At 47.1% G+C, this 1153433-nt stretch overlaps 3 protein-coding genes across 8 annotated transcripts in view; 1 reads left to right on the forward strand and 2 right to left on the reverse strand.

Moving 5' to 3' along the window:
• Positions 1-32837: 32837 nt before the first annotated feature.
• Positions 32838-547378, reverse strand: LOC119952139 (gamma-aminobutyric acid receptor subunit alpha-3-like). 3 transcript variants are annotated; one of them, XM_038775725.1, is made up of 11 exons: positions 547253-547378; positions 546963-547142; positions 500058-500190; positions 453957-454078; positions 376365-376432; positions 288883-289103; positions 95821-95903; positions 95295-95438; positions 73003-73155; positions 44776-44987; positions 32838-33221 (listed from the first exon to the last, which is right to left on the reverse strand). In XM_038775725.1, exons 3-11 carry the CDS (start codon positions 500141-500143, stop codon positions 32895-32897), a joined length of 1416 nt encoding a protein of 471 aa, XP_038631653.1. In that variant the 5' UTR covers positions 500144-500190; positions 546963-547142; positions 547253-547378; the 3' UTR covers positions 32838-32894. The 3 variants fall into 3 exon arrangements, with proteins under 3 accessions (XP_038631653.1, XP_038631651.1, XP_038631654.1); XM_038775723.1 differs by having other exon boundaries at positions 546485-547142; positions 547253-547377; XM_038775726.1 differs by lacking the exon at positions 546963-547142 and having other exon boundaries at positions 547253-547304.
• Positions 547379-809949: 262571 nt separating this feature from the next.
• On the forward strand, positions 809950-1082317 carry LOC119952305 (gamma-aminobutyric acid receptor subunit beta-4-like). 3 transcript variants are annotated; one of them, XM_038775952.1, is made up of 10 exons: positions 810814-810861; positions 811841-811932; positions 813433-813500; positions 938565-938745; positions 1019694-1019914; positions 1030774-1030856; positions 1033938-1034075; positions 1054727-1054879; positions 1072623-1072867; positions 1081581-1082317. In XM_038775952.1, exons 5-10 carry the CDS (start codon positions 1019709-1019711, stop codon positions 1081932-1081934), a joined length of 1179 nt encoding a protein of 392 aa, XP_038631880.1. In that variant the 5' UTR covers positions 810814-810861; positions 811841-811932; positions 813433-813500; positions 938565-938745; positions 1019694-1019708; the 3' UTR covers positions 1081935-1082317. The 3 variants fall into 3 exon arrangements, with proteins under 3 accessions (XP_038631878.1, XP_038631880.1, XP_038631879.1); XM_038775950.1 differs by lacking the exons at positions 810814-810861; positions 938565-938745 and adding an exon at positions 809950-810481; XM_038775951.1 differs by lacking the exon at positions 938565-938745.
• A 12153-nt stretch (positions 1082318-1094470) lies between these two features.
• The window catches only part of nup62l (nucleoporin 62 like), a 93849-nt gene continuing 34886 nt past the window's right edge, over positions 1094471-1153433 (reverse strand). The window contains exons 4-13 of one of the 2 annotated variants that reach the window (XM_038774583.1): positions 1151208-1151297; positions 1148869-1148964; positions 1147338-1147451; positions 1123360-1123555; positions 1108675-1108819; positions 1107505-1107554; positions 1104283-1104417; positions 1103020-1103131; positions 1096789-1096855; positions 1094471-1094656 (exon numbers count right to left, since the gene is read on the reverse strand). In XM_038774583.1, coding sequence (XP_038630511.1) covers positions 1094565-1094656; positions 1096789-1096855; positions 1103020-1103131; positions 1104283-1104417; positions 1107505-1107554; positions 1108675-1108819; positions 1123360-1123555; positions 1147338-1147451; positions 1148869-1148964; positions 1151208-1151297 — 1097 coding nt within the window. In that variant the 3' untranslated portion in view covers positions 1094471-1094564. The remainder of the gene's footprint in view (positions 1094657-1096788; positions 1096856-1103019; positions 1103132-1104282; positions 1104418-1107504; positions 1107555-1108674; positions 1108820-1123359; positions 1123556-1147337; positions 1147452-1148868; positions 1148965-1151207; positions 1151298-1153433) is intronic. The other variant, XM_038774584.1, reaches the window with a different exon arrangement.

The raw sequence follows: 1153433 nt of genomic DNA on the forward strand, positions 1-1153433 counted from the left end.
GCGGCATGTCCACACTGACTCTCACCAACATTAATGGGTGCACAATAGAAAGCATCCTATCTGGCTGCATCACAGCCTGCTATGGCAACGGCTCGGCCCAAGACCGCAAGAAACTTCAGAGAGTCTTGAACACCGCCCAGTCCATCACACAAACCTGCCTCCCATTCATTGACTCTATCGACACCTCCCGCTGCCTGGGGAAAGAAGCAGCATAATCAAAGACCCCTCCCACCCAGCTTACTCACTCTTTCAACTTCTTCCATCAGGCAGGAGATACAGAAGTCTGAGAACACGCACAAACGGATTCAAAACAGCTTCTTCCCCGCTGTTACCAGGGGCTGGATTCTCCGATTTTGATGCTATGTCCCCCCCCGCCGGTTTTGGGAACGGTGGCGTTTTACGACAGGTAATTTGACATAAAATGGCCACCGATCCTCCATTTGGCTGGGAGCTAGCATCAAGGCAGCGTAGAGCACCCGGCTCTAGCTGCTGATATGGCCCGGAGAACTAACAGGCTGCGTATGTGCACGGCGGCAGCCTGCAGAGGGTGTGCCATGTAACGGCTGCTCGTGGACCTGGCCTGCGATATAGTGCCCCCCTTTGGCCAGCTTGCGTGCCCCGAACCACCACCCAACAGTGACCCCAGCCCCTGATAAAGTCCTCCCTGCCTGCAGATCGGCCCTACCCCGACTGTGGCGGCTCTGGACTGAGTTGCAGTCGCCACGCCGAGTTCCCGACGAATGAGACGACGCAACCGACAGCATCAGGAACTCGGCCGGTCGGGGGCTGAGCATTGGGAGTGGGCCTCAGGCAATGTCCTGAGGCTGTCGGTACAGTGGGGGGGGGTGGGGGGGGGGGGGGGGGAGAGGGGGGATGGGGGGGGAGCAGAGCACTGTGAAAGTGGCACATCCCCAATTTTGTCGTGAATGGGGATTCTCCGGCTGACCGCCAAACGCGATTTTGGCGTCGCCGACTGGAGAATACCGCCCTAGATTCCGAAACAACCCTCTTATGGACTGATCTGATTAATACTACACTCCTGTCTGCTTCACCAGATACCTGTGTCTATGTATTCACCTTGTGTTGCCCTGTTACGTATTTTCTTTTCATGTAAGGAGAGGGACAAGACGGATGTTGAGGCTAGGGATGGATGTTTAAATACTCTAGGTCAAGTTGTCATACGGAAGGGGGAAGTTTTGGGTATTCTAAAAGACATTAAGGTGGACAAGTCCCCAGGACCGGATGGGATCTATCCCAGGTTACTGAGGGATGCGAGGGTTGAAATAGCTGGGGCCTTAACAGACATCTTTGCAGCATCCTTGAGCATGGGTGAGGTCCCAGAGGACTGGAGAATTGCTAATGTTGTCCCTTTGTTTAAGAAGGGTAGCAGGGAAAATCCAGGGAATTATAGACCTGTGAGCTTGACGTCAGTGGTAGGCAAACTGTTGGAGAAGATACTGAGGGATAGGACCTATTCACATCTGGAAGAAAATAGACTTATCAGTGATAGGCAGCACGGTTTTGTGCAGGGAAGGTCATGTCTTACAAACCTAATAGAATTCTTTGAGGAAGTGACAAAGTTAATTGATGAGGGAAGGGCTGCAGATGGCATATACATGGACTTTAGTAAGGCGTTTGATAAGGTTTCCCATGGCAGGTTGATGGAAAAAGTGAAGTCGTATGGGGTTCAGGGTGCACTAGCTAGATGGATAAAGAACTGGCTGGGCAACAGGAGACAGAGAGTAGTGGTGGAAGGGAGTGTCTCAAAATGGAGAATGGTGACTAGTGGTGTTCCACAGGGATCGTGCTCGGACCACTGCTGTTTGTGATCTACATAAATGACCTGGAGGAACGTATAGGTGGTCTGATTAGCAAGTTCGCAGATGATACTAAGATTGGTGGAGTTGCAGATAGTGAGGAGGACTGTCAGAGAATACAACAAAATATAGATAGATTGGAGAGTTGGGCAGAGATATGGCAGATGGAGTTCAATCCAGGCAAATGCGAGGTGATGCGTTTTTTAAGATCAAATTCAAGAGCCGACTATATGGTCAATGGAAGGGTCTTCGGGAAAATTGATGTACAGAGAGATCTGGGAGTTCAGGTCCATTGTACCATGAAGGTTGCAACACAGGTTGATAGAGTGGTCAAGAAGGCATACAGCATGCTTGCCTTCATCGGAAGGGGTATTGAGTACAAGAGTTGGCAGGTCATGTTACAGTTGTATAGGACTTTAGTTCGGCCACATTTGGAATACTGCGTGCAGTTCTGGTCGCCACATTACCAGAAGGATGTGGATGCTTTGGAGAGGGTGCAGAGGAGGTTCACCAGGATGTTGCCTGGTATGGAGGGTGCTAGCTATGAAGAAAGGTTGAGTAGATTAGGATTGTTTTCGTTGGAAAGATGGAGGTTGAGGGGGGACCTGATTGAGGTCTACAAAATTATGAGTGTTATGGACAGGGTGGATAGCAACAAGCTTTTCCCAAGAGTGGGCGTGTCAGTTACAAGGGGTCACGATTTCAAGGTGAGAGGGGGAAAGTTTAATGGAGATGTGCGTGGAAAGTTTTTTACGCAGAGGGTGGTGGGTGCCTGGAACGCTTTACCAATGGAGGTAGTAGAGGCGGGCACGATAGCATCATTTAAGAGGCATCTAGACAGGTATATGAAAGGGCGGGAATATAGGGAAGAGAACATTGGAAAATAGGAGACAGGTTTAGATAAAGGATCTGGATCGGCGCAGGCTTGGAGGGCCGAAGGGCCTGTTCCTGTGCTTTAATTTTCTTTGTTCTTTGTTCTTTGTAAACGATCTGTTTGAGCTGCACGCAGAAAAATACTTTACAATGTACATCGGTACACGTGACATAGAACATAGAACATAGAACATTACAGCGCAGTACGGGCTCTTCGGCCCTCGATGTTGCGCCGACCTGTGAAACCATCTGAAGCCTATCTGACCTACACTATTCCATTTTCATCCATATGTCTATCTAGTGACCACTTAAATGTCCGTAAAGTTGGCGAGTCTACTACTGTTGCAGGCAGGGCGTTCCACACCCCTACTACTCTCTGATTAAAGAAACTGCCTCTGACATCTGTCCTATATCTACCACCCCTCAATTTAAAGCCATGTCCCCTCGTGTTGGTCATCACCATCCGAGGAAAGAGACTCTCACTGTCCACCCTATCTAACCCTCTGACTGTCTAATATGTCTCTATTAAGTCACCTCTCAGCCTTCTCCTCTCTAACGAAAACAACCTCAAGTCCCTGAGCCTTTCCTCGTAAGACCTTCCCTCCATACCAGGCAACATCCTAGTAAATCTCCTCTGAACCCTTTCCAAAGCTTCCACATCCTTCCTATAATGTGGTGACCAGAACTGCACGCAGTACTCCAGGTGCGGCCGCACCAGAGTTATGTACAGCTGCAGCATGGCCTTGTGGCTCCGAAACTCAATCCCCCTACTGATAAAGGCTAGCACACCATATGCCTTCTTAACAGCCCTATTAACCTGGGTGGCAACTTTCAGGGATTTATGTACCTGGATGCCGAGATCTCTCTGTTCATCTACACTACCAAGAATCTTGCCATTAGCCCAGTACTCTGAATTCCTGTTACTCCTTCCAAAGTGAACCATCTCACACTTTTCCGCATTAAACTCCATCTGCCACCTCTCAGCCCAGCTCTGCAGCTTATCTACGTCCCTCTGTAACCGATAACATCCTTCAGCACTATCCACAACTCCACTGACCTTCGTGTCATCTGCAAATTTACTAACCCATCCTTCTACACCCTCTTCCAGGTCATTTATAAAATTGACAAACAGCAGTGGCCCCAAAACAGATCCTTGCGGTACACCACTAGTAACTGAACTAGTAACCACTCGTGACAATAAACAAATCCAAATTCATCCAAGTAGATGGTGCTACCAAGTCACTCTTTGTGATGAACTTTGAAGTCCTCCTCCCAGAGTACATCCTGTGTCTTTGGTAACCTCAGTGTTTCTTGCAAGAGCTGTTCAACATGGCGGAGCACTGATTCATCAGCCGAGAGGAGGCATTGGGAGGTAACCAAAAGAATGTTTCCTTGATCATGTTTGATCTGGTGTCATGAGGATCCATGGACTCAAAAGGAATGTTGAGGACTCCCATGTCCTTCTAACTGTATACCACTGTGTCAACAGCAATGGTGGATCTGTCCTGCTGGTTGGCCAGGACATACCTGGATGGTGATGATGGTGTCTGGAACATTGTCTGTAAGCTATAATTCCATGAGTATGACTAAGTTCCTTGCATAGCGTAAGGGACAACTCTCCTAGTTGATCCACACATTCCCAAATGTTAGTAAGAAGGACTTTTCGGGGTTGACATTTCTAGGTGTGGCATTGCTGTTTCTGGTGCCTAGTCAATGCCAGCCAGTCTGTCTTTTTTAAATTCTTGTTTGAAGTTTCTGAATTGCTTTGGTATAACTGAATGGATTGCTGGGCAATTTCAGAGGGCGGTTCAGAGTCAATCACATTGATGTGGGCACGGAGTCATATGTAGGTTGGACCAGGTAAATTTGCAAGTTTTCCTTCTCCATGAGACATCAATCAACCAGATGTGTTTTGTTTGGGCAAACTGGTAGTTTTCAAGGTCATCGTTTCATCAGTACTCGCTATTTATACCAGATTTATTTAATTAACTGCATTTAAATTCTGCAGTTGTCACAGTGGGATTTGAACTCATGCCTCTGAATGTAGTCTTTAGATTATTAATCCAGCAACATGACCGCTATGCAACTGTTCACAATAACATTAAGGTCAGCAGTCCCCTCTCGTGGTTTGAAGCATTTGGTCTCCTCATCTGGCGGCAGTAAAGAGCCAGCAACTATTTCACTAGACTAACTAATGGCTTTTTTAGAAACTGTGGTGATGGGGGCAAGGCACACAGGACAAGAGACCACCTTTGTTTATTTTGAAACTGTTACAATTATGGGCACGGGGGCACAGTGGTTAGCACTGCTGCCGCACAGCACCAGGGATCCGGGTTCGATTCCAGCCTCGGGTGACTGTCTTTGTGGAGTCTGTACGTTCTCCCCGTGTCTGTCTGGGTTTCCTCCAGGTGTTCCAGTTTCCTCTCACAGTCCAAAGATGTGCAGGTGAGGTGGATTGGCCATGATAAGTAGCCCCGAATGTCCAAAGGTTAGGTGGGGTTACGGGGAAATGGCAGGGGATTGGGTTCAGGTACGGTGGTCTTTCGCAGGGTTGGTGCGGACCCGATGGGCCGAATCGCCTCCTTTTGCACTGTCGGGGTTCTATGGTTCTATGAATTGAGATGTCATGGCTGGAATCAGGATTTAAGAGCAATGATTTCAGTATGAAGCCTGAAGTAATTTGCCGACTCTCTACATCTTTTTTAATGAGAGGATTGAATATTATACATCTCAAAACAAAGACTCATAGGATCAAACCGCATTGGAGAAGCCCATTCTGCCCATCCTGCCTGTGATGGCTGTCTGAGCGAACGATCCAATCAGTTCCATTCTCCTGCTGACCTGAAACATTGGGCGGGATTTACCGGCTGTTCAGGCCGGTGTGAAATTCCGGTCCCACGCCGGAGTGCGGGTTTGCTGGTGATGAGACTTGTAGTCAATGGGAAACCCCGTTGACAATGACGGGACTGATATGTCCCTGTGCAAGCTGCTGTAAACCACACGGTTGGGTGGTCGGAGAGTCCCATCCTCTAACTTTTTCTTTCCACAGATGCTGCCTTGCATGTTTTTCCAGCATTTTCTGTGTTTATCTCAAATGTCAAACTTGGGCAGAGTTTGCTGTTGTATCAGGCCCACCACCCTGTGTTTTATTTGCATAACTCTAACGTTTTCCTCTGTGCTACTCTATTCACTGTGACCCCTTATCCGGGTCTTGGCTGAGATCCAGGCAAGGGACTTCAAAGCTACTATAAATGTAATGTCATTCCTACTAGGATGATTGTAAGGAAACATATTTTCAATGTAAAGTGTTCAGTCCCTTATGTGTTTCATACCCTTGGCTTTCAACAATCTCCTTCCTTTGAAGAATTCCACTTAACGAGCGAAAACTACCCTAGAGCCCAGATGACAGCCATTCATTCAAAGAAGAAATGAATGATAAGTAATGACTGATATCAGATAACAAGGTCATGTCTCACTGTAGCACTCAACTATGTCTGTTTCACACACTAATCAGAAGTTTACTCTCATACTGACTTTCTCTGACACTGAAGGATGAGGTTAAATTATCAGTGACGCAGGCGAGAGGTCAAAGGAATGAACTGGAGAATGCCAAGGCATGGGAGCACAGAGCAGCAAGTTAGCTTACTCTGGTTGTGTGGCACTTTCATCTCATCAGCTGAGTGGGATTCTAGGCGAGTGAGGCTCCATATCCTTTGACACAAGCCCTGAGGTACTTTTCAGAAATTGTTAAAAAAAATAAAAAATTTTAACTGCCCAATTTTTTTTTTTACATTTAAGGGGCAATTTAGCATGGCCAATCCACATACCCTGCACATGTTTGTGATGTGGGGGTGAAACCTGTTTTGTTTGCTCTTGATGTAGCATAAGCTGCTTCCTTGATCTGCACTCTGACAAAGGAAGGTTCAGACTTGGAGATAGCTTTAACACATTTATTAAACTGTTAACAGTTCTCCTACTTGGATTCGACTCTCCTGTTAATCCTGCTATAGCTACTCAGACTGACGAACCAGTCTGCTACAATCCATGTGGTGGGTGTGATGTGTTTCAAATCAAACCTGTGTACTCACTGAGAGTCTACACTGGAAAGAGGAAGATCATGTGTGCTGTGTCCTTTTTATATGGGTTGGTGTAATGCCCCCCTGTGGTAGTGTCACGTCTGTGTGTATCGTGAATGCCCATTGGTCGTGTCCTATCTTACTGACCTATTGGTTGAATGTCTGTGTGTCATGTCTCTGGTGCTCCCTCAAGTGTCTATCTAGTCTACGTGTATTTACATTAACCCCTTGTGCATTTACAGTGATGCATATCACCACAAAACCCAGGCAGACACGAGGAGAATGTGCAAACTCTCCTCATGTGACCGGGGACCAGGATCGAACCTGGGTCCTCAGCGTGGGGGGTAGATCCCTGCCTGATGGCTCCGTCGTGCTAACCACTGCGCCATTGTGCCGTCCCAGAAATGTACTGTTGTGGAGCAGATAATTATACAAAATAATCTCAGGAATTCCAGGTATAGAACCATTGTTTATTTGCAAATACATTGGGAGAGCACTATCTCAGAGAATGTCTCTGAAGCAGGACCCTACCTAACTGAGTAGGCCCATTGGGCATTTATACATTGAGAAGCATATAGGCAGTAGTGCTTAAGTTCCAACATTGCCTGATTTAGGTTTACATTAAACAAATACTTCTGTTTGCAGATTTTCATAAGGCAGGGTGTCTGCTACTCCAAGCTGTGGTAGTCACCACTGATATATATACTGTATATATGGGTTTTATGGTAAGGCCCCTGTACTACAGGTACGGGGGTAGATCCCTGCATGACGGCTCCGTCTTGCTACCAGGCTTGGCCTTGTACTGCGAAGTCAGGTCTTTGAGGAGTACAGCCATCACCAGGCATCCGAGCTACGGATATGGGCCCTGAAGACATCTGAGGATTACAAATACTCGCTGGCTGTTGAACCATGTAAGTATCCAGCTGGAGGTGCCTGTATGTCTTTCCCACATCAGCATGTGAGCTGGGTGGTTGGTGTCTGAAACCTGGAGTGTGGAATTTTACTTAACCTATCCTAATACAATTATATCGTTTTAAATCCTACCATAAGTCCCTTTAGTAAATTACATAGATCCCCTAGTCTTTTTTCATGTAATCATTTAACCCCTATAAAAATGACTGCATGAACCATACTCGCTATCTTCCCTAATAAATTGTTGTAATAATTATTTCCCTCTTAGAGGAATTCACTGAGCCCTGGCTGCTAACTTTGGTGCAGGGTTGGACATTAGATGCTGCCTCCTGCGAGGTATTCCTTTTAAAAAATAAATTTAGAGTACCCAATTATTTGTTTTCTAATTAAGGGGCAATTTAGCGTGGCCGATCCACCTAACCTGCACATCTATGTGTTGTGGGGGTGAAACCCACGCAGACATGGGGAGAATGTGTAAACTCCACATGGACAATGACTCAGGGCCGGGATTCGAACCCGAGTCCTCAGCGCTACAGTCCCAGTGCTAACCACTGCGTCACCTGCCGCCTTTCTGCGAGGTATTCCTGATGGTTGCTGAGTTCTGTTGGCCAGGTCTCCATCAGCAGGTGGTGACGAGAGAGAGACCCTTCCTCCGGGTGCAGGGCCAGTAGCCTCAAGTGCGGTCCTCGAAGAGGAGGCCATGAAACACTGAGTGTGGGTTGAAGGGCGTTGAGGACATGGAGCCAAAAGCCATGAGGAGAGAGAGAGAATAGCAGCAGACGAAAGAAGCTGGATGCTGGCAGAGTGAATGACAACATCCTCTTCCGGAGACCACTTGCATCACAGATGCCATTCTTCAGCCAATACAATTCACTCCACATGATATCAAGGAATGGCTGAAGGCACTGGATACTGCAAAGGCTATTGGTCCCAAAAATATTCCAGAAATAGTACAGATGACTTGTGCTCCAGAACTTGCCGCACCCCTAGCCAAGTTGTTCCAGTACAGCTACAACACTGGCATCGACCCAGCAATGTGAAGAATTGCCCAGGTGTGTCTGGACACAAAAACAGGATAAATCCAACTCAGTGAGTCACTGCCCTATTAGTCAACTCGCCATCATCAGCAAAGTGATGGAAGGAGTCATCAGCAGTGCTTCAAGCGTCACTTATTCAGCAATAACCTGCTCATGAGTGCTCAGTTTGGGTTCCACCAGGATCACAGCCTCATTACAGTCCTGGTTCAAACATGGACAAAAGAGCTGAATGCGGTGTGGTGAGAGTGACTGCCCTTGACATCAAGGCAACATTTGACTGAGTATGGCAACAAGGATGCCTATTTAAACTGGAGTCAATGGGAATCAGGAGGAAATTCTCCGCTGGTTGGAGTCATACCTGGCACAAAGGAAGATGGTTGTGGTGGTTGGAGGTCAATCATCTCAGCTCCAGGACAGCACTGCAGGAGTTCCTCAGGGTAGTGACCTAGGCCCTATCCTCTTCAGCTGCTTCCATCATAAGGTCTGAAGTAGGGATGTTTGAAGATGACTGCACAATTTTCAGCACCATTCGCAATTCCTTAGATAATGAAGCAGTTCATGTCCAAAAGCAGCAAGACCTGGACAATATCCAGGCTTGGGCTGACAAGTGGCAAGTTACATTCACACCACACAAGTGCCAGACGTGGGCAGCACGGTAGCATTGTGGATAGCACAATCGCTTCACAGCTCCAGGGTCCCAGGTTCGATTCCGGCTTGGGTCACTGTCTGTGCGGAGTCTGCACATCCTCCTTGTGTGTGCGTGGGTTTCCTCCGGGTGCTCCGGTTTCCTCCCACAGTCCAAAGATGTGCAGGTTAGGTGGATTGGCCATGATAAATTGCCCTTAGTGTCCCTTAGTGTTGGGTGGGGTTACTGGGTTATGGGGATAGGGTGGAGGTGTTAACCTTGGGTAGGGTGCAGACTCGATGGGCCAAATGGCCTCCTTCTGCACTGTAAATTCTATGATCTATGAATAACCATCTCCTACAAGAGAGGATCTAACCATACACTTTGACATTCAATAGCATTATCATCGCTGAATTCCCCACCATCAACATCCTGGGGTTATCATTGATCAGAAACTGAACTGTACTAGCCATATTAATACTGTGGCTATCAGGGCAGGTCAAAGGCCAGGAATCCTGTGGTGAGTAACTCACCTCGTAACCCCCCAAAATCCTATCCACCACCTGCAAGGTACAATTTAGGAGTGTAATGGAATACTCTTGGGGCAGCACAGTAGCACAGTGGTCAGCAAAGTTGCTTCACAGCTCCAGTGTCCCAGGTTTGATTCCTGGCTTGGGTCGCTGTTTGTACAAGGTCTGCACGTTCTCCCCGTGTCTGCATGGGTTTCCTCCGGGTGCTCTGGTTTCCTCCCACAGTCCAAAGATGTGCAGGTTAGGTGGATTGGCCATGATAAATTGCCCATAGAGTTCAAAAAGGTTAGGTGGGGCTACTAGGTTTTGGGGATAGGGTGGAGGTGTGGGCTTTCCGGTATTGACTCAATGGGCCAAATGGCCTCCTTCTGCACTGTACGTTCTATGTCTATGTCTCTCCACTTGCCTGAATGAGTGCAGTTCCAACAACACACAAGAAGCTCAACACCTTCCAGGACAAAATAGCCCATTTGATTGCTTCCCCTTCCACAAATATTCAAACTATCCACCACTGATGAACAGTGGCAGCCGTGTGTACCATCTATGAAATGAAATGAAAATCACTTATTGTCACGAGTAAGCTTCAATTAAGTTACTGTGAAAAGCCCCTAGTCACCACATTCCGGCACCTGTTCGGGGAGGCTGTTACGGGAATTGAACCGTGCTGCTGGCCTGCTTGGTCTGCTTTCAAAGCCAGCGATTTAGCCCTGTGCTAAACATCCCTTACAGGACGCACTGCAGGAACTCACCAAGGTTCCTTAGACAGCACCTTCCAAACACACGACAACAACCTTCTAGAAGGCCAAGAGCAGCAGATACCTGGGAACCCCACCACCTGGAGGTTCCTCTTCAAGTCACTCACCACCCTGACTTGGACGCGTATCGCTGTTATTTCACTGTCGCTGGAGCAAAATTCTGGAGCTCCCTCCCTAACAGCACAGTAGGTGTACCTACACCTCAGAGACTGCAACGGTTCAAGAAGGCAGCACACCACCACCTTCTGAAGGGCAATGAGGGATGGACAATAACTGCTGGTCTCAACAGTGACGCCTACATCCCATTGTGGTGGTATGGATATGAACACTGCCATTGGTGCAGAGCACTGGCTTCCCATTGGCTCTGGCTGGTCATGTGCCTCTCGTCCGATTGGTTGGGACTAGTCATGTGACTGCTCTCCAATTGGTCGAGAGGTAAGTAGGCCCCGCCTCCGAGGTGGGGTATAAGTACCCAGAGTTCCCGGCCGTCGGTCATTCTCTGTAGTCGACCACCGGGCTAACAACTAGCTGATTAAAACCACAGTTCGGATCCTAAATGTGTCTTGAGTCGAATTGATGGTACATCACCCATAAATTATTTTTTTTAAAGGAGAAGCGAGAGCCACAGTCGAGCAGCCCACAACCTCTGTCAGGTACTGCAGGACTGCTGAGGGGAATTGAGGCAGGTATATATTTGCTGCGACCATGGAAAACCATCTTGACAGCTCAGAATTCCTTCTGAGTCTCAGAGGACCCTACCTATGGAATCCCCTTTGTGGCAACGCTGGGAAGGTAATCCGGTTTACACAATTGAGGGGAATTAGAAATAGGAATGCCAGCAGTGAGGTGGCTTCAAACCTTGCAACCACTAACCAATTCTCTGTTGAACACAAGGCATCCCTGCTCTCACTACTCTACAACCCAATCTGCTACCTGGCTGATTCAAGGCCAGTGATTTTCTTGTGTGTCTGCAATGGTGATTCAATTTAGACTTTTTCATAAATGCATTCATAGGTTTGCTAAAAAATTAAGAACATGAGAAACAGGAGCAGGAGTACGATCATGGCTAATCTTGGGCTTCAACTCCATTTTCCTCAATCCTCCTCACACCCTTAATTCCCTGAGACATCAAAAATCCATTAAACCGAGCCTTAAATATATTCAACGATGGAAGATCTACAACGCTCTGGGTTAGAGAATTCCAAAGACTCACAACCATTTGAGTGAAGAAATTTCTCTTCATCTCAGTCCAAAAGACCAGTCCCTAATCCTGAGGCAGAATCACAGGATCTTTACTGTGCAGAAAGAGGCTGGAGCAATGAATCTCCAGTTCCATTGAATCTGCACAGTCTCTCTGAAAGAACATTCTATCTCGTCCCGATTCCCTGTCTTACCCGGTAACTTTTCACATTCTCTCTTTTCAGATAACAATACAAATTCCCTTTTGAAAACCTTGATTAACCTGCCTCCACCACCCTCTCAGGAAGTTCTCCTTTTGCCCATTATTTTGAATCTGTGTTCTCTCGTTCTTGATATAGTCTTGCGAGGGAACAGTTCCTCACTATTTGACCCTCAAGATCTTAATTATCTCAATCAGGTCTCCCCTCAGCCTTCTTTTATCCAAGGTCAACAGACCCAACCTCCCCAATTTATCCTCATAGTTGCAGTTGTTTATCCCTGGAATCATTTTTTTCATTTTTTTCAAATTTAGAGGACCCAATTCTTTTTTTCTAATTAATGGGCAATTTAGCGTGGCTAATTCACCTATCTTGCACATCTATTTGGATTGTGGGGGTGAGACCCAGGCAGACACGGGGAGAACGTGCAAACTCCACACTGGCAGTGACCAGGGGCTGGGATCGAACCCTGGTCCTGTGAAGCAGCAGTGCTAACCACTGCGCCACTGTGCCGGACCTTATCCCTGTAATCATTCTTGTGAATCTCCTCTGTACTCTCTGCAATGACTTCACATCCTTCCTGCATGATGGATAAAGTCTCCAGGCCTATCTAGCATCTTATCCTAAGAATATGCCCTCATGTTTTAATTCCCCAACCAATGGAAACAATCTATCACAATCTTTCCTCTCAAAGCCTCATCAGATTTTGACCATCTCTGCGGTAGCTCTGCCCTTTGGTGATCCCCACTTCTGACCTTATGATGGAAGGGAAGTTATTGATGAAGCAGCTGAAGATTGTTGGGCCATCTTCAGAGGAATAGGAACTGATCCTGCATGCGAGCTGGTCATCCCAACACATGCCCCATCGAATCCCTGGGGTGTAGGTGGTGGGGACGGTCGGGTGGGGGGGGAGGGGGGGGAGTCCAGGCCACCCGCAATGTCCTCCCACTCCTCCCCAACGTCCACCCATTCCACCTCCCCTCTGGTCAGCCCAGAGCAACCCACCCCACGCACCCATCCAACAGAGCATGGAGGCAGGTTGTAATAGTGGTACCAGGAGTTTAATGTGAACAAATATATACAGATTTGTGCCCTGGACCCTATAACTAAACTGTGCCCCGCACCCATGCCAACTTAACTGGTGTCTAACTTCCTGGCCTTACTGGCCCTAATGCTATGCCTAGTTGGCTTACCAGACAATACAGCAGCAGTGGAGGCTGTGATTCCTGCCCTGTCACATAGGTCCTCGTTGGCAACTGTCTTCTGGGTAACCGGGCCTGGATGGGCCCGCCTGCTGCTCGGGGGTCCCAGGTGGTGTGGTGCCACCCTGTTCTGCCCGCTGCCTGCCAGATGCTCCAAGGACAGGAATGGGAGATTCTGAGGTGCTGCGGTGTTTTGACACCTCTCTTGCAGACGTCACTGACACAGTCCCATCACTTCCTTCTCCCTTGGGGTGCCGGATGGCCCCCGGGCAATTCCATGGGATGAGAGTGTGAGCGGAGCTATCCCCTGAGGTTCCCCCGCCACCTGCCGCTGCCAATCCTGGAGGCCCAGAGTCTGCATGCTTATGGCCATGGAGCAAAGGGAGTGGACCCGTCTGGGACTGCGTCGCATCACTTATTGTGTCGCCACCTTCTTGGTTTGTGTCACATCAGCCAGTGACTGCGTCATCTCCCTCTTGGCGGGGAGCACGAAGCTGTTGGCTTCGCTACCTTAGACTTTGAGAGATTGAAGAGCCTTGACCTGTTTTAATGGCTGCCGCTCCTTTACATCTCACAGGCACTGAGGAAAGTCACAGTATATGGTGTTGTTGGAGTTAGAAATAAGTAAGAATTGCAGAGCCCAATTTCTGAGTGAAAGTTAGTGCTGCTGGACAATCCGACACTGGGGAGCCACTCCACTCCTGATGTACCATCTGGGGATCCATGTACATGCAGTGTTCAGGTCTGTAAGGCCAGGAAATTAGATACTAGTTACGTTGGCATGAGTTCAGGGCACAGCTTATCGATAGGGGCTAGGGCACGTATCTATGGGGGAGGAGCAGGTGGGGGATGCACCTTGCCAGTGCCCCCCCCAGTCAGTGAACTTGGAGGTGATCAGAGTGTGCCATGCCTGTTGGCGCTGACGCACACATCATGCAGCCTCCCAACCCTGCCTGGGCCCCATGTCCTGCTCATCCTCACCCTGCATCCTCCTTTTCGGCGGAGGACAGGCATTCATTCTCCTCCTTTAGCACGTCGCCTCTCTGATGTGTGATGTTGTGGAGGACGCAGCAGGGCAACCCGCCCGGTGCCAAACTGTAGGGCCCTCCAGAGCGATCCAGGCACGTCAACCGCATCTCCAGGATGTCAAAGGCACCGCTCATTCACACCCTGGTCATTGCAAGGGTGTTGTTGTAGCGGGTTTCCACATCGGTCTGATAGGAGTTATCAGCCATGACCGCAGTGGGCACCCCCTGTCGTCCAAGAGCCTGGAGGTGTGGTTGGAAGAGGCCGGGAATCGGCAAGTGTGCCAGAATGAAGGCATCATGTACACTGTCTGGGTATTGGGCGCAGACGTGCATGATGTGCAGCTGATGGTCACATATCAGCTCTACGTTGATCGAGTGGAACCCCTTTCATTTTGTGTAGAGCGGCCTGTCATCAGCCGGTGCTCATAAGGCAACATGCATCCCATCAATCACACCCTGGACCCGTGCATCTCAGCAATAGTGGCGAACCCAGCCGCCCGGGCATCCTGGTGCTCTCAGTCCACACTGAAATGGATGTATTGTGTCGACTGGGCATATAGGGCCTCCGTGACAACGTGGATGAACCTGTGCACCGATGTCTCTGAGACCCTGATATGACCCACTCGGCACCTGGATGGACCCCATGGCTTAAATGTTCAGGGCGACCGTCACCTTGATGGCAACTGAGAGCAGGTGTCCTTCCCATTCTCCCGCAGTGCAGGAGCACCATCATCTGGCAGGTATGTCGCTCTGTCCCCCTGCTCAGCTGGTGTCTTTAACGGCATGCCGTTCCGGCAGGTCCTTGATTGACAAGAGCTACCGGTACACACGAGGGCTCATGCCGCGCCTCCTTGGCACCTCCTCCTATTCCTCCACTCCTCCTCCTCGACTTGTTGGGTGGTCAGCTCTCTACCCTCCCCAACTGCCTCCTGTTCCTCTGGGGCAGGCTCCGCTGCTGCACACTTCGCTGTTGCAGCTTCTTTCTCCTCAAGCAACTCCAGCTCAAACAGCCGCAGTGCATCCCCCGGGCTGTGGCGACCAGGAGGAAGGCCACCATTGCTGGTTGAATTCCAATATCCATTGTCTGTAAGGGGTGAAAAGCTGACTAGTTAGCATGGTGCATATCCCCATGCCCAACCAGGCCCACCGAGCTACATAGTGGCTCTGGTTGGCACTGCAGATCCGGACCCCACATATCGCCCTCCCCCCTTCTCTCTGCAACCCTGGCCCCATCGGTGCCCAGCACAGGTGCCTCTGGCCCTGGACCCCGTCCCTGCTGCCAGGGATACTGTCGACTGGTTAGGCCCGTGCCAGCGGTACGGTCTGCAACCCTCATCTGGTGCCCACCCTGTAAGTGCTACTGTGGACGTTGCCCTGGGTGGGGCATGTGATTCCCTGCTGATGGGTGGCAGCCGTCTGGGGTAGGGGGTGATATGGTGGAGGGTGGGGTGCGGAGATGGTGGGGTGGGAGAGGTGGGTCTGGGATGCGGGGTTGGGAGTACCTTTATGACAGGTGTCACTCTGCCAGGTGATCAGTGAGATGTAGGTCTGTGTGTGGACACCACACCAGACCCATGCCAGTCACTCCCTCCCCCATCTCTGGTAGGGCCCCATCTCTCTCTCTCTCTTCCACCCCCCCAGTCGCGAATTCACCCCGGTGGAGGCAGAGAATCACGGAGGCCCTGGAGAATACTGGGTCAGGCCCGCCAATGATAGGCAAATGGCATTTACTGTAGGTGAGGAGTGGAACATATTGACGTCGCTGTCAAGGCGACGGGGAATTGCGATATGGTGTGAAAAGTCACGATTTCGGCGTCAAATCTTATTCTCCGCCCAATTGCATTTCCCGATTCCAGTGTCACCCGACAGAGAATCTCACCCCTCATCTATGTCATTCATAGGTGATAAGAATGGATCCGTTGGAAGTCATCTCACAAGCAGCTGAAAGTGAGTTCCAGAGCATATTAATCTCATGGGTGAGAAGGGCTCAGCTAAAATGTGCCTGAACCATATGTTCTCTAATGTTGACAACATCAGGATTGGATCGTTGAGTCACTCACTGCAACTGGCCGCCTCTCCTGTGCTCCCAAGCCCACAAGCCCCAGTGTTGTGTAACAGGTGCAGCCTCTATCTCTTGGGCCTGAGCCCCCAGACCCCAGAGATTTGTCACAGGTGCAGCCCCCTCTCCTGGGCCTGACCCACCAGGCCCCAGTGTTCTGTAACAGGTGCAGCCCCCTCTCCTGGGCTCCCAAGCCCACAGGCCCCAGTGTTGTGTAACAGGTGCAGCCCCCTCTCTCAGGCCCGAGCCCCCAGACCCCAGTATTTTGTCACAGGTGCATCCCCCTCTCCTGGCCCCCGAGTAACACCTGCCAGCTCTGGGGACCCTTGTGTGAAGAATCTCTATAAATCAAGCCATAGCTCTATGAATCTCTGTGTTCTTCATCAATATAACATCAGTCCACCAGGGAAATCCAATTCCAGTAAACAATGCAGGACTTGGTTGTCAACTGAGGACTTGGAGGTTGAGTCTCTAAAACACCGAAAATAAATTACTCCATTGTCACCCAGACCCCAAACATCAGGAGCAGCTGAGATGTTGTACACAATGTGAGGTCCACCTGAATAATATTTTTCAATAATATCCAACAACCCAGGTAGAGTGAAGAGAATTACAGAGCTATAATCACGCAGGAATAATCAGATCAACAAGTGGTGATACTGAAGTAACGCTTGCATAATTCTGGAAGGAAAATGCTGCAAAGCGACTGGTGTTTTTCTGCTAGAGGGAACACTCATTGCCTCCTGGAGAGCAAGAGCGAGTGAGCCGTCCTTTTGAGAGAGAGAGGGTGACACCTGTCACTGTCATTGTCCACTACAGTGTTGTGCTTAAGAATTGGAATGAAATATCTGATCCCCTTTGCTGATTTTCTCATTACTCAGTTTGACAACATCTGATTCTGATTTGGCAGTAACATCAACGTGGAGTCGATTTAATTAGGAATGATTAATAATTCATACCCAGCAATCCCCAGTGCTCTGTGAATCCTGGTTAATTCACAATATTATTAACGTAAATTGTGGCCTCGGATGACTCAAGCTGACATTTAATTGTGGTCTAAGTACTGAACATTTTCATTGTCACTTCGGCAATCTCTGCATCCCCCGCTGTGTCACCATAGTAACAAAATCACTCACTGAAACACATCCATCCATCTGCCATTTGATTTCTGGTATAACACAGTCAGGCAAACCAGGATTCCTCTTGCACTGGGAGGGCCAGGATGGTTCTGTGTCGATATTGATTAACTTTAACCCACCTTTGTTAAATGTATTATATGAATGTAAATTATCATAATTAATGTTGTCATTTCAATTCAAGGGAGGGCAGAAGTTGCCACATATTCTTCAAACAAGCTGGGACAAACTTGGGAAGCTGGGAAACTTCCTTCTGTGCTTTACTTTTCCACAATTCCAAGCTTTAATGGACAAAGATCAGCCAGGTGATCATTGTCCACTTGGTGGGAAGGCCAACTATGAGGGCGAGGAAAGGATTGGGTGATGCTCCTTTGGTCAAGTGTCCAGGTAATACTGGTTGTCTGAGCCTGCACAAGAAGAATATACATTATGGGTAGGTGTGTGGTGCCTTTGGAACTGTTTGCCAGAATGCGTCAACAGCTTTAGAAAGGGAAGGAAGGTCATTAAAAATAAACGTAATTTGTAAAATGAATTGTCAATCCTGTATTCCAAGTTTCTTTTATTGATCAAGAGGTGCTTAAGAAAGATCCTTCCACATTGGCTCTAAAGATAACTATGAGATATTCTGATGAGTTTATCCTATTAAAGATTATCAAGATATTTCGGTATCCTTCAGAGAATGGAACATTAAACATTGACCCAAGGTCCTGAGTGGAGATCAATGATTGAGCCTCCTGGATCTGTGTCCATTCAAAGAGTGAAGAACAGTCACCCTGCTTGATCATCTCTGCTTCAGGCCTGTTTTCAGAATTACAAATCCTTCAACTAAAGTCATGACTAGGCACCATGCAACCCACGCATGCAACGTCACATCACTTTGACTGTTCTCACCCCTGATTCCTGATCCTTTCCTACATTCAGCAACAGCAACTTTCTGTGGAGGAGTCGCTGAATTATAAACCAGCGATTACAGCCAAGTCTGGGATCCTTTCCTGATGCAATGCTGATCCATTTACCTGTGTTGTAATTGTCACTGGATGAATTGAGAGAACAGGCTCCTACTGTAATAAACTGCTGCAACTCAGTGGAAGACTGAAAGTTGCTTTTTTTATCCCCTTGTTCACTATCTAGCCTTCCTCCTTTCTTTGAATATTGTACTCTCGGTTGAAATGGTGAGCTTTCAGCACCTCACCCCATGACTATTCTTCATGCTTTATCCTGGGCAATGAACATAAAAAGGCAACTTGACCACAAAGGCGATTACAGCCAAGTCTGGGATCCTTTCCTGGTGCAATGCTGATCCACTTACCTGTGTTGTAATTGTCACAGGATGAGCTGAGAGAACAGGTTCCTGCTGTAATAAACCGTTAAGGAAAAACTGCACATCTTCTTTGTATGCAACTGGTATGTAGCCTTACTGTCAGAGTGATTTTCCTGATTGAAATTGTCCAGCAGCAAACTTTTGTTGTGGGATTTGAAATAAATATTTCTTACCTCGCACTGCTCGAGAAGCTAAAAACCCAATGAGTGGTATTGTGATCCCAGATCAGACCCCAACAGTGGCTGGGATAGTGGATAGGAACCCCAATATTTTATTTTAATTTTGGAAGACTGTGAGGAAAGGATACTCCGCTCGGGAATACCTGCTGTACAGACATGTCTGACTACTCTACTTTGAGAAAGAGAGATCTTTTTTGTTGGTCGTTCTGGGTGAGTGTGCTTAACACTCACTTGGCTCTGTTTCTCGTTCTAAGCTCTGGAGTCGCCAGGTGCCGTAAAGACACCGCTACAGGTTTCAAGGTCAAGTTCAAAGCAATAAAACTGTACACCAATTAGTAAGTCCAAAACAATTAGAGTTTATTATAACACAATTATAATAACACTCATGCACACGCTAAAGATTAAACTTACTTCTACCACTAAATAACTAATACTTAGCTAAGAAGGAACGGCGAGGTCAGTTCTGTTCTGGTCTGCAGGCTTCGGATCACTATCAGTTGGCAAGGGTGTCAGTAATGCCGGTTTCAGGTAGCGGTCGTTGTTTAGGCACTTACGTTTTGGTGGCTGCTGCTCAACGGCTGATGTAGAAGACAGGGGTCTGGAGGCTGGAGCCGGAGGCCGGAGACAGGAGACTGAACCATGTGTGGGACCTTTCTTTTATAGGTCCCAGGGGGTCCGCGCCCCTTTGGGCGGGTTCCCTCACCTGCTGGGGATCGATTGGGCCTCTTCCCAATTGATATGGTTTGAACCCCCCAATCCTAGGGCCGTTCCTTGATCGCTGGGGCGGTTCTTAGGACTTATTGTCCTGGGTTTCTCTGGCTCCACCGTGTCTGGTCTACTATTGAAAGTATCGATTGATACTTAATTTGTATCCATTGTACCTGGGACTGTCCCGGTATCACCTCATTAATATGCTAACGGCTTTCCATTTACAACGCTGCCTGATCTCTGCAGCTGTCGGGAAACCGGTTTCTGCAATTGTCTCAATGCTTAATGGCTCTGCAAGCTGTTTGCTCTTTAACATGTCCGTTTTCCCTGCACTCTTTGCAGTCTTCCATTTTGTGTTTGTTAGTGGCCATCTTAGATGGCTACACTTTATACTGCTTTAAAGAAAGAGACCTGATCATGTCAGAACAATGCAGTATCTCTATCTGAAGTCTTCAGCAAGCGCCTTCAAAATTAAAACTAAACTGATTCTCTGCAAAATGCCTGGTACTCTAGCTCCTCCCATTAATTACATCATCTTACCAAGTTGAAATCTAATTAACTCCACAGGAAACCCACTTAATCTAAACAAAACTCCATCAGCCCAAGCTTCTAGGATTCCTTCATTTCTCCTCTGGCTCCCAAAACCTTTCAAACCAGGACTCTTTAAAAACATGACTTGTAGCCACCTGGGGTGGCCACTGCCCAACACAAAATGGAAGATTGCAAGGAATTCAGGGAAAATGGACATGTTGTAAAGCAAGCAGCTTGCAAAGCGCTTGTATATTGGGATGGCTGCAGAAACCAGTTTTGACTGCTGCAGAAACCAGACAGCACTGTGAAAAGAAACCAGTTAACATACTAATGAGGCGATACCGGGCGATCCCCATATACAATGGAAACAAGTTAAACACAGATCGATACATTGAATGGAAGGCCAGACCTTTCGGCGTCAGAGAAGCCCAAAACAATAAGTCCCAAGAACCGCCCCAGTGACCGAGGAACTGCCCCATGATTAGGGGGTTCAAACATATCGATTGGGAAGAGATCCAATCGATTCTAAGCAGGTAAGGGAGTTCGCCCAAAGGGGCGCGGATCCCCTGGGACCTATAAAAGACAGGTCCCACACATGGTTCAGTCTTCTCGTCCAGCCCTTCTCTCTCTTTGACCAACACTCCTCCGTGGACCAGCACCTCGACCAGCTTTTGCCAAGAAGATCTTGAACGAGAGAGAGGAGAGGGTTCGGACAGCAGCCGCCAACAAGTAAGTGCCTCACAACGATCGCTGCCAGAGATAGGCACTCCTGACCCCTTTTAACTTATACCAACCTGAAGTCTGCAGAACAGAGCAGAGCAAGAGGCTTTGTTCCCTGACCCAGCAGTTCCTTCGAGATAAGTATTAGTTATTTTAGCGGTAGGAATAAATTTAATACTTTTAGCGTGTGCATGGGTCGTTATTATAATTGTATTATAATAAACTCAGTTGTTTGGACTTACTAATTGGTGTATGGTTTTATTGCTTTAAACTTCACCTTGAAGCTTGTGGCGGTGTCTTAACGACACCTGGCGACTCCAGAGCTAAGTAAAGAAACAGTGCCAAATTGAGTGTTAAGCACACTCACCCAGAACAACCAACAGACTGCAGCAGTCATACGTACACTAATCCAAGCTTTTAGCCCTTACTACACCAAATACCTACAATACAATATATCAGAAATTCTTACATTCATCACACCTCCCCCCCTTAAAAGAAATGAATAAGCAATATAAAAAGATGATTTCATTTTCCCAATGCCTTTTTAGCGCTAAACATTTCTCATTATTAAACACAACTAATCCTTTTAAGATACATGTCATATGACATGTAAGCGTACCAAGTATAGTCCATTTCAGTCTTTCTTTTCACCTTCAAACGTTGCAGTTGCCTCACATTTTAAAGTAATTATGAAGCATCTGCAATCACGTTTTCTCTTCCTGTTACATGTAAATATTTAATTTGAGTGCTCGTTGCAATGAACTTTGTCCAAACAGTTTTGCGTTTGGAGCCCTAAACTTTTCAAATAACTGGATTATGGTCTGTATATACAATTCTCTATGATGAATTGTTCACAACATAAATTTTGTAATGCCAATACCAAATTCAATGTCTCCTTCTTGAAGGTTGAATATTTATTTTGATGAATATTTAGGGCGGGATTCTCTGGCGGCATTCACCCAGTGAGGTCAATTGATTTTTCGATTCTACGCGGCTTATTCATGGAGAGAGTTAGATAGGCTTGAGATGCAACAGAATGTGTTGTATTGTGGTGAGATATATTGGTCTGAATAGGATTGGATTGAATTGGATTAGTCTGAGTTGGGTTGGATTGGGTTGTATTTGACTGAGTTGGATTGGATTGAGTTGGATTGAATTGAATGGGATTTCACTGATTTGGATTGGACTAAATTGGATTGGATTGGATTGGATTGTGTTGGATTGGACTGAGTTGGATTGGACTGAGCTGGATTGGAATAAGTAGAATTGGATTGGATTGGATTGAGCTGAATTTAGCAGGATTGGACTTAGATGATTGTGTTGAATTCAAATCAGTTGCCTTAGTTTGAGTTGAATTGGATTGAGTTGTATTCAGCTGAGTTAGATTGCGGTGAGTTGAAATGGTTTGGAATAAATTGGATTGGCAAGAATTAGATTGGACTGAATTGTATTAATATAAATTGGATTGTATTGAGTTGGATTATATTCAGTTGGGTTGGATTTGACCGAGCAGGATCACATTGAGTTGGATTGGATTTACATGAGCTGCATTGAGTTGGTTTAGATATGAGTTGGTTTGGTATGAATTTGATTGGGATGAGGTAGATTGGATTGTGTTGGGTTGAACTAAATTGGATTGTGTTGGGCTGTTTTGAAATGGAGTGAGTTGGATTGCGGTGAGATGGCTTGGGTTGGGTTGAATTGCATTGAGATAAATTTGGATTCAACTGGATTGAATTAGATAGGCTTGAGTTGGATTGTATTGAGATGGATTGTTTTGGAAATTATTGAGTTGGATTTTATAGAGTTGGATAGGTTTGATATCCATTAGAATGTGTTGGATTGCTGTAAGTTGGATTTATCTAAATAGGATGGGATTGACTTGGATTGGAATGTCTTGGGTTGGGGTGTGTTGGATTAGACTATGATTGATCGGATTGTGTTTGATTGGGCTCAAGTTGGATGGACTGTTTTGGATTGAGCTGGATTGCGTTGGATTGAATTGGACTGACTTGGTTGGATTGAGTTAGATTGGGCTGTGTTGGATTGAGTTGGTTGGATTGAGTTCGATTGGGCCTAGTTGGATCGGATTGATTTGGTCTGGAATAAATTGGATTTGATTCAGGTAAATTGCATTTAGTTGGTTTTGTTTGGTTTGGTTTGGAATGCGTTTGATTGGAATGAGTTGGATTGGATTGTGTTTGATTGTAATGGGCTGCTTTGGAGAGAGATGCATTAGACTGATTTGGATTGGATTGACGTGAATTACATTACATTGGTTTAGATTGTGTTGGTTTGCATTGATTTAAATTTGATTGTGTTGAATTGGATTGAGTTGAATACCATTGAGTCGGGTTGGATTGTATTGAGTTCATTTGGGCTGCATTGGTTTGGGTTGAGTTGGACTGGAGTGAGTTGGACTGGAGTGAGTTGGACTGGATTGATTTGGATTGATTGAGTTGGAATGCATTGGGCTGTTTTGGACTGGATTGAGTTGGATAATTCTTAATAATCTTTATTGTCACAAATAGGCTTACATTAACACTGCAATGAAATTACTGTGAAAAGCCCCCAATCGCCACAATCCGGCACCTGTTCGGGTACACAGAAGGAGAATTCAGAATGTCCAATTCACCTAACAAGCTCGTCTTTCAGGACTTGTGAGAGGAAACCGAAGGACCCGGAGGAAACCCTCACAGACTTGGGGAGAATGTGCAGACTCCACACAGTGACCCAAGCCAGGAATCGAACGTGGGACCCTGGAGCTCTGAAGCAAGAGTGCTGCCCACTGCTACCGTGCTGCCCAAAGATTGGGTTAGAGCGCATAGGGCTGCTTTGGATGGATTGAATTGGACTGGATTAAGATGTATTGAAGAGTCGGATTGTGATGAGTTGGAATGGGCTGATTTAAATTGGATTGAGTTGTATTGGGCTGAGTTGGATTGCATTGAATTGGATTAGATTCAGTTGGATGGCATTGACTTAGATGGGCTGAGTTGCATTGGACTGAGTTGGATTGGGCTGAGTTAGGGAAGGCAATCCACCGTCCTTAACTGGTCCAGCCTACATGTGACCAGACCCACATCAATGTGGTTGACCCCTAAGTCAGGGATAGGCAATTAATGCTGGCTCAGCCAGTGATGCCCACATCTCATGAAGGGTAAAAAATTTGGATTGGGCTGAGATCTATTGGACTGAGTTGGTTTGGAATGAGTTGAATTGTATTGAGCTGAGTTGAATTGGATTCAGTGCAGTCAAACTCAATCCAATCCAAAGTAGCTCAACACAACTCAGCCCAATCCAATCAGTGTGTTGGATTGGTTTGATCTGAACTGGATTGAGATGGTAGTGAAATAGTTCCAGCATGAATTAATGTCTCTCCATTTAACTAGTGATGTGTCATCCCCATAATACAAAATACAAAATTTATGGTAAAACGATGTTTGAACTAATTCATCTTGATGCCACTGTCACTTGTGCACTGTATGAGCTTGAAATAAAATACAAGATAAGTCGTGTATTAAGCCATGTCTTGCATTCCAGCATTTTAATCATTAAGTACATTGCATAACATTAGCATAGGTTAAGTTACAGCATTTCTGAGATTATATAAGTTCATATGGTCAAACTGCTGTTGGGCATCTCACAGTTTTTATTTACAGATGGAGATCTGAACACAGTGAGAGCTGCATTTACCTGATGCGTTAGAGTTATTTAAAGTACTTTTGATTATTTGAGACAAAGACAATTGAGAATAAGTTCAATGCACAAACACGCAATAGATAATGTAGCATTAATACCAAGGCAATAACTAGTAGAGAATGGAGAAAGCTCAGAACAATGGACAGGTTAACTGATGATGTTGGGGAATCTTTAACATAATTCAGCTGGGCTTGGGCACCAAGATGTAATATTGCAAAGTGGAAACAAGTGTACACAAGGTCATGGGGCAACAATTTACAGATGCAAATAATACAGTTGCAGCCATAGAAAATATGATGAGTTGTAAATTAGTTTGGGAATTTCTCTGTGCCTAAATACAGTTGTTAATGAGGTTGGTAACTTACAGGCACAAATAGGAATATTATGTATTGATGGTATCTGAGACTTGCTTCAAAAAAGCAGATGTTTAATATTTCTAGGTACAAAGGAAAGATAGGAAAGAAGGGAGAAGGGGCAGCAGTTTTGATTAAGGAAAATAATTTACCGCCAGTGCCCTTTGAAGGGTGAAAGACAGAAACTACTTGGTTGGACGTAAGATATAAGAGTGGCGTTATTTGGTGTATTTTGTAGACACCAAATTTGGGATGGAGATAGAGGAGCAGATTTGCTGGAAAATTCCTGAGAGGTGCAAGAACAATCAAGTAGTGATAATGGAATATTTTTAACTACCCCAATATTGAATGGGACAGTTATTGTGTGAAGAGAAGAGAGCTGGATGAATTTCTCAAATGTATTCAGGGGAATTTCCTTTGTCAGTCTGCTTCCTGCCCAACTAGAAAAGAGGCATCCCTGGATCTAGCCTGGGAATGAAGTGGGTTAACTGGAATATATCACAGTGGGGAAACATCTTGGGAATAGTGATCATAGTATCATGGAATTTAAATTAATCATGAAAGAGCAGACTAAAGCAAAATTACTTAATGGAGTGCTAATTTCAATGAATTAGGAAGGATTAGCCCAGTTAAAGAATGACAGGCAGAAATGAAACAGAGCAATGGAAGCACTTAGATGGTTTAGTTAGAGTCTGGGTACAACCCCACAAAGAGTAACAGACAGGCAACCAAATCCAGAGCTCATGGTTGCTAAAGGAGTTGAAGAATAGGATGACACAGAAAAATAGAGTGCATAAGGAACATTAGCTTGATAATATAAGGGAAGAGGCTGAAAATTAAAAAAAATACCAAGGAGAAATGAAAAAACATGAAAAAGGAGGCAGCATAACAACAGATTGACGGTTAACATTAAAAGGGAACTCAAAGGTCTCCATTGGCATATTAACTGCAAAAGGGTTGTCAGAGGCAGGCGGAGGCGGATTAGGGACAACAATAGAACTGACCCGGGCAGGAAGCATGGCAGAGGTGTACCATGGAAGAGAACTTTATCAAAATGAGAGGTTGTTGATATCACTGGTTGAAGAGGTGGTACTAGAAAGGCTGGTAGTAAGTAAAGTGAACAAGTCACTTGGTCTGGATGGGAGGCATCCAAGATTCCTGAGTGAATTAAGGGTAGAAACTGTGGATGTGCTGGTCACACTCATGATACAGCGGTGATGCCGGAGCACTGAATAATTGCAAATATTACACCCTGGTTCAAAAAAGAGAAGAAATCTGCAGGCCAGTCACTTTAATAATGGAGGAAGGGAAGCTGTAAAAAAAAACAATGAGTTTGAAGGAAATTTATAGCCACTTGGACAAGCTTCCACCACCTCCTTTGGCAGCAAATTCCAGGCACCCACTACCCTCTGTAAAAAAAACAAAAAAACTTCCCTCGCACATCTCCTTTAAACTTTGCCTCTCGCACCTTAAACCCATGTCCCCATGTAATTGACTCTTCCACTCTGGGAAAAAGCTTCTGAATATTCACTCTGTCCGTGCCCCTGCTGGATAGGATGCCAGATTCAATTGGGAATGAGGAAAATTGCAGGATATGAGGAAAGAGTGAGGGAAATGGGGCTCAATTGGCCTCTTTCTGTCATATATTGTTATATTACTCTATATTGTTGCCTTATCCTATATTGTATTATCTTGTACCTTTGCATGATTCTGTACTGTTCTATTATCACATGATTATATATTGGAAATAAAGAGCTAATTTGTTATGGATTACCCAAAGACTCAGAGTGGAATAAACTTTCCTGTCCTTGAAATCTGTATTCTGTTGTTTGTCTACTGTTACCCATCTGATAACTGAATCATACATTTCTAACCGGCATTAATATACTTCAGACTCTACAGTCACCACAGTATCCACTGGGAAGTAGAATAGCTACTGAGGAGTAGTCAGAATTTCAGAAATATCTGAACAAATACAGCAGAGTTTGGTGATAGGAAACCATCTCTAAGTACAGAAGAGTTAGCAGATACATGATATATCATCACACTCATGAACAGGAAGATGTGCCTTTTTGACCTGCTGTTATCTTCAATTGGAGGGTTTCTGCTGAACCTGAAGCCGGTTCTTCAGGTCCAGGCGGTTGGAGTTTGTCAGGTACAATTCCTGATGAACTATATTAGCACGGAAGCACAGTGGTTAGCACTGTTGTTTCACAGCGTCAGGGTCCCAGGTTCGATTCCCGGCTTTGGTCACTGTCTGTGCGGAATCTGCACGTTCTCCCCGTGTCTGCGTGGGTTTCCTGCGGGTGCTCCAGTTTCCTCCCACAAGTCCCGAAAGACGTGCTTGTCAGGTGAATTGAACATTCCTAATTCTCCCTCTGCATATCCAAACAGGCGCCGGAATGTGGCGACCAGGGGCTTTTCACAGTAACTTCATTGCTGTGTTAATGTAAGCCTACTTGTGAAGCTAATAAAGATTATTATTATTATTACATTCACGGAGAAGACCACATTCTAAATCACTTTTTGTTGAGAAAGTTTGCCTTGGGAGGGTACGTGAGAGTAAGAGGGCCACAAGAGGCCCATACCAGCCTCCCCGAACAGGCACCGGAATGTGGTGACTAGGGGCTTTTCACAGTAACTTCATTGAAGCCTACTCGTGACAGTAAGCGATTTTCATTTTTCATTCAAAAGGAATAAATCTTTATTTCTATCAACAATTTGAAGATTTTTCTTTCTAATTTAGCCCTTTTCCCATCTACTGTTTCCCTTTCAGTCATGAAGTGGGTAGGCCAGGTAAATATTCTGAGTCCCAGAGCTTCAATACTGCTGTTACAAATCAGTCTCAAAGAACTTTCTGAAGAAGTCTCCAATGATTTTGTCTCTCACTCCTCGATCAGGAATGGCTGACCTTCACTCTTCCTTGCAACGCCACTTAGATTAGAGATGGCTGACTGCGGAGATAGAATTTGAATGTCACTCACTACGGGACATTTTGTGCTCTACTCCCCCTTTTCCTACCTTCCTTTCACACAGTTGCTGAGCATGGCCATGCAGTGGCTGGCAGGAACTCGCCATTGCTTTATAAGAGCAGCGAGGTTATGATGGAGTTCGATTAAATGTTTGCTGGGCTACAGCGAGAGTACTGTGTGCAGTTCTGGTCACTACACTATAAGAATGATGTGATTGCACTAGAAAGGGTGCAGAGGAGATTCATCAGGATGTAGCCTGGGATGCTAGCATTTCAGCTATGAAGAGAGGCTGGTTAGGCTGGGGCTGTTTACCTTAGAGCAGCAAAGTCTGAGAGGGAACTGATCGAGGTGTACAAAATCATGAGGGACATCGATAGGGTAGATAGGTAGGAACATTTCTCTTTGGTAGGGGGTCAATAACGAGGAGCATGGGTTTAAGGTAAGAGGCAGGCGGTTTAGAGGGGATTTGAGGAAAAACATGTTCATCCAGAGGATGGTTGGAATCTGGAACTCACTGCCTGAAAGGGTGGTGGAGGAGGGAACCCTCACAACATTTAGGAAGCATTCAGATGACCAATTGAAATACCATAGCTTGCAAGGCTACGGAGCAAGTGCTGGAAAATTAGATTAGAACAGATATGTGCTTCATGGCCGATCCAACATGAGTACCAGAGAGGCACGTTTGCAGCACTGTGAAGCTCAGTATCTGTACGCTGGAAGCATTGCGATGCACAGTGTCTGCACACTTGTGGCATTGCGGTGCACAGCGTCTGCAGACTTGCAGCATTGCGGTGCATAGCATCTGCACGCTTGCGGCATTGAGGTGCACAGCTTCTGCATACTTGCAGCATTTCGGTGCACACGTCTGCATACTTGCAGCATTGCGGTGCACAACGTCTGCACACTTGCAGCATCACGGTGCACAGCGTCTGCACACTTGCAGCATCACGGTGCACAGCGTCTGCATACTTGCAGCATTGCGGTGCACAGCGTCTGCACACTTGCAGCATCACGGTGCACAGCGTCTGCATACTTGCAGCATCACGGTGCACAGCGTCTGCACACTTGCAGCATCACGGTGCACAGCGTCTGCATACTTGCAGCATTGCGGTGCACAGTGTCTGCACACTTGCAGCATCGGGGTGCACAGCGCCTGCACGCTTGCAGCATCGGGGTGCACAGTGTCTGCACACTTGCAGCATCGTGGTGCACAGCGTCTGCACACTTGCAGCATCACGGTGCACAGCGTCTGCACACTTACAGCATCGCGGTGCACCGCGTCTGCACACTTGCAGCATTGTCGTGCACCGCGTCTACACACCTGCAGTATTGCGGTGCATGGCACCTGCACGTTTACAGGAATACAATGCACATGATTTGCACACTTGCAGCATTGCAATGCAGACCACCCGCACATTTGCAGCATTGCGATGCAGACCACCCGCACATTTGCAGCATTGCGATGCAGACCACACACACATTTGCAGCATTGAGATGCACAGTACTTGCATTGTTGTGCCACTTTCCCCTCCTTCTTGACCCGGTCTCTTTATAATATTGGAAAAGGGAGTGGCACTTCTGTCCTGAGCTACCATAACTTAACAGTATTTTTCATGTAAACTGCAAATAATGATTAATAACATAATAAATCTGCTCTGGTGTTGACAATGAACATCTACAGCTTTATATGAAGTGGTGAGGCGTGTCAGGCAGACTGGTTACCTTATCAGGATACAACTCAACATTGATAATCATCAAACAGCAATTGCTGCTCAAATTGATTCTCTACCCATTGACATGGTGTCGGCATTGTTCATGGGAGAGTGCTGATGACAATTCAAATCACATTTAATAATCACAATTTTTAATCTCAGCTTCCTAAAAATGAATAAATTCCAATTTGTGTAGCTTGGCCAGTCAGTACTGCACCCAGTATGATACAGAGCAGGGCGGAGGAGTGAGCTCACAGACTCACTTCTCACTGGGTATCGAGTTAACTAACCCCAACAGGGGCTGTCAGTGGAATTGGCCTCTGTACCTCTAGGTTTAGAGGGGGAGAGTTTAGAATTAGCTACAATGTAGCAATCCTTGCGGAAGGTTATTGCGTATTGGAGGGCACGTGTTGTGGGGGAGGGTGCATGTGTGAGTGTGCGCGTGAATGTTTGTGTGCGAGTGAATGTTTGTGTGTGTGTGTGTGTGTGTGAATGTGTGTGCGCATGAATGTGTATGCGTGAGCGTGTGCATGTGTGTGTGTGTATGCGTGAATGTGTGTGTGTGTGTGAATGTGTGTGCGCGAATATGGTCTTGTGATGTTTCATCCTGTGAAAGAATTAATTCAGGAACAGGAATACATGCACTTGAGAGTGCGGGTGGCAGAAGACTGAACTGGAGGGTATGGGCAGACTGGTGAAGGCATGGGTGGATGGAGGTGTGTTTGCATGGAATACGGAGCCTGAAGCTTAAATGGAATAATTTTTATTCAGTCCTTAAAAAATATTAATTCCTCAACTAGATCAATCATAGAATCCCTACAATGCAGAAAGAGGCCATTCAGCCCATCGCGTCTGCACCAATGCCTAGAAAGAGCACCCTACCTAAGCCCATGCCTCCACCCTATCCGCGTAACTCAGTAACCACAACTGACGCTTTGGAGACTAAGGGGCAATTTAGCATGGGCAATCCACCTACGCTGCACATCTTTTGACTGTGGGAGGAAACCGGAGCACCGGGAGGAACACACACAGACACGGGGAGAAAGTGCAAACTCCGCACAGACAGTCACCCGAGGTTGCAATTGTAACAGAGTCCTTGGCGTTGTGAGGCAGCAGTGCTAACCACTGTGCCAACATGCCCCCCTGTAGCACAAACTACATCAGGCAGTGAGGGAGATGGTGACATCGATGATAAGCAGTATCAGTGAGTGTGAGAGAGGTGGTGTCAGTGAGGGAAATGGTGTCCGAATGCTCCCGCCATTGCAATTCATTTTTCCCGCTAGCGCAACCCCGCCCACGGGTTTTCTTGCGGCGTGGGGTGGCTTCAGTGGGAAATCCCATTGACAAGTGGCGGGAAGATTGAACACTGCCCCAAGCGAACAGCATGCCGCTGAGAAACATGCAGCTGTGCACCTGGGGAATCCAGCCCAGTGTCAAATAGGGTGCGGGAGACAGCCAGTGAGGGAGGTGTTCGTGAGGGAGAGGGAGGCGGTGTCAGTGAGGGAGGCGTTAGTGAGGGTGAGGGAGGCGGTGTCAGTGAGGGCGGCGTTAGTGAGGGTGAGGGAGGCGGTGTCAGTGAGGGAGGTGTTAGTGAGGGTGAGGGAGGTGGTCAATGAGGGAGGTGTTAGTGAGGGTGAGGGAGGTGGTGTCAGTGAGGGAGGTGTTAGTGAGGGTGCGGGAGGTGGTCAGTGAGGGAGGTGTTAGTGAGGGTGCGGGAAGGGGTCAGTGAGGGAGGTGTTAGTGAGGGTGAGGGAGGTGGTCAGTGAGGGAGGTGTTAGTGAGGGTGAGGGAGGCGGTGTCAGTGAGGGAGGTGTTAGTGAGGGTCCGGGAGGTGGTGTCAGTGAGGGAGGTGTTAGTGAGGGTGAGAGAGACGGTCAGTGAGGGAGGTGTTAGTGAGGGTGAGGGAGACGGTCAGTGAGGGATGTGTTAGTGAGGGTGAGGGAGACGGTCAGTGAGGGAGTTGTTAGTGAGGGTGCGGGAGACGGTCAGTGAGGGCGAAGTGGCAGTGTCAGGGAGGCGAGGGTGCAGGAGACGGTCAGTGAGGGAGGTGATAGTGAGAGTGAGAGAGACATTGTCAGGGAGGCGAGGGTGCAGGAGACGGTCAGTGAGGGAGGTGATAGTGAGGGTAAGAGAGACGGTCAGTGAGGGTGAAGCAGGCAGCGTCAGGGAGGCGAGGGTGCAGGAGGTGGTGTCAGGGAGGGGATGCTGTCAATAATGGTATGGGAAACGGTGTTAGTGAGGGAGGCGGCATCACCAAGGATGAAGCAGGCTGTGTCTGGGAGGGGTGTGCCAGTGAGGGTGCCAATTGACGGTGCCAATGAGGGAGAGAGTGTAGTGAGGGTGAGGGTGGCGGTGTCAATGAGGGTGAAGCAAGTGGTATCAGGGAGGGGCAGTGCCATCAAGGGTGCAGAAGTTGGTGTCGATGAGGGAGAGAGTGTAGTGAGGGTGAGGGAGGCGGTGTCAATGAGGGAGAGAGTGTAGTGAGGGTGAGGGAGACGGTGTCAATGAGGGAGAGAGTGTAGTGAGGGTGAGGGAGGCGGTGTCAATGAGGGAGAGAGTGTTAGTGATGGAGGCGGTGTCAATGAGGGAGAGAGTGTAGTGAGGGTGAGGGAAGCAGTGTCAATGAGGGAGAGTGTAGTGAGGGTGAGGGAGGCGATGTCAATGAGGGAGAGAGTGTAGTGAGGGTGAGGGAGGCGGTGTCAATGAGGGAGAGAGTGTAGTGAGGGTGAGGGAGGCGGTGTCAATGAGGGAGAGAGTGTAGTGAGGGTGAGGGAGGCAGTGTCAATGAGGGAGAGAGTGTTAGTGATGGAGGCGGTGTCAATGAGGGAGAGAGTGTAGTGAGGGTGAGGGAGGCAGTGTCAATGAGGGAGAGAGTGTAGTGAGGGTGAGGGAGGCAGTGTCAATGAGGGAGAGAGTGTAGTGAGGGTGAGGGAGGCTGTGTCGATGAGTGAGTGTTAGTGAGGGAGGCGGTGTCAGTGAGGGTGAAGCCGGCAGTGTCAGGGAGGAGATGCTATCAGCGAGTGTGGCGGGGGCACGCTGTCATCCAGCAAAGAATCACACAGATTGCAAAAAACATCCTCCAGGTCAGCAGTGAAAGATAGCCAGTTTTGTGAGAAGATGCCAACGATTATATGGCATGCAAACAATGAAATACAATTTCAGTCAGACTTATACAATGAACAGCTACGTTCCTTCAAACACATCAAACAGCTTTATTTAGAAAACACTGGAAAAGGAAACCACCTGGAATCAAGCTGGGAGTGGAGTCTTTTTCTGGGGAATCATGCCTTGAATTACTGGCTCTCTGCTGACATAGGTTGCCCAATAAACCAGGTTAAAAATGACAAAGAGAACAGGAAAGACAATTCGGGACATTTTGTCAACCTTGCTGACACTGTTGAAAGTTTTCTTGCTCTTGAGAAGTTTCTCCTCGACTTTGCTCAGCTTGGTGTGTGCCCCTGCACTCTTCGATATGGTAGCCAGGCTGGGATCCTTCGTGATGTTCAACGTGTATGTTGTCCCAACAATATTATACGTATTGTTGGTCTTCTTGGCCAAAGTGACTGGTTCCCTCTTCTAGAATGGAGAATGCAGATAAAGTATCAAATACAAACAGGCCAACATTGAATAAAGGGGTAAATAGAGTGTGATTTACAGTTCCAGGGGAAATGTGGAGCTGCAATTGGACAAATAGACAAGATATTGTCAGCATTAAAAACAGAAATGCTGGAAATTCTCAGCAAGTCTGGCAGCATCTGTGGAAAGAGAAACAGAGTTAACATTTCAGGTCGAAACACAGTAAAAAGGGCTGAGTGGCCTACTGCTCCTTCTATTTGTTATGGTCTTATGGCCTTTCATGAGAACTGAAATGAATGAGAAATGAAAATCGCTTATTGTCACGAGTAGGCTTCAATGAAGTTACTGTGAAAAGCCCCTAGTCGCCACATTCCGCCGCCTGTTCGGGGAGGCTGGTACGGGAATTGAACCGTGCTGCTGCCCTGCCTTGGTCTGCTTTCAAAGCCAGCGATGTAGCCCAGTGTGCTAAACCAGTCCCTGGACTAGAACTGGAATACTTTAGCGATGTGCATATATGATCTCTTCTGCAATATTGTGTACAATTCTGGTCGCCACACTACCAGAAGAATGTGGATGCTTTGAAGAGGGTGCAGAAGCGGTTTACTAGGATGTTGCCTAGTATGGAGAGCATTAGCTATGAGGAGAGGTTAAATAAACTCGGTTTGTTCTCACTGGAATGATGGAGGTAGAGAGGCGACCTGAAAGAGGTCTACAAGATTGAGTGGCATGGATAGAGTGGATAGTCAGATGCTCTTTCCTAGGGTAGGAGAGTCAAGTACTAGCTGGCATAGGTTTAAAGTGCGTGGGGAAAAGTTTAGATCAGATTTGCGAGGCAAGTTTTTTTTACACAGAGGGTGGTAAATATATGGAACGCGCTGCCTGGGGAGGTGGTGGGAGCAGGTACAATAGCGGCATTTAAGGGGCATCTAGACAAATACATGAATAGGGTGGAAATGGAAGGATATAGACTTCGTAAGTGCATACAGTTTTAGTTTAGACAGGTACCATTGGTTGACAAATTAAGTTCTTTACCCATCAGTCTGGTCTCAATAAAACTCAAGAGGGATCTGTAGGTATGGTATTATTTATTTTTAAACAACTTGCAAAGCTGACCCGTTCTATAGAGAATCAGAACACATGCAGTCTCCTGAAACTCCCAAAGCCGAGTGAGACAGAGGACAAAGAGATCTTCTATACATATCATTCAACTAGCGTCAAGTTTCACATACAAGATTCCCATAGGTCATCCTATACACCTCCTGACCTGGCCATATATCCTGATTGGCTCACTTCGCATTCCTCAACCCTGGGCCTCTTGTTACCCAGCATTCTTTTCACCATCCTCTGCACGAGGCTCCCCTCCCCCCTTCCTGGCCATGCTTTGCTGAATTCCTTTGTTCATTACCATGCTAACTCACTACCATCAGACCGGCTCTATCCTCTACATAATTCTAACTAATTATCCCATTTTATATCATATTCGTTTGTTCAATTCCTCATTCCCACCTTTTATCATTTCATGATAACCTATCGGTCCAGGATTCCCCTCTCGCAGAATTCTGCTGAGAGCACCAACACACAGAGGGGCAGGGGACTGCGGTAGGGACTAGAGTCCTGATAGCGATTTGGCGGGGAAATGGAGGTAACAAAACATTGGTCGCTGTGCCATTAAAAAGGAAGAAGTATCCTTGATCTGTATACAGGCTAGCATCACAATCAGTATATCGGTTGAGCAAGGATCCCTCAGTAGCCCAGTTTATCCAGCTTTGGAATGCCCATTCGGCCTTCCGAGCAATGCGGAAAGCCCTAGTCCCAATAGTGATATGAGAGGCATTCGCCCAGCCACAAAGGAGCTGAAGGCCTGCCATTAATGGTACGCAGGTAATATTGTAACAGACGCATTGACCTGATGTCAGGGTTACGTGACACTTCCGATCAGTACTAGTGGAGAACAGACATGTTATATTCATTTCCATCTCTACCAGCAAACAGCCGTACCCCTCCCTGCTGAAACAGTTCTCATACGACCGGGAGTCTCTATTGGGAGTGAAGTGGCTAGGTATCCCGTCTGGCAACTGGAGGAAATAGTGAAAGCAAAACTAGCAATATAAAGAATGACACAGGGTTAATCAGCACACAATTCCTCATGGTCGGCGCAGGCTTGGAGGGCCGAAGGGCCTGTTCCTGTGCTGTATTGGTCTTTGTTCTTTGTATTGCTACCCTCTTTCTCTTTAACTTCTCAAGTCTCTCCTCGTGTGAACGTTTGCCCACTACTTAATTTAAAGTCCCTTCTACTTCCCTAGTTAAGCGATTCACCAGTACACTGGTTCCAGCACAATTCAAGTGAAGGGTGGCCCAAAAATTAAGCTCCCTCTTTCCCCAGCACTGGTGGCATTGCTCCATGAATTGAAACTCATATCTCCCACACTAATCTCTGAGCCATGCATCTAAGTCGGTAATCATATTTACTCTCTATTAATTTGCTCGTGACTTGAATTCTAATCCAGGGATTATTCATTTTGTGATTCTGCTTTTTAATTTAGTCTCTGGCTGCATATTCCACTTTAAAAGAACCCCTTTCCTAGTTTTACTTATATTGTTGGCACCCACATGAACAATGACAACTGAATTGTCATGGGAACTTTTCATGTGATTGTTCATGCAAACCCGCCTCCCATCTATTGATTCCGTCTGCACCTCCCGTTGCCTTGGGAATGCGGGCAACATAATCAAAAACCCCTCCCACCTGGGTTATTCTCTCTTCCAATCTCTTCCATCGGGCAGGAGATATAAAAGTCTGAAAACACGCACTAACAGATTCAAAGACGTCTTCTTCCTCGGTTTTATCAGACTCCTGAAAGACGGTCTTAAGGACTGAACTGACCCCTCCACTCATCTTCTCTACTGAGTAGTACTACACTCTGTATGCTTCCCCACTCTGTATGTATTTACATTGTGTATTTATCATATGTCCTATGTTTTTTCATGTATGGAACGATCTGTCTGGACTATATACAGAAAAAAGCTTTTCACTATACCTCGGTACACATGACAATCTAAAATCTAGATCCTTCCTGATAAGTTCAAAGAACAATACAGCCTCCAAGCCTGTACCGGATCCTCTCCAGTCCCACAGAAGATCCTGGCACTGGGCTGACAATACAACTTTTTGGCGATACGGTAGCACAGTGGTTAGCACTGTTGCTTCGCAGCACCAGGGTCCCAGGTTCGATTCCCATTTGGGTCATTGTCTGTGCGAGTCTGCACGTTCTCCCCGTGTCTGCCTGGGTTTCCTCTGGGTGCTCCAGTTTCCTATCACAAGTCCTGAAAGACGTGCTTGTGAGGTGAATTGGGCATTCTGAATTCTCCCTCAGTGTACCCGAACAGACGCTGGAGTTTCACAGCAACATAATTGCAGTGTTAACGTAAGCCGACTGAGCGACACTAATAAAGATTCGTATTCTTAAATTCAGGCTCTCAGCTGCAGAGAACTGTGTCTGTGCATGAGACCCTCCTGCAACATTCCTTTTAACTCCCCCAGCCTCCAAACTGGATTGGCACTCCACACCCTGGTGCTATGGTCAGTTTGCACATTCTTCTTGTAGTCCCTGCTCTCGTCCACACAAGTTGCAGGAGCCTTGAACCTATTGGACAAGTGCTGTGTCTCCTCCGTTGCTGCCTTCTCGATCCCCATACCGTCTTCTCTTGCAGTAACACTCCTGTCCTGATCATAGATCAAATCGAAAGTGCCTATCCGAAGGGGTGTGATTGCCTCCTGGAACAAAGTTTCCAGGTAACTTTCCCTCGCCTAGGTGCATCATGGTGTCTGAAACCCAGACTTCAGCTCGTCAACTCTGAGCCATAGTTCCTCGAATGGCAAACACGTACTGTGGAAGTGGCTGCCGTGGATCAACTGCCGTGGGGCAGCACGGTAGCATGGTGGTTAGCATAAATGCTTCACAGCTCCAGGGTCCCAGGTTCGATTCCCGGCTTGGTCGCTGTCTGTGCGGAGTCTGCACGTCCTCCCCGTGTGTGCGTGGGTTTCCTCCGGGTGCTCCGGTTTCCTCCCACAGTCCAAAGATGTGCGGGTTAGGTGGATTGGCCATGCTAAATTGCCCGTAGTGTCCTAAAATTTAAGGTTAAGGGTGGGGTTGTTGGGTTACGGGTATAGGGTGGATACGTGGGTTTGAGTAGGGTGATCATTGCTCGGCACAACATCGAGGGCCGAAGGGCCTGTTCTGTGCTGTACTGTTCTATGTTCTAACTGGTGTCCACCAGCTCCCACATGCTAGAGCTGCAACCCATCACTTCCTCTGCCATCTTTGTTTAACTAATTAGGGTTCAAGTTTAGAAGTATCAATCAGCTGTTGTTCGTGTTATAGCTTAACTGGTTAATCTATAAATTTAGTCTGATACTTATATCTCCCCAGTATAGGTTTGAACTGCTACCTGCATTTAGAGGCATAAAAACTTAAAACTTACCAAACATTCACTTACCTGCTCACCTAGTTAAACCTTGAGCACTTACCAGCTTCTGGAGGTTGGAAAAATGACATAAAAACCAACACCTCCTTCCCCGCCTGCACTGAATTCCCAAGTTAACAGTCATACATTGTACTCAAGGCTCATCATACTCTGTCCTCTCACACCTCACAATAGGCCACTGAACCTATTACAATAAGTTTCTAGTTGACCGCTATTTTAACTTCATTTCACCAACTTGGTTCCACATACCTTAGTACCCTTACTCAAAAAAGATTGTTTCAATTACAGTTGAAAAAAATTCAATTGATCTTCAGCCTCAATAGCTTTTGGGGAGAAGTTTCTAGGTTTCCAACAATCTTTGCATGAGAAAGTGTTTCCTGATCTTTGAGTGACCGAGCTATAATCTTGAAGGTTATGTCCTCTTGTTCTGGACTCTCCCTGCCAGAGAAATAGACTCTATCAATCCTGTCAATTCCTTATATCATCTCAATTTATAGGCCTTTTACTTGCAAGAGAATACAAACCTAATCTATGAAGTATATCTTCTCTATTTATCACTTTTAATATCTTCTATACATAAATCAGTGTCTGAGCATCTGTTTCAGGTCCCCACACAGAGCTTTACTAGCGTTGCTGAACAGCATAAGTAGCGCCACCAATAGAAGCAAAGTTCATAATAACACCTCCTGTAGAGGAAAGACAGGTAGGCTAGCAGGAGTCAACAGCTATTTTAATCACATGCCCATCCTCTTTCCGGCTTCAAGTCACCACCCTCAATCCATTAAAAGTTTCTTGGGCCTGTTGCTGGTGGGGCAAGTGGCACAACATTTGTGTGGACAAGCTGCTTGTCGAGGTGCATCAGGTTTGGGCACAAAATGTTAATATAAGAACATAAGAACTAGGAGCAGGAGTAGGCCATCTGGCCCCACAAGCCTGCTCCACAATTCAATGAGATCATGCCCGATCTTTTGTGGTCTCAGCTCCACTTTCCGGCCCGAACGTCATAACCCTTAATCCCTTTATTCTTCAAAAAACTAGCTTTCTTTACCTTAAAAATATTTAATGAAGGAGCCTGAACTGCTTCACTGGGCAAGGAATTCCATAGATTCACAACCCTTTGGGTGAAGAAGTTCCTGCTAAACTCAGTCCTAAATCTACTTCCCCTTATTTTGAGGCTATGCCCCCTAGTTCTGCTTTCACCCGCCAGTGGAAACAACCTGCCCGCATCTATCCTATCTATTCCCTTCATAATTTTATATGTTTCTATAAGATCCCCCCTCATCCTCCTAAATTCCAACAAGTACGGTCCCAGTCTACTCAATCGCTCCTCGTAATCCAACCCCTTCAGCTCTGGGATTAACCTAGTGAATCTCCTCTGCACACCCTCCAGCACCAGTACCTCCTTTCTCAGGTAAGGAGACCAAAACTGAACACAATACTCCAGGTGTGGCCTCACTAATACCTTATACAATTGCAGCATAACCTCCCTAATCTTAAACTCCATCCCTCTAGCAATGAAGGACAAAATTCCATTTGCCTTCTTAATCACCTGAGTCTCAAGACTCAATATTGGGCTGGACTTGTGGCCTCTTGGCTAGGGAACATGGCCAACTTGTGCACATTGATTCTGGGTTTGAGGAATGCAACCAATGCCCACACAGCACATTCCTGCTAGGCCAGCCAGCTGGTGCTCTCTAACCAGCAGGCCACTGTTTAAGCATTCGCAAAGAAGAAACAAGTTGAAACTAATTCAGCAGGGGCAAAACTAATTCAGCAGGGGCATGGGAACCTGGATTGTAGTTTTGGGGTAAGGGAGATTGAGAGTATAGAGGTCAGGAGCACAGATTTGACTTTGCAGGAGGGTGCCAGTGTTCAGGTAGGTGGTTTGAAGTGTGTCTACTTCAATGCCAGGAGTATACGAAATAAGGTAGGGGAACTGGCAGCATGGGTTGGTACCTGGGACTTCGATGTTGTGGCCATTTCAGAGACATGGATAGAGCAGGGACAGGAATGGTTGTTGCAGGTTCCGGGGTTTAGGTGTTTTAGTAAGCTCAGAGAAGGGGGCAAAAGAGGGGGAGGTGTGGCGCTGCTAGTCAAGGACAGTATTACGGTGGCGGAAAGGATGCTAGATGGGGACTCTTCTTCCGAGGTAGTATGGGCTGAGGTTAGAAACAGGAAAGGAGAGGTCACCCTGTTGGGAGTTTTCTATAGGCCACCTAATAGTTCTAGGGATGTAGAGGAAAGGATGGCGAAGATGATTCTGGAAAAGAGCGAAAGTAACAGGGTAGTTGTTATGGGGGACTTTAACTTTCCAAATATTGACTGGAAAAGATATAGTTCGAGTACATTAGATGGTTCGTTCTTTGTACAATGTGTGCAGGAGGGTTTCCTGACACAATATGTTGACAGGCCAACAAGAGGCAAGGCCACATTGGATTTGGTTTTGGGTAATGAACCAGGCCAGGTGTTAGATCTGGAGGTAGGTGAGCACTTTGGAAACAGTGACCACAATTCGGTGACCTTTACGTTAGTGATGGAAAGGGATAAGTATACCCCGCAGGGCAAGAGTTATAGCTGGGGGAAGGGCAATTATGATGCCATTAGACATGACTTAGGATGTGTAGGTTGGAGAAGTAGGCTACAAGGGTTGGGCACACTGGATATGTGGAGCTTGTTCAAGGAACAGCTATTGCGTGTTCTTGATAAGTACGTACCAGTCAGGCAGGGAGGAAGGGGTCGAGCGAGGGAACCGTGGTTTACCAAAGAAGTGGAATCTCTTGTTAAGAGGAAGAAGGAGGCCTATGTGAAGATGAGGCGTGAAGTTTCAGTTGGGGCGCTTGATAGTTACAAGGAAGCGAGGAAAGATCTAAAGAGAGAGCTGAGACGAGCCAGGAGGGGACATGAGAAGTCTTTGGCAGGTAGGATCAAGGAAAACCCAAAAGCTTTCTATAGGTATGTCAGGAATAAAAGAATGACTAGGGTAAGAGTAGGGCCAGTCAAGGACAGTGGTGGGAAGTTGTGTGTGGAGGCTGAGGAGATAAGCGAGATACTAAATGAATACTTTTCGTCAGTATTCACTCAAGAAAAAGATAATATTGTGGAGGAGAATGCTGAGACCCAGGCTATTAGAATAGATGGCATTGAGGTGCGTAGGGAAGAAGTGTTGGCAATTCTGGACAAGGTGAAAATAGATAAGTCCCCGGGGCCTGATGGGATTTATCCTAGGATTCTCTGAGAAGCCAGGGAAGAGATTGCTGAGCCTTTGGCTTTGATTTTTAGGTCATCATTGGCTACAGGAATAGTGCCAGAGGACTGGAGGATAGCAAATGTGGTCCCTTTGTTCAAGAAGGGGAGTAGAGATAACCCCGGTAACTATAGGCCGGTGAGCCTAACGTCTGTGGTGGGTAAAGTCTTGGAGAGGATTATAAAAAATACGATTTATAATCATCTAGGTAGGAATAATATGATTAGGGATAGTCAGCATGGTTTTGTGAAGGGTAGGTCATGCCTCACAAACCTTATCGAGTTCTTTGAGAAGGTGACTGAACAGGTAGACGAGGGTAGAGCAGTTGATGTGGTGTATATGGATTTCAGTAAAGCGTTTGATAAGGTTCCCCACGGTCGGCTATTGCAGAAAATACGGAGGCTGGGGATTGAGGGTGATTTAGAGATGTGGATCAGAAATTGGCTAGTTGAAAGAAGACAGAGAGTGGTAGTTGATGGGAAATGTTCAGAATGGAGTTCAGTTACGAGTGGCGTACCACAAGGATCTGTTCTGGGGCTGTTGCTGTTTGTCATTTTTATAAATGACCTAGAGGAGGGTGCAGAAGGATGGGTGAGTAAATTTGCAGACGACACTAAAGTCGGTGGAGTTGTAGACAGTGCGGAAGGATGTTGCAGGTTACAGAGGGACATAGATAAGCTGCAGAGCTGGGCTGAGAGGTGGCAAATGGAGTTTAATGTGGAGAAGTGTGAGGTGATTCACTTTGGAAAGAATAACAGGAATGCAGAATATTTGGCTAATGGTAAAATTCTTGGTAGTGTGGATGAGCAGAGGGATCTCGGTGTCCATGTACATAGATCCCTGAAAGTTGCCACCCAGGTTGATAGGGTTTTGAAGAAGGCCTATGGTGTGTTGGCCTTTATTGGTAGAGGGATTGAGTTCCGGAGCCATGAGGTCATGTTGCAGTTGTACAAAACTCTAGTACGGCCGCATTTGGAGTATTGCGTACAGTTCTGGTCGCCTCATTATAGGAAGGATGTGGAAGCTTTGGAACGGGTGCAGAGGAGATTTACCAGGATGTTGCCTGGTATGGAGGGAAAATCTTATGAGGAAAGGCTGATGGACTTGAGGTTGTTTTCGTTAGAGAGAAGAAGGTTAAGAGGTGACTTAATAGAGGCATACAAAATGATTAGAGGGTTAGATAGGGTGGACAGCGAGAGCCTTCTCCCGCGGATGGAGGTGGCTAGCACGAGGGGACATAGCCTTAAATTGAGGGGTAATAGATATAGGACAGAGGTCAGAGGTGGGTTTTTTACGCAAAGAGTGGTGAGGCCGTGGAATGCCCTACCTGCAACAGTAGTGAACTCGCCAACATTGAGGGCATTTAAAAGTTTATTGGATAAGCATATGGATGATAAGGGCATAGTGTAGGTTAGATGGCCTTTAGTTTTTTTTTCCATGTCGGTGCAACATCGAGGGCCGAAGGGCCTGTACTGCGCTGTATCGTTCTATGATCTATGAACAGAAATCTAAAAATACCAATCCAAGATGATTGGGCCAAGAATTACTTTGTGGCTATATTCACAGATGAAGACACGGAAAATTGCCCAGAAATACTAGACAATTGAGGAACTTGTGAAACTGAGGCAATGAAAGAAATTAGTTTTAGGAAAGAGGTAGTACTTGAAAAGTTAACTGGACTGATGGTTGACAGACGCCCTGGACAAGATGGGTTACCTTCCAGAGTGTTGAAAGAGGCTCCTGCAGACTGCAAAGTGTAGTAACTGTAACCCCCACTATTTATGAAGGGAGGACAGGGAGAGAATGGGGAACTACATACCTGTTAGTCTGACATCTGTAAAGTGAAAATCTTAGAATCCATTATAAAGGATGTGATAACTCGACATTTAGTAAAGAATGGTAAAATTGGGCAGGGTCAACATGGATTTATGAAAGGGAAATTATGTTTAACAAACCTGATGGAACCTTTTGAGTATGATACTTGTAGCATTGATAACAGAGAACCAGTGGATGTGATGTTTTTGGATTTTCAGAAGATTATCGATAAGATTCCACACTAGAGGTTAGTAAACAAAGTTAGAGCACATGTGTTTTTGAGTTAATATACTGCAATGGATTGAGAATTGGTTAACAGACCCAAAACAGAATAGGAATAAGCAGAACACTCTCAGCATGGCTGTTACGAGTGAGGGACAAGGAAATTTCACACGGAAGTAAATGGGTCAGATGGAATTTAATGTGAATTAGAGTCGAGTTATTCACTTTGGTAGAAAACACAGAAGACAGAGGGCTGGATTCTCTGCTGTTGGGATTCTCTGTTTCGCTGGCTGCACACCCATACCCAGGGATTTCCTGATGGCGTGGAGCTGCTCACAAGGGAACCCCATCGGGCGCCTGGCCTAACGGAGAATACCGCTGCCGGTGGGAGAATGCCTTACCAGACAACTGGTGCGACGGAGAATCCTGCCCAGAATGTTTCCTACATGGCGATAGGTTGGAAAGTTCTGATGTCCAATGGGGCTTGAGTATCCTTATCCATCAGTCATTAAAAGCCGTGAATGACGGTCTCTCTCTAGGCTGCACTGGGAGAATAGTCGTCTACCAGCGGAAGCCCATGGACATCAAAGTTAGATGATTCCAACTTCCCAAAGTAATTAGGAAGGCAAATGATATGTTAGCCACTGGGAGGCGGTGGCGTAGTGGTATTGTCATTGGAGTAGTAACCCAGACACCCAGAGTTTTCTCCTTTCACCCTTCCCTGGTCTGACCATCATGTGACTAGATTTACAGCGATGTGGTAAAATGCCACTCAGTTTGATTGCAATTGGGGATGGGTCAATTGCTGGCATTTCCTGCAACCCACATCCCATGATATGGGGTTTCAGGAAATAGGGGTTTCAGGAAAGATGCAATTGCAAACAGCCTGGATGAGACTGCACCTGGGGCATTGTGTACTGTTTTGTTCCCCTTATCTAAGGAATTATATACTTGCAATAGAGGGAATGCAGTGAAGGTTCGCTAAAATAATCCCTGGGATAGCAGGTTTGTCTTATGAGGGGCGATTGAGGAAACTGGGCCCTTATTCCATAGAGTTTCAAAGAATGAGAAACGATCTTATTGAAGCTTACAATTTTCTTACAGGGCGGCACGGTGCAGTGGCTAGAACTCCTGCCTCGCAGCACCCGGGACCTGGATTCAATTCCAGCCTTGAGTGACTGTCTGTGTGGAGTTTGCACATTCTCACCGTGTCTGCGTGGATTTCCTCCGGGTGTTCCGGTTTCCTTCCACAGTCCACAGTCCAAAGGTTAGGTGGGGTTACAGGGATAGGGTAGGGGCAGTGCAGACTTGATGGCCGAATGGCCTCCTTCTGCACAGTAGGGATTCTATGGTATGACAGGGTGGATGTAGATAGCAGGCTTTCCGTGGCTGGTGAGTCTAGAACTAGGGACACAGTCTCAAAATAAAGGGCAGGCCATTTAAGGACTGAGATGAGGAGTAACCTCTTCAATTAGAGGGTGGTGAATTTTTTGAATTCTTTACCCCAGTGGGTTGTGGAAACCCAAACATTGAGCATGCTCAAGACAGAAACCGGTAGTTTTCTGGATATTAATAACATCATGGGTTAAGGGGATAGTGTGAAAAAGTGGCATAGAGGCAAATGGTCAGTTCAAATTGAATGGTGAATCAGGTTTGATGGGCTGAATGGCCTGCTCCTATTCCTATGTTCCTATGAATCAAGCCCAGGGCCTTCTTCTTATGCATTAAGCAGCTGAGGTACAAGAGCAAACCTGACAATGAGGTTCAATGGTGTGTTGTGAAGCTCACCTTCATCTCCTGAGCCTCCATGGCTTTCCTGCCATCCCATGGCCAGCTGCGCTTGGTGAAGTAGTTCACGGTTGCAAACTCAATTAGTGCCGAGAACACAAATGCGTAACAGACGGCGATAAACCAGTCCATGGCTGTCGCATATGCCACCTTGGGCAAGGAGTTCCTGGCACTAATACTCAGTGTGGTCATTGTTAACACTGTGGTGACTCCTGCAAAATAAAATAATTCCATGAAGCTCGCAACCTGTTTGATTCACCTTATATTACAATGGTGGAATTCTTCATGATTACTGAGACAACATAGGGTCTGACGACAATATCTCTGCTTATGATTCATATGTTTTTTTTATTATAACCAGATTCATTACAATTCGATTTTCCATTCAGATTGAATGGAAATATTACAACCTAGTTCCCAAGCTCTGACTACCTTGAGAACGCTCTCTGACCCAAAATAACATCACACATCCCAGTGTGACCAATTCCCATCCTCCAGGATGCCTATGACTGCAAGGTTCTGCAACTGAAGAATAAGAGGGAGAAGCTGGTTCTATTCTAATACAACCATAGCCCATTCCTATGCAATATATATATTCACATGTATAATTTACACATTTAACTGAGGCTACATTTTTAACCCTTTACTAAGCTTCAGGTATTACCTGAGCATTTGCTTCTGTTCATAATACAATAATTGTCTGGACCCAACGACTCTTATTATTTGCACTTGCATTTCCAAATCGTTTGTAAAGATTTTGAGACACAATGACGGTTTCCTGTATCATGTGAATGTCCCTTCAGAAAGGTTTTTGTCATATCACATGGCTTCAGTGATGTCATTTTCTAGGTGGAGCTGGGCTGTGACTGTGAGCTGTTTGGGTTACAGTTTCATTTTGGACTGTTTTGAACTGCAGGGGAAGAAAGAAGTGTTTTTTCCCTGTCTTTCTCGATTTTCATTTTAAAAGCTGTTCCAGAAGTAAAAAGCCCATTGGTTGTGGCTAACTGCTTTGGTAACTTAAAACATATAGTTTTCTTGCCGGAAGGAGTTTAAATCTGCTGGTTGAGACTGGTTCAGAATTTCAGGAAAAAGACCAGTCCCATTCAAGTGAGACTGCAGTGTGCTGGGCCACCCCCTTGAAGAGGGGTTTGGTTTATTGGATTTTGTTATTGAATTGGAACAGTTAAGGGGGCATTCATTAAGTGTTACACATAGATTTCTGTAACTGTGTAGCTTGTAATTGATAAAAAGTCTTGCTGTGTTTATATATATATATGTTAACTATATTCTTCGACTAAGCCTTGTTTTGATTAAAGTGTCTCGGGAGTCTGATTAATCACACCTGAGACAAAGGTTTTTGTGCTCATCCTCGCCAAATTCAACATAAAGGTTGTTGGTTAGGTGAACTCCATAATACACTTTGGAGTTTCTAAGCCCTGGCCTATAACACCTGTGGTGCCTCGTCAGCTTGAAAACATTTGCTGAGGACTGAAAGAAAAGAATATTGGGTTGGATTGACTCTTTCAATAGTAAACAGTTTAACATATTTCATAAATTATTGTTAAATGTTAAGACAGCCTCACAGTTCCCCTGGAGCTGACCATTCCTCTCTAACTCTATCACCCTCCTTTAACACCATTCCTCTGGAACTATTTCACCCTCCTTTAACACCATTGCCAGTCCTCCTTGTCAGAGAATATATTTGACTCCTCCATCTCGCCACTGCAAATCTACAGACGGAGCTGCGACTTGCAGAATTGACGCGCTTCGGGGAGACGTCAAGGTTTGGGAGTGGTCAATCCAGTATGTCGGCCCAAAGTCTGGCGGCCCGCCCACTAAAATACTTGTGAGAAAGCCTGTCAAAAGCACCAAAGGGGTGAGACAACCTATTCAACCTGTTTTAAAATGTTCCAGATGCGACAGCCTAAAAGCCGCATCACAGCAGAGAATTCCCCACAGGGGGTGCCAAGTGCTTTTTCTGTGGTAACTCTGGACAGTTTAAACAATTCTGCAGATCTAAAGCTGAGTTCAAAGGAAGAAAGTTGGAACAAGCTTCCAACCATTTTGAAGTCCAGGAAATTGGAAATACACCATTTCAACCCAGCAATTTCCGATGAGAGATTAAGGATCCCAATAAGCAGTTCTGGTCTGTAGGGCTGGAAGTCAAAGGATACAGAACAGAGTTTAAACTGGACACTGGGGCTGGGGTAACATTCTTATCAGACAAATTGGACTGGCTTAACCATGTTGAGAGTCAGCCATCATAAATAAAGCTACACAGGCCAGGAGGCAGAGACACCAAAGTGAAGGATAAGATCACTGCAAACCTTCTACTGAGATCACTACAAACCTTAGACAAAAAGATTATTTTAAAATGCAACTCTTTATATCCTACAGAATCAACAACATTATTTGCTCAGCAGGGCAACGTGGTCATTACTTGATCTTCTACAAGGTACCGATAAGGTAACACAGGCTGACAGTGGGGCTGTATTTAGGAATTAATTTCCTAAATTGTTCCAGGGACTGAGAAAGTTCAAAAGTGAATATCATCCGTGTGAATCTCCGCTGGACACGCTCCAGTGCCAGTATGTTCTTCCTGAGATGTGGGGCCCAAAACTGGACACAATACTCCAAATGGGGCCTAACCAGAGCCTTATAAAGGCTCAGTAGCACATCGCTGCTTTTATATTCCAACCCTCTTGAGATAAATGACAACATTGCATTCGCTTTCTTAATCACAGATCCTGACAACTTTAAGCACCTGAGAGTTGCAGACCAAGAACGGGACGAAGGCCTTGCTCCCTGACCTTGCCTGTTCCTGTCTAGATAAGTATTTTAGTTGTTTAGTATTAGAAGTAAGTTAGTCTCTTTAGCGTATGCATGTGTATTTATTATATTTGTCATAATAAATATCAATCGTTTGGACTTACTAATCGGTGTACAGATTTATTACTTTGAACCTGACTTTGATATACTTGTGAGGTGTCTAAATACGGCACCTGGCGACTCCTGAGCATAATTACATACACAGAGCCATAGTAGTGTTAAGCACACGGCCTTTAAACGGAGGCGTGTTAATACATTCCAGTAAAACGAGCAACACATGGTCATTCAGGTGGAGAAATCTGACTGATATCAACAAACTTTATTAGATATGTACAGAGAAGGTCAGCGATGGTATTGGGGAGTCACGCAGAAGAATGCGTTTGACAGGATTAAAGACTTGCTCATTTGCACATGCTTGCAGATTATAATGGAGCTTGGAGCTGTTCAACAAATCTGGGAAAACAAGTTTATTATGCCTCTAGATCATTGACAGAAAGTGAAAAACATACAACGATTGAAAGGAAGTACTAGTGGAAACATTGGGCCTAAGAAAAATTTCCACATTACTTAATGGGTTTACAATTGAGGATTGAGATGATCCATAAATCTCTAATCACTCTTCTGAGCTCCAAAGAATGAGGCCAAGGATACTGCATGACTGAGATGCATGTGCAATGATTCTCCAACAGTGTACGTGTCCAGGAAAAGTCAGACAACTGCTAACATACTGTCGAGAACTACAGTCAGCCAGACTTCAGACCATCAGTTGACACACGTGAGGTATATTCTTGACCAATAAGAAGTACCCTACCAGCGTCTTCAAACACAATGAGATCCAATAGGTTTTTCCGTAAAAGAGTAGTCATCTGCATGAAGCATCAAATGTGACAATCCCACCTGTGAACCCAGTTCATCACTAATTGCTCAGATTCCCTGAATACCACCGTGAATGAGATTAATGAAAACTTATCCAAACTCCTTGGGCGGGATTCTCTGATCCTGAGGCTAAGTGTTGACGCCATCGGAAACCCCGTTGCGTTTCCCGACGGCCTCAACACGGCACCAGGATCAGCAATTCTGGCCCCTCCAGGGGGCCAGCAGGGTGCTGGAACGGTTCACGCCACTCCAGCTGCTGATCCTGCCGTGGAATGGGCCCTGGGGGATGCGCGCATGCGCAGTGGGTCTGGCGCGAACCCGCGCATGGGCAGTCCCAAAGGCGTGATTCCCATGCATGCTCGGTGTCTCCCTTGTCCGCGCCGGCCCCGACCCAACATGGCGCAGGAGGGCAGGCGCCGGCGCGGAAGAAAGGAGGCCGGGAGACTGAGAGGCCGGCCCGCCGATTGGTGGGTCCCGATTGCGGGCCAGGCCACATCGGAGGGTCCCCCCCCCCCCCCCCCGGGTTACACCCACTTTCCCTCGCCACGGCCGCCCACGGGCTCTTCGACGCCGGGTCGGAGAATCCTGCCCCATATCAAGGGCAGCACGGTAGCATGGTGGTTAGCATAAATGCTTAACAGCTCCAGGGTCCCAGGTTCGGTTCCCGGCTGGGTCACTGTCTGTGCGGAGTCTGCACGTCCTCCCCGTGTGTGCGTGGGTTTCCTCCGGGTGCTCCGGTTTCCTCCCACAGTCCAAAGAGGTGCGGGTTATGTGGATTGGCCAGGCTAAATTGCCCGTAGTGTCCTAATAAAAGTAAGGTTAAGGGGGGGGTTGTTGGGTTACGGGTATAGGGAGGATACGTGGGTTTGAGTAGAGTGCTCGGCACAACATCGAGGGCCGAAGGGCCTGTTCTGTGCTGTACTGTTCTATGTTCTATCATCTGCAAATAAAAATCAGTACAAGAGAGGAGGTGAGCGGCCGGTGGGGGGGGCCTCCATGCTCGGGAGGAGGGGGGCCTCCATGCTTGGAAGGGGGGGCTGGGCCTTTACGTTGGCGGGGCGGGTCGTCTATGTTGGGAGGGGGCGGGCATCTATGCTGAGGGGGGGGAGCCTCTATGTTGGCGGGGTAGGTCCTCCATGTTCGGCGGTGGGGGGGGGGCAGGGGGGTCGTGTGGACAACTGCCGCCAGAACGGTGGCCAGGCTAATGGGCACCGTCCCCAGGCGCTGCCCTCCCGCACGGCCCCTGGACTTGCCCATGGGTGCTGCCCCCCCACAGGGGCAGACCTCCTATCAGCCGGCAAACATCGGCGGCAATGGGTAGGTCAGCACCCCGGCATCCCCCAGTGAGGGCACAGCCATCCAACGATGGATGGGCAGTAGTGGGCGGAGGACGGAGGGTGTGGCCAGGGGTCTGAGTGCATGCGTGGCTGTGACACATTCAGCAAGCCGGGGCAGATGTACCCCAGAGCACCTGGCCATGGAGGGGACCACACACCATCCTTAAACATGTTGTATACCCCCATACCTCTGCAGATCACAATGTTTAGGCACAGCCAGCGATTGTGGCCACCGAGCGGGAGCCTCTGCCCTGCATGTGGCCCTGTTTGAGCGTCAGCACAGGTGGCTCAGAGTGGCTGCAGCAGAGGGACTGGCTGCAGCGGAGGGACGGGCTGCAGCAGAGCGACGGGCTGCAGCAGAGGGACGGGCTGCAGCAGAGGGAGGGGCTGCAGAGGGACAGGCTGCAGCAGAGGGATAGGCTGCAGCAGAGGGCTGGGCTGCAGCAGAGGGCTGGGCTGCAGCAGAGGGCCGGGCTGCAGAGGGACGGGCTGCAGCAGAGGGACGGGCTGCAGCAGAGGGACGGGCTGCGGCAGAGGGACAGGCTGCAGCAGAGGAATAGGTTGCAGCAGAGGGACGGGCTGCAGCAGAGGGACGGGCTGCAGCAGAGGGACGGGCTGCAGCAGAGGGATGGGCTGCAGCAGAACGACGGGCTGCAGCAGAGGGCTGGGCTGCAGCAGAGGGATGGGCTGCAGCTGAGCGACGGGCTGCAGCAGAGGGCTGGGCTGCAGCAGAGGGATGGGCTGCAGCAGAGGGACGGGCTGCAGCAGAGGGACAGGCAGAGGGACGGGCTGCAGCAGAGGGACTGGCTGCAGCAGAGGGAGGGGCTGCAGCAGAGGGACAGGCTGCAGCAGAGGGACGGGCTGCAGCAGAGGGACAGGCTGCAGGAGAGGGACGGGCTGCAGCAGAGGGACTGGCTGCAGCAGAGGGATGGACTGCAGCAGAGGGACGGGCTGCAGCAGAGGGACGGGCTGCAGCAGAGGGATGGACTGCAGCAGAGGGAGGGGCTGCAGCAGAGGGACAGGCTGCAGCAGAGGGACAGGCTGCAGCAGAGGGACGGGCTGCAGCAGAGGGACGGGCTGCAGCAGAGGGACGGGCTGCAGCAGAGGGACGGGCTGCAGCAGAGGGATGGGCTGCAGCAGAGGGTCAGGCTGCAGCAGAGGGACGGGCTGCAGCAGAGGGACGGGCTGCAGCAGAGGGACGGGCTGCAGCAGAGGGACGGGCTGCAGCAGAGGGATGGGCTGCAGCAGAGGGACGGGCAGTAGAGGGACGGGCTGCAGCAGAGGGACGGGCTGCAGCAGAGGTACGGGCTGGAGAGGGACGGGGTGCAGCAGAGGGACGGGCTGCAGCAGAGGGACGGGCTGCAGCAGAGGGACGGGGTGCAGCAGAGGGACGGGCTGCAGCAGAGGGACGGGCTGCAGCAGAGGGCTGGGCTGCAGCAGAGGGATGGGCTGCAGCAGAGGGACGGGCTGCAGCAGAGGGCTGGGCTGCAGCAGAGGGACTGGCTGCAGCAGAGGGAGGGGCTGCAGCAGAGGGACAGGCTGCAGCAGAGGGACGGGCTGCAGCAGGAGAACAGGCTGCAGCAGAGGGACGGGCTGCAGCAGAGGGACTGGCTGCAGCAGAGGGATGGACTGCAGCAGAGGGACGGGCTGCAGCAGAGGGACGGGCTGCAGCAGAGGGATGGACTGCAGCAGAGGGACGGGCTGCAGCAGAGGGATGGGCTGCAGCAGAGGGACGGGCTGCAGCAGAGGGACGGGCTGCAGCAGAGGGATGGGCTGCAGCAGAGGGACGGGCTGGGGCAGAGGGACGGGCTGCAGCAGAGGGACGGGCTGCTGAGGGACGGGGTGCAGCAGAGGGACTGGCTGCAGCAGAGGGACGGGCTGCAGCAGAGCGACAGGCTGTAGCAGAGGGACGGGCTGCAGCAGAGGGACGGGCTGCAGCAGAGGGACGGGCTGCAGCAGAGGGACTGGCTGCAGCAGAGGGACGGGCTGCAGCAGAGGGACGGGCTGCAGCAGAGCGACGGGCTGCAGCAGAGGGACAGGCTACAGCAGAGTGCTGGGCTGCAGCAGGGGGACTGGCTGCAGCAGAGTGCTGGGCTGCAGCAGAGGGATGGGCTGCAGCAGAGGGACGGGCTGGAGAGGGACGGGCTGCAGCAGAGGGACGGGCTGCAGCAGAGGGACGGGCTGCAGCAGAGGGACGGGCTGCAGCAGAGGGACGGGCTGCAGCAGAGGGACGGGCTGCAGCAGAGGGACGGGCTGCAGCAGAGCGACGGGCTGCAGCAGAGGGACAGGCTGCAGCAGAGTGCTGGGCTGCAGCAGGGGGACGGGCTGCAGCAGAGGGACGGGCTGGAGAGGGACGGGCTGCAGCAGAGGGACGGGCTGCAGCAGAGCGACGGGCTGCAGCAGGGGGACTGGCTGCAGCAGAGTGCTGGGCTGCAGCAGAGGGATGGGCTGCAGCAGAGGGACGGGCTGGAGAGGGACGGGCTGCAGCAGAGGGACGGGCTGCAGCAGAGCGACGGGCTGCAGCAGGGGGACTGGCTGCAGCAGAGTGCTGGGCTGCAGCAGAGGGATGGGCTGCAGCAGAGGGTCAGGCTGCAGCAGAGGGACGGGCTGCAGCAGAGTGCTGGGCTGCAGCAGAGGGATGGGCTGCAGCAGAGGGACGGGCTGGAGAGGGACGGGCTGCAGCAGAGGGACGGTCTGCAGCAGAGGGATGGGCTGCAGCAGAGGGATGGGCTGCAGCAGAGGGCTGGGCTGCAGCAGAGGGATGGGCTGCAGCAGAGGGTCAGGCTGCAGCAGAGGGACGGGCTGCAGCAGAGCGACGGGCTGCAGCAGAGGGACGGACTGCAGCAGAGGGCCGGGCTGCAGCAGAGCGACAGGCTGCAGCAGAGGGATGGGCTGCAGCAGAGGGTCAGGCTGCAGCAGAGGGACGGGCTGCAGCAGAGGGACGGGCTGCAGCAGAGGGACGGGCTGCAGCAGAGGGACGGGCTGCAGCAGAGGGACGGGCTGCAGCGAAGGGACGGGCTGCAGCAGAGGGACGGGCTGCAGCAGAGGGACGGGCTGCAGCAGAGGGACGGGCTGCAGCAGAGGGTTGGGCTGCAGCAGAGGGACAGGCTGCAGCAGAGCGACAGGCTGCAGCAGAGGGACAGACTGCAGCAGAGGGCTGGGCTGCAGCAGAGGGACGGGGTGCAGCAGAGGGACGGGCTGCAGCAGAGGGCTGGGCTGCAGCAGAGGGACGGGCTGCAGCAGAGGGACGGGCTGCAGCAGAGGGTTGGGCTGCAGCAGAGGGACGGGCTGCAGCAGAGGGACGGGCTGCAGCAGAGGGACAGGCTGCAGCAGAGCGATGAGCTGCAGCAGAGGGACGGGCTGCAGCAGAGTGACGGGCTGCAGCAGAGGGACGGGCTGCAGCAGAGGGACGGGCTGCAGCAGAGGGACTGGCTGCAGCAGAGGGACAGGCTGCAGCAGAGCGACGGGCTGCAGCAGAGGGACTGGCTGCAGCAGAGGGACGGGCTGCAGCAGAGGGATGGGCTGTAGCAGAGGGATGGGCTGCAGCAGAGGGACGGGCTGCAGCAAAGGGACGGGTTGCAGCAGAGCGACGGGCTGCACCTGAGGGATGGGCTGCAGCAGAGGGATGGGCTGCAGCTGAGGGATGGGCTGCAGCAGAGGGACGGGCTGCAGCAGAGGGACGGGCTGCAGAGGGGCTGCAGCAGAGCGACGGGCTGCAGCAGAGTGATGGGCTGCAGCAGAGGGACGGGCTGCAGAGGGGCTGCAGAAGAGCGACGGGCTGCAGCAGGGGGACAGGCTGCAGCAGAGGGATGGGCTGCAGCAGAGGGACGGGCTGCAGCAGAGGGAGGGGCTGCAGAGGGACAGGCTGCAGCAGAGGGATGGGCTGCCGCAGAGGGACAGGCTGCAGCAGAGGGCTGGGCTGTAGCAGAGGGATGGGCTGCAGCGGAGGGACGGGCTGCAGCAGAGGGACGGGCTGCAGCAGAGGGACGGGCTGCAGCAGAGGGACGGGCTGCAGCAGAGGGACGGGCTGCAGAGGGGCTGCAGCAGAGGGACGGGCTGCAGCAGAGGGACGGGCTGCAGCAGAGGGACGGGCTGCAGCAGAGGGACAGGCTACAGCAGAGGGATGGGCTGCAGAGGGACGGGCTGCAGCAGAGGGATGGGCTGCAGAGGGACGGGCTGCAGCAGAGCGATGGGCTGTGGCAGAGGGCGGGCTGCAGCCGGCCAGTTGGGAACTGCTCAGGCTGCAGGGCCGCCTGCCCGACCTACGCAGGTGGAGGCCGAGCCTGATGACGACCAGATCATCGAGGGGCATGCTCGGGATATCATAGATTTTGCAGTGCAGAAGGAGGCCATTCGGCCCATCGAGTCTGCACCGGCTCTTGGAAAGAGCACCCTACCCAAGGTCGTGTTGACCTTATCCCCATAACCCAGTAAACCCACCCAACACTAAGGGCAATTTTGGACACTAAGTGCAATTTAGCGTGGCCAATCCACCTAACCTGCACATCTTTGGACTGTGGGAGGAAACCCACGCACACACGGGGAGGATTTGCAGACTCCACACAGACAGTGACCCAAGCTGGAATCGAACCTGGGACCCTGGAGCTGTGAAGCAATTGTGCTATCCACAAGGCTACCGTGGATGAGGAGCAGGGGGAGCAGGTGGTGTGGGGCCAAGGCGTCGTAGACGCCCCATGAGGCCACGTGTCTACCGGCGCTGCATGTCCTTCGAGGACCTGCCAGACAGGGCATGCAGGAGGAGACTCAGGATGGGTCGGGTAACGTTCGCTCATATTTGCCAACTTATGGTACACCTGGCAACGTATGGGACTGGGGTAGGACATGCTCTCCCGGTGGTCATCAAGGTAACGGTGGCCCTTAACGTCTATGCGACAGGTGTCGCCGAGTGGGGACCTGTCCGGCATCTCCCAGCCATCGGTGCACAGGTGCATCCGTCCCGTGACTGACGGCCTGTACAACATTTCAGACCATTGCATACACTTCCCAGTGCACCTCGCCAACCAGAATGCCCATGGTGCAGGGGGCGATCAATGGGGTGCACATCGCCATGCGGCCTCCTGCGGAGAACAGGGACATCTTCATGAACATTCAGATGGTCTGTGACCACCGCATGAAGATAATGCACGTCTGCGCCCAGTACCCGGGCAGTATACATGATGCATTCATAATCACACAATCGTTCATCCCCGCCATGTTTGAGGAACCCCCCCGCCTCCCACCGGCTGAGGGTCTGGTTGCTTTGGGCTGCAGAAGATGCGTTTCAGGTGCCTGGACCGCTCTGGAGGGGCCCTCCAGTACCATTCGGAGAGGGTCCGTCACATCATCGTTGTCTGCTGCTTCCTCCAGAATATTGCCCAGCTGAGGGGCGATGTGCTGGAGGCGGAGGAGGAGAAGGAGGAGGAGCAGAAGGGTGCAGAGGGAGACGCCTCTCCAGATGAGGAGGATGGGAACGAGGGGGCAAAAGATGTGACATGGGGACAGGTTATGGACGGGTGGCTGCACGACGCCACCGACTTGGCCAGCAAGGTGCTAATCGCCGCAACTTTCACCAACAAGGAGGGGGTAGAGGCTCTCTGAGCAGGGGCACTGGCGCCACCGTCCTGACCCACCTCACCACCTAGCATCCCCACCTCCCATTCCACCACATGCACAGCACCCTCCAACTGCGGCACAACGGGCTGGTCTCACACGATTGCCTGTGGAAGCGGGTGTGTTCAATGCCATGAAGGATGATGACAACCCGCTCTGCGATGAGCTGTGAGCTCTAAATCATGAGATAATGTCTGACTCATGGCCACAGCTACACCCTCCACCTGGGTGGTCCCTGTACGCGTAACGGACACTCCCATGGACATGTTGAGCAGCTGGCGACAGGGAGCCGAGTATGGCGGGGGGAATCTTTAAACCCACCTGGGCTCACCTTTCCACCCACCTTCGAACACAGTGACAATCAGTTCCGTTCACGACCACGCGGCCACCGGACATAGGACAGAGGCATCTTGCTTTGGTGTAACAGTGAGTTTAATTGTAACGGTGACATACAAGTGCCCTCGCCACTATAACTATATTGTGCTCCGCACCCGTGCCAACTTACTAGGTGAGAAACATTTAGGCCTTGCGGGCCCTACCACTGCATCTCGGTGTTTCCCCAGACAGTACAGCAGGAGTGGAGGCGGACTGCTGAGACACCGGCCCTGCGACTTGGCTCCCCATTGACGTGTGTTTCTTGGGGTGGCCCAGCTTGGATGGGTCAGGCTGCTCCGTGGGCATGCTGGATGGCTTGGTGCCACCCTGTTCTGCCAACTGTCCCCCAGATGCGCTAGTGACGGAACGGGGGGAGTCCGAGGAACTGTGGTGTTCCGGGACCTCCCTTGCAGGAGTCACCGAGATGGGCCCCAGAACCTCCTCCTCCCTCGGTGTGCCCGCTGGCCCCCGGGCCTCTCTATGGGACGGGGGTGTGAGCGGAGACAGGCCCTGAGGCACCCCCGACACCTTGGGCTGTCATTCCTGGAGGCCCGCTGAGGTATCGATCAGGGTCTGAATGTTAGCAGTGATGGAGCTCAGGGAGTGGGCCATTCCTGTCTCGGTCTGCGCCACCTCCCTCCATGCTTCAGCGACGCCATCCAGCATCTGCGCGAGGCCGTTGATGCTCTCAGCGATGGCCTGCTGAGACTGAGCCATGGCCTGGGCAATGCCACCTGAGCTCTCAGCGATGGCCTGCTGGGACTGGGCCATGGCCTGGGCAATGCTGCCGATGCTCTCAGCGATGGCCTGCTGGGACTGGGCCATGGCCTGGGCAATGCCACCGATGCTCTCAGCAATGGCCTGCTGAGACTGGGACATCACCTGGGCAAAGCCGCTGATGCTCTCAGCAATGGCCTGCTGGGACTGAGCCATCACCTGGGCAATGCCGCCGATGCTCTCAGCAATGGCCTGCTGAGACTGGGACATCACCTGGGCAAAGCCGCTGATGCTCTCAGCGATGGTCTGCTGAGACTTAGCCGTCGCCTGGGCAATGCCGCCGATGCTCTCAGCGATAACCTGCTGGGACTGGGCCATGGCCTTGGCAATGCCGCCGATGCTCTCAGCGATGGCCTGCTAGGACTGGGCCATGGCCTGGGCAATGCCGCCGATGCTCTCAGCGATGGCCTGCAGAGACTGAGCCATCGCCTGGGCAATGCCGCCGATGCTCTCAGCGATGGCCTGCTGAGACTGAGCCATCGCCTGGGCAATGCCGCCGATGCTCTCAGCGATGGCCTGCTAGGACTGGGCCATGGCCTGGGCAATGCCGCCGATGCTCTCAGCGATGGCCTGCTGAGACTGAGCCATCGCCTGGGCAATGCCGCCGATGCTCTCAGCGATGGCCTGCAGAGACTGAGCCATCGCCTGGGCAATGCCGCCGATGCTCTCAGCGATGGTCTGCTGAGACTGAGCCATGGCCTGGGCAATGCCGCCGATGCTCTCAGCGATGGCCTGCAGAGACTGAGCCATCGCCTGGGCAATGCCGCCGATGCTCTCAGCGATGGTCTGCTGAGACTGAGCCATGGCCTGGGCAATGCCGCCGATGCTCTCAGCGATGGCCTGCTGAGACTGGGCCATGGCCTGGGCAATGCCACACGATGCTCTCAGCGATGGTCTGCTGAGACTCGGCCAGACTGCGGAGAGCGGCTGAGATGTCCAGTTAGCTCTGGCACATGGCTGCCTGTGAGAGGGCAGACCTGTCGTGGGCCATGGATGAAGCATGCACATGAAGCCCCATGCCTCACATAACCTGACCCATGGCCGAACACGTTGCACCCTGATGAACCATCAATTGAACGCGAGACGAGTTGCTGTACAAAAGTAGGGTTTAATAAGCTAGATGTTAGCCCTGCGGTCGACTACATTAAATGGTCGACCGCCGGGCGTGCTGGGTATTTATACCTCACCCTGGAGGCGGGGTTAACTCAGCCTCTCGACCAATTGGGGAGCCGTCACATGACTGGTCTCAACCAATCGGTCGAGAGGCACATGACCGACCAGGGCCAATGGTAAGCCGGTGTTCTGCACCAATGGCAGGCAGCTATGTTAATCATACCACCACACACCCATTGCAGACGCCACCCATGTGGTGTCGGCCTGGTGGCACCGCTCCCTGATCCTGGACGTGGATGGACTCCTCCACCTGCATCTGCAGCTGCTGAAAGCTGGCCGTCACCCCGTCGTCTGGTCCCTGGATTTCTAACTGCATCGGGTCTATGGGTGGGACTGGAAAGTCCAGGAACCCGGGAACCGTCTGGGCGGCAGCTGGTTGCTGGGGCTGGCCTGCCCTCCAGCCGTTCGGCCTCTCGGCTGCTCCTACCTCCACCTGCTGTACCGGTACGGCTGTATGGTGAGCACCAGTGTGTGTCCCAGAAGCCTTATCACTAAAGTGCCCAACCAAGCTTCGAGTTTGTGCGATGGTGGGGGGGTGTGGGTGAGTGCAGCGACGCCAAGTCAGGATCGTCATTGGTCCCACAGTCAGGAGGTTCCTGCGTCGATCCCTGGGCCGGTGTTTCGCCCCCATCTGTGTGTCACTGTCCTGGCTCGATATCCTCTGTGCGTCACTGTCCTGACTGTCGTGCGTGTCAGTGTCCATCGTCCCCATTTCGGGGCTGTCGCTGTCCTGGGTGTCCATCCTCTGTTCATCGCTGTCCTGGTCTCAGTCCTCTGTGCGTCCGACTGCTGTCTCATAGTGACGGAGGAAGGCCTTCCTTGCCGTCTGCCCTCCCCGCCGCAGCGTATCTGGACCTGGCACTTGTGGGGTCCGAGCAGCGCCAGAGAGTTCGGGACGATCTGCGGCAGGTCCTGCAACACACAATGCAGCATGTATTACGCACACAGACTGGGGTGAGGGTATGTGCTGGGAGATGGGGTGAGGGTATGTGCTGGGAGATGGGGTGAGGGTATGTGCTGGGAGATGGGGTGAGGGTATGTGCTGGGAGATGGGGTGAGGGTATGTGCTGGGAGATGGGGTGAGGGTGTGTGCTGGGGAGGAAATGGGGTGAGGGTGTGTGCTGAGGGTAGAGGCGGGGTGTAGGCAGGCAGGGGAATCTCACTTGCTGGTGCGCCTCCGATCTGGCAAGGGGCAACCTCCCAGTCCCTGGCTCCGCCAACGAGGTCCAGTGCCCTCGGAAGTGGTGAATGGTTACCGCCCTCCAGTTCTCGCACATTCCCTGTGGTTGTGAGCAGCATAGACCCCCCCCCAGCAGAGAGGCCCGGCCCCCCCTCCCACAACATAGAGGTCCAGTCCCCCCCCACAACATGGAGGACCCGCCCCGCCAACGTAGAGGCCCGCCCAATCCCCCTCCCAAACATGCAGCCCCCCCCCCCCACCCTCGTCCGCAGCCCCGTCCTTGTCCGTCTTCTCGATGGGGCAGCAAAGCATCAGAGTTAGTTGGTACACAGCATCCCGCGCAGGTGCCGCCCATATGATGGCATGGGAGCACTTGGCACCCGGCCACGGCGGCTCTCAGGGGTGTGTGCAGCCCATGAGGCTCAAGTGGGGGGTTTGGCAACACACCTGGCCGGGGGCGGGGTGGGGGGGTGGGGGGGGGGGGGGGGTTGGTCACATGTGTAGGTAGTAGGGATTGGGTGGTGCCAGCGGCACATCTTGGTGTACTCACCCTGGCTGCCCTCGTCAGGTTGTGGACTGCTTCTTGCAGCATTGCTCGGCCGTCCGAGGGATGTTCTCCACTGCGCTTACCGCAACACCAACCTCACGCCAATTCCTCCGCACTGTGATGGCAAGGTGCCAGTGGCCACGTCGACGGCACAGGATCCCTCTCCGACCTTCCACCGCGTCCAGCTGCGTCTCTAGGTCGTGGTCACGGACCCACGGGGTGGCACGGCAGGGGGCGTCCATCTCGCCGGCCTCGTGCGTTTGTGGCGCTCGTGCGCATTTTAAGAGATTCGGCGCCGCGTCATCGGAATACGCCGGTATGGCGCCACGCCCACGCGCTTTGCGATGCGCACGTGCTGGCCAGAATACATTGTCGGATCCGGCCCCTGATGCCGTCGGAAAATGCGACGATGTTTACGACGGCGTGGGGACTCTGCTGCGGGATGGGAGATTTAAAAAGAGCGGGAATTGAGCATCGGAATGGAGTTTTTAAAAAGAGCAGCACCTGAGGGTCAGAGCGGAGATCGAAAAAGAGCAGGAGTTGAGAGTCAGAATGCTGATTTAAAAAGAGTGGGAGCTGAGAGTCGGAGCGTAGATTTCAAAAGAGCGGACGTTGAGAGTCAGGATTGAGATTAAAAAAGAGCAGCACCTGAGACTCAGAGAGGAGAATTAAAAGAGCAGGAGTTGAGAGTCAGAATGGAAGTTTAAAAAGAGCGGGAATTGAGGGTCAGAATGGAGATTTAAAAAGAGAAGCAGCTGAGAGTCAGAGTGGAGATTTAAATGAGCGGAAATTGAGATTCAGAACGGAGATAAAAAGAGTGGGGGCTGAGATTCAGAGCGGAGATTTAAAAAGATTGGGAGATGAGAGTCTGAATGGAGGTTTAAGAGTCATGTAGTCAACATATTATGGTAACCATTCACCACTGTACGTACTACATTGTACCACACTGTTTCCCATGTGGGCTCCACCTATGGACCATTGTACTGTACTACACTGATTGTCTCATGTTGGTGCCCTTGTAGGCTCCGCCCCTGGCCCCGCCCCCTTGAAGGGAGATATAAAGAGCAGCTGCCCTGAAGGCGGCTCTCATTGCAGAGCAGTCACAGGGAGGCACTGTTCTAGTTCATTAAAGCCACTGTTCACTTCAACTCTCTGTCTCGTGTGAATTGATGGTCGCATCAAGTCAGATATAAAAGAGCGGGAGCTGAGGGTCAGAGTGGAGATCTAAAAAGAGCAGAATGGTGATTTAAAAAGAGTGAGAGCTGAGAGTCAGAGAGGAGATTTCAAAACAGTGGGAGCTCTGAGTCAGAGGGGAGATTTTAAAAGAGTGGGAGCTGAGAGTCAGAGAGGAGACTTTAAAAAGCTGGATCTGAGAGGCACAGCTCTGAGCAGTGGGCTGAGTTTGGAGTCATAGGAAAATAGAAAGTTAGTTGGCTGGTAAGTAACTGTTAAATTGCTTTCAGATTAGAGATAAAAAGAACAATATTTTACAGATTAGAAAGATGAAACACTATTTGGATATGTAAAAAAAATAAATCCAATTAAATAAAATAGAGATGCAGGTCCAGGTGTTATTCTGGGAGCCATGTGGCTTTGTCTCCGAGTGGTGTGAGCTTCTTGCAGGAAGATGGTGGTGGAGGTGGAATGAGGCAACTCAGTGGAGAGACACAACGGCGTCCAATGCCTTGCTGCAGATGAACTCTAACTCATCCCACCGTACAACCAAGCGGCTGTTCTCTAGGTAGTCCCTGCCTGAATCCAAGTCTCCAGCACATTGAATATGGAGGACGGCACGGACCCACCAACCAGGCCCAAGTCTGCTTCGATTTCATCCACAGGATCAACAACAGACGGGTTCCTCTCAGGCTCCTCTTGGGGTACTGGGCCAAAGGGAGGCGTTGGCTCAGACCCCTGCTCCACCCCAGACACCGGGTCAACAAAGATTTTCAGAAAAAACTTCAGGAGGGAAAGAGAGGTGCCCAGTGTCGAAGGTTGGGATGGAGAGGTGGGACCCTCCTCGCTACCACCACCCAATGACCCATGGCTCAGGGTGCTGCTGTAGAACCCCCCCCGCCCCCAAACGTTCTAAAAAGGAACACCTCCAGGATGCAAAATTGCACCCGGTGGAACGAGGCCTTAGGGGTCCCATCTGCACATGGGCCCGCAGAGTCCTGCTTGGGGGCTTTTTCAATGACGTTCATTCAATAATGTTCACAATTTACATAGATGATTTGGAGTTGGGGACCAAGTGCAATGTGTCCAAGTTTGCAGACGACACTAAGATGAGTGGTAAAGCAAAAAGTGCAGAGGATACTGGAAGTCTGCAGAGGGATTTGGATAGGTTAAGTGAATGGGCTCGGGTCTGGCAGATGGAATACAATGTTGACAAATGTGAGGTTATCCATTTTGGTAGGAATAACAGCAAAAGGGATTATTATTTAAATGATAAAATATTAAAATATGCTGCGTGCAGAGGGACCTGGTGATTAAGAAGGCAAATGGAGTTTTTTCATTCATTGCGAGAGGGATGGAGTTTTTTCATTCATTGCTAGAGGGATGGAGTTTAAGACTAGGGAGGTTATGCTGCAACTGAATATAGTGAGGCCACACCTGGAGTATTGTGTTCAGTTTTGGTCTCCTTACCTGAGAAAGGACATACTGGTGCTGGAGGGTGTGCAGAGAAGATTCACTAGATTAATCCCAGAGTTGAGGGAATTGGATTACGAGGAGAGGTTGAGTAGACTGGGACTGTACTCATTGGAATTTTGAAGGATGTGGGGGGATCTTATAGAAACGTATAAAATTATGAAGGGAATAGATAGGATAAATGCGGGCAGGTTGTTTCCACTGGCGGGTGACAGCGGAGCTAGGGGGCATAGCCTCAAAATAAGGGGGAGTAGATTTAGGACTGAGTTTAGGAGGAACTTCTTCACCCAAAGGGTTGTGAATCTATGGAATTCCTTGCTCAGTAAAGCAGTTGAGGCTCCTTTATTAAATGTTTTTAAGATAAAGATAGATAGTTTTTTGAAGAATAAGGGGATTAAGGGTTATGGTGTTTGGGGCCGCAAAGTGGAGCTGAGTCCAAAAAAGATCATCCATGATCTCATTGAATGGAGGAGCAGGCTCGAGGGGCCAGATGGCCTCCCTCCTGGTTCTTATGTTCTTATTTTGGTCGTCTTTTTCCGTGGGCAGGTTATAAAGCTGAGGGACAGGGGCTGGAACGTCACTCTCCCTTCACTGGGGGTGGTGCTCTTCTCTCCTCACCCTTACAGTGATTGGCGCCTCATGACCGAGGCACCGCAACGTTGCGTACTTAGCCCGTACTATACTCCCTATACACATATGCCTGCATGGCAAAATTTGGCTCCAACTACATCTACAATTTTGCTGACGACACGACCGTAGTGGGTCGGATCTCGAACAGTGATGAGTCAGAATACAGGAGGGAGAACTTTTTAAAAATCTTTATCGTTACAAGTAGGCTTACATTAACACTGCAATTAAATTACTGTGAAAAGCCCCTAGTCGCCACACTCCGGCGCCTGTTCGGGTACACAGAGGGCAAATTCAGAATGTCCAAATTACCTTGTAGCACACCTTCCGACTTGGAGGAGGAAACCAGAGCTCCCATACAGACACAGGGAGAATGCGCAGACTCCACACAGACGGTAACCCAATCTGGGAATCTAACCTGGGGGCCCTGGAGGTGTGAAGCAACAGTGCTATCCATTGTGCTACTGTGCCACCCAGATAGAGAACCTAGTGGAGTGGTGTAATGACAACAATCTCTCCCTCAATGCCAGCAAATCTAAAGAGCTGGTCATTAACTTCAGGAAGGAAAGGTCTGTACACACCCCTGTCTTCATCAAGGGAGCTGAGGTGGAGATGGTTGACAGCTTCAAATTCCTAGGGGTGCACATCACAAAAAATCTGTCCTAGTCCACTCACGTCAATGCTACGACAAGGAAAGCACAACAGCGTCCGTGTGAAGTTTGCACATTCTCCCCGTGTTTGCGGGGTTTCGCCCCGACAACTCAAAGATGTGCAGAGTAGGTGGGTTGGACACGCTGAATTGCTCCTTAATTGGAAAATATGAATTGGGTACTCTAAATTTATATAAAAAAAGAAAGCAAAACAGCGCCTATACTTCCTCAGGTAACTAAGGAAATTCGGCATGTCCACGTTGACTCTTCCCAACTTTTATTGGTGCACCAAAGCAAGCATCCTGTGTGGCAGTAACACAGCCTGGTATGGCAACTGCTCGTCCCAGACCGACAGATTCTTCCCCGCTGTCATCAGACTCCTAAACAACCCTCTTACGGTCTGATCTGATTAATACTAAACTCCTATATGCTTCACCTGATGCCGGTGTCTATGTATTTACATTGTGTACCTTGTGTTGGCCTGTTACGGATTTTCTTTTCATGCACTAAGTGATCTTTCTGAGCTGCACGCAGAAAAATACTTTTCACTATACCTCGGTACACATGACAATAAACAAATCAAATCCAATCCAAAGAGGGAATGAGCACCACTTCCCCTTCTACCGCACTGGTAGCAGGTCATCTTACATCTTCCCTTTCTTCGTTCCAGGCCATAGAAGCAAAAGAGGTGGCAGCGAACAAACACACAGCTTCCAGGCACCTGCAGCTGCATTCGGATCAGTCCGTCTCTCTCTCTCCTGCAGCTCTCAGCAGGTGTTTGTCAACAGTGGAAAATCACACCAATGCAGACCATGCCAGAAGAAAGAAAGAGAACCCCTTCAACTTCTCCAGCGCTGGTAGAAGGTTATTTTACATCTTCCCTTTCCTTGTTCCAGTCCATAGAAGCAAAAGAGGTGGCAGAAAGCATACATACAGCATCCAAGCAGCTGCATTTTGAACAGTCCGTCTGTCATTCGTCTCCTGCAGAATCCAGCAGCAGGATTTCAACTGTGAAAAGTCACCCCGAGGCAGAGCATGCCAGAAGAAAGAAATAGCGCACTTCTCCTTCTCCAGCACTGGTAGCAGTTTATCTGACATCCTTGCTTTCCTCACTCCAGGCTACGGAAGCAAAAGAGGCAGCAGCAAACAAACACACAGCCTCCAGGCATTAATCATGAAAAAGTCAACAACACAATAAAGTCACCAGAAATCTTCAAAAGCATTTCTTAAACACCTTCATCAAATTGCTCATTCGGAACAATCCGTCCATCTGTCCCCCTCCCACAGTTCCCAGCAGAAGACTCTCAACAGGGGAAGGTCACACCATAAAGACACACTGGCACAGAGGTTGCCAGAAGAGAGAGAGTGCACCCTACCCGTTCTCCAGCCAGTAGCAGGTTATCTTACATGCCCCGCTTCTTCACTCCAGCTCACAGAAGCAAAGGAGGTGGCAGCAAACAAATACACGGCCTCCAGGCATTAAACATGAAACAGCCAACAATACAGTAAAGTCACAAGCAGTCTGAAAAAGCATTTCTTCAACACCTTCATCAAGTTGCTTGTTCGGATAAATTTGGCTCCCTGTCCCCCTCCCTCATCTCCCAGAAGTAGACTCTCAATAGTGATAAATCACACTGGAAAGTCACACCAACACAGAGCACACCAGAAGAGGGAAAAAGCACCACTTCCCCTTTTACAGTGCTGATAGCAGGTCATCATACATCCTCACTCCAGGCCATAGAAGCAAAAGAGGCAGCAGGAAACAAACATATGGCCTCCAGGCATTAAACATGAAACAGTGAACAGCACAATGAAGTCACCAACAGACTGCAAAGGCATTTCTTCAACACCTTCATCAAGTTGCTTGTTTGAATCAATCCGCCTCTCTCTCCCTCTCCCACAGCTCCCAGAAATAGACTCTCAACAGTGGAAAACCACACCAGAAAGTCACACCAATGTAGAGCATGCCAGAAGAGAGAAAGAGCACCCCTTCCCCTTCTCCAGCACTGGTCACTGTACCTTCTCTCTATCCTCACTCCAGGCCAGAGAAGCAAAAGAGATGGCAGGAAACAAATACACAGCTTCCAGGCAGCTGTGCTGCGTTTGGATCAGTCCACCTCCCGCAGCTCCCAGCAGAAGTATCTCAACAGTGGAAGGTCAAACCGAACCAGAGCACACCGAAAGAGAGAAAGAGCCCCTCTTCTCCTTCTTCAATTCTTGCAGCAGGTAATCTTACATCCTCCCTTTCCTTTCTTCAGGCCACAGAAGCAGAAGAGGTGGCAGAAAACAAACACAACCTTTCAGGCGTTTGCTGCCCCCCCCCCCCATCCCACAGGAGTAATGAGCAGCACAAACTGCAGCACCACTTGAGAGCTGCGAAATGCTCTCAAAACTAACAAAGCCAATTCCTCATTTGCAATATCCTTCAGCAGTGCAGCTGGAGGCTGCTCACTGTCAAAGGAGTTAATGTACCCTTCAGTATAAAACCAAGGGCAGGGCTTTGTCCTGAAAGTGTTTGCTGGACAGACAGGCAGCAGCTGAAGTGGCTCCTGTTATGGGTATCCACAATACTTAAAGATGTCATTAAGGCCCCACAGATGAAAAGCCTCTCAATCCCCTTCCTCCCCTTCCCTGGCCCAGGGGTGCCACCCGACCTGGAACACTTCAGCCCCCAGACCATGCCAAACCCCCCCCCCCGATGCCCCCCCCCCCCATCACCCCTGAGCACTGGGGCAGCAGCTCCAGTGCCCTTGAGCTGCATGCTGGAAAATGGAAATTGCTATACGCCTCCTCAGATCACCTCAGCACAATTGTGCCAGCTTCACATTTCTAAATAGGAGTATTAAATGATGCCCGTGTGATTTCTCGCTGGGAAGCTGGTTAATTCCCAGGAGGCTGTCACATTTGACTTCAACCGTGCTAATAAGATGGAAATTAATGCAAATGAGAGTTTATGATATGCTCGCTATATTTCGGCATGATCAGGAACTTGCTGTAGGGAGCAGGCCAATTAGTTAGCAAATTGATTGACGCCCGGCACGAATCTCAATTTTGGCCTTTCTCGCTACTTAACCAGCACGGCTAAATCTGCGCAGGGTGCGACGCGGTCGTTAAATCACATCTATTGACTTTGAGCAAGTGAACGGGGATGGAGTGGAGGAAATACAAAGTAGGGCAGCACGGTAGCATTGTGGATAGCACAATCGCTTCACAGCTCCAGGGTCCCAGGTTCGATTCCGGCTTGGGTCACTGTCTGTGCGGAGTCTGCACATCCTCCCCGTGTGTGCGTGGGTTTCCTCCGGGTGCTCCGGTTTCCTCCCACAGTCCAAAGATGTGCAGGTTAGGTGGATTGGCCATGATAAATTGCCCCTAGTGTCCAAAATTGCCCTTAGTGTTGGGTGGGGTTACTGGGTCGTGGGGATAGGGTGGAGGTGTTAACCTTGGTTGGGGTGTTCTTTCCAGGAGCCGGTGCAGACTCGATGGGCCGAATGGCCTCCTTCTGCACTGTAAATTCTATGTAAAATCTATGTAAAATCCATTATAAAGTGGAGCACAGGAGAGATTAAATGACATCGGATTTCGTGGTTGAAAAGGCAGAAAGAATAGGGACGGGACATGGCACAGTGGTTAGCACTACCGCCTACTGCGCTGAGGACCCTGGTACGAATCGCGGCCCTGGGTCACTGTCTGTGTGGAGTTTGTACATTTTTCCCGCGTCTGCGTAGGTTTCACCCCCACAACCCAGACATGTGCAGGTTAGGTGGTTTGGTCACGCTAAATTGCCCCTTAATTGGAAAAAAAATAATTGGCTACTCTGAGTTTATAAATGAAAAAGAAAAAGCAGAAAGAAGTGGCAATGAATCCATAGAATCCCGACCGTGCAGAAGGAGGCCATTTGGCACAACGAGTCTGCACCTACCCTCTGATAAAGCACCCAACCTCAGCCCAATTCTCCAACCTATGTGCATATTCCCGCCCAACCTATACATCTTTGGACTGTGGCAGGAAACTGGAGCACCCGGTGGAAACCCACGTAGACAGCCTACAAGCTGCACACAGACACCCAAAACTGGAATTCAACCCAGGTCTCAGGCACTGTGAAGATGCAGAGCCAACCACTGTGCCACCGTGCCATTGTAGTAAAGAAACAAAAGATCAGGCCAGAGTGTGCGTGAATGGCAGGATCATAAACAGCTGTATCCTTATGTCTGTGTCTTGATTGGTTAGTGAGGTGTCCTGACCCGGAAAATGGATTGACAGATTCAGCCTCTTTGAGCTGGAATTTGCTGCTTAGCATAGCCTGAGCCCAGTTATCAGAGATTTGGAGTTTGGATGGTAAGATTGCTCTCCCTGCCGTCTCCAGTTTAAATAGCCCAGACAATTGAATTTGTAATTACTAGAAAGGAGAGTTAGAAACCAAGTCTGTCCTCCCTTCCGAAGTGGGGATGGTCGATAGCTTTAAGTTCCTAGGGGTCACCATCACCAACAGTCTGCCCTGGTCCATTCACGTTGATGCAACAGTCAAGAAAGCCCAACAACGTCTCTACTATCTATGGGAGCAAAAGAAATTCGGCATGTTTGCATAGACTCTCACAAATTTCTACAGATTTGCGATAGAGAGCATTCTATCCAGCTGCATCACAACCTGGTATGGCAACTGCTCGGTCCAAGATCGCAAGAAACTGCATCACACAAGCTTCCTTCCCTCCCATTGATTCTACATACACCTCCAATTGGCTAAGGAAGGCAGATAGCATTGTCAGAGACCCCTCGTACCCAGGCTTTGCTCTCTCCCAGACCCTTCAATCAGGCAGAAGATACAGAAGTCTGAAGATTCACACATCCAGACATAGGAACAGTTTCTTCCCCACAGCTACTAGACTCCTCAATGACTCTCCCTTGGACTGATCTGTTCCCTGTAAGACACTATTCATGATGCCCTATGCTGCTCTTGCTCATGTTGTATTTACTTTGTTTGCCCCTTGTTCCACGCTGTAACCAATTACTTATTTGTCAATTAACTTTGTTGATTATTCGTTTTGTCTATGTATACCTACTGCGTACGTTCCCTTGGTCGCAGAAGTACGTTCCCTTGGTTGTAGAAAATTACTTTTCATTGTACTTCGGTAGATGTGACAATAAATCAATTAATCAATCCTACCCATCCAGCTACAATTAATCATTTTTGAAATGGTTGGTTAGGACCTTTGCACATACAAAATACGTAGAGAAGCGTAACGTCTATTTCCATAACATATTGTAAGGATCCTTTTGTTATTTCCTGTTTGTCCCTTGTTTTTCCTCTTCAATTCCGTTATTCTTCAATTTCTTTACATGAACCATTTAATATGGCTCTGCCTTAAAGGTGCACTGCACCTTTACTTCGAGCGGCTGGTAAACGGAAGATTGAATTATGACCTCAGGTAAGGTAGGTTGCAAAGAGCTGTTTAAATTTTGGATCAGCGGATTCAAGGGAGATAAGTGCTGATAAATCGTGATGGACTTGGCTATCAGCCAATGGACTGTTTAAAAGTGTTGGACCATATCAATGCCCCTGGCCGATTGGTTGGTGTTTTCTCTGGAATGTTCCTTCTTCTGTGTGACTGTGTTTGCTTTTACTTTCATATTGGTCAGAATGGAGGGCCACAGTTCTGGGGCTGGATTGTCCGCCAGCGGGATTCTCCATTTTGCCAGAAGCCTGGGCATTTCTCGACGGCGTGGGGCTGCTCCACAATGGGAAACCCCATTGACTAGCTGGCGTAATCGAGCATCCCACCGGCAGGATGAAACAAAAATGTGGAGCGGTCGGGCAGAGAATCCAGTCCCTGATTTCCGTCTTATCTAATGGATTCTTTCCAAAGATCCAAAGTAAAGACCTTTCTCTCTGGACAGCCAGATTTAATTGTAAGTAAATCCAGTCCAGCCAGCAGCTGAAAGCATGGTCAATTTTTCAAAAAACATTTTTAAGATCTTGTGTGAGGAACTCTGTTCTGAACTCTGGGGAGGGTTTAAACTAACATGGCAGGGGGTTGGGAACCAATGCAGGAATTTGGAAGGTAGTAAAACAGGGACCGAAGCAAATGGAAGTAAGGGGAAAAGTGCAAGGCAGAGAAGACATAGTCAAAAATCAAAAAGGGCGACAATACAAGGTACAATGACTGAGGGCAGCTCAGTGAATAGGCCAAGTAATACTAAAAGGAATAAAACTGGAGGTGTTAAGATTCAAAACAGAGGTAAAAAAAAACCAACATAAGTGTACTTTACCTGAATGCTCGTAGTATTCGGAATAAAGTAAATGAGTTGATGGCACAAATCATCGTGAATGACTATGATTTAGTGGCCATTACTGAAACATGGTTAAAGGATGGTCACGACTGGGAGTTAAATATCCGAGGGTATCAAACTATTCGGAAGGACAGAGTGGATGGTAAGGGAGGTGGTGTTGCTCTGTTATTTAAGGATGACATCTGGGCAATAGTAAGGGATGACATCGGTGCTATGGAGGACAAGGTTGAATCCATTTGGAGTTGGGGACCAAGGGCAATGTGACCAAGTTTGCAGATGACACTAAGATGAGTGGTAAAGCGAAAAGTGCAGAGGATACTGGAGGTCTGCAGAGGGATTTGGATAGGTTAAGTGAATGGGCTAGGGTCTGGCAGATGGAATACAATGTTGACAAATGTGAGGTTATCCATTTTGGTAGGAACAACAGCAAACAGGATTATTATTTAAACGATAAAATATTAAAGCATGCCGCTGTGCAGAGAGACCTGGGTGTGCTAGTGCATGAGTCACAGAAAGTTGGTTTACAGGTGCAACAGGTGATTAAGAAGGCAAATGGAATTTTGTCCTTCATTGCTAGAGGGATGGAGTTTAAGACTAGGGAGGTTATGTCGCAATTGTATAAGGTGTTAGTGAGGCCACACCTGGAGTATTGTGTTCAGTTTTGGTCTCCTCACTTGAGAAAGGACATACTGGCACTGGAGGGTGTGCAGAGGAGATTCACTAGGTTAATTCCAGAGCTGAAGGGGTTGGATTATGAGGAGAAATGAAAAAATGAAATGAAAATCGCTTATTGCCACGAGTAGGCTTCAATGAAGTTACTTGGAAAAGCCCCTAGTCGCCACATTCCGGCGCCTGTCCGGGGAGGCTCATACGGGAATCGAACCGTGCTGCTAGCCTGCTTGGTCTGCTTTAAAAGCCAGCAATTTAGCCTGGTGAGCTAAACCAGCCCCTGGTTGAGTAGACGGGGACTGTACTCGTTGTAATTTAGAAGGCTGAGGGGGGATCTTATAGAAACATTTAAAATTATGAAGGGAATAGATAGGATAGATGCGGGCAGGTTGTTTTCACTGGCGGGTGAAAGCAGAACTAGGAGACATAGCCTCAAAATAAGGGGAAGTAGATTAAGACTGAGTTTAGGAGTCTATGGAATACCTTGCGCAGTGAAGCAGTTGAGACTCCTTCTTTAAATGTTTTTAAGGTAAAGATAGATAGTTTTTGAAGAATAAAGGGATTAAGGGTTATGGTGTTTGGGCCAGAAAGTGGAGCTGAGTCCACAAAAGAACAACCATGATCTCATTGAGTGGCGGAGCAGGTTCGAGGGGCCAGTTGGCCTACCCCTGCTCCTAGTTCTTATGTTCTTATGTTCTGAACTCAGTAAGGCTGTTGGTCATTCTGGTGGAGTTGGAAACAGATAAGAATTAAAGAAGCCTGAGACTGATCTGTTGAGTGAAGGTCCAGGTTAATAAAAGTTAAAGCAACTCCCCAGGGAGATTCCGGCAGCTTTGGGGTTCTGACTGAAACATGCCAGAAGGTTGTTATTAGCAATCTAGCCGGTGTCTTTGATCACTAAGCATCCTGGGAGGAAGGCCTGCTGCAAAGACCTCCACACCGGTTGCAAGTACACTCATCTTTCAATTCATATTTAAATTCCTATTACTTTTTTCCCCTTCCCCTCCCTGTGTGTGTGTCTGTCTTGTTTGTGTTTGGTTTGAGGATGGGACGGTGAAAGTGGGAGTAGTAGATTAGCTTGCTGTTATTCTGTTATAATTATTGCATATTTCAACTCTGTTCCTGTTATAAATAAACAGTTATTGTGTGCAACTTACAGATCTAGTGATTATAGTGTATTGAGCAGTCAAGGGGCCAAAGATTCTGCAAACTTTATACGAACTATCAATTAATTCACTTGTGCTGGGACTCCAGGATCTGTAGGGCTGGAGACGACCACGCACTAGCCAGGGCATCGTAACACCATATACGTGATAAAATATCCCAAGATGTTTCACAACAGTATTATAAAGCAAAATATAACACCAAGCCACATAAGGAGATATTGGGTGCGATTTAATGCGCATAAAACAGCGTCCCATTTTGGGCGCGTATAGTGGGGTTTTTCTCAGCGTTATCAAATAGAACGCTTTTTTTCTGGCCTCGGTTGGGAATGTCCCGTTCGCCCCATTTTAAAATGCCATCCAGATCTCTGGACTCCTCCTTTGGACACCGCACTACAGTTTCCGGAGCCCCCCCCCCCCAGCCCCCCCCCCCCCCCCCCCCCTCCCCCCTGCCGCTGCTACAATTTACTTCTCAGGGGGTCCTCGATCTTCCCTCCACATAGCTCCTAAGGGCAGGGCACCCCTGGTACGGGCAACCTAACACAATGGCACAATGGCAATGCCATCCTGGCAGCTCCAGTGTGCCAGGGTGGCACTATCATCGTGCCAGGTTGCAGTACCAAGGTGCCAGACTGGCAGTGTCAACATGCCTGGGTGGCAGAGGGAATGCCAGGGTACCACCCTGCCCTGTCCCCGACCACCCAGAGGTCTGATCTGAGATGACCCCCAGGTGCCATTATGCCTGGTCTATATTTGTGAGAACCAGTGCTAAATGGGGCCATGGCGAGGTTTCCCAAGTGCGGGCATTCGTTCCCGGGCCTTGGGACAATTGGGTGCCGACAGATTTAAATGAGCCCAGTGGATCACTTAAATATGTTAATCTGGACCTCACCCAGCGAGGGCGAGATCAAGATTGTGACGTTAGATCATGCAAGGCCTCTCATGAGATTTAACGGCCTCATTGCGTCACAAGTCGGGCGAGACGAGGCCTTTGATCACGCCCATTACATCAGATGACTAAAATCTTGGTCAGAGAGGCAGTTTGTAAGGAGTGACTGAAATGAGGGAGAGGCAGGGAGATGTAGGGAGGGATATCCAAAACTTGGGACCCATGGCCACTAAGGCTAAAATGACAAGAACCACGGATGTTCAAGAGGCTGGAAATAGAGGAGCGCCGAGATCTCAAAGGGTTGTGGGTCAGAAGGAGATTGCAGAGTTAAGGTGGCAGCAAAGCCATGGAAGGATTTGAAAACAAGGATGGGAACTTTAAAACAAAGACATTGTTTGACCAGGAGGCAGTGTCGCTCTGTGAGCACAGTGGGTGATAGGGTAATGGAATTTTGTAAGAATTCAGACACAGGGAATAGAGGTTTAGATAACATCAGGTACATGGAGCGTTGAAGGTGGGAAGCCAGCCAGGAGTGCATTGAAATAAAGATAATTGATCGTATGTTGCCTAAGATCGATATAGATGGAAACTCACCAAAGACAGTGCGTGCAGGGACGGATTCCCTGTTCAGCCAGAATGACACCTGGGAGAGAATCACAGTCATGATGCAAGGCAGGTACGTCTGGATCACAAAGTAACCAATCTTCCTCTTTAGATGGAAGTGGGTCGTCATGACAATGTATTCACCTGAAGAGACATGGAAGGCAAAGAGTTAAGCACTGGTAAGTTGCATCATCCATTGGCAGCGAGATTACTTATATCGAATGTGCATTAAGCCATCATCTCACAGGTTATTTACTAAACAATGACATTCAGAGACAGGTCCATTTACTGTAATAGATTTGCCCTGTAACACCAATGAATATTGTCATATTCATCAATATTCCCTCATATATATTCATGGGGACTGCCGATAAATATTTTCATGTGTTTACACAAAACCTAAAATGTCCCACTGAGTTTCACAGGAACATTATGACGAACAACTGGAGATTAGGGCCAAATGGAAAATTTCAAAGTTACTTAATCAGGAGCCAACGAAGCTCAGTGAACACAAGGATAATAGTGGATGCGACACAGACAATTAAGATCCTTAGACATAGAATCCCTACAGTGCCATTCAGCCCATCGGGTCTGCAAGGACCGTCTGAAAGGGTACCCTACCTAGACACACTTCCCACATTATCGCTCTAACCCCACATAACCTACACACATTTGGACACAAAGAGATAATTTAGCATGGCCAATTTACCTAACATGCACAGCTTTGCACTGTGGGAGAAAACTGGAGCACCTGGTGGAAACCCACCCAGACATGGGAAGAACCTGCAAACTCCATAGAGACAGTCACTCAAGGCCGGAGTTGAATCTGGGCCCCTGGTGCTGTGAGGCAGCAGTGCTAACCACTGTGCCACCATGCTGCCTGAGGCATCAGAGTTTTGAATGACCATCAGGACTTCCTGTAAATCTGCATCCATTTGACGCTTATCCGTCCTATTGGAAGTAGCATTTATACAGCACCTTACATGACCTCAAGATGCTCCAAAAAACTTCACAGTTAGATAAATACTTTTGAGTGTAGTCATTATTGTTCGAGTGGCAAATGTCAAAGTCAATTACTGTACATTCCCACAAACAACAAACGAATGGATGAACAGTTAAGAGAAGTCAGTACTGCTTTAGTTTTAGAAATTTCCAAAATGTCGAACCTAACTGTGACTATGCCAATCCAAAGGGTGAATGGTAACACCTTCCGCCCAAAGCCGACAAGACTGGGTTAACAGATTCCAGAATTAATCACTGTATACATACAAAGACATGACCTTGAGGAACAGTCTTGAGCGGAGGAATTAGAACAACATGTTGTGTTGATTGGATGATAAATACCTCAGCTAGACTGAACCAGCAAGCTGGACATCTCCACTACTGGTAAGTCTTGTGTCATAGACAGCACAGGAAGAGGCCTTTCGGCCGATCATATCTGTGCTGGCCATCAAGCACCATCTATTCTAATCCCCACTTTCCACCACTTGGTCCAGAGCCTTGTGCGCTATGGTGTTTCAAGTGCTCATGTAAATGCTTCATAATGTTAGAATCCCTTCAGTGCAGATGATGAAGGCCATTCAGCTCATCCAATCTGCACCGACCTTCTAAAAGAGCATGCCTACCGAGGCCTGTGGGAGGAAACCCACGTAAACATGGGGAGAATGTACCAACTCTAAAAATTCAGTCACCCAAGGTTGGAATCGAACCCGGGTCATGGTGCTGTGAGGCAGAAGTGCTGAACACTGTGCCGTTGTGAGGGCTTCCGCCTTTATCATCCTTTCAAGCAGTGAGACCCGAATTCACTGCTACAATTGGGTATCAGCCACAGCTAAGGGAGAGCAATTTCACCTCTGAAGTGGAAAGTCATGAATTCAATCTCTCGTCCAAAGAATTGAGCAAATAATTAAGGCTGAATTGTCATTACAATACTGTGGCATTGCTGCACTGTCAAAGGTATCTTTCGGAGGAGAAATTAAACCAAAGCTGGCTTGCCCTCTTGTGTGGATGTAAAAGACCCCATATTACTTCTCCTGACTTGTCAACTCCATCCTCTCATAAATCAAGAGACAAAATCTTAAAATTCAAGACATTGGGCATAAAAATTAGTTGATTTTTTTCTAACATTAACCATATTGATTTAAAGTTAGTTTATGAATCTCGTAAATGGTTTCATTGATTTCAAAAAGGTCAGAGCTCTTTACAGAAGGGAAATTTACTGCATCTGACTGCAAATGCTGGAAGTCTGAAATAAAAACAGAAAATGTGTGCCTGCATTTTGTTTTTATTATTGCATCTGAAAATATTTTGCAAAAACTTTTTTTTTTTTATAAACTTACCTGTTATCATTATCCTGTTTACTGGCACCTGCTATCTCTGTTTTTGTTCCTGTTTCAACGAACAGCACAGCATGTGGAATTAACTCAACAGCTTGCTTTCAGCAGGATTTAGATCAGTTGGCGAGTTGGGCAGAGAGATGGCCGATGGAGTTTAATCTGAACAAATGTGAGGCAATGCATTTTGGAAGGGGGAATATACAGGGCGGGATTCTCCGTTGCCCAACGCCGATATCGTAATTGGCGATCGGGCGGAGAATCCACTCAGATGCCCAATGCACGCCGTTGCAATAGCGTTGGCGCGTCATCGGCAGGCCCTCCCGCAATGTTACGCCCTGATGGGCCTAGTTCCTGATCACGCGGGTGATATGTGGTCTCAGCGGTCAGGAACCCGGCCTGGCGGCTGTGGACTTTGTCCAATACTGCCACACTCGGCCTTGGGATCGGTGTCGTTAGCCGGGGTGGCTTTCATGACGGCTGAGAGGACTGGTGAGGAATGGCCAGTGGCTGGGCTGTGGGGTCGCGGATGGCAGGTCGAGTCTATGCACGGCCAGTGTACCATTTTGTATGGCACAACCACTGCAGGTCGTCGCCGTGCACATGCGTGGCAAGGGACCCGGCCATTCTCCGGCTGTTTTCGGCATGGGAACCGAGAGTTTCACCAGGCGCCACTGATAATCCCTCACCGGTCCCAGAATCGGTGAGGGTTCGGCACCGATTTTGGCGTGGTAAAACACCTGCAAATTTTCCGTTTAAGCCACACTACCAGACAGATGTGGAAGCTTTGGAGAGGGTACCAAAGAGGTTTGCCAGGATGATGCCTGGTATGGAGGGAATTAGATATGAGGAGAGTGGGATAAACTTGGTTTGTTCTCATTGGAACAACGGGACTATCTGATAGAAGTCTACAAAATTATGAGGGGCATGGACAAAGTGGCTAGTCAGAAGCTTTTTCCCAGTCAATGCCTAGGGAACATAGGTGTGATAAATGTATTCACCTAAGTGTGAACTGTCTGTGTAGTGCTGTGACCTATGACCTGGAAATGATGATACGGTCTACTTCCAGGTACTGTACTGGAATCCCGGTCCGGATGATATATAGACTGGCCACCTGTGGGTGGCACTCATTTGTACAGCCGACACTGGCAGGCGAGTTCATGGATAATAAAGCCTAATGTTCACTTGTTCTCTCGGTCTCTCAGTGAATTGACTGTATAACAATAGGTTTAAGATGCGAGGGGCAAAGTTTAGAGAAGATATGCGAGGGAAGTGTTTTGCGCAGCGGGTAGTGGATGCCTGGAACTTACTGCAAAAGGAGGTGGTGGAAGCAGATACGATAGTGATGTTTAAGTGGGTCTTGACAAATTTATGAATGAGATGGGAATAGAGCGATATGGACCCCAGAGGTGTTGAATGTTTTAGGTCAGCGCAGGCTTGGAAGGTTGAAAGGCCTATTCCTGTGCTGTACTTTTCTTTGTTCTTTGGTCAAAGGGTTTTCAACTTGTACAAGTGGCATGGTGAACACAATCATGTTTTCTTTGTGATTTAGTGCAGAAAAAGCTGCGTAAGCGTGAGAGTTCCATCATAGTCCATCAGAAATACCAATCAACCACCTGAAAGCCGACTGAGCTGCCAAAGTAATAAACAGCAATACCTTGCAAGTGGAAGAATGACTCTCCCCCAATCTGTTCCAACTTCAAGTTCACTGTAAAAGAAAACTCCTGGAAATCCAACTAAAACACCAACGTTTTTATTTTTAACCGTGTTTTTCTGGGGAATAGCCTATTTTGATTGACAGTTCCTTTGCAAAAGCTTCCTAAAGCTGGACTAATTCAGTGACATTACCATTAGCCATCATCTTCCCATAAAACTGCTTGTAACTATTAATACAGTTGGTAAGTTGTTTGCCTGCAATTTGTTGTGTTGCACATAAGTCAACAGTGGATTATTGATTGCAGCTTTAACCACAGTAGTGATTTGTGACTTCTTCCTAATTGCACAGGCAAGTCAAGCAGCAAGCCAATTTGAGGCTCCAAGCACAGGCAATGTGCTTCAGCAGACTCCACATCCAGCTTCCTTTGCAGCCAGCTTCCCAGAATCTTGGCATACACGCAGGGATGACCAGATATGTGCACTTGTGCAGAAATTATGAACTATCAGAAATCAGACAGGATTCTCCACGCGTGTTTCTCAGTGGTGTACCAATCTCTCTTCCCGGCGCATGCCAACAGCATTTCCCCAGGCCAGCACGGTGGCGCAGTGGTTAGCACCGCTGCCTCACGGAGCTGAGGACCCGGGATCAATCCCTGCCCCCGGTCAATTCCTGTGTGGAGTTTGTCATTCTCCCAGTGACTGCATGGGTCTCAACCCCACAACACAAAAAAATGTGCAGGGTGGGTGAATTGGTCATGCTAAATTGCCCCTCAATTGGAAAAAAAAATTGGGTACTCTAAGTTTATTTTTTTTAAAAACAGGATTTCCCATTGAAGCCATCCCACACCACTGGGAAACCCAGATGGGAGGTGAGGGGGAGGATGATGCCAGCGGGAAAAGAGAATCCCACTAACCAGAGTTTTCCGGCCAACACGTTTGAAAGTTTTGGCACAGTTTGTTAAAATGACCATGGAAAATCACATGATCATTGGCATTCCGAACTGCTGACAGTCCTGAGTTTTGAGTATTTGGCTAATTGAGTCTGGGCATCTACAGTTTACCAGATTATCACATATCCCTCTGTTTAAGGATGGAGCATCAGCAACACAACTACAGCATTCCAGACAACTTATTTTTCTATTTTAACATGGACAAAAGCAACATCAAAACTCAATATGCAATGGATCCCACCAAGCTTCCATTGTCTTTTGATAATTTTGCTTCCAAATTGGACAGGATAAATTTCAAATTCTCAACCATCAGCACAGGATGTGGAATCAACTCACCTCCTTTCTGTGATGCCCCCTCCTCACCCCCTCTACCTGGCAAGGCTCCCCACAAACCCAATCCCCAGCAGTGCCAGCTTGGCAATGCCATTAGAATTCTAACAGTGACAACCAGGCACCTTGCCAGTGCCACAGTGGCACTGCCAAAGCCCAGGCTGGGAGTGCCACGCTGCCCAGGTGCAAGGAGAAGACCCAGAGTGCCACCTTACCCTGTACCTGACTACCCAGGGGTATCAAATGGCCATGAGGTGTCATTATGCCATGTCCACATTTGTGTGGGCCAGCACTAAACAGTGCCCTGACAAGATCACAGGCACGTCGATTGTGTCCTGACCGCTGGGTGAATCCAGCATCTAGGTATTTAAATGAGCCGTACGGGTGAGATCCAGATTGCAACGGGTGGAGCAAGTCGGGTGACTTGCGAGCGGCCAGTCGCCTGACACAGAGCTGGCCTCGCGCGTAATGGAACCGACGAGGGAACAAGCGGTCCTAGATCTTGTCCTGTGTAATGAGACAGGATTGATCCATGATCTCATAGTTAGGGATCCTCTCAGAAGGAGCGATCACAATATAGTGGAATTTAAAATACAGATGGAGGGTGAGAAGGTAAAATCAAATACTAGTGTTTTGTGTTTAAACAAAGGAGATTACAATGGGATGAGAGAAGAACTAGCTAAGGTAGACTGGGAGCAAAGACTTTATGGTGGAACAGTTGAGGAACAGTGGAGAACCTTCCAAGCGATTTTTCACAGTGCTCAGCAAAGGTTTATAGCAGCAAAAAGGAAGGACGGTAGAAAGAGGGAAAATCGACCGTGGATATCTAAGGAAATAAGGGAGCGTATCAAATTGAAGGAAAAAGCATATAAAGTGGCAAAGATTGGTGGGAGACTAGAGGACTGGTAAATCTTTAGGGGGCAACAGAAAGCTACTAAAAAAGCTATAAAGAAGAGTAAGATAGAGTATGAGAGTAAACTTGCTCAGAATATAAATTTACAAATACATAAAACAAAAAAGAGTGGCTAAGGTAAATATTGGTCCTTTAGAGGATGAGAAGGGAGTTTTAATAATGGGAGATGAGGAAATAGCTGAGGAACTGAACAGGTTTTTTGGGTCGGTCTTCACAGTGGAAGACACAAATAACATGCCAGCAGAGGGCAGCAGAGAAGAGCTTCTGATTGGCTGTTCCGGGGAGATTTGCATACGTGCAGTGCGGTCAGCGTACGTTGAAGGTGGTTTGTGAAGGGGCTGTTCTCGAGTGACAGCTTTACCCGAATCCCATCCCACCCATCCTCCTCCTCTAACCAAAAAAAAGTTCTGTCCGTCGGATTGCTAAACTAACAAGTTTTTTTTTAGTTTTCAGTAGTTGGGAAGTTAGTTCAGTGGGAATGGAGGCTAGGGCAGTTGAATGTTACTCCTGCAGAATGTGGGAGGAAAGGGTCACCTCTAGTGTCCCTGCTGACTACATCTGCGGGAAGTGCACCCAACTCCAGCTCCTCGAGAACCGCGTTAGGGACCTGGAGCTGGAGCTGGATGAACTTCGGATCATTCGGGAGGCGGAGGAGGTTATTGAGAGGAGTTATAGGGAGGTAGTCACACCTCAGGTAAAAGAAGAAGGTAGATGGGTTACCGTCAGGGGAGGTAGAGGGAACCGGCAGGAAGTGCAGGGATCCCCTGTAGTCGTTCCCCTCTATAACAAGTATACCGTTTTGGATACTGTTGCGGGGGATGACTTACCAGGGGTAAGCAATGGGGCACAGGTCTCTGGCACAGAGTCTGTCCCTGTTGCTCAGAAGGGAAGGGAGAAGAGGAACAGAACACTTGTCATTGGGGACTCCATAGTTAGAGGAACAGACAGGAGGTTCTGTGGGAACGAAAGAGACTCACGGTTGGTGTGTTGCCTCCCAGGTGCCAGGGTTCGTGATGTCTCTGATCGTGTTTTTGGGATCCTTAAGGGGGAGGGGGAGCAGCCCCAAGTCGTGATCCACATAGGTACCAACGACATAGGTAGGAAGAGAGATGGGGATTTGAGACAGAAATTCAGGGAGCTAGGGTGGAAGCTGAGAGCTAGAACAAACAGAGATGTTATCTCTGGGTTGTTACCCATGCCACGTGCTAGCGAAGTGAGAAATAAGGAGAGAGAGGAGTTGAACACGTGGCTACAAGGATGGTGCAGGACGGAGGGTTTTGGATTTTCTGGATAATTGGGGCTCATTCTGGGGTAGGTGGGACCTCTACAAACAGGATGGTCTTCACCTGAACCAGAGGGGTACCAATATCCTGGGGGGGAGATTTGCTAGTGCTCTTCGGGGGGGTTTAAACTAATTCAGCAGAGGGATGGGAACCTAAATTGTAGTCCCAGTGTACAGGATGTTGAGAGTAGTGAGGTCAGGGATAGGGTTAAAAGTTCGAAAGAGGGCACCGGCAAGCAAGACGCTGGTTTGAAGTGTGTCTACTTCAACGCCAGGAGCATCCGGAATAAGGTGGGTGAGCTTGCAGCATGGGTTAGAACCTGGGATCTCGATGTTGTGGCAATTTCGGAGACATGGGTAGAGCAGGGACAGGAATGGTTGTTGCAGGTTCCAGGATTTAGATGTTTCTGTAAGAACAGAGAAGATGATAAAAGAGGGGGGGTGTAGCATTGTTAATCAAGGAAAGTATTACGGCGATAGAAAGGACGTTTGAGGACTCGTCTACTGAGGTAGTATGGGCTGAGGTTAAGAACAGGAGAGGAGAGGTCACCCTGTTGGGAGATGTCTATAGACCTCCAAATAGTTCCAGAGATGTAGAGGAAAGGATTGCAAAGATGATTCTCGACAGGAGCGAGAGTAACAGGGTAGTTGTTATGGGGGACTTTAACTTTCCAAATATTGACTGAAAATACTACAGTTCGAGTACTATAGATGGGTCAGTTTTTGTGCAGTGTGTGCAGGAGGGTTTTCTAACACAGTATGTAGACAGGCCAACAAGGGGCGAGGCCACATTGGTTTTGGTACTGGGTAATGAACCCGGCCAGGTGTTAGATTTAGATGTAGGTGAGCACTTTGGTGATAGTGATCACAATTCGGTTATGTTTACTTTAGCAATGGGCAGGGATAGGTATATACCACAAGGCACGAATTATAGCTGGGGGAAAGACAATTATGATGCTATTCGGCAAGATTTAGGATGTATAGGATGGGGAAGGAAACTGCAGGGGATGGGTACAATCGAAATGTGGAGCTTTTTCAAGGAACAGCTACTGCGTGTCCTTGATAAGTATGTACCTGTCAGGCAGGGAGGAAGTTGTCGAGCAAGGTTAGGCTTACTAAGGAAGTTGAAGCACTTGTCAAGAGGAAGAAGAAGGCTTATGTTAGGATGAGACATGAAGGCTCAGTTAGGGCACTTGAGAGTTACAAGTTAGCCAGGAAGGACCTAAAGGGAGAGTTAAGAAGAGCGAGGAGAGGACACAAAAAGTCGTTGGCGGATAGGATCAAAGAAAACCCTAAGGCTTTCTATAGGTATATCAGGAACAAAAGAATGACTAGAGTAAAATTAGGGCCAATCAAGGATAGTAGTGGAAAGTTGTGTGTGGAATCAGAGGAGATAGGGAAAGCGTTAAATGGATATTTTTCATCAGTGTTTACACTGGAGAAAGACAATGTTGTCGAGGAGAATACTCAGGTTCAGTCAACCAGGCTAGATGGAATTGAGGTTCAAATGGAGGAGGTGTTAGCAATTTTGGAAAATGTCAAAATAGATAAGTCCCCTGGGCCAGATGGGATTTATCCTAGGATTCTCTGGGAAGCCAGGGAGGAGATTGCAGAGCCTTTGTCCTTGATCTTTATGTCGTCTTTGTCGACAGGAATAGTGCCGGAAGACTGGAGGATAGCAAATGTTGTCCCCTTGTTCAAGAAGGGGAGTAGAGACAATCCTGGTAATTATAGACCTGTGAGCCTTACTTCGGTTGTGGGTAAAATGTTGGAAAAGGTTATAAGAGATAGGGTTTATAATCATCTTGAAAAGAACAATTTGATTAGCGATAGTCAACACGGTTTTGTGAAGGGTAGGTCATGCCTCACAAACCTTATTGAGTTTTTTGAGAAGGTGACCAAACAAGTAGATGAGGGTAAAGTGGTTGATGTGGTGTACATGGATTTCAGTAAGGCGTTTGATAAGGTTCCCCACGGTAGGCTAGTGCAGAAAATATGGAAGTATGGGATTGAAGGTGATTTAGCGGTTTGGATCAGTAATTGGCTAGCTGAAAGAAGACAGAGGGTGGTGGTTGATGGAAAATGTTCATCCTGGAGTTCAGTTACTAGTGGTGTACCGCAAGGATCTGTTTTGGGGCCACTGCTGTTTGTCATTTTTATAAATGACCTGGACGAGGGTGTAGAAGGATGGGTTAGTAAATTTTCAGATGACACGAAGGTTGGTGGAGTTGTGGATAGTGCTGAAGGATGTTATAGGATACAGAGGGACATAGATAAGCTGCAGAGCTGGGCCGAGAGGTGGCAGATGGAGTTTAATGCGGAAAAGTGTGAGGTGGTTCACTTTGGAAGGAGTAACAGGAATGCAGAGTACTGGGCTAATGGCAAGATTCTTGGTAGTGTAGATGAACAGAGAGATCTCGGCATCCAGGTACATAAATCCCTGAAAGTTGGCACCCAGGTTAATAGGGCTGTTAAGAAGGCATATGGTGTGCTAGCCTTTATCAGTAGGGGGATTGAGTTTCGGAGGCACAAGGTCATGCTGCAGCTGTACATAACTCTGGTGCGGCCGCTCCTGGAGTACTGCGTGCAGTTCTGGTCACCACATTATAGGAAGGATGTGGAAGCTTTGGAAAGGGTTCAGAGGAGATTTACTAGGATGTTGCCTGGTATGGAGGGAAGGTCTTACGAGGAAAGGCTCAGGGACTTGAGGTTGTTTTCGTTGGAGAGGAGAAGGCTGAGAGGTGACTTAATAGAGACATATAAGATAGTCAGAGGGTTAGATTGGGTGGACAGTGAGAGTCTTTTTCCTCGGATGGTGATGACCAACACGAGGGGACATAGCTTTAAATTGAGGGGTGGTAGATATAGGACAGATGTCAGAGGCAGTTTCTTTACTCAGAGAGTAGTAGGGGTGTGGAACGCCCTGCCTGCAACAGTAGTAGACTCGCCAACTTTAAGTGCATTTAAGTGGTCACTGGATAGACATATGGATGAAAATGGAATAGTGTAGGTCAGATAGGCTTCAGATGGTTTCACAGGTCGGCGCAACATCGAGGGCCGAAGGGCCCGTACTGCGCTGTAATGTTCTAATGTTCTATGTTCTATGCCAGTGACTGATAGAAATGAGGCTATGACAGGTGAGGACCTTGAGAGGATTGTTATCACTAAGGAGGTAGTGATGGGCAAGCTAATGGGGCTAAAGGTAGACAAGTCTCCCCGGCCCTGATGGAATGCATCCCAGAGTGCTAAAAGAGATGGGAAATTGCAGATGCACTAGTGATGATTTTCCAAAATTCATTAGACTCTGGGGTGGTCCCGGTGGATTGGAAATTAGCAAACATGACACTGTTTAAAAAAGGAGGTAGGCAGAGAGCAGGAAATTATAGGCCAGTGAGCTTAACTTCGGTAGTAGGGAAGATGCTGGAATCTATCATCAAAGAAGAAATAACGAGGCATCTGGATAGAAATTGTCCCATTGGGCAGACGCAGCAAGGGTTCATAAAGGGCAGGTTGTGCTTAACTAATTTAGTGGAATTTTTTGAGGACATTACCAGTGCAGTAGATAACGGGGAGCCAATGGATGTGCTATATCTGGATTTCCAGAAAGCCTTTGACAAGGTGCCACACAAAAGGTTGCTGCATTAGATAAAGATGCATGGCATTAAGGGTAAAGTAGCATGGATAGAGGATTGGTTAATTAATAGAAAGCAAAGAGTGGGGATTAATGGGTGTTTCTCTGGTTGGCAATCAGTAGCTACTGGTGTCCCTCAGGGATCCGTGTTGGGCCCACAATTGTTCACAATTTACATAGATGATTTGGAGTTGGGGACCAAGGGCAATGTGTCCAAGTTTGCAGATGACACTAAGATGAGTGGTAAAGCGAAAAGTGCAGAGGATACTGGAAGTCTGCAGAGGGATTTGGATAGGTTAAGTGAATGGGCTAGGGTCTGGCAGATGGAATACAATGTTGACAAATGTGAGGTTATCCATTTTGGTAGGAATAACAGCAAACGGGATTATTATTTAAACGCTAAAATATTAAAGCATGCCGCTGTGCAGAGAGACCTGGGTGTGCTAGTGCATGAGTCACAGAAAGTTGGTTTACAGGTGCAACAGGTGATTAAGAAGGCAAATGGAATTTTGTCCTTCATTGCTAGAGGGATGGGGTTTAAGACTAGGGATGTCGTGTTGCAATTGTATAAGGTGTTAGTGAGGCCACACCTGGAATATTGTGTTCAGTTTTTGTCTCCTTACTTGAGAAAGGACATACTGGCACTGGATGGTGTGCAGAGGAGATTCACTAGGTTAATCCCTGAGCTGAAGGGGTTGGTTTATGAGGAGAGGTTGAGTAGACTGGGACTGTAGTCATTGGAATTTAGAAGGATGTGGGGGATCTTATAGAAACATTTAAAATTATGAAGGGAATAGATAGGATAGATGCGGGCAGGTTGTTTCCACTGACGGGTGAAAGCAGAACTAGGCTACATAGCCTCAAAATAAGGGGAAGTAGATTTAGGACTGAGTTTAGGAGGAACTTCTTCACCCAAAGGGTTGTGAATCTATGGAATTCCTTGCCCAGTGAAGCAGTTGAGGCTCCTTCATTAAATGTTTTTAAGGTAAAGATAGATAATGTTTTGAAGAATAAAGCGATTAAGGTTTATGGTTTTTGGGCCGGAAAGTGGAACTGTGTCCACAAAAGACCTCATGATCTCATTGAAGGGCGGAGCAGGCTGGAGGGGCAAGATGGCCTACTCCTGCTCCTTGTTCTTATATTCTTATGTCGCGCCCGGATCAGCGCCGGGCACAATGGGGCCGCTGAATCGTGCCCATAAACACTGACCATGACAAATGGGGTGCTGCAGCCTGGGATCAAATCCATTGCAAATGAGCCAAATCTGATTCCAAACAAATTGAACATCGAAGGGAAAATTAACAAAAGCCAAAATTGTTGAAACAAGGAACAAAGGAGGTTACAACAAGAGAAACGAAGGTGGCTATTTTCGATGTGATTGTATTTCAGCAAGAAGCGGCTTATCTTGGCGAAAACAAGCGTCTTTAAACATAGAACCTCTAAATGCCATAGCTAAACAAGTAGAACTTAATATATTAAATAAAGCACAGAGATCCAAGTTAATAAAAACCTGGCCGAGCATCTCAGCCTCACTCCCGATTCGGAGCAGGTAGAAAAAATAGGATCTGAAACATACCTGGTTATCTTAGCCACCTAGAATCATAGAATCCCTACAGTGCAGAAAGAGGCTATTTGGCCCATTGCATCTGCACTGACCCATCAAAAGATCACTTTATCCATGTCCACCCATCCTATCCCCACAACCTAACCTGCATACCCCTGAACACTAAAGGACAATTTATCATGGCCTATCCACCTAACCCGCAGATCTTTGGCCAGAGGAAGGAAACCGATGCACCCGGAGGAAATCCACGCAAACATGGGGAGAACATACAAACTCCACACAGACAATGACCCAAGGGCGGAATTGAACCAGGTGCCTGGCACTGTGAAGCAGCAGTGCTAACCTCTGTGCCTGGAGTAGAGTTACAAGCAAGGGAAGGGAAGTGATAGAAGCCCACAAGAAAAGAGGGCAAGGGGATTCCAAGAGGGACAGGTGCTTTACTGCTCAAAAAACACAAGAGAAACTTTCAGGCACAGGAAAATTGCGAATTGAGGCAGATTGCAGAAGATAGGAAGAACATGACTTGATCTTGTGGTAATTTAATTACCATTGAATCCCCATAGTGCAGCCCATTGAGTTTCACTTACACTCTGAAAGTGCAACCTACCTAAGCCTACTCCTATGCCGATCCCCATAACCGCTCTTACATCTCTGGACTGTGGGAAGAAACCAGAGCACCCGGAGGAAACCCAAGCAGACACGGGGAGAATGTGTAAACTCCAAACGGATAGTCATCCAAGGCTGAAATCAAACCCATGTCCCTAGCGCTGTGAGACAGCAGTGTCTCACAGTGCCATCAAGCCGCCCACGCTTTAGCCTTGAAGTATTCCTTAGTGTCCTCGGCCCAACCACCTTCAGCTGCTTCATCAATGACCTCTCTACCATCATAAGGTCAGAAGTGGGGATGTTTGTAGTGACTGCACAATGTTCAGCATCATTCACAGCTCCTCAGGTAATGGTGCAGGGTCTAAATGCAGCAAGGCCTGGACAATATCCAGTCTTGGGCTGACAAGTAGCAAGTTAAATTCCCGCCACACAAGTGCCAAGCAATTACCATCTCTTATAAGAGAGGATCTAACCATTGCCCCTTGACATTCGCTGAATATTCCACAATCAACATCTTGGTGTTACCATTGATCAGAAATTGAACTGGACTAGCCTTATTCATACTGTGGCTACCAGAACAGGTCAAAGGCTAGGAATTCTACGGCGTGTAACTGACCTCCTGACCCCCGAAATCCTGTCCACCATCGACAAGGCACAAGTCAGGGGTGTAATGGAATATTCTCAACTTGCCTGGATGAGTGCAGCTCCAACAACACTCAAGAAGCTCAACACTATCCGGGACAAAGCAGCCCACTTGATTGCTCCCCCTTCCACAAACATTCAAACCCTCCAGCGCTGACGAACAGTGGCAGCCATATGCACCATCGACAAGATGCACTGCAAGGCTCCTCAAACAGCACCTTCCAAACCCACGACCACTACCATCTACAAGGACAAGAGCAGCAGATACCTGGAAACCCCAGCACCTGGAGGTTCCCCTCCAAGTCACTCACCACCCTGACTTGGAAATATATTGCTGTTCCTTCACGATCGCTGGGGCAACATCCTGGAACTCCCTTTTTAACAGCGCAGTCGTGTACCTACACCTCAAGGACTGCAGCGGTTCAAGAAGGCAACTAGGGATGGGCAAGAGATGCTGGCCTAACCAGCGATACCCACAGCCCATAAATACATTTTTTATAAATCCCAATTTGTTCCCAAGTTTGAAGAGAAGGATACAACCTTGAAAAGCAGGCTGCTCAGTCACAAATTGCTTGCAATGCCTTGATAGAAATTCAGTGAGTAGGAACTGCTCATCAAGTTTATTTGGTGCTCCCTGTTGACAGCTCTACCAGTTATAATCAGATAAGGGATTTTATTCTCCATGCCTATGAATTCACAACAGAGGCAAACGTCCAACAATTCCAGAATTCCTATAAAAAAACAACACAGACCTTTCTGGCATTCAAAAGAGTTAAGCAGTTAGTTTGACATGTGGGTTAAAGGCCTAAAGATTGACTGGGGCTCTGAAGACTTGAGAGAAACATTATTGCTAGATAACTTTAAAAACGGTCTGCCATACAGTCCGAAAACACAGGTTAGAGGAACAAAGGTTCTCATGGCTGATGACTAGAACTTAACCCATAAATTTGGATCTAACAACTTCTTATCAACAAGGGAGAGATGAGAACGAGGGAAGTGAAACAGAAATAGACGCCACAATAAAGGAGAGTACAGAATACAGTGAAGATCAACGGCCAACTTTAAAAAGGAAGAATCTGGGAAGTAAAGCAGCAGGACCCTGTCCTGTTGGTTCAAGTGAGACAAGCCTGGGGAAATAAAAGAAAACTGTTGATTCGCCATGAATTTAACAGGGAGAGCTGAGGCTGGGATGTTGTCCATATTTGAACGTACTGAACTCCAACACAAATGGGACAGGAGTCTGACAAAATTGCTTGTACAAAGGGAAAATGATTCTCTTCAGATAATACATTCCCAGAAAAGAAATAACTATTTTTTATGTTTGCCTTCATCAAAGCCAACAGAGTTACTGTCCAAAAGCACAGTGCTAATAAAAGGGCTTACTGGCACAAGGCTAAAGATTCTCCTTATAAAAATTCACCAGTAGAGTAAGTGGGTGTAAAAATGGCCGTGGTTGTGCTGAGATTACCTATCGGGGCAGTTGATTTATTGTTAGGAAATGTGGAGTATCAGAGGTACTATGAGCAGAAAGTCAAATACTGTCCTGAACTGGGGAAACAGAAGAGAAGCAGAAAATCCAGTTCTGCTAGGGAGGGGTGGGGTGGGCAATAGAGCCATTAAGGATTATGGAAAAAGTAGGAAAGCCCTTCCTACTTTCCAAAGGCCAGGAGAATCGCAGAATTGTTGCAGTGCGGAAGGAGGCCATTTGGCCCATCGTGGCTGCACCAGCTCTCCAAACGAGCATCATGATTTAGTGCCACTCCCCTGTATTTTCTTCTATTCATTGCTTCTATTCAAATAATCATCTAATGTCCCTTGGAATGCTTCGATTGAACCTGCCTCCACCACACTTTTAGGTAGTGCATTCCAGACCCAAACCATTCATGTGTGAGGACGTTATTTTCACCTAAGGCTTTAAATATGACTGAGACAGAACCAATAAATATTAAAGAATCCAGAATTAGGCCAGTTTGCACTGAGTGCTGAATTTGGGTGCATGCATTTGAGTGCGAGATTGAGAGTTTGGTGACTGAGGGTTCATTTTTATCTAAAGTCTAGTATTTCTTTTATTTAGTTAATGAACTTAAAAGTTGCTGTTTGGTTGAGAAGAAGGTGAATTTTCAATCCCTTAACCGTTTTTTCTCAGAATTATATCTATCTTCTTCTTGAAATTATTTAATGGCTCAGATTCCATTGCACTATGGGGCAGCGAGTTCCACAAATTCACCACCCTCTGCGAGAAGTAGTTCCTCCTCATCTCTATATCTACTGCCTCTCAACCTATGTCTGTGACCTCTCATTCTGGATTGCCCCAAAAGGGGGAACATTTGGTTCCCGTTTACTTTATCAATTCTTTTTGCTACTTTATTTTCCTTGATCAGATCGCCTCTCATTCTTCTAAGCTGCAGCGAGTATAAGCCCAAACTGTTTCATCTTTCCTCATACCTCAGCCCTTTCATCCTTGGAATCAGAAAGAAATATCCCAAAGGAAAGGATTAGATTAGTGACTAATGAATCCCCAGAGTAACAGAAATTGAAAAGCCAATGGAGGGGTGAGGGGATTTTCCTCTTCTGTTTCGAGGGATCGGAAACAACGGAGTGGTCGGAGAATCGAGTGGGAATACAAAATGGTTTCCATCTCCTCCCACAGGATATCTCTTTAGTTCTCAGATTAAAGGGACGATCCTTTAAAACGGAGATGAGGAGGAATTTCTTCAGCCAGAGGGTGGTGAATCTGTGGAACGTTTTGCCGCAGAAGGCTGTGGAGGCCAAATCATTGAATGTCTTTAAGACAGAGATAGATAGGTTCATGATTAATAAGGGGATCAGGGGTTATGGGGACATAGCAGGAGAATGGGGATGAGAAAAATATCAGCCATGATTGAATGGCGGAGCAGACTCGATGGGCCGAGTGGCCTAATTCTGCTCCTATGTCCTATTGTCTTATGGTCAATGTAAATATAATTATCGGGACTTTACGTCTGATAGTTCCCCACGTTAAATTGTCCATTCACATTGGCATGAAGGAACACCATTGTGAATCACAGCAGGTCCCACACAACATGCACCTGGCAAGCAGAACCCACCAGAGGTGCATAGTTGAGTACAGCCCCCAGGGGAAGAGGATCATGACTGTGGGGGGTGGGTGTCATTTCTGTTGTGAGGGGTTGTGTTGCAGGTGGGGGGGGGGGGGGGGGTTGTATGGTGATATTTAAATTTTTATTTGCTTACATCGGGTCACTTTTTAAAAAGGGCACCACCGCCTGTCGTTCCATCTTCCTGTTCTTTCATTCTCTCTTTTGCCTTGCTGTGCTTGTTGTGGTCATTGCCGTGCTCTCCCGCCAGTTTGTGTTCCCTCCTCTCTCCTCTTATTCTTTACTTTTCTTTTGTTTTATAAATTTAGAGTACCCAATTCATTTTTTCCAATTAAGGGGCAATTTATTGTGGCCAATCCACCTAACCTGCACATCTTAGGGTTGTGGGGGTGAAACCCACGCAAACACGGTGAGAATGTGCAAAATCCACATGGACAGTGACCCAGAGCTGGGATCGAACCTGGGTCCTCAGCACCGTGAGGCAGCAGCTAACCACTGCACCACTCTACCGCCCACTCTTTCCTCTCCTCTGGCTCCCCTCTATTTTCCTCCTTCCCTTATCCTTCCTCCCTCCCTGTGTCCCCCCCCCCCCCCTCCGCCCTTTTCCCCCCTCCCCCCTCCTGCCTCCTCCTTCTCTGCTACTCCCCTTTCTTTTCAGCTGTGTTTGGCTACTTCCTCTTGCACTGCCCCCCCCCCCCCCCCCCCCCCCCCCCGCACCCCCCTCCGGACCGCCCTTCTGTTTTTTCTATCATGTCTTGGCTACTTTCCCATTGCACTTAGCTACTTGTTCATTTGTTGTTAATAGGTCCCTGAACAGTTGGGTGAATGGCTCCCATGTTTTGAGGAAGCCATCTTCTGACCCTCGAATGGCGAGCTTGATTTTCACCATTTGGAGAAATTCCGATTGGTCGGACAGCCAGTCGGCAGCTTTGGCTGGTGTTGCTGACCATCAGCTGAGCAGGATTCTGCAGCGAGCACTCAGGGAGGTAAAGGCAAGGGCGTCCGCCCTCCTCCCCATGAAGAGATCTGGCTGGTCAGATACCCCAAAGACCGCCACTTTCGGGCATGGCTCCGCCCTCATCCCCACCACTTTGGACATTGCCTCGAAGAAGGATGTCCAGTACCCAGCAAGTCTGGGGCAAGACCAGAACATGTGGGCGTGGTTGGCCAGGTCTCCTTGGCACCGTTCACATCTGTCTTCCACCTCCTGGAAGAACCTACTCATTTGCGTTCTTGTTAAGTTGCCTCTTTGTACAATTTTTTTTTGTTAGGTTGATGCTTGCGCACGTGGAGGTGGAGTTGACCCATGTAGTGCTTTGCTCCAGAGTCCCCACCCTATTTCGAGCCCCACGACTTCCTCCCATTTCCTCCTCGTTGCAGCCAGTACAGTATCGGCCCTCTCTATCAGTCGCTACAGTTTCCGAAGCTGAAGCAAATGGACAAAAACAAAAAAGAAAACAGACCGAGAGATGCAAATGACATCCACTCGGTTTTGTTTTGCTTGCTTTGTATATTTTTAGAAAGAGAAAAGAAGGATGGGGGGGGAGAAAGCATGCTCCCCTACTGGCATGCGTAATGAAATATTTTCTTTTTTGTATTTATACTTCCTCTGTTTTTATTTCCTCTCACTTTGTTTTTTTTAGTTCTAGTGTTTTTAATTTATTTTTGGTTTGTCTGTGTACACCTGTAAGTATACCATGCATAAAACCCAATAAAAACATTTATTAAAAAAAGCACACCACCAGCCCCCCCCCCCCCCCCCCCCCCCCACCCAACCTACCAGTGAGCACCCCTCTCATTTACTTTGGCAGGCGGTTACAAATACGGGCAAGGCAGCCCGGCAACACAGCCACCATGCAACCCTCTGCTTCCCGCCCAAGGTGACACTTTGCCAGACAAATGCCAAAATTCAGGCCAACATTTCTTCAGGAGAACCGCACTTGTGAAATGAACAAGGGAAGGACAAGTGCAGCTAACAGCGAGTTAATCACAACACCGTCACGGGATCAGATTCAAAAATCAAATCCACCTATTAATAAAGTGACAGTGGAGAACCCAGACACCTCACAGGCATCTCAAAGCAATTCAATCCAAACCATCACACTATAAATATGAATCATATTCATTTATTGTGGCCAATCCACCTAACCTGCATACCTGCATATGGGGGGGGGGGGGGGGGGGGGGGGGGGTGGTGAGGTGGTGCAAGGGGGTGGGTCACGGCAATGGAGATGAAAATTAGCAACTTTTTGAAATGGTCCAGCAGGCCACTCAGTTCAAGCACAATTAGGACTGGTTAACAAATGATGAATTTGCCGGTGACGAACGATTGCTAATGTCAAGTGGGAGGAGTTTGTTACTGTCCAGTGGGAGGGGTTTGTTACTGTCCAGTGGGAGGGGTTTGTTACTGTCCCGTGGGAGGGGTTTGTTACTGTCCAGTGGGAGGGATTTGTTATTGTCCAGTGGGAGGATATTGTTAATGTCCAGTGGGAGGGGGTTGTTACTGTCCAGTGGGAGGGGTTTGTTACTGTCCAGTGGGAGGGGTTTGTTACTGTCCCGTGGGAGGGGTTTGTTACTGTCCAGTGGGAGGGATTTGTTATTGTCCAGTGGGAGGATATTGTTAATGTCCAGTGGGAGGAGATTGTTACTGTCCAGTGGGAGGAAATTGTTGCTGTCCAGTGGGAGTAGATTGTTGCTGTCGGGGTGGGAGGAGTTTGTTACTGTCCAGTGGGAGGGGTTTGTTACTGTCCATTGGGAGAGGTTTGTTACTGTCCAGTGGGAAGGGTTTGTTACTGTCCAGTGGGAGGGGTTTGTTACTATCCAGTGGGAGGAGTTTGTTACTGTCCAGTGGGAGGGGTTTGTTACTGTCCCGTGGGAGGGGTTTGTTACTGTCCAGTGGGAGGAGATTGTTATTGTCCAGTGGGAGGATATTGTTAATGTCCAGTGGGAGGAGATTGTTACTGTCCAGTGGGAGGAAATTGTTGCTGTCCAGTGGGTGGAGATTGTTACTGTCCAGTGGGAGGGATTTGTTACTGTCCAGTGGGATGGATTTGTTACTGTCCAGTGGGAGGAGATTGTTACTGTCCAGGGGAGGAGATTGTTACTGTCCAGTGGGAGGAGATTGTTACTGTCCAGTGGGAGGAGTTTGTTAATGTCCAGTGGGAGGATACTGTTACTGTCCAGTGGCAGAGATTGTTGCTGTCCAGTGGGAAGAGATTGTTACTGTCCAGTGGCAGAGATTGTTACTGTCCAGTGGGAGGAGATTGTTACTGTCCAGTGGGAGGAGATTGTGATTGTCCAGTGGGAGGAGATTGTGCTTGTCCAGTGGGAGGAAATTGTTACTATCCAGTGGGTCGAGGTTGTTACTATCCAGTGGGAGGAAATTGTTACTGTCCAGTGGGAGGAAATTGTACTGTCAAGTGGGGGGTGTTTATTAATGTCCAGTGGGAGGAGATTGTGACTGTCCAGTGGGAGGAGATTGTGACTGTCCAGTGGGAGGAAATTGTTACTGTCCAGTGGGAGGAAATTGTTACTGTCCAGTGGAAGATTGTGACTGTCCAGTGGGAGGAAATTGTTCCTATCCAGTGGGAGGAAATTGTTACTATCCAGTGGGAGTAGATTGTTACTGTCCAGTGGGAGGAAATTGTTACTGTCCAGTGGAAGATTGTGACTGTCCAGTGGGAGGAAATTGTTCCTATCCAGTGGGAGGAAATTGTTACTATCCAGTGGGAGTAGATTGTTACTGTCCAGTGGGAGGAAATTGTTACTGTCCAGTTGGAGTAGATTGTTACTGTCCAGTGGGAGGAAATTGTTACTATCCAGTGGGAGTAGATTGTTACTGTCCAGTGGGAGGAAATTGTTACTGTCCAGTGGGAGGAAATTGTTACTGTTCAGTGGCAGATTGTGACTGTCCAGTGGGAGGAGATTGTTACTGTCCAGTTGGAGGAGATTGTGACTGTCCAGTGGGAGGAGATTGTTACTGTCCAGTGGGAGGAGATTGTGACTGTCCAGTGGCAGATTGTGACTGTCCAGTGGGAGAAGATTGATAATGTCCACTAGGAGGAGATTGTAATGTCCAGCAGAGAGAGAGTGTTACTGTCCAGTGGAAGGAGACAGTTTCTTTCCAGTGGGAGGTGATTGTTATTGTTCAGTAAGGGGAGATTCTTAACATTCAGTAGGAGGACAAGGAGATCGCCATCCAGTGGGAGAGATTGTTAATGTACATCAGTAGGAGATTGTTCATGTCCAGTGGGAGACATTGTTATTATCTATGGGAGGATATTGTTAATGTCCAGCAGTAGGAGACTGGTACTGTCCTGTGGGAGGAGGTTGTTAAAGTCCAGTGGGTGAAGATTGTTAATGTCCAATGGGAGGACATTGTTAAAGTCCAGGGGGAGGAGACTGTTAATGTCCAGGTGGTGGTGTTACAAAACTCTGGGCTGTGTGTGGTCAATTCCAACCCCACTTGCCCCGGAGTCACAACACAAATGAATTAACACATCATTCTTATAAAAATAGTCAAGATGTTGGGCTCTTGACTGTCCAATAATTACAGTCATTAGGTTTGCAGAGATAGTTATCAGATTCTGGTCTCAGCTTGCACCAGCTTTTTTCTGTTGAGAGTTATCAGATTCTGGATTCTGCCGGCATCAGCCTATTCTGAAAAAAGAGTTGTTCCCCACTGTGACCTTTTGGTGAGAATTAGCTGGCTATTTCTGGAGAAAACAGTGGGTAAAATAAAGGTTTTCTCCTTCAGCTGTTAAAGCAAAACTGAAAGCTCAGTGGGAACAAATCCAATCACCACCTGTAACCGGGCAGAGCACCACCTTTTATGACAATTCATTGGCCACCAGCCAAATCAATTAAATTGAGTCATCACAGAACTCCTGCTGCTGAAATGCTCTCCTTGAATTAAAGGCACAGGTCGCGGCTTCCTTCTGCATGAATGAAAATGGCAGGCTGGCTTAAAGACGCATGTCCATAAATCACCCATGGATCAAAAATGCAATGGCAAAAATAATACAGTGGTAAAATAAGGGAATAAGCAGAGGATAAACAGGAACAAACAGGAAGGACCCTTAGAGCGGTGATTCTCACTGTTCAGTCCAGTCCAGCCTTTAATTGTGCAGAAAAGTATTGAGGTTGTGTGGCCGCAGTTGGAATGTGTTAATGTAAAGAATTGCATTGTCATGTTGAACCTGTCCGATGATATGTTTATTTGCCTACTCTTCCTTAATCTTTCCTCGAGAATATATGTTATACACTAGCCTTAATTACCCACCTGTGTTTGATTGAATAACCTCTGTTCCAACAGTCTGTCCCAACAGATCATATTGATTCAATCGAGATCCATCCTCAGCAACAACCACCGATCTTGCTTTCCCATGAGTCCAGACATATAACACCTCGGACTTCGTATAGGCATCTGTTAAAATAATTCACCAATTTCATGAGTATGTGCATAACCTGACAGGTAACTGTGTTTCCCTGGACGATAGAGGTAAAATAGGGACTGCAGCTACCCCCTCCCAGTGCTGACAAAATTATATCTCATAATCCTGGCTTTTGCAGACTGCATGGCATGCGACATCCAACCCACTCTTCCAAGTTAGAAAAATAGGAACAAACAGTAGGACATTTATTCCAGGATTTCCCGCTCAACCAATATTGGGAATTTGGTGGAATCTTTGTATCAGGAGGGATTTGTGGTGACCCTGTTATGCTAACCAGTTTCCGGGCAGCAAATACGTTAAACCCCAGATTGAACTATAATTGAATTGATGGACCATTTGACAACCCGGACTTACAACTGCCGAATTTCAGTGGGCATGCGTGTGTATCCATGGGGAAGTCCTCCAGGTGCATTGGACACTCTGCATTTATTGTCAGCCTGCAGACATAGCAAAGGAAATAAACAGTTACCAATTTGAAAAGTCATGGCAAGTCATGGCCATATTCAAGTGCTTTTTAGGTAATTCTTATCCACTCCATCTGAGCGCACTCATAACTTATACATGTCAATTGAATATCCCCTCAACCTCCCTTCTTTTTTTGAATGAAAACAAATTTTATTGCCGATATAAAGAGACTCTGAGCAAGACTCGAAGGGACACAAAGCAAGCACCAACTTAAAAGTCTAGCTTATAAAGGTTTATGATAGAAATTCATATTCTATTTTTTAATTTTCCCCTCCCCACCCAAGAATTTCCTTAATTACACAATGTTGAAGGTTCATCCACTTTCTCTGAGACCAACTCAAAGCAGTGCCATAGTGCCTCCAGAATTTACTTTAACTCCCCTTAGTATTTCAGCCAAGACACTGAGGTCATTCAATTATTTTTTAGGTCATGGTACTCTTAACAACTGTGAATGCCATAGATTTTTGTTCGGGTTCCCATCAGATCGCGACCTGTCTTCCTTTTGTTTGATAAATTTAGAGTACCCAATTATTTTTTTCAATTAAGGGGAAATTTAGCGTAGCCAATCCACTACCCTGCACATCTTTTTGTGTTGTGGGGATGAGACCCACGCAGTCACGGGGAGAATATGCAAAGAGTGACCCGGATCCTCGGTGCCATGAGGCAGCAGTGCTAGCCACTGTGCCACCATGCCACCCTAAACCATTGGGTGCCGGGTTAACCAATCACAGCCCGGACTGTTGGTGGAATTGGCCTCAGTGCCCCTAGGTATAGAGGGGGGGAGTTTAGAATTAGCTACAGGCTTCTACTTCCTGAAGCTTCCCAAACTAACTCTGCTCACCACTTTCTGCCACAAGTCTCAATGAGGGCTGCTGTAGATTTCTTCTACAGTTGTAAATTAGAGCTGTTTTTCCTTCACTGAGTTTTCCAAACAGAGATGCAGCCCCATCTCCAGTCCACGTGTGAATGGTGAAGCTAGTATTTTCTCTGCTTGAAATGCAGATCCATGAGGCTACCACATTCTGTTGCCTCTCTCAACCTAGTGAGATGCATTCTCGCCAAAACAAAGCTACAACTACCGATATCTGTTTCCAAAATGAACTACCTGCTTCTGTCAGTAGAAACATACATGGATACAAGAAACGAAAGAACCACCTACCCAAGGCTCCATCCTGAATCACTATCCCTACAGCAAAGTGACACACACAACCTGTTCTAGGAAGAAATGCAGACTTAACTACCATTCAATTTCAAAGTTTTACATGATTTTGGAAGTCAACTCAGCCATGCTGAGTTGCGGGGATAGGGCAGGGGAGTGGGCTTAGGTACGGTGGTCTTCCGGAGGTTCGGTGCAGACTCAATGGATAGAATGTCCTCCTTCCGCACTGTAGGGATTCTATAATATTGAATTCCCTTTATTTGCCTCTTATTCATTTGTTCTCAAGCTTAGCAGAGCCATCAAAACTTTATGGTCATAGAGACTTCAGCTTCTGAAATGAGCCTTTCCTGTGGGCTTTATTTCATGGGCCGATCCTGTGGTTGCTGCTTGTATTTTTGTGTCCTTCAGGACCACTACTGCTGATCTTTCCCGATTGAAGCTGATCATTTATCACCTTTGGACATCACTATTAGTACCTGCGCACTGCATTCTTTCGCCCCCTTCCTCTTGTCCGTGAATTTCACATCTTTACTATTATCTTGAACATTCAACCAAGTAGGCAGATTGTGTTGAGAGTGGCAGATAGTGTTGAGGATTGTCAGAAGATACAGCAGGACATAGATAGATTGGAGACTTGGGCAGAGAAATGGCAAATGGAGTTCAATCCGGACAAATGTGTGGTAATGCATTTTGGTAGGTCTAACACAGAGGGGAAATATACCGTAAATGGCAAAACTCTTAGGAATATAGAAAGTCGGAGAGATTTGGGCCTGCAGGTCCAGATCTTTGAAGGTGGCAACACAAGTGAACAAGGTAGTCAAGAAAGAATATGGAATGCTTGCCTTCATTGGATAGGACATCGAGTATAAAGACTGGCAGGTCATGCGACAGTTGTATAGAACCTTGGTAAGGCCACACTTGGAATATTGCGCATAATTCTGGTCGCCGCACTACCAGAAGGCTGTTGTGGGAAGCATGGTAGCATAGTGGGCAGCACAGGAGCACAAGTGGCTAGCACTGTGGCCTCACAGCGCAGGGTCCCAGGTTTGATTCCCCACTCGGTCACTGTCTGAATGGAGTCTGCACATTCTCCCCGTGTCTGCGTGGGTTTCCTCCGGGTTCTCCGGTTTCTCCCACAATCCAAAGACGTGCAGGTTAGGTGGATTGGCCATGCTTATTTGCCCTTAGTATCCAAAAAAGGTTAGGAGAGGTTATTGGGTTTCGGGGATAGGGTGGCAGTGGCTTAAGTGGGTCGGTGCAGACTCAATGGGCCAAATGGCCTCCTTCTGTTTTATGATGTGGAGGCTTTGGAGAGGGTGCAGAGGAGGTTTATCAGGATGTTGCCTGGTCTGGAGGCTGTTAACTATGCAGAGAGGCTGAATAGACTCGGACTGTTTTCGCTAGAAAGACGGAGGCTGAGGGGAGACCTGATAGAGGTCTACAAGATTATGAGGGCATTGGATAGAGTGGATGGGCAGGCACTTTTCCCAGGGTGGAGGGGTCAGTCACCAGTGCGCTTAGGTTTAAGGTCTGAGGGGCAAGGTTGAGAGGAGATGTGTGAGCCAGGTTTTTTTACACAGAGGGTGGTGAGTGCCTGAAACGAGTTGTCGGGTGATTATGGAAGCAGATACATTAACGGCGTTCAAAAGACATTTCACCGACATAGGATCGGTATTGAGGGATATGGCACAAGGTAGTGTTAAGGGTTTTGGCAAAGGTTGGTATCATGACAGGTACAGGCTTGGAGGGCCGAAGGGCCTGTTCTTATGCTGTATTGTTCTTTGTCCTTTGTTCTAAGAGTCAGCCAAATCCAAAGTTGTGCAGGTTAGGTGGATGGGCCATGCTAAATTTTCCCTTAGTGTCCAAAGGTTAGGTTCGGTTATGGGGTGTGGGCCCAAGTAGGGTGCTCTTTCAGAGGACTGGTGCAGACTGGATGGACAGAATGGCCTTCTTCTGCATTGTAGGGATTTTAAGATTTAAACATTCCAGTAATTTTTCCTGCAGGTCCAGCAATTGCTGTATCCCTGCATCCCAGGGGCTGGTTTAGCTCACTGAGCTAAATCGCTGGCTTTTAAAGCAGACCAAGCAGGCCAGCAGCACGGTTCGATTCCCGTACCAGCCTCCCCGGACAGGCGCCGGAATGTGGCGACTAGGGGCTTTTCACAGTAACTTCACTGAAGCCTACTCGTGACAATAAGCAATTTTCATTTCATTTTTCATTTCATTCATTAGACACCTCTGGAACATATATATATATATATATATATCTCCCACAGGTACACCCTCTGGGTGTGATAGCTCTGTCATGAGCATCCACATCACTACTATCCTGCCCTTGATTTTCCATATTCTATTCCTGCAGCCCTCCATCCCCAAATAAACCAGTGTATGAGATACAAGGGGTGCAATTCTCCGCTCTCACGAAAATTCGGAGAATAGCGGGCGGCGTAAATTTTTACAGACACGCTGGTCCGACACCCTCCCGCTATTCTCCCCCCCCCCACGCCAGCCTCCCGACACGAATCGCTGCCCGCCGTTATTTTACGGCGAGCAGCGATTCTATCCTGGCCGATGGGCCGATTTCCAAGGCCTTTACGGCCGTTTTGCAAGCGTAAAACACACCTGCTCTGACCGTTCGTAAAAACGGCCGTAAAGTCCCGTTCTCGGGAACCATGGCACCGATTGGCACGGCCGTGCCAAGGGTGCCATGGGCCCGCGATCGGTGGGCACCGATCGTGGTCAGCGGGTACTTACCCCGCGCACTCTTTCTCCCTCCGCCGCCCCGATGGATCCATCCGCGGGGCTTCTGCGGGGCATAACGGCCCGCGCATGCGCGGGTTTCACGCACAAGCGCGATGACATCATCCACGCATACGCGGGTTGGAGTCGTCCAATCGGCGCATGCGCGGCTGACGTCATCTGACGCGTCAGCCATCGCTAACTCTGGCTAGCGGGCTTAACGAAATTCGTTAAGCCCGCGATGCCGGAGTTCACGGCCGCACGATGCTAGCCCCGACCGGGGAGCTGAATCGGTTCCCGGTCGGGGGAGCGGAGGCTGGCGTCAAACGCGCCCGTTTTTGACGCCAGCTTCCCGAGTTTTCGTAACTCGGGAGAATCGCGCCCAAGATCCATCGGGGAGGCGGAGGGAGAAAGAGTGCGCGGGGTAAGTACCAATCGGGGTAAGTACGGCCGTGCCAATCGGTGCCATGGTTCCCGAGAACGGGACTTTACGGCCGTTTTTACGAATGGTCAGAGCAGGTGTGTTTTACGCTTGTAAAAACGGCCGTAAAGGCCTTGGAAATCGGCCCATCGGCCAGGAGAGAATCGCTGCTCGCCGTAAAAAAACGGCGGGCAGCGATTCGTGTCGGGACGCGGGCGTGGGGGGGGGGGGGGGGGGGCGGGGGGGAGAATAGTGGGAGGGCGTCGGACCAGCGTGTCCGTAAAATTTACGCCGCCCGCTATTCTCTGAATTTTCGTGAGAGCGGAGAATTGCGCCCCTTGTTACTCCTCTCAATGGCTCAACATGTGTGATTTTATAAGTAATTGTGATTAATCATGAGAAGTGAAATTTGACTGTTTGATTAGTGTATTTGGTAGGAGCTGTCTTACCTATTACCTTAGCAGGCCTTTCCACTCTGTGATAGCCCCCACGAGGCCCACGGGGATGACCCGATTGATCTCCCCATGGGGCTCCTGGAGTACGAGCTGCTCCGCTGAGGAACAGAGACTCAACAGCGGGCTGGTTAATAAAAGCCGGCCCAGAAGGAGCCAACATCTCTGGATGGTCAAGGCTGAGATTTGGGGTGTTGCTTAGTTGCTGTGTTTCCTAGCTGTAAGGTCGGAAATAAACTACTTTTGACTCATCTTTTCGGGACTCCTCATTGACTGCAATACACTCCCTACGACCATCACCTTCTAGTATACCTCCTGTAATGAACATTTTTTTTCCAATTTCCAATTAATGGCAATTTAGCGTGGCCAATCGACCTACCCTTCACATCTTTGGGTTGTGGGGGTAAGACACACGCAGACACAGGGAGAATGTGCAAACACCCCGCAGACAGTGGCCCAGGGTCAGGATCAAACCCAGATCCTCGGCGCGGTGAGGCAGCAGTGCTAACCACTGCGCCACCCGCTATATTGAACATTTGAACATTTATGAAAACTGCCCAGTTTCAAAAGAATTATTTTTGAGGCCTATACAAACCTGTGCCAGAACTGTGGGACGCACTCAAGAAGGAACCATAGAATTCCTACAGTTTGGAAGGAGGCTGTTCAGCCCTTTGAGTCTGTACTAAACCTCTGAAAGGGCCCCCTATCTGGGCCCACTTGGCCACCCTAGCCCTGTAACCCCATAAACCCACTTAACCTGCACATCAAGGGACAATTTAGCATGGCCAATCCACCTAACCACCTACTTCTTTGGACTGTGGGAGGAAACCAGAGCACCCGGAGGAAATCCACGCAGACACGGGGAGAAAGTGCAAACTCCGCACAGGCAGTGACCCGAGGCTGGAATTGAACCCGGGTCCCAGGCGCTCTGGCGCAGCAGCGTTAAACCTGTGCCACCGTGCCAGAAAAAGGTAGAGTACGGAACCACATTTTCCAATCCAGAAAAAGGGTGGGACCTACAAACCCAATTAACCCTAGATATCGAGGGATATACAGCATTGAATCAGGTGGAAAAGGAGGGCTGATGGTAAGTATCGAAGGCTAAAAACAGCAGAATCCCTAGAGTGTGCAAAAAGGAAATTAGGAGAACAAAAAGGGGACGTGAAAGGAGACCGACAGGCAAATTAAAGAAAAATCCTAAATTGCGTTACAATTACATTCAGGGTGAAAGGATAACTAGGGAAAGAGTAGGGCCCATCAAGGACCACAGTGGTAAATCGTGTGTGGAGCTGGAGGACATTGGTAGAGTACTAAATTTGTGTCTGTGTACACTCATGAGAGGGGCAGTGTGGGTATCAAAATCAGGGAGAAGGACTGTAATAAAATTAAAAAGATTAACATACACAGAGAGGAGGTTCTGAATGATCTGGCAGGCTTAAAATAAACAAACCCCAGGGACCAGGTGAAATGTATGCCAGGCTATTCAGTGCGGGCAGGGAGGAAATAGCAGGGGTGCTGGAAATAATTTTTAATTCCTCTCTGGCCATAGGAGAGATGCCAGAGGACTGGAGGATGACCAATGTGGTACCATTATTAAAAAAGGGAGGAAGGGATAAACCAGTAGCTACAGACCAATCAGTCTAACTATTGGAAGCAAGAGAAACATAATTAATCTGTCTTTGGAGAAGCATGGAATAATCAAGAACAATCAGCATAATTTAGGAGAGGTCATCTCTGATCAACTTGATTGCATTTTGAAGAGGCATGTAGATGAGGGACGTGTATTTGACATAGTCTACTTAGACATCAGCATGATTTTTGATGAGGTTCCCCATGGGATGCAAGGAGATTTGGCAAATTGGATCCAAAATTGGCTGAGTGGCATCAAGCAGAAGGTGATGGTCGAGGGGTGTTTTTCTGACTGAAAGCCTCGTTCTAGTGGGGTCCCGCAGGGATCAGTTTTGGAGCCCTTTCTGTTTGTGGTTTATATAAATGATTTGCATATGAATGGAGCAGGATTAATCAGTATGTTCACGGATGATATGAAAATTGGTGGGGTGGTATGTAACAGCTCCAGGGATCCAGGTTTGATTGGCGGCTTGGGTCACTGTGCGGAGTCTGCACGTTCTCCCCGTGTCTGCGTAGATTTATACCGGGTGCTCTGGTTTCCTCCCATAGTCCAAAGATGTGCAAGTTAGGTGGATTGGCCATGATAAATTGTCCCATAATGTCCCAAAAGGTTAAGAGGGGTTACTGGGTTATGGAGATTGGGTGGAGGCATGGGCTTGAGTAGGGTTCTATTTCCAAGTGCCAGTGCAGACTCGATGGGTCGAATGGCCTCCTTCAGCACTGTAAATTCTATGATTTCATGATTCTTTGGCTGATTAGTGCAAATAGAATTCAGTCCGGATAATCGTGAGTTGATGCAGTTGGGAAGGACAAAGAAGGAAAGGGAATATCTTTTAAAAGGCAGGATCCTGGGAAGCACCCAAGGTTCTTGCTGGTGTTCAAAAGGCATCCTGACAAAGCCATTGATAGGGCGGGTATAGCGGGATACGGCATAAGGAAGTGTTGAGGGTTTTGGCCAAGGTTGGCATCATGACCGGTACAGGCGTGGAGGGCTGAAGGGCCTCTTCCTGTGCTGTAATTTTCTTCGTTCTTTGATCAGAGGGGCCTTGGCGTGCATGTACCCCGGTCCTTTAAGGTAGCAGAGCAGGTGGATACAGTGGTTAAGGAGGAATATGGTATACTTGCCTTTGTTAGCCGAGGGGTAGAGTTTAAGAGCGGGGGGGTTATGCTGGAACTGGATAAAAAGTTGGTTAGGCCACAGCTAGAGTATTGTGTGCAGTTCTGGAATCCACATTATAGGAGGGATGTGATAGCTCCGGAAAGGGTGCAGAGGAGAGTTACCAGGATGTTGCCTGGGCTGAAGTGTGTTAGTTATGATGGAGTTGGATTCTTTTCCTTGGAACAGAGGAGGCTGGAGAGGACATGATAGAGATATATAAAATTCTGAGGGGCACAGATAGAGTAGACAGGAATAAACTTTTCCTGTTGATGGAGGGATCAATGACTGGCAGAATAGATTTAAGGTCGGGGGCAGGAGGTTTAGAGAGAATGCGAGGAAAAACGTCTTTTACCCAGAGGATGGGAGTTCAAAATTCGCTGCCTGAAAGGGTGATGGAGGCAGAGACCCTAGTAACATTTAAGAAGTATTTAATATACTTTTTAATGATTTTCATTTTTATTTATAACAAAAAAGAAAAGGTAAGAACGCACAGGAAACATACATAAACATGAGGCATATTAACAGTGAATTGGCCAAAATAACAGGTGTATTATTAACTATATAGATGTTTCCCATGGTATTAAAACATACCAGGGGTGTGTTTGAGGTCTTGAGGTGCAACCTGTTAGTTGCCTTGGTAGCATCACTGGGTTATTTGCCTCCCTCAGTACCCTTTGACCGCTCTGTAATTGCTTTTCAATTCCCTCTGGGTGTTGGCTTCCCTTCTCCCTTCTCTCCCCCTATTTTCTGCTATTTTCTGGTCCTTCCTGAATATAATATCAGGTTTCCAGAGGGTTCGTTTTTAGCCACTAGCCTTGGTTCTGCATAGGATGTCCAGCCGTACTTGGATACATACATCGGCAGCAAGGTAGCATGGTGGTTAGCATAAATGCTTCACAGCTCCAGGGTCCCAGGTTCGGTTCCTGGCTGGGTCACTGTCTGTGCGGAGTCTGCACGTCCTCCCCGTGTGTGCGTGGGTTTCCTCCGGGTGCTCCGGTTTCCTCCCACAGTCCAAAGATGTGCGGGTTAGGTGGATTGGCCATGCTAAATTGCCCGTAGTGTCCTAAAAAGTAAGGTTAAGGGGAGGTTGTTGGGTTACGGGTTTAGGGTGGATACGTAGGTTTGAGTAGGGTGATCATTGCTCGGCACAACATCGAGGGCCTGTTCTGTGCTGTACTGTTCTATGTTCTCTCCCTCCCCCCTCCCCTCTACCTTCTTTTCCCCCTTCTTTCCCCCTGTCTAGCTCGGTCCCATCCCCAAGAGGCTGGTGGATTGCTTCCAAGTATCTGATCGTCTGATGGCAAATGTTATTTTCTCCAATTTTAGGAACTCCACCAAATCAGAGAGCCAGTCTGTGGCCATGTGTGGTGCTGCTGATCTCCAGCCGAGCAGGTGTCTCCAGCAGGTGATCAGGGAGGCAAAGGCTCGGACATCCCGAAGACTGCCACCATCGGGCATGGCTCCACCCTCACCCGCAACCCTGGACATGGCTTCAAAAAAGGAGGTCCAGTACCCGACAAGCTTGGGGCAGGCCCAGAGCATGTGGGTGTGGTTGGCCGGGCCTACCTTCCACCTTTGGGAAGAACCTGCTCATGTGTGTTCTGGTCAGGCATGACCTGTGGCATCATCCTTAGCTGCATTAGGCTCAAAGGAGGCATCTAATGTCACCGGAATTCATTTATGGTTGTTGCAGATGGGGGCCAATAGTGGTCATTGCACCAAAATTAAGGGGGTGCCTGACCTGGTTCCAGGTCCTTACTGTGGCCACTACCACTGGGTTTCTCGAGTACTTGGCTGGGGGAACTGGGAGTGGGGCCTTAACCTCCTCTATATAGACATCCATTTAAGAAGTATTTAGATGCGCACTTGTGATCCCAGGGCTTACACGGTCAAGTGCTGGAAAATGGGATTAGAATAGTTAGGTGGTTGTTTTTGACTGGTGCAGACATGATGAGCCTTGTGAGCTTGGTGTAGACGTCTCTGACCCAATAACTCTCTCCAGTCTCTTAAACAATGTCTCAGAGTTCTATGATTCCCTGATATTTCAGCCTTGAATAAAAAGTTGTTTTGCTACTTGCAAAGCATTTAAACGTTCATAAAATGTTGCATCAATTGTAGTATGCACTGGAACAGGAGGATTATCACAAAGAGCAGAAGGCAATTTGGGATTAGTCGGTAACGTTGATATCCTCCAGCCATCTGAAGAGAATTATTTCCCTGAACTGCCCATGCTCGGCTGATAATCAATTTAATTCTGATCCATCAGCCAAAATTTTACACATTGTTTCATCAATCACGGCATGATTCCTTTCACAAAGACCTTTGTTAAAATGACCCTCAGCTGTTGTATTCATTACGATATTCACATTCTGGCACGTCTCTGAATTCATCACTGTTAGCAAATTCACCTCCATTATCGACCAAAGGTTTTGCACTTTCCCCAAGTCAGTTCCCTATCCGTTCTCCTTAATTTTTACTTATGACCTTATTATATATTTGTGTAGAAATACTAAATCTTGTAGTCAGGTAAATAAAAAGTAAGATACCTTTTGCTCCATGGCAACTACCCCATTGAAGTTAAGATATAGATTAATCTTACTGGCTTGACAAGTTGCTGGAGGGAAAGAAAATCTTTAAAGGTAAATGGATGGGTGCAACTTACCAAATGTATGTGTTTTACAAAAATAATGGCATGTATGAAGCAATACTGGTAGGAGGCCAAGAGGAAAGGTAGCAGACAAAGTAAATTTTGAGGTGAACAGAATCAGCAGGGGAGGGGGAGAGAGAGAGAGAGAGTCAGCACCTTCAGGGGAGGGAGGGAGAGAGTCAGCACCTTCAGGGGAGGGGGGGAGAGAGTCAGCACCTTCAGGGGAGGGAGGGAGAGTCAGCACCTTCAGGGGAGGGAGGGAGAGTCAGCACCTTCAGGGGAGGGAGAGAGAGAGTCAGCACCGTCAGGGGAGGGAGAGAGAGTCAACACCAGGGGAGGGAGAGAGAGTCATCACCGTCAGGGGAGGGAGAGAGAGAGTCAGCACCTTCAGGGGAGGGAGAGAGAGAGACCCAGCACCTTCAGGGGAGGGGGGAGAGAGAGTCAGCAACTTCAAGGGAGGGAGGGAGAGAGTCAGCACCGTCAGGGGAGGGAGAGAGAGAGTCAGCATCTTCAGGGGAGGGAGGGAGAGAGTCAGCACCGTCGGGGGAGGGGGGGGGAGAGAGTCAGAACCTTCAGGGGAGGGGGGAGAGACAGTCAGCACCTTCAGGAGAGGGGGAGAGAGAGTCAGCACCTTCAGGAGAGGGGGAGAGAGTCAGCACCTTCAGGAGAGGGGGAGAGAGTCAGCACCTTCAGGGGAGGGGGGAGAGAGAGTCAGCACCTTCAGGGGAGGGAGGGAGAGAGCCAGCACCTTCAGGAGAGGGAGAGAGAGAGTCAGCACCTTCAGGGGAGAGAGAGAGAGTCAGCACCTTCAGGGGAGGGGGGAGATAGTCAGCACCTTCAGGGGAGGGGGGGAGAGAGAGTCAGCACCTTCAGGGGAGGGAGAGAGAATCAGCACCTTCAGGGGAGGGAGAGAGAGAGTCAGCACCTTCAGGGGAGGGAGAGAGTCAGCACCTTCAGGGGAGGGGGGGAGAGAGAGTCAGCACCTTCAGGGGAGGGGGAGAGAGTCAGCACCTTCAGGGGAGGGAGAGAGAGTCAGCACCTTCAGGGGAGGGAGAGAGAGTCAGCACCTTCAGGGGGCGGGGGGAGAGAGAGAGAGTCAGCACCGTCAGGGGAGGGAGAGAGAGAGTCAGCATCTTCAGGGGAGGGAGGGAGAGAGTCAGCACCGTCGGGGGAGGGGGGGGGGAGAGAGTCAGAACCTTCAGGGGAGGGGGGAGAGACAGTCAGCACCTTCAGGAGAGGGGGAGAGAGTCAGCAGCTTCAGGGGAGGGGGGAGAGAGAGTCAGCACCTTCAGGGGAGGGAGGGAGAGAGCCAGCACTTTCAGGAGAGGGAGAGAGAGAGTCAGCACCTTCAGGGGAGGGGGGAGAGAGAGCCAGCACCTTCAGGAGAGGGAGAGAGAGAGTCAGCACCTTCAGGGGAGAGAGAGACAGTCAGCACCTTCAGGGGAAGGGGAGAGAGAGTCAACACCTTCAGGGGAGGGGGAGAGAGAGTCAGCACCTTCAGGGGAGGGGGAGAGAGAATCAGCACCTTCAGGGGAGGGATAGAGAGAGTCAGCACCTTCAGGGGAGGGGGAGAGAGAGAGAGAGAGAGTCAGCACCTTCAGGGGAGAGAGAGAGAGAGTCAGCACCTTCAGGGGAGGGAGAGAGAATCAGCACCTTCAGGGGAGGGGGAGAGAGAGTCAGCACCTTCAGGGGAGGGGGGGAGAGAGAGTCAGCACCTTCAGGGGAGAGGGGAGAGAGTCAGTGATGTGGCATCAATTCGACTCAAGACACATTTAGGATCCGAACTGTGGCTTTAATCAGCTAGTTGTGAGCCCGGTGATCGACTACAGAGAATGGCTGACCGCCTGGAACTCTGGGTACTTATACCCCACCTCAGAGGCGGGGCCTACTTGCCTCTCGACCAATTGGAGAGCATTCACATGACTAGTCCCAACCAATCGGACGAGAGGCACATGACCAGCCAGAGCCAATGGGAAGCCAGTACTCTGCACCAATGGCAGTGCTCATATCCATACCACCACAGTCAGCACCTTCAGGGGAGGGGGGAGAGAGGCAGCACCTTCAGGGGAGGGGGAGAGAGAGGCAGCACCTTCAGGGGAGGGGGAGAGAGAGGCAGCACCTTCAGGGGAGGGAGAGAGAGTCAGCACCTTCAGTGGAGGGGGGAGAGAGCCTGAACTTAAACCAGCAGTTGAAAACAACTCGCACAGCACCCTGGAAAAAGCAGTCTGCACCACCCAAAGTGAAGAGAACAAAAAGAAATCAAAAACAAAAAAAGATGATTTGTTTTTCGAAGATTACTACTCAGACATGGCTGAGTTATTCGGGTACGCTGATCACAGCATCAGCGACACGGTCGCAAAGCTCAACACGAATCTACTCGTGGTAGATGAATCCAACCAAGATGATTTGGTTTTCGAACAATACTACTCAGACATGGCTGAGTTATTCGGATATGCAAGCAAGCACACCAGCTTTCAAGGCAGATAACATAATAAATCGATACCACAAGCACAGAAAAAAGTCCATGTCAGTCAACATCAGTGGTTCGACCATGCAAAAAACCATGGGATGATGTATTGGTTACTTAAAATAACAAGGAACACCAACAACAGTCACAACGGAGTTGCAATATCAATATCACCACGTCAAAAACAACAAAAGAAAAAACTCTGAACAAAATTCATCAAGTTTGGACTCATAAATGTTTTTATTAAGATTGGACTCATAAATTTAAATTGGCTTTGTAAAATATGCAATAGAACCATCACTTGTATAGATACACATATAATAAGTAACTGTTTTGTACAAATTTCTTTAACGATGTACAGAAAATATGTAAAGAAAAAAGGGGGGATGTAGTGATTGCAGATCTGAGTAGATGCAATACAACTGAGCAAGCAATAGAGGGAGCACGGGAGAGCTATATATACACAGGGACAGGAAGTGACGAGACACTTCACGGAAGGCAGAACTCGTAGCAGGACACAGACACAAGCAGGCAGCATTTGAGGTAGCCGTAAGTTAAGGTCTGAAGAGAGAACGAATTCACAATAATGCATCTTCTCCACATTTGAGACTACGAGCTTTATTAAGACCCGAGGAGCAACACAAGGGGAGGGAGAGAGAGAGTCAGCACCTTCAAGGGAGGGAGAGAGAGTCAGCACCTTCAAGGGAGGGAGAGAGAGTCAGCACCTCCAGGGGAGAAAGAGTCAGCACCTTCAGGGGAGGGGGGAGGGGGGAAGAGAGTCAGCACCTTCAGGGGAGGGGGAGAGAGAGTCAGCACTTTCAGGGGAAGGAGAGAGAGAATCAGCATCTTCAGGGGAGGGAGAGAGAGTCAGCACCTTCAAGGGAGGGAGAGAGAGTCAGCACCTTCAGGGGAGGGAGAGAGCGAGTCAGCACCTTCAGGGGAGGGAGAGAGTCAGCACCTTCCGGGGAGGGAGAGAGAGTCAGCACCTTCCGGGGAGGGAGAGAGAGTCAGCACCTTCAGGAGAGGGGGGGGGGGGGGGGAGAGTCAGCACATTCAGGGGAGGGAGAGAGAGAGTCAGCACCTTCAGGGGAGGGAGAGAGAGTCAGCACCTTCAGGGGAGGGAGAGAGCGAGTCAGCACCTTCAGGAGAGGGGGGGGGGGGGGGGGGGGGGAGTCAGCACATTCAGGGGAGGGAGAGAGAGAGTCAGCACCTTCAGGGGAGGGGGGAGAGAGTCAGCACCTTTGGGGGAGGGGGAGAGAGAGTCAGCACCTTCAGGGGAGGGAGAGAGAGAGTCAGCACCTTCAGGGGAGGGAGAGAGAGAGTCAGTACCTTCAGGGGAGGGGGGAGAGAGTCAGCATCTTTGGGGGAGGGAGAGAGAGAGTCAGCACCTTCAGGGGAGGGAGAGAGAGAGTCAGCACCTTCAGGGGAGGGGGGAGAGAGTCAGCACCTTCAGGGGAGGGGAGAGAGAGTCAGCACCTTCAGGGGAGGGCGAGAGAGAGAGTCAGCACCTTTACTTTGATAAGGAATGAGTTTAAAGTCCCTCTTGCTTTGTTACTTCGAGCAGATTTTAAAAATATAAATAACCAAGAAAACTGCTGATTAATGAAAGTCCTGAGGGTCTGCTTTTCCTCTGACTGTTTGCGATTTGTCCTCTTGTGAAATATCTGCTCGACTCTAACTTAATTTACAATCTGTAAAATGGGAACATTGCTGAAGCTGATGTGGGATTTGGTTGAAATGGAATCATAGAATCCCTGCAGTGTAAAAGTTGGCCATTCAGCCCATCAAGCCTGTACTGACCTCCGAAAGAGCACCCAAACCTAGGCCCACGAACAACATTATTTCCGTAACCACATCTAACCTTCGGACACGAATGGGCAATTTTAGCATGGCCAATCCACCTAACCTGCACATTTTTGGACTGTGGGAGGAAACCCATGCAGACCAGGGGAGAACATGCAAACTCCACACAATCAGTCACCCAAGACCAGAATCGAACCTGGGTCTCTGGTACTGTCAGGCAGCTGTGCTAACTACTGTGCTGCCCTTGAGTTTGCTGCTCAGTTCTGTCTGCTCAAGTATAAAGGAGGCAGGAGCTTTGGACAGTGAGCTTTCGACTCCTCCTCAACGCCTCCCTCCGAAACCCTCAAGCTGCGCCTCCTCCACACATGGGTGAGCCATCGAATCTCCGTAATGATAGAGAAAGCTGCCATGTACAAGGCGGCGGTCGCGACTCTGAAGTAGCATTTCGTGAAGCCCATAAATGAGGTGTTCGCGCGGCACCTCCTGACTACTCGCCGTCAATGCGCCGAGGAATCGCTGGACGAGTACCGAGAGAATCTGATCCTACTCGCAAGGAACTGCAACTATCGGGATGTGATGGCAGAGGGGCACATGAAGCTACTGATCCGGGACACCTGCGTGGCTGGGGTCCGGTATAACTACGTCAGGCAGCACCTGCTGGAAAACGGGGCTACAGACCTGCAGGACATGGTAAAACTAGCCACCTCGTTAGAGGTGGCCTACCAGAGCCTCAGTGAGTTCCCCGCAGACCCAGCGAACCCCTGGTGGGCACCACCGACGCGCCCTCCACCAGACCCGATTAAGTCACAGGCCTGTGCCGCGCGGCTGCCCGTCCAGACCGGGGAACTGCCGTGCTACTTCTGAGGCCACGGCCAACACCACCGGCAGCATTGCCCTGCCCGCACAGCGATGTGCAACGACTGTGGCAAAAAGGGACACTTCGCCAGAGTCTGTCTGGGCCGACCTAAAGCCCAGAGTTCGAAAGCTTACCAGGCCCGACCCATGGACTCACAGGCCCGCAGACCCCGCAATGTGGCTGCGTGCTTGCCGGGAACGCCCCCTTCAGACGCATCATCAGCCTCGTGCGACTCATGGCAGGTGGCCAATATCCATGAGGAAACTGCTGGACATTCAGATGATTTTGCTGAGGGGCAACATGCAGATGGGGCAGAGATACTGAGATAGTGGGTGCGAGTTCTGCACTAGTTCTGAGCTATGCTTCACATGCACATCGATCCTAACAGGTGATACATTTGCCACAGCAATAACCACAAATTACATTGTGTTTTTAAAAAAATATACATTTATTGAATTATCAAATATAAACCGTAACAACAATATTAACAAAGAAGTAAACACATATAAATACAGAATCAAAAAGGCGATTAATAAAGAGAATGGTTTAGGCAACTCTGATATTTAAACCAACCCCTTATAACTCAATCCCGCTAACTCTTGACTGTGTCCAGTTCTTTAAAGAGTGAAAGGAATGGCCGCCATTTCTGGTAGGACCTCCCGACTGAGTCTAATGGTGTACTTAATCTTTCTGAGATGTAGGAATTACATCATGGACGGTTTTCTCTGCCCCATCGGGTGTGACACGCCATCGGAATTCGGAATTCTCCGTTTCGCTAGCTAGTCAATGGAGTTTCCCATTGGGGACAGCCCCACTCCGTCAGGCTGTCGACAAAATGGAGAATCCCGACGGTGGAGAATTCAGTCCCATGTCTTCCATCCATGTAAATGCTTTAGGTGGCATGGGGGACCTCTAATTAAGCAGTGGCAGTGTGGCACAGTGGTTAGCACTTCTGCTTCACAGTGCCAGGGACCCAGGTTCGATTCCAACCTCGAACGACTGTGTGGAGTTTGTATATTCTTCCCGTGTCTACGTGGGTTTTCTCTGGGTGCTCCGGTTTCCTCCCACAGTCCAAAGATGGGTGGATAGGATATGCTAAATTTCCCCTTGGTGGGGTTACAGAAGGGGGATCAGATCTAGGTTAGGGTGCTCGATCAGAGGGTCGCTGCATGCTGGCTGGGCCGAAAGGCCTATTTCTGCACTGTAGGGATTCTGTGATGATTCTAAGATACTCTATTCAAAGCGTAGGATCTGAAGAAAGGATGAGGTTATATAGATTTGTGATAGACCCTCTGTTCTGTTAAACCAAGGACAGGATCTTCTCCAACAAGGAAGAAGTTAGGGTGTGGGGAAGGAAGGAAATAACTTACATGAGAAATCCCAAATTTGAAAGAAACAAAAAATGTTGGAGCCGATCAGACGATATCGGTTTGTGAGACTCTCAAGGCTGGCAAAATCTCCATCCGGAAATTAGTCACTGAAGTGCACAAGACCTCCTATTCTCCAAGACCTGAACAATGGGTCCAAGCTCGAAGGAACAAAGAGATGATAGTCGCAAATAAGGGCAAGCGAGAGAAGGTGGATGTGCTGCCGGAGCGGTTTCCAAATCCTGAGGATAGAGTTTACCACAGGAGAGAAGGACAGCGGTGTAGTAATTATGGCGTGTAGTGCAAGAACGAGTCTCCATTTTACTCCATTTTGATCCAGGGGCACGAAGCCAATCTAAGATGTTCTGTATGTTGGCAGTCCAAGAATAAAACTGAATATTCGGGAAGACTAAACCTCCAGATTCCCTGTCTGTCTGAAGCAGAGCGCTGCGGACTCTGGGACTCTTAGCTGCCCAAATGCAAGGTTAAATTAATTTGTTAATTGTAATAAAAAAATGATTTGGGCATAAAATAGGGATACATTGAAATAAAAATGGGAATCGTGGGAGCACAGCTATCTTGATGGTTTGGTTGCTGCCTGCCTAGGAGGCTAGTAAGGCGCCGGAGTGATTTCCGGAGCTCCAGTGCCGGAAAGCCAGCGCGCCACGGCTGGCACGAATTTGTTGTTTGTAGTGTATATAAATGATTTGGAGGAAAAAGGAAAAAGGGTTCCCGTCACAGCACAGCCCCCGGGCAATATGGTGGACAGGGGCCCGAAGAGGAGGAACATAAGCCCCACGGAACTAGCCCACCCGCTGATCGGTAGGCCCCGATCGCGGGCCGGGTTACCTGGGAGGTTCACACACCCCCCCCCCCCCCCCCCCACCACCACCACTAACGCCCCCCCTACCAGGACGGTCCCCATAGACAGAACTCCGAGGTCCCTGCGGGTGGGACCATACGTAACCCACGCTGGGGGGACTCGGCGGGCGCTCAGCCCGTCGAAGCCCAGAGAATCACCGGGGTGGGAGCTTTCAATGGCCCCCGATCGGCGCGGCGAGCCGGCATCGGGGCAGCGTGGTGTGATTCTCGCACCCTCCCGCCGATTCTCTGGGGGGGGGGGAGGTCGGAGAATCCCGGCCATTGTATCCTAATTGACTGGGTGAGGTCCCAGGGGACTGGAGAATAGCTAACGTTGTTCCTTTGTTTAAGAAGGGTAGCAAGGTTAATCGAGGAAATTACAGGCCGGTGAGCCATACGTCAGTGGTAAGGAAATAATTGGAAAAGATTCTTCAAGACGGGATTTACTCACATTTGAAAGCAAATGGAGAGGCAGCATGGCTTTGTGAAAGGGAGTTTGTGTCCCACTAATTTGATCACGTTTTTTGAGGAAGTGATGAAGATGATTGATGAGGGGAGGGCGGTGAATATTGTCTACATGGACTTCAGTAAAGCCTTTGACAAGGTCCCTCATAGCAGACGGTAGAAAAGGTGAAGTCACACGGGATCACAGGTAAGTTGGATACAGAATAAAATCAAATTACTGTGGATGCTGAAATCTGATACCAAAGTAAAAATGCTGGAAAATCTCAGCAGGTTTGGCAGCATCTGGAGGGAGAGAAAAGAGCGAACATTTCGAGTCTTTGTTAAAGCTGATGGATACAGAACTAGTTGGGTAATAGAAGAGAGAGGGCAGCAGTGGAAAGGTGCTTTTCTGAAAGGAGGGTTATGACTAGTGGTGTTCTGCAGGGATCAGTGCTGGGACCTTTGTTGTTTGTAGTGTATATAAATGATTTGGAGGAAAAAGGAAGCTGCTCTGATCAGTAAGTTTGCGGATGACACAAAGGTTGGTGGAGTTGCGGATAGTGAAGAGTATTAGACATAGACATAGAACAGTACAGCACAGAACAGGCCCTTCGGCCCTCGATGTTGTGCCGAGCAATGATCACCCTACTTAAACCCACGTAACCCGTATACCCGTAACCCAACAATCCCCCCATTAACCTTACACTACGGGCAATTTAGCATGGCCAATCCACCTAACCCGCACATCTTTGGACTGTGGGAGGAAACCGGAGCACCCGGAGGAAACCCACGCACACACGGGGAGGACGTGCAGACTCCACACAGACAGTGACCCAGCCGGGATTCGAACCTGGGACCCTGGAGCTGTGAAGCATTGATGCTAACCACCATGTCAGAGGATACGGCAGGATATAAACGTTGGAGACTTGGGCGGAGAAATAGCAGTTGGAATTTAATCCGGACAAATGTGAGGTAAATACAGTAAATGGCAGAATCCTTAAGGAGTTATTTTAAGGGGGATCTGGGTGTACAGGTCCACAGGTCACTGCAAGAGGCAACGCAGTTGGAGAAGGTAGTCAAGAAGGCATACTGCATGCTTGCTTTCATTGTTCGGGGCTTTGAGTTTAAAAATTGGCAAGTTATGTTGCAGCGGTACAGAACTTTAGTTAGGAAGCATTTGGAATATTGTGCACAATTCTGGTCGCCACACTACTAGAAGGATGTGGAGGCTTTGGAGCGGGTACAGAAAAGGTTAACCAGGATGCTGCCTGGTCTGGAGGGCATTAGCTACGAGGAGAGTTTGGATAAATCCGGATTATTTTCATGGGAATGATGGGGCGATCGGATAGATATTTCCAAAATTATGAAGGGCATGGACAGAGTGGATAGTCAGACATTTTATTCCCAGGGTGGAAAAGTCAATTACTCGGGGACATAGGTTTAAGTTGCGAGGGGCAAATTGTGGGGGACATGTGCGAGGGACGTTTTTTGCACAGAGGGTAGTGGGTGCCTGTAACTCGCTGCTAGGGAAAGTGATGGAAGTAGTTACGATAGCGATGTTTAAGAGGCACCTTGACAAATACATGAATAAGATGGGATACAGACCTCGGAAGTGCAGAGGATTTTAGTTTAGTTATGGCATCATGATCGGCGCAGGCTTGGAGGGCCAAAGGACCTGTTCCTGTGCTGTACTTTTCTTTATTCTTTGTTTTGTTTTCTTTGTTCTAATGATGGCCTTTTGGATTTCCCAGATTGTTAGAGGAGATCTGTTTTATTGAATTCAATAAAGTCTGCTATGACAAACACTCATAAAAGTTATCATCAGACAACAAAGTGGTGTCCAGTTTCCAGGGTGGGCCTTCAAGAGGGCCAAAATCAAAACAAAAATCAAGAAAATGAGGAGCGTGATTGGAGATAACATTTGCTGAGTATTCGGCTGCGATCACTGAGGGAAGGAGGAACTTGACAACAATACAAAAATTTTGCCTCATCTGCCAAGTTTTGGTGGTACTTTCTCAATTCAGCCGCCACAATGTGGCTGATGTCGCAGAATCTTGTCAAGCCTCGGAGTCCGATGGACATGTACAATCTATTTCCTTTCTATTCTTATTCTTACCAGGCTTATTTTTAGTCCAATGATTTGTTGGTTTTTAAAAGAAAATTGAGCTGCGGCCGTTGGGCGATATTCAAGGCCGCAGCAACTAACCTGGACGAGTACGCAACCACAGTCACAGACTTCATCAGTAAGTGTGTCGAGGACTGTGTACCAAAGAAGACGACATGGGTATTCCCCAATCGGAAACCCTGGCTCAACCAAAGGGTCCACTCCCTGCTGAAGTTTCGGACGGAGGCGCTCAAGTCTGACGACCCTGACCTATATAAGAGATCCAGGTGCGATGTACGGAAAGCCATCAGGGATTCAAAAAGACAATACTGCATCAAACTAGAGTCCCAGGCCAATGACACTAACCCATAATGACTATGGCAGGACCCACACAAGATCACAGGCTATAAAGCAAGGCCAGGCGGAATATCTGGGGCTGGAGCATCCCTACCCGATGATCTGAAAAAGCTCTATGCCCGCTTTGAGCAGTCAGCCAATGTATTAGTGCCACCCGCCCCAACAGCCCTGGACACACCCATACCCACTATTACAGCCTCAGAGGTAAGAGCTGCCTTCTAGAAAGTGAATCCGTGGAAAGCGACAGGCCCCGACGGAGTCCCTGGGCGAGCACTCAGAGCTTGCGCAGAGCAGCTGGCGAGTGTATTCGCAGATATCTTCACCATCTCATTCCTCTGAGATCCCTACTTCAAGAAGGACACCATAATACCAGTACCAAAGAAGAACAAGGTAGCCTGTCTCAACGACTACCGACCGGTGGCCCTTACGTCTGTTATCATGAAATGCATCGAGCGGCTAGTCATGAGACAGATCAACGCCAGCCTCCCAGACGGTCGATCCACTGCAGTTTGCCTATCACCGCAACCGGTCCACAGCAGACGCTATCTCACTGGCTCTGCAATCAACACTCAAACACCTCGACAACAAGGATATCTATGTAAGACTGCTGTTCATAGACTACAGCTCCGCCTTCAACACCATAACCCCAACAAGACTAATAACCAAACTCCGCAAACTTGGACTTGACCCCTCCCTGTGCAGCTGGATCCTTGAGTTCCTCACCAACAGACCACAATCTGTCAGGATAGGCACCTCCTCCACAATAGTCCTCAACACCGGAGCCCTGCAAGGATGTGGGCTCACTTGGCCCATCGAGTCTGCTTCGCCATTGAGTCATGGCTGATATTTTCTCATCCCCATTCTCCTGTCTTCTCCCCATAACCCCTGATCCCCTTACTAATCAAGGACCTATCTACCTCTGTCTTAAAGACACTCAGTGAATTGGCCTCCACAGCCTTCTGCGGCAAAGAGTTCCACAGATTCACCACCTTCTGGCTGAAGAAACTCCTCATCTCTGTTTTAAAGGATCGTCCCTTTAATCTGAGATTTTCCTAGTTTTAATCTAGTTTTTCCTACAAGCGGAAACATCCTCTCCACATTAATCTTAAGAGAATCATGAACAAGGATCCCAAGTCCCTTTGTGGTTCTGCTTTCCGAAGCATTTCCCTATTTAGAAAATAGTCTATGCCTGGATTCCTCCTTCCAAAGTGCATAACCTCACACTTTTCCGCATTGTATTTCATTTTCCACTTCCCTGCCCACTCTCCTAGCTTGTCCAAGTCCTTCTGCAGCCCCCTTGCTTCCTCAATACTACCTGTCCCTCTACAGATCTTTGTATCATCTGCAAACTTAGCAACAGTGCCTTCAGTACCTTCTTCCAGATCATTAATGTATATTGTGAAAAGTTGTGGTCCCAGCACAGACACCTGAGAGTGACACCACTAGTCACCGGCTGCCATCCTGAAAAATACTCCTTTATCCCCACTCTCTGCCTTCTGCCAGTCAGCCAATCCTCTATCCATGCCAGGATCATACCCTGAACACCATGAGCTCTCAACTTATTTAACAGTCTCCTGTGTGGCACCTTGTCAAAGGCCTTCTGGAACTCTAAATAAATCACGTCCACTTGTTCTCCTTTGTCTAACGTCCTTGTTACCTCCTCAAAGAACTCGAACAGATTTGTGAGACACGACATCCCCTTGACAAAGCCATTCTGACTCAGTCCTATTTTATCATGCACTTCCAAGTACTCTGCGATCTCATCTTTAATAACAGACTCTAAAATCTTACCAATGACCAAAGTCAGGCTAACCGGCATATAATTTCCCATCTTCTGCCTCTCTCCCTTCTTAAATAGTGGTGTTACATTCGCCACCTTCCAGTCCTCTGGGACCCTTCCTGCCTCCAGTGATTCCTGAAAGATTATCACAAATGCCTCCACAATTTCCTCAGCTATCTCTTTTAGCACCCTGGGCGTAGTGCATCCGGTCCAGTGACTTATCCACCTTCAGACCTCTCAGTTTCCCCACAACATTCTCCTTAGTAATGGTCACTGCACTCACCCCTGTCCCCTGGTTCTTCTGGAGCTCTGACATCCCACTGGTGACTTCCACCATGAAGACTGATGCAAAGTAACTATTCAGTTCGTCTGCCATTTTTTTGTTTCCTATTATTACTTCTCCAGCCATATTTTCTAGTGGTCCAATGTCTATTTTTGCCTCTCTCTTACCTTTTATATTTTGAAAAAAATCTTGTCCTATCTTCCTTTATATTACTAGCTAGCTTGCACTCGTGCTTCATCTTCTCCGGCTTATTGCTTTTTTTGTTGTCTTCTGCTCACTTTTAAAGGCTACCCAATCCTCTGGTTTCCCACTAATCCTTGCCACTTTGTATGCTTTTTCTTTAGCCTTTCTGCTGTCCTTGACATCCCTCGTCAGCCATGGATGCCTTGCCCTCCCCTTAGTATGTTTCCTCCTCCTTGGGATGAATTTCTGTTGTGCCTCCCTTATAACCCTCAAAATCTCCTGCCATTGCTGTCTTCCCTGCTCGGCTCCTTCTCCAATCAACTCTGGCCAGCTCCTCCCTCATGTCTTTGTCATTACCCTTATTTAATTGTAATACCATTACATCTGATTGTAGCTTCTCCCTCTCAAACTGCAGGGTAAATTCTATCATATTGTGGTCACTGCTCCCTAAGGGTTCCTTCACCTTAAGTTCCCTACTCAAGTCTGCTTCATTACACATCACCAAATCCAGAATTGCCTGTACCCTAGCAGGCTCTGTCACAAGCTGCTCCAAAAAAACATCTCTCAGACATTCCACAATTCCATTCCTTGGGATCGCTGCCTCTTCCCTAGTAGGCTCTGTCACAAGCTGCTTCAAAAAACCATCTCTTAGACATTCCACTACTACCAACCCAATTTTCCCAGTCCATCTGCATATTGGTGCCCCATGATTATTGTAATATTGCCTTTTTTACATGCATTTTCTATCTCCTGATTTATTTTCTGTCCCACACACTGACTACTGCTGGAGGGCCTGTACATAACTCCCATCAGGGTCCTTTTACCATTGCAATTCCTCAACTCTACCCACAGAGATTCTATGCCTTCTGATCCTATATGGCTTGCAAACAACAACCCCCCCCCTCCGAGGACATCGGTTCCAGTCCTGCCCATGTGCAGACCGTATGGTTTGTACTGGTACCACCTCCCCCAGAACCGGTTCCAATGCCCCAGGAATTTGAATCGCTCCCTCTTGCACCATCTCTTGAGCCACGCATTCATCCTATCTATCCTGACATTTCTACTCTGACTAGCTCGTGGCACTGGCAGCAACCCTAAGATTACTACCTTTGAGGTCCAACTTTTTAGTTTAACTCCCAACTCCCTCAATTCAGCTTGTAGGACCTCATTCCACTTTGTACCTATATTGTTGGTGCCTATGTGCACCACGACAGCTGGCTATTCATCATCCAACCCCCCCCCCCCCCCCCCCCCCAGCCATGTCCTACAGCCGCTCCGAGTCATCCTTGACCCTTGCACCAGGGAGACAACATACCATCCTGGAGTCCCCGATCACTATAGTCATGCCAATCTTCTTCCTGCCCTCCTGCGCAGCAGAGCCAGCCATGGTGCCATGGGCCTGGCTGCTGCTGCTTTCCCCTGGTGAGCCAACTCCCTCAACAGTATCCAAAGTGGTATATCCGTTTTGCAGGGAGATGACCGCAGGGGACACTTGCACTGCCTTCCTATTCTTGCTCTGTCTTTTGGTCACCCATTTTCTATCTCCCTCAGTAACTTTCACTTGCAGTGTGATCAACTCGCTAAACATGTTATCCACGACCTCCTCAGCACTGTAGATGCTCCAAAGTGAGTCCATCCGCAGCTCCAGAGCCGTCAAGCGGTCTAACAAGAGCTGCAGCTGGACACACTTCTTGCACGTGAAGGAGCCAGGGTCAGTGGATGTGTCCCTGAGCTCCCACATCGCACACGAGGAGCATGGCACGGGTCTGGGATCTCCTGCCATGTCTTAAACCTTAGGTTAACTTATGCAACTACAATTCAAAAAAAAAGAATAAATAAATAAAGACAAATGAAAAGAAAAACTCAATACCAGTCACTTAGCAAGGATAAAAAGCACCTCCTCCCAACCCAGCTTCAAATTCCCAAACTCACCCTTCGCTGTGCCTCACTCTGGCTGTGTCTTCTCTGGCTCACTGGGAGAACTCATTTGGTTGCATGGTGTACCGAAAACAACTTCTCTCTAAATTTTGGAAAGACCATGGAACTGATCATCGACTTCAGGAAGCACAGCACGACACACACTCCCATCTGCATCAATGGCTCCAAAGTGGAGATGGTCGATAGCTTTAAATTCCTGGGGGTCACCATCACCACCAGTCTGTCCTGGTCCACTCACGTTGATGCAATAGTCAAGAACGCCCAACAACGTTTCTACTTCCTGCGGAAGCTCCCGAAATTTGGCATGTCTGCATCAACTCTCACAAACTTCTACAGATGTGAGATAGAGAGCATCCTATCCGGCTGCATCACAGCCTGGTATGGCAACTGCTCGGTCCAAGATCGCAAGAAACTGCAGACTGTGGTGAACTCAGCCCAACGCATCGCACAAACATGCCACCCCCACATTGATTCTGTATACACCTCTCACTGCCTCAGGAAGGCAGACAGCATTATCAGAGACCCCTCCCACCCAGGCATTGCCTTCTTCCAGACCCTTCCATCAGGCAGAAGGTACAGAAGTCTGAAGACTCGCACATCCAGACATAGAACAGCGTCTTCCCCACAGCTACAAGACTCCTCAACGACTCCCCCTTGGACTGATCTGTTCCTTGTAAGAACACTATTAACGACGCCCTATGCTGCTCTTGCTCATGTATTTGCTTTGTTTGGCCCCTTGTTCCGCACTGTAACCAATCACTGTTTTGTCGCTGTGCCATTTGTCAATGTTCTCTGTTGATTATTCTTGTGTCGACTATGTACGTTCTGTGTGTAAGCCTCGGCCACAGAAAAATACTTTTCACTGTACTTCGGCACATGTGACAATAAATCAAATCAAATAAAGATTGGGATCTGCGCAGACAGCCTCCAGGTGGGTGTTTCCCCATTATATCCACCATTGGAAGGCTACATTGTGCTTTCAATCCTATTTTGCAAAAACATCTGCAAGTTCCTCAGAAATATAAAGAAAGATCAATTGGAAAAAATGGAGAAATTAAGACAGGGGAGTAGGTCAAGGGCTTGTGGTTGAGAGTTTTATAAAGAGGTGGAAATATGGAATTGGAAAGAATTTGCAGTTAGAATCTGGACAGCTTAAAGCATAGCTGCTGATGGTGGGATCAATGACGGATGTAGAACTGATGTGAGACAGCGTCTGGGGAGGTGTGGTTGGAAGTGGTGGCAGAGAGGGAGGAGATGACAGAGTAAGGGAGGCCATGAAGGGACTGAAAACTGATTTCAGCAGTTGAGTTCTGGCATCAGTTGAGATCTCAACCTGTGCCACCAAACACTGGGCTTTTTCCAGATCCAATCTGTTCCAGTCAGGGAATTCACAGGAAGCAATGGGATTTTCACCACGTACTGTGTGCATTCCTCGGCCGCAGAAAAATACTTTTCACTCGACTTCGGCACATGTGACAATAAATCAAATCAAATAAAGGTCGGGATCTGTGCAGACAGCCTCCAGGTGGGTGTTTCCCCATTATATCCACCATTGGAAGGCTACATTGTGCAACTCAAGACTGGGCATCCACTGGCACTGTGGGCCATTAGCAGCAGAATTGTATTCAACCACAATCTGCAACCTCATGGCCAGGTATACCCCCCACCCTACCATTACCACCAAGTCAGGGAATCAACCCTGGTTCAATGAAGAGTGCAGGAGAGCATGCCAGGGGCAACATCAGGCATACCGAAAAATGGGGTATCAAACTGGTGAAGCTACAAACAAGGACTACTTGTGTGCCAAACAGCATAACCAGCAAATGATGGACAGAACTAAGTGACAGAACTCAGCAATTACACAGAGAACGCATCAGATCTAAGCTCGGTAGTCTTGCCATATCCAGCTGTGAACGGTGGGGGACAATTAAACAACTCACTGGAGATGGAGGCTCCATAAATATCCCCATCCTCAATGATGGAGAATCCCAGAACATATGTGCAAATGACAGGCTGAGGCATTCGCAACTATTTTCAGCCAGAAGTGCCGAATGGATGATCCATTTTGCTCTACTCAAGCAATCCCCAGCATCACAGATGTCAGCCTTCAGCCAATACGATTCACTCCACGTGATATCAACAAATGGCTGAAGGCACTGGATACTGCAAAGGCTATGGGCCCTGACAATATCCCAGCAATAGTACTGAAGACTTGTGCTCCAGAACTTGCCGCGCCCCTAACCAAACTGTTCCAGTGCAGCTACAACATTGGCCTCTACCCGACAATGTGGAAAATTACCCAGGTGTATCCTGGACACAAGAAACAGAACAAATCCAACCCAGCCAATTATCACCCTATCAGTCCTCTCCCCATCATCAAAGTGATGGAAGGAGTCATCAACAGTGTTATCAAGCGGCACTTACTCGGCAATAACCTGCTCACGGACGCTCAGTTTGGGTTCTGCCAGGATCACTCAGCTCCTGACCTCATTATAGCCTTGAATCAAACATTGACAAAAGAGCTGAATGCCTGAGGTGAGGAGAGAGTGACTGCCCTTGACATGAATGTAGCATGTGACCGATTAGGGCATTAAGGAGCCCTAGCTAAATTGGAGTCAATGGTGGGGGGGGGGGGGGACTCACTATTGGTTGGAAGATGATTCTGATGGTTGGAGGTCAATCATCTCAGCTCCAGGACATCACTGCAGGAGTTCCTCAGGGTAGTAATCATCTCCAGCTGTCTCATCAATGATCTCCCTTCCATCATAAGGTCAGAAGTGGAGATGTTTGCAGATGACTGCATAAGGTTCAGCACCCTTCGCGACTCCTCAGATAACGAAGCAGTCCATGTCCAAATGCAGCAAAATCTGGACAATATCCAGGCTTGGGCTGACAAGTGGCAAGTTACATTCGCGCCACACAAGTGCTAGGCAATGACCATTTCCTACAAGAGGTTCTGACCACTGCCCCTTGACATTCAATGGCATTAGCATCGCTGAATCCCACACAAGCAACATTCTGGGAGTTACCATTGATCAGAAACTAAATTTGACTAGCCATATTAATACTGTGGCTACTAGGTCAGGTCAAAGGCTAGGAATCCTATGGCAAGTAATTCACCTCCTGACCCCCCCCCCCACCCAAAGCCTGTCCACCATCTACAAGGCACAAGTCAGGACTGGAATGGAATACTCTCCACTTGCCTGGATGTGTGCAGCTCCAACAACACTCAAGAAGCTCAACACCATCTAGGACAAAGCAGCCCACTTGATTGCTTCCCCTTCCACAAACATTCAAACCCTCCACCACCAATGAACAGTGGCAGCCGTGTGTACCATCTACAAGATGCACTGCGGTTATGCAAAGTTCATTAGACTGCACCTTCTAAACCACTACCAACTAGAAGGACAAATACCTGGGAACTCCACCACCTGGAGGTAACCCTCTAAGTCACTCGCCACCCTGACTTGGAAATATATCGCCGTTCCTTCACTGTCGCTGGGGCAACATCCTGGAACACCGTCCCTAACAACACCTCAAAGACTGCAGTAGTTCAAAGGCAACTCACCACCTTCTGATGGGAAACTAGGAATGGACAATAAACGCTGGCCTAACCAGCGACGCCCACATCCCTTAAATGAATTTAAAAATAGATAGCCACAGATATGCTCATGGGTAAACAGTTTGAAACATGCATGTACACATATGGTTAAAATAGCACACAAACACACTAGTTACGAACAAATTAAAAAGTAACAAACACATTGATGTACACAAGTGGTTGCGCTCTCAAACATGTAATCACATGGTTGCAAACAGAGGCATGTAATCACATGGTTACAAGCATACATATATACACATGGGTGCTGTATTAAAGCCATGCTTCAGATTAAAGATTACTTTATGTATTTGTTGCACTGCAAACCACTGGTTGAGTTTTTAAATGATGATGCAGCAGCATTCTTTTTAAAAGTGACTCAAAACAACAGCTGCTAAGATTTCCATGGCTGTTCCTGACCAAAACCATTAAAATGGATTCAATAAACCACAGTATAGACAATCAGCTTGGGAGATTGTGAATGGACCATCTCCTGGCCCGCTCACAAAACATCCAGGCAATCGTGTATTCAACTGGGTGCAGAAAAAGCATTCAGCGTAATCATTTTTGACAATGATCTCTGGCCACGAAAGTCATCTCGCATAATCTAATCATGCTGAAACCTTGGACCTGGAATCAACATACTATGACCATGTTTGAGTAACTGGTCAGCTGGTGAAAGGGGTAATGTGATGCCAGCAAACCTTACACACAAACATATGAATTAGGAGTAGGAGTAGGCATTTGACCCCTCGAGCCTGCCCTGTCATTTCTAATATCATGGCTCACCTGATAGTAAACTCAACCCTACATTCCCTCCAACTCCCGATAACCTTTCACCCCCGTTAATCAATGTTCTATCTATCTTAGCCTTAACAATATTCAAAGACTGATACCACTTCCATTTGAGGAATACAGTTCCAAAGAGCCTCAACCTACCACAAGTAAGAACTTCTCCTCATTTCTGCCTTAAATGAGAAACCACATATTCTTAAATGGTGGCCCCCTAGTTCTACATTCTCTGACAAGAGGAAACTCCTCTCCACATCCACCCTGTCAACACCCCTCAGGATCTTAAAAGTTTTGATCAAGTCGCCTCTTACTCTTCTAAACCCCAGTGGATACAAGTTTAATCTCTCCAAGCTTCCAACGCATTTACATCCTTCCTTAAATAAGGTGACCAATACCGTGTACAATACTCCTGTAACCAATAAGAAAATGCTGGAAAATCTCAGCAGGTCTGGCAGCATCTGTAGGGAGAGAAAAGAGCTAACGGTTTAAGTCCAGATGACCCTTTGTCAAAGCCCAATACTCCTGATGTGGTCTCACCAATGCCCTATACAACTGAAGCATAATGTCCCTACTTTTGCAATCAATTCCCCTAACAATAAATTATAACTTTTTATTAGCTTACTTAAAATTACTTGCCGCGCCGACACGCTAACCTTTTGAGTTTAAGGCCACAGTACATGGGAAGTAAAGACCACAAGAAGCAGGATCCTGAGTATTTCCCACCACTCCCTCTCTCGAACCATCCTGAAAGTTCAAGTGCAGCCTATTGTTTGATCACCCACCTGCCGCAGGCAGTGTTTTATGAATGAACCCAGCAGCTGATGTCTCCAGAAGAAAAGGTAAACTGCCCATCATAATCATTATATCACCTGGGCACCAAACCAAGAGACCACTGAGCCCAGTCTGAAGCCATCCAAGTCACCAAGTCCACATGCTTTGTGAACCATTGATATTCATTGGATTTTTAAAACCACCTTACCTGTCCTCCCACATGCATGTGTGTGTGTACCATTGGATATGTGTGTGTGTGTATGTACCCTTGGATGTGTGTGAGAGAGTCAGAGCGTTTTTATGATTTTACTTAGATTGGGTGTTAAATGCCATAAGAAATAGCCTTTTTTTTAAAAAACTTACAAAGCCACCTGTCTGGGTGTGTCTTTTCCAGTCACAACACTTAAACACTAACTGAATTGAGAAACATATTGTTCTTTTTTTAACTTGTTGCAGTCAAACGAGGATTGGGAAAACAGGGGAACTGTCTTCAGGTTGTAACAGGAACAAGCACACAGATGAACCACAAATATATCCATGTCTCAATACAGTAATACATGTACCCATTGATTGGAATTGCACATGCATACACAGGCACAGTTACAAATAAACACATGTCTGGATACAGTTATAAACACACATACACATGTACAAACATATTGTTGCAAACAAGACATCTAGAGGTACAAGTATAAAAACACGCATGTACAGGTGGTTACAACCACTTACACATAAACACTACTTTGCAAATAAACAAATGTACTGACATGGCCACAAACATAAGCATGACTATAATCAAACATGTATGATTACATTACATCACGTACAAATACACACCTGGTTAGGCACAGAGATGAAAACACGATTAAAAATAAATACATATAATCACACAGTTAAAAGGACAAACACATTGGCAAACACACAGGCAAACTCCCAGGGTGATGAGTATGCACATGTATAAATACAGTTACAACCAAGCACACGTACATATGTTGTCAAAAACTTGTACATCTATAAATATCATTGCAAACACATGTGCACACAGGGAAATGTTCAGCTGTCAGCGTGAATGGCAATGAAGGTCCAAAATCCCATGAGAGTTGGGAAACGAGATTCTCGCCGGCGAGATCTAGGGCGAAATTCTCCGCCCCCCACGACGGGTGGGAGAATAGCGGGGGTCCTTCCCGACATTTTTGCCACCCTCCCGCTATTCTCCCACCCCCCCGCCGAAGTCCCGACCCGAATCGCTGCCGCCGTTTTTTTACGGCCGGCAGCGATTCTCAGCTGTTAGATGGGCCGAAGTCCCAGCCCTTTCCGCCGTTTTTACGAACGGCAAACACACCTGGTCTTGCCGTTCGTAAAAACGGCGTCACAAACTCGCTTTTTATAACCATGGCACCGATTGGCACGGCAGTACCACGGCCGTGCCAAGGGTGCCATGGGCCCGCGATCGGTGGGCACCGATCGCGGGCAGCGGGCCCGATGCCCGCGCACTACTTGTCCTTCCGCCGCCCCGCAGTATCCATTCGCGGGGCGGCTGAGGGGCAACCCGGCCCGCGCATGCGCGGGTTTCGCGCAAAAACGCGATGATGTCACCCGCGCATGTGCGGGTTGGAGTCTTCCAAACTGAGCATGCGCGGCTGACGTCATATGACGCGTCAGCCGGCGCTAACTCCGGCAAGCGGGCTTAACGATTTTCGGACCAGAATCGGTCCCCGGTCGGGAAGGGGCGCGCTGCCGTAAAACCCGCCCGCCCGGGTTTTACGGCAGCTTTACGATTTCTCCCGTTTTGGGAGAATCTCGCCCCTAGTTTCTGATTTTCCGCACCTTTTGCCAGTGACGTTCAGAGTGCCAACCAGACAGTGCCAACCTGTGCCAAGGAGCATTGCTGGGTGAGCCCTCTGGGTTTCTCGATGGGGGGATTTGTGTGGGTGGGCTATCCAGCTGCTTGTGGGGGTTCTCCAAGCCATGCGGCGGGAATTTGTTTTGTAAAGTGCAAATCGGGGCACCCATTAAATACGGTACCCCATGGTCTGTGTGGAGCTGGCTTTGCCCTACCATGCCACTATGTCCACGTGGACCATGGCTCCAGAATTTCTGTGCACAGAGCGTTGGATTATCTGAAGAAAAAAAACATCTGTGCAGTTGGAGGGCTACATAGCAGCTTTGTTGCCTCAGTCAGGATTCTCTGCACAGAGTGCAAAAGTCCGTCCATTTACTTGCACACACATGGTTACACACAGCCATTTAAACAGGGCGAGAAACACACAAACAAATACACGGGAACAAACAGATGAAGGCACAGGGTCACATGTATATGTTTGGAAACACGATTACAAAGAGCCACATGCACACATATGATCACAATACACATACACGGATGTGGTTGCAAACACATACATGAATACACCAAGTTGCACACAAACATGTGAATACTGTTAAAACATAGACAGGTACGCTGTCGCCGGCCAGGTACTCCACCAGCCCGGTAGTGGAGGCGGCCCTGCGGATATGGGTCCAGTGGAGGAGGCATGTAGGGGAGGTGGGTGCATCTGTCTGGGCTCCAATATGTGATAATCATCGATTTGCCCCCGGGAACATGGATGGTGGGTTTCGAACATCGCGGCGGGCGGGGGTGAGGAGGGTGGGCGATATGTTCCTGAAGGGGAGCTTTGCGAGTTTGAGGGGCTTGGAGGAGAAATTTGGTGTGGTAAGGGGAAATGACTTCAGGTACTTACAGATGCGGGACTTTGTCCGCAGACAGGTCCCATCCTATCATGCACAATATGTGTATGGGCAGCACGGTAGCATGGTGGTTAGCATAAATGCTTCACAGCTCCAGGGTCCCAGGTTCGGTTCCCGGCTGGGTCACTGTCTGTGCGGAGTCTGCACGTCCTCCCCGTGTGTGCGTGGGTTTCCTCCGGGTGCTCCGGTTTCCTCCCACAGTCCAAAGATGTGCGGGTTAGGTGAATTGGCCATGCTAAATTGCCCGTAGTGTCCTAAAAGTAAGGTTAAGGGGGGGTTGCTGGGTTACGGGTATAGGGTGGATACATGGGTTTGAGTAGGGTGATCATTGCTCGGCACAACATCGAGGGCCGAAGGGCCTGTTCTGTGCTGTACTGTTCTATGTTCTATATTCCCACCCCTCCTGCCAATAGGGACTCAAGACAGAATAGTTTCTAGAGTGTAGAGTCTCAGATATTTATAAGGTGCTCATGAAGGGGGAAGAGTTCCAGATGGAGGAACTGAAACTCAAATGGGAGGAGGAGCTTGGCGGTGAGATGGAGGACGGGCTGTGCTACCCCTGAATAGGGTAAACTCAACCGTAACATTTGCCAGGCTCGGCCTGATTCAATTTAAGGTCGTTCACCGGGCCCACATGACGGTAGCTCAGATGAGCAAATTCTTTGGGGTAGAGGATAAGTGCCCTAGATGCAGGGGAGGACCAGCAAACCACGTTCACATGTTTTGGGCATGTCCTAAGCTTAGGAGGTTCTGGGAAGGATTTGCAGGGATCATGTCCCGGGTGCTAAAAACAAGGGTGGCGATGAGTCCAGGGATGGCAATTTTTGGGGTTTCGGAAGACCTGGGAGTCTAGGGCGAGAAAGAGGCCGATGTTCTGGTCTTTGCTTCCCTGATAGCCCGGTGACAAATACTGCTGGCATGGAGGGACTCAAAACCCCCGAAGACCGAGCTATGGCTTTCGGACATGTCAAGTTTTCAGGGTATGGAAAAAATTAAGTTCGCCTTGAGGGGATCTGTACTGGGGTTCACCCGAAGGTGGCAACCATTCATCGACTTCTTTGCGGGTGAGTGAACGTCAGCAGGGGTGGAGGGTGGGGGATTAGAGTAGAGTAAGAGCAATAAATAGGCAAGTAGTGTCGATGGGAGAGGAGCGGGCTTGTGCAGTATGGTTCGATTGAAGTATTGATTTTACGTTGATGTTTGCACATCTTTGCCTTTTTTGGTTTTTTTGTTGTTATCTGTAACTGTTTACAATGCCGAAAAATACCTCAGATTGTCCCACGCCCCCCTCCAGGACCCCGGAGCCCGCCCGCGCCGCCAATCCCGCCGGTAAGAGAGGTAGTTTAAACCACGCTGTCAGGAGAGGCCTGTCAGCGGCAGGACCATCGTGGGCCGGAGAATCGCCGCGGGGGTCCTGCTGACCGTCGCGGTGCAATCCCCGCCCCTGCCGAATCTCGGGGGGCGGAGAATTCGGGATACGACGGGGGTGGGATTGACGGCGGCCCCAGGAGATTCTCTGACCCCCGGGGTGTCGCAGAAGGTTACAAATATATGCATGTCTAAATAAGTAGACTTACATATGATTACAAACATGCACAGGTAGACAAATGGTTGCATGAGCACACATGGTTATACATATTTGTACATAGAGACGCTGTTACAAACATGTCCACACACCATTACAAAAATGCACACATTTAATAACACGGAGAAAGCACACATTTTTACAAACACTAGCTAGAATTTTCTAGCCCCGCATTAAGAAGAATAAAAACAGTTACAACCACACATTTACATGGATAAAAACAATTACAAACAAATATTAACATTGATGAGCAAACATATAAACAGGCACGATAACATGGCTAAAGTTATAAACACACACATTAACATGGATAAACACAGTTACAAATTCACAGATGAACATGAATAGGCATAGTACCAAACACACATTTTGATCGATAAACAGAGTTATGAACACATATTGACATGGATAAACACAGTTCCAAGCACACACATCAACATGGATAAACACAATTACATATTCACACATTCACATGGATAAACACAGTTACATATTCACACATCAACATGGATAAACACAATTACAAATTCACACATTGAAATGGATAAACACAATTACAAATACACACAGTTACAGTGGAAAAACACAGTTATAAATTCACATGGATAAACACAGTTACATATTCACACATTGATATGGATATACACAGTTACAAATTCACACATTTACAATGGATAAACACAATTACAAAAATCCCACATTCACATGAATAAACAAAGTTACAAACGCACATTTACATGCATATACACAGTTACAAATTCACAAATTCACATTGATAAATACAGTTACAAATTCACACATTGAAATGGATAAACACAATTACAAACATGCACATTTACAATGGATATACAGTTATAAATTCACACATTCACATGGATAAACACAGTTACAAATACACAGATGAACATGGATAAATCCAGTTGCAAACCTGCACACATTACCACTGATAAACACTGGGCACGATCTAACCAAAATAATACAAAGTCAGAGTGTCATAGAATCCTCACAGAGCAGAAGGAGGCCATTTGGCCCGTCAAGTCTGCAATGACCCTCCGAAAGAGCAGCTGACCCATGTTCACTCCCCCGTCCATCCCACCCTACCCCACACATCCCTCGACACTAAGGGGAATTTGATTATGGTCAACCACCTAACCTGCACATCTTTGGACTGTGGCAGGAAACCGGAGCACCCGGAGGAAACCCATGGCAGACACAGAGTGAACGTACAAACTGCACACAGGCAGTCACCCAAGGCCAAAATTGAACCCAGGTCACTGGCACTGTGCCACCATGCCGGTAATTTTGAATGGGATTAGCGGGGTCATTCCAGTTGCTTGAAGCACCAGGAGCAACCCCACTATCATGGCATTCTGTCTTGTTTTGTGCCCCGAGTGGTAATCCCCCAGAGGCCACTCTTTGCTGTCATGTCCTGCCCTGAGGAGATCCACTTGCCAGAGGTCCTCAGTGCAGGAAGAGATCAGGATGCCATTTTCAAATGGTGGCCCAATCGCTCAAACCCCCGATCCCCCCAACTCACCTGTTGGGAGTCTTGGGACCTGTGCACCCCACCTCATATGAGAAGGGCATCCAGGGCACAATCCCTGCTGTGGGTACAATGCCAGACTGGCACCTTGGAACTACCAGTTTGGCATCCTGGTAGTGCCCCTGCCAGCCTGGTAGTGCCATCTGGGCATCCTGGAATTTCTAGTGCAACACCCGGGTGGTGCTGCCAAGGTGCCCAAATGGCACTTCCAGGCTGCCAAACTGGAAATGCCAATGTGTCCAGGAAGCACCAGCAGTTCCGTGGTGCCACCCTTCCTAGAGGCCGACCACCCGGAGGCAATAATGGCCTCCGAGCCCTCTGGCATGGTCATCACATCTATCCAGTGAATTCAACAATGGCTGTGAGATGATTTTCATTGAGGAAGCCTTGCACTTCAATGCCTTAGTGGTGCCAGCTTCTATGGTGGGAAGGAACCTCCAGTGCAGACGTGCTGTTTAGGGATTAGAGATTGAAAAAGTTTCAGCAGACTTCATGCAGGACTGCATGCCTGCTCCTTGTAGGAAGGACTACAGAATGGGAAAAAAATACAGAACAAAAAAAAAGCACTGAGACAGAGCACCTGCTCTTTCCCACGGCATCTGGCCAGCAGCTGCTGCACCCTTGAGGTAGAGGAGAGGGATACTCACCTCCTTGCTCCCCTTTGGAGTCCATGGTGCTTGGTCCCCGCTTTTAGGGACTAATAGTGATTCGCGTGCGAATGCTTTCCAGCTAGGGGTCGGGGGCGCGGTGACTACCGGGAGACCGCTGCATTAGACTTTAATCTCACTAATGAGCCAGGATCTACAGCAGGGGTTGTCAGCAATTTTCCAGTGTCCGCAGGTACAGCTGGAGGAATCTTTCAGGTTCAGGAGATCGTGTCGACATTGCGTGGCACACAGGCCAAAACTGAACAGGTGGCATACGTCAAGACATCCAAGGCTTAGGACACAATGTGCAGTTGATGGCTGAGTCTAAGGACATGGCAGCCCAATCACCAGGCCCACATAGACATTGCTGCGACGCTCTAGAACTTAACTCAGTCACAAAGGCTGAGGGGGCATCGAGAGCATTAGTTGGGTGCTGACTTACCTTGGGCCAGTCACAGAGGGACATGATCCAGCCACAGTGAGTCATGCCCGAGGCACTGAGGGACATGGGGCAGTCTCTGTGCTCCATGGTGGACGGCGTCAGACCCTGGTTGAGACGAAGGCAAGGCCTCCAGGACTGGCCGTGCCAGATGATGGTGGAGCCTCCGGAGCACACTACGGCTTCACCTCCATCCCAAGGAGTAGCCCGGGGGCCATCGAGCACCCTAAGGGAGGAGGAAGTGATGGGGCCTGTGCCATTGCCTCCAACAGGGGAGGTTCTGGAATACCTCAATGCTTCTAAATCCGCCCCCCCTGACATTGCACATCTTCAGTCAGACCAGGCTGGTATTTTGCCACATGTGACACCCGAAGGTCGGCCGGACCATCTAGCTCCAGGCCCCCATCTCAAGTCAGAGGGCGAGATATGCAGCAGGTCACCTCCATGATGTACTGTTTGGGGTCACACCTAGAAGGAGCGGACGGCCACATAAAATAAGGAGGTTAAACACCAGTTAAATCGGCAGGGGTGCAGTGCATAGGTTAGAGGGAGGGGGTCAGAGCCCAATAATGAATATAGTCACTATTAAACTCCTTGGCTGGGATTCTCCCCTACCCTTCGGGGCGGGGGGTCCCGACGGGACGGAGTGGTGTGAACTTTAGGGGCTAGGCCCGCACTGCTGGCCAGTGCGAATGGCCTTTGGCGCCCTTCCAGCCGGGGCTGAAAGGCCTTCGCTGGCCGGCGGAAGTCCTCGCATGCGCCGGAGCATCAGCGTCTGCTGACGTCATACCAGTGCATGCGCAGGTGAGGGGGTCTCTTCCGTCCCCGCCATGGTGAAGGCCATGGCGGGGGCGGAAGAAAAAGAGTGCCCCCACGGCGCAGGCCCGCCGGCCGATCGGTGAGCCCCGATCGCGGGCCAGGCCACTGTGGGGGCACCCCCCGGGGTCAGATTGCCCCGCGCCCCCCCAGGATCCCCGGGCCGGCCTGCGCTGCCAATCCCGCCGGTCAGGTAGGTGGTTTAAACCACGCCGGCGGGAGAGGCCTGTCAGCGGTGGGACTTCGGCCCCTCGCGGGTTGGAGAATCGGCGCGGGGGGCCCGCCGACCGGCGGAATTCCAGCCCCCGCCGAATCTCGGGGGGGGGGTGCGGAGAATTCGCGACACGGTGGGGGCGGGATTGACGCCGGCCCCGGGCGATTCTCCGACCCCCCGGGGGAATTCCGACCTGTCTCAATCCCACTTCTGAAGGGTGTGAGGGATGAGCTGGGCTGGGTATGGAAGATGTGCCGGTGGGGGGTGCGGGGCTTTGGTGGTATGGGCTGTGGGTGCTGGAGAATGGTATGGAACAGGGCCCCCAGGATATATGAACTTTCAATTGACAATTGACTGGGGTTACCCTCAGAGATGGCAGGGAATGGGGCCAGAGGTGTGAGGCCGCCCTGAAGGACAGCTTACCCAATGAGTGATCCATCACCTCTCACCATCTCCATAACCACGAGGCCCCCACCACCCCAAAGGATATATTGGCCAGCACACATACAGGGACCACCTTCAGCCTGAGAGAGACTGATCAGGCAGAGCCCCAAACTCAAATCAAATTTCAATGAATGCAAATGCCGGTTTAGCGTACGTCGCCTCATTATCACAACCAGCGAAGGATAGGAACATGGCACCCAATTTGGTACTGAATGCAAACCTTGATATTGGCTGTTCGCCCGATTCACCAACTGATCACGATTAGTGTTTGCGAGGCAGGGAATTTAGCCCTCTAACAAACACACTCACATTAACATGGATAAACACAGTAAGAACACATATGTTAATAAGGAGAAACACAGTTAGAAACACAAGTATTAACACTGACAAATATAGTTACAACACACACATTAACATGGGAATCCACAGTCACAATAAACATCATGGATAAATAGTTACGAACACACATTAACATGAATCAACACAGTTACAAATACACACAGTAATATGGATAAATTCAGTTACAAACAAACACATTAACAAGAATAAACATTGTTACAAACATACACATTAAATCAGAATATCACAGCTAAAACACATACATTAATATGGATATGTACAGTTACAAACACACACTAACATGAATAAACAGTTACAAACACACACATTAACATGGATATACACAATTACAAACACACCTGAACATGGCTATACGCAGATACAAACACACATTGACATAAATAAGCAGTTAACAAACACAAACATTATCATTCACAAACACAGCTACAAACACACATATATTAACATGGATATAGTTACAAACACACACTTTAACATGGATCAACAGTATTACAAACACACATTAACATGGATATGCACAGTTAGAAACACACATTAACATGGATAAGCACAGTTACAAACACACACATTAACATGGATATGTACAGTCACAAACACACACATTAACATGGACATGCATAGTTACAAACACACACATTATCATGGATATACACAATTAAAAACACATACATTGACAAAGAGCAAAACACAAAGAACAAAGAAAAGTACAGCACAGGGACAGGCCCTTCGGCCCTCCAAGCCCGTGCCGACCATGCTGCCCGACTAAACTATAATCTTCTACACTTCCTTGGTCCGTATCCCTCTATTCCCATCCTATTCATGTATTTGTAAGATGCCCCTTAAATGTCACTATCGTCCCTACTTCCACCACCTCCTCCGGCAGCGAGTTCCAGGCACCCACTACCCTCTGTGGAAAAAACTTGCCTCGTACATCTACTCTAAACTTTGCCCCTCGCACCTTAAACCTATGCCCCCTAGTAATTGACTCCTCGACCCTGGGGAACATGGATATTTACAGTAACAAACACACTTTAACATGAATAAACAGTTACAACCACACACATTATCATGGATATACACAGTTATGAACACACATTAACATGGATATGCACAGTTACAAACATACATATGAACATGGCTGTACGCAGATACAAACACACATTAACATGGATAAGCACAGTTAAAAAACACAAACATTATCATGGATAAACACAGTTACAAATACACACATTGACATGGAAATATACAGTTACAAACACACACTTTAACATGGATAAACAGTGTTACGAACACACATTAACATGGATATGCACGGTTAAGAACACACACATTAACATGTAGAAGCGCAGCTACAAACACACACATTGACATGGATATACACAGTTACAAACACACATTGACATGAATATGCAGTCACAAACACAAACGTTAACAAATACACACATTAACATGGAAATGTACAGTTACAAACACACACATTAACATGGATATACACAGTTACAAATACACACATTAACATGGAAATGTACAGTTACAAACACACACATTAACATGGATATACACAGTTACAAATACACACATTAACATGGATATGTACAGTTACGAACATAGACATTGAACATGGCTACACACAGTTACAACACACAAATTAAAATGGATAAACACAGTTACAAACACAAACATTAACATGGATATGGGCAGTTACAAACACACATTAACATGGATAAACACTGTTACAAACATACACATTAAAATGGAATATCACAGCTATAACTCACACATTAACATGGATATACACAGTCACAAACACAAACATCAACATGGATATGTACAGTTACAAAGACACATACATTAACATGGATATGTACTGTGTCATGATATGCAAACATGCAGCTAATGAACACATAGAATAGGACACGACCAATGATCAGTCAGGACACTCGGGGTGGTATCTCACTATAAAAGGGATGAGGCACTCACACCCTGCCTCTTTCCACAGACTAACATCTACAGAGTGAGACAGGGTGTATCCTCCGCATCACACCCCAGCACGTGGCTTAGAGCAAGGCTGGTTCAGTTAGACTGAGTTACTACATTTAGATTAGCAGAGAGTCAAACACATTGAGAACTGTGTTAATAGTTCAATAAAACACATTGAACTCACTTCAAAGTCTGGAGCATATTTTACTCAAAACTGCATCAAGTGGCAGCTAGTGTTATTCCAAATTACATAACACAACATATAGTGACAAACCGACTTTAACATGAATAAACAGTTACAAACTCACACATTGACATGGATATACACAGTTCTGAACACACACATTTACATCGATATGCACCGCTACAAATACCAACATTAACATGGTTATGCACAGGTAGGAACTCACACATTAACATGGACATACACAGATACAAACACACACATGAACATGACTATACGCAGATACCAGCACACATTAGCATGGATATGTACAGTTAAAAAACACAAACATTATCATGGATATACACAGTTACAAACACACTTTATCATGGATAAACAGTGTTACAACCACACATTACCATGGATATGCACAGTTAGGAACACACACATATTAACATGGATATACACAGTTACAAACGCATACATTAACATGGTTATGCAGTTACGAATACACACACATTAACATGGATACGCAGAGTTATAAACACACACATTAACGCACACAAGAACATGGCTATACACAGATACAAACTCACGTTAACATGGATATGTACAGTTACAAACACACATTTTAACATGGATACACACTGTTACAAACACACACATTAACATGGAAATACACAGTTACAAACACAAACATTAACATGGATATGCACAGTTATGATATACACACATTAACATGGATAAATATTGTTACAAACATACACACTAAAATGGATATTCACAGTCACAAATACAAACATTAACATGGATATGCAGAGTTACAAACACACACAAAAACATGGATAAACACTGTTACAAACATACACATTAACATGGATATGCACAGTTAGGAACACACACATTAACATGGATCAATGCTGTTGCAAACATACACATTACGCTGTTGCAAACATACACGGAATATCACAGCTGAAACTCACACATTAACATGAATTATCATTTACAAACATACATTAACATGGATAAGCACAATTACAAACACAGATAAACATAGATACGCAAGGTTACAAACATACACATTAAAACGGAATGTCACAGCTAAAACACTGACATTGAACACAAACACACATATTAACATGGATACGCACAGTTACAAACACACACTTTAACATGAATAAACACAATTCCATACACACATTAATCATCCTCTCAGACAGGGCACTTGTTTTTTCGAGGAGGCACTTGAGAGGGCAGCACGGTAGCACAAGTAACTAGTACTGTGGCTTCACAGTGCCAGGGTCCCAGGTTCGATTCCCCACTGGGTCACTGTCTGTGCGGAGTCTGCACGGTCTCCCCGTGTCTGCGTGGGTTTCCTCCGGGTGTTCCGATTTCCTCCCACAGTCCAAAGACGTGCAGGTTAGGTGGATTGGCCATGATAAAAATTGCCCTTAGTGTCCAAAAAGGTTCGGAAGGGTTGTTGCGTTATGGGAATAGGGTGGAAGTGGGTCGGTGCAGACAGGATGGGCTGAATGGCCTCCATTTGCACAGTATGTTCTATGAGAGTTGAGGAGTATGAAGTGCTATCATAAATAACAAGGCTGATCCCTCATTCATGATAGCCTTCAGCTGTCAAGATAGAGGCTGGTTATACACAGTTACAAACACACATTAATTGGAAATTCCCCGCCCAATGTTAATCGACCTTTAAACAGTCCGCATCCTGCCCATGGCAATCTTGCGGCGGGTGGGGCGAAGGAATCCAGCCCACAGTAACAAAAACACACATTTACATGGATAAGCACAGTTACAAACACACACACTTAGAGGGTCTCTGTAATCGGAGGCCTGTGTAAGGCCTGGCTGGTGTGTCCGGTGACTACTGGAAGCTAATGGCCTCAAACAGGTGGCGCATCTTTAAATGACCCTAATGGTCCATTTCAACAATGGAAAATACGCACACATTTTCATGGGGAAACAGAGTTCCAAAAATGCAAATTGCATGGTAAAACACATTACCAAACGTACAAATTAACATGAATAAGCACAGTGACAAACACACACACACATGTTCATGGATAAAAACAGTTACAAACACAGATTTACATGAATAAAAATGATTACAAACACACAGTAACATGGATAAACACATTTACAAACTGTAAGGAACCTCTTTTAAATCCTTGACTGATCCTGGTTATATTTTTAATGCCTGTCCTGGTGGCTATTTTTAAAACTTCAGATTTTCGGTTTTGAACTGATCCCACCTCCTGCCCCCTTTAGCTACTATTTGAACTAATCCAGGCACACCCCTTGATGCAGTGTGCTCTGTTGCATAACTCATTATGTCATTTTGATTGACTTGGCTAGCAATCAAACCCCTCTTCTGTAATTCCGGGACATTTTCTGTTTCTGATTGGAATTGGTAGAGTCTTTTGGAAGATTCCAGAACAGTAGGCAGTCTTTTATCTCTGATCTCTTTTCTGTGAAAACCTAGGAAGCATCAGGAGCTGATTTAAGACTGGCAATTTAAAACACACTCTCTCTCTCTCTTCGGCCTGTGAAGGTTTAACTGCTGATTAAAATGCTGCAGGCATTCTACCCAGCCAGGCCTATGGAGTATAACCTCTGATCAAAAGGTTGCAGGAAGTCTCCAGCCAGTTCTGTGAAAGCCTAACCTCTGTTTGGAAGGCTGTGGAAAGCACAGTGCTGATAGCTCTCCCCTGAGATCTCTAGAAGAAAGGGCCTTTTACGTTCTCTTCACTACAGCTAATCTTGATCTGCAGAAGGAGCATACAAGTGTTCCAGAGGCAGATTGGATGGGAAACCCTCTTTTAAATTATCAGAGAATTCGAAAATAATCTCAATGGAACTGAAGTCAGTCAAGCGAACATGACTCCCCAGAGGAAATTCTACAGCCAGCGCGTTGTAATTGGAGACAAACCTTAAAAGATTCAAACCAACCTATGATTTCAAATTCACTGACTACGAAGACTACCACCACTGCAGCAAAGATTCATCCGAGTCCTTTTCATCACTGTTAATTTTTAACCTTTCCTTCCCGTCCAGCTTGATTAATAAGGGGATCAGAGGTTATGGAGAGAATGGGGATGAGAAAAATATCAGCCATGATTGAATGGCGTGGCAGACTCGATGGGCTGAGTGGCCTAATTCTGCTCCTAGGTCTTATGATCTTATTGAATCATAGAATCATAGAATTTACAGTGCAGAAGGAGGCCATTCGGCCCATCACGTCTGCACCGGCTCTTGGAAAGAGCACCCTACACAAGGAAAACACCTCCACCCTATCCCCATAACCCAGTAACCCCACCCACCACTAAGGGCAATTTTGGACACTAAGGGCAATTTATCATGGCCAATCCACCTAACCTGCACATCTTTGTGACTGTGGGAGGAAACCGGAGCACCCGGAGGAAACCCACGCACACACAGGGAGGATGTGCAGACTCCGCACAGACAGTAACCCAAGCCGGAACCGAACCTGGGACCCTGGAGCTGTGAAGCGATTGTGCTATCCACAATGCTACCATGCTGCCCATTGGTTAATTCACTTATGTTGGGACTTCGGGATATTTGGGGCTGGAATTCACCACCCACTCACCCAGGGTGTCAGAGCAAAGCACACACATTAACATGGATAAACACATTTACAAACACACATTTACCTGGAAAAAACAATTACAAACACTCATTTACATGGATAAAAGAGTTACAAACACACACAATGACGCAGATTAACCACTATACAACACACATTAACATGGATAAACACATTTACAAACACACATATACATGAATGAACACAGTTGCACACATGCAATTTACCTGATCAGCGCAGTTACAAACACACAATAACATGGATAAACACAGTAGTGAAAGTGAAAATCGCTTATTGTCACAAGTAAGCTTCAATGAAGTTACTGTGAAAAGCCCCTAGTCGCCACATTCCGGCGCCTGTTCAGGGAGGCTGTTACGGGATCCAGTACCTGGATAAACAGAGGGCTGGTTTTGTCTGCCCTGCGCGCTGCAACAACGGCAGGGACGAGACTGGTGACAATGGAAACACCCATTGACCTCAGGCAGGATTCTCCGGTTGCCGGGTGAACACGCTGGAGAATCCAACCCAAAGTTACAAGCACTCCAGACTAACATGGATATACACAGTTACAAACACACAGATTTACATGATTTTAAAATAAATAAAATTAGAGTACCCAATTCACTTTTTCCAAGTAAGAGGAAGTTTGTCTGGCCAATCCACCTACGGCCCATCGAGTCTGCACTGACCCACTTAGGCCCTCACTTTCACCCTATCCCCGTAACCCAACAACCACTCCTAACCTTTTTGGTCACTAAGGACAATTTATCATGGCCAATTTATCATAACCTGCACGTCTTTGGACTGTGGGAGGAAACCGGAGCACCCGGAGGAAACCCACGCAGACAGGGGGAGAACATGCAGATGCCACACAGACAGTGACCCAGCGGGGAATCGAACTGGGACCCTGGCGCTGTGAAGCCACAGTCCTATCCACTTGTGCAACCGTGCTGCCCAGCTTTGGGTTGTGGGGGCAAAACCCACGCAAACACGGGAAGAATGTGCAAACTCCACACGAACAGTGACCAGAGCCGGGATCGAACCTGGAACCTCAGCGCCGTGAGTCAGCATTGCTAACCACAGCGCCACCGTGCATTTACGTGGATTAATTACGAAAACACAGAATAATATGAATAAACAGTTACAAACATACACAATAACATGGATAAACGCAGTTACAAACACACACATTTACATGGATTAACATAGATACAAACACATATTTACACAGATAGACAGTTACAAACACACATACTTAACATGAATAAACACAGTTGCAAACACACATATTAATATGGATCAACACAGTTGCAAGCACTCATTTACATGGTTGAACACAGTTACAAACATTCATTAACATGGATAAACATAGGGGCGGCACGGTGGTGCAGTGGTTAGCACTTCTGCCTCACACCGCTGAGGTCCCAGGTTCGATCCCAGTTCTGGGTCACTGTCCGTGTGGAGTTTGCACATTCTCCCCGTTTTTGCGTGGGATCTGCCCCCACAACCCAAAGGTGTGCAGAGTAGGTGGATTAGCCACGCTAAATTACCCCTTAATTGGAAAAAATGAATTGCACACTCTAAACTTTTAAAATAAAAAAATACATGGATAAACACAGTTACCAACACTCATTTACATGGTGTAGAAGCCAGCTATTTTCTAACACACCTGATAGGTAAAATAGGTAAAAATGATAGGTAAAAGATAGCTATTTAGCATTAATAGCTAGTCTATTACATACTAGTCTATTAAAGACCCATTTTAAAACTCACTCATAACCTCAGGTCATTTCAAAACATATATTCAGCATAATTCATTTCAAAACATAGCTTCAACAGAACACAGAAACAGCATAATTCATTATAGATTAAAACAGAATTCTTATTCAGCTAACAAATATATTTGCAAGATAATATGACACTAAGCAGTCCAAGGTCAGGGCAGCTCCATGACAACAGCATAGCAATGGTAGACTAACCTATATGAGCCATTGTCCTCACAGTCAAGTCAGCAAGAATCCAGTTCAAGCCACTTGCTATAACGGAACCAAATTGCCTTCCATAATAAGAATTCACTAATGAAACATTTCAAGTTAATAGATAGAATAGAACAGTACAGCACAGAACAGGCCCTTCGGCCCTCAATGTTGTGCCGAGCAATGATCACCCTACTCAAGTCAACGTATCCACCCTATACCAGTAAACCCCCCCACCATTAACCTTATTTTTTAGGACACTAAGGGCAATTTAGCATAGCCAATCCACCTAACCCGCACATCTTTGGACTGTGGGAGGAAACCGGAGCACCCGGAGGAAACCCACGCACACACGGGGAGGACGTGCAGACTCCACACAGACAGTGACCCAGCCGGGAATCGAACCTGGGACCCTGGAGCTGTGAAGCATTTATGCTAACCACCATGCTACCGTGCTGCCCCATAATGATGCACATTAAAGACAGGCAGCTAACTGTCAAATCAAACTTATTTGATTCTAACCCAAACCAATTAGGATTACATAGGGGTATAGCTAGATGGCTAAAGGCAGATATGATTTAGTACAACCGTAATAGATCATTCGGCCATTTTTATTCCAAACATTCTATATTCTTTGATCTAAGCTATTCACTGTCTCTGTCTTTCATACTTTCACTTTCCAACACTGACTCTTTAAGTAAATGCAAGCTTTTTGCCGTAAGCAAGAAAACCATTTCTGTATTATTTGAAAGCTATATTGTCTACAAATTGCTTCTCTTTGAGTTATTTTGCTAGCTGGACTTATTAGAGAATAAGATTTAATTGATTCTCAATTGTAATCAACTAGACTCAATAAAACAATTCTTATTTACACCCGTAAAATGTTAACTCAAATTTCTACTGAGCTTTAGTGTTTGCAAGTGCCACTAGATACGCATGGTAGATCTCTACAACTGGCGTAGTTTGGCAAAAGGGGAGGAGCTCTGAGATGAGATCGGACAAAATCGGAGAGGTTCAGAAACCTTCGGAGAGAGTTGAAAACGATCAGGGAGAATCGGAGGACTTCGGAAGACGAACGATTGTACCACTAACGGAAGCCCAGAAGGATGGAAGACCCAAAGAAAAATGGCTAGACTGGGGTAAGAAACAGCTTTTTCACCCATTAAAAGTCTGAAAGCCACAACAAGCAGTGCTTTGACCCCTAGAAAGGACATTTTTATAGACTGTGTTAATTCAATCGGGTGCCGGTCGTTGAAACTAAAATAAAACGGGGTTGATAAAATAGTCACGGTGGTGTACACAGATTACACACAGTTGGCAACCAAGAAATTGGGTGTAAGGTTGAATTTATGGTGGAAACAAATCCTAAAATAGATTCGGAACCATTAACTGGCGGGGAACTACTTCCCACAACTTCCAAGGGAGGTAGTGCTGTACCGGATGTCTCTATTGACAATATATTGGGTGTTTTTGGATCTTTGATTCATAGAACATAGAACATAGAACAGTACAGCACAGAACAGGCCCTTCGGCCCTCAATGTTGTGCCGAGCCATGATAACCCTACTCAAACCCACGTATCCACCCTGGACCCGTAACCCAACAACCCCCCCCTTAACCTTACTTTTATTAGGACACTACGGGCAATTTAGCATGGCCAATCCACCTAACCCGCACATCTTTGGACTGTGGGAGGAAACCGGAGCACCCGGAGGAAACCCACGCACACAGGGGGAGGACGTGCAGACTCCACACAGACAGTGACCCAGCCGGGAATCGAACCTGGGACCCTGGAGCTATGAAGCATTTATGCTAACCACCATGCTACCCTGCTGCCCCCATTCATAGACAATTTGGACTATGTGAAATTTCAAGAAACATTGAATCAAAATATGATATCCCCAGAGGACAGTGTTCCCCAGATAATATCAAGAGGGCATGGGGAAAAACCACATGCTTTCACGGTGAAGAACGTGTAAAATGGCCTCTTGCAATAATGGCACAACTTTGCAGACAGCAAGAAGTAATTGTTAAAAATAAAAGCAACCATCACCTTAAGTCCACTAAAGATCAACTAGCCGCAGTTGTTGAGGAATTATGAGACGCAAAGTCTAAACTTGGGCATTGTGATGAGATTAGAACATTATTGGAAAACGAGTCCTTTAAAGTTCAGCAACTATCATTTCAAAATGGAGAGCTGCAATGTAAAGTTATTAAAACAGAGTCAAAATACCATCAGTTACAAACAAAAACTGAGCGAGTCGAAATTGAAAATTGCAAGTTAATCTAAGAAAGATGTACTTTGGAAGGTGAAATGAACGATTTTAAAGGACACTGCAAATTCTTGCAGCTTATAATTTAAACCGAAGCACAAACGTGAATGTTAGTTCTGATGCTGAAGTAAATATTCTAAGCAACACACTTCCAAATCCAGTTTCATCTCCAAATTCAATTTCACAAACAATTCCTGTTTCTCAAACAGTTGCACAAACAGCTCCAATTCAACAAGCAGCCCAATGTCCTAGGGGGTGCTTTTGCTAACACTGTTGGGGAGGTTTTAAACTAATGTGGCACGGGGATGGGAACAAGATTAGGAAGTTAGAGGTCTGTAAAGAGGAAGCAACTAAAGCCAGTAAGGTACTGGATAATAAACTAATTGTGACTAAGGGGACGAGCAGACAGGGAAGAGATGATGAACGCTAAGGGACAGGTGGTCTGTCGTGCATTTGTTTTAATGCGAGAAGTGTAGCAGGTAAGGCAGATGAATTTAGGGCTTGGATTAGTACCTGGGAATATGATGTTATTGGTATTACTGAGACTTGGTTGAGGGAGGGGCAAGATTGGCAACTAAATATCCCAGGAGGGATGCAGAGGGATGCTTCAGGAGGGATACAGAGGGAGGTAAAAGGGGTGGAGGAGTTGCATTACTGGTCAGAGATGATATCACAGCTGTGATTAAGGAGGGCACGATAGAGGATTCGAGCACTGAGGCAATATGGGTAGAGCTAAGAAATAGGAAGGGTGCAGTAACATTGTTGGGACTTTACTACAGGCCTCCCAAAAGTGAGCATGAAGTAAAGGTACAAATATGTAGACAGATTATAGAAAAATGTAGGAGCAATAGGGTGGTTGTGATGGGAGATTTTAACTTCCCCAATATTGAATGGGATTCATGTAGTGTTGGAGGTGTAGATGGAGCAGAATTTGTAAAGAGCACCCAGGAGAGTTTTTTAGAGCAGTATGTAAATAGTCCAACTCGGGAAGGGGCCATACCGGACCTGGTATTGGGGAATGATCCCGGCCAGGTGGTTGAAATTTCAGTCGGTGATTACTTTGGGAATAGCGATCACAATTCCTTAAGTTTTAGAATACTCATGGAAAAAGATGAGAGTGGTCCTAAAGGAAGAGTGCTAAATTGGGGAAAGGCCAAGTATAACAAAATTCGGCAAGAGCTAGGGAATGTGGATTGGGAGCAGCTGTTTAAGGGTAAATCTACATTTGAAATGTGGGAGTCTTTTAAGGAAAGGCTGATTAGAGTGCAGGACAGACATGTCCCTGTGAAAATGAGGGATTGAAATGGCAAGATTAGGGACCCATGGATGACGGGTGGAATTGTGAGACTAGCTAAGATGAAAAAGGAAGCATACATAAGATCTAGGTGACTTAAAACTGATGAAGCATTGGAGGAATGTCGGGAAAGTAGGAGAAATCTCAAACGCGCAATGTAGAGGGCTAAAAGGCGTCATGAAATATCTTTGGCTAACAGGGATAAGGAAAATCCCAAAGCCTTTTATTCATATATAAGGAGCAAGAGGGTAACTAGAGAAAGGATTGGCCCACCAAAGACAAAAGAGGGAATTTATGCATGGAGTCAGAGGAAATGGGTGAGATTCTTAATGAGTACTTTGCATCGGTATTCACCAAGGAAAGGGACATGACGGATGTGGAGGTTAGGGATGGTTGTTTAAATACTCTCGGTCAAGTCGGCATAAGGAAGGGGGAAGATTTGGGTATTCTAAAAGGCATTAAGGTGGACAAATCCCCAGGTCCGGATGGGATCTATCCCAGGCTACTGAGGGAAGTGAGGGACTAAATTAGCTGGGGCCTTAACTGATAACTTTGCAGCATCCTTGAGCACGGGTGAGGTCCCGGAGGACTGGAGAATTGTTAATGTTGTCCCTTTGTTTAAGAAGGGTAACAGGGATAATCCAGGGAATTATAGACCTGTGAGCTTGACGTCAGTGGTAGGCAAACTGTTGGAGAAGATACTGAGGGATAGGATCTATTCACATTTGGAAGAAAATAGACTTATCAGTGATAGGCAGCATGGTGTTGCGCAGGGAAGGTCATGTCTTACAAACTTAATAGAATTCTTTGAGGAAGTGACAAAGTTAATTGATGAGGGAAAGGCTGTAGATGTCATATACATGGACTTCAGTAAGGCGTTTGATAAAGTTTCCCACTGCAGGTTGATGGAAAAAATGAAGTCGCATGGGGTTCAGGGTGTACTAGCTATATGGATAAAGAACTGGCTGGGCAACAGGAGTCAGAGAGTAGTGGTGGAAGGGAGTTTCTCAAAATGGAGAAGGGTGACTAGTGGTGTTCCACAGGGATCCGTGCTCGGACCACTGTTGTTTGTGATATACATAAATGATCTGGACAAAGGTATAAGTGGTCTGATTAGCAGGTTTGCAGATGATACTAAGATTGGTGGAGTTGCAGATAGCGAGGGGGATTGTCGGAGAATAAAGCAAAATATAGATAGATAGATAAATTGGGCAGAGAAATGGCAGATGGAGTTCAATCCAGGCAAATGCGAGGTGATGCATTTTGGAAGATCCAATTGAAGAGCGGACTATATGGTCAATGGAAGAGTCCTGGAGAAAATTGATGTACAGCGAGATCTGGGAGTTTAGGTCCATTGTACCCTGAAGGTGTAGGTTGATAGAGTGGTCAAGAAGGCATACAGCATGTTTGCCTTCATCGGACAAGGTATTGAGTACAAGAGTCGGCAGGTCATGTTACAGTTGTATAGGACTTTGGTTCGGCCACATTTGGAATACTGCGTGCAGTTCTGGTCGCCACATTACCAGAAGGATGTGGATGCCTTGGAGAGGGTGCAGAGGAGGTTCACCAGGATGTTGCCTGGTATGGAGGGTGCTAGCTATGAAGAAAGGTTGAGTAGATTAGGATTGCTTTTGTTGGAAAGACGGAGGTTGAGGGGGGACCTGATTGAGGTCTACAAAATGATGAGAGGTATGGTCAGGGTGGATAGCAACAAGCTTTTTCCAAGAGTGGGGGTGTCAATTACAAGGGGGTCATGAGAGGGGGAAGGTTTAAGCGAGATAAAAAATTTCCACGCACAGGGTGCTGGGTGCCTGGAACACTTTGCCAGCGGAGGTGGTAGAGGTGGGCACAATAGCATCATTTAAGATGCATCTAGACAGATATATGAACGGGCGGGGAAGAGAGGGAAGTAGATCCTTGGAAAATAGGCGACAGGTTTAGATAAAGGATCTGGAACGGCGCAGGCTGGGAGGGTTCGAAGGGCCTGTTCCTCTGCTGTAATTTTCTTTGTTCTTGTTCCAGTTGCACAAACAGCTCCAATTCAACAAGCAGCCCCAGTTGCACAATCAGCTCCAATTCCACAGCCGAGATCAAGTGTCAGGATTAAATCAAAATCTAAATTTAATTTGCCAGTTGAATCAGATGAAGATTGTGATGAAGCAAGTTTTCCGAGAATGCACAATTCTAAATTGATTCGATTAGCCCCTTTAAAACGCAAACGGGTTAAAGTTGGAAGCAAAGAAGTAGATGATGAAGGTACGGTTATCACTAAAATCATATTTGACCACCGTTGTGTTCATGATGTAGCAGACCCTGAAAAAATTGACAGATGGTCTCAAGATCTTCAACACCCAAAAAGGGGTGGTATGACCACATGGGATCAATTTCACAGATTGCAATCCATTTACCATCTCCACCCATTTGATGGAGTATAAATTCTGACTATTATGGTAGGTACTCGTGCCAGTGCAACTCCTGGAAGAGGTAGAAGTTGCCCTTGGAGATGATTTGCAAAATTTAGAAGCTGGTTGGCCAGCAGTCAAGAATTGGGTACTAAAATTTCGCCCTCCGAGAACCGATTGGTCTAAAATCACATCTTGCATTTAAAAATATACTGAAGATATTCAGGATTTCAAAGAAAGATTTTTACATGTATGGATAGAATACTCAGGAATGACACTCAAAAATGAAACTGACACTTGGGACACAAGCATTTTAGGTCCAATTAAAATGGCTTTTATAGCCGGTATTAAACCTGAAGTTTCTAATGCCTTGAATTTGATTTTACCAACTTGGGCCACAGCTGGTACCTATCGCGACATAGTTGACAGATGCATTCAGAGAGATCGCGGTATGCATAACCAGGCAATCTATAACACTGCAGCTGCCCAAATTCAGCCTGTGGTACCTGCCCAAATGCAGCATGTTACCTGCTCAATTGCAGCCTATGTTACCTATTGCTCAAATTCAACCTGCTTTACCTGCTGCTCCAGCAGCATCTGTTGCAGCGCCTACAGGAATATCAGCAGTAACTACAATTTCACCGGAAGCATCAGGGAAAACATGTACCCTTGCTCCAATAAAATCACAGAAGAAAATGCCACAATGTCTTTTCTGCGGTAAAGTAGGACATTGGATGGCAATGTGCTATCATGAACAACGGATCGAGTCAAGAGATAACACGGTAGCATTGTGGATAGCACAATTGCTTCACAGCTCCAGTGTCCCAGGTCCGATTCCGGCTTGGGTCACTGTCTGTGCGGAGTCTGCACATCCTCCCCGTGTGTGTGTGGGTTTCGTCCGGATGCTCCGGTTTCCTCCCACAGTCCAAAGATGTGCAGGTTAGGTGGATTGGCCATGATAAATTACCCTTAGTGTCCAAAATTACCCTTAGTGTTGGGTGGGGTTACTGGGTTATGGGGTTATGTGGATAGGGTGGAGGTGTTGACCTTGGGTAGGGTGCTCTTTCCAAGAGTTGGTGCAGACCCGATGGGCCGAATGGCCTCCTTCTGCACTGTAAATTCTGTGATAAGTAGGCGGTGATCACTACAATACGTATCCACCTCGTGGACAATCACGTAAAGCGCACAGACAAGAAGCACCTTGGGTTACGTTCCAACAAGACACCCACCCAGTCTTTCTCACGTAGGGACGAGCTGTACCCACATAGGGACGAGCCGTACCCACATGGGGATGAGCCGTACCCACATGGGGACGAGCCGTACCCACGTGGGGAAGCACACGATGACGACAATGCTATGAACTAAATATGTTAAATGGCTGTACTGCAGCTCAAAGACATTCTATGTTTGATCATCCAAACAACTACTGAACCCCACGTTTGATGATTCGTTCCATATTTCTCTACATGCACTTTTGGAACTGAAAAATGATGGATTATATATTTCTCTAAGGGTGGGAGGTATTCATATCGATTTCTTATTTGACACTGGAGCTGAACTTACCTTTGTTACTGAACAGAATGCTGCTCTCTTCCCCTAACTGCAGGAAAAATTAAAGCTTTTGCCGCAGGAGGAGATTCTATTACTCTTCGAAAAAACTAAGCCACTGCTTTTGGAATTTGGACCACATCAACTGATGGCATCAATATGGGTAGGTCTGGTAACACAAGCACTCCTAGGTATGGACATCTTATCACAACTAAATTCTTCACTCAATTTCAATAATACAAAAATCACCTGGTCCATTAGGCATATCAAAAAAGATGAATAACAAAATCATCCAATTTGGGCAAAAGATAAAAATGATTGTGGCCTTTTGAAAATGGAACTAGTCACTTTTATGGGATCCACTCCACCTTGTACCAAACAATGCACTATTAATAAAACTTCAATTCAAGGCATTCAACCTGTAGTAAAACAACTTGAAGAAAGGGGTATTTTAGTGTGCATTCATAGCTCATCAAACATCCCTGTATGGCCTGTAAAAAAGGCTAATCGCACGTGGCGCCTTACTATTGACTGCAGAAGAGCAAATCAATTCATTGTCAGAAAATCTCCTTTAGTAGCAGATCCATCTACAATCTTTAACTCTTTAACTCCTGACCTTCAATAGTTTTCATCATTGACATGGCAAATGGTTTCTGGTCAGTACCACTAGCTAAGCAAGGACAACCATGGTTTGCTTTTACAGTTAATTAACAACAGTACACGTGGACTAGACTACCGCAAGGTTTTCACAATAGCCCAACTGTTTACCACATGGCTCTACAGAATCATCTCAGGCAACTGCCTGATCTGCCTTCCACCATTATCCAGTATGGAGATGTTGTTCTGATAGCCTGCATTAATAAAGATGATCATGAGAAAGATCTACGAGTGGACCTGAACCACCTCAGTACTAATGGTCACAAAGCTAGCTTTGCCAAAGCCCAGAATTCCCAAGAAGAAGTTGTCTACTTAGGTCAGAACATATCCAAAGGAAAAAGGGAACTTACTCAGGACAGAACATCAAAGCAGCTAAAGAACCCTCAACTATACAGGAAGTAAGATCCTTTTTGGGACTCTGTAATTTTAACAGAAATTGGATTGATTCTTACACTCCGTTATCCCAGCCATTGAATGATCTTTTAAAAGGAAACAGAAAATCAAAGGATCCAGTTAATCTCAATTCAGAACAGAAGCAATAATTTCTAAATTTGAAAAAGATCCTGTGTTCAGCGCCAGCCTTAGGTATTCCAAACAACGGAAAACCTTTTACCATGTTTGTTCATGAAAAAGATGGTTACATGACTGCAGTATCAGCTCAGGTACATGGTGATCTGTTAAGGCCGGTTGGATACTATTCCCTTAAACATGACAATGTGGCACTAGCATTTGACAGCTGTTTACGAGCCATGGATGCCACATGTCGAGCTGTAATGGCAACATCAGGGCTTGTCCCAGACTAAAAGTTAACCATTAAATGTCCACACTCAGTCCATTCTCTCCTATCCATGAACAGAGTATCACAAGTTACATCAGCTAGATGGACTAGATGGACAGCAGTTTTGGAAGCTCCCAACCTATATTTTCACAAAGCCAATCCTGTAAACCAATCTTCTTTGCTCCCACTTCCTGAGGAACAAAAGGGAGGAGAGGGAGAAGGACATGACTGTGTGAAAATAATAGAGGAAATGGAAGTAGTAGGCTTGGTAGAAGAGCCACTACAGAACCCAGATTTAGTCCTATTCAATGATGGTTCCTCTTTTATTGACAAGAGTATCAAAAAAAGCTCGGTCACAAGCCCAAACGAAGTATTAGCTGAAGGAAGTTTGCCCACAGGTACATCAGCTCAGCAGGCCGAATTTAAAGCACTAACAGAAGCATGTCATGTGGCAAGAGATAAAACTGCTAACATCTATACTGACTCCAGATATGGTTTTGGAGCAGCGCATGATTTTGGCCATCTGTGGAGAAAAAGAGGATTTTTCACAGCAGCAGGTACATCTATCCGAAATGGAAAGGAAGTACGCGATCTTATAGAAACTATGGCCTTACCAAAAGAAGTATCAGTTCTAAAATGCAAAGCCCATACTCATGAGGACACTATGGAAGCAAAAGGAAATGCTCTTGTGGACCAAGCAGCAAGGGAAGCTGCCTCCCTTTGTGCCTCCCAATGGCATCAGGAATTCAGTCACATTTACAAATTGGGAGTAACCACCTTATTACATGATTTACATGAAATGCAGCATTCTTTGTACAAAAGGAGAAAAATGGATATGGTTAGAATCAGGTATTCAGCCTTATGATGTCGAAATTTGGAGAGAAGGTCAAACTTATAAACCAGTTGAACCACAATCACTAATGTCCTTCTTAGCTCAACAAATTCATTCATGGGGACATATATCACCTCAACAAATGATGGATCGATTCCATAAAAGATGGTGTGGTAAAAGATTCAAAAAACATGCACAATTAGTATCAAATTGTTGTGTAACCCGTCATAGAATAACTTGGGTCCTATAACATCTGTGCCTCAATTAAGAGCTCCTGCTCCCGCAGGACCATTCCAAGATATACAGGTAGATTACATCACCCTTCCTAAATGTCAACAATACAATTACATCCTTGTAATAGTGGATACATTCTCCAGACGGGTGGAAGTTGCTCCAGCTAGAAGAGGGATAGCTGCCCATACAGCCAAAGTGCTATGCAAAGACTTTATCCCCAGATGGGGAGTTCCAGGTAGCATTGACTCAGACAATGGGTCCCACTTCACAGGTGCTGTTTGTAAGGAAGTCTGTAGACTACTAAACATTGACTGAAAGTTACACTGTCCTTATCATCCACAATCATCTACAAGTGGAACGTATGAATCGAACTTTGAAAGACAGACTGTGTAAATACAATCAGGAAGGCATGAATTGGGTCCAGGCTTTGCCAATAGTATTATGCAGTATTAGAGCTACACCAAACATAACAACAGGCCTTGTTGAGTCCATTTGAAATCATCACAGGCTGACCAATGTCGCTGCCAGGAACTATTGATTTGGGGAAAGCAGACTGTCATTTAATGAGTGATGCTTTGCTGACTTATTGTCAAAATCTAACAAATGCGGTTAATTCTGCTTCTCAACAGGTGTTAGCTGTGTGGGGAGACCCTCCAGATGGTGGGCACGACCTGGTGCCTGGTCAAATAGCTGCATAAAGAACCCTTAGGATCAAAGTGGGAAGGACCATTCGTAATCCTTCTCACCATGCAATCCGCTTTAAAGTTAAAAGGAAAGAAAAGTTGGATTCACGCATCACACGTGAAGCGCGCGTATAAATATTAAGATCTTGTAAAATGTTTACTTTGATATTCATTTTCAGTTATTTGATTGGCTTTGTAAATGTTGTACCAGAACTGACTAAGAACACATTTCTTTACACATCTAAGATATATGCCAAAAATTTCAACATTTCCAAATGTTGAGTATGCATTGCAACCCCTACTAACTCAGGGGAGAGTATTCCCTTCCTAACTATTTCCTTTAATGTTTCAGAAACAGCAGAATGGTACATCTATCAAAGTGCCACTCGCTCTGTAGTGGTCCATTCTGGAGTATATTCATGTGAAAAAGGAAGGTACAAGATTTATTTACAGAAATTTATTAAATTATGAAAACCTGCAAGCTATCCACTAAACACCTGTTCAGGATGCCACCAACTTAAACATAACCCTAACAATAATCCTCCATATATTAGCCACCCAACTAATATTAAACAACAAGGATCAATATGCCTCATTAGTAAGTAATCACTCTAAATGAGTGAAAATGGGCAATAGTATTTGTACTAATTATTTAGATGTTAACACAGCTTATAAATGTACACTAAATTTATTGCAAAGAATTAAATGGTCCTAAACAATAACCGGCATACGTAACATCATAAATAATAAAACATTCTCAGATCATTGGTACTTAGAAGATATTTACTTATGCACTGCTTATAATGGGACATATTTTATTTGTGATGATAAAACATATCCCTGGCTCCCAAAATACTGGTCAGGATCTTGCTATTTAGGATACTTAGTACCTGCTATCCATCATTTTCCTCATCTCCCTTATGTTTCAGAAACAGCCATTCGAAAAAATAAATGTTCCATTACGTTCAGAGATGCAAGTTATACTAGAATTATTCCTTTCTATTGGGAAATAAGGATGGGCAATGAATTGAGTAAACTAACGACCATCATACAAAACGTAGCAGTTTACACTGCCACTGCCCTCGGTAAAATCTCTGACAAAATGCGAGCAATTCGAAACGCGGCATTACAAAATCGAATGGCACTTGACGATGTGCCAGTCGAAAAAGGTGGCACCTGCGTCCTGATTGGTGCGAAGTGTTACACTTTCATTCCAGATAACTCAAAAGAAGTTAAAGACCTCGCATCACAAAATGAAATCAAGAAACTTGATCCACCCCCCCGGTTATCCCTCTCTGGGATAAACTTTGTGGGTGGTTGGGACACACTGGAATGTCCACAGTAAGAATAATCTTATTCTCCTGTGTAGCTGGATTCATCATTTACATAACATACCAATTGTGTTAAGCGCATCAAAGAACTATTTGCTAAACGCAGGGGACCAACTGTCAGAATAATTCAAACTACCCCAACTGCACCACCATTAGATGAAATAGAAATGCATTTTTATTGTTGAAATGTTACTTATCAATGAATTATTTGACTGTATTATTAACATATTGTATAAATTATTAATATTGAATCAGTAGAATCAAATTTTATTAATTTATTAATTGTTATTTTATAATAATGATTCTTTAAGAATTATAATAATTTTTGCTGAAATGAATGTAAAGCAATGCTTGTCCACTCTATTGTTTAAAGTTGCAATGACAATAGGAATTAGTTATTCTTTGCGTTTTACCTATCCTATCGCATTAATGGTGTATTTTATCTTATTGTGATAATACCTCACTTATTCTTTCGATTTATCAAAAGGGCCGACTGTAGAAGCCAGCTATTTTCTAATACACCTGGGCGGGATTCTCCCCCACCCACAGGGTGGGGGGTCCCTGCGTAGCGGAGTGGCGCCAACCACTCCGGCGTTGGGCCTCCCCAAAGGTGCGGAATTCTCCGTACCTTCAGGGGCTAGGCCCACGCCGGAGTGGTTTCTGCCACGCTGACTGGCACCAAAACCGGCGGCAATGGCCTTTGGCGCCTGTCGTCCGGCGTCTGGGCTGGCTGAAAGGCCTTCGCCGGTCCTCGCATGCGCCGGTGCGTCAGCGGCCGCTGACGTCACCACCGGTGCATGCGCGTTAGGGGGGGTCTCTTCCGCCTCTGCCATGATGGAGGCCATGGCGGCGGCGGAAGAAAAAGAATGCCCTGGCCCACCCGCTCATCGGTGGGCCCTGATCGCGGGCCAGGCCACCGTGGGGGCACCCGCAGGGTCCGATCGCCCTGCGCCCCCCCCCCAGGACCCCAGGGGCTTGCTCGCACCGCCAATCATGCTGGCACCAGATGTGCTCCAATTCTTGCCGGCAGGAGAGGTCAGTCAGTGGCGAGACTTCGACCCATCGCGGGCTGGAGAATCACAGCGGGGGGCACGCCGACCTGCGCAGCATGATTCCCGCTCCTGCCGATTCCCGGGTGGCGGAGAATTCCGGCCACGGCGGGGGCGTGATTTATGCCTGCCCCGGGAGATTCCCCGACCCTGCAGGGGTCGGAGAATTCCGCCTCTGATAGGTAAAATAGATAAAACTGATAGGTAAAAGATAGCTATTTAGCATTAAACCCCCAGTCTATTAAATACCCATTTTAAAACTCACTCATAACCTCAGGTAATTTCAAAACATATATTCAGCATAATTCATTTCAAAATAAGGTTAAGGGGGGGGGGTTGTTGGGTTACGGGTATAGGGTGGATACGTGGGTTTGAGTAGGATGATCATGGCTCGGCACAACATCGAGGGCCGAAGGGCCTGTTCTGTGCTGTACTGTTCTATGTAAAACATAGCTTCAACAGAACACAGAAACAGCATAATTCATTATAGATTAAAACAGAATTCTTATTCAGCTAACAAATACATTTGCAAGATAATATGACACTAAGCAGTCCAAGGACAGGGCAGCTCCATGACAACAGCATAGCAATGGTACAGTAACCTAAAGGAGCCAGTCAAGTCAGCAAGAATCCAGCTCAAGCCGCTTGCGATAACGGCACCAAATCGCATTCCATAACACATAAGAATTCATTTATGAAACATTTCAAGTTAATGTTGCACATTAAAGACAGACAGCTAACCGTCAAATCAAACTTATTTGATTCTAACCCAAACCAATTAGGATTAAATAGGGGTATAGCTAGATGGCTAAAGACAGATATGATTTAGTATAACCGTATTAGATTCTACGACCATTTTTATCAGGATCATTCTATATTCTTTGAATAAAGTTATTGGCTGTCTCTATCTTTCATAGTTTCACTTTCCAACTCTGACTCTTGAAGTAAATGCAAGCTGTTTTGCCGTAAGCAAGAAAATCATTTCTGTATTGTTTGAAAGTTATATTGTTGACAAATTTCTTCTCTTTGAGTTATTTTGCTGGCTGGACTTATTGGAGAATAAGATTTAAGTGATTCTCAATTGTAATCAACTAGAGTCTTATTTGCACCCGAGAAGTGTTAACTCAAATTTCTACTGAGGTTTAGTGTTCGCAAGTGCCACGAGATCCGCACGGTAGATCTCTACACATGGATAAACACCATTACAAACACGCACAATAACATACATACACTGACATTGAGTGTGATTTTACCACACTCGTTACACCGTCTGAATAGGAGAGGTCAAAAATGGGATTCGCACCGGATCCCAAACAGTTTGCCATTCTCCGGGCCCGCTCCTGATCAGGGTCTCACCAAGAAAGGGCAAGTACCTGATTTAACTCAATTTGCATTTATTTTAATCTCATTAGCAAGTTTAAAGCCAAATTCAATGGTTGCCCAGGAGTCACACCCCACCTCCCCTGCAAATAGTCACGTGGCCAACGTTTAGTCCTCTACAAAAACAGGGACCTGGTGCATACTGAAGGGGAGCGAGAAGGCGAGTCGGCCTCTCCATTTACCGGCATGCAGCTCAAGGGCATCAGAGTTGATGTCCCAGTGCGGTGGGAGGGGTTAGTGGGCCCTTCAAGGGGGCTGTGTTTGTTCGGATGGCTGGAGGGGCCCAGATCGGGGGTCATCCCTTGACGGGGGATGGGGGCATGGAGTTAACGTTTGTAAGGCATTCAAGCCATCTGTGAAGACTCATAACAGGACGGCATGGTGGCACAGTGTCACAGTAGTTAGCACTGCTGCTTCACAGATCCAGGGACCCAGGTTCAATTCCGGCCTTGGGTGACCTGCGTGGGGTTCCTCCAGGCGCTCTGGTTAGTCCCACAGTCCAAAGATGTGCAAGTTAGGTGGGTTATCCATTCTAAATTGCCCCCCAGTTTCCAAAAAGGTTAGCTGGGTTACTGGTTTACAGAGATAGGGTGGAGGCGTGGGCTGAAGTAGGGTGTTCTTTCCATGGGCCGGTGTAGATTCGATTGGCTGAATGGCCTCCTTCTGCACTTTAAATTCTCTGATTCTATGATTCTAGGAGCAACCACAACTGCAGTTTATCTGTTCTACCAAACTGTCACAGGGCAGAGCCCTGTTGACGTTTGTCTGATGAAATTGAATTTCACCCCCTTTGAAACTACAAGAGACTCTGTGGTTTCAATGTTGCAGTCTTCCTTTTTTTCTCCCTTTGTACTTGGGTGTTCACATTCCATTTCACACCCCTTTGACTGTGACCAGCTTTTAGATTGACAGCTGAAGGCTATCTCAAAGGAGGGCGCCTGCTTGTTAGTCATAATGGTACTTCATACTCCTGAACGCTCAAGTGTCTCCTCGAAGGAACAGGTGCCCTGCCTGAGGGGATGATTAGTGGACTGGATGTCCAGCAACCTTTGATGCCTGAACAGTGTGCCTGTACTGTAGGAGACTCAGCAGCTTAGAGGCATCGGCCAACAATCAAACAGTAAAGGACAGGGCTTCGCCACTGAGGACCCTCCGCGGCCAAAAGATAACTATCTGGATGAGCGGATGACATACGAACACGAGCTCCTTGATATTGCTGGGAGAGGCCTGGGTTGAGAGGCTCATAACTGGGCGGGAGTGAGGGTGCAGAGTGAAGTTTCCCAGCACAAGTGATCCGCTGGTTGGCACACTGAGAGATGGTGGGAAAGTCATTGTAAGGGTGGGGCAAGTTTGGAGGATTTTAGAGTGCTGGGATGGAAGACCAGTTGGTCTCTCTCCTTCTCTAAATATTTCCAGATACAAAGACCAATGTTGGTGTTGATTCCACAAAGGTTGTAATTGTTCTGCTGGTTGCAGCTGAGGTGCGCAGATATCACTGAAAGCATCAAGGCTAACGCAGGCTGGAGATGGCACCATATACCATGGGCTGGATACTCTCAAAATGAGACTATGTCCGCACATCGGTGTAGCAGCAGAAGGGTCCTTTTCTGAATGGAGGGCTGTGAGTCGGTCGGAGACTTGAGTGAAGAGATGGCAGATGGAGTTTAATCCTGAAAAATGTGAGGTAATGCATTTTGGAAGGTGGAAAATACATATTGTGTGGCAGAATCCTTAAGAGTGTTGACAGGCAGAGGGACCTGGGTGTGCAGATCCACAGGTCACTGAAAGTGGCAATGCAAGTGGAGAAGGTAATCAAGAAGGTATAGATTAAGAAGTCTTACAGCACCAGGTTAAAGTCCAACAGCTTTGTTTGGAGTCACTAGCTTTCGGAGCACAGCTCCTTCAGCAGGAGGGTGATGAAGGAGCTGAGCTCCGAAAGATGGTGACTCCAAACAAACCTGTTGGACTTTAACCTGGTGTTTTAAGACTTCTTACTGTGCCCACCCCCAGTCCAACGCCAGCATCTCCACATCAAGAAGGCATACGGCATGCTTACCTTCATCGGCTGGGGCATTGAGTGTAAAAACTGGCAAGTCATTCTGCAACTGTGTAGAACCTTAGTTAGGCCACACTTGGAATATAGTGTTCAATTCTGGTCACCAAATTACCAGAAGGATGTGGAGGCTTTGGAGAGGGTACAGAAGAGGTTTACCAGGATGTTGCCTGGTATGGAGGACATTAGCTACGAGGAGTGGTTGGAGAAACCCATCTTGTTCTCACTGGAATGACGGAGGTTGAGGAGCGACCTGATAGAGGTCTATAAATTATGAGGGGCATGGACAGAGCAGATAGTCAGGTGCTTTTTCCCAGGGTGGAAGAACAAGTACAAGGGGACATAGGTTTACGGTGTGAGGGTAAAGTTTAGAGGAGATGTGCGGGGGAAGTTATTTACACAGAAGATAGTGAGTGCCTTGTACCCACTGCCAGAGGAGGTGGTGGAAACAGGTACGATAGTGACGTTTAAGGGGCGTATTAACAAATACATGAATAGGATGGGAATAGAGGGATACGGACTGCGGAAGTGTAGAAGGTTTTAGGTTAGATGGGCAGCATGGTCAGCGCAGGCTTAGAGGGATGAAAGGCCTGTTCCTGTGCTGTTCTGTTATTTTCTTTATTCACCTGCTTACCCCTTCCCTCTTCCAAAGGTCTACGTTACATTACACCAGGGTGATGGTCCTGTGTTATTACTGTCAATGGGACCCTATATAAAAGAGACGGGTGAGCAAGAGGTGGGGGTGTGGGCAGGCCTGTTGTGAAGATTAAAATGACAGATGCTTCACATGTTTCAGGTGTGAGACTTTATACTGGTGAACACTTTGATGCCACAATTATATATTCTCCGTAGCTGTGAATACTGACCTCACCAGTGCCACTCAGTTCTCTTAAAGATTCTTGATCCTCCATGCGACATCAAGGTGTGTTCCTAGGATGCACATCAGAGGTGGAGGCTGCCTGTGGCTTTCCGCACCCTGTGGCCCTTGATGCTCTTGGCCATCATCCACTGTCGGGTCTGGAGCCAGGGGTTGCCCTGTCACAGGTGTCACTTTGCCACACTGTTCTGCTCACTAACCTTGTGAAACTCCGGTGTCTGGAGAGTGGGATTCAGATTTTTGGGACATTGAAACCGGTTCTGGGGGCAGTGGGACCATTACAAATCGGATGGTCTACACCTAGGCAGGACTGGAACCAATGTCCTCGGGGGTGCTTTTGCTAACACTGTTGGGGAGGTTTTAAACTAATGTGGCAGGGGGATGGGAACCAGATTAGAAAGTTAGAGGTCAGTAAACAGGCAGCAACTAAAGCCAGTAAGGTACTAGATAATAAACTCATTCTAACTAAGGGGAAGAGTAGACAGGGAAAAGATGATGAACGCAATGGGACAGGTGGTCTGAGGTGCATTTCTTTAAATGCGAGAAGGGCAGCATGGTAGCATTGTGGATAGCACAATTCCTTCACAGCTCAAGGGTCCCAGGTTCGATTCCGGCTTGGGTCACTGTCTGTGTGGAGCCTGCACATCCTCCCCGTGTCTGCATGGGTTTCCTCCAGGTTCTCCGGTTTCCACCCACTGTCCAAAGATGTGCAGGTTAGGTGGATTGGCCATGATAAATTGCCCTTAGTGTCCAAAATTGCCCATAGTGTTGGGTGGGGTTACTAGGTTATAGGGATAGGGTGGAGGTGTTAACCTTGGGTAGGGTGCTCTTTCCAAGAGCCGGTGCAGACTCGATAGGCCTCCTTCTGCACTGTAAATTCTATGATTCTCTGAAGTGTAGCAGGTAAGGCAGATGACCTTAGGGCTTGGATTAGTACCTGGGAATATGATGTTATTGGTATTACTGAGACTTAGTAGAGGGAAGGGCAAGATTGGCAACTAAAAACCCCAGGGATACAGAGGGAGGTAAAAGGGGTGGAGGAGTTGCATTACTGGTCAGAGATGATATCACAGCTGTGGTTAAGGAGGGCACTATGGAGGATTCGAGCACTGAGCCAATATGGGTGGAGCTAAGAAATAGGAAGGGTGCAGTAACATTATTGGGACTTTACTGCAGGCCTCCCAAAAGCGAGCGTGAAGTAGAGGCACAAATATGTCGACAGATTATAGAAAAATGTAGCAGCAGTAGGTTGGTCGTGATGGGAGATTTTTACTTCCCCAACATTGAATGGGACTCATGTAGTGTTGGAGGCGTAGATGGAACAGAATTTGTTAGGAGCATCCAGGAGAGTTTTTTAGAGCAGTATGTAAATATTCCAACTCGGGAAGGGGCCATACTGGACCTGGTATCGGGGAATGATTCCGGCCAGGTGGTTGATGTTTCAGTCAGTGATTACTTTGGGAATAGCGATCACAATTTCGTAAGTTTTAGAATACTCATGGACAAGGACAAGAGTGGTTCTTAAGGAAGAGTGCTAAATTGGGGAAAGGCCAAGTATAACAAAATTTGTCAGGAGCTAGGGAATGTGGATTGGGAGCAGCTGTTTAAGGGTAAATCCACATTTGAAATGTGGAAGTCTTTTAAGGAAAGATTGATTGAGTGCAGGACAGACATGTCCCTATAAAAATAAGGGATAGAAATGGCAAGATTAGGGAACCATGTCTGGCGGGTGGAATTGTGAGACTAGCTAAGATGGAAAAAGAGGCATACATAATACTTTGCATCAGTATTCACCAAGGAGAGGGACATGACGGCTGTTGAGGTCAGTGAAGGATGTTTAAATACTCTAGGTCAAGTCGGCATAAGGAAGGGGGACGTTTTGGGTATTCTAAAAGGCATTAAGGTGGACAAGTCCCCAGGTCCGGATGGGATCTATCCCAGGTTACTGAGGGAAGCAAGGGACGAAATAGCTGGGGCCTTAACTGATATCTGTGCAGCATCCTTGAGCACGGGTGAGGTCCCGGAGGACTGGAGAATTGTTAATGTTGTCCCTTTGTTTAAGAAGAGGAGCAGGGATAATACAGGGAATTATAGACCTGTGAGCTTGACGTCAGTGGTTGGCAAACTGTTGGAGAAGATACTGAGGGATAGGATCTATTCATATTTGGTAGAAAATAGACTTATCAGTGATCGGCAGCATGGTTTTGTGCAGGGAAGGTCATGCCTTACAAACCTAATAGAATTCTTTGAGGAAGTAACCAAGTTAATTGATGAGGGACGGGCTGTAGATGTCATATACATGGACTTCAGTAAGGGATTTGATAAAGTTGATGTCTTTGAGACTCCTATAGTCGGCTTTGTAGTCCCAAGAATGTGGCTGACATCCGCTTCTGAAGCTCACATCTGGTTTATCATCTCTAGCAACTAAGAGAGAATCTTGTCCAGAAGCTTAGCATCTGGCTGGGGCCAGCTGAGTCCTGGGAGTCAGCAGACCTTTGTCTGCTGTCTCCCTTGGATGTTCCTGCCTCCCCCTTATGTGCATTGGCAGCTGTGTGGTGCTCACCCAGATAGTGACCCAGCAGTCTGTCTGCCAATGTCACCCACCGAGGTGTGTGTATCTGCACTGGTGGAAAGTGCGGGTGACAGCTGTGAAGTATTGCAGATGTTCTCCTTGAAGCTCTCTTTGGAGGTTGTCTCTTGGGTGGCAGGGGACAGCGACTCTGGATGGCCCAACATCATCAGATGGTGATCCTGCAGGACAATGGACATATGGTCAGTGAGAGGGAAGGATCATTTTTTGCGACATCAACAACTCACTTGAGACAGTTCATCTGGATGATGGGAAAGTGAATCCTTACTACTCTGGCACAGACCAACCTCGCTGCCGGTGACTGCTCTCTCTGAGGACTCAAATCACTGGGTTTCCTTCTCCTGTCTTGGCCCTTTCCTGTTTATTATGGGTTATCTTCTCTTGCAAGGACAAAGAGGACATTATGAGCTATGCACTTGATTGATCTAGGGTCTACAACAGGTGACATGTGTGGGTGCCACATCTAGACATTAATGGGCTGTGATGCTAAGTGCCGGGGGTTGTGAAGAACAAGCTTGGAGATTTGTGTCGGGAGAGTGCAATATATCAGTTAATGCATTGGGGGGTGGGGGTTGGTAAATTGAGGGATTGCAGGCGGAAGTGATGCCATCAGAGTTGGTAACTTACCCTTGCAGCTCCCAGGAGGTTGTTCATCTTTCTACATTGTACTGCAGTCCTCCTCATCATGCTGCATGCACTAACTGCAGCAGCCACAGCCTCCCAGGTGGCATTGCTAACTCTGCTGCTGTTTCTCCTGCACCCTCGGGGGTACGGGCACGAGTCAGCTGAATCAGACTTCTGGGCAACCAGGCGTGGTGAGTTTCAGGTGAGCATCTTGTTTTGCAATTCTTGATTCCGCCATTACAGCCGCTGCAAATGAGACCTCGAATCCCACCCAAAATAAAAGGTAATAATTTTCCCAGTGATTCGCGCCTATTAACATGGTAAAACACATTTACAAACACACATTTACATGGATAAGCAGATTTACAAGCACACACATTTACATGGATAAACACTGTTATAAATAAATGTATTGACTTGCATATACACTGTTAAAAACACAAATTAACAAGGATTAACACCTTAAGAAATTCACACTTTTACATTGATAAATGTAATTACAAACAACACACTTAATATTGATAAGCGCAGTTACAAACAGCTTAACATGCTTAAACACGGTTACAATCTCACACATTAACCTATATAAACACAGTTACATGCAGACACAGTTACTTGTATAAATAGGGCAATAAACTCATGTTTGTAATTAGCTCAGTTATAAACACACACATTTACATTGAACTGTTTGTTCCCATTTATTCCCTTATTTCCCTTTTTTTTGCTGTTATGATCCATGGATGTTTAATGGACTTTTGACTTTAAGACAGGGCAGCCTGTGAGCAGCCTGTGCCTTTAACTCAAACAGAAGGATCCAGAATTCTGTGCTGTTTTACACTGGGGTCTGCAGATTGGCTGATATCTGTGCTGACTCGGTTTGATTGATTTGGACAGTGTCCAATGAATTGGCCCAAAAGACCGTGCACTGGCCGGTAATAGGTGATGATTGAATCTGTTCTCACCACATCTCAGAGCTTCAAGGATTGAGTTTTTGGTCTACCTTTTGATTCTGCTACTTGGATGGAGAGTTATAATTAGTTTTCTCCAAAAATATCTTGACTACTCCTCTCCATAGGTCCGCAGTGAGGGCTGATTGTCCTTTCAGTAAGTCTGGGTGTCATTACCTCGAGATTACAAAGGCTTGAAGTCAAACCATGAGCTTAAAGCAAGGTTTGAGGTGGAATAAAGTATCTATACAGAAAGATATAAGCCCGGAGGTGAACCTCGAGCTGAAGGCCCAGTTTGATAAGAAATACAGCATCTCTCCAGAAAGCCTGCTGCCAGTGAGGACTAAATTCTCTATCCTGAATGAATGAATCTACAAGGAAGACCATTACCAGTGGTAAACCAGAGGCTTTAATCAGCGAGCGTGCTATGTGAAAAGCCTGCTAAACAACCACCATTTCAAGCAAAGACTATCTTTAACCTTCAGCCTTATTAGTTTTATCCCTTTCCACACACCTCTATTGAAAATGAAATGAAAATCGCTTATTGTCATGAGTAGGCTTCAATGAAGTTATTGTGAAAAGCCCCTAGTCGCCATATTCCGGCGCCTGTCTGGGGAGGCTGGTACGGGAATCGAACCGTGCTGCTGGCCTGCTTGGTCTGCTTTCAAAGCCAGCGATTTAGCCTGGTGAGCTAAACCAGCCCCTATTTGTCTTATATGTGTGTGGTCAGAGTGTGGGACAGTTAAAAGGGATAGTAGGTGTTAGCTTGCTGTTATTCAGTTGTATTTACAGCATATTTCATGATAGTTTGTGTTGTAAATAAACATTAATTGTGTTTCTACTTACAAACATGGTGACTGTAATTATTGGGCAGCCAAGAACGAAAGATTTCAGGGATTTTTCGAAGAATTTAGGGCCTCACGGTAGCATGGTGGTTAGCATCAATGCTTCACAGCTCCAGGGTCCCAGGCTCGATTCCCGGCTGGGTCACTGTCTGTGTGGAGTCTGCACGTCCTCCCCGTGTGTGCGTGGGTTTCCCCCGGGTGCTCCGGTTTCCTCCCACAGTCCAAAGATGTGCGGGTTAGGTGGATTGGCCATGCTAAATTGCCCGTAGTGTAAGGTTAATGGGGGGATTGTTGGGATACGGGTTACGTGGGTTTAAGTAGGGTGATCATTGCTCGGCACAACATCGAGGGCCGAAGGGCCTGTTCTGTGCTGTACTGTTCTAATTCTAATTCTAATTAGTGGTTACTTCACTGGCAATGTAAATCTGGGGTGCGTGGAGTTGGAATTGTCTGAGGATGCCCAGGATGTCGTAACAATGTGGTTGAAAACAGTTACAAACGCACACAGAACATGGACAAACAAAGTGACAAACACACATATTAATGTGCATAAATGCACATTCGGGAGATGTGCGTGGAAAGTTTTTTTACGCAGAGGGTGGTGGGTGCCTGGAACACTTTACCAGCGGAAGTGGTAGAGGCGGGCACGATAGCATTATTTAAGAGGCATCTAAACAGGTATATATCAACGGGCAGGAACAGAGGGAAGTAGACCTTGGAAAATAGGAGACAGGTTTAGATAAAGGATCTGGATTGGCGCAGGCTGGGAGGGCCGAAAGGCCTGTTCCTGTGTTGGAATTTTCTTTGTTCTTTGTACAAGCACACACATTAACATTAAAAAGAACTTTAACACACGTTTACCTGGATAAACAGTTACAAACAGACATTTACATGGATAAACACAGTTTCAAACACACATTAATATGCTTGAACAATTACAAACATACACATTAACATGGATAAACACATACACAAGAAAATACACATTTACATAAGTACATGGATAAAAAGTAACAAAGGCATACATTAAAAACAAATATATTTAAATGGTTAAACACAGTTACAAACACATATATTAGTATGTATGAATACAGTTACAGACACACACATTTAAATAAATAAACACATTTAAAAACACATGGATGAACACAGATACATAGTCCCAAACCCGAACACAGTTACAAACATACAGATTAACATTGACTAACGCAGTTGCAAACACACATTAGCATGCTTCAACACAATTACAAGCACACCCATATATATGGATAACCACAGTTAGATACGCACACGTTTAAATGTCTAGCCTCAGTTACAAACATCTGTTTATGTGGATGAGCACATACATAAATGTGCACATATACATGGATTAACACGTTTGCATGGATAAACACAATTACAAGCATACATATTAACATGGATAAACACAGTTAAAATCACATACATAAACACAATACAAGAAAACAAAATTCATCGATGTTCAGCATGGTAAAACAAGTTTGCTTTCAGTGGGTATCTAGTTTTCATTATGGGGCTTATTCGATAGAATTTAAAGTTAGCCACACCACAGCTATAGAACATAGAACAGTACAAGTACAACACAGAACAGGCCTTTCGATCCTCGATGTTGTGCCGAGCTTTGTTCAAACCAAGTTCAAGCAATCCCACTCCCTGTCATTGTGGTGTGCTCCATGTGCCTAGCCAATAACCGCTTGAAAGTTCCTGAGTTGGGGCTGGTTTAGCACAGGACTAAATCGCTGGCTTTGAAAGCAGACCAAGGCAGGCCAGCAGCACGGTTCAATTCCCGTACCAACCTCCCCGAACAGGCGCCGGAATGTGGCGACTAGGGGCTTTTCACAGTAACTTCATTTGAAGTCTCCTTGTGACAATAAGCGATTTTCATTTCATTTGGGCATCCTGAGGTCATGAAACATCCTATGGTAATGCAAGTTTACCTTTCTTTTTTAGGGGCTGGTTTAGCTCACTGGGGCTAAACGCTGGCTTTTAAAGCAGACCAAGCAGGCCAGCAGCACGGTTCGATTCCCGTACCAGCCTCCCCGAACAGGCGCCGGAATGTGACGACTAGGGGCTTTTCACAGTAAATTCATTGAAGCCTACTCGTGACAATAAAGCAATTTTCATTTTTTTCATTTTCAAGTGTCCAACTCCACTATCACAGCAGGCAGTCCATTCCACATCCTAACCACTCTCTCAGTAAAGAACCTACCTCGGGCATCCCTCCTATATCTCCCACCCCAAACCTTATAGTTATGCCCCCTTGTAACAGCTACATCCACTCGAGGAAATATTCTCTGAATGTCCACTCTATCTGTCCCCCTTATCATCTTATAAACCTCTATTAAGTCGCCTCTCATCCTCCTTCGCTCCAATGAGAAAAGCCCTAGCTCCCTCAACCTTTCCTCATAAGACCTACCCTCCAATCCAGGCAGCATCCTGGTGAATCTCCTTTGCACCATTTCCAATGCTTCCACATCCTTCCTATAATGAGGTGACCAGAACTGCACACAATATTCCAAATGTGGTCTCACCAGGGTCCTGTACAGTTATAGCATAACCTCATGGCTCTTAAACTCAAGCCCCCTGTTAATAAACGCTAACATACTATAGGCCTTCTTCACGGCTCTATGCACTTGAGTGGCAACCTTCATAGATCTGTGGACATGAACCCCAAGATCTCTCTGTTCCTCTACATTCCTCAGAACCCTGCCTTTGACCTTGTAATCTGCATTGAATTTTGTCCTACCAAAATGAATCACCTCGCACTTATCAGGGGTAAACTCCATCTGCCATTTTTCGGCCCAGCTCTGCATCCTATCAATGTCTTTTTGCAGCCTACAACAGCCCTCCACCTCATCCACGACACCAATCTTGGTGTCATCAGCAAATTTACTGACCCACCTTTCAGCCCCCTCCTCCAAGTCATTGATAGAAATCACAAATAGCAGAGGACACAGCACTGATCCCTGTGGTACACCGCTGGCTAACTGGTCTCCAGTCTGAAAATTTTCCATTCACCACCATCCTCTGTCTTCTATGTGATAGCCAGTTACTTATCCAATTGGCCAAATTTCCCTCTATCCCACACCTCCTTACTTTCTTCATGAGCCGACCATGGAGAACATTATCAAACGCCTTACTGAAATCCATGTATACAACATCAACTGCTCTACCTTTATCTACACACTTAGTTACCTCCACAAAGAATTCAATCAAATTTGTGAGGCAAGACTTACCCTTCACAAATCCGTATTGACTATCCCGGATTAACCTGCATCTTTCCAAACGAACATTAATCCTATCCCTCAGGACATTTTCCATTAATTTACCGACCACCGAAGTAAGACTAACCGGCCTATAATTACCAGGGTCATTCTTATTCCCTTTCTTGAACAGAGGAACAACATCAGCCACTCTCCACCCTCTGGCACTATCCCTGTGCACAGTGAGGACCCAAAGATCAAAGCCAAAGGCTCTGCAATCTCATCACTTGCCTCCCAAAGAATCCTGGGATATATCCCATCTGGCCCAGGGGACTTGTCGACCCTCAGGTTTTTCAAAATTGCTAATACATCTTCTCTCAGAACATCTACCTCCTCCAGCCTATCCACCTGTATCACACTCTCATCCTCAAAAATATAGGGCAATTTAGCAAGGCCAATCCACCCAACCTTCACATCTTTGGACTATGGGAGGAAACCGGAGCACCCGGAGGAAACCCACGCACACACGGGGAGAACGTGGAGACTCCGCACAGACAGTGACCCAAGCCGGGAATCGAACCTGGGACCCTGGAGCTCTGAAGCAACAGTGCTATCGTGCTGCCCTGTATGTATGTTTTCTGAAAGTAATTACAGGAAAGACTGAGGAGGAGCACCTCAACAATCTGGATCAAGTTTTAAAAAGGTTTCCAGGGAAGAGACTGCATCGGAAGAGGATCAAGTGCATTTTCCGGGAATAAATTGAGAAGTATCTAGGCCACAGAATCGCTGCACAAGGCTGATCTCCTGCGGAGGGGAAAATTCGAGCCATTAAGGAAGCTCCGAAGCCCAGGAATGTGGCTGAGTTCAGGTCAATTTGGGGCTTGGTAAACTATTGTGGATATTTTTGCCAGACCTGTCCACAGTGTTGGCTCCACTGTACCTGTTTCTGCACAATGAAACCAAATGGAAGTGGGAGTTCACACAGAAGAAGGGGAGGCATGGGAAGCACAATGGGGAGACTGGGAATCACAATGGGGAGACTGGGAAGCACAAGGGGAGACTGGGAAGCACAATGGGGAGACTGGGAAGCACAATGGGGAGACTGGGAAGCACAATGGGGAGACTGGGAAGCACAATGGGGAGACTGGGAAGCACAATGGGGAGACTGGGAAGCACAATGGGGAGACTGGGAATTGGGGCAGCACGGTAGCACAAGTGGGTGGCGCTGTGGCTCCACAGCGCCGGGGTCCCAGGTTCGATTCCCTGCTGGGTTGCTGTCTGTGTGGAGTCTGCGCGCTCTCCCCGTGTCTGCGTGGGTTTCCTCTGAGTGCTCCGGTTTCCCCCCACATCCCAAAGACGTGCTGTTGGGTGGATTGGCCATGCTAAATTGCCCTGAGTGACCAAAAAGGTTGGGAGGGGTTATTAGGTTACGGGGATAGGGTGAGGATACAGGGATAAGCTGATTCCAGCTTGGGTCACTGTCTGTGCGGAGTCTGCACATCCTCCCCATGTGTGCGTGGGTTTCCTCCGGGTGCTCTGGTTTCTTCCCACGGTCCGGAGATGTGCAGGTTGGGTGGATTGGCCGTGCTAAATTGCCCTTAGTGTCCAAAATTGCCCTTAGTGTTGGGTGGGGTTACTGGGTTATGGGGATAGGGTGGAGGTGTTCACCTTGGGTAGGGTGCTCTTTCCAAGAGCCGGTGCAGACTCGATGGGCTGAATGGCCTCCTTCTGCACTGTAAATTCTATGAAGGCTTTCAATGATGTGAATTCACTGCTGAATCCACTTCATGCAGATCTCAGAGCAAAAATAGTCAGAGACAAGAAAAGCAGAAGGAGGGTCACAACTACCATGCCAAAGTTCAAACTGGGTGATAACGGTTACATGACCAACTTTGGTGGTAACCAAAGGCGGTTACTAGGAATAATTTTCAACCAAAATGGTCCGGTATTTGGGTGGTGAGATGACAACATGGAAGAGCTATTCACAAACACCAAGACCATTTACATTATGACTCGAGTCAGGAAATGTTTCAGAATCAGAACCAGATAACAGGGCAGAAGGTAATGCTGTTGGTGTTCACCAGCAAAGGGTTCCTGTGTTTCCAGGGTTGTCAGTTGACTCTGCTGAGGGAGTGGAAGAGGAACTTTTATGTTCAGATTCTCAATCTACCTCTTCACATTTGAGTCCAGATCAAACGTTACAAGGTTCACCAGTGATATTACATAGCTTACTATGCAATAACACAGCTCCTGACAGACTTTTGTTATCAATAAAACATTACTTCCGTTGTCCTGATGGGAGATTGAAATTTAAGGGGGGAGAAATGTTACAGAGTGTAATTTTGATTAGAATGTTCTTAAAATTTCTCCTGTCTCATTGTTTTACTGGCATCTGTTGAGGGTTCTGAGCATGTCCGGGCTTTTGCAATCTGCAACTGGGTGACCTGTAAGCAAGAACTGAGGGTGTTTTCTCGATTGCCCGACACCGTGATTGGGATTCCAGATTGAGTGGAGAAATTAAATGTCCCCCAAGAAACGCCAAACCCTGTTGTGGTGCTCCAATCCCCTGCTGGCAGCCTCAGCATGCCACCTGCTTTGTGCTGCCGGGAGGATGCAAATCACCAACTTCAATTTAATTAATGGGGTAGAAGCCCAAATCAACCGCCCCTATGCAGCAACCTCCCACAAGGGGATATCCTCCCGATGGGCTTTGATGCCAGTTTGTACCAGTGTGATCCTGATGCTGTGGACCGCGAGGTGGGTCAAGGAGGTCAGTGCATAACTGAGATGCCCCCCAAAGTCCATCAGAAGCCTCTCTCCCCCCCCCCCCCCTATAACACAAATCCTGCCCTGGCAGCCTTTTAAATGCAAAACGTCCATTCAATTTCACACAGCAATACATTGGAGCAATTCAGTGATTGACAATTTTATTACTCAAGGACAGGTGCTTTGTGGATCATGTATTTGTCTATCCCTTCACCCCTGAATGTGTCTCCACTACCCTGCTTTGATACTAACCACACGATATATAAACACACTTGCTATGATTGATACTTCCTCAACACATCAAAAGCAGCAAAGTGCTTTCTGCTGTGAATAATAGCAAGTGAAATCACTTAGACTGTCAGGGGATTGGAAGCATTTTCCACTGCACCTGACTTTTGAGGAAGCCTCTCTCACTTGTAACAGTTGCTGCTTTGAACACTTTTGTCTGAAGCAGCAGATGTTCCGGAAGGATAAATTAAAATGCAGTGATCTTTTTGCTGTACTGCCTGGACTACTCATCAGCTTTGATGCAGGGGAAGCGACAGGGGTCTCTGATGGGGGATCTGATTGTGGTGACTGATGAGGGTCTGATGGGGTGACTGATGTGTCAATGATAGGGCTCTGCGGGCATCTGGGAGTCAGGGGAGTTGGGCCATCCTCAAGAAAGTGTGCTGTGGGGACATGACCAGTTATTCCCACATCAGGAACCTCCATCAAACATCCCTATTAAACTCTCGAGGTTTCAGCAGTATTAGCATTGTGAGCGGGAAGGGAGCCTGCTGCCGGACCTCAGGATCGGGCTCACACTCAAAAAGGTGTGTGTGTGTGTATTGCATGGTGAAGGAAAGAGATTTGCACCGGGGCCCTGCACCGAGCAACAGTGGAGATGAGTCCTGATTTTCCACTGGCGGGAGCACTTAGACTCCAGAAGGGTGATTCCATGCCTTGTTTTACTAGATCTCATGTTCTCATAGTTATCACTGTGACTAATGTTCTGCAGTGTTACTGTTATTGTCAAAATTTGTTATTTATATATATATTTATATGTGTTTAAACAACACATTCAACAAACTTCTTTCTGGTCTCAAGTTACTGCAAGCTCGATAAGGTAACACACAAAAGGCAATTTAATAGGATAAGAGCCCATGGCGTTGGGGGTAGTACATGAGCAACGATAGAGGATTGGCTAACTGATAGAAAACAGAGAGTTGGGATAAGAGGGGCATATTCAACATGGCAACCTGTAACTCATGGAGTGCCACAGAGATCAGTGTTGGGGCCACAATTATTTACAACATATATTAATGGCTTGAATGAGGAATGTGAATGTATTATTGACAAGTTTGTGGATGACACAAATATAAGTGGGAAGGCAAGTAGTGAGGATGACATAAAGATTCTATAGGTGGATATAGACAGGCTAGGGAAGTGGACAAAATCTTGGCTGATGGAATATAATTGGAAAAATGTGAAGTTCTGAACTTTGGTATGAAGAATAAAGGAGCTGAATTTTATTTAAGTGGAGACATACTGCAGGAAACTGAAGCTCAGAGGTGTTTGGGGACCCTCGTCATGTGCACAAATGACAAAATGTTAGCATGCAAGCTCAGCCGATAATTGGGAAGGCTAATGGAATGCTGGCCCTTATTTCAAAGGGAATGGAGTATAAAAAGAAAGAAGTCTTGATGAAACAATGCAAGGTACTAGATAGACCACACCTGGAATACTGTGAACAGTTTTGGTGCCCTTACCTAATGAAAGATATACTGGCATTTGAGGCAATCCAGGGAAGGTTCACTAGGTTGATCCCGGGCATGAAGGGATTTCTTATGGGGAGAGGTTGGGTAGTTTAGGCCTGTACTCACTGGAGCTTTGAAGTATGGGAGGCGATCTTATTGAGATGTATAGGATCCTCAGGGAGCTTTATAGGGTCGATGCTGAGAGGTTGTTTCCTCTAATGGGAGAGTCGAGGAACAGAAGGCATCATCTCAGAGTAAGGGGTCACCCATTTAAGACAGAGAGGAGGAGGAATTTCTTCTCTCAAAGGGTGGTGAATTTGTGGAATTCTTTATAGCAAGGGCTGTAGAGGGTGGGTCATTAAGTATGTTCAAGGCTGAGATCAACAGATTTTTAAGGGAATCTATGGTTATGGGATTAAGGCGTGAAAGTAGAGCTGTAGATTGTATCAAATCATTCATGATCTCATCGAATGACGGTGCAGACTCAATGGCCCGAATGGCCTACTTCTGCTACTACATCCTATGGTCTTCTGCAATTGGAAAAGTCTGAAGATGAAAAAAACTACAGCTCTACAGGGGACAGACGAGTTACTTTGCTGCTGTGGAGAACTAGTATGGATCAAGGAGCAGAATGTCCTTTTTCTCAACCCACTCTATGAACTGAGGTAGGAGCAGTCTGGCTCAGTTGGCAGAGGGAATGAAATTCCTGGATGGAAGCAGAGGCCACTTCGTTCGTTCTATTAGTGAAATCAGCAATTTGTAGATCCTGTTCTTGAGGAATGTGAAGTGTGAAAATTGAAAAATGAAAATGAAAATTGCTTATTGTCACGAGAAGGCTTCAATTAAGTTACTGTGAATAGCCCCTAGTCGCCACATTACGGCGCCTGCCCGGGAGGCTGGTACGGGAATCGAACAGTGCTGCTGGCCTGCTTGGTCTGCTTTAAAAGCCAGCGATTAGCCCAGTGAGCTAAACCAGCCCCTAGCTAAACCCGAAGCAGTTTCTTGTTTAGTAATTTCTTCATTTTCCAGTCACATTCTCCTCTTGTGCCCTGTTTTAGACCAACGCAGGACGAGAAACTCCAATCTCTCAGTTATATCTTTGGCCTTGCTCAAATTCAGTCTCAAACTGTACAACGCACTAAACTAGATTCTGTCGTAACCAAGTGTTGCAACAACAGTGGCACAATACATTTGTTTGTTCATTGACTGGAATTAATGCCACTTACTTCAGTGCCTAATGACAGCACTTGGGGATTTTTCAGCTCTATATGATGAGTTCCCTTCACTACATTATCTTATATTATCTGTGTTTGTTGCCTCTAGTACAAACGCCACCGGCGATTATCAAAGAACTGAAATCATGGTTTCAAGTATTGATCTTCAAATTTTCTTTCAAAAGCGTCGGATAAGAAAACTATTTAAGGACATACAACAGATCTTTTATCCCATCCTAGTGAAAGTTAGTGTCCCTGGTAAGTACCTATGTTTTGTTATTTATTCGATAAAACATATTTCACTGTAATATTTATATAATTTACGTCTGTACGCTCAGTGTCCCTAATAAGTTCCTCTGTAGAGCTGTGGAGCCATAGTGTCATGCCAGCAAGAACAATCAAGTCCATGCCAACTCACCATGAAGCAATCAAAATCAGTCCCATCTCACTGCTCCATCCTTGTAACTCTGCAAGTTTGTCTTTTGAAATCATCGATTGTCTGTTTCCACCACCCTGATAGGCAATGATCCCAGGTCATGACCATTTCATTGTGTAAAATAATTTCCAGGTCTTTCTGCATCACTTGCCCAGGACCTTAATCAGTGCCCACTAGTCCTTGTACCATAATCAGTTTATCCCCATTTATCTTCTCTAAAGCTTGTTCACCTCGATCAAATCTCCCGTCAATCTCCTTCATTCCAAGGAGTTCGCCTCCAGCTTCTCCAACTCAACCCCTTCATTGGAATGTTTGTTGCAGATATTGTCGATATTTCAGTAAACTCAGGGAAGGTGGTAAGAGAGGGGGAGGGGTGGCATTGTTCGTCAAGGACAGTATTACGGTGGCAGAAAGGATGTTTGATGAGGACTCGTCTACTGAGGTAGTATGAGCTGAGGTTAGAAACAGGAAAGGAGAGGTCACCCTGTTAGGGTTTTCTACAGGCCTCCGAAAAGTTCCAGAGATGCAGAGGAAAGGATTGCAAAGATGATTCTGGATAGGAGTGAAAGTAACAGGGTAGTTGTAATGGGGGACTTTAATTTTCCTAATATTGATTGGAAACGCTATAGTTCGAGTACTTTAGATGGGTCCGTTTTTGTCCAGTGTGTGCAGGAGGATTTCCTGACGCAAGTATGTAGATAGGCCAATGAGAGGCGAGGCCGTATTGGATTTGGTACTGGTTAATGAAGCAGGACAGGTGTTAGATTTGGAGGTAGGTGAGCACTTTGGTGATAGTGACCACAATTTGATTATGTTTACTTTAGTGATGGGGGAAAGGCAATTATTATGTGATGAGGCAAGGCTTAAGATGCATCGGATGGAGAGGAAAACTGCAGGGGATGGGCACAATGGAAATGTGGAGCATGTTCAAGGAACAGCTACTGTGTGTCCTTGATAAGTATGTACCTGTTAGGCAGGGAGGAAGTGGTCGAGTGAGGGAAGCGTTGTTTACTAAAGCAGTTGAAACACTTGTCAAGAGGAAGAAGGAGGCTTATGTAAAGATGAGACGTGAAGGTTCAGTTAGGGTGCTAGAGAGTTACAAGTTCGCTTGGAAGGACCTAAAGAGAGACCTAAGAAGAGCCAAGAGGGGACATGAGAAGTCTTTGGCAGGTAGGATCAAGGATAACCCTAAAGCTTTCTATAGATATGTCAGGAATAAAAGAATGACTAGGGTAAGAGTAGGGCCAGTCAAGGACAGTACTGGGAGGTTGTGCGTGGAGTCCGAGGAGATAGGAAAGGTGCTAAATGAATATTTTTCATCAGTATTCACACAGGAAAAAGACAATGTTGTCGAGGAGAATACTGAGATACAGGCTACTAGACTAGAAGGGCTTGCGGTACATAAGGAGGAGGTGTTAGCGAATCTGGAAAGTGTTAAAATAGATTTGTCCCCTGGGCCCGATCGGATTTATCCTAGGATTCTCTGGAAAGCTAGGGAGGAGATTGCTGAGTCTTTGGCTTTGATCTTTAAGTCATCTTTGTTGACAGGAATAGTGCCAGAAGACTGGAGGATAGCAAATGTTGTCCCCTTATTCAAGAAGGGGAGTAGAGACAACCCCGGTAACTATAGACCAGTGAGCCTTACTTCTGTTGTGGGCAAAGTCTTGGAAAGTTTTATAAGAGATAGGATGCATACTCATCTGGAAAGGAATAATTTGATTAGAGATAGTCAACATGGTTTTGTGAAGGGTAGGTCGTGCGTCACAAACCTCATTGAGTTCTTCAAGAAGGTGACCAAACAGGTGGATGAGGGTAAAGCAGTTGATGTGGTGCACATGGATTTCAGTAAAGCGTTTAATAAGGTTCCTCACGGCAGGCTATTGCAGAAAATATGGAGGCATGGGATTCAGGATGATTTAGCAGTTTGGATCAGAAATTGGCTAGCTGGAAGAAGACAAAGGGTGGTAGTTGATGGAAAATGTTCAGACTGGAGTTCAGTTACTAACGGTGTAGCACAAGGATCTGTTTTGGGGCCACTGCTGTTTGTCACTTTTATAAATGACCTGGAGGAGGGATTAGAAGGATGGGTGTGTAAATTTGCAGATGACACTCAAGTCGGTGGAGTTGTGGACACTGCAGAAGGATGTTACATGTTGCAGAGGGAAATAGATAAGCTGCAGAGCTGGGCTGACAAGTGGCAAATTTAAGTTTAATGCAGAAAAGTGTGAGGTGATTAATTTTGGAAGAAATAACAGGAAGACAGAGTACTGGGCTAATGGTAAGATGGTAGTCTGGATGAGCAGAGAGATCTCGGTGGCCATGTACATAGATCCCTGAAAGGTGCCACCCAGGTTGAGAGGGTTGTTAAGAAGCCGTACGGTGTGTTAGCTTTTATTGGTAGAGGAATTGAGTTTCAGAGCCATGAGGTCATGTTGCAGTTGTACAAAACTCTGGTGTGGCCGCATTTGGAGTATTGCGTGCAGTTCTGGTTGCCGCATTATAGGAAGGATGTGGAAGCATTTGAAAGGGTGCAGAGGAGATTTACCAGGATTTTGCCTGGTATGGAGGGAAGATCTTATGAGGAAAGGCTGAGGGACTTAAGGCTGTTTTCGTTAGAGAGAAGAAGGTTAAGAGGTGACTTAATTGAGGCATACAAGATGATCAGAGGATTAGATAGAGTGGACAGTGAGAGCCTTTGACTTCGGATGGTGATGTCTTGCACGAGGGAACATAGCTTTAAATTGAGGGGAGATAGATATAGGACAGATGTCAGAGATAGGTTGTTTACTCAGAGAGTAGTAAGGACGTGGAATGCCCTGCCTGCAACAGTAGTGGACTCGCCAACACTAAGGGCATTCAAATGGTCATTGGATAGACATGTGGACAATAAGGGAATAGTGTAGATGGGCTATAGAGGGGTTTCACAGGTCGGCGCAACATCGAGGCCCGAAGGGCCTGTACTGCACTGTAAATGTTCCGTGTTCTATGTTCTATCTCTGGACCCACATTGGTAAATCTCCTCCACACGCTCTCAATGACCCTCACATCCTTCCTGTAGTGTGGTGACCAGAACTGGGTGCAATCCTGCAGTGGGACCTGACCAGAGTTTTATAAAGGTTCAGCATAACTTCCCCACATCCGTACTCAATGTCTCTATTTATGATGCTCAATATCCCATACACTTTGCTAACCACTATCTCAATATATGTTGCCATCGTCAAAGATCTCTTTCTATCCCTGCATATTCCTTAGAACTGTACCATTCAATCTATATTGCATCACCATAGTCCTTCTACCAAATGCAGCACCGCACACGATCTGTATTAAATTTAATTTACATCTGCCTCTTGGCTGCCCATTCTGCTATCTTTTCACCATTCTCACTGTGAAGTACTCCTCCAAGTTTACCATTATTCCCAAATTATTTTCCGGAAAATCTGTGGTGCCAGCACTAGCTGTTGGGTGAACCAATGTCTGCAATTTTCCCACCTGGCAAAGTACCATCGACCTTGACTTGTTAAATTCTGTCCTTGATTTTTTTTTTCAATTCATGGGAACATTGGCCCTCCTATTCCAGGAGCCACAGATGTGTTGACCAGCCTTTTATGCAGTACTTTGTCAAACCCTTTCTTCAAACCATGTTCCCTTCATCACCTTCATCACCCTTCACTGTTACTTCAGCGAGAAATTCATCAAACACAATCTGCCTTTTACAAACCATGCTGGCTCTCCTTAATTCACTCAAAAAAATGGATGAGTGTGACCCTGATTATTGTTTTAAAACCTTACCCGTCATTGACGTTAAACTAACTGGTCTGTAGTTGTCAGGATTGTCCTTGCACTCTTTCTTGATTATCGGTGTCACATTTCCACTCTCCAATCCTTTGGCACCACCCGTATTTAGGGAAGGTTGGAAGATAGGCAGGTTCTTCACTATCTTCACGGCACTTAAAACACCTGCATCCAAATGTGGCAAGACCTGGACAATATCCAGGCTTGGACTGGCAAGGAGCACGTAGCACCCATCGTTCAGGTCCTGGAGAGGGGGAGGTCTGGTAGACTTTGGGAATTTATTCCTTGAGGGAAGCTTTGCCAGCATTGAATACAATCTGTCTGTTCCCAGCCTTTCTTGTTTTATTCAAATTCGGGATTTCTCACGTCGGATTTTCCATCCTTCCCCCTGTGCCCCCCCTTCTTCCCTGCTGGAAAACATATTGGCCTTGGCACAGCAGGACAGAGGGTCAATTTCAAATCTGTACAGCCTCATTCTATCTTCAGATCCTGTCCCTTTTAATAGAGTATATGAGAAATGGATAGAGGAACACGGTTCTGTTTTTACTGAGAAAGTTTGGAGAGAAGCCCTCTCCAGGATGAACTCCTCTTCATCCTGTGCCAGACTAAATTTGGTTCAGTTCAAAATGCTACACAGAATGCACAGGACAAGGCAGGGATGAGATGATTCATCCAGGACGTGAGAACAAGTGTGACCGCTGTTCACTTACACCGGCAAACCACACGCATGCATTGTGGTCTTGTCCTAATCTTGCTGGATACTGGGCCTCCTTTTGTGACACAATATCCAAGATTTTGCAGACAACCTTAGAACTTGTCCGCTGGTTGCAATATTTGGGGTTTCTGACTCCCCATCTTTCTACTCGGGGTGAGGGCCAATATTTTTGCCTGTGCCTCCTTAATAGCCAGGAGGCGCATATTGCTCAACTGGAGACCTCCCTCACCACCCAAGGCATCAGCCTGGATGGAAGACTTGATCTGGAGAAAGTCAAGTAAACTATCAGAGGTTCGGTGAGGAGGTTCTACCAGAGATGGCTGCCATTTGTTTCTTTCTTTATAGACCTGGACACATTACAAGGCTGGGGGAGAGTGTGGGCGGTGGTGATGGTGGTTGCGGTGGGGGGTGGGTCGGTTAGTAACAGGTTATTTATGAAAGTTATATTGTGTGTATATTTTTGGCTCTATGTATATCACTGTTTACACTTCATAATTCAATAAAATGTGAAAAAAAATAATGACAGCAAAATAAAGGAAAGGGAAATCAGGGAATAAATAGGAAGGACCCTGACACACTCTTCTCATCAGAGATCCGGGGCGGGATTCTCCGTTTCTGACACTAAGGACTGGATTCTCCAATTGCCAATGTCAAAATCGCATTCGGCAATTGGCCGGAGAATCCGTTTCGACACCGAACCCTCCCCCCTCCCCCCGTCAGCATCGCTGAGGTATGCTGCACGCCTTTGGGATGGCCTCAGGATGTCACCCGAAGCCCTCCTCCTCAATGCTCCGCTCCCGATGGACCGCCTTCCCCGCGGTTTGGGAAACGTATGCTCACAGTTTTCGGGGACCTCACGTGGCGGCTGTGGACTGGGTCCAGCGCCATCACGGTCGGAGAGGGAGCCGTTCTGCTGGCTGGGAGGGCTTCGGCAGGTGCTGGGGGGACTGGTGGGAGTTGGTGCGCCGGTGACGAGGGGGGTTACAGGGGAGCACTATCTGGCAGGCTGGGTCCATGCGAAGCCGCTGCCATGTGTATGCGTGGCCACGGACCCGGCAATTCTCCATCCAGAACTGCAGGTAAAGCCATCTTTATGTGGCGGGCCTTTTAGCCCTCCACCGGGCAGAGCAGCGATGTGGGGTCAGCATCGACTATTTGGTCATAAGAAAGACACATGCTCCGGACATGGCCGAAAATCGGAGAATCGAGCCCTTTGTGTTGACACCAAAGCAGAATCTGTCGACATTTATGACAGAAAAACGGGCGCCGCTCTGGACCGATTCCAGTACCGTTAAGGGGCTACCACTGGTGCCACATGGAACACAATTGATTCTAATGGGAAATAGTGTCAGTTTCGCCAGTTTGGCGACGAACACCCAAAGGCTGACAAGCTGCAGCCACATATACCATCCCAGCCACAAGATGGTAGCGAGGAGAATAGCCCCGAGGTTCACAGACCCCGAGCTGGAAACCCTGTTGGATGTGGTAGAGGAGTAGTGGATAACCCTGTAACCCGGCCTCGGCGCAGATGGCAGTGGCTTTGAGCAGCTTGGGCAACAACATCCGGACTGGCCAATAGTGCTGTAAAAAACTGCATGACTTCCTCAGGGCGGCCAGAGTGAGGGGGCAGCAGTGTACCCCTGCTAATAGCACGCTGGGCTAAATCGCTGGCTTTTAAAGCAGACCAAGCAGGCCAGCAGCACGGTTCAATTCCGGCACCAGCCTCCCCGAACTGGCGCCGGAATGTGGCGACTAGGGGCTTTTCACAGTAACTTCATTGAAGCCTACTCGTGACAATTAGCGATTTTCATTTAATTGATTTTCATTTTTCATAACCCCGTCTCGCACACCTGTAACCCAGCTTTGTTGCAGTTCCCTGTGACGCGTATGTCAACCCCTACGACCCCCAACGCCACCACCATGCCAACACCACAGTCACCCTCACACCCCCTCCCCCATGGCCCCGGTCTAATCATGCGTTTTGTCTTGTATCGTGCAGGACCTTCTGGAGATGGGGCGGGTCCATCTGGTGCCCCCCCACCCCCAGCTGTTTCCACAAATGGAGACCCCCCCATGAGCCGAGCAGTGATGGGAGCAATTCAGACACCAGCCCTCCACTCAAGTCTCAGGACACCCCAGAGCTCGGATCGGAGGATGACACTGACTTTCCATCACAGCTGTCTCCAACACCCTCCACCATCCCAGAGACACTCACCTCAGTTGGCCATGATAGTGGCGCATCTGGTGGGCAGTGGGCATAACAGCCACCTGGGACATCCGAGCAGCAGGCGGACCTATCCAGGCCTGGTCTCCCCAGAAGATGCCCGCCAATGAGGACCTTGGTCGCAGGGTGGAAATCTCAGGAGGCTGCCTCCACTTCTGCTGTACCATCTGTGGATCCACCCAGATGTAGCGTGAGAGCCCATAAGGCCAGAAATGTAGACACCAGTTAATTTGGCATGGGTGCAGTGCACATAGTCTATTTATCGGGGCCAGGGGACCTGTTGCCACTGTTACAACCTGCCTTGGTGCTCTGTCTGATGAGTGTGAGGGGTGGGCTGGGCTTAGTTGGCCAGATTGCGGGGGGTGGGATAGGTGGACCATGTGCATGGCACATGCTCCTCCTCCTCCTCCCAACTCCCCCCCCCCCCCAACACCCCCCGTACCACCACCCCAGGGATCCGATGGGACCCTGTGATGGAATGGCCACCTCGCCTGCAGGATCACCCAGCTGGAAGTGCTTGCATGGTCGGGAGTCAGACATTGTCGGACAATGCGGAGCACCACATCGCAAAGCGGGTTGGCATCATCCTCCATCCTATGGATCAGACCCGCTGTTAGTGCAGATCCAGGGCCCCCACCCCATAATGCATTTACGTACACCATCTTCAGGAGGCCGAAGCACCGCTTGATCACTCCCCTGGTCGATGTATGGCCTCATTGTCGCTGGTCTCCTCATCTGTCTGTGGCCTCCAGATAGGTGTCATCAGCACCGACCACAGTGGATAACCACTTTCACCCAGGAGCCAACCCTTCAGCCGGGGTGGGGGTGTCTCGAACGTGTCAGGAATCATCGACGAAGGCATCGTGTGCACTGCCCGGGTCTCGGAGCAGAGGTGAATGATATGCACCATTCGGTTGGTGTCGAGCGGCCTGTCATGTGAAGGTGCTTGTCGGGGGACATGCATCACTTTGATCACCCCCGGGCATCCTGGCGGGCTCGGTTCACATTAAAATAGATGCCGTGCCTCTGTGACGGCATGATGCATCTGTGCACCGAGGTCTGAGAGATCCCAGACAGGTCCCCACTCAGCACCTGGAAGGACCGTGTCATGGAAACGTTCAGGGTGACCGTCACCGTGACGGCCACCGGGAGCGGGTGTCCTCCCCCATATCCCCACGGTGTCAGTTGTGCCATCAGCAGGCACATATTTCACGCTGGCTCTCTGCTGAGCCGGAGTCTTTGATGACATGCCTGGTCTGACAGGTCCTCGAATGACAGGTGTCACAGGGCAGAACCGTGGGACAATGTGGGTCGTCAGTGGGTGCTCAGCAAGATGGCCAATGTAATGGCGGTCCATGCCTGGACAACTCCACAGTTCCATTCAGGGGGCTAACACTGACCACAGGGCCTGTTCCCCACCGTCTGCCCTCTCCTCCCCAGGCCCTGGCCGGGCCTCCCGCACCCCAATGTCCGGGCCGACAGCCCACAGTCACTCCTCTCCGTGTCCTACCTCCTCTCTCTCTCTCCCTCAGCAACTATGGCACCAGTTTCACGATGTTTAAAAGCACAAGTGAACCACACCATTGGGAACTCGGCCCATTGGAGGCGGAAAATCCGGGAGACCCTGGAGAATACCGGTTCGGTCGAGCCAGATAATGACATGCAAACGGTGTCAACTGAACCTTCGTTCCGGAACGCATTGACACCGCTGTCGAGGTGACGACGAATTACAACTTGGCGTCGAATCAGCACCTGCTGCCATTTTGACGTTGGGAAACGACGGTGGGGATCAGGCCGAGCGGCCGGGGTGACCCTCCCCAGGGGACTGAGGCCGTGTCCAGGCACGGACCGCCATTATTTCCAATAATTAATTTCCTCCTGCTCATTCCCTCTCTCATCCTCACTGCTGTCTGCTATAGATTATGGACGTGATACCGTATTATCAAGATTTTGGTTTTTCTTCAGAAGCTCCGGTCACTTACATTTCTGTTACCTCTGTCAGGCTTCTAATGTAATCAAAATATCTTTAAATAATTTAATCTCTCCTTGATCAGACATCAAAAAAGAAGAACAACAAAGAAGAACAATACAGCACAGGCCCTCCAAGCTTCATGATACCACACTTTGCCAAAACCCTCAGCTCTTCCCTGTGGCGTATCCCTCCATACCCATCCTATCCATGTATTTCTCAAGATGCATTTTGAAAGCAGTTAATGTATCTGCTTCCACAACCTCCCCTGGCAGCGCATTCCAGGCACTCATCACCCTCTTGGTAAAAAAAACTGCCTCATGTATCTCCTGTAAATGTGGCTCCATGGACCTTAAACTTATGCCCCTGGTGACTGATCCCTCCACCCTGGGAAAGAGTGCCTGCCTCCACTCTATCCATATCGCTCATAATCTTGTAGACCACTATCGGCGGCCCATCAACCTCCGTTGTTCTAATGAAATCTGTCCTAATCTATTCAGGCTCTCCACAAAGCTAACACCCTCCAGACCAGGCAACATCCTGGTAAAACTCCTCTGCACCCTCTCCAAAGCCTCCACATCCTTCTGGTAGTGTGGCGATCAGAATTGTGCGCAACATTCCAGGGGAAGCCTTACCAAGGTTCTCTACACGTACAGAATGAATTGCCAGTTTTATACTCAATGTCCCATCCAATGAAGTCAAGCATTCCATATGCCCTCTTGATTACCTTGTCGACTTGTGTTGCCACTTTCAAAGATCTGTGGACCCGAATGCCCAGATCCCATGTACTTTCTATATTCCTCAGAGTTTTGCAATTTACGGTATATTTCCCCTCTATGTTAGACCTGTAAAAATGCATTACCTCACATTTGTCCGGATTAAACTCCATTTGCCATTTCTCTGCCCAAGTCTCCAACCTGTCTATGTCCTGCGTCTCCTCTGACAATCCTCAACACTATCTGCCACTCTACCAACCTTGGTGTCATCCGCGAACTTACTAATCAGACCAACTATATTTTCCTCCAAATCATTTATGGATGCTAAAAACAACAGAGGTCCAATACCACAAGACCGTAAGACATAGGAGAAGAATTAGGCCACTGGGCCCATCGAGTCTGCTCCGCCATTCAATCATGGCTGATAGTTTTTCATCTCCATTCTCCTGTCTTCTCCCCAAGCACAGATCCCTGTGGAACACCACTAGTCACAAACTGCCATACAAAAAAACACCCTTTCACTGCTGCCCTTTGCCTTCTGTGACCGAGCCAGTTCTGCATGCATCTCACCACCTCACCTCTGGTCCTGTGTGATTTCATCTTTTGTACCAGTCTGCCATGAAGGACTTTATCAAAGGCTTTACTGAAGTTCTTGTAAACAATATTTACTGCCCTTCCCTTATCAATCATCTTTTCCATCTCCTCACGTTAGTAACTGTAACTTTTATGTTGTATTTATTCCCAATCATGGATTGATTCCACATTTTACTCCCAATTGTTCATATATTTAAACCCTGCATCTCTGCACAGGTAAACAAAGAACAAAGAAAATTACAGCACAGGAACAGGGCCTTCGGCCCTCCCAGCCTGCGCCGATCCAGATCCTTAATCTAAACCTGTCATAATTGAATGTCTGAAACAAGTTGCATATGATCTCAAAGTATATGATGCTGCAGCTTTTGCTCCCAGTACGATGTCTAACTTATCTGTTCATTTTTCTTCCTCACAGTTAACATAGTGACAATTATTATCTTATCTCAAAGAAAGTGTGGTCTCTCCAAATGTGTTACCTGCTACCTGGTGGCCATGGCAGTGGCGGATTTACTGATTATTATCCTCGATTTGATATTGAGACATATTCCAATTGTTTATTGGGAACAGTTTCGTTTTGTGCGGTACATCCCAGCCTGTAATATTCATGCTGTCCTACTTTATGCAGTCACCGATTGCTCTGTCTGGTTCACTGTCAGTTTCACCTTTGACCGATTTGTGGCCATTTGTGACCAGAAGTTGAAAACTAAATATTGCACTGAGAAAATGGCAACTGTGGTTCTGGGAACAGTGACTGTCCTGAGCTGCTTAAAGAACATTTTCTGGTATTTTATGTATACGAGCAAGTATGGACTTGATAATATTCCATGGTTTTGCAATGTTTCAGTTGAGAATACACAATCACTGCTGTGGGCAATATTTGAACTGCTTCATTACATTCTTACTCCATGTATCCCATTTGCTCTGGTTCTGCTGCTCAATGCTTTAACTGTTAGATACATTTTAGTGAGCAGCAGAGCCCGTAGGAGACTCCGGGCTCACAACAGTGGGGAGAGACCCAGAGACCCAGAGATGGAGAGTCGAAGGAAATCTATCATTTTACTTTTTGTAATCTCTGGGAATTTTATATTATTATGGTCAAATTTTATGGTATATTTCATATGGAATCGGATATGGTATTTTCTCGGTGATGTTGGATCTATTAATGGGATTGTACAAGAAACTGGTTATATGTTCCAGCTTCTGAGTTGCTGCACAAATACTTGTATTTACGCAGTCACCCAGACTAAATTCAGAGAGCATTTCAAGAATGTAGTGAAATATCCCTTCACTGTAATTTGTAAAATCATTAAATAATAGAAGCTTTTAGTTCTTGAATAGAACTTGACTGTGTCTACTATTATGCCCACTAAGATCTTTGACAGAACCCACCTGCATGACCAATACCCTGTTCCCTGGATAAAGTGAGTTTCAATGTAAATGAGGATAGCAGAATAAGATACCAGTGCACAATCCAAGATGAATTCCTAGATTACAGCAGTGCCTACATTTCAAAGAACAAAACAGCACAGGAATAGTCCCTTCAACCCTTCAAGCCTGTCCTGGTCATGATCCCACCCTTGGCCAAAACCCTCAGCACTTCCTTGAGCCATATTCCTCGATACCCATCCTATCCACGTATTTATCGAGATGCCTTTTGAACGCCATTAATGGATCTGCATCCGCAAACTCCCCTGGCACTCACTGGCTATTCAGCCTCTCGCATATTAAACACACTCCAGTCCAGGCAACATCCTGGTAAACCTCCTCTGCACCCTCTCCAAAGCCTCCATATCCTTCTGGTAGTGTGGTGACCAGAATTGTGTGTAATATTCCAAGTGCAGCCTTACCAAAGTTCTATAAAAGTAGCATGACTTACCAGTTTTTATACTCGATGTCCCGTCCAATGAAGGCAAGCATTCCATATGCTTTCTTGACGACCTTGTCCACTTGTGTTGCCACTTTCAAAGATCTGTGGACCAGTACGCCCAGATCTCTTTGATTTCCTATATTCCTGAGAGTTTTGCCATTGTCAGTATATTTCTCTTCGATGTTTGACCTACTAAAATGCATTACCTCACATTTGCCCAAATTAAACTCCATTTATCATTTATCTGCCCATGTCTTAGCCTAGATGGTGTCATCTGCGAACTTACTAATCAGTCCAGCTACATTTTCTCCAAATAGTTTATGTACACTACAAACAACAGAGGCCCCAGCACTGATCCCTACGGAACACCACTAGCCACAAAATTGCATTCAGAAAAACCCTTCTACTGCTACCCTCTGCCTTCTGCCTTCTATGACCAAGCCAGTTCTCTATACAGGTTGCCAGCTCACCTCTGATCCCGTGTGACTACACCTTTTGTACCAGTCTGCCATGAGGCACCTTGTCAGAGGCTTTACTGAAGTCCATGTAAACGACATACACTGCCCTCCCCTCATCAATCATCTTTGTCACCTCCTCAAAAAACGCAAACAAGTTAGTGAGGCACAACCTTCCCTTCACAAAATCATGCCGTCTATCGCGAATGAGTCCATTTGTTTCCAAATGGGTATAAATCCGGCCACTGAGAATTTTTTTCCAATAATTTACCTACTACCAATGTGAGGCTCACCGATCTGTAGTTTCCCTGATTTTCCCAGTTGCCTTTCTTAAACAGCGGTACCACATTAGCTATTCTGCAGTCCTCTGGGACTTCAGCCAATGCGGATACGAACCTGTCAGTCAAGGCTCCAGCAATTTTCTTTCTTGCTTCCTTCAGTATTCTGGGGTAAATCCCATCAGGCCCAAGAGTCTTATATACATTAATGTCTTTTAAAGCATCCAATCCCTCCATCTTTTTGATGTCAACATGACTCACACTATTCACACACCCTACCCAAGAATCATCTTCCACAAAGTCCTTTTCGTTGGTGAACACTGATGCAAAGTACTCATTTAGTGCATCGCCCATTTCCTCTTGCTTCACACATAGATTCCCCTCACTGTCCTTTAGTGATCCAACCCTTTCCCTGGCCACCATTTTGCTTTTGACATATGAATAAAAAGTTTTGCGGTTCACCTTAATCCTACTTGCCATGGACTTTGCATGACCCCTTCTAGCCCTCCTAATTTCCCTCATAAGTTCTTCACTATTTTCGTTATCCTTCTCAAAGATTTTGACTGTGCCCACCCCTCTAGGACCCATACAAAAGCCTCCGTTTTCTTTTTGATGAGGTTCACAATATCCTTGTTGTCCAAGGCCCCATACTTATCCTTCATGACTTTCCTGAATCCTAATCAACTGTCGCTTGAAAGATTCCCACATGTCCGATGTTGATTTACCCTCCAACAGCCGCACCCAATCCAAATTCTTCAACTCCTGCCGAATGTTATTGTAATTTGCCTTTCCTCAGTTTAGCACCTTAACCAGAGGGTTACCCTCACCCCTATCCAAAAGTACCTTAAAACATACAGAATTGTGGTCACTACTCCCAAAATGTACCCCTACTGAAACCTCAACCACCTGTCCAGGCTCATTCCCCAATACCAGGTCCATTACCGTCCCTTCCCGAGTTGGACTATCTACATCTTGCATAAAGAAACTTTCCTGACTCCTTACAAACTCTGCCATCCAAGCCCCTTGTACTAAGTGAATCCCGGTCAATATAGTGGAAGTTCAAATACCCTACCACAACATGCATTATTTCCTGTAACGAACTTTGAGACATCTGTTAGTCATATAAAATGCTATATAGAATCACTAAAATGTTATGGTGCAGAAAGTGACCATTCAACCCATCATGTCTTCGCCGGCCAAAGAAGAGAAAACAGGAATGTAGCCGTTCATTTTCATCCCACTTTCCAGGTTCCGCTCCCGGTCTTTCCAGGTTCAGGTGCAAATCCAGGTACCTTTTAAATGAGTTAAGCCTTTCAGTCTCAACCACCAATTTAGGCCGTGAATTCCAGACACCCACCACCCTCTGGGTGAAAATGTTTTCCTCCCGTCCCCTCTAATCCTTCTACCAATCACCTTAAATCAATGCCCTCTGGCAACTAAACCCTTAGTAAGGGGAAATACCTCTTTCTAATCTACCCTTTCTCGGCCCCTCGTCATTTTGTAGACTTCAATTAGGTCTGTTCTGAGGACAACATCTCCAGCCTGTCCAATCTCTCCTCAAAGCCGCAATTTTCAAGCCCTGGAAACATTCCTGTAAATCTCCTCTGCACTCTCTCCAGAGAGTGTCCTTCCTGTAATGTGGTGACCAGAACTGTGCAAAACTCCAGCTGTGGCCTATATAATTCCATCATTCCAGCCAGATAAAAGCAAATTACTGCGGATGCTGGAATGTGAAACAAAGACAGAAAATGTTGGACAATCACAGCAGGTCTGGAGAGAGAACGGAGCTAACGTTTCAAGTCTGGATGACTCTTTGCCACATCCTCAACCTCTCTCAATATCTACCTATTTATTGAGTATCCCTTGCTTTGCATGTCCTCTCCAAATGCATTACTTTACACTTTTCAGAATTGAATTATATTTGTCACTTCTCTGCCCTCTCACCCAAACAATTAATACCATTCTGGAGTCAACAGCTTTCCTCTTCATTGTCAATTACACAGTCAATTGCAAAGTTCCCAATCCCATCACCCACATTTAACTCTATATCCTTAATAAATACAACAAACAGCAAGGTCCCAGCACTGAATCCAGCGGAACATCATTGCAAACGGTTTTCCATTCTCAAAACATCCATCGACCATTACCCATCATTTCCTGTCATTGCGTCAATATTGAATCAAACATGCCACCTTCCCCTGTATACCATGTGATCTCACATTTATCCAAATTTATGAATTAGGAGCAGGAGTAGGCCACTCAGCCACTTGAGCCAGCTCACCCTTCAATAGGATTGTGGCTGACATGATTTTAACTTCACCCACATTCCGTCAGACCGCAAACAACCTTTAACCCCCTTGTTAATCAAGAATCTATCTAGCTCTGCCTTAAGAATATTCAAAAATTCTGCTGGCACTGCATTTTGACTTGTACACCTCAATCAGGTCACCCCTCAGACTTCTCCACTCCAGAGAAAACAACCCAACCTATCCAACCTCTCTTCATAACTCCTGTGTTCCATCCCAGGCAGCATCCTGTTGAAACTTCTCTGCACCCCCTCCAATGCAATTACATCCTTCCTATAATGTGGCGACTAGAATTGCACACAGTACTCCAGCAGTGGCCTGATTGATAAAAACGAGTGTCCCAGAAGCCTTTTTCACCACCTTATTAATCTTGCCCTTCTGCCTTCAGAGATCTAATGACAAGCACGCCAAGGTCCCTCTAGTTAGGAGATCTCTGTGGTGGTCACCCTAGTTAGGGGATCTCTGTGGTGGTCACCCTAGTTTGGGGCTCTCTGGCGGGGAGGGGGGGGGGTAGAGTCACTGCAGTTAGGTGTCTCTGTGGGAGTTATGTTTAGAATACTAGTCTTGGACACACTCTTTTCTCCCTCAACCTGAATGTAAAATTCAATCATATCATCATTACTGCTACCCAAGGGTGTCTTCATTATAAGATTATCAAATAATCCCATTTCACTGCACAATACCAGGTCTAGTACAGCCTGCTCTCTGGTTAACTCCAGAACATGCTGTTCTAAGAAACTATCCTGAAAACATTCTGTGGACTCCTCATCCAGCCTACCTATTCCCATCTGATATTTCCAGTCTATAATATAATATAATAATCTTTATTGTCACAAGTAACTGCAATAAAGTTACTGTTAAAAGCCCCTCGTCGCCACATTACGGCGCCTATTCGGGTACACGGAAGGAGAATTCAGAATGTCCAAATTACTTAACAGCACTTCTTTCAGGACTTGTGGGAGGAAACCCACGCAGACACAGGGAGAACGCGCAGACTCTGCACAGACAGTGACCTATATTTAGATTAAAATTCCCCATGATTATTGCCACACCTTTCTGATAAGCCAGCGTGATATTTTCTTTCAGACTGTCCTACGCGTAACCTTGGTATTAACCTAGTGAGCCTCAGCTGCACTCCCTCTATGACAAGTATATCCTTCCTTAGGTAGAGAGACCAACACTGGATGTAACATACCAGGTGTGTTCTCACCAAGATCCTGAATAACTGCAGTAAAACATCTCTACTTTGGAACTCAAATCCTCTTGCAATGAAGGCCAACATACTATTTTCTTTCCTAACTGCTTGCTGCGTGCCTCAGCACTTCCATTGTGGTGTACAAGGACAACCAAGTCCCTTTGTACATCCTCACTTTCCAACATATCACTGAATAATACCCTTCCTTTCTCCTTTTCACAACAAAGTGTATAACCAAGGTGTATATACGCTAGTCTTAAATCACCTTGAGGCTTCCTTGCACCCTGCTCGTAATTCCACCAGTTTTGCGTCATCAGCAAACTCAGTCATAATCTGTTTATCATTTCCCATATTAGTACCTTTCTCTCATGCCTTGACTCTACTCTTTGGTTGACCACATCTAGCCACTGTACTGCCCTCATCAATTCTCCCTGTTACTTCCTCAAAAAATTCTATACAGTTAATAAACTGGGGCCTCACGGTAGCATGGTGGTTAGCATCAATGCTTCACAGCTCCAGGGTCCCAGGTTCGATTCCCGGCTGGGTCACTGTCTGTGTGGAGTCTGCACGTCCTCCCCGTGTGTGCATGGGTTTCCTCCGGGTGCTCCGGTTTCCTCCAACAGTCCAAAGATGTGCGGGTTAGGTGGATTGGCCATGCTAAATTGCCGGTAGTGTCAGGTTAATGGGGGGATTGTTGGGTTACGGGTATACGGGTTACGTGGGTTTAAGTAGGGTGATCATCGCTCGGCACAACATCGAGGGCCGAAGGGCCTGTTCTGTGCTGTACTGTTCTATGTTCTAAAACAGAATCTCCCCTCACAAAACTATGCTGGCAATCCCTGATTATTCTGTGCCTTTCTAAATGACAGTTTATCCTGTCTCTCAGAATTGTTTCCAATAATTTGCCCAACACGGAGGTCAGATTGACCGTCCTATAGTTTTCTGGCCGATCCTTCGCACCCTTTTTAAATAATGGCACAACGTTTGCAGACCTCCAATCCTCTAGTGCCTCACCTGTGTCTATTGAGGATTAGAAAATTATCGTAAGGCCATCCGTTATTTCCTCCCTGGCTTCCTTCAAATGCCTGAGATATAATCCATCCGGCCCTGGTGATTTATCCAGCTTTAAGGTTGTCAGTCCATCCAGTACCTCCTCTCTCGTGCAGCGGGATTCTCCGACCCCCCCGCCGGCAATACTCCGCGCACGGATGGGCTGAGCGGCTGTCCGTTTTTGGCCAGTCCCGACAGCGTGTGTTAGGCATGGTCCCACACGGCGGGAGCTGGCAGGTAAGTCGGCTTGGGCGGTCCTCAGGGGTGAAGGGGGAGGGGGGCATGGGGTGATCTGACCCGGGGAGGGGGCCTCACGGTGGCCTAGCCCGCGATCGGGGCCCACTGATCTGCGGGGGGCCTGTGCCGTGGGAGAACTTCCTTCCGCTCCGGCTCCTGTGGGGCTCCGCCATGGCTGACGCGAAGAAGGCAACCCCCTGTGCATGGATCAGAATTCGCCGGCCAGACTGCGCATGCTCGAAACCATGCTGGCGGTTCTGTGCGTGCGCGAGATCACGTCGGGCCATTGGCGCATGTGCGAACTCATGTAGTCCCTTCAGCACGAGCTGGTGCCAAACTTTTCGGAGGCTGTTGACGACGGAGTGGTTGGCACCAGTTCTCCTGCCGGCGTGGGGACTTTGTCACTGGAAAGGAGAATCCCAACCACTATCTTTATTGTAGAGAATGTGTCACACTTCTCCTCTATAACTAGAATATCTGAATCATCCCGCTCCTCAGTGAAGACAGACAAAGTATTCACTGAAAACCCTGCCCACATAGAACATAGAACAGTACAGCACAGAACAGGCCCTTCGGCCCTCGATGTTGTGCCGAGCCATGATCACCCTACTCAAGCCCACGTATCCACCCTATACCCATAACCCAACAAACCTCCCCCCCTTAATTTACTTTTTAGGACAGTACGGGCAATTTAGCACGGCCAATCCACTTAACCCGCACATATCTTTGGACTGTGGGAGGAAACCGGAGCACCCGGAGGAAACCCACGCACACACAGGGAGGACATGCAGACTCCGCACAGACAGTGATCCAGCCGGGAACCGAACCTGGGACCCTGGAGCTGAATGTGAAGCATTTATGCTAACCACCGTGCTACCGGGCTGCCCATCTTCTGAATCAACCCACAATTTACCATGTACCTCTCTGACAGACCCTAACTTTTCCTTAGTTATTCACCATTGACTTTTTCCAGCTGTATCCAGCCCACTCTCACCAGCTCACCTCACAGCTCTGTAAAATCTGTCTTTCCCCAATTTAGAACTTTGACTCCAGTTCTATCTTTGTACTTTGGGATCGCAAGTACCCAACGATAAGGACATAATGGTGCTAGATCTAATTATATAAAGTTCTCAATCTCCAAAACCTCAAGGGGAGGTAGTGGTGCATTGGCCTTGTCATGTTCTGGGGACCGAGATTCAAATCGCTCCGTGGTAGGGGGTGGAACTTAAATTCAATAAAAGAAATCTGGAATTAAAAGTCGAACAACCATTGTCGATTGTCGTAGAAACCCATCTGGTTCACTAATGCTTTTTAAGGATGGAATCTGCCATATTGACCAGGTCAGGACTAGGTGCAACTCCAGGCCCACAACAATGTGCTTGACTCTTAAATGACCTCTTTAACATCATTCAGTTCAAGGGCAATTAGGGATGGGCAATAAATGTTGGCCCAGTCAGCAATGGCTACATCCCATAAAGAATTTTTAAAACTTGGCTCCCCACTGCTACTTCATCCACATGCCCAGCCTCATTTCCTGGAGTAGCACTCCTCTACTGCTCTAGAATTCTACTGCTCTAGAATTTACGGTTCATATCCCAATTGATATCAGGGTAGTTGAAGCCATAGAGTTACAGTGTCAAACAGCACAGAAAAGGCCCTTAGACCTATTGAGTCTGCGTCGGTCAAATTTAATGAGGGGCGGCACGGTAGCAGTGTTGATTCACAGAGCCAGGGTCCCAGGTTCGAATCCCGCCTTTGGTCGCTGTTTATGCGGAGTCTGTATTTTTTCCCCGTGTCTCCGTGGGTTTCCTCCGGGTGCTCCGGTTTCCTCCCACAGACCTAAGATGTGCAGGTTAGGTGGATTGGCCATTCTAAATTGCCCTTAATGTCAAAAATGGTTACGTGGGATTACTGGGCTACGGGAATATGGAGGAGGTATGGGCTTAAGTAGGGCGTTCTGTCCAAGGGCCGGAGCAGACTCGATGGGCCGAATGGACTCCTTCTGCACTGTAAATTCGCTATTCTACGTTCTAATTATTCTAATCCCATTTCGCAGCAGTTGGCCCATAGCCTTGTATGCCTTGGGATCGCAAGATCCCAACGATAACTGCCCTATTGTTTTTTTCACTCAGAAATCTGACTAGATATTTGCTCTGCTAACTCCCTCCCACTATCTGGGGGTCTTCAGTATAGTCTTTGTAGTGTGGCTGCCCCTTTTTTATTGCTATGCACACCTAGCATATTATCAGTGGAAGAGGAACATTCAGGTACTCAATCTACGCCTTCAGCTGTGATTTCAGACCGTTATAAGATTCACCAGTGGTATTGCTTAAGTCACAATGCAATCCAAAGCTCCTGACTCTGGCATAGTTCAGACATTACTTTTGTTGTATTTCTGTCCTGTTTGAGGCCTAAAATTAAAAGTGTTACAGAGCATCATGTTGAGTCCAGAATGATCTTCTAAGCCTTTCTCCTCTATAAATGTTACTCTGGCATCTATTGAGTGTTGTGAGCATGTGTGGGCTTTTTCAGAGTAGTTTTATCGGAGCTCCAGTTTTCACAGTTGTTAACGGTTAGAACATAGAACAGTACAGCACAGAACAGGCCCTTCGGCCCTCGATGTTGTGCCCAGCAATGATCACCCTACTTAAACCCACGTAACCCGTATACCCGTAACCCAACAATCCCCCATTAACCTTACACTACGGGCAATTTAGCATGGCCAATCCACCTAACCCGCACATCATTGGACTGTGGGAGGAAACCGGAGCACCCGGAGGAAACCTACGCACACACAGGGAGGACGTGCAGACTCCACACAGTGACCCAGCCGGGAATCGAACCTGGGACCCTGGAGCTGTGAAGCATTGATGCTAACCACCATGCTACCGTGAGGCCCCTGTTCTACTGTTAGGTTACTACTGTTCTGCTGTGTTACCGTTATGGTTAAACTTTGTCATTTATTTATATATGGTTAAACTTTGACATTTATTTATATAAAGACAATGCATTCGTCCATCTACTTTGTGGTCTGAAATTACCACAATGGATGAACACAGTTATAAGCACACATTTACATTGGTAAACACAGTTATAAACACATGCTTTAACATATCATACATTAAAATGGACAAACAATGATTGAAACTCACATATTAATATGGATGAAAACAGTAACAAACACACAATAACATGGATAAGCACAATTGCAAATACACATTTACAAGGATAAGCACAATTACAGACTCACATTAACATGGATGAACACAGTTACAAATACACATTAACATTGAAAAACACAATTACAAATGCATACAATAATATGGATAAGGACAATTACAAATACACATTTAAATGGATGAAAAGAGTTACAAACACACGCATTAAGTTCTCCCAGTGAGCCAGAGAAGACACAGCCAGAGTGAGACACAGCTAAGAGTGTCATAGAATTTACATTGCAGAAGGAGGCCATTTCGCCCATCGAGTCTGTACCAGCCCTTACAAAGAGAACCCTACTGAAGCCCATGTACCTACCGTATCCCCGTAACCCAATAACCCCCACTTAACATTTTTTGGACACTAAGGGCAATTTATCATGGCCAATCCACCTAACCCGCACATCTTTGGACTGTGGGAGAAAACCGGAGCACCCGGAGGAAACCCACGCCGACACAGCGAGAACGTGCAGACTCCGCACAGACAGTGACCGAGCCGGGAATCAAACCTGGGACCCTGGAGCTGTGAAGCAATTGTGCTAACTACTATGCAACCGTGCTGCCCGTGAGTTTAGGAATTTGAAGAGAGGTGGAAATTCGAAGCTTGGGGGGCAGGAGGTGCTTTTTTTCTCTGGTAAGTGACTGGTAAGTACTTCTTCTTATTTCTTTTTATTGGTATATTTATTTATTTTTTCTTCGTGTTTTTTTTTAAAATTGTAGTTGTTGAAGTTAACCAAAGGTTTAAGACATGGCAAGAGATCCCAGACCCGTGCCATGCTCCTCGTGTGCGATGTGGCAGATCAGGGACACTTCCACTGTCCCTGGCTCCTTCTCATGCAAGAAGTGTGTCCAGTTGCAGCTCCTGTTAGACCCCTTGACGGCTCTGGAGCTGCGGATGGACTCACTTTGGAGCATCCGCGATGCTGAGGACGTCATGGATAGCACGTTTAGCGAGTTGGTCACACCGTAGGTGAAAGTTACTGAGGGAGACAGAAAATAGGTGAACAAAAGACAGAGCAAGAGTAGGAAGGCAGTGTAGGTGTCCCCTGCGGTCATCTCCCTGCAAAACAGATATACCGCTTTGGATACTGTTGGGGGAGATGGCTCACCAGGGGAAGGCAGCAGCAGCCAGGTTCATGGCACCGTTGCTGGATCTGCTGCACAGCAGGGCAAGAAGAAGAATGGCAGGGCTATAGTGATAGGGGACTCAATCGTAAGGGGAATAGACAGGCAGTTCTGCGGACGCAAGCGAGACTCCAGAATAGTATGTTGCCTCCCTGGTGCAAGTGTGAAGGATATCTCGGAGCGGCTGCAGGGCATTCAGGGGTGGGTGTGGGGGGGGGGGGGGGGGGGGGGGGGTGAACAGCCAGCTGTCATGGTGCACATAGGCACAACGATATAGGTAAAAAAAACTGGACAATGTCCTGCAAGCTGAATGCAGGGAGTTAGGAGTTAAACGAAAAAGTAGGACCTCAAAGGTAGTAATCTCAGGATTGCTACCTGTGCCACGAGCTAGTCAGAGTAGGAATGTCAGGATAGATAGGATGAATGCGTGACTCGAGACATGGTGCAAGAGGGAGGGATTCAAATTCCTGGGGCATTGGACCCGTTCTGGGGGAGGTGGGACCAGTACAAACGGGATGGTCTGCACATGGGCAGGGCTGGAACCAATGTCCTAGCAGGGGGTGTTTGCTAGAGCTGTTGGGGAGGGTTTAAACTAATGTAGTAGGGGGATGGGAACCAATAGAGGAAGTCGCAAGGTAGTAAAACAGGGACAGAAACAAAAGGCAGTAAGGGGGAAAGTGTAACGCGCAGGAGCCATGGTCAAAAATCTAAAAGGGCAACAGTAAAAGGTACAGTGACTGAGGGAAGCTCAGTGAATAGGCCCAGTAATAATAAAAGGAATAAAACAGGAAGTAAAAACATAAATGGTAAGCGACGTGGCAGGTTGTTACATGAAGATATGGGTTCACCGACAAGGAAAATTAGGAGAAAAGCTAAGTGGAAATATAATTTAGGAGAGGTTACTGTTCGAGGTGTTAAGATTCAAAACAGGGGCAGCACGGTGGCCTAGTGGTTAGCACAACCGCCTCACGGCGCTGAGGTCCCAGGTTCAATCCTGGCTCTGAGTCACTGTCCGTGTGGAGTTTGCACATTCTCCACGTGTCTGCGTGGGTTTCGCCCCCACAACCCAAAAATGTACAGAGTAGGTGGATTGGCCATGCGAAATTGTCCCTTAATTGGAAAAAATAATTGGGTAATCTAAATTTAAAAAAAAAAAGATTCAAAACAGAGGTATAAAAGCTAACATAAATGTACTTTACCTGAATGCTCATAGTATTCGGAATAAGGTAAATGAGTTGATGGCGCAAATCATCATGAATGATTATAATTTAGTGGCCATCGCTGAAACATGGTTAAAGGATGGTCATGACTGGGAGTTAAATATCCAAGGGTATCAAACTATTCGGAAGGACAGAGTGGATGGTAAGGGAGGTGGTGTTGCTCTGTTATTTAAGGATGACATCCGGGCAATAGTAAGGGATGACATCGGTGCCATGGAGGATAAGGTTGAATCCATTTGGGTGGAAATCAGGAATAGTAAGGCGGAAAAGTCACTGATAGGAGTAGTCTATCGGCCACCAAATAGTAACGATATGGTGGGGCAGGAAAATAAACAAAGAAATAACTGATGCATGTAGAAATGGTACAGCAGTTATCATGGGGGATTTTAATCTCCACGTCGATTGGTTTAACCAGGTCAGTCAAGGCAGCCTTGAGGAGGAGTTTATAGAATGTATCCACGATAGTTTCCTAGAACAGTATGTAATGGAACCTACAAAGGAACAAGCGGTCCTAGATCTAGTCCTGTGTAATGAGACAGGATTGATTCATGACCTCATAGTTAGGGATCCTCTCAGAAGGAGCGATCACCACAATTTGGTGGAATTTAAAATACAGATGGAGGGTGAGAAGGTAAAATCAAAGGCTAATGTTTTGTGCTTGAACAATGGAGATTACAATGGGATGAGAGAAGAGCTAGCTAAGGTAGACTGGGAGCAAAGACTTTATGGTGAAACAGTTGAGGAACAGTGGAGAACCTTCCAAGCGATTTTTCACAGTGCTCAGCAAAGGTTTATACCATTGAAAATGAAGGACGGTAGAAAGAGGGAAAATCGACTGTGGATATATAAGGAAATAAGGGAGAGTATCAAATTGAAGGAAAAAGCATACAAAGTGGCAAAGATTAGTGGGAGCCTAGAGGACTGGGACATCTTTAGGGGGCAACAGAAAGCTACTAAAAAAGCTATAAAGAAGAGTAAGATAGATTATGAGAGTAAACTTGCTCAGAATATAAAAACAGATAGTAAAAGTTTCTACAAATATGGGTCGGTCGTCACAGTGGAAGACACAAATAACATGCCACTAACTGATAGAAATGAGGCTATGACAGGTGAGGACCTTGACATGATTGTTATCACGAAGGAGATAGTGATGTGCAAGCTAATGGGGCTAAAGGTAGACAAGTCTCCTGGCCCTGACGGAATGCATCCCAGAGTGCTAAAAGAGATGGCGAGGGAAATTGCAAATGCACTAGTGCTAATTTACCAAAATTCACAAGATTCTGGGGTGGTCCCAGCGGATTGGAAATAAGCAAACGTGACACCACTGTATAAAAAAGGAGGTAGGCAGAAAGCGGGTAATTATAGGCCAGTGAGCTTAACTTCGGTAGTCGGGAAGATGCTGCAATCTATCATCAAAGAAGAAATAGTGAGGCATCTGGATGGAAATTGTCCCATTGGGCAGACGCAGCATGGGTTCATAAAGGGCAGGTCCTGCCTAACTAATTTAGTGGAATTTTTTGAGGACATTGCCAGTGCAGTAGATAACGGGGAGCCAATGGATGTGGTATATCTGGATTTCCAGAAAGCCTTTGACAAGGTGCCACACAAATGGTTTCTGCATAAGATAAAGATGCATGGCATTCAGGGTAAAGTAGTAGCATGGATAGAGGTTTGGTTAATTAATAGAAAGCAAAGAGTGGGGATTAATGGGTGTTTCTCTGGTTGGCAATCAGTAGTTAGTGGTGTCCCTCTGGGATCAGTGTTGGGCACACAATTGTTCACAATTTACGTAGATGATTTGGAGTTGGGGACCAAGGGCAATGTGTCCAACTTTGCAGACGACACTAAGATGAGTGGTAAATCAAAACGTGCAGAGGATACCGGAAGTCTGCAGAGGGATTTGGATAGGTTAAGTGAATGGGCTAGGGTCTGGCAGATGGAATACAATGTTGACAAATGTGAGGTTATCCATTTTGGTAGGAATAACAGCAAAAGGGATTATTATTTAAATGATAAATTATTAAAACATGCTGCTGTGCAGAGAGACCTGGGTGTGCTCGTGCATGAGTCGCAGAAAGTTAGTTCACAGGTGCAACAGGTGATTAAGAAGGCAAATGGAATTTTGTCCTTCATTGTTCGAGGGATGGAGTTTAAGACTAGGGAGGTTATGTTGCAATTGTATAAGGTGTTAGTGACGCCACACCTGGAGTATTGTGTTCAGTTTTGGTCTCCTTACCTGAGAAAGGACGTACTGGCGCTGGAGGGTGTGCTGAGGACATTCACTAGGTTCATCCCAGAGCTGAAGCGGTTGGATTACGAGGAGAGGTTGAGTAGACTGGGACTGTACTCGTTGGAATTTAGAAGGATGAGAGGGGGATCTAATAGAAACATATAAAATTATGAAGGGAATAGATAGGATAGATGCAGGCAGGTTGTTTCCACTGGCGGGTGAAAGAAGAACTAGGGGGCATAGCCTCAAAATAAGGGGAAGTAGATTTAGGACTGAGTTTAGGAGGAACTTCTTCACCCAAAGGGTTGTGAATCTATGGAATTCCTTGCCCAGTGAAGCAGTAGAGGCTCCTTCATTAAATGTTTTTAAGATAAAGATAGATAGATTTTTGAAGAATAAAGGGATTAAGGGTTATGGTGTTCAGGCTGGAATGTAGAGCTGAGTCCGCAAGAGATCAGCCATGATCTCTTTGAATGGCGGAGCAGGCTCGAGGGGCCATATGGCCTACTCCTGCTCCTAATTCTTACGTTATGTTCTTATTAACATGGAGAAGCAGTTACAAACACATATGTTAACATGGATATGCATAGTTCCAAACCATATGATCATAGACAATTGGCCACTCTGGCCATCAAGTCTGCTCCACTGATCAATAATGGCTGATATTTTTCTCATCCCCATTCTCCTGCCTTCTCCCCATAACCCCTGATCTCCTCATTAATCAAGAACCTATCTATCTCTGCCTTAAAGACACTCAGTGATTTGGCCTCCTCGGCCTTCTGTGGCAGAGTTCCACAGATTCACCACCCGCTGGCTGAAGAAAATCCTCCCCGTCTCTGTTTTAAAGGATCATCCCTTTAGTCTCAAATGATATCCTCTGGTTCTAGTTTTTCCTAAAAGTGGAAACATCCTCTCCACATCCAGTCCATCCAGGCCTCGCAGTATCCTTTAAGTTTCAATAAGATCCCCCCTCATCCTTCTAAACTCAAACGAGTACAGACCCAGAGTCCTCAAGGGTCACTCATACAACAAGCTGTTCATTCCAGGGATCATTCTTGCAAACCTCCTCTGGACCCTTTACAAGGCCAGCACATCCTTCCTTAGATACAGGGCCCAAAACTGCTCACTAATATGTATAAACACAAATTAATTCACACATTTACATGTCCAACGCAATTACAAATCTGCACACATATCTGGATATAAATACATATTTTCATGAATATACAGCTGCAAACATGGCCATTAATATGGATAAATACATTACAAAGACACATTTGTCGGGAAGTAGAGGCACTTTTAATGATTAATGTTTGTATCGTTGGATGTTAAAATGTTTCAGTCAATTAAGTTTAGTATTTTTATGTAAGAAAGTGTAAAACTCTAGTAAGATTCAGTTGAACAAAGGTGGTTACATGTACAAGCTCTTTTGGTTTCATTTTAAAATGCATCTTCAGTGTGCTTAAAGATTTCATGACTGAAAGGTAAATAAGAGTTTGTAAAATGAATGAGCTGCTGCTTAGTTATCAAGGGCCAGCTTTAGGGAAAAGACCTGGGCTGTGATTTAGCAGACAAATTTGGGTGGGGTTGAACAAAGAACAAAGAAAATTACAGCACATGAACAGGCCCTTCGGCCCTCCCAGCCTGCGCCGATCCAGATCCTTTATCTAAACCTGTCTCCTATTTTCCAAGGTCTACTTCCCTCTTTGCCGCCTGTTCATATACCCGTCCAGACGCCTCTTAAATGATGCTATCGTGCCTGTCACTACCACCTCTGCTGGTAAAGTGTTCCAGGCACCCACCACCCTCTGCGTAAAAAACTTTCCACGCACATCTCCCTTAAACTTTCCCCCTCTCACCTTGAAATCGTGACCCCTTGTAACTGACACCCCCACTCTTGGAAAAAGCTTGTTGCTATCCACCCTGTCCATACCTCTCATAATTTTGTAGACCTCAATCAGGTCCCCCCTCAACCCCCGTCTTTCCAATGAAAACAATCCTAATCTACTCAACCTTTCTTCATAGCTAGCACCCTCCATACCAGGCAACGTCCTGGTGAACCTCCTCTGCACCCTCTCCAAAGCATCTACATCCTTCTGGTAATGTGGCGACCAGAACTGCATGCAGTATTCCAAATGTGGCCTAACCAAAGTCCTACACAATTGTAATATGACCTGCCTACTCTTGTACTCAATACCCCGTCCGATAAAGGCAAGCATGCTGTATGCCTTCTTGACCACTCTATCAACCTGCGTTGCCACCTTCAGGGTATAATAGACCTGAACTCCCAGATCTCTCTGTACATCAATTTTCCCCACGACCCTTCCATTGACCATATAGTCTTCTCTTGAATTTGATCTTCCAAAATGCATCACCTCGCATTTGCTTGGATTGAACACCATCTGCCATTGGCTGCCCAACTCTCCAATCTATCTATATTTTGTTGTATTCTCTGACAGTCCTCCTCGCTATCTGCAACTCCACCAATCTTAGTATCATCTGCAAACTTGCTAATCAGACCACTTATACCTTCCTCCAGGTCATTTATGTAGATCACAAACAACAGTGGTCCGAGCACGGAGCCCTGTGGAACACCTTTCTCCATTTTGAGACACTCCCTTCCACCACTACTCTCTGTCTCCTGTTGCCCAGCCAGTTCTTTATCCATCTAGCTAGTACACCCTGAGCCGATCCGAATTCACTTTTGCCATCAACCTGGAAACTTTATCAAACGCCTTACTAAAGTCCATGTATATGACATCTACAGCCCTTCCCTCATCAATTAACTTTGTCACTTCCTCAAAGAATTTGGTGGGGTGTTTCTCAGCGGCTGCAGCGCCAAGAATCACCCCGCTATTCAATGCCACTTTGCTGTTTTTTTGAGCTCCGTGGAGTTTCTGGCTCAGTCATAGGAGACCGAGGGCAGCAGTGGAAGGGTGCTTTTTTGAATGGAGCGCTGAGACTAGTGTTCCGCAAGCATCAGTGCTGGGACCCGTGTTGTTCATAGTAAATATAAATGATTTGGAGGAAAATGTAAACTGGTCTCATTAGTAAGTTTGACGATGAAACAGAGGCTGATGGAATTGTGGATAGTGATGACTGTCAAAGGAAACAGCAAAATATAGATCAGTTGGAGACTTGGGCAGAGAGATGGCAGATAGAGTTTAACCCAGACTTTAACCCAGAGTTTAACAAATGTGAGGTAATGCATTTTGGAAGGTCAAATACAGGTGGGAAACATACAGTAAATGGCAGAACCCTGAAGAGCATTGACAAGCAAAGGGATCTGGGTGGACAGGTCCACAGGTCACTGAAAGATAGTCAAGAAGGCTTCCGGCATGTTTGCCTTCATCGGCCGGGGCATTGAGTTTAAAAATTGGCAAGTCGTGCTGCAGCTGTGCAGAACCTTCGTTGGGCCACACTTGGAATATTGTGTTCAATTCTGGTCGCCACACTATCAAAAGGAAGTGGAGGCTTTGAAGAGGCTACAAAAGAGATTTACCAGGATGTTGGAGGTAATTAGCTGTGAGGAGAGGTAATCACCTGCCTCTGGTTTAGATACCCCAATACTTATGATTAATTAATTAATTAGGCTCAATTAGTTGAACAATGTTTTCTTTTCAAATTGAGTGCAGATTTCCTACCAGCCAATCAGGTCACAGCTTTCCTGCGATGTCACCTTTTTGATTTTTAGTCAGCCGAGGTCAGTTCCTCTCTTTACTCACCAACTGGAACTCCGCCCTCCAACTCTGCACCCAGTCAGCTGCACCCTTTGTAAACTCCTGAACCCTCACACTCTTTGAGGAAATGAAAGGGGCACCTTGCTCTCTCTTCACCCAACTCCCTCAGTCTCTGAACACCCGCTTTAGCACTCGAATACAGCCCGAAGTTAGCACTGAAAGCTGGCTCACCTTTAGACTGTCTGACTCTAGCCTCTGAAAACTGACTTCATCCATTTATCTAATTAACTAGTTGCAGCTGCAAGCCTTATCATAGAACTTACAGTGCCGAAGGAGGCCATTCGGCCCATCGAGTCTGCACAGGCTCTTGGAACGTGCACCCTACCCAAGGTCCTCACCTCCACGCTAAGCCCATAACCCAGTAACCCAACCCAACACTAAGGGCAATTTTGGATACTAAGGGCAATTTAGCATGGCCAATCCACCTAACCTGCGCATCTTTGGACTGTATGAGGAAACCGGAGCACCCGGAGGAAACCCACGCACACACGGGGAGAACGTGTAGACTCCGCACAGACAGTGACCCAAGCCGGAACCGAACCTGGGACCCTGGAGCTGTGAAGCAATTGTGCTATCCACAATGCTACCGCGCTGCCCCACGCAGAGCGAACCCGGAATTTCCCCCAGTCACCATACTCCCACTGTAGCACTCTAATACATGATGTTTAAGTGCATTTATAACAAGAAAAACTGGCTGGAATGGAAGAGCTTACTGCACATTGTAAGGGCCCTTCCTGTTTATTCCCTTATTTCCCCTTTATTTTTTTTTGCCGTTACCATTTTTGATTAATGGATGATTAATGGATATATATCTTTAAGTCAAGCAGCAGAAATTCGGAAGTTACAGGAGAGAACACTCTGCTAGTTTGAACAGGAGACATAGAGCATAGAACAGTACAGCACAGTCCAGGCCCTTCGGCCTACGATGTTGTGCCGACCATTTATCCTAATCTAAGATCAACCTAACTTACACCCCTTCAATTTACTGCTGTCCGTGTGCCTGTCGCTTAAATGTCCCGAATGATTCTGACTCCACCACCTCCGCTGGCAGTGCATTCCACGCACCAACCACTGTCGACGTAAAGAACCTAACCCTGACATTTCCCCTGTACCTTCCTCCAATCACGTTAAAATTATGTCCCTTCATGACAGCCATCTCCGCCCTGGGGAAAAGTCTCTGGCTATCCACTCTATATATGCCTCTCATCACCTTGTACACCTTTATCATGTCACCTCCCTTCCTTCTTCGTTCCAGTGAGAAAAGCCCGAGATCCCTCAACCTTTCTTCATACGATGTGGAGATGCCGGCATTGGACTGGGGTGAGTACAGGAAGAAGTCTTACAACACCAGGTTAAAGTTGGACCTTCCAATTACAAGCCCAAAGCCAATTCTTGTATCCAGACAGCCAGATTTCCCTGCATCCCATGCCCCCTAACTTTCTGAATGAGCCAACCATGGGGAACTTTATCAAATGCCTTACTGAAATCACCATTCAGTGAGGTTTGTGAGGCATTACCTGCCCCTCGCAAAGCCATGCTGACTATCTTTAAGCGAACTATATTTTTCTAAATAATCATAAATCCTACCTCAGAATCCTTTCCAGTATTTTGGTTTGATTGATTGGCTAGTGGCCAATGAATTGGCCAAAAGGCCGTACTCTGACCAGTAACAGGTGGTGATTGCATCCTACCCCATTGGGCTGATTCTCTGAGACCTCAGCGAGCTCAGTTGAGACCTAGACACAAGAGAGACAAAGGTCTGCTCACTCTCTCTCCTCCATGTTTCTCCAGGAAGCTGTATAACTTCTATATTTCAGGAGCTGCAGAGATTGTGAATGAATGAAACTACAGTGAAACCATTACATGCTGTGAAGAGACAGGAGCCTGCTCTCTTTCTCCAGAAAGGTTGTGACTTCTGCATTTATGAAACTACAGAAACCAGAATAAATCTACAGTGCAAAACCTTGGACGGAAAGCAAAGCTTGAAGGCCGGTAAGGCACTAGAAAAATGCATCTGAATCAAAGATTCCTTTTTCCTTTTATTTATGATTTTGACCTCTCGCCTCCTCTCTGTGTTTGCTTGTCTTGTGTTTGTGTGTGTGTAGAGCGTGGGCTGTCGAAATGGGGAATTAGGAATTAGATACTAGTTAACCAGTTCTATTTGCTTTATATTTCATTATGTAAGTCATAGATGTCAAGGAATTTATAGTGCAGAAGGCCATTCAGCCCATCGGGTCTGCACCTGCCCTTGGAAAGAGCACCCGACCCAAGCCCACACTTCCACCCTATCCCTGTAACCCCAATTAACCTTTTTTTGGACACTGGGGGCAATTTACCATGGCCAATCCACCTAACCAGCACATCTTTGGACAGTGGAAGGAAACCGGAGCACCCGGTTTACGTCGACAGTGGTTGGTTGCACACACGGGGAGAATGTACAGACTCCGCACAGACAGTGACCCAAGCCGGGAATCGAACCTGGGACCCTGGAGCTGTGAAGTAACTGTGCTAACCACTATGCTACCATGCTGCCCAAAGTTCTTGTTATTCACAAAATGTAATTGTGTTTTCATTTAAAAACCTGGTGACTGTAATTATTGGGCAGCCAAGGGCCAAAGACTTTGGGTATTTAAAAAAAAATTATTGGTTAATTCACTTGCGTTGCGACTCTGGGTCAAGTGAGGCTGGGATTGATTGTGGCCTTCCTCAGGGTTGTGATGATAGGTAGACTATCATCTGTATATAATGTAAGTAGTTCAGCATCACTGTAAATTCTATGGTCTATGATCTGCTTATGTATTAGAAGTTACATGGAGTCCCAGGACCCGGGTTTTACTGTTGTAGTTCGACCATCCGACCAGCAGTTGGGGGGAGTATGGAGTCCCAAGACCCGGGTTGCACCATGTGTTTCTTCAGAAGTTGTTTGTAAGGATTTGATAACAGTCGCTATTGTAATTGTTTGGTACAATGACCCATATGGACAGATGGTTTCAAACAATATCCTGGACAAATACTGTTACAAACACACACACACACTGCAGAATTTAATGCCCCCATTCAGGAGCGTATTGTAAAGGTTGCGGGGAATGTGGGGGTGTTGGTGCTGTTTAATTTGATAGGGGGGCGGGGCCGGGGGCAGCGGGGGAGAGGGATGGGAATGGCTAGGAGTGAATGGTCAGGTTAAATATAATTACCTTGAGGATGGTAAATGTTTGGAGCGGACTGTCCACAGAGGCTCAGAAGCCACAGGCCTGTAGGTGGGCAATTAATGCCTGCCTATAGGCCTCATCTCACCATTGCTGGTGTTCAACCAACAAGGGACAAGGGACAAGCCCTTCGATGAGATGATGAAACAAAGCATGTTGGGGTGCTTACAGGATGCTAGTAGAGGATGTCTCTTGTTTCAAAGGCACAAAGTGCCTCATGAGGAGGTGGTGTGGGGGAGGGAGAGTGTATCTGGCTTTGTAAAGGGGGCTGCCTGCAGAGTGCCAACCCCTGCCCTTTCCTCTAACCGACCACACATCCCTCACTCCCAATCCTGCTCACATTTGCTTTTCTCTAGAAATCTAACACCGATCGCTGGTAAGGGTAGCAGTCACTGCTCCTAGCGATGCTGCCGACAATGGAGAGCTGCCAGCCTCTGACTGGCCTTTGGGACCCCTCTGGGTGGGGGGGGGGGGGGGGGGGGGGCGCGCAATTAACTATCCCCCGTGGAGCTGGGAGCCCCAGCGACAGCATTCCCATAGCCAATTAGGGACTTAATTCCATTGAAACCCCTGATGATCGGGTCAGTAGGGAGACCGCTAGTTTTGATGGTGAACATTGGCTTCCCCCACCTTCATTAAATTCTGCCCTGAATCACCAATGCACTTATGTACACAGTAATAAACACGTACATATGAATGTAATAACAAATGCACAGGTATTCAAAATCATAGTCATCAATGAACATTGATTGCTATGGACACAGATACAATAATCTTTATTAGTGTCACTAGTAGGCTTTCATTAAAAAAACTTCCCTTGCACATCTCCTCTAAACTTTGCCCTTTGCACCTTAAACCTACGTCCCCAAGTAATTTACTCTTCCACCCTGGAAAAAAGCTTCTGACTATCCACTCAGTCCCTGCCCCTCCTAATTTTGGACACTTCTATCAGGTTGATCCTCAACCTCCGTTGTTCCAGTGAGAACAAACCAAGTTTATCCAACTGCTCCTCATAGTTAATGTCCTCCATACCAGGTAATACCCTGGTAAACCTCTTCTGTACCCTTTCTAAAGCCTCCACATCCTTCTGGTCGAGTGATGACCAGAATTGAACATTATATTCCAAGTGTGGCCTAACAAAGGGTCTATACCAGTGTTCTTCAAACTTTTTTTCTGGAGATCCATTTTTACCAACCGGCCAACCTTCGGGACCCTACCTGGCCGAACATCGCGCCCCACACCGGCCGACCTGAGCGCCCCACGCCGGTTGACCTGAGCGACCCTCGCCGGCCGACCTGAGCGACCGACACCGGCCGACCTGAGCGACCCACCATTTTCTCTTGCCTTGTTTGCTGCTGTTAGAAATGGAGGAAATGGTTTTGGGTCCCTTTGGCCCTCGTACACACTCCTCCAATGGAACCGGTTGAATGAAGGTGAAGCCTTCTGCTGTCAGAACGTATGGAGTCTCCATCTGTCCAAAGTTCAGCATTTTCTTCCCTGTAAAATTTTATCAAATGAAACCCTCCCGTACGTGTAAAAAAAAATGAATAAAATAAATGAATAAAATGAATAAAAGTCCCCCGAACTTGTAAAACAAAAAGAAGCAACCGTTTAAAAAAAAATAGAGGCAGCACTGCGCATGTGCACCCGACCATCGGCACACATGCACATAGCTTTGCGCGTACGTGCCGATGATTGTGCACGCATGCGCATTGCGGCCAAATTTGTTTTACATGTTTGCGCCCATTTTCAAGACCGCTTGCAGCCGGCGTTATTAAAAGCTGGCTGCTGCGCAGGGATTTGCGCAATCGGGAGCGCCGCAAAGGACGGCTCCGTGACCCTCCCGACACGTCCCCGGGTTTGAAGAACACTGGTCTGTCCAGCTGCACCATGACTTTCCAATTTTTATACTCAGTGCCCCGGCTGATGAAGCCAAGCATGCCGTATGCCTTCTTGACTACCTTCTCCACCTATCTATATTAGGCCTTCCGAAATGCATTACCTCACACTTGTCCAGATTAAACTCCATCTGCCATCTCTCCACCCAAGTCTCCAACTGATCTAAATCCTGCTGTCCCCTCTGACAGTCCTCATCACTATCCGCAATTCCACCAACCTTTGTGTCATCCACAAACTTACTGATCAGACCAGTTACATTTTCCTCCAAATAATTTATATATACTACGAACAGCAAAGGTCCCAGCACCTTTGTGTATAGGTGTGATACTGATTGGAATATATCACAGAGTTTGTAGAGGTGTGATACTGATTGGAATATATCAGATAGTTAGTATAGGTATGATATTGATTGGAATATATCACAGAGTTAGTATAGGTATGATATTGATTGGAATATATCACAGAGTTAGTATAGGTGCGATACTGATTGGAATATATCAGAGAGTTAGTATAGGTGTGATACTGATTTGAATATATCAGAGAGTTAGTATAGGTGTGATACTGATTGGAATATATCAGAGAGTTAGTATACGTGTGATACTGATTGGAATATATCAGAGAGTAAGTATAGGTGTGATACTGATTGGAATATATCACAGAGTTGGTATAGGTGTGATACTGATTGGAATATATTGGAGAGTTAGTATAGGTGTGATACTGATTGGAATATATCGGAGAGTTAGTATAGGTGTGATACTGATTGGAATATATTGGAGAGTTAGTATAGGTATGATACTGATTGGAATATATCACAGAGTTAGTATACGTGTGATACTGATTGGAATATATCAGAGAGTAAGTATAGGTGTGATACTGATTGGAATATATCACATTGTTAGTCTAGGTGTGATACTGATTGGAATATATCGGAGAGTTAGTACAGGTGTGACCCTGATAAGGTAACACACAAAAGGCAATTTAATAGGATAAGAGCCCATGGTGTTGGGGGGTAGTACATGAGCAGTGGTAGAGGATTGGCTAACTGATAGAAAACAGAGAGTTGGGATAAGAGGGGCATATTCAACATGGCAACCTGTAACTCATGGAGTGCCACAGAGATCAGTGTTGGTGCCACAATTATTGACAGCATATATTAATGGCTTGAATGAGCAGTGAATGTATTATTGACAAGTTTGTGGATGACACAAATATAAGTGGGAAGGCAACTGGCGAGGATGACACAAAGATTCTATAGGTGGATATAGACAGGTTAGGGAAGTGGACACAATCTTGTCTGATGGAATATAATTGGAAAAATGTGAAGTTCTGAACTTTGGTATGAAGAATAAAGGAGCTGAATTTTATTTAACTGGAGACATACTGCAGGAAACTGAAGCTCAGAGGTGTTTGGGGACCCTCGTCATCTGCACAAATGACAAAATGTTAGCATGCAAGCTCAGCCGATAATTGGGAAGGCTAATGGAATACTGGCCCTTATTTCAAAGGGAATGGAGTATAAAAAGAAAGAAGTCTTGATGAAACAATGCAAGGTACTAGATAGACCACACCTGGAATACTGTGAACAGTTTTGGTGCCCTTACCTAATGAAAGATATACTGGCATTGGAGGCAATCCAGGGAACGTTCACTAGGTTGATCCCGGGCATGAAGGGATTTCTTATGGGGAGAGATTGGGTAGTTTAGGCCTGTAATCACTGGAGTTTTGAAGTATGAGAGGCGATCTTATCGAGATGTATAGGATCCTCAGGGAGCTTTATAGGGTTGATGCTGAGAGGTTGTTTCCTCTAATGGGAGAGTCGAGGAACAGAAGGCATAATCTCAGAGTAAAGGGTCACCCATTTAAGACAGAGATGAGGAGGAATTTCTTCTCTCAAAGGGTGGTGAATTTGTGGAATTCTTTATAGCAAGGGCTGTAGAGGCTGGGTCATTAAGTATGTTCAAGGCTGAGATCAACAGATTTTTAAGGGAATCTATGGTTATGGGATTAAGGCGTGAAAGTAGAGCTGTAGATTGTATCAAATCATTCATGATCTCATTGAATGACGGTGCAGACTCAATGGCCCGAATGGCCTACTTCTGCTACTACAACTTATGGTCTTCTGCAATTGGAAAAGTCTGAAGATGAAAAAAAACTACAGCTCCACAGGGGACAGATGAGTTACTTTGCTGCTGTGGAGAACTAGTATGGATCAAGGAGCAGAATGTCCTTTTTCTCAACCCACTCTATGAACTGAGGTAGGAGCAGTCTGGCTCAGTTGGCAGAGGGAATGAAATTCCTGGATGGAAGCAGAGGCCACTTCATTCGTTCTATTAGTGAAATCAGCAATTTGTAGATCCTGTTCTTGAGGAATGTGAAGTGTGAAAAATGAAAAATGAAAATGAAAATTGCTTATTGTCACGAGAAGGCTTCAATGAAGTTACTGTGAAAAGCCCCTAGTCGCCACATTACGGCGCCTGCCCGGGAGGCTGGTACGGGAATCGAACAGTGCTGCTGGCCTGCTTGGTCTGCTTTAAAAGCCAGCGATTAGCCCAGTGAGCTAAACCAGCCCCTAGCTAAACCCGAAGCAGTTTCTTGTTTAGTAATTTCTTCATTTTCCATTCACATTCTCCTCTTGTGCCCTGTTTTAGACCAACGCAGGACGAGAAACTCCAATCTCTCAGTTATATCTTTGGCCTTGCTCAAATTCAGTCTCAAACTGTACAACGCACTAAACTAGATTCTGTCGTAACCAAGTGTTGCAACAACAGTGGCACAATACATTTGTTTGTTCATTGACTGGAATTAATGCCACTTACTTCAGTGCCTAATGACAGCACTTGGGGATTTTTCAGCTCTATATGATAAGTTCCCTTCACTACATTATCTTATATTATCTGTGTTTGTTGCCTCTAGTACAAACGCCACCGGCGATTATCAAAGAACTGAAATCATGGTTTCAAGTATTGATCTTCAAATTTTCTTTCAAAAGCGTCGGATAAGAAAACTATTTAAGGACATACAACAGATCTTTTATCCCATCCTAGTGGCAGTTAGTGTCCCTGGTAAGTACCTATGTTTTGTTATTTATTCGATAAAACATATTTCACTGTAATATTTATATAATTTACGTCTGTACGCTCAGTGTCCCTAATAAGTTCCTCTGTAGAGCTGTGGAGCCATAGTGTCATGCCAGCAAGAACAATCAAGTCCATGCCAACTCACCATGAAGCAATCAAAATCAGTCCCATCTCACTGCTCCATCCTTGTAACTCTGCAAGTTTGTCTTTTGAAATCATCGATTGTCTGTTTCCACCACCCTGATAGGCAATGATCCCAGGTCATGACCATTTCATTGTGTAAAATAATTTCCAGGTCTTTCTGCATCACTTGCCCAGGACCTTAATCAGTGCCCACTAGTCCTTGTACCATAATCAGTTTATCCCCATTTATCTTCTCTAAAGCTTGTTCACCTCGATCAAATCTCCCGTCAATCTCCTTCATTCCAAGGAGTTCGCCTCCAGCTTCTCCAACTCAACCCCTTCATTGGAATGTCTGTTGCAGATATTGTCGATATTTCAGTAAACTCAGGGAAGGTGGTAAGAGAGGGGGAGGGGTGGCATTGTTAGTCAAGGACAGCATTACGGTGGCAGAAAGGATGTTTGATGAGGACTCGTCTACTGAGGTAGTATGAGCTGAGGTTAGAAACAGGAAAGGAGAGGTCACCCTGTTAGGGTTTTCTACAGGCCTCCGAAAAGTTACAGAGATGCAGAGGAAAGGATTGCAAAGATGATTCTGGATAGGAGTGAAAGTAACAGGGTAGTTGTTATGGGGGACTTTAATTTTCCTAATATTGATTGGAAACGCTATAGTTCGAGTATTTTAGATGGGTCCGTTTTTGTCCAATGTGTGCAGGAGGATTTCCTGACGCAAGTATGTAGATAGGCCAATGAGAGGCGAGGCCGTATTGGATTTGGTACTGGTTAATGAAGCAGGACAGGTGTTAGATTTGGAGGTAGGTGAGCACTTTGGTGATAGTGACCACAATTTGATTATGTTTACTTTAGTGATGGGGGAAAGTCAATTATTATGTGATGAGGCAAGACTTAAGATGCATCGGATGGAGAGGAAAACTGCAGGGGATGGGCACAATGGAAATGTGGAGCATGTTCAAGGAACAGCTACTGTGCGTCCTTGATAAGTATGTACCTGTTAGGCAGGGAGGAAGTGGTCGAGTGAGGGAAGCGTTGTTTACTAAAGCAGTTGAAACACTTGTCAAGAGGAAGAAGGAGGCTTATGTAAAGATGAGACGTGAAGGTTCAGTTAGGGTGCTAGAGAGTTACAAGTTAGCTAGGAAGGACCTAAAGAGAGACCTAAGAAGAGCCAAGAGGGGACATGAGAAGTCTTTGGCAGGTAGGATCAAGGATAACCCTAAAGCTTTCTATAGATATGTCAGGAATAAAAGAATGACTAGGGTAAGAGTAGGGCCAGTCAAGGACAGTACTGGGAGGTTGTGCGTGGAGTCCGAGGAGATAGGAGAGGGGATAAATGAATATTTTTCATCAGTATTCACACAGGAAAAAGACAATGTTGTCGAGGAGAATACTGAGATACAGGCTACTAGACTAGAAGGGCTTGCGGTACATAAGGAGGAGGTGTTAGCGAATCTGGAAAGTGTTAAAATAGATAAGTCCCCTGGGCCCGATCGGATTTATCCTAGGATTCTCTGGAAAGCTAGGGAGGAGATTGCTGAGTCTTTGGCTTTGATCTTTAAGTCATCTTTGTTGACAGGAATAGTGCCAGAAGACTGGAGGATAGCAAATGTTGTCCCCTTATTCAAGAAGGGGAGTAGAGACAACCCCGGTAACTATAGACCAGTGAGCCTTACTTCTGTTGTGGGCAAAGTCTTGGAAAGTTTTATAAGAGATAGGATGCATACTCATCTGGAAAGGAATAATTTGATTAGAGATAGTCAACATGGTTTTGTGAAGGGTAGGTCGTGCGTCACAAACCTCATTGAGTTCTTCAAGAAGGTGACCAAACAGGTGGATGAGGGTAAAGCAGTTGATGTGGTGTACATGGATTTCAGTAAAGCGTTTAATAAGGTTCCTCACGGCAGGCTATTGCAGAAAATATGGAGGCATGGGATTCAGGATGATTTAGCAGTTTGGATCAGAAATTGGCTAGCTGGAAGAAGACAAAGGGTGGTAGTTGATGGAAAATGTTCAGACTGGAGTTCAGTTACTAACGGTGTAGCACAAGGATCTGTTTTGGGGCCACTGCTGTTTGTCACTTTTAAAAATGATCTGGAGGAGGGATTAGAAGGATGGGTGTGTAAATTTGCAGATGACACTCAAGTCGGTGGAGTTGTGGACACTGCAGAAGGATGTTACATGTTGCAGAGGGAAATAGATAAGCTGCAGAGCTGGGCTGACAGGTGGCAAATTTAAGTTTAATGCAGAAAAGTGTGAGGTGATTAATTTTGGAAGAAATAACAGGAAGACAGAGTACTGGGCTAATGGTAAGATGGTAGTATGGATGAGCAGAGAGATCTCGGTGGCCATGTACATAGATCCCTGAAAGGTGCCACCCAGGTTGAGAGGGTTGTTAAGAAGCCGTACGGTGTGTTAGCTTTTATTGGTAGAGGAATTGAGTTTCAGAGCCATGAGGTCATGTTGCAGTTGTACAAAACTCTGGTGTGGCCGCATTTGGAGTATTGCGTGCAGTTCTGGTTGCCGCATTATAGGAAGGATGTGGAAGCATTTGAAACGGTGCAGAGGAGATTTACCAGGATTTTGCCTGGTATGGAAGGAAGATCTTATGAGGAAAGGCTGAGGGACTTAAGGCTGTTTTCGTTAGAGAGAAGAAGGTTAAGAGGTGACTTAATTGAGGCATACAAGATGATCAGAGGATTAGATAGAGTGGACAGTGAGAGCCTTTGACTTCGGATGGTGATGTCTAGCACGAGGGGACATAGCTTTAAATTGAGGGGAGATAGATATAGGACAGATGTCAGAGATAGGTTGTTTACTCAGAGAGTAGTAAGGACGTGGAATGCCCTGCCTGCAACAGTAGTGGACTCGCCAACACTAAGGGCATTCAAATGGTCATTGGATAGACATATGGACAATAAGGGAATAGTGTAGATGGGCTTTAGAGGGGTTTCACAGGTCGGCGCAACAGCGAGGCCCGAAGGGCCTGTACTGCACTGTAAATGTTCCGTGTTCTATGTTCTATCTCTGGACCCACATTGGTAAATCTCCTCCACACGCTCTCAATGACCCTCACATCCTTCCTGTAGTGTGGTGACCAGAACTGGGTGCAATCCTGCAGTGGGACCTTATAAGTGTTTTATAAAGGTTCAGCATAACTTCCCCACATCCGTACTCAATGTCTCTATTTATGATGCTCAATACCCCATACACTTTGCTAACCACTATCTCAATATATGTTGCCATCGTCAAAGATCTCTTTCTATCCCTGCACATTCCTTAGAACTGTACCATTCAATCTATATTGCATCACCATAGTCCTTCTACCAAATGCAGCACCTCACACTATCTGTTTTAAATTTAATTTACATCTGCCTCTTGGCTGCCCATTCTGCTATCTTTTCACCATTCTCACTGTGAAGTACTCCTCCAAGTTTACTATTATTCCCAAATTATTTTCCGGAAAATCTGTGGTGCCAGCACTAGCTGTTGGGTGAACAATTTTCGGAATTTTCCCACCTGGCAAAGTACCATCGACCTTGACTTGCTAAATTCTGTCCTTGATTTTTTTTTTCAATTCATGGGAACATTGGCCCTCCTATTCCAGAGCCACAGATGTGTTGACCAGCCTTTTATGCAGTACTTTGTCAAACCCTTTCTTCAAACCATGTTCCCTTCATCACCTTCATCACCCTTCACTGTTACTTCAGCAAGAAATTCATCAAACACAATCTGCCTTTTACAAACCATGCTGGCTCTCCTTAATTCACTCAAAAAACCAAATGAATGTGACCCTGATTATTGTTTTAAAACCTTACCCTTAAAACCTTAACATCATTGACGTTAAACTAACTGGTCTGTAGTTGTCTGGATTGTCCTTGCACTCTTTCTTGAATATCGGTGTCACATTTCCACTCTCCAATCCTTTGGCACCACCCGTATTTAGGGAAGGTTGGAAGATAGGCAGGTTCTTCACTATCTTCACGGCACTTAAAACACCTGCATCCAAATGTGGCAAGACCTGGACAATATCCAGGCTTGGGCTGGCAAGGAGCACGTAGCACCCATCGTTCAGGTCCTGGAGAGGGGGAGGTCTGGTAGACTTTGGGAATTTATTCCTTGAGGGAAGCTTTGCCAGCATTGAATACAATCTGTCTGTTCCCAGCCTTTCTTGTTTTATTCAAATTCGGGATTTCTCACATCGGATTTTCCATCCTTCCCCCTGTGCCCCCCCTTCTTCCCTGCTGGAAAACATATTGGCCTTGGCACAGCAGGACAGAGGGTCAATTTCAAATCTGTACAGCCTCATTCTATCTTCAGATCCTGCCCCTTTTAATAGAGTACATGAGAAATGGATGGAGGAACACGGTTCTGTTTTTACTGAGAAAGTTTGGAGAGAAGCCCTCTCCAGGATGAACTCCTCTTCATCCTGTGCCAGACTAAATTTGGTTCAGTTCAAAATGCTACACAGAAGGCGTTGGACAAGGCAGGGATGAGATGATTCATCCAGGACGTGAGAACAAGTGTGACCGCTGTTCACTTACACCAGCAAACTACACGCATGCATTGTGGTCTTGTCCTAATCTTGCTGGATACTGGGCCTCCTTTTGTGACACAATATCCAAGATTTTGCAGACTACCTTAGAACTTGTCCGCTGGTTGCAATATTTGGGGTTTCTGACTCCCCGTCTTTCTACTCGGGGTGAGGGCCAATGTTTTTGCCTGTGCCTCCTTAATAGCCAGGAGGAGCATATTGCTCAACTGGAGACCTCCCTCACCACCCAAGGCATCAGCCTGGATGGAAGACTTGCATCTGGAGAAAGTCAAGTAAACTATCAGAGGTTCGGTGGGGAAGTTCTACCAGAGATGGCTGCCATTTGTTTCTTTCTTTATAGACCTGGACACATTACAAGGCTGGGGGAGAGTGTGGATGGTGGTGATGGTGGTGGTTGGGAGGGGGGGGGGGGGGGGGGGGTTTAGTAACAGGTTATTTATGAAAGTTATATTGTGTGTATATTTTTGGCTCCATGTATATCACTGTTTACACTTCATAATTCAATAAAATGTGAAAAAAAATTAATGACAGCAAAATAAAGGAAAGGGAAATCAGGGGATAAATAGGAAGGACCCTGACACTCTCCTCTCATCAGTGACCCGGGGTGGGATTCTCCGTTTCTGACACTAAGGACTGGATTCTCCAATTGCCAATGTCAAAATCGCATTCGGCAATTGGCCGGAGAATCCGTTTCGACACCGAACCCCCCCCCCCCCCCACCCCTGTCAGCATCACTGAGGTATGCTGCACGCCTTTGGGATGGCCTCAGGATGTCACCCGAAGCCCTCCTCCTCAATGCTCCGCTCCCGATGGACCGCCTTCCCCACGGTTTGGGACACGTATGCTCACAGTTTTCGGGGACCTCACGTGGCGGCTGCGGACTGTGTCCAGCGCCACCACGGTCGGAGAGGGAGCCGTTCTGCTGGCTGGGAGGGCTTCGGCAGGTGCTGGGGAGACTGGTGGGAGTTGGTGCGCCGGTGACGAAGGGGGTTACAGGGGAGCACTATCTGGCAGGCTGGGTCCATGCGAAGCCGCTGCCATGTGTATGCGTGGCCACGGACCCGGCAATTCTCCATCCAGAACTGCAGGTAAAGCTATCTTTATGTAGCGGGGCTTTTAGCCCTCCACCGGGCAGAGCAGCGATGTGGGGTCAGCATCGACTATTTGGTCAGAAGATAGACACATGCTCCGGACATGGCCGAAAATCGGAGAATCGAGCCCTTTGTGTTGACACCAAAGCAGAATCCGTCGACTTTTATGACAGAAAAACAGGCGCCGCTCTGGACCGATTCCAGTACCGTTAAGGGGCTACCACTAGTGCCACATGGAACCCAATCGATTCTAATGGGAAATAGTGTTAGTTTCGCCAGTTTGGCGATGAACACCCAAAGGCTGACAAGCTGCAGCCACATATACCATCCCAGCCACAAGATGGTAGCGAGGAGAATAGCCCCGAGGTTCACAGACCCCGAGCTGGAAACCCTGTTGGATGTGGTAGAGGAGTAGTGGATAACCCTGTAACCCGGCCTCGGCGCAGATGGCAGTGGCTTTGAGCAGCTTGGGCAACAACATCCGGACTGGCCAATAGTGCTGTAAAAAACTGCATGACTTCCTCAGGGCGGCCAGAGTGAGGGGGCAGCAGTGTACCCCTGCTAATAGCACGCTGGGCTAAATCGCTGGCTTTTAAAGCAGACCAAGCAGGCCAGCAGCACGGTTCAATTCCGGCACCAGCCTCCCCGAACTGGCGCCGGAATGTGGCGACTAGGGGCTTTTCACAGTAACTTCATTGAAGCCTACACGTGACAATAAGCGATTTTCATTTCATTCATTTTTCATAACCCCGTCTCGCACACCTGTAACCCAGCTTTGTTGCAGTTCCCTGTGACGCGTGTGTCAACCCCTACGACCCCCAACGCCACCATCATGCCAACACCACAGTCACCCTCACCCTACATCACCCTCACACCACCTCCCCCATGCCCTCCCTCATGACCCCGGTCTAATCATGCGTTTGGTCTTGTATTGCGCAGGACCTTCTGGAGATGGGGCGGGTCTATCTGGTGCCCCCCCACCCCCAGCTGTTTCCACAACCAGAGACCCCCCCCATGAGTCGAGCAGTGATGGGAGCAATTCAGACACCAGCCCTCCACTCAAGTCTCAGGACACTCCAGAGCTCGGATCGGAGGATGACACTGACTTTCCATCACAGCTGTCTCCAACACCCTCCACCATCCCAGAGACACTCACCTCAGTTGGCCATGATAGTGGCGCATCTGGTGGGCAGTGGGCAGAACAGCCACTTGGGACATCCGAGCAGCAGGCGGACCTATCCAGGCCTGGTCGCCCCAGAAGGTGCCCGCCAACGAGGACCTTGGTCGCAGGGTGGAAATCTCAGGAGGCTGCCTCCACTTCTGCTGTACCATCTGGGGATCCACCCAGATGTAGCGTGAGAGCCCATTAGGCCAGAAATGTAGACACCAGTTAATTTGGCATGGGTTCAGTGCACACAGTCTATTTATCGGGGCTAGGGGACCTGTTGCCACTGTTACAACCTGCCTTGGTGCTCTGTCTGATGAGTGTGAGGGGTGGGCTGGACTTAGCTGGCCGGGTTGGGGGGGGGGGGGGGGATAGGTGGACCATGTGCATGGCACATTCTCCCACGCCTCCTCCCAACTCCCCCCCCCCCCGCCCCCACACTACCACCCCAGGGATCCGATGGGACTCTGTGATGGAATGGCCACCTCGCGTGCAGGGATCACCCAGGTGGAAGTGCTCCCATGGTCGGGAGTCAGACGTTGTCGGACAATGCGGAGCACCACATCGCAAAGCGGGTTGGCATCATCCTCCATCCTATGGACCAGACCCGCTGTTAGTGCAGATCCAGGGCCCCCACCCCATAATGCATTTACGTACACCATCTTCAGGAGGCCGAAGCACCGCTTGATCACTCCCCTGGTCGATGTATGGCCTCATTGTCACTGGTCTCCTCATCTGTCTGTGGCCTCCAGATAGGTGTCATCAGCACCGACCACAGTGGATAACCACTTTCACCCAGGAGCCAACCCTTCAGCCGGGGTGGGGGTGTCTCGAACGTGTCAGGAATCATCGATGAAGGCATCGTGTGCATTGCCCGGGTCTCGGAGCAGAGATGAATGATATGCACCATTCGGTTGGTGTCGAGCGGCCTGTCATGTGAAGGTGTTTGTAGGGGGACATGCATCACTTTGATCACCCCCGGGCATCCTGGCGGGCTCGGTTCACATTAAAATAGATGCCGTGCCTCTGTGACGGCATGATGCATCTGTGCACCGAGGTCTGAGAGGTCCCGGACAGGTCCCCACTCAGCGCCAGGCAGGACCGTGTCGTGGAAACGTTCAGGGTGACCGTCACCGTGACGGCCACCGGGAGCGGGTGTCCTCCCCCATATCCCCGCGGTGTAGTTGTGCCATCAGCAGGCACATATTTCACGCTGGCTCTCTGCTGAGCCGGAGTCTTCGATGACATGCCTGGTCTGACAGGTCCTCGAATGATAGGTGTCACAGGGCAGAACCGTGGGACAATGTGGATCGTCAGTGGGTGCTCAGCATGATGGCCAATGTAATGGCGGTCCAAGCCTGGACAACTCCACAGTCCCATTGGTTGGTGGGGGGGGTTACACTGACCATAGGGCCTGTTCCCCACCGTCTGCCCTCTCCTCCCCAGGCCCTGGCCGGGCCTCCCGCACCCCAATGTCCGGGCCCACAGCCCGCAGTCACTCCTCTCCGTGTCCTACCTCCTCTCTCTCCCTCAGCAGCTATGGCACCAGTTTCACGATCTTTAAAAGTACAAGTGAACCATGCCATTGGGAACTTGGCCCATTGGAGGCGGAAAGTCCGGGAGGCCCCGGAGAATACCGGTTCGGTCGAGCCAGCTAATGACATGCAAACGGTGTCAACTGAACCTTCGTTCCGGAACGCATTGACACCGCTGTCGAGGTGACGAAGAATCACAACTTGGCGTCGAATCAGCACCTGCTGCCATTTTGTCATCGGGAAACAACGGTGGGGATCAGGCCGAGCGGCCGGGGTGACCCTCCCCATGGGACTGAGGCGGTGTCCAGGCACGGACCGCCATTACAGAGGCCAATTTGGCTTCGGACCCGATTCTCCATTCAATCGCCTTTCCCAATTTCGGCGTCGGCCCCGAGCTTTGGTTCCCACTACACTGCTGCTTAGTCTGTATCCAGCCTGTAATTTGAAACATCTCCATTTTAAAAAGGTAAGAATTTTAATACCGCAAATATCGATTGGACAAATGTTCCTTTATCATCCTAATTACTAATTTACGCCTTATCTTACAATTACCCAAATACTTCCTCACAGACATATTGTTCACTTGGCCTCTCTTCTTCCCCAGCAACAGAACCAGCAGTTCCTCCTTTCTTGCTGGGCTGAGAACATACGGGAAAATAAATCATGTCCTAATGTATTAGAGAAATTCCTCCACTTCACCACTGACCCAAGGCCTGGGCCTATATTTCCAAGAATTAATTTGCTCCTTCCCATTCCCTGTCTCATCCTCACTGCTGTCTGCTATTGATTATGGACCTGATACCGTATTATCAAGATTTTGGTTTTTCTTCAGAACATAGAACATAGAACGATACAGCGCAGTACAGGCCCTTCGGCCCTCGATGTTGCACCGACATGGAAAAAATCTAAAGGCCATCTAACCTACACTATGCCCTTATCATCCATATGCTTATCCAATAAATTTTTAAATGCCCTCAATGTTGGCATGTTCACTACTGTTGCAGGTAGGGCATTCCACGGCCTCACCACTCTTTGCGTAAAAAACCCACCTCTGACCTCTGTCCTATATCTATTACCCCTCAATTTAAGGCTATGTCCCCTCGTGCTAGCCACCTCCATCCGCGGGAGAAGGCTCTCGCTGTCCACCCTATCTAACCCTCTGATCATTTTGTATGCCTCTATTAAGTCACCTCTTAACCTTCTTCTCTCTAACGAAAACAACCTCAAGTCCATCAGCCTTTCCTCATAAGATTTTCCCTCCATACCAGGCAACATCCTGGTAAATCTCCTCTGCACCCGTTCCAAAGCTTCCACGTCCTTCCTATAATGAGGCGACCAGAACTGTACGCAATACTCCAAATGCGGCCGTACTAGAGTTTTGTACAACTGCAACATGACCTCATGGCTCCGGAACTCAATCCCTCTACCAATAAAGGCCAACACACCATAGGCCTTCTTCACAACCCTATCAACCTGGGTGGCAACTTTCAGGGATCTATGTACATGGACACCGAGATCCCTCTGCTCATCCACACTACCAAGAATTTTACCATTAGCCAAATATTCCGCATTTCTGTTATTCTTTCCAAAGTGAATCACCTCACACTTCTCCACATTAAACTCCATTTGCCACCTCTCAGCCCAGCTCTGCAGCTTATCTATGTCCCTCTGTAACCTGCAACATCCTTCCGCACTGTCTACAACTCCACCGACTTTAGTGTCGTCTGCAAATTTACTCACCCATCCTTCTGCGCCCTCCTCTAGGTCATTTATAAAAGCTCCGGTCACTTACATTTCTGTTACCTCTGACAGGCTTCTAATGTGATCAAAATATAGTTAAATAATTTAATCTCTCCTTGATCAGACATCAAAAAAGAAGAACAACAAAGAAGACCAATACAGCACAGGTCCTCCAAGCTTCATGATACCACACTTTGCCAAAACCCTCAGCTCTTCCTTGTGGCGTATCCCTCCATACCTATCCTATCCATGTATTTCTCAAGATGCATTTTGAAAGCAGTTAATGTATCTGCTTCCACAACCTCCCCTGGCAGCGCATTCCAGGCACTCATCACCCTCTGTGTAAAAAAAACTGCCTCATGTATCTCCTGTAAATGTGGCTCCATGGACTTTAAACTTATGCCCCTGGTGACTGATCCCTCCACCCTGGGAAAGAGTGCCTGCCTCCACTCTATCCATATCGCTCATAATCTTGTAGACCACTATCGGCGGCCCATCAACCTCCGTTGTTCTAATGAAATCTGTCCTAATCTATTCAGGCTCTCCACAAAGCTAACACCCTCCAGACCAGGCAACATCCTGGTAAAACTCCTCTGCACCCTCTCCAAAGCCTCCACATCTTTCTGGTAGTGTGGCGATCAGAATTGTGCGCAACATTCCAAGGGCAGCCTTACCAAGGTTCTCTACACGTCCAGAATGAATTGCCAGTTTTATACTCAATGTCCCATCCAATGAAGTCAAGCATACCATATGCCCTCTTGATTACCTTGTCGACTTGTGTTGCCACATTCAAAGATCTGTGGACCCGAATGCCCAGATCCCGTTGACTTTCTATATTCCTCAGAGTTTTGCCATTTACGGTATATTTCCCCTCTATGTTAGACCTGCAAAAATGCATTATCTCACATTTGTCCAGATTAAACTCCATTTGCCATTTCTCTGCCCAAGTCTCCAACCTGTCTATGTCCTGTTTCTCCTCTGACAATCCTCAACACTATCTGCCACTCTACCAAACTTGGTGTCATCCGCGAACTTACTAATCAGACCAACTACATTTTCCTCCAAATCATTTATGGATGCTAAAAACAACAGAGGTCCAATACCACAAGACCGTAAGACATAGGAGCAGAATTAGGCCACTGGGCCCATCGGGTCTGCTCCACCATTCACTCATGGCTGGTAGTTTTTCATCTCCATTCTCCTGTCTTCTCCCCAAGCACAGATCCCTGTGGAACACCACTAGTCACAAACTTCCATTCAGAAAAACACCCTTCCACTGCTGCCCTTTGCCTTCTGTGACCGAGCCAGTTCTGCATCCATCTCACCACCTCACCTTTGGTCCTGTGTGACTTCATCTTTTGTACCAGTCTGCCATGAAGGACTTTGTCAAAGGCTTTACTGAAGTCCTTGTAAACAACATTTACTGCCCTTCCCTTATCAATCATCTTTTCCATATCCTCAAGTTAGTGACTGTAACTTTTATGTTGTATTTATTCCCATTCATGCACAGGTAAAGGATTTAAATTTCATAATTGAATGTCTGAAACAAGTTGCATATGATCTCAAAGTACACGATGCTGCAGCATTTGCTCCCAGTATGATGTCTAACTTACCTGTTCATTTCTCTTCCTCACAGTTAACATAGTGACAATTATTATCTTATCTCAAAGAAAGTGTGGTCTCTCCAAATGTGTTACCTGCTACCTGGTGGCCATGGCAGTGGCGGATTTACTGATTATTATCCTCGACTTGATATTGAGACATATTCCAATTGTTTATTGGGAACAGTTTCATTTTGTGTTGTACATCCCAGTCTGTAATATTCATGCTGTCCTACTTTATGCAGTCACCGATTGCTCTGTCTGGTTCACTGTCAGTTTCACCTTTGACCGATTTGTGGCCATTTGTTCCCAGAAGTTGAAAACTAAATATTGCACTGAGAAAATGGCAACTGTGGTTCTGGGAACAGTGACTGTCCTCAGCTGCTTAAAGAATATTTTCTGGTATTTTATGTATACGAGTAAGTATGAACTTGATAATAGTCCATGGTTTTGCAATGTTTCAGATGAAAATACACAATCACTGCTGTGGGCAATAGTTGAACTGCTTCATTACATTCTTACTCCATGTATCCCATTTGCTCTGGTTCTGCTGCTCAATGCTTTAACTGTTAGATACATTTTAGTGAGCAGCAGAGCCCGTAGGAGACTCCGGGCTCACAACAGTGGGGAGAAACCCAGAGACCCAGAAATGGAGAGTCGAAAGAAATCTATCATTTTACTTTTTGTTATCTCTGGGAATTTTATATTATTATGGTCAAATTTTATGGTATATTTCATATGGAATCGGATATGGTATTTTCTCGGTGATGTTGGATCTATTAATGGGATTGTACAAGAAACTGGCTATATGTTCCAGCTTCTGAGTTGCTGCACAAATACTTGTATTTACGCAGTCACCCAGACTAAATTCAGAGAGCAGTTCAAGAATGTAGTGAAATATCCCTTCACTGTAATTTGTAAAATCATTAAATAATAGAAGCTTTTAGTTCTTGAATAGAACTTGACTGTGTCTACTATTATGCCCACTAAGATCTTTGACAGAACCCACCTGCATGACCGATACCCTGTTCCCTGGATAAAGTGAGTTTCAATGTAAATGAGGATAGCAGAATAAGATATCAGTGCACAATCCAAGATGAATTCCTAGATTACAGCAGTGCCTACATTTCAAAGAACAAAACAGCACAGGAATAGTCCCTTCAACCCTTCAAGCCTGTCCTGGTCATGATCCCACCCTTGGCCAAAACCCTCAGCACTTCCTTGAGCCATATTCCTCGATACCCATCCTATCCACGTATTTATCGAGATGCCTTTTGAACGCCATTAATGGATCTGCATCCGCAAACTCCCCTGGCACTCACTGGCTATTCAGCCTCTCGCATATTAAACACACTCCAGTCCAGGCAACATCCTGGTAAACCTCCTCTGCACCCTCTCCAAAGCCTCCATATCCTTCTGGTAGTGTGGTGACCAGAATTGTGTGTAATATTCCAAGTGCAGCCTTACCAAAGTTCTATAAAAGTAGCATGACTTACCAGTTTTTATACTCGATGTCCCGTCCAATGAAGGCAAGCATTCCATATGCTTTCTTGACGACCTTGTCCACTTGTGTTGCCACTTTCAAAGATCTGTGGACCAGTACGCCCAGATCTCTTTGACTTCCTATATTCCTGAGAGTTTTGCCATTGTCAGTATATTTCTCTTTGATGTTAGACCTACCAAAATGCATTACCTCACATTTGCCCAAATTAAACTCCATTTATCATTTCTCTGCCCATGTCTTAGCCCAGATGGTGTCATCTGCAAACTTACTAATCAGTCCAGCTACATTTTCTCCAAACAGTTCATGTTCACTACAAACAACAGAGGCCCCAGCACTGATCCCTACGGAACACCACTAGCCACAAAATTCCATTCAGAAAAACACCCTTCTCCTGCTACCCTCTGCCTTCTGCCTTCTATGACTAAGCCAGTTCTGTATCCATCTTGCCAGCTCACCTCTGATCCCGTGTGACTTCACCTTTTGTACCAGTCTGCCATGAGGCACCTTGTCAGAGGCTTTACTGAAGTCCATGTAAACGACATACACTGCCCTCCCCTCATCAATCATCTTTGTCACCTCCTCAAAAAACGCAAACAAGTTAGTGAGGCACAACCTTCCCTTCACAAAATCATGCCGTCTATCGCGAATGAGTCCATTTGTTTCCAAATGGGTATAAATCCGGCCACTGAGAATTTTTTTCCAATAATTTACCTACTACCAATGTGAGGCTCACCGATCTGTAGTTTCCCTGATTTTCCCAGTTGCCTTTCTTAAACAGCGGTACCACATTAGCTATTCTGCAGTCCTCTGGGACTTCAGCCAATGCGGATACGAACCTGTCAGTCAAGGCTCCAGCAATTTTCTTTCTTGCTTCCTTCAGTATTCTGGGGTAAATCCCATCAGGCCCAAGAGTCTTATATACATTAATGTCTTTTAAAGTATCCAATCCCTCCATCTTTTTGATGTCAACATGACTCACACTATTCACACACCCTACCCAAGAATCATCTTCCACAAAGTCCTTTTCGTTGGTGAACACTGATGCAAAGTACTCATTTAGTGCATCGCCCATTTCCTCTTGCTTCACACATAGATTCCCCTCACTGTCCTTTAGTGATCCAACCCTTTCCCTGGCCACCATTTTGCTTTTGACATATGAATAAAAAGTTTTGCGGTTCACCTTAATCCTACTTGCCATGGACTTTGCATGACCCCTTCTAGCCCTCCTAATTTCCCTCATAAGTTCTTCACTATTTTCGTTATCCTTCTCAAAGATTTTGACTGTGCCCACCCTTCTAGGACCCATACAAAAGCCTCCGTTTTCTTTTTGATGAGGTTCACAATATCCTTGTTGTCCAAGGCCCCATACTTATCCTTCATGACTTTCCTGAATCCTAATCAACTGTCGCTTGAAAGATTCCCACATGTCCGATGTTGATTTACCCTCCAACAGCCGCACCCAATCCAAATTCTTCAACTCCTGCCGAATGTTATTGTAATTTGCCTTTCCTCAGTTTAGCACCTTAACCAGAGGGTTACCCTCACCCCTATCCAAAAGTACCTTAAAACATACAGAATTGTGGTCACTACTCCCAAAATGTACCCCTACTGAAACCTCAACCACCTGTCCAGGCTCATTCCCCAATACCAGGTCCATTACTGTCCCTTCCCGAGTTGGACTATCTACATCTTGCATAAAGAAACTTTCCTGACTCCTTACAAACTCTGCCATCCAAGCCCCTTGTACTAAGTGAATCCCGGTCAATATAGTGGAAGTTCAAATACCCTACCACAACATGCATTATTTCCTGTAACGAACTTTGAGACATCTGTTAGTCATATAAAATGCTATATAGAATCACTAAAATGTTATGGTGCAGAAAGTGACCATTCAACCCATCATGTCTTCGCCGGCCAAAGAAGAGAAAACAGGAATGTAGCCGTTCATTTTCATCCCACTTTCCAGGTTCCGCTCCCGGTCTTTCCAGGTTCAGGTGCAAATCCAGGTACCTTTTAAATGAGTTAAGCCTTTCAGTCTCAACCACCAATTTAGGCCGTGAATTCCAGACACCCACCACCCTCTGGGTGAAAATGTTTTCCTCCCGTCCCCTCTAATCCTTCTACCAATCACCTTAAATCAATGCCCTCTGGCAACTAAACCCTTAGTAAGGGGAAATACCTCTTTCTAATCTACCCTTTCTCGGCTCCTCATCATTTTGTAGACTTCAATTAGGTCTGTTCTGAGGACAACATCTCCAGCCTGTCCAATCTCTCCTCAAAGCCGCAATTTTCAAGCCCTGGAAACATTCCTGTAAATCTCCTCTGCACTCTCTCCAGAGAGTGTCCTTCCTGTAATGTGGTGACCAGAACTGTACAAAACTCCAGCTGTGGCCTATATAATTCCATCATTCCAGCCAGATAAAAGCAAATTACTGCGGATGCTGGAATGTGAAACAAAGACAGAAAATGTTGGACAATCACAGCAGGTCTGGAGAGAGAACGGAGCTAACGTTTCAAGTCTGGATGACTCTTTGCCACATCCTCAACCTCTCTCAATATCTACCTATTTATTGAGTATCCCTTGCTTTGCATGTCCTCTCCAAATGCATTACTTTACACTTTTCAGAATTGAATTATATTTGTCACTTCTCTGCCCTCTCACCCAAACAATTAATACCATTCTGGAGTCAACAGCTTTCCTCTTCATTGTCAATTACACAGTCAATTGCAAAGTTCCCAATCCCATCACCCACATTTAACTCTATATCCTTAATAAATACAACAAACAGCAAGGTCCCAGCACTGAATCCGGCGGAACATCATTGCAAACGGTTTTCCATTCTCAAAACATCCATCGACCATTACCCATCATTTCCTGTCATTGCGTCAATATTGAATCAAACATGCCACCTTCCCCTGTATACCATGTGATCTCACATTTATCCAAATTTATGAATTAGGAGCAGGAGTAGGCCACTCAGCCACTTGAGCCAGCTCACCCTTCAATAGGATTGTGGCTGACATGATTTTAACTTCACCCACATTCCGTCTGACCGCCAACAACCTTTCACCCCCTTGTTAATCAAGAATCTATCTAGCTCTGCCTTAAGAATATTCAAAAATTCTGCTGGCACTGCATTTTGACTTGTACACCTCAATCAGGTCACCCCTCAGACTTCTCCACTCCAGAGAAAACAACCCAACCTATCCAACCTCTCTTCATAACTCCTGTGTTCCATCCCAGGCAGCATCCTGTTGAAACTTCTCTGCACCCCCTCCAATGCAATTACATCCTTCCTATAATGTGGCGACTAGAATTGCACACAGTACTCCAGCAGTGGCCTGATTGATAAAAACGAGTGTCCCAGAAGCCTTTTTCACCACCTTATTAATCTTGCCCTTCTGCCTTCAGAGATCTAATGACAAGCACGCCAAGGTCCCTCTAGTTAGGAGATCTCTGTGGTGGTCACCCTAGTTAGGGGATCTCTGTGGTGGTCACCCTAGTTTGGGGCTCTCTGGCGGGGAGGGGGGGGGGGGTAGAGTCACTGCAGTTAGGTGTCTCTGTGGGAGTTATGTTTAGAATACTAGTCTTGGACACACTCTTTTCTCCCTCAACCTGAATGTAAAATTCAATCATATCATCATTACTGCTACCCAAGGGTGTCTTCATTATAAGATTATCAAATAATCCCATTTCACTGCACAATACCAGGTCTAGTACAGCCTGCTCTCTGGTTAACTCCAGAACATGCTGTTCTAAGAAACTATCCTGAAAACATTCTGTGGACTCCTCATCCAGCCTACCTATTCCCATCTGATATTTCCAGTCTATAATATAATATAATAATCTTTATTGTCACAAGTAACTGCAATAAAGTTACTGTTAAAAGCCCCTCGTCGCCACATTACGGCGCCTATTCGGGTACACGGAAGGAGAATTCAGAATGTCCAAATTACTTAACAGCACTTCTTTCAGGACTTGTGGGAGGAAACCCACGCAGACACAGGGAGAACGCGCAGACTCTGCACAGACAGTGACCTATATTTAGATTAAAATTCCCCATGATTATTGCCACACCTTTCTGATAAGCCAGCGTGATATTTTCTTTCAGACTGTCCTACGCGTAACCTTGGTATTAACCTAGTGAGCCTCAGCTGCACTCCCTCTATGACAAGTATATCCTTCCTTAGGTAGAGAGACCAACACTGGATGTAACATACCAGGTGTGTTCTCACCAAGATCCTGAATAACTGCAGTAAAACATCTCTACTTTGGAACTCAAATCCTCTTGCAATGAAGGCCAACATACTATTTTCTTTCCTAACTGCTTGCTGCGTGCCTCAGCACTTCCATTGTGGTGTACAAGGACAACCAAGTCCCTTTGTACATCCTCACTTTCCAACATATCACTGAATAATACCCTTCCTTTCTCCTTTTCACAACAAAGTGTATAACCAAGGTGTATATACGCTAGTCTTAAATCACCTTGAGGCTTCCTTGCACCCTGCTCGTAATTCCACCAGTTTTGCGTCATCAGCAAAATCAGTCATAATCTGTTTATCATTTCCCATATTAGTACCTTTCTCTCATGCCTTGACTCTACTCTTTGGTTGACCACATCTAGCCACTGTACTGCCCTCATCAATTCTCCCTGTTACTTCCTCAAAAAATTCTATACAGTTAATAAACTGGGGCCTCACGGTAGCATGGTGGTTAGCATCAATGCTTCACAGCTCCAGGGTCCCAGGTTCGATTCCCGGCTGGGTCACTGTCTGTGTGGAGTCTGCACGTCCTCCCCGTGTGTGCGTGGGTTTCCTCCGGGTGCTCCGGTTTCCTCCAACAGTCCAAAGATGTGCGGGTTAGGTGGATTGGCCATGCTAAATTGCCGGTAGTGTCAGGTTAATGGGGGGATTGTTGGGTTACGGGTATACGGGTTACGTGGGTTTAAGTAGGGTGATCATCGCTCGGCACAACATCGAGGGCCAAAGGGCCTGTTCTGTGCTGTACTGTTCTATGTTCTAAAACAGAATCTCCCCTCACAAAACTATGCTGGCAATCCCTGATTATTCTGTGCCTTTCTAAATGACAGTTTATCCTGTCTCTCAGAATTGTTTCCAATAATTTGCCCAACACGGAGGTCAGATTGACCGTCCTATAGTTTTCTGGCCGATCCTTCGCACCCTTTTTAAATAATGGCACAACGTTTGCAGACCTCCAATCCTCTAGTGCCTCACCTGTGTCTATTGAGGATTAGAAAATTATCGTAAGGCCATCCGTTATTTCCTCCCTGGCTTCCTTCAAATGCCTGAGATATAATCCATCCGGCCCTGGTGATTTATCCAGCTTTAAGGTTGTCAGTCCATCCAGTACCTCCTCTCTCGTGCAGCGGGATTCTCCGACCCCCCCGCCGGCAATACTCCGCGCACGGATGGGCTGAGCGGCTGTCCGTTTTTGGCCAGTCCCGACAGCGTGTGTTAGGCATGGTCCCACACGGCGGGAGCTGGCAGGTAAGTCGGCTTGGGCGGTCCTCAGGGGTGAAGGGGGAAGGGGGAGGGGGGCATGGGGTGATCTGACCCGGGGAGGGGGCCTCACGGTGGCCTAGCCCGCGATCGGGGCCCACTGATCTGCGGGGGGCCTGTGCCGTGGGAGAACTTCCTTCCGCTCCGGCTCCTGTGGGGCTCCGCCATGGCTGACGCGAAGAAGGCAACCCCCTGTGCATGGATCAGAATTCGCCGGCCAGACTGCGCATGCTCGAAACCATGCTGGCGGTTCTGTGCGTGCGCGAGATCACGTCGGGCCATTGGCGCATGTGCGAACTCATGTAGTCCCTTCAGCACGAGCTGGTGCCAAACTTTTCGGAGGCTGTTGACGACGGAGTGGTTGGCACCAGTTCTCCTGCCGGCGTGGGGACTTTGTCACTGGAAAGGAGAATCCCAACCACTATCTTTATTGTAGAGAATGTGTCACACTTCTCCTCTATAACTAGAATATCTGAATCATCCCGCTCCTCAGTGAAGACAGACAAAGTATTCACTGAAAACCCTGCCCACATAGAACATAGAACAGTACAGCACAGAACAGGCCCTTCGGCCCTCGATGTTGTGCCGAGCCATGATCACCCTACTCAAGCCCACGTATCCACCCTATACCCATAACCCAACAAACCCCCCCCCCCCCCCCCCCCCCTTAATTTACTTTTTAGGACAGTACGGGCAATTTAGCACGGCCAATCCACTTAACCCGCACATATCTTTGGACTGTGGGAGGAAACCGGAGCACCCGGAGGAAACCCACGCACACACAGGGAGGACATGCAGACTCCGCACAGACAGTGATCCAGCCGGGAACCGAACCTGGGACCCTGGAGCTGAATGTGAAGCATTTATGCTAACCACCGTGCTACCGGGCTGCCCATCTTCTGAATCAACCCACAATTTACCATGTACCTCTCTGACAGACCCTAACTTTTCCTTAGTTATTCACCATTGACTTTTTCCAGCTGTATCCAGCCCACTCTCACCAGCTCACCTCACAGCTCTGTAAAATCTGTCTTTCCCCAATTTAGAACTTTGACTCCAGTTCTATCTTTGTACTTTGGGATCGCAAGTACCCAACGATAAGGACATAATGGTGCTAGATCTAATTATATAAAGTTCTCAATCTCCAAAACCTCAAGGGGAGGTAGTGGTGCATTGGCCTTGTCATGTTCTGGGGACCGAGATTCAAATCGCTCCGTGGTAGGGGGTGGAACTTAAATTCAATAAAAGAAATCTGGAATTAAAAGTCGAACAACCATTGTCGATTGTCGTAGAAACCCATCTGGTTCACTAATGCTTTTTAAGGATGGAATCTGCCATATTGACCAGGTCAGGACTAGGTGCAACTCCAGGCCCACAACAATGTGCTTGACTCTTAAATGACCTCTTTAACATCATTCAGTTCAAGGGCAATTAGGGATGGGCAATAAATGTTGGCCCAGTCAGCAATGGCTACATCCCATAAAGAATTTTTAAAACTTGGCTCCCCACTGCTACTTCATCCACATGCCCAGCCTCATTTCCTGGAGTAGCACTCCTCTACTGCTCTAGAATTCTACTGCTCTAGAATTTACGGTTCATATCCCAATTGATATCAGGGTAGTTGAAGCCATAGAGTTACAGTGTCAAACAGCACAGAAAAGGCCCTTAGACCTATTGAGTCTGCGTCGGTCAAATTTAATGAGGGGCGGCACGGTAGCAGTGTTGATTCACAGAGCCAGGGTCCCAGGTTCGAATCCCGCCTTTGGTCGCTGTTTATGCGGAGTCTGTATTTTTTCCCCGTGTCTCCGTGGGTTTCCTCCGGGTGCTCCGGTTTCCTCCCACAGACCTAAGATGTGCAGGTTAGGTGGATTGGCCATTCTAAATTGCCCTTAATGTCAAAAATGGTTACGTGGGATTACTGGGCTACGGGAATATGGAGGAGGTATGGGCTTAAGTAGGGCGTTCTGTCCAAGGGCCGGAGCAGACTCGATGGGCCGAATGGACTCCTTCTGCACTGTAAATTCGCTATTCTACGTTCTAATTATTCTAATCCCATTTCGCAGCAGTTGGCCCATAGCCTTGTATGCCTTGGGATCGCAAGATCCCAACGATAACTGCCCTATTGTTTTTTTCACTCAGAAATCTGACTAGATATTTGCTCTGCTAACTCCCTCCCACTATCTGGGGGTCTTCAGCATAGTCTTTGTAGTGTGGCTGCCCCTTTTTTATTGCTATGCACACCTAGCATATTATCAGTGGAAGAGGAACATTCAGGTACTCAATCTACGCCTTCAGCTGTGATTTCAGACCGTTATAAGATTCACCAGTGGTATTGCTTAAGTCACAATGCAATCCAAAGCTCCTGACTCTGGCATAGTTCAGACATTACTTTTGTTGTATTTCTGTCCTGTTTGAGGCCTAAAATTAAAAGTGTTACAGAGCATCATGTTGAGTCCAGAATGATCTTCTAAGCCTTTCTCCTCTATAAATGTTACTCTGGCATCTATTGAGTGTTGTGAGCATGTGTGGGCTTTTTCAGAGTAGTTTTATCGGAGCTCCAGTTTTCACAGTTGTTAACGGTTAGAACATAGAACAGTACAGCACAGAACAGGCCCTTCGGCCCTCGATGTTGTGCCCAGCAATGATCACCCTACTTAAACCCACGTAACCCGTATACCCGTAACCCAACAATCCCCCATTAACCTTACACTACGGGCAATTTAGCATGGCCAATCCACCTAACCCGCACATCATTGGACTGTGGGAGGAAACCGGAGCACCCGGAGGAAACCTACGCACACACAGGGAGGACGTGCAGACTCCACACAGTGACCCAGCCGGGAATCGAACCTGGGACCCTGGAGCTGTGAAGCATTGATGCTAACCACCATGCTACCGTGAGGCCCCTGTTCTACTGTTAGGTTACTACTGTTCTGCTGTGTTACCGTTATGGTTAAACTTTGTCATTTATTTATATATGGTTAAACTTTGACATTTATTTATATAAAGACAATGCATTCGTCCATCTACTTTGTGGTCTGAAATTACCACAATGGATGAACACAGTTATAAGCACACATTTACATTGGTAAACACAGTTATAAACACATGCTTTAACATATCATACATTAAAATGGACAAACAATGATTGAAACTCACATATTAATATGGATGAAAACAGTAACAAACACACAATAACATGGATAAGCACAATTGCAAATACACATTTACAAGGATAAGCACAATTACAGACTCACATTAACATGGATGAACACAGTTACAAATACACATTAACATTGAAAAACACAATTACAAATGCATACAATAATATGGATAAGGACAATTACAAATACACATTTAAATGGATGAAAAGAGTTACAAACACACGCATTAAGTTCTCCCAGTGAGCCAGAGAAGACACAGCCAGAGTGAGACACAGCTAAGAGTGTCATAGAATTTACATTGCAGAAGGAGGCCATTTCGCCCATCGAGTCTGTACCAGCCCTTACAAAGAGAACCCTACTGAAGCCCATGTACCTACCGTATCCCCGTAACCCAATAACCCCCACTTAACATTTTTTGGACACTAAGGGCAATTTATCATGGCCAATCCACCTAACCCGCACATCTTTGGACTGTGGGAGAAAACCGGAGCACCCGGAGGAAACCCACGCCGACACAGCGAGAACGTGCAGACTCCGCACAGACAGTGACCGAGCCGGGAATCAAACCTGGGACCCTGGAGCTGTGAAGCAATTGTGCTAACTACTATGCAACCGTGCTGCCCGTGAGTTTAGGAATTTGAAGAGAGGTGGAAATTCGAAGCTTGGGGGGCAGGAGGTGCTTTTTTTCTCTGGTAAGTGACTGGTAAGTACTTCTTCTTATTTCTTTTTATTGGTATATTTATTTATTTTTTCTTCGTGTTTTTTTTTTAAATTGTAGTTGTTGAAGTTAACCAAAGGTTTAAGACATGGCAAGAGATCCCAGACCCGTGCCATGCTCCTCGTGTGCGATGTGGCAGATCAGGGACACTTCCACTGTCCCTGGCTCCTTCTCATGCAAGAAGTGTGTCCAGTTGCAGCTCCTGTTAGACCCCTTGACGGCTCTGGAGCTGCGGATGGACTCACTTTGGAGCATCCGCGATGCTGAGGACGTCATGGATAGCACGTTTAGCGAGTTGGTCACACCGTAGGTGAAAGTTACTGAGGGAGACAGAAAATAGGTGAACAAAAGACAGAGCAAGAGTAGGAAGGCAGTGTAGGTGTCCCCTGCGGTCATCTCCCTGCAAAACAGATATACCGCTTTGGATACTGTTGGGGGAGATGGCTCACCAGGGGAAGGCAGCAGCAGCCAGGTTCATGGCACCGTTGCTGGATCTGCTGCACAGCAGGGCAAGAAGAAGAATGGCAGGGCTATAGTGATAGGGGACTCAATCGTAAGGGGAATAGACAGGCAGTTCTGCGGACGCAAGCGAGACTCCAGAATAGTATGTTGCCTCCCTGGTGCAAGTGTGAAGGATATCTCGGAGCGGCTGCAGGGCATTCAGGGGTGGGTGGGGGGGGGGGGGGGGGGGGTGAACAGCCAGCTGTCATGGTGCACATAGGCACAACGATATAGGTAAAAAAACTGGACAATGTCCTGCAAGCTGAATGCAGGGAGTTAGGAGTTAAACGAAAAAGTAGGACCTCAAAGGTAGTAATCTCAGGATTGCTACCTGTGCCACGAGCTAGTCAGAGTAGGAATGTCAGGATAGATAGGATGAATGCGTGACTCGAGACATGGTGCAAGAGGGAGGGATTCAAATTCCTGGGGCATTGGACCCGTTCTGGGGGAGGTGGGACCAGTACAAACGGGATGGTCTGCACATGGGCAGGGCTGGAACCAATGTCCTAGCAGGGGGTGTTTGCTAGAGCTGTTGGGGAGGGTTTAAACTAATGTGGTAGGGGGATGGGAACCAATAGAGGAAGTCGCAAGGTAGTAAAACAGGGACAGAAACAAAAGGCAGTAAGGGGGAAAGTGTAACGCGCAGGAGCCATGGTCAAAAATCTAAAAGGGCAACAGTAAAAGGTACAGTGACTGAGGGAAGCTCAGTGAATAGGCCCAGTAATAATAAAAGGAATAAAACAGGAAGTAAAAACATAAATGGTAAGCGACGTGGCAGGTTGTTACATGAAGATATGGGTTCACCGACAAGGAAAATTAGGAGAAAAGCTAAGTGGAAATATAATTTAGGAGAGGTTACTGTTCGAGGTGTTAAGATTCAAAACAGGGGCAGCACGGTGGCCTAGTGGTTAGCACAACCGCCTCACGGCGCTGAGGTCCCAGGTTCAATCCTGGCTCTGAGTCACTGTCCGTGTGGAGTTTGCACATTCTCCACGTGTCTGCGTGGGTTTCGCCCCCACAACCCAAAAATGTACAGAGTAGGTGGATTGGCCATGCGAGATTGTCCCTTAATTGGAAAAAATAATTGGGTAATCTAAATTTAAAAAAAAAAAGATTCAAAACAGAGGTATAAAAGCTAACATAAATGTACTTTACCTGAATGCTCATAGTATTCGGAATAAGGTAAATGAGTTGATGGCGCAAATCATCATGAATGATTATAATTTAGTGGCCATCGCTGAAACATGGTTAAAGGATGGTCATGACTGGGAGTTAAATATCCAAGGGTATCAAACTATTCGGAAGGACAGAGTGGATGGTAAGGGAGGTGGTGTTGCTCTGTTATTTAAGGATGACATCCGGGCAATAGTAAGGGATGACATCGGTGCCATGGAGGATAAGGTTGAATCCATTTGGGTGGAAATCAGGAATAGTAAGGCGGAAAAGTCACTGATAGGAGTAGTCTATCGGCCACCAAATAGTAACGATATGGTGGGGCAGGCAATAAACAAAGAAATAACTGATGCATGTAGAAATGGTACAGCAGTTATCATGGGGGATTTTAATCTCCACGTCGATTGGTTTAACCAGGTCGGTCAAGGCAGCCTTGAGGAGGAGTTTATAGAATGTATCCACGATAGTTTCCTAGAACAGTATGTAATGGAACCTACAAAGGAACAAGCGGTCCTAGATCTAGTCCTGTGTAATGAGACAGGATTGATTCATGACCTCATAGTTAGGGATCCTCTCAGAAGGAGCGATCACCACAATTTGGTGGAATTTAAAATACAGATGGAGGGTGAGAAGGTAAAATCAAAGGCTAATGTTTTGTGCTTGAACAATGGAGATTACAATGGGATGAGAGAAGAGCTAGCTAAGGTAGACTGGGAGCAAAGACTTTATGGTGAAACAGTTGAGGAACAGTGGAGAACCTTCCAAGCGATTTTTCACAGTGCTCAGCAAAGGTTTATACCATTGAAAATGAAGGACGGTAGAAAGAGGGAAAATCGACTGTGGATATATAAGGAAATAAGGGAGAGTATCAAATTGAAGGAAAAAGCATACAAAGTGGCAAAGATTAGTGGGAGCCTAGAGGACTGGGACATCTTTAGGGGGCAACAGAAAGCTACTAAAAAAGCTATAAAGAAGAGTAAGATAGATTATGAGAGTAAACTTGCTCAGAATATAAAAACAGATAGTAAAAGTTTCTACAAATATGGGTCGGTCGTCACAGTGGAAGACACAAATAACATGCCACTAACTGATAGAAATGAGGCTATGACAGGTGAGGACCTTGACATGATTGTTATCACGAAGGAGATAGTGATGTGCAAGCTAATGGGGCTAAAGGTAGACAAGTCTCCTGGCCCTGACGGAATGCATCCCAGAGTGCTAAAAGAGATGGCGAGGGAAATTGCAAATGCACTAGTGCTAATTTACCAAAATTCACAAGATTCTGGGGTGGTCCCAGCGGATTGGAAATAAGCAAACGTGACACCACTGTATAAAAAAGGAGGTAGGCAGAAAGCGGGTAATTATAGGCCAGTGAGCTTAACTTCGGTAGTCGGGAAGATGCTGCAATCTATCATCAAAGAAGAAATAGTGAGGCATCTGGATGGAAATTGTCCCATTGGGCAGACGCAGCATGGGTTCATAAAGGGCAGGTCCTGCCTAACTAATTTAGTGGAATTTTTTGAGGACATTGCCAGTGCAGTAGATAACGGGGAGCCAATGGATGTGGTATATCTGGATTTCCAGAAAGCCTTTGACAAGGTGCCACACAAATGGTTTCTGCATAAGATAAAGATGCATGGCATTCAGGGTAAAGTAGTAGCATGGATAGAGGTTTGGTTAATTAATAGAAAGCAAAGAGTGGGGATTAATGGGTGTTTCTCTGGGCAATCAGTAGTTAGTGGTGTCCCTCTGGGATCAGTGTTGGGCACACAATTGTTCACAATTTACGTAGATGATTTGGAGTTGGGGACCAAGGGCAATGTGTCCAACTTTGCAGACGACACTAAGATGAGTGGTAAATCAAAACGTGCAGAGGATACCGGAAGTCTGCAGAGGGATTTGGATAGGTTAAGTGAATGGGCTAGGGTCTGGCAGATGGAATACAATGTTGACAAATGTGAGGTTATCCATTTTGGTAGGAATAACAGCAAAAGGGATTATTATTTAAATGATAAATTATTAAAACATGCTGCTGTGCAGAGAGACCTGGGTGTGCTCGTGCATGAGTCGCAGAAAGTTAGTTCACAGGTGCAACAGGTGATTAAGAAGGCAAATGGAATTTTGTCCTTCATTGTTCGAGGGATGGAGTTTAAGACTAGGGAGGTTATGTTGCAATTGTATAAGGTGTTAGTGACGCCACACCTGGAGTATTGTGTTCAGTTTTGGTCTCCTTACCTGAGAAAGGACGTACTGGCGCTGGAGGGTGTGCTGAGGACATTCACTAGGTTCATCCCAGAGCTGAAGCGGTTGGATTACGAGGAGAGGTTGAGTAGACTGGGACTGTACTCGTTGGAATTTAGAAGGATGAGAGGGGGATCTAATAGAAACATATAAAATTATGAAGGGAATAGATAGGATAGATGCAGGCAGGTTGTTTCCACTGGCGGGTGAAAGAAGAACTAGGGGGCATAGCCTCAAAATAAGGGGAAGTAGATTTAGGACTGAGTTTAGGAGGAACTTCTTCACCCAAAGGGTTGTGAATCTATGGAATTCCTTGCCCAGTGAAGCAGTAGAGGCTCCTTCATTAAATGTTTTTAAGATAAAGATAGATAGATTTTTGAAGAATAAAGGGATTAAGGGTTATGGTGTTCAGGCTGGAATGTAGAGCTGAGTCCGCAAGAGATCAGCCATGATCTCTTTGAATGGCGGAGCAGGTTCGAGGGGCCATATGGCCTACTCCTGCTCCTAATTCTTACGTTATGTTCTTATTAACATGGAGAAGCAGTTACAAACACATATGTTAACATGGATATACATAGTTCCAAACCATATGATCATAGACAATTGGCCACTCTGGCCATCAAGTCTGCTCCACTGATCAATAATGGCTGATATTTTTCTCATCCCCATTCTCCTGCCTTCTCCCCATAACCCCTGATCCCCTCATTAATCAAGAACCTATCTATCTCTGCCTTAAAGACACTCAGTGATTTGGCCTCCTCGGCCTTCTGTGGCAGAGTTCCACAGATTCACCACCCGCTGGCTGAAGAAAATCCTCCCCGTCTCTGTTTTAAAGGATCATCCCTTTAGTCTCAAATGATATCCTCTGGTTCTAGTTTTTCCTAAAAGTGGAAACATCCTCTCCACATCCAGTCCATCCAGGCCTCGCAGTATCCTTTAAGTTTCAATAAGATCCCCCCTCATCCTTCTAAACTCAAACGAGTACAGACCCAGAGTCCTCAAGGGTCACTCATACAACAAGCTGTTCATTCCAGGGATCATTCTTGCAAACCTCCTCTGGACCCTTTACAAGGCCAGCACATCCTTCCTTAGATACAGGGCCCAAAACTGCTCACTAATATGTATAAACACAAATTAATTCACACATTTACATGTCCAACGCAATTACAAATCTGCACACATATCTGGATATAAATACATATTTTCATGAATATACAGCTGCAAACATGGCCATTAATATGGATAAATACATTACAAAGACACATTTGTCGGGAAGTAGAGGCACTTTTAATGATTAATGTTTGTATCGTTGGATGTTAAAATGTTTCAGTCAATTAAGTTTAGTATTTTTATGTAAGAAAGTGTAAAACTCTAGTAAGATTCAGTTGAACAAAGGTGGTTACATGTACAAGCTCTTTTGGTTTCATTTTAAAATGCATCTTCAGTGTGCTTAAAGATTTCATGACTGAAAGGTAAATAAGAGTTTGTAAAATGAATGAGCTGCTGCTTAGTTATCAAGGGCCAGCTTTAGGGAAAAGACCTGGGCTGTGATTTAGCAGACAAATTTGGGTGGGGTTGAACAAAGAACAAAGAAAATTACAGCACATGAACAGGCCCTTCGGCCCTCCCAGCCTGCGCCGATCCAGATCCTTTATCTAAACCTGTCTCCTATTTTCCAAGGTCTACTTCCCTCTTTGCCGCCTGTTCATATACCCGTCCAGACGCCTCTTAAATGATGCTATCGTGCCTGTCACTACCACCTCTGCTGGTAAAGTGTTCCAGGCACCCACCACCCTCTGCGTAAAAACTTTCCACGCACATCTCCCTTAAACTTTCCCCCTCTCACCTTGAAATCGTGACCCCTTGTAACTGACACCCCCACTCTTGGAAAAAGCTTGTTGCTATCCACCCTGTCCATACCTCTCATAATTTTGTAGACCTCAATCAGGTCCCCCCTCAACCCCCGTCTTTCCAATGAAAACAATCCTAATCTACTCAACCTTTCTTCATAGCTAGCACCCTCCATACCAGGCAACGTCCTGGTGAACCTCCTCTGCACCCTCTCCAAAGCATCTACATCCTTCTGGTAATGTGGCGACCAGAACTGCACGCAGTATTCCAAATGTGGCCTAACCAAAGTCCTACACAATTGTAATATGACCTGCCTACTCTTGTACTCAATACCCCGTCCGATAAAGGCAAGCATGCTGTATGCCTTCTTGACCACTCTATCAACCTGCGTTGCCACCTTCAGGGTATAATAGACCTGAACTCCCAGATCTCTCTGTACATCAATTTTCCCCACGACCCTTCCATTGACCATATAGTCTTCTCTTGAATTTGATCTTCCAAAATGCATCACCTCGCATTTGCTTGGATTGAACACCATCTGCCATTGGCTGCCCAACTCTCCAATCTATCTATATTTTGTTGTATTCTCTGACAGTCCTCCTCGCTATCTGCAACTCCACCAATCTTAGTATCATCTGCAAACTTGCTAATCAGACCACTTATACCTTCCTCCAGGTCATTTATGTAGATCACAAACAACAGTGGTCCGAGCACGGAGCCCTGTGGAACACCTTTCTCCATTTTGAGACACTCCCTTCCACCACTACTCTCTGTCTCCTGTTGCCCAGCCAGTTCTTTATCCATCTAGCTAGTACACCCTGAGCCGATCCGAATTCACTTTTGCCATCAACCTGGAAACTTTATCAAACGCCTTACTAAAGTCCATGTATATGACATCTACAGCCCTTCCCTCATCAATTAACTTTGTCACTTCCTCAAAGAATTTGGTGGGGTGTTTCTCAGCGGCTGCAGCGCCAAGAATCACCCCGCTATTCAATGCCACTTTGCTGTTTTTTTGAGCTCCGTGGAGTTTCTGGCTCAGTCATAGGAGACCGAGGGCAGCAGTGGAAGGGTGCTTTTTTGAATGGAGCGCTGAGACTAGTGTTCCGCAAGCATCAGTGCTGGGACCCGTGTTGTTCATAGTAAATATAAATGATTTGGAGGAAAATGTAAACTGGTCTCATTAGTAAGTTTGACGATGAAACAGAGGCTGATGGAATTGTGGATAGTGATGACTGTCAAAGGAAACAGCAAAATATAGATCAGTTGGAGACTTGGGCAGAGAGATGGCAGATAGAGTTTAACCCAGACTTTAACCCAGAGTTTAACAAATGTGAGGTAATGCATTTTGGAAGGTCAAATACAGGTGGGAAACATACAGTAAATGGCAGAACCCTGAAGAGCATTGACAAGCAAAGGGATCTGGGTGGACAGGTCCACAGGTCACTGAAAGATAGTCAAGAAGGCTTCCGGCATGTTTGCCTTCATCGGCCGGGGCATTGAGTTTAAAAATTGGCAAGTCGTGCTGCAGCTGTGCAGAACCTTCGTTGGGCCACACTTGGAATATTGTGTTCAATTCTGGTCGCCACACTATCAAAAGGAAGTGGAGGCTTTGAAGAGGCTACAAAAGAGATTTACCAGGATGTTGGAGGTAATTAGCTGTGAGGAGAGGTAATCACCTGCCTCTGGTTTAGATACCCCAATACTTATGATTAATTAATTAATTAGGCTCAATTAGTTGAACAATGTTTTCTTTTCAAATTGAGTGCAGATTTCCTACCAGCCAATCAGGTCACAGCTTTCCTGCGATGTCACCTTTTTGATTTTTAGTCAGCCGAGGTCAGTTCCTCTCTTTACTCACCAACTGGAACTCCGCCCTCCAACTCTGCACCCAGTCAGCTGCACCCTTTGTAAACTCCTGAACCCTCACACTCTTTGAGGAAATGAAAGGGGCACCTTGCTCTCTCTTCACCCAACTCCCTCAGTCTCTGAACACCCGCTTTAGCACTCGAATACAGCCCGAAGTTAGCACTGAAAGCTGGCTCACCTTTAGACTGTCTGACTCTAGCCTCTGAAAACTGACTTCATCCATTTATCTAATTAACTAGTTGCAGCTGCAAGCCTTATCATAGAACTTACAGTGCCGAAGGAGGCCATTCGGCCCATCGAGTCTGCACAGGCTCTTGGAACGTGCACCCTACCCAAGGTCCTCACCTCCACGCTAAGCCCATAACCCAGTAACCCAACCCAACACTAAGGGCAATTTTGGACACTAAGGGCAATTTAGCATGGCCAATCCACCTAACCTGCGCATCTTTGGACTGTATGAGGAAACCGGAGCACCCGGAGGAAACCCACGCACACACGGGGAGAACGTGTAGACTCCGCACAGACAGTGACCCAAGCCGGAACCGAACCTGGGACCCTGGAGCTGTGAAGCAATTGTGCTATCCACAATGCTACCGCGCTGCCCCACGCAGAGCGAACCCGGAATTTCCCCCAGTCACCATACTCCCACTGTAGCACTCTAATACATGATGTTTAAGTGCATTTATAACAAGAAAAACTGGCTGGAATGGAAGAGCTTACTGCACATTGTAAGGGCCCTTCCTGTTTATTCCCTTATTTCCCCTTTATTTTCTTTTGCCGTTACCATTTTTGATTAATGGATGATTAATGGATATATATCTTTAAGTCAAGCAGCAGAAATTCGGAAGTTACAGGAGAGAACACTCTGCTAGTTTGAACAGGAGACATAGAGCATAGAACAGTACAGCACAGTCCAGGCCCTTCGGCCTACGATGTTGTGCCGACCATTTATCCTAATCTAAGATCAACCTAACTTACACCCCTTCAATTTTTTTTTTTTTATAAATGTTTTTATTCAGTTTTCGTATTTTATATTGAACAAATTACAAATTGTTAGGAGAGAGAAAAAAAAAACAAACAAAAACAAACACGCAAAAATTAACACACATATTTACAGGTAAGCATCTTCGTAGTAGTAACTGCGCCCCCCCCCCCCCCCCTCCCCCCCTCAACATGTTTATTTAGCTTGGTTTTGGGCCTTAGCTAGCCATCGAACCCCCGTAACGAACCTGTAGCCCCCCCCCCCCCCCTCCCGCTACCTTCCCCCGACTATTCTTCCTCTTGTACATTGGCCACAAATAGGTCCCGGAACAGTCGCATGAATGGCTCCCACGTTCTGTGGAAGCCGTCGTCCGACCCTCGGATGGCAAATTTGATTTTCTCCATTTGGAGAGATTCCGAGAGGTCGGACAGCCAGTCCGCAGCTCTGGGCGGTGCTGCTGACCGCCAGCCAAACAGGATTCTACGGCGGGCGATCAGGGAGGCAAAGGCAAGGGCGTCCGCCCTCCTCCCCAGGAATAGATCTGGCTGTTCTGAAACCCCGAAGACCGCCACTATCGGGCATGGCTCCACCCTCACTCCCACCACTTTGGACATTACCTCGAAGAAGGCTGTCCAGTACTCCACGAGTCTGGGGCAGGACCAGAACATGTGGGCGTGGTTGGCCGGGCCTCTTTGGCACCGTTCACATCTGTCTTCCACCTCCGGGAAGAACCTACTCATACGGGTTCTTGTTAAGTGGGCTCTATGTACCACTTTTAGTTGCGTCAGGCTGAGCCTTGCGCACGTGGAGGTGGAGTTGACCCTATGCAGTGCTTCGCTCCAGAGTCCCCACCCGATCTCCATCCCCAGGTCGTCCTCCCATTTCCTCCTTGTTGCGTCCAGTACGGTGTCGTCCCTATCTACCAGTCGGTCATACATGTCACTACAGTTCCCTTTCTCTAGGATACTTGCGTCCAGTAGGTCTTCCAGTAGTGTCTGTCGTGGCGGTTGTGGGTACGTCCTTGTCTCCTTTCGTAGGAAGTTTTTGAGCTGCAGGTACCGTAGCTCGTTCCCCCCAGCTAGCTGAAATTTCTCTGTCAGTTCGTCCAGTGTTGCGATCCTGTCGTCCGTGTACAGGTCCCTGACTGACAGTGTCCCCCCGTCCTGCCTCCACCTTTTGAAGGTGGCGTCGGTCAGTGCTGGTTTGAACCTATGGTTGTTGCAGATGGGAGCCCTGTTCGACATTTTGGTCAGGCCAAGTTGCTGCCGCAGTTGGTTCCAGGATTGGAGGGTGGCTGTCACCACTGGGCTGCTGGAGTGTTTTTTGGGTGGGAATGGGAGTGCTGCCGTGGCGAGGGCCCGGAGGGAGGTTCCCATGCAGGAGGCCTCCTCCGCACGCACCCACTCAGCTTCTGGCTCCTGGATCCATCCCCTTACTCGCTCGGCTGTTGCTGCCCAGTGGTAGAATTGTAGATTCGGGAGGGCTAACCCTCCCCTGGTTTTTGTTTTTTGTAAGACCTTCTTTGGGATCCTAGCATTTTTACCCCCCCATACGAACGCCATGATGAGTTTGTCCAGCGCTTTGAAAAAGGCCTTGGGGATGTAGATCGGAATGGATCTAAACAGGAAGAGGAACCTGGGCAGTACGTTCATTTTGATCGTCTGAACTCTCCCCGCGAGGGAGAGCGGGAGTGTGTTCCATCTTTGCAGGTCCTTTTTAACTTCCTCCGTCAGGCTGGTGAGGTTCCATTTGTGGATCCCTTTCCAGTCATGGGCTATTTGGATCCCCAGGTAGCGGAATTTATGTCGGGCTTGTTTGAACGGCAGCCCCTTTAGTGCTGCCCCCCCCCCTTGCGGGTGTAATGGGAAGATCTCACTTTTGCTCATGTTGAGTTTGTAGCCCGAGAAGGCTCCAAACTCTTTCAGGAGCGCGATGATTCCGTCCATGCTGCTTTGTGGGTCCGAGATATAGAGGAGCAGATCATCCGCATAGAGTGAGACTCTGTGCTCTCTACCTCCCCTTCGGATCCCCCTCCAATTTTTTGCTGCCCTGAGCGCGATTGCTAGCGGTTCGATTGCTAGTGCGAACAGCAGCGGGGACAGTGGGCATCCTTGTCTGGTGCCCCTGTGCAGCTGGAAGTATTGGGAGTTGGTATTGTTGGTCTGTACACTCGCCATGGGAGCGTTGTACAGGAGCTTTACCCAAGCGGTGAACCCTGTTCCAAGCCCGAACCGCTCCAGTACCTCTATGAGGTATTTCCATTCGACTCTGTCGAAGGCCTTTTCTGCGTCCAGGGAGACGATCACCTCCTGTGTTCTCTCCCCGGAGGGGGTCATTATCACGTTCAGCAGGCGCCTGATGTTCGCGGTCAGCTGTCTACCTTTGACAAAGCCCGTCTGGTCCTCTGTGACCACCTCAGGTACACAGTCTTCTAGCCTTTTGGCTAGGATTTTGGCCAGTATTTTGGCGTCTGCGTTCAGCAGAGATATGGGTCTGTATGACCCACATTCCGTTGGGTCTTTGTCTTTCTTAGGTATCAGCGAGATTGAGGCCTGTGCTAACGTGGGTGGCAACGTGCCCCTAGCTAGCGAGTCTGTGAACATCTCCCGCATGTGCGGGGCCAGCGCTGTCGCAAATTTTTTGTAGAAGTCCGCCGGGAATCCGTCCGGTCCCGGCGCCTTCCCCGCCTGCATGGAGCTAATGCTCTCCATGATCTCTCCCAGTGCTAGTGGTGCTTCCAGATCCCGTTTTCTGCCCTCTCCCACAACTGGTATGTTCAGTCCGTCAAGAAACCGGTTCATCCCAGCCTTCCCCGTTGGGGGCTCTGAGGTGTACAGCTCTTGGTAGAAGGCCTTGAAGGTTTTGTTAATCTTCTCTGGTTCTGTTTCCAACGTGCCTCTGGTATCTCTGATTTGCGCGATTTCTCTGCTGGCTGCCTGCTTTCTCAGCTGGTGGGCCAACAGGCGGCTGGCTTTGTCTCCGTGTTCGTATAGGGCCCCGCGTGCCTGGCGGAGTTGGTGTACTGCTTTCCTGGTGGAGAGCAGGTCAAAGTTCCTTTGTAATTCTTTTCTCTCCGCCAGGAGTTCTACAGTCGGGGCCTCGGAGTATTTATGGTCTACCTCCAGTATGGAGTCGACCAGCTTCTGCCTAGCCACCCTTTCCTCCCTATCTCTTTGCGCTTTGTAGGCTATGATTTCCCCTCTTAGTACGGCCTTAAGCGCTTCCCAGAACGTGGAGGGTGAGACCTCCCCGTTTTGGTTGATCTCAGTGTACTCCGCTATGGCCTGCGCTATCCTTTCGCTGAAGGCCTTGTCAGCTAGTAAGGCACCGTCCAACCTCCATTTGGGGCGCTGGGCCCTTCCCGTCTCTAGCCGCACATCCATGTAGTGTGGAGCGTGGTCTGATATCACAATTGCGGAGTATTCCACCTTGTCTATCTCTGGAAGCACCGTTTTCCCCACCACAAAGAAGTCAATTCTGGTGTACACGTTGTGTACTGGGGAGAAGAAAGAGAATTCTTTCTCCCCCGGGTGGGCGAATCTCCAGGGGTCTACTGCTCCCATCTGCTCCATATAGTGGCTGAGTTCCCTTGCCATGTTTGAGGTTTTCCCCGTTCTGGGGTTTGATCTGTCCGTCGTTGGGTCCTGTACACAGTTGAAGTCCCCCCCCATGATTAGTCGGTGCGTCGCTATGTCCGGGATTTCTGCCATGGTCTTTTGGATGAAGCTCGTGTCGTCCCAGTTGGGCGCGTACACGTTAACTAGAACTACCGGCGCCCCATCCAGGGCCCCGCTGACCATGACATACCGTCCCCCTGGGTCCGTAACCGTCTTTGTCGCCCTAAACATTGTCCTCTTGCCAATCAGGATCGCCACCCCCCTGGCCCTTGCCCCATAACAGGAATGATAGGTTTGTCCCACCCAGCCCTTTCTTACCCGCAGTTGGTCCCGCTCCCTCAAGTGCGTCTCTTGGAGGAAGACTATGTCGGCCCTCATGTTTCTAAGGTGGGTGAGGACTCTAGATCTCTTCACTGGGCCGTTAAGTCCCCTTACGTTCCAGGTGACTATTCTGGTGGGGGGCTTCTGCCCCCTTGCTCCTGTGGGGTTAACCATATTTGTCCGGTGGACGCGCCCCTGCCCTCTGGGGTTTCCCTATGTTAGGGGGCCGTCCAGGATGTCCACTATCACTGCTCTCCCCATGCGGTCGGGTCCCTGCGCTCCGGGGTTCCCCCTTGTCCCGGGGACACCCGCCATGGCCGTCCACTTTGTGTCCGCCACGCGGGTAGTCCCCTGCACTCCGGGGGGCCCCTTCACCCACAGACCGTACTGGGTGGGTGCTTGCAGCAGTTCCCTGTTTCGAGCCCTTGTCTGTGGCACTTTGTGGCCCTATTCCCTTACTGGCCTCTTTTGTCCCTTCGTCCCTGCGTTTCCCCTCCCTGGTCTCTCGCCCCCCGGGTGCCCCCCCCCCCCGCTCTATCCCTTTCGGGGATACCCCTGTGTACCCCTCCATTGCCCCTCTCTCCCCCATTCCTGTCCCCATTTGCTCTCCCACCTTTGATGGGTGATCCTCCCCCTCCCCTGCCTGGCGCCTTCCCCCCTGTTGGGGGTGCGCTGCGGCCCTGCTCTGTTGCGCGCCCCCTTCGCTAGCTTTCCTGCTAGCACGGTGGCTCCCCTCCCGGAGGTTGCTGTCCCGCTTCCCCTCTCCCCTCTCCAGTACTCCCGTTCCCTCGTGCCGGGGCCTGGCCTCCCACCTGAAGCGGGCCCTAGGGCATTGGGTTGTTTTCCGTTCTGGGTGTTTCTGCCAGGGGGGAGGGGGCTGGCTTTGCCTCGCCCCTCCCCACCCCCCCGTCGGCATGACGTGTCTCCTTGCCATGGGCCCCTCGTCCCTACTTCCCATGGCGTTTTTCCAGCCCGTGCTCCTCGACGAATTTATTCGCCTCGGCAGGGGCTGTAAAGAAATATTCCTTGTGTTGGTATGTGACCCAGAGTTTTGCTGGGTACAGCATACCAAAACGTACTTTGTTCTTATAGAGAGCTGCTTTCGCTCTGTTGAACTCCGCCCGTCTCTTAGCTATGTCCGCTCCAAAATCCTCGTAGATTCGGATGGCGTGCCCGTCCCAATTGCAGGCTCTATTCTCCTTGGCCCAGCGCAGGATTGTCTCCCTATCCCGGTACCGGTGCAGTCTGGCTATAACTGCTCTCGGTTTTTCCCCTTCCTTGGGCTTCGGGCGCAGTGACCGATGAGCTCTGTCCATTTCCGGTGGGGTGGGAAAAGTTTCCCGCCCCACTAAGGAGCCCAGCATCGCAGCCACGAATGTTGTGGGACTTCTACCCTCTATCCCCTCTGGCAGGCCCACTATCTTGATATTTTGCCTTCTCGAGCTGATCTCCTGGTCGTCTACCCTGCCCTTCAGGCTCCCCTGTGTTGCACTCAGTTTCACCATTCCCCTCTCCAGGGATATGACCCGGTCGCTCGCGTCAGTCGCTGCCTTCTCCAGCTCTTTAATGGTTGCCCCCTGGGCTTCCAGTATCTTCCCTTGGGTTTCCAGTATCTTCCCTTGGGCATCCACTTTCTTCTCCAATCTGGTCAGAACCTGCTGCACCCCTGACATGGCCCTGGTCGCTGCTGCCTGTGCTGCGGCCTCTGCGTCTGCTTTTAACTCTGCCTTGAATGCCTGCAGCTGCTCCCTCACCACCTCGGCAAAGGCTTCCTTCCAATTCACGCCCCCCTCTAACCCCAGGGGAGAGGTTGCCCGCCCGTCCAGCTCTTCTGGATGCGGCGAAGCATCCTTCCCGCCGCTTCGCGTGTTGACTCGTTCGCCCGAGCTGGCTTTCCCTTTGCCCAGTCTACTTCCGGTGCCCCCTTTCTCTTGGCTCCTTTCTGGCACTTTTTTCTCCCCCTTCCCCTTCATCTTTTCTTCTCTCCTTGTTCTTCTTTTTCCCCCTTTTCCGCACCCTATTTTTATTTTATTTATTATTATATATCTATATATGTATATATATATATATTTTTTTTTTAATTTATTTCCCCTACCCCTTTTCTCTTTACCAGTTTTCTTTTGGGAAGAACAGAAATACAAGTCTCTTTTTTCTTTTTTTCCCCACTCAACCAGGAGAGAGAGTCCCTTTGTCTTTGCCACGTGGTGGTCACAGCAGTTGGGGGGGGGGGGGGGGGGGAGGGGCGAGTGGGCCGGTGGTCGCTGCTGGTTGGGGGGGGGGGTGGTCGCTGCTGGTTGGGGGGGGGGGTCCCCGCTGCTGGTTGGGGGGGGGGGGGTCCCCGCTGCTGGCTGGGGGGGGGGTTGTGTCCCCGCTGCTGGCTGGGGGGGGGGGGGGGGGGTTGTGTCCCCGCTGCTGGCTGGGGGGGGGGGGGTTGTGTCCCCGCTGCTGGCTGGGGGGGGGGGGGGTTGTGTCCCGCTGCTGGCTGGGGGGGGGGGGGGGGGGTTGTGTCCCCGCTGCTGGCTGGGGGGGGGGGGGGGTCCCCGCTGCTGGCTGGGGGGGGGGGGGGGGGAAAGAGAAGAGGGGCCGCCGCCGCCGCACCGCTCCTGGCCCGCGTGGGGGGGGGGGGGGGGGAGAAGAGGGGCCGCCGCCGCCGCACCGCTCCTGGCCCGCGTGGGGGGGGGGGGGGAAGGGAAGAGGGGCCGCCGCCGCACCGCTCCTGGCCCGCGTGGGGGGGGGGGGGGGGGGGGAGAGAAGAGGGGCCGCCGCCACCGCCGCACCGCTCCTGGGTCGCGTGGGGGTGGGGGAGAGAAGAGGGGCCGCCGCCGCACCGCTCCTGGCCCGCGTGGGGGGGGGGGAGAGAAGAGGGGCCGCCGCCGCACCGCTCCTGGCCCGCGTGGGGGGGGGGGGGGGGGGAGGGAGAGGGGATGGACCTGCTGCTGTTGGGCCCCCCTGTCGCCGCTCCGGCTCCTCCGCTCCGGCTCCTCCGCTCCCGCTCCGGCTCCTCGGCTCCGGCTCCTCGGCTTCGGCTCCTCGGCTCCTCGGCTCCTCGGCTCCCCGGCTCCTCGGCTCCCCGGCTCCTCGGCTCCCCGGCTCCTCGGCTCCTTGGCTCCCCGCCTCCTCGGCTCCCCGGCTCCTCGGCTCCCCGGCTCCTCGGCTCCCCGGCTCCTCGGCTCCCCGGCTCCTCGGCTCCCCGGCTCCTCGGCTCCCCGGCTCCTCGGCTCCCCGGCTCCTCGGCTCCGTCTCCTCGGCTCCCGCTCCGGCTCCTCCGCCGTCCGGCCTGTCGGGGGGGGGGGGCACACCCCTTCAATTTACTGCTGTCCGTGTGCCTGTCGCTTAAATGTCCCGAATGATTCTGACTCCACCACCTCCGCTGGCAGTGCATTCCACGCACCAACCACTGTCGACGTAAAGAACCTAACCCTGACATTTCCCCTGTACCTTCCTCCAATCACGTTAAAATTATGTCCCTTCATGACAGCCATCTCCGCCCTGGGGAAAAGTCTCTGGCTATCCACTCTATATATGCCTCTCATCACCTTGTACACCTTTATCATGTCACCTCCCTTCCTTCTTCGTTCCAGTGAGAAAAGCCCGAGATCCCTCAACCTTTCTTCATACGATGTGGAGATGCCGGCATTGGACTGGGGTGAGTACAGGAAGAAGTCTTACAACACCAGGTTAAAGTTGGACCTTCCAATTACAAGCCCAAAGCCAATTCTTGTATCCAGACAGCCAGATTTCCCTGCATCCCATGCCCCCTAACTTTCTGAATGAGCCAACCATGGGAAACTTTATCAAATGCCTTACTGAAATCACCATTCAGTGAGGTTTGTGAGGCATTACCTGCCCCTCGCAAAGCCATGCTGACTATCTTTAAGCAAACTATATTTTTCTAAATAATCATAAATCCTACCTCAGAATCCTTTCCAGTATTTTGGTTTGATTGACTGGCTAGTGGCCAATGAATTGGCCAAAAGGCCGTACTCTGACCAGTAACAGGTGGTGATTGCATCCTACCCCATTGGGCTGATTCTCTGAGACCTCAGCGAGCTCAGTTGAGACCTAGACACAAGAGAGACAAAGGTCTGCTCACTCTCTCTCCTCCATGTTTCTCCAGGAAGCTGTATAACTTCTATATTTCAGGAGCTGCAGAGATTGTGAATGAATGAAACTACAGTGAAACCATTACATGCTGTGAAGAGACAGGAGCCTGCTCTCTTTCTCCAGAAAGGTTGTGACTTCTGCATTTATGAAACTACAGAAACCAGAATAAATCTACAGTGCAAAACCTTGGACGGAAAGCAAAGCTTGAAGGCCGGTAAGGCACTAGAAAAATGCATCTGAATCAAAGATTCCTTTTTCCTTTTATTTATGATTTTGACCTCTCGCCTCCTCTCTGTGTTTGCTTGTCTTGTGTTTGTGTGTGTGTAGAGCGTGGGCTGTCGAAATGGGGAATTAGGAATTAGATACTAGTTAACCAGTTCTATTTGCTTTATATTTCATTATGTAAGTCATAGATGTCAAGGAATTTATAGTGCAGAAGGCCATTCAGCCCATCGGGTCTGCACCTGCCCTTGGAAAGAGCACCCGACCCAAGCCCACACTTCCACCCTATCCCTGTAACCCCAATTAACCTTTTTTTGGACACTGGGGGCAATTTACCATGGCCAATCCACCTAACCAGCACACCTTTGGACAGTGGAAGGAAACCGGAGCACCCGGTTTACGTCGACAGTGGTTGGTTGCACACACGGGGAGAATGTACAGACTCCGCACAGACAGTGACCCAAGCCGGGAATCGAACCTGGGACCCTGGAGCTGTGAAGTAACTGTGCTAACCACTATGCTACCATGCTGCCCAAAGTTCTTGTTATTCACAAAATGTAATTGTGTTTTCATTTAAAAACCTGGTGACTGTAATTATTGGGCAGCCAAGGGCCAAAGACTTTGGGTATTTAAAAAAAATTATTGGTTAATTCACTTGCGTTGCGACTCTGGGTCAAGTGAGGCTGGGATTGATTGTGGCCTTCCTCAGGGTTGTGATGATAGGTAGACTATCATCTGTATATAATGTAAGTAGTTCAGCATCACTGTAAATTCTATGGTCTATGATCTGCTTATGTATTAGAAGTTACATGGAGTCCCAGGACCCGGGTTTTACTGTTGTAGTTCGACCATCCGACCAGCAGTTGGGGGGAGTATGGAGTCCCAAGACCCGGGTTGCACCATGTGTTTCTTCAGAAGTTGTTTGTAAGGATTTGATAACAGTCGCTATTGTAATTGTTTGGTACAATGACCCATATGGACAGATGGTTTCAAACAATATCCTGGACAAATACTGTTACAAACACACACACACACTGCAGAATTTAATGCCCCCATTCAGGAGCGTATTGTAAAGGTTGCGGGGAATGTGGGGGTGTTGGTGCTGTTTAATTTGATAGGGGGGCGGGGCCGGGGGCAGCGGGGGAGAGGGATGGGAATGGCTAGGAGTGAATGGTCAGGTTAAATATAATTACCTTGAGGATGGTAAATGTTTGGAGCGGACTGTCCACAGAGGCTCAGAAGCCACAGGCCTGTAGGTGGGCAATTAATGCCTGCCTATAGGCCTCATCTCACCATTGCTGGTGTTCAACCAACAAGGGACAAGGGACAAGCCCTTCGACGAGATGATGAAACAAAGCATGTTGGGGTGCTTACAGGATGCTAGTAGAGGATGTCTCTTGTTTCAAAGGCACAAAGTGCCTCATGAGGAGGTGGTGTGGGGGAGGGAGAGTGTATCTGGCTTTGTAAAGGGGGCTGCCTGCAGAGTGCCAACCCCTGCCCTTTCCTCTAACCGACCACACATCCCTCACTCCCAATCCTGCTCACATTTGCTTTTCTCTAGAAATCTAACACCGATCGCTGGTAAGGTCACTGCTCCTAGCGATGCTGCCGACAATGGAGAGCTGCCAGCCTCTGACTGGCCTTTGGGACCCCTCTGGGTGGGGGGGGGGGGGGGGGGGGGCGCAATTAACTATCCCCCGTGGAGCTGGGAGCCCCAGCGACAGCATTCCCATAGCCAATTAGGGACTTAATTCCATTAAAACCCCTGATGATCGGGTCAGTAGGGAGACCGCTAGTTTTGATGGTGAACATTGGCTTCCCCCACCTTCATTAAATTCTGCCCTGAATCACCAATGCACTTATGTACACAGTAATAAACACGTACATATGAATGTAATAACAAATGCACAGGTATTCAAAATCATAGTCATCAATGAACATTGATTGCTATGGACACAGATACAATAATCTTTATTAGTGTCACTAGTAGGCTTTCATTAAAAAAACTTCCCTTGCACATCTCCTCTAAACTTTGCCCTTTGCACCTTAAACCTACGTCCCCAAGTAATTTACTCTTCCACCCTGGAAAAAAGCTTCTGACTATCCACTCAGTCCCTGCCCCTCCTAATTTTGGACACTTCTATCAGGTTGATCCTCAACCTCCGTTGTTCCAGTGAGAACAAACCAAGTTTATCCAACTGCTCCTCATAGTTAATGTCCTCCATACCAGGCAATACCCTGGTAAACCTCTTCTGTACCCTTTCTAAAGCCTCCACATCCTTCTGGTCGAGTGATGACCAGAATTGAACATTATATTCCAAGTGTGGCCTAACAAAGGGTCTATACCAGTGTTCTTCAAACTTTTTTTCTGGAGATCCATTTTTACCAACCGGCCAACCTTCGGGACCCTACCTGGCCGAACATCGCGCCCCACACCGGCCGACCTGAGCGCCCCACGCCGGTTGACCTGAGCGACCCTCGCCGGCCGACCTGAGCGACCGACACCGGCCGACCTGAGCGACCCACCATTTTCTCTTGCCTTGTTTGCTGCTGTTAGAAATGGAGGAAATGGTTTTGGGTCCCTTTGGCCCTCGTACACACTCCTCCAATGGAACCGGTTGGATGAAGGTGAAGCCTTCTGCTGTCAGAAAGTATGGAGTCTCCATCTGTCCAAAGTTCAGCATTTTCTTCCCTGTAAAATTTTATCAAATGAAACCCTCCCGTACGTGTAAAAAAAAATGAATAAAATAAATGAATAAAATGAATAAAAGTCCCCCGAACTTGTAAAACAAAAAGAAGCAACCGTTTAAAAAAAAATAGAGGCAGCACTGCGCATGTGCACCCGACCATCGGCACACATGCACATAGCTTTGCGCGTACGTGCCGATGATTGTGCACGCATGCGCATTGCGGCCAAATTTGTTTTACATGTTTGCGCCCATTTTCAAGACCGCTTGCAGCCGGCGTTATTAAAAGCTGGCTGCTGCGCAGGGATTTGCGCAATCGGGAGCGCCGCAAAGGACGGCTCCGTGACCCTCCCGACACGTCCCCGGGTTTGAAGAACACTGGTCTGTCCAGCTGCACCATGACTTTCCAATTTTTATACTCAGTGCCCCGGCTGATGAAGCCAAGCATGCCGTATGCCTTCTTGACTACCTTCTCCACCTATCTATATTAGGCCTTCCGAAATGCATTACCTCACACTTGTCCAGATTAAACTCCATCTGCCATCTCTCCACCCAAGTCTCCAACTGATCTAAATCCTGCTGTCCCCTCTGACAGTCCTCATCACTATCCGCAATTCCACCAACCTTTGTGTCATCCACAAACTTACTGATCAGACCAGTTACATTTTCCTCCAAATAATTTATATATACTACGAACAGCAAAGGTCCCAGCACCTTTGTGTATAGGTGTGATACTGATTGGAATATATCACAGAGTTTGTAGAGGTGTGATACTGATTGGAATATATCAGATAGTTAGTATAGGTATGATATTGATTGGAATATATCACAGAGTTAGTATAGGTATGATATTGATTGGAATATATCACAGAGTTAGTATAGGTGCGATACTGATTGGAATATATCAGAGAGTTAGTATAGGTGTGATACTGATTTGAATATATCAGAGAGTTAGTATAGGTGTGATACTGATTGGAATATATCAGAGAGTTAGTATACGTGTGATACTGATTGGAATATATCAGAGAGTAAGTATAGGTGTGATACTGATTGGAATATATCACAGAGTTAGTATACGTGTGATACTGATTGGAATATATCAGAGAGTTGGTATAGGTGTGATACTGATTGGAATATATTGGAGAGTTAGTATAGGTGTGATACTGATTGGAATATATCGGAGAGTTAGTATAGGTGTGATACTGATTGGAATATATTGGAGAGTTAGTATAGGTATGATACTGATTGGAATATATCACAGAGTTAGTATACGTGTGATACTGATTGGAATATATCAGAGAGTAAGTATAGGTGTGATACTGATTGGAATATATCACATTGTTAGTCTAGGTGTGATACTGATTGGAATATATCGGAGAGTTAGTACAGGTGTGACCCTGATAAGGTAACACACAAAAGGCAATTTAATAGGATAAGAGCCCATGGTGTTGGGGGGTAGTACATGAGCAGTGGTAGAGGATTGGCTAACTGATAGAAAACAGAGAGTTGGGATAAGAGGGGCATATTCAACATGGCAACCTGTAACTCATGGAGTGCCACAGAGATCAGTGTTGGTGCCACAATTATTGACAGCATATATTAATGGCTTGAATGAGCAGTGAATGTATTATTGACAAGTTTGTGGATGACACAAATATAAGTGGGAAGGCAACTGGCGAGGATGACACAAAGATTCTATAGGTGGATATAGACAGGTTAGGGAAGTGGACACAATCTTGTCTGATGGAATATAATTGGAAAAATGTGAAGTTCTGAACTTTGGTATGAAGAATAAAGGAGCTGAATTTTATTTAACTGGAGACATACTGCAGGAAACTGAAGCTCAGAGGTGTTTGGGGACCCTCGTCATCTGCACAAATGACAAAATGTTAGCATGCAAGCTCAGCCGATAATTGGGAAGGCTAATGGAATGCTGGCCCTTATTTCAAAGGGAATGGAGTATAAAAAGAAAGAAGTCTTGATGAAACAATGCAAGGTACTAGATAGACCACACCTGGAATACTGTGAACAGTTTTGGTGCCCTTACCTAATGAAAGATATACTGGCATTGGAGGCAATCCAGGGAACGTTCACTAGGTTGATCCCGGGCATGAAGGGATTTCTTATGGGGAGAGGTTGGGTAGTTTAGGCCTGTACTCACTGGAGCTTTGAAGTATGAGAGGCGATCTTATCGAGATGTATAGGATCCTCAGGGAGCTTTATAGGGTTGATGCTGAGAGGTTGTTTCCTCTAATGGGAGAGTCGAGGAACAGAAGGCATAATCTCAGAGTAAAGGGTCACCCATTTAAGACAGAGATGAGGAGGAATTTCTTCTCTCAAAGGGTGGTGAATTTGTGGAATTCTTTATAGCAAGGGCTGTAGAGGCTGGGTCATTAAGTATGTTCAAGGCTGAGATCAACAGATTTTTAAGGGAATCTATGGTTATGGGATTAAGGTGTGAAAGTAGAGCTGTAGATTGTATCAAATCATTCATGATCTCATTGAATGACGGTGCAGACTCAATGGCCCGAATGGCCTACTTCTGCTACTACAACTTATGGTCTTCTGCAATTGGAAAAGTCTGAAGATGAAAAAAAACTACAGCTCTACAGGGGACAGACGAGTTACTTTGCTGCTGTGGAGAACTAGTATGGATCAAGGAGCAGAATGTCCTTTTTCTCAACCCACTCTATGAACTGAGGTAGGAGCAGTCTGGCTCAGTTAGCAGAGGGAATGAAATTCCTGGATGGAAGCAGAGGCCACTTTACTTGTTCTATTAGTGAAATCAGCAATTTGTAGATCCTGTTCTTGAGGAATGTGAAATGTGAAAAATGAAAAATGAAAATGAAAATTGCTTATTGTCACGAGTAGGCTTCAATGAAGTTACTGTGAAAAGCCCCTAGTCGCTACATTACGGCGCCTGCCCGGGAGGCTGGTACGGGAATCGAACAGTGCTGCTGGCCTGCTTGGTCTGCTTTAAAAGCCAGAGATTAGCCCAGTGAGCTAAACCAGCCCCTAGCTAAACCCGAAGCAGTTTCTTGTTTAGTAATTTCTTCATTTTCCAGTCACATTCTCCTCGTGTGCCCTGTTTTAGACCAACGCAAGACGAGAAACTCCAATCTCTCAGTTATATCTTTGGCCTTGCTCAATTTCAGTCTCAAACTGTACAATGCACTAAACTAGATTCTGTCGTAACCAAGTGTTGTAACAACAGTGGCTCAATACATTTGTTTGTTCATTGACTGGAATTAATGCCACTTACTTCATTGCCTAATGACAGCACTTGGGGATTTTTCAGCTCTATATGATGAGTTCCCTTCACTGCATTACCTTATATTATCTGTGTTTGTTGCCTCTAGTACAAACGCCACCGGCGATTATCAAAGAACTAAAATCATGGTTTCAATTATTGATCTTCAAATTTTCTTTCAAAAGCGTCGGATAAGAAAACTATTTAAGGACATACAACAGATCTTTTATCCCATCCTAGTGGCAGTTAGTGTCCCTGGTAAGTACCTATGTTTTGTTATTTATTCGATAAAACATATTTCACTGTAATATGTATATAATTTACGTCTGTACGCTCAGTGTCCCTGATAAGTTCCTCTGTAGAGCTGTGGAGCCATAGTGTCATGCCAGCAAGTACAATTAAGTCCATGCCAGCTCACCATGAAGCAATCAAAATCAGTCCCATCTCACTGCTCCATCCTTGTAACTCTGCAAGTTTGTCTTTTGAAATCATCGATTGTCTGTTTCCACCACCCTGATAGGCAATGAGTTCCAGGTCATGACCATTTAATTGTGTAAAATAATTTCCAGGTCTTTTTGCATCATTTGCCCACTAGTCCTTGTACCATAATCAGTTTATCCCCATTTATCTTCTCTAAAGCTTGTTCACCTCGATCAAATCTCCCGTCAATCTCCATCACTCCAAGGAGGATACCTCCAGCTTCTCCAACTCAACCCCCTTCATTGGAATTGTTGTTGCAGATATTGTAGATATTTTAGTAAACTCAGGGAAGGTGGTAAGAGAGGGGGAGGGGTGGCATTGTTAGTCAAGGCCAGTATTACGGTGGCAGAAAGGATGTTTGATGAGGACTCGTCTACTGAGGTAGTATGGGCTGAGGTTAGAAACAGGAAAGGAGAGGTCACCCTGTTTGGGGTTTTCTATAGGCCTCCAAAAAGTTCCAGAGATGCAGAGGAAAGGATTGCAAAGATGATTCTGGATAGGAGCGAAAGTAACAGGGTAGTTGTTCTGGGGGACTTTAACTTTCCAAATATTGACTGGAAACGCTATAGTTCGAGTACTTTAGATGGGTCCATTTTTGTCCAATGTGTGTAGGAGGATTTCCTGACGCAGTATGTCGATAGGCCAATGAGAGGCGAGGCCGTATTGGATTTGGTACTGGTTAATGAACCAGGACAGGTGTTAGATTTGGAGGTAGGTGAGCACTTTGGTGATAGTGACCACAATTTGATTATGTTTACTTTAATGATGTAAAGGAATAGGGCAAGAGTTCTATATGGGGGCAGGCAATAATTATGTGATGAGGCAAGACTTAAGATGCATCAGATGGAGAGGAAAAATGCAGGGGATGGGCACAATGGAAATATGGAGCATGTTCAAGGAACAGCTACTGTGTGTCCTTGATAAGTATGTACCTGTCAGGCAGGGAGGAAAGCGTTGTTTACTAAAGCAGTTGAAACACTTGTCAAGAGGAAGGAGGCGGCTTATGTAAAGATGAGACGTGAAGGTTCAGTTAGGGTGCTGGAGAGTTACAAGTTAGCTAGGAAGGACCTAAAGAGAGACCTAAGAAGAGCCAGGAGGGGACATGAGAAGTCTTTGGTAGGTAGGATCAAGGATAACCCAAAAGCTTTCAATAGATATGTCAGGAATAAAAGAATGACTAGGGTAAGAGTAGGGCCAGTCAAGGACAGTAGTGGGAAGTTGTGCGTGGAGTCCGAGGAGATAGGAGAGGGGCTAAATGAATATTTTTCATCAGTATTCACACAGGAAAAAGACAATGTTGTCGAGGAGAATATTGAGATACAGGCTACTAGACTAGAATGGCTTGAGGTACATAAGGAGGAGGTGTTAGCGATTCTGGAAAGTGTTAAAATAGATAAGTCCCCTGGGCCCGATCGGATTTATCCTAGGATTCTCTGGAAAGCTAGGGAGGAGATTGCTGAGCCTTTGGCTTTGATCTTTAAGTCATCTTTGTTGACAGGAATAATGCCAGAAGACTGGAGGATAGCAAATGTTCTCCCCTTATTCAAGAAGGGGAGTAGAGACAACCCCGGTAACTGTGGACCAGTGAGCCTTACATCTGTTGTGGGCAAAGTCTTGGAACGTTTTATAAGAGATAGAATGCATAATCATCTGGAAAGGAATAATTTGATTAGAGATAGTCAACATGGTTTTGTGAAGGGTAGGTTGTGCCTCATAAACCTTATTGAGTACTTCGAGAAGGTGACCAAACAGGTGGGTGAGGTAAAGCAGTTGATGTGGTGTACATGGATTTCAGTAAAGCGTTTGATAAGGTTTCCCACGGCAGGCTATTGCAGAAAATATGGAGGCATGGGATTCAGGATGATTTAGCAGTTTGGATCAGAAATTGGCTAGCTGGAAAATGACAAAGGGTGGTAGTTGATGGGAAATGTTCAGACTGGAGTCCAGTTACTAGTGGTGTACCACAAGGATCTGTTTTGGGGCCACTGCTGTTTGTCACTTTTATAAATGACCTGGGGGAGGACGTAGAAGGACGGGTGAGTAAATTTGCAGATGACACTCAAGTCGGTGGAGTTGTGGACACTGCAGAATGATGTTACAAGTTGCAGAGGGACATAGATAAGCTGCAGAGCTGGGCTGACAGGTGGTAAATGGAGTTTAATGCAGAAAAGTGTGAGGTGATTCATTTTGGAAGAAATAACAGGAAGACAGTGTACTGGGCTAATGGTAAGATTCTTGGTCTGGATGAGCAGAGAGATCTTGGTGGCCATGGACATAGATCCCTGAAAGTTGCCACCCAGGTTGAGAGGGTTGTTAAGAAGGCGTACGGTGTGTTAGCTTTTATTGGTAGAGGAATTGAGTTTCAGAGCCATGAGGTCATGTTGCAGTTGTACAAAACTCTGGTGCGGCCACATTTGGAGTATTGCGTGCAGTTCTGGTCGCCGCATTATAGGAAGGATGTGGAAGCATTGGAAAGGGTGCAGAGGCGATTTACCAGGACGTTGCCTGGTATGGAGGGAAGATTTATGAGGGAAGTCTGTGGGACTTGAGGCTATTTTCGTTAGAGAGAAGAAGGTTAAGAGGTGACTTAATTGAGGCATACAAAATGATCAGAGGATTAGATAGGGTGGACAGTGAGAGCCTTTGTCCTCGGATGGTGATGTCTAGCACAAGGGGACATAGCTTTAAATTGAGGGGAGATAGATATAGGACAGATGTCAGAGATAGGTTGTTTACTCAGAGAGTAGTAAGGACGTGGAATGCCCTGCCTGCAACAGTAGTGGACTCGCCAACACTAAGGGCATTCAAATGGTCATTGGATAGACATATGGACGATAAGGGAATAGTGTAGATGGGCTTTAGAGGGGTTTCACAGGTCGGTGCAACATCGAGGCCCGAAGGGCCTGTACTGCACTGTAAATGTTCTGTGTTCTATGTTCTATCTCTGGACCCACATTGGTAAATCTCCTCCACACGCTCTCAATGACCCTCACATCCTTCCTGTAGTGTGGTGACCAGAACTGGGTGCAATCCTGCGGTGGGACCTGACCAGAGTTTTATAAAGGTTCAGCATAACTTCCCCACTCAATGTCTCTATTTATGATACTCAATATCCCATACACTTTGCTAACCACTATCTCAATATATGTTGCCATCGTCAAAGATCTCTTTCTATCCCTGCACATTCCTTAGAACTGTACCATTCAATCTATATTGCATCACCATAGTCCTTCTACCAAATGCAGCACCGCACACGATCTGTTTTAAATTTAATTTACATCTGCCTCTTGGCTGCCCATTCTGCTATCTTTTCACCATTCTCACTGTGAAGTACTCCTCCAAGTTTACTATTATTCCCAAATTATTTTCCGAAAAATCTGTGGTGCCAGCAACTGGCTGTTGGGTGAACCAATGTCTGCAATTTTCCCACCTGGCAAAGTACCATCGACCTTGACTTGCTAAATTCTGTCCTTGATTTTTTTTTTCAATTCATGGGAATTTAACCCTCCTATTCCAGAGCCACAGATGTGTTGACCAGCCTTTTATGCAGTACTTTGTCAAACCCTTTCTTCAAACCATGTTCTCTTCATCACCTTCATCACCCTTCACTGTTACTTCAGCGAGAAATTCATCAAACACAATCTGCCTTTTACATTTCACTCAAAAAACTGGATGAGTGTGACCCTGATTATTGTTTTAAAACCTTACCCGTCATTGACGTTAAACTAACTGGTCTGTAGTTGTCTGGATTGTCCTTGCACTCTTTCTTGATTATCGGTGTCACATTTCCACTCTCCAATCCTTTGGCACCACCCGTATTTCGGGAAAGTTGGAAGATAGGCAGGTTCTTCACTATCTTCACGGCACTTAAAACACCTGCATCCAAATGTGGCAAGACCTGGACAATATCCAGGCTTGGACTGGAAAGGAGCACGTAGCACCCATCGTTCAGGTCCTGGAGAGGGGGAGGTTTGGTAGACTTTGGGAATTTATTCCTTGAGGGAAGCTTTACCAGCATTGAATACAATCTGTCTGTTCCCAGCCTTTCCTGTTTTATTCAAATTCGGGATTTCTCACGTCGGATTTTCCATCCTTCCCCCTGTGCCCCCCCTTCTTCCCTGCCGGAAAACGTGTTGGCCTTGGGACAGCAGGACAGAGGGTCAATTTCAAATCTGTACAGCCTCATTCTATCTTCAGATCCTGCCCCTTTTAATAGAGTACATGAGAAATGGATAGAGGAACACGGTTCTGTTTTTACTGAGAAAGTTTGGAGAGAAGCCCTCTCCAGGATGAACTCCACTTCATCCTGTGCCAGACTAAATTTGGTTCAGTTCAAAATGCTACACAGATTGCACAGGACAAGGCAGGGATGAGAGGATTCTTCCAGGACTTGAGAACAAGTGTGACCGCTGTTCGCTCACACCGGCAAACCACACGCATGCATTGTGGTCTTGACCTAATCTTGCTGGGTACTGGGCCTCCTTTTGTGACACAATATCCAATATTTTGCAGACAATCTTAGAACTTGTCCGCTGGTTGCAATATTTGGGGTTTCTGACTCCCCATCTTTCAACTCGGGGGTGAGGGCAGTTGTTTTTGCCTGTGCCTCTTTAATAGCCAGGAGGCGCATATTGCTCAACTGGAGACCTCCCTCACCACCCAAGGCATCAGCCTGGATGGAAGACTTGATATTGGTCTTGCATCTGGAGAAAGTCAAGTAAACTCTCAGAGGCTCGGTGGGGAGGTTCTACCAGAGATGGCTGCCATTTGTTTCTTTCTTTATGGACTTGGACACATTACAAGGCTGGGGGAGAGTGTGGGCGGTGGTGATGGTGGTTGGGGTGGTGGGGGGGGGGGGGGGGGGGGGGTTAGTAACAGGTTATTTATGAAAGTTATATTGTGTGTATATTTTTGGCTCCATGTATATCACTGTTTACACTTCATAATTCAATAAAATGTGAAAAAAAAATAATGACAGCAAAATAAAAGAAAGGGAAATCAGGGGATAAATAGGAAGGACCCTGACACACTCTTCTCATCAGAGATCCGGGGCGGGATTCTCCGTTTCTGACACTAAGGACTGGATTCTACAATTGCCAATGTCAAAATCGCATTCGGCAATTGGCCGGAGAATCCGTTTCGACACCGAACCCCCCCCCCCCCCCCCCCCCACCCCCGTCAGCATCACTGAGGTATGCTGCACGCCTTTGGGATGGCCTCAGGATGTCACCCGAAGCCCTCCTCCTCAATGCTCCGCTCCCGATGGACCGCCTTCCCCGCGGTTTGGGAGACGTATGCTCATAGTTTTCGGGGACCTCGCGTGGCGGCTGCTGACTGTCCAGCGCCACCACGGTCGGAGAAGGAGCCGTTCTGCTGGCTGGGAGGGCTTCGGCAGGTGCTGGGGGGACTGGTGGGAGTTGGTGCGCCGGTGACGAGGGGGGTTACAGGGGAGCACTATCTGGCAGGCTGGGTCCATGCGAAGCCGCTGCCATGTGTATGCGTGGCCACGGACCCGGCAATTCTCCATCCAGAACTGCAGGTAAAGCCATCTTTATGTAGCGGGGCTTTTAGCCCTCCACCGGGCGGAGCATCGATGTGGGGTCAGCATCGACTATTTGGTCAGAAGATAGACACATGCTCCGGACATGGCCGAAAATCGGAGAATCGAGCCCTTTGTGTTGACACCAAAGCAGAATCTGTCGACATTTATGACAGAAAAACGGGCGCCGCACTGGACCGATTCCAGTACCGTTAAGGGGCTACCACTAGTGCCACATGGAACCCAATCGATTCTAATGGGAAATAGTGTCAGTTTCGCCAGTTTGGCGATGAACACCCAAAGGCTGACAAGCTGCAGCCACATATACCATCCCAGCCACAAGATGGTAGCGAGGAGAATAGCCCCGAGGTTCACAGACCCCGAGCTAGAAACCCTGTTGGATGTGGTAGAGAAGTAGTGGATAACCCTGTAACCCGGCCTCGGCGCAGATGGCAGTGGCTTTGAGCAGCTTGGGCAACAACATCCGGACCGGCCAATAGTGCTGTAAAAAACTGCATGACTTCCTCAGGGCGGCCAGAGTGAGTGGGCAGCAGTGTACCCCTGCCAATAGCACACTGGGCTAAATCGCTGGCTTTTAAAGCAGGCCAGCAGCACGGTTCAATTCCGGCACCAGCCTCCCCGAACTGGCGCCGGAATGTGGCGACTAGGGGCTTTTCACAGTAACTTCATTGAAGCCTACTCGTGACAATAAGCGATTTTCATTTCATTGATTTTCATTTTTCATAACCCCGTCTCGCACACCTGTTAGCCAGCTTTGTTTGCAGTTCCCTGTGACGCGTATGTCAACCCCTACGACCCCCAACGCCACCACCATGCCAACACCACAGTCACCCTCACACCCCCTCCCCCATGCCCTCCCCCACGGCCCCGGTCTAATCATGCGTTTTGTCTTGTATCGTGCAGGACCTTCTGGAGATGGGGCGGGTCCATCTGGTGCCCCCCCACCCCCAGCTGTTTCCACAACTGGAGACCCCCCCATGAGCCGAGCAGTGATGGGAGCAATTCAGACACCAGGCCTCCACTCAAGTCTCAGGACACCCCAGAGCTCGGATCGGAGGATGACACTGACTTTCCATCACAGCTGTCTCCAACACCCTCCACCATCCCAGAGACACTCACCTCAGTTGGCCATGATAGTGGTGCATCTGGTGGGCAGTGGGCATAACAGCCACCTGGGACATCCGAGCAGCAGGCAGACCTATCCAGGCCTGGTCGCCCCAGAAGGTGCCCGCCAACGAGGACCTTGGTCGCAGGGTGGAAATCTCAGGAGGCTGCCTCCACTTCTGCTGTACCATCTGGGGATCCACCCAGATGTAGCGTGAGAGCCCATAAGGCCAGAAATGTAGACACCAGTTAATTTGGCATGGGTGCAGTGCACACAGTCAATTTATCGGGGCTAGGGGACCTGTTGCCACTTACAACCTGCCTTGGTGCTCTCTCTGATGAGTGTGAGGGGTGGGCTGTGCTTAGTTGGCCAGATTGCGGGGGGTGGGATAGGTGGACCATGTGCATGGCACATGCTCCTCCTCCTCCTCCCAACTCCCCCCCCCCCCCCCCCCCCCACCGCCCCCCGTACCACCACCCCAGGGATCCAATGGGACCCTGTGATGGAATGGCCGCCTCGCCTGCAGGATCACCCAGGTGGAAGTGCTCCCATGGTCGGGAGTCAGACGTTGTCGGACAATGCGGAGCACCACATCGCAAATCGGGTTGGCATCATCCTCCATCCTATGGACCAGACCCGCTGTTAGTGCAAATCCAGGGCCCCCACCCCATAATGCATTTACGTACACCATCTTCAGGAGGGCGGAGCACCGCTTGATCACTCCCCTGGTCGCTGTATGGCCTCATTGTCGCTGGTCTCCTCATCTGTCCGTGGCCTCCAGATAGGTGTCATCAGCACCGACCACAGTGGATAACCACTTTCACCCAGGAGCCAACCCTTCAGCCGGGGTGGGGGTGTCTCGAACGTGTCAGGAATCATCGACGAAGGCATCGTGTGCACTGCCCGGGTCTCGGAGCAGAGGTGAATGATATGCACCATTCGGTTGGTGTCGAGCGGCCTGTCATGTGAAGGTGCTCGTCGGGGGACATGCATCACTTTGATCACCCCCGGGCATCCTGGCATGCTCGGTTCACATTAAAATAGATGCCGTGCCTCTGTGACGGCATGATGCATCTGTGCACCGAGGTCTGAGAGGTCCCGGACAGGTCCCCACTCAGCACCTGGAAGGACCGTGTCGTGGAAACGTTCAGGGTGACCGTCACCGTGACGGCCACCGGGAGCGGGTGTCCTCCCCCATATCCCCACGGTGTCAGTTGTGCCATCAGCAGGCACATATTTCACGCTGGCTCTCTGCTGAGCCGGAGTCTTTGATGACATGCCTGGTCTGACAGGTCCTCGAATGATAGGTGTCACAGGGCAGAACCGTGGGACAATGTGGATCGTCAGTGGGTGCTCAGCATGATGGCCAATGTAATGGCGGTCCAAGCCTGGACAACTCCACAGTTCCATTCAGGGGGCTAACACTGACCACAGGGCCTGTTCCCCACCGTCTGCCCTCTCCTCCCCAGGCCCTGGCCGGGCTTCCCGCACCCCAATGTCCGGGCCGACAGCCCGCAGTCACCCCTCTCCGTGTCCTACCTCCTCTCTCTCTCTCCCTCAGCAGCTATGGCACCAGTTTCACGTTCTTTAAAAGCACAAGTGAACCATGCCATTGGGAACTCGGCCCATTGGAGGCGGAAAGTCCGGGAGGCCCCGGAGAATACCGGTTCGGTCGAGCCAGCTAATGACATGCAAACGGTGTCAACTGAACCTTCGTTCCGGAACGCGTTGACACCACTGTCGAGGTGACGAAGAATCACAACTTGGCGTCGAATCAGCACCTGCTGCCATTTTGTCATCGGGAAACGGCGGTGGGGATCAGGCCGAGCGGCCGGGGTGACCCTCCCCATGGGACTGAGGCGGTGTCCAGGCACGGACCGCCATTACAGAGGCCAATTTGGCTTCGGACCCGATTCTCCATTCAATCGCATTTCCCAATTTCGGCGTCGGCCCCGAGCTTTGGTTCCCACTACACTGCTGCTTAGTCTGTATCCAGCCTGTAATTTGAAACATCTCCTTTTTAAAAAGATAAGAATTTTAATACCGCAAATATCGATTGGACAAACGTTTCTTGATCTTCCTCATTACTAATTTATGAATTATCTGACAATTACCGAAATACTTCCTCACAGACATATTGTTCATTTGACCTGTCTTCTTCCCCAGCAACAGAACCAGCAGTTCCTCCTTTCTAGCTGGGCTGAGAACATACGGGGAAATAAATCATGTCCTAATGTATTAGAGAAATTCCTCCACTTCACCACTGACCCAAGGCCTGGACCTATATTTCCAAGAATTAATTTGCTCCTTCCCATTCCCTGTCTCATCCTCACTGCTGTCTGCTATTGATTATGGACGTGTTACCGTATTATCAAGATTTTGGTTATTCTTCAGAAGCTCCGGTCACTTACATTTCTGTTACCTCTGTCAGGCTTCTAATGTGATCAAAATATATTTAAATAATTTAATCTCTCCTTGATCAGACATCAAAAAAGAAGAACAACAAAGACGAACAATAGAGCACAGGTCCTCCGAGCTTCATGATACCACACTTTGCCAAAACCCTCAGCTCTTCCTTGTGGCGTATCCCTCTATACCCATCCTATCCATGTATTTCTCAAGATGCATTTTGAAAGCGGTTAATGTATCTGCTTCCACAACCTCCCCTGGCAGTGCATTCCAGGCACTCATCACCCTCTGTGTAAAACAAACTGCCTCATGTATCTCCTGTAAATGTGGCCCCATGGATCTTAAACTTATGCCCCTGGTGACTGATCCCTCCACCCTGGGAAAGAGTGCCTGCCTCCACTCTATCCATATCGCTCATAATCTTGTAGACCACTATCGGCGGCCCCTCAACCTCCGTTGTTCTAATGAAATCTATCCTAATCTATTCAGGCTCTCCACAAAGCTAACACCCTCCAGACCAGGCAACATCCTGGTAAACCTCCTCATCACCCTCTCCAAAGCCTCCACATCTTTCTGGTAGTGTGGCGGCCAGAATTGTGCGCAACATTCCAAGGGCAGCCTTACCAAGGTTCTCTACACGTCCAGAATGAATTGCCAGTTTTATACTCAATGCCCCATCCAATGAAGTCAAGCATTCCATATGCCCTCTTGATTACCTTGTCGACTTGTGTTGCCACTTTCAAAGATCTGTGGACCCGAATGCCCAGATCCCGTTGACTTTCTATATTCCTCAGAGTTTTGCAATTTACGGTATATTTCCCCTCTCTGTTAGACCTGCAAAAATGCATTACCTCACATTTGTCCAGATTAAACTCCATTTGCCATTTCTCTGCCCAAGTCTCCAACCTGTCTATGTCCTGCGTCTCCTCTGACAATCCTCAACACTATCTGCCACTCTACCAAACTTGGTTTTATCCGCGAACTTACTAATCAGACCAACTACATTTTCCTCCAAATCATTTATGGATGCTAAAAACAACAGAGGTCCAATACCACAAGACCGTAAGACATAGGAGCAGAATTAGGCCACTGGGCCCATTGAGTCTGCTCCGCCATTCAATCATGGCTTATAGTTTTTCATCTCCATTCTCCTGTCTTCTCCCCAAGCACAGATCCCTGTGGAATACCACCAGTCACAAACTTCAATTCAGAAAAGTACCCTTCCACTGCTGCCCTTTGCCTTCTGTGACCGAGCCAGTTCTGCATGCATCTCACCACCTCACCTCTGGTCCTGTGTGACTTCATCTTTTGTACAAGTCTGCCATGAGGCACCTTGTCAAAGGCTTGTAAACAACATTTACCGCCCTTCCCTTATCAATCATCTTTTTTATCTCCTCAAATTAGTAACTGTAACTTTTATGTTGTATTTATTCCCAATCATGGATTGATTCCACATTTTACTCCCAATTGTTCATATATTTAAACCCTGCATCTCTGCACAGGTAACCAAGGAAAAAAGAAAATTACAGCACAGGAACAGGCTCTTGGGCCATCCAAGCCTGCGCCGATCCAGTCCTTAATCTAAACCTGTCATAATTGAATGTCTGAAACAAGTTGCATATGATCTCAAAGTACATGCTGCTGCAGCTTTTGCTCCCAGTACAATGTCTAACTTATCTGTTCATTTCTCTTCCTCACAGTTAACATAGTGACAATTATTATCTTATCTCAAAGAAAGTGTGGTCTCTCCAAATGTGTTACCTGCTACCTGGTGGCCATGGCAATGGCGGATTTACTCGTTATTATCCTCGATTTGCTATTGAGACATATTCCAATTGTTTATTGGGAACAGTTTCATTTTGTGTGGTACATCCCAGCCTGTAATATTCATGCTGTCCTACTTTATGCAGTCACCGATTGCTCTGTCTGGTTCACTGTCAGTTTCACCTTTGATCGATTTGTGGCCATTTGTTCCCAGAAGTTGAAAACGAAATATTGCACTGAGAAAATGGCAACTGTGGTTCTGGTAACAGTGACTGTCCTCAGCTGCTTCAAGAATATTTTCTGGTATTTTATGTACACGAGCAAGTATGAACTTGATAATAGTCCATGGTTTTGCAATGTAACAGATGAAAATACGGATTCACCACTGTGGGCAATATTTGAACTGCTTCATTACATTCTTACTCCATGTATCCCATTTGCTCTGGTTCTGCTGCTCAATGCTTTAACTGTTAGATACATTTTAGTGAGCAGCAGAGCCCGTACGAGACTCCGGGCTCACAACAGTGGGGAGAAACCCAGAGACCCAGAGATGGAGAGTCGAAGGAAATCTATCATTTTACTTTTTGTTATCTCTGGGAATTTCATATTATTATGGTCAAATTTTATGGTATATTCCATATGGAATCGGATATGGTATTTTCTTGGTACTGTTGGATCTATTAATGGGATTGTACAAGAAACTGGTTATATGTTCCAGCTTCTGAGTTGCTGCACAAATACTTGTATTTACGCAGTCACCCAGACTAAATTCAGAGAGCAGTTCAAGACTGTAGTGAAATATCCCTTCACTGTAATTTGTAAAATCATTAAATAATAGAAGCTTTTAGTTCTTGAATAGATCTTAACTGTGTCTACTATTATGCCCACTAAGATCTTTGACAGAACCCATCAGAATCCCATCAGGTCCAAGAGTCTTATATACATTAATGTCTTTTAAAGCATCCAATCCCTCCATCTTTTTGATGTCAACATGACTCACACTATCCACACACCCTACCCAAGAATCATCTTCCACAAAGTCCTTTTCTTTGGTGAACACTGATGCAAAGTACTCATTTCGTGCATCGCCCATTTCCTCTTGCTTCACACATAGATTCCCCTCACTGTCCTTTAGTGATCCAACCCTTTCCCTGGCCACCATTTTGCTTTTGACATATGAATAAAAGGTTTCGCGGTTCACCTTAATCCTACTTGCCATGGACTTTGCATGACCCCTTCTAGCCCTCCTAATTTCCCTCATAAGTTCTTTACTATTTTCGTTATCCTTCTTAAAGATTTTGACTGTGCCCACCCCTCTAGGACCCACACAAAAGCCTCCGTTTTCTTTTTGATGAGGTTCACAATATCCTTGTTGTCCAAGGCCCCATACTTATCCTTCATGACTTTCCTGAATCCTAATCAACTGTCGCTTGAAAGACTCCCACATGTCCGATGTTGATTTACCCTCCAACAGCCGCACCCAATCCAAATTCTTCAACTCCTGCCGAATGTTATTGTAATTTGCCTTTCCCCAGTTTAGCGCCTTAACCAGAGGGTTACCCTTACCCCTATCCAAAAGTACCTTAAAACATACAGAATTGTGGTCACTACTCCCAAAATGTACCCCTACTGAAACCTCAACCACCTGTCCAGGCTCAATCCCCAATACCAGGTCCAGTACTGTCCCTTCCCAAGTTGGACTATCTACATCTTGCATAAATAAACTTTCCTGACTCCTTACAAGTTCTGCCATCCAAGCCCCTTGTACTAAGTGAATCCCGGTCAATACAGGGGAAGTTCAAAACCCCTACCACAACATACATTATTTGCTGTAAAGAACTTTGAGACATCTGTTAGTCTTATAAAATGCTATATAGAATCACTAAAATGTTATGGTGCAGAAAGTGACCATTCAACCCATCGTGTCTTCGCCGGCCAAAGACGACAAAACAGGAAAGTAGCCGTTCATTTCCATCCCACTTTCCAGCACCCGCTCCCGGTCTTTCCAGGTTCAGGTGCAAATCCAGGTACCTTTTAAATGAGTTAAGCCTTTCAGTCTCAACCACCAATTTAGGCCGTGAATCCCAGACACCCACCACTTTCTGGGTGAAAAGGTTTTCCTCCCGTCCCCTCTAATCCTTCTACCAATCACCTTAAATCAATGCCCTCTGGCAACTAAACCCTTAGTAAGGGGAAATACCTCTTTCTAATCTACCCTTTCTCGGCCCCTCGTCATTTTGTAGACTTCAATTAGGTCTGTTCTGAGGACAACATCTCCAGCCTGTCCAATCTCTCCTCAAAGCCGCAATTTTCAAGCACTGGAAACATTCCTGTAAATCTCCTCTGCACTCTCTCCAGAGAGTGTCCTTCCTGTAATGTGGTGACCAGAACTGGACAAAACTCCAGCTGTGGCCTAACCAGCGTTTTATATAATTCCATCATTCCAGCCAGATAAAAGCAAATTACTGCGGATGCTGGAATCTGAAACAAAGACAGAAAATGTTGGACAATCACAGCAGGTCTGGAGAGAGAACGGGGCTAACGTTTCAAGTCTGGATGACTCTTTGCCACATCCTGAACCTCTCTCAATATCTACCTATTTATTGAGTATCCCTTGCTTTGTTTGTCCTCTCCAAATGCATTACTTTACACTTTTCAGAATTGAATTACATTTGCCACTTCTCTGCCCACTCACCCAAACTATTGATACCATTCTGGAGTCAACAGCTTTCCTCTTCATTGTCAATTACACAATCATTTGCAAAGTTCCCAATCCCATCACCCACATTTAACTCTATATCCTTAATAAATACAACAAACAGCAAGGTCCCAGCACTGAACCCGGCAGAAAACATGATTGGAAACGGTTTTCCATTCTCAAAAACATCCATCGACCATTACCCATCATTTCCTGTAATTGCGCCAATATTGAATCAAACATGCTACCTTCCTTTATGTACCATGTGATCTCACATTTATCCAAATTTATGAATTAGGAGCAGGAGTCGGCCACTCAGCCACTTGAGCCTGCTCACCCGTCAATAAGATTGTGGCTGACATGATTTTAACCTCACCCACATTCCGTCTGACTGCCAACAACCTTTCACCCCCTTGTTAATCAAGAATCTATCTAGCTCTGCCTTAAGAATATTCAAAAATTCTGCTTGCACTGCATTTTGACTTGTACACCTCAAACAGGTCACCCCTCAGACTTCACTACTCCAGAGAAAACAACCCAACCTATCCAACCTCTCTTCATAACTCCTGTGTTCCATCCCAGGCAGCATCCTGTTGAAACTTCTCTGCACCCCCTCCAATGCAATTACATCCTTCCTATAATGTGGCGACTAGAATTGCACACAGTACTCCAGCAGTGGCCCGATTAATAAAAACGAGTGTCCCAGATGCCTTTTTCACCACCTTATTAATCTTGCCCTTCTGCCTTCAGAGATCTAATAACAAGCATGCCAAGGTCCCTCTAGTTAGGGGACCTCTGTGGTAGTCACCCTAGTTAGGGGATCTCTGTGGTGGTCACCCTAGTTAGGGGATCTCTGTAGTGGTCACCCTAGTTTGGGGCTCTCTGGCGGGGAGGGGGGGGGGTAGAGTCACTGCAGTTAGGGGTCTCTGTGGGAGTTATGTTTAGAATACTAGTCTTGGACACACTCTTTTCTCCCTCAACCTGAATGTAAAATTCAATCATATTATCATTACTGCTACCCAAGGGTGTCTTCATTATAAGATTATCAATTAATCCCATTTCACTGCACAATACCAGGTCTAGTACAGCCTGCTCTCTGGTTAGCTCCAGAACATGCTGTTCTAAGAAACTATCCTGAAAACATTCTGTGGACTCCTCATCCAGGCTACCTATTCCCATCTGATATTTCCATATAATATAATAATCTTTATTGTCACAAGTAACTGCAATAAAGTTACTGTTAAAAGCCCCTCGTCACCACATTACGGCGCCTATTCGGGTACACGGAAGGAGAATTCAGAATGTCCAAATTACTTAACAGCACTTCTTTCAGGACTTGTGGGAGGAAACCCACGCAGACACAGGGAGAACGCGCAGACTCTGCACAGACAGTGACCTATATGTAGATTAAAATTCCCCATGATTATTGCAGCACCTTTCACCAAGATCCTGAATAACTGCAGTAAAACATCTCTACTTTGGAACTCAAATCCTCTTGCAATGAAGGCCAACATACTATTTTCTTTCCTAACAGCTTGCTGCGTGCATCAGCACTTTCATTGTGCTGTACAAGGACAACCAGGTCCCTTTGTACATCATCACTTTCCAATATATCACTGAATAATACCCTTCCTTTCTCCTTTTCACAACAAAGTGTATAACCAAGGTGTATATATGCTAGTCTTAAATCACCTTGAGGCTTCCTTGCACCCTGCTCATAATTCCACCAGTTTTGCGTCATCAGCAAACTCAGTCATAATCTGTTTATCATTTCCCATATTAGTACCTTTCTCTCATGCCTTGACTCTACTCATTGGTTGACCACATCTAGCCACTGTACTGCCCTCATCAATTCTCTTTGTTACTTCCTCAAAAAATTCTATACAGTTAATAAAACAGAATCTCCCCTCACAAAACCATGCTGGCAATCCCTGATTATTCTGTGCCTTTCTAAATGACAGTTTATCCTGTCTCTCAGAATTGTTTCCAATAATTTGCCCAACACGGAGGTCAGATTGACAGTCCTATAGTTTTCTGGCCGATCCTTCGCACCCTTTTTAAATAATGGCACAACGTTTGCAGACCTCCAATCCTCTAGTGCCTCACCTGTATCGATTGAGGATTAGAAAATTATCGTCAGACCATCCGTTATTTCCTCCCTGGCTTCCTTCAAATGCCTGAGATATAATCCATCCGGCCCTGGTGATTTAGCCAGCTTTAAGGTTGTCAGTCCATCCAGTACCTCCTCTCTCGTGCAGCGGGATTCTCCGACCCCCCCGCCGGCAATACTCCGCGCACGGATGGGCTGAGCGGCCGTCCGTTTTTGGCCAGTCCCGACAGCGTGTGTTAGGCATGGTCCCACACGGCGGGAGCTGGAAGGTAAGTCGGCTTGGGTGGTCCTCAGGGGTGGAGGGGGAAGGGGGAGGGGGGCACGGGGTGATCTGACCTGCGATCGGGGCCCACCGATCTGCGGGGGGCCTGTGCCGTGGGGGAACTCCTTCCTTCTGCGTCGGCTCATGTGGGGCTCCGCCATGGCTGACGCAAAGAAGGCAACCCCCTGCATGGATCAGAATTCGCCGGCCAGACTGCGCATGCGCGAAACCATGCTGGCGGTTCTGTGCGTGCGCGAGATCACGTCGGGCCATTGGCGCATGTGCGAACTCATGCAGTCCCTTCAGCACCAGCTGGTGCCGAACTTTTCGGAGGCTGTTGACGCCGGAGTGGTTGTCACCGGTTCTCCTGCCGGACTTTGTCACCAGAAAGGAGAATCCCACCCACTATGTTTATTGTAGAGAATGTGTCCCAGGACCCGGGTTGCACCATGTGTTTCTTCAGAAGTTGTTTGTAAGGATTTGATATCAGTCGCTATTGTAATTGTTTGGTGTAATGACCCATATGCACAGATAGTTTCAAACAATATCCTGTACAAATACTGTTACATACACACACACACACACACACACACACACTGCAGAATTTAATGCCCGCCTTCAGGAGCGTATTGTAAAGATTGCGGGGAGGGGAGTGTGGGGGTCTTGGTGCTGTTTAATTTGATAGGGAGGCGGGGTGGGTGGGGGGTGGGAAGGGATGGGAATGGCCAGGAGTGAATGGTCAGGTTAAATATAATTACCTTGAGGATGGTAAATGTTTGGAGCGGACTGTCCACAGAGGCTCAGAAGCCACAGGCCTGTAGGTGGGCAATTAATGCCTGCCTATAGACCTCATCTCACCATTGCTGGTGTTCAACCAACAAGGGACGAGGGAGAAGCCCTTCGACGAGATGATCAAACAAAGCATGTTGGGATGCTTACAGCATGCTAGAACATAGAATAGAACATAGAACGATACAGCGCAGTACAGGCCCTTCGGCCCGCGATGTTGCACCGACATGGAAAAAAAAACTGAAGGCCATCTAACCTACACTATGCTCTTATCATCCATATGCTTATCCAATAAACTTTTAAATGCCCTCAATGTTGGCGAGTTCACTAATGTTGCAGGTAGGGCATTCCACGGCCTCACCACTCTTTGCGTAAAAAAGCCACCTCTGACCTCTGTCCTATATCTATTACCCCTCCATTTAAGGCTATGTCCCCTCGTGCTAGCCAGCTCCATCCGCGGGAGAAGGCTCTCGCTGTCCACCCTATCTAACCCTCTGATCATTTTGTATGCCTCTATTAGGTCACCTCTTAACCTTCTTCTCTCTAACGAAAACAACCTCAAGTCCATCAGCCTTTCCTCATAAGATTTTCCCTCCATACCAGGCAACATCCTGGTAAATCTCTTCTGCACCCATTCCAAAGCTTCCACGTCCTTCCTATAATGAGGCGACCAGAACTGTACGCAATACTCCAAATGCGGCCGTACTAGAGTTTTGTACAACTGCAACATGACCTCATGGCTCCGGAACTCAATCCCTCTACCAATAAAGGCCATCACACCATAGGCCTTCTTCACAACCCTATCAACCTGGGTGGCAACTTTCAGGGATCTATGTACATGGACACTCTGCTCATCCACACTACCAAGAATTTTACCATTAGCCAAATATTCCTCATTCCTGTTATTCTTTTTCCAAAGTGAATCACCTCATACTTCTCCACATTAAACTCCATTTGCCACCTCTCAGCCCAGCTCTGCAGCTTATCTATGTCCCTCTGTAACCTGCAACATCCTTCCACACTGTCTACAACTCCACCGACTTTAGTGTCGTCTGCAAATTTACTCATCCATCCTTCTGCGCCCTCCTCTAGGTCATTTATAAAAATGACAAACAGCAACGGCCCCAGAACAGATCCTTGTGGTACGCCACTCGTAACTGAACTCCATTCTGAACATTTCCCATCAACCACCACTCTCTGTCTTCTTTTAACTAGCCAATTTCTGATCCACATCTCTAAATCACCCTCAATCCCCAGCCTCCGTATTTTCTGCAATAGCCGACCGTGGAGAACCTTATCAAACGCTTTACTGAAATCCATATACACCACATCAACTGCTCTACACTCGTCCACCTGTTCAGTCACCTTCTCAAAGAATTCGATAAGGTTTGTGAGGCATGACCTACCCTTCATAAAACCATGCTGACTATCCCTAATCATATTATTCCTATCTAGATGATTATAAATCGTATCTTTTATAATCCTCTCCAAGACTTTACCCACCACAGACGTTAGGCTCACCGGCCTATAGTTACCGGGGTTATCTCTACTCCCCTTCTTGAACAAAGGGACCACATTTGCTATCCTCCAGTCCTCTGGCACTATTCCTGTAGCCAATGATGACCTAAAAATCAAAGCCAAAGGCTCAGCAATCTCTTCCCTGGCTTCCCAGAGAATCCTAGGATAAATCCCATCCGGCCCCGGGGACTTATCTATTTTCACCTTGTCCAGAATTGCCAACACTTCTTCCCTACGCACCTCAATGCCATCTATTCTAATAGCCTGGATCTCAGCATTCTCCTCCACAATATTATCTTTTTCCTGAGTGAATACTGACGAAAAGTATTCATTTAGTATCTCGCTTATCTCCTCAGCCTCCACACAAAACTTCCCACCACTGTCCTTGACTGGCCCTACTCTTACCCTAGTCATTCTTTTATTCCTGACATACCTATAGAAAGCTTTTGGGTTTTCCTTGATCCTACCTGCCAATGACTTGTCATGTCCCCTCCGTGCTCGTCTTAGCTCTCTCTTTAGATCCTTCCTCGCTTCCCTGTAACTATCAAGCGCCCCAACTGAAACTTCACGCCTCATCTTCACATAGGCCTCCTTTTTCCTCTTAACAAGAGATTCCACTTCTTTGGTAAACCACGGTTCCCTCGCTCTACCCTTTCCTCCCTGTCTGACTGATACGTACTGATCAAGAACACGCAATAGCTGTTCCTTGAACAAGCTCCACATATCCAGTGTGCCCAACCCTTGCAGCCTACTTCTCCAACCTACACATCCTAAGTCACGTCTAATGGCATCATAATTGCCCTTCCCCCAGCTATAACTCTTGCCCTGCGGGGTATACTTATCCCTTTCCATCACTAATGTAAAGGTCACCGAATTGTGGTCACTGTCTCCAAAGTGTTCACCTACCTCCAGATCTAACACCTGGCCTGGTTCATTACCCAAAACCAAATCCAAAGGGGCCTCACCTCTTGTTGGCCTGTCAACATATTGTGTCAGAAAACCCTCCTGCACACATTGTACAAAGAACGACCCATCCAATATACTCGAACTATATCTTTTCCAGTCAATATTAGGAAAGTTAAAGTCTCCCATAACAACTACCCTGTTACTTTCGCTCTTTTCCAGAATCATCTTCGCCATCCTTTCCTCTACATCTCTAGAACTATTAGGTGGCCTATAGAAAACTCCCAGCAGTGTGACCTCTCCTTTCCTGTTTCTAACCTCAGCCCATACTACCTCGGAAGAAGAATCCCCATCTTGCATCCTTTCTGCCACCGTAATACTGTTCTTGACTAGCAGCGCCACACCTCCCCCTCTTTTGCCCCCTTCTCTGACCTTACTAAAACACCTAAACCCCGGAACCTGCAACAACCATTCCTGTCCCTTCTCTATCCATGTCTCTGAAATGGCCACAACATCGAAGTCCCAGGTACCAACCAGCGCCGGCCCTAGGGTTGCTGGCGCCCCGGGCAAGCTGAACTTCGGCGCCCTTCGGGGGGGGGGGGGGCGGGGGAGGGAGGCGGGGGCCGTTGGGGGGGGGGGCGGGGGGGGGGCCGGGGAAGGCCGGGGGGGGGGGTGAGGCCGGAGGGGGGGGGAGGGGCTGGAGGGGAGGAGGGGACCCGAGGGGGGGGGGGCGGAGTGACCACCGGCAAGCTTGGATCCATCCGCCATGTTTGTGCGGGGCGGCCTGAGGGAGGGCGGCCACCGCGCATGCGCTGGTTGGCACCGGCCCAACTGCGCATGCGCGGGATCCGCACTCCTTGATGGCGTCCCCTAGCACATGGCGCCCCGGGCGACTGCCCGAGTTGCCGGTACCTTGAGCCGTCCCTGGTACCAACCCATTCTGCCAGTTCCCCTACCTTATTTCATATACTCCTGGCATTGAAATAGACACACTTAAAACCATCGACCTGAACACTGGCGCCCTCCTGCGAAGTCAAATCTGTGCTCCTGACCTCTCTACTCTCAATCTCCCATACCCCAAAACTACAATCCAAGTTCCCATGCCCCTGCTGAATTAGTTTAAACCCCCCCAAAGAGTATAAACAAATCTCCCCCCCAGGATATTGGTGCCCCTTAGGTTCAGATGTAGACCATCCTGTCTATAGAGGTCCCACCTTCCCCTGAAAGAGCCCCAGTTATCCAGAAATCTGAATCCCTCCCGCCTGCACCATCCCTGTAGCCACGTGTTTAATTGCTCTCTCTCCCTATTCCTCGTCTCACTATCACGTGGCACGGGCAACAACCCAGAGATAACAACTCTGTCTGTTCTCACTCTGAGCTTCCATCCTAGCTCCCTAAAGGCCTGCCTGACATCCTTGTCCCCTTTCCTACTTATGTATGTCGTTAGTGCCAATGTGGACTACGACTTGGGGCTGCTCCCGAAAAACACGATCCGAGACATCACTTACCCTTGCACCTGGGAGGCAACATACCAAACGTGAGTCTCTCTCGCTCCCATAAAATCTCCTATCTGTGCCCCTGACTATTGAGTCCCCAATTACTAATGCTCTGCTCCTCTCCCCCCTTCCCTTCTGAGCAACAGGGACAGACTCTGTGCCAGAGGCCCGTACCCCATGGCTTACCCCTGGTAAGTCGTCCCCCCCACAAGTATCCAAAACGGTATACTTGTTACTCAGGGGAACGACCGCAGGGGGTCCCTGCACTGACTGCTTCTTCCCAGTCCCTCTTACAGTTATCCATCTATCTCCAGTCTTTGGTGTAACTACTTCCCTGAAGCTCCTGTCTATGACCACCTCTGCCTCCCAAATGATCCGAAGTTCATCCAACTCCAGCTCCAGTACCATAACTCGGTCTTGTAGGAGCTGGAGCTGGCTGCACTTCCTGCAGGTAAAATCAGCAGGGACACTAACGGCATCCCTCACCTCAAACATCCTGCAGGAGGAACATTGCACTACCTTCCCTGCCATCCCACTTAATTTCAACCAAGTTCTGGTAAACAAATATAAAACAGATAAAAAATAATAATATAATATAGCACTTACCTGCTCACACCAATGGGTCTTATTATTAGGTTAGAGGAGGAGGGCGGGTGGGAGACACTATACGTGTAGTGTCTCGGGTTTCCTCTCCACCAGAATTTATTGGCTAGGAGAAAATCCCTCCCAGAAGTCCGCGGGTCGTACTTCCGGTTCCCGCCTTATATTATCTTTGCTCCCACTGGCACCCCGCCGCTCTCAATGTGTCCCCTCGCGCTCTTTCACTGACTCACTGCCGCTCTCCCCGTGCTCTTTTATCCTGTGCCCCTCTGAACTCCCGCCGCTTTCTGGGCTCTCTGTCTCTGAACTCCCGCTGCTTTATGGGCTCTCTCTGTCTCTGAGCTCCCGCCGCTTTCTGGGCTCTCTCTCTCTCTCTCTGAACTCCCGCCGCTTTCTGGGCTCTCTCTCTGAACTCCCGCTGCTTTATGGGCTCTCTGTCTCTGAACTCCCGCTGCTTTATGGGCTCTCTGTCTCTGAACTCCCGCTGCTTTATGGGCTCTCCCTCTGTCTCTGAACTCCCGCCGCTTTCTGGGCTCTCTCTCTCTCTCTGAACTCCCGCCGCTTTCTGGCTTTCTGCTAGTAGAGGATGTCTCTTGTTTCAAAGGCACAAAGTGCCTCATGAGGAAGTGGTGTGGGGGAGGGAGAGTGTATCTGGCTTTGTAAATGGGCTGCCTGCAGAGTGCCAACCCCTGCGCTTTCCTCTAACTGACCACACATCCCTCACTCCCAATCCTGCTCACATTTGCTTTTCTCTAGAAATCTAATACCGATCGCTGGTAAGGGTAGCAGTCACTGCTCCTAGCGATGCTGCCGACAATGGAGAGCTACCAGCCTCTGACTGGCCTTTGGGACCCCTCTGGGTGGGGGGCAGCAATTAACTATCCCCCGTGGAGCAGGGAGCCCCAGAGACTGCATTCCCATAGCCAATTAGGGACTTAATTCCACTGAAACCCCTGATGATCGGGTCAGTAGGGAGACCGCTAGTTTTGATGGTGAACATTGGCTTCCCCCACCTTCATTAAATTCTGCCCTGAATTACCAATGCACTTATGTACACAGTAATAAACACGTACATATGAATTAAATAACAAATGCACAGGTATTCAAAATCATAGTCATCAATGAACATTGATGGCTATGGACACAAATACAATAATCTTTATTAATGTCACTAGTAGGCTTACGTTAACACTGCAATGAAGTTACTGTGAAAATCTCCTCATTGCCATACATAAAGAACAAAAAAAAGTACAGCACAGTAACGGGCCCTTTGGCCTTCCAAGCCTCTGCTGACCATGCTGCCCGTCTAAACTAAAACCTGCTACATTTCTCGGGTCCGTATCCCACTAGTCCCTTGTATTTGTCAAGATGCTCCTCAAACATTACTGTCGTTCCTGCTTCCACTACCTCCTCCAGCATCGAGTTCCAGGCACCCACTACCATCTGTGTAAAAAAACTTCCCTTGCACATCACCTCTAAATTTTGCCCTTTGCACCTTAAACCTACGTCCCCAAGTAATTTACTCTTCCTCCCTGGAAAAAAGCTTCTGACTATCCACTCTGTCCCTGCCCCTCCTAATTTTGGACACTTCTATCAGGTTGCTCCTCAGCCTCCGTCGTTCCAGTGAGAACAAACCAAGTTTATCCAACTGCCCCTCATAGCTAATGTCCTCCATACTAGGCAATACCCTGGTAAACCTCTTCTGTACCCTTTCTAAAGCCTCCACATCCTTCTGGTCGAGTGATGACCAGAATTGAACATTATATTCCAAGTGTGGCCTAACAAAGGGTCTATACCAGTGTTCTTCAAACTTTTTTTCCGGGAATCCATTTTTACCAACCGGCCAACCTTCGGGACCCTACCTGGCCGACCTTTGCGCCCCACACCGGCCGACCTGAGCGACCCACGCCGGCTGACCTGAGCGACCCTCGCCGGCCGACCTGAGCGACCGACGCCGGCCGACCTGAGCGACCCACCATTTTCTCTTGCCTTGTTTGCTGCTGATAGAAATGGAGGAAATGGTTTTGGGTCCCTTTGGCCCTCATACACACTCCTCCAATGGACCCGGTTGGATGAAGGTGAAGCCCTTCTGCTGTCAGAAAGTATGGAGTCTCCATCTGTCCAAAGTTCTGCATTTTGTTTCCTGTAAAATTTTATCAAATAAAACCCCCCCGTACTTGTAACAAAAATGAATAAAATAAATGAAAAAAATAAAAATTAAATGAATAAAATGAATAAACACACCCCACCCCCCGAACTTGTAAAACAAAAAGATGCAACCGTTTAAAAAAAATAGCGGCAGCACTGCGCATGTGCACCCAACCATCGGCACGCATGTGCATAGTTTTGCGCATCTGTGCCGATTGTGCATGCATGCGCAATGCGGCCAAATTTTTTTTACATGTTTGCAGCCATTTTCAAGACCTCTTGCAGCCGGCGTTATTAAAAGCCGGCTGCTGCGCAGGAATTTGCGCAATTGGGAGCGCCGCCACGCCCCCGGGTTTGAAGAACACTGGTCTGTCCAGCTGCACCATGACTTGCCAATTTTTATACTCAATGCCCCGGCTGATGAAGCCAAGCATGCCGTATGCCTTCTTGACTACCTTCTCCACCTATCTATATTAGGCCTTCCAAAATGCATTACTCACACTTGTCCAGATTAAACTCTATCAGCCATCTCTCCGCCCAAGTCTCCAACTGATCTAAATCCTGCTGTACCCTCTGACAGTCCTCATCGTTATCCGCAATTCCACCAACCTTTGTGTCATCCACAAACTTGCTAATCAGACCAGTTACATTTTCCTCCAAATCATTTATATATATTACGAACAGCAAAGGTCCCAGCACTGATCCATGAGGAATGCCACTAGTCACAGCCCTCCAATCAGAAAAGCACCCTTCCACCGCTGCCCTCTGTCTTCTATGACCGAGCAGGTTCTGTATCCACCTTGCCAGCTCACCTCTAACCAGTGTGACTTCACCTTCTGTACCAGTTTGTCATGAGGGACCTTGTCAAAGGCTTTACTGAAGTTCATGTAGACAACATCCACTGCCCTACCGTCATCAATCACCTTTGTCACTTCCTCAAAAATCTCGATCGTGAGACATGACCTCCCCTTCACAAAACAATGTTGCCTCTCGCTAATACGTCCATTTGCTTCCAAATGGGAGTAAATACTGTCTCAAAGAATCTCGCCAATAATTTTCCTCCCACTGACCTTCTTAAACAAAGGAACAATATTAGCTATTCTCCAATCCTCTGGGACCTCACCTGTAGCCAGTGAGGATACAAAGATTCCTGTCAAGGCCCTAGCCATTTCCTCCCTCAGTATTGTGGGGTTGATTCCATCAGGTCCTGGGGACTTATCTACCTTAAGCACCTTTTTATTTAATAATATTTTTATTCAAGCATTTAAAGTTTTAACAATTTTCTAGTAGAAAAAAAAACCAAAGTGAACACACAGCCAACCAACAACCAAACCCAGTCAATATTGCTTGCATACACAATTCCAAATCCCAATTTCCCTCTCACCATTTCCAACCTTATCCAACCCCCAATGCCACCCTCTTTTCTTTTACCCTTCCCCTCTCTCCCCCCCCCCCCCCCCACTACTGCTGACAGCTTAATTTTCCCCAAACCAACACCTTATTTTTGATCTCAATGCAACCCAATTATCTATTCACCCTTCCCAAGACTCATCATCGACTAGGTCCTTATTTTTGGTGAACACTGATGCAAAGTACTCATTCAGTACCTCGCCCATTTCTTTTGGTTCCATACATAGATTCCCTCCCTTGTCCTTTACTACCTGGCAACCTCTTGCTCTTTCTATAATCCTGTTTGCCAATTACATTTCATGACCCCTTTTAGGCGTCATACAGGGCAGCACGGTAGCACAGTGGTTTGCACAATTGCTTCACAGCTCCAGAGTCCCAGGTTCGATTCCTGGCTTGGGTCACTGTCTGTGTGGAGTCTGCACGTTCTCCCAGTGTGTGCGTGGGATTCCTCCCACAGTCCAAAGATGTGCACGTTAGGTGGATTGGTCATGCTAAACTGCCCTATCTTTTTGAGGATGCGAGTGTGATACAGGCGGGTAGGCTGGAGGAGGTAGATGTTTTGAGGAAGGATGTATTAGCAATTTTGAAAAACCTGAAGTTCGACTGTCCCCTGGGCCAGATGGGATATATCCAAGGATTCTTTGGGAGGCAAGTGATAAGATTGCAGAGCCTTTGGCTTTGATCTTTGAGTCCTCATTGTCCACGGGGATAGTGACAGAGGAATGGAGAGTGGCGAATGTTGTTCCTCTGTTCAAGAAAGGGAATAGGAATGACCCTGGTGATTATAGGCCGGTTAGTCTTACTTCAGGGTCTGTAAGTTAATGGAAAAGGTCCTGAGGGATAGGATTAATAACCATTTGGAAAGATGCAGCTTAATGCGGGATAGTCAACATGGATTCGTGAAGGGTAAGTCTTGCCTCACAAATTCATTGAATTCTTAGATGAGGTAACTAAGTGTGTAGATGAAGGTAGAGCAGTTGATGTTGTATACATGGATTTCGGTAAGGCGCTTAATAATGTTCCCCATGATCGGCTCATGAAGAAAGTAAGAAGGTGTGGGATAGAGGGAAATTTGGCCAATTTGATAAGTAACTGGCTATCACATAGAAGACAGAGAGTGGTGGTGGATGGAAAATTTTCAGACTGGAGACCAGTTACCAGCGGTGTACCACAGGAATCAGTTCTGGGTCCTCTGCTATTTGTGATTTTTATCAATGACTTGGAAGAGGGGGCTCAAGAGTGGGTCAGTAAATTTGCTGATGACACCAAGATTGGTGGAGTAGTGGATGAGGTGGAGGGCTGTTGTAGGCTGCAAAGAGACATTGATAGGATGCAGAGCTGGGCCGAAAAATGGCAGATGGAGTTTAACCCTGATAAGTGCGAGGTGATTCATTTTGGTCGGACAAATTTGAATGCGGATTACAGGGTCAAAGGCAAGGTTCTGAGGAATGTGGAGGAACAGAGAGAACTTGTGGTTCATGTCCACACATCTTTGAAGGTTCCCACTCGAGTGGATAGAGCCGTGAAGAAGGCCTTCAGCGTGTTGCCGTTTATTAATAGGGGGTTTGAGTTTAAGAGCCGTGAGGTTATGCTGCAACTGTACAGGACCCTGGTGAGACCACATTTGGAGTATTGTGCGCAGTTCTGGTCACCTCATTATAGGAAGGATGTGGAAGCATTGGAAAGGGTGCAAAGGAGATTTACCAGGATGCTGCCTGGATTGGAGGGTAGGTCTTATGAAGAAAGGTTGAGGGAGCTAGGGCTTTTCTCTTTGGAGCGGAGGAGGATGAGAGGCGACTTAATAGAGGTTTATAAGATGATGAGGGGGATAGATAGAGTGGACATTCAGAGAATATTTCCTCGGGTGGATGTAGCTGTTAAAAGGGGGCATAACTATAAGGTTCAGGGTGGGAGATAGAGGAGGGATGTCCGAGGTAGGTTCTTTACTGAGAGAGTGGGTAGGGTGTGGAATGGACTGCCTGCTGTGAGAGTGGAGTCGGACACTTTAGGAACTTTCAAGCGGTTATTGGATAGGCACATGGAGCACACCAGAATGACAGGGAGTGGCATAGCTTGATCTTTGTTTCGGACAAAGCTTGGCACAACTTCGAGGGCCGAAGGGCCTGTTCTGTGCTGTACTGTTCTATGTTCTACAGCCGTGGTGTGGCTAACTTTAAATTCTGTCGAATAAACCCCATAATGAATCCTTGCTTAAGTTCCTTCCTACTTTCCTTATATCCTTTGAGGGCTTTGTCTGTTCCCAGCCTTCAGGTCCTTACGAATGCTTCCTTTTTCTTTTAGACTAGGCTCACAATATCCCTCGTTATCCAAAGTTCCCAAATCTTGCCATACTTATCCTTCATCCTCAGAGGTACCTGCCAGTCCTGAATTTCCATCAAATGACATTTGAAAGCCTCCCACATGCCCGATGTTGATTTACTCTCAAACATCCACCCCCAATCAAGATTCTTCAGTTCCTGCCTAATAATGTTGTAAATAACTTTCCCCAATTTAGCATCTTCACCCGAGGACTACTCTTATCTTCATCTGACAGTACCTGAAAACTTACTGAAATATGGCCAATGTACACACTTTTTTAAAAAAAATTTAGATTACCCAATTATTTTTTCCAATTAAGGGCCAATCCACCTACTCTGCACATTTTTGGGTTGTGGGGGCGAAACCCACGCAGACACGGGGAGAATGTGCAAACTCCACACAGACAGTGACCCAGAGCCGGGATCGAACCTGGGACCTCAGCGCCGTGAGGCAGCTGTGCTAACCACTAGGCCACCGTGCTGCCCTTCCAATGTACACACTTGATCACAAATACTCAAACACGTGTTTAAAACATACATATGCCCATCACAGGGTAACAAATGCTTAGGTATAGAGATGGTTAAAAACAGATCTGTACACACATGTTACAATCCATGTGCACATATGGAGTTGGATTTATGTTCCCAACCAGCCATGTTTTCAGCAGGGGGACATTAAAATAGTTTGGATGAGTAGCTCACTGCCATTCTACCCACCCTAACACAGTCACCATAATACGATGGGGTAGATGATGCTCATTAGCCTGACGCCTTGGGCCTAATGAAGTCTTTAAGTTCCAAATGAATAGCTACTCAAGGACCTCAATCCGCCTCCACTGCCATAATATGCTGGGCAGTGGAAGAGGCAGATGGTTATTTTTTTCACCCAAAGTGAAAGTGTGGGGACATTCTTTAGGAGATGCCCTGTGCACGTCGGGCCACCTCTCCATCCATTCCGTACTAATATTATAACCACCGCCTTCTGCCTGTTTCCCTGGGCTCAAAAACAGCTCCAACACTTTCCTTGCCCCCTCCCAAGGGTGCCTGTCCCTCCAAGCCCAAGATATGCCTCACCTGCACCCACGGCACAATCCCAGCCGCACCCACTACTGAGTTCAGGCACTGCTGGGACCGTAAGAGCTGCCAGTCAACCAAATTGGCCATCTGCTTTCGACGATGGCGCTTCTTCCACTGTAGGGCAGTGTACATACATGTACACGCATAGATATAAATACATACATGTATATACATAGTAACAAACACATAGATGTACATGTACAATAACTAAAAAATACATTGGCGTGATTTTGTGCCAGCGTTTTCCATGGTGGTGAACAGTGATGAGATCGCATTTTCAGATTCTCCACTATCCCCGCCAGTGACACAAGAAGGACCCCACCCAGAAAAGTAAATGTTAATGTGATTAGCGGGATTCCCCGCCAAATTGTCACCCCATATTACAGAATTCCTCAACATTGGCAAGGTTTGCAACTGCTTTTCAAGAACGGGAACTAGCCGATGGGTATCCGCTGAGGATGCACAGGTAAGTATAGCGAGTGGGGGGGGGGGGGGGGGCAGGGGATGGACGTGGCCGGGCAGTACCTTAGCACTGCCCCCTGGCACTGCTCCCCGACACTGTCCCAGCATTGCTACATGGCACTGCCCCGGCATTGCTACATGGCACTGCCCCCGGCACTTTCTCTGGCAGTGCCACTTGACAGTGCCCATGTGTCGTGGAATCCCTCCGGGAAGTTTCATTGGGGGAAGGGTTCCCCTTTGTTGTGGTTGGGTCCCCGTGTCTGTCAAGGGCTCCCGTGTGTGTGCGGGGGGCGGGGAGGAGCATCCCTGTGTTTTGTATCAGAGATCGAGATACGTTTTTAAACAGCAGGGTTCCAGGCGTCCAGCTATTTCCAGCCTCTTCCCAGCAGCATCACGGCGTGAGCCGCACCTTCAGATTTCTCTGCACCGTTTGCTGGATTATCGGGAGAGTAAATCCATCCGTACAGCCTTTCCCGCCTTAGTCAACACGGTGCAGAGAAGGGAAAACTCCAGCCACAGTTAAAAACATGTGCACAAAGTTAAAAATACACATTCACACAAATAATCAGAAATACCCGTCTACATGCATGATTACAACTCACAAATATGCAAACACGCTTATAAAGACAGTTCCAGATACATGCACACATTAGATAACAGAATCTCAATTTCTATATAGTTTAAAACAGACACAGCAATACAACACACGATTTCAAACACCCATGAAAACACAAAGGACAGAATGTTACTGCTCCGGCACGAAGGTCCCATCAAATGCAACGAGCCATTCAAAAGTCCATTGACTTAGGCGGCAACACTGAAATTCCTCTCACAGAAACAAATGCAAAATGTTGCAAGCATACCTATCGAATGCAGGCTCACTGACATACACACAAAAACAGGGTCACGGATACACATGAATACCAATGTTGGGGGGAGGCCTTTCATTCAAAAACTCAATGTCTGATCTGGGGACCCGGCATCAGGATGGTGGGGCCCACAGAGAGGCATTCCCTGTCCTTACTGCCAACCCCCCTGGCACTTTGCGACCTACAGCCCCAACCTCCACCATTACTTTCATGTAGCCTGGTTCTCTCCGCAATTCTTGGTCTCAGGAGGGTACATTACCAGTAGCAGCCACCACCCTCCCAATGGTGCTGCCAGCAATGAGCAGCTGCTGGCCTCTGATTGGCCAGCATTCTTCAGGGGAGCAGGATTTCTGTCCACATGGTTCTTGATTCCAGGAAAGCCCACCACTGGCCTGGCAAGACCTGCTTGGTACTTTAGGTAGGAGCTTTATCGAAAAGAGGCGACCTCAGCCTGTCACTGGATCGTCATTCATTGGACGAGACCCCGATCACTTACATTCAATTCCGTACACAGTTTCAACTGTCCACTAACGGTTACAAACGTACACGTGTAAACGCATGGAAATAAACACGCATGAGCACTCAAGTTCACAATCATTGTTTTCAAACACACATATGCCCCGATATACACATGCTTAAATCACACAGATGAATACATGCTTACAAACACAATCGTGTACATGGACACAAAGTTACTAACTCGCACACATACAGATCAGCAGAAACTCAGACATATGCGCATGGATAGAAACACATACCCACACAGCTGCAAACATGCGCATGTATGTACTCAATAATTTAGACATGTTCACAAGCAGTCACACTCACATGTTCACACATGTACACTCATGGTCACAAGTACACATATACACTCATGGTTGCATTCATACGAGTGCACACAAGCTTAATCACATACATGTGTATTCACAGCGTCAAACATGCAAAAAATCATGTACATATATGTAGAAACTAACACGTATGCAGATACTTCAGATGCTCAACAACATCTTTCATTTGTATAGCCTTGGTGAACACTTGAAAATCACAAGGCGTTTCACTGGAGCATTACCATACAAATATGACACTGATTCTGGGAAGAAACCATGAGGGCAGATGAACAAACATTTGGTCAAAGTTGCATGTTTTAAGGCACAGTTTCAAGGAAGAGGTAGAGAACCAAAGAGGTAGAGAACCAGAGATGTTTAGGGAGAATTTACAGAGCTCTGGACCTAGGCAGCTAAAAAAACATGCTGAAGAGATTAAAATCTAAAATGCACAAGTGGCCAGTATGAGAGAGATTGTGAAGGACCGTATGTCTAAATTAAATTACAGAAATAGGGAGGGGGGTGGTTGTGGGGGGAACTTGAGAATAGAGACCAGAATTTTAAAATATACAGTGGTATAACACTGTATAGCGGATAGAGCGAGATTCCCCTGAGAATGTGCCCCCATGGGTAAATAACGCACAGGTGTCTGTTGGTGATACTGACATTTGCCAGACTTTTCTCAGTTATTTAAAACCTTTGTGACAACAGAAGACAAGACAAGTGTACAAGTACTAACATTACCAGGAGGCCGTGGCGATGCACGGTTCATGCCCACATCAGTGGGTCTGGATCCCAGCACGGGGCGTTGCCTTCAGTAAAGCAGAGCGAAGGAGTAAGGTGACAAATAGTAATAGGTTAGAATGCTGGTGGAGTGTTATCTTACTGGGTTAGCCATCCAGCAAATCCAGAATTGGAATTCAATTTTTATTAAATGTGCAAATAAAAGAGCTGGTCACAGTACAGGTGACCGTAAAACTGTGGGCTTTTTGGGAAAAACCCACCAGGCTCACTAATGTCCTTTAGGGAAGGAAATCAACCGTCCTTATCCGGTCTGGCCTACATGTGTCTCCAGATCCACAGCAATATGGTTGACTCTTAAACTGCCCCTGTCAAATGGCCCAGCCAGACACACAGTTGGATCAAAAAATGGTACCAATAGTTCCAAGGTGGCTTACCACCAGAACCTTCTCAATACTCATATCCTGAGAATAAAGAAAACTACCATGAACTGATGGAACCTGGATGGAGTTTTGGAATTCTTGGCAAGTGGAATTTGCAGCATGATGTAAACTACTGGAAATTAGGAATTAATAATTTGAAGAAAAAAAAGAGAGAGAGTGGTTTGAGTTTGAATGGCAGGAAGAATGAGCGATTCTTTACCTCATGGTGTAGAGCAGGGTCCCATTGTCCACCAGCCTCAGTAGTTTGTTTGGAGTGGTCATGTTGTGTGCCACTGACTTCTTTCCATTGTGAAAGAAAGTGTCAGGAGTCCAGATCTTGCTGGCCAGAAGGTTGTTTAGTGGCAATATGCGCATGGGCCCTTTAAATTTGAGTCGCTCGTCCTTCCAACTCTGTCGGAAAAACACGTCAACGGTGTACTCCTGCATTCAGGAAAAACAAGGAGGCAATCAGATGGTTAGGAGCATTTGTTGTTTCCTTAGCTTGTCCCTGTCGCTATCGCATCTTCCCAGTTGTATCAAACTCCTCCATATTGCCAATTAAACAAAGAATGAATTCTGTTCACCTGCCTGTCATCAATAAACAACTGTATCATCACCACTGTTTCAGGTTCAGTTTGCATCGTTTTACAAAGTGGAAGCATAGAATTATTGCAGCACAGATGGAGGCCATGCAGCCCAGTGTGCCTGTACCAGGTCTCTGCAAGGGCAGCTCAGCTAATTCTAATCATCTGCCTTGTCCCCCAGCCCATCCAATTCCTTCTTTATCAGATCAATTTCAAAATTCCTTTTGAAAGCTCTGCTGAAACATGTCTCCACCACACTCTCAGACAGTACATTCCAGATTCTAACCTCTCACTGTGTGAATCGGTCTCCACCACACTCGCAGACAGTACATTCCAAATCCTAACCCCTCGCTGTGTGAATCTGTCTCCACCACACTCTCAGACAGTACATACCAGATCCTAACCCCTCGCTATGTGAATCTGTCTCCACCACACTCTCAGATAGTACATTCCAGATCCTAACCACTCGCTGTGTGAATCTGTCTCCACCACACTCGCAGACAGTACATTCCAGATCCGAACCACTCGCTGTTTAAACCTGCCTCCACCACACTCGCAGACAGTACATTCCAAATCCTAACCCCTCGCTGTGTGAATCTGTCTCCACCACACTCTCAGACAGTACATTCCAGATCCTAACCCCTCGCTATGTGAATCTGTCTCCACCACACTCTCAGACAGTACATTCCAGATCCCAACCCCTCACTATGTGAATCTGTCTTCACCACAGTCTCAGATAGTACATTCCAGATCCTAACCACTCGCTATGTGAATCTGTCTCCACCACACTCTCAGACAGTACATTCTAGATCCCAATCACTGGCTGTGTGAATCTGTCTCCTCCACACTCTTACGCAGTACATTCCACAACCTCACTGCATAAGCAGGATTTTCCTCATATCATGACTGTCTCTTTTGTTATATCCCTCAAATCAGTATCTCTGGTTCTTAATCTCCACCAAGGAAAGAGTTTATTTCTATCTACTCTGTCCAGACCCCTCAAGATTTTCAACACTTCTGTCAAATCACCTCTCAATCTTCACTTCTCCGAGGAAAACAGCCCAAAGTTCTCCAGTTGATATAGACATACATAACTTAGTAGTAGGGAGGAGGCCATTCATCCCTTCGAGCCTGCTCCACCATTCATTATGATCATGGCTGATAATCCAATTCAATAGGCTGATCCCTCCTTCTGTCATATTCCCTTTCGCCCCATGTTCTATATCTAATTGCTTCTTGAAAACATAAAAGACACAATTTACCATCTGACTCCCTTTGAAATCGGAACGACACACAGCCAGTAGATCCCGGGAGAGGCCTCACCTTGGATTCCCGATGGTCGTTATGCTTCGTAAAATCTAACGAGATTTTGTGAAGCATTGTAATCTGTATCCCATCCACCATGGGCAGGACCCAGACTTGCAGAGTTAAGCTTGTTTCAACTCATTTAACTCTGCTGACGATGTCAGATTGAACCAGCACCCAGGATCTACCAGCCTGGTCCCCACAAATGCCAAAAGAATAGCATTGTTTTGGGTCTCCAAGGAGATCAGAGGCCCCTGGGCGGTTGGTTTTGGGCTGATGGCACCCTGGCATTGCTGATGCCACCCTGGCATTTTTACACAGGTGCCCAGCTGGCAATGCCAGGGGCACTACCAAGGTGCCAGGCTGGCAGTGCCAGGGTTCCTTTGTGGCTTTTTGCCCACACCGAGGATTGGGCCCAGGGGTGGCCTGCCCATGTGAGGTGGGTTGCAGGGGCTCAAGGACACCCCAACAGATGAGTTGAAGCATTGAGGGAGGGGGGGGGGGAGGTCGAGAGGTCAGGGGACCATTTTTCTCTTCTGCACAGAGGATCTCCCGTCATTGGAACTCCTCAGTGTGTGAAATGAAGTGCGGCTTCTGGGGGCATTCCCCACAGGCGCCCAAAAACACAACCGAGTTCCCGACACTCAACAACCTCCCTAATCCCACCCAGAACATACTCCGTTTTTGCTTTGGTTAGATTGCATCCACAGTGTACTTTGGCCTCAACTACTTTCTGTGGGAGCAAATTCACACACTGTCCACTCTGCATGAAGAAATCGCTCCTCATCTCAAGCCTAAACGATCCACTCCACATTGTCAGACACCCCCACCACCGGGGGCATCCTTCTTGCATCTACCCTATCTAGTACTGTTGGAATTTTATAGGTTTCTATGAGATCCCCTCATTCTTCTAAACTTAATCATGACCGACTCAGTCTCTCCTCATACATCAGTCTGGCCACCCCAGGAATCACTCTGATAAACTTTCTCTGTGTTCCTTCTTGAGCAAGAGCATCCTTCCTCAGATAAGGATACGGAAACTGCACACAATATATAAGAACATAAGAACTAGGAGCAGGAGTAGGCCACCTGTCCCCTCGAGCCTGCTCCACCATTCAATGAGATCGTGGCTGATCTTTTGTGGACTCAGCTCCACTTTCCGGCCCGAACACCATAACCCTTAATCCCTTTTTTCTTCAAAAAACTATCTATCTTTACCTTAAAAACATTTAATGAAGGAGCCTCAACTGCTTCACTGGGAAGGAATTCCATAGATTCACAACCCTTTGGGGGAAGAAGTTTCTCCTAAACTCAGTCCTAAATCTACTTCCCCTTATTTTGAGGCTATGCCCCCTAGTTCTGCTTTCACCCGCCAGTGGAAACAACCTGCCCGCATCTATCCTATCTATTCCCTTCATACTTTTATATGTTTCTATAAGATCCCCCCACATCCTTCTAAATTCCAACGAGTACAGTCCCAGTCTACTCAACCTCTCCTCGTAGTCCAACCCCTTCAGCTCTGGGATTAACCTAGAGAATCTCCTCTGCACACCCTCCAGTGCCAGTACGTCCTTTCTCAAGTAAGGAGACCAAAACTGAACACAATACTCCAGGTGTGGCCTCGCTAACACCTTATACAATTGCAACATAACCTCCCTAGTCTTAAACTCCATCCCTCTAGCAATGAAGGACAAAATTCCATTTGCCTTCTTAATCACCTGTTGCACCTGTAAACCAACTTTCTGTGACTCATGCACTAGCACACCCAGGTCTCTCTTCACAGCAGCATGCTTTAATATTTTATTGTTTAAATAATAATCCTGTTTGCTGTTATTCCTATCAAAATGGATAACCTCACATTTGTCAACATTGTATTCCATCTGCCAGACCCTAGCCTATTCACTTAACCTATCCAAATCCCTCTGCAGACTTCCAGTATCCTCTGTACTTTTCGCTTTACCACTCATCTTAGTGTCATTTGCAAACTTGGACACATTGCCCTGGTCCCCAACTCCAAATCATATATGTAAATTGTGAACAATTGTGGGCCCAACACGAATCCCAGATACGTATGTATGGGCTGCTTAAGACAGACAAACATATGTCCTTTATGCTCTTTTCTGTCTCTAACTTGTTTTTCACAACATGAATTGGTCAAATTGTTGGGTGAGTTGCTGCAACCAGTTTTGAACAAATTTTCCACACACACACAGTGAAGGATTCCTTCACCTTTGCGAAGACCATGCAGGACTTACATATCAATACTGATGCTGTGTGGATGTGCTCATTTGCCATTGCAAACCAATTCATCAATGTGTAATTCAAGGAAGCCTTAGGCATTTGCACAGCTGCGCTATAACATGGCGATCAAGACCTGCTGCCATTGTGTGAATCTGTATTCATTAAATTTATGAACTCAGCAATTCACACAGTCAAGTTCAGTTTTAACAACACAGTGAATGCTCAAATAACTGGTGTTACCATGGGGATCCACTCGAGGAACAGCTCTCGGAAACATAATTGTTGGGTTCCATGAGAAACGTGTCTTCAATGGAACAACACCTAACCTCCTCCCCCTTGCATATTTCCAATACATTGATGATACATTTGTTAGATTTGAATCCGCAGCTGCCTATAAGAATTTCCTTGCACGCCTTAATGAGTTTCATCTGTGGAACACACCTTAGAAATGGGACAGTCAAATGAGCTCTTTATCCTTGATGTGTTAGTTGAGAAATCTACCAGGAGGTTCTCTACTGTCGACTATCACATGCCGACCTTCACTGGTCAACGTACACGTTGAGATTCTGACAGTTCTATGTGCTATAAGATTAACCTTATCAGCAACTTCAGAAATAAGGCCTGAAGCATTTGCTTGATGCTTAAATAGGAGCACATTAAAGACACCCTGTGGGATAATATCTAGCCTGATGTTAGGGCTGTAGATGTCATATACATGGACTTTAGTAAGGCGTTTGATAAGGTTTCTCAGCCTCTCCACATAGCCAACACCCTCCAGACCAGGCAACATTCTGGTAAACCTCCTCTGCACCCTCACCAAAGCCTCCACATCTTTCTGGTAGTGTGGTGACCAGAATTGTGCATGATATTCCAAATGCTGCCTTACCAAGGCTCTACACAACTGTAGCATGACCTGCCAGTTTTTATACTCGAGGCCCCATCCAATGAAGGCAAGCATTGATTTCTTGATGACCTTGTCCACTTGTGTTGCCACTTTCAAAGGTCTGTGGACCTACATGCTCAGATCTCTCTGACATTCCTAAGTGTTCCTAACTGTTTACAGTATATATTCCCTCTATGTTAGGCTACCAAAATGCAATACCTGACATTTGTACAGATTAAACTCCATTTGACATTTTTCTGCCCAAGTTTCCAACCTATGTCCTGTTGTATCCTCTGACAATCCTCAACACTATCTGCCACTCCACCAACCTTGGTGTCATCTGCGAATTTACTCATCAGCCTGGTTTAAATTTGAACACAAGCTTGACAGTTAACTGTTCCCTGGTACATTCCTCATGATAACAGCTTCATCAGTTAGAGTCCACTTGCCAACCAATCAACATTCCTGCTGTGAGGCAGTATAAATTATTACTATTGGAAATGTTATGTAAGCTGTTTTGCTGGGTACAAGATGAAAAGCTTTCATAGCATGTCTCTTTCTTTTTTTCAGGAATACTCCAGCAAGTTAGTCAAACACAATTTTGCCTCAACACATTCCTGCTGGATTTCCTCAATTAGCCATCATTTTATCTGTATGCATTGCTGACTAGGCCAGTATTTATTGCCCATCCCTAATTGCCTTTGAGAAGGTGGTGATGAGCCTGCTGCAGTCCATGTGGTGTAGGTACACCCACAGTGCGGTTAGGGAGGGAGTTCCAGGATTTGGGCACAGTGACAGTGAGGGAAAGGCGAGATATTGACTTGGAGGGGAACTTCCAAGTGGTTGTGTTCTCGGGTATCTGCTGCCTTTGCCCTTCTCGAAGGTAGTGGCACGAGTTTGAAAGGTGCTGTCAAAGGAGACTTTGTGACTTTCTGCAGAGCATTTTGTAGATGGTGCACACGGCTGTCACTGTTCATCGGTAGTGGAGGAATTGAATGATTGTCGATGGGGTGTCAATGAGCCAGGCTGATTTTTCCTGGATGGTGTCAAGTATCTTGAGTGTTGTTAGAGCTGCACTCATCCAGGCAAGAAGAGAGTATTCCATCATGCTTCTGACTTGAGCCCATCCAGGATTCTCCATCCTTTCCCATCCCTCGGACGCCATTTCTAACTCCAGCCTTTACCGTGTATTCACCATACCCTCTGGTCTTTCCCTCTCCGAGGCTGAACGTGCTGTATTCAGCAAAGGACTCAGCTTCATACCCTTACGCCCAACCTCAATTTCAGGCTTGACATAATGCTGAACTTTTCTTCCACCATCTTCAGCTCTGCGCTTACTTCTTCAGGCGTGAGTCCTCCCCCCGTTCAACAGATCCTTTTTTCCGCCTCCAGTATTCTCCCTCCACCTGGACCCCTCCAACCATCCGCTTGCCTGCTCTTTTCATTCATAATTATTGGTGTGACATCGATCTTCTCAATTTCTCTGCTCCTCTGACCCACTCTAAGCTGTCTCCCGAACTTGTTGCAGTCCACTCTCTCAGATCCAACCCTGACTTTGTCATCCACGCTGTCCACAAGGATGGGGCCATTGTTGTCTGGCGTACTGATCTCTACAATGCAGAGGTTGAGCGCCAACTCTCAGATGCTTCTTCCTACCTCTCCCTGGACCATGACCCCACCATCTAGCAGCAAGCCATTGTTTCTAGGACTCTCACTGACCTCAACTCCTCTGGAGATCTTCCCTCCACAGCTCCCAACCTCCTAGTATCCTAGCCCAGGACAGGCCGGTTCTACCTCCCCCCCCCCACCAAAAATCCACAAACAGGACTGTCCTGGTAGGCCCATCATGTCAGCCTATTCCTGCCCAACTGAACTCATTTCTTCCCATCTTGACTCCATTCTCTCTCTTCTTGTCCAGGGGCTTCCCACCTACATCTGCAATTCGTCTGATGCCCTACAATATAATCAACTGCAGTTCCCCAGTCCTAACTGCCTCCTCTTTACCATGGATGTCCAAACCCTCTATACCTCCATTCCCCACCAGGATGGTCAGAGTGCTCTCCACTTCTTCCTCGAACAGATAACTGAACAGTCCCCATCCACCACCATTCCTCTGTTTGGCTGAACTTGTCCTCTCACTCAGCAATTTCTCCTTTAACTTGTCCCACTTCCTCCAAACCAAAGGTATAGCTATGGGTGATTGTATGAGTCCCAATTTTGCCTGTCACTTTATGGTGTATGTGGAACATTCCCCATTCCAGTTTTACTCCAACCCCATCCCACAACTGCTTTATCGGTACACCAATGACTGTTTTGGTGCCGTTTCATTTTCCCGTCTGGGCCTGGAACAATTTACTAATTTTGCTTCCAATTTTGTCCAATTTTGCATCTATCATCCTCACATTGTCCATCTCTGACACTTCCCTTCACTTCCTTTACCTCTCCATCTACGTTTCTGGGATAGACTGTCCACTTGTATCCATTAAAAACTCATTGACTCCCACAGCTACCTCGTCTACAGCTCTCCACACCCCACATCTGTTACGACTCCATCCGATTCTCTCAGTTCCTTCACCTCCGTCGCATCTGTTCTAATGAATCTACTCCCCAAAACAGTGATGCTGACAGAGTCATTCATAGAATTTACAGTGCAGAAGGAGGCCACTCGGCCCATTGAGTCTGCACCAACCCTTGGAAAGAGCACCCTACTTAAGCCCACACTTCCACCCGATCCCTGTAACCCAGTAGCCCCACCTAACCTTTTTAAGGGTAATTCAGCATAGCCAATCGACTTAACCTGCACATCTTTGGACTGTGGGAGGAAACTAGAGCACCCAGAGGAAACCCATGCAGACACGAGGAGAACGTGCAGACTCTGTGCAGTGACCCAAGCCGGGAATTGAACCTGGGACCCCGCGATTTGGAGGCAACAGTGCCAAACACTATGCTACCGTGCCACTCTATCTTCATTCTTCCTTAATCATGATTTTCCACTCACTGTGGTTGACAGGGCTCTCAATCTCTGCTCTCACCCCTTCCTTCAAAATAGGGTCCCCCTTATCCTCGCTTTTCACCTCACCAGCCTCCACATTCAAAGAATCATCCTCCGCTAGTACAGCCAATTCCAGCATGATACCACCTCCAAACACATCTTCCCCTCACTCCCCCCATCAACATTTCACTGGGCTCGCTCCATAGAATTTGCATAGAATTTACAGTGCAGAAGGAGGCCATTCGGCCCATCGAGTCTGCACCGGCTCCTGGAAAGAGCACCCTACCCAAGGTTAACACCTCCACCCTATCCCCATAACCCAGTAACCCCACCCTACACTAAGGGCAATTTTGGACACTAAGGGCAATTTTTATCATGGCCAATCCACCTAACCTGCACTGTGGGAGGAAACCGGAGCACCCGGAGGAAACCCACGCACACACGGGGAGGATGTGCAGACTCCGCACAGACAGTGACCCAAGCCAGAGTTGAACCTGGGACCCTGGAGCTGTGAAGCGATTGTGCTATCCAAAATGCTACCGTGCTGTTCCCTCTGGGATACCCTGGCCCATTCCTCCATCACCACAAATGCCGCACCCTCTTCTCACGGCATCTTCCCATGCATTTGAAGAAGGTATAACACAGCCCCATTACCTCCTCCCTGTGACATTAGCATAACTGTACAGAGCTGGAAGTGTTAATGTTATGTCCAAATCAACTACTAGAGGGAGCTAGATGTAGAACTATATGAGCATCAATGTCTTGTGGGTGCGAGGTTGAGGAGAAAGCTGGAAGACAGACTGGAGGAAGGATAGTGTGAGTGAGAGCAGATCATAGTTAATGTGTTAATATAGAGATTAGTAGATGAGTGTAGATTGTATGTTTATTATCAACTGTGTTTAATATAGGAGTAAGTGTCAAATACAATTATGTAGTGTAAATAAAGCTATAGCTTTGTTCAATATAAAAGCTATCCTAGAATTAGCAACGCAAAGAACACCACATGGTACCAGGAGTCTATTTCTACAAGTAATAAGTAGTTGGATTAGACAGGTTAGCTTTAAGAAGATTAAAGAAAACAATCATGCCGTTACACCGATCATAAAGTCTACACAGACGATGAATCAGAAGATGGAGAGTCTAAAGAAACCTGACTACTTCAGAACAAACTGTAAACTATGTAAAAACTGGGCATTCTTCAAAAAGCAGTGTGAAGTTTTCCTATCTGACTCCACACGAGAAAATGCTTCCGATCAGAGAAAAATAGCGCCTCTTCTCAATTTGGCAGGAACATAAGCATTCGAGCTTTGAAACTGCTGAGGATAAAATGAAGTATAACATTGAGCTACAGAAATTCGATGCTCACTGCAAAAAGCAAATGAACGCGATCCATAAGTGCTACATGTTCAAACAAAGGCTGCAGCTGAAAGGGGAGTCGGTAGAGTCTATCATTACTATTTTAAAGTGAAGAGCGCAGTCTTTCTCCTCCATTGCTGATTCAATGCTTCGCGATCAAGTTATATTTGGGATAAACATTTGCGAGAAAAATGCTGAGACAACCGATTTTGCCACTAGATGAAATGATTAAAATGTGCTGAGCCAGTGAACAAGCATCCTCTGAATATGCGGATTTCAGGGAAAACGCAAAAGGCTCAAAGTCGGGAAATGTGGCCGACGCCATTAATGCTGTGTCGCAGCACAGAAAACTGTGTACAATGGCTGGCAGCCATTTTGAGAGTCATGTCATGAGAGTGATGATGCGCACATGCTATGGCCACGCCCAGTAAAAAAATAATTGTAGAATAAAAGACAAACAATGTTCCAATTGTTGCAAATTCAATCACTTTGCAGCACAGTGCCGTTTCTCCACAGCTTCTCCTACCACGGCTATAGGAATATCCAGAGTTTACAGAGTGAAGGAAAAATACAAAATATTTTAAACTGACAATGATGATTGCTCCCTATATGCACTAAAGGACACTTTCATGGTTGATGCAATTTCTAGGATTAATGCACTGGACTGTGATAACAAACCAGTACAACTACTCTGAAAAATTATTAGAATGGCCTGTACTACTTGATATAAATGGGTCAGAAATTCCGTTTAAGATAGATACAGGAGCACACGCAAATTTAATAACTGAGAAGAGTTTAAGACAAGTAGACAGCACACCGCAAATACAGAAATCTACCTGTCAATCGACTGACTATAATGGAAATACCATAGCAACGAGAGGTTGCTGCTGTCTCCTTGCTTGATATGGCAACATCAAAATGCCAATCGACTTTGAAATAGCGGAATTTGGGGCCTCACGGTAGCATGGTGGTTAGCGTCAATGCTTCACAGCTCCAGGGTCCCAGGTTCGATTCCCGGCTGGGTCACTGTCTGTGTGGAGTCTGCACGTCCTCCCCGTGTGTGCGTGGGTTTCCTCCGGGTGCTCCGGTTTCCTCCCACAGTCCAAAGATGTGCAGGTTAGGTGGATTGGCCATGCTAAATTGCCCGTAGTGTAAGGTTAATGGGGGAATTGTTGGGTTACGGGTATACGGGTTACGTGGGTTTAAGTAGGGTGATCATTGCTCGGCACAACATCGAGGGCCGAAGGGCCTGTTCTGTGCTGTACTGTTCTATGGACAAAGAAGATAAGTCATCGCTACTTGGGGTGGATGCTTGAGATAAATTAAACCTAGTTGAAAGGATACACACAACTGAGACTTTTAAAGACAAGCTTCAAGAACCAGGAAAAGACTTAATTGTTGCTGCCTTATCAAGAGCTACAAATAGTATTGATACCACGATTTCAGATATAGTACACATTGTGGAAGCACAAGTTTCATTTGTTGCTGAAATGCTACCAGTGTCTGACAATAAGCTATGAATCATGAGCAGAAACAGAAAAAAGGAGCTGACACTCCAAAGTGTAATCAAATACCTGAAAGAAGGATGGCCCAATGGACGCTGCTCCAGTATCAAAGATGGCCTCACAATAATTAACAGATTCCTACTCAAAGGAGACAGAGTAGTTATTCCGTCCTGCCTCCGACAAGATATCTTACAATCTGTGTACTGGCCTGGAATCAACAAGGATCTGGACAATCATGTGCAGGAATGCAGCATTTGTCAGATGCATCAATGTGCGCAATGTAAAGAGAACTTGGAAGAAAATGAACTTATCAACAATTCATGGATGAAAGTCGGTATGGATCTATTCTACTTTAAAGGTCATGACTATCTTGTCATAATTGACTACTATTCCAACTATCCCGAGGTGATAACGCTTAATGATTCAACGATGCGATCTTAATACGAGCAGCAAAATCTGTTTTTGCTCGCCATGGAATTCCATTTCACATTGTCTCTGACAATGATCCTTGCTTCACTAGCTGGGAGTGCACGCAATTTGCAGAACGTTGTAATTTTAACCACATCACATCAAGCCCATTACACCCCTAATCTAATGGCAAAGCAGAGAAAGGTGTAGGAATAGTTTAAAAGCTATTCAGCAAAGCACTAGATGACAACAAAGATTTAACTTTGGCACTGTTGACATACAGAGCTACTCCCTTGACATCAGATTTGTCACCTGCCCAGATGTTGATGGGAAGAAACATTTGCACAACTTTACCAGAAATAACGATTCAGAATATAGATGACCAAGAAATACATAACCGCCTGAAGTTCCAAAAACAAAAGAATAAGCACACAAAACCTTTATTGACATTAAAAGAAGAAGACTACATTCAAATACAAAACCTGATGGTGGATGGCAACATGTTACTAAAGTGTTAGAACAAATTGCACCAAGATCGTATTTGGTTCAAATTGAAAAAGGTTCAATGTTTTGAAGAAATAGAAGAGAATTATTGCAAATAAAAACCTATGTTACATTTCAAACTCCGAACATTATTGCTCAGGATGCATCTTCAAAAACATTGACTTTCCAAATCCTTCATTATCAACAATGCATCAAGACAATTTGGAGGACAACTTGCATACTTCGACAAGACCACTGAGATCAACGAGAACGAGGAAACCACCAAACAGACTGAATTTGTAATGACTTTAATAACTATTCATCTGTAACCACCAATGTGATTTGACATTTATTTTGCAACTGAATGAAGGACAAGTTTATGATTCATGCTCGCTAATGTAATGTTCAAAGAAAAAAATGTAACAAACAGACCTCTTTTTTCCAAAGAAAGCAGGATGTGACATTATCATAAATGTTCAGAACTGGAAGGGTTAATGTCATGTCCAAATCAACCACTGGAGGGAGCTAGATGTACAACTATATAAAGGCATCAATGCCTTTGTTGGTAAGAGGTTGAGGAAAAATCTAGAAGACAGACTGAAGGAAAGATAGTGAGTGAGAGCAGATCATAGTTAATGTATTAGTGCAGAGATTAGTAGTAGGTCAGTGGAGATTGTATGTTTGTTATCAACTGTGTATTATATAGGAATAAGTGTCGAATCCAATTAAGTAGTGTAAATAAATCTATAGATTTGTTCAATAAAAAAGCTATTTGTTGTTTTTGTGAACACTGCGCAACCATAGAACATACAGTGCAGAAGGAGGCCTTTTCGGCCCATCGAGTCTGTACCGACCCACTTAAGCCCTCACTTCCACCCTATCCCCGTAACCCAATAACTCCTTCTAATCTTTTTGGTCACCAAGGGAAATTTAGCATGGTCAATCCACCTAACCTGCATGTCTTTGGACTGTGGGAGGAAACCGGAGCACCCAGAAGAAACCCACGCAGACACAGGGAGAACGTGCAGATTCCGCACAGACAGTGACCCAGCCAAAATCATCCAGAATTTAGCAACATAAAGAACACCACAGGCCCTGCTCACTATCTCAGGCCCTAAACACTTTTCTCAGGTGAAGCTGTACTTCTTGTGTACCTCCTTCAATCTTGTCTATTGCCTTTGCTGCTCCCAATGCGGGTCTACTTGACATTGGAGAGACTAAACGCAAACTGGGTGATCACTTTGCAGAACACCTTCCGTCCGTCTGAAAGCAGGACCCAGATTTTCCTGTTGGTTGCCATTTCAACTCACCGTCCTGCTGTCACGTCCACATGTCCGTCCTTGGCCTGCTGCAATGTTCCCGTTAAGCCCAGTGCAAACTGGAGGAACAGCACCTCATCTTCCGATTAGGCATGTCACAGCCTTCCGGACTTAACATGGAGTTAACAACTTCCGACTGTAAACTCTCTCCTCCACCTTCACCCCATGTTATTTCTAGCAATACATTTGCACTTCTTCCATCGATCCATTTTCCCTCACCATTGACCCCTCACCCCATCATACTTGGGCCATCTGTTCCCTGTTCCAGGTTGTCCTTTGACACACTGCTCGCCTTTGTTCTGGCATTAACACATTCTGATTTCTTCACGTGCCACTATTAGCATCTGTCTTACCCTCGATCACCGCCATTTACATTCCCTTTGTCTTTCTCCACAACATCTCGTCAGTCTCTACCTATCGCTGACCTCTATCCAGCCCCACTGCTCCACACACCCCGCATCCCCCCAACAGTATAAATCACAACCTCTTTCCAGTTCCCTCTAACTTTGGCAAAGAGTCATCCAGACTTGAAACCTTCCTTCTCTCTCCACAGATGCTGTCAGACCTGCTGAGATTGTTCAGTATTTTCCAGCATACACAGTCATTTATTTTATGTTAGTAACCACCAGGATGTTGATTTACCCACGTGACCACTAATTGTGTTCTGAATTTTAATTTTGAAAAGTTTCCCCCACCGCTAATGTTAAACTGCCTTGCCTACATATTCTGGCCTTGTCTTTGCAACCTTTATTGGACAAGTGTGTAACATCTTCAATTCTCCCATGCTCTGCCACCATCCCAGAGTCCAAGGAAGATTGGAAAAGTATGGTCAGTGCTCTGCCATTTCTATTCTCTCTGTCTCAGTTACATTGGATGCATCTCATCTGGTCCTAGTCCTGGTTAGGTGACCTGTGTAAACACTAACATGGAGCTGATGGATTGAATAGTCTGGTTCTGCCCTGCAAGTTCTGTGTAATTTTCTAATCCTATAAAGATAGACACTTTAGCTGCTCCCAATTAGGTCAGGAGGTGATGGCAATGCCCAGTGTGTACCAAGTTACCCTGTTCATAAGTGTCCAAGTTTGATGTACAACCTAGTTCTCTTCACTAGGAAGGTGACATGAGGCCAACATCTGGAATATTCACACACTTGCCTTCCATGCTTGAGCAACCTGCCAACAACCATTGATTAGGATGACCACATTATCAAGGTGGGCAGCTAGCTGCATGGGAAGGTCTATTAGTTGGAATTAGGGGCTTCGGGTAAGGAAGGGGCAGAACTGAAATCATGAAGGTTTTCAAAAGATGTACATGACGAGCTGTATCCCAGCTCTACTCAATAACCTGACAACTCACAGACAGAAGAAATGTCCTAACACATTTCACAGGACACAAGCCGACAAAATAATCCCTGTGACTATCAGACACAGGGAAATTATTCCATTGAGAGGCGAAGGTGAATGGTCCCAGCTGAGCACTTACCTCACAGTTTGAAGAGAATGGATTGATGAACATTGCACTTGAAGCCTTGTCTAGACCCTATCACAAGCAATGTCTTCTATACTGTCAGGTGGGACTGGCTCAGGGCCAGAACCCTGTAACCTTCTTCGTCCTTATCACGTATTATAATGTTTCCTGCCAGAATACTTCTGGCTATGGTCATTTTTGACAGCGCAGAGGACTCAGGGCGGATGGAAACTCAAATGTTGAAAGCTTGGTGATTTGGTTGAATGGTGCAGTCTCTAAATGCATCCGGTGTCCCACTGAGGGAGGTGGAGGAATAGATTCAAGCTCTGCACTGTTCAATACTGAGTGGCATGAACTGATTGAGAAAGTAGAGGTTTTCCTCCGCACTCCCAGTAATTACCAGTCATGCCACCGCTTAAGTGTCCACAACTGGAACCAAAGAAGTTTTAACTTTATATAACAACCTGCACAACCTCAGCACATGCCAAACTGCTTTACTGTCAGTGAAGTGTGGCAGAGTCTCTGGAGAGAGAAGCAGAGTAAGGGTTTGTAATCAAAGTATAACTCGTCTTCTGAAGAGAACGCAACGGACTGGAAGAATGTTCCCATAAAGTCACAGCAGTATAAGAGTGCATAAAAGGCCCTTTGGCCCATCACGTCTGCGCCGGTCAAAAACAATCACCAAATATTCTAATCCCACTTGTCCCATAGCCTTGTCTGCCTTGGCATCGCAAGTGCACATCTAAATACTTCCTAATGAAGGCAGCACGGTGGTGCAGTGGTTAGCACTGATGCCTCACGGCGCTGAGGACCCAAATTCGATCCCGGCTCTGGGTCACTGTCCGTGTGGCGGTTCACATTCTCCCTATGTATGCGTGGGTTTCGCCCTCACAACCCAAAGACGTGCAGGGTAGGTGGATTGACCATGCTGAATTGCCCTTTAATTGGAAAAAATATATTGGGTACTCTAAATTTATTTAAAATAAATAAATAAATATTTCCTAAATGTTATGAGGGTCTCTGCCTCCACCACCCTATCGTGCAGCGAATTCCAAACTCCTACCACCCACTGAGTAAAAAAAGTGTTTCCTCACATCCCCTCTAAACCTTCTGTCCCTTAGTTTAAATCTATGCCCCCAGTCATTGATCCCACAGCCAAAAGGAAGCGTTTCTTCCTGTCTCTTCTATCTCTGCCCCTCATAATTGTGGACATCTCAGCCCCTCACAATTTTGGACATCTCAATCATATCTCCCCTCAATCTCTTCTGCTCCAAAGAAAACAACCCCAGGCTATCCAGTCTCTCTTCATAGCTTAAGCTCTCCAGCCCAGGCAGCATCCTGGTAAGTCTCCTCTGCACCCTCTCCAGTGCTATCACATCCCTCCTATAACATGGGATTCCAAACTGCACAGTATTTTGGAGTTTAGCCCGCCGGCAGCAGAGATGGTGGATTTTCGTGCCAAATTTTTAGGGACTTTGAAAAATAAGTTCCCACGATTTTCATGCAACTTCTGTGGCAGGCAGCTTCTGATTTGCCTGACCCGTTCTGCCGCCAGTTGAGCACATAAGCAAACGGGGCACTCCATTTAAAGATTTCCCCACCAACCTGTACAAACAAGGTCTAATGCAGAGGATGACTCTGAAGAAATCGACCCCTTGATTCTCAGAAACGTACCTCACCAGACTGATGGATGTTATCAAGCAATGCTGATATGTCCTTCAATGGACAAAGGGAGGAGACCCACCAATCAGGTCACCAACCCCATGTGAGGCAGTGGCAGCACGGTAAGTGCCAGCTCCCTGCAGAGGAGGATGAGCACCAGTGCAGGAAGAGGATGAATGATGTCCCCGGTTCTGCCAGGGTAAGGGACTTTTTTCATCACTCTCGGTTTACACACTCATCAAGAAGGGGGTTCACTCACTCTCCCACACACTTCATCTCCTCGCTCTCCCACACACTTCGTCTCCTCCTCGCTCTCCCACCCACTTCATCTCGCGTCATCAATTCCCTGCCCCCACTCATTATCCGCACATGCCGGACATCCTTAACATTTGACCTGGCACACAGCCGGCTTATACCCTCAGAGCAGCTGGCAGAAAATTAAAGGGAGAGATCCCAGATGGGCCGAGGGAGTCCCAAGTTAATACTCCTCACGGAGTTAAAGAAGAGAGCCTTCCAACTGGCTGGAGAGGAACCCGACCACTCCTTGGTTGTGGAAGCAGATACATTAATACCATTTTTTTTTAGAACATACAGTGCAGAAGGAGGCCATTCAGCCCATCGAGTCTACATCGACCCACTTAAACCCTCACTTCAACCCTATCCCAGCAACCCAATAACCCCATCTAACCTTTTTTTGGTCACTAAGGGCAATTTTCATGGCCAACCCACCTTTGCACATCTTTGGACTGTGGGAGGAAACCGGAGCACCCGGAGGAAACCCACGCAGACACGGGGAGAACGTGCAGACTCCGCACAGACCCAGCAAGGAATCGAACCTGGGACCCTGGTGCTGTGAAGCCACAGTGCTAATCACTTGTGATGAAATGAAAATCGCTTATTGTCACGAGTAGGCTTCAATGAAGTTACTGTAAAAAGCCCCTAGTCGCCACATTCCGGCGCCTGTCCGGGGAGGCTGGTACAGGAGCTGCCCGTAAAAATGTGTTCAAAAGACATCTTGACAAACACATGGATAGGCTGAGTATAGAGGGATACAGCACAATGAAGTGCTGAGGGCTTTTGGCAAAGGTTGGTATCATGACTGGTACAGGCCTGGAGGGCCGAAAGGCCTGTTCCTGTGCTGTATTGTTCTTTGTTCTGCGTCAAGTGATCCAGCACAGCATCATCCACCATATCAACCATATGAGAGTCCTGCAGCCTCTTTCTTTATCTCCCTGCCATGCTCTAATTAAATCTCTATTCTCACAGGCACAGTGCCTCCATCACACATCTGCTGTGAGTGGTGAGTTCTCAGAGTTGGAGATCAAAGAGGCATCACGGTTTTCACCCACACCCTCCACCAGTGCAGAGATGCACACCTCAATTGGACTTAGTATGAGAGAGACCTTGGGGTCAAAAACTGAGCACCTCACTCCACAGCAGGAAGAGGCATGGCGTGCCATTGTTGTCGGCACTCGGGAGATTGCTGGAGACCAGGAATCTGTAGAGACCCAGACATATGATGAGCCTCTGAACTCAGTAATGCCTCAGTTGCTAGAGTTCCAAAGTCAAAAGGAATGTCAGCAACTGTACTCTGATCGAAAGACAGAATGGAGGAGTTTTTGTCCGAGGAGATTGTGTCAACACTACAACGCAACAAGGTAGCGGCCACAGTGGAGACCTTGATGCAAGAGTTCTGTCCTGCACAGCTGTAGGACATGGATGACATGTATTTCATATTGCAGGCCATGTACTCCATGGCACAGGCAATTGTGGTCATCCGCAAGTGCAAATGCCAGAGGGTGGAGGGGCTTCTTACTCCAGATGCCCCTCTATCGCAAGGAGGAAGCCAGGGTCCCTCGGGTAACCACAGGGAGAAGGAAAAGCTGGTGCATAGCCCAGGGAAATCTGCTGGACTGTCCAGCCCATCCAAATCCCATCCTCCTGTGACTGAAACATCCCCAGTCTCATAGGCACTGACCCTGAAAGTAGACCCGGGGCCTTCAGGACTCAGTCATCCAGAGGATGCCCGTCAAGGTCATCACACACAACAGGGGCATGGCAGATAGCAGGTTGCCTCCACCTCAACTGTGGGTCCTGGGGAAACATCAAGATGTAGCCGCAGAGTTAGAAATGTTAAGAAGGTCCAGTTTCACAGAATGGACATGGGTGTTAGACACTTATAGATAAGCGTCCACTAATATAAGTAACCACCCAACTCTGTAAATAATCTCTCACATTTTGTTACCTGTCTATGGCTCTCTGGTCTCAATAGATTTCTTCTTGCAGTGCAGCTGAGGAAACTGTTCTGCAGAGAGGCTGGATGCTCAGCCCAGAGCCTTCTCTATTCTTGATTAAAAAGGGGATGAAAAGCTATTGGGGGTCAGCAGGAATGTGGGGTTCAGGTTACAATCAGATAAGCCATGATCCTATTGGATGGGGAAGCAGGCTCGAGTGGCAGAGTGGACTACTCCTGCTCTTAATTCATATGTTACGTAACCTAGAGGCTAGACCCTTATGGAAAGTGTGCATCGGCCTCTGGTGACACAGAACCTCAAGGACACAGATCATGAAGGAGGAGCCTAGATCATGAGAGATTAAACTCTCCGTGTGACATCGCCCTGATCTGACAGTAAGCCCTGCCTTTAGTCAGGCAGGAATCAGGTTCTCAGTAGCTCTGTGAGGAACAATTCATTGTCCCAACTGAAAGTCATTATCATCCTCTTGCAACGTAGGGACTATGGAAAACCGTACACTCCCCATGACATGAGCCTCATCGGTGAGGGTGGGCGCTGCCAGCAGTCAGATGGAAGAGCCGTGCACATGGGAAGGGTCCTCAGGATGATGGTACATTCTCAAAGCCCCTAATCATCATCAACCATGAATCGGGTGGCTACGAGGGCATCCTGAGCTATTTTGCACTTCTGTCCAAGCCACTGCCTGATGGTTGACGTTATCTCCCTCTGGTACCCCATCCTCTTGTCCACCTTTATGTCCTCTTCATAGGATATGTGCAGGTCTTCCATCTCCCCTTAAGCAATCCTGCCTCCTCCACCCTATCGAAGTGCCAGGTTGTGAAGGGTGCAGCAAGCGGCCAGGATGTGTGACACCCTCTTTGTTGTGTACTGCAAGGCACAACCAATCGTGTTCAGGCACTAGGCCATCACCTTCAGCATCTGGTGGTCTGCTCGACCAAAGTACACTTAGCAGCATGACTCCAGTTACACCTAGTCTTTGCCTCTGCGCAGGCATCATCAGACACCTCCTCAGTGGGTAGCCATTATCCTGTAGGAAGATTGCAAACTAGGATAATAAATCTCACAATTTGATGAATTAACATCCAATATGCAGCAAATCTCCAAGTCATTATAATTCAAAACATCCTCTGCTGAGGTAGGCCAGCAGCCAGCAGCATTGCGTGCTCAACTAGGCCAGAACCAGTGGTAGCCATTACTGAAATAGCCCAGAGCCCAGCAGCAGCCATTACTGAAATAGACCAGCGACCAGCAGCAGGCATTACTGAAATAGACCAGTGACCAGCAGCAGCCATTACTGAAATAGACCAGAGCCCAGCAGCAGGCATTACTGAAATAGACCAGAGCCCAGCAGCAGGCATTACTGAAATAGACCAGCGACCAGCAGCAGCCATTACTGAAATAGACCAGTGACCAGCAGCAGCCATTACTGAAATAGACCAGAGCCCAGCAGCAGGCATTACTGAAATAGACCAGCGACCAGCAGCAGCCATTACTGAAATAGACCAGCAGCAGCCGTTACTGAAATAGACCAGCGACCAGCAGCAGCCATTACTGAAATAGCCCAGAGCCCAGCAGCAGCCATCACTGAAATAGACCAGCGACCAGCAGCAGCCATTACTGAAATAGACCAGCGACCAGCAGCAGCCATCACTGAAATAGACCAGCGACCAGCAGCAGCCATTACTGAAATAGACCAGAGACCAGCAGCAGCCATTACTGAAATAGACCAGCGACCAGCAGCAGCCATTACTGAAATAGCCCAGAGACCAGCAGCAGCCATTACTGAAATAGACCAGCGACCAGCAGCAGCCATTACTGAAATAGACCAGGGGCGGGATTCTCCGACCCCCCGCTGGGTCGGAGAATCGCCGGGGGCCGGCGTCAATCCCGCTCCCGCCATGTCCCGAATTCTCCGCCACCAGAGATTCGGCAGGGGCGGGAATCACGCCGCACTGGACGGCGGGCCGCCCCCCCCACCCCCCCACCCCCCACACCCCCCCCACCGATTCTCCGGCCCGCGATGGGTCGAAGTCTCACCGCTGTCAAGCCTCTCCCGCCGGCGGGAATCAAAATACCTACCTGACCGGCGGGACTGGCGGCACGGGCGGGCTCCTGGGTCCTGGGGGGGGGGGGCGTGGGGCGATCTGGCCCCGGGCGGTGCCCCAAGGTGGCCTGGCCCGTGATCGGGGCCCACTGATCGGCGGGCGCGCCTGTGCCGTGGGGGCACTCTTTTCCTTCCGCCTTCGCCATGGTCTTCATGGGATGCGTCAGCAGCTGCTGACGCTCCGGCACATGCGCGGACTTACGCCAGCCGGCGAAGTCCTTTCGGCCCCGGCTGGCGTGGTGCCAAAGGCCATCCATGCCAGCCGGCGGAGAGCCAACCACTCCGGCGGGGGCCTAGCCCCTCAATGTGAAGGCTTGGCCCCTAAAGGTGCAGAAACCTCCGCACCTTTTGGGCAGCCCGACGCCAGAGTGGTTCACGGCACTCTAACACGCCGGGACCCACCGCCCCGCCGGGTAGGGGAGAATCCCGGCCCAGAAAGCAGCGGCCTAAAGCAAGTTGGCAAAGACAGGTTTCCTAGAAGGAGAATAACAGTGAAAACTGGGAATAATCAACACTGGTCCAAACTGATTGTTCCTTCTGGGTTAAAATGAAGAAAGGGCTGCATGTGGAGGGCATGACTTCAGGGACATTGTTGTGTCTATGGGGGCCGGCATCTCTTCACACAACTTTGTACCAGCTGCATAAACCCATCTCCGCTGAGCCGCCGCTGGGAGTCTGACTCAGTACAGCTGATGGCCTCTTTGTGAGGTGGGTTTTGATTCAACAATGGCAAAATGCCAATGGCACCATTAAATAGCTCCTAAATGGGCCTCTAATCATTGAAATTGATTTCCTGTCTCCTGGAGCTATGGTGAAAAATGCAAGGGAGTGGTGCAAGGTGAGTTTCTCTTTCAGTGGCCCGGCACAGACATGTCAGGCTGATAGACCTCGTTCTGTGCTGTAACCATTCTGTGATTCTATTATCCCCTGCCTACTCCACAATGACATACAAGCCAAAATCCTCACCAACTGACCCACCTTATCTCAGTGAAGACTGAGGCCATTCCACCAACTCACTTTTCCATTTTCCTCACTGTAATACCGCACCTCACCTCCAGTGACCTTCCCACAGGCCTGGAGATAGTCTACAAAACATATGGACAATCTTAACCACCGTCAATCCAAAGCCTCAATCAACTCAACTTCAATCATCTCCGTCACATTAATGTGGCATCTTTTAATATAATTTCCTAATCTACCTTAGCTTACTCACCCTTCATTACCGACAACGTTTGAAAAGTGGAGGAATTATGCTGGAAAGTAGGTAAATAACATGAGATTACCTTGTAATGATCTCTGCACGCACGGATGGCGAGGTCTTTATAGTTGTAGTGCTCAGATGGCGTTGTAAATGAACACAACTGTTTATTAATTAACTAAATCACTAAAATGTTTATATGATGTAAGATTGCAGTTGGATATTACAGCTAAGTACAAATGAACTCCTATTAATCACTGTTCACTGGAGCTGCTCGATATGCGACTATACTCTGTGCTTGTTGTCCAGATTCTGTCTCCATGTGCCGTCCAGGAGATCATCTCGTGTCTCCCTGTGGCCTGTCTTCTAGTGACCTACACCTGTCACCACACCACCTGTTGTTGGATACTAGAATTTTAGTCTATGCATATGGCACCAATCCTAACTTACAATTCGGTTATTAAATTATAAACAAATGATATTCTACATATCATTACATACTTCAGTTACTATGGCAGTACTGTTTGGCGGACATTGCTGTGCACAGATTGGCTGCTGTGTTTCCTACATTACAACAGTGACTACATTTCAGTATGTAGATGTATGTGTATGCTCACTCAGAAACTGAGCTCAAAGTCATTGGTGACTTCTTCGCTGAAACACATAAGAAAGTGGGCCTCTCACTAAACACCTAAAAACTAAGGTCCTCCCCAAACCATCTCTCACAGCACAATGCCTCCCTCCATCGATTCAGATTCAACTGAGACAGTGAGATTCGGGAAAATGTGGACCAGCTTCCATATCTTGGCAGCTTCCTCACGGCAGAGGCAGGCATGGACGGCAAAATTCATCATCGACTCTAATGTGGTAGCTCAGCCTTCAGCTAACTGAGGAGAAGAGTATTTGAGAGCAGGGATCTCAAACCTTTTTAAAAAATAAATTTAGAGTACCCAATTATTTTTTCCAATTAAGGGGCAATTTAGCGTGGCCAATTCACCTACTCTGCACATCTTTGGGTTGTGGGGGCGAAACCCATGCAGACACGGGGAGAATGTGCAAACTCCACATGGACCGTGACCCAGGGCCGGGATTCGAACCCGGGTCCTCAGCGCCGTAGGCATCAATGCTAACCACTGTGCCACCGTGCTGCCTGGGGATCTCAAACCTGAGATTAAATTGTGGTTCACGTGATGGCAGTGATACGCGGATTACTGATTGCTTCAGAGACCTGGATAGTCTTCAGCTGGCAGCTCAAATCACTGGGTAAGTACCACCAGCAAAATGGTTGCAAGATCCTCCAAATCTGAGGGTAAGAAAGACAATTCAGCAACAGCGTTCCCTCTCAAGCAAACATGTACAGCATTGAGATGCAAATCACTCAAAACCAGCTCTTCTGAGTGAGTCATGTCGGTCACCAGAAGCCCAAAGTAACTACTCTACTTATTGGAACTTAATCGAGCACGAGTCTCCCAGTGGGACAGTGGGAACATTTTAGGGATGCCTTCAAACATCACTGAAGAGCTGACTCAGAGGGGTCACTGGCTTGTGACTGACCAAAAGGGAGAAGGTTCCTTCAAAACATCCGAGAGCACATTAAGAGACCACGCCGGGAACATGCTGGGGTGAAATTGAGGCATCGTAGAGAGTGCACAAACCTCCAACAATCCATTTACCCAATGTTCCAAGCATCACCTGCCCCATGCGAGTCTCTGGATTGCACATTGGTTCAATTGAGTTCTGAAATGATTGAGAAGTCCCAGAAGTCATCTTCGATCTCAAGGACTCCCTAAACTGAGAAGATCCATGAAAGGTGAAACCCTTCCATGGAGGAACAGTCTATTAGCACTCACTATCTGGGAATTGAGAGATGCAGGTTTCACTGATTAGTCCCAGCTAGGAGCAAAGGCCAGTGATAAACAGTATACTGAAATTTTCAAACCACCACACCAATATTGTGCATGATTCTCTGCAACGTCAGAAAGGTTTTCAAGAGACAGAAGCCCTTAATGAAATGAAAAGGAAAGGAATCTATTTTAAGATTGCGGATTCGGTGTCGAGGAGACATTATTTTAATACAACTACGAGAAAGATGGGTAGGTGTGGGATGTAGGAACAAATGTTTTTGTACAGCGGATCACTGAATCACGGAGTGGCTGAGAAATAGATTCCTGAAACATTTAACTGAAGAGAGCCAGGCAGTGGGATTAGTTTGGGATTGATAGAGGCCCATGAGGAGACAGTGGGGCAGTGGGATTAGTTTGGGATGAATTCATGATTATGAGGCGACAGTGGGGCAGTGGGATCAGTTTGGGATTGATACAGGACTATGAGTATAGCATGGGACAGTGGGATTAGTTTGGGACTGATACAGGACAACGAGGAGACAGTGGGGTAGTGGGATTAGTTTGGGATTGATATAGGACCTGAAGGAGACAATGCCAGTAGGATTAGTTTGGGATTAAAATAGGACCATGCTACTGGTCTGATTAGTAAATTTGAGGATGACACAAACATTGTTAGATGAGGACTGTCAAAGGATACAGCAGAATGTAGATCAGTTGGAGACTTGGGCGGAGAGATGACAGATGGAGTTTAATCCAGACAAATGTGAGGTATGCATTTTGGAAGGTCTAATACAGGTGGAAAATATCTAATAAATGGCAGACCCCTTCAGAGTATTGACAGTGTTAGGATATTGTCTGTCTATCCCTTTTAATGCCTGTCCTGCTGCCTATTCAGTCATACATTCTTCAAGGCAGCTGCTACAACATTACTGCACCCTATTGGGATTTGTTTAAATTGTAGTCGTTGGACACTGTTCTGATGGGCTGGTCCAAAAACATCCCCTTTAGGTCTGTGGCAGAACCGATGATATGGTTTGATAGCTGGAGTTGGAGTTGAGGGCCAAGTGTAATACGTCAAAGTACATAGATGATATTGAGATGAGTGGTAGAGTAAAGCGTGCAGAGGACATTGAAAGTATGCAGAGGGATTTGGATAGTTTAAGTGAATGGCAAGGGTCTGGCAGATGGACTATGTTGCTAAATGTGAGGTCATCCATTTTGTAGAAATAACAGCAAAATGGACTATTATTTAAATAGTGAAAAAATTACAGCATGCTGCTGTGCAGAGGGACCTGGGAGTCCTTGTGCATGAATCGCAAAACATTGGTTTGCAGGTGCAGTAGATAATTAAAAAGGCTAATGGAATTTTGTCCTTCATTGCTAGAAGGATGGAGTTTAAAAACAGGGAGGTTATGTTTCAGCTCTATAGGGAGCTGGTGAGGCCACACCATGAACTGTTTTGGTCTCCTTACTTGAGAAAGGATGTACTGGCACTGGAGGGGGTGCAGAGGAGATTCATTCAGTTGATTCAGGAGTTGAGAAGATTAGTTTATGAGGAGAGGCTAAGTAGACTGGGACTATATTCTCTGGAATTTAGAAGAATGAGGGGAGATATGATAGAAGCATTGAAAATTATGAAGGGAGTAGTTAAGATAGAAGCAGGTAGGATGCTTCCACTGGCGGGTGAAGCTAGAACTTGCGAGCACAGCCTCAAAATAAGAGAGAGCAGATTTAGGATTGAGTTGAGGAGGGACATCTTCACCCAAAGGGTTGTAAATCTGTGGAATTTCCTGTGCAGTGAAGCAGTTGAGGCTACCTCGCTGAATGTTTTAAAGCAAAGACAGAAAGATATTTAGGAATTAAGGGTTACGGTGAGCGGGGTGGGGGAGGGGGGGGGGGGGGTAAGTAGAGATGAGTCCACAAAAAAGGTCAACCATGGTTTTTTTTTTAATGGAAACCAGGCCCGAGGGGACAGGTGGCCTATTCTTGCTCCTACTTCTTAGTTCTCATGTTCTTATGACTTGGTAAGCAACCAATCAGTGTATATAGGACTTTCAGCCTTCTCCTATCTGGGCCTGTGGTTGGTGAAGTCAGTCAGTAACTTTCAGGTAAGAGCGGGTCTTCTGGAGAGTGCCAGTTCTGTTTGGAAAGCCAGCAAGTGAGGACCCTGAAGTCTCTCTCTCTCTCTCTCTCTCTCCTTCTCTTTCACTCTCTCTCTATGATTTTAAGAAGCATTCTAGCCAAATCTGTGAATATTTCAAATATTTTAAAGGGGCACAGACAGCCAACAGAACTGGGAAAGAGATCTTGAGTGTGAAAGTGCATGATTTCCCAAAGGTCAGTAACCTTCGAACTGTGTGCCAGTGGCTGGGAAGAGCTGAAGAATTGAAGTTGCAAGTGGGAGCATTTGTGAAAAAGCCGCCGGAGTCTTCTACAGGAATCAGGCCAGTAAAAACCGCTAAATTCCAGGATCAGAGTTGTATTGTTCTCAGAGGGAAATGGAATCTCCATCTGGTGGTAGAAAGGCAGAGGTGCATCGACCTGAGCATCCTGCGTACAACACCATCTGGTGGCAGGCAATGATAACGGCACTGATCTGAACAGCCCAGACCTACACGATCTGGTGACCGAAGGGCGGAATCACACCGACCTTGAATTCTGAGGTAAAACACAATCTGGTGGTCGAAGGACGGAATTGTGCCAACCTGAACTTCTCGAGGAAATCTATTTCCCAGAGGCTCTCAGTAGTGAAGAGTCGTCTCAAATTTATCCTTTATTCTCCATTTTCTTTTTATCCCGCCGACTCTTACCTTGTGTCTGTCTTGTGTGTGTCTGGATAGAGGGTGGGATGGGGCTTTGGGATTAGGTGGTCTGATAGACGAATATCCTGTTATTTACTTATATGTTCATCTTTTCTCCTTTTTATTTATAAATTGTTTATTAATATTTTACTAATAAATCTGCTGTCTGTAACTCATTGGAGCAGGCATGGGTTAAAGACCTTCAGAAAATGCAAAATATTGGTTAATTCACTTATGTTGGGACTCCGGGTTCTGTGGGTATAAAATTGACAAGGCACTCACCCAGGGTGTTGTAACAACAGGCAGAGGGATCTGGGAGCACAGGTTTACAGGTCACTGAAAGGGGCAACACAGGTGGAGAAAATAGTCAGGAAGGCATGCTTGCCTTCATTGGCTGGGGCATTGAGTATAAAAGTTGGCAAGTCATGTTGCAGCTCTATGGAACCTTAGTTAGGCCACACTTGGAGTATAGTGTTCAATTCTGGTCGCCACACTACCAGAAGGATGCGGGGGCTTTAGAGAGGGTACAGAAGAGATTTACCAGATGTTGCCTGGTATGGAGGGCATTAGCTATGAGGAGAAGTTGGATAAACTCGGTTTGTTCTCACTGGAACGACGGAGATTGAGGGGCGACCTGATCGATGTCTACAAAATTTTGAGGGGCATAGACAGAGGGGATAGTCAGAAGCTTTTTCCCAGGGTGGAAGAGTCAATTACTAGGGGGCATAGGTTTAAGGTGCGAGGGACAAAGTTTAGAGAAGATGTACGAGAGACATTTTTGCACAGAGGGTAGCGAGTGCCTGGAACTCGCTGCCAGAGCAGGTGGTGGAAGCAGTTACGAATAATAGTGATCTTTAAGGGGCATCTTTACAAAGACATAATTAGCATGGGAATAGAGGGATACAGACCAAGAAGTGTAAATGGTTTTGGGTTAGACGGGCAGCATGGTTGGCATAGGCTTAGAGGGCTGAAAGGCCTGTTCATGAGCAGTACTTTTCCTTGTTTTTGTTTATTGACTATGAGGAGGTAGTGGGGAAGTGGGAATAGTTTGGGATTGATACAGACCTATGAGGAGACAGTGGGTCAGTGGGATTAGTTTGGGATTGATATCGGGTTATGAGGAGACAGTAGGTTAAGTGGGATAATTTTGAGACAGATACAGGGCTATGAGGAGACCGTAGGGAAATGGGATTAGTTTGGGATTGATACAGGACTGTGAGGAGACATGGGGCAGTGGGATTAGTTTAGAATTGATACAGGGCTGTGTGCAAAGAATGGGACAGTGGTATTAATTTCAGATTGATACAGGACTACAGAGAGAGAGACAGTGGGGCAGTGGTATAGTTAGGGATTGACACAGAGATATCAGGAGAGCACAGGGCAGTGGGATTAGTTTGGGATTGATACAAGACTATGAGTAGACAGTGAGGCAGTGGGATTAGGTTAGATTGATACAGGACGATGAGGAGACAATGAACAAGTGGGATTAGTTTGAGATTGATACAGGGCTATAGAGAGACAGTGGGGCACTGGGATTAGTTAGGGATTGATACAAGACTATGAGGAGAGAACACAACAATGGAATTAGTTTGGGATTAATACAGGATTATGAGGAGACAGTGAGTAAATGGGATTAGTTTGGAATTGATACAGGACTATAAGGAGACAATAGGTCAGTGGGATTAGTTTAGGATTGATACAGGGCTATGTGCAAAGCATGGGACAGTGGGATTAATTTCGGATTGATACAGGACTATGAGGAGACAGCTGGGAAGTGGGATTAGTTTATGATTGATACAGGATTAATGGAGAACATGGGACAGTGGGATTAGTTTGGGATTGACACAAGGTGGGGAGAAAGTGAAACATTAGCAAATGTTGTGAGAGGTTTAGCGAAGAGGCAGCAGACTCACAAAGGGCTGGATATCCTCCTTCTCTATTCCTCAATGGATTCAAACATTTTATTGAAACAAATTCTAGCAAATAGACAAAACAGGAAACTGGTGTGATGTGGGGACATGACGCTGTCTTCAAATAGGATTCCTTGCCAACTTCTGGCCTGTTACACATTAACAGTGGTTTGTCAAAATGAAGATCCTTAGCAGTTATCTCGCTGTGTGTTAATGGGACTGTTACAATCACATGTTGCACGAGGTTATAGTTATGTTTACAGAGGAGATTTTCCAAGGAAGTTACCATGGAAACCCTATGAGACCCAATGTGAAAATTGAAAGTGATGTGAAGTGTTGCCATGACAGCAATGCAGTGATTACAAGCTGAGTGGGGGTAGGGAGGCCCAAGGCGTTTCAATGAGCAAAACATATCGAGCCAACGAGATCATTGTGAGAGGTGATGTATGTACTCTGATATGTTACCAGGGAGCCATGGCATTCAATCAGATTAAAACCACATTTCATATCTCCTCCACTTTAATTTCCATTAAACTTCACACACATCACACATCAGCAAGGTATATCACAGTCCAATATGTTTTCTCAGCACCACGTCCTACCACCCCGACCTTCCATGCCCGGTCCCAGCCCGTCATTAGTACTTGTAATCCTCTGGGACTTTTCCAGAATTTAAGGTTCTTGGAAGGTTAGATCACAAGACCATAAGTTATAGGAGTAGAATTAGGCCACTCGGCTCATCTAGTCTGCTCCGCCATTCAATAATGGCTGATATTTTTCTCATCCCTGTTCTCCTGCCTGCTCCCCATTACCCTGATCCCCTTATTAATCAAGAACGTATCTATCTCTGTCTTAAAGACACTCAGTGTTTGGGCCTCCACAGCCTTCTGCGGCAAAGAGTTCCACAGATTCACCACCCTCTGGCTGAAGAAATTCCTCCTCATCTCTGTTTTAAAGGATTGTCTCTTTAGTCTGAGATGGTGCCTCTGGTTCTAGTTTTTCCTACAAGTGGAAACATCCTCTCCACATCCACTCAATCCAGGCCTCGCAGTATCCTGTAAATTTCAATAAGATCCCCCCCTCATCCTTCTAAACTCCAACGAGTACAGATTCCTCAACCGTTTGTCATACGACAAGCTCTTCATTCCAGGATCATTCTTGTGAACCACCTCTGGACCCTTTCCAAGGCCAGCACATCCTTCCTTAGATACAGGGCCCAAAACTGCTCACAATACTCCAAATGGGGCCTGACCAGAGCCTTATACAGCCTCAGCAGTACATCTCTGCTCTTGTATTCCAGCCCTCTCAACATCAATGCTAACATTGCAGTTGCCTTCCTAACTGCTGACTGAACCGCATGTTAACCTTAAGAGAATTGTGCTGAAACTATACAATTCTCCCAGTGTCTGCTTGGGTTTCCTCCAGGTGCCCCAGTTTCCTCCCACAGTCCAAAGATGTGCAGGTTAGGTGGATTAGCTATGTTAAATTTCCCTTAGTGTCCAAAACAAATGGTTAGGTGGGGTTACAGGGACAGTGGGCTTGAGTAAGGTGCTAATTCCAAGGGCCGGTGCAGACTCGATGGGCCGAATGACCTCCTTCTGCACTGTAAATTCTATGATTCTATGACCGTACTCGGGAATACTGTGAACAGTTTTGGTCTAAGGAATGATATACTGGCATTAGAGGCAGTCCAGAGAAGGTTCACCAGGTTAAACCCGGATCTGAAGGGAATTTTCTCATGAAGAAAAGTTGAGTAGATGGGTCCTGTACTAATTGAAGTTTAGAAGAATGAGAGGTGACCTGAATGAGTCATATAGGAATCTCAGGGGGTTTGACAGAGTAGATGCTCAGACGATGTGATGAATGAAGTAGATCGTAGATAATTTGCGCCAACCAGCACCGAAGGGGATCCACCGGCCGGCGCAAATTGGCGCATGCACAGGACTGCCAGCATGTTCTGGTGCATGCGCTAAAACTGCTGCCGTGTTTCCTGCGCATGCCATCATGGAGACTTACAGTGGCCGGCGCGGAGGGAAAGAGTGCCATCACGGCATAGGCCCTCCCACAGATCGGTGGGCCCCGATCGAAGGCCAGGCCTCCATGGGCCCCCCCTCGGGGCCAGATTCCCCCCTCCCCCCGTCCCGTCCCCCCGGAGGACCCGCTAACCGTCCTCCAAGCCAAGTCCCGCCGGGATGGACCATGTCCATTTCACGCCGGCGGGACTGGCCGAAAACAGGTGGCCGCTCGGCCCATTGGGGACCGGAGAATTGCCGGATGGGCCGATACCATAGCCCGATCCCCGCCTCCGCGGCGTGATCCCCGCCTCTACCCGAAAAGCAGCGCCGGAGAATTCGGCAGCCAGCGTCGAAGCAGAGGGGTGGGATTCACTCCGGCCCCTGGCGATTCTCCGACCCGGCGGGGGGTCGGAGAAACCCGCCCATTGTGTCAGGACTTGGGTAAGAATTAAAGCTATGATGACGCGAGAAGGTAACTCCAAATGGCAATTTAATATTACGCAGCGGACAGCACAAAGGTCTGGGATGACGGATCCTACTGGCCCCAATCTGGGCCGACTTTTAAGAGGTGATTTCTATGGTTCCCGGCTGACAGGCCTCTGCCCATTAATGGGGCAACTCATATTCCATGAGCCCCAAGGGGAGATCTGTCAGGTCGTTCCTGTGGGTCTCATGAGGGTTATTACAGTAAGAACATAAGAACTAGGAGCAGGAGTAGGCCATCTGGCCCCTCGAGCCTGCTCCACCATTCAATGAGATCATGGCTGATCTTTTGTGGACTCAGATCCACTTTCCGGCCTGAACACCATGACCCTTAATCCCTTTATTCTTCAAAAAACTATCTGTCTTTATCTTAAAAACATTTAATGAAGGAGCCTCTACTGCTTCACTGGGCAAGGAATTCCATAGATTCACAACCCTTTGGGTGAAGAAGTTCCACCTAAACTCAGTCCTAAATCTACTTGCCCTTATTTTGAGGCTATGCCCCCTAGTTCTGCTTTCACCCGCCTCACGGTAGCATGGTGGTTAGCATCAATGCTTCACAGCTCCAGGGTCCCAGGTTCGATTCCCGGCTGGGTCACTGTCTGTGTGGAGTCTGCACGTCCTCCCCGTGTGTGCGTGGGTTTTCTCCGGGTGCTCCGGTTTCCTCCCACAGTCCAAAGATGTGCGGGTTAGGTGGATTGGCCATGCTAAATTGCCCGTAGTGTAAGGTTAATGGGGGGATTGTTGGGTTACGGGTATACGGGTTACGTGGGTGTAAGTGGGGTGATCATTGCTCGGCACAACATCGAGGGCCGAAGGGCCTGTTCTGTGCTGTACTGTTCTATTCTATAAGTGGAAACAACCTGCCCGCATCTATCCTATCTATTCCCTTCATAATTTTATATGTTTCTATAAGATCCCCCCCTCATCCTTCTAAATTCCAATGAGTACAGTCCCAGTCTACTCAACCTCTCCTCGTAATCCAACCCCTTCAGACCTGGGATTAACCTAGTGAATCTGCTCTGCACACCCTCCAGTGCCAGTACGTCCTTTCTCAAGTAAGGAGACCAAAACTGAACAAAATACTCCAGGTGTAGCCTCACTAACACCTTATACAATTGCAGCATAACCTCCCTAGGCTTAAACTGCATCTCTCTAGCAATGAAGGACAAAATTCCATTCGCCTTCTTAATCACCTGTTACACCTGTAAACCATTTTTTTGCGACGCATGCACTAGCACACCCAGGTCTTTCTGCACAGCAGCATGCTTTAATATTTTATCATTTAAATAATAATCCAGTTTGCTGTTATTCCTACCAAAATGGATAACCTCACATTTGTCAACATTGTATTCCATCTGCCAGACCCTAGCCCATTCACTTAACCTATCCAAATCCCGCTGCAGACTTCCAGTATCCTGTACACTTTTTTGCTTTACCACTCATCTTAGTGTCGTCTGCAAACTTGGACACATTGCACTTGGTCCCCAACTCCAAATCATCAATGTAAATTGTGAACAATTATGGGCCCAACACGGATCCCTGAGGGATCCATTAGCTACTGATTGCCAACCAGAGAAACACCCATTAATCCCCCCTCTTTGCTTTCTAAGCGGGACAGGGGATCTAAGTGGGATAAATATGATACAATTAAGTGGAGGAGCCAGGCCTGTAACAGGCAGTTTAGTTTTTGTTGTTTCCCACCACTGTGGTCGACAGGGCTCTCCACCGTGTCTGACCCATCTCCCGCACCTCTGCTCTCACCTCTTCCCCTCCTTCCCAGAACCAAGATAGGGTCCCCCTTGTCCTCACTTTACACGCCATCAGCCTCTGCATTCAAAGAATCATACTCCTCTAGCTCCGCCAACTTCAGCATGATGTCACCACAAAACACATCCCCCTTCACTCCCCCACTAGCATTTTGCAGGTACCCTACGGGATACTCTGGTTTACTCCTCCATCACCCCCAACACCTCACCCTCTTCCCAACGGCAACTTCCCATGCAATCACAGAAGTTGTAACATCTGCCCCTTTACCTCCTCCCTGCTCACCATCCAAGGGCCTAAACATGCTTTTCAAGTGAGGCAGTGCTTCACATGTGCGTCCTTCAATCTGGTCCATTACATTTGCTACTCCCAGTGTGGTCCAGCCTACATTGGAGAGACTAAATGCAGACTGGGTGACCACTTGGCTGAACATCTTTGGCCCATCCGCAAGCAGGACCCAGACCTTGCCGTCATTTGCCGTTTCAACTCTCTGCCCTGCTCTCCTGTCCACATGTCTGTCCTTGGCCTGCTGCAATGTTCCAGTGAAGCCCAGCACAAACTGGTGGAACAGCACCTGATCTTCCAATTAGGCACATTATAGCCTTCCGGGCTAAACATTTAAGTTCAACAACTTCAGACTGTGAACTCTCTCATCCACCTTCACCCCATTTTTACGTCTGTCATTTACTTTCATTTCTTCCGTCGGTCCAATTTACCCTCACCATTGTTCCTCCACCCGACCCCACTTGGGCCACCTGTTCTCTGTTACCAGCTGTGCTTTGACACACTGCTTGCCTTTGTTCTGGCATTAACATAGTAATCTCTGCCATTATCAACATTATCAATGGGGGATGGCAAGCTTGTGTGATGCGTTGGGCTGAGTTCACCACACTCTGCAGTTTTTTGCTATCTTTGACCCAGCAGTTGCCATACCAGGCTGTGATGCAGCCGGATAGAATGCTCTCTAACGCACATCTGTAGATGTTTGTGAGAGTTGATGCAGACATGCCAAATTTCATTAACGTCCGTCGGCAGTAGAGATGTTGTTGGGCTTTCCTGATTGTTGACTCAACGTGAGTGGACCAGGACAGACTGTTGGTGATGGTGACCCCAGGAACTTAAAGCTATCGTCCATCTCCACTTCGGAGCCATTGATGCAGAAGGGAGCGTGTGTCGTGCTACGCTTCCTGAAGTCGATGATCAGTTCCTTGGTCTTTCCGACATTTAGAGAAAGGTTGTTTTCGGTACACCATGCAACCAAGTGATCTATCTCCAGTCTGTAGTCTGATTCCTCGTTGTTTGAGATACAACCTACCACAGTCGTATCATCCGCAAATTTAAAGATTGAGTTGGAGTTAAATATTTGAACCATTGTTTAACTGTTATTTGAAAATGTATTTTCTGTGATGGTAATGTGTTTAATCCTGTGCTAAAATAAAGTTTATTTTTACATAAAAGATACCCATTGGTTAGTGGAATCACTCCTGGAGTGAAGCATCCTTTCCTCAGAGTTTTAAAACATTTTTTGAAGTGGTTGAGGTTCTTGACAGTGTCCTAACAAACATTGGGGTCTGGGCCAGGATATTAACAGGGATCATCCATTTAAGACAGAGATTTTCCTTTCTCAGAGGGTTAGTAAATTCCAGAAGGCTGCAGAAGCTGGATCGTTAAGTGTGTTCACGGTTGAGATATGCAGATTTTGAATCAATATGGGAATCGAGAGTTCTGGGGATAATGCAGGAACGTGGAGTTGAGGATTATCAGATCAACAATGATGTAATTGAATAACGGAGTAGATTCAATGGGCCGAGCGACCTAATTCTGCTCCTTTGGGGGCGATTCACCGAGCCTCGCGCTGGGCGGGAGAATCGCCACAACCGCGCCACGACGCTCCGACGCCGGCGCGTGATTCTCCGAGGTGCGGAGAATCGGCGCCATTTGCGCCGGCACGTTTAACACGGTGCGGCCCTGGGCCACTGGAATTGGCGGGGCCGCCGATTCTCCGGCCCGGATGGGCAGAGTCCTGCTGCCGCCGTTCACCCCTGGTCACTGCCGGCGGGAACTCTGCGGGAACGCTCGGGGGGTGGCCTCTGGGGGGAGGGGGGTAAGTGGGGGCTCCTTCACCAGGGAGGGGCCCTCTGATGGGGTCAGGCCTGCGATCGGGGCCCACCAAAAGGAGGTAGTGATGGGCAAGCTAATGGGGCTAAAGGTAGACAAGTCTCCTGGCCCTGATGGAATTCATCCCAGAGTGCTAAAAGAGATGGCTAGGAAAATTGCAGATGCACTAGTGATAATTTACCGAAATTCACTAGACTCTGGGGTGGTCCCGGTGGATTGGAAATTAGCAAACGTGACACCACTGTTTAAAAAAGGAGGTCGGCAGAAAGCAAGAAATTATAGGCCTGTGAGCTTAACTTCGGTAGTAGGGAAGATGCTGGAATCTATCATCAAGGAAGAAATAGCGAGGCATCTAGATAGAAATTGTCCCATTGGGCAGACGCAGCATGGGTTCATAAAGGGCAGGTCATGCCTAACTAATTGAGTGGAATTTTTTGAGGACATTACCAGTGCAGTAGATAATGGGGAGCCGATGGATGTGGTATATCTGGATTTCCAGAAAGCCTTTGACAATGTGCCACACAAAAGGTTGCTGCATAAGATAAAGATGCATGGCATTAAGGGTAAAGTAGTAGCATGGATAGAGGATTGGTTAATTAACAGAAAGCAAAGAGTGGGGATTAATGGGTGTTTCTCTGGTTGGCAATCAGTAGCTAGTGGTGTCCCTCAGGGATCCGTGTTGGGCCCACAATTGTTCACAATTTACATAGATGATTTGGAGTTGGGGACCAAGGGCAATGTGTCCAAGTTTGCAGATGACACTAAGGTGAGTGGTAAAGCGAAAAGTGCAGAGGATACTGGAAGTCTGCAGAGGGATTTGGATAGGTTAAGTGAATGGGCTAGGGTCTGGCAGATGGAATACAATGTTGACAAATGTGAGGTTATCCATTTTGGTAGGAATAACAGCAAACGGGATTATTATTTAAACGATAAAATATTAAAGCATGCCGCTGTGCAGAGAGACTTGGGTGTGCTAGTGCATGAGTCACAGAAGGTTGGTTTACAGGTGCAACAGGTGATTAAGAAGGCAAATGGAATTTTGTCCTTCATTGCTAGAGGGATGGAGTTTAAGACTAGGGAGGTTATGTTGCAATTGTATAAGGTGTTAGTGAGGCCACACCTGGAGTATTGTGTTCAGTTTTGGTCTCCTTACTTGAGAAAGGACGTACTGGCACTGGAGGGTGTGCAGAGGAGATTCACTAGGTTAATCCCAGAGCTGAAGGGGTTGGATTATGAGGAGAGGTTGAGTAGACTGGGACTGTACTCATTGGAATTTAGAAGGATGAGGGGGGATCTTATAGAAACATTTAAAATTTTGAAGGGAATAGATAGGATAGATGCGGGCAGGCTGTTTCAAATGGCGGGTGAAAGCAGAACTAGGGGGCATAGCCTCAAAATAAGGGGAAGTAGATTTAGGACTGAGTTTAGGAGGAACTTCTTCACCCAAAGGGTTGTGAATCTATGGAATTCCTTGCCCAGTGAAGCAGTTGAGGCTCCTTCATTACATGTTTTTAAGGTAAAGATAGATAGTTTTTTGAAGAATAAAGGGATTAAGGGTTATGGTGTTCGGGCCGGAAAGTGGAGCTGAGCCCACAATAGATCAGCCATGATCTCATTGAATGGTGGAGCAGGCTCGAGGGGCCAGATGGCCTACTCCTGCTCCTAGTTCTTATGTTCTTATATTCTTATAATTAATTGATTCTCAGAAGGTCAGAAATCATTGGAATTGGAACCGGTAAGGTTTTGGAGCAAAAACTCAAAGGAAGGGCTCGTACCAATTTTAAACCGGCAACTTGGGGAGTCAGGCTGCGGGGCTTGCCACGTGCAGTACAGTAGACACGGAGGTAGAGCAGGGCAAAGAACAAAAGATTATAATAACTTTCATGCTAGTTAAAGCTGTTGCAAGTTAAAACTGATTAAAGTCAAAGTTCTTACAAATTGATGATCCACCTTGAATTACCTGGAGTATTGTGTTCAGTTTCGGTCTCCTTACTTGAGAAAGGACATACTGGCACTGGAGGGTGTGCAGAGGAAATTCACTAGGTTAATCCCAGAGCTGAAGGGGTTGGATTACGAGGAGAGGTTGAGTAGACTGGGACTGTACTCTTTGGAATTTAGAAGGATGAGGGGGGATCTTATAGAAACATTTAAAATTATGAAGGGAATAGATAGGATAGGTGCGGGCAGGTTGTTTCCACTGGCGGGTGAAAGCAGAACTAGGGGGCATAGCCTCAAAATAAGGGGAAGTAGATTTAGGACTGAGTTTAGAAGGAACTTCTTCACCCAAAGGGTTGTGAATCTATGGAATTCTTTGCCCAGTGAAGCAGTTGAGGCTCCTTCATTAAATGTTTTTAAGGTAAAGGTAGATAGTTTTTTTGAAGAATAAAGGGATTAAGGGTTATGGTGTTCAGGCCGGAAAGTGGAGCTGAGTCCACAAAAGATCAGCCATGATCTCATTGAATGGCAGAGCAGGCTCGAGGACCCAGATGGCCTAATCCTGCTCCTAATTCTTATGTTCTTATAAACTAGACCACTGAAGGAGAACATTCTGACACCGCAAATAATGGCGGGAAAATGTAGTGCAATGGATTCTTTTGATGAAAACTCAGAGGAAATCATATTCAGAGAGGTTCCATTATTACATTTTAACCAACAAAATATTAGAAGAGATTAAGGTATTTCATTAAATACAATCAGGAGCAAAACTTTTGATTTGCAAAAATGCTTAGCTCAGCTTGAGAAACCTGGGGATAAGACAAATCAAGAACTGGTGAAAATATTAGAAGATCATTATTCACCAAAGCCCTTGATTATTGTGGAGAGTTTTCAATTTCATCGAAGGAATCAGTTAATAGGGGAACATATTGCACAGTTTGTTGCATACCTCAAGCGATTTGCAGAGTTTTGTGAATTTGGAGATGCATTAAATTACACAATTAAAGATTGTTTATTGTGTGGCTTGAAAACTTAGACCATTCAAAATGGTTATTAACGGAAGGTAATCCAAGTCTGAAAACTGTTTTAGATATTGCTGTTTAAATTGAATTGCGGCTAAGGAGGTTTCTCCGCTCGGAGTGAGCACAAGGATCTATAAACTGGCTGCCACCCAGAAGAGGTCTATCCAGCAACATGCATGTCATGGCTGTGCAAAAATTGGCTATTCACAGGCTGATTACAGGAGCAAGGACAGCCAATGTTGTTATGGGCCAGGGTTTAGGGAACCCCAAAATGTATCATGGAGTTCACCTGACCCACAACTTTTACTAGATTGTGGCATGGGGAGAACATGGCCCACTCTACAGGTGTGGTACAGCAGAAATGGAAAAGTATTTTTTAAAGCAAAACAATGTTTATTCTATGAACTCAAGTTAACCTTTTTAAAACGTACAGTGAACATCTTAGCAACCATCAATTCAAATACAACCCCCAAAGAATACAACACTAAATAATCCTTTAAGCTTTCCTTTTAACATCGATAAGACTTAAAACACCCTTTACCAGAAGCACATTAGGTTTACATTTATAAGAACATTTATAATTCTGAATTAACCAAATGATCAAGAGATTGTCTTTTTATGGCAGAGAGAACAGCAGTATACCTGCTTGGCCTGGCTTCAGCTCCAACACCGAAAACGAAACTAAAACACACCCTGCAGCAAACAGCCTATACTGAAAGTAAAAAACTGGCAGACAGCCCAGCTCCACCCATTCTCTGACATCACTGCAGTAGTAAACACCCATTTCTTAAAGGTACTCTAACTACAGGTATTTATATACTCAACCCATTTGTTAAAGGTACTCTCACATGACAATGTAAAAATTGTGGCAGAACTGGCCACACAGCAAGACTTGCTGGGGTAAAAGTACTTCTCCCGAGAAGAACGCTCAAAGGAAGACACAGAGCTCATTCAAAGGAAGAAACAAAACAAATTAAACTAAGACAATTCACAATGTGGAAAAAAAGAGAATAACAACTGCAATGAAACTGAAGCAATTCATTCTGATGAAGACTGAAGCTGAACATGCTCTCAGTCCAGGGTGTGTTACATTGTTTTTTGGGTTGGGCCAAAACTTTAGGGCAGCAGGGTAGCATGGTGGTTAGCATAAATGCTTCACAGCTCCAGGGTCCCAGGTTCGATTCCCGGCTGGGTCACTGTCTGTGTGGAGTCTGCACGTCCTCCCCCTGTGTGCGTGGGTTTCCTCCGGGTGCTCCGGTTTCCTCCCACAGTCCAAAGATGTGCGGGTTAGGTGGATTGGCCATGCTAAATTGCCCGTAGTGTAAGGTTAATGGGGGGATTGTTGGGTTACGAGTATACGGGTTACGTGGGTTTAAGTAGGGTGATCATTGCTCGGCACGGCATTGGGGGCTGAAGGGCCTGTTCTGTGCTGTACTGTTCTATGTTCTATGTTCTAATATTTCGAACACTTTTCCAGACATCTATACAATATCTTGGACATGTAATTGACAGTAAAGATCTACGTAAAACACCTATAAAAAAAAATGGAAACCATGATGGAGGCCAAAGCTATTCAACTTAGGTAATTCTTAGGGTTAATCAACTACTATGGAAAATTCATCCAGAATTTGGCAACCCTATTTGAACCCTCACATACATTGTTATGTGCAAAACAGGCACGGCAATAGACACACAAGAATGCAAAAATGCATATCAATCTGCAAAAGAAGCACTGGGAAAGTCAGGAATGTTGGGACATTTCAAGCCAAAGTGAATATTACAACTTGCCTGTAATGCTTCACTGTACGGTATTGGAGCGATCGTGGCACATATACTACTTTCAGGGGAAGAAAGACCAATAGTTTTTGCATCTCGTACATTAATAAGTGTAGAATTTAACTTGGCTCAGTTGGAGAAGGAGGCACTTGTGTTTGGTGACGGAAATTTCACCAATGGTCATCCCTTCACATTACTGATGGACTGCAGGCCCTTAACAGCTATTTTTGGGTCACACAAAGATATCGCTTCATTGGCTGCAAGTAGACTCCGACGATGGTCTTTAATAATATTTGCACATTCCTCTGAAATCAAATGCCGCAATCTGAAAATCATGCCAATGCGGAAGCATTATCATGCTTACCTTTACCAGCGAGTCAAATACTATCTATTCATGCTGATATGTTTTAAGGTTCACAGATTGAGAATGTTCTAGTGACTGGAGCTCAAGTCCAAAGACGTACCACAAATGAACCTGTGATGGGAAATGTACTAGAAATGGTATTTTTTAGGATGGAGGATTGCAAGAAAACATCTTGAATCAAAACCGTACATTTCTAGGAGACTCAAATTAATAGCACAGGGCAGATGTCTGTTATGGGGACTGAGAGTAATTATTCCTAAAATTTTGTGACAAATAGTATTGGAAAGACACCCAGGAATAGCTTGAATGAAGGAATTGGCACGACTTTTGGGGTCCAGGAACTGATGCCCAAGTGGAAGAAAAAGTTGGACTGTGCCAGTGATGTGCGCAGGTACAGAATTCACCACACTTGTCCCCATTGCATCCATGGAAGTGGCCTAAAATGCCATGGAAATGTCTGCACATTGACTTTGCTGGTCCAATTGAGAGGCACATGTTCATGGCCATTGTAGATGCACACTCAAGAGTGTCCTGAGGTCGTCATAATGAAGTCGAGCACTGCGGAACAAACCATCGAAAAGCTCAATGAGATCTTTGCAAGATTTGGAAAACCAGAGAAGATCAAAAGCGACAATGGACCACAGTTCATAACCCAAGAGTTTGAAGACTGCTTAACAATTTGTGGAGTTCAACATATTAAGTCAGCACCTTACTACCTGTTCACGAATGGTTTAGCTGAAAGGGTTGTCCAGTCCTGGAAACAGCACTGAAGGCTTCAAAAGGCCAAAGTTGACTTCAGCGCCGTGTGAACATGTTTCTAGCAACCTACCGAAATACGACATATACAACCACACAAAGTTCCCCAGCTTTGCTATCGATGAAAAGGAAGCGGAGAACTACCTTTTGTTTATGCTTGCCGAGGAGACATATGACAGAGTAGAGCAAAACCAACAGCAACATATCTTGAGACAAGAAATGAACTCAAGGGCACATTTGTTTTGACAAGAACAAGTGTTAAGCGCACAGCTACAATACCAATGAGAAATGGGTCCTGCGATGGTATTGGCTCAGACTGGTCCAATATCCTACATGGACCAAACGATAGACAAACTCACGGAGACATCATGTGGAACAATTATTGTCAACACATGTTAGTATGCCATAACTGCCTCAAAAGATAATGGTCTCCGTTCTATCTAACTGTGTAACTTATCTTTCATCGACAGAAGAAGAGATTGAATCAGAAGTACCGGCTATTACTCATCTTCCCTCGGAAAAAGAGACTGTAATCTCATCCAGGGTAGAGACATCTACTGGAGAATCTGACAGTACATCTAAATTTGAGAACGACAAAGTTCCGAAGTGTGCAGGCAATCAGTGAGAAATAAACGGCCACCTGATCTTTCCCACTAGTTAGGGGCCTCTGAGCAACACTGAGCAATATAATCACACCTTTTTGTTCCGTGGCTCCAGCCAAATCGATTGTGTTCTTGACCTGTCTGGAATTTCCTCTTTTTCCATGGGGGTGGGTCTATTGCGAAAACGTGTAATAGTGAAGGTTTATTCAATAAATCTTGGGTAATAAATAGGGTAGCACGGTAGCATGGTGGTTAGCATAAATGCTTCACAGCTCCCGGCTGGGACACTGTCTGTACGGAGTCTGCACGTCCTCCCCGTGTGTGCGTGGGTTTCCTCCGGGTGCTCCGGTTTCCTCCCACAGTCCAAAGATGTGGGTTAGGTGGATTGGCCATGCTAAATTGCCCGTAGTGTCCTAAAAAGAAGTAAGGTTAAGGGGGGGGTTATTGGGTTACGGGTATAGGGTGGATACGTGGGTTTGAGTAGGGTGATCATGGCTCGGCACAACATCGAGGGCCGAAGGGCCTGTTCTGTGCTGTACTGTTCTATGTTCTATGTTCTATCTTGCAAACACACATGCTACGGGCAATCTATTTATTTTGTACTGTTAGTCTAGAGATACAGAATAACCAACTGGTCTGTAGTTGCTGGGATCATCTTTACAGCCTTTTTTAAACAAGGGTGTAATGCTTGTAATTCTCCAGTCCTCTGGCTCCACTAGTTGAAGGAAGACTGAAGATTATGGTCAATGCCTCTGCAATTTCCACTCTCACATCCCTCAGTATCACCTGATCCGGTCTTGGTGCCATATCAACTTTAAGTACAGACAACCTCCTCCTTATCAATTTAAATTACCTCCTTTTTCACCATGGCCTGGTTAACATCCTGAAATCCTTGGTAAAGACGGTGCAAAGTATTTGCCCCATTGAGTCTGCACAGCCCTTGGAAAGGGCACCCTAATTAAGCCCACATCTCCGCCGTATCCCCATAATCCAGTAACTCCACCTAGCCTTTTTAGACACGAAGGGTAATTTATCATGGACAATCCACCTAACGTGCACATCTTTGGACAGTGGGAGGAAACCCACGGAGACACAGGGAGAATACGCAGATTCCGCACAGTGACCCAAGCCAAGTACACTGTGCTACTGTGCCGCCCATGTCTCCTGCCATGTCTCCCGCCTCCTTGTGTAAATTCTAGGTCTCTAATTTTCCCTACTCCCCGCTCCTCCTTTTACTCTTTATTTGGCTGCCAGTCTTTTCTCATAATCCCTCTTTGTTTCTCTCATGGACATTTTTATCTCCAATCTGAATCTTCTGTAATTCCCCTTGGTTCTCACACCTGTCATTGGCATTTTGTTTTCTTTTGCTATCCTGGGAGCTCTGGATTTGTTGTCCTACCTTTCCTTTCAAAGGGAATATACGTTTACTGTGCATGAACCATCTCTTCTTTGAAAGTAGCCATTGTTGAGCTATCTGCCAACCATTGACTCCAGTTTATTTGGTCAAGATCCATTATTACCCCATTGAAGTTGGTTTTCCCACAGTTAATGATTCAAACTCCAGTTTCTTTTTGTCGTTTTTCATAGCTATTCCAAACCTTATGATAAAATGGTCACTGTTCGCTAAATGTTCTCCTGCTGGCACTTGGCTCACCAGGGGCGGGATTCTCCGACCCCCCCCCGCCGGGTCAGAGAATCGCCGGTGGCCAGCGTCAATCCCACCCCCGCCATCTCCCGAAGTCTCCCGTCTCCCGTTAGTCAAGTATTACGGTAGCTGAGAGGACATTTGATGAGGACTCGAATACTGAGGTAGTATGGGCTGAGTTAAGAAACAGGAAAGGTGAGGTCACCCTGTTAGAGATTTTCTATAGGCCTCTGAAAAGTTCCAGAGATGTAGAGGAAAGGATTGCAAAGATGATTCTGGATAGGAGCGGAAGTAACAGGGTAGTTGTTATGGGGGACTTTAATTTTCCAAATATTGACTGGAAATACTGTAGTTCGAGTACTATAGATAGGTCCATTTTTGTCCAATGTGTGCAGGAGAGTTTCCTGACGCAGTATGTAGATAGGCCAACGAGAGGCGAGGCCGTATTGGATTTGGTACTGGGTAATGAACCAGGACAGGTGTTAGATTTGGAGGTAGGTGAGCATTTTGGTGATAGTGACCACAATTCGATTACGTTTACTTTAGCAATGGAAAGGGATAGGTACACACCGCAAGGCAAGAGTTATAGCTGGAGGAAAGGCAATTATGATGCAATGAGGCAAGACTTAGGATGCATCGCCTGGAGAGGAAAAGTGCAGGGGATGGGCACAATGGAAATGTGGAGCATGTTCAAGGAACAGCTACTGCATGTCCTTGATAAGTATGTACCTGTTAGGCAGGGAGGAAGTGGTCGAGGGAGGGAACCATGGGTTACTAAAGCAGTTGAAACACTTGTCAAGAGGAAGAAAAGGCTTATGTAAAGATGAGACATGATGGTTCAGTTAGGGCACTTGAGAGTTACAAGTTAGTTAGGAAGGCTCTAAAGAGAGAGCTAGGAAGAGCCAGGCGAGGACATGAGAAGTCTTTGGCAGGTAGGGTCAAGGATAACGCTAAAGCTTTCTATAGATATGTCAGGAATAAAAGAAGGACGAAGGTAAGAGTAGGGCCCGTCAAGGACAGTAGTGGGAAGTTGTGCGTGGAGTCCGAGGAGATAGGGGAGGTGCTAAATGAGTATTTTTCATCTGTATTCACACAGGAAAAAGACAGTTGTCGAGGAGAATACTGAGATACAGGCTACTTGACTACAAAAGGCTTGAGGTTCATAAGGAGGAGGTATTAGCGATTCTGGAAAGTATGAAAATAGATAAGTCCCCTGGGCCAGATGGAATTTATCCTTGGATTCTCTGGGAAGCTAGGGAGGAGATTGCTGAGCCTTTGGCTTTGATCTTTAAGTCATCTTTGTCTACAGGAATAGTGCCAGAAGACTGGAGGATAGCAAATGTTGCCCCCTTGTTCAAGAATGGGAGTAGAGATAACCCCGGTAACTATAGACCAGTGCGCCTTACGTCTGTTGTGGGAAAAGTCATGGAAAGGTTTATAAGAGATAGGATGTATAATCATCTGGAAAGGAATAATTTGATTAGAGATAGTCAACATGGTTTTGTGAAGGGTAGGTTGTGTCTCACAAACCTCATTGAGTTCTTCGAGAAGGTGACCAAACAGGTGTATGAGGGGTATGAGTTGATGTGGTGTATATGGATTTCAGTAAAGCGTTTGATAAGGTTCCCCACGGTAGGCTATTGCAGAAAATACAGAGGCATGGGATTCAGGGTGATTTAGCAGTTTGGATCAGAAATTGGCTAGCTGATAGAAGAAAAAGGGTGGTGGTTGATGGGAATTGTTCTGACTGGTGTCCAGTTACTAGTGATGTACCACAAGGATCTGTTTTGGGGCTGCTGCTGTTTGTCATTTTTATAAATGACCTGCAGGAGGGCGTAAAGGATGGGTGAGTAAATTTGCAGATGACACTAAATTTGGTGGAGTCGTGGACAGTGCAGAAGGATGTTACAAGTTACAGAGGGACGTAGATAAGCTGCAGAGCTGGGCTGACAGGTGGCAAATGGAGTTTAATGCAGAAAAGTGTGAGGTAATTCATTTTGGAATGAATAACAGGAAGACAGAGTACTGGGCTAATGGTAAGATTCTTGGTAGTGTGGACGAGCAGAGAGATCTCGGTGTCCATGTCCATACATCCCTGAAAGTTGCTACCCAGGTTGAGAGGGTTGTTAAGATGGCTTACGGTGTGTTAGCTTTTATTTGTAGAGGAATTGAGTTTCGGAGCCATGGGGTCATGTTGCAGTTGTACAAAACTCTGGTGCCACCGCATTTGGAGTATTGCGTGCAGTTCTGGTCGCCACATTATAGGAAGGATGTGGAAGCATTGGAAAGTGTACAGAGGAGATTTACATGGATGTTGCCTGGTATGGAGGGAAAATCTTATGAGGAAAGGCTGAAGGATGAGGCTGTTTTCGTGAGAGAGAAGAAGGTTAAGAGGTGACTTAATTGAGGCATACAAAATGTTCAGAGGATTAGATAGTGTGGACGTTGAGAACCTTTTTCCTCAGATGGTGATGTCCAGCACGAGGGGACATAGGTTTAAATTGAGGGGAGATAGATATAGGACAGATTTCAGAGGTAGGTTCTTTACTCAGAGAGTAGTAAGGGCATGGAATGGAATGCCCTGCCTGCAACAGTAGTGGACTTGCCAACACTAAACGCATTCAACTGGTCATTGGATAGGCATATGGACTATAAGGGAATAGTGTAGAGGGACTTTAGAGGGGTTTCACAGGATGGCGCAACATCGAGGGCCGAAGGGCCTGTACTGCGCTGTAATGTTCTATGTTCTAATGTCTCCGGCACCAGAGATTCGGCGGAGGTGGGAATGGCGGCGCGCTGGTCGGCGGGCCCTCCCGGCAATTCTCCGGCCCGCGATGGGCCGAAGTCCCGTCGCTGTCATGCCTCTCCCGCCGGCGTGGATCAAACCACCTACCTTACCGGTGGGACCAGGCAGGCGGGTCCTGGGGTCCTGGGGGGGGGGGGGGGAGGGGGGGGGGGGGCGCGGGGCTATCTGGCCCCGGGGGGTGCCCCCACGGTGCCCTGGCCCACGATCGGGGCCCACCGATCGGCGGGCGAGCCTGTGCCGTGGGGGCACACTTTTCTGTCCGCGTTGGCCATAGCCTTCACCATGGCGGAGGCGGAAGTGACCCCCTCCCCTGCGCATGCGCGGGGATGATGTCAGCAGCCGCTGACGCTCCAGCGCATGTGCGGACTTCCGCCGGCCGGCGGGGTGCCAACCACTCCGATGCGGGCCTAGCCCCTCAATGATAGGGCTTGGCCCCTAAAGGTGCGGAGACTTCCGCACCTTTGGGGCGGCCCGACGCCGGAGTGGTTCACGCCAGTCCATCCAGCCGTGACCCCCCGCCCCGCCGGGTATGGGAGAATCCCACCCCTCATTCCCAAACATCATGTCTAACAGTGCCTTCTTTCTCATTGAACTGGACACTGTAGAACTTTTTTTTAACATATTCTAGGAACTCTGTTCTCCTTCCAGCCTTTTTTCCTCCGCTATCTCAGTTCCTATTCAGAGTCCTCCATTATAACCTCTCTATGAGTCTTGCATCTCTCTGTAATTTCTTTGCAAATTTGTTCCTCGATATCTTTCCCACTAGTTGCCTCTGGGCAGCACGGTAGCGCAGTAGTTAGCACAGTTTCTTCACAGCTCCAGGGTCCCAGGTTCGATTCCCTGCTGGGTCACTGTCTTTGCAGAGTCTGCACGTTCTCCCCGTGTCTGCGTGGGTTTCCTCTGGGTGCTCCGGTTTCCTCCCACTGTCCAAAGATGTGCAGATTAGGTGAATTGGTCATGCTAAATTGCCTTAGTGTCCAAAAGTTGGGTGGGATTACTGGGTTACGGGAAGAGGGTGGAGGTGTGGGCTTCGGTAGGGATCTGTTTCCAAGGGCTGGTGCAGACTCGATGGCCGAATGGCCTCCTTCTGCACTGTAAATTCTATGAAATCTCTGAAATATAATGACATGTTTTCTGTTCCTTACCTCTAGCCAAATAGATTCTGCACGTGACCTCTCTGAAATATCCTCCTTCTTCAGCACTGCAAAGGTCCCCTTAATCAATAGTGCTCTGCCTCCTTTCTGAGTTTTCCTGAACATCCAGGAATATTTAAAAGCTAGTCCTGACCTTCTTTGAGCCAGTTCTCTGTTATAGCAACAACATCATATTTCCACAACGCAATCTGTGCTTGTAACTTTCCAATCTTATTTACAATGCTCCATGCATTCACACACATGCACAGTACCCGAGATTTAGATTTCATACTTTCTTCCTTACTCTGAACCTACCTATTAAATTACTACACCCTAATCTCGTGCTATCTCTCTCAGTATTCTGTGAATCTTGGCATTCCTCTTTGATATTATCTCCTGGTTGGCACATTCATGCCATGTTAGTTCAAAGCCTTCCCAATATTCCACCCATCTCTGGGGCAGCATGATGGCATAGTGGTTAGCACTGCATATCACTGTGCCAGGAACCTGGGCTCAATTCCTGTCTTGGATGACTGTCTGTGTGGAGTTTGCACTTTCTCCCATGTCCGCGTGGGTTTCCTCTGGCTGCTCCGGTTTCTGCCCACAGAATGGCATCTCCTGTTCATGTGCAACAGGCCAGAGGGGCTGAATGGGCTTCCTCCTGTTCCACTGTAACAGGTACAAGGGGCTGAATGGCCTTCTCCTATTCCTGTGTAACAAGCTCGAGGGCCTGAATGGACCTTCTCCTGTTCCTATGTAGCAGGCTCAGGGGCTGAATGGCCCCCTCCTGTTTCTGTGCAACAGGCTCGAAAGGCTGAATGGCCTCCCCCTATTCCTGTTTCAGAAGCTCGAGGGGTGAGTTTTGAGAACATCACAGCAATTTTTCAGAAAGGAGACGACAGCTGAATATCAAAGAGAAGAGAAATAATTTCCTCAGTCACGTTGCAGGGTGATAATATCATCTTTGCCAGCAATTTTGAAAAACCCGAGGGTCGACAAGTCCCCTGGGCCAGATGGGATATATCCAAGGATTCTTTGGGAGGCAAGGGATGAGATTGCAGAGCCTTTGGCTTTGATCTTTGGGTCCTTACTGTCCATGGGGATAGTGCCAGAGGACTGGAGAGTGGCAAATGTTGTTCCTTTGTTCAAGAAAGGGAATAGGAATGACCCTGGTAATTATAGGCCAGTTAGTCTTACTTTGGTGGTCGGTAAGTTAATGGTAAAGGTCCTAAAGGATAGGATTTATGACCATTTGGAAAGATGCAGCTTAATCCGTGATAGTCAACATGGAATCGTGAAGGGTAAGTCTTGCCTCACAAATTTGATTGAATTCTTTGAGGAGGTAACTGAGCGTGTAGATGAACGTAGAGCAGTTGATGACGTAAACATGGATTTTAGTAAGGCGTTTGATAAGGTTCCCCATGGTCAGCTCATGAAGAAAGTAAGGAAGTGTGGGATAGAGGGAAATTTGGCCAATTGGATAAGTAACTGGCTATCACATAGAAGACAGAGGGTGGTGGTGGATGGAAAATTTTCAGACTGGAGACCAGTTACCAGCAGTGTACCACAGGGATTAGTGCTGGGTCCTCTGCTATTTTATCAATTTTTATCAATGACTTGGAGGAGGGGGCTGAAGGGTGGGTCAGTAAATTTGCTGATGACACCAAGATTGGTGGAGTAGTGGATGAGGTGGAGGGCTGTTGTAGGCTGCAAAGAGACATTGATAGGATGCAGAGCTGGGCCGAAAAATGGCAGATGGAGTTTAACCCTGAGAAGTGCAAGGTAATTCATTTTGGTAGGACAAATTTGAATGCGGATTACAATGGCTGGGTTCTGAGGAATGTGGAGGAACAGAGATATCTTGAGGTTCATGTCCACAGATCTATGAAGGTTGCCACTCAAGTGGATAGAGCCGTAAAGAAGGCTTATAGTGTGTTAGCATTTATTAACAGGGGGCTTGAGTTTAAGAGCCACGGGGTTATACTGCAACTATATATGAAAAATGAAATGAAATGAAAATCGCTTATTGTCACGAGTAGGTTTCAATGAAGTTACTGTGAAAAGCCCCTAGTCACCACATTCCGGCGCCTGTTTGGGGAATTGAACCGTACTGCTGGCCTGCCTTGGTCTGCTTTCAAAGCCAGTGATTTAGCCCAGTGTGCTAAACAGCCCCATGACCCTGGTAAGACCACATTTGGAGTATTGTGTGCAGTTCTGGTCACCTCATTATAGGAAGGATGTGGAAGCATTGGAAAGGGTGCAAAGGAGATTTACCAGAATGCTGCCTGATTTGCAGGATGGTCTTATGAGGAAAGGTTGAGGGAGCTAGGGCTTTTCTCTTGGGAGTGGAGGAGGATGAGAGGCGACTTAATAGTGGTTTATAAGATGATGAGGGGATAGATAGAGTGGACAGTCAGAGACTATTTCCTCGGGTGGATGTAGCTGTTACAAGGGGGCATAACTAGAAGATTCAGGGTGGGAGATATAGGAGGGATGTCCGAGGTAGGTTCTTTACTCAGAGAGCGGTTAGGGTGTGGAATGGACTGCCTGCTGTGATAGTGGAGTAGGACACTTTAGGAACTTTCAAGCGGTTATTGGATAGGCACATGGAGCACACCAGAATGACAGGGAGTGGGATAGCTTGATCTTGGTTTCGGACAATGCTCGGCACAACATCAAGGGCCGAAGGGCCTGTTCTGTGCTGTACAGTTTTATGTTCTATGTTCTATGAACGCAGATCCCAGCGGCAAATAACAAAAAAAAAAGAAAATTTTATGAAAATATGTTCCAGGAACTGTTGAGAAATGGACATCAGTGGCAGGAAGAATGTTGGCATTAGGAGGATTTCAAACTATCAGAGGGAAGCCCCAGGCAACCCAGAAAATCTGTCAAGACCTGAAGAAATAATAACATGTATTCATATTCCAGATGAGAAAGCTTATCAAGAAAGTCTGCTGCAATCTCCAGCATCAGCTTCTCCAACCTATTCATGTGGGGGCACATTCAAATAATTCTCACACTCAACACGGTGGTGGGTGGGATTGCCGGGGTGGGGGGGGGGGGGGGGGGGGGTAAATGTTTGAGAAAGCATTAAAATTGACTTTCAAAACAAAAGCTGAGGTATGGAAGAAACATCTTGCTGAGAAAAAGAGGCACAACAATAAATTAATAATAAATTAATAATAAATAAAGATGACATGCAAGTGTGAAAAGATGGGAGTGTGTGTTCCCAGCCCTTTCCCAGTCTCAGGGTGCTTACTCATTCACCCTCAGCCACTGGGACACACAGTGCATGTTGGTGTGTGGGGTGAGGGTGAATGAGAACCATGAGAGTGGCGGCGAGCCAGACAAACACTCTCCCTTCTCTCCCCCTCACACACAACACACACACACAGACATACACACTCGCATACACAAACACACAGGCATATATACACACACAGACACACAGATACACACACAGGCATACACACATTCACACAGAGGCATGCACACATTCACACAGAGGCATACACACATTCACACACACACAGACACACACACACAGGCATACACACATTCACACACACACAGGCATACACACATTCACACAGAGGAATACACACATTCACACACACACAGACACACACACACAGGCATACACACATTCACACACACACAGGCATACACACATTCACACAGAGGAATACACACATTCACACACACACAGACACACACACACAGGCATACACACATTCACACACACACAGGCATACACACAGAGGCATACACACGTTCACACACACACAGACACACACACACAGGCATACACACATTCACACACACAGGCATACACACATTCACACACACAAACACTCACACGCAGACATACACACACACACACACAGACAGACACAGACATACACACACTCACAGACATACACACACAGACATACACACACACAGACATACACAGACCTTCATATTGACACAGACGTACACACAAACTCACATACAGACATACACATAAGCACACACTCACACACACATAAACATACACACACAATCACACACTCTCACACAGACATACACACACTCTCTCTCACACACACACAAAGACACACTCTCACACCTTCACACTCATACACACACAGACATACACACACAGACATTCACAAAAACACAAGATACGCACACATTACGCATGATCTGCCAGATGTTTACGCCGGCGGGATATTCCTGTCACACGCCGCGCACGGTTTTCCTGGCGATGAGGAATGCGGTCAACAGGAAATCCCGTTTACAATTGCGGAGTCGGTAAATCCGGAACTAAAAAACACGAGGCGGGTTGGTCGGTATATCCTGTCCATAAACAACACCGTCACACGCAAACGCACTTACTTATCCACCCATCCTCATCCTCACTCATCACCCTCATTCACTCTTACTCATCCATGCTCACTCACCAACCCTCAATCACTCACCCTCAATCACTCACTCACTCATCCTCACCATCACTCACCTACCGATCTGCACACTCACTCACTTACCAACCCAACATAACTCACTCACCTACCCTCACACACCCACCCATCCTCACTGTCACCCGCTCATCCACCCACACCTCTCTCACCCACCCACCCATCCTCACTGTCACCCACTCATCCACTCACACCTCTCTCACGCACCCACCCATCCTCACTGTCACCCGCTCATCCACCCACACCTCTCTCACCCACCCACCCATCCTCACTGTCACCCACTCATCCACTCACACCTCTCTCACGCACCCACCCATCCTCACTGTCACCCACTCATCCACTCACACCTCTCTCACCCACCCACCCATTCGCACTCATCCAACCCCACACTTCAATCACTAAACTTGCTGGTGGTAGGGGTAGGTACGTTGTGAGCGGAAGAGTGAGACCTGGACTGAAGACTGAATGGTGGTGCACAGGAAGAGGAAGCTCCACAAATATCCCCATCCTCAATGATGGAGGAGCCTAAGCAAATCTGTGCAAAAGACAAAGTTAAAGCACTTGCAACAAGCTTCAGCCACAAGTGCCAAATGGATGATCCATCTCGGTCTCCTTCAGAGGTCTACAGATCATGGGTGGCACAGTGATTAGCACTGCTGCCTCACACCGCCAGGGACCTGTGGTAGTCACCCCTGTTGTATATATCACATATGAGGTAATACGTTAAGGCTCCTGTACTACAGGTACGGGGGTAGATCCCTACCTGCTGGCTCCGCACAGTAGGTGGAGTATAAATGTGTGTGCTCTCCGAACAGCAGCCATTTCGGCAGCAGATGCGGGGATGCACAACTCTGCTTAATAAAGCCTCGATTACTCTCTACTCTCGTCTCATCGTAATTGATAGTGCATCAATTTATTACGCAGAGATTTTACAACAATGGACCTCTGCATCAAGCCAGATCGCCTGCAGCTGCTCCCTCAAGCAGACAACACCAAGTCGGCCTTCGCCCATTGGCTAGCTTGCTTTGAAGCCTACATCGGATCTGCGACAGAACCACCCTCAGAGGCACAGAAGCTCCAGATCCTGTATACGCGGCTGAGCTCCAATATCTTTCCCCTCATCCGGGACGTGCCCACCTACTCTGAGGCCATGGTGTTACTGAAAGAGAACTACACCCAGCAAACCAACAAACTCTACGCCAGGCACCTCCTGTCCACGCGGCATCAACTCTCCGGTGAGTCTGTGGAAGATTTCTGGCGTGCCCTGCATTCCCTGGCAAGGGACTGCGATTGCCAGGCCGTTTCGGCCATTGAAAATTCTGAACTCCTAATAAGGGATGCTTTTGTTACGGGCATAGGGTCGGCGTACATCCACCAGCGCCTCTGAGAAGGGGCTACCCTCGACCTCGTGGCGAACAAGAAACTCGCAATCTCACTAACGGTCGTCTCCCGTAATGTACAGGTGTACGCCCCAGACCGCACGGCGCCCCTCCTCCTGGACATTGTGGACCCCACCAGCGAACACCCCATCATGGACCCCACCAGCAACCGCCCCCAGCCAACCCCAAGCCTGCGCCGTGCAGCAGCCATCCAACCCCGAGGGACCCAAGTGCTATTTCTGCGGACAGACAAAGCACCCCCGGCGGCGCTGCCGGCGCGGAGCGGACTCTGCAAGGCCTGTGGGAAGAAAGGACATTTTGCTGCTGTGTGCCAGGCCCGCTCGATCACCGCTGTAACCAGGCCCATTGTTCCTGCACCACCCACGTGCGACCCGTGGGCGCCGCCATTTTCGCCCCTTCAACCCATCTTCCTCGTCTCAGACCACATGCCCGTGGGCGCCACCATCTTGCTTGCCTCAGGACACGTGTGGCCCATGGGCGCCGCCATCGTCCCCCCACCAGACCTCGTGCGGCCCATGGGTGCTGCCATCTTTAACGCCGCCCGCCACGTGCGCCCTGTGGGTGCCGCCATCTTCCCCGCCTCAGGAGCCCTGCTCTTCGGGCAACTCTTCAGGCCGCTAATTGCCTGCAACCGCCGCCGACCAGCAGGGTCCTTCCAACACCAGCTCCAGATTGCCTCCATCACGATCAACCAGTCCTGACCGCACAACCTCGCAACCGCGTCGACGAAGGTCAAGGTCGATGGGCACAAGACATCATGCCTTCTTGGCTCCAGGAGCACAGAGAGCTTCATCCACCCCGATACAGTAAGGCGCTGCTCCCCCATTAACCAGAGGATCTCCCTGGCCTCTGGATCTCACTCCGTGGAGATTCGGGGGTACTGCACCACCACCCTCACCATGCAGGACGTAGAGTTCAGCAACGTCCGGCTCTACATCCTCCCCAACCTTTGCGCTGCCTTGCTGCTCAGCCTGGACTTCCAGTGCAACCTCCAAAGTCTAACCCTGAAATTTGGCGAGCCTCTGCCACCCCTTACTGTTTGCGGTCTCACGACCCTTAAGGTCGACCCGCCTTCTCTGTTTTCAAACCTCACCCTGGATTGCAAACCCGTCATCACCAGGAGCAGACGGTACAGCGCCCAGGACAGGACCTTCATCAGGTCTGAGGTCCAGCTGCTGCTGCGGGAAGGTATTATCGAGGCCAGCAACAGCCCCTGGAGAGCCCAAATGGTAGTGGTGAAAACTGGGGAGAAAAACAGGATGGTCGTTGACTACAGTCAGATAATCAACCGGTGCACGCAGCTCGATGCGTACACCCCCCCCCCCCCCCCCCCCCCCCCCCTTTCCCCCAACGGATATCTGATATGGTCTATCAGATTGCACAGTACCGGGTCTTCTCAACAGTGGACCTGAAATCTGCCTACCACTAGCTCCCCATTCGCAAAGCGGACCACCCATACACGGCGTTTGAAGCGGAGGGCCGCCTTTACCACCTCCTTAGTGTTCCCTTCGGTGTCTTCCAACGGCAGATGGACCGAATGGTTGACCGGTACGGACTTCGGGCCACCTTCCCATACCTGGATAGCATCAACATCTGCGGCCACGAGCAGCAGACCACGACGCTAACCTTTCCAAATTCCTCCAACTGCCAAATTCCTCAACCTAACGTACAACAAGGAGAAGTGAGTGTTCAGCACCAAACGCTTAGCCATCCTTGGCTATGTGGTGCAAAACAAAGTTCTAGGGCTCGACCCCGATCGCATGCACCCCCTCATGAAATTCCCCCTCCCCACTGCCCCAAGGCCCTGAAACGATGCCTGGGGTTATTCTCTTACTACGCCCAGTGGGTCCCTAACTAAGCGGACAAGGCCCGCCCACTCATTCATTCCACTGTTTTCCCCCTGACGGCTGAGGCTCACCAGGCCTTCAACCGCATCAAGGCCGCGATGCACGCGGTCGACAAGACGCTCCCCTTCCAAGTCGAGAGCGATGCATCAGATGTTGCTCTGGCCGCCACCCTCAACCAGGCAGGCAGGCCCGTGGCATTCTTTTCACGCACCCTCCATGCCTCCGAAATCCGGCATTTCTCTGTCGAGCAGGAGGCCCAAGCCATCGTAGAAACTCTGCGACATTGGAGGCATTACCTGGCTGGCAGGAGATTCACTCTCCTCACTGCCTTCATGTTCAATAACACAGTGGGGCAAGATCAAAAATGATAAAATCTTGATTATACGGTAAGGCTACAGGTACGGGGGTAGATCCCTGCCTGGTGGCTCTGCCCAGCAGGTGGAGTATAAATATGTGTGCTCACCGAGCTTCAGCCATTTCGGCAGCAGCTGCAGGAGGCAACACATCTCTGCTTAATAAAGCCTCAATTACACTCTACTCTCGTCTCGTCGCAATTGATGGTGCATCAGGACCCGAATTCGATTCCAAACTCAGGTAACTGTCTTTCTCCACCTTCTCCACCGCACTGAATTCCACTCACTCCAAGTACCTGACCTGCACACTTAGATGAATAGAATCCATAAAATCCCTACAGTGCGGAAGGAGGCCATTCGGCCCAGCGAGTCTACACTGAAACAGCACCCTACCTAGGTTCATTCCCCTACCCCATACCCGTAATCCCACCTAATTTGCACATCTTTGACACTAAAAGGCAATTTTATCATAGCCAATCCACCTAACCTGCACATCTTTGGACTGTGGGGGAAACCGGAGCACCCGGAGGAAACCCATGCAGACATGGGGCGAACGTACGAACTCCACACAGTCACCCAAGGTTGGAATTAAACCTGAGTCCCTGGTGCTGTGAGGCAACAGTGCTAACAACCGTGCCTTGAAGCACTCTCTTCCCCAACATAACTTCAGGACTTCACAAATAATTCTGCCGTTAATGAAGTACTTTTGAAGTTTAATGTAGGTATAGAGGCATACAAAATGATCAGAGGGTTAGATAGGGTGGACAGCGAGAGCCTTCTCCCGCGGATGGAGGTGGCTAGCACGAGGGGACATAGCCTTAAATTGAGGGGTAATAGATATAGGACAGAGGTCAGAGGTGGGTTTTTTACGCAAAGAGTGGTGAGGCCGTGGAATGCCCTACCTGCAACAGTAGTGAACATGCCAACATTGAGGGCATTTAAAAATTTATTGGATAAGCATATGGATGATAAGGGCATAGTGTAGGTTAGATGGCCTTTAGATTTTTTCCATGTCGGTGCAACATCGAGGGCCGAAGGGCCTGTACTGCGCTGTATCGTTCTATGTTCTATGTTCTATGTAAATGCAGCAGGTAATTTGCACAATGCAAACTCAGAAAAGAGCATTTTTATAATGAACTGATAAATTAGATTTGGGTATTAATTGAAGAATAAATACTGACCAGACATCAGAGAGAGTCCCCTGTTTTTTTTTGCAATGGTGCCATCGAATCCTTGACACCAATTTGGAAGAGTAGTCAGAGCCTCAGTTTAAGGAGTCATTTGAGCCTCTGACAGCACAGCATTAACTCAATACTGCACTGAATGAAATACTCAACAGGTCTAATAGGGAGTGAGAGAAACAATTACTTTTTCAGGTCTGGATTCTGATGAAAGGTCACAGATCTAAAACATGATTACGTCCCTTCTATTTCTAGACAATGGCTTTTCTCAGCTGTGTCTGCTGAAGGTACTACCTTGTACTCGGGTGTTTCCATGGACGATGACAGCAGTCAGCTCCTCAGCCATTGCCTCACCGACTGCGCCACACCTTGGACACCTCCACTAATGCTGCTGACATTGTGCACCATGTGCACCAGGCTCTCCACTGCGGTCGCCACTCTAGCAGTGTTGGCCTTGGTTCCACGCATTGCCAGCGACATCTTCTGCACTCGTAGCCTCTGGGACTCGTCCAATTGGCTTGGAATGCTGGAGTGTCGCTGACATCTCTCTCTGAATGTCCTGGATGCACCCTAACTGGCTGTTTAGCACACTGGGCTACATCACTGCCTTTGAAAACAGACCAAGGCAGGCTAGCAGCACGGTTCAATTCCCGTAACAGCCACCCCAAACAGGCGCCGGAATGTGGCAACTAGGGGCTTTTCACAGTAACTTGTGACAATAAGCGATTTTCATTTCATTTCATTTCAACATCTCCAACAACTCTGGGTTAGCCTGTTCCAGAGGCTCGGCATCTGACGGGGATGCACCTGGATCCTGGGGTCCAGCAGACCTCTGTCTGCTGTCATGCCTGATGTGCATCTGCAACTGTATAGTGCTCACCAGATTATTCCCCAAAAGCCTGCCCACTAATGTTGCCCACTGAGGTGTATGTCTCTGCATTGGTGTAGGGTGGAGGTGACAGCTGTGACCCGTCAATGGCATCCTCGGAGCGCTACTCCGAGGTGGTCTCATGGGGGACAGGGTGGTTGACAGCCCCGGACGGATGTGCGCCATCAGCTGGAGAAATTGCGGGAGACTGGAAATGTGGTCAGTGGGAGGGATGGGTCAATCAGTATGACAGTCCATCTGAGTGGGGCCCAGTTTATCTTCACCTCTGCAGCATGCGCAGATGACCACTCTGTATTCGGCCACCCCCATAATCTTCAGGGCCCGTTCATTGAAACTCGTGAGAGTTCTGGTGTCCGGGATGAGGATTCTAATGCTTGGCACCCTGCTGCCAGCCTTGGCCCTCTCCCGACGATTGAGGGACAGGTTCTCATACGGAGAGACAGCAAGAACATTGTTAGCCGCATGGGTGGTTCAGCGCGGGGGTGGGGGTGGTGTGTTCTGTGGGGGGGTGGGAGAACGTTTCGAGGAGGGGTGGGGAGGAGGCAGCATGGGCGTGCCAGGGCATGGCACAGTGCTGGGCGGTGGGGCAGTGCCAGGTGCAGGTTGGTGGGTGAGGGGAGCGGGGAGGCGGTGGCATTGGTGTCAACTCATCCGTGCGGTCCAGTGCAGGTCATTGACCTTCTTGCAGCAATGTGTGCCGGTCCTCCTGGTCACGCTTTCTGAGCTGACAGTTGCTGCCACTTCATCCCAGGTGCCATTGGCTGCCCTGTGTATCACCCTCCGGGACCCTCGGGGGGAGAGGACACCCCTGCTGGCCTCGACCGCCTCCAAGAGCCTCCCCAGGTCTGCATCCCCAAACCATGGTTGTGTCGGTGCCATGGCTGCGAGCTGCCTGGGGTTGGCTGTGGAAGAGCTGTTTAAGTGGTGCTTGTTTGTGGGGGCATGGTGAGCACCTGAAAATCAGCTGGCGAACCTTCATTTGAGGCGCAAAGTCTCTTAAGTGGACCAATTAACATTTGACAGTGGTGACGGTCTCGCCAGGCACAACGTTGGAAAGTTCGAGGCAGTTCCCACTCACTACCACACTTAGAAACGTTTTGGAAGAATCGTGCCCCTTGTTTTGTTTCTTTATTGCCTTAATAACACTATTCACTCAGCAACACTTCAATCTGGTATAGCATGCCACATGGTGTCACATGGTTTATACCCCATTTAGCACACAGGCCCATAAAAGTTCGACCAGTATATTGTGACCTGTTGTCCAATATTGTTTTCAGGCCTACCAAAGAAACTGAATAATGCACTCATTGTGTCCACCATGGACAGGCTCGAGATATCATTCAGCTGTCTGATAATTGGACATTTGGAAGACATTTGGAAAAGTAATCATTGATGAGGAGCAAGTAATTTCCAGGGATTAGTGAATAAATCTGTTGTGATTTTGCCGTGGTGACTGTCTGTGTAGAGTTTGTACATTCTCCCCGTGACTTCGAGGGTTTCCTTGCTCTGGTTTCCTCCCACAGTCCATAGATGTGCAGGTTAGCTGGATTGCCCATGTTACATTGCCCCTCAGTGTCCAAAAGGATAGATGGGTTTATTGGATTATGGGGATAGAGTAGGGTGTGGGCCTCAGGACTGTGCTCTTTCAGATGGGCTGAATGACCTCCTTCAGCAATATAGGGATTCTATGATTCTTTGATCTGAGACCAAGGATACATTGGAACTTCATGAGGGTGTAAAAGTTCACAAGTGGTGTACTCGAACTATATCTTTTCCAGTCAATATTTGGAAAGTTAAAGTCTCCTTTATCACAGGACCTTCTGATGAACTGGACTGCAGCTGAACAGGATCCAACTGGTCCAACAGGACATCTGTGGTCTTCCAAAGATGTTTGAATGACTCTGCAGTTTTTCCTTATGATTTAAAACCAACTGCACGGCAAGACCCCAAACAGACTCATTGCTCACATTCACCATCCCACGGATCAGAGACTCACTATTTGGCAAAGCTTTGTGAAAAGATACATTTTAGAATGCACTGATTGGAGCCAATGACTTACAGACAACAGCCACAAGTATCAATTGATCAGTTAATCAGAAGGTCCTGTGATAAAGGCAAGGATTGTGATTTGCTGCGGGCTGAACTGTCTAAATGGCTAATGGAGCTGGTTATAGTTTCAATGCGGATCAAAGCCTTCCAGAAAGACCTGTCTGTCGAGTGCTTCAGTGCACATACTATCCATGTATTACACCAAATCTTGTCTGTGGCTCCTCTGGTGGTCTTCAACATCAAAACGCTGCCACCATGGTGCATTTCTGGCTTCTTCATACAAACTCTCCAATTATACAAACGATTGGCAAAATATAAGCAGATGTGATGTATTTGAAGACTACATGTTACAGGATAGCTCAACAACAGGTTTACTTTAAGAGTTCATGCAGCACAATGACTCAGAAAAACAGCAACAATGCTCCAATTTACTAATTGACTGCTGGCCACATGCTGCTTTACTTCTTGGCTCCTCAAGGACAAGTGTACATCATTTAAGCATTTTCTTAAAGTCATATGGAAACAACCACCAGCCCCTAGACTCTCATCTGTTCAATGGGCTTGATATCTTAAACTATTAACAGTAATGAATTTAATCAGAAATTGACCTCACCAATTTAGACCAATCGGTGGTAACTTTCCTTTGAGATTCAACATTCTAGTTAGCATAGAACATTATAGAAAGGGACAGCCTGCCTCACCTATGTTATTCACTTTGTAGATTAACCACATCTGCAAATTATTTATATATGCATGGCTAAGTGTAGGTTTGCACCCATTTTCTAGTGTATGTTGAACTTGGAGTAGGCTGCTGCCTGACTGCACTCAGAAATTGACCTGAGCATATGCAAGGCAAGCAGGTGTTGTAGCTGGCTTCCAGCCCTTAAAGGTAGTCTGTTCTTTTAACAGGGCCCTGAATGAAATGAGACTGCTACTGTGTGCCAGCGCTGCAATTGGAGAGAATGGAAACGGAGCACCGGGGCAAGGAGAGGTCTTCACGGGTCACAACTGGCAGCACGCAGGATTAGTCAAGGAGATTCATACGATTATAAGAAAGGATTAGGCCATTCGCTCCCTCAAGCCTGCTTCATCATTCAGTAAGATCATGGCTGCTACTTGTGGTCTCAACTCCACTTTCTAGCCTCTCCTCCATGACCCTCAACTCCCTTGGAGATCAAAAATCTGCCTAACTCAGCTTTGAATATATTCAATAACTCAACCTCCACTGCTCTCTGGAGAATAGAATTCCAAACACTACCAACCCTCTGAAACAAGAAAGTTCTCCTCATCTCATTCCTAAAGGGAAGTTCTCTTATTTCTAACCATGCCCCACTTCTAGATTCTGCATGAGGGCCAACATCCTCCCATCATCTATCCTTTCAAGTCACCGCAGAATTTTATATGTTTCAGTAAGATTACCTCCCAATCTTCGAAACTCCAAGTGGTACAGGCCTAACCTGTTCAACCTTTCCTCATAACATTGACAAGCGGGGTGATGCCATAATTAGGTGGGTTGTCAGGAAACCCTCAAGTAACAAACCTCCGTAGAGCGTGGGAGCAGATGACCAGGGAGGATAACTCCCTGAGACTGAGCATCTAGCAGCAGTGCAAGAAAATGTTTAATGACCTCACTTGGGTCATGTATGCATCTTCAAATGACGTCTCCAACCCACCAGACCGCCTGCCTATCAGCTGCTCAATATTCTTATTCACCCCGCAGCACTTGCTCATACGCCCGTTCACATTCAGATGCTGTACATAGCTCTCACATATTTACCAATGTTATCAGCGACACAACCATTGCTTGAAACCTCCAAATGTCCTCAAGCTATTCAGCTTTGACAGATACGTCACCAAACACTGCAACAAAATCACTGACATTTTCCACCTCTCTTGGAGGACAAGGTGCCACATAATAGAAAGGGTCAGCGTAGAATTGTTGCGAGACAGGCCTGCTCTCATCCCTAAGCCCCGCAGAGGTATTTCATGCCATGGAGCTGGTTAGGACAGAACCTGTAGCACCAGGTTTCATTGCGTACTTTCAGGGTAATAGGCGGGCTCTCTGGTCCTCCAGCTGCATGTTTCTCGACGGTGCACCGTTGCTGGTGGTGGGATTCTCTCTTCCTGCTGCTTGTCAATGGGATTTCCCATTGAAACCACTGGGAAACCCACCGGCGGGAATGCACTGCCAGCGGGAACAGAGAATCCTAACGGCCGGAGAATTCCGGCCAATATGTTACTGTCCTCTGTTCCTACACAACTCCCTCCACACTCTCAGCCTGCCATCTGCCTTAGTGTGTAAGCTGCAAATGGTGTGATTTTGGGCCTCTTACTAACCTCCTCACCCACATATTAACCCTGATTCTGATTTTATGTTTCCTTCTGCCCGAGAACTGCCACCTAGAACATAGAACATAGAACATAGAACAGTACAGCACAGAACAGGCCCTTCGGCCCTCAATGTTGTGCCGAGCCATGATCACCCTACTCAAACCCACGTATCCACCCTATACCCGTAACCCAACAACCCGCCCCTTAACCTTACTTCTATTAGGACACTACGGGCAATTTAGCATGGCCAATCCACCTAACCCGCACATCTTTGGACTGTGGGAGGAAACCGGAGCACCCGGAGGAAACCCACGCACACAGGGGGAGGACATGCAGACTCCACACAGACAGTGACCCAGCCGGGAATCGAACCTGGGACCCTGGAGCTGTGAAGCATTTATGCTAACTACCATGCTACCCTGCTGCCCCTACTACCCTAACCAGCTTCAGGGGGAAGGGAGGGAGCAACATCACAACATTCTTGAAGAGGCCCCAGCATTTGATCTGACACTCGCAGTCACCACCTCAGATACTGGCAATGCACAAACTTAGTATAGAATATAGACTTGCAAATAGAATATATCGAATATAGGCGAGACTAGAGTTGGAATCTGCATGTGGTGAGTTACTGGGAAAAATTAGGCTCCAAGCACCTCAGGGGATCTGTGTGTTTGTTCAGTCGAGGGTGAAGTCCAGACAAGTTCTGCTGCAGCAGACCCAGATAAAGACTTCAATCAGCCTACACAGGAATTCTAATGAGCATGCACACTATTATACTTTGTGCATTGGGAGGCTTTCATGACAGACTTGTGATGTCAAGGAGGTTGGAGGAGAGCTTGGAACCCATCTCTACCAATATAGAAATGGTGACCATGCCATCATGAAGGTTCCCTCATGGTGCTGTCTGCAAATTCAACTGAGAATGATTAATACAGATGTTCAGTGGTCAGGCAGAGACTCAGTTTGTGAAATGTGCATCCATTTAGTCAGAACAGCTGATAGTCACACACAAATCCTCACTCGATCAAAACATGCACGGCATTCCTGCACCAGCATTCTGCCCAGAATTTGGCATCAAACGGAATTATCCAAATGGTGAGAGATTGCACGTTCTGAGGTGCAGAAGGATCTGGCTGTCCTAGTGCATGAGTCGCAAAAGGCTAGTATGGAGGTCCAGCAAATAATTGGGAAATCGAACGGAATGTGATTGTTTATTACAAGGGGAATTGAAAACAAAAGTGAGGAGGTTTTGCTTCAGTTGCACAGGGTACTAGTGAGACCACATGTGGTGTATTGTGTACAGTATTGGTTACCTTATTTAGACAAAAGAACAGAAGAACAAAAGAAAATTACAGCACAGGAACAGGCCCTTCGCCCTCCCAGCATGTGCCGATATCTAAACCTGTCGCCTATTTTCCAAGGATCTACTTCCCTCTGTTCCCCGCCCGTTCATATATTTGTCTCGATGCATCTCAAATGATGCTATCGTGCCCACTTCTACCACCTCCGCTGGCAAAGCATTCCAGGCACCCACCACCCTCTGCGTAAAAAACTTTACACGCACATCTCTCTTAAACTTTCCCCTCTCACCTTGAAATCGTGACCCCTTGTAACTGACACCCCCACTCTTGGAAAAAAGCTTGTTGCTATCCACCCTGTCCATACCTCTCATAATATTGTAGACCTCAATCAGGTCCCCCCTCGACCTCCATCTTTCCAATGAAAACAATCCTAATGTACTCAACCTTTCTTCATAGCTAGCACCCTCCATACCAGGCAACATCCTGCTGAACCTCCTCTGCACCCTCTCCAAAGCATCCACATCCTTCTGGTAATGTGGCGACCAGAACTGCACGCAGTATTCCAAATGTGGCCTAACCAAAGTCCTATACAACTGTAACATGACCTGCTAACTCTTGTACTCAATACGCCGTCCAATGAAGGCAAGCATGCTGTTTGCCTTCTTGACCACTCTTTCAACCTGCGTTGCCACCTTCAGGGTACAATGGACCTGAACTCCCAGATCTCTCTGTACATCAATTTTCCCCAGGACTCTTCCATTGACCATATAGTCCGCTCTTGAATTTGATCTTCCAAAATGCATCACCTCGCATTTGCCTGGATTGAACTCCATCTGCCATTTCTCCGCTCAACTCTCCAATCTATCTATATTCTGCTGTATTCTCTGACAGTCCCCTTTGCTATCTGCTACTCCACCAATCTTAGTGCCATCTGCAAACTTGCTAATCAGACCACCTATACCTTCCTCCAGGTCATTTATGTATATCACAAACAACAGTGGTCCGAGCACGGATCCCTGTGGAACACCACTAGTCACCCTTCTCCATTTTGAGACACTCCCTTCCACCACTACTCTCTGTCTCCTGTTGCCCAGCCAGTTCTTTATCCATCTAGCTAGTACACCCTGAACCCCATACGACTTCACTTTTTCCATCAACCTGCCATGGGAAATTTTATCAAACGCCTTACTGAAGTCAATGTATATGACATCTACAGCCCTTCCCTTATCAATTAACTTTGTCACTTCCGCCAAGAATTCTATTAGGTTTGTAAGACATGACATTCCCTGCACAAAACCATGCTGCCTATCACTGATAAGTCTATTTTCTACCAAATGTGAATAGATCCTATCCCTCAGTATCTTCTCAAACAGTTTGCCTACCACTGACGTCAAGCTCACAGGTCTATAATTCCCTGGATTATCCCTGCTACCCTTCTTAAACAAAGGGACAACATTAGCAATTCTCCAGTCCTCCGGGACCTCACCCGTGCTCAAGGATGCTACAAAGATATTTGGTAAGGCCCCAGCTATTTCGTCCCTCGCTTCCTCAGTCACATGGGATAGATCCCATCCAGTCCTGGGGACTTGTCCACCTTAATGCCTTTTAGCATACCCAAAACTTCCCCCTTCCTTATGACGACTTGACTAGATTATTTAAACATCCATCCCTAGCCTCAACATCCGTCATGTCCCTCTCCTTGGTGAATAGCGATGCAAAGTACTCATTAAGAATCTCACCCATTTCCTCTGACTCCACGCATAACTTTCCTCCTATGTCCTTGAGTGGGCCAACCCTTTCTCTAGTTACTCTCTTGCTCCTTATATATAAATAAAAGGCTTTGGGATTTTCCTTAACCCTGTTAGCCAAAGATATTTCATGACCCCCTTTAGCCCTCTTTATTGCGCGTTTGAGATCCGTCCTACTTTCCTGATATTGCTCCAAAGCTTCATCAGTTTTGAGTCGCCTCGATCTTATGTATGCTTCCTTTTTCATTTTAGCTAGTCTCACAATTCCACCCGTCATCCATGGTTCCCTAATCTTGCCATTTCTATCCCTCATTTTTACAGGGACATGTCTGTCCTGCACTCTAATCAACCTTTCCTTAAAAGACTCCCACATTTCAAATGTGGATTTACCCTTAAACAGTTGCTCCCAATCCACATTCCCTAGCTCCTGCCGAATTTTGTTATACTCGGCCTTTTTTCCAATTTAGCACTCTTCCTTTAGGACCACTCTCATCTTTGTCCATGAGTATTCTAAAACTTACGGAATTGTGATCGCTATTCCCAAAGTAATCACCGACTGAAACTTCAACCACCTGGCCGGGATCATTCCCCAATACCAGGTCCAGTATGGCCCCTTCCCGAGTTGAACTATTTACATACTGCTCTAAAAAACTCTCCTGGATGCTCCTTACAAACTCTGCTCCATCTACGCCTCCAACACTACACGAGTCCCATTCAATGTTGGGGAAGTTAAAATCTCCCATCACAACCATCCTAATGCTCCGACATTGTTCTCATCTGTCTGCATATTTGTACCTCTTCTTCACGCTCACTTTTGGGAGGCCTGTAGTAAAGTCCCAACAATGTTACTGCACCCTTCCTATTTCTTAGCTCTACCCATATTGCCTCGGTGCTCAAATCCTCTATAGTGCCCTCCTTAATCACAGCTGTGATATTATCTCTGACCAGTCATGCAACTCCTCCACCCCTTCTGCCTCCCTCTCTATCCCTCCTGAAGCATCGATACCCTGGGATATTCAGTTGCCAGTCCTAAACCTTCCCTCAACCATGTCTCAGTAATACCAATAACATCATATTCCCAGGTACTGATCCAAGCCCTAAGTTCATCTGCCTTACCTGCTACACTTCTCGCATTAAAACAAATGCACCTCAGACCACCTGTCCCTTTGCATTCATCATCTCTTCCCTGTCTACTCTTCCCCTTCGTCACATTGAGTTTATTATCTAGTACCTTATTGGCATTAGTTGCTGCCTCTTTACTGACCTCCAACTTCCTAATCTGGTTCCCATCCCCCTGCCACATTAGTTTAAAACCTCCCCAACAGTTGCCTCCTCTTACTCCTAATTCGTACATTTGTATATTGCTGGAAGTGGCTGGCAGCTTGGTCTGCACCATTTTATAGCTTCAGGACATCCATAGCACCGGGGCAAACAGTGGTTCGGAGTGCAAAATTGCAGCCTCAGTTTTAATTGCCAGACATAATTGTGATTTTCCTAACAGGTGTTTGATGAGGTTAACATGTGAAGGCGGTGACAGACTGGTATTGTCACTGGACTAGTAATCCAGATGCTCATGATAATGACCTGGCGACCCTGGTTCGGAACCCACAACGGCAAGTGGCGGTATTTAACCTCAATAAAATATCTGGAATTAAGTCTAATGATGACCATGAAAGCATTGTCGATTGTCGTAAAAACCCATCTGGTTCACTAATGTCCTTTCGGGAAGGAAATCTGCAATCCTGATCTGGTCTGGTCTGCATGTGACTCCAGACCCACAGCAATGCGGTTGACTCTTAACTGCCCCTCAAGGGCAATTAGGGATGGGCAATTAATGCTGACACAGCCTGCGATGCCCATGTCCCATGAATGAATAATAAAAACGTCCACACTGACAAGGCAGCTCAACAAGTCAAACAGAAGTTTTGATGTAGATGAGACAGTAACACTCTCCTGATGTAGCTATTGATAATAATAGTTTTAGTTGTATGCTTAATTCCAATGCAAATCAATGAATGTCTTTGATCGTTGGAGGAATTATATATAATTCAGAACATCCACATTTGATTGGACAGAATATTGAGCATGATGACATGTAATTCTCTGGCTTTTAACAATGCTACCTTACAGTTAATGATCCTGTTGATAATCAAACTCCAAACTAGATGAATGTTTACGGAAATTTTACCTAGTTCTTTCAGAATCACAATTTGCACTGGACAGTCAGTTATTGACATACATTTAAATTGATCAAAACTCCTCTGATGAGGGGTACAAGAAAAAAATGAGACTTAAGGGCATGATTGGCAACTAAATATCGCAGGATATCGATGCTTCAGGCGGGATAGAGAGGGAGGTAAAAGGGGTGGAGGAGTTGCATTATTGGTCAGAGAGGATATCACAGCTGTGCTGAAGGAGGTCACTATGGAGGACTCGAACAGTGAGGCGATATGGGCAGAGCTCAGAAATAGGAAGGGTGCAGTAACAATGTTGGGGCTGTACTACAGCCCTCCCAACAGCGAGGGTGAGATAGAGGTGCAAATATGTAAACAGATTATAGAAAGATGTAGGAGCAACAGGGTGGTGGTGATAGGAGTTTTTAATTTTCCCAACATTGACTGGGATACACTTAGTGTCAGAGGTCTAGATGGAGCAGAATTTGTAAGGAGCATCCAGGAGGGTTTTCTAGAGCAATATGTAAATAGTCCAACTCGGGAAGGGGCCATACTGGACCTGGTGTTGGGGAATGAGCCCGGCCAGGTGGTTGAAGTTTCAGTCAGGGATTACTTTGGGGATAGCGATCACAATTCCGTAAGTTTTAGAATATTCATGGACAAAGAAGAGAGCGATCCTAAAGGAAGAGTGCTAAATTGGGGGAAGGCCAACTATACCAAAATTCGGCAGGAGCTGGGGAATGTGGATTGGGAGCAGCTATTTGAAGGTAAATCCACATTTGATATGTGGGAGGCTTTTAAAGAGAGGTTGATTAGAGTGCAGGACAGACATGTCCCTGTGAAAATGAGTGATAGAAATGGCAAGATTATGGATGACAGCTGAAATTGTGAGACTAGCTAAGAGGAAAAAGGAAGCATACATAAGGTCTAGGCGAGTGAAGACAGATGGAGCTTTGGAAGAATATCGGGAATGTAGGACCAATCTGAAATGAGGAATCGAGAGGGCTAAAAGGGGTCATGAAATATCTTTAGCAAACAGGGCTAAGGAAAATCCCAAAGCCTTTTATTCATATATAAGGAGCAAGAGGAGAGCTAGAGAAAGGGTTGGCCCACTCAAGGACATAGGAGGAAAGTTATGCGTGGAGTCAGAGAAAATGGATGAGATTCTTAATGAATACTTTGCATCGTTATTCACCGAGGAGAGTGACATGACGATGTTCAGGTTAGGGATAGATGTTTGAATACTCTAGGTCAAGTCAGCATAAGGAGGGAGGATGTGGTGGGTATTCTAAAAGGTATTAAGGTGGACAAGTCCCCAGGTCCAGATGGGATCTATCCCAGGTTACTGAGGGAAGTGAGAGAGGAACTAGCTGGGACCTTAACAGATATCTTTGCTGCACCCTTGAACACGGTGAGGTACCGGAAGACTTGAGAATTGCTAATGTTGTCCACTTGTTTAAGAAGGGTAGCAGGGATAATCCAGGTAATTATAGACCGGTGAGCCTGACGTCAGTGGTAGGGAAGCTGCTGGAGAAGATACTGAGGAATAGGATCTATTCCCATTTGGAAGAAAATGGCTTATCAGTGATAGGCAACATGGTTTTGTGCAGGGAAGGTCATGTCTTACCAACTTAATAGAATTCTTTGACGAAGTGACAAAGTTGATTGATGAGGGAAGGGCTGTAGATGTCATATACTTGGACTTCAGTAAGACATTTGATAAGGTTCCCCATGGTAGGCTGATGGAGAAAGTGAAGTCTCATGGGGTCAAGTGTGTACTAGCTAGATGGATAAAGAACTGGCTGGGCAACAGGAGACAGAGAGTAGTAATGGAAGGGAGTTTCTTAAAATGGAGAACTGTGACCAGTGGTGTTCCACAGGGATCCGTGCTGGGACCACTGTTGTTTGTGATATACATAAATGATCTGGAGGAAGGTATAGGTGGTCTGATTAGCAAGTTAGCAAATGGCACTAAGATTGGTGGAGTAGCAGATAGCAAAGGGGACTGTCAGAGAATACAGCAGAATATAGATAGATTGGAGAGTTGAGCGGAGAAATGGCAGATGGAGTTCAATCCAGGAAAATGCGAGGTGATGCATTTTGAAAGATCCAATTCAAGAGCGAACTATACGGTAAATGGAAAAGCCCTGGGGAAAATTGATGTCCAGAGAGATCTGGGTGTTCCGGGTGGCCCTGAAGGTGGTTGTGCAGGTCAATAGAGTGTTCAAGAAGGCATACGGTATGCTTTCCTTCATCAGAAGGGGTATTGTGTACAAGAGTTGGCAGGTCATGTTACAGTTATATAAGACTTTGGTTCGGCCACATTTGGAATACTGTGTACAGTTCTGGTCGCCACATTACCAAAAGGATGTGGATTCTTTGGAGAAGGTGCAGAGGAGGTTCACCAGGATGTTGCCTGGTATGGAGGGTGCTGGCTGTGAAGAGAGGTTGAGTAGATTAGGATTATTTTCATTAGAAAGACAGAGGTTGAGGGGGGACCGCATTGAGGTCTACAAAATCATGAGAGTTATAGACAGGGTGGATAGCAAGAAGCTTTTTCCCCCAGAGTGGGGGACTCAATTACTAGGGGTCACGAGTTCAAGGTGAGAGGGGAAAAGTTTAAGGGAGATATGCGTGGAAAGTTCTTTACACAGAGGGTGGTGGGTGCCAGGAACGCATTGCTGGCGGAGGTGGTAGAGGCGGGCATGATAGAATCATTTAAGATGTATCTAGACAGGTACCTGAATGGGCAGGGAGCAGAGGGATACAGATCCTTAGAAAATAGGCGACAGTTTTAGACAGAGGATCTGGATCGGCGCAGGCGTGGAGGGCCGAAGGGCCTGTTCCTGTGCTGTAATTTTTCTTTGTTCTTTCTTTTGTTCTTTAATGGTCTATAAGTTATTTATAATCCATCCAGTACTGATCCAGCGCTCAACATCATGATACATTAGCGAGGGGTAGACAGTTTGGATTGTGGGATAGTTTTCGGGCTGGAATCAACAGAAACAGCATATGGGACTGTTGCCTGGTTCCCCATTGCCACTATCCACCTCCATCACATTACATTAGGGTGGAAGGGTTAATGATGGGACCCTGGAAACAGGACCACCCACATGATGATGTGAGAAATGCATGAATCGGCCAATAAATAATTTCTTGTTCAGACATACCAATGTCTCAGCAATTGTTCCTCAACTAATCACAACAAAGTTAAAATATAAAAGAGAGAGTTTAACAGCTTACAAAAGTACCAGAAACTAAAGTTTTATCAGCCACTGTCTCCCCCTCTCCTTCAAAACTACTGTCATCTCCTGTCGACTGAAAAGCCCCTCCATCCATGCAAACACCACATCTCCGGCGTCCTTTTCAAAGTCCTTGGAACCACCAACATGCAAACATACAAAATAGGGGCACAATTAGGCCATTTGGTCCCTCAAGCCTACTCCACAGTTCAATAAGATCATGGCTGATCTATTTGTGTTGTGAATTCTATATTCTCATCTACCCCCGATAATCTTTGATTCCGCCGCTCAACAATAATCTATCTGCCTCCACCTTAAAATTAATCAATGACTGCACCTCCATCACCTTTTAAGGTCAAGAATTCCTAAGTCGCACAATCCTCTTCGAGAAAATATTTCTCCTCATCTCCATCCTTTCCACATCCACCTTGTCGAGATTGTTCAGGATCTTATATACTTCAATGAAGTCACCCCTCACTCTTCTAAACTCCAGTGGAAACAAGCTCAGCCTGTCCAAACTTTCCTCATAAGACAACCCACTAATTCCAGGTATCAATGTACAAAGCCTCCCCTGAACCGTCATCCTTCCTTAAATAAGGAGACGAAAACTGGACACAGTATTCGACATGTGGTCTAACCAATGCCCCGTATAATTTAAACATTAACATCCTTACCTGTCTGTTTAATTCTTCTTGTAATAAAGGATGACATTTCATTAACCTTTTTGATTGCATGCTGGACCTGCATACTAACTTTTTTTGACCCATGCACTAAAACACTTAAATCCCTCAGCAGTTCGCCATTATGCAGTTGTTCTCCATTCAAGTAATATTTCTCCGACTCAAGTGAACAACTTCACATTTTCCCACAATATACTCCATCTGCTAAATTTTTGCCCACCCACTCAACCTATCTATATCCATCTGCAAATTCCTCAGGTGGGATTCTCTAACCAACGAGCTGCGTGTTTGCTGACGGTGGGATTCTTTGCTCCCACCATTTTCAATGTGAATTCCCATTGAACCCACCCCACACTGCCGGGAATCCCATGGGTGGGGGTGCTCTGCCGGCGGCAGCAGAGAATTCTGCTGGAGAATTCTGGCCCTCATGTCTTCTTCACAACATACTTTCCTACCTAGCTTTGTGTCATCTGCAAATTTAACGGCCATCCATTTGCTTCCCTCATCTAAGTAAGAAGTCTTACAACACCAGGTTAAAGTCCAACAGGTTTGTTTCAACATGTTGGACTTTAACCTGGTGTTGTAAGACTTCTTACTGTGCTCACCCCAGTCCAATACTGGCATCTCCACATCATCCTTATCTAAGTCATTGATGTAAATTATAGAAAGTTCAAGCCCTGACACAGACCTCTGATGGATTCCACTTATCACATCTTATCAATCAGACAAAGATCCATTTATATTTTCTATTTGTCTTCTGCCTGTCAACCAATCTTCAATCCACGCTATTTTGGTACCCCTTACAGCTTTAATTTTTGCAATGAACTTTTATGTGGCACCTTATCAAATGCTTTCTGGAAACCCAAGTACGGTATAGTTGTGATTCACCGGGAAGTTTTCTAAGTATGGGAGCGAGCGGGAACTGTCACAAGCTTCCCGGCGCTCGGACCAGCCAGGCAAGAAATGCTATACAACATTAATTAGTCCACTTAATGAGGCTTCACAGGCTTCATGCCGCAAATGAAGACTCCCCCGCCAATTCGCCGGGACCGCGCAAGCCAGGATCACCGCTAACAAGGTCGAGCGGCACTTGCACAACCAACCCCACTCAGCTTTCAGCCATTGCACCAAGACGACCCCAAGTTTGGAGATGCAGACCCGGGGAGGCTCCGAGATGCACTGGCGGCCAGGAGTGATATATAGTGCCACCTGACGAAGTGGCAACGGCCATAAGCCCGGGCAGTGGCCTCCAGTGTTGCAAGAAGCTCAATGACCTACACCGGGCAGCACGTGTGAGTTGACAACCCCTCCCGCCTCCTGGAGCTTCCCACCCTCCAAAGTGACCATCCCTTCCAACCCTCCATCTGCCCCCCAACCCACCCTTCACTCCAAGTCTCCCTTAACCCCAACCCTCCCATCCCGCCAACCCTCCCTTCAAACGACCACCCCCCCTCCCCCCTCCAGCACTGTGAACCACGTGTGACTAATGATGCCCTCTGTGTCTCTGCAGGAGAAGGTCTCCCACAATTGCTGGGAAGGCCCAGATCGGCAGATGGACTGTCACACGTGAGTTGTTATTGCCTTACAGATTGACCCTCCCTCCCACTGACCATGCGTTCGTTCTCCTATAGTTCCTCCATCTGACGATGCCGGCCCATCCTGGGTAGCCCCAACCCCCTGCCTCCCATGAGACCATCTTGGAGGAGACTCAGAGGATGCCACAGTTGATGCGTCACAGCGGTCATCCCAGGACCCAGTTGAGCCTCTGTAACAGGTTTACCCGGAGCTGATTGAGGTGTTAGGGAGCGGCCGAGACATCCAGATGAAGATGTCAGCAACACTCCAGCAAGTCCGTAGTTGATTGGAGGAAGCCCAGAGGCTATGGCCGCAGGTGATGTCGCCGGCAATGCGTGTCACTGAGGCCAACACTGCTGGAGTGGCGACCGCAGTGGAGAGCCTGGTGCATGACATCGGCAGCATGAGTGAAGGTGTGTCTCCAAGGCGTAGTCGGTGACGGCCATGGCTGGAGTGTCTCGGCAGAATGTCCGACTCGATGGAGGATGTGATCCAGTACCAGGCTGACCTTGATGAGCTGCTGCTGGACATGTCTCGCTCTCAGATGGGAATGGACGAGGCGCTGCAGAGATTGTCCCAGTTGCAGGTAGGCATTGGCGAGTCATTGCAGAGCTTGGACCAATCACTGATCACCAAGGAGCATCACAGAGGGCGTCAACACCATGGTGCACAAACTGTAGAGCCACAAGGGCTGTCAAAATCAGATGAAGCAGGGGCAACCGGGGCTTGTACCAGCTGCCCCTCTATTCTTAGGTGAACCCCAGGGTTCTATCCCCACTGACCTGAAGGAGGGGGCACTAAGTGGCAATCCGGATCCATCCTATGTATTGCTGACGGTGGCCACCAGCTTCCCCAAGTTCCGCCTCTGATGAGGCCGCGTCTCGAAGCCAGTACCCAGAACCGGGTGGCATGGCTGTGCATGTGCTGTCAACAAGTGCACAGTGTCCCAGAGCCTCCAAGAGGATGCCCGTCCTGTCCTTTGAAGGTAATGGGATGGGATAGCAGCTGGCTGCCTCCATCTCTGATTTGCATCCTGGGGATTCACCTAGGTGTAGCGGTAGAGCAAGGAAGGCCAAACAAATCGAGGATCACTGAGGGAACTGAGGGGGTGAGGGTCGGTGGAAGTAAGGAGTAGAATGTGCGTTGGGGGGGGGGGGGGGGGGGAGACAGTGGGGTGAGACCAACGGGGTAGTGTGTCAGCAGTGTGCACTTGTACGAGGAACATTAAAATATCCTCACCGCAACCAATTTGATGCCTCTGGCTCTTTGTTCTGTGATGCAGGCCAAACATCAATCCCAACAGCACATGTTACACCTTCAAAGAATGCTAGTAAAGTAGTTCAACATGATTTCCCTTGCTGACTCTTTCCAATTGCCTTAAGCTTGTCTAAGTGCCTAGCTATACTATCACTGTACTGAAACTTCCCTCTTAAAGTCATAAGTAAAATGTTGTGTGATTGTGACAAAGGTAAACTATTCTGCCTTCTCGACCAGTCTTCAGACTTGGTTGACCACACCATCCTCTTCCAAAGCATCTCCATTGTCATCCAGCTGGACAGGACTGCAGTCGCCCGCATCTATTCTTATATGATCATAGCCAGAGAACCACTTGTAATAGTTTCTCTTCCTGTTCCTGCAACATTGTGTCGGGAGTATCATAAGGTTCTCTAATGTCACACCCCATGCTGCCCCTCTACGATATCTTTGAAAACGCAACATCAACTTTCACATTTACATTGACGGCACTGAGTTCTACCTCACCATTGTCTCGGTTGTCCTTTGCACTGTCTCTATTAAACTGCATTGCCAAAAAATGAGTGCAAATTTCCTCCAGTCTACAGCACCGACCACTATCTCTGTATCCACTCAGTCCATCCCTCCCCCTGGCAAATATCTGAGGCTAGCCTAGAGTGCTTGCAACATTGGTATCGTATTTGACCACAAGGTGAGCTTCTGACCACGTATCCCTCAATCACTAAACTAGGCATTTCCACCTGCATAACACTGACTATTCCAAAGGACTCCTGCTGCTATTCAACATTCTATAAATTTGAACTTATCCAAAATCCTTCTGCCTTTGTCTTAACTCACACCAAGTCCCGTTCACCTATCAACCCTCCTCTCTCTAACTACATTGGCTCCTAGCCAAGCAACATCTTGATTTTAAAATTTTCTTTTTTGTTGACAAATTTCTCCATGATCTCATCCCTCGCGACCTCTGTAATCTCCTCCAGTCCTACAACCCTTTGAGATATCTGCATCCTTTAACTACAGCTTCTCAAGGATCCCCAATTTTAATCATATCACCATTGCACCTTCAGCTGCCGAAGTCCTAAGCTCTGGGATTCCCTCCATGTCTGCCCTCACTTTCCTCCCTCTCGGTGAGCTTAAAACTGGGCACGGTGACCAAGCTTTTAGTCACCTGCTGTGGTACTTCCTGCAGTGTGTCAGCATTAAACTTTGCCAATGTGAATTGGCTCGACTAGTTTACTATGTATAACGTGTGATACAAATATGAGCTGATGAGAAAACGGACCCAGCAAAAACCTGCAGGTACTTCAGCTTTCCATCTTTGCAAGACCGATGAGTTGATGAATGGTTTCCACAGGGAAATCAGGACAGGCTCCCCTGTCTTTTCTTAGTCTGCAGACCTCATACCCAGATTATGTGACAATCATAGAATCCCTACAGTGCAGAAGGAGGCCATTCAGCCCATCAAATCCACACAGACCCTCTGAAAGAGCACCGCGTCCAGGCCCACTTCCCCGCAACCTCATAACCTCACCTAACCTCTGGACAATAAGGGGCGATTTGGCATGGCCAATCGACCTAATCTTTGGACTGTGTGAGGAACCCGGTGCACCCGGAGGAAACCCATTCAGACACAGGGAGGAAGTGCAGAATCCACAGACAAGTCGCCTGAGGGGTCCCTGGGTGCTGTGAGGCAGCAAAGCTAACCAATGTCTCACTATGCCATCCTTCAATCAGCACCTTCAGGGGAGGCGGGGAGAGTCAGCACCTTCTGTGAGGAAGAAATAATTTTTTTTTGTGAAATTTAACTTTTCACTATTTGTAATCATGTGGAAAGGCACCTGAAGTAAGGGTAAGAAGAAAAATTCCAATTTACTGTGGTTTTGTTGGAATCTTGTGGCATTTGGATCATTTTATCTGTCATGTTTTGAGTTAGTTTAAGCTATTAGTCTGAATTACATTAGAATTGCTGAGCTTAACTCACCTATTAAATTGTGAAAGCTGGTCTCTTATTGTGTTCACAGTGAAATTCTGGTTCTGATAAATTATGTGAACAATCTCCAGTAATGGACATGAGATTGGAACAGAAAGAAAAGGGAATGTTGAGTGTAATAATCCAACTGATGTTGTGCTAAATTTCCAATCTAAACAGACTAATCAGTACAAGGGATGTTGCTTGTATGGAATATGATGGGCATTCAGAAGGTGACGGCATTCTTTGATCTTGTGACTGATGAGTAAAAAAAAAACCCAGAACGATCTGAGGATTAACTGACAGCACTATAGCAACAATCCAGAGACATACCAAAGAGTTCATAATGTAAGGAGCATTTGACACCCCTCAACCACAAAACAGGAATACATGGGGCTGGATTCTCCGCACCCCGATGCCGAAATCACGTTCTGTTTGCTGCACAGAATCAGGAGCAGCTCCGGTTCTTCAATTCTTTGCCCCCCCGAAAATCAGTGTACTCGTGGAGTACACCGCACCGAGTATCTACAGCCTCAGAGCCCACCCTGCCATGCTCTGTTGTCAATCGACCGAATTCCCGACGGTGTGGACCTCTCATGGTCCCACTGTCCAGGATCCTCGCGGACCCAGTCCAGGAGGAGGGCCGATTGGAGGGTGGGGGCTTCATTCGGGTCTGGGGGTTATGTGTGCGGGCGGTTTGGGACACGCGAGCGGCCGATGCGGGGCACTACTTTGCCCGTCCAGGTCCGCGGGCTGAGTCTGCCATGGAGCGTGGCGCGGCCGCAGGAGGCCGCCGCCGTGCGCATGCGCGGCCTCTGATCCGGAAGTGCGTGGGGCCGTATCGGCGCCTATTGCTGCGAACTCTACGACAGCTGCCTGCTAGCCCCTGTAAGGTGAATCTGTGACCTTTTGACGCCAGTGGAGACTTTGACGGCGTGGGGACTTAAAATGGAGAATCCAGACCATAATTTTTAAAAGAATTGTAGTTTAAGGTGAAACATTTATAGATTCAAGACTGAGGGGGAGAGACCTTTTTTTCAAATGTGATGAGGAACCTGAAATTCTGTCTTCCTGATAGGAAATGTCATGTTTCTGATGATTTCCGCATGTTTTAACAGCTTTTCAATTCCTTTAAAGTGTTTTGCCTTCATGGCTCACGGGTGGGACACCAAAGGTCAAGGTGAAGCTGAAATGTGTTTTCCACAATTGAATTGCATTTGGATCATTGTGTATTTTTAATTTTAATGAAAATTGATGACAGCAAATTTCATAACTTCCTCAGATCGCTGTAAAAGGCACAAATATTTTGGAGAGGAAAAGTAAAATGGAGTTTGGTTCTTTTCCATGCAGCAAGTCTATTTGGAAGCTGTGAGATGTAAGCCAGTACTGGCTGAATCACACTGACCTTGGCTATGCCTTTTCACATTATTAGAATTCCAGACCAGGCCCTCAAATTTGGTCATAATCTGTTTAGGAACCTGCAACCTTCTTAAATTAGACGAAGCAGAAGACATTTTACTGTACACGAGTTAACAAACCAGACAGTCATTTATCTTATACTTTAACATCCAGAATTAACATGACATAAACATCATTTAACAGGCAAACTGTGGTCAAAAATACCATAAACTACACATTCAATTGCAAATATCTCCACAGATGTTAATTCAAACTAAAAATTCAACAACAAAAAGATGAATTCAGCACAATACAGATAATTTAAGCCCTTCCGTAAGCCAATGATTTTAATTTTACGGGATGACATTAGACATGGAAACTAGACTGCAAGAGAAGGCCATTTGGCCCTTTGGGCTCCTCTGCCATTCAATGTGGTCATGGCTCATCCTTGATCTCAATGCCATATTCATGCATTCTCGCCATACCCCACTGATACTCATAGAATCATAGAATTTACAGTGCAGAAGGAGGCCATTCGGCCCATCATGTTTGCACCAGCCCTTTGAAAGAGCACCCTACCTAAGCCCATGCCTCCACCCTACCCCATAACCCAGTAGCCCTATCTAACCTTTTGGACACTACGGGGCAATTTAGCGTGGCCAACAATCTACCTGTAACCTGCACATCTTTGGACTGTGGGAGGAAACCAGAGCGGCCGGAGGAAACCGACACAGACACGGGGAGAAAGTGCAAACTCCACAATGTCACCCAAGGTCAGAATTGAACCCGGGCCTCTGGCACTGTGAGGCAGCAGTGCCATCTCCCGGCATCAGTTCCACACTAAAGCAAAATGTGCCACCATGCCGCCTCCTAGTCTGCAGCTCATTTTCCCTAGGCTGGAATTTAACCCAGGACCCTGGAGCTGTGAGGCAGCAGTGCTAACCACTGTGCCACCATGCCGCCCCATGCTGTGAGCATATAAAAAAAAATCCCTTTCTTGAATACATTCAATGACTTGGCCTCCACAGCCTTCTGTGGTAGAGAATTCCGCAGACTCACTACCCTTTGAGTGAATACAATTTTCCTAATTTCAGTTCTAAATGGTCTGGCCCATATCCGGAGACTATGCCCATGGTTCTAGATTCCCCAACCAGGTAAAATATCCTCCCTGCATCTTGTCTTCCAGTCCTGAATTTGATACATTCAATCATCTCATCATTGTAAATTCTAGTGAATACAGGCCCAGTCGAACCAATCTCTCTTCATAGGACGGTCTTGCCAACCCCAGCATCAGCCGAATGAACCTCTGCTGCACTCTCTCTATATCTTTTCTTCAATAGGGAGACCAAAACTGCGCACAATACTCCAGGTGTGGTCTCACCAAGGCCCAACTTTTCAACAGTAAAACATTTCAACTTCTGAACTCAAATTTGCAATGAAGACCAACTTCCAATTTGGCTTCATAATTGCTTGTTGCACCTGCCTCTCCACTTCCATTGACTGGTGTACAGGGACACCCAGATCCCTTTTTACATCCACACTTTCCAATATATTACCATTTCGATAATACTCTTCCTTTCTGTTTTTCACACCAAAGTGTATAACGTCACATTCAGCCACATTGTACTGAATCTTCCATGTGTTTGCCCACTCATTCAACTTGACTAAAGCATCTTGAAGCCTCTATGCATCCCCCTCACAATTCCAACCAGTTTTGTGTTGTCAACAAACTTGGAAATGTTACATTTGGTTCCCACATCCAAGCCATTTATACGTGTCATGAAAAGATGGGGGCCAAGCACTTATCCCTGCGGTAACCCACTAGTCGCTGCCTGCCACTTGGAGAAAGATCCGTTTATTCTCAGTCTCTGTTTCCTGTGTTTCAACCAATTTGTGATCCATGCTAATCCCCCTATCCCATGTGTTTTAATTTTGCCCACTAACCTATTGTGAGGGACATTATCAAAAGTCTTCTGAAAGTCTAAATACACCACATCCACTAGTTCTCCCTTATCTATTGTGCTAGTTACATCCTCAAGAATCTCCAGTAGATTTGTTCAGAATGATTTGCCTTTCATAAACCCTTTCTCCAATCCCGTTAATGCTTTCCAAATGTTCTCCAATCATATATTTTATAATAGTTTCTAGCATCGTTCCCACCACTGATGTAAGGCTAACTAGTTTGTAACTCTCTCCTTTCTTCTCCCCGTCCCTTTTTAAATAGTGGGGTTACATTTGCCACCCTCCAATATGTAGGAACTGCTCCAGAGTCTAGAGACTTTTGGCAGATGACCACCAATGCATCCAATATTTGGATGGCCATTTTGTTTGATAATCTGGGATGTAGATTTTAACAGGCCCTGGTGATTTAACCCAGGTTCCCCAGGTTTTCTCAGCTTCACACTCAGTTTTAATAGTGAATCACAAAAACAACCTTCAAATTCAGTCTTCCTCCTGTCATAATATCCACTCATGTATGTCATGAGATGCAGACAGGCAGTGGTTGACACACAGGATAACCAATGAACACACATGGCACAGAACAACCAATCACCAGACAGGACACCGCCACTATAAAGCCTCCAGGGCATTAAGGCTCTCCCTCTCTCACACAGGACACGGCTAGGGAGATAGTCGCCGTGCACAGGCCAATGAACATTATCACCATGTGATAGAGAGCTAGTCTGGTCAAGCCAGTAGGAGGTTATCAGTTAGGTTAATAGAGTGTCAACCCACAGCAGATTATGTACAGCAATCAACAGGTTCAATAAAGCAGTGTTGGACCATCTCCTGTGTCGGAAGCCTGTTTCTCGTTTTACTGTATCCAGTTGCAGTCGATGATAGACCAACACAGATAACACATCACGGTACCAGAGAGTTATTAACTCTAATGAACCTACCTCAAGTGAATCTGCAACAACCAGCATGCAGCCACCCAGCGGCATGGAAAAGATCCAGCCTCCTCCGCAACTCCGGATCTCCGGCAACCTCGGCGCCAACTGGAAAGTCTTCAAACAGAAGTTCTTCCTGTATATCGAGGCCTCCGACCACGAGGCAGCATCGGATGCCTGAAAGACCGCGCTGTTCCTGTCGACTGTGGGGGACCACGCCATCCACATCTATAACTTGCTCACGTTTGCCGATGGTGAAGACAAGACAAAGTTCAAGATGGCTCTGCTGAAATTCGACAACCACTGCGACATTGAGGTGAATGAGAGCTTTGAACGGTACATCTTCCAACAGAGGCTTCAGGGTAAGGATGAACCTTTTCCCTCCTTCTTGACCCATCTCCGCATCCTTGCGCAGTCATGTAATTATGACTCGACGGCTGATTCCATGATCCGGGATCAGATCGTTTTCGGGGTCCAGTCCGACTCCCTGCGGGAGCAGCTCCTCAAAATCAAACAGCTGACCCTCTCCATTGCCATCGAAACGTGTGTTGTCCATGAGCATGCCAGGAATCGTTACTCCCGCATCAGGGCGGCAGAAAAAGCAAAACTACTCTCCCACGAGGCAGAAAGGGTGCAGGCCATCGCAAAAATGCAAGGCCTGAGCATCAAGGAGAGTGGCCATTTTGCACACTTTTCCCAGGTCCCTACGCATGCGCGCCATTACCGGGTGGACGATGAGGCCGAAGACCCCGATGTGCAGGTGCGAACGTCGGCTGACCGCAGTGTGCATGCGCGATGGCGTGCGGAATGCGCTGACGTCAGCGTCATGACGTGTCCAAATTGTGGCTCCGCCCATTTAAAGCGGCAATGTCCAGTCAAAGGAAGGCTTCTTCAGCCCTCTTTTTACTGCCTGTATGGCCCTCTCAGCTAAACACTGGGTGATAAAGAGTGGTGCAGACATGGCGAATCGCTTTGCCGCAAAAGTGTCCAACTCTTTGCTTGTAAACAAAGCTCTATTATCAGTGATGACCCCCCCGGGTATGCCATGGAACATAAAAGTAGTAAGTAGTCACTCTCAGGTCACTCAGGATGTTATGGACATCATTCTGTGGACCTCCAGCCACTTTGAGTGGACGTCCATCATTATCAGAAACATCACCCTAAAAAAGGGCCTGCAAAATCCGCATAAACGTGGGCCCAATGGTGACAAGGATACTCCCAGAGACATAAGGGTGCTGCTGCGGGAGCTTCTGATGTTCCTGACAAATATGACAGTCCTAGGCCAATGCCTCAAAAGTGGCATCTAGCCCTGGCCATCAAGCGTGGCTTCTAGCCAACATCTTCATCTTGGATGCACCAGGATGCCCTGCATGAAGATCCTTCAAAGTCTACCCTTTTGCAGGGACAAAGATCTTCATGTCCCATAGGAGGATACTGTCTTCCACGGTTAGTTTGGAGAACTTTAAAGAGAATGCCTTCAACTCACCTGGAAGCTGTTTCTATTATCCACCATACAACACCAGCTAGCGCACATTAGTCAGCTTGGGCGGTTCAGCGGCCATTACCAGCAGGGGAAGACAACTCAAAGTGTCCGTATTCCCTATTTGTGTCCCTGAACGGTAGTCAAAAGAGTGCTCATATGTGGCTAACAACAAAGTCCAGCACTGGATCCGTGCAGAGGCTATCACTGGGATCATGTTGCCCTCACAAAAGAGACCATGTAGCAGCTTATGGGCAATTATACTGACAAAATGGCGGCCATATTGGTGAAAATTTTGACACCAAAATCCACAGCCAGGCCATCACCTTGCACCACAATGAGGTGAATGCGCAGGGACTGACCTCCGTAAATCACTGGAATGAATGTAGAGCTCAGAATATGCAAACACTCACCCGTATACGTGGCCAACCAAGTGGCTATACCCGTCAATGACAAGGTACTCACTACCTGCTTGATCTGTGGCACAACCGTAACAGCCACTCCGGTGTCAAACTCCATCCGGAGCAAATGTCCATTGGCCTGTACCCGAATATGAATTGCGGCTATACAGGGCTCTGAAACACAATTGAGGTGCATCTCGACCTCTTCCTCAGCTTCTCTGGGTCATCCAAACGCAAGGGCTTACCACAGGGTCGATGCCTACTACAACCAGTGTGCCTGGGGCGTCAGCTCACCTGTCGCCTTCGGCTATGCCTGGTGTGATGTCCGCACTTCACACATGGGACAGAACTGCAGTCAGCGGAGTCCTGGGATATTGCGCACGCGCAGCACCTGGCCCAAGGACCAAAGGCTGGAATCGCCACGGCATTCCTTCTGAGGCAAAGAGGAACCATGTGGTGGGCAGCAACAGATATTCTCCTAAATACCTGTAATTTAATGTTATCATCTTATAAATGTTGCGTTTGCATCAGGTATATTCTTTGGTGAACTCTAATAAGTGGTTTGAGGACCTTCTGTACTGGAGTTTCCCCGTAATGCCCAATATCTATTGACATGAGAGCACAACAATGAGGGAAACAATTGGGCCAATACTTTCAATCTGTCCAGTCTTTTAATCTGTGGCCTCTCTTTTCATCCTATGCAGCTTTACTTAATTTTAATACAAACTTCATAAATAGAACTCAGTTTGAAAACCCTTTCCAGAATTTCAAAATAAGACAGGCACAATTGTATAGAGAAGGATAAAGTGGGTAATCCTCCATGAAAAGCATTAGAATACCTCAACATGAAGTCTTAGTGGACTTGACAGCAGAAGTCCACAAAGTGTGTCCGTTTCTTGTTAATCATCTTGTGTGGCACATGACTAATGGCATAGATTAATTTCAGAGAATCATCATGCATTTGCCAAGGCAAGGTCCTGGTTGACTAACTTGATGGAATGTTTCGCTGAAGTAACATGGAGGGTATTTGATGCAGTGGACATGGACTTTAACAAGGTTTTTCACAAAGTTTCACCTGGCAGCGGTCTTAAAATTAAAAGCTCATCAGATTCAAGGGAAAATTAAATTTGGATACAAAACTGACTCAGGAATCATTGAAATATAGAAAATAAGAGCAGGGGGAGGCCATTCGGCCCTTCAAGTCTGCTCCACCATTCATTATGATCATGGCAGATCATCCAACTCAATAGCCCAATCCTGCTTTGCCCCCAAATCCTTTGATCCTCTTCGCGCAATGTGCTACACTTGTTTCTTGAAACATGCAATATTTTGCCCTCAACTACTTCCTGTGGTAACAAATTCCACAGGCTCATCACTCTCTGGATGAAGACATTTGCCCTCATCTCTGTGCCAAATGGTCTACCACATATCCTCAGACTAGGGCTCCTGGTTCTGGACACTCCCACCATAGGGAACATCCTTCTACCCTGTCTAGTCCTGTTAGAATTTTATTGGTTTCTATGAGATCCTCTCTCATTCTTCTGAACTACAGTGAATACAATCCTAACCAGTTCAATCTTCCCTCAGGATCAGACTGGCAAACCTTCGCTATTCTACCTCTAGAGCAAGAACATCCTTCCTCAGTTTTGCAGACTAAAACTGCACACAATATTCCAGGTGTGGCCTCACCAAGGCTCTGTATAATTGCAGCAAGAGATCCCTGCTCCTGTACTCGAATCCTCTCGCTATGAAGGCCAACATACCATTTGCCTTCTTTACCATCTGCTGTACCAGCATGCGTACCTTCAGTGACTGGTGTATATTCGTTGCACATCCCCCTCTCCTAATTTATGGCCATTCAGATAATAGTCTGCCTTCTCGTTTTTTTCTCCAAAGTAGATAACCTCGCATTTCTCCAAATTATACTGCATCTGCCATTCATTTTCCCACTCAACTTGTCCAAATCACACTGAAGGATCTCTGCATCCTCCTCACAGCTCACCCTCACACCCACCTTGGTGTCATCTGCAAAGGGTTCTGGTTGATGGGTGTATTTGTGACTAGAAGGTTGTTCCGAGTGTGTATTGCAGAGATCAGTATTGGCTCCTTTCCAGTTTGTGATATATATCAATGATTTTGATTTAAATGTTGGGGACCTGCTTTGAGAAGTTTGCTGAAGATTCCAAAAGTTGGCTATCATGAAGATGAAGGGCAGAATTTTCCCCTATTTTTTCAAAGTATCGACTTGTAGAAATACAGAAAATAGGGTCAGGATTTGGCCTTTCGATCCTGCTCCACCATTCAATATGATCATGGCTGACCACCTAATTCAGTAACCTGTTACCGTTTTCTGCCTATATCCTTGGATCACTTTAGCCCCAGGAACTATATCTAACACCTTCTCGAAAACATACATGATTTAATGAAAACATTTCAGGGAACGGTTTCAGGTGGGTTTAGCGGACGCCTGCAATGCTGAGAAAGATCCCACTATTCAACAGCACTTTGCTGATCTTTTTTGGCCTTGGCGAGGAACGCCCTGTCGAGGCCGCACTTTAGTCATTCCCTCTACTGACAAGCTCAGCTCACCAGTGCAAGAAGACTGCTTGTGGATCGGGACGCCATTTTTAAAAACAGCCCGATCTTTTGATCCACTTCAGCCATCCCACCGTGGCCTCCGGAGACATGAATTTCCCTCAATTTACCTCTTCTGGGGTCCCTGAGCATTTCTGTCACCCCATCTTTGAGTATGGCACCCCTGGGCCAGACCCCTGGCAATGCAATCTGGCACGTGGGCACCTTGGCACTGCTAGCCTGGCACCATGGCACTGCCACCCAAGCACAATGGTGGCACTGCCAGGGTGCTGAAATGGCAGTGCCACGGTGCTAGCGGGAGTGCCAGGAGACCACAATGCCCAGTTCCTGATGACCTAGCGGTCTCTAATGACCTGGGAGACCCCCAGGTGCCATTACGACTTGTCCACATTTATGGAAACCAGTGCTAGACGGCTCCCTGGTGAGGTCTACCAGGCAGGGCCGTTAGGTCTGCCCAATGAGGGCAAGATCCAGATTGTGACATCTCGCGAAGTTCGGTTGAATCTCGCGGGACGTGTCGAGCATCACGAATGAATGACTGATGAATGAATTCACTATAATGCCTTGGGGACCACATTTGTCTCATCTCTCTGTTGTGTAGATGTGAGTATGAGCCTTGGAGTTCAATGTTTGCGGGATAGGCTTCCAATGGGTTAAAAATTGGGTGCCCAGTGGCACACTCATGCAGTGCAATACTGACTATATTTGCATAATTGACTCATCAAGAAAGGTTCAGGGACCTAATTAGGCAACTGGCTCCCCCTTGTGACGGAGAGGCATACCTGATGCACATGAAGGCTGCAATTTGCAGTCAACTTCACCTTTGAGGGCAATTTCATTCCCCCAGCATTCAAGGGTTGTGGATTAAACAAGCATAGAACATAGAACATACAGGGCAGAAGGAGGGCCATTCAGCCCGTCGAGTCTGCACCAACCTACTTAAGCCCTCACTTCCACCCTATCCCCGTAACGCAATAACCCCTCCAAACCTTTTTGGTCACTAAAGGCAATTTATCATGGCCAATCCACCTAACCTGCACAACTTTGGACTGTGGGAAGAAACCGGAGCACCCCGGAGGAAACCCACGCAGACACGGGGAGAACGAGCAGACTCCACAGACAGTGATCCAGCAGGGAATCGAACCTGGGACCCTGGCGCTGTGAAGCCACAGTGCTATCCGCTTGTGCTACCGTGCTGCCCGAACTTCCAACTTGACCAGCCAATCCCTCATACAATAACACCTGACAGCGTGGCCTCCATAATCAGTGGCCTTGGACCATCATGGCATTTGGGCCTCACGGTAGCATGGTGGTTAGCATCAATGCTTCACAGCTCCAGGTTCCCAGGTTCGATTCCCGGCTGGGTCACTGTCTGTGTGGAGTCTGCACGTTCTCCCCGTGTGTGCGTGGGTTTCCTCCGGGTGCTCCGGTTTCCTCCCACAGTCCAAAGATGTGCGGGTTAGGTGGATTGGCCATGCTAAATTGCCCTTAGTGTAAGGTTAATGGGGGGATTGTTGGGTTACGGGTATACAGGTTACGTGGGTTTAAGTGGGGTGATCATTGTTCGGCACAACATCGGGGGGCCGAAGGGCCTGTTCTGTGCTGTACTGTTCTATGTTCTATGTTCTATCTCATGCCCTCTGGCCTCATGTGATGCCTGAATGTGGGTGTTCATTCTGACTGGACCTGTCCTCTCCCCTGTGTGAGAGTCTTCAGGTCTCACCCCTTGTCAGTGTCTCCCACTCTGCCCATGCAGACTGGCCTCTCATAGGCCCCCAGTGTTGGTCCGATGGATTCACCAGCTCCCACACTTTCCAGCCTGGAAGAGCAATCCCTCAGCGATGATATTGCCACAGGCCCAAAAAGGAGGACACTGGAAAAGCTGCCTGCGCACCACTTCCAGCCATGAAGGGGCTGCTAAGGCCTGTAAGTGACTCCACCCCCTGAGATGCCGAATCTGAACACCCCCCCCCCCCCCCCCCCCCCCCCGCCACCCCCCGCTCCCAAGTAATGGTAACCTGAGCGCTCACCGCTAATATCCCCTTCAGACGTAAGGTCATCAGGTTCGTTTTTATACAACTGTTGTAAATCGCGCCAGCGTGGCGTCACATGGCAACTGATGAATGTTCAGTGAGAGGGGAGGTCCCAGCGGGAGGGCTTGCTAATGATATTATAATGTATTGCAGTGAGATTCCCCGTCTTCAGTGGTGGGATCCACATTATGCCTGGAAAATCAGGAAACATGATCTCACCGGCAAGAATTGCATTTCCTGATTTTCTGCCCACATCCCCGTTTTCGCTGACGGCTCACGGAGGCTGAACATTTTGACCCATAGAGGTCGACTGCAGGAAGATATGAATGGACTGGTTAGGGAGGTTAAAAAAGTGGACAAATGGAATTCAGTCCAGAGAAGTGTTGGGTGATGCATTTGGGGAGGACAAACTGGACAAGAGAATATCAACAAATGATAGGATGAGGTGTCGAGGAACAGAGGGAACTTGGAGTGCATATCCAGGGATCCCTAAGGTAACAGGGTGGATAGATATGGTGATTTGCAAGATACTTTTTTATCAGCTAAAGCATAGAATATTTAAGAGTAACGGGAGGTGATGCGAGAACTGGATAAAACATTAGCTGGGGTACTTTATGCAGATTTGGTCACCGCATTGCAGAAAGGATGTGACCATTCTAAAGAGGGGATGGATGAAATTATTACGTGTATTGTCATAGAATCTAGAACCCCTGGCAGAAGTAGACCATTCGGCCCATCGAGTATGCACCAACCCATTGTGAGGGCTGAAGCATTTCAGTAATTTTTTCGAGAGAGTGATGTGTGTCTGGAACCCACTGCCTGAAATGATGGTCAAGGCAGAAACCCTCAACACATTTAAACAACCTTGATATATATTTTAAATGCTGCAATCTCCAGAGTGAGGGACGAAGATTTGGAGAGTGAATTCAGATTGTTTAACCCTTTAGGTCAAAACAAGAACAATGAGATGTTATAACAATTTCCCTGTTAAAGTTTGATGTTTTTCATGGGGGGAGCGGTACCATTGAATAAGACTATTTTATGATTACACCGGGTCAGTTTTACTTTGAAGAGTATTTATTACCTTAAAATAGTTCCTCAGAGAACTGGCAGATCTCCATGTTTCGGACAATATCCCATATTCCCATCCTGCACATAATATAACTATCTCTTTCATCTGTTCCAGTCATTCCTCTGGACAATGGGCAGAATTCACAAGGTGTCGGTGTCACTGGTTCGGCCAACATTTATTCCCCACCCCTAATTGCCCCTGAGAAAATGGTGTTAAGCTGCCTCCTTGAACCGCTGCTGCCCTTGTGATGTAGGTTTCTGTGCTGTTAGGGAGGGAGTTACAGAATTTTGACCCAGCGAGAGTGAAGGACCGGCGATATATTTCCAAGTGAGGATGACCAGTGGCTCAGAAGGGAATCTCCAGGTAATGGGGTTCCCGTGTGTCAGCTGCCCTTGTCTTTCTGCTTTGGAGAACGGCTATTCCCATGCTAGTGCTGTCAAGTGATCCTTGGTGAGATGCTGAAGTGCATCTTGTAGATGGTACACACGGCTGCTACTGAGCATTGGTAGTGGAGCGACTGAATGTTTAAGGTGGTGGATATACACCCCCAATCTTCTCATTCTTCTGTCAAATATCCAACTTCTAATTGTCCAGTCCAATCCTTAACTGAAACCCATAAGCCACCTTCACACCCACTCACCATGTCCGTGTCAGACACTGGCCCGAAGCTGGTAACGTAGATGTCTGTTTTAACTTCAGTCACGCTTTCTGTGAGAAAACAAAACACAAACATTTTAAAAGTAAGATTTCCCCTTAACATTCAAAACATCAGTGTCAGTGAATCATTAAAATCCCACATGGCCCAGTCCAGAACCTGCAGAAGGAAAAGGAACGGAAGTTTTGCCAAACTACAGAGAAATCAATACAGTGTATAGGGTGGATTTGATCATTAATTAATATGTTAGCTGCATCATGTCCCCTGGATCAGTACTGACAGGTTGAGTGAGATTTCCCTGGCCTCCTCATGGTGAGTATCTTGGCAGCTAGATCTTGCCGCTGTCAATGGGATATCCCATTGACCACCCTGAAGATCTTAGAATCATAGAAAAGTCTCAGTGCAGAAGGAGGCCATTCGACCCATCTTGTCCATGCGAGCCTGAGGACATCCAGGCGCTCTTTTTAATCCCACCTTCCAGCACTCGGTCCATAGCCATGTAGCTCATAGCACTTAAGGTGCAAATGCAGAAACCTTTTAAAAGAGTTTAGGGTCTTTGCCTCCACTACCAACTCAGCTAATTCCAGATTCCCACTGCCCTCGGTGTAAAAACGTTTTTCCTCATGTCCTCTCATGGTAGCCTTGTGGATAGCACAAGTGCTACACAACTCCAGGGTCCCAGATTCGATTCCAGCTTGGAGTCTGCACATCCTCCCCGTGTGTGCGTGGGTTTCCTCCGGGTGCTCCGGTTTCCTCCCACTGTCCAAAGATGTGCAGGTTAGGTGGATTGGCCATGGTAAATTGCCCTTAGTGTCCAAAATTGCCCTTAGTGTTGGGTGGGGTTACTGGGTTATGGGGATAAGGTGGAGGTGTTGACCTTGGGTAGGGTGCCCTTTCCAAGAGCCGGTGGAGACTCGATGGGCCGAATGGCCTCCTTCTGCACTACAAATTCTATGATATCTCCACTGCCTTCCGCTACTTATCTTGAATCAATGTCCCCGGTTCTAAAATCCTCCACCAAGAGAAGCAATTTTATCCTGTCCACACTATCTCGTCTGTAATTCCACAGTACATCCCCTTTACGAGTGAACAAAGAAAAAAGAAAAATGCAGCACAGGAACAGGTCCTTCGGCCCTCCAAGCCTGCACTAACCATGCTGCCCATCTAACCTAAACCTCCTACAGTTCTCAGGTCCGTATCCTTTTATTCCCATGCTATTCCTGTATTTGTTAATACGGCCCTTAAACGTCACTATCATATCCGCTTTCACCACCTCCTCCGACAGAGAGTTCCAGATACCCACTACCCTCTGTGTAAAAGACTTCCCTCGCACATTTCAATAACTACTGAAACGAGGATGTAGTCCGAATTGAAGCTTTAATCAACAAGATGTTTCCCCAGCAGCTCGAGTACAGAAAGAGGCCGGCTGCTGAGGAACACGGGTTCTTATACCCCGCCTCACTGGGCGGAGCTACCTTACATTCCGACCAATGAAATGCAAACACTTGGGCCAATGAGCAGCAAGACTTCTCCACCAATGGTAGCTCACACTCCCAGGTACCGTAGTACCTCTAGTCATACTACCACACACATCTCCTCTAAACTTTGCCCCTCGCACCTTAAACCTATGCCCCCTAGTAATTGGCTCCTCCAACCTAGGAAAAAGCTTCTGACTATCCACTCTGGCCATGCCCCTCATAATTTTGTAGACTTCTATCAGGTCACCCCTCAACGTCCGTCATTCCAGTGAGATCAAACCAAGTTTATCTGACCTTTTCTCATAGCTAATGCTCTCCATACCAGCCAATATCCTGGTAAACCTCTTCTGCACTACCCTCTCCAAATACTCCACATCCTTCTGATAGTGTGGCAACCAGAATTGAACACGATATTCCAAGTTTAAGTGTAAAGTGCGACTTTACCTTCTGTACCAGTCTGCCATGCGGGACCTTACCAGGCCTTACTGAAGTCCATGTAGACAACATCCACTGTGTCTACCATGTAGACAACATCACCTTCATCAATCATCTTTGTCACTTGCTCGAAAAACTCGATATAGTTACGGAGACACGACCTCCCCATCACAAAACCACGCTGCCTTTTGTTAATACTTCCTTGTGCTTCCAAATGGGAGTACATCCTGTCTCGAAGGATCCTCTCCAATAATTTCCCAGTTCCTAAACTGGTTAGAACTCGTGAGGGGTAACAACCATCGGGAATCAGGGACCGTATCCCACCCTTATTCCTCTGGGACACAACCGCTTTCTACTTTCTGCAGCGCTGTTTAGCTCAGTGGGCTAGACAGCTGGCTTGTAATGCAGAACAAGGCCAGCAGCATGGGGTTCAATTCCCGTACCAACTGAGAATTCGGAATTCTCCCTCTGTGTACCCGAACAGGCTCCAAAATGTGGTGACTAGGGGCTTTTCACAGTAACTTAATTGCAGTGCTCATGTAAGTCTACTTGTGACATTAAAATAGATTATTATGATATTACTTGGACGTCAGCAAGGTTTTTGGTAAGGTCTAACATGGGAGACTGATAGTGAAGGTAAGAGCCCATGGGAACCAAGGAGATTGGGTAAATTGGATCCAGAATTGGCTGAGTGGCAGGAAGCAGATGGTCGAGAGGTGTTTTTTTGACTGGAAGCCTGTATCCAGTGGAGACACGTGGGGATCGGCGTTAGGACCTGTCTGTTTGTGGTTTGTATAAATGGTTTAGACATGAATGGAGCGGGGTTGAACAGTAAGTTTGAGGATGATAAGAAAATTGATGGGGTGATAAATAGTGAGGAGGATAGCCTTAGATTACACGAAGATCTAGATGGGCTGGTCAGGTGAGCTGATCAGTGGAAAATGGAATTCAATCCCGATAAATGTGAAGCAATGCACTTGGGCAGGACAAACGAGGCCAGGGAAAAATGGTAGCACCCTGGCAAGCATCAAGGATCAGAGCGGCCTTGGTGTGTATGTACACCGGTCCCTTAAGGTAGCAGAGCAGGCGGATAAAGTGGTTAATGTGTTGTTCCTCGTGTCTTAATAAAGCTCGCAGTCTCAAATGTGGAGAAGATGCTTTATTGTGAGTTCGTTCAGTTTCCAGAGCTCGACCTAGAACTACCTTCCAGTGCTAACTACCAGCTTTGCTTGCTGTGTGTCCTGCTTACCAGCCCGCCTGCTGTGAAGAGTGTGTCCTCACTTCCTGTCCTGATCTATTTATATGGCTCTCCCGTGCTCCCTCTAGTGGTCGCTCAGTTGTGTTGCATCTGGTTAACTTGTGATCACCACATCCCCCTTTTTCTCTTAACATATTTTCTGAACATCGTTAAAGAAAATTGTATATCCTGTCCCAGTGTATTTATAGCTCTCCCGCTCGTGTTTGCTCTGTTGTTTTTTTTTTCCTCTGGTCAATCTACGATCACCACATCCCCCTTTTTCTCATTACATAGTTTCTGTACATCATTAAAGAAATTTTATACAAAACAGTAACTTATGATATGCGTATCTATACAAGTGATGATGCTATTGCCTTAGTTAACAAAGCCAATGTATTTATATGTCCAATCTTAATAAAAACATTTATGAGTCCAAACTTGATGAATTTGTTCAGAGCTTTTTTTTTCTTTTTGTTGTTGATGACGTGGTGATATTGATATTGCAAGTCCGCTGTGAATGTTGTTGGTGTTCCTTGTTATCTTAAGTACCCAATGCGTCATCCCGAGGTGTCTGCATGGTCACATCACTGATGTTGACTGGCATGGACTTTTTTTCTGTGCTTGTGGTGTTGATTTATTGTCTCATCCGCCTTGGATGCTGGTGTGCTTTGCCATTGTGTACAAGTCGTTGTTTCATTGCTGTTGTTTCTGTCGTTCCTGTTTTTGTTGTTTCCGTTGCCGTACTTGTCGCTGTTTTTGTCGTTTCCGTCTTTGTTGTTGTCGCTATCTTTGCTCCTGACTTTGTTGTGTTTGTTGCCATTCTTGTTGTTTCTGTCTCTGTCGTTGTCACTATCTTTGTTCCTGACTTTGTTGTGTTTGTTGCCATTCTTGTTGTTTCTGCCTCTGTCGTTGTCGCTATCTTTGTGCCTGACGTTGTTGTTTGTCTTGTTGCGCTTCATGTTGCTTTTATTCTTGCTGTTGTCGTTCTCGTTTCTGCTGTGCTTCTTGCTATTGTTGTTTGTCTTGTCGCGCTTCATGTTGCTTTTCTTCTTGCTGTTGTCGTTCTCGTTTCTGCTGTGCTTCTTGCTATTGTTGTTGGTCTTGTCGTGCTTCATGTTGTTTTTGTTCTTGCTGTGTTTCTTTTGACTTTTGTTTTTCTTGTTATACTCTATGAGTGTCCCGAGTGGATAATTTGAGTCATTGAGCATTCCGTCTCGCGAGTGGTGCGAATGATCTGATGTTGCATCGGTGCAGGTGACATCAATCAGTTGTGGAGAATTGGATTCCGCATCTTTGCTTTCTTGGTGCTCGTCTTCCGGAGTCAAAGTCTTCTCGATTACATTTGACTCGGTGTCTGTGGACTCTCGGCGCTCCTCTTCTGGAGTCCAAATCTGCATGATTTCAGTTGACGTGGTTTCTCTAGACTCTTGGTGCGCCGCTTCTGGAGTTAAAATCTTCATGATTTCTGTTGATGTTATCTCACTGGACTCCAGGTGCTCCTCTTCTGGAGTCAAAATCTGCATGGTTTCTTTTTGTTTGATGTCTCTGGACTCCAGGTGCTCCTCTTCTGGAGTCAGAATCTGCATGTTTTCTTTCGGCATCGTCTCTCTGGACTGTTGGGTGGCCCGACTCTGTGCTTCTGTACAGACAAGCTGAGAACTGTCAGTCTCACTGTGATCCTGTACGTCGAGTGCGAGCACCTTGTCACTGTTTTCGCTCTGTGCTTCGGTACAGACAAGCTGAGAACTGTCAGTCTCACTGTGATCCTGTACGTCGAGTGCGAGCACCTTGTCACTGTTTTCGCTCTGTGCTTCGGTACAGACAAGCTGAGAACTGTCAGTCTCACTGTGATCCTGTACGTTGAGTGTGATCACCTTGTCACTGTCTTTGCATGCAGTGGGCAGAGGTGCATTGTCTTCTTCTTGTTCCTGTGAGCGTGTTGGACTTTCATAGTCTGCTCTTTCTTCTTGTTCCTGTGAGCGTGTTGGACTTTCATAGTCCGCTCTTTCTTCTTGTTCCTGTGAGCGTGTTGGTAGACTTTCATAGTCTGCTTGCGGTTGCTCAGGTACAGCGGGTTTACCTTCATGGTCTTGTTCATGCTTGGTGTCCGCCCGGGAGTGTTTGCTTGCATCCCTGTTGGCGTCTTTCATCACTCGCACTGTGGAGCCTGTCATCGCTCGCTCCGTGGAGTCTTCCTGTGCTCTCTGTGTGGCGTCGTCTTCGTCTTGGGTATTGCTGTCATCTAATGTATCGACGAGCTGCCATGGCACCATGGTGTTGGATTCATCCACCATGAGTAGATTCGTGTTGAGCTTTGCAACGGTGTCGCTGATGCTGTGATCAGCATGTCCAAATAACTCCTCCATGTCTGAGTAGTATTCTTTGAAACCCATTTCATCTTCGTTGGCTTCTTCTACCACGAGTTGATTCGTGTTGAACTTTGCGACCGTGTCGCTGATGCTGTGATTAGCATATCCGACTGACTCAGCTGTGTCTGAGTAGTATTCTCCGAAAACCAAATCATCCTGGTTGGATTCTTCTACCACGAGTTGATTCGTGTTGAACTTTGCGACCGTGTCGCTGATGCTGTGATAAGCATATCCGACTGACTCAGCCATGTCTGAGTAGTATTCTTTGAAAAGCAAATCATCTTGGTTGGATTCATCTACCACGAGTTGGTTCGTGTTGTGCTTTGCGACCGTGTCGCTGATGCTGTGATAAGCATGTCCGACTGACTCAGCCATGTCTGAGAGGTAATCTTCGAAAAACAAATCATCTTTTGTTGTTTCGGAATTCTTTTTGTTCTCTTCACTTTGGGTGGTGCAGACTGCTTTTTTCAGGGTGTTGTGCAAGTTGTTTTTAACTGTTGGTTTGAGTTCAGGCGTTTTTCTGTGTTCTGAGGCAAGAAAATTTGTGTTTACCACTTTAAGTGTCTTGTTTTCAATTTTCGGGTATTTCCCTTTTAAGTGGGCGTGGTCGGGATGCTCAGACGTCATGACGTCACTCGCAGGAATGTATTGCGCATGCGCAAATCGGCCTTCCTTCACTGCGCGGTTTTGTTTCCATTGCGCATGCGCGGCTTGCGCATGCGCATTACGATCCGCGACCGACACTTTTTTTGAATGCGCATGCGCGGCTTGCGCATGCGCATAACGATCGGTAACGCGATATTTTTTAAACTGCGCATGCGCGGCTTCCGGTTCCGGCGCATGCGCAGACGCAATTTGTAGTTCTTTGCTTACCGGAGACTGCAAAATGTGCTCCGACGCCATTTTTACGCGGATTTCAGCGATTTTTCTGTCCCATCTGGACTGGATTTCTAAAAGTTGTAAGTTACCTTCTCTTCCCGATCTGGACTGGGTTTCAGCGTTTTGGCTTTGTGAGAAATTCGTGTTATTTCTTCTTTTTGATCTGTTCTTTGCATTCGCGATTTCTTGTTCTTTTCGTGATTTTTTAAGTTTTGCATCACTCAGTCTCTGTGCAGTTTGGACTCTGAGTATGTCTTGCTGTTCAAATTTCTCACAGTACTCTTCAAATTTGTTTAGTACCGTTTGTAAGCTGTTTCTGTCTTCACCTTTTGAGTATTTAAATCCATTATAAACTTTCATAGCTTCATTTCCTTCGATGAGAATTGCTATTTTAATTTCGTCTGAAGCTGCTGCTGCATCATATGCTATGATACCGAAATCGAACATTTGTTTAAACCTTTCCCAGACACTTCTTACTTTTCCAGTCGTGTCCAGGTGAAGTGGGTATCCAAGGCACATCCTCTCATCAGCAATGTCTTCCCAAGTCGAATGTCCAGTAGGAGATTTCCATGCCATTCTTGGTTGAGATTTCCATGCCATTTTTTTTTGTTTTCTGTATCTGCAGCTGAGTTGTCCTGTCATAAGCGTCTGAAATCACTCCTGGGTACCATGTGTTGTTCCTCGTGTCTTAATAAAGCTCGCAGTCTCAAATGTGGAGAAGATGCTTTATTGTGAGTTCGTTCAGTTTCCAGAGCTCGACCTAGAACTACCTTCCAGTGCTAACTACCAGCTTTGCTTGCTGTGTGTCCTGCTTACCAGCCCGCCTGCTGTGAAGAGTGTGTCCTCACTTCCTGTCCTGATCTATTTATATGGCTCTCCCGTGCTCCCTCTAGTGGTCGCTCAGTTGTGTTGCATCTGGTTAACTTGTGATCACCACAGTTAAGAAGGCATATGGTGTCTTTATTAGCCTTTATTATCCAAGGGGCCTCACGGTAGCATGGTGGTTAGCATCAATGCTTCACAGCTCCATGGTCCCAGGTTCGATTCCCGGCTGGGTCACTGTCTGTGTGGAGTCTGCACGTCCTCCCCGTGTGTGCGTGGGTTTCCTCCGGGTGCTCCGGTTTCCTCCCACAGTCCAAAGATGTGCGGGTTAGGTGGATTGGCCATGCTAAATTGCCCGTAGTGTAAAGGTTAATGGGGGGGATTGTTGGGTTAGGGGTATGTGGGTTTAAGTGGGGTGATCATTGCTCGGCACAACATCGAGGGCCGAAGGGCCTGTTCTGTGCTGTACTGTTCTATGTTCTATGTTCTATGTTCTAAGGCTTAGAGCTTATTGCAGGGAGATTATGCTGGAACTGTATAAAATGTTGGTTAGGCTACAGCTAGAGTATTGTGTGCAGTTCTGGAATCCACGTGATAGGCGAGATGTGATGGCACTGGAAAAGATGTGGAGGAGATTTAACAACATGTTGCCTTGACTGGACAGTTTTAATTAGGAAGAGAGATTGGATAAACTGGGCTTGTTTTCCTTGGAGCAGAGGAGACCGAGGGTGGAAATGATTGAGATGTATAATATTATGAGGGGCATAGATGGAGTAGATAGGAAGAAACCTTTCCCCTTGGCAGAGGGATCAATGGCCAAGGGACATAGATTTAAGCTAAGGGGCAGGAGGTTTAGAGGGGATGTGAGGAAAAACTTTTCTACCCAGAGGGTGGTGGGAATCCAGAACTCACTGACTGAAAGGATGGTGCAGGCACAAGACCCTCATAACATTTTTAAAAATACATTTAGAGTACCCAATTCCTTTTCAACGATAGGGCAATTCAGTGTGGCCAATCCACCTACCTTGCTCATCTTTGAGGTGTGAGGGTGAGACCCACGCAGATACAGGGAGAATATGCAAACTCCACGCGGACAGTGACCCGGGGCCGGGTTCGAACCCGGGTCATCGGTGCCGTGAGACAACAGTGCTAACCACTGCACCACCATGCCGCCCTGACCTTCACAACATTTGAGACATTTTTAGACGTGCACTTGCAATGCCACGGCTACAAGACGATGAGCGAAGTGCTGTAAAATGGGATTAGAATAGTTAGGTGGTTGATTTGACTGGGTTGAAGGACCCTTTCTGTGCTATAGACCTCTATAACTCCAACACTATTATTCCATAAAATATCCTCTATGTCAGTCTAACTCTGTAATTACACAGTATATCTCCTATACCAGTTTAACTATTAATTAATAGAATATCCCCTATAAAGAACAAAGAACAAAGAAAATTACAGCACAGGAACAGGCCCTTCGGCCCTCCCAGCCTGTGCCGGTCCAGATCCTTTATCTAAACCTGTCTCCTATTTTCCAAGGTCTAACTCCCTCTGTTCCCGCCCGTTCATATACCTGTCTAGATGCCTCTTAAATGATGCTATCGTGCCTGCCTCTACCACCTCCGCTGGTAGAGCGTTCCAGGCACCCACCACCCTCTGCGTAAAAAACTTTACACGCACATCTCCCTTAAACTTTCCCCCTCTCACCTTGAAATCGTGACCCCTTGTAACTGACACCCCCACTCTTGGGAAAAGCTTGTTGCTATCCACCATGTCCATACCTCTCATAATTTTGTAGACCTCAATCAGGTCCCCCCTCAACCTCCGTCTTTCCAACAAAAACAATCCTAATCTACTCAACCTTTCTTCATAGCTAGCACCCTCCATACCAGGCAACATCCTGGTGAACCTCCTCTGCACCCTCTCCAAAGCATCCACATCCTTCTGGTAATGTGGCGACCAGAACTGCACGCAGTATTCCAAATGTGGCCGAACCAAAGTCCTATACAACTGTAACATGACCTGCCAACTCTTGTACTCAATACCCCGTCCGATGAAGGCAAGCATGCTGTATGCCTTCTTGACCACTCTATCAACCTGCGTTGCCACCTTCAGGGGATAATGGACCTGAACTCCCAGATCTCTCTGTACATCAATTTTCCCCAAGACCCTTCCATTGACCATATAGTCCGCTCTTGAATTAGATCTTCCAAAATGCATCACCTCGCATTTGCCTGGATTGAACACAATCTGCCATTTCTCTGCCCAACTCTATAGTAGTGTAACTGCTATTCAAAAGCATTTGCCCTTTAAAAGTGTCACTCTGTAATTCTATAGTGTATTCCTTATAACTGTCTAACTCTGGAATTCTATAGTACATCCCCTGGACCAGTGTAACTATTATTCCGTAGTATAGCCCCAATACCTCTAACTGTTATTCCACAGAATTTCCCTTGTACCAGTTTGACTGTTACTCTATAGTATATTCCCATACCAGTGTAACTGTTATTCCATAGTATATTCCCATACCAGTGTAACTGTTATTCCATAGTATATTCCCATACCAGTGTAACTGTTATTCCATAGTATATTACCTGCAGTGGAACTGTTATTCTATAGAATGTCCCCTATACTAGTTTAGCTGTTATTCTATAGTATGTCCCCTACACCAGTGTACCTTTTATATAATATGTCTTCTGCATCAGTGTCAGTCATTCTATGGTATGTCCCCTAAACCAGTGTAACTGTTATTCTATAAAGTCCCCTATATCAGTGCAACTGTTATTCTATAGGATGTCCCCTATATCAGTGCAACTGTTATTCTATAGGATGTCCCCTATATCAGTGCAACTGTTATTCTATAGGATGTCCCCGATATCAGTGCAACTGATATCTTTTTTTTTTCTTTTTTTTTGATGACTTGATCTTGGTGGGCCGCATAAAGACCTTTGGCGGGCCGCATGCGGCCCGCGGGCCGTAGTTTGCCCACCCCTGTTCTAGAGTATGTCCCCTATACCAGTGCAACTGTTATTCTATAGTATGTCCTCATACGATCACATTTTAACCTGTTACTCGATGTAAATCACATAATCTCCAGGAAAAATCCTTAAATGTGATTGGACTCCTCTGAAGGTGGCCAGATACACCTATGCCTGTCCATAAATTTATAACTCTGCAAGATTATTTTTCTTTCCTGGGATATGAGTGTACACCTTAAAGGCTATGAATATGGCAGTGTACAGAAGGTTATGCATTTATCATGTGATCCAGTCCTACTCTCACTCTCTGTATTCAGTGACTAGACAGCAGCTCAGAAATGTTTTCAAGTTTTGCAGCCATGTTAGATTGTTATCACCTCTCTGATATTAATGTTTTAAATAAATTTAGAGTACCCAATAATTTTTTTTTCCCCAACTAAAGGGAAATTTAGCGTGGCCAATCCACCTAACCTGCACATCTTTGGGTCATTGGGGTGAAACCCACACAGACACGGTGAGAATGTGCAAATTCCACAAGGACAGTGACCCCGGGCCAGGATCGAAACCGGGGCCTCAGCGCCATAAGCAGTAGTGCTAACCACTGCGCCACCATCCCGCCCTTCCTCTCTGATCTTAATAAATGAAATGAAATGAATCTACAAATAATATTTTGCCCAATCCCTTGGGCATGTTTGGTGCCCTACTGTTTAAGCAAGTAAGTTCAAGGTCTTACTTTCTATTGACACAAGAGTAGTACCACTGCAGTACACGTGGTGTAGATAGTGTGCTGTGCTGGTTAGAGGTAAAGCATCTCAGCTCCAGGACATCACTACAGGAATTCCTCAGAGTAGTGTCCCAGGCCCAACCATCTTCAGCTGCTTTATGAATGACCTTCCTTCCATCATAAGGTCAGAAATGGGAATGTTCCGTGCAGCACGGTAGCACAGTGGTTAGCATTGCTGCCTGTGGCTCTGAGGACCCGGGTTTGAATCCCGGCCCTGGGTCACTGTCCGTGTGAAGTTTGCACATTCCCCCCCGTGTCTGCGTGGGTTTCGTCCCCACAACCCAAAAGATGTGTAGGATAGGTGGATTGGTCACGCTAAATTGCCCCTTAATTGGAAAAAATATAATTGGGTACTCTAAATTTATATAAAAAAAAGAAGCGGAGATGTTCGCTCATGATTGCATAATATTCTGCACCATTCAGATACTTTCAGCAGTCCACATCCAAATATACTAAGATCTGGACAGTATCCAGACTTGTGTTGACAAGTGGCAAGTAACATTTGCACCACCTACATTTAAGGCAATGACCATCTCGAACAAGAGAGAATCTAACCATCATGCCTTGACATTCAATGGCATTAACAGCACTGAGTCCCCCACTAACAACATCATGGGTGTTACCATTGACCAGAAACTGAATTGGATCAGCCATATAAATATTGTAGCTACCAGAGCAGGTCAAAGGCTAGGAATCCTGCTGTGAGTAACTCACCTCTTGACTCTCCAAAGTCTGTCCACCATCTACAAGTCACAAGTTAGGAGTGAGATGGAATATTCTCCACTTGCCTGGGTGAGTGCAACTCCAACACTCGAGAAGCTCAACACTATCCAGGACAAAGCAGCTCGCTTGATTTCTACCTATTCACTCCCTCCACCACTGACGAAAGTGGCAGCTATGTATATCATATATCATACAGTGCAGAAGGAGGCCATTCGGCCCATCGAGTCTGCACCGGCTCTTGGAAAGAGCACCCTACCCCCTACCCAAGGTCAACACCTCCACCCTATCCCCATAACTCAGTAACTCCACCCAACACTAAGGGCAATTTTGGACACTAAGGGGAATTTATCATGGCCAATCCACCTAACTTGCACATATTTGGACAGTGGGAGGAAACCGGAGCACCCGGAGGAAACCCACGCACACACGGGGAGGATGTGCAGACTCCGCACAGACAGTGACCCAAGCCGGAATCGAACCTGGGACCCTGGAGCTGTGAAGCGATTGTGCTATCCACAATGCTACCGTGCTGCCTTTATATATCATCTACAAATGCACCGCACTAACTCACTAAGGTTCCTTAGGCAGCACCTTTATATATCATTTGTAGATGATATATAAAGGCAGCATGGTAGCATTGTGGATAGCACAATCGCTTCACAGCTCCAGGGTCCCAGGTTCAATTCCAGCCTTGGGTGACTGTCTGTGTGTGGATTTTGCACTTTCTCCCAGTGTCTTCATGGGTTTCCTCCGGGTGCTCTGGTTTCCTCCCACCCAGGTTAGGTAAACTTGGCCCTGATAAAATTGACCAATTGGTTGGGTGGGGGATGTGGTGATGTGCATCACTGTAAATACACAAGGGGTTAATGTAAATGCATGTAGACTAGCTAGACACTAGAGGGAGCACCAGAGACATGACACACAAACACTCAACCAATAGAACAGTTAGATGGGACATGACCAATGGGCATTCACAATACACACAGAAGTGACACGACCACAGGAGGGCAATACACCAACTCATATATAAAGGACACCACACATATGATCTGCCTCTTTCCAGTGGAGACAGTCAATGAGTAGAGACACAGGGTTGATTCAATATCACTCCGACCACTTGGATTGTAGCAGACTGGTTAGTCAGTCTGAATAGCTATAGTAGGATTAACAGTAGTGGCGAATCTGAGTAGGAGAAGTGTAAAAAGTTTAATAAACGCGTTGAAGTTATCTCCACGTCTGAACCTTCCTTTGTCAAGTGCACCACAAGGAAGCTGCTTATGCTACGCCTAGAGCATAACAAGACAGGGGATATGGTGGGGGAGTGAGCCTAGGTAGGGTGCTCTTTCAGAGGGAAGATGCAGATTCAATGGACCAAATAACCTCCATCTGCACTGTAGGGACTCTATTCAATAGTTCCCCTCCAAACCACTCACATTCCTGACTTGAAAATATATCGCTGTTCCTTCATGTCGCTGGGTCAAAACCCTCCTGAACTGAACTGTGGGTGTACATACACCACAGGGACAGCAGTGGTTCAAGAAGGCAGCTCACCACCACCCTCTGAAGAGAATGAGGCATGGGAAATAAATGTTGGCCCATCCCATAAAGGAATTTGAAAAAATGGTATACCCTGTTCAGGAGGGAGTTTCAGGACTTTGATGCAATGACATTGAAGGATAATGTCAGCGTGGTGTATGGCTTGGAGATGGTGGCATTTCCATACACCTGCCAGCATTGTTCTTCTATGTGGCAGAGGACCTGGGTTTGGAAGGTGTAGTCAAAGGAATCTTGGTGAATTGCAGTGCTTCTTGTACTTCAGGGCTTCAGGGGCTGGTTTAGCTCACTCAGCTAAATCGCTGGCTTTTAAAGCAGACCAAGCAGGCCAGCAGCACGGTTCGATTCCCGTACCAGCCTCCCCGGACAGGCGCCGGAATGTGGTGACTAGGGGCTTTTCACAGTTACTTCATTGAAGCCTACTCGTGACAATAAGCGATTTTCATTTCAATTCATTTCAAATGGTGCTACTGTGCGTTGGTGGTGCACGGAGATGGTTGCTGATTAAGCGAGCTGCGTTGTCCTAGATGACATCAAGTTTCTTGAGCATTGTTGGAGCTTCACTCATCCAGTCAATTGGAGAAGATTCCAGCACACTCCTGACTTTGTGTCTCATTGATAGTGGACAGGCTTTGAGGAGTCAGGAGATGAGTTACTCGCTTCTAAATTCTCAGTGACTGAATAGTTCTTGTCGCCACTGTATTTATATGGCTGGTACAGTTAAATGAACTGGTCAATTGTAATACCAAGGATATTGATAGTGCTGGATCCAGTGATGGTAATATCACTGAATATCATGGGGTAATGGTTAGATTCTCTCTTGTAGTAGATAGTTCTTGACTGTAACTTATTTGATGAGAATGTTACTTGCTACTTGTTAGCGCAAGAGTGATTGTTGTTCAGGTCCTGCTGCATGCAGGCACAGATAGATTCAGTATTGAAGAGTTGTGAATCACACTGAACACTGTTCATTCATCAATGAACATCCACACTTTTGACATTGTGATGCAGGGAAGGTGATTGACAAAGCAGCTGAGTATAGTTTCCAATTTTTCAGCAATGTTGCGGGCTGACATTGGCCTCCTTTGTACTAGGTATTATTCCAACGAGCAATAGTGTTGGAGGGTTGGGGGGAGGGGGGAGGGGGGGGGGGGGCTGGGGCACAGGGAAGATAGGAGGGATGGGGGTCATAGTCTTTTCTATAGCTCAACATAGATTTAGCTGTTTGAAGTTAATAGAGGGCATTAGCTGGAACTATAGACTCTAAAGTGGCTGCACTGACACCAAATCAATGTGGTGATGGCGCAATCTACTTACTTTGCCTACTTCTTGTGGTCACACCCTGTGCTCACATTAAACCCCACACAGCATGAGTTACAGCAGCTTACGTAAGCCCAACACAAATTAGAGGAACACGTTACAGCCTTCCAGCCTTAACCATGAGTTCCCAATGTGAACTCTCTCCTCCACATTCACCCCATTTTTATTTCTATCAATTTATTTTCCTTTCTTCCATCGATCTGTTTACCCTCACCATTGTCTCCCCTTCCCCACCCAAGTCCACTTTGCCCATCTGTTCCCTGTTCCTAGATGTCCTTTGACAGACTGCTTAACTTTGTACTGCCATTCACGCATTCTAATCCCTTTATGTGCCATTACCTGCACCCTTCTTAGCCTTAATCCTTCTCCATTTACAGTCCCTTTGTCTTTCTGTCCACAACGTCTTTGTCAATCTCAACCTATCATTCACCCTCTATCTATCCCCATCGGTCCACGCCCACCCCACCACAGTATAAATCACAACCTATTGCCAGTTATCTCTAGCTATGACAAACAGTCAACTAGACACAAAACGTTAACTCCCTTCTCTTTCCACGAATACTGTCAGACCTGCTGAGATTGTCCAGTACTTTCTGTTTTTGTTTCAGATTCCAGCAACCACAGTAATTTGCTTTTATATCATTATTAAGATATTCATATTTCTAATTTTTAAGATTATGGGGTGAGATTCTCCGGCCCGACAGCCCCGTTTTCCAGCATGGTGTGGCCCCGCCGGTAGCAGGATTCTCCATTTCCACAGCCGCCCAATGAGGTTTCCTATTGTGGCCACCCCAAGTTGTCGGGAAACCCCCGTGGGTGCGGAGGATCCTGCCGATGGAAAATCCTGCAGATGGACTTCATTCAAAGTGGACTTTTTGAAATGGACCTTTTCTTCTCAAAATGGTTGAAGTGCTGCAAAGGTGGCCACTGAAGGTCAGATGAACTGGCTTGTGTATTTGAAAAATGCCTCACAAGGACAAATGGATACATTCCAGACTAAAATATGTCAATTACACCCATCCTGAGGTCATCAGAAACATTCCTGAATTTAATTGGTCTTTCTGAAATGAAGAGAGTGATTGTATTGATGAGTGCTTTCAAAAGATAAACCAGGATGTGGCAAATCAAAACAAGATCACCAACTCGAAAGTCAGCCACTCGAGTAACAGTAGGGAATAATAAAAATGTTATTCTCCAACTTTATACAGACTGCTGAGTGCGTCACCATGGCTCTGAATATTGCAGCACCAGTTTCTATGGAAATACAGACAGGCTTCAGAATGAATTGGGTGGCACTCTGCTCGGGCATCCTTGGCGAGGCCGGTAGATGCAAGGTGGCATTCGATCCGGCGTCAGCACATTTCTAAACTCGCCAAACAGTGTGTGGGACTGGATGCTACCCATTGTGGGTTAGATCCAAATCATAACACCTGGAGAGATCTATTTAGATCCCACAAGGTGTAACAATCATCGGGAATCCCGGGAGTAGATCTCTCCCAGGGTCTACCGAATACGTTCCGTCTCGATTCTAGTGGGAAGTGGCCAGTGAATCGCGCCCTTAGTTATTTTTTGGGGCCTGAGGGAGTTTCTATCTGGTCAAGGCCACATTTGGAAATTTTTTCAACACTGGGGAGCTGAACTCACCGGTGAGACTGGCTCCAAGACTGGCTCCGCAGAGATCGGGCTGCCATTTTCAAATGGTACCCCAATCTCTAAGTGAGCTTGAGGGTCCATCACACCGCCCACCCACTGGCAATGTCACCGCGGCGCACATGGGCATTACCCAACACCCCCTCCAAGTGAGGACACTTACTCTGGGATAGCTGAGGGCCACCTCCTTTTTCAGGTCTCCCCACCTCCTCTTTTGAGCTCCCCCTTTCAGGACCCTCCCCCTTTCCCCACCTCCAACCTTTATTTGGCCCCTTCATACCCACCTTTCACCTCCCCATCCTTCATACCCCATCACCCCCTCCTTTCATGGGCATGGCCTTTGAGGCTCAAACCCTTGGCAGGGCCACCCTGGCTTTTGGGCACCCTGACCTGCCACCTGGCACCCTGACAGTGCCCTCGCCAGCCTGACAGTGCCACCCGAGCACCTTGGCAATGCCCAGATGCCACAGAGAGAGCCAGGGGGACAACCTGCCCTTTCACTGACCACCCAGTGGTCTCCAAAGGCCAGTACTAAGTCCAGGCCTCACTAGTTACCCTGGGGCCCAGTGAGAGTACATTGCAGACATACTTAAATGAGCCTAATGACTCATTCAAAAATATAAATCTGAATTTCACCCAGCGTTGGCTAGATCCAGATCGCAGCGTCTTGCAAGAATCTCGCGAGTGGCCTTGCGTCAAATTTATTGCCATTGTCGCACCATCTGGTCGGGCACGACGAGGCCGGTAAACAGCGCCCTACATGTTCAACTGCAGAGTTCAGTTGGAGGGGGAAATATTGATCAATATGACTGTGCTGACACATCTAGCTGAATCTTGTAAATTCACGCAACTGAAGGATAATCCCATCAGAGATAGGGATGCCTTCAAAACGCGTATGCTGAGGGAGGAGGACAAATTTAAGCCTGAATTTTCACAAAGATGGAGAGTCTGTGAAGCCAGAACTCAGAGGTCCCACCCTTGAACTACGATTTCACCGCAGCATGATTGGGAGCGGGTCAAACTTGGGATACTTGTGATTCACAGCGGCAGAAGGACAAATTAAATTGAAACTGCCTTCAGTCTGATCTGATTTTCGCATGCAGGACATGGGGCAAAAAAAGTGGGCTGGATTCTCCGTCGGCACAATCCTCTCCGTCGGCACAATCCTCTCCATCGGCACAATCTTCTGTTTCGCCGGCAGCGAACTCACAATGGGAAACCCCAAAGGACGGCTGCCGGGACAGAGAATCCCGCTGCCAGCGGGGGGGGGGGGGGGGGGGGGGGGGGGGCACCGCGCCAGAAAACAGGTACTGCAGGACGGAGGATCCTGCTCAGCATGTGCACTTTAGACCTGGTAGCAGAAGGTCTAAACTTAAAAAAGGTACCCATTTCAATATGGTGCATGGACCTGTGGGAGAGGTCATTTGCCCTTAGAGTTTTCAGTCAGCCTTTGGGAGAGCTGAGGGGCAGGATTCTCTGGGCCAGCAGCCGTGTGTTTCTTGGCTGTGCGCCATTCACTGAGGGGAGGGCAAACGAACTTCCCAAATGGGGGGCGAGATTCTCCGCACTCCCGACGGTGCGGAGAATAGCGTGTCTCGTAAAATTTTACGGCCACGCTGTTCCGACGCCCTCCCGCTATTCTCCCCCCCCCCACGCCCGACTCCCGATACGAATCGCTGCCGCCGTTTTTTTACGGCCAGCAGCGATTCTCAGCTGATCGATGGGCCGATTTCCCAGCCCTTTACGGCTGTTTTTACGAACGGCAAACACACCTGGTCTGGCCGTTTGTAAAAACGGCCGTAAACTCTCGATTTTTAAAACCATGGCACCGATTGGCACGGCAGTACCACGGCCGTGCCAAGGGTGCCATGGGCCCGCGATCGGTGGGCACCGATCGCGGGCAGCGGGCCCGATGCCCGCGCACTCTTTGTCCTTCCGCCGCCCCGCAGTATCCATTCGCGGGGCGGCTGAGGGGCATCCCGGCCCGCGCATGCGCGGGTTTCGCGCAAATGCGCGATGACGTCATCCGTGTATGCGCGGGTTGAAGTCTTCCAATCCGCGCATGCGCGGCTGACGTCATATGACGCGTCAGCCGGCGCTAACTCTGGCAAGCGGGCTTAACAAAATTCGTTAAGCCCGCGATGCCGGAATTTATGGCGTCGGGATGCTAGCCCCGACCGGGGACCAGAATCGGTTCCCGGTCGGGAAGGGGGGGGCTGGCGTCAAACCCGCCCGGATTTGACGCCAGCCTTACGATTTCTCCCCATATGGGAGAATCTCGCCCGGGATTTCCCACTGCAATCGTCCCACACTGCCGCAAAACCCCGTGGCGGGGCTGTGCTGCCGGCGGGAAGATAGAATGGCAGCGACGGGAGAATTCTGGCTTAGGCGTCCTTTGGGGAAGGTCACCCGCCTTTTGAGATTGTTAAAATTGGGCATGAATGTGTGTAAAAAGTGAATGAACTTATTGGATCTGTCAAGCTCATTGGAACTGTTAAGGGAGCTGTCAAGAGGAGCCATCAAGCTGTCAAATATTTAAATCTCCAGCGCTTTAAATATTTGAAATAAATCAGCTGGAAGTGTTGCAAAAAATCAATGCTTGCTACATCTCTGTCTATTGACTAAGACAGAGGGCTACCATTACAATATTAGAATCATGGAATTTACAGTACATAAGGAGGCCATTCAGCCCATCAAGGCTGCACCGGCCTTGGAAAGGGTACCCTACATGCCTTTACCCTATCCCTGCAGCCCCACCTAACTTTCTGGACACTAAGGGACAATTCATCATGGCCAATCCACCTAACCTGCACATTTTAGGATTTTGGGCAGAAATCGGAGCACCCCGAGGAAAACCCCGCAGACACGGACCAAAAATGCAAACTCCACACAGATTCATCCGAGGCTAGAATTGGACCCGCATCCATGGAGCTGTGAGGCAACAGTGCTAACCACTGGGCACCATGCCACCCCAATTATTGCTGTCATTACAGGATTCGTGCTCCATGACTGATTTTACAACCTATCATTATCACAGCCTATCACTTCACAGTTTGACTAACAGCTCCAAGTGCTTATCAAGTCCTTGAAGTCACACTGTGTTCTTAAAGTGTTTGTTCTTATTTGTTCTTAATATTTGTTCTTAAAGTGAATAAAGCACAGTAAACGAAATCAAAGTTTTTATCAATGAGAACATATTTTTAAAATGCTGAATTCATGTATAAACCTGGGTCCTGTGGTCTGCCCGGTGTTGGTCAGCGTGGAGGATATAAGGACAGAGGGTAGTGGGGGAGGTGTGGACCCATTATCCACCAAGTCTCTCTCTTTGGTGAATACTGATGCAAAGTACTCATTTAGTCTCACCTAGTTCCTCTGGCTCCACGCATAGATTCCCTCCTCTGTCCATGAGTGGGCCAACCCTCCCCCTTTTGCTCTTTGTATATGTATAAAATGCCTTGGGATTTTTCTTAATCCTGTTTGCCAAGGGTTTTTCATGACCCCTTTTAGCTCTTCTGACTCCTTGCTTAAGTTATTTCCCACTTTCTCTATATTATTCAAGGGCTTTGTCTGTTCTCAGCCTTCCAGACCTTGCAAATACTTCCTTTTTCTTTTTGACAAGGCTCTCAATATCCCTCGATATCCAAGGCTCCCGAAACTTGCCATACTTATCCTTCATCCGCACAGGAACAGGACAGTCCTGAATTCTAACCAACTAAGGTTTGAAAGACTCCCTCAATCTAAATTCTTCAGTTCCTGCCTAATATTGTTGTAATTTTCCCCAATTTAGCACCTTCACCGAAGGACTACTCCTTTCTCTTTTCCACGTGTACCTTAAAACTTACGGAATTATGGTCACTTTTCCCTAAATGTTCCCCTCCCGAAACTTCAACCACCTGGCTGTGGTCATTCCCCAGTATCAGGTCCAGTACAGTCCCTTCCCTAGTTGGACTATTTACATATTGTTTCAAGAAGCGCTCCTGGATGCTCCTTACAAATTCTGCCCCATCCAAGCCTCTAGCACTAAGTGAGTCAAATTCAATATAGAGGAAGTTAAAATCACCCACCACAACAGCCCTGTTGCTTTTACATTTTTCCAAAATCTGTCTACATATCTGCCCTTCTACCTCCCTCTGGCTGTTGGGAGGCCTGTAGTAAAGCCTCAACATTGTGACTGCACCCTTCCTATTTCTGAACTCTACCCATATTGCCTCACGGCATGAGCCCTCTGAGGTGTCCACCCGCAGTATAGATGTGATAGTCTCCTTAAATGAGTAATGCAACTCCCCCACTCCTTTTAAACTCCTCTATCTCACCTGAAACATCTAAATCATGGAACATTTAGCTGTCAATCCTGCCCTTCCATGAACCAAGTCTCTGTAATGGCTCACCACACTGGCTTGAACGCTCCGAGGTGACGCTCGCAACAAAGAACATTACAGCACACAAACAGGCCCTTCGGCCCACCAAACCTGCGCCAATCCAGATTCCTTATTTAGACCTACAATTTATTAGAATAAAGAAAGATCAAAGAAAAATTACAGTACAGGAATAGGTCCTTCAGCCCTCCAAGTCTGCGCCGATCCAGATCCTCTATCTAAAACTGTTGCCTATTTTCTAAGGATCTGTATCCCTCTGTTCCTTGCCCATTCATGTATCTGTCTAGATACATCTTAAATGACGCTATCGTGCCCACCTCTACCACTACGCTGGAAAAGCATTTCAGGCACCCACCACCCTCTGCGTAAAGAACTTTCCACGTATATCTCCCTTAAATTTTCCCCTCTCACCTTGAACTCGTGACCCTTAGTAATTGAGTCCCCCACTCTGGGAAAAAGCTTCTTGCTATCCACCCTGTCTATACCTCTCATGATTTTGTAGACCTCAATGAGGTCCCCCCTCAACCTCCGTCTTTCTAATGAAAATAATTCTAATTTACTCAACCTCTCTTCATAGCCAGCACCCTCCATACCAGGCAACATCCTGGTGAACCTCTTCTGCGCCTTCTCCAAAGTATCCACAACGTTTTGGTAATGTAGTACGTAGTATTCCAAATGTGGCTGAACTATCCATATCCCTCCATTCCCCATCCATTCATGTGTCTGTCAAGATACATGTTAAACATTGCTATCATGTCTCCCTCCCCCACCTTCACTGGTAATGCGTTCCAGGCACCCACCACTCTCTGCATGAAAAGCTTCCCCCACACATATCGCCTAAACTTTCCCTATCTCACCTTGAACCTATGCACACTTGTAATTGAGTCTTCCATCCTGGGAAAAATAATCTGATTATTCTCCCTGTCTATACCTCTTGTAATTCTGTAGATCTCAATCAGGTCTCCCCTCAGCTTCCATCTTTCCAATCCGATTGTTTCCAAAACGATCCGAATTTATTCAACCTCTCCCCAAAGCTAACACCGTCCAGACCAGGCAACATCCTGGTAAATCCTCTTTGCACTCTCTCAAAGCATCCACTTCCTTCTGGTAGTATGGCGACCAGAACTGCACGCAGTATTCCAAATGTGGCCTAACTAACATTTCATACAATTGTAACATGATCTAACAATTCTTGTACTCAATTCCCCAGCCGATGAAGGCAAGCATGCCATATGCCTTCTTGACCAGTTTAACTACCAGCATTGCCTCTGACATGGAACTATGGACCTGAATGCCCATATCCTTCTGTGTAGCAAACCTCCCAGCCAGGATAATTATGCCCCTCCAGTTTAGGTGCATCCCAGCCTTCTTGTACAGGACCCACCTGTCCCAGAGGAGATCCCAATGATCCAAGTATCTGAAACCCTTTCTCCGACACCAGCTGTTTAGCCATGTGTTTAGCTGTACTATCTTCCTATCTTCCTGGCACGTGGCACAGGGAGTAATCCCGAGATTGCAACCCTCGAGGTCCTGCTTTTCACTTACTACCAAACTCCCTGAACTCCCCCTGCAGGACCTCATCACTCTTCCTGCCTATGTTGTTAATACTAATTTGTACCACGACCATTGGCTGTTCACCCTCCCCTTCAGAATACTCCATGTCTGTTCAGAGACATCCTTGACCCTGGCATCAGGAAGGCAACACACCACCCTGGAGGCTCTTTTGCAGAAGTCCCATTACAGAGAACCCCACCAGAGACTCCCCCATTACAGAAACCACCACTAGAAATACACCACTTGAAGACATTGTTGACCATGATCAGAATCTAGTGAGACTGTTAGAGAGAGCTTACCAGATGAACTTAAAGCTGAATTTAAAAAAAACTGAAACTGAACGTGACTGAAGTCCAGTACATAGGTCATGATAGTGAAAGGAGCTTGCCCTGACCCCGATAAGGTGCAGACTGTAGCAGAGATGCTGCAACCAAAAGGTGTGAAGGAGGTTGAACGATTTGTCAGATTTTTGAGCTAACTAGCTAACTACCCAATTTATCATTATCGTGTGAACCTTTAAACAAGCTCACTGCAAAGGATATTCAATAGTACTGGGGCACAGAACAAGAAGCAGCTTCCACTCACATCAAACATCAATGATAATAATGCCAGTGCTGAGGTATGATGCTGTCAATTACAAAGTCACTCTGCAGTGAGGTGCCAGAGAGACAGGACTTGGAGCAACCCTCATGCAGCAACGACAACCAGTTGAGTTTGCATCAAGATGCACACCGAACGATGCTATACACAGATTGCAAAAGAGTAACTTTATATTGCCTTTGCTTGTGAGCATTTTAACCAATCTGAATTTGGGTCGGGAAAGTAAGGATAGAGTCTGACCACAAGCCTTTTCAAAGTGTCATGGGAGTGTCCCTTTAAGAAAGGTTATTGGCTTATCACATGGCCTCAGTTATGTCATTTTGTGGGTGGAGCTGAGATGTGGCTGTGAGGTTTGTTTTAATTTAGCTTTCAGTTTTGATTGCAGTGGACTACAGAAAGAGTAAATAAGTGTTTTGGCCTGTCTCTCTCAATTTTCATTTTAAAGAGTTTTTCCAGAAAACAAAACACTGATTAAGCTTCCTGCTTTGGCAACTTAAAAGATATAGTTTGTTCTCCGGAAGGATTTAAACCTGCTGGTGATTTGGGTTCAGAATATCAGGGAAAGCCAGGGGCAGGTTTAGCACATTGGGTTAAATCGATGCCTTGTAATGCAGAATAAGGCAGCAGCATGGGTTCAATTCCTGTACCAGCCTCCCCGAACAGGCGTCGGAATGTGGTGACTAGGGGCTTTTCCACACTAACTTCATTGAAGCCTACTCATGACAATAGGCAATTATTATTATTATTCAAGTGAGAATGCTGGGCCACGCCCTTGAAAAGGGATTTTTGCTTTATGGGATTTTGTTTTTGAATTGGAACAGTTAAGGGGGAATTCATTAAGTGTAATACATAGATTAGTGCAGCTGTGGGGTGTCTTTATGCTTGTAATTTATAAAAATTCTGTGTGATCATATAAATGTTAACTAAGTTCTTATAATAAGGCTTGTTTTGATTAAAGTGTCCAGAGATACTGTTGAATCACACTTGAAGGGAAAGCTCTTGTGCTCATCCTAGCCAAATTCAACATAAAGGTTACAGGTCAGGAGGACATCATAATACACTTTGGAGTTTCTAAGTCCTGGCCCATAAAAAAAGCATCTTTCGCAAACCATTTTTATCTGCACCAAAGTGTCATCAAAAGATGGTACTCTCTTTTCAGAGATATTGTTTGGAAGTGAAGTACAAGCAAGAGAAGTGGATGTACATCACAGGCAAGCTATCAAGAGCCACTTTCCCTTTGAAGAAAGCTGATGATGCCAGTCAACTATGTGAAATGTATAAGATTCAACCAGAAGTAACAACACAAAGTGCACTGGAATCATCAACCAGAAGAAATATTCAATCTGACAGACAAGTTTCTTGCACAGATCAAGTGAATAGATAATGAAATGTATTTCTCCAAGTGCTAATGTAGCAATGAAAGGATGACCGGAAACTACCAAGGAAACACCTACTGTTACAAGACAGCATTGGGCAAACAGGGATGAAATGATTGCCCAAATGGTGTCCTGTGCAAAGGAACTCAAATCATCATCCATTACAGGATGAGAATAGAGATGCTGAAGTGAAGCCATACCAGCCATCAAGGAATCAAGTCTTGTCTGAGGAAGCAAAAGAAGTGTTCCTACTGGCCAAACATGAGCAACGAGATTAAAGACCACATCGGCTATTGCAATGCATCTAATGAACATCAAGATAAGCAAGGGAAAGAGTTGCTCGTGACTTATGACATCCCAGAGAGATCATGAAGAAAACTTGGAGCAGACCCCTTCACTTTCTTTGGAAATGACTGTTTCATCAATGTTGACTACTATTCAGCTGACCAGCTGATGCCAACCATTATCAGTGAAATTGTAGAATTCCTGAAAGTACATGACATTGTGATGAGCAACAATGGCCCTCAGTTTACAAGTGAAGAATTCAGGTGCATAATGAATGATTTGGAAATTCAGGACTCCCCACCAGTCCCTGTCAAATGAAAGGCTGAGGCAGCAATGAACATTAGCAAAGTGCTGTACTTTTCTTTGTTCTTTGTGAATCATCAAAAAGTAGATCCTACAGAGATGTGAACAAAGCGATCTTAAGAGTCGAGAAAAATACCTACTGAGGGCAAGAAATGTAGCCCAGTCTAGCGATTAATGTCACATTGCACCCAGACTAGTCTTCCAAAGCCTCTGAAACCAGGTGTAGTAATAGGAATGAGTAACAAATCAAAGTGAAATGACAGAAAGTCAAATTTCACTTTGATAAAGCTGCCAAATCATTGCCAGAGTTGAGAGTTAAAGTGCCGGTCAGAATGCAAACATTTAAAATGCACTCAATTAACCTCAGACCACTTGGCAACTTGGAACCTGTGTGAAGCAGTTGCAATCTTGATCATGAAAGAGAACAGCCAACTATATCATCACAACTACAGACACATATGTGGAACCGAGAGAAGCTGCTCCTTCACAGCTGACGGTTGATGAGGAAGAGTTGATTTTACCAACTGAACAAGGAATTGAATGTCCATCAGTGCCTGAGGTTAACTTCTCCCCAACAAATGCAAAAGAACAGTAGCAGCACTCACCACGGCATCAAAATTCACCAGAGAGGCAACCCAGGAACCAGCAGACAGCAGAGAAACGACCAGCAAGACTCGCACACATACAGTTGGAAGACTTGCAAAAGGTTGTGTGCAATGTATGTGTAGAGACTGACTAAAGTGAGGCAGACTAGAATGAATGGTTTTCTATTTGCTGTGACGACCTTTTTTATAGATGGTGTATGTGAGTAACTTGCAAGTTGCATGCATTGGGCTGGATACTTCAGCTGCGCCGGCTGGAAGATCGCCACGGACGGGACGTGGACCATGTAAATGACCTTGGGCAGGAATTTCCAGTCGCCAGGCAGGCGAGGCCAATGAATCCCGCCCAATGTGGTTTACATAAGAACATAAGAACTAGGAGCAGGAGTAGGCCATCTGGCCCCTCGAGCCTGCTCCGCCATTCAATTAGATCATGGCTGATCTTTTGTGAACTCAGCTCCACTTTCCGGCCCGAACACCATAACCCTTAATCCCTTTATTCTTCAAAAAACTATCTATCTTTACCTTAAAAACATGTAATGAAGGAGCCTCAACTGCTTCACTGGGCAAGGAATTCCATAGATTCACAACCCTTTGGGTGAAGAAGTTCCTCCTAAACTCAGTTCTAAATCTACTTCCCCTTATTTTGAGGCTATGCCCCCTAGTTCTGCTGTCACCCGCCAGTGGAAACAACCTGCCCGCATCTATCCTATCTATTCCCTTCATAATTTTAAATGTTTCTATAAGATCCCCCCTCATCCTTCTAAATTCCAACGAGTACAGTCCCAGTCTACTCAACCTCTCCTCATAATCCAACCCCTTCAGCTCTGGGATTAACCTAGTGAATCTCCTCTGCACACCCTCCAGCGCCAGTACGTCCTTTCTCAAGTAAGGAGACCAAAACTGAACACAATACTCCAGGTGTGGCCGCACTAACACCTTATACAATTGCAACATAACCTCCCTAGTCTTAAACTCCATCCCTCTAGCAATGAAGGACAAAATTCCATTTGCCTTCTTAATCACCTGTTGCACTTGTAAACCAACCTTCTGTGACTCATGCACTAGCACACCCAAGTCTCTCTGAACAGCGGCATGCTTTAATATTTTATCGTTTAAATAATAATCCCGTTTGCTGTTATTCCTACCAAAATGGATAACCTCACATTTGTCAACATTGTATTCCATCTGCCAGACCCGAGCCCATTCACTTAACCTATCCAAATCCCTCTGCAGACTTCCAGTATCCTCTGCACTTTTCGCTTTACCACTCATCTTAGTGTCATCTGCAAACTTGGACACATTGCCCTTGGTCCCCAACTCCAAATCATCAATGTAAATTGTGAACAATTGTGGGCCCAACACGGATCCCTGAGGGACACCACTAGCTACTGATTGCCAACCAGAGAAACACCCATTTATCCCAACTCTTTGCTTTCTATTAATTAACCAATCCTCTATCCATGCTACTACTTTACCCTTAATGCCATGCATCTTTATCTTATGCAGCAACCTTTTGTGTGGCACCTTGTCAAAGGCTTTCTGGAAATCCAGATATACCACATCCATCGGCTCCCCGTTATCTACTGCACTGGTAATGTCCTCAAAAAATTCCACTAAATTAGTTAGGCACGACCTGCCTTTTACGAACCCATGCTGCGTCTGCCCAATGGGACAATTTCTATCTAGATGACTCGCAATTTCTTCCTTGATGATAGATTCCAGCATCTTCCCTATTACCGAAGTTAAACTCACTGGCCTATAATTTCCTGCTTTCTGCCTACCTCCTTTTTTAAACAGTGGCGTCACGTTTGCTAATTTCCAATCCACTGGGACCTCCCCAGAGTCTAGTGAATTTCGGTAAATTATCACTAGTGCATCTGCAATTTCCCTAGCCATCTCTTTTAGCACTCTGGGATGCATTCCATCAGGGCCAGGAGACTTGTCTATCTTTAGCCCCATTAGCTTGCCCATCACTCCCTCCTTAGTGATAACAATCCTCTCAAGGTCCTCACCTGTCATAGCCTCATTTAGATCAGTCGCTGGCATGTTATTTGTGTCTTCCACTGTGAAGACCGACCCAAAAAACCTGTTCAGTTCCTCAGCCATTTCCTCATTTCCCATTATTAAAACTCCCTTCTCATCCTCTAAAGGACCAATATTTACCTTAGCCACTCTTTTTTGTCTTAAATATTTGTAAAAACTTTTACTGTCTGTTTTTATATTCTGAGCAAGTTTACTCTCATACTCTATCTTACTCTTCTTTATAGCTTTTTTAGTAGCTTTCTGTTGCCCCCTAAAGATTTCCCAGTCCTCTAATATCCCAGCAATCTTTGCCACTTTATATGCTTTTTCCTTCAATTTGATACTCTCCCTTATTTCTTTAGATATCCACGGTCGATTTTCCCTCTTTCTTCCGTCCTTCCTTTTTGTTGGTATAAACCTTTGCTGAGCACTGTGAAAAATCGCTTGGAAGGTTCTCCACTGTTCCTCAACTGTTCCACCATAAAGTCTTAGCTCCCAGTCTACCTTAGCTAGTTCTTCTCTCATCCTCTTGTAATCTCCTTTGTTTAAACACAAAACACTAGTATTTGATTTTACTTTCTCACCCTCCATCTGTATTTTAAATTCCTCCATATTGTGATCGCTCCTTCCGAGAGGATCCCTAACTATGAGATCATGTTTTTTTCTCTTATTCATATGAAAATGGGGTTGTTTGGAGAACTGCCTTTGTGCACTGCTGCCTCATGTGTACTGTGGCTTTCCATTGTTATGTGACCTTTTGTATCCTTTCTTTGTGAGTAAAGAATTGAAGCAGAAACCATTATAGCCGCTCCATGAAGCTACCATGTTCGTCTCTTTGTGATCTTTAAGAAGGATGACCACAGAAAGTAACAGACGGCAGTAACAGAATGGGCAGTGATACTTATGCCATAAGAACTTCCAGCTGTAACATCATAAGGTCTCCAAGACTGGTTTGTTTTTGGTTCCACTGGTCCAGCAAACATACCTCCTGGTTGTTGTGTTATGCTGCTTCGGATAACACAGGCTGCTACTTGATGCAGTCTTAACTAAAGGATGCTCCAGACTTTGAAATGAGTTCAACGTGTTTATTGAACTATTAACACAGTTCTCAAATGAGTTTGACTCTCTGCTAATCAAACTGTAGTAACTCAGTCTAACTGTACCAGCTTGCTCTAAGCCACGTGCTGGGTTGTGATGCTGCTGATCAACCCTGTTCAACTCTCTAGATGTCTGTCTGTGGAAAGAGAGTGTGAGTGAGTGCCTCATCCCTTTTATAATGTTTATGACATGCCCCCTTGTGGTGATGCCACCTCTGAGTGTCCTGACTGCCCATTGGTTATGTCATATTCTGAGTGTTCATTGGTTGCATGTTTGCATATCATGACATCTCCCCCTTTTATTTTTTAGATGTATATACACGTGAATGTGTCTGTCTAATGTGATTGACTGAGGAACAAAACAAATGCTCATAAGTCCAGTCTCTGAGGCTTGCATCTGATCCTCGTCGACCACCGGAGAGGTGGTGGAGGGGATGATGGTGTCTTGACAGGCGAGTGGGAGGCATGACTGGTGGCCTTGTGGTTCGAGGTGTCTGGAGGTGGCAATTCGACATGTGGAAATGGAGGGGAAAGTGGTTGTGGGCAAGCAACTTTTCGCAGTGCCCTTCGATTACTTTGCACAATGGAGCCATCAGCCATACGTATGACATAGGATCTGGGTGGGGCCTGTTGACCACCCACCATCCCGTATCTTGATCCTGACCGTGTCTGACAGGATAGCATGTCCAGATCGGTGGTATGTGTGTCATAGCCCTGCTGCTGGCTGTTGTGAAGCTGCTGCATCTTCTGCAGCACCAGGAGGTGATAAATGTTGGGCAGGTATATGGCTGGAAGCGTCGTCCGCAGGTCCCTGTTCATCAGCAGTTGAGCTGGCGACATGCCAGTGGACAAGGGAGTCACCCGGTACGCAAGTAGTGCAAGGTGTATGTTGGAAGCAGAGTCCAAGGCTTTGCGGATGAGCTGCTTAACGATGTGCACCCCTTTTTCAACTTTGCTTGGACTGCAGATAGTGCAGACTGGAGGTGGCATGCCTGAAATTGTAGCTCTTGGCAAACGTGGGCCATCCTCAAATGCGGAAGTGCGGGCCATTGTCGCTCATGGTGTTCGGGATGTCATGCCGTGAAAATGTCTCTTTACACGCTTTGATGACGGTCCGTGAGGTGAGGTCTGGCAGCTTCAGCACCTCAGGATAGTTCAAAAAGTACTCGATGATTAAGAATATAGTCGCAACCATTTGTATGGAATAGGTCAATGCCAACCTTGGACCACAGGGAGTTCCCTCAGTCATGTGGTTGGAACCTCTGACAGGTTTCGCAGTTCAGAACCATGTCCGTAATGTCCTGCTTGATGCTGGGCCAGTAGATAGTTTGCCAGGCCCTGAATCTGCACTTTTCAACGCCCAGATGTCCCTCATGAATCTGCCGCAGCACCATGCCCTGGAGATGTAGCGGGATGACTATCCTGTCCAGCTTCAGCAGGATGCCGTCGATCAGCGTCAGGTCGTCCTTGACGTAGAATTGAGGGCATTGCCCTTTCTGCCAACCATTGCTGAGATTGTGGATGACTCGCTCCAACAGGGGGTCTTTGGCCGTCTCTTCTCTGATTAGAACGATCTTCCCATCTGTTGCTGGCAGAATGCTTGCACACAGTTGTACCTGTAATTCAATGTGCTGGATTATCTCCAGTGGTTCGCTGGGTGAGTTGACGGGGCGGGACAATGCATCGGCAATGATGAGCTCCCTGCCAGGTGTGTACACCAAATTGAAATCATACCTCCGGAGTTTGAGCAGAATTCTCTGCAAACGTTATAAGGTTATAAGAGATAGGGTTTATAATCACACGTCAGACTGGTGTCCAGTTACTAGTGGTGTACCACAAGGATCTGTTTTGGGGCCACTGCTGTTTGTCATTTTTATAAATGACCTGGAATAGGGTGTAGAAGGATGGGTTAGTAAATTTGCAGATGACACGAAGGTCGGTGGAGTTGTGGATAGTGCTGAAGGATGTTATAGGATACAGAGGGACATAGATAAGCTGCAGAGCTGGGCTGAGAGGTGGCAGATGGAGTTTAATGCGGAAAAGTGTGAGGTGGTTCACTTTGGAAGGAGTAACAGGAATGCAGAGTACTGGGCTAATGGCAAGATTCTTGGTAGTGTAGATGAACAGAGAGATCTCGGCATCCAGGTACATAAATCCCTGAAAGTTGCCACCCAGGTTAATAGGGCTGTTAAGAAGGCATATGGTGTGCTAGCCTTGATCAGTACGGGGATTGAGTTTCGGAGCCACGAGGTCATGCTGCAGCTGTACAAAACTTTTGTGCGGCCGCACCTGGAGTGCTGCGTGCAGTTCTGGTCACCACATTATAGGAAGAATGTGGAAGCTTTGAAAAGGGTTCAGATTAGATTTACTAGGATGTTGCCTGGTCTGGAGGGAAGGTCTTACGAGGAAAGGCTCAGGGACATGAGGTTTTTTTCGTTAGAGAGGAGAAGGCTGAGAGGTGGCTTAATAGAGACATATAAGATAGTCAGAGGGTTAGATAGGGTGGACAGTGAGAGTCCTTTTCCTCGGATGGTGATGACCAACACGAGGGGACATAGCTTTAAATTGAGGGGTGGTAGATATAGGACAGATGTCAGAGGTAGTTTCTTTACTCAGAGAGTAGTAGGGGTGTGGAATGCCCTGCCTGCAACAGTAGTAGACTCGCCAAATTTAAGGGCATTTAAGTGGTCACTGGATAGACATACGGATGAAAATGGAATAGTGTAGGTCAGATAGGCTTCAGATGGTTTCACGGGTCGGCGCAACATCGAGGGCCGAAGGGCCCGTACTGCGCTGTAATGTTCTATATTCTATGTTAACAGAGGCAGGTCCTTTTGGATGATGTGGATCAGAGGCCTATGATCCATCTCAACAGTAAATGTTGGCAAGTCGTCGACATAATCATGAAATTTAAGGATGCCGGTGAGAATACCCAAACACTCCTTCTCAACCTGCGCATATCTGGTCTCAGTGGGTGTCATTGCCCGTGTCACGTCTGCTACTGGTACCCAGGATGACTTGTCGTCGCTTTGAAGCAACATTGCCCCAATGCCATCCTGACTCGCATCTGTGGATATCTTGGTCTCTTGGTCTGGGTCAAAGAAAGCAAGGGCGGGTGCAGTGGTGAGCTTGGCTTTCAGCTCCAGCCACTCTGTTCGGTGCTCCGCCTTCCACTCAAAGGCTTCAGATGGTTTCACAGGTCGGCGCAACATCGAGGGCCGAAGGGCCCGTACTGCGCTGTAGTGTTCTATGTTCTATGTTCTATGTTCTATGTTGCCTAGGGTCGTGGTGTGTGTGGCCAAATTCGGGATGAACTTGCCATGGAAACTGACCATTCCCAGGAAGCCTTCTTGTCCCCGGGGACTTTCATTGCCTTGATGGCTTTAATTTTGTCTATGTCCGGGCGCACACCGTGTTGCAAAATTTGATCGCCCAGGAACTTCAGCGTGGATGTCCCAAAACAGCATTTGGACCTGCTTAGATTGAGGCCATGTTCATGTATGCGTCGGAATACTTTCTTGAGTCGCAACACATGTTCCTATGGGTTGTGGACCAGAGTATGGTTTTGTCAACGTAGACACTAACCCCTTCTACTCCCTCCATTATCTGTTCCATGATGCGATGGAAAATCTCTGATGCCAAGATGATACCAAATGTCATTCGGTTATAGCAAAACCTGCGAAAGGTGTGTTGAAGTTGGATTTGCGAAAATCCTTGGGATGCGTCCAATTTTATGAAGAAGAAGTGCGCGTGTGCCATCTCAGTCCTGATTTCTTCCTTCTTCGGAATGGGGTAATGTTCCCGCATAATGTTTTTGATTAGATCCTTGGGGTCAATGCAGATGTGTAGGTCCCCCGAAGGCTTCTTTATGCACACCATCGAGCTGACCAAGTCGGTTGGTTCAGTGACCTTGGAGATGATGCCTTTTTGTTCTAGGCTCGTGAGCTCTGCCTTTAGGCGCTCTCTCAGTGGAGCAGGGACATGTCGTTGTGCGTGGACCACTGGCTTGGCATCAGGCCGAAGTAGAATCTTGTATGCGTACTGCAGCGTGCCTATCCCGCTAAATACATCTGGGTACTGGGTTAGGATGTCGTCGATGCTGGCCTGAAGATCCGAATGGGACGGCGTTGTGGTGTAGACCCTTTGAATGAGGTTCAGTTGCTTGCAGGCGTGCGCACCTAGCAGGGACGCCCTGGCTGGTTTAACAATCTCGAAGCGTAAGCTTGATTGTGTGTGTCGGCTGGACACCTGCAGATGGCAGGCCGCCAGTGCCTTGACTGCGTTTCCATTGTAGTCCAGGAGTTTGCAGGCAGCTAAAAGGATTGTGGGGGGCTTCTTGATTCTCTTGAAGTCCACCTGCAAAATCAGGTTGGCGGAGGTACCTGTGTCCAGTTTGAGCTGGATGGGACAATGGTTGACCTTCATCATTGCATGCCATTTGTCCTCAGAATCCACGGCCAGGATTGATTGGACTCTATGAGTCCGGTGTGGCTTATTCGCACTTCGTAATAATGCCCACTCGGTAAGTGTTGTCCAGGTATTCATCCTATGGATCTGTCGCACTGCCTGGATCAGAGTCATGCATTCGGTGTTGTACACTTCTGATGCGCCGCTGTCGGAATTGGGAGCGCTGGTTCCTGACTGGTGGTGCAGATCTGCACAGGGCTGCATAGTGGTTTGGTTTCCCACAGTTTAAACAGAATTTGCCTTTTGCAGGGCAGTTTTTAAAAAATGGGCGGTGCCGCAGTTCGCACACGTCATGACGCGCAGTGCGTCGGTGCGCATGCACGGTGCGGTTCTCGGATGTCTGCACCTGTGCAGTACGGTTTTCGGCCGCTTCATGTTCCCGATCGCATTGCGCATGCGTTGGACCCGGGAAGAGTGCGCAAAATGGCTGCTTTCGTCAATGTGGAGGCGCTGCATCCGGGAGATGGCCTGAACACTCTCCACCTCGTGGGAAGCTTGTTTTCCACTTTCTGACGTTTTGTACTGTGAATAGCGATTTTTAGAGTGCCCATGCACTGTACACGTTTCAATCATGACTGGCAGGGTCATGTGCTTGATTTTAAACAATTGCACTTGCAGAGGATCAGAGTGGACTCCAAAAACGATTTGGTCTCTGATCGTGGAGTCAGTGATATCACCGAAGTTGCAGGACTGCGCTAGCAGTATTAGGTTAGTTAGATAGGAGTTGAAGGATTCATCTTCACCTTGCATCCTCTGCTTGAAGATGTAGTGCTCAAAGATTTTGTTGGTGTCCACCTCGCAGTGGCTGTCAAATTTGTCCAGGATGGTTTCGTACTTTGTTTTGTCCTGCCCTTCGGAAAAGTGAAATGAGTTGAAGATCTCTATCGCATGGTCACCCACAGTGGTGAGTAGAAGAGCTATCTTCCGAGCATCGGTCACGCCATTGTGGTTGGATGCTTCCACATATAGTTGAACTTTCTGCTTGAATGATCGTCAGTTGACACTAAGATTGCCGATGGTCCTGAGCTGATGAGGAACCTGGGGCCCGATTCTCCGCCCCCCACGACGGGTCGGAGAATAGCGGGAGGGCCTTCCCGACATTTTTCCCGCCCTCCCGCTATTCTCCCCCCCCCCCCCCCCCCGCCCAACTCCCGACACGAATCGCTACCGCCGTTTTTTTTACGGCCGGCAGAGATTCACAGCTGTTCGATGGGCCGAAGTCCCAGCCCTTTACGCTGTTTTTACGAACGGCAAACAGACCTGGTCTGGCCGTTCGTAAAAACGGCGGGAACAACTCGCTTTTTATAACCATAAACCATACGGCCGTGCCAAGGGTGCCATGGGCCCGTGATCGGTGGGCACCGATCGCGGGCATCGGGCCCGATGCCCGCGCACTATTTGTCCTTCCGCCGCCCCGCAGTATCCATTCGCGGGGCGGCTGAGGGGCATCCCGGCCCGCGCATGCGCGGGTTTCGCGCAAATACGCGATGACGTCATCCGCGCATGCGCGGGTTGGAGTCTTCCAATCCGCGCATGCGCGGCTGACGTCATATGACGCGTCAGCCGGCGCTAACTCCGGCAAGCGGGCTTAACGAAATTCGTTAAGCCCGTGATGCCGGAGCTTGCGGCGTCGGGCTGCTAGCCCCGACCGGGGACCAGAATCGGTTCCCGGTCGGGAAGGGGCGCGCTGGCGTCAAACCCGCCCGTTTTTGACGCCAGCCTTACGATTTCTCCCGTTTTGGGAGAATCGCGCCCCTGAATCTTGTCCATTGTGCCTGTATTCAGTAGCTGGTTGTCACGGACCTTGCTGAGTTGAACTAAATAGATTGAACAGTCATTCCTGGTATCATGTTGTATTATGCTGCTGCGGATAACACAGACTGCTACTTGATGCAGTCTTAACTAAAGGATTCCCCTGACTCTGAAATGAGTTTAACATGCTTATTGAACTATTAACACAGTTCTCAAATGAGTTCTCTGCTAATCTAACTGTAGTAACTCAGTTTAACTGTACCAGCTTGCCCGAAGCCACGTGCTGGGGTGTGATGCTGCTGATCAACCCTATCTAACTCTCTAGATGTCTGTCTGTGGAAGGAGGCAGGGTGTGAGTGCCTCATCCTTTTTCTACTGTTTATGTCATGCCCCCTTTTGTCGATGCCACCTCTGAGTGTCCTGACTGCCCATTGGTTGTGTCCTATTCGGAGTGTTCATTGGTTGCATGTTTGCATAGCATGACACTGGTAATGAAATTGCAAACAGCTAATTTTGTGACCTGCAGAAAGTCTATCTCTCTAAAAAGAGCCTGAAAGCCATATCAGCATAAAACCTCAGCTGTTGAATTCACCCAAACGACATGCTCATTTTCCTGAAGACAACAATCAAGTGAATAATGGACACTTCCTTCTGTTTATAACTTACAAAAGTGCACTGTTGTCTTCAACTGTTCTCTCTGATTGTTTTTGTGTGCATGCCTGTGTGAATGGATGCTCATTCAATTTTGGATTTAGTGTTTAAAGAAAGAATCATCTTTCTTTATTTAAACCCAGAAAAAAACTTGCTGCCAGTTATTCAAATTGTCCACACACTCAGGGGTAAAAAACCGCACCCATATCTTCCTCAGAAGCTCACTAATTTCAGACAGCTGTGAAAGGAGCAGGGATTTCAAGACTTTCCTCTCAGTCTATCCATAACAACATAAAGGTCAGAATACCACTAGTTTCTTTCATTATTCTTTGTTTCTGCTCATGATATTTTAATGATCTGTGTACCTCGAAATCCAAGTATTTTTGGGCCTCCATTGTTTCTAGCTTATAAGACCAGAAGACATAGGATCAGAATTAGGCCACTCGTCTCATCGAGTCTGCTTCGCCATTGGGTCATGGCTGATATTTTCTCATCCCCATTCTCTTGCCTTCTCCCCATAACCCCTGATCCCCTTATTAATCTACCTCTGCCTGAAAGACACTCAGTGAATTGGCCTCCACAGCCTTCTGCAGCAAAGAGTTCCTCAGATTCACCACCCTCTGGCTGAAGAAAATCCTCCTCATCTCTGTTTTAAAGGATCGTCCTTTTGGTCTGAGATGGTGTCCTCTGGTTCTAGTTTTTCCTAAAAATGCAAACATCATCTACATGTCCACTCTATCCAGGCCTCGCAGTATCTTGTAAGTTTCGATAGGATCCCCTCTCATCCTTCTAAATTCCAACAAGTACAGACCCAGAGTCCTCAAACATTCCTCATACGACAAGTTCTTCATTCCAGGGATCATTCTTGTGAACCTCCTCTGGACCCTTTCCGAGGCCAGCACATTCTTCTTTAGATACGGGGCCCAAAACTGCTCACAATACTCCAAATGGGATCTGACAAAGGATCTGCCTTATACAACCTCAGAAGTACATCCCTGGTCCTGTATTCTAGCCCTCTTGACATGAATGCTAACATTGCATTTGCCTTCTTAACTGCCGACTGAACCTGCACATTAACCTTAAGTGAATCGTGAACAAGGACTCCCAGTCACTTTATGCTTCTGCTTTCCAAAGCATTTCCCCATTTAGAAAATAGTCCATGCCTAAATTCCTCCTTCCAAAGTGCATAACCTCACACTTTTCCACATTGTATTTCATTTGCCACTTGTTGCCCATTGTCCTAGCTTGTCCAAATTCTTCTTGCTTCCTCAATACAACCTGTCCCTCTACAGATCTTTGTATCATCTGCAAACTTAGCAACAGTGCCTTCAGTTCCTTCTTCCAGATCATTAATGTATATTGTAAAAAGTTGTGGTCCCAGCACAGTCCCCTGAGGCACAGCACTAATCACCGGCTGCCATTATTCTGAAAAAGACCCCTTTATCCCGAACTTCTATCTTCTGCCAGTCAGCCAATCCTCTATCCATGCCAGGACCTTACCCTGAACACCACGAGCTCTAAAACTTATTTAACAGTCTCCTATGCAGCACCTTGTCAAAGGCCTTCTGGAAATCTCAATAAATCACGTCCACTGGTTCTCCTTTGTCTAACTTCCTTGTTACCACCTCAAAGAACTCTAACAGATTTGTCAGACACGACCTCCCTTTGACTCAGTCCTATTTTACCATGCCCTTCCAAGTACTTTGCAATCTCATCTTTAAGAACAGACTCTAAAATCTTTATCAATGACCGAAGTCAAGCTAACCGGCCTATAATTTCCCATCTTCTGCCTCCCTCTCTTCTTAAACAGTGGTGTTACATTAGCCATGTTCCAGTCCTCTGGGACCCTTCCTGCCTCCAGTGATTCATGAAAGATCATCACTAATGCCTCCACAATTTCCTCAGCTATCTCTTTTAGGACCCTGGGATGTAGTCCATCTGGTCCAGGTGACTTATCCACCTTCAGACCTTTCAGTTTCCCCAGAACCTTCTCCTTAGTAATGGTCACTGCACTCAACTCTGCCACCTGGTTCTCCTGGAACTCTGGCATCCCACTGGTGTCTTCCACCGTGAAGACTGATGTAAAGTAATTATTCAGTTCATCTGCCATTTCTTTGTTTCCTATTATTACTTCTCCAACCATATTTTCTAGTGGTCCAATGTCTATTTTTGCCTCTCTCTTACCTTTTATATATTGAAAAAATGTCATCCCATCTTCCTTTATATTACTAGCTAGCTTGCACTCATACTTCATCTTATCCCCCCTTATTGCTTTTTTAGTTGTCCTCTGCTTGCTTTTAAAGTCATCCCAATCCTCTGGTTTCCCACTAATCCTCACCACTTTGTATGCTTTTTCTGTAGCCTTTATGCTGACCTTGACATCCCTCGTCAACCATGGATGCCTTGTCCTCCCTGAGCATGTTCCTTTCCCCTTTGGATAAATTTCTGTTGTGCCTCCCTCATAACCCCCCAAAACTCCAGCCATTGCTGTTTCACTGTCTTCCCTGCTTGGCTCCTTCTCCAATCAACTCTGGCCAGCTCCTCCCTCATGTATTTGTAGTTACCCTTATTTAATTGTAATACCATTACATCTGATTGCAGCTTCTTCCTCTCAAACTGCAGGGTACATTCTATCATATTGTGGTCACTGCTCCCTCAGGGTTCCTTCACTTTAAGATCCCTAATCAAGTCTGCCTCATTACACATCACCAAATCCAGAATTACCTGTTCCCTAGTCGGCTCTATCACAAATGTCTCCAAAGAAAACATCTCTCAGACATTCCACAAATTCCATTTCTTGTGATCCACTGCAAACCTGATTTTCCCAGTCCACCGGCATATCGAAGTCCCCCATGATTATTGTAATATTGCCTTTTTTACATGCCTTTTCTATCTCCTGATTTATTTTCTGCCCCACATCCTGACTTGCTACATAACTCCCATCAGGGTATTTTTACCTTTGCAATTCCTCAACCCTACCCAAAGGGATTCTATGCCTTCTGATCCTATATGACTCCTTGCTATCGATTTAACTTCATTCCTTACTAACAATGCAACCCCCCCCCCCTTTGCCCATCTGCCTGTCCTTTCGATAGGACAGATATCCTTGGATATTTAGATCCCAGTCCTGATCCCCTTGCTGCCACATCTCTGTGATGCCCACAACATCGTGCCAGCCAATTTCAATGTGCGCAACAAGCTCATTTACCTTGTTCCATATACTACGCGCATTTAGGTACAAAACCCTCAATCCTAAATTGGCCACATTCCTTTTCACACTCTCCTTAATCACTGTACCCTGTACTGTGGCCCTTTTTGATTTTTGACTATGGCTTCACTGCCTTACACTTCCCCCTTACTGCTTTTTGTTTCTGGCCCCGTTTTACTTCCCTCTGACTTCCTGCATCAATTCCCACTCCCCTGCCACATTAGTTTAAACCCTCCCCAACAGTTCTAGCAATCACCCTGCCAGGACATCGGTTCCTGCCCAGGTGCAGACCGTCTTTTTTGAACTGGTCCCACCTCCCCCAGAACCGGTTCCAATGCCCCAGGAATTTGAATCCCTCCCTCTTGCACCATCTCTTGAGCCATGCATTCATCCTATCTATCTTGACATTCCTACTCTGACTAGCTTGCGGCTCTGGGAGCAATCCTGAGATTACTACCTTTGAGGTCCTACTTTTTAGTTTAACTGCTAACTCCCTGAATTCAGCTTCTAGGACCTCATCCCATTTTTTACCTATATTGTTGGTGCCTATGTGCACTATAACAGCTGGCTGTTCACCCCCCCCCCCCTCCCCACCAGAATGTCCTGCAGCCGCTCCGAGACATCCTTGACCCTTGCACCAGGCAGACAACATGCCATCCTGGAGTCCCCGATCACTATAGCCATGCCTGTCTTCTTCCTGCCCTCTTGCGCAGCAGAGCCAGCCACAATGCCATGGACCTGGCTGCTGCTACTTTCCCCTGGTGAGCCAACTTCCTCGAAAGTATCCAATGCGGTATACCTGTTTTGCAGGGAGATGACCACAGGGGAAACCTGCACTCCCTTCCTATTCTTGCTTGGTCTTTTGGTCACCCATTTTCTAACTCACTCAGTACTTTTCACCTGCGGTGTGACCAACTCGCTAAACGTGCTATCCACAACGTCCTCAGTCAGCATCGCAGATGCTCCAAAGTGAGTCCATCCGCAGCTCCAGAGCCGTCAAGCGGTCTAACAGGAGCTGCAGCTGGATACACTTCTTGCACGTGAAGGGGCCAGGGTCAGTGGACGTTTCCTTGAGCTCCCACATCGCTCATGAGGAGCATGGCACAGGTCTGGGATCTCTTGCCATGTCTTGAGGTTAACTTATACAACTACATTTCCGAACAACGAAAGAAAAATAAATAAATAAATAAATAGACAAATGAAAAGAATGTGTGTTATTCCATCCTTCTAAGTGATAGTTTTGGCCATTCAGTAAATTTATCGATATCTTTTTTGCAACATTATGTTTCCATCTACATTACTGCCAGTGCCGCCATCAATAAATTTGGATATATGGCTTTCTATCGGTAGCACTGTGGTTTCACAACGCCAGTGTCCCAGGTTCGATTCCCAGCTGGGTCACTGTCTGTGCGGAATCTGCACGTTCTCCCCCTGTCTGCGTGGGTTTCCTCCGGTTTCCTCCCACAGTCCAAAACGTGCAGGTTAGGTGGATTGGACATGCTGAATTGTCCTTCGTGTCCAAAAAGGTGAGGAGGGGTTATTGGGTTACGGGGGTAGGGTGAAACTGAGGGCTTTAAGTGGGTCAGTGCAGATGCGATGGGCTGAATGGCCTCCTTCTGCACTGTGTGTTCTATGTTCTATCCCATCACCTTGTTGTGAATATGTAAAGTAAAATAGGCCGGGCATCAATATTGTGGGACTCCAAGAGACATGACCTGATAATTCGAGTACCTGTCTATTATCCCTATTCACTATTTTTGCTGTTCATAGTGACACAGTAGTTAGCACATCTGCCTCACAGTGCCAGGGATCCGGGTTCAATCCCAGCCACTGAACTGTATGGAGTTTGTACCTTCTCCAGTTGTCTGAGTAGGTTTCCTCCAGGTGCTCCGATTTCCACCCACAGTCCAAGTGGTGCAGGTTAGGTGGATTGGCCATGATAAATGCCCCTTAATGTCCAGGTTCTGGGTTACAATGCTAAGGTGGGGTGAACGGGGAGTGTAAATGGGTAGCATGCTCACTCCAATGGTCAGTGCAGACTCAATGGGCTGGATGCCCTCTTCTGCACTGTAGGGATTCTATGATTCAGTCAATTTCCTAACCAGGTCAACAATTGGGAGTTTATCAAGTGCCTTCTAGGGTCCTTATAAATAACACCCAAGACTTCAGTCACCACTTCAAAAGATTCAATCAGATTTGTCAGGTGTGATCGAGCCTTTACAAATCCATCTGTTCAGTCACTTTATCGAGTAAATTCACAGCAACAGATATTGAGCTACAATTCTCTGGCTTCAGTTCACCTTTATAGATAGCAGAGAGGCATGCACAATTTTCCAATGTAAATATAGGTTCTCAAACTGAGAGAAAGAAATAAAGAAAGACCTTGGCAATATCCTCACCTACTTCCTTTAAAGCCCTGACATGGACACCATTTGGTCCTGGAGATTTGTCACTATTTTAGTGCGATTATTTTCTTCATTCCTGTTATTTTGTTGATACTAAATTGCTGAGTTTCTGTCCCTGATGCAAAATTAGTTTTTTTGGAATTTCTGACATGCAGACCTCGGCTGCAAACTAATTATGCAACACGTCCACCATTTCTTTATTTTCAGTGATAATGGGCGCGAGTCACCAGAGGAATGTAAAAGTCCGGTTTCGGGCACGTTGGCAAGGTGTTTCAGAATGGCTACCATGCCGAAGTTGATATCATTATTCAACGGCACTTAGCCATTTTTGGGACCTTGGTGAGTTTCTCCCCATTGAGGCCACACTTTTATAGTTTTCCGGCACACAATCAGGAGCAGCTCCTCACAGATCAGGATGCCTTTTTGAAAGGCTGCCCCAATCTCTGCCTCCCTCCTTTCAGAAACCCCCCACTTTCAGGACCACCCCTACAGCCTCAAGCTTTCTGCAGCCCCCTCAAACTCGCTCCTCGCCCCTCCTCTCATGGGCATGATCCCCCAGTTAAATATCATTATCTGGATCATGCCCAGAAAGAGGGGGGGCTGCTGCTGACTCACGCGAGGTTTTGCGCCTGGCACAAACCCGATTTGGGACTCTTCCGTGATTCACCCATGCTGGGTGAAACACGATGGGAGAATCATGCCCAATATGGTAGCATAGTGGTTAGCACAATTGTGTCACAGTTGCAGGGTCCCAGGTTCGATTCCCAGCTTGGTCACTGTCTGTGCGGAGTCTGCACGTTCGCCCCTTGTCTGCATGGATTTCCTCCGGGTGCTCCAGTTTCCTCCCACAGTCCAAAGATGTGCAGGTTAGGTGGTTTGGCCTTGATAAATTGCCCTTAGTGTCCAAAATTGCCCATAGTGTTAGGTAGGGTTACTGGGTTATGGGGATAGGGTGGAAGTGTGGGCTTGGGTAGGGTGCTCTTTCCAAGAGCCGGTGCAGACTCGATGGGCCAAATGGCCTCCTTCTGCACTGTAAATTGATTCTATGATTACCGTTCCCAGTTGTTGAGGGATCTACGTTACTCCTGGCCACCCTCATTTTTCAAAACTTTATTGCAACCATTATCTGTTTAGATTTTGATGTCCCTTGAAAGTTTCATTCCAAATTCCCTTTTTCTAGCTCTTATCTGTGTTATCACTCTCTGCTTTCCTTTCTATCTTCCCCATTCACCAGGATTTGTGTGTTATTTGTTTTTTTTACATTCTCTCATTTTAGATTGATGTTGCTGCTTACCTCTTTAATCTTCCATGGCAGGTTCTTTTGACAAGTTCATGGTGTCATGCCTGGAGTTCAGGTGATTACCTCAGCTCTACCCAACTCTCCTGATTACATCAACTTGACCTCGCCATAACCTCTGTCAACTCCTCTGTTGCTAGATTATCAGACAGTTTATCTCACATCCAGAACTGGATGAGCAGAAATTTCCTCCAGTTATATTCTGGGAAACTTGAAGCCATTGACTTTAATCGCCACCACAAATTCTATTCCTTCTCTCTCGATTCCATCCCTCTCCATGACAACCATCTGAAGAGAACCTAATTGTTTGCAGCCTTGGCATCGTTTCGACCCCAAGATGAGATTCCAGACATATTTCTGCACCATAACTAAGAACTTGGTAACATTGTTTGATTCGGACTGTCTTCTGCTGAAGCATTTATTCATGCCTTTGTTATTTCACGATTTGACTATGTTGACAACAATTTTTACTGTCGGAGAAAAGTGTGTTAATTGGTTGGTAAGTTGACTCTGATTTGCCATGGTGTTGCCATGGAGAAAACAATATGCACCCCAAACTCGTGGGTAATTCAAAAAAGATGCAAAGGCTTCAACATTTTGTTTGCAGAAACTTTACTCATTGGAATTTAGAAAAATGAGAGGTGATCTCATTGAAACATCAGATTCTTAAGGGGCTTTACAGGATAAACGCTGAGAGGTTGTTTTCCCTCATGGGAGAGTCTGGACCAGAGATCACAGTTTCAGAATAAAGGGGTGCCAATTTCAGACTGAGATGAGAAAGAATTACTTCTCTCAAGGGTCTGTGAGCCTTTGGAACAAGCTGAGATGGATAGATTCTTGGTCAGTAAGGGACAAGGGTTACGGGAAAGGGCAGGAAGTGGACATGAGGAGTGATTGATCAGCCATGATCCCATTGAATGGCGGAACTAGCTGGGGGGGGGGGGCTAATGGCCAACTCCTGTTCCTATTTCTTATGACTGATGGTGTAACATCGCCACTGGACACATTGTTGTAGGGCTGAAACTCACACTTCCTATGGTCATATCAACTCATGCCCTTCATCTTTAATTCCATCATATCGCAAGCCCCCAAACTGAACAATACACATGGTACATAGATACACAGAAGGTAGGAGCAGGAGGAGGCCTTTTGGCCATTCGAACCTGCTCCACCATTTATCACGATCATGGCTGATCATCCAACTCAATACCCAATCCTGCTTTCTCCCCATAGCCTTTGAATCCATTCTCCCCAAGTGCTCTATCCAGCCGTCTCTTGAATATATTCATTGTTGTAGCATCAACTTCTTCCTGTGTAATAAATTCCACAGGATCACCACTCTTTGGGTGAAGAAATGTCTCCTCATCTCTGTCCGAAATGGTTTACCCTGAACCTTCAGAATTTGACCCCTAGTTCTGGACACACCCACCATCGGGGGCATCCTCCCAGCATCTACCCTGTCTAGTTCTGTTAGAATTTTATAAGTCTCTATGAGATCCCCCTCATTCTTCTGAACACCAGTGAGAACAATCCTAACTTAGTCAATCGCTCCTCATATGGCAGTCCCGCCATCCCTGGAATCAGTCTAGTAAACCTTCGCTGCACTTCCTTGAGAGCAAGAACATCCTTTCTCAAAAAAGGAGACCAAAACTGCACACAATACTCCAGGTTTGGTCTCACCAAGGCCCTGTACAATTGCAGCAACACATTCCTGCTTCTGTATTCAAAACCTCTCGCAATGAAGGCCAACATACCATTAGCTTTCTTTACTGCCTGCTGCACCTGCATGCTTACCTTCAGCGATTGGTGCACAAGGACATCTAAGTCCCACTGCACACTCCCCTCTCCCAGTTTACAACCGTTCAGGTAGTAATCTGCCTTCCTGTTTTTGATTCCAAAGTGAATAACCTCACACTTATCCAAATTATACTGCATCTGCCATTGATTTGCCCACTCACCCAACCTGTCCAGATCATGCTGTAGGATATCTGCACCCTCCCAGTTCGCCCTCCCACCCAACTTAGTATCATCTGCAAACTTTGGGATGTTACATTTTGTTCCCTCATCCAAATCATTAATATGTACTATGAATAGCTGGGGTCCCATCACCGATCCATGTGGCACCCCACTAGTTACTACCTCCAATTTGAAAAGGAACCATTAATTCTTACTCTTTGTTTCCTCTCTGCCAACCAGTTTTCTATCCACCTCAATACACTTCTCCAATTCCATGCACTTTAATCTTGCACAATAATCTCTTTGACTTTGTTAAATGCCTTCTGAAAGTCCAAATATACCACATCGACTGGCTCCCCCTTGTCATCCGTACTAGTTAAATCTTCAAAGAATCCCAACAGATTTGTCAAGCATGATTTTCCCTTCATAAATCCATGCTGACTCTGACTGATCCTGCCACTGCTTTCTAAATGTTCCGCTTCAAAGTCTTTGATAATGGATTCAAGAATTTTCCCCACTACTAATGTTAGGCTTACTGGTCTATAATTCCCTGCTTTCTCTCTACCTCCCTTTTTGAATATTGGAGTGACATTAGCTACCCTCCAATCTGCACGGACTGTTCCAGGGTCTATAGAATCCCAGAAGATGACCACCAATGCATCCACTATTTCCAGCACTCCTCAAGCACTCTGCGATGCAGATTATCAGGCCTTGGGGATTTTTCAGCCTTCAATCCCATCAATGTTCCTAGCACTATTTCTCTACTAATATTGATCTCCCTCATTTCTCCCTCCATTCTCTTTCATTCTCCAACATTTCCAGTAACTGATTTGCATCCTCTTTTTGTGAAGACAGAACCAAAGTATGTATTCAATTGCTCAGCCATTTCTTTGTCCCCTATTATGCATTCTCCTCTTTATGTCTGTAGGGGGCCTATATTTGTCTTTATCAATCTCTTTCAATTCACATATCTATAGAAACTCTTAGTGTCAGTCTTGATGTTCCCTGCAAGCTTCCTTTCGTACTGTACTTTCCCCTTCTCAAATCAATCCCTTTGTCCTTCTTTGCTGAATTCTAAACTGGTCCCAATCTTCAGACCTATTATTTTTCTTGGCCAATCTGTATGCTTCTTCATTGGATCGGATACCTCATATCTTCATAGTTTCCTTTATCATAGCACCCTAGTCTCCGTATCAACTACTTCACTCTCCACCTTGATAAAAAATTTCACCATCTTATGGTCACTCATCCCCAAGGAGTCTCGCACAGCCAGATTGGCAATGATTCCCTTCTCATTACACAGTACCCAGTCTAAGATAGCAGGCTCTCTAATTGGTTACTCCACATGTTGGTCAAGAAAACCATCCCGTATATACTCCAGGAATTCCTCCTCTACGGCATTGTGGACAATTTGATTTGTCCAATCTATGTGCAGATTAAAATTACCCATGATCATTGAAAGTCCCTTATTACATGCATCTCTAATTTCGTGTTTAATGCCATTCCCAACATCACCATTGCAGTTTGTGGTCCATATATGATACCCATATATAATACTGCTTTTTGCCTCTTGGTATTTCTCAACTCCAGCCATACAGACACTACTGTGTTAATTTCCTCTTTAACCAGCAGAGCCACACCACCACCTTTTTTTATGCCTGTCCTTCCTAAATACTGAAAACCCTGCGACATTCAGTTCCCATCCTTGGTCACCCTGCAGCCATGTCTCCGTAATCCCAATTATATTGTACCATTTACATCTATCTGCTCGATTAGTTCATCCACTTTATTGCAAATACTCCATGCATTAAGACACTGAGCCTTTAAGTTTGTCTATTTCACATTGTTTGTCTTGCTCCCAATATTTTTCTCTTTTGCACTCTTTGAATTTTGCCCTTGGTTTCTCCGCCTATTACATTTCTTATTCCCTTTTCTACCTTTTGCTTTTGTCCTCTTTCTCTAACTTCTTAAAAACGGTTCCCTTTCCCCATGGCATGTTAGTTTAAACCCTCCCCAACAGCGCTAGCAAACAACCTCCCAGGACATTGGTTCCAGTCCAGTCCAGTTCCAGTCCAGTCCAGTTCCATGGTAATAATACAAATCCATTATATGTCAATAGATGTTCTCCCAGGACTCAAATTCAATGTCAAAACTTCAGAGTTTCCTTTGACCATCCTGAGGTGCACCCCAAACTCAAGGGTCAGAATTTCACAGGCCGCCTTCTGCGGCAGGGAGTTCCAAAGTTGCATAACCATCTGAGAGAAAAAGGTTCTCCTCATCTCTGTCCTAAAAGTGTGACCTCTAATTTAAAACAATGTCCCCTAGTTCTGGACTTGCCCACAAGAGAAACCATCCCTTCATCATCTGCTTTGTCAATACTGGATCTTATATACAGCGGCAGCACGGTAGCACAATGGTTAGCATGGATGCTTCACAGCACCAGGGTCCCAGGTTTGATTCCTGGCTTGGGTCACTCTCTGTGTGGAGTCTGCACGTTCTCCCCGTGTCTGTGTGGGTTTCCTCCGGGTGCTCCGGCTTCCTCCCACAGTCCAAAGATGTGCGGGTTCGGGGGATTGGTCATGCTAAATTGCGTCCAAAAAAGGCTAAGTGGGGTTACTGGGTTACGGAGATAGGGTGGAGGTGTGGGCTTGGGTGGAGTGGTCTTTCCAAGTGCCGGTGCAGACTCAATGGGCCGAATGGCCTCCTTCTGCACTGTAAATTCTATGATTCTATGATACTGCAATCAATTCACCCCTCACTCTTCTAAACTCCAATGGAAAGATGCCCAGCCAGTCCAACCTTTCCTCCTGAGACAACCCTTTCATTTCAGGGATCAATCCAATAAACCGCCTCTAATGCATTTACATCTTTCCTTAATTAAGGAGACCAAACCTGCAGACAATATTTGAAATGTGGTCTCACTAATGCCCTGAGAAGAATCATCCAGGACACAAGGGAATGTGCTGTCCTGGAACTGTGGAACCACTGCAATCTGTTTCTCAGGGCAGCCACATTTCTGCAAAGGCCCTTCCAGCCTTGATCAGGTCAAAATCCTAGTCCAGCAGCCCAGGTCTGTCTAGGTACTTTTTCTGGAGCTGTCTAATTGCAAACATCATATCAGTGGATCCGCAACCTTTTCAGAAACGGCACTGATTTTCTTACAGTAGATCCTGGTTGAGGTTCAGACAGATTCTGGTGAAGAATTTGCAGGAAGGGAGTGAGATTCCTTTACCGTTGTCAGAATTGGTGAGTTCCTTTCCATTTGCACAGTGGATCTTTGTATCTTTGCGGATTGGTTCCTTGCTCCTACATGGACGGAATGATTTCAGTGTGCTTCTGGATGAGGCACTGAGTGGTGTAGAATGACATAGCCCGCAAAGAGGGCATTTGGGCCACTGTGCTTGTGCTGACTCTCAAATCACCGGGACAAAGATATCTAAATCCACCTGGGTATTAGGTTGACCCCTTGAATGTGTGGAAGGTCTGTGAGCTCCGAGCACCCTGAGAAACATGCCACCCAGAAAATAACTCTTATTCAGGCCACTCAAACCACGACAAATTGAAATGAGGGAGTCAGACTAAACATTGTGTGCTGAAAATTGGATAAGATGCATCACCGGGAACGGGAATGGCAATATATGTTTACTCCATGCTTAATTGTGGAGATGCAGGCAGCTGCCTCCTCATCTCCATGATCACAATGTATGGACAGTGTTAAACACGCTGCTGATTGGCTGCATGCTCAGCAAAGGGCTCCCGATTGTGAATCAATTACTGCCCCATCAGTCTACTCTCGATCATCAGTAAAGTGATGGAAGGGGTCATCAACAGTACAATCAAGCGGCACTTGCTCAGCAATAAGCTGCTCACAGACGCTAGGTTTGTATTCTGCCAGGGTCACTCATATCCCGACCTCATTATAGCCTTGGTTCAAACGTGGACAAAAGAGCGGAGTGTCAGAGGTGAGGTGAGAGTGACTGTCCTTGACATCACAACAGCATTTGATCGAACATGGCACCAAGAAGCCCTTGCAAAACTGGAGACAATGGGAATCAGGTGGGAAAACTCTCTGGAGTCATACTTCTTACAAAAGGAAGATGGTTGGGTAGTTGGATGTCAATCATCACCACTCCAGAACATGACTGCAGAGGTTCCTCAGGGTAGTGTCCTAGGCAGGATGAGGAAGGAGGTTCTGAGTAGTCGGTATGAGGCGTTGGACACTAAATTAAGAAGCAGAACTTCAAAGGTAATAATTTCTGGATTAATAGCTGAGGAACATGAAAATTTATGCAGGAAAATCAGATCAAAGAAATGAAAGCATGGCTCAAAGATTGGTGTGGAACATGTGGGATCTGGTTCTGGGGCACTGCTACCAGTTCTGGGGAAAGTGGGGGCTGTATCATTGGGTCGGTCTACAGCTGAACTTTGCTGGGCTGATGTTCTAGAGAGTCCCATAACGAGAGAAGTAGAGTTTTAAACTGAACAGTGGGGGCAAGAGATCAAATTTGGGAAGATGTTGTAAACCAAAGAACAGAATCAAGGCAAGAGAGGAAGGGATAAACAGACCGTGGCAGGAACGGACAGAGAGTACAAACCTAAGAGTAAGTCAGAAGGTAAGGCTAGATGCTACAACAATAATAAAAGGATAAAATAAACAAAATCTTTGTATCCTCACTGCCTAGATGCGGTCCCAGGGGACTGAAGTAAAGCTAATGTTGTTCCTTTGTTCAAGAAGGTTAGCAAGGATAATCCAGGAAATTATAGGCTGGTGGCCCATACGTCAGTGGTCGGGAAATTATTGGATAGGATTCTTCGAGAAAGGATTTACTCCCACTTCGATATAATTGGACGTATTAGCGCGAGGCAACATGGTTTTGTGAAGGGGAGGTTGTACCTCAGTAACTTGATCGAGTTTTTCGAGGAAGTGACAAAGATGATTGATGAAGGTAGGGCAGTGGATGTTGTCTACATGGACTTCAGTATGGCCTTTGACAAGGTCCCTCATGGCAGACTGGTGCAGAAGGTGAAGTCACATGGGATCATATGTGAGCTGGTAAGATGGATACAGAACTGGCTTGGTTATAGAAGGCAGAGGGTAGCAGTGGAAGGGTGTTTTTCTGAATGGGGGGCTGTGACTCGTGGTGTTCAGTAGGAATCAGTGCTGGTGTCATGTGAGAGTACCTTTAAGAAATGGGTGTGTATATAAATATCTGTAGTGAGAGTACCTTTAAGAAATGAGTGTTTATTACTGCAGTGATGTCAGAGAGTGGGTGGAGCTGGGCTCTCCGTCAGCTTTTTACTTTCGTTTTAGGCTGTTTGCGGCAGGGTGTGTTTTAGTTTCATTTTCAGAGCTGGATAGCTACAGTCACAGCCAGAAGGTGTATGAGTTTCTCTCTCTCTCTGTAATATAAAGACTGTAAATCAATCCTTTGGTGATTTAAAGCTAATAACTGCTCTCAGTAATGACTTTAACCTGATGTGCTTCTGTTTAAAGGCTTTTTTAAAAGTCTTCTGGATGTTAAAAGGACCGCTTAAGGATATCTTAATGTTGTATTCTTTGGGGTTATATTTGAATTGATGGTTGCTAAGATGGTCACTGAATGTTTTAAAAAGTTTAACTTGAGTTCATAGAATAAACATTGTTTTGCTTTAAAAAATACTTTTCTATTTCTGCTGTACCACACCTGTAGAGTGGGCCGTGTGCTCCCCATACCACAATCTATTAAAAGTTGTGGGTCAGGTGAACTCCATGATTCACTTTGGGGTTATCTAAACCCTGGCCCATAACACTGGGACCTATTACTGTTTGTAGTATATATAAATTATTTGAAGGAAAATGTAACTGGTCTAATTAGTAAGTTTGTGGATGACACAAAGGTTGGTGGAATTGCTGATAGCAATAAGGACTGTCAGAGGATACAACAGAATATAAATCGGTTGGAAACTTGGACCGAGAGATGGCAGATGGAGTTTAATCTGGACAAATGTGAGGGAATGCACTTTGGAATGTCTAATACAGGTGGGAAATACACAGTAAATGGTAGAACCATTAAGAGTATTCACAGCAGAGGGATCTTGGTGTTCAGGTCCACAGGTCACAGGCAACACAGATGAGAAGGTAGTCAAGAAGGCATACTGCATGCTTGCCTTCATCGGTCAAGGCATTTAGTATAAAAATTGGCAATCATGCTGCAGCTGTACAGAGCCTGAGTTAGGCAACACTTGGAATATAGTATTTAATTCTGGTCGACACACTAGCAGAAGCATATGGAGGCTTTTTAGAGGATACAGAAAAGGTTTATCAGGACGTTGCCAGGTATGGAGGGTATTAACTATGAGGAGAGGTTGGATAAACTCAGTTTGTTCTCATTGGAATGACAGAGGTTGAGGGACGACCTGATAGAAGTTGACAAAATTATGAGGGCCATGGACAGAGTTGATAGTCAGAATATTTTTCCCAGGATGGAAGACTCAATGACTAGGGGACATAGGTTTAAGGTGCGAGGGGTAAAGATTAGAGGAGATGTGCGAGGGAAATGTCTTTTGTTACAAAAGACAAGGTGAGACTGTTCTGGGGTGGCACGGTGGTGCAGCGGTTAGCACTGTTACCTCACGGCACCGAGGAGCCAGGTTCGATCCTGACCCAGGGTCACTGTCCATGTGGAGTTTGCACATATTCCCCAAGTCTGCGTGGGCTCGCTCTACAATCCAAAGATGTGCAGGATAAGTGGAATAGCCACGCTAAATTGCCCCATAATTGGAAAAGAAAGAATTGGGCACTTCAAAAATTAAAACAGAAGGATGAGCCTGTTCCAGACTCGCACGTGGAAACAGGCACTGAGGAGAGGCGCAATCAGCTGGATGTGAAGGGAGATGATATTTATATTAGAGTCTGATATTTAACTCTGGACTGCGAAGAACTGGGAGTCACATTTCACTGGGCACAGGGGTATTAAACTAACTTACTCAGCAGATTGAGGATGTGACAAGGAAGGTTTGAATAATGACTGCAGGATGTCAGTTACATCGAATTTTACTGCTCAAAAATTGGAAATATTGCCTGGAAGCTCCATTCTGAAGCTTGTGCTCCCACTCTAAATCATCTCACCCGGTCAGCAATTCCTTTTATTCCTTTCTCCCTCGTGTACTCATCGAACTTCCCTTTCGCTGTATCTAAACTGCTTATAGAATGATAATGATGAACGGGAACTGTTTCTGAAACTCCACTATCAAGGTTCAGTTATGCACCAATTCAGATTTGACAAAATCTGACAACACAGAACAAAGAACAATACAGCACAGGCACAAGCCCTTCGGTCCTTCAAGCCTGTACCGGTCATGATCCCAACTTTTTGCCAAAACCCTCAGCACTTCCTTGTGCTGCTTCCTTCTATACCCATTTATCCATGTGTTTGTCAATATGCCTTTTGAACAGCATTACTGTATCTGCTTCCACAACTTACCCTGGTGTTCCTGGCACTCACCACCCTCTGTGTGAAAAGCCTGCCTCGCACATTGCCTCTAATGAGTTGGTTTAGCTCAGTGGGCTAGACAGCTGGTTTGTAATGCAGACCAAGGCCAGCAGTGTGGGTTCAATTCCCATACCGGCTTACCCAAAGAGGCGCCAGAATGTGGTGACTAGGGGCTTTTCACAGTAATTTCATAAAATATTATTATTATTAAACTTTGCCCCACTGACCTTAAACCTATGCCCCCTGGTGACTGATCCCTCCACCCTGGGAAAGAGTGCCTGCCCATCCACTCTATCCATACCCCTCATAATCTTGTAGACCTCTATCAGGTCACCCCCTCAACCTCCGCCTTTTTAATGAAAACAGTCCGAGTCTTTTCAGCCTCTCCACATAGTTAACACCCTCCATACCTAACTTCCTCTGCACCCTCTCCAGAGCCTCTGCATCCTTCTGGTAGTGTGGTAGTGCAATATTCCAAGTACAGCCTTATCAAGGTTCTATACAACTGTAGCATGACTTGCCAGTTTTTATACTCGATGCCCTGTTCAATGAAGGCAAGCATTCCATATGCTTCCTTGACTACCTTGTCCACTTGTGTTGCCACTTTAAAAGATCTGTGGATCTGCACACCCAGCTCTCTCTGACTTTCTATATTCCCAAGAGTTTGCCATTTACATATATTTCCCCTCCATGTTAGACCTAGCAAAATACATTACCTCACATTTGTTCGCTTTAAACTCCATTTGCCATTTCTCTGCCCAAGTCTCCAACCTATCTATGTCCTGCTGTATTTCTGACAATCCTCAACACTATCTGCCACTCCACCAACCATGGTGTCATCCGCGAACTTACTCATAGAATTTACAGTGGAATCGGCCCATCGAGTCTGCACCGGCCCCATGGCACCCTACTTAAGCCCCTGCCTCCACCCTATCCCCGTAACCCCATCAAACCTTTTTGGACACTAAGGGCAATTAACATGGCCAATCCACCTAACCTGCACATCTTTGGACTGTGAGAGGAAACCGGAACACCCGGAGGAAACCCACGCAGGCATGGGGAGAACGTGCAGACTCTGCACAGACAGTGACCCAAGCCTGGAATCAAACCTGGGACCCTGGAACTGTGAAGCAACTGTTGCAAACCACTGTGCTACCGTGTTGCCCCCTACTAATCAGACTGGCTACATTTTTCTCCAAATCGTTTATGTACACTAGAAACAACAGAGGCCCAAGCACAGATCCATGTGGAACATCACTTGTTACAACATACCATTCAGAAAGACACCCTACTACTGCTATTCTTTGCCTTCAATGACCGAACCAGTTCCGTATCAATCTTGCCACCTCACCTCTGATCCCATGTGGCTTCACGTTTTGTACCAGTCTGCCATGAGGCACCTTGTCAAAGACTTTACCGAAGTCCATGTAAACAACATCCACCGCCCTCCCCTATCAATCACCTTCTCAAAAAACTCGATCAAGTTAGTGAGGCACGACATCCCCTTCACAAAAGCGACAAGCCAAGGAACTACGGACTAGTGAGTCTCACGTCAGTGGTAGGGAAACTACTGGAGAAGTTTCTGAAGAATAGACTCTATCTCCACTTGGAGACTCATGGTCTGATCAGGGATAGTCAGCATGGCTTTATCAGAGGGAGGTTATGCCGGAGATTTTTTAATCATGTAACCGAATGTGTAGATAGTGCATTTGATGTACTTTACATGGATTTCAGCAAAGCTTTTGATAAGGTCCTTTACATCTAGGCAGCATTTGACCGAGTATGGCATCAAGGAGCCCGAGCTAAACTGAAGTCAATGAGAATCAGGGGAAACTCTCTGCTAGTTCAAGTCATACCTGGCACAAAGGTTGTTGTGTTTGGAGGTCAATCATCTCAACTCCAGGACATCACTTCAGGAGTTCCTCAGGGAAGTGCCCCAGGCCCAACCATCTTCAGCTGTTCATTAATGACCTCCCTTTCATCATAAGGTCAGAAGTGGGGATGTTTACGGATGACTGTACAATGTTCATTTGCGACTCCTTAGTAGTCTATGTCCAAATGCAGCAAGACCTGGACAGTATCCAGGCTTCGGCTGACTAGAGGCAAGTTATATTTGCGCCACTTAAGTGCTAGGCAATAACCTACGAGAGAGAATCTAACCACCGTCCCTTGATATTCAATGGCATTACCATCGCTGAATCTCCCACAATCAACGTCCTAGGGGTTACCATTGATCAGAAACTGAACTGGACGAGCCACATTAATACTGTGGCTACCAGGGCAGGTCAAAGGCTAGAAATCCTAGGGCATGTAACTCACCTCCTGAGCCCCCCAAAGCCTGTCCACTATTTACAAGGCACAAGCCAGGAGTGTAATGGAATATTCCCCACTTACCTGGATAAGTGTAGCTCCAATAACACTCAAGCATCTCGACACCATCCAGGACAAAGCAGCTTAATTGATTGCCCCCCTCCTTCCACAAACATTCAAACCCTGCACCACCGATGAACAATGGTAACTTTGTAAGGTTCCTTACACAGCACCTTCCAAACCCACGATCATTAACATCTAGAAGGACAGAAGCAGCAGATACCTGGGAACCCCACTACCTGGGGGTTTCCCGACAAGTTACTCATCGCTCCGACTTGGAAATATGTCGCCGCTCCTTCACTGTCGCTGGGTCAAAATCCTGAACAGCACAGTGGCTGTACCTACACCTCAAGGACTGCAGTGGTTCAAGAAGGAAACTCACCACCACCTTATGAAGGGCAACTAGGGATGTGCAATAACTGTTGGCCTCACCAGCGATACCACATCCTGTAAATAAACTTTTTAAAAATGGGAGACTTATTGAGAAGGCAAATGCACATGCGATACAGAATGATTTCATAAGGCAAATGCACATTGGATACAGGGTGATTTGATCAGGTGGATTCATAATTGACTTCGCTGTAGGAGACAGAGGAGATAGGTGGCTGTTTATTGTCTGGAAGCCAGTGACCTGTGTTGTACCACAGTGATCTATGCTGGGCCCCTTGTTTTTTGGCATTTAGAAAATTACATATATGACCAAGTTGGGGTTAGGATCAGTAAGTTAGTGGATGACAAAAAGATTGGCCAGGTGGTTAATAGTGAGGTTGAGTGCCTTGAGTTACAGAAAGATATAGACGGGATGGTCAAATGGACGGATAAGTGGCAGATGGAATTTAAGCCTGAAAAGTGTTGAGGTGATACACTTTGGAAGGAAATTTAACAAGGAAGTATACTCTGAAAGGTCTGACACTGGGAGGTTCCGAAGAATAAAGGGACCTTGACGTGTTTGACCATACATCTCTGAAGGCAGAAAGGCAGGTTAATAGGATGGTGAAAAAGGCATATGGGACACTCGCTTTTATCAATCGGGGCATAGATTGCAAAAGCAGGGAGATCATGTTGGAGTTCTGTAGAACTTTGGAGAGGCCACAGCTGGAGTACTGTGTGCAATTCTGGGGCGGGATTCTCCCCTACCCGGCGTGACGGGGGGTCCCGGCGTAGGGGAGTGACGCCAACCACTCTGGGGTCGGGCCTCCCCAAAGGTGGGGAATTCTCCGCACCTTTGGGGGCTAGCCCCGCACCGGAGCGGTTGGCACCAGAAGACTGGCATAAAAAACCGGCGCCAGCGGCCTTTCAGGCCCACCGCCCGGCAGCGGGGCTGGCCGAAAAGGTTTTCGTCGGTCGCCGCATGCACCGGCGGTGACGTCAGCGGCCAGCTGCCACTGACGTCACCACCGGCGCATGCGTGATGTGGGTTTCTCTTCCGCTTCCGCCATGGCGGAGTCCGTGGCGGCGGCGGAGGAGAAAGAGTGCACCCAGGGCACTGGCCCGGAGTCTGAGCGGGGGGCCCCGATCGCAGGCCAGGCCACCGTGGGGGCACCCCCTGGGGGTCCGGTCACGGCGCCGATCCCGCCGCCACCAGAGGTGGTTCAAACCTCGGCAGCGGGAGAGGCCTCCCAGCGGCGGGACTTCGGCCCATCCGGGCCGGAGGATTGCCGCAGGGGCCTCGCCGATCGGAGTGGCGTGGTTCCCGCCCCCACCAATTCCCGGGTGGCGGAGAATCTCTGCCACGGCGGGGACGGGACTTTCGGTGGCCTCAGGCGATTCTCTGACCCTGCTGGGGGTCGGAGAATTTCGTCCCTGATCGCCACATTATCGGAAGGATGTAATTGCATTGGAGGGGGTGGAGAGAAGATTCATCAGGATGTTGCCTGAGATGGAACATTTAAGTTATAAAGAGAGGTTGGAAAGACTTGGGTTGTTTTCGCTGGAGCAGAGAAGTCTGAGGGGTGACCGGATTTAGGTGTACACGATTATGAGGGGCATGGACAGGGTGGATAGGGAACAGCTGTCTCCCTTCATTGAAGGGTCAGTTACGAGGGGACACAAGTTCAAAGTGAGCGTTGGCAATTTTAGGGGGAATTTGAGGAAAAACGTTTTACCCAGAGTGGTGACAGTCTGGAATGCGTTTGGGTTTGTCGGAGAACATTAGCAAAAGTGGGAGGAAGGTAGTAATAATACAAGCCACAGCTCAATATTTAATTTGCCAGAAATACAGCCTGAATCATTAGAATTAGTTAGAATTCAATTACAAATTAAACAATTAGAAATACAGGAGAAAATAAACAGAAAGAAATAGAACTGAAGAAATTGGAATTAGAAAGAGAGAGAAAGGAGAGGGAAAAGGAAACCATGAGGGCTTTTCAAAAGGACATGGAAAGGAGGAAGATTGAGGTAGAAATGGAAACATTAGCAAAGCAGGAAAGGGATAAGGAAAGAGAAGGAGAATTTGAACTTCAGAAACTGGTACTGCAAGGAGAACATCAACTTGAAAGGTTGGTGTTAAAGGTATAAGCTGAGGAATGTCTAGAGGAAGAATAAATACTTCCTAGTCAAAAGTTTAGTTGGGATATGTTTAAATATATTCAAGCCAAGATACAATGAGAAAGATGTAGAAGCCTTTTTCATCTCATTTGAGTAAGTGGAGGAACAGCTGAACTGGCCAAAGACCAAATGAGTAGTGTTGGTTCAAAGTTGGTAGCCAGAACTAATGGAGCATTTGTCTCACTATCAGAGGAGGGATATATGGAATATGATGAGGTGAGGAAAACCATATTAAGTGTAGATGAACTAGTGCCAGAAGCCTACAGACAGAAATTTAGAAATCTAAGGAAAGAACCAGGTCAGGCATATATAGAATTTGGAAGAATCAAACAAAATAATTTTGATAGGTGGATAAAAGCATTAAAAATAAACCAAACAAATGATACTCTCAGGGAAATGATTATTTTGGAAAAAGTTTAAAGATTCACCTCCTGCAATAGTGAGAACTCTGTGGAAGAGCAAAGAGTTAAAACTGCTAGACAGGCTGCAGAAATGGCCAATGATTCGGAATTGGTTCATAAAGCAAAGTTTGTTTTTTGACATCAATTTCAATCTGTGAAGGAAACTAACTAGGGAAATGAGAAAATCACAAGTGGTCAATGCAAAGGAGGTTTGGTTAGTGAAGATTAAGGAGAGTGTATCTCCCCTTAATATCTTAATCTCCTTAACTACACCACATTGTACACACGGGTAAGTCTTACGGGACGCAAACATATCAAAAAGTAAACCTACCATAGTATGAAATGAAATGAAATGAAAATCGCTTATTGTCACGAGTAGGCTTCAATGAAGTTACTGTGAAAAGCCCCTAGTCGCCACATTCCGGCGCCTGTCCGGGGAGGCTGGTACGGGAATCAAACCATGCTGCTGGCCTGCTTGGTCTGCTTTAAAAGCCAGCGATTTAGGTGAGTGAGTAGAGAAATAAGAAAAAAGTGTTTATATTGTCTTAAAGTTGGACGCGTGAAGTTGCAGTATGGTAGCTTAAGAAAAGTACTGGGAAGACAGACTCGGTAAAACAGGATAAACCTGTAGGGTTTATTAAAGTAGGAGGAAAAAACATTGTCCCAGTGGAAGAGGTGTAACAAAGTGTGCAACATGTTCAGAGGTTGGTAGAAAAGCAGGTACCAGAACTTTGTAAGGATTTTATTTGTGAAGGTAAGACTTACCCATGTGTACAATGTGGTGATTAAGATATTAAGGGATACACGAGAAAGTCAATCTTTAATGGTGAGAGATAAGGAGACATAGTTCGGAAGGAGTATTGCTAGAAAAGGTGGTAATATGTGGAATTCATGGTGAAAGTAGTAATGTGCCACTTTATAAGGTTAGAGAGTCCAGTGAAAAGTGGTGGAGTTGACAATCCTGATTCTTTTGCTGTTAGTCTGGTCTCAATACAATTTGAGACGGATTTGCAGGTATCAATTATTGTTTATTTTAACTAGCCAGCTGGGTGACTCACTCTATTGGGAGAGCAGGACACAACCATGTCTCCTGGATCTTCCACAGCCAGAGTGCAGACAAAGGGACAAAACATCTCGGGCGCGATTCTCCGCACTCCCGACGGTGCGGAGAATAGCGTGGCTCGTAAAATTTTATGACCACGCTGTTCCGACGCCCTCCCGCTATTCTCCCCCCCCCCCATGCCCGACTCCCGATACGAATCGCTGCCGCCGTTTTTTTACGGCCGGCAGCGATTCTCAGCTGATCGATGGGCCGAGTTCCCAGCCCTTTACGGCTGTTTTTACGAACGGCAAACACACCTGGTCTGGCCGTTCGTAAAAATGGCCGTAAACTCTCGATCTTTAAAACCATGGCACCGATTGGCACGGCAGTACCACGGCCGTGCCAAGGGTGCCATGGGCCCACGATCGGGGCCCACCGATCGCGGGCAGCGGGCCCGATGCCCTCGCACTCTTTGTCCCTCCGCCGCCCCGCTGTATCATTCGCGCAAATGCACGATGACGTCATCCGCGTATGCGCGGGTTGGAGTCTTCCAATCCGCGCATGCGCGGCTGACGTCATATGACGCGTCAGCCGGCGCTAACTCTGGCAAGCGGGCTTAACGAAATTCGTTAAGCCCGCGATGCCGGAGTTTACGGCGTCAGCATGCTAGCCCCGACCGGGGACCAGAATCCGCCCGGATTTGACGCCAGCCTTACGATTTCTCCCCATATGGGAGAATCGCGCCCCTCATTTCATATACATTCAAGTTGCATCAAGTTTCACAAACATACGACCAAATAAGGCAACGGTGCAAATGCAAAGCTCCCATAGGCTTTCCCCACATTCCTTAACCTGACCTGAGGCCTATTTTCCCAGTATCCCTGGCAACAAGGAAATGGTCCTAGTAGCTGTCCATCCCCCTCTTCCTGCCTTGAATCCCAGTTGATGTTTAAAAGTCCACTAACCTAACTCGTTATTCTACTGCAGTAAAATTTTACTTCTAACTTGGCCTAACTACCCATTATGCCTTTCTGTTCATTTCCTCAGAGTGATTGTATGAGTAATAGAAAAATTATTTTTTTCTTAGGTAAAGATGTCGCTGGAGGTAATGAGGTAATTAGGTAATGAGGCTGCTGGAGTGCAGCCTCCTGTGGTTGAAAAGCCAGTGGAAAGTCATGTTGCAAGAGGTTTACCTGGGAATATTTCCTGATGGTGTGGTAACAAGTCATAAAGCCACAGGAGAGAGAGAACTTGAGGAGTACCGATAGGGCTGACTTCAGTTGTCAGAAACCATGGGCGCGATTCTCCGAAACCGGGAGAAATCGTAAGGCTGGCATCAAAAACGGGCGGGTTTGACGCTAGCCTCCCCCCCCCCGACCGGGAACGGATTCTGGTCCCCGGCCGGGGCTAGCATGCCGCGGCCGTGAACTCCGGCATCGCGGGCTTAACGAATTTTGTTAAGCCCGCTTGCCAGAGTTTGCGACGGCTGGCGCGTCACATGACGTCAGCCGCGCATGCGCGGATTGGAAGACTCCAACCCGCGCATGCACAGATGACGTCATCGCGCATTTGCGCGAAACCCGCGCATGCGCGGGCCGGGATGCCCCTCAGCCGCCCCGCGAATGGATACAGCGGGGTGGCGGAAGGACAAAGAGTGCGCGGGAATCGGACCTGCTGCCCGCGATCGGTGCCCACCGATCGTGGGCCCATGGCACCCTTGGCACGGCCGTGGTACTGCCGTGCCAATCGGTGCCATGGTTGCCAAGATCCGAACTTTACGGCCGTTTTTACGAACCGTCAGACCAGGGGTGTTTGACGTTCCTAAAAACGGTCGTAAAGGGCTTGGACTTCGGCCCATCGGCCAGCTGAGAATCGCTGCTCGCCATAAAAAAACGGGAGCAGCGATTTGTGTCGGGAGTCGGGCGTGGGGGGGGGGGGGGGAGAATAGCGGGAGGGCGTCAGACTAGCGTGGCCGTAAAAATTTACGACCCCCGCTATTCTCCGCACCGTCGTGAGTGCGGAGAATTGCGCCCCATGTTTGATCAGATGGTTAGTGAAGAACAAGAGCTGTACTGGATGAAGCGGATGTCTTTAGTTCAAGCAAGTTGGTTGAATTACAACAGAAAGGTTCAGAGATAAAGCAGTTGTATCAGAAAGCATATATGGAAATGGAATCTAAGTATATACCAGAGTGTTATTAAATTTGAAATAATGTATTAATGAGTAAATGAATACCTTTACATATTCAAGCAGATGAGGAATGGGCAGAAATTCATCAAGTGTTATTACTGGTGCGTTATAGAAAGGAGGTCTTGTGGCTAGGATTTCATTTAGGAGCAAAGAAACTCAAGCAAAAATATAACAATATTTTTATTAGCTTGGTCTGCATAGGGATGTAGTTCAATTTGCTGTTTTGTCACACATGTCAGGTAATAGGAAATCCTTAGGCGGTAATCAAACCAAGACCTTTAGTACTCATCGCATCATTTGAGGAATCTTTTACTCAGGACCCAATTGATCGCGTGGGACCCCTGCCTAAAACCAAAAACGGGAATCAGCATTTGTTGACCATAATGGATGTGTCTACTAGAAATTCCATTAAGAAACATTATGGGCTGGATTCTCCGATGCCGAAATCACGTTCGGCGACCGACCGGAGAATCCAAGCTCCCATGATAGAATCTGGAACAGCGCCGCTTTCACGATGCTCCGCCCCCTCCAAAATGGCATACTCTAGGAATACGCCGGACTCCGTACTCTAGGAGTATGCTGCGCGCCCTATCAACGGCTTCAGGACATTGCCCCTGACCAGCCGAGTTCCCTACAGCATGGGTCTCTCATGGTCTCACCCGTCGGGAACTCGGCATAGCGGCCGCAGACTCAGTCCAGCGCTGCTGCCACATTTGGGGAAGGGCCGATCCGCAGGCAGGGGGACATTATTCGGCTGGATGCACTGTGGGGGGTGGTCTGGGGTGCGCTAGCAAGCCGAAGGGAGGGACTATTTCATGGGCCGGGTCTGCGAGCGGCCTCCGCCATGAAGGACGGAGCGACAACTGCAGGCCGCCACCGTGCGCATGCATACCCATAAATCCGGCAATTCTCCGGGGTGTATCAGCAGCTAGAACCGGGTGCTCTACGCTGCCATCCTGCTAGTCCCCAGCAAAATGGGGAGTCGGTAGCAATTTTGCGCTAGGTTTCCCCGTTCCCATTGGCGTGGGGATGGAGCAGGTAGCACGGTAGCATGGTGGTTAGCATAAATGCTTCACAGCTCCAGGGTCCCAGGTTCGATTCCCGGCTGGGTCACTGTCTGTGCGGAGTCTGCACGTCCTCCCCGTGTGTGCGTGGGTTTCCTTCGGGTGCTCCGGTTTCCTCCCACAGTCCAAAGATGTGCGGGTTAGGTGGATTGGCCATGCTAAATTGCCCATAGTGTCCTAAAAAGTAAGGTTAATGGGGGGGGTTGTTGGGTTACGGGTATAGGGTGGACACGTGGGTTTGAGTAGGGTGATCATGGCTTGGCACAAAATCGAGGGCCGAAGGGCCTGTTCTATGTTCTATAATCGGAGAATCCAGCCCTACATCTCAAGAGAGTTGTTGAGGAGTTAACCAAATGTTTTTTAATACATATGGACCACCAAAATATATTCAGTCAGATCAGGGATCCTATTTTATGTCGAGATTGTTCAAGGATAGTTCTGGAATAAAGTTATTTCACTCAGACACATCATCCTGAATCACAAGGGGCATTAGAAAGATGGCATCATCAGGGCAGCATGGTGGCGCAGTGGTTAGCATTGCTGCCTCACGTGCCGAGGTCCCAGGTTCGATCCCGGTTCTGGGTCACTGTCCATGTGCAGTTTGCACATTCTCTCCATGTTTGCGTGTGTTTCATCCCCACAACCCAAAGATGTGCAGGGGAGGTGGATTGGCCACTCTAAATTGCCTCTAAATAAAGAAACTAAGGTGGCATCAAACTCTAAAGACCATGTTGAGGGCCTATAATTAAGATTATCCAGAGGATGGGAATAAAAGAATTCCATTTGGAGAATTTACAATTCGGGATGCACCTAATGATTCAATTAAATTCAGTCCATTTGAATTGATTTTTGATTATGAGGTGAGAGGATCACTTAAATTGTTCAAAGAGAAATTAGTGAGTCAGCGGTCGGAGATTACATTGTTGGAATATGTGTCAAACTTTCAGCAGAAATTAACTGGGGCTGATGAGTTGGCTAGGAAATATTTCAAATTGTCACAACATGTGATGAAAAAAGGGGCAGATAAGAAATCAAAAATGTGTAGTTTTGGTAGTGGGGAGAGAGTACTAGTTTTGTTACAATGGTAGGTGAACTATTGAAAACAAGATTTAGTGTGCCATATCAAATTGAAAGGAAATTGAGTGAGGTGAATTACGTCAGACAGAATGAAAATTCAGAGTGTCATGTTAATATGCTCAAAACACATTTTGATAAAGAAGGTGTTGTAACTCAGGGCGAAGAGAAAAATCCAAATGATTCTAAATTTGACATTCCTCAAATTAAATTGAATAATGAGGAAGAAAAAATTGAGATAAGGGTGGCAAGGTAGCGCAGTGGTTAGTACTGCTGCCTCACAGCGCCGAGGACCCGGGTTCGACCCCAGCCCCGGGTCATGTCCATGTGGAGTTTGCACATTCTCCCCATGTCCCCACAACACAAAGATGTGCAGGGTAGGTGGATTGGCCATGCTAAATTGCCCCTTAATAAAAATAAAAATTGGGTACTCTAAATTTATTTTTTTAAAATTGGGATAAACTATTGAGATACCTTCCAGAGGAAAATCAAAATGACCTAAAAGAGCTATATGTGGGAATAAATTGGGAAATATGAAAGTAATTATGCATGATATAGATATAGGAAATGCTATTCCCATTAAAAAACATCCATAAAGGTTCAATCCACTAAAGTTAGCACAGGTACAAAAACAAAGCCTTCAACAACGTGCTAAAGGATGATTTCATTGAAGTAAGTTGCAGCGATATGAGCATTCGATAATCTGAAGACTGTGTTAACCAGCACACCGATGTTGATGACACCTAATTATTCTGAACCTTTTAGAGTGGTAATTTATGCAAGTGATGTGGGTGTCGGTGATGTCCTGCTGCAGGAGGATGATGAAGAACCAATCGGTATTTTTCTAGTAAACTCAAAATTCACAAAAATAAATTTCACACTTTGAGAAGGAAACATTGAGTTCAGTGTTGGCGTCACAACATTTTAACATTTATCTTAGTAACAATTTATCTGACAACTGTACATAGGCACCATAATCCATTAAAATCTTTGGACAATTTTATTACTCCAAATACAAGACTATTCAGAAGGAGTTTATTATTACAACAGTTTAATTTATGAACTCTGCATGTGGCAGGAAGAGAAAATGTGATTGCTGATGCTTTGCACAACTGTGACATGTGACATGGGCAGCAGGGTAGCATGGTGGTTAGCATAAATGCTTCACAGCTCCAGGGTCCCAGGTTCGATTCCTGGCTGGGTCACTGTCTGTGTGAAGTCTGCACGTCCTCCCCATGTGTGCGTGGGTTTCCTCCGGGTGCTCCGGTTTCCTCCCACAGTCCAAAGATGTGCGGGTTAGGTGGATTGGCCATGCTAAATTGCCCGTAGTGTCCTAAAAAGTAAGGTTAAGGGGGGGGGTTGTTGGGTTACAGGTATAGGGTGGGTTTGAGTAGGGTGATCATTGCTCGGCACAACATCGAGGGCCGAAGGGCCTGTTCTGTGCTGTACTGTTCTATCTAAGACCAAAATGGAATATATTCATATTGAAGTTTGTCTGTTTAAAAATGTAAAATGATATATTTTAGAGTCTGGGTTGTATGTAATCTTAGCAAATGTTTACTGTTAAAAGAAGTTTAGAAAAATGAAGCCATCTATTTACATTGCTAGTTCATTTTCTTTGAAAGGAAGGGGAGGCATGACGACGGGAAGACTTTAGGAATATTGTATTCGAAGTATTGTGCAATTTAAGGGCAAAAAGAGTTAGAGTGTGTTTGAATGCAGTGGTCATGTTTGTTTAAAAACATTTCTGTTTTTGCAGGGTCTAGGTGCTTTTAGCAGCCAGAGAGTGAAATTGACAAAGGAATGTGTTTTCCAGTCTGGACCAATGGACTGTGGTTTGACTGGAAAAATCCCTTGGGAATTAATGTGCTTTGCAGCCGGCAGAGATCATTTGTTTTTTTTAGGTTGGGGAGGCCATTGCTGGGTGGGGCCAAGGAATGCAGGGAGACATTTTGAAAAGCTTTAGAAAGTTGTTTGGGGAAAGCTTTGGAGAGAGGAGTTGAATTCTGATCTGTCTGACTCGGAGTCCACAATTCCCCCACAGTAACACAATACAGTTTTGTTTTAAAATAGTAAAGCCCTATTTCTTCATGCAATCACTCGTGGAATGCACCATTCTTTCTGCACAATCTTACAAATAAACTAAAATATTGGGGTTTCAGTCTAGTATCCTTGTTACCTCGAGGTGTTTGTTACTCATTTTGGTCTGGGATCATAATACATGTCAGTGGCAAGGGTGAGCATGATGGTGCAGATCCAAGTGAGGATCCTTCACCAGCTGCTCTTTCTGACAGTGATACTGAACGTGCATTGTAATGTTTCTCCTGTACAGAGTGAGAACGGGGCGTTAATAGTTGATAATGAGAAAATGGAAGCTGGAATGAACAGATCTTTTGCTTCTGGCTTCACTACAGAGGATACAAGAAATATTCCAGTAATGGCTGTAAATCAAGAGGTGGAGGGGCGAGAGGAACTTGGTGAAATTACGATCACTGGGAAAGCTGTAGTGAACAAACTGATGGAGCTGTGGCTGACAAGTAGTCCCCAGGTCCTGATCTACTTCGTCCTCAGGTCTGAGAAAAGGTGGCGAGTGAGTAGATTCATTGGTGTGAAATTTCCAGGTTTCCCTAGATTTTGGAAATCATCCATCAGACTTGAAGGTAGCAAATATAACTCCTCTATTCAAGAAGGGCGAGGCAGAAAACAGAAAATTATGGGCAAGCTTGCTTGACATCTGTCATGGAGAATGTATTAGAATTGGTCATTAAAATGGTTATCATTACTCATTTTTGGAAGACTCAAAGTAATCAGAAAAAGTTAGCATGGATTTGTGAAAGGGAAAATCATGTTTAGTCAATTATTTAAAGAAGTAACATGTGCTGGGATAAAAGGGGAGACTGTAGACATAATGGACTTGAATTTACAGAGGGCATTTGATAAGGTGCCACATTAAAGGTTATTGTGGAAAATAAAAGCTTAACAATAAAAATAAAAATAAAAGGGTAACAAATTAGCCTGGATTGTAGATTGGCTGGCTTGCAGAAAACAGATAGTATGCATAAGTGGGTCCTTTTATGATTGGCATGAATGGAGTCCCGCAGGGGCCTCAACTTTTCACAATTTACATCAATGACTGAGATGAGGGGAGAGAAGGCATGGTAGCTAAATTTGCAAAGATAGGTAGGGAAGTATGTTGCGAAGAAGGCGTGAGGGGCTTGCAGACTGATATAGATAGGCTGGGTGAGTGGGCAAACATTTGGCATATGGGGTATAATGTGGGCAAATGTGAAGTTGTTAACTTTGGAAGGAAGAATAATAAATACTTAAGTGGAGAATGACTGCAGAATGTTGAGGTGCGACACCTGGTGTTCTAATGCATGTGTCACAAAATGTTAGTATGCAGGTTTGTTTTATTTTTCATTGGTTCATTTTCTACTGCAACATAACTTCAGGTCGCTGAGGTTCTACTACCAGACTAGCTTTGTCCCCTCCTGCATGACTGTGGAAATACCTCCCATTATCCAGGAGGAACAGAAGATACAGACTTCCCTCCCTCCAATAACTCTCATTCCTCCTCTGTAAGCATCGTGGATAGCCCCGTTTTATCCCTTGAATCATTTTGAGGTGGATGTGGCTATGCCCCATGTCAACCTTACCTCGCCCATCTCAAGGCTTATTGTACAGTGACAGGCAGAGACACCCACCGTCAGATCATTTAGTCCCTGCCCCTAGACTACCTGTTCCTAATCAAGAAGCTGCTTCCTCTGACTGTGACTGTGCCATCTATGGATTAGTATTATGCCCGAAACCATGTGTGAGCAGACCCTGCAATGTGCAACATCAATCAGGTGAACATAGCTCGAAGTCACGACTGAAATGCAGCTCCTTTACATCTGAACACGAAGGACGCTGATCTAATTAGGCACCGGCGTGGCCTTTTCATCCAGTCGGTGCGTGATTCTGACTAAACAAAAAGCTGCCTTCACACTGAGCATTCCTGATATTCTCATATATTCAAATTACATTCCCGACATGGTGCAGTGGGAAACTAACGGCACCATTGATGTCTATGGTGGACGATCCCAACTTGTTTTCCCGTCGACATAAATCTGACCTGTGCGTCCTGCAATATTTTCTCCTCCCACCTATCATTACTGTTGAGAGGAGTGGAAAATCCAGGCTTCAGCCTGGGCACATTGTAAACTGAGCCAGGGAAGGCAAGCAGTGGGTATTACTTTTTGAACAAGGTCTGATTTATTGTAATGACCTTGTGTTGCAATACAGCAATTGAGAATGTCACTCAGTAAATGAATTGTGTCATTATTTTTATTTAAACATACTTGTGAAAGCTGGTAATATCTGTGCGAAGCTGTCCATTTGATTTGACTGCAGTAGAATGGCCTGTCACACCATCAAACATTAGTTCAATAGGAAAGCATTAGCTCTCATTTACTCCAATCACAAAGTCACTTCAAAGAATATGAGCTAGACTCTTTCTCCATATGTTTCCAGCTCTTTCCCAATTATATTGCAGCAGGATGAGGCAAAACATTTGAGCCGGTTCCCCGAATCAATTAGTTGTATCTTATGGAGATCTGAACTCCCTTTGTTATTTCCCTGGGTACATATCCCTGTTACCCTAACTCAACAAAGAATTGACAATTCCAGTTGTCACAGCACCCACAATCCTTTTGGAGAGAGACTTTTCACTAATCTTCTAATCATTCCCTCTTACTTTGTGTGAGCTCCAAGCGTGGATATACAATTCTCTTCCTCAAGGAGACATTCACTTGTGGCAAGCCAGTTTCACCTTCCCTCCCCTCCCTTCACATCTTCTAAATATTATCAACTATACAAGAGATGGGAAGGTCCAGTGTCACCTCTCCAGGAAATGCAACTTCCAAATCGTGCCCCAGTCCGTTCCTCGCCCCATTGACAATTGACAATCCAGCCCTCTGTCCCTGATGCTAAATTGAAGTAAGTTTCCCACAACTCAAAGTAATCACCTTGTTTCTCCATCAATCCTTTCTTAAATGCTGGAGTGACATTTGCATTTCTCCAATGCAAAGACACACCTCAATTATATCACCCTTTAATCTTCTGTATTCCAGTAAATATATGGCTAATCTGGGCAGCCTGTCCTCATAATTGAATTCTTTTAGCACTGGTATCAATCCTGGGAATCCCACTCAAATGCCAATCCGGAGTGGAGTTTGCAACAGAAGATAACATTGCAATGCCGGGTTTGTGATGCGGGGAGCAATGCTGACAGCCTGGATTCAATTCCTGTACTGGCTGAAGTTATTCATTAATGCTCGGCCTTCTTAACCTTGCCCTTCAGCTCACCACCAGTCAGCTTTCCCCCTAATTCCATACAATCTCAGATTTGCTAATGTTGTCATCCGTGAATGACATCTGGGAGACCCACTAAATAACATAAGTGGACATTGCATTACCATTCTCAAAAATTGAACCATGTCAGTTAGACTTGCTTAACATTACAAATGTGTGTAGGCTTTGTGATTATCTCATACTTCTGAGATGCTGAGTCATTTTTTCCTCAAATCACAGGTTGCAGAAACAAGGTCACAACTGACATTAAACTGGCAAACCTGTCATTGCCTGTTTTTCTTTCTGATAACACTTCCAAACAATCGCGTGATAATTGCAAACCTCTCGCACCAATTTTGGATCGACATGGGATCTTGTATGACAACCAAAATGCAGCACTCCCTTAGCACAGGGAGACTGCAGCACTCCCTCAGCGTGGAGACTGCAGCACTCCCTCAGCGCGGAGAGGGAGCAGCACTCCCTCAGCGCTGGGAGAGTGCAGCACTCCCTCAGCGTGGAGAGAGAGCAGCACTCCCTCAGCGTGGAGAGAGAGCAGCACTCCCTCAGCGTGGAGACTGCAGCACTCCCTCAGCGCGGAGAGAGAGCAGCACTCCCTCAGCGCTGGGAGAGTGCAGCACTCCCTCAGCGTGGAGACTGCAGCACTCCCTCAGCGCGGAGAGTGCAGCAATCCCTCAGCGCGGAGAGTGCAGCACTCCCTCAGCGCGGGGAGAGTGCAGCACTCCCTCAGCGCGGGGAGAGTGCAGCACTCCCTCAGCACGGGGAGAGTGCAGCACTCCCTCAGCGCGGGGAGAGTGCAGCACTCCCTCAGCGCGGGGAGAGTGCAGCACTCCCTCAGCGCGGGGAGAGTGCAGCACTCCCGCAGCGCGGAGAGAGAGCAGCACTCCCTCAGCGCAGGGAGAGTGCAGCACTCCCTCAGCGCGGAGAGAGAGCAGCACTCCCTCAGCGCAGGGAGAGTGCAGCACTCCCTCAGCACGGAGAGAGTGCAGCACTCCATCAGCGCGGAGAGACTGCAGCACTCCCTCAGCGCGGAGAGAGTGCAGCACTCCCTCAGCGCGGAGAGAGTGCAGCACTCCCTCAGAGCGGAGACTGCAGCAATCCCTCAGCGCGGAGACTGCAGCACTCCCTCAGCGCGGAGACTGCAGCAATCCCTCAGCGCGGAGACTGGCAGCACTCCCTCAGCGCAGGGAGACTGCAGCACTCCCTCAGCGCGGAGACTGCAGCACTCCCTCAGCGCAGGGAGAGTGCAGCACTCCCTCAGCACGGAGACTGCAGCACTCCCTCAGCGCGGAGAGTGCAGCACTCCCTCAGCGCGGAGAGTGCAGCACTCCCTCAGCGCGGAGAGTGCAGCACTCCCTCAGCGCAGGGAGAGTGCAGCACTCCCTCAGCGCAGGGAGAGTGCAGCACTCCCTCAGCGCAGGGAGAGTGGCAGCACTCCCTCAGCGCAGGGAGAGTGCAGCACTCCCTCAGCGCAGGGAGAGTGCAGCACTCCCTCAGCGCAGGGAGAGTGCAGCACTCCCTCAGCGCAGGGAGAGTGCAGCACTCCCTCAGCGCAGGGAGAGTGCAGCACTCCCTCAGCGCAGGGAGAGTGCAGCACTCCCTCAGCGCGGAGACTGCAGCAATCCCTCAGCGCGGAGAGTGCAGCACTCCCTCAGCGCGGGGAGAGTGCAGCACTCCCTCAGCGCGGGGAGAGTGCAGCACTCCCTCAGCGCGGGGAGAGTGCAGCACTCCCTCAGCGCGGGGAGAGTGCAGCACTCCCTCAGCGCGGGGAGAGTGCAGCACTCCCTCAGCGCGGGGAGAGTGCAGCACTCCCGCAGCGCGGAGAGAGAGCAGCACTCCCTCAGCGCAGGGAGAGTGCAGCACTCCCTCAGCGCGGAGAGAGAGCAGCACTCCCTCAGCGCAGGGAGAGTGCAGCACTCCCTCAGCACGGAGAGAGTGCAGCACTCCATCAGCGCGGAGAGACTGCAGCACTCCCTCAGCGCGGAGAGAGTGCAGCACTCCCTCAGCGCGGAGAGAGTGCAGCACTCCCTCAGAGCGGAGACTGCAGCAATCCCTCAGCGCGGAGACTGCAGCACTCCCTCAGCGCGGAGACTGCAGCAATCCCTCAGCGCGGAGACTGCAGCACTCCCTCAGCGCAGGGAGACTGCAGCACTCCCTCAGCGCGGAGACTGCAGCACTCCCTCAGCGCAGGGAGAGTGCAGCACTCCCTCAGCACGGAGACTGCAGCACTCCCTCAGCGCGGAGAGTGCAGCACTCCCTCAGCGCGGAGAGTGCAGCACTCCCTCAGCGCGGAGAGTGCAGCACTCCCTCAGCGCAGGGAGAGTGCAGCACTCCCTCAGCGCAGGGAGAGTGCAGCACTCCCTCAGCGCAGGGAGAGTGCAGCACTCCCTCAGCGCAGGGAGAGTGCAGCACTCCCTCAGCGCAGGGAGAGTGCAGCACTCCCTCAGCGCAGGGAGAGTGCAGCACTCCCTCAGCGCAGGGAGAGTGCAGCACTCCCTCAGCGCAGGGAGAGTGCAGCACTCCCTCAGCGCAGGGAGAGTGCAGCACTCCCTCAGCGCGGAGACTGCAGCAATCCCTCAGCGCAGGGAGAGTGCAGCACTCCCTCAGCGTGGAGACTGTAGCTCTCCCTCAGCGCGGAGAGAGAGCAGCACTCCCTCAGTGCGGGGAGAGTGCAGCAATCCCTCAGCGCGGAGACTGCAGCAATCCCTCAGTGCGGAGAGAGAGCAGCACTCCCTCAGCGCAGGGAGAGTGCAGCACTCCCTCAGCGCGGGGAGAGTGCAGCAATCCCTCAGCGCGGAGAGAGTGCAGCACTCCCTCAGCGCGGAGAGAGTGCAGCACTCCCTCAGCCCAGGGAGAGTGCAGCACTCCCTCAGCCCAGGGAGAGTGCAGCACTCCCTCAGCCAGGGAGAGTGCAGCACTCCCTCAACCCAGGGAGAGTGCAGCACTCCCTCAGCCCAGGGAGAGTGCAGCACTCCCTCAGCCCAGGGAGAGTGCAGCACTCCCTCAGCCCAGGGAGAGTGCAGCACTCCCTCAGCCCAGGGAGAGTGCAGCACTCCCTCAGCCCAGGGAGAGTGCAGCACTCCCTCAGCCCAGGGAGAGTGCAGCACTCCCTCAGCCCAGGGAGAGTGCAGCACTCCCTCAGCCCAGGGAGAGTGCAGCACTCCCTCAGCCCAGGGAGAGTGCAGCACTCCCTCAGCCCAGGGAGAGTGCAGCACTCCCTCAGCGCGGAGAGAGTGCAGCACTCCCTCAGCGCGGAGAGAGTGCAGCACTCCCTCAGCGCGAGAGAGTGCAGCACTCCCTCAGCGCGGAGAGAGTGCAGCACTCCCTCAGCGCGGAGAGAGTGCAGCACTCCCTCAGCGCGGAGAGAGTGCAGCACTCCCTCAGCGCAGAGAGAGAGCAGCACTCCCTCAACGCAGAGAGAGAGCAGCACTCCCTCAGCGCGGAGAGAGTGCAGCACTCCCTCAGTGCGGAGAGAGTGCAGCACTCCCTCAGCGCGGAGAGAGAGCAGCACTCCCTCAGTGCGGAGAGTGCAGCACTCCCTCAGCGCGGAGAGAGAGCAGCACTCCCTCAGCGCGGAGAGAGAGCAGCACTCCCTCAGCGCGGAGAGAGAGCAGCACTCCCTCAGCGCGGAGAGAGAGCAGCACTCCCTCAGCGCGGAGAGAGAGCAGCACTCCCTCAGCGCCAGAGAGAGCAGCACTCCCTCAGCGCCAGAGAGAGCAGCACTCCCTCAGCGCCAGAGAGAGCAGCACTCCCTCAGCGCGGAGAGAGAGCAGCACTCCCTCAGCGCGGAGAGAGAGCAGCACTCCCTCAGCGCGGAGAGAGAGCAGCACTCCCTCAGCGCGGAGACTGCAGTACTCCCTCAGCGCGGAGAGAGTGCAGCACTCCCTCAGCACGGAGACTGCAGTACTCCCTCAGCGCGGAGAGAGTGCAGCACTCCCTCAGAGCGGAGACTGCAGCACTCCCTCAGCGCAGGGAGAGTGCAGCACTCCCTCAGCACGGAGACTGCAGTACTCCCTCAGCGCGGAGAGAGAGCAGCACTCCCTCAGAGCGGAGACTGCAGCACTCCCTCAGCGCAGGGAGAGTGCAGCACTCCCTCAGCGCGGAGAGTGCAGCACTCCCTCAGAGGGGAGAGTGCAGCACTCCCTCAGAGGGGAGAGTGCAGCACTCCCTCAGCGCGGAGAGAGTGCAGCACTCCCTCAGCGCGGAGAGTGCAGCACTCCCTCAGCGCGGAGAGAGTGCAGCACTCCCTCAGCGCGGAGAGTGCAGCACTCCCTCAGCGCGGAGAGTGCAGCACTCCCTCAGCGCGGAGAGTGCAGCACTCCCTCAGGCGCGGAGAGTGCAGCACTCCCTCAGCGCGGAGAGTGCAGCACTCCCTCAGCGCGGAGAGTGCAGCACTCCCTCAGCGCGGAGAGAGTGCAGCACTCCCTCAGCGCGGAGAGAGTGCAGCAATCCCTCAGCGCGGAGAGAGTGCAGCAATCCCTCAGCGCGGAGAGAGTGCAGCAATCCCTCAGCGCGGGGAGAGTGCAGCACTCCCTCAGCGCGGAGAGAGTGCAGCACTCCCTCAGCGCGGAGAGAGTGCAGCACTCCCTCAGCGCGGAGAGAGAGCAGCACTCCCCCAGCGCGGAGAGAGAGCAGCACTCCCTCAGCGCGGAGAGAGAGCAGCACTCCCTCAGCGCGGAGAGAGAGCAGCACTCCCTCAGCGCGGAGAGAGTGCAGCACTCCCTCAGCGCGGAGAGTGCAGCACTCCCTCAGAGCGGAGAGAGAGCAGCACTCCCTCAGAGCGGAGAGAGAGCAGCACTCCCTCAGCGCGGAGAGAGTGCTGCTCTCCCTCAGCGCGGAGAGAGTGCTGCTCTCCCTCAGCGCGGAGAGAGAGCAGCACTCCCTCAGCCCAGGGAGACTGCAGCACTCCCTCAGCGCGGAGAGAGAGCAGCACTCCCTCAGCGCGGAGAGTGCAGCACTCCCTCAGAGCGGAGACTGCAGCACTCCCTCAGCGCAGAGACTGCAGCACTCCCTCAGCGCAGAGACTGCAGCACTCCCTCAGCGCGGAGAGAGTGCAGCACTCCCTCAGCGCGGGGTGAGTGCAGCACTCCCTCAGCCCAGGGAGAGTGCAGCACTCCCTCAGCCCAGGGAGAGTGCAGCACTCCCTCAGCCCAGGGAGAGTGCAGCACTCCCTCAGCCCAGGGAGAGTGCAGCACTCCCTCAGCGCGGAGAGAGTGCAGCACTCCCTCAGCGCGGAGAGTGCAGCACTCCCTCAGCGCGGAGAGAGTGCAGCACTCCCTCAGCGCGGAGAGTGCAGCACTCCCTCAGCGCGGAGAGTGCAGCACTCCCTCAGCGCGGAGAGTGCAGCACTCCCTCAGCGCGGAGAGTGCAGCACTCCCTCAGCGCGGAGAGTGCAGCACTCCCTCAGCGCGGAGAGTGCAGCACTCTCTCAGCGCGGAGAGTGCAGCACTCCCTCAGCGCGGAGAGAGTGCAGCACTCCCTCAGCGCGGAGAGAGTGCAGCACTCCCTCAGCGCGGAGAGAGTGCAGCACTCCCTCAGCGCGGAGAGAGTGCAGCACTCCCTCAGCGCGGAGAGAGAGCAGCACTCCCTCAGCGCGGAGAGAGAGCAGCACTCCCTCAGCGCGGAGAGAGAGCAGCACTCCCTCAGCGCGGAGAGAGAGCAGCACTCCCTCAGCGCGGAGAGAGAGCAGCACTCCCTCAGCGCGGAGAGTGCAGCACTCCCTCAGCGCGGAGAGAGTGCAGCAATCCCTCAGAGCGGAGAGAGAGCAGCACTCCCTCAGCGCGGAGAGAGTGCTGCTCTCCCTCAGCGCGGAGAGAGTGCAGCACTCCCTCAGCGCGGAGAGTACAGCACTCCCTCAGCGTGGAGAGAGTGCAGCACTCCCTCAGCGCGGAGAGAGAGCAGCACTCCCTCAGCGCGGAGAGAGAGCAGCACTCCCTCAGCCCAGGGAGACTGCAGCACTCCCTCAGCGCGGAGAGAGAGCAGCACTCCCTCAGCCCAGGGAGACTGCAGCACTCCCTCAGCGCGGAGAGAGAGCAGCACTCCCTCAGCGCGGAGAGTGCAGCACTCCCTCAGCGCGGAGAGTGCAGCACTCCCTCAGCCCAGGGAGAGTGCAGCACTCCCTCAGCGCGGAGAGTGCAGCACTCCCTCAGAGCGGAGACTGCAGCACTCCCTCAGCGCAGGGAGAGTGCAGCACTCCCTCAGCCCAGGGAGACTGCAGCACTCCCTCAGCGCGGAGAGAGAGCAGCACTCCCTCAGCCCAGGGAGAGTGCAGCACTCCCTCAGCGCGGAGAGAGAGCAGCACTCCCTCAGCCCAGGGAGAGTGCAGCACTCCCTCAGCCCAGGGAGAGTGCAGCACTCCCTCAGCCCAGGGAGAGTGCAGCACTCCCTCAGCCCAGGGAGAGTGCAGCACTCCCTCAGCGCGGAGAGAGTGCAGCACTCCCTCAGCGCGGAGAGAGTGCAGCACTCCCTCAGCGCGGAGAGAGTGGAGCACTCCCTCAACGCGGAGAGAGTGCAGCACTCCCTCAGCGCGGAGAGAGTGCAGCACTCCCTCAGCGCGGAGAGAGTGCAGCACTCCCTCAGCGCGGAGAGAGTGGAGCACTCCCTCAACGCGGAGAGAGTGCAGCACTCCCTCAGCGCGGAGAGAGTGCAGCACTCCCTCAGCGCGGAGAGAGTGCAGCACTCCCTCAGCGCGGAGAGAGTGCAGCACTCCCTCAGCGCAGAGAGAGAGCAGCACTCCCTCAGCGCAGAGAGAGAGCAGCACTCCCTCAGCGCGGAGAGAGTGCAGCACTCCCTCAGCGCGGAGAGAGTGCAGCACTCCCTCAGCGCGGAGAGAGAGCAGCACTCCCTCAGCGCGGAGAGTGCAGCACTCCCTCAGCGCGGAGAGAGAGCAGCACTCCCTCAGCGCGGAGAGAGAGCAGCACTCCATCAGCGCCAGAGAGAGCAGCACTCCCTCAGCGCGGAGAGAGAGCAGCACTCCCTCAGCGCGGAGAGAGAGCAGCACTCCCTCAGCGCGGAGAGAGAGCAGCACTCCCTCAGCGCGGAGACTGCAGTACTCCCTCAGCGCGGAGAGAGTGCAGCACTCCCTCAGCGCGGAGACTGCAGCTCTCCCTCAGCGCAGGGAGACTGCAGCACTCCCTCAGCGCGGAGACTGCAGCACTCCCTCAGAGCGGAGACTGCAGCACTCCCTCAGCGCGGAGAGACTGCAGCACTCCCTCAGCGCGGCGACTGCAGCACTCCCTCAGCGCGGAGACTGCAGCACTCCCTCAGCACGGAGAGTGCAGCACTTCCTCAGCGCAGGGAGACTGCAGCACTCCCTCAGCGCAGGGAGACTGCAGCACTCCCTCAGCGCGGAGAGAGTGCAGCACTCCCTCAGCGTGGACACTGCAGCACTCACTCAGCGCGGAGAGTGTAGCACTCCCTCCATCCTCACATCCACTCGCCCTTTCACACCACCTCATCCACCCACCCTACCACTCGGCCACACTCACTCACCCTGCACCTCCGCCCCATTCACTCACCCTGTCCCTCTGCCCCATCCACTCACCCTGTCCCTCCGCCTCATCCGCTCGCCCTGTCCTTCCGCCCCATCCGCTCGCCCTGTCCCTCCGCCCCGTCCACTCACCCTGTCCCTCCGCCCCATCCACTCACCCTGTCCCTCCGCCCCATCCACTCACCCTGTCCCTCCGCCCCATCCACTCACCCTGTCCCTCCGCCCCATCCACTCACCCTGCCCCTCCGCCCCATCCACTCACCCTGCCCCTCCGCCCCATCCACTCACCCTGCCCCTCCGCCCCATCCACTCACCCTGCCCCTCAACCCCATTCACTCACCCTGCCCCTCAACCCCATTCACTCACCCTGCCCCTCAACCCCATCCACTCACCCTGCCCCTCAACCCCATTCACTCACCCTGCCCCTCAACCCCATCCACTCACCCTGCCCCTCAACCCCATCCACTCACCCTGCCCCTCCGCCCCATCCACTCACCCTGCCCCTCCACCCCATCCACTCACCCTGCCCCTCCACCCCATCCACTCACCCTGCCCCTCCACCCCATCCACTCACCCTGCCCCTCAACCCCATCCACTCACCCTGCCCCTCAACCCCATCCACTCACCCTGCCCCTCCACCCCATCCACTCACCCTGCCCCTCACCCCATCCACTCACCCTGCCCCTCAACCCCATCCACTCACCCTGCCCCTCAACCCCATCCACTCACCCTGCCCCTCAACCCCATCCACTCACCCTGCCCCTCAACCCCATCCACTCACCCTGCCCCTCAACCCCATCCACTCACCCTGCCCCTCAACCCCATCCACTCACCCTGCCCCTCAACCCCATCCACTCACCCTGCCCCTCAACCCCATCCACTCACCCTGCCCCTCAACCCCATCCACTCACCCTGCCCCTCAACCCCATCCACTCACCCTGCCCCTCAACCCCATCCACTCACCCTGCCCCTCAACCCCATCCACTCACCCTGCCCCTCAACCCCATCCACTCACCCTGCCCCTCAACCCCATCCACTCACCCTGCCCCTCAACCCCATCCACTCACCCTGCCCCTCAACCCCATCCACTCACCCTGCCCCTCCACCCGCCCCTCAACCCCATCCACTCACCCTGCCCCTCCGCCCCATCCACTCACCCTGCCCCTCAACCCCATCCACTCACCCTGCCCCTCAACCCCATCCACTCACCCTGCCCCTCAACCCCATCCACTCACCCTGCCCCTCCGCCCCATCCACTCACCCTGCCCCTCCGCCCCATCCACTCACCCTGCCCCTCAACCCCATCCACTCACCCTGCCCCTCAACCCCATCCACTCACCCTGCCCCTCAACCCCATCCACTCACCCTGCCCCTCAACCCCATCCACTCACCCTGCCCCTCAACCCCATCCACTCACCCTGCCCCTCAACCCCATCCACTCACCCTGCCCCTCCGCCCCATCCACTCACCCTGCCCCCCCGCCCCATCCACTCACCCTGCCCCTCAACCCCATCCACTCACCCTGCCCCCCCGCCCCATCCACTCACCCTGCCCCTCCGCCCCATCCACTCACCCTGCCCCTCCGCCCCATCCACTCACCCTGCCCCCCCGCCCCATCCACTCACCCTGCCCCTCCGCCCCATCCACTCACCCTGCCCCCCCGCCCCATCCACTCACCCTGCCCCCCCGCCCCATCCACTCACCCTGCCCCTCAGCCCCATCCACTCACCCTGTCCCTCAGCCCCATCCACTCACCCTGCCCCTCAGCCCCATCCACTTACCCTGCCCCTCAGCCCCATCCACTCACCCTGCCCCTCCGCCCCATCTACTCACCCTGCCCCTCCGCCCCATCCACTCACCCTGCCCCTCATCCTGCCCCTCCGCCCCATCCACTCACCCTGCCCCTCATCCTGTCCCTCTACCCCATCTACTCATCCTGTCCTCAACACATCTGTTCCTCAGAAACCTAAATCTCATCAATCAACTTCACCCCAATATCCTTCGACCTTCTCCCCAGTCCTTGCGTTCACGTATGCATTTACTTCACAAGCTTTTTTTGTAGGAATTCATGGGATATTTATATTGTTGTCAACACCAGAATTTTATTCTCACCCCTAATTTTATTGAGCAGCCTCTGTCGTTTTTTTCCCAGAGAATCCGTGTTTACGGACTTTCCGGGATATTCTGCGCCGTGTTGGATGAATAGGATCTGCCTGATCTCTTCTGATTTCTGACTTTATTTACTTGCAACTTCTGTGTTTTGAACACTTCACCACATTGAACAATGTGCATCTTATTAAATAGTATGTGGAACAGAAAGTGAGAAAGTACATCAGATTTTGAACACTTCTCAATTAAGCCGCTCCTTAAATAAATAGTGCCGTGATTCTTACCTCCAAGACCAGGCCGCAGCCTGTTGTCGTAACCATCCAACAGACGGTCCAGAATTCTGGTGAAGATGGTGATGTTGTCTTTCCCCTCTGTTGGTGCTGGTCGAGCATGTTTCTTTGCAAATCTAAGAATAAAAAGAATCAAACTTTTTTTCCAAAAATACAAAGAATAAAGAACAGTACAGCATAGGAACAGGCCCTTTAGCCCTCCAAACCTGTACCGATCATGATATCAACCTTTGGCAAAACTCTCAGCACTTCCTTGTGCCGTATCCCTCTGTACCCATCCTATCCATGTGTTTGTCACGATGTCTTTTTGAACGCCGTTAATATATCTGCTTCCACAACCTCCCCTGGCAAGGCGTTCCAGGTACTCACCACCTTCTGCGTAAAACACCTGCCTCGAACATCTCTAAGCTTTGCCCCATGGACCTTAAACCTCTGCCCCCTGGTGACTGACACGGGGAGAACTTACAGACTCCGCACAGACAGTGACTCAGTGGGGAATCGAACCTGGGACCCTGGAGCTGTGAAGCCACAAGTGCTATCCACTTGTGTGACCATGCTGCCCATCTTACCACCTCATTTCTGATCTCGTGTGTCTTGACCTTTGTACCAGTCTGCCACAAAGCACCTTGTCAAAGACTTTACTGAAGTCCATGTAAACAACATCCACCACCCTCCCCTCATCAATCGCCTTTGTATCTTCCTCAAAAAACACGATCAAGTTAGTGAGGCACTACCTTCCCTTCACAAAACCATGCTATCGCTCATTAGTTCCATTTGTTTCCAAATGGGTAAAAGTCCTGTCCCTGAGAATTCTCACCAATAATTTACCTACTACCGACGTGAGGCTCACTGGCCTATAGTTTCCAGGATTATCCCTGCTACCTTTATTAAACAGCGGTACCATATTAGCTATTCTCCAGTCCTCTGCGATCTCACCTGTTGCCAATGAGGATACAAAGATGTCAGTCAAGGCCCCAGAACTTTCTCCCTTGCTTCACTCAGTATTCTAGGGTAAATCCCATCCGGCCCAGGAAACCTATCTACCTTAATATCTTTTAAAAGATCCAATACCTCCTCCTTTTCGATGTTAACATGATCCAGGCTGAGAATCACCCAAGAATCATCTTCCATGTTAGATATTTTTCCACACAGGGTGCTAACATAGGAACAGGAGGGGGACATTTATTTTTTAAAAGGCAAGGCAGGAAGCCGAGAGACTATTGAAGGGTCCTATCACCAACTGGGGAATTGCTTACCTGCCCCTTTTTCCAGAATTGTAGGCATAGGATTTCGGGGGAACACTCCCAACATGGTGAAGAGAGTAGGCACTCTATATATGATGGGGAGCAGGTTGAGATCTAATCAATCTATCAGTGAGATACTAACTGATTAGACAAATGGTCCCAGGGAAGTTACTGGCCAGGGGTTTGAGGGGAGGCGGTGGTTGTGGTGCCTTACAGGGGGTCAGGATACAACCATTTCTTAGGGTCAGAAGAACCATTAATGTCCGCAATGATCATTCACAAAACATTCCCCAATAATCCGTTAGGTGTCCTCAAATAACTGTGTTCCTTCAATTAGATCTCTTCTGAGCAAAGGTCTCCCATGCATTGATGTCTATGTTGTTTTTCTTGAGGTAAGCTTTCAGGGAGTCTTTGAAGCGCTCCCTTTGTCCTCCACTTAGTTCGAAAGTCTTCCTTGAGCTGGGCAAAGAAGATTTGATTTGCCAGTTGGTAATGTGACATCCTAAGCACATGGCTGGTCCTGCGGAGTTGGCTTCTGACTGGTGCTTGTGACTCCTTCATGAACGCTGATGTCAGTACGCCTGCCTTCCCAACTGATGCAGAAAATCCGCCTCAAAGCGTTGATGGTGTCTCTCCAAGACCTTGAGGTGGTGTCTGTAGGTAGTTCAAGGTTCTGAGATATATAGAAGAGTTGGGAGGACGATTGCCTTGTACACAAGGATCGTGCTGTCAGCACGGATGTCACGGTTGTCAAGGATTCTTGTCTTTAGGTGTCCGCAGGAGGTGCTCGTGGATTGGATATGATGTTGGATCTCCTATCGATGTCACCCTTAGAGGCGATGTGTCTTCCCAGGTAGCAAGAATATTTCACACATGGTAGGGTTTTTCCATTGACCTTGATGGTGGGAGAGACGCGATCTTCCTCTGAAATCCTATGCCTACAATTCTGGAAAAAGGTGCAGGGTTGGAAACGAACTTACTTTTTTTAAATTTTGTGTACCCACTTGATTTTTTTCACAATTAAGGGGCAATTTAGCATGGCCAATCCACCTACCCTGCACATCTTTGGGTTGTAGGGGCAAAACACACGCAAACACAGACAGAATATGCAAACTCGACACGGACAGTGACCCAGAGCCGGGATCGAAACTGGGACCTTGGTGCAGTGAGGTAGCAATGCTAACCACTGTGCCATGTGCTGCCCTGGGTTGGTAATGACTCGAGTCTTCTTGAGGTTGAGACTGAGACTAATTATAGAATTCAGTGCAGAAGGAGGCCATTCGGCCCATTGAGTCTGCACCAGCTCTTGGAAAGAGCACCCTACCCAAGGTCAACACCTCCACCCTATCCCCATAACCCAGTAACCCCGCCCAACACTGAGGGCAATTTTGGACAGTAAGGGCAATTTATCATGGCCAATTCACCTAACCTGCACATCTTTGGACTGTGGGAGGAAACCGGAGCACCTGGAAGAAACCCACGCACACACGAGGAGGATGTGCAGACTCCGTACAGACAGTGACCCAAGCTGGAATCGAACTTGGGACCCTGGAGCTGTGAAGCAATCGTGCTGCCCCAATTCATTTGTATGCTCCCAAGAAGGTGTCAAGTGTGTATTGGAGCTTCCCTTCTGTGATAACGGAGTTGGTGATGTCATCTGCAGACTAAAGTCCCATGAGCGACGTCAGTGTTGGATTTCAGCCGGTTGAGGTTGAAAATGTTTCCTTCAATCCTGTAGATGATGTCCACTCCACTGGGAAGCTTGTTCTTCACAAGGTGAAAGATGGTGGCAGTGAAGATGGGGAAAAGAGTGGGGGCAATAACACATCCCTCCCTGACTCCAGTCTTGACCTCAAAAGTTTCTGTCTTATTTCAGCAGTGAGCACTGTCGCCACCATCTTGTCATGAAGGAGTCAGACGATGTTGGTAAATTTCTTTCGACAGCCTTTCACAGGGTCGTCTAGAGAACTTACCGATTGACTGAGACAGTGTAGACTGGTTGATGTTTCTCCTGGCATTTCTCTTGAAGTTACCAAGCAGTGAAAGTCTATCTCGAGGTAGGTCCATCAAACTCTAACATCACGCACTGGTACCATGATGTGTTGGGTATGCTGGATCTGCGAGGACTGCGTTTTCCATAGCAGTGAGAGAGACAGGCATCCAACACATGGAGAAATGCAACTCTATTTTATTAAACTGTTTACTATTAAACATACTTTAACTGTGGGTTGACACGATGCTGAGTTGACTGGAGACCTGAGGCTAACCTGACCAGACTATCTTACTACCACATGGTGGATGTTCGAGGTGTTGCTCACAGGCTCTGGTTGTCTCAGAGGTTGCATCCCGAGAGAGCGGGAAAACTAGTGCCCTCTGGCTTTATAGTGGCTGTGTCCTGTCTGGTGATTGGCTGCTGTGTTCTGTGTGTTCATTGGTCATCCTCTGTGTCAATCAATATCTGTCTCTGCAACATCATATACTTGTGTGTATATTATGAGAAATTGGACATTCTGAATTCTCCCTCTGTATACCCGAACAAGTGCTGGAATGTGACGACTAGGGGATTTTCACAGTAACTTCTTTGTAGTGTTATAGTAAGCCTACTTGTGACACTTATAAAGATTATTATATTATTGTGATAGCTGGAGGAAAGGAATTCATACGACATTAGGTAGGCAGGATAACAAGGAGGTTTATTTACTCAATGCTCAATAATACAACGATGGATGGGATTTATCCTAGGATTCTCTGGGAAGCCAGGGAAGAGATTGCTGAGCCTTTGGCTTTGATTTTTAGGTCATCATTGGTTACAGGAATAGTGCCAGGGGACTGGAGGATAGCAAATGTGGTCCCTTTGTTCAAGAAAGGGAGTAGAGATAACCCCGGTAACTATAGGCCGGTGAGCCTGACGTCTGTGGTGGGTAAAGTCTTGGAGAGGATTATAAAAGATACGATTTATAATCATCTAGATAGGAATAATATGATTAGGGACAGTCAGCATGGTTTTGTGAAGGGTAGGTCATGCCTCACAAACCTTATCGAGTTCTTTGAGAAGGTGACTGAACAGGTAGACGAGGGTAGAGCAGTTGATGTGGTGTATATGGATTTCAGTAAAGCGTTTGATAAGGTTCCCCACGGTCAGCTATTGCAGAAAATACGGAGGCTGGGGATTGAGGGTGATTTAGAGATGTGGATCAGAAATTGGCTAGTTGAAAGAAGACAGAGAGTGGTAGTTGATGGGAAATGTTCAGAATGGAGTTCAGTTACGAGTGGCGTACCACAAGGATCTGTTCTGGGGCCGTTGCTGTTTGTCATTTTTATAAATGACCTAGAGGAGGGCGCAGAAGGATGGGTGAGTAAATTTGCAGACAACACTAAAGTCGGTGGAGTTGTAGACAGTGCGGAAGGATGTTGCAGGTTACAGAGGGACATAGATAAGCTGCAGAGCTGGGCTGAGAGGTGGCAAATGGAGTTTAATGTGGAGAAGTGTGAGGTGATTCACTTTGGAAAGAATAACAGGAATGCGGAATATTTGGCTAATGGTAAAATTCTTGGTAGTGTGGATGAGCAGAGGGATCTCGGTGTCCATGTACATAGATCCCTGAAAGTTGCCACCCAGGTTGATAGGGTTGTGAAGAAGGCCTATGGTGTGTTGGCCTTTATTGGTAGAGGGATTGAGTTCCGGAGCCATGAGGTCATGTTGCAGTTGTACAAAACTCTAGTACGGCCGCATTTGGAGTATTGCGTACAGTTCTGGTCGCCTCATTATAGGAAGGACGTGGAAGCTTTGGAACGGGTGCAGAGGAGATTTACCAGGATGTTGCCTGGTATGGAGGGAAAATCTTATGAGGAAAGGCTGATGGACTTGAGGTTGTTTTCGTTAGAGAGAAGAAGGTTAAGAGGTGACTTAATAGAGGCATACAAAATGATCAGAGGGTTAGATAGGGTGGACAGCGAGAGCCTTCTCCCACGGATGGAGGTGGCTAGCACGAGGGGACATAGTCTTAAATTGAGGGGTAATAGATATAGGACAGAGGTCAGAGGTGGGTTTTTTACGCAAAGAGTGGTGAGGCCGTGGAATGCCCTACCTGCAACAGTAGTGAACTCGCCAACATTGAGGGCATTTAAAAATTTATTGGATAAGCATATGGATGATAAGGGCATAGTGTAGGTTAGATGGCCTTTAGATTTTTTCCATGTCGGTGCAACATCGAGGGCCAAAGGGCCTGTACTGCGCTGTATCGTTCTATGTTCTATGACACTACTCCTCACCCCACAGCATTACTCTCCCTGATCTACTCCCAGGTCGGGGTTTATATCCTGTTAGGTGATTGGGGATGGGAGGTATGCAGAGTCTGTCCCCTAATTGGGATGAACCTGAGATGTCCGTACACCAAGGTGCAGGATTGGAACCATATACAATATAGGGTGTGGCCCCTGAGGGAGTGGTAACAGTAATGGTGACCATGACAACTGTCATGGATTGTTGTAAAAAACCAGCAGGTTTTAAAGTCCCTTCGACAAAGAAATCTGCTACCATTATTCAAATTCCTGGGGCATTGGAACTGGTTCTGGAGGAGGTGGGACCAGTACAAACCGGACGGTCTGCACCTGGTCAGGACTGGAACCGAAGTCCTGGGGGGGTGTTTGCTAGAGCTGTTGGGGAGGGTTTAAACTAATGTGGCAGAGCGATGGGAACTGATGCAGGAAGTTGGAAGGTAGTAAAACAGGGACAGAAGTAAGGGGAAAAGTGCAAGGCAGAGACGACATAGTCAAAAATCAAAAAGGGCGACAGTAAAAGGTACAGTGACTGAGGGGAGCTCAGTGAAGAGGCCCAGTAATAACAAAAGGAATAAAACTGGAGATGTTAAGATTCAAAACAGAGGTAAAAAAAAAACCCAACATAAGTGTACTTTACCTGAATGCTCATAGTATTAAGAATAAAGTAAATGAGTTGATGGCACAAATCATTGTGAATGACTATGATTTAGTGGCCATTACTGAAATATGGTTAAAGGATGGTCAGTTAAATATCCGAGGGTATCAAACTATTTGGATGGTAAGGGAGGTGGTGTTACTCTTTTATTTAAGGATGACATCCGGGCAATAGTAAGGGATGACATCGGTGCTATGGAGGATAAGGTAGAATCCATTTGGGTGGAAATCAGGAATAGTAAGGCGAAAAAGTCACTGATAGGAGTAGTCTATCGGCCACTAAATAGTAAACGTTATTGTGGGGCAGGCAATAAACATTGAAATAACTGATGCATGTAGAAATGGTACAGCAGTTATCATGGGGGATTTTAATCTACATGTCGATTGGTTTAACCAGGTCGGTCAAGGCAACCTTGAGGCGGAGTTTATAGAATGTATCCGCGATAGTTTCCTAGAACAGTATGTAATGGAACCTACGAACGAACAAGCGGTCCTAGATCTTGTCCTATGTGCAACAGGTGATTAAGAAGGCAAATGGAATTTTGTCCTTCATTGCTAGAGGGATGGAGTTTAAGACTAGGGAGGTTATGTTGCAATTGTATAAGGTGTTAGTGCGGCCACACATGGAGTATTGTGTTCAGTTTTGGTCTCCTTACTTGAGAAAAGACGTACTGGCGCTGGAGAGTGTGCAGAGGAGATTCACTAGGTTAATCCCAGAGCTGAAGGGGTTGGATTATGAGGAGAGGTTGAATAGACTGGGACTGTACTCGTTGGAATTTAGAAGGATGAGGGGGGATCTTATAGAAACATTTAAAATTATGAAGGGAATAGATAGGATAGATGCGGGCAGGTTGTTTCCACTGGCGGGTGACAGCAGAACTAGGGGGCATAGCCTCAAAATAAGGGGAAGTAGGTTTAGGACTGAGTTTAGGAGGAACTTCTTCACCCAAAGGGTTGTGAATCTATGGAATTCCTTGCCCAGTGAAGCAGTTGAGGCTCCTTCATTACATGTTTTTAAGGTAAAGATAGATAGTTTTTTGAAGAATAAAGGGATTAAGGGTTATGGTGTTCGGGCCGGAAAGTTGGACTGAGTCCACAAAAGATCAGCCATGATCTAATTGAATGGCGGAGCAGGCTCGAGGGGCCAGATGGCCTACTCCTGCTCCTAGTTCTTATGTTCTTATGTAATGCAACAGGATTGATTCATGATCTCATAGTTAGGGATCCTCTCGGAAGGAGTGATCACAATATGAAGGGATTTAAAATATAGATGGAGGGTGAGAAAGTAAAATCAAATACTAGTGTTTTGTGTTTAAACAAAGGAGATTACAATGGGATGAGAGAAGAACTAGCTAAGATAGACTGGGAGCAAAGACTTTATGGTGGAACAGTTGAGGAACAGTAGAGAACCTTCCAAGCGATTTTTCACAGTGCTCAGCAAAGATTTATAGCAACAAAAAGGAAGGACGGTAGAAAGAGGGAAAATCGACCGTGGATATCTAAGGAAATAAGGGAGAGTATCAAATTGAAGGAAAAAGCATATAAAGTGGCAAAGATTGGTGGGAGACTAGAGTACTGGGAAATATTTAGGGGGCAACAGAAAGCTACTAAAAAAGCTATAAAGAAGAGTAAGATAGAGTATGAGAGTAAACTTGCTCAGAATATAAAAACAGACAGTAAAGGTTTTTACAAATATATAAAACAAAAAAGAGTGGTTAAGGTAAATATTGGTCCTTTAGAGGATGAGAAGGAAGTTTTAATAATGGGAGATGAGGAAATGGCTGAGGAACTGAACAGGTTTTTTGGGTCGGTCTTCACAGTGGAAGACACAAATAACATGCCAGCGACTGATAGAAATGAGGCTATGACAGGTGAGGACCTTGAGAGGATTGTTCTCACTAAGGTGGTAGTGATGGGCAAGCTAATGGGGCTAAAGGTAGACAAGTCTCCAATCCCTGATGGAATGCATCCCAGAGTGCTAAAAGAGATGGCTAGGGAAATTTCAGATGCACTAATGATGATTTACCAAAATTCACCAGACTCTGGGGTGGTCCCAGTGGATTGGAAATTAGCAACCGTGACACCACTGTTTAAAAAAGGAGGTAGGCAGAGCGCAGGAAATTATAGGCCAGTGAGCTTAACTTCAGTAGTAGGGAAGATGCTGGAATCTATCATCAAGGAAGAAATAGCGAGGCATCTGGATAGAAATTGTCCCATTGGGCAGACGCAGCATGGGTTCATAAAGGGCAGGTCATGCCTAACTAATTTAGTGGAATTTTTTGAGGACATTACCAGTGCAGTAGATAACGGGGAGCCAATGGATGTGGTATATCTGGATTTCCAGAAAGCCTTTGACAAGGTGCCACACAAAAGGTTGCTGCAGAAGATAAAGATACATGGCATTAAAGGTAAAATAGTAGCATGGATAGAGGATTGGTTAATTAATAGAAAGCAAAGAGTGGGGATTAATGGGTGTTTCTCTGGTTGGCAATCAGTAGCTAGTGATGTCCCTCAGGGATCCGTGTTGGGCCCACAATTGTTCACAATTTACATAGATGATTTGGAGTTGGGGACCAAGGGCAATGTATCCAAGTTTGCAGATGACACCAAGATGAGTGGTAAAGTGAAAAGTGCAGAGGATACTGGAAGTCTGCAGAGGGATTTGGATAGGTTAAGTGAATGGGCTAGGGTCTGGCAGATGGAATACAATGTTGACAAATGTGAGGTTATCCATTTTGGTAGGAATAACAGCAAACGGGATTATTATTTAAACAATAAAATATTAAAGCATGCCGCTGTGCAGAGAGACCTGGGTGTGCTAGTGCATGAGTCACAGAAAGTTGGTTTACAGGTGCAACAGATGATTAAGAAGGCAAATGGAATTTTGTCCTTCATTGCTAGAGGGATGGAGTTTAAGACTAGGGAGGTTATGTTGCAATTGTATAAGGTGTTAGTGAGGCCACACCTGGAGTATTGTGTTCAGTTTTTGTCTCCTTACTTGAGAAAGGACATACTGGCACTGGAGGGTGTGCAGAGGAGATTCACTAGGTTAATCCCAGAGCTGAAGGGGTTGGATTATGAGGAGAGGTTGAGTAGACTGGGACTGTACTCGTTGGAATTTAGAAGTATGAGGGGGGGATCTTGTAGAAACATTTAAAATTATGAAGGAAATAGATAGAATAGATGCGGGCTGTTGTTTCTACTGGTGGGTGAAAGCAGAACTAGGGGGCATAGCCTCAAAATAAGGGGAAGTAGATTTAGGACTGAGTTTAGGAGGAACTTCTTCACCCAAAGGGTTGTGAATCTATGGAATTCCTTGCCCAGTGAATCAGTTGAGGCTCCTTCATTACATGTTTTTAAGGTAAAGATAGATAGTTTTTTGAAGAATAAAGGAATTAAGGGTTATGGTGTTCGGGCCGGAAAGTGGAGCTGAGTCCACAAAAGATCAGCCATGATCTCATTGAATGGCGGAGCAGGCTCGAGGGGCCAGATGGCCTACTCCTGCTCCTAGTTCTTATGTTCTTCTGTTCTTATTACCCACTCTGGTGTTAGACTCGGAATACACAGATTGATGACACAGTGGTTAGCACTGCTGCCTCACGGCACCAGGAATCCGGTTTCCATTCCAACCTTGGTGACTGTCTGTGCGGAGTTTGCACCCCCCCCCCCTCCCCCGTCTGAGTGGGTTTCCTTTGGGTGCTCCGGTTTCTTCCCACGGTCCAAAGATGTGCATATTAGGTGGATTGGCCATGTTAAATTTCCAAAGATGTGTACGTTAGGTGGGACAATGGAGTTACGGGTATAGGACGGGTAAGTGAACATAGGTAGGGTGCTCTTTGAGAGGGTCGGCGCAGATTCAATGGACCAAATGGCCTCCTTCTGCACCGTAGGAATTCGCTAGTTCTATGGACTGGTAACCGCTCTCTGAAATGGCCTAGCAAGTCATTTGTCGCTATATTACATCTAACCTTCCTGCCTGGGATGAATAAAGGGTGTTTGAATTCTGTGAAATACAGTTTAAACAAGCACAAAGCCACCTGTAACCCAATCTCTTCTGATAGAATCAGCCACGATTAGAATTATTCAGCCTCTCCTCAGATATGAGCTAACTGAGCTCTGCAAAGTTAACACATTTTCAGCTCTGTTGGTTTATTTCCTTATTTCAATGTTCAGCCGAACAGTAGAATGAACAGGAATTCAATTCTTTCATCACTCTCCTGCAATTTCACTTGAACTGGCAAGATATGCTATTTATTATTTACAGACCAATCAACTGTGGATTGCATGTCTGTATTTAATTACAGGAGAAAATTAAGGATACTGGCATCATTTCATGCACTGCAAACAGTCTATTCTCCTTCAGTCAGAACTCTCTTTCAATCAGCCCCTCTCTGTCTGATCTACATTTTAAGCCAATTTAAATTCCAGTCAATTGCTCTGCCCGCCTAACTGCTGTATCGTCCTCTCCGTCTTTCGGCCACGCCTGTCCACCTGTACTGAGTGAGTACGACAGCAGCACAGAGGGTAACAAGTGACCTAAGTGAAGCAATAATCTGGCAAAAAGACTCAACAGTCAAAAAGGCTCACTTAGCAGCACAGTAGGTTATATGATCAGGAGGGTAGATGATCAGGTAAAATGTGTAACATATGCTCTGATCGTCAGTGAATAAGGGCTGAACAATGATCTGGTGATCAGTCAGAGAGAGTTACAGAGACACCTGGTTTAGCTTACTGGGCTAAATTGCTGGCTTTTAAAGCAGGCCAGCAGCACGGTTCGATTCCCGTACCAGCCTCCCCAGACAGGCGCCCAAATGTGGTGTCTAGGGGCTTTTCACAGTAACTTCATTGAAGCCTACTCGTGACAATAAGCGATTTTCCTTTCTTTTCTAGTATGACCTGCCAGTTTTTATACTCGATGCCCCATCCAATGAAGGCAAGCATTGATTTCTTGATGACGTTGTCCACTTGTGTTGCCACTTTCAAAGATCTATGGACCTACATGCCCAGATCTCTCTGACATTCTATATTCCTCAGTGTTTTGCCATTTACGGTATATTTCCACTCTATGTTAGAACTACCAAAATGTATTACCTCACATTCGTCTGGATTAAACTCCATTTGCCATTTCTCTGCCTAAGTCTCCAACCTATGTCTTGCTGCATCCTCTAATAATCTGCACTATCAGCCGCTCCACCAACCTTGGGTGTCATCCACGAACTTACTAATCAGGAAGAACCTTTTTAGATGGGAGGTAGTAGGAGTCTAGAATTTGTTGCCCAAATTTGTGGTGGAGGCAGAGACCCTGAACACTTTTTAAAAGTATCTGGATCTGCATCTTAGCTGCTCTAAGCTACAGGGCTATGGACAAGGTTCAGGAAGGTGGGAATAGAAAGGGCACGTCGGTGTCCTCGGGCTGACATGAACAAGATGGACCAAATGGCTTCCTTCTGTGTTGTAATGTTTCTATGATTTTATGATTCAATGATTCAGTATCATTCAGAATTCCTCAGATACAGACACAGTCTATGTCTGTATGCAGCCTTTATGTGCAAGTAAACATTTAGGCTTTGGCTGATAAATGGCAAGTAACATTCGCACCACACAAGTGCCAGTCAATGACCATCTGCAACAAGATGGCAGCAGGGTAGCATGGTGGTTAGCATAAATGCTTCACAGCTCCAGGGTCCCAGGTTCGATTCCCGGCTGGGTCACTGTCTGTGTGGAGTCTGCACGTCCTCCCCCTGTGTGCGTGGGTTTCCTCCGGGTGCTCCGGTTTCCTCCCACAGTCCAAAGATGTGCGGGTTAGGTGGATTGGCCATGCTAAATTGCCCGTAGTGTCCGAATAAAAGTAAGGTTAAGGGGGGGGGGGTTTGTTGGGTTACAGGTATAGGGTTGATACGTGGGTTTGAGTAGGGTGATCATGGCTCGGCACAACATTGAGGGCCGAAGGGCCTGTTCTGTGCTGTACTGTTCTATGTTCTATGTTCTAAGAGAGAATCCAACCTTCACCCCTTAACATTCAATTGCATTACCATTGCTGAATTCCCCATTGTTGACATTCTGGGGGTTATTATTGACCAGAAGCTGAACTGGACTAGCCATATATGACAACATATATATGATAACAAGAGGTCAGAATCTTGGGCATGCCCCAAAGCCTGTCTACCATCTACAAGGCACAAGTCAGGAATGTAATGGGACACTCTCCTAATTAATAATAATCTTTACTTTTGTCACAAATAGTCTTACAGTAACACTACAATGAAGTTACTATGAAAATCCCCTAGTCGCCACAGTACGGCGCCTGTTCGGGTACACAGAGGGAGAATTCAGAATGTCCCATTCACCTAACAAGCAAATCTTTCAGGATTTGTGGGATGAAACCAGAGAAAACCCATGCAGACATGGAGAGAAAGTGCAGACTCCGCACAGACAGTGACCCAAGCCGTAATCAAACCTGGCACCCTGACATTGATTATTAACGTTGATTGACAATGTGCTAACATGCCACCCAAAAGTTTACTTGCCTGGGTGAATGAAGCTTGAACAACAACGACATACAAGAAGCTCAATACAATCCAGGAAAAAGCAGCCCCACTTGAAAGGCAACCCTTCCACATATTAGGGGCAGCACGGTAGCATTGTGGATAGCACAATCGCTTCACAGCTCCAGGGTCCCAGGTTCGATTCCAGCTTGGGTCACTGTCTGTGCGGAGTCTGCACATCCTCCCAGTGTCTGCGTGGGTTTCCTCCGGGTGCTCCGGTTTCCTCCTACAGCCCAAAGATGTGCAGGTTAGGTGGATTGGCCATGATAAATTGCCCTTAGTATCCAAAATTGCCTGAGGGAATACTGGGTATGGGGATAGGGTGGAGGTGTTGACCTTGGGTATGGTACTTTTTCAAAGAGCTGGTGCAGACTCGATGGGCCGAATGGCCTCCTTCTGCACTGTAAACTCTATATAATCTGTATAATATTACAATTTTGGACCTAAACCCCACTATTTTATTTTAATGTTGTAATACAGTGAGGAAAGAGTACCCCACTCCAGGAGTGATTGCACAAATAAATAGGGATATGGTATAGTAAAACAAACCTTATTACTAATACAGGATTAAATAACATCACACAAGAAAATAGCTTACAATTACCCTTTAAACAACAGTACTCAATACAGTGAATACAATTCCCTTATTGCTATCTTTATTCCCACTTAAACATACAAAAACAACCATTTCAGCTCTCAATCCTCCTAAAATACCATTGGAACAAAGGAATGCTTGTTTTGTAGTTATTCTTTGAGAAAGAGATCTCTTGATGCTGCTTTGCAGAAAATATCTAACTCCAGTCATATCAATGCAGAAACACTGGCTGCATTTCATCAAAAGTTGTTACAACTGGCTTGTTTCAGCTCCCCCGTGTCCTCAGACAAGTCTGCACTGCTTTAAAGACTGTTAATCTTTTTTTAAACTGGACTGCACAGAGCAAAAGCCGACTTGCAGCCCAACTTCACGCAGCCCAACTGAAAATGCTTTCTGAAAAAGCTGGATGCCTTGGCTCCACCCAGCAATTATATCATCTGACCAAGCTGGAAACTGATTCACTCCACAGGGAATCCATTTATTCAAAACAAACTTACATTAGCCCAAGCTTTTTTAAGACGGTGAATTGCACTTCTGGATCCCAAAAGCTTTGTTGTCTTTCAACCTAAGAGTCTTTTAAAACATGATTACAGTGGTCATACACTCTGATTAAGGCTTTCAACCCTTACCAGCAAACACATATTATACAATACATCCGAAATGTGTACATCCATCACACAAACATTCACTCCCTCCAGCCCTGATGCACAGTGGCAGTCGTGTGTGCCATTTACAAAATGCATTGCGGGATTTCACCAAGGATCCTTCAACAGAATCTTCCAAACCTCCAGCATCTACTATCTGGATGGACAAAAGCAGCAGATACCTGGGAACCCACCACCTGGAAGTTCGTTCCAAGCCACTCACCATCCTGACTTGGAAATAAATCGCCATTCCTTCATTGTCGCTGGGTCAAATTCCGGGGACTTCTGCACCAACAGCACTGTGGGTGTAACTACACATGGACTGCAGTGGCTCAAGAAGGCAGCTCAGTATCGTTATCTCATGGGAAATTAGAGATGGGCAATAATAGATGGCATAGCCAGCAATGCCCACATCGAAAAACAAATTATTGAAAAATGCCATCTTGAATTGAAGCTTTTCGGAGACAAGAGGTGAGTTACTATCAGCAGAATTTCCATTCTTTGACCTGCTGTTATAACCACTGGCTCGTCCAGTTCAACCTTCAGCTCAATGGTAACTCTCAGGATGTTGATAGTAGGTGATTCAATGATGGGTATGCCATTGAATGTCAAGGGGCGAAGGAGTTGGATTCTCTATTGTTGAAGGTGGTCAATGGTCAAGCAGTTGAAGGTGGTGGGAGCCTAGGACACTGCCCTGACAAGCTCCAGCAGTGATGTCCTGGAATTGAGATGATTGACATTAAACTATCTGCCTTTGGGGCAGCTAAACCTTCAACCAGTGGAAACTATTCCCCCTGATTTTCACATAGCCCAGTTTTGCAAGAGCTCCTTGATGTCATACATGGACAGATTTTGCTTTCTTGTCAAGGCAGTTAAGGTTGCATCCATCCGCATTTTGTTATGACTCAAGATGGGGCATGGGGCACTCATGGGGCAGCAGGGTAGCATGGTGGTTAGCATAAATGCTTCACAGCTCCAGGGTCCCAGGTTCGATTCCCGGCTGGGTCACTGTCTGTGTGGAGTCTGCACGTCCTCCCCGTGTATGCGTGGGTTTCCTCCGGGTGCTCCGGTTTCCTCCCACAGTCCAAAGATGTGCGGGTTAGGTGGATTGGCCATGCTAAATTGCCCGTAGTATCCGAATAAAAGTAAGGTTAAGAGGGGGATTGTTGGGTTACGGGTATAGGGTGGATACGTGGGTTTGAGTAGGGTGATCATGGCTCGGCACAACATTGAGGGCCGAAGGGCCTGTTCTGTGCTGTACTGTTCTATGTTCTATGTTCTATGTTCTATACTGATAACCAGAAATGAAAGCTGGATGAATTTGCAGGCTCGATATAAAGGATAAAGGAATAGAACGGGGATCAGAGGATGGATATCAAAACTCAGGGATTGGAAATGGATATAAAGGACGGGATGAGAGAGTGGAGGATGGACATAAAAGGATAGAAGGAAGTTGTTTTTGAATCTGTTTGTGAGCGTTCTCATACATCTCCTGCCCGATGGAAGAAGTTGAAAGAGTGAATAAGCAACAGCGGGAGCAGGGTTTGAGGGAATATCAGGTAAGCTCTTCCTTTCTTTTTCTTGTTTTTTTTTTAAATCTAGAGGTGATGACAGGGAAGGCAGTACAATGCTCCTCCTACAGAATGTTTGAGGTGAGGGACGCCGTCAGTGACCCTGCTGATTTCATCTGTGGGAAGTGCACCCAACTCCAGCTCCTCAAAAACCGTGTTAGGGACCTGGAGCTTGAGCTGGATGAACTTCGGATCATTCGGGGAGGCAGAGGGGGTCATAGATAGGAGCTTCAGGGAAGTAGTTACACCAAAGACTGGAGATAGATGGGTAACTGTAAGAGGGACTGGGAAGAAGCAGTCAGTGCAGGGACCCCCTGCGGTCGTTCCCCTGAGTAACAAGTATACCGTTTTGGATACTTGTGGGGGGGACGACTTACCAGGGGTAAGCCATGGGGTACGGGCCTCTGGCACGGAGTCTGTCCCTGTTGCTCAGAAGGGAAGGGGGGAAAGGAGTAGAACATTAGTAATTGGGGACTCAATAGTCAGGGGCACAGATAGGAGATTTTGTGGGAGCGAGAGAGACTCACGTTTGGTATGTTGCCTCCCAGGTGCAAGGGTACGTGATGTCTCGGATCGTGTTTTCCGGGTCCTCAAGGGGGAGGTGGAGCAGCCCCAAGTCGTAGTCCACACTGGCACTAACGACATAGGTAGGAAAGGGGACAAGGATGTCAGGCAGGCCTTTAGGGAGCTAGGATGGAAGCTCAGAGCGAGAACAAACAGAGTTGTTATCTCTGGGTTGTTGCCCGTGCCACGTGATAGTGAGATGAGGAATAGGGAGAGAGAGCAATTAAACACGTGGCTACAGGGATGGTGGAGGCGGGAGGGATTCAGATTTCTGGATAACTGGGGCTCTTTCTGGGGAAGGTGGGACCTCTATAGACAGGATGGTCTACATCTGAACCTGAGGGGCACCAATATCCTGGGGGGGAGATTTGTTAGTGCTCTTTGGGGGGGTTTAAACTAATTCAGCAGGGGCATGGGAACCTGGATTGTAGTTTTGGGGTACGGGAGATTGAGAGTATAGAGGTCAGGAGCACAGATTTGACTTCGCAGGAGGGTGCCAGTGTTCAGGTAGGTGGTTTGAAGTGTGTCTACTTCAATGCCAGGAGTATACGAAATAAGGTAGGGGAACTGGCAGCATGGGTTGGTACCTGGGACTTCGATGTTGTGGCCATTTCAGAGACATGGATAGAGCAGGGACAGGAATGGTTGTTGCAGGTTCCGGGGTTTAGGTGTTTTAGTAAGCTCAGAGAAGGGGGCAAAAGAGGGGGAGGTGTGGCGCTGCTCGTCAAGGACAGTATTACGGTGGCGGAAAGGATGTTAGATGGGGACTCTTCTTCCGAGGTAGTATGGACTGAGGTTAGAAACAGGAAAGGAGAGGTCACCCTGTTGGGAGTTTTCTATAGGCCACCTAATAGTTCTAGGGATGTAGAGGAAAGGATGGCGAAGATGATTCTGGAAAAGAGCGAAAGTAACAGGGTAGTTGTTATGGGAGACTTTAACTTTCCAAATATTGACTGGAAAAGATATAGTTCGAGTACATTAGATGGGTCGTTCTTTGTACAATGTGTGCAGGAAGGTTTCCTGACACAATATGTTGACAGGCCAACAAGAGGCGAGGCCACATTGGATTTGGTTTTGGGTAATGAACCAGGCCAGGTGTTAGATCTGGAGGTAGGTGAGCACTTTGGAAACAGTGACCACAATTCGGTGACCTTTACGTTAGTGATGGAAAGGGATAAGTATACCCCGCAGGGCAAGAGTTATAGCTGGGGGAAGGGCAATTATGATGCCATTAGACATGACTTAGGATGTGTAGGTTGGAGAAGTAGGCTGCAAGGGTTGGGCACACTGGATATGTGGAGCTTGTTCAAGGAACAGCTATTGCATGTTCTTGATAAGTACGTACCAGTCAGGCAGGGAGGAAGGGGTCGAGTGAGGGAACCGTGGTTTACCAAAGAAGTGGAATCTCTTGTTAAGAGGAAGAAGGAGGCCTATGTGAAAATGAGGCGTGAAGTTTCAGTTGGGGCGCTTGATAGTTACAAGGAAGCGAGGAAGGATCTAAAGAGAGAGCTGAGACGAGCAAGGAGGGGACATGAGAAGTCTTTTGCAGGTAGGATCAAGGAAAACCCAAAAGCTTTCTATAGGTATGTCAGGAATAAAAGAATGACTAGGGTAAGAGTAGGGCCAGTCAAGGACAGTGGTGGGAAATTGTGTGTGGAGGCTGAGGAGATAAGCGAGATACTAAATGAATACTTTTCGTCAGTATTCACTCAAGAAAAAGATAATATTGTGGAGGAGAATGCTGAGACCCAGGCTATTAGAATAGATGGCATTGAGGTGCGTAGGGAAGAAGTGTTGGCAATTCTGGACAAGGTGAAAATAGATAAGTCCCCGGGGCCTGATGGGATTTATCCTAGGATTCTCTGGGAAGCCAGAGAAGAGATTGCTGAGCCTTTGGCTTTGATTTTTAGGTCATCATTGGCTACAGGAATAGTGCCAGAGGACTGGAGGATAGCAAATGTGGTCCCTTTGTTCAAGAAGGGGAGTAGAGATAACCCCGGTAACTATAGGCCGGTGAGCCTAACGTCTGTGGTGGGTAAAGTCTTGGAGAGGATTATAAAAGATACGATTTATAATCATCTAGATCGGAATAATATGATTAGGGATAGTCAGCATGGTTTTGTGAAGGGTAGGTCATGCCTCACAAACCTTATCGAGTTCTTTGAGAGGGTGACTGAACAGGTAGACGAGGGTAGAGCAGTTGATGTGATGTATATGGATTTCAGTAAAGCGTTTGATAAGGTTTCCCACGGTCAGCTATTGCAGAAAATACGGAGGCTGGGGATTGAGGGTGATTTAGAGATGTGGATCAGAAATTGGCTAGTTATAGATATAGAACAGATATAGAACAGTACAGCACAGAACAGGCCCTTCGGCCCTCGATGTTGTGCCGAGCAATGATCACCCTACTTAAACCCACGTAACCCGTATACCCGTAACCCAACAATCCCCCCCATTAACCTTACACTACGGGCAATTTAGCATGGCCAATCCACCTAACCCGCACATCTTTGGACTGTGGGAGGAAACCGGAGCACCCGGAGGAAACCCATGCACACACGGGGAGGACGTGCAGACTCCACACAGACAGTGACCCAGCCGGGAATCGAACCTGGGACCCTGGAGCTGTGAAGCATTGATGCTAACCACCATGCTACCGTGAGGCCCCAAAAAGTTGAAAGAAGACAGAGAGTGGTAGTTGATGGGAAATGTTCAGAATGGAGTTCAGTTACGAGTGGCGTACCACAAGGATCTGTTCTGGGGCCGTTGCTGTTTGTCATTTTTATAAATGACCTAGAGGAGGGCGCAGAAGGATGGGTGAGTAAATTTGCAGACGACGCTAAAGTCGGTGGAGTTGTAGACAGTGCGGAAGGATGTTGTAGGTTACAGAGGGACATAGATAAGCTGCAGAGCTGGGCTGAGAGGTGGCAAATGGAGTTTAATGTGGAGAAGTGTGAGGTGATTCACTTTGGAAAGAATAACAGGAATGCGGAATATTTGGCTAATGGTAAAATTCTTGGTAGTGTGGATGAGCAGAGGGATCTCGGTGTCCATGTACATAGATCCCTGAAAGTTGCCACCCAGGTTGATAGGGTTGTGAAGAAGGCCTATGGTGTGTTGGCCTTTATTGGTAGAGGGTTTGAGTTCCGGAGCCATGAGGTCATGTTGCAGTTGTACAAACCTCTAGTACGGCCGCATTTGGAGTATTGCGTACAGTTCTGGTCGCCTCATTATAGGAAGGACGTGGAAACTTTGGAACGGGTGCAGAGGAGATTTATCAGGATGTTGCCTGGTATGGAGGGAAAATCTTATGAGGAAAGGCTGATGGACTTGAGGTTGTTTTCGTTAGAGAGAAGAAGGTTAAGAGGTGAATTAATAGAGGCATACAAAATGATCAGAGGGTTAGATAGGGTGGACAGCGAGAGCCTTCTCCCGCGGATGGAGGTGGCTAGCACGAGGGGACATAGCCTTAAATTGAGGGGTAATAGATATAGGACAGAGGTCAGAGGTGGGTTTTTTACGCAAAGAGTGGTGAGGCCGTGGAATGCCCTACCTGCAACAGTAGTGAACTCGCCAACATTGAGGGCATTTAAAAGTTTATTGGATAAGCATATGGATGATAAGGGCATAGTGTAGGTTAGATGGCCTTTAGTTTTTTTTTCCATGTCGGTGCAACATCGAGGGCCGAAGGGCCTGTACTGCGCTGTATCGTTCTATGTTCTAGGTGAGTCAACGGATGGGAGCCCAGTTTGTTTGATGGACTTGGCTGTATTCATGACTCTGAAGTTTCTTGCGGTCCTGGGCTGAGCAGTTGCCATACCAGGCTGTGACACAGCCAGATAGGATGCTTTCTATGATGCACCTGTAAAAGTTGGAGAGAGTCAGTGTAGACAATGCGAATTTCCTTAGTTTCCTGAGAAAGTATAGGCGCTGTTGTGCTTTCATGGTGGTAGAGTCGACCTGGGTGGACAAGGACAGATTTTTAGCAACGTGCACCCCTCGGAATTCGAAGCTGTCAACCATCTCCACCTCCACCCAGTTGATGCAGACAGGGGTTTGTAGAGTACTGTGCTTCTTGAAGTCAATGAACAAGCTCTTTACTCTTGCTGGCATTGAGGGAGAGATTAGTTGTCGTTACATTACTCCACTCTGTTTGATTTCTCCCTCCTGTATTCGAACTTGTCATTGTTCGAGATCCGACCCACTATGGCTGTGTCGTCAGCAAACTTGTAAATGGAGTTGGAACCAAATTTTGTTTTGCTGTCATGTGTGTACAGGGAATAGAGGAGGGGGCTAAGTACACAGCCTTGCAGGGCCCCAGTATTGATGACTATTGTGGAGGAGGTGTTGTTTATTCTGACTGATTGTGGTCTATGGGTCAGAAACTTGAGGATCCAGTTGCAGAGTGAGGAGCCAAGTCCTAGGTTTTGGAGCTTTGATATGAGCTTGGCTGGGATTATGATGTGGAAGGTGGAGCTGTCGTCAATACATAGGAGTTTGATGTAGGAGTCCCTCTTGTCAAGATGCTCTGGAGATGAGTGTAGGTCCATGGAGATGGCATTTATCTGGACGGGTTGTGGTGGTTCGCAAATTGCAGCGTATCTAGGCAGCCTGGGAATATGGAGGCGATGTGCTTCATGACCAAACTCTCGAAGCACTTCAGTACAATTGATGTCAGGGCCACCGGACGGTAGTCATTGAAGCACATTGCCTGGTTCTTCTTTGGCACCAGTAAGATGGTGGTCTTCTGGACGCAGGTGGGGACTTCGGAGCAGAGTAGCGACAGGTTGAGGACGTCCACTGACACATTTGCCAGCTGGTCCGCGCAGGCTCCGAGTGCACGATTAGGGACCCCATCCAGACTTGTCACCTCCCAAGGTTTCACTTTCAGGAAGGCAGACCTGATTTTGGAAGCTGTGACGGTAGGTCTGGGTGTGGGGCTGGGGCAGTCGACATCGACATCGGATTGATGGTTTCCTGCTCGAACAGAGCATAGAATGCACGGAGTTCAATCGGAGAAGGGGTGCACTGCTGCTAGAGATACTGCTCGGCTTCACTTTGTAGCCCGTTATGTTGTTTCGGCCTTGCCACAACCAGTCAGAAGTCGGTGGTCCATAAATCGGTCGCAATGATATGATGTCCCGGAGTAGAAGTTTAGATGGCTCGGAAGGGAAGTAGCTCCCAGTAATACACACAAGTGAGTGTTGAAAAAGGTAGAGTAGAGGAATGCATTGCTGAGGAGGGGGATGGTACATGAGGAAGGGATTTAGATGAAACCTAATGCAGAGAAGTGTGGTGATACATTTTGAGAGGGTAATGATGTACGTTCGCTGACTTCTTTAGAAACAGATTTTTTTTTTTTCGCGAAGAAAAATTGTACAGAGGCCAGCAGCTCCCCACTCCCTTCCCTGGCTGCCCCGTGTAATAAGTCCACAAAAAGTCAGAGGACCTCCCGTGGTACTTGGGACTCACGTGTCTCTCTTGTTTCTGCACCGGGTGAGAATCCTCCACTTTGGTCTCCGACTTGTGCGGCGAGTGGGGGGGGTGGGGTGGGGTGGGTATAACGACTAGGCACCCTTCTTTACCGATGAGAGCACCCGAAGTGCGTTTCACTCCCTTCCTCCTGTGGCAGGAGAGCAGCTGCGGCGTCATCCATGGGGTCCATATCAGAGTTCGATGGCTTCACCAGTAAGTGAATGACCAGTAAGGAGGTGCATGAATAGTCTGTTGGGGAGGACTCTCTCCTGGCCTTGACTGTTCCTGCCTGTTCCTGCTACCCATGTAGGGCCATTAGCATAATTTCTGACCCATATCTTTTCACCGTGTTGAACTGCCTCTCTCGGCGAGTGTTGCCATGGCCCCTGCATTGGGCGTCTTGGTGTCACTCTACTCTTCCGCCTAAATTTGCGAATAGTAGGCACAGCCTGGTTCGGAGTCATCTGCTGGTGCTATTCCCACATGGGTTGTCCTATAGTCGAATAGCCAGCGCGACAGTTTAGCCTCTACTGATGCTGCAAAATGTTTTTTTCAACCCAACTTTTAGGGTCTGGGTGGCTCTCTCCGCCAATCCATTTGATACCGGGTGGTATGGTGCCATCCTATGTGTCGGAATTTGTGAACTCCTGGGTGGTGAAAATCATTTGGAATGGGCGTCTACCATCACGGTAGCCTTGTGGATAGCATAATTGCTTCACAGCTCCAAGGTCCCTAGGTTCGATTCCGGCATGGGTCACTGTCTGTGCTGAGTCTGCACATCCTCCCAGTGTGTGCGTGGGTTTCCTCCGGGTGCTCCGGTTTCCTCCCACAGTCCAAAGATGTGCAGGTTAGGTGGACTGGCCATGGTAAATTGCCCTTAGTGTTGGGTGGGGTTACTGGGTTATGGGGATAGGGTGGAGGTGTTGACCTTGGGTAGGGTGCTCTTTCCAAGAGCCGGTGCAGACTCGATGAGCCGAATGGCCTCCTTCTGTACTGTAAATTCTATGAAAAACACTGAACATATAAACGGGCTTGCAAAAAATCGACATGAAGTTGCGACCATGGTCTACCCAGCCATTCCCATGGGTGCAGCATGGTTGCTGGTGGAACGTTCTGTCCTTGTTGGCATTCATGGCACCGACCAGGCTCGGTCACCAGATATAGCCCCTGGCTAGCATCTTCATTTCAGACTCCAGGGTGCCCATGATGTAGTTCGGCCAGTGTGGCTCGACGACCCTGACTTAGTCCCCATAGCAGAATCCCGTCTTCCACAGCGATCTGCTCTCTTCTGCTCCAGTAGGGGTGGAATTCGGCGTGGCGTGGTCTTTCCATCTCCCCTGTCAGCTAAAACTGGGTCCCTTTGTGTCCGCAAACAAGTGTTTTGTGCGGCCACCGGAAGGGTGTCCAGGATATGTAGTCTCATCACTGTTTCTTCTATTCTGGGTACCAATGGTGCGGTGTCCAGTAATGGCAGTCTGCTCAGTGCATTGGTGTTTGCCACCCGGTCCTGGCCAATGCTCCAGTTGATATTGGCACGCTGCCAGTAGTAGTGCCTCGCGTTGGATCCAGGCCGAAGCGATTGGTGGCACCGTTTGTCTTCCTTCAGCAAGCCCCGCAATGGCTTGAGGTCTGTGATTATCGTGGAATTCTGCCCATAAATGTACTGGTGAAATTTCTTCACCGTGAAGATCACAGCCAGTCCTCCTTTTTCAAATTTGGGTGTACTTCTCTCTGCTGTTGCTAAAGTCCTGGAGGCAAACACTATCGGCCATTCCTGTCCGTTTGTGCCATAACTACCCCAAGGCCATATGGTGACGCATCGCAAGTGAGCACCAACTCTTTCCTGGGGTCATAGTGTGCCAAGACATTTTCCAAGGAGAGCTGCTGTTTGACCATCTGAAAGCCCCGACTTGGCAGGTGGACCATTTCCAGGATTGCTCCTTGTTTAGTAATGTAGGGGTCCAAGGTGGAAGCCCTGTTTCGTATAAACTTTCCATTGTACGTCACCAGTCCTAAAAATAACCTTAACTTCTTTATTGTGGTGGGGGTCGGGGCATCTTTAAATCACCCTCACTTGGTCCTCCAAAAGGGTATAGACCTGACTTGTCAACCCTTGTGTCCCAGATAAGTTACTTGAGGTGCGAGAAAAAAACACATTTTTCCCTCTTTAGGCGCATGCCTGCTGCTGAGAACCTCCCAAGAACATCCTCCAGGTTTTGCAGGTGTTTTGCCCTTGTTTTTCCCCCGTAATGAGGACATCGTCCAGGTAAATGACGACCTGTGGTAACCCTTGTAATATATTCTCTATCCTCTGGAATTTTGCATAGGCTGACAATACCCCGAAGGGTAATCTTTTGCACTGATAAAGGCCCTTCAGGGTGTTGATCGTTGAAAGTTTTTGTGACTCTTTTCTCATGTCCCATTTTGAGAATAAGAGTCCCACTACCAGCTTTGCATATAAATCCTCAGTCTGAGGAATTGGGTATTTGTCCAGTTGTAAGTAGCAATTAATCATTTGCTTGAAGTCTCCACAAAGGCAGACAGAGACCTGACATCTGGGCAGACATCTGGCTTAAGAATAGGCACCACGGATGCGGCCCATTCTGCAAACTAGACCGGTTTTATTATTTCTTTCTTTCTGTATCGACTTATCCCTTAACGCGAATGGTACCTGTCGGGCCTTGCAGAATTTTGAGACTGCCCCTGGATCTACGTGTAATGTCGTCTTTACTCGCTTTATTGTTCCGGGCCCTTCTCGGAAAACCTCTGGGTATCAGCACAGGACTTCACTCAGGTGATCATTTTCCAGCTGGAAAATGTTGACCCAATCCAGCTGAATCATTTTTAGCCAGTTTTGTCCCAGTACACTCGGTTCCGAACCTTCCACTACCATTAAAGGCAGCCTAACCAGTTGCTCTCCATAAGCCACAGGTACACGTGTTGTGCCCAACACTCAGTGGTTCTCCTGTGTTATCCTCAGTTTTGCCGAGGTCCTGGTTAGGGATACGGTTGGAGTACAGTACGAATTTTATTAAATATTGTTCTCCTATCACTGATACAGCTGCTCCCATGTCGACCTCCCATTAATGCTGGACGTCTATTCAGTAATTTAATGGGTTTTGATTTAACCATCATTACACAATTTAGTAGTTCCTCGTCGGAGGTAGGTGGGGCTTCCAGGGTGTACATTCTCCTGTACCCCGGCCAACGTGTCCTTCTCTGAAATGTTGGTTTTGGACTTCTATTTCTCCTCTCTGGCTCCGAACTCTGGTAACAATTACAATATCTTGCTGGGTGGAAGGCTGCAGTGGCTGCCGTCTGTCTGGTCCTAATTTTCCCTTGCTTGGGAGCGGTTCTGCGAGTGGTCCTAGGTTCCTTAGTATCCGAGTCATTACCGAGGGTGGCTGTGCAGTTGTCTAGCCTCCAGTGGTAGTTCCTTAACTCAGTTGCACTGGTGTGGGTGTCTACCTCCATCAGAGTACCCTTTAACACATGCGTTCCACTCACCTCTTTTTCTACGGGCAAAGCCAGCTGCAATGCTTGTTTGCAATCCATCTAGGTATCTGCTAACAGACATTTTTGTATTGCTAAATTATTTATTCCACACACCAACCGGTCTCAAAGCATCTCATTTAGTGTCAGATCAAATTTGTAAACCTCTGCTAAATCACCTTAATCTTGTTAAAAAATGAGTGACCGACTCCCCCATGTCTTGGAATGCTGAGTAAAACCAGTACCTTCGCAGGATCAGACGGAGCTTAAGGTCACAGTACTCTTTTACTAAGTCCATCAATTCATGGAAAGATTTTGTGTCTGGTTTCTCCAGAAAAGTGAGACTGCACAGAGTGGCAAAAGCTGCCAGCCCACACGTGGTCAGCAGAATGACCCAGGGCTTTTCATCGGGAGCTTATCATTCGTTATGAAAAAGTACTTCATCCACTTTACATACTGGGCCCAGTCAGGGCAGCACAGTGGGCAGTGATTAGCGCTGCTGTTTCACAGCACCGAGGTCCCAGGTTCGATCACGGCTCTGGGTCACTATCCACGTGGAGTTTGCACATTCTCCCCATGTTTGCGTGGGTTTCGCCCCCACAACCCAAAGATGTGCAGACTAGGTGGATTGGCCACAATAAATTGCCCCTTAATTGTAAAAAATGAATTGGGCACTCTGGACCCAAAGAAAGGGAATTCATTGAATGTTTACAGGATGGCTTTTTGGAACAGCTTGTGATGGAGCCCACGAGGGAACAGGCTATTCTGGACTTAGTGTTATGTAATGAGCCAGAATTGATAAAAGACCTTAAAGTAAGGGAACACTTAGGAAGCAGTGATCATAATATGGTAGAATTCAGTCTGCAATTTGAAAGAAAGAAAGTAGAATCAGATGTAAAGGTTTTACAGTTAAATAAAGGTAATTACAGGTGCATGAGGGAGGCACTGATGAAAATCAACTGGAAGCAGAGCCTAGTGGGAAAGACAGTAGAACAGCAATGGCAGGAGTTTCTGGGAGTAATTGAGGACACAGTGCAGAGGTTCATCCCAAAGAAAAGAAAGGTTATCAGAGGGAGGATTAGGCAGCCATGGCTGACAAAGGAAGTCAGGGAATGCATCAAGGCAAAAGAGAGAGCCTATAATGTGGCAAAGAGTAGTGGGAAGTCAGAAGATTGGGAAGGCTACAAAAACAAACAGAGGATAACAAAGAGAGAAATAAGGAAGGAGAGGATCAAATATGAAGGTAGGCTAGCCAGTAACATTAGGAATGATAGTAAAAGTTTCTTTAAATACATTAAAAACAAACGGGAGGCAAAAGTAGACATTGGGCCGCTCCAAAATGACGCTGGTAATCTAGTGATGGGAGACAAGGAAATAGCTGAGGAACTTAATAAGTACTTTGCGTCAGTCTTCACAGTAGAAGACATGAGTAATATCCCAACAATTCAGGAAAGTCAGGGGGCAGAGTTGAATATGGTTGCCATCACAAAGGAGAAGGTGCTAGAGAAACTAAAAGGTCTGAAAATTGATAAATCTCCGGGCCCAGATGGGCTACATCCTAGAGTTCTAAAGGAGATAGCTGAAGAAATAGTGGAGGCGTTAGTTATGATCTTTCAAAAGTCACTGGAATCAGGGAAAGTCCCAGAGGATTGGAAAATCGCTGTTGTAACCCCCCTGTTCAAGAAGGGAACAAGAAAAAAGATGGAAAATTATAGGCCAATTAGCCTAACCTCGGTTGTTGGCAAAATTCTAGAATCCATCGTTAAGGATGAGATTTCTAAATTCTTGGAAGTGCAGGGTCGGATTAGGACAAGTCAGCATGGATTTAGTAAGGGGAGGTCGTGCCTGACAAACCTGTTAGAGTTCTTTGAAGAGATAACAAATAGGTTAGACCAAGGAGAGCCAATGGATGTTATCTATCTTGACTTCCAAAAGGCCTTTGACAAGGCCTCACGGGAGACTGCTGAGTAAAATAAGGGCCCATGGTATTCGAGGCAAGGTACTAACATGGATTGACGATTGGCTGTCAGACAGAAGGCAGAGAGTTGGGATAAAAGGTTCTTTTTCGGAATGGCAACCGGTGACAGGTGGTGTCCCGCAGGGTTCAGTGTTGGGGCCACAGCTGTTCTCTTTATATATTAACGATCTAGATGACGGGACTGGGGGCATTCTGGCCAAGTTTGCCGATGATACAAAGATAGGTGGAGGGGCAGGTAGTATTGAGGAGGTGGGGAGGCTGCAGAAAGATTTAGACAGTTTAGGAGAATGGTCCAAGAAGTGGCTGATGAAATTCAACGTGGGCAAGTGCGAGGTCTTGCACTTTGGAAAAAAGAATAGAGGCATGGACTATTTTCTAAACGGTGACAAAATTCATAATGCTAAAGTGCAAAGGGACTTGGAAGTCCTAGTCCAGGATTCTCTAAAGGTAAACTTGCAGGTTGAGTCCGTAATTAAGAAAGCAAATGTAATGTTGTCATTTATCTCAAGAGGCTTGGAATATAAAAGCAGGGATGTACTTCTGAGGCTTTATAAAGCACTAGTTAGGCCCCATTTAGAATACTGTGAGCAATTTTGGGCCCCATACCTCAGGAAGGACATACTGGCACTGGAGCGGGTCCAGCGGAGATTCACACGGATGATCCCAGGAATGGTAGGCCTAACATACAATGAACGTCTGAGGATCGTGGGATTATATTCATTGGAGTTTAGGAGGTTGAGGGGAGATCTAATAGAAACGTACAAGATAATGAATGGCTTGGATAGGATGGACGTAGGGAAGTTGTTTCCATTAGCAGGGGAGACTAGGACGGGGGGGGCACAGCCTTAGAATAAAAGGGAGTCACTTTAGAACAGAGATGAGGAGAAATTTCTTCAGCCAGAGAGTGGTAGGTCTGTGGAATTCATTGCCACATAGGGCGGTGGAGACCGGGACATTGAGTGTCTTTAAGACAGAAATTGATAAATTCTTGATTTCTCGAGGAATAAAGGGCTATGGGGAGAGAGCGGGTAAATGGAGTTTAAATCAACCATGATTGAATGGTGGAGTGGACTCGATGGGCCGAATGGCCTTACTTCCACTCTTATGTCTTATGGTCTTATGGAAAAAAAACATTGGGCCCAGTTTTCCACTGCAGAGTCAAAAGAATCAAACTTCCCAAATAAAGGCATTTTGCCTGTCAATGGCTTACCCTCAATATGCAGAGGCTGCTAATGAGCCTTTAGGTTGTTCCGTTTTCCACGTCACCATTGTAATAAGTCCACAGAGGCAGAATTCACATCACTAGAATTCCTTTTATTTACCAAACCACCGGCAGACCAACCAGGTGCATTCACCTTGCTGTCTGCACTGGGAATGCTGAGGATCTGACACTCCCTGGTATATACCGAGAAAAGGTTCCCTGATTGGGCCACGAATCAGGGAACTCGTTTTCCAATTGGCCAATCTCAAAGGCCTGGCCTAAGTCATTGCACCTGAAATGAAATGAAAATCGCTTATTGTCACGAGTAGGCTTCAATGAAGTTACTGTGAAAAGCCCCTAGTCGCCATATTCCGGCGCCTGTCCGGGGAGGCTGGTACGGGAATCGAACCGGGCTGCTGGCCTGCTTGGTCTGCTTTAAAAGCCAACGATTTAGCCCAGTGAGCTAAACCAGCCCCTGTGGTAGTCACCACTGTTTGTATATATTACGTATACGAGAAGTAATACGGTAAGGCTCCTGCACTCCAGGTACGGGGGTAGATCCCTGCCTGCTGCCTCCACCCAGTAGACGGAGTATAAATGTGTGTGCTCACCGAGTTGCAGGAGGCAACACATCTCTGCTTAATAAAGCCTCGATTACTCTCTACTCTCATCTTATCGTAATTGATAGTGCATCAATTTATTAAGCTGAGATTTTACAGCGATGGACTTAAGCATCAAGCCAGATCGCCTGCAGCTGCACCCTCATGCAGCCAATGCCACGTCGGCCTTTGACCACTGGCTAGCTTGTTTTGAAGCCTACATCGGATCTGCATCGGAACAACCCTCAGAAGCACAGAAACTCCAGATCCTGTACACACGGTTGAGCTCCGATATTTTTCCCCTTATCCGGGACGCGCCCAACTACGCTTAGGCCATGGTGCTTCTGAAAGAGAACTACACCCGGCCGATCAACAAACTCTACGCCAGGCACCTCCTGCCCACGCGGCAACAACTCCCCGGTGAGTCATTGGACGATTTCTGGCTGTGCCCTGCACGCCCTGGCGAGGGACTGCGATTGCCAGGCAGTTTCGGCCGTTGAACAATCCGAACTCCTAATCAGGGATGCTTTCGTTATGGGCATAGCGTTGGCGTACATCCGCCAGCGCCTCTTAGAAGGGGTTACGCTCGTCCTTGCGGCGACCAAGAAACTCGCGACCTCACTAACGGTAGCCTCCCGTAATGTGTACGCCCCCCGACCACATGGCGTCCCCCTCCTGGACATAGTGGTCCCCACCAGCGACCGCCCCCAGCCAACCCCAAGACTGCGCCGCGCGGCAGCCAGCCAACCCAGGGGGGGGCCAAGTGCTATTTCTGCGGGCAGACAAAGCACCCCCGGCAGCCGCCATTTTCGTCCCCGCAACCCACACGCGGCCCGTGGGAACTGCCATCTTCCTCGCATCAGAACACGTGCGGCCGCCATCTTCCCCCCACCAGACCTCGTGCGGCCCGTGGACGCCGCCATCTTTCACGCCACCTGCCACGTGCGCCCCATGGGCGCCGCCATCTTCGATGCCATTTTGGACGGCGCCTCAGGACCCCTGCTCGTCGGGCACCTCATCGGGCCGCTCATCGCCCGCAACCGCCGCCGATCAGCCCGGGGCCCACCAACACCAGCCGCAGCTCGCCTCCATCACGCTCGACCAGTCCCGGCCACACAACCTCGTAACCGCGACAATGGTGAAAGTCGATGGCCACAAGACACCTTGCCTTCTCGACTCCGGGAGCATGGAGAGCTTCATCCACCCCGATACGGTAAGGCGCTGCTCCCTCGCGGTCCACCCCATTACCCGACGTATCTCCCTGGCCTCCTGATCCCACTCCGTGGAGATCCGGGGGTACTACACCGCCACCCTCACAGTCCAGGGCGTAGAGTTCAGCAACTTCCAGCTCTATGTCCTCCCCAACCTTAACTCTGTCTTGCGACTTGGCTTGGACTTCCAGTACAACCTCTAAAGTCTAACTCTGAAATTCGGGGGGCCCCTACCACCCCTTACTGTATGCAGCCTCACGACCCTTAAGGTCGACCCACCTTCCCTGTTTGCAAACCTCACCCTGGATTGCAAACCTGTCGCCACCAGGAGCAGACGGTACAGTGCCCAGGACAGGACCTTCATCAGGTCAGAGGTCCAGCGGCTACTGCGGGAAGGCATCATTGAGGCCAGCAACAGCCCCTGGAGAGCCCAAGTGGTAGTTGTAAAGACTGGGGAGAAACACAGGATGGTCATTCACTACAGTCAGACCATCATGTGGTACACGCAGCTCGACGCGTACCCCCTCCCATGCATATCTGATATGGTCAATCAGATTGCACAGTATTGGGTCTTCTCGACAGTGGACCTGAAATCTGCCTACCACCAGCTCCCCATCCACAAGGCGGACCGCCCATACACTGCATTCGAACCTGACGGCCGCCTTTCCCACTTCCTTAGGATTCCCTTCAGCGTCACTAATTGGGTCTCGGTCCTTCCAATGGGAGATGTACCGAGTGGTTGACCGGTACGGACTGTGGGCCACCTTCCCGTACCTGGATAACGTCACCATCTGCGGCCACGACCAGCAGGACGACGACGCGAACCTTCTCAAATTTCTCCACACCGCCAAACTCCTGAACCTTACGTCTCACAAAGATAGTCATAGAATCATAGAATTTACAGTGCAGAAGGAGGCCATTCGGCCCATCGAGTCTTCATCGGCTCTTGGAAAGAGCACCCTACCCAAGGTCCCCACGTCCACCCTATCCCCATAACCCAGTAACCCCACCCAACACGAAGGGCAATTATGGACACTATGAGCAATTTAGCATGCCCAATCCACCTAACCCGCACATCTTTGGACTGTGGGAGGAAACCGGAGCACCCGGAGGAAACCCACGCACACACTGGGAGAATGTGCAGACTCCGCACAGACAGCGACTCAAGCTGGGAATCGAACATGGGACCCTGGAGCTGTGAAGCAATTGTGCTATCCACAATGCTACCGTGCTGCCCAGTGTGTGTTCAACACCAACTGCTTAGCCATCCTTGGCTATGTGGTGCAAAATGGAGTTCTAGGGCCTGACCCCTGACCGCATACGTCCCCTCATGGAACTCCCACTCCCCCACTGGCCCTGAAACGATGCCTGGGGTTCTTCTCATACTATGCCCAGTGGGTCCCTAACTATGCGGAAAGGCCCGCCCACTCATTCACTCCACAGTTTTCCCCGACAGCCGAGGCTCACCAGGCCTTCAACCGTATCAAGGCCGACATCGCCAAGGTCGCGATGCACGCGGTCGACGAGACTGTCCCCTTTCAAGTCGAGAGCGATGCATTCAGATGTCGCTCTGGCCGCCACCCTCAACCAGGCAAGCAGACCCGTGTCATTCTTTTCCCGCACCCTCCACGCCTCCGAAATTCGGCACTCCTCTGTCGAAAAGGAGGCCCAAGCCATTGTAGAAGCTGTGCGGCATTGGAGGCATTACCTGGCCGGCAGGAGATTCACTCTGCTCACTGACCAATGGTCGGTTGCCTTAATGTTCAATAACACACAGCGGGGCAAGATCAAAATGATAAAAACTTGAGGTGGAGGATTGAGCTCTCCACCTACAATTACGAGATTTTGTATTGCCCCGGTAAGCTCAATGAGCCCCCCGATGCCCTGTCCTGAGGTACATGTGCCAGCGCACAAGTGGACTGACTCCGGGCCGGACATGATGGTCTCTGTCACCCAGGGGTCACCCAGTTCTTTTACTTTATAAAGGCCCGCAACCTACCCTACTCCATTGCGGAGGTCAGGGCAGTCACCAGAGACTGCCAGGTCTGCGCGGAGTGCAAACCGCACTTCTACCGGCCAGACCGAGTGCACCTGGTGAAGGCCTCCAGCCCCTTTGAACACCTCAGCGTGGATTTCAAAGGGCCCCTCCCCTCCTCCGACTGAAACACGTACTTCCTTAACGTGGTCGATGAATACTGCAGATTCCGCTTCGCCATCCCATGCCCCGATATGACGTCAGCCACAGTCATCAAAGCCCTCAATAGCATCTTTACTCTGTTCGGTTTCCCCGCTTACGTTATCGACCGGGGATCCTCCTTTATGAGCGATGAGCTGCATCAATTCCTGCTCAGCAAGTGCGTTGCCTCGAGCAGGACGACCAGCTACATCCCCCGGGGAAATGGGCAGGTGGAGCGGGAGAACAGGATGGTCTGGAAGGCCGTCATGCTGGCCCTACGGTCTAAAAATCTCCCGGTCTCCCACTGGTAGGAGGTCCTCCCCGACGGCCTCCACTCAATCCGATCACTACTTTGCAATGCAAACCCCCATGAATGTCTTCTTGCCTTCCCTAAGAGGTCCACCTCCGGGGTTTTCGCTCCCAACGTGGCTGGCAGCTCCAGGGCTCGTTCTCCTCCGCAAGCATGTGAGCCTCCACAAGGCATACCCGTTGGTAGAAAGGGTACAGCTACTCCATGCAAACCAGCAGCACGCCTACATGGCATACCCTGACTGCCGCCAAGACACAGTCTCCCTCAGGGACATGGCACCAGCGGGTTCCCCCCCCCCCCAACTGCCCCGGCGTCACCCATCCTCCCCCCTTTGCACCCCACCACAGCCCCCTCTCAAGGCCGATCCGTCCTCCCCTTGGTCCCACCCGGGGATGAAGATGAGGACTACATGCTCCCGGAGTCACCGGCGACCAAACCAGCTCCTGCATCGCCACCGGGGCTACGGCGCTCACAAAGGAGGATCAAGGCACCCGACTGGCTAAATTTGTGAACTTTCAACAAACTGTACACTTTAAAAATGCTCACATACATGTAAATAGTTTTTTCAACACCCCCGCTGGACTGTTTTTTAACAGGGGCTGAATGTGGTAGTCACCACTGTATATATTACGTATACGAGAAGTAATACGGTAAGTCATCCTGTACTACAGGTACGGGGGTAGATCCCTGCCTGCTGGCTCCGCCCAGTAGGTGGAGTATAAATGTATGTGCTCTCCGAGCTGCAGCCATTTCGGCAGGCTGCTGCAGGAGGCTACACGTCTCTGCTTAATAAAGCCTCGATTACTCTCTACTCTCGTCTCGTCGTAATTGATAGTGCATCAGCACCCTGTCCATGCCTTCTAGTCATTTTCTGTCGAGTAGAAGACTGCACCCCTGGGGTTATTCCCCACTTTTGGTCCCAATTAGTCCCCCGAGTCAGGTGACCCTCTTCTGCTTCAAGGGACAATCACCAAAATCATCACATCCCTCCCCCTTCAACTGCTTTATACAATCTTTAATAACTAAGTTACTCAGACTAAATATTATACACATGAGATGGACAATTATAACTCGAGTATTTGAGAGATTTTTCTGTTTCTTGTAGCGCACTGTAATTCTGTTGTCCAAGATGCTTTCACAGAATCAACATTGACAGGAACTGTGGTAACGGTACCTCTTCTGATACAAGCAGTCCATTACTATTTGCTTCCATGGAGACATCTGTTTTCTCGATAACAGATTGATCAGGTTGGGTGGCAGGGTGACACAGTGACTCTCTCACAGTGCCAGGGACCTGGATTCACTTCCAACCTCGGGTGACTGTCTGTGTGAAGCTTGTATGTTCTCCCCGTACCTGCGTGGGTTTCCTCCGGGTGCTCAGTTTTCCTCCCACAGTCCAAAGATGTGCAGGTTAGGTGTGGTGTGGAGTTACAGGGAAGGATGGGAGATTGGACCTAGGTCAGGTGCCCTTTCGGAGGGTCTCTGCAGGCTCAAAGGGCCAAATGGCCTCCTTCTGCACTGTAGGGTGTCTACGATCGGGTACTTAGCTGCTTACAGGTTCAAAAATACTTTGTGATGGCAACACTGACTGAGTGTCTCTACTCCTCAAGTGACCCAAATGTTTATGAATGATCTGTCCCCCATGTCTCTGCGGTACGATAGGAGTCCAGTCTCAGAGACAACAATTACAGGGATCCAACTTGATTAGCTCCCGAAGTTTCATATTATGACACCATCTCATATTATGTACTTAGCATGTTTTTTTATTGTTGCAGTGGTGATGGTTCATTGATGAGATTTTGAGGCTTGAGTGTTCAAACATAAACATATGTACTGGTAAGCTCTAACTAGACACAATTACTAATATGGCCAGTTTTCTCACAATGTCTGTCATGTCTGCCCTCCTTCTGGGTCTTTCATCGCCCTCAAAACAAAGAACAAAGAAAAGTACAGCACAGGAACAGGCCCTTCGGCCCTCCAAGCCTGTGCTGACCATGCTGCCCGTCTAAACTAAAATCTTCTGCACTTCCTGGGTCCGTATTCCTCTATTCCCATCCTATTCATGTATTTGTCAAGATGGCCCTCAAACGTCATTATCATTCCTGCTTCCACCACCTCCTACGGCAACGAGTTCCAGGCACCCACTACCCTCTGTGCAAAAAACTTGCCTTGTACATCTCCTCTAAACCTTGCCCCTCGCACCTTAAACCTATGCCCCCTAGTATTTGACCCCTCTACCCTGGGAAAAAGCCTCTGACTATCCACTCTCTCTATGCCCCTCATAATTTTGGAGACCTCTATCAGGTCGTCCCTCAACCTCCGTCGTTTCAGTGAGAACAAACCAAGTTTATTCAACCGCTCCTCACAGCTAATGCCCTCCATCTCTGGCAACGTCCTGGTAAATCTCTTCTGCACCCTCTCTAAATCCTCCACATCTTTCTGGTGGTGTGGCGACCAGAATTGAACACTATATTCCAAGTGTGGCCTAACTAAGGTTCTACACAGCTGCAACATGACTTGCCAATTCTTATAATCAATGCCCGGCCAATGAAGGCAAGCATGCCGTATGCCTTCTTGACTACCTTCTCCACCTGTGTTGCCCCTTTCAGTGACCTGTGGACCTGTACACCTAGACTGTCAATACTCTTGAGGGATCTACCATTCACTGTATATTCCCTACCTGTATTGGACCTTCCAAAATGCATGACCTCACATTTGTCCGGATTAAACTCCATCTGCCATCTCTCCACCCGTCTCCAAACGATCTAAATCCTGCTGTATCCTCTGACAGTCCTCATCGCTATCCGCAATTCCACCAACCTTTGTGTCGTCTGCAAACTTACTAATCAGACCAGTTACATTTTCCTCCAAATCATTTATTTGATTTGGAGGACTACAAACAGCAAAGGTCCCAGCACTGATCCCTGTGGAACACCACTAGCCACAGCCCTCCAATCAGAAAAGCACCCTTCCATTGCTACTCTCTGCTTTCTATGACCTAGCCAGTTCTGTATCCACCTTGCCAGCTCACCCCTGATCCTGTGTGACTTCACCTTTTGTACCAGTCTGCCATGAGGGACTTTGTCAAAGGCCTTACTGAAGTCCATGTAGACAACATCCACTGTCCTACCTGCATCAATCATTTTTGTGACCTCTTCGAAAAGCTCGATCAAGTTACTGAGACCGGACCTCCCCTTCACAAAACCGTGCTAATATGTCTATTTGCTTCCAAATGGGAGTAGATCCTGTCTCAAAGAATTCTCTCCAGTAATTTCCCTACCAGTGACGTAAGGCTCACCAGCCTGTAGATCCCTGGATTATCCTTGCTACCCTTCTTAAACAAAGGAACAACATTGGCTATTCTCCAGTCCTCCGGGACATCACCTGAAGACAGTGAGGATCAAAAAATTTCTGTCAAGACCCCAGCAATTTTCTCTCTTGCTTCCTTCAGTATTCTGGGGTAGATCCCATCAGGTCCTGGGAACTTATCTACCTTAATATTTTTCAAGATGCCCAACACCTCGTCTTTTTGGATCTCAATGTGGCCCAGGCTATCTACACACCCTTCTCCAGACTCAACATCCACCAATTCCTTCTCTTTGGTGAATACTGATGCAAAGTATTCATTTAGTACCTCGCCAATTTCCTCTGTCTCCACACATAGATTCCCTCCCCTGTCCTTCAGTGGGCCAACCCTTTCCCTGGCTACCCTCTTGCTTTTTATGTATGTGTAAAAACCCTTGGGATTTTCCTTAACCCTATTTGCCAATGACTTTTCGTGACCCCTTTTAGTCCCTCCTTCTTGGTCTTTCATTGCCCTCCTTCTGGGGTCTTCCATTGCCCTCCTTCTGGGATCTTTCAGTGCCACCACCTTGAAGACTTTTGTTGCTGATGGACCTCTATCTGGGTTTTCTTCAATCTTCCTGGCCACAGCCATGTGTCTTGTCTTGCAGTTGCTGCTTTAAATACAATTGCGCTTTAAGTCTCATCTTTCAGCTGCCAGCAGCTTCCGTGTGTTTTTCTCTCTCTTTTGAAGTTTTGACGCTTCTCCTTTGAACCATTGTTTTTACTTTTAAAGCTAGATTTTTCCTGGTGCAAAGCCCTCTGGCAATCTCCGCAGTTTTTTTGGTCTACTGCCGTTTGGAGACTCCGTTATCCCCGCGTTTGATGTGTCCGATTCGTTTGGTGATTTCACTGCAACATCCAGCGCTGTCGAAGTCCAGGGCACCCTTGTTTTCAAAACATTAACACTTTATTTGCAAACAGTTTGGAGACTTCTCCTCTAAAAACTGCAAAACTTCGCTGCCTGCAGTCCATCAGTGCAGGGACTGAAATTAGTAGGTCATACTGCCCTTCAAGGGCTTCTTCACCATTTAATACCATTGTAAATGATCTACCTAAACTTAATTTCCCTGTGATTCCCGAAGCGGTCAATAGACCTATTGATCTGTCTATAAAATACGCACCAGTGAAACATCCACAACACTATGGGATAAATAATTCCAATGTTTCCTGATCCTCTGAGTGAAGAAAGTTCTCATCTCAGTCCTAAATGATAGAGTATTTTCTTTCACTCTTTCATGGATGTGGGTGTTGTTGGCAAGACCAGCATTTCTTGCCCATCCCGAATTGAGTGGCTTGTTTCTGAGGGCTGCTAAGGGTTAACCACGTCACTTTTGTGGAGTCACATTTTGTCCAGATCAGGTAATGGCTGAACAGCATTAAGTCTTATGACAATCAGTGGTAGCACCTTGGTCACTATAAATAAGACTAGTTTTAATTTTCACGTTGTTCCTGTTAACTTGACAGTTCCCATACATCTGCTGCTCTTGGTGGTATAGGTAGCTATTTTGGAAGGTGCTGTTAAAAGAGCCTTGGGGAGTTGCTGCAGTGCATCTTGTAGATGGTACATACTGCTGCCCCTGTGCATCAGTGCTGGAGGAAGTGAACATTTAAGATGGTGGCTGGGTTGCCGATAAGCTAGGAGGGGGCATGAGAAGTCCTTGGCGGATCGGATCAAGGAAAACCCCAAAGCTTTTTACTCTAATGTGAGAAATAAAAGAATGACCAGGGTGAGGGTAGGGCCGGTCACGGACAGTAGTGGGAACTTGTGCATGGAGTCAGAAGAAATAGGAGAGGCATTGAATGAATACTCTTCAGTGTTCACCAAGAAGAGGGGCCATGTTTTTGAGGATGAGAGTGTGATACAGGCGGGTAGGCTGGAGGAGGTAGATGTTTTGAGGAAGGATGTATTAGCAATTTTGAAAAATCTGAGGGTCGACAAGTCCCCTGGGCAAGATGGGATATATCCAAGGATTCTTTGGGAGGCAAGGGATGAGATTGCAGAGCCTTTGGCTTTGATCTCTGTCTTCACTGTCCACAGGGATAGTGCCAGAGGACGGGAGAGTGGTGAATGTTGTTCCTCTGTTCAAGAAAGGGACTAGGAATGACCCGGGTAATTATAGGCCAGTTAGCCTTACTTCGGTGGTCGGTAAGTTAATGGAAATGTCCTGAAGGATAGGATTTATGACCATTTGGAAAGATAAAGCTTAATCCGGGATAGTCAACACGGATTCTTGCCTCACAAATTTGATTGAATTCTTTGAGGAGGTAACTAAGTGTGTAGATGAAGGTGGAGCAGTTGATGTCGTAGACATGGATTTTAGTAAGGCGTTTGATAAGGTTCCCCATGGTCGGCTCATGAAGAAAGTAAGGAGGTGTGGGATAGAGGGAAATTTGGCCAATTGGTTAAGTAACTGGCTATCTCATAGAAGACAGAGGGTGGTGGTGGATGGAAAATTTTCAGACTGGAGACCAGTTAGCCAGCTTGTACCACAGGGATCAGTGCTGGGTCCTCTGCTATTTGTGACTTTTATCAATGACTTGGAGGAGGGGGCTGAAGGGTGGGTCAGTAAATTTGCTGATGACACCAAGGTTGGTGGAGTAGTGGATGAGGTGGAGGGCTGTTGTAGGCTGCAAAGAGACATTGATAGGATGCAGAGCTGGACCGAAAAATGGCAGATGGTTCTAATCCTGATAAGTGCGAGGTGATTAATTTTGGTAGAAAAAAATTGAATGCGATTACAGAGTCAACGGCAGGGTTCTGAGGAATGTGGAGGAACAGAGAAATCTTGGGGTTCATGTCCACAGATCTCTGAAGGTTGCCACTCAAGTGGGTAGATCCGTGAAGAAGGCTTATAGTGTGTTAGCGTTTATTAACAGGGGGCTTGAGTTTAAGAGCCGTGGGGTTTACTGCAAATATACATGACCCTGGTCAGACCACATTTGGAGTATTGTTTGCAGTTCTGGTCACCTCATTATAGGAAGGATGTGGAAGCATTGGAAAGGGTGCAAAGGAGATTTACATAGAATTTACAGTGCAGAAGGAGGCCATCAAGTCTGCACTGGCTCCTGGAAAGAGCACCCTACCCAAGGTTAACACCTCCACTCTATCCCCATAACCCAGTAACCCCACCCAACACTAAGGGCAATTTTGGACACTATCATCTTATAAACCTCTATTAAGTTGCCTCTAATCCTCCTCCGCTCCAAAGAGAAAAGCCTTAGCTCCCTCAACCTTTCCTCATGAGACCTATCCTGCAAACCAGGCAGCATCCTGAGGGCAGCACGGTAGCATTGTGGATAGCACAATCGCTTCACAGATCCAGGGTCCCAGGTCCCAGGTCCCAGGTTCGATCTTTGGATCACATCTTTGGACTATGGGAGGAAACCGGAGCACCCGGAGGAAACCCACGCACACACAGGCAGGATGTGCAGACTCCGCACAGACAGTGACCCAAGCCGGAATCGAACCTGGGACCTGGGACCTGGGACCCTGGAGCTGTGAAGCGATTGTGCTATCCACAATGCTACCGTGCTGCCCTCAGGATGCTGCCTGGTTTGCAGGATAGGTCTCATGAGGAAAGGTTGAGGGAGCTAAGGCTTTTCTCTTTGGAGCGGAGGAGGATTAGAGGCAACTTAATAGAGGTTTATAAGATGATGAGGGGGATAGATAGAGTGGACGTTCAGAGACTATTTCCTCGGGTGGTTGTGGCTGTTACAAGGGGGCATAACTATAAGATTCAGGGTGGGAGATATAGGAGTGATATCCAAGGTAGGTTGTTTACTCAGAGAGTGGTTAGGGTGTGGAATGGACTGCCTGCTGTGATAGTGGAGTCGGACACTTTAGGAACTTTCAAGTGGTTATTGGATAGGCACCTGGAGCACACCAGAATGCCAGGGAGTGGGATAGCTTGATCTTGGTTTCGGACAATGCTCGGCACAACATCGAGGGCCGAAGGGCCTGTTCTGTGCTGTACTGTTCTATGTCTATGTCAAATGGGCTGCTTTGTCTGGAATGGTAAGAAGTCTTACAACACCAGGTTAAACTCCAACAGATTTGTTTTGAATCACTGGCTTTCGGAGCACAGCTCCTTGTCATTCTGCTTTTGGTTTCTCTGCAGACCACTGTCCTAGGAGCTGTTCTCTGCAAACTAGTGATTCAAAACAAACCTGTTGGAATTTAACCTGGTGTTGTAAGACTTCTTAATGTGCTCACCCCAGTCCAATGCCGGCATCTCCACATCATGTCGAGAATAGTGTTAACGTTCTTGGGTGTGATTTGAACTGCACTCATCCAGGCAAATGGGGAGTATTCCATCTCACTCCTGACTTGTGCATTGTTAGGTGATGGACAGGCTTTGTGGAGTCAGGAAGTGAGTTAGTTGCTGCAGGATTCCCAGCCTCTGGTCTGCTCTGGTAGCCGCAGTATTTATATGGGTAGCCCAGCACAGTTTCTGGTCAATGTAACTTTCAGGATGTTTATAGTAGGGGATTCAGCCATAGTAATGCCACTGAATATCACTGAATATGATTAGATTTTCAAATTAGAGATGGTCATTATCGGATCTTGTATGGCTTGAATGCCACTTGTCACTGTACAGTTCAAGCCTGTATATTGTCTCAGAATACGGTACTTATTGTAAGGATCCTCTTGTTAATCCCTGTTTGAGCCGCTCCAAAATGACGCTGGTAATCTAGTGATGGGAGACAAGGAAATAGCTGAGGAACTTAATAAGTACTTTGCGTCAGTCTTCACAGTAGAAGACATGAGTAATATCCCAACAATTCAGGAAAGTCAGGGGGCAGAGTTGAATATGGTTGCCATCACAAAAGAGAAAGTGCTAGAGAAACTAAAAGGTCTGAAAATTGATAAATCTCCGGGCCCAGATGGGCTACATCCTAGAGTTCGAAAGGAGATAGCTGAAGAAATAGTGGAGGCGTTAGTTATGATCTTTCAAAAGTCACTGGAATCATGGAAAGTCCCAGAGGATTGGAAAATCGCTGTTGTAACCCCCCTGTTCAAGAAGGGAACAAGAAAAAATATGGAAAATTATAGGCCAATTAGCCTAACCTCGGTTGTTGGCAAAATTCTAGAATCCATCGTTAAGGATGAGATTTCTAAATTCTTGGAAGTGCAGGGTCGGATTAGGACAAGTCAGCATGGATTTAGTAAGGGGAGGTCGTGCCTGACAAACCTGTTAGAGTTCTTTGAAGAGATAACAAATAGGTTAGACCAAGGAGAGCCAATGGATGTTATCTATCTTGACTTCCAAAAGGCCTTTGACAAGGTGCCTCACGGGAGACTGCTGAGTAAAATAAGGGCCCATGGTATTCGAGGCAAGGTACTAACATGGATTGACGATTGGCTGTCAGACAGAAGGCAGAGAGTTGGGATAAAAGGTTCTTTTTCGGAATGGCAACCGGTGACAAGTGGTGTCCCGCAGGGTTCAGTGTTGGGGCCACAGCTGTTCTCTTTATATATTAACGATCTAGATGACGGGACTGGGGGCATTCTGGCCAAGTTTGCCGATGATACAAAGATAGGTGATGGGGCAGGTAGTATTGAGGAGGTGGGGAGGCTGCAGAAAGATTTAGACAGTTTAGGAGAATGGTCCAAGAAGTGGCTGATGAAATTCAACGTGGGCAAGTGCGAGGTCTTGCACTTTGGAAAAAAGAATAGAGGCATGGACTATTTTCTAAACGGTGACAAAATTCATAATGCTGAAGTGCAAAGGGACTTGGGAGTCCTAGTCCAGGATTCTCTAAAGGTAAACTTGCAGGTTGAGTCCGTAATTAAGAAAGCAAATGTAATGTTGTCATTTATCTCAAGAGGCTTGGAATATAAAAGCAGGGATGTACTTCTGAGGCTTTATAAAGCACTAGTTAGGCCCCATTTAGAATACTGTGCAATTTTGGGCCCCACACCTCAGGAAGGACATACTGGCACTGGAGCGGGTCCAGCGGAGATTCACACGGATGATCCCAGGAATGGTAGGCCTAACATACGATGAACGTCTGAGGATCGTGGGATTATATTCATTGGAGTTTAGGAGGTTGAGGGGAGATCTAATCGAAACTTACAAGATAATGAATGGCTTGGATAGGATGGACGTAGGGAAGTTGTTTCCATTAGCAGGGGAGACTAGGACGCGGGGGCACTGCCTTAGAATAAAAGGGAGTCACTTTAGAACAGAGATGAGGAGAAATTTCTTCAGCCAGAGAGTGGTAGGTCTGTGGAATTCATTGCCACAGAGGGCGGTGGAGGCCGGGACGTTGAGTGTCTTTAATACAGAAATTGATAAATTCTTGATTTCTCGAGGAATTAAGGGCTATGGGGAGAGAGCGGGTAAATGGAGTTGAAATCAACCATGATTGAATGGTGGAGTGGACTCGATGGGCCGAATGGCCTTACTTCCGCTCCTATGTCTTATGGTCTTATGGACTCTTGTTTTTCTCCTTTTAATTTCTGTTATTTGCTATTTCAATTTTTGTATCTGGACAATTAATGTGCCTATGCCTTTAAAATGGACTTCACCTTTAATTCGGGTGGCTAGGAAACTGAGGATTGACCTATGACCCAAGGCAAGTCAGGTTGCAAAGAGCCTCTACGTTTCAGATGAGCTGATTCCAGGGAGATCAGTGCTAACGCATCTTGATGGACTAGGCTGTCAGCCAATGAGCTGGCTCAACTTTCCGGGCCTTTGTTGATACTCAATCCTGATTGGTGCTGACTATTCTGGAATGTTTTGCAGAGCTAAGAAGGATTCATCTTGCTTTCAGTTTTAAAAATCCAGCTGCAGAGCAACACCTCTGCTGGAGCTCTCTCCAGGAAAACGATCCAGCCAGCTTTTGCTCTCTATCCAACCTATGAGTGTTTAATTCCTGAAGGTAGAGCTGGAGGGAACTCTCTGGATTTTTCTTCCTGAAATGTTAACAGATCTCTAAAAAATCTCATGGAAACTATCTCTGATACTCTGTACTCCCCGAGTAATGCTGGAGGACATTCTGGTGGGCCTAGAAACCAGTTAAGTTTAAAACACAGGCTAGGACACTACCCTGAGGAACTCCTACAATGATGTCTCAGGACTGACATGATTGATCTCCAACAACCACAACTGTCTATCTTTGTGTTAGGTATGAATCCAACTAGTGGAGGGTTTTACCCCTGATTCCTGTTGACCTCCATTTTGCAAGAGCTTCTTGATGCCACACTTGGTCAAATACTGCCTTGATGTCAAGGGCAGTCACTCTCACCTAACCTCTGGAGTCCAGTTGTTGCGTCCATGTTTGGACCAAGGCTGTAATGAAGTCAGGAAATGAATGGCCCTGACAGAACACAAACTGAGTGTCCGTGAGCAGGTTATTGCTGTACTGTTTGATGGCACTGCCAACGACCATCACTTTGCTGATGATTGAGAGTAGACTGATGGGGCAGGTATTGGCCCGATTGGATTTCTCCTGCTTTCTACTGGGCAACTTTGCACTTTGCTGGGTAGATGTCAATGTTGTAGCTGTACAGGGTGCAGCTAATTCCAGAGCCCAGGTCTTCAGTACTATTGCTGACATATTGTCAGGACCGTAACTTTTGCAGTATCCAGTGCCTTAAGCAGTTACTTGATATTACGTGAAGTAAATCGAATTGGCTGAAGACTGACACCTGTGATGATGGGGATCTCTGGAGGAGGCCGAGATGGTCACCCATGCGGCGCTTTCGACTGAAGATTGTTGTGAATGCTTCAGCCTCATCTTTTGCACTTGTCTGCTGGGCTCCTACAACATTGAGGATGCGGACATTTGTGGAGCCCCCTCCTCTGGTTAATTAATAATAATACTCATAATAATCGCTTATTGTCACAAGTAGCCTTCAATGAAGTTACTGTGAAAAGCACCTAGTCGCCCCATTCTGGCGCCTTTTTGGGGAGGCCTGTTCCGTATTACAAGCCAGCTGTTTAGCCCACTGTGCTAAGCCAGCACCAGATTGTTGTTTAATTGTCCACCACCTGCTCCCATTCAGCCTGGAAGAGGCAGGGTTTCAAAGCCTGAGCTGATCTGTTGGTTGTGGGATGACTTCGGTCTGTCTAGCTTCCACTGTTGACACGAAAGTGGTCCTGCATTGTGGTTCACCAGATTGACACCTCATTTATAGCTTGTCAAAGGGATCATGCCTCTTTCTTCTAAACTCTAGAGAGTACAGACCCAATTTACTCAGGCTTCTATTGTTGGACAACCCTCTCCTCGCTTGAACTAATCTTGTAACATTTTCTGGACTGCCTCTGTAGGTATATCGGGCGCGATTCTCCCGAGTTACGAAAAATCGGGAAGCTGGCGTCAAAAACGGGCGCGTTTGACGCCAGCCTCCGCCCCCCCCCCCGACCGGGAACCGATTCTGCTCCCCGGTCGGGGCTAGCATCGCGCGGCCGTGAACTCCGGCATCGCGGGCTTAACGAATTTCGTTAAGCCCGCTAGCCAAAGGTAGCGACGGCTGACGCGTCAGATGACGTCAGCCGCGCATGCGCGGATTGGACGACTCCAACCCGCGTATGCGCGGATGACGTCATCAATATGCGTGAAACCCGCGCATGCGCGGGCCGGTATGCCCCTCAGCTGCCCCGCGAATGGATCCAGCGGGGCGGCGGAGGGAGAAAGAGTGCGCGGGGTAAGTACCCGCTGCCGATCGCGGGCCCATGGCACCCTTGGCACGGCCGTGGTACGGCCATGCCAATCGGTGCCATGGTTCCCCAGATCGGGACTTTACGGCCGTTTTTACGAATGGTCAGACCAGGTGTGTTTTACGTTCATAAAAACGGCCGTAAAGGCCCTGGAAATCGGCCCATCGGCCAGGCGAGAATCGCTGCTCGCCGTAAAAAAACGGCGAGCAGCAATTCGTGTCGGGGGGCGGCCGTGGGGGGGGGGGGGGGGGGGGGGGGGGGGGGGGGGGGGGGAGAGAATAGCGGGAGGGCGTCGGACCAGCGCGTCCGTAAAAATTTACTCCGCCCGCTATTCTCCGATCTTTCGTAAGTCCGGAGAATTGCGCCCATCCTTCCTTAGGAATTGAGACAGAAACTTTGTGCTGTGCACCAGGTCTGTTCTCACCAAAGTTCCATAAAATAATAGCAAGCATTCATTAATGCAGAGAGATTGAAGTATGGTAGTAAAGGACAGCATTCCATTTAACTTCCTGATTGCTTGGTTACATCTGAATACTTTCTGTGATTTTTAACTTTTACAAGTTTTATACCTCTTAGGAAATATTGCTTAATTTGTGAGTATAGGATAACAGATTCAGAGAACTACCTCAGTGCAGGAAGAGGCCATTTGGCCCATCAAGTCTGCACCGACCCTCTGAAAGAGAGCCCTAACTAGGCTCCCACCATATTCCCTGCAGCACTATAACCCCACCTAACCCGCATATCCCTGGACACTCTGGGCAATTTAGCACGGCCAATCCATCTACACTGCGCAACTTTGTACTGTTGGAGGAAACCGGAGCACCCGGAGGAAATCCATGCAGACACGGAGGGAATATGGAAACTCCAGTCACCCAAGGCTGGAATTGAACCCTGGTCCCTGGTGCTGTGAGGCAGCAGTGCTAACCACTGTGCCTCCCCTGTGAGTTATCTGCCTTTGGGCATTCAGAAGCCTGTGTGGCTGCACAATATGATGGGGTAAAACATTCCAGAATCTGTAAACTCTTTACTCTCAGGAACTTTGAACGATATCAGCTGACCTTTCCCACTGCTGTATTTCAAACAACCAGCTGAAACTTCAAACCAGGAATCTCTTGCCTCAGAGCCATTAAGCATCTTCAAATCATTCCAGAAGCCAAGGAAATCAGAGTGAAGTTGTTTAACTTTACTGACTGGAAGAATTATCAACCGTGTTCCACTGCTACCAACATGGTGAAAGCTGGGATGGGATCGACCCCTCAGCATTTGCCTAAGATGCTGGAATAGTTGGCATGATGGTGTTGGTTACCCGTTGGTATCAAAACTGCCCCCAACTCAAGAATGAAAGGAACAACGTAAAGAAAAAAATAGAAAATTCAACATAATTAATGAAATAGATGATCCCACATCATTTACAACAAAATGTCAATATAATAGACTGCTGACTCTGCCTGTTGTGTTCCTTACACATTGGACAATAATCATATCTTTTAGCTAGCTACTGAGTAACCCTCGTATGAAAATGGAATGAATGTACAGCCACTTACCCATGCATAGTGAGACTGGTCTTGGAAAGAAGTGCTATCACAAGGAGGCTATAGAATACGAAGACTCCCAGAACTTGTTCAGCCATGTCCTGAATCTGTTCCCAGTATCAGCAAGCTCACATGGGACAGTGGTCTGCAGAAAAAACAAAAGCAGAATGACATTAAATAGATGGACAAGTCTATACAAACTCTCCTTTTCACTCTTTTTCTTAGTCATTCTCTCTCTCTTTCCCTCTCTCTCTCTCGTTTCTGCCCTGTGTTCACCTTTCAGAAATGTTACTGTCATCATGGATAAAGCTTTTTATAAACTGTTAAATTTTAATTTGGGTTTACTCAGCTCCACACAGGCTCATGGCTGGCTGCCTTTCAATTAGTTGGACTAGTTATTGTCACCGTTGTCCAATTAGCACATTCCTCAATCCGTGCACTGTCCGAAACATGGGATTGAACACCTTTGCTCCTTCGCATGAGAATTTCTTACCAGAGGGTCGAGAGGCTTTGCAAGGTTCAACACACATGTGCCACCTCAATTGAAGTGATAGTAAACCAACTCTTTGATAATACTAATAATCTTTATTATTGTCACAAATAGGCTTACATTAACACTGCAATTAAGTTACTGTGAATATCCCCTAGTTGCTACACTCCGGCGTCTGTTCGGTTATACGGAGGGAGAATTCAGAATGTCCAATTCACCTAACCTGCACATCTTTGGACTGTGGGATCCAACCGGAGCACACAGAGGAAACCAATGCAGACACGGGGAGAACGTGCAGACTCCACACAGACAGTGACCCAAGTCGGGAATCAAACCTGGGAGCCTGGCATTGTGAAGCAACAGTGCTAACCACTGTGCTATTGTGCCATCCAATTGACGCAATCCAAATGACACAATCATCTGTGCGTTTGTGATCCTTGCTAGTCCAATTTATCACAAGATGATGGTGTGGTGGTAATACCACTAGCCCAGGCTCTGGGGACATGGGTTCAAAGCCCAGTTGATATAATTTTAATTCAGTTGATAAATCTGGAATAGAAAGCTTTTCTCAGTAATGGTGACCATGAAACAATCATTGATATTTACACAAACCCATCTGGTCCACTAATGTCCTTTTAGGGAAGGAAACCTCAAGTTCTTACCTTGTCTGGCCTACAAATTACTCCAGGCCCACAGCAATGTGGTGGCACAGTGGTTAGCATTGCTGCCTCACATCCATCCCGAGCCTCAACATCCGTCATGTCCCTCTCTTTGGTGAATACCGATGCAAAGTACTCATTAAGAATCTCACTCATTTCCCCTGACTCCACGCAACAATTCCCTCTTTTGTCTTTGAGTGGGCCAATCCTTTCTCTAGTTACCCTCTTGCTCCTTATGTACGAATAACAGGCTTTGGGATTTTCCTTAACCCTGTTAGCCAAAGATATTTCATGACTCATTTTCGCCCTCTTTATTGCGCGTTTGAGATTTGCCCTACTTTCCCGATATTCCTCCAAAGCTTCATCAGTTTTGAGTCGCCTCGATCTTATGTATGCATCCTTTTTCATCTTAGCTAGTCTCACAATTCCACCCGTCATCCATGGTTCCCTAATCTTGCCATTTCTGTCTCTCATTTTCACAGGAACATGTTTGTCCTGCGCTCTAATCAACCTTTCCTTAAAAGACTCCCACATTTCAAATGTGGATTTACCATTAAACAGCTGCTCCTAATCCACATTCCCTAGCTCCTGCTGAATTTTGTTGTACTTGGCCTTTCCCCAATTTAGCACTCTTCCCTTAGGACCACTCTCGTCTTTGTCCATGAGTATTTTAAAACTTACGGAATTGTGAACGCTATTCCCAAAGTAATCGCCGACTGAAACTTCAACCACCTGGCCGGGATCATTCCCCAATACCAGGTCCAGTATGGCCCCTTCTCGAGTTGGACTATTTACATACTGCTCTAAAAAACTCTCCTGGATGCTCCTTACAAATTCTGCTCCATCCACACCTCCAACACGACATGAGTCCCATTCAATGTTGGGGAAGTTAAAATCTCCCATCACAACCACCCTATTGCTCCTACATTGTTCTATAATCTGTCTACATATTTGTACCTCTACTTAACGCTCGCTTTTGGGAGGCCTGTAGTAAAGTCCCAAAAATGTTACTGCACCCTTCCTATTTCTTAGCTCTATCCATATTGCCTCAGTGCTCAAATCCTCCATTGTGCCCTCCTTAATCACAGCTGTGATATCATCTCTGACAAGTAATGCAACTCCTCCACCCCTTTTACCTCCCTCTCTATCCATCCTGAAGCATCTATACCCTGGGATATTTAGTTGCCAGTCTTGCCCTTCCCTCAACCAAGTCTCAATAATACCAATAACATCATATTCCCCGATACAAATCCAAGCCCTAAATTCATCTGCCTTACCTGCTACACTTCTTGCATTAAAACAAATGCACCTCAGACCACCTGTCCCTTTGCATTCATCATCTCTTCCTTGTCTACTCTTCCCCTTAGTCACATTGAGCTTATTACCTAGTACCTTACTGGCTTTAGTTGCTGCCTCTTTACTGACCTCTAACTTCCTAATCTGGTTCCCATCCCCCTGCCACATTAGTTTAAAACCTCCCCAACCGTGTTAGCAAAAGCACCCCCTAGGACATTGGTTCCAGTCCTGCCCAAGTGTAGACCATCTGGTTTGTATTGGTCCCACTTCCCCCAGAACCGGTTCCAATGTCCCAAAAATCTAAACCCCTCCCTCCTGCACCATCTCTCAAGCCACGTATTCATTCTGACTATTCTTAAATTTCTACTCTAACTGTCTCGTGACAATGGTAGCAATCCTGATATTATTACCTTTGAGGTCCTACTTTTTAACTTATCTCCTAACTCCCTAAATTCTGATTGTAGGACCTCATCCCATTTTTTATCTATATCGTTGGTGCCTATATGCACCACGACAACTGGCTGTTCACCCTCCCCCTTCTGTATGTCCTCTAGCCGATCTGAGACATCCCTGACCCGTGCACCCGGGAGGCAACATACCATTCGGGAGTCTCGTTTTCGACCACAGAAAGGCCTGTCTACTCCCCTTACAATTGAATCCCCTATGACTATAGCCCTGCCAGTCTTTTTCCCGCCCTTCTGTGCAGCAGAGCCAGCCTGGGTACCATGAGCCTGGCTACTACTGCCTTCCCCTGGTGAGTCATTTCCCCCAACAGTATCGAAAATGGTATACCTGTTTTGGAAGGAGATGACCGCAGGGGACACCTGCACTGCCTTCCTGCTCTTTCTCTGCCTTTTGATCACCCATTCCCTGTCTCCCTCACCAATCCTAATCTGCGGTGTGACCAACTCACTGAACGTGCTATCCACAACCTCCTCAGCATCGCGGATGCTCCAAACTGAGTCCATCCGCAGCTCCATAGCCATCATGCGGTCTAACAGGAGCTGCAGCTGGACACTTCCCGCACATGAAGGAGTCAGGGGCACGGCCGTGTCCCTCAACTCCCACATTGAGGCCTGCCAAAGTTCACGGTGGAAACAGACCATAGGCCTGTAGTCCACATAGTCCAAAAGGATTTAAATGACATGTCACCTCTGCTGCAGCGAATTCTTCTTCGTCTCTGCCGATATGACTTCAAACTCGTCTACACACCGGGTAAGGAGCTGATCATTGAAGATGCCCTAATCCGAACCATCACCACGCCGTGTGAACAGGGCGACGTCATTCACTACATTGAAGCACAGGTGCATTTGTGTGCCAGCAACCTCCCAGTCACCGATGAACGAGTTTTTATCATAGAATTTACAATGCAGAAGGAGGCCATTCGGTCCATCGAGTTTGCACCGGCTCTTGGAAAGAGCACGCTACCCAAAGTCAACACCTCCACCCTATTCCCTTCAGATCTGCCTGTGCTGGCTCCAGACAATGTTGTCCGCGTTCAGCTGCCTGAGGGAGGTTGGTCAGCCCCAGCTTTTGTCATCAGACAGGCTGCTCCCAGGTCTTTCGTTGTCCAAATGGCTGATGGCTCCATTCTACGGTGCAACAGGAGGGCGCTGCGTAAAGTTCCCTGCCCACGCCCTGACCGCACTTCTCCACATGTCATCATGCCTCCTCCAGACATCTTGCACCACAAGGTCACCAATCTGGCAGCGATCCCGCCTGTCCACGAGGCCACCGAGATGGCAGCCATCCCGCCTGTCCAGGTGCCGGTGTCCCCCCTTCCACCTCTGAGGCGATTGACAAGAATTCGTCGCACGCCACAAAGACTGAATCTGTAGACTTAAATCTTGTAAAATTTGCTCTGCATCTGCACGATAGACACCTTCCAATGTACATATGTTCATTCATTCCCCACATAGTCATGCATGTATTTTCAGCCACATTCCAAAATTTATTTTAAAAGGGGGAGATGTCATAATATCCACTCATGTATATCATGAGATGCAGACAGGCAGTGATTGACACACAGAATAACCAATGAACACACACGACACAGAACAACCAATCACCAGACAGGACACCACCACTATAAAGCCCACAGGGCATTAAGGCTCTCCCCCTCTCACAGGGCACAACTACTGAGATAGTCACAGTGCACAGGCCAGTGAACATCATCATCATCTGGTAGAGAGCTAGTCTGGTCAAGCCAGTATCAGTTCGGTTAATAGAGTGTCAACCCACAGCAGATTATGTACAGCAATCAGCAAGTTCAATAAAAGTGTTGGACAATCTCCTATGTCAGAAGTCTGCTTCTGCTGTTCGTTTCACTGCATCCAGTTGCAGTTGATGTTAGACCAACTCAGATAACATATCAGGATCGAGGATGATGATGGCCGACAGTGTGATGAGCTCTGGTGCTCCGCATAGTTTTACAGAGTCTGACGCAGTCCCAATGTCTGCCCAGGTGCCCCCCCGCATGCGTGCTAGCCATTCCATCAGACCTTCAGGGAAGGATGTGGTCCGGGATGGTGGGAGGGGTTGTGGGGTGGTGCTGGGTCACTCTCTGTGTAGGCCCTACACATGACATCCCTACATCTCTAACCCAATCCCCTGCCACACCCGAGGGTAACTCTGGGGGGAACGTCGGACTGCACTTGGGGCCCAGCCTGTGCTTTCCTCCAATACCTTCACCCCCACATCAGTGGCCTATCCCCATCTGCACCCCTCCACTACAGCCTCCACCTCGCCAGTCCACCCAACACACCCTCTGAACCCAGCCCAGTCCATCCCTCACCCTTTGGACAGAGGACTGAGGCAGTTTGGAACATTGGTGAACAGGTGTACAAGTATGTTGCCACAGCCCCTATCGCTAACTGATGTGCTTCACTTGCGCCAACTTAACTTAGCTCCATGTAGGTGGGTCCTCAGATGTGGAGGTGACCTGCTGCATACCTTGCCTGTGGGGGGCTGCCCATCCATACTCAGCCCTGTCTACCCCTCCGTCTGCTGGGGCAATATGGGGGTGGGGGTTTGGGGTGTGTGGGATGAGGTTGGTGCCAGGGGCACGGCGGTGGTGACTCACCCGCCCGTCCTGGGGATGCCGTGCAGCTTCTTCCCGGCATGTGTTGGCCGGTCCTTGCGGTAGGGCCCATGGTACTCACTGCCTCTGCCACCGCTGCCCAGGCCCAGTTGACCTTGGCAGATGGCAGCCTCCTTCCCACCCAGGGGAACAGGTTGTCCCACCTCTCCTCCACGGCAACCAGCAGTATCTCCAGTTCTGCGTCTGCGAACCTTGGGGCCACTCTCCATAGTGCCATTGTGTTGGCTGGAATACGTGCGTGTAGGGGATTGAGTGGTTATATGCAGCTCCAGCTTGTCACACTCTCCAGTGCCAATCCTGACCCCAGCGAACCCGACATCGACGTCAGTGGAATTGCACTAGTTCCATGTGGATGGCAACGTTTCAAGAAGGCAGCTCACCACCACCTTCTGAAGGGAAACTTGGAGTGGGCAATAAATGCTGGTCTAGACAGTGACGGCCACATCTTCACATCAAAAAGAGCTGTTCAGAATTGCTGATAAGACAGCTCTTCAAGATCACAGTTGTCCATCAATACTAGGGAAGGTGACCAGCACTTGCTAACAAGACAGTTCCCCATTAATCACCAAGTTCTTAGTGTGACTGATAATGTAGCTGTTCAACAGCATTGATAACAGAAACATGAGCAAAATCACCAACAGCGCAGACAATTAAATAAGAAGCACCCTCACGAATGGCAGCACAGCCTCAAGGATTCATTCATGTCACGGTCCACTGAAAATTTAGGCATTCAAACCTATTTGCATTCATGAGCTTCCAGCCATGTTTCATCAATGAAATTAAAGCCATGTGTCTTAGAATAAAATTACAGAATCATTACAGCGCAAAAGATGGAATGCGCCCATTGGAGTTGTACTGGTCTCTCAAAGAGTAATTCATGTACTGCCACTCTCCGCGCCCTCTCCCCACATCTTTACACTCAGATACATGGAACATTTCAATAATGTTCAAGTATTTATGGCACAGAAGGAATTTCCACGCTGCGTCATGTGCCATGATGTGTCATCAATCATATTCCCTCCATGCGTCCTCAGACAAACTGCAGTAATTTCTCCTCAGTAAATTCTTTTTTTTTGTTCATGGGATGTGGGAGTCGCAGGCTGTGCCAGCCTTTATTTTTTATGATGGAAGGCAGGTCATTGATGAAGCAGCTGAAGACGGTTGGGCCGAGGACACTACCCTGAGGAACTCCAGTGACGTCCTGGAGCTGAGATGATTTGATCTCCAAACACCACAACCATCTTCCTTTGTGCCAGGTATGACTCCAGCCATTTAGGGCGGCACGGTAGCACAGTGGTTACCACTGTTGCTTCACAGCGCCAGGGACCTGGGTTCAATTCCCGGCTTGGGTCACTGTGTGGAGTCTGCACGTTCTCCCCATGTCTGCGTGGGTTTCCTCTGGGTGCTCCGGTTTCCTCCCACAATCCAAAGATGTGCAGGTTAAATGGACTGGCCATGCTAGATTGCCCTTAGTGTCCAAACAAATATTAGGTGAGGTTACTGGGTTATTTCCAAGGGCCTCTGCAGACTCGATGAGCCGAATGGCCTCCTTCTGCACTGTAAATTCTATGATTCATTCCTAATTGCTCTTGAGGGGACAGTTAAGAGTCAACCACATTGCTGTGGGTCTGGAGTCACATGTCAGCCGGCAAGCCGGCAGATGTTACAATGTTGACAAATGTGAGGTTATCCATTTTGGTAGGAATAACAGCAAACGGGATTATTATTTAAACGATAAAATATTAAAGCATGCCGCTGTTCAGAGAGACTTGGGTGTGCTAGTGCACGAGTCACAGAAGGTTGGTTTACAAGTGCAACAGGTGATTAAGAAGGCAAATGGAATTTTGTCCTTCATTGCTAGAGGGATGGAGTTTAAGACTAGGGAGGTCATGTTGCAATTGTATAAGGTATTAGTGCGGCCACACCTGGAGTATTGTGTTCAGTTTTGGTCTCCTTACTTGAGAAAGGACGTACTGGCGCTGGAGGGTGTGCAGAGGAGATTCACTAGGTTAATCCCAGAGCTGAAGGGGTTGGATTATGAGGAGAGGTTGAGTAGACTGGGACTGTACTCGTTGGAATTTAGAAGGATGAGGGGGGATCTTATAGAAACATTTTAAATTATGAAGGGAATAGATAGGATAGATGCGGGCAGATTGTTTCCACTGGCGGGTGACAGCAGAACTAGGGGGCATAGCCTCAAAATAAGGGGAAGTAAATTTAGGACTGAGTTTAGGAGGAACTTCTTCACCCAAAGGGTTGTGAATCTATGGAATTCCTTGCCCAGTGAAGCAGCTGAGGCTCCTTCATTACATGTTTTTAAGGTAAAGATAGATAGTTTTTTGAAGAATAAAGGGATTAAGGGTTATGGTGTTCGGGCCAGAAAGTGGAGCTGAATCCACAAAAGATCAGCCATGATCTAATTGAATGGCGGAGCAGGCTCGAGGGGCCAGATGGCCTACTCCTGCTCCTAGTTCTTATGTTCTTATGTTCTTATGTTCTTATGTCCTTCCCTAAAGGACATTAGAGAACTATCGGCAATGGTTTCATGGTCATCGTTAGACTTTTAATTCCAGGTTTTTATTGAGTTCAAATTTCACCATCTGCAGTAGCAGGATTTCAACCTGGGTGCCCAGAACATTACTCTGGGTCTTCTGGATAACTCATTCAGTGACTATACTACTACACCACCGTCTCCCCACCATCTCCCCACCACATTCCCATTACAGCCACTTGTCATCAAAAATAAAATAAATCAGTCTTCTGTGAAGTTACAGCCAATGGAAGTATAGTCATGTGCTACCTACGTGTTCCAGCTTGTGTTATTGATATTTCAGACATGTCTCATTAATTTAATTTCAGTCATGTGTTTTAGTGAAATATCATCAATGATACAGGCCGGGTCAGAGGCACCAGGGGTCTTGTCTGCTGGCTGGAGAGCCAGCGAGCGATCCACACTGCCTCTGCTCCAGAAAGCCTACCAACCCATGTGCCAATCGAGCAATGCCAAGGCCAAGGACAGACTCTCTTCTGGAATTAGGTCCCCTGGTGAGAGCTGCCAGCCCAAACAGAGGCCGCCATCTCTTTTTCAGTCGGCACCAGCATGGAGGACGGCATGGAAGCTGCTGGAAGAATCCTCGCCCACCTGGAGTCCCAGGATTGGGAAGTGACCCGGGAGAACAAGGTAAGTGAAGTGAGGGTACGAAGAGAGAGCAGATGTACGGATGCTTGCATAGCAGCTGCATGCCTTTTGTAAGGATTCTCCTCTTTAAACACTTGTTTCCTGCTTTCCCCTTTTTGTTATTTTTTTGCTACTAACATCTTAACTTTTGGTCCATGGATGATTGATGGACTTTGCCTTTTTAATGTGGATTTGCCTTTAATTCAAGCAGCAGCTGGGCTGGTTTAAATGGAAGATTGTCCTGTGATCGTAAGGAGGCAGTCTGCATGAAGCTGTCTGTAATTCCAACTGGCAGATTCTAGAGGGCCATGCTGCCTTTAATTCAACCATGCAGATTCCAGAACAAATTGACTGACAGACATCAGCGGTGACTCAGATTGATGGACTTGGCTGGCGGCCAATGAGCTGGCTCAACAAGTTTCAAAACTGGGGGAAGGCCAATTTTAATAAGATCAGATATGATTTGGCCAGAGTGGATTGGGAGCATTCAAGAAGGAAATAGGGAGAATGCGGGGCTAACACATTCCACTCAAGAAAAGGGTCGGACCAAAAAATCCAGTGAGCTCTGGATATTGAGGCATATCTAGCATTGAATCAGGAGAAAAAGGGACACAGATATTGAGGGCTCAAAACAGCAGGAGCCCGAGAGGTGTACAGAATGTGTAGAATGTGCAAGAGGGAATTTAAAAAGGAAATTAGGAGAGCAAAAAGGGACATGAAAGGATTTTCCATTGTGTACCTTCTGTTGCCCTATTATGTATTTTCTTTTCATGTACGAAATACTTGTTTGAGCTGCACGCAGAAAAATACTTTTCGCGGTACCTCGGTGCATGTGACTATAAACAAATCCAAATCCAATAGCAGATAAAAATAAAGTAAAATCCTAAGTTGTTTTACATTCAGGGTAAAAGGATAACTAAGGAAAAATAGGGTTCATTTCGGACCACAGTAGTAATTTGTGTGTGGAGCCAGAGGATGGTAGGTGGGGTTCACATGAATACACTGTGTCAGTGTTCACTCGTGAGAGGGACCGTGTGTGTATGAAAATCAGGGAGAAGGACTGTAATAAAATGAAAGAGATTAACATAGACAGAGAGAAGGTTCTGAGTGGTCTGGCAGGCTAAAAGTAGACAAATCTTCAGGGCCAGATGAAATGTATCCCAGGCTGTTCAGTGAGGCAAGGCAGGAAAAAGCAAAGGTGCTGACAATAATTTTCAATCCCTCTCTGGCCACAGGAGAGATTCCAGGGGACTGGAGGATAGCCAACATGGTACCATTATTCAAGAAGGGAGGAAGGGATAAACCAGGGAACCACAGTCCAGTCAGGCTAACCTCAGTGGTAAGGGAACTTTAGGAAGCAATTCTAAGAGACAGAATTAATCTGCATTTGGCATTTGGAGAGGCAGGGATTAATCAAGAACAGTCAGCATGGTTCTGTGAAGGGGAGTTCATGTCTGAACAACTTGATTGAATATTTCGAAGAAGTGACCAAGTGTGTAGATGAGGGAAATGCATTGGACGTCATCTACTTGGACTTCGACAAGGCTTTTGATAAGGTCTCACATTAGAGACTGATAGCGAAGATCATGGGATCCAAGCAAATTTGGCAAATTGGTTCCAGAATTGTTTGTGTGGCAGATGCAGAGGGTGATGGTCGAGGGATGTTTTTCTGACGGGAAACCTGTGTCCAGTGGGGTCGCACAGGGATCAGAGTTGGGCGCTTTCTGTTTGTGGTTTATATCAATGATTTAGTAATGTGGGAGAGTTGATCAGTAAGTTTGAGGATGATACGAAAATTGGTGAGGTGGTAAATAGTGAGGAGGACAGCCTTAGATTACAGGGAATATAGACGGGGCTGGTCAGATGGGCTGATCAGTGGCAAATGGAATTCAATCAGGATAAGTGGGAGGCAATGGACTAGGGAAAGGCAAGGTAATACATGGAAAGCACTGAGTATCAGAAGGATCAGCATGTACACTGGTCCCTTAAGTTAGCAGAGCAGGTGGCTACAGTGGTTAAGAAAGCATTTTTTACACTTGCCATTAGGCAAGACAGTTTAAAAGAAGGTAGGTTATGCTATCACTGTATAGGTTAGGCCACAGCTGGAGCATTGTGTGCAGTTCTGGAATGGGAGGGATGTCATAGCACTGGAAAAGGTGCAGAGGAGATTTACCAGGATGTTGCCTGGACTGGAGAGTTTTAGCAATGGAAAATTATTGGATTGTTTATCTTGGAGCAGAGGAGACTGAGGGGGGGGGGGGGGGGGGGGGGTACATATAAAATGATGAGGGGTATAAATAGAATAGATAGGAAAAAGCATTTCCCCTTGTGGAGGGGGTCAATAACCAAGGGCCATAGATTTAATGTAAGGGCAGAAGATTTAGACGGAATGTGAAGAAAAAACATTTTTACCCATAGGGTGACGGGAGTCTGGAACTGGCTGACTAAAAGGGTGGTGAAGACAGAGACCCTCACAACATTTAAGAAGTATTTAAATATACACTTGTGATGCCAAGGCATACAAGGCAATGGGCCACGTGCTGGAAAATGGGATTAGAATGGGGTGGTTGTTTTTGACCGGTGTAGATGAGATGGACGGAGGGGCCCCTCTCTGTGCTGTATGATTCTAATACTCTATGACAAGGTTGCGTTTTGCCTCTAACCAGTGGTGATTGGTTCTGACATCTCTGGAATGTTCTTCAGAGCCATGAGGTTCCATTTTTCCTTTCAGTTTGAATTCTGGTAGCGGAGGTGAAATACCCGGCTGTAAAAACAACTGCTAAGCCTCGCATCAAAAGATCCAGCCAACTCTTTCTCTCCAATAAGCCTCTGAGCGTTTGATTCCTGAAAACAGGGCCAGGAGAAGAACGCACGAGCTAAGAGAATAGCTGGAGGAAGCAAAGTCTCTGCCACTCCAGGGAATGTGTGAGTTCAGTGTTTTAAAAACTGCTGAAACACGAGTGCAGACTGCAAAGTTAGAGACTTTAAACAATATGCATACTGGGAAGAAGGTGAACTGAAGAAATCCTCAACTTAACCCTTATTATTTCCATCCCTCTGTGCATCTGTCTTGTGCGCGTGGGTGGAGGGTGGGACAGTTAGATGGGTGGTAGTAGTAGGTTTGAGTGCTGTTATTTTATCATAATCACTGCATATTATGGGCGGTATTCTCCGCTCCTGATAAAAATCGGGATGGCCGTCGTGAAATCGGCCGACGTTCACGACGGCCTCGGAGCCCGCTCCCCACACCTAATTCACCTCCACCCGGGGGGCTAGGAGCGGGCCTCCGTCTTTCCCGGCCGCAACCTCATCGCGCTGGAAATGACGCGCAAAACGACGCATTTGTTAGGTCATCCGCGCATGCGCGGGTTGCCGGTTCCAACCCACGCATGCGCAGATGACTTCATCGCGGTGCCCGTCTTTCTCCTGAGCCACCTCAGCCTTGATCTTGCCGGGTGGCGGAGGGGAAAGAGTGAGTCCGTTTTGGATGCTGGCCAACGATCGGTGGGCACCGATCACGGGCCTGTCCCCTCCCGAGTACAGTCGTGGTACCCCCGTGCCAATCGGGCCCCTAGATGCCCCAAATGGGCATCTGGCGCCCGTTTCACAAATGTAGCGACCAGGTGTGGTTGCTGGCGTGTTGAAATGCTGGGGGCGCCAGGGGTGTGTGAAAAATGTCGGTAGGCCCTCCACGATTCTCCCACGCCACGTGGAGAGCAGAGAATTCCGCCCTTAATCTTTTCTTCTATTATTAATAAATATTAATTGCGTTTCAACTTACAAACCTGGTGACTATAAATTATTGGGCAGCCAAGGGCCAAATAATTTTACATGAATTATTGGTTCATTCATTGAGTTGTGACTCCAGGATCTGTGGGGCTGGAATTGACTGCTCACTAGCCCAGGGTGTGGCAAAACCTCAATTGAGGAAACACACCCTTTCCCCCCCTCACGGAGGTGACAAGCTGCTCACAGGACAGCAACTGTTGTGTTAGTTCCGCCTGCAGCTGGGTGCAGGGGTGAGGCCTATATTTGGATTGTAATTGGCTGCTGAATATTCTCAACTGGCATCAGGTCGAGGGCCTTCACATCCAGAACTTAATTCTGATGGAAGGTGGGAAGATAAAAGTGTTGCAGTTCACGACAAACAGAATAATAGTGGAGAAGAGGCCCTTTAGCCCATTGAGTCTGTACTGATGCATGAAAGATACCTGACCTGCCTACGTAATTGTGAGGCAACCACCCCCTCCACCCGCCCTGTATTCCAGCCAGTGTATTCCAGGCAGTGTATTCCAGCCAGACCTGCCTGGTTAAATGCCCACCTGTCACTAAGCTGGACAACAGAGAAAGCACAAGGCTCTTCCCATTACAACAATGTCATCAGCAACATTACAGCTCTGTGTCATCAGCAATATTACAGCTCTGTGTCATCAGCAATATTACAGCGCTCTGTGTCATCAGCAACATTACAGCTCTGTGTCATCAGCAATATTACAGCTCTGTGTCATCAGCAATATTACGGCTCTGTGTCATCAGCAACATTACAGCTCTGTGTCATCAGCAATATTACAGCTCTGTGTCATCAGCAATATTAAAGCACTGTGTCATCAACAACATTACAGCTCTGTGTCATCAGCAACATTACAGCTCTGTGTCATCAGCAACATTACAGCTCTGTGTCATCAGCAATATTACAGCTCTGTGTCATCAGCAACATTACAGCTCTGTGTCATCAGCAATATTACAGCACTCTGTCATCAGCAATATTACAGCTCTGTGTCATCAGCAATATTACAGCGCTCTGTGCCATCAGCAACATTACAGCTCTGTGCCATCAGCAATATAACAACTCTGTGTCATCAGCAACATTACAGCTCTGTGTCTTCAGCAATATTACAGCGCTCTGTCATCAGCAATATTACAGCTCTGTGTCATCAGCAATATTACGGTGCTCTGTCATCAGGAATATTACAGCGCTCTGTCATCAGCAATATTACAGCGCTCTGTCATCAGCAATATTACAGAACTCTGTCATCAGCAACATTACAGCTCAGTGTCATCAGCAATATTACAGCTCTGTGTCATCAGCAATATTACAGCTCTGTGTCATCAGCAATATTACAGCGCTCTGTCATCAGCAACATTACAGCTCTGTCATCAGCAATATTACAGCACTGTGTCATCAGCAATATTACAGCACTCTGTCATCAGCAATATTACAGATCTGTGTCATCAGCAACTTTACAGCTCTGTGTCATCAGCAATATTACAGCTCTGTGTCATCAGCAATATTACAGCTTTGTGTCATCAGCAATATTACAGCTCTGTGTCATCAGCAATATTACAGCTCTGTGTCATCAGCAATATTGCAGCTCTGTGTCATCAGCAATATTACAGGGTGTCTTAGAACTTAGACTTAGAACAGTACAGCACAGAACAGGCCCTTCGGCCCTCAATGTTGTGCCGAGCAATGATCACCCTACTCAAACCCACGTATCCACCCTATACCCGTAACCCAACAACCCCCCCCCCTTAACCTTACTTTTTAGGACACTACGGGCAATTTAGCATGGCCAATCCACCTAACCCGCACATCTTTGGACTGTGGGAGGAAACCGGAGCACCCGGAGGAAACCCACGCACACACGGGGAGGACATGCAGACTCCGCACAGACAGTGACCCAGCCGGGAATCGTACCTGGGACCCTGGAGCTGTGAAGCATTTATGCTAACCACCATGCTACCATGCTGCCCCAAATACTGCCTCTGTGTCATCAGGAATATTACAGCGCTCTGTCATCAGCAATATTACTGCGCTCTGTTATCAGCAATATTACAGCGCTCTGTCATCAGTAATATTACAGCTGTGTGTCATCAGCAATATTACAGCTCTGTGTCATCAGCAATATTACAGCTCTGTCATCAGCAATATTACAGCTCGTGTCATCAGCAATATCACAGCGCTCTGTCATCAGTAATATTACAGCTCTGTGTCATCAGCAATATTACAGCTCTGTGTCATCAGTAATATTACAGCTGTGTGTCATCAGTAATATTACAGCTGTGTGTCATCAGCAATATTACAGCTCTGTGTCATCAGCAATATTACAGCTCTGTGTCATCAGCAATATTACAGCGCTCTGTGTCATCAGCAACATTACAGCTCTGTGTCATCAGCAATATTACAGTGCTCTGTCATCAGCAATATTACAGCGCTCTGTCATCAGCAATATTACAGCGCTCTGTCATCAGCAATATTACAGCTCTGTGTCATCAGCAACATTACAGCTCTGTGTCATCAGCAATATTACAGATGTGTGCCATCAGCAATATTACAGCTCTGTCATCAGCAATATTACAGCTCTGTGTCATCAGCAACATTACAGTTCTGTGTCATCAGCAATATTACAGCGTCTGTGTCATCAGCAATATTACAGTGCTCTGTCATCAGCAATATTACAGCACTGTTGCATCAGCAATATTACAGCTCTGTGTCATCAGCAATATTTCAGCTCTGTGTCATCAGCAATATTACAGCGTCTGTGTCATCAGCAATATTACAGTGCTCTGTCATCAGCAATATTACAGCACTGTTGCATCAGCAATATTACAGCTCTGTCATCAGCAATATTACAGCTGTGTGTCATCAGCAATATTACAGCCCTGTGTCATCAGCAATATTACAGTGCTCTGTCATCAGCAATATTACAGCTCTGTGTCATCAGCAATATTACAGCTGTGTGTCATCAGCAATATTACAGCCCTGTGTCATCAGCAATATTACAGTGCTCTGTCATCAGCAATATTACAGCTCTGTGTCATCAGCAATATTACAGCGCTCTGTCATCGGCAATATTACAGCTCTGTGTCATCAGCAATATTACAGTGCTCTGTCATCAGCAATATTACAGCTCTGTGTCATCAGCAACATTACAGCTCTGTGTCATCAGCAATATTACAGCTCTGTGTCATCAGCAATATTACAGCTTTGTGTCATCAGCAATATTACAGCGCTCTGTCATCAGCAATATTACAGCGCTCTGTCATCAGCAATATTACAGCTCTGTGTCATCAGCAATATTACAGCTCTGTGTCATCAGCAACATTACCGTTCTGTGTCATCAGCAATATTACAGCGCTCTGTGTCATCAGCAATATTACAGTGCTCTGTCATCAGCAATTTTACAGCACTGTGTCATCAGCAATATTACAGCTCTGTGTCATCAGCAATATTTCAGCTCTGTGTCATCAGCAATATTACAGCTCTGTGTCATCAGCAATATTACAGCGCTCCATCATCAGCAATATTACAGCTCTGTGTCATCAGCAATATTACAGCTCTGTGTCATCTGCAATATTACAGCTCTGTGTCATTAGCAATATTACAGCTGTGTCATCAGCAATATTACAGTGCTCTGTCATCAGTAATATTACAGCTATGTGTCATCAGCAATATTACAGCTCTGTGTCATCAGCAATATTACATCTCTGTCATCAGCAATATTACAGCTCGTGTCATCAGCAATATGACAGCGCTCTGTCATCAGTAATATTACAGCTCTCTGTCATCAGCAATATTACAGCTCTGTGTCATCAGTAATATTAGAGCTGTGTGTCATCAGTAATATTACAGCTGTGTGTCATCAGCAATATTACAGCTCTGTGTCATCAGCAATATTACAGCGCTCTGTCATCAGCAACATTACAGCTCTGTCATCAGCAATATTACAGCACTGTGTCATCAGCAATATTACAGCACTGTGTCATCAGCAATATTACAGCACTCTGTCATCAGCAATATTACAGATCTGTGTCATCAGCAACTTTACAGCTCTGTGTCATCAGCAATATTACAGCTCTGTGTCATCAGCAATATTACAGCTTTGTGTCATCAGCAATATTACAGCTCTGTGTCATCAGCAATATTACAGCTCTGTGTCATCAGCAATATTGCAGCTCTGTGTCATCAGCAATATTACAGGGTGTCTTAGAACTTAGACTTAGAACAGTACAGCACAGAACAGGCCCTTCGGCCCTCAATGTTGTGCCGAGCAATGATCACCCTACTCAAACCCACGTATCCACCCTATACCCGTAACCCAACAACCCCCCCCTTAACCTTACTTTTTAGGACACTACGCGCAATTTAGCATGGCCAATCCACCTAACCCGCACATCTTTGGACTGTGGGAGGAAACCGGAGCACCCGGAGGAAACCCACGCACACACGGGGAGGACATGCAGACTCCGCACAGACAGTGACCCAGCCGGGAATCGTACCTGGGACCCTGGAGCTGTGAAGCATTTATGCTAACCACCATGCTACCATGCTGCCCCAAATACTGCCTCTGTGTCATCAGGAATATTACAGCGCTCTGTCATCAGCAATATTACTGCGCTCTGTTATCAGCAATATTACAGTGCTCTGTCATCAGTAATATTACAGCTGTGTGTCATCAGCAATATTACAGCTCTGTGTCATCAGCAATATTACAGCTCTGTCATCAGCAATATTACAGCTCGTGTCATCAGCAATATCACAGCGCTCTGTCATCAGTAATATTACAGCTCTGTGTCATCAGCAATATTACAGCTCTGTGTCATCAGTAATATTACAGCTGTGTGTCATCAGTAATATTACAGCTGTGTGTCATCAGCAATATTACAGCTCTGTGTCATCAGCAATATTACAGCTCTGTGTCATCAGCAATATTACAGCGCTCTGTGTCATCAGCAACATTACAGCTCTGTGTCATCAGCAATATTACAGTGCTCTGTCATCAGCAATATTACAGCGCTCTGTCATCAGCAATATTACAGCGCTCTGTCATCAGCAATATTACAGCTCTGTGTCATCAGCAACATTACAGCTCTGTGTCATCAGCAATATTACAGATGTGTGCCATCAGCAATATTACAGCTCTGTCATCAGCAATATTATAGCTCTGTGTCATCAGCAACATTACAGTTCTGTGTCATCAGCAATATTACAGCGTCTGTGTCATCAGCAATATTACAGTGCTCTGTCATCAGCAATATTACAGCCCTGTGTCATCAGCAATATTACAGTGCTCTGTCATCAGCAATATTACAGCTGTATGTCATCAGCAATATTACAGCCCTGTGTCATCAGCAATATTACAGTGCTCTGTCATCAGCAATATTACAGCTCTGTGTCATCAGCAATATTACAGCGCTCTGTCATCGGCAATATTACAGCTCTGTGTCATCAGCAATATTACAGTGCTCTGTCATCAGCAATATTACAGCTCTGTGTCATCAGCAACATTACAGCTCTGTGTCATCAGCAATATTACAGCTTTGTGTCATCAGCAATATTACAGCGCTCTGTCATCAGCAATATTACAGCGCTCTGTCATCAGCAATATTACAGCTCTGTGTCATCAGCAATATTACAGCTCTGTGTCATCAGCAACATTACCGTTCTGTGTCATCAGCAATATTACAGCGCTCTGTGTCATCAGCAATATTACAGCGCTCTGTGTCATCAGCAATATTACAGTGCTCTGTCATCAGCAATTTTACAGCACTGTGTCATCAGCAATATTACAGCTCTGTGTCATCAGCAATATTTCAGCTCTGTGTCATCAGTAATATTACAGCTCTGTGTCATCAGCAATATTACAGCGCTCCATCATCAGCAATATTACAGCTCTGTGTCATCAGCAATATTACAGCTCTGTGTAATCAGCAATATTACAGCTCTGTGTCATCAGCAATATTACAGCACTCTGTCATCAGTAATATTACAGCTCTGTGTCATCAGCAATATTACAGCTCTGTGTCATCAGCAATATTACAGCGCTCTGTCATCAATAATATTACAGGTGTGTCATCAGTAACATTACAGCCCTGTCATCACCAATATTACAGCTCTGTGTCATCTACAACATTACAGCTCTGTGTCATCAGCAATATTAGCAATATCAGCAATATCAGCAATATTGGGGCAGCACGGTAGCATGGTGGTTAGCATAAATGCTTCACAGCTCCAGGGTCCCAGGTTCGGTTCCCAGCTGGGTCACTGTCTGTGCAGAGTCTGCACGTCCTTCCCGTGTGTGCGTGGGTTTCCTCCGGGTGCTCCGGTTTCCTCCCACAGTCCAAAGATGTGCGGGTTAGGTGGATTGGCCATGCTAAATTGCCCATAGTGTCCTAAAAAGTAAGGTTAAGGGGGGGGTTGTTGGGTTACAGGTATAGGGTGGATACGTGGGTTTGAGTAGGGTGATCATTCCTCGGCACAACATCGTGGGCCGAAGGGCCTGTTCTGTGCTGTACTGTTCTCTGTTCTATGTTCTATTACAGCTCTGTGTCATCAGCAATATTACAGCTCTGTGTCATCAGCAATATTACAGCACTCTGTCATCAGTAATATTACAGCTCTGTGTCATCAGCAATATTACAGCTCTGTGTCATCAGCAATATTACAGCGCTCTGTCATCAATAATATTACAGGTGTGTCATCAGTAACATTACAGCCCTGTCATCACCAATATTACAGCTCTGTGTCATCTACAACATTACAGCTCTGTGTCATCAGCAATATTAGCAATATCAGCAATATCAGCAATATTGGGGCAGCACGGTAGCATGGTGGTTAGCATAAATGCTTCACAGCTCCAGGGTCCCAGGTTCGGTTCCCAGCTGGGTCACTGTCTGTGCAGAGTCTGCACGTCCTTCCCGTGTGTGCGTGGGTTTCCTCCGGGTGCTCCGGTTTCCTCCCACAGTCCAAAGATGTGCGGGTTAGGTGGATTGGCCATGCTAAATTGCCCATAGTGTCCTAAAAAGTAAGGTTAAGGGGGGGGTTGTTGGGTTACAGGTATAGGGTGGATACGTGGGTTTGAGTAGGGTGATCATTCCTCGGCACAACATCGTGGGCCGAAGGGCCTGTTCTGTGCTGTACTGTTCTCTGTTCTATGTTCTATTACAGCTCTGTGTCATCAGCAATATTGCAGCTCTGTGTCATCAGCAATATTACAGGGTGTCTTAGAACTTAGACTTAGAACAGTACAGCACAGAACAGGCCCTTCGGCCCTCAATGTTGTGCCGAGCAATGATCACCCTACTCAAACCCACGTATCCACCCTATACCCGTAACCCAACAACCCCCCCCCTTAACCTTACTTTTTAGGACACTACGCGCAATTTAGCATGGCCAATCCACCTAACCCGCACATCTTTGGACTGTGGGAGGAAACCGGAGCACCCGGAGGAAACCCACGCACACACGGGGAGGACATGCAGACTCCGCACAGACAGTGACCCAGCCGGGAATCGTACCTGGGACCCTGGAGCTGTGAAGCATTTATGCTAACCACCATGCTACCATGCTGCCCCAAATACTGCCTCTGTGTCATCAGGAATATTACAGCGCTCTGTCATCAGCAATATTACTGCGCTCTGTTATCAGCAATATTACAGTGCTCTGTCATCAGTAATATTACAGCTGTGTGTCATCAGCAATATTACAGCTCTGTGTCATCAGCAATATTACAGCTCTGTCATCAGCAATATTACAGCTCGTGTCATCAGCAATATCACAGCGCTCTGTCATCAGTAATATTACAGCTCTGTGTCATCAGCAATATTACAGCTCTGTGTCATCAGTAATATTACAGCTGTGTGTCGTCAGTAATATTACAGCTGTGTGTCATCAGCAATATTACAGCTCTGTGTCATCAGCAATATTACAGCTCTGTGTCATCAGCAATATTACAGCGCTCTGTGTCATCAGCAACATTACAGCTCTGTGTCATCAGCAATATTACAGTGCTCTGTCATCAGCAATATTACAGCGCTCTGTCATCAGCAATATTACAGCGCTCTGTCATCAGCAATATTACAGCTCTGTGTCATCAGCAACATTACAGCTCTGTGTCATCAGCAATATTACAGATGTGTGCCATCAGCAATATTACAGCTCTGTCATCAGCAATATTATAGCTCTGTGTCATCAGCAACATTACAGTTCTGTGTCATCAGCAATATTACAGCGTCTGTGTCATCAGCAATATTACAGTGCTCTGTCATCAGCAATATTACAGCCCTGTGTCATCAGCAATATTACAGTGCTCTGTCATCAGCAATATTACAGCTGTGTGTCATCAGCAATATTACAGCCCTGTGTCATCAGCAATATTACAGTGCTCTGTCATCAGCAATATTACAGCTCTGTGTCATCAGCAATATTACAGCGCTCTGTCATCGGCAATATTACAGCTCTGTGTCATCAGCAATATTACAGTGCTCTGTCATCAGCAATATTACAGCTCTGTGTCATCAGCAACATTACAGCTCTGTGTCATCAGCAATATTACAGCTTTGTGTCATCAGCAATATTACAGCGCTCTGTCATCAGCAATATTACAGCGCTCTGTCATCAGCAATATTACAGCTCTGTGTCATCAGCAATATTACAGCTCTGTGTCATCAGCAACATTACCGTTCTGTGTCATCAGCAATATTACAGCGCTCTGTGTCATCAGCAATATTACAGCGCTCTGTGTCATCAGCAATATTACAGTGCTCTGTCATCAGCAATTTTACAGCACTGTGTCATCAGCAATATTACAGCTCTGTGTCATCAGCAATATTTCAGCTCTGTGTCATCAGTAATATTACAGCTCTGTGTCATCAGCAATATTACAGCGCTCCATCATCAGCAATATTACAGCTCTGTGTCATCAGCAATATTACAGCTCTGTGTAATCAGCAATATTACAGCTCTGTGTCATCAGCAATATTACAGCACTCTGTCATCAGTAATATTACAGCTCTGTGTCATCAGCAATATTACAGCTCTGTGTCATCAGCAATATTACAGCGCTCTGTCATCAATAATATTACAGGTGTGTCATCAGTAACATTACAGCCCTGTCATCACCAATATTACAGCTCTGTGTCATCTACAACATTACAGCTCTGTGTCATCAGCAATATTAGCAATATCAGCAATATCAGCAATATTGGGGCAGCACGGTAGCATGGTGGTTAGCATAAATGCTTCACAGCTCCAGGGTCCCAGGTTCGGTTCCCAGCTGGGTCACTGTCTGTGCAGAGTCTGCACGTCCTTCCCGTGTGTGCGTGGGTTTCCTCCGGGTGCTCCGGTTTCCTCCCACAGTCCAAAGATGTGCGGGTTAGGTGGATTGGCCATGCTAAATTGCCCATAGTGTCCTAAAAAGTAAGGTTAAGGGGGGGGTTGTTGGGTTACAGGTATAGGGTGGATACGTGGGTTTGAGTAGGGTGATCATTCCTCGGCACAACATCGTGGGCCGAAGGGCCTGTTCTGTGCTGTACTGTTCTCTGTTCTATGTTCTATTACAGCTCTGTGTCATCAGCAATATTACAGCTCTGTGTCATCAGCAATATTACAGCTCTGTCATCATTAGCAATATTACAGCATTGTGTCATCTACAAAATTGCAGCTTTGTGGCATTAGCAACAGTACAGCCTTGTGTTATCAGTAACATTACAGCCCTGTCATCCGCAATATTACAGCCCTGTGGCATCTACAATATTTCAGATTTGTGTCATCAGCAATATTACAGCCTTGTCTTATCAGCAATATGACAACCCTGTGTATTCAATAATATTACAGTTCTGTGCCAACAGTAATATTGCAGCCCGGTGTCATCAGCAATATTACAGCTCCAGGGCATCAGTAATTTAAAGCAATGTGTCATCAGTAACATTACAGCCCTGTCATCAGCAATATTATTCTCGGGCTTTCATCAGCAGTGAAACTAATCACAATGTTTATAAACATCTAGCTATGAACGATAGCTTTCTGTCAGTTAAGTGCTTTCTGCAGAGAAAAACAGGAAGTGAGAGCACTTAATTATATTTGAAGTGGTCCAAGCGCTGCCAGTCAGAGGTAGATGTTTATAAATATTGCAGTTCCTTTCAGCTGACTACTTGTACTCCACTGGAGCGTGAAGGGGATGAAGTAAACAATCCTGGCAGCTGGGTGTTTGTGGAAGCTGTCAATCACAGCCTAGTAAAATCAATTGCCCATAAATATGAATAAAAACCTTGCAGATCAAAGATCTGAAGGGGTTTAAACACAGCTGACGTGGTTGTTTTTGGGGAATTTGCAGGTGCTACTTCCTAAGCCTGAGCCAGCATTTCTTTTTTTTTCACTGTCTCTATCAGGACTGCTTTCTAGCTTCCCAGCAGAGGTCACTCTTATTGGGGGGTGGGGGGGAGGCATGATCTCTCATCTGAGGGCGCCAGGCAGTGATCCTTTTTCTGGGGGGCTTCCGGGCAGGTGTTCTTTTTATGGGGGGGAAGGGGATTTCTACCGGAGTCTCTATAATTTGGGGTTTCTGGTGTGGGTCTCTATAATGGGGAGGCAGGCAGAATTTACATTGTAGGGGGGAGGTTGACATCTGATGGGCTTTGCGAGAAACTCCCTTGGAGAGTTAGTCCATTGGCTCACCATAAGGTCCACCGTGTCAGGGCCATGTTGATAAATACTTTGCCAATTCTCGCCCAAGTGAATCCCAGCCCGGAAGACTGGAGAATCAGGTGGACTTGAAGAATAAGGGGCTGGATTCTCCAATTCTGGGGCTATGTCCCCAAACCGACGTGGGAACGGTGCCATTTTGCATCAGAAAAACTGGCGCAAAACGGCCACCAATTCCCCATTTTGCTGGGGACTAGCAGGATGGCAGTGTAGAGCGCCTGGCTCTAGCTGCCGGTACGCCCCGGGGAATTGCCGGGTCTGTGGCCTGCAGTGCTGCGCCATGATTTAGAGAGGATTGAGCATCGCGAAAGTGGCGCCGCCCCGATTTGGTCAGGAACTGAGATTCTCTGGACATTCGTTGAACGCGATTCCGGCGTCAGCGACCGGAGAATCCAGCCCAGGGTGCCCGGCCCATTAATAGGATGCAGATGGGTCCAATTACATAGAACACAGAACATACAGTGCAGAAGGAGGCCATTCGGCCCATCAGGTCTGCACCGACCCACTTAAGACCCCACCTCCACCCTATCCCTGTAACCCAATAATGCTTCCTAACCGTTTTTGGTCACTAAGAGCAATTTATCATGGCCAATCCTCCTAACCTCCACGTCGTTGGACTGTGGGAGGAAACCGGAGCACCCGGAGGAAATCCACGCAGACACGGGGAGAACATGCAGACTCCGCACGGGGAATCGAACCTGGGACCCTGGCACTGTGAAGCCACGGTGCTATCCAGTTGTGCTACCGTGCTGCCCTATTGACCAAATTGCATCGTCCCGCTGATGGGGCATGAATCTTGATGCTGCCGCCAACAGGGGACTGGAGCTTCAGAATGAGATGGGGGCAAAGCATCAATACCATTTTTTGCCCGGTGCTGGATTCTCCCGGAGGCGGGAGGCAGAGAATCGAGCATATCTTTCATTGGAATGACAGTCAGGTGAAATCAGTGAAATTATAGCAATGTAACATCAAGAGCATTTCAGCTCTCCCCCCCCCACTATTTCTGACCGCCACCCCATCATCGGCCATCTCTCCCCCCTTAGTCTTTAAAGTCTAACTGGGTCTGATCCCTGACAGTGTGAACCGAGCACCATGGCACCGCGAGCCTAGCATCATGGTAGTGCCCTGCCAGCCTGGCAGGGCCAACCGGCATCCTGGCAGCACCAGGGTGCCCAGGTGACACTGGCAGAATGCAAGGCTGGCAGTGCCAAGGTGCCCAAGTGCCAGGGGATGTGCCAAGGCGCCATGCTATCCTCGACCACCCAGGGGTGTCCATTGATCGACGTTTGTGTGAAGCAGTACTAAATGGCACTTTGGTGAGGTATCACAGGTGTGCCCATTGAGTCCCATGTGCCAGGAGAATCCGGTGAACATATGTTTAAGTGAGGTCTTAAATGTCATGAAAATTGAAATGACAGGCATGTCTAATCAATGATATTTCAGCTGTCTGTCAGCAGCAAAATTGCGGGTGTGTGTCATCAATTGGATTACAGACTTGTTCCATCAGTGGTAAGTTTGCCATCAGTTAGATTGATGAAATTAGCCAGGTGTCGTAAAGCGAGTGTACAGCTCTGCTTCATCAGTGAAGTTACAGGCATGTGACATCAATGAAATTTCAGCATTGTTTCAACAGTGGAATTCTGTATTACCAATGATATTTCACACATGAATCTTGAAATTGCAGCCATCTGTTCATCTACATCAAAAGCCCATTCATACAACTAAAGCCTTGTGCCATCAATGAACTCACCGACATACGTCATCAGATAGCCATATGTCACATAGGACAGGTTTTTGTTCAGCAAAGATAGGCTCGAGGGGCTTAATGGCCTACACCTGTTCCTACGTTCCCATGAAATTAGAACCAAGTGAAATTACAGTCTTGCTTCGTCAATGAAATTACAACCATATGTCAATTAGTTACATGTTATCCATGAAACTGCCCTGTGTTATTAATAAATTAAAGCCACATGTCATCATTGATATTTAAGTCATGTGACATGACTGAAATTACAGTCATGTGTCATAGGAGACAAGAGCAGGAGATGGCCATTCAGTCCATCGAGCCTGCCTTGCCATTCAGTTGGACTGAGGTTGATCATCTACCAGGACATCACTTTCCCCACTTCCTCCATATCCCTTGATGTCATTAATATCCAGCAATCTGTTGATTTCTGTCTTGAACATGCTCCATGACTGAGCTTCTATAGCCCTCTGAGTGAGGAAATTCCTCCTTATCTCAGTCTTAAATGGCTTGCCCATTATTCTGAGACTGTGTTCCCTGGTTCAAGACCCACCAGCCAAGGGAAACGTGTTATAAAGATCTTACAGGGGGTGTAAGTCACAAGGTGTATGTGATTAATTTTCAGCAAGATAGAGGCAGCAAGGTGGCGCAGCGGTTGGCAGTGATGCCTCATGGCGCAGAGGACACGGGTATGATCCCAGCACCAGGGGACTGTCTGTGTGGAGTTTGCACATTTTCCCCACGTCTGCGTGGGTCTCACTCCCACAGACCAAAGATCTGCGGGGTAGGTGGATTGGCCACGCTAAATTTCCCCTCAAGGAAAAAAGAGAATTGGGCACTTAAAATGTATTTTTCAAAGTTTCAGTGAGATCACGTCTCATTCTTTGGAACTTTAAAGATTACAGGCAGTTTGCTCAATCTCTCCTCATCCCATGGTACCAGGGAACATTCTGGTCAACCAGTGTTGTATGTTAGTAGTGACTGATTGAGGAAAGATTTTTGAGACGTTGGTATATCTAAACAATAGCTGGTGTATTAGATATAACTGAAGAATCTATATACGGATATACATGGCTCGGTGTTATTCTGCTGAAGCTAGGACTCTGGGACATGTGCCTCTTTTATATCACCATCATGGGCAGTGCTGTTTATACAGTTCCACACATTAATCCTTTCAACACCAACACTATAACTGTTGCCAAATCTTTTCCATATTATTTTACTACACTCGTATTTCCATAATCTCTGACTTCATAGATTCCATGTATTAAAAGCATCACATCTCTCCAAGACCTTAGGCTAGATTCTCCATTCCCGACGCCAAAATCGCATTTGGTGACGAGGCGGAGAATCTCCGATGATGCCAAAATCAGGGCCGATGCCGCTTTCACGATGCGCTGCCCCCTGAAAAGCAGCATACTCTCGGGGTATACACGCCCTCCTTACATTGACTGAGGCCCGTACCCGCGATACTCCGTCCCAAACCAGCCAAGTTCCCGAAGGCGTGGGAGTCTCATGGTTTCATCCGTCGTGAACTCAGCGCGGCAGCTGCGGACTCACCACAGCCGGGGAGCGCCGATCTGCGGGCAGGGGGTGCTTCATTCGGGGCTTGGGGCACTGTGGAGCGGTGGTCCTGGGCACGCGAGAGGCCGAAGAGGGGTACTATTTTTGCGGTCCGCGTCCGCGGGATGAGTCCACCAAGAGGCATGGCGCAGCCGCTGCAGGCCGCCGCTGTGCACGTGCATGACCACGGACCCGGCAATGCTCCGGGCCGTATCGGCATATAGAGTTGGAAGCTCTTCGCTGCCCGGGGGAGGGAGGGGGGGGGTGGCCTGGTCCGCGATCGGGACCCACTGATTGGCGGGCTGGCCTCTCTGTCTCCCGGCCTCCTTTCTTCCGCGCCGGCGCCTGTACTCCTGGGTCGGGGCCGGAGCGTACGATGGAGACACCGTGCATGCGCGGAAATCGCGCCGGTGGGACTGTGCATGTGCGGGTTCGTGCTGGACCCACTGCGCATGCGTGCATCCCCCGGCGCCCATTCCACGGCCGGAATAGCAGCTGGAGCGGCGTGAACCCCTCCAGCGCCCAAATTGCTGATCCTGGGGCCATGTTGGTGCCATCGAGAAATGGGACGGCGTTTCCGATGGCGTCCACACTTAGCCACGGGATCAGAGAATCCCGTCCATGGTTTCACCAATGCCCCTTATAACTGAAACATAAAATCCAATTCCCGTCGTAATGAAGGATAAAATTCCATTAGCCTTCTTAATTACTTGCAGCTACTGCATACTAACATTTTGTAACTCATGAACTGAGATCCCTCTGCACCTCTGAATTCTGCAGTCCTTTTCACTTAAAGGATTACTTTACTCCATATTGCTCTTGCCAAAGTGAACAACTTCACATTTCTCTATATTATATGCCAACTGCCAGATTTTTGCCCACTCACTCAAACTATCTACATCCATCTGCAACCTTCTCCACAACATATTTTCCTGCCTAATCTTGTGTCATCTACAAATTTAGCTACTATGCCTTTGTTCCCGAGTCCAAGTCATCAATCATGAAAAGGTGAGGCCCTAGCACAGACCCGTGTGGGATTCCACTTATTACATCCTGTCAATTAGACAAAGACCCATTTTTGTACACTCTCTGTTTTCTGCCAACCAGCCAATCTTCAATCCAGCCAAGCTGCCACCCAAGTCCATCAATCTGAGTCACCACTGGTGTCAGTCAAATCGTTCTGGAATCCGATTGTTTGAAACAAAGGCAGCACAACCCTCTGGAAACTGCTGCTTTGAGTTAAAGACAGTTTCATGCAGACTGGTTTGCCTTAGGGTCGCAGGTCAATCTTCAGTTTAAACCAGCCTAGGCTCGAATTAGAACAAAGAACAAAGAACAAAGAAAATTACAGCACAGGAACAGCCCTTCGGCCCTCCCAACCTGCGCCGATCCAGATCCTTTATCTAAACCTGTCTCCTATTTTCCAAGGTCTACTTCCCTCTGTTCCCTCCCATTCATATACCTGTCTAGATGCTTCTTAAATGATGCTATTGTGCCCGCCTCTACCACCTCCGCTGGTAAAGCATTCCAGGCACCCACCACCCTCTGCGTAAAAAACTTTCCACGCACATCCCCCTTAAACTTTCCCCCTCTCACTTTGAAATTGTGACCCCTTGGAACTGACACCCCCACTCTTGGGAAAAGCTTGTTGCTATCCACCCTGTCCATACCTCTCATAATTTTGTAGACCTCAATCAGCTCCACCCTCAACCTCCGTCTTTCCAACGAAAACAATCCTAATCTACTCAACCTTTCTTCATAGCTAGCACCTTCCATACCAGGCAACATCCTGGTGAACCTTCTCTGCACCCTCTCCAAGGCATCCACATCCTTCTGGTAATGTGGCGACCAGAACTGCACGCAGTATTCCAAATGTGGCCGAACCAAAGTCCTATACAACTGTAACATGACCTGCCAACTCTTGTACTCAATACCCCGTCCGATGAAGGCAAGCATGCTGTATGCCTTCTTGACCACTCTATCAACCTGCGTTGCCACCTTCAGGTTACAATGTACCTGGACTCCCAGATCTCTCTGCACATCAATTTTCCCCAAGACCCTTCCATTGACCATATAGTCCGCTCTTGAATTTGATCTTCCAAAATGCATCACCTCGCATTTGCTTGGATTGAACTCCAACTGCTATTTCTCTGCCCAACTCTCCAATCTATCTATATTTTGTTGTATTCAATTAAGGGTAAAGTCGACATTAAAGGCACAGCCCATTAATCATCCATGGAGAAAATTGTAATAGCACAAATAAAAGAAGCAAAAGAAAGGAGAAAACAGGGAACAAACAAGGTTTAAATGGGAGGATCCTTACAAATTCCAAGTTCAGTACGTTTAGAGGCTAACTTTTATCCACAGCACAACTGACTCCTTCAAAGAATTTCAATGAATTGATTTCACTTTCACAAACCATGCTGATTTTTCACAATTATCTTGAGCTTATCTAAGTGTCCAGCTATAACCTCTTTAATGATCAATTCTAATATTTCCCCCATGACAGAAGTTAAGCTAACAGGCCTACAGTTTGCGGTTTTGTGTCTCACTCCCTTCTTGAATAGAGGAGAATTTTGTACTTTGCAGTCTGATGGAACCTTTCCAGAATTTAACGAATTTTGGAAATTTAATATCAACACATTAACTACCTCATTAACCACCTTTTTCCAGACCCTTGGATGAAGTCCATCAGGACCGGAAAATTGTCAGCTGCATCTCCATCAGTTTGTTCATTACAGTTTCCACAGTGATTGTAATTTCACCAAGTTCCCCTCTGATGCACTATCAATTACAACGAGACGAGAGTAGCGGGTAATCGAGGCTCTATTACACAGAGATGTGTGGCCTCCTGCAGCTGCTGCCGAAATGGCTGCAGCTCGGAGAGCACATACATTTATACTCCACCTACTGGGCAGAGCCAGCAGGCAGGGATCTACCCCCGTACCGGTAGTACAGGGGCCTTAGAAGAATACCCTCGTATGCAGTGGAGTATATACAATAAAATACAACAGTGGTGACTACCACACCCTCTCCCCTTCATCTCCTGATTTACAGTTACGACTGGAATCTTTTTTGTCTCCTCTATAGTAAAGACAGAAGCAAAATATCTGTTCATTCCATCTGCCATCTTCTCATTATCTACTATTAATGCCCAATTCTTACACTTTATGAAATGAAAATGAAAATGAAAATTGCTTATTGTCACAAGTAGGCTTCAAATGAAGTTACTGTGAAAAGCCCCTAGTCGCCACATTCTGGCGCCTGTTCGGGGAGGCTGTAACGGGAATGCCTTTAGAGGACCAGCACCCTCTTACTTTTTTCCTGTTTATGTACCAGTAGAAATTCGTACTCTCCATTTTTACATTCCTATCTAGCTTCCTCTCATACTTTAATTATATTTTCCTGATTAGCCTTTTAGACAACATCTGCGTTTCTTTGTATTCTGACCTATCATCTAACCTGCCACTCATCTTTGTGCAGTGAAATTATATTTCCTTGTGTTTGATGCAATCCTTAACTTCTTCAGTTCACTATGAATGGTGGGCTCCTCCCCTTACTTTATAATAGGAGGCGATCTTCGTGGGCAGCAGATACAGTGAGGTGGTCACACCGTAGGTAAAGAATGCACAGCCCGAAAGGGAATGTATAACTGCCAGACAGAGCAAGAGCACTGGGAAGGTGTTGCAGGAGCCCCTGGGTCCATCTCCCTCTCTGACAAGTTTTGCTTTTGGATACTGTTCTCAGGAGAATGCAGTATGAGACAGGTCTGTGATACCATGAGTGGCTCAGCTGCAAGCGGGGAAAGAAAATAAAGAGTGGAAGAGCAGTGGGTTCTATTGTCAGGGGAACAAACAGACATTTCTTTGGCTGCAGACGTAACCCCAGGATGGTATGTTGCCTCCCTGGTGCCAGTGTCAAGATGTCGCTGGATGACTGCAGGACATCTTGAAGGGGAGGCTGAACAGCCAGAGGTTGTGGGAGACATCGGTACCAACGACGTTGGTAAAAAGAGGGTTGAAATCCTGAAAGCTGAATACAAGGTGCCAGCAAATACATTTAAAAGTAGGCTCTCATGAGTAGTAATCTCAGGATACTCCCAATTCCACGTGCTAGCGAGAACGGGTAGGGGAGAATAGACCAGATGAATGGGTGGCTGAAGAGCTGATGTAGGAGGGAGGGACTTGGATTTCTGAGGCACTTGGACCGATTCTGGGGAAGATGGGGCCTGTACAAGATGGATACTTGGATACATAGAAGATAGGAGAAGGAGGAGGCCTGCTCCGCCAATCATCACGATAATCGCTGATCATCCAACTTAATAGCCTAATCCTGCTTTCTCTCCATAGCCTTTGATCCCATTCTCCCCAAGTGCTATATCCAGCTGCCTCTTAAATATATTCAAAGTTATAGCATCAACTACTTCCTGTGGTAATGAATTTCACAGGCTCACCACTCTTTGTGTGAAGATATGTCTCCTTATCTCTGTTTGAAATGGTTTATCTGAATCCTCAGGCTGTGCCCCCTGGTTCTGGACACACCCATCATTGGTAACATCTTGCCTGCATCTACCCTGTCTAGTCCTGTTAGAATTTTATGTCTCTATGAGATACGCCCTCATTCTTCTGAACTCCAGCGAGAACAGTCCCAACCTACTCAATCTCTCCTCATATGACAGTCCCGCCATCCCAGGTATCAGTCCGGTAAACCTTCGCTGCACTCCCTCGAGAGCAAGAACATCCTTCCTCAGAGAAGGAGACCAAAACTGTACACAATACTCCAAGTGTGGACCCACCAAGGCCCTGTACAATTGCAGCAACACATCCCTGCTTCTATACTGGAAATCTCTCACAATGAAGGCCAACATACCATTAGCCTTCTTTACCTCCTGCTGCACCTACAAATGGTGCACAAGGACGCTGCACACTCCCCTCTCCCAATTTACACCTATTCAGGTAGTAATCTACCTTCCTGTTTTTACTTCCAAAGTGAATAAGCTCACACTTTTCCAAAATATACTGCATCCGCCATTGATTTTCCCACTCGCCCAACCTGTCCAGATCATGCTGTAGGATCCCTGCATCCTCGTCACAATTCATTCTCCACCTAACTTGCTATCATCTGGAAATTTTGAGATGTTACATTTTGTTCTCTCATCCAAATCATTAATATATATTGTGAATAGATGGGGTCCTTTCACCGATCCCTGTGATACCGCACTAGTTACTCCCTGCCAATTTGAAAAGGACCCATTATCCTACTCTTTATTTCCTCTCTGCCAACCAGTTTTCTATCCACCTCAATACATTTCTCCCAATACCATGCACTTTAATTTTGCACAATAATCTCTTATGCGGGACTTCGTCAAATGTCTTCTGAAGTCCAAATACACCACATCTGGTATACCACATCGCCTGGCTCCCCCTTGTCAACTGGACTGGTTACATCTTCAAAGAATTCCACCAGATTTGTCAAGCATGATTTTCCCTTCATAAATCCATGCTGACTGTGACTGATCCTGCCACTGCTTTTTAAATGTTCTGCTATAAAGTGCTTGATAATGGATTCAAGCATTTTCCCCACTACTGATAAAAGGCTTACTGGTCTATAATTCCATGCTTTCTCTCTACTTCCCTTTTTGAATATTGGCATGACATGTCGGAAGCCAGAACCATAGTATGTATTCAATTGCTCAGCCATTTCTTTGTCCCTTATTATACATTCCCCTGTTTCTGTCTGTTGGGGGCCTACATTTCTCTTTACCAATCTCTTTCTCTTCACATACCTATAGGAACTCTTAATGTCAGTCTTGATGTTCCCTGCAAGCTTCCTTTCGTACTGTACTTTCCTCTTCTTAATCAGTCCCTTCTTCCTTATTTGCTGAATTCTAAACTGCTCCCAATCCTCAGACCTATTATTTTTCTTGGCCAATCCTTGTATCGTATACTATTTCTAATTTCCTTTGTAAGCCATGGATTGGCCCTCTTTCTCCCTTTGCTTTTGTGCCAGACAGGAATGACAGTTGCTGTAGTTCCCCCATGAGTTCCTTGAATGTTTGCCATTGTCTATCAACTGTCAACCCTTTAAGTAACTCTCCCCAATCTATCAAGGCCAACTCACGCCTCATGCCTTCATAGTTCCATTTATTAAGATCCAGCACCCTAGTCTCCGAATCAACTACATCACTCTCCATCTTGATAAAAATTCTATCATGGGATGGTCGCTTATCCCCAAGGGGTCTCATATAGCCATATTGGCAATGACTTCCCTTCTCATTACACAGTTACCAGTCTAAGATGGCCTGCTCTCTAGTTGGTTCCTCCACATATTGGTCAAGAAAACCATCCCATATACACTCCAGGAATTCCTCCTCTACGGCATTCTGGCTAATTTGATTTGCCCAATCTATGTGAAGAATAATATCACCCATAATGACCGATATTCCCTTGTTACATGCATCTCTAATTTCTTGCTTAATGCCATTCCCAACTGCAGTTTGGGTGTCTAAATCAGGGGTGGGCAAACTTTTCCGTGCAAGGGCCACATTCAGAAATTCACAATTTTAAAGGGCCGCATAGTATATTAAGTAAAATAATTCTGGGCGCCTCATATAGAACATAGAACAGTACAGCACCAAACAGGCCCTTCGGCCCTCGACGTTGTGCCAAGCAATGATCACCCTACTCAAGTCAACGTATCCACCCTATACCAGTAAGTAACCCAACAGCCCCCCCCCATATTAACCTTAAAAAAAATTTAAAAATTAAAAAAAAAAAAAAAAATGTTTTTAATTTTTTTTTAATGACTTGGTGGGCCGCATAAAGACCTTTGGCGGGCGGGCAGTAGTTTGCCCACCCCTGGTCTATATAATGACACACGCTAATATTTTTTGTCCCTTGGTATTTCTGAACTCTACCCATCCAGATTTCACATTGTCAGAGCTAATATCTAGATAGTGTGCACCCCAGCAGGACTAGGACCAATATCCTCGCAGGGGTATTTGCTAGTGCTGTTGGCCTAAAGGCACTGTATCTGAGCATTTGCAATAAGATAGATGAATTAATAGTGCAAACCGATCTAAACGTCTATAATATGATTGCAATTACAGAGACGTGGCTACTAGGTGACCAAGGCTGTGAACTGAATATCCAGGATACTTGATATTTAGGAAGGGCAGGCAAAAAGGTAGGTGGGGTGGTCTTGCTAGATAAGGATGAAATCAGTACAATAGTACAATTGTCTCAGAAAATCTGTATGGAGAATCAGCCTGGGTGGAGTTAGGAAGACATAAGGGACAGAAAAAGTAAGTGGAAGTTGTCTAAAAGCCTCCAAACAGTAGTGGTAGCGGGGCATTAAATAGGAAATTTGAGATATATGTAACATGGGTGCTACAATAATTATGGGTGACTTTAACGAAAGACAAAATGCTGGAAAATCTTAACAGGTCTGGCAGCATCTGTCGGGAGAGAAAAGAGCTGACGTTTCGAGTCCAATGACTCTTTGTCAAAATATTATATGGGTGATTTTAATCTACATATAGATTAGGCAAAACAAATTAAATACAGTATTTTGGTAGATATATTCCTGGAGTGCGTACGGAGATTTCCTTTAGACCAGTATGTCATGGAACCAACTAGGGAATATGCTATCCTCAATTTGCAATTGTGCAATAAGAAGGGGTTCATTAATAATCTTGTTGTGCGAGGTCCTTTAGGGAACTGTGGCTAGAACAAGATAGAATTCTCCATTTGGATGGAAAGTGAGGAAGTCCGTTCTGAAATTAGGGTTTAAATTTAAACAAAGGAAACTACCAAGGCATGAGGCATGAGTTAGTTAAGTTTGATGAGGGAACTTCATTAAAGACGTGACGATATATAGGCAATGGCAAACATTTAAGGAACAGATGTATGTATTGCAACATTTATTCATTCCTTTCTGCTGCAAAAACGCAACAAGAAAAGCAGCCCAACCATAGATTCTAAAATAAATTAAAGATAGTATTAGCTCCAGAGGAGTAATATAAAGTTGTTAGAAAAAGTAGTAAGCTTGAGGACTGGGGGCAGTTTAGAATTCAGCAAAGGAGGACAGAGATTTATTAAGAGGGGACCAGCCTCCCCAGACAGGCGCCGGAATGTGGCGACTAGGGACTTTTCACAGTAACTTCATTGAAGCCTACTCGTGACAATAAGCGATTTTCATTTTCATTTCATTTTTCATTTTTTTCAAAAATAGAAAATGAGAGCAAACTTGCAAGTAACATAAAAGAGGACTGTAAAAGCTTCTATAAATATGTAATAAAAAAAATTAGTGAAGACAAATGTAGGTTCCTTACAGTCCGAAACAGGAGAACTCATAATGGAGAATTAGGAAAACGCAGAGCAAGTAAACAACTACTTTAGTTCTGTCTTCACAAAGGAAAATACAAATAACCTCTCGGAAATGCTCCATCTTTGCCGGATTCTAAATTGCTCCCGATTCTCAGATTCACCACTTTTTCTGGCGACTGCTTCCTTTGATCAAACACATTTGTAAACTTAATTTTTTAGCCAATGGCTGATTCACTTTTCCAGTTGGGTTTTTGTGCCTTGTGCCATCAATTCAATTCCAGCTATGTGCCATCAGTGAAATTACAGCAGTGTCACAAACAAAGCTACTGGCATTTGTCAGCAGTGAAAAGACACTGAAATTACAACCATGTGCATGAAACATAGCAACATGTCATCAGTGAAATTACAGGCATGTGTCACAAATGGAACAACAACCACCTGTCTTCAAGTTAGTTTCATCAGTGACACGGCAGCCATGTACAATCCATAAACTCACCAATGTCAATTCAGCCTAATATCATTAATGATATTAGAGTCATCGAGTAATTGTGTCATAAAACACAGAAACAGGCCCTTCGGCCCACCATGTCTATACTAATCCCATTTACCCGCACTTGGTCCATAGCCAATGCATTGCCGATTTAAGTGCTGGTCCAGATGCTTCTTCAATGTTGAGTGTACCTACCGCCGACACCCTCTCAGGCGACATCTCCTGGGTGAAAAGAATGTTTTCTCAGATCCCCTCCAAACCACTTATTTCTACCTAGAACCATGTGTCTTTTCACGTACTTATCCAGGTTTTATTTGTGAATTTCGTAAGAATATAAGAAATAGGAACAGGAGTTGGCCTTTGGGCCAATCAATCCTGCTCTACCATTCAATAAAATCAGGGCTGATTTCATTGTGGCCTTAATCCCACTTCCTTGCCTGTTACTCAGAACCCTTCACTCGCTGGTCAATCAAGAATTTATCTCAGTCTTGAATATATTCATTGAGCCAGCTCCCAATGGAAGAGAGTTTCAAAGATTAACGAAGCTCTGTGAGTCAACATAGAACATAGAACAAACAGTGCAGGCCAATTGGGCCCATCGAGTCTGCACCGACCCACAAGCCCTCATAACCCAACCGGAACACCCGGAGGAAACCCATGCAGGGAAGAGGAGAACGTGCAGGCTCCACACAGAAAGTGACCCAGCGGGGAATCGAACCTCGGACCCTGGTGCTGTGAAGCCACAGTGCTAGCCACTTGTGCTACCATACTGCCCCCCCCCCTGTGGGGGGGGGGGGGGGGGGGTTGTCTGTGGAAGGGGTTGCTTTCGACAGGGATCCCTGTGCGGGGGTTTCCCCTATTACAGGGGACCCTGGAGGGTGGGTCGAGTCGGGTCACCCCCATATTTGGGGGTACGGGGGGCAACCCATGCAATCTGGGGTGGATGCTGCCGTGCAGTGAAGGTGGAGTTTGGGGCCGATTTATGATAGCCGGTGGGGTTCGGGGCTGATTTGTGATGCGGGAGTGTTGGCCGACTGCGGGACCTTCCTATCGGGCCAACTGCTCAAGATTAGACAGCACAGTAGCACAAGTGGATAGCACTATGGCTTCACAGCGCCAGGGTCCCAGGTTCGATTCCCCGCCGGGTCACTGTCTGTGCGGAGTCTGCACGTTCTCCTCGTGTCTGAGTGGGTTTCCTCTGGTTGCTCCGGTTTCCTCCCACAGACCAAAGACGTGCAGGTTAGGAGCATTGGCCATGATAAATTGCCCTTCGTGACTGAAAAGGTTAGGAGGGGTTATTGGGTTATGGAGGTAGGGTGGAAGTGAGGGCTTAAGTTGGTCGGTGTAGACTTGATCAGCGAATGGCCTCCTTCTGCAATGTATGTTCCAAGTCTTGTCTTTAATAACGACCCTCGTATTATAATCCCTCGTATTCCACACCATGAATAAATTTGCAAGGCATGGAACACTGAATTGTATCCCACTTCACAACCACTAGGGGACCGTAAAAAAACTGATGTAATTCAGCTCTGGCAGGACAACATCTCCCAAACAGAGAATCCAGTGCATCATCTCTAAACCATTAAACTCCAATAAGTATAGGTCCAACATGCTCACCCTTTTCTCATAAGACAACTCCTTCATCCCAGCAGCAAGCTAGTGACCTCTGAATTGCTGCCAATGTAAGTATAATATCCTTCCTTAAATCTATAAATTCTATAAAATCTATAAACTGTAAATTCTATGTAAATCTATGTAAATGATATGGAGATGCCGGAGTTGGACTGGGGTGAGCACAGTAGGAAGTCTTACCACATCAGGTTAACGTCCAACAGGTTTGATTGGAGTCACTAGCTTTCGCAGTGCGGCTCCTTCCTCAGGTGAATGAAAAGGTGAGCTCCAGAAACACATATATGGACAAAGTCAATGATGCAACACGATACTTTGAATGCGAGTCTTTGCAGGTAATTAAGTTTCAATAAAGGCCAACACTCCATGTGTCTTCCCAATTTCTTGCTGTAGCTGCATGCTAACATTTTATGATATAGATACAAAACACCTCTGTACTGCAGCATTAAACACTCTCTCTCCATTTAAATAATATTCTGCTTTTCTGTAATTCCTGCCAAAGTGGACAACCTCACACTTTTTGCCATTATACCACATCTGCCAATGTTTTGCTCATTCACTTAATCTATCCAGATCACTTTGCAAATTGTGTCCTCATGACGTGCGACATACTTAACTTTGTTTTATCACAGTCGAGGCATGAAGGAAAATACACATACATACATTCACCAACTGGACTACTTTAAAAAGTTTTTTTTTTACTGCTTTTAAAAATGTACAATTGCTGAGTTGTCAAGATGGTTGCAGCTGGTCACATGCTGACTTCCAGAGGTTTCAGAGCAAGCAAAGGCTCACACCTCAACACTCCTCACACAGCGTGACCATTCCAGCTAAGCTAATACAATGTCCTCGCAGATGAACCGTCTGCCCCAGCCAGTTATGAGCAAAGGCATTGTGTAAGCCCTAACCCTCCAATAATGGTGCTATTGGCCGGAGCATTAATTGTTCTAACTCAATGGTTTCAACATTTAGTCAACCCAAAACCAGTGTCTCCAAGAACAAAAGAAATCCTGACTCCAAGGAAAACCTCAAAGTTCCAGCCATCCTTTGTTCAGCTGCACTGTAGTATTGCCCTGTGGAACTGTGAACTCTGCAGTTACAGTTTGACCTCCATTGAGAACAGAACTCCTGTGCTACAAAATGCAACATCTCAAAGTTTGCAGAAGATGCCAAGTTAGGTGGGAGGGTGAAATGTGACGAGGATGCAGGGATCCTACAGCATGATCTGGGCAGATTGGGCGAGTGGGCAAATCACTGGCAGATGCAGTATAATTTGGATAAGTGTCAGGTTATTCACTTTGGAAGCAAAAATAGGAAGGTAGATTACTACCTGAATAGTTGTAAATTGCGAGAGGGGAGTGTGCAGTGGGACCTGGATGTCCTTTTGCACCAGTCACTGCAGGTAAGCATGCAGGTGCAGCAGGCGGTAAAGAAGGCTAATGGTATGTTGGCCTTCATGTCCAGAGGTTTTGTGTACAGTGTACAGTGTTGCTGCAATTGTACAGGGACTTGGTGAAGCCGCACCTGGAATATTGTGTGCAGTTTTGTTCTCCTTTTCTGAGGAAGGATGTTCTTGCTCTCAAGGGAGCGCAGCGAAGGTTTACCAGACTGATTCCAGGGATGGCGGGACTGTCATATGAGGAGAGATTGACTAGGTTAGGATTGTTCTCGCTGGAGTTCAGGAGAATGAGGGGGGAATCTCTGAGAGACTTATAGGACTAGACAGGGTAAATGCAGGGAAGATTCTACCAATGATGTGTGTGTCCAGAAGCAGGGGTCACAGTCTGAGGATTCAGGGTAAACCATTTCAGACAGAGGTGAGGCGACATTTCTTCACACAAAGATTGTTGAGCCTGTGAAATTCATTACCAGAGGAAATAGTTGATGCTAAAGCATTGAATATATTTAAGAGGCGGCTGGATATAGCACTTGGGGACAATGGGGTCAATGGCTATGGGGAGAAGGTGGAATTAGGCTATTGAGTGGGATAATCAGCCATGATCGTGACAAATGGCAGAGCAGGATCGAAGGGCCAAAAGGCCTCCTCCTGCTCCTATCTTCTATGTATCTATATCTACCATCAAACAAGTGGCAGCTGAAAGCTGCCCTCTGGCGCTCATCAAACCTGCCATTTGCTGGAACCTTGGAACTTATCCCTCCAAGACTAACTCACTCGATGTGCCTGCTCTCATCATGGAAGTCTTGCTTCGGAAAGATGGATCACCCTACAATCCATCAACTTCTCCGCAGGAGGAACATTCCATTAGATATCTTGGGCGGGATTCTGCGGGACTCGGCGGGTTGGGCAACTCCTGCAGGAAGGAGTGGCATGAACCACTCCGGCGTCGGGCCGCCCCAAAGGTGTGGATTCCTCCGTGCCTTCAGGGGCTAGGCCGGCGCTGGAGTGGCTTGCGCCGCGCCGGACAGAGGGGAAGGGACTTGGCACCACGCCAACCGGCGCCAAAGGGCCTCCGCCGACCGGCGTGACTTGGCGCATGTGTGGGAGCGCCAGTGTGTGCTGGCATCATCCCAGAGCATGCGCGGGGGGGGGGGTTCATCTCCACGTCGGCCATCGCGGAGGAATAGCAGCCGACGCGGAGGAATAGAATGCCCCTATGGCACAGGCCCACCCGCGGATCGATGGGCCCTGAACACAGGACAACATGGGGCACCTTCTGGGGCCAGATCCCCCCCTCGCCTCCCGAGGACCCCGGAGGCCGCCTGCACCGCCAGCTCCCGCCGGTAAGGCCCTACTCTAATTTACGCCGGCGGGACCGGCAAAAAATGGACGGGCACTCAGCCCATCGCGGGCCGGGGAATCGCCGGGGGGGGGGGGGGGGGGGATGGCGCCGGAGAATTTGGCAACCGGTGGGGGCGGGATTCACGCCATCCCTCGCCGATTCTCCAACCCGGCGGGGGGGAGGGGTTGGAGAATCCCGGCCAACCTTCTGGACTCTGGACACGTGTGAAGGCCTAACCTGTATTTTATTTTGGTCATGTCCTGAACCTTTTTGCTTATCCCCCGTTTATTGTGTGAATGTAACAGGGATGCACGTCACAAAACCCTCTCTCACGTGTGTTTTTGAAATAAACCAAGCCTTTTAATTTTATCTTACCTCGGGTTTGCTGTGCATGTTATTCAGTGAGGATTGGAGCATTTCCAAGTTTAAATGTTGGGGGAAATAAGCCACCATTTATTAAGGCAGAAATCAAGTTTTAAAAACATCTTAGCGTTCATGGATGTGTAGAGAGCGGGGAAATCAGGGCTGTTTTAATTGATCCTGTCACCTGTCTGCAACAGCATCATCAGCAAATTTGGCTACATTTCAGTTGGTCTCTGCATTCAACTCATTAATATAGACCATAAATATTGAGGCCTCACCAATGATCCCTATGGCACTCAACTAATTACAGTTTGCCAACTTGAAAGTAAATCATTTATCCCGACTCATTGTTTCCTGTTAGTGACCCAATCTTCTGTCCATGTTAATATATCATCAACAACTGTATGAGTCTAATCTTGTGTAGCAACCTTTCATGAGGCACTTATCAAACACCTTTTGGAAATCCAAATATATCTGGTTTAACTCAGTGAGCTAGACAGCTAGTTTGTGATGCTGAACAAGGTCAGCAGCGTGGGTTCAATTCCCATACCAGCTTACCTGAACAGGTTCCAGAATGTGGCGACTAGGGGCTTTTCACAATAACTTCACACTTGTGACAATAAAATACTATTATTATTATCTCCCCCTTTGCTCATCCTTTTTGTTACATCTTCAAAACACTCTTATAAAGTTTGGAAAAACTATTTCCCCTTCACAAAACCATGTTGAGTCTGCCTGATTGTATTAGGATTTTCGAAATGTCCTGACAGAATCTCCCGAACAATTAATTCTAAGGGCGGCACAGTGACGCAGTAGTTAGAACTGCTGCCTCACGGCGCCAAGGACTCGGCTTCGATTCCGGCCCCGGGTCACTGTCCTGTGGAGTTTGCACATTCTGCAACCCAAACATATGCAGGGTAGGTGGAGTGCCCATGCTAAACTGTTCCTTAATTGGAACAAAAATGAATTGGTTACTTTAAATTTTTTGAAAAATAAAGAAAAATAACAATAGATTCCCGCATTTTCCCAATGGTTAACGTTAGGCTAAGTGGCCTATAGTTTCCTACTTTCTGTCTTGCTCCTTTCTTCATCTGCAGCAAAACTCTGCTGGACCCTTTCCAGAATCTGGATAATTTTGGAAGATCATAACTGTTTAATTCACTGGGTGGGATTTCCCACGCAATCGGCCATGTGTTTCGCGGAGGCGACCCGCCATTGGCTGGTGGCGGAATCCTCTGGCCTCGCCATTGTATAGAACAGTACAGCACAGAACAGGCCCTTCGGCCCTCGATGTTGTGCCGAGCAATGATCACCCTACTCAACCCCACGTAACCCGTATACCCGTAACTCAACAATCCCCCCATTAACCTTACACTACGGGCAATTTAGCATGGCCAATCCACCTAACCCGCACATCTTTGGACTGTGGGAGGAAACCGGAGCACCCGGAGGAAACCCACGCACACACGGGGAGGACGTGCAGACTCCACACAGACAGTGACCCAGCCGGGAATCGAACCCGGGACCCTGGAGCTGTGAAGCATTGATGCTAACCACCATGCTACCGTGAGGCCCCTAAATTCATTGCCAATGGAGTTTCCTGCTAAATGCACCCCTCACTGCTGGGAAACGCACAATGGAGGCGTGCTGTCGGCAGGTCCCGCAGATCCTGCTGGCATGAATTCCCGGATACGTTCGGTCACTAACTCTGCAACCACTTCTTTTATGACTTTAGCATGCAAGCTATCAGGTCCAGGAGATTTTAGTCCCGTTAGTTTTCCTCGTACTTTCTCTGCAGTGAATGTAATTGTTTTAAGTTCCTTTTTCCTTTTTGACCCCTGCTTTTCTAATGTTCTTGGAATGCTTTTTGCGTCTTCTACTGTGACATTTGCTGATGACATAAAACTAAGTGGCAGTAAGTCACGAGGCTTCAAGGGTACTTGGCCAGGCTAAGTGAATGGGCAAGAACATAGCAGATGAAATATAAGAACATAAGAACATAAGAACTAGGAGCAGGAGTAGGCCACCTGGCCCCTCGAGCCTGCTCCGCCATTCAATGAGATCATGGCTGATCTTTTGTGGACTCAGCTCCACTTTCCGGGTCGAACACCATAACCCTTAATCCCTTTATTCTTCAAAAAACTATCTATCTTTACCTTAAAAACATTTAATGAAGGAGCCTCAACTTCTTCACTGGGCAAGGAATTCCATAGATTCACAACCCTTTGGGTGAAGAAGTTCCTCCTAAACTCAGTCCTAAATCTACTTCCCCTTATTTTGAGGCTATGTCCCCTAGTTCTGCTGTCACCCGCCAGTGGAAACAACCTGCCCACATCTATCCTATCTATTCCCTTCATAATTTTAAATGTTTCTATAAGATGCCCCCTCATCCTTCTAAATTCCAATGAGTACAGTCCCAGTCTACTCAACCTCTCCTCATAATCCAACCCTTTCAGCTCTGGGATTAACCTAGTGAATCTCCTCTGCACACCCTCCAGCGCCAGTATGTCCTTTCTCAAGTAAGGAGACCAAAACTGAACACAATACTCCAGGTGTGGCCTCACTAACACCTTATACAATTGTAATGCGACAAAAGTGTGAGGTTCTCCAATTTGGTGGAAAGAAACAGAAAGGTATTTCTTAAATGGCGAGAGGTTAGAAAGTATTGGTGTCGAAAGGGATCTGGTGCCCTTGTTCATGAGGCACCAAAATCGAACAGGCAGGTGTAGCAAGCAATAAGGAAGGCAAATTGTATACCTTGCCATAGCAAGGAGATTTGAGTGCAAGAGTGAAGATGTCTTGCGACAATTAGATCGAGCCTTGGTGAGACCACACTTATGTACAGTTTTGGTCTCCATCTAAGGAAAGATATACTTGCTATAGAGGGAGTACAAGGAAGATTCACCAGATTAATGTCTTATGAGTAGAGAGTGAAGAAACTGGGCCTGTATTCTCTAGAATTTTGAAGGATGACGGGTGACCTTCTTGAAATTTACAAAATTCATACAGGGTTATTGGCTCATGAGTCCAGAACCAGGGAACACAGTCTCATTATAAGGGATGGGGCATTTAAGACTGGTATGGTGAGGAATTTCCACTCAGAAGGTGGGGAATCTTTGAAATTCTCTACCCTAGAGGGCTGTGGAATATCAGTCATTGAACATGTTCAAGACAGAAATCGATAGATTCCTAGATACCAATAACATCAAGGGTTATGGAGATAGCGTTTGAAAGTGGCATTGAGGGAGGTAGGTGATCAGGCATGGTCTAACTGAATGGTGAAGCAGGCTTGATGGGCCAAATAGCCTACTCCTGTTGCTGTGTTCCATGAATGGGTTCCTGATCCACTCTGGATTGACCTTCAAAATACCGTTGCTAATGAGGGCCTGACAATTAATGACAACAGCCACATTTTCTGCAAACCAGAATGGCCTACCCCACCTCCCATATTCCGATGTTCCTGCATGTCACTGAAATTCCAGCCATGTGTCATCAATCACAATACAGTTATATACAATTTATAACTTTACGTTAATTGTATCATTTGTTACATCACTGCAATGAATTTCCTGTGACATCAGGGCCATATGATGCCAATGACACCAGCACCATTTGCCATCATTGACATCACAACCATCTGCGATCTCTGGCATCACGACAAAATGTTATTAATGACAAATTGCCATGTGTTATCGATAACATCATAGACAGGTCTGATTATTGATGTCAAAGGCCATGTGCTCTCATTGATACCGTATCCCTAAGACATCAATTATATCACAGCCATGTCCTGGCAATGACATCAGATCCATGTACCATAAGTGACACCACAGCCACGTAACATCAGCAGTGACATTCCAACCATGTGCCACCTTTGGTAGCACGCCAATGTGACATCAATGACATTACAGTCAGGTGACATCAGTGATACCACAGGCATGTCACATCATTGACATCATAGCCAGGTGACATCAGCGATACCACAGACAAGTGACATAATTGACATCAGAGCCATGTGACATCAGTGATACCACAGGCATGTGCTATGAGTGATACCACAGCCTTGTGACATCATTGACATCATAGCCAGGCAACATCACTGATACCACGGTCACGTGAAACCATTGACAACATAGTCATGTGACATCAGTGATACCACAGGCATGTGACAACATTGACATCATATCCAGGTAACATCAGTGATACCACAGTTATGTGACATCATTGATACCTCAGTCAGGTGCCATCAATCAAACTGCAACCAATTATAATCTGATGTCACAAAGTGTTTCTTACAGTAACATGACATTCATCTGCACTGGGTGACATCACATCCTTGTGCCATCATTGCCAGAATCATGAATAGGGCAAAAAAGATGGACTCGCTGCAATTGCTCTTGCTGAGAGATTGCATGGTCTGTGAAAGTTAAATATTCTCCTGCTGTACTGTGGCCACTCTATAATATAATGCTGCATCTTTCACATCATAATCACGTCAGAACCTTCAATAACATTCATGGGTCCCAATTATAGCACGACAATTCTCCACGAAAGACATCACAGCCATGTCATAGGGGCACTTCAGTACCAGCCATCCAGCCATGTGATATTACTAAAGACATTGCCATGCATCCACTGTAATATTTCATCCCAGTGTTGTCAGCGAAAACCTAGTCTGTGCCTTTAATATAGCAAATCAATTTATCATCAGTGACAACAAAATCAAGTGTCATCGGTGACATATAACCCAGTATCAACAAAGACATCATAACCATATGACACAAGTGACATCAAAGTAATGTGTCACCAGTGACATCATAGTCCTGTGTCATTAAGTTCATCATAGCCCTGCGTCATCAATGACATAATAACCCCGTGGCATCAATAACATCACGGCCATGTGACACTACTGACATCAAAGTAATGTGTCACCAATGACATCATAGTCATGTGGCATTAACGACATCAGATGGGCACAAAACAATGCCTTCCCAGAACCTAGTGATTCTTCAACCGTGACAGGATTACTGTGACTGGGCTTCTGGTATTGGCCTTTGTCAAACAGTGTTTTCAAAGCTCATTATTACACCAAGATTTAGAACGTGTTAAATGTGCAGATGTTTGTGAACAGGCCAATGAAAGGATAAACATATCTCGTACGAGAGCGTGTTTCCTTAAATTGTATAGTGAGGGGATATTTTGCATTTCAAATAAGCACCTTGGTTAGTTGTCTCTGTTTGATTATTGACACTGCTGCTTAGAAACAACTGTGAGTTGTGCCTGCTGTATAGTCAGTGCTACTGGATTTCAGAAATAAATCAAAGACATTTATACAGTAAATCACGTCAGTCGTTTATTTTGTTGCCAAACAGAAAGAGGACAAAATGTTTAATGTTGGGGTGTGCATAAGGTCTGTACTCACAATTACATTGCGTTAAATAAGAGGTCACTTTTTGTCAACTCTGAGGGCTGGGATGCTTTTGACAGCTGGTGTATTCAGAGTCCGCACCATGTCTACAAGCAATCAGATGAGCCCATCTGAGCTCCTACTGTGACAAAATACAACGAGGTGCAGATGTGCACAACATAAACATAGCAGCAGTGGGGAGGAAAATACCTGCCTTGTTGCAACAATTAAAACTGATCAAATCTTCAAATCCTACACCAAAATTCTATTTTAAATTTGCAAATGCCACAAACACTTGGCTCAATCAGTGTAATGCCCAATCATTTTTACTGCATGCATGTCTACATCATATCCGACCATGAAAAGCACAATGAAAAGTCAAACAGGGTTGGCAGCCTGTGCTATACACTGAATTTATGGGGGAAGCTGCAGAAATGAATCCAGCAGTGATTAGAGCAGCAGAAACATGTACATGATTTGGAAGAGATTTCTGTTTCTTTATAAACAATCAGTTGGATGAATGATCAATTATAGGTACATTTTTTAAATGCAGTCTCTCTGCTTGGGGCTACATAACATTCCCTGAGCTATAAGTTTATGACAGTTTTTAACAGTGTTTTTAAAAAAAAACATTAATCCAGGCTCAGTACAGCCCAGCAACAAAAATAAGCATCTCCTTTTGTGAACTTGAATTTTGAACATCATTTTTGGGGTGTTTTGTTGAACATATTTTAAAGCCCCTAACTGATAGCTCAGAATCAAAGTCATCACATCGAATTGCTGAATTATTATTTTCATGAGGGACTTATTTGTGACTCGCTGGACATGATATGTTAATGGCACATTCTAAGAATACAGCCAGAATCATTCTTCCCTGCGGGGCCCAAGTTTTGCCTCATAGTTTGACTGAATGTTTTACAATATTTTCAAACACAAAAAGAATTTTAAACTAGTATGTAATACTGCTCACCTTTAAAAATGATTTATATTCACAACACCCTTTGGATATCTGGCAACAAATACTTTGTTTCATCCATCCTGTATTCCTGGTTATTCCTCTCTTTCTCTCTCACTCCCTCTCTCTTCATTCTCTGTAGCTAGACCTCTAAGACATTTTGTGGAACCGTCCCTTCTGTAGTTCAACCTCAGAACGTATTTTTCAAATAAATTGATTCAGTTCAGATTCCAAAATGTTGGATTCAGACCCCATGCATTAACACATTTCCAGATCCATAGTTATTGCACTCTGACTCTTCCAACAAGCTGGATACTGACGTTTGAAGATGATGACTTTTTTCAGACAATCCTTGATTATTATTTTGTCTGTGATTGGAATCACAAATTCCAACATCTCCTCTCCTCTGACTGAGCACACTGCATTCAGCTCAAACAGCAGCCAGACTACCACTGCAAGCAGACTACACAATAAGCAATCGCTCAGCTCTTACCAGTGCCGGGATTTTTTTTTAAATACATATCCTCGTGCTGCTGCAGTCTCACTAATATCCCACAGTGTGTCTGGGAGATGTTGTTTCTAGAAAGAGAAGATTATATATGTTTGCTGCTTTTTCTCCCCCACTGACAGTGGCACATCAGATTCCCCGGAGGTGGATTCAGTGATGTCTGACCTGTTCAAATCAGAGGATGCACAGACACACTTACTCACACACAAATAAAGACATGCATGCACAGAAACATGCAGAAACATAGGCAGAAACACACAAACTGAAATACTTACAGGCACACAAAGATTTGCATCACATTTTCTTTCTCACACGCTGCAGATATATGAGCACATAGAAAAACACACATAAACACACTGTGATAGAAACACGCACAGACAGAAACATGCACTCAACACAGAAACATCCACACACAGAACACGTACATACAGAAACACTCACACACCAAAATGGCACACAGAAACAAGCACACACAGAAACACACACACAGAGACATGCACATACAGAAACAGGTGCACACAGAAACATATACACACAGAAATACGCACACAAAAACACACACGTGCAGAAACACACAAGAAACACACACAAATGGACGGACTCACACACACACAAACACTTATACACACACACAGAGAAGCACTTACACATACTCAGGAACGGCATGTTCCTGTGCTGTATGGTTCTTTGTTTTTATTTGTTCATTGAAACATACACACACAGAAACAGCCACAAAGAGACACAAACATTCACAGAAAAATATACCCAGAAACACACACACACTCAGGAGGCAGTGGTGTAGTGACATTGTTACTAGACTAATAATCCAGAAACCCAGGGTAATGCTCTAGGTTCGAATCCTGCCCGGGCAGATGGTGGAATCTGAATCCAACAAAAAATCTGGAATTAAAAGTCTAATGATGACCATGAAACCGATTGTTGTAAAAACCCACCTGGTTCGCTAATGTCCTTTAGGGAAGTAAATCTGCCATCCTTACCTGGTCTGGCCAAATGTGTCTCCAGACCCACAGCAATGTGGTTGACTCTGAGGGATGTGACCAAGCCAGCAATGCTCAATTCCTATGAATGAATTAAAAAAACACAGAAACACAGACACACTCATGTACACATAGGAATATACACATAAATGCACATGCTCACACAGAAACAACCACACTCACACAGAAATGCACACACACACACTGAAACACACACACACACACACACAGAAACATAGACACACACACACACACATACAGCAGCGCACACACAGAAACATACACAAAAACACTCACAGACACACACAGAGAAACATGAATATGCACACACATAAACATGCTCTTGTACAAAACCCACACAGAAAAAACAGAAAGAATAACATACAAGCATCAAAACAAAGACACACCAACACATACACACACACATCCCACCACTCATTCAAGCATAAAAACATACATATAAATATTCACACACATCCTCACATCCGTATATGCACAGGCACAAGAACAGTCATACACATATTTTAATCCATTACACACTTGCCACACTCAGTTCAGACATAACAGTATTTCACACACTAAACTGAGCCTTGTTCCAATTCTATTAACATTCGTCGGAGAAAATCCTGTTTATCTGGAGCACTTAATACCTACTGAGAAATTATAAAGGGGATTTTCCATTACTATGGTAACTGATACAAGGAGCACCATCTACAAATTTACCCTATTTCCCTTCACTGTGTGTAGTTTCATTCTAATTTGTTTCAGATGATCAGATGTACATTCTTTTATTCAAATGCAGACAATTGTTTTTTCCATGAAAAAACAGTTTATGCCTCCAGTTTCCACCAATTGTTATTTTGCTGGCTTGCCGGAGCTCTCTGGTCATTCTGGTTCAATATCACTAAACGTGTATGAGACAAGTCACTTCCAAAATAGTATATGTAATGCACATAAACAATTCATTAAAATACTGAGTCTGTGTAATCCCAATGATCAATTAATTGAAAGACTGAGTGTGTGTAATCCCGGTGATCAATTCATTAAAATACTGAGTCTGTGTAATTCTGATGATCAATACAGTGAAATAGTGAGTCTGTGTAATCCCGATGATCAATACATTGAAGTACTGAGTCTGTGTAATCCCGATGATCAATACATTGACGTACTGAGTCTGTGTAATCCCGATGATCAATACATTGAAATACTGAGTCTGTGTAATCTCAATGATCAATACAGTGAAATACTGAGTCTGTGTAATCCCGATGATCAATACATTGAAGTACTGAGTCTGTGTAATCCCGATGATCAATACATTGAAATACTGAGTCTGTGTAATCCAGATAATCAATACATTGAAATACTGAGTCTGTGTAATCCCGATGATCAATACATTGAAATACTGAGTCTGTGTAATCCCAATTATCAATACATTGAAATACTGAGTCCGTGTAATCCCAATGATCAATACAGTGAAATACTGAGTCCGAGTAATCCCAATGATCAATACATTGAAATACTGAGTCTGTGTAATCCCGATGATCAATACAGTGAAATACTGAGTCTGTGTAATCCCGATGATCAATACATTGAAATACTGAGTCTGTGTAATCCCGATGATAATACAGTGAAATACTGAGTCTGTGTAATTCCGATGATCAATACATTGAAATACTGAGTCTGTATAATCCCGATGATCAATACAGTGAAATACTGAGTCTGTGTAATCCCGATTATCAATACATTGAAGTACTGAGTCTGTGTAATTGCGGTAATCAATACATTGAAATACTGAGTTTGTGTAATCGTGGTAATCAATACATTGAAATACTGAGTTTGTGTAATCGCGGTAATCAATACATTGAAATAATGAGTCTGTGTAATCCAGATGATCAATACATTGAAATACTGAGTCTGTGTAATCCCAATGATCAATATAGTGAAATACTAAATCTGTGTAATTCTGTTCATCAATACACTGAAATTGAGTCTGTGTAATCCCACTAAGAAATACAGTGAAAAACACTGGGCGGAATTCTCCGAGGCTCCGCGCCAAAATCGCGATCGGCGCGGGGGTGGAGAATGGGCTTTACGCCTGAAACTGGCGCAATGCCCCTCCGGTCCACAGAGAATCGGTGCAGATCACGCATGCGCGGTCTATGCGGTGTGGGTAGGGGGCCATCGATAGAGGCCCACCTCCGCGTTTTACCGACGAAAATTGGCCAAGTTCCCGACGACATGGTTCGAACCACGTTTTGCCTATCGGGAACGGTCGTCGGCGTCTGCGGACTCAGTCCGCGGCCACCCTGGTGGGGCCGGGGGATGCTTTACCAGGGGGGGAGGCCTCAGGGATGGCCAGGCTAACGATCGGGGGTGTTGCTCGTTCTGGTGAGTGGGCTTTACACTCAATTGGCTCTGTTTTATTACCTTGCTCTAGAGTCGCCAGGTATCTTTATGATACCGCCGCGAGGTTCAAGTTCAAGTGCTGATCAATGACTCAGTACACCAATTAGTAAGGTTCAAATCAAAACACGTTTATTATATACACAGTTAATCGCTACTCATGCATAAACACTACAAATCTCTACCACTACAGGCCAATACTTATCTTTGGAAAATAATCCACTGGGTCAGGGAACAATGGCCTCTTGTTCAATCCTGGGGCTGCGGGCTTCCAACTGGTACGGACTAAGGGTCAGGAGGGCCTATCTCGTAGTGTGTGTTGACTGGACACTTACTTGTCGGTGTAGCTGTTAGCTAGGCCTCTCCTTCTCACGGTCAAGAGTTCTTCCAAGCTGCTAAGATGTTCTGCTGAGAGGGCCGGCTAAGAGGGTGAATTGAACTTGGGACCTGTCTTTTATAAGCCCCAGGGGCTTCGTGCCCCTTTTGGGCGGACCCCGTTCCTGCCTCCAATTGATTGGATCATGTCCCAATCGATCGGTTTGAATTCCCCAATACTGGGGTTGTTCCCTGATCGTTGGGCGTTCCTTGGGTGCTCGTTAGCCTCTTTTGTCTTGGACTCCTGCTGGCGCCGAGGAGTCTGACTTGTTTTGACCGTTCTCGATTGTTACCATTGTGCCCGGGAATCACTCATTAATATTCAGATTGCTGGTTTCAATGCTGTCTGCTTTCTGCAAGTCGAATATACAGGAAAACTTTGCAAACTGCTTGCTTCTCTGAGCCTGTGCATTTTTCCCTGTGTTCTTTGCGAATCTCCATTTTAAACTAGGGAAGTGGCCAACCCAGGTGGCTACAGAGGCCACCGATCTGCGGGTGCACGTGATCTCGGGGATGCCTATATTTTCAGGGCTGCTCCGTGGTGCGAGTCCGCCATGTCGCGCGGAGCGGCCGCCAAAGGCCACCGCCATGCGCATGCGTGGCTCCCAACCAGAAGTGCGGGTCCCTTTATCAATTCCACCCAGAGTCTGTACAATTCTGATAATCAATACACTGAAATACAGAGGGCGCAATTTCTCCCGGGAAAAATCCGAGTTTCACGACGGCCTCGGAGGCAGCTCCTCGCCCCCTATTCTCCCCTCCCGACGGGGTTAGGAGCGGCGCTCCATAACTCTCGGCCGCCGGGCGGCGCGCCAAGAGTGATGCGAGAGGGCTGTCTCCAACCCACGCATGTGCGGTGGCCATCTTTCCCCTCAGCCGCCCCGCAAGACGCGGCGGCTTGATCTTGCGGGGCGGCGGAATGGAAATAGTGCGTCCGACTGAGACGGCCGGCCTGTCCCCTCCCGAGCACATTCGTGGTGCTCATTCCCCACCAGGCCCCTACAAGCCCCAAACGGGCATCTCATGGAGTTTTCACGATGGCATCGACCAGGTGTGGTTGCCGTTGACGTGAACCGGTCGCGAACGGCAGGCCGCTCGGCGCATCCGGGTCGGAGTATCGCCGCTCGGCGAGAAAAACGGCGAGCGGCGATTCTTCCAAGCGGGGGTGGGAGAATCGCGGGAGGCGCCAGGGGGCGTGAACTTAGTCGGGGGGCCCTCCCGCGATTCTCCCACGCGGCGTGGGGAGCGGAGAATCGCGGCCAGAGTCTGTATAATTCTGATAATCAATACACTGAAATACAGAGTCTGTATAATTTTGATAATCAATACACTAAAATACAGAGTCTGTACAGGGGGGGAGGGGGGGGGGGGCAGGAGTCCGAGGTGTTGCGGTGTTCCGGGACCTCCCCTACAGGGGGACCCAGACTGGGCCCCAGCACCTCCCCCTCCCTCGGGGTGCCCGATGGGTTGGGGATGCGAACGGACCGACCATCCGACGCCCACCTGACACCTGGCACTGCCAGTCCTGGAGGCCCGTGCTGATATTGACAAGGGTCTGTAGGTTTGCAGCCATGGAGCTCAGGGAGTTGGCCATCCCTGTCTGTGTCTGAGCGACGCCGGCCAGCACCTGGGCAATGGTACCGATGCTCTCAGCGATGGCCTGCTGGGACTGGGCCACAACGTTGAGGGCCTCTGCGATCTGCCGCTGACTCTGGCTCATTGCTTCCTGTGAGAGGGCAGCCATGTCCTGGGCCACAGACGCTGCCTGCACGGAAAGCGCAGGCCTTGCATACTGCTCCCCATGTCTGACACCGTCACCCCCATTGCCTCCACCGTGGACACCATCCTTGCAGTTTCAGCCTGGGTGGCACATATGACCGGCGCCACTCCTCCACCTTCGTCTGCAACTGCCAGCCGTCACCCCCTTCGATCGTTTCTTGGTCCGTGGCTGCATCGGGTCTATGGGTGGGTTTGGTAACTCCAGGAACACGGGAACCGTCTGAGCGGCAGATGGTTGCTCGCGCCGGGATGCCCTCCGACCTCCCGGCCCCTCAGCTCCTACCTCCACCTGCTGTACCGGTACGGCTGTGTTGTTTGCACCAGTTAGTGTACCAGAAGCCCCATTGCTAAAGTGCCCAATCGAGGTGAGTGTCTCTGCGATGGTGGAGGGTGTCGGAGAAAGCAATGGCGTAATGTCGTAGTCCTCATCCGACCCAAAGTCCATGGTCCCCTGGAGTGGTGGTTCTTGTCCACCCATCCGCTGTGTGTCAGTGTCCTCTGCGTCAGTGTCCTGTGCGTCAGTGTCCTGGGTAGGGGCATCCTGGGTAGGGGTGTCCTGGGTAGGGGTTGTCCTGCGTCGGCTGCGACTGGGGCCTGTGGCTGCCCCCCTCGTCGCTGGGTCTGGCCCGCCGGCACTCGCACGAGATGGGGGTGTTGTCTCCCTGGTGCTCCGGGTTTCCCCCTGACTTGTGGCCACCCTGGGGCGTCCTGGGGGCATCATATGTTGGAGGGGCCGGGTCTCTCCCTGTCTCATGGCCGCCCTGGATCGTCCTGGGGCGGTCGGCATCCGCGGGGACTGGGGCCTCGACGCTTGGTCCTGCAATACACAATACCGCATGCATGGTTAGACACACAGACAGGGATCGGTGGCAAGGGGGAAATGGGGGATATGGGGGATATGGGAGAACTGGGGGATATGGGGGAAGGGGGAATATGGGGGATGGCGGATATGAGGGATAGGGTATATGGGGGTTATGGGGGTGGGGGGATATGGCGGATACGGGATATGGGGATATGGGGGTTATGGGGGATATGGCGATATGGGGATGGGGATATGGGGGTTATGGGGATATGGGGGATGAGGGATATGAGGGATATGGGGGGTGGGGATATGGGGGTTATGGGGGATATGGGGATATGGGGGATACGGGATAGGGGGGTTATGGGGGTGGGGGGATATGGGGGTTATGGGGATATGGGGATACGGGGGATGTGGGATATGGGGATGGGATATGGGGGATGGGGGATATGAAGGATATGGGGGATATGGGGATTATGGGGGATATGGGGATATGGGGGATGCGGGATATGGGGATGGGGATATGGGGGATGGGGGATATGAGGGATATGGGGGATATGGGGACTATGTGGGATATGGGGATATGGGGGATGCGGGATATGGGGATGGGGTTATGGGGGATGGGGGCTATGTAATGGGGATATGGGGGATGGGGGCTATGGGGGACACGGCCACAGGGTCGCTCCACGCCTCAGGAGGGAGGTGGCAGAGGCCGTCAGCGCTGTGGCTGTAACACCAAGGACAGGCGCCCAATGCCAAAAGAAGGTCAATGACCTCGTCATGGCAGGGTGAGTACCCCCCCCCCCAACCCGCCCCCCCCCCCCCCAACACACACACACACAAACACCATGATTAGAGGGAACTTGTACCTAGAGTCTGATGGAGGAGGCCCTAAATGAATATTTAGCTTCAGTATTCACTGGAGAGAGGGATCTTGTTGCTCATGAGAACAGCGTGAACCAGATTAATAGGCTCGAACAGGTTGATATTAAGAAGGAGGATGCGCTGGACATTTTGTAAAGCATCAGGATAAATAAGTACCCTGGACCAGACAGGATATACCCAAGGTTACTACGGGAAGTGTGGGAGGCGATTTCTGCGTTTGCGGCGATTCTCCGAGCGGCACGTCACGATTTGCGTGGTGCTGGTTTCGGGGGGGGGGGGGGGGTGGGAAATCGCATGCGGGGGTTGGGGCGGTGTGGCGCGATTTACGCGGCGTTCCGACGATTCTCCCACCCGGCGGTGGTGGGGGGGGGGGGGGGAAATCCCGTCCAGGATTTATGATTATTTAGAAAAACATAGTTTGATTAAAAATAGTCAGCATGGCTTTATGAGGGACAGATCATGCCTCACAAGCCTCACTGAGTTCTTTGAGGATGTGAGGAAACACGTTGATGAAGGTCGGTCAGTGGATGTGGTGTGTATAGATTTCATTAAAGCATTTGATAAGATTCCCCATGGTAGGTTCATTCAGAAAGTCCGGGGGCATGGGATACAGGGAAATGTGGCTATCTGGATACAGAATTTGCTGGCTGAAAGCAGACAGTGAGTGGTAGTGGATGGAAAGTATTCCGCCTGGAGGTCGGTGACCAGTGGTGTCCGCAGGGATCTGTTCTGGGAGCTCTGCTCTTTGTAGTTTTTATAAATGACTTTGATAAGAAAGCGGAAGGGTGGGTTAGTAAGTTTGCCAATGACACGAAGGTTGGTGGAGTTGTAGATAGTGTAGGTAACAACAGGTAAGAACAGGACATTGACAGGATGCAGAGCTGGGCTGAGAAATGGCAGATGGAGTTCAACCTTGATAAATGTGAAGTGATTCATTTTGGAAGGTAGATTTTGAATGCTGAATACAGGGTTAAAGGCAGAATTCTTGGAAGTGTAGAGGAACAGAGGGACCTTGGGGTGCACTTACATGGATCCCTCAAAGTTGCCACCCAGGTTGATAGGGTTGTTAAGAAGGCATATGGTGTGTTGGCTTTCATTAACAGGGGGATTGAGTTTAAGAGCCGCACGGTTTTTTTGCAGCTTTATAAAACCCTAGTTAGACCACACTTGGAATATTGTGTCCAGTTCTGGTCGCCTCATTATAGGAAGGATGTAGATGCTTTGGAGATGGTGCAGAGGAGATTTACCAGGATGCTGCCTGGACTGGAGGGCATGTCTTATAAAGAAAGGCTGAGGGAGCTAGGGCTTTTCTCACTGGAGCGAAGAAGGAAGAGAGATGACTTGATAGAGGTGTACAAGGGGATGAGAGGCATGGATAGAATGGATAGCCAGAGACCTTTCCCCAGGGCAGAAATGGCTGTCATGAGAGGTGATAATTTTAAGGTGATTGGAGGAAGAAAGGAGAGATGTCAGAGGCAGGTTCTTTACATAGAGAGTGGCGGGTGCATGGAATGCACTGCCAGCAGAGGTGGTGGAGTCAGAGTCATTAGCAATAGACTGCATGGTTTTGGGAAGGGGAGATCATGTTTGTGGTCTAAATAAACGATTAGGAGTAAAATGTAGCTGATCTGATTAGTAACTTCGCGGATGACATCATGGAGTGGCAGATAATTTTAAGGATTGTCAGAGGATACAGCAGGATATAGATAGTTTGGAGACTTGGACAGAGAAATGGCAAATGGAGTTTAATCGAGACAAATGTGAGGCAATGCATTTTGGTAGGTCTAACATAGAGAGGAAATCTGTCTCCCGTACCTGCCTGAACCCTACGTAAAAGAACAAAGAACAAGAAAGAATACGGCCCACTAAGCCTGTACTGGTCATGATACCAATATTTTCTGAAACTCTCAGTGCTTCCTTGCACCATATCGCTCGAAAACCATCCTACCCATCTGTTTGTCAAGATGCCTTTTGAACATCGTTAATGTAGCATGGTGGTTAGCACAATTGCTTCACAGCTCCAGGGTCCGAGGTTCGATTCTGGCTTGGGTCACTGTCTGCGCATCCTCCCTGTGTGTGCGTGGGTTTCCTCCGGGTGCTCCGGGTTCCTCCCACAGTCCAAAGATGTGCAGGTTAGGTGGATTAGCCATGATAAATTGCCCTGAGTGTCCAAAACACACACTGGGTTATGGGGATAGGGTGCAGGTGTTGATCTCGGTTAGGGTGCTCTTTCCAAGAGCCGGTGCAGACTCGATGGGCCGAATGGCCTCCTTCTGCACTGTAAATTCTATGATAATCTATGTATCTACTTCCACAACCTCCCCTGGCAACGCATTCCAGGCACTCACCACCTTCTGAAAAAAACATACCTCGCACATCTCTTCTAAACTTTGCCCCACAGACCTTAAACCTATGCCCCACGGTGACTGACCCTTCCACCCTGGGAAAGAGTGCCAGCCCATCCATTCTATCCATGCCCCTCATAATCTTGTAGACATCCATCAGGTCACCCCTCAACCTCCGTCTTTCTAATGAAGACAGTCTGAGTCTATTCAGCCTCTCCACATAGCCAACACCCTCTAGACCACCCCTGCACCCTCTCCAAAGTCTCCAAATCCTTCTGATAGTGTGGCGACCAGACATTTGTGCAATATTCCAAATGCGGGCTTAGCAAGGTTCTATACATCTATAGTATGTCTTGTCAGTTTTTATACCCGATACCCCATCCAATGAAGGCACATATTCCTGCTGCTGCACATGGTTGGACTCCTCCAACTGCACCTGCAGGTGCTGGATGCTTACCAACAATCCCCAGCGCTGCATCTGCGTCTCCACAATCGATGGGACTGTCTGTCCGAGAAACCCGAGACCCATCTGGAAGGCAGCTAGTTCCTGGGGCCAACCGCCCCCTCGAGTGCTCCTACCTCCACCTGCTGTACTGGTTCAGCTGTGTGGTACGCACCAGGTAGTGTCCCAGGAGCCTCTTCACTAACATGCCCAACCGAGGTGACTGTCTCTGGGATGGTAGATGCTGTTGGAGACAGCTGTGACGGAAAATCACTGTCATCCTCGAACTCGAGCTCCGGGGTCTCCTCAGTCTCGGGCGGAGGGCTGCCACCCGAGCTGCTCTAGTCGTCGCTGCTTGGCTCATGGGGGGGGGGCTCCGGATGTGCACTGGCTGGGGGCGGGGGTCAATGAATGGACCCACACCATCTCCAGCTGCTCCTGGAAGACACAAGACAAGATTCATGATTAGATCGTGGGCCTGGGGTGGTGGTCGTGGTGGGGGGGGGGGGGGATTGGGGGTAAGCGTGTGGGAGGAGGTGGGGGTGGTGACGGTGGGGGTGGTGTAGGGTAAGAGTCCTGTGGAGGTGAGGGTAGGGGGAGGGTGATGTGAGGCAGAGGGTGAGGATGGTGTAGGGGTGATGGTGGTGTGGGGGTGGTGTTGGGGGGGGGGGGGGTTGACACGTGGGAACCGCAACTCAGGAGAGTCTCTCTTCGGTGGAGCCCTCCTGTCTTCTCCTGCTCTCGGCGGTTGTGGGACGTCTTTCCAATTCTGTGAGTGTGAGTGTGTGCCGGCGAAGTGGAGGAACCCGCTGACGGAGAATCCATCCCAGAATGTTTGCATGCAGGTGCATAAAGCAATTAGGAAGACAAATGTAATGTTGGCCTTTATCACAAGGAGATTGGAGAACAAGAATGGAGACATCTCACTCCAGTTGTACAGGGTTTTGCTGAGACCACATCAGGAATACTTTGTGCAGTTTTAGTCTCCATCTTTAAGGAAGAATATACTCATATTAGAGGCGGAACAGAGAAGGTTGATGGGTTGGATCGGGTTTTCCTAGTCGGTGTATCCACATACTGGCTTACTGTTCTGATTCCCACTCCCGGCCTGTTTCTTATCCTTTTATGTGAGTGAATGATGGTGTGCCAATCAAACAGGCTGCTTCGTCCTAGATGTTGTCAAGTTTCTTCATGTTGTTGGAGCTGCACTCATTTAGTCAGTGGAGAGTGTTCCATCACACTCTTGATTTGTACCTTGTAGATGATGGATAGATTTTGACAAGTCAGGAAGTGAGTTATTCTCTACAGAATTCCAGCCTTTGATCTGCTCTTGTAGCCACATCAGTTAAATGGCCGGTCCAGTTCAGTATCTAATTAATGGTAACCGAGGAATGACTCCAACTGGTGGGGAGCTTTACCCCAATTTCCATTGACTCCAGTTTTGCTCGGACTCTTTGATGCCACACCTGGCCAAATGCTGCCTTGATGTCATGTTTGAACTAGTGATATTCCAGACTTCATGAATTCCAGAGTCAATGTTGATAACTCCCAGGTTAACTACCTCCACACGGGCAGCATGGTGGCACAGTGGGTAGCATTGCTGCCTCATGGTGCTGAGGTCCCATTTTCAATCCCGACTCTGGGTCACCATCCATGTGGAGTTTGCACATTCTCCACTTGTTTGCGTGGGCTTCGCTCTCACAACCCAAAGATGTGCAGAGTAAGTGGATTGGTCACGCTAAATTACCCCTTAATTGGAAAAAAAAATGAATTGCGTACTCTAATTGGGCAGCATGGTAGCATGGTGGTTAGCATCAATGCTTCACAGCTCCAGGGTCCCAGGGTCGATTCCCGGCTGGGACACTGTCTGTGCGGAGTCTGCATGTCCTCCCCGTGTGTGCGTGGGTTTCCTCCGGGTGCTCCGGTTTCCTCCCACAGTCCAAAGATGTGCGGGTTAGGTGGATTGGCCAGGCTAAATTGCCCTTAGTGTCCTAAAAAATAATGTTAATGGGGGTGGTTGGGTTACTGGTATAGGGTGGATACGTGGGCTTGAGTAGGGTGATCATTGCTCGGCACAACATTCAGGGCCGAAGGGCCTGTTCTGTGCTGTACTGTTCTAATTCTAATTCTAAATTTATTTTTTAAAAACTACCTCCACACTGTACAATAATAATCTTTATTAGTGTCACAAGTATGCTTACATTAACACTGCAATAAAGTTACTGTGAAAAGCCCCGTGTCGCCACATTCCGGCACCTGTTCGGATACACAGAGGGAGAATTCAAAATGTCCAATTCACCTAACAGCACGTCTTTTGGGACTTGTGGGAGGAAACCGGAGCACCCGGAGGAAACCCACGCAGACTTGGGGAGAACGTGCAGACTCCGCACAGACATTAACCCAAGCCAGGAGTCTCACTTGGGTCCCTGGTGCTGTGAAGCAACAGTGCTAACCACTGTGCTACAGTGCCGCAGTGCAACGAACTGCGTCAGTACCTGCTTGGTAAGGGCATCGCCTCGAGTAGGACTACCAGTTACAACCCCCGAGAAAACGGACAGGTGCAGAAGGAGAATGCAACGGTATGGAAGGCCATCCTCCTGGCCCTATGGTCTAGGAGTCTCCCAGTTTCCTGCTGGCAGGGGGTCCTCCCCGACGCGCTCCACTCCATTAGGTCACTCCTTTGCACGGCCACGAATGAGACACCTCATGACCTATTTGTTTTCCCTAGGAAATCTACCTCCGGGGTCTCGCTTCCGTCCTGGCTGACGACACCAGGGCCTGTACTCCTCCGAAAACACATGAGGAGCCATAAGTCCGACCCCCTGGTCGAGAGGGTCTCGCTCCTTCGCGCCAACCCCCAGTATGCCTACGTGACAGACTACAACGGCCGACAAGATATAGTCTCCCTCCGGGACCTGGCACCCGCAGGTTCCCCGATGACCATCACCTAACCTCCCCTCCCCCCACCCTACCCCGAACATCGCCCCCGCCCCTGCATGGCCTACACCCCTTCTACTTACACCCCCTCCCCCCATCGCCGACCTACAGGAATGAAGCTCTAGAAGACACGCTCCCGGAGTCAACACCCGTGCCTGCAGCGACGAGTTCAATACCCGTGCCCACAGAGAAACCAGAGCTCAGGCGATTGCAGCGCACGATCAAGGTGCCAGACAGACTCAACCTGTGAGCCACTTCACCCCCGCTGGACTTCAATTTTTTTAACAGGGGGTGAATGTGGTGAATGTATTACGGCAACCATTCACCGCTGTATTACATTACATTAAGTGTACTATGTTGATGCCCTGGTGGGTGCCACCTATGGACCATTGTATTACATTACATTGCATTGTATCTTGTTGGTGACCTGTGGGCTCCACCCCTGGCTCCGCACCCTCGGGAGAGGTATATAGATCTGCTGCCCTGTAGGTGGCTCTCAGTGCAGAGCAGTCACAGGCAGGCACAGTTCTAGCTGATTAAAACAACTGTTCACTTCAACTCTCCGTCTCATGCGAATTGATGGTTGCATCAGCCGCCTCTAGCACTGCGTTGCCACGTGGTGGGTCTGTTCTGGTAGTGGGATGGGTAACAGAGGAGTCTGGAGCATTGGCTGTTGGGTATGATTCAGCGAGTACGACTGTTTCAGGCTGCTTGTCTATTCTGTGGGGCAGCTCTCCCAATTTTGGCACATACTAAGGAGGAGATCTTTGCAGGGCTGACTGGGTAGAGTGTGCCTTTGTCATTCCCAGTACCTAGGGCTGGTTTAGTTCGGTGATAGTATTGTCAGAGTAAGGAGTAGACATAATATAAGAAACACGTAGAATAATTTGTATGACAGAGTTTGTTAGAACAATGGATGTAAGATAATTCGGTGAAACAATAGGTGCAATACTTCATTAGAATGCTAGGTATGATGGCATTTGGTGGACTGATGGGTGTAAAAGGAGTTAGTGAACTATTTAGAATAATACCTGCCACAAACTTCCACAGAATGATAGATGTGGCAGAATTAGGTCAAAGAATAGACTGATGTTAAATATATGTGTAAGACATAATGCTAGGTGTTACAGAATTATGTATAATGATTGATGTGACAGAACTAGCTATAAACATGAGAAAATGAGTTTGAATAATGTGTGTAACAGGCCTGCATCAAATAATAGGCATGACAGAATTCAGCAGAATGACAGGTTTTAGTGTATTACAGTGTGGCACTAATGGTCAGGTATGTCAAGCTTGCTTTGCTACAGTATTGCAACTACAGAGAAAATATACAGAAAAATGTTGATGGGGAGGATGTAGTGAATCTTGCCTCAGTAATTCAAAGACAGTAAATACTAAAATTGCAGAACAATGAAAAACACACAGATCAAGAATCATTCTATACCCGGATAACGATCTAGTTGCTAGGAGACCCACATACCTAATATGCAAGGCCATAAGTAAGCTGGTATTCTGATAACATGTAAAGAGTCAGACGCTCACAGATAAGCAGGAAGAGTGACACACCTGTATGACTGTTCGAGGAGTTAGGAATAAAGTTCCATCTGTGGGTGGCACGGTGGCACAGTGGTTAGCACTGCTGCCTCACAACGCCCGGGACCTGGGTTCAATTCGGGCCTCAGTTAACTGTCTGTGCGGAGATTGCACGATCTCTCCGTGTCTGCGTGGGTTTCCTCCAGGTGCTCCGGTTTCCGCCCACAGTTCAAAGACGTGCAGGTTAGGTGGATTGGCCATGCTTAATTGCCCCTTAATATCCAGGGATGTGTCATGGGTTTTCGGTGAAAGAGTGAGGTGGATACTGGTAAGTGGGCGGAGTGCTCATTCGAAGGGTAGGTGCAGACCCGATGGGCCGAATGGCACTGTAGGGATTTTGTAAGAATTCTATGAAGCATAACCACATCTTAAAAAGATACTCCACACTTGAACAAATAGGTTATGAACAGCAAAAAGTAAACAGGGGACATTGTTTAGGATAAACAGCTAACAACACATAACTAGTTACATTGTGCGAAACACTGATTGGGCTGCCGCAGCTGGCACATCGCCCAACCCCCATCCCCAACAGCCACCTTTTAAAGCACAATGGGTGCCAAAATGGGGGACGTGGCGACACTTTTGCGATGCTCCGCCACTTGAAAAGCAACATACTCGGAGAGTGCGCCGCATGCTATATCCACGGTCATCGAATGTTGGCTGAGGCTCGCCCCGTGATATTCCGTCCCCAACCAGCCGAGTTCCCGAGTGGGTCGCGTGTGGTCTCACCCATCAGGAACTCAGCGTGGTGGCTGCAGACTCAGTCCAGCGCCGCCACAGTCAGGAGTGGGCTGATCTGCGGGCAGGGCTGGACATATTTGGGGCTGGGGGCACTGTGGTGGGGCGGTCTGGGACGCATGAGTTGGCCAAAGGGGGGGAACTATTTTGTGGTCTGGTCTCCGAGCGACCGCTGCCATGCTGCATGGCACGGCCACAGACCTGGCAATTCTCCGGGGCGCATTGACAGCTAGGGCCGGGAACTCGGTGCTGACTTCCTGCTAGTCCCCAGCAAAATGGGGAATCGATGGCCGTTTTGTGTCAGTTTTCCACCGTATTCATTTTTTAAAAAAATAATTTTTATTGAAAAATTTTGTATTTATACAACAACAACGAACCGCAATAAAATACCAACAATAACAATAATGATAACAGTCATAAATATTCACCCATCCTCAATGAAAAACAAAACATATTAACACCAACTTAAATTAACACAATATTGTGGGGCAGCACGGTAGCATGATGGTTAGCATAAATGCTTTACAGCTCCAGGGTCCCAGGTTCGATTCCCGGCTGGGTCACTGTCTGTGTGGAGTCTGCACGTCCTCCCCGTGTGTGCGTGGGTTTCCTCCGGGTGCTCCGGTTTCCTCCCACAGACCAAAGATGTGCGGGTTAGGTGGATTGGCCATGCTAAATTGCCCGTAGTGTCCTAATAGTAAGGTTAAGGGGGGGTTGTTGGGTTACGGGTATAGGGTGGATACATGGGTTTGAGTAGGGTGATCATTGCTCGGCACAACATCGAGGGCCGAAGGGCCTGTTCCATGTTCTATGTTCTATTAAGTTAAATAACCATAGAAAAAAAAAAGAAAAAATATAAACAGTAGAAACAATAAAGAACACCCTCCTTCCCCCCCCCCCCCCCCCCCCCCACCCGGATTGCTGCTGCTATTGCCCAAAATACCTATCTTTCAGCCAGAAAGTCCAGAAAAGGCTGCCACCGTTTATAGAACCCTTGTCCTGACCCTCTCAGGGCAAATTTGACCCTCTCCAATTTTATAAATCCTGCTATGTCAATGATCCAGGTCTCCACACTTTCCACTGCATCAAGATCCTCCGCCGGGCTACTAGGGACGCAAAGGCCAGCACACCGGCCTCTTTCGCCTCCTGCACTCCCGGCTCCGTCGCAACTCCAAAAATCGCGAGTCCCCAACCTGGTTTGACCCTGGATCCAACCACCCTCAACACCGTTCCCGCCACCCCCTTCCAGAATTCTTCCAGTGCCGGGCATGCCCAGAACATAAATTATAGGCCAGTGAGTTTAACTTCGGTAATAGGGAAGATGCTGGAATCTATCATCAAGGAAGAAATTGCGAGGCATCTGGATAGAAATTGTCCCATTGGGCAGACGCAGCATGGGTTCGTAAAAGGCAGGTCATGCCTAACTAATTTAGTGGAATTTTTTGAGGACATTACCAGTGCAGTAGATAACGGGGAGCCGATGGATGTGGTATATCTGGATTTCCAGAAAGCCTTTGACAAGGTGCCACACAAAAGGTTGCTGCATAAGATAAAGATGCATGGCATTAAGGGTAAAGTAGTAGCATGGATAGAGGATTGGTTAATTAATAGAAAGCAAAGAGTTGGGATAAATGGGTGTTTCTCTGGTTGGCAATCAGTAGCTAGTGGTGTCCCTCAGGGATCCGTGTTGGGCCCACAATTGTTCACAATTTACATTGATGATTTGGAGTTGGGGACCAAGGGCAATGTGTCCAAGTTTGCAGATGACACTAAGATGAGTGGTAAAGTGAAAAGTGCAGAGGATACTGGAAGTCTGCAGAGGGATTTGGATAGGTTAAGTGAATGGGCTCGGGTCTGGCAGATGGAATACAATGTTGACAAATGTGAGGTTATCCATTTTGGTGGGAATAACAGCAAACGGGATTATTATTTAAACGATAAAATATTAAAGCATGCCGCTGTTCAGAGAGACTTGGGTGTGCTAGTGCATGAGTCACAGAAGGTTGGTTTACAAGTGCAACAGGTGATTAAGAAGGCAAATGGAATTTTGTCCTTCATTGCTAGAGGGATGGAGTTTAAGACTCGGGAGGTTATGTTGCAATTGTATAAGGTGTTAGTGCGGCCACACCTGGAGTATTGTGTTCAGTTTTGGTCTCCTTACTTGAGAAAGGACGTACTGGCGCTGGAGGGTGTGCAGAGGAGATTCACTAGGTTAATCCCAGAGCTGAAGGGGTTGGATTATGAGGAGAGGTTGAGTAGACTGGGACTGTACTCGTTGGAATTTAGAAGGATGAGGGGGGATCTTATAGAAACATTTAAAATTATGAAGGGAATAGATAGGATAGATGCGGGCAGGTTGTTTCCACTGGCGGGTGACAGCAGAACTAGGGGGCATAGCCTCAAAATAAGGGGAAGTAGATTTAGAACTGAGTTTAGGAGGAACTTCTTCACCCAAAGGGTTGTGAATCTATGGAATTCCTTGCCCAGTGAAGCAGTTGAGGCTCCTTCATTACATGTTTTTGAGGTAAAGATAGATAGTTTTTTGAAGAATAAAGGGATTAAGGGTTATGGTGTTCGGGCCGGAAAGTGGAGCTGAGTCCACAAAAGATCAGCCATGATCTAATTGAATGGCGGAGCAGGCTCGAGGGGCCAGATGGCCTACTCCTGCTCCTAGTTCTTATGTTCTTATATGGGCATGGTTCGCTGGACTCTCCGAACACCTGGTGCACCTGTCCTCACCCCCAAAGAACCTACTCATCCGAGTCACAGACATATGGGCCCGATGCAGCACCTTAAATTGGATGAGACTAAGCCTCGCACATGAAGAGGAAGAGTTGACTCTCTCCAAGGCATCCGCCCAAGTCCCATCCTCTATCTGCTCCCCTAGTTCCCACTCCCATTTAGCCTTCAGCTCCTCCACTGACGACTCCTCCACCTCCTGCATTACCTTATAAATGTCAGACACCTTCCCTTCTCCGACCCACACCCCCGAAAGCACTCTGTCCATCGCCCCCCGCGAGAGCAGCAAAGGAAATTCCTCCACCTGTCGCCTAGCAAACGCCTTTACCTGCAAGTATCTGAACATGTTCCCTTGGGGAGCCCAAATTTATCTTCCAGTTCCCCCAGGCCCGCAAACCTCCCGCCAATAAACAGGTCCCTCAGTTTACTGATGCCCACCCTATACCACACCCTAAATCCCCCCTCGGTGTTCCCTGGGATGAACCGATGGTTTCCACCTCATGGAGCCTCCATCGAGCCCCCTGTTTCCCCCCTCTGCCATCTCCACTGTCCCCAGATTCTTAGGGTCGCCGCCACCACCGGGCTCGTGGTATACCTCTTAGGAGAGAGCGGCAGCGGCGCCGTTACCAAGGCACCCAGGCTCGTACCTCTACAAGACGCCATCTCCATTCTTTTCCACGCCGCCCCCCCCCCCCCCCCCATCACCCATTTACGCACCATTGACACATTGGCCTCCCAGTAGTACCCCAAAAGGTTGGGCAGTGCCAGCCAGCCTGGACCTGCCGCAGTGTGGTTCATACAGGCCCATACCTCTTCTTAATGTGGATGCCAAGGTGCTGGCAAAGATCCTGGCCACCAGGCTTGAGGACTGTGTGCCAGGGGTTGTACACGAGGACCAGACAGGTTTTGTTAAGGAAAGGCAGCTGAACACGAATGTGTGGAGGTTGTAGAATGTCATCATGATGCCGGCGATTGAGGGGGAGGCTGAGATAGTGGTGGCGCTGGATGCAGAGAAGGCCTTCGATAGAGTGGAGTGGCGGTACTTATGGGAGGTGTTGGGGAGGTTTGGATTTGGTGAAGGGTTTATTAGATGGGTGAGGCTGCTATATGAGGCCCCGATGGCGTGTGTGGCCACGAATGGGAGGAGGTCGGAGTACTTCCAGCTTTACCGAGGGACCAGGCAGGGTTGCCCCCTGTCCCCCTTGTTATTTGCATTGGAAATTGAACCGTTGGCAATGGCGTTGAGGGATTCGGGAAAGTGGAGGGATTTGGTGCGGGGTGGGGAGGAACATAGGGTGTCGTTGTATGCCGATGACCTGCTGCTGTATGTGGCGGACCCGGTGGGTGTCGTTGTATGCCGATGATCTGCTAGCTGAGTTTGGGACCTTTTCAGGCTATAAACTAAATCTAGGCAAGAGTGAGGTGTTTGTGGTGCACCCTGGGGACCAAGAGGATGGGATTGGTAGGCTCCCGCTTAGGAGGGTGGGGGAGAGTTTTAGGTACCTGGGGGTGCAGGTGGCCAGGGACTGGGGGACTCTTCACAAGCATAATTTTACCAGGCTTGTGGATCAGATGGATGTTCAAGAGGTGGGACATGCTGCCATTGTCGTTGGCGGGGAGGGTTCAGTCCGTCAAAATGACGGTGCTTCCGAGGTTCTTGTTCCACTTTCAGTGCCTGCCCATCTTCCACCGTATTCATGACGTCGTGGGGATATAGTGTCCAAATCTGAGAATCCAGCCCCCAGCATTTGGTTTACTCAGATGCACAGACTGTGTCATTGTGCCAGTTGGCAGCGCTGGTGTGCAGTGCTAGACTGTTATACAAAGTAATTTGAGGAGACACAGATACAGAACGATTGTTTATTAGCAAGCACAACCTCAAAGAAGGGTCTCTGGAGCTGATTCTACCCAACTGAAAAATTATGCGATATTTATACATTGTAGATCATGTGGGCAAGGCATTATTTACATTGAGCATTGTCTGGTTCAGATTTTACACTGCAAAAAGTTGCAGGTGTCCAGCCAGATGGAGTGAGTATTTTCTTCTCTTACGTTTCTATAGCTCTTTCCCAAATCTCCTCTCTTGTTGTTAGAACATAGAACATAGAACATAGAACAGTACAGCACAGAACAGGCCCTTCGGCCCTCGATGTTGTGCCGAGCCATGATCACCCTACTCAAACCCACGTATCCACCCTATACCCGTAACCCAACAACCCTCCCCCCCTTAACCTTACTTTTAAGGACACTACGGGCAATTTAGCATGGCCAATCCACCTAACCCGCACATCTTTGGACTGTGGGAGGAAACCGGAGCACCCGGAGGAAACCCACGCACACACGGGGAGGACGTGCAGACTCCGCACAGACAGTGACCCAGCCGGAAACCGAACCTGGGACCCTGGAGCTGTGAAGCATTTATGCTAACCACCATGCTACCGTGCTGCCCCCTAGAACTGACACAAGAACTGTTGGTTGTGTCTGCATCTTTTGGTCTTAGCAAAAAAGGCTAGACTGAAAAAGATTTTACTGAGGGTCTCAAAGGTGGTGTCTGGGAAAACAAGTTTGTTAAGAACAAAGAACAAAGAAAATTACAGCACAGGAACAGGCCCTTCAGCCCTCCCAGCCTACGCCGATCCAGATCCTTTATCTAAACCTGTCGCCTATTTTCCAAGGTCTACTTCCCTCTGTTCCCTCCCGTTCATATACCTGTCTAGATGCCTCTTAAATGATGCTATCGTGCCCGCCTCTACCACTTCCGCTGATAAAGCGTTCCAGGCACCCACCACCCTCTGCGTAAAAAACTTTCCACGCACATCTCCCTTAAACTTTCCCCCTCTCACCTTGAAATCGTAACCCCTTGTAACTGACACCCCCACTCTTGGGAAAAGCTTGTTGCTACTCACCCTGTCCATACCTCTCATAATTTTGTAGACCTCAATCAGGTCCCCACTCAACCTCCGTCTTTCCAACGAAAACAATCCTAATCTACTCAACCTTTCTTCATAGCTAGCACCCTCCATACCAGGCAACATCCTGGTGAACCTCCTCTGCACACTCTCCAAAACATCCATATCCTTCTGGTAATGTGGCGACCAGAACTGCACGCAGTATTCCAAATGTGGCCGAACCAAAGTCCTATACAACTGTAACACGACCTGCCAACTCTTGTACTCAATACCCCGTCCGATGAAGGCAAGCATGCTGTATGCCTTCTTGACCACTCTATCAACCTGCGTTGCCACCTTCAGGGTACAATGGACCTGAACTCCCAGATCTCTCTGTACATTAATTTTCCCCAAGACCCTTCCATTGACCATATAGTCCGCTCTTGAATTTGATCTTCCAAAATGCATCACCTCGCATTTGCCTGGATTGAACTCCATCTGCCATTTCTCTGCCCAACTCTCCAATCTATCTATATTTTGTTGTATTCTCTGACAGGCCTCCTCGCTATGTGCAACTCCACCAATCTTAGTATCATCTGCAAACTTGCTAATCAGACCAGCTATACCTTCCTCCAGGTCATTTATGTAGATCACAAACAGCAGTGGTCCGAGCACGGATCCCTGTGGAGCACCACTAGTCACCCTTCTCCATTTTGAGACACTCCCTTCCACCACTACTCTCTATCTCCTATTGCCCAGCCAGTTCTTTATCCATCTAGCTGGTACACCCTGAACCCCATATGACTTCACTTTTTCCATCAACCTGCCATGGGAAACCTTATCAAACGCCTTGCTAAAGTCCATGTATATGACATCTACAGCCCTTCCCTCATCAATTAACTTTGTCACTTCCTCAAAGAATTCTATTAGGTTTGAAAGACATGACCTTCCCTGCACAAACCCATGCTGCCTATCACTGATAAGTCTATTTTCTTCCAGATGTGAATAGATCCTATCCCTCAGTACCTTCTCCAACATTTTGCCTACCACTGACATCAAGCTCACAGGTCTATAATTCCCTGGATTATCCCTGCTACCCTTCTTAAACAAAGGGAAAACATTAGCAATTCTCCAGTCCTCCGGGACCTCACCCGTGCTCAAGGATGCTGCAAAGATATAGAACATAGAACATAGAACAGTACAGCACAGAACAGGCCCTTCGGCCCTCAATGTTGTGCCGAGCCATGATCACCCTACTCAAACCCACGTATCCACCCTATACCCGTAACCCAACAACCCCCCCCTTAACCTTAGGACACTACGGGCAATTTAGCATGGCCAATCCACCTAACCCGCACATCTTTGGACTGTGGGAGGAAACCGGAGCACCCGGAGGAAACCCACGCACACAGGGGGAGGACGTGCAGACTCCACACAGACAGTGACCCAGCCGGGAATCGAACCTGGGACCCTGGTGCTGTGAAGCATTTATGCTAACCACCATGCTACCCTGCTGCCCCTTATCTGTTAAGGCCCCAGCTATTTCAACCCTCGCTTCCCTCAGTAAACTGGGATAGATCCCATCCGGTCCTGGGGAATTGTCCACCTTAATGTCTTTTAGAATACCCAAAACTTCCCCCTTCCATATGACAACTTGACCTAGGGTATTTAAACATCCATCCCTAGCCTCAACATCCGTCTTGTCCCTCTCCTTTGTGAATACCGATGCAAAGTACTCATTAAGAATCTCACCTATTTCCTCTGAGTTCACGCATAAATTCCCTCTTTTGTTGTTGAGTGGGCCAATCCTTTCTCTAGTTACCCTCTTGCTCCTTACATACGAATAAAAGGCTTTGGGATTTTCCTTAACCCTGTTAGCCAAAGATATTTCATGACCCCTTTTAGCCCTCTTTATTGCGCGTTTGAGATTTGTCCTACTTTCCTGATATTCCTCCAAAGCTTCATCAGTTTTGAGTTGCCTCGATCCTATGTATGCTTCCTTTTTCATTTTAGCTAGTCTCACAATTTCACCCGTCATCCATGGTTCCCTAATCTTGCCATTTCTACCTTTAATTTTCACAGGAACATGTCTGTCCTGCACTCTAATCAACCTTTCCTTAAAGACTCCGACATTTCAAATGTGGATTTAACCTTAAACAGCTGCTCCCAATCCACATTCCCGAGCTCCTGCCGAATTTTGGTATACTCTGCCTTTCCCCAATTTAGCACTCTTCCTTTCGGACCACTCTTGTCCTTGTCCATGAGTATTCTAAAACATATGGAATTGTGATCGCTATTCCCAAAGTAATCACCAAATGAAACATCAACCACCTGGCTGGGATCATTCCCCAATACCAGGTCCAGTATGGCCCCTTCCCGAGTTGGACTATTTACATACTGCTCTAAAAAACTCTCCTGGATGCTCCTTACAAGCTCTGCTCCATCTACGCCTCCAACACTACACGAATCAGATTCAATGTTGGGGAAGTTAAAATCTCCCATCACAACCACCCTATTGCTCCTACATTTTTCTATAATCTGTCTGCATATTTGTACCTCTACTTCATGCTCGCTTTTGGGAGGTCTGTAGTAAAGTCCCAACAATGTTACTGCACCCTTCCTATTTCTCAGCTCCACCCATATTGCCTCAGTGCTCGAATCCTCCATCGTGCCCTCCTTAACCACAGCTGTGATATCATCTCTGACGAATAATGCAACTCCTCCACCCCTTCTACATCCCTCTCTATCCCTCCTGAACCATCTATACCCTGGGATATTCAGTTGCCAGTCCTGCCCTTCCCTCAACCAAGTCTCAGTAATACCAATAACATCATATTCCCAGGTACTGATCCATCTGCCTTACCTGCTACACTTCTCGCATTAAAACAAATGCACCTCAGACCACCTGTCCCTTTGCGTTCATCATCTCTTCCCTGTCTACTCTTCCCCTTAGTCACATTGAGTTTATTGTCTCGTACCTTACTGGCTTTAGTTGCTGCTTCTTTACTGACCTCTAACTCCCTAATCTGGTTCCCATCCCCCTGCCACATTAGTTTAAAACCTCCCCAACAGTGTTAGCAAAAGCACCCCCTAGGACATTGGTTCCAGTCCTGCCCAGGTGTAGACCATCCGGGTTGTAATGGTCCCACCGCCCCCAGAACCGGTTCCAATTTCCCAAAAATCTAAACCCCTCCCTCCTGCACCATCTCTCAAGCCACGTATTCATTCTGACTATTCTTGAATTTCTACTCTGACTGTCCCGTGGCACTGGTAGCAATCCTGAGATTACTACCTGTGAGGTCCGACTTTTTAATTTATCTACTAACACCCTAAATTCTGATTGTAGGACCTTATCCCTTTTTTTACCTATATCGTTGGTGCCTATATGCACCACGACAACTGGCTGTTCACCCTCCCCCTTCAGTATGTCCTGCAGCCGATCGGAGACATCCCTGACCCAAGCACCCGGGAGGCAACATACCATTCGGGAGTCTCGTTTACGACCACAGAAACGCCTGTCTACTCCCCTTACAATTAAATCCCCTATGACTATAGCCCTGCCAGTCTTTTTCCCACCCTTCTGTGCAGTAGAGCCAGCCATGGTGCCATGATCCTGGCTACTACTGCCTTTTCCTGGTGAGTCATCTCCTCCAACAGTATCCAAAACGGTATACCTGTTTTGGAGGGAGATGACCGCAGGGGACACCTGCACTGCCTTCCTGCTCTTTCTCTGCCTTTTGGTCACCCATTCCCTGTCTCCATCACCAATTCTAATCTGCGGTGTGACCAACTCACTAAACGTGCTATCCACGACCTCCTCAGCATCGCGGATGCTCCAAAGTGAGTCCACCCGCAGCTCCAGAGCCATCATGTGGTCTAACAGGAGCTGCAGCTGGACACACTTCCCGCACATGAAGGAGTCAGGGGCATCGGCCACGTCCCTGAACTCCCACATTGAGCACGAGGAGCATAACACGGGTCTGGGATCTCCTGCCATTTTTACCCTTTACCTTAACTGATTACAAATATAGTATCAAATAATTAATAAGTGAATAATTAATAAGTGATGGTCTCTAATGAACCAGTTAGACTGAAAAACATGTTATTGAGTGTCTCGCAGGCATCTTTTGTCGCTTTGTAAACATTTAATTAGCATTGAATCATAGAATCATAGAATTTAGAGTACAGAAGGAGCCATTCGGCCCATCGAGTCTGCATTGGCTCTTGGAAAGAGCACCCTACCCAGGCCTACATCTCCACCCTATCCCCATAACCCAGTAACCCTACCCAACACTAAGGGCAGTTTTGGACACTAAGGGCAATTTAAGCATGGCCAATCCACCTAACCTGCACATCTTTGGACTGTGGGAGGAAACCGGAGCACCCGGAGGAAACCCACGCACACACGGGGAGAACATGCAGATTCCGCACAGACAGTGACCCAAGCTGGGAATTGAACCTGGGACTCTGGAGCTGTGAAACAATTGTGCTAACCACTATACTACCGTGCTGCCCTGTTTGAGTCTTTTTGCCACGTCAGTGTGTTGTTGGTTGGTATCTTCATCCTGACTATGGAATTTTCCTCTCCTGTTCTAATATACTATGCTGCACTTTTGAAGTTAGAAAACAATTAAAGACTTCCTGAACAAACTAGATTTATTGTCTGCCCTAATAAATCGCTGTAATCAAACTCTATTCATTAGTCCCCCTCTTACACTAGAGATGCCCCTGGGATGGTGTCCCCAGTGTGGATGGCATCTGGCCCAGTTACAATGTACGCAGTGGCTTCAGGGCCTGCTATTTCGGCCTCTGGAGGAGCCTCCATTTACTCTGGTGTGTAGGCCTGGATTGCAGACTGAATGCATGGGGTCCTGTTTGGATCTGAACTGATGAGCATTGTCTGTTGTTACGTGCTGTGGGGTGCCGTGAGTGGCAAAGTGTCTCATGAGCTTGCTTTTTATGTCTGGTAGATGGTCGATTTCGAACCAACCAGAGTACAAGTTGACAAGGACTAAGTTCTGTTTACCATTTCATTTGAAGAAATCAGTCGCTATAAGCGACCATGGGAGATCTGGGACGTCATATAGGTGCAGTATGTCTTTCGTTTAATGCGGCTTGAATGCGTGATGATGCTGGTTCAGCTACTGCAGTAAGTGACACTGATTTGTACATATCCACCCAAGGCAACCACATAGCTGTTTGTCTGTTGTCTTACAACACCAGGTTAAAGTCCAACATGTTTGTTTCAAACACTAGCTAGAGGAAGGAGCAGTGCTCTGAAAGCTCGTGTTTTAAACAAACCTGTTGGACTTTAACCTGGTGATGTAAGACTTCTTACTGTGCTCACCCCAGTCCAACGCCGGCATCTCCGCATCATGTTTGTCTGTGGGGCATGGCTATACACCACCACCAAGTTGTCATGGCTGTTTGTGGCCTAAATCCTGACCATTTGACCAGGTTCCAGAGGACAAAGTGTGTGAGCATTTCGGTCATAAACCTTTTTCGCCTTTGTCACTCACATTGATTTCAACATTTGGTTGAAAGAGGGCCTTGGCAGTAGGAATCGTGGTCCCGGCCCACCTGGAGACCAGTTGCTGTGCTGAAGAGGACAGGCCCTGTCTGGGCACATTTCACAGGCTCAGGAGTGCAGCAGAGTAATCTGTGTGATCTCGGGCACATTTCTCAAGCAGGTGCTTGGCTGAACACAAGCTCCCTTTCTACCATGCCATTGGACGGTGGGTATAGGGAACTACTTGTGCTGTGCTCAAAGTCCAGTGATGTGCAAAATCCCAAAACTGTCTGGATCTGAACTGATGAGCATTGTTTGTTGTTACATAGAACATAGAACATAGAACAGTACAGCACAGAACAGGCCCTTCGGCCCTCAATGTTATGCCGAGCCATGATCACCCTACTCAAACCCACGTATCCAACCTATACCCGTAACCCAACAACACCCCCCCCTTAACCTTACTTTTTAGGACACTACGGGCAATTTAGCATGGCCAATCCACCTAACCCGCACATCTTTGGACTGTGGGAGGAAACCGGAGCACCCGGAGAAAACCCACGCACACACGGGGAGGACGTACAGACTCCGCACAGACAGTGACCCAGCCGGGAATCGAACCTGGGACCCTGGAGCTGTGAAGCATTTATGCTAACCACCATGCTACCGTGCTGCCCGGAACATAAGTTACGTGCTGTGGGGTGCCGTGAGTGGCAAAGTGTCTCGTGAGCTTGCTTCTAACTGTGTTGCTCTTTATGTCCGGTAGATGGTCGATTTCGAACCAACCAGAGTACAAGTTGACAAGGACCAAGTTCTGTTTACCATTCCATTTGAAGATATCAGTCGCTATAAGCGACCATGGGAGATCCGGGACGTCATATAGGTGCAGTATGTCTTTGGTTTAATGCGGCTTGAATGCGTTGTATGGTGCACATCTGGATACTTCCCTCGCCACGTTTGCACCTTGAGGGCCAGCATCGGGATTTCTTTACTCCGTATCTGGCTGCCACCTTGGTGATGTTGCTGGTTGGAGTATCGCTGCAGGGAGTTGGGGAAGACAAATCGCTGACTACACAGTGCCAGTCCATCTTGTACAATTAGCTCCTTTCTCATAGAGCCAAATGTGTGGTGCTCATGGGAAAGCTCCTCTGAGGACTCATGACAGCTTTTCGTAATCATATCGTCGAGCTGCCTGCATCTGAAATTTGTCTGTAGGATTTCCTTCAGTTCTTCGATCCAGTAAGGGGAAAGAATAGTCCTCCTAACAATCTGCCTGGTAAGTGGTGAGTAGTAAGTCTCTGGAAAAGCCCTCAAAGGACAAAGAACTAAGAAAAGTACAGCACAGGAATAGGTCCAGCGCTGACCATGCTGTCCGTCTAACCTAAAACCTTCAACACTTCCGAGATCCATATCCCTCTATTCCCATCATAAGAACATAAGAACTAGGAGCAGGAGTAGGCCATCTGGCCCCTCGAGCCTGCTCCGCCATTCAATGAGATCAAGGCTGATCTTTTGTGGACTCAGCTCCACTTTCCGGCCCGAACACCATAACCCGTAATCCCTTTATTCTTCAAAAAACTATCTATCTTTACCTTAAAAACATTTAATGAAGGAGCCTCAACTGCTTCACTGGGCAAGAAATTCCATAGATTCACAACCCTTTGGGTGAAGAAGTTCCTCCTAAACTCAGTCCTAAATCTACTTCCCCTTATTTTGAGGCTATGCCCCCTAGTTCGGCTTTCACCCACCAGTGGAAACAACCTGCCCGCATCTATCCTATCTATTCCTTTCATAATTTTATATGTTTCTATAAGATCCCCCAGAGATTCGAGTCCTCATCCCCTATGAAAATCCCGTGCTTGCCCGAGGAGAGAGCAGTCACCTACAGCGAAATTGGGCTGTGTCAGAGAGGTGAGGATCCACTACGCCTTCATCCAGACGACCTGTCTCAAGTGAGTTATATATGTCAGACAAAATGATCCTTCCCTCTCATTGGCCACATGTCCATTATTTCACAGGATTTCTGTCTGATGAGGCCGGACTATCCAGTTCCATCCTCTCCACCGCCATCCAAGAGGACATCTCTGAGGAGAGCTCTGAGGAGAGATCATAGCTACTGCCCGCACCTTGAACCAGCACAGAGACACATACCTCAGTGGGTGACATTAGTGGATAGGGGCACAATCTGATGAGCACCACGTGGTTAGAGATGCACATCAGTTGGAGGATGGTACATTTAAGGGAGATTGCAGTCAGAGTTCTGCTGGATCCCAAGACGCAGCTGGGTCCCAGCCAGATGCCGAGTCTCTGGACAAGGTTCTCCGGGAGCTGATGCAGATGCTAGGGCCCAGGCATGAGATTCAGGAGGGGGTGTCAGCCATGTTCCAGCGACTACAATGCGAATTGGAGGAGTCCCAAAGGCTTCAGCCGTGGGCGAAGGTGCTGACAATGCATGGCATCGAGGCCAACACTGGGAGGATGGTGGCCACAATGGAAAATCCGAAGTACGGCGTCCGCGTGTTGAGTAGTAGCTCCAAGGTATTGTTCAGTCTGTGACGACCATGGTTGACGGCCTCGACATCATGTCACAGTTGCTGAGGGACGTGACCCAGATGCAGGTGGACGTAGTGAAGTTACCGCAGAGCGCAGCCAAGTCACTAACGCTGAGGGCGTTAACACCAATTTGCAGACAATGGGAGCATCCAGGACTGGCAGTGCCAGATGACTCAGAGGCCTCTGGAGCTTACTCCAGCTGCTCCTCCAACCATCGAGCAGAATATGGGCACCAATGTGACACAACGGTTAGCACAGTTGCTTCACCACTCCAGGGTCCCAGGTTCGATTTGCGGCTTGGGCCACTGTCTGTGCGGAGTCTACACATTCTCCCCGTGTCTGCATGGGTTTCCTCCGGGTGCTCCGGTTTCCTCCCACAGTCCAAAGATGTGGAAGTTAGTAAGATTGGCCATGCTAAATTGCCCTTAGTGTCCAAAAAGGTTGGGTGGGGTTACTTGGTTATGGGGATAGATTACAGGTGTGGACTTAGGTAGGGTGCTCTTTCCAAGGCCCGGTGCAGACTTAGAACATAGAACATAGAACAGTACAGCACAGAACAGGCCCTTCGGCCCTCAATGTTGTGCCGAGCAATGATCACCATACTCAAACCCACGTATCCACCCTATACCCGTAACCCAACAACCCCCCCCCCCCCCCCCCCCCACTGAACCTTACTTTTCAGGACACTACGGGCAATTTAGCATGGCCAATCCACCTAACCCGCACATCTTTGGACTATGGGAGGAAACCGGAGCACCCGGAGGAAACCCACGCACACACGGGGAGGACGTGCAGACTCCGCACAGACAGTGACCCAGCCAGGAACCGAACCTGGGACCCTGGAGCTGTGAAGCATTTATGCTAACCACCATGCTACCGTGCTGCCCACAAAATATTCGTGCCAGCATTTATTGTCCATCCCTCATAGCGCCACTGTGCTGCCCCCATCATTAGATTTTTAATTCCAGATTTTTACTGGATTCAAATTTCACCATCTGCTGTGGTGGGATTTGAACCTGGGTCTCCAGAGTATTACTCTGGGTCTCTGGTTTACTAGTCCAGTGACAATACCAGTATACCAGCGCCTCCCCCCAGTATACCAGCGCCTCCCCCCAGTATTCCAGCGCCTCCCCTCAGTATACCAGCGCCTCCCCTTGATGGGCTGAATGGCCTCCTTCTGCATTGTAAATTCTATGATTCTACGATCGAGTCCCCCAGGGTCATACAGGCCCCGTCAGGGAGGAGACGTTCTGGAGGCCAACCTGAGGCCGGTTACCGAGGAACTACGGTGGTCTCCCATTCTTCTGAATCCCTCCTCCAACACCAGTGCACCTTAAGGGTAGCGGGCAGAACAGGATGGCATGGCCACGCCAGTGACACCTGTTTTATTACATGATCATAATACGTCGTTACTCTTTGCCTTACTTCCAGAATGGTCTGATGGTTAGAATTCAATGAAACTACTAATCTTCAATTTAAAGCTAATGATATTTAATGAATAACGAATTAAATACTAATACATTTGTTCACTCTGCAGAATAATAACTGATGATAAAGTAAATCAGAAGAAGTATTAATTATACTTAACTACATGTGCCAACTAAGCTACATCTCTCTAACACTCTGCTGTCCAGTCACTCCTGATATGAAGAGGAAGGAAGATCCACTGAGTTCAGTTTATATACCAAGTTTATTCAGTAAATCATGAAAGGTGTCCAGTGTGGGCTGACTGGTCGATCCTATCTTTGGCAAATGTTGCTCCTCTGCTTTGCTATATAGAGCTTTGGCCTGAATTGCTGCACTTGCTACAAGATGAAGTTGTCTCATCGTCTGACAAGCCAGTTTGGATATGACAGGATCGTACAGCAGTGCGATGGCAGAATTCAGTGCTGCCATCTAGTGGTTGTCTAATACTATGTTACAGTCGTTAACCCTTTACATACCAGCAGATATACAGGTCACTACAACACCAAAAAGTCAGACAGGACCTCCCCAGCTCCAGGCCCTCCAGAGGACATCCATCAAGGGTATCATAGGCCAGATGGTGCAGAAAGCAGCAGCCTACGTTTAAAGATGGCTTGAAGGCCTCACAGATGCAAAACCTCTCGCCCCCTGGCCCAGGGATGAACCCCGACCGGGAATACTTCAGGCCCCCGACCGATCCCAACCCCGCTGAGGGGCAGCAGCTCCGGTGCCTTTGATCTGCATGCCAGAAAATGGAAATAGTGACTCACTTTCCCACTGTAGCCATTGCGTCAGCTTCACATTTTGGAGAACAATCTAAATGATGCCTGGGTAACTTCCCGCTGGGAAGTCGCGCACCGGGCCCAGCGTGGTCACTGAATCACACCCAAGGAAGATCTATAAAGCACGCTTGCCACAGGGATGATCATTCTGTCAGATAGCCGTTGTCTTGTCTGGATCTGGCTTCACCCCATTGGCTGTGAGGAAGTAACCCATGTAAGGAACCTGTTTAACCCAGAATCTAGATTTAGCAGGGTTGAACTTTAACTGTGCTCCTGATTCTGTCGAGGACAAGATGGTCATCATGTTTTTGCAGAGTGCGACCCCAAACCAGGATGTCACCAACAATGATTTCATAGAGTTGACCTGCAAAGAATTGCTCCATTCACCACTGGAAGACCTCACTGCCAGTGTAGCTCCCATGGGGCATGTGGAGGAAACGGTATCTGTCTACCGAAGTCATGAAGGTGGTGAGTTTCAAGCATTCTTCATCTAGCAGGATTTTCCGGAACCTGAATTTCACACCTAAGATGCTAACAGCCTTGGCATTATCACCTGTTTCACTGTCTTCAGAGGGTAATGAGATCAGAGCAGTGCCTTGTTTAAGTGAACTGGGTCAATGCAGATCCTGACCGTCCCATCATTCTTTACTGCAGTCACCATTGCTGAAATCCATTCTGTGGCCTCCTCTGTGAGAGTTATGACACCCAATGTCATCTTCCGATGCAGCTAATTGACTATTTTCCGCTTCATGTCTACTGACGTTCTCCTTGGAGCACAGACTGTTGGTGATACCAAATCATCGAGTCTCATATGGTACATTACTGGTAGCTTCCCAATGATGTCTCAGCCGGAGAGGTCTTTGTCCTTTATCATTTCTGGAGCCTGGTGTTGCAGAGTGTGCACGTCTGTACCAAGGTGGATGATCCCCAGTGTGATGCTGCCCCGACGATCCAAGAGCAGTTGCACATTTTGGTCAATTACATGAAACTTGAAGCCGCCCTGTGTGCAATGGAGAGTGGTCACATCCATGTGGATGGTTTGTCCGCCCTATAACACGACGTCCACCTGAGTGTTAGGATTGATGCAGCATATAGTTCAATTTTCCATAACAACTTCCTGGGCAGGACATTACACTTTGCCCCATGTCAATCTCTACTTTTAGTTTTGCATTGCCGCAGGCTCTGTTTAATGTGGGGAAAATCTCACTCTTCTCAGTGATGGTGTTATTTCAAAATTTAGATTATCCAATTTTTTTTTCCAATTAAGGGGCATGGCCAATCCACCTGCCTTGAATCTTTAGGGTGGGGGTGAGAGCCATGCAGGACATGGGGAGAATGTGCAAACACAGAGAGTGACCCAGGGCCGGGACCTCGGTACCGTGAGGCAACAGTGCTAACTATTGCGTCACCCTGCCTCCCATCACAGTAATGTTGTGGTCATTCTCACAATAAAGTGTCTATGGAGGTTCTGTGCCTTGGCTACTCTGATTACACTCCAACCCATTTACCCTGTTCACACTCTGGAACCAGCAGCAGAGACCCAGCTGTGACGTGGTAAGTGGTATAGGGAGGTTGCTGTGGTTTAAATCTGCAGCATTTTGCAAAATATGAAATGAATGAAAATCGCTTATTGTCACGAGTAGGCTTTCAAATTACTGTGAAAAGCCCCAAGTCGCCACATTCCGGCGCCTGTTCGGGGAGGCTGGTACAGGAATCGAACCCTGCTGCAGGCCTGCTTTCAAAGCCAGCGATTTAGCCCGGTGCTAAACAGCCCCTGCTGTAAATAGCTCCCTTTGCCACACTTGTTACAAAGCTTTCTAATCTCAGACATGTAGTTCTGCTCTGTGAGCGATGGTCGCTGCAGCTGTGGCAGGACATGCCCTGGTTATTGTGAAAACATGTTTCCCACCTCAACTCCCTGCTGCTTCCTTCCAACACAGCACGCAGATACCAATGGCAGATCTTTCATTAGATTACTGATTTACATTAGATCAATATTAGGTCTTTCTCACAAAGAAGCTGCTTGCAGCCAACATTGCTGTGGACCCCACACACAATGCGATCTCTCACAGGTTCATCAGTGAGGGTGCCAAATGCCAGAATTCTTAAAGTCGCAAGTGTACGACTGAATAGACTTGGTCGCTAGTATTAAAGGTGTGTCTATCCAGTATGATATTCTTTACAGACATGCATATATGCTCGAGCATTTACAGCAATATTTCGGAACCCTCCTCTTCCTCCATCTGAAAAATAGAAGACTTGTATTTCTCACCTGACTCGGGACCTGCTCAATTTACGAGAATGAATACTTTGATTTGTCTGATGGGCTGGCACCGCAGTCGATGCAGCACTCTTATTCGAATTTTGCCCAATTGCCTGCAATGTTTTCACCAACGTGAGCGGTTCGATGTGGTGAAGCTCTGTGCATTCCTGCCAACCCGTAACACTGTGTCCGACCAGGGTCCTAACAAAGAGTGAATGTTTATCTACAGTAACTGAGCAGCTGTTACATGTTATGTTCCTGCCGTGCTCTGTGAGAACCCTCCCCACTTCCAACACATGACGTCTTTTTCTACACGCTGCGTCCCAACGTCCACATGACCACCCAGTCTGCACACACGATAGAAGAATTATTTGGGTCACCCATAGCCTTTGTTGAGCAAACAGAATCTAGAATAGCTGTGGGCAAATATCGAAGATAGAAGCTGATGGATGGAGACTGTTAGCATGTATCAGCCGCACCAGGGCGGCATGGTGGCGCAGTGGTTAGCACTGCTTGCTCATGGCACCGAAAACCCGGGTTCGATCCCGGCCCCAGGTCACTGTTTGTTTGGAGTTTGCACATTCTCCCCATATCTGCGTGGGTCTCACCCCCACAACCCATGAAGATGTGCAGGTTAGTTAGATTGGCCATGCTAAATTGCCCCCTTAAATGGGAAAAAAAAGATTTGGGTAATCTAAATTTATTTTTTTTAAAGTAACAACCGCACCAAGATATGAGAACAGGGTCAGGAAGTAAGGCATCCAGAAATACACCAAACCCCTCAAGCAGTGATGTGAACTGTGGAAGAAGGTGACAATGGAATGGGATTGTCTAACATTCCCTGGGAATCTTTGTATGAATGTGTGTGTGTGAATGTGTGGAAGTTGCTGACTTTGGAATGTTTAACATGGCTAAAAGAAGTTTAATCCTCTGTCATCCTGTCTTTGTGATGTGAAGATGCACCCGGCCAGCTGATTTAAATTGTGAAAATAATCCTTAAAATCGCAGCCTGGGAATAGAATAAAGAGCAAAGAAAAGTACAGCACAGGAACAGGCCCTTTGGTCCTCCAAGCCTGTGCCGACCATGTTGCCCATCTAACCTAAAACCTTCTACACTTCACGGGTCCATATCACTCTATTCCCATCATGTCCATGCATTTGTCAAGGCGTCCCTTAAACGTCACAATCGTAACTGCTTCCACAACCTCCTCCAGCAGCGAGTTCCAGGCATCCACTACCCTCTGCGTAAAAAACTTCACTCGCACATCTCCTCTAAACTTTGCCCCACATTAAACCCCGAGTAATCTTCCACCCTGGGAAAAGGCTTCTGACTATCCACTCTGTCCATGCCTTTCACAATTTTATAGACTTCTATCAGGTCGCCCCTCAACCTCCATCATTCTAGGGAGAACAAACAGAGTTTATTCAACCGCTCCTCATAGCTAATGCCCTCCATACCAGGCAACATTCTGGTAAACCTCTTCTGTACCCTCTCTAAAGCCTCCACATTTTCTGATAGTGTAGCTACCAGAATTGAACACTATTCCAAGTGTGGCCTATGATTCTATAAAGCTGCAGAATAACTTGTCAATTTTTATACTCAGTGCCCCGTCCGATGAAGGCAAGCATGCTGTATGTCTTCTACACCTGTCACATAAGAAGAAACTTGGTGTTCACGGAGTTCAGAATCCATTAGAGGAGTGAATGCGTTTAAGCTGCATCAAATTGCGAATATGATTGTTGAGGGAGTTCATTTTATTTTCAGATTGTATATTCAGAATTGGAGAAAATTTGTAGATTACATTTTAAATTGACGATGCCGGTGTGAATGAATTTTGGCTAAAGTTTATTCACCTAACTGTAAAACCAGAAGGAGTTTATTTTTACAAAATGATAAGACTCAGCCTTGAAGTACAACAACTTCCAGTTGCTATGGTATCTGGTAGTAGTTTCATTTGAACTCCTTCAAAACACTTTGATTTAATTGGATTACAGCTGAAAATTGCAACTGCGTTCTGCAGTTTAAATTAAAGAGTCGTGATCTTGTTTTAAATCAGTTCAATAGCAAAGCAAAGAACGTGAATTTATGAAGTGGTATTGTGTTGAGTTCAAGGAGCGGCCACACAGGAAGCGTAAGGAATGAAAGATTTATGAACAGCAAAACAAAGCGTCTCTGTACACTCTTCCCTGAAGAGACTAGCCGCTCCCAGCCGGAGTTTTTATATCTTGATTTGCTCCCCTGCTGATGAGGGAGCTCTGCCCCCTCAGCAGGTAAGCTCATATTATACAAGACTCACGGGGAGCCTAATCTGCCCGGCCCCTTGGGTCTTGTGCAGTTTACAGCACGCTTCCGCCCCTGCAAAGTGAGAGAAGTGCATCCATCCATGGGATGCACGATGGGGGAACCCTGCATCTTTTTGCTCGTGGTTGCAGCTTGGGTGGCGTCAGGTCAGGGTCAGATGGCATACAGCAGTCAGGTGACCAACGCCTCCTTGTCGATCGTCAAGGTGGTCCCACCGTCGTCAGTTGGTCATCAGGAGAACCATCACTGGCAACATCCTGCGGTGGCACCCCCATCTCGGAGTCCGAAAACCCGGCATCTAGCATCTCATCACCGAGACCCCCCCCCGGGATGGTGCATGTGGCGATGGCGATGTCAGGGTGTCCGGGGCCATGCCAGAAGGGCATTGTACAAAACACAACACCTATTACGGAGGTGATCAAGGCACCCATTTGACTCACGGTCCCTCACACCAACTCGGTACGACACCAGCACGGTCTGTTGGACGATAGTTCTCGATATCCACTTGGCACCATCACCGAAATTGTGCCCGTGGACTGTGTCGCCCAGTGAGAACCACCTGGGTGGGGAATGCTCAGCAGGGCAACCTCCAGCTGCACCTGTCCGTGGCATATCCTCCCGCCAATATTGGACAAATTGAGGCTGAGGCGAGCCTGAAGCTGACAACCCATAAGAGGTTCTACCGATGCCTTGCCGGTGCCTTGCTGCATGGCACCGGCAGAAAATTAAGCAAGCCAGTCACATATCGTGGACCCATGTGGTCTGCTTGCTTATTCCACGCTTGAATGTCTAGACCACCCACTTGGCCCAACTATTGGACATGGGGTGATGTAGGGCAGTACGTATGTGGCGTATGCCATCGGTCCTCATGAATTTTCCGAACTCCACACTGGTATCGGCATCCCATCGTCAGAGACCAGTACCTCTGGAATACCGTGAATGCTAAACGAGAGCCAAAGCTTCTCTACTGTTACCCGCAACATTTTGATGGCATCATGTGGATGTCCAACCACCTTCAATAAGGAGGAGAAACATGGGCCCCTGAAAAGCATCAGCAAAATCTGCATGGAGGTGTACCCACGGGCAGCCCGGCCAACCCCAGGGGTGAAGTGGTGCTGCAGGTGGGAGGTTCTACTTCTCCTCGCGTACGCCACGCTGGTGGGCGAGCCACTCAATCGACGCGTTTAGACCTGGTCACCAGACGTAAGCAAGCATTTTCATCTTTGACACATTGGGGTGCTCATTGTGGAGGTCCACTAAGATGGGGCCTTGCCCTTTTTGTGGAACCACCACGCATGTCCCCCAAAGGAGTATACCATCTTCCATGCTGAATTTGGCAATTTCAGTTGTAAATGCCTTCAGTTCGCTGGGAAGGGCGGGCCGCTGGGCTCCGATTAAGACAATATGTTGAATCCTGGATAACATGGGATCGGTCTGGGTCTATGTACATATCCGGGCGACAGTGGCCAGCAATATGTCCATGAAATGCATGATAGTGATGACCTTGTCAGCCCTGGGGGACATTAGCAGCATCGTCGGGAGCAGAATCCTACTCAAAGCATCCACGTGCGCTATCTGCATCCCGCTGTTCCAGCACGTATTGGAACGCAGCCAGTATGAGGGTCCACCGTTAAATTCTGGATGATGCAATCGGAGGAATGACCCTGTCCTACTTGAAAAACTGAAACCAACAGATTGTGATCAGCCCATATTGTGAATCGAAGCCCGTAGATGTGGAATTTTTTGATGGCGAATATCACGGCCAGACCCTCCTTCTTTATTTGGGCATAGTTGCGCTCAGCCACAGCAAGGATCATCGAAGCAAAAGCGATTGGGTGCTCCTGACCGTCATTCACCTGATGGGACAATACAGTGCTGATGCCGTATGGTGAGGCATCACTGATGACCAAAATTGGCTTTGCGGGATCGAAATGAGTCAGCAGCTGAGCAGAAGTGTGCTGTCATCTCAGTTCAGCATTTGCCGCCTCCAGGGGCTGGCCCCCTGCCCAAACCATATTCTTCTTGAGAAGACTGTGCAGGGGCGCCTATTATAATTGACAAATCACAGGAACAAATGTAGTTCCATTTCTCCTTCCGGCACGAGGGCTTTATCTTCAATGCCCCGGTCAATGAAGGCAAGCATGTCGTATGCCCTCTTGACTACCTTCTCCACCTGTGTTGCCCCTTTCAGTGACCTGTGGACCTGTACACCAAGATCTCTCTGACTGTCAATACTCTTGAGGGTTCTACCATTCACTGTATATTCCCTACCTGCATTAGACCTTCCAAAATGCATTACCTCACATTTGTCCGGATTAAACTCCATCTGCCATCTCTCTGGCCAAGTCTCCAAATGACCTAAATCCTGATGTATCCTCTGACAGTCCTCATCGCTATCCTCAATTCCACCAACCTTTGTGTCGTCTGCAAACTTACTAATCATAACAGGGACAAACGGCGCTGCCCAATCCGCAAATGTCACCGGTCGGATGACCCCCAAACCTTTGAGCCGGTGGAGCTCCTCTTCCTGCTTAGGCAGCAGCGCGTAAGGGGCTGGGCGAGCACGAAAATATCTTGGTTGTGCCGCAGGATCCTTTGCCAATGCCTCACGGATTGTGCCCAGTCCAGTCCTGAAAACTTCGGGGCTCCACTAACCCATCCGGAACACCTGCTGCCAGTCTACGCAGAGGCATTGTAACCAGTCACGGCCAAGCAAACTGGGGCCGTCACCTCTCACCATGACCAGGGGTAGGCAAGCAGACTGTTGCACCTAAACCACCGGGGCCACAGTGGTTCCAACAATGCCCAGCAGCTCCCAGGTGTATGTGGCCAACTGAGCCTTGGTGTCCTACAATGGCAGGAGCTGCTCTCCCGTCTGGAGTTTCTCGAAAATATGCTGACCGACAACTGAGATGGCAGTATTTGTGCCCTGATCCATTAGTAATGGGTGACCATTGACATCAACCGTGACCTTAATGGGGCAGTTTTGGATGCGGAAACGCAGTTCAGGTGTGGACAATCATCTGTGGGCTCTTCCATGAAAAGGATGCAGGACCAAGATGGGCTGCTAGGCCTGGCAGGACGACGGATGGACGGACCATCCTGTCGACACCGCTCTCTGCGACCAAACCAACCACACATCCCACAATGCCCAGGGTTGTCCCCATCTAGATCGGGAGATAGTTCCCACTCAGTCTCCTAGTGGTCCTAGGCTACTGTGCCATCCCCTGGCGGGTCACAGTCCAGAGCAGAGAAACAGGGTTGCCCAGCCAGGGGGGTGCGGCCTAAGCTTAGGACGTCCACCCTCTATAATTCTTGTACATCCTGTTCTGCGCTTTCTCGCGACAGAGCAATTTCCACGGCCCCCTGGAGGTCCAGCTGAGGTGGCGGGGTATGTTAAGTTCTTTACCACACTAAAGGTGGACGCACTGCAAGCCATGAAGAGAATCGCAGTCTGGCGTTCATCACTGATAATGGCGTTGGCCAGAAAAAATAACGCATACGCTTTACATACTGTGACCAGTTCTTGGTACCTGCGTCAAACGCCTCTAACTTCCCAAAATGCGGCATCACTGTTATAGGCAAAATAACCTCCAAAGGCCTCCAGAGAGGTGGCCAGGTACAGCAAAAATAGCGGCATCTGCAGCTCAACTTAACCCACCTTGTCGCCAGTTCAAGAAGCGGCCACACAAGAAGCGTAAGGGACAAAGATTTTATGAACAACAAAAGGAAGATTCTATGCACACCGGTCCCAGGTGGGACTACCTTTCCAGATAGGTGGATTGGCCATGTTAAATTGCCCTTAGTGTTGAAAACGTTTAGGTGGGGTTACTGGGATAGGGTGGAAGTGTGGGCTAAGGCAGGGTGCCCGTTCCAAGGGCCGGTGCAGACTCGATGGGCCGAATGGCCTCCTTCTGCACTGTAAATTCTATGATACCCGTGCCCAGCCCCCACACTCCCACTGATGAGGCAGCTCCTATTAGGGGGAAGCTCATGTTCAACGAGACTTGGCCCCGTGTAATAACCCTTAGGTGATTCACTGGAGTTTTCTTAAATCAAGTTTACAAGAGCAAAATATGGTGAGCAGCTCTGGGAGCATCTGAGAGAGAGAGAGAAAGAATAATTATTCAAAAGAGAAAATGCTGGATATACTCAGCCGGTCTGGCAGCATCTGTGTAGAGAGAAACAGAGTTAACATTTCAGATCTAAATGAACCTTCTTATAGAAGAAAGGTTAGTAGCGGGCCATAACTTCCTCGGAGTGGGTTTCAGCAGCAGATTGCCACTCCATACAAACTTAGCTGTGCTAAAAGTTTTAATCGCCTATCTCGCTCAACCTTCCTGACTCAGACCAGGTGACATTCAGGCAGCGCAGCACATCCCCGGCTCAGAGTCGAAGGTGGACATGCCCCGCTTTACAGCACTAACTGTTGTGAAGCAGGTGAGTTGAAATGTTCTATTGAAAATAACAGGCTGGGAAGAAGGTAATTATCTAAGATAAGGAGATGGGATGTGGGGAGTGGTTTCAAATACCAGGGAGTGAGGGTGTGGCAGGTGAATGGGGAAGTCAGGGCTGGTTGGGGGTCAGGCATCGGGCGGGGGCGAGGGGATGAGAGTCGGATATTGGGTGTGGAAGACTGACATCAGGAGGGTGTGGGATAAGAACATAAGAACTAGGAGCAAGAGTAGGCCATCTGGCCCCTCGAGCCTGCTCCGCATTCAATTAGATCATGGCTGATCTTTTGTGGACTCAGCTCCACTTTCCAGCCCGAACACCATAACCCTTAATCCCTTTATTCTTCAAAAAACTATCTATCTTTACCTTAAAAACATGTAATGAAGGAGCCTCAACTGCTTCACTGGGCAAGGAATTCCATAGATTCACAACCCTTTGGGTGAAGAAGTTCCTCCTAAACTCAGTCCTAAATCTACTTCCCCTTATTTTGAGGCTATGCCCCCTAGTTCTGCTGTCACCCGCCAGTGGAAACAACCTGCCCGCATCTATCCTATCTATTCCCTTCATAATTTTAAATGTTTCTATAAGATCCCCCCTCATCCTTCTAAATTCCAACGAGTACAGTCCCAGTCTACTCAACCTCTCCTCATAATCCAACCCCTTCAGCTTTGGGATTAACCTAGTGAATCTCCTCTGCACACCCTCCAGCGCCAGTACGTCCTTTCTCAAGTAAGGAGACCAAAACTGAACACAATACTCCAGGTGTGGCCGCACTAACACCTTATACAATTGCAACATAACCTCCCTAGTCAAACTCCATCCCTCTAGCAATGAAGGACAAAATTCCATTTGCCTTCTTAATCACCTGTTGCACTTGTAAACCAACCTTCTGTGACTCATGCACTAGCACACCCAAGTCTCTCTGAACAGCGGCGTGCTTCAATATTTTATCGTTTAAATAATAATCCCGTTTGCTGTTATTCCGACCAAAATGGATAACCTCACATTTGTCAACATTGTATTCCATCTGCCAGACCCGAGCCCATTCACTTAACCTATCCAAATCCCTCTGCAGACTTCCAGTATCCTCTGCACTTTTCACTTTACCACTCATCTTAGTGTCATCTGCAAACTTGGACACATTGCCCTTGGTCCCCAACTCCAAATCATCAATGTAAATTGTGAACAATTGTGGGCCCAACACAGATCCCTGAGGGACACCACTAGCTACTGATTGCCAACCAGAGAAACACCCATTTATCCCAACTCTTTGCTTTCTATTAATTAACCAATCCTCTATCCATGCTACTACTTTACCCTTAATGCCATGCATCTTTATCTTATGCAGCAACCTTTTGTGTGGCACCTTGTCAAAGGCTTTCTGGAAATCCAGATATATCACATCCATCGGCTCCCCATTATCTACTGCACTGGTAATGTCCTCAAAAAATTCCACTAAATTAGTTAGGCATGACCTGCCTTTAACGAACCCATGCTGCGTCTGCCCAATGGGACAATTTCTATCCAGATGCCTCGCAATTTCTTCCTTGATGATAGATTCCAGCATCTTCCCTATTACCGAAGTTAAACTCACTGGCCTATAATTTCCTGCTTTCTGCCTACCTCCTTTTTTAAACAGTGGCGTCACGTTTGCTAATTTCCAATCCACCGGGACCACCCCAGAGTCTAGTGAATTTCGGTAAATTATCACTAGTGCATCTGCAATTTCCCTAGCCATCTCTTTTAGCACTCTGGGATGCATTCCATCAGGGCCAGGAGACTTGTCTACCTTTAGCCCCATTAGCTTGCCCATCACTCCCTCCTTAGTGATAACAATCCTCTCAAGGTCCTCACCTGTCATAGCCTCATTTCTATCAGTCGCTGGCATGTTATTTGTGTCTTCCACTGTGAAGACCGACCCAAAAAACCTGTTCAGTTCCTCAGCCATTTCCTCATTTCCCATTATTAAAACTCCCTTCTCATCCTCTAAAGGACCAATATTTACCTTAGCCACTCTTTTTTGTCTTATATATTTGTAAAAACTTTTACTGTCTGTTTTTATATTCTGAGCAAGTTTACTCTCATACTCTATCTTACTCTTCTTTATAGCTTTTTTAGTAGCTTTCTGTTGCCCCCTAAAGATTTCCCAGTCCTCTAATCTCCCAGCAATCTTTGCCACTTTATATGCTTTTTCCTTCAATTTGATACTCTCCCTTATTTCCTTAGATATCCACGGTCGATTTTCCTTCTTTCTTCCGTCCTTCCTTTTTGTTGGTATAAACCTTTGCTGAGCACTGTGAAAAATCGCTTGGAACGTTCTCCACTGTTCCTCAACTGTTCCACCATAAAGTCTTAGCTCCCAGTCTACCTTAGCTAGTTCTTCTCTCATCCCCTTGTAATCTCCTTTGTTCAAACACAAAACACTAGTATTTGATTTTACTTTCTCACCCTCCATCTGTATTTTAAATTCCACCATATTGTGATCGCTCCTTCCGATAGGATCCCTAACTATGAGATCATGAATCAATCCTGTCTCATTACACAGGACAAGATCTAGGACCGCTTGTTCCCTCGTAGGTTCCATTACATACTGTTCTAGGAAACTATCGCGGATACATTCTATAAACTCCTCCTCACGGTTGCCTTGACCGACCTGGTTAAACCAATCGACATTTAGATTAAAATCCCCCATGATAACTGCTGTACCATTTCTACATGCATCAGTTATTTCTTTGTTTATTGCCTGCCCCACCATCTCGTTACTATTTGGTGGCCGATAGACTACTCCTATCAGTGACTTTTTCGCCTTACTATTCCTGATTTCCACCCAAATGGATTCAACCTTATCCTCCATAGCACCGATGTCATCCCTTACTATTGCCCGGATGTCATCCTTCTAATAACAGAGCAACACCACCTCCCTTACCATCCACTCTGTCCTTCCGAATAGTTTGATACCCTCGGATATTTAAATCCCAGTCGGGATGAATGGGATTGGGAATAGGGTCCGGTTGGTTTGGTGGGGGTTGATCAGGTCATGGGGAGCCAGGAAAGAGTGGTCAAGTCAATGGAGGCCGTATCCATTTGGGTCAGGAGGTCCGGTTGAGGAAGAGGTGTGAAGATTTCTCTGTGGATGGGGGATACAGAAAATAACCCCAACCTATCCAATCTCTCTTGTATTTATGCTTCTTTTGAAAACTGCACATCTTAGAAAAGGACTTTGTGGAAGGTGATTCTGGGGTGGGGTGTGTGGATAGTCTGGGTCATGTTTACATCAAAAAGGAGGTATTAGATTTTTTTTAAAGATATGAAGGTAGATAAGACTCGAGAACCTGATGGGATTTACCCCAGAATACTGAGGGAAGCAACGGAGGAAATTGTTGGGGCCTTGACTGACATCTTTGTATCCTCATTGGCTGCAGGTGAGAACCCAGAGGACTAGAGAATAGCTAATGTGGTATCGCTGTTGAAAAAAGATAGCAGGGATCACCCAGGAAACTATAGGCTGGTGAGCCTCACGTTGGTTGTAGGTAAATTATTGGAGAGAATTCTCAGAGACAGCATTTATATCCGTTTGGAAACAAATGGACTCATCAGCGATAGACAGCTTGGTTTTGTGAAGAGGAGGTCGTGCCTCACTAACTTGATCGAGTTCTTTGAGGAGGTGACAAAGATGATTGATGAGGGGAGGGTGATGGATGTTGTTTACATGGACTTCAGTAAAGACTTTGACAAGGTGTCCCATGGCAGACTGGTACAAAAGATGAAGTCACACGGGATCAGAGGTGAGGTGATAAGATGGATACAGAACTGCCTCGGTCACAGAAGGCAAAAGGTAGCAGTAGAAGAATGTTTTTCTGAATGGAAGGTTGTAACTAGTGGTATTCCACAGGGATCGGTGCTGGGGCCTCTGTTGTTTGTAGTATACATGAATGATTTTGAGGAAATCAAAGGTGACAAGGTTATGAGGGGCATGGATAGAGCGGATGGGCAGTCACTCTTTCCCAGGGTGGAGGGGTCAGTCAACAGGGGACATAGCGTTAAGGTCCATGGGCAAAGATTAGAGGAGATGTGCGAGGCAGGTCTTTTTACGCAGGGTGTGGTGAGTGCCTGGAAAGTATTCACAGGGGAGGTTGTGGAAGCAGATACATTAACGGCATTCAAAAGGCATCTTGACACATACATGATAGGATGGGTATAGAGGAATCCGGCACAAGGAAGTGCTGAGGGTTTTGGCAAAGGTTGGTATCATGGCCAGTGTGGGTCTGGAGGGCTGAAGGGCCTGTTCCTGTGCTGTATTGGTCTTTGTTCTTTGTTCTTTGAAAATGCAGCTGGTCTGATTAGTAAGTTTGCAGATTACACCAAGGTTGGTGGAGTGGCAGATAGTGTTGAGGATTGTCGGAGAATACAACAGCACATAAATAGATTGGAGACTTGGGCAGAGAAATGGTAAATGGAGATTAATATGGACAAATGTGATGTAATTCATTTTGGTCCGTCTAACATAGCGGGGAAATATACAGTAAATGACAAAACTCTTAGGAATATAGAAAGTCAGAGAGATCTGGGCGTACAGTTCCACAGATCTTGGAAAGTAGCAACACAAGTGGGCAAGGTAGTGAAGAAAGCATACGGAATTCTGGCCTTCCTTGGATGGGGCATCGAGTATAAAAACTGGCCAGTCATGCTGCAGTTGTATAGAACTGTAAGGCCGCACTTGGAATATTGCGCACATTTCTGGTCCCCACACTACCAGAAGGATATGGAGGCTTTAGAGAGGGTGCAGAGGAGGTTTACCAGGTTGTTGCCTGGTCTGGAGAGTGTTAAATATGTGGAGAGGCTGAATAGACTCAGACTGTTTTCATTAGAACGATGGAGGTCGAGGGGGCAACCTGATAAAGGTCTACAAGATTATAAGGGGCATGGGCAGGCACTCTTTCCCAGGGTAGAGGGGTCAGTCACCATGGGGCATAGGTTTAAGATCCATGGGCAAAGTTTAGAGGTAGACATACGAAGCAGGTTTTTTACGCAGAGTGTGGTGAGTGCCTGGAACGCGTTGCCAGGGAACGGTTGTGGAAGTAGATACATTAACGCCGTTCTGAAGGCATCTCGACAAACACATGGAAATGATGGGTATAGAGGGATACGGCACAAGGAAGTGCTGAGGGTTTTGGCCAATGTGGTACCAGAACAGGCTTGGAGGGCCGAAGGGCCTGTTGCTATGCTGTATCGTTCTTTGTTCTTTATTTTTAAAGTGGCTTACAGCCGATGAAATATATTTCAAAATAAAACCAAACCACTGGAAATACTCGGCAAGTCTCATAACATCTCCGTAGGGGCACGTCTCAGGTTGTGACCTTTCAGCAGCAGCATATTTTGAAGTGCAGTGACTGTTTTAATGTAGGAAACACAGTAGGCAATGTGTTCAGCAAGCTTACACAGACAGTAATGTCACCATGACCAGATAGTCTGTTTTTGTGAATTTGATTGAGGGATGAACTTTGACCCGGACACTGGAGGTGGCTCCTTCTGTGTGTCCTGGGTGACCGACTAAGTGAGTGGGAGGCATCGACAGCTGGAGGAGATTGAAAACCGCATAGTTACCTTCAATATTTCACACTGCTCACCGGCTCCATGTGCTGAGTCATCATTTTGCAAGTTTATCTTGCTGTTTTATCCCAGCTCCCATTCCCACACGTGGAGGGGATTTGAGGACAAACTTGTTCACCCAGAGGGTGTTGGGAATCTGGAACTCACTGTCTAAAATGTTAGTAGAAGCGGGAACCCTCAACATTTAAGAAGCATTTAGATGAGCTCTTGAAATGCCATAGCTTACAAGGGTACTGATCGAGTGCTGGAAAATGGGATTAGAATTGATAGGTGCTTAATGGCCAGCGCAGACAAGATGGGCCGAAGGGCCACTTTCTGTGCTGTAAACCTCTATGACTCTTGTTACTTATCTCAGCTCCCATAGCTGTTGTTTTATCTCAGCTCCCACTTTCCCGGCTTTACCATTCCGGGACCCCTCTGCAGGAGTGCAGCAGGTACAGAGGACAGAGAGATGGTGCAGTCTCACAGCTTGAGGACTACCATATGGTCAGGGAAAGGCATCAAGGACAAAGCTAATATTTGGAGAAAAGCCAAGGAGAGAGAACATACATCAGAAATAGAATGAGAGGGCACATACCTTTAGTCTCTCGAGTGACTCTGAACAAATCAGGGCTGTTATGAAAAGCTCCTACGTGGGGGTCTAGGCAGCAGAATTATTATCTGTCTCCTTGGTGATATCTAGGAAAGCATCATGGCTCTCAGTGTAGGTCACCTCTGCAGATGTGCCTGTCAGAGCTGCAGGATGTGGAGACCGTGCTCAGAAAGCAGCTGGACATTAGGGATTGGTTATGGTGAACACACAGTGCTATGACAGGGCTCTCGACAGTGTCTTGCAACCTGGGGAAGCCTCATCCATGGGTAAAACCGAGAGCTCTCCTATTCTGCTTCGCACCCATACAGGGCAGAAGGAAGCCATTCGGCCCATCGAGTCTGCATCGACCCCCTGGATGAGCACCCCACCTAGGCCCAATCACGCACCCTATCCCCGTAAACCCACCGAGGGGCAATTTAGCATATCAGTCCACCTAACCTGCACATCTTCGAATTGTGGGAGGAAACCGGTGCACTCGGATGAAACCGACCCAGAGAAGGGGAGAATATGCAGACTCCACACACAGCCACCCAAGGGTGAAATCAAACCTGGGTCCAGGTGTATACGGGTATGGAGACCTTCCTGATACAGAACAAGGTGGAAATGGATGGTCACGGGCGGGTTTGTCCGTCCCGCCGCACCAGGTTTCTGGTGTGGCACACCGTCGGGATTCTGTTTCACCAGCTGGTCAGCGGGGTTTCTCACTTTGGGGCAGCCCCACAGAAACCCACAGGCTGCTGGCAAAGTGGAGAATCCCAACGGCAGAGAATTCAGCCCCACAGATTTGTTACAGTGCAGAATGAGGCCATTCGGCCCATCATAACTGCACGGATTCTCCAAATAATAAGAATAATAATCGCTTACTGTCACAAGTAGGCTTCAATGAAGTTACTGTGAAAAGCCCCTAGTCGCCACATTCCAGCGCCTGTTTGGGAAGGCCAGTACGGGAATTGAACCCGCGCTGCTGGCATTGTTCTGCATTGCAAGCCAGCTATTTAGCCCAGTGTGCAAAATAAGCTCATCACTTGGTGCTATTCTCCCGCCTTCCGACCATAACATGGCATATTCCTCCTTTTCAGATGATAATCTGATTCCTGTTAAATACCAAGTACCTTAAATCTGTGCCCTCTTAATCCCGACCCTCCTGACACTTGGAACAGTTTCTCCCTATCGACTCTGCCTATACCCCTCGCGATTTTAAATATCTCTATCAAATTCCCTTTTAACATTCTCTTCTCCTAGGAAAGCAGTAACAGCCCTTCTAATCTGACTACATAGCTGAAGTCCTTATCCCTAAAACCGTTCTCATGGATCTTTTCTGCCCTTTCCTAAAGTGAGACTATAAGGCCATAAGATGTAGGAGCAGAAGGAGGCCATTCAGCCCATCGAGTCTGCTCCCCCATGCGATGAGATCATGGCTGACCTGATGTGATAACCTTCAAATCCACTTTCCCGCCTTACCCCATAACCTTTGATCCCCTAACTGATGAAAAAAATCTGTCTATCTCAGACTTTAACATACTTAACGACCCAGCTTCTACAGCCGTCTGCGATAAAGAATTCCACAGATTCCATAGATTCACTACTCTTTGAGAGAAGAAATTCCTCCTCATCCCTGGTTTAGCTCACTTGGCTAAATCGCTGGCTTTGAAAGCAGACCAAGGCAGGCCAGCAGCACGGTTCAATTCCCGTACCAGCCTCCCCGGACAGGCGCCGGAATGTGGCGACTGGGGCTTTTCACAATAACTTCATTGAAGCCTACTCGTGACAATAAGCGATTTTCATTTTTCATTTCATTTCTTAAATGGGTGACCCAATACTTTGAGATTATGCCCGCTGGTCCTAGACTCTCCCACAAGGGGTAACAACCTCTCAGCATCTAACCTGTCAACCACCCTGAGAATCCGATATGTCTGAACAAGGTCACCTAAATTCCAATGAGTACAAGGCCCAACCTATTCAACCTCTCCTACATTGAGATCCAAAAAGACGAGGTGTTGGAAGTCTTGAAAAATATTAAGGTAGATAAGTCCCCAGGGCCTGATGGGATCTATCCCAGAATACTGAAGGAGACAAGAGAGGAAATTGCTGAGACCTTGACAGAAATCTTTGGATCCTCACTGTCGTCAGGTGATGTCCCGGAGGACTGGAGAATAGCCAATGTTGTTCCTTTCTTTAAGAAGGGTAGCAAGGATAATCCAGCTAACTACAGGCCGGTGAGCCTTATGTCAGTGGTAGGGAAATTACTGGAGGAGAATTCTTCGAGACAGGATCCACTCCCATTTGGAAGCAAATGGACGTATTAGCGAGAGGCAGCATGGTTTTGTGAAGGGAAGGTCGTGTCTCACTAACTTGATCAAGTTTTTCGAGGAGGTCACAAAGATGATTGATGCAGGTAGGGCAGTAGATGTTGTCTGTATGGACTTCAGTAAGGCCTTTGACAAGGTCCCTCATGGCAGACTGGTACAAAAGGTGAAGTCACACAGGATCAGGGGTGAGCTGGCAAGGTGGATACAGAACTGGCTAGGTCATAGAAGGCAGATGGAAGGGTGCTTTCCTGATTGGATGGCTGTGACTAGTGGTGTTCCACAGAGATCAGTGCTGGAACCATTGCTGTTCGTAGTATATATAAATGATTTGGAGGAAAATGTAACTGGTCTGATTGGTAAGTTTGAAGATGACACAAAGGTTGGTGGAATTGCAGATAGTGATGTGGACTGTCAGAGGATACAGCAGGATTTAGGTCGTTTGGAGACTTGGGCAGAGAGATGGCAAATGGAGTTTAATCTGGCAAAATGTGAGGTAACGCATTTTGGAAGGTCTAATGCAGGTAGGGAATATACAGTGACTGGTAGAACCCTCAAGAGAGATCTAGGTGTACAGGTCCACAGATCACTGGAAGAGGCACCACAGGTGGAGAAGGTTGTCAAGAAGGCATATGGCATGCTTGCCTTCATTGGCCGGGGTATTGAGAATGAAAATTGGCAAGTCATGTTGCAATTGTATAGAACCTTAGTTAGGCCACACTTGGAGTATAGTGTTCAATTCTGGTCACCACACTACCAGAAGGATGTGGAGGCTTTAGAGAGGGTGCAGAAGAGATTTACCAGGATGTTGCCTGGTATGGAGGGCATTAGCTATTAGGAGAGGTTGAAAAAACTCGGGTTGTTCTCACTGGAACAACGGAGGTTGAGGGCCGAACTGATAGAGGTCTACAAAATTATGAGGGGCATAGACAGAGTGGATAGTCAGAGGCTTTTTCCCAGGGTAGAGGGGTCAATTAGTAGGGGCATAGGTTTAAGGTGCGAGGGGCAATGTTTAGAGGAGATACATGTACGAGTCAAGTTTTTTACACAGAGGGTAGTGGGTGCCTGGAACTCGCTGCCAGAGGAGGTGGTGGAAGCAGGGACGATAGTGACATTTAAGGGGCATCTTGACAAATACATGAATAGGATGGGAATAGAGGGATACGGACCCCAGAAGTGTAGAAGATTTTAGTTTAGACAGGCAGCAAGTTTGGCTTGGAGGGCCGAAGGGCCTGTTCCTGTGCTGTACCTTTCTTTGTTCTTTGTTCTTTATAATAAAACCAAGTTAACTTTCTTTGGGTGTGGTGCTCAGAACTGGATATAATCCTTTGTTGAGGCCGAACCAGTGTTCTAGGCATGTTTAAGCTCACCTCTCTGCCTTTGCACGCAAAATCTTCATAAAGAAAGTGTAGGATAGTATTTGGTTTATTAATTGACCTCACAAACTACCATGCAGCTTTAATCATTTTCATTGATATTGTTATGATCTTGGTGGAAACCAGTAATCTTTTTTAAAATAAAAGAAAACTGAAACCACAGTTATTTAATGAAGCCACAAGATTCCATGGTGAAAAACAAAGGAAATTGTACTGTACAAGAGTCAAACAATACAAACATTTAATCTTAGGTAAGCACTTATATATACTTTAAAAACCAGAAACAGTACGAAACTAGAAATGAATTAACAGGCAGATTGAATTTCCAATTCCCACTCTGGATATGTCTTACTCGGGCTGTCTCTCCTTGACCTGCACAAAGACTGGTTCTTGGAAATGGGCACAGTAAGAAGTCTTCCAACACCAGGCCAACGCTAGCTTTCGGAGCACTGCTCCTTCCTCAGGTGAATTCACCTGAGGAAGGAGCAGTGCTCCGAAAGCTACTGTTTGAAACAAACACGTTAAACTTTAACCTGGTGTTGGAAGACTACTTACTGTACTCATCCCAGTCCAACGCCGGCATCTCCACATCTTGGAAATGAGGTGAGACAAGTGGATCAAGTGTCAGCAGGAGAACCATTTGTGGACAGTTATTATTGTATCAGATTTAGGCTGACTATGGAAAAAGACAAAAAACAATCCCGGGTAAAAATAATTAACTCAGAGAAGTCTATTAAAAATGCATCTGGGGAGAATATTGGATTTGGAATTGGTATCAAAAGTCACAGAAAAGACAGTAGCCGAACTATGGGCTACCTTCAAGAAGAGAGAGTTTGAGTACAGTCAAGGTATATTCCCCTGAAAGGGAAATTTCTGGATAACAAAAGAGATAGAGATAAAAGATGAAGATCAAAAAGTATGCTTATGATAGATGTAAATGAGTCTCCACCCATTCCATTTGCCTGATCTCAGTCTTTCGGGAAATCTTTCTTTTCCAATTTCTCGCCTCTACTCATCCAGTTTATTTTTGAAAGCTCAGACGTCTTAGCCATTTTGTGTGTGGTCATGAGTTCCACATTCTCTGTGACTAAAGAAACTTGGCCCTATTTCCCCAATGTAATAACCTATTAGTAACATTCTGCATTTATTGCTCCTGAATTTTGACTTCTCCCACAAGTGGAAATGTTCTCTTCTCACCCAGCCTTCACTGTCGCTGGGTAAATAATCCTTATCAGCACTATGTGCGTGTGGACCTCGACCAAGTCACCTCTCAATCTCCTCTTTTCAAAGAAATAGTCTCCAAACACTTGCAACTCGTTCACATCTCCAGTTCACATTCACATTCTTGTTCACATTCACCAGTCCTACAAAGAACAAATAAATTACAGCACTGGAACAGGCCCTTCAGCCCTCCAAGCCTGTGCCGATCATGATGCCGTAACTGGAAAAAACCCTTCTGCCCTTACTCGGTTTGTGTCCCTCTATTTCCTCCCTATTCATGTATCCATCCACATGCCTCTTAAATGCTACTAATGTGCCTGCTTCCACTACATCCTCTGGCAGTGCGTTCCAGGCACCTACCAGTTTGTGTGTGAGAAAAGTACCCCAGACATCTCCCTTAAACTTTCCCCCTCTCACCTTCAACCTGTGCCCCCTTTTAATTGACACTTCCACCCTTGGAAAAAGCCTTTGACTATCCATCCTGTCTGTGGCTCTCAATTTTATAGCCCTCTATCAGGTCTCCCCTCAGCCTCCGTGTTTCCAGAGAAAACAATCCTAGTTTATTCAACCTCTCCTCATAGCAAACACCCTCGCGACCAGGCAACATCCTGGTGAACCTTCTTTGCACTCTCTCCAAAGCTTCCACATCCTTCTGACGATATGGTGGCCAGAACTGCACGCAATACTCCAAATGTGGCCTAACCAAGGTTTTATATAGCCGCAACATTATTTCCCAACTCTTGTAATCAATGCCATGGCTGATGCAGGTGAGTATGCCATATGCCTTTTTAATCACCTTGGCCACCTGTGTTGCCCCTTATAGGGAACTGTGGACCTGCATGCCCAGATCCCTCTGTATGTTAATGTTCCTAAGGGTTCTGCCATTTACAGTACAATTAATACCTAGATTTGATCCTGCAAAATCACATTTGTCCGGATTAAACTTCATCTGCAATTTCTGTGCCCTAGTCTCCAATCTATCTATATCCTGTTGTACCCTCTGACAATCCTCGGCACTATCAGCAACTCTGCCAATCTTCATATCATCTGCAAACTCTTGATATAATGGGGACTGGAACAGCACACAGCACTCTGCATGTTGCCTAACTGGGATCCTGTAAAAGTTTAACATAATTTCATTACTTTTGAATTTTATTCACTTACGAATAAGTCAAAGGACTGTGTTAGCATTGTTATTTGCTCTGTTGACCCGAGCTGCTGTTTTGAATAATTTGTTCACCTCTATCCCAGATTGTTTTGCTCTCTACCTTGTTTAGATTTGCATTTTCTATGGTGCAAGCATTGTTTCTATTTAAAGTGACCTTAACTATCTTACCATGTTCTGTACTGTACTGGAGTCTCCAGTACAGTATCTATCTCCTCTACTGGGCCCGTTGCCCCAGTAGGCTTCCCGCCCCCCTGCACTGGGGTTGCTGCTGATTGACTATCCATCCTGTCTATGCTTCTCATAATTTTGTAGCCCTCTATCAGGTCTCCCTTCAGCCTCCGTCTTTCCAGTGAAAACAATCCTAGTTTATTTAACCTCTCCTCACAGAAAACACCCTCGAGACCAGGCAACATCCTCTCCAAAGCTTCCACGTCCAGCACTCTCTCCAAAGCTTCCACGTCCTTCTGATAATATGGTGGCCAGAACTGTACGCCATACTCCAAATGTGGCCTATTGCCCGAAACCGAAGATGATTACTCACTCCTCCGATCCCGACAGCAGCCAATTCTCTTTTTGTCCTCATTCATGGGATGTGGACATCGCTGGTAGCCAGCATTTATTGCTCATCCCTAATTGCCCTTGAGGGGGCAGTTAAGAGTCAGGTTTACATAGAATTTACAGTGCAGAAGGAGGCCATTCGGCCCATCGAGTCAGCACTGGCTCTTGGAAAGAGCACCCTACCCAAGGTCCACACCTCCACCCTATCCCCATAACCCAGTAACCCCACCTAACACTAAGGGCAATTTTGGACACTAAGGGCAATTTATCATGGCCAATCCACCTAACCTGCACATCTTTGGACTGTGGGAGGAAACTGGAGCACCCGGAGGAAACCCACGCACACACAGGGAGGGTTAGGTGGATTGGCCATGCTAAATTGCCCGTAGTGTAAGGTTAATGGGGGGATTGTTGGGTTACGGGTATACGGGTTACGTGGGTTTAAGTAGGGTGATCATTGTTCGGCACAACATCGAGGGCCGAAGGGCCTGTTCTGTGCTGTACTGTTCTATGTTCTATGTTCTATGTGCAGACTCCGCACAGACAGTGACCCAAGCCGGAATCGAACCTGGGACCCTGGAGCTGTGAAGCAATTATGCTATCCACAATGCTACCGTGCTGCCCATCCAGGTTAGATCATGTGAGGCCGTTCAAAGGAGTCCTTCCCGTTAAATGGGATGTAGATCGCCCTTAATTGGTGACTATTGGTTTCTCGCCATGCCGCAGTGGGATCGGGATCTCGCCAATGGGAGCGGGCTGGTGAGATCAGAAACCGACCAGCGCCTGGCATAGTTCTCGATTTTTCCATCTCTCACCATCTAACTGGATTGTGCGGATTCGCAGCCAGCCAATGCAGCCATTAGATCGTGCCCCAAGTGTTGACGCCAGGACTGAATTATGTGCACTTCACGATCATGTTGGGAGCGCAATTTGTGGAGCAATTCAGGACATGCTATTGGGCCAGTACTCTGCTGGTGCGGATTCTGAGCAATTTCCAGCCCAGTGGGCGTTCTAACCCCTAGGGCTGAAGTTAATGCCAAAGAAACAGGCAACTGGAGCTGTTTTTAAGTGCTCCACTTACCACATACTCACTGGAGACACTATGATGACTCACAGAAGACCTGCCCCCCTGAGGTCGGGAGTCCAGAGTGGATGCCATCTCCATGTCAGTGAGGTGTGGATGGCCACCCTCTTCCCCAGCATGGGCTTCAGTTTCCAGTCTGCCCTCCTGAGCACTGCCTGGGAGGTGGTGGCAGAAGCAGTCAACACTGCCAGTCTCTACGAGGAGACAGCTGGTGGTCCGGAGGGGTGGGGGGGGGGCTCGTAAATTCTCTGCCAGGGAGGGTTCCAAAGGCTGCGTTGCAGGTGTCCTCTGGTTGGTGTGAGCTCAGGTGATCCCCTTCTTTCTCCACAATAAGGCAGCACTTCTGAGTTGTATCAGGAGCCCATCAACACCTGGTGGGTTCCTGATTAACCTTGGCCCATGACGGTCCAACTGAGGTATGAGGGTGTCCAGAGGAGCGGCCTGGGTGGACTCCTAGATGAACAGAGGCCTTCTGAGCATTTAAAGGACACAGGCAGCACTCAGCAGTGTGAGCAATCAGGAGCCTGTAAGTAGCACCAAAAGACAGACTGCAGCAGTGGCAGTCTGAGCCAGGCCATCCGGATCCCGAAGGGGGCACATGGAACATAGAACATAACAGCGCAGTACAGGCCCTTCGGCCATCGATGTTGCGCTGACCTGTGAAACCACTCTAAAGCCCATCTACACTATTCTCTTATCGTCTAGATGTCTATCCAATGACCAATTGAATGCCCTTTCTGTTGGCGAGTCCACTACTGTTGCAGGCAGGGCATTCCACGCCCTTACTACTCTCTGAATAAAGAACCTACCTCTGACATCTCTCCTATATCTATCTCCCCTCAATTTAAAGCGATGTCCCCTCGTGCTGGACATCACCATCCGAGGAAAAAGGCTCTCACTGTCCACCCTATCTAATCCTCTGATCATCTTGTATGCCTCAATTAGGTTAGGTGGATTGGCCATGCTAAATTGCCCGTAGTGTCCTAAAAAGTAAGGTTAAGGGGGGGTTGTTGGGTTACGGGTATAGGGTGGATACGTGGGTTTGAGTAGGGTGATCATGGCTCGGCACAACATCGAGGTCCGAAGGGCCTGTTCTGTGCTGTACTGTTCTATGTTCTATGTTCTAAATCACCTCTTAACCTTCTTCTCTCTAATGAAAACAGCCTCAAGTCCCTCAGCCTTCCCTCATAAGATCTTCCCTCCATACCAGGCAACATTCTGGTAAACCTCCTCTGCACCCTTTCCAATGCGGTGACCAGAACTGTATGCAATACTCCAAACGCGCAGCACCAGAGTTTTGTACAGCTGCAATATGACCTCATGGCGCCGAAACTCTATCCCTCTACCAATAAAAGATAACACACCGTACGCCTTCTTAGCAACCCTCTCAACCTGGGTGGCAACTTTCAGGGATCTATGTACATGGACACCGAGATCTCTCTGCTCATTCACACTACCAAGAATCTTACCATTAGCCCAGTACTCTGCATTCCTGTTACTCCTTCCAAAACGAATCACCTCACACTTTTCTGCATTAAACTCCATTTGCTACCTCTCAGCCCAGCTCTGCAGCTTATCTATGTCCCTCTGTAACTGCAACATCCTTCCACACCGTCCACAACTCCACCGACTTTAGTGTCATCCGCAAATTTACTCACCCATCCTTCTACGCCCTCCTCCAGGTCATTTATAAAAATGACAAACAGCAGCGGCCCCAAAACAGATCCTTGTGGCACACCACTAGTAACTGGATACCAAGCTTAACATTTCCCATCAACCACCACCCTCTTGGCACCTGTCACTACCCGCTACTGCTCCCGGCCCAGGAACCCATTGCCAACAAGCCTGACAGTTTTCACTGGCTCTTCAGTGTTTTTTAGCCCACGCTCCCTTTCCACAGCCTTGGCGTCCTGACCATGTTTATAAATACAGCAATTCGCGCCCGCAAGATTTCCACCTGAGAGGGGTGGAGCAACGCAGAAGGGCGGAGCATACAGTGTCCAACCCGTTAATCACATTTAAATGCATGCAAATATCTGTTTTGCATGCCGCTGCCAGTGCGGGGAACAGACCTTGTTATTGCCACCAGTAAGGATCGGATGATGTCACCAGAATCGGCGCAGTGCGCAGACCTCGAATTTGGCCGCATGCTCGATTCTCCGCCCGATCACGTCTCACGTTTGCGGCGTCACAAGGCAGAGAATTTCATCCGTTGACATATTGGTAACTTTCTGTTTGAAGAACATAAATATTATTCACAGAATCACAAGTGGTTACGCACAGGAGGTCATTGTGTCTGTACTAGCTCTCCAAGTAGCAATTCACCAAGTGCCACTCCCCACTTCTTCCTCTATCCCTGTAGCAGTCTTCCTTTTCCGAAAACAATCTAATTCCCTCTTGATTGAACCTGCCTCCCATACACGCTAAGGTAGTGTATCCCAAGGGATTGGGGACAGGGCAGGGAAATAGCACTAGGTGCTCCTTTGGAGAGCCGTGCAGAAATGATTGGCCAAATGGCCTAATTCTGTGCTATAAAATCTCTGTGATTTTGTGGTGAACATTCAGGAAACTGTGGCTGGCGCACATCCAGATCAGTCCAGGAACCTGAAACGCACCTTCAGGATGCTCTGTTCATTTCCAATTGATAGTTATGTACTGTCATACTCCCGGCCTTTTTTACCAACTTTTGGTGAGGCTTAATCAGTCACATTTTAAGTGGGTGTCTCTTGTCTCAGTCAGTAGTCTGCCTTGAGGCATAAAGATGTCTGGAAGTCTGGAAAGCATCATGTTAGCTACAAAACAAATCTGTGCACAATGGTGGAGTGGAAATCCTCGTGGTTAATTAATACTCTTGGGTAATCTGAAGGAGCCTGGATTGCTAGAAGTGTGGAGTTGTTGGCATCCTGCACATGTGAGAGACCGATTCGAGCCATAAACCATTCAGTTCTGCAGTTGTTTTCATCATTTATATTAATTACTTTCAGTTTCTCACCCTCCTTTGTTTTTCTGCAAATGTTCTTTGTATCTTCTGCAGTGAAGATAGATAGAAAATATTTGCCTATTCCCCATTATAATTTCTCCTGTCTCTGCTTCTATGAGACCCATTTACATCTGCTGATAATTTCCTCTCCACCGACTCGCAGGTCTTACAATCAGTTTTTAAATTTCTGCTAGTTTTCTCTCACATTTCTAACTCTGAATCATTTTTCAGTCATCCTCACTGATGTTTAAAACACTGCCAATCCTCAGGTTTACTGCTCCTTTCGGTAACTTTGTCAACCTATTTGTTTAATCTAAGATTGTCCTCGACTTCTCTCATTTGTCACAGCACCATTACCTCTCCAGTGGAGATTTTATTCCTCAAGGGAATGTTTATTCATTGAGAATTATGAATTATTTATCTAAATGTTTGCCGCTAGTTATCTGCCATTATATTTTTTAATGTAATTTCCCACACTCTCTGCAAACTCGCCCCCTTTCTTCCATAATTCGTTTTGTTTAAAATTCGATTATTTCTTAAACATACAACTCTCAACCTTAATTAAAAAATCCATCATATTGTGATTACTCTTCCCCAGAGAATCATTCACTATGAGAATATGAAAATGTTGGCATCCTGTCTCACTGCACAGTACTCTATGTAAAAAAAGTCTATTCCCCTGGTGGTTTCCTCAATATATCGAATTGGAAAGCCATCTCAAATGTACTCCATAAAAGCCATCATTCCAGTTACTTTTATTGATTTGGTTTGTCTGGTCTATAAGACTAAAACCCTCCACAATTATTGTATTACCTTTGTTACTTGCTCCTCTAATTACCTGGTTGATACTCTGCCTAACAGTATGATTACTGTTAGGAGCCTATCAACCACCTTTGTTATTTCTTAGAGTTATTCCATATGAGTTCACAACATATCGAGCAAAATAGATTAGGGAACCTTTTTTTATTAATTTGTGGAATGTGGGCATCGCTGTTCCAATATTTATTGCCTATGCCTAATTGCCCTTGAACTGAACTGTTTGCTTGGCCATTTCAGAGGGCCTGGAGTCACATGTAGGCCAGACCACGTAAGATGGCAGATTTCCTGCCCGAAAGGAAATCAGGTGGGGTTTTACGAAAACCTTTGGTGGCTGCATGAGTTGGTGGCGGCATGATCCATTACAGAGTGGATAGTCACATGCTTTTTTCAAGGGTGGAAGAGTCAATTACTCGGGGGACATAGGTTCGAGGTACCAGGGGGAACTGAGAGGAGATGTGCAAGGGAAGACTTTACACAGAGGGTGGTGAGAGCCTGGAATGCGCTGCAATAGGGGCATTTAAGAGGCACTTTGATGAATACATGAATAGGATGGGAATAGAGGGATATGGACCCAGGAAGTGCAGAAGGTTTTAGTTTCGACAGACATCATGGTCAGTCTGGGCTTGGAGGGCCGAAGGGCTTGTTCCTGTGCTGTACTGTTCTTTGTTCAACTGAGACAAATGTTCACTTCCAGATTTATTAATTAAATTTAAATTCCACATTTTGGTCTAACCTCCTTTTCGCTCCAGCTTTTAGCACATCCTTTATAATCAGGGTTATTCCATCTCCTTTTCTATTATGCCAGCTGTTTCCAAAAGTAAACTACCCTGAAATATTTAGTTCACAACCCTCGTCACGGTACAGCCACATCCTGGTCATGCTTATTCGATCAAACCTATTGATTTCTATTTGTTCCTTCAATTCAATAACGATTACAACAGCAACTTGTATTTAGACAGTATGGGCACGATTCAGAGACCGAGTTGCGCCCAGCGCAGATTCGGACATGCCGGGCAAATCGAGGAATAGAGCAAAATCAGGACAAACCATTTTGTGATTCACTCCTGATGGCGAGTTCCGGATCTCGCCCAAAAATGGTGTGATTATCATTAACCCTAATATGCATACATTAGAATCTTATTAAAAGATTGAAGTCGAATGCAGCGGCCTCCCGTGAATTACCCGACTCCCCAATGGGAAGTCACGTGTGGCATGGTTTAGGACTCTTTTTCTAAAACATGAATGCTACTGAAGGGAAGTAAGGAGGTGAGTATCCATTTCTATTGAGGGGTCGCCCTGGGCTGGGGAGATGAGGAGCTTTGTGTCTGTGAGGCATTCAAGCCATCATTAAATATTGCGGAGACCCATAACCGGGGAAACCACAGCTGCAGCCTGTCTATCCTACTTCGAGGCCAGAACCTTGCTGTAGCTTCAATGCTGGAAGTCAATTTCACTTCCTTTGATTGTGGGCAACCTCTAGCTTCATAGCTGAAGGCTATTTCAAATGAGCGATTAGCCTTGTTACTTGTTCCCACCCCATGCTCCTGAACTCTCAAGTTCCTCCTCAAGGCCACACATGCCATGCCTCAGAGCATGATTATTGCATTGCATATCTAGCAATCTTGGATGCATGAACATAGAGCTGGTTTGTGATGCAGAACAAGGCCAGCAGCGCGGGTTAAATTCCCATGCCAGCTTACCTGAAACAGGGCGCCGGAATGGGGCAATTAGGGGCTTTGTGAAAATAAAAGGTTATTATTATTATAGTATGTGTGCACTCAGCATGCATAATCTGGATACCTGGGTGGTGCTCGAAAGCGTATTTGTTAGAAGCCAATAACAGCCCAGTGCTGATCTCTTGCAGATGCTATTGGTGGGATTGCCTTGTCTTCATGAAAGAGGCCAAGCAATGGCTTATGGTTGGTGACGTTAAAATATGGTGCAATAGACATACTGATGAAATTGCTTTCCACCAAATATGGCCACCAGACCTTTGTTTTTTGATCAGAGCATATATTCTTTCAGCCGCAGTCAGCGTCCAGCAGACAAAAGCGATCAGACGGTCACAGCCATGGTCCATTCAATGGGATGGAGCTGCCCCAATGCCATCTGGTGAAGAATCACACATGACATATAGTGGTTTTGTGGAGTCAAAAAGTAACAACACCCCTAAAGAAGACAACCACCGCTTCACCCTGTTAAACGTTGCATCCTGGGCCTTGCTCAAAGCCCAAGGGTAGTGCTTTTTTAAAATCAAGAAAAAGGGTGAGGGCGGTAGCCAAATTCAGAATAAAGTGCACATAATAATTAATTAACCCAAGGAAAGAGCAAAGTTCCATGGCGTCCCGCGGTACGGGGACCATTTTGATTGCCGATGCCTTCTCGATAAATAGACCAAATATACCACTTCATTAGTGGGAAACACACACTTTGTTCGGGGCGGGCACCCTATATTCAGAAAACTGTTTCAACACCACATCGGGGGTCTGCAAATGTTCTTGTTCCATAGCCCCTGTGACTAACACGTTGCCTAAGTAAAACGTAACGCGCAGAAATCCATGCAGGATGTTCTCCATGACACGCTGGAATTCTGCACACACCAAGGAAATTTTCAACATAAGCCGGGTGTACTCATGGAATTCCTTGTGCATACTAATCTTGATGTACTTCTGGAAAGATTCAACGAGCATCAGATGTGTATAAGTGTTGTTCAAATCCAATTTCAGGAACGTACAGCCACCACCAAATGTTGCATATAAATCTTCAATGTGAGGTAAAGGGTAACAAAAGGTTAGCACTATTACCTCATAGTGTCGACGCCCTGAGTTGGATCCCTTTGCAGGTTCACTGTCCGTGTGGAATTTGCACATTTTCCTTTTGTCTGCGTGGATCTCACCTCACAACCCAAAGACGTGCAGAGTAGATGATCACGAAACTGTGTTCACTGTCAAGTTATAATCTCTGCTGAGGCTTCATGACCGGGATAATAGACACTGCCCAATCAGCAAAGGCTCACGGTGAATAGTGCCAAACCTTTCAAATGCCGAATGTCTGTCTCAACCGACTCCACTGTAGAGAACCAGCCGGGCACAAAAACATCGGGGCTGAGCTTCCGAGTCAATCTGGAGATTAACCACAACCACAACAATGGTACCCAAAGCAGCCTGGGAAACCTCAGGGAACTTTCTCAGCACCGCATACAGACAGCCAGACCCTACTGGGAGGATATACTGCCAATCCAACTGCGGCTGGTGGAGCCAATCGTGACCCAACAGGCTAGTACCATTGCCTTGCACAGCAAAGAAAGGAAGACGCACTTATCACACTTATTGGTGCCCATAAACCAACGGAATCAGGGTGGACCCCACAATATTCAGTCGTTCCCCTGGAGAAGTGACCAAATGAGCCGTTGTGTCAGCCAAACACAAAAAAAAAGCACCGCATATTTGTAACATTAAAAGTGCTCTGCGCCACCCCAGGAACAGCCGCTCAGTATCCAGCTCCATTTGGAGCATATAACCATTCCTCTGTATTGGAATGCAAACAGGGGCCACATGGGCATTGCCAAACAGGTCAGCTACTGGCTCCTCCAGATGCAAGGCCCAGCTCCGGGGCACTAAGCAATACACACACAGCAGTGTACAGCACTAAGCAATACTCACACAGCAATGTACAGCACTAAGCAATACACACACAGGAGTGTACATCACTAGGGCAATACAGACACAGCAGTGTACAGCACTAGGGCAATACTCACACAGCAGTGTACAGCACGAAGCAATACTCACACAGCAGTTGTCAGCATGGAACAATACTCACACAGCAGTGTATAAAATAACACTCACAAGTACTGTACAGCACTAAGCAATACACACACATCAGTGTACAGCACTAAACAATACACACACATCAGTGTACAGCACTAAACAATACACACACATCAGTGTACAGCACTAAACAATACACACACAGCAGTGTACAGCACTAAGCAATACTCACACAGCAGTGTACAGCACTAAGCAATACTCACACATCAGTGTACAGCACTAAACAATACACACACAGCAGTGTACAGCACTAAGCAATACTCACACAGCAGTGTACAGCACTAAGCAATACTCACACAGCAGTGTACAGCACTAAGCAATACTCACTCAGCAGTGTACAGCACTAAACAATACTCACACATCAGTGTACAGCACTAAACAATACACACACATCAGTGTACAGCACTAAACAATACACACACAGCAGTGTACAGCACTAAACAATACTCACACAGCAGTGTACAGCACTAAGCAATACTCACACAGCAGTGTACAGCACTAAACAATACACACACAGCAGTGTACAGCACTAAACAATACACACACAGCAGTGTACAGCACTAAACAATACACACACAGCAGTGTACAGCACTAAACAATACTCACACAGCAGTGTACAGCACTAAGCAATACTCACACAGCAGTGTACAGCACTAAACAATACACACACAGCAGTGTACAGCACTAAACAATACACACACAGCAGTGTACAGCACTAAACAATACTCACTCAGCAGTGTACAGCACTAAGCAATACTCACACAGCAGTGTACAGCACTAAGCAATACTCACACAGCAGTGTACAGCACTAAGCAATACTCACACAGCAGTGTACAGCACTAAACAATACTCACACATCAGTGTACAGCACTAAACAATACTCACTCAGCAATGTACAGCACTAAGCAATACTCACACAGCAGTGTACATCACTAGGGCAATACACACACAGCAATGTACAACACTAAGCAATACACACACAGCAGTGTACAACACTAAGCAATACACACACAGCAGTGTACAACACTAAGCAATACTCACACAGCAGTGTACAACACTAAGCAATACACACACAGCAGTGTACAGCACTAAACAATACTCACACAGCAGTGTACAGCACTCAGCAATACACACACAGCAGTGTACAGCACTAAGCAATACTCACACAGCAGTGTACAGCACTAAACAATACTCACACAGCAGTGTACAGCACTCAGCAATACACACACAGCAGTGTACAGCACTAAGCAATACTCACACAGCAGTGTACAGCACTAAGCAATACTCACACAGCAGTGTACAGCACTAAACAATACTCACACAGCAGTGTACAGCACTCAGCAATACACACACAGCAGTGTACAGCACTAAGCAATACTCACACAGCAGTGTACAGCACTAAGCAATACTCACACAGCAGTGTACAGCACTAAGCAATACTCACACAGCAGTGTACAACACTAAGCAATACTCACACAGCAGTGTACAACACTAAGCAATACTCAGACAGCAGTGTACAGCACTAAACAATACTCACACAGCAGTGTACAACACTAAGCAATACTCAGACAGCAGTGTACAGCACTCAGCAATACTCACACAGCAGTGTACAGCACTAAGGAATACTCGCATAGCACTGATGGAACCATCAATTCACTAGACACGTGCTTTAAGGTATGAACAGTGGTTTTAATCTACTTACTACAGAGCCAGCCTGTTACCCGTTGAACTCTCGATGAACTGGCAGGCTGGCTCTGGACAAGGGTATGTATACAGCAGTCCAGGGGGAGGAGTCCTGGGCGGAGCCAAGGGTGGAGCCCTGTACAAACTCCTGAGCATTCCCAGAGCTACTCCCCCTAGTGGTCGGATAACGCTACTGTGAAGTACAAAGTCTTCTCCACGGTGGACCTTAAGTCCGCCTACCACCAGCTCCCCATCTGCGCGAGTGACGGAAAGTACACCGCGGTTGAGGCAGATGGGCGCCTCTACCACTTCCTTAGGGTTCCATTCGGTGTCACAAATGGAGTCCCGGTCTTCCAACGGGAGATGGACCGAATGGTCGACAAGCACGGTTTACGGGCCACCTTCCCGTATCTCGATAACGTCACCATCTGCGGCCACGACCAGCAGGACACGACATCAGGGCAGCACGGTAGCATTGTGGATAGCACAATCGCTTCACAGCTCCAGGGTCCTTGGTTCGATTCCGGCTTGGGTCACTGCCTGTGCGGAGTCTGCACATCCTCCCCGTGTGTGCGTGGGTTTCCTCCGGGTACTCCGGTTTCCTCCCACAGTCTAAAGATATGCAGGTTAGGTGGATTGGCCATGCTAAATTGCCCTTAGTGTCCAAAATTGCCCTTAGTGTTGGGTGGGGTTACTGGGTTATAGGGATAGGGTGGAGGTATTGACCTTGGGCAGGATACTCTTTCCAAGAGCCGGGGCAGACTTGATGGGCCGAATGGCCTCCTTCTGCACTGTAAATTCTATGTAATATCAACCTTCAAAAATTCCTCTGAACCGCAAAACTCCTTAATTTAACTTACAATAAGGATAAGTGCATGTTTAGCACCGACCGTCTAGCCATCCTTGGCTATGTAGTGTGTAACGGAGTGATAGGCCCCGATCCCGAACGCATGCGCCCCCTGATGGAACTTCCCCTCCCTAACTCCCTCAAATCCCTCAAACGCTGCCTGCGCTTCTTCTCATACTACGCCCAATGGGTCCCCAACTACGCCGACAAAGCCCGCCCCCTCATCCAGTCCACCTCCTTTCCCCTGTCGATGGAGGCCCGCCAGGCCTTTAGCCGCATATCAAAGCGGATATCGCAAAGGCCACGATGCATGCTATCGACGAGTCCCTCCCATTCCAGGTCGAGAGCGACGCGTCTGACGTAGCTCTGGCGGCCACCCTGAACCAAGCGGGCAGACCCGTGGCCTTCTTTTCACGAACCCTCCACGCTTCCGAAATCCGCCATTCCTCGGTGAAAAAGGAGGCACAGGCCATAGTCGAAGCGGTGCGATATTGGAGGCACTATTTAGCCGGCAGGAGGTTGACCCTCCTCACAGACCAACGGTCAGTAGCTTTCATGTTCGACAATGCACAGAGGGGCAAGATCAAGAACGACAAGATCTTGCGGTGGCGGATCGAGTTGTCCACGTACAACTACGATATCTTGTATCGTCCTGGGCAGCTCAACGAGCCTTCCGATGCCCTATCCCGCCGTAACTGCGCCAGTGCTCAGATTGACCGCCTCCCTTCCCCTCCAACAACCGTAACACATATTTCTTGAGTGTTATCGACGAGTACTCTCGCTTCTCCTTCGCCATTCCCTGTCCCGACATAACCACAACAACCGTCATAAAGGCCCTCCTATCCATCTTCTCCCTGTTTGGTTACCCCATGTACATCCACAACGACCGGGGGTCGACGAGCGACGAGCTGCGTCAATTCCTGCTCAGCAGGGTCATAGCCTCTAACAGGAAGACCAGTTATAACCCCCGGGGTAACGGTCAGGTCGAGCGGGAGAATGGCACCATTTGGAAGACCATCCTGCTGGCCCTAAGGTCCAGAGATCTCCCTATTCTCTGTTGGCAAGAAGTCATTCCCGACGCCCTGCATTCAATCCGGTCTCTCCTCTGTACTACCACTAATCAAACACCTCATGAACGTCGTCTTGTTTTCCCTAGGAAGTCGTCCTCAGGATCCCCTCTCCCGACCTGGCTGGCCACCCCCGGGCCCATCTTGCTCCGGAAGCATGTGCGGGTGCACAAGTCCGACCCGTTGGTTGAGCGAGTCCAGTTACTCCACGCCAACCCGCAATATGCATACGTGGAGTATCCCGACGGTCGGCAGGATACGGTCTTGCTTCGGGACCTGGCACCCGCCGGCATGCGGCCTTCTCCCCCTACATCAACACCTCCCCCCAAATCCCAATTCCCCCCAGCGCCCCCACGACCCAGCGCACATGCCCCATCTCCCCCGATTACAGTATCTCCACCACCGGCCCGGGGTACGGAGACACATCACGACCGACGCTACCGGAGGCAAGGACGACCATCGGCCCGACGTCACCGGCTCCACTGCGACGGTCCACCAGAACACCACGGGCACCCGACAGGCTGATCGTCTCCATCTGATGCGGCCATGGGATTTTTTTGGACATTTTGTGTTATTCTGTTGTTAGTAGTAGTAGTATTGTTTCGCCACGAGCCAGTGGGCAGCCCACCGTTATCGATTTCCGTTGCTCATACAACCCCCCCCCGCCTTCTTTCTCCACAAGGGGTGAATGTGGTGGTATGGCTATGAGCACTGCCATTGGTGCAGAGCGCTGACTTCCCATTGGCTCTGGCTGGTCATGTGCCTCTCGTCCGATGGTTGGAACTAGTCATGTGACTGCTCTCTAATTGGTCAAGAGGCAAGTAGGCCCCGCCTCCGAGGCGGGTTATAAGTACCCAGAGTTCCCGGCGGTCGGCCATCCTCTGTAGTCTACCCTGTATTGTTTAGTGCTGTACAATGCTGTCTGAGTATTGCTTAGTGCTGTACACTGCTGTGTGAGTATTGTTTAGTGCTGTGTACAGCTGTGTGAGTATTGCAATACTCGCACAGAGTGTACAGCACTAAACAATACTCACACAGCAGTGTACAGCACTAAGCAATACTCACACAGCAGTGTACAGCACTAAGCAATACTCACACAGCAGTGTACAGCACTAAGCAATACTCACACAGCAGTGTACAGCACTAAGCAATACTCACACAGCAGTGTACAGCACTAAGCAATACACACACAGCAGTGTACAGCACTCAGCAGTACCTGCACAATAGTGTATAGCATTAAGCAATACTCACACAGCAGTGTACAGCACTCAGCAGTACCTGCACAATAGTGTACAGCACTAAGCAATACTCACACAGCAGTGTACAGCACTCAGCAGTACCTGCACAATAGTGTACAACACTAAGCAATACTCACACAGCAGTGTACAGCACTAAGCAATACTCACACAGCAATGTACAGCACTAAGCAATACTCACACAGCAGTGTACAGCACTCAGCAATACTCACACAGCAGTGTACAGCACTCAGCAGTACTCACACAGCAGTGTACAGCACTAAGCAATACTCACACAGCAGTGTACAGCACTAAGCAATACTCACACAGCAGTGTACAGCACTCAGCAGTACTCACACAGCAGTGTACAGCACTAAGCAATACTCACACAGCAGTGTACAGCACTAAGCAATACACACACAGCAGTGTACAGCACTCAGCAGTACTCACACAGCAGTGTACAGCACTAAGCAATACTCACACAGCAGTGTACAGCACTAAGCAATACACACACAGCAGTGTACAGCACTAAGCAGTACTGCACACATAGTGTACAGCACTCAGCAATACTCACACAGCAGTGTACAGCACTAAGCAAGTACTGCACACAGCAGTGTACAGCACTAAGCAATACTCACACAGCAGTGTACAGCATTAAGCAATACTCACACAGCAGTGTACAGCACTAAGCAATACTCACACAGCAGTGTACAGCACTAAGCAATACTCACACAGCAGTGCACAACTGCTTTATGCACTGTGGATGCCTCTTGGTGTTTGGTGAAAACAGAGAATAAGGTTAAAGAGGGAGGAGGTAGAGCTATAAATTACAAGAATGGATCTTGGCTTCATTCTGGCCATGAGTGGACACGGCTGAGTTTTATAATCTCCGAGATTGAACAAGGGAACGGATTTGATTAGTAGTGTGTATGGCTAAATAATTGTGACTAGATGCTTGCTTGAAGTTGGTGGGTTCACAATTGGGAGCTGACGCGTGAAGAAGCAACGAGGCGGAGCAGAGTACTCCAGAGCTAAAAAAATGGCAAAATGAGCTCAAATTGACGTCACAATTCTGAAAGTGACGTGCAGCAATGGAGGCTGACGACTGGTGATGCAAAAATCAGGTGTATCTTCCCTTCTGTAAACCTTTCAGGGACGTTAGCTTTAGTTTAGCTAGAGTTTAAAGTAGAGGAAGTTCCCTTGCAAATCTAAATTTAAGGGAAAAACTAAATGCTCAGTTCAAGGATATGGCAAGATAATTCAGCCCTGTTGAATGCTCCTCCTGCAATATGTGGGAAATCAGTGACCCTTCCAGTGTCTCTGGTGACCATAAACGCAGGAAGTGTGGCCATCATTTCATTTTTTTCATTTCAGCTGCAGCTTCTGAATGACATTTTGTGACTGGAGCTGCGGGTGGATACACTATGGAGCTTCTGTAGTGCAGAGGGCATCATGGATAGCACGTTTAACAAGCTGGTCACACTGCAAGCAATGTTCGCACCGGCGGAAACATGTTGGGTGACCACTTAAATGATAGTAGGTGTAGGCAGATTGTGCAGGAGTTCTCTGAGACAATCCCCATCTCAAGCAGATGTATCATGTTGGATACTGTTGGGAGATTGGCCTCTAGGGGAAAGCAGCGACAGCCATGTTTATGGCACCATGTTTATGAACCATGTTGGTCCTGCTGCAAAGGAGGGGTGAAAAAGTACTAGGAGAGCTTTAGTGATAGGGAACTTGATTGTCAGGGGAGCATTTCTGTGGCCGTGAATTAGACTGTTGAACAGTATGTTGCCCCGCTGGCGCGAGGGTCAGGGATGTCTCAGATTGGCTGCAGGGTATTTTGAAGGAGGAAGTTGAGCAGCCAATGTCCGTGGTACACAGTGGTACCAACAACATGGGCAGAAAAAAGAAGGAGGTCCTGCAACAAGCATTTTGGGCATTAGTTTATGGATTAAAGAACAGGACATCTACGGTCTAATCTCTGGATTACTTCCAGTGCTATGTGCTACTGAGTATAGGAATAGGAAGATAAGTCAGATGAATTTATGGTTGGGGAGGGGGGGGGGGCTTTAGATCATAGAACATAGAACAGTACAGCACAGAACAGGCCCTTCGGCCCTCAATGTTGTGCCGAGCCATGATCACCCTACTCAAACCCACGTATCCACCCTACACCCTATACCCGTAACCCAACAACCCCCCCCAACCTTACTTTTATTAGGACACTACGGGCAATTTAGCATGGCCAATCCACCTAACCCGCACATCTTTGGATCATTGATCATTAGATCATTGGGATAGTTTGTGGGGCAGGTGCGGCCTGTACAAGCTGGGCAAGTTACCAAAGTGTCAATGGGCAAACATTTTGGGGTAGTAATTCTGTAAATTTCAAGGTCATTATGGAAAGAGATCAGGGTAGTCCAGAAATCAAGTATCTGAATTAAGGGATGGTCGATTTCAATATCATTAAACAGGATCTGGCAAACATAAACTGGGAGCAACTATTTGCAGATAGGTCTACATTAGGAAAGTGGAAGTTTTTCAAAAGTGAAATACTGAGAGGTCAGCGCCAACATGTTCCTCTAAAAGTGAAACATAAAAACAGAGAAAATAGCAGCAGCAGGAGTCCATTCAGCCCTTCAAGCCTGCCACAATTCATTATGATCATGGCTGATCGCCCAGGCCTAATCCCGACTTGCCCACCCCCCCTCCCCATATTGCCCCCCCCCCCCCCATATCCTTTGATCCCCTTTGCTCAAAGTTCTATGTCAAACTGCTTCTTGAAAAAATACAGGGCTTGATTCTCCGTTTTTGAGGCAACGTTTTGACGCCAGCGGAGGAAGTGTGGAGCTTTACGACAGGAAAATCGCGCAACCTCCGCACCGATTCAGCTACTTTAAATGGGCCATCACTGGTGCCACGTGGAACACAATCAATTCCAAACAACGGTGCCGGATTCATCAGGCCCGTGTTTGGCACTCATGAGGCTCATATGCTGCAGCCGCACCTAAACGGTGCTTCCCCCAACATACCGTCCCAGCCAACAAGATGGCTGCAAGGAGAGCAGCGCCACAGTTCAGGGGACGCTGGGCTAGAGACCCTCCTGAATGCGATGGAGGAGAGGCGGGTGATCCTGTACCCCGGCCCGGTAGGAAGGTTGCCAGGCGCCACCATTCGCCGTGCCTGGGCACAGGTGGGAGAGGCTGTCAGCACCTTGGGCAACGTCATCTGGACCCGGCATCCAGTGCAGGAAGAAACTGCACAACCTTCTCAGGGCAGCCAGGATGACTTGGCTGCTCCGTGCCCCTGGCACCACACACCCGTATAACCACCCCCCCCCCCCCGGCCGCAGACGGTCAACCCCCTACCCTCCCACATGCCAGCACTCATGCCACTGTGGCCACAATCTACCCAAACCCTGGGCTGCATGTAGTGGACGGCCTAAAACTTTTGATGTCTGTGTTTCCATTCCCCCCCCCACCCCCCCCCCCCCCCCCCCACCCCCCCCCCCCCCCACCCCCACCCCCCCAAACCACCACCCATGAGAAGGCCACACACGACTGCTGGGAGAAGACTGGAGGGGGACCACCAGACCTGCAGTCCCTCACGGTGCCCGAGCAGAGATTCCTGAACGTAACCAGTGCCCCAGAGGAAAGGAGGTCACACAGGCTGGAATGCGGTCACGGGCCAGGAACTGAGACCCTGCTGAGTTGCGGTTTCCCAAGACACATGTTGAGACACTCCCCCCTCACCCCCAGCCTCCAGCCCCCCACCCCCACACCCTCACACCACGATCACCGGATATCAGCCATCCCACACCGCCTTCACCCCCACATCACCCTCACCACCCCCTCCACTCCTGCCCGGCTTGAGGTAAAATCATACATGTCATCTTGTGTCTCGCAGGACCTGCCGCAGATGGGGCGGGTAAATCCGGAGCCCCCCACCACCAGTGGCAGAGCCGTTGTCCCTCAGACAGCTGAGCACTGACAGGGAGAGCAGCCCGAACACCAGCTCTCCGACCGAGACTCAGGACACCCCGGAGATCGGGTCGGAGGATGACAATGGTTGCCCGTCACAGCTGTCTCCAACAGCCTCCACCATCCCAGAGACTATCACCTCGGTTGGGCACGTTATTGATGAGGCTCCTGGGACACTATCTGGTCCACACTACACATTGGTTCCGGTACAGCAGGTGGAGGTAGAGCACCCAAGGGGCCCGACAGTCGGAAGGCAGGCCGGCCACAGGAACCAGCTGCCGTCCAGGTGGGTCCCGGGTTTCTGGAAAATTCAGTCCCAGCATTAGTGGAGATGCAGTCAGAGAGCCAGGGACCACACGAGGGGTTGTCGGTGAGAATCCAGCACCTGTGGGCACAGCTAGAGAAATCCAACCGCGTGCAGGAGAAGGTGGTGGTGCTGGCCGTGCATACCATCCAGGCCAACACCGCATGGGTGGTGTCCATGGTGGAGGCATTGGGGGTGACGGTCTCGGCTATGGATCAGCGTGTCCAAGGCCTGGGGTATTCTGTGCAGGCAGTGGCCGAGGCCCAGGGCAGGGCTGCCTTCTCACAGGCAGCAAGTGCCAGAACTACCTGGACCTCATCAGAATTTTCATAATCACAGCTTTTATCTCCCTTTACAAAGAACAAAGAATAATACAGCACAGGAAGAGGCACTTTGGCCCTCCAAGCCTGTACCAGTCATGATACCATCCTTGGCTAAAACCCTCAGCACTTCCTTGCACCATTTCCCTCTATTTCCATCCTATCATGTACTTGTCGAGATGCCCTTTGAACGCCATTAATGTATCTGCTTCCACATCCTCCCAATGGCAACGTGTTCCAGGCACTCGCCACCCTCTCACATCTCCTCCAAACTTTGCCCCACTGACCTGGTGACTGACCCCTCCACCCTGGGAAAGAGTGCCTGCCCATCCACTCTATCCATGCCCCTCATAATCTTGTAGACCTTTATCTGGTCACCCCTCAACCTCCGTCTTTCTAATGAAAACAGTCCGAGTCTATTCAGCCTGTCCGCATAGCTAACACCCTCCGGACCAGGCAACATCCTGGTAAACTCCCTCTGCACCCTCTCCAAATCCTCCACATCCTCTGGTAGTGTGGCGACCAGAATTGTGCGCAATATTCAAAGTGTGGCCTTGCGAGATTTTATAATCGATGCCCCGTCGAATGAAGGCAAGCGTTCTGTATGCTTTCTTGACTACTTTGTCCACTTTAAAAGTTCTGTAGACTCAAATCTTGCTGAGAATGTAAGTTGTGAGGAGTAGGAAAGAAGACTTCACAAGGACCTGGACTGGCTAGTGAATGTGCTCGAACATGGCCGACGGAATATAATGGGAATAAGTATGAAGTTGTTAATTTTGGTAGAAAAGAAACAGAAAGGCAGAGCATTTCTTAAATGGTGAGAGGTCGATAAGTGTTGATTTCCAAGGGACCTGGGTGTCCTTGTTCATGAGTCACTGCAAGCTAACATGCAGGTGCAACAAGCAATTAGGAAGGCATATGATATGTCGAGCTTCATTACAGTATGGGAGTGAAGATATCTTACTGCAATTGTATAGAGACTTGGTGAGACCACACCTGAAGTATAGTGAACAGTTGCAGTCTCCTTATCTAAGAAAGGATATATTTGCCATCGAGGGAGTACAGTCGATGTTCATAAGACTATCATCTTGGATAGTGGGATTGTCTTATGAGGGAGAGAGTGGGTAAACTGTGTCTGTATTCTCATTTGTGAGGGCTACGAAGAATCCAGCACGAGTTGAAGGATAGAAAGAAATAACATTTATTTACAAGAACATATATATACAACAACAGCAGCAACTTCCCTTGCTGCTCATTCTCCTCAAGCTGGTTCCAAACTGGCCAGCTTTATTTGTGCAGGGGATCTGCTAATGATTTCTCCACATCCCCCTCATTGGGGAAGCTCATACTCCCAAGGATTGTGGGATTGCCATTAGTCCCCAGCCAGTGATAAGCAGGCAGGTTATAACATTCTCCCTTCAGTTTTGAATAATGAGAAGCAATCTCACTGAAACTTGCACAATTCTTACAGAGGTTGACAGGATAAATGTGGATCGGATGTTTCCCCGAGCTAGTGAATCTAGAACCGGGAACACAGTCTCAGAATAACAGGCGGACCATTTAAGACTGAGATAAGGAGACATTTCTTCACTCTTAGGATACGCTGAATGACATCCTTTGTAATAGCCATCATCCTTCAATCAAAGACAATATTGAGAGGTGCAGGTGGTTGTCACTTCCTTGTGAAATTCATATTTCAGGATTCAGTTAACAAATGATTTTCGGTCATCCTTAAGCTTATTCATTGGAAGATTGTGGTATCAGACAATTTATCAATGTTTTGCTGAGGGCCAGTTCCTATTTTTTTCAGAGCTGCCTTGTGTTAGAGGATATCGGGGCAGTACGGTAGCACAAGTGGCTATCACTGTGGCTTCACAGCGCCAGGGTCCCAGGTTTGATTCCCCACTGGGTCACTGTCTGTGCGGAGTCTGCACGTTCTCCCCGTGTCTGCATGGGTTTCCTCCGGCTGCTTCGGTTTCCTCCCACAGTCAAATGACATGCAGGTTTGGTGGTTTGGCCATGCTAAATTTCCCTTAGTGTCCAAAAAGCTTAGGAGGGGTTATTGGGTTACGGGGATAGGGTGGAAGTGAGGGCTTAAGTGGGTCAGTGCAGACTCGATGGGCTGAATGGTCGCCTTCTGCACTGTATGTTCTATTTTGTATGTTCTATACCATATCCTATACCATGGGAAGCTAGTGACCTTGTGCACATAATCATGCCCAGGTACGTTAAATTACCTCTAAACATTTATCCAGCAGATGAATGTTGCTTCTAATTTTTAATACCTACTTCATAGGAGAATCCCTCTTTTAAATCTTGGAGCTCTATATTTATAGCCTTTTCCTTTCATGGGATGACCATGAGTTCACAGACAGAAGGAATCGGGATCAATCTGTAGAGTTTGCGGAAAGCCCAATCACTGGGAAAATATGTGCAGAATGAAGAAAGAAGATGGTAAAGGGAGTATCAGAGACAGCGCAATAGAGAAAATGAGAGGCATCAAAGCACTAAAACATTCAGACACTGGAAGATGAGTATGGGTTTGAGCCACCATGGGCATGGGCACCAAACAACTGCATGAAACATCTGGATGTGGCAGTTCCTAGAGAAAGAATGTTCACACACGCATTCAGATCAGGACGTGGGTGAGAAATAAGTCCACACCATAAATCAGAAGCTGAAGATTGATACTGGAGCACAGAGTAATATCACCTCACTCAAACTGTACCAGAAGATCTTTCCTGAAAAATTGAAAGGAAATGGTTACTCAAAGGAAGCTGCTGTGAAACAAAACATCACACTGATGATATATAGGGAAGCTGTGATCTAACAACTAGGAACAACCCAAATGAGAGGGACACACAAAGAAAAGGCATTAACTGTATGTCAGACATCAGTGAAACAGTTGTTTCTGCTATCCTGAGGTTGTGAAGAGCTTCTGCTAATCATAGTAAACCACAAGATGAAGGAGGTGCCACTGAGTGTTGAAGTTTTGTGTCATTCATTGAAAAGCACTCTCCAATCAGAAGTAAGAAAGATCTGGTACCAATGGATCCAGAATGTTTTGATGAGATGGTTGGGTGCTTTGGAGATTTTGAGCATAGCATCATTATTGTCGCAGTACTGGAACCAATGAATCATCCTCCACAAACTACTGTTAGACTCGGAAAAGTAGACTAGGATCAGGCATGGTAAATTCTGCTACGGACTTCCTTGGAGATTTTAAATGGCCAGGAGAGCAGGTCTGCCTTACCCTGTAGGTAAAGAGTCAGACAAAATTCATCTCAGCTTACAGACACAAGAGCACAGGTTATATACATTTCAGACAGTCCTGATCACCCCTCTTTACTCCTCCCATTATTCTGCAGCCTGGCCTCTTCCTAATAAGTAATGTTTATTCAAGACCCTCAAGATCCCCATTGTGACACTATTATTCTTAGTATCCGAGGAGTCTCCCATGACCTTAAGAATTGATGATAGGTCACGCATCTAGGCATTTGCTAGCCGGAAACTCCATCATATGCAAAATAAATTTATGGCTTCCAATTCCTTCCCTCCGATAACGGCTAATGTCAGCAGCTTGGATTTTATGAAAACAAATTCTGTCTTATCAACTATCTGGCCATGAACTAGCTTCTTACTGCAAACCTAAAAAGCTGTTCTAGGCCATTTTAATTTTAATACAAAGGAAAATATGGTCACCACTCCTAATTCACAGAATATTTTGTAATGCTTGGTGTAATACAAATTATACTTAAGGTTATACAAGGTGTAGCATTAACGTAAGTGTGTATCCATGATTATTACGATTTATAAGATTATACAGAGTGAATTCAGAACATAAATGTATGGCATTAATCACAGTTTATAATGTGACTTTCTACACCACTCCCTACATCTGTTTTAGTTAATACATAGTGTCGGACAATAACAACAGCTAAAACATGTGTCATTACAAGCTAACCATATACTATTAAAAAGTCCAATACAGAGACAAAGTAATTACTTCTTTGTAACACTTAGAAGATAGATCATTATGTTAGCATCTGTGATTCTACTTCAGGTCTCTGATACCTGTCCTCTATTAATTGCTGTTTCGGCTGATAGCAAAAGATGAACAGTCCAGTTTCCTTGATGGATTAACATTCCTGTTATAATTGTCTGTCCTGCGTTCACCTGGTCTCAGGCCTTGAATCAATGGGTATCACAAACTGCATTTTGGTTCAATGAAAGTCTCATTCAGCGAGGTCATTCGGGTCATACATATCTAGCAAATCCTACATGTTCTGTTATCTCAAGCAGAGTCCCCCGTTCATTGCCTCTAAGTTATATTCGCCGACCAACTGGACAAATATTGCTGAGGCAAAAGTTAATGAAATTTCTGTCAGAAAGTCATAAGCTATTCTGGAGGCAAATAGAACAGCAACTGTTAATGAGCAGGAACCAATGTCAGATGGCCATGAGCTACGCTTGGGAGTGAGCATAGCAGTTAAGAGGGGCTAGCCCCTTTAGGTTATGACTGGTTTGCATGTTTTGTCCAAAGTGAAGTTCAACTGAATTAACAGACAGTCTGATCTGACCAAGACAAAATGGAGGAACAATCCCAAATTCCTTCGGTACCAATCGAATGGAAAGGAAAGCTGGAAAGAGAGCTCAAAGACATGGAAGCATGTTAGTGCTGCATCACAGTCAATGTCAAGTGACAGTCTATGAATCTGTCAGTCTGTCAGTCCACCAGCAGAGGAATAGCAGAGGAAATTCGGCCTCCAGTGTTTTGAGTCGGGGTGGCATGTGATTTGGAGCAGAACTTGCAGGTGTTTTTTTTCTGGGTGATGCAGGTTGCTGCTTTGGGGAGAGTATCACAGTTGTTTCCTGATCCTAAAATCAATATTATTGAATTGGATAGGGCTGGGATTCTCCGATCGGAGATCATTCCTGCCATCGTTGCCAGCGGGAATGGAGTATCTGGAGCTCAGCCAAAGCTCCTTCACTGCAGCAGGACTGAAGAATCTCGTTGGCGTGAATGGACGGAGAATCCCGGCCAAGAAAAATAAATGTACGGATGCTAAATTTTCCGATGACACCAACTAAGTTGTGAAGAGGAGGTAAAGAGTGTACAAAGGGATGTGGCAGGTTAAATGAATGGACAAAAAATTTGTCAGGCCGCCTATAATGAGGGAAATGTGTACTTGGTCCAGTTTGGATCGATTTGTTTGTTGTCACGTGTACCAAGGTACAGGGAAAAGTATTTTTCCGCGAGCAACTCAACAGATCATTACAGACATGAAAAGAAAAGGAAATAAAAGAAAAAAGTGGATCTATTAGGGAGAGCTCGCAGAGAGTTGCCATGCTCCGGCACCATCTTTGGCAGGTAGTATAGAAAAGCAGAATGTTATTTAAATAAAGAGAGATTGCAGAACTCTGAGGTACAGAGGGATCTGGGTGTCCTGGTACATGAATCAGGAAAAGTCTGCAGATGCAGCAAGTGATCAGGAAAGCAGATGGAATGTTGGTGTTTATTGCAAGGGGGTGGAATCTAAAAGTAGGACATTCTTACTGCAGCTGTTAAAGGCCTTGGTGAGACCTCATCTGAAATAGCCTGTATAGTTCTGGCCTCCTTATTTGAGAAAGGATATAATTCCATTAGAAGCAGTTCAGAGAAAGTTCATTGACTCATTCCAGGGATGAGGGGCTTATCCTATGAAGAACGGTTGAATAGGTTGTGTCTGTATCCATGCTGTTTTCTCTTGTGGGGGAGGCTAGAGTTGAGGAGACAATTTAAAAATAAGAGGTTTCCCTTTTACGACAGAGATGAGGAAGTTTTGTTTCTCTCAGAGGGTCGTTAGTCTATGGAATTCTCTTCTCCAGAGAGCAGTGCAGGCTGGGTCTTTGAAAATATTCAAGGCTGAGTTGGAGGGACCTTTGATAGACAAGGGAGGCAAGCTGTTATATCCCTCACGGAGGCCATGGGGTGTGGACTATTAGGTTCCCTGTGACCTCGGCAGAATATGAACTTCCCCTTTAAAGGGACGGGGCTTCCGTTAACATGGTAAGCCTGACTGGCATAAAACCCCCGGCCTGGATGTGGGCCGGGGTGTTGGAGAATACCTTTCGGGATTGGAGTGAGTATTGTGTGCATGGTTAAACCTTTCTTTTTGTCTCGGAACATTCGTTCCTTGTGGTCACTCTGCTCGGATCCAACACAAGGCTTCTGGGAGGAAGATGGAGTTAAGGCCACAATCAGATCAGCCATGATCTCAGTAGATTTGAAGGGCTGAATGGCCTGCTTAATGTTCCTTTCCCAATATTAATAGCACAATGTAAAAACAGAAAATGCTGCGGAAAAACTCAGCAGGCCTGGCAGCATCTATGGAGGGAGAGTCCATATACGATTTATAACCTTAACTCTGTTCCCCGCTCCACAGATGCTGCCAGACCTGCTGAATTTATTTCCAGCATTTTCTGTTTTTATCTCATATCTCCAGCATCTGCATTATTTTGCTTTTATTTAACAGTAGAATATTTACATTTACATTTTGTGAAAATTGTCAGAGCTGACTTTTAATGTGTAATCCCACCACCCCAGAGCATGCTGTGGAGACTATGACTTGTTGGTATTTCCTTGGAGTTGGGAGCATTTGGATATCTTTTTATCTTTCCGACTGAACCATGATGTGATAAATGTAGCAGTCACTTTGCTGTGACGTTGTGACTGGCCAAATCACCCATGTCAGTCATTGTTTCCATTCAACTCACGTCTTAATGAACATACAAAATTCTGAGTTGTGAATGTATCTGCCTCACACACACGGCATTGTTGGGTTGGAATTGATACTGAATGCTGCAGTGCTCTCTGCTGGGGAATAGGTGAAGTATTAGTGAAACAAATCCTAGTCTCTAATATTCTAGCAAATGAGAAGCTAAAGAGCGTCTGTCCTCAGAGTTAGAAATCTGACTCACATTGAGGTGAATGAGAGGGTGGAGTTCAAGGTCAGCAAAGGGAGAGGCAGAGAGTGAGAAATAGAGAGACAGGGGGAGCGATAAAGGCAGAGATTACAATAACAAGAGACGTAAAAAGTATGATAGACAGACCGAGAGAGACGAAAACAATGATATTGATAGAGATAAAGAGAGACAGAGGGCAACAGAGAGCTATAGTTACCTGAGAGAGAGACTGAGACAGGAAGAGATGAGGGCAGAGAGCATGATAAAAAGAAACAGAAACAGTCACAAAAAGCGACCTGCAGGATCAGTGAGAGTGAGACAAGCTGAGATACAGTGGGTAAATGAGGCCAAGTGTGAAAAACACTGAGGAAATAGTTAAACAAGTAAAAAGTGACCCTCTGAGAGAGAGAGGGAGAGAGAAAGGGGGAGAGACCCAGGAAAAGAGACAGATTAAAAGAAATGGGAGAGAGAGAGGTAAAAGGACAGAGATAGATAAACAAAGACAAAGAAAGAAACAGTGGATGAGGGAAAGGAAGACCAAGAGAAGAGGAGATTGATACACACACCAGCCTTATACAACATGCAGGTCTCAGTTTGTCACCAGGCCAGGAGCACATTTTAAGTCAGTTGAAAGCAGCTTCTCTGGAGTGTGTACCACCGAAGTTTATTCAAGGAAAGCAATACATTGCTTTCAGCCGGGGGCACTTGGAGTAAAGGTTTGTCACAAGAGACAACTGGGCTTCATAGCTTTCAGCACACACCAAGTATATAGAATCACATCAAAGAATGCTGGAAACGACAGCCACTCGGACCAATGTGGCTGACCTGATGCTAGCTTTCCCCTTGTGTTGCTTATACCATTCCCATAACCTTTTCAATGGATCGGTTACATTCTTCCTTTTCCAATCTTTAGACAACTCACTATTAATTACAACCTTTGCTTGACATTTTGTGGGAAATCAATTCACGCTACAGCAATTCCCATTGTGAAAGAATGACCTTCCTTCCCTCAGGTCCACGTCCTCTGGTTCTTGATCCTTTTGCCAATGTGGACAGTTTCTCCCTCTCTATTCCATGCAGTCCCCACATGATATCGAACATCTCTACCAAATCACCTCTCAATCTTCTTTTTCTTAGAGAAACAGTCCCTCTACACTGTCCACATCAAACACTCCCAGGAGGTACAGCATGGAGTTAGATACAGAGTAAAGCTCCCGCTGCACTGTCCACATCAAACATTCCCAGGACAGATACAGCACGGGGTTAGATACAGAATAAGCTCCCTCTACAATGTCCACATCAACCACTCCCAGGACAGGTATAGCACGGGGTTAGATAGAGAATAAAACCCCCTCTACACTGTCCCTATCAAACACTCCTAGGACAGGTACAGCACAAGTTAGATAGAGAGTAAAGTTCCTTCTACACTGTCCCCATCAAACACACCCGGTGCACTGAGGTCTCAGGTTCAATCCCGGCTCTAGGTCACTGTCTGTGTGGAGTTTGCACATTCTCCCCGTGTTTGCGTGGGTTTGGTCCCCACAACCCAAAATATGTTTAGGCTTGGTGGATTACCCACGCTAAATTGGCCCCTAATTGGAAAAAAAGAATTGGGTACTCGAAATGTCTTTAAAAAAACACTCTCTGGACAGGTACAGCAGGGTTTACATACAGAGTAAAACAGCCTCTACATAATCCCCATCAAACACTCCCTGGACAGGTGCAGCACAAGTTAGATAGAGAGTAAAACTGCCTCTACACCGTCCCCATCAAATACTCCCAGGATAGGCACAGAATAGGGCTATATACAAATTAAAACTACCTCTATACTGCCCCATTAAACATTCCCAGGACAGATACAGCACAGGATTAGATACAGAGTAAAACTGCCTCTACACTGACCCCATCAAACACTCCCAGGACAGGTACAGCACTGGGTTAGGTACAGAGCAAAGCTGCCTCCACAATCAGGTGTTATCAACTGGGTGTCCATGGGATTCAGATGTTGGTGTGTCACATAAATACTCTTCCCTGCTCCCCTGCCAATTTGCTTTTCATTGTACATTTGGTCTTCCTTCCCTGTGCTCCCTTAATAGCATAACATGACACATTTGTGTCTACATCCAAGTGGTTTCTGTAACATAAAATAAAACTAAGTGCTGCGTGTGCCCCCATGACCACTTCATTCAGCAGTGACATTACTCTGACAGTGCGGGACTCAGGGAACAACAATATTTTCCCACTTTTTACACTGAAAACTTACTTTGTGCTCTGCATCCCAAAGTGCGCCTCTTTATTGGCCTCTTGATCTTTTCGACCTGGATTCAGCCTCTATCTAATCAGTTGGTACATTGTATACATTCAAGTAATTCTGGCTAATTGGGCATTTGAGCCATCAATTTCCTACTGCCAGTAATCCCCCAGATGAGGAAATATTTCCTTCTTCTGTTGGCCAGTCATATTCCTGTGATTCTGCATCCTTTCTTTATCCATTTGCTCAATCAAATCTTGACATAGTTTCTAATTTCTAACGGTGGAAGTCAATTTCTTATCCTCACACATGTCCATTTGGAGAGCTTTCTCGTGACATGATCAAACTCAGTGATCACTCGGGACCCTGTGAACTGAGTCCTGATGTGCTGCATGTTCACTCGCAGGATCCTACAGATTGTTAAATACATGCAATCCAGCTGTGGTTTTGACAGATTAATTAATAGATAAGTGAAGAACATATAATTAAAAACTGCTCATCTATAATAATTAGTCCTTACTGTTCCCCTCAGACTATGAAAAAGAACACAAGTAATTCCATTCAAGGGTCAAGACTACTGCATCACTTAAAGAACAAAGAACAGAGAAAGGTACAGCACAGGAACAGACCCTTCGGCCCTCCAAGCCTGTGCCGACCATGCTGCCCATCTAAACTAAAATCTTACACACTTCCGGGGTCCGTACCCCTCTATTCCCATCCTATTCGTGTATTTGTCAAGATGCCCCTTAAAAGTCACTATCGCCCCTGCTTCCACCACCTACTCTGGCAGTGAGTTCCAGGCACCCACTACCCTCTGTGTAAAAAACGTGCCTCGTACACCTCCTCTAAACCTTGCCCCTCACACCTTAAACTTATGCCCACTAATAATTGACACCTCTACCCTGGGAAAAATCCTCTGACTATACACTCTGTCCATGCCGCTCATAATTTTGTACATCTCTATCAGGTCGCCCCTCAACCTCCGTCGTTCCAGTGAGAACAAACTGAGTTTATTCAACCTCTCCTCACAGCTGATGTTTCCATACCAGACAACATCCTGGTAAATCTCTTCTGCACCCTCTCTAAAGACTCCACACCTTCTGGTAGTGTGGCGACCAGAATTGAACACTATACTCCAAGTGTGGCCTAACTAAGGTTCTTATATAGCTGCAACATCACTTGCCAATTTTCATACTCAATGCCCCGGCCAATGAAGGTAAGCATGCCGTATGCCTTCTTGACTACCTTCTCCACCTGCGCTGCCCCTTTCAGTGACCTGTGGACCTGTACACCTAGATCTCTCTGACTGTCAATACTCTTGCGGGTTCTACAATTCACTGTATATTCCCTACCTGCATTAGGCCTTCCAAAATGCATTACCTCACATTCATCCGGATTAAACTCCATCTGCCATCTCTCTGCCCAAGTCTCCAAACGATCTAAATCCTGCTGTATCCCCTGACAGTCCTCATCACTATCCACAATTCCACCAACCTTTGTGACGTCCGCAAATTTACCAATCAGACTAGTTACATTTTCCTCCAAATCATTTCTATATACTATGAACAGCAAAGGTCCCAGCACTGAATCCCGCAGAACACCACTAGTCACACCCTCCAATCAGAAAAGCACCCTTCCATTACTACTCTCTGCCTTCTATGACCTAGCCAGTTCTGTATCCACCTTGCCAGCTCACCCCTGATCCCATGTGACTTCACCTTTTGTACCATTCTGCCATGAGGGACCTTGTCAAAGGCCTTACTGAAGTCCATATAGGCAACATCCACTGCCCTACCTGCATCTATCATCTTTGTGACTTCCTCAAAAAACTCTGTCAAGTTAGTGAGACACGACCTCCCCTTCACCAAACCGTGCTGCCTCTCGCTAATATGTCCAATTGGGGGTATGATCCTATCTCAAAGAATTCTCTCCAGTAATTTTCCTACCACTGAAGTAAGGCTCACCGGCCTGTAGCTCCTGGATTATTGTTGTTACCCTTCTTAAACAAAGGAACAACATTGGCTATTCTCCAGTCCTCTGGGACATCACCTCAATTTCAGCATTATTGCTGACTTACACATTCCTTTGAAGTGATCTCACAGACAGCATGGATCGGTTGAGGCAGCAGTTGGATGCACTTAGGAGCATGCAGATGGTGGAAAGTGTCATAGACAGGAGTTTTAGAGATGTGGTTACACCCAAGGTGGAGGCAGACAGATGGGTGACCACTAGAAGGGCAGGCTGTCAGCGCAGGAATCCCCTGTGGTTGTCCCCCTCTCTAACAAGCATACCATTTTTGATACTGTTGGGGGGATGGCCTAACAGGGGAAAATAGCAGCAGCCAGAGCGGTGGTAGCACGGCTGGCTCTGTTGTTAAGCCCGATGGGACAAAGAGCAGAAGAGCAATAGTTATAGGGGACTCTATAGTCAGGGGCACAGATAGATGCTTCTGTGGATGTGAAAGAGACTCCAGAATGGTATGTTGCCTCTCTGGTGCCAGGGTCCAGGATGTCTCTGATCAGGCAGGAGGCATTCTGAAGGAAAAGGGTGAACAGCCAGGGGTCGTGGTACATATTGGTACTAATGACATAGGCAGGAAGATTGATGAGGTCCTGCAGCGGGATTTCAGGGAATTAGGAAGAAAGTTGTAATCTGCACCGACCCTCTGAAAGAGTACCCTACCTGGGTCCACTCGCTCCCTCCCCCATCCCCAGAACCTAACCTGTACATCCTTGGACACTAAGGGGCCACTTAGCATGGCCAATCCACCTAACCTGTACATCTTTGGATTGTGGGAGGAAAACCTTTGGACTGTGGGGAGAACGTATAAACTCCACACAGACAGTCAACAAAGGGTGGAATTGAACCGGGTCCCTGGTGCTGTGAGGCAGCAGTGTGCCACTGTGCCACCGCCGTTTACCTGGTGCTTCGGTTTCCTCCACAGTCCAAAGATGTGCAGGATAGGTGAATTAGCCTTGATAAGTTGCCCCTTAGTGTACAAATGTTAGGTGGGGTTATGGTGAAAGGGCAGGGATGTGGACCTGTGCAGAGTGCTCTTTTGGATGTGGGTGCAGACTCGATCGGCCAGATGGCTTCCTTCTGCAGACAAAGGACATCATATGAAATGATGTCAGAGGAGATGTCTGCCAGGAAACCGTGCCTCAGCAAGGAAACAATGGGATACTTTGTGAAATGTTGAACAAAATCCTGAAGAAGAACTCTAACAACTGCACTGCCTTAACAATGACGATGAAACTTATGACAGATGCAGTGCGGGGAACAACTTTTTTGTTCAACGTGGACTGAGCTTTGACCCACAAGATGACTTGATACCACAAGTGGAGGAGGGCAATTTGGAACCTGATGCAGACATCTCTCCCGGCGCAGGTGTCCAAGCCCAGGCTCCAGGTGATGCAAGAGCAGTCTGGGAGTTAATAGCTTAACTAAGTTATGATACAGAAACAAAGGATGCACAGAGGATGTACACTCTCATATGACGTTTAACTCTTGTTCGTGGATCATTCATTTTGGAACTATCCAATCCATTGACTTTAATCGCTGAGACTGTACCAACCATAACTGAATGTGGAAAAATATTTTATACAGCCCACCTTTAAATGTTCATGATTGTAATCCACTTATATTACGCACACTTTGTGTCGATTTTTGACTGTTACCTACTGCGTAATCCCCTACATTATGTTGAAATCAGTTTGTTTAAAATTATAAATAGCTTTGCAATCTGTACTAAAAGTAAAATAGCTACTCTAAACACAACAGCCACAGTGAAATATATCACCCAGCAGGAGACCGTCCAAAAAGCAGACAGACATTTAAAAACTGATCGAAGCAACAACACTCACAGACACTAAGGGCTGGATTCTCTGTCGGCAGGATCCTCCGCTTCACCGGCAGCGCACTTAGGCCTGCGGATTTCCCAACAGCGTAGGGTTGGCCACAATGGGAAACTCCATTGGCTGGCTGCTGGGATGGAGGATCCCGCTGCTGATTGGGGGGGGGGGGGGGGGGGGCGGTGCCACACCCAAAAACAGGTGCAGCGGGGTGGAGCAACCTGCCCCAAGTGTGTGTGATTTATTTTGGAATTCACACTAACTATGTAAAGTCTGAGACAATGCAATGGAATAATCATGCTTCCCATCCTGGAAGAATTGGCATCAGCAAATGACCATGCATTGCACATGCCTCACATTGCCAACCAGAAACTAATCATCTACTATGATTAGATGACTAATCACAGTCATGGACTAATCATAGTTCGGGGATACCATTGGTCAGGCTGTGGCTGTGATTTGGAAAGTGTTAATAAGGCCTGATTTTCAATGATACCAGAAGCAGAAAGAATATAGTAAGAAGTCTTACAACACCAGGCTAAAGTCCAACATGTTCGTTTCAAACACTAGCTTTCGGAGCACTGCTCCTTCCTCAGGTGAATGAGCAGTGCTCCGAAAGCTAGTGTTTGAAACGAACATGTTGGGCTTTAACCTGGTGTTGGAAGACTTCTTACTGTGCCCACCCCAGTCCAACGCCCACATCAGAAAGAATATAGACATGAGAAAAAGATGAATTTCAGTGAGAAAGCCCCAAGCGAATGAGATTCAGTATTCCACTGTGAAGTGACTGTATCTAATATCTGATTAACTGTCATTTCTGCTGTCATTTTAATAACTCAATAATTGGTGAATCTTGTTTGAACGGGAGTGGTCTCATACTTAGATTGGCCATGCTAAATTTCCCCTGAGTGTTCAATGGTTAGGTGGGGCTAGTCACAACCTTCCATTCCGAAAATCACCCTTCTACTGCTACTGAGCCAGTTCTGTATCCATCTTACCACCTCACCTCTGATCCCGTGTGACCGCGGGGGATCAGTGATGGGACCTCTGTTGTTTGTAGTATATATAAATGATCCAGAGGAAAATTTTGCGGTCTGATTAGTAAGTTTGCCAATGACACAAAGATTGGTGGAGTTTCTGATAATGCCGAGGATTGTCAAAGGATACAACAGGAGAGAGATAAATTGGAGACTTGGGCACAGAAATGGCAAATAGAGTTTAATCCGGACAAGAGATGCATTTTGGAGGATCAAATCTAGGTATGAATTATACTATAAGGCTTATAACCCTTAGGAACATTAACATACAGAAGGATCTGGGCGTGCAGGTCCACAGTTCCCTAAAAGTCACGGCCCTGAGTTTGAAAAATCCTGAATTACAGAACTTAATTCTAAACTTAAGAAGTCAAAAATGTTTGCAAAGTGTGTAAATAAACACCACAAGTTAAACTGCACTAATTCGATGCACAAGGCTGAATGTTTTACTATTTGTTTTCCTTCGCACAATGGACTTAAGTGTGAGGAAGGTAGATATTTTGTCCGAGTAATCGTGCCCAACCTAGACATATACCAGTCCCTTGAGGCATATGATGTTTCTCCCCTGTCAGTTTTGAGTATGATGCTCAGACCGAGTCATGGGATGAGCTTTATCCCAGAATTCACTCTAAAATCAAATTGAGTTGACAGACTTAGATTATGTATTAACTAAAATAAATCATTTAAAGTTGATTTCACACTTTGAGGCTGAGATGGCCTTGGCATTTGATGCCCCACATAGAACATAGAACAGTACAGCACAGAACAGGCCCTTCGGCCCTCGATGTTGTGCCGAGCAATGATCACCCTACTCAAACCCATGTATCCACCCTATACCCGTAATCCAACAACCCCCCCCCCTTACTTTTTAGGACACTACGGGCAATTTAGCATGGCCAATCCACCTAACCCGCACATCTTTGGACTGTGGGAGGAAACCGGAGCACCCGGAGGAAACCCACGCACACACGGGGAGGACGTGCAGACTCCGCACAGACAGTGACCCAGCCGGGAACTGAACCTCGGACCCTGGAACTGTGAAGCATTTATGCTAACCACCATGCTACCGTGCTGCCCATCATAACGTAGATCAGTTAAGAGCAGAAGTAGACACATGGCAGCAGGATGTCATTGCTATAAAGGAAACCTGGCTAAAGAAGGGGCAAATTGGCAGTTCAATAAACCTGGTCACAGAGTCTTCAGACACGATAGAGTGGGAGGTAAAAAAAGAGGGGTTGAACACTAATGGTTAAAGAATCAATTCCAGTTGTGAGAAGGGACGATATATTAATCGGGTCAACAAACGAGGTTTTATGGGTTGAGTTCAGGAATAAAAAAGAGGCAGTCACACTACTGGGAGTATGCTACAGACCTCAAAATTGTGAAAGGGAGATAGAAGAGCAAATATGGAGCAAAACTTCTGCCTGTAAGAACAAGAGGGCAATAACAGTAGGAGAAAAAAAAGGAAATAAGGAAATCAAAGAGAGGGCATGAAAAAAGATTAGCAAGGAAAGTCAAAGAAAATACAAAGATGTTTTATCAATATATTAATGGTAAAAGGTCAATTGCGGAAAAAGTGGGACCTATCAGAGGTGAAATGGAGAACTGGCTGTGGGAAGGGTTTTAAATTAATAATTTTGTACCTGGTTTACAAAGGAAAAGGATGATACAGATATCATCTGATATCTGAAAAGGATGATAAAGATGGGTGACATGGTAGCACAGTGGTTAGCACTGTTGCTTCACAGCACCAGGTGCCAGGTTTGATACCCGGCTTGGGTCACTGTCTGTGCGGAGTCTGCACGCTTTCCCCTTGTCTGCGTCGCTTTCCTCCGGGTCCTCCGGTTTCCTCCCACAAGTCCCGAAAGACATACTGTTAGGTAATTTGGGCATTCTAAATTCTCCCTCCTTGTACCCGAATAGGCGCCGGAATGAGGCGACTAGGGGCTTTTCACTTTGTTGCAGTGTTAATATAAGCCTACTTGTGATTATTATTATATAGTAGTCAAGGAGCAGCATGTGACATACTGGATGGGACAATCCTAAAGAGAGAGGATGTATTCAAAGAATAGAAATCCTTGAAAGTTGCCAAGTCGACACGGGCGATGGATTATTTTGAGACTACTGAAGGAGTTCAGCGAGGAGGTGGCAGATGCTCTGTGGATGATTTTCCAATCCTCACTCAACGCAGTGGAGGTACCGGAGGACTAGAGAAATGCAAACGTGATATCATTGTTTAAAAAGGGATCGAAGGAAATGCCAAACAATTTTAGGCCAGTTAGTCTTATGTTAGTGGTGGGCAATTTAGTAGAATCAATCATGAGAGATAGGATTAACTGTCACATAGAAAGGTATGAACTAGTCAGAGATAGTCAGCAAGGATTTGTTAAAGGAAGGTCTTGCCTCATAAATTTGATTGAATTCTTTGAGAAACTGTTGTGAGGTGAATTGGACATTCTGAATTCTCCCTCAGTGTACCCGAACACTGTGTGGCGACTAGGGGATTTTCAAAGTAATTTTATTGCAGTATTAATGTGAGCCTACCTGTGACACTAATAAAGATTAGTGTGACAATAAACGTTGATGAAGGTAGTGCAGTGGATGTTGTGTACATGAATTTTAGCAAGGCATTTGACGAGGTCCCACACAGCACATTGGTCAAGAAAGTGAAAGCCCATGGGATACAGGGCAATGTTGCAAACTGGATAAAAAGTTGGCTTAGTAACAGGAAATACAGGGTAATGGTCGATGGCTGCCCTTGCAATTGGGAAGTTGTTTTAAGTGGTGTTTCACAGGACTCAGTGTTGGTACCCTACTGTTTGTGTTAAATATTACCGGTTTGTACATGATCATGGGGAGCATGATTGGAAAATTTGCAGACGATACGAAGATTGGCCGAGTGGTTGACAGTGTAGAGTATAGCTATCATCTCGAAAAGGACATAGGTGGATTGGAGGAGTGGGCGATAAAGTGGCAGATGGAATTTAACACAGAGAAGTGTGTGGCCATGCATTTAGGGAGGTAAAGCAGCTGTAGGGAGTACACAATAAATGGAAATATACTCAGAGGGGTAAAGGAAGTGAGAGATCTTGATGTACAAGTACACAGGTCAAGCAGACAAGGTGGTTAAGAAAGCATATGGAATGTTCTTCATTGGTCCTTGAGCTGACATGGACAAGATGGGCTGAATGGTCTTCTTCTGTGCTGTTACTTTTCTGTGATTCTATGTTCTAACTCTACTGCTGTGTGCCTTATTGTGTTTCCACCTGTGTGGGCATGTGACTGTCTTCAGCCATGTCATTGTCACACACAAATCACTTAAAATTTGACCAATTGCTATGTTATTAATTTGATTAATTCCTTCTTATGGGGATTAAATATCATTTCAACTTGTGAGTTATAAAATGGTCCAGCTTCACAGGGTGAGATCTTATTCCCTCACCCCCTGTCTCATTACTATTCGTGATCACGTTTTTTTCTCTAGCCCTTGAGTGGGTTGACTTGTGCAGGGAGAAAATTCACTTCCTTTTTTTTCAGTTCCCTCTTCAGATAACTTAGGCGGGATTCTCCGACCCTCCCGTCGGGTCGGAGAATCCCCTGGGAGCGCCGTGAATCCTGACCCGTCGCTCCGACGCCAGCTGCCGTATTCTCCGGCGCCGGCTTTCGGGCGGAGATCAACACCACACCAGTTGGCAGCAGCCCCTCCGGCAATTCTCCGGGCCCCGATGGGCCGAGCGGCCGTCGGTTTCTGGCCAGTCCCACCGCCGTGAATTGGACATGGTTCCACACGGCGGGACCTAGGTGTAAAGCCAGCTGGTGCGGTCCTGGGGGGGGGGTGGCGCGGGGGATCCGGCCCGGGGGGGAGCCCACCGTGGCCTGGCCTGCGATCGGTGCGGGCCTGTACCATGGGGGCACTTCTTCTTTCCGCACCGGCCATGGCAGAGCCCTACAGGGGCCGGCGCAGAGAAGACACCCCCCTGCGCATGTGCTAGAAAACGCCGGCCGGTCTGCACATGCGCGGAACCACGGCGGCGGTTCTGCGCATGCGCTAACTTGCGCCGGCCCTTTGGCGGCGGCTGGCGCGGCACCAACCCCTCTGGCGCCGGCCTAGCCCCTGGAAGTGCGGAGGATTCCGCAACTTCCGATCGGCCCGACACCAGAGTGATTCACGCCGTTTTTTACGCCGTTGTCGGGCCATCGCGGGGATTCAGGAGAATCCCGCCCAATGTGTTTAATTGAATTTTATTCCATCATCTGTTGTATCTCTGAATAATTGTTGGGGCAGCAGGGTAGCATGGTGGTTAGCATCAATGCTTCACAGCTCCAGGGTCCCAGGTTCGATTCCCGGCTGGGTCACTGTCTGTGTGGAGTCTGCATGTCCTCCCCCTGTGTGCGTGGGTTTCCTCCGGGTGCTCCGGTTTCCTCCCACAGTCCAAAGATGTGCGGGTTAGGTGGATTGGCTATGCTAAATTGCCCGTAGTGTCCTAAAAAGTAAGGTTAAGGGGGGGTTGTTGGGTTACGGGTATAGGGTGGATACGTGGGTTTGAGTAGGGTGATCATGGCTCGGCACAACATCGAGGGCCGAAGGGCCTGTTCTGTGCTGTACTGTTCTATGTTCTATGTTCTAATTCAATTGATACCCCTTTCTCTCTGACACTACCCCTTACAGATTATCTCACTCAATGTCATTCAGAATAACAGCGTGCATGGACTTACAATATTCTCCATTCATATGTATCCATCTTGTGGATACTCCTCATCAGGTTTATTTGCTGCCAGGCCCTTAATTGTTCCTATCCAAATGATTTACCCTTTCACTATAATTTTGCTCATTTTGACAGGTATTGATATATTTAATTTATCCCGATAGTTTTAAAATCAGTTTCTCTCTGGAGTATGTGTCAGTGCCTTGATAACTGAAAGATGTTTGTTGCACTCTATTGACCTCATTAACCATTTCATGCCATGCTGTTTGTCAGTGTTGTGCATGCATGGGACCTATTCTTTAGTGCACAAAGGCAAGGAATTTCAAACCCTTGAAAGGTTCGGTTTTGAACTGGTTTCTTGCCTATCGGTTACTTCACAGCTAACCCATCTTGTGCAGTGCCCCAAATGCTATGCCACACATTCTTGAACTCTTGGTGATCTTACCAAATGATCTCAAAGTTGTTGTTTATCTCTCCATGTATGGTTGCGATGTCTCAGGGTGGTGGCCAGAGTATCAAATTTTGTTCTCTTAAATAAAAACATAGACAAGGACACAAGCATTACCGAGAGAATGTTTATCAATTTACGAACCTCCTTCAGACTTTCCCCTTTTCCCATCTCTCTCTCTGTATATATATATATATATATATCAATTCCGGATTGAAATATTCTATTGAATTGTACCCAATATTACAATTTCCATTTGCTGTTTTGATTTCCTGTCTCAATTATCTACGTCAATTACTTATTCCTATCCCAATCACGGCACTGGAGAATTTTTGCAGTCCGATAAAATAGCTTTATAACATCTTTAAGACAGAAATCAAACACTTGTATTTGATTCAGGCAGTAACATGTTTTGTCTTTAATGACATTTCTTTGAAGGTAACTTGCTATATTACTATTCTTCTTTCACATCCAAAAAATTGTCCCAAATTCAAATAACAGAGTTGTTGGCTTTCAGCTTTCCATTAACGTCTATTTCATCTCGTCTTCAAAATAATCTTTGTCCTTATATCCATGGAAACCGCCTAAGCTGTGTGCAGGCTTTTTTTTATTGTCCTCTTAAAACCACTTTAAATGTCAGTTTTTTCATCATCGTCGTTCTCCTTACCTGTCAGATGGATTCCACTTTTAAAGTCGTCGCCTTGCTCGACTATTGTCCGGCATATCCTTGGCTCTTCCTTCACTCCGCCCATAACCTTTTGACCAAAAGGGTCACACTGGCCTCCTCTTTCTGCTCTTCCCTTACCCTATTCACTTCCTCAACTTCAATCTGCACATCACATACATATTCCTTTCCTCAATGGTCACATATCCCACTGGGCTGTTCTCTTGTTCCTAACTACTGTAACCCACCCATTTAAGTAACAGACACTCCCCTTGAGTCCTTCTAGCTTCTGAGATCATTTTCAACCTTCCCATGTCCAGAATCTGTGCAAAGGGGTGTTCTATATGGATTTTCTACATCCAGCAGCAACTATTGATTGCTTGTTAGGATAATAGGCTACAAGTTGCTTATAATCTCCATATTGTTGGGTGACTACAACAGTGTAATAATTCCCATTATTATGGCCATACACGTGGAAGGGGGCAAGTCAAGTCTGGCAGTTCTAATGCCGGTGCTGTTGCTCGAACCTGTTTAAGACTGGTGAATGTGACCTTGCACTCCTTCATCTATTCTGTCTTTTGCAACTTCTCACTATTTGCACCCCCCCCCCCCACCCACTAGATTTTAGAATGGGCAGACTATTGCTTCAATATTGAAAGTCTACAAATACATTTACGTATTATTGTAGCGACTGCAATTCGCTTGTAGTTACCTGTAAAGTAAAACGCGAAAGATCCATTCTGATTGGGGCAAAAATGGTTTAATTAATAGGAACATATCTGACATTTCAAACCTCAAACTTTGTAATCTCCAATTCCTGTAAAAATATAGGCAGTATGGTAGCACAGTGGGTAGTACTGTTTCTTCACAGCTCCAGGTTTGATTCCCGGCTTGGGTCACTGTCTGCACGTTCTCCCGTGTCTGCGTGGGTTTCCTCCGGGTGCTTCGGTTTCCTCCCATAAGTCTGAAAGACGTGCTATTAGGTCATTTGGACATTCTGAATTCTCCCTCCGTGTACCTGAAGAGGAACCGGAATGTGGCGACTAGGGGCTTTTCACAGTAACTTCATTGCAGTGTTAATGTCAGCCTACTTGTGACAATAAAGATTATTATTATTATAAATACATCATCAGCTGTTAACAGGCAAGAGTTTGAACTTGCTGGTTTGAAAAAGGGTGGAGCAAAGTTCTCAATTGGACAATATTATAACACCATCCTTCTTTGTTTCAACCTAACAAGTAACCTGGGTGGCAGATGTTGCAGTGGTTAGCCCAGCTGCCACACGGCGTCAAGGACCCGGGTTCGATCCCGGCCCCGGGTCATTGTCCGTGGGGAGTTTGCACATTCTCCCTGTGTCTGTGTCATGTAAGCCTCTGCGATGGCCGACGTGAAGGTGAACCCCCGCTTTGCACATTCACGGGGATGACGTCAGCAGCCGCTGACGTCCCCCTGCGCATGCGCGGTCCCGCGCCGGCCAGCCGAGTCCCTTCGGACCTGGCAGGCACGGCGCCAAAGGCCTTCCACGCCGGCAGGCAGGGCGCAAACCACTCCGCCGCCGGCCTAGCCCCTGAAGGTGCGGAGGATTCCGCACCATTGGGGCGACCCAACCCCAGAGTGGTTCACGCCACTCCGTCCCGCTGGGACCCCCTGCCCCGCCGAGTACGGGAGAATCCCGCCCATGACTTCTGGTTGGTAACCATGCAAAATAGTTTTTTTTTAACTAAACTTCCCTTCGTTAGCTGTTTGACTTAAACTATGATCTCAAAAATCACAAAATCAGGCTGAAAACAGTAAAGCTTGAAACAGACAACACACACATATCATTCCTACACAGGCAGTGAAGCATATCAAGTGATTTAAAGCTACAATGACCAAAATGAATTACTTAAGCATCCATGTGGTTCTGTGGTAAACTTACAGAATGCCAGCAATTAAAAACTCCCATCAAGGTTAATTTCCCAGAAAGATGAACTTTAACAAACATAGCCCAAAACAATGATAACACAAACATACGAACATCCACATAAAACAAATGAAACAGACAGAGTCTCCCTGCTTATAAATTTCAAACAGTTAATCATCAGCCGTCTCTCGCGGCTACAGATTCTTTCTAAGAGACAGAGCTCACAATCTCTTGTTAAAATAATAAGCAAGATCCTCCATTCTCCTTCATTATCAAACTTAAATTATTTATTTCATTCATTTTTTTTGTTCCATTTATGCCAATTTCCAACAACTGTCATCATCGGCATCATCTATTCTTTGTTCAATTCAAATCTCAAAAACGTTCTCACCCAAACACGTTACCATCTGTAAAATCTTTATTCTCCTTCTGGGGGCGATTATGATAACAATAAAATTCTCACATGTGTTCCACATTCTTCTAGGACATGCTTAAAAATTCCACTTTTAACTGGCGTCATTGAGTTCCCAGAAATCGACACGGTAACACAGTGGTTAGCAAACACCAGGGTCCCAGGTTCGATTCCTGGCTTGGGTTACTGTGCAGAGTCTGCACATTCTCCCAGTGTCTATGTTGGATTCCACTGGGTGCTCTGGTTTTCTCCCACAAGTCCCGAAAGACGTGCTATTAGGTAATTTGGACGTTCTGTGCTGTACTTTTCTTTGTTCTTTGATGGACTTCAGGAGGCGGGATCGGTAGTAAACCTAGCCAAAAGTGATTTTGGAAAACCCCAAGTCACTTTCCTTGGCCATACAATCGGACAGGGTCGAATGGTCCCAAGGGATGTGAAAACAAAAGTTGTGGAGAGTTTCCAATATCCTTGACACAAAGGAAAATAAAGCGATTTCTTGGCATGAGTGAATTTTACCGGAAATTTGTGCAGTGTGGTCGCTCCATTGACGGACTTGCTAAAGAAGCGTAGCTAATTTCAGTGGACAGCGGAGTGTCAACCGGCATTTGATGGCCTGAAGGCTGTGTTAACCACTGCTCCTGTGTTGGCCATCCCAAACTGTACAAAATCATTCAAAGTGACTGTTGATGTGAGTGATGTGGGCCTAGGTGCGGTGCTTTTACAAGAAGACAAAAAAGGACTAGAGCGGCCTATTGGTTATTTTTCAAAGACATTAAATAAGCACCAGAAGAAGTATTCAACAATTGAGATGGAGACTTTGAGCTTGGTGCTGGCTTTACAACATTTTCAAATCTATATTACCAGCAATCCATCTGACACAATTCCATATACTGATCAGGAGTGATTCCGGAATAACAGTGCAAGACTCTTTCAATGGAGTTTATTGTTCCAGCCATTTCATTTGAAAATAATACATGTGGCAGGACGAGAAAACGTGATAGCCGATGCTTTGTCATGAATGTGATGAAGAGAAGCAGGTTCGGTGGAGGAAGAAGAACTAAAATGGACAATGTTTTTATAAATGTTTGCGTGTTTTGTTCTGTATAAAAAAATGAATATTTACTGTCTTAAAGGAAAGTGAAAAGTTTAAAAATGATACCATCTTGAAGTGGATGGGTTTTGTTTCTGGGGAGAGATGTCATGTGAAGTCCCTTTAAGAAAAATGTGTTATCAAATGGCTGCAGTGATGTCATTGTGTGGGTGGAGCTGGAATGTAATTCTGCTTTTTACTTTCGTTTTGAGCTGGAAGCTCTTTTTGGCTCTGTGTTTTAGTTTCACTTTCAGTTGGAGAGCTGCGTTTAAACCAAGCAGATGGATACTGGCCTATCTCTCGCTATGTTAAACGAGGTGTTTAGATCACTCGATAATTTAAAAGTGATAACTGTTCTCTGTAGAAAATTCAAACCTACTGTCTTTGTTAAAAAGTGTTTTGGCTGATGGATGTTGTTAGGAGAGTTACTAAGCGTTATCTATTGAGTATTGTATATTTTTGGGGAGTTATCAGTGTTGGTAGTTGGTAAGACGGTTACTGTGGGTTTATAAACATTGTTTGGTTTTTAAAATACTTTAAATCTCTGTTGAATCACACCTGTAAAGTGGGTCCTTGTGCTCCCCATAACCAAAATCTATTAAACGTTGTGGGTCAGGTGAATTCCATGATATACTTCGATGTTCTCTAAACCCTGGCTCATAACAAATTGGGGGCTCCTGGGATAAAAGTTTATCTTTCGTGATTGGTTTGGCTGAGTGAACTTAAATGCAGTGAGAGGTGAGCATATTTGTGTTTGCTTTTCAGGTGTGATATTCCAGTTTAAGTAGGGAGTGCATTGTGGACAATGGCTCTTTCAGAGGCTCTGAGGTTTTGGGGGGTGGAGAAGGTCACACACAGTACCTTACCAACAGGTGAACTCCATGATATCCTTTGGTGTTCTCTAAACCCTGGCCCATAACACCAGATTCAAGAATGGTACAGACAGATTTTGTAACATCGTGCATTGTATATGAGAATAATTAACCAATCCCATTAAAGGTCCTCATGCTTAATTAAACTATCCAATCGCACAAAGGCATGTACGCTATTATTATATCACCAAACACGTATTAGTCTCATCTACAAATTGTTAGACATGAGTAAGATAAAGTTATGCCTGAACTGTGGTGTCCCATACCCCGATCTCATTGTCCAGTGTTTTGTAAGACACACATGGACCGCAGCTGCAGAATGATCAATTGAATTGTTGTGTGCAAGTTGTGTGACGACAGCCTCGCTATTATTATATTCGTATCTGTGGACTCTGAGCTGAAACAACTGGGGCAGGATTCTCTGTCGGCAGTATCCTCCCCTTCGCCGACAGCGCACTCACCCCCGTGGAATTCTCGATGGCATGGGGGTGCCCACAATGGGTGATCTCATTGGCTGGCTGCCGGGATGGAGGATCACATTGTCCATGGTGGTGCAGCGGAACAGAGAGTCCCACCAATGGCTTCTCATCACTGCTGTCTGTAGGAATTCACCAGCCCGTGTGAGCCTGTTAGGTTTTATTGAAATCTGTCTGATTCATGGCACCGGGGAGAAAGTCTGTCAACTCTGGTTTAGAGACAGTCTGTCAGACTCTGGGTTAGGGACAGTCTGTCAGGCTCTGGGTTAAGGACAGTCTGTCAGACTCTGGGTTAGAGACAGTCTGTCAGACTCTGGGTTAGGGACAGTCTGTCTGACTCTGGGTTAGGGACAGTCTACCAGACTCTGGGTTAGGGACAGTCTGTCAGATTCTGGGTTAGAGACAGTCTGTCAGACTCTGGGTTAGCGACTGCCTGTCAGACTCTGGTTTAGGGACAGCCTGTCAGACTCTGGGTTAGGGACTCTCTGTCAGACCCTGGGTTGGGGACAGTCTGTCAGACTCTGGGTTAGGGACAGTCTGTCAGACTCTGGGTTGGGGACAGTCTGTCAGACCCTGGGTTGGGGACAGTCTGTCAGACTCTGGGTTAGAGACAGTCTGTCAAACTCTGGGTTAGGGACAGTCTGTCAGACACTGGGTTAGGGACAGTCTGTCAGACTCTGGGTTAGGGACAGTCTGTCAGACACTGGGTTAGGGACAGTCTGTCAGACCCTTGGTTAGGGACAGTCTGTCAGACACTGGGTTAGAAACAGTCTGTCAGACTCTGGGTTAGGGACAGTCTGTCAGACTCTGGGTTAGGGACAGTCTGTCTGACTCTGGCTTAGGGACAGTCTCTCAGATTCTGGGTTGGGGCAGTCTGTCAGACACTGGGTTAGGTACAGTCTGTCAGTCTCTGGGTTAGATACAGTATGTCAGATTCTGGGTTAGGGACAGTCTGTCAGACTCTGGTTTAGGGACAGTCTGTCAGACTCTGGTTTAGGGACAGTCATTCAGACTCTGGGTTAGGGACAGTCTGTCAGATTCTGGCTTAGGGACAGTCTGTCAGACTCTGGCTTAGGGACAGTCTCTGGTTTAGGGACAGTCTTTCAGACTCTGGGTTAGGGACAGTCTGTCAGACTCTGGGTTGGGGACAGTCTGTCAGACTCTGGGTTAGGGACAGTCTGTCAGACTCTGGGTTAGGGACAGTCTGTCAGGGTCTGTGTTAGGGACAGTCTATCAGACTCTGGGTTAGGGACAGTCTGTCAGACTTTGGGTTAGATACATTCTGTCAGACTCTGGGTTAGGAACAGTCTGTCAGACTCTGGGTTAGAGACAGTTTGTCAGACTCTGGGTTAGAGACTGTCTGTCAGACTCTGGGTTAGGGACAGTCTGTCAGACTCTGGGTTAGGGACAGTCTGTCAGACTCTAGTTTAGGGACAATCTGTCAGACTCTGTGTTAGGGACAGTCTTTCAAATTCTGGGTTAGGGACAGTCTGTCAGACTCTGTGTTAGGGACAGTCTTTCAAATTCTGGGTTAGGGACAGTCTGTCAGATTCTGGGTTAGGGACAGTCTGTCAGACTCTGGGTTAGAGACAGTCTGTCAGACTCTGGGTTTGGGACAGTCTGTCAGGCTCTGTGTTAGGGACAGTCTGTCAGACACTAGTTTAGGGACAGTCTGTCAGACTCTGTGTTAGGGACAGTCTTTCAGACTCTGGGTTAGAGACAGTCTGTCAGACTCTGGGTTAGGGACAGTCTGTCAGACACTAGTTTAGGGACAGTCTGTCAGACTGGTTTATGGACAGTCTGTCAGACTCTGGGTTAGAGACAGTCTGTCAGACTCTGGGTTAGAGACTGTCTGTCAAACTCTGGGTTAGGGACAGTCTGTCAGACTCTAGTTTAAGGACAGTCTGTCAGACTCTGGTTTAGGGACAGTCTGTCTGACTCTAGTTTAGGGACAGTCTGTCACACTCTAGTTTAGGGACAGTCTGTCAGATTCTTGGTTGGGGACAGTCTGTCAGACTCTGCGTTAGGGACAGTCTGTCAGACTCTGGGTTAGGGACAGTCTGTCAGACTCTGGGTTAGAGACAGCCTGTCAGACTCTGGGTTAGAGACAGTTTGTCAGACTCTGGGTTACAGACAGTCTGTCAGACTCTGTGTTTGGGACAGTCTGTCAGACTCTGGGTTAGAGACAGTCTGTCAGTATCTGGGTTTGGGACAGTCTGTCAGACTCTGGTTTAGGGACAGTCGGTCAGACTCTTGGTTGGGGACAGTCTGTCAAACTCTGGGTTTGGGACAGTCTGTCAGACTCTGGGTTAGAGAAAGTCTGTCAGACTCTAGTTTAGGGACAGTCTGTCAGTTTCTGGGTTAGGGACAGTGTCAGATTGTGGAGGAATGGACAGTCTGTCCTCGGGAAGAGGCATCTGTCAGACTCCAGGCTGATTCAGATCTGTCAGTTCTGCTCTAAGCACATTACAAAGCCAGGCCCGGCTTCCCAGCTGTCGTAAGTTGAGAAGTATCAAACAATGAAGTATCAGCGACAGATCTGAGTAGCTGCTGAGGAGCAAGACTATGAGACATTAAAAAAGATTTTCTTGATTTTTAATTAAGTTAGCTGTGCTAAGTGACAGCATGCAACATTAGATACACTGATTAGCATTTGTGCAGGATGCTGAAAGGTTGTGTATATCGTAGGCTCAGAGCTGTGAGTTCCATACTGTGAACATTATCATCCCCTGTCATTTGTCTGTCAGCTAGAGTTTGGTATTGTCTTTAACAGTACAGAACATTCTACTGCAATAAGGTGATCCAAAATGAACTCGTAATTACTCGACCTGTGTTTGTGATCGAGGGGAACCCTGCAGGCAAATAACCTGATCCTATCATCACAAGCACATTCCATTCCCGATTTAGAATCACTCAGACAAAACATAACTCAAAATATAGAAAAACAATGAGTGGAACTTTCCATCAGCCGATGCCAGTCTTAGAAGTGAAAATATTCACACGAAGGACTTTTGGATGAGTAAAGAAGCAGTTTATTATATCAGAATTCTGGGAGAAAGGCCTGAGGCTCCGCAGCCTTTAGACAGTACTCTTTCTCACTTAAGCTCAGGTTCACACGGGTTAATATACAGATTTGAAAGCAAAATCAGTTTTTAATCTCATTTACATAAGGCCAATCGCCTTTATTTGCATCACAATTCATTACATGCAACTAATTAGTCCTCCATTATCTCAGTCCATGTCCATTAATCTGTAATCTACAGCCTTTTCCGGTTGTTGCTAATTCTTCAGCTTGTGGCTAGCCGGGCAGAACAGGGATATCTGAAAGGCATTCAGACCTTGGGCAAAGTTTGTGAATAGTCCATTGTCTCTGAGTCCACACCTGGCGATGAACCTTTTGTTTTGCACACAGGGTTGTTATTCCAGTAGCAGACACAGAAAGTACATCGAACTGCCGAGTTACATACAATTCACAACATAGTTAAGAATTAGTTATATATTGTAAAAAGCAGGATTTCCCACCAACATGTCCCACAATCATAAAATGTGAGAGACAGAATTTTCTCAGAAACGACAGAATGACAAAACGCGATTGGGTGGAGAATCGTTTTGACGCAGCCTGGGCCAGAGGCTCCTATGGTGCTGGGTACTGATGAGGCCAGGAGTGTGGGGATTGGGGAGGGGGCAGTTGCGGAGGCATAGTCCGCCGTGCCAACTGGGGCCACTATGTAACCCAGCAGACCGGGTTGGGCACCATGCTAACATATCGGTCTTTCACTCCCTGCAGATTTTGGCATTCAACCAACAATGCAGGCCTTCCTCCTAGTGACTACAAACCAGGGGGATTCACTGCGGCTGTACGAGCTGGCACTTCTCGAGGAGGAGGAAGCTGCAGCAGCAGAGCCGGCCCCAGAGGAACAGGAGGCAGCTGCTTAGGATGGAGAGTCAGCCGCACAATAGGTTGAGGAGAAGGATGTGCAAAGGAGATGCCACATGAGGCATCGTGTGTACTGGCACTGCCTGTCATTCGAAGACCTGCTGGGCCGGGCTTGTTGTCAAAGATTCCAGCTGAGCAAAGAGACAGTGCGACATATCTGCCGGATCATAGTGCTTCTGGCACTGCGGGAGAATGGGGGAGTACACCCGCTCCCGGTGGCCATCAATGTGACAGTCGCTCTGAACCTTCACACCACGGGGTCCTGCCAGGCGCCGAGTGGGGATCTGTCTGGACTCCCACAGAGCTTGGTGCACAGGTGAATCTTCACCATCACGGACGCTCTATATGCCCAGGCGGCTGAGTACATCAACTTCAATGTGGACCTCGCCCACCAGGATGCCCGGGCAGCTAGGTTAACCACCATTGACAGGACATCATGGTTCAGGGGAGTGATCATTGGGATACATGTTGCCCGATGAGGACCTGCAGATGACAGGCCACTCGACACAAACCAGTTCTGGTGTCACTGGACAGAGACTCCCATCCGTAGAGATTTACTGAGACATAGAACATAGAACCTTACAGTGCAGTACAGGCCCTACGGCCCTCGATGTTGCGCCGACCAGGGAACTTACTCTAAAGCCCATCTACACTATTCCCTTATCATCCATATGTTTATCCAATGACCATTTAAATGACCTCAATGTTGGCGAGTCCACTATTTTTTCAGGCAGGGCACTCCACGCCCTTACTACTCTCTGAATAAAGAACCTACCTGTGACATCTGTCCTACATCTATCTCCCCTCAATTTAAAGCCATGCCCCCTCGTGCTAGCCATCACCATCCGAGGAAAAAGGCTCACTGTCCACCTTATCTAATCCTCTGATCATTTTGTATGCCTCAATTAAGTCACCTCTTAGCCTTCTTCTCTCTAACGAAAACAGCCTTAAGTCCCTCAACCTTTCCTCATAAGATCATCCCTCCATACCAGGCAACATCCTGGTAAATCTCCTCTGCACCCTTTCCAATGCTTCCACATCCTTCCGAAAATGCGGCGGCCAGAACTGCACACAATACTCCTAAAGCGGCCGCACCAGAGTTTTGTACAGCTGCAACATGGCCTCATGGCTCCGAAACTCAACCCCTCTACCAATAAAAGCTAACAAACCGTACGCCTTCTTAACAACCCTATCAACCTGGGTAGCAACTTTCAGGGATCTATATACATGGACACCGAGATCTCTCTGCTCATTCACACTACTAAGAAACTTACCATTAGCCCAGTACCCTGTATTCCTGTTACTCCTTCCAAAATGAATCATCTAACACTTTTCTGCATTAAACTCCATTTGCCACCTCTCAGCCCAGCTCTGCAGCTTATCTATGTCCTTCTGTAACCTGCAACATCCTTCCGCACTGTCCGCAACTCCACCGACTTTAGTGTTATCTGCAAATTTAATCACCCATCCTTCTACGCCCTCCTCCAGGTCATTTATAAAAATGACAAACAGCAGTAGCCCCAAAACAGATCCTTGTGGTACACCACTAGTAACTGAACTCCAGGCTGAACATTTCCCATCAACCACCACCCTCTATCTTCTTACTGTGAGCCAATTTCTGATCTAAACTGCTAAATCACCCTGAATCCCATGCCTCCGTATTTTCTGCAATAGCCTACCATAGGGAACCTTATCAAATGCTTTACTGAAATCCATATACACCACATCAACTGCTTTACCATCGTCCACCTGTTTGGTCACCTTCTCAAAGAACTCAATAAGGTTTGTGAGGCACGACCTACCCTTCACAAAACCGTGTTGACTATCCCTCATCAAATTATTCCTTTCTAGATGATTATAAATCCTATCTCTTTCCAAGACTTTGCCCACAACAGAAGTAAGGCTCACTGGTCTATAGTTATCGGGGTTGTCTCTACTCCCCTTCTCGAACAAGGGGACAACATTTGCTATCCTCCAGTCTTCTGGCACTATTCCTACAGACAATGATGACATAATTGGGCAGCACGGTAGCATTGTGGATAGCACAATCGCTTCACAGCTCCAGGGTCCCAGGTTCGATTCCGGCTTGGGTCACTGTCTGTGCGGAGTCTGCACATCCTCCCCGTGTGTGCGTGGGTTTCCTCCGGGTGCTCCGGCTTCCTCCCACAGTCCAAAGATGTGCAGGTTGGGTGGATTGGCCATGATAAAATTGCCCTTAGTGTCCCTTAGTGTTGGGTGGGGTTACTGGGTTATGGGGATAGGGTGGAGGTGTTAACCTTGGGTAGGGTGCTCTTTCCAGGAGCCGGTGCAGACTCGATGGGCCGAATGGCCTCCTTCTGCACTGTAAATTCTATGATAAAGATCAAAGCCAAAGGCTCAGCAATCTCCTCCCTAGCTTCCCAGAGAATCCTAGGATAAATCCCATCCGGCGCTGGGGACTTATCTATTTTCACACTTTCCAGAATTGCTGACACCTCCTTATGAACCTCAAGCCCTTCTAGTCTAGTAGTCTCAGTATTCTCCTCAACAACATTGTCTTTTTCCTGCGTGAATACTGACGAAAAATATTCATTTAGCACCTCCCCTATCTCCTCAGACTCCATGCACAACTTCCCACTACTGTCCTTGACTGACCCTACTCTTAATCTAGTCATTCTTTTATTCCTGACATAGCTATGGAAAGCTTTAGGGTTATCCTTGATCCTACGTGCCAAAGACTTCTCATGTCCCCTCCTGGCTCTTCTTAGCTCTCTCTTTAGGTCCTTCCTAGCTAACTTGTAACTCTCGAACGCCCTAACAGAACCTTCACGTCTCATCTTTACAGACGCCTCCTTCTTCCACTTGACAAGTGATTCAACTACTTTAGTAAACCATGGTGCCCTCGCTCGACCACTTCCTCCCTGCCTGACAAGTACATACTTATCAAGGACCACGCAGTAGCTGTTCCTTGATCGAGCTCCACATTTCAATTGTGCCCATCCCCTGCAGTTTCCTTCCCCAACCTATGCATCCTAAGTCTTGCCTCATCGCAACATAATTGCTTTTCCCCATTTATAACTCTTGCCCTGAGGTATATACCTATCCCTTTCCATCGCTAAAGTAAACGTAACTGAATTGTGCTCACTATTACCAAAGTGCTCACCTACCTCCAAATATAGCACCTGTCCTGGTTCATTAGCCAGTACTAAATCCAATGTGGCCTCGCCTCTTGTTGGCCTATCTACATACTGCATCAGGAAACCCTCCTGCACACATTGGACAAAAACAGATCCATCTAAAGTACTCGAACTACAGCGTTTCCAGTCAATATTTGGAAAGTTAAATTCCCCCATAACAACTACCCTGTTACTTTCGCTCCTATCCGGAATCATCTTTGCAATCCTTTCCTCTACATCTCTGGAACTTTTCAGACGCCTGTAGAAAACTCCCAACAGGGTGACCTCTCCTTTCCTGTTTCTAACCTCAACCCATACTACCTCAGTAGACGAGTCCTCATCAAACGTCCTTTCAGCCACCGTAATACTGTCCTTGACTAACAATGCCACCCCCCCCCCCCTCTTTTACCACCCTGAGCTTACTGAAATATCTAAACCCCGGAACCTGCAACAACCATTCCTGTCCCTGCTCTAGCCATGTCTCCGAAAAGGCCACAACATCGAAGTCCCAGGTACCAACCCATGCTGCAAGTTCACCCACCTTATTCCGGATGCTCCTGGCATTGAAGTAGACACACTTTAGACCACCTTCCTTCCTGCCGGTACGCTCCTGCAACCTTGAAACCTGACTCATGACCTCACTACTCTTAACTTCCGGTATACTGGAGCTACAATTCAGGTTCCCGACTCCCTGCAGAATTAGTTTAAACCCTCCCGAAGAGCATTAGCAAATTTCCCCCGCAGGATATTGATACCCCTCTGGTCCAGATGCAGACCATCCCGTTTGTAGAGGTTCTACCTACGCCAGAAAGAGCCCCAATTATCCAGGTATCTGAAATCCTCCCTCCTGCACCATCCCTGTAGCCATGTGTTCAACTGCTCTCTCTCCCTATTCCTCATCTCGCTCGCACGTGGCACAGGTAACAACCCAGAGATAATACTCTGTTTGTACTAGCTCTAAGTTTCCACCCTCGCTCCCTGAATTCCTGCCTTACATCCCTGTCCACTTTTCTACCTATGACGTTGGTACCGATGTGGACCACCACTTGGGGCTGCTCCCCCTCTCCCTTCAGGATCCCGAAAACACGATCTGAGACATCATGGACCCTGGCACCTGGGAGGCAACACACCAACCGCGAGTCTCTCTCATTCCCACAGAATCTCCTATCTATCCCCCGAACTATGGAGTCTCCAATGACTAATGTTCTACCCCTCTCCCCCCCTTACCCTGGTAAGTCATTTCCCCCCACCAGTATCCAAAGTGGTATACTTGTTACTAAGGGGAACGACCACAGGGAATCCACTGCCTACCCTGCCATCCCCTCTAGATGAAACAAGAAAAAGAAAGGAAGAGCTTACCTGATATTCACTCAACCCCTTAGGTTAGAGGAGGGGGATGGGTGGGGAACACTGCAAGAGTAGTGTCTCAGGTTTAGCAACCGCCCAACTTATATACAGGTACTACACACCTTCCCAGAAATCCTCACGGCCGACTTCCAGTTTCCTGCTGCTCTGAAACAAAAAAGACAACTCTGAAAAAAGTAATAATTAGTTAAAAAACAAAGGCCGCTTCTCCTGTAAGGTAAGTTTTTAAAGCGGGAAACTTACCTTCCCGACAGCCCCCTGGTTACTGCTCTTGCTGCTGCCGCTGAAAAACTGAAGGCCGCTTCTTCTGTAAGGTAAGTTTTTAAAGCGGGAAACTTACCTTCCCGACAGCCCCCTGGTTACTGCTCTCGCTGCTGCCGCTGAAAAACTGAAGGCCGCTTCTTCTGTAAGGTAAGTTTTTAAAGCGGGAAACTTACCTTCCCGACAGCCCTCTGGTTACTGCTCTCGCTGCTACTGCTGAAAAACTGAAGGGGACCACTTGTCTCACAATGTGAAAAGCATCTGGGTGGGAGGTTGGGAAATCCATAGAATCTGCTTTGGTCACATCTGTCATTTAATTTGGAGTGTGATATGCCTGTTCTTAGATGCCTGTTGGTTCACATGCACTACATAGTTGTACTAAATATTAGAGTATGAGGTGGATATTGCAAACTGCTTTATATTTCAGAAATTTTGTGCAAAGATACAACTGGGGTGAAGGAATCGTGAATATTTGAATCATTTTCCAGTGTTTGCTTTGAGCTATTTCTAATCTTTTCGTCTCATGGAACATAGCTCATTTTTCTTGTTTAATTCACATTGTATTACTTGTATTAAAGGTGCACCAGCAAACTCCTGTGAACTTATTCAATAACTTTCCTTCACGGTTTCAAAAACAAAAGTTAGGATCTATCAAGCCAGGTTTGACTCTGTCTAATAGTAACAGCAACTTGGATGGTACAGATGATAGGGAGAAACTGTTCCCGTTGCTGGAAGGATTGAGAACCAAAGAATACAGACTTAAGATGATTATTATAAGAACCAAAGGCGATATGAGGGAAAACATTTGTTGCACAGCGGATACACAGTCCTGAGAAACACAGACCAGGGCAGTGGATGCATAGTTCTGAGAAATGCATCCAATGGCAGTGAATGCACAGCCAAGAGAAAGTCAGACTACAGCACTGGATGTACAGCCCTATGAAATGCACAGCACAACAGTGGGCACACAGTGCTGAGAAACACAGACCATGGAAGAAGATATACAGTCCTGAGAAACACGGACTGCAGCAGTGGATACACAGGCCTAAGAAGTTCAGACTATGGCAGTGGTTCACAGACCTGAAAAACACAGACCACAGCAGAGGATGCACAATCCTGAAAAATGCACAGCACAGCAGTGGATACACAGTCCTGAGATACACAGTCCTGAGAAACACAGACCATGGCAGTGGATGCACAGTCCTGAGAAACACAGACCATTGCATTGGATACACAGTCCTGAGAAACACAGACCACAACAGTGGATGCACAACCCTGAACAACACAGACCACAGCAGTGAATACACAGTCCTGAGAAACACAGACTACAACAGTGATTGTACAGTCCTAAGAAACATAGGCCACAGCAGTGGATACACAATCCTCAGTAACACAAACTATGGCAGCAGAAACACAGTCCTGAGAAATGCAGACCACGGCAGTGAATCCACACTCCTGAGAAATACAGACCATAGCAGTGGATACAAAGTCCAGACAAACACAGGCCACAGCAATGAATACACAGTCTTGAGCAACAGACCATGTCAGTGGCTACACTGTCCTGAGAAAGGGCAGCTCGGTGGCATAGTGGTTAGCACAGTTGCTTCACAGCTCCAGGGTCACAGGTTCGATTCCCGGTCTGTATGGAGTCTGAACGTTCTCCCCGTGTGCCCGTGGATTTCCTCCGGGTGCTCCGGTTTCCTCCCACTGTCCAAAGATGTGCAGATTAGGTGGATTGGCCATGATTAATTAATGTTAGGAGGTGTTATTGGGTTACGGGGATAGGGTGGAAGTGAGGGCTTAAGTGGGTCAGTGCAAACTCGATGGGCCGAATGGCCTCCTTCTGCACTGTATGTTCTATGTTCTAAATTGCCCTTCATGTCCAAAAAGGTTAGGTGGGTTACTGGGCTACGGGGATAAAGGGCGATAGGGTGGAGGCGTGGGGCTTAAGTAGGGTGCTCTTTCCAAGGGCTGGTGCAGACTCGATAGGCTGAATGGCCTTCTTCTGTCCTGTAAATACTATGGTTCTAGGATTCTATGAAACATAGACCACAGCTGTGGATCCACAGTCCTGACAAAAACACACACCACAGCTGTGGATATGCACTCCTGAGACATGCAGACCATAGCAGTGAATACATAGTCCTGTAAAACACAGACCGCAGCAGTGGATACACAGTTCTGAGAAACACAAACCATGGCAGTGGAAATACAGTCATAAAAAATTCAGACTGCAGCAACGGATTTGCAGTCCTGAGAAACATAGAGCACGGCAGTGGATACACACACCTGGGAAATGCAGACCATGGGCTGAATTCTCCGATTTTAGGGCTATGTCCCCACGCAGGCCTGGGAACCGTGGCGTTTTACCCCAGACAAAATTGGCGTAAAATGGCCACCTAATCCCCGTTTTGCTGGCGGCTAGCAGGAAGTCAGCGTGGAGCACCCGGCTCTAGCTGCTGATATGTCCCGGAGAATTGCAGGTCCGTGGCCACGCATGCGCATGGCAACGGGCGACAGCGGCCGCGCTGTGCTACATGGTGGTGGCTGCTCCCGGACCCGGCCCGTAAAATAGTCTCCCCCTTTGGCCGTCTCGCGCACCCTGGACCACCCCCCCGTATGCCCCCAGCCCCTGATGATGTCCCCCCCCCTGCCCGTGGATCGGCCCTCCCCCCGATTGTGGCGGTGCTGGACTGAGTCCGCAGCTGCCATGCTGAGTTCCCGACGGATGAGACCACATGTATCCCGCGCTCAGACGGGCAATGGTACAAGCTGGAACCAACTGAGATGAGAGAAATGGGAGTAGGGGAGAGCAAGAGACAGCGGGACAGAGGGTCTTGAAAAACCACAGATGGCCAGGGAACAGGATGCGGCTAAATCATGAGCTGATCACGCAGTCACCATGCTGCCTCAAGTAAAATTCATTGGTCAACGTAAAATCTACAGCTACAAAGATTGGATCGAATCCAACTGGGGTGGGCTACTGATTTTTGGAAATTGTATAACTGTTCAACCTGAAGCAATGTAAAGCAGACTTGGTTTTGGAGTTTATCCAAATCACTCCTCAGGGTTGCTGTCTCCGCGAGTCATTGTGTAAACTGAACTGCGGTTAGGTGGGGAAATCCCTCACATAAAAACCAGCTCATCACTCAGCTCCTGATAACACTCCTACAGGAACCAGGTTCAATTCCAGCCTTGAGTAACTGTCTGGGTTGTGTTTATATGTTCTCCTCATGTCAGCGTGGGTTTACCCCAGGCCCTCCTGTTTCCTCCCACGGTCCAAAGATGTACAGATTAACATAAGGCCATAAGAACTAGGAGCAGGAGTAGGCCATCTGGCCCCTCGAGCCTGCTCCGCTATTCAATGAGATCACGGCTGATCTTTTGTGGACTCAGCTCCACTTTCCGGCCTGAACACCATAACCCTTAATCCCTTTATTCTTCAAAAAAACTATCTATCTTTACCTTAAAAACATTGAATGAAGGAGCCTCAACTGCTTCACTGGGCAAGGAATTCCATAGATTCACAACCCTTTGGGTGAAGAGGTTCCTCCTAAACTCAGTCCTAAATCTATTTCCCCTTATTTTGAGGCTATGTCCCCTTGTTCTGCTTTCACCCACCAGTGGAAACAACCTGCCCACATCTATCCTATCTATTCCATTCATAATTATATATGTTTCTATAAGATCCCCCCTCATCCTTCTAAATTCCAACGAGTACAGTCCCAGTCTACTCAACCTCTCCTCGTAATCCAACCCCTTCAGCTCTGGGATTAACCTAATAAATCTCCTCTGCACACCCTCCAGTGCCAGTACGTCCTTTCTCAAGTAAGGAGACCAAAACTGAACACAATACTCCAGGTGTGGCCTCACTAACACCTTATACAATTGCAGCATAACTTCCCTAGTCTTAAACTCCATCCCTCTAGCAATGAAGGACAAAATTCCATTTGTCTTCTAAATCACCTCTTGCACCTGTAAACCAACTTTTTGCAACCCATGCACTAGCACACCCAGGTCTCTCTGCACAGCAGCATGCTTTAATATTTTATTATTTAAATAATAATCCCGTTTGCTGTTATTCCTACCAAAATGGATAACCTCACATTTGTCAACATTGTATTCCATCTGCCAGACCCTAGCCCATTCACTTAACCTATCCAAATCCCTCTGCAGACTTCCAGTATCCTCTGCACTTTTCGTTTTACCACTCATCTTCGTGTTGTCTGCAAACTTGGACACATTGCCCTTGGTCCCCAACTCCAAATTATCTACGTAAATTGTGAACAATTGTGGGCTCAACACTGATCCCCGAGGGACATCACTAGCTACTGATTGCCAACCAGAGAAACACCCATTAATCCCCACTCTTTGCTTTCTATTAATTAACCAATCCTCTATCCATGCTACGACTTTACCCTTAATGCATCTTCATCTTATGCAGCAACCTTTTGTGTGGCACCTTGTCAAAGGCTTTCTGGAAATCCAGATGTACCACGTCCATTGGCTCCCCGTTATCTACTGCACTGGTAATGTCCTGAAAAAATTCCACTAAATTCTACCTGCCCTTTTTGAACCCATGCTGCGTCTGCCCAATGGGACAATTTCTATTCAGATGCCTCGCTATTTCTTCCTTGATGATAGATTCCAGCATCTTCCCTACTACCAAAGTTAAGCTCACTGGCCTATAATTACCCGCTCTCTGCCTACCTCCTTTTTAAAACAGTGGTGTCATGTTTGCTAATTTCCAATCCACCGGGACCACCCCAGAGTCTAGTGAATTTGGGTAAATTATCGCTAGTGCATCTGCAATTTCCCTAGCCATCTCTTTTAGCACTCTGGGATGCATTCCATCAGGGCCAGGAGACTTGTCTACATTTAACCCCATTAGCTTGCCCATCACTATCTCCTTTGTGATAACAATTCTCTCAAGGTCCTCACCTGTCATAGCCTCATTCCTATCAGTCACTGGCATGTTATTTGTGTCTTCCACTGTGAAGACCGACGCAAAAAACCTGTTCAGTTCCTCAGCCATTTCCTCATCTCCCATTATTAAAACTGCCTTATCGCCCTCTAAAAGACCAATATTTACCGTAGCCACTCTTTTTTGTTTTACATATTTGCAGAAACTTTTACAATCTGTTTTTATATTCTGAGCAAGTTTACTCTCATAATCTATTTTACTCTTCTTTATAGCTTTTTTAGTAGCTTTCTGTTGCCCCCTAAAGATTTCCCAAACCTCTAGTCTCCCACTAATCTTTGCCACTTTGTATGCTTTTTCCTTCAATTTGATACTCTCCCTTATTTTCTTAGATATCCATGGTCAATTTTCCCTCTTTCTACCGTCCTTCCTTTTTGTTGGTATAAACCTTTGCTGAGAACTGTGTAAAATCGCTTGGAAGGTTCTCCACTGTTCCTCAACTGTTCCACCATAAAGTCTTTGCTCCCAGTCTACCTTAGCTAGTTCTTCTCTTATCCCATTGTAATCTCCTTTGTTTAAGCACAAAACACTAGTATTTGATTTTATCTTCTCACCCTCCATCTGTATTTTAAATTCCACCAGATTGTGATCGCTCCTTCCGAGAGGATCCCTAACTATGAGATCATGAATCAATCCTGTCTCATTACACAGGACAAGATCTAGGACCGCTTGTTTTCTCGTAGGTTCCATTACATACTGTTCTAGGAAACTATCGTGGATACATTCTATAAACTCCTCCTCAAAGCTGCCTTGACCGACCTGGTTAAACCAATCAACATGTAGATTAAAATCCCCCATGATAACTGCTGTACCATTTCTACATGCATCCGTTATTTCTTTGTTTATTTCCTGCCCCACCATAATGTTACTATTTGGTGGCCTATAGACTACTCCTTTCAGTGACTTTTCGCCTTACCATTCCTGATTTCCACCCAAATGGATTTAACCTTATCCTCCATAGCACCAATGACATCCCTTACTATTGCCCTAATGCCATCCTTAAATAACAGAGCTGCACCACCTCCCTTACCATCCACTCTGTCCTTCTGAATAGTTTGATACCCTCGGATATTTAACTCCCAGTTGTGAATATCCTTTAACCATGTTTCAGTAATGGCCACTAAATCATGGTCATTCACGATGATTTGCGCCATCAACTCATTTACTTTATTCCGAATACTACGAGCATTCAGGTAAAGTACTTTATGTTGGCTTTTTTACCTCTGTTTTGAATCTTAACATCTCGATCAGTAACCTCTCCTAAGTTATATTTCCTTTTAACTTTTCTCTTAATTTTCCTTGTCGTTGAACCCATATCTTCATGCAACAACCTGCCGCGTCGCTTACCATTAATGTTTTTACTTCCCGTTTTATCCCTCTATGTGTTACTGGGCCTATTCACTGAGCTCCCCTCAGTCACTGTACTTTGTACTGTCGCCCTTTTTCATTTTTGACTATGGCTTCTCTGCCTTACACTTTCCCCCTTACTTCCTTTTGCTTCTGTCCCTGTTTTACTCCTTCCAACTTCCTGCATCGGTTCCCATCCCCCTGCCACATTAGTTTAAACCCTCCCCAACAGCTCTAGCAAACACCCCACCTAAGTGGGATGGCTGTACAAAATTGCCCCGTCGTGTCCAAAAATGGTTAGGTGTGGTTATTGGGTCACAGGGATAGAGTGGAACTCGTTTCTGGATAAGGTACTCTTTCAGAGGATTGGCGCAGACTCGATGGGTCGAATGGCCTCCTTCTGCACTGTAGGGATTCTGTGATTCTAAGGGGTGAGGGTGAAGGGGGAGCAGGTAAGGGGGGAGGGGTTACGATGACAGACGAGGCCATGTCCTGTGTGAAGCGAGCGAGAGCCCCCTTCCTCTCCAGGCTTGCCGGACCCTCAACATTGCCGACTGTCCTCCATCCTCCGGCTGGTCTATGGGTCCTGTAATATTATGATTTTGTAATATACATATTGCTCTTTTTGTCTAGCCGAGTTGTCGAAATATAGATGTTGTCTTCCAGGTGATGACAAAATAATTTAATGAGTAATATGAAATAAACTAGTGAGCACTATTTACTTCAATGCTTAACTCGTAAACAAACAAATAACTATAGATTGAACTATTAAGTACGATATTGCTTTATACTAAGATCTGTTAACTTCTTCTCTCTAGCTGTTTCCCTTCTGTACTCTCCACTCCTAACACACTTTTCTTGAGGAAAGAGTGGGACAACCTTTTTATACATCTTGGTAGTGTGTCCATCCAGTCATCATTTGTCTGTACTTGCTTAACATTACTTGATCATGTATTACTTCATACAGAGATCACTACACTTCCCTACCTCAACCCCCCAACCCCTCCTGATCCAGTGCCTACTTATCCTCATCCTCGGAGCTGTCCACACGTTTCTGCCTCTCCATCTCCAGCATGTTGCCCCATTGCTGTGCCAGGTTGTAGAGGACACAGCAGCAAACCACATAGCGGCCGGCCCTTCTGGAGGTGTACTGCAGTGCACCACCAGAGCGGCCGAAGCTTATAGACCGGCATTTTGAGGAGTCCCATGCATCGCTCGATGACAGCCTTGGTGGCCACAGGGGCCTTGTTGTATCAGGTCTCCGGATCAGTCACTGGCCTCCGTACAGGTGTTATTAGCCAGGTCCTCAGGTCCCTTATCCCCAAAGAGCCAACCAGGCATTCTGGGGTGGTCCTCGACGTGGCCGGGGATGTCCATACAGCACTGAGCTTATCCCAGAGTCCATCTAGCACTGAGCTTATTCCAGAATCCATACAGCACTAAGCATGTGCCAAAATCTATACAGCACTGAGCTTATTCCAGAATCCATACAGCACTGAGCATATCCCAAAATCTATACAGCACTGAGCTTATTCCAGAATCCATACAGCACTAAGCATATGCCAAAATCTATACAACACTGAGCTTATCCCAGTGTCCATCCAGCACTGAGCAGATCCCAGAATCCATACAGCACTGAGTTTATCCCAGAGTCCATACAGAACTGAGTTTATCCCAGAGTCCGGGGGCGCAATTCTCCGCACTCATGACGGTGCGGAGAATAGCGGGGGTCGTAAATTTTTACGGCCACGCTAGTCCGACGCCCTCCCGCTATTCTCCCCCCCGGCCCCCCACGCCCGACTCCCGACACGAATCGCTGCCGCCGTTTTTTTACGGCCAGCAGCGATTCTCAGCTGGCCGATGGGCCGAATTCCAAGCCCTTTACGGCCGTTTTTACGAACGGCAAACACACCTGGTCTGGCCGTTCGTAAAAACGGCCGTAAAGTCCCGATCTTGGCAACCATGGCACCGATTGGCACGGCAGTACCACGGCCGTGCCAAGGGTGCCATGGGCCCGCGATCGGTGGGCACCGATCGCGGGCATCGGGTCCGATTCCCGCGCACTCTTTGTCCATCCGCCGCCCCGCTGTATCACTTCTCGGGGCGGCTGAGGGGCATCCCGGCCCGCGCATGCGCGGGTTTCACGCAAATACGCGATGACGTCATCTGCGCATGCGCGGGTTGGAGTCTTCCAATCCGCGCATGCGCAGCTGACGTCATGCGATGCGTCAGCAGTCGCAAACTCTGGCAAGCGGGTTGAACGAAATTCGTTAAGCCCGCGATGCTGGAGTTCACGGCCGCGGCATGCTAGCCCCGACCGGGGACCAGAATCGGTTCCCGGTCGGGGAGGGGGAGGCTGGCGTCAAACCCGCCCGGATTTGACGCCAGCCTTACGATTTCTCCCTGTTTGGGAGAATCGCGCCCCATGCTTTTCACAGTAACTTCATTTGGAGCCTACTCGTGACAATAAGCGATTTTCATTTTCTTTTTCACTGAGCTTATCCCAGAGTCCATCCAGCACTGAGCCTATCCCAGAGTCCATTCAGCACTGAGCTTATTCCAGAGTACATCCGGCACAGAGCTTATAAGAACATAAGAGCATAACAACTAGGAGCAGGAGTAGGCCATCTGGCCCCTCGAGCCTGCTCCACCATTCAATGAGATCATGGCTGATCTTTTGTGGACTCAGCTCCACTTTCCAGCCCGAATACCAGAACCCTTAATCCCTTTATTCTTCAAAAAAACTATCTACCTTTACCTTAAAAACATTGAATGAAGGAGCCTCAACTGCTTCACTGGGCAAGGAATTCCATAGATTCACAACCCTTTGGGTGAAGAAGTTCCTCCTAAACTCAGTCCTAAATCTATTTCCCCTAATTTTGAGGCTATGTCCCCTGGTTCTGCTTTCACCCGCCAGTGGAAACAACCTGCCCGCATCTATCCTATCTATTCCCTTCATAATTTTAAATGTATCTATAAGGTCCCCCCTCATCCTTCTAAATTCCAATGAGTACAGTCCCAGTCTACTCAACCTCTCCTCATAATCCAACTCCTTCAGCTCTGGAATTAACCTAGTGAATCTCCTCTGCACACCCTCCAGCGCCAGTATTTCCTTTCTCAAGTGAGGAGACCAAAACTGAACACAATACTCCAGGTGTGGCCTCACTAACACCTTATACAATTGCAACATAACCTCCCTAGTCTTAAACTCCATCCCTCAGCAATGAAGGACAAAATTCCATTTGCCTTCTTAATCACCTGTTGCACCTGTAAACCAGCTTTCTGTGACTCATGCACTAGCACACCCAGGTCTCTCTGCACAGCGGAATGCTTTAATATTTTATCATTTAAATAATAATCCCGTTTGCTGTTATTCCTCCCAAAATGGATAACCTCACATTTGTCAACATTGTATTCCATCTGCCAGACCCTAGCCCATTCACTTAATCTATCCAAATCCCTCTGCAGACTTCCAGTATCCTCTGCACTTTTCGCTTTACCACTCATCTTCGTGGTGTCTGCAAACTTGGACACATTGCCCTTGGTCCCCAACTCCAAATCATCTATGTAAATTGTGAACAATTGTGGGCCCAACATGGATCCCTGAGGGACACCACCAGCTACTGATTGCCAATCAGAGAAACACCCATTAATCCCCACTCTTTGCTTTCTATTAATTAACCAATCCTCTATCCATGCTACTACTTTACCCTTAATGCATCTTCATCTTATGCAGCAACCTTTTGTGTGGCACCTTGTCAAAGGCTTTCTGGAAATCCAGATATACCACATCCATTGGCTCCCCGTTATCTACTGCACTGGTAATGACCTCAAAAAATTCCACTAAATTAGTTAGACATGACCTGCCCTTTATGAACCCATGCTGCGTCTGCCCAATGGGACAATTTCTATCCAGATGCCTCGCTATTTCTTCCTTGATGATAGGCTCCAGCATCTTCCCTACTATCGAAGTTAAGCTCACTGGCCTATAATTTTTTGCTCTCTGCCTACCTCCTTTTTTAAACAGTGGTGTCACGTTTGCTAATTTCCAATCCACCGGGACCACCCCAGAGTCTAGTGAATTTGGGTAAATTATCACTAGTGCATCTGCAATTTCCCTAGCCATCTCTTTTAGCACTCTGGGATGCATTCCACCAGGGTCAGGAGACTTGTCTACCTTTAGCCCCATTAGCTTGCCCATCACTACCTCCTTAGTGATAACAATCCTCTCAAGGTCCTCACCTGTCATAGCCTCATTTCTATCAGTCGCTGGCATGTTATTTGTGTCTTCCACTGTGAAGATCAACCCAAAAAACCTGTTCAGTTCCTCAGCCATTTCCTCATCTCCCATTATTAAAACTCCCTTCTCATCCTCGAAAGGACCAATATTTACCTTAGCCACTCTTTTTTGTTTTATATAGAACATAGAACAGTACAGCACAGAACAGGCCCTTCGGCCCTCGATGTTGTGCCGAGCCATGATCACCCTACTCAAACCCACGTATCCACCCTATACCCGTAACCCAACAACCCCCCCCCCCTTAACCTTACTTTTTTTTAGGGCACTACAGGCAATTTAGCATGGCCAATCCACCTAACCCGCACATCTTTGGACTGTGGGAGGAAACCGGAACACCCGGAGGAAACCCACGCACACTCCACAAACCTCATGCAGACTCCACACAGACAGTGACCCAGCCGGGAACCGAACCTGGGACCCTGGAGCTGTGAAGCATTTATGCTAACCACCATGCTACCGTGCTGCCTATTTGTAAAAACTTTTACTGTCTGTTTTTATGTTCTGAGCAAGTTTACTCTCATACTCTATCTTACTCTTCTTTATAGCTTTTTTAGTAGCTTTCTGTTGCCCCCTAAAGATTTCCCTGTCCTCTAGTCTCCCACCAATCTTTGCCACTTTATAAGCTTTTTCCTTCAATTTGATACTCTCCCTTATTTCCTTAGATATCCACGGTCGATTTTCCCTCTTTCTACCGTCCTTCCTTTTTGTTGGTATAAACCTTTGCTGAGCACTGTGAAAATTCGCTTGGAAGGTTCTCCACTGTTCCTCAACTGTTCCACCATAAAGTCTTTGCTCCCATTCTACCTTAGCTAGTTCTTCGCTCATCCCATTGTAATCACCTTTGTTTAAACACAAAACACTAGTATTTGATTTTACTTTCTCACCCTCCATTTGTATTTTAAATTCCACCATATTGTGATCGCTCCTTCCAAGATGATCCCTAACTATGAGATCATGAATCAATCCTGTCTCATTACACAAGACAAGATCTAGGACCGCTTGTTCCCTCGTAGGTTCCATTACATACTGTTCTAGGAAACTATCGCGGATACATTCTATAAACTCCTCCACAAGGTTGCCTTGACCGACCTGGTTAAACCAATCGACATGTAGATTAAAATCCCCCATGATAACTGCTGTACCATTTCTACATGCATCCGTTATTTCTTTATTTATTGCCTGCCCCACCATAATGTTACTATTTGGTGGCCGATAGACTACTCCTATCAGTGACTTTTTCACCTTACCATTCCTGATTTCCACCCAAATGGATTCAACGTTATCCTCCATAGCACCGATGTCATCCCTTACTATTGCCCGGATGTCATCCTTAAATAACAGAGCTACACCACCTCCCTTACCATCCACTCTGTCCTTCCGAATAGTTTGATACCCTCGGATATTTAACTCCCAGTTGTGACCATCCTTTAACCATGTTTCAGTAATGGCCTCTAAATCATAGTCATTCACGATGATTTGTGCCATCAACTCATTTACTTTATTCCGAATACTACGAGCATTCAGGTAAAGTACACTTATGTTGGTTTTTTCACCTCTGTTTGAATCTTAACATCTCCAGTTTTATTCCTTTTAGTATTACTGGGCCTATTCACTGAGCTCCCCTCAGTCACTGTACCTTGTACTGTCGCCCTTTTTGATTTTTGACTATGTCTTCTCTGCCTTGCACTTTTCCCCTTACTTCCTTTTGCTTCTGTCCCTGTTTTACTACCTTCCAACTTCCTGCATCAGTTCCCATCGCCCTGCCACATTAGTTTAAACCCTCCCCAACAGCTCTAGCAAACACCCCCCTAGGACATCGGTTCCAGTCCTGCCCAGGTGCAGACCGTCCGGTTTGTACTGGTCCCCCCTCCCCCAGAATAGGCCCCAATACCCCAGGAATTTGAATCCCTCCCTCTTGCACCATCTCTCAAGCCACGCATTCATCCTATCTATCCTGACTTTCCTACTCTGATTTGCTCATGGCACTGGTAGCAATCCTGAGATTACTGCCTTTGAGGTCCTACTTTTTAGTTTAACTCCCAACTCCCTGAATTCCGCTTGTAGGACCTCATCCCGTTTTTTACCTATATCGTTGCTGCCTATGTGCACCGTGACAGCTGGCTGTTCACCCCCCCCCCCCCCCCCCCCCCCAGATTGTCCTGCAGCCGCTCCGAGACATCCTTGACCCTTGCACCAGGGAGGCAACACACCATCCTGGAGTCTCGATTGCGTCCACGGAACCGTCTGTCTATTCCCCTTACGATCGAGTCACCTATCACTATAGCCCTGCCATTTTTCTTCCTGCCCTGCTGTGCAGCAGAGCCAGCCACGAGTCCATCCAGCACTGAGCTTATCCCAGAATCCACACAGCACTGTGCTTATCCCATAGTCCATCCAGCACTGAGCTTATCCCAGAGTCAATCCAGCACAGAGCTTATCCCAGTGTCCATACAGCACTGAGCTTATCCCAGAGTCCATCCAGCACTGAGCTTATCTCAGAGTCAATCCAGCACAGAGCTTATACCAGAGTCCATACAGCACTGAGCTTATATCAAAGTCCATCCATACAGCACTGAAAATATACCAGAGTTCACACAGCACTGAGCTTATACCAGGATCCATACAACACCAAACTTATACCATAATCCATACAGCACTGATCTTATCCCAGAGTCCATACAGCACTGAGTTTATACCAGAATCCATACAGCACTAAGCTTATCCTAGAATCTATACAATACTGAGTTGATACCAAAATCCATACAACACTGAGCTTATACCAGAATCCATACAGCACTGAGCTTATCCCAGAATCCATAGCACTGAGTTTATCCCAGAATCCATACAGCACTGAGTTTATCCCAGAATCCATACAACACTGAGCTAATCCAGAATCCATCCAGCACTGATCTTATCCCAGAGTCCATAGTGGACTGGTCAGTATTTAAAAACTCTGCGACCAGCCTGAATGAGTGCGCCACTACAGTAACTGACTTCATTAGTAAGTGTGTCGAGGACTGTGTGTGCCAAAGAAGCAAATCCGCGTGTTTCCCAACCGGAAACCCTGGATGAACACGGATATTCACTGCTTGCTGAAGTCTAGGTCTGAGGTGTTCATGTCAGGTGACCCTGACCTCTACAAGAAAGCCAGATATGATCTAAATAAATCCATCAAGGTGCCAAAAGACAGTACCGGATCAAGCTTGATTCCAGGCTAGCCACACAGATCCCCGCCATCTATGGCAAGGTCAGCAAAACAAAATGGGCTACAAGATGAAGGCATGCAAAATCTTCAGCTCCAACGCATCCCTCCCTGATGAGCTCAACGCATTCTATGCCCTCTTTGAGCAAGAAGTCAGCGAGAGCGAGCCCTCCACCCCAGAAGCCGCAGATGAACTTGTATCTGGGATCGCAACTGCAGACGTCAGAGCAGCCTCCTAGAAGGTCAACCCACGGAAAGACGCTGGCCCGGATGGGGTACCCGGACGAGCACTCAGGTCTTGCGCGGATCAGCTGGCGGGGGTACTCGCAGACATCTTCAACCTCTCTTTACAACAATCTGAGGGCCCTATCTTCTTCAAGAAGACAACCTTCTTCTGTACCAAAATAAAGTCAAGCCTTAATGACTATCATCCGGTGACTCTGACATCCATCATCATGAAGAGCTTCGAAAGATTAGTCATGGCACAAATCAACTCCAGCCTCCCGGATTGCCTTGATCCACTACAATTCGCCTACCGCTGCAACAGGTGCACAGCAGACAACATCTCCATGACCCTGCACTCTACCCTGGAACACCTAGATAACAAAGACACCTATGTCAGACTCCTATTTATCGACTACAGCTCAGCCTTCAACACCATCATTCCTTTTTTTTTTCTTTTTAAATTTAGATTACCCAATTATTTTTTCCAATTAAGGGGCAATTTAGTCTGACCAATCCACCTACTCTGCACATTTTTGGGTTGTGGGGGCGAAACCCACGCAGACACGGGGAGAATGTGCAAACTCCACATGGACAGTGAACCAGAGCCGGGATCGAACCTGGGACCTCAGCGCCGTGAGGCAGCTGTGCTAACCACTAGGCCACCGAGCTGCCCTAACACCATCATTCCTACGAAACTCATCTCTAAACTCCGTGGCCTTGGCCTCGACTCCTCCCTCTGCGACTGGATAGAACATAGAACAGTACAGCACAGAACAGGCCCTTCGGCCCTCGATGTTGTGCCGAGCCATGATCACCCTACTCAAACCCACGTATCCACCCTATACCCGTAACCCAACAACCCCCCCTTAACCTTACTTTTTAGGACACTACGGGCAATTTAGCCATGGCCAATCCACCTAACCCGCACATCTTTGGATTGTGGGAGGAAACCGGAGCACCCGGAGGAAACCCACGCACACACGGGGAGGACGTGCAGACTCCGCACAGACAGTGACCCAGTCGAATCGAACCTGGGACCCTGGAGCTGTGAAGCATTTATGCTAATCACCATGCTACCTTGCTGCCCAAATCTGGATCTTGAACTTTCTAACCCACAGGCCACAATCAGTAAAGATAGGCAACAACACCTCCTCCATGATCATCATCAACAGCAGTGCCCCACAAGGCTGTGTCCTCAGCCCCCTACTATACTCCTTATACACCAATGACTGTGTGGCCAAATTCCCCTCCAACTCGATTTTCAAATTTGCTGATGACACCACCGAAGTAGGTTGGATTTCAAACAATGATGAGACAGACTACAGGAATGAGATAGAGAATCTGGTAAACTGGTGCAACAACAATAATCTCTCCCTCAATGTCAACAAAACGAAGGAGATTGTCAATGACTTCAGGAAGTGCAGTTGAGAACATGCCCCTGTCTACATCAATGGGAACGAATAAACAGGGTCGAGAACTTCAAGTTTTTAGGTGTCCAGATCACCAACAGCCTGTCCTGGTCCCCCCATACCGACACTATAGTCAAGAAAGCCCACCAACGATTCTACTTTCTCAGAAGACTAAGGAAATTTGGCATGTCAGCTATGACCCTCACCAACTTCTACAGATGCACCATAGAATGCATTCTTTCTGGCTGTATCACTGCTTGGTACGGAGCCTGCTCTGCCCAAGACCGCAGGAAACTACAAAAGGTCTTGGGTGAAATTCTCCGACCCCCAGCAGGATCGGAGAATCACCTGGGGCCGCCGGAAATCCGGCCCCCGCCGTGGCAGATATTCTCCGCCACCCGGGAAGTGGCGGCGGCGGGAATCACGCCACTCCGATCGGCGAGGCCCCTGCGGCGATTCTCCGGCCGGATGGGCCAAAGTCCCGCCGCTGGGAGGCCTCTCCGGCCACCGAGGTTTGAACCACCTCTGGTGGCGGCGGGATTTGCGGCGCGAGCGGGACCCCGGGGTCCTGGGGGGGGGGGGCGGGGGGCGATCGGACCCCGGGGGGGTGCCCCCACGGTGGCCAGGCCCGCGATCGGGGCCCCCTGCTCAGACTCCGGGCCAGTGCCGTGGGTGCACTCTTTCTCTTCCGCGGCCGCCACGGCCTCCGCCATGGCGGAAGCGGAAGAGAAACCCACATCGCGCATGCGCCGGTGGTGACGCCAGCGGCAGCTGGCTGCTGACGTCACTGCCGGCGCATGTGCCAACCGACGAAAGCCTTTCGGCCAGCCCCGCTGCCGGGGACGCCGGTTTTTTGCGCCAGTCTTCTGGTGCCAACCGCTCCTGCGTGGGGCTGGCCCCCAAAGGTGCGGAGAATTCTCCACCTTTGGAGAGGCCCGACCCCGGAGTGATTGGCGCCACTCCCCTATGTCGGGGCCCCCCGTCACGCCGGGTAAGAGAGAATCCCGCCCCTTGAATGTAGCCCAGTCCACCATGCAAACCAGCCTCCCATCCGTTGCCTCCATCAATAATTCCCGCTGCCTCAGAAAGGCAGCCAGCATAATTAAGGATCCTACGCACCCCGGACATACTCTCTTCCGCCTCCTTCCGCCAGGAAAAAGATACCAAAGTTTGAGGTCACGTACCAACCGACTCAAGAACAGCTTCTTCCCCACTACCATCAGACTTTTGAATGGACCTACCTCGTATTAAGTTGATCTTTTCTCAGCACCTTGCTCTAACTGTAACATTATATTCAGCAGTCTCTCCTTCCTTCCATATGTACGGCATGCATTGTTCGTACAGCATGCAAGAAACAATACTTTTCACTGTGTACTAATACATGTGACAATAATAAATCAAATCAAATACAGCACAGAGCTTACCCCAGAATCCAACCAGCACTGAGCGTATCCCAGACTCCATCCAGCACTGAGCTTATCCCAGAATCCATCCAGCACTGAGCTTATACCAGAATCTATACAACACTGAATTTATAGCATAATCCATACAGCACTGACCTTATCCCAGAGTCCATCCAGCACTGAGCATATACCAGAATCTATACAACACTGAATTTATAGCATAATCCATACAGCACTGAGTTTATCCCAGAGTCCACACAGCACTGAGCTTATTCCAGAATCATACAGCACTGAGCTATACCAGAATCCATCCAGCACTGAGTTTATCCCAGAGTCCATCCAGCACTGAGCTTATCCCAGAGTCCATCCAGCACTGAGCTTATCCCAGAGTCCATACAGCACTGACCTTATACCAGAATCTATACAACACTGAATTTATAGCATCATCCATCCAGCACTGAGCTTATCCCAGAGTCCATCCAGCATTGAGCTTATCCCAGAGTCCATCCAGCACTGAGCTTATCCCAGAGTCCATACAGCATTGAGCTTATCCCAGAGTCCAACGAGCACTGGACTTATCCCAGAGTCCATCCAGCACTGAGCTTATCCCAGTGTCCATACAGCACTGGGCCTATCTCAGAACCCGTACAGCACTGAGCTTATTCCATAGTAAGAAGTCTTACAACACGAGGTTAAAGTCCAACAGGTTTGTTTTGAATCGCTAGGTTTCGGAGCGCAGCTCCTTCCTCAGGTGATTTTTGACTCACCTAAGGAAGGAGCTGTTCTCTGAAAGCTAGTGATTCGATACAAACCTGTTGGACTTTAGCCTGGTGTTGTTACTGTCTCACCCCAGTCCAATGCCAGCTTCCCCACATCATTATCCCAGAGAGTTAGAGCAACTCAGTATGCAGCATGACAGACATTATTGCATCACTTTCCAAGAGTACTGAGCAAAGGCACATTCAGCTTCGATCCTCTTACTCAGAGATCGATGCTTCATCTTCGCCATCAGCTAATGACCCAGCCCAGAGGTCTCCTTTAAGGTCTCCACCATTAGTCATTGCTTCCTTGCTTTCCTGTATTCTACTTCAAAATTTAAATCCTGTGCAGCCTTCTTCGATGCACTCTCATCATTGATGATGTGGTGTTCGATAACAGTGATTCAGGAGCCTAATTATCCCAATCTTTGCTTCCATTTATGTTGTTTATAATATAATGTTGTTTGTTGTTTAAGTTAGTTTTTACACATTTGTATAAGTTCATCCTTCTTTGATGATCTGCAGAGCGATCACACTTTATATTCGGGTCTCATCTATTGGACAAGTTCATTGAATTTAATAGTCATGTTCTTTGATGTTCAGTCGCACTTTAAGTTTCTATTAGATAGCTCAAGGACGAGTTTACTGCCAAATTTACCAAGGATACCTCTTGTATTCAATTATGTTGAACAGGATAGTCAAATACTCAATGCACACTGCCATTCAACATTTCCCTTCAGTTAGTATATTTGATCAATCTCTACACTGCGTGGTTTATTATTTAGAACCTATTGTCCACCAAGTTCCATTCTGTGATTTCAGTGACAGGGATTGACGTCAATGAGCTGGATGGTTTTGTTCCATACTGCAATGAACGTATGACTCTGCTGACAAACACAGAACCCCCCTCTATGGGTAAAACCTGTAAGTATTGTTTTTCTGTATAATTTTCGCCAGAACTCCTTGCTGTTGTCAGAATTTCAGGAATTGCTCCTGTTACAGACGGGAGGGGATTGATGTAAACTGCCTTAATTTCCCTTCTCACCACCCATCTATAAACATAAAGGGGAGGGATTCTCCAGCACCCACCCGCACACTTTTCTGGTGCGGTGTGCCCCCGCCGGCAACGAGATCCTCCGTCCCGGCAGCCGGCTAATAAGGGGCGGGATTCTCCCCTACCCGGCGTGATGGAGGGTCCCGGCGTAGGGGAGTGGTGCCAACCACTCCAGGGTCGGACCTCCCCACCTTTGGGGGCTAGCCCTGCGCCGGAGCGGTTGGCACCAGAAGACTGGCGCAAAACACCGGTGCCCCCGGCAGCGGGGCTGGCCGAAAGGCTTTTGCTGGTCGGCGCATGCGCCGGCGGTGACGTCAGCGGCCAGCTGCCGCTGCCGTTACCACCAGCGCATGCGCGATGTGGGTTTCTCTTCCGCTTCTGCCATGGCGGAGGCCGTGGCGGCCGTGGAGGAGAAACAGTGCACCCAGGGCACTGGCCCGGAGTCTGAGCGGGGGGCCCCGATCGCAGGCCAGGCCACCGTGGGGGCACCCCCCCGGGGTCCGATCGCCCCCCGTCCAGGACCCCGAGGCCTGCTCGCGCCGCCGATCCGTCGCCACCAGAGGTGGTTCAAACCTCGGCGGCGGGAGAGGCCTCCCAGCGGCGGGACTTCGGCCCATCCGGGCTGGAGAATCACCGCAGGGGCCTCGTCGATCGGAGTGGCGAGATTCCCGCCACCGCCACTTCCCGGGTGGCGGAGAATCTCTGCCACAGTGGGGGCCGGATTTTCGGCGGCCCCAGGCTCCAACCCTGCTGGGGGTCGGAGAATTTCGCCCAAGGTTTCCCGTTGTGGGTACCCCCACGCCATCGGGAAATCCGCAGGCGTGAGTACGCTGTCGGCAAAGGTGTTTTTGATTTTTGATTTCCCCCTTTATAGTCGTGGAGCATTTTCTCCAATCCTTAAATTTGGAAATGTTTTAGTCCTCTGTGAGCAACTCCAACAGTAAACTCAAGATCTGATAAGATAAAAGGCTTGGTTTATTTTACATACACACAAAATATAAGAAAGTGGTTTTGCAACATCTGCTAAAAGAGGGATAAGGGAAATAATGGGTCACAGGGCCAGGCCACAATAAAAAGACAAGTTATGCTTTAACATGAGTCCAGAATCAATAGTCCAATGGGGTATTTCATCAGAGGGTAACAGACTGACTGTTGACAGATGATCTATCTCTCCAGGAGTGAGGACATCTACGATGGGAGAAGGCACATTGATTTGAAGGCACAAGTACGCAGGTTCCAATGTTCCAGTGGTTCAGTGGGGCAGGCAGGTTGTCTGGACAGAGTTCTTTCTGCTCGAACCTGCTCAAGGGTAAAATGGTTAGACAGAGTCAGACTGCTTGCCAGGAGTCTTTCTTCTCTTTTGAGGTCAAACTGTGATTGCCTGAGTTCAGTTCCACATGGCAATATTACAGGTTCTAGCAGCTTGGGGGAAGTCATGTCACATACCTAGTACTTCTTCTCCTGGGTGCTGGGTAAAGGATGTCCATGTTTGGAATCTGGAGGCGCAGGGTCCCTTTTCTCCTTAAGGGCCACAGTGTCTCCAGTGGCCAGCATTCTTTTTGAGAAATGTAAAATGGCATGGTGCAGTTTCCAGGAGTCATGGCAGAGTACGGTGGTAGTAATGGTGGTAGTGGTGGTGATGGTGGAGGGGCGGGGGTGGCGGGGGGGGGGGGGGGGGGGGGGGGGGGGAGTGGCATTAGGGCATTCGCACCTTTTCAAACATAACGAGTCTCTGTTGTTTGTCTGAAGGTTAGAAATTCCTCTGGTTTGAATCATGGCTAATCAGAATAAAGTCTTGGCCATTTTAAAAATAAGAATTTTAATGAGTAGCCGGGTTGAAGTAGCTACATATATATAAATATATATATTTTCCTTCCTGCCCTTTGAGACCCTCTCATTCAGCAGAGCACTGAATGATGTTGTATTCTCTTTAGGCTTGCTCCCAGACTTCAAAATTACCCTTCAGAGGAACACACTGGCTAAGATCGTGCTTGTTATATTCTGTCTATGTGTATCTGAAACCTGACTACTGCATCATTTACCCTGTCATTCCATGCTTGTAGCTCAATGTAAATCCTTGGAAATAGATAGCCCCAAGGATTGCCCAGATGTAGTGATTGTGTACTTCTTGCTTCATAAGGCAGGTTATCATCCAGTTGGCATTGAGAATAGGCCAAACCCTCAGGAAATCCTCAATGGAAGTTTCTGAATCACAATCATCTCAAGCATGTAATAAATGTTGTTCACAACACTCACTCCAGTGAAAGTAGCATTTACTAAAGCCTGATACTGGCATCCAGTTTGGAGTACATTTTTCCAGTAGGCTATATGTTCACTGATAGTGCTTCAGTGACGGTCTCCTCCAGATGTTTTAGACCAGTCATTTTCAAACTCAGGATCACAACCTGCAGGTAGGTAGTGGGCAGGTGTCGAGAGGGTCCATCGGACACAATATTCCTGATTGCAGGAAGAAGTGCCCAATGGCCGCAACCGGCTTTCAGAATGCCGGCAGTCCATCGTATGCGCAGGCCCAGTGCCCAGCGAGGCACAGCACCCCCTCCTGGCGACAGGAGCAGATTCATTTTGAAAATCAATGGAGTCTTCTCTCCAGAAGTGGTGGCAGCAGAAAGAAGGTTGCGTACCCTGTATACTGACGCTCCATGTTCGAGAGAGATTACGACATTTTGTAGATGCCAGCAGTACTGGTGTGAGCTCCAGGACTCTGGTGAACAACCCATGAAGAAGAAGCTGAACTCAGGAACAAGGGGTTTAAAGAAGTTTCTTGAGGTGTGTGTTTATTAATTGTGCCAATGCAAATCAGGATGCATAGCTCATGTGTGGTATATGCAGGGAAGTACTGACAAATGAAAGATTAAAACCCTCAACACTTCAAAGGCATTTGAAGACTAAGCATGGTGAGTTCGAGGGCAAACCTTAATTTTTCTCAAGGGATTCAGTGATAATTTATATCATCAGGTGAAGTCCTTAGCAGAAATGTAACATTGAATGACAAAGCTAATGAGATCGTGAGGACCAAGCAAGTTCAGCTTGGTTTGTGAAGTTCATGTGGCGTGGGTTGCGAAGTTCGGGTGGTTTGGGTCGCGATGTTTAGCCGGCGTGGGTCCCAAAGGTCGGCTGGCTTGGGTTCTGAAGGATGACCGGTTGGTAAAAATGGGTCCTGGGCAAAAAGGTTTGAAAAGCACTGCTTTAGCCATTGAGGTGGCCAAGATGAGGCTTTGAGCTGCACAATCAGTTCAGCCCATCTTAAGTAGAAAACACCATCCAGATAAAGTGGTTGAAGTGTCATTTGTAAAATCAGCCAGAGATTGATTAGCAATGAGATTGCCAGCCAGAACTTACTGAGGAGGCTGAATAGTACGGGCACCAGAATATGGAGCATGCAAGAAGTCACCTGAAGTTAGGAGCACTCCTCATTCTCTTCCTGAACAGTTGCTCCCTGGGTCTACCACTGGAGTGCTGCCTTGTTGCATCAGAGTGCAGCTGGGGTTTGGTGAAACATGGAATTAGGTGAAAGAAGGAAGAGGTGATCAGTCCCTTTTCTCTGATTGGTGAGTAGGCTTGATGAGTACTCCTGCTCTTTGAAGTAAAAGTAAAGTCTTAGGTATGTTGGAGCATAAGGAGAAAGCGTACACTACAGAGCACTGGAGTTCGGAGCGGGAGTGAATCTGGTGAGGAGCAGCTGAACAAAGTAGCAGGAAAACTTAAAAAGGACCAGTGCAGCAAACGTCACTCAATCCAGAGGCAGAGCTACCGAAGTACCGTTAGGATTCAAATCTGATGAAGAGCGAGTGGAATCTACTGATTGGGTTAGTACAGACGGTGAGTAGTTATACGACTATTATCACTTGTAATTTGTAAAGTCTTTATTTTGTGGTTATAGTTTTTAAGGGCTATATTGTTTGTGAACAAAAAGTCAAGGGAAAAAGGGCGCTAATGCATCTGATATTATATGATTTTAATAGTCCTTCAAAAGCTTAATCCAATGGGGTAATTCATAGCAGGAAAGCTCAAAGCTGTGACTTGCTCCTCCTGCTCTATGCGGGAAGCTGGGTACATTTCCAGTGCCTGGGGCCAGTATGCATGCAGGAAATGTCTCCAGCTACAGTTCCTGGAAGCCCGGGTTTCAAAGCTGAAACAGAGACTGGGGACATTGTGAAGCATGGATAAAGAACTGGCTGGGCAACAGGAGACAGAGAGTAGTAGGGGAAGGGAGTTTCTCAAAATGGAGAACTGTGACCAGTGGAGTTTCACAGGGATCCGTGCTAGGACCACTGTTGTTTGTGATATACATAACTAATCTGGAGGAAGGTATAGGTGGTCTGATTAGCAAGTTTGCAGATGACACTAAGATTAGTGGAGTTGCAGATAGTGAAGAGAACTGACAGAGAACATAGATAGATTGGAGAGTTGGGTGGAGAAATGGCAGATGGAGTTCAATCTCGGCAAATGCGAGGTGATGCATTTTGGAAGATCCAATTCAAGAGCGAACTATACAGTAAATGAAAAAGCCCTGGGAAAATTGATGTATAGAGAGATCTGGGAGTTCAGGTCCATTGTATCCTGAAGGTGGCAACACAGGTTAATAGAGTGGTCAAGAAGGCATACAGCATGCTTTCCTTCATCGGAAGGGGTATTGCGTTCAAGAGTTGGCAGGTCATGTTACAGTTGTATAAGACTTTGGTTTGGCCACATTTGGAATACTGCGTACAGTTCTGGTCGCCACATTACCAAAAGGATGTGGATGCTTTGGAGAAGGTGCAGAGGAGGTTCACCAGGATGTTGCCTGGTGTGGAGGGCGCTAGTTATGAAGAAAGGTTGAGTAGATTAGGATTATTTTCATTAAAAAGACAGAGGTTGAGGGGGGACCTGATTGAGGTCTACAAAATCATGAGAGGTGGATAGCAAGAAGCTTTTTCCCAGAGTGGGGGACTCAATTACTAGGGGTCACGAGTTCAAGGTAAGAGGGGAAAAGTTTGATGGAGATATGTGTGGAAAGATCTTTATGCAGAGGGTGGTGGGTGCCGAGAACGCATTGCCTGCGGAGGTGGTGCCGAGAATGCATTGCCAACGATAGCATCATTTAAGATGTATCTAGACAGATACATGAATGGGATACAGATCCTTAGAAAATAGGCAACAGTTTTAGATAGAGTATCTGGATCAGCACAGGCTTGGAGCGCTGAAGGGCCTGTTTTTTTGCTGTAATTTTTCTTTGTTCTTTGTTCATCCATGAGGCGGAGAGTATAGAGAGGTGGTCACACCGCAGGCTCATACACCACAGGCAAAATGGGAATGGGTGACCACCAGGTAGAGAAGGAGGACTCGGCAGGAATCTCCTGTAAAAATGTCCCTGCAAAACAGGTGTACCACTTTGTATACTGTTGGAGGAATGGCCTTTCAAGGGAAAGTAGAAACAGCCAAATTCATTGCACCACAGTTAGTTCTGTCGCACAGCAGAGGAGTAAAAAGTGTGGGAATGCAATAGTTCAGGAGATTCAATTGTAAGGGGAATAGACAAGTGTTTCTGTGGCCACCAACAATACTCCAGGATAATATGTTGCCTCCCTCTGGTGCTAGTGTCAAGGATGTCTCTGAGTGTCTACAGCATATTCTGGAGGGTGAACAGACAGTGGGCATGGTACACATTGATTATCATAGATTATCATAGAATTTACAGTGCAGAAGGAGGCCACTCGGCCCATCTAGTCTGCACCGGCTCTTGGAAAGAGCACCCTACCCGAGGTCAACATCTCCACCCTTTCCCCATAATCCAGTGACCCCACCCAACACTAAGGGCAATTTTGGACACTAAGGGCAATTTATCATGGCCAATCCACCTACCCTGCACATCTTTGGACTGTGGGAGGAAACCGGAGCACCCGGAGGAAACCCACGCACACACAGGGAGGATGTGCAGACTCCGCACAGACAGTGACCCAAGCTGGGAATCGAACCTGTGACCCTGGAGCTGTGAAGCAATTGTGCTATCCACAATGCTACCGTGCTGCCGTGATACCAATGACATAGGTAAGACCAGAGGCAAATAGGGCCACAGTAAAAAGAAAAGTTAGGATAATTAAAAATGGCAAAACGGCAAGTTTAAAGGATTTGTATCTTACTGCACACAGCATTCGAAATAAGGTAGATGAACTGGTGCAAATCGAAGCAAATGGATATGAATCAGTGGGCCAGAAGTTGCCAAATGGAATATAACGTGGTAAAATGTGAAGTTGTTCATTTTGGAAGGAAGAACAAGAGAACAGGGATCCGTGCTAGGACCACTGTTGTTTGTGATATACATAACTAATTTGGAGGAAGGTATAGGTGGTCTGATTAGCAAGTTTGCAGATGACACTAAGATTAGTGGAATAGCAGATAGTGAAGAGAACTGACAGAGAACATAGATAGATTGGAGAGTTGGGTGGAGAAATGGCAGATGGAGTTCAATCTCGGCAAATGCGAGGTGATGCATTTTGGAAGATCCAATTCAAGAGCGAACTATACAGTAAATGAAAAAACCCTGGGAAAGTTGATGTACAGAGAGATCTGGGTGTTCAGGTCCATTGTATCCTGAAGGTGGCAACGCAGGTCAATAGAGTGGTTACAAGTCTTATTGAATTCTTTGAGGAGGTGACCAAGCATGTGGATGAAGGTAAAGCAGTGGATGTAGTGTACATGGATTTTAGTAAGGCATTTGATAAGGTTCCCCATGGTAGGCTTATGCAGAAAGTAAGGAGGCACGGGATAGTGGGAAATTTGGCCAGTTGGATAACAAACTGGCTAACCGATAGAAGACAGAGAGTTGTGGTGGATGGCAAATATTCAGCCTGGAGCCCAGTTATCAGTGGCGTACCGCAGGGATCAGTTCTGGGTCCTCTGCTGTTTGTGATTTTCATTAACGACTTGGATGAGGGAGTTGAAGGGTGGGTCAGTAAATTTGCAGATGATATGAAGATTGGTGGAGTTGTGGATAGTGAGGAGGCCTGTTGTCGGCTTCAAAGAGACATAGATAGAATGCAGAGCTGGGCTGAGAAGTGGCAGATGGAGTTTAACCCTGACAAGTGTGAGGTTGTCCATTTTGGAAGGACAAATCTGAATGCGGAATACAGGGTTAATGGTAGGGTTCTTGGCAATGTGGAGGAGCAGAGAGATCTTGGGGTCTATGTTCATTGTTCTTTGAAAGTTGCCACTCAAGTGGATAGAGCTGTGAAGAAGGCCTATGGTGTGCTAGCGTTCATTAGCAGAGGGATTGAATTTAAGAGCCGTGAGGTGATGATGCAGCTGTACAAAACCTTGGTCAGGCCACATTTGGAGTACTGTGTGCAGTTCTGGTCACCTCATTTTAGGAAGGATGTGGAAGCTTTGGAAAAGGTGCAAAGGAGATTTACCAGGATGTTGCCTGGAATGGAGAGTAGGTCATACGAGGAAAGATTGAGGGTGCTAGGCCTTTTCTCACTAGAACGGAGAAGGATGAGGGGCGACTTGATAGAGGTTTATAAGATGATCAGGGGAATAGATAGAGTAGACAGTCAGAGACTTTTTCCCCGGGTGGAACACACCATTACAAGGGGACATAAATTTAAGATAAATGGTGGAAGATATAGAGGGGATGTCAGAGGTAGGTTCTTTACCCAGAGAGTAGTGGGGGCATGGAATGCACTGCCTGTGGTAATAGTTGAGTCGGAAAATTTATGGACCTTCAAGCGGCTATTGGATAGGTACTTGGATTAGGGTAGAATAAGGGAGTGTAGGTTAACTTCTTAAGGGCAGCACGGTAGCATTGTGGATAGCACAATTGCTTCACAGCTCCAGGGTCCCAAGTTCGATTTCGACTTGGGTCACTGTCTGTGTGGAGTCTGCACATCCTCCCCGTGACTGCGTGGGTTTCCTCCGGGTACTCCGGTTTCCTCCCACAGTCCAAAGATGTGCAGGTTGGGTGGATTGGCCATGTCAAATTGTCCAAAATTCTATGATTAACCTAGGACAAAAGTTCGGCGCAACATCGTGGGCCGAAGGGCCTGTTCTGTGCTGTATTTCTCTATACTCTAACAGAGTATTATTTAAATGGAGAGGAACTGCAGAAAGCTGCAACACATAAAGTGACATGTGGGTACTTCTGCACAAAATACAGAAATTTAGCACACAGGTGCAGCGGGTATTCAAGAAAGCTAATGGAACTGTGGTAGTGGAACTACGGTATCTGGGAGTTTGAGCTGCTATTGGTGTGGAAGGCTTGCTGCCCATTGGCACAAGTGTTGTCTTCTCATTGATCGAGAGGAAGTAGCTCCGCCTATGAGGCGAAGTATAAGAACCCGTGTTTCCCAGCAGCCATCGTCCTGCTGCTACAGGACGTTTCTGTGTTCATTGATCGTGCATCAGGAACGTTGGCCCTTATTTTAAGGGAGTTGGAGTACATGAGTCGGGAAGTCTTGCTGCAACTGTACAAGGTACTAGTGAGACCACATCTAGAGCACTTTGGGTCCTCTTATTTAAGGAAAGATATTATTCAATTGGAGGCGATTGAAAGAAGGTTCACCTTTTTAATCCCTGGTATGAAGGGATTGTCTTAGAACATAGAACAGTACAGCACAGAACAGGCCCTTCGGCCCTCGATGTTGTGCCGAGCAATGATCACCCTACTCAAACCCACGTATCCACCCCATACCCGTAACCCAACAATCCCCTCCTTAACCTTACTGTTTTGGACACTACGGGCAATTTAGCATGGCCAATCCACCTAACCCGCACCTCTTTGGACTGTGGGAGGAAACTGGAGCACCCGGAGGAAACCCACACACACACGGGGAGGACATGCAGACTCCACACAGACAGTGACCCAGCCGGGAATCGAACCTGGGACCCTGGAGCTGTGAAGCGTTTGTGCTAACCACCATGCTACCGTGCTCTTATGAGCAAAGTTTAAATAGTTGGGACTCTACACATTGGAATTTTAAAAAAATGAGAGATGATCTCATTGAAACATATAGGATTGTTAAAGGGCTTGACAGGGTGAATGCTGAGAGGTTGTTTCCCCTCTGGGAGAGTCTAGGACCAGAAGGCATAGTCTCAGAATAAAGGGGAGCCAATTTAAGACTGAAATGAGGAGGAATTTCTTCTCTCAGAGGCTTGAGTCTTTGGAACTCCTTGCCACAGAGAGCTGTGGGGGCAGAGTCCTTGGGCTGTGTGTTTCTTGGCAGCGGGAGGCAGAGCACTGGTTGCTGGTGGTGGAAGACTCTGCTCCAATCACTTTCAATGGGAATTGCCATAGAAGCTAACCCACGCCTACCGGGAAATCTACATGCAGGGGTGGGCTGCCGGCAGGACCAGAGAATCCCGCTGCCAGTGAACGGACAGAGAATTGCAGCCTTTGTGTATATTTAAGATAGGGGTTGATCAGAGGCAGTCAGCACAGAATTGTTGATGGGAAATCCTGTCTAACTAATTTAATAGACATGATGTGGAGATGCAGGCGTTGGACTGGGGTGAGCACAGTAAGAAGTCTTACAACATCAGGTTAAAGTCCAACATACCTCGCCATTCACCTGATGAAGGAGCCGTGCTCCGAAAGCTCGTGTTTGAAACAAACCTGTTGGACTTTAACCTGGTGCTGTAAGACTTCTTACTAATTTAATAGAGTTTTTGAATAGGTAACTAAATATATTCATGAGGGTAACACAGTGGATGTGGTATGTCTGTAGGTATGGACAGAGAAAAAGATTGATAAAAACTAATGGAGGCCTCTTACAGTCAGAAACGGGGGAATTCATAACAGGGAACAAAGAAATGGCCGAGGAACAAAATTCGGCCTATGCTTCTGTCTTCGCAAAGGAAGACATGAATAAAGTACCGGAGGTTCTGAGAAACTCAAGTTTTAGTGAGGAGCTGAAGGGAATTAGCATTTGTAGAAAATCGGGGCTGGATTTTCCGGTCACCAATGCCAAAATTACATTTGGCGAACGGCCGGAGAATCACATTTCCCAACCGAATTGGGACGGCACTGCTTTCGCAATGCTCTGCCCCCTTCAAGGCGGCATACTCACAGAGTATGTTGCACGTCGTACCGACGACCCCAGGCCATTGCCTGAGGCCCGCCCCGATGCTCCACCCCTGACCAGCCGAGTCCGCGACAGCACGGGACACTTGTGGCCTCATCCGTCGGGAACTCAGCGCGGCGGTTGCGGACTCAGTCCAGCTCCGCCACAGTTGGGGGAGGGCCAATCTGCGGATACGGGGGTATTATTCATAGGGGTCATAGGTTGAGGATAAGGGGGGAAACCTTTTAGGACTGAGGTGAGGAGAAATCTCTTCACCCAGTGAGTGGTGAATCTGTGAAATTTGCTGTCACAAAAATAGTTGAGATGAAAATATTGTGTAATTTCAAGAAGGAATTAGATACAGCTCTTGGGGCTAAAGGGATCAAGGGATATGGGGGAAGACGGGATCAGAGTATTGAACTTGATGATAATGGTAGAGTAGGCTCGAAGGCCCGAACAACCTCCTCCTGCTTCTATTTTCCATGTTGGTTTCTATCTTTACATGATTTCAGTAAGGCCTTTGACAAAGCCCCACATAGAATGCTGGTCCAAAAGGTTAGAATTAATGGGATCCAAGGAAAGTTGACAAATTGGATCCAAAATTGGCTTGTTAATGGGAGTCATAGGGTGATGGTGCAGGGTTGTTTTTGTCATTGGAAGGCTGTGACTAACAATGTACCACAGGGATTGGTGCTGGGACCCTTGCTGTTTGTTATACATTAAAGTCCAAAGATGTGCGGGTTAGGTGGATTGGCCATGCTAAATTGCCTGTAGTGTCCTTAAAAAAAAAGTAAGGTTAATGTGGGGGGGGGGGTTGTTGGGTTACGGGTATAGGGTGGATACGTGGGTTTGAGTAGGGTGATCATGGCTCGGCACAACATCGAGGGCCGAAGGGCCTGTTCTGTGCTGTACTGTTCTATGTTCTATGTTCTAACACCGTAAAATACATTAACAACTTGGATGTGAATGTCAAAGGTATAATTAGTAAGTTTGCAGATGACATAAATTGGTAGTGTTGTTGATCGTGAGGATAGTCCTAGGCTACAGAATGACAGTGACCAGCTGGAAAATTGGGCAGAGCAATAGCAGATGGAACTTAATCCTGATAAGTGTGAAGTGATGTACTTTGGGAGGGCTAGTATGGGTAGGAAATGCACAATCATTCGTAGGTCCTTAGGGAGTATTGAGAAAGACAGGAACCTTGGTGTAGAAGCCCATGGATCCCTGAAGTGGCAGCACAGGTGGGCAGGGTAGTGAGGAATGCTTGCTTTCATTAGCCGGGGCATAGAATATCAGAGCAGGGAGTATTGGTGAAACTTTAGAAAACATTGATTAAGCCACAGATGTGCAGTTCTGGTTGCCACATCATCAGAAGAGCGTGATTGCACTGGAGGGGGTGAAGAGGAGATTCAGCAGGATGTTGCCTGGAATAGAAAGTTTCAGGTAGGAGGAGAGACTGGATAGGCTGGGTTTGCTTTATCCAGAGTAGAGAAGGCTGAGGGGGGGGGGGGGGGGGGGGGAGCTGATAGAGGTCTACAAAATTATGAGAGGCATAGATAGATAAAACTTTTCCCCATGGCAGAGGTGTCTAAGACCAGAGGGCATAGTTTAAGATGAGGAGTAAGTGGGTTGGAGGGAACCTGAGGAAACATTTTTCACCCAGAGAGTGTTGGAAATATAGAACATGCTGCCAGAGAGGGTGCCAGATGGAGGTACTGTCAATAACATTTATGAAGCATCTGGACAAGCACGTAAATCACCGGAGTATAGTAGGCTATGGACCAAGTGCTGGTAAATGGGATTAGTGTAGTTTGGTATTTGATGGTCGACATAGACATGGTGGGCTGACGGACCTGTTTCTGTGCTGACTGACTCTATGGGTGGGAGTGTGACTAATTTAATTAAGCTACGAAGTTGAGGACATCAAAGTGGCTAAATGTGAAAGGTAGGCATTTAAGGTGAATAAGGGCGACTCGGATGTTCAACCGGTAAATAAGACATGGGTAAAAATTTGCATCTGGAGATAAAGAATGTGATAAGTTGTTACATTTCAAAGGGAGGTCAAATGGAGTTTAGAATTGTAAAAAGTAAAACATAAATAAGGCAAAGTTATTATTTTTTGAACTGATGGTGGTGGCCATAAGGAAATCATTAAATATATTTATATCCTGGGAGAGGAAAAGTTCAAAGAAGGATAATGTTAGTGAGAAAAGATGAAAGTGAATAAACATTTAAAGAGAGGTTGGGAGCTGTGTTGAGCAATGTATGACCTCCTAGAGTACTTTCTGTGCTGGGTAGAACTGTGAAGAAGCAAAGTGAGGCAGCTGCCAGGCAACACCAGAGTGTCTGTTTTCCAGAAATCAGTTTCACATCAGCCACCTATTTAAGCCAGAAAGGCTTAGGGCTGCAAACGGCAGAATTTGAACTTCCACAGCAGAGTGGAAGCTAGGAGTGAGATATTATGTAGCATATTTGATAAAGTGACAGTAGCTTTCCCTTGGGGTCATTGTTACTGGATTTTTAGGTTACCTATTTATAATGGATGGTTGCCTAAAGTGGTGTCAATTTATGAATCAGAATCCTTTTGGGAGAATGTTCTGTAAGACTAATCTTAACTCTATAAATGTAATCTTGTGTGTTTCCTTTATCAATAAATGTTTTGTCTTAATATTTAAAATATCAAAAAGTGTGGCTGGGATTTGTGGCTCCTGACTTCAGTACTTCAGTCTTCTTGTGGCAAAATACAGTAAAGAGTTCATAGAATCATAGAATTTTCAGTGCAGAAGAAGGCCATTTGGCCCATTGGGTCTGCACTAGCCCTTTGAAAGAGCACCCTACTTAAGACTATAAGTCCCTGGTCACCAGCCATTGGAATCCAGCACTTGAACATGGGTTAAACCAATGTTTCAGCTCAAACCCTTCCTGAGCCATTTCACAAACCATTCTGTGCCTGATCAGACTGTAGAAACTAACCCTTTGTGCCGTGCTATTCTGTCTTACTGTGTCAGCAGGATAGGAGTGTTTGACTAACTATCAAAATCCTATGAAGGATCTCTTGCTCTCTGTGAGGACTGGGAGGAGGACAGGATATTAGACAATGAAGCAGCAGGTGCTCAAAGAGAGATAGACAGGATGGTGTGAAAGGTTCTCGGCAGGATGGTTTATCCAGCCAGGATCTTCACAAAACACGACTGTTATATTCACATGACCCAAAACCAGCGGATGTTGAGGTTTTATAAAAGAGGTTACCACGGTGATCTGCAGGTACAAGGAATGAACTGCCTCTTGGCAGCCAGGATCACAGCAGCACTTAAATAAAAGCAAAATGCTGCAGATGTTGGGAATCCAAAATAAAAACAGGAAATCCTGGGAAAACACAGCATGCCTGGCAACATCTGTGGATTGCTATGACACCCTGGGCTGGGGTCCAATAAATTCCAATCCCACTCAACCCGGAGTCACAACACAATTTAGTTCATCAGTAATTGTTAGAAAAATATTCAATTTTGCCCTTGGCTGCACAATAATTAGTCACCAGGTTTGTACATTTAAACATAATTACCTTTTATTAATACAAGAACTTTAATTAAATATGCAGCAAATACAACCAGTTAACTATCAACTAATCCACCTCCCCCATCTTAAGTTGCCCCTCACACTCTCTCTCAACACACACAAGATAGACAAAGACAGAGAGGAGGAAAGGGGTGAGAATAACAAGTAAAAGGAAAAAGAGCCTTTGTTTCAAATGGTTGCCTTGGAAATGGTTGCCTTGAAACAGATCTTGCTTCAAAGTAAGCTTTCAGATCCAGACCTCTGTTTGCAGCCTGCAATGGCACGGTGGACACAGTAGACTCAAAGGTTTCAGAAATACAGCAACTCACAGCCTGTCTGGAGAGAGAGAAAAGAGGAGCAGGTCTTTCTTCGGTGTGTCCAGGATTCACACTGAGCTCCTTGGGTCTCTGAAAATCATTTCACTCAACTAGGACCCAATCATCACCTGCAACCAGGCAGGATACGGCCTTTTGGCCTATAATTTGCCGCCTGTCATGAGAAGTCTGAGTCCTGTTATCCAAAGCTGGCAGAGTGTACTATGCTGTAACTTTTTGAATTCCTCATTCTTTCTGCAGCTTAATTTAAAGATACATGCCCATTGAGTATCCTTGTGCCAAACATGGTAACAGCATAAATGAAGAAAGTGAAAATATCATCAAGAAAGAGGCTTACAGGAGAGAGAAATGGAGTTAAGTTTTCAAGCCCATAATGTAGCTGGAAGGGCTGGGAAGGAAGTTTCCACCCATGAGGGTGGTGGGTGCCTGGAACGCTTTACCAGCGGAGGTGGTAGAGGCGGGCACGATAGCATCATTTAAGAGGCATCTAGACAGGTATATGAATGGATGGGAACAGAGGGAAGTAGACCTTGGAAAATAGGAGACAGGTTTAGATAAAGGATCTGGATCGGCGCATGCTGGGAGGGCCGAAGGGCCTGTTTCTGTGCTGTAATTTTCTTTGTTCTTCTTTGTTCATGAAAGATGTGTGTGCGGTAGAATCTTTCCAGCACCTATCTTGGGAAATGCAGTCAGGTTAGGAAACCAAGTGGAGGAAGCTGAGATTGTCTTTGGCAACCCCACTCCTTCTAAAGGGAGAATGTTATTTCTCAGCGATCTGCTTTTTACAGGGGGTGAGTCTGGGGCAGGGGCTGAGTCTGGGGCAGGGGCTGAGTCTGGGGCAGGGGCTGAGTCTGGGGCAGGGGGTGAGTCTGGGGCAGGGGCTGAGTCTGGGGCAGGGGCTGAGTCTGGGGCAGGGGCTGAGTCTGGGGCAGGGGCTGAGTCTGGGGCAGGGGGATGTCTGGAGCAGGGGTGTGTCGAGAGCAAGGGGTGTCTGGAGCAGGGGGGTGAGGTTTGGAGCACGGAGTGAATCTGGGACAGGGGATGGGGTAGTTTTGGACTTGATGCTTTCATCATCGTGAAGTGAGAGACATGGTTGTCGTGATCTTTGATCTCTGTCGGTTTGTGTTGACCTATCCACATCCACAGTTCCCCCTCAACCAACTCAGTTTTAATTGAAATAAAGTTAATTGAATTTTTTGAAAAAGATTGCAAATAGTTGATATCAGGGGAACCACCGTCGTCAGCACCCTTCTGCCACTATGGTTCTTTCTTCAGTTGATCAATTATCAATTTGCAGAAGGTACAGTTCACGCTTCAGTCTCACTGGCTAATTAACTGGAAAATCAATTAACGAATGAACCAGATGGACTTCAAAGAGCAGCTTAAGCCTTGCTGGCCAAGATTGGCAGCACAAGAAACTCAACAATTCGCAAGATTTATTTTCTTCATTACAGAAAATGGAATTTCCTCCATCTGCTGAAAATCGCTTTTTCCTTCTGGAAGTTTCTGTGGCCAATGAACTCCTATCATGGGTTATAAACTGTTAAACAAGAGATCCCAGAACAATCTGAGGGTTCGTATTATGTGTGAAAGCTGAAACTATAACAATGAGACAAGGATTGATCCAAAGGTACATGGGGTGGAATTCTCCATCTGGGAAACGGGATTCTCCGGTGCACCACCTGTGTTTTCCTGAGTGGCACGCCCTCGCTGGCAACAGGATTATCCATTCCCGCCACCTCTCAATGGGATTTCTCATTGTGGCCACCACACGCCACCAGGAAACCCGCGGGTAAGGACGGCGCAATGGAGGAACCCGCCGGCGGAGAATCCGGCCCCAAGTTTTCCCACGAGAGGTGAATTGCAACCGGTTTGCAATCCCGCTGGCAGTTTAAACCAGCAAGCAATTCAGTATGCCTTGCCATGCAAGTTCATGTATCGTATCTTCCGTGTCTAAATCCGTGTCTCTTCCATGTTTCTATTTTTAAATTCCTATCCCCCCAACTCACCTCCGCCCCTGCTTCAAGTTGCTATTTGGACTGACCAGGCAGACCCCTTGATTCAGTATGTTCTGTAACATAGCCCGTGATGAGGCTATGCAGGGTAGCATGGTGGTTAGCATAAATGCTTCACAGCTCCAGGGTCCCAGGTTCGATTCCCGGCTGGGTCACTGTCTGTGTGGAGTCTGCACGTCCTCCCCCTGTGTGCGTGGGTTTCCTCCGGGTGCTCCGGTTTCCTCCCACAGTCCAAAGATGTGCGGGTTAGGTGGATTGGCCATGATAAATTGCCCGTAGTGTCCTAATAAAAGTAAGGTTAAGGGGGGGGGGGGTTGTTGGGTTACGGGTATAGGGTGGATACGTGGGTTGAGTAGGGTGATCATGGCTCGGCACAACATTGAGGGCCGAAGGGCCTGTTCTGTGCTGTACTGTTCTATGTTCTATGTTCTATGATGTGGCGATGCCAGCGTCTCCGGCAACCCGAACAGCAGACCGAGAGATCTGCGGTGCGGCAACCGAAGAGGAACGAGCCAAATTGGACCACTCCGGAAGGCCGCTGCCCAAGACTCGACATGTATGCTCAAGCCGTCAGAAGTTGCGTCAATGCCAGATTCATCAGTCGCATTCACAAGACAGCCCCGAACGTCACCCCAAGCACAACGCAATGTCATCCGCGCTCTGAACACCAACTGCAACATTGTCATCAAAACAGCAGACAAAGGAGGGGCCACCGTCATACTGAACAGAATGGACTACTACAAAGAGGTATACTGACAACTAAACAACCAGGAACACAACAGACAGATACCCCCAGATCCGACCAAGGAACACACCCGCCAACTCAACATACTGATCAAGACCTTGGATCCAGACCTTCAGAGCACCCTGCGTACTCCCCGGGTTGAAGATCTCTACTGCCTCCCGAATATACACAAGGCCAACACACCAGGCCATCCTATCGTATGAGGCAATGGGACCCTGTGTGAGAACCTCTCTGGTTATATCGAGGACACCTTGAAACCCATCGCACAAGGAATGCCCAGCTTCAGTCGCGATACGACGGACTTCTTACAGAAACTCAGCACCCAGGGACCAGTTGAACCAGGAACATTCCTCATCACAACGGATGTCTCAGCACTCTACACCAGCATCCACCATGTCGACGGCATTGCTGCAACAGCCTCTGTACTCAACACCTACAACTGCCAAACTCCAGACGCAATTCTGCAACTCATCCACTTCATTCTGGATCACAACATTGTGGTGACTGTATTGCAGTAACCATTCACCATATATGTAACTGTACCACGCTGTTTCCCATGAGGACTCCACCTATGGACCATTGTAAGGTATTACCTGTGATGTATCATATTGGTGCCTTTGTGGGCTCCGCCCCTGGCTCAAGGGGAGGTATAAAGAGCAGTAGCTCTGTAGGCGGCTCTCAGTAGCAGAGCAGTCACAGGCAGGCACTGTTCTAGTCGATTAAAGCCACTGTTTACATCTACTGTCTGTTCGCGTAAATGATGGTCGCATCAATTTAATCGACTACAACACCACTATGGAATCTGCCCTCAAACCTGGCCGACTGGAACTCGACCCACAGGCCGCGGAGGCTAAAGGGATTTTTTCTGCACTGGCTCCGCTGTTTCGAGGCCTACCTCGCCCCCTCCTCCTCGCCTTCAGTCTCCGACGATCAGAAGCTAAGCCTCCTCCACGCTCGGGTGAGCCATCGAATCTCTGTACAACTCGAAGAAGTTTCCACCTATGCAGACGCTCTTGCGATGCTAAGCGTCTATACGTAAGATCCGTGAATGAGGTGTACACGCGGCATCTCCTCGCTACTCGCCGCCGACGCCCCAGGGAATTTGCTGGAGGAGTACCTACGCGACCTCAAAGTCCTTGCGCGAAGTTGCAACTTCCAGGCCATTACGGCCACTCAACATATGGACCTTACAGTCCGGGATGCCTACGTGGCTGGAGTCAGGTCCAACTATAGAGCCATGAGGTCATGTTGCAGTTGTACAAAACTCTAGTACGGCCGCATTTGGAGTATTGCGTACAGTTCTGGTCGCCTCATTATAGGAAGGACGTGGAAGCTTTGGAACGTGTGCAGAGGAGATTTACCAGGATGTTGCCTGGTATGGAGGGAAAATCTTATGAGGAAAGGCTGATGGACTTGAGGTTGTTTTCGTTAGAGAGAAGAAGGTTAAGAGGTGACTTAATAGAGGCATACAAAATGATCAGAGGGTTAGATAGGGTGGACAGCGAGAGCCTTCTCCCGCGGATGGAGGTGGCTAGCACGAGGGGACATAGCCTTAAATTGAGGGGTAATAGATATAGGACAGAGGTCAGAGGTGGGTGTTTTACGCAAAGAGTGGTGAGGCCGTGGAATGCCCTACCTGCAACAGTAGTGAACATGCCAACATTGAGGGCATTTAAAAATTTATTGGATAAGCATATGGATGATAAGGGCATAGTGTAGGTTAGATGGCCTTTAGATTTTTTCCATGTCGGTGCAACATCGAGGGCCGAAGGGCCTGTACTGCGCTGTATCGTTCTATGTTCTATGTACGTGAGACAGAGCCTACTCAAGAAGGGTGCCCTGGACCTGGAAGATACGGAAAAGCTATCCTGCTCCCTAGAAGTAGCGTTCCAAAGCCTCAATGTGTTCCCATCTGATCACACGGCCCCCTCGTGGACCCCCGACCAAACAGTACCCCAGTCCTGTGCCGTGCGGCTGCCCCCCCGAACACAGGGGGGCTACCCTGCTATTTCTGCGGCCAGCATCAGCACCCCAGGCAGCGCTGCCCGGCCCGGAACGTGAACTGCAGTGACTGCGGAAAAAAATAACATTTTGCTAATGTTTGCCTGGCCAGGTCCAAACCCTCAAAATCGCAGGCCTGACCCTCATACTCACAGGCACGCAGATCCCGCAGTGTAGCAGCTTGCCTGCCGGCTCCACCCCCGAACGCGTCATCGGCCTAGTGCTGTCCGTGGGGCAGTCATCTCCAAGCCCGCACGACAGGTGCAACTCACGGGGGCCGCCATCTTGCCCATCCTCGCCCATGCGGCCCGCCATGTGCGACTCGTGGGGGCCGCCATCTTGGACACCATCTTCCTCGCCGCCCGACACGTGCAACCGACAGGAGCCGCCATCTTGGCCGCCATCTGCAACACCGCCCGACACGTGCGACCGACGGGGGCAGCCATCTTGGAACCACCCCAGCACCCTCCGACCATGCCGGCTACCCGCAACTCAGTGCGGTCACCCTGGACCAGTCACGACCCAAAAACCTCCAGAGCTCCATGATGACCGTCCAGGTAATGGACACGAAACACCTTGCCTGTTCGACTCGGGAGCATGGAAAGCTTTATTCGTCCAGACATGGTAAGACGCTGCTCGCTCCTAATCTTCCTGGTGCACCAAACCATCTTCCTCGCTTCTGGGTCGCACTCGGTGCAGATCCAGGGGTGTACTACCGTAACCCTAGCAATACAGGGCACCGAGTACACCGATTTTAAGCTATATGTCTTCCCCATCTCTGCGCTCCTTTCCTGTTGGACTGGATTTCCAGTGTAAACCTCAAGAGCCCTACCCTCACTCACCGTATGTAGCCTCACAACACTAAAAGTCGACCCTCCCCCGCTCTTCGCAAATCTCATCGCCGACTGTAAGCCAGTCATCATCAGAATCAGGTGGTATAGCATTCAGGACAGGACTTTCATCAGGTCCGAGGTCCAGCGATTCTTGCGGGAGGGATCATCGAGGCCAGCAATAGCCCTGGAGAGCTCAGGTGGTGGTCGTCAAGACCGGATGGTTGTAGATTACAGCCAAACCATAACCCGGTACACACACCTTGGCTCCCTCACACCAACCCCCTTCCCCGGATGTTCTCCACATTGGATCTGAAGTCTGCGTACCACCAGCTCCCAATCTGCCCGGACGACCGCCAGTACACGGCCTTTGAGGCAGACGGCCGCCTCTTCCACTTCCTCCGGGTCCCCTTCGGCGTCACAAACGGGGTCTCGGTCTTTCAAAGAACGATGGACCGAATGGTGGACCAGTACGGGCTGCGGGCCTCATTTCCGTACTTGGACAACCTCACCATCTGCGGCCATGATCAGCAGGACCACGACGCCAGCCTCCAGAGATTTTTCCATACTGCCCAAACCCTTAACCTCACTTACAATAAGGGGAAATGCATTTTCCGCACAACCAGACTCGCCTCTTGATTGCACCCCCCTGCCCCGACATGACCGCCGCCACCGTCATCAACGCCCTACATAGTGTCTTCACCCTGTTTGGTTTCCCCAAGTATGTTCACTGTGACCGGGGCTCGTCGAACTGCACCAGTACCTGCTCAGTAAGGGCATCGCCTCGAGCAAGACAACTAGTTATAACCCCCTGGGAAACGGGCAGATGGAGAGGGAGAACGCAACGGTCTGGAAGACCGTCTTCCTGGCCATACGGTCTGGGAATCTCCCAGTTTTCCACTGGCAGGAGGTCCTCCTGATGCACTCCACTCTATTAGGTCCCTCCTTTACACGGCCACAAACGAGACCCCTCATGACCGCCTGTTTGTTTTCCAGGAAATCCTCGCTTCTGTCCTGGCTGAAGACACCGGGGCCCGTCCTACTCCGCAAACACATCAGGAGCCATAAGTCCGACCCCCTGGTAGAGAGGGTCCAGCTCCCTCACACCAACCCTCAGTACGCATACATAGAACACCCCGACGGCCGACAGGATACGGTTTCCCTCCGGGACCTGGCACCCACAGGCTCCACTACCATCACCACCCCAACTTTCCCCACCCAACCTACGCTGACCAGCGCTCCCGCCCCTACATGACACCCGCACCCTCTCCCGTCCCCCCCCCCCCCCATTCCCCCTTCCGACCCACAGGAACGATGGCTCCAAAAGACATGCTCCCGGAGTCCGAGTCTGTACCCGCACCGGCAACTTCACTACCCATGCCCGCACGGACAAGTTTGACACCCGGGCCAGCTGCGATACCAGAGCTTCGGCAATGACAGCGCACAGTCCGGGCGCCGGACAGGCTGAACTTATGAACACTTCACCCCCGCCGGACCTCATTTTTTTTAACAAGGGGTGAATGTGGTGAACGTTTTGCAGTAACCATTCACCATGTAGGTAACTGTACCATGCTGTTGCCCATGAGGGCTCCACCTATGGACCATTGTAAGGTATTACCTGTGATGTATCATGTTGGTGCCTTTGTGGGCTCCACCCCTTGAGGTGAGGTATAAAGAGCAGTAGCCCTGTAGGCGGTTCTCAGTAGCAGAGCAGTCGCAGGCAGGTACTGTTCCAGTCAATTAAAGCCACAGTTTACATCTACACTCCGTTTCGCGTGAATTGCTGGTTGCATCAAACGCCTTCACCTTCGACAGTGAAGTTCTTCATCCAGACACATGGACCAGCCATGGGGACCAAATTCACACCTCAATATCCAACATCGGCATGCACAAGTCTGAAAAGACCTCCTCACCTTCAACCGACATTATACACCAGATACATCGATTACATTTTTTTCATTTGGACCCACGGCGAAGAATCACTGAGACGACTACATAATGACATCAATAAGTTCCATCCCACCATCAGACTCTCCATGGACTACTCTCCAGAATCGGTTGCATTCTTGGATACACTCATCTCCATCAAGGACAGTCACCTCAGCGCTTCGCTTTACTGTAAGTACATGGATAACCTCATAATGCTCCACTTCTCCAGCTTCCACCCTAAACACATTAAAGAAGCCATCCCCTATGGACAAGCCCTCCATATACACAGGATCTGCTCAGATGAGGAGGAGCGTAACAGACATCTGTTACATATAATATGTTTCTAGAACCCACCTCTTCATTCAGAAGAAGCTGTGCTCCGAAAGCCAGGGATTCAACAAACCTGTTGGACCAGGCCGAGTAACAGGGCAGCGCAGAGGTGGGGAGGACGTAGAGCCGGAAGTTGCTGAACTCTACGCCTTGGACGGTGACGGTCGCGATGCAGTACCCCCGGATTTCCACAGAATGGGATCCGGAAGCCAGGGAGATTTTCTGGGTGATGGGGTGTACCGGGAGGGAGTAGCGCCTTACCCTAGTGGGGTGGATGACGCTCTCTGTGCTCCCGGAGTCAACAAGGCAGGTTGCCTCGTGCCCATTGATCTTCACCGTTGTTGCCGCGGTTGCGAGGTTGTGGGGCCGGGACTGATCCAGGGTGATAGAGGCGAGCTGCGGCAGATGCTGGGAGGTCCCGGGCTGGTCAGTGGTGGCGGAGGTAGCGGCCAGACGAACAGGGGTCCTGAGGCACCGTCCAAAATGCCGCCGAAGATGGCGGCGCCCACTGGACGCACATGGCGGGCGGCATCAAAGATGGCAGCGCTCACGGGCTGCACATGGCTTGCGAAAAGGAAGATGGCGGCACCCCTGGGTCGCACGTGGGGGGTGTCGGAACACCGGGATTGGAAATAGCAGCGACCGACTGGGCCTGGCAAACAGAAGCGAAGTGTCCTTTCTTCCCACATCCATTGCAGAACACACTCCGCGCTGGGCAGCACTGCCTGGGGTGTTTGTTTTGCCCTCAAAAATAACACTTGGGCCTCCCAGAGGTGGCTGGCTGCAGTGCAGCGCAGGCTTGCCGTGAGCTGGAGTCGGCAGCTGGTGGGGCCCACGATGCCGCGCGATCGGGGGCGTAGGATGGAGCGTGACAGGAGGCCACTTCTAACGAATTAGCGAGCTGCCTAGTTCCTGCAAGATCGAGCGTACCCCCTTCCAGTAGCCGCAGGCGGATGTACGCAGACTTTGTGCCCGTGACGTAAGCGTCTCTAATTAAAAGTTCTGTGTGCTGGACTGCCGAAACTGCCAGGCAGTCACAGTTCCTACCTAGGGTGTGCACACCATAAATCATCCAGAGACTCCCAAGGAGTTGCTGTCTCGTGGCCAGGAGGTGCATGGCGTATACTTGATTGACTGGTCAAACGTAGTGTCCCTTCAGGAGCTCCATCGCTTCAGAGTAGGTGGGTGCATCCCAGATGAGAGGAAAAATGTCAGGGATCACCCATGAACAGAGGACCTGGAGCTTCTGCGAGTCCGACGGTTCTTCGGCGGCTGTTCTGAGGTAGCTTTCGAAGCAGGCTAGCCAGTGGTCAAAGGTGGATGAAGCGTTGGCTGCTTGAGGGCTCAGCTGCAGGCGATCAGGCTTGATGCGGAGATCCATCGTTTAAAAAAATCTTGCCCAATAAATTGATGCACTATCAATTACTACAAAGATGAGATTAGTGGAACAATTGAGGCTTTATTGAACAAGATGTGCCTCCTGTAGCTGGAACCAGAATGGCTGCAGCACAGGGGAGCACACACATTTATACGCCGCCTACTGGGCGGAGCCAGCAGGCAGGGATTTACCTTTGTACCTCTAATATACGGGCAGTCCCGTAATACATGTAATATACTACTAGTGGTGACTACCACAGAAAGTCAGAACCTTCAGGGGAGAGAGAGAGTCAGCACCTTCAGAGGAGGGGGAGAGAGAGTCAGCACCTTCAGGGGAGGGAGAGAGAGAGTCAGCACCTTCAGGGGAGGGAGAGAGAGAGTCAGCACCTTCAAAGGGTGGGGAGAGTAAGCACCAGGGGAGGGGGGAGAGAGTCAGCACCTTCATGGGAGAGGGAGAGAGTCAGCACCTTCGGGGGGGGGGGGGGGAGTGGAGAGAGTCAGCACCTTCAGGGAGGGGGGAGAGAGTCAGCCCCTTCAGGGGAGGGGGGAGAGAGTCAGCACCTTCAGGGAGGGGGGAGAGTCAGCACCTTCAGGGGAGAGAGAGACAGTCAGCACCTTCAGGGGGAGGGAGAGAGAGTCAGCAACTTCAGGGGAGGGGGGGGGGGGAGAGAGAGAGTCAGCACCTTCAGGGGAGGGGGAGAGAGAGTCAGCACCTTCAGGGGAGGGAGAGAGAGAGTCAGCACCTTCAGGGGAGGAAGAGAGAGAGTCAGCACCTTCAGGGGAGGGGGGGGGGAGAGAATCAGCACCTTCAGGGGAGGGAGGGAGAGAGAGTCAGCACCTTCAAAGGGTGGGGAGAGTAAGCACCTTCAGGGGAGGGAGGGTGGAGAGAGTCAGCACCTTCAGGGGAGGGAGAGAGAGAGAGTCAGCACCTTCAAAGGGTGGGGAGAGTAAGCACCTTCAGGGGAGGGAGGGTGGAGAGAGTCAGCAACTTCAGGGGGGGGAGAGAGAATCAGCACCTTCAGGGGAGGGGGGGGAGAGTCAGCCCCTTCAGGGGAGGGGGGAGAGAGTCAGCACCTTCAGGGAGGGGGGAGAGAGGGAGAGAGAGTCAGCACTTTCAGGGGGGGGGGGAGAGTAAGCCCCTTCAGGGGAGGGGGGAGAGAGTCAGCACCTTCAGGGAGGGGGGAGAGTCAGCACCTTCAGGGGAGGGGAGGAGAGAGAGTCAGCACCTTCAGGGGAGGGGGAGAGAGAGTCAGCACCTACAGGAGAGAGAGAGAGAGTCAGTACCTTCAGGGAAGGGAGAGAGAGAGAGTCAGCACCTTCAGGGGAGGAAGAGAGAGAGTCAGCACCATCAGGGGAGGAAGAGAGAGTCAGCACCTCCAGGAGAGGGAGGGAGAGAGAGAGTCAGCACCTTCAAGGGAGAGAGAGAGTCAGCACCTTCAGGGGAGGAAGAGAGAGAGTCAGCACCATCAGGGGAGGAAGAGAGAGTCAGCACCTTCAGGGAGGAAGAGAGAGAGTCAGCACCATCAGGGGAGGGAGAGAGAGTCAGCACCTTCAGGGGAGGGAGAGAGAGTCAGCACCTTCAGGGGAGGGGGGGGGGAGAGAATCAGCACCTTCAGGGGAGGGAGAGAGAGAGAGTCAGCACCTTCAAAGGGTGGGGAGAGTAAGCACCTTCAGGGGAGGGAGGGTGGAGAGAGTCAGCACCTTCAGGGGGGGAGAGAGAATCAGCAACTTCAGGGGAGGGAGAGAGGGAGAGAGAGTCAGCACTTTCAGGGGGGTCGGGGGGGGAGAGTCAGCACCTTCAGGGGAGGGGGGAGAGAGTCAGCACCTTCAGGGGGGGAGAGAGAGTCAGCACCTTCAGGGGAGGGGGGGGGGGGGGGGGGGGGAGAGAGAGTCAGCACCTTCAGGGGAGGGGGGAGAGAGAGTCAGCACCATCAGGGGCCGGGTTGAGTTTGAGCCGAGCTGTTTTAATGGCGGAGGATGCTTTTTTCTTTGTCCTTTGTGAGCTCAGTCAGTCTGAAGCTGTTGTAATCTGTACAATGGGCAGATGTTGGTCCCGGGAGCTCTTGTCATTGTAAATGCCTGATGTGCAATTATTCACATTAGCAAATGCACACTGATGTCATCAGTCTTTGGAAACAGCTGCTTGGAAACCGACTCAGCATTGCACCGTTACCATGACAATACAAATTGTCATGCAGGATGTGTAGTGAAGCAGCAGTTCTGCAGCAAACTCCCTGAACAGGGATCTCCTCAATGATCACAGCATCCATAGCCATTACTGTCAGTGCTCTCTCTTTACTCTCACGCTCTCTATACTGCGGTGCCAGGGTACATTCCTGACCCTGAATCCTGATTCCTCCTCCTCTCTCTCTTGGCTCCACCCCCTCAGCAGGGACCTCCTGTTGCCCCATTCCAACCTGCTTGTCATACTTTCCTGTGGTCAATATCATGTTTCATTATCAACGGGCCTGTATTTTGGCACCCCAACCCCTCATAGACCCTCCTAATCAAGATTGACTGCAAAGAGTTCGCAGAAGGCTGTGGAGGCCAAATCACCGATTGTCTTTAAGACAGAGATAGATAGGTTCTTGATTAATAAGTGGATCAGGGGTTATGGGAAGAAGGCAGGAGAATGGGGATGAGAAAATATCAGCCATGATTGAATGGCGGAGCAGACTTGATGGGCCGAGTGGCCTAATTCTGTCCCCATGTCTTATGAGCCGGGATTCTCTGAACCCGCGCTGGGTCGGAGAATTGCCAATGATGTGGGAAATTCCCGCCACACCACACCGACGCCGGGAGGAGATTGTCCGGCAACCAATCAGGGGCAGCACGGTAGCATGGTGGTTAGCATAAATGCTTCACAGCTCCAGGGTCCCAGGTTCGATTCCCGGCTGGGTCACTGTCTGTGTGGAGTCTGCACGTCCTCCCCGTGTGTGCGTGGGTTTCCTCCGGGTGCTCCGGTTTCCTCCCACAGTCCAAAGATGTGCGGGTTAGGTGGATTGGCCATGATAAATTGCCCTTAGTGTCCAAAAAAGTAAGGTTAAGGGGGGGGTTGTTGGGTTACGGGTATAGGGTGGATACGTGGGCTTGAGTAGGGTGATCATGGCTCGGCACAACATCGAGTGCCGAAGGGCCTGTTCAGTGCTGTACTGTTCTATTCTATCTATCAATCACACCCGCGCGTTACTGGGGCGCCAGTCGGGGGCCGCTGAAAGAGGCCCCCGCTATGATTCTCTGCGGTCGACCGGCCCAATTCCCACCAAATTCCACCGTCGTGGTTCCAATCTGGTACCACCTGGCGGAGCTCAGATCTGCAGTCGCGGTGGCCGTCCTGGTGGGGGGGGGGGGGGGGGGGGGGATCTGACTCCACGGGGGCCTGCAGAGTGTCCAGGCCTGGGATCGGGGGCTACCGATCGGCGTGTGCCCATGATCTGGAGGGGGCCCACCTCCTTCCGCACGGGCCCACTGGAGGCCTCTGCCATGTTGCGCAATGCTGGCGCAGAGACGGCTACCACACGCATGCGCTGGCACGGAGATGGACGTTGCGCGCATGCGCCGGCGCGGAGATGGCCATTGAACGCATGTGGGACCCGCGCCGGCCGTGCAGAGCTGCCTTTCGGCGCAGTGCTGGCCCCCTGAGGACCGCTGAATCACTAGGCCAGGAGGCCCGTCGACGCCAGCGTGCACCACTCCGGTGTTTAAGCCGGCGTCAACACTTGACCGGGATTCCAGAGAATCCAGTCCATGGTCTTAAAGTGGCAAACAACTAAAGTCCAACTCCAACCTAGCGTGAATGCTGCTATTTCCGATTTTAGGGCAGTGAATTTGTGTGTGTGTGTTACCCTATCTGGAGAGGTGAGTCACTGATTATCTTGTTTGACTGAGACTTTTGCGGTATTTTGAAATTGACGCCTTCTGCAGGGGATTTGTGATGGGCGAGATTGAACAGCTCTTCATGGGGTTGCTGAAGGCCATATTAATAAATTCTCAGTTTCCCAGCTACTGTCTCCGCTCACTTTGGTGACATTACGTAAAGATTTGGGAGTGTTCATACTTGCACCACCACACACCCACACATTGACGCACACACACAGACACCCACACCCAAGTACACACACACCCACATACTCACTGACACCCACAGCCAAACACACCCACACTCACTGACACCCACATCCACACATTGACCCACACACTCACAGACACCCGCACACACACCCAAGCACACATACACCCACACTCACAACCACACACACACTGACACACACGCACACTCACAGACACCCGCACCCAAATACACACACACCCACATACCCACTGACACCCACAGCCAAACACACCCTCACCCACACACTCACTGACACCCACATCCACACACTGGCACATACACTCACAGACGCACATCTGCGCACACACACACCCACACATACATCTACAAACACTGATACACTCATATCCAACACACACCCACTGACACACACCCAAATACACACTCACGCTCACATCCACAAAATTAAAGCTGAATGCTGAATACAGGGTAAAAGGCAGGATTCTTGGAAGTGTGGAGGAACAGAGGCATCTTGGTGTCCACGTACATAGATCCCTCAAAATTGCCACCCAGGTTGATAGGGTTGTTAAGAAGGCATATTGTGTGTTGGCTTTCATTAACAGTGTCATGGGAATTTCACTTTAAGAAATGTTTGTCTGCTCAAGCGGCTGCAGTGATGTCAGAGTGTGGGTGGAGCTGAGCTCAGGCTCTGCTTTCTAGCCAGCCAAAGAAGGTGTAATTTTCATATCACTGCCATCTAAAGACTATCTCTAGATCATTTGGTGAATTCAGAGTGATAACTGCTCTCAGTAGAGAATTTAAACCTGATGTGTTCCTGTAAAATCATTTTTGTCTTGTGGATGTTCAAAGGAATGTTTAAGGATTAGAACATAGAACAGTACAGCACAGAACAGGCCCTTCGGCCCTCGATGTTGTGCCGAGCAATGATCACCCTACTCAAGCCTAACGTATCCACCCTATACCAGTACCCCCCCCCCCCCCCATTAACCTTACTTTGGACACTAAGGGCAATTTAGCATGGCCAATCTACCTAACCTGCACATCTTTGGACTGTAGGAGGAAACTGGAGCACCCGGAGGAAACCCACGCACACACGGGGAGGACGTGCAGACTCCGCACAGACAGTGACCCAGCCGGGAATTGAACCTGGGACCCTGGAGCTGTGAAGCATTTATGCTAACCGCCATGCTACCGTGCTGCCCTTTTTAAAAATTACTTAGAGTGTTGTATTCTTTGGGGTTGTATTTGATTTGATGGTTGCTAAGATGTTCACTGTATGTTTTAAAAAAGTTAACTGAGTTCATAGAATAAACATTGTTTTGTTTTTAAAAATTAGTTTTAGATTGGGGCTGCACGGTAGCATGGTGGTTAGCATAAATGCTTCACAGCTCCAGGGTCCCAGGTTCGATTCCCGGCTGGGTCACTGTCTGTGTGGAGTCTGCACGTCCTCCCCGTGTGTGTGTGGGTTTCCTCCGGGTGCTCCGGTTTCCTCCCACAGTCCAAAGATGTGCGGGTTAGGTGGATTGGCCATGCTAAATTGCCCATAGTGTCCTAAACAAAAAGTAAGGTTAAGGGAGGGGGGGGTTGTTGGGTTACGGGTATAGGGTGAATACGTGGGTTTGAGTTGGGTGATCATTGCTCGGCACAACATCGAGGGCCAAAGGGCCTGTTCTGTGCTGTACTGTTCTATGTTCTATGTTCTATTTCTGCTGTACCACACCTGTAGAGTGGGCCGTGTGCTCCCCATACCACAATCTAGTAAAAGTTGTGGGTCGGGTGAACTCCATGCTACACTTTGGAGTTCTCTAAACCCTGGCCCATACCAACAGGGAAATTGAGTTCAAGAACCGCAGGGTTTTGCTGCAGCTTTATAAAACCCTGGTTCGACCACACTTGTCCTGTTCTGGTCGCCTCATTATAGGAAGGATGTGGATGCTTTGGAGAGGATGCAGAGGAGATTTACCAGAATGCTGCCTGGACTGGAGGGTGTGTCTCATGAAGAAAGGTTGAGGGAGCTAGGACTTTTCTCACGAAAGAGGAAGAGAGGTGATTTGATAGAGGTGTACAAGGTGATGTGAGGCACGGATACTGTGGATAGCCAGAGACTTTTCCCCAGGACGGAAATGGCTGTCATGAGGGGGGATAATTGTAAGTTGATTGGAGGAAGGTATAGGGGGGATGTCAGAGGTTGGTTCTTTACACAGAGATGTCAGAGGTCGGTGCTTTACACAGAGGGTGGTGGAGTGAACTGCCAGCGGAGGCGATGGAGTCAGTCATTCGGGACATTTAAGCAACTATTGGACAGGCACAAGGACAGCAGTAAATTGAAGGGGTGTAGGTTATGTTGATCTTAGATTAGGATAAGTGGTCGGCAAAATATCATGAGCCGAAGGGCCTGTACTGTGCTGTAGTGTTCTATGTTCTATATTCTATATGTTCCATGGTATTGGGGATATTGTATTGACGTGGATAGAGAACTGGTTGACAGACAGGAAGCAGAGAGAGGGAATGAACAAGTCCTTTTCAGAGTGGCAGGCAGTGACTGGTGGGGCACCTCAGGATTTAGTGCTATTCACATATTCACAATATACATTAAGGATTTGGATAAGGAATTGCATGCAATATCTCCAAATTTACAGACGACACTAAGCTGGGTAGCAGTGTGTGCTGTGAGGATGATGGAACGAGGCTGCAGGGTGACTTGGACAAGCTGGCTAAGTGGGCAAATACTTTGCAAATGCAATATAATGTGTGTAAATGTGAGGTTATGGACTTTGGTGGCAAAACAAGAAGATAAATTATTATCTGAGTGGTGGCAGTTTAGGAAAAGGGGAAATGCAACGAGACCTGGTTCTCATGGTGGAACAGTCGCTAAAGGTTGACACGCGGGTACAGCATGCGGAGAGGAAGTTAATGGCATGATGGCCTTTACAGTGGGAGGGTTTGAGTATAGGAGTAGGGATGGCTTGCTCCAGTTATACAGGGTCTTGGTGAGGCACACCTTGAGTATTATGTGCAGTTTTGGTCTCCTAGTTTGAGGAAGGAGGGTGTCTAGCGAAGGTTCACCAGACTAATTCCTGGGATGGCAGGACTGACATATGAAGAAAGATTGGATCGACTGGGCTTGTACTAACTGGAGTTTAGACGAATGATATAAAATCTTGATGGGGATGTCCAGAACTAGGGGTCGCAGCCTCAGAATAAGGGGTACAAAGAACAAAGAAAAGTGCAGCACAGGAACAGGCCCTTTGGCCCTCCAAGCCTGTGCCGACCATGCTGCCCATCTAATCTAAAATCTGGGTAAGCCATTCAGGGCTGAGATGAGGAAGAATTTCTCTCAGAGAGAATTCTCGACCACAGAATGCCAGTTCATTGGCTTTATGTTCAAGAGGGAGCGGGACGTGGCCCTGGTGGCTAAAGGGATCAAGTGATATGGAAAGAAAACGGGAGTGGGATACTGAATTTGCATGGTCATCCATAATCATATTGAATGGTGGTGCAGGCTCGAAGGGCTGAAGACCGACTCTTGCACCTATTTTCTATGTTTCACACACACTGACACCCACTCATCTACAAACACTGATACACACACATCTTCCCACATTGGCACACACTGACACACACACATCCACAAACACTGATACACACCAAAACACACACACATTCACACATTTTGACACATTGACACACATACCCACACACATCGATGCACACACATCCACATACACTGACACATACAACCACTCACATCCCCATTCACAAACACTGACACATACCACCACACACTCACATCTACACACATTGGCACATGCCCACACACACAGATTGGCACACACGCACATCTACAAACACTGATACACACATCCACTTACACTAACAACAACACACATTGAGACACTGCCACACCCACACACATCCAAATATTGACACACACCAATAAACACACATCCACACTCATTGACACATACTGACACACACACATCAACATGCATTGACACATACTGCCACACACATCAACAAACACTGACACACACCAACACACACAGATATACACACCCACATATGCACTCACACTCACATCCAAAGACAATGACACACAAGCACGCATTCACATTCACACACATTGACGCACACTGATTCACACCCATACAGAAATTCACACATATTGACACACACACATCTGCACACATTGTCACCCACACCCACATACAAACCCACATGTGTACCCACAAAGACTGACACACACCAACACAGTCACATCCATACACTGATGCACATGGATACACACCCAAAAAGACATCCACTCACACTCACAATCACACACATTGTGACACTGACACACACCCACATGCACACACACATCCCCACCACTGACACACACTCACACTCACAACCACACACATTGTGACACTGACACACACCCACATGCACACACACATCCCCACCACTGACACACACTCACACTCACATCCACACACATTGGCACTCATAGAACATAGAACATTACATCTCAGTACAGGCCCTTCGGCCCTCGATGTTGCGCCGACCTGTGAAACCACTCTAAAGCCCATCTACACTATTCCCTTATCATCCATATGTCTGTCCAATGACCATTTGAATGCCCTTAGTGTTGGTGAGTCCACTACTGTTGCAGGCAGGGTATTCCACGCCCTTACTACTCTCTGAGTAAAGAACCTACCTCTGACATCTGTCCTATATCTATCTCCCCTCAATTTAAAGCTATGTCCCCTCGTGCTAGACATCACCATCCGAGGAAAAAAGCTCTCACTGTCCACCCTATCTAATCCTCTGATCATCTTGTATGCCTCAATTAAGTCACCTCTTAACCTTCTTCTCTCTAACGAAAACAGCCTCAAGTCCCTCAGCCTTTCCTCATAAGATCTTCCCTCCATACCAGGCACCCTTTCCAATGCTTCCACATCCTTTCTATAATGCGGCGACCAGAACAGCATGCAATACTCCAAATGCAGCCGCACCAGAGTTTTGTACAGCTGCAACATGACCTCATGGCTCCGAAACTCAATCCCTCCACCAATAAAAGCTAACACACTGTATGCCTTCTTAACAACCCTCTCAACCTGGGTGGCAACTTTCAGGGATCTATGTACAAGGACACCGAGATCTCTCTGCTCATCCACACTATCAACAATATTACCAATAGCCCAGTAATCTGTCTTCCTGATATTCCTTCCAAAATGAATCACCTCACACTTTTCTGCATTAAACTCCATTTGTCACCTGTCAGCCCAGCTCTGCAGCTTATCTATGTCCCTCTGTAACTTGTAACATCCTTCCGCACTCAAACATACACCCACATCGCCACACACATTAACACACAGCCACACATACTGACACACCAACACAAATTCACATCCATACACATTGATATACACCCATACATTCCCTGTCTGTGTGGAACTTACACATTCTCCCCATGTTTGCATGGGTTTCACCCCCATAATCCAAAGATGTGCAGGGTAGGTGGAGTTTTCACACTAAATTGCCCTTTAATTGGAAAAATAAATAATTGGGTACTCTGCATTTATTTTTAAAAACATATACACCCATCCCCACCACACCAATACATACTCACAGCCCTCACATTGACACACACACACATCCACACACATACACTCACATGTACCGCCACACACATACACAGAATCACATACACCCCAACACACAAACCAACACAAACCCACACACGAACTCTCATGCCCACACACAATCCATATACACAACCCATATACACTCAGTGAAATATACCTACACCAGACACATTCACACTCATGCACTCGCTTGTGAACACAGACCAACATTGCCAACACAACATTGCCAATACATGCACACCCACTCCATCTAACACACACACACACCCGTTCTCTCACACACACTCAAATAAAACTACACACAAGCTCTCTTTCACACACACATTCTCTCTCACACACACTCATGCACAGACACACTCTCTCTTACATACTCACACATACTCTCACAGAATCTTCTCACACACACACACTCACACTCATTCTCACACACTCTCTCACACATACTCTTAACCTTTGTCACACTGCTATTTACATACTCACTCTCTTTCTCTCTCACACACACACTCACAGATACACACTTTCGCACACATACTCACACTTACACACTCACACACATCCCATCTTTCTCACACACACTACAATGCACATACACACATGCACATGCTCTCACGCACACACCAATTCATATGCTCTCTCTCATGCACGCACACACAACATTCCTACATTCTTTCTTTCTCACATAGAACATACAGTGCAGAAGGAGGCCATTCGGCCCATTGAGTCTCCTTGACCCACTTAAGTTCACACTTCCACCTTATCCCCGTAACCCAATAACCCCTCCCACTCTTTTGGGTCACTAAGGGCAATTTATCATGGCCAATCCACCTAACCTGCACGTCTTTGGACTGTGGGAGGAAACCGGAGCACCCGGAGGAAACCCATGAAGACACGGGGAGAACGTGCAGACAGTGACCCAGTGGCGAATCAAACCTGGGACCCTGGCGCTGTGAAGCCCCAGTGTGAGCCACTTGTGCTACTGTGCTACCCTTCTGAAAGATTGGATCCTCAGACACGTATGCACACACTCTTATGCACAAACACTCTCTCACACACCAACACACATGCTTGCACACTTACATGCACAAACACCAACACACATTGACACAAACACCAACACACCAACACACACATGCGTGCACACACACATGCACCCACACCCTCGAGAAATGAACACACACTCACAGACACACAACCACACGCTCACTGAAAAACATCCCCACAGCAGCACACATCAAAGAGAGGCAAGTGCTTTGCAACCACATATTTGAGTAATCTTGAAGGACATTGACTTTCAAAATCCTTACAGCAAGAAGATGTGGCAGAGCAACCGAATACCTTGAAGAGGCCGTTAAGAAGATCTACAAGAAGAAGACCGCCTGAAAGACTTAATTTGTGATGACTTTATAATGAATCATTTGCTCATCTAAGTGATGTAACAGTTATTTACGAATTAATGATAATTTTTTATGATAAATACTAGCTAATAGTCAGATTCACACCTGAAATGAAATGGTTAAAGAAAATATCAAAACCAATGTTCTAATAATTTTCTTTTACAAAAAAAGGTTGGTGTGATAGTAGCATAACTGTAAGAACTGCAAGAGTTAATGACGTGTCTAAGATAGCCACTCGAGGGAGCTACAGTTAAAAATATATAAAGCAGTGATGTTAAGCTTTGTGGGAGAGTGTGTGCAGGAGTTAGCTCGAGAGAGAGTCAGAAGTACAGATTGTGTAAGTGAGAGCAGATCATAGTTTATATCAGTAGTGAGATTCACTGTAGATGAGTGTAGTTTAAATGTTATTAATCAATTGTTTATTCTTTAGGAGTACATGTCGAATCTAAGTTAGTGGTGTTAATAAATTTATAGCTTCGTTTAAGTTCAAGATATTCTATGGTCTTGGTGAACACTATGTCAAACATCCTGAAATAAACAACACAAAGAACACCATAGAATGACAGGGATGGGAGTGACAGAGAGAGTGTGTCCAGGATGGCAGTGATTGAGGAGTTGAACCTGAAGGAAGTATCAGCTGCAGCATAGAGTTTTAAGTAAGAGACTCATTGATGACATTCTCACAAAAGCCTGTGCCATCCGCCCTCGCATGCTTGAACTGAGATCCTTCATTCTCTGCTGCTGTGGACAGTCCATCAGCACTTTGCACATTGCTGCTGAACCTTTATGTTCGCTGATGGCTCATAAAGCACAACACGTCTATCCAGCTGAATGAAGCCAATGCAAATGCCTCACCATCCTCCTCACACCACTCAGCCCATTCTCAGCAGCTGAAATATGAATTGTCATGTGCCTGGACATTGCAACAGGAATGACCTCCTCTGAGGTCGGCTTGCCTGCATTGGGCTGCAGCCGCTAATCTTCGTGTTATGGTGCTGAAGCAGACAGATATGATTCAGTTCTGGAGCTGCTGCAATATCACATGGTTGATGTGATCATTTATCATTTGATGTTGATTCCACGTCAAGGTGACTTAGTCTGGGGGATGTGGGTCAGAGAGATTAATATTCTCAGCTAGGGGCCAGTGTATTACTGAGAGAGTGCGTTGGAGATGCCCAGTGTATTACTGAGAGAGTGCGTTGGAGATGCCCAGTGATTTACTGAGAGAGTGCTGTTGGAGATGCCCAATGTATTACTGAGAGAGTGCTGTCAGAGATGCCCAGTATATTACTGAGAGAGTGCTGTTGGTGATGCCCAGTGTGTTACTGAGAGAGTGCTGTTGGAGATGCCCAGTGTATTACTGAGAGAGTGCTGTTGGAGATGGCCAGTATATTACTGAGAGAGTGCTGTTGAAGATGCCCAGTGTATTACTGAGAGAGTGCTGTTGAAGATGCCCAGTGTATTACTGAGGGTGTGCTGTTGGAGATGGCCAGTGTATTACTGAGAGAGTGCTGTTGAAGATGCCCAGTGTATTACTGAGGGTGTGCTGTTGGAGATGGCCAGTGTATTACTGAGAGAGTGCTGTTGAAGATGCCCAGTATATTACTGAGGGTGTGCTGTTGGAGATGGCCAGTGTATTACTGAGGGAGTGCTGTTGGGGATGGCCAGTGTATTACTGAGAGAGTGCTGTTGAAGATGCCCAGTGTATTGCTGTGAGAGTGCTGTTGGAGATGCCCAGTGTATTATGTACTGAGAGAGTGCTGTTGAAGATGGCCAGTGTATTACTGAGAGAGTGCTGTTGAAGATGGCCAGTGTATTATGTACTGAGAGAGTGCTGTTGAAGATGGCCAGTGTATTACTGAGAGAGTGCTGTTGGAGATGCCCAGTGTATTACTGAGAGAGTGTGTTGGGGATGGCCAGTGTATTACTGAGAGAGTGCTGTTGGAGATGGCCAGTATATTACTGAGAGAGTGCTGTTGGAGATGCCCAGTGTATTACTGAGAGAGTGCTGTCAGAGATGCCCAGTGTATTACTGAGAGAGTGCTGTTGAAGATGGCCAGTGTATTATGTACTGAGAGAGTGCTGTTGAAGATGGCCAGTGTATTACTGAGGGAGTGCTGTTGGGGATGCCCAGTGTATTACTGAGAGAGTGCTGTTGGAGATGCCCAGCATATTACTGAGAGAGTGCTGTTGGGGATGGCCAGTGTATTACTGAGAGAGTGCTGTTGGGGATGGCCAGTGTATTACTGAGAGAGTGCTGTTGGGGATGGCCAGTGTATTACTGAGAGAGTGCTGTTGGTGATGCCCAGTATATTACTGAGAGAGTGCTGCTGGAGATGCCCAGTGTATTACTGAGAGAGTGCTGTTGGAGATGCCCAGTATATTACTGAGAGAGTGCTGTTGGAGATGCCCAGTGTATTACTGAGAGAGTGCTGTTGGTGATGCCCAGTATATTACTGAGAGAGTGTGTTGGGGATGGCCAGTGTATTACTGAGGGAGTGCTGTTGGAGATGCCCAGTGTATTACTGAGAGAGTGCTGTTGGAGATGCCCAGTGTATTACTGAGAGAGTGGTGTTGGTGATGTCCAGTGTATTACTGAGAGAGTGCTGTTGGTGATGCCCAGTATATTACTGAGAGAGTGCCGCTGGAGATGCCCAGTGTATTACTGAGAGAGTGCTGTTGGAGATGCCCAGTGTATTACTGAGAGAGTGCTGTTGGAGATGCCCAGTGTATTACTGAGAGAGTGCTGTTGGTGATGCCCAGTATATTACTGAGAGAGTGTGTTGGGGATGGCCAGTGTATTACTGAGGGAGTGCTGTTGGAGATGCCCAGTGTATTACTGAGAGAGTGCTGTTGGAGATGGCCAGTGTATTACTGAGAGAGTGCTGTTGAAGATGCCCAGTGTATTACTGAGAGAGTGCTGTTGGAGATGGCCAGTGTATTACTGAGAGAGTGCTGTTGAAGATGCCCAGTGTATTACTGAGGGTGTGCTGTTGGAGATGGCCAGTGTATTACTGAGAGAGTGCTGTTGAAGATGCCCAGTATATTACTGAGGGTGTGCTGTTGGAGATGGCCAGTGTATTACTGAGGGAGTGCTGTTGGGGATGGCCAGTGTATTACTGAGAGAGTGCTGTTGAAGATGCCCAGTGTATTGCTGTGAGAGTGCTGTTGGAGATGCCCAGTGTATTATGTACTGAGAGAGTGCTGTTGAAGATGGCCAGTGTATTACTGAGAGGGTGCTGTTGAAGATGGCCAGTGTCTTATGTACTGAGAGAGTGCTGTTGAAGATGGCCAGTGTATTACTGAGAGAGTGCTGTTGGAGATGCCCAGTGTATTACTGAGAGAGTGTGTTGGGGATGGCCAGTGTATTACTGAGAGAGTGCTGTTGGAGATGGCCAGTATATTACTGAGAGAGTGCTGTTGGAGATGCCCAGTGTATTACTGAGAGAGTGCTGTCAGAGATGCCCAGTGTATTACTGAGAGAGTGCTGTTGAAGATGGCCAGTGTATTATGTACTGAGAGAGTGCTGTTGAAGATGGCCAGTGTATTACTGAGGGAGTGCTGTTGGTGATGCCCAGTGTATTACTGAGAGAGTGCTGTTGGAGATGGCCAGTGTATTACTGAGGGAGTGCTGTTGGTGATGCCCAGTATATTACTGAGAGAGTGTGTTGGGGATGGCCAGTGTATTACTGAGAGAGTGCTCTTAGAGATGTCCAGTGTATTACTGAGGGAGTGCTGTTGGAGATGCCCAGTGTATTACTGAGAGAGTGCTGTTGGAGATGCCCAGTGTATAACTGAGAGAGTGCTGTTGGTGATGCCCAGTGTATTACTGAGAGAGTGCTGTTGGGGATGGCCAGTGTATTACTGAGAGAGTGCTGTTGGGGATGGCCAGTGTATTACTGAGAGAGTGCTGTTGGGGATGGCCAGTGTATTACTGAGAGAGTGCTGTTGGTGATGCCCAGTATATTACTGAGAGAGTGCTGCTGGAGATGCCCAGTGTATTACTGAGAGAGTGCTGTTGGAGATGCCCAGTATATTACTGAGAGAGTGCTGTTGGAGATGCCCAGTGTATTACTGAGAGAGTGCTGTTGGTGATGCCCAGTATATTACTGAGAGAGTGTGTTGGGGATGGCCAGTGTATTACTGAGGGAGTGCTGTTGGAGATGCCCAGTGTATTACTGAGAGAGTGCTGTTGGAGATGCCCAGTGTATTACTGAGAGAGTGCTGTTGGTGATGTCCAGTGTATTACTGAGAGAGTGCTGTTGGTGATGCCCAGTATATTACTGAGGGAGTGCTGTTGGAGATGGCCAGTATATTACTGAGAGAGTGCTGCTGGAGATGCCCAGTGTATTACTGAGAGAGTGCTGTTGGAGATGCCCAGTGTATTACTGAGAGAGTGCTGTTGGAGATGCCCAGTGTATTACTGAGAGAGTGCTGTTGGTGATGCCCAGTATATTACTGAGAGAGTGTGTTGGGGATGGCCAGTGTATTACTGAGGGAGTGCTGTTGGAGATGCCCAGTGTATTACTGAGAGAGTGCTGTTGGAGATGCCCAGTGTATTACTGAGAGAGTGCTGTTGGTGATGCCCAGTATATTACTGAGAGAGTGTGTTGGGGATGGCCAGTGTATTACTGAGAGAGTGCTCTTAGAGATGTCCAGTGTATTACTGAGGGAGTGCTGTTGGAGATGCCCAGTGTATTACTGAGAGAGTGCTGCTGGAGATGCCCAGTGTATTACTGAGAGAGTGCTGTTGGTGATGCCCAGTATATTACTGAGAGAGTGCTGCTGGAGATGCCCAGTGTATTACTGAGAGAGTGCTGTTGGTGATGCCCAGTATATTACTGAGAGAGTGCTGTTAGTGATGTCCAGTGTATTATTATGATTTTGCTGTCGGAGATTCTCAGTGTATTATTATGAGAGGGCTGCCGCGATTTCCGTTGGCGGCCATGGGCTGAGTGGTCACACATTTGGCAGCTCTCACTGACGGCGGATTTTCTGGGGCTTTTCCCCTCTCATAGGGTGCAGGTTTTGATGAAAAAATATGCAGGAATATTTGGAGAAAGCGAGACTCCACTGGTGTGGGTGGTCGAAGGATCCACGGACCAGAGGTGATCGAAAAGAAGGGAACAATTGGAGCATCAGAATCGTCATGTGCCACAGGTCAAGATGGCGGAGGGTAAAGGGCCTGTCTTGCCCGCCTACTGATCGTCAGATCAAATGGTGGACTTCTTGAATGAGATGTTCTTCCAGCAGACAGGGGAAGCCCAGGAGGACCTAGCGAGGGTGGCAGGGCCACTGAAAGTGAGAATTGACTGTTTGGGACAGAGTCAGGCGTTTCAGAAAGTGGAGGAGACCATGGGGGAGCACGAGGAGCAGCTTCTTCGTTAGCGGCTGAGATGGGCGTGATGCGAGAGACCCAAATGTGTTTGAAGGAGAATGTGGAAGACCTGAAGAATCGCTCCAGGAGACAGAATTTGAGAACCGTGGGGATGCCCCAAGACATGTATGTAGCTGAGATGCTGGAGAAGTTGATGGATGAGCAGCCCTTGGAGGTTGACCGAACGCACCGGGCGTCGATGAGGAAGCCGCAGGCGATCGAGCCTCCGAGGACGATGGTGGTGGTTCCTGCAAAAGGAAAATATTTTGAGATGGTCGAGGCAGACAAGGAGGGGCACCAGGATGTGAAAAGGAGAGCAAGATTTAACCAGATTAAGGCTGCCCTTTTTAAGGGGATGAAGTTTGGGATGTTGTACCCGGCCTGCCTTAGGGTGATCTTCCACAAGCGAGTACATTATTTTGGAACGCCAGAGGAGGCGATGGAATTTTTCTGGGACACTGAAGTGGCAGAAGGTGGACACTGAACTTTGGAGGTGTGAGGAGGTGTTTGATTTTTTTTTGTCTTCTGTTTTGATGGTTCTCGTTTGAGATGTTTTGTTGGGTTTGGTGGCAGGATGCTTGGGGAGCATCAAGGGTGAGTGCACTTTTTTTCTGTTTCTTAGTTACATGGGGAAGTGCAAGCGGCGGGGGGGAATTAGCGGGAGGGGGTAGGAGGCTCAGAGGCCTTGGGAGGGGGCTGACAGGCTAGCTGGGCGGGGTAGCTAACAGCAGCGCAGTTGGGGTTGGTCAGGTGGTTGGTGCAAGGGAGGTGATGGGGTTTTTGTTTTATTTGGGGGAGGGGGCAGCTGCTGACAATGGTGTGGCTGTTGTGGTGCAGCAAGAACGGGAGCGATGACAGTGGCAATCAGATGGTGGGCCTGGAGGGTCATGTGACACGGGCTGGGGGCTGGCCTAAAGAGGGACATAATTGATTATTAGCAGGGGAGGGGGGTCCCCGCAACAAGACTGGTCACGTGGAAGAGGGGGCGGGGTTCCCCTCAACCAGACTCGTCACGTGGAATTTGGGGGGACTGAATGGACCGGTCAAACGGTCACATACGTTCGCACACTTGAAGAGTTTGAAGGTGGACATGGCTTTTCTACAAGAGACATATTTAAAGATCGGGGGATCAGTCAAGGCTGAGGAAAGGGTGGGTGGGGCAGGTCTTCCATTCAGGATTGAACATGCAGACGAGGGGGCTGGCGCTTGCTGGTGAACAAATGGGTGGCATTCGAGGGGAATATCATGGCAGATTCAGGGGCGGGGGAAGTTCATAATGGTGAGTCGAAAATTGGACGGGCTGCCGGTGGTTTTGATAAATGTTTATGCCCCAAACTGGGACAACGTGGAGTTTATGAGGTGGGTGCTGGGGTAGATCCCGGATCTGCACTCCCACCAGTTGATTCTGGGGTGGTGGGAGGGTGGGGGAGGAGAGAGAGAGAGAGAGAGAGAGAGAGAGAGGGAGGGAGAGGGAGGAGGGGGTTTTAACATAGTCATTGAGCCAGATTTGGACTAGTCGAACCCGAGGCAGTGACAAAGGAGCTCAAAAAGTTTATGGAGCGCATGGAGGAGTGGTGGGGTGGACCCATGGAGATTTGGGAGGCTGAGAGCGAAGGAGTTTTTTGTACTTTTCCCATAAGCACCTGCATTGATTTCTTTGTGTTGGACAAGACGTTGCTGGCTGGGATGGTCGACTCGGAATACTCGGCTTTCGTGGTCTCAGACCATGGGGCGTAATTCTCCGACCCCCAGCAGGGTCGGAGAATCGCCTGGGGCCGCCGTAAATCCTGCCCCCGCCGTGGCAGAGATTCTCCGCCACCTGGGAATTGGCGGGGACGGGAATCTCGCCACTCCGATCGGCGAGGCTGCTGCGGCGATTCTCCGGCCCGCGATGGGCCGAAGTCCCGCTGCTGGGAGGCCTCTCCCGCCGCCGAGGTTTGAACCACCTTTGGTGATGGCAGGATCGGCGGCGCAACCGGGCCCCCGGGGTCCTGGGGGGGGGCGCGGGGCGATCGGACCCCGGGGGGTGCCCCCACGGTGGCCAGGCCCGCGATCTGGGCCCCTCTATCAGGGTGCGGGCCAGAGCCCTGGGGGCACTCTTTCTCTTCCGCGGCCGCCACGGCCTCCGCCATGGCGGAAGCGGAAGAGAAACCCACAGCGCGCATGCGCCAGTAGTGACGTCAGCGGCAGCTGGCCGCTGACGTCACCGCCGGCGCATGCGTGAACCGGTGAAAGCCTTTCGGCCAGCCCCGCTGCCATGGCGGCGGGCCTGAAAGGCCGGTGGCGCCAGTTTTTGCGCCAGTCGGCGTGGTGCCAACCGCTCCGGCACAGGCCTAGCCCCCAAAGGTACGAAGAATTCCGCACCTTTGGGGAGGCCCGACCCCGGAGTGGTTGGCGCCACTCCCCTATGCTGGGAGCCCCCGTCCCGCCGGGAAGGGGAGAATCCCGCCCCATGCATCACACTGGGTGGGTTTGCGAGTATCACTAAAATAAGCTGGCAGCATAATGTTGGCAAGCTGCTTGCATTCCACTGTATGGTATGGGTCAAGAGTGTATATTGGTCCTCGAAGGAGCTATCAACTTGTTTGCTCTTGAAAATCTGCTTTGGAAATAACTCTTCAATTACCTAGTACAGTCCCATGATAAGGTATCTCCAGAGTCCCATTTCATAGAATCCCTACAGTGCAGAAGGAGGCCATTCGGCCCATCGAGTCTGCACTGGCCTTGCTCCATGGGCCCAATCCCACGCCCCCTATCCCCATAACCCCAATTAATCTTTGGGCAATATTAGCATGGCCAATTCACCTAACCTGCATATCTCTGAACTGCGGGAGGAAACCAAGAGCAGCCAAAGGAAACCCACGCAGACATAGGGAGAATGTGCAAACTCCACACAGTCACCCGAGGTCAGATTCGAACCATGTTCCCTGGCGCTGTGAGGCAGCTGTGCTAACCACTGTGCCACCGCGCCACTGGAATCATTAAACATTGGCGAAATTTAAAATTGATAGTCTCTCTTGTTTAGAATTATAGATCAAATGGAACAATACAATGACTACAATTCCACTGTGGCCACTGTGTAAGTTGGCATTTCACAACTTAATAGATTTGTTAACCTCGATAATTCCAATTTATTTCAGAACCAATATTTATTAACCTAAACAATAGAGTACAGATAAAATAATCGAAACAGCATGTGCTTGCAAAACCCAACAAAATGTTCCATTTAGTGCTTTCTTCATGCTCCTTGACAAATTACTGCAAAAATATTTAATATAACCTGAAGATAAAATTAACTTCACAAACCAAATCAAAATTCAAATTAACTACCTCACACCACGCAACTAGAATTTCAAAGCTGAATTTCTTCTCGCAAACATCAAGAGCACCTTTTCTTTTACATGTGTGAAAATAAATCCACACCAGCCTTCTTAGCTTCAAAGAGAAATTATAAGGTTTTTCCCCATTTCAAGATGGACAATCTTAAATTGAAATGAGCATAATCAATAATTATAGTCAGGCTCACTGATTGTCAGTACCTTTTTTTTATTTGTTAATGGGATGTGGGCGTTGCAGGCTGTACCAGCATTCATTGCCATCCTAATCGCCCTTTAGGGGGCAGTTAGGAGTCAACCATGTTGCTGTGGGTCTGGAGTCACATGTCACAAGTAGGTCAGACCAGGTAAGGATGGCAGATTTCATTCAGTAAAGGACATTAGTGAACCAGATGTTTTTTTAAGGCAATCGACAATGGTTTCATAGTCATCCAGATTTTTTATTGAATTCAAATCTCACCATTTGCAGTGGTGCGATTTGAACCTGTGTCCCCAGAATATTACTCTGGGTCTCTGGTTTACTAGCCCAGTGACTATGCCACTATGCCACTGCCTCCCCCTTCAAGACTGAAGATACTTCAGGGCAGCACGGTAGTACAAGTGGCGAGCACAGTTGCTTCACATCGCCAGGGTCCCAGGTTTGATTCCCAGCTTGGGTCACTGTCTGCGCGGAGTCTGCACATTCTCCCCGTGTCTGCGTGGGTTTCTTCCCAGTGCTCCGGTTTCCTCCCACAGTCCAAAGACGTGCAGGTTAGGTGGATTGGCCATGATAAATTGCTCTTAGTGACCAAAAGGGTTAGATGGGCTTATTGGGTTATGGGGATAGGGTGGAAGTGAGGGCTTAAGTGGGTCGGTGCCGACTCGATGGGCTGAATGGCCTCCTTCTGCACTGTATGTTCTATGTAGTTGTGTTCAAAGGGACTTACAGGATAAAACCATCAGACCATATGGATCATATGCATCAAGTGACATCACTGAAGCCATGTGATAAGAGAAAACATTTCTTAAAGGGACACTCCCATGACAAAAGAAATGATTGACGTGCCTCCACCACACTCTCAGACACCATATTCCAGACCCGAACCACAGGCTGTGTAGAAAACATTGGGTGCGATTATCCGGCCTTGTTCTGCTCTTGCTCAAGTGAAACGAGGCCGGTGAACAGCGGGAGAGGCCAAAAACGAGAAACGGGACAGGCGGCAGTTTGTGATGCAACCGGCCCGCTCCCGTAGGCGATATCAGGATTGTGCTGTAGCGTGGCCAGAAACCAATTAATACCACTTAAGCCTCATTTCCATACAATTAACGAGAGCCACCCCTTATCCAATGGCCGCTCGTCATTCAGTGGAATCCCGAGTAATTGGTCACGCTGGCGCCGATTAGTAGTCCTTTTGAAAAACGTGAACCTGGCAGAAAGGCTTCTGTGGGGAGCCGAGGAGGGGAGTAGCCATCTTTGCTCACAGGCAAAGAGCCCGGGGTGCTGGGCTTGCCAGCCCAGTGCTCGGTGGAGGATGTGGGACACTGTCTGGGGGTGGGGGACCCTCTGCAGGGGTGGGCTGCCATGGGACGGTAGGGGTGGTGGTGCACTGGGGGTAAACTTTACCGCTCGGCCCACCACCATGGGTCGTGTTTACCCATTCCTGTGGCAACCCTTGTCCCTGCCCATCTGACGAGACCTCTGGCCGCACGGCTGAAGGCTATTGCTAATAAGGAATTGTCAATTGTAGTTAAGTGAGCACTTCACACAACCAAATGGATTCGCATGGGTGGGCATGTAGCATGTGGGAGTCATTGCCCAGCATCCCAATCAAACCTTGATGCCTGGACACTGTGCTTGGACACTGGGAGGCAGCACCATACATGCAGCAGCCAGCATCCGAACACCCAGGGGATGGGCATTAGCTCCGCGGATATGTTCATGGCCAGACAGTGGGGTGGAGGCATGGGGAGAGGAAGATGCCTGGAGAAGGGCCAAGGATTTGGAGGTCAGCCAGCATTGCGGAAGGAAGTGACAGAAGTTTCATACTGGTCGTGCACAAAGGTGTTCATTGTGTTTGACAAATCCCCACCCTTGGAGGGACGATGGGCCTTTCCCTGTGCTGTACTTTTCTTTGTGCTTTGTTATTTGTTCATTTATATTGTTTACCTAAATAGTGCTGATGGAATTGTGTTTATGGAAAGAAGTTTCCCGGGGGGTAGATAATTGGAGACATTGCACAGCACGTTATCTTCGTGGTTAGCACTGTGCCATCACAGTGCCAGATTCGATTCCCCGGTGGGTCACTGTCTGCGGAGTCTGCACGTTCTCCCCGTGTCTACGTGGGTTTCCTCCAGGTGCTCCGGTTTCCTCCCACAGTCCAAAGACATGCAGGTTAGGTGGATTGGTCAAGGTTAGGAGGTTATGGGGATAGCATGAGGGCTAAAGTGGGTCGGTGCAGACTCGATGTGCTGAATGGCCTCCTTCTGCACTGTATGATCTGTGTTCTCTGTTTCCCCTCCCCTCCCCTGGTGCCCTCCATGATCCTAAAACCCTGCCTTCTGGTTCTTCCACCAACGGAAACAATTTGTTCCCTATGTTTCCCAACAAAAGAGCAGTTGCATTCAAAAGCGGCACGGTAGCATCATGGTTAGCACGGTTGCTTCTCAGCCCCAGGTTCGATTCCCATCTTGGATGACTGTCTGTGAGGAGTCTGCCCATTTTCCCCGTGTCTGCGTGGGTTTCCTCCGGGTGCTCCGGTTTCCTCCCACACGTCCCGAAAGACGTACTGTTAGGTGAATTGGACATTCTGAATTCTCCCTCTGTGTACCCGAACAGGTGATGGAATGTGGCAACTAGGGGCTTTTTACAGTAACGTCATTGCAGTGTTAATATGAGCCTACTTGTGACAATAATAAAGATTAGTATTAAAAGGTATTCTCTTCATGTATAGTGTTGCAACACAGTCACACTGATTTCTAGTCTGTGCTCCCTTTAAACATAGCTCCACTCTGCAGGAGTGAGACAGTGAGTTTACGCAGATTAATTCTCCCCAATGCCTTTGACCAACTTTATCCCTCAACCTCACCCTGAATAATTATAATCAGACTATGGGCAGCACGATACCACAAGTGGATAGCACTGTGGCTTCACAGCTCCAGGGTCCCAGGTTCTATTCCCCGCTGGGTCACTGTCTGTGCGGAATCTGCACGTTCTACCGGTGTCTGCGTGGGTTTCCTCCGGGTGTTCCGGTTTCCTCCCACAGTCCAAAGACATCCAGGTTAGGTGGATTGGCCGTGATAAATTGCCCTTACTGACCCAAAAGGTTAGGAGGGGTTATTGGGTTACGGGGATAGAGTGGGTGAGTGCTTAAGTGGGTCGGTGCAGACTTGATGGGCCGAATGGCCTCCTTCTGCACTGTATGTTCTATGTTATTATCCAATTATTGTCCCGTTGCTGTTTGTGGAATGCTGTGCCTCTACTGGTCGTCTGCATTACAATTGTGACTGTACGCCAAAAGCATTTAATTAGGTGTAATTTGCTTTGGGACAGCATGAGGTGTTAAGTACATGGAGCTGTTCCACAGAGCTGCAAAAGAAAATAGCATCAAGAACTGAGTGAGAATGGGAACTCTGTGGAGAAGAGGGAGGAAGAGTAAATTGTTTTATGCTATGATGCAACAGTAAACAGAAATCATCAGACTAATTCAGACGGGAACAATTGCACAGGGTAATGTTACTGGACGAGTAATCAGTTCTGAAGACGAGGTATTGATGACTAAAAACATTAATTGGGTCTCTCTCTCTCTCTCTCTCCACACGTGCTGACTGACCTGCTGAGTTTTTCCATTTTATTTCTGATTTACGGCACCTGCTTTTAGAATTAGTCCAGAGTCTGGACTAATTCCCCAGGGAACTGATTGTTTCCTGGGTACATCATAGCCGCTGAGGTAATTTAATTTCAATAATTCAGAAGTCTGGAATAAATAACGGGTGGAATTGTGGCAGAGGCGGGAAAACCAGTGTGTAGCTCTCCAGCTGCACAGCTGAGTTTTAACTCCAGATTCTCTGGCATTGTGCACTGGCCGTGATCTTTGCTGCCACGCTGGTGGGGTCCGATAGATCCAGCAACACTATTTCCAAAGGGGTGCTTCCCAATCTGCATCTCAATCCTCACCCCAAAGATACAGGGAAACCCCCTCAACCACCAATGCAACTCACCCCTGCCAGCTAAGGGGAACCCCTACCCTCACAGGAACTGTGGCAACCCGCATCAACTCATGAGAAAAGGTTGAGGATTTTGGTTCTGTACTCGTTGGAGTTTGGAAGGTTGAGGGGGGAATCTTATTGAAACTTACAGGATAATGTGAGGCCTGGATAGGGTGGGCGTGGAGAGGATGTTTCCACTTGTATGAAAAACTAGAACCAGAGGACACCATCTCAGACTAAAGGGATGATCCTTTAAAACAGAGATGAGGAGGAATTTCTTCAGCCAGAGGGTGGTGAATCTGTGGAACTCTTTGCCGCAGAAGGCTGTGGAGGCCAAACCACTGAGTGACTTTAAGACAGAGATAGCTAGGTTCATGATTAATAAGGGAATCAGGGGTAATGAGGAGAAGGTAGGAGAATGGGGATGAGAAAAATCTCAGTCATGATTGTATGGCATTGCAGACTCGATGGGCCGAGTGCCTAATCCTGCTCCTATGTCTTATGGTTTTATGGTCTTAGAAGGGGAAACCACCATCAACAAGCATCAGGGAAACCCTCCCATCCCAACACACATAATTACCCGTTGTAAACCATCATGTGATGTCATGCCGGTGAGGGTGTAATTCTCACCTAGTGGGGAAGCTCTTTAAGCATATGTAAATTTATAAAAATAAATTTTATTGCTGTGTCTGCCCTTCCTGGATGAGGAACTGAGAACCTCGTTACATCATCGGCGAGGGGCAGGAAAAGTGAGCAAATCTCGCCACTGAGATTCCCGTGCCCACGGGACTTTCCACCAGTGTCACCATATCCACCGCGATGATCGGCGGCAGAAAATCTCTGCCCCTCCAACTAGTGCCATTCCAAATATACTCACAAAATCAAACCTTACAGATCCACCACTCCTCCATCACCAGAAGTGATGGCACAAATGGTATTCAGCCAGGAAGGAGTGTCTTTGGGAGTATTCAACATGAAGGGAGCCTCCTGCTGATTAACAACTACCCCCTCCCTCAGCTGATGAACCAACGCTGCTCCATGTTGAACACATTTGGAGAAAGTGTTTGAAGGTGGCAAGGACACAGAATGTGCTTTGGGTGGGAGGTCTTGCCCATCAGCAAGGGTAGCTTGGTAGTACCACTATTGATCAAGCTGGCAAAGCCCTTGACTGCTGCAGGAAAGGATGTCCCGAAGCGTGGTACATTGGCGAGACCATGCAGACACTGCGACAACGAATGAACAGGCATCGTGCAACAATCATCAGGCAGGAATGTTCCCTTCCAGTCGGGGAACACTTCAGCAGTCAAGGGCATTCAGCCTCTGATCTCCGGGTAAGCGTTCTCCAAGGCGGTCTTCAGGACACGCGACAACGCAGAATTGCCGAGCAAAAACTTATAGCTAAGTTCCGCACGCATGAGTGCGGCCTCAACAGGGATCTTGGATTCATTTCGCATTACATCCACCCCCCACCATCTGGCCTGGACTTGCAAAATCCTACCAACAGTTCTGGTTTGAGACAATTCACACCTCTTTAACCTGTGATTATCCCTCTCCCTGGATCTGTAATGATTTGATTACCTGCAAATGCTCGCATTCCAAGCATTGTCCAGCATCTCTGACTTTGTCTATATAAATGTTTCTGGAACGTACCTCTCCATTTACCTGAGGAAGGAGCTGCGCTCCGAAAGCTCGTGTTTGAAACAAACCTGTTGGACTTTAACCTGGTGATGTAAGACTTCTTGCAAAACTATATAAGCAGAGCACTGCTTGGGGGAAACCAACTTGGTGAATGCGAGAATTTGCTGTATGCTTGTTGCTAACATTAGACTCTACGGAAGCCCTGATTAGGATTGAACTCCATCCTGTGATTGGAGGAGGCTATAGGGGAGATGTCAGAGGTCGGTTCTTTACACAGAGAGTGGTGGGTGCGTGGAATGCACTGCCAGCAGAGGTGGTGGAGGCAGAGTCATTCGGGACATTTAAGCGATTCTTGGACAGCAGGATGGGTTGGTTTTAAGAAGAAATCGTCACGTGCTCTTGAAAACCAGAGAAGATTTTCACAACACGATGACAAACCTACATCAGAATCAGCGTCAGCTGCAGTGTCAGATAGTTCAGCAGTTCCTGAGCATGAGAATGTCATGGAGAACATTAAATCTACAAGTTCTGAGCAGCAACTCTAAACTTTGAGAAGATTAACCAGAGTCAGAAGAAAACTTAATTGACTAAATTTTTATATTTGGACTATTTGTTTAATTTGACAAGCAAATTAAGCATTTGACAAAATGCTTGCTGTTGTTGTATATAAATGTATTTGTTAAACCATTTTTTTTTTAAATTTAAAGGAAAAATGAATTCACTAACATGCCCAACCGAGTTGAGTGTCTCTGGGATGGTGGAGGATATTGGAGACAGCTGTGACGGGAGGTCAGTGTTATCCCCGGACTTGACCTCCAGGATGTCCTGGGATGTGGGTCGAGGGCTCCCGGCCATGTTGGTTTCATCCTCGTCGCTGCTCGGCACCTGGGATTCTGCCTGTGGCTGTGGCTGAGGTCGGGGGCTGGGGACACCAGAAGGCTCTGCCCCATCTCAAAAGCTCCTGCAGGAGACAAGACAAAATGCATGATTACATCGGTGGTTGGAGGGGTTGTAGACGTGGTGGTGGGGGAGGTGGGTGATGCACGTGCCATGGGAAACCGCAACTCAGCGGGGTCTCACTTCCTCGCCCGATGCCAACCTCCACCTTGGCGACTGCCCTTTATTTGGGCCCGCCGACCACGCCCAGTGCCCTCTGCTCTGCTGCGGTGAGGTGCATGTCCGGCAGTCCCCCTCCAGTCTTCTCCCATTCCCGGAGGTTATGAGCAGCCTTCTCCTTGGTGGTAGAGGGGGCAGAGGGGGGGGGGGGGGGGGGGCAGAGAGGGAGGGGAGGGGGCGATACACAGAAAATGAACAGTTAGACAGTCTAACACATGTAACCCAGGGTATGGGTAGCTGGTGGCCTCAGTGGCCAGGGCACCCGGCCATAGTGGCCGGTATGGGCGCCGGCATGTGGTTCAGGGTGGGGATTCGGCCATCCTCCGCGTGTAGCTGGGGGCATTACATGTGTGGAATGGGGAATGGTGCCACAGTGCTGACTACTCACCCTGGCTGCCCTGAGCAGGGTGCACACTTTTTTCCGGCACTGCTGGCCAGTCCAGAGGGAGTTGCCCACGGCGCTGACCACCTCTGCCATCTGCGAGCAGCCCAGGATACAGGGACACCCTCCCCTTGTCCACTGTGGACACTGTTTCCAGCAGGGTCTCCAGTTCCGCATCGGTGAACGTCGAGTCCGGGTGTCTTGCTGCCATCTGGGATGGTGTGTATGGGGAGTGAAGTGTGTATATGCAGCTGCAGCTTGTCAGCCTCCTAGTTGTCAATAATGGACCCGGCGAATCCCACATCGTTTCTTATTGGAATCAATCATGCTCCACTTGGCCCAAGTGCTAGCCCCCTAACAGTTGTGGCATCGGTCCTGGTGCGGCGCCAATTTTGCTGTCATAGAACTCAACGAATCCTGACCCAGCATCAACTCTTAATCTCAGGAACGGAGAATCTGGCCGACAAAAAACCTCTCTCTCCTTCTCCCCCTCTATCCTTCTCAAAATCTCTCTCTACTTCTCGCTTCACAATCTCTCTCCCCTTCTCATAATCACTCTGTCACTCTCTACTTCTCACAATCTCTCTGTCCCTTACTCACCCTCTCACAATCTCTCTCTTCCTTTCTACTACTGACAATCTCTCTCTCCCTCTATCCTTCTCATAATCTCTCTGTCCCTCACTCACCCTCTGACAATCTCTCTCTCCTTCTCTACTACTCACAATCTCTCTTTCCCTCGATCCTCACAATCTCTCTCCTTCGCTCAATCTTTCACTCTCTCTCCCTCACATCCTTATAATCCATCGCTCCTGCTCTCAATGTCTCGCTACCATCCCCTCACAATCTCTCTCTCCCGCTCTCTTTCCCTCAATCTCTCTATGACAATCCCTTCCTTCCCTCAATCTCTCTCTCCCTTTAACCTCCCTATAATCTTTCCCTCCCTCTCTCCTCCTCACAATCTATCTCTGCCTCTCTCCTGTTGTGTTGTGTGAGGTGGCTGTTGTAATGATTTACACAGACTATCTAGTTGTTTAACTAGAAAGTTGATTTATTACGAAACATGTGGAAAGATAACTAACATATTACTGTTTGGATAAAGTTACTAAATTAATTCAGTGAATTCTCCTGGAGCTACGCTAGGTGCAACTATCCTGTTATACGTCTTACTACCAACTGGCGAGCATCTCAAGTCATGTGATGTATGTCTGACACCATCAGCTGATTGGAGGTCGCATTGCTCACTATCTACATAATTGTGCACAGGCACACAACCACATCCCCCTGCCTTTGGAAATGTTACAGTAAGAAGTCTTACAACACCAGGTTAAAGTCCAACAGGTTTGTTTCAAACACGAGCTTTCGGAGCACGGCTCCTTCTTCTTTGGAAATGTTAACATTAATATTCAAATATAACTGTGTCTTACAAAGCAAGATCTATGTTATCACTTTTTTTACACGTGTTTTATATATACACACACACACTCACAGACACACATATATATACAGTTGTGCTTAGGGCAGCATAGTGGCACAGTGGTTAGCACTGCTGCCCAACGGCCCCGAGGTCCCAGGTTTCATCCCGTCTCTCGGTATCCGTCTGCATGGTGTTTGCACATTCTCCCCATGTTTGAGTAGGTTTCGGCCCCGCAACCCAAAAATGTGCAGACTACGTCGATTGGTCGTGCTAAATTTCCCCTTAATTGGAAAAAACTAATTGGATATCGAAATTTATTTTTTTTAAATGCAGCTGTTTCAAACAACATGATACGCCTTATGAACGTGTCCCTGGTACACAGCTTATTGGACATTCACGACGACATTGTCATGTTGATCTTCTGGGTTCTTATCAGCTTCCCATTGTCACTTCAGCTTCTGGAATACAGATTTTCCGGCAGGTCTTTTTTGTCTTCACACCTTGTTTAGCCTTTTGGCGCGATGGGTTCTGAAGACCAATTCCCATGCTGGCCTTGCCTGCGTCACCAGCATTTTTGATGTTTTAACGTGATGCATTTTGCTGCATCTTTGTGTACTTTCACTATCTGGCCTGTCAGCCACATTGCCGATGTCTTCTTGTTTAGTACCACAGGTGGACTCACGATATCCCCCATCCTCCTTCTCTTCCTCTTCTTTTTTGTGGGAGGGATCTTGTGACTGCGCCTCGTTTTCTGTTTGGTTTTGGAAGCACCTGTCGTGATGCTGGCCTGCGCCATGTGAGTGGGTGCTTGTGGATTGTCTGCTGAAACGTCCAGTCTTGGCATATGTATGAGGGACGGTGCGTCTATCGCCAAGTCTGCAGGAACAGCCTGCAGAGCCTCGCACTCTGGTGCCCGAGCTGAATCCACGTCCCCAACGATGGGTGCTGCTTCATCATCCTGTGTTTGACGCCCATTGATGACTCAACATCACTCGATAGGATAATCTCTGGGTTATCTTTTCCTGAAGAGCTGAGTAGTGACTAGCTTATCCCTGTCTGTTAGAATTATGTATGTATCGTCTGTCGATGTAGAGCTACATACAGATACAGCTATCTGTTCTTCTGGCACATCTTTTGGTGGCATGGCCTCAGGTATCAGGGAGTCTACTACCGGAACCATTTTGTGGGCCCAAGATGATTCACCGTATGCCTCTGAAGCCAGTTTCTCCAGAATGGAGATGATTTCTTCCATTATCACTCTGTTTGTAGCTGAGTTGCTCTAATCTGATGTGTCTGTTATGACAATCTCACTTGCATACGCCATCTTAGAGCTTTCACACTTCTCGGTGTCCTACGCAGACTGGGCGTCCCTTGTGATCACCTCATCAATTCTGCCAAACCACTGGAGTAGCGCGACGTTTCACGGTCGTCCCCTTCTGGCTCATCATCTGAGTATTCATTTTCCTCTTTGCAATCATGGTTGTCGTAGTTTTCATTATCGTAATAGAACATAGAACAGTACAGCACAGAACAGGCCCTTCGGCCCCCGATGTTGTGCCGAGCAATGATCACCACACTTAAACCCACGTAACCCGTAACCCAACAATCCCCCCCATTAACCTTACACTACGGGCAATTTAGCATGGCCAATCCACCTAACCCGCACATCTTTGGACTGTGGGAGGAAACCGGAGCACCCGGAGGAAACCCACGCACACACGGGGAGGACGTGCAGACTCCACACAGACAGTGACCCAGCCGGGAATCGAACCTGGGACCACTGGAGCTGTGAAGCATTGATGCTAACCACCATGCTACCGTGAGGCCGTAATGATCATCATACTTAGCATCGTCGTCTGTAATATCGTCTTCCATGTAGTATAACGCGACTCGTGGAATTATGTGTAAGAAATGATCGATTTTCAAGTCAGCAGCGAGTCTTGCTGCAGAGCTTCCATCCAACACTCCATGTTCTGGAAACTCAGGAGTGAAGAAATTGAACAAGGAGTCATTTAGTACAGTTTTCGTTACTGTTTTACAAGTATCCCGTTCCTTATGTGTGACATTTTGTGCTTTCTTCCAGTTGATCTGATACCCTGTGGTTGCAAATACGAAGACGTCTGACCCATCAGGCCACAACTCATCTGGTATGTTTTCGCGAGTACCTCATTTGTGAAGTACTCATTCGGTTCCAACTTGAGCTCCAGAGTGAAGCTCATTGGCTGTCCCGGATTTGAAGAATTTAAAGTTACAGTTTGTAGATGCTTCAGGATAGGCTTATCATGCTATGATGTCACTGAGCAAACCCTCACGTTTGAAGACCGCTAACCAGAACTCTGGAGTTCCATTTGAGTTCTCCACCTTGCCTCTGGTTGATCTTCTTGCGCTTCCACTATCGCTTGTCGGATAACTGCACCAGCTGTATCTTGTTGCGAGTTGCAATAATCTTCTGTTGTCTCGCAGTCTGGAACATACAGCCGCTCAACTAGGTTCAGGACCTAGAACATAGAACATAGAACACTACAGCGCAGTACGGGCCCTTCGGCACTCGATGTTGCGCCGACCCGTGAAACCATCTGAAGCCTATCTGACCTATATGACATTTTCATCCATATGTCTATCCAGTGACCACTTAAATTCCCTTAAAGTTGGCGAGTCTACTACTGTTGCAGGCAGGGCGTTCCACACCCCTACTACTCACTGAGTAAAGAAACTGCCTCTGACATCTGTCCTACATCTATCACCCCTCAATTTAAAGCTATGTCCCCTCGTGTTGGTCATCACCATCTGAGGAAAAAGACTCTCACTGTCCACCCTATCTAACCCTCTGACTATCTTATATGTCTCTATTAAGTCACCTCTCAGCCTTCTCCTCTCTAACGAAAACAACCTCAAGTCCCTGAGCCTTTCCTCGCAAGGCCTTCCCTCCATACCAGGCAACATCCTAGTAAATCTCCTCTGAACCCTTTCCAAAGCTTCCACATCCTTCCGATAATGTGGTGACCAGAACTGCACGCAGTACTCCAGGAGCGGCCGCACCAGAGTTATGTACAGCTGCAGCATGACCTCGTGGCTCCGAAACTCAATCCCCCTGCTGATAAAGGCTAGCACACCATATGCCTTCTTAACAGCCCTATTAACCTGGGTGGCAACTTTCAGGGATTTATGTACCTGGATGCCGAGATCTCTCTGTTCATCTACACTACCAAGAATCTTGCCATTAGCCCAGTACTCTGCATTCCTGTTACTCCTTCCAAAGTGAACCACCTCACACTTTTCCGCATTAAACTCCATCTGCCACCTCTCAGCCCAGCTCTGCAGCTTATCTATGTCCCTCTGTATCCTATAACATCCTTCAGCACTATCCACAACTCCACCGACCTTCGTGTCATCTGCAAATTTACTAACCCATCCTTCTACACCCTCTTCCAGGTCATTTATAAAAATGACCTCACACGCATCTGTTCCCATTATGAACATTTCATGGCTACAATGAAAAATGGTATGATATGACTTCTGTTGTCTCCCATGCTTCGAGTTCACTCAGTGTCTCAATCTCCTTCCCACTGTAACATTCAGCATCTCAATCTCATTCCCACTGCAACATTCGGCGTCTCAATCTCCTTCCCACTGTAGTCCATCAGCAGTCTCGGTTAATTGGCGATCTTCGATTTAACCCGTAACCCATGCAAATCGGACAGACTGAGGAGATTTGCCCTCACACCTGTGTCGAGCTTGCATTTTATCAATGTGTCATTCAGCATCACTGGAAATGTCCATCTGTTTTTGATGAAGCAGCTTCCAGGAGCACTTTTCCAGGAGACACATCCGGAGTGAGACTCGTACAGAGTGGGAGATTTAAACTTGGTAATTTGGTGCAGTGAGGTAATTCGGTGCAGAGTGTGAGGAGGTGCTTTTTAACCCTGGTAAGTGACTGGTAAGTAGTCTCTCTTTTTCTTTTCATTGTCTAATTTATTTATTTTTATTTTTCTAGTTGTTTAAGTTTACCAAGGGTTTAAGACATGGCAGGAGATCCCATACCCGTGTCATGCTCCTCGTGTGCGATGTGGGAGCTCAGGGACACGTCCACTGTCCCTGGCTCCTTCACGTGCAAGAAGTGTGTTCAGTTGCAGCTCTTGTTAGACCGCTTGACGGCTCTGGAGCTGCGGATGGACTCACTTTGGAGCATCCGCGATGCTGAGGAGGTCGTGGATAGCACGTTTAGCGAGTTGGTCACACCGCAGGTGAAGGTTACTGAGGGAGATAGAAAATGGGTGACCAAAAGAAAGAGCAAGAGTCGGAAGGCAGTGCAGGTGTCCCCTGCGGTCATCTCCCTGCAAAACAGATATACCGCTTTGGATACTGTTGAGGGAGATGGCTCACCAGGGGAAGGCAGCAGCAGCCAGGTTCATGGCACCGTGGCTGGCTCTGCTGCACAGCAGGGCAGGAAGAAAAATGGCAGGGCTATAGTGATAGGGGACTCGATCGTAAGGGGAATAGACAGGCGGTTCTGTTGACGCAATCGAGACTCCAGGATGGTATGTTGCCTCCCTGGTGCAAGGGTCAAGGATGTCTCGGAGCGGCTGCAGGACATTCTGGGGGGGGAGGGTGAACAGCCAGTTGTCGTGGTGCACATAGGCACCAACGATATAGGTAAAAAACGGGATGAGGTCCTACAAGCGGAATTCAGGGAGTTAGGAGTTAAACTGAAAAGTAGGACCTCAAAGGTAGTAATCTCAGGATTGATACCAGTGCCACGAGCTAGTCAGAGTAGGAATGTCAGGATAGATAGGATGAAGGCGTGGCTCGAGAGATGGTGCAAGAGGGAGGGATTCAAATTCCTGGGGCATTGGGACCGGTTCTGGGGGAGGTGGGACCAGTACTCACGATCTCATAGTTAGGGATCCTCTCGGAAGGAGCGATCACAATATGGTGGAATTTAAAATACAGATGGAGGGTGAGAAAGTAAAATCAAACACTAGTGTTTTGTGTTTAAACAAAGGAGATTACAAGGGGATGAGAGAAGAACTAGCTAAGGTAGACTGGGAGCTAAGACTTTATGGTGGAACAGTTGAGGAACAGTGGAGAACCTTCCAAGCGATTTTTCACAGTGCTCAGCAAAGGTTTATACCAACAAAAAGGAAGGACGGAAGAAAGAGGGAAAATCGACCGTGGATATCTAAGGAAATAAGGGAGAGTATCAAATTGAAGGAAAAAGCATATAAAGTGGCAAAGATTGCTGGGAGATTAGAGGACTGGGAAATCTTTAGGGGGCAACAGAAAGCTACTAAAAAAGCTATAAAGAAGAGTAAGATAGAGTATGAGAGTAAACTTGCTCAGAATATAAAAACAGACAGTAAAAGTTTTTACAAATATATAAGACAAAAAAGAGTGGCTAAGGTAAATATTGGTCCTTTAGAGGATGAGAAGGGAGTTTTAATAATGGGAAATGAGAAAATGGCTGTGGAACTGAACAGGTTTTTTGGGTCGGTCTTCATAGTGGAAGACACAAATAACATGCCAGCGACTGATAGAAATGAGGCTATGACAGGTGAGGACCTTGAGAGAATTGTTATCACTAAGGAGGGAGTGATGGGCAAGCTAATGGGGCTAAAGGTAGACAAGTCTCCTGGCCCTGATGGAATGCATCCCAGAGTGCCAAAAGAGATGGCTAGGGAAATTGCAGATGCACTAGTGATAATTTACCGAAATTCACTAGACTCTGGGGTGGTCCCGGTGGATTGGAAATTAGCAAACGTGACGCCACTGTTTAAAAAAGGAGGTAGGCAGAAAGCAGGAAATTATAGGCCAGTGAGTTTAACTTCGGTAATAGGGAAGATGCTGGAATCTATCATCAAGGAAGAAATTGCGAGGCATCTGGATAGAAATTGTCCCATTGGGCAGACGCAGCATGGGTTCGTTAAAGGCAGGTCATGCCTAACTAATTTAGTGGAATTTTTTGAGGACATTACCAGTGCAGTAGATAACGGGGAGCCGATGGATGTGGTATATCTGGATTTCCAGAAAGCCTTTGACAAGGTGCCACACAAAAGGTTGCTGCATAAGATAAAGATGCATGGCATTAAGGGTAAAGTAGTAGCATGGATAGAGGATTGGTTAATTAATAGAAAGCAAAGAGTTGGGATAAATGGGTGTTTCTCTGGTTGGCAATCAGTAGCTAGTGGTGTCCCTCAGGGATCCGTGTTGGGCCACAATTGTTCACAATTTACATTGATGATTTGGAGTTGGGGACCAAGGGCAATGTGTCCAAGTTTGCAGATGACACTAAGATGAGTGGTAAAGCGAAAAGTGCAGAGGATACTGGAAGTCTGCAGAGGGATTTGGATAGGTTAAGTGAATGGGCTCGGGTCTGGCAGATGGAATACAATGTTGACAAATGTGAGGTTATCCATTTTGGTAGGAATAACAGCAAACGGGATTATTATTTAAACGATAAAATATTAAAGCATGCCGCTGTTCAGAGAGACTTGGGTGTGCTAGTGCATGAGTCACAGAAGGTTGGTGTACAAGTGCAACAGGTGATTAAGAAGGCAAATGTAACTTTGTCCTTCATTGCTAGAGGGATGGAGTTTAAGACTAGGGAGGTTATGTTGCAATTGTATAAGGTGTTAGTGCGGCCACACCTGGAGTATTGTGTTCAGTTTTGGTCTCCTTACTTGAGAAAGGACGTACTGGCGCTGGAGGGTGTGCAGAGGAGATTCACTAGGTTAATCCCAGAGCTGAAGGGGTTGGATTATGAGGAGAGGTTGAGTAGACTGGGACTGTACTCGTTGTAATTTAGAAGGATGAGGGGGGATCTTATCGAAACATTAAAAATTATGAAGGGAATAGATAGGATAGATGCGGGCAGGTTGTTTCGACTGGCGGGTGACAGCAGAACTAGGGGGCATAGCCTCAAAATAAGGGGAAGTAGATTTAGGACTGAGTTTAGGAGGAACTTCTTCACCCAAAGGGTTGTGAATCTATGGAATTCCTTGCCCAGTGAAGCAGTTGAGGCTCCTTCATTACATGTTTTTAAGGTAAAGATAGATAGTTTTTTGAAGAATAAAGGGATTATGGGTTATGGTGTTTGGGCCGGAAAGTGGAGCTGAGTCCACAAAAGATCAGCCATGATCTAATTGAATGGCGGAGCAGGCTCGAGGGGCCAGATGGCCTACTCCTGCTCCTAGTTCTTATGTTCTTATGTTCATTACTATTGTCACAACTGGCCAGTAAGACTTCTTCAGTTTTCATGGTCGACTCATCTTGTCCTTGGTTGAAATCAGATCAACAGAAAATAATTCTTTAAGGGGCATCTCATCAATTGCACTGAGGGCCCTGTTTGGTCCACTGTAGGACGCAAAAAACATTGTTTCGCAAAATGATTTGTAAGGCCACATTTGGAACATACTTTTCCATATGCTGCACATTACTGTGGCCCATGGTGATTGCCACATCACTGGCATAAAATGGCAGAACCAGTCGGCTGCTTAAATGGCCACCTGCGCTGAGACCATGTTTTTTATTGAACTGTGTCGCAGTGCTGATGGCACTGGCGTTTTCTTCCATATAGGCACCAAAATGTTTCAAGCTTGGTGTATTGATCAGCTGTGCAGGCCAGCTCACTCAGATGGCAGATCTTGATAGCATTTTCTAATTTCACGTCTTTTTCCCGTAACAATCTCTCACAGAGTTTATCATTCGATATCCCAAACATTATTTGGCTGTGGATCATCGATAACTTTAGATCACTGAAATTGCAGGACTGGGCCTTCAGCCTCAAGTCGGTTACATCGCTATCAAAGGATGTGCCTGTTTTTTTGGGTACACACACAAAATATGTAATATGTAATATGTTCAAATGTTTTGTTCTTTTTCGGAGAGCAATGCCGATCGAAGCACTCTATCACTTCATCGTAGCTCTTGCTTTCTTCTTCGCTGTCAAAAGAGAAGGTATTGTAATTTTCGATTGCTCGAGGACCTGCCACCATGAACAGCAACACAACATGGCTCTCATCAGGCTGTGCCTGCAGACCAAAGGCTGAAACATAGAGCCTAAATTGTTGCTTGAAAACTCACCAATTTTCATTGATGTTACCGAGACTCAAAGCTAGTGGGGTGCACTTATACCTTCCATCTCTAACTTCACCATCATTTGTTGTGTTGAGTTGCAGACGGCCGTAGTTCACCAGGTCAACAGAAGGATCTTCTCTTTTCGTTCTTCAGCTGATTTCGCCGCATCTTCTCGACCATTATCTTTAAACGTTCCAAACTCCTGGTACCATGTTGTGTTCTGTGAGATGGCCATTGTAATTATTTACACAGAACAATCTAGTTGTTTAACTAGAAAGCTGATTTATTAATAAACGCGTGGATAGATAACTAGTAGATTACTGTTCGAATAAAGTTACTAAATGAATTCAGTGAATTCTCCTGGAGCTACTCTAGGTGCGACTACCCTGTTGTACGTCTTACTACCAACTTTGAGCATCTCAAGTGACATGACGTATTTCAGACGTCACCAGCTGGTTGAAGGTCGCATTGCTCAATGTCTACATAACTGTGCGCAGGCATATCACCACATCTTCTTCCAATATCTTTTTCCCTCTCTCCTTCTCACAATCTCTCTCTCTCCTTCCCTCAATCTTTCTCTCCCTCATTCTGTCCCTCAGTCTCTCTCCCACTCTGCTTCTCACAATCTCGCTCTCCTTCTCACGACCTCTCTTTCCCTCTCCCATTCTCACAATCTCTCTCCTTCTTTCTTTCTCAAAATGTCACTAGACCTCTCTTCGCAATCTCTCTCTCTCCCTCTCTCCTTCTCACAAGCTCTCTTTCCTCAATTTCTCTCTCCCTTTCCTTTTGACAATCTGTCTTTTGTGCTCTCCTTTTCGCAATCACTTTCCCTCTCTCCTTCCCACAATCACTCTCTCCCTCTTCAATTTCTCTCCTTCTCAAAACCTCTCTCCCCCTTTCCCATTCTCACAATCTCGCTCTTTATTTCGTTCTCAAAATGCCACTAGCCCTCTCTTCTCACAATCTATCTCCCTCTCACAATCTTTCTCCCTCTCACAATCTTTCTCCTTCTCACAATCTATCTCTCCTCAATTTCTCTCTCCCCTTTCCTTTTGACCATCTCTCTCTTGCACTCCTTCTCACAATCTCTCTTGCCCTCTCTCCATCCCACAATCGCGTTCTCCCTCTCTCAATCTCTCTCTCCTTCTCTCAATCCCTCTCTACCTCTCTCATTGTGTCTCTCCTTCTTACAATCTCTCTCTCCTTCCCTCAATCGCTCTTTCCTTCTGTCAATTTCTCTCTTCTTCCCTCAATTTCTCTCTCCCTCTTTCCTTCTCACAATCTCTCTCTTCCCTCCTTCAGTTTGTACTTTATGATTCTCTCAGCCTTTCCATTTGTGCCTTATATTTTAGTGCTGGCTTCTGCCCATTTCCTGTATTTCAAACACAGTTAGTTACAGGGAGTTTCCACATTATTCCACTGATTTTACAGTTAGTCAGGTTTAAAAGGAAGCCACGCTTTGTTGGAACAAACCTGGGAATGTTGACACCCTCTTGCAGAATTCAGTTCTAACCTGCAGGAGGAACTTGAATGAAACCACCAGAGGTCAGAACTGTGATTAAATGGCCATATTTTGTTCCTTCCCCGAATCAAAGCGTTCATAATCATGTGCAAGTGCCTGGTGTTCTTGGTGGAATATTCAACCATCAGGGATATCGCAATTAACCCAAGCTAGGAACCTTCCTCGTTCACTCTGAAGTGAGCAGTACGGAGTCACCAATGAATCGTAGTGGAGGTGGAGACAATCAATGATATCAAAAAGAAATTGGATGGACTCTTGCGGGAAATAAGCCTGCAGCATTACAGTGATGGAGGGATGGAATTGGATAGACTGGATTGCTCTAGAGAGAGCTGGCATGGACTCTCTGATAGTTCCATTTCCATGATGATGGAGGGAAGACCATTGATGAAGCATCTGAAGATGATTGGGCCAAGGAACTGCCCTGGGAAACGACTGCAGTGATGTCCCAGAACTGAGACGATTGACCTGCACCAACTGCAGCCATCTTCCTTTGTGAAGGTTATGACTCCAGTGAGTGGAGAGTTTCCCCCCAATTCCCTATTTTTGCTCTGCAAATCCATGACGGAAATAGTGCATCTGCCATCACCAGATTGAATGATTGTGAAGGAAGTGTAAATTCAAGAGGAAAAGAAAGATTGGATTAAGAGAGATAAAAAGAGAACGAAAAGATTCAAAAAAGTATTTTTTTTGAAACATCTCCCAGAATTAAAATTTGATGGAATGCGAGTCCACATTTGTAAATGTTAATTTTCAGTGCCGGAGAGTTTGGCTGTGCTATGACACCCTGGATTAGTACAGTCAATTCCAGCCCCACCTGCCCCGGAGTCACAGTGCAAAATAATTATCCAATCATTTTTATAAAAATACCTGATGCATTTGGCTTTTAGCTGCCCAATATTCACAGTCACCAGGTTTGTAGAAGAAAACAAGATTATTGGTTATTTATATCAAGAACTATGAAATATGTAGTATTTTGGAGAGAGTTAATTGAAACCCTTCACCATGTTGCCAGAATCAAAACAAACCAAACTAAAACCTCGGGACTCAGAAAAACATCCCAGTGAAATAGGATCCAATAACCACCTGTTACAACTAGTTAATAATAAACTTGTAACTAATACTTTAACTGTTCCCCATCCACTTCACACACACAAGACAGACAAACACAGAGAGGTGGAAAGGGATAAAAATCATAAGTGGAGGGAAGAGTCTTTGTTCAAATGCTGGATCTAGCACACTTTTCTTCATGGCAAGGTTACCGACTAAAGTCTTTAATTTACAGTCTACGATCTTCTTTGCAGATTAAGGTGATTTGGAAATGCATTACCCACAGCTTTTCTTGGAGACGCACCTTATTTCTCACCAAACTGTGCTTTCAGCTCGTGGTTTGTCTGCAGGAAAACAACACCCAGAAGCTTTCTGGACAGAGAGTCAGCCCTCACAGTGGCCTTCTGGAGACGGTTCGCTGGATATTTTGGAGAGAGCTAACCCTTCATCATGTTGCCAGAATCAAAACTGAAACCAAACTAAAACCTCGGGACTCTGAAAAACATCCCAGTGAAATACGATCCAATCACCACCTGTTACCAGGTAGAACACAGCCCTTTGGGCCAATCCATTGCCACCAGCCAATCAATCAAACTGAGTCCCAACCTTATCTCCCTTTTTAGAGCTAGTACGTCTGCAGCCTCTGGTTAAACCAGCAGTGCCTTCTGGATTCTTTCTGCTTGAATTAAAGATACAGGCTTCTTGCCTTTAAAGTGACATGTCCATTAATCATCCATGGATTCTTAAATAACTAAAAGAAAGAGGAAATAAGGGAATAAAAAGGAAGGACCATTACAGCCGAAGTAATTAACACGTATTGAGTCATTAATAGGGTATTTAAACCTGAAGCATTTAAATGTCTGCAATAAATTTGACTCCTTTCACACATGCACGAAAACCTCACCCCATTCATCGCATGTCAATGAAGAGACAGTCAATATGATGCTGTTTTCCCAGAGATCACTGGGCAGTGAATTCTACCAACCACATTTCAATTTCTGTCTTTAGTTGCACCTCTAGGGACTGGTTTAGCACACTGGACTAAATCGCTGGCTTTTAAAGCAGACCAAGACAGGCCAGCAGCATGGTTCAATTCCTGTACCAGCCTCCCCGAACAGGCGCAGGAATGTGGTGGCTAGGGGCTTTTCACAGTAACTTCAATGAAGCCTACTCGTGACAATAAGCAATTTTAATTTTCTATCCTCACCTGAAGTCATTGTAATATTACAGTATAAGGTGTTAGTGAGGCCACACCTGGAGGATTGTGTTTAGTTTTGGTCTCCTTACCTGAGAAAGGCACTGGAGAGAGTGCAGAGGAGATTCACTAGGTTAATCCCAGAGTTGAGGCGGTTGGATTATGAGGAGAGGTTGAGTATTCATTGGAATTTAGAAGGATGTGGCGGGATCTTATGGAAACATATAAAATTATGAAGGGAATTGAAAGAATAAATGCGGGGAGGTTGTTTCCACTGGTGGGTGAAAGCAGAACTAGGGAACATAGCCTCAAAATAAGGGGAAGTAGATTTGGGACTGAGTTTAGGAGGAACTTCTTCACCCAAAGGGTTGTGAATCTATGGAATTCCCTGCCCAGTGAAGCAGTTGAGGCTCCTTTATTAAATTTTTTCAAGATAAAGATAGATAGTCTTTGGTGTTCGGGCCGGAAAGTGGAGCTGAGTTCACAAAAGTTCAGCCATGATCTCATTGAATGGGGGAGTAGGCTAGAGGGGCCAGATGGCCTACTCCTGCTCCTAGTTCTTATGTTCTTATGTTCTTAAAACCATTACTCCACCCAACATGCTCGGTAGTCCTGGTTGGGACCTTTGTGCTATATTGCGGTCTTTTCTTTTTGGCTTAAAATAAACAGCCATTTGAATTTACCTTCTCAGGTTTCCTGAGCTTATATATGGCGACGAGAAAAACTACAGCTGCAATTCGGGATGTCCAGACAGCACCTGAATTCCCCAGCACAAGACTGAGTTCGATGAGATTTTAGGCTCGAGGCCTTAGATACAGGCGTGGAAGATTGGGCCCAGTATAATGAACGGATGCGGTATTTCTTCCACCAAATGGTATTGTTGGAGATGATCGACAGAAGGTAATATTCCTGACCGCCTGCAGAGCCCCAACTTTCATCGTAATCAAAGGTCTCACCTACCCAGAAGCCCCTGACTCGAACAATTGCGGAACTTGCCGCAAATCATTACGACCCTAAACCATCAGCAATTGTATACTGGTTCAACGTGGCCAGGCGAACCCTGGGGGAATTGGTGACGGAATTCCTGACGCACCTTTCTAACATAACTGAACATTGTGACTATGACCCATCCCTCCTTGATATATTGAGAGACCGCCTGGTGTGTGGTATTAATAACATGGCAAACCAAACAAAACTGTTGGCAGAAGCAGTCTTGGATCTAAAAAGGTCTACAGAACTTTCACTTTCCCATAAGAACGAGGAATAGGGGTCTGGGAGCTCCAGGAGTCCATGGATTACAATGTCCACAGCGTTTGCCGCCCCCATTTCAGCGAGTGATGCCCTCAAAGAGTAAGGCATATGGAATCCAGTCACCACCTGAACAATATTGTAGACCTGCTGGCCAAGAGCCACCTCACACGAGGGCAAGAAAGAGGACTTGAAATAGTGCTACACTTGTGGTCGCAGGAACCGTGGCAGTTGAGGGCAGTAACCGTGTTGTCATGGTTTCCCTCTAGGTGCTGTGGTTTCCTTCCACAGTCCAAAGATTAGGTGGATTGACCATGCTCTATGGTTCAAACATTCGGTGGAGTTATGGGGTTACAGGGTTAGAGCAGGGGAAGTGGGCCGAGGAAAGGTGCTCTTTCGTGGGGTTGGTGCAGACCCAATGGACCAAATGACCTCCTTTTGCACTGTGGGAATTCTACGATTCTATGAGGCTACCAGAATAGAAACAAATGCATCATCCTGATTGGATAGCACAACCACCCTGAGCTAACGTTTTACATATTGATCAGTCCGAGGAAAACAATTGGATCATGGCACCCAAAGTCGCCCCTGAGAAAATAACACTCCAAGTAAATGGACACCCCTTAGACATGAAGATTGATATGGAGGCTGCGTTCTCGGATAGCGGACAACAAACTTACTGAAAACTCTGGGGATCCAGCATCCAGGACTCTGAGGCCTATCTGGCGACGTCTCCTGGGAGCCATTGACAATTATTGGGACCGTAGTAACCCCAGTTACCCATGGACAACAGTCATTCCGACTACCACTGGTAGTGATCCTGTGAAAATACCCCAGTGTCTTCCAGGATAGTCTGAGGAAGTTAAAGGGAGCCACAGCTAAAATTTACATTGACGTAGAAGCCCAACCCAAACATTTGGTGGCCCGTCCAGTCCCATGCACCATGAAGATGGACGACGAGCTGGGCCGGTTGGGGAATATGGGATTATACACCCGGTCCAAAGAGAACAAAGAAAAATTACAGCACAGGAACAGGCCCTTCGGCCCTCCGAGCCTGCACCAATGCAGACCCTCTATCTAAAACTGTCGCCTATTTTCTAAGGATCTGTATCCCTCTGCTTCCTGCCCATTCATGTATCTGTCTAGATACATCTTGAATGACGCTATCATGCCCGCCTCTACCAGCTTCGCTGGCAATGCGTTCCAGGCACCCACCATCCTCTGCATAAAGAGCTTTCCACGCATATCTCCCTTAAACATTTCCCCTCTCACCTTGAATTCGTGACCCCTAGTAATTGAGTCCCCCACTCTGGGAAAAAGCTTCTTGCCATCCACCCTGTCTATACCTCTCATGATTTTGTAGACCTCAGTGAGGTCCCCCCTCAACCTCTGTCTTTCGAATGAAAATAATCCTAATCTACTCAACCTCTCTTCATAGCTAGCACCCTCCATACCAGGCAACATTCTGGTGCATCTCCTCTGAACCTTCTCCAAAGCATCCACATCCTTTTGGTAATGTGGCGACCAGAACTGTACGCAGTATTCCAAATGTGGCCTAACCAAAGTCCTATACAACTGTAACATGACCTGCCGACTCTTGTACTCAATACCCCTTCCAATGAAGGAAAGCATGCCGTATGCCTACTTGACCACACTATCGACCTACGCAGCCACCTTCAGGGTACAATGGACCTGAACACCCAGATCTCTCTGTACATCAATTTTCCCCAGGGATTTTTCATTTACTGTATAGTTCACTCTTGAATTGGATCTTCCAAAATGCATCACCTCACATTTGCCCGGATTGAACTCCATCCAAGTGGGCAGCACGGTAGCATGGTGGTTAGCATAAATGCTTCACAGCTCCAGGGTCCCAGGTTCGATTCCCGGCTGGGTCACTGTCTGTGCGGAGTCTGCACGTCCTCCCCGTGTGTGCATGGGTTTCCTCCGGGTGCTCCGGTTTCCTCCCACAGTCCAAAGGTGTGCGGGTTAGGTGGATTGGTCATGCTAAATTGCCCGTAGTGTCCTAAAAAGTAAGGTTAAGGGGGGGGTTGTTGGGTTACGGGTATAGGGTGGATACATGGGTTTGAGTAAGGTGATCATTGCTCGGCACAACATTGAGGGCCGAAGGGCCTGTTCTGTGCTGTACTGTTCTATATCTGCCATTTCTCCACCCAACTCTCCAATCTATCTGTATTCTGCTGTATTCTCTGAAAGTCCCCTTTGCTGCCTGCTACTCCACCAATCAATTTTCCCCAGGGATTTTTCAGAGGTCCAATTCAGATTGGGCTGTGCCAGTGATCCCGGTGCTGAAGCCGGACAAGTGACAACGATAAAATGACAGTAAACAAGGCCTCCCGTTGGACAGGCACCCCATGCCCAGTGTGGAAGACCTCAATGCAAAGTTGGCTGGGGGTGCCACTCATTCGCAACGCTAGGTATGAGCCACGCGTATCTCCAGCTGGCATTATCCATAAAATCTAGACATAGAAGAGAACAGTACAGCACAGAACAGGCCCTTCGGCCCTCGATGTTGTGCCGAGCAATGATCACCCTACTCAAACCCACGTATCCACCCTATACCCGTAACCCAACAACCCCCCTCCCCCCTTAACCTTACTTTTAAGGACACTACGGGCAATTTAGCATGGCCAATCCACCTAACCCGCACATCTTTGGACTGTGGGAGGAAATCGGAGCGTCCGGAGGAAACCCACGCACACAGGGGGAGGACGTGCAGACTCCGCACAGACAGTGACCCAGCCAGGAACCAAACCTGGGACCCTGGAGCTGTGAAGCATTTATGCTAACCACCATGCTACCGTGCTGCCCATTAACCCCACAGGGGATAGTACGAGTTATCCTGGCTGACCTTCAGGTTGTTGCTGTATGGGAAATTTACCAATCGGTACAGAAAAGCATTCTTCAAGGGTTCCCGAGTGTGGCTGTCCACCTGGATGATGTACTCAATACAGGAGCCATTGAACAGGAACACCTGGACAAAGTAAAATAAGTTCTTCGTCGATTTTCAGATTTAAGTGTTCACCTGAAGAGGGGAAAGTGCATCTTTCAGGTGAAAGAAGTTATACACAGAGGATACCGGGTCGACAAAGAAGGGTTGCACCAGGTAGAGGAGAAAGTCCGAGCCATTAAGTCGTCCACAATACCCGAGAACACGACAGAGCTAAGGTTACCCCTTGGGCTAGTCAATTATTACGGAAAATATATTCCAAATCTGATTATCTTACTGGTGCCCCTACAAGCACTTCTAAAGAGGCACCAAAGATGGTCATGGAAGGTGCCACAAGTAGAAGTATTTTCCATAGTGAAGTGCCAGCTACTGTCCTCTCGATGTTGATGCATTATGACCCATCAAAACCACTTATCCTCCACACGGAGAGGATGTGACGTCTCCCCATTGAGGTAGCGTTGCCCCATCAGTGGCTTACTCAGCTCATTGCCCACCTTTGTAAGCAGGGCCTTTGGCTGACATAGAACGTCGAGATGCACAAATTGAAAAGGAAGGACTGGACGTAATTTTTACAGTCAAGAGGTTTCATCAATACATCCATGGATATCATTTTTTGATAATCAAAGAGGATAAAATGATACTGTGAAAAGCTTCGGCCAAGATCCAGCGATGGGCTTGCTGTTAGCAGCATATGAGTATACATTTGAGTACTGTCCAAGCGCACAGATTGCACACGTAAATGTTCTCATCCGGCCCCGCTACCTATGTGCCCTCTCTGCCAGTAGCAGACAATTTTAGTTGGCACTAAATATTATACATTTCATGGACACACTACTCTTTATGGGGGATGGGAAAATTGGGCGCGGCCGTTTTGGCGCGGCCGTTTGGGAGCCATGGGACAATTGGGCGCAGCCAATTTGGCGCGGCCATTTGGACGCAGCCGTTTGGGCGCCCTGGGACAATTGGGCGCAGCCAATTTGGCGCGGCCATTTGGGCGCAGACGACAGAAATTCTTTTAGTTTTTGTGGCTAGTAAATTGTTGCAAATTGTTGCAAGTAAATTTAAAAACCTTAAATTAGTTCATTTAGTTTAGTTCATTTGGTGATTATGAGCAAGGCTCCTCAAGTACTCGATAGCATCCATGTTTTCAAATTTAAGAACACTTTCATGTATTCTTTTATCTTTATTGTAAATTAAGAACCTTAAATTAGTTCATTTAGTTAAAAACCTTAAATTAGTTCATTTAGTTAAAAACTAAAGTTAAAAAACCTTTAGTTTAGTTCATTTGGTAATTATGAGCAAGGCTCCTCAAGTACTCGATAGCATCCATGTTTTCAAATTTAAGAACAGTTTCATGTATTCTTTTATCTGCATCTCTATACTTTTTTAGTTTTTGTGGCGGTTCATGGCCGGCTAGTAACCTTTCATAATATGCATCTCTACCTTTCTGTACTTTACGCAGGCCATCAATTAGTTTCCATATGGTGGGATGATGCATGCCAAGTTCATATTTCAATCGACGGTGGGCTGCCTCCGCATTATTGTTTGTGCGGTCTTCCCCGTTTAATGTTCTCTGATAAAGGTTCCAAATCTCAGGGCGAAATAAAGGTGTTCGTCTACCATTTCCTCGTCTGTTCAGACGACCAACATATGTATCTTCAAACCAGTTGAGTAAATCTTGAAGTTCTTGCGGCAGTTGGGTCGCTAAAGCATCCAGATATTCATCGATTTTGTTCAAAGGTACAAAGGCAATGGCAATAATCATTTTAGCTTTTAACGCGAAATCTGGATCAGTGTTATACAAACTACGGAACCCCATACTAGCTAGATGTTTTTGCATATTTTGAGCTAAATGAAAAAAACATCCTTTTATTTGAACATCAGGGAATATGTCTTTCATAGCACTGTGCGCAGCTTGTTCATAATCACAGACGATTGAACTGGGTTTCAAGTTGGGTTCGATTTCTTTCAATAATGCGAACATTCTCGCATATGTGGTGCGTTGCTTGTTGGGCAAAAGAGCATAAACCGTAGGAGTAACTCCTCCGTGTTTTTTTTACCATAATTACATATATCTGAGAAAAGAGGCTGGGAGCAATACTGAATGTGCCATCTGCAAACCACATATCAGATGTCAATAAGTGCTGTAGCCAGCTCTGTCTTCCGAAGATTAATATCCGGTCGTGACCTGGTCCGCTATCACAAAGTAAAACATTTTCGTCCACTCCTGGTTGAGGGACATATATCCTGTAGCATTCTGGCACAATCAATTGTTGTAAATCACTTGGATTGGTGGGGGCGTTCAATACATAATTACGCTTTCTGCTTATCATTCTCCTCAAAGCAGATATATTAGGAATGACTGGTAGACTAGCTTGGGATATGTCTGTCAAACATTCATTAACAACTACAGTCGGTGCCTCAAGGGTTTCCTGTTCTCTCCTTTTTATTTTAGTTTTCACAAGTGCAACCTCTACTTGTGCAGCAGAAGCATCATGCGAATGGCTGTTCAGCTGCCTCACCACGCTTGCAGCTTTAGTATGGAGACGTGCTTTGCACCGGTTTTTTTGCTCACAACGCCAAAATTTCACTTCGCTGTCACCTTTGCTTGTTTTGTCAAAGACGTAAAGGAATCCGTTATGAACAAATTTTTCTTTACCACGTTTCGTTGATACTGCCTCAGCCATCATATGAGTATGCAAATTGTTTTAGTTAAAAAATATATAAAAAGATGGTGATAGAACGCACCAGCACCCAACTCAACGCACCCGCACCAGCAGCCAACTCACCTGAGGCTAATTCACAAATAAAGAAATGTTATTTTGCCGCCAAAACATCCGTCGCCAAAACAGCCGGCGCCAAAACGGCTGCCGCCAAAACGGCCGCGCCACAACGGCCGCGCTCAAATGGCTGCGCCAAAACGTACCTAACCCCTCTTTATGACCACACAAATCCACACATGGACCCAAAAGGACCACACATTGGCAACACGGCACCATGTCATCATACCTGGAGGAATTGCTGGTCTTTGCAGCAAAACAGCAGGAGCTCAGTGTCGAGGACAGCATCCTTCTATGGGGAACCCACATGGTAATCCCACGGCAAGCTTGGAAAACCATTCTGCAGGACTTGCTACAGCGGCATTCGTGGGTTGCCTGAATCCACATGTGGTGTGCAGGGCTTGATGATGATATTGAGAGGCTGGTACAGCGGTGTGCTGATTGCCAGCAGCATCAGAGGTTCCCGCCATCAGCCTCGCTCCAGCCATAGGAGTGACCAGGCCGGGGCACCCTCGGTGCGTTTGCACGACGACTTTGCCGCATCCTTCCTGGGCTTCTGAATGATGCCCATCAAATTAGATAGATAAACACCGGATACTTTCCACCACTTTGCGAGTCACCATAGAGAAGTTATGCTAATCATTCAGCATTCATGGTATTTCGGAGGTGTTAGCCACTGATAATAGTATCTCCTTCACAAGTGAAGAAATTCTGTAAACTAATGCGGTGAATCACATTCAAACTGCCAGCTTTGACAAAGGGTCATCTGGACTCGATATGTTAGCTCTTTTCTCTCCCTACAGATGCTGCCAGGCCTGCTGAGATTTTCCAGCATTTTTTTCTTTGGTTTCAATTCCAGCATCCGCAATAATTTGCTTTTGACCCATATCATCCTTCTTCGAACAGTCTGGCTGAGCGAGCGGTGCAAACTTTTAAGTCGGGCATGAAAAAACACTACGGGGTCAGTTGAAACAAACCTGGCACATTTTGTATACAAGCAAATTACTGCGGATGCTGGAATCTGAAATGAAAGGGAAAATGCTGGAAAATCTTAGCACGTCTGGCAGCATCTGTAGGGAGAGAAAAGTGGACTCAACCAGGAGCTTTGCTGGGTCTCACTGACACCGATGCCACAGACAAGGCGATTCCGTAGCATGTCTGTGAGGGGGGGTTCTGTATTCCGAAAATTCTGTGAGCCTGCCTGGTCGGCCCATGAATTCAACAACGGACTCACCTCGGATATGTTCCTTCAAATTAAGATGGTAACTCTGGACGACCACGAAGGGAAGTGGACTAAAATTCCGCCCACCGAGCTCCACAAACTGAGGGAAGACTCAGTTTTGACAAAGAGTCATCGGACTCAAAACGTTATCAGCTTTGACAAAGAGTCATCGGACTCAAAACGTTATCAGCTTTGACAAAGAGTCATCGGACTCGAAACCTTAGCTCTTTTCTTTCCCTACAGATGCTGCCAGACTTGCTGAGATTTTCCAGCGTTTTCCCTTTCTGGCACATTTTGTATTTACTTACTGGACCATGCCACAAGTTATGATGGGATAGTGCCGGCAGAGCTACTGATGGGCTGATGGCTCCGGACCCATTTAAGTTTGACATTTCTGAACTTTGGTGGGAAAGTGGAGAAGAAGCAAGACCTTCAGAAGAGATAGCGTGACCATCGGATGCAGGACAGAGGGTTCAAACCAGGGGATGCAGTGTACTTCTGGAATTTTGGGGATGACGCTCACTGGAAACTCGGGATCAGAGGTGAGAAAACAGGACCAATCACTTATACAGCCTTGACCAGAGAGCGGCCCAGAGTGGGCAAGGACATGGACCATCTCAAGGGCAGGGAGTCCACTCCAGCGGGCCTGTCAAAGACTTCGGCATCGGGGACGTGGGACCTGGTCTTCCCAGAATAGGAATATGGGCTCCCCCGCTGAAGGGACGGAGCTATCTCAGCTCCCGGTATAAAATCGAGAACTGGCCAGCACTCATTTGGTTGGGTAGCACTTGCTTGGACTGTCTGCTTTTAAATAAAAATAAACTTCGAGTTTCACCTCGCAACTCGCAACGTTTGGCGGACATGATTGGGTGATGTGAAGCAAAACAGGTCCCCTGTCAATGCTGATGGCCTTCCTGTTCAGCCATCTCCTGGGATTCCAGTTACAGGTTAAGAACCGCGATCCCTTGCGATACCTCTGTTTGGCCGCTTTGATGTGTTCGACAGTAGCTAGCACAATGTCAAGGTCGAAGCCTGGGCCCGATATGCAGAGTGCATGTGCTACTATATTTACTCCAATAATATCACTGAAGACGAAAGGCAAACGGTGATCTTGCTGATGATGTGCGGGGTTATCTGAGACTTCACATATCCAGAAGCACCAGACATCTGCACCTTCCCCCAGTTTGTGGAGCTCGATGGGCGGGATTTTAGTCCACTTCCCTTCGTGGTCGTCCAGAGTTACCATCTTAATTTGAAATGAAAAATGAAAATCGCTTATTGTCACGGGTAGGCTTCAATTAAGTTACTGTGAAAAGCCCCTAGTCGCCATATTCCGGCGCCTGTCCGGGGAGGCTGGTACGGAACATATCCGAGGTGAGTCCGTTGTTGAATTCATGGGCCGACCAGACAAGCTCACAGAATTTTAGGAATACAGAACCCCCCCTCACAGACATGCTACGGGATGGCCTTGTCTGTGGCATCGGTGTCAGTGAGACCCAGCGAAGCTCCTGGGTGAGTCCACTTTGACACAACAGCAGGCGTTCCAAATCACCCTGTCTCAGGAAAGTGTGGAGCGCAGCATTCAAGAGATCCCGGGAATAGAAGTCAACGCCCAAACACATGGTTCTTCATGTGGTGCCCCCCCCACTGGTAATGTAGGCGACAGGGCCCCAGTCAATGGTCAGCGAACCACCCTCCACAACCAGAGCCTTTCCTTGAGCCAGCCGAAGGCAATGTGAAGCAGACAAGATAGTGACCGTGTTGAATTCTATAGAATCCGTTCCAGTCACCGCTACTCGTATTCGTGAATGGATCCAAATGTTACCATCCTTGCTCGGGTGCTGCACCTATCCTTATAGGTGTGTATCATCGGCAGCTGCCCAGGGAGCTATGGGAATTTTCTTCCAAGATGTCTGAGCTTAGTATCGAAAACGGTCCTAGTTTGGGCCACACTGGTCGTGATCCCAGCTGAAGGCAAGGCACTCGTGTTACAAAACCTGGAGAGCGGGGAGCCAGGGGTGACAAAGGTAACGATGCTGGCACAGAGCTATACATGGTGACCAGGATTTGATTCCGACATAGAGATGCTGGCTCAACAACGGCCCGTCTGCCAGGAATACCAGCGGTTCCACACCATCACATCTCTCCACCCTTGGGAATGGCTACTGGGCCCGGGTCCACGCAGACTTCGCGGCCCCGTTCATGGGCTCAATGTTCCTCTTGTTAGTGGATGCCCATTCCAAAGGGTTGAGGATCATCGGATGGCGACTATAATCTCTCATGCGACAGTGGAGAAAAAAACGGCTCGCTTTCTCAACTCATGGCATCCCTGAGGTTTTTGTGATGGACAACGGTGCTTCCTTCACGAGGGCAAACTTTTCAGCATTTCGAAAGACCAATGGCATTCATCCTGCGAAGATGGCCCCCATCACCCGGCGCCCAACTCGACTGAGAGGGCCGTGCAGACTTTCAAGCAAAGCCTCCGCAAAGAGAAGATGGGCTTGTTGGACAAGCACTTTATGTTATTCTCTCAGTCTGAATGAAGACTGTAGACTTACAGTTAACACAAACACTTTATTCAAAAGGTTTGTTCTGCTTCCAGAGCTCAACTAGATGTAAAACAGTCAAGAGGTATCACCAGTGAAACTAAGGTAAACTGCCAATGCTGAGCTGTCTCTGTGTGCTGCTGCTCATTAGCTCTGTGCTTCTCAAAGAGGCCGATCCAACCTTGGGCTGGGCGCTTTATACCCGTCCCCGATGCTGCCCTCTAGTGGTGCTGTGCATGTTACATCTGTGCTGCAGTCCCTGGTGTATGTGCAGATGTATGTACAGATGTACAGATCACTACATCCCCCCCCACCTTTGAGTTGATATGTTTCCTAAACTGACCGCAAGAAAACTGTTCAGAACAAGTGGTGAGAATAAGCAAATCTGCACACTGCGGAAATGATAACGTAATACAGAAATAATTAACAGTGTTATGAGTCCATCGTTAGAAATGTTCATATTCATCTTGCTGTCCACCCGGAGATGGCATCATCCCTTTAAGGTGATCTGATTGCCGTTGTAGTCCTTCAGCCGACATGCAGCGGCTATATTTCATGGTCTCCTGGAATCGAATGGAGATCCTTGCTAGTGAGGAGATTCGCTGAGGCCCCAGTGTCAAGCTTGGAGACTAATGGAAAGTCATTGACTTGCACAGTCGCAGTCCACTCACTGCTGGAATCAATGCTGTTGACCGGGTGAGGCGTGGCAATTGTTGCGCCATGTTCCTCGATTGTCTCGATCGTGTCCACAACAAGCGAGTTGTCGCAAGCGAGGTTGTACTTATCCGAGGAATACTCATCATTGGGTTTTTTGTGCTCCGTTAAATCTATGCTTTTTACATTGAAGTTCATGTGTTTCTGTCTAGTTGTCTTCATTAGCAGTGCAGCTCTGCACTGTGAGGCAATGTGATTGTATTTGCCACACTTTAAACATTGTTTTCCAGAAGCTGGACATTGCCCTTTTAAGTGGGCGTGTCCGCAGTGGGGACACGTCATGACACTGTCCGTCCACGCTCACGCATGTGCAGTAGGCCTTTCTTCCGTGTCAAATCTTCGGGAGAACAGAGCATGCGTGTGGCCTGCATCCAGGTTCGCGCGTGCGGGATTGCCGCTAGAGGAGCGCCTTCTGGAAGCCTGAGTCACCATTTTGATGGACTCGACCTCATGGTGAAGGCCTTGGTCCCGGTAAGTAAACTCCTCATATTCTTCTTGACTTTTTTCATAAATAGAGCATTTTTGCATGGCTGTTTCTAGGGTTAGGTATTTTCGTTCTAATTAGGGTTTTCTAAGTCCCTCATCAGATATACCATTGACTATCTGGTCTCTGATGAGGGAGTCACGGAGGTTTTCAAAGTTGCAGGATTGAGCTAGTAATTTTAAATCAGTTACAAAACTGCTGAAAGATTCTCCTGGTTTTTGCAAGCGCCTGGTGAACCTGAATCTTTCAAATATCTCATTGACCTCAGATTGACAGTGGGTTTCAAATTTTTTGATGATTATTTCCAGCTTGCCCTTGTCCTCCCCTGCCAGCTAGGTAAAGGAATTATATACTTCTTGTGCCTGTGGCCCAGCCAGGGATAAGAGCAAGGCTATCTTCCTGGTATCAGATGCTGAGGTTAGATCCTTAGCTTCTAGATATATTTTGAACTGTTGTATAAAACATTTCCAATTGGAATGCATATTACCAGTGGTCTTGAGCAGGCATGGAGGTTGGATTGGGTCCACGATGGACCCAATCGTGCCAATGCTGCGAGGCCTTCTGTGGTCGAATGTCTGGTTTAAGTCCTCTTCTCTTGCTGGTGTCTAGTTAGCTTGCTGAAATCACACCTGGTACCATATGTTATTCTCTTAGTCTGAATGAAGACTGTAGACTTACAGTTAACATAAACACTTTATTCAAAAGGTTTGTTCTGCTTCCAGAGCTCAACTAGATGTAAAACAGTCAAGAGGTACGACCAGTGAAACTAAGGTAAACAGCCTATGCTGAGCTGTCTCTGTGTGCTGCTGCTCACTAGCTCTGTGCTTCTCAAAGAGGCGGATCCTGCCTTGGGCTCGACCATTTTATACCCGTCTCTGATGCTGCCCTCTAGTGGTGCTGTGGCTGTTACATCTGTGCTGCAGTCCCTGGTGTATGTGCAGATGTATGTACAGATGTACAGATCACTACACAGGTTTTTGTTTGCTTACCGGACCATGCTGCTAATTGTGAGTTTTTGTTCTCTCCAGCAATATGATTTGGGATTGTTTTCAGTTTATAAATCAGTTTTCAACTAGAGGCAAGTTATGCAGTTGCTGTAAAAAAAATCAAACTTTAAAGATGAATGAAATCCCAAAGATGCAGATTGTGGAAAGTCACAACGCGCACTGATACATTGAAGACCAAGGGCAGGATTTTGATACCTCCCACCACGCGGTGTGTTTTGCGGCAGCAGGATATTCCTGTTCTGCTGCTGTTCGCTGCCTTTGTCACCATGGATCCATAGCGGCGGCTCGCCATCGGTGAGACTGGAAGATCCCGGTGGCGGGAACGGTCGGAAAATCCCCTCACAAATATTCAATTAAAGTGCATTCCACCAACCTTGCCAGTATTCATTTCCAGTTTAAGAATAGACATTTAGGTTGAATTTACAAAGGGCTTGCTTGATTTTCCAATGTAATTTAAGAGGAAAATTACCAGATGCCCAATGAAAGAGTGTGATTATGTAAAATCCTTAAGATAGTAAAACATTCAAAAGCATTTCACAGGAGTATCATGAGATAAACCTTGACACCAAGCCACATACCGTAATATTAGGTCAGGTGATGAAAATCTTCACCAAAGAGGTAGGTTTTATGGAGGACAGTGAGGGGGATGTTTTGTTATGCTCTTGGCGTAGCATAAGCTGCTTCCTTGATGTGCACTCTGACAAAGGAAGGTTCAGACTCGGAGATAGCTTTAACACATTTATTTAAACTGTTAACAATTAGAACATAGAACAGTACAGCACAGAACAGGCCCTTCGGCCCTCGGTGTTGTGCCGAGCAATGATCACCCTACTTAAACCCATGTAACCCGTATACCCGTAACCCAACAATCCCCCCATTAACCTTACACTACGGGCAATTTAGCATGGCCAATCCACCTAACCCGCACATCTTTGGACTGCGGGAGGAAACCGGAGCACCCGGAGGAAACCCACGCACACACGGGGAGGACGTGCAGACTCCACACAGACAGTGACCCAGCCGGGAATCGAACCTGGGACCCTGGAGCTGTGAAGCATTGATGCTAACCACCATGCTACCGTGAGGCCCCAAATTCTCCTACTTGGATTCGACTCTCCTGTTAATCCTGCTATAGCTAATCAGACTGACGGACCAGTCTGCTACAATCCAGGTGGTGGCTGTGATGTGTTTCAAATCAGCCCTGTGTACTCACTGAGAGTCTCCTTTGGAAAGAGGTTGAGCATGTGTGCTGTGTCCTTTTATATGGGTTGGTGTAATGCCCTCCTGTGGTAGTGTCACCACTGTGTGTGTCGTGAATGCCCATTGGTCGTGTCCTATCTTACTGGCCTATTGGTGGAATGTCTGTGTGTCATGTCTCTGGTGCTCCCTCTAGTGTCTATCTAGTCTACGTGTATTTACATTAAACCCTTGTGTATTTACAGTGATGCATATCACCACAGGAAAGACAGACAGGGATGTTAATGAGGATGATAGATTTTAATGTTTGGGCAGTTGAAGGCAGGCCACCAATCACGGAACTACTTATATCACAAATCAGACAAGTGCCGCGATCTTGGAGGGTGTGCCACTGAGGATATTACAAAGATAGGGAGGGAGGTGTGACTGAGGGAGATTACAGAGATAGGGAGGGCCGTGTGACTGAGGGAGATTACAGAGATAGGGAGGGAGGTGTGACTGAGGGAGATTACAGAGATAGGGAGGGTCGTGTGACTGAGGGAGATTACAGAGATAGGGAGGGAGGTGTGACTGAGGGAGATTACAGAGATAGGGAGGGAGGTGTGACTGAGGGAGATTACAGAGATAGGGAGGGAGGTGTGACTGAGGGAGATTACAAAGATAGGGAGGGTCGTGTGACTGAGGGAGATTACAGAGATAGGGAAGGTGTTGTGACTGAGGTAGATTACAGAGATAGGGAGGGTGATGCGTCTGAGGGAGATTATAGAGATAGGGAGGGTCGTGTGACTGAGGGAGATTACAGAGATAGGGAGGGAGGTGTGACTGAGGGAGATTACAGAGATAGGGAGGGAGGTGTGACTGAGGGAGATTACAGAGATAGGGAGGGAGGTGTGACTGAGGAAGATTACAGAGATAGGGAGGGAGGTGTGACTGAGGGAGATTACAGAGATAGGGAGGGCCGTGTGACTGAGGGAGATTACAGAGGTAGGGAGGGTCGTGTGACTGAGGGAGATTACAGAGATATGATGATGTGATTGAGGGAGATTACAGAGATAGAGAGGGTGATGCATCTGAGGGAGATTACAGAGATAGAGAGGGTGATGCGTCTGAGGGAGATTATAGAGATAGGGAGGGTGATGCGTCTGAGGGAGATTATAGAGATAGAGAGGGTGATGCATCTGAGGGAGATTATAGAGATAGAGAGGGTGATGCGTCTGAGGGAGATTATAGAGATAGAGAGGGTGATGCGTCTGAGGGAGATTATAGAGATAGGGAGGGTGATGCGTCTGAGGGAGATTATAGAGATAGAGAGGGTGATGCATCTGAGGGAGATTATAGAGATAGAGAGGGTGATGCGTCTGAGGGAGATTATAGAGATAGAGAGGGTGATGCGTCTGAGGGAGATTATAGAGATAGGGAGGGTGGTGTGACTGAGAGAGATTACAGAGATAGGGACGGTGGTGTGATTGACGGAGATTACAAAGATTAAGAAGGGTGGTGTGACTGAAGGATATTACAGATATAGGGAGGGTAATGTAAATGAGGTAGATTACAGAGATAGGGAGGGTTGTGTGCCTGAGGAATATTACAGATATAGACAGGGTGGTGTTACTGAGGAAGATTATAAAGATAGGGAGGTTGATTGACTGAGGATATTACAGATAGGGAGGATAGTGTGACTAGAGGAGATTACAGAGATAGGGAGGTTAGTGTGACTGAGGACTATCACAGAGACAGGGAGGTTGGTGTGATTGAGGGAGATTACAAAGATTAGGGAGGGTGGTATGATTGAGGGATGTTGCAGAGATAGGGAGGGTGGTGTGTCTGAGGGATATTACAGATATAGAGAGGGTAGTGTGACTGAGGGAGATTATAAAGATAGGGAGGGTGATGTGACTGAGGATATTACAGATATAGGGAGGGTGGTGCGACTAGAGGAGATTACAGAGATAGGGAGGGTGTTGTGACTGAGGATGGTTTAAACTAATTCAGCAGGGGCATGGGAACCTGGATTGTAGTTTTGGGGTGCGAGAGATTGAGAGTAGAGAGGTCAGGAGCACAGTTTTGACTTCGCAGGAGGGCGGCAGTGTTCAGGTCTGTGGTTTGAAGTGTGTCTATTTCAATGCCAGGAGTATACGAAATAAGGTAGGGGAACTGGCAGCATGGGTTGGTACCTGGGACTTCGATGTTGTGGCCATTTCAGAGACATGGATAGAGCAGGGACAGGAATGGTTGTTGCAGGTTCCGGGGTTTAGGTGCTTTAGTAAGGTCAGAGAAGGGGGCAAAAGAGGGGGAGGTGTGGCGCTGCTAGTCAAGGACAGTATTACGGTGGTAGAAAGGATGCAAGATGGGGACTCTTCTTCCGAGGTAGTATGGGCTGAGGTTAGAAACAGGAAAGGAGAGGTCACCCTGTTGGGAGTTTTCTATAGGCCACCTAATAGTTCTAGAGATGTAGAGGAAAGGATGGCGAAGATGATTCTGGAAAAGAGCGAAAGTAACAGGGTAGTTGTTATGGGAGACTTTAACTTTCCTAATATTGACTGGAAAAGATATAGTTCGAGTACATTGGATGGGTCGTTCTTTGTACAATGTGTGCAGGAGGGTTTTCTGACACAATATGTTGACAGGCCAACAAGAGGTGAGGCCACTTTGGATTTGGTTTTGGGTAATGAACCAGGCCAGGTGTTAGATCTGGAGGTAGGTGAACACTTTGGAGACAGTGACCACAATTCGGTGACCTTTACGTTAGTGATGGAAAGGGATAAGTATACCCCGCAGAGCAAGAGTTATAGCTGGGGGAAGGGCAATTATGATGTCATTAGACATGACTTAGGATGTGTTGGTTGGAGAAGTAGGCTGCAAGGGTTGGGCACACTGGATATGTGGAGCTTGTTCAAGGAACAGCTATTGCATGTTCTTGATAAGTACGTACCAGTCAGGCAGGGAGGAAGGGGTCGAGCGAGGGAACCGTGGTTTACCAAAGAAGTGGAATCTCTTGTTAAGAGGAAGAAGGAGGCCTATGTGAAGATGAGGCGTGAAGTTTCAGTTGGGGCGCTTGATAGTTACAAGGAAGCGAGGAAGGATCTAAAGAGAGAGCTGAGACAAGCAAGGAGGGGACATGAGAAGTCTTTGGCAGGTAGGATCAAGGAAAACCCAAAAGCTTTCTATAGGTATGTCAGGAATAAAAGAATGACTCGGGTAAGAGTAGGGCCAGTCAAGGACAGTGGTGGGAAGTTGTGTGTGGAGGCTGAGGAGATAAGCGAGATACTAAATGAATACTTTTCGTCAGTATTCACTCAAGAAAAAGATAATATTGAGGAGGAGAATGCTGAGACCCAGGCTATTAGAATAGATGGCATTGAGGTGCGTAGGGAAGAAGTGTTGGCAATTCTGGACAAGGTGAAAATAGATAAGTCCCCGGGGCCGGATGGGATTTATCCTAGGATTCTCTGGGAAGCCAGGGAAGAGATTGCTGAGCCTTTGGCTTTGATTTTTAGGTCATCATTGGCTACAGGAATAGTGCCAGAGGACTGGAGGATAGCAAATGTGGTCCCTTTGTTCAAGAAGGGGAGTAGAGATAACCCCGGTAACTATAGGCCGGTGACCCTAACGTCTGTGGTGGGTAAAGTCTTGGAGAGGATTATAAAAGATACGATTTATAATCATCTAGATAGGAATAATATGATTAGGGATAGTCAGCATGGTTTTGTGAAGGGTAGGTCATGCCTCACAAACCTTATCGAGTTCTTTGAGAAGGTGACTGAACAGGTAGACGAGGGTAGAGCAGTTGATGTGGTGTATATGGATTTCAGTAAAGCGTTTGATAAGGTTCCCCACGGTCGGCTATTGCAGAAAATACGGAGGCTGGGGATTGAGGGTGATTTAGAGATGTGGATCAGAAATTGGCTAGTTGAAAGAAGACAGAGAGTGGTAGTTGATGGGAAATGTTCAGAATGGAGTTCAGTTACGAGTGGCGTACCACAAGGATCTGTTCTGGGGCCGTTGCTGTTTGTCATTTTTATAAATGACCTAGAGGAGGGCGCAAAAGGATGGGTGAGTAAATTTGCAGACGACACTAAAGTCGGTGGAGTTGTAGACAGTGCGGAAGGATGTTGCAGGTTACAGAGGGACATAGATAAGCTGCAGAGCTGGGCTGAGAGGTGGCAAATGGAGTTTAATGTGGAGAAGTATGAGGTGATTCACTTTGGAAAGAATAACAGGAATGCGGAATATTTGGCTAATGGTAAAATTCTTGGTAGTGTGGATGAGCAGAGGGATTTCGGTGTCCATGTACATAGATCCCTGAAAGTTGCCACCCAGGTTGATAGGGTTGTGAAGAAGGCCTATGGTGTGTTGGCCTTTATTGGTAGAGGGATTGAGTTCCGGAGCCATGAGGTCATGATGCAGCTGTACCAAACTCTGGTACGGCCGCATTTGGAGTATTGCGTACAGTTCTGGTCGCCTCATTATAGGAAGGACGTGGAAGCTTTGGAACGGGTGCAGAGGAGATTTACCAGGATGTTGCCTGGTATGGAGGGAAAATCTTATGAGGAAAGGCTGATGGACTTGAGGTTGTTTTCGTTAGAGAGAAGAAGGTTAAGAGGTGACTTAATAGAGGCATACAAAATGATCAGAGGGTTAGATAGGGTGGACAGCGAGAGCCTTCTCCCGCGGATGGAGGTGGCTAGCACGAGGGGACATAGCCTTAAATTGAGGGGTAATAGATATAGGACAGAGGTCAGAGGTGGGTTTTTTACGCAAAGAGTGGTGAGGCCGTGGAATGCCCTACCTGCAACAGTAGTGAACTCGCCAACATTGAGGGCATTTAAAAATTTATTGGATAAGCATATGGATGATAAGGGCATAGTGTAGGTTAGATGGCCTTTAGTTTTTTTTTCCATGTCGGTGCAACATCGAGGGCCGAAGGGCCTGTACTGCGCTGTATCGTTCTATGTTCTATGTTCTATGTTGCAGAGATAGGGAGTGTGGTGTGACTGAGGGATGTTGCAGAGATAGGGAGGGTGGTGTGTCTAAGGAATATTACAGATAGGGTGGTGTGACTGAGGGAGATTATAAAGATATAGAGGGAGTGGTGTGATTGAAGGAGATTATAAAGATATAGAGGGAGTGGTGTGACTGAGGGAGATTATAAAGATATAGAGGGAGTGGTGTGATTGAGGGAGATTATAAAGATATAGAGGGAGTGGTGTGACTGAGGGAGATTATAAAGATATAGAGGGAGTGGTGTGACTGAGGGAGATTATAAAGATATAGAGGGAGTGGTGTGACTGAGGGAGATTATAAAGATATAGAGGGAGTGGTGTTATTGAGGGAGATTATAAAGATATAGAGGGAGTGGTGTGACTGAGGGAGATTATAAAGATAGGGAGGGTAGTGTGATTTAGGCTATTACAGAGATAGGGAGGTTGGTGCGACTAGAGGAGATTACAGAGATACGGAGGGTGTTGTGACTGAGGGACGTCGGTGCGACTGGAGATTACAGAGATAGGGAAGCTGTTGTGACTGAGGGCTATCACAGAGATAGGAAGGGTAGTGTGACTGAGGGAGATTACACAGATAGGGAGGTTCGTGTGACTGAGGGAGGTTGGTGTGACTAGAGGAGATTACAGAGATAGGGAGGGTGTTGTGACTGAGGGATATCACAGAGATAGGGAGGGGGTTGTGACTGATGGAGGTTATAGAGATAGGGAGGGTAGTGTGACTGAGGGATATCACAGAGATAGGGAGGGGGTTGTGACTGATGGAGGTTATAGAGATAGGGAGGGTAGTGTGACTGAGGGAGATTACAGAGATAGGGAGATAAGAGACATTCGAAGAATTCGAAAAGCATGATGGGAATTTTGAAATCATGGCACTGCGGAATCACGAGAAGAGAAAACAAATGGTTTAGGTAGGAAGTGGTTGCAGTATTCTGGATAAACTGAATTTTATCAAGGGTATATTGGGATATATTCTCCCATCCAATATCAAATTCCAGTGAGAATGGGTTCTGTTTATGTTATAACATGGTGTTGGCTTTGGTACTTGATTTTACAGAAGATTGGACTGCTTATGAGAGTGGACAGAATGACTTGTAAATTGCATACAAGGTAACAAAGAGAAAACATGTATGATTGAAGCCTCAGACCCCAAGAAGGGGAGATGGAGCTGCTGTCCATTGACTGCAGACAATGGAAGCCCTCTGCAATCAGCTGTTCACTTGTGACTGGAAAGGAGTAAAAGTTGAACAGCTTTGTATTAGTGCGTTGGGATAAGCCCCAATATCTTTCAAACCAAAATCAGAGATCACACGAGAGTTGAATGAAGGCTTTGGGAATGCAAGAGATCGAGGGATATGATCTGGGATTGTACCCGGTCACACATTGACTCAGAACCATCAAACTGATGTTGAAAGGTTAGAAAAGGATGGGATCAGAATGTTAGAAAGCTGCTAAAGCTAGCCGAGCATGACTTACGAGATCTTGTTACTAAGCAACACTGCATTGTGATTGAAGCCAGTATAATTTTTTTTAGATTAAAAGCACATTTTACTACACAAAAAAAAAATCCCGAGCTGCAGGGGGAAAAGCTCCATCTGAAAATGAGCAGATTACAGGAATGAATTCAATTAACCTGAGGCAGCAGAATGCAACGCTCTCTTCACCCTAGGGGCAAGAATAAACACTCCAGGGTTAGAAACACTTTGAACACAGAATGTACAAAAGATAATGCAGTCACAGTCTTGTTCTCTGTCTATCAAAATGAAATACACACACTGCTTACACACACTCTCATAAGCACACACCTTGCAAAGACACAGAACAGGAGAATCCAATCAAAACTCAATCCAGATACATTTTTCGGAAGCATCGAATCATGAAATTGTAAAGTACGGGGGAGGCCATTCAGCTCATCACACCTCTGCTGTCCTTGAGAAAATTCCATTTATTTCAGCTTCCCCTGTTCTTTTCCCCAAGCCCTCCTGCTTTTTTCCCTATTTGTGTATTAATTCAATACATTGTGGGAAGTTACAGGTGAATCTGCTTCCACCATCTTGTCAAGCAGCATATTCATATCACAACAACTTGCTGCATTTAAATAATTTCTCCACATCTCCCCTTTCTCTCTGCGTTGGCGTGGGTATCCGCCAGGTGCTCTGGTTTCCTCTCACAAGTCCCAAAAGATGTGCAGGTTAGGTGAATTGGACATTCTGAATTCTCCCTCTCTGTACCCGAACAGGCGCCGGAATGTGGCGACTAGGGGCAGTAACTTCATTGCAGTGTTAATGTAAGCCTACTTGTGACAATAAAAGATTATTATTATTATGTAAGCCTATGTGTGACAATAAAGATTATTATTATTGGATGCTTTACCATTTATCTTAAATCTGCGACCCCTGGTTACTAACTGTCCTGCCAGAGGAAACAATTTCTCTTTATTTACTCTATCAAAACAGCTCATAATTTGGAGCACCTCATCCTCAAAGGCATCCCTCTTCCAAGTATTATGGGCCAGGGTTTAGGGAACACCAAAGTATATCATGGAGTTCACCTGACCGAGAACTTTTAATAGATTTGGGTTATGAGGAGCACAAGGGCCCACTTTCCAGGTGTTATGCAGCAGAGATCTGGGGAGGGATTCTCTGATCCTGTGGCTAAGTATTGACGCCGTCGGAAACGCCATCGCGTTTGCCGACAGCATCAACATGGCCCCAGGATCAGCAATTCTGGCCCCTACAGGGGGCCAGCAGGGCACTGGAGTGGTTCACACCGCTCCAGCTGAAGAGTAGACAGGGAAGAGATGATGAACGCGAAGGGACAGGTGGTCTGAGGCGCATTTGTTTTAATGCGAGAAGTGTAGCAGGTAAGGCAGATGAACTTAGGGCTTGGATTAGTACCTGGGGATATGATGTTATTGGTATTACTGAGACTTGGTTGAGGGAAGGGCAGGACTGGCAACTGAATATCCCAGGGTATAGATGCTTCAGGAGGGATAGAGAGGGAGGTAGAAGGGGTGGAGGAGTTGCATTACTAGTCAGAGATGATATCACAGCTGTGATTAAGGAGGGCACGATGGAGGATTCGAGCATTGAGGCAATATGGGTGGAGCTGAGAAATAAGAAGGGTGCAGTAACATTGTTGGGACTTTAGAACATAGAACATAGAACAGTACAGCACAGAACAGGCCCTTCGGCCCTCAATGTTGTGCCGAGCTACTCAAACCCATGTATCCACCCTATACACATAACCCAAAAACGCCCCCCCCCCCCTTAACCTTACTTTTATTAGGACACTACGGGCAATTTAGCATGGCCAATCCACCTAACCCGCACATCTTTGGACTGTGGGAGGAAACCGGAGCACCCGGAGGAAACCCACGCACACAGGGGGAGGACGTGCAGACTCCACACAGACAGTGACCCAGCCGGGAATCAAACCTGGGACCCTGAAGCATTTATGCTAACCACCATGCTACCCTGCTGCCCCTGCTACCCTGCTGCCCCTTAGAACATACATAGAACAGTACAGCACAGAACAGGCCCTTCGGCCCTCGATGATGTGCCGAGCAATGATCACCCTACTCAAACCCACGTATCCACCCTATACCCGTAACCCAACAACCCCCCCTTAACCTTACTTTTTAGGACACTACGGGCAATTTAGCACGGCCAATCCACCTAACCCGCACATCTTTGGACTGTGGGAGGAAACCGGAGAACACGGAGAAAACCCACGCACACACGGGGAGGACGTGCAGACTCCGCACAGACAGTGACCCAGCCGGGAATCGAACCTGGGACCCTGGAGCTGTGAAGCATTGATGCTAACCACTATGCTACCGTGCTGCCCCTAAACTACAGACCTCCCAAAAGCGAGCTTTACTACAGATCTCCCAAAAGCGAGCATGAAGTAGAGGTACAAATATGCAGACAGATTATAGAAAAATGAAGGAGCAATAGGGTGGCTGTAATGGGAGATTTTAACTTCCCCAACATTGAATGGGATTTGTGTAGTGTTGGAGGCGTAGATGGAGCAGAGTTTGTAAGGAGCATCCAGGAGAGTTTTTTAGAGCAGTATGTAAATAGTCCAACTCGGGAAGGGGCCATACTGGACCTGGTATTGGGGAATGATCCCGGCCAGGTGGTTGATGTTTCAGTCGGTGATTACTTTGGGAATAGCGATCACAATTCCGTAAGTTTTAGAATACTCATGGACAAGGACAAGAGTGGTCCGAAAGGAAGAGTACTAAATTGGGGAAAGGCGGAGTATAACAAAATTCGGCAGGAGCTCGGGAATGTGGATTGGGAGCAGCTGTTTAAGGGTAAATCCACATTTGAAATGTGGGAGTCTTTTAAGGAAAGGTTGATTAGGGTGCAGGACAGACATGTTCCTGTGAAAATGAAAGATAGAAATGGCAAGATTAGGGAACCATGGATGACGGGTGAAATTGTGAGACTAGCTAAGATAAAAAAGGAAGCATACATAGGATCGAGGCAACTCAAAACTGATGAAGCTTTGGAGGAATATTGGGAAAGTAGGACGAATCTCAAACGCGGAATAAAGAGGGCTAAAAGGGGTCATGACATATCTTTGGCTAACAGGGTTAAGGAAAATCCCAAAGCCTTTTATTTGTATGTAAGGAGCAAGAGGGTAACTAGAGAAAAGATTGGCTCACTCAACGACAAAAGAGGGAATTTATGCGTGGACTCAGAGGAAATGGGTGAGATTCTTAATGAGTACTTTGCATCGGTATTCACAAAGGAGAGGGACAAGATGCATGTTGAGGCTAGGGATGGATGTTTAAATACTCTCGGTCAAGTTGTCATACGGAAAGGGAAGTTTTGGGTATTCTAAAAGACATTAAGGTGGACAAGTCCCCAGGACCGGATGGGATCTATCCCAGGTTACTGAGGGAAGCGAGGATTGAAATAGCTGGGGCCTTAACAGACATCTTTGCAGCATCCTTGAGCACGGGTGAGGTCCCGGAGGACTGGAGAATTGCTAATGTTGTCCCTTTGTTTAAGAATGGTAGCAGGGATAATCCAGGGAATTATAGACCTGTGAGCTTGACGTCAGTGGTAGGCAAACTGTTGGAGAAGATACTGAGGGATAGGATCTATTCACATCTGGAAGAAAATAGACTTATCAGTGATAGGCAGTATGGTTTTGTGCAGGGAAGGTCATGTCTTACAAACCTAATAGAATTCTTTGAGGAAGTGACAAAGTTAATTGATGAGGGAAGGGCTGTAGATGTCATATACATGGACTTTAGTAAGGCGTTTGATAAGGTTTCCCATGGCAGGTTGATGGAAAAAGTGAAGTTGTATGGGGTTCAGGGTGTACTAGCTAGATGGATAAAGAACTGGCTGGGCAACAGGAGACAGAGAGTAGTGGTGGAAGGGAGTGTCTCAAAATGGAGAAGGGTGACTAGTGGTGTTCCACAGGGATCCGTGCTCGGACCACTGCTGTTTGTGATCTACATAAATGACCTGGAGGAAGGTATAGGTGGTCTGATTAACAAGTTTGCAGATGATACTAAGATTGGTGGAGTTGCAGATAGCGAGGAGGACTGTCAGAGAATACAACAAAATATAGATAGATTGGAGAGTTGGGCAGAGAAATGGCAGATGGAGTTCAATCCAGGCAAATGCGAGGTGATGCATTTTGGAAGACCAAATTCAAGCGTGGACTATATGGTCAATGGAAGGATCGTGGGGAAAATTGATGTACAGAGAGATCTGGGATTTCAGGTCCATTGTACCATGAAGGTGGCAATGCAGGTTGATAGAGTGGTCAAGAAGGCATACAACATGCTTGCCTTCATCAGACGGGGTATTGAGTACAAGAGTTGGCAGGTCATGTTACAGTTGTCTAGGACTTTGGTTCGGCCACATTTGGAATACTGCGTGCAGTTCTGGTCGCCACATTACCAGAAGGATGTGGATGCTTTGGAGAGGGTGCAGAGGAGGTTCACCAGGATGTTGCCTGGTATGGAGGGTGCTAGCTATGAAGAAAGGTTGAGTAGATTAGGATTGTTTTCGTTGAAAAGACGGAGTTTGAGGGGAGACCTGATTGAGGTCTACAAAATTATGAGAGGTATGGACAGGGTGGATAGCAACAAGCTTTTCCCAAGAGTGGGGGTGTCAGTTACAAGGGGTCACGATTTCAAGCTGAGAGGGGGAAAGTTTAAGGGAGATAGAACATAGAACATAGAACAGTACAGCACAGAACAGGCCCTTCGGCCCTCGATGTTGTGCCGAGCAATGATCACCCTACTTAAACCCACGTAACCCGTATACCCGTAACCCAACAATCCCCCCATTAACCTTACACTACGGGCAATTTAGCATGGCCAATCCACCTAACCCGCACATCTTTGGACTGTGGGAGGAAACCGGAGCACCCGGAGGAAACCCACGCACACACGGGGAGGACGTGCAGACTCCACACAGACAGTGACCCAGCCGGGAATCGAACCTGGGACCCTGGAGCTGTAAAGCATTGATGCTAAACACCATGCTACCGTGAGGCCCCGTGGTGCGTGGAAAGTGTTTTACGCAGAGGGTGGTGGGGGGCTGGAATGCTTTACCAGCGGAGGTGGTAGAGGCGGGCACGATAGCATCATTTAAGAAGCATCTAGACAGGTATATGAACGGGCGGGAACAGAGAGAAGTAGACCTTGGAAAATAGGAGACAGGTTTAGATAAAGGATCTGGATTGGCGCAGGCTAGGAGGGCCAAAGGGCCTGTTGCTGTGCTGTAATTTTCTTTGTTCTTTGTTCTTTGATCCGACCATGGAATGGGTGCCGGGGGGATGCGCGCATGCGCATTCCCAACGGCGTGATTTCCGCGCATGCTCGGCGTCTCCCTTTTCCGCACCGGCCTCGACCCAACATGCCACAGGAGTACAGGTGCCGGAACGGAAGAAAGGCCTGGAGACAGAGGCCAGCCCGCCGATTGGTAGGTCCCCATGGCGGGCCAGGCCACAACGGAGGCCGCACCCCCGGGTCGGACTCCCCCTACCGCCCCCCCCCCCCCCCACAGGCCGCCCCCGGACCCTTCAATGCCGAGGTCCCACCGTCTCAGAGCAGGTTAGAACGGCGCCGGTGGGACTCGTTTTTTTCCAGCCGGAGAATCGCGGGGGAGGAGCCCCCACGACCGGCGGTGCGCCGACCACACCGGCCCCAATGGCACCGATTCTCCGCAGCCCGTGTTGGGGTGGCGTGGTACGATTCGTGCAGCCTGCTAGCGATTCCCCAACCCAGCGCGGAGTCGGAGAACCCCGCCCCTTAAGTATTTTTAAACAAAACAATGTTTATTCAATTAATTCATTTAACCTTTTATAAACACACAGTAATTATCTTATCAACTACCATCACAAATATCCTCCCAAAGATACAATACTCCACAGGTAACCCTTAATAACTTTCCTAACAACATCCATATGCCAAACACCCATTTTCTACCAAATCAGTAGGTTTGAATTCCTTACAGAAAATAGTATTACTTTGAAGTCATCAAGTGGTCTGAAGACATTATTTAGCATGCATAGAGAGAGACCAAAATACACCTTCTTTGTTTGAATGCAGCTCCCAACTGAAAACAAATCCAAAAATCCCAGAACCACAAAACAGCTTCTAATTGAAAATGAAACCAATAAACTCAGAGCCACAAAGCAGCTTCCAGATCAAAACAAAAGTAAAAGACAGAATCACAGCCCAGCTCCACCCACACCATGACATCATTGCAGTGATTTGATAAAACACACATTATTCTTAAAGGGACCCTCACATGACACCTCCCCTCAACAAAAAATACAAACCATCAACTTCAAGATGGTTTCATTTTTCACCCTTTCACTTTCCTTTAAGAAATATTGACAGTAAATATACTTTTTTGTTTAACAAAAAAAACCACACAAACATTTACAATAACATAGTCCATTTTAGTTCTTCTCCCTGCAACTGGAATCCCTCTTAAGTGACAGTCTCTTTGGACAAGAAAGTCTCTGCATGATCCATCTACTTCTCCAAACCTCAGCATTTAAGGTTAGTTACTTTAGTTCACTCTGATTAGAATCTATTGTAATTCCCCAACACAGGAGCATTGGTTAGCACACCCTTTAGGCCTTTAAATGCCTGTTGACACTTCACTGTCCACTGAAATTTGCTACACTTCTTTAGCAAGTCCGTCAGTGGAGCAACCACACTGCTAAAACCGAGCACAAATTTCCGGTAAAATCCGCTCCTGCCAAGAAATCGCATTATTTCCCTTCGTGTCGAGGGTATTGGAAACTCCCCAATAAGTTTTGTTTTCACATCCCGTGGGACCATTCATATGGCCAAGAAAAGTGACTTGGGCTTTTCCAAATTCACTTTTGGCCAGGTTTACCACCAAACCCGCCTCCTGAAGTCGATCAAATAACTCCATCAGATGCTTCAAATGTTCTTTCCATATCTGACAAAAAATTGCCAGATCGTTGATGTATACCACACAATTGGCTAATCCTGAAATGACTTTGTTAGTTAACCATTGAAATGTGTTTATGGCGTTTTTTTCATGACAAATGGCATAACTTTGAATTGATATACCATCTGGAGTCACGAAAGCTGAAATCTCCTTTGCCCTTTCGGATAAAGGTACCTGCCAGTGACCTTTAAGTAAATCCAGTTTGGAAATAAAATATGATTGTCCCACCTTCTCAATGCAATCCTCCAAGAGTGGGATAGGATAAGAGTCTGTTCTTGTAACTGCATTAACCTTTCTCTAGTCCACACACAACCATTGGGTACCGTCTGGTTTAGGTACAATCACTATGGGTGAGCTCCATTGGCTGCAACCCACTTCAATTATGCCATTTTTAAGCATACTCTCAATCTCCTTATTAACCTGTGCAAATTTTAAAGGAATTGGAACAGCATTTCCCACATCTACATCATGTATAGCCATTTTAGCACTTCCCAATTTATCTCCACAAATGTGCCCATGTGATATCAATAACTTTGAGGTCAGTTTGTTGTTCCTCGCTAAGGTAACTCAACAATTTATCCCAATTTTTAGAACATCCTCGTTTTCCAATTTAATTTGAAGGATGTCAAATTCAAAGTCGTCTGGATTTAGTTCTTCACTTTGAGTTAGAATCATTAAAACCGCCTCCTTTTGCTCTCCTTCCCTTTTTAAGTATATTCACATGACACACTCGGTGAGTTTTCCTTCTATCCGGCGTTCTTACCACATAATTCAACTCACTTAATTTCCTTTCAATCTGATAAGGTCCACAAAAACTTGCTTTTAAAGATTCACCTAAAACTGGTAACAATATTAAAACATTATCTCCACTAGCAAAACTATGAACTTTTGCTTTCTTGTCCGCTACCCGTTTCATCATATGTTTCAACTTTTAAATGTTGTCTGGCCAATTCCCCTGCACTATTTAATCATTCCCTAAAATTTGACACATAATCCAATAATGTAAGTTTCAACCATTCACTCACTAATTTTTCCTTAATCAATTACCTCATGACCAAAAATTAGTTCAAAAGGATTGAATTTGGTTGACTCAGTAGGTGCATCCCTAATTGCAAACAGTCCAAATGGAATTATTTGGTCCCAATCCTCTAGATAATCTTGACAATAATCTCAACATTGTCTTTAATGTCTGATGCCACCTTTCTAATGCTCCCTGCGATTCTGGATGGTATGCAGTTGATTTAAATTTTTTACTCCTAAGCTATCCATAACTTCTTTTATGAACGGGCGGGAACAGAGGGAAGTAGACCTTGGAAAATAGGAGACAGGTTTAGATAAAGGATCTGGATCGGCACAGGCTGGGAGGGCCGAATGGTCTGTTCCAGTGCTGTAATTTTCTTTGTTCTTTGTTCTTTGTAAAACCTTGAGGTAAAATTTGATCCTTGATCCGATTGTATTTTTGTGGGTAGTCCATATCTAGTAAAGAATTTAAGTAACTCCTCCACAATCTTTTTGCTGTAATATTGCATACTGGAATGGCCCCTGGAAACCTAGTAGACAGATCCATTATAGTCAAAAGATATTGGGCAAGATTCTCCGAATCCCCGCCGGGTCGGAGATTCGCCAGGGGTCAGCGTGGATCCCGCCCCCACTGTCCTCCTAATTCTCCTGCCCCCCAAATATCGGCCTGGCGTGAGTCGCGCCGCCCGCCTTGGAGAATGGCAGGATCCGGCGTGACTCAATGGGCGCCGGGGCTGCCTGAATTCTCCGGCCCATTATGGGCCGAAGTCCTGCCTGTCTTTTGTCAGTCCCACCTGCGTAAATTGGAGTAGGTCCCTTACCAGTGGGACCTGGAGGTGCGGGTGGTCTCTGGGGTTCTGAGGGGGGGTGCAGGGGGATTTGGCCCTGGGAGGTGCCCCCACAGTGGTCTGGCCCTCGATTGGGGCCCACCAATCCGCGTGCGGGCCTGTGTCGTGGGGGCACTTTATCCTTCCGCACCGCGGAGACTGTCCACCATTCCCGGTGCTGAAGCGAAGCCCTCTGCGCATGCACGGGGATCCTGTCCATTGAGTTCCACTTTTCATTTTAGGAAGTGGTTCTACGCAATCAATTAAGACACTTGTAAAAGGTTCCTCAATGGAATAAATATTAAGGGTGCTGGTTTTATCACTGCTTGAGTTTTCCTTACTCCCAAATAACTACACAGTAAACATCTTATCAACTACCAACAGAAATACCTCCCCTCCCCCCAAAGATACAGTACACTATAGGTAACCCTTAATAACTTTCCGAACAACATTGATATGTCAAACACCCTTTTTCTTCCCAATCAGTAGGTTTGAATTCCTTATAGAAAACAGGTATTACTTTGAAGTTATCAAGTGGTCTGGAGACATTCCTTAACATGCAGAGAGAGTGAGACCAAAAATATACTTTCTTTGTTTGAATGTAACTCCCAACTGAAAACAAAACCAAAAAACTCAGATCCAAAAAATAACTTCCAGCTCAAAACAAAAGTAAAAGACAGAATCACAGCCCAGCTCCACCCACACAGTGACATCACTGCAGCCATTTGATAAAACACACTTTCCTTAAAGAGACCCTCACATGACCTCTGGGGGCTGGGGGCCTCACGGTAGCATGGTGGTTAGCATCAATGCTTCACAGATCCAGGGTCCCAGGTTCGATTCCCGGCTGGATCACTGTCTGTGTGGAGTCTGCACGTCCTCCCCGTGTGTGCGTGGGTTTCCTCCGGGTGCTCCGGTTTCCTCCCACAGTCCAAAGATGTGCGGGTTAGGTGGATTGGCCATGCTAAATTGCCCGTAGTGCAAGGTTAATGGGGGGATTGTTGGGTTACGGGTATGTGGGTTTAAGTAGGGTGATCATTGCTCGGCACAACATCGAGGGCCGAAGGGCCTGTTCTGTGCTGTACTGTTCTATGACACAAGAACAAATAACACAGGTTCCTCCAGTCAATTCCTCATCTCGGATTTCCTTCATTTCACAGGTTAATGACCAGATGGGAAATTCACTCGCAAGCTCCCCTCTCGGAGATAAACTTCACCATCTGGTGAGTATATAGAGTCCAGACCAGGATACATTGGATTGGATTTTCCTCATAATAGCTTTGTGAGAGGGCAGGATTTCCACCACTTCATGACGTCTACTTATAAACTGTCATATAAAGGATTAATAGTTAGAATGCCGACAGCTAATACACCTCATCAGTGATGTCAGTTCACTGGAACACAGAGATGCTTCTGGAAGGAGCTTTGTGCTCATTTATCACTTAATTTAGTTGGATATAATTAATAAACATTTGGAAGCTCCTGGATGTCTTGATTTCTGTAGACTGTTAATACACCTGGGTCCATTTCTAATGATACTTCAACGTGACAACCGTGAACCAACCGAATTGCAAGGATCCCCAATTTCGGCAAAAAAACGAAAGCCATCAAGAGTATTGCTGGGAGGCAACTATTGCACAAAGCAACAAAATGGTAACTGAGCCCCATGACAGTCGATTAAAGTAACAGAAATCCTACCTTTACTCAACTTTTGTCTCCACGTGGAAGCCGATGAAGGCCCCACAGTAGATCACTTCAGAATCTCAGAAGCCTGATGGAAAGCAGGTCAGCACACTCTTCTATTCTATTGATAGCAGTGCAGACAATATTTTACAGGACAGGATATTAATGAGGAAGCAACAAACTTTGAAAAGGTGATTATTTGATTCATATTTCAGCCTTCAGAGGAAACTTATTATACACCAGGCGATGTTTAGCAATGCAGTCCCAGGAATGCTGGGAAAGTATTGTTCCTTTTTCATTAATGACCTGTATCATTTGGCAGGAGGTTGCAAATTTAATCAGGGTGTTAGAGAAGCATTGTGCATTCAGACAACTGACTCACCCAGTTTATGAGTAATAGAGATACCAGCACACATACTAAAAAGCAGAACCAGAACAAAGAAAGGCTGGTCACCTCCTACATCCAGGGTGGCATTCTCTCATCCCGCGGCAGTGCCCACGCTGTCGTAAATGCCATCGCGTTCTACGACGGCGTGAACGGGCTGCTCCCAGGACTAATTCTGGACCCTACAGGGGACCAGCATGGTGCTGAAACTGTTCACTCTGCTCCAGCTGCTGACCCGGCGCGAATGGGTGCCGCGGGATCCGCATGGCCAGTTGCTTCATTCACCGCGCCGGCCCCGATGCAACATGATGCAGGACCACAGGGACCACTTAGGAAATGAGTCCCCAGCCAGAGAGGCCAGCCCACCGATCGGTGGGCCCCGATCACCCGCCAGGCCGCATCGGAGGCCCCCCCCCACCCCCGGGCCAGAGCCCACCTCCCCCCGCAAAGGACGCCACCTGACCCTTCCAAGCTGAGTTCCCGCCGGCTGAGAGCAGTTGTGGACGGCACCGGAGGGGCTCAGCTTGTCCACGACGGACGCTCGGCACATCCCGGCCCGAGAATCCGCGGGCCGACCGCGTAGAGCCGCGTCAACCTCCACGCTCTGCGGAGAATCTTAAAAGTAAGGTTAAGGGGGGGGGGGGGGGGTTGTTGGGTTACGGGTATAGGGTAGATACGTGGGTTTGAGTAGGGTGATCATTGCTCGGCACAACATCGAGGGCCGGAGGGCCTGTTCTGTGCTGTACTGTTCTATGTACCCTGAAGGTTGCAACGCAGGTTGATAGAGTGGTCAAGAAGGCATACAGCATGCTTGCCTTCATCGGACGGGGCATTGAGTACAAGAGTCGGCAGGTCATGTTACAATTGTATAGGACTTTGATTAGGCCACATTTGGAAAACTACGTGCTGTTCTGGTCGCCACATTACCAGGAAGATGTGAATGCTTTAGAGAGGGTTCAGAGGAGGTTCACCAGGGTGTTGCCTGGTATGGAGGGTGCTAGCTATGAAGAAAGGTTGAGTAGATTAGGATTGTTTTCATTGGAAAGACGGAGGTTGAGGGGGGACCTTATTGAGGTCTACAAAATCATGAGAGGCATGGGCAGGATGGATAGCAACAAGCTTTTTCCAAGAGTGGGGGTGGCAATTACAAGGGGTCATGATTTCAAGGTGAGAGGGGGAAAGTTAAAGGGATATGTGCGTGGAAAGTTTTTTACGCACAGGGTGGTGGGTGCCTGGAATGCTTTGCCAGCGGAGGTGGTAGAGGCGGGCACGATAGCATTTAAGATGCATCTAGACAGATATATGAATGGGCGGGGAACAGAGGGAAGTAGATCCTTGGAAAATAGGTGACAGGTTTAGATAAAGGATCTGGATCGGCGCAGGGCCTGTTCCTGTGCTGTACGTTTTTTTTGTTCTTTGTTCTTTGACTCCACTTGTGAATGATTTTCATTCTTCAGTATGTCCATTAGATTCATTCTTGAATTAAACATTGGGATGGCCGAATGCTTCATTCCAGGACACGAATCATTGAATGCAAAGAACAAAGTAAAATACAGCACAGAAACAGGCCCTTCGGCCCTCCAAGCCCGTGCCGACCATGCTGCCCGACTAAACTACAATCTTCGCACCTACTGGGTCCATATCCCTCAATTCCCATCCTATTCATGTATTTGTCAAGATGCCCCTTAAACGTCACTATCGTCCCTGCTTCCACCACCTCCTCCGACAGCGAGTTCCAGACACCCACTGTGTAAAAAACCTCCCTCGCACATCTCCTCTAAACCTTGCCCCTCGCACCCTAAACCTATGCCCCCTGGTAATTGACTCTAGGAAAAAGCTTCTGACTATATGAATGTACTTAAACAATAAATACTTTTGCCAGGCAATGACATTTCTGGATTATTAGATTGCAGAGCCAAAGCTGTTGGAAACAAGTCTCATTCCTTCAACAAAGAGCATCCAGAATCAGAATCTATAAAGAATGCAGAAAGAATAAGAAGAGAGAACATCTATTCATCACCTTTTTGCTGTGTGCCATAAACTAGAGTCGCTGCCGACTGACTCAAGTACCTTCCAGAAGGAATATGGAGAAAAAATGTCCTACATCTTCTCTCAGAGACCAAGAACACAGTTGGAGATTGATGCCTGTTATGATTCTGGACCAGATGCCCAGGTTTTAGGGAAGATCTGGTGAGGGATCAATAACATTTTGTTTACTTTCCTGTGGGTTTACAAATGGGATTCCACTGCCCCCTAGCTGCCCATATGATATATTGTACCCATCTGCCGGAACCACGGCTTCTCTCGTACCTTAGAAACTGTCTTCCAGCTGTCACCTCTTAGCTATTGGGAAGCTGTTTCAAAATTCTTCCAGCAATGTTAGCTCTCTGGCATTCTCAAACGTTTATTCTAACTTCCAATGATCTAAACTACCTGTCAAACAACATTTCTTTCTCCATAGCAAATTCAACAAATGTTTCAATTTTTAAAAAAATTCTGAAATGTCAACTGATATGTTTCCGGACGAAACATGAAGACATTAAGTAACACAGTTTTGAATGCCTCAATCTGGGAATTGTTCTTCTCAGAGGCTAATCCACACATTCATTGCCTTCCCAAGAACAGCAATTTGCAAAATGAGAGTCCATCAGTATCCTTTGGCTACTTTTATTGTGTTATGTACTCTGGGATAACACAGGCTGCAACTCGATGCAGCTTTGGCCAAAAGATACTTCAGACTTTGAAGTAAGTTCAATATGATTTATTGAACCATTAGCACAGTTCTCTATGAGTTTGACTCTTCTGCTAATCTTGCTATAGTAACTCAGTCTAACTAACCAATCTCCTCTCAGCCACGTGGTGGGTGTGATGCTTCTGATCTGCCCCGTCGTACTCTCTAAGTGTCGCCTGTGGAAAGAGAAAGAGCATGTGTGCCCTGTCCTTATATATGGGTTGTGCAATGCCTCCTTGTGGTAGTGTCACCTCTCGGTATCTTGACTTCCCATTGGTCGTGTCCTATTCTATGATCATTAGCTGTATGTCTGCATGTCATGACATCTCTGGTGCTCCCTCTACTGGTCACTTAGACATAGTGAATTCACATTAACCCCTTGTGTATTTACAGTGATGCATATCACAATGGACATGTGTCCGCGTGGGTTCGAACCATCTCCAGATGCCATGTTGTGTTATGTACTCTGGGATAACACAGGCTGCAACTCGATGCAGCTTTGACCAAAAGATACTCCAGACTTTGAAGTAAGTTCAATATGATTTATTGAACCATTAGCACAGTTCTCTATGAGTTTGACTCTCCTGCTAATCTTGCTATAGTAACTCAATCTAACTAACCAGTCTGCTCTAAGCCATGTGGTGTGTGTGATGCTTCTGATCTGCCCCTGTCCTACTCTCTAAGTGTCGCCTGTGGAAAGAGAAAGAACATGTGTGCCCTGTCCATATAAAAGGGTTGTGTAATGCCCCCTTGTGGTAGTATCACCTCTGGGTGTCTTGACTGTCCATTGGCCGTGTCCTAATCTATGTTCATTATATCATAGAATTTACAGTGCAGAAGGAGGCCATTCGGCCCATCGAGTCTGCACCGGCTCTTGGGAAGAGCACCCTACCCAAGGTCAACACCTCCACCCTATTCCCATAACCCAGTAACCCCACCCAACACTAAGGGCAATTTTGGACACTAAGGGCAATTTATCAAGGCCAATCCACCTAACCTGCACACCTTTGGACTGTGGGAGGAAACCGGAGCACCCGGAGGAAACCCACGCACACACGGGGAGGATGTGCAGACTCCACACAGACAGTGACCCAAGCCGGAATCGAACCTGGGGCCCTGGAGCTGTGAAGCAATTGTGCTAGCCACAATGCTACCGTGCTGCCCCTATATGTCTGCATGTCATGACATCTCTGGTGCTCCCTCTAGTGGTTACTTAGTCTTAGTGTATTCACATTAACCCCTTATTTATTTACAATGATGCATATCACCACAACTTTAACTCTGCAGCCACCTTTTCAAACAAGATAAAACAACATCTCTCAATTCTGTATTCAGTGAATTTAGGTAATCGGGATTCTATCAAAGCTCAGAATGCGATTCCATTCATCATCTGAACGACTAGACTCTTTCACCTTGGAACCTAATATTTTCTCCGAGCCAGTTCATGTTGTTCCTTCCTAATTTATTTACCCTCGGACAGAGGTCATGGTCCTGAGGGGCAGATGTGAGAGAATATTTCCGCTCGCTGGAGAATCTAGAACTCAAGTTCACTGTTTAGAAAGAAGAGATCACCTATAGACTAAACCTCTATGACTCTATTTTGGACAGTTATATGGGAAAGATGGGTGTCGAGGCAAAATGCAGGCAATTGGTACTAGCTTTGTGGTAAAAACTGGGTGGCATGGACACGTTGGGGTGAAGGGCCTGTTTTCATGCTGTAAGCCTCTATTTAAGACAGCATTAAGGGGATTTTTTTTTAATTCAGATAGTTGACAGTCTCTGGAACTGGGCTGGTTTAGCTCACTCAGCTAAATCACTGGCTTTTAAAGAAGACCAAGCAGGCCAGCAGCACGGTTCGATTCCCGTGCCGGAATGTGGCGACTAGGGGCTTTTCACAGTAACTTCATTGAGGCCTACGTATGACAATAAGTGATTTTCATTTTTTTTTTCAACTCTATCTGAAAAGCAGAGTCTTTGGACATTTTTAAGTACAGTAAGAAGTCTTACAACACCAGGTTAAAGTCTAACAGGTTTGTTTCAAACACGAGCTTTCGGAGCGCAGCTCCTTCCTCAGGTGAATGGAGAGGTATGATCCAGAAACATTTATATAGACAAAGTCAGCGATGCCGGACAATGCTTGGAATGCAATCATTTGCAGGTAATCAAATCATTACAGATCCAGAGAGAGGGATAATCACAGGTTAAAGAGGTGTGAATTGTCTCAAACCAGAACAGTTGGTGGAATTTTGCAAATCCAGGCCTGATGGTGGGGATTGGATGTAATGCGACATGAATCCAAGATCCCAGTTGAGGCCGCACTCATGCGTGCGGTACTTAGCTATAAGTTTATGCTCGGCAATTCTGCGTTGTCGCGTGTCCTGAAGGCTGCCTTGAAGAACGCTTACCCGGGCAGCATGGTAGCATGGTGGTTAGCATAAATGCTTCACAGCTCCAGGGTCCCAGGTTCGGTTCCCAGCTGGGTCACTGTCTGTGCGGAGTCTGCACGTCCTCCCCGTGTGTGCGTGGGTTTCCTCCGGGTGCTCCGGTTTCCTCCCACAGTCCAAAGATGTGCGGGTTAGGTGGATTGGCCATGATAAATTGCCCTTAGTGTCCTAAAAAAGTAAGGTTGGGGGGGGGGGGGGGGGTTGTTGGGTTACGGGTATAGGGTGGATACGTGGGTTTGAGTAGGGTGATCATTGCTCGGCACAACATCGAGGGCTGAAGGGCCTGTTCTGTGCTGTACTGGTCTATGTTCTAGATCCGAGGCTGAATGCCCTTGACTGCTGAAGTGTTCCCCGACTGGAAGGGAACATTCCTGCCTGGTGATTGTCGCACGATGCCCGTTCATTCATTGTCGCAGTGTCTGCATGGTCTCGCCAATGTACCACGCTTCGGGGCATCCTTTCCTGCAGCGTATGAGGTAGACTACATTGGTCGAGTCACACGAGTATGTGCCGCGTACCTGGTGGGTGGTGTTTCCAGGTGTAATGGTGGTATCCAAGTCGATGATCTGGCATGTCTTGCAGAGATTGCTCTGGCAGGGTTGTGTGGTGTTGTGGTCGCTGTTCTGAAGGCTGGGTAATTTGCTGCAAACAATAGTTTGTTTGAGGTTGCGCGGTTGTTTGAAGGCCAGTAGTGGGGGTGTGGGGATGACCTTGGCAAGATGTTCATCTTCATTGATGATGTGTTGAAGGCTGCGAAGAAGATGTCGTAGTTTCTCCGCCCCAGGAAAGTACTGGACGACGAAGGGTACTCAGTGGTGTCCTGTGTTTGTCTTCTGAGAGGGTCGGTGCGGTTTTTTGCTGTGGCGCATTGGAACTGTCGATCGATGAGTCGAGCGCCATATCCCGTTCGTACGAGGGCATCTTTCAGCATCTGTAGGTGTCTGTTACGCTCCTCCTCGTCTGAGCAGATCCTGTGTATACGGAGGGCTTGTCCATAGGGGATGGCTTCTTTAATGTGTTTTGGGTGAAAGCAGGAGAAGTGGAGCATTCAACATCAGCCCTCGATGTTGTGCAGAGCAATGATCACCCTACTCAAACCCAGGCATCCACCCTATACCCGTAACCCAACAACCCCCCCCCCCCACCTTACTTTTAAGGACACTACGGGCAATTTAGCATGGCCAATCCACCTAACCCGCTCATCTTTGGACTGTGGGAGGAAACCGGAGCACCCGGAGGAAACCCACGCACACACGGGGAGGACGTGCAGACTCCGCACAGACAGTGACCCAGCCGGGAATCGAACCTAGGACCCTGGAGCTGTGAAGCATTTATGCTAACCACCATGCTACCGTGCTGCCCTTTATTTATAGAATTTACAGTGCAGAAGGAGGCCATTCGGCCCATCGAGTCTGCACCGGCTCTTGGAAAGAGCAGCCTACCCAAGGTCCACACCTCCACCCTATCCCCATAACCCAGTCACCCCACCCAACACTAAGGGCAATTTTGGACACTAAGGGCAATTTATCATGGCCAATCCACCTAAACTGCACATCTTTGTGACTGTGGGAGGAAACCGGAGCACCCGGAGGAAACCCACGCACACACGGGGAGGATGTGCAGACTCTGCACAGTCAGTGACCCAAGCCGGAATCGAACCTGTGACCCTGGAGCTGCGAAGCGATTGTGCTATCCACAATGCTACTGTGCTGCCCTAAAATTGTCCGGCATCGCTGACTTTGTCTATATAAATGTTTCTGGATCATACCTCTCCAGTCACCTGAAGAAGGAGCTGCGCTCCGAAAGCTCATGTTTGAAACAAACCTGTTAGACTTTAACCTGGTGTTGTAAGACTTCTTACTGTGCTCACCCCAGTCCAACGCCGGCATCGCCACATCATGGACATTTTAAAGGCAGAGCTGGTTATATTCCGGGTAAGGAAGGGAGTGAAATGCTGTCAGGCGTAGGTGGGAAGCAGATTTGAGGTGACTCTCAGATTAGCCATCAACTTATTGAATGGCACAGAAGGTTTGAGGGGCTGAATTGCCCCCTCCTACTCCAAATTCGTATGTTCGTAATTGTATTAATTTACTGAGACAAGCAGGAGTGGATAATGCAGGCTTCAGGCAACACTGCCTTCTTGATAGCTTTTATTAGTATGAGGAGGAGAGGGGCCCATCACTGATTGGTAGCATTGTGGATAGCACAATCGCTTCACAGCTCCAGGGTCCCAGGTTCTATTCCGGCTTTGGTCACTGTCTGTGCAGAGTCTGTACATCCTCCCCGTGTGTGCGTGGGTTTCCTCCGGGTGCTCCGGTTTCCTCCCACAGTCCAAAGATGTGCAGGTTAGGTGGATTGGCCACGATAAATTGCCCTTAGTGTCCAAAATTGCCCTTAGTGTTGGGTGGGGTTACTGGGTTATGGGGATAGGGTGGAGGTGTTAACCTTGGGTAGGGTGCTCTTTCCAGGAGCCGGTGCAGACTCGATGGGCCAAATGGCCTCCTTCTGCACTGTAAATTCTATGATTTCTATGATTTCTATGATTGGCACAGTTTAGGGAAGAGTGTTGCCCTGAGGAACAAGGACGAACGAGGCCCCAGAAAGACCCAGATGTCAATGAGCAGATGCTAAATCCACGAAGACACAGCTCACACATGGGGATGACTGAAAGATGTACTGCAGGTGACTTCACTTGTCGAGGACTGTGGTAGCTCAAATTTTCCACATTCTCCATTAGAAACTCGCACCGTATGGAGTGAGAGGCCACTCAATGCAGGATATTCTGAAAGTTAATGCTGCAATGAAATTCTTTATCAGTGGATCCTTTCAGGGCTCCACTGGGGAGCTTTACAGAATCTAAGAATCGACGACACACAGATGCAGATATCCTTTTCAATAGAGCTCATCATTCTGTGCAGTTCCGTAAGCCTGCCTGCCAGAGCTGGGGGATTCACTGCAATCTCAGGCTTTTTGCAAGTGCAGGGCTGTACACATGTGGCCTTGAGAACTCCCTGACAACAGCCTGTGAGAGTCATGAATAGAAAGTGGTTTCACTCTCTGAAAATCCAACTCATTTGCGATTGCAGAAAATGGATTGTGTGTGTTTGTGATAAGTACCCAGGGGAACTCACAGAACTCAGACATTTTGAGCCATTCCCAGGTCCCAGAGATATTTGAGGGAGTTTGGCACTTTGAAGGTTGGCACCTCCGCAATTAGGGGCACACATAGACTTGGCTAATGACACCTGCATGTCGTCAATAGAGTGCATCTGAAAAGAGATAAAATGCTGCAAATTCAGCCAGGTAAGTCTTGCCGCAGGGCGACATAAAGGCGGTCCATGCCTCCTCGGATCCGGAGGACATTGAAGGAGTTTACTCTGAAGAGGGTGAGGATTCAGACAAGCCACATAAGGACGGCAGTACATGTGTACAACACAGAAAATGTGGCCGTAACAATCTCCTAGCTACAATATTCCAAGAGGAGTAAGGTGGAGAGAAGCTGCTATGAGCAAATTCCTCTTCACGCTTTGATGTAGGAGAGACACTAGGCCTTCTTTGTCATCTTCAACATATTAGAAAAGATCATCAATTTCACAATGAGAAACATAAATCATCTTCAACCCTAATGATGGAGTAATTCTTGGAAGGCATAGTAGCCCAGGGACCATGTAACTAATGTCTTTGGCAAACCACAAATGCACATCCTCATTCCACTAAACATGGGCGGCACGGTAGCATGGTGGTTAGCATAAATGCTTCACAGCTCCAGGGTCCCAGGTTCGATTCCCGGCTGGGTCACTGTCTGTGAGGAGTCTGTACGTCCTCCCCGTGTGTGCGTGGGTTTCCTCCGGGTGCTCTGGTTTCCTCCCACAGTCTAAAGATGTGCGGGTTAGGTGGATTGGCCATGCTAAATTGCCCAAAGTGTCCTAATAGTAAGGTTAAGGGGGGGGGGAGTTGTTGGGTTACGGGTATAGGGTGGATACGTGGGTTTGAGTAGGGTGATCATTGCTCGGCACAACATCGAGGGCCGAAGGGCCTGTTCTGTGCTGTACTGTTCTATGTTCTATGTTCTATAGTTGAGTCATTTCAATTATGGTGCCAACAAGTCAGCGGCCATGGCAGTGATCAAAAGGCTGAAACGTGATTGGTCACAGATGCACTCATGCCAGTATGACAGCAGCTTAGTAAGATGAAAGACACCGGTTAATGGTTAATGCTGGGTCGTCTCAAGAGGCAGCTGTGTATGGACAGCACCATCTCTCCAAACACCAGCTCTCATTCATGATTAATGCAGAGGCTGCATTTTGATACTGAGCCCCATGATGCCAGCAGACATCAGGACACAGTGATCATTAACATGACAGCTAACACTGAAAGCTGGGACATAGGTTAGCTTTGTTCTCAGAGTGGGTCAGCAGGACCATGAAGGAATATTGACAAAAACTCAGAACTCTACATTCATCAGAAGCGTGACAATTTTACATCCTGTATTGCCTTGGCGTTTGAGAGAGACGTGACACAAGACAGTTTTGACACAGCAATCAATGAGAACTTGTTCCCTTCAATCGATGTGCTAGATCATCGTTTTCAGACCATGATAATCCTCGACATTGTCCATCTCACAAAGGCCAATCATTTCTAAGAACCATAAGTCAATGGGAAGAATAATATACTCGGCTGCTAAGTGCTGTACTTTGTAGCTCTGGGGGATGGGCAGGATTATAGAATCATAGGGCAGCACTGTGGCGCAGTGGTTCGCATTGCTGCCTCATGGCGCCCAGATCCCAGGTTCGATCCCGGCTCTGGGTCACTGTGCGTGTGGAGTTTGTACATTCACCCTGTGTTTGCGAGGGTTTTGCCCCCATGCCAAAGATGTGCAGGTTAGGTCGATTTTCCATACTAAATTGCCCTTTAATTGGAAAAAATTAATTGGGTACTCTAAATTTATTTTTTAAAAAGGATTATAGAATCATAGAATCCCTACAGTGCAGAAGGAGTCCATTCGACCCATTGAGTCTACAACAACCCTTTTGCCCGACCACATTACCTAGGCCCAATCCCCCACCCTATTGCTACACCCTAAAGGGCAATTTAGCATGGCCAAAGCAACTAACCTGTACATCTTTGAACTCTGGGAGGAAACTGGAACTCCCAGAGGAAACCCACGCAGACACGGGAAGAAAGTGCTAACTCCACACAGTCACCTGAGGTCAGAATTGAACCCGGGTCCCTGGCACTGTGAGGCTGCAAGCCTAACCACCGTGCCACCGTGCCGCCCCAAAGGAATAAAGTATCTGAGAGAGATAGGCATTGTGGTTTCACTTCTCCTGAAGAGATGTGTAAGAGTTTGCTCCTCAACAGTTTCAGATTATTTTATGGCACACGGTTTACTCATTATCAGCTCAGCCTGAATGCTGTACTCATGTGTCATCTTCCCATTCTGCAAGCAACCATCCTACAATTGGAGCAAAGCTTTAAATGCACAATGGCATTGTCAAAGTTGCGTCCTTGTTGAATCACGCTACCTTTCGAGGTCCAGCCAAACTGACTTTCCTCTTGCATTCATTAGTGTGCCCAGTAGGGCACTGACACGAGATTGTGCATCCTTACTCACTCCAACCACTCTCATTGAGCCTTTTCTGATATTGGAACCATTTCCTTCTGACCAACCCAAAACCATTGACCTCCACAACCATTTACTTCCAGGCCACAAAATGTCTGGCTCAGTTTTCTTCTCTTACTAAGGGTGGGCATCAGCTACTCACGTCAGTCAGAGACTACGCGTCGGAGGGTTCTGAGGGAGTCCTCATTGAATCCTGAGGCTGGTTTGGCCCAACTCCCCTACCACTCCGTCCTTCCCATGGCACAGACATCTCCGGAGGGAAACATGCAGCAACTGGACACACAAAAAAATGATGAACTTGTTCAAGTTAAAAAGAATGCCACGTCAGACCACTGCCAAGGTTTGGAGACAGCTGAACTGAGAATAAAATGTCCTCAGCTTAGAAGCCTGTAGACTGACTAATGACAAATGACCCTGTGGAGTTTGAAGCAATTCTGCATTTCCTTCTGACACTGTCGCATGCCAGGGCCCCTTTAACCTACTGGCTGTGACCACATTCTGGGGTGCAACAAATGGCCTTGCAAGCTGGATACCCTGACCTCCAACATTGATTGGACAAGGTGACTGCGTCAAACCCAACCTGAAAATTAATACGATGCAAATGAAATATTCAGTGTGTTCCAAAGCCAGACCTGGGAGTCAAATATTTTGACCGCCAACTTCCAAGTACACCCTTGGTGCCCCTGCCCAATGAGTGCACACTCATGCCATGGTTTACATACTGATCTGTATTCTGTGACCCCAGAAGCTTGGGTTCGCACTTACAGACTAAATGGAGGTGTTGCAAACAGCTAATACCCCGTCTGAATGTGGATAGGAGACTGCATCCTGAGTAACAAATGCAATTTGCGATCCTAAATCTGCGGATGTAACTGCCCTTTTACCTCCTTCCTTCCCACCACTGCACAACTTTTTCCGTTACCACCTCATTGTGTTATTTCCTCCCCTCACACTCTCCTTCTCCTTTTCTTGCACTTGCTTCAATTCTGTTACACCGCCAACATTTTCCAATTTGAATGAAAGGTCACTGGCATGAAAATTGAACTCTGTTTCCTCTCCGCAGATACTGCCTCATGCCCCGCTGAGCATTTTCAGCATGTTCTGGTTTTATCTCAGATTTCCAGCTTGCTTTCAGATGAGGAAATGTTGGTATTCAGACAGAGTTAGTCTCTTGCTTACGGATCAGAGAAAGCTAATATTCAAGTAAAATAAACAATTAGGAAACAGATTCTTGGAATCCATACAGTGCAGGAGGAGGCCATTTGGCCCATTGAGTCTGCACCAACACTCTGAAAGAGCACCCGACCTAGGCCCACTCCCCTACCTTATCCCCGTAACCCCACCTGACCCTTTGGACACTAAGGGACAATTCAGCATGGCCAATCCACCTAATCTACAAATCTTTGGACTGTGGGAGGAAACTGGAGCACCCGGAGGAAACCCACACAGACACAGGGGGAAATTGCGAACACCACACAGACAGTTAACCTAGGTCAGAATCAAACCCTTGAGCTGTGAGAAAGCAGTGCCAACCATTGTTTTTCTTGCGAGGGATTTGGGATATAAGAGTAAGGAAATCTTTCTACAGCTATATAGGGCTTTGCTGAGGCCATGCCTGGAGTACTCTGTGTAGATTTGGGAGGGGATTTTCTTGTCCCTTACACCAGCAGAATCATCCGGTCCTGTTGAAGTCAAGTGGGATTTGACTTTGCTGCATTCGCTGTGCGGCAACTAATCGTGTTGGGTCTGGAAACAGAATTAGGTTATACTCTCTGGATTTTAGAAGAATGAGATGTGATCTCTTTGGAACATTCCAAATTTTTCGAGGATTTACAAGGTTCGATGTTGAGAAGCTGTGTTTCCTGACTAAAGAGTCTCTGAGTCAGCTATTACGACACAGATGAGGATGGGTTTCTTCCGAGACGGTTGTGAATCTTCATTATTTGCAAACCAGAGGGTTCTAGATGTCCCATCATTGATGTTCAAGGCCATTTGTTGTGATTTTAGAATTATATAAAGTGCACCAATCACTCATAAGGGATTATATAAACACATTGTGAGTTAATTTATTGAGACTAGACGCATGGGAACAGATATACAAAGGTATAAACCTTGAAGACATCAGCAGCAGAGCTGTGTGTGTTTGCTTTGCTCACAGGCTAAAGTGAAACGAAGACTGGCTTGCATGACAATTTCTCTTCTAGATTATAGCAGCATGAAATCGCTAAAGGCATATTCTAACATCCCCCTTTCTTTATAAACAAATCCTCCCCTTTGCAAACAAATATAACTATTTACAATACATTTCATGTTTAGTTACCATTGCAAACGTGTATAGGACTGATGAATCTATCAGTTTCTAAAGTGTAAATGTAATCTGCTGGTGCATCCAGATTCTGTAAGGTAATCTTGTCTGGTGCTGTCATTAATTGCTCACAGTGATCTACAGGGTGGTATCCACTGTTCTATTCCTTTTAATTACCTGACATGAGCCTGTAATAAGATCTATTTTCTACAGTATTGCCCAATACTTTAACTTAACATGTTGATATAATTTTACATTTCCATCTACACCGCCTCCAATGCTGCCTATCATTCTGTCTTCTACAAATTTGGAGATGTGGCTTTCTAAGGCATTAATCAATACTGTGAACAGTTGAAGCCCTGACACAGATCAGTGTTGGACATGCAAGTGAAATTCTGCCAATTGTTGTATGTTTCCCTACTCTCTGTCTCCTGCCCCTCAGCCCCTTGACCAAGTCAATATTTTTTTCTCAATTCCATGAGCTTTAGCAAAGTTCTGGAATGAGGAAATTAATCTCCATAGACAATGGCCTGCCCAATACTTTGGTCATCTCTACAGAAAATTCAATCAGATTCATCAAGCATGAGCTGTCCTTCAAAAATTGGCTCTCTTTTGGTCAGCAGGAACCTTTCATAGCTCAGTCATCCTATCTTTCACTGTCGACTCCAGTAACTTTCCAACAATAGACTGCCATTTCTTGCATTTTTGTCAGCTTTTTCTTTTAATTGTGTGTGAATCTTGTTGGTTAGTCATGGCTATCTTTGCTTATGAATACACTTCATGTCCCCTAGGGTATAAACTATCTCTGTAACATGTTAAATTATTTTTTGAACTTGTGAAAAAAAAGTTAAATATGATAATAATCTTTATTGTCACAGTAGGTTTACATTATCACTGCAATGAAGTTACAGTGAAAAGCTCCGAGTCGCCACAATCTGGTGCCTGTTCAGGTACATTGAGGGAGAATTCAGAATGACCAGATTACCTAACAGCACATCTTTCGGGACTTGTGGGAGGAAACCGGAGCACCAGAAAGAAACCAATGCAGACACGGGGAGAACGTGGAAATTCCGCACAGCCAATGACCCAAGCCGGGAGTTGAACCTGAGAACCTGGAGCTGTGAGGCAACTGTGCTAACCACTGTGCTACAGTACTGCCCACAATAAATAATCACGGTAACTTCTAATTAGACAACTTACGATTATACCACCCTGCTGCCACAGGACGGCACGATGAGGCCACGCCACATGACGAAGAAGACCTGGACGGAGATGGCAGGCCTGGTTAGTAGGCATGATGGAATTCACAGAAGTTGAATCCAGTGTAGGAAAAGGTTCAGTGACCCTCTTGCACTCTGCCAGGGTGAATACTGAATCCAGCTAGAAAATTGGATAGATGTCTTTGTAGGTGGCAGCGTGTGATGTGGCTCATAATCCTGTTACTTTACAGACCATGGTTTGCCTGGGTGAGGTATGACAGGCTAACTGAACCTGTGTCTTTGGCAGGGGAGGCTGGAATGCTCTGGCACGTGGAGGGGGAGCGAATGAAAACACCTTAGTCCTTACAGGATAAGGAGTCACAATGTGTATAAGCTAGGTTGGTGGGTGGTAGGAATCCAAACCTTTGTCTCCTAACTACAAGCATTGGAGATCATAAATCCCTGCAGTGCCGAAAGAGGCCATTTGTCCCATTGGGTCTGCGATGACCCTCTGAAAGAGTACCCTACCTAGTCTCATTCCCCCACCCTACACCATAGTGCAGAGGGACTTTAGAGGGGTTTCACAGGAGGGCACAACATCGAGGGCCGAAGGGCCTGTACTGCGCTGTAATGTTCTATGTTCTAACCTCATCTGACCTTTTGGATACCAATGGCCAATTTAGCACAGCTAATCCTAACATGCACATCTTTGGACTGTCAGAGCACCTGGAGGAAACCCACACAGACACGGGGAGAAAGTGCAAACTTCACACACACATAGGGCAGGCAGGCCGTATCGGTGCCATAGGGTGGCGTGAACCACTTCGGCGTTGGGCCGCCCGGGAGGTGCGGAATCCTCTGCACTTCCGGGGACGTGGCCGGTGCTGGAGTGGTTGGCGCCACGCCAAAGGGAGCCGAAGGGCCTCCGCCAGCCAGCACGAGTTGGCGCATGCACAGGAGCACCAGCAAGTTCTGGCGTATGCCCATGGTGTTTCTTCACTGTGCCAGCCATCGTGGAGCCTTACACAGGCCGGCGTGGAGGGAAAGAATGCCCCCATGGCACAGGCCCGCCCGCAGATCGATGGGCCCCAATCGAGTGCCAGGCCACCATCGGGGTTCCCCCCCACTTCCCCCTGAGGACTCCGCAGGACACCCTCAAAGCCAGGTCCCTCCAGTATGGACCTTGTCTAATCCACGCCGGCGGAACTTGCCAAAAACGGGTGGCCGCTTGGCCCATCGGGGCCCAGAGAATCGCCGGGGGGGGTGCCACTGCCAACGGCCCTCGGCTGACGCAATACAATCCCCGCCCCCGCCCAAACACCAGCGGAGGAGAATTCGGCAGCCGGCATCGGAGCGGCAGGGAGGGATTCACGCCTTCCCCCCCTCCTCGGCGATTCTTCGACCCAGTGGGGGGTCAGAGAATCCCACCCATAGTCACCCAAGGCTGGAATTGAACCTGGGACTCTGGAGCTGTGCTACCGTGCCACCCACAAGAGTAAACAACAGCAAAGGGCTCATCTGAATTTGAACCTGGGGCCTCGCGCAAGCTCTCTGACTGTAACAGCCAAAGCGAGAATCTACCGCTAGACCAACAAGTCCCGGACTATGTGGAGTCAGGTCAATTGGTCATGGAGAGACAGGAGTGTCAGATGAAGGTAAGAATCCAGTGGACAGGGAAGAAACCATGGGAGGGTATGCAAGATGAATGACAGCTGTTGCAAGAATAACAGGTGAAATCCAGTTATCCCTGTTGCTCGTCCTCTCAGGAGGTCTTTGCTCAGTCAAATGTCCATTCTGAGAAGAGAGCAGACTGTGTGCACTCTGACCTCATTATTCTGTTCTATTTGGACATTTTTTTTCTCCCTCAGAGCGAACATCATGACAACCCCACAATGAACTTGACGATACTGCCTTGACCTCTGAAGATGAGCAGCTGCCAGATGTCACATCCTCTCTCCCCACCAAGCACCAGGGCAGATACAGGTCATCGGAGGGCTGATGCGTATCGGAGAAGATGGCAGTGTAGTCGTGAGGACACATCACATTTGGATGAGAAACTGGCAGAGGCAGAAAGTGCTCAGGCCGCCGGTAGTCGTAGTACTGCTGAAGACCAGGACCATGGTGAAGACCAGGACCATTCTGAAGACCAGGATCATGGTGAAGAGCAGGGCCATGCTGAAGAACAGGATCATGGTGAAGAGCAAGGCCATGCTGAAGAACAGGGCCATGCTGAAGACCAGGGCCATGCTGAAGAACAGGATCATGGTGAAGAGCAGGGCCATGCTGAAGAACAGGGTCATGCTGAAGACCAGGGCCATGCTGAAGAACAGGATCATGGTGAAGAGCAGGGCCATGCTGAAGAACAGGGCCATGCTGAAGAACAGGGCCATGCTGAAGAGCAGGACCATGCTGAAGAACAGGATCATGGTGAAGAGCAGGGCCATGCTGAAGAACAGGGCCATGCTGAAGAGCAGGACCATGCTGAAGACCAAGGTCATGCTGAAGACCATGCATATGATGAATCTCTAGAGTTGCCCAAGGGGTGGCAGATGTGGCCATTCAGATGTGACAGAGATACCGGAGGGCTGTCTGTCTTGGAGGGGTCCACATGGAATGCGAGTACTGTGCTGACTTGAAGCTCTGAACACAAAGCTTCCTCCATCAAGAGATTGGTGAATCTCATGGAGAGCCAGCTCCAGGAGCAGATTCAGGGGTTCCTGGGCTTGCATTCAGCCCTCTGAGTCCACACACTGACATTGAACTCAGCAGCTGGATGAGGCACCCGGTAACTCTGCTATCTGCCTCTCCAAATCGGTGAGCAGTGAGGTTCAAACCAATTGCAGTTTGCGGGTGCCACCCCTCATGGTGCTCTACATGTTGGCAGCAGCTCCTCTGCTCTTCTGCCAGTGACCATGTCAATTGAGAAGTGCCCAGTCATGGCACTGGAATCTTCCACCCAGACGGGGACTTCACAGGCCAGTCATGAGGGTTGGTAATGTCAGATAGCGCAGCAATTTTAAGGGCTATGGGGAGAATGCTGGGAGGTGGAGTTGAAATGCCCATCAGCCATGATTGAATGGAGGAGTGGACTCGATGGGCCGAATGGCCTTACTTCCACTCCTATGTCTTATGGTCTTATGGTCTAAAACCTCAATTAATTCACTGTGTCAAACATACCTAACGTAAACTAGCAAGGTTGCACAATCCAAAACGTCTGTACCTTTATCCAGTTGTATTAAGAACTCCTGTGCTGATTTTAAACAAGAAATAAGCTGGGCTTCTAAATTCTCAGCAGTATCACAAATTTGGCGAGCCACTGTGTGTTATCACAAACTGGAATGCATTTCACTTTTTCAGCTGACCTCTCATCGAGGACTCTATGAGCCATGTCTATTGCTGCAGGGAGAATTAATCTCTCTGCTACAGTCCGGAGCATTTTCTCTACCATGTAAGAGGTTAATTGTACTTTGTCACTCAATGTAACATTTCTGCTGAGGACTTTAAGTTCTCACTGCATCCTTCGAAAAAAATCAAGAGGTTAGAAAAAAATATAGAAAAAATAGGAGTTGGAGGAGGCCATTCGGCCCTTAAAGGCTACTCCGATTGTCCTCAAACTCGCTATCTTCAAATACCTATGAAATTTTGAGGGTTTTAAACTCTCATTTGTCAGCACTTTCCCACATATAACACTCATGGGTTTTGCATCCTGATTTGCATCGGCACAATTAATAAAGCCATACCTTTAAAAATCATCTTTATGGCAGCACGATAGCACAAATGGCTTCACAGCGCCAGGGTCCCAGGTTCAATTCCCCGCTGGGTCACTGTCTGTGCGGAGTCTGCACGTTCTCCCCATGTCTGCGTGGGCTTCCTCCCACAGTCCAAAGATGTGCAGGTTAGGTGGATTGACCATTATAAATTGCCCTTAGGGATCAAAAAGGTTAGATGGGGTTATTGGGTTACAGGGATAGGGAGGAAGTGAGAGCTTAAGTGGGTTGGTGCAGACTCAATGAGCCAAATGGCCTCCTTCTGCACAGCATGTTCTATCTGTTCTATTATAATGCTTTGGTCCTGATTTCAGCTTCTTCTTAATGGGCTGGTCACCAGAGGCCCTGAAGCTCACACCAGCGTTGCTTTGTCCTGTTGTGGATTCTCCTGTGCAGCTCTCTCCAGCAGATTTAGTTGTGACATCCTGATCTGTTTGTGGTTTGTGTCTCTGGCCCTCTCTTCCTTGTTACGAAACAATCCATTTTAAATTCTTCAGTCCCGTTGCTTCCTTGCTGCCACCAAAATGGAGGAATCTCTCTTCCGCCCCGGGCACGTGACATCAGTGTACGGGGCACGTGACCTGCTCTCTGCTGCCGCTCCAGGCATGAAGACTCCATCGATTTCTTTTTAAAAACCTGGGTCAGCACACGGCTGAGGGGGCAGGCATGTGCAGGACGGCCGGTATTATGAAAGCCGGTCGCAGCCGTTGGGCTCTACTTCCCTTGATCGGGAACGCTGCAATGCATGGCCCCGCAACCCTCCCAACACCCAACGACACCCCAGCCGTGGGTGAGTCGCAACCATGGTTTTGAAAATGACTGTATTAATGTATAGCTGGCCATGAAACTTCACCACGTGGAATTGAGGAATAGAAAAAGATGAAAGAGTTTTGGTGTCTACATACCTCCCAACAGCAATGATAAAGTGATGCGATGTATCAAAATGGAGGCCAGAGAATCTATTGCAAAAAGGGACTGTAAGTAATGGGTGATGTTAATTTTTGCCTACACTGGGGGAAGCAAAGCAACTGAAATCCCAAATGCAGTCAATCTCAAGTTCATTCAAGACACTTTTCTGGAACAATGTGTTCCTGAACATCAAAATAGTCTGTGTTAGATTTAATGATGAACAGTAAGTCTGCATTAGCTGACAAGCAAACAGTAAGGGGACATCTCGCTCAAAATGACCCTAATATCACTAAATTTGATCATTGGTTTGGAGAAAGAAGAGTGAGTTACAAACTGTTTTGTGTGGGCCACGAAGAATCCAGCATGAGTTTTAAGGATGCAAAGAAAGAACATTTATTTACAATAACATATATATATATATATATATATATATATATACAACAGCAGCAACAACTTCCCTTGCTGCTCACTCCTCCCTCTCCTGGTTCCAAACTGGCCAGCTCTATTTATGCAGGGAGTCTGCTAATGATTCCTCCACCCCCCTCATTGGGGAAGCTCATACTCCCATAGGATTGTGGGATTGTGATTAGTCCCCAGCCAATGGTAAGCAGGAAGGTTATAACATCCCTCCCCCCCAAAAGTCCAAGGAATCCACCGAAGACCCTGGCGAAGGAGGGCATCGGACTCGTTTTGCCGCAGGCCGGACACCATTTGCACAAGGCGCTGGATTGGGCAGCGTGTAACGAGACGGTGTTTCCGTGATGGATGGCGTAATGGTCGTACATCCGTGGCCCGTGGGCCTGAGGATTCCCCCTCTGAGGAGTCCTGTGTCTCCATCTCGGAGTCGGAGTCCGCTGCCTCCGTCATCTCAGTGTCTCTATCTCCACGCGGTTCTGTCCCAACCTGCGCAAGCTTTGAGTGAGGCACCAGAGGAAGATTGTGAGGAATACTTTCCATTGTGTCTGGTCACTATGGCTGTAGAAATGAGCACTGGGGGCGGGGAATCTTTGGAAGGGATAGTCTTCTGGACCGAACGTGGTCTACATGTTTGCGCTGGAGACGACCCTGGGCTTGCACCTTGTAAGAGATAGGGCCCGTTTGGCGAGAGATTACGCCAAGGACCCACTGGGCACCAGCAGAAAAATTCCGAACGAACACTGGGTCACTGGGCGCAAACTGCCGAATCGGCCGATACCGAGGAAAACCATGTCCCTGCCGTTCTTGTGTGCGGCGTACTTTTGCGCCAATATCCGGGAAAACCATGCTAAGGCGGGTGCAAAGTCTCCGGCCCATTAGGAGCTCTGCGGGAGTTACCCCAGTCACCGCATGGGGGGTGGTCCTATATGAAAACAAAAAACGAGCCTGTCTCGTGTCCATCGACCCAGACGACTGCTTCTTTAGGCCTCGCTTGAATGTCTGCACTGCGCGCTCTGCCATCCCATCCTCATCGCAAGTTTTGAGAGGGCCACAAAGAATCCAGCATGAGTTTTAAGGATGCAAAGAAAGAACATTTATTTACAATAACATATATATACAACAGCAGCAACAACTTCCCTTGCTGCTCACTCCTCTCTCTCCTGGTTCCAAACTGGCCAGCTCTATTTATGCAGGGAGTCTGCTAATGATTTCTCCGCCCCCCTCATTGAGGAAGCTCATACTCCCATAAGATTGTGGGTTTGTCATTAGTTCCCAGCCAATGGTAAGCAGGCAGGTTATAACACTATGGTTTAAATTAAGTGACTTTTGGTAGAATCTGAGGAAATTAAGTGGAATTGACCACAATTTACTCAGCAGAATCATTAATGGATAAAACTGCAGATGAATGGTGAAGAGCGTATAGCCAGTACACACTTGTCTACACAACACTGCACAACAAGGTGAGAGAGGATATAAAACAAAAAGGATTTTTTTTTACAAAGACAAAAAAACTGCAAAATTAAAATAAACACTTGTAAGGCATATTAAGAATATCACTCATGTTTTTTATAAATATATTAAGAATAAGAGTGCATTGTGGGCTCATTAATAACAGACACAGTCAGAAACCAAGAAATGGCAGACTTTCCAGATTCCATAAACCTGTGCTGGGAATTACATCAAAAGGGAATTATTTAATAGATTTAATCAAAGTAGAAATATGATGACAGAGAAAATAATGAGACTAAAGATAGTTAAATGTCCGGAATGTTGTGGTTTCCGCCAGGGGGAGTAATAGAAATAGGTTAGGAAAGCGTAGAGTAGATGCTTTAGTCATGATGTTCCAAAACTCTTTTGATTCAGGAATTAGATTGGAAACATTCCAATGCCACTCCATTATTAGGAAGAGAAGAGAAAGTCTCATTGTGGAGAAGGTACTAGAATCTATTATTAAGGACAAGCTCTCGGAGAAGCCTGAACCGGTCAGAGAGAATCAGATTGGGTTTGTAATGGAACTGTTATACCTAACTGTTCTAGATAAATAAGAGGAAGGAAACAGAGAATGAGGATAATGGGTGTATACTCAAATTGGTAGGATGCAACCAGTGATTGTCCCCAGGAATCTTTACTGGGCTCTCAGCTTTTCACTAACTTCATCAATGATTAGACAAGGGAGAGGGAACGATATATCCATGTTTACTGACACTAACACGAACAGACAACTGAGGTGTTTGGCTGGACTCTACCATCTGATTGTGCCCTGAACTCTGCATTCCATCTATCCCTGCTAACCCTTGACTCCCCCTGACTTCCCGTTAGTGAAGAATCTATCTAGGTCTGCCTTGAACATAACCACTGACCTGGCTCCAGCAGCTCTCTGGGGGAGAAAGTTCCAAAGAAGTTAATAGTGACTGCAGATCAGAGCAGCAAGTTGTGAAGGGACAGTGAGAAATTAATGTGCGTGGGCAGAACTGTGACAAATGGAGTTTAGCGTCGGGAAGAATGAACTCATCCACGTTAGAAAAGCAGATCAGATTATTCCCCAAATGGTGAGAAACCAGGAGCTGGGGAAGAGCAGAGAGATTTAGGGATCACAATACAAAAATCACTAAATATTAATGGGCAGATACAAAAAATAACTTTAAAAGGTAAATAGAACATTGGTCTTCATCTCATGATGGGTGGTCAGAAATACTGACAGTCCAAAGATGTGCAGGTTAGGTGGATTGGCCATGATAAATTGCCCTTAGTGTCCAAAATTGCCCTTTGTGTTGGGTGGGGTTACTGGGTTATGGGGATAGGGTGGAGGTGTTGACCTTGGGTAGGATGCTCTTTCCAAGAGCCTGTGCAGACTCGATGGGCCGAATGGCTTCCTTCTGCACTGTAAATTCTATGAAGACGAGTGTAAATCAGCAATGTTTTCTTTCTCCAAAATGCTGTAGAAGCTGGGGGTCAACGAAAAACTCAAAATAGATATTAATAGATTTTTGCTACATTAAGATATCAAGGGTTATAGAACTAAGGCAGATCAATAAAGCAGTGTTGAAATGGCAGAGTAGGTTCAAGGGGCTGAATGGCAACCCTCCTGTCCCTATGTTGTTGTGATGTCATGGACCTCTAATTCCTTTGATTCTAGGTTGCTCTGTCATTGAGGCTCTACCTTCACAACAGAGGAGATCTTAGTTAACCAACGAGCAAGGATAGGAAATGTTTCTCCAGAATCATCCATAGTCAATGAGGACTTCCCCTGAAGCATAGAGCAGATGAATATAATGATCTGGTTTAGCTCAGTGGGCTATACAGTTGGTTTAAACAAAGCCAGCAGCTCCATTCAATTCCCGTACCAGCTGAGAATTCTGAATTCTCCCTCTGTGTACCAGAACAGGCACCAGAATGTGGCGACTAGGGGCTTTTCACAGTACCTTTATTACAGTGTTAATGTAAGCCTACTTGTGACAATAAAGATTATTTATTTATAAAGACCTGCCCATTAATTTTGTGACAATAATTATTATTTATTTATTATTCGGTTATTTTTGCATTACCCCAGCTGACTGTAAAGCAGGGCCCAAATCATTAGTGATGAAGTTGCAATGTGCACATCTCCAGTTACAAAGATTATCCAATTCATTCAGAGGGATGGGAACACAATGAATTGGTTTGTAAATTTACTGAGCAAGCCAATCATGTGGAAGACAATTAGTTAATTCCTTTCATTGGTAGAACGTCAATTGAGCCACATTGTGCAGCTGATCAATCAACATAGATACGGAAAAAGACCTGAGATTCACTGGATAGAGCCAATACATTCATCGAATCATTTTCTCAACAATCTCAACCATGCAAACACTTCGAACCCATAGAGACATGAATTGGAATCCCACCACGGAGCTAATAGAATGTAAATTCCACGAATTAACCTGAAATTAAAAGCTAGGCTTGGTAATAGTGACCATGAAAGTATTGTTGATTATTGTAAAAACCCATTTGGTTCACTAATCCCCATTCGAGAAGGAAATCTTCTCTCTTTACCTGGTTACCTGGTCTGGCCTACATATGATTCCAGGCTCCAAATTGGCTGGCAAGCCACTCCATTGTATCTGAACTGCAACAAAGTCAACAACAAGTGAACCCAGATGGACCACCTGGTCTTGACCCAGGCACCGGAAATGACAATGGCAAAACCTGCCCTGTGGACAATGCAATATCTTCATGACTAATATCTGAGGGCTTGTGCCACAATTCGGAGAGCTATCCCACAGACTAGTCAAGCAACAACCTGACATAGTAATATTGGTGAAATCTGCTCTTACTGTTGTAAACATCACCATTATCATCTCGCAGTATATCCATGTCCCATAGGGAGGACAGACCCAGTAGATGTAGCATCATAGTGGTATGCAGACAGGAGGGTGTTGCCATGGTCACCTTCAACATGGACTCCAAACTCCATGAAGTCTCATGATATCAGGCCAAATAGGGCATGGAAATCTCCTGCTGATCACCATGTACTGTCACTCCTCAACAGATGAGTCCGTACTCCTCCATGTTAAACACCACTTGAAGGAAATACTGAGGGTGGAAAGGGCAAATGTCCATCACCAAGATTGGCTTGATAGCACCACTACTGACCAAAATGCTTAAGTATAAAGGACATAGATGCTATGTCCTTCCCAATCTGCCTGCCGCAGATATATCTGTTCAATAGAGTATTGATGGAAATGATCACCGTGCACTCCTTGTGAGAAAGAAGTCACATCGTCACATCAAGGATACACCCCATTATAGAACATAGAACATAGAACAGTACAGCACAGAACAGGCCCTTCGGCCCTCGATGTTGTGCCGAACAATGATCACCCCACTTAAACCCACGTAACCCGTATACCCGTAACCCAACAATCCCCCCATTAACCTTACACTACGGGCAATTTAGCATGGCCAATCCACCTAACCCGCACATCTTTGGACTGTGGGAGGAAACCGGAGCACCCGGAGGAAACCCACGCGCACACGGGGAGGACGTGCAGACTCCACACAGACAGTGACCCAGCCAGGAATCGAACCTGGGACCCTGGAGCTGTGAAGCATTGATGCTAACCACCATGCTACCGTGAGGCCCTGTGTGCTGTGTGGCACTGCCATTGTGTTAAATGTAATAGATTCCAGACAGATCAAGCAATGTAAAAGAAAGTATGCCATCAGCAACAGAATTATATACAACCACAATCTGTAGCCTCATATCCCAGTATGCCCATAGTCTATTTTTTACTACCAAGCCAGGGGATCTACCTTGGATCAAGAGGAGTGCGGGAGGACATGTCAGGAGCAGCACCAGGCAGACTAAAAAATTAAGTGTCAACTTGGTGAAACTACAACACAGGACTATTTATATGCCAAATAGCATAAGGAACATACGATAGACAAAGCTATGTGCTCCCACGTCAAATGGATCAGATCTAACCTCTGCAGTCCCGCCACATCCAGTGGTGAATGGTGGTGGACAATTAAACAACTCGCTGGAGGAGGCACCATAAAGACACCCATCCTCAGTGATGGTGGAGCTCAATACATCAGTGCAAAAGATACAGCTGAGGCATTCACAATAGACTTCAGCCAGAAGTGCTAAGTGGATCTCAACCTTCTCCTGAGCTACCTAAATCACATTCTACATGACATCAAGAAACAGCTGAAGGCACTGGATATTACAAAAGCTTTGGGCCCTGACAACATTCTGACAATAGTACTGGAGACTTGTGCTCCAGAACTTGCCATGCCCCAGCTAAGCTGTTCCAGTACAGCTACAACACTGGCATCTACCCAGCAATGTGGAAAATTGCCCAGGTTGTCCCGTGCACAAAAAGCAGGATATATCCTTTGCGCAGGTCAAAGAGACACAGCCTGAGTGAGACACATCCAGAGTGGGAATTGGAACTTGGTAATTTGGTGCAGTGTGGTAACTCGGTGCAGAGTGGGAGAAGGTGCTTTTTCCCTACCATTTTGTTCTCTTTCTTCTGGCCTGTAAGTTTTAATCTGCAGTTAGAGAACCAGAGAGCATCCTGGGAAGGTAAGTGATTTTTAAAATTTTTATTACCTTTTCAAATTGTGTGGGGGAAAACTGAAGTGACATCACAGTAAAGCTGTGACCTGATTGGCTGGTTGGGAATCTACACTAAATTTAAAAATTAAGCATTGTTAAACTAAATAAATATAATTACTTAATTATAATTTAGAGGGGTATCTAAGCCAGAGATTGGAGAGTACTGTATTTAGCTTTCACATTTATAGTAGAAATTTAGTGCTGGGAAACATATGTCATAGAATTTACAGTACAGAAGGAGGCCATTCGGCCCATCGAGGCTAGAAATAGGAAGATAGAGCAGCTAAACACATGGCTAAACAGCTGGTGTAGGAGGGAGGGTTTCAGTAATCTGGACCACTGGGAGCTCTTCTGGGTCAGGTGTGACCTGTATAAGAAGGACGGGTTGCATCAAAACTGGAGAGGCATAAATATCCTGGCCGTGAGGTTTGCTAGTGTCACACAGGAGGGTTTAAACTAGAATGGCAGGGGGGTGGGTACCGGACCAATAGGTCAGAAACCTCTGCCTGTTTGCCCTCCCCCCTTCTGGTCCAGTGTGCGCAAAGACCATGAGTTCTTCCTCAACCATGATTTTCCACCTACAATTGTTGACAGGGCCCTCAACAGTGGGCGGTCCATCTCCCACGCCACTACCTTCTCCCCTTCCCCTTCCTCTCAGAACAAGGATAGAGTCCCCCGCGTTGTCACATTTCACCCCACCAGCCTCCGTATGCAAAGCATGATCCTCTGCTATGTTAGCCAACTCCAGCTTGATGCCACCACCAAACACATCTTCCCTTCACTCCTTCTGTCAGCAGTCCGCAGAGACTATTTCCTCCAAGATAATCTAGTTCACTCCTCCACCATACCCACCTCCCCTCCCATCACCCATGGCTCCTTCCCATGCAATCGCAGAAGGTGTAACACCTGTCCCTTTACCTCTTCCATGTTTGATATTCAAGGTCCAAAACACTCATTCCAGGTTAAGCAGTGTTTCAGTTGCATCTCTTTCAATTTGGTCTATTGCATTCGCTGCTCCCCATGTGGTCTCCTCTATATCGGAGTGACCAAATGTAGACTGGGTGATCATTTTGCAGAGCACCTTTGGTCTGTGCATATTCAGGACCCTGTCCTTCCTGTCGCTTGCTATTTTAACACAAGTCCCTGCCACTGGGAGACTAAAACTGCACACAATATTCCAGATGTGGTCTCACTAAGGCCTTGTATAATTGCAACAACACATCCCTGCTCCTGTACTCAAAACCTCTCGCAATGAAGGCCAACATACCATTAGCCTTCTTTACCGCTTGCTACACCTGCATGCTTACCTTCAGCGATTGATGTACAAGGACACGCAGGTCCCGCTGCACACTCCCCTCTCCCAATTTTCGACCGTTCAGATAGTAACCTGCCATCCTGTTTTTGCTGCCAAAGTGAATAACCTCACACTTATTCAAATTATACTGCCATTGATTTGTCCACTCGTGCAACCTGCACAGACCTTGCTGTAAGATCTCTGCATCCTCGTCACAGTTCACCCTCCCACCCAACTTGGTATCGTCTGCAAACTTTGAGATGTTACATTTTGTTCCCTCATCCAAATTATTAATATATATTGTGAATAGCTGGGGTCCCAGCACCGATCCATGTGGCACCCCATTAGTTACTGCCTGCCAATTTGGAAAGGACCCATTAATTCCTACTCTTTGTTTCCTCTCTGCCAACCAGTTTTCTATCCACCTCAATACACTTCCCCAATCCCATGCACTTTAATATTGCACAATAATCTCTGAAACGCGATTTTGTCAAACGCCTTTTGAAAGTCCAAATATATCACATCGACTGGCTCCCCCTTGTCAACTGTACTTGTTATAACTTCAAATAATTCCAACAGATTTGTCAAGCATGATTTTCCCTTCACAAATCCATGCTAACTGAATGATCCTGCCATTAGTTTCTAAATGTTCCGCTATAAAGTCCTTGAGAATGGATTCAAGAATTTTCCCCACAACCGCTTACTGATCTATAATTCCCTGTATTCTCTCTAGAACAAAGAAAGTTACAGCACAGGAACAGGCCCTTCGGCCCTCCCAACCTTCACCGATCCAGATCCTTTATCTAAACCTGTTGCCTATTTTCCAAGGTCTACTTCTCTCTGTTCCCCACCCGTTCATATATCTGTCCAGATGCATCATAAATGATGCTATCGTGCCCGCGTCTACCACTTCCGCTGGCAAAGCATTCCAGGCACCCACCACCCTCTGCGTAAAAAACTTGCCACGCACATCTCCCTTAAACATTCCCCCTCTCACCATGAAATCGTGACCCCTTGTAATTGATATCCCCACTCTTGGGAGAAGCTTGTTGCTATCCACCCTGTCCATACAAAGAACAAAAAAAAATTACAGCACAGGAACAGGCCCTGCGGCTCTCCCAGCCTGCGCCGATCCAGATCCTTTATCTAAACCTGTCTCCTATTTTCCAAGGTCTACTTCCCTCTGTTCCCGCCCGTTCATACACCGGTCTAGATGCTTCTTAAATGATGCTATCGTGCCCGCCTCTACCACCTCCGCTGGTAAAGCGTTCCAGGCACCCACCACCCTCTGCGTAAAAAACTTTCCACGCACATCTCCCTTAAACTTTCCCCCTCTCACCTTGTAATCGTGAACCCTTGTAACTGACACCCTCACTCTTGGGAAAAGCTTGTTGCTATCCACCCTGTCCATACCTCTCATAATTTTGTAGACCTCAATCAGGTCCCCCCTCAACCTCCGTCTTTCCAACGAAAACAATCCTAATCTACTCAACCTTTCTTCATAACTAGCACCCTCCATACCAGGCAACATCCTGGGGAACCTCCTCTGCATCCTCTCCAAGGCATCCACATCCTTCTGGTAATGTGGCGACCAGAACTGCATGCAGTATTCCAAATGTGGCCGAACCAAAGTCCTATACAACTGTAACATGACCTGCCGACTCTTGTACTCAATACCCCATCCAATGAAGGCAAGCATGCTGTATGCCTTCTTGACCCCTCTATCGACCTGCGTTGCCACCTTCAGGGTACAATGGACCTGAACTCCCAAATCTCTCTGCACATCAATTTTCCCCAGGACCCTTCCATTGACCATATAGTCCGCTCTTGAATTTGATCTTCCAAAATGCATCACCTCGCATTACCTCTCATAATTTTGTAGACCTCAATCAGGTCTCCCCTCATCTCCGTCTTTCCAATGAGAACAATCCTAATCTACTCAACCTTTCCTCATAGCTAGCACCCTCCATACCAGGTGACATCCTGGTGAACCCCCTCTGCACCCTCTCTAAAGCATCCACATCCTTCTGGTAATATGGCGACCAGAACTGCACGCAGTATTCCAAATGTGGCCTAACCAAAGTCCTATACAACTGTAACATGACCTGCCGACTCTTGTACTCAATACCCCATCCGATGAAGGCAAGCATGCTGTATGCCTTCTTGACCCCTCTATCGACCTGCGTTGCCACCTTCAGGGTACAATGGACCTGAACTCCCAGGTCTCTCTGTACATCAATTTTCCCCAGGACACTTGCATTGACCATATAGTCTGCTCTTGAGTTAGATTTATCAAAATGCATCACCTCGCATTTGCCTGGATTGAACTCCATCTGCCATTTCTCTGCTCAACTCTCCAATCTATCTATATTTTGCTGTATTCTCTGACAGTCCGCCTCGCTATCTGCAAATCCACCAATCTTAGTATCATCTGCAAATTTGCTCATCAGACCACTTATACCTTCGTCCAGATCATTTATGTATATCACAAACAACAGTGGTCCAAGCACGGATCCCTGTGGAGCACCACTAGTCACCTATCTCCATTTTGAGACACTCCCAGCCAGTTCTTTATCAATCTAGCTAGTTCACCCTGAACCGCATATGACTTCACTTTTTCCATCAACCTGCCATGGGAAACTTTATCAAATGCTTTACTGAAGTCCATGTACATGACAGCTACAGCCCTTTCCTCATCAATTAACTTTGTCAATTCCTCAAATAATTCTATTAGGTTTGTAAGACATGACATTCCCTGCACAAAACCACGCTGCCTATCCCTGATAAGTTGATTTTCTTCCAAATGTGAATAGATCCTATCCCTCAGTATCTTCTCCAACAGTTTGCCTACCACTGACATCAAGCTCAGAGGTCTATAATTTCCTAACCCTATAATTTAATTTCCTAACCCTGCTACCCTTCTTAAACAAAGGGACAACATTAGCAGTTCTCCAGTCCCCCGGGACCTCACCCGTGCTCAAGGATGCTGCAAAGATATCTGTTAAGGCCCCAGCTATTTCGTCCCTCACTTCCCTCAGTAACTTGAGATAGATCCCATCCGGCCCTGGGGACTTGTCCACATTAATGCCTTTTAGCTCCCCCTTCCTTATGCCGACATGACCTAGAGTATTTAAACATCCATCCCTAGCCTCAACATGTCCCTCTCATTGGTGAATACCGATGCAAAGTACTCAAGTACTCATTAAGAAGCTCACTCATTTCCTCTGACTCTACGCATAAATTCCCTCTTTTGTCTTTGAGTTGGCCAATCCATTCTCTAGTTACCCTCCTGCTCCTTAGAACATAGTACAGTACAGCACAGAACAGGCTCTTCGGCCCTCAATGTTGTGCCGAGCCATGATCACCCTACTCAAACCCACGTATCCACCCTATACCCGTAACCCAACAACCCCCCCTTAACCTTACTTTTATTAGGACACTACGGGCAATTTAGCATGGCCCATCCACCTAACCCGCACATCTTTGGACTGTGGGAGGAAATCGGAGCACCCGGAGGAAACCCACGCACACAGGGGGAGGACGTGCAGACTCCACACAGACAGTGACCCAGCCAGGAATCGAACCTGGGACCCTGGAGCTGTGAAGCATTTATGCTAACCACCATGCTACCCTGCTGCCCTTATATACGGATAAAAGGCTTTGGGATTTTCCTTAACCCTGTTAGCCAAAGATATTTCATGACCCCTTTTAACCCTCTTTATTGCACGTTTGAGATTTGTCCTACTCTCCCGATATTCCTCCAAAGCTTCATCAGTTTTGAGTTGCCTCGATCTTACATATGCTTCCTTTTTCATCTTAGCTAGTCTCACAATTCCACCGGTCATCCATGGTTCCCTAATATTGCCATTTCTATCTCTCATTTTCACAGGAACATGTCTACCCTTAAACAGCTGCTCCCAATCCACATTCCCGAGCTCCTGACAAATTTTGTTATAGTTGGCCTTTCCCCAATTTAGCACTCTTCAAATTACGCTGACCGCACTGCAGTATGCAAATCTCCCGGAACAGCCAATCAGTAGCTCCGCTCTGCTGCCCTCTGCTAGATTCTTGCCTTCACTCGAACACCTCGGGTCTCTTGCACAGGTACACCTTCAAATTACGCTGACCACACTGCACGTATGCAAATCTCCCCGGAACAGCCAATCAGTAGCTCCGCTCTGCTGCCCTCCAAGAGGGCTTCTTAAAACAGTATGTAGATAGTCCAACTAGGGAAGGGGCTATACTGGACCTGGTATTGGGGAATGAGCCCGGCCAGGTGGTAGAAATTTCAGTCGGGGAGCATTTCGGGAACAGTGACCGCAATTCAGTAAGTTTTAAAGTGCTGGTGGACAAGGATAAGAGTGGTCCTCGGGTGAATGTGCTAAATTGGGGGAAGGCTAATTATAACAATATTAGGCGGGAACTGAAGAACCTAGATTGGGGGTGGATGTTTGAGGGGAAATCAACATCTAACATGTGGGAGGCTTTCAAATGTCAGTTGAAAGGATTTCAGGACCACCATGTTCCTGTGCGGAAGAAGGATAAATACAGCAAATTTTGGGAACCTTGGATAACGAGAGATATTGTGGGCCTCGTCAAAAAGAAAAAGGAGGCATTTTTCAGTGCTAGAAGGCTGGGAACAGATGAAGCTTGTGTGGAATATAAGGAAAGTAGGAAGGAACTTAAGCAAGGAGTCAGAAGGGCTAGAAGGGGTCACAAAAAGTCACTGGCAAACAATGTTAAGGAAAATCCCAAGGCTTTTTACACGTACATAAAAAGCAAGAGGGTAGCCAGGGAAAGGGTTGGCCCACTGAAGGATAGGCAAGGGATTCTATGTGTGGAGCCAGAGGAAATGGGCGAGGTACTAAATGAATACTTTGCATCAGTTTTCACCAAAGAGAAGGAATTGGTGAATGTTGAGTCTGGAGAAGGGTGTGTAGATAACCTGGGTCGCATTGAGATCCAAAAAGACAAGGTGTTGGGCGTCTTGAAAAATATTACGGTAGATGTCCCAAGGGCCTGATGGGATCTACCCCAGAAAACTGACAGAGGCTAGAGAGGAAACTGCTGAGGCCTTGACAGAAGTCTTTGGATCCTCACTGTCTTCAGGTGATGTCCCGGAGGACAGGAGAATAGCCAATGATGTTCCTTTGTTTAAGAGGGGTGGAAAGGATAATTCAGGGAACTACAAGTCGGTGAGCCTTACGTCAGTGGTAGGGAAATTACTGGAGAGAATTCTTCGAGACAGGATCTACTCCCATTTGGAAACAAATGGACGTATTAGTGATAGGCAGCATGGTTTTGTGAAGGGGAGGTCGTGTCTCAGTAACTTGATGGAGTTTTTCAAAGAGGTCACAAAGATTATTGATGCAGGTAGGGCAGTGGATGTTGTCTATATGGACTTCAGTAAGGCTTTTGACAAGGTCCGTCATGGTAGACGGTACAAAAGCTCAAGTCACACGGGATCAGAGGTGAGTTGGCAAGATGGATACAGAACTGGCTAGGTCATAGAAGGCAGAGAGTAGCAATGAAAGGGTGCTTTTCTTATTGGAGGGCTGTGACTAGTGATGTTCCGCAGGGATCAGTGCTGGGACCTTTGCTGTTCATAGTATATATAAATGATTTGGAGGAAAATGTAACTGGTCTGATTAGTAAGTTTGCAGACGACGCAAAGGTTAGTGGAATTGCGGCTAGCGATGAGGACTGTCAGAGGATATAGCAGGATTTAGATCGTTTGGAGACTTGGGCGGAGATATGGCAGATGGAGTTTAATCTGGACAAATGTGAGGTAATGCTGGTAATTTGGAAGGTCTAATGCAGGGAGGGAATATACAGTGAATTGTAGAACCCTCAAGAGTATTGAAAGTCAGAGAGATCTAAGTGTACAGGTCCACAGGTCACTGAAAGGGGCAACACAGGTGGAGAAGGTAGTCAAGAAGGCATACGGCATGCTTGCCTTCATTGGCCGGGGCATTGAGTATAAGAATTGGCAAGTCATGTTGCAGCTATATAGAATGTTAGTTCGGACACACTTGGAGTATAGTGTTCATTTCTGGTCGCCACACTACCAGAAGGATGTGGAGGCTTTAGAGAGGGTGCAGAAGAGATTTACCAGGATGTTGCCTGGTATGGAGGGCATTAGCTATGAGGAGCGGTTGAATAAACTCGGTTTGTTGTCACTGGAATAACAGAGATTGAGGGGTGACCTGATAGAGGTCTACAAAATTATGAGAGGCATAGACAGAGTGGATAATCAGAGGCTTTTTCCCAGGGTAGAGGGGTCAACTACTAGGGGGCATAGATTTAACGTGTAAGGGGCAAGGATTAGAGGAGATGTACGAGGCACGTTTTTTACACAGAGGGTAGTGGGTGCCTGGAACTCGCTGCCGGAGGAGGTGGTGGAAGCAGGGATGATAGTGACATTTAAGAGGCATCTTGACAAATACACGAATAGGATGGGAATAGAGTGATACGGACCCAGGCAGTGTAGAAGATTTTACTTTAGACGGGCAGCATGGTCGACACAGGCTTGGAGGGCCGAATGGCCTGTTCATGTGCTGTACTTTTCTTTGTTCGTTGTTCTTTGTTCCAACTCAACCAATTACCACCCTATCAGTCTACTCTAAATCATCAGTAAAGTGACATAAAGTTTTGTTCACTAGGCTATCATGCAGCACTTACTCAGCAATAACATGCTCGAGGACGCCCAGTTTGGGTTACGCCAGCGTCAGTCAGGTCCTGACCCTATGACAGCCTTGGTCCAAATATGAGCAAAAGATCTGGGTGAAAGAAATGAGGTGAGAGTGACTGATCTTGACATCAAGGCAACATTTGACAAAGTATGGCCTAAAGAAGCCCGAGCAGCTCCAGGACATGACTGCAGGCATTCCACAGGGAAATATCCTCAGCCCAAACATCTTCAGCTACTTCATCGTAAGTTGAGAAGTGAGGATGTTCTCTGATGAGTAGACAATGTTCAACACTTCGCAACTCCTCAGGCACTGAATCAGTTCCTGCCCATACACCACATGACCTGGATAACATTTAGGCTTGTACTGATAAATGGCAAGTAACATTCGCATCACACAAGTGCCAGACAATGACTATCTCCAACAAGAGAGAATCTAACCATTGTCCCTTGACTTCAATTAGATTGCCATCATAGAATTCCTGGCTATCAACATCCTGGAGTTACCATTGCCCAGAAACTGAACTGGACTAGCCATATAAGTATAAGAGTAGGTCAGAAATTGTGAATCCTGCAGAGAGTAACTCCTGACTCCCCAAAGCTTGTCCACCATCTACAAGGTATAAGTCAGGAGTGTAATGGAATACTTTCCATTTGCCTGGATGAGTGCAGCTCCAATAACACTCAAAGAGCTCAACTCCATCCAGACAAAGCAGCCCACTTGATTGGCACCTCATGCAACACTTTCAATGTCCCACTCACTGCAGCATGGCACATAGAACATAGAACATAGAACATAGAACGATACAGCGCAGTACAGGCCCTTCGGCCCTCGATGTTGCACCGACATGGAAAAAAAATCTAAAGGCCATCTAACCTACACTATGCCCTTATCATCCATATGCTTATCCAATAAATTGTTAAATGCCCTCAATGTTGGCGAGTTCACTACTGTTGCAGGTAGAGCATTCCACGGCCTCACCACTCTTTGCGTAAAAAACCCACCTCTGACCTCTGTCCTATATCTATTACCCCTCAATTTCAGGCTATGTCCCCTCGTGCTAGCCACCTCCATCCGCGGGAGAAGGCTCTCGCTGTCCACCCTATCTAACCCTCTGATCATTTTGTATGCCTCTATTAGGTCACCTCTTAACCTTCTTCTCTCTAACGAAAACAACCTCAAGTCCATCAGCCTTTCCTCATAAGATTTTCCCTCCATACCAGGCAACATCCTGGTAAATCTCCTCTGCACCCGTTCCAAAGCTTCCACGTCCTTCCTATAATGAGGCGACCAGAACTGTACGCAATACTCCAACTGCGGCCGTACTAGAGTTTTGTACAACTGCAACATGACCTCATGGCTCCGGAACTCAATCCCTCTACCAATAAAGGCCAACACACCATAGGCCTTCTTCACAACCCTATCAACCTGGGTGGCAACTTTCAGGGATCTATGTACATGGACACCGAGATCCCTCTGCTCATCCACACTGCCAAGAATTTTACCATTAGCCAAATATTCCACATTTCTGTTATTCTTTCCAAAGTGAATCACCTCACACTTCTCCACATTAAACTCCATTTGCCACCTCTCAGCCCAGCTCTGCAGCTTATCTATGTCCCTCTGTAACCTGCAACATCCTTCCGCACTGTCTACAACTCCACCGACTTTAGTGTCGTCTGCAAATTTACTCACCCATCCTTCTGCGCCCTCCTCTAGGTCATTTATAAAAATGACAAACAGCAACGGCCCCAGAACACAGCAGTAGCAGTGTGTACCATCTACAAGAGGCACTACATCAACTCAAAATGGCTTCTTCAAAAGCACCTTCCAAACCCGTGGTTAGGATCTGGAATACATTGTCTGAGAGTGTGGTGGAGGCAGATTCACTCAGTGAGTGGTTTAGTATCTGGAATGTACTGTCAGAGTCTGGTGGAGGCAGATTCACACAGTGAGTGGTTTAGTATCTGGAATGTACTGTCTGAGAGTGTGGTGGAGACAAGTTCACACAGCGAGGGATTGTGATCTGGAACATACTGTCTCAGTGTGTGGTGGAAGCAGATTCACAGACCGAATAATGGGTCAAAGGGCCTCTTCTGCACTGCAGTAGTCTCTGATTCTGTGATTCACAAACGAGTGGCTATGATCTGGAATGTGTATTGGTTCTGGAATGAGGTTCGATTCCCGGCTAGGTCACTGTCTGTGTGGAGTCTGCACGTCCTCCCCATGTGTGCGTGGGTTTCCTCCGGGTGCTCCGGTTTCCTCCCACAGTCCAAAGATGTGCGGGTTAGGTGGATTAGCCATGCTAAATTGCCCGTAGTGTCCTAAAAAGTAAGGTTAAGGGGGGGTTGTTGGGTTACGGGTATAGGGTGGATATGTGGGTTTGAGTAGGGTGATCATCGCTCGGCACAACATCGAGGGCTGAAGGGCCTGTTCTGTGCTGTACTGTTCTATGTCTATGTTAAACGAATAATTTAAAAAAACACTAAGAGAAAGCTGGAGGTAGATTCATTCAGTGAGTCATTCGGATCTGAAATGTTCTGTCTGAGAGTGTGTTGGAGTCTGGTTCAGGCAGCGAGTGGTTATGACCTGGAATGTATTGTCTGAATATATTGTGGAGGCAGTTTCACACAGTAAGTGGTTAGACTTTGGAATGTTCTGCCTGAGAGCGTGGTAAAGGCCTAGTCACACAGCCAGTGGTTAGGATTGATGTGTTGGGCAGGCTGGGTCTATGTGGACTGCGCTTGATGCAGTGTAGCGAGAGACAGACTTCCAACACTTGATGAGATGCAACACGATTTTATTTAACATCTAACTATTTTACATGTTCAACTGTGGGTTGACACTATGCTGATTTAACTGGAGACCTAATGCTAGCTTGACCAGGCTTACTGACTACCACATGGTGTTTGAACTGGCCATGCTCACGAGCTCTGACTATCTCAAAGGCTAGATCCCGAGAGAGAGGGAAAACTAGTGCCCGCTGTCTTTATAGCTGTCGTGTCCTGTCTGCTAATTGACTGCTGTGTTCTGTGTGCTTACTGGTCATCCTGTATGTCAATCACTACCTGTCGGCACTCCATTATATACATGGGTGTATATTGTGACAAGGATCTGGAATATACTGTCTGAGTGTGTGGTGGAGGCAGATTCACAAAGTGAGTGGGTAGGATCTGGAATGAACTGTCTGACAGTGTGGTGGCGGCCGTTTCTGACATCAGTGTTTAGCATCTGAATGTACCAGATGACAAAGAGTCATCTGGACTCAAAATGTTAGCTCTTTCGTCTCCCTACAGATTAACATAGAGCATAGAACATAGAAAATGCAGCACAGAACAGGCCCTTTAGCCCACAATGTTATGCCGAACTTTTGTCCTAGATTAAGAACAAATCAATCTACATCCCATCATTCTACCGTAATCCATGTACCTATCCAATAGCCACTTGAAGGTCACTAATGTTTCCGACTCAACTACTTCCATTGCCCCCACTACTCTCTGGGTAAAGAACCTACCGCTGACATCCCCCCTATATCTTCCACCATTCACCTTAAATTTATGTCCCCTTGTAATGGTTTGTTCCACCCAAGGAAAAAGGCTCTGACTGTCTACTCTATCTATTCCCCTGATCATCTTATAAACCTCTCTCAAGTCGCCCCTCATCCTTCTCCGTTCTAATGAGAAAAGGCCTAGCACCCTCAACCTACTCTCCATTCCAGGCAACATCCTGGTAAATCTCCTTTGCACCTTTTCCAAAGCTTCCACATCCTTCCTAAAATGAGGCGACCAGAACTGCACACAGTACTCCAAATGTGGCCTTACCAAGGTTTTGTACAGCTGCATCATCACCTCACGGCTCTTAGATTCAATCCCTCGGCTAATGAACGCTAGCACACCATAGGCCTTCTGCACAGCTCTATCCACTTGAGTGGCATCTTTCAAAGATCTATGAAAATCGTCGCCAAGATCTCTCTGCTCCCCCACATTGCCAAGAACCCTACCGTTAATTCCGCCTTCATATTTGTCCTTCCAAAATTGACAACCTCACACTTTTCAGGGTTAAACTCCATCTGTCACTTCTCCGCCCAGCTCTGCATCCTATCTATGTCTCGTTGCAGCCGACAACATGGCAGCACGGTAGCATTGTGGATAGCACAATCGCTTCACAGCTCCAAGGTCCCAGGTTCGATTCCGGCTTGGGTCACTGTCTGTGCGGAGTCTGCACATCCTCCCCGTGTGTGCGTGCCTTTCCTCCGGGTGCTCCGGTTTCCTCCCACAGTCCAAAGATGTGCAGGTTTGGTGGATTGACCATGATAAATTGCCCTTAATGTCCAAAATTGCCCTTAGTGTTGGGTGGGGTTACTGGGTTATGGGGATAGGATGGAGTTGTTGACCTTGGGTAGGGTGCTCTTTCCAAGAGCCGGTGCAGACTCGATGGGCCAAATGGCCTCCTTCTGCACTGTAAATTCTATTTAAAAAAAAACAACAGTCGTCCTCACAATCCACAACTCCACCAATCTTTGTATCGTCTGCAAATTTACTGATCCACCCTTCAACACCCTCTTCCAAGTTATTAATGAAAATCACAAACAGCAGAGTGATGTGTCAGGCGGGTTGGTTTGATGTTGACTGCAACTGGATGCAGGGAAGCTAGAAACAAACGTCTAACACCGGAGATGATCCAACACGGTTTTATTTAAACTATGAACTACTGCACATGTTCAGCTGTTGGTTGACACTCTACTAATCCTACTGACGACCTCTTACTGGCTCGATCAGACTTACTAGCTACCACATGGCAATAGTGCCCACTAACTTGTGCTCTCTGATTGTCTCAGTATCTGGGTCCTGAAAAGAGCGGGAGTCTTAATGCCCTGTGGGCTTTATAGCGGTGGTGTCTTGTCTGGTGATTGGTTGTTCTGTGTTGTGTGTTCATTGGTCATCCTATGTGGCAATCCCTGCCTGTCTGCATCTCATTATATACATGAGTAGATATTATGACACAGAGCACCCAGAACTGATCCCTGCGGTACGCCACTGGTAACTGGGCTCCAGGCTGTATATTTGCCATCCGCCACCACTCTCTGACTTCTATCGGTTAGCCAGTTCATTATCCAACTGGCCAAATTCCCCACTACCCATGCCTCCTTACTTTCTGCATAAGCCTACCATGGGGAACCTTATCAAATGCCTTACTAAAATCCATGTACACTACATCCACTGCTTTACCTTCACCCATGTGCTTGGTCACCTCCTCAAATAATTCAATAAGACTTGTGAGGCAACACCTAACCCCTCACAAATCCGTGCTGACTATCCCTAATCAAGCAGTGTCTTTCCAGATGCTCAGAAATCCTATCCCTCAGTACCCTTTCCATTACTTTGCCTACCACAGAAGTTAAACTAACTGGCCTGTAATTCCCAGGGTTATCCCTATTCCCTTTTTTGAACAGGGGCACAACATTCGCCACTCTCCAATCCCCTAGTACTGCCCCTGTTGACAGTGAAGACGAAAAGATCATTGCCAACGGCTCTGCAATTTCATCTCTTGCTTCCCATAGAATCCTTGGATATATCCTGTCAGGCCCGGGGGACTTGTCTAACCTCAAGTTTTCAGAATGCCCAACACATCTTCCTTCCGAACAAGTATCTCCTTGAGCTTACCAGTCTGTTTCACACTGTCCTCTCCAACAGAATGGCCCCTCTCATTCATAAATACTGAAGAAAAGTAGTCGTTCAAGACCTCTCCTATCTCTTCAGTCTCAATACACAATCTCCCGCTACTTTCCTTGATCAGACCTACCCTCGCTCTAGTCATTCTCATATTTCTCACATATGTGTATCAGGCCTTGGGGTTTTCCTTGATCCTAACCGCCAAAGATTTTTCATGTCCTCTCTTAGCTCTCCTAATCCCTTTCTTCAGTTCCCTCCTGGCTATGTTGTGTCCCTCCAGCACCCTGTCTGAACCTTGTTTCCTCAGCCTTACATAAGTATCCTTCTTCCTCTTAACAAGACATTCAACCTCTCTTGTTAAGCATGGTTCCCTCACTCGACCATCTCTTCCCTGCCTGACAGGGACATACATATCAAAAACACGTAGTACCTGTTCCTTCAACAAGTAGATGCTGCCAGACCTGCTGAGATTTTCCAGCATTTTCTCTTTGGGTACCTTCTGAGAGTTTGTTGGAGGCAGGTTTGTAGCGTGGAATTATAGAATCGCTGATGCAGAAGTAGGCCATTCAACTCATTGAGTCTACACCAACTGTCTGTAAAGAGCTCCCTACCTCGACCAACTCACCCGGCCTATCCCTATAACCCCACAATCCCACCTAACCTGCACACATCTGGATATTAAGGGTCACTTTATATCATGGCTAATCCACCTATGCTGCACATTTTTGGACTGTGGGAGAAAAGAAGAGCACACTGAGTTAACCCAGCAGACACGGGAGAATGTGTAAGCTCCCCACAGTCACCCAAGGCATGAATTGAACCTGAGTCCCTAGCACTGTGAGGCTGCAGTGCTAAACACTGTGACACTGTGCCACAAGTAGTTAGGATCTGGAATGAACTGTCCGGGAGTGTATTGGAGATAGATTAATGAAGCGAGTTGTTAGGACCTGGAATGCTCTGTCTCAGAGTGTGGTGGAGTCTGATTCACACAGCAAGTGGTTAGGATCTGGAATGCACTGCCTGAGAGTTTGGTGGAGACAGATTTGCACAGCGAGTCATTAGGATCTAGAATGTTCTGACTGTGAGTGCGGAGGTGTTGAATTCACATAGCGAGTGGTTAGGATCTGGAATCTACTGTCTGAGAGTTTAGTTGGGACAAATTCACACAACCTGTGGTAAGGATCTATAATGTTCTGTCTGTGAGCATGGTGGAGTTAAATTCACACAAGTGGTTAGAATCTGAAATGCACCATCTGAAAGTATGGTGGAGGCAGCTTCATGCAGTGAGTGGCTGGATTCTCAAATGTACCGCCTGAGAGTTTGTTGGAGGCAGGTTTGTATCATGGAATTATAGAATCCTTGCAGTGCAGAAGGAGGACATTCGGTCCATTGAGTCCACACCAACCATCTGAAAGAGCTCCTTACCTAGACCAACTCCCTCACTCGAGCCCTGTAATCCCACAACCCCATCTAACCTACACACATCTGGACACTAAGGGGCAATTTATGTAATGGTTAGTCCACCCACGTCAAGTTGACCCAACAGACTCGGCAGAACGTGGAAGTTCTACACAGACAGTCACCCAAGACCACAATTGAACACTGGCCCCTGGCACTGTGATGCAGCAGTGCCACTGTGCCACAAGTGACTAGGATCTGGAAAAAACTGTCTAAGCGTGTGGTGGAAATAACAAACTGGCTAACCGATAGAAGACAGAGAGTGGTGGTGGATGGCAAATATTCAGCCTGGAGCCCAGTTATCAGTGGCATACCGCAGGGATCAGTTCTGGGTCCTCTGCTGTTTGTGATTTTCATTAACGACTTGGATGAGGGAGTTGAAGGGTGGGTCAGTAAATTTGCAGATGATACGAAGATTGGTGGAGTTGTGGATAGTGAGGAGGGCTGTTGTCGGCTTCAAAGAGACATAGATAGAATGCAGAGCTGGGCTGAGAAGTGGCAGATGGAGTTTAACCCTGACAAGTGTGAGGTTGTCCATTTTGGAAGGACAAATATGAATGCGGAATACAGGGTTAATGGTAGGGTTCTTGGTAATGTGGAGGAGCAGAGAGATCTTGGGGTCTATGTTCATAGATCTTTGAAAGTTGCCACTCAAGTGGATAGAGCTGTGAAGAAGGCCTATGGTGTGCTAGCGTTCATTATCAGAGGGATTGAATTTAAGAGCCGTGAGGTGATGATGCAGCTGTACAAAACCTTGGTCAGGCCACATTTGGAGTACTGTGTGCAGTTCTGGTCACCTCATTTTAGGAAGGATGTGGAAACTGGAAAAGGATTTACCAGGATGTTGCCTGGAATGGAGAGTAGGTCATACGAGGAAAGGTTGAGGGTGCTAGGCCTTTTCTCATTAGAACGGAGAAGGATGAGGGGCGACTTGATAGAGGTTTATAAGATGATTAGGGGAATAGATAGAGTAGACAGTCAGAGACTTTTTCCCCGGGTGGAACACACCATTACAAGGGGACATAAATTTAAGATAAATGGTGGAAGATATAGAGGGGATGTCAGAGGTATGTTCTTTACCCAGAGAGTAGCGGGGGCATGGAATGCACTGCCTGTGGAAGTAGTTGAGTCGGAAAAGTTAGGGACCTTCAAGCGGCTATTGGATAGGTACATGGATAAGGGTAGAATAATGGAGTGTAGGTTAACTTCTTAAGGGCAGAACGGTAGCATTGTGGATAGCACAATTGCTTCACAGCTCCAGGGTCCCAAGTTCGATTTCGACTTGGGTCACTGTCCGTGTGGAGTCTGCACATCCTCCCCGTGACTGCGTGGGTTTCCTCCGGGTACTCCGGTTTCCTCCCACAGTGCAAAGATGTGCAGGTTGGGTGGATTGGCCATGAAAAATTGTCCAAAATTCTATGATTAACCTAGGACAAAAGTTCGGCGCAACATCGTGGGCCGAAGGGCCTGTTCTGTGCTGTATTTCTCTATCAAATAGGTTCAGACAGTGAATGGTTAGGATTTTGAGTGTCGGAGAGTGTGGTGGAGTCAGATCTACACAGCAAGTGATTAGGATTTGGAAAGTACAGTCTGTGAGTCAAGTGGAGGCAGATTCACACAGTAATGGTTAGGATCTGGAATGTACTGTCTGAGAGTGTGGTGGAGACAAGTTCACACAGCGAATGGTTAGGGTCTGGAATGTAATGTGGTGGAGACTGATTCACACAGCCAGTCGTTAGGATCTGAAATGTTCTGTTTGAGAGTATGGTGGAGTCAATCAAGGAATTCTAAATAAAATCGGATCATAAACACTCATGTACAGAGGTGCACATACACGCACACACACTCAGAAATATGCACACGCACACACATGCATGTGCACATTCACACACATACACACATACACACACACACACATACACACATAGTCACAAATACAATATGAATGCTCAAGCACACACTTGTACATATACATGAACAAACATACACACACTCCCACACATACACACACATACACAAACATATACATACACACGCTCACACACACACAAACATACACACATACGCTTATACTGATACACACACAGACAAATGCATACACACATATATACACAGATAAACACACACACATGCACACACACATAAACAAACATTAAGCTGCATACATACGTAGACACAAAGTACACATGAACACAGATACATATGCACACATACTCACACACATACACTCTCACACAGAAACACAAACATACTTGTACACTGAGTCACATATATACACACACATACACTCAAATACACACATATACACTCAAATACACACATATACATACACACTTATGACACATGCACACATATACATATACACGCACACATACTCACACATGTACACATACACACAGGCATACTGACATGCATACACTGACATGCACACATATACTCACATACACATATTCACACACATGCATACTCACATACACATACATACATACACATACAAACATGCACACATACACTCACACACATACACAGTCATATTTGGGCATTTGCACACATATACATACTGACACACACACCTACCCATGATACACCCTCACACCCATACACAAATATACTTATACACAGAATTACACATGTACTCACACATACTCACACTCGCATACACACATATACATACACACAATACATACACATATATGAATACATGCACACATACACACACACTCTCTCACAGACACACACACATATATGCACTCATGCACACATATGCACATACACATACATGCACACAGTCACACAAAGGTAAAGGTTTCTGCTTTCCAGTCTGTAATAGTTTTCACTGTGGACGCATTCAGTTCCTGCAGTTTCAGAAATACAGCAAATTTTCTGGAGAAACACAAGAGAGAGCAGGTCCTTTCCCTCAGTGCCCAGGGGCCCGACTCTGCTTTCCTTAGGTCTCTGGAAATCATCCCACTCAGTCAGGATCAATCACCACCTGTTATGAAGCAGAATACAGCCTTTTAGCCAATTCCTTGGCCACCAGCCAACCAATCGGACAGAGCCCCACCCCATCTCCTGGGTGCGACAAGTCTGAAAACTAGCACCATAGAATATATTGCAATTTTTTGAATTCCTCATTCTCTCTTGACTCAAAGATACATGTCCATTTAGCATCCTTGGATCAAAAAGTAAAATGGCAAAAAATAAAGCACAAATAAGTGAATCATCAGGAAGGACACTGACAATACTAACATACTCATGCATGCACACGTACACACATACACACACACATGTATATACACTTACACACACACTCATACATGTATTCCACACATACACGCACATGCACATACGCACACAAATAGTCTCACACACATATATACCAATATACGCACACATACACACACATGCACACACACAGTCTCACACACACATAAACACATACATATATACGCACACATGCACACGCACAAACACACACAAATAGTCACACAGACATATACAGAAGGGTCCGTACTGCGCTGTAATGTTCTATGTTCTATAAACAAACACATAATCACACACAAATAGTCACACACATACATTCACACCTCCCAGGTATGGGGTAACATTACTCCAGTTCAGACAAACAGTAATATCCCATAAATCTTTTGAAGAAATCATTTGCCTTTAATTGTATCTGCTCTGTGTGCAGGAGTGAATTGTGTTATATTGGTTCTTTCTGAGTAATGTCAGTATGGAGTTACTGGGCACACACTGTGTCTTTCAAACAGGCAACTCTGGATGATGTTTACACTTGGGGGTCCACCTTGTTGTGTCATTAAACCTCCTGATCACAATCGTGTGCTGCCTTTAGCCATTAATCCATCTGCTCCTCTCATTCAGGATCTTGCCTGGGATTTGAGGAAAGATAGGGTTAAGAGGCATTTCTGACGTCAGGAAGATTATTTGACAAATGTCCTTTCTGTGAGGGTGGGGGGTGGGGAGGGGGGAAGAGAAGGACTCTCCCCATCCAGCAGTTACAACCCTTCATCAGCATCAACCCCCCCCCCTCCCCCCAGAGAGCAGCTGAGAGAGGGCTAACAGCTTTGACGGGGAGGGGGAAAAGTAGGGGCAAGAGAGAAGGAAGCCCAGATAGGAGCTGATCTGGAAGAATGCTGCTGCACCTCTGTCTGGAAAACACTGCAGCGACTCAACTTGCAACGCATCGGCTGCGGTGCTGATCTGGGCCAGGGAGCCACTCATTCCTGTGTGGATCCAATGTGGTTGGGCAGGTGATGGATGGGGCACGGACAGTATCTCTGTTGACCTGAAACCAGAGGCTTGGTTTCGGCTTGAAGAGGCAGTGTGTGTGTGTGTAAAGTGTGTGTGTGTAAAGCGCTGCCTCCTGGCTGGAGGGAGCTCCCCCTGTAAATATTCAACCTGCATCGGAAAATGTGGAGGTTTCAAGAGGAGCGGATGTCTGGTCTTTGCTCATTTCTCACAGGTCTGTGTGTCATGTGCTGGCTTCAAAGGTACGGATCATTCTGCTTACATTTACTATCAAAGGTCGCTTCTCTGTCTAAACGTTTGCGTGGCAATGTATTCACTGTTTCTCCAATGCACAGCCTGCCAGTTCCAGCCAGTGGCACGTTTCAATTCTCTCTCTCTCTCTCTCTCAGAACCTTCCACCTCCACTCTGAATCGTCCTTTCAGTCAATCGCACCTCTGTCCGGGGTGTGCAATGTAAATATCCCTCATCAACCTGCCCATTCTAGATGTAGCAATATGTGTGCGTTTGAAATATTCATTCTTCATTCTTCACTCCTGGGGCTGCGGAAACACACTGGGAAAGGAAGACATAGACAGATATTAACTGTCCGTGTGTGTGTGTCGGTACTGCTTCCTAACTGAAGTAGGTCTGAATCATTACATACTGTTTACACCATTCATAGATCTATTAGTACGCTGTCAGGTACTTGGGCAGACTGGAACCTTTGCTCAATGCTGCTGTGGCTGGTTTGTGTGTTTGTGTGTGGCTATCTCCAGGTGTATTCCTTTGACCCTATTCAATGTGCTAGCATAGGGGCTGATTATTGAAATACGATTCCAGGTGCTTGTTTATGTCTAAAATGGAGCCCATAATGCACATACAAATTGGGGGGCAATCATGGCAGGTGCCATTTCACTAAGGGTCAAACTAGAACCATCCTCAGAGACTCCCATCAGCAAGTGGAGTTTGTACATTTTCCCCCTGTCTGTCTGGGTTTCCTCCGGTTGCTCCAGTTTCCTCCCACAGTCCAAAGATGTGCAGGTTGGGTGGATTGGCCATGCTGAATTGCCCCTACTGTCCAAAGGTTAGGTGAGGTTACGGGATAGGGCAGGTAGTCCTAGGTGGGGTGCTCTTTCAGAGGACCATTGCAGACTTGATGGGTCGAATGGCATCCTTCTGCACTGTTGGGATTCTGTGATTCAATTAATCTGTCCAGTGGAATCTGTCCAGTGGAATCTGTCCAGTGGAATCTGTCGACTGAAATCTGTCCAGCGGAATCTGTCCACTGGAATCTGTCCACTGGAATCTGTCCACTGGAATTCTGAAAATCAGAAACTCTCTTTCCAAAGAAGCTGTTGAGGCTGGCGTCAATAGAAAATTTGAAACTGAGATTGCTAGGTTTTTGTCCAGCAAAGGTTATTAAAGCTTATGACACACAACCCTGCATGGGATCCCACCATTTCACCCCCCACATCACATTGAGGTCTGAGGCCCAAATTCTCAGGCTCCTTGGACCTCCCCAATCACGGGCTGATAGATTCTGCGGATGAGGTGCCCAAAATATGGGCACTGCCAGAATTCTAGGCCACAGACTGATGCCTACTTTTGCTTCTACCCTCAGTGTCAACGGAATCGGTAACATTTCCCTTGTGAAAAGAACAGTGGACAGATTGCTCAGAGGGTACGACATCCGTCTCAGACCTGACTTTGGAGGTATTTTAAACCTTTCTCATCACTGAACTTTACCGATTGCTATATTGCAGTAATTGCTTATTCTCAGGGATCTAATGCTGTATTGAATATTCTGAGGATATGAAATAGTCTTCTGTTTGGGAGCATATGGAAGATTAGGGGTGATGCAAGTGGGGTGTTTTAGATGGTTAAATAAGTTATTTCTTCTGGTCAGGGAGTTCAAAAGAAGAAGAAGTTCTTTACACCAGGGAGAGTAGAAATCAGAAACTCTCCAAAGAAGATGCTGAGGCTGGCGTCAATAGAAAATTCGAAACTGAGATTGCTAGGTTGTTGTTCAGTAAAGGTTATTAAAGCTTATGGAATCAAGGTGGGTAGATGGAATTAAATTGCAGCTCAGCCATTATCTAATTGAATGATGGAACAGACTTCAAGGGAATGAGTGGCTCCCTCCTGCTCTCATGTTCCTATCTAATATTATGCTTCTACCTATTTCTCCAGAAACCCTGGGTGGAATTCTCCATTCCTGAGGCTAAGTGCCGGCGCGAACGGAGAATCCATGGGAGTTTCTTGATGGGAAAATCGGCGTGAACCCCTCACTGATTCCGGTACCAGTGAGGGGCTAGCACCACCGCCTTGTAGACACCTGTGGATCGTGCAGAAAATGGCCAAAGAATTGTCAGGTCCCGGGCAGGGCTGACGGCCTGCACCAGTTGCACCCGAAAACTTGGCACCGACCGTGCTGGAACCCTAACGTGCCAACCCCGTCCCCACAGCCCAACCCCTAATCACCCACCCATCAGCCCCTCCAGCCCTTGCAGAAGCCCCCCCCCCCCTCCCCCGGCTAGCGGCATGGATCCCGGATGAGTATGGCGGCGCTGGACACTGTCCACAACTGGCACGCCGGGTTCCTGACCTCTGGGACCAAATGTGGCCCCCGCCATCGGGAACTCCGCCCATCAGGGGCGGAGTATCGCAGGTGGGCCGGCCGATAACGCGGAAATGGCATTGCAACTGCGCGTGGCATGCGTCCTGGTGGTTTAGAGGGGGTGGAGCATCATGGGCCGGCGTCAAGCTGGTTCCTGCCCCGATTCCAGCGTCGGACGCCATTCTACGCCCGACCCCGATTTCGGCATCGGGCTACGGAGAATCCAGCCCCTTGTTTCTTCGTTGTTATGAAGTGGTTTCTCTTCTGTATTTGTTCTGTATCTCTCACGTTTTGTTTTGGTTGGGTTTCTAAAAGTTTTACTTCATTACAATTGTTCTCTTCTTTGAGAACTGATATGGGTACAGTCTCCTGATTGGGACGGTTTAAAGCAGGTGCCAATCAGTTACTGAACAGGTAAACCACAAACCGAAGGCACTGCTCTGGGGCCCTGCACTCGAATCCCACACAATAGATGGTTTCAATTGAAGATTGTCCTGGGGCAGGCATATGTGAGCTGAAAGTTTTTGAAGGAGGGATTCCAATAGAGAAATCTGAGCTGAATTAAACACAGTCTTCATATTCTCTTTTTCCCCCAGGGTCGCCAGTTACAGTGGGGATGAGTATTCATATAGCCAGCATAGACATGATCTCAGAAGTTAACATGGTGAGTTCAAGCAAAATGTTGGTTTACATCATGGTGATTAAAATGTTGGTTTACATTGGATACAGAGAGGACCAAATTATGGCCGTTCAGTATATGAAGGTGAAATGGCACGATTGGAACTTAGTTGGTAGATGTATTGGCACTCGAGACTGGAGTACTGAGTAAGCCATCTGCAAATGAAGATGAGCAAACTACTTTGTTTCTTACTTCTCTCTTCAATCGGCAAAGCTGAGCAGTGCAGTGCTGAGGCAATGCTGCACTGCCAGAGAGTTTGTTTTTCTGATGAGATGTTTAATCAAGGCCCCTTCTGTCCTCGCAGGTGGAGATTTAAGACCCTCAGCATTACTGGAATAAGAACAAGGGTGTTTCTTCCTGTATCTCCTTGTGTCGTAGTTATTACTGATCCCGCACCCAAAATCACCAAAGCAGATATTTTGTTATTATCTCATTGCTGTTACAGGGAGCTTGCTGTGCGCAAATTGATAGTTGTGCTTCCTACATTAAAAGTAGCTACACTTTAAAGTGCTTCAGGACATCTTAAGGTTGTGAAATGTACTATGTAAATGTATACTCTTATTGTTTTAATAATGAATTTGAAATTTATTTATCAGAAATTTTCTATCTTTTGCAGCCAAGAATGGATCAGTTTTGTCACATTGTGCATTTTTATTGTGCCTGTAATTTTGGGTTGTGAAGTTGTTGTGCAATTTAACCCAGAACTGAAGTAGAGCTGGATGCGAAGCAGGAATTAGGACAATGTAAAGTATCAGCATGTCGAAATTAAGCTCCAGAAAATGGGTTGAGTGAGCCTGGAGCTGGATCAAACCAGAATTTATCATGGGCCCATCTCAAACCAATCTTACAGAATACTTGGTTGAATGACTCCTGTATCATAAGCAATGTATCAAATGCTGCACCAAAGACACTGGAGGATTTGGTGTATTATAATTGTGACCAGATATAGAAAAGTGACATTGACAATTTATGCAGAGAGAATTCATTAGAGACAGAGTCGGATCCACTTTTACAAGAAACACTAACACGTTAAACATGGAAGGTTTGGGAAAGGAGGACTGGGTCAATTCAAATGCAATTAGAAAAGAGGCTTTGGAGGACCAATTTTCCAATTGTTGATTTTCATTCAGCGTCACGATCTGTTAATGACTGTTAGATTTTGTTTAATTTCAAATGTTCAACAGCCGACCTAATGCAGTATTTGGGAGAATGAGGGTCATATTAAAACTCAATTAATAGAATTGTACTCAGGATTCGGTACAAGAAAGACTACACGACGGATTCTCCGTCAGCGGGACCTCTGCTTTGCTAGCAGCGCACTCATGCCCGGCGGATTTCCCGACGCCTTGCCGGGGGGGGGGGGGGGGGGGGGGGGGGGGGTTGCCCACAATGGGAAACCCCATTGGCCAGCTGACAGAATGGAGGATCCCGCTGCCAGTGCGGGGGCGGGGCAGCGGAAAATGGGTGCAGTGGGACGGAGAATCCCGCCCTACGTTTTTATTCAACTCAAAGTCTTTATCAGAGAGTTCATTCCCAGGCCCAGTGTAACTTCAGTAGTAATGAGTAAACTGGTGGATCTAGTTGATCAAGAAAACCAAGAGGAATACAGAAGGTTCAGCGGGAAGTGGAAAAGCACACTTGGAAACAAAGAAAAACAATGAGAAAAGCCTAGTAGTGAACCAAAAGGGGAATCCAAAGTCTTCCATAAGTATACAAATAGTAAAAGGGTGGTAAAATAGGGCCAATTGGGGCCCCAAAAATGAATTTACACATGAAGGCTGGAGGCATGGCTGAGGTATGAAATGAATACTTTGCATCTGTCTTTACCAAGGAAATAGATCTACCCAGGTCATGGAGACAGGCGAGGAAACTGAGGAGGGTTCAAAATTGATAAGGAGGAAGCGTTCAATAGACTGAAAGTTGACAAGCCACTGGGATCAGATGACATACATCTGTTTAATATCAGTGGTGGCAAGTTTCTAGAAACAATTATTCAGGATAGAATTAGTAAGCATACGGAAAAATGTGAGTTGGTTACAGGGAGTCAACAGGATTTCTAATGGGGAAATCATATTTAAATAATGTGCTGGAGTTTCTCGAGGAGGTAACATAAAGAGTCTTTAAGGGTAATGTTGCTGATGTGGTCTAATTGAACTTTCAGAAGGCATTTGATACAGTGCCACACAAAAGACTTATGAGAAAAGTTACAGCTCATGGAATAAAAGGGACAGTAGCTACGTGGAGACAAAACAGGCTGAATAATAGGAAGCAGAGGTAATCATCAGTGGATATTTTTCAGCTGGAAGAAGGTTTGTAGTGGTTTTCCCCAGGGGTTAGGACCATTGTTTATCTTGATTATATATTAATGATCTAGATCCTGGTGTGCAGGAGACAGTTTAAAAGTTTGTGGATGATACAAAACTTGGAAGTATTGTGAACTGTGAAGAGGATAATGCAGAACTTCAAAAGGACATGGACAGGTTGGTGGAGTGGGCAGATAGGGGGCAGATGAAGTTCAATGTGGAGAAGTATGAGGTGACACATTTTGGTAGGAAGAGCATGAAAAGACAATATAAAATAAGGTGTAAAGTCTTAAAGAAATGCAGGCGCAGAGGGAGCTAGGTGTTTATATGCGCAGATCATTGAAAGTGGCAGAATAGGTGGAGAGCAGTTAATATAGTATTCTGGGCTTTACTACTAGAGAGCACAAGAACAAGCAGGTTATGCTGAACAAGATACTAGTTAGACCTCAGCTGTAATATTGAGTACAGTCCTGGACAGCACGTTAGAGGAAGGATGTGGAGAGAGGGCAGAAAAGGTTTACAAGAATGGTTCCAGTGATGATGAAAAACGTCAGTTATGAGGATAGGTTGGAGAGATTAGGACTGTTTACCTTGGAGAGAAGGCAGAGATGTACAAAATCATGAGGGGGTTGGACAGAGTAGGGAAAAACTCTTCCCGATCATAAAAGAATTGTGAACGACAGGGCACAGATTTAAAGTGAGTCACAAAAGAAGCAAATGTGATATGAGGGGGAAACGTTTTCACATAGCGATTGGATCGGGTCCTGAATGCACTGCCTGGGAGTGTAATGGAGGCAGATTCAATCGAAGCATTCAAGAGGGCATTGGATAATTGCTTGAATTGTGCGGCAGTACAGGGAAAAGGCAGAGCAACAGCACTAAGCTGTGATGCTCATTTGGAGAGCTGGTGCAAACATAATGGGCGAAATTCTCCGCACCCGCGGAAAGTCGTAAAACCGTCGTAAAAATCGGGAGCGTTTTACGACGGTCGCGAAGGCTTCATTTCCCGACGGATTCACTTCCTGGAAATGGGCTAGTAGCGCGGCCGCGTCAATTACGTGCGTGATGACGACGGAACGCGACGACGACACGATCACGCCCACGTGACGCCGCCCGACGCCGTAAAAAGGCGCGGGCGACCACAGAATCTGTTGGGCAGGATGTCGGAGCCGAGGAGAGCTGCCCCTCGCTTTGTAGATGCTGACGTCGAGGCACTGCTCGATGCCGTGGAGCAGAGGAGGGGCATCATCCGCCCGCGGAGAGGGCATCGCCAACCTGCCAGCGCGGTACACCAGGCCTGGCGTGACGTGGCTGCTGCCGTCAGTGCTGTGGGGCAGACCCCTCGCTCAGCTGAGCAATGTAGGAAGAAGCTACACGACCTCACCAGGTCTGCCAGGGTAAGTGCCATGAGGGTGCCCCCTAGTCACAACCATCCCTCCCCCTTAACTTAAGCACCCCCCCCCCACCCCCGGCACGGGAGGGGGGGGGAGAGGGATTGGGGCAGAGTTATTTGAGGATGGTTCACAAAGTTGTTGCAGACCCAGCGCTCTGGCCCCGAGGAGAGATGCAATCGTCTTATGACAACTTGCCCCCCCCCAAACTGTGCCAGTATCTGAACGGACTGCTGATACCTACCGTTTTGTAATGATCTACCTATGTTCCCTCCCCCAACAGGCCAAGGCCGCTCATAACCACCGTGAGCGGCACAAGACTGGAGGGGGTTCACCCAACCTGCACCCCCTCAGCACCTTTGAACAGAGGGCCCTGGACCTTGTTGGGAGGTCTGCCAGCCGCGATATCGCGCTATGCGAGGTTGGCGGAACTGCAGCAAGTGAGACAACCCTCCCTGACAAACACTCACTCCTCCCCCATCCTCTGTCCCTTCACACCCTGCCCACTGGGATACCTCCCCCATCCTCTGTCCCTTCACACCCTGCCCACTGGGACACCTCCCCCATCCTCTGTCCCTTCACACCCTGCCCACTGAGACACCTCCCCCATCCTCTGTCCCTTCACAAACCCTGCCCACTGGGACCGTCCAGCGGCCTGCCGAGCAAATCGAAATAACCTGTCTCATTCTCTTCCCTAGGACGTGATGCCGAACGACCAGGGCCGTCTGCCTCCAGACGGACACAGGAATCTGCCGCCACCTCACCCGGGGCCTCACAACAGAGGGTGCCCGATCAGCGGGCAGCCCCATTCGCCCCAACCCAATCTGCGGACCAGGACGCACAGAGGGTTCGAAGTCCACTACCACCAGAAATGGCCAGGGACAACCCTCCAGTCGCTGAGCAGCCCCACACCCTGGAGGAGGCCCTAAACATTGAGAGCATCGGGCTTGCGGCACTGCTTTCTCCCACCACATCCATTATCCCAGAGACACACACCCCGGCGGGCCTATTTAGTGATGAGTCTCCTGGGGCACAGTCTGGTTGGCACATCACAGCTGAGCAGGTACAGCAGGTGGAGGTCGGAGCAACAGAGGGCCCGGACTCGCGGAGGCCAGACCAGGCCCAGGATGCAGCTGGCTCCCAGACGTTTTCTGAGTTCCTGGAGTTTATCAACCCACCCGCACAGCCGATGCCTCAGGAACCCAGGGAAACAATGGCGGGAGGAGGGCTGCCTTCCTGGCTCTGCAGACGCTGTTAGAGGAGTCGAACCGCGTCCAAGAGCAGGGAGTGGTGCCGCTCATGGCAGAGACCCAGTCCGACACCGCACGGGTGGCATCCGCGGTGGAGGCAATGGGTCAGGTTATGCAAGACGTTGGGGTTAATGTGCACGCGTCATCCTCGGCCCTGGACAGGGTTGCCCTCTCACAGGCAGCAATGTGCCAGAGCCAAAACGACATTGCCGGCGCCCTGCGGGCCATGGCCCAGTCGCAGCACGCCATGGCCGAGTCTCAGCACGCCATGGCACAGTCCCAGCAGTCGGTCGCGGAGACCATCAACCGCCTGACACATGTGCTGGATGGCGTCGTGCACACACAGGTTGAGGTCGCACAGTCCCTGGTGGGAATGTTTAACTCCCTGGACTCCGTCTCTGCAAACCTTCGGATCCTGGTGGATACCGTTGCAGGCCTCCAGGACTGGCAGCGCCAGGTGTCGGTGGTGTGATGGGGCACCTCCCCGCTCGCACCTCTGTCCCAAAGTGAGGCCCGGGGGCCACCGGGCTCCCCGAGGGAGGAGGAGGTTTCAGGGCCAGTCCCATTAACTCCATCACGGGACGTCCCGGAATTCTCGGCCTCCCCCCGTCCCATCCCTGGTGCATCGGGTGGGCAGCAGGCAGAGCAGGGTGGCACAATGTCACCCGAGACGCCCGCAGAGCAGCCTGACCCATCAAGGCCTGGTCGCCCCAGGAAACGCTTAGCCAAGGAGAAACGAGTCGAGGGGGGCGATTCGCAGCAATCCTCCTCCACTCCTGCTGTATCATCTGGGGAGTCACTTAGACGTAGTGGTAGGGCCCGTAAGGCAACTAAGATAGACACTGAGTAAGTTGGCACGGGTGAAGGGCATAGTTTAGTTGTAGGGGCTAGGGCACCTGTAAATAATTGTTAATATTAAACGCACTGTTCCACCTTACTTGTGTGATTGTTCCACAGCCACAGGAATCGTGATGGTGACCGAGTGTCGCTGGGGGTGACGGGTGGTGAAACCTCGGTGCCGGGTGTGCAGTCCCTGCCCCTACCCCCTCCCACAGCTAGCCCACGCGGGCACGTGATGGAGTGTCAGTGACGAACTCAGCGGCCACCAAGGTGGATGGTTCAGCTATTGCCATGGGTCAGACTCTCTCAAACGATTCTGAGCTCACAGCTCTGCGCAGAGCGGGCTGTCATCATTCCACATGGCACTGATCACACCCGCTGACACAGCCATCAATGTTGTGCCATTCCGTCTGTACCCAGTGATAAGCGTCATGTCGAAGTGGAGCAGGGTACACTGAGAGGGGTTGGGGGGGTTGTGGTGATGGAAGTTGTGTGTTGACCCTCTGCATGACTAGCGATGCAGGTTGTGGTTTGGTGTTCATCGGGGACGTCACATGCGATGCGTGAACCGTGCTGCCACCAGGGCGTCGCGTGCCCGCCGTCCTTGCCGGGTCCGTCGTGCCGCCTCCTGGACATCACCAGCACCTGGGTCGTGTCTGCGTTCTGCGCCCGCCACTCCGCCAGCCTCCTCCTCCTCCTCCTCTTCCTCCTCCCTCGCCTCCTCCTCCTCCTCCTCCTCCTCCTCCTCCTCCTCCTCCTCTGTGCTGGCACCACTGCCACTAGCTTCTCCCTCCGCCTCCTGCAGCAGGTCATCTCCCCTCTGCATCGCGATGTTGTGCAGCGCACAGCAGACAACTACAATGCGAGCGACCCTGTCGGCCTGGTACTGCAGGGCCCCTCCGGAGCGGTCCAGGCACCTGAATCTCATCTTCAGGAGGCCAAGGCAGCGCTCCACCACACCCCTGGTTGCTGCATGGGCCTCGTTGTATCGTGTTTCCGCATTGGTCTGAGGCCTCCGTAGGGGCGTCATCAGCCAAGACCTCAGCGGATAACCCCTGTCGCCTAGCAACCAGCCCCTCAGCCGGGGGTGACGTCCCTCAAACATCGCAGGGATGAACGACTGCGCTAGTATGTAGGAGGCATGCACACTCCCTAGGAACCTTGCACAGACGTTCATGAACCTCATGTGGGGGTCGCATACCACCTGGACATTAATGGAGTATGTCCCCCTTCTGTTTGTGAACACTTCCTTGTCCACAGCAGGCGGGCGCATGGGGACGTGAACACAGTCGATTGACCCCTGAACCCTCGGTATCCCGGCCACACTGGCAAATCCACGGGCTCGTGAGTCTTGACTTGCTTGGTCCTCGGGAAAGGTGATGTAGCAGTCCGCGATGGCATAGAGGGCGTCGGTCACATCCCGGATGCACCTGTGCACCGATGACTGGGAGATCCTGGAGACGTCCCCGCTCGGAGACTGGAAGGAGCCGGTAGCATAGAAGTTCAGAGCGACCGTCACCTTGATGGCAACCGGGATCGCGTGTCCTCCGCCCGTTCCACGTGGGGCGAGGTGCGACAGGAGTTCGCAGATATGTATCACCGTCTGCCTACTCAGCCGGAGTCTTCTCCTGCAGGTGATGTCCGGCATTGTTAGGAAAGAGACCCGGACACGGTACACCCTCGGCTTTGGTCGTCGCCTCTGGCGCCGTGGCTGCACCCTCACTCTCTCCTCTTCCTCTTCCTCCTCCTCCTCCCCCCCATGCTGCTCGACGACTGGCAACTCCTCGGCCCTTCCCTCTGCTGCTGCAGCTGGCCCTGCAGCCACTGCGGGTTGTAGGTGTGGATGCTGCTGCATCTCCAAATCCAGTAGTGCGGCCCCAACCACTGCGCAGAACATCGCCGTTCTGTTCCCATACATTGTGCTAACCTACAGAAGGGTGGTGGGGGGCAGAGAAACGGGACATGTTAGACGGAGGTTAGTCGACACTTCGGCAGCCGCCTGCCACGGGATACCTGTGTGTCCCGGTGGCCTGGTCGCGCTGCTGACACGCGGTCAGCCTAACCCCTGGTCACTTTCTGCATCCAACGGCCAGTAAACTATGGCCTCCTCACGGGTGCGTCAGTGGCCTGTGGCCGGAAGCCACAGGGGAACCAGCGGCCGTGTCCTCGTCACCTGCACACCATGGCATGGTGGCAGACAATTTGTTACAGGGTTGGACGGCTCACTCTCTACCTAACCCCCCCCCCTCTCCGTCGCCCCCCACTGCCTCCCCCGTCTCACCCCACTGCCTCCCCCGTCTCCCCCACTACCTCCCCCGTCGCCCCCCACTGCCTCCCCCGTCTCCCCCACTGCCTCCCCCGTCGCCCCCCACTGCCTCCCCGTCTCCCCCACTGCCTCCCCTGTCGCCCCCCACTGCCTCCCCCGTCGCCCCCCACTGCCTCCCCCATCTCCCCCACTGCCTCCCCCGTCGCCCCCCACTGCCTCCCCCGTCGCCCCACACTGCCTCCCCCGTCGCCCCACACTGCCTCCTGAGCGGTGAGCGGTGCGCTGAGCGGTGCGCAGAGTGGTGCCCTGACCTCCTCCAAGCTGTCGTCAGCCAGGCCGACTGGTTGACGAATTTAAAAAGCAGGTGTGTTTCACGACGTGCAAACAGGGCGCCATGACGTCGGGACTTCGGCCCATCCGGGCCGGTGAATAGCGGGGGGGGGCTATCAGTGGCGATTCTGGTCGTGTCAGGGGCGGGAAGGAGGCGTTTGTCGGGAATGGCGACTCCGACATTTTGCGGGGTTCGGAGAATAGCGGGAGGGCGTCGGAAACAGCGTCGCCGTAAAAATTTCCGACGCCCGCTATTCTCCGAACCGTCGTGAGTCCGGAGAATCTCGCCCAATGCATCAAATGGCCTCCTTCAGTGATGCTACAATTCTGTGAACTTCAGATTTATGTTAAAAAGGAAAGTATAGGAACTGTTCTGGGATTGAGTGGATGCCCTGAGAACTTGTATAATGGACTCGGTGGTGAGTTTATTGAAGTGTGGGAACAGAGGAAAACAAAGTTATAGAAGTAACAATAAGTAGTCATGGTGATGGATAAAATGGAGGGTTAACGGAATGAAAATCTATTGCATTTACTTCTGTAGTAAGAATCATAACCAAGATACAATTTGATTGGTGACTATTTAAAAAAATAAATCTCCAAAATGAATATAAATGGGGTAGCATTTATTGCCCATCCTTAATTGAGATGGTGGTGATGAGCTGCCTTATTGAACAGTTGCAGTCCATGAGGTGTAGGTACATCCACTTGCTGTTAGGGAGAGAATTCCAGGTTTTTGTCCCAGTGACAGTGATATATTTCCAAGTCAGGATGGCGAGTGACTTGAAGAAGAACCTCCAGGTGGTGAGATTCCCATGTATCTGTTGCTCGTGTCCTTCTAGACGGTAGAGGTCATGGGTTTGGAAGATGCTACCAAAGGAACCATGGTGAGTTCCTGTGGTGCAACTTGTAGATGGTACACACTGCGGCTGTGGTGGAGGGAGGTAATGTTTGTGGAAGAGGTACCAATCAAGCAGGCTGCTTTGTCCTTGATTGTCCTATATTCTTGAGTGCTGTTGCAACTACACTCATCTGGAAAAGTTGAGAGTATTTCATCACACTCCTTACTTGTGCCTTGTAGATTTTAGACAGGCTTTGGGGAGTCAGGAGGTGAGTTACTCTCCACAGGATTCCTCTCCTCTGACCTGCTCTTGTAGCCACAGTATTTATATGGCTAGTCCAGTTATGTTTCTGGTCAATGGTAAACCACAGGATATTGTTAGTAATTCAGCGATGGTAATAAAATTGGATAACAAGTGTCAATTAGATTCTCTCTAGTTGGAGATGATCATTGATTGACACTTGTGTGACGCAAATGTTCCTCGCCACTTATCAACCCAAGCCTGGATATTGTCCAGGTCTTGCAGTGTTTGGACATGGACTGCTTAATTATCTGAGGAGTCTCACATGACGCTGAACATTGTGCAGTCATCAACGAACATCTCCACTTCGGACCTTATGATGGAAGGAAGGTCATTGAGGAAGTAGCTGAAGACGTCTCCACAAGGACTGCGCAGTGGTCAGTCCAATTAATACTGTCATGGAGAGATGCATCTGCGATGGTATGTGGTAACATGCAGGAGGTTTCCTTCCCTATGTTTGAACTGATTCCACGGGACCTTTGGGGGTCTGGAGTCAATGTTGAGGACTTCCAAGGCAACTCCCTCTTGACTGTATGCCACTGTGCTGCCACCTCTGCTGGGTCTGTCTTGCCGGTGGGACAGTATGACTATGTGAGCTGTTGTTTCACGAGTCTGGGAGACAGCTCTCCAAATTTTGGCACAAGCCCCCAGATGTTGGTAAGGAGGACTTTGCAGGGTCGACAGGGTGCGCTTCTGGTGCGTCTGGTTTCATTCCTTTGAAATTTTTAATGGTTTGATTCAACTGAGTAACTTCTGAGCTCATTTCAGAGAGCATGCAAGAGTCAACCACATTGGTGTGGGTCTGCATCTGGAGTCAGGTGTAGGCCAGACCAGGTAAGAATGACATTAGTGAATCAGATGGGTTTTTATTACAATGGTTTCATTAGGCTTTTAATTCCAGATTTTTACAGAATTCACATTTCGCCATCAGCCGTGATGGGATACGAACCAAGGACCCGAGATCATTACGCTGGGTCTCTGCAGTACTAGTCTAGTGCCAATACCACTACGCCACTGCCTCTCTATTCAATAAGATGATTGCTGATCTCGAACTTCAATTCCACTTTTCCATCCACTCCTCATATCCCTTAATTGCCTGAGATATGCCTGTCAATCCCAGCCTCAAATGTATAAAATAATGGAGCAACCACAACCCTCTGGAGTGGAGAATTCCAAAGATTCACAACACTTTCTCCTCATCTCAATCCCAAATGTTCAACCCCCTACCATGAGATTGTGCCCTCTGTGTTTTAAACTCCACAGTCGGGAGGCGGGGGGAGGGGAGGGGTCTCTCAACATCCACCCAACAAGTCCCTTCAGAATCTTGCATGCATCAATGAGATTGTCTCTCATTCTTGTAAACTCCAGGTAATATAGACCCAAGGATATTGACAGAAATTTTCTAGACCTTTCTGAACACAGTATTAGCCCTGGTGACCTGGAGTAATAATAACAATCTTTACTATTGTCACAGGAAGGCTTACATTAACACTGCAATGAAGTTACTGTGAAAATCCCCTAGTCACCACATTCCGGCACCTGTTCGGTTACACTGAGGGAGAATTCAGAATGTCTAATTTAACTAACATTATGTCTTTCGAGACTTGTGGGTGGAAAACGGAGCACCTGGGGGAAACCTACGCAGACACGGGGAGAACATGCAGACTCCGCACAGACAGTGACCCAAGCGGGAATCAAACCCGGGATCCTGGTGCTGTGAAGCAATTGTGCTATCCACTGTGCTACCGTGCTGCCCTAGGGATTGCAAATGTGATGCCGTGTTTAAGAAATGGGCCAAGGATAACCCAGGAAACGACAAGCCTGTCAGCTTGACATCAATACCGGGAAATCTGATAGAGACCATAATACGGGATGAGATAAATACCTGCTTTGAGAAAAATAAAGTTAATGCTAGACAGTCAACATGGCTTTGTCATGGACAAGTCATGTCCGACAAATTTTAATAATTTCTTTAACAAGGTTACACAGGCAGTGGATGGGGGTAGTACATAAGAACATAAGAACTAGGAGCAGGAGTAGGCCATCTGGCCCCTCGAGCCTGCTCCGCCATTCAATGAGATCATGGCTGATCTTTTGTGGACTCAGCTCCACTTTCCGGCCCGAACACCATAACCCTTAATCCCTTTTTTCTTCAAAAAACTATCTATCTTTACCTTAAAAACATTTAATGAAGGAGCCTGAACCGCTTCACTGGGCAAGGAATTCCATAAATTCACAACCCTTTGGGTGAAAAAGTTCCTCCTAAACTCAGTCCTAAATCTACTTCCCCTTATTTTGAGGCTATGCCCCCTAGTTCTGCTTTCACCCGCCAGTGGAAACAACCTGCCCGCATCTATCCTATCTATTCCCTACATAATTTTAAATGTTTCGATAAGATCCCCCCTCATCCTTCTAAATTACAACGAGTACAGTCCCAGTCTACTCAACCTCTCCTCATAATCCAACCCCTTCAGCTCTGGGATTAACCTCGTGAATCTCCTCTGCACACCCTTCAGTGCCAGTATGTCCTTTCTCAAGTAAGGAGGCCAAAACTGAACACAATACTCCAGGTGTGGCCTCACTAACACCTTATGCAATTGCAGCATAACCTCCCTAGTCTTAAACTCCATCCCTCTAGCAATGAAGGACAAAATTCCATTTGCCTTCTTAATCACCTGTTGCACCTGTAAACCAACTTTCTGTGACACATGCACGAGCACACCCAGGTCTCTCTGCACAGCAGCATGCTTTAATATTTATAGTTTAAATAATAATCCCATTTGCTGTTATTCCTACCAAATGGATAACCTCACATTTGTCAACATTGTATTCCATTTGCCAGACCCTAGCCCATTCACTTAACCTATCCAAATCCCTCTGCAGACTTCCAGTATCCTCTGCACTTTTCGCTTTACCACTCATCTTAGCGTCATCTGCAAACTTGGACACATTGCCCTTGGTCCCCAACTCCAAATCATCTATGTAGATTGTGAACAATTGTGGGCCCAACACGGATCCCTGAGGGACACCACTATCTACTGATCGCCAACCAGCGAAGCATCCATTAATCCCCACTCTTTGCTTTCTATTAATTAACCAATCCTCTATCCATGCTACTACTTTGCCCTTAATGCCATGCATCTTTTTCTTATGCAGCAGCCTTTTGTGTGGCACCTTATCAAAAGCTTTCTGGAAATCCAGATATACCACATCCATTGGCTCCCCGTTATCCACTGCACTGGTAATGTCCTCAAAAAATTCCACTAAATTAGTTAGGCACGACCTGCCCTTTATGAACCCATGCTGCGTCTGCCCAATGGGACAATTTCTATCCAGATGCCTCGCTATTTCTTCCTTGATGATAGATTCCAGCATCTTCCTTACTACCGACGTTAAGCTCACTGGCCTATAATTTCCTGCTCTCTGCCTACCTCCTTTTTTAAACAGTGGTGTCACGTTTGCTAATTTCCAATCCACCGGGACCACCCCAGAGCCTAGTGAATTTTGGTAAATCATCACTAGTGCATCTGCAATTTCCCTAGCCATCTCTTTTAGCACTCCGGGATGCATTCCATCAGGGCCAGGAGACTTGTCTACCTTTAGCCCCATTAGCTTGCCCATCACTACCTCCTTAGTGATAACAATCCTCTCAAGGTCATCACCTGTCATAACCTAATTTATATCAGTCACTGGCATGTTATTTGTGTCTTCCACTGTGAAGACTGACCCAAAAAACCTGTTCAGTTCCTCAGCCATTTCCTCATCTCCCATTATTAAAACTCCCTTCTCATCCTCTAAAGGACCAATATTTACCTTAGCCACTCTTTTTTGCTTCATATATTTGTAAAAGCTTTTGCTGTCTGCTTTTATATTCTGAGCAAGTTTACTCTCATACTCTATCTTACTCTTCTTTATAGCTTTTTTAGTAGCTTTCTGTTGCCCCTTAAATATTTCCCAGTCCTCTAGTCTCCCACCAATCTTTGCCACTTTGTATGCTCTTTCCTTCAATTTGATACTCTCCCTTATTTCCTTAGATATCCACGGTCGATTTTCCCTCTTTCTACCGTCTTTCCTTTTTGTGGGTATAAACCTTTGGTGAGCACTGTGAAAAATCGCTTGGAAGGTTCTCCACTGTTCCTCAACTGTTCCACCATAAAGTCTTTGCTCCCTGTCTACCTTAGCTAGTTCTTCTCTCATCCCATTGTAATCTCCTTTGTTTAAACACAAAACACTAGTATTTGATTTTACCTTCTGACCATCCATCTGTATTTTAAATTCCACCATATTGTGATCGCTCCTTCTGAGAGGATCCCTAACTATGAGATCATGAACCAATCCTGTCTCATTACACAGGACAAGATCTGGGACCACTTATTCCCTCGTAGGTTCCATTACATACTGTTCTAGGAAACTATCGCGGATACATTCTATAAACTCCTCCTCAAGGTTGCCTTCACCAACCTGGTTAAACCAATCGACATGTAGATTAAAATCCCCCATGATAACTGCTGTACCATTTCTACATGCATCAGTTATCTCTTTGTTTATTGTCTGCCCCACCATAACGTTACTATTTGGTGGCCGATAGACTACTCCTATCAGTGACTTTTTCGCCTTACTATTCCTGATTTCCACCCAAATGGATTCAACCTTATCCTCCATAGTACCGATATCATCCCTAACTATTGCCCGGATGTCATCCTTAAATAACAGAGCTACACCACCTCCCTTACCATCCACTCTGTCCTTCCGAATAGTTTGATACCCTCGGATATTTAACTCCCAGTCATGGCCATCCTTTAACCATGTTTCAGTAATGGCCACTAAATCATAGTCATTCACGATGATTTGCACCATCTAGGGGTTACAATTTCAAGATGATCAGTAAGAGAGCTAGGAGTGAGATGAGGAGAAACCTCTTTACTCAAAGAGTTGTTGGGGTTTGGAATACGTTGACTGTCTGCAGAGGCTTCCTCCGGGTTTCCTCCCACAGTCCAAAGATGTGCAGATTAGGTGGATTGGCCATGCTAAATTGCCCCTGAGTATCCAAAGATTAGATGGGGTTACTAGGTTACGGGATAGAATGGGGGCTTGGGTAGGATAGGGTGCTCTTTCAGAGGGTCAGTGCAGACTCAATGGGCTGAATGGACTCATTCAGTACTGTAGTGAATCTATGATTCTATTCTGCTTTCTTGTTGCCCACTCACTTAACCTGCCTATATCTCTACGTAGTCTCTTTGTGTCCCCCCCGAGCTTACATTTCCATTTAATTTGGGTTTGTCTGCAAACTTTGATACATTATTCACGGTCAGTTCTCTACCCATGTTTATGTACACGCCTGTAGCGATTCTGGTACTTACGACTGTACCAATACCTGTTCCAACATCTGTACTGCTAACTCTACCAGCATTTGCAACACTACAGGTATTAACAGTCTTTATGCATACAGGGGCATGCATCTAGGTCCACATGGGGTACCAGCATGTGTACTGATGCCAGTATCAGCATTGAGATCCATAACTGTAATCATATCTACACCAGCATTTCTTCCCACGCCAAAAAAGCATCCAGCAGAGGGCAGCAGAGCGGAGCTACTGATTGGCTGTTCCGGGGAGATTTTCATAAGTGCAGTGCGGTCAGCGTAATTTGAAGGTGGTTTGTGAAGGGGCTGTTGTCAAGTGACAGATCGGCTGCAGAACATACTGAAGGGGGAAGGTGAACAGCCAGTTGCCGTGGTGCATATAGGCACCAATGATATAGGTTACAAATTGGATGAGGTCCTACAATCATAATTTAGGGAGTTAGGAGGTAAATTAAAAAGTAGGACCACAAAGGTAGTAATCTCAGGATTGCTACCAGTGCCACGGAACAGTCAGAGTAGAAATTTAAGAATAGTCAGAATGAATACGTGGCTTGAGAGATGGTGCAGGAAGGAAGGGTTCAGATTTTTGGGACATTGGAACCGGTTCTAGGGGCAGTGGGACCATTACAAACCAGATGGTCTACACCTGGGCAGGACTGGAACCAATGTCCTCGGGGGTGCTTTTGCTAACACTGTTGGGGAGGTTTTAAACTAATGTGGCAGGGGGATGGGAACCAGATTAGGAAGTTAGAGGTCAGTAAAGAAGCAGCAACTAAAGCCAATAAAGTACTGGATAATAAACTCAATGTGACTAAGGGGAAGAGTAGACATGGAAGAGATGATGATCGCAAAGGGACAGGTGGTCTGAGGTGCATTTGTTTTAATGCGAGAAGTGTAGCATGTAAGGCAGATGAATTTAGGGCTTGGATCAGTACCTGGGAATATGATGTTATTGGTATAACTGAGATTTGGTTGAGGGATGGGCAAGACTGGCAACTAAATATCCCAGGGTGTAGATGCTTCAGGAAGGATAGAGAGGGAAGTTAAAGGGGTGGAGGAGTTGCATTATTGGTCAGAGATGATATCACAGCTGTGATTAAGGAGGGCACGATGGAGGATTCGAGCACTGAGGCAATATGGATAGAGCTAAGAAATAGGAAGGGTGCAGTAACATTGTTGGGACTTTACTATCGTGAAGTAGAGGTACAAATATGTAAACAGATTATAGAATAATGTAGGAGCAATAGGGTGGTTGTGATGGGAGATTTTAACTTCCCCAACATTGAATGGGACTCATGTAGTGTTGGAGGCGTAGATGGAGCAGAGTTTGTAAGGAGCATCCAGGAGAGTTTTTTTAGAGCAGTATGTAAATAGTCCAACTCGGGAAGGAGCCATACTGGACCTGGTATTGGGGAATGATCCCGGACAGGTGGTTGACGTTTCAGTCGGCGATTACTTTGGGAATAGCGATCACAATTCCATAAGTTTTAGAATACTCATGGACAAAGATGAGAGTGGTCCTAAAGGAAGAATGCTAAATTGGGGAAAGGCCAACTATAACAAAATTCGGCAGGAGCTTGGAAATGTGGATTGGGAGCAGCTGTTTAAGGGTAAATCCACATTTGAAATGTGGGAGTCTTTTAAGGAAAGGTTGATTAGAGTGCAGGACAGACATGTTCCTGTGAAAATGAGAGATAGAAATGGCAAGATTAGGGAACTATGGATGACGGGTGGTATTGTGAGACTAGCTAAGATGAAAAAGGAAGCATACATAAGATCGAGGCGACTCAAAACTGATGAAGCTTTGGAGGAATATCAGGAAAGTAGGACAAATCTCAAACGCGGAATAAAGAGTGCTAAAACGGGTCATGAAATATCTTTAGCTAACAGGGTTAAGGAAAATCCCAAAGCCTTTTATTTGTATATAAGGAGCAAGAGGGTAACTAGAGAAAGGATTGGCCCACTCAAAGACAAAAGAGGGAATTTATGCATGGAGTCAGAGGAAATGAGTGAGCTTCTTAATGAGTACTTTGCATCGGTATTCACCAAGGAGAGGGACATGATGTATGTTGAGGCTAGGGATGGATGTTTAAATATTCTAGGTCATGTCGGCATAAGGAAGGGGGAGGTTTTGGGTATTCTAAAAGGCATTCAGGTGGACAAGTCACCAGGACCGGATGGGATCTATCCCAGGTTACTAAGGGAAGCGAGGGACGAAATAGCTGGGGCCTTAACAGATATCTTTGCAGCATCCTTGAGCACGGTGAGGTCCCGGAGGACTGGAGAATTGCTAATGTTGTCCCTTTGTTTAAGAAGGGTAGCAGGGATAATCCAGGGAATTATAGACCTGTGAGCTTGATGTCAGTGGTAGGCAAACTGTTGGAGAAGGTACTGAGGGATAGGGTCTATTCACATTTGGAAGAAAATAGACTTATCAGTGATAGGGCAGCATGGTTTTGTGCAGGGAATGTCATGTCTTACAAACCTAATAGAATTCTTTGAGGAAGTGACAAAGTTAATTGATGAGGGAAGGGCAGTAGATGTCATATACATGGACTTCAGTAAAGCATTTGATTAAGTTTCCCATGGCAGGTTGATGGAAAAAGTGTAGTCGTATGGGGTTCAGGGTGTACTAGCTAGACGGATAAAGAACTGGCTGGGCAACAGGAGACAGAGAGTAGTGGTGGAAGGGAGTGTCTCAGAATGGAGATAGGTGACTAGTGGTGTTCCACAGGGATCCGTGCTCGGACCACTGTTGTTTGTGATATACATAAATGATCTGGACGAAGGTATAAGTGGTCTGATGAGCAAGTTTGCAGATGATACTAAGATTGGTTGAGTTGCAGATAGCGAGGCGGACTGTCAGAGAATACAGCAAAATATAGATAAAACATCTGGATAGATTCTGCGAATAGCATCTGTACTTCTGAACCAGAATCTCTGTCTGCACCTGGACCAACATTGGGACCCTTATCTGTACCAATAATGGTAACCATTACAGTACCAGCACCTGTACCAATAGTGATACCAGAATCTGTGTAAACACATTAATAATAATTAATAATAATATTTTTTTTATTGTCACAAGTAGGCTTACATTAACACTGCAATGAAGTTACTGTGAAAATCCCCTCATCGCCACACTCTGGTGCCTGTTCGGGTACACTGAGGGAGAATTCAGAATGTGCAATTTATCTAACAAGCACGTCTTTCAGCACTTTTGGGAGTGCCCAGAGAAAACCCACGCAGACATGGGGAGAACATGCACAGACACAAGTTAGGAATCGAACCCGGGTCCTTGGTGCTGTGAAGCAACAGTGCTGATCATTGTGCTACCATGCCTCCCTTAACCAACATCTGTCTTGACTCCAATCCTGGTTTTGTGACAATCAGAACCATATCAGCACAAGTATCAGAACTGATATGCATGCCAGCATCTGTGCCCATAATTGTACTAGCATCTGTGTTAATAACAACCACTATACCCATGCCTATACCAGCACCTATACTGATTCTGGTACCAACACCTGTACCAATACCATATCTCCATATGTCCCCATACCATTACCATCTATACTGAAGCCGGTAACAGCATCAAGATCCATACTGGTACCAGCTTCTTTACTTAGAATTGTTCTAACATCTGTACCATACTGTGGTAATTTGAGACCACAAAGAAAGGTAGTCGAATGCATTGTTTGAAAGAAAGAATTTTGTTATATAAATAAATAACTAAGTTTAACAATAACGGTAACTCAGCAGAACAGTAGTAAACGTAAGAACTATGAAAACAGGAGCTCCAGTAAAACAGGTTTTGTTTATAGATCACTCTCTTGCAGATTGAAAAAGCCTGTCCAAAACCCTCAACAGACACCAGAGTATCATTTACAGAGGAGAAAGGCTTATAAGAACACTCTGTACTCAAATTGATGCTCTGTAAGAATTCTCCCCCCTTAAATTTCAATCCCCGACCAGGACATAAATACTCTTCAGCAGTATAATTTGTAGTGGGATGTTTAAAAGATAAATTCGGAAGGCAAAGAGGGGCCATGAAATATAATTGGCAGATAGGATTAAGGAAAGCCCCAAGACATTTTAAAAGTATGTTAAGAGCAGGATGATGATCAGGGAAAGAGTGCGGCCCCTTGGGGACCAAAAGGACAACCTATGCATGGAGCTAGAGGACATGGGTGTGGGTCTTAAATGAATGTTTTTCATCTGTATTCACTAAGGAGAAAGACATGGACCTGAAGATTTCAGTTAGGTTGGTGAAATTCTGGAGCACGTTAAGATTGAGGAAGAATTAGCAGGCATAAAGGTGCATAAATCTCCAGGGCTTAATGGAGCTTTATCCTGGAGATTTATCCCAGGCTGCTATGGGATGCAAGGGATGAGATTGTGAGGGCCCTGACGGAGATCTTCGCTGGCCAAAGGTGCCAGATGACTGGAGGTAGCTAATGTGGTACCTTTATTCAATAAGGGCAGCGGAGATTAGTCAGGAAATTACAGGCCAGTTACTCTAATGTCAAAGGGAAATTATTGGACAAAATTCTGCGGGAGATGATTAATCAACACTTGGAAAGTTAAGGATTAAACAGGGATAATCAGAACAGATTTATTGGTGAGCGATCCTGTCAAACTAATTCAATTGAGTTTTTTGAACAGGTAACTAAATGTATTGATGAGGGTGGCGCAGTTGATATGGTCACATGGACTTCAGTGATGCTTTTGCTAAGGTCTCACATGGAAGACTGGTCTAAAAGGTTAGAGCCCATGGGATCCAAGACAAGTTGGCAAATTCGATCAAAAGTTGACTAGTTGATAGGAGGCAAAGGGTAATGGTGGAGCATTGCTTTTGTGTTTGGAAGCCTAAGACCAGATCCAGGGAGAGGGATAATCACAGGTTGAAGAGGTGTAAATTGTCTCCCTGCATCTGTAATGATTTGATTACCTGCAAATGCCTGCATTCCAAGCATTGTCCAGCATCTCTGACTTTGTCTATATAAATGTTTCTGGAACATACCTCGCCATTCACCTGAGGAAGGAGCCGCGCTCCGAAAGCTCGTGTTTGAATCAAACCTGTTGGACTTTAACCTGGTGTTGTAAGACTTCTTACTATAATAAGTAAGTTTGCAGATATCTTAAAAATGGTGTTGTTGGTGATAATGAGGAGAATAGTCTTAGGCTGCAGATTGATATTGATCAGCTGTTAAGTTGAGCAGAGCAATGGCAGATGGAATTTAATCCTGATAAGTGTGAGGTGATGCATTTCGGGATGTCTAAAAAGTGTAGGATATACACAATGAACGGTGAGCCCCGAGGGCATATTGAGGAACAAAGGGACCTTGGTACAAGCCCATGGATTCCTGAAGGTGGCAGCACAGGTAAGTAGGGTGGTGAAGAAGGCATGCTGAATGTTTGCTTTCATTAGCTGGGGCATAAAACATAGGAGCAAGGAGGTCTTGTTAAAACTTTATAAAATATTGGTTAGGCCACAGGTGGAATATTATGTCCAGTTCTGGTCGCAACATCATCGGAAGGACGTGATTGCACTGGAGGGAATGCCGAGGAGATTCACCATGATGTTGCCTGGATTGGAAAGTTTCAGCTATGAGATAGGCTGGCTTTGTTTCCTGGGACAGAGGAGGCTGAGGGAAGATTTGATGGAGGTATACAAAATTATGACAGGTAGAGATAGCGTGGATTGTAAAAATCTTTTCCCCCATGGCAGAGGTGTCTAAGACCAGAGGGCATAGGTTTAAGGTGAGGAGTAAATGGGTTAGAAGAAACCTGAGGAAACATTTTTTCACCCAGAGGGGGGTGGAAATATGGAACATGCTGCCAGAGAGGGTGGTGGAGGCAGGTATACTCACAACATTTACGAAGCATCTGGACAAGCACTTCGATCGGCAAGGCATAGTAGGTTATGGACCAAGATTTGGTAAATTGAATTAGTGTAGATTGTTATTTGATGGTCGGCATAGATATAAAGATAACAAAGAAAGAGTACAGCATAGGAACAGGCCCTTCGGCCCTCCAAGCCTGTGCTGATCATGGTGCCCTAACGAAAAAACAAAAACCTTCTGACCTTCTCAGTCCGTATCCCTCTATTTTCTCCCAATTCATTCCATATGCATTCTTCACCACCCTACCTACCTGTGCGCCACCTTCAGGAATACATGGACTTAAGAACATAAGAACTAGGAGCAGGAGTAGGCCATCTGGCCCCTCGAGCCTGCTCCGCCATTCAATGAGATCATGGCTGATCTTTTGTGGACTCAGCTCCACTTTCCGGCCCGAACACCATAACCCTTAATCCCTTTATTCTTCAAAAAACTATCTATCTTTACCTTAAAAACATTTAATTTAAATAATTTTTATTGAGAAATTTTGATTTTATACAACATTGACGCACCTTAGTAAAATACCGAAAATAACAATAATATTAACAATCATATACATTCGCCCCATCCCCATGAACAACCCAGCATTTTAACAACAACGCATATTAACACACTATAAAGTTACAGAATAAACACTACAATAATGCACCCCCCCCCCCCCCCCCCCCCGGGTTGCTGCTGCTATTGACCCAGTTACCTATCTCTGAGCTTTAAAAACATTTAATGAAGGAGCCTGAACTACTTCACTGGGCAAGGAATTCCATAGATTCACAACCCTTTGGGTGAAGAAGCCCCTCCTAAACTCAGTCCTAAATCTATTTCCCCTTATTTTGAGGCTATGTCCCCTTGTTCTGCTTTCACCCGCCAGTGGAAACAACCTGCCCGCATCTATCCTATCTATTCCCTTCATAATTTTAAATGTTTCTATAAGATCCCCCCTCATCCTTCTGAATTCCAACGAGTACAATCCCAGTCTACTCAACCTCTCCTCATAATCCAACCCCTTCAGCTCTGGAATTAACCTAGTGGATCTCCTCTGCACACCCTCCAGTGCCAGTATGTCCTTTCTCAAGTAAGGAGACCAAAACTGAACACAATACTCCAGGTGTGGCCTCACTAACACCTTATACAATTGCAACATAACCTCCCTAGTCTTAAACTCCATCCCTCTAGCAATGAAGGACAAAATTCCATTTGCCTTCTTAATCACCTGTTGCACCTGTAAACCAACTTTCTGTGACTCATGCACGAGCACACCCAGGTCTCTCTGCACAGCGGCATGCTTTAATATTTTATCATTTAAATAATAATCCCGTTTGCTGTTATTCCTACCAAAATGGATAACCTCACATTTGTCAACATTGTATTCCATCTGCCAGACCCTAGCCCATTCACTTAACCTATCCAAATCCCTCTGCAGACTTCCAGTATCCACTTTTCGCTTTACCACTCATCTTAGTGTCATCTGCAAACTTGGACACATTGCCCTTGGTCCCCAACTCCAAATCATCTATGTAAATTGTGAACAATTGTGGGCCCAACACAGATCACTGAGGGACACCACTAGCTACTGACTGCCAACCAGAGAAACACCCATTAATCCCCACTCTTTGCTTTCTATTAATTAACCAATCCTCTATCCATGCTACTGCTTTACCCTTATTGCCATGCATCTTTATCTTATGCAGCAACCTTTTGTGTGGCACCTTGTCAAAGGCTTTCTGGAAATCCAGATATACCACATCCATTGGCTCCTCGTTATCTACTGCACTGGTAATGTCCTCAAAAAATTCCACTAAATTAGTTAGGCACGACCTGCCCTTTATGAACCCATGCTGCGTTTGCCCAATGGGACAATTTCTATCCAGATGCCTCGCTATTTCTTCCTTGATGATATATTCCAGCATCTTCCCTACTACCTTGTACACCAAGGTCCCTTTGTTCCTCAATACCCCACTCATCCAGGTGTCTCTTAAATGTTGCTAATGTGCCTGCTTCTACCACATTCTCTGGCAGTACATTCCAGGCACCAACCACTCTCTGCTTGAAAAACGTACCCCACACATCTCCCTTAAACCTTCCCCCTCTCACCTTAAACTGTACCCTCTTATAATTGACACTTCCACACTTGGAAAAAGCCTCTGACTATCCACCCTGTCTATGCCTCTCAGCTTCCGTCTTTCCAGTGAAAACAATCCTAGTTTATTCAACCTCTCCTCATAGCCAAGACCCTTGAGACCAGGCAACATCCTGGTGAACCTTCTTTGCACTCTTTCTTCCACTTCCTTCTGATAATGTGGTGACCAGAACTGCACGCAATGCTCCAAATGTAGCCTAACCAAGGTTTTCGAGAGCTGCAACATGATTTCCCAACATGATATCCTGTTGATCTTCTGACAATCCTTGGCACTATCAGCAATTCCGCCAATCTTCTTGTCACTCGCAAACTTACTAATCAGACCACGCACATTTCCCTCCATATCATTTATATATACTACAATCAACAAAGGTCCCAGCACTAATCTCTGCAGAACACCAATATCTACAGATCTCCATTCAGAAAAACACCCTTCCACTGCTACTCACTGTCTTCTATAACTAAGCCACTTCTGTATCCATCTAGTCAGCCCACCCCGAATCCCATGTGATTTTAGTTTTTGTGCCAATCTGCCATGTCAAATGCCTTACAGAAGTCCATATAAACTACATCCACAGCCTTTCCCTCATCAATTTTCTTTGTAATCTCTTCAAAAAACCCAATCAAGTTGGTGAGACATGACCTTCCCTGTACAAAACGATGCTGCCTGTCACTAACTATTCCATTTTCCTCCAAATATGCATATATCCTGTCCCTCTGTATCTTTTCCAGAAGCTTCTCTACCACTGATGTCAGGCTCACCGGCATTTATTTTGCTGGAATATTTGCTAGATTGGACATGGTGGGTTGAAGGGCCTGTTTCTGTGTTGGATTACTCAATGACTCTATGACAGCAAGAGCAATGTCTTAACTATATTCTAATTGGATAATTGAAGCACATTCTGGGGAAGGTGGAACCTGTACAAGCAGGACGGGTTGCATTCGAACCAGAGGGGCACCAATATCCTGGGAGGGAGGTTTTCTAGTACTCTTCAGGAGGGTTGAAACTAATTTGGCAGGGGAATGGGAACCGGATTTGTAGTCCAGCAACTAAGGCAGCTGATGTTCAGGACGCCAAAGCATGTAGTGAGGCAGTGGGGAAGGTAACACTGACAAAGGAGAGTACTTGCAGGCATTGAGATGGGTTGAAGTGAGGGATACTTCAACGCAAGATGCATCAGGAATAAGGTGGGTGAAGTTAAGGCATGGATCGGTACTTGGGATTATGATGTAGTGGCCATCATGGAAACTTGGATAGAAGAGGGGCAGAAATGGTTGTTGGAGGTTCCTGGCTATAGATGTTTCAATAAGATTAGGGAGAATGGTAAAAGAGGTGGGGGAGTTGAATTGTTAATTAGAGATAGTATAACAGCTGCAGAAAGGCAGTTTGAGGAGGATCTGCCTACTGAGGTACTATGCGTTGAAGTCAGAAATAGGAAAGGAACAGTCACCTTGTTGGGAGTTTTCTATAGGCCCCCCAATAGCAGCAGAGATGTGGAGGAACAGATTGGGAAACATATTTTGGAAAGGTGCAGAAGTCAAAGGGTGGTAGTCATGGGTGACTTCAGCTTCCTAAATATTGAGTGGAAACTCTTTAGATCAAATAGTTTGAATGGGGTGTTGCTTGAGCAGTGTGTCCAGGAAGCTTTTCTAATACAGTATTTAGATTGTCCGACCAGAGGGGAGGCCATATTGGATTTGGTACTTGGCAATGAACCAGGGCATGTGATAGATTTGTTTGTGGGGAAGCATTTTGGAGATAGTGACCACAATTCTGTGACTTTCACTTTAGTAATGGAGAGGGATAGGTGCATGCAACAGGGCAAGGTTTACAATTGGGGGAAGTGTAAATACAATGCTGTCAGACAAGAACTGAAGTGCATAAGTTGGGAATATAGGCTGTCAGGGAAGGATACAAGTGAAATGTGGAACTTGCTCAAGGAACAGGTACTGTGTGTCTTTGATATGTATGTCCCTGTCAGGCAGGGAAGAGATGGCTGAGTGAGGGAACCATGCTTGACAGGAAAGGTTGAATGTCTTGTTAAGAGGAAGAAGGATACTTATGTAAGGCTGACGGTCTGCACTTGGGCAGGACTGGAACCGATGTCCTAGGGGGGGTGTTTTCTAGAGCTGTTGGGGAGGGTTTAAACTAATGTGGCAGGGGGATGGGAACCAATGCTGGAAGTTGGAAGGTAGTAAAACAGGGACAGAAACAAAAGGAAGTAAGGGGAAAAGTGCAAGGCAGAGAAGACATAGTCAGAAATCCATAAGGGCGACAGTACAAGGCACAGTGACTGAGGGGAGCACAGTGAATAGGCCCAGTAATAACAAAAGGAATAAAACTGGAGATGTTAAGATTCAAAACAGAGGTAAAAAAACCAACATAAGTGTACTTTACCTGAATGCTCGTAGTATTCGGAATAAAGTAAATGAGTTGGTGGCACAAATCATCGTAAATGACTATGATTTAGTGGCCATTACTGAAACATGGTTAAAGGATGGTCACGACTGGGAGTTAAATATCCGAGGGTATCAAACTATTCGGAAGGACAGAGTGGATGGTAAGGGAGGTGGTGTTGCTCTGTTATTTAAGGATGACATCCGGGCAATAGTAAGGGATGACATCGGTGCTATGGAGGATAAGGTTGAATCTATTTGGGTGGAAATCAGGAATAGTAAGGCGAAAAAGTCACTGATAGGAGTAGTCTATCGGCCACCAAATAGTAACGAGATGGTGGGGCAGGCAATAAACAAAGAAATAACTGATGCATGTAGAAATGGTACAGCAGTTATCATGGGGGATTTTAATCTACATGTCGATTGGTTTAACCAGGTCGGTCAAGGCAACCGTGAGGAGGAGTTTATAGAATGTATCCGCGATAGTTTCCTAGAACAGTATGTAATGGAACCTACGAGGGAACAAGCGGTCCTAGATCTTGTCCTGTGTAATGAGACAGGATTGATTCATGATCTCATAGTTAGGGATCCTCTCGGAAGGAGCGATCACAATATGGTGGAATTTAAAATACAGATGGAGGGTGAGAAAGTAAAATCAAATACTAGTGTTTTGTGTTTAAACAAAGGAGATTATAAGGGGATGAGAGAAGAACTGGCTAAGGTAGACTGGGAGCTAAGACTTTATGGTGGAACAGTTGAGGAACAGTGGAGAACCTTCCAAGCGATTTTTCATAGTGCTCAGCAAAGGTTTATACCAACAAAAGGAAGGACGGAAGAAAGAGGGAAAATCGACCGTGGATATCTAAGGAAATAAGGGAGAGTATTAAATTGAAGGAAAAAGCATATAAAGTGGCAAAGATTGCTGGGAGATTAGAGGACTGGGAAATCTTTAGGGGGCAACAGAATGCTACTAAAAAAGCTATAAAGAAGAGTAAGATAGAGTATGAGAGTAAACTTGCTCAGAATATAAAAACAGACAGTAAAAGTTTTTACAAATATATAAGATAAAAAAGAGTGGCTAAGGTAAATATTGGTCCGTTAGAGGATGAGAACGGAGTTTTAATAATGGGAAATGAGGAAATGGCTGAGGAACTGAACAGGTTTTTTCGGTCGGTCTTCACAGTGGAAGACACAAATAACATGCCAGCGACTGATAGAAATGAGGCTATGACAGGTGAGGACCTTGAGAGGATTGTTATCACTAAGGAGGGAGTGATGGGCAAGCTAATGGGGCTAAAGGTAGACAAGTCTCCTGGCCCTGATGGAATGCATCCCAGAGTGCTAAAAGAGATGGCTAGGGAAATTGCAGATGCACTAGTGATAATTTACCGAAATTTACTAGACTCTGGGGTGGTCCCGGTGGATTGGAAATTAGCAAACGTGACGCCACTGTTTAAAAAAGGAGGTAGGCAGAAAGCAGGAAATTATAGGCCAGTGAGTTTAACTTCGGTAATAGGGAAGATGCTGGAATCTATCATCAAGGAAGAAATTGCGAGGCATCTGGATAGAAATTGTCCCATTGGGCAAACGCAGCATGGTTCGTAAAAGGCAGGTCATGCCTAACTAATTTAGTGGAATTTTTTGAGGACATTACCAGTGCAGTAGATAACGGGGAGCCGATGGATGTGGTATATCTGGATTTCCAGAAAGCCTTTGACAAAGTGCCACACAAAAGGTTGCTGCATAAGATAAAGATGCATGGCATTAAGGGTAAAGTAGTAGCATGGATAGAGGATTGGTTAATTAATAGAAAGCAAAGAGTTGGGATAAATGGGTGTTTCTCTGGTTGGCAGTCAGTGGCTAGTGGTGTCCCTCAGGGATCCGTGTTGGGCCCACAATTGTTCACAATTTACATTGATGATTTGGAGTTGGGGACCAAGGGCAATGTGTCCAAGTTTGCAGATGACACTAAGATGAGTGGTAAAGCGAAAAGTGCAGAGGATACTGGAAGTCTGCAGAGGGATTTGGATAGGTTAAGTGAATGGGTTCGGGTCTGGCAGATGGAATACAATGTTGACAAATGTGAGGTTATCCATTTTGGTAGGAATAACAGCAAACGGGATTATTATTTAAACGATAAAATATTAAAGCATGCCGCTGTTCAGAGAGACTTGGGTGTGCTAGTGCATGAGTCACAGAAGGTTGGTTTACAAGTGCAACAGGTGATTAAGAAGGCAAATGGAATTTTGTCCTTCATTGCTAGAGGGATGGAGTTTAAGACTAGGGAGGTTATGTTGCAATTGTATAAGGTGTTAGTGCGGCCACACCTGGAGTATTGTGTTCAGTTTTGGTCTCCTTACTTGAGAAAGGACGTACTGGCGCTGGAGGGTGTGCAGAGGAGATTCACTAGGTTAATCCCAGAGCTGAAGGGGTTGGATTATGAGGAGAGGTTGAGTAGACTGGGACTGTACTCGTTGGAATTTAGAAGGATGAGGGGGGATCTTATAGAAACATTTAAAATTATGAAGGGAATAGATAGGATAGATGCGGGCAGGTTGTTTCCACTGGCGGGTGACAGCAGAACTAGGGGGCATAGCCTCAAAATAAGGGGAAGTAGATTTAGAACTGAGTTTAGGAGGAACTTCTTCACCCAAAGGGTTGTGAATCTATGGAATTCCTTGCCCAGTGAAGCAGTTGAGGCTCCTTCATTACATGTTTTTAAGGTAAAGATAGATAGTTTTTTGAAGAATAAAGGGATTAAGGGTTATGGTGTTCAGGCCGGAAAGTGGAGCTGAGTCCACAAAAGATCAGCCATGATCTAATTGAATGGCGGAGCAGGCTCGAGGGGCCAGATGGCCTACTCCTGCTCCTAGTTCTTATGTTCTTATGTTCTTATGAGTAAACAAGGTTCAGACAGGGCGCTGGAGGGATACAAGATAGCCAAGTGGGAACTGAAGAAAGGGATTAGGAGAGCTAAGAGATGGCATGAAAAATCTTTGGCAGGTAGGATCAAGGAAAACCCCAAGGCCTTTTACACATATGTGAGAAATATGAGAATGACTAGAGCGAGGCTAGGTCCGATCAAGGACAGTAGCGTGAGATTGTGTATTTGAGCCTGAAGAGATAGGAGAGGTCTCTAGCTTTTCTCTAGTTGCCTCACTCATCGTCACACCCGCCTGTCCCTGTCACCGGCCTAATTCAAGGTAGTTAATCTAAGGCCCTCGAAACCCAGATCCAGGTAACTCTTGCCCTCCCTGATGTATCACAGCATCCGAAGCTCAGTCTCCAGCTCATCAACTCTGAACCTAAGTTCCCCATGCTACAGATATGTTTACTAGGAACCACAATAGCGTCCACCAGCTCACACATCGTGCAGGTACAACAACTTGAGGATAGACAAGTCCCCCAGGGTTGACGGGATATATCCAAGGAGTCTATGGGAAGCAAGAGATGAAATTGCAGAGCGGTTGGCAATGATCTTTTCGTCCTCACTGTCAACAGGAGTGGTACCAGGGTATTGGAGAGTGATGAATGTTGTGCCCCTGTTCAATAAAGGGAATAGGGATAACCGTGGGACTTACAGGCCAGTTAGTCTTACTTCGGTGGGAGGCAAAGTAATGGAAAGGGTGCTGAGGAATAGGATTTCTGAGCATCTGCAAAGACACTGCTTGATTAGGGATTGTCAGCACGGATTTGTGAGGGGTAGGTCTTGCCTCACAAGTCTTACTGAATTCTTTGAGGAGGTGACCAAGCACATGGATGAAGGTAAAGCAGTGGATGTAGTGTACATGGATTTTAGTCAGGCATTTGATAAGGTTCCCCATGGTAGGCTGATGCAGAAAGTAAGGAGGCATAGGATAGTGATGAATTTGGCCAGTTGGATAATGAAACTGGCTAACCGATAGAAGTCACAGAGTAGTGGTGGATGGCAAATATTCAGCCTGGAGCCCAGTTGCCAGTGGCATACCGCAGGGATCAGTTCTGGGTCCTCTGCTGTTTGTGATTTTCATTAATGACTTGGATGAGGGAGTTGAAGGGTGGGTCAGTAAATTTGCAGACAATACGAAGATTGGTGGAGTTGTGGATAATGAGGAGGGCTGTTGTCGGCTGCAAAGAGACATAGATAGGATGCAGAGCTGGGCTGAGAAGTGGCAGATGGAGTTTGACCCTGACAAGTGTGAGGTTGTCCATTTTGGAAGGACAAATATGAAGGCGGAATTAACGGTAGGGTTCTTGGAAATGTGGAGGAGCAGAGAGATCTTGGGGTCTATGTTTATAGATCTTTGAAAGTTGCCGCTCAATTGGAGAGAGCTGTGCAGAAGGCCTATAGTGTGCTAGCGTTCATTAGCAAAGTAATTGAATTTAAGGTCCGTGAGGTGATGATGCAGCTGTACAAAACCTTGGTAAGGCCACATTTGGAGTACTGTGTGCATTTCTGGTCGCCTCATTTAAAAGAACAAAGAACAAAGAAAATTACAGGACAGGAACAGGCCCTTCGGCCCTCCCAGCCTGCGTCGATCCAGATCCTTTATCTAAACCTGTCTTCTATTTTCCACGGTCTACTTCCCTCTGTTCCCGCCCGTTCATATACCTGTCTAGATGCCTCTTAAATGATGCTATCGTGCCCGCCTCTACCACCTCCGCTGGTAAAGCGTTCCAGGCACCCACCACCCTCTACGTAAAAAACTTTCCACACACATCTCCCTTAAACTTTCCCCCTCTCACCTTGAAATCGTGACCCCTTGTAACTGACACCCCCACTCTTGGGAAAAGCTTGTTGCTATCCACCCTGTCCATACCTCTCATAATTTTGTAGACCTCAATCAGGTCCCCCCTCAACCTCCGTCTTTCCAACGAAAACAATCCTAATCTGCTCAACCTTTCTTCATAGCTAGCACCCTCCATACCAGGCAACAGCCTGGTGAACCTTCTCTGCACCCTCTCCAAAGCATCCACATCCTTCTGGTAATGCGGCGACCAGAACTGCACGCAGTATTCCAAATGTGGCCTAACCAAAGTCCTATACAACTGTAAAATGACCTGCCAACTCTTGTACTCAAAACCCCGTCCGATGAAGGCAAGTATGCTGTATGCCTTCTTGACCACTCTATCAACCTGCGTTGCTACCTTCAGGGTACAATGGACCTGAACTCCCAGATCTCTCTGTGCATCAATTTTCCCCAAGACCCTTCCATTGACCATATAGTCCGCTCTTGAATTTGATCTTCCAAAATGCATCACCTCGCATTTGCCTGGATTGAACTCCATCTGCCATTTCTCTGCCCAACTCTGCAATCTATCTATATTTTGTTGTATTCTCTGACAGTCCTCCTCGCTATCTGCAACTCCACCAATCTTAGTATCATCTGCAAATCTGCTAATCAGACCACCTATACATTCCTCCAGGTCATTTATGTAGGTCAAAAACAGCAGTGGTCCGAGCACTGATCCCTGTGGAACATCACTAGTCACCTTTCTCCATTTTGAGACACTCCCTTCCACCACTACTCTCTGTCTCCTGTTGCCCAGCCAGTTCTTTATCCATCTATCTAGTACACCCTGAACCCCATATGACTTCACTTTTTCCATCAACCTGCAACATCGACGGTCGAAGGGCCTGTTCTGTGCTGTATTGTTCTATGTTCTATGTTCCATGTGACCTGGCAGTGCGGGCAGCCTCCGGGGTTCTCGTTGGGGATGCGGGAGGATCTGGCCCCGGGACATGCCCCCACAGTGGCCTGGCCTGCGATCGGGGCCCACCGATCAGCGGGCGGGCCTGTGCCGTGGGGGCACTTTATTCCTCCGCATCAGCCGCTGTGGTCCTCCGCCATGGCCGATGTGGAGACGAACCCTCCCGCGCACGTGCCGGGATGACGCCAGCACACACTGGCGCTCCTGCGCATGCTCCAACTCGCTCCAGCCGGCTAAGGACCTTCAGCGCCGGTCAGCGTGACGCCAAGCCTCTTCTCCACCGGCCGGCAGGGCGCAAACCATCCAGGGCGGCCTAGCCTCTGAAGGTGCAGAGGATTCCACACCTTTGGGGCGCCCGACGCCGGAGTGGTTCACGCCACTCCTCGGCGCCGAGACCCCACGCCCCGCTGGGTGGGGGAGAATCCCGCCCTACATGTGAGAAAGGCTGATAAGAACGCTCTGTACTCAAAATGGTACTCTGTAGCACATACATACCTAAATCTGTATCAGAACCAGTCACAGCATCTGCACCCAAAACTGCACCAACACCTATATCATAAGACTATAAGGTATAGGAGCAGAATTAGACCATTTGGCCCATCGAGTCTGCTTCCCCATTCGATCATGACTGATATGTTTCTCACCTCCATTCTCCTGCCTTTTTTCCGCAACCCCATATTCCCTTAACAATCAAGAACCTATCCATCTCTGTCTTAAAGACATTCAGTGGTTGACCTCCACAGCCTTCTAGTTTCATCTACAAGTGGAAATATCTTCGCCACGTCCATTCTATCAAGACCTCTCAGTATTCTTGTAAGTTTCAACGAGATTCCCCCCTCATCCTTCTAAACTCCGAGCACAGACCCAAAGTTTTCAACCGTTCTTCATATGGCAAGCTTTTCATTCCGGGGATCATTATTATGATCCTCCTCTGAACCCTCTCCAAGGCCAATACATCCTTCTTTAGATACGGGGCTCAGAACTGCTCATAATATTCCAAATGGGCTCTTACCAGGGCCTTATACAAGCTCAGCAGTACATCCCTGCTCTTGTATTCTAGCCCTCACGACATGAATGCTAACATATCATTTGCCTTCCTAACTGCCGACTGAACTTGCATTGTAACCTTAAGAGAATCCTGAACTAGGACTCCTAAGTCCCTTTGTGACTCAGATTTCTGAAGCCTTTTCTCATTTAGAAAATAATCTATACCTCTACTCTTCATAACCTCACACTTTTCACATTGTATTCCATCTGCCACTTCTTTGCCCACTCTCCTCGCCTCCCTGCTTCCTCAACACTACCTGTCCCTCTACATATCTTTGTATCGTCTGAAAACGTAGCAACAATGCCATCAGTTCCACCTTCCAGATTGTTAATGTATATCGTGAATAGTTGTGGTCCCAACACTAACCCCTGCGTAACACCACTTGTCACCAGTTACCATCCTGAAAATTTCCCCTTTATTCCACTCTATCTTTTGCCATACAGCCAATCCTCTCCCTATGCTAGTAACTTGCCCCTTACACCATGGGCTCTTATCTTACTTAGCAGCCTCCTGTACGTCACCTTGTCAAAGGCCTTCTTAAATCCAAATATGAACATCCTTCACCTGAGGAAGGAGCAGTGCTCTGAAAGCTAGTGTTTGAAACAAACATGTTGGACTTTAACCTGGTGCTGTAACACTTCTTATGTACTTGGGATTTATATTAATTTGGACTTTAACTTTTAAAAAGGGCAGCACGGTAGCATGGTGGTTAGCATAAATGCTTCACAGCTCCAGGGTCCCAGGTTCGATTCCCGGCTGGGTCACTGTCTGTGTGGAGTCTGCACGTCCTCCCCGTGTGTGCGTGGGTTTCCTCCGGGTGCTCCGGTTTCCTCCCACAGTCGAAAGTAAGCGCAGTAAGAGGTCTTACAACACCAGGTTAAAATTGGACTTTAACCTGGTGTAAGATTTCTTACTCTCTTCATAAGACATGCCCTTCAGTCCAGGCAGCATCCTGGTAAATCTCCTCTGCACCCTCTCCAAAGCCTCCACATCCTTCCTATAATGAGGCAACCAAAACTGGACACAATGGGTGAAATTCTCCCAACGGGAGACAAAGTGCCAACGCCGGAGTGAAAACCGGAGTGTTTCACTCCGTCGGAGGCCGCTCGTCGCCCCTATTCTCCCACCCCCAGGGGGCTAGGAGCGGCGCCGCGTCAATTTTGCATGGAGGATTGATCTTGCGGGGCGGCGGAGGAAAAAGAGTGCGTCTTTTAGAGACGCCGGCCCGCCGATCGGTGGGCACCGATCGCAGGCCAGACCCCTACTGAACACCCCCCTGGTGCTCGATCCTCCCTACCCCCTCACAGGCAGCACATGCAGCGTTCGCGCACTGTTCACGCTGGCAGCTACCAGGTGTGGTTGGCGCCGGCGTGAACCGGTTGGATTGGGCAGGCCGCTCGGCCCATCCGAGCCGGAGAATCACCGCTCGACCGCTAGAAACGACGAGTGGCGATTCTCCGAGCAGCCTGTCGTAAAACCCGGCACGCCGTTTTGGGGGTGATGCACCATCAATTGGACACAAGACGAGGATGAGATCCAAACAATAGGCTTTAATGCACAAGATATGTGCCCGGCAGCAGACATACAGAAGAAAGGCCGACTGCCGGACAGTACGGGTTCTTATACCTCGCCTCATAGGCGGAGCTACCTGCCTCTCAGCCAATCAGCTGAGAGGCACATGACTTCCCCAGCTTATCGGCAGAGAGGCACATGACTTACCCAGGCCAATGGGCAGCGAGTCTTCTGCACCAATAGTAGCTCGCTTCCAAGGTACCGTAATATCCCTAGTTCACATTCACCCCTTGTTGAAAAAGAAGTGGGGGGAGAGAACGCGGACATGGGGGGGGCGTGCCCCATGGGTACGTGAGACTGGTAGTATGACTAGAGACGTTCAGGTTATACCGTTGCATCTATGGCTGCCCACTGACCCACAACTAGTGTGTAATAGAAAACAGTAACTATGAACAGTATATTAAGTGGGGGGGGGGGGGGACATTGGGGGAACAGGCAAGGAACAAACAAGAAAAACACAAGAGTCCATCTGTAGGCAGTTGTCCACCAGGACATCACATCGATTCAATCAGTCGGGTGGGCGCCTTTGATGTCCTGCTTGACCTGTGTAGCGGTGCCGGCGACGTCGGAGCGGAGGTCGTCCGTGACTCCGGGACCGATGGTCTTGTTCCAGTGTCCGTACCCCTGGTCGGAGCTAGCGGGGGCCAGGCCGGGGGAGGGGATTCCTGTCCGCTGGGCCGTGGGGGCGTCGGTGGGGCCGGGGGGAGGGGTGCTGGGGGCAGTTGGGATTGGAGGGTGGGTGCTGGTGCAGGGTAGTGCGGCCGAGATCCTGCGGGTGCCAGGTCGAGAAGGGAGACCGTGTCCTGTCGGCAGTCGGGATACTCCACGTACGTGTATTATAGAACATAGAACATAGAACAGTACAGCACAGAACAGGCCCTTCGGCCCTCGATGTTGTGCTGAGCAATGATCACCCTACTCAAACCCACGTATCCACCCTATACCCGTAACCCAACAACCCCCCCCCCCTAACCTTATTTTTAAGGACACTAAGGGCAATTTAACATGGCAAATCCACCTAACCCGCACATGTTTGGACTGTGGGAGGAAACCAAAGCGCCCGGTGGAAACCCACGCACACACGGGGAGGACGTGCAGACTCCGCACAGACAGTGACACAGCCGGGAACCGAACCTGGGACCCTGGAGCTGTGAAGCATTTATGCTAACCACCATGCCATGTCGGGAGTCAGACCTAAAGTCATCCTCTTCTCCCGGATCCCATACCCATGTATGGATTAGGCGTACTATGGTTGCATTGTGTGAACGGGGGTCCATCTCGTCGTTCCGGATGAGCCTGGATGAATTGGCACGGTGCCAATGAGTGTTGTCAGAAATTGAATGAGCGAAAGCGGGTTCGTCAGTGGGGGGGCGGGGGTTCTGGGTCTGGGGCCTTTATGTATATGATCTCAAAAGGATCACTGGAGTCGGGTTCGTAGTCGGTGTGTGTGGGGTCTGTTGTATCAGGGCAGTAGAGAGGCGTGCTGTGGCTGTCGCCAAAGTCACAGTCGCTGTCTCTGCTGTGGCAGCTTGTGGGCGTTTCGTGGCGTGGTCTGAAGTCAATGGGCGGAGTCGAGGTCGAGTCCGATGAGGTGCTGGTCTGTGAGGGGGAGGGTGGAAATGTGTCTCTTGTGGGCGGGGCGAGGTGTTCTGCTGCGTCCAGCAGGACATGGTGTGCGTGGTTGGACTGTGTTCCATATGCCTTTAACTGGTTAACATGGAACCAGGCAGTCTTCCCGTTGGGGTACTTTATTTTATATACTGAAGGGCTGACTTTGTCCGCAATTGAGTACGGACCTGAATATTTTGGGGCCAAAAACGTGCTGGGATTATAAACAGACAACATTACCTGCTGTCCAACCTGAAATTCTGTGGAATGCACTGTTCTGTCAAAACAAGCCTTGCTCTGTTTCTTTTTCTTTCCCAATTTAACTGCGGCTGTTAAATACGATCTTAAATTTTCCACTAATTGTTTGACTGCTGTCTCGTGTGTGAGGGCTGTCACTTCTGGGCTGGTCATGTCGAGTCCTAAAAGGAATTCAGAACCTTTCATGGGGCGTCCGGTCATGAGTGTGTGTAGGGTGAAACCTGTTGAAGCTGAAACAGTGGGCGAAATTCTCCCCCCCCCACGACGGGTGGGAGAATAGCGGGAGGGCCTTCCCGACTTTTTTGACGCCCTCCCGCTATTCTCCCCCCCCCCCCGCCGAAATCCCGACACGAATCGCTGCCGCCGTTTTTTTACGGCCGGCAGCGATTCACAGCTGTTAGAAGGGCCGAAGTCCCAGCCCTTTACGACCTTTTTACGAACGGCAAACACACCTGGTCCTGCCATTCGTAAAAACGTCGTGACCACCTGGAAAAAAATAACCGTGGCACCGATTGGCACGGCAGTACCACGGCCGTGCCAAGGGTGCCATGGGCCCGCGATCGGTGCCCACCGATCGCGGGCAGCGGGCCCGATGCCCGCGCACTATTTGTCCTTCCGCCGCCCCGCAGTATCAATACGCGGGGCGGCTGAGGGGCAACCCGGACCGCGCATGCGCGGGTTTCGCGCAAAAACGCGATGACGTCACCCGCGCATGCGCGGGTGGAGTCTTCCCACCTGCGCATGCGCGGCTGACGACATATGACGCGTCAGCCGGCGCTAAGTCCGACAAGCGGGTTTAACGATTTTCGTTAAGCCCGACTTGTCGGGGCCTCCGACGTCGGGCTGCTAGCCCCGACGGGGGACCAGAATCGGTCCCCCGTCGGGAAGGGGCGCGATGCCGTAAAACCCGCCCGGGTTTTACGGCAGTTTGACGATTTCCCCCGTTTTGGGAGAATTTCGCCCAGTATTCCTTAAAACCATAAGTGTGAATGGGAGCACCGAATCCCAAGTCGTATTTGTTTCCAAGACCATCTTTCTAAGGGTCGATTTTAGAGTCCGATTCATGCGTTCTACTATACCGCTGGACTGAGGGTGGTACGCGATGTGGAAATTTTGTTTAATACCAAATATGGTCAGGACGTTCTTCATGACCTGTCCTGTGAAATGAGATCCCTGGTCCGACTCAATACTTCTGGGGAGTCCCCATCTGGTAAAGATGTGGTGTGTCAGGATCTTTGTGGTTGTTTTGGCTGTGTTAGTTCGAGATGGGAATGCCTCTACCCATTTCGTAAATGTATCAATGACCACCAAAACGTATTTATAGCCATTCCTGCAAGGGGGTAATGGACCTATAAAATCGATCTGGAGGTTTGTCCAGGGGCCATTAACAGGGCGAGTGTGACTGAGCTTTGCCTTCTTCGAATACCTCTCCGGGTTATTCTGAGCACAAATCAAACAATTTTCGATGCAATGTGTAACATCCTCTCTCAGATTTGGCCACCAACAGAGCTGTCTCAGGTGGGCTGTGGTGGGGTCTATCCCTTGATGTCCATGACTGTCATGAAATAGGCAAATCATTTGATTCCTGTCCTTCTCAGGAACCACATACAGTTGATCTTTCAACACCACACCATCATGTGTGGTCAGAGCGTGTCTGAATTTTTCATATGGGGCTGAAAATTTTCCTCTCAAAATCTCCCTGAGATTGCTGTCCTGTTTTTGGGCCTGTACTAGATCCTCAATGTTTGTCTGTGAGACCTGAACGGAACTCACAGGGGCGCTAGCAGGGGGTGTCCAAAAATGTCCGTGCCTGGAACCTGCTTTTGCCAGTGCGTCGGCTTTCACATTTCCAGGGGGGGATAACCGATGGTGACTTCTTACTTTAATGATGCCATAAGTCCTATCCTTTGCCTTTTCTAGGATATGGCGGAGCAATGGGGCTGATGGAAGGGGCTTTCCATCCGCGGAAACAAAACCTCTTGTCTTCCACAGGGGTATAAAATCTGTCAAACTGTTGCAGACATATAGACTATCAGAATATATATCTGCTGGGCTGGGGAACGAATCTGGGTGGTCCACTATGTAAGCTATGGCCGCGAGCTCTGCTGCCTGCGCGCCTAAGTGACCAGGTAACTTTAAAGATATCTCTTCTAATGCGCGTCCCTGTGCATCCTCTACATAGATGCCGCATCCTGTAATGCGCTCACCATTTAAAACAGTGGATGAACCATCCACATAAATCTTCAAGGGGGCACACGTGTCTGTGTGCTGAGGGCTTTGAGTTGAACTTCCTATCTTCCTGGGGGGCGTCTTTGCAATGAAGGGTCCTGTGTTGTGGAGGGGGGCTACTATCTCGCAATCATGGGGTTGTCCTGGGCATTGGAGGTTGTTTGCTAAGAAGGTGTGTGTCTTAGTCCGTTTAACTGTGATGTCCTGTCCTTGTAAAAGAAGGGTCCACCTAGCTGCTCTAATTTGGCTAACTGAACCGTCCTTCAGTCGTCCGTCCAATAGAAGCTGTGTGGGGGTGTGTTCGGTCAGAATCGTTATGGGGTTGAGTCCGGTAATGTACGAAAAGTACTATACTGCCCAGAATACTGTGAGTAGGTGCCTTTCGCAGGCTGAAAATCCTTGCTCTACTGGGTCTAAAAGTCGGGAGGCATAAGCCACTGGTCATAGCTGCTTGTGCCGTTCCTGAAAGAGCACGGCCGAGAGGGTCAGATCTGTGCTTGCTACCTCAATTGCATAGGGGGAAAGCGGGTCTGGAACTTGTAGTGCAGGGGCTGCGCTAAGGGCTTTCTTTAAATCGTCCACAGCCTTTGTATGCTGCGGAAGCCATTCCCAAGGGGCTCCTTTCTTAAGGAGGTCTGAAAGTGGGGCTACCTTTGTCGCAAAACCATCGATATGGTTCCGACAATACCCAACCAGTCCTAAAAACGACCGGAGGGCTGAAACATTTTGGGGAAGGGGCAATTTGACGATCGAGTCAATTCTTTTGAACTCGATCTCGCGTTTGCCATGTGTGATGACTGTATCCAAATACATCACTTTATTCTCCAATATTTGGGCCTTTCTGGGGTTTACTTTACATCCAATTGTTTTTAGAAGTTCCAGGAGTTCAGACAGAAGCATGATGTGCTCTGCCTTGGTGTCTGTCTGCAGTAATATGTCGTCCACATACTGTACCAGACATTCGGGAAGGGAAAATTTTGATAGTCCATTTGCCAGCTGTCGGTGGAAAATGGAGGGGGAGTTGTGGAATCCTTGTGGGAGGCATGTTCACGTGTACTGCTGACCTTTAAAAGTGAATGCGAATTTGTACTGGCACGCCTTTGCCAATAGGATTGACCAGAAGCCGTTGCTAATGTCCAAAACCGTAAAATACTTGGAGTTGAGTCCCTGCCTGAGCATGGTCTCGGGACTTGTTTCTACCGTGGGGGCTACTGCAGGGGTGACTTTATTGAGTTTCCAATAATCAATGGTCAGACGCCATGATCCGTCGGGCTTCCTCACTGGCCAAATTGGGGCATTATTAGTCGAGGCTACTGTTCTAAGTACGTTCTGTTCTAATAAGCTCTCTATTACTTTGGCGATTTCTCCTTCTGCTTCCTGGGGAAATCTGTATTGTCGCTGGGGTTTAGGGTCAGGTTCTGTAACATGAACGGATCCAGTCATTCTGCCGCAGTCGTGTGTGTGACTGGCAAATGCTGATCGGTTGCTGTTTAAAACTGCCCTAACTTGTTTGTCTGTGCTGAGCGTGGTCAGGTCGGGTCAAAGCAATACTGCGCTAATCCTATTTTCATACTCACCTACTGTGAGCGTTGCAGGTGCTCTTTCAGACCTTGCCATTCGCCAGACACACTGACTGACTGGGTCGAACGACAGACTGTGTGCATTCATACAATCAATGCCGAGTATATGTTCTGCTGTGTGGGGCAGATCCACTAAAACAACGGGGTGTCTGGTGGAGATATTCCCTAGTTGGATGGGTACAGGGGCTGTAATGTGTCCCTGCCGTGAGTGTCCTGTAAAGCCGCTGAGTGTGATTGTGGCTGTAGTGGGCCACGTGTCTGCCTGTGGTGTAGTGGAGGAATTAATGGTCGTACGGACCCTCCTGTGTCCCAGAGTAATTCTATGGGCTGTCCCCGAATTTACGCTGTGACTACCGGTCGTCCGGATCTGTCCCAGAGGGTGTCACAGACCCAAGTGGGGTTGCCCGAACACCGTCAGTCCGTTCCGTCCACATTGGTCTGTCCTGACTGAGTCCCTATACTGTGAATGGGCTTTGCTCTATTCCTGTTCAGAGTCTGTTGGCTTCTCTGAGATTCCTGTGGTGCATTGCATTCTCTAGCAAAATGCCCTAACTGTCCGCAGTTAAAACATTCCTGTGACTTCTGTGGGGGGCTGTTCTTTCCCTCATTTACCCATGCGGGGTTTTGTTGTGTTCTCACTGCCTGAATATCTGCTGCAGCTTGAGCTTCTTCGGGGTTCTTAAATGTTGCCTTGCCGTGGACAGATTGCTCCCAAGCGTGGGACAATCTCTTAAGTACCCACTTTTCATTATGGGCCTCTTCTGTGGGGTCATAATTAGAACTGGCTTTCTGTCCTGCATCTGTGGTTTGGGAGATAAGGGTGCGGGTCCATTTGGCCATGTCCTCTGCGGATAGGTGAGCGCGATCCAATCCACCGAAAACTGCGGTGAAATGAATCCACAGCCGTCCTGCAAACGCTGTGGGGTGCTCGGTCTTTTTCTGCCGACACCGGTTCAGGCCTTCTACGGGGTCTCCTCTATTGTACCCGATTGCATCCAGTATCGCGGTATGCACCTGCTCTAAGGCACCTCCTCCAACGTTTTGTGGGTCGGGGAGGGCTGCTACCACGGATGTGTCTAAACACAAGACCGTGAGCTTAACATGCTCCCTTTCGTCCAGGCCGTACATGATCGCCTGCTGTTTTACCATCGCAAAGAAATGGTGGGGGACCGAACTGGGGAGGAACGGTGTGCCTTTTTCGCACGCGTCCCTTAATTGGGTCATGGTTAAGGGGGTGGTGTAGGTGATCTCGGGTGCGCCGTTTGTGGTTGCTTTCCTTTGGGTGGTGAGTGGGTTCATTGGTGCGGGTGCTATCTGATCTGTGGGGGGTTGGGGCGCTTTCCTTTTCTGCTGTGTTTCTAGCGCACATGTTCCCTGAACATATCGCTGCGCTGTCTCACTTAACTCCTGCCAATCTGGTGCATTCTCTTCCTCTAATTGCGTTCCAAAGGTTTCTTGGAAGCCATTCTGCACAGAAAGCAGAGATTGCAGCTCCGTAATCTGCTTCCTGCACTTAGCATGGTCCACTGTGCTTTGCCTTTGCTCAGTGGTGGCAGCATGGAGTGCTCTTAAAGCTGCCTTCAGGTCGCTGCACTGCTTCTTCAGTGTTTCTACCTGCTTCTCTGATTCTTGTCTTATCAAGGCTGCACGCTGCACATCCTGATAGGCTTTTTCGTATTGTACCTGAGAGCTGCTCAGATGGGCTAGACAAGACTGGTGTGCCCTCTTGGCATCATCCACCTCTCTATCCTTATCTGCCAACTTCTTTCTTAATTCTAAATTCCCTCTCTCTATATCACTGACATCCACTTTACTCAGGCGATGCCTTTCCTCTAATTCTGCTCGGAGCGTCCTGACGACCTCCTCTGTGCCTCGCAATTGTGCCAGACAGGACACAATTACCATTGGCTTACGTGCTTTTCCTAGATTTCTGTTCTGTTTGCGCTCAGGTCCTCCTACCAAGTATGTCCTATACCCCCGGGGCCTGTTTCCTCATTCGAACATAATTTGCTCCAAAGGGGCCATCCTTTCCCTTTGAGGCACTTCCTGATCTCTTGTTCCCAAACGGGACACATTCCTACTCTGCTGCTGGTCACTGCGACGACAAACTCTTGGGGGTGCATGAGGCGTTCCATTGTCTGCATGGCCAACTCTCCTATCTTATGCTCTCTTTTAAATTTAGAACAAGGGATGCTACGGCGGTGTTATAAATTACGGGTACGGCTTTCGCTATTTTCCGAAGTATAAACTCCCGACAGTTTGTCGCAACAAAAATCTCTCGGTTTTACCTTATAACCCTGTTAGTTACGCATGCAAAAAAAACCACACTTCCGAATTATGAGGATTGATGTGAACTACTTGAACACTTGTGATTTTTCCTTTTCCCAATTGGATTTCAGATTCAAATTTCTGGGTTCTCTCAGAGTGGGGGGGCCACTTCTAGTCGAGTCCCGTCAGAGTTCGCCACTAAATGTTGCTCGTTCTGGGTGAGTGTGCTTTACACTCAATTAGCTCTGTTTATTACTTAGCTCTGGAGTCACCAGGTATCGTTAAGATACCGCCACAAGGCTCAAGTTCAAGTTCAGATCAATGACTCAATACACCAGTTAGTAAGTTCAAAACAAGACACGTTTATTATAACACAGTTATTTACTACTCATGCATATAATACTAAGACTAAACTATTCCTACCACTAATAGGCCAAAACTTATCTGGAATAAGGGAACTGCCGGATCAGGGAACAATGGCCTCGTGCTCTGCACTGGGTCCGCAGGTTTCCAGTTGGTGTGGACTAAAGGGGTCAGGAGTGTCTACCCTCGTAGCGTGCATTGTATGACACTTACTTGATGGTGGCTGCTGACCAGGCCTCTCCTCTTGGTCATGGTCTTCTGCTGCAAAGGTGTTCTGCTGGGAGGGCCGGCTGGTCAAGAAGAAAGAATCAGTCCTGGGACCTGACTTTTATAGGTCCCAGGGGCTTTGCGCCCTTTTGGGCGGACTCTCTATAAACTTGCAATCGATTGGGTCTCTTCCCAATTGATTGATTTGAATTTCCCCAATAACGGGCCTGTTCCTTGATCACTGGGCGGTTCTTGGGGCTTATTGTTTCAGACTCCCTTTGGCACCGAGAAGTCTGACCTTCTATAGAATGTAGCGATTGCAGTTAACTGTTGTGTCCATTGTGCCTGGGAATCACCGGGAATCGCTTCATTAATATGCAAACTTGTTAGTTACAATGCTGTCTGGTTTCTTTAGCAGCCAGAATACACAGGGGATTCTGCAAACTGCTTGTCTCTTTGCAACTGTCTATTGTTCCCTGTAACCTTTGCGTTCTTCCATTTTGTGTGAGCAAGTGGCCAACCCAGGTGGCTACAACTCTACCCATACAGATTCCACATTGTCAGAGCTAATATCCTTTGTCACTACTGTGTTCATTTCCTCTTTAACCAGCAGTGCCACACCACCCTTTCCTTTATGCCTGCCTCCCTAAATACTGAAAACCCTGGGACATTCAGTTCCCATCCCTGGTCACCCTGCAGCCATGTCTCCGTAATCCCAATTATATCATACCCATGTATATCTATCTGCACAACTAGTTCATCCACTTTATTGCGAATGCTCTGTGCATTAAGGCACAGAGCCTTTAAGTTTGTCTTTTTCACATTGTTTGTCTTGCTTCCAATATTTCTCTTTATTGCCCTGTTTGAATTTTGCCCTTGGTTTCTCCACCTTTCACTTTTCTTATTCACTTTTCTACCTTTTGTTTTTGTCCTTGCTCCCTCTTTCTCTGACTCCTTGCCTAGGTTCCCACCCCCCTGGCATATTCGTTAAAACTCTCCCAACCGCTCCAGCAAATAGCCCCCCAGGACATCAGTTCCAGTCCTGCCCAGGTGTAGCCTGTCCAGCTTGTACAGATCCCACCAGAATCAGTTCCCAATGCCCCAGGAATCTGAAAGCCTCCCCCTGACACCATCTCTTCAGCCATGTATTCATCCTATTCACCCTGTCATTTCTACTCTGACTAGCACATGGCACCGGTAGTAATCCTGAGATCACTACCTTTGAGATCCGATTTCTTAACTTCCTTTCTAGCTCCCTGTATTCTGCTTTTAGGACCTCATCCCTGTTTTTACCTCTGTTGTTTGTACCGATATGTACCACGAATTTATCTATCTCTGCCTTGAAGCCATTTAGCGTCCCGGCCTCCACTGCACTCCGCGGCAATGAATTCTTTCAGAGAGTTGGTGCAGATTCAATGGGCCGAATGAACTCCTTCTGCACTGTAGAGATTTTATAGATTCTAAGGATTGTGCAGTCTTCATCCAACATACCCGCTTCTGACCTTAGGTTGGAAAGAAAAGTCATTGATGAAGCAACTGAAGATGGATGGACCGAGGACACCATCCTGAGGTAAAGATGCTGGCTGTGGTATGGGTACAGGTGCTGGCACATGTATTGGCACAGAGATTGGTACCAATTTCAGTATTGATGCTGGCACAAATGCCATTCTGGAATGCTTATCCAGGCATGATTACTGATACTGGTACTAGTGTCAAAGAACAAAGAACAAAGAAAATTACAGCACACGAACAGGCCCTTCGGCCCTCCCAGCCTTTATCTAAAACTGTCTCCTATTTTCCAAGGTCTACATCCCTCTGTTCCCCGCCCGTTCATATATCGGTCTAGATGCATCTTTAATGATGCTATCGTGCCTGCCTCTACCACCTCCGCTGGAAAAGCGTTCCAGGCACCCACCACCCTCTGCGTAAAAAACTTTCCACGTACATCTCCCTTAAACTTTCCCCCTCTCACCTTGAAATCGTGACCCCTTGTAACTGACACCCGCACTCTTGCAAAAAACTTGTTGCTATCCACCCTGTCCATACCTCTCATAATTTTGTAGACCTCAATCAGGTCCCCCCTCAACCTCCGTCTTTCCAACAAAAACAATCCTAATCTACTCAACCTTTCTTTGTAGCTAGCACCCTCCATACCAGGCAACATCCTGGTGAACCTCCTCTGCACCCTCTCTAAAGCATCCACATCCTTCTTGTAATGTGGCGACCAGAACTGCACGCAGTATTCCAAATGTGGCCGAACCAAAGTCCTATACAATTGTAACATGACCTGCCGACTCTTGTACTCAATACCCCGTCCGATGAAGAGAAGCATGCTGTATGCCTTCTTGACCACTCTATTGACCTGCATTGCCACCTGTCAGCGCAGTCTGGTACAGGTAGGGCTACAGATTCTGGGAGTGGCTTTGGTACTGGTGTAGCTATATGTATGTTTACAGATTTTTTTAAATGTATTTTATTACAAACATATATCAAAAAAGGTTACAGCAAATAAACACCCCGGGAAACATACTTCCCAGCAATCAACTATACAGGCTGTACAGGCTTTTTCCCTTTTACCCCCCCCCCCCATACACACCCTCCCCCACGCCCCTCCCCCAACCCACCACCCCCACGATGAACAGCTCCTCAAACACAGTCACAAACATCCCCCACCTTTTCTCAAACACCCCTGCAGAGCTCCTTAACTCAAACTTTATCTTCTCCAATCGCAGGAAGTCGTACAGGTCACCCAACCAAGCCGCTACCCCCGGTGGCGATGCCGACCGCCACTCCAGTAAAACCCGCCGCTGTGCAGTCAGAGAGGCGAAGGCCACAACATCGGCCTTCCTCCTCTCCATGAGCTCCGGCCTCTCTGAAACCCCAAATATCGCCAACAAAGGGTCTGGGTCCACCTCCTCCTCCACTGTCCTAGCTAAGACCGCAAACACGCCCGCCAAGAATCTTTCCAATTTTTCAACACCCCAAAACATGTGCACGTGATTCACTGGCCCCCGCCCACACCTCTCACACTCATCTGCTACCCTCGGAAAGAACCTACTCATTTTCACCCGAGTCATATGCACCGTGTGAACCACCTTAAACTGTATCAGGCTCATCCTTGCACAAAAGGAGGTCCCTATTCAGTGCCTCACTCCATTCCCCCAATTGATCTCCCCTCCCTACTCCGATTCCCATTTCTCCTTGATCTTCATGACATGCTCGCCTCCCTGGTCCCCCAGCCACTTGTATATTTCCCCAATTCTTCCCTCCCTTTCCACATCCAGAAGCAGCAGCCACTCTAGCAGGGTGTATCCTGGCAACCTAGGGAACCCCCTCCAGACCTTTCGAGCAAAGTCCTTAACCTGCAGATACCTGAACTCATTCCCCTTTGCAGCTCTACCCTTTCCCTTAGCTCCTCCAGACTGGCAAACCTTTCCTCCAAGTACAGATCCCTCAACTCCAGCCCCACTTCCCTCCACCTCCTGTATACACTATCCACCCCCCCCCCCCCCCCCCCCCCCAACGCGGCTCAAGTCCATGATTCTCACACAGCGGCGTTAACATCGACATCCCTTCCACCCTAAAATGCCTCCTCAACTGATTCCGTGGGCTGGATTCTCTGCGCCACATTTCCGTTTCACCGCGCCAGCGGGATTCTCCATTTCACCGGCTGGTCAATGGGATTCCCATTGTGGGGCAGCCCCATGCCGTCGGGAAACCCCTGGGTTGCTGGCAAAATAGAGCACCCCAACGGAGGAGAATCCAGCCCTATATCTTCACCATAGACTGCACCACCGGCTTCACTGAATACCTACTGAGAGCCATTGGCAACGCTGCCATAGCCCTCAAACTAGACCCCTTACAAGATTCCTCCTCCATCCTAACCCACTCCACCCCTTCTCCTTCCACCACCGCCGCACCTTGTCCAAATTCGCTGCGGAATAATAATGAAGCAAGCTCGGCAATGACAACCCACCCCCCACTCCGCTGCCTCTGCCTCTGTAGTGTCCTCCCCAGCCTCGCACCTTCCCCACCCATACAAAGTCCGAAATGATCGTGTCCACTTTCCGAAAAAAGGACTTTGGTATAAAGATCGGGAGAGCCTGAAAGATAAACAAGAACATTAGCAGGATATTTATTTTAACCACCTCTTAAGATCCTCCTTGGCCTCCTCCACCAGATTCGTTAAGTTCCACTTATGGAGTCCCATCCAGTCCCTCGCTACCTGAATCCTCAAATACTTAAACCTATCCCTCGCTACCATAAATGAAATCTCCCCCCTCTAAATTAGCCCGCTGTGCCAGCTCAAGGAATACCTTGCTTTTCCCTACATTCAGCTTGTACCCCAAGAACCCACCAAATCTCCCCAGCAGGCCAATAACCTTCCCTTACTCTCCAACAGATCCAAAACATACAGCAAGAGGTCATTGGCATAGAGCGACAACTGATGCTCCCTCTGTCTCCTCATAACCCCTCGCCACTCTGCCGACCCCGTGAGAGCCATTGATAATGGTCTATGGCCAGCGCAAACAGTAACAGCGACAGTGGGCACCCCTGCCTCATACCCCTGTGTAAGTCAAACCTTTGTGAGCTCATATCATTCGTCCTTACCCTCGTCCTTGGTGCCACAAATCTCGGCCCAAACCCAAACCTTTCCAAAACCTCGAACAAGTACCACCACTCCGCCCAATCAAATGCCTCCTTCGCGACCATGGACACCACCACCTCCGGTACCAGAGCCCCTGACAGATTCATCACCGCATTCAACAGCCGTCTTATATTACTTGTGAACCTATCCCAAAACCAGGGGAAAACAGCAACAGCCAAACTCGTGGCACCATGGTTGGTTCTGCTGCAGAGGGGAGGGGTAATAAGTGTACCAGTGCAATAGTTATAGGGGATTCAATTGTAAGGGGAATAGACAGGCGTTTCTGTGGCCGCAAACGAGACTCCTGGATGGTATGTTGCCTCCCTGGTGCTAGGGTCAAGGATGTCTCAGAGTGGGGACAGGACATTTTGGAGGGCGAGGGTGAACAGCCAGTGGAATTGTAGACCAGTAAGCCTGATATCAATAGTGGGGAAATGTCAAGGATCCATTATCAAAGATTTTATGGCGCAGCACTTGGAAAACAGTGGCAGGATCAGACAGAGTCAGCATGGATTTATGAAAAGGAAATCATGCTTGACAAATTGACTGGAATTCTTCAAGAATATAACTGGTAGATGAAGGGGAGCCAATGCATGTGGTTTATTTGGACTCTCGGAAGGCTTTCAACAAAGTCCCACGTCAGGGATTAGTGTGTAAAATCAAAATGTATGGGATTATGGGTATTAGTGTATTGAGATGGATAGAAAGCTGGTTGGCGGGCAGCATGGTGGCACACTGCTGCCTCACGGCGCCGAAGTCCCAGGTTCGATCCCGGCTCTGGGTCACTGTCTGTGTGTAGTTTGCACATTCTCCCCGTCTTTTGCCCCCACACCCCAAAGATGTGCAGGACAGGTGGATCAGCCATGCTAAATTTCCCCTTAATTGGAAAAAATGAATTGGGTAAAAAAAAAGGAAAATGGTTGGCAGACAGGAAACGAAGAGTAGGAATAAATAGGTATTTTTCCAAATGACAGGCAGTGACAAGTGGGGTACAACAGCGTTTGGGTCTGGGACCCCAGCTATTCACAATATATAGTAAATTCTCCAAAGTCCTAGATGACCACAGGCTGAATGATGCTGATTTAACCTGAGGATCACTACACCTCAGGCGAGGGCTAAGGTTGAGATGGTGGGCCTTCATGAATAACATGATTTAGATGAGGGAACAAAATAAATGAGCAGGATTCTCCATCCCACCACATCTGTTTTCTGGTGCGGCCAGCCCCCACCAGCATGGGGATTCTCCGTCCCGGCAGCCAGCCAATGGGGTTTGCCATTGTGGGCACCCCCACGCCATCGGGACATCTGCGGGCGTGGGAAAGCTGCCGGAACGGAGGATCCCGCCGATGGAGAATCCAGCCCAATATCTCCAAATTTGCAAACGACACAAAGCTGGGTGTGATTTGGACAAGTTGAATGAGTGGGCAAATACATGGCAGGGACAGTGTAATTTGGATGAATGTGAGGTTATCCACTTGGTAGCAAAAACGAGAATGCAGATTATCATCTGAATGGCCATAAATCAGGAGAGGGGAATGAGCAATGAGACCTGGGTATCCTCGTACACCAGTCACTGAAGGGAAACATGAAGGTGGAGCCGGTGTAAAACTTGGCGTTCGTAGTGAGAGGCTTCGAGTACAGGAGCAGGGATGTGTTGCTGCAATTATACAGGAGCTTGGTAAGGCCACACCTCGAATATTGTGTGCTCTTTTGGACTCCTTATCTGAGAAAGGGTGTTCTTGCTACAGTGGGAGTTTAAAGAAGGTTTTTCAGACTGATTCCTGGGATGACCAGAAGACATAGGAGCAGAATTAGGCCACTCGGTCCATCAAGTCTGCTCCGCCATTCAATTATGGCTGATATTTTCTCATCCCCATTCTCTTGCCTTCTCCCAAGAATCCCAACATTTCAGGGATGTTATTTGTCTCCTCCTTTGTGACTGGGAGATTACAAATAAAGGGTCTATCTTTTAAGACAGAGAGTAATTCTTTTTCTCTCAGAGGGCCATTTGTCTGTGGAATTCTCTGTGTCAGAGGGCAGTGAAGGTTGGGTCTTGATCCCCTTATTATTCATGAACCTATCTATCTCTGTCTTAAAGACACTCAGTAATTTGCCCTCCACAGCCTTCTGCGGCAAAGAGTTCCACAGATTCACCACCTTCTAGCTGAAGAAATTCCTCCTCATCTCTGTTTTAAAGGATCGTCCCTTTAGTCTGAAATGGTGTCCTCTGGTTCTAGTTTTTCCAACAAGTGGAAACATCCTCTCCACGTCCACTCATGACGAGACTGACGTATAAGGAAAAATTGAGTCTGTTAGGATTGCATTCGCTGGAGTTCAGAAGAATGAGGGGGGATCTCATACAAACCTATAAAATTCCAACAGGACTTGACAGAGTAGATGCAAGAAGGATATTCCCAACGATGGGGTGTCCAGAACCAGAGGTCACGGAGTGGACCATTTTAGGACAGAGATGAGGAGAAATTTCTTCACTCAGAGAGTGTATGTTTTCAAAAATCAGTTAGATAAATCACTTGGGGTGAAGGAGATCTAATGATATGGGGGGGGGGGGGGGGGGGGGAGAGCAGGATCGTTATGAATGGTGAAGCAGGCTCAAAGGTCCGAATGGCATACTTCTACTCCTATTTTCTGTTTCTATTTAGTCTCCAAGTTCTAGTCTCTCGTACAAGCATCCATCCTGACAAGTCCCCTCAAAATCCAGTTTCAGTAAGATCGCCTCTTAAATCTTCTGGACTCTGATGGATACAGGCCCAGCCTGTCCAACCTTTCTTCATAAGATAAACCCTTCATCGCAGCAATCTGTCGTACGTGAAAATATTCACGAATAGACTTTGAGTGAGTAAAAGAGCGATTTATTAATTTTCAGAATTCTGGGAGAAAGGCCTTTGACCCCCGCGGCCTGGACAGCACCTTTTCTCACCTGAGCTGAGGTTGCACTAGGTTAATATACAGAAGGAAAGCGGAATTTGTTTGCATTCGCATTTACATATACCCAATCAATTTGCTCGCATCACACTCCACAATTTGCATCTTCAATGCCATAAATGGGTACAAGTTAGCTCCTCTCGCCTCTAATTGGCAGTTTGCCTTACACGATGAGTTCATTACATAGATAATGGTTACATACAGCCACGTTGAACATGCCCTTCCTCATTCCTTGCTAGTTCCTTAATTTGGGGCCCTTCGTCAGTTAGAAGTAGCTAAGAATACCGACATTGGGCAAGTTTGCTAACGGCTAATTGTCTCTCCGGATGCAGCTTGTGGATCACTTGTTTTGCACAAAGCTTTGATACTTTAGTAGCAGACACTGACAATAACATTGACAGAGTCCATTTTATATCAGGCGGCAACCATGACTATCGTCTGTAGCCCATTCGGAATTCTACCTCTTCACTGTCAAGTGAACCATTTCTGAACTGCTTCGAATGTAATTATGTCCTTCCTTAAATAAGGAGACAAAAACTGCACTGTTCCCCAGATTTGGTCTCACCTGGGCCCTGTACAGCTGTCACAAAACTCCTCACTTTCTTTTCCAATCCATTTTGTGGTCGAAAACGAGACTCCCGAATGGTATGTTGCCTCCCGGATGCACGGGTCAGGGATGTCTCAGATCGGCTGCAGGACATACTGGAGGGGGAGGGTGAACAGCCAGTTGTCGTGGCGCATATAGGCACCAACGATATAGGTAAAAAAACGGGATGAGATCCTACAATCAGAATTTAGGGATTTAGGAGATAAGTTAAAAAGTAGGACCTCAAAGGTAGTAATCTCAGGATTGCTACCAGTGCCACAAGACAGTCAGAGTAGAAATTTAAGAATAGTCAGAATTAATACGTGGCTTGAGAGATGGTGCAGGAGGGAGGGGTTCAGATTTTTGGGACATTGGAACCGGTTCTGGGGGCGGTGGGACCATTACAAACCGGATGGTCTACACCTGGGCAGGACTGGAATCAATGTCCCAATGCTTTTGCTAACATTGTTGGGGAGGTTTTAAACTAATGTGGCAGGAGGATGCGAACCAGATTAGGAAGTTAGAGGTCAGTAAAGAGGGAGCAACTAAAGCCAGTAAGGTACTGGATAATAAACTCAATGTGACTAAGGGGAAGAGTAGACAGGGAAGAGATGATGAACGCAAAGGGACAGGTGGTCTGAGGTGTATTTGTTTTAATACGAGAAGTGTAGCAGGTAAGGCAGATGAACTTAGGGCTTGGATCAGTACCTGGGAATATGATGTTATTGGTATTACTGAGACTTGGTTGAGGGATGGGCAAGACTGGCAACTAAATATCACAGGGTATAGATGCTTCAGAAGGGATAGAGAGGGAGGTAGAAGGGGTGGAAGAGTTGCATTACTGGTCAGAGATGATATCACAGCTGTGATTAAGGAGGGCACGATGGAGGATTCGAGCACTGAGGCAATATGGATAGAACTAAGAAATAGGAAGGGTGCAGTAACATTGTTAACATGGAACCATGGATGACGGGTGGAATTGTGAGACTAGCTAGATGAAAAAGGAAGCATATATAAGATCGAGGCGACTCAAAACTGATGAAGCTTTAGAGGAATATTGAGAAAGTAGGACAAATCTCAAACGCGCAATAAAGACAAAAAAGAGTGGCTAAGGTAAATATTGGTCCTTTAGAGGATGAGAAGGGAGTTTTAATAATGGGAAATGAGGAAATGGCTGAGGAACTGAACAGGTTTTTTGGGTCGGTCTTCACAGTGGAAGACACAAATAACATGCCAGCGACTGATAGAAATGAGGCTATGACAGGTGAGGACCTTGAGAGGATTGTTATCACTAAGGAGGGAGTGAAGGGCAAGCTAATGGGGCTAAAGGTAGACAAGTCTCCTGGCCCTGATGGAATGCATCCCAGAGTGCTAAAAGAGATGGCTAGGGAAATTGCAGATGCACTAGTGATAATTTACCAAAATTCACTAGACTCTGGGGTGGTCCCGGTGGATTGGAAATTAGCAAACGTGACGCCACTGTTTAAAAAAGGAGGTAGGCAGAAAGCAGGAAATTATAGGCCAGTGAGTTTAACTTCGGTAATAGGGAAGATGCTGGAATCTATCATCAAGGAAGAAATTGCGAGGCATCTGGATAGAAATTGTCCCATTGGGCAGACGCAGCATGGGTTCGTTAAAGGCAGGTCATGCCTAACTAATTTAGTGGAATTTTTTGAGGACATTACCAGTGCAGTAGATAACGGGGAGCCGATGGATGTGGTATATCTGGATTTCCAGGAAGCCTTTGACAAGGTGCCACACAAAAGGTTGCTGCATGAGATAAAGATGCATGGCATTAAGGGTAAAGTAGTAGCATGGATAGAGGATTGGTTAATTAATAGAAAGCAAAGAGTTGGGATAAATGGGTGTTTCTCTGGTTGGCAATCAGTAGCTAGTGGTGTCCCTCAGGGATCCGTGTTGGGCCCACAATTTTTCACAATTTACATTGATGATTTGGAGTTGGGGACCAAGGGCAATGTGTCCAAGTTTGCAGATGACACTAAGATGAGTGGTAAAGCGAAAAGTGCAGAGGATACTGGAAGTCTGCAGAGGGATTTGGATAGGTTAAGTGAATGGGCTCGGGTCTGGCAGATGGAATACAATGTTGACAAATGTGAGGTTATCCATTTTGGTAGGAATAACAGCAAACGGGATTATTATTTAAACGATAAAATATTAAAGCATGCCGCTGTTCAGAGAGACTTGGGTGTGCTAGTGCATGAGTCACAGAAGGTTGGTTTACAAGTGCAACAGGTGATTAAGAAGGCAAATGGAATTTTGTCCTTCATTGCTAGAGGGATTGAGTTTAAGACTAGGGAGGTTATGTTGCAATTGTATAAGGTGTTAGTGCGGCCACACCTGGAGTATTGTGTTCAGTTTTGGTCTCCTTACTTGAGAAAGGACGTACTGGCGCTGGAGGGTGTGCAGAGGAGATTCACTAGGTTAATCCCAGAGCTGAAGGGGTTGGATTATGAGGAGAGGTTGAGTAGACTGGGACTGTACTCGTTGGAATTTAGAAGGATGAGGGGGGATCTTATAGAAACATTTAAAATTATGAAGGGAATAGATAGGATAGATGCGGGCATGTTGTTTCCACTGGCGGGTGACAGCAGAACTAGGGGGCATAGCCTCAAAATAAGGGGAAGTAGATTTAGGACTGAGTTTAGGAGGAACTTCTTCACCCAAAGGGTTGTGAATCTATGGAATTCCTTGCCCAGTGAAGCAGTTGAGGCTCCTTCATTACATGTTTTTAAGGTAAAGATAGATAGTTTTTTGAAGAATAAAGGGATTAAGGGTTATGGTGTTCGGGCCGGAAAGTGGAGCTGAGTCCACAAAAGATCAGCCATGATCTAATTGAATGGCGGAGCAGGCTCGAGGGGCCAGATGGCCTACTCCTGCTCCTAGTTCTTATGTTCTTATGTTCTTAAAGAGGGCTAAAACGGGTCATGAAATATCTTTGGCTAACAGGGTTAAGGAAAATCACCACCCTCTGCGTAAAAGACTTTCCATGCACATCTCCCTTAAACTTTCAATTGTCAATTACAAGGGGGTCACGATTTCAAGGTGAGAGGGGGAAAGTTTAAGGGAGATGTGCATGGAAAGTCTTTTACGCAGAGGGTGGTGGGTGCCTGGAACGCTTTGCCAGCGGAGGTGGTAGAGGCGGGCACAATAGCATCATTTAAGATGCATCTGGACAGACATATGAACGGGCGGGGAACAAAGAGAAATAGATCCTTGGAAAATAGGCAACAGGTTTAGATAAAGGATCTGGATCGGCGCAGGTTGGGAGGGCCGAAGGGCCTGTTCCTGTGCTGTAATTTTCTTTGTTCTTTTTTGTTGTTGTTTTTGCAATTAATGGCAACATTCCATCTGCCTTCCTAATTACTTGCTGCATTGGAGACTAACTTTTCCTGATTCATGTACCAGGACACACAGATCCCTCTGTACCTCAGAGCAATCTAAATAATATTCTGCTTTTCTGTTCTATATGCCAAAATGGACAGGTGCACATTTACACACATTCACTCCATCTGACAAATGAGTTTGCCCACTCATTTAACATATCTATGTCCCTTTACAAACTCCTTTCTTCTCTTCGCAGCTCACTCTCCTACCTATCTTTGTGTCATCAGTAAATTTAGTAACTGTACATTTTGTTCCTTCTACTGATTCCTGTGGTACTGGGGTGGCAGGATTGTTGTATGAGGAGAGATTAAGTCGACAAGGCCTCTATTCGGTGGAGTTTAGAAGAATGAGAGGGGATTGAATTGAGACGTATAAAATTCTTGCAGGGCTGGTGTCATGTGACAGTACCTTTAAGATATGGGTATTTGGAAATGGGTGTGTATATAAATATCTACAGTAAGAGTACATTTAAGAAATGGGTGTTTACTACTATAGTGATGTCAGAGTGGGTGGAGCTGGACTATCTGTCAGCTTTTTACTTCCACTTTAGGCTTTTTGCTGCAGGGTGGGTTTGGTTTCATTTTAGTTTTGGAGAAGCTGCAATCACAGCAGGATGTGTGTGAATCACTGCAAGCTTGTGAGTGTCCATTTGCTGATTTCAACGTGGTAACTGTTCTCAGTAGTGAAGTTAAGCCTGATGTCTTTCTGTAAAAAGGTGTTTTTAAGTCTTATGGATGTTAAAAGGAATGTAAGAATTACTTAGTGTTGTATTCTTTGGGGGTTATATTTTATTTAATGGTTGCTAAGATGTTTACTGTATGTTTTAAAAAGGTTAACGTGAGTTCATAGAATAAACATTGTTTTACTTTAAAAAATAATTTTCCATTTCTGCTGTACCACATCTGTAGAGTGGGATGTGTGCTCCCCGTACCACAATCTATTAAAAGTAGTGGGTCAAATGAGCCCCATGATACACTTGGGGACATGGGCATAGTTTCCACTGGATGCGTGGTCTAGAATAAGAGGTCACAGTCATAGAATACAAGGTAGGACATCAGGGCTGAGACGAGGAGAAACTTCTTCAATCAGAGGGTGGTAGACCTCTGGAAGCCTTGACCACAGAAGGTTGTGGAGGCCAAGTCATTGAATATATTTAAGAAGCAAGTAGGTAGATTTCTAGACACAAGAATGTCGTGGGAGATCTTTGGTGTTGAGGATAGTGGCTCAGCCATGATCATAGTGAATAGCAGGGCAGGCTCGAAGGACCAAATGGCCTACTCCTCCTATTTTCTATGCTTCTATGTTTCCATGTCTCTATGTGTACTTGGTAGCACGGTGGCACAGTAGTTAGCATGGTTGCTTCACAGCTCCAGGGTCCCAGGTTCGATTTCCGGCTTGGGTCACTGTCTGTGTGGAGTCTGCACGTTCTCCCCATGTCTGTGTGGGTTTCCTCTGGGTGCTCTGGTTTCCTCCCACAATCCGAAGAGGTGCGGGTTAGGTGGATTGGCCATGCTAAATTGTCCTTAATGTCCAAAAAGCTTAAGTGGGGTTACTGAGTTATGGGGATAGGGTGGAGGTGTGGACTTGAGTTGGGTTCTCTTTCCAAGGGCCAGTGCAGACATGATGGGCGGAATGGCCTCCTTCTGCACTGTAATTCTACTACACTGGTTGCATATTGCCAACCTAAAACTGCCCATTTATCCTTCTGCTCTACTCCTTATTAGCTAACCAATGGTTGGAATCACTGGCACAGCCTGTATTTCTTTTTTTCTTATTCATTTACCGGATGTGGGCATAGCTGGCTGCTGATAGGGTTTATTGCCTATCACCAGTTGCCCTTAAGAAGATGGTGGTGAGCTGCCACCTTGAACCCTGCAGTCCCTGAGGTGCTTTTTAGCAGAGTTCAAAGATTTGGAGACAGCGACAGTGAAGGAACAGCGATATATTTCCAAGTCAGGATGTTGAGTGGTTTGCAGGGGAACCTCCAGGTGGTGGGGTTCCCAGGTGTCCGCTGACCTTGTCCTTCTAAATGGTAATCGTTAGGGGTTCAGAGGGTTCTGTGTAAGGTGGCATGGTGAGTTCCTGCAGTGCATCTTATAGATAGTACACACGGCTACCACTGTTCATTGGTGGTGGAGGGTTTGACTGTTTGTGAATGAAGTGCCAATCAAGTGGGCTGCTTTGTCTTGGATGGTTTTGAACTTCTTGAGCTTTGATCAAGCTGCACTCATCCAGGCAAGTGGGGAGCATTCCATTGCACTCTTAATTTGTGCCTTGTAAGCATTGGACAGGCTTTGGGGAGTCAGGAGGTGAGTTATTCTCTGCAGGATTCCTAGCCTCTGGCCTGCTCTTGTCGCCACAGTATTTGTATGGCTCGTCCAGTTCAGTTTCTTGTCAATGGTAGCCTCCAAGGTGCTGATAGTGAGGACACAATGATGGTAATGCCACTGAATGTCAAGGGGTGATGGTTAGATTCTCTCTTGGAGGAGATGCTCATTGCCTGGCATTTGTGTGGCTCAAATGTTGAAAATCGCTTATTGTCACAAGTAGGCTTGAATGAAGTTACTGTTGATGCGACCATCAATTCACTCGAGATAAGAGTAGAAGTAAACCGTGGCTTTAATCAACTTAAAACAGTGCCTGCCTGCGACTAATCCAATACTGAGAACCGCCTCCAGGTCGACTGCTCTTTATACCTCCCTTCAAGGGGAGGAGCCATGGGCGGAGCCCATACATGCCACAACGTGTTCCCCTATGAATAATGCCATACAATGGCCCATAGGAGAAGCTCACAAGGGCAACAGCATAGCACAGATACAAACACAATGGTGGATTATTGGCATAAAACATTCACCACATTCACCCCGTGTTAAAAAAATGAAGTCCGGAGGGGGTGACAGGTTCATAAGTTCAGCCGGTGTGCGCCGAAGCTCTGGCGTTGTTGCTGGTCCGGGTGTCGAACTCGTCCATGCTGGCATCAGTAGTGAGGGCGCCGGTGTGGGTACAGATGTGGACTCCGGGAGCGTCTCTTCTGGAACTTCATTACTGTGGATCGGTGAAGGGGGGAATGGCAGACGGGAGGGAGCGCGGGAGCCATATAGGGGTCGTAGTAGGTTGGACGGGATATGGTGGAGGGGCCGTGGTGGTGGAACCGGCGGGCTCCAGGTCCCGGAGGGAGACCGTATCCTGTCGGCCATCGGGATGTTCGATATAAGCGTGTAGAGAGCTGGACCCTCTCTACCAGAGGATCGGACTTATGGCTCCTGATGTGCTTTCTGAGTAGGACTGGCCCCGGTGTCTTCAGCCAGGACGGAAGCGAAGCCCCTGAGGTGGATCTTCAAGGGAAAACAAATAGGTGGTCATGAGGGGTCTCGTTTGTGGCCGTGCAAAGTAGGGACCTAATAGAGTGGAGCGCATCGGGGAGGACCTCCTGCCAGTGGGAAACTGGGAGATTCCTGGACCGCAGGACCGTCGCGTTCTCCCTCTCCTGCCCGTTTCCCCTGGGGTTATAACTGGTTGTCCTGCTCGAGGCGATGCCCTTACTGAGCAGGTACTGACTCAGTTCATCTCTCATGAATGACGAGCCCCGGTCACTGTGGACATAATTGGGGAAACCGAACAGGGTGAAGACACTAGGGCTTTAATGACGGTGGACGTGGTCATGTCGGGGCAAGGGATTGCAAAAGGGAAGCGGGAGAACTCATCAATAATACTGAGGAAATATGTATTGCAGTTATTGTAGGGGAGGGGCCCTTTGAAATCGATTCTGAGGTGCTTAAAGGACTGGGATGCCTTTACCAGATGGGACTTATTTGGTCGATAGAAGTGCGGTTTACACTCCGCACAGATCTGGCAATCCCTGGTCATGGCTCTGACCTCCTCGGTGGAGTAGGGTAGGTTGCGGGCCTTGATATAGTGGATAAGCCGGGTGACCCCCGGTGGCAGAGATCATCGTGGATGGCTCGCAGTCGGTCATCTTGCATGCTGGCGCATGTGCCGCGGGACAGGGCATCTGAGGGCTTGTTGAGCTTCCCAGGACGATATACTATATCGTAATTATAGATGGAGAGTTCGATCCTCCACCTCAAGATCTTATCGTTCTTGATTTTGCCCCGCTGCGTATTGTCGAACATGAAGGCTACCGATCGTTGGTCGGTTACGAGGGTAAACCTCCTACTAGCGAGGTAGTGCCTCCAGTGCCGTACGGCCTCCACGATGACTTGGGCCTCCTTCTCGACTGAGGAGTGCCGAATTTCGGAGGTGGTGAGGATGCGTGAAAAAAACGCTACCGGTCTGCCTGCTTGATTGAGGGTAGCGGCGAGAGCGACCTCTGATGCGTCGCTCTCCACCTGGAAGGGGACAGACTCGTCCACCGCGCGCATCGCGGCTTTGCTGATGTCCGCCTTGATGCAGCTGAAGGCCTGGCGGGCCTCAGTTGCCAGTGGGAAGGTGGTGGCCTTGATTAGTGGGCAGGCTTTGTCCACATAGTTGGAGACCCACTGGGCATTATATGAAAAGAATTCGAGGCACCTCTTCAGGCCCTTGGGACAGTGGGGGAGGGGAAGTTGCAGGAGGGGGTGCATACGGTCAGAATCGGGCCCTAGAACCCCTTATTCCACGACGTAGCCGAGGATGGCTAGTCTGGTTATGCGGAAAATGCAATTCTCCTTGTTGTACCTGAGGTTTAGGGTTTGGGCGGTTTGGAGAAATCTGTGGAGGTTGACGTTGTGGTACTGCTGATCATGGCCGTAGATGGTGACATTGTCCAAGTACAGAAATGTGGCCCACAGCCCATACTGGTCCACCATTCGGTCCATTGTTCTTTGGAACACCGAAACTCCGTTCGTGACGCCAAAGGGAACCCGGAGGAAGTGGAAAAGGCGGCCGTCAGCCTCAAAAGCCGTGTAGTGGCAGTCCTCCGGGCGGATTGGGAGCTGGTGGCATGTAGACTTCAGATGGAGAACACCCGGAAGTGTGCGATCTGGTTAACCATGTCTGCTATCCGGGGAAGTGGGTACGCATCGAGGTGCGTGTACCGGTTTATGGTTTGGCTGTAATCTACAACCATCCGGTTCTTTTGCCCGGTCTTGACGACCACCACCTGAGCTCTCCAGGGGCTATTGCTGGCCTTGATGATCCATTCCCGCAAGAGTCGCTGGACCTCGGACCTGATAAAAGTCCTGTCCTGTATGCTATACCGCCTGCTTCTGGTAGCGACTGGTTTGCAGTCAGTGTTGAGGTTTGCAAAGAGTGGGGTAGGGTCGACTTTACGGGTCGCGAGGCTACATAGGTGAGTGGGGGTAGGGGCCCCCCGAACTGCAGGGTTAGGCTCCTGAGGTTGCACTGGAAGTCTAGTCCCAACAGAAGAGGGGCGCAGAGGTCTGGCAGCACATATAATTTAAAATTGCCGTACTCGGCGCCCTGTATTGCTAAGGTTGCGGTAGTGCACCCTCGGATTTGCACCGAGTGCGACCCAGAGGCGGGCGAGATGGTTTGGTGCACCGGGAAAATTGTGAGCGTGCAGTGTCTTACCATGTCCGGGTGAATGAAGCTCTCTGTGCTCCCGGAGTCGAAAAGGCAAGGCATCTCGTGCCCGTTTACCCGGATGGTCATCATAGAGTTCCGGAGGTGCTTGGGTTACAACTGGTCCAGGGTGACAATGGTGAGTTGCGGGTAGCCGGCGTGATCGGAGGTGCTGGGGCGGCTCACGATGGCTGCCCTTGTTGGTCGAGCAGCGTAGCAGATGGCAGCTCCCGTTGGTCGAGCGTAGCGGGCGGTGAGGAAGATGGCGACCAAGATGGTGGCCCCCATGGATCGCACGTGGCCGGCCGCGTGGGGGAGGATGGCCAAGATGGCGGCCCCCATGAGTCACACGTGCTGTGCACGGGCTGGAAGATGGCTGCCCCCACGGATAGCACGAGGCTGATGACGCGTCTGCAGGGGGCGGAGTTGGCAGACACGCTGCCACAATGCGGGGTCTGTGGGCCTGTGAGTCAGAGGATCGGGCCTGTGAGTTAGAGTTCTTGGACCTGGCCAGGCAAACTTTGGCAAAATGTCCTTTTCTCCCGCAGCTGCTGCAGTTTGCGTTACGTGCCGGGCAGTGCTGCCGGGGGTGTTGGGACTGGCCGCAGAAACAACAAGGTAGCCCCCCATGATGGGCGGGTGGCCGTGCGGCAGAGTCCTGGGGTAGTCCTTGGTCGGGGGTCCACGAGGGGGTTGCGTGGTCAGCTGGAAACGCGATAAGGCTCCAGAACGCTACTTCCAGAGATGAGGCTAACTTTACCGTCTGATCCATGTTAATGGCCCCCTTTTTGAGTAGGCGCTGTCTCACGTAGTTGGACCAGACTCTCGCCACGTAGACATCACGGACGGTGAGTTCCATATGTTGAGTGGCCGTAACGGCCTGGCAGTTGCAGCTGCGTGCGAGGGCTTTGAGGTCGCGTAGGTAGTCTTCTAGCGATTTCCCAGGACGCTGGCGGCGAGTGGTGAGGATGTGTCGCGTAGACCTCGTTCACGGGCCGTACATAGAGGTGTTCGAGCATCGCGAGGGCGTCTGCGTAGGAGGCGGCCTCGTCGAGTTGAACAGAGATTCTATGGCTCACCCGTGCGTGGAGGAGGCTCAGCTTCTGTTCGTCGGTGACGGAAGGCATGGAGAAGGCTGCGAGATAGGTCTTGAAGCAGCGGAGCCAGTACGGAAAAAATTTCTTTCGCCTCCACAGCCTGCGGATCAAGTTCCAGTCAGTCAGATGTAGAAGTAAACCATGGCTTTAATCAACTTAGAACAGTGCCTGCCTGCTACAAATACAAATACAAGGACAACAGCACAGTACAAATACAATGGTGGATTATTGGCATAATCACAACTGTGATTAGCCACAACTGTGAAAAGCCCCTAGTCGCCACATTCCAGTGCCTGTTCGGGGAGGCTGGTACGGGAATTGAACCGTTACTTGTCTCTTATCAGCCCAAGCCTGAAGGTTAACCATGCCTTGCTGCATTTGGACATGGATTTCTTCCATGTTCAAATGCGCGAATGGTAATGAACACTGCGATTACCAGTGAACATCCCCACTTTATGATGGAGGGAAATTCATTGGTGTAGCAACGGAAGATGGTTGGGCTGACGACACTGTCCTGAGGAACTCCTGCAGTGGTGTCCTGGAGCTGAGAAGACTGATCTCCAACCACCAGAACCATCTTCCTTTGTGCCGGGTATGACTCCTACCAGTGGAAAGTTCCACCTCTTCTGGCCCCATCCCACTGCATCTTCCTTGATTCTCACTTCAGCTCAGGAGTTCAACTTGTCCACGTTTGAACCAAGGCTGCAGTGAGGTCAGGAGCTGAATGATCCTAGTGGAACACAAACTGAGCATCAGTAAGCAGTTTATTGCTAAGTAACTGTCGTTTGATAGTGCTGTTGATGACTCCTTCCATCACTTTGCTGATGATTGAGGATCGTCTGTGTTAATTTCGTTAACAGGTGTGTGAGGTGGGCACTCAGTGTATAATTATTGATGTACTTTAGTTGCAGTTTTATTGTTTTAGTTGCAGTAATTCTTGAGATGCTATTCAATCCTGAAAAGTGTAAAGTAATGCATTTGGAGAGGACAAACAAAGTAAGGGAATACTCAATAAATAGGTAGATATTGAGAGAGGTTGAGGATGTGGCAAGGAGTCATCCAGACCTGAAACGTTAGCTCCGTTCTCTCTCCAGACCTGCTGAGATTGTCCAACGTTTTCTGTCTTTGTTTCAGATTCCAGCATCCGCAGTAATTTGCTTTTATCTGGCTAGAATGATGGAATTATATAAAACGCTGGTTAGGCCACAGCTGGAGTTTTGTACAGTTCTGGTCACCACATTACAGGAAGGACACTCTCTGGAGAGAGTGCAGAGGAGATTTACAGGAATGTTTCCAGGGCTTGAAAATTGCAGCTTTGAAAAGAGATTGGACAGGCTGGAGATGTTGTCCTCAGAACAAAGGAGGCAAAGGGGTAACCTAATTGAGGTTTAGTCGACAAAATTATGATAGGAAATAGATATTTCCCCTAACTAAGGGTTCAGTTGCCAGAGGGCATTGATTTAAGTGGTTGGTAGAAGGATTAGAGGGAACGGGAGGAAAACCAGAGGGTGGTGAGTGTCTGGAATTCACGGCCGAAGTTGGTGGTTGATACTGAAAGGCTCAACTCATTTAAAAGGTACCTGGATCTGCACCTAAACCTGCTGGAAAGTGGGATGAAAATGAACGGCTGCTTTCTTGTTTTCTTCGGCTGGTGAACACACGATGGGCTGAATGGTCACTTTCTGCACCGTAACATTTTAGCAGTTCTATATTGCACTTTACATGACAAACCAATGTCTCAAAGTGCTTTACAGTGAATAAAGTATATTTTGAAGTCTAGGTGCTGTTGTTATCTAGGAATTCATCTTGGATTGTGCACAGATATCAGGGGTAGGATTCTCCCCTACCCTGTGAGACGAGAGGTCCCAGTGCCAAGGAGTGGCGTGAACCGCTCGGGCGTCGGGCTGCCCCAAAGGAATCCTCCTCACCTTCAGGGGCTAGGCCCGCCCCGGTGTGGTTTGCGCCCTGCCGGCTGGCGGGGAAGGGGCTTGACACCACTCTAACCGGTGCCGAAGGGTCTCCGCAGGCCGGTGCGATTTGGCGCATGCTCGGGAGCGCCAGTGTGTGCTGGCCTCATCCCAGCACATGCGTGGGAGAGTTCGTCTCTGCATCGGCCATCGCAGAGGGCCACAGCGGCCAATGCGGAGGAATAGAGTGCCCCCACGGCACCGGCCCGCCCATGGATTGGTGGGCCCCAATCGCGGGCCAGGCCACTGTGGGGGCTCCCCCAGGAGCCAGATCTCCCCCTCGACCCCCGAGAACCCCGTTAGCCGCCCGCGCCGCAACGTTCCGCCGGTAAGGACCTATTCCAATTTACGCCGGCGGGACTGGCAAAAAATGGGCGGGACTTCGGCCCATCGTGGGCCGGAGAATTCGGGCAGCACCGGGGCCCATTGAGTCGTGCTGGTCCCCGCCATTCTCCGAGGCAGGCGGCGCGATTCACGCTGGGGCAATTTTTGGGGGGCTGGACGATTCGGAGGACAGCAGAGGCGGAATTCGCGCCGACCCCCGACGATTCTCCGACCCGGTGGGGGTGTCGGAGAATCCCGCCCCTTATTCTGCTATCCTCATTTACATTGAAACTCACTTTATTCAGGAAACAGGGTCATACTGGTGAACTTCTGTAAAAGACCTCATTGGACACAATAATAGACACAGTCAAGTTCTATTTGATAAATGGTAGCAGCTTCTATTATTTAATGATTTTACAAATTACAGTGAAGGGATATTTCACTACATTTTTGAACTGCTCTCTGAATTTAGTCTGGGTGACTGCGTAAATACAAGTATTTGTGCAGCAACTCAGAAGCTGGAACATATAGCCAGTTTCTTGTACAATCCCATTAATAGATCCAACAGTACCAAGAAAATACCATATCCGATTCCATATGGAATATACCATAAAATTTGACCATAATAATATAAAATTCCCAGAGATTACAAAAAGTAAAATGATAGATTTCCTTCGACTCTCCATCTCTGGGTCTCTGGGTTTCTCCCCACTGTTGTGAGCCCGGAGTCTCCTACGGGCTCTGCTGCTCACTAAAATGTATCTAACGGTTAAAGCATTGAGCAGCAGAACTAGAGCAAATGGGATACATGGAGTAAGAATGTAATGAAGCAGTTCAAATATTGCCCACAGTGGTGAATCCGTATTTTCATCTGTTACATTGCAAAACCATGGACTATTATCAAGTTCATACTTGCTCGTGTACATAAAATACCAGAAAATATTCTTTAAGCAGCTGAGGACAGTCACTGTTCCCAGAACCACAGTTGCCATTTTCTCAGTGCAATATTTTGTTTTCAACTTCTGGTAACAAATGGCCACAAATCGATCAAAGGTGAAACTGACAGTGAACCAGACAGAGCAATCGGTGACTGCATAAAGTAGGACAGCATGAATATTACAGACTGGGATGTACCACACAAAATGAAACTGTTCCCAATAAACAATTGGAATATGTCTCAATAGCAAATCGAAGATAATAACCAGTAAATCCGCCACTGCCATGGCCACCAGGTAGCAGGTAACACATTTGGAGAGACCACACTTTCTCTGAGATAAGATAATAATTGTCACTATGTTAACTGTGAGGAAGAGAAATGAACAGGTAAGATAGACATCATACTGGGAGCAAATGCTGCAGCATCGTGTACTTTGAGATCATATGCAACTTGTTTCAGACATTCAATTCTGAAATTTAAATCCTTTACCTGTGCAGAGATATAGGGTTTAAATATATGTAGAATTGGTAGTAAAATGTGGAATCAACACATGAGTGTGAATAAATACAACATAAAAGTTTACAGATGTTTGATCAAGGAAAAATTATTTAAATATACTTTGATCAACACATTAGAAACCTGGCAGGAGTAACAGGGATGTAAGTGACCGGAGCTTCTGAAGAGAAACCAGAATCTTGATAACACGGTACACGTCCAAAATCAACAACAGACAGCAGCATAGATGAGACAAGGAATGGGAAGGAGCAAATTAATTTTTGGAAATATAGGCCCAGGCCTTGGGTCAGAAGTGAAGTGGAAGAATTTCTCAAATACATTAGGACGTGATTTATTCCAGAGTATGTTCTCAGCCCAGCTAGAAAGGAGACACTACTGGTTCTGTTGCTGGGGAAGGAGATGAGCCAAGTGGACAACATGGGGAAATATTTGGATAATTATTATTATTATTATTATTATTGTTATATAGATTTTTTTAAATTTAGAGTACCCAATTCATTTTTTCCAATTAAGGGGCAATTTAGCATGGCCAATCCACCTACCCAGCACATCTTTGGGTTGGGGGGGCGAAACCCACGCAAACACGGGGAGAATGTGCAAACTCCGCACGGACAGTGACCCAGGGCCGGGATCGAACCTGGGACCTCGGTGCTGTGAGGCAGCAATGTTAACCACTGCGCCACCATGCTGCCCAATATTTGGGTAATTATAAGAGAAGGCATAAATTATAAAGGAACATTTTTCCAGTCGGTATTTGGGTAATTGAAAGTTTTTAAGGAGGAGATGTTTTCCGGTACAGGCTGTATATATTACACTAGGGAGCAAAGTAGCGGAGACCAAACCAGGACTCCTTTGATGAGAAGAGAGTGTCAGGGTCATTTCTGTTTATTCTCTTAGTACCCTTTCTTTTATTTTGTTGACATTAGTTTTTAATAAACATTTATTAAATTATCAAATATAAACAATAATATACAGCCACATATACATGCACAATCGCACAGTATAACTTTCATAAACAACAAGATACTAACATACCCCCCATTACTTCTCCCCGCCCCCACCCCTCTAATGTGTCTCGGTCCATACAGAAAGAAATGAATGCCCGCCATCTCTGGTGGAACCTCCCTCCCGTGCCTCTGGTGGTATAAAAGCAAATTACTGCAGATGCTGGAATCTGAAACCAAAGAGAAAATGCTGGAATATATCAGCAGATCTGGCAGCATCTGCTAACTCTTTTCTGCAGAGAAAAGAGTTAACATTTCGAGTCCAGATGACCCTTTGTCCAAAGCCCTTTGTTATACTTGATGGTATACTTGACTTTCTCCAGATGCAAGACCAATATCAAGTCTTCCATCCAGGCCGATGCCTTGGGTGGTGAGGGAGGTCTCCAGTTGAGCAAAATGCACCTCCTGGAAATTAAGGAGGCACAGGCAGGAACATCCGCCCTCACCCCGAGTAGAAAGATGGGGAGTCAGAAACCCCAAATATTGCAACCAGCGGACAAGTTCTAAGGTTGTCTGCAAAGTCTTGGTTATTGTGTCACAAAAGGAGGCCCAGTATCCAGCAAGCTTAGGACAAGACCACAATGCATGCGTGTGGTTTGCCGGTGTAAGCGAACAGCGGTCACACTTGTTCTCATATCTTGGATGAATCCACTCATCCCTGTCTTGCCCAGTGCCTTTGATGTAGAATTTCGAACTGAACCAAATTTAGTCTGGCACAGGATGAAGTGGAGTTCATCCTGGAGAGGGCTTCTCTCCAAACCTCCTCAGTAAGCACAGAACCGTGTTCCTCCATCCATTTCTCATATACTCTATTAGACGGGACAGGATCTGAAGATAGAATACGGCTGTACAGATTTGAAATTGACCCTCTGCCCTGCTGTGCCAAGGCCAATATGTTTTCCAGCAGGGAAGAAGGGGGGGGAGACAGGGGGAAGGACGAAAAGTCTGATATGAGAAATCCCGAATTTGAATAAAACGAGAAAGGCTGGGAACAGACAGATTGTATTCAATGCTGGCAAAGCTTCCCTCGAGGCATAAATTCCCAAAGTGTACCAGACCTCCCCCTCTCCAGGATCGATGGATCCAATTCTGAAGGCATTGAGAGGTGGTTGTCACATATTGGGGCAAGTGAAGACAGTGAGAGAAGATTGAAATGTTGCCGAAACTGCTTCCAAATCCGGAGATATGAATTTACCACAGGGTTCGAGGAAAGATCTACCAGGGAGAAGGTGCAGTGGTGCAGTAATGATGTCATGTAAGGAGGAGGCTGTGGCACAAGACCATGCCCCTAATCTACTCCATCTTGGTTCTGGGTAATTCGGCCATTGTAAGATTTTCTGCATGTTGGCAGCCTTGTAATAAAACAGAGACTCGGGAGGGCCAAGCCTCCAGATTCTCTGTGTCTCTGAAACAGAGCGCTGCAGACGCTGGTACTCTTACCGGCCAGCAAATGGCAATATTAATGTGTTGACCGCAATTAAAAAATACTCAGTGTAAAAAAAAATGGGGATACTTTGAAATAAGAACAAAAACCTAGGTAGCACATTCATCTTAACAGTTTGGACCCTGTCCGCTTGAGTCAGGGGAAGGTTATTCCACATCCAAGTCCATTTTGATCTTACTTATTAGGCTTGAAACGTTCAATTTGTGGAGTGCGGCCCAGTTATGGGCCACGCGGATCTCCAGATATCGAAAATTAGAGGACGAGAGAAGAAACAGCAGCGAACCAAGCTGAGCCCCACTGACTGTTGCGTTTACTGGGAAACAATTGCTTTTACCGATGCTTAGTTTATAGACTGAGAATGTGCTAAATGTCATGAGTGTCTTCATGATGTTTTCGAATGAGGAGACTGGATCGGTAATATATAAAAGTATGGAATCTGCGTATAGTCAGACCTGATGCTCCTCCCTCCCACAGTGTATTCCCTTCCATCCCTCTGATGACCTCAATGCTATCGCCAGAGGTTCAATGGCCACGACGAAGAGCAGTAGAGAAAGGGGGCAGCCCTGTCTAGTGCCACTGCCTAGTGGAAAGTATATTTGTGCAGATGTTGGCTTTCGGGGAAATGTACATCAAACAAACCCAGGAGGAGAATGGGGGGCCAAAACAAAATCTATCCAAGATCGCAAAAAGGTAGTTCCACTCCATCCTATCAAATGCTTTTTTTTCATCCAAAGAAAGTATAACCACCTTCTCCCCACGTTCACAGAAGGTGCCCCTAGAACATTGTAACCGAAGCACTGATTTGCTCACGGAGATCAATTCAAATTGCGGTTGAAAGTTTTTCTGTGCATCAGTACTTCCAGCATTAAGGCAACAGAATATCAGCGGCCAACCCCCAAGATGGAGTCCACCAGTCTTTGACATTTCTCTCTCTCCTTTTTCACAATGTGAGCTTTATACAAGGTATTTTCCCCCTTATGATGGCCATTAGGGTTCCCCAAAGTGTCAACAGAGAAATTGACTCAGTTTTGTTGAGTTTGGTAAAGTCAGCAAAAGCAGCAGACAATTACTCACAAAATTTGTCACCAGACAATAAGGTGGTGTCTAGTCTCCAGGGCAGGCGTTCGGGAGGACCAAAATCAACGAAAAATTCAACAAGATGAGGGGCATGGTCCGAGATGACAATTGCTGAGTATTTAGCTGCTCTCACTGAGGGGAGGAGGGATTTGTCAAGAAAACAATCAGTTCGGGAGTTGGCACAGTGAATATGCAAAAAAAAAAGAAAACTCCTTCCGGTTTGGATGCGAAAAACACCACAGGTCAACTCCCCAACCCTATCCATGAAAGAGGTTGTAATGAACTCCAATTGGCTTTATTGGTTGGCCAATTGGAGTATGAGCTCCCTCAATGATAGCTCATTGAGTGGGCCCATATAATCACCTGTCTAGGCTTTGTGAGCAGTCTTAAGTTGACTGGACTGCTAGCAGCACTGTTTGTAGCTGCTCCTGTAATATCGTTATTGTAAATAAATATTGGTGTGGTGACGGAACTCCTGCCTCCCGTGGATTACTACAGTGGCGACGAGGTAAACTAAGAATTTTGCGGAGACCAGCTGCCGCACTCGGAGGGCAAGCCTTGCCATTTTAAAAATGCCGTTTTTTGGGAGGTTAGAGGCATTCGACCCGGCTATTGAGGACTGGTCCCAGTATGTGGAGAGAATGTGTTACTTCTTCCGGGAAAATGATATACTGACGGACGAAAGGAGATGGCTTACCCTGCTGTCGGCGTGCAGACCCTCAACTTTCGCCATTATACATAGTCTGACTTATCCCGATGCGCCGGACACGATAAATTTCCAAGAATTAACGGAATTGGTGAAAGAGCACTACGACCCAAAACCACCCCTCATTTTGCGTAGGTACTGATTCTACACAGCAAAGCGGGAAAACAGGGAGTCAGTCACGAATTTCTTGACCCGTCTGAGAAGGCTAGCGGAAAAATGTGAGTTCGGCCCGACGCTAAATGAAATGCTTCGGGACCGGTTAGTGTGTGGTATAAACGACCTCACAATACAGAAACGCCTGTTGGCGGAAACAAAGCTAGACCGCAGGCAGGCGTTACAGCTCGCACTGTCCCTAGAAAAGGCAGAAAGTGGGGCGCAGGAACTACAGGGCACGCCAATGGAGGTAGATACCTGTGAGAGGGACTACCACAATGGGTCCTGCTACCAGATAGCCGCTCTCAGGAAAAGCCTGAGGAATAGAGGGAAAAAGGAAAACCCCAGAACTGCCCCCAAGTCTGCCAGGACTAACTGGAGACAGAGGGAAGTACCGGCTGACGCTCCCCCAACAGAGAAGGACCGTTTCTGGCAGCAGACAGAGTGGGGTAACAACGACAGAAACCCTAGAAGGAGGTGGCAAAAGAGGAATAGTAGGTGGGGACGCAGGGAAGTACAGAACCTAGACACCCCATTTTCCTCCGAAGGCGAACAATTATATAATATTACAACGAAGAAAGCAGAACCCATTAGGATTACCCCACGGGTGAACGGGCGGCCGACAATAATGGAAATAGACACGGGTGCGGCCGTATCAGCAATGGGAGTGGCAGCATTTAGAAAAAGCAAAGATGGACTCCAGCCACTAACCCTAACAAAGACATCGACAAAACTTAAAACCTACACGGGGGAAGCCCTGGAGGTTCTAGGCACGACTCATGTACTCGTGGAATATGAGAAACAATTGCTCAGATTACCGTTGACGATAGTAGAGGGCTCCGGACCGAGCTTAATTGGATGAATCTGGCTGAATGATCTAAAATTCGATTGGATGAAAATTTTCCAGAGTGGAAGCGGGCAGTTGAGTGGAGTACTCCAAAAATACCCGGAGGCCTTCCAGGAAGGTTTGGGGGAAATCATAGGCGCCAAAGCAACTTTGCACGTGGACCCAGAAGCCCTTCCGAAATCTTTTAAGGCCAGGCCGGTACCTTTTGCATTAAGGAAGAAAGTAGATGACGAAATAGAAAGGTTGCGGTGCAACAGCATTATCAGACCAGTACAGTTCTCGGAATGGGCAGCGCCGGTGGTACCAATTTTGAAGCCAGACGGCTCGATACGTCTCTGTGGAGATTTCAAACAGACGGTAAACAAATATGCACTGCTGGATAAATACCCAATCCCGAAAATAGACGACCTATATGCCAAATTGGCAGGTGGGCTTTTGTTCACGAAACTGGACATGAGCCACACCTACCTGCAGTTAAAACTGGACAAGGACTCCCAGAAGTTTGCTACGATCAACACCCTGAAGGGCCTTTTTCGTTATACTAGGCTACCTTTCGGAGTGTCATCAGCCTGCGCTATATTCCAGCGTACAATGGAAAATATTCTGCAGGGACTACCGCAGGTGGCGATTTATTTGGACGATGTCTTAATCACGGGTAGGACAAACGGGGAACACGTAAGGAGCCTGGAGGAAGTGCTCAGGCGTTTCGCAAAGGCACGCGTACGGCTAAAAAGTGAAAAATGTGTTTTTCTGGCCCCACAAGTGACGTACCTGGGATATAAAGTAGACGAGTCAGACTTACACCCATTAGAAGACAGAGTAAGGGCAATAAAAGAAGCCCCAGCTCCCACCACGGTCCAGGGGTTACGATCATTTCTAGGGTCGGTAACCTATTATGGAAAATTTATTGAAAATAGGGCATCCATCCTAGAACCCCTCCACCAGCTACTAAAAAAGGGGCAAGAATGGAAATGGTCCGCTTGCCAAAACCGAGCATTTAGGGACATTAAGGAACAGCTGTCATCCGAAAATGTCCTAGAGCATTATGACCCAAGGAAGGAGTTGGTGGTCACTTGTGATGCATCCCCCTCCGGGGTAGGAGCCGTCTTAGCCCATAGAGGAAGGAATGGGGAAGAACGGCAATAGCCTATGCTTCGAGGACCTTGGTGATGGCTGAGAGGAAGTACGCCTAAATCGAGAAGGAAGGACTGGCGGTGATATTCGCAGTAAAAAAAATTTCACCAGTATCTGTACGGGCGGAAATTCACCATAGTGACGGACCATAAGCCGTTATTAGGGTTATTAAAAGAAGACATGTCAATACCCCCGTTGCATCAGCTAGAATCCAACGCTGGGCGTTGCTACTGGCGGCGTATAGATACGTTCTGGAGCACAGACCGGGATCGCGAGTAGCACATGCAGATGCTTTGAGCAGACTTCGCCTCCCGGACACTCTGCCGTAAATACCAAAAGTAGAGGAGACAGTAATGACTCTAAATTTTTTGGACACCCTACCAGTAGACGCACAACATATTCAGTTGTGGACGCAAAAAGACCCAGTTTTAGCCAAGATGAAGCATTTACTGCTAACAGGGGAACTGAAAAGACCAGTGGAACCCCAGATGCACCCATACTGGAGCAGAAGGGACCAAATAACCGTAGAAGACGGTATCCTATTATGGGGAGCCCGGGTAATAGTCCCAGCTCAGGGCCATCAGGCAATCTAAACTGAGTTACATCACAGACACCCAGGGGTGTCTAAAATGAAGATGCTAGCTTGAAGCTACATTTGGTGGCCAGGTTTGGACACAGACATAGCAGCCTTGGTACGTCGGTGCCAGGAGTGCCAACAGGGGCAAAGAGTGCCACCAACGGCGCCATTGCACCCGTGGGAATGGCCAGGCAGACCATGGACCCGCCTGCATATTGGCCACGCCGGCCGTTTCATGGGCTCAATGTTTTTGGTGATAGTGGACGCCCACTCCAAATGGTTGGACGTCCACCAGGTAAGTGCGGCAAGCACAGCATCGACAATTGAAAAGCTCAGGGCCTCGTTTGCAACACATGGACTTCCGGCCGGAGGTATTGGTGTCGGACAACGGAATGGCATTCACAAGTGGGGAATTTGGAAAATTCCTGAAGGAAAACGGAGTCCGTCACATCAAAACGGCCCCTTACCATCCAGCAACCAACGGCCTGGCAGAGAGAGTGGTCCAGACACTTAAAGCGGGACTCAAGAAGGAGCCGGCAGCGTTAATGGACACAAAGCTCTCCCGCTGGCTGTTTGATTACAGGACCACACCGCATTCCACAATGGGCATACCGCCAGCTGAACTCTTAATGGAAGGCGGCTGCGACCGAGGCTGAGTCTCCTTTTCCCAAATTTAACGGGGAAAGTGGAGAAACAACAGGAGGCCCAACGCAGGGGGCATGATAATAGTCAGCAGCAGAGACATTTCCAGGTGGGGGCACCAGTTTGGGTCAAGAATTATGGGCATGGACCAACGTGGGTCAAAGGCACGGTAGAGTCCCAAACAGGGCCCATATCCTATGAGGTTTCGATAGGAGGTAAGGTGCTGAAGAAACACCTAGACCAAATAAGGGCAGCGGAACCACACGTGGAGGCAGGCGAAGCAGGACTGCCTCAAGCTGGGATAGCCCAGACGGAAAGGATACCCACACCCAGCCCTGAGCAATTTCTCCAGACCCCGTCATCCATCGTCAGAGTCGGAGATGGACACGTTCGACAAGGCCGCCGCGACACCTCTCCCCGAGGAGGAGGACGAACAACTTCCAAGGAGGTCATCAAGGAAAAGATGGGCACCTATAAGGTACACCCCGCCCACTTCGGAGAACGACCCGGCAGACGACACAGAGGTGACAGACCCAGACATGAGGAGCAGGAAGAAGCTCAGAGGAATGCCCGCTGGCAGTAATTCCTCGGACCTTGGGGGGGGGGGGGGGTGTAATGAACTCCAATTGGCTTTATTGGTTGGCCAGTTGGAGTATGAACTCCCTCAATAATAGCTCATTGAGCGGACCCATATAAGCACCTGTATAGGCTTTATGAGCAGTCTTAAGTTGACTGGACTGCTAGCAGCACTGTTTGTAGCTGCTCCTGTAATATTGTTATTGTAAATAAATATTGGTGTGGTGATGGACTCCTGCCTCCTGTGGATTACTACAGAGGTCAATGCCCCAGGCATCACAGTTCGGAGCCAGGATTTAGACATGGTGTGGTCCAGGTTAGAGTCTAAGACAAAGTTTAAATCTCCTCCCAGAATCATACGATGTGAGTCTAAATGGGTGAGGTTCACCAGGGAGTTTCTGCAACTGGGGGCATAAATATTCATCAAAATAACCGGAGTGTTTTCCAGTGAACCACAAACAATAATTAAGCGACCTATGGGGTTATCCATAATCCGGGTGGCAGTAAATTGTATATTTTTGAGGATTAGTATTGCCTTGCCTCTGGCCCTACCATTAAAGTCCGAGTGAAATCTCATCTGGTCCTTCAAGTGGGTCTCCTGCAGGAACACAACACCTGGGTCCAGACGCATCAGGTGTGTCAGAATCCTTGCCCGGTTCACTGGTCTATTCAAACCCCTCATGTTCCAATTTATAAGATGGAGAGGAGAACCGCTACCACCTCTCCCACATGGTCAGCCATTACGTTATAGTTCAGCAAGGAAGAAACTATGTAACGCCACGGCGAGCAGATCCCACCAGGACAGCAGTCTGTGCCGGTCCTCAGACCAGTCAAGTACAAATTAGTGGACAACATCAGACTGCCAGCTATGCCACCTCCCTCCCCCTAACCCCCTCTAACACTGCACTCCCCAAGAAAACATCAAATTTCTACAAAACCTAAACTTCTTAACACTTCTTAACACTTAACACTAAAGGGGCTGGTTTAGCTCACTGGGCTAAATCGCTGGCTTTTAAAGCAGACCAAGCAGGCCAGCAGCACGGTTCGATTCCCGTGCCAGCCTCCCCGGACAGGCGCCGGAATGTGGCGACTAAGGGCTTTTCACAGTAACTTCATTGAATCCTACTCGTGACAATAAGCAATTTTTTTTTTCATTTCATAAAATCTAAGCGCTCTCTCACCGAATTTTTGCAAGTGGGAGCTGCAGAATACCCACACTTCTGACTCCCCACCTCTAGACATAGCTGAGAGGCTCACCAACCGATCCTATATTAAAAGTTGAGAAACCTCATTAACACCGCCCCGTTCGCCAGTGCAGGAGGAGATTGGGGAACCTTTTTTAAATGGCATCCCGATCTCTAGACCCTCCCACCTCGGCCTCCGAGATCCCCAACACTCCTATAAAGGGGTCCTGGAGCCCGGTGTCAGTGTGGTACCCAGGTAGCACTGCCAGCGTACCAGGCTGGCAGTGCCAGGGTACCTGAGTGGCATCGGGGGAGCTAGCTTACCATCCGGCCCATATCCCAAGCACCCAGGAGCCTCCAATTGCATGGGAGAATACCCCCCTCCCCCCTCCCCAAGTGCCGGGACACATGGTCCCCGTTTGTGGAGACCTCTGCTAACCTATGCCTATTCGGGGTTGCTGAGGTGTGGGGGTTAGATCCCACGCCTTGGGTCACTCCAGCGAGAACATATTAAAGTTAAGGTTACTGCAACATGTTAATCTGTAAATTCGCCTGATCACAACGTCTCGCAAAATCCCATTAGATCTCGCAAGATGTGGTGAGTCACGTAAAACACCTCTCACAAGATTTACTAGCCACATCGCGCCCTCAGTCAGGCATGGCGTGGCCATTAGATCACACCCTTTTCGTTGGGAGGGGAAATTAAGACTGGCAAAGAATGAATATGGGAATGGAATGAGTTCTGGAAGAGGAACACAAAACATTCTCGTGGCATGTTAGTAATAAAAGTATCTGCTGCACTTGTCCTTCTAGACAGCATTGATCAGTGGTTGGAAGGTGCTGCCTAAAGAGCCTTGGTGAGTTTCTGCAATGCATCGTATAGATGGTACACAATGTTGCCACTGTGCGTCAGTGGTGGATAGAGTGCATGTTTGTGGATCGGCTTCCAATCAGGTGGGTTACTTTGTCCTGGGTGGTTTTGTGCTTCTTGGGTGTTTTTGCAGCTGCACTCATCCAGGCAAGCAGAGAGTATTCCATTACACTCCTGACTTGTGCCTGACAGAGGACAGGCTTCAGGAAGTGAGTTACTTGCTGCAGGTTTCCTAGTCTTTGACCTGCTCTTGTAGCCATGGTATTTATGCAGCTATTTTCTGGTTAATGGTAACCCCCAGGATGTTGATAGTGAGGATTCAGTGATAGTAACACCACTGAACATCAAGGGGTGATTGTTAGATTCTCTATTGTTGGAGATGCTCATTGCCTGGCACTTGTGTGGCGCAAATGTTACTTGCCCCTTGCCAGCCCAAGCCTGGACATTGTCTAGGTCTTGATACATTTGGATACAGGTGTTTTAAGTGGCGTGGAGATAGTGAACAACCTGCCTATCTTCCAACCTTCCCTAAATACGGGCGGTGCCAAAGGATTGGAGGTTGAAAATGTGACACCCATATTCAAGAAAGAGTGCAAGGACAATCCAGACAACTACAGACCAGTTAGTTTAATGTCAATGATGGGTAAGGTTTAAAACAATAATCAGGGTCACATTCACCCATTTTTTTGAGTGAATTAAGGAGAGCCAGCATGGTTTGTAAAAGGCAGATTGTGTTTGATGAATTTCTCGATGAAGTAATAGTGAAGGGTGATGAAGGGAACATGGTTTGAAGAAAGGGTTTGACAAAGTACTGCATAAAAGGCTGGTCAACATATCTGTGGCTCCTGGAATAGGGGGGCCAATGTTCCCATGAATTAAAAAAAAATAGAACAAAGAACAAAGAAAATTAAGGCACAGGAACAGGCCCTTCAGCCCTCCCAGCCTGCGCCGATCCAGATCCTTTATCTAAACCTGTCTCCTATTTTCCAAGGTCTACTTCCCTCTGTTGCCGCCCGTTCATATACCTGTCTATATGCCTCTTAAATACCACCTCCGCTGGTAAAGTGTTCCAGGCACCCACCACCCTCTGCATAAAAAACTTTCCACGCACATCTCCCTTAAACTTTCCTCCTCTCACCTTGAAATCGTGACCCCTTGTAACTGACACCCCCACTCTTGGAAAATGCTTGTTGCTATCCACCCTGTCCATACCTCTCATAATTTTGTATACCTCAATCAGGTCCCCCCTCAACCTCCGTCTTTCCAACGAAAACACTCCTAATCTACTCAACCTTTCTTCATAGCTAACACCCTCCATACCAGGCAACATCCTGGTGAACCTCCTCTGCACCCTCTCCAAAGCATCCACATCCTTCTGGTAATGTGGCGACCAGAACTGCACGCAGTATTCCAAATGTGGCCTAACCAAAGTCCTATACAACTGTAACATGACCTGCCTACTCTTGTACTCAATACCCCGTCCGATTAAGGCAAGCATGCTGTATGCCTTCTTGACCACTCTATCAACCTGCGTGGCCACCTTCAGGGTACAATGGACCTGAACTCCCAGACCTCTCTGTACATCAATTTTCCCCAGGACCCTTCCATTGACCATATAGTCCGGTCTTGAATTTGATCTTCCAAAATGCTTCACCTCGCATTTGCCTGGATTATACTCCATCTGCCATTTCTCTGCCCAACTCTCCAATTTATCTATATTTTGTTGTATTCTCTGACAGTCCTCCTCACTATCTGCAACTCCCCCAATCTTAGTATCATCTGCAAACTTGCTAATCAGGCCACCTATACCTTCCTCCAGGTCATTTATGTAGATCACAAACAACAGTGGTCCGAGCACGGATCCCTGTGGAACACCACTAGTCACCTTTCTCCATTTTGAGACACTCCCTTCCACCACTACACTCTGTCTCCTGTTGCCCAGCCAGTTCTTTATCCATCTAGCTAGTACACCCTGAACCCCATACAACTTCACTTTTGCCATCAACCTGCCATGAGAAACCTTATCAAACGCTTTTTTTTTAAAGTTTATTTTCTGTACCATTAAGAATGATTTTGAGCAGGTTTGAAAAGCTGAAACAAATGTTAATAATTCATCATGTTGATTTTTCACTGGCAAAGTACCTGCTTTTCTGAAAAAGAAATAGTCACGAATGAATCTTTGGAATTCCCTTAGGGCCATTATGTTCATTTGACGAGTAGGTCCAGGACAAGTTTTTTGACCATAAAGCAAATCAACAGGGAATAGGGCAGCAAAACGGGAGTTGAACTTGTTTCAGCTATGATCTTATTAATGGCAGAACTGGAAAAGATTTTGTAATTCATGGTCAATGGTTCTTTGTCAGGTGGGAAAATTGTTGACATCGGTTTGCCCAACAGCCAGTGCTGGCATTACAGATGTTGCAGAAAATAATTTGGGAATAATGGTAAACTTGGTGGAGTAAAGCACGGTGAGAATGATGAAAAGATAGCAGAATGGGCAGCCAAGAGGCAGATGTAAATTAAATTTAATACAGATCGTGTGCGGTGCTGCATTTGGTAGAAGGACTATGGTGATGCAATATAGATTGAATGGTACAGTTCGAAGGAATGTGCAGGGATAGAAAGAGATCTTTGACGATGGCAACATATATTGATGTGGAGATGCCAGCGTTGGACTGGGGTGAGCACAGTAAGTAGTCCTACAACACCAGGTTAAAGTCCAACATTATCTACCAGTGCAGTAGATAACGGGGAGCCGATGGATGTGGTATATCTGGATTTCCAGAAAGCCTTCGACAAGGTGCCACACAAAAGGTTGCTGCATAAGATAAAGATGCATGGCATTAAGGGTAAAGTAGTAGCATAGATAGAGGATTGGTTAATTAATAGAAAGCAAAGAGTTGGGATAAATGGGTGTTTCTCTGGTTGGCAATCAGTAGCTAGTGGTGTCCCTTAGGGATCCGTCTTGGGCCCACAATTGTTCACTATTTACATAGATGATTTGGAGTTGGGGACCAAGGGCAATGTGTCCAAGTTTGCAGATGACACTACGATGAGTGGTAAAGCGAAAAGTGCAGAGGATACTGGAAGTCTGCAGAGGGATTTGGATAGGTTAAGTGAATGGGCTAGGGTCTGGCAGATGGAATACAATGTTGAAAAATGTGAGGTTATCCATTTTGGGAGGAATAACAGCAAACGGGATTATTATTTAAACGATAAAATATTAAAGCATGCCGCTGTGAAGAGAGACTTGGGTGTGCTAGTGCATGAGTCCCAGAAGGTTGGTTTACAGGTGCAACAGGTGATTAAGAAGGCAAATGGTATTTTGTCCTTCATTGCTAGAGGGATGGAGTTTAAGACCAGGGAGGTTATGTTGCAATTGTATAAGGTGTTAGCGAGGCCACACCTGGAGTATTGTGTTCAGTTTTGGTCTCCTTACTTGAGAAAGGACGTACTGGCACTGGAGGGTGTGCAGAGGAGATTCACAAGCTTAATCCCAGAGCTGAAGGGGTGGGTTACGAGGAGAGGTTGAGTAGACTGGGACTGTACTCATGGAATTTAGAAGGATGAGGGAGGATCTTATAGAAACATTTAAAATTATGAAGGGAATAGATAGGATAGATGCGGGCAGGTTGTTTCCACTGGCGGGTGAAAGCAGAACTAGGGGACATAGCCTCAAAATAAGGGGAAGTAGATTTAGGACTGTGTTTAGGAGGAACTTCTTCACCCAAAGGGTTGTGAATCTATGGAATTCCTTGCCCAGTGAAGCAGTTGAGGCTCCTTCATTACATGTTTTTAAGGTAAAGATAGATAGTTTTTTGAAGAATAAAGGGATTAAGGGTTATGGTGTTCGGGCCGGAAAGTGGAGCTGAGTCCACAAAAGATCAGCCATGATCTCACTGAATGGCGGAGCAGGCCCGAGGGGCCAGATGGCCTACTCCTGCTCCTAGTTCTTATGTTCTTATGTTCTTATGTTTGTTTCAAACACTAGCTTTCGGAGCACTGCTCCTTCATTCACCTGAGGAAGGGGCAGTGCTCCGAAAGCTTGTGTTTGAAACAAACATGTTGGACTTTAACCTGGTGTTGTAAGACTTCTTTCTGAATATATATTGAAATAGTGGTTAGCAAACTGTATGGGATTTTGAGCATCATAAATAGAGGCTTTGGGTATGGATGTGGGGAAATTATGCTGAACCTTGATAAAACTCTGGTTAGACCCCACTACAGGATTGAATACAGTTCTGGTCACCACACTATGGGAAGGATATGAGGCTCTTTGAGAGGGTGTAGAGATTTACTAGAATGGTCCAGGGATGAGGGGGTTGAGTTGGAGAAGCTGGAGGCATCCTCCTTGGAGTGAAGGAGATTGACGGGAGATGTGATTGAGGTGTACAAGCTTTAGAGAAGATAAACAGGGATAAACTGATCCATTTGGATTATGGCACAAGGACTAGAGGGCACAGATTTAAGGTCTTGGGCAAGTGATGCAGAAGGTTCTGGGAATAATTTTACACAATGAATGTTCATGACTTAGAACTCACTGCCTATGAAGGAGTGGAAACAGATATTCGATGATTTCAAAAGACAAACTTGCAGAGTTACATGGATGGAGCAGTGAGATGGGACTGATTTTGATTGATTCATGGTGAGCTGGCGTGGACTTGATTGTACTTGCTGGCATGACACTATGGCTCCACAGCTCTACAGAGGAACTTATCAGGGACACTGAGCGTACAGACGTAAATTATATGAATATTACAGTGAAACATGGTTTCTCAAATTAATAACAAAACATAGGCACTTACCAGGGACACTAACTGCCACTAGGATGGGATAAAAAATCTGTTGTAGATCCTTAAATAGTTTTCTTATCCGAAGCTTCTGAAGGAATGTTTGAAGATCAATACTTGAAACCATGATTTTAGTTCTTTGATTAGCGGCGATGGCGTTTGTGCTAGAGGCAACAAACACAGATAATATAAGGTAATGCAGTGAAGGGAACTCATCATATAGAGCTGAAAAATCCCCAAGTGCTGTCATTAGGCACTGAAGTAAGTGGCATTAATTCCAGTCAATGAACAAACAAATGTATTGAGCCACTGTTGTTACAACACTTGGTTACGACAGAATTTAATTCAGTGCATTGTACATTTGAAACTGATATTGAGCACGGGCAAAATACTTCAGCTGTGCAGAAAAGGCCAAAGATATAACTGAGAGATTGGAGTTTCTCGTCCTGCGTTGGTCTAAAACACGCCACACAAGAGGAGAAAGTGACTGGAAAATGAAGGAATTACTGAACAAGAAACTCAAAGAAATGGGAACAGAATCTACAAATTGCTGATTTCACTAATAGAACGAGTGAAGTGGCCTCTGCTTCCATCCAGGAATTTCATTCCCTCTGCCAACTGAGCCAGACTGCTCCTCCCTCAGTTCATAGAGTGGGTTGAGAAAGAGGCCATGCTGCTCCTTGTATCCATACTAGTTCTCCACAGCGGCAATGTAACTCGTCTGTCCCCTGTAGAACTGCAGTTTTTTTTCATCTTCAGGCTTTTCCAATTGCATAAGACTTTTCTTTTTACACTCCATTCCCTTTGAAATAAGGGCCAGCATTCCATTAGCCTTCCCAATTATCGGCTGAGCTTGCATGCTAACATTTTATCATTTGTGCACATGACGAGGGTCCCCAAACACCTCTGAGCTTCAGTTTCCTGCAGTATGTCTCCACTTAAATTAAATTCAGCTCATTTATTCTTCATACCAAAGTTGAGAACTTCACATTTTTCCAATTATATTCCATCAGCCAAGATTTTGTCCACTTCCCTAACCTGTCTATATCCCCTGCAGAATCTTTGTGTCATCCTCGCCAGTTGCCTTCCCACTTATATTTGTGTCATCCACAAACTTGTCAATAATACATTCACGTTCCTCATTCAAGCCATTAATATATGTTGTAAATAATTGTGGACCCAACACTGATCTCTGTGGCACTCCATTAGTTGCAGGTTGCCATCCTGAAAATGCCCCTCATATTCCATCTCTACATTTTCTATTTTGAGTATGGGCCCGATCCTAAGGTCTGGCAGCAGACCCCCCCCCCCCCCCCCACCACACCTGCTGAAAAAGAGACGCGCCCCCCCCCCCCCCCCCCCCCCCGCCCCCCACACCCCACCCCGCCACCACCAGCATAAGAGTTTGATAGTGATGATTAATGGATGTCCCTGATGTGGGAACATAAGAACTCGGAGCAGGAGTAGGCCATCTGGCCCCTCACGCCTGCTCCACCATTCAATTAGATCATGGCTGATCTTTTGTGGACTCAGCTCCACTTTCCGGGAACACCATAACCCTTAATCCCTTTATCCTTCAAAAAACTATCTATCTTTACCTTAAAAACATTTAATGAAGAAGCCTCTACTGCTTCACTGGGCAAGGAATTCCATAGATTCACAACCCTTTGGGTGAAGAAGTTCCTCCTAAACTCAGTCCTAAATCTACTTCCCCTTATTTTGAGGCTATGCCCCCTAGTTCTGCTTTCACCCACCAGTGGAAACAACCTGCCCGCATCTATCCTATCTATTCCTTTCATAATTTTAAATGTTTCTATAAGATCCCACCTCATCTTTCTAAATTCCAACGTGTACAGTCCCAGTCTACTCAAGCTCTCCTCGTAACCCAACCCCTTCAGCTCTGGGATTAACCTTGTGAATCTCCTCTGCACACCCTCCAGTGCCAGTACGTCCTTTCTCAAGTAAGGAGACCAAAACTGAACACAATACCCCAGGTGTGGCCTCACTAACACCTTATACAATTGCAGCATAACCTCCCTAGTCTTAAACTCCATCCCTCTAGCAATGAAGAACAAAATTCCATTTGCCTTCTTAATCACCTGTTGCACCTGTAAACCGACTTTTTGCGACTCATGCACTAGAACACCCAGGTCCCTCTGAACAGCAGCATGCTTTAATATTTTGTCATTTAAATAATAATCCCGTTTGCTGTTATTCCTACCAAAATGGATAACCTCACATTTGTCAACATTGTATTCCATCTGCCAGACCCTAGCCCATTCACTTAACCTATCCAAATCCCTCTGCAGACTTCCAGTATCCTTTGCACTTTTCGCTTTACCACTCATCTTAGTGTCATCTGCAAACTTGGACACATTGCCCTTGGTCGCAATAAGCGTTTGTCTTCTGAGGAGGTAGGTGCGGTTTTTTGCTGTGGCGCGTTGGAACTGTCGATCGATGAGTCGAGCGCCATATCCCGTTCGTACGAGGGCATCTTTCAGTGTCTGCAGATGTCTGTTATGCTCCTCTTCGTCTGAGCAGATCCTGTGTATACGGTGGGCTTGTCCATAGGGGATGGCTTCTTTAATGTGTTTTGGGTGAAAGCTGGAGAAGTGGAGCATCGTGAGGTTATCTGTGGGCTTGCGGTAAAGCGAAGTGCTGAGGTGACCGTCCTTGATGGAGATGAGTGTGTCCAAGAACATTTTTTTCCTTTGGACCCACAGTGAAGAATCACTGAAACAACTACACGATGAGATCAATAAGTTCCATCCCACCATCTGACTCACCATGGACTATTCTCCAAATTCTGTTGCATTCTTGGACACACTCATCTCCATCAAGGACAGTCACCTCAGCACTTCACTTTACTGCAAGCCCACAGATAACCTCACGATGCTCCACTTCTCCAGCTTTCACCCGAAGCACATTAAAGAAGCCATCCCCTCCACATACACAGGATCTGCTCATCTCCAGACACTGAAAAATGCCCTCGTACGAATGGGATATAGTGCTCGACTCATCGATCGACAGTTCCAACGCACCACAGCAAAAAACCGCACCGACCTCCTCAGAAGACAAACACGGGACACAACCGACAGAGTACCCTTCGTCGTCCAGTACTTTCCTGGGGCGGAGAAACTACGACATCTTCTTCGCAGCCTTCAACACATCATCAATGAAGATGAAAATCTTGCCAAGGTCATCCCCACACCCCCACTACTGGCCTTCAAACAACATCAAACACACCACTGTTTGCAGCAAATTACCCAGCCTTCAGAACAGCGACCACGACACCACACAACCCTGCCAGGGCAATCTCTGCAAGACATGCCAGATCATCGCCATGGATACCACCATTACACGTGGAAACACCACCCACCAGGTACGCGGCACATACTCGTGCAACTTGACCAATGTAGCCTACCTCATACGCTGCAGGAAAGGATGTCCCGAAGCGTGGTACATTGGTGAGACCATGCAGACACTGCAACAACGAATGAGCGAGCATCGTGTGACAATCACCAGGCAGGAATGTTCCCTTCCAGTTGGGGAACACTTCAGCAGTCAAGGGCATTCAGCCTCTGATCTCCGGGTAAGCGTTCTCCAAGGCGGTCTTCAGGACACGCGACAACGCAGAATTGCCGAGCAAAAACTTATAGCTAAGTTCCGCACACATGAGTGCGGCCTCAACAGGGATCTTGGATTCATGTCGCATTACATCCACCCCCCCCCCCCCCCCCCCCCAACCATCTGGCCTGGACTTGCAAAGTCCTACCAACTGTTCTGCCTTGAGACAATTCACACCTCTTTAACCTGTGATTATCCCTCTCCCTGGATCTGTAATAATTTGATTACCCGCAAATGCTCGCATTCCAAGCATTGTCTGGCAACTCTGACTTTGTCTATATAAATGTTACTGGAACGTACCTCTCCATTCACCTGACAAAGGAGCAGTTCTGCAAAAGCTCGAGTTTGAAACAAACCTGTTGGACTTTAACCTGGTGTTGTAAGACTTCTCACTATGTAAGCTGTGTGAGGTTTCAGCCCCTCTTTGATTATTTGAAGGGACATCTCACATTTTGGTTTCACTTCAACCTTACACTCCTGATATTTCCAGGAGGAAGGGCAGTACAAGAGGGGGAGTGGCAGATTGGAGGACTTCATCGTTAGCCTGCTCCTTGGCCTGGCCAAGGCAACCTTTAACAGGTCCAGGCAAAGGATAGTTTCAGGATTAATTTGACCAGCTGTCTGCCTCTATCTTTTGGTTACGTTTGCATCCAAGTATCTCTGGAGAGGTAGCATCAGGAATCTGCTGATACACCTGAAGCAAGGCCTAGAGTGCGTCAACTCCACCCAAAATTACATTTTAATATCATTTGACAATCTTCCTATCAATTTTTGATTAAGATACAGTTTCTCTTTAAGGGGGTTGATCGTTTATTTCATTTATTTCATGATTTGATTGCTCAGAATGGGTGTTTCTTGATGGTGGGTTTTAGAGTTAGGAACTATAATTCTATAATAGAACATAGAACATAGAACATAGAACAGTACAGCACAGAACAGGCCCTTCAGCCCTCGATGTTGTGCCGAGCAATGATCACCCTACTCAAACCCACGTATCCACCCTATACCCGTAACCCAACAACCCCCCCCCTTAACCTTACTTTTTAGGACACTACGGGCAATTTTAGCATGGCCAATCCACCTAACCCGCACCTCTTTGGACTGTGGGAGGAAACCGGAGCACCCGGAGGAAACCCACGCACACACGGGGAGGACGTGCAGACTCCGCACAGACAGTGACCCAGCCGGGAATCGAACCTGGGACCCTGGAGCTGTGAAGCATTTATGCTAACCACCATGCTACCGTGCTGCACTTGTTTCACTTAATGTTCATAATGTTTCACTTTGTGAATAAATCCGAATCTGAATAAAGATTTACTTCTGCTCTCCTCCATCATCAACAGACTGACAGACTAACAGACTGACAGACTAATTTAGTAGACTAACAGGGCAATAATTGGTTTGGTTGGAATGTCCTGCTTTTTGCGGACACACCCAGAAAAACCTGGGCAATATTCCACATTGCCGGGTAGATGCCAGAGTTGTATCTGTACTGGAACAGCTTGGCTATGGGCAAAGCAAATGCAGGAGCAGAAGTCTTCAGTACTATTACCGGAATATTGTCAGGGCCTTTGCAGTATGCAGTGCCTTCCACCTGTTTTTTGATGTCACATGGTGTTGCGCATTTTACTGGAGTGTATTAACACGCCTCCGTTTAAAGGCCGTGTGCTTAACACTGCTATGGCTCTGTGTATGTAATTATGCTCAGGAGTCGCCAGGTGCCGTATTTAGACACCTCACAAGTATATCAAGGTCAGGTTCAAAGTAATAAATCTGTACACCGATTAGTAAGTCCAAACGATTGATATTTATTATGACAAATATAATAAATACACATGCATACGCTAAAGAGACTAACTTACTTCTAATACTAAACAACTAAAATACTTATCTAGACAGGAACAGGCAAGGTCAGGGAGCAAGGCCTTCGTCCCGTTCTTGGTCTGCAACTCTCAGGTACTTAAAGTTGTCAGGGTCTAGCAAAGTCTGGATCCCGTAGCGATCGTCGTAGTGGCACTTACAGTTCGATGGCTGATGGCTCAACGGCTGGTGATGGAACTGGAGTCAGGATGCGATGTATCAGCAAAGCGAAGTCGGAGCGATGAAAACAGAGAGCCGGAGCCAAAACAGCGAGCCGGAGCCAAACAGACCGAACCATGTGCGGGGTCTACTTTTATTGGTCCCCCAAAGTCCGTGCCCCTTCGGGGCGGTCTTTTACCTGCCATGTATCGATTGGGCCTTTTCCCAATCGATATCTTCCAAACCCCCCAATCTGAGTGTCGCTTCTCGATGGGTGGGGCGGTACCTATGGTTCTTTGTGTTGGATATTATGGTGCCGTTCTGTCTGGGCGTCTACTCAAAAGTATCCATTCATACTTAAATGTTTCTATTGTGTGGGGTCTGGATCTGGATCACCTCATTACTATGTAGATCTTGTTGCCATTTACACCTTTGGCTGACACTCTGCACCTGGCCACAAACTGGTTTCTGTACGTGCAGAATGCTAATTAGTCTTCTGCAAACTGCTTGTCCTTGCTAAGACTGTTTTCTCCCTGCAGCCTTAGCAGTTCTCCATTTTGTAGCCCAGTGTCCATCTTAGGTGGCTACACATGGAGTGAATTGAATTGGCTGAAAACTGACATCTGTGATGATGGGGACCTCCAGAGGAGGTTGAGATGGATCATCCACTCAGCAGTGTGGCTTCAGGTTGTTGCAAAATCCTTCAGTGGAACAATCCATCGCGGGAATTGGCCAGACCGCTGGCATCGCACCCATGCCCACGGGTCCGCTGGCATCGCACCCATGCCCATGGGTCCGCTGGCATCGCACCCATGCCCACGGGTCTCCTGACAGCGTAGGGTGGCCACAATGGGGAAACCCCATTAGCCAGCTGCAGGATCGGAAAATCCCATGTCGGCGGGGGAATACCACACCGGAAAATGCAGCTGGTGGACCGGAGAATCCCACTGACATGTTGTGAGCCCACATTATTGAGGGTGGGGATTTTAGTGGAGCGTCCTCTTCCATTGTCAGTTGTTTAATTGTGCATCACCATTCATGACAGGCTGCAGCAGGAGAGCTTTCATCTGATCCATTGGTTGTGGGATTATTTATTGCATCCTTCTGCTGTATAGCATACAGGTAGCCCGGCATTCTAGCTTCAACAAGTTAGCACCCACTTGGTAGGTTTGTCTAGTGTTGCTTCTGGCTTGGTAGCAGAACATGTCTGCAGGCTTCGAGATTACAAATTGTAATTGAGTATAATTCTGCTGTTGCTGATAACCCACAGCGTAATGATTAGCCAGTTTTGAGTTGCTATATCTGTTCTGGATCAACCCTATTTAGCATGATGGTAAATCCTCACAACCTGATGGAATGTGCCCGTGGTGTGAAGATGGGAATTGATCTTGACAAGGACTGTGTTTCGGGTGGCACGGTGGTGCGGTAGTTAGCCCTGCTCTCTACGGCACTTGAGGGCCCACGTTCGATCCCAGCCCCGGGTCACTGTCTGTGTTGGGTCTGTACATTCTCCCATATCTGCGAGGGTTTCACCCCCACAACGCAAAGATGTGAAGGGTGGGTGGATTGGCCATGTTAAATTTGCCCCTTAATTGGAAAAAAGTAATTGGGTATTCTAAATTTATGGGGGAAAAAAGGACTGTGTGGTTGTCACTGCCACTAATGGCTTCCTGACAGGTAGATTGGTAAGAATGAGATCAAGACAGTTTTTCCCTCATGTTTTCCTCACCACCTGTTGCATCCTCAAACTGACAGAGCTGTCCTTTAGGAATCAGCCAGCTGCAGCACAGGACAACATGCATATGAAGCAGTTCACGTGGCATATTTTAGTCAGAACTCAACAATTCTACAAGCATCCGATCAGGTCAAAGCTCTGTAATCCTGTCATATCCAGCTATGGATGGTAGAAAATGGAACAGCTAATGGGAGGAAGAATTTCTGTGAGCATAATGAATGATGGAACAGACTTCAGTTCCTCAGAGCAGTGTCCTGGGCCCAATCATCTTCAGCAACTTCAATATGGACGTTCCCTCCATCATAAGGTCAGAAGTGGGGATTGTTTCACCTTGTGTTTTAGTTTGTCTAGATGGGGTTTGCTTGTTGCCCGAGGAATACTGCCATAGACTGTTATTTGTAAAAAAATATTCTTGTTTATTTACAGGTCCATAGACATTTCAATAACTTGACACCAGGTTGTACTTCTTGCTCCTGTCTTGATCTGTCTCTTCGTCATGTGACATTGCATCATAGTTACATCAGGGTCAGGTGCTCCTGAAGGTCACCCTTTCCTCTACATTTAACTGTCCCAGCCCCTACTAAGTCTTTATCCCAACTATATACATCCTACATATCTTCCCCCAAAGCTCAGATTTCACAGAATTAGTCTCTGTGGTTCCTTGACCAATCCCCTTGATCTTTTTCTGATTTCATTTTGAGTTTTTGAGGATGAACTTCACTCTCTCATTGTTCAATAGGAGTGTTTTCCATCTGGGTGATTGTAGATTTTCTACTTGCTTCTGGTTCCTTGACTCCATCCAGATCCAAATAGAATATACAAGGTTCCATTGGTTACCTTCCCTTTTTTGTTCCATCTGGTATTTCCATGTTCTGTCTCAATTCAATAACAAAGAAACAAAGAAAATTACAGCACAGGAACAGGCCCTTCGGCCCTCCCAGCCTGCACCGATCCAGATCCTTTATCTAAACCTGTCTCCTATTTTCCAAGGTCTACTTCCCTCTGTTCCCTGCCCGTTCATATACCTGTCTAGATGCTTCTTAAATGATGCTATCGTGCCCGCCTCTACCACCTCCGCTGGTAAAGTGTTCCAGGCACCCACCACCCTCTGCGTAAAAAACTTTCCACGCACATATCCCTTTAACTTTCCCCCTCTCACCTTGAAATTGTAACCCCTTGTAACTGACACCCCCACTCTTGGGAAAAGCTTGTTGCTATCCACCCTGTCCATACCTCTCATAATTTTGGAGACCTCAATCAGGTCCCCCCTCAACCTCCGTCTTTCCAACGAAAACAATCCTAATCTACTCAACCTTTCTTCATAGCTAGCACCCTCCATACCAGGCAACATCCTGGTGAACCTCCTCTGCACCCTCTCCAAAGCATCTACATCCTTCTGGTAATGTGGCGACCAGAACTGCACGCAGTATTCCAAATGTGGCCGAACCAAAGTCCTATTCAACTGGAACATGACCTGTCAACTCTTGTACTCAATACCCCGTCCGATTAAGGCAAGCATGCTGTATGCCTTCTTGACTACTCTATCAACCTGCGTTGCCACCTTCAGGGTACAATGGACCTGAACTCCCAGATCTCTCTGTACATCAATTTTCCCCAAGACCCTTCCATTGACCATATAGTCTGCTCTTGAATTTGATCTTCCAAAATGCATCACCTCGTATTTGCCTGGATTGAACTCCATCTGCCATTTCTCTGCCCAACTCTCCAATCTATCTATATTTTGCTGTATTCTCTGACAGTCCTCCTCGCAATCTGCAACTCCACCAATCTTAGTATCAGATCTTGATTGTGGAGCTTTTTCTATGGAAATGCCATCTTTCTGTTTATCCACGCTCTCTCCTTGGTTTATGGTACTTACCTGTCCTATGCACTGTACCTGAGGGTAAAATTAAGAGCTTGACTATCTCTTTGTCGCTCTTCACAATTTTGAACTTTCTACCTATCATTATTTTATCTGTTCACGGGATGTGGGCATCGCTAGCTGGATCAGTATTTATTGCCAGATTCCTGAGGGCATTTAAGAATAGGTTTGGAGTCACATGTAGGCCAGACAAGGTAACGATATCAGATTTCCTAAAGAACATTAGTGACCCCTTTTACAACAATCGACAATCATGGTCATCATTAGACGTTTCATTCCAAATGTTTATTGAATTCAAATTTCACCATCTGTCCTAGACATAGAACAGTACAGCACAGACAAGGCCCTTCGACCCTCGATGTTGTGCCGAGCCATGATCACCCTACTCAAACCCACGTATCCACCCTATACCCGTAACCCAACAACCCCCCCCCCCCCAACCTTACTTTTTAGGACACTACGGGCAATTTAGCATGGCCAATCCACCTAACCCGCACATCTTTGGACTGTGGGAGGAAACCGGAGCACCCGGAGGAAACCCACGCACACACGGGGAGGACGTGCAGACTCCGCACAGACAGTGACCCAGCCGGGAATCGAACCTGGGACCCTGGAGCTGTGAAGCATTTATGCTAACCACCATGCTCCCGTGCTGTCCTGGTGGGATTCGAACCCGGGTTCCCAGAGCATTTCCCTGGGTCTCTGGGTTATTAGTCTGGTGACAATACCACTGTACCACTGTCTCCCCTGCGTCCTCTGAGGTTAGGTTGTAGTGTTTGTTGTAGAGCTGATAATTGGGTTTGAAGTCATCTTCTGATCAATAGTTCTGATGGTGTGATCTGGCTTTTAGAAGTGAGGTTCTGTAATTAAGAAGTGTTTAGTAAATGCCTTTGTTCCTTTTCATCAATTTGTTAATTATTTGAACTCTTCTTTCTCATTTTCTGTTTGACTGAGGATATCAAAGTGAACCAATCACTTGCATGAACCTATGTTCCAGCATAATGTAATGGAACAGCTCGTTAACAAATTAAGGTCCATTTTCCGAGACAAAACATCCAGGAAGCCAAGTGTCATGAAGATTATTCTTAGTGATATAATGACTCTTTCTTAATCATAATGGTGCTGTGCAGTCTACTACTCACTTCAAACCCTCTGCAGCAGTAATCAGTGTCGATGATGAAATCTGTGCCTTGAAACTCAAATAAATCAATTCCCAGGAACTGCCACAGTCTCAGGGTAAAATGGAGGGTGCCAGTGGTCCACTCTGTTGTCGGCTATTCACTACAGACACAAGGGGAATTGGTTAGCTCAGTTGGCTGGACAGCTGGTTTGTGATGCGGAGCGAGGCCAATAGTGCAGGATTTAGGTCCTGTACCAGCTGAAGTTATTCATGAAGGCACCGCCTTCTCAACCTTGCCTCTCGCCTGATGTGTGGTGACCCTCAGGTTAAATCACCACCAATCAGCTCTCCCCTTCAATGGAGGAGAGCTCCGTATTCCTTTGGGAATATGGCAACTTTCACACAAGCATGGCAATTCTTCAATGACTAATGCCTGGTCACCAGACTGACTGCTGGGTTCCTGTTTGACATTTTACTATCCGCAATTGACCTTGATGTATTTTTTGGAGATTGTCGTCAAAGTATTTTAGGGATGACTCGTCCATCCTTAAAATCTAAGAAATCAACGATGATTATGAGATGTTTCCTCTGCCTGAAGTATTTAAGTAATGTTTTGTTATGAGTGTTCTCTGGCCATTCGTTCTGGCAATACACTTTTATTAGGATGCATTAATCATCCTGCCCCTGTTCTCTTGTAATCGCTTCTCAGTGACTGGTAAGTGTTTGGTAATGAGTGAAGTTTATGTTTCCACTTCTTCTGAAATAAAATTGAAATCTTCCCATTTGACTCCTTCCACTGGTATTCTTGATAATGCATCTGCTGTCGTCCCTTAAACATACTCAGTCAATGAGTCGTATCTCATTCTAAAATGTTGAATTCCAGGCAGCATTTTTGCAATTCCCCTTGGGTCAGTAAGAGTAACCAAAGATTTGCAGTCAATTTCGCAACTTCTCGCAGGTCCTTGTGGCTGCTAATGGTTCTTTCTCAGTGGTTGTATATGTTTTCTCTATGTCCATGAAAGATCTTGAGGTGTAATAAACTGGTCTACTTTGTCCATATTTTGGAGCTGCGCCCAAACCTGTAGACTATGCACCAGGATGTAACTCTGGATAGCAGTGCATTATAATTTCTGTTGACCTTGTCTCAACAGTTGTCCACAGAATCCTTTCTGTGTAGAAGGAGGCAATTCAGCCCATCGAGTCTGCACCAACCCTCGAAAAGAGCACCCCACCCAGGACCACTTCCCCTACCCTATCCCCGTAACCACATCTATCTTGCACATCTTTGGACACTAGGAAGCAATTTTACAATGCTCAATCCACCTAAACTGCACACCTTTGGACTGTGGGAGGAAACCAGAGCACCCGGAGAAAACACAGGCAGACAGCGGGAGAATGTGCAAACTCCACACAACAGCCACTCATTGCCTGAATTGATCCCGAGTCCCTGTCACTCTGAGGCAACAGTGCTAACCATTGTGCCACCATGCCACTCTCAGCTGTTGCAAAAGCTTGTAGCTTGCACCATTTTTGGTTTGAATTTACCTACTTGCTTGACTAGCCCAAGAAATCTTTGCAATTCTGTGATATTTAGGAACTCCTTTGACCATGGCTTTCTGTGAGTCGGACGTATTCCTGAAGCCTGCACAGTGAGGCCTGGGGATTTCATGCTTGGATTTGCTAAATCACATTTTGCCGTTCAATGTCAAACATGCTTCATGTCGGACTTTGAGGACTGCTTTCACTCAGTGATCATGTTCCTGCCTCAATGAACCCTCCTGTACAGAAACTTATTCATATTGGGAAATTGCTCCTTCTGTTGCTTCCAGGGTCTGAAATATCGTTCTTTGGAATATCTCGGGTGCAGAAGAATTCTGAATGGTAACCTATTAAAACAGGTCGCTAATTTAGTGGAGGATCTACAGGAATTAATAAATAATGTTGATCAAGTTAACCAGAAATACAATCTTCTGTTCAATGCTGACAAGACAATGGGGATGGGTGGAAAAAAACTACAAGGTTCTGAGGGTTCAGCTTGAGCAAGTGATGGGTCACTCACCACAGATGATGCAGAGTCTGTTGTGTATTGTACATGCAGGATAAAAGAATGCAATACTGAAGTAAATGGGGTTGAAGGCAATACACAACAGAGATTTATTAAATAACTGTGAAGGCTTGACCTGGACTGAGGCAAAGCCTCGGAAGCATTGTATAACATCACAGACTAACATATAACTAAACTCTTAAAGTGACTATGCAGCAACACAACAATAACAAAAAAGAACAAAGAACAAAGAAAAGTACAGCACAGGAACACAGGCCCTTTTGCCCTCCAAATCGTGCCGACCATGCTGCCCGTCTAAACTAAAATCTTCTACACTTCCTGGGTCCATATCCCTCTATTCCCATTCTATTCGTGTATTTGTCAAGATGCCCCTTAAATGTCACTATCATCCCTGCTTCCTACACATCCTCTGGTAATGAGCTCCAGGCACCCACTAACCTCTGTAAAAAAACTTGCCTCGTACATCTCCTCTAAACATTGATCCTCGCACCTTAGTAATTGACCCCTCTACCCTGGGGAAAAGCCTCTGACTATCCACTCTGTCTATGCCCCTCATAATTTTGTAGACCTCTATTAGGTCTCCCCTCAACCTCCGTTGTTCCAGTGAGAACAAACCGAGTTTATTCAACCGCTCCTCACAGCTAATGCCCTCCATACCAGGCAACATCCTGGTAAATCTCTTCTGCACCCTCTCTAAAGCCTCCACATCCTTCTGGTAGTGTGGTGACCAGAATTGAACACTATACTCCAAGTGTGGCCTTGGTGGCCTATAGAACTAAGGTTCTATACAGCTGCAACATGACTTGCCAATTCTTATACTCAATGCCCCGGCCAATGAAGGCAAGCATGCCGTCTGCCTTCCTGAGTACCTTCTCCACCTGTGTTGCCCCTTTCAGTGACCTGTGGACCTGTACACCTAGATCTCTCTGACTTTCAATACTCTTGAGGGTTCTACCATTCACTGTATATTCCCTACCTGCATTAGACCTTCCAAAATGCATTACCTCACATTTGTCCAGATTAAACCCCATCTGCCATCTCTCCACCCGTCTCCCAACGATCTAAATCCTGCTGTATCCTCTGACAGTCCTCATCGCGATCCACAATTCCACCAACCTCTGTGTTGTCTGCAAACTTACTAATCAGACCTCCAATCTGATTTTCCTCCAAATCATTTATATATACTACGAACAGCAAAGGTCCCAGCACTGATCACTGCGGAACACCACTAGTCACAGCCCACCAATTAAAAAAGCACCCTTCCATAGCTACTCTCTGCCTTCTATGACCTAGCCAGTTCTGTGTCCACCTTGCCAGCTCACCCCTGATCCCGTGTGACTTCACCTTTTGTCCCAGTCGACCATGAGGGACCTTGTCAAAGGCCTTACTGAAGTCCATATAGACAACATCCACTGCCCTACCTGCATCTATCAGCTTTGTGACCTCTTCGAAAAACTCGATCAAGTTAGTGAGACACGACCTCCCCTTCACAAAACCGTGCTGCCTCTCGCTAATACATCCATTTGCTTCCAAATGGGAGTTGACCCTGTCTCGAAGAATTCTCTCCAGTAATTTCCCTACCACTGATCTAAGGCTCACCGGCCTGTCGTTCCCTGGATTATCCATGCTCCCCTTCTTAAACAAAGGAACAACATTGGCTATTCTCCAGTTCTCTGGGACATCACAGTGAGGATCCAAAGATTTTTGTCAAGCCCTCAGCAATTCCCTCTCCAGCCTCCTTCAATATTCTGGGGTATATCCCATCAGACCCTTGGGACTTATCCACCTTAATATTTTTCAAAACGCCCAACACCTCGTCTTTTTGGATCTCAATGTGACCCATGCTATCTACACACCCTTCTCCAGACTCAACATCCACCAATTCCTTCTCTTTGGTGAATATTGATGAAAAGGATTCATTTAGTACCTCGCCCATTTCCTCTGGCTCCACACATAGATTCCCTTCCCAATCCTTCAGTGGGCCAACCCTTTCCCTGGCTACCCTCTTGTTTTTTATGTACATGTAAAAAGCCTTGGGATTTTCCTTAACCCTATTTGCCAATGACTTTGCGTGACCCATTCTAGCCCTCCTGACTCCTTGCTTAAGTTCCTTCCTACTTTCCTTATATTCCACACAGGCTTCGTCTGTTCCCAACGTTCTAGCCCTGACAAATGCCTCCTTTTTCTTTTTGATGAGGCCTACAATATCTCTCGTTATCCAAGGTTCCTGAAATTTGCCGTATTTATCCTTCTTCCTCACAGGAACATGCCGGTCCTAAATTCCTTTCAACTGACACTTGAAAGCCTCCCACATGTCAGATGTTGATTTACCCTCAAACATCCGCCCCCAAACTAGGTTCTTCAGTTCCTGCCTAATATTGTTATAATTAGCCTTCCCCCAATTTAGCACATTCACCCTAGGATCACTCTTATCCTTGTCCACCAGCACTTTAAAACTTACTGAATTGTGGTTATTGTTCCCGAAATGCTCCCCTACTGAAACTTCTACCACCTGGCCGGGCTCACTCCCCAATACCAGGTCCAGTACAGCCCCTTCCCTAGTTGGACTGTCAACGTATTGTTTTAAGAAGCCCTCTTGGATGCTCCTTACAAATTCTTCCCCGTCTAAGCCCCTAGCACTAAGTGAGTCCCAGTCAATATTGGGGAAGTTGAATAACCCACATGTATCAAATCCCTGCCCCTTCTAAAGTCCAACACAACAAATAGCTATAGTATATTTACAGAATGTAGAGATGACGGCGTTGGACTGGGGTGAGCACAGTAAGAAGTCTTACAACACCAGGTTAAAGTCCAACATGTTTGGTTCAAACACTAGCTTTCGGAGTACTGGTCCTTCCTCGGGTGAATCATTACAATATATATATATATATATATATATACACAAAAGGGTAGGTACTAAATCATTACACAGTAAAAATAGGAAAAACGATCTGGTGGGCATCAATTCAGCACTGGTTGCCTGTGCACTTACGGGATTTGGTTGTTCTTGACCTTAGAGGTACTCTCTGTGTCTTCAGAGGATGTCTCTACCCTGGAAAGCATTTCAGTCTCTTTTGCAGAAGGAAGACCTGCAGCACGGTAGCATAGTGGATAGCACAATTGCTTCACAGCTAGAGGGTGCCAGGTTCGATTCCCGGCTTGGGTCACTGTCTGTGCAGAATCTGCACGTTCTCCCCGTTTGTGCGTGGGTTTCCTCCGGGTACTCCAGTTTCCTCCCACAGTCCAAAGACGTGCAGGTTAGGTGGACTGGCCATGCTAAATTGCCCTTAGTGTCCAAAATTGCCCTTAGTGTTAGATGGTGTTACTGTGTTATGGGGATAGGGTGAAGGGTACGGTGCTTTTTCTTAGAGCCGGTGCAGACTTTATGAGCTTAATGGCCTCCTTCTGCACTGTAAATTCTATGAAGCAGCAAGGGGTTCTTTGGCAATCGGTACCACAGCGGATTGAGCAAACGTTGTAGTCACTTGGTCTAGTTATATGGATGGTAGTTTCCTCGAGGTGGTTCTTGAATTCATGTCACTGGCACATTGATGCATGTAGATGACAATTGATCCACATGCCATCTCCACATTAGCTCATCCTCAGTTTGTACTGTCTCAGTGATAAGGCTAGTTTAAGGCAATGCAGTTGCAGAAACCCACTTCTCATTGGTGGTGTAGCTGCGCGCCAACATTTGCTCCCCTTGTTTAATCAAGCGTTGTTTCAAATGACCTTCTCTTCTCAAGATCTGCGACTGCTGATTGAGTTCTACTATCTCGGACATCTCCTGTGGTAAGACTAAATCAAATGTAATTCTCAGCTTCCTCTTCAGTAGTAGAAAAGCTGGGAAACTCTGAGGAGTTGTGTGTGTGGTCATGGATCATAGAATTTACAGTGCAGAAGGAGGCCATTCGGCCCATCAAGTCTGCACCGGCTCCTGGAAAGAGCACCCTACCCAAGGTCCTCACCTCCACCCTAAGCCCATAACCCAGTAACCCAACCCAACATTAAGGGCAATTTATCATGGCCAATCCACCTAACCTGCACCTCTTTGGACTGTGGGAGGAAACCGGAGCACCCGGAAGAAACCCACGCACATACGGGGAGGATGTGCAGACTCCGCACAGACAGTGACCTAGGCCGGAGTCGAACCTGGAGCTGTTAAGCAATTATGCTATCCACAATGATACCGTGCTGCCCCAGTGTTGCGGTACGTTGCCAAGAAACTGTTCAAGCGGTGATGTAACCTTGGTTCTGGAGGGTTTCAGTGCTTGCTTCAAATAACGGACAAACGTTTCGGCTGAACCATTCGTGGATGGGTGGTAAGTTGCGGATTTTATGTGTTGAATACCACTCATCTTTAAATAGTCCTCAAACCCCTGAGCCGTGAATTATGAACCGGTGTCACTCACACAATTTGTTCTGGTATTCCCATCTAGCGAAAATCTCATTAAGCTTTTCAAAGGTTTGTTTTGCAGTTGCTGACATTATTTCCATTGTCATGCTTGTTTTATGCATATCAAGGTATGTAACGGTTTAAGTAGGGTTGCTAGATTCAGGACCGATTCCCGTCATAATTAATTAACCCTAGGAATTATCTAGACTGTGTTACATTCGTTGGTCATGGGGCATCCATAATAGCCTCCATCTTCTTCAGTGCCTGATGTAAACCCTTGCTGTTGACCACATTGCCTTAATTTTAGACCGATGTTTGAAAGAAGTCACACCTGGAGTATTGTGTGCAGTTTTAGTCTTCTTCTCTGAGGAAGGATGTTCTTGCTCTTGAGGGAGTACAGCGAAGATTTACCAGACTGATTCCAGGGATGGCGGGACTGTGATATGAGGAAAGATTGACTAGGTGGGATTATTCTTGCTGTCATTCAGAAGAATGAGGGGGGATCTCATAGAGACTTATAAAATTCTAACAGGACTAGACAGAGTAGATGCAGGGAAGATGTTACCAATGATGGGTGTATCCAGAACCAAGGGTCACAGTCTGATGATTCAGGGTAAACCATTTCAAAGACAAAGGAACAAATACAGCACAGGAACAGGCCCTTCGGCCCTCCAAGTCTGCGTCGTCCATGGTGCCTGTCTAAACTAAAATCTTCTACACTTCCGGGTTCCGTATCCCTCTATTCCCATCCTATTATGTATTTGTCAAGATGCCCCTTAAACGTCACTATCGTCCCTGCTTCCACCATCTTCTGCAGCAGCGAGTTCCAGGCACCCACTACCCACTGTAAATTTTTTTTTTTTAAATTGCCTCGTACCTCTCCTCTAAACCTTGCCCCTCGCACCTTAAACCTATGCCCCCTAGGAATCGACCCCTCTACCCTGGGAAAAAGTCTCTGAATATTCACTCAGTCTGTGCCCCTCATAATTTTGTAGACCTCTATCAGGTCGCCCCCTCAACCTCCTTCGTTCCAGTGAGAACAAACCGAGTTTATTCAACCTCTCCTCATAGCTAATGCCCTCCATACCAGGCAACATCCTGATAAATCTCTTCTGCACCCTCTCTAAAGCCTCCACATCCTTCAGGTAGTGTGGTGACCAGAATTGAACACTCTACTCCAAGTGTAGCCTAACTAAGGTTCTATACAGCTGCAACATGACTTGCCCATTGTTATACTCAATGCCCCGGCCAATGAAGGCAAGCATGCTATATGCCTTCTTGACTACATTCTCCACCTGTGTTGCCCCTTTCAGGGACAGTGACCTGTGGACCTATACACCTAGATCTCTCAGACTGTCAATACTCTTGAGGGTTCTGCAATTCACTGCATATTCCCTCCCTGCATTAGGCCTTCCAAAATGCATTACCTCGCATTTGTCCAGATTAAATTCCATCTGCCATCTCTCCACCCAAGTCTCTAAATGATCTACACCTGTATATTCTGACAGTCCTCATCATTATCTGCAATTCCACCAACCTTTGCGTCGACCGCAAACTTACTAATCAGACCAGTTACATTGTCCTCCAAATCATTTATATATACTACGAACAGCAAAGGTCCCAGCACTGATCCCTGCAGAACACCACTAGTCACAGCCCTCCAACCAGAAAAGCACCCTTCCATTGCTACTCTCTGCTTTCTATGACCCAGCCAGTTCTGTATCCATCTTGCCAGCTCACCCCTGATCCCGTGTGACTTCACCTTTTGTACCAGTCTGCCATGACGGACCTTGGCAAACACCTTACTGAAGTCCATATAGACAACATCAATTGCCCTACCTGCATCAATCATCTTTGTGACCTCTTCGCAAAGCTCTGTCAAGTTAGTGAGACACGACCTCCCCTTCACAAAACCGTGCTGCCTCTCGCTAATACGTCCATTTGCTTCCAAATGGGAGTAGATCCTGTCTCGAAGAATTCTCTCCAGTAATTTCCCTACCACTGACGTAAGGTTCACCGGCCAGTAGATCCCTGGATTATCTTTGCTACCCTTCTTAAACAGAGGAACAGCATTGGCTATTCTCCAGTCCTCCGGGACATCACCTGAAGACAGTGAGGATCCAACGATTACTGTCAAGGCCTCAGCAATTTCCACTTTTGCCTCCTTCGGTATTCTGGGGTAGATCCCATCAGGCCCTGGGGGCTTATCTACCTTAATATTTTCAAGACGCCCAACACCTCGTCTTTTTGGATCTCAATGTGACCCAGGCTATCTGCAAACCCTTCTCCAGACTCAACATACACCAATTCCTTCTCTTTGGTGAATACTGATGAAGTATTGTTTTAAGAAGCCCTCCTGGATGCTCCTTAAAAACTCTGCCCCGTCTAAGCCCCTAGCACTAAGTGAGTCCCAGTCAATATTGGGGAAGTTAAAGTCTCCCATCACAACAACCCTGTTGCTTTCAGTCCTTTCCAAAATCTGTCTACCTATCTGCTCCTCTATCTCCCGCTGGCTGTTGGGAGGCCTGTAGTAAACCCCCAACATTGTGACTGCACCCTTCTTATTCCTGATCTCTACCCATATAGCCTCGCTGCTCTCTGAGGTGTCCTCCCGCAGTACAGCTGTGATATTCTCGCTAACCAGTAGCGCAACTCCTCCACCTCTTTTACATCACCCTCTATCTCACCTGAAACATTTAAATCCTGGAATGTTTAGCTGCCAATCCTGTTCTTCCCACACCCGGGTATCTGTAATGGCAACAACATCATAGTTCCAAGTACTAATCCAAGCTCATCTGCCTTACCTGTTATACTTATTGCATTAAAACATATGCACTTCAGGCCACCCGTCCCGCTGTTTTCAGCAACATCCCCCTGTTGGGAGTTCTCTATAGACCTCTGAATAGTTCCAGAGATGTAGAGGAAAGGATTGCAAAGGTGATTCTCGACAGGAATGAGAGTAACAGGGTAGTTGTTTTGGGGGACTTTAACTTTCCAAATATTGACTGGAAATACTATAGTTCGAGTACTATAGATGGGTCAGTTTTTGTGCAGTGTGTGCAGGAGGGTTTTCTGACACAGTATGTAGACAGGCCAACAAGGGGCGATGCCACATTGGATTTGGTACTGGGTAATGAACCCGGCCAGGTGTTAGATTTAGATATAGGTGAGCACTTTGGTGATAGTGATCACAACTTGGTTATGTTTACTTTAGCAATAGGCAGGGATAGGTATATACCGCAAGGCAAGAATTATAGCTGGGGGAAAGGCATTTATGATGCTATTCGGCAAGATTTAGGATGTATAGGATGGGGAAGGAAACTGCAGGGGATGGGTACAATCCAAATGTGGAGCTTTTTCGAGGAACAGCTACTGCGTGTCCTTGATAAGTATGTACCTGTCAGGCAGGGAGGAAGTTGTCGAACAAGGGAACCGTGATTTACTAAGGAAGTTGAAGCACTTGTCAAGAGGAAGAAGAAGGCTTATGTTAGGATGAGACATGAAGGCTCAGTTAGGGCACTTGAGAATTACAAGTTAGCCAGGAAGGACCTAAAGGGAGAGTTAAGAAGAGCGAGGAGAGGACACGAAAAGTCGTTGGCGGATAGGATCAATGAAAACCCTAAGGCTTTCTATAGGTATATCAGGAACAAAAGAATGACTAGAGGAAGATTAGGGCCAATCAAGGATAGTAGTGGAAAGTTGTGTGTGGAATCAGAGGAGATAGGGGAAGCGTTAAATGGATATTTTTCGTCAGTGTTTACACTGGAGAAAGACAATGTTGTCGAGGAGAATACTCAGGTACAGTCGACCAGGCTAGATGGGATTGAGGTTCACAAGGAGGAGGTGTTAGCAATTTTGGAAAGTGTAAAAATAGATAAATCCCCTGGGCCAGATGGGATTTATCCTAGGATTCTCTGGGAAGCCAGGGAGGAGATTGCAGAGCCTTTGTCCTTGATCTTTATGTCGTCTTTGTCGACAGGAATAGTGCCGGAAGACTGAAGAATAGCAAATGTTGTCCCCTTGTTCAAGAAGGGGAGTAGCGACAACCCTGGTAATTATAGACCTGTGAGCCTTACTTCGGTTGTGGGTAAAATGTTGGAAAAGGTTATAAGAGATAGGGTTTATAATCATCTTGAAAAGAACAAGTTGATTAGCGATACTCAACACGGTTTTGTGAAGGGTAGGTCATGCCTCACAAACCTTATTGAGTTTTTTGAGAAGGTGACCAAACAGGTGGATAAGGGTAAAGCCGTTGATGTGGTGTATATGGATTTCAGTAAGGTGTTTGATAAGGTTCCCCACGGTAGGCTATTGCAGAAAATACGGAAGTATGGGATTGAAGGTGATTTAGTGGTTTGGATCAGTAATTGGCTAGCTAAAAGAAGACAGAGGGTGGTGGTTGATGGCAAATGTTCATCCTGGAGTTCAATTACTAGTGGTGTACCGCAAGGATCTGTTTTGGGGCCACTGCTGTTTGACATTTTTATAAATGACCTGAAAGAGGGTGTTGAAGGAAGGGTTAGTAAATTTGCAGGTGACACGAAGGTCGGTGGAGTTGTGGATAGTGCTGAAGGATGTTATAAGTTATAGAGGGACATAGATAAGCTGCAGAGCTGGGCTGAGAGGTGGCAGATAGAGTTTAATGCGGAAATGTGTGAGGTGATTCACTTTGGAAGGAGTAACAGGAATGAAGAGTACTGGGCTAATGGCAAGATTGTTGGTAGTGTAGATGAACAGAGAGATCTCGGCATCCTGGTACATAAATCCCTGAAAGTTGCCACCCAGGTTAATAGGGCTGTTAAGAAGGCATATGGTGTGCTAGCCTTTATCAGAAGGGGGATTGAGTTTCGGAGCCACAAGGACATGCTGCAGCTGTACAAAACCCTGGTGCGGCCGCACCTGGAGTACTGCGTGCAGTTCTGGTCACCACATTATAGGAAGGACGTGGAAGCTTTGGAAAGGGTTCAGAGGAGATTTACTAGGATGTTGCCTGGTATGGAGGGAAGGTCTTACGAGGAAAGGCTCAGGGACTTGAGTTTGTTTTTGTTAGAGAGGAGAAGGCTGAGAGGTGACTTAATAGAGACATATAAGATAGTCAGAGGGTTAGATAGGGTGGACAGTGAGTCTTTTTCCTCGGATGATGATGACCAACACGAGGGGACATAGCTTTAAATTGAGGGGTAGTAGATATAGGACAGATGTCAGAGGCAGTTTCTTTACTCAGAGAGTAGTAGGGGTGTGGAATGCCCTGCCTGCAACAGTAGTACACTCGCCAACTTTAAGGGCATTTAAGTGGTCACTGGATAGACATATGGATGAAAATGGAATAGTGTCAGTCAGATAGGCTTCAGATGGTTTCACAGGTGTGGTGGGAAAAGGAAAACTCAGAAACAATCAGTCATGAATAAGAGCCAGTTTAGTTTATTTCTTAGCTCTGCAGAGGACACCCTCCTCTCTCCACAGGAGAGAGAGGAAAGCGCGCCAAGCGCAGCAAGCTACAGTCTTTATTCATTCAAAAGATACAAGTAAATCTCCATTCCATATAAGGAGTTGTTTTTCTCCTAACTTTACTTTCTCGACCTTCAGACAGCTGGGATATCAGTTTTTCTCTCTCTCTCTCTAACCTTGCACACACACACAAACGCCTGCAGCTTTAGTTAATCACACTATTAAGCAGTTATTCAATATTAAGTATAAAAATTTTCCATTACACAGGTCGGCGCAACATCGAGGGCCGAAGGGCCCATACTGCGCTGTAATGTTCTATGTTCTATGTCTGCTCCTCCTCAGAGTCATACTTGCCCTGTTCCATAGTTCTCCCTCAATTTTTTCATTTTCCGTCCTATTGCTCTGGTACCCACCCCCCTGCCATACTAGTTTAAACCCTCCAGTGTGACACGAGCAAACCTTGCGGCCAGGATATTTATGCCTCTCCGGTTTAGATGCAAGCCGTCCTTCTTACACAGGTCACACCCGCCAAGAAGAACTCCCAGCGGTCCAGATAACTGAAACTCTCCCTCCTACACTAGCTGTTTAGACACGTGTTTAGCTGCTCTATCTTCCTATTTCTAGCCTCACTGGTACGTGGCACAGGGAGTAATCCCGAGATTACAACTATAGAGGTCCTGTCTTTTAACTTTCTGCCTAGCTCCCAGAACTCCTGCTGCAGGACCTCATCCCGTTTCCTGCCTATGTTGTTAGTACCAATATGTACCTCAACCTCTGCCTGTTTCCCTCCCACTTCAGGATGCCTGCTACCCGTTCTGAGAAATCCTGGACCCTGGCACCAGGGAGGCAATATACCACCCTGGAGTTTCTTTCACATCCACAGAAGAGCCTATCTGTGCCCCTAGTATAGAGTTCCCTGTAACTATTCTGCTCCCTGCTGAACATCAGAGCCAGCCGTGGTGCCACTGCTCTGTCTGCTGCTGTTTTCCCCTGATCTGCTATTCCCCCCCCAACAGTATCCAAAACAGTATACCTGTTCAAGAGGGGGATAACCACAGGGGATTACTGCACGGACTGCCTGCCCCTTCTGGTGGTCACCCATCTCTCTGCCTTCCCCTTGGGTTTGATCACATCTACATAACTGTTATCTTTGACGCTTTCCGCCACCTGCATGCTCTGAAGTGCATCCAACTGTTGCTCCAATTGAACCATGCGGTCTAGTTGGGTGCACTTTCCGCAGATGTAACCATCTGGGACGCTGGAAGCCTCCCGGACCTGCCACATCTCACAGTCAGAGCACTGTACCCCTCTAATTCACATTGCGTTAACTAATCAATACATTTTTTAAAAAATTTTTACAGAAAGTTACTGTCAGCTATATAAGAACATAAGAACTAGGAGCAGGAATAGGCCATCTGGCCTCTCGAGCCTGCCCCGCCATTCAATGAGATCATGGCTGATCTTTTGTGGACACAGCTCCACTTTCCGGCCTGAAAACCATAACCCTTAATCCCTTTTTTCTTTAAAAAAAACTATATATCTTTATCTTAAAAACATTTAATGAAGGAGCCTCAACTGCTTCACTGGGCAAGGAATTCCATAGATTCACAAACCTTTGGGTGAAGAAGTTACTCCTAAACTCAGTCCTAAATCTACTTCCCCTTATTTTGAGGCTATGCCCCCTAGTTCTGATTTCACCCGCCAGTGGAAACAACCTGCCCACATCTATCCTATCTATTCTCTTCATAATTTAAAATGTTTTGATAAGATCCGCCCTCATCCTTCTAAATTCCAACGAGTACAGTCCCAGTCTACTCAACCTCTCCTCGTAATCCAACCCCTTCAGCTCTGGGATTAACCTAGTGAATCTCCTCTGCACACACTTCAGAGCCAGTATGTCCTTTCTCAAGTAAGGAAACCAAAACTGAACACAATACTCCAGGTGTGGCCTCACTAACACCTTATACAATTGCAACATAACCGTCCTAGTCTTAAACTCCATCCCTCTAGCAATGAAGGACAAAATTCCATTTGCCTTCTTAATCACCTGTTGCACCTGTAAACCAACTTTCTGTGACTCATGCACTAGCACACCCAGGTCTCTCTGCACAGCGGCATGCTTTAATATTTTATCGTTTAAATAATAATCCCGTTTGCTGTTATTCCTACCAAAATGGATAACCTCACATTTGTCAACATTGTATTCCATTTGCCAGACCCTAGCCCATTCACTTAACCTATCCAAATCCCTCTGCAGACTTCCAGTATCCTCTGCACTTTTCGCTTTACCACTCATCTTAGTGTCATCTGCAAACTTGGACACATTGCCCTTGGTCCCCAACTCTAAATCATCTATGTAGATTGTGAACAATTGTGGGCCCAACACGGATCCCTGAGGGATACCACTATCTACTGATCGCCAACCAGAGAAACACCCATTAATCCCCACTCTTTGCTTTCTATTAATTAACCAATCCTCTATCCATGCTACTACTTTACCCTTAATGCCATGCATCTTTATTTTATGCCGCAGCCTTTTGTGTGGCACCTTGTCAATAGCTTCCTGGAAATCCAGATATACCACATCCATTGGCTCCCCGTTATCTACTGCACTGGTAATGTCCTCAAAAAATTCCACTAAATTAGTTAGGCACGACCTGCCCTTTATGAACCCATGCTGCGTCTGCCCAATGTGACAATTTCTATTCAGATGCCTCGCTATTTCTTCCTTGATGATAGATTTCAGCATCTTCCCTACTACCGACATTAAGCTCACTGGCCTATAATTTCCTGCTCTCTGCCTACCTCCTTTTTTAAACAGTGGTGTCACGTTTGCTAATTTCCAATCCACCGGGACCACCCCAGAGTCTAGTGAATTTTGGTAAATCATCACTAGTGCATCTGCAATTTCCCTAGCCATCTCTTTTAACACTCTGGGATGCATTCCATCAGGGCCAGGAGACTTGTCTACCTTTAGCCCCATTAGCTTGCCCATCACTACCTCCTTAGTGATAACAATCCTCTCAAGGTCATCACCTGTCATACTTCATTTCTATCAGTCACTGGCATGTTATTTGTGTCTTCCACTGTGAAGACCGACCCAAAAAACCTGTTCAGTTCCTCTGCCATTTCCTCATCTCCCATTATTAAAACTCCCTTCTCATCCTCTAAAGGACCTATATTTACCTTAGCCACTCTTTTTTGCTTTATATATTTGTAAAAACTTTTGCTGTCTGATTTTATATTCTGAGCAAGTTTACTCTCATACATCTTATTCTTCTTTATAGCTTTTTTAGTAGCTTTCTGTTGCCCCTTAAATATTTCCCAGTCCTCTAGTCTCCCACCAATCTTTGCCACTTTGTATGCTCTTTCCTTCAATTTGATACTCTCCCTTATTTCCTTCGATATCCACGGTCGATTTTCCCTCTTTCTACCGTTCTTCCTTTTTGTGGGTATAAACCTTTGCTGAGCACTGTAAAAAATCGCTTGGAAGGTTCTCCACTGTTCCTCAACTGTTCCACCATAAAGTCTTTGCTCCCAGTCTACCTTAGCTAGTTCTTCTCTCATCCCATTGTAATCTCCTTTGTTTAAACACAAAACACTAGTATTTGATTTTACCTTCTCACCCTCCATCTGTATTTTAAATTCCACCATATTGTGATCGTTCCTTCCGAGAAGATCCCTAACTATGAAATCATGAATCAATCCTGTTTCATTACACAGGACAAGATCTAGGACCGCTTGATCCCTCGTAGGTTCCATTACATACTGTTCTAGGAAACTATCGCGGATACATTCTATAAACTCCTCCACAAGGTTGCCTTGACCGACCTGGTTAAACCAATTGACATGTAGATTAAAATCCCCCATGATAACTGCTGTACCATTTCTACATGCATCAGTTATCTCTTTGTTTATTGCCTGCCCCACCATAATGTTACTATTTGGTGGCCGATAGACTACTCCTATGTTTCCTCGCACTAGATTTCTACTATAAATGTAAATGCTAAATACAGTACTCTACAGTCTCTGGCTTCGATACCCCTGTAAATTATGATTAAGTAATTAATTATGATTAATTAGTTTAACAATGTTTAATTTTAAAATTTAGTGCAGATTCCCTACCAGCCAATCGGGTCACAGCTATCCTGTGACGTCACTTTTCAGTTTTTTTTTTAATTTTATTTTCCTCCCAGCTGGAACACTCAGAATATCAATTCAGTAAATTTAATCACCTGCCAGATTCGCAAGCTGCACTCCGGCTCTCTCTCTCCTGCTCCCGGAAATGAAGGCCGCTGGAACCTGGGGCTAAGTTTAATCACCTACCTGATTGCCAAGCTTCACTCCGTCTTGCTCTCTCACATTCTCCTGCTCCCTGAAAAATCATGGAGAAAGGTTCTTCATCGGACAGATATAAGGAGACATTTCTTCACCCAAAGAGTGGTGAGCCTGTGTAATTCATTACCACAGGAAGTAGTTGATGCTAAAACTTTGAATATATTCAAGAGGCGGCTGGATGTAGCACTTGAGGAGAATGGGATCAAAGGCTATGGGGAGAAAGCAGGATTAGGCTATTCAGTTGGATGATCAGCCATGATCGTGATGAAAGACGGAGCAGGCTCAAAGGACCAAAAGGCTTCCTCCTGCTCCTATCTTCTATGTGTTTATGAATGAGCCAATTGTAGAAGCGTGTAATGCAAAAATTGTTTTTTTCCCTGTCTCACTCTACTGGCATCTTGCTCTACTGCATGTGGTGATCTCTGCAGCATGAACTCCTCGGGGTGCTGGTTTAAATTTAATGAATTTGTGCCCAACAACCTGATCCAATGCCAGGTGCGAACATTGGCCTACTCAACGCCAACCGTCGAAAATGTCTATTTTTTTTTCGTTTAGAACAGTACAGCACAGAACAGGCCCTTCGGCCCTCGATGTTGTGCTGAGCAATGATCACCTTACTCAAGCCCACGTATCCACCCTATACCCATAACCCAACAACCCCCATTAACCTTATTTTTTCGGACACTAAGGGCAATTTAGCCTGGCCAATCCACCTAACCTGCACATCTTTGGACTGTGGGAGGAAACCGGAGCACCCGGAGGAAACCCACGCACACACGGGGAGGACGTGCAGACTCCGCACAGACAGTGACCCAGCCGGGAATCGAACCTGGGACCCTGGAGCTGTGAAGCATTTATGCTAACCACCATGCTACTGTGCTGCCTACCGTTTGAAAATAATTATTTTCCTGATCCATTTCTCGTCGCCAGTTTTCTTTCCATCCTGCTGTGTATTGTACATGCAGGATAACCAAATGGAATACTGAAACACGTGGGGTTGAACACAGTATTCAACAGAGGTTTATTAGATAACTGTGAACTGTACAAAGGCTTGATCTAGACTGAGGTAAAGCCCGCAAGGTGGCCGATGTTGTCCCAGACTGTCACACAGTTAGACTCTTAAAGTGACCATGCAGCAACACAACAAGAACCACATATAACAGGATCCAGCAAATAGATTTAGGCTCGACCTAACAAGGGTCCTGGCATGGTGAACTGACTTCAAAGAGTATAGAGTAGCCACAGCATCTCGGATACAATAAACAATCATTTGCTGAAATCCTTTGTATGGCCGGTGACAATGGCTGGCTGTGAAAACTGGACCAGCAAGAAAAGTGACGGTGCTCGATAAAGAGAATCAGTAATATAAGGATCGGATAGATCTCTCAATGTCAGCAAAACGAACAAAGGAATGGGTGCTTGAGAAAGCTGGTGTTAAGAGGAACTTGTTTGAGATAGGGGTATCAGGGACCTTCATAGATTTTAGACACGGTGTGGGGAGGGGATGTGTTTGGAGGAAGAAATAAGCAAGGTAAAACATCTGGATAATTTCACAAGGGAGATCCAAGATGGGCATTGACGGATAACATCAGAACATGGACTGGCCTCTCAATGGGACGGACAGAGAGGGCAGCAGGGAATCAGTGGAGAAAGATTCTTCATCATGCAGCCAACCTTCGGAAAGTAGACAGATGAAAGGCAGGAGACGAGACAAAACCCGTGAAAACAATAACCACCAGATAGGCTGATAATAATAGTTAGCAAGCTCGGTTCTTTCTGTAAAGGTGACTTCCAAAACCTTCTTTTTGCATCCAATTTTGTAAAGAGGATGCATTTGACTAATTTGATGAGAATTTCATCCACTGATGCCATTGGATGGGTTTTGTGCTCTACTAACTTATTTAATTGAGTCAAGTCCACACAGATTCTAAGAGACCATTCCAGGACACCACGTTGTCAGAATGGTTGCTGGGGAGATGATCCCCATTATAAGAAGTGTCCAATCCCATTTTTGAGTCTCGCTAAGAGTGGGTAATTCCTCACGATGGAGAGACTTAGCATCTGCACTTGGAGTTTATGTGATGGTCTGTCTTCACCTTTCCTAATCCTGAAAATAGGGATGGAAATTAATTTCGGAATACAATACTGGACTGCTGGTCAGCAGTTTCATTAGCCTGGACTGCAAGCTGCATTTCTGCTCAATAATTATGACTTCTGGTTCTGCATAACGGTTCAATAATATCTTTATCCTTGTATCTCAATCTCGCTAAGTGTTGTCCTATTGCTTTCTGTGTATTCCCTCCTAGACGTAACTGAAAAAGATGTTGGCTGTAATGTGCTATTTTTAAACCGTGTTACTTCATTAGATAATACTGAAACACTTGTACCAGTATCTAACTTGAATACTGCAGGGTGATCATCAACTTCTATTTCAATGCTCTACCAATTATTTTCTGTTTTGTTAACCTCTCCTGGGGAGGTGTCACAATCCCCACGAGGACCACGGGCAAGCCTTCATTGACTTCCCTGTGGAGTACGAGCTCCCCAGGTAGGGAGCGGAGGCCTACCACGTGGGGCTCCTTGTGAGTAAAAAAACCAAAGCCCAAATCAGGGCTTGGTCAGATATGTCCTCCCAGGTAAGATGGCACCGGGAGTGAGATGCTGCATTATGCAGACCTTTGTAAATACTTGCAAATGAATCTATCTTACGTTTACTGTCCGCCTTGTCTGCATTATTATACCGGCAACGAGGATTTAGGGAAACTCAGGACGCGTCCATTGGTTCTCCTAGCTGCCAGAGATTCGCTGAGGGGAACGCCACATCGTATCGATAGCAGTGGTGTTATTTGGGAAATTGGAGGCCTTTGATACAGGTCTGGAGGATTGGAAACCGTGTGCAATACTTCTTCCAGGCAAATGTAATATTGGGGGAAGACTGACAGAACGTTCTGCTCCTGACCACCTGCGGAGCCCAGATGTTTGGGATCATAAAGAGTTGAAATACTCAGCTGGACAGATTCCAGGTCTTTTGGTAGCTACGGTGACCGACCGCTATGGCTCCAAGCCTTCAGTAATTATGCTCAGAGAGAGGATTTACATGGTGGTGCGTCCTCCTGGTGAATCAGTCATGGACTTTTTTGAGCCGTCTGTGGTGCCTGGCTGAAAATGTTGCGGGACCGGCTTGTGTGTGGTATTAATAATTCGGCCATGCAGGGAAAGCTGTTAGCAGAAACTACATTGGATTTGAAGCGAGTCATTGAATGTGCTCTTTCTTGTGAACACACACAAGTGTTCAGGAGCTGCAGGGCTCCATGGACTTCAGTGTCCATAGTTTGGGCCACACTCCTGTTGGATTCCCTATCCGTCAGGAGATGGTACAATACCAGCTAGGCTTTCTCCACAGTGCAACCCCGAGGCGGGTCCATGGTGGAGTGTGTTTGAGTGCTGCCACTGCCCGATGGAATACTTAGGCCACGGATGAGGGTGAGCATCATCCATGTTGCTGGTGTTGTGGTCGCCGAACCTGTGAGGGCCAGAACCACCCGGTGTGGTGCAGTGCATGCCGTCCATGACAGTCACCCATGACCAGAAACTTGCACATGGACTCCCCAGAAGAGGATGGCTGTCTGATGCAATTGAACTGTGTCTCGGCTCCACCACTATAAAGCCCACAGGGCATTAAGGCCCTCTCTCAGGACCCAGCTACTGAGATAGTCAGAGTGCACAAGTTAGTGAGCACTATTACCATGCGGTAGCTAGTAAGTCTGGTCAAGCCAGTAAGAGGTCATCAGTTGGATTAGTAGAGTGTCAACCCACAGCTGAACATGTACAGCAGCCCACTAGTTAAATAAGTGTTGGATCATCTCCTGTGTTGGGCGTTTGTTTCTAGCTTCCTTGCATCCAGTTGCAGTCAACATTGAACCAACCTGCCGAACACATCATGGTACCAGAGTGCTATTAATCCTGCCGAACCTAACTCAAGTCAATCTGCAACGACCAGCAAGCGGCCATCCAGCAAAATGGAACACATCCAGTCTCCTCCGCAGCTCCACATCTCCGGCAACCTCGCCGCCAATTGGAAAATCTTCAAGCAAAAGTTCCTCCAGTATATCGAGGCCTCTGACCTCGAGGCAGCATCGGATGCCAGGAAGATAGCGCTATTTCTCTCGACCGCGGGGGACCACGCCATCCATATCTACAATTCGCTTACGTTTGCCGATGGCGATGACAAGACGAAGTTCAAAACAGTTCTGCTAAAATTCGACAACCACTGCGACATTGAAGTGAATGAGAGCTTTAAACGGTGCATCTTCCAACAGAGGCTTCAGGGTAAGGATGAACCTTTTCAGTCCTTCCTGACCCATCTCCGCATCCTGGCGCAGTCATGTAATTATGGCACGGCGGCTGATTCCATGATCCGGGATCAGATCGTTTTCGGGGTCCACTCTGATTCCCTGCGGCAGCAGCTCCTCAAAATCAAATAGTTGGCCATCTCCATCGCTATCGAGACGTGCGTAGTCCATGAGCATGCCAAGAATCATTACTCCCACACCAGGGTGGCAGAATCTGCAAAACTGGCCTCCCACGAGGCAGAACGGGTGCAGGCCATTGCAAAAAATGCAAGCCTTGAATATCGAGGAGAGTGGCCATTTCGCACGCTTTTCCTAGGTTCTTACGCATGCACGCCATGACCGGGTGGACGACGAGGCCGAAAACCCTAATGCGCAGGTGCGTACGTCGGCTGACCGCACTGCACATGCGCGTTTGAGCACGGAACGCGCTGACATCAGCGTTATGACATGTCCGAATTGCGGCTCCGCCCATTTAAAGCGGCAATGTCCAGCCAAAGGACAGCGATGCCTGCAGTGTGGGAAGCTTGGCCATTACGCGGCCTTCTGCAGGTCCGCTCCACCGATCGTCAGCCAGCGATCCCAGATAAGGCGCAGAAGTATACGCTCTGTACAACAAGACATGCAGGATTCTAATACCGACAGCCCAATGGATCCCGATGCTGACTGCCTCGAGTCTCCATATTGGGTGGGTATCATAACCACACGCGAGCTGGTCTACACTGCACCTGCAAACCGCCTTTCAATCCTCACTGTGGATCCAGACGATGAGTGGTGTGATATCCTCACAGTCAATCAGGCTCGCATCTGATTTAAACTGGACACCACCGCGTCTGCGAACCTCATATCACAGTCGGATCTCAACAGCATCCATGACCAACCAAGCATTCTTCCACCAGCCTGCCAACTCCTTGACTACAATGGCAATGCCATACCTGCCAGTGGATCATGTAGGCTAGGGGTATCTCACAAGGCAATCAAGGCAACATTACGATTCGAGATCGTCCGGCCTGACAGGGCGTCCCTGCTCGGTGCTCGCGACTGCAAGCTCCTGAATCTGGTCCAGCGAGTCCATACCATGTCCACGACACCGGCGCAATGCCAGCAATCCCGCCTGTCCAAGTGCCGGCATCTCCTGCTCTACCTCTGCGGCGATCGACCAGAATTCGGCGCCCGCCTCAAAGACTGAATCTATAGACTTTACTTTGGTCAGTTTTCTCTGTATCTGCACGATAGACACCTTCCCATGTATATATGTTCGTTAACTCACCACTTGTACATAGTCAGGCATGTATATACCCTCACGTTCCCAAACATATTGGGAAAAAAAAGGGCAGATGTCATAATATCCATTCATATATATAATGAGATGCAGACAGGCAATGATTGACACATAGGATGACCAATGAACACACAACACAGAACAACCAATCACCAGACAGGACACACCACTATAAAGCCCAGACGGCATTAAGACTCTCCCTCTCTCAGGACCCAGTTACTGAGAGAGTCAGAGTGCACAAATTAGTGAGCACTATTGCCATGTGGATGCTAGTAAGTCTGGTCGAGCCAGTAAGAGGTCATCAGTAGCACTAGTAGAGTGTCAACCCACAGCCAGTGGCGGACTGGCCAGGGTGTCAGCTTGCCCGATGGCAAGTGGGCTCCTGATGAAGTAGGCCCCCTATATCAAATAAAAATGCAATAAAGAAACAAACACAGACAACTGTGATATGTGATATGTAGGCTACAGGAATAGTGCCAGAGGACTGGAGGATAGCAAATGTGGTCCCTTTGTTCAAGAAGGGGAGTAGAGATAACCCCGGTAACTATAGGCCGGTGAGCCTCACGTCTGTTGTGGGTAAAGTCTTGGAGAGGATTATAAGAGATACGATTTATAATCATCTTGATAGGAATAATATGATTAGGGATAGTGAGCATGGTTTTGTGAAGGGTAGGACATGCCTCACAAACCTTATCGAGTTCTTTGAGAAGGTGACTGAACAGGTAGACGAGGGTAGAGCAGATGATGTGGTGTATATGGATTTCAGTAAAGCGTTTGATAAGGTTCCACACGGTCGTCTATTGCAGAAAATACGGAGGCTGGGGATTGAGGGTGATTTAGAGATGTGGATCAGAAATTGGCTAGTTGAAAGAAGACAGAGGGTGGTGGTTGATGGCAAATGTTCAGAATGGAGTTCAGTTACGAGTGGCGTACCACAAGGATCTGTTCTGGGGCCGTTGCTGTTTGTCATTTTTATAAATGACCTAGAGGAGGGCACAGAAGGTTGGGTGAGTAAATTTGCAGACGACACTAAAGTCGGTGGAGTTGTAGACAGTGTGGAAGGATGTTGCAGGTTACAGAGGGACATAGATAAGCTGCAGAGCTGGGCTGAGAGGTGGCAAATGGTGTTTAATGTAGAGAAGTGTGAGGTGATTCACTTTGGAAAGAATAACAGGAATGCGGGATATTTGGCTAATGGTAAAATTCTTAGCAGTGTGGATGAGCAGAGGGATCTTGGTGTCCATGTACATAGATCCCTGAAAGTTGCCACCCAGGTTGATAGGGTTGTGAAGAAGGCCGATGGTGTGTTGGCCTTTATTGGTAGAGGGATTGAGTTCCGGAGCCATGAGGTCATGTTGCAGTTGTACAAAACTCTAGTACGGCATACAAAATGATCAGAGGGTTAGATAGGGTGGACAGCGAGAGCCTTCTCCCGTGGATGGAGGTGGCTAGCACGAGGGGACATAGCCTTAAATTGAGGGGTAATAGATATAGGACAGACGTCAGAGGTAGGTTTTTTACGCAAAGAGTGGTGAGGCCGTGGAATGCCCTACCTGCAACAGTAGTGAACTCGCCAACATTGAGGGCATTTAAAAGTTTATTGGATAAGCATATGGATGATAATGGCATAGAGTAGGTTAGATGGCCTTTAGATTTTGACTTCCCATGTCGGTGCAACATCGTGGGCCGAAGGGCCTGTACTGCGCTGTATCGTTCTATGTTCTATGTAACTGTTTTAGTAATAAAAAGGAATAAGAAAAAAAAGAGACCAGGACACAAATAAGCAGTGCATGAAAAGGAACGAAGCAGGGGAGGTAGTGGAAGGATGTGGAATAGGGGAGCCCGGGTCGAGCATAATTAAGGAAATTCCATGTTTTCAGCAACAATGTGTGAATTTAAAGATAAAGTTACAATTCGTGATTTGAGATGGTCGGCAACTTCAAAGGATATCAAGCAGTAGTCTTGGTTCAGCCGGTACATCGGTCCGGGGCCCGGAGAGCAAAGAAGGGGCCCGTGAATCTCTGAAGGGCCCTTAAAGATTATAATTAATTAGATAAATAAATCTCCAACTTCTTTCCTGAGATTTGTATTCTAACTTAATAAAATATAACTGTTTTGAAAAAGAGCAATAGCAAATAAAAATGCAATAAAGAAACAAACAAATAATAACTCAGTGTATGAAGGAATGAAGCAGTGTTAAACGGATGTGAAAAGGAGTGGGGGGGGGTGCTGGTTCACCCGGGTCGGACATAGTTGGAAATCCACGTTTTCAGCAAGAGTGTGTGAATTTAAAGATAAAGTTACAGTTCGTGATTTGAGATGGTCGGCAACATGAAAGGCTATCAAGCAGTACATAGGGTCGTGAGGTCACCGAAAAGGAGAAGCGGTACCTTTGACCGTGAATCATGAGGTCAAAGATATTGAAGTGATAAGCCTAGATCGGTAAACTCAAAGGGTTGCAACTTGTAACACTACACTCGTATCAAACTGGACATGTTAACTTTGGTCGTGGGACCATTCTTAATGTCTTACTATAGTCGGACCAAACTTCTAAGTTTCAACAGTTGTCTCAGTTGCTTGCTGGTGTGAACACTGGACAGTGGATTGTCTCCTCTTCTGAAGCTGCATAGGCCACAGTAGTATTGGCTAATGAACATAGCCTATTGAAGTGTAAGTAAGTTACTTTATATTTTTTATCAAGTAGGGGTTTATCTGGCGTTCCTTCAAGGTATTCTTGCAATAATCAATATTAATTTTTCCTAATGTGGGCTATTTTAAATTAAGTTTTTATTTCAGGAATATTACCCCTACCAGCATGGAAAAGAAAAAGCATAAATCTGGGTCACTAAAACGCAAAGAACAAAAAGAAGCAGAAAGGAAGGAATCAGCCAAGCGATGCAGGCCTATTACAGAGTTTATAATACCACAAGCACAATCCACATCAATATCCAGTTCTGCAACAAATAATCAAGAAGCAAGAAACAATGCTCATGGTGATGATGCAATGACATGCGAGTTACAAGAACAGAGAAGAGCTACTTTGAATGTACAGACAAATACAAGTGCATCCATTACTAATCAACCCAGGCCCAATATTTATTCTGGCTTCCTTGTTCCGGTATCTGTACTGCCTGTAGGTGCAAGATCTGAACACATAGCTTCAACTCGTGACAGGGAATCATGTATTCCTTCATGACATGGTTTCTGAAGCACATCCTGTAAATGAACCTACGCAAGAAAATGAAAGATCAATTACTGGAATCTTCCAATATCCATCCCAAGCAAAGCTAAAACAGTTTTTTGCTGAACATCCACTTCAGCCACTTGATGATCTGCCATTTGATGCTCGTTTGTATGAGATGAAAATTATCAATGACTCAGTCCCAAGAAAATGGCTAACATATAACAAAGAAAATAGATGCTTATATTGTTCATACTGCTTAGCCTTTGAGTTTCCCAACACTTGTAATCCATCACCCTTTGTACGTGGCTTTAGTGACTACAGGCGTATTAGCCAGAGCTTGACTTTATATGAATCAACAACAACACATGTCAGAAATGCTCAGCAATATATCAGTGGTTAATGATGGCACCTTAGATACATTTTTTGCAGCATCACTAATTAAAAGGAAAGAAGAAGTATTGAAGCAGAGAAGTATTGTCATGAGGATTATAGACATCATAAAGATGTTAGGCAAGCAAGCACTTCCTTTTCGAGGTCACAGAAATGAACCGGCCTACACTCTAGATAATGAGGTTCTGAATCATGGCAATTTTTTAGCTACAGTGCAGTTGATGGCAAAATATGACCCCATTATGGCAGCTCACGTTTCTGCAGTGCAAAACAAGTCTAAACAAAGAATCAGCCGATTAGAGCAACAAGGAAAGGCTCAAAGTAAAGACTGTGGTGGAATTGTTACATACCTGAGTAAAACAACTATAAACATGTTGATCAAAATTATGAAGAATATGATACAAGAAAGAATTAGTCATGAAGTTTCTCAAGCAAAATATTATTCTATTCAGGTTGATTCAACACAAGATAATTCATCCATCGATCAGTTTAGCATTATTATTCGGTATGTGCTTAAAGGTATTATCTGTGAGCAACTACTTTCAGTTGTGCCAAGTAATGATGGTACACGACAGGGACTTTTTGATCTATTGATTGAAACATTACAGCATCTTAAAATTGACCCCCAAAAATGTTTATCTGATAGCACAGATGGCGCTGCAAGCTACCATGGCCAGTATAATGGTTTACAAAGTAAAATTGCTGATGTGGCTGATCAACATGTTCATATATGGTGCTATGCCCATGTCTTGAATTTGGTGATAACTGAAACAACAAAATGTTGTCTGCCTGCAGTTTCTTTTTTCAATTTGCTCCAGAATATAGCAACTTTTGTGAAAGCATCGTACAAGAGAATGGCTGTATGGATAGAAGTTGTTGGAAAACATCTAGGACAAGAAAAAATGAAACGATTAAAGCTAATTGGTGAGACCAGATGGTCAGAAAAATCCAATACAGCAACAACTATATTTGCACGTTTTGACGATGCTGCTGCCAGTACTTTCGTAAATCTATTGACATGCTTATCAATGATACAAGATTCAGAAAAGTTTGATGCAAAAACAAAACATGAAGCAAATGTTTTACTTCTAAGTCTTCTAAAGTTTGAAACCATATTGACAGCATTTACTTACTTGTATATATTTGAAACTACAACCCCGTTATCAAGTTATCTACAGACAAGTGGTTTAGATATGTTTACAGCATGGAGTTTGGTAGATTCAGCTACAACAAAGTTGAAGGAACAGACAAGAACATTTGATAACGTTCACAGCAGGGCTTTGGAATTTGTAAATAAATGTAATGACAGGATTTCACAGATGAATATGGATGAAAATCAAACATTGGCAATTGATGCGTTGGAAACAGCATTGCCAGTTAAGAGGCAAAGGAAGAAGAAAAGAATGGCAGATGAGCTTATTGATGATGAAAGAAATTCCTCAGATTCTCTAGCTGATTTTCGAGTAAATGTGTTTAACCTAATAATGGATCGCATTGTCCAATCACTAGAATCACGCTTTGTACAACACAAACAGTTGTATAAAGATTCGTCCTGCTTGGACCCAGCAAAGTTTAAAACTATTGCAGAGAAGGGCCTTGAAGATGAAGCATTGGAAGGTATTATTAAGCTGTTTCCACAAATCAGCAAAGATCAAGTAATATTGTAATTGTTTTCTTTTGCTTCAAACTTTGATGTATTAAAGCTATTGCTTAATGATGGTGAGAATATGGATTCCAGTTGCAGCAATTGTAAAATTGGCAGCACTTGCCCATTGTGTGTACTAAAAATTCTGGCATCCAACAGACTTCATGACAAGGCATATGATAACCTAAATGAACTTTATAAAGTCATCTGCACACTATCAGTTACTCAAGTCCAATGTGAGAGGACATTTTCAAAGCTAAAGATCATAAAGACAAGGTTAAGAAATTCGCTGTCTGAGGAGAATTTGGAATCATACATGTTGCTATCCATTGAAAAGGAATTGTTCGATGAATTGGATGCAGAAGCAATTATTGACAGATTCGCACAATCATCTAGCGAACACAAACGATTGCTCTTAATATAGTGGACTCCATGCAATGCTCTATTGTGCTTTTGAACTATCTGTTAATGTGTAAATTGTGCAGTAAACTATTTAAAAATATCAACCAATTACTTAAAAAAATTTTTAAAAATTGAAAATTCAATTATAACATTCTGTATTTACATTTGGTATCTACTGCCAGTAATATGTACAGTACATGTACACTGTAATTACTAAGAAATACACATTTTTTCCACAAAAATTTTAATTGTACCCTTTTTTCCATATGTATTTTTTGAAAATTTTATTTATTCGTTATGAAAATTAAATGATAGCATTGTAGTTGTGGGTGGACCCCCTTTGTCTCGTGGCAACCAATATTTTTAGACCCAGTCCGCCACTGCCCACAGCTGAACATGTACAGCAGTCCATAGTTAAATAAAACAGTGTTGGATCATCTCCTGTTTAGATTAGAATTAGATTAGAACAGTACAGCACAGAACAGGCCCTTCGGCCCTCGATGTTGTGCCGAGGAATGATCACCCTACTTAAACCCACGTAACCCGTATACCCGTAACCCAACAATCCCCCCATTAACCTTACACTACAGGCAATTTAGCATGACCAATCCACCTAACCCGCACATCTTTGGACTGTGGGAGGAAACTGGAGCACCCGGAGGAAACCCACGCACACACGGGGAGGACGTGCAGACTCCACACAGACAGTGACCCAGCCGGGAATCGAACCTGGGACCCTGGAGCTGTGAAGCATTGATGCTAACCACCATGCTACCGTGAGGCCCCTTGTGTTATCCTGTGTTAGATGTTTGTTTCCAGCTTCCCTGCATCCAGTTGCAGTCAATGTCGAACCAACCTGCCTAACACATCACCCATGGTGGAGTATTTGGGTGCTGCCGCTGCCCGATGGAATACTTCGGCCGCGGATGAAGGTGAGCGCCGTCCATGTTGCTGGCGTTGTGGCCGCCGGACCTGTGAGGGCCAGAACCGCCAGTGTGGTGCACTGCATGCCATCCATGACAACCACTGAAGTTGCCCCAGACCAAGGCCTTGTACATGGACTCCCCAGAAGAGGCTGGCTGTCTGATGCAATTGAACTGTGTCTTGGCTCAGAGAGTCACACTGATCCAAATCACTTTGCATGTAAATGGAACCGGTATCAATGGAAATGGACACGGACAGCTGTCTCCATTGTAGATCTCTACATCATTAGGCGGCATTGCACGGGGATCATGCCGCTCTAATTGCAGGATGCCAGAGCGAGGTTGGTATACACGGGGGAGAAACATTGAATATAGTGCCTCCCTTTGGTGGTCGTGCAAGGACCAGGTCCCAACGTGTTGGGTAGATACTGGCTGAGAGTCCTCCAAGTTGACACCATCAATGCCATCAGGGAATGTGACCACTTTCCATTGCGGGTTTCATTTGTCCCCGTGATATTTCAACGAGTGATGGGAAACATCTTGCAAGGTTGTCGAAAGTGGCCGTCTATTTGGATGATGTATTGGTTAGCGGGTCCACGGAGCATTTGGCGAATTACCTCGGAATTGTTCCAGTGTTTTGCCCTTGTGGGCACCAGGCTAATGCGTAGTAAGTACGTTTTCCGTTTTAAACTACGGGTGGACAGTGATGGTAAAGGATAAAGTTCAGCCATAAAGGGGGCCCTGACTCCGTGGAACACTGCAGAGTTCCAGTCCTTTTTAGATTTAGTCACTTATTATGGGATGTTTATCACCAACCTAGCTACTCTACTGGCTCCGCTCCATGTGTTGTTGAGGAAGGGCCGGGAGTGGAGCTGCGGCGCTTCTCAGGATGAGGCATTCGTTGCCATTAAGAGGCGTTAATCTTCGAAACAATTTTTTACATATAATGACCCGGCTAAACCTCTAATTTTACCATGTGGTGGTTGCTGTTATGGCATGAGGACAGTGCTGGCCCATGGATGGGATGACAGTCGAAATGCCCCAATGCATTCACCTCGAGGACCCTGGCAAGCGGCAAGCGCCATTACCCGGAAATAGAGAAGAAGGATTTGGCTGTGATTTTCGTTGTCAAAACGATCCATCAGTTCCTGTATGGGTGCCATTTCTTCCATTGTAACGGACTTCAAGCTGTTGATCGGCCTATTCTGGGAGGATAAGGGCGTCCCGCTAATCGCATCGGCCAGGATCCAGCATTGAACACTACTCCTGGCTGTATACGAATACTCTATTCAGCACCACCTGGATACCAAGACTGCCCATGCCGACGATGTCTAGAGCCATGCTGAAAATACCCAAGGGATCCTGAAGATCCTGATAAAAGCAGATTACAGCGGATCCTAGAATCTGAAACAAAAACACAAAATACTCAACAACCTCACCAGGTCTGACAATATCTGTGGAGAGAAAAGGGAGCTTTGACAAAGAGTCATCCAGACTCGAAACGTTAGCTCCCTTATCTCTCCACAGATGTTGTCAGTCCCCCTGCTGAGCTTATTTTCTGCTTTTACATAGAATATAGAACATAGAACTACAGCGCAGTACGGGCCCTTCGGCCCTCGATGTTGCGCCGACCTGTGAAACCATCTGAAGCCTATCTGACCTACACTATTCCATTTTCATCCATATGTCTATCCAGTGACCACTTAAATGCCCTTAAATTTGGCGAGTCTACTACTGTTGCAGGCAGGGCGTTCCACACCCCTACTACTCTCTGAGTAAAGAAACTGCCTCTGACATCTGTCCTTTTTCTACCACCCCTCAATTTAAAGCTATGTCCCCTCGTGTTGGTCATCACCATTCTTTTACCAGTGAGGAGTTTGCCATTTCTATGTGGCGGAATGGCATTTGGCATGTTCGGACTGCTCCATATCATCCTTCCTCCAGTGGGCTAGCAGAGTGGGCAGTCCAGACTTCTAAACAGTGATTGTAGAAGCAGCCGATGGGCTGATGGACATGGGGCTTGCACGTTTCCTATTTACTTATCATACAACGCCGCATATGACGGCTGGGATTGTGCCTACGAAGCTTTTGATGAGTCGCCGTTTCCAAACTCAGCTTAATATGCCTTTTTAATGTTTCAGTGACAAGGTCGAGCGGCAACAGTTGCAAAAGCGACAGGCAGCAGAATGGGCATTCCGTGCCGGGGACGTCATTTCTGTGCAAAATTTTGGTGATGCAGCTATGTGGCTTCCAGGGTCCTGGGATGGACAGGCTCGATTTCCTCTGAAGTCTGGGTTCAGGTGCAGAATCCTTGGAAGCATTTCTGGACCACTTAACCAGCCTGCCAGTCAAGAGGTCTGACTGACGGTGGCCCCGTTGTTGGTGCATTAAGAACCACCCCTCGAGTTGAGGGCCCAGCAGTCCAGGATGCCACGCCCAATCCTACATGAGGATGATGATTCGGGACATGAATACGGATCTGTTCACACTGGCAGGTGACAGCATGTCTGGTTCCAAGGTCCCAGCTGTGACTCTTCAGCGATCGACCATGAAACAGCGTTCGGCTACTCGATACATTCCGCCCAGCCCGGAACCACCACAGGCAGAGGCACAGGCAGAGGGCAAAGCAGCACAGGAGGCCCCCCCCATTGGCTGCTGAAAGGGAGCTTTCAGACTTTGAGGAGAGGGGTGTAATAATTGATCTCTGAGGATCCGACAGACACAATTCTCCATGAGTCTGTACAGCTCCTTTAAGAATGAAACTATGGATTTTCCCAGTTTTTGTTTCCTCAAATTAAATTTTGCTTTCTCAATGATCAACTATTTTCAATCACTGAAGTCAGAATTAAATGCCTGAAGGACTATGAACGTGAAGCCTCATTGACTCCATGTTCTGCTATTATGTCAGTTGAAATTGCTCTGGCTGCATTGAATAAGCTCCTGATCCTGTTGTATCTTTTTGGGGCAGCAGGGTAGCATGGTGGTTAGCATAAATGCTTCACAGCTCCAGAGTCCCAGGTTCGATTCCCGGCTGGGTCACTGTCTGTGTGGAGTCTGCACGTCCTCCCCCTGTGTGCGTGGGTTTCCTCCGGGTGCTCCGGTTTCCTCCCACAGTCCAAAGATGTGCGGGTTAGGTGGATTGGCCATGCTAAATTGCCCGTAGTGTCCTAATAAAAGTAAGGTTAAGGGGGGGGTGGGTTGTTGGGTTACGGGTATAGGGTGGATACGTGGGTTTGAGTAGGGTGATCATGGCTCGGCACAACATTGAGGGCCGAAGGGCCTGTTCTGTGCTGTACTGTTCTATGTTCTTACCAAAACCTGATGTTGTTCTGTTTTTGGAGAATTCTTTCTTCCAGCTGTCCCAGTGTTGAGTCTATTGCGAGTTCTGGGAGTGGCAATATAGATTCCATGCTTGTTCTAAGCTCTGGATCTGTTTCTGCTCCAGTGCTTTGGCTTGTAGATTGTGCTCTAAACTCACTGCAGTCTGGAATCTGGGTCTATGTGTCTGCTTGCATCTGCAGCAGCCACAATTCTCTGTTCTCAGATGAGTCTTCAATCTCCTCCCAAGGATCTTGGGTTTTTTTCTGGTCCGAAGTCTTGGCGTTTTTCTTGGTCTTTTACACTCGGTCCACTGCCATCATATTTTGCTTTGGGTTGTAGGTCCAGATAGAGTTTGTTTAGGGTTTGCCTGTAACCCTTAGAATGTTACCATGGACTGTTATTCACAAAAAACATTGTTCATTTATAGATTTTTAAATAAATCTCTCAGTACCCTGCATGAGTTGTACTTGTTTGCCTGCAGATCTCACTCTCTTAATCATGTGACACTATATCATAGTTACATGAGTACTTACATCAGTAACCACAGTGCTTAGTGCTCCTGGTGTTAACCCTTTAATGTACTGGGACTTTTGCTGATTATTTCACAGTGTTCAGTTGAATTTGTAACTCCTTATATCGTTAAACAGCATGTACCCGCAGGCAACAAAACCTGCAGGTTTGAACTGATAAGTGGCAAGTAACATTCACACCACAAAAGTGCCAGGCAATGAGCATCTCCAGCAAGAGAGAATCCAACCATCTCCCCATACCACTACCATCTTTACATGGCATTACAGTCACTGAATTTCCGACTATCAACATTCTGGGGATTATCATTGACCAGAAATTACCAGGACCAGCCATATACATACTGTGGCTACCAGAGCAGCTCAGAGTCTGGGGATCCTGTAGTGAGTATCTCACCTCCTGACCCCCCAAAGCCTGTCCGCCATCTAAAGGCACAAATCAGGAGTGTGATGGAATACTCTCCACTTACCTGGATGAGTTCAACTCCAGCAATACTTAAGAAGCTCAACACCATCCAGGACAAAGCAGCCACTTGATTGGCACCCCATCCACAAACATTCACTCACTCCATCATCTGTACACAGTGACGGCAGTGTGTAAAACATACAAGGTACACTGTAATACCTTACCAACCCTCCTTCAATCCACGGCCTCTACCATCTAGAAGGACGAGCGCAGCAGACATATGGGAACGCCACCACCTGTAAGTTCCCCTCCACGTCATTCGCCATCCTGATTTGGAAATATTCGTTTCCTTCACTGTCGTTCCTTCACTGTCACTGGTGCCCCCTCCCTAACATCACTGTGGGTGTACCTGCACCACATAGGCCACAGCCGTTCAAGATGGTACCTCACTACCACCTTCTCAAGGACAATTAGGAATGGGCAACAAATGCTGCGGCCATGAAGGAATGAAGAAAAATCATTTCTGTTGATACCTGTAAATGTATTAGTTCCAACATTTGTACCTGCTCCTGGGCATTTGAACCCAAACCAATGTCAATGCCTGTACCCATAACTGTAGCAGCATCTTTACTCATATCCATGCCAGTAAATGTACCAGAATCTCAACCTATATTGGAGCATTGTGAACGGTGCATAGAATAATGTTAACATCAAAAGGGCATGGATGATCTGGCGATATCGATAGACAAGTGGCAGATGAAATTTAATGCAGAGAAACATTAGGGGTTGGTTTTAGCACAGTGGGTTAAACAGCTGGCTTGTAATGCAGAACAAGGCCAGCAGCGCGGGTTCAATTCCCGTACCGGGTTCCCCAAACAGGCACTGGAATGTGGCGACTACGGGCTTTTCACAGTAACTTCATTGAAGCCGACTTGTGACAATAGCTATTATTATTATTATGTGATGCATTTTGGTCGGAAGAAGATGGAGAAATAATATAAAATGAAGCAAAATACTGTGGATGCCGGAAATCTGAAATAAGAACAAAATGCTGGAAAAACCCAGCGAATCCGGCAGCGTCTGTGGAGAGAAAAAAAACGAGTGAATGTTCCGGGTCCAGATCAAGTTCTGTAGAAGAGTCAAAGGGAATTGAAGTACTTTTCTCTCTCCACAGATACTGCCAGACAGGCTGGGCTGGATTCTCTGTTACGCCGGGGATTTCCCAACAGTGTGGGGCTGCCCACAATGGGCAAACAGCATTGGCCGGCTTACGGGACGGAGCATCCCACTGCTGGCGGAGGGTTGGCCCCTCCAGAAAACTGGTGTGTGATGGGACAGAGAATCCCACCTGCTGAGTTTATCCAGCATTTTCTGTTTTTATCATATATAAATTAAGGGGCACAATTCTACTGTACAGATGATGGAGTGAGTGAATGTTTGTGGATGGGGTGCCAATCAAGTGGCTGCTTTGTCCTGGATGGTGTTGAGCTTCTTAAGTATTGCTGGAGTTGAACTCATCCAGGTAAGTGGAGAGTATTCCATCACACTCCTGACTTGTGCCTTTAGATGGCGGACAGGCTTTGGGGGGTCAGGAGGTGAAATACTCACTACAGAGGGACCTGTGTGTGTGTGTGTATGTGCATAAATCATTGAAGGTGGCAGGACAGGTTGGGAAAGAGTTTAATATAGCATACAGGATCAATAAGGAAGTTCTGATGAACTTGTAGGAGATGCTGGTTTGACCTCAGCTGGAGTATTGCATGCAGCTTTGAGCTCTACACTACAGCAAAGATATGAAGGTGTTAGGCAGAGTGCAGAAAATATTCAAAAGTACGATTCCAAGGATGAGAAACTTCAGTTATGTGCATGGATTGGAGAGGTTGGGGCTGTTTACCTTGGAGAAGAGAAGATTGAGAGGAGGCTTGATGGAAATATTCAAAATCGTGAGGCAATTGGATAGAGTAGAAAAAGAGAAACTGTTCCCATTGGTGGATATATCGAGAACCAGAGGGCACAGAGTTAAGGTAATTGGCGAAAGAAGCAAGGGCGATAGGAGGAAATTCTTTTTAAACAAGTGGTTAGGGTCTGGAATGAGAGTTTGGTGGAAGTTGGGCAAATTGTGGAGTTCAAAAGCAAATTGGGCCATTGTCTGAAGATGAAATATTTACAGGCCTGTGGACATAGCGCAGGGAAGTCAAACGAGATAAGTTGCTGTTGCAAATGGCCTCCTTCTGTAGTGTAATCATTCTATTATTATATGAGGAAAATATAATGAGTGGCTAGGATTTGGAATGATAGGATGGTGGATACAGATTTATAGTCTTTGATGTGATCATCAATTCACACGAGACGGAGAGTTGAAGTGAACAGTGGTTTTGATCAGCTAGAACTGTGCCTTCCTGCGACTGCTGTGTACTGAGTGCTGCCTACAGGCTGCAGATCTATATACCTCCCCCGAGGGGGCGGAGCCCACAAGGGCACCAACATAATACAATATAATGTAATGTAATACAATGGTGAATGGTAGCAGTAATACATTCACCACAGTCTTCAATAGGGAATTGAATAAATTCTTGAAGGAGTAAATGTTGCTGGAATATGGATAAGAGTGAGGGAATGGTACTCACTGGATTGCTCTTTGGAAGAGCTTGTACAGACTGAATGACCTGTTAGTGTGTGGTACTGTTCTCTGATTCCAGTAAGAGTCTAGAGGTACTGAGTCCACACTGTGTTGAGTTAAGGTTGTTACCCACACCATGTTGTTTGCCATGAGCTGGCGTCAAGGATATCTATATGACAGAGCGGATGAGCTAACAATAGTTGCGAGGGGTAGAAGCACCCTGGCACTAAGTGTGGGAACTAATGTTGTGATGGATCTGAAGTAATTTCTCTTGCAGGACAACTGCAGGAAGTTGGTCCACTCACTAAAAGACAATGGATAATGGTGGTCACCTCCAGTACTACGAGATTCTGCAGATTGGAAGAGCAGAATCATCAGACTCGACCTGTGGCTCGAGGAGCTGTTTAACTGGGAGAGACTTTCTTTCCTAGACAACTGGGGAAAAGTTCAGCGGCAAGGTAAGCGCTTTAGGAGGGTGGCCTCCATCTTAACTCTTCGGATGCACAGATGTTGGCCAAGGATTTTGACGTATCGTTTGGAGGGCTGCAAGTGTTAGAATCGATAAACCATCGTTGTTTTACTTGTGTTGGTAGCATAGATAGACTAGTTGGATTTTTTAAGACTAAGGAATGGTAGCAAGAGTTGGATAACTGTTAGACCACCAGTGCAATTATGCTAATAGAATAAATCTTTGAAATAACTAGCATCTTACTCGGCATTAACAAATGAAGATGTTGCTTGGTTGTCACTGTCAGACATGGTAAGACATTATGGCTGAAGGCCATCTCACACGTGTTCCTGTATCAAGGAATGGTAGAATTGGGCAGCTGGGAGGAGATTTAACGTCATTTATGAGGAAGACCCTAAAATTATTCAGGATCTATGAGTCTGAGCCAAAGGCCATGAGTCACCCAGTCAGCATTTCCAGAAACAGCTTTCAATCATTTCATAAACGTTTTGAATTTCTCAAGCTTTTAATGAGCTCCCTCCCAAAGTGGCTAACAGCCAATTAGCCACTTTTTAAAGTGTCCACGCTGTAATCGGAAAGGACGAAAGGCAGCAGACAATGCGTGGACAGCAAGATCCCACAAACAGCAATGTGGTGCTCCAATATGGTGATGTTGTTTGCCGTATAAACATTGCCCAGGATGTTGGGGAGAAGTTGTCAGTTCTTGCAACCAGTGACATGGGGCCTTCTGCTCTGAAGTCATGTGGTCTTCGACACCCACATGAGAGGGCAGATGGGGCTTCAGCTTAACATCTAGAACATAGAACATAGAACATAGAACGATACAGCGCAGTACAGGCCCTTCGGCCCTCGATGTTGCACCGACATGGAAAAAAAAAAAACTAAAGGCCATCTAACCTACACTATGCCCTTATCATCCATATGCTTATCCAATAAATTTTTAAATGCCCTCAATGTTGGCGAGTTCACTACTGTTGCAGGTAGGGCATTCCACGGCCTCACCACTCTTTGCGTAAAAAACCCACCTCTGACCTCTGTCCTATATCTATTACCCCTCAATTTAAGGCTATGTCCCCTCGTGCTAGCCACCTCCATCCGCGGGAGAAGGCTCTCGCTGTCCACCCTATCTAACCCTCTGATCATTTTGTATGCCTCTATTAAGTCACCTCTTAACCTTCTTCTCTCTAACGAAAACAACCTCAAGTCCATCAGCCTTTCCTCATAAGATTTTCCCTCCATACCAGGCAACATCCTGGTAAATCTCCTCTGCACCCGTTCCAAAGCTTCCACGTCCTTCCTATAATGAGGCGACCAGAACTGTACGCAATACTCCAAATGCGGCCGTACCAGAGTTTGGTACAGCTGCATCATGACCTCATGGCTCCGGAACTCAATCCCTCTACCAATAAAGGCCAACACACCATAGGCCTTCTTCACAACCCTATCAACCTGGGTGGCAACTTTCAGGGATCTATGTACATGGACACCGAGATCCCTCTGCTCATCCACACTACCAAGAATTTTACCATTAGCCAAATATTCCGCATTCCTGTTATTCTTTCCAAAGTGAATCACCTCACACTTCTCCACATTAAACTCCATTTGCCACCTCTCAGCCCAGCTCTGCAGCTTATCTATGTCCCTCTGTAACCTGCAACATCCTTCCGCACTGTCTACAACTCCACCGACTTTAGTGTCGTCTGCAAATTTACTCACCCATCCTTCTGCGCCCTCCTCTAGGTCATTTATAAAAATGACAAACAGCAACGGCCCCAGAACAGATCCTTGTGGTACGCCACTCGTAACTGAACTCCATTCTGAACATTTCCCATCAACTACCACTCTCTGTCTTCTTTCAACTAGCCAATTTCTGATCCACATCTCTAAATCACCCTCAATCCCCAGCCTCCGTATTTTCTGCAATAGCCGACCGTGGGGAACCTTATCAAACGCTTTACTGAAATCCATATACACCACATCAACTGCTCTACCCTCGTCTACCTGTTCAGTCACCTTCTCAAAGAACTCGATAAGGTTTGTGAGGCATGACCTACCCTTCACAAAACCATGCTGACTATCCCTAATCATATTATTTCTATCTAGATGATTATAAATCGTATCTTTTATAATCCTCTCCAAGACTTTACCCACCACAGACGTTAGGCTCACCGGCCTATAGTTACCGGGGTTATCTCTACTCCCCTTCTTGAACAAAGGGACCACATTTGCTATCCTCCAGTCCTCTGGCACTATTCCTGTAGCCAATGATGACCTAAAAATCAAAGCCAAAGGCTCAGCAATCTCTTCCCTGGCTTCCCAGAGAATCCTAGGATAAATCCCATCTGGCCCCGGGGACTTATCTATTTTCACCTTGTCCAGAATTGCCAACACTTCTTCCCTACGCACCTCAATGCCATCTATTCTAATAGCCTGGGTCTCAGCATTCTCCTCCACAATATTATCTTTTTCTTGAGTGAATACTGACGAAAAGTATTCATTTAGTATCTCGCTTATCTCCTCAGCCTCCACACACAACTTCCCACCACTGTCCTTGACTGGCCCTACTCTTACCCTAGTCATTCTTTTATTCCTGACATACCTATAGAAAGCTTTTGGGTTTTCCTTGATCCTACCTGCCAAAGACTTCTCATGTCCCCTCCTTGCTCGTCTCAGCTCTCTCTTTAGATCCTTCCTCGCTTCCTTGTAACTATCAAGCGCCCCAACTGAAACTTCACGCCTCATCTTCACATAGGCCTCCTTCTTCCTCTTAACAAGAGATTCCACTTCTTTGGTAAACCACGGTTCCCTCGCTCGACCCCTTCCTCCCTGCCTGACTGGTACGTACTTATCAAGAACATGCAATAGCTGTTCCTTGAACAAGCTCCACATATCCAGTGTGCCCAACCCTTGCAGCCTACTTCTCCAACCAACACATCCTAAGTCATGTCTAATGGCATCATAATTGCCCTTCCCCCAGCTATAACTCTTGCTCTGCGGGGTATACTTATCCCTTTCCATCACTAACGTAAAGGTCACCGAATTGTGGTCACTGTCTCCAAAGTGTTCACCTACCTCCAGATCTAACACCTGGCCTGGTTCATTACCCAAAACCAAATCCAAAGTGGCCTCACCTCTTGTTGGCCTGTCAACATATTGTGTCAGAAAACCCTCCTGCACACATTGTACAAAGAACGACCCATCCAATGTACTCGAACTATATCTTTTCCAGTCAATATTAGGAAAGTTAAAGTCTCCCATAACAACTACCCTGTTACTTTCGCTCTTTTCCAGAATCATCTTCGCCATCCTTTCCTCTACATCTCTAGAACTATTAGGTGGCCTATAGAAAACTCCCAACAGGGTGACCTCTCCTTTCCTGTTTCTAACCTCAGCCCATACTACCTCGGAAGAAGAGTCCCCATCTTGCATCCTTTCTACCACCGTAATACTGTCCTTGACTAGCAGCGCCACACCTCCCCCTCTTTTGCCCCCTTCTCTGACCTTACTAAAGCACCTAAACCCCGGAACCTGCAACAACCATTCCTGTCCCTGCTCTATCCATGTCTCTGAAATGGCCACAACATCGAAGTCCCAGGTACCAACCCATGCTGCCAGTTCCCCTACCTTATTTCGTATACTCCTGGCATTGAAATAGACACACTTCAAACCACAGACCTGAACACTGCCGCCCTCCTGCGAAGTCAAAACTGTGCTCCTGACCTCTCTACTCTCAATCTCTCGCACCCCAAAACTACAATCCAGGTTCCCATGCCCCTGCTGAATTAGTTTAAACCCCCCCAAAGAGTACTAACAAATCTCCCCCCCAGGATATTGGTGCCCCTCAGGTTCAGATGTAGACCATCCTGTCTATAGAGGTCCCACCTTCCCCAGAAAGAGCCCCAGTTATCCAGAAATCTGAATCCCTCCCGCCTGCACCATCCCTGTAGCCACGTGTTTAATTGCTCTCTCTCCCTATTCCTCATCTCACTATCACGTGGCACGGGCAACAACCCAGAGATAACAACTCTGTTTGTTCTCGCTCTGAGCTTCCATCCTAGCTCCCTAAAGGCCTGCCTGACATCCTTGTCCCCTTTCCTACCTATGTCGTTAGTGCCAATGTGGACTACGACTTGGGGCTGCTCCCCCTCCCCCTTAAGGACCCGGAAAACACGATCCGAGACATCACGTACCCTTGCACCTGGGAGGCAACATACCAAACGTGAGTCTCTCTCGCTCCCACAAAATCTCCTATCTGTGCCCCTGACTATTGAGTCCCCAATTACTAATGTTCTACTCCTTTCCCCCCTTCCCTTCTGAGCAACAGGGACAGACTCCGTGCCAGAGGCCCGTACCCCATGGCTTACCCCTGGTAAGTTGTCCCCCCCACAAGTATCCAAAACGGTATACTTGTTACTCAGGGGAACAACCGCAGGGGGTCCCTGCACTGACTGCTTCTTCCCAGTCCCTCTTACAGTTACCCATCTATCTCCAGTCTTTGGTGTAACTACTTCCCTGAAGCTCCTATCTATGACCCCCTCTGCCTCCCGAATGATCCGAAGTTCATCCAGCTCAAGCTCCAGGTCCCTAACACGGTTTTTGAGGAGCTGGAGTTGGGTGCACTTCCCACAGATGAAATCAGCAGGGACACTGACGGCGTCCCTCACCTCAAACATTCTGCAGGAGGAGCATTGTACTGCCTTCCCTGACATCCCCTCTAGATTAAAAAAAAAACAAGAAAAAGAAAAAGAAAGGAAGAGCTTACCTGATATTACCTCAAACCCTGATCCCGCTGAAAGGTAAGCAAATTTAAAGGCACTCACTCACCTTCACGACAGGCCCCTGCTCCCGCTTCCCAACCACCGTGGGGTGGGGGGGTTGGTTAGAGGAGGAGGTAGGGTGGGAAACACTCACAAAGTGTTTCGGGTTTAACTGTCAGTTGCCAACAGCCCCTCCACAAACCACCTTCAACTTAGGCTGACCGCACTGCACGTATGCAAATTTCCCCAGAACAGCTGATCAGTAGCTCTGCTCTGCTGCCCTCTGCTGGTTGCTTGCCTTTACTCAAACTCCTTGGGTCTTCTTTGCAGGTTCACCTTCGACTTAGGCTGACCGCACTGCACGTATGCAAATTTCCCCAGAACAGCTGATCAGTAGCTCTGCTCTGCTGCCCTCTGCTGGTTGCTTGCCTTTACTCAAACTCCTTGGGTCTTCTTCGCAGGTTCACCTTCGACTTAGGCTGACCGCACTGCACGTATGCAAATTTCCCCAGAACAGCTGATCAGTAGCTCTGCTCTGCTGCCCTCTCATTCTAATGTCTTGCTGGGGCTGGTTTAGCACAGTGGGCGAAACAGCTAGCTTGTAATGCAGAACAAGGCTAGCAGCGCAGGTTCAATTCCCGTACCGGCCTCCCCGAACAGGCGCCGGAATGTGGCGACTAGGGGCTTTTCACAGTGACTTCGTTGAAGCCTACTCGTTACAATAAGCGATTTTCACTTTTTTTATTTTCAGCAATTGTCCAGTTTGAAAAGCGCACAAAGATATCTCTATAAAGTAGTCCAGCTGATGAATATGTTTTTTTCACGTCTCAACCGTGACAGTTTTGACTCATCGTAATGTCTATCACGCCCTCAGTTCTAACCCTCTGACAGTGCTGTGCCCCCTCTGTACTGACCCACCAACAGTGCAGCACTCCCTCAGTACTGACCCTCCGACAGTGCAGCACTCCCTCAGTACTGACCCTCTGCGTATCCAGCAGTCCCTCAGTACAGTCCCTCCAACAATCCAGGACTCCCTCAATGCTGACCCTCCAACAGTGCAGCGCTTTCTCAGTACTGGCCCTTTGGACATCCAGCACTCACTCAGTACTGACCCTCCAACCATGCTGTGTTCTCTGTACTGACCATCCGACAGTGCACTGCTCCCTTTGTACAGACCCTTTAACAGTGTGCTGGTCCCTCAGTCCTCCTTCTCTGGCAATGCATTGCTGCCTCAGTATTATTCCACTCTAGGTTATACCAGGGGAGCGAGACACATATATTTTGTGTCGGCTCCCTGATGGATGCGGAACTGCTACTCCTAGCACTCGCCCCATTTACCGGTGTCAGCATTGGATTTGCAGGTGAAGGTGTTTGTGACTTTCCCTTGCTGCTGCTGCAGTGTTATTGGATGTTGTGTGTACTGTATGCTTGAGGAGCTCTGGTAGAAGGTTGCAATCAGGAAGAGACATTGCTCTTTTTGCATGGATGTTGAGTGGAGAATGGAGGCCTGTCAGCAGAAAGCCTGTATTGTTGTGGGTTATATTGCAGTCTCCTCTGGACATGGAGCAGAGGCTATAGAGGGGGGGGGGGGGGGGGGGAATTTGTGAACAGAGGGAGGAGGAGAAGGAGAGATCCCAGTTGAAGGAACTTCTCCTGCATTCACGTCAACTATAAGCTGTGTCTAATGCAGCATAAAAGGTTAAAAGTGCTAAGGCTTCCAATGTCAGCATCTTGGATTTCTGTAGCACCAACTCTGGCAGCACTTTGAAGCCAAATCCTATGGCCAATATCTCCAGAACCTTGTGAAGGGACTGATTAATCGGATCACCCTGATTCTGAAACCTGGCAGAGGATTGGGGTGGAGTATGGAGTTTATTGTGTTTCTTAGATGGAGTTTGGGAAGTTTTTTGTTGAATGAGGCAGTCATTTGTGAAACATTCACAGTGAATACTCCTGTACATTGTCCGTGGATTCCATGAGACTCAAGGTGTCAAACTGGAAGCTGCTGAAATGAATCATGGGATCTATACCTGACTCTTCAAAATCTTGTGGTGAGAAAGAAGAAATAACAGAAAGACTTGCATTTCTATAGCACATTGTATAGCATATCACTACCTCATGGATGTTGCTCCCATAGCGGGAAGCCATTTTGACATGAGTTGTAATGTAGCCAGTTTTGAACACAGCAAGCTCCCACAAACAGTGGTGTGATAATCACTATTTCATCTGCTTTAATCATGTTGGTTGAGATTGAAATAGTTGCCAGGAAGTTAGGAAGAATTCCCATTACTTCTTCAAATAGATGAAACAGAATCGCTTCCTTGAGCCTGCGTTTGCAGACATGCACTGGGGACAGCATCAGAGCCTGGATTTTGAGCAAAAGTCTTTAGAATGTGTTTTAGAACACAAGCTTTCTGTTTTAGATAGGTGAGGGGGTCAATTTGAACACCCTGATTTCCCCCCTCTCTGAACATCCGTAAACGGAAAGGTGTTTTTTAAACCTGATTTCCCCCTATATAAATCGTGGCATATTTTCCCCAACTCTTAAATGCTCCAATCCTCACTGAATAACCTGCACAGCAAACCCGAGTTAAGATCAAATAAAAAAGGTTGGTTTACTTTTACACACGCGCTAGAAGGATTTCGCAATGTGCATCCCTGTTAAACTCACGCAATAAATGGGGGGTATGAAAAAAGGAGGCGGGTTCAGGGTATGACCACAATAAAATACAAATTAGGCTTTTACATGTGTCCAGAGTCTAGAACACTGTCTAATGGAATATTCTTCCTGCAGAGGTTGTAGGGTGACCATTTTTCCTGAGTGAGACACGATGGGAGAAGGTGCATAGAGTGAGTTAGTCTTGGAGGCACAAGTTCCACCAGTTGGCAGGTCTGATGAGGGCCAGAGTTCTTTCTGCTAACACCTGCTTAATGATTGTTCACACAGTTGTTCACACTGCACTCTAAAGCCCAAAGACTATGGGCACGATTCTCCCAAAGGGAGACAAAGTGCCGACGCCGGAATGAAAACCGGAGTATTTCACGTCCATGGACTATGGGAGGAAACCGGAGCACCCGGAGGAACCCCACGCAGACATGGGGAGAACATGCAGACACCGCACAACAGTGACCCAGCAGGGAATGGAACCTGGGACCTTGGCGCTGTGAAGCCACAGTGCTATCCACTTGTGCTACCGTGCTGATATTGGTTTTGAGTTGACTAAATTAAGCACTCTTGTTGAAACTATTGCATTAAAACAGTCAATGCTTCGTATTTTAGCGCTATTCCTGTAGATTAGGACCTGCAAATCGCTGTCTGTTCAAAGCTGGCTGGAGCTCACCAACCGCTAGGGCATTGTGTTGGTTTAGCAATGCAAGGAGTGTCACATTCCAGATGTTTGAGCTGCTGGACATGGAACCGTGCTGCCCTTAATTTTTTTGTGAATCTGTGATAGGTGATAAACATTAAATGTTCATTTAACTAAATTCCTGCCACTATTTAAAGGTTACAATAAGCAAATTAACAGACCCACGGAGTCTAAGTTGAGGCGGGGACGATATCATGTGAAAACAAGTAGGATAGATCTCCCTGGGGTCATGGTCAATGTTCATCCCTCGGCCCACATCACTAATACTCAACATGTCTGGCAGAATCTGTGGAGAGACTGTGTTATATTTCCAGCACATGACCTTTCAAACAGATTATCCAGTCATTATCAGATTTCCATTTGTAGAACCATGCTGTGGGCAGCACGGTAGCATTGTGGATAGCAGAATCGCTTCACAGCTCCAGGGTCCCAGGTTCGATTCCGGCTTGGGTCTCTGTCTGCGCGGAGTCTGCACATCCTTCCCGTGTGTGCGTGGGTTTCCTCCGGGTGCTCTGGTTTCCTCCCACAGTCCAAAGATGTGCAGGTTAGGTGGATTAGCCATGATAAATTGCCCCTTAGTGTTGGGTGGGGTTACTGGGTTATGGGGATAGGGTGGAGGTGTTGACCTTGAGTAGGGTGCGGTTTCCAAGAGCCGGCGCAGACTCGATGGGCCGAATGGCCTCCTTCTGCACTGTAAATTCTATGATGAAATTAGCTTCTGTCTTTCCTACATTATAAGTGAATATACTTCATCAGTTGGGACATCCACATGAAATGCCCTTTTTGTCCCAGCTGTTCGCACACTTTAGGGGAAGCCAAGTTCTGCCTTAACTCTAGAACACAATTTGCTGATAGCACGTTGCCATCTGTACATCAACTAAAATGCCATCATTATTATTTTGAGAGGTTTATGATTTAAGTTAATTGGAGTGGAAGAACATTGTAATGAGCTGTAAGAAGAGATTACAGCTTGGGAATTATGACTGGAGCAGGTGTGTCTGTGTGATGTTCCTCTGGTTGTGGTTTTAATTGAGAGGATAACCCATTTGAAAGACTTGACCAGTCACTGCTTATTCTTGTCCATGGATGTGTTTACAGAGACCCTGCATATAATCAGTGAAAAAGACTGTCACACCATGGAGTCATCACAATGTTAGCATTTAAAAGTGTTTTGCTTCTAATTCTCTCGTAACCATGGTAACCATATCGACTGAACTGTAAAAATTGAAACTTGAGATGTAATTTGGATATTTGAGTCGTACAGCTGTATAGTGAGCCTAATGTGGGTTCAAATAGCAACCCAGATGTTTGACAACGGAGTCCAAAGCAACACTAATGATGTACAGCACTGCAGGAGGTGCCATCTCTGCGTTGCCAAGACTTTACCTGGCTTCAGGTGGATGTAAGAGATTCCTTCATATTGTTTTAAAGGAGAACAGGAGAGTTATTCCCGATGTCCCGCTCAATATTTACCAATATCCCATAGAGAGTCATAAAAGTTTACCGCATAGAAAGAGGCCCTTTGGCTCATCGTATCTGCGCCGATCATCAAGCACCTATCTATCCAATCCCATTTTCCAGCACTTGGCCTATAGCCTTGTGTGCTATAGCATTTCAAGTGATTATCTAAATACTTCTTAAATGCTGTGAGGGTCCTTTCCTCTATCACCATTTCAGGCAGTGAGTTCCAGATTCTAAGCATCCTCTGAGTGAAAAGATTTTTCCTCACATCCCCTCGAAACCGCCTGCCCCTTACCTTAAATTTATGCCCCCTGGTTATTGACCCATTTGCGAAGGGAAAATATTCCTTCCTGTCCACCCTATCTATGTCCTTCATAGTTCTATACACCTTAATCAAGACCCCCTCATTATATTTTATGCCTCAGAGATGTAGTCACTCCAGGAGAGATATGCCTGAACAGCAGTTTTATTCAATGCTTTCAAATATCTTCTCCCATATTTCCAGCTGCTTGCCTCAGTTTCATCACTGAAATAGGTGATCAGATTATCAGATCATTACGCCAATGCTGTTTTTGTGAAATAGGCTGTCACATATCCTGCATTGCACCAACTACTACATTTCAAAACTATTTCATCGGCTGTAAAATGCTCTGCATTGTTCTGAAGGTCTGAAAGGTGCCACGGAAAAGTTTTCTGACCTCAGCACCATCAGAAGGAGATGAAGAAATCTTGTAGATTAGTGATGTCTTTCGTGCACAAATTGACTGCTATATTTATGACAACACCTCCCGTGTTTCAGAGTAAGACTGTGTATCAAGCACTTCCAAATGCTTTTAATGAAAATGAGAACATTTTGTGCAAATCCAAGGATTTTATGTAAGAAGTGTTCATATCCAAAACGTCACTGTTAGGATCAGTGTTCATAGCAGAGGATTCCTTCTGAGGTGGAATTATTATTATGCTGATAAAGTGGCAGCTAATCAGGAAAATTATTTGTACAAAAGTCAATTCTATTGGTGATGACCAACACGAGGGGACATAGCTTTAAATTGAGGGGTGATAGATATAGGACAGATGTCAGAGGCAGTTTCTTTACTCAGAGAGTAGTAGGGGTGTGGAACGCCCTGCCTGCAATAGTAGTAGACTCGCCAACTTTAAGGGCATTTAAGTGGTCACTGGATAGACATATGGATGAGAATAGAATAGTGTAGGTCAGATAGGCTTCAGATGGTTTCACAGGTCGGCGCAACATCGAGGGCTGAAGGGCCCGTACTGCGCTGTAGTGTTCTATGTTCTATGTTCTATTAATTTTTTGATGACCTACAAAGGAAAGATTTGTATTTCTACAGCAGCTTTTACCGGTTCAGACATCCCAAAGTAGTTTACAATCAATGAAATACAAAACTCACGCAAAGTGAATGCTTTGAGTTCACTTTGAAAAGTACAAAGTACAAAGAAAAGTACAGCATAGGGAAATGCCCTTCAGCCCTCCAAACCTGTGCTGACCATGCTATGCATCGAACCTAAAACCTTCTACACTTCCAGGGTCCATATCCCTCTATTCCTATCCAATTCATGTATTGTCAAGACGCCCCTTAAATGTCATTATCTTATCTGCTTTCACCACCTACTCCTCCAGCAGCAACTTCCAGGCACCCTCTGTGTAAAAAAACTTCCCTCGCACAGCTCTTCTAAACTTTGCCCATTGTGCCTTAAATTATGTCCCCTGGTGTGAATATCTGAAGGAATGGTTATGAGCTTAGACATTCAATACACTGCATTGCTGCCACACTGGAGAGGTTTTTGATTCGGATTTGAGCAGATTGGAGACGAGACATATTCCATGAAGTATCATTCAAGTGAAACCAAGTTTGGATTTTAATAGTCTGTGGAATGAAACATGGGATGGAGCGGTGGTGAGACCCTGTGAAGTTAGAGTAAGGAATTGATTTCAACACAGAAGGAAGGGAAAATGTGTTGTTTAGTTCAGCTTAATGTTCACTCGTGTTAATAAAAGTCGTCCTGCGCTATATATACTGTTGGATTTGACTCAAATCCAGATTTAAATATTCAGTTTTCGGATAATTTAGCCGGGCGTGAAATGTGGTACACGCCCAGACCTCCAAATAACATAAATCCATTGTCTAATTATGTCTGAGGACTGTACTTCCTCAGGGAAGAGTTGATCATTGTCATACTAAAACACTTGTATTAAAATTGATCTTTAGGAATAAAGGAAGAGTGCTAAATTGGGGAAAGGCCAACTATAACAAAATTCGGCAGGGGCTCGGGAATGTGGATTGGGAGCAGCTGTTTAAGGGTAAATCCACATTTGAAATGTGGGAGTCTTTTAAGGAAAGGTTGATTAGAGTCCAGGACAGACATGTTCCTGTGAAAATGAGAGATAGAAATGGCAAGATTAGGGAACCATGGATGACGGGTGGAATTGTGAGACTAACTAAGATGAAAAAGAAGCATACATAAGATCGAGGCGACTCAAAACTGATGAAGCTTTGGAGGAATGTTGGGAAAGTAGGACAAATTTCAAACGCGCAATAAAGAGGGCTAAAAGGGGTCATGAAATATCTTTGGCTAACAGTGTTAAGGAAAATCCCAAAGCCTTTTATTCATATATAAGGAGCAAGAGGGTAACTAGAGAAAGGATTGGCCCACTCAAAGACAAAAGAGGGAATTTATGCGTGGAGTCAGAGGAAATGAGTGAGCTTCTTAATGAGTACTTTGCATCGGTATTCACCAAGGAGAGGGACATGATGGATGTTGAGGCTAGGGATGGATCATGTCATGTCGGCATAAGGAAGGGGGAGGTTTTGGGTATTCTAAAAGGCATTAAGGTGGACAAGTCCCCAGGACCGGATGGGATCTATCCCAGGTTACTGAGGGAAGCGAAGGATGAAATAGCTGGGGCCTTAACAGATATCTTTGCAGCATCCTTGAGCACGGGTGAGGTCCCGGAGGACTGGAGAATTGCTAATGTTGTCCCTTTGTTTAAGAAGGGTAGCAGGGATAATCCAGGGAATTATAGACCTGTGAGTTTGACGTCAGTGGTAGGCAAACTGTTGGAGAAGATACTGAGGGATAGGATCTATTCACATTTGGAAGAAAATAGACTTATCAGTGATAGGCAGCATGGTTTTGTGCAGGGAAGATCATGCCTTACTAACCTAATAGAATTCTTTGAGAAAGTGACAAAGTGACAGATGAGGGAAGGGCTGTAGATGTCATATACATGGATTTCAGTAAAGCATTTGATAAAGTTTCCCATGGCAGGTTGATGGAAAAAGTGAAGTCGTATGGGGTCCAGGGTGTACTAGCTAGATGGATAAAGAACTGGCTGGGCAACAGGAGACAGAGAGTAGTGGTGGAAGGGAGCGTCTCAAAATGGAGAAAGGTGACTAGTGGTGTTCCAGAGGGATCCGTGCTCGGACCACTGTTGTTTGTGATATACATAAATGATCTGGACGAAGGTATAAGTGGTCTGATGAGCAAGTTTGCAGATGATACTAAGATTGGTGGAATTGCAGATAGCGAGGCAGACTGTCAGAGAATGCAGCAAAATATAGATAGATTGGAGAGTTGGGCAGAGAAATGGCAGATGGAGTTCAATCCAGGCAAATGCGAGGTGATGCATTTTGGAAGATCTAACTCAAGAGCAGACTATATGGTCAATGGAAGAGTCCTGGGGAAAATTGATGTACAGAGAGATCTGGGAGTTCAGGTCCATTGTCCCCTGAAGGTGGCTGTGCAGGTCGATAGAGTGGTCAAGAAGGCATACAGCATGCTTGCATTCATCGGACGGGGTATTGAGTACAAGAGTCGGCAGGTCATGTTACAGTTGTATAGGACTTTGGTTCGGCCACGTTTGGAATACTGCGTACAGTTCTGGTCACCACATTACCAGAAGGATGTGGATGCTTTAGAGAGGGTGCAGAGGGGGTTCACCAGGATGTTGCCTGGTATGGAGGGTGCTGGCTATGAAGAAATGGTTGAGTAGATTAGAATTGTTTTCATTGGAAAGACGGAGGTTGAGGGGAGACCTGATTGAGGTCTACAAAATTATGAGAGGTATGGACACGTTAGATAGCAACAAGCTTTTTCCAAGAGTGGGGGTGTCAATTACAAGGGGTCACGATTTCAAGGTGAGAGGGGAAAAGTTTAAGGGAGATGTGCATGGAAAGTTTTTTACGCAGAGGGTGGTAGGATCCTGGAATGCTTTGCCAGCGGAGGTGGTAGAGGCGGGTACAATAGCATCATTTAAGATGCTTCTGGACAGATATATGAACGGGTGGGGAACAGAGAGAAGTAGACTTTGGAAAATAGGCAACAGGTTAAGATAAAGGATCTGGATCGGCGCAGGCTGGGAGGGCCAAAGGCACTGTTCCTGTGCTGTAATTTTCTTTGTTCTTTGTTCTTTGTTCTTTATTTCATTTTCTATCAATTTTAAATTTCAAAATTATGAATCAAGAGAGGAACAAATCTCTTTATGCAGTAATAATGCCATTTTTAGAACAAAACCAAGCAGAGATGCTTCATTTACTGTCTTTAATAATATACTACTTACCTATCTTTAAGAGTGCAATATAACAGAGATAACTACAACAAAATATATTGATCGTTGAATTATACCCTGGTGCTCCAGAGTCCATAGATTTAGATTCTGCTTCTTTTACATACATGCGATTGCTCTTTTGTTTCTCAGTTCCTGACTTTTTCCCTCAGGGACTCTGTTTCACACTACGTGGTGACACGGGGAAGGCAGAAAGCACTTATGGGCATGTGCTCATGGAAATATGGACCCAGAAATGACTCAAATAAAGATTCCTTTGAATTTCCTGCCATGTGAAAGTCAAAAAATTGTTGAGTAGCCATGAACACCCTTGACAGGTGGATAAGGTCTTTTCAACTGTCATGATCATGTTTGGAAAAAATCCCCTGCAAAAAAAAAAAGTCCCCTTGACCAGCTCTTCAAGCAATTTCAATACAGTTCTTCAGTAATATTTCTCTAAGGTCTATTCATTATGAATGCTTGACTGAGTTTCAAAAGCTATTATTATGATATCTGAACAGGGGTTTCTGAACTCACTGTTTTATTTTCAGCTTAATGAGGCTAATAAAGGCAGAACTTTTATCATACTATGAACAAACATTTGCTTTTACCACTTGAGAGTCACCACTTGATGAGATGCGAAAGCCTTTTTTTGTTTCTTTTTCACTTGTCAAGTCTGTACAGTGAGAATGGTATTAGATTTTTGAGATGTTTTTTCTATCCCTCACATGGCTCCTGAACTCTGCTCATGGAGGGCAATGGATGATTTGGCATGGGAGAGTATGAGGGACTGTTGGGTGGGTGGGTGCGGGAAATTAGTCAAAATTATCTCTGCTGATTTGCTCCCCTTGTACTTTCTAAATCTATTTCCTTCTCATCGAATCCTGAATGTCTCTGTCATCCATGGTTCTCTAGGCTTGTCACTCCTTCCTATCACCGTAGAGGGAACATGTTGGGCCTATGTCCTCCCCATTTCCTTTTTGAACATCCCTCCACTGCTGTTCATTAAATTTCCCTCACGAGTAACTCTTATTAGACTACCTTGGCCAGATCTTGCCTTATTTTACTAAAATCCGCTCTCCTCCAATCCAAAACCAGTCTATTTATTTGTCCATAACAAAATTAAATTATACCACTCTGTGATTCTTATCATTTGCCATTGCCTATCTACTGGTATGCCTTTTAATGAAGTTACCCAACCTATCTTAATTAAATCACACCTCATACCTTGGTTGTTTCCTTTGTTTAGTTTTAGGACCGTAGTTTCATGGAAATTAACGTCTTTATTTTCTATCTTCATGGGAAATTTTATCTTGTTATGGTCACTGTTCCCTAAAGCACCTTACACAACAAGATTATTAATTATCCCCTTCACATTGCACAATTGCAAATCGAGGATAACATGTTTCCCAGTTGGGTTCCTTGACATACTGGGCTAAAAAGTGAACTCGTAAACACTCCAAGAATGTATCTGCCACATTATTGTTGGTAATTTGTTTTACATAATCTATATTTAAATAAAAGGCACCCATGATTACTATAACCTTTGGACACCAAGGCACAATTTATCATGACCAATCCACCCAACCTGCACATCTTTGGACTGTGGGAGAAAACCGGAGTACCCGGAGGAGACCCACGCAGACACGGGGAGGATGTGCAGACTCCACACAGGCTGTCACCCGAGGCCGAAATTGAACCCGGGTCCCAGGGCTGTGAGGCAGCAGTGCTAACCACTGTATCCACCGTGACGGCCTTTCTGCCTGTGCACTCTTTACCTGCAGTTTGACCATCTCAATGTACTTGCTATCCACATCCTCCCTCTGTGTTTCTCTTGGCATTCCTGAAATGCTCAGGGAGGCACTCTTTGCTGCCTCCCTACAAAAAGCAACTCCAATTGACGCAGCCTACTCTCCTGCTGAATTATTTGTTCAAAGTATTCATTGGGGGGTTATCTTTGCCAACCTCCTTCCCATTTCACGTGACATTGTGGACTCGTCCAGTAGATTTAATTGGGTAGTTTCCCTTTCAGAAGGGCAGCACGGTAGCATAGTGGTTAGCACAATTTCTTCACAGCTCCAGGGTCCCAGGTTAGAAATCCGGCTTGGGTCACTGTGCGGAGTCTGCACGTCCTCCCCGTGTGTGCGTGGGTTTCCTCCGGGTACTCCGGTTTTCTCCCACAGTCCAAAGATGTGCAGGATAGGTGGATTGGCCATGCTACATTGCCCTACATGTCCAAAATTGCCCTTGGTGTTGGGTGGGGTTGCTGGGTTGTGGGGATGAGGTGGTGGCTTGGGCTTGGGTAGGGTGCTCTTTCCAAGAGCCGGTGCAGACTTGATGGGCCGAATGGCCTCTCTCTACACTGTAAATTCTATGATTCTATCCCACCACCCAAGATTTCACTTGTGAACAATGCCCTTGCTATATATAAACTTACTTTGAATGATTGTAATCGGTATCATGGCCTTGATGGAAACTTGACTGAAAAGTAATGATATCTTCCCACTAAATGAAGTTTCATCTTGGATTGGATTGGATTTGTTTATTGTCACGTGTACTGAGGTACAGTGAAAAGTATTTTTCTGCGAGCAGCTCAACAGATCATTAAGTACATGGGAAGAAAAGAAAATACATAATAAGGCAACACAAGATATAAAATGTGACTACATAAGCACTGGCATCGGATGAAGCATACAGGGTGTAGTGTTAATGAGGTCAGTCAAAAAGAGGGTCATTTAGGAGTCTAGTGACTGTGGGGAAGAAGCTGTTTTTGAGTCTGTTCATGCGTGTTCTCAGACTTCTGTATCTCCTGCCCGATGGAAGAAGTTGGAAGAGTGAGTAAGCCAGGTGGGAGGGATCTTTGATTATGCTGCCCGCTTTCCCCAGGCAGCGGGAGGTGTAGATGGAGTCAATGGATGGGAGTCAGGTTCGTGTGATGGACTGGGCGGTATTCACGACTCTGAAGTTTCTTGCGGTCCTGGGCCGAGCAGTTGCCATACCAGGCTGTGATGCAGCCCGATAGGATGCTTTCTATGCTACATCTGTAAAAGTTTGTAAGGGTTAATGTGGACATGCCGAATTTCCTTAGTTTCGTGAGGAAGTATAGGTGCTGTTGTGCTTTCTTGATGATAGCGTCGATGTGAGTGGACCAGGACAGATTTTTGGAGATGTGCACCCCTAGGAATTTGAAACTGCTAACCATCTCCACCTCGGCCCCGTTGATGCTGACAGGGTTGTGTACAGTACTTTGCTTTCTTTGAAGTCAATGACCAGCTCTTTAGTTTTGCTGGCATTGAGGGAGAGATTGGTGCCGTTACACCACTCCACTAGGTTCTCTATTCCCCTCCTGTATTCTGACTCGTCGTTATTCGAGTTCCGGCCCACCATGGTCGTATCATCAGCAAACCTGTAGATGGAGTTGGAACCAAGTTTTGCCATGCAGTCGTGTGTATACAGGGAGTAGAGTAGGGGGCTGTACGCAGCCTTGTGGGGCTGACTATTGTGGAGGAGGTGTTGGTGTTCATTCTTACTGATTGTGGTCTGTTGGTCAGAAAATCGAGGATCCAGTTGCAGAGTGGAGAGCCAAGTCCTAGGTTTTGGAGCTTTGATATGAGCTTGGCTGGGATTATAGTGTTGAAGGCGGAGCTGTAGTCAATAAATAGGAGTCTGATGTAGGAGTCCTTGTTTTCGAGATGCTCTAGGGATGAGTGTAGGGCCAGGGAAATGGCGTCTGATGTGGACCGATTGCAGCGGTATGTGAATTGAAGTAGATCAAGGCGTTCCGGGAGTATGAAGGTGATGCGCTTCATGATCAGCCGCTCGAAGCACTTCATTACGACTGAAGTCAGGGCCACCGGACGGTAGTTATTGAGGCACGTTGCCTGGTTTTTCTTTGGCACCGGTATGATGGTGGTCTTCTTGAAGCAGGTGGGGACCTCGGAGTGGAGTAGAGACAGGTTAAAGATGTCTGTGAATACCTCTGCCAGGTGGTCCGCGCAGGCTCTGAGTGCATGACCAGGAATCCCGTCCGGGCCCATCACCTTCAGGAAGGCCGATCTGACTTCAGAAGTTGTGATGGTGGGTATGGGTGAATTATGGGCTGCTGGGGTACTCGGCAGCGGATTGTTGGTTACCTGCTCGAACCGAGCATAGAATGTATTGAGTTTCTTCTGACTATACGTTTCAGCATGTGCCTGGTGGTGTAGCTCTGATCCCCAGATTACACCTTTATCTGTCTCAGGTAACTTCTTCTTTGAGCATCTCAGCTTGTTCACCACGTGTGTGTATCATCCAAATTTGATGGCCTCACCACACACCCAGGTATGACGCTATGTTTCATACTATTATACTATTTCATACTATGTTTCATACTATGATACCTCACTCAATCTGGACAGCCAGTGACTTTCATTCCTCTCTGATATCAACCTCCATCTCAATTCATCAACTTCTCTCTTCCCTTTGTGATCACTGCCTTCCTATCATCCCTAATTTCTAGCTCCACATAAACTCTCTTCATATTCACAGTTATCCCCTTGACCTACCCATTTCCCATCATGTCAATCATTGACAACACCAATTCTGATCATCTCCTTTTCTCCCTTTCCAACACTTCCATTTCTGCTCTTGGAAAAAACGCTCTTCCAAGCCACATTTTTGAAAAATTAATTCATGGGATGTGGGCGTCGCTGGTTAGGCCAGCAGTTACTGCCCATCCCTAATTGCCCTTCAAAAGGTGGCGGTGAGCTGCCTTCTTGAACCGCTGCAGCCATTGTGTAGGTACACCCACAGTGCTGTTAGGCAGGGAGTTCCAGGACTATGACCCAGTGACAGCGAAGGAACGGCGATATATTTCCAAGTCAGGGTGGTGAATGACGTGGAGGGGAACCTCCAGGTGGTGGGGTTCCCAGGTATCTGCTGCTGTTGTCCTTCTAGATGGTGGTTGTCATGGGTTTGGAAGGTGTTGTGTAAGGAGCCTTGGTGAGTTCCTGCTGTGCACATTGTAGATGGTACACACAGCTGCCACTGTTTGTTAGTGGTGGAGAGCTTAAATGTTTGTGGAAACTGCTTTGTCCTGGGTGGTGTTGAGCTTCTTGAGTCTTGTTGAAACTGCACTCATCCTGGGAAGTGGGGAGTATTCCAATATATTCCTGACTTGTGAGTTGAAGCTGATGACAGGCTTTTGGGAGTCAGGAGGCGAGTATTCCGGAAAGTGTGAAAATAGATAAGTCCCCTGGGCTGGATGGGATTTATCCTAGTATTCCTCGCCTCAGACCTGCTCTTATTTATATGGCTGGTCCAGTTCAGTTTCTGAGCAATGGGACTCACCGATGATAATGATATTGAATGTCAAGGGCGATGGTTAGATAAATTCTTGTTGGAGGCAGTCATTGTCTGGCTCTTGTTTGGCATGAATGCTACTTGCCACTTGTCAGCTAAAGCTTGGATATTTCCAGGTCCTGTTGTGTTTGAACATTGTCTACTTCAGTACCTCGAACAAACGTTCACACTTCTGATCTTATGATGGGGATACATCTAATTATGAAGCGCTGAAGATAGTTGGGCCTAGGACACTACCCTGAGGAACTCCTGCATGATGTCCTGGAGTTTAGATGATTGACCTCCGACAACTACAACAATTTTCCTTTGTGCTAGGTATGTCGCCCCCTGATTCCCATTGACTCCTGTTTTGCTAGGGCTCTTTGATGCCGTACAGGGCCAAATACTGCCTTGATGTCAAGCATAATCACTCTCAACCTCCACTTTGGCATTCACCTCTTTTATCCATGCTTGAACCAAGGCTGCAATGAGGTAAGGAGCTGAATGGAAGTCAAACTGAGCATCCATGAGCAGGTTACTGCTGAGTAAGTGCCACTTGAGAACACTGTTGATGACCCCTTCCATCACTTTGCTATGATTGAGAGTAGACTGATGGAGTGGTGATTGGCCGTGTTGGATTTGTCCTGCTTTTTTTCGAAGTGACAATTTTCCATATTGCCATGCAGATGCCAGTGATGTAGCTGTACTGGAACAGCTTGGCCAGAGCCACGGTTCATTCTGAAGCCATGTTTTCAGTACTATTGCTGGAACGTTGTCAGGGCCCAGTGCCTTTGCAGTATCGAGTGCTTTCAGCCGTTTCTTAACTTCATGTAGAGTAAAACGACTTGGCTGAAGACTGACATCTGATGCTGGGGGCCTCTGGAAGTGGCCGTTGTACCATCCACTTGGCATTTCTGGCTGAACATTGTTTCGAATGCTTCAGTCTTGCCTTTTGCACTGACGTGCTGGGCTCCCTCATCATTGAGGATGGAGATATTTTTGGAGCCTTCTCCTACAGTGTGTTGTTTAATTGTCCATCGCCATTCATGACTGGGTGAGGCAGAACTATAGAGCTTAGATCTGATCTCTTGGTTGTGGGATTGGTTCTTATGATGTTCTTGCTGCTTATGATGTTTGCCATGCAGGTAGTTCTGTGTTGTAACCTCACCAGGTTGGTATTTTTAGTTATGCTTGGTGTTGCTTCTGCCATGCCTTCCTGTATTCTTCATTGAACCAAGGTTGATGTCCTGGTTTGGTGGCAATGGTAGATTGGTGGCTATACCAGGCCATGAGATTATAGATTGTTGTTGAGTACTGCTGCTGCTGATGGCCCGCAGCTCCTCATGGATGCCCAGTCTTGAGTTGCTAGATCTGTTCGATGTTTATCCCATTTAACATGGTGGTAGTACCACACAACACAATGGAGGTATCCTCAATGTGAAGATGGGACTTTGTCTCCACAAGGACTGTGTGGTGGTCACTCCTACTGATATTGTCATGGACAGATGCATCTGCACTAGGTAGTTTGATATAGATGAGGTCAGGTATGTTTTCCCTCTTGTTCCCTCACCAACTGTCGCAGTCCCAATCTAGCAGCTATCCACCCACAGCAAGCAATTAAAAAGGCAAATTATACATTGGACTTAACTGTGAGGGGATTGGAGTAGAAGAACAAACAATTCTTGCTCCAATTGTGCAGGGTTTTGCTGAGACCACATCTGGAATATTGTGTGAAGTTTTAGTCTCCTTATTTAAGAAAGGATGTACTCGCATTGGAGGCAGAAGTGAAGTTTCACTCCATTGGTCATTGGGATGAGGGGCTGTTCTGTGATGAGAGGCTGAGTAAATTGGGTTTATATTCTCTGCAATTTAGAAAAATGAGAGGTGATCTCGTTGAAACCTACAATATTCTGAAAAGTTTGATCGGGTGGACGTACCTGGGATACTGTGCGTAATTTTGGTCTCCATACCCGAGGAAGTATATTCTTGCTCTCGAGGGAGTGCAGAGAAGGTTTACCAGACTGATTCTGGGGATGGCAAGACAGATGCATGAAAGGACATTGAGTCGGTTAAGATTATATTCGCTGGAGTTCAGAAGAATGAGGGTGGAATTCATAGAAACCTGGAAGATTCTAACCAAACTAGACAGGATAGGTGCAGAAAGGATGTTCCTGCTGGTGGAGACGTAGTCTGAGGATATGGGGTAGACCATTTATGAGAGAGATAAGGGGAAATTTCTTCACCCAGAGAGTGCTGAACCTGTGGCATTCACTACCACAGAAAGTAGTTGAGGCCAAAAGTTTTCAAGAAGCAGTTAGATATCCTACTTGGGGCGAAGGGGGTCAAAGGATATGTGGGGGGGGGGGGGGGGGAGGCAGGGTGGGGCGAAGGGGGTCAAAGGATATGTGGGGGGGGGAGGCAGGGTGGGGTGAAGGGGGTCAAAGGATATGCCAGGAAGGCAGGATCAAACTATTGAGTTGGATGACCAGCCATGATCATAATAAATGGCGGAGCAGACTCGAAGGGCCAAATGGCCTCCTCCTGCTTCTATTTTCTATGTTTTTTTCTCTGTTTTTTTTTCTACACCCCCATGCCACACACATTAGACTAACACAGCCCTCTAAGAACTTGTAAATAACACAGGTAGCAGACTTCATTACCACTCACACCAGCCCAGACATCCCTGAGTCCCACCCCACACCCTACCCTGATGTGTTGGGTACTCTGGATCTGTGGAGACTGTGTTTACCTTAGCAGTAACATAGACAGGCTACCAACACTTAGAACATAGAACAGTACAGCACAGAACAGGCCCTTCGGCCCTCGATGTTGTGCCGAGCAATGATCACCCTACTCAAACCCACGTATCCACCCTATACCCGTAACCCAACAATCCCCCCATTAACCTTACACTACGGGCAATTTAGCATGGCCAATCCACCTAACCCGCACATCTTTGGACTGTGGGAGGAAACCGGAGCACCCGGAGGAAACCCACGCACACACGGGGAGGACATGCAGACTCCACACAGACAGTGACCCAGCGGGGAATCGAACCTGGGACCCTGGAGCTGTGAAGCATTTATGCTAACCACCATGCTACCGTGCTGCCCCGCTTTTTTTAGATTGTAATAGTATAACTCTATTTTATTTAACTAAGAGCTGTTAAATATACTTGCACTGTGGGTCGACACTATGTTAGGTTGACTGAAGACCTATGCCTAACCTGACCAGCCTATACTGCTAGCACATGGTGGATATGTTTGTGCAACTGACTGTGAGCTCTGTCCGTCTCAGAGGCTGCATCCCGAATGAGCGGGAAAACTAGTGCCCTTTGGGCGATCTTGGTGACTGGTTCCAGTTCTAAAAAGCAGTAGCAACTCATGCCAGCGTGATGTCACGTCTGGTCAGTAGGAAGATCCAATAAGAGCTGAAGGTGTGACAGTAACCATGCTAAGTATATTATAATGGATTCAAATTCATGCAAATCAGGTTCGCGTCCTTCCTCGCTGTGAACATGATGGTGTCATTGATCACATTCCAATATCTCGCCAGCGCAAATCCCGTTTTTGACCTCTTGTGAGATTTAGATTACGGGATTTGGCTAACGGACCTGCTGAATCCCTCCCATTATTTACCTTCTCCATGCATTTACTACATGTACTCGAAACCAAACTAGACTGCTTCATATTTCCCCTTGTCTGATCCCTCCTATTTCTGAATTATCCTTTAGTGGTAATTTTCCTGTTCCTCTGTCGCATCTTGTTAATGCTCTCTAATCTTTTACCCAGTGGTATTGATTCCCAAATGGACCAGGCCTTCAGCCTGTTCCTCTTCACCTCTTAAAATATTCTTCACCCTCTCAATGATGTCCCTTTGCCCTGATTGGCAAGCAGGCAACACACGATTTGCAACTTGTACACTGCCTTATTCCTCTGATTATCAAATACCCTCTGACATTTCTGCACTTTGCTATCATTTGCTATTTGTGCTATCATTTGCCCCATTGTGATGTAAATGTGCTCTCCACTGTCGAAGGGGTTGTCAAGCACTTAGTCCTGAAGATCCCACTTGGCAGAGGAATTCACAGGAAATGACTCTCAACTGTTGTGTTTGAAAGTGTCCCATTACATTTAATTAATTGATTGTGAAGCTTTACTCTGTATCTAACACCATGCTCTAACTCTCCTGGGAGTGCTTGATGGGACCAGTGTAGAGAGAACTTTTATCTGTATCTAATCCCATGCTCTAACTCTCCTGGGAGTGCTTGATGGGGGTAGTGTAGAGAAAACCTGACTGTATCTAACCCCGAGCTGTATATGTCCTAGAAGCAGTGGCGGACTGGCCAGGGTGTCAGCTTACCCGATGGCAAGTGGGCTCCTGATGAAGTGGGCCCACTATATCAAATAAAAATGCAATAAAGAAACAAACACAGACAACTGTTTTAGTAATAAAAAGGAATAAGAAAAAAAAGAGAACAGCACACAAATAAGCAGTGCATGAAAAGGAACGAAGCAGGGGAGGTAGTGGAAGGATGTGGAATAGGGGGGCCTGGGTCAGGCATCATTAAGGAAATTCCATGTTTTCAGCAAGAGTGTGTGAATTTAAAGATAAAGTTACAATTCGTTATTTGAGATGGTCGGCAACTTCAAAGGATATCAAGCAGTAGTCTTGGTTCAGCCGGTACAACGGTCCGGGGCCCGGAGAGCCAAGATGGGGCCCGTGAATCTCTGAAGGGCCCTTAAAAATTATAATTAATTAGATAAATAAATCTCCAACTTCTTTCCTGAGATTTGTATTCTAACTTAATAAAATATAACTGTTTTTAAAAAGAGCAATACCAAATAAAAATGCAATAAAGAAACAAACAAATAATCACTCAGTGTATGAAGGAACGAAGCAGTGTTAAACGGACGTGAAAAGGAGTGGAGGGGGGGGGGGCTGGTTCACCCGGGTCAGACATGGTTGGAAATCCACGTTTTCAGCAAGAGTGTGTGAATTTAAAGATAAAGTTACTGTTCGTGATTTGAGATGGTCGGCAACTTGAAAGGATATCAAGCAGTACATAGGGTCGTGAGGTCACCGAAAAGGAGAAGCGGTACCTTTGACCGTGAATCATGAGGTCAAAGATATTGAAGTGATAAGCCATGATCGGTAAACTCAAAGGGTTGCGACTTGTAACACTACACTGGTATCAAACTGGACATGTTAACTTTGGTCGAGGGACCATTCTTAATGTCTTACTATAGTCGGACCAAACTTCTAAGTTTCAACAGTTGTCTCAGTTGCTTGCTGGTGTGAACACTGGACAGTGGATTGTCTCCTCTTCTGAATCTGCATAGGCCACAGTAGTATTGACTAATGAACATAGCCTATTGAAGTGTAAGTAAGTTATTTTATATTTTTTATCAAGTAGGGGTTTATCTGGTGTTCCTTTAAGTTATTCTTGCAATCATCAATATTAATTTTTCCCAATGTGGGCTATTTTTAATTAAGTTTTTATTTCAGGAATATTACCCCTACCAGCATGGAAAAGAAAAAGCATAAATCTGGGTCACTAAAATGCAAAGAACAAAAAGAAGCAGAAAGGAAGGAATCAGCCAAGCGATGCAGGCCTATTACAGAGTTTATAATACCACAAGCACAATCCACATCAATATCCGGTTCAGCACCAAATAATCAAGAAGCAAGAAACAATGTTCATGGTGATGATGCAATGACATGTGAGTTACAAGAACAGAGAAGAGCTACTTTGAATGTAGAGACAAATACATGTGCATCCATTACTAATCAACCCAGGCCCAATATTTCTTCTGGCTTCCTTGTTCCGATATCTGTACTGCCTGTAGTTGCAACCTCTGAAGACATAGCTTCAACTAGTGACAGGGAATCAGATATTCCTTCAAGCATAAATGACTTGGTTTCTGAAGCACATCCTGTAAATGAACCTACGCAAGAAAATGAAAGATCAATTACTGGAATTTTCCAATATCCATCACGAGCAAAGCTAAAACAGTTTTTTGCTGAACATCCACTTCAGCCACTTGATGATCTGCCATTTGATGCTCGTTTGTATGAGAGGAAAATTATGAATGACTCAGTCCCAAGAAAATGGCTAACATATAACAAAGAAAATAGATGCTTATATTGTTCATACTGCTTAGCCTTTGAGTTTCCCAACACTTGTAATCCATCACCCTTTGTACATGGCTTTAGTGACTACAGGCGTATTAGCCAGAGCTTGACGTTACATGAATCGACAACAACACATGTCAGAAATGCTCAGCAATATATCAGTGTGGTTAATGATGGCACCTTAGATACATTTTTTGCAGCATCACTAATTAAAAGGAAAGAAGAAGTATTGAAGCAGAGAAGTATTGTCATGAGGATTATAGACATAAAGATGTTAGGTAAGCAAGCATGTTAGCAAGATGTGTGCGGGACTTGGCCTGGAGGACACGCAACAACGCAGAATCGCTGAGCAGAAACTTATAGCCAAGTTCCGCACACATGAGTACGGCCTCAGCCAGGACCTTGGATTCATGTCGCATTACATTCACCCCCGACCATCTGGCCTCAGCTTGCGAAATCCTACCAACTGTACTGTTTTCCCTTCTCCTGTGCATGATGGTGAAAATGGAATCTTTCAGCAATTAATAGTGAACAAGGACTGAAATGTTCTTGCAATGACTTTCCTCCAGGTTTAGCTGGGTGCACTAAATTCTGTAGCAACATGAATGTATTCCTCCAACTGAGCTGATAAAGGCCACAGTATGAAGGTCTGCTGCTGTCTAATTAGCCATAATGAATGACTGGAATCTTTCCTCAGAAGAGTGAGTTCCTCTACCTCATCAAACACGTTCATGGCGCCTTCTCATCCCACCAGCTCCCTGATCGGATCTACTCAGCCTTCAGCCTGGCTTCCCTGCCATTTATTTTCTCTGTTTAAAGCAGACAAACGGGCAGTGCACAAGCAGATTAGCTGTTTTGAACCTTCGCTTGCGATTCCTGGGCAGTAGGTTGCAGAGTCGGCAGTTCCGTAGGTTCGCGTTTCCTCGGCCTGTTTCAGTGCCTCGCTCTCAATCTCTGAAGCTCCACCCACTAGAACGGTAAGTGTACTGAAAACTTCCATCCTTCATTTGAAATAAGTTCCCCAGTAACTCACAGTTGTCCAATAGTTTTTTTCTTTTGAAAACCTTTACTCGCACGAGTGGCTGACATAATCGACTGGAGGATTCGCGGATGCCCCCTTTACAAACTGCACGGTGTCCAATTATTATGATTCCCTCTTCTGGCTCACAAAATTGTAGTTGAATGTTATTACTCTAACGTTATCATTTTACGGCCCAGATCTCGCCCCCAGATTCTCTTTTTTTATATTCTTTGTTGTCGCCGCAAAGAGAAAAAATCAAAGATAACCACGTTAAGACCATAAGACATAGAAGCAGAATTAGGCCACTTGGCCCATCATGTCTGTTCCGCCTTCAATCATAGCTGACATGTTTCTCATCCCCAGACTCTGCCTTCTCCCCATAAACTCTGATCCCCTTGATAACTAAGAACCTATCTATCTCTGTCTTAAAGACACTCACTGAATTGGCCTTCACAGCCTTCTGCGGTAAAGAGTTCCACAGATTCACCACCCTCTGGCTGAAGAAATACCTCCTCATCCCTGTTTTAAAGGAACGTCCCTTCAGTCTGAGATTGTGTCCTCTGCTTCTAGTTTTTCCTATAAGTGGAACCATTCTCTCCACGTCCACCCTATCCAGGCCTCGCAGTCTCCTGTAAGTTTCAATAAGATCCCCCTTCATCCTTCTAAACTCAAACGAGTGCAAACCCAGAGTCCTCAACCGTTCCTCATATGACAATTTCTTACTTCCAGGGATCATTCTTGTGAACCTCCTCTGGACCCTTTCCAAGGCCAGCACATCCTTCCTTAGATACGGGGCCCAAAACTGCTCACAATACTCCAAATGGGGTCGATCAGAGCCTTATACAGCCTCAGAAGTACATCTCTGGTCTTGTATTCGAGCCCTCTTGACATGAATGCTAACATTGCATTTGCCTTCCTAACTGCCGACTGAACCCGCACGTTAACCTTAAGAGTATCATGAACAAGTCCCTTTGTGCTTCTGATTTCCTAAGCATTTTCCCATTTGGAAAATAGTCTAAGCCTAAATTTCTCCTTCCAAAGTCCATAACCTCACACTTTTCCACATTGTATTCCATCTGCCACTTCATTGCCCACTTTCCTAACTTGTCCAAATCTTTCTGCAGCCCCCTTGTTTCCTCAATACTCCCTGTGCTTCTACAGATCTTTGTATCATCTGAAAACGTCAGCAACAGTTCCTTCTTCCAGATCATTAATGTATATTTTCAAAAGTTGTGATTCCAGAACAGACCCCTGAGGCACACCACTAGTCACCGGCTGCCATCCTGAAAAAGACCCCTTTATCCCCGTCAAGTTTGTGTAACATAGTGCAAGGGGTTCATTTACAAGATGCAAGAACGGGCAGCACAGTAGCACAAGTGGAAAGCACTGTGGCTTCACAGCGCCAGGGTCCCAGGTTCGATTCCCTGCTGGGTCACTGACTGTGCGGAGTCTGCACGTTCTCCTCGTGTCTGCGTGGGTTTCCTCCGGGTGCTCCGGTTTCCTTCCACAGTCCAAAGACTTGCAGGTTAGGTGGATTGGCCATGATAAATTTCCCATAGTGACCAAAAATGTGAGGATGGGATATTGGGTTCCGGGGATGGGGTGGAAGTGAGGGCTTAAGTGGGTCGGTGTAGACTCGATGGGCCGAATGGCCTCCTTCTGCACTGTATTTTCTATGTATGTGTTAACCTCTGCTGCTCAAACTGGGTACAATTGTGAACTCCATGAAAGTTTGCAAAATGCTCCAGTGATGTCATTGCATAACACATTACACCAGCCAATGGTGTTACTCTGATACATAACACAGCCACAATTGGCTCAGTGGTGCACATCTAACATGCTGATGGTGATAAAGCCATACAACTTATGGAAAACCTTGCAGGAGCAAACTGGACAAAGCGGAGCCCAGAACTTTAAATCAGGAATAGTGTTAAAGCCAAAGAGGAGGCATAATTCCAAATTTGCAGACGCCCCTAAGCTGGGTGGTAGCGTGTGCTGTGAGGAGGATGCAAAGAGGCTGCAGGGTGACTTGGATAGGCGATAGAGTGAGCAAATACTTGGCAAATGCAACATAATGTGGGTAAATGTGAGGTTATCCATTTGGTGGCAAAAAGAGGAAGACAGATTATTATCTGAATGGTGGCAGTTTAGGAAAAGGGGAAGTGCAACGAGACATGGTTCTCATGGTGGAACAGGCGCTGAAGGTTGGCATGCAGGTACAGCAGGTGGTGAGGAAAGCTTATGGCATGCTGGCCTTCATAGCGAAAAGATTTGGGATGTCTTGCTGCCGGTAAGGCCATACCTTGAGTATTGTGTGCAATTTTAGTCTCTTAGTTTGAAGAAGGACATTCTTGCTATTGAGGGTGTCCAGCGAAGGGTCACCAGACTAATTCCCAGGATGGCAGGACTGACATGAAGAAAGACTGGATCGACTAGGCTTGTACTCACTGGAGTTTAGAAGAATGAGCGAGGATCTCACAGAAACATATAAAATCCTGATGGGCCTGGACAGGCTAGGTTTGGGAAGAATGTTCCAATGTTGGGATCATAGCCTTAGAATAAGTGGTAAACCATTCAGGACTGAGATGAGGAAGATCTTTTTCTCTTAGAAAGATGTGAACTTGTGAATTCTCCACCACAGAAAGTTTTGGTGCCAGTTCATTGGATAAATTCAGGAGGGAACTGGACATGTCCCTTGTGGCCAAAGGGACCAATGGGTATGGAGAGAAAGCAGGAATTTGCATGATCAGCCATGATCATTTTGAAGGGTGGTGGAGGCTCAAAGGGCCCAATGACCTTCTACTGTACCTATTTTCTATGTTTCTATATTTCTATAATTTTCCCAAACTTTACAGAATTTATCCAATTTAACTGAAAGTTAATGGGGGGGATTCTCCATTGTCCGATGCCAATATTGTAATTGGCGAATGGGTGGAGAATCCCTTCCGACAGCCACATCTGGGGCGGCACTGGTTTGATGCCGGTTTCCGAGTCGTCTCCCCCTCTGAAATGGCATCATCGTGTCACGCACTGCATGCCGTTGAAACGGTTTTGGCATGTCGTTGGAAGGCCTTCCCATGATGCTCCGCCCCTGATGGGCCGAGTTCCCAAAAGTGCAGTTGACGTGTGGTCTGAGCGGTCGGGAACCTGACATGGCGGCCACAAACTTTGTCTTTGACTTCGGCCGGGATCATGCCTCTGGACGGGGGGACTTCCGCAAAGGTTGGGGGGACTGGTGGAAGGTGTCTAGGGAGTGGCCTGTGGGGTCGTTTTTGGCAGGTCAAATCCGCGCACGGCTGGCGCCATGCTGTGCAGCGCGGCCACTGCAGGTCGTTGCCGTGCGCATGTGTGGCCAAGGATTTGATTTTGATTTGACTCGGTCATTCTCCGGCTGTTTTTGGTACGGGGGTTTTACCCTGCTATGAACCAGGGTTTAGATAACCGCAAAGTGTACCATGGAGTTCACCTGACCCACAACTTTGACTAGATTTTGGTTATGGGGAAACCACAATCAGGTGTGATGCCCCAGAAATCTACAGTACTGTTAAATTAAAACAATGTTTATTTATGAAACCAGTTAACACTTTATAAACCCACAGTAAACATCTTAACAATTATCAACACCAATAAATCCTCCAAAGAATACAGTACTCTCTAAGTAACTCTTAATCTTTCCTTGCAACATCCATAAGACAAAAATAACTCTCTTTACAGAAACACATCAGGTTTAAATTCTCTACTGAGAGCAGTTATCGCTGTGAATTCACCAAATGATCTAGAGATAATCTTTAGATGGCCGAGAGATCAAAATTACACCTTCTTTGGCTGGCTGCAGCTCCAACACTAAAACGAAACAAAAAAAACACAGACACACCCAAGCTTTTCCTCAAAGTGAAACTAAAAAGCAGAGCCAGAGCTCAGCTCCACCCACACTCTGACATCACTGCAGCCGCTTGAGCAGACAAACATTTCTGAAAGTGACTAGCCCATGACAACCCGGTGTTGCTGCCAACCCTTCAACGGTCCCGGAATCGGTGAGGGTTCGCCACCAATTGTGGCGTCATAAAACACCCCGCAAATTCACCATTTCAGCAGGCACTTAGCTGCTGAAACAGAGAATCCAGCGCCACAAGTCAAAAGTTTAATTGGTATACATTCCCGAATGATTTTGCCCCAATTCCAAATTGAACGGGGCTTATCTCTGTTGTATTAACTTACGTAATATATATGTTATTCTTTGAACCAGCCGAGTTAATGAAATGAACAATAATATTCTTGCAAAGATAAACTAATTTATTGAGTAATATAAATAATATTTGTGAGTCCTTTGTACTCAATACTCAACTAGTAAAAGAAATAAAATACAGTAACGATTACCAACTAATTATACAATGTCATAATGAAATAACTTATAACTTCTCTCTCTCCAGCTATTCTATGTCTTGTCTGTTCATTCTCCTGGAGTGCTCACACTCAGAAAGAGTGGGAAAGTCTGATCGTGAGACATCTACTGTTGAATTGACTGTACTAGTTTTACATACATTGATCATTGTAGTGATCTCTGTATAATCAATACACATCACTAACTCATGAACAAAGGATATTCTTCCATGCTGCAATGGCCTTTCCCCATTTGCATTATTGATCTTTTTGTCTGGAAAATGCACTATCAAATGCAAGTGATCAAACTCTAAGGTCACATCAAAGATCCTCTTGAGCTCTTTGATAACATTAAACCAATAAGCTTTAATCTTGACAGAAGACCAAAATCAGTGTAGCTAATCCTCTGCATCCACCTTACACTTTTGGCACAATGAGGATATGGGGGGGTCAAACCTGTGTCACAACCTTGGAGTAGCACACAGTGTAATATCTTCAGCTGAGTTTGTTTTGTTCTATTACAAGCTGAAATATTTCTTAGCACATTCCCAAATATCACCCCATGTCTCCTCATCAATATTTACTGCAAGGTCTCTCTCCCAAACCTCAGCGTATCAAATGTACTATCACAGAATCTAGAGCATAGAGTATCATGAAACATACTAATGAAACTCTTGGTTTCCACAGGTAGTAGGATTTTGTCTCCACCGGGTAATCTTAGCAGAGAAGTGTTGTCTTACTAAGGATAAAATCCCTAAGTTGAAAATATCTAATATAGCAATGTATCAGAATATCAAACTGATGACACATTATTATGATCCAGGACCAGTCCCCAGCATTGACTAGGATACTGGACAGAAACCCCAATATTTTGTAATTTGTAAAGCTGTGAGGAAAGAATACTTCGCACTAGGATTGACTCAATGTAAAATAGGGATTTGGTGAGTTAAAACAAACTTTATTATAAACACAATAGCATGGGAACCTTGGATAACCAGGGATATAGTGAGCCTCATCAAAAAAAAAGGAAGCACTTGCAAAGGCTAGAAGGCTGTGAACAGATGAAGCCTATGCAGAATATAAGGAAAGTAGCAAGGAACTTAAACAAGGAGTCAGGAGGGCTAAAAGGGGTCACAAAAAATCATTGGCAAACAGGATTAAGGAAAATCCCAAGCCTTTATTATATAGAGCAAGAGGATAGCCAGGGAAAGGGTTGGCCCACTCGAGGACAGGGGAGGGAATCTATGCTTGGAGCCAGAGGAAATGGGCGAGGTACTAAATGAGTACTTTGCATCAGTATTCACCAAAGAGGAAGGACTTGGTGGATGATGGGTCTGTGGAGGGATGTGTAGATAGTCTGGCTGCAGGAACTGGTGCGTAATATTGATTCAAATGGGCTACCTGATGACCCTGTTGAAGAAATGCTTTCGCAGATTGCTGATGCTTTTGTTGCTGGTGTGATGAGTGCTTCATGTAGCTGGCACATCACCATGGGTTAAACACAGAGTCAAGGATGTTCAGCTGCACCTTGAGTGCCAGTGGAATATGTGGATGCCAGGATTTGGTTCCGGTGACATTGGGATGAGTGAGAAGCCCAGCCCAGCTGTTGGCTCCTGGACAGAGAATGACACTGATACGGGGAACAAGTCACAAATTGATGGACAGATAATTTTTATGACAAAGTTCTGGACATGATAACACATTCTCAGGTTTATCCTTCGTCTTTGTGGAGGAACCTGTGAGGGGTGATGCGTGTTTATTTTTTCTTTTGTGAAAATTAGCTGATATAGCTTTGTATTGGAACGGTGATGTTTCCTTGTTGTTTAATGGATAGTGTGATATGTGGAATATTATGTCGTTGATTTTCAAATCTTTGCTACTGTTGATTGTTTAATAAACAAAATATTCTCAAGTGGATTCTCATGGGTACACATGCCATGTCTCGGATGATGATTATTGCACAGCATTTCATTTAAACTTAGAAGCCTGAACATTTTGCCTGACCTCTAGAAGCGTCAGCACCATAGAGGCAGCAGCCAACAATCAAACACTCAAGAGCTGGGCTTCAGCACTGAGGATATCCTCACGACCAAAATGTGAGTGTGTGGATCAGAGGAGGGCACCTGAGCACAATCTCCCTGATGTCCCCACAGGGGCTTCCATTGAGGCTGGGGGGGTTGCGGAATGAGTGAGGTTTTGCAGAACAACTGGCTCGGTGGATGGCACTCTGGGAGAAGGCAGGACACATAAGGGTGAGGGGGGCTAGGGGAATTTGAGGGTCTGGGGTGAAAGCCCTAATGGTTTGTCGGTATCTCTCCTTCTCCAGTTCCTAACAGATGGTGGTGTTGATCCCGCAGAGGATGCCCTCACTGAGCAGGTGGTAGACTAGGCGGCCAGACACTGGAGAAAGCACCAGTGTCGATGCAGGTTGGAGGCGGTACCCTATGTTCGTGAACCTTGAGGACCCAGCCACCCATCAGGCCGAACCCAGAGGGGAACACCAGTGACCGCCCAAGGTGTACAAGTTGGTCTTTCGAGGAGATGATGGACATCATGTTCCGCAGGAGATTCTATTACAACAAAGAAATGGTGCTGCACCTGTGCCACATCCTGGCAGGCTTGGCACCCAGTGGAGCAGGAGGACACCCGCTCTCAGTGGCCATGAAGGTCACCACAGCCCTGACCTTTTATGCCACCGGTTCATTCCAGGATTTGATCGAGGACATGTGCGGCATTTCACAAGCTGCAGCCCACAAGTGCGTCCGTGAGGCCATGTATGCACTGTACGCCCGAGCAGCTGACTGTATCAACTTTGCAAGAATTCTTACACCAGGTTAAAGTCCAACAGGTTTGTTTTGAATCATTGAATCAATGAGGAAGGAGCTAGTGATTCGAAACGCTTTAACCTGGTGTTGTAAGACATCTTACTGTGCCCACCCCAGTCTATCGCCGACATCTCCATATCATGTATATCAGCTTTGATGAACCAAACCCACCACGGTGCCTGTAATGCAGGATTCTCCGCCATCGCCCGGATGCTCTAAGTACGGGGAGTAATCGATGGCACGCATGTAGCATTGTGGATAGCACAATCGCTTCACAGCTCCAGGGTCCCAGGTTCGATTCCGGCTTGGGTCACTGTTTGTGCGGAGTCTGCACATCCTCCCCGTGTGTGCGTGGGTTTCCTCCGGGTACTCCGGTTTCCTCCCACAGTCCAAAGATATGCAGGTTAGGTGGATTGGCCATGCTAAATTGCCCTTAGTGTCCAAAATTGCCCTTAGTGTTGGGTGGGGTTACTGGGTTATGGGGATAGGGTGGAGGTGTTGACCTCGGGTAGGATGCTCTTTCCAAGAGCCGGTGCAGACTCGATGGGCCGAATGGCCTCCTTCTGCACTATAAATTCTATGTAAATGTTGCCTTGCGCGCATCGGGGCATGAGGGAGTGCCCTTCATTAACAGGAAGGGATTTCACTCCCTGAATGTTCGACTCGTGTAAGACCACCACCATGCATGTGAGCATGAGGAGTGGGGGGCAGCAGTGGGTGGAGGTGTAGGCAGGCCCATTGTGAAGATTAACCATGACAAGGCTTCACATGTATCAGGTGTAACATGTTTTAATATGTTCTATTCTCCCTAGCTACAGATTGTGGATAACACCCCCCCTCCCCTGTGCCACGATCATCATCTTCTTGATCTTTGGTAGTCTAATTCTACAGCTAGATGTCCCCTCCATCAGAGGTGGAGACACCTGCTGCTTTCAGTGCCCTGTGGCCTTTGATGCCTTTGGCAGACATCCTCTGGAGGCCTGGAGCCGGACTGCCCCAGCCAATTCACCAGTGTCAATAGCATCACTGTGCCATCCTGTTCTGCCTGTTGCCCTTGAGATATGCCAGTGTCCAGAGGGGGGATTCGGAGGATATGCCAGTGTCCGGAGAGGCCATCGTCTTCTTGGTAGCAGGCCCCGGGTTGACCTCCAACGCTTCCTTCCTGGCACTGCCCATAGGGCCCTGGGGGATGTCACAATATACATCCAGTTATATGATGGAGTGCAGACAGGCAGTGATTGACACACAGGATGACCAGTGAGCACACAGAACACAGCAGCCAATCACCAGACAGGACACAACCACTATAAAGCCAGAGGGCACCAGTTTTCCCGTTCTCTCGGGATCCAGCCTCTGAGACAGTCAGAGCTCATGAGCAGCAACTAGAACATACGCCATGTGGCAGTAAGATAGTCTGGTCAGGTTAGCCTCAGGCTTTCCACTGAGGTCGCCACCCTGAGGTTGGCCTCGGTGCTACACATTGTCGGCATCATCTCCTGTACCCATAGCCTTTAGGACTCCTCCAATTGACTATGCACTCACTGGAATGTCACTGACATCTTCTCCTGAATCTCATGGCCGTGTCCTAGCATTTGTATCAGCTCTGGGAGAAGCTTGTCCAGGGGCTTGACATCTGACTGTGGCCCAGCTAGGTCCTGGGATCCAGTGGACATAGGGATTTCTGTTTCCCTTGGATGTTCCTGCCTCCACTTGATGTGCACCAGGAACTGTGTAGTGTGCCCCAGAAGCTTGCCCACTAATGTTGTCCACCGAGGTGTGTGTCTCTGTGCTGGTGGAAGGTGCGGGTGATAGCTCTGACACCTCGAGGCTCTTCTCTGAGGTGGTGTCTTGGGTGGCAGGGCTCAGGACGACTCCGGATGACCTAGCCCCATCAGGTGGAGATCCTGTGAAGGAATGGGCATGTGGTTAGTGATAGGGAAGGATCATTTTGTTTAGCATGAGCAACTCACTTGAGGCAAGCCATCTGGGTGAAGGGACAAAGGATCCTCACCTCTGTGGTGCAGGCCAACCTCGCTTTCGATGACTGCTCTCTCCTCGGTCAACTCCGCCTGTCAATCTCCAGGGCCCGTTCCTCATGGATGGTGAAGACTCAAATCTCTGATAATCAGCCTCCCCATCTTGACCCTTTCCCACTTATTATGGGCTATCTTCTCCTGTGGGGGACAAAGAGGGGGCTTTGTGAGTGACATGCTTGATGGATCAGAGTGGTCTATGGCAGGTGGCATGTGTGGGCACCGGAAGTGTACATGAAGGGGTTGTGCTAGTGGTTTCCAGGGAACAAGCAGAAAAATCAGGGCCGGGATTCTCCCCTACACGGCGGGGCGGGGGGTCCCGGCGTAGCGGAGTGGAACCAGCCACTCCGACGTCGGGCCTCCCCAAAGGTGCGGAATTCTCCGCACCTTTAGGGGCCAGGCCCGCGCCGGAGTGGTTGGCGCCACGCCGACTGGCGCCGGCCTTGGACGCCCGCCGGGTGGCGTCGGGGCTGGCCGAAAGTCCTTCGCCGGTTCACGCATGCGCCAGTGTGTCTGCGGCCGCTCCATGTTGGAGGCCGTGGCGGCAGCGGAAGAAAAAAAGTGCCTCCACGGCACTGGCCCGCCCACCGATCGGTGGGGGCACCCCCCGGGGTCCGATCGCCCCGCGCGCCCCCCCCCCCCCCCCCCCCAGGACCTCGGGGGCCCGCTCGCGCCGCCAATTCCGCTGCCACCAGAGGTGGTTGAAACCACGTCGGCGGGAGAGGCCTGTCAGTGGCGGGACTTTGGCCCATCGTGGGCTGGAGAATCGCCGCGGGGGCATGCCGATTGACGCGGCGTGATTCCCGCCCTCGCCAATTCCCAGGTGGCGGAGAATTCCGGCCACGGCGGGGGCGGGATTTATACCGACCCCGGGCGATTCTCCGAACCTGCGGGAGGTCGGAGAATTCTGCCACAGATGTGGAGAGGGTGTGAGGTGTCAGTGTTATTTGGGTGGGGGGGTTGGGAATTTAAGGGGTGGCAGGTGGAACTGATGCCAGGAGTGAGATGGTAAATTATCCTTGCAGATCGGTGGAGGTCGTTGGTCTTCTTCCTACATTGGACGGTGGTTCCCCTGGTCATACAGCCCGTACTGATACCTGCCGTCCTTGCCTCCCAGGCAGCATTGGTGACCCTGCTGCTGGAAGACCCATAACACGGCCACAGCATTGAGAAGCCTAGCCAGGGCGGTATCTGAAAGCGAGGAGCAGGTCTGCGCGCTGCCATGCTTGTGTGTTGACTGGGAGTGAATGATGAGGAGTCGTTTATAAGCAGTTCCCCTTGTTTGCAGCGAGATGCTGAGGTGCAAGTCTGGTGAAGCAGACGGCAAGACAGCCAGTAATGGCAAGAAGTCCAGAGGCTCATTTCCTGCACTAAGTGCCGTTAAATAGGGGCCGTGATCTCGCCATTGCAGCCGTCGCGAACACCTCGCCAACCACGCCCAAAATGACATTTAGAAATTTTTGCATCGCGCCCAATGTCTCCAATTATGTAACCGCCCCCTCCCGCCAAGGGAAACCTTTCCATAAACAAAATTCCATTAGCACTATTTAGGTAAACAATATAAATGAGCAAATAACAAAGAACAAATAAAAGTTCAGCACAGGAACAGGCCGTTCGGCCCTCCAAGCCTGTGCCGATCATGGTGCCGTAAATTTAAAAAAACTTTCTAATCTTACTCGGTCTGTATTCCTCTATTTCCTGCTCTTCATGTACCCATCCAGATGCCTCTTAAATGTTGCTCATGTCCACCACATCCTCTGGCAGCACGTTCCAGGCATCAACTACTCTCTGTGTGAAAAATGTACCCCGCACATCTCCCTTAAACTTTACCCCTCTCACCTTGAACCTGTGCCCCCGTGTAATTGACACTTCCACCCTCTGAATATCCTCTCATAATTTTGTAGACCTTTATCAGGTCTCCCCTCAGCCTCCGTCTTTCCAGTGAGAACAATCCTAGTTTATTCAACCTCACCTCATAGCCAATGCCCTCGAGGCCAGGCAACATCCTGGTGAACCTTCTTTGCATTATCTCCAAAGCTTCTATGTCCTGCTGATAATGTGGTGACCAGAACTCCAAATGTGGCCTCCCTAAGGTATCACAGAGCTGCAACATGATTTTCCAATTCTTGTACTCAATGCGCTGGCTGATGAATGGAAGCATGCCATCTGCCTTCATAATCACCTTGGCCACCTGTGTTGCCACTTTAAGAGAACTGTGGACCTGCATGCCCATCCTCTGTATGTTAATATTCCTAAGGGTTTTGCCATTAACAGTATAATTCATATCTAGATTTGATCCTCCAAAATGCATCACCTCGCATTTGTCTGGATTAAACTCCGTCTGTCATTTCTGTGCCCAAGTCTCCAATCTATCTATATCCTGTTTTATCCTCTGACAATCCTCGGCACTATCAGCAACTCCGCCAATCTTCGTGTCATCCGCAAATATACTAATCTGACCACCCACATTTTCCTCCAGCCCATTTGTATATACTACAAACAACAGAGGTCCCAACAGTGATTCCTGCGAATCACCACTAGCTACAGATATACAATCAGAAAAGCACCCTTCCACCGCTACTCTCTGTCTTCTAAAACCAAACCAGTTCTGTATCCATCTTTCTGGCCCACCCCGAATCCCATGTGATTTTAGTTTTTGTACCAATATGCTATGTTAGAACTTGTCAAACACTTTACTAAAGTCCATATAAACTACATCCACAACTCTTCCCTCATCAATTTTCTTTGTCACCTCTTCAAAAACTCAATCAAGTTCCCCTTACAAAACCATGGTGCCTGTCACTAACTAGTCCATTTTCCTACAAACGTGTATATATCCTGTCCCTCATTATCTTTTCCCAAAGCTTCCCCACCACTGATGTGGGACTCACCTGCCTATAATTTGTTGGATTATCCCTGATTCCGTTCTTAAAGAAGGGAATAACATTGGTTATTCTCCAGTCCTCTGGAACTTCGCTGTGGTGAAAGAGGATGTGAAGATATCTGTAGTCACTGACATACATTAAGCTCAGTTTAAACCATTACTGCACCAGAAACACATAAGACAATATATATATCTGAAATTCATGCATTCATCAGAACGGCTGTTTAAAAGATAACACAGTAGAGCCATCAAACACGTCCCCTTGTCTACAGAGACGTCTATCCTTTCAAATATTGAACCCGTGGCCCAGAAGACCTGGTGGGGAGTCCGGATTAGCCTGAATTGGAGAATGGGCAGAAGCGAAATTAGATCTCACAGACCATCCTCCAAACCTTAGTGTTAATAACAATAGGACTTATCTAACACCACCTTAGGGTCCCTAAGAAATAAAAGTGACTGCGAGGAGTACAAGGACTGATCAGCTTCAAATTCAAACAATTTGGAGGAAGCATCTCCCTCACCAATTCACATATAAATCTAAGGTGGGAAACTGACGGGTAAATCTTAATATTTGGCATCCTTAGCCCTTCTTTAGAACAAAAGAATTACAATCTTGAAGGAGGCTTCCTGTTGTTCCAAATAAAAGAACTAGACAAAACTTAAATTCTTTGACAACCTTAGCAGACAATACGATAGGTAGCATTTGCAGAGGTAATACAAGCCGAGGCAACATATTCATCTTAATAAAGGCAATTATACCCTAGCAGGAAATTTATAAACGCTGACCAACGATGTAGAATCCACTGAACAGACAGCAATAATGGAGTAAAGTTTGCTTTATATAACTACCGAAAAACAGGGATTATACAAATACCCAGAGAAGTAAATCCCAACGGCGACCATCTAAAGGGAAAACAAGAAGAAAGAAGAGATCTAATCCTTAACTTGTCTGGGGCATAGCCTCCAATTTCACAAAGTTAATCTTATAGTCCGAAAAAAGAATAAATCTAGCTACCACATCAATAATAGCAGGAACAGAGACACTCGACTTGGGAACATGCATCGACACATCGTCCGCATGAAGCAAATTTTTTGTGCTGCCCCCCTCCACTAGACAACCCACAAACCTGGGGGGTCACGTCTAACGACCACTGTCAAAGCTTCAATAACTAAATCAAACAAAGGACTGCCTAGTATCTCTTTGAAGATGACAATTCTCAGACCTATAGCTATTCACAATGACAGTCACCACTGTTTCTGTAGAGTACTTGAATCCACTTTATTAAGCCCATGTGCATAGAATCCCTACAATGCAAAAGGAGGCCATTCAGCTTAGCAAGTCTACGCTGACCCTCTGAATGAGCACCTGGCCTAGTCCCAATCCCTCGCCATATCTTTGTAACCCCACCTAATCAAATATCCCAATCAAAATTTATGCAATGGGATTGGTTTTGGGACCCCAGCTATTCACAATATATATTAATGTTTTGGATGAGGGAACAAAATGTAACATCTCAAAGTTTGCAGATGATACCAAATTAGGTGGGAGGGTGAATTGTGATGAGGATGCAGAGGGTGGGATGCTGTGGTCCTGAGGCTAAGTGTTGATGCCGTCGGAAACACCGTCGCGTTTCTCGACGGCGTCAACACGGCCTCAGGATCAGCAATTATGGCCCCTACATGGGGCCAGCACGGCACTGGAGCGGTTCACACTGCTCCAGCTGCTGATCCCGGCATGAACTGGGCGCCGTGGGATCTGCACATGCGCAGTGGCTCCCTTCAACGCACCGGCCCCGACGCAACATGGCGCAGGGCTACAGGGGCTGGCGCGGAAGAAAGGAGGCCCCCAATCCGAGAGGCCAGCCCGCCGATCGGTTGGCCCCGATCGTGGGCCAGGCCACATCGGAGGCCCCCCCTGGGGTCGGACCCCCCCTGCCCCCGATCCTTCCACACCGAGTTCCCGCCAACTGAGAGCAGATGTGGACGGTGCCAGCTGTCTCGACTTTTTTTATGAGAATCGGCGGGGGCGGGGGGGGGGGGGGGGGGGGGCGGCACTCCGGCACCGCACCAATCACGCCGGCAGGGCAGCGTGGCGTGATTCGCGCCGGTCACAGGGATTCTCCGGTAAACCATTTCAGACAGAGATAAGGAGACATTTCTTCACCCAGAGTGGTGAGCCTGTGGAATTCATTACCACATGAAGTAGTTGATGGTAACATTTTGAATATATTCAAGAGGCGGCTGGATATAGCACTTGGGGGAGAATGGAATCAAAGGCTATGGGGAGAAAGCAGGATTAGGCTATTGAGTTGGATGATCAGCCATGATCGTGATGAATGGCGGAGCATGCTAGAACGGCCCAAAGGTCTCCTCCTGCTCCTATCTTCTATGTATCTAAAGTACGGAACAATAATTTTATTCTACCCTATTGAAGGCATTTGTGGCATCCAGGGAGATCACTAACCCATCCAAAGCACGTTTTTGGAAGACTTGGGATGATATTCAACAATCTCCGATATTATTGCGTGAGTTCCGTCCCTTAATAAATCCAGTGCAACCACCCTAGATAATCACAGGAAGAATGTTCTCCAGGAGCATCTCCAGAACCTTCGACAATATTTTCTGATCAACATTCAATGAAGCTATGGGTTTGTAAGATTCTTGCCCGGTTTCAGGATTAAGAAAATATTCGCCTCCCGAAGTAGTTGTGGCAGCAAAGCTTCGCCACAGCAAGTGTTGCAGAGCAGCTGATGGGTTTAATAACAAGTTTGTGAATTCCTTGTAGAATTCACACCCAAAACCATCAGGCCCAGACACCCAACCCCAGGTTGAAGTCCCTTTATGGCCGCCAGCACTGCCTCTCCAGGAATTGGAGAATTCAAAGATATTCTTAGATTCTCCGTGACAGAGAGAAGCTCAAGAGAAGAGTCAAAATGCTCCATAAGAACAAAAGAATCCAAAACTTGATCTGATTTATGCAAATTGGCATAAGAAGTCTTAAAAGCATTGTGCCCTAATCCTCCTGTTTCCCTTAGAATCCACCACCATAGCAATCGTCCTAGAGTCCAATATCTTCCTTGTAAGTAACATCAAATACCGACTTGGTTTATTCCCAAGTTCATACAACTTTTGCTGAGCAGATCTCCAACTCCTCTCTGCACACTGGGTCAAAGAAAGACCCATTGTTGCCCTAACAGAATGGCAGTCGGTGACTAGTGGTGTGCCTCAGGGGTCGGTGCTGGGACCACAACTTTTCACAATGTACATTAATGATCTGGAAGAAGGAACTGAAAGCACTGTTGTGAAGTTTGCAGATGATACAGAGATCTGTAGAGGGACAGATAGTATTTAGGAAGCAAGGGGGCTGCAGAAGGACTTGGACAGGCTAGGAGAGTGGGCAATGGAGTGGCAGATGAAATACAATGTAGAAAAGCGTGAGGTTATGCACTTTGGAAGGAGGAATTTAGGGATAGACTTCTTTCTAAGTGGGGAAATGCTTAGGAAACCCGAAGCACAAAGGGACTTGGGTTAATAATTAATTATTAATTTATTAAACCAAGTCGGTATTTGATGTTACTTACAAGGAAGATATCGGACTCTAGAATGATTGCTATGGTGGTGGATTCATGATTCTATTAAGGTTAACGTGCAGGTTCACTTGGCAGTTAGGAATGCAAATGCAGTGTTAGCACTCATGTCAAGACGGCTAGAATACAAGATGAAGGATGTACTTCTGAGGCTGTATAAGGCTCTGGTCATACCCCATTTGGAGTATTGTGAGCAGTTTTGGGTCCCGTATCTAAGGAAGGATGTGGTGGCCTTGGAGAGGGTCCAGAGGAGGTTCACAAGAATAATCTCTGGAATGAAGAGCTTGTCGTATGAAGAATGCTTGAGGACTCTGGTTCTGTAATCGTTGGCGTTTAGAAGGATGAGGGGGGATTTTATTGAAACTTACAGGATGCTGCGAGGCCTGGATGGAGTGGACATGAAGAGGATGATTCCACTTGTCGGAAAAACTAGAACCAGAGGACACCATCTCAGACTAAAGGGACGATCCTTTAAAACAGAGATGAGGAGGAATTTCTTCAGCCAGAGGGTGGTGAATCTGTGGAACTTTTTGCCGTGGAAGGCGGTGGAGGCCAAATCACTGTGTCTTTAAGACAGAGATAGATAGGTTCATGATTAATAAGGGCATCAGGGGTTATGGGGAGAAGGCAGGAGAATAGGGATGAGAAAAGTATCAGCTATGATTGAATGGCGGAGCAGACTCGATGGGCCTAGTGGTATTATGGTCTAAACACCAAACACAAGAATTCCTACCATACTCAGTCTCCAGTTCAGCTGGGTGGACCTCAAACTGACACTGCTGCTCCATCAATCTATGCCTCTTTCTGTCTGAGAACGAGATGATCAAACCTCTGGGCAGCACGGTAGTACAGAGGTTAGCACTGTTGCTTCACAACGCCAGGGTCGCAAGTTCGATTCCCGGCTTGGGTCACTGTCTGTGCAGAGTCTGCACGTTCTCCCTGTGTTTGGGTGCGTTTCCTCCGCGTGCTCCGGTTTCCCCCCACAGGTAGCACTGTTAGGTAAATTGGACATTCTGAATTCTCCCTCCATGTACCTGAACAGGTGCCGGAATGTGGCGACTAGGGACGTTTCACAATAACTTCATTGCAGTGTTAATGTCAGCCTACTTGTAATTATAAAGATTATTATTATTTATCTAGCAAAGCCCTGCAAGGTCTCTCACAAAATAGAGGACTTCACAACAGAAAGAGTTAACCAAATTTTAAAACATCAAATTTGGTCTTGAAGTACGAGATGAAATAATGGTCTTCAAATGAAGGTGCTTCAAATCTCCTAGGCTGTGGGTGAGCCTCATTGAGAAGAAATTCCAAGAAGAATGGACTGTGGTCAGAAATCTCAATATTGCCCACGGTACATGAGGCAACCGAATGCACACAAAATAGTCATACCTGCTGAAACAACAGAGGGTTGAAAAACAGAGGGATGCAAAGTTCTCCACACATCCAGGTAGCCCATCTCTTCATAAGCCGAGTCCAACACCCGAGCTTGCAGCGTAGGAGGGTTCCTTGCAACAGGAAATTTCTTAACCAGCAGTTTGAAATAGCAATTGAAATCACCACCCATAAATGAACAATCAGAAGCTAGTTCAGCAAAGTTCATAAAGACCTTTGTGACAAAGTCCGGGGAACAATCAGGCGGACCATACACATTCATTACCGATGCATTCTCTCCATATACCACCCCCTTGATAACTGTGTTGTTACTCGTGTCTTAATAAAGCTCGTAGTCTCAAATGTGGAGAAGATGCTTTATTGTGAGTTCGTTCTCTCTTCAGAGCTGTTTCCTAAGGTTACCTTCAGTGCTCCCAGCTGGTGTGCAGTTCTGCCCTCTGTGAAGTGTGTCCTCACTTCCTGTCCCCGTCTATTTATATGGCTCTCCCGTGCCCCCTCTAGTGTTTGCTCAGTTGTATTGCATCTAGTTAACTTGTGATCACCACATCCTCCTTTTTCTCTTTACATATTTTCTGTACATCGTTAAAGAAAATTGTACATCCTGTCCCGGTATATTTATAGCTCTCCCTCTGGTGTTTGCTCAGTTGTTTTTGTATCTAGTCAATCTACGATCACCACATCCCCCTTTTTCTCATTACATATTTGCTGTACATCGTGAAAGAAAATTATAGAAAACAGTTACTTATGATATGCGTATCTATACAGGTGATGGTGCTATTGCATACTGTACAAAGCCAATGTAGTTATATGTCCAATCTCAATAAAACATTTATGAGTCCAAACTTGATGAATTTGTTCAGAGCTTTTTTTTCTTTTTTTTTTGTTGTTGATGACGTGGTGATATTGATATTGCAAGTCCGCTGTGAATGTTGTTGGTGTTCCTTGTTATTCTAAGTACCCAATGCATCATCCCGAGGTGTTTGCATGGTCACCTCACTGATGTTGACTGGCATGGACTTTTTTCTGTGCTTGTGGTGTTGATTTATTGTCTCATCCGCCTTGGATGCTGGTGTGCTTGCTCGTTCTGGAGCAGACGTGAGTTTGTGCGATTCGTTGTCATCCCATGACATGTTTGTAGTCTTGTCATCGTTTTGCAGTGTGCTGTGGCATTGTCCTTCATGTGCCGAGTAGTACCATTGTGTACAAGTCGTTGTTTCATTGCTGTTGTTTCTGTCGTTCCTGTTTTTGTTGTTTTCGTTGCCGTACTTGTTGCTGTTTTTGTCGTTTCTGTCTTTGGTGTTGGCACTGTCGTTGTTCCTGACTTTGTTGTTTCCGTTGCCGTTCGTGTTGCTGTTTTTGTCGTTTCTGTCTTTGGTGTTGTCGCTATCTTTGTTCCTGACTTTGTTGTTTTTGTTGCCGTTCTTGTTGTTTCTGTCTCTGTCGTTGTCGCTATCTTTGTGCCTGACTTTGTTGTTTGTCTTGTCGCGCTGCATGTTGCTTTTGTTCTTTCTGTTGTCGTTCTCATTTCTGCTGTGCTTCTTGCTATTGTTGTTGGTCTTGTCGCGCTTCATGTTGCTTTTGTTCTTGCTGTTGTTTGTCCCGTTTCTGCTGTGCTTCTTTTGACTATTGTTTTTCTTGTTATACTCTATTCGTGTCCCGAGTGGATAATTTGAGTCATTGAGCATTTCATCTCGAGAGTGGTGCGAATGATCTGATGTTGCATCGGTGCAGATGACATCAATCATTTGTGGAGAATTGGATTCCTCATCTTTGCTTTCTTGGTGCTCCTCTTCCGGAGTCAAATTCTTCTCGATTTCATTTGACGCTGTGTCTCTGGACTTCTGGCGCTCCTCTTCTGGAGTCAAAACCTCCATGATTACAATTGACGTGGTGTCTGTGGACTTCTGGTGCTCCTCTTCTGGAGTCCAAATCTGCATGATTTCAGTTGACGTGGCGTCTCCGGACTCTTGGCGCTCCTGTTCTGGAGTCCAAATCTGCATGATTTCACTTGATGTGGTCTCTCTAGACTCTTGGTGCTCCGCTTCTGGAGTTGAAATCTTCATGATTTCTGTTGATGTTGTCTCACTGGACTCCAGGTGCTCCTCTTCTGGAGTCAAAATCTGCATGGTTTCTTTTGGCTTGGTCTCTCTGGACTCCAGGTGCTCCTCTTCTGGAGTCAGAATCTGCATGGTTTCTTTTGGCTTGGTCTCTCTGGACTCCAGGTGCTCCTCTTCTGGAGTCAGAATCTGCATGGTTTCTTTCGGCGTTGTCTCTCTGGACTTCAGGTGCTCCTCTTCTGGAGTCAAAATCTGCATGTTTTCTTTCGGCATCGTCTCTCTGGATTGTTGGGTGGCCCGACTCTGTGCTTCTGTACAGACAAGCTGAGAACTGTCAGTCTCGCTGTGATCCTGTACGTCGAGTGCGATCACCTTGTTACTGTTTTCGCTCTGTGCTTCGGTACAGACAAGCTGAGAACTGTCAGTCTCACTGTGATCCTGTACATCGAGTGTGATCACCTTGTCACTGTCTTCGCATGCAGTGGGTAGAGGTGCATTGTCTTCTTCTTGTTCATGTGAGCTTGTTAGACTTTCATAGTCTGCTTGTGGTTGCTCAGATACGGCAGGTTGACCTTCATGGTCTTGTTCATGCATGGTGTTCGCCAGGGAGTGTTTGCTTGCATCCCTTTTGGAGTCTTTCATCACTCGCACTATGGAGCCTGTCATCGCTCGCTCTGTGGAGTCTTCCTGTGCTCTCTGTGTGGCGTCGTCTTCGTCTAGGGTATTGCTGTCATCCAATGTATCGACGAGCTGCCATGGCATCATGGTGTTGGATTCATCTACCATGAGTAGAGTCGTGTTGAGCTTTGCAACGGTGTCGCTGATGCTGTGATCAGCATGTCCAAATAACTCCTCCATGTCTGAGTAGTATTCTTTGAAACCCATTTCATCTTCGTTGGCTTCTTCTACCACGAGTTGATTCGTGTTGAACTTTGCGACCGTGTCGCTGATGCTGTGATAAGCATATCCGACTGACTCAGCTGTGTCTGAGTAGTATTCTCCGAAAACCAAATCATCTTGGTTGGATTCATCTACCACGAGTTGATTCGTGTTGAACTTTGCGACCGTGTCGCTGATGCTGTGATAAGCATATCCGACTGACTCAGCCATGTCTGAGTAGTATTCTTTGAAACCCATTTCATCTTCGTTGGCTTCTTCTACCACGAGTTGATTCGTGTTGAACTTTGCGACCGTGTCGCTGATGCTGTGATAAGCATATCCGACTGACTCAGCTATGTCTGAGTAGTATTCTTCGAAAACCAAAGCATTTTGGTTGGATTCATCTACCACGAGTTGGTTCGTGTTGTGCTTTGCGACCGTGTCGCTGATGCTGTGATAAGCATGTCCGACTGACTCAGCCATGTCTGAGAGGTAATCTTCGAAAAACAAATCATGTTTTGTTGTTTCGGAAGTCTTTTTGTTCTCTTCACTTTGGGTGGTGCAGACTGCTTTTTTCAGGGTGTTGTGCAAGTTGTTTTTAACTGTTGGTTTAAGTTCAGGCGTTTTTCTGTGTTCTGAGGCAAGAAAATTTGTGTTTACCACTTTAAGTGTCTTGTTTTCAATTTTCGGGCATTTCCCTTTTAAGTGGGCGTGGTCGGGATGCTCAGACGTCATGACGTCACGCGCAGGAATGCATTGCGCATGCGCAAATCGGCCTTCTGCCTTCACTGTGCGGTTTTGTTTCCATTGCGCATGCGCGGCTTGCGCATGCGCATTACGATCCGCGACCGAAACTTTTTTTGACTGCGCATGCGCGGCTTGCGCATGCGCATAACGATCGGCACCGCGATATTTTTTGAACTGCGCATGCGCGGCATCCGGTACCGGCGCATGCGCATAACGATCGGCACCGCGATATTTTTTAAACTGCGCATGCGCGGCTTCCGGTTCCGGCGCATGCGCAGACGCGATTTGTAGTTCTTTGCTTACCGGACACTGCAAAATGTGCTCCGACGCCATTTTTTCGCGGATTTCAGCGATTTTTCTGTCCCATCTGGACTGGATTTCTAAAAGTTGTAAGTTACCTTCTCTTCCCGATCTGGACTGGGTTTCAGCGTTTTGGCTTTGTGATAAATGCGTGTTATTTCTTCTTTTTGATCTGTACTTTTCATTCGCGATTTCTTGTTCTTTTCGTGATTTTTTAAGTTTTGCATCACTCAGTCTCTGTGCAGTTTGGACTCTGAGCATGTCTTGCTGTTCAAATTTCTCACAGTACTCTTCAAATTTGTTTAGTATCGTTTGTAAGCTGTATCTGTCTTCATCTTTTGAGTATTTAAATCCATTATACACTTTCCTATTTACAGGCCCTGCGGTGAGAATTGCTATTTTAATGTTGTTGGAGGCTTCTTGTACCTCATTAGCTACGAGATCCAAATCAAACATTTGTTTAAACCTTTTCCAGACACCTCTTTCATTGCCAGTCAGGTCTAGCTGCTCTGGGTATCCAAGCCACATCTTCGAATTAGCGATGTCTTCCCAAGTCAAATGTCCAGTAGGAGATTTCCATGCCATTTTGAGCTTTCTGTGTCTGCCACTGTAGTAAGCGTCTGAAGCCACTCCTGGGTACCATGTGTTGTTACTCGTGTCTTAATAAAGCTCGTAGTCTCAAATGTGGAGAAGATGCTTTATTGTGAGTTCGTTCTCTCTTCAGAGCTGTTTCCTAAGGTTACCTTCAGTGCTCCTAGCTGGTGTGCAGTTCTGCCCTCTGTGAAGTGTGTCCTCACTTCCTGTCCCCCGTCTATTTATATGGCTCTCCCGTGCCCCTCTAGTGTTTGCTCAGTTGTATTGTATCTAGTTAACTTGTGATCACCACAATAACCACTACTTTTGGCTCTTACACAGCTTTCCAAACTAAAAGGCAGGTTCCTATTAACCAAAAGTGCTACACCTCAACTACTGGCCAAGAAAGAAGCAAATCTCAGATCGTGTTTTCGAGATCCTTAAGGGGGACGGGGAGCAGCCCCAAGTGGTGGTCCACATAGGTACCAACGACATAGGTAGGAAAAGGGATAGGGATGTAGATAGAACAGTACAGCACAGAACAGGCCCTTCGGCCCTCGATGTTGTGCCGAGCATTGATCACCCTACTCAAACCCACGTATCCACCCTATACCCGTAACCCAAACAACACTAAGGGCAATTTATCATGGCCAATCCACCTAACCCGCACATCTTTGGACTGTGGGAGGAAACCGGAGCACCCGGAGGAAACCCACGCACACACGGGGAGGACGTGCAGACTCCGCACAGACAGTGACCCAGCCGGGAACCGAACCTGGGACCCTGGAGCTGTGAAGCATTTATGCTAACCACCATGCTACCGTGCTGCCCAGGGATTCAGGGAGCTAGGGTGGAAACTTAGAGCTAGAACAAACAGAGTTATTATCTCTGGGTTGTTGCCGGTGCCACGTGCTAGCGAGTCGAGGAATAGGGAGAGAGAGCAGTTGAACACGTGGCTGCAGGGATGGTGCAGGAGGGAGGGTTTCAGATTCCTGGACAATTGGGGCTCATTCTGGGGTAGGTGGGACCTCTACAAATGGGATGGTCTACACCTGGACCAGAGGGGTACTAATATCCTCGGGGGGAGGTTTGCTAATGCTCTTCGGGAGGGTTTAAACTAGTTCAGCAGGGGATTGGGAACCTGAATTGTAGCTCCAGTACACAAGAAGCTGAAAGTAGTGAGGTCATGAGTAAGGTTTCAAAGTTGCAGGAGCGTACCGGCAGGAAGGTGGTCTAAAGTGCGTCTACTTCAATGCCAGGAGCATCCGGAATAAGGTGGGTTAGTACCTGGGACTTCGATGTTGTGGCCATTTCGGAGACATGGATAGAGCAGGGCGAGGAATGGTTGTTGCAGGTGTCGGGGTTTAGATATTTCAGTAAGTTCAGGGAAGGTGGTAAGAGAGGGGGAGGGGTGGCATTGTTAGTCAAGGACAGTATTACGGTGGCTGAGAGGACATTTGATGAGGACTCGAATACTGAGGTAGTATGGGCTGAGTTAAGAAACAGGAAAGGAGAGGTCACCCTGTTAGGGCTGATCTATAGGCCTCCGAAAAGTTCCAGAGATGTAGAGGAAAGGATTGCAAAGATGATTCTGGATAGGAGCGAAAATAACAGGGTAGTTGTTATGGGGGACTTTAACTTTCCAAATATTGACTGGAAACACTATAGTTCGAGTACTTTAGATGGATCCGTTTTTGTCCAATGTGTGCAGGAGGGTTTCCTGATGCAGTATGTAGATAGGCCAACAAGAGGCGAGGCCATATTGGATTTGGTACTGGGTAATGAACCAGGACAGGTGTTAGATTTGGAGGTAGGTGAGCATTTTGGTGATAGTGACCACAATTCGATTATGTTTACTTTAGCGATGGAAAGGGATAGGTATAAACCGTAGGGCAAGAGTTATTGCTGGGGGAAAGGCAATTATGATGCAATGAGGCAAGACTTAGGATGCGTCGCCTGGAGAGGAAATCTGCAGGGGATGGACACAATGGAAATGTGGAGCATGTTCAAGGAACAGCTACTGCGTGTCCTTGATAAGTATGTACCTGTTAGGCAGGGAGGAAGTGGTCGAGTGAGGGAACCATGGGTTACTAAAGCAGTTGAAACACTTGTCAAGAGGAAGAAGGAGGCTTATGGGAAGATGAGACGTGATAGTTCAGTTGGGTCACTTAAGAGTTACAAGTTAGCTAGGAAGGCTCTAAAGAGAGAGCTAAGAAGAGCCAAGCGAGGACATGAGAAGTCTTTGGCAGGTAGGATCAAGGATAACCCTAAAGCTTTCTATAGGTATGTCAGGAATAAAAGAATGACTAAGGTAAGAGTAGGGCCAGTCAAGGACAGTAGTGGGAAGTTGTGCGTAGAGTCCGAGGAGATAGGAGAGGTGCTAAATGAGTATTTTTCGTCAGTATTCACACAGGAAAAAGACAAAGTTGTCGAGGAGAATGCAGAGATACAGGCTACTTGACTAGAAGGGCTTGAGGTTCATAAGGAGGAGGTGTTAGCAATTCTGGAAAGTGTGAAAATAGATAAGTCCCCTGGGCCGGGTGGGATTTATCCTAGGATTCTCTGGGAAGCTAGGGAGGAGATTGCTCAGCCTTTGGCTTTGATCTTTAAGTCATGTTTGTCTACAGGAATAGTGCCAGAGGACTAGAGGATAGCAAATGTTGTCCCCTTGTACAAGAAGGGGATTAGAGATAACCCCGGTAACTATAGACCAGTGAGCCTTACTTCTGTTGTGGGAAAAGTCTTGGAAAGGTTTATAAGAGATAGGATGTATAATCATCTGGAAAGGAATAATTTGATTAAAGATAGTCAACATGGTTTTGTGAAGGGTAGGTCGTGCCTCACAAACCTCATTGAGTTCTTGAGAAGGTGACCAAACAGGTGGATGAGGGTAAAGCAGTTGATGTGGTGTATATGGATTTCAGTAAAGCGTTTGATAAGGTTCCCCACAGTAGGCTATTGCAGAAAATACAGAGGCATGGGATTCAGGATGATTTAGCAGTTTGGATCAGATATTGGCTAGCTGATAGAAGACAAAGAGTGGTGGTTGATGGGAAATGCTCTGACTGGTGTCCAGTTACTAGTGGTGTGCCACAAATATCTGTTTTGGGGCCGCTGCTGTTTGTCATTTTTATAAATGACCTGGAGGAGGGCGTAGAAGGATGGGTGAGTAAATTTGCAGATGACACTAAAGTCGGTAGAGTTGTGGACAGTGCAGAAGGATGTTACAAGTTACAGAGGGACATAGATAAGCTGCAGAGCTGGGCTGACAGGTGGCAAATGGAGTTTAATGCAGAAAAGTGTGAGGTGATTCATTTTGGAAGGAATAACAGGAAGGCAGAGTACTGGGCTAATGGTAAGATTCTTGGTAGTGTGGACGAGCAGAAAGATCTCGGTGTCCATGTCCATAGATCCCTGAAAGTTGCCACCCAGGTTGAGAGGGTTGTTAAGAAGGCGTACGGTATGTTAGCTTTTATTGGTAGAGGGATTGAGTATCGGAGCCATGAGGTCATGTTGCAGTTGTACAAAACTCTGGTGCGGCCGTATTTGGAGTATAGTGTGCAGTTCTGGTCGCCACATTATAGGAAGGATGTGGAAGCATTGGAAAGGGTACAGAGGAGATTTACAAGAATGTTGCCTGGTATGGAGGGAAGGTCATATGAGGAAAGGCTGAAGGATTTGAGGCTGTTTTCGTTGGAGAGAAGAAGGTTAAGAGGGGACTTATTTGAGGCATACAAGACGATCAGAGGATTAGATAGGGTGGACATCGAGAGCCTTTTTCCTCGGATGGTGATGTCCAGCACAAGGGGACATAGCTTTAAATTGAGGGGAGATAGATATAGGACAGATGTCAGAGGTAGGTTCTTTTCTCAGAGAGTAGTAAGGGCGTGGAATGCCCTGCCTGCAACAGTAGTGGACTCGCCAACACTAAACGCATTTAAATGGTCATTGGATAGGCATATGGACGATAAGGGAATAGTGTAGAGGGACTTTAGAAGGGTTTCACAGGACGGTGCAACATCGTGGGCCAAAGGGCCTGTACTGCGCTGTAATGTTCTATGTTCTAACTGCCCCACCAAGTCTGGGGCTGGTTTAGCTCACTCAGCTAAATCACTGGCTTTTAATGCAGACCAAGCAGGCCAGCAGCACGGTTCGATTCCCGTACCAGCCTCCCTGTACAGGCGCCGTAATGTGGCGACTAGGGGCTTTTCACAGTAACTTCATTGAAGCCTACTCGTGACAATAAGCGATTTTCATTTCATTTCATTTCAAGTCCTTCTTACGTTTGAGATGTTCCCGAACATTCAGATGAGATTCTTGCACCAGAGCTATGTCAACTTTCTCCTTATTAAAAAAGTCAAGATCTTCTTTCTTTTGATAGGGTAATGGATTCCCTGTGCATTCCAGGAATGCATCTTTATGGGAGCCTATTATCCACAAAAAATACAGACTATTAGCACAGGTCAAATGGATTTTCACGCCACATTCATATTGGAGGCTCCAACGATACAATGTCAAGTCTCTGAGGATATTTAATCTGTCTATGGGCAGCACGGTAGCATAGTGGTTAGCACAATTGCTTCACAGCTCCAGGGTCCCAGGTTCGATTCCCAGCTGGATCACTGTCTGTGTGGAGTCTTCACGTTCTCCCCGTGTGTGCGTGGGTTTCCTCCGGGTGCTCCGGTTTCCTCGCAAAGATGTGCAGGTTAGGTGGACTGGCCATGCTAAATTTCCCTTAGTGTCCAATATTGCCCTTAGTGTTGGGTGGAGTTACTGGGTTATGGGGATAGGGTGTTGGTGTGGGCTTGGGTAGGGTGCTCGTTCCAAGAGCCGGTGCAGACTCGATGGGCCAAATGGCCTCCTTCTGCACTGTAAATTCTATGGTCAGTACCATTACTGATAGAAGGCAAGATGGTGGGACTGTCATCTGAGGAGAGACCAAGTCGGTTCGGATTATATTCATTGGAGTTTAAAAGAGTGAGAGAGGGTCTCATAGAAACTTATAAAATTCTAACAGGATTAGCCAGAGTAGATACAGAAAGAATGTGCCTGATGGTGGGGGGGGTTCCAGAACTAGGGATCATAGGTTAAGAGGTTAAGAGGTAAACCTTTTAGGACTGAGGTGATGAGAAATGTCATCACACAGAGACTGGTGAATCTGTGGAATTCAAACCACATAAAATATTTCAGATCAAACTGTTTTATATTTTCACAAAGGATTTAGATATAGCTCTTGGCATTAAAGGGATCAAGGGATATGGGGGAAGGCGGGTCAGGGTATTGAACTTGATGACATGCCATGATCATAATGAATGGTGGAGCAGGCTCAAAGGGTTGAATGGCCTCCTCCTGCTTCTATTTTCTTTGTATTCCATGAGGTAATTAAGGATTCTATGACCACAAAACAACTAAAATGCAACAAATACACAAGCACATAAGCTCCTGGGGGTTTCATAGAATCACAGAATTTACAGTGCAGAGGAAGGTCATTCGGCCCATTGAGTCTGCACCAGCCCTTGGAAGGAGCATCCTACCTAAGCCCACACCTCCACCCTATCCCGACACCTCAACCCGATCCCTGTAACCCCACCTATCCTTTTTTTGGGCGTTAAGGGTAATTTAGCATAGCCAATCCACCTAACCTGCACACCTTTGGGCTGTGGGAGGAAACTGGAGCACCTGGAGGAAACCCACGCACACACGGGGACAACGTGCAGACTCCGCACGGTGACCCAAGCTGGGAATCGAACTGGGGACCCTGGAGCTGTGAAGCAACTGTGCTAACCATTATGCTACCGTACCGTTTACTTCACCTGAGGACTCCTAGGGCCTGACCTACAACCTTCATAATCAACCACTTGCCCATCTCTCTGCAATTGCACTACACAATTCAACCATAACTGAAAGATAGATACCAGGTCCACTGCTGTATGTACCAGGATTATAAAATGAGAAAACAGAGAAAAATCACACAGCTCTAATACCATACAACCTATGTAACACACTCTGTAAGAACAAGAAGTACATTGCAGGATGCCCTCTATGATGTACCATCAATTGGACTCGAGACACGATGAAGATCCAAACTGTGGCTTTAATCAGCTAGTTGTTCGCCCGGTGGTCGACTACAGAGAAAGGCCGACCGCCGGGAACTCTGGGTATGTGAGAAATATGAGAATGACTAGAGCGAGGGTAGGTCCGATTAAGGACAGTAGCGGGAGATTGTGTATTGAGTCTGAAGAGATAGGAGAGGTCTTGAACAAGTATTTTTCTTCAGTATTTACAAACGAGAGGGGCCATATTGTTGGAGAGGACAGCGTGAAGCAGACTGATAAGCTTGAGGAGATACTTGTCAGGAAGGAAGATGTGTTGCGTGTTTTGAAAAACTTGAGGATAGACAAGTCCCCCGGGCCTGACGGGATATATCCAAGGATTCTATAGGAAGCAAGAAATGAAATTGCAGAGCCGTTGGCAATGATCTTTTCGTCCTCGCTGTCAACAGGGGTGGTACCAGAGGATTGGAGAGTGGCGAATGTCGTGCCCCTGTTCAAAAAAGGGAATAGGGATAACCCTGGGAATTACAGGCCAGTTAGTCTTACTTCGGTGATAGGCAAAGTAATGGAAAGGGTACTGAGGGATAGGAATTCTGAGCATCTGGAAAAGCATTGCTTGATTAGGGATAGTCAGCACGGATTTGTGAGGGGTAGGTCTTGCCTTACAAGTCTTATTGAATTCTTTGAGGAGGTGACCAAGCATGTGGATGAAGGTAAAGCAGTGGATGTAGTGTACATGGATTTTAGTAAGGCATTTGATAAGGTTCCCCATGGTAGGCTTATGCAGAAAGTAAGGAGGCATGGGATAGTGGGAAATTTGGCCAGTTGGATAACAAACTGGCTAACCGATAGAAGACAGAGAGTGGTGGTGGATGGCAAATATTCAGCCTGGAGCCCAGTTATCAGTGGCGTACCGCAGGGATCAGTTCTGGGTCCTCTGCTGTTTGTGATTTTCATTAACGACTTGGATGAGGGAGTTGAAGGGTGGGTCAGTAAATTTGCAGATGATACGAAGATTGGTGGAGTTGTGGATAGTGAGGAGGGCTGTTGTCGGCTTCAAAGAGACATAGATAGAATGCAGAGCTGGGCTGAGAAGTGGCAGATGGAGTTTAACCCTGACAAGTGTGAGGTTGTCCATTTTGGAAGGACAAATCTGAATGCGGAATACAGGGTTAATGGTAGGGTTCTTGGCAATGTAGAGGAGCAGAGAGATCTTGGGGTCTATGTTCATAGTTCTTTGAAAGTTGCCACTCAAGTGGATAGAGCTGTGAAGAAGGCCTATGGTGTGCTAGCGTTCATTAGCAGAGGGATTGAATTTAAGAGCCGTGAGGTAATGATGCAGCTGTACAAAACCTTGGTCAGGCCACATTTGGAGTACTGTGTGCAGTTCTGGTCACCTCATTTTAGGTAGGATGTGGAAGCTTTGGAAAGGGTGCAAAGGAGATTTACCAGGATGTTGCCTGGAATGGAGAGTAGGTCATACGAGGAAAGGTTGAGGGTGCTAGGCCTTTACTCATTAGAACGGAGAAGGATGAGGGGCGACTTGATAGAGGTTTATAAGATGATCAGGGGAATAGATAGAGTAGACAGCCAGAGACTTTTTCCCCGGGTGGAACACACCATTACAAGGGGACATAAATTTAAGATAAATGGTGGAAGATATAGAGGGGATGTCAGAGGTAGGTTCTTTACCCAGAGAGTAGTGGGGGCATGGAATGCACTGCCTGTGGTAGTAGTTGAGTCGGAAAAGTTAGGGACCTTCAAGCGGCTATTGGATAGGTACTTGGATTAGGGTAGAATAATGGAGTGTAGGTTAACTTCTTAAGGGCAGCACGGTAGCATTGTGGATAGCACAATCGCTTCAGAGCTCCAGGGTCCCAAGTTCGATTTCGACTTGGGTCACTGTCTGTGTGGAGTCTGCACATCCTCCCCGTGACTGCGTGGGTTTCCTCCGGGTGCTCCGGTTTCCTCCCACAGTCCAAAGATGTGCAGGTTGGGTGGATTGGCCATGAAAAATTGTCCAAAATTCTATGATTAACCTAGGACAAAAGTTCGGCGCAACATCGTGGGCCGAAGGGCCTGTTCTGTGCTGTATTTCTCTATATCTATTTTATACCCCGCTGCCTCTCGACCAATTGGTAAGCAGTCACATGACTAGTCCCAGCCAATCGGACGAGAGGCACATGACCAGCCAGAGCCAATGGGAAACCAATGCTCTGCACCAATGGCGGTGCTCACATTCATACCACCACATTCACCCCTTGTGGAGAGAGAAGGCAGGGGGGGGTCCGAGGACTGGTGGTATGAGCAGCGAAAATCGAGAAAGGTGGGCTACCCACTGGCTCGTGGCAAAAAAACAATACTACTACTACTAACTTAAGATGCAACAGAATAACAACAAAGTCCAAAAAAAATGTCCCATGGTCGCGTCAGATGGACACGATCAGCCTGTCGGGTGCCCGTGGTGTTCTGGAGGACCGTCACAGTGGAGACGGTGACGTTGGGCCGATGGTCGTCCTGTCCTCCGGGAGCGTCGGTCGTAGATGTGTCTCCGTACCCCGGGCCGGTGGTGGAGACACTGTAATCGGGGGAGATGGGGCATGTGCGCTGGGTCGTGGGGGCGCTGGGGGGAATTGGGATTGGGGGGAGGTGTTGATGTAGGGGGAGAAGGCCGCATGCCGGCGGGTGCCAGGTCCTGAAGCAAGACCGTATCCTGCCGACCGTCGGGATATTCCATGTATGCACACTGCGGGTTGGCGTGGAGTAACTGGACTCGCTCAACCAACGGGTCGGACTTGTGCACCCGCACATGCTTCCGAAGCAAGATGGGCCCGGGGGTGGCCAGCCAGGTCGGGAGAGGGGATCCTGAGGACGACTTCCTGGGGAAAACAAGAAGACGTTCATCAGGTGTTTGATTAGTGGTAGTACAGAGGAGAGACCGGATTGAGTGAAGGGCGTCGGGGATGACCTCTTGCCAACGGGGGATAGGGAGACCTCTGGACCATAGGGCCAGCAGGATGGTCTTCCAAATGGTGCCATTCTCCCGCTCGACCTGCCCGTTACCCCGGGGGTTATAACTGGTCGTCCTGCTAGAGGCTATGACCCTGCTGAGCAGGAATTGACGCAGTTTGTCTCTCATAAAGGAGGACCCCCGGTCGCTGTGGATGTACGCGGGATAACCGAACAGGGAGAAGATGGATAGGAGGGCCTTTATGACGGTTGTCGTGGTCATGTCGGGACATGGAATGGCGAAAGGGAAGCGGGAGTACTCGTCAATAATACTCAAGAAATATGTGTTACGGTTGTTGGAGGGGAGAGGACCCTTGAAGTCTATACTGAGACGTTCAAAGGGGCGGGTTGCCTTGATCAGATGCGCTCGTTCGGGGCGGTAGAAGTGCGGTTTGCACTCGGCGCAGACGTGGCAGTCCCTGGTGACGGTCCTGACTTCCTCAACGGAGTAGGGCAGGTTGCGGGTCTTAATAAAATGGTAAAAATGGGTGACCCCTGGATGGCAGAGGTCTGTGTGGAGGGAATGGAGGCGGTCAATCTGCGTGCTGGCGCAGGTACCGCGGGATAGGGCATCGGAAGGCTAGTTGAGCTTCCCAGGATGATACAAGATATCGTAGATGTACGTGGACAACTCGATCCGCCACCGCAAGATCTTGTCGTTCTTGATCTTGACCCTCTGTGCATTATCGAACATGAAAGCTACTGACCGTTGGTCTGTGAGGAGGGTAAACCTCCTGCTGGCCAGATAGTGCCTCCAATATCGCACAGCTTCGACTATGTCTTGTGCCACCTTTTCTACCGAGGAATGGCGGATTTCGGAAGCGTGGAGGGTTCGTGAGAAGAAGGCCATGAGTCTGCCCACTTGGTTCAGGGTGGCCGCCTGAGCAACATCGGACGCGTCGCTCTCGACCTGGAATGGGAGGGACTCGTCGATAGCATGCATCGTGGCCTTTGCGATATCTGCTTTGATGCGGCTAAAGGCCTGGCGGGCCTCCATCGACTGGGGAAAGGAGGTGGACTAGATGAGGACTACGCTTTGTCGGCGTAGTTGGGGACCCACTGGGCGTAGTATGAGAAGAAGCCCAGGCAGCGTTTGAGGGATTTGAGGGAGTTGGGGTGGGGGAGTTCCATCAGGGGGCGCATGCATTCGGGGCCTATTACTCCGTTACGCACTATGTAGCCAAGGATGGCTAGACGGTCGGTGTTAAACACGCACTTATCCTTATTGTAGGTTAAATTAAGGAGTTTTGGGGTTCGGAGGAATTTGTGGAGATTGATGTTGTGGTCCTGCTGGTCGTGGCCGCAGATGGTGACATTATCGAGATACGGGAAGGTGGCCCGTAAACCGTGCTTGTCGACCATTCGGTCCATCTCCCGTTGGAAGACCGAGACTCCATTTGTGACACCGAATGGAACCCTGAGGAAGTGGTAGAAGCGCCCATCTACCTCAAACGCGGTGTACTTTCGGTCACTCGCGTGGATGGGAAGCTGGTGTAGGCGGAGGTTAAAGAAAAGACTTTGTATTTCGCGATCCTGTTAACCAGGTCAGAAATACGGGGGAGAGGATACGCATCCAGCTGCGTAAACCTGTTGATGGTCTGACTGTAATCAATGACCATCCGGTTTTTCTCCCCATCCGAACTATCAGCACTTGGGCTCGCCAGGGACTGTTGCTGGCCTCGATAACTCCTTCCTTAAGGAGCCTCTGGACCTCAGACCCGATGAAGGTCCGGTCCTGGGCACTGTATCGTCTGCTCCTAGTGGCGACAGGTTTACAATCTGGGGTGAGATTAGCAAACAAGGAAGGGGAGTCCACTTTGAGGGACACGAGGCTGCAAACAGTAAGAGGAGGAATAGGGCCGCCGAATTGGAAGGTCAAGCTCTGCAGGTTGCACTGGAAATCCAGGCCCAAGAGTGCCGGAGCGCATAGACGGGGGAGGATGAGGAGTTTGAAGTTTTTGAAAACCCTCCCCTGGACCGTGAGGTCCGCTATGCAGCACCTGGTGATTTAGACAGAGTGCGAACTCGAGGCCAATTCAATTTTATGCTTAACTGGATGGATGGGGAGCGCGCAGCATCTTACCGTGTTGGGGTGGACGAAACTTTCCGTGCTCCCGGAGTCCAGCAGGCATCTCGTTTTGTGTCCGTTGAGTTGGATCATTGTCGTAGTCTTGGCGAGCGTGCGTGGTCGCGACTGGTCGAGTGTGATGGAAGCAAGTTGTGGCGAGTATTCCAGATCCTCCTCGGCGGCAGAGTAATCGCTCGCAGGGACTTCCGTGTTGGCCCAAGATGGCGGCACCCAGGACCCGCACATGGAATCGGGGTCCCAAGATGGCGGCGCCCAGGACCCGCACATGGAGCCGGGGCCCACGATGGTGGCGCCCGTGGGTACCTCGTGGCGGCTGGGGGCTGTGTCAGTGGTGTCTGTGGGCCGGTTGGGGCAGCTGGGAGCGAGGGTCGGGAGGACCGTGGGGCCGTTGCGGGGGCCGGGAGGCGGGCCAGAGAGGTTGGTGCGCGGCACTGGGCCCTAGGGGGGCCGGGGGGGGGCGATCCGCGGTCGCTGCGCAGAACAGCAGCGACCGACTTGGTCTGGCAGAACAACGCGTAGTGGCCCTTCTTCTCGCAGCTCTTGCACAGAGAGGAGCGGGCTGGGCAGCGCGGGCAGGGGTGCTTGGAGAGGCCACAAAAATAGCAACAGGGCCCCGCTAGTTTGTCGGAGCGACCCGCAGCGCAGGCCTTGGGGGGGTCGGGGTCCACGGAGGACGGGTGTGGTGCGTGCCATGAAGTCCAGGGGTTGCTGCGCAGCCAGGGGTGTATGCGCGGGCATTCAGGTCAGCAACCTCCAGGGAGGTTGCAAGGGTCCGTGCCTCAGCTAGGCTGAGGGCGTTCTTTTCCAGCAATCGTTGGCGGATAGAAGGGGACTGCATGCCGGCGACATAAGCGTCTCTAATTAAAAGTTCCATGTGCTCAGTCGCCAAAACATGGAGACATGCGCATGTTCTTCCTAGAGCTGTGAGGGCCTGGTAAAACTCGTCGAGTGACTCACCAGGGAACTAGTCGTCAGGAGATGCCGTGCGTATACTTCGTTGACCGGCCGGAGAAAGTGTCCTTTGAGAATCTCCATGGCCGCATCATAATCACTTTCGTCCTCAATCATTGAGTAGATCGCTGTGCCCACGCATGAGTGGAGGATGTGGAGTTTCTGCTCCTTGGTGGGCTTGCCGGCTGCAGTTGTCAGGTAACTGTTGAAACATGCCTGCCAGTGTTTAAAGATTGCAGGCGCATTTGCAGCATGCGGGCTGGTGCGGAGGCAGTCAGGCTTGATGCGTAGCTCCATTCCAAAATTCTAGCTGATTAAATTGATGTACCATCAATTGGACTCGAGACACTATGAAGATCCAAACTGTGGCTTTAATCAGTAGTTGTTAGCCCGGTGGTCGACTACAGAGAAAGGCTGACCGCCGGGAACACTGGGTACTTATACGCTGCCTCAGAGGCGGGGTCTACTTGCCTCTCGACCAATTGGTGAGCAGTCACATGACTAGTCCCAGCCAATCGGACGAGAGGCACATGACCAGCCAGAGCCAATGGGAAACCAATTCTCTGCACCAATGGCAGTGCTCACATTCATACCACCACACTCTATTAAAGATAATTGAATGTTCCTGGGTACATCAGCAAACCAGAATAACAATTGAAAATTTCCTGCAATCATGCTTACTCACAGGATTTCCCCTATCAAGGTGATAAATCATGTAACCAAATCAGTTGAGATATAGTTACAGGAATTAACAAGGATTAACAACAAAAATTGAACAATATGACTCTAAACAGGATAATCAGCGGAATTCACCTCATGGCTCAGTCACACGATTAATAATAATCTCCTTAAAAAAAAAGGGCAGCATGGTAGCATGGTGGTTAGCATCAATGCTTCACAGCTCCAGGGTCCCAGGTTCGGTTCCCGGCTGGGTCACTGTCTGTGCGGAGTCTGCACGTCCTCCCCATGTGTGCGTGGGTTTCCTCCGGGTGCTCCGGTTTCCTCCCACAGTCCAAAGATGTGCAGGTTAGGTGGATTGGCCATGCTAAATTGCCTGTAGTGTCCTAAAAAAGTAAGGTTAAGGGGGAGTTGTTGGGTTACGGGTATAGGGTGGATACGTGAGTTTGAGTAGGGTGATCATTGCTCGGCACAACATCGAGGGCCGAAGGGCCTGTTCTGTGCTGTACTGTTCTATGTTCTATGTTCTATGTTCTAATCTTCATTGTCACAAGTAGGCTTACATTAACACATGCAATGAAGTTACTGTCAAAAGCCCCCAGTCGCCACATTCCGCCACCTGTTCGGGTACACAGTGGGAGTATTCAGAAGCTTCAAATTACCTAACAGAACTGCGGATTGCGATACCAGATTTTCAGAAACAATGTTCCCGATGGTGGGGGGAGTCCTGAACTAGGGGTCACCATTTGAGGATAAGGGGTAAACCTTTGAGGATTGAGGTGATGAGAAATTTCTTCACCCAGAGTGTGCCGAATCTGTGGAATTCGCTACCACAGAAAGTAGTTGAGGTGAAACCATTGTGAAATTTCAAGGAGGAATTAGATTTGGCTCTTGGGGCTACAGGGATCAAGGGATATGGGGGGAAGGCAGGACGAGGGTATTGAACTTGATGGTCTGCCATGATCATAATGAATAGTGGAGCAGGTTCGAAGGGCCGAAATGCCTCCTCCTGCTCCTATTTTCTATGTATGAATCATTGCCTTTTACGAATTCTAAAAGCCGAAGCCTCAGCAGGATAGTCGAACTTCCGAACAGACCCTGGAGCGTGACCCTCAGGACAGCAGGATAGTGCAGGGCACACTGAATTCCAAATGCTTTCAGACTCTTGCTGACCGCATCAAAGCTTTGCATTCTTGCTGCAATGCCACCGAGACGCCCTGAAAGAATGAGATATTAGGCCCCATAGAACCAAGTCCCACCACGCCTGGCAGCCTCCAAAACTATCTGATGGTCCCTGAAGCTATGGAAACGTATGATATTGGGTGGTGGACGATGGTTGTCCTCGGGCCTCGAGGATAGGATACGATGTTCCCCTTCGAGCTTGATGCACCCTACCTTCGTGTCAAGGTTAAAAAATTGTGGCAGCCAGCCTTCAAACGATTTAACCGCAAACCTGCCTTCAGTTCCCTCTGGAAAATCAATAACATGGATACACTTCCTCTGGTCCCAATTATTCAGATCCATCAGGATATCTGACATGCAACTGAATGTCTGAGGATTGCAGACGAGCCTCGATTTAAGAAACAAAATTCTCAACATTCAGGGTATGTTTGATGGGAACAGATTTACTCTGTATCTGGCACTATTCTGTACCCCCCTGGTGTGTTTGATGGGACAGTGTAGAGGCAGATTTATTCTGTATCTAACCCTATGATGTACCTGTCCTGGGAGTGTTTAAGGGGGACAGTGTAGGAATAGGTTTACTCTGTAACTAACCCCACGTTGTATCTGCCTCGGTTGTGTTTAATGGGACAGTGCGGAGGAAGCTTTACTCTGTATATAACTCCGTGCTGTACCTGTCCCGGAAATGTTGGATGGGAACAGTGCAGAGCCAGAGAATCATACAGCACAGAAAAGGCCCTTTGGCCCATCGCGTCTCCACGGGTCAAGAACGTCAAGGTCAAGAACAAAGAAAAATTACAGCACAGGAAAGGCCTCCCAGCCTGCGCTGATCCAGATCCTCTGTATAAAACTGGCGTCTATTTTCTAAGGATCTGTATCCCTCTGCTCCCTGCCCATTCATGTATCTGTCTAGATACATCTTAAATCACGCTGTCGTTCCCACCTCTACCACCTCCGCCGGGAAAGCGTTCCTGGCACCCACCACCCTCTGCGTAAAGAACTTTCCACGCATATACGTGGGTTTGAGTAGGGCGATCATGGCTCGGCACAACATTGAGGGCCGAAGGGCCTGTTCTGTGCTGTACTGTTCTATGTTCTATGTTCTATCTCCCTTAAACTTTTCCCCTCTCACCTTGAACTCGTGACCCCTAGTAATTGAGTCACCCGCTCTGGGGAAAAAGCTTCTTGCTATCCACCCTGCCTATACCTCTCATGATTTTGTAGACCTCAATGAGGTCCCCCCTCAACCTCCGACTTTCTAGTGAAAATAATCCGAATCTACTCAACCTCTCTTCAGAGCTAGCGCCCTCCATACCAGGCAACATCCGGGTGAAACTCCTCTGCACCTTCTCCAATGCATCCATATCCTTTTGGTAATGTGGCGACCAGAACTGTATGCAGTATTCCAAATGTGGCCGAACCAAAGTCTTATACAACTGTAACATGACCTGTCAACTCTTGTACTCAATACCCCTTCCAATGAAGGAAAGCATGCCATTTGCCTTCTTGACCACTCTATTGACCACCTTCAGGGTACAATGGACCTAAACACCCAGATCTCTCTGTACATCAATTTTCCCCAGGGCTTTTTCATTTACCGTATAGTTCGCTCTTGAATTGGATCTTCCAAAATGCATCACCTCGCATTTACCCGGATTGAACTCCATCTGCCATTTTTCCGCCCGACTCTCCAATCTATCTATATTCTGCTATATTCCCTGACAATCCCCTTCACTATCTGCTACTCCACCAATCCTAATGTCATCTGCAAACTTGCTAATCAGACCACCTATACCTTCCTCCAGATCATTTATGTATGTCACAAACAACAGTGGTCCCAGCACGGATCCCTGTGGAACACCACTGGTCACAGTTATCCATTTTGAGAAACTCCCTTCCAATACTGTTTTGTGAAGGGTAGGTTATGTCTCACAAACCTTATTGAGTTTTTTGAGAAGGTGACCAAACAGGTGGATCAGGGTAAAGCTGTTGATGTGGTGTATATGGATTTCAGTAAGGCGTTTGATAAGGTTCCCCACGGTAGGCTATTGCAGAAAATAAGGAAGTATGGAATTGAAGGTGATTTAGCGGTTTGGATCAGTAATTGGCTAGCTGAAAGAAGACAGAGGGTGGTGGTTGATGGCAAATGTTCATCCTGGAGTTCAGTTACTAGTGGTGTACCGCAAGGATCTGTTTTGGGGCCACTGCTGTTTGTCATTTTTATAAATGACCTGGAAGAGGGTGTAGAAGGATGGGTTAGTAAATTTGCAGATGACACGAAGGTCGGTGGAGTTGTGGATAGTGCTGAAGGATGTTATAGGATACAGAGGGACATAGATAAGCTGCAGAGCTGGGCTGAGAGGTGGCAGATGGAGTTTAATGCGGAAAAGTGTGAGGTGGTTCACTTTGGAAGGAGTAACAGGAATGCAGAGTACTGGGCTAATGGCAAGATTCTTGGTAGTGTAGATGAACAGAGAGATCTCGGCATCCAGGTACATAAATCCTTGAAAGTTGCCACCCAGGTTAATAGGGCTGTTAAGAAGGCATATGGTGTGCTAGCCTTTATAAGCAGGGGGATTGAGTTTCGGAACCACAGGGTCATGCTGCAGCTGTACATAACTCTGGTGCGGCCACACCTGGAGTACTGCGTGCAGTTCTGGTCACCACATTATAGGAAGGATGTGGAAGCTTTGGAAAGGGTTCAGAGGAGATTTACTAGGATGTTGCCTGGTATGGAGGGAAGGTCTTACGAGGAAAGGCTCAGGGAATTGAGGTTGTTTTCGTTAGAGAGGAGAAGGCTGAGAGGTGACTTAATAGAGACATATAAGATAGTCAGAGGGTTAGATAGGGTGGACAGTGAGAGTCTTTTTCCTCGGATGGTGATGACCAACACGAGGGGACATAGCTTTAAATTGAGGGGTGAGAGATATAGGACAGATGTCAGAGGCAGTTTCTTTACTCAGAGAGTAGTAGGGGTGTGGAACGCCCTGCCTGCAACAGTAGTAGACTCGCCAACTTTAAGGGCATTTAAGTGGTCACTGGATAGACATATGGATGAAAATGGAATAGTGTAGGTCAGATAGGCTTCAGATGGTTTCACAGGTCGGCGCAACATCGAGGGCCGAAGGGCCCGTACTGCGCTGTAGTGTTCTATGTTCTATGTTCTACTACTCTCTCTTGTTGATTAGAGTGCAGGAAAGACATGTCCCTGTGAAAATGAGAGATAGAAATGTCAAGATTAGGGAACCATGGATGGCGGGTGAAATTGTGAGACTAGCTAAGATGAAAAAGGAAGCATTCATAAGATCGAGGCAACTCAAAACTGATGAAGCTTTGGAGGAATATCGGGAAAGTAGGACGAATCTTAAACGCGCAATAAAGAGGGCTGAAAGGGTCTTTGGCTAACAGGGTTAAGGAAAATCCCAAAGCCTTTTATTCATATGTAAGGAGCAAGAGAGTAACTAGAGAAAGGATTGGCCCACTCAAAGACAAAAGAGGGAATTTATGTGTGGACTCAGAGGAAATGGGTGAGATTCTTAATGAGTACTTTGCATCGGTATTCACAAAGGAGAGGGACAAGACGGATGTTGAGGCTAGGGATGGATGTTTAAATACTCTAGGTCATACGGAAGGGGGAAGTTTTGGATATTCTAAAAGACATTAAGGTGGACAAGTGCCCAGGACCGGATAGGATCTGTGCCAGGTTACTGAGGGAAGTTAGGGTCGAAATAGCTGGGGCCTTAACAGATATCTTTACAGCATCCTTGAGCATCAGTGAGGTCCCGGAGGTCTGGAGAATTGCTAATGTTGTCCCTTTGTTTAAGAAAGGTAGCAGGGAACATCCAGGGAATTATAGACCTGTGAGCTTGACGTCAGTGGTAGGCAAACTGTTGGAGAAGATACTGAGAGATAGGATCCATTCACATATGGAAGAAAATAGACTTATCAGTGATAGGCAGCATGGTTTTGTGCAGGGAAGGTCATGCCTTACAAACCTAGTAGAATTCTTTGAGGAAGTGACAAAGTTAATTGATGAGGGAAGGGCTGTAGATGTCATATACATGGACTTTAGTAAGGCGTTTTTTCAGGTTTCCATGGCAGGTTGATGGCAAAAGTGAAGTTGTATGGGGTTCAGGGTGTACTAGCTAGATGGATAAAGAACTGGCTGGGTAACAGGAGACAGAGAGCAGTGGTGGAAGGGAGTGTCTCAAAATGGAGAAGGGTGACTAGTGGTGTTCCACAGGGATCCGTGCTCGGACCACTGTTGTTTGTGATCTACATAAATGACCTGGAAGAAGTTATAGGTGGTCTGACTAGCAAGTTTGCAGATGATACAAAGATTGGTGGAGTTACAGATAGCGAGGAGGACTGTCAGAGAATACAACAAAATATAGAACATAGAACATAGAATATAGAACACTACAGCGCAGTACGGGCCCTTCGGCCCTCGATGTTGCGCCGACCTGTGAAACCATCTGAAGCCTATCTGACCTACACTATTCCATTTTCATCCATATGTCTATCCAGTGACCACTTAAATGCCCTTAAAGTTGGCGAGTCTACTACTATTGCAGGCAGGGCATTCCACACCCCTACTACTCTCTGAGTAAAGAAACTGCCTCTGACATCTGTCCTATATCTCTCACCCCTCAATTTAAAGCTATGTCCCCTCGTGTTGGTCATCACCATCCGAGGAAAAAGACTCTCACTGTCCACCCTATCTAACCCTCTGACTATCTTATATGTCTCTATTAAGTCACCTCTCAGCCTTCTCCTCTCTAACGAAAACAACCTCAATTCCCTGAGCCTTTCCTCGTAAGACCTTCCCTCCATACCAGGCAACATCCTAGTAAATCTCCTCTGAACCCTTTCCAAAGCTTCCACATCCTTCCTATAATGTGGTGACCAGAACTGCACGCAGTACTCCAGGTGTGGCCGCACCAGAGTTATGTACAGCTGCAGCATGACCTTGTGGTTCCGAAACTCAATCCCCCTGCTTATAAAGGCTAGCACACCATATGCCTTCTTAACAGCCCTATTAACCTGGGTGGCAACTTTCAGGGATTTATGTACCTGGATGCCGAGATCTCTCTGTTCATCTACACTACCAAGAATCTTGCCATTAGCCCAGTACTCTGCATTCCTGTTACTCCTTCCAAAGTGAACCACCTCACACTTTTCCGCATTAAACTCCATCTGCCACCTCTCAGCCCAGCTCTGCAGCTTATCTATGTCCCTCTGTATCCTATAACATCCTTCAGCACTATCCACAACTCCACCGACCTTCGTGTCATCTGCAAATTTACTAACCCATCCTTCTACACCCTCTTCCAGGTCATTTATAAAAATGACAAACAGCAGTGGCCCCAAAACAGATCCTTGCGGTACACCACTAGTAACTGAACTCCAGGATGAACATTTGCCATCAACCACCACCCTCTGTCTTCTTTCAGCTAGCCAATTACTGATCCAAACCGCTAAATCACCTTCAATTCCATACTTCCTTATTTTCTGCAATAGCCTACCGTGGGGAACCTTATCAAACGCCTTACTGAAATCCATATACACCACATCAACAGCTTTACCCTGATCCACCTGTTTGGTCACCTTCTCAAAAAACTCAATAAGGTTTGTGAGACATGACCTACCCTTCACAAAACCGTGTTGAGTATCGCTAATCAACTTGTTCTTTTCAAGATGATTATAAACCCTATCTCTTATAACCTTTTCCAACATTTTACCCACAACCGAAGTAAGGCTCACAGGTCTATAATTACCAGGGTTGTCTCTACTCCCCTTCTTGAACAAGGGGACAACATTTGCTATCCTCCAGTCTTCCGGCACTATTCCTGTCGACAAAGACGACATAAAGATCAAGGACAAAGGCTCTGCAATCTCCTCCCTGGCTTCCCAGAGAATCCTAGGATAAATCCCATCTGGCCCAGGGGACTTATCTATTTTGACATTTTCTAAAATTGCTAACACCTCCTCCTTTTGAACCTCAATTCCATCTAGCCTGGTCGACTGAACCTGAGTGTTCTCCTCGACAACATTGTCTTTCTCCAGTGTAAACACTGACGAAAAATATCCATTTAATGCTTCCCCTATCTCCTCTGATTCCACACACAACTTTCCACTACTATCCTTGACTGGCCCTAATCTTACTCGAGTCATTCTTTTGTTCCTGATATACCTATAGAAAGCCTTAGGGTTTTCCTTGATCCTATCCGCCAACGACTTTTCGTGTCCTCTCCTCGCTCTTCTTAACTCTCCCTTTAGGTCCTTCCTGGCTAACTTGTAACTCTCAAGTGCCCTAACTGAGCCTTCATGTCTCATCCTAACATAAGCCTTTTTCTTCCTCTTGACAAGTGCTTCAACTTCCTTAGTAAACCACGGCTCCCTTGCTCGACAACTTCCTCCCTGCCTGACAGGTACATACTTATCAAGGACACGCAGTAGCTGTTCCTTGAAAAAGCTCCACATTTCGATTGTACCCATCCCCTGCAGTTTACTTCCCCATCCTATACCTCCTAAATCTTGCCGAATAGCATCATAATTGCCTTTCCCCCAGCTATAATTCTTGCCTTGCGGTATATACCTATCCCTGCCCATTGCTAAAGTAAACATAACCGAGTTGTGATCACTATCACCAAAGTGCTCACCTACATCTAAGTCTAACACCTGGCCGGGTTCATTACCCAGTACCAAATCCAATGTGGCCTCGCCCCTTGTTGGCCTGTCTACATACTGTGTCAGAAAACCCTCCTGCACACACTGCACAAAAACTGACCCATCTATAGTACTCGAACTATAGTATTTCCAGTCAATATTTGGAAAGTTAAAGTCCCCCATAACAACTACCCTGTTACTCTCGCTCCTGTCAAGAATCATCTTTCCAATCCTTTCCTCTACATCTCTGGGACTATTTGGAGGTCTATAGACAACTCCCAACAGGGTGACCTCTCCTCTACTGTTCCTAACCTCAGCCCATACTGCCTCAGTAGACGAGTCCTCAAGCGTCCTTTCTACCGCCGTAATACTTTCCTTGATTAACAATGCCACACCCCCCCCTCTTTTACCATCTTCTCTGTTCTTACAGAAACATCTAAATCCTGGAACCTGCAACAACCATTCCTGTCCCTGCTCTACCCATGTCTCCGAAATCGCCACAACATCGAGATCCCAGGTACCAACCCATGCTGCAAGCTCACCCACCTTATTCCGGATGCTCCTGGCGTTGAAGTAGACACACTTCAAACCAGCGTCCTGCTTGCCGGTGCCCTCTTTCGAACTTTTAACCCTATCCCTGACCTCACTACTCTCAACATCCTGTACACTGGGACTACAATTTAGGTTCCCATCCCCCTGCTGAATTAGTTTAAACCCCCCCGAAGAGCACTAGCAAATCTCCCCCCCAGGATATTGGTACCCCTCTGGTTCAGGTGAAGACCATCCTGTTTGTAGAGGTCCCACCTACCCCAGAATGAGCCCCAATTATCCAGGAAACCAAAACCCTCCCTCCTGCACCATCCCTGTAGCCACGTGTTCAACTCCTCTCTCTCCTTATTTCTTACTTCGCTAGCACGTGGCACGGGTAACAACCCAGAGATAACAACTCTGTTTGTTCTAGCTCTCAGCTTCCACCCTAGCTCCCTGAATTTCTGTCTCAAATCCCCATCTCTCTTCCTACCTATGTCGTTGGTACCTATGTGGACCACGACTTGGGGCTGCTCCCCCTCCCCCTTAAGGATCCCAAAAACACGATCAGAGACATCACGAACCCTGGCACCTGGGAGGCAACACACCAACCGTGAGTCTCTTTCGTTCCCACAGAACCTCCTGTCTGTTCCTCTAACTATGGAGTCCCCAATGACAAGTGCTCTGTTCCTCTTCTCCCTTCCCTTCTGAGCAACAGGGACAGACTCTGTGCCAGAGACCTGCACCCTATTGCTTACCCCTGGTAAGTCGTCCCCCGCAACAGTATCCAAAACGGTATACTTGTTATAGAGGGGAACGACCACAGGGGATCCCTGCACTGCCTGCCGGTTCCCTCTCCCTCCCCTGACGGTAACCCATCTACTTTCTTATTTTACCTGAGGTGTGACTACCTCCCTATAACTCCTCTCAATAACCTCCTCCGCCTCCCGAATGATCCGAAGTTCATCCAGCTCCAGCTCCAGGTCCCTAATGCGGCTCTCGAGGAGCTGGAGTTGGGTGCACTTCCCGCAGATGTAGTCAGAAGGGACACTAGAGGTGACCCTTTCCTCCCACATTCTGCAGGAGGAACATTCAACTGCCCTAGCCTCCATTCCCACTGAACTAACTTCCCAACTACTGAAAAATAAAAAAACTTGTTAGTTTAGCAATTCAATGGACAGAGCTTTTTTTTTTGGTTAGAGGAGGAGGATGGGTGGGAGACACTACGTAAGTAGTGTTTCGGGTAAAGCTCTCACTCGAGAACAGCCCCTTCACAAACCACCTTCAACTTACGCTGACCGCACTGCACGTATGCAAATCTCCCCGGAACAGCCAATCAGAAGCTCTGCTCTGCTGCCCTCTGCTGGATGCTCACCTTCCGTCGAACTCCTCGGGTCACTGATGCAGGTGCACCTTCAACTTACGCTGACCGCACTGCTCGTATGCAAATCTCCCCGGAACAGCCAATCAGAAGCTCTGCTCTGCTGCCCTCTGCTGGATGCTCACCTTCCGTCGAACTCCTCGAGTCACTGATGCAGGTGCACCTTCAACTTACGCTGACCGCACTGCACGTATGCAAATCTCCCCGGAACAGCCAATCAGAAGCTCTGCTCTATATAGCTCTGCTATATAGATAGATTGGAGTGTTGGGCAGAGAAATGGCAGATGGAGTTCAATCCAGGCAAATGCGAGGTGATGCATTTTGGAAGATCAAATTCAAGAGCGGACTATATGGTCAATGGAAGGGTCCTGGGGAAAACTGATGTACAGAGAGATCTGGGAGTTCAGGTCTATTGTACCCTGAAGGTGGCAACGCAGGTTGATAGAGTGGTCAAGAAGGCATACAGCATGCTTGCCTTCATCGGACGGGGTATTGAGGTCCAAGAGTCGCAGGTCATGTTACAGTTGTATAGGACTTTGGTTAGGCCACATTTGGAATACTGCGTGCAGTTCTGGTCGCCACATTACCAGAAGGATGTGGATGCTTTGGAGAGGGTGCAGAGGAGGTTCACCAGGATGTTGCCTGGTATGGAGGGTGCTAGCTATGAAGAAAGGTTGAGTAGATTAGGATTGTTTTCATTGGAAAGACGGAGGTTGAGGGTGGACCTGATTGAGGTTTACAAAATTATGAGAGGTATGGACAGGGTGGATAGCAACAAGCTTTTTCCAAGAGTGGGGGTGTCAGTTACAAGGGGTCACAATTTCAGAGTGAGAGGGGGAAAGTTTAAGGGAGATGTGCGTGCAAAGTTTTTTACGCAGAGGGTGGTGGGTGCCTGGAACGCTTTACCAGTGGAGGTGTTAGAGGCGGGCACGATAGCATTATTTAAGAGGCATCTAGACGGGTATATGAACGGGCGGGAACAGAGGGAAGTAGACCTTGGAAAATAGGAGACAGGTTTAGATAAATGATCTGGATCGGCACAGGCTGGGAGGGCCGAAGGGCATGTTCCTGTGCTGTAATTTTATCCATCTAGCTAGTACACCCTGGACCCCATGAGACTTCACTTTCTCCATCAACCTACCGTGGGGAACCTTATCAAGCACCTTACTGAAGTCCATGTATATGACATCTACAGCCCTTTCCTTATCATTCAACTTTGTCACTTCCTCAAATAATTCTATAACTTTGGTAAGACATGACCTTCCCTGCACAAAACCATGTTGCCTATCACTGATAAGCCCATTTTCCTCCAAATGGGAATAGATCTTATCCCTCAGTATCTTCTCCAGCAGCTTCTCTACCACTAACGTCAGGCTCACCGATCTATTATTACCTGGATTATCCCTGCTACCCTTCTAAAACAAGGGGACAACATGAGCAATTCTCCAGTCCTCCGTACTTCACCCATGTTCAAGGATACTGCAAAGATATCTGTTATTTCCTCTCTCACTTCCCTCAGTAACCTAGGATAGATCCCATCTGGACCTCGGGACATGTCCACCTTAATGCCTTTTAGAATACCCAACACATCCTCCCTCCTTATGCCGACTTGACCTAGAGTAGTCAAACATCTATCCCTAACCTCAACATCCATCATGTCCCTCCTCGGTGAATACCGATACAAAGTACTCGTGAAGAATGGAGTTCAATCCAGGCAAATGCGAGGTGATGCATTTTGGAAGATCAAATTCAAGAGCGGACTATATGGTCAATGGAAGGGTCCTGGGGAAAACTGATGTACAGAGAGATCTGGGAGTTCAGGTCCATTGTACCCTGAAGGTATCGCAGGTTGATAGAGTGGTCAAGAAGGCATACAGCATGCTTGCCTTCATCGGACGGGGTATTGAGTACAAGAGTCAGCAGGTCATGTTACAGTTGTATAGGACTTTGGTTTGGCCACATTTGGAATGCTGTGTGCAGTTCTGGTCGCCACATTACCAGAAGGACGTGGATGCTTTGGAGAGGGTGCAGAGGAGGTTCACCAGGATGTTGCCTGGTATGGATGGGGCTAGCTATGAAGAAAGATAGAGTAGATTAGGATTGTTTTCCTTGGAAAGACGGAGGTTGAGGGGGGACCTGATTGAGGTCTACAAAATTATGAGAGGTATGGACAGGGTGGATAGCAACAAGCCTTTCCCAAGAGTGGGGGTGTCAGTTACAAGGGGTCACGATTTCAAGGTGAGAGGGGGAAAGTTTAAGGGAGATGTGCATGGAAAGTTTTTTACGCAGAGGGTGGTGGGTGCCTGGAACGCTTTACCAGCGGAGGTGGTAGAGGCGGGCACGATAGCATTATTTAAGACGCATCTAGACAGGTATATGAATGGGCGGGAATAGAGGAAAGTAGACCTTGGAAAATAGGAGACAGGTTTAGATAAAGGATCTGGATCGGCGCAGGCTGGGAGGGCTGAAGGGCCTGTTCCTGTGCTGTAATTTTGTTTGTTCTTTGTTCTTTGAATCTCACCCATTTTCCCTGACTCCACACATAACTTTCCTCCTTTGTCCTTGTGCGAGCCAACCCTTTCTCTACTTACCCTCTTGCTCCTTATATATGAATAAAAGGCGTTGGGATTTTCCTTAACCCTGTTTGCTAAAGATATTTCATGACCCCTTTTAGCCCTCTTGATTACTTGTTTAAGATTGGTCCTACATTCCCGATATTCTTCCAAAGCTTCGTCTGTCTTCAGTCGCCTAGACCTTATGTATGCTTCCTTTTTCCGCTTAGCTAGTCTCACAATTTTACCTGTCATCCATGGTTCCCTAGTCTTGCCATTTCTATCCCTCATTTTCACAGGGACATATCTGTCCTGCACTCTAATCAACCTCTCTTTAAAAGCCTCCCACATATCAAATGTGGATTTACCTTCAAACAGCTGCTCCCAATCCACATTCCCCAGTCCTGCCGATTTTTGGTACAGTTGGCTTACCCCCAATTTAGCACTCTTCCTTTACGACCACTCTCGTCTTTGTCCATGAGTATTCTAAAACTTACGGAATTGTGATCATTATTCCCAAAGTAATCCCCGACTGTAACTTCAACCACCTGGCCGGGATCATTCCCCAACACCAGGTCCAGTATGGTCCCCTCCCGAGTTGGACGATTTACATACTGCTGTAGAAAACCCTCCTGGATGCTCATTACAAATTCTGCTCCATCAGATTAAAATTAAAATCTCCTGTCACCACCACCCTGTTACTCTTTCCATAATCTGTTTACATATTTGTACCTCTAACACACGCTCGTTGTTGGGAGGTCTGTAGTGCAGCCCCAACATTGTTACCGCACCCTTCCTATTTCTGAGCTCTGCCCAAAAACAACCACCTAACCATTTTAATCCCATTTTCCAAAAATTGGCCCATAGCCTTGTGTGCCCTGCGACTGCAAGTGCATACCTAAATACTTAAATGTTGTGAGGGTCCTTGGCTCCACCAGCCTTTCAGGCAGCGAGTTCCAAACTCCCACCATCCTCTGGGTAAAAAGGTTTCTCCTCACATCCCCTCTTAACCTCCTGCCCCTTATCTTAAATCTATGCCCCCGGTCATTGACCCCTCCACCAATGAGAAAAGTTTGTTCCTGTCTACTCTATCTCTGCCCCTCATAATTTTATACATCTCATTCGTGTACCTCTCTGTTGCCTCTGCTCCAAGGAAAAGAATCCAAGTCGATCCAATTGCTCTTCATAACTAAAACTCTCCAGCCCAGGCAACATCCTGGTAAATCTCCTCTGCTCTCTTTTCAGTGCTATCACATCCCTTCTATAATCTGCGCACACAATAGTCTAGCTCTGGCCTAACCAATGTTTTATACAGTTAAAATACAGTAGACGGATCTTTGCTCTGATCTGTAGAGAGCTTTATTCTGTGTGTTAACCTCACGCTCTACCTGTCCTGGAAATGGTTGATGGGACAGTGTAGAGGAAGCTTTACCCTATATTAATCCCGTGCTGTGAGTTTTTGATGGGGACAATGTAGTTGGAGCTTCATTCTGTTTGTAACCTCATGCTGTACCTGTCCTGGGAATGTTTGATGGGACAGTGTAGAGGGAGATTTGCTCTGTATCTAACCGTGTGCTGTACCTGTCACGGAAATGATTGATGGGGACAATGTAGAGATGCTTTACTCTGTATCTAAGCCAGTGATATACCTGTCCTGGATGTGTTTTATGGGGATAATATAGAAGGAACCATGACTCTCTATCTAACTCTGTCGATGTCGTGCCAAACTTTTGTCCTAGATTAAGAAATATGTTTACTCTGTATCTGCACTGTGCTCTACCTGTCCTGGCAGTGATCGGGACAAGGTAGAGGGAGCTTTACTCTGTAACTGTCCCTGTGCTGGGAATGTTTAATGGGAACAGTGTAGAGGGAGCTCTACTCTGTATTGTACTCTGTCCACTCAATTAAACATGAAGATTAACTGTAAATTACAAAGTTCAGTTTTGGACTTGTGTTTCTCACTCACAAATTCCACTTGAAGTGATATCATTTTATGATAACTCTTCCCCAAAGGGTCCCTTACTGTGAGATAAAGAACCAGCCTGTCTCCATTATACAGTACAAGATATAAATTCACCTCTTCCTTGTTTGATTCCACAAAGTATTGTTCTATGAAATTTTGATTGTATTCCATTAACTCATTCTCCAAATTACATTTGCGGATTTGATCTGTTGAATCTTTTGAAGCTTAAAGTGCCCCATGATTATTGTATTCACTTTGTTAAACGTTCTACTTCTTTCATATTTAATACTCTCTCTTACAGGCTTGATATTATTAGAAGGTAATCCATTTACTCCCAGCCGTTCATATGATTCTTATTATTTTGTACATCCACCCAAATTGAGTCTACTTCCTGCTGTTAGCCCAGATCCTTCCTTTTTGTGTTATTATCTATTATTACTGCTGCAAACCACATCCTTTTCCTTTTGTCTGGCTTTTTGAAAAATACAGCATGCGGAATATTTAGTTCTCAACATCAGTCGCCATGCAACCATATCACTAAAAGAGCTGTTAAATAAAAAGCATTTATCTCTATTTGAGTCATAAATCTGTCTTTTGCAAATGTTTCACACATTCAAGTGAAGTTTTAAAAGCATGTATATTTCCTGATATTTATCTGCGTATTTTACTGATAAATGATCCGTGGACTTGTGAAGACAAATTATTGACCTGATCAGAAAGTTAACTGAGCAAAACAGACAGAGAATTTATTGTATTTGTTAGGGATGGAAAGCTCCATATGGTCAAATCTAGAACATAGAACATAGAACAGTACAGCACAGACCAGGCCCTTCGGCCCTCGATGTTGTGCCGAGCAATGATCACCCTACTCAAACCCACGTATCCACCCTATACCCGTAACCCAACAACCCCGCCCCTTAACCTTACTTTTTAGGACACTACGGGCAATTTAGCATGGCCAATCCACCTAACCCGCACATCTTTGGACTGTGGGAGGAAACCGGAGCACCCGGAGGAAACCCACGCACACACGGGGAGGATGTGCAGACTCCGCACAGACAGTGACCCAGCCGGCAATCGAACCTGGGACCCTGGAGCTGTGAAGCATTTATGCTAACCACCATGCTACCGTGCTGCCCCTAAGAGCCACTTTTCCACAGATGACAACGTTGCTACCTCTGAGTTGGAGCAGCTGATTGAGGATGATAGTAGTCGAAGAGAACTTGAACATCCCCAAATAGATTGACATTGTGTTGAACTGTGATGGACTTTCTTCCATTGTATTTCTCAACCATCTTATTGTATATAGTTACTGTACATAACCAGTTCTGCAAATATGTTATTGAGGGACTAAATGTGATAGCATTGCCCCTTTAAGAGGTGAACCCTTGCAGTTCATGTTATCAGCTCGGGGCCTATCAGGTGGGAGCGCATGAACTCCGACCAATGGGGAAAAAGCACGGGGCCCTGGGAGCAGGGTCCCGGGCAGAGTGGACCCTGGAGATAGAGAGTGAAGACCTATTTAGTGACTCTGTGCCTGTGTATGGTTTACCTTTACTGGTTATCAATAAACCCGTTGTCCTTAAAGTGGAAGTCTCCCTAGTATTGCCACGAGCCACCTGTTTTGTTATGCTCTTGATGTAGCATAAGCTGCTTCCTTGATGCACACTCTGACAAAGGAAGGTTCAGGCTTAGAGATAGCTTTAATAAATTTATTATGCTATTAACAATTCTCTTACTTGGATTTGACTCTCCTGTTAATCCTTCTATAGCTATTCAAACTATCTAACCAGTCTGCTACAATCCACGTGGTGGATGTGATGTTCAATCAATCCTGGGTCTGTACTCAGAGTGTCTCCACTGGAAAAAGAGAGATCATGTGTGCTGTGTCCTTTTTATATGGGTTGGTGTAATGTCCTCCTGTGGTGGTGTCACCTCTGTGTGTATTGTGAATGCCCACTGGTCGTATCCTATCTTACTGACCTATTGGTTGAATGTCTGTGTGTCATGTCTCTGGTGCTCCCTCTAGTGTCTATCTATGTGTATTTACATTAACCCCTTGTGTATCTACAGTGGTGCATATCACCACATCACCCACATTAGATTTATATCTATGATTTTGGAAGAGTAGGAGATGACTTGGTTGCGATCTTTAAGATTCTGAGGGGTATTGACAGGCTCAATGTGAAGAGGATGTTTCCTCTTGTCGGAGAATCTAAAATGAAACACTCCAGCAGATATAGTCCCAGAGCACCTGAATGAGGCACAAAGTTTTCATTGTTAGGAAACTTGAATGCACCTCAAGAGGTAAGCAGCAAATCCTACAGGGTTCTGAAGGCAGTGATTCAACGTAAAATCCATGACATAAAGAAAAAATGGTGGACAGCAAGAGCGCACGGGATCTAACAATCCCAGACACCAATGACATGAGCAGTTTCTTCAACACTGTTAAAACAATCTCTGGCCAATCATGAAAGGCAGCTCATCAAGATCAGGGAGACGGAACGTACTCACTGGAGGGGGCATTTGAAGAACTCCTCAGTTGATATCGTACTTTTAACTTGAATGAACTCAACTCCACTTCTCAAAAACCCTGCTCTTGGCATACCCGAGTCCAGAGTGAAATTGAAAAAAAACATTTGAGAACTGAAGGAGAACAGATCCCCCAGAACAGGTTGAGTCTGATTCTCTTCGGGAATTGTAAGACATGAGGAGCAGGTGGGAAAGTGGAATTGAAGGTAAAACTCAGTCATGGTTACTTTAAATGGTTGAACTGGCTCAATGGTCATATGGTCCACTGCTGAAACCCAGCAAAGATACACTACTGCACAATGTGGGTGGCACAGTGGTTAGCACTGCTATCTCATAGCTCCAGGGACCCGGGTTCAATTCTGGCCTCGGGCGACTTTCCCCCCGTGACTGCTCTGGTTTCCTCCCACAGTTCAAAGATGTGGATTGGCCATGCTAAATTGCCCCTTGGTGTCTAAGAGGTTAGGTGGGATTACTGGGTTATGGGGATGGGGTGGAGGCGTGGGCTTAAGTGGGGTGCTCTTTCCACTTCTTCGGCACTGTGGGGATTCTATGATTGTACGTCAGATTTCCCATCTGGGATAAAGAACAAGGTGGTCAAGGGAATCTCAGGGACATTGAGGTCATTGACACATTTACAGTTTACAGATTCATTCCGCACATTTCAGTTGTAACCTGGTGCTATGGATAGAAATGGTCGCGGCTCCAATTTCTTTCCATCACATGGCTGACAAGGAATCTCTTTACCACCTTTTTTTTATTCGTTCATGGGTCAGCATTTGCCAGCATTTACTGCTCATCCCTAATCCCTTGAGGAGTGCAGTTAAGGGTCAATCACATTGCTGTGGGTTTGGAGTCACATGACCAGACAAAGTAAGGACGGCAGATTTCCTTCCCGAAAGGACATTAGTGAACCAGGTGGGTTTTTACGACAATCGACAATGGTTTCATGGTCATCATTTTATTCGATTTAAATTCCATCACCTGCCGTGGTGGGATTCGAACCTGCGTCCCCAGATCATTATCTTGGGTCTAGCCCCTGCATTAATAGTCCAGCGTCAATACCACTCTGCCACCGCCCTCCACCTGCTATTAGCTATTGGATTTGCAGGTTGATACTCAACCGGTTGGACCACATTAGGACCATACCTTCATAGAATCCCTACAGTGTAGAAGGAGGTCATTCAGCCCAGGATACAACTGGGATGGAAAAGTTTCTGTTCCATTGAAATGTGCAGAGTGAATCTGTAACCTACCATACAATGTGTTAATGACCACCAGATCTGCACTGACCCTCTGAAACAGTTACCTACCCAGGACCATGCTACCCTAGTGTAAACCCATAACGTAACCTGCACATCCCTCGACATTAAGGGGTAATTGATCATGGCCAATCCACCTAACCTGCACATCATTGGACTGTGGGAGGAAACCAGAGCACCCAGAGGAAACCCACGCAGACACGGGATAATGTGCAAACACGACACAGTCACCCAGAGCCGGAATTGAACCTGGATCCCTGATGCTGTGAGGCAGCAGCGCTAACCACTGTTCCACCATGTCGCCTTCCTTGGACATCAAGCCCTGGGTGGGACTCGAACCCGAACCCAAAGTGGCAGGGGCACTACCCACTGCGTCACAAAACATTACTGACACACTGTAGAACATAGAACAGTACAGCACAGAACAGGCTCTTCGGCCCTCGATGTTGTGCCGAGCAATGATCACCCTACTCAAACCCACGTATCCACCCTATACCCGTAACCCAACAACCCCACCCTTAACCTTACTTTTTAGGACACTACGGGCAATTTAGCATGGCCAATCCACCTAACCCGCACATCTTTGGACTGTGGGAGGAAACCGGAGCACCCGGAGGAAACCCACGCACACACGGGGAGGACGTGCAGACTCCGCACAGACAGTGACCCAGCTGGGAATCGAACCTGGGACCCTGGAGCTGTGAAGCATAATGCTAACCATGCTACCGTGCTGCCCTTGTAGGCCAGATCATTTCCTACAAAGGTATAAATCTCATCCCATCGCTATGTGAAATGAAATGAAAATCGCTTATTGTCACGAGTAGGCTTCAATGAAGTTACTGTGAAAAGCCCCTAGTCACCACATTCCGGCCCTATGTGGAGAAAGAGATTGAACAAATTTCTTGTTCTTTAATGCTGTAGTAATGTTGGTCTGTTGTATAAGAGTAATTTTGATTTTTGTCAATGAATCTTAAAGCCTCTTGTTTAAAACCATTCATTTCTGAATCATGTGGGGGTTCTTCTTGCAGGTTTAACAGCCATTTGTTGTGACTGAAGCCACAGGAAATTTGCTAGCAGATATGTTGCATGTTATTTTTTGAAAAGCAGTTATTGCTATTGTTGATTACTGTACCCGACTCAGCATGTCCTAAACGTTCCATAGTCAATAAAACGACTTGTTTTCTCTTATGCCTCTCATGACCATTTCTCACAGAGCTTTACTGCCAATGGAGGACAATGGAAGTGTAGTAATGACGTGTTTTGGAAATGTGCGTGCTCGTTTAATTTAGAAAACACAGCAGTCAATGTATTTACAGCAAGCTCCTACAAACAGCAATGTAATAATAACTGGATAACCTGCTTTGGTAATGTTGATTGAGGGGGTGAACATTGGCCAGAACACTTGGAGTAGGTCCACATCGTGTTGTGGGAATTTTTATGTATGTCCAAGTAGGCAGTCGGGGTCTCGATTTAATGTCTCATCCTAAACAATGGAGCTCGGACAGTGCATTGCTCAATACTAGACTGGGAATCTGAGCTGACACTATGTGCTGAAGCCACTGAAATGGGGCTCGTACCCATAGCCTTCTAATTCAGAGGGGGCAATACTAGCACGGAGCTGTAGCCCATATTAATCATTAACATTTATGGTGAGAAGTAATTATTCAGAAATATAAACTGCCGGTAGTGTAACGCAAACCAGGAGCAAACTATTGCATTAAAAAGGAGAGCTGTTGTAAAGCACTTTTTAAAAATCTGGGTCTGAGCATCAAGGCAGGAATAATTCACTTACATAATATTGTTTTGCAGGATTATACCATCACTATGTATTTCCAACAAGGCTGGCGGGACAAACGCCTATCGTATACAGCACTCCCACTCAACCTCACTCTAGACAACCGAGTCGCTGACCAGCTCTGGCTCCCAGACACCTACTTCCTGAATGACAAGAAATCCTTTCTGCATGGGGTGACAGTGAAAAACCGCATGATCCGTCTGCATCCGGATGGCACCGTGATGTATGGACTCAGGTATGTGGTGATTGAGTGTGAGGCCGTTTAGGCATTCCCCCGACATCAAATGCCTGTGCACATTCCCCTTTTAACAGCTTCATGGGCTGCAAACGACTGTCCCCCTTCAGAGCTGTGCCTGGGAGGACACTAATATTTAAGGCCAAAGCATCTTTAGGCCAATTCAACTTCACAGCTAACTTTTTTAAATGAGGTGAAATAACTTTCTACTCCACAATTACATTGACAGGAGGCTCAGTAACCAAAGAACTGCATGGAGGTTTATAGCAGGGAAAATCATTTGCATAAAATGTGTGAGAATTTATATTGCAGCAAGTTGTTGATCTGGAAAGGGTGGTGAACACCGATCTAATGATAACTCTCCAATTATAACTGGATAATTTGATAAATATTTGAAACTAAAATTTTTCAGGACTATGGGGAAGGATCAGGAGAGCGGGGCTGACTGACAAAGATCCAGCCCAGGAGCTATGTTCTGTCATTCTATAACTCAATTTAATTCTCTGGTGCAAATATTAATAATCTTTATTGTCACAAGTAGGCTTACATTGAAGATGCTTCTATCAGACAAAGAAAAAGGAACAAAGAAAAGTACAGTACAGGAACAGGCCCTTCAGCCCTCTAAGCCATGCACCGACCATCCTACCCGTCTAACCTAAAACCTTCTACCTTCCGGGGTCCATATCCTTCTAGTCCCATCCTATTCATGTATTTGTCAAGATGCTCCTTAAACATCACTATCGTCCCTGCTTCCACCACCTCCTCCAGCAACGAGTTCCAGGCACCCACTACCCTCTGTGTAAAAATCTTCTCTCTCACATCTCCTCTAAATGTTTCCCCATGCACCTTAAACCTATATCCCGAAGTAATTGACTCTTCTGACTCTCCACTCTGTCCATGACCCTTATAACTTTGTAGACGTCTATCAGGTCACCCCTCACTCTCTGTTGTTCCAGGGAGAATAAGCCAAGTTGATCCAACTTCTCGAGAGTCGTGAACACCGCCCAGTCCATCACACGAACCTGCCTCCCATCCATTGATTCCATCTACATCTCCCGCTGCCGGGGGGAAAGCGGGCAGCATAATCAAGGATCCCTCCCACCCGGCTTACTCACTTTTCCAACTTCTTCCATCGGGCAGGAGATTCAGAACATAGAACATAGAACAGTACAGCACAGAACAGGCCCTTCAGCCCTCGATGTTGTGCCGAGCAATGATCACCCTACTCAAACCCACGTATCCACCCTATACCCGTTACCCAACAACCCCCCCCCCCCTCTAAACCTTACTTTTAGGACACTACGGGAAATTTAGCATGGCCAATCCACCTAACCCGCACATCTTTGGACTGTGGGAGGAAACCGGAGTACCCGGAGGAAACCCACGCACACACGGGGAGGACGTGCAGACTCCGCACAGACAATGACCCAGCCGGGAACCGAACCTGGGACCCTGGAGCTGTGAAGCATTTATGCTAACCACCATGCTACCGTGCTGCCCAATGTCCCAGAAGTCTGAGAACACGCACGAACAGACTCAAAAACAGCTTCTTCCCCACTGTCACCAGACTCCTAAATGATCCTCTTATTGACTGACCTCATTAACACTACACCCTGTATGCTTCAACCGATGCCAATGCTTATGTAGTTACATTGTATATCTTGTGTTGCCCTATTATGTATTCTCATGTATTTTCTTGAATTTTGTTTAATTCCCTTTTCTTCCATGTACTGAATGATCTGTTGAGCTGCTTGCAGAAAAATACTTTTCACTGTACCTCGGTACACGTGACAATAAACAAATCCAATCCAATCCAGCTAATGCCCTCCATACCAGGCAACATCCTGGTAAACATCTTCTGTACCCTCTCCAAAGCCTCCACATCCTTCTGGTAGCGTGGCAACCAGAATTGAACACAATATTCCAAGTGTGGCCTAATTAAGGTTCTATACAGCTGCAACACGACTTGCCAATTTTTATACTCAATTCCCCAGCCGATGAAAGCAAGCATGCCGTATGCCTTCTTGACTACCGTCTCCACCTGCGTTGCCACTTTCACTGACCTGTGGACCTGTGCACCCAGATCCCTCTGCTTGTCAATACCCATAATGATTCTGCCATTTACTATTGTCATGTGAGAGATCTTTTGAGAAATGTGTGTTTTATCAAATTGCTGCAGTGATGTCATTGTGGAGCTGGAATATGATTCTGCTTTTTACTTTCGTTTTGAGCTGGCAGGTCTTTTTGGCTCTTAGTTTCGCTTTCAGTTGGAGAGCTGCATTCAAACCAAGCAGGTGTATACTGCTCTCTCTCTCTGTATGTTAAACAAGGTGTTTAGATCACTTGATAATTTAAAAGTGATAACTGTTCTCTGTAGAAAATTCAAACCTACTGTCTTTGTTAAAAGATGTTTTGGCTCATGGATGTTGTTAGAAAAGTTACTAAGTGTTACCTATAGAGTATTGTATATTTTGGGGGGGGGGGGGGGTTTCAGTGTTGATAGTTCGTAAGATGTTTACTGTGGGTTTATAAAATGTTAACTGGATTCATACAATAAACATTGTTTTATTTTTTAAATCCTTTAGATCTCTGGTGCATCACACCTGTAGAGTGGGCCCTTGTGCTCCCCATAACCAAAATGTATTAAAGGTTGTGGGTCAGGTGAACGCCATGATATACTTTTGTGTTCTCTAAACACTGGCTCATAATATTATCTATTTCCCATGTTTATTAGACCTTCCAAAATGCATTACCTCACATTTGTTTGGATTAAGCTCCATCTGTCATCTCTCCAGCCATCTCCAACCAATCTATATTCTCTGACGGTCCTCATCACAATCCACAATTCCACCAACCTTTGTTACAAATGACTGGTGGCTGAAGGTGTTGGAAATCAAATGGTAATTAATGTTGAGAAATACACAATTCAATTTGGTGCCAAAATAAGTTTACAACAAATCCTCACTAGAAATTGAACATAAACAATAGACAACTTAGAATTGGCACAACACAGGTCAGTAACAACCCGAGGGCAACATTATAAAAAATAGAAATGCAGTCCAATAAATTCATCGACCAAAATTTCACTTTCGTAAACATTTTCCTCAGTATACATGATATCCAAGGATACTGTTTAAACTTCCCAAAAAATATATTCCAGTATTTTCCCAATGACTGAACAAAGAACAATACAGCACAATACAGGCCCTTCGGCCCTCCAAGCCTGTGCCAATCACGTGTCCGACCTAGACCAACCGCCTGTATCCCTCTATACCCATCTATTTATGCACCCATCCTTGACTGATGTCAAGCTAACAGGCCAATAATCCATAGAATGTCTACAGTGCAAAAGGAGGCAATTCAGCCCATCGGATCTGCATTGATCCTCTGAAATAGCATCTTATCTAGGCCAACTCCCCATTTTATCCCCGTAACCCTGTAATCCCACCTAACCATCATATCTTTGGACAATAAGGGGCAATTTAACGTTGCCAGTCCACCTAACCTGCACATCTTTGGACTGTGGGAGGAAACCAGAGCACCCGGCGGAAACCCACGCAGACAGGGGAGAACGTGCAGACTCTGCACAGACAGTGACCCAGCGGGGAATCCAACCCGGGATCCTGGCGCTGTGAAGCCACAGTGTTATCCACTTGTGCTACCGTGTTGCCCTAAATACCTACCAGTAAATACTTACCAGGAATCTCCACATGTCCATTCCTCAAAGGAGAACAGCTGTGGCCTGTGTTTCAACCCCTCAGATCCATTAGCTGCAAGCCATTCATAACTTTCCAGTAGTGGGCTGTGATTAAGCGTCCACAAACCAGCAGCAGCCTTGATACATTCATCTTCCTTCATGGATCTGTGACTCTAAATGCTGAAACCCCAATGTTTAAAAACATTGACCACATCAAAGAGAGGTAAGTGCATTCCAATCACATGCTTGAATTATGAATCAAAGATTCACAATGTTTTGAGTGAAAAAATTTCTCCTCATCTCAGTCCTAAATGACTGGTCCCTTATCCTGAGACTGAGCCCAATGTTCTAGATTCCTCGACCAGCGGAAACAATCTCTCAGCGTCCACCTGATCAAGAGGTGAAATCACCTCTTATTCTTCCGAACTCTCGAGAATGTGAACCTAATTTACTCAGCTTCTCATCATAGAAATCTCCTCATCCCAGGGATCAATCAAGTGAACCTTTGCTGTTCCACCTCCAATGTGAGTAGACCCTTTTTTAAATATGGAACCTTTCTTAAATATAAAACTGTGCACAATATTCCAGATGTGGTCTCACCAAAACCCTGTATAACTGGAGTGTGACGTCTTTATTCTTGTTCTCCAATCCCCTTGTGATAAAGGCCAACATAACATTTTCCTTACTAATTGCTGGCTGTACCTGCATGCAAATGCTAGCACAGAGGTTAGCACAGTTGCTTCACAGCTCCAGGGACTCAGGTTCGATTCCCACTTGGGTCACTGTCTGTGCGGAGTCTACACTTTCTCCCTGTGTCTGCGTGGGTTTCCTCTGGGTGCTCCGGTTTCCTCCCACAGTCCAAGGATGTGCAGGTTAGGCGGATTGGCCATGTTAAATTGCCCTTAATGTCCAAAAAGGATTGGGTGGGGTTGCGGGGGTGTTCGTGGAGGTGTCGGGATAGGGTGGATGTACTTGGGTGGGGTGCTCTTTCTGGGGCCGGTGCAGACTCGATGGGCCGAATGATCTCCTTCTGCACTGTAAATTCTATGATTCTGTCTTTCTTGTACTAGCACATCCAAGTCTCTGAACATCTACACCTCCAGGTTTCTCACCTTTTAAAGAATATTCTGCTTTTTTATTCTAATGACGAAAATGAATATCATCACATTTTCCTACATTATACTCCATCAGCCATCTTTTTGCCCACATAGTAAAACAGCTGATAATTCGAAACAAACCTGTTGGTCTTTAACCTGGTGTTGTATGACTTTTTACTGTTCGGGAGGGAGTTCCAGGACTTTGACTCAGCGACAGTGAATATACTTCCAAGTCAGGATGGTGTGTGGCTTGGGGTTCCCAGGTATCCTCTTGTCCTTCCAGATGATAGCAGTCATGGGTTTGGAAGGTGCTGTCTAAGAAGCCTTTGTGCGTTGCTGCAATGTCTTTTGTTAATGGTACACACTGTTGCTACTTTGTGCATCAGTGGTGGAGGGAGTAAATGTTTGTGGATGGGGTGCCAATCAAGTGGGTTGGAGCTGCACTCATCCAGGCAAATGTAGAGTATTCCAACACACACTGACTTGAGCCTTGTAGATTGTAGACAGATATGGGGAGCCAGGAGGTGAGTTACTCTCACAGGATTCCTAGCCTCTGACCTACTCCTGTAGCCACAGTGGCCGGGATTCTTTAAAATCGCGGCTAAGTGTTGACGCTGGCACAAACACCGGAGTGTTTTACGCCGGCGTCAATGGGCCTCCTGGCCCAGCGATTCCGTGGCCCACCGGGGGCCAGCATGGCGCCGGAGTGCTGCACGCACCGCCCCTCACCAGGGCAGCCACCGCGGCCACGGGTCCAAGCTCCCGCCAGGTGGAAACTTGTTGGAACCACGCCGGCAGGAACTTGGCCAGTCGACCATGGAGAATCTGCGCAGGGACCTCTTTCAACGGCACCCGACTGGCGCGGCGTCGACTGTGCGCGCGCGGCTGGCGGCGATTCTCCGGGCCAGTATGTCTGGTCCAGTTCAGTTTCTGGTCAGTGGCTACGCCAGGATGTTGATTGTTTGTTATTTACATCACAGAAGGAGGCCTTTCGGTCCATCATGTCTGCACTTGCTCCCTAAAGAGCAACCTAGCTAGTCCCTTTCCCCAACCCTCTCTTCGTAGCCCTCTAAATTCCTCATTTTCAAATATATATCCAGTTCTCTTTTGAAACTTCCTGTGGAATCCAACTCCACCATTCTCCCAGACGGTGCATTCCAAACCCCAACAACTCTGAGTGAAGAGGTTTCTTCTCATCTTGCTCCAAAGTCTCTTACTGACCATTTTGAAATTGTGACCCCCCTCGTCACTGACATACCAACTCGTGGAAACAGAATATCCTCTTTACCCTGTCAAAATTGTTCAGAATTTTGAACACCTCAATAATATTGCATCTTAATCTTCTCTGCTGCAGGGAGAACTAGCCCAATTTCTCCAATCTTTCTTTGTACCTAAAATTCCTCATTCCTGGTATCATTCTAGTTAATCTCCTCTGCACTCTCTCCAGGGCTTTAACATCCTTCCTTAAGTAAGGTGCCAGAACTGAGCATAATACTCCAAATGTGGTCTGACCAATGATTTGTAGAGGTGTAGCATCACTTCCTTGCTTTTATACTTTATGCCTCTATTTATAAACCCAAGGATGCCTTCTTAACAACTGTTTCAATTTGCCTGGCCACCTTCAGAGAATTATGTACTTGAAACCTGAGGTCCCTCTGCTCCTGTACTCCCCTCAAAGTTGTACCATTGAGCCTATATTGTCTCTCCATGTTTCTTCTACCTAAATGCATTACCTCACATTTCGCTGCATTGAAGTTAATCTGCCAGGGGTCTGCCCTTATGGCCAACTTGTCAATGTCTCCCTGAAGCCACTCAGCGTTATCCTCACAATTCACTATTCTCTGTAGCTTAGTATCGCTTGCAAATTTAGAGATTTTGCCCTCAGCACCCACTTCTACATCATTTATATAAATCAGAAAAAGCAAGGGTCCCAACACTGAGCCCTGGGGAACATCATTTTTAACTCGTCTCCAGTCTACTCTCTGTTTCTTATCACTTCGTCAACTTCTAATCCACGCTGCCAAGGACCCATCAATCCCAACATTTTCAATTTGCTAACCAACTTGCCATGTGGCATCGTATCAAATGCCACATTCATTTAAACATCGGTTGAATTCTACATACGATGAAAGATGTATGAACAGGATATGGCTCTCGACTCATCGATCGACAGTTCCAACGCACCACAGCAAAAAACCGCACCGACCTCCTCAGAAGACAAACATGGGACACAACCGACAGAGCACTCTTCGTCAGCCAGTACTTCCCCGGAGCGGAAAAACTACAACATCTTCTTCGCAGCCTTCAACACGTCATCGATGGCGACAAACATCTTCCCAAGGTCATCCCCACACCCCCATTACTTGCCTTCAAATAACCGCGCAACCTCAAACAAACCATTCTTTTTGGCAAACTACCCAGCTTTCAGAACAGCGACCACGACACCACACAACCCTGCCATGGCAATCTCTGCAAGACATGCCAGATTATCGACATGGTCGACCATTACACGTGAGAACACCACCAACCAGTTATGCGGTACATACTCGTGCAACGCGGCCAACGTTGTCGACCTCATAAGCTGCAGGAAAGGATGTCCCGAAGCGTGCTACATTGGCGAGACCATGCAGACGCTGCGACAACGGATGAACGGACATCGTGCGACAATTGCCAGGCAGGAATGTTCCATTCCAGTCAGGAAACTCTTCAGCAGTCAAGGGCATTCAGCCTCTGATCTTCGGGTAAGTGTTCTCCAAGGCGGCCTTCAGGACGCGTGACAACGCAGAATCGCCGAGCAGAAATTTATAGCCAAGTTCTGCACACATGAGGATGGCCTCAACCGGGACCTTGGATTCATGTCGGATTACATTCACCCCCCACCATCTGGCCTGGGCTTGCGAAATCCTACCAACTGTCCTGGTTTGAGACAATTCACACCTCTTTAACCTGGGATCACCCTCTCTCTGGATCTATAAAGACTTAATTACCTGCTAATGCTCACATTCAAAGTGTTGTTTTGCATCTTTGACTTTGTCTATGTATATGTTTCTGGAACCTAATTCTTCATTCACCTGAGGAAGGGCAGTGCTCCGAAAACTAGTGATTTGAAACAAACCTGTTGAACTTTAACCTGGTGCTGTCAGACATCTTACTGATTTATTTTCCTGATTAGTCCTTCGAAACCATAACCCACCACCAATGTTAGACTAACAGGTCTGTATTTACTAGGAATGTCCGTACACCATTCGTTGAATAAGGGTGTCACATTTGCGATTCTCCAATCCTCTGGTACCTCTCCCATATCTATGGGAGACTGGAAGATTTAGACAAAACCCTCTACTATTTCCACTTCATTTAGGAACCTGGGATTGAAGTGAACCAGACCTGGTGATTACCTTCCCTCAGCATAGCCAGCCATGAAGTGTGAGCATCACTGGCAGAGCCATTATTTGTTGCCCATCCCTAATTGCCCTTGAGAAATTGGTGCTGCATGATCTGATAATTTGGGGTTGAGGGATCTGGTGAAGTTGTGTTGGGGGAATCTGGTGAGATAAAATTGTTAGATCTGGTGAGGTGGGGTTGTGAAGAGGGTTGATGGATCTAGTGTATTCGGCTGAGAGATCTGGTGATGTTGCTGAACAATCTGATGAGGTGGGTTGAGAGATCTGGTCAGGATGTTTGAAGGATTTGGTGAAGTGGATTGAAAGATCTGCTGAACTGGGTTGAGAGATCGAATGAGGTGCATTGAGGAATCCGGTGAGACAGTTTTGTGCTTTGTATGAGGTGATTGAGGGATCTGGTAAGGTTGATTGAGGGATTTGTTAAGCTGGGGTTTAGAGACTTGATGAGAGGAATTGAGGGATCTAATGACCTGAGGTTAGGGGATTTGGTGAGGTGGGTGGGGAGTCCGGTAATATGGATTGAGGTATCTGGTCAGCTGGGTTTGAAGGATATGACGAGAGTCGTTGAAACATCTGGTGAGGTGAGTTGAGATGAGATTTTGTGAATTGAGTGAGGTTGATTGAAGGATTCGGTGAGGTGGGTTGAGGGATCTAGTGTGTTGAGTTGCGGGATCTGGTGATTTGGGTCGAGGGATCTGATGAGGTGGGTTTGGGGGATTTGTCAAGTTGGTTGAGGGATCTGGAGTGTTGGGTTGAGGTATCCGTTAGGTTGGGTTGTGAGATCTGGTGATGTGGTGTGAGGGACCTGGTGAGGTGAGTTGAGGAATTTTTAGAGCTGAGGTTGATGGATTTGGCGAGATGGATAGAGGGCTTGGAGAACTGATGTTGATGGTTTTGGTGATCAGGAGTTGAGTGATCTGGTGAGCCAGGGCTGAGGGATTTGGTGAGGTGGGTTCAAGGATTTGGTGAGGTGGGTTGAGAGAACTGATGTGTTGGCTTGTGGGATCCGGTGACATGGGTCAAAGGATCTGATGAGGTTGGGCAGCACGGTAGCAATGGGCAGCACGGTAGTAATGGGCAACACGGTAGCATGGTGGTTAGCATAAATGCTTCACAGCTCCAGGGTCCCAGGTTCGATTCCCAGCTGGGTCACTGTCTGTGCGGAGTCTGCACATCCTCCCCGTGTGTGCGTGGGTTTCCTCCGGGTGCTCCGGTTTCCTCCCACAGTCCAAAGATGTGCGGGTTAGGTGGATTGGCCATGCTAAATTGCCCGTAGTGTCCTAAAAAGTAAGGTTAAGGGGGGGGTTATTGGGTTACGGGTATAGGGTGGATACGTGGGTTTGAGTAGGGTGATCATGGCTCGGCACAACATCGAGGGCCGAAGGGCCTGTTCTGTGCTGTACTGTTCTATGGTTTGAGGGATTTGTCAAGAGTTAAGAGATTTTGAGAGTGAGGTTGAGGGATTTGGCGATGTGGACAGAGGATTGATGGATTTGGTAATCAGGGGCTGAAGGATCTAGTGAGCCAGGGCTGAGGAATTGAGTGAGGTTGATTGAAGTTGGTAAGTTGTGTTGTGGGATCTGATGATGTTGGTTGAGTAATTTGATGAGGTAGATTGAGGGATCTGGTGAGGTCGGCAGGTGTGGTACTATGTTTGCTGGTTCACAGAATCCCGACAATGTAGGAGGCCATTAGGCCAACTAGTCTGCACTGATCCTCCGAAAGAGCACCCTATCTAGGCCCACTACCCCCGTCCTATCCCCTTAAACCCATCTGCACATCTTTGGACTCGAAGGGACAATTTATCATGGCCAACCCACATAACCTGCACATCTTTAGATATGTGGAAGGAAACTGGAGCACCCGGAGGAAACCCATGCAAACACAGGGAGAAAGTATAAACTCCACACAGACAGTCATGCGAGGCTTGAATCGAACCTGGGTCCCTAGCGCTGTGTGGCAGTGGTGCTAACCATTTTGCTGCCCATTTTGCCTAATGGACTGGTTTGCATTGAGTACACAAATATAAATACAAATATAATAACAAATACTCTTACCTAAGTTAGCTTTTCCTCAGTTGTCAGTCCCTTTGTCAGACCCTTATTCACATTGTTGGGGCTGTTTAGCACAGGGCTAAATTGCTGGCTTTGAAAGCAGACCAAGCAGGCCAACAGCACCGTTTGATTCCCGTATCAGCCTCCCCGAACAGGCGCCGGAATGTGGCGACTAGGGGCTTTTCACAGTAACTTCATTTGAAGCCTACTCGTGACAATAAGCGATTTTCATTTCATTTCATTTCATTAATTAGTCTAGAGAATCAGGATGGATCTGACCACTTCCTGCTGAGACATTAAATTCAGTCTCTGGTTTCTCTCCCAAGCCGACAGGTAAATGAAAATAGAGCAAAGAGTTCACAGTAATGCCCTGGATAATATTTATCCACCTGTAGAAATTACAACACTAGCACAGCTTTACTCAGTCACAGTACAGATTCTTACTTCGGATTGACTATTGATAGGTGAGCTGTTGTTTGACAGAGAGGTGAGGTGGTAACACAGGGAGACGTTAAGTGTTTGGGGTTCCCAATGCCCAACATGAAGAGTGAGCAGAATGGAATTGAGGAGAGCTCATAGTGATGGTCCTTTATGGCTTTCTCATTTTCAGGATTACCACCACAGCAGCGTGTATGATGGATCTGCGGAGATACCCCCTGGATGAGCAGAACTGTACATTGGAAATAGAGAGCTGTAAGTATGACAGAGAAATAGCTCCTCATTCAGGAGTTATAGAGCTGAGACTTTCAGAATGCAGCACTCTGATCCACAATTGCAATTCCCTTCTCTTCTCTTCCTTCCGTCTTAAGGACACTTTTTCATCCGACATTTTCACCCCCAGAGCTCCGACAAATAGTGGGGAACATCACAGTAAATATCAGGGGGATAATTACACACACAACACCCAAACACAGACCCCCACACACACAGACCCCCACACACACAGACCCCCACACACAGACCCCCCCACACACAGACCCCCCCACACACAGACCCCCCCACACACAGACCCCCACACACACAGACCCCCACACACAGAGACCTCCACACACAAACCCCCACACACACAGACCCCCACACACACAGACCCCCACACACACAGACCTCTCCACACACAGACCCCACACACACACAGACCCCCCCCCACATACAGACCCCCACACACAACCCCCACACGCAGAGCCCCACGCACAAACACACACAACCATAGAACCATGCACACAGATCTCAACACACACAGACCCCACACACAGACACACACACACAGCAGAGACCCACACACACAGGCCCATATACAGAGACCACCCCCACAGATCCGCGCACACACAGACTTGCACACACAGACCCCCGTACACAGACCCCAGCAAACAGACCCCCACAACAACATCTATACAGACAATCATCCATACACAGGCTCCACACAAACAGACCAGCACACATAGACCCCCTTCCACGAACATGCAAACCCTCCAGCACCGATGAACAGTGAAAGCCGTGTGTACCATCTACAAGATGTACTGCCGTAACCCACCCACGTTCCTTACACACCTTTCAAATCCACAAACACTACCATCTAGAAGGGAAAGAGCAGCAGAGACCTGGGAACCCCAACATCTGAAGGTTCCCCTCCAAGTCACTCACCACTCTGTCTTGGAAATATTCCGCCGCTCCTTCAATGTCACTGAGTGAAAATCCTGGAACTCCCTCCCTAACAACACAGTGGGTGCACCTTCACCTCAAGGACTGCAGCGCTCAAGAAGGCAACCCAACACACTGAAGGGCATCTAGGGATGGGTAATAAATGTTCGCCTAAACAGCGACGACCACATCCCGTAAATGAATTTTTAAAAAACATACTTTTACAGTCATTTAATTTTTTTTTTGTTAGTTTTCATTCATATTCTGTTCTTCCTTTCTTTAAAAGACCATAAGACATAGGAGCAGAATTAGGCCATTGGACTATCGAGTCTGCTCCACAATTCAATCATGGCCGATATTTTCTCATCCCCATTCTCCTGCCTTCTCCCTATAACCCCTGATCCCCTTGTTGATCAAGAACCTATTTATCTCTGTCTTAAAGACATTCACTGATTTGGCCTCCACAGCCTTCTGCGGCAAAGAGTTCCACAGATTCACCACCCTCTGGCTGAAGAAATTCCTCCTCATCTCTGTTTTAAAGGATCATACCTTTAGTCTGAGGCTGTGCCCTCGAATTCTAGTTTTTCCTACAGTTTCTTGGCCTTCCTTTCCTCCCAATCCTCAGGTTCAATTTCTGGCAACTTTATAAACCTTTTCTTTTCATTTTATTGAATCCTTAATTTCCTTTGTCAGCCACAGTTGACTGGCATTTTGGAGTTTTTGAACCATGAAGGAATAGTTCATTGACGACTATCCATGGCCTATGCCCAGTCACACATGTTAATGTATTTTCCCAATCCACCTTAGTCAATTTGTCTCTCATGCCTTCATAATTTCCTTTATTCAACTTTAACACCTAACAAACCATTGTCCAATGTCATAAAAACCCATCTGGATCACTAATGTCCTTGGGGGAAGGAAATCTGCCATCCTAACCTGATCTGGCCTACATGTGGGCCGGGATTCTCCCCTACCCGGCGGGGCCGAAAGGCCTTCACCGGCCGGCGGAAGTCCGCGCATGCGCCGGTGTGTCAGCGGCTGCTGACGTCATACAGCCGCATGCGCAGGGGAAGGGGTCTCTGCCGCCTCCACCATGGTGAAGGCCATGGCGGGGCGGAAGAAAAAGAGTGCCCCACGGCGCAGGCCCGCCTGCCGATCGGTGGGCCCTGATTGCGGGCCAGGCCACCGTGGGGTCACCCCCCGGGGCCAGATTGCCCCCCCCCCCCCCCACAGGACCCCTGCGCCCGCCCGCACCGCCGGCACCAGAAATGCTTTGATTCCCACCGGCAGTAATGGCCACCAGCGGCGGGACTTCGGCGGCCGGAGAATCGCCGCGGGGGGCCCGCCAACCGGCGCGATTCCCACCCCCGCCGATGCCAGGGCCACGGCGGGGGCGGAATTCCACCCATGATTCAAGACCCACAGAAGTGTATTTGACTCGTAAATGCCCCTCTGAAATGGCCGAACAAGCCACCTAGTTCAACGGCAAGTAGGGATGTATGTACATGTGTGCATGCTGGTCATGTGTGTGTGAGAGAAGTTAGAGGATTCTCCACCGGCAGGATCCTCCGCTTCACCTGCTGCACACCCACACCCGTGGGTTTCCCAACAGCATGGGGGTGGCCACAATGGGAAACCTCATCGGCCAGCTGCCGAACAAAGAAAACCACTTCCGGCGGGGGCACGCCATGCCTGTTAACAGGGCTGGCGTTACGGAGACTCCTGCCCAAGGGGTTTGATAGTATAGCATCATTTCACCAATCACTCTACATCCTCCTGAATTCTCTCCTGCTGGCTGTTCTTACATTTCACCAGTCAGTCTATTTGTTTCACTTCAGCTTGGTTTCATTTACTTTGGGCCTCGAGAAACAGTTTGAGTGACCGCAGTGATGGCGAAAGTTTTCTGTCTTAGCTTTGTGAATGGATACCCAGATTCCACCTCCCTTTAGAATGGTGACTCATGTCCTCATCCTTTTTCATATCTAGTTTATGATGGATGGTGACCAGGACTCAAGCATTCCTGATAATTATAATAATAAAGTGTCCCAGCCTATAATTCTGTTTAATATTCATTGCATTGGACCTGTGAGTGTCAAGTAACACATTCCTTTGCCTCTTTTCACATGACCTCTGCAGATGGCTACACGACGGATGACATTGTATTTCACTGGGAAGGTGGTGATACGGCAGTGACAGGGGTGGACAATCTAGAACTGCCTCAGTTCACAATCGTTGAACTTAGCTTGGTTTCAAAGGAAGTGGTTTTTGCAACAGGTGAGATTCTTTGCAGCTTGTTGGACTGTGTTGTGTATTATTCACCGAATGACACCAGCTACATCCCATTAATACATCTGTCATAGAACATAGAGCAGAAGGAGGCCATTCAGCCCATCGGGTCTGCACCGACCCACTTAAGCCCTCACTTCCACCCTATCCCCGTAACCCAATAACCTTTTTGGCCACTAAGGACAATTTGTCATGGCCAATCCACCTAACCTGTCGTCTCTAAGTTTCACAACGCAAACACAAAACACATCGCCCTTGGAGTACTGAGCATACCAACATTTGAGTCTCTTTCTAATCTTGGATGTTGTCCATACCATTTCACAATTACTGTAGTTACCCAAGCCCATGACCTTGTCCCTCACCATTCCCTGTCGATCGCTGCAATCCAGTCTCCATTACACCCAGGCCTAACTCAACACAGACATCCTGCTCATTTAAGTATTCCGCCCCCAAATTCATCCTCCAACTATTTTCACCAGCACAGCTCCATGTCCCCCCTTCATCAAAATAACCACTTGCTCCAATCATAGTCTTTCCCAGTACAGTGGATAATTCTCTTCACCTTGCCCATACTCTGACCTCGCATCGACTCACATGAATCAACGTTCACAAAAGTAATGATTTGCAACATTATTTTTTGATGAAGACGGTATAGAGGGAACTTTACTCTGTATGTAACCCATTGCTGTACTGGTCCTAGGAGTGTTTGATGGGAACAGTGTAGAGTCATGAGCTTTACAGAGAAAATCTTCCTTTACATTGCTTACTGTTAGGAAAGGCTTACGTTCACATGCTACGTCCCCATTGGCTCTGTCATGTGGCCGACAAAGTATCGCCCCCTTAAAGGGGCTAGGCTACCACATTCCTTCCACCTTAAATTCCTTTACAAATTCCTGTAAAATACAAACAGAAAAACTCTTATTTACAGTTATAAACATACAAATGGGCCACAGTATGGGAGCTCAAAATGAAGTTCGTAAGGCAAGTCTATCAGGCGACTTCCTATCTCTTGCCGAACATCTCAACTGGGACACTGGCTCTTGCAGATTAGGAGCATCTGAGTCTCCAGCAACAGGAGGTGGATCAATAGAATTCATAACAGGGGTTGTGATGACTACCACATCAGCTCCCTCAGTGGCCCTTGAAGAATCCTCTTGAGAAGATCTCGGTTCTAACACCACTGCCTCGGCAAATGCTAAACTGGTTTATTATTTATTTTCTAAATGGGGAAATGCTTAGGAAATCAGAAACACAAAGGGACTTGGGAGTTCTTGTTCACGATTCTCTTAAAGTTAATGTGCAGGTTCAGTTGGCTGTTAGGAAGGCAAATACACTGTTAGCATTCATGTCAAGAGGGCGAGAATACAAGGCCAGGGATGTACTTCTGAGGTTGTCCGAGGTTCTGGTCAGACCCCATTTGGAGTATTGTGAGCAGTTTTGGGTCCTGTATCTAAGGAACGACGTGCTGGTCTTGGAAAGGGTCCAGAGGAGGTTCACAAGAATTAACCCTGAAATGAAGAGCTTGTCATATGGTTGAGGACTCTGGGTCTGTACTCGTTGGAGTTTAGAAGGAAGAGGGGGGATCTTATTGAAACTTACAGGACACAGCGAGGCCTGGATAGAGTGGATGTGGAGAGGATGTTTCCACTTGTAGGAAAAACGAGAAGCAGAGGACACCATCTCATACTAAAGGGATGATCCTTTAAAACAGAGATGAGAAGGAATCTCTTCAGCCAGAGGGTGGTGAATCTGTGGAACTCTTTGCGGCAGAAGGCTGTGAAGGCCAAATCACTGAGTGTCTTTAAGACAGAGATAGACAGGTTCTTGATTAATAAGGGGATCAGGGGTTATGGGGAGAAGGCAGGAGAATGGGGATGAGAAAATATCAGCCATGATTGAATGGCGGAGCAGACTCGATGGGCCGAGTGGCCTAATTCTGCTATGTCTTATGGTCTTATGGAAACTGGGGTTGGGTCCACCTGTCCCTTTAAGATGTCGGATTCTTTCTTCCTCAGATGGTCAGCGTGTTTTCTAGACTCACGATGCTGTAGGTCTATGACATAGCATAGGTGTCCTGTCTTGGTAACAATCTCTTCCAGGCAACCATTCCGGTCCTCCATCAAAGTTCCGTACATAAACTAAATCATCTGTTTGAAATGATATGTCTTTCTTGGCTATCACCCTTCAACCTCCATTTTCTAATGAAAACAGTCCAAGTCTATTCAGACTCTCCGCATACTTAACCCTCCAGACCAGGCAACATCCTGGTAAACCTCCTCTGCACCCTCTCCAAAGCCTCCACATCCATCTGATAGTGTGGCGACCAGAATTGTGCGCAATATTCCAAGTGCAGCATTACCAAGGTTCTATACAACTGTAGCATGACTTGCCAGTTTTTATACTCGATGTCCCATCAAATGAAGGCAAGCATTCCAGCCGGTTTGATGCGGAGTGGTAGGGGGCTGTCTTTATGAGCTGGATTCCATTGAATTGCACAAGGAGTTGAAACTCCGCAGCTTTGAAGGCAATACCGCTGTCTGAGACAATCGCCTCAGGCAGGCCGTGAATGGAAAGAATTTTGCATATTTTGTCCACTGTGGCTCGAACGCATATGCTGAACATCGCTAGATGATCACTTCAAGCGGGCATCTACTACAACCAAACTCATGCTGCCCAAAAAGGGTCTTGCAAAGTCTACATGGAGTCTCGTCCATGGATGCCCTGGCCATTCCCAAGTATGCAAACTTGCTGGAGGCGCAGAAGGTTGTGTTGAGACTGACAGTAGTCGCATCAATTGACCATACTTTCGCTGTTGATCCTTGCCCACCATATGTGACTCCTGGCCATTTTAAATTGCCCAGTGTTACCACTGTGCAATTCTTAAAGAAGAGGCTGCTGCCTGAGGCTAGCACTATCACTCTGAAACTTCACAAGAGAACCCCGTTCTCACAAGTGATTTTGTCCCGATGTTGCATATTGAGCCTAATCTGTTCCTACTTCTTAAAATTCCAGTCCTTTAGGACCATTCTCTTGACTCCCGATAACACAGAGTCTCTGTTTGTCCATGCTGTAATGTGGCCAGATGAAATAGGTGAGGTATCAAGAACATTTACAGCCAGGACGATCTCCTGCGGAGTGGGAGGTTCATAAATTGTTTGTGGTAATGGAAGCTCAAAGCATCCACATTTGATTTACGAATCTGCTGCCTAGAACAGGCCCATCTTTGCAATCAAGCTGAAGCTATTTGTGGGACGAGCTTATCTTTACATAAAATGCCAACTAATGGATTATGGTCCGACATGATGGTAAATTTATTGATGAAATTAATTTATGCCATAGATGACGGTCAGACTTCCTTTGTCGATCTGGGAACATTTCCTTTTAGCTTCTGACAGTGTTTGGGATATTTAGGCAAGAGGCCTTTCCACACCATCTTCCATTTGTGTGCGACGGCCGCACCGATACAAAGAACAACAAGGACCAAAGAAAATTACAGCACAGGAACAGGCCCTTCGGCCCTCCCAGCCTGGGCCGATCCAGATCCTTTATATAAACCTGTCTCCTATTTTCCAAGGTCTACTTACCTCTGTTCCCCGCCCGTTCATATATCTGTCTAGATGCATCTTAAATGATGCTATCATGCCCGCCTCTACCACCTCCGCTGGTAAAGCATTCCAGGCACCCACCACCCTCTGCGTAAAAAACTTTCCACGCACATCTCCCTTAAACTTTCCCCCTCTCACCTTGAAATCGTGACCCCTTGTAATTGACACCCCCAATCTTGGAATCTTGTTGCTATCCACCCTGTCCATACCTCTCATAATTTTGCAGACCTCAATAAGGTCCCCCCTCAACCTCCGTCTTTTCAACGAAAACAATCCTAATCTACTCAAACTTTCTTCATAGCTAGCACCCTCCATACCAGGCAACATCCTGGTGAACCTCCTCTGCACCCTCTCCAAAGCATCCACATCCTTCTGGTAATATGGCAACCAGAACTGCACGCAGTATTCCAAATGTGGCCTAACCAAAGTCCTATACAACTGCAACATGACCTGCTGACTCTTGTACTCAATACGCATCCGATGAAGGCAAGCATGCTGTCTACCTTCTTGACCACTCTATCAACCTGCGTTGCCACCTTCAGGGTACAATGGACCTGAACTCCCAGATCTCTCTGTACATCAATTTTCCCCAGGACCCTTCCATTGACCATATAGTCCGCTCTTGAATTAGATCTTCCAAAATGCATCACCTCGCATTTGCCTGGATTGAACTCCATATGCCATTTCTCTGCCCAACTCTCCAATCTATCTATATTTTGCTGTATTCTCTGACAGTCCTCCTCGCTAACTGCAACTCCACCAATCTTAGTATCATCTGCAAACTTGCTAATCAGACCACCTATACCGTCCTCCAGATCATTTATGTATATAACAAACAACAGTGGTCCGAGCACGGATCCCTGTGGAACACCACTAGTCACCCTTCTCCATTTTGAGATACTCCCTTCCACCACTACCCTCTGTCTCCTGTTGCCCAGCCAGTTCTTTATCCATCTAGCTAGTACACCCTGAACCCCATACGACTTCACTTTTTCCATCAACCTGCCATGGGAAACTTTATCAAACGCCTTACTGAAGTCCATGTATATGATATCTGCTGCCCTTCCCTCATCAATTAACTTTGTCACTTCCTCAAAGAATTCTATTAGGTTTGTAAGACATGACCTTCCCTGCACAAAACCATGCTGCCTATCACTGATAAGTCTATTTTCTTCCACATGTGAATAGATCCTATCCCTCAGTATCTTCTCCAACAGTTTGCCTACCTCTGACGACAAGCTCACAGGTCTATAATTCCCTGGATTATCCCTGCTACCCTTCTTAAACAAAGGGACAACATTAGCAATTTTCCAGTCCTCCGGGACCTCACCCGGGCTCAAGGATGCTGCATAGATATCTGTTAAGGCCCCAGCTATTTCGACCCTCGCTTCCCTCAGTAACCTGGGATAGATCCCATCCGGTCCTGGGGACCTGTCCACCTTAATGTCTTTTGAATACCCAAAACTTCCCCCTTCCGTATGACGACTTGACCTAGAATATTTAAACATCCATCCCTAGCCTCAACATCCGCCATGTCCCTCTCCTTGGTGAATACCGATGCAAAGTACTCATTAAGAATCTCACCCATTTCCTCTGACTACACGCATAAATTCCCTCTTTTGTCTTTGAGTGGGCCAATCCTTTCTCTAGTTACCCTCTTGCTCCTTACATATGAATAAAAGGTTTTGGGATTTTCCTTAACCCTGTTAGCCAAAGATATTTCATGACCCCTTTTAGCCCTCTTTATTGCGCGTTTGAGATTCGTCGTAGTTTCCCAATATTCCTCCAAAGCTTCATCAGTTTTGAGTTGCCTCGATCTTATGTATCCTTCCTTTTTTATCTTAGCTCATCTCACAATTCCACCCGTCATCTATGGTTCCCTAATTTTGCCATTTCTATCCCTAATTTTCACAGGGACATGTCTGTCCTGCACTCTAATCAACCTTTCCTTAAAAGACTCCCACATTTCAAATGTGGATTTACCCTTAAACAGCTGCTCCCATTCCACATTCCCTAGCTCCTGCCGAATTTGGTTATACTCTGCCTTTCCCCAATTTAGCTCTCTTCCTTTAGGACCACTCTCGTCTTCGTCCATGAGTATTCTAAAACTTACGGAATTGTGATCGCTATTCCCAAAGTAATCACCGACTGAAACATCAACCACCTGGCCGGGATCATTCCCCAATACCAGGTCCAGTATGGCCCCTTCCCGAGTTGGACTATTTACATACTGCTCTAAAAATCTCTCCTGGATGCTCCTTACAAACTCTGCTCCATCTACACCTCCAACACTACACGAGTCCCATTCAATGTTAGGGAAGTTAAAATCTCCTATCACAACCACCCTATTACTCCTACATTTTTCTATAATCTGTCTGCATATTTGTACCTCTACTTCATGCTCACTTTTGGGAGGCCTGTAGTAAAGTCCCAACAATGTTACTGCACCCTTCTTTTTTCTTAGCTCTACCCATATTGCCTCAGTGCTCGAATCCTCCATAGTGCCCTCCTTAATCACAGCTGTGATATCATCTCTGACTAGTAAGCAATTCCTCCACCCCTTCTACCTCCCTTTCTATCCTTTCCTGAAGCATATATACCCTGGGATACTCAGTTGCCAGTCCTGCCCTTCCCAACCAAGTCTCAGTAATACCAATAACATCATATTCCCAGGTACTAATCCAAGCCCGAAGTTCATCTGCCTTACCTGCTACACTTCTCGCATTAAAACAAATGCACCTCAGACCACCTGTCCCTTTGCGTTCATCGTCTCTTCCCTGTCTACTCTTCCCCTTAGTCACATTGAGTTTATTATCTAGTACCTTACTGGCTTTAGTTGCTGCCTCTTTACTGACGTCTAACTTCCTAATCTGGTTCCCATCCCCCAACCACATTAGTTTAAAGCCTCCCCAACAGTGTTAGCAAAAGCACCCCCTAGGACATTGATTCCAGTCCTGCCCAGGTGTAGACCATCCGGTTTGTAATGGTCCCACCGCCCCCAGAACCAGTTCCAATGTCCCAAAAATCTGAACCCCTCCTTTCTGCACCATCTCTCAAGCCACATATTCATTCTGACTATTCTTGAATTTCTACTCTGACTGGTGGCACAGGTAGCAATCCTGAAATTACTACCTTTGAGGTCCTACTTTTTAACTTATCTCCTAACTCCCTAAATTCTGATTGTAGGACCTCATCCCGTTTTTTACCTGTATCGTTGGTGCCTATATGCACCACGACATCCTGCAGCCGATCTGAGACATCCCTGACCCGTGCACCCGGGAGGCAACATACCATTCGGGAGTCTTGTTTTCGACCACAGAAACGCCTGTCTACTCCCCTTACGATTGAATCCCCTATGACTATAGCTGTAATGAACTCCAATTGGCTTTATTGGTTGGCCAATTGGAGGAAAGCTCCCTCAATGATAGCTCATTGAGGAGGCCCATATAATCACCTGTGTAGGCTTTGTGAGCAGTCTTAAGTTGACTGGACTGCTAGCAGCACTGTTTGTAGCTGCTCCTGTAATATCGTTATTGTAAATAAATATTGGTGTGGTGACGGAACTCCTGCCTCCCGTGGGTTACTACAGTGGCGACGAGGTAAACTAAGAATTTTGCGGAGACCAGCTGCCGCACTCGGAGGGTAAGCCTTGCCATTTAAAAAATGCCGTTTTTTGGGAGGTTAGAGGCATTCGACCTGGCTATTGAGGACTGGTCCCAGAATGTGGAGAGAATGTGTTACTTCTTCCGGGCAAATCATATACTGACGGACGAAAGGAGACGGCTTATCCTGCTGTCGGCATGCGGACCCTCCGCTTTCGCCATTATACGTAGTCTGACTTATCCCGATGCGCCGGACACGAAAACTTTCCAAGAAGTAACGGAATTGGTGAAAGAGCACTACGACCCAAAACCACCACTTCATTTTGCGTAGGTACAGATTCTACACAGCGAAGCTGGAAGACAGGGAGTCAGTCACAAATTTCTTGACCCGCCTGAGAAGGCTGGCAGAAAAATGTGAGTTCGGCCCGACGCTAAGTGAAGTGCTTCGGGACTGGTTAGTGTGTGGTATAACCAACCTCACAATACAGAAACACCTGTTGGCGGAAACGGAGCTAGACTGCAGGCAGGCGTTACAGCTCGCACTGTCCCGAGAAAAGGTAGCAAGTGGGGCGCAGGAACTACAGGGCACGCCTATGGAGGTAGATACCTATGAGAGGGACTACCACAACGGGTCCTGCTACCCGATAGCCGCTCTCAGGAAAAACCTGAGGAATAAAGGGAAAAAGGAAAACCCCAGAACTGCCCCCAAGTCTGCCAGGACTAACTGGAGACATGGGAAGTACCGGCTGAGGCTCCCCCAACAGAGAAGGACCGTTTCTGGCACCAGACAGAGTGGGGAAACAACAACAGAAACCCTAGAAGGAGGTGGCAAAAGAGGAATAGCAGGTGGGGATGCAGGGAAGTACACAACCTAGACGCCCCATCCTCCTCTGAAGGGGAACAATTATATAATATTACAACGAAGAAAGCAGAACCCATTAGGATTACCCCACGGGTGAACGGGCGGCCGACAATAATGGAAATAGACACGGGTGCGGCCGTATCAGTAATGGGAGTGGCAGCATTTAGAAAAATCAAAGATGGACTCCAGCCACTAACCGTAACAAAAACATTGACGAAACTTAAAACCTACACGGGGGAACCCCTGGAAGTTCTAGGCACGACTCATGTACCTGTGGAATATGAGAAACAATTGCTCAGATTACCGTTGACGATAGTAGAGGGCTCCGGACCAAGCTTAATTGGACGGAACTGGCTGAAAGACCTAAAATTAGATTGGATGAAAATTTTCCAGAGTGGAAGCGGGCAGTTGAGGGGAGTACTCCAAAAATAGCCGGAGGTCTTCCAGGAAGGTTTGGGGGAAATCATAGACGCCAAAGCAACTTTGCACGTGGACCCAGAAGCCCTTCCGAAATTTTGTAAGGCCAGGCCGGTACCTTTTGCATTCAGGAAGAAAGTAGATTGGTTTAAACTGATGTGGCAGGGGGATGGGAACCAATGCTGGAAGTTGGAAGGTAGTAAAACAGGGACAGAAACAAAAGGAAGTAAGGGGAAAAGTGCAAAGCAGAGAAGACGTAGTCAGAAATCCATAAGGGCGACAGTACAAGGTACAGTGACTGAGGGGAGCACAGTGAATAGGCCCAGTAATAACAAAAGGAATAAAACTGGAGATGTTAAGATTCAAAACAGAGGTAAAAAAACCAACATAAGTGTACTTTACCTGAATGCTCGTAGTATTCGGAATAAAGTAAATGAGTTGGTGGCACAAATCATCGTGAAGGACTATGATTTAGTGGCCATTACTGAAACATGGTTAAAGGATGGTCACGACTGGGAGTTAAATATCCGAGGGTATCAAACTATTCGGAAGGACAGAGTGGATGGTAAGGGAGGTGGTGTTGCTCTGTTATTTAAGGATGACATCCGGGCAATAGTAAGGGATGACATCGGTGCTATGGAGGATAAGGTTGAATCCATTTTGGTGGAAATCAGGAATAGTAAGGCGAAAAAGTCACTGATAGGAGTAGTCTATCGGCCACCAAATAGTAACGAGATGGTGGGGCAGGCAATAAACAAAGAAATAACTGATGCATGTAGAAATGGTACAGCAGTTATCATGGGGGATTTTAATCTACATGTCGATTGGTTTAATCAGGTCGGTCAAGGCAACCGTGAGGAGGAGTTTATAGAATGTATCCGCGATAGTTTCCTAGAACAGTATGTAATGGAACCTACGAGGGAACAAGCGGTCCTAGATCTTGTCCTGTGTAATGAGACAGGATTGATTCATGATCTCATAGTTAGGGATCCTCTCGGAAGGAGCGATCACAATATGGTGGAATTTAAAATACAGATGGAGGGTGAGAAAGTAAAATCAAATACTAGTGTTTTGTGTTTAAACAAAGGAGATTACAAGGGGATGAGAGAAGAACTAGCTAAGGTAGACTGGGAGCTAAGACTTTATGGTGGAACAGTTGAGGAACAGTGGAGAACCTTCCAAGCGATTTTTCACAGTGCTCAGCAAAGGTTTATACCAACAAAAAGGAAGGATGGAAGAAAGAGGGAAAATCGACCGTGGATATCTAAGGAAATAAGGGACAGTATCAAATTGAAGGAAAAAGCATATAAAGTGGCAAAGATTGCTGGGAGATTAGAGGACTGGGAAATCTTTAGGGGGCAACAGAAAGCTACTAAAAAAGCTATAAAGAAGAGTAAGATAGAGTATGAGAGTAAACTTGCTCAGAATATAAAAACAGACAGTAAAAGTTTTTACAAATATATAAGACAAAAAAGAGTGGCTAAGGTAAATATTGGTCCTTTAGAGGATGAGAAGGGAGTTTTAATAATGGGAAATGAGGAAATGGCTGAGGAACTGAACAGGTTTTTTGGGTCGGTCTTCACAGTGGAAGACATAAATAACATGCCAGTGACTGATAGAAATGAGGCTATGACAGGTGAGGACCTTGAGACGATTGTTATCACTAAGGAGGGAGTGATGGGCAAGCTAATGGGGCTAAAGGTAGACAAGTCTCCTGGCCCTGATGGAATGCATCCCAGAGTGCTAAAAGAGATGGCTAGGGAAATTGCAGATGCACTAGTGATAATTTACCGAAATTCACTAGACTCTGGGGTGGTCCCGGTGGATTGGAAATTAGCAACCGTGACGCCACTGTTTAAAAAAGGAGGTAGGCAGAAAGCAGGAAATTATAGGCCAGTGAGTTTAACTTCGGTAATAGGGAAGATGCTGGAATCTATCATCAAGGAAGAAATAGCGAGGCATCTGGATAGAAATTGTCCCATTGGGCAGACGCAGCATGGGTTCGTAAAAGGCAGGTCGTGCCTAACTAATTTAGTGGAATTTTTTGAGGACATTACCAGTGCAATAGATAACGGGGAGCCGATGGATGTGGTATATCTGGATTTCCAGAAAGCCTTTGACAAGGTGCCACACAAAAGGTTGCTGCATAAGATAAAGATGCATGGCATTAAGGGTAAAGTAGTAGCATGGATAGAGGATTGGTTAATTAATAGAAAGCAAAGAGTTGGGATGAATGGGTGTTTCTCAGGTTGGCAATCAGTAGCTAGTGGTGTCCCTCAGGGATCCGTGTTGGGCCCATAATTGTTCACAATTTACATTGATGATTTGGAGTTGGGGACCAAGGGCAATGTGTCCAAGTTTGCAGATGACACTAAGATGAGTGGTAAAGCGAAAAGTGCAGAGGATACTGGAAGTCTGCAGGGGGATTTGGATAGGTTAAGTGAATGGGCGAGGGTCTGGCAGATGGAATACAATGTTGACAAATGTGAGGTTATCCATTTTGGTAGGAATAACAGCAAACGGGATTATTATTTAAACGATAAAATATTAAAGCATGCCGCTGTTCAGAGAGACTTGGGTGTGCTAGTGCATGAGTCACAGAAGGTTGGTTTACAAGTGCAACAGGTGATTAAGAAGGCAAATGGAATTTTGTCCTTCATTGCTAGAGGGATGGAGTTTAAGACTAGGGAGGTTATGTTGCATTTGTATAAGGTGTTAGTGCGGCCACACCTGGAGTATTGTGTTCAGTTTTGGTCTCCTTACTTGAGAAAGGACGTACTGGCGCTGGAGAGTGTGCAGAGGAGATTCACTAGGTTAATCCCAGAGCTGAAGGGGTTGGATTATGAGGAGAGGTTGAGTAGACTGGGACTGTACTCGTTGGAATTTAGAAGGATGAGGGGGGATCTTATAGAAACATTTAAAATTATGAAGGGAATAGATAGGATAGATGCGGGCCGGTTGTTTCCACTGGCGGGTGACAGCAGAACTAGGGGGCATAGCCTCAAAATAAGGGGAAGTAGATTTAGAACTGAGTTTAGGAGGAACTTCTTCACCCAAAGGGTTGTGAATCTATGGAATTCCTTGCCCAGTGAAGCAGTTGAGGCTCCTTCATTACATGTTTTTAAGGTAAAGATAGATAGTTTTTTGAAGAATAAAGGGATTAAGGGTTATGGTGTTCGGGCCGGAAAGTGGAGCTGAGTCCACAAAAGATCAGCCATGATCTCATTGAATGGCGGAGCAGGCTCGAGGGGCCAGATGGCTACTCCTGCTCCTAGTTCTTATGTTCTTATGTTCTTATGAAATAGAAAGGTTACGGTGCGACGGCATTATCAGACCAGTACAGTTCTCTGAATGGGCAGCGCCGGTGGTACCAATTTTGAAGCCAGACGGCTCGATACGTCTCTGTGGCGATTTCAAACAGACAGTAAACAAATACGCACTGCTGGACAAATACCCAATCCCAAAAATAGACGACCTATATGCCAAATTGGCAGGTGGGCTTTTGTTCACGAAACTAGACATGAGCCACGCCTACCTGCAGTTAAAACTGGACAAGGGCTCCCAGAAGTTCGCTACGATCAACACCCTGAAGGGCCGTTTTCGTTATACTAGGCTACCTTTTGGAGTGTCATCAGCCTGCACTATATTCCAGCGTACGATGGAAAATGTTCTGCAGGGACTACCGCAGGTGGCGATTTATTTGGACGATGTCTTAATCACGGGTAGGACAAACGGGGAACACTTAAGGAACCTGGAGGAAGTGCTCAGGCGTTTCGCAAAGGCAGGCGACGGCTAAAAAGGGAAAAATATGTTTTTCTGGCCCCACAAGTGACGTACCTGGGATATAAAGTAGATGAGTCAGGCTTACATCCATTAGAAGACAGAGTAAGGGCAATAAAAGAAGCCCCAGCCCCCACCACGGTCCAGGAGTTTCGATCATTTCTAGGGTTGGTAACCTCTTATGGAAAATTTATTGAAAATAGGGCATCCATCCTAGAACCCCTCCACCAGCTACTAAAAAAGGGGCAAGAATGGAAATTGTCCACCCGCCAAAACCGAGCATTTAGGGACATTAAGGAACAGATGTCATCCGAAAATGTCCTAGAGCATTATGACCCAAGGAAGGAGTTGGTGGTCACTTGTGATGCATCCCCCTCTGGGGTAGGAGGCATCTTAGCCCATAGAGGAAGGAATGGGGAAGAACGGCCAATAGCCTATGCTTCGAGGACATTGGCGATGGCTGAGAGGAAGTGCGCCCACATCGAGAAGGAAGGACTGGCGGTGATATTTGCAGTAAACAAATTTCACCGGTATCTGTACGGGCGGAAATTCACCATAGTGACGGACCATAAGCCGTTATTAGGGTTATTAAAAGAAGACAAGTCAATACCCCCGATTGCATCAGCTAGAATCCAATGCTGGGCGTTGCTATTGGCGGCATATAGATACGTTCTGGAGCACAGGCCGGGAACGCGAGTAGCACATGCAGATGCTTTGAGCAGACTTCCCTTCCCGGACACTCTGCCGCAAATACCAAAAGTAGAGGAGACAGTAATGACTCTAAATTTTTTGGACACCCTACCAGTAGACGCACAACATATTCGGTTGTGGACGCAAAAAGACCCAGTTTTAGCCAAGATGAAGCATTTACTGCTAACAGGGGAATTGGAAAGACCAGTGGAGCCCCAGATGCACCCATACTGGAACAGAAGGGACCAAATAACCGTAGAAGACGGTATCCTATTATGGGATAGCCCAGACGGAAAGGATACCCACACCCCAGCCCCGAGCAATTTCTCCAGACCCCGTCATTCGGTCATCAGAGTTGGAGATGGACACACTCGACGAGGCCGCCGCGGCACCTCTCCCCAAGGAGGAGGAAGAACAACTTCCAAGGAGGTCGTCAAGGAAAAGACGGGCACCTATAAGGTACACCCCGCCCACTTCGGAGAACGACCTGGCGGACGACACAGAGGTGACAGACCCAGACATGAGGAGCAGGAAGAAGCTCAGAGGAATGCCAGCTGGCCGGAATTCCTCGGACCTTGGGGGCGGGGGGGAGGGGTGTAATGAACTCCAATTGGCTTTATTGGTTGGCCAATTGGAGTATGAGCTCCCTCAATGATAGCTCATTGAGGAGGGCCATATAATCACCTGTGTAGGCTTTGTGAGCAGTCTTAAGTTGACTGGACTGCTAGCAGCACTGTTTGTAGCTGCTCCTGTAATATCGTTATTGTAAATAAATATTGGTGTGGTGACGGAACTCCTGCCTCCCGTGGATTACTACAATAGCCCTGCCAGTCTTTTTCCCGCCCTTCTGTGCAGCAGAGCCAGCCATGGTGCCATGAGCCTGGCTACTACTGCCTTCCCCTGGTGAGTCATCTCCCCCAACAGTATCCAAAACGGTATACCTGTTTTGGAGGGAGATGACCGCAGGGGACACCTGCACTGCCTTCCTGCTCTTTCTCTGCCTTTTGGTCGCTCATTCCCTGTCTCTGTCACCAATCCTAATCTGCGGTGTGACCAACTCACTGAACGTGCTATCCACGACCTCCTCAGCATCGCGGATGCTCCAATGTGAGTCCACCCGCAGCTCCAGAGTTCATGCGGTCTAACAGGCGCTGCAGCTGGACACACTTCCCGCACATGAAGGAGTCAGAGGCATCGGCCGCGTCCCTGAACTCCCACATTGAGCACGAGGAGCATAACACGGGTCTGGGATCTCCTGGCATTTTAATCCTTTACCTTAACTGACTACAAATATATCAAATTATTATTAAATGAAAGGAATAAAGATTTTACTTACCAATCAGAATACTCACCAACACACGAAGAGTTAAATTTCTCCCAGCTCCTGCTAATTGGAGCACTTTCCTTACCAGCCAATCAGGTCACTGCATTGCTGTGATGTCACTCTTCAAGATCCTCTTCCGGATTCACCTGAGGAAGGAGCTGCGCTCCGAAAGCTCGTGTTTGAAACAAACCTGTTGGATTTTAACCTGGTGTTGTAAGACTTCTTACTGTGCTCACCCCAGTCCAACGCCGGCATCTCCACATCATGACTCTTCAAGATAAGTTTCTAAATTTTTAAATAGATACATTGAAAATAGAAGCAGGAGGAGGCCATTCAACCCTTCAAGCCTGCTCTGCCATTCAATATGATCATGGCTGATCAAGTTCAATACCCTCATTCCGCCTTCCCCCACCTTCCCGTATCCCTTGATACCTTTAGCCCCAAGAGCTATATCTATTTCCTTCTTGAAATTACACAACATTTTAGCCTCAATCACTTTCTGTGGTAGCGAATTGCACAGATTCACCATTCTCTGGGTGAAGAAATGTCTCCTCACCTCAGACATGAAAGGGTTACCTCTTATCCTTAAACTATGACCCCCTACTTCTGGACTCATCCACCATTCTTTTATTCTTTCTGAATCTACTGTGCCGAGATGCATCGTAAGTAACCACGAGGAGTTTATCCGGGTCTGGCACAAAATCATGTTGGTGTTGCTTCTGGATCTATGTAGATCTCCAATTCCAGACATAGAGCTGTGAATCTTCTAACACTTTCTCGCACTTCTTCAGAAGTTGTTGCAAGTAACTCTTTAAATCCACTAATTTGATTAACTATTTCCCAGTTAAACCTAATTTAGAGAACCATGCTCTGCCAAATAGAGCAGCAAAGTTTCCACTTACAATGTGAGGAGGCAACTTTGCTGTCTGCCCATTTTCACTATACCATTCAGTGGGCAGCACGGTAGCATATTGGTTAGCACAATTGCTTCACAGCTCCAGGGTCCCAGGTTCGATTCCCGACTTGTGTCGCTGCCTGTGCGGAGTCTGCACGTTCTCCCCGTGTGTGCGTGGGTTTCCTCCGGGTGCTCTGGTTTCCTCCCACAGTCCAAAGATGTGCAGGTTAGGTGGATTGGCCATGCTAAATTGCCCTTAGTGTCCAAAATTGCCCTTAGTGTTGGGTGGGGTTACTGGGTTATGGGGATAGGGTGGAGGTGTTACCTTGGGTAGGGTGCTCTTTCCAAGAGCCGGTGCAGACTCGATGGGCCGAATATCCTCCTTCTGCGCTGTAAATTCTATGACAACATACTTTCACCATAACATATCTTTTGATGGTACAACCTCTTCAATGTACATCCTAAGGAAGTATTTGATGGTTTTAAGGGAAGATGCTTCAGCTTTTGATAAATTGTCTGTTATTTGTGATTCTGCTGCACCCATATCCAGCTCCATTTTAATTTCACAACCTTCAAGGACCTCGTGGAGGGTGCGGAGTTGGTCCACTTGTGCGTTGGCACATGTGCTGTGGGATAGGGCATCAGGAGGCTCATTTAGCTTCCCGGTACGATACAAGATCTCATAGTTATAGGAGGAGAGCTCGATCCTCAACCGTCTGATCTTATCGTTCTCTATCTTGCCCTGCAACATCGAACATGAAAGCAACCGACCGTTGGTCAGTGAGGAGCATGAACCTCCTGCCAGCCAGGTAATGCCTACAATGCCGCACAGCTTCTACTGTGGCCTGGGCCTCCTTTTCAACGGAGGAATGACAGATTTCTGAAGCATGGGCCGAATGGCCTCCTTCTGCACTGTAAATTCTATGATAATCTAAGGTTAGGCACAACATCGTGGGCCGAAGGGCCTGTTCTGTGCTGTATTTTTCTATATTCTATGTTCTATCTACCGTTGGAAGACCGAGACCCCATTTGTGACACCGGAGGGAACCCTTAGGAAGTGGTAGAGCCGCCCATCTGCTTCGAATGCAGTGTACTTGCGGTCGTCCGGGTGAATGGGGAGCTGATGGTAGGCGGATTTGAGGTCCACCGTGGAAAAGACCTTGTATTATGCAATCTAATTGACAAAATCAGATATGCGGAGGAGAGGGTACGCGTCGAGCTGCGTATACCTGTTTATGGTCTGGCTATAATCAATGACCAGCCTGTGCTCTCCCCGGTGTTTACAACCACTACTTGAGCTCTCCAGGGGCTATTGCTGGCCTCGATAATACCTTCCTTCAGTAACTGTTGGACTTCCGACCTAATGAAGGTCCGCTCCTGGGCAGTGTACCATCTGCTTCTGGTGGCGACGGGTTTGCAATCAGGGGTGAGATTTGCAAAAAGGGAAGGCGGGTCGACATTGAGGCTGCAGACAGTGAGAGGGGTATAGGGCCGCCGAATTTAAAGGTTAAGCTCTGGAGGTTGCATTGGAAGTCCAATCCCAGGAGCGTGGCAGTGCAGAGGTGAGGGAGGACGTAAAGTCAGAAATTCTTAAATTCTCTCCCTGGATTGTGAGGGTAGCTATGCAGTACCCCTTGGTCTCTACAGAGTGAGACCCGGAAGCCAGGGAGATTCTTTGATTAACTAGGTGTATGGGGAGGGAGCAGCGCCTTACCATGTTGGGGTGTATGAAGCTCTCTGTGCTCCCAGAGTCAATCAGGCAGGATGTCTTGTGTCCATTGATGAGCACAGTCGTCGTGGCGGTTAAAAGAGTTCGGGGCTGAGACTGGTCCAGAGGCACCGAAGCGAGTCGTGGCAGAAGCTGAGTTTCCTTGGGCGGTGTGTGGTCATCCGAATCGGGGTCCTGAGACTCTAGCCAAGATGGTGGCACCCACGGGTTGCACATGGCTGGTGGTGGGCAAGATGGCGGCGTCCATGTATCGCACGTGGTCCCTGGGGAACAAGATGGCGGCGCCCGGGGTCCGCACGTGGCCTGCGATGGGAGTTGTGGCGGCGGTCCCGGTTCGCCCCCGGAGACAGCGGTGAGCCGGGCAGCGTTGCCGGTGATGCTTGGGTTGCCCGCAAAAATAACAGTGAGGCCCCCCGGGATTACCTGGCAGCCGCGCGGCACAAGCTTGTGGGGGGATGGGGGATGCATCGGGGTCGGCCGCGGGTGGGTTCCACGCTGCCCAAGGGGCTGCCGCGCGGTCGGGGACGTATGCTTGGGCGTTGCGGGAGGCCACATCTAGGGAGCTTGGGAGGGCCCGTGCCTCCTTGAGGCCTAGTGTCTCTTTTTCTAGCAGCCGCTGACGGATTTGGGAGGACAGCATACCTGCAACGAATATGTCCCAGATTAAAAATTCGGTGTGGTCGTTGGCTGAAATTTACGGACAGTCACAGTTCCTACCTAGTACCAGAAGTGCGCGGTAGAATTCACCTAGCGATTCCCCCGCGATTTGACATCTGATTGCTAGCAGATGTCGGGCATAAAGCTGATTTACTGGGCGGATGTTGTGTCCTTTCAACAGGGCCATCGCGGCCTCGAAATCGTCCGCATCCTCGATGAGCGTGTAGATTTCTGGGCTCACCCTTGAGTGGAGAACTTGTTTCTGATCCTCCGTAGGTGTAGTTGTGGCCGTCCTGAGGTGGCCGTTGAAGCATGCCAGCCCCTGTTTGAAGTTCGCCGCTCAGTTTGCCGCGTGGGGGCTAAGTTTCAGACACTCTGGCTTGATGCGGACCTCCATTCTTCAAATCTAGTCCAATAAATTGATGCACGATCAATAACTCTCGAAGCGAGATTGGAGTACAATTGAAGGCTTTATTGGACTAGATGTTTTCCCCAGCAGGGCAGGTACAGAATGCAGCAGCTAGGGAGACACAGACTCTTATACTCCGCCTTACTGGGCGGAACCAGCAGGCAGGCTTCACCAATGGTCTTACAGTATCAGGGACCTCCAACACCAATAGTCTTACAGCATCGGGTACCTCCAACCTCGGTACCGTAATACCCCTAATACCGACTACCGCAGTTTGACTGTATTATTTTTCTTGCACCTTCAGGAGAATTTCTCTGAGCCCAACACACTTTGGCAATCATAGAATTTTCAGTGCCGAAGGAGGCCATTCGGCCCATCGAGTCTGCACCGGCCCTTGGAAAGCCTACCTCTGCCCACACCTCCACCCTGTCCCCGTAACTCAGTAACCCCACTGAATCCAACCTTTTTTTGGACACTAAGGGCAATTTAGCATCGCCAATCCACCTAACCTGCACATCTTTGGACCGTGGGAGGAAACCGGAGCACCCGGAGGAAACCCACGCAGACACAGGGAGAAAGTGCAAATTCCACACAGACAGTGACCCAAGCCGGGAATCGAACCTGGGACGCTGGAGCTGTGAAGCAACTGTGCTAACCACTGTACTATCGTGGCACTTCTTTCCACAGTTCTTGCTTGTATTCAATTTTTTCCAGCATTCTTCTGCTGTGGGTCCAATCTGTTTCTAATGATGACATGGTTGTACTTTTGCAGCCCTGTTCCATGAGGTACCCATTTTGTAGATCATTGCTTCAGCCCCTATCTGTGAAGCTTCACTCATTGCAAGCTCCATAAATGTGATAACTTCCACAGTAGCTTTCCGAGTTAAATCACTAACAGTAAGCAGCTTCCTGTGAATTGCTTCACTGCATAATCCGCAAACCAGCCTTTCATGAAGACTATCATCAAATGGTGTACCAAATTCACAATATCTAGGTAATCTTCTTAAAGACACCATAAACTGTAAAATACTTTCACCTTCTTCCTGACTATGGCAGTGTAACCAAAAGCTTTCTGCAATCAATACCAGTTCAGGAAAGAGATGTTCCTCTAAGATTTCCATTAGTTCACTGAAGGACTTGTCTCCTGGTTTTGCTGGGTGAACAGGATTCTGTAACAACATAAACGTTTGTGACCAACTGTACTGAGAAATACTGTGACCACCAGGTCCTCTGGTGTCTGATTCGTTATTGAAAACAATTGAAATCTTTCTTCGTACAGATTCCATGTCTCATAATATTCAACAAACGCATCCATGGCGATTGTTTTTCCTGACATTTTTGGATCCCGGTTCCTAGGGTTTGTACTTCTTCCCTTCCAACTGTATTGGAAAGCATGGCACAACAATCCTTGACCAAGCAACTAGGATATCTTTCCTCTTTTATGCCTGATTATTTTGACTTTTCTCCCGAGTAATGACCCGTGCAGAGTCAGCAGACTCGAAATCTGTGTGTCGAAGAGCCCGATCCTGGGAATTTTACATTGTTCCCAATACCCTCCCAGAATTAGTTGATGAAAATCTTCTTTCCACCAATTTTTCTGCCTCAGTCCTCATCGCCTGCTTTCCCTCCTGTTATATTTCTTTGTTGCCGCAAAGAGAAAAGGTATGGAGGTGGCCACACTCTGAATTCTTGTAAAATACGATGAGAGGTTTATTAAGGATGTTGCTCATTCAATCAAGATAGTGATCTGCTCAAAGACTGCGCAAGCACTCTGCTGACATCACTGCACAGCAAATGACTCAGAATCAGGAGCAGTGTATTTTCAAATGCATAATCCTGACCTTGTACTGTAACTGTCCTGGGAGTGTTTGATGGGGACAGTTAGCGGGAGCTTTACTCTGTATCTAACCCCGTGCTGTACCTGTCCTGGGAGTATTTGATGGGGACAGTGTAGCGGGAGCTTTACTCTGTATCTAACCCCGTGCTGTACCTGTCCTGGGAGTGTTTGATGGGGACAGTGTAGAGGGAGCTTTACCATGTATCTCACCCCGTGTTGTACCTGACCTGGGAGTATTGATGGGGCCAGTGTAGAGGGAGCTTTGCCGTGTATCTTACCCCGTGTTGTACCTGACCTGTGAGTATTTGATGGGGACAGGGTAGAGGGAGATTTATTCTGTATCTAACCCTATCCTATACCTGTCCTGGGAGTGTCTGTTGTAAACAGTGTAGAGGGAGCTTTACTCTGTATCTAACCCATGCTTTACCTGACCTGAGAGTGCTTGATGGGGACAGTGTAGAGGGAGCTTTACTTTCTCTCTAACCCCGTGCTATACCTGTCCTGGGAGAGTTTGATGAGGACCGTCTAGAGGTAGCTTAACTCTGTATCTAACCCCGTGCTGTACCTGCCCTGGGAGTGTTTGGCGGGGACAGTGTAGAGGGAGACTTTACTCTGTATCTAACCTTGTGCTGTACCTGCCCTGGGAGTGTTTGATGGGAGCAGTGTAGAGGGAGACTTATTCTGTATCTAACATTGTGTTGTACCTGTCCTGGGAGTGTTTGATGGGACAGCGTAGTGGGTGCTTTGCTCTTTTTCTACTCCATACTTGACAACATGATCATTGCACTGGTGAGTTCATTCTTCCCGTCTCTCTGTGTTCTTTAACTTACAGGTTCTTACCCTCGCCTGTCACTCAGTTTTCGTATCAAGAGGAATATTGGATATTTCATTCTGCAGACCTACATGCCATCAATCCTCATCACCATCCTGTCCTGGGTCTCCTTCTGGATTAATTATGATGCTTCAGCTGCCCGGGTGGCTCTGGGTGAGTTACCACCAAACAGGAACAATCCTCACATCCCATAATAGCCTGATTAACTGGGGCAATAAACTCAGATTGCAAACAACCCATAATAACCATGTCCCATAATCTGAGCAGCACCCATAATTATACAATGTTTGTAAGGCAGAAATAGGCTATTCAGCTCATTATGACTATGCTAGCCCTCTGAAGGAGATCATAGATAGACATCATAGAATTTACAGTGCAGAAGGAGGCTATTCAGCCCATCGAGTCTGCACCAGCTCTTGGAAAGAGCACCCTACCCAAGATCACCACCTCCACCCTATTCCCATAACCCAGTAACCCCACCTAACACTAAGGGCAATTTTCGACATTAAGGGCAATTTATCATGGCCAATCCACCTAACCTGCACATCTTTGGACTGCGGGAGGAAACCGGAGCACCCGGAGGAAACCCACACACACACGGGGAGGATACGCAGACTCCGCACAGACAGTGACACAAGCTGGAATCGAACCTGGGACCCTGGAGCTGTGAAGCAATTGTGCTATCCACAATGCTACCGTGCTGCCCACAGTATCCTGCTCTGTATCACACAGTGATATCAGTTGATAATCCCATTGTTTTTAAATGCCTCGGCTGAAGCCGTCTCCACCACACTCTTGTAGCTTAGGGAGAATCCAGCATACACAGATACCCCAGTGCTTCTCCTTCTACCCTTCTGATAATTCACCTTTTCTGGCTGCAAAACTTGCCTCAGGTGGGACAAGACTGTGCACTGGGGGTTGTCTGGCTGGTGGGGAATAATCAGCATCAGTCCTCACCCTGGATTCCCCCAACAGCCACCCTCATATGCAATTAAGAACTTGGAGGAGATCGCCAATGGGAAGCTTGGCTTGGCTAATCTTGTGAATCAGAATCACAAAAAGTAACTGCTGCTTCAGATGGATATCACTGTCTGACACTGACCTGATATCACTGTGTGATACAGAGCAGGATACTGTGTGACACTGACCTGATATCACTGTGTGATACAGAGCTGGATATCACTGTGTGACACTGACCTGATATCACTGTGTGATACAGAGCTGGATATCACTGTGTGACACTGACCTGATATCACAGTGTGATACAGAGCTGGATATCACTGTGTGACACTGACCTGATATCACTGTGTGATACAGAGCAGGATACTGTGTGACACTGACCTGATATCACTGTGTGATACAGAGCTGGATATCACTGTGTGACACTGACCTGATATCACTGTGTGATACAGAGCAGGATACTGTGTGACATTGACCTGTGACGGGTTGCATCTGAACCAGAGGGGCACTATTATCCTGGGTGGGAGGTTTTCTAGTACTCTTCGGGAGGGTTTAAACTAATTTAGCAGGGGAATGGGAACCGGATTTGTAGGGCAGCAACTAAAATAGCTGATATTCAGGACGCCAAAGCGTGTAGTGAGGCAATAGGGAAGGGAACACTGACAAAGGAGAGTTCTTGCAGGCACGGAGATGGGTTGAAGTGTGTATACTTCAATGCTAGAAGCATCAGGAATAAGGTGGGTGAACTTAAGGCATGGATCGGTATTTGGGACTACGATGTGGTGGCCATCACGGAAACTTGGATAGAAGAGAGGCAGAAATGGTTGTTGGAGGTCCCTGGTCATAAATGTTTCAATAAGGTTAGGGAGGGTGGTAAAAGAGATGGGGGGCGGCATTGTTAATTAGAGATAGTATAACAGCTGCAGAAAGGCAGTTCGAGGGGGATCTGCCTACTGAGGTAGTATGGGTTGAAGTCAGAAATAGGAAAGGAGCAGTCACCTTGTTGGGAGTTTTCTATAGGCCCCCCAATAGCAGCAGAGATGTGGAGGAGCAGATTGTGAAACAGATTTTGGAAAGGTGCAGAAGTCACAGGGCAGTAGTCATGGGTGACTTCAACTTCCCAAACATTGAGTGGAAACTCTTTAGATCAAATAGTTTGGCTGGGGTGATGTTTGTGCAGTGTGTCCAGGAAGCTTTTCTAACACAGTATGTAGATTGTCCGACCAGAGGGGAGGCCATATTGGATTTGGTACTTGGTAATGAACCAGGGCAAGTAATAGATTTGTTAGTGGGGGAGCATTTTGGAGATAGTGACCACAATTCTGTGACTTTCACTTTAGTAATAGATTACATAGAATTTACAGTGCAGAAGGAGGCCATTTGGCCCATCGAGTCTGCACCGGCTCTTGGAAAGAGCACCCTACCCCCTATCCAAGGTCAACTCCTCCACCCTATCCCCATTACCCAGTAACCCCACCCAACACTAAGGGCAATTTGGACACTAAGGGCAATTTATCATGGCCAATCCACCTAACCTGCACATCTTTGGACTGTGGGAGGAAATCGGAACACCCGGAGGAAACCCACGCACACACGGGGAGGATGTGCAGACTCCGCACAGACAGTGACCCAAGCCGGAATCGAACCTGGGACCCTGGAGCTGTGAAGCGATTGTGCTATCCACAAGGCTACCATGCTGCCTGGAGAGGGATAGGTGCGTGCAACAGGGCAAGGTTTACAATTGGGGGAAGGGTAAATACGATGTTGTTAGACAAGAATTGAAGTGCATAAGTTGGGAACATAGGCTGGGAAGGACACAAGTGAAATGTGGAACTTGTTCAAGGAACAGGTACTACGTGTCCTTGATATGTATGTCCCTGTCAGGCAGGGAAGAGATGGTCGAGTGAGGGAACCATGGTTGAAGAGAGAGATTGAATGTCTTGTTAAGAGGAAGAAGGAGACATGTGAGGCTGAGGAAACAAGGTTCAGACAGGGCGCTGGAGGGATACAAGATAGCCAGGAGGGAACTGATGAAAGGGATTAGGAGAGCTAAGAGAGGGCATGAAAATTCTTTGGCGGGTAGGATCAAGGAAAACCTCAAGGCCTTTTACACATATGTGAGAAATATGATAATGACTAGAGCGAGGGTAGGTCCGATCAAGGACAGTAGCGTGAGATTGTGTATTGAGTCTGAAGAGATAGGAGAGGTCTTGAACGAGTACTTTTCTTCAGTATGTACAAATGAGAGGGGCCATATTGTTGGAGAGGACAGTGTGAAACAGACTGGTAAGCTCGAGGAGATACTTGTTAGGAAGGAAGATGTGTTGGGTATTTTGAAAAACTTGAGGGTAGACAAGTCCCCCGGGCCTGATGGGATATATACAAGGATTCTATGGGAAGCAAGAGATGAAATTGCAGAGCCGTTGACAATGATCTTTTCGTCCTCACTGTCAACAGGGGTGGTACCAGGGGATTGGAGAGTGGCGAATGTCGTGCCCCTGTTCAAAAAAGGGAATGGGGATAACCCTGGGAATTACAGGCCAGTTAGTCTTACTTCGGTGGTAGGCAAAGTAATGGAAAGGGTACTGAGGGATAGGATTTCTGAGCATCTGGAAAGACACTGCTTGATTAGGGATAGTCAGCACGGATTTGTGAGGGGTAGGTCTTGCCTTACAAGTCTTATTGAATTCTTTGAGGAGGTGACCAAGCATGTGGATGAAGGTAAAGCAGTGGATGTAGTGTACATGGATTTTAGTAAGGCATTTGATAAGGTTCCCCATGGTAGGCTTATGCAGAAAGTAAGGAGGCATGGGATAGTGGAAAATTTGGCCACTTGGATAATGAACTGGCTAACCAATAGAAGTCAGAGAGTGGTGGTGGATGGCAAATATTCAACCTGGAGCCCAGTTACCAGTGGTGTACCGCAGGGATTGATTCTGGGTCCTCTGCTGTTTGTGATTTTCATTAATGACTTGGATGAGGGAGTTGAAGGGTGGGTCAGTAAATTTGCAGACGATACGAAGATTGGTGGAGTTGTGGATAGTGAGGAGGGCTGTTGTCGGCTGCAAAGAGACATAGATAGGATGCAGAGCTGGGCTGAGAAGTGGCAGATGGAGTTTAACCCTGAAAAGTGTGAGATTGTCCATTTTGGAAGGACAAATATGAATGCGGAATACAGGGTTAACAGTAGGCAATGTGGAGGAGCAGAGAGATCTTGGGGTGTATGTTCATAGATCTTTGAAAGTTGCCACTCAAGTGGATAGAGCTGTGAAGAAGGCCTATGGTGTGCTAGTGTTCATTAGCAGAGGGATTGAATTTAAGAGCCGTGAGGTGATGATGCAGCTGTACAAAACCTTGGTAAGGCCACATTTGGAGTACTGTGTGCAGTTCTGGTTGCCTCATTTTAGGAAGGATGTGGAAGCTTTGGAAAAGGTGCAAAGGAGAGATACCAGGATGTTGCCTGGAATGGAGAGTAGGTCTTACGAGGAAAGGTTGAGGGTGCTAGGTCTTTTCTCATTAGAACGGAGAAGGATGAGGGGCGACTTGATAGAGGTTTATAAGATGATCAGGGGAATAGATAGAGTAGACAGTCAGAGACTTTTTCCCCGGGTGGAACAAACCATTACAAGGGGACATGAATTTAAGGTGAATGGTGGAAGATATAGCTGGGATGTTAGAGGTAGATTCTTTACCCAGAGAGTAGTGGGGGCATGGAATGCACTGCCTGTGGAAGTAGTTGAGTTGGAAACATTAGGGACCTTCAAGCCGCTATTGGATAGGTACATGGATTACGGTAGAATAATGGAGTGTAGATTAATTTGTTCTTAAGGGCAGCACGGTAGCATTGTGGATATCACAATTGCTTCACAGCTCCAGGGTCCGAGGTTCGATTCTGGCTTGGGTCACTGTCTGTGCGGAGTCTGCACATTCTCCCCGTGTGTGTGTGGGTTTCCTCCGGGTGCTCCAGTTTCCTCCCACAGTCCAAAGATTAGGTTAGGTGGATTGGCCATGATAAATTGGCCTTAATGTCCAAAATTGCCCTTAGTGTTGGGCGGGGTTACTGAGTTATGCGGATAGGGTGGAGGTGTTGACCTTGGGTAGGGTGCTCTTTCAAAGAGCCGATGCAGACTCGATGGGCTGGGTGGCCTCCTTCTGCACTGCAATTTCTACGATAATCTATGATTAATCTCAGACATAAATTCGGCACAACATCGTGGGCCGAAGGGCCTGTTCTGTGTTGTATTTTTCTATGTTCTATATTCCATGACCTGATATCACTGTGTGATACAGAGCAGGATACTGTGTGACACTGACCTGATATTACTGTGTGATACAGAGCTGGAGATAGAGTTGGGATATAACTGTGTGACACTGACCTGATATCACTGTGTAATACAGAGCTGGAATATCACTGTCTGATACTGACCTGATGTCAGTACAGTACAGTACAGATACAGAGCTGGGATCTCACTGTGTAATACAGAGCTGATATTCATGTGTGTTACAGAGCTGGGTTATAGTTTTTTGAAGGGGTAACCAAGAAGGTAAATGAGGGCAGTGCAGTCGACGCTGTCTACGTGGACTTTAGCAAGGCCTTTGACACGATATCACATGGCAGGTTGTTGCAAAAGGTTAAATCTCACGGAATCCAGGGCAAGGTGGCCAATTGGATACAAAATTGGCTTGGCGACTGAAACCAAAGGGTGGTTGCGGAGGGTTGTTTTTCAAACTGGAGGCCTGTGACCAGCGGTGTGCCTCAGGGATCGGTGCTGGGTCCACTGTTATTTGTTATATATGTTAATGATTTGGATGAGAATGTAAGAGGCATGGTTAGTAAGTTTGCAGATGACACCTAGATAGATGGATAGTGAAGAAGTTTATATAAGATTGCAACAGGATCTTGATCAATTGCGGCAGTGGGCCGATGAATGGCAGATGTTGTTTAATTTGGATCAATGTGGGCAGCACGGTAGCATGGTGGTTAGCATAAATGCTTTACAGCTCCAGGGTCCCAGGTTCGATTCCCGGCTGGGTCACTGTCTGTGCGGAGTCTGCACGTCCTCCCCGTGTGTGCGTGGGTTTCCTCCGGGTGCTCCGGTTTCCTCCCACAGTCCAAAGATGTGCGGGTTAGGTGGATTGGCCATGCTAAATTGCCCATAGTGTCCTAAAAAGTAAGGTTAGGGGGGGGTTGTTGGGTTACGGGTATAGGGTGGATACGTGGGGTTGAGTAGGGTGATCATGGCTCGGCACAACATCGAGGGCCGAAGGGCCTGTTCTGTGCTGTACTGTTCTATGTTCTATGTTCTAATGTGAGGTGATACATTGTGGTAGATCAAATCAGAGCAGGACCTACTTAGTTAATGGTAGGGAGTTGGGGGGAGTTACTGAACAAAGGGATCAAGAGGTACAGGTTCCTTGAAGGTGGAGTCGCAGCTGGACAGGGTGGTGAAGAAGGCATTCAACATGTTCAGTTTATTGGTCAGAATGTTGAATACAGGAGTTGGGATGTCTTGTTGAAGTTGTACAAGACCACACATGGAATACTGTGTTCAGTTCTGGTCACCCTTTTACAAGAAGGATATTATTAAACTAGAAAGAGTGCAGAAGGGATTTATGAGATGCTACCAGGACTTAATGGTCTGAGCTATAAGGAGAGGCTGGATAGGCTGGGACTTTTTTTCCCTGGAGCGTAGGAGGCAGAGGGGTGATCTTACAGAGGTTTATAAAATAATGAGGAGCATAGATAAGGTCAATAGTCAACATCATTTCTCAAAGGTAGAGGATTTTGCTGTGCAATATAGAGCTGGATTTCATTGTATGATTCAGCAGAATCACCAATTTTAGAGGGTTCACTCGAGACAGTAGCAGCAGTATATATTTTTTTTGTCTAAGGGCGTAATGGGTGTTTAATCTTTAAATTTTATATTTATTTATTTTTTCTCCTTTTAAATCTCTTTAGGAACTCAGATCAGAGGGGATGGAAGCTAGGGCAGTTGAAGTTAGGGAAGTTAGGGGCAGCAGGGTAGCATGGTGGTTAGCATAAATGCTTCACAGCTCCAGGGTCCCAGGTTCGATTCCCAGCTGGGTCACTGTCTGTGTGGAGTCTGCACGTCCTCCCTCTGTGTGCGTGGGTTTCCTCCGGGTGCTCCGGTTTCCTCCCACAGTCCAAAGATGTGCGGGTTAGGTGGATTGGCCATGCTAAATTGCCCGTAGTGTCCTAATTAAAAAGTAAGGTTAAGGGGGGGTTGTTGGGTTACGGGTATAGGGTGGATACGTGGGTTTGAGTAGGGTGATCATGGCTCGGCACAACATTGAGGGCCGAAGGGCCTGTTCTGTGCTGTACTGTTCTATGTTCTATGAATGCACCTCCTGTAGGATGTAGGTGGTGAGGGACACCATTAGTGTCCTCACTGAAAACACCTGTGGGAAGTGCACCCAACTCCAGCTCCTTGGAGAATGCATTAGGGAACTGGAGCTGGATGAACTTCGGATAATCCGTTAGGCAGAGGGGGTGATAGAGAGGAGTTACAGGGAGGTAGCCACACCCAAGGTTCAGGACAAGTGTAGCTGGGTACAGTCAGGGGAAGGAAAGGGAACGGGCAGACAGTGCAGGGATCCCCTGTGGCTGTACCCCTTCAAAACAAGTATACTGTTTTGGATGCTGTTGGGGGGACGACCTACCAGGTGAAGGCCATAGCAGCCAGTTCTCTGGCACTGAACCCGGCTCTGTGGCTCAGAAGGGAAGGGGGAGAATAGAAAAGCGATAGTGATAGGAGACTCAATGGTTGGGGAATGAATAGGAGATTCTGTGGTCGCGAACGAGACTCCCGGAAGCTATGATGCCTCCCGGGTGCCAGTGCCAGGGATATCTCGGATTGAGTCTACAGGATTCTTAAGGGGGAAGGGGAGCAACCAAAAGTCGTGGTGCACTTAGGCACCAACAACATATCTACGAAAAGTGATGAGGATCTAAAAAGTGATTTTAGGGAGTTAGGTAGCAAGCTAACAAGCAGGACGAGCAGAGTAGTAATCTCAGGATTGCTACCGGTGCTATGTGCAAGTGAGGCAAGGAACAGAGAGCGAGTGCAGCTGAACACGTGGCTGCAGGGCTGGTGCAGGAGGGAAGGCTTCAGATATGTGGATCATTGGGATATCTCCTGGGGAAGGTGGGACCTGTACATGAAGGAATGGTTGCACCTAAACTGGAGGGGCACCAATATCCTGGGCAGGAGGTTTGCTAGAGCTCTTCAGGAGGGTTTGAACTAGTTTGGCAGGGGGATGGGAACCAGAGCTATGGATCAGGGGATAGAGTAGCTGTTGAACAGGCAGAAATAGTATGCAGCGAGTCTGTTAGGAAGGATAGACAGTTGATTGGGCAAAGGTGTACTCAGTGGGATGGGTTAAAGTGTGTCAATTTCAATGCAAGGAGTATCAGGAATAAGGGAGATGAACTTAGAGCATGGATCAGTACTTGGAACTACGATGCTGTAGCCATTATGGATATATGGATTTCACAGGGGCAGGAATGGTTGTTAGATGTTCCGGGGTTTAGGTTTTTTAAGAAGAATAAGGAGGGAGGTAAAACAGGAGGGGGAGTGGCACTGTTAATGAGGGAGAGCATCACAGCTGCAGAAAAGGAGGTAGTTGAGGAGGGTTTGTCTACTGAGTCAGTATGGGTGGAAGTCCGAAACAAGAAAGGAGTAGTCACTTTATTGGGAGTTTTCTATAGACCCCCCAATAGCAGCAGAGAGATAGAGGAACAGATTGGGCAACAGGTTGGAAAGGTGCAGAAGTAACAGAGTTGTTGTCATGGGGTGACTTCAACTTCCCTCATATTGACTGGAACCACCTTAGTAGAAATGGTTTGGATGGAGCGGATTTTGTCAGGTGTGTCCAGGAAGGATTCCTGACTCAATATGTAGATAGGCCAACTAGGAGGGAGGCCATATCGGACGAACCAGGCCAGGTGTCAGATTTCTCGGTGGGAGAATATTTGGTGACAGTGACCACAACTGCTTAACCTTTACCATAGCCATGGAGAGGGACAGGAACAGACTGTACGGGAAGGTATTTAATTGGGGGAGGGGAAATTATAATGCTGTTAAGACAGGAGCTGAGGAGCATAAATTGGGAACAGTTGTTCTCGGGGAAATGCACAACAGATATGTGGGGGTTGTTTAAGGAACACTTGCTGCGAGTGCTGGATAGTTTTGTCCCACTGAGAAGAGGAAGGAATGGTAAGGTGAAGGAGCCTTGGATGACAAGAGAAGTGGAGCTTCTAGTCAAGAGGAAGAAGGAAGCTTAAGTAAAGCTGAGGAAGCAAGGATCTAGCATGGCTCTCGAGGGTTACAAGGTAGCCAGGAAGGAACTCAAAAATGTTATTAGGATAGCTAGAAGGGGGCATGAAAAAGGCCAGGAGGGAAGGATCAGGGAAAACCCCAAGGCGTTCTACACTTATGTGAGAAATAAGAGGATGATCAGAATGAGAATAGGGCCGATCAGGGATAGTGGAGGGAACTTGTGTCAAGAATCTGAAGAGGTAAGGGAGGCCCTAAATGAATATTTTACTTCAGTATTCACTGGAGAGAGGGACATTGTTGCCCATGGGAACAGTGTGAACTAAGTTAATGGATTCGAAGAGGTTGATATTAAGAAGGAGGATGTGCTGGAAATTTTGAAAAGCATCAGGATAGATAAGTCCCCTGGGCCAGATGGGATATACCCAAGGAATTTGGCTGTCTCGATACTGAATTGGCTGGCCGAATGAAGACAGTGAGTGGTAGTCAATGGAAAATTATCCGCCTGGAGGTTGGTGACCAGTGGTGTCCCGCAGGGATCTGTTCTGGGACCTCTGCTCTTTTTGGTTTTTATAAATGACTTGGATGAACATAGAACATAGAACATAGAACAGTACAGCACAGAACAGGCCCTTCGGCCCTCGATGTTGTGCCGTGAGAAAGTGGAAGGGTGGGTTAGTAAGTTTACCGATGTCACAAAGGTTGGTGGAGTTGTTGATAGTGTCGAGGGCTGTTGCAGGTTACAACAGGACATTGGCAGGATACAGAGCTAGGCTGAGAAGTAGCAGATGGAGTTCAACCTAAATAAATGTGAAGTGATTCATTTTGGAAGGTTGAATTTGAATACTGAATACAGGATTAAAGGCAGGATTCTTGGAAGTGTGAAGGAACAAGGGTTCTTGGGGTCCATGTACATACATCCCTCAGAGTTGACACCCAGATTGATAGGGTTATTAAGAAGGCGAATGGTGTGTTGGCTTTCATTAACAGGGGGATTGAGTTTAAGAGCTGCGAGGTTTTGCTGCAGCTTTATAAAACCCTAGTTGGACTACACGTGACATATTATGTCCAGTTCTGGTCACCTCATTATAGGAAGGATGTGGATGCTTTGGAGAGGGTGCAGAGGAGATTTACCAGGATGCTTCCTGGACCGGAGGACATGTTGAGGGAGCTAGGGCTTTTCTAACTGGAGCGAAGAACAAAGAGAGGTGACATGATAGAGGTGTACAAGGTGATGACGTCTGCACGTCCTCCCCCTGTGTGCGTGGGTTTCCTCCGAGTGCTCCGGTTTCCTCCCACAGTCCAAAGATGTGCGGGTTAGGTGGATTGGCCATGCTAAATTGCCCGTAGTGTCCTAATAAAAGTAAGGTTAAGGGGGGGGTTGTTGGGTTACGGGTATAGGGTGGATACGTGGGTTTGAGTAGGGTGATCATGGCTCGGCACAACATTGAGGGCCGAAGGGCCTGTTCTGTGCTGTACTGTTCTATGTTCTATGTTCTATGATGAGAGGCATGGATAGAGTGGATAGCCAGAGACATTTCCCCAGGGTGGAAATGGCAGTCACGAGGGGACGTAATTTTAAGGTGATGGGAGGAAGGTATGGAGGAGATGTCAGAGGTAGGTTCTTTACACTGAGAGTGGTATGCATGGAATGCCCTGCCAGCGGAGGTGATGGAGTCAGTCATTAAAGGCATTTTAGCGACTCTTGGACAGGCACATGGACAGCAGTAAATTGAAGGGGTGTAGGTTAGGTTGATCTTACATTTGGATAAATGGTCTGCACAACATTGTGGGCCGAAGGGCCTGTACTGTTCTATGTTCCATCACTGTGTGATGCAGAGTTGGGATATCGATGTGTGATATGGAGCTGGGTGTCGCTGTGTGATACAGAGCTGGGATATCGATGTGTGATATGGAACTGGGTGTCGCTGTGTGATACAGGCCTGATAGCACTCTGTAATGCAGAGCTGAGTATCAAGCTGCATATCACTGTGTGATATCGAGCTGGATACCACTGTCTGATACGGACCAGATACCACTGTGTGACACAGAACTGTATATCACTGTGTGATGCAGAGCTGGATATCACTGGATGATATAGAGCTGCACATCACTGTGTTATACAGAGCTGGAAATCCCTCTGTGGTATGCAAATTCTGTGAAGCTGCTATTTTGCATTTCAATCCTTGGTCAATGCTGACTCTAGCCCAAGAGTATTGGCTGGTGTGCAATCGACCACATTTCTTTGGGCCAGAACGCAGTGAAACTAAATAATCTATCATCCCAAGGTAACACAGTATCCAAGTCTGTATCACACAACAATATCCAGCTTGGTATCATGGTGATATCCTGTTCTGTAGCACACAGCAATATCCCACTGAATATCTGACAGCTTTGTATCACACAGCGATATCCTTCTTTGTATCAGTGTTATCCAGCTCTGTATTACACAATGATGTGAGGCAGCGCAGGGCTAGCACGGTGCAACAGTGGTTAGCACTGTTGCTTCACAGTGTCAGGGACCCAGGTCTGATACCCGGCTTGGATCACTGTCTATGCAGAGTCTGCACATTCTCCCGGTGTCTGTGTAACCCACAGTGATATCCAGCTCTGTGTCACACAGTAATATCCAGCTCTGTATTACATAGAGACATCCAGCTCTGTATCGCACAGTGATATCCAGCTATGTATCGCATAGTGACATCCAGCTCTGTATCTCACAGTGATGTCCAGCTCTCTATCTTACAGTGATATCCAGCTCTGTATCGCACAGTGATATCCCAGCTCTGCATAACAGTGATATCCAGCTCTGCATCACACAGTGATATCCAGCTCTGTATCGCACAGTGATATCCCAGCTCTGCATAACAGTGATATCCAGCTCTGCATCACACAGTGATATCCAGCTCTGTATCGCACAGGGATATCCCAGCTCTGCATAACAGTGATATCCAGCTCTGCATCACACAGTGACATCCAGCTCTGTGTCACACAGTAATATTCAGCGCTGTATCGCAGTGATATCCCAGCTCTGCATAACAGTGATATCCAGCATTGCATCACACAGTGACATCCAGCTCTGTGTCACACAGTAATGTCCAGCTTGTATCGCACAGTGATATCCACCTGTGTATCACACAGTGACATCCAGCTCTGTATCACACAGTGATATCCAGCTCTGTATCACAGTGACATCCAGCTTTATATCGCACAGTGATATCCAGCTCTGTATCACACAGTGATATCCAGCTCTGTATCACGCAGTGACATCCAACTCTGTATCGCACAGTGATATCCAGCTCTGTATCACACAGTGACATCCAGCTCTGTATCACACAGTGATATCCAGCTCTGTATCACAGTGACATCCAGCTTTATATCGCACAGTGATATCCAGCTCTGTATCACACAGTGATATCCAGCTCTGTATCACAGTGACATCCAGCTCTATATCGCACAGTGATATCCAGCTCTGTATCGCATAGTGATATCCAGCTCTGTATCGCAGTGATATCCAGCTCTGTATCACACAGTGACATCCAGCTCTGTATCGCACAGTGATATCCAGCTCTGTATCGCATAGTGACATCCAGCTCTATATCTCACAGTGACATCCAGCTTTATATCGCACAGTGATATCCAGCTCTGTATCACACAGTGATATCCAGCTCTGTATCGCATAGTGACATCCAGCTCTATATCGCACAGTGATATCCAGCTCTGTATTGCATAGTGATATCCAGCTCTGTATCGCAGTGATATCCAGCTCTGTATCACACAGTGACATCCAGCTCTGTATCGCACAGTGATATCCAGCTCTGTATCGCATAGTGACATCCAGCTCTGTATCACACAGTGATATCCAGCTCTGTATCACAGTGACATCCAGCTCTATATCACACAGTGATATCCAGCTCTGTATCGCATAGTGATATCCAGCTCTGTATCGCAGTGATATCCAGCTCTGTATCACACAGTGATATCCCAGCTCTGTATCACATAGTGATATCCAGCTCTGTATCACACTAGTGACATCCAGCTCTGTATCACACAGTGATATCCAGCTCTGTATCACGCAGTGACATCCAACTCTGTATCGCACAGTGATATCCAGCTCTGTATCACACAGTGACATCCAGCTCTGTATCACACAGTGATATCCAGCTCTGTATCACAGTGACATCCAGCTCTATATCGCACAGTGATATCCAGCTCTGTATCGCATAGTGATATCCAGCTCTGTATCGCAGTGATACAGTTGGGGCCTCACGGTAGCATGGTGGTTAGCATCAATGCTTCACAGCTCCAGGGTCCCAGGTTTGATTCCCGGCTGGGTCACTGTCTGTGTGGAGTCTGCACGTCCTCCCCGTGTGTGCGTGGGTTTCCTCCGGGTGCTCCGGTTTCCTCCCACAGTCCAAAGATGTGCGGGTTAGTGGATTGGCCATGCTAAATTGCCCGTAGTGTATGGTTAATGGGGGGATTGTTGGGTTACGGGTATACGGGTTACGTGGATTTAAGTAGGGTGATCATTGCTCGGCACAACATCGAGGGCCGAAGGGCCTGTTCTGTGCTGTACTGTTCTATGTTCTATGATATCCAGCTTTGTATCGCACAGTGATATCCAGCTCTGTATTGCATAGTGATATCCAGCTCTGTATCGCAGTGATATCCAGCTCTGTATCACACAGTGATATCCCAGCTCTGTATCGCATAGTGATATCCAGCTCTGTATCACACAGTGACATCCAGCTCTGTATCGCACAGTGATATCCAGCTCTGTATCGCAGTGATATCCAGCTCTGTATCGCATATTGATATCCAGCTCTGTATCACAGTGATATCCAGCTCTGTATCGCAGTGATATCCAGCTCTGTATCACACAGTGATATCCCAGCTCTGTATTGCATAGTGATATCCAGCTCTGTATCACACAGTGACATCCAGCTCTGTATTGCACAGTGATATCCAGCTCTGTATCGCATAGTGATATCCAGCTCTGTATCGCAGTGATATCCAGCTCTGTATCGCATAGTGATATCCAGCTCTGTATCGCAGTGATATCCAGCTCTGTATCACACAGTGATATCCCAGCTCTGCATAGCACAGTGATATCCAGCTCTGTATCATACCCCGCTCTGAATCACACAGTGATATCCCAGCTCTGCATCGCACAGTGATATTCAAGCTCTGTATCACACAGTGATACCCAGCTCTGTATCAAACAGCGATGTCCAGCTCTGTCTGTCACAGTGATAATTAGCTCTGAATCACACAGTGATATCCAGCTCTGAATCACACAGTGATACCCCACTCTGAATCACACATTGTGATATCCAGCTCTGAATCACACAGTGATATCCAGCTTTGTATCACACAGTGATATGGCAGCTCTGAATCACACAGTGATACCCCACTCTGAATCACACATTGTGATATCCAGCTTTGTATCACACAGTGATATGGCAGCTCTGTATCTCACAGTGATATCCAGCTCTGTACCACACAGTGACATCCAGCTCTGTATCACACAGTGATATCCAGCTCTGTATCACAGTGACATCCAGCTCTGTATCACACAGTGATATCCAGCTATGTATCGCATAGTGATATCCAGCTCTGTATCGCAGTGATATCCAACTCTGTATCGCACAGTGATATCCAGCTCTGTATCACAGTGATATCCAGCTCTGTATCGCATAGTGATATCCAGCTCTATATCGCAGTGATATCCAGCTCTGTATCACACAGTGATATCCCAGCTCTGTATCGCATAGTGATATCCAGCTCTGTATCACACAGTGACATCCAGCTCTGTACCGCACAGTGATATCCAGCTCTGTATCGCATAGTGATATCCAGCTCTGTATCGCACAGTGATATCCAGCTCTATATCGCAGTGATATCCAGCTCTGTATCACACAGTGATATCCCAGCTCTGTATCGCATAGTGATATCCAGCTCTGTATCACACAGTGACATCCAGCTCTGTATCGCACAGTGATATCCAGCTCTGTATCGCATAGTGATATCCAGCTCTGTATCGCACAGTGATATCCAGCTCTGTATCGCAGTGATATCCAGCTCTGTATCGCATAGTGATATCCAGCTCTGTATCGCATAGTGATATCCAGCTCTGTATCGCAGTGATATCCAGCTCTGTATCACACAGTGATATCCCAGCTCTGCATAGCACAGTGATATCCAGCTCTGTATCATACCCCGCTCTGAATCACACAGTGATATCCAGCTCTGTATCGCAGTGATATCCAGCTCTGTATCGCATAGTGATATCCAGCTCTGTATCGCACAGTGACATCCAGCTCTGTATTGCACAGTGATATCCAGCTCTGTATCGCATAGTGATATCCAGCTCTGTATCGCAGTGATATCCAGCTCTGTATCGCATAGTGATATCCAGCTCTGTATCGCAGTGATATCCAGCTCTGTATCACACAGTGATATCCCAGCTCTGCATAGCACAGTGATATCCAGCTCTGTATCATACCTCGCTCTGAATCACACAGTGATATCCTAGCTCTGCATCTCACAGTGATATTCCAGCTCTGTATCACACAGTGATACCCAGCTCTGTATCACACAGCGATGTCCAGCTCTGTCTGTCACAGTGATAATTAGCTCTGAATCACACAGTGATATCCAGCTCTGAATCACACAGTGATACCCCACTCTGAATCACACATTGTGATATCCAGCTCTGAATCACACAGTGATATCCAGCTCTGATTCACACAGCGATATCCAGCTTTGTATCACACAGTGATATGGCAGCTCTGAATCACACAGTGATACCCCACTTTGAATCACACATTGTGATATCCAGCTTTGTATCACACAGTGATATGGCAGCTCTGTATCTCACAGTGATATCCAGCTCTGTATCACACAGTGACATCCAGCTCTGTATCACACAGTGATATCCAGCTCTGTACCACACAGTGACATCCAGCTCTGTATCACACAGTGATATCCAGCTCTGTATCGCATAGTGATATCCAGCTCTGTATCGCATAGTGATATCCAGCTCTGTATCACACAGTGATATCCAGCTCTGTATCGCACAGTGATATCCAGCTCTGTATCGCATAGTGATATCCAGCTCCGTATCGCAGTGATATCCAGCTCTGTATCACACAGTGATATCCCAGCTCTGTATCGCATAGTGATATCCAGCTCTGTATCACACAGTGACATCCAGCTCTGTATCGCACAGTGATATCCAGCTCTGTATCGCATAGTGATATCCAGCTCTGTATCGCACAGTGATATCCAGCTCTGTATCACAGTGACATCCAGCTCTATATCGCACAGTGATATCCAGCTCTGTATCGCGTAGTGATATCCAGCTCTGTATCGCAGTGATATCCAGCTCTATATCGCACAGTGATATCCAGCTCTGTATCGCATAGTGATATCCAGCTCTGTATCACAGTGATATCCACCTCTGTATCGCATAGTGATATCCAGCTCTGTATCGCAGTGATATCCAGCTCTGTATCACACAGTGATATCCCAGCTCTGTATTGCATAGTGATATCCAGCTCTGTATCACACAGTGACATCCAGCTCTGTATCGCACAGTGATATCCAGCTCTGTATCACACAGTGATATCCAGCTCTGTATCGCATAGTGATATCCAGCTCTGTATCACAGTGATATCCAGCTCTGTATCGCAGTGATATCCAGCTCTGTATCACACAGTGATATCCCAGCTCTGCATAGCACAGTGATATCCAGCTCTGTATCATACCCCGCTCTGAATCACACAGTGATATCCCAGCTCTGCATCTCACAGTGATATTCCAGCTCTGTATCACACAGTGATACCCAGCTCTGTATCACACAGCGATGTCCAGCTCTGTCTGTCACAGTGATAATTAGCTCTGAATCACACAGTGATATCCAGCTCTGAATCACACAGTGATACCCCACTCTGAATCACACATTGTGATATCCAGCTCTGAATCACACAGTGATATCCAGCTCTGAATCACACAGCGATATCCAGCTTTGTATCACACAGTGATATGGCAGCTCTGAATCACACAGTGATACCCCACTCTGAATCACACATTGTGATATCCAGCTTTGTATCACACAGTGATATGGCAGCTCTGAATCACACAGTGATATCCAGCTCTGTATCACACAGTGATATCCCAGCTCTGCATCGCACAGTGATATCCCAGCTCTGCATCACATAGTGATATCCAGCTCTGTATCACACATTGATATCCCAGCTCTGCATCACACAGTGATATCCAGCTCTGTATCTCACAGTGATATTCAGCTCTGTATCACACAGTGATATTGCAGCTCTGCATCACACAGTGATATCCAGCTCTGAATCGCACAGTGATGTCCAGCTTTGTATCTCACAGTGATATTCAGCTCTGAATCACACAGTGATATCCAGCTCTGAATCACACAGTGATATCCAGCTCTGAATCACACAGTGATGTCCAGCTCTGTATCTCACAGTGATATTCAGCTCTGTATCACACAGTGATTTCCAGGACTATCCCACAGTGATATCCAGCTCTGGATCTCACAGTGACATTCAGAAATACGTAAAACCTCGTTGATACCTATAACCATTCTGATGTTTTCTGTTTTCCAGGTGTTACAACTGTACTCACTATGACAACAATCAACACCCACCTACGGGAAACCCTTCCAAAGATCCCTTATGTTAAAGCCATTGACATCTATCTGATGGGTTGCTTTGTCTTTGTCTTCCTGGCTTTGCTCGAGTATGCCTTTGTCAATTACATCTTCTTTGGCAAAGTGCCATCACAGCAGAAGAAACCAATGGGAAAAGTCAATAAGAGCAACACAGAGAGGGGCAGACTTGGGAATGCCCGGGTGAGAATGGCATTGTTTTGTGTCACAATATACGTATAAATACTATATGTATTTGGTGCAGTCATGGTTCAAAGCCCGGGTTACTGTGTGTATGTATCTACTGCAGTAAGGGTTTTAAAAACCCTGGTTCAAAAGACAGACACAGTGGCTACAGAAGGGGTAATTAAAGCATCGTAAATGTAAGATCATAATTCATTCATGCCTTGTATATTGTTTATCTGAATAGGAATTTTTTTTATACAAATGTTAATTAGAGACACAGTTGGATTTTGACTTTGGGTGACAAGTCTGTGTAGAGTTTGTACGTTCTCCCCATGTCTGTGTGGGTTTCTACCGGGTGCTCCGGTTTCTTGCCACAGTCCAAAAATGTGCAGGTTAGGTGGATTGGCCATGCTAAATTGCCCCTTAGTGTCCAAAGATTAGGTGGTATTACAGAGATATTGGAGGGGCGTGGGCCTCGGTAAGGTGCTGCTTCAGAGTGTTGATGCAGACCTGATGGGCTGAATGGCCTCCTTATACATTGTCGGAATGCTATGGACTCTATGGATTGTGTTTAACATTCGTAAGATGGCCATAACCCAGTTAGTGGGATATACATATGTAGAAGCAATCAGGTGTGGCATTTTCAGTTTTAGTTTTTGTCTGGAAGTCAAACTAAGAATCAGTTTCTGAAGAATACAGCCAGAGAATCTGCATCATTCTGACAGAGTGTCAGCTCTCTCTTTTCAAGCAGTTTCAAAGATCTATCCAATGTTTGACAAGGAATCCTGTGTTTGTTAATTGTATCTAAAAGTGGATTTTGACCCGAGATGGATTTGCTTGATTGGAAGTAAAGAATGTAGCAGTTAGAAGTTAAAATGTTTCATTTAATTGTTAAGCATTTTTAAACTTTGAATTGAAAGTCATTTCTTCTATGATGTTAAAGCTAGTAATCCTCTGTTAGTAATAAAAATTTGTTTTAATTTACCATATCCCTAATTGTGCATGGATTCACTCCTGAGCGAGGTATCCTTGCCTCACAGTCTTACAAATTCTATAAAATATTGGGGTTTCTGCGCAGTATCCCAGCCACTGTTGGGATCTAGCCAGGGATCGTAATAATTGTGAGATCTTGGCAGCAGTGCTGCTGCTGACCTCTGGGTGGCAGCATCTGTGTAACATCCACACTCTTCCAGCAGAGACACAAAGGCAAGCTTTTCAAATGAGGCAGTTCATTCACAGAAATTGTACATGTGACAATGAATCTGTCCATTAAGTCCATTAACCTGGATTTTCTGATTTACATAACTCAAACCTGCATTGTTTTGTGTGGTAACCTGATGTAAGAGCAGCCTAATGTAGGCCAGAGTTAATCCTGGGTCAGCCTGACTCAGTTCAGCTCTTTGCTTGTAAGGGATCTAAAATGACCAGTGATCCTGTGGTCATGTCCTTCACTGTGCCAATAAACTGCGATAGCAACTGTGACATTGGAGCTGCTCTGATGCCAGTTTAGAACATAGAACATAGAACAGTACAGTACAGTACAGGCCCTTCGGCCCACAATGTTATGCCGACCATTTATCTTAATCTAAGATCAACCAAACCTACACCCCTTCAATTTACTGCTGTCCATGTGTCTGTCTGAGAGTCGCTTAAATGTCCCTAATGACTCTGACTCCACCACCTCCACTGGCAGTGCATTCTACACACCCACCGCTCTCTGTGTAAAGACCCTACCTCTGATTTCTCCCCTATACCTTCCTCCAATCACCTTAAAATGATGTCCCCTCGTGACAGCCATTTCCACCCTGGGGAAAAGTCTCTAGCTATCCACTCTATCCATGCCTCTCACCACCTTGTACACCTCTATCAAGCCACCTCTCTGCCTTCTTCGCTCAGTGAGAAAAGCCCTAGCTCCTTCAACCTTTCTTCATAAGACATGCCCTCCAGTCCAGGCAGCAACCTGGTAAATCTCCTCTGTACCCTCTCCAAAGCATCCAAATCCTTCCTATAATGAGGCAACCAGACTTGACGCAATATTCCAAGTGTGGTCTAACTGAGTTTTATAAAGCTGCAGCAAAACCTTGCGGCTCTTAAACTCAATCCCCCTGTTAATGAAAGCCAACACACCATACACCTTCTTAACAACCCTATCAACCAGAGTGGCAACTTTGAGGGATCTATGTATGTGGACCCCAAGATCTCTCTGTTCCTCCACACTTCCAAGAATCCTGCCTTTAACCCTGTATTTAGCATTCAAATTCGACCTTCCAAAATGAATCACTTCACATTTATCAAGATTGAGCTCCATCTGGCGCTTCTCAGCCCAGATCTGCATCCTGTCAATGTCCTGTTGTAACCTGAAACAGCCCTCAACACTATCTACAACTCCCCCAACCTTCGTGCCATCGGCAAACTTACTAACCCACCCTTCCACTTTCTCATCCAAGTTATTTATAAAAACCATAAAGAGCAGAGGTCCCAGAACAGATCCATGCGGGACACCACTGGTCACTGACCTCCAGGCGGAATACTTTCCATCCACTACCACTCACTGTCTTCTTTTGGCCAGCCAATTCTGAATCCAGACAGCCAAATTTTCCTGTATCCCATGCCCGCTGACTTTCTGAGTGAGCCTACCATGGGGAACCTTATCAAATGCCTTACTCAAATCCCTATACACCACATCCACTGCCCAACCTTCATCAATGTGTCTCGTCACATCCTCAAATAATTCAATGAGGCTTGTGAGGCATGACCTGCCCCTCACAAACCCATGTTGACTACCTTTAATCAAACTATGATTTCTAAATAATCATGAATCCTATCTCTCAGAATCCTTTCCAATATTTTGCTCACCACAGACGTAAGACTGATGTTCTGTAATTCCCAGGGATTTCCCTATTCCCTTTCTTGAACAGGGGAACAACATTAGCCTCCCTCCAATCATCCGCTACTACTCCAGTGGAGAGTGAGGACGCAAAGATCTTTGCCAACGGCGCAGCAATCTCCTCCTTCGCTTCCCGTAAAAACCTTGGGTATATCCCATCAGGCCCAGGGGACTTATCTATCGTGATGCTTTTCAAAATTTCCAGCACATTCTCCTTCTTAATATTAACCTGTTCGAGTCCATTAACTTGGTTCACGCTGTTCTCATCGGCAACAAGGTACCTCTCTCTAGTGAATACTGAAGCAAAATATTCATTTAGGGCCTCCCCCATCTCTTCAGACTCTAGGCACAAGTTCCCCCCACTATCCCTGATCGGCCTGTTATAGGAGCGGCGTTTTCAGAACCCCAAAATGTATCATGGAGTTCAACCAACCTCTCCCTTTAATGTATTGTTGCTTTTGAAGCACATGGTGTGGTATCGCAATTATGGACACATGGGTTTTAAACACAAACCTTTTTTACATAAACATTGGATCCCTTAACACCCCTTACTTAAAATAATACAACACTAAATAATCCCTCAAAATGTTTCTTCGAACCCCCAAAAAACTTAACACCTTTAAACAGAAACACATCAGGTTAAAGACATTACTATTATTAGTTTAAATCACCCAAATGATTCAGAGATAGTCTTTCCTGGCAGAGATCACAGCAGATCCAGCTTACTGCAAACACGGACACGCCCAAGCTCTTTTCCTCAAAACTGAAACCTAAACACTGCAAAACGGCTGAGCTAAAAAACCCAGCTCCACCCACACTCTGACATCACTTCAGTAAAGGAGCTGCTCCATTTCCTAAAGGTACATTGCTTAAATGTCCATTTCTTAAAGGTACTCTCACATGACAGGCCCTACTCTCACTCTGATCATCCTCTTATTTCTCACATAAGTGTAGAACGTCTTGCGGTTTTCCCTAATCCTTCCCACCAGGGTTTTTTCATGCCCCCTTCTAGCTCTCCTCAGTCCATTTTTGAGTTCCTTCCTGGTTACCTTGTAACCCTCCAGAGCTGAGTCAGATCCTTGCTTCCTCCACCTTGTGTAAGCTTCCTTCTTCCTCTTGACTAGAAGCTCCACTTCTCTTGTCATCCAAGGCTCCTTCACCTCACCATTCCTTCCTCTTCTCAGTGGGACAAAACTATTCAGCACTCGCAGTAAGTGCTCCTTAAACAATCCCCACATTACTATTGTGCATTTCCCTAAGAACAATTGTTCCCACTTTATGCTCCTCAGCTCCTGTCTAATAGCAGTATAATTTCCCCTCCCCCAATTAAATACCTTCCCATACTGTCTGTTCCTATCCCTCTCCATGACTACGGTAAAGGTCAAGGAGTTGTGGTCACTGTCACCGAAATGCTCCCCCACCGAGACATCTGACACCTGGCCTGGTTCTTGCCGAGCATCAAGTCCAATATGGCCTCTTCGTTAGTCGGCCTATCGACATACTGAGTCAGGAATTCTTCCTGTACACACCTGACAAAATCTGCTTCATCCAAACTGTTTGCACTAAGGAGGTTCCAGTCAATATTAGGGAACTTAAAGTACCCATGACAACAACTCTGCTACTTCTGCACCATTCAAAGATCTGCAGCCCAATCTGTTCCTCTATCTCTCTGCTGCTATTGGGGGGTCTATAGAAAACTCCCAATAAAGTGACTGCTCCTTTGTTGTTTCTGACTTCCACACATACTGACTCAGTAGACAAACCCTCACCTACCTCCTTTTCTGCAGCTGTGGTGCACTCCCTAACAGTGTCACTCCCCCTCCTCTTTTACCTCCCTCCCTATTCTTCTGAAAACATCTAAACCCCGGAACATCTAACAACCATTCCTGCCCCTGTGAAATCCATGTCTTTGTAATGGCCACAGCATCGTAGCTCGAAGTACTGATCCATGCTCTAAGTTCATCTCCCTTATTCCTGACACTCCTTGCATTGAAACATATATACTTTAACCCATTCTACTGAGTGCAACTTTGCCCTATCAACTGGTCCACAGGGCAGCTACATTCCTCACAGACTTGTCGCATACTATTTCTGCCTGTTCAACAGCTACCCTATCCTCTGATCCATAGCTCTGGTTTCCAACCCCTGCCAAACTAGTTTAAACCCTCCCGAAGAGCTCTAGCAAACCTCCCACCCAGGATATTGGTGCCCCTCCAATCCATCCTTCATGTACAGGTCCCACCTTCCCCAGATATCCCAATGATCTACATATCTGAAACCTTCCCTCCTGCACCAGCCCTGTAGCCATGTGTTCAGCTGCACTGGCTCTCTGTTCTTTGCCTCACTTGCACGTGACACCGTTAGCCATCCTGAGATCACTACTCTGCTTGTCCTGCTCTTTAGCTTCCAAACTAACTCCCTAAAATCACTTTTTAGATCCTCATCCCTTTTCTTAGCTATGTTGTTGGTTCCTATGTGCACCACGACATCTTGTTGCTCGCCCTCCCTCTTAAGAATCCTGTAGACCCGATCCGAGACATCCCTGGCCCTGGCACCCGGGAAGCAACATACCTTCCGGGAATATCGATCACAACCACAGAATCTCCTATGCATTCCCCTAAGCATTGAGTCCCCTATCACTACAGTATTGCTTTTCTATTCTCCTCCCTTCCCTTCTGAACCACGGAGCCAGATTCGGTGCCAGAGACCTGCTCGCTAGGGGCTTCCCCCAGTAGGTCATCCAAAACGGTATACTTGTTTTGAAGGGGAACAGCCACGAGGGGTTCCTGCACTGTCTACCCCTTTGTTTTCCTTTCCCTGACTATAACCCAGCTACTCGTGTCCTGTACCTTGATGTAGCTACCTCCCTGTAACTCTTCTCTATTACCCCCCCGCCTCCCGGATGATCCGAAGTTCATCCATCTCCAGGTCCAGTTCCCTAACACGGTCTCCGGGGAGCTGGAGTTGGGTGCACTTCCCGCAGGTATAGTCAGCGGGGACTCCGGTGGTTTCCCTCACCACCCACATCCTACAGAAGGAGCGAGCAACTGCCCGAGCCTCCATCCCCTCTTACCTTACAGAATGTAGCTGCCCTGTGGACCAACTGGAACTCCACCATCTGACTCTGCTCCCCGTCATCTGTACTCTCTGTAAACTCCCGGCTCCCTTCTCGCTCTTTGGTGAAGTGTAGGAAACAAAATGAAAGGAACACTTTGCTCCCTCCTCACCTCACTCCCTCAGTCACCGAACTCTCACTATAGCACTCAAATGCACCCAAATTCAGCACTCAGCGCAAACACAGTTTGTACATAGCATTTGATTGTGTGTGTGATTGGATTGTGCTTTGCAACTGACTCTGGATTTTGTCTGATAGTGCACTGCACTGAATGGAATCCAGACTGTGATTGACATCTGCAGATTGTAGACTGCATCTGATTTGACCTTTCTGCGAACTGTGCCTGACTGTGCATTCAGACTGCATAAATTGCAGTTTTGAACTCAGTCCACTGATTATGTATCAGACCAGATTTTCATTCTGTCTCATTTTGGTTGCTTTTGTCATGGGATGTGAGCCTCACCGGCAAGGCCAACATTTAATTACCCATTCCTAATTGCCCTTGGAAAGGTGGTGCTGAGCTGCCTTCTTGATCCACTGCAGTCCCTATGGTGTAGGTACACCCACAGTGCTGTTAGGGAGGGAGTTCCAGGAGTTTGACCCAGTGACAGTGAAGGAACAGAGATATATTTCCAAGTCAGGTTGGTGAGTGACTTGGAGGGGAACATCCAGATGGTGGCTTCCATGCGTCTGCTGTCCTTGTCCTTCTAGATGGTAGTGGTCGTGGATTTAGAAGGTGCTGCCTGAGGAGCCAAGAGATTTGGGGATGTGAGTAAGAACTTGTTTAAGTATCGATGGGCAGGGACCTGAAATTCGTTGCTGGTGAGGGGGATGGAACCAGGGAAAATCAATGATTTCAAAAGGAAATTGGGCGAGCAATGGAGGGGAACAAACCTACTGAGGACAAAACTGCTGGGAACAAACCTGCTGGGAACAAACCTACTGGGAACAAACCTACTGGGAACAGGCCTACTGGGAACAAACCTACTGAGGACAGGCCTACTGGGAACAAGCCTACTGGGAACAAACCTACTGGGAACAAACCTACTGGGAACAGGCCTACTGGGAACAAACCTGCTGGGAACAAACCTACTGGGAACAAACCTACTGGGAACAGGCCTACTGGGAACAAACCTACTGAGGACAGGCCTACTGGGAACAAGCCTACTGGCGACAAACCTACTGAGGACAGGCCTACTGGGAACAAATCTACTGAGGACAGGCCTACTGGGAACAAACCAACTGGGAACAAACCTACTGGGAACAAACCAACTGGGAACAAACCTACTGGGAACAAACCTACTGAGGACAGGCCTACTGGGAACAAACCTACTGAGGACAGGCCTACTGGGAACAAGCCTACTGGAAACAAACCAACTGGGAACAAACCTACTGGGAACAAACCAACTGGGAACAAACCTACTGGGAACAAACCTACTGAGGACAGACCAACTGGGAACAAACCTACTGGGAACAAACCAACTGGGAACAAACCTACTGGGAACAAACCTACTGAGGACAGGCCTACTGGGAACAAACCTACTGAGGACAGGCCTACTGGGAACAAGCCTACTGGAAACAAACCAACTGGGAACAAACCTACTGGGAACAAACCAACTGGGAACAAACCTACTGGGAACAAACCTACTGAGGACAGGCCAACTGGGAACAAACCTACTGGGAACAAACCTACTGAGGACAGGCCAACTGGGAACAAACCTACTTAGGCAGGCCTACTGGGAACAAACCTACTGAGGACAAAACTGCTGGGAACAAACCTACTGGGAACAAACTTACTGGGGACAAACTTACTGAGGACAGGCCTACTGGGAACAAACCTACTGGGAACAAACCTACTGGGAACAAACTTACTGGGGACAAACTTACTGGGGACAAACTTACTGAGGACAGGCCTACTGGGAACAAACCTACTGTGGACAAACCTGCTGGGGGCAAACCTACTTGGAACAGGCCTACTGGGGACAAACCTACTGGGGACAAACTTACTGGGGATAAACTTACTGAGGACAGGCTTACTGGGAACAAACCTACTGGGGACAAAACTGCTAGGGACAAACCTGCTGGGAACAAACCTACTGGGAACAGGCCTACTGGGGACAAACCCACTGGGGACAAACCTACTGAGGACAGGCCTACTGGGAACAAACCTACTGGGAACAAAACTGCTGGGAACAAACCTACTGTGGACAAACCTGCTGGGGGCAAACCGGCTGGGGGCAAACCTACTGGTAACAAGGTTGTTAGGAACAAACCTACTGGGCAAATCTACTGGGGACAAGTTACTGGGGCAAACTTTCTGGGGACAAACCTACTGAGGACAGGCCTACTGGGAATACATCTGATTGGAACACACCTACTGGGAACAATCCGGCTGGGATCCAGCAGGGGAATGGGGACTGATTGAACGGGATGAATGGCTTCCTATGTATCATAATAATTCTGTCTGTATGACTTTAATGATCCAGATGGGTTTTTACAGCAATGTTCATCATTACTGAAATAAGCTTTTATTCCACATTTGATGAACTGTATCTATATCACCTCACTGTCATAGTTGGATACATCTCCAGACTATTATTACCCAAATAACATTCCCACTGCGATGCTGCGCCTGACAATGGCAAATGTGAACTTTGCCTGTGGAATTGTGTGTCAGTTTTTGTGATGTAATGTGAATAACTCTCATGTTGTGCTTTCCCTTCACCTAGGTCGATGCACATGGAAACATCCTCTTGAGCACCTTGGAACTGAACGATGAAGTGCTGCCATCAGAGGTTGCCAGCAGCGTGAGTGATTCCCGCAATTCCGTCATGTCCTTTGACAGCTCTGGAATCCAGTTCCGCAGGGTAGGATCCAGGGATGGTTTAGGACTCAACACCACCAGAGAGCGCAACGTAGACCGTGAACTCGCCAAAAGCCGTCTGCGTCGCCGATCCTCCAAACTCAAGTTGAAGATCCCAAAGTTGACGGATGTTAGTGCAATTGACAAATGGTCAAGAGTCGTGTTCCCCATAACCTTTGGCTTCTTCAATGTCATCTACTGGCTATACTATGTGCACTGACAAGACAGAGAGAGAAAGAGAGGGGGACAGATGGACAGTCGCATGGTCATGTTAAACCAACTGCCATTCTTCACATGACCGGGACTTTGTACACATGTAAAAAAAAAGACGATAAGGAAATGTCTTCACGTTCATTGGGGATGTTCTCTCACCTTTCTATTTCCAGATATTTTGTTTCACCTGAAATCCAGACATTGCTCACTGACCTCCTAAAGTTATGCTGCATGAGTCTCATTTTAAACCTGTACAGATCACCAACTATACTGTAGAGAGCTTACATAGACTGCTGCATCCGGTTACAAACCACCACTTTGAATAACTGAACCCTCCTCATTGACAAAGCATGGTTGAGATGAAACATTGGATAGTGTGCAGGGAGCGTGAGGAGTTACTGCGGGGAGGGGGGGGGGGGGGGCGTATGGTTTAATGAATAAATATGAAGAAAAACAGCCCATAGATAATTATTCTGAAGAGTGGGTCTGGACAGTAAAGGTGAAGCAATATTTGCTCCTCTGGAATGTTCACTGGTAGCCTGGAGGAACAGCAGGCAGTCTGTACGGAGACAAAGTTGTAAGCCCATTGACAAGGAGTACTCGGTGAACTCACTGTGGACCAGGCAAACTCACCGTTGTGAACCACTGCCCTGGTCAAAATCACATCTTTCTCGACAATCCCGGAGGGCCCAAGGTCTGGTTAAGAGTCAGAGACAATCCCCATCCTCACCCCTTCATCCATTTCTTATCAGCAAGGACTGATGTTTGCTCGCTCCTCCTGTATTCTTCAACAATACCCCTCATCCACCTCCACCATCCCAGATACACACCTTCCTTTATCAGCTTTCCTGGGCACATTGCATAGCCCGGCACCCAGTGACCCACTCAGCCATTTGCATGCACCCATCTTTTCGGACTCCTCATTCGCACAGGTGAGTTAAATACCCTGAGCAAGAGGCCAACATTTCCTTTCATTATTCACCAAAAGATAACTTGTTATTTCCAACAGAAATTTTCCAAGATTCCTGGTCACTGTCATCTTGTAATCACATAGATTTAGCAGCACCACACTGAGGCTGAAATTACCCAGAATGTTTTCAGAATCTTGGTCTCTATCCCCTTGAGCTCTAGAGCGTGGGAATTATCTGATCAAGTGTTCAAAATAATAAATGTGGGGCGAGGGAGGGAAGGGGGGAGGGGGGATTGAGGGGTAATGGAGGAGGCGTTGAGTGGGGGGGGGGGGCATGAGGATGGTGGAGTTTGGGTGGAGACGCTGAGGGGTAGGGCAGGAACGGTGAGGGGAGGGGAGGTCATATGGTGAGGGGTGAGGGAAACGGGGGTGGGGAGGGATTGGGAGAGATCGTCAAGATAAGTGGCATTATCTTTCACCAGTAACACATTGAATCTGTATCAATAATAATCACAGTAAATGTTCATTGCCCTTATTGCCAAAAGTACAAAAAGACACTGATCATTTGCATATAACTGGCACTGACAGCTTTAACACTCCAACAACGTACCTGTAATGCACAGTAATCCTATAACCCATTGAAATTTACCTTCCAACTAGCCTCAATCCTATTCCTAGGTAACAGGCTTAGTCCTCCCATTTGTATGAAACAGACTTGATGAGCTGAATGACCTCCTCCTGTTCCCATGTAAAAGGCTCAAAGCTAAATGGCCTCCTCTTATTTTTGATGCTACTCTTTCAGGCCATGAAAAAACTTTCATATATATCAAGACCTCAGGATGCCACAAAGCTCATGAAGTACTTTCTAAGGACTCTATTGACAGTCAGCATGGCTTTGTGAGGGACAGGTCATGCCTCACAAGCCTCGTTGAATTCTTTGAGGATGTGACGAGACACATTGATGAAGGTTGGGCAGTGGATGTAGTGTATATGGATTTCATTAAGGCATTTGATAAGATTCCCCATGGTAGGTTCATTCAGAAAGTCAGGGGGCATGGGATACAGGGAAATTTGGCTGTCTGGATTCAGAATTGGCTGGCTGAAAGAAGATAGCGAGTGGTAGTGGATGGAAAGTATTCCGTCTGGAAGTCGGTGACCAATGGTGTCCCGCAGGGATCTGTTCTGGGACCTCTGCTCTTTGTGGTTTTTATAAATGACTTGGATGAGGAAGTGGAAGGGTGGGTTAGTAAGTTTGCTGATGACATAAAGGTTGGGGGAGTTGTAGATAGTGTTGAGGGCTGTTGCAGGTTACAACAGGACATTGACAGGATGCAGAGCTGGGCTGAGAAGTAGCAGATGGAGTTCAACCTAGATAAATGTGAAGTGATTAATTTTGGAAGGTTGCATTTGAATGCTGAATACAGGGTAAAAGACAGGATTCTTGGAAGTGTGGAGGAACAGAGAGATCTTGGGTTCCACATACATAGATCCCTCAAAGTTGCCACCCAGTTAAGAAGGCATATGGTATGTTGGCTTTCATTAACAGGGGCATTCGAGTTTAAGAGCCACGAGGTTTTGCTGCAGCTTTATAAAACCCTGGTTAGACCACATTTGGAATAGTGTGTCCAGTTCTGGTCACCTCATTATAGGAAGGATGTGGATGCTTTGGAGAGGGTGCAGAGATTTACTAGGATGCTGCCTGGACTGGAAGACACGTCTTATGAAGAAAGGTTGAGGGAGCTAGGGCTTTTCTCACTGGAGAGAAGGAAGAGAGGTGACTTGATAGAGGTGTACAAAGTGATGAGAGGCATGGATAGAGTGGATAGCCAGGGACTTTTCCCCAGGGTGGAAATGGCTGTCACAAGGGGCCATAATTTTAAGGTGATTGGAGGAGATGTCAGAGGTAGGGTCTTTACACAGAGAGTGGTGGGTGCGTGGAATGCACTGCCAGCAGAGGTGGTGGAGTCAGAGTCATTAGGGACATTTAAGCGACTCTTGGACAGACACATTGACAGCAGGAAATTGAAGGGGTGTAGGTTAGGTTGATCTTAGATTAGGATAAATGGTCAGCACAACATCATGGGCTGAAGGGCCTGTACTGTGCTGTTCTTTGATTATCTGTGCCTGAATGTGACTATTCCATTACACACCTGACTGCCTTTCACAATCTAGCCTCTATACATTTGAGGTAATCTAAAGCTGTGTTGCCCATGGCTTCACTCACACCAAGTCCCTTTTACCTGTCACTCCCATTCACACTGGCTCCCGGAAAAACATCATTCTCATTTTGAAATTATCATCCACCTTTTCAAAATCCTTCATGTCCTCACTCCCTCATCTTTGTAATCTCCAACAGCCACAAAACTACAATGTATCAACACTGATGCAGTTCTGGCCTCTAATGATCCCAACATTTATCGTTCCACCATTGATGGCCATGCCTTTATCTGTATCTGTCAATGTACTCTCTTTGAACAGAATGGAATATTTTCCCATGCTTTTTGGAAAGCTCTCTGAAATTAATTCCATCAATTTATTCTCAGTTAGTTTTCCAGTTTGGTTTCCCTGTCCTAGGAATGTTTGAAGGCAACAGTGTAGAAGGAGCTCTACCCTGTATCGAAAACTGTGCTATACCTGCCCTGAGAGCTTTTGATGGGGGCAGTGCAGAGGGAGCTTTACTCTGTGTCTAATCCCATGCTGTACCTGTCCTGGGAGTGTTTCATGGGGACAGTGTCGAGGAAGCTTTACTCCGTATCCAACCCTGTACTGTACCTGTCTTGGGACCCAAGATGCTTGAAATGGAAAATCTTTTGGTCACCAGCAATGACATTCCTCATATTGACTTGAATAGAAAATCCAAATTCCTCCCTCCCCCTCTGCTGCCAATCGATGTTGGTTGATGAGGATAATGCTGTTGTTGCGGTACATATGGACTTTCAGGAGGCATCCGATACAGTGCCCCACAACAGAATTGTGAGAAAAGTTAGAACCATGGCAGGTTGATAGAAAAAGTGAAGTCGTATGGGGTTCAGGGTGTACTAGCTAGATGGATAAAGAACAGGCTGGGTAACAGGAGACAGAGAGTAGTGGTGGAAGGGAGTGTCTCAAAATGGAGAAGGGTGACTAGTGGTGTTCCACAGGGATCCGTGCTCGGACCACTGTTGTTTGTGATCTACATAAATGATCTGGACGAAGGTATAGGTGGTCTGATTAGCAAGTTTGCAGATGATACTAAGATTGGTGGAGTTGCAGATAGCGAGGACTGTCAGAGAATACAACAAAATATAGATAGATTGCAGAGTTGGGCAGAGAAATGGCAGATGGAGTTCAATCCAGGCAAATGCGAGGTGATGCATTTTGGAGGATCAAATTCAAGAGCGGACTATATGGTCAATGGAAGGGTCCTGGGGAAAATTGATGTAAGAGAGATCTGGGAATTCAGGTCCATTGTACCCTGAAGGTGGCAACGCAGGTTGATAGAGTGGTTAAGAAGGCATACAGCATGCTTGCCTTCATTGGACGGGGTATTGAGTACAAGAGTCGGCAGGTCATGTTACAGTTGTACAGGACTTTGGTTAGGCCACATTTGGAATACTGCGTGCAGTTCTGGTCGCCACATTACCAGAAGGATGTGGATGCTTTGGAGAGGGTGCAGAGGAGGTTATAGAACATAGAACATAGAACATAGAACACTACAGCGCAGTACGGGCCCTTCGGCCCTCGATGTTGCGCCGACCTGTGAAACCATCTGAAGCCTATCTGACCTACACTATTCCATTTTCATACATATGTCTATCCAGTGACCACTTAAATGCCCTTAAAGTTGGCGAGTCTACTACTGTTGTAGGCAGGGCGTTCCACACCCCTACTACTCTCTGAGTAAAGAAACTGCCTCTGACATCTGTCCTATATCTCTCACCCCTCAATTTAAAGCTATGTCCCCTCGTGTTGGTCATCACCATCCGAGGAAAAAGACTCTCACTGTCCACCCTATCTAACCCTCTGACTATCTTATATGTCTCTATTAAGTCACCTCTCAGCCTTCTCCTCTCTAACGAAAACAACCTCAATTCCCTGAGCCTTTCCTGGTTCACCAGGATGTTGCCTGGTATGGAGGGTGCTAGCTATGAAGAAAGGTTGAGTAGATTAGGATTGTTTTCATTGGAAAGACGGAGGTTTAGGGGGGACCTGATTGAGGTCTACAAAATTGTGAGAGGTATGGACAGGGTGGATAGCAACAAGCTTTTTCCAAGAGTGGGGGTGTCAGTTACAAGGGAGGTCACGATTTCAAGGTGAGAGGGCGAAAGTTTAAGGGAGATGTGCGTGCAAAGTTTTTTACGCAGAGGGTGGTGGGTGCCTGGAACGCTTTACCAGCGGAGGTGGTAGAGGCGGGCACGATAGCATCATTTAAGAGGCATCTAGGCAGGTATATGAACGGGCAGGAACAGAGGGAAGTAGGTCTTGGAAAATAGGAGACAGGTTTTAGATAAAGGATCTGGAACGGCGCAGGCTGGGAGGGCCGAAGGTCCTGTTCCTGTGCGGTAACTTTCTTTGTTCTTTGTTCATGGAATAAAAGGGACAGTAGCAATGTAGATACAAAATATTCTGAATAATAGGAAGCGGGGAGTATTCGTCAATGGTTATTCTTTCGGGTTGGAGGAAAGGTTGTTGTGATGTTCCATTAGTATTGGGTCAGTATTGGGATCCTTGCCTTTCCTGATGTATATTAATAATCTAGTGCTGGAGTGCAGGGAAAATTTCAAAAGTTTGCACATGACTCAAAACTTGGGAGGTGTAAATTGTGAGGACAGTGTAGAATTTTAAAAGGACATAGACCTGTTGATGGAGTGGGCAGATCGGTGGCAGATGAAGTTCAATGCGGTGAAGGGTGATGTGATGCATTTTGGTAGGAAGAATATGGGGACAATGTAAAATAAGGGGTAAATTATTAAAGGTACGCAGGAACAGGTGGACCTGGGCGTAGATCATTGAAGGCGGCTGAACAGGTGGTGAGCAGTTAAGTATATAGTATTCTGGGACTTAATAATAGGGGCATAGAGTACAAGAGCAGAGGTTATGCTGAACTTAGACAATACAATAGTTAGACCTCAGCTGTAATATTGTATACAGTTCTGGGATGTGAATGCATTGGAGTGCGGAAGAGGTTCACAAGAATGTTCCCAGGAATGAGAAAACTCAGTTTTGACGATCGATTGGAGAGGTTAGGTCTGTTCTCTTTGGAGGGAAGAAGGCTAAGAGGATATTTGTTAGAGATTGTCAAAATCATGAGGGGGTTGAACAGAATAGACAGGTTTGCGCTTGTACAAGGATCAAGAACGAGAGGGCAGCGGTTTAAATTGATTTGCAAAATAAGCCAATGTGATGTCAGAAAAATCTTATTCACGAGTGGTTAGAGTCTGGAATGCACTGCCTGAAAGTGTGGTCGAAGCAGGTTCAATTGAGACATTTAAGAGGTAATAGCTGATTGCTTAAACAATTTGCAGGGGTTTGAGGAAAAGGAAGGAGAATGGCACTAAATTATGATCCATGTTTGGAGAGCTGCTGCATACAAGATGGGCCAAATGGCCTCCATCAGCAATGTAACAATTCTGTGAAAAGCATTTTCAGATTCTGCATTGTTAGTAAAGGAATTGAACACGCATGAGGAATGTGGTTTCTGAGGATGGCAGAGGAATTAATTTTCCAATGACTGTCCAGTGTGGTCCTTCCTTCATTGATGGGATCAGCAGTGACCCGAGAGGAGTTTGATTTCCATCTGCAGCCCTAACTCAGTTTGCGGAAAACACTGTCAGTGTCCCTGGGTTAGAAAACCTTTTCTTCAAAGTAAATTAATCATAGATTCCCACAGTACAAGGACTATTCAGCTCGTCATTTTGGTTTCAAATTGATTTCTGTGGTTGGCTCTAGTGGAGCGCCATGGTTGCACAGTGGTTAGCACTGTTTCACAGTTCCAGAGATCTGGGTTTGATCCCGACCTTGGGTGAATGTGTGTAGTTTGCAGATTTTCCCCGCGTCTGCGTGTTTCCTCTGGGTGCTCCCGTTTCCTCCCAGGCCAAAGATGTGGTTAGGTTATGGATTAGTTATGCTAAATTGCCCCTTACGGGGGTGGGGAGGTTACAAGTTTGCAAGTATAGGCAGGGGATTAGGCCTGGGTGGGGTGGTCTATCGAAGGGTCAGTGCAGACTCGATGGGCAGAATGCCCACCTTCCGCACTGCAGGGATTCTATGATTCTAGAGCTGTCCCATTAATCCCACAACCCTGCTCTATCCCCACGGCCCAACAAATTTGCTCTTCCAAACACATCTCCAATTCCCTTTTGCTGTAATCTGTTTTGACCATTTTCTTTGAGGTATGAACATGTCCACACTCCTAATTTAAACAGTTCTTAATTGAAAAGATGTGATGCAGGAGTTTTTCAGGAGTTGAGGTTTGGAGTTTGTATCTTGGCACCTGTCGATCAAAGGACACAAGTCCATTGAGATTGAACATTTCTTCCCTGTGAAGGAATAAAACCCTGTTCTTTGTTTAAATAAAGAGCTGAGCTGCTTCCCTCACCCCTTAGACCAGATGACAGACTTTGTTTCACTCAAAATGCAGCGTGACCCTGAGAAACTGGAAGTAGAGAACCGAAGGAAAGAATGGAACATATGTAACACTGAAACAGTGCGCAATTAGCCCTGTAGAAATCAGAGTGATCGAGGCTTGTGAAAGTCCTGGATTTAAATTGATTTCTGTGGTTGGTTGTTCTAGGCTGGTACAATTACACTCAAGTACCCACAAGAAAGTAGCGAGCCTTTCACTAAAACCATTGCAGTCTAGGTTGTGAAGGTGCTCTCACATGTGGGGGAATTTTTCATTACTAAAGTATACCAGCAAGTCTTGGAGATGTGCACTGTATTTAATCCAACATGATCAGTCGATCAAATGGACAGTGCTGCAGGCTGTGATGTGCACTGAAATAACCCATGTGGCATGGTGTGTCGGGCACAGGTCAGGGCTGCAGAAACAGGGTGCGGGGAGGGGACAGGGGCGGACATTTGATGTTGATGTATAGCATGGCTTTCCTTCCTGGGTGAATGGAGCCATTAACTGGTTATAATAAATGAGTTACTGCCTCAAATAAAAGTGAAGAAATAATGCTCTGCAAAACATATTGATGGCTTGCTAATATTTCAGCATTAATTTGAGCATTTGTTACAGGCTAACCCGATACAGGGGTGTAGTGACCACACGTTCGCCCCTCCGCTCTTAATCAAACCACCTGAGGAACCGGTTAAACATGACGACAATGAAACACAGTCTGAAGGACCATTTCCATCACTTCAAATGAATCAAAAATTCCCGATGACAAGTTAAATGACTTTTCCAATTCAGTGCTTTATTCAAATGGTGATCTGTATTAATTGTCAGGGTTTAAGATAGTTACTTATTCACACCTACAAGATATACTCACGAGTTTATGATGTTTTTCCTGAAAATGAATGTCAGTACAAGTGGAATCAATGTTCCACCATACTCCTGGAATTATCACTCTTCCAGGTTGTTTCTGCTTTTCTCAAAGTATTTACCAGTAGTGACCCGGCTAAGTGTAACTTAAAAACAGATTGTACGGTCACGTAAAGACTTTGAAAAAAAAATACCCCATGTTTGCCCTCTCATGATATCACCAGGAATTTCCAGGATTCTTTTATATATAATGCTCTTTCCAGGATTTGTAGAAAATCTCGTAGTTTTAGAAAAGATCTAGGACGCTGAATGGAATGGAGTTCTAATCACAGCTGTTTTTGAAAGCACACAAGTTACAGTCCCACAAAATTACAAAACTGGGGTGCTCAATCTGACATTTCCCTCCAGGTAGATAAGTAGTAGCTAAGGCGTTCAATAGTCTCTTTGCTTCGTAAGATTATCCATGAGAGCATTGTGAATTCTGCAGCTGAGGCTTGCATCTTGGGGATGATTAGAATATAAGTGACCCGATGATTTTCCCAAGCAGCACATCCCTCCTCAAATCAGGAATGAGAATGGCGGTGACAAATGGCAGAAGAGACGGAGACCAGGAGTGAGACTGATGGGATGATGTTCGAGTAAGGGAGAGGAGGAAGAGGGTGGCACAGTGGCTAGCACTGCTACATCACAGCGCCAGGGACCCGGGTTCGATTCCTCGGATGACTGGGTGGACTTTGCACATTCTCCGTGTCTGGGTGGGTTTCCTCCTGAATTACCCAAAATGTGTAGGTTAAGTGGATTGGTCATGCTAAATTGTCACTTATAATAATAATAATAACTTATTGACACAAGTAGGCTTCAATGAGGTTACTGTGAAAAGCCCCTAGTCGCCACATTCCGGCGCCTGTTCGGGGCGGCTGGTACGGGAATTGAACATATGCTGCTGGTCTTGTTCTGAATTACAAGCCAGTTTAGGGTCAGTGGGGTTATGGGGGTAGTAAGGTACACTCACGATGGGCCAAATGGCCTCTAGTGTGTAGGGATTATACAAATTTCTGAAATGTGTTCAGGAGAACTTCTTTGGTTACCATTTCCCAGCTGAACTAGGAGGGACACATTGCAGGAATGGGTGCTGGGAAATGAGGTGGATCAAATGTCTGTGGGTAAGAATGATCATTAGATTAGCAAAGGATAGGGCAGTATGGTGGTGCAGTGGTTAGTGCTATTGTCTCACGGCGCTGAGGTTCCAGGTTCGATCCCAGATCTGGGTCACTGTCCATGTGGAGTTTGCACATTCTCCGTGTTTGTGTGGGTTTTGCCCCCACAACCCAAAAGATGTGCAGGGTAGGTGGATTGGCCGTGCTAAATTGCCCCTGAATAAATTTATAATAGCAATGGAAAAAACCAAGAAACAACCTAAATTACAACTTCTAAATTGGCGAGTGCTACATTCAATTGGATGAGATGGGATGTAACCAGGGAGTTTTATAGAACCAAAGACCAACAGGAAAAATTGACAGAAAAATGAATGGTGCTTTAGATACACACTAAATACTCTCCAACCTTGGCAAAAGTAGGAGAAACAACGCTACTTGGAGACAGAGAATATGAGGAAGCATGGTGCATGCAAGGTGAATTCTTTAAACGAGAATCAATCCAAACATTGAGAGGGGAATTAAAGAAAGTGAAGAGGGAAGTGAAAAACGGAATAGAGAGAACATAAAGAATAGTTAACATAAAATAATCTTCTATTGCCAAGTAAATAGATGGGATGGGACACAGGTGGCAATATATGCTAAACAAGGCAAGAATAAGGGCGACATTGTGGTTAGCACTGCTGCCTCACAGCACCAAGGACCCAGATTCGATTTTGGGTAACTTGTGTGGGGTTTGAACTTTTTTCCCATGTCTGCATTGGTTTCCTCCAGGTGTTCCAGTTTCCTCCCACAGTCCAGAGATATGCAGGCTAGGTGGATTTTCCATGCTCAATGTGCAGGGTTACGGTAATATGGTCAGCCTGGGTAGGGTGCTCTTTCAGACGGTGGATACGGACTCGATTGGCCAAATGGCCTCCTTCTGCATGTAAGAATATTTGTGTATTTCCTTTGTTCCCATTTATTTTATTATTTGTTTGGTCCATGGACCCGAAGCAGAAAACTCAAATTTGAAACAAACTGCTTGCCAGGACACAGTGTTCCCAGGTTTTGTATTTTGGAAGGGAGAAGGCAGATTCTTTGGCAGAGTGGATATTTGGAGGAGGGTGGGGGGGGGGGGGGGGGTTGTTGGGTTACTGGTATAGGGTGGATACGTGACTTGAGTAGGGTGATCATTGCTCGGCACAACATCGAGGGCCGAAGGGCCTGTTCTGTGCTGTACTGTTCTATGTTCTATTGTTCAGAAAGCAGCAAATACCTGGTACATACTTTGCTGTGAACCTGAAAAGACTGAGTCTGTAGAGAAAGTAGATATCCTTGCTAGAGAAAACCATCGCAAGCCTAGAAAGAAGTAGTACCACCAAAACAAAAGCACGATCGCATTGTGGATAGCACAATCGCTTCACAGCTCCAGGGTCCCAGGTTCGATTCCGGCTTGGGTCAATGTCTGTGCGGAGTCTGCACATCCTCCCCTTGTGTGCGTGGGTTTCCTCCGGGTGCTCCGGTTTCTTCCCACAGTCCAAAGATGTGCAGGTTAGGTGGATTTGCCATGATAAATTGCCCTTAGTGTCCAAAATTGCCCTTAGTGTTGGGTGGGGTTGCTGGGTTATGGGGATAGTGTGGAGGTGTTTTTGGGTAGGGTACTCTTTCCAGGAGCCGGTGCAGACTCGATGGGCCGACTGGCCTCCTTCTGCACTGTAAATTCTATGTAAAAGCCTGAACGTCAGAAAAAAATTGACTGGATGTTATCTCGGTGCATCAAGGATCCTTATTCTTTCATTTTTATTAATATTTTTGTTCTCTTTGCACCACCCTTTCACTTCGGTGTTGTTTGTTTGTGTGTAGAGAGTGGGGCGGGTTAGATAGGGGTGGAGGGGTTGGAAAGGGGCAGCAGATAGTCAGTTACATTTCGGTCCTTTTAATTATAATACTGTACATAGTAAAAAGTTACTGGTGTTTAAAGGATACAAATCTGATGACTGTAGTTTATTGGGCTCAACCAAGGACCTTGGGTATTTTAAATAAATCTCATTTATCTTACCCCTGTTGCGACTCAGGGACAAGAATTGACCGCGCAAAAGCCCAGGGTGTCATGAAATGCTTTATGAATTCTATGAATATTTAATGGGTACTATTATCAGTATTCAAGAGGAGGAATCGTTCAATTCAGAAGAAGTGGAGATAGTAGAGGTAATGGACGAGATAAAATTTGATAAGCAGAATGTATTGGAAAGACTTAGTGAAGCATGATTTGATGGCTTGCCCCACTGCTAAGTGGAAAACTAATTGAGATGAGTAAGAAGTCTTACATGTTAAAGTCTAACATGTTTGTTTCGAATCACTAGCTTTCAGAGCACAGCTCCTTCCTCAGGTGAAGATGAAGCTGAGCTGAAATACAGAAAAATGCTAATGGAATTGGGAATGTGATGGATGTTGGCTGTATGGACTTTAAGAAAATCTTTGACGCCAAGTGCCGCATAAAAGGCTGGTTAAGAAATCATGGAAGAGGAGTTTGTGTCAGCTGGAATAAAAATTTGATTTAAGGACACAATAGAGTCCCGAAACTAAGGACGTAAGGTGGTAGAAAGTAGTGCTCACCCAAGGGTCAGAACCAAGACCACTGCTTATATGAAATATAAAAAAAGATTGGATATTGATGGATGGCATTTAACATAGAAGTAGTGTGAGATAATGCTTAATGGCAGAAGAAGCAAATATGGTCTTAATGGTAGAAAATGGTTTTGACTTGGAATTCACTGTCTAGGAGGGTGACGGGTAGATCATCAACGATTTCAAAGGGAAATTGGATGGGCACTTGAGCAAAATAAAGTTGCAGAATTTTGGGAATCGAGGAACTGCTTTGCAGAGACACAGCAGGAACTCAATGGGCTGAGTATCATTCTGACCGATACCAGGATTTCCCTCGGACCGTTGATTTCAGCACATCTACAGTTGTTTCATGCAAAAGTCAATCAGTTTTAAAATACACACTTGATATGAAACCCTTAGTCTTGCAGCTATTGAGCAATATGGGATTCTTTATTGAAAACTAATTGAAAAAGAGAAAGATACAGGTTCATGGTGCAATTCAAATTTCAGCCGAATTCAGTCAAACGTAATTCTGCAGTTCCTCTCTTGTTCTCTCCGTCGCATTTCAAATTGTTTTGAGACATCCTCCACTTTCTTCTGCAGCAAGACTGAGGGAAAGCAAAACGATTATTATTGTTTTATAATGCTTCTGTGAAGCGAGCATCTTTGGGTGTTTTATGTTAAAGTACATCAATTCAAGTTGTTTTAATAGGCTCTTGACATTAGTACAAGTGACCATTCTCCCACTGGAGCTTACACAGTGGATCTTGACTGAATATTGAACCTCGGGGCGAGGCATCTGATTGTTTCTGACAGCAGCCATTGCAGGGCAATGCGATGTGGAAATCCGGGAATTCTTACCACCCCAGGAATGTTGAGGACAATTGCAGCATCTCAGCTATTACTAGGCTGAAGTCGGCAAACCCTGCTTGACACTGGATCAGTGTGCGCCTGTGCTCACTGGGCACCAGCAGATGCCAGCTAGCTCTGACTGGGAAAATCAAAGATATTCTCTGGGGAATTGTCAAACCTGCAGGCACTTTATAAATGGAAATCAAATCAAAATTACCCACCTGTTCTAATTGAGGGAAAACTAAAATCATCCCCTGCACCGACCCCATTCCATACCCAAAGATGGTGGTATTGTGGGTAATCAGATCTTAGGCTAATACCATACACGACAGCGGCTGTGAATACCTCAGATTAGTGAGGACATGACTGCAGTAATAAAGACTCACATTTAGATAGAACACCAGCTCAGTCCATCTCAAGGTGTTTTACAACCAATTAAATACTCTTGAAATGTAGTTTTGCATTGTAGGAAATGCAGCAACCAATGTATGCACAGGAAGCTCCCCCACATACCAACAAAATGGTGACCAGAGAATCCATTGATGCAGATGTGGATTGAGCAATATGTATTGTCAGTGTCAGAACTGACTGGGCTCTTCGAAATCTTTCACATCCACCCAAGATCTCAGATTGAGATCTCATTTTGGATTTGCTCACAGTCATGTGCACTGAGGTACTGAAAAGTATTTTTCTGCGAGCAGCTCAAACAGATCATTTAGTACATTAAAAGAAAATACATAATAGGGAACACGAGGTACACAATATAAATGCATAGACACCGGCTGGCAATGCAGAAGCATGCAGGAGTGAACGATGGGCTGGATTCCAAGTTTGGGAGACTATGTTCACCGCCAAAGCGGAATTGCACCAGTTCACCAGTTTACGATCTCCTTGTGGTTGTAAAGCGGCACGCAACTCCATATTCCTTGCCATGCAAATATATGCGTGGCGTGGAATACGAGGGATTCCTGCTAACGGGGCGTCACCTTGAGCAGGTGGCCTGATAGCAAGGTCCAGCAGACGTGTTCTCCCCCCCCCCCCCCCCCCCACTGGGACCCCTGAAATAGGGAGACCCCCCACCACCCCACTGGGATGCCTGTAATAGGGTGACCCCCCCCCCCCCCCCCCACAACTGGGACCCCTGTAATAGGGAGCTCCCCCTTACTGGGAAACCTGTAATAGGGAAACCGTCCGTCCCCCACCTCATTGGGACTCCTGTAATAGGGAACCAACGCTCCCCCCCTCCCCCACAGGGACCCCTGTAATAGGGCGATCTCCCCAGGTGTTCACTGCCAGGTCCACCAAGTCAGGCTCACTATTGCTCAAACCTCAAGTGATCCGCGCCCAGGTGGTTCCCAGCCACAAGGATCGGCAAATCAAAGAAGGCCGGAGCATAGGACACCAGGCCCCCCGCTAAAAGGATCATTAAGACCCATTTGCATTTATTTACATTCCCCCACCGGTATGCATCACAGACCTCGTTAGTGCTGCCAGTGGGGGGGGGGGGGGGGGGGGGGGGGAGAGGAAATAAGCACATCGCCATTTTCCCCAATGCCCAATTTCTGTCCCATCAGGGAACACGTTCTAATTATCCCATGATGGAGAATCCCACCCAACATCTCCAATTGTGTAGCACTCCCGGAGTATCACACTTTCAGAGACTTGAATGCTAGTCACTAGCTCAGTGATTACAGTCCAACAGGGTGCTTCACAGGAAACTTTGTCAATGGGAGAATTTAAAAATCAAAGAGTTAAACTAAAAACAAAGGTCAGGAGCACATTCAGGTCTGTGCATCACTTGCAGCTCTTAAAAGGGCTTCTTTCTCTTTTGAATATCCAGTCTTTGAAGCCTCTTTAAAGATATCCTAAAGAAAGCTGTAATGAGTACCTGAGCTCTGGTCAATCCACTGCAGAGAATCCATGTGTGCATTGAGAATCTTGCAAATCTGTTGCAGCTGAAACAGAAGGAGGTCAGTGAGAGGTTAATATGATTATTTAATAAAGGTTATCACCCATTCAAAAATATGGGTAGCAGGTGTCTAAATACACCTTTATTTGCCTGGGCGAATGGCAGCAGACAATAGTGCTGAGCAGCAGCAGAATCAAGATGCTGAAGATGGTCAGTATAGGAACTCGCCAGTTCACTTTGTGCTGCATATCAAAGAACAATGAACAAAGAAAATTACAGCCTGGAACAGGCCCTTCGGCCCTCCCAGCCTGCGCCGATCCAGATCCTTTATCTAAACCTGTCTCCTATTTTCCAAGGTCTACTTCCCTCTGTTCCCACCCATTCATATACCTGTCTAGATGCGTCTTAAATGATGCTATCGTGCCCGCCTCTACCACCTCCGCTGGTAAAGCGTTCCAGGCACCCACCACCCTCTGCGTAAAAAACTTTCCACGCACATCTCCCTTAAACTTTCCCCCTCACGGGGCAGCACGGTGGCACAGTGGTTAGCATTGCTGCCTACGGCGCTGAGGACCCGGGTTCGAATCCCGGCCCTGGGTCACTGTTCGTGTGGAGTTTGCACATTCTCCCCGTGTCTGCGTGGGTTTCGCCCCCACAACCCAAAAGATGTGCAGGTTAGGTGAATTGGCCACACTAAATTGCCCCTTAATTGGAAAAAATAATTGGGTACTCTAAATTTATTAAAAAAAAAAAAAACTTTCCCCCTCACACCTTGAAATCGTGACCCCTTGTAACTGACACCCCCACTCTTGGGAAAAGCTTGTTGCTATCCACCCTGTCCATACCTCTCATAATTTTGTAGACCTCAATCAGGTCCCCCCTCAACCTCCGTCTTTCCAACAAAAACAATCCTAATCTACTCAACCTTTCTTCATAGCTAGCACCCTCCATACCAGGCAACATCCTGGTGAACCTCCTCTGCACCCTCTCCAAGGCATCCACATCCTTCTGGTAATGTGGCGACCAGAACTGCACGCAGTATTCCAAATGTGGCCGAACCAAAGTCCTATACAACTGTAACATGACCTGCCGACTCTTGTACTCAATACCCCGTCCGATGAAGGCAAGCATGCTGTTGGCATTCTTGACCACTCTATCAACCTGCGTTGCCACCTTCAGGGTACAATGGACCTGAACTCCCAGATCTCTCTGCACATCAATTTTCCCCAAGACCCTTCCATTGACCATATAGTCCGCTCTTGAATTTGATCTTCCAAAATGCATCACCTCGCATTTGCCTGGATTGAACTCCATCTGCCATTTCTCTGCCCAACTCTCCAATCTATCTATATTTTGTAGAGGAGAGCGACTCAATGAGGATTGTTTTATTCTGCAAACCACCCAAATTAAAACTGGAAACGTGTCATTTAAAGAACAGGTTCTGTTTTGAGGGGAATCTGTGTGGTTGCAATATTGATTTCAAAATAGTTAGTTGCCAGGACGCGTCAGAGCAGTGTCTACAAATCCAATGACACTTGATATTCACGTCAGCACCACTTCTGCAGTAATCCTGAAACCACAAGGATACACAGTGCCCGCCACGTTAGTTCTAGTATTCAGACATGGTCTTCACATTATATCAGTGATCTGGATTCTAGAATCTCAATGGCACCAAGTCCAGGGGAAGGTTGCTTAATGCAGAGGATGACAACATTAAAATGCAAGGCCAGTATCTGTTGCCCATCCCTAATAATTTTGCTGGCCTATTTCAGAGGAGAGTTCAAAATACGGAGCTTGCAGAATTGGCAAATAAATTCTAAATGCTTCAGTGTGAAGTGTTAACATTTCACTAATATGAAATATGAACATGGAGGTTACAGGTATTCAAGTGGGTAGAGGAGCAGACACCCAGATCATCAGGTAATAATCCAGGGAACTACAGGCCAGTGAGCCTTATGTCAGTGGTAGCGAAATTACTGGAGAGAATTCTTTGAGACAGGATCTACTCCCATTTGGAAGCAAATGGACATATTAGCAAGAGGCAGCACGGTTTTGTGAAGGGGAGGTCGTGTCTCACTAACTTGATAAGAGTTTTTCAAGGAGGTCACAAAGATGATTGATGCAGGTAGATGTTGTCTATATGGACTTCAGTAAGGTCTTTGACAAGGTCCCTCATGGCAGACTGGTACAAAAGGTGAAGTCACACTGGATCAGGGGTGAGCTGGCAAGATGGATACAGAACTGGCTAGGTCATAGAAGATGTGGAGATGCCGGTGTTGGACTGGGATGAGCACAGTAAGAAGTCTTACAACACCAGGTTAAAGTCCAACAGGTTTGTTCAAACACTAGCTTTCGGAGCGCAGCTCCTTCCTCAGGTGAATGAAGAGGTGTGTTCCAGAAACATATATATAGACTAATTCAATGATGCCAGACAATGCTTAGAATGCAAGCATTTGCAGGTAATTAAGTCTTTACAGATCCAGAGATATGGGGTAACCACAGGTTAAAGAGGTGTGAATTGTCTCAAGCCAGGACAGTTGGTAGGATTTTGCAAGCCCAGGCCAGACGGTGGTGGATGAATGTAATGCGACATGAATCCCAGGTCCCGGTTGAGGCCGCACTCATGTGCGGAATTTGGTTGTAAGTTTCTGCTCGGCGATTCGGAATTGTCGCGCGCCCTGAAGGCCGCCTTGGAGAACACTTTCCCGAAGCTCAGAGGCTGAATGCCCTTGACTGCTGAAGTGTTCCCCGACTGGAAGGGAACATTCCTGCCTGGTGATTGTCGCGCGATGTCCATTCATTCGTTGTCGCAGTGTCTGCATGGTCTCGCCAATGTAGCACGCTTCGGGACATCCTTTCCTGCAGCGTATGAGGTAGACAACGTTGGCAGAGTCGCACGAATATGTACCGCGTATCTGGTGGGTGATGTTCTCACGTGTAATGGTGGTATCCATGTCGATGATCTGGCACGTCTTGCAGAGATTGCCATGGCAGGGTTGTGTGGTGTGTCATGGTCGCTGTTCTGAAGGCTGGGTAGTTTGCTGCACACAATGGTTTGTTTGAGGTTGTGCGGTTGTTTGAAGGCAAGTAGTGGGGGTGTGGGGATGATTTTGGCAAGATGTTGATATTCATCGATGAAGTGTTGAAGGCTGCGAAGAAGATGTCGTAGTTTCTCCGCTCTGGGAAAATACTGGCCAACCAGTACGTCAGAGAAGGCAGAGAGCAGCAATGGAAGGGTGCTTTTCTAATTGGAGGGCTGTGACTAGTGGTGTTCCACAGGGATCAGTGCTGGGACCTTTGCTGTTCGTAGTATATATAAATGATTTGGAGTAAAATGTAACTGGTCTGATTAGCAGACGACACAAAGGTTGGTGGAATTGCGGATAGCGATGAGGACTATCAGAGGATACAGCAAGATACAGCGGAGAGATGGCAGATGGAGTTTAATATAGGCAAATGTGAGGTAATGCATTTTGGAATGTCTCATACAGGTAGGGAATATACAGTGAATGGTCGAACCCTCAAGAGTATTGACAGTCAGACAGATCTAGGTTTACAGGTCCACAAGTCACTGAAAGGGGCAACAGAGGTGGAGAAGGTAGTCAGGAAGGCATACGGCATGCTTGCCTTCATTGGCTGGGTATGGAGTACAAAAATTGGCAAGTCATGTTGCAGCTGTATAGAACCTTAGTTCGGCCACACTTGGAGTATAGCGTTCAATTCTGGTCACCACACTACCAGAAGGATGTGGAGGTTTTAGAGGAGGGTGCAGAAGAGATTTATCAGGATGTTTCCTGGTCTGGAGGGCATTAGCTATGAGGAGAGATTGAATAAACTCGGTTTGTTCTCACTGGAACGACGGAGGTTGAGGGGCGACCTGATGGAGGTCTACAAAATTATGAGGGGCATAGATCGAATAAATAGTCACAGGCTTTTTCCCCCAGAGTAGAAGGGTCAATTACAAGGGGGCATAGGTTTAAGGTGCGAGGGGCAAAGTTTAGAGGAGATGTACGAGGCAATTTAAAAAACATTTTTTTTTTACACAAAGGGTAGAGAGTGCCTGGAACTCGCTGCTGGAGGTGGTGGTGGAAGCAGGGATGATAGTGATGTTTGAGGGGCAGCTTGACAAATACATGAATAGGATGGGAATAGAGGGATACGGACCCCGGAAGTGTAGAAGATTTTAGTTTAGACGGGCAGCATGGTCGGCACAGGCTTGGAGGGCTGAAGGGCCTGTTCCTGTGCTGTATTTTTCTTTGTTCTAATGGCACAGGTCAATCAGGTGATGAGAAAACAGCAAACAAAGCAGCGGGGGCACAACTAACACACCACACTAACATACAACATCCAGTTCCGGTCACCACACCAACATACAACATCCAGTTCCGGTCACCACACCAACATACAACATCCAGTTCCAGTCACCACACCAACATACAACATCCAGTTCCGGTCACCACACCAACATACAACATCCAGTTCTGGTCACCACACTAACATACAACATCCAGTGCTGGTCACCACACCAACATACAACATCCAGTTCCGGTCACCACACCAACATACAACATCCAGTTCCGGTCACCACACCAACATACAACATCCAGTTCCGGTCACCACACCAACATACAACATCCAGTTCTGGTCACCACATTAACATACAACATCCAGTGCTGGTCACCACATTAACATACAACATCCAGTTCTGGTCACCACACTGCATCCAATTCTGGTCACCACACTGTAACATACAACATCCAGTTCTGGTCACCACACTAACATACAACATCCAGTTCTGGTCACCACACTAACATACAACATCCAGTGCTGGTCACCACATTAACACACAACATCCAGTTCTGGTCACCACACTAACATACAACATCCAGTTCTGGTCACCACACTGCATCCAATTCTGGTCACCACACTGTAACATACAACATCCAGTTCTGGTCACCACACTAACATACAACATCCAGTTCTGGTCACCACACTAATATATTGCATCCACCTTACATGACCACACACCACACTAAAACTGCATCCAATTTAGGTGACCACACTGCTGAAAGGATGTGAGGGCTTTCGAAAGGGCGCAGAGGAGATTTAGCACAATGGTTCCAGGGAAGGGGGCGTGTGCTTATGGTTGGGAAGCTAGAATGAATATTCTTTGCTCCAATGAGAATGAGGGGAGATTTGATGGAGGTGATCAAGATGATGATAAGATTGGAGAAGGATTTTTAAAATTCTTTCACGTAATGTTTCCTATGAGACCAGCTTTGTTGCCACTCCCTAATTGCTAAATGAGAGAGAGAGAGAGAGAGAGAGAGAATGGGAGAATGAACTTTCTACAGAGTGGGAATTATCTGGTACTCGCTGCCCAGAGGAGAGTGGAAGCTGAAACAATCAATTGTTTTAAAAGGGAAATCGGATGGACACTTAAAAGAAAAAAACTTGCAGTTACATAGACTGAGTGGGGAGTGGAGCTGACTGAATTGCTTTGTGGAGAGCCTGCAGACATGATGGGTTGAATGACCTCCTTTTGTCATTAAAGACTACCGACTTCAAATCAGAAATGGATTAGAGTCACTGGAATGAATAGAACTAAAAAATTGTACCAATTGGGTGAGATTAAGCAGGCTGTGGTTCATTTTTCTACAATAAAGAGAAGATAAGGGGGGGACTCGATAGAGATCTTTGATAAGGGCTTGATTGGGTACACATAGAAATATTTCCACTTGAGGGCAAGCCTCTAAAAAGGAGTGATAAATAAGCTGGTGATTAATAAATCAAATAGGGAATGCAAGAGAAGTATCCTTAGAGAAAAGTTGATATAAACAACTGGCTATAAACATTTAAGGAGGAACCAGAAAAAACATGGAAGATAAAGAATAGGAGGACATTCTGTTTCATATCAGATGAACCAAGAGAATGATCTCCAATGAATGAAATATCCATTTGGAGTTGGGCTGAATAGCTTTATTCTGGTAATTTATATGAAGGAGTTTGTAATGATGGCAGATAGACCATAGCTTGCCCATGGTGATGCTGTGAATGGGCCAGCTCACACCTCTAACATTATATACACACAGCTGCGTCCCATATCATCAAACAGTTCCAGGTGATAAGCTTGCAAACAATTCGATGGACTGAAAGGTCTCCTATACATTACCAAATCAATATCGACCGACACTAACTATATCCACTTACAGGATCGCTGACCTCTGAGGAGCCACTGGTGGTGTTCAGATGTTGGATAATTTCCTTCAGATCCTGGGCCATTCTCTTCAGTTGAGCATCAATATTCTCCGCCAATTTATAACTAGACAGCAACACAGAACAGAATGGCAGTTTATCTGTCTTTCCTTAGTTGGGAACAGGGAGAATTCTATCCTGTGGATTCTAGAAGAGGACAGCAGGGATCGGGAGCATCTAGCATGTTGAGCTCAATTCTGACATCCTGACATTGTCCCACCATCAGTCGAGAACAGAGCCCACGAAATGAACTAGGAACTTTCCTGCAACACGGTCATAGCTGTGACTATGTAGAAATGGCTCTGCAGTCACCCCACCGTACCCAGATTCACCACAAATGCGTCACTACTAGAAGTATCTGAGCACCTTGTTGGTTTGAATCCCAATTACCTTGCTACCAGTTCCATGAGATTTCCACCTTGCTTATCAGATCTCTGATTTGTCTGGGATGGCCTTGCTTATCCCCTCTACACCAGCACACTCAATACTTCTGATCAGGTACAAATTAAATATCCATCTTCTATTTCAATTTATTTTTAAAAATAGGAATCATGGAGTTAAAAATGTTCTGGAATTCAATGTTCTTGAGTTATGGAAAGTATTCGGACATGGGAAATAAGGGCAGCGTCTTCAGTGCCGATTAGAAACCCTGCCACAAAATAACCGACACAGCCTCGATCCTCTGTCACTTCTTCACACACTTCAGAAATTTAAAATCCCACTTTAATTCAAAAGGGAGCTTCCAAATACTCGCGCCTCTCCATCATTGAAAACCACCTCCCATCCTCACTATTGCTTCAGTCCATCTGCTGCTCACAATTTCAACAAATATTTTCTCTTCCTCGCTTATTTGATGATTTCCTTCTCCAATATCGCCCTGTGTAAACCTGCTTACCAACAAGTGCACACTGACACTTGCTGGGTTGTACACCCACAATCCTTCAAATATAAAATTCTCATTCTGGTGATGAAGTAACTCCATGCATGGATTCACCCGTCCACACCTATTCTGCTATTCTGGGAGTGTTTGATGGGGACAGTGTAGCAGGGCTTTACTGTGCATCTAATCCTGTGCTGAACCTGCCCTGGGAGTGTTTGATGAGGACAGTGTAAGGGGAGCTATACTCTGTAGCTAACCCCATGCTGCACCTGTCCTGGGAGTGTTTGACAGGAATAGTGTAGAATACAAGGCCCTGGATACAAGTGCCCAACACTCACGTGTGTTCCCGTTCTTCGTCTGCATGCTGTAGGTAAATGGTGCCATGTTGATCCCTGACAGATTGTTCCAGTGGGACCAGCAGGTCTTCCAGTTCCTTCTGCTGTGACAAGATGAAGTCAAGCTCTTGATCCAGTCTACCAGAGAGATATGTTCACATGAAATAAGTTCCATACTTTCAAATTTAAAATACCAGGGATAAACGTCTCTCTCTTCTGTTTACATCCAAAAATTGAAATAGATTCTAATAGACAAATCATCCAAATGCAGTCATTACTGTAATAATGTCCTACCTGTCTCCCTGTTATTGGGTGAAATTCACCTCTATTATTTACAGAAGCAGCAGCAGTACAATGCAGCTGATGGAAAAGTTCAGCCACACACAAACACAGGTCAAAAACAGAATGCAGCAGTAGATAGAACAACAGAATCTGAAGCTCTGGCTTAAATGGTTGACAAATTCGATTGCACAAAATAAATGTTCTAAATTAAAATTAATTCACAAGATCTGGCTGTCGAATACAAGGCCATTTCAGACGGCAGTTTAGAGTCAACCGCATTGCTGAGGGGTCCAGAGTTACAGTTTCTACCACTGTATGAAAATGTGGTAGGTTAATTGTCACCGTTACTGAAGCTAGCTTTCCTCAAGTCATTTTAATTTCCCCAGCTGCCGCAGCAGGAGTTGAACTCGTGTCTCTGCATCATGGTGGGGAATTCAGAGCTGAACATCAAGGAGAGATAGTTAGATTTTCCCTTGTTGGAAACGGTCATTGCCTTGAGTGGTGCCGATGTTAACTTACTAATCGTCAGCCTGAATGCTGTCCTGATGTATGCGCGCACTGGCTACTTCAGTACCCGAGGAGCTGCAAGTGGTACTGGACACTACAATCATCAGCATAGATCCCCACTTCTAACCATCTGCTGGAGGGAGGATGATTTATGAAGCAGGTCATTACCTTGAGGAATTCCTGCAACAATGTCTTAGGACTGACAATATTGGCCTTCAACAACCATCCTTTGTGCTCTGTGCAATGAGAGATCTACCCCAATTCCCAGTGGCTTCAACGTTAATTTTGCTCTTTGATACCACACACGGTCAAATCATATCTTGATGCCAAGTGAGTTACTCACAACTCAACTCCTGAATGTAACTTGTCTATATTTAGACTAAGGCTGCTCGGAGGTCAGATTCAGAGCGGTTCATGGAGAATCCTAGTTTATAGTTGTCTACGTGATGCTTCATAATGCCACCAATGACATTTTTGTTCACCCTGCAGACCATGGAGAGTAGACAGTTTGGCTGTAACATTGAACTATCTTGGGAGCAGGGGATGAGGGACACAACCTTTGTCAAAGTCATTGTGAAGAGAGGGAACTATGTAACACGGACCTACCTTGTGGAACTGCAGAGTTCAGTCTGTAATTTTACCATCTATAAGCAGCAGCACATAAAAGAGGTCCAGATTGAATACCTGGCCCATCTATACTGTTTCCACTGGAATTTCTGGATCATTGTCTACAAGACTGATTCATCTCTGCATGTCCATCGCCTTGTGTGAAGTCAACTCCACTGGAAAAGTGAATTATACAGTCATACAGTATTGGTTTTCAACCTGCCAACATCTGTGAAGGAGTACCTCACTGAACTTTGATTCTGGACACATAGGAAATAAATTCTTTCTCTGTAGTCTTTTGCCTGCTGATCTTTCTTTTGTCTGCCCCGTTTTACTTTATGAGTTTTGGGGGCTACGTTGCGACCCTCCCCCCACATATTCAGTGTGCGCAAATAAACTAACCCTTTTAATTTACTCTATTACGAATTTGCTATGGGCTATTAATAAAAATTGGATCAAATTGGATCTCAAAATACTTATAAAGCAAATCAAAAATCACATCTCTGTTTAAAGATTGCAAAAGGAAGCCTGTTTAAATTAATCCCGCTCCGGGGCACGGGTAGCACAGTGAAGGGCATAGTTACTTCACAGCGCCAGGGTCCAAGGTTCGATTCCCTGCTGGGTCACTGTCTGTGCGGACTCTGCATGTTCGCCCTGTGTCGGTGTGGGTTTCCTCCGGGTGCTCCAGTTTCCTCCCACAGTCCAGAGATATGCAGTTTAGGTGGATTTTCCATTCTAAATTGCCCTTAGTGTACAAAAAGGTTAGGTGGGATTATTGGGTTACGGGGCTAGGGTGGAGGTGTGGGTTTAGGTAGGGTGCGCTTTCCAAGGGCCGGTGAGGACTCGTTGGGCCGAATGGCCTCCTACCGCACTGTAGATTCTATGATTCTAACTGTAACAGCACAAGGACACTCGAGCAATGGTTCCCGCTGGTCTGTCATGTTCGTGAATCCACTGGTCTCTGAATCAGAGACCCTGACCAAAAAATCCAAGAAACGGTGTCTAGTACACTGATCTAGAAAACTCTAAGAATTTGACCTCTGAAGGACAGAGTAAAATAATGAAAAGTTACGAAAAGCACTGGAAATTAAAAAGCAGTTTTTATTGTAGATGTTCAAATAAATTGCAGATGTTCAAATCATAATCTCTTTTGGTTCAGGAATACTCAGCACAGACTCAATTTTCCAAGGTGTCTCCATTATTCAACGAAGGCTCTGTTTACTGCAATGTAAAAGATCTTTTAGCATGAAGAGGAGCAGGCAATTCTTCCAATGTCTTGACCGGCACTCAATTCTCAATATGATAACAGGACTAGTAATGACAAGGTTCATGGGTTCAAATACCACCATTTAGGCCAATGGAATTAAAATTGAATACATTTGGAATTGAATCTGAGTTTCAGTAATGGTGACTTGAAACCATCATCAATTCTCATTTTAAGAGTCCATTGAGTTCACTAATGTTCTTTAGGAAAGGAAATCTTCCATCCTTAGTTGGTCTGGCCTACGTGTGACTCCACAGCCAAGAGGTTGATTCTTAACTGCCCTCTAAAATGACTGAGTAAGACATTCAGTTCAAGGGCAATTAGAGATATGCAAAATATGCTGGCCTCATCAGCAATGCCCACACCCCATGAAAAAATAGAAGATTCTCTATCTTATTTGTGGGGTCTTATAACATAGCTGCTGACCACTGGAACAGCTGTATTAATGAACAGAACAGCATTCTAACATAATGGTCAACAACAATGGAACATCAAGATATTCTAAGGGCAAGAGGAATACAGAATCCCCAACATGACATCAAAATGACAACAGTGAAAAGATTTACCTCTTCTGATCCAGCTTCACTTTCTCTGCTTCCCGGTGCAAAGCGGTGATCTAAGAAGAAGGCAACAGAGGCGTGTTGGGTGGAAGACATTCAACATTTACCCCTGACCCACTCAGAGTAACCCTTAGCAGGAAGTCAATTAATATCTTGTGGCTGCAGTCGACTCCCACTCTTTCAACTAGGAACATAGTAAATCTTCTAGTCAGGACCAAGGTGGTACACGAGAAAAGATGCCAGATAGAGTTCACGGAGTTCAACAATTTCAGATTGTCAACTCTCTTCTCCAACTTCACCCCATTTTAATTTCTATCAATATATTTTCTATTCGAGCAGCACGGTAGCGCAGTGGTAATAGTGCTGCCTCACGGCGCCAAGGTCCCAGGTTCGATCCCGGCTCTGGGTCACTGTCCATGTGGAGTTTGCACATTCTTCCCGTGCTTGCGTGGGTTTTACCCCCACAACCAAGATGTGCAGACTAGGTGGATTAGCCACGTTAAATTGCCCCTTAATTGGAAAAAAAAATAATTGGGTACTCTACATTTATAAAAAAAAAATTATTTTCCATTCTTTAAGCAAGTCGTTTTTCTATCTCCACCGTCTCTCCTTTCTGCACCCTACTTAATAATAATAATAATCTTTATTAGTGTCACAAGTAAGCCTACATTAACACCACTGTGAAAATCCCTAGTCGTCACACTCTAGCCTGTCCGGGTACACTGAGGGAGAATTCAGAATGTCCAATTCACCGAACAGCACGTCTTTCTGGGCTTGTGGGAGGAAACTGGAGCACCCAGAGGAAACTCATGCAGATACGGGGAGAACGTGCAGACTCCGCACAGACAGTGACCCAAGCAGGAATCGAACCCGGGTCCCTGGCGCCGTGAAGCAACAGTGCTAACCACTGTGCTACCGTGTTGCCACCACCAAAGAGACACATGATGTACTTAATTGCTAACTGGTTAGCTATATCATTAACCTTAACTACCATCGCTAGCAAAAGCCTAACAATTGAAATTATTTAAGAGGCTGCAAGGTGGGGTGAAGGGGTTGGAGGGAGAACAGACAGTGTTGGGGTTAGAGAAAAATAACCATGTGAACAAGCTCTGGACAAACATGAACGTTCAATATCAATTATTTTTTCGATAATTGGATAGTGTGCATTTTGCTCACCTTCTCTCCATTTTCAATAAGCATTCGGTCCCAGGCGTTGACTTGGGTGGCCTGGTGCAGGAATTGTTTCTCTTGATCCTCAAGCTCCACACTCCACTTGTTGATGAGACTCTCCAGCTGAGCATACGACATCACTGGAGGGGCACTGCAAATGGACATCAAACCAACTTCAAATCAGCCACATCTCCAAAGCTCAATTCCAGACCAACCTCATTTCAACAGGCCAAAATCCTGCGGCATTGTAATTGAGCCTTACCATAAGCTGGAGTTCAACCTATTTCACTCTGTTCCTGATGAGTTTTCTACTGAAGGGGGACTAATTTGATTCTTTAAAGAGATAAACAGTGGTCAGTATGGAGGCTCCGCACAGAACAAAGGAAGAACATGATATCATCAGCCATGTGATATTCCCTTATTGAGGCCCAAACTCAGGATTCCCAAGCCAGGTTTCAGTCTGGGATCGGATTTGTCCAGTACTAACACAAGCTGGGATAGTAGATGGCTGTCGTTGTTGGAAGTCAATTAGCTCATTTTTTTTTTTTTAAATAATTTTTATTGAAAAGATTTTTTACATGAAAATATTTACCCCACCTAACCATAGACTATTCCAAAATATTCCCTCTTGACAAATATCCCCCCCCCGCCCGACCCCCCGCGCGCGCTGTCCCTCCCCCCTCCCCCCCCCCCCAACCAACAAAGCAACAATTAACATCAAACATGAACTGCGAACAAATTAACAAATTTGCCCGCATTACAACCTTAAATAACCCACCACACCCGTTGTTGCCACCCCCCCCCCCCCCCCCCCCGGGTTGCTGCTGCTGCGACCTCTGCACCCTATCTTTGAGCCAAAAAGCCGAGGAAAGGTTGCCACCGCCTGAAGAACCCTTGTACCGACCCTCTCAGGGCGAATTTGACCCTTTCCAACTGGATAAAGCTTGCCATATCATTAATCCAAGTTTCCACGCTTGGAGGCCTCGCGTCCTTCCACTGTATCAGTATCCTTCTTCGCGCAACTAGGGACGCAAAGGCCAGTACTCCGGCCTCTCTCGCCTCCTGTACCCCCGGCTCCACCCCAACCCCAAAGATCGCTAGTCCCCATCCTGGTTTGACCCTGGATCCCACCACCCTCGACACCGTCCTTGCCACCCACTTCCAGAACTCCTCCAGTGCCGGACATGCCCAAAACATATGGACATGGTTCGCTGGACTTCCCGAACACCTGACACATCTGTCCTCACCCCCAAAGAACCGACTCATCCTTGTCCCCGTCATATGGGCTCTATGTAGCACCTTAAATTGAATGAGGCTAAGCCTCGCACACGAGGAGGAAGAATTAACCCTCTCCAGGGCATCAGCCCATGTCCCATCCTCTATCTGCTCTCCCAGCTCCCCCTCCCACTTGGCTTTCAGCTCCTCTCCTGATGCCTCCTCAGCCTCCTGCATTACTTTGTATATGTCCGATATCCTCCCCCCTCCGACCCAGACCCCCGAGAGCACCCTATCGCTCGCCCCCCTGCTGGGGAGCAAGGGAAACCCTTCCACCTGCCGTCTAGCAAATGCCTTCACCTGCAAATGTCTAAACACGTTTCCCGGGGGGAGCCCGAATTTCTCCTCCAGCTCTCTCAGGCTCGCAAACCTCCCATCCACAAACAGATCCTTCAGCTGCCTGATGCCCACCCTGTGCCAGCTCTGGAATCCCCCGTCCATGTTCCCCGGGATGAATCTATGGTTCCCTCTTAACGGTGCCTCCATCAGACCTCCCACTTCCCCCGTGTCGCCTCCACTGCCCCCAGATCTTGAGGGTGGCCGCCACCACCGGGCTCGTGGTGTACCTCGTGGGAGGGAGCGGCCATGGCGCCGTTACTAGGGCCCCCAGGCTTATGTTGCCACAGGACGCCCTCTCCATTCGTTTCCAAGCTGCCCCCTCCCCTTCCATCATCCACTTGCGCACCATCGATACATTAGCCGCCCAGTAATACCCCGAAAGGTTGGGTAATGCCAGCCCTCCACTCTCCCTACTCCGCTCCAAGAAGACCCTCCTCACCCTTGGGGTGCCGTGCGCCCACACGTAGCTCATGATGCTGCTCGTCACCTTTTTGAAGAAGGCCCTAGGGAGGAAGATGGGCAAGCACTGAAATAAAAACAAAAACCTCGGGAGGACCGTCATTTTAACGGACTGCACTCTGCCCGCCAGCGACAGCGGCACCATGTCCCACCTTTTAAATTCCTCCTCCATCTGTTCCACCAGCCTAGAGAAGTTCAACTTGTGGAGAGTCCCCCAGTTCCTTGCCACCTGCACCCCTAAATATCTAAAACTCTTTCCTGCTCTCTTCAACGGGAGTCTCCCGATTCCCTCTTCCTGGTCCCCTGGGTGTATCACAAATACCTCACTCTTACCCAAGTTTAGCTTGTACCCCGAAAAGTCCCCGAATTCTGCTAGCAGTTCCATCACCTCCGGCATTCCCCCTTCTGGGTCTGCCACGTATAGCAGCAGGTCGTCCACGTATAGCGATACCCGGTGCTCCTCCCCGCCCCTTGTCAGCCCTCTCCACCCCCCTGAGCCCCTCAGTGCCATCGCCAACGGTTCAATTGCCAGTGCGAAGAGCAGGGGGGACAAGGGGCACCCCTGTCTGGTCCCCCGGTGGAGCCCAAAATACTCCGATCTCCTACCATTCGTCACTACACTTGCCGTCGGGGCCGAATAGAGCAGCTTCACCCATTTAATAAATCCCTCCCCAAATCCAAACCGCTCCAGCGTCTCCCACAGGTACTTCCACTCCACCCTATCAAATGCTTTCTCCGCGTCCAATGCCACCACTATCTCCGCCTCCCCCTCCACTGCCGGCATCATGATGACGTTTAGCAGTCTCCGCACGTTCGTATTAAGCTGCCGCCCTTTCACAAAACCCGTCTGGTCCTCGTGTATCACCCCTGGCACACAATCCTCTATCCTGGTAGCCAGGATCTTTGCCAGCAGCTTGGCGTCCACATTCAGGAGCGAGATAGGCCTATATGACCCACACTGCACGGGGTCCTTGTCCCGCTTCAAGATCAGAGAGATCAGTGCCTGCGACATTGTCGGGGGCAGAGCCCCCCCTCCCATGCCTCGTTGAAGGCTCGCACCAGCACAGGGCCCACCAGATCCGCATATTTTTTGTAAAATTCCACCGGGAACCCGTCTGGCCCCGGCGCCTTCCCCGACTGCATATGCCCAATCCCCTTGACTAGCTCCTCTAACCCTATCTGCGCCCCCAGCCCCTCTACCAGCTCCTCTTGGACCTTGGGGAACCTCAGTTTGTTCAAGAAGCCCTCCATCCCCCCTCCCCTCGTCGGCGGCTCTGACCGATACAGCTCCTTATAGAAGTCTCTGAAAACCCCATTTACTTCTGGCCCCTTCTGCACTATGTTCCCACCCCTCTCCCTCACTCCCCCAATTTCTCTAGCCGCATCCCGCTTGCGGAGCTGATGCGCCAACATCCTACTCGCCTTCTCCCCATACTCATAAATCGCGCCCTGCGCCCTTCTCCACTGTGTCTCCGCCTTTCTGGTGGTCAACAGGTCAAACTTAGCCTGCAAACTACGCCGTTCCCCCAGCAGCCCCTCCTCTGGTGCCTCCGCATATTTCCTATCCACGTCCAGAAGCTCCCCCACCAGCCTCTCCCTCTCCTGTCTCTCTCTCCTTTCCCTATGTGCCCGTATGGAGATCAGCTCCCCCCGGATCACCGCCTTCAGGGCCTCCCATACCATCCCCACCTGCACCTCCCCCGTGTCATTAATGTCCAGATATCTTTCAATGCTCTTCCGGACCCTCTTATACACCTCCTCATCCGCCAGCAACCCCACATCCAGGCGCCACAGCGGACGCTGGTCTCGCACCTCCCCCATTTCCAAATCTACCCAGTGTGGCGCGTGGTCTGAGACCGCTATGGCCGAGTACTCCACTTCCCGTACTTTCGGGATCAGTCCCCTGCTCAATACAAAAAAGTCAATTCTAGAATAGACTCTGTGGACATGGGAGAAAAAGGAATACTCCCTCGCCCTCGGCCTCCCAAACCTCCAGGGGTCCACCCCTCCCATCTGCTCCATAAACCCCTTTAACACTTCTGCCGCTGCCGGCCTCCTACTCGTCCTTGAACTCGATCTGTCCAACACGGGGTCCAGCACTGTGTTGAAGTCCCCCCCCATGATCAGGCCCCCTGCCTCCAGGTCCGGAATGAGGCCCAGTAGGCGCCTCATGAAGCCAGCGTCGTCCCAGTTCGGGGCATACACGTTAACCATCACCATTTTCTCCCCCTGCAGCCTACCCTTCACCATGACATATCTACCCTCTTTATCCGCCACCACCTCCGCCGCCACGAACGACACCCTCTTCCCTACCAGGATCGCCACCCCCCGGTTCTTTACGTCCAGTCCTGAGTGGAACACCTGTCCCACCCACCCCCTTCTCAGGCGGACCTGGTCCGCCACCTTCAAATGGGTCTCTTGTAGCATTGCTACATCCGCCTTTAGTCCCTTCAAATGCGAGATTACTCTCGTTCTCTTGACCGGCCCATTCAGCCCCCTCACATTCCAAGTTATCAGCCGGGTCGAATGGCAGCCCGCCCCTTTCCCCTGCCGACTAGCTCGCTCCTGTCACCTGCTCGCCCCGAGTCAGCCCTCCCTTTCTGACCCGCTCCCCATGGCGATGGCGCCCCCCCCCCCCCCCCCACCCCTCCAGTCCTCAACTTCTCCTCCCTGGCCTTTTCAGCAGCAACCCGGTGGCCCCCCCCTTCCCCCCTCCCCCCCAGGCTAGGACCCTTCCTAGCCGCGATGCACCCTCCATAGTACTTCCGTAAGTCAGCTGGTTTACGCTGACCCGGCTGCCCCTGCCACACTCCGGCTCCTCCCGGCATGGGGGACGTCCCCCCCCCCTTACCACCCCTCCTTGACCCCGCTCCAGCGCAGGAAAGGGAGCCATTGCTGACCACACCCCTTACTCCCACCCCCCTCCCTCCTCTGCCCCGTGCGCGGGAAACCAGAGGAAAGCCCGCGCTTTCGCCCTGCCCCTCCATCTTCAGTTCCACCCCCGTCCCCGATCTCACACCGATAAATACAAAACAACCAAAAACCCCACAAGAAACACATACCCCCGGCACTCCCCCCCCACCCCGCCCTCCCAACATAACATTATAAATAACAGAAAAAAGAGAGAAAAAACTGGTATAGAGAACAAAAAGGGTCCAAAAATACGGCCAAGTGAAAATCCAACCAAAAGAAAGCCATGTGTCCAGCTTAAAGTACCAGAGCGGCAACGACCGCCAAGAATCCCCTGGTTCTAGTTCGAGTCCAGCTTTTCTTCCTGGACAAAGGCCCACGCCTCCTCCGGGGACTCGAAATAGTGGTGCTGGTCCTTATAGGTCACCCACAAGCGCGCTGGCTGCAGCATCCCGAATCTGATTCTCTTGGCATGCAGCACCGCCTTCGTCCGGTTGAACCGGGCCCGCCGCTTTGCCACCTCCGCGCTCCAGTCCTGAAAGATCCTCACCGTCGAGTTCTCCCATTTGCTGCTCCTCTCTCTCTTGGCCCACCTCAGCACCCTCTCCCGGTCACTGAATCGCTGGAACCGAACCAGCACCGCCCTCGGGGGTTCGTTTGCTCTTGGCTTCCTGGCCATTACTCTGTAGGCCTCCTCCAATTCCAGGGGCGAAGGGACGGCCCCTGCCCCCATCAGTGAGCCCAGCATTTCTGCCACATACCCCTGGAGGTCCGACCCCTCCAGCCCTTCTGCCAGGCCCAGGATCCTCAGGTTTTTCCGCCTCATGCGGGTATCCATCTCCTCCAATCGGTTTTGCCATCTCAGGTGGAGTGCCTCGTGCACCTCCACCTTTCCCACGAGGACCGTGGCCTCCTCCTCCCTCACAGTCATCTCCTGCTGCAGCTCCCGAATTGACGCCTCTTGGGTCGCCTGTGCCCCCATCAGCCTGGTGGTCGTCGCGTTCATCGACTCCAGCAGCTCCACTTTCAGCTCCGTGAAGAAGCGCAGGAGAACGGCCTGCTGCTCCTCCGCCCATTTCCTCCAGTCCTCGGGTGCGCCGCCGGCCGCCATTTTGGATTTCTTCCCCCGCTTTTTTCGGGGAGCTGCTGCCGCTTTTTTTCCTGCCCCACTTCTGGGTGACGACCATAAATTTTTCGGGGTTCTCCTCTGGGAACCTTCCCCCACCGGGAACTGCCGTTCCAGCGCCGTTAGGGGCCCTCCAATCGGCCCGAAAACACCTTCCTAACAGGAGCAGCCAAACGTGCGACTTAGCTGGTCATAGCCGCAACCGGAAGTCGTCAATTAGCTCATTTTAAGTACATCACTGCAGAAGTTCCACAGGGTAGCGTTCTCGGCCCAACCATCCTCAGCTGTTTCAGAATTGATCTTCCTTCCAGAAGGTCAGAAGAGAAGATGCTTGCACAATGCTCAGCACCATTTGTGGCTCCTCAGGACTAAAGCAGCCTATGTTGTTACAGTACCTACGACAACTTAACCTGCCCCACCCTCTACCTACACACACAAAGCAGACAAACACTGAGGCGGGAGGGGGGGGGGTAGATGAAAAAAATAATGAGGATGAAAGTAAAAAGATAAGATTCTTTGCTTTTAGCATACTTTCTTCACAGCAAGAGAGTCTTCGGTTTGCAGCTGGTAATGGTCTTCTTTGGAGCCAATCTTTAGTTTGGAAAACACAGTACTCACAGGCAGCAGGCTTTCAGAACCTGATTTCTCATCAAACTCAGCCTTCAGCTCATGGTTTGCATTCAGGCCTCTCTATCTGTAGAGAGTTGGTCTGTTCCGCTTTTGTCTTTTAGGAGAGAGAGTTGGTTCGGTCTGGATTTTGCCTGTACATAGATTAATTCAGGCCCTCTTGTCAGTTCCAAAACACAGCCCTTTTTGGAGAAAAAAATGGAGAGGAGAGGACAACAGGCCCTCCTCAGGGCCGTCAGAAGTCCAACTCAAACCAAACTCGAGGCTTGGGACTCTCAAAGACACATCAGTGGGATCAGATTCAATCATCACTTGTTACCAGGCAGAGCATAGACTTTTTGGGGCCAGTCTGCAATCACCAGTATAAACCAGCACAGCCTTCTTCTGTTTGAATTAAAGATACAGGCTTCTTGCCTTAAAAAGTCAAGAGGCTTGGTCTTGCCTTGAAGAATCACTGAAACGACTACACTATGACATCAATAAGTTCCATCCCACCATCAGACTCACCATGGACTACTCTCCAGAATTGGTTGCATTCTTGGACACACTCATCTCCATCAAGGACGGTCACCTCAGCACTTCGCTTTACCACAAGCCCACAGGTAACCTCACTAAGCTCCAGTTTCCACCCTAAACACATTAAAGAAGCCATTCCCTATGGACAAGCCCTCCGTATTCACAGGATCTGCTCAGACGAGGAGGATCGTAACAGACAGCTACAGACGCTGAAATATGCCCTCGTAAGAATGGGATATGGTGCTCGGCTCATCGATCGACAGTTCCAAGGCATCACAACAAAAAACCACACCGACTTCCTCAGAAGACAAACACGGCACACAACCGACAGAGTACCCTTCGTCGTCCAGTACTTCTCCGGAGCGGAGAAACTATGATATCTTCCATCATCTTCGCAGCCTTCAAGACGTCATCGATGAAGACGAACATCTTGCCAAGGTCATCCCCACACCCCCACTACTTGCCTTTAAACAACCGCGCAACATCAAACAAACCATTGTTTGCAGCAGATTACCCAGCCTTCAGAACAGCGACCATGACACCACACAATCCTGCCAGGGCAATCTCTGCAAGACATGCCAGATCATCGACATGGGTATCACCATTACACGCACGAACACCACCCACCAGGTACGTGGTACATACTCATGTGACTCAGCCAACGTTGTCTACCTCAGACGCTGCAGGAAAGGATGTCCCGAAGTGTAGTACATTGGCTAGATCATGCAGACGCTGCGACAAAGGATGAGCGGACATCGCGCGACAATCGCTAGGCAGGAATGTTCCCTTCCAGTCGGGGAACACTTCAGCAGTCAAGAGCATTCAGCCGCTGATCTTCGGGTAAGCGTTCTCCAAGGCGGCCTTCAGGACGCGCGACAACCCAAAATTGCTGAGCAGAAACTTATAGCCAAGTTCCGCACACGAGTACAGCCTCAACGCGGACCTTGGATTCATGTCGCATTACATTCACTCCCCCACCATCTGACCTGGGTTTGCGAAATCCTACCAACTGTCCTGGCTTGAGACAATTCACACCTCTTTAACCTATAATTATCCCGCTCTCCAGTTGCTCCGTCTGGACCTGTAGACTTAATTATATGCAAAGACCTGCATTCAAAGTATCGTATTACATCTTTGACTTTGTCACATATATATATATTTCTGGAACCCACCTCTTCATTCACCTAAGGAAGGAGCAGTGCTCCGAAAACTAGTGATTTGAAACAAACCTGTTGGACTTTAACCTGGTGTTCTAGGACTTCTTACTGTGCTCAACCCAGTCCAACGCCAGCATCTCCACATCTTAAAAAGTCATGTTCAATAACCAATGATTGATCAAAAATATAACAGCAAAATAAAAGGAGAAACAAGGGAATAAACAGATAGGACGCTTACAATGTCCATCCTAATAATTTTATCAGTACAATAATAGGAAGAGAATAACTAACGAAAGAGTCTGGCATATCAAAGAATTACATGATACTTGTGGGTTGATTCAGAACATGTGGGCAGGGTTCGCAATGAATACTTTGTCTTCAATAAGGAGAAGGGGGAGTCACACATTCTAGTTAAAGAGGAGGATTGTAAAATATTAGAAACAATAAGCACAGTGAGGGAGGAAGTACTGGAGGGACTAGCAACCTTAAAGGTGGATAAATCACCAGGGTTTCACCTGGATGGATTGTATCCCAGATTGTTGAAAGAAGCCAGGGAGGAAATAGCGAATGCTCCGGCGATAATTTTCCAATCCTCACTTGATACAGGCGAGGTCCCCGAGAATTGGAGGTCTGCAAATGTGCTCTTTCAACACGTCGGTGCAGTCTCGATAGGCCAAATGGCCTCCTTCTGCACTGTAGGATTTCTATGGGCTTCAGTAGTGGGCAAACTATTAGAAACAATTCCGAGAGACATGATAAACTGTCACTCAGAAAGGTATGGATCAGGGATAGTCAGCATGGTTTTCTTTGGGGAAGTTTGTGTCTCATTAATTTAATCAAATTTTATTTGAGCAAGTAACAAGGAGGATTGATGAGGGTCGTGCAGTGGACATGATTTATTTCAGCAAGGCATTTGACAAGGTCAAAAAGTGAGATTACATAAGATACAGGGGAAGGTGGCAAGTTGGATTCAAAATTGGTTCAGTGAGAGGAAGCAAGGGGTAATGGTCAATGGATGCTTTTGTGAATGGAGTTTCCAGTGATGTTCTACCAGGATCAGTGTTGCCATCATTGCTGTTTATTGTATATATTAATGATTTAGAGTTAAATGTGGGTGACATGATTGGAAAATTTTCAAATGACATAAAAATTGGCCTTGTAGTTGACAGTGAAGAGGATAGATGTCGACTCCAGAATTATATCAATGGTTTGATTGAGTGGGTGGAAAATTAGCAAATGGAATTCAATCCTGAAAAGTGTGAGGCAATGTATTTGGAGAGGACAAACCAAGCAAGGGAATACTCAATAAGCAGGAAGATATTGAGAGGGGTTTAGGAAGACCTTGGAGTCCGTGTCCACGGGTCGTTGAAGGTAGCAGGACAGGTGGGAAACATATGGAGTGCTTTCCTTTATTGGGTGAGGCATTGCATACGTAAGCAGGGATGTAATGATGGAACTGTATAAAACACCGGCTAGGCCATAGCTGGAAATGTGTACAGTTCTGGTCACCACATTACAGGAAGGACATAATTGCTCTGAAGTGCAGAGATTTACTCAAATGCTGCCAGGGCTTGACAATTGCAGCCATGAGGAGAGATTGGATAGGCTAGGGCTGTTTTCCTTAGAACAGGAGGTTAAGGGGTGACCCAACTTAGGTTTATAACATTAGGAGAGTAGACAGGGAGTTATATCCCCTTTGAGGGGTCAATTAACAGGGAGCAGAGAAGATGGGCTGAATGACCTCTTTCTGCACTGTAACCTTTCTGTTGTTCCAAATGCAGCAAGACCTGGACAATATTCAAGTTTGGGCTAAGAAGCAAGCAACAGTTGTGCCACACAAGTGCCAGGCAAGAGAGAAACTAACCATCACCCCTTGACATTATGCAAAGGCGGTGGTGTAGTGGTAATGTTGCTGGATGAGTAATTCAGAGACCCAGAACAATGCTCTGGGGAACTGGATTCAAATCCCACCACAGCAGATGGTGAAATTTGAATTCATTAAAAATCTGGAAAGTCGAATGATGACTATGAAACCATTGTCGATTGTTATAAAAACCCATCTGGTTCACTAATTTATCTTTCGGGAAGGAAATCTGCTGTCATTACCTTTTCTGGCCTACATGTGACACTAGGTCCACAGCAATGTGGTGGTTGACTCTGAAATGCCCCCTGAAATGGCCAAACTATTCACTTATATCAAACTACAAAACAACAAAAAAGTAACAAAACCTACCTGGTATGGACCCAAGCTCCAGAAGCAACGAGGCAAATCCAGCCTTGTCACGCTGGAAAGTCCTCAGTATCTACGGACCTGCGCCAAAATTGGATGAGCTGTCTCTCCCTGCTGCCTGACGTAGTTATACACATCGAATCATACCTTACAGATTATGCCCCAGAGACGACTATCACCATTCCTGGGTATGTTTTGTACCACCAGCAGTACAGATCCAGTAGGGATGACGGCAGCACAGTGGAATACAGTTGGGAGGGATTGTCCTGGGAGTCCTCAACAGCGATTCTGGACCCCATGAAGTCTCATGGCACTAGATCAAACATGGGTAAGGAAACCTACTGCTGATTACAGCGTACCATTCAGTCTTAATGATGAATCAGTACTCCTCCATGTTGAACACCACTTGGAGGAAGCACTGAGGGTGGCAAGGGCACAGAATGCACACTAAGTGGGGAATATCCAACAGCAAGAGTGGCTTGATAGCACCATTACTGAGCGAGCTGGCTGAGTCCGAAAGGATATAACTGCTAGACTGGGTCTGCCGCAGGTAGTGAGGAAACCAAGAGGGGAAAACATATTCATCCTCACCAACCTGCCTGCCATGAATGCATCTGTCCATGACAGCATCGGTATGAGTGACCACCACACATATTTGCCTTCACATTGAGGATGCGCTACGTTGTGTTGTGTGGCACTACCACTGTACTAAATAGGATAGACTTCGAACAGATCTCGCAACTAAAGATTAGGCATCTGAGCTGCTGTGGGCCATCAGGCAGCAGAATTGTACTCAATCACAATCTGTAATCTCATCGTCTGGTATATCCCCCTGTTTACCATTACCCTGATCAACCTTGGTTCAATGAAGAGTACAGGAGAGCATGCCAGGAGCAGCACCGGGCATGACCAAAAAGGTGTCAATTTAGCGAAGCTACAATACAGGATTATTTGCGTGCCAAACAGCATAAGCAGCAAGCGATAGACAGAGATAAGTGATCCCACAACCAACCGATCAGATGTACACTCTGCAGTCCTGCCGCATCCAGTCGTGAATGGTGGTGGACAATTAAACAACTAACTGGAGGAGGCGGCTTCACAAATATCCCAGTCCGCAATCATGGAGGGGCCTAGCACATTAGTGCAAAATATAAGGCTGAAGTATTTGCAACAAACTTCAGCATGAAGTGTTGAGTGGATGATCCATCTCGGTCTCCTCCAGAGGTCCCCAGCGTCATGGATAATTAGATGTTTTTTCCACAGGTGGAAGAGTCAATTACTGGGGGGCACAGGTTTAAGATACGAGGGGCAAGATTTAAAGGAGATGTACGAGGCAAGTTTTTTTTTTATTACACAGAGGGTGAGGGGAGCCTGGAACTCGCTGCCGGGGGAGGTAGTGGGAGCAGATACGATAGTGACTTTTAAGGGGCGTCTTGACCAATACATGAATAGGATGGGAATAGAAGGATATGGTTCCGGGAAGGGCAGGGGTTTTTAGTTTAGACGAGCAGCATGGTCGGTGCAGGCTTGGAGGGCCGAAGGGTTTGTTCTTGAGCTGTAATTTTCTTTGTTCACTTGATCACAGATGCCAGTCTTCAGCCAATTCAATTCACTCCATGTAATATCCATGTAATGCTGAAGACACTGGATAATGCGAAGAAACTGGTAGAGGGATTGAGTTTCGGAGCCATGAGGTCATATTGCAGCTGTACAAAACTCTGGTGCGGCCGCATTTGGAGTATTGCGTGCAGTTCTGGTCGCCGCATTATAGGAAGGATGTGGAAGCATTGAAAAGGGTGCAGAGGAGATTTACCAGAATGTTGCCTACTATGGAAGGAAGATCTTATGAGGGAAGGCTGAGGGACTTGAGGCTGTTTTGTTAGAGAGAAGAAGGTTAAGAGGTGACTTAATTGAGGCATACAAGATGATCAGAGGATTAGATAGGGTGGACAGTGAGAGCCTTTTTCCTCGGATGGTGATGTCTAGCACGAGGGGACATAGCTTTAAATTGAGGGGAGATAGATATAGGACAGATGTCAGAGGTAGGTTCTTTACTCAGAGATTAGTAAGGGCGTGGAATGCCCTGACTGCAACAGTAGTGGACTCGCCAACACTAAGGGTCCTCAAATGGTCATTGGATAGACATATGGATGATAAGGGAATAGTGTAGATGGGCTTTAGATTGGTTTCACAGGTTGGCGCAACATCGAGAGCCGAAGGGCCTGTACTGAGCTGTAATGTTCCATGTTCTAAACTGGACAATATTCTGGCAATAGTACTGAAGAGTTGTGCTCCAGAACTTGCCACCACCCTAGCCAGCTGTTCTAGTACAGCTACAACAATGCCGTCTACCCAGCAATGTAGATAATTCTCCAGTTATGTCCTGCACACAAAAAGCAGGACAAATCCAACCCCACCCATCGCCCTATTAGTCTGCTCTTGATCATCAGTAAAGTGATGGAAGGAGTCATAAACAGTGCTATCAAGCGGCACTTCTTAGTAATAACCTGCCCACCAATGCTCTGTTTGGGTTTCATCAAGATCAGTCAACTCCTGACGTCATTACAGCCTTGGTTCAAACATGAATAAAAGGGCTGAACTCCAGAGTTGAGGTGAGAGTGGTCTCTCTTGACATCAAGGCAGCATTTGACCAAGTATCGCATCAAGCAGCCTTAGCAAAACTGAGTCAATAGGAATCAGGAGAAACTCATCACTGTTTGTAGTCATACCTGACACAGAGGATGATGGTTGTGGTGGTTGCAGGACAATCATCTCAGCTCCAGGACATCACTGCATGTGTTCCTCAGCCCAACTATCTTCAGCTGGTTCATCAATGATCTTCGCTCCATCATAAGGTCAGGTGTGGGGATGCTCGCAGATGACTGCACAATATTCAGCACCATTTGCGAATCCCTAGATAGCTATCCGTGTCCAAATGCAGCAAGACCTGGGCGATATTCAGGTTTGGGCCAACAAAGCGGCAATTTGCGCCAGGCACCATTTCCAACAAGAGAAAATCTAACCATTTCTCCTTGACATTCAATGGTATTAGCATCGCTGAATTTCCCACGATCAACATCCCACGGTTACCATTGACCTTAACTCGGCCAGCCATGTAAATACTGTGGCTAAAGGGGAAGGCCAGAGGCTGGGAGTCCTGAGGCGAGTAACTCACCTCCTGACTCTCCAAAGCCTGCCCACTATCTACAAGGTACAAGTCAGGAGTGTAATGAAATACTCTCCCTTTGTCTGAATGAGAGCACAATAGCACAGTGGTTAGCATGGTTGCTTCACTGCTCCAGGGTCCCAGGTTTGATTCTCGGCTTGGGTCACTGTCTGTGCGGAGTCTGCACGTTCTCCCCGTGTGTGCGTGGGTTTCCTCCGGGTGCTCCGGTTTCCTCCCACAGTCCAAAGATGTGCAGGTTAGGTGGATTGGCCATGATAAATTGCCCTTAGTGTCCAAAATTGCCCTCAGTGTTGGGTGGGGTTGCTGGTTTTTGGGGATAGGGTGGAGGTGTGGGCTTGGGTAGGGTTCTCTTTCCAAGTGCAGACTTGATGGGCCGAATGGCCTCCTTCTGCACTGTAAATTCTATGATTTCTACGATTGGCCATGCTAAATTGCCCTTAGTGTCCAAGAAGGTTGGGTGGGGTTGCTGGGTTACAGAGATGGGGTAGAGGTGTGGGTTTAGATGGGCCGAATGGTCTCCTTCTGCACTATAGGTTCTATGAACAACACTCAAGAATGCAGCCCACTTGATTGGCGCGCCTTTCAACATTCACTCCCACCATTATAATACACCATAATTACATTTCATCCCATTAACAAGATTAACATTATCCCTGCCTTTTCAGGCATAACTCCAAATGGCCAACAAATAATAGCATTCCCAACTCCAGAATACCCCGGGAATAAAGAGAGAAAAGGGAGATTCTGTTCACATTCCAGCGAAACCTCAGATAAATAAATAACGAAGGACAGGAGGGTCACATACACACACCTATACATACTCCCCTTTCAATAAACTTATCTCTCTCCAGCTGGTTTCTCTTACCTGCCAGTGGTGGGAGCAGCACTGGTGGTGGTAATGGTGGCAGCAGTGGTGCCAACAGCAGCGGTGGGTAGAGCAGTCGTAGTGCTCACACCTGCGGTTGTCACAGCTGGTCCTGGTGTTAGGGAGAAACTGGCTGGTGTCTTCAAGCCCAGAGAAAACCCAGTGTTGGTCATGGCTGCAGTTGCAGAGGTGGAAGCTACAAGACAAAAGCGGTGGTTATCTCCTAAACACAGCACAGACTAGAAGTCACTCAGTCATTCAATAAGACCATAATATGTGGGAGCAGTAGGGTGCCATTCAGCCCATCCAGTCTGCTCCAACATTCAATAAGACCATAATATGTAGGAGCAGAAGTTATTTGGCCCATCGAGCCTGCTCTGCCATTAAGACCATGACTGATCTGAAAACTCTCAACTCCACTTTCCCGCCTTATCCCCATAAACCTCGGTTCCCTTACTGATTAAAAATCTGTCTAGCTCTAAGAATTCCTTGAACATATTTAAAGATCCAGCCTCTACCGCCCTCTGCGGTAAAGAATTCAACAGATTCACAATCCTCAGAAGAAATTTCTCCCCAACTCGATGTTAAATGTGCAACCCTTACTTTGAAATTAAACTCTATCTCAAGGGGAAGTAACCGCCCATCTACCCTTTCAATCCCCTTGAGAATCCTGTATGTCTCAATGAGGTCATCTCTCATTCTTCTAAACTCCAATGAGTACAGGCCTAACCTATTCAGCCTCTCCTCATAAGAAAATCCCTCCTTACCCGGGATCAATCTAGTAAACCTTCTATGGATTGCCTCCAATGCCAGTACATCTTTCCTTCGATAAGGGGACCAAATTGCTCACAGTATTCCCGGGTGTGGTCTAATTAGTGCCTTGTATAGTTTTAGCAAGATTTCCCTATTTTTATGCTCATTCCCTTTTCGGCCAACATTCCATTAGCCTTCCCAATTACTGCTAAACTTGCACGCTAGCTTTTTGTGATTTATGCACAAGACCCCCAGATCCCTCCGAGCTTCAGTTTTCTGCAGTACTCTCCAGTTAAATAATATTCAGCCACTTTATTCTTCCTACCAAAGTTCATAACTTCACATTTTCCTACATTATGTTTCATCTGCCACATTGTTTTGCCACCGAGCACTGAGGAACAGAGGGACCTTGGTGTGTATCTACACCAGTTCCTCAAGGGTGGGTGTGTACAGGGTTAAGAAGGCATATGGTATACTAGCCTTTATTAGCCGAGGCATAGAGTTTAAGAGCAGGGCAGTTATGCTGGAACTGTACAAAATGTTGGTTAGGCCACTGCTGGACCACCCTGTGCAATTCTGGAATCTGCATAAGAGGGATGTGATAACACTGGGAAGGGTGTAGAGGAGGTTTACTGGGATATTGCCTGAGTTGGAGAGTTTTAGTTATGATGAGAGGTTGGATAGACTAAGATTGGTTTCCTTGGTGAGAGGAGACTGGGGGGGAGGGGGCACATGATTGAGACATACAAAATTATGGAGGGCATAAATAGAGTAGACAGGAAGAAACTCTTCCTCTTGATGGAGAGATCAATGACCAGGATGCATAGATTTAAGATAAGGGGCAGGAGGAAGAGTTTTTCCCCCCCAGAGGGTGGTGGAAGTGTGCCTCAAATGGGGGTGGAGGCAGCTTCAGCACACTGCAGTATTTAGATGTGCAGTTGCGGTGCCAAGGCAGACAAGGCTAATGGGTCCAAGTGCTGGAAAATGGGATTAGAATACAGAAGTGGTTGTTTTTAAACTGGTGCGACACGATGGGCTGAAGGGCCTGTTCTGTGCTGTAGACCTAAACTCTATAACCTGCCCCTCTGTAGACTCGTCATTCTTTAACCCTCGCCTTCCCATTATTTTTGTGCAATCCGCAAACTTGGCAATAGTACATTCACTTCCCTCTTCGAAGTGATGAATATATATTGCAAATAACTGTTGCACTGATACTCGTCCCTATGTTACTCCACTAGCTACAGATTGCCATCGTGAAAATTCTCCTCTTATCCCAACTATCCTAATACTATCAATTAGCCAATCCTCTATTCATGCTAATATACTACCCCCAACACCGTAGGCTCTTAAAATCTACTAGTCTTTTGTGTGGTACCTTATTGAACACTTTTTGGAAAACCAAGTACATTAAATCTACTGGTTACCCATTATCTATCCTCCTCATTACCATCACAAAGAATTGTAATCAATTTGTTCGGCATGATTTCCCCTTCATGAAGCCATGTTGACTCTACTTGATTGTATTATGTATTTCAAAATGCTGCTTTGCAACCTTTATATAGATGCTGTTTCTCGACAAGCTAACTGGCCTATAGTTTTTGTCTCCCTCACTTTTTCAATAACGGTGTTTCATTGGAAATTTTCCAATCCTCTGGGACTTTTCCAGAAATTAAGGATTCTTGGAAGATTACTATCAGTGCATTCACCATCTCTGTAGCTACTTCCTTTAATATCCTGGGATGCAACCCATCAGGTCCAGGGAATTTATCGGCAGTTAGCCCAATTAGTTTCCCTTGTACTTCTTCCTGGTGACTGTTATTGTGTTTATTTCCTCCCCACTTTTCCCCTAAATTATTTATTTTTCCAATGTTATTGGTGTCATCTGTTTAACTCCTCTGCCATTTCCTAGTTCCTCTTTATTATTTCCCCAGTGTAATTCTCTAAGAGACCTGTGTTCATTTTGGCCTCTCTCGTCCTTTTTTATATATTTCAAGCTCTTACGGTCTTGCTTTTATATTACTTGCTATTTGCCCTCATTATTTATCTTTTCCTTTTTTTTTGGCAATCTTGTTTTTTTTTTTTTAATTTTCACAATCCCTCTGGTTGACACGAATCTTTGCCACATTGGACGTTTTGTCTTTCAATTTAATAATCTGAACTTCCTTGGTTAATCATGGTTGAATGATCCTCTTCCTAGAATCCTTCTTCCTCACGGGAACATATCTTTGTTGTAAGTCATGAACTATTGTCATAAACGTCTTACATTGCCGATCAACCATCTTTTCTGTTATCAGTCTACTCCAGCCAACTCTGCCCTTTTTCCTTTGTAATTACCCTTATTTAAGTGTAGCACAGTTGTTTCTGACCCAAGTTTCTCACTCTCAAACTGAATGCTAAATTTTACCGTGTTGTGGCTAGAGTTTCCCAGGGGATCGTTTACTCAGATTGTTCATTAAAATTGCCTCATTATACATTACCAGATCCAAAACAGCCTGATCCCTGGGTTAGATCCACAACATATTGTTACAGTCCCGAATACACGATGAATTATTCCTCACGGCTACCTCTGCCAATTTGATTTTCCCAATCCACATGAACATTGAAGTCACCCATGATTAATGTAATGCCTTTTTACATGCCGTCATTACCTCTGATTTATTATCCTTCTGACAGTATAGCTACTGCTAGGGGGCCAATAGACTTCTCCCACCAGCATCTTTTTCCTCTTATTATTTCTTATCCCCACCAATATATATTCTACATCTTCCGCTCCAAGATCATTTCTTGCTATTGTACTTATTCCATCTTGTGACAAAGCTACCCCACCACCCTTTCCTTCCAGCCTGTCCTCAAGAAAAGTCACATACCCGTGAATATTTAGTTCCCAGCTCTTATCTCCTTATAACCATTGCAGAGACAGGGTTACAAGATCACACCCATCAATCTCAACTTGTGCCATTAATTCATCTATTTTGTGCGGAATACTACATGCATTTAAGGGCAATTAATTTTGCCTTTTTACCATTTCACTCCCATTGCTCATTTTGCCGCTTAAAAAAAAAATGTTTGTACCCTCTGTCCCTTCTTACACAGTCTGGGTATCATTACCTAACTAGCTGCTTTTGCAATGCTGCCATATCCTTTTGCTTTGTAAGCCAACATATCCCCTCTATTAAACCATTCCCCCGCTGTTTAGTTTAAAGTCTTCTCGATTTCCGTAGTTATGCGGTTTGCAGGTAATAATCCAGATGATAACCTTGGAGGTTGTATAGTCCCTGGCTCCTCAACTCTGATTTGCTTACAAACTTCTTCCTTCTCCCGATAACCTTTCACTTCCTTGTTTATCAACAAACGATCCACCTCACATTATAAATATTCAAAGACTGTGTTCAAAGGGTGGCATGGTAGCACAGTGTTAGCTCCGTTGCTTCATAGCTCAGGGTCCCAGGTTCAATTCCCGGCTTGGGTCACTGTGCGGAGTTTGCACGTTCTCCCCGTGTCTGCGTGGGTTTCCTCCAGTTGTTCCGGTTTCCTCCCACAGTCCAAAGATGTGAGGATATAAATATCAAAGCCAAAGGCTCCGCAATCTCATCCCTCGCCTCCCAAAGAATCCTAGGATATATCCCATCAGGCCCAGGGGACTTATCTATCCTCAGGCTTCTCAAAATTTCTAAAACATCTTCCTTCCGAATATCTACCTCCTCCAGTCTACATCGCACTATCCTCACCAACATAGCCCCTCTCCTTTGTGAACACTGAAGAAACGTATTCATTTAGGGCCTCTCCGATATCTTCAGACTCCATGCACACGTTCCCACTACTGCCCTTGACCGGTCCTAACTTCACCTTGGTCATTCTTTTATTCCTCACATGAAAGAGTAAAAAGCCTTGGGTTTTCCTTGATCCAACCCGCCAAGGACTTCTCATGCCCCCTCTTTGCTCTCCTAAGCCCTTTCTTGAGCTCATTCCTAGCTATCTTGTATCCCTCAAGTGCCCTAACTGAACCTTGTTTTCTCATCCTCACATAAGCCCCCTTCTTCCTCTTGACAAGACATTTAACCTCTTTTGTAAACCATGGTTCCCTCACTCGACCATTTCCTCCCTGCCTGACAGGGACATTCATATCAAGGACAGGCAGTATTTGCTCCTTGAACAAGCTCCACATCTCAATTGGGCCTATCCCTGACAGTTCCTGTTTCCATCTTATGCTCCCCAATTCTTGCCTAATCGCATCGTAATTACCCTTCCCCCAGTTATAAACCTTGCCCTGCCTTATGTTCCCATCCCTCTCCATTGCTGTAGTGAAAGTCACCGAATTGTGGTCACTATCTCCAAAGTGCTCTCCCACAACCAAATCTAACACTTGGCCCGGTTCATTACCCAGTACCAAACCCAATGTGGTCCCGCCTCTTGATGGTCCATCCACATATTGGGTGAGGAAACCCTCCTGCACACACTGGATAAAAACAGCCCCATCCAAACGATTTGAATTATAGTGGTTCCAATCAATATTTGGAAAGTTAAAGTCACCGTTGACAACTACTCTGTGACTTCCGCACCTATCCAAAATCTGCATCGCAATCTTCTCCTCCTCTGTTACTGTTTGGGGGCCTATAAAAATTTAGATCTAGGACAATCAGAGTTATTACCTCTGGGTTGTTACCCGTGCAACGTGCTAGCGAGACGAGGAATAGCAGAGAGAGAGTAGTTGAACACGTGGCTACAGGGATGGTGCAGGAGGGAGGGTTTCAGATTCCTGGATAATTGGGGCTCATTCTGGGGTAAGTGGAGCCTCTACAAACGGGATGGTCTGCACATGGACCAGAGGGGTACCAATATCCTGGGGGGGGGAATTTGCTAATGCTCTTCGGGAGGGTTTAAACTAGTTTAGCAGGGGATTGGGAACCTGAATTGTAGCTCCGGTATACAGGAGGTTGAGAGTAGTGAGGTTATGAGTAAGGTTTCAGAGTTGCAGGAGTGTACCGGCAGGCAGGAAGGTGGTTTAAAGTATGTCTACTTCAATGCCAGGAGCATCCGGAACAGGAATGGTTGTTGCAGGTGCCAGGGTTTAGATATTTCAGTAAGCTCAGGGAAGGTGGTAAAAGAGGGGGAGGGCGTGGCATTGTTAGTCAAGGACAGTATTACGGTGGCAGAAAGGACATTTGATGAGGACTCGTCTACTGAGGTAGTATGGGCTGAGGTTAGAAACAGGAAAGGAGAGGTCACCCTGTTAGGAATTTTCTATAGGCCTCCGAAAAGTTCCAGAGATGTAGAGGAAAGGATTGCAAAAATGATTCTGGATAGGAGAGAAAGTAACAGGGTAGTTGTTACAGGGGACTTTAACTTTCCAAATATTGACTGGAAGCGCTATAGTTCGAGTACTTTAGATGGGTCCGTTTTTGTCCAGTGTGCAGGAGGGTTTCCTGACACAGTATGTAGATAGGCCAATGAGAGGCGAGGCCATATTGGATTTGGTACTGGGTAATGAACCAGGACAGGTGTTAGATTTGGAGGTAGGTGAGCACTTCGGTGATAGGTGACCACAATTCGATTATGTTTACTTTAGTGATGGAAAGGGATAGGTAAGAGTTATATCTGGGGGAAAGGCAATTATGATGCGATGAGGCAAGACTTCGGATGCATCGGATGGGGAGGGAAACTGCAGGGGATGGCCACAATGGAAATTGTTACCCGTGGTCTACAAAATTATGAGAGGTATGGACAGGGTGGACAGCAACAAGCTTTTCCCAAGAGTGGGGGTGTCAGTTACAAGGGGTCACGATTTCAAGGTGAGAGGGGGAAAGTTTAAGGGAGATGTGCGTGGAAAGTTTTTTACGCAGAGGGTGGTGGGTGCCTGGAACGCTTTACCAGCGGAGGTGGTAGAGGCGGGCACGATAGCATCATTTAAGAAGCATCTAGACAGGTATATGAATGGGCGGGAACAGAGGGAAGTAGACCTTGGAAAATAGGAGACAGGTTTAGATAAAGGATCTCGATCGGCGCAGGCTGGGAGGGCCGAAGGGCCTGTTCCTGTGCTGTAATTTTCTTCTTTGTTCTTTGAAATGCGGAGCTTGTTCAAGGAACAGCTACTGCGTGTCCTTGATAAGTATGTACCTGTCAGGCAGGGAGGAAGTGGTCGAGCGAGGGAAGCGTGGTTTACTAAAGCAGTTGAAACACTTGTCAAGAGGAAGAAGGAGGCTTATGTAAAGATGAGACGTGAAGGTTCAGTTAGGGTGCTCGAGAGTTACAAGTTAGCTAGGAAGGACCTAAAGAGAGAGCCAAGAAGAGCCAGGAGGGGACATGAGAAGTCTTTGGCAGGTAGGATCAAGAATAACCCCAAAGCTTTCTATAGAGATGTCAGGAATAAAAGAATGACTAGGGTAAGAGTAGGGCCAGTCAAGGACAGTAGTGGTAAGTTGTGCGTGGAGTCCGAGGAGATAGGAGAGGTGCTAAATGAATATTTTTCGTCAGTATTCACACAGGAAAAAGACAATGTTGTCGAGGAGAATACTGAGATACAGGCTACTAGACTAGAAGGGCTTGAGGTTCATAAGGAGGTGTTAGCAATTCTGCAAAGAGTGAAAATAGATAAGTCCCCTGGGCTGGATGGGATTTATCCTAGGATTCTCTGGGAAGCTAGGGAGGAGATTGCCGAGCCTTTGGCTTTGATCTTTAAGTCATCTTTGTCTACAGGAATAGTGCCAGAAGACTGGAGGATAGCAAATGTTGTCCCCTTGTTCAAGAAGGGGAATAGAGTCAACCCCGGTAACTATAGACCAGTGAGCCTTACTTCTGTTGTGGGCAAAATCTTGGAAAGGTTTACAAGAGATAGTACGTATAATCATCTGGAAAGGAATAATTTGATTAGAGATAGTCAACACAGTTTTGTGAAGGGTAGGCCGTGCCTCACAAACCTTATTGAGTTCTTTGAGAAGGTGACCAAACAGGTGGATGATGGTAAAGCAGTTGATGTGGTGTATATGGATTTCAGTAAAGCGTTTGATAAGGTTCCCAACGGTAGGCTATTGCAGAAAATACGGAGGCATGGGGCAGCATTTTGGGGCAGCAGGGTAGCATGGGGCAGCATGGTGGTTAGCATAAATGCTTCACAGCTCCAGGGTCCCAGGTTCGATTCCCGGCTGGGTCACTGTCTGTGTGGAGTCTGCACGTCCTCCCCGTGTGCGTGGGTTTCCTCCGGGTGCTCCGGTTTCCACCCACAGTCCAAACATGTGCGGGTTTGGTGGATTGGCCATGCTAAATTGCCCGTAGTGTCCTAATAAAAGTAAGGTTAAGGTTAAGTAAGGTTGTTGGGTTACGGGTATAGGGTGGATACGTGGGTTTGAGTAGGGTGATCATGGCTCGGCACAACATTGAGGGCCGAAGGGCCTGTTCTGTGCTGTACTGTTCTATGTGATTCAGGGTGATTTAGCAGTTTGGATCAGAAATTGGCTTGCTGAAAGAAGACAAAGGGTGGTAGTTGATGGGAAATGTTCAGACTGGTGTCCAGTTACTAGTGGTGTACCACAAGGGTCTATTTTGGGGCCACTGCTGTTTGTCATTTTTATAAATGACCTGGAGGAGGGAATAGAAGGATGGGTGAATAAATTTGCAGATGACACTAAAGTCGGTGGAGTTGTAGACAGTGCGGAAGGATGTTATAAGTTACAGAGGGACACAGATATGCTGCAGAGCTGGGCTGAGGGGTGGCAAATCGAGTTTAATGCAGAAAAGTGTGAGGCGATTCATTTTGGAAGGAATAACAGGAAGACAGAGTACTGGGCTAATGGTAAGATTCTTGGTAGTGTGGATGAGCAGAGAGATTTCGGTATCAATGTCCATAGATCCCTGAAAGTTACCACCCAGGTTGAGAGGGTTGTTAAGAAGGCGTACGGTGTTAGCTTTTATTGGTAGAGGGATTGAGTATCGGAGCCATGAGGTCATGTTGCAGCTGCAGCTCTGGTGCGGCCGCATTTGGAGTATTGCGTGCAATTCTGGTCGCCGCATTATAGGAAGGATGTGGAAGCATTGGAAAGGGTGGAGGAGATTTACCAGAATGGTGCCTGGTATGGAGGGAAGATCTTATGAGGGAAGGCTGAGGGACTTGAGGCTGTTTTTGTTAGAGAGAAGGTTAAGAGGTGACTTCATTGAGGCATACAAGATGATCAGAGGATTAGACAGGGTGGACATCGAGAGCCTTTTTCCTTGGATGGTGATGTCCAGCACGAGGGGGCATAGCTTTAAATTGAGGGGAGATAGATATAGGACAGATGTCAGAGGTAGGTTCTTTACTCAGAGAGTAGTAAGGGTGTGGAATGCCCTGCCTGCAACAGTAATGGACTCACCAGCACTAAGAGCACTCAAATGATCATTGGATAGACATATGGATGATAAGGGAATAATGTAGATGGGCTTTAGAGTGGTTTCACAGGTCGGCGCAACATCGAGGGCCGAAGGGCCTGTACTGCACTGTAATCATAGATCATAGAATTTACAGTGCAGGAGGCCATTCGGCCCATCGAGTCTGCACCGGCTCCTGGAAAGAGCACCCTACCCAAGGTTAACACCTCCACCCTATCCCCATAACCCAGTAACCCCACCCAACACTAAGGGCAATTTTGGACACTAAGGGCAATTTATCATGGCCAATCCACCTAACCTGCACATCTTTGGACTGTGGGAGGAAACCGGAGCACCCGGAGGAAAGCCACGCACACACGGGGAGGATGTGCAGACTCCGCACAGACAGTGACCCAAGCCGGAATCGAACCCGAGACCCTGGAGCTGTTAAGCGATTGTGCTATCCACAATGCTACCGTGCTGCCCCTTTGTAATGTTCTATGTTCTATGAGCCTGCCATCCTGCCACAGCACTGGCTGCTGCTGTTTCCCCTGGTTTTCCATCCCCTTCAACAGTATCCAAACGGTATACTTGTTAGAGAGGGGTATAGTCCGAAGGGATTCATGCACTGACTGCCTGCCCCTTCTAGTGGTCGCCCATCTATCTTCCCGCACCTCGAGTGTAACCATGTCTCTATAAGTCTTGTCTATGATGCTTTCCGCCACCTGCATGCTCCTAAGTGCATCCAACTGCTGCTCCAACTGAACCATGCGGTCTGCGAGGAGCTGCAATTGGTGGCACTTCCTGCAGATGTGGTTGTCTGGAATGTTGGTAGCCTTACAGACCTCCCACATCTCAAGTGAAGCATTTTACCCCTCTAACTGCCATTTCTAGAAGTAATAAATTGATTTAAAAATCTTATCAAATTAAAATAAGTTACAGTTCCTTTATTTTAGTTCTCATAACAAGCCAAGTTTGGCAGTTATGTCCTTGAGGACTTGGCCAATAGTAGTAGTACTGAGCCAGGGACAGTCTCGAATAGATAAGATAGACAATTGATTTAAGTATTTACTGGTCTGACTATATATCCCATTTGACAAAACTGCTGAGTATCCCTAGATCTCAGGATCCTGGATTACAAGAATAACCCCCGACATCTTTGCTCTACTCTAAACCATGGTAATCGGTTCCACTCCTATCTTCTCTACCAACCAGTGCCAGGAATTCATGGATTTCCTAGTTATTGAGATCCAGACCACCTGCCACTCATGATACCCAAGTCCTCTTTTCCCACAAATGTTGGCCTTCCTAGTTTCCATGTTGGCTGATATAGTCACCACTTCTCTTTCTATTGGGATTACTTCCCTCTCCTTCAAAGCTGCCAACATCAGTTCTCAAATTTAATAAAAATGCTGACCCTTCTCCATCCTTGCAAACCCTCATCACCAAAATCCCTTTCCTCTACTCTCCTTGAACGTGTTGTCACCTCTCAAATTCCTGTTCCAAACTCCCAGGAATTCATGTTTGAATCCATCCAGTTATGATGGATACAGTTCCAAAAATATTAAAGTCACAAATGAACCCTATGTGACCAAGACATAGTAAACGTTCCCTTCTCATTTTCTCGATCGGTCTGTTGCCTGTGACACAATTAATCACTCCATCATTGTCGAACATCTCTTGACATTGCCCAGCCGTGTGGGACCACTTTCACCTGGTTCCATTCTTACCGACCTAATTTAATAATAATAATCTTCATTGTCACAAGTAGGTTGATATTAACACTGCAATGAAGTTAGTGTGAAAAGCCCCTAGTCGCCACATTCCGGCGCCTGTTCGGAGGGAGAATTTAGAATGTCCAAAGTACCTAACAGGATATCTTTCAGGAATTGCGGGAGAAAACCAGAGCACCCTGAGGAAATTCACGCAGATACGGGGAGAACGTGCAGACTCCGCACAGACAGTGACCCAAGCCAGGAATCGAACCTGGGATCCTGGGCGCTGTGAAGCATCAGTGCTAACCACTGTGCTACTGTGCCTCCCTAAATGCAGGATCATCTGCAAATGTTTTCACCTCCTGCTCCTATTGTTACATCACCTTGTTCAAATCCAGCACCACTCGTCCCGGAGTCACGACTCAAGTGAATTAACCAATAATTCTTCGAAAAATTCCTGAAATCTTAGGCCTTTGGCTGCCCAATAATTACAGTCAACAGGTTTTCAAGTTGAAACAAAATTAGTGTTTATTCATAATGGAAATAATGATGAAATACGCAGATACAGCTGATTAAATAATAAGTACCTAACTCCTACTGTAACTTGACTGACACACACACACACACATAAATGAAAGAGAAGAGTCTTTGCTTCAGAAGGTCCCTTGCAGTAAGCTTGGGAATCACAATCCTTGTTTTGCAGCTTGTACTTACAATTTCCCTGGAGAGAGTGTGTCCCTGTTTCATCAGACTTTCCACAGTTTGTGGCCTGTCTTCAGGCCCTGTTTTCAGGAATCCAACACCCACAGGCGTATTGGAGAGAGAGTTAAGGTGAATCTTTTTTGATGAAGCTTAGCAACAGTTTTCTGGAGAGATTTAGCTGGATCTTTAACTTTTCAGCGAGATTGAAAAGTGAAACTAAAATGGAACCTCGCGGCTCTGTAAAAACATTCCAGTCGGTTCATATCCAATCACCATCTGGTACCGGGCAGAGCACAGCCTTTTGGGACAATTCATTGGCCCCCAACCAAATGAATAAAACCGAGCCAGCACCGATATCAGCCAGTCCGCAACCACCAGCCTAAAACAGCACTGCTTCTGGATCCTTCTGTCTGAATTAAAGGCACAGGCTGCTTTGCCTTAAAAGTCACATTAAACGTCCATGGATCAAAAGGGTAACAAAAATAAAAGAAAGGGAAATTAAGTGAATAGTCCAGGAATAAAAAAGGATCCTTATACTGTGGTTTCCCCTTGATACAACAATACATGTCAGTTTCCACACGTATGCTGATAACATTAAGCTCTACCTCACGAGACCCATCCACTATACCCCAAATTGTTAGACTGTTTACCTGACACCTCATGCTGGACTTGCAGAAATTTCCTCCACTTCAAAACTAGGAAGACTGAAGTATCGTCTTTGTTTCTCATTCCAATGTCTGTTCCCCAGCTCACAAGTCTTTGGGGCAGCACTGCTCCCTCAGCACCATGGATCCGGGTTCGTTTCCAGCCTTGGATGACTGTGTGGAGTTTTCAAATTCACGCTGTGTACGAATTCTAAGAACTTAAAGTGCAGAAGGAGGCCATTCGGCCCATCGAGTCTGCACCAGCTCTTGAAAAGAGCACCCTACCCAAGCCCGTACCTCCACACTATCCCCATAACCCAGTAGCCCCACCTCACCCTAAGGGCAATTTAGCATGTCCAATCCACCTAACCTGCACATCTTTGGACTGTGGGAGGAAAGCGGAGCACCCGGAGGAAACCCACGCAGACACGGGGAGAACGTGCAGACTCCACACAGACAGTGACCCAAGCCGGGAATCGAACCTGGGACCCTGGAGCTGTGAAGCATTTGTGCTAACCACTATGCTATCATGCTGCCCCAAGGTGTGGGTTTCCTCCAAGTACTCAGGTTTCTTCTCACAGTCCAAAGATGCGCAGGTTAGATAGACTGACCGAACTAAATTGTCCAAAGTTACGGGGATAGGGCGAGGGTGTGGCCTAGTCAAAGTGCCCTTTCAAAGAGTTGGTGCAGACACAATGGGCCGAATGGCCTCCTTCTGCACTGTAGGTATTTTTTGGAATGCCATCACTTTTACTTGGTAACAGGCTAGGATTAAGCCAATCTGTTTGAAACTCTGGTGGCAGTTGTGATATCATTCAGGGAATATGCAAATCAGCAAGTAGCAATGATGTAGAGCAGCATGTGACCAGCAGCTAATAGTGTATGTAGGAAGCGTAGCTGTGCTATCCTGGAGTCTAATGATTGCTGGGTCCATAAAGTAGATCTGTCCGCTCAGTCATCCTGTACTATATCTTCAAATGAACTTTTGTCTCGTTTACAAGGTAGTGTGCAAGACACACACAGAAATGCAACATGGTGGCAGAGATGTGAATTTGATGACCAAAGAATGACTTGCACAAGAGGGATTGTATGCGCATCAAAACCCCGGGAGGGAAACTCCCTTTACACATGGCGCTTTGCATGCCAGCAAGTATAAAATTTGGGGAATAACTGGTTTGGTGGTTAATGAGAGCAGCAAATTAGTTTAGAGTTGGACAGTGTAGTCAGTTTTGAATTCAGCAGAATAAGTTACAGGTCCATTGCGATGTCCTTGGTTGCCAGATACATGCAAAAGACAAAAGCATGCAAAATGGAAAAAACTTGAACTGTAGCCATGGAACAGGCAAAAGCAGAAAAAACAGCAGCTTCTTTGGTAAGTCTCTCCGTGGAATCGAGGGGTCACAAATCCTTGTTGTAGCCATCCAAGATGGACACTGGGCTACAAAATGGAGAACTGCTAAGGCTGCAGGGAAAAACAGTCTTAGCAAGGACAAGCAGTTTGCAGAAGACTAATTAGCATTCTGCACGCACAGAAACCAGTTTTTGGCCAGGTGCAGAGTTTCAGCCAAAGGTGTAAATGGCAACGGATCTACATAAACTAATTCAGCATGGGAACCTGGATTGTAGTTTTGGGGTACGGGAGATTGAGAGTATAGAGGTCAGGAGCACAGATTTGACTTCGCAGGAGGGTGCCAGTGTTCAGGTAGGTGGTTTGAAGTGTGTCTACTTCAATGCCAGGAGTATACGAAATAAGGTAGGGGAACTGGCAGCATGGGTTGGTACCTGGGACTTCGACGTTGTGGCCATTTCAGAGACATGGATAGAGCAGGGACAGGAATGGTTGTTGCAGGTTCCGGGGTTTAGGTGTTTTAGTAAGCTCAGAGAAGGGGGCAAAAGAGGGGGAGGTGTGGCGCTGCTAGTCAAGGACAGTATTACGGTGGCGGAAAGGATGCTAGATGGGGACTCTTCTTCCGAGGTAGTATGGGCTGAGGTTAGAAACAGGAAAGGAGAGGTCACCCTGTTGGGAGTTTTCTATAGGCCACCTAATAGTTCTAGGGATGTAGAGGAAAGGATGGCGAAGATGATTCAGGAAAACAGCGAAAGTAACAGGGTAGTTGTTATGGGAGACTTTAACTTTCCAAATATTGACTGGAAAAGATATAGTTCGAGTACATTAGATGGGTCGTTCTTTGTACAATGTGTGCAGGAGGGTTTCCTGACACAATATGTTGACAGGCCAACAAGAGGTGAGGCCACATTGGAATTGGTTTTGGGTAATGAACCAGGCCAGGTGTTAGATCTGGAGGTAGGTGAGCACTTTGGAAACAGTGACCACAATTCGGTGACCTTTACGTTAGTGATGGAAAGGGATAAGTATACCCCGCAGGGCAAGAGTTATAGCTGGGGGAAGGGCAATTATGATGCCATTAGACATGACTTAGGATGTGTTGGTTGGAGAAGTAGGCTGCAAGGGTTGGGCACACTGGATATGTGGAGCTTGTTCAAGGAACAGCTATTGCATGTTCTTGATAAGTACGTACCAGTCAGGCAGGGAGGAAGGGGTCGAGCGAGGGAACCGTGGTTTACCAAAGAAGTGGAATCTCTTGTTAAGAGGAAGAAGGAGGCCTATGTGAAGATGAGGCATGAAGTTTCAGTTGGGGCTCTTGATAGTTACAAGGAAGCGAGGAAGGATCTAAAGAGAGAGCTGAGACGAGCAAGGAGGGGACATGAGAAGTCTTTGGCAGGTAGGATCAAGGAAAACCCAAAAGCTTTCTATAGGTATGTCAGGAATAAAAGAATGACTAGGGTAAGAGTAGGGCCAGTCAAGGACAGTGGTGGGAAGTTGTGTGTGGAGGCTGAGGAGATAAGCGAGATACTAAATGAATACTTTTCATCAGTATTCACTCAAGAAAAAGATAATATTGTGGAGGAGAATGCTGAGACCCAGGCTATTAGAATAGATTAGTAAGAAGTCTTACAACACCAGGTTAAAGTCCAACAGGTTTGTTTCAAACACGAGCTTTCGGAGCACGGCTCCTTCTTCAGGTGAATGGAAAGGCTTGTTCCAGAAATGTTTATATAGACACAGTCAGAGATGCCCCGGAATGCGAGCACCTGCAGGCAATCAAATCATCAAAGATGCAGAGAGAGAGGTAACTCCAGGTTAAAGAGGTGTGAATTGGCTTGGGACAATTCACACCTCTTTAACCTGGAGTTACCTCTCTCTCTGCATCTTTGATGATTTGATTGCCTGCAGGTGCTCGCATTCCGGGGCATCTCTGACTGTGTCTATATAAACATTTCTGGAACAAGCCTTTCCATTCACCTGAAGAAGGAGCCGTGCTCCGAAAGCTCGTGTTTGAAACAAACCTGTTGGACTTTAACCTGGTGTTGTAAGACTTCTTACTGTGCTCACCCCAGTCCAACGCCGGCATCTCCACATCATTAGAATAGATGGCATTGAGGTGCGTAGGGAAGAAGTGTTTGAAATTCTGGACAAGGTGAAAATAGATAAGTCCCGGGGCCGGATGGGATTTATCCTAGGATTCTCTGGGAAGCCAGGGAAGAGATTGCTGAGCCTTTGGCTTTGATTTTTAGGTCATCATTGGCTACAGGAATAGTGCCAGAGGACTGGAGGATAGCAAATGTGGTCCCTTTGTTCAAGAAGGGGAGTAGAGATAACCCCGGTAACTATAGGCCGGTGAGCCTAACGTCTGTGGTGGGTAAGGTCTTGAAGAGGATTATAAAAGATACGATTTATAATCATCTAGATAGGAATAATATGATTAGGGATAGTCAGCATGGTTTTGTGAAGGGTAGGTCATGCCTCACAAACCTTATCGAGTTCTTTGAGAAGGTGACTGAACAGGTAGACGAGGGTAGAGCAGTTGATGTGGTGTATATGGATTTCAGTAAAGCGTTTGATAAGGTTCCCCACGGTCGGCTATTGCAGAAAATACGGAGGCTGGGGATTGAGGGTGATTTAGAGATGTGGATCAGAAATTGGCTAGTTGAAAGAAGACAGAGAGTGGTAGTTGATGGGAAATGTTCAGAATGGAGTTCAGTTACGAGTGGCGTACCACAAGGATCTGTTCTGGGGCCGTTGCTGTTTGTCATTTTTATAAATGACCTAGAGGAGGGCGCAGAAGGATGGGTGAGTAAATTTGCAGACGACACTAAAGTCGGTGGAGTTGTAGACAGTGCGGAAGGATGTTGCAGGTTACAGAGGGACATAGATAAGCTGCAGAGCTGGGCTGAGAGGTGGCAAATGGAGTTTAATGTGGAGAAGTGAGAGGTGATTCACTTTGGAAAGAATAACAGGAATGTGGAATATTTGGCTAATGGTAAAATTCTTGGTAGTGTGGATGAGCAGAGGGATCTCGGTGTCCATGTACATATATCCCTGAAAGTTGCCACCCAAGTTGATAGGGTTGTGAAGAAGGCCTATGGTGTGTTGACCTTTATTGGTAGAGGGATTGAGTTCCGGAGCCATGAGGTCATGTTGCAGTTGTACAAAACTCTAGTACGGCCGCATTTGGAGTATTGCGTACAGTTCTGGTCGCCTCATTATAGGAAGGACGTGGAAGCTTTGGAACGGGTGCAGAGGAGATTTACCAGGATGTTGCCTGGTATGGAGGGAAAATCTTATGAGGAAAGGCTGATGGGCTTGAGGTTGTTTTCGTTAGAGAGAAGAAGGTTAAGAGGTGACTGAATAGAGGCATACAAAATGATCAGAGGGTTAGATAGGGTGGACAGCGAGAGCCTTCTCCCGCGGATGGAGGTGGCTAGCACGAGGGGACATATCCTTAAATTGAAGGGTAATAGATATAGGACAGAGATCAGAGGTGGGTTTTTTACGCAAAGAGTGGTGAGGCCGTGGAATGCCCTACCTGCAACAGTAGTGAACTCGCCAACATTGAGGGCATTTAAAAATTTATTGGATAAGCATATGGATGATAAGGGCATAGTGTAGGTTAGATGGCCTTCGGTTTTTTTCCATGACGGTGCAACATCGAGGGCCGAAGGGCCTGTACTGCGCTGTATCGTTCTATGTTCTATAGTAATGAGGTGATCCAGATCCAGACCCCGCACAATAGAAACATTTAAGTATCAATGGATACTTTTGCGTGGACGCCCAGACAGAACGGCACCACAGTAACCAACACAAAGAACCGTAGGGACCGCCCCACCCATCGAGGAACGACCCTCAGATTGGGGGGTTTATAAGATATCGATTGGGAAAGGCCCAATCGATACATGGCAGGTAAAAGACCCGCCCCAAGGGTGCACGGACTTCTAGGACCTATAAGAATAGACCCCGCACATGGTTCGGTCTGTTGCTCCGGCTCTGCTTTGCTGCTACATCGCATCCTGACTCCTGTTCCATCACCAGCCGTTGAGCCATCAGCCATCGAACTGTAAGTGCCAATACAACGATCGCTACGTGATCCAGACCTTGCTAGATCCTGACAACTTTGAGTACCTGAGAGTTGCAGACCAAGAACGGGACGAAGGCCTTGTCCCCTGAACTTGCCTGTTCCTGTCTAGATAAGTATTTTAGTTGTTTAGTATTAGAAGTAAGTTAGTCTCTTTAGCGTATGCACGTGTATTTATTATATTTGTTATAATAAATATCAATCGTTTGGACTTACTAATCGGTGTACAGATTTATTACTTTGAACCTGACCTTGATATACTTGTGATGGTGTCTCAATACGGCACCTGGCGACTCCGGAGCATAATTACATACACAGAGCCATAGCAGTGTTAAGCACACGGCCTTTAAACGGAGGTGTGTTAATACACTCCAGTAAAACGAGCAACATTTAGTGGCGACATCCTGACGGGACGCGGTTACAAGTGGCACCCCCACTCCGTCGAGGACCCAGAAATTTGAATTAGAAATCTGAGTAAAGAAAAGGAAAAATCACAAGTAATCAAGGTGTTCAAACGAATAAAGATAATTCGGAAGTGTGTTTTGTGCATGCGTACTAACAGGGTTGTAAGGTAAACCCGAGAGCTTTTTGTTGCGATGAACTGTCGGGAGTTTTGTGAGTGGAACATAGCGTAAGCCTTACCCGTCTTGTAAAACATTACCTCAACACCCCCTGTTCCAAATTTAAGTAAGAAAGATAAAATGTTAATGCAGGCAATGGAACGCCTCATGAACCCAGAACGGTTTGTGGTCGCAGCGACCAGCAGTAGCCGAGTAGGTCAGTGTCCCGTGTGGGAGCTGGAACTCCGCAAGTATCTGCAAGGAAAGGGATGGCCCCTTTGGAAAGAGTTCTGTATGAATGAGGAGACAGGTCCCGGAAGTATAGGAAATACTTGGTGGGAGAACCTCTCTCAAATTCATAAGAAAAACCTTAGTAAATCACACAAGCCGATGGCAATCATGTCCTGTTTGGCACAGTTGCGAGGCACTGAGGAGGTCGTTCAGACGCTCCGGGCAGAATTAGAAGAACGAAATAGGATGAGCAAAGTGGATGTCAGGGACATCGAGAAGGAGAATATGGAACTTAGAGGGAAGCTGGCAGAGAAGGGTAGCGAGGTGGATGATGCCAAGAGGGCACATCAGTCATGTCTAGCCCATCTGAGCAGTTCCCAGACCCAGTATGAAAAAGCCTGTCAGGACGTGCAACGTGCCGTCCTGATAAGAGAAGAATCAGAAAAGCAGGTAGAGGCACTGCAGAGGCAATGCTCTGACCTAAAGGCAGCTTTAAGAGCACTCCATGCTGCCACCACAGAACAAAGACAAAGCACAGTGGATCATGCCAAGTGTAGGAAGCAGATTGCGGAGCTGCAATCTCTGCTTTCAGTGCAGAATGCGTTCCAAAGTACTTTTGGAACACAGCTAGATGAGGAGAATGCCCCAGACAGGCAGGAATTAAGTGAGACAGCGCAGCGCTATGTTCAAGGAACATGTGCGCCAGCAGCGCAGCAGAAAAGAAAAGCACCCCAACCCCCCCACAGATCAAATAACTACCGCACCCATGAATCCAGTCACCACCCAAAGGAAAGCGACCACAGAAGGCGCACCCGATATCACCTACACCACCCCCTTAACTGTAACCCAACTCAGGGACGCGTGTGAGAAAATCACTCTGTTTCTCCCCACCGCAGACCCCCACCAATTTTTCACGAAAGTGAAACAGCAGGCAACCATGTACGGTCTGGACGAGAGAGAGCAGGTTAAGCTCACGGTTCTGAGCTTAGACCAGTCTGTAGTAGCAGCCCTCCCCGACCCACAGAACGTTGGAGGAGGCACACTAGAGGAAATGCACACCTCCATTTTAGATGCCATAGGGTATAACCGAGGTGACCCAGTTGAAAGACTAAACAAGTGCCGACAAAAGAAAACAGAGCATCCCACAGCATCTGTCGGAGGAGGACATGAAGGAGCTTGGCCTGTTAAACTATGAAACATGAATAGGGGTAGCACGGTGACACAATGGTTACGACTGCAGCCTCAAAGCGCCAGGGACCTGGGTCCAATTCCAACCTCGAGTGACTGTGTGGAGTTTGTACGTTCTCCCCGGGTCTGCATGCATTTTCTCCGGGTGCTCCGTTCCTTCCCACGGTGTAAAGCTGTGCAGTTCAGGTGAATTGTCTATACTCAGTTGCCCTTAAATTAGGTGAGGTTATAGGATTACAAGGATAGGGCGGGGGAGTGGGCCTAGGTAGGTTGCTCTTTCAGAGGGTCGGCGCAGACTCAATGGGCCGAATGGCCTCCTTCTGTACTGTAGGGATTCTATGGTACTGGAGAATCAGCTTTGTGTAAAGGTTAACTTCAGGATTCACTGATTGGAGTTGGAGTTGATGTTTTATAGACAGCAGCCACGAGAATCAATTGATCAGCTTGCCAGCAGGTGCCTTGCCTAAGGGCAAGGACTGTGATTGTATTGGAAGCTCAATTGTCTGGATGGATTGTGGTGCTTCTGTGATCAAAGCCATCCAATAAAAAAAGCTTTTAGAGAAAAAGGTCACAATATTGACACACTGCTAAAAGACAGCAGAAAATACGAAGCTGTTGGTGGACAACACGAACTGCAAGCATTAGGTACAGCTACCAGTATTGGCGCAGTATCCAGGATGCAGAAAGGAAGCAAGGTATGTGGGGAGTGTAGTTTACTGTACCTACTGCAAAGCTGTCCAGTCTTCCAAGATCTTTGCAAGATAAATGATGCAAAAGAACAATCAGGCTTGCCCACTCTAAGGACCATTCCGCTTTGTTCCCTCTTTATTCCATTATTTCCCCTTTCTTTTATTTTTGCCGTTACATTTTTGATTCATGATGATAGAAATGTGCCTTTTAGACAAGTGGCCTGTACCTTTAATTCAAGTAGAAGATTTCTCCAAGGGGAGATCACTGTGCTGGTTCAAACTGAAGCTGTGGACCGACCGGCACCAATGATAAAGATTAGCTGGGACTCAAGGATTTGGCCCAAAAGGCTGTGCTCTACTTGGTAATAGGTGGCGATTGGATCTGATCACACTGGAATGTTCTTAGACTCACGGGGTTTTCAGTTTGGTTTCAGTTCGACTCCTGGCAGCTTAGAGATGAGATCCTCTCTCTCTCTGTTTTTCTCCAGAAAGGCTGAGTTTCTGAACTGGCAGAAAGTCTGGATTAATCTATTCACAGGAGAACCACTACAGGCTGTGCAGACAAAGTTCAATTGGCTAACTTTCCCCAGAAAAGCTGGTCTATCAATTATCTTTCTCAGGAAAGCTTGCTGCCTGTGAGCACTGCATTTGATGAAACAGGGCCTGAAGGCAGGCCATGAACTGAAAGCGAAGTTTGAGGAAACAAAGTCTCTGCCTCTCCAGGAAAGGTGCGAGTGCGATGCTTTTAAAATCTGCAGGAAAACCAATGCAGGCTGTGATTTACAAACTTATTGTGAAGAAAGTATGCAAGGAACCATCACCTGAAGCAAAGGCTCTTTTCTCTTTCACTTGCGTTTCTCCCCTTTTCCACCCCTTTGTCTTTGTCTATCCTGTGTGCATAAAGGGTGGGGAGGCAAGTTAAAGTTGGAGATAGGTACTTAATTAATATTTAACCAACTATCTGCTGCGTATTCCATCCTTATTCCTGTTATAAATAAACAATAATTGTGTTTCAACTTACAAACCTGGTGACTGTAATTATTAGGCAGCCAAGTATCAAAGACTTTGAGTATTTTTCAAAGAATTATTGGTTAATTCACTTGTGTTTTGACTTAGGGACAAGTGGGGCTGGAACTGAACGTGCACTTGCCCAGTGTAACACTCTGAAGGAAATCTGGTTTTGGGTGTGCAGCCAAAGTTACAATAAGATACAACAAAACAAAAAGCATGGTTTAGTATACTGGGCTAAATCGCTGGCTTTGAAAGCAGACCAAGGCAGGGCAGCAGCATGGGTTCAATTCCCGTACCAGCCTCCCCGAATAGGCGCCGGAATGTGGCGACTAGGGGCTTTTCACAGTAACTTCATTGAAGCCTACTTGTGACAATAAGCGATTTTCATTTCATTTTCATGTCCAGCATTTAGGCAGCAACAAAAGGGATTGTGCCAGACATCCGCATAAATGCAAGTATGTGCACGAGGTTCGTGCCAGAATATGAAGATTTGGGGTGGAACAATCTTCAACTGGAAAGTGAACAGGCTTTCAACATTGTGAACGTGGTACAATGTGTGGATTGTTAAGAGGCTTTTGTTACCATCGGAATCCTATACTTGAAGACAAATATGCTACCATTTATAAAACGAGGAAATAAAAGGAAACACCTTTCCATTCCTATCTCGGTGACTGCGTGGAGTATGCACATTTTTCGCTCGACTGCGTGGGTGCTCCAGTTTGCTCCCACAGTCCAATTATGTGGTTAGGTGGATTGGACATGCTAAAGTGCCTCTAGGTGTGGTTACGGGGATAGGGTGGGGGATTGGGATTCTGTAGGGTGGTCTTTCAGTGGGTCGGTGCTGACTCGATGGGCTGAAAGGCCTCCTTCTGCACTGTATGTTCTATGATTCTATGTAGGAATTCTATGGTTCTATGTTTAATGCTCTGGTTTCCTCCCACAGTCCAAAGATGTGCAGATTGGGTGGTTTTCCCATGCTAAATTGCCCTTCGTGTCCAAAAATGTTGGGTGGGGTTACTGGGTGGTGTGGATGGAGGTGTGGGCTTAAGTGGGATGCTCTTTCCAGGGCTGGTGCAGACTCGATGGGCCAAATAGCCTTCTTCTACACTGTAAATTCTATGATTCTATGTTTAAGAATGAGTAGAGAGCAGGAAAATCAGGGCAGTTAAAATTGAACACCTCCTGTCTTTGACAGTCACAAAGACTCAAACTCATAAACAGAGATCTATGTTTTCTGTAAATGAATCTCAGAATCACCCTTGCATGCATGTAGTTTTACTCTTCATGTATGTAAACTTAGCTTGGAACAAAGGGGATGTTGTGATACGACTTTAAGGAAATATGTAAAATGAATAGAGCAGCCTGTGACCAACAGCTGGTGAATTTTTCCAGAATCGCAGCTGCCCCTGTAAGTAATAGTTGCTGGATCCATAAAGTGAATCCGTCTGCTCAACGATCCGTAACTGCATCTTCAAATAAACCTGGAGAGAGATTAGTATGGTTCTGTAGAGCAAACAGAGATGCAACAATGGCTTCCTTGGCTCGCACACCTTTTGGAAAGGCCACAATGGGACAAAGCTTGTGTTCATCACTCTCTGTACCCACCATCAAGAGTGACATTAAGTGACCAGTTGCACAATCGTCTTGTGCACAGCCATGATAAGATCAAAAGTGGGCATGTTCACGACTCCTTGGACACAGAAGGAGTTCGTGCTCATATGCAGCAAGATGTGGACAACATTCAGATTTAGGCTGATAACTGGCGAGGAACATTCACATCACACCAGGCAATCACCATCTCCAACAAGAGGGGATCTAACCATTGCCCCATGACATTCAATGGCATTACCATCACTAAATCCCCACTATCAACTGACCAGAAACTGAACTGGACTAGCCATATAAATAGTATGCCTAACAGAGACGGTCTGAAGCTGGAATTTAGCGCGAGAAACCCACCTCCTGACCCTCAAATCCTGTCCCCAAATTGCTGCATCTCTGTTTGCTCTACACAACCATACTAATCTCTCCCCAGGTGTATTTGAAGATGCAGTAACAGATCATTGAGCAGGCGGATTCGCTTTATGGATCCACAATCTACAAGGCACAAGTCAGGAGTGTGTTGGAATACTCTCCATTTGCCTGGATGAGTGCAGCTCCAATAACATGCAAGATGTTTGACACTATCCAGGACAAAATACCTCTTTACTGACATTCCATCAACCGCTATCAATAATCACTCCCTCCACTGTGACAAAGGTGTGCCCATTTACATTAAGATGTATTGCAGTCACAAAGGCTTAGAATCGAGAAGCACAACAGCAGCAAACACATGGGAACACTTCTACCTGCATGCTCCCCTCCAAGTCACATACCATCCTGACCTGGAACTGTATCGCTGCCCCATCACTGTCGTTGAGTCAAAATCCTCGAACTCACTTTCTAGCAAGTGAGTGCATCTGCAGTACATGGGCCGCAGCAGATCCATCACCAAGGGGCAATTAGGAACAAGCATGTAGAATAAAGGTTAATTGCATGCATAACAGTGTGTATGTCATGGGTTGTGGCAAGTTACCACAATACTCCTATTGCGCTCAATTAAGACCAGCCATGGAGTGTCATATTAACACAGGCCTCTGAACTTTACAAGAACTGCACTGTAATCATTATGCAATGACTGAAATTTATGTTTCTCAAAAGCATCGTTACATACCCAAGGGTGTAGCTGTGGTGACAGGTACGGTTGCACTCGTTGGTTTAAATCCAAATGGAGCAGACGTTGTAGACGTAGCAGGAACAGCAGCGACAGGAGCAGCACTGCTAGCCACTAAATACAAACAAAATTATTTTAATAAACGACACTTCAAGCAATTTGAGGAACTTGACCTGTCCTTCGAGTTTTGGTATGATCCAATTTGAAATTAAGACACTTGCTCAGTGAAGAAAACTATCCAGATTTCACTGGTTTTGAACAAATGAAAATAATCTTCACCATAAAAGGTGGAAAGTTAAAACAATTTACAGTGTCCGTCTCATACTGTAACATCCAGGATAAGAATGAGGTACATGTTAATTAACAAGCCAACTGTGGTCAGAAACACCACAACACACAATAATGACAGCTGAGACCAGGCTGAATCCATAAATTTCTCAACAATCAACCAGGAGCTCAGTAACACAGTCAACCAATCCCATTGAAACTGTTCGTCACTTGAGGAACTTTGATCTCCATCGTTGAAGGTTTCACCTCAGAACTTTCTCAAAGGTGCTCCGACTCAGTTTGAATGATGGGCTACTTCACAGGATTTCAATCTCGTCTCCCAAATTAAGTAAAATGTAATATGACTGCTTCCATGTTTCTTTTTCTTCTTATTCCCAGTCTTTAACTCAGCAAAGAATATTTCATTTAAGTCCATGGTCCAATACTTAAGGGGCAATTTAGCATGAGAGCTAAATTAACTGCAAGGGGAACTGGTTCATAATTCGTTCTAATCCTTCAACTCTTTTGCACAATCAACAAACTGTCTCAATCCAGTCCTCAGCAGGTTTTGGATGGTCTTTGCAAACTGTCCACTTGCCTGTATGTGTTTTAGCACTGGTAAATACCTGAAAATCAGTATTTCTGGTCATTGAATTGGAAGGACCATTTTGCAATTTCAAGTCCTTATCCTGGACAGAACGCCCTCTAGTTCGAGGTCGTGCACCTCACTTCCGCCATCCAGAGGGGCCCGCACAGAAGTGCCGCTGGGCCCGGCATCCGATGGTGAAATGTCACCGGGCTGAGGGTGTTGCTGGGTATGGTGGGGTGAGGCCTAACGTCTGCACCCGGATCAGTAGCCAAGGGGCACTGGGTTAGTCAGGGTCAGAAGGACCGAAACCTGACCGCTGGCGAATCGCCCTGTTGGTCTTCCTCTCAGCCTTCCGGCCACGCGGCTCTCATGCTAAATTGCCCCTTAAGTATCCAAAGCGTTAGGTGGACTTATTGGTGTAGGGTAGAGGAATGGGCTTAATAGGGTGCTCCTTCCAAGGCCCATTGCAGATCTGATGGCTGAATGGCCTCCTGCTGCACTGTAAATTCTATGATTCTATGAACTTGTGGGGTTGGGACTTAAGATACTGAACAGACATTGCTAATGTGAAACAATATGCCATATCCAGACACTGGGAATATGTATTTTGATGTGTTGAATTATTTCATGGCTGCTCAGACGTTCCAATGCTTCAAGAGTTTGTTTATGACTTACGTGAGAAGCTAGTTGTCACTGAAGTCGCAGGAGGCACTGAGCTCACCATCGAGGCAAACAGAGTTGGTCCAGCTGCAGGTGTGGCAGTCGGAGCCGCTGCAGGTCAAAGAATGTATTAGTTCTCATCTTTTTTAAGAGAATTTCTCCCACAATAACAATCAGAGTTCAGCTGTTCTGCAGTTAAGGGTTATTTAAGGCTCACAGACTGCTCGGGAGATTATCTATCAGCCTTGTCAGGATTTACATAACAACTTAACAGAAATCACTATAAAAATTGATGAAAAAACTCTGCAGCATGCCAAGTCATGTAAACTAGCACCTGGAAGACAACAGTTCCAGACTTATAGCACAAATGCTAAACAGAGGGCATACACAAGCCAGCCCGAGATCTTGGCATAAGGGCAGTGACAGATTCAGCCAAATGACTGGCTCCCAGAATCGAATGGAATTAAAATCACCTGCAAAGTATCAAATATTAGCCACAGAGAGCATCACCTAATCACATTTTAGCAGGTGCAATTAGACATAAAAATAGCCAGGAAACACGAGGGACTTTCTGCAGGAATGTGGAGCTGGACACAAAATAAATCAGCAATGACAAAATTCTAGGGCCAGAGGTATATACTCAGCATCAGCATTCAGGCCACCTTTTACATTATGCTATCGCACTGAACTCGAATGGCAAGTGGGAAAGAGGGAAGAGCACCTCTGACAGATCCTTTTCTTTACATTTATTGCAGTTATATGGGCAATTAATAAACTGGTGGATGTATAACACCGCTCTGACAGTGGTCGCAGCTGGATGCTAATTTCACAGAAACAAATCCAGCTTTCAAATGAACACACATTAGGAGACTTACTAAAGTCAGAGGAAGTTATGATCAAACAATGTGACAAACTAGACAGAGGGCTGCTTTCAGTTCTAGTTATAACTGCTTGGAAATAACAGGGAGGCTTTAGACCCAAGTTCTGCAACACTGGGGTTTTCAACACACCAACCGGTATTCATATCGTGTCTTAAACATTTTTTTTTAAAATTCCCAATTAAGGGTCAATTTAGCGTGGTCAATCCACCTATCCTGCACATCTTCGGGTTGTGGGGTGAGACCCACGTAGACATGGGGAGAATGTGCAAACTCCACACGGACAGTGACCTAGGGCTGGGATCGGGCCGGGTCCTCGGCGCAGTGCCGCCCATAGTGTCTTTAACATAATAAAACACTCAAGGTCCCTCACAGAAATATTGCAACAGAATCACACAAGATGTCAATGACTGAAAGCTTGTTCAGAGAGATTAAACCTGAAGGGAGGGAGTGGCGGCGGGGAAGCGGCGGCGGCTTGGGAGTGGGGGATTTTAGGTGGTTAGGCAAAGGTTCGGTCCTTGACAGTGTAAGACAGGAATTTCACTGATTAAAATCAGAAATGTACAAAAAGAACAGAATTGCAAGAATATAGAGGTCTCAGAAAATTCAGAGAATCTCTGAGAATTCAGAGAATTTAAAATGATGAGAATATTAAAATTATGTGTCGTCCAACTCAGAACCAATACACATCAGTGGGTATCGGGGTGACGAACGAGCAAGACTTAGGCCATGGATTTAATAAGCGCAAGTTGAGGGCAAAATGTAGATAGCCAGTGAGGGGTGTTGTGGAATAGTCATGTCTGGAAGTAACAATAGGGATAAATGAGGGTTTCAGCAGCATATGTGTTGAGACAGAGTCAGATTGAAATCGGCTTAGTGACCGGTAAAGCTATGAAAATTACGACTAAATGCAGTATAAATGTTTTGTACTCCCAAAGTGGACAAGCAGGAAAGAGGGGATGTCGGTGGAAATTGATGAGAAAGCAATCCGGGTGTCTCTGATTAACACAATGTAATATTGAGAAGGCTAAGATGGAAAGGTCATGAGTGGCCATGAATATGGTTTGGGAGTTTATATGGAGAGATTAAAAAAAGAATAGGAGGGTAGCGACCTCAGAGGAGAGACACCATGTCTGGGTGTCTTATAAACTGATGGGGATTGATTACCATTTATGGGGATTGATTACCATTTGTCAGCTTATTGTCGCATAGCGAACATCAGGGTGGTAGAAGGTCAAAGAGATGGATCTTGGTATTTTATTTTGCCACTCCTATATCACATGTGCATAAACTCTGGATAGTTCATTTAGAAAGCTAAAGCAGTGGGAAAAGCTCAACATGGATGTTTTAGATGAAGGAATAGGTGTTCTGAGCGCAAAACAACATTCTAATTCTTGAAGGGAGCAGTATCATATGCTAGTTTCTATTTTGTGTTTCAAAGGATTTGGTTCATTCTGGCTCTCGCTCTGTACCAACCTGCTGCCTTTGCACCAAAGGAAAAGCCCTGAGTTGCAGGAGCTGATGTGGTGGCAGCCGGTGCCGATGTAACCGGGCCAAAGGCAAAACCTGAAAGAGGCAAAAGCACTGTATCAAAACAACAGAAAGCCCAAGATATTTACAGCGAGAAATGGAGATTGACACTCCTGGGGCAGCATGGTGGCCTAGTGGTTAGCACAACTGCCTCACGGCGCTGAGGTCCCAGGTTCGATCCCGGCTCTGGGTCACTGTCCGTGTGGAGTTTGCACATTCTCCCCGTGTCTGCGTGGGTTCCGCCCCCACAACCCAAAAATGTGCAGTGTAGGTGGATTGGCCACGCTAAATTGCCCCTTAATTGGAAAAAATAATTGGGTAATCTAAATTTTAAAAAAAAAATGGTTGACACTCCTCACCAACACTACCAGCCACACATCAGGCAGCAACTTTACGATCAGTTCATGCATCAATTGCAACAAAATTTTAAAAGACATGCTTAGGAATTTTGAATGGTGACAGCAGAGGAAAGCTAAAGGATAGAAAGCTGTCCCAAGTACAGTCTTTCACTTTGTTCTTCCCAACTTGGAGAATGCAGAGCAGTTTGACCAGTATAACAAGGGTGCAGCATTGCTGGGTACGTATCTGACACTGGGAATATGAATTGAATAGAGCATGAGAAACATTTCATTTCACAATATTATATCATATAGAGCTGTGTGTGACTGCTTCTGCTTAATATAATTTGAAGAAACACCATAAGATTGAAGGCAACAGTGGATTTTGATGTTATTTAAAGTTATATGAGTATGTAAATAAAAGGCTGCATATCCTGATCTGGAGGTGATTTGAATAACTCATTCACACATGCCTCGAGATTACACTGCTGTAAATGACTGGGATTGATGGATACCCATCATTTACACCAAACTTGAGTTGCACTTCCATATTTAGCTGGAGAAATAATCCGACTATACTCTGCGACAGCTGCAGTTTAAGCCCGCACTTGCCTGCAACTCTCTAGCTGACAGTTCTGTCAACAGTCATATGAAGAAAAAGAGTGTTTGATCCTGTCCCATGTGGAATGGCATCAAGCAAGGTGAGACTCTTATAGGAAACAAAATCATGAGCACTCATCATCACCTGGCACCTTATGTATTGTCCGAAAATATTTGGGTTTAGTCATGTGTTTGTCACACTACCATACAAGCAACACAAAGGTCCGGACATCAAATCCCAACTCATTAATTTCAGACATTTGCTGATTCAGATCTGATCTACTGGGACACAGGAGAGGTAGTCATAAAGTGAAAGATTCAGAGGGAGCGGAATTCTTAAAATGCATCCAGGAGAACATGTTAAGCCAGTAGGTAGAAGGTCCGACAAGAGAGAGGGCAGTCCTGGACTTAATTTTAGGTAACAAAGTTTGGTAGGTGGTTGAAGAATCAGTGGGAGAGCATTTTGCAGACAACGATCACAACTCTGTTAAATTCAAGTTTATTATGGAAAGAACAAAGAACAATACAGCACAGGAACAGGCGCTTCGGCCCTCCAAGCCTGTACTAGTCATGATACCAACCTTGGCCAAAACCCTCACCACTTACTTGTGCTGTATCCCTCCATACCCATCCTATCTATGTGTTTGTCAAGATGCCTTTTTAACGCCGTTAATGTATCTGCTTAACAACCTCCCCTGGCAATGCATTCGAAGCACTCACCACTCTGTAAAAAAAACCTGCCTCGCACATCTCCTCTTAACTTTGCCCGGCGGACCATAAACCGATGTCCTCTGGTGACTGACCCCTCCACCCTCGGAAAGAGTGCCTCCCCATCCACTCTATCCATGCCCCTCATAATCTTATAGACCTCTTATCAGGTCACCCCTCAACCTCCATGTTTCTATTGAAAAAAGTCAGAGTTTTTCAGCCTCTCCGAATAGCTAACAACCTCCAGACCAGGCAACATCATGATAAACCACCTCTGCATCATCACCAAAGCCTCCACATCCTTCTGGTAGTATTACGACCAGAATTGTGTGCAATATTCCAAGTATGGCCGTACCAAGGTTCTATACAACGGCAGCATGACTTGACAGTTTTTATGCTCAATGCCCCATCCAATGAAGGCAAGCATTCTGTATGCTTTCTTGACAACCTTGTCCACTTGCGTTGCCACTTTCAAAGATCTGTGGACCTGCACGCCCAGATCTCTCTGACTTTCTATATCCCCAAG

Source organism: Scyliorhinus canicula, chromosome 17 (assembly GCF_902713615.1).
Source record: "Scyliorhinus canicula chromosome 17, sScyCan1.1, whole genome shotgun sequence".
Taxonomy (NCBI): Eukaryota; Metazoa; Chordata; class Chondrichthyes; order Carcharhiniformes; family Scyliorhinidae; genus Scyliorhinus; species Scyliorhinus canicula.

What these genes read in the sequence shown, in the direction of transcription:
- LOC119952139 (XM_038775725.1), bottom strand. Translation starts at nt 500,143, where the DNA reads ATGGCTGAACAAGTTCTGGGAGTCTTCGTATTCTATAGCCTCCTTGTG. An exon ending in ACCAGTCTCACTATGCATGG is followed by an intron (nt 454,079 to 500,057) that starts GTAAGTGGCTGT and finishes TTTTATTCTTAG; the next exon opens with ATTTGCAAAGAAACATGCTC. An exon ending in CCCTGCACGCACTGTCTTTG is followed by an intron (nt 44,988 to 73,002) that starts GTGAGTTTCCAT and finishes TTTATTTTGCAG; the next exon opens with GAGTCACCACAGTGTTAACA.
- LOC119952305 (XM_038775950.1), top strand. Translation starts at nt 810,402, where the DNA reads ATGTGGAGGTTTCAAGAGGAGCGGATGTCTGGTCTTTGCTCATTTCTC. An exon ending in TGATCTCAGAAGTTAACATG is followed by an intron (nt 813,501 to 1,019,693) that starts GTGAGTTCAAGC and finishes ATTGTTTTGCAG; the next exon opens with GATTATACCATCACTATGTA. An exon ending in AGCTGCCCGGGTGGCTCTGG is followed by an intron (nt 1,054,880 to 1,072,622) that starts GTGAGTTACCAC and finishes TCTGTTTTCCAG; the next exon opens with GTGTTACAACTGTACTCACT.